The sequence below is a fragment of the Hemiscyllium ocellatum genome, chromosome 7, assembly GCF_020745735.1.
Source record: "Hemiscyllium ocellatum isolate sHemOce1 chromosome 7, sHemOce1.pat.X.cur, whole genome shotgun sequence".
NCBI lineage: Eukaryota > Metazoa > Chordata > Chondrichthyes > Orectolobiformes > Hemiscylliidae > Hemiscyllium > Hemiscyllium ocellatum.
In genome coordinates this window covers 92,357,428-93,451,658 of record NC_083407.1, presented here as the reverse complement: position 1 = coordinate 93,451,658, position 1,094,231 = coordinate 92,357,428, and the positions used below count along the sequence as shown (strand labels likewise).

The window sequence follows — 1,094,231 nt, the reverse complement described above, 5'->3', positions numbered from 1 at the left end:
AAAATTAGATATTTATCCAGGAGGCCTTCTTGATAAATGTTAAATGTCAGAATATTGTTGGAAGACTCAATCCCACTACAAGATGGGGTTGGAATAACATCTATTCTTTGCACTGCCCTATTGACATTGTGCTGCCTGTTTGGCTACCACAGGAAGGAGCCTGGTTCCATCAATGCAGGTGGTGTGTGGCTCCTGGAATTACACCAGGGATGTACGTTTGAATTTTCCAAGCTGCAGCCATGACTCATTTATCCTTCCCAGCTGAGGGCACTTATTAGCTGGCAATGAGGTGAGGACATCCTCCGCAGAAGTCTATATCAATGTGCCCTGTGTGTTGGGTCTACTTCGTGCCTCTCTCATTCTCCAGCTGCAGGTTATAACTCCAAAAAAGAAGCAGCAGGGTGGAGCAGGGGAGACGGGTGCACAGAGGAGGGACACAGGAGAGGGCTTAAGGGAGGATACAGGAAAGAGACACAAGAAAGGAGGACAAGAAAGGGTCGCAGAGAAGGAACAGATATGAGGGGTGCAGGGACAGTGGCACGGAGGGCACAATGGAGGTAAGGGGAAAGGTACAATGGAGGGGCTTCAGGAGAGGTTACAAAGGAGGGGCACAGTGGAGAGGTACACTTCATAAAATGCCTATACTTGTTGCACTGAATGTTTGCCTGAACAACACTTGGAGAATTAAAACAATTGTCGACAAAATATATAGCCTTTGAAGTGAGAGGCAACGTGTGCAAGAGCATGCTTGACAAAACTACAACTCCTCATTTCTCTTTGGACAGTGTTTTTGATAAAATGGCCCAACTCCACATTCTACCCTGAGCTCGCAATACCCCTCAGTTTATGCCCATTCACTCTGAATTGGCCAATGCTCCCATTGCAGGCAATGGATTTGGAACAAGCAGGCACCACTTGGTGACTTCAAAGGTGACACAATCACGCTTCAATTTTCAGACTGACAATGCTGAGTTGAGACACATGTGCAGTTCCTCGCCATTTTGATCTTTCATTTAAGGAGCTCTTGGATATGATTATGTCACTGAAGGTTATAAAATCTTGCTTTTATAACTGATCCTTGTAACCATTATTGGAACAATTAGTGAACCAGTGATGAGTGTGTTACTGTCTTATTATCTGTTGCTATTGTCAAACTGACCCTTCCGAAAAGAATGATGCTCCAATGATGCTGTCAGAAAATTCCAGTATTTGACCATGAGGCATTGGAGTAACTCTGGTAGATATCCAGGTCAGATAGTATTTGATTGTCAGAGGAATTTCGGAGGTTTCTTCAGAACAATGCTTTTGCTTCTTGGTGCCAGAATTTGGATGAGATGGAGACAGTAGGCACCACAACAACAATGGGTTAATGAGAGAGGATGATAGTGTTAATATCTGTGTAATCACATTGTTAAGCTTGTTAATATCTTTGATTATGTTAAGAAGAATCAGATGGTACTAGTAATTGTCTGAGCCCAAAAAAGATGGAGAGAGACCACGAAAGAGAGAGCACTGGAAATACTTAAGAGTAGAACATGCTGTAAGACTGAGTTGTCAATAAACTCTTTGCACAAAGGAATGCACTTCTTTAATTTTTGTGTTTCACTGATTGGCTTGGATTTATATTGGCAGGTAGGAAAGATGCCAATCAAGTGCTATTTTATAACTTGTTTGGAAGGATATATATTTGCCTATGTTGCTCCATTTGTTGGACAACAGGTAATTCAGTGCACCAATGAAGTATTTGAATTGGTGAACAAAGAACTTTAGAACGATAAATTGAAAATAACAACAGATTTTGCTGGAAATTCTCTTCAGGTCTGGCAGCATTTGTGGAGACAGAAACAGAGTTACCATTTTGAGTCAATTAACTTCTTTTAAGTTAAATGTAAGTTCAAAAATTGAGAAAGGATTTGGTTTTCCCTTGATGTGAAATGGTCACTGTCACTCCATTTTGATAAGTTCAGTTTTACACTCTTGTTAACTTAACCAGGTTTGGCACAAATGTATTGTTGTCAATTTTCAATCTGTACACAGAACAAATGTTCAGAGAATTCAATGTACCTCCAACTATAAGAATTCTAGTCAGAAACAGAACAAACTTACAGAGATAACATAGCACTACCGGTAGTATCCGATAAGGTCCCACAGAATTATTGTAGGTCAAATAAAATCATCACATTTAGAATATCGATTTGAGCATAAACACCAAAGGGGCAAAACAACTATAATTAGAAAGAATACATTAGGAAAAAACTAAGTAAAGTTAGAATTGGATGGTGTGCACTTGCAACTGGTAGGTAAATTTTTCAGTTATGAAAAATGCTAACAGAAGATGCCAAATGTGATCCAGAAGTTAGAAGGTTAGAGATGGACAGGAGTAATTTTGTGAAGATGAAAGGTGTAATAATAACAAGAAAACACCAGCTTGTAACAAGGAAACGCTCACGAGGGATTACATTCTATCCACTTCCCTGCAACCCTTATTCACATGCTCAAGAAGTAAATATGAATAAAGGTGTTGCAATGTGGGTGCTAAGCGGCATGCCAAACACTGCACACACAGACCATAAAGTACTAGAAATTCTGAGAGCAAAAAGAACTCTTAAAAAGTGACATCTAGAAAAGAAAATGTCAATCTTTCAGCCATTTGGTCAGAGCTCAAAAGACACAGAGATAATAGAAGGTAAAGTGAAGGGCATTAGAAATTTGGGTTCACTTTGGCACAGATGGATAATGGATGATTGAGTGCAGTTACAGATAAGCTTCAGTAAGTATGTGAATATGGCAGATGAACTATGACAACACAGCAGGCACGAGTAGATGGAAGCAGCAGCAGCTAAACAAATGCAAATTTAACCATTGCACCTGTTGCTCCACAAACATATTTTGAAGGCAAGGTTAACATTTGGTTTGATGTGGACTGCAATGGAAAAAATGCCAGCTTTTCAATAGGTTTCCAGGAAAGGATTCATCATCCTCTGTTACATTTTTTTCCAATGAATTACTTTCAGTGGAAATTTGCTGTAGGCGTCTCCCAAAATAACACTATTTTCCATTCAAACGAGCAACCTGCACAGCCAATGGTAAGTCATAAGCAACTTACAGAAAGCTATATTTAAATAAAATGTTCTTGTGGTTTGTGCCTACTGTATCTGAATAAACCTGTTAGGAAATGAAAACATGATGGGCAAACCATTGGTAGTCTCCTCCTTAGTAAGTGTGCAGATGTTATTATTGCACATCGCTGCAAATTAGTATCTATAGTAAAGCCACAATGGCTTGGTGCTGTTGATATTTGTTGAGCCTGTATTAACCATGTTTAGACTATTTCCATTAATAAGAGGTACCTCATCACCTGTGCTGCAGTTTCACAGAGAACAGTCCCAAATGGAGTGAGAAAATTCACTTCTTTTTAAACTTTATGCATTTTAACATGCCTAAAAATTGAACAGAGAATGGAATCCAAGGAGTTCTATGGTTTCCTGCCAAAATTTCTCACTGAGATTTCAAGGTGTTTTATTCCGTGCAAGTGGACTGGCTGTTCAAATCCAACATGTCAGCCACCACATGGGGGTGAATTCACTTGGATTTGATTGAACAGACTATATCAGTCAAATCTTGTGTTGATAAAATTGAACCACATGTATATATTTCCACATTGACTTTGCTTTACTCAGGATTTATTTTGGTCTTTCAAGATTAGGTGAAATATTTACAGTGAACGCTGACACTTGGACAAATGCAAGTTTTGTCTTCCTTGATTCTGGAAGTAGACTCACTGTGACCTGAAATGGCTCTTTGTGAATGTATCTAAATCTGGGTGTAGGCATTACAGTAAACTTCACAATATGTAAACTGCTCAGACATGTTAAAATAATAACTTAGAAAGGAGAAGTGAATTTTATCTGTAGGTTTAGAATTGTTTTAATTGGAAAGAGAACCATGAGGGGTCTGGGCGGAATAGATAAGGAAAAAGTCATGACAGGATCAAGATCAAGAAAACAGCAGATTTCTGGTCATTGGCAAAAGGAACAGTGACAACACAAGGAAAAACTTCATTCCCCGGAGCATGGTTAGGATCTGGAATGCACTGCCAGAGAATGCGGGAGAAGCAGGTTCAATTGAGGCATTTAAAAGGGAATTAAACAGTTTCTGAAAAGGAAGGATGTATACAGTCATAGGGAAATGTTAAGGAATGGCACCAGATCAAGAGCTCATTTGTGAGCCTGTGGCAGTATGATGGGCAGAATGACCTCTTTTGAACTATAACAATTCTGTGATGCTGTGAGATCTTTGGCTTCAAAGTAATATTTTCATCTGTGTCTATTTAATTCATAAACCATGGTTGGCAAAACACCTTTCACCGGGACCCAACTAGCTGACATTTATTGATTTAGCAGAGCAGTAAAACAGCTAAAAGAACAGAAAATATCAAATTGCACAAAAACTTCCAGTTTTCAATTACTGAACTGACATAGTGTTTGGAAACAAAAAAAAATTAGAATGAGTTCAGGGCTTTAGCTGATTTTTTTAAAAAATTGAGAACATCTCAACAACAGTGGAAGAAATTCGTAACATCGAAGTGGATAGTAACCTAATGGGGAAGGCCCAACTGCACATTATTTGCTTTGCCCGGAGTTTGCCGTCTTAAAATCAATGACATTGGAGAAAGAACATCTACGACACTTGTCACTTCTCCAAATCTCGTAAACATCTTTCAGCTAATTAAATACATTTGAAGTTGTCTTGCTACTGTTGTCTTGCTAGGACCTCATCAGCACCTGAAACCTCCCCTCCATGCCACTCAGCGTTCTGACTTGGAAGTGTATTACCATTCCTTCACTGTTACTGGGTCAAATTCCTGGAACTTCTTCATTGATACCATTGTTTGTGTGAGACCAGCTGTATCGACTGCAGTGGTCCAAGAAGGCAGCTCATCACCACCTTCTCAAGAGCAATCAGGGATGGACAATAAATGAAGGGCCTAGCCAGTGATGCCCAGATCTTGTGAATCGATAAAATCAACAACATACAGCAAGATCCCACAATCAGAATTATGGGCATCTGTTATTTGTGGTATTGATAGACTTTGACTTGGCACAGGGATTACCATACGTGCTCCTCTCCAAAATGGAGACAGTGAGATGCTTCATATTCAGGTGGGAGGGCAAAAATTGAGTGAAACACTCCCTCATTGTTACATTGGAATGTAAGTCTGAATAACGATTAGGTGAAATTTATAAGAGGTGTGGAACCCAGTCCAGCAGGTTACCACCCAGGTGTTGGAAATGGAAATTGCCACCACCACATTCTGTCAGAAAGTCTCGATCCAAAATGTCACCAATCTCACCCATGGGCATGGATAATACCAGAGATCCTAAGTGGGTTCTCTCAATCTCCCGCTATATGTGTAATAGGATTCAGAGGCACCACCAGCAGTGTGGCATAAGTAACCCTTTTTGAATAAAGTAATGGTAGGGAATCTCTGTTTACAATCTTTCCTGTTTAATTTTTACAGACTGTACATTATCTCAGACATCTCATAGCTTGCACAAACCCGTTAATGAAATAGACATGTGTATTACCAAGTATCACGAGTGGGAAAAACTTCATTCCCTGCACAGACACTCCCTGGACAGGAGTACAATCAGATCAGATTTAGAATAGCGCCATATAGATGGGGGTTTTGTGAAAAGATGTCTGAATTGGAATCAATCAAAAGGCACAGATGGGAGCAACACCATTTTGTTTCTTTTAATCATGACATGAATTAATGAGGAAGCTATGCGACAGTAGTAAGGGGAGGTCATGCCTGACAAACCTGTTGGAATTCTTTGAAGAGGTGACAAGTAGGTTAGACCAGGGAAAAGAACAGAAAATATCAAATGGATGTGGTCTATCTAGACTTTCAAAAGGCCTTTGATAAGGTGCCACACGGGAGGCTGCTGAGAAAGGTGATGGCCCATGGTGTTCGAGGTGAGCTGCTGGGATGGATTGAGGATTGGCTGTCTAACAGAAGGCAGAGAGTTGGGATAAAAGGTTCTTTTTCAGAATGGCAGCCGGTGATGAGCGGTGTCCCGCAGGGTTCAGTGTTGGGGCCACAGCTATTCACATTATATATTAATGAATTGGATGAGGGGACTGGGGGCATTCTAGCGAAGTTTGCCGATGATACGAAGTTAGGTGGACAGGCAGGTAGTACTGAGGAAGTGGGGAGGCTACAGAAGGATCTAGACAGGTTGGGAGAGTGGTCCAGGAAATGGCTGATGGAATTTAACGTGAGCAAGTGCGAGGTCTTGCACTTTGGCAAAAAGAATAAAAGCATAGACTACTTTCTAAATGGTGAGAAAATTAGTAAAGCCAAAGTACAAAGGGATCTGGGAGTGCTAGTCGATGATTCTCTAAAGGTAAACATGCAGGTTGAGTCCCTGATTAAGAAAGCGAATGCAATGTTGTCTCTTATCTCAAGAGGGTTGGAATATAAAAGCAGAGATGTGCTACTGAGACTTTATAAAGCTCTGGTTAGGCCCCATTTGGAGTACTGTGTCCAGTTTTGGTCCCCACACCTCAGGAAGGACATACTGGCACTGGAACGTGTCCAGCGGAGATTCACACGGATGATCCCTGGAATGGCAGGTCTAACATATGAGGAACGGCTGAGGATCCTGAGATTATATTCATTGGAGTTTAGAAGATTAAGGGGAGACTTAATAGAGACGTACAAGATAATACATGGCTTGGAAAGGGTGGACGCTAGGAAATTGTTTCCATTAGGCGAGGAGATTAGGACCCGTGGACACAGCCTTAGAATTAGAGGGGGTCAATTCAGAACAGAAATGCGGAGACATTTCTTCAGCCAGAGAGTGGTGGGCCTGTGGAATTCATTGCCACGGAGTGCAGTGGAGGCCGGGACGCAAAATGTCTTCAAGGCCGAGATTGATAGATTCTTGTTGTCTCGAGGAATTAAGGGCTACGGGGAGAACGCTGGTAAGTGGAGTTGAAATGCCCATCAGCCATGATTGAATGGCGGAGTGGACTCGATGGGCTGAATGGCCTTACTTCCACTCCTATGTCTTATGGTCTTATGGTCTTACATGAAATACATAGGACAGACTCAGATCATTCAGGGTAACCAATCCATGCTGGTGTTTACTCTCCATTCAAGCCTACTCCTATCTTTCCTCATCTATATCATTATACCCTCTGTTAATTCTCCCTCAGGCTTGCCTAGTTTCCCCTTAAATTGTCCTATACTGCATGCCCCAATATTTCGCTGTGGTAGCAATATCATATTCTCTTGGGTAAAGAGGTATTTTCTGTGATCCCAAATGGATTTCATGGTGATTATTTATTTTGATGGTCTCCAATTATGCTTTTCCACACAGAAGAAACATTCTCTCCCTATCCACCCTGTATACACCTTTGATAATTTTAAAGACTTCTATTAGGTCTCCCACTCAGCCCTTCATTTTTATCAAAAGAGAAAAGACCCACCCTGTTCATCCTCCCCAGATGACAGATAGAAATATAGAAAATAGGAGCAGGAATTGGCCATTCAGTCTTTCAAGGCAAAAGTGAGGACTGCAGATGCTGGAGATTAGAGTCGAGAGTGTAGTACAGCAGGTCAGGCAACATCTGAGGAGTACGAGAGTCCATGTTTCGGGCAAAAGCCCTTCATCAGGAATCATTCAGTCCTTCAAACCATTTAGTATGATAGTCCAACTGAATGTCCTGCTCCTGCTTTTTCCCCATACCCTCTGACATCATTAGCTCTAAGAACTAAATCTAATTTCTTTGTAGATTTTTAAAAGTCAACCAGGAGAAATCAAAGGCCTCAAAGCTCAAAACCCACAGCCATATCCTGCTTATGTATTTCCTTAAAAAAAGTTCCAAATTCACTTCCAAATATTCCAAAGATCAGCAAGCACATTTTGGAAAGCAATATTGCCAATAATCTACACACAGTTGGTTCACATATTGCTAGTCAATGAACAGTCCATCATTTGTAGGCACAGTGGCTCAGTGGTTATCACTGCTGCCTCACAGCACCAGGTCCCAGGTTTGATTCTAGCCTTCGGTGACTATCTGTGTGGAGTTTGCACATTCTCCCCGTGTCTGCGTGGGTTTCCTTCGGGTGCTCCGGTTTCCTCCCACAATTCAAAGACATGCAGATCAGGTAAACTGGCCATGCTAAATTGTCCACTAGTGTTAGTGTGAGGAGCGAAATGGTTCTGGGTGGGATACTCTTCAGAGGGTCAGTGTGGACTGGTTGGGTCGAAGGGCCTGTTTCCACACTCTAAGGAATCTAATCTAAAAAAAAATTGAATGCTGTTGGTTGAGGGATGAAGGTTAGCTGGGTGCTGGGAGTTTTCCAGTTATTCCCTTTTCAAAAAAAGAAATTATTAAATTATTATGTATTGGCAAAGATTGGTGCAGAGGGCAAGGAGTTAATGGAAGCATTAGAAAGGTAACATAACTGAAGCTTATGGCCTAAGGGCAATTAATTGAAGAATTTTGGGGGAAATTAATTGAGGAATGCATTTTGGGATAATTAATCAAGAAGAGTATTTTTTGTATAATCAATCAAGGAAAGTGAGTTCAGAGTATTTAATTGAAGAGTGTGTTTGCAGTAATTAATTGACGAATGTGGGTTTAGAATAATTAATTAGAGGTATGTTTTGGGATAGTTGATTGAGGAAACTGACTTTTAGAGCAGCTAATTTTAGTGAGTTTTATGGTGATTGATCTAGAAGTGTGTTTTGAGGCAATTAATCGAGGAGAGTGTGTATGGGGTAAATAATTAAGGCAAGTGCATTTAGGATTTATATAGATTTGGTGATACCAGGATTATGCAGTTTGTAGTTTGTGAAATATTCTTCGGCTGCCCAGCCAGCAGAGTAGAGTATCTACGAGATGGAGGGAAACCAGGCTACATGGGTAACAGAGGAAATCGAAGATGGGGTCTTGGAACACCGCCCACATTATTCATTTGAAAAGTGGAAAGTTCTCTTAGCTGTCAACATTGTGCAGTACTGAAGGAATGCTTTTTGTTTTGGAGATTCAGTATTGAGGGGCGTGCTGTGGATGGGTTAGTTCTAAGGTAGCATTATACTGCGAGAGGGCCAGTGCTAAGGAAGAGCTGCAATGCAGAAGGGTTAGTACTGAGGGATTGCTGCAGTGTCAGATGGTAAGCACTGAGGCTGTACAGTGGAAAGGGTCAGTACTAATTTGTTGTACTGTGAGACAGCAGTACTGATCGAGCACTGTATTGTAGGAGGGTCATTAATAAAGTGAAAGCTGCACTGTCAGAGGGTCAGTACTGAGGAATGTACATAGTTGATGGATCAGTACTGAAGGAGCACTGTTCAGTCGGACGTCATTACTGACTGAGTGCTGCATTGCAGAAAGATCAGTACTGATTTTGCCCTATCAGGGGACCACTACTAAGAAGGTGATTACTGTTGGAGCATCAGTACTCAGGCAGCCCTGCACTATTGGAGGGCAGGTATTGAAGGGTGTGAGTAAATACTGAGGAAGTACTGCACTGTAGAAGGGCCAGTACTAATGGACCACTGCACTGTCAATGGTCAATGCTAATGGAGCCTGCACTGTCAGATGGTCAGACCTGAGGAATGTTGCATAGTGGTAGATCAGATTTGAGGGAGCACTGCACTGAGAGGAGAGGGGTTCAGTACAAAGGCAGTGCTGTCAAAGGGTCAGTAATGATGGAGCATAGCACTGTCAAAGGATCTTTACTGGGGAAGTAATATACTGTGGGACAGTCAGTTCTAAGTAAGATCTGAACTGATATAGGTTCATTAGTGAGGAATATTGCATAATTGTGGGATGTGTAATGAGGGAGTGTCATACTGCTGGAGGGTTGATACTGTTTATTGCTGTCACAAGGTAAATACTGAGAGCGTGATGCCCTTTTGGAGGGTCAGTAAGCAAGGGAACACTGCACTGTTACAGGGTCAGTACTGAGGAAACATTTTACTGTCAACAGTCAGAACCAAGGGAATGCATTATGGTGAGGGTGTCAGGTTTAAGGGAGGATGCATTGTCAGAATCTCAGTAGTGCGCAATGCTGTGAGGTTGGAGGGAATGTACTGAGCATGTGTTAACTGTTGGAGGGTTAATTTTACAGATGGTCAGTACTGAGGCAGTGCTACATTGTCAGAGGTGAATTACTGAGGGAGCACTGTGCTGTCAGAGGATTAGTACTGAGGCAGTGCTTCACTGTAGACAGGTCAGTACTCAGGAGTTGCTGAATTTTCAGGGTGTCAGTACTGATGGTGTCCTGCACACTTGGAGGGCAGGTACTGAGGAAATGTGAGTGTCTGCCAGGTGGGTAGGTCCCAAGGTACCAGTTAAATATGGGGTCAGCTGCGTGTGATGGTAGTGTTCCAGGTTGTTAAGATACTGGATGCCATGTGAATATGACTGTGGCTCAGTACTGAGAGAGTGTCACGCTGCTGGAGGGTCACTACTTGTGGAGAACTATGCCACTGGGGTTGCATACTATAAATCAAGCCCCACTATTCTCAACACAGTTGAAGGCTTTTAAAAGTACACAAAATGTCTCAATTTACCTGTCCTTTAGTTGACAGAAAGCATGGTGAAAGCATGGCTACACTAAGCAAAAATTATTATTTTTCACAAGCAAATAGCTTCTAAATACAGATGAACAATTATGAACTGTTGACTTGTATCCCCTGCTAGTTAAAACTTGAAACAGCTTATAAAACCTGTGGAGACAAAAATGCAGACAGCAAGGCATTAAAAAAGGGTGTAATAGGTGGAAGGAAAGGGTTTGTTGAAGTAATCCTTTTGCTGATCAGAATGTTGTTTCTCCATCTCCCTTCCCAAGATACTTTCAATTGTTTGCAAAATGCACAGGGTGACTGGTTCACATTTATAAAGGTCTTAACTTATTCATTAAAAGTCACAGCTTGTAAAAATTGATGGGGTGAAATAATTGGCTGTCTTCAGACGCTTTCCATGTAGAGATGGTGCCCAGTGAGAGAGGGAAAGAGAGATAAAAAAGGAATAGGAAAACAGAGATTTCTGATGAGAAACAGAAAGAGGGAGATAATAACTAGAGTGTTCACATTCTAAAATTGTTAAGTTACAGACAGCACTTTGGTGTTCACCAAAGCAGTCACCTAGTTTGTGTTCAGTCTCCTCAGTGTCCAGGAGACCACATTGCCAGCAGGGAATACAGTAGGCTAGACTGAATGGAGTGTAGCTAATCATAAAAATGACCTTGAGTTTCCAGTTTCCTGCCAGTAAGATACACCATCGTGTTTCAGTGGCAACATTTCTGTGTCAGGCCTGTTGTAGTGCTCCGAGTAAAAAGTGAGGTCTGCGGATGCTGGAGATCAGAGCTGAAAATGTGTTGCTGGTTAAAGCACAGCAGGTTAGGCAGCATCCAAGGAACAGGAAATTCGACGTTTCGAGCCGAAACGTCGAATTTCCTGTTCCTTGGATGCTGCCTAACCTGCTGTGCTTTAACCAGCAACACATTTTCAGCTGCTGTAGTGCTCCAGCAAGATTCAACGCAAACTGAAGCAATGCCATCTCATCTTAGAACACAGAACCTGACAGCGCAGTACAGGCCCTTCGGCCCTCGGTGTTGCGCCGCCCTGTGAAACCAGTCTGAAGCCCATCTAACCTACACTATTCCATTTCTTCTGCTTGTTCACCTTACAGCCTTGGGTCTCAACATTGAAACTGAACAATGTTAGAAGATGAATATCCTCTCCATCTTTTTTTTTAATATTCTCACACTCTTGGAGCACCGTCTCTATTCTCTTAATCCCCTGAACCGACCTCATGATCAGCATAAATCGCACTCTTCCCGGTCTTCAGGTCTGAGGAAGAATCGCCGCATTTGAGACGCTAAACACCGTTTCCTCCCTCCGGATGCTGCCGGACCTGCCGTGATTTTTCATTCTCTCTCTCTCTCCAATTTCCAGCATCTGCAGTTCTTCGTGGTTATTTCAATCCGCGATTGTGGAATCTTGCAGTGCATCATTTGGCTGTTGCATTGTCTACATTTCAGAATCACTTCCAGAGGGCTGGAAGGCGCTTTGGAAAGTCCTGTGGTGGTGAAAATGTGCAATCGGAAATCCTAACCTCCCCTCTTTCTCTTGCCAGTTATAACAATTTTAATTTCACCTCCACTTGGATGCGGATCAGCAGCTTTTAACGGACGGCGTTTCTCTGGCAGGTGTCTTACCCTGAGACCCTCAAAGCTGCAGGTTTCTCGTCCCCTAGTGGCTGAGAGGGGAGCAGTGAGCTGAAGGAAATCGCTTGGAACCAAATGAGTGCCTGAAATGTGGTTTATATTTTAATTCTGTTATGTTCTGGTAAAATTTATTGCCCCTTCATTTTTTGTTTGTCTTTTTTCTCAGCCTGCTCGGGTTCCAGTTAAATAAGGAGGGATATGTGCTTTAAAACCAGAAGTGAGCAGCTTTGTATTTTGCAATCTCTAACATTCTAGCATCCCACCAGCCAAAACCTACCAGATTTTAGGAGTTAAGTGTCCCCTTTCTGTATCCAGACTGGATCTTTCATTTGTTGTCCCATTAACATGTACCTTCCCACAGGGATTAGTCCGTTTCTCTGAGCAAATCAAACTGCGCTTGTGATATTAAGTCCAGATGTTCCAACAAGTGACAATCGTCAGTTTGGCAACCTGTTGTTAAAGTTTCTCCGTTAGTACTAAACTCCATGTTTCCAACTGGGAATGTCAATCACGGCTGTCCTTCAGAAAGGCGGAGCGTACGTGAAATCAACACTGAATCCCCGGTGGTGCAGGAGAGTGGGGGAATCTCATACCGTGGCCCCTTTAGGGCCAGTCAGTGTGCTGTGGACTGAGATTGATATAACCAGAAGCCAGCCTCTGGGAGAGAGTAGGTATCTAAGGTAACTCTGAGGTGAGGATGACAATTGGTTAAAGAGCTAGAATGTCAAGTGGGTAGGCTCCAGGGTACTAGTTAAATATGATATCAGCTAGCTTTACTGGCAGCGTTAGGGTACTGGGTTCCACGTGAACAGGGTGCCTGGGAAATGATGGAACGTATAAGGTGGGTTTGTGGGATGGAGGGTGTGTTAGAGCTGGTAGAGGCAGGACTGGCAAGGATGTCAGGACTGCTAGATGGGAGTAGTGTTGGGGTGAGCAGGGTGATGTGCCTAATGGGGGTCCAGGCTAGAAGCAGAGTTGGGTATCAGATCCAGGAGCAGGGAAGGGAAGGTGCTGGTTTAGGATTGGATCGGAGGACAGTTGTCAGGAGTTCTGGGTGTGTGAGAGGTCAGGCAACATGTAGTTGGAGACAGTAAGGACTGCAGATGCTGGAACCAGAGTCAATAGGTGTGAAGCTGGAAGAGTACAGCAGGTCAGGCAACATCCGAAGAGCAGGAAAGTCAATGTTTTGAGCTTCACAGCTAGGCAACATTAGTCAGGATGTATGAAAAATTTGGAGTTCAGTTAAATAGTTACATAGGAATTAGCCTTCAAATTCCCCATTATCAATTGATTTTTCTGTGTATTACAGATAAGGGAAACCTTCAATTTCCCTGGCAAATCCATTACAACCTTCTGTGATGGGGAATTCCATACCCTCCCAATACACCACTTCAGTGACTGTCGCTGCAACAGGAATTATCTGGCTATCAAATGTTTCAACAGTTAGGAGATAAGCTCCCAGTCTGATGCCTCTCTGTTATCTGTGCAGTGCAATAAAATGCTGCCCAGAAGGTTATGTTCCTGTGAGATGGGAGGGTGGAAAACTGTCTCCTGTCCCATTTCCCAACCACTTACACAATATGAGGAGAGATAAACATTCTAACAATATTTCCTTAGCGTTTCATTTTTGCATTACTCAGTATGAGTCTGTTTCAGAAGATTAGAGAAATGGCCCAGTGCATACCTTATAGTGTGTGTGTTTTCTTGTAGGATGGCTCTATAATAAACAGACACTAGGTACAGTGCTGGAGTGTGAATTAATAGAGGAACTGTACTTTCACTGGAGCTAATGACTGATAGAAGTCATTGTGTCTCAAACTGACTGGATTTTCCTTCTCATGTACTTTGTCTCTCTGCATTTTAACTAAATTAAATTGGGTCCCCTCCCAATCCCTAAACTGTCACCATTTCAATCCCCAAACTCCCAGCACTCCTGCTTTCCACCAACTACATTGAAAACTGCTAGACTTTTCTGTGCTTAAGCCTCCAGCACCAAGGGTTGGGATTGTCCCATCCTCTGCATGATGTGGGCCATGACAACAAAGTTGGGGAATAGCATGAAATGTCCACCAAGAGCTTCTCAATGTCAAGAGCGATATATCCCCACCTATAGCTGAATAGCAACATGAGATTCCGTCAAAGTGAGAAATGAGGATTTTATTTGTGTACATTAGCATGCATTCTCATCTCATATTTACCTAATCTCACCTCATTAAGATTCAATTTCCTATTCTCACGCCCTCTGGATATAAACTAAAGAGTTGAAAATGTGTTGCTAGTTAAAACACAGCAGGTTAGGCAGCATCCAAGGAACAGGAAATTCGATGTTTCGGGCCAGAGCCCTTCATCAGGAAACTAAAGAGTGGCAATTTCCAATAAGAAAAATCAGAGGTGAGTCCCACTCGCTGCTTGCTCCTCTGACCTTCATCATGGACCCCAGGCAGCGATATGACAGGCACTTTTCATGGGCAGTGACTGTACAGGACCTTATCCCCATTCCATGAAGCTTGGCATCTGACAAATACCAGTCTCATGTCACTATCATGCCACATCTCTCACCCATTTGTGGTATAGTTCTGCATTTTAATTCTCCACTTTGGAGCGCACTGGAACCTTTCACTGCACTGTTGCCCTAAGGACACTTACACACAGGTCAGGCACCCAGTTCATGGATAAGATGAGGGTGCACTTCAGGGCTGCTCTCTCATTGTCTTAGCGCTCACTCCCTCTCACAACCTCAGTGTATCCCAAAGCACTTTATGGCCAGAACAGCCTTTTAAAGTGCAGTCACTGTTGTAGGAAGTGTGGCAATCTGTTTGTGTGCAGTAAGAGTACAGCAACAATGTGATCATGGCCAAATAATCTGATTTATTGATGTTGACTAAGTAATGAATATTAGTCAAGATACCAACAAGAACTCTCCAAGAACTCTTCAAAATGACACAGTAGACTATTTTTCATCCACCAAAAAGACCAAAACCGGGCCACAATTTAACATTTTATTCAAAATACAGAAATTATGGCATTGTAAAACTCACACAATGCTCCCTATCTGACAGAGCAGAACACCCTCAATCCTTGCACTTCGACAGTACCTCACGCCAACAGTCATGATTTGGAGATGCTGGTGTTGGACTGGGGTGTACAAAGTTAAAAATCACACAACACCAGGTTATAGTCCAACGAGTTTATTTAGAAGGACTCCATAACCACCTGATGAAGGAGCAGCATTTCAAAAGCGAGTACTCACACCAATAGAATTGCTTCTCCAATGGTACGATTTTCACTCAGTGCCACCCATCTGACAACGCAGCACTTTTTTCAATATTGATAGTGCAGCTCTCTTCAGTCCAGAAATTCTAACAGTGCAGCACTCCCTCAGTATTAAACCTCCAATGCAGCATTGTATCAGTTCTTACTCTTCAATACTGTAGCTCTCTCTTAGTATTGATCATAAAATAGTGCAGCATTCCTCAGTACTGACCATCCAACAATACAGTACACACTCAGTGCTGACTGACCAACAGTGTAGCCATTGCCTCAGTACTGACCAGCTGACAATGCAGAGCTCCCTTAGTACTGACACTCTGAAAATGCAGTGCTCCCTCAGTACTGACCCTACAATAGTGCTGGTCTCCCTCAGTACCAGCTGTCCAAGGCGCAATGCTCCCTCTGCACTCATGATTTGGAGATGCCGGTGTTGGTCTGGGGTGTACAAAGTTAAAAGTCACACAACACCAGGTTATAGTCCAACAGGTTTAATTGGAAGCACTAGCTTTCAGAGCGACGCTCCTTCATCAGGACAACCACCTGATTGTTTTGTTTCTTGGCTGATATCTTTGATATTTTGTTGCTAAATGTCCAAAACTAAATGTTGGAAAATTAAAAGTCCAATGTGGGAAGGAACAAAATTGGAGTGGTGAACAGACTGAAAGCTTGACTTCTGTACTCTTGGATACTATGATTCAAGTTACATCTGCTTCTAGGATTGTTCTTGTAGTCAACTATTGTTAATTACATATACTTTGTAACCATTGCCCATTTGCCCACTTGGCAATGTTTATAATGATTTTCTTTTCATAGTATAATTATTCCTTTGTTTACTAATGTTCTTTGGCCTGGAGGTATGTGACCTCAAACTTCGTATGAGATTTCTATCATGCATGGTCCTTGGCTGACTTTTCTCAGAATGGCTATCACAATTACCCACAAGATTGTAACAGTAAGTTAAATTCTATCTTTGGCACAATTTCCTACAGGACTCCTCAGAGAGGGGAATTAGAAAGCAAGTCGACACAGGAGAATTAGAGGGGCTGCCCAACAAAGATGTTTTTAAGGTGTGTAGAATGCATGTTACATATGGAATGAGGAGAGAGTCCAGGAAATCAATGTCCCAGTTGCATTTCTCCATATTTTCCATACTCAGTGGTCTAAGTTCAGGTTAATGTTAAGATGCTGACTCCCCCTGCAGTGAGATTCATTTACAATCAATCCAGAATCTGGTACGGATAACACTGAAGGAGGGGATTCAGCCCATCAAGTCCATGGCCCACTCATTCCCCATATCCCTGAATGTGTTTCTCATTCAAGTCTTTATCTCATTCCCTTTTGAAGATGACAAATGAATCTGTGTCCATTCCCTGTGAGGCATGCATTCCAATTTCTAACAATTCATTGGATTAAAATTGATTTTTCTTCATGTTGCTCATCGTTCTTTGGCTGATAACTTTCAATTGATATCTCTGGATAATGAACTTCCAGCCAATGGAAGCAATTTATTTGCATACTCTTTTCACAATCCTCCATCATTTTAAACACCTTGATCAAATCACCTTTCAGGCTTCTTTCCTCTCTGGAAATCAAGGCCAGATTCTCCAGTCTGTCCACATAACCATAATGTCTGTTACCTTTCCAGTAAACATCTGGCTTTACACTTTACAATGTTCACTTGGGTTCATCCAGGCCACTGACTAAGAGATCTAAATGAGTTTAATCTGGAATTGGCAGATACATGAATGCAGCAGCAAGTTAACCATGCTGCCCTCTTGAAGATAACCTTGTATCTGGCGAGAGACTGGTCAGCAGATGGAGTTGCTCTGCGTCACAGCCCTGTATTTTAGTGGAGTAACAGCCATTCCACCTAAAATCTAAACACAAAGTCATAGGCATTCCTATTATCCTCACAAGCCAAGAGTGGAAATTGGGAAATGGAGAGACAATGTAAAAAGATCTTGGGATGATTCATAACAGAAAGAATGATTTTCTTCCAAAACCAGCTGGATTATTTAAACGGTCTGAGCTCCTGCCCAAAACCTTTCCACTATTCACATCACTCACTAAATGAGATCATGTGGCAGGCGAGAACAGTAGAGTTAGAGGAAAGTATTTAACTCCAGGAGATGTTGTGACTGGGAAGCGAAAATCAAATGCAAAGCCCTCTTTTTTTTTTCCGAACTGAAAAGGCAACTTGAACGAAGAAACAAAAATCATTTAAAGCCTTAATTAGAAGGAAACATGATTGAAGTTCATACTCCTGTTAGTCCCACGTTTGGCAAAGCAATTCTCTGGACTGAAAGTTTAGCAACTGAATGTTCCATTCTTAGAACTGCACATCTGGCTATAATGGAAGAAACCTTAATCATATTACAGCCACTTGTCAGCAGCTTCCCCTGCCCAGGACCAAACTGAGTAAATATGAGTCAGTGTTTGATTGTGGTGGAGGCACAGGATATAAAGACTGAACGCAGCAAGGAAAGGGCAGAGCAAGAGAGAGAAGCAGCTCCTTTACTCTGAGAAAGCAGCCAGCTGATCACACAAGAGGCAGAATGAAAGCCTTCCTCCTCACCATTGCTGCAGTGCAGATTCTCCACTGCTCAGGTAGGTCCCAGAGAGAGCGCGGCTCCTCATCAACCAACGAGTTATTGCCAATGAGGTTCACTCCCTCAGATATCACCGAGGTTGGAAAATAATTCGCTGAAGAGTTCAAAACGTGGCACTTCAGCTATTAATGACTTGTTTAGTCGAAAACTGAGCAGCAACAGGATATTTTACACAATTTTCTTTTTCCCCTTCACAGGAGTACCAAACCCTGAGGACGCTCTGCGGGCAGCGGTTATGAAGCTGAATGAAATAAGTGAAATCAGTCATCTTTGCCGTAGCATCAGCAGCACAGTGACAGATGTAAGTGTGTGCTGGTCTCAGTCTGTTCCACTCTGTAAACTCGACAGGAATATTACTGAGTGCAGTTCCACCCGGATTATTAAACAAATGCAGACTGTTACATGACACTTAGGCTGATGGCGATCGCTGTTCAGGGGTTTATATCGTAATTTTGAAATCGAAGTCGGGAAATGAGATTAACCGTTGCGAGTGAGACTGAAATTGCTCGCAAGCTGGATGTTTGAGAGATCATCACTGGTTTCTAGCTTTTACTTTTTAACATTCTGCAAATAAATAGGGATTAGAGGTTGGAGCTTTTAATCCCTCTGGTTGATGGATCCCTGAAATCTAGTTGATCACACCCGGATCCCACACTGTTACCCTACTTCCTGAGGCTCGTGCTCAGCTTCCCTCAGGTAGGAGGTTCACTAATGCAAAGTTTCTCGAACGATGGACTCCCTGGGCGGATTGTAACATCCCGCTGCTATTCAAGTCATCTTTCCCTGGGCATCTCAGAGTCTCCACTGGAATATTGTGGCATACTGTCCTCAGCAGGCCACCGCCTCCTGAAAAGAACACACACACACACACATATCCCAACTCAAACGCAACAATGTCCATTCCATTACACCCAATCCCTGCCCTATGACATCCAACCCTCTCCCATCACACTCAACCTAAACCCCCATTATACCCAGTCCCCACCCCATCACCATCCACTCATGCAACCAACCAACTACAACTGCCAATTCCCAATCTCCCGAACACACACCCCCCTCACCAATTGCAACCTCTTAATTACAATCTGCATTATCACTATTCACTCCATCCCTATTCATCCCTTCATGACCATGGAGCAAACTGTTTTCTGACTGAGGTGACCTTTGGAAGGTCTAATGCAGGTGAGGTGGGGGCTGAGTACTCAGTTTGAAGATGGAATGGGTAACCCAACCAGAGGAGTCCATTGGTCACTCCTCCCAACCAGCAATGTGATGCAGCAAGCAGCTGAGGTAACACAAAGAGCCTGTTCAGCCCTAAGATTATGATATGATATTTAGATATGTTGAGATATTTAGGACAGATAATTAAATCTTTGGTCACAATGGCATATTTTAAGACACTACCTTAAACATAAAAAATAATGGGGCAGAAATTGGCCATTTAACCCTTCGAGCCTGCTTTACCATTCAATATAATTATGGTTGACCACCCAACTCAGTACCCTGTTCCCTTTTGCTCTCCAAACATATTGAGCCCTTTATCAGTAAGGACTACATCTATTTTCTTCTTAATGCATTCAATAATTTGGCCTCAACCACTTTCTGTGGCAGAGAAAGGCTCACCATTCACCAATGAAGACATTTCTCATCCTTGCAGTCCCAAATGACCTATTATGTATCCTTAGACTGTGACCCCTGGTTCTGGATACCCTGGTCATCATGTGCATCCTTTCTGTGTTTGTCTATCTAGTCCTGTCAGAATTGCACAGGTTTTTATGAGATTCCCTCTCATGCTTCTGAAGTATAGTTCACATGGGCCTAAATAATCCCAGTGTCTCTTCATACATTCCATCCAAAGCACTTCTTCTATAACCAGGACATCCTTCTTCAGGTGAAGAGATCAAAACTGCACACAACGTTCCAGATGTAGTCTCACAAGGCCCTGCACAATTACAGCAAATCATCCTTGCCTCTGTACTTAAATCCTCTGTGTAAGAAAGTCAACTTTGCCTTCTCCATCGCCTGCTGCACCTACATGCTTCTTTCAGCAACAAGTTCACGTCATGTCCCCCTTTCCAAATCGTCCTAAGAAAGGGAAGAGAGATAAAGAGATAGAGAGGATTAAGAGAATTCCAGAATTTAGAACTCAGGAAGCTTAAGGGGCTGCTGTCAATGTTGAAGAATTATAATTGTGGGAGTTCATGAAAACAGACTTAGGTATCATGGAGGGTTACAGGATTGGAAGAGATTGTAGAGATAGGCACCTGGAGGGGTTTGAAAACAAGGATGACAATTAAAAACTTACTTCACTAATGTAGGTCAGTAAGCACAGAATGATGGGTGAATGCACCAGAGGTGGTAGAATTTGAGATGAACTCAAAGTTTATAGTGTGCGGCTGCTAGGACACAGCATTAGAAATAGCCAAGCCTCGAGATAACAAAGGCATGAGTGAAGATTCAGCAAACACGACATGCACATTTTGTAATATTATTAAGACCTCGATGAGAATTCAAGCAGAAGGATACTGTTCCACATTGTACACCACCTCCCAACAATCATCAGGACATAATAAACTGAAGCAAACGTGGGTTATTCAGCCTGTCAAGCCTGCTCCACAATTCTAGATCATAGCTGATCAACCTCAACACTATTTTCATCCATCATGCACATCGTCTTTGATATTTTTACTTTGTTGAAATGTATTGGTCTAGGCCTCGAGCATATTGAACAGCTGAGGTGCCACAATCCTCTTGGGCAGAGAATTCTGGAAATACACCACTCTCTGGATGCAAAAATTCTTCCTCATGATCAGTTAATTTGTCACAGCTCAGTTCTCACTATGTATAGCTTCAACAGATTTTTAATAATGTACACTATGTGTCAGTCATATTGGACTTCAGTGACCCAAGGGCAATAGAGCTGGGAATCTGTCCAAATGACTCCTGGCCAGAGAGATGAGCTGGGTGAGGATCCTCTGTTGTTGCCTGCCATGATAGTTTTTTGAGGGCACCAACACTCACCATGAATCACCTGAAGGAAATCCATCAACAAGGCCCTGACGTAACCATTCATCTGATGGAGAACCAGTTATTCAGGGAGGAGGAAACCTCCCGTGTTGCAGGGATGACATAGGAGACTAGGAGCTGGAGTAGGCCATTCAGCCCCTTGAGTCTGCTCCCCCAGTCTGAATCATGGCTGATCATCTACTTCACACATATACTTTTGCACAATCCTTGGAGCCCTTGTTACCCAAAAATTATTCTAAACTCTAGAGAATTCAGGCCCTGTCTCTTCAATCTATCCTCAAAGGAGAATCCACCATACCAGGCATCAGTCTGCAGGTCATCCAATGCACTGCCTCAACGGTAAGAGTCTAGATTAGAGTGGTGCTGGAAAAGCACAGCACAGTAGTTCAGGCCCATTCGAAGAGCAGTAAAATCATGGTGAGAGTGTACTTCCTTGGTTAAGGGGCCCAGAATTGTACACAATACTGCTGGTTCAATCTTACCAGTCTTCTGTACAACTGAAGCACTTGCAATAAAGGCTAACACACTGCATGCTCTCTCAACTGCTTGCTGCACCTGCATGTCAGCTTTCAGTGACTTACGAACAAGGCACCTTAGCAGATCAACATTTCCCAATCTCTCACCATTTAAGAAATACTCTGAATCTTCCTCCCACCTACAAAAGTGGATAACCTCATACTCATCCACATTACATTCCATCTGCTATATATTCCAATTCAGTCTGCTTGAAGCCTCTTTGAATCCTCCATATATCTCACATTCCCATACCCGGTAATAATCTGCAAACCTGGAAATATTACAACTGGTTCCCACATCTAAATCATTGATACAAATTGATGAAAAGTTGATAGGATCTGAGCACTGATCCTTGTGGCATCTTATTTGTCACAGCCTGCCAAACTGAGGATAATGCATTTATCCTTGCTATCTGCCTGTTAACCAATCCTCAGTCCATGCTGTTATATTACTCTATTCCATGCATTTTGATTTTGTTTATTAATCTCATATGTGTGACTTCTTCCAAAGACTTCCAGAAATTTAATTATGCCAGATCCACTTGTTCCCTTTATTGAATTATCAGTATTTATCTGTATAAGTATATATTTATACCATTAACTGATCAATCTCAGAGCATAATCAATTACATTTCTTGAGGGCATGTAACTAACATTTATTCCTTCATCTAGCTTTCTCCCACAGGAAAGTTCTCCTACAATGTGGACTTAGCATTTTCCGTGAAAGAAACCGTCTGCTCCAAAAATTCTGGGCTGGAGTTTGATGATTCTAGCTGCAGTTTCCGGCCCACAAAGATTGCTGTAAGTACTGAGCTCATGACAGACAAACATTTCTGCCTTCATTTCTTCACTGCCCCTGCTAACGTGAGTGGATTGCTGTGAAATATACACCAAACGATGACAAACACTTTGTTTGTGAGTGCAAGCCTCATTTACCAGACGTTTATTTTTTAAACCAGAGGGTCATATGGGTTCACTTTCCAAGATCAGCAGCATATTTTCTTCATTATAGAGTGAATAAATGGTCTCATTCAGTGGAGCCTTGTCACGCCAAAGTCAGGGCTGTTATATAGTGTTCAGCTCCGTGTGAAGTTGCATTGGCTGTTCTGAGCACTGTGACCAAGATGTATTCAGAGTTTGAAATGGTTATCTGTTGCCTCCTACAGAGGGCTTCTATTTCTCCAAAGTGTGTGGGTTACAGTGAATGAGGGGAGGCAACTGCAAACAAACTTATCCTCATTGGGTGTGCTGAATGTTCCTTTCAGAAATAACGCCATTTACTGTTGATGGTGTATTTCAATGCTCAGAGTTAACAGGAGTTGTACTTTGTGAATTCTTTGAGTTGTTAAGCATGTGGGACAATTCTTACGAATTTGAATCTATTCTATTTCTCATATTTGGACTTTGTCTGCACATTACTGGAAATTATGGCTCATTATTCTATTTCACGACAAGGTTAAATATCCATGCAATAGATGCAGTTTCAACACCAAGAGGCCACATTAGGTAGCATCATGGGTGCCATGAATCTAAGTTTTGTGCTCACTGATGTAGTTTTCATAGGAAAATCTCCAATTTTGTTCTAAGGTCAATATTTTTACTCCTTTTTCTGGCGCTGTAAAAATAGAACGCATCACTGAAGAGCACTGGAGGACTGGTCCAGTTAACTCTTACCTGGCTCTCACTTATGTCAGTGATGTTGTTGGGGCTTAGACCCACTCTGGGACTCTTGATAATTGCTGACACCAGTGAACCAATAGCCAGAAGACAGCAGAGAAGCCAACAGAGCTCTGCAAGACCAGGAGAGAATGACAGTTCATGTTGAGGGGTCAAATGTTATGTATGGAATGTCAGAGCACCCTCACCCTCACACCTCTATGTGTACACTGGAAGGCACCAATATTCAATTTTTATTCCAACAATTTCTGAGTGGAACTGAAATGAGTGGAGGAACAACACAAGACAGGGAACCTCCCTGTCCTCCTTTCCCAGTACCTCCTCTCCAAGTTATTCATCTACTGATGTCCGTCATTTGCTAATGATCACTGGAAATATTTTTAAGGGCAAATTGTCAATTGAGGCCCTGGCGTGTTAGAGACAAACTTTGAGGAACAGCAAAGCAGCAGCAGAATCACACTGCCCAACAAACCTCCAAAGTCTGGTGTTGCAGGTTTGGTAATCCTGACCTCTCCCCTCCCAAAAGACAGTCTGGTCAATGCACTGCAGGATGATATCAGTAGCCTGGAGGCCAGATATTTGCCCAGGGTCAGGGGATACATCTTTGTGCTAACAGGGAGTCTCAGGTCAGCATGAAAACAGAGAGTGGAATTAAATGCTATGGAAGCATGGGAGTGGGGAGGGGATTGTGGGGTGGGATGGGGTGTGGTGGGGCAGTACGATGATAAAGTGGTCAGCACTGCTGCCTCACAGCACCAGGAAGCCAGCTTCAATTCCAACATTGGGTGACTGTCTGCATATTCTTCCCGTGTTCTGTCCGAGTTTCCACTGGGTGCTCCGGTCCAAAGACGTGCAGGTTAGGTGGATTGGCCATGTTCAATTGCCCCACAATGTCCAGAGGTGTGCTGGTTGATGGGTTGCCTATGGAAAATGTTGGGATAAGGGGAGAAGGTGGGATGTTGTCTGGATGGTCAGTTTCAAATTCTCTCTGTACCATTGGGGTTCTATGATTCGAGGCTGAGGGATGGGTGGCATCATTTAATCATGTACAAACGTGCACAGTGGAGAGTCTGTCAACTTCCCAACTTTCCCCAGGAAGATTCGGAATAGTCAACTGAAACCTCATAAGAGGTCTCCCCTTGCAGGTATGGTAAAATGATGTAGGCAGGCCACTCTGGTAGACCTGCCCTCCAGCAAGAGTCAGAGACTATCTTCAGCTCAGGCACCCTGTGATCTATGGTGGCAAGTACCAACTCCACAGGAGGACTCCCCACTGCCCTCTAAACTTAGCACCCCACTGTGGCACATCTGACCAACTCCAGTTCTCCAGCCAGTGGACAGGCTGAACACTGTGACTAATGGATCTAACCTAAACATGCTGAAAGCAACGGGAGAAGAGAAGACCCATTCTGTCAATCCTAATCATGAAGGTTCACAAAGTGCTAGATAGCAACTCCCTGACGCAGCCTGAAAATTATGCTAACTGGAAAAGGTATGAACTGGAGTAAAACTCAGGGCACTTAAGGAGAGGGAAATCTCAAACATTGTTCTTTGTACCTTCCCATTGGCTTTCTCCACCGAGTCTTGCTCCTGGCTCCTGCAACTTGATTTCACAACAATGTCTCAGAAATCCAAGAGAAAGTCATTGTCATTTTGCAAAGTACCAGTCCGAATAAAGGACCATTAGCTCAGAATCTGTTTCTCAAGGTCGTATCAATGCAGCAGCAGATATGAAGTTTCAGGATTTGGAAACCACACACAGCAGTGCTCACCCCTAATGTGGCTTTTGTTTCTGCAGGAGACAGCTACATGCAGGAGTCGTGTTAAATACTTAGCTGATGAGGTACTCGATGTTGATGTTGAATGTCATGGGTTCAAAAAGGCCAGGGGTAACAGAGACTCACCGGAGAGGCTGAGGAGTGAAAGTGATATATACAGAGGTAACAGAGAGCATAGTGACATTTCTCAAGGAGGGAAACCTCACAGCAAACCCACAAAAGGCAGAAAAGGCCACAGAAAACCGTCAGCAAGAGTCAGTCATAATGGAGGGTCATCGGAATTAACTAACAGCAGTGAAGAGGTAAGCTGTCAATCTTCAGAAGTTTTTTTATTTAATCAAGTGATCTCGGTCTGTTGTTCTCCCACCACCATAAGTACAACAAAAGTGAAGGGCATTACATTGCAGAACAAATAAAAGTGGTGCCCAGATCCAAAATATAATCCTCCCATCTCTCCATTCCATAATATTTTCCGATATTGTGTTCTGTGAAGCTTTATCAAAGACTTTCCCAAAATCTGTACATACTCCATAGTCCAATTCCCCCATCTAACACACATGTTAGATTTTCAAAGAACTCTATACAGTTAACCAAGCACAGCTGATACTATTGACATCTCTGTTTACTATTCCTAACTCTTTCCCTTTGTTTAAGCAGATGATAATTTCATGATGAGAACAAAGTGTTTTTTTTATTTAAATGTTGGCGTGATTTGGTGTATTTGCTGTGTGGTCTATTTTCCAGTTCCTGTGCAATTGTTAAGTGGAACTCACAATGGCTACGTATTAGTCTATAGTGTGTCCAATGGATTGAATTGGGGAGAAATTACATTCAGAAACCTGTAGTGGTGAGCAGACTGCCTGCCCCTAACAGCTGATATTCATGGGGAAGCCTCAGTGTTCCAGTCATGAGCTGAAATATAACACGCATTTCAGACACCTCCGTCCCTTTTTTCATTTTAGAAATTTAGAAATACCAACAGACTATCTCGTTCTTTCACATTCTGCATGTATTGGTAATAGGCTCAGATTAATCAGTCAGAGGATCTTAAAGATTTGCTGTAGACATACTGGCAACATGATAAAATCACCATATGCTGATTTCTGCCAGACTAGGATGAACATGAAAATTATTCTCCTGGCCAAAAAATACTGCGCACCAACTATTCATAAGGCAAAACCTCCTCCCCTGAATTTCCTCTTCTTCCCTATCAATCTGAGCTTACAGCTCAGCTGCATAGAGGATCATCTATTTCACCCTCATTCCTCCCCACCCACCCCCATAACTCTCAAGCCCGTAGCTGGTGCTGCCTAGGTGCTGGCTCAGTATCCAAAGTTGTCTATTCTCTACAGATATGGCACAACTCTCAAAATGACATGGGCCTCACAGCGAGGATTACAGCTTAGTCTGCACCACCTTTTATCTGTCCACTCGAAATACTAGTCGGTCCCAATGTGTTTGTTACTCGACGCTAAAGCAAAAGCAACCATAGTAGGAGGCGAAAGCAAACAAACCCATATAACAACAACCTATATCGAAGCAGGGAAGATAGAAGGAGCATTTTTAGAAAAGGAGTTCCAGAACATATGACCTTCACAGATGAAGGAACTGCTGAAACTAAGTAGTGACCAAAATAAGGAAAATGTAAGAAGTCAAAATTGGAGAACAGATATCTCAGAGAGTTGCGAAGATGGTGGAGTTTATAGAGGAAGGGAGGGAGGGGTTGAGGCCATCATCATTAAGAATTTGCACAATGTTCCATCACCACAAATTCAAAGTCAATGTTTCAGGGGAGCAAAGCTAAATTGGAAGATTCCCCGATAGAAATGACTTGCTATATCATTCTGAATAGATGACTATTACAAATACGGTGTTCCCACTGTCATCTCTAGGACTTGTAACAGTTTAAAAAATGTGCTTGCAGAGAACTGGCCTTTCGAAACACTCAGCCATTGCAGACCATATTATTCCAGTTCATTGATCTGGCAAATACACTATACGTTAGTGTTCTAATCATGTTGTAATCACCTCAAGTGCTACAAACCTCCAAGATATCTGTTGTGCATTCCCAGTTTTAATCACTTGAGCATTTGCAGCTGTCCTTTCGGTTGCCTCGGCCTTAAGCTTTTGAATTCCTTCCCTAACCCTCTTGATTTGATGACCTAATTTTTATCCTTTAATCCTTAAAACATATCTCTTTAATCCAACTTCTGGTCACTTACTATTTCCTTCGGTGTCATACTTTGTTGTACTGTGAATGAACTTTGGGACTTTCATTACATTAGTATAGTAGAAATACAACTGTTGTGTTTTATACAACCATTCACCTAGACACTGAGTTACAATCACATATCTGTAACAGAGGAAATTTACTCTCATACTATGTTAAGTTATTTGTATCTTTTGTTTGGAAATCATTTTAAAGTTTGAGAAAAGCGGTTCCCTGTGCTAAATATCTTAATATTTCAATGCAGCTGAAACTGTCATCAAGGGAATCATGGATGGAGGAATCTCTAAATGTGAGTATAAGCTCAGACTTTGGATCAGAGAATTACCTCTCAATAATGACTACCAACAACAATAAAACTTTGAACTTGGACCGAACTCAGTCCATCTGAAAATGAACATTTCTTCATTCTGTTAATTCCAGGAATATGACGATTCAAGGTCTCGACACTAATCCAAGATGAATCGACTGAAATGCTTGGTGTGAACACAAGACAACCTCATCCCGATTAAAGAAGATGTTATCATATATTGTTCATATATAAGGAAAAACATGTTATGACAACAAAAGTTTTCTGTACTTTGTGTATGTCCTCATCTGTGTATTGTCTTTCATGTTAATGCTCATATGATGAGCAGCAAGGTAAATGTTCCCTGGCACTCTTCAAACTGATGTTACTTTTCACTTCACTAGTAAAATAGGAATTCTAGTGCAGAGAGTGAGCAACCTGCCTGCCACACTTAATGCCTGATTCCCTCAGTCTAGGTCTTTAGCTACAAAAGAACAGGAGTGGGGAGAAAGACAATTGAAATGGAAACTTCACACTTTATTTCCCAAGTATGGAAATTTGAAATTCCCTGCTCTTTTACCAATGTCTTGGTGGAAGTGAATTGTGAGATTAGGGCCCTTGTACCATGGGTGGAAGTTGAACAAGGATTTTGGTTGTGCCTTGTCTTATTGGAAGCATTCCTCCTGAAATTGGTATTACGTGCCAGTCAAGCCTGCTGTGCAAATTGTCTCAGTCTCCAGATTTATAGAGAGGGAATGTATCAGAACAGGAAATACATAGAAGGTCTGGAAATGCATGAAAAGTGAAAAGGCAATAGTTTTCAGCCTAAGTGGTCTTTAGGAGTTTCTATAGGCAAGCAGCTCAGAAAAGAACATACAAAAGAACAAGAACCTTCTTTTCCAATGAGTATCATGTGAGAGCTAATGTGGCATTACCAAAAAGTTCACAAAATGGTCCTTGCTGTGGAAAGTCTAGTCGCTGTAGCCTCAACACAGCAGCCATTGGAAGCAAAGGTTCAGTGAAAAAATGTGGAAGGAATGGGTGGTGATCGTTGTTCTATGCCCTGTTATTTGTTTATGCTGCTCTTCAGTTGTCTTCTTCAGATTCTTATTTAGGATTGGACCCCTCTATTCTATCCCCACAGGAGGTGAGACTTCAGATGATTTACTTCTCCACATCAGCTCTGCACACTGTTCCACTGTCAACTGGCCCAGTGCAGTGTGAGTGTGTGACCGAGAGTTAGCCAATTACTACCACCCATCATTTAGGGAAAAATAATGCATTAAGACCCGTTAAGTAACTGCTAAGGAGAGTGCTTCCTGTTTGGCACTTATTGAATTGTTCTGATCACATCTATGTTTTTTGTAAGCAATTCGACACTGTTTAATTGAAAGTTGATCAATAAATTGATGACTTTATTGCTCATATAATACACGGTCCAGTTTCTGTTAATGAATGTCATCTCAGATCACATCAGTGACATTAGTTTTTCTGTAGCTATTTTCTCTTATTGTGAACCAAAATCATATAATCAATCACTATTGGCATTTATGAATAGCTGGACTGAATCCATGTGATCAAGCCTCTCAGTCATTAATTAGTGGTATCATGTACTCCCTCAATTACTTCTGGGATACACCAAGGACCTAAATGAATCTGTGAGTAATTCCAAAGATATCAAGCACTTAACCCAACATATCCAAACCTCTCCATACCAATCCAGATGCAAAATCCCATGCCTCAATACCTTCTGGTGATGGATAGTGGCATGGGATGGAATAGAGGGCAAGGTTGAGGGATGTATTGGATGGTTTCATGGCATTGGCATGGCATTGTAAACAGCAGCAGGCCAAGGAAAGACTCCTGACAGAAATTATTGTCCTAGTTGAAGTGACTCCAAGATGAGGAATAAGAGCCTCTTCTCTAGTCCAAGGGATGATGGCCTGTTGGGAGGAAAATTTGATCAGTGATAATATGGACAGATAGGTTTGTGAAGAATAACTTTGATAATTTGAATCTTTCTGACATCAACATTAAAAGAAATCTGCCAGGTTTAGATTTGAAAGAAATGTTTAAATTTGGAATTCCTCACCTTGATTGAATTCTTGGCACCAAACGTTGACACGGAATCTTAGCTCATCTTCATTGAATTTGCAACACCCTCATTCATTTTTGAGTTTTTTTCAGTGTGGCACCTTTCGTCGTGAACAAAGGGAGAGAAATTTGGCAATATGTGCGCCATATACCTCCAATGGCCGTGAGCTGCCCATGGAATGATAAATGTGATGATATGATAAAAAGATCTTTTGTACTGTACTATAGCTTAACAAACAGCAAGGATTCCCTGACCTCTTGGTTGATTTCCTCAATTCCAAATATTTTTAACCAATGTCACCAGCAACTCTTATTTTCGTGCGTCACAGCGATTGCATAACTGTGTTCATGACATGAGATACTGTACCAGGTCGTACAAGCATAATCTTTGCTTTTATGTGGGTTTTTCAATCACAGATATCGTGCTCCAACAGGCTGATAATAGCAAGCCATACCTATCCATCATTTACATTCATAGATAAACAAAACAATTTGTCTCTGGCTATGAACCCAGCTTGCAGTAACTTGCTCTGTCCTATTTACAGACAGCTTTCATTCTGCTTTCACTTGTTCCGATATTGGAAATGTCAAATACATAAGCAGCCTTGCAGACTGAGAAGTGAAGCCAGTTTATGGACTGGGATTTAACATTGAGGTGGTTATCCTATTTGTTAGCTGAGCAGCGGGGGGTGGGCGGGAATCCTGCCTTCGCCAGCTCTGGGAATCATGTGGAAGGCAGTGGAGTTCCATTAATGCTGATGGATCAATAATTCAAAGGCCAGGCTTCATGTTTTGCGGGAAATGGGTTAATTCCACAATGCTAGCTGATGGAATTTAAATTCTATGAATAAAATCTGGATTTGAAAAGTTGTTGATGGTCATAATGACGCATTTGGTTTACCGATATCCTTCAGGGAGGGAAATGTACCGTTTTATCTTACCTCACTTGCATGTCACTCCAGACCCACAGCAAAGTACATGACTCTTTATAGTCCTCCAAAGTGGCCCAGAAAGTCACTCAGTTGTATCAAACTTTGACAGAAAGATCAAAACTAAATGGACTGCAACAGTTCAACAAAGTGTCTTACCACCACTTTTTCAAGGGCAATTAAAGGGTGACATCAAAATCACATGCAAAAATAATAAAATGTTATTCTCTGGAAATTATTCAATGATTATGGGGAAATTTGTCAGACATGTTGAGTAATTATTTTGTCTCAGCAGGAAAGGAAGATAGCTTGCTGGACGTCCTGAAGAAATAAATAGTAGGTCAGAAATAGGAAGTGAATAAAAAAAAAGTAAGCAAAACCTCAGCAATGAGGAAATTGATAGAATTAAAGAATAACAAATATTCAGGTTCTGACTGTTTCCATTCAAGGGTGTTAAAGGAGGTGGGGGAGCATATTGTAGATGCCCTAACTACAGTCTTTCAGAATTCCCGAAATACAAGAGTCATCCCTCTGGATTGGAAAATTGTTCATATCTCTGCACTTTTTAAGAAGGATAAAGGAGGGAAATCGGTGAATTACAGGCCAGTTGGCCTAACATTCATGGTGGGGAATTTGTTGAGTCTATAATTAAGGTTGGGGTATCTAACACCTTAAAAGTTTTCAGTTAATCATGGAGAACCAGCATGGATTCATGACAGATAGGTCATGCCTGACAAATCACAAAGAAGTTTTTGAAGAAGTGACGAAGGTAATGGACAGGGGCATGTCTGTGGACTTCCAGAAGGCATCTGATAAAGTCCCACATAAGTGACTGCTAACTAAGGCAGAAGCCCACGGAATTGAGGGCAAGCTACTGACATGGCTGGGAAACTGGTTGAGTGCAGAAGTGGGTGGACTCCTAACACAAATGTAAGAATTCAGAGCAGGAGGAGACTATCTGCCAGGATCATCCCTGCTCTTGGCCTGCAGTCGGTCTGGGGTTGATGAAGCCTTTGTCCAGAGCATCATCCATGCTGTGACTCATGACTGGGGCTTGATCTGGAGGTCCTGCAAAGTGACAGGGATAGAGGGAAATTGCACCATGTTAGGGTGGGAGTTGAGAGAGGTACTTGGGGATGGCACATCTGGGAGAGCTTTTCTCAGCAATCACTTGGGAAAACAACCTGTCTGCTGATCCAGACAGGCAGGAGCACAACCTCTGACAGCACAACACTAAACTTTGTGTCCACCTAGTGTTGCTCTGTGACATCCTGAGGGCAACCAACAAAGGCTTTACTGTAGCTCCAGGCTTTCCAATGAGTGAAGAGGTGCCTAAATAGTCTTTCAGTTAGCATCAGAACCTCTAACCTGGGAAGGTCCCAGCAGGAGAAAGTGAGATCTGCAGATGCTGGAGATCGGCACGGTGGCACAGTGGTTAGCACTGCTGCCTCACAGCGCCAGAGATCCGGGTTCAATTCCCGCCTCAGGCGACTGACTGTGTGGAGTTTGCACGTTCTCCCCGTGTCTGTGTGGGTTTCCTCCGGGTGCTCCGGTTTCCTCCCACAGTCCAAAGATGTGCACGTCAGGTGAATTGGCCACGCTAAATTGCCCGTAGTGTTAGGTAAGGGGTATATGTAGGGGTATGTGGGTATGGATGGGTTGCGCTTCGGCGGGTCGGTGTGGACTTGTTGGGCCGAAGGGCCTGTTTCCACACTGTAAGTAATCTAATCAGAGCTGAAAACGTGTTGCTGGAAAAGCGCAGCAGGTCAGGCAGCATCCAAGGAACAGGAGATTCAATGTTTTGGGCATAAGCCCTTCTTCAGGAATGTCCCAGGAATGCCACACAAGGTCCCAGCAGGAGCCAGAACTTCCTACCTGCCAGCCGATGTGATTCACCACTTAACTTGTGTGTTAATTTGCTTGTGTATGATTGAGTGGAGAAGTATATAACTGTATGAGAAAACTTGTCAAGGGCTATGGCGGAAATAAAGCCTGGCTTGTGAGTTAATTGTTCTGAAAGAGATCGTGTTCACCCAGTCTAATGAGATCACACGATCTTTGGGAGGAGGATCAAGCATGCACGTGGGGTCAGAAATGTTGTCCACTGGTCACACATTGGTTATTCCAGTGTGGATCAGAGCTGTTCATGAGGGTTCTATGGAATATCCATCTCAGAAAACTGTGAAGGAATTGTCCTGGAAATTGAAGATTCCACTGGGCAACTTGTTGACACCTGGAACCTCTGGACGTCTTCATATAAAGTGGAGAATTCTGAGGGGTTCCTACGAAATTAAGCAAGATATCTACTCAGGGAAAGTTACTTACTCCAAACTAACTATTCAACTGACCATATATCTAATTCACATAAACCCCAATTACACCACCCCAGATAACTTACATCACTCAAACATGACTACCCTTCAGCCATGTTGGACCAGGCACCACTTCCCGCATTCTGGAACTGTCCCCCATCTTCACCACCTGAGAGATGCCTGGGCCCTTCACTCCTTCACCACCCTATCCCCTGACACCTTTGCAGCTGGCACGCCACTTACCTGGCATCCTATCTCCCTACCATCTTGGCACCGTAACCTCACACTTACCTGATGTAGTTACCAGCTGACAGCAACAATCAAAGTGGCTATTTATGACTCTAAAGCTTTGAGTTCCAGAATACGACAGTAGACGTGATATGAGAATGGGTGAGTGTGGTTTGCCTTTCTCTGACAACTCTGCACTATGAGAGGAACAAAAACAGAAGTTGTTGGAAAAGCTCAGCAGGTCTGGCAGCATCTGTGAAGAAAGGTCTGAGTTAACATTTCAGGTCCAGTGACTTTTCCTCAAAAACCTTTTCCAGCAACTTTTGTTTTCATTCCTCATTTACAGCATCCGCAGTTCTTTTGGTTTTATTCTGCAATCTGAGAGCACTGTCAAAATGGGAGCATGACTCCATATTTCTGAAAGATCTCTCATCAAAATCTCCTGTCAGAAATTCAGAACTCTCTCCTTTGATAAAAATGAAGTGACATTGTTTGGAAAATTGAGCTTGCAGTCTCTGGCTCCTGACAGTCTTAAGTAATTATACCTAACTAATCAATATAGTTTGTATCTATGGTGGTCATGTGATAAACTACATTGTTATCAAAGACAAATGCCTCTTCTTGTTAAGCTTCACCAGGACAGCACCTGAACCACCTAGATCTCAATATGGGAAGGTCTCTAAGATACATAATACATACTTTAACTCCCAAATTGAAAATCCTGGCCATAATTTCAGTAATAGGAAATGTCACAAAACTGGTCAGTACAAGGAAGAAATCCAACACACAACATTTTATTTTATTAAAAATTTAAAAACTTGGCAATTGGCAAATGAACTTCAGTATGTTTGAGTGTAAGGTAACACATTTTCAAAAAAAAATGAGCAGGTCAAGTGCTCCTTGGAGAATTGCAAGGAGTTGGGGTGCGATTGTGCTGATGGTAGTTTGATGGGTTTCTGGATAGATGCAACAATCACTAAAAAGGGATGATGAAAGTTAATAAGGACACAAAAAGATGCAAATAAAGCACTGGGCTCATTGTTTGGAGCAATAGAATTGTGTAACAGTGAAGTTATGTTAAACGTGTATCAATAGTAGTGAGAACATACCTGGTGCAATGTGCATAGTTCTGATGTCCATATTACAAAAACAATGTCAAATCACATAGAAGCCTGGAAAATTATTCACCAGAATGAATACAGAGTAATCGAATCACGCCAGCCAGACATCCGAAGTTAATATAGTTTCATTTGCCAGCATTTGGCCATATTTCTCTAAATCTTTCCTATTCATGTACCCATCCAGATATGCCTTAAACATTGCAATTGTATCAGCCTCCACCACTTCCTCTGTCAGCTCCCTTCATAAACTCACCACTCTCTGCATGAAAATGTTGCCCCTTAGCTCCCTTTTAAATCTTTCCCCTCTCACCCTAAACCTATGTCCTCTAGTTTTGCACTCCCCTACCCTGGGGAAAAGACCTTGGCTACTCACCCTATCCATGCCCCTTCTGATTTTATAAACTTCTATAAGGTCACCCTCTCAGCCTCCGACAATCCAGGGAAAATAGCTCCAGCCTATTTAGCCTCTCCATATTGCTCAAACATCCAACCCTGCAGAATGTAATTATACCAGAACTGAATGGTTAAACCTATTAGGAAATACTGAAAAGACTGGAAACCAAGTGAAGGCGGAGATCCTTAAAATCATGAAAATGTTTGGAGAAGATATTTCCTCTTGTAGGTGAGACCAAAACTATAGATCATAAGTATAAGATAGTCGATAATAAATCTGTTAGGAAGAAACATTATTACCCAGAACATAATAAGTATATGTAACCAGCTACCACAGGAAGTACTTAAGGTGTACAAGAAGAAACCACAAAAGTACATGCGGGGAACTAAATGACAGGATATGCTGATGTGAAGAGAGACATATGGACCAAGAGGGCAGAGTGGCCTGTTTCTACTGTAAGTAGCTTGAAACTCTTTGTTAACCACTAGGGGGAAGTGATGTCCTTGTTAATTACCACTAGACTGTTAATCCAGAGACTCAGTAGTAGTCAGATTAGGAATAGGTAGTATAGCTCATTGAAGCAGTTTTTCATTAATGTAAAAGTAGGATTAGAGCCTAGTATATCTCTGAATACCAGGTATTGTAGTATTTTGTCTTAATATGTTAAAAGCTTCATTATAAATAAATGGGCGGCACAGTGGTTAGCACTGCTGCCTCACGGCACCAGAGACCCAGGTTCAATTCCTGACTCAGGCGACTGACTGTGTGGAGTTTGCACATTCTCCCCATGTCTGCGTGGGTTTTCTCCAGGTGCTCAGGTTTCCTCCCACAGTCCAAAGATGTGCAGGTCAGGTGAATTGGCCATGCTGAATTGCCTGTAGTGTTAGGTAAAAGGGGTAAATGTAGGGGAATGGGTAGGTTGCAGGTCGGTGTGGACTTGTTGGCCTGAAGGGCCTGTTTCCACACTGTAAGTAATCTAATCTAATCACAAGCTCATAATAATCCAAAAATCATCATTCCATCAATAAAATAATCAGCAATTTCAAATTCACCTGTACCAATCTTCATAATATTAAAAACATCAAGCTCTCAGATCTATTTCATAGGTTCATGCATTGACAAATTTGGAAAGCCTATTTCCTAAACTTTTGGATGATATTGAATCAAGTTAGCACACAGCATGACTAAATAGGAAAAGCATCAGATCATGTGTTACGGAAACAACAGATTGACGACAAATGAATTACTTTTGACATCCTTTTAACAGGTTTTGGTCAATATTTCATTTAACGAACAAATAGGTTACTGCTGAGATCATGCTTCCATAGCAGGTAACAATAACCAGGAGAGTCTGTTGATAACTTCATAATGATGTGGATATATTAGTGAACAATGCAACATAGAAACTTACAGCAAGAGCCTTTATGTGGCAGAATCATCATTGTTCTCTCAGATAAATCAGTCATTGAACTTCTTCAATCAAAAGAGGGTCTAACTCCAGAAAAAACAATTCAAACTGCAATGGATGCAGAGTCTAGAAAAACGTTTAAGCAAAATTCTACATTAAAAGTTCCATTTAGCACAAAACATTCATGTAATACAACATAGTGTGTTGGCTATTCAAGTACAATAGAACTTTCAGCCAGAGGACAGTACATTTCCACAAAATCCTAAGCAATCGACTGCTACAGCATCTTACCACAGTTTTAGTTCCAAAACTTCACATCAATGAGAAAAATATGCAGCTGTACACTAGCAATATACCCGTTATAGGTAAAGAGGTCACTTCTTAAAGATGTGCTACATTATGAAGAACATAGCAAGCATCAAATCAATTAGTTCCCAGGCCAACATGTACATTCATGTCTTGGAACAGAAGCTTGAAGAACACATCAGCACTGGAAGGAGACAGCTTTTTTTTTATGCGACAAACAACTACCTATGAACAAACAGTATCATTCTTTTCTTGGAGGGCAAAGTTTCTTTCAGTGTATGCCCTGGGTTTAGGTTAAATTTGCCACTGTCATAATAGGTCATAGAGTAGCTCTCTCATTAGAGAGAGATGACTCCTGGTGATTTAACCCGAGAGTCGCCATTCTCCAGGCAAGGGGAGAGGTTGAAGATGAAACTCCTGCAAGGTATCATCAGCCAGTGCTGGAATGGAAGCCACACTGTTGGCTTTACTTCACATTGCAAACCAACCATCCAGCCAACTGAGCTAACTCATCCTGTCTAAGAGAAAGTGGCACTGTTAAAATTCATGTTCTTTGATTTTTGTTTAATTGAAAATCTTTTATTCAAACCATAGGCATTGTGGTTCATTATTTTCATAAAGACCTGAGTTTTCAGGTTCTGAAAAAGAACTGAAGACATTACTGTCCTCTACCAAGATCATGCAAGACTGTTTTGCTGAAGAGCACGGAAACTGTCCGAGTGTCTAGACCTCAGTCCATATCACAAAAATTGCTAATGATCTGGTATAATTACATTGCTGTTTGTAGGAGTTTGTTATGAGCAAATTTTCTGTGTGTTTCCTACAATAGATACTACATTTTGAAAGAAGTATTTTTGTCGAAACTTTGTGAAAAACCCGATGCTATATAACATTTTTCTTCCTTTGAATTGACAGTTTTAACCTGAGTTGAAGCCCTATTTAAACAAGTGCATTCCAATCATCATCTGCTCACTGAGGAAACATCTGATGTTTGATCATTGTTGTCTTTAACTGACCCAAATTAAGAAGGAAGCCAACAGTTACAAGCTCGGGTTGTCCCAAAGCCAATTGCAATTTTTTTTTTAAGTGGGGTCATTATTGATATGTAGGGAAGCATGCTAGCCAATATACACACAGCATGATCCCACAAACAGCACTGACTAGATGACCACGAAATCAATTATCTTGGCTGATGGATAAATATTGACCAGCAACGCATGTTTATCCTCTCCCAAGTCTTTTGCAGCTGCCCCTCCCCTCACAAAACCTGCCAATGGGCCCACCTCCTGAAGCCCGGAAGCAGGAAACCTCAACCACAACGTTCTCCACTGTCAACAAATCCCTGATCCAAAATAAGCTCCTGATGTTATTTCTACACATGTGGAACTGAATAGCCTCTGCTGTCATGGATAGATTGCTGTGATCTCTCAATAGCTTCTTTTAAGGTTCTGCTTTGTTGCGTTAAGCCAGTTGGAGCTGGTTGGGATCAGATTCATGAAAATGAAGGGTAGACTCATCCTCACCCTGACAGTTGGACTAACATACCAGAGCAGCTAGGGTTGCAATGGAACATTGACAGGATGTAGAACTGGACTGAGAAGTGGCAGATGGAGTTCAACCCAGAAAAGTTTAGGGCGGCACGGTGGCACAGTGGTTAGCACTGCTGCCTCACAGCGCCAGGGACCTGGGTTCAATTCCCGCCTCAGGCGGCTGACTGTGTGGAGTTTGCACGTTCTCCCCGTGTCTGCGTGGGTTTCCTCCGGGTGCTCCGGTTTCCTCCCACAGTCCAAAGATGTGCGGGTTAGGTGAATTGGCCATGCTAAATTGCCCGTAGTGTTAGGGAAGGGGTATATGTATGGGTGGGTTGCGCTTCGGCGGGTCGGTGTGGACTTGTTGGGCCGAAGGGCCTGTTTCCACACTGTAAGTAATCTAAAAAAAAAAGTGTGAAGTGATTCATTTTAGAACGTCAGATTTGAATGCAAATTGCAGGGTTAAAGGTAGGATTCTTGGCAGTGTGGAGGAATAAAGGGATCTTGGGGTCCACGTCCATTTATCCCTCAAAGTTGCCACCCAGGTTGATAGGGTTGTTAAGAAGGCCTATGGTGTGTTGGTTTTCATTAGCAGGAGGATTGAGTTTAAGAGCCACATGGTTATGATGCAGGTTTATAGAGCCTTGGTTATTCCACACTTGGAATATTATGCTCAGTTCCGATCATCTCATTATGGGAAGGATATGGAAGCTTTAGAGAGGGTGCACAGGAGATTTACCAAGATACTGCCGGGACAGGAGGGCATGTCTTATGAAGAAAGGTTGAGAGAGCTAAGGCTTTTCTCATTGGAACGAAGAAGGATGAGAGGTGATTTGATAGAGGTGTACAACGTGATGAGAGGCATAGATGAAATGCATAGTCATTGACTTGTTCCTAGGGCGGAAGTGTATATCACAAGGGGGCATCATTTTAAGGTGATTGGAGGAAGGTTTAGCGGAGATGTCAGAGGTAGATTCTTCATAAAGAGAGTAGTGGATGCGTGGTATGCACTGCCAGAAGTGGTAGTAGAATCAGATACATTAGGGACATTTAAGCAACTGTTAGATAGACAGATGGATGATAGCAAATTGAAGAGTATGTAGGTTAGTTTGATCTTAAATTAGGACTAAAGGTTGGCACAACATCGAAAACCGAAGGGTCTGTACTGTGCTGTACTGTTCTATGTTCTATATTCTATTTCAAGCATAATGTTCAGCTGGTGAACCAAGGTGATCTTGAAAATTGGTATTAGGGATTGATAGTTGCTGGCTGTTTTTGATTCTGTGAAATGGAATTCCTCAAGAGCGCCATTTTTGCATAAGGCTTCCCTGGTAAGTTATTGGCTTCCCTGGTGTAGGCCATTACTAATGAGTACTACTAATGGGATCCATTACCAGTCTAAAGCCAAGCACCAATAAAATAGTCTCTATCACATTCTATCTTCACAGTGCAGCGCTAAGAGGCAACTGAACATCATCAATATAGCCGGACCTGAAGCACATTGATTACCCTTGACAGAACCTCACGTACATGCACAAGAGTTCAGAAAAAGTTACAATCCACAACAACCTCCTCGGTAAAATGGGCATGACCTCACGGAAATCACAGACCAAGACCATAAGAACCTTTGCCCTTCAACCACATTGTCATGTACCCATCTGCAGAATTCTGGGTCATAGAATGCTCACACAAACTTTTCAGTATGCAGCCCAACTCAAAAAAGAGCATCATCATAGGTATCGTTTGAAACTACCTCCTCCTTGCTCCCCAGACCAGGGTAAACATCTCCACACCCACTCATGTCAGCAGAAAACTTATAACAGGCAAGCAGTAGTACACCTTCCCTCACACCATCCCATATGGTTCAACCCACCCCTCCAAGCTGAGATTCTGTAGCATGACTGGAAGGGGGTAGCACATTCTCATCAGAAACTACACCACCCAAGTTGATCTTCCACTGCAAGAGTAGGCCTTTTAACTCATATAAACTCTGTTCAAGGCCTCTGTGCAGCCACTCAACACCATGGGATTTACCAAGACCATCTAGGCTGCTGTGGTGCAGTTTATCCATTTACTCACATTGTGGAAGAACATCTACTGACTAAACCTGAAAGAAAGCTAAAAAAAATGTTTGGCACAGCAATTATGTGCTACATGGCTAGATCGATAGACAGATTGATCTAATATAAGAATAAAGTAACAGAGGAAAAGAAGTGATAAGTTCCAGTCTATTGTTTCCATTTGGTTATGGAATGTGGACATTGGGAGCAGTGCCATCATTTATTGCCCATTCATAATTGCCCTGGAGAAGGTGACGGTGATGTCCTTTCTTGAGCTACAACAGTCATTGCAGTCTAGATAGACCAATGGGGCTGGTGGCAGAGGGGTTCCAGGATTTTGTACCCACAACAGTCATAACTGTCAGAATGGTGTGTGGTTAGAGGGGATTTTGGAGGTGGTGGTGTTCCCATGTATGTGCTATCCTTGTCATTCAAGGTGGTAGAGGCTATGGTGTTGGAAGGTGCTGTCAGAAGAGCCTGAGAGAATTACTCCAGTCCATCTTGTAGATGATGAACATGGCTGTTACTGTGCAACCGTGGTGAAGGGAGTGAATGTTGATTTTGGTGAATGGGGTGCTAATCAACTGGACTGATCTGCCCAGGGTGGTGTCAATTCCTTTTGAATGTTGCTGGAGCTGCATTTATTAAAGCAAGTGGGTAATGTTCCATCACATTTCTAACTCACATTTTGTAGATGGTAGAACATCATTGAAAATCCAGGAGATGAGTTACTCGTTACTGAATTCCCAGCCTAGAATCTGTTCATGTAATCACAGTATTTATATGACTATTTCAGTTTACTTCTGGACAATGGAAACCCTCAGGAAATTGACAATGGCAACTCAGCTATAGTAATGCCACTGATATTCAAGGGTAATCGTTAGTTTCTCTCTTGTTGAACTTGTCATGAATGCTGCTTGCCAATTTTCAGACCAATGGATGTTGTCCAGTTCTTACTGCCAATGGCCACACATTGGTTCAATATCCGAGGAGTCACAAATGGTGCTGAACATTGTGCAATCATCAGCGAACATACGCACCTCTGACCTTATGATGGAAGGAAGGTCATTGATGAAGCAACTGAAAATGGATGGGCTGTGAATACTACTCTGAGGAACTTCTGAATAAATGCCCTGGAGCAGAGATGACTGACTCTAGATTAGAGTGGTGCTGGAAAAGCACAGCAGTTCAGGCAGCATCCGAGGAGCAAGAAAATCGACACTTCGGGCAAAAGCCATTCATTAGGAATAGAAGCAGAGTGCCTGCAGGGTGGAGAGATCCACCCTTCGGGCACTCTGCCTCTATTCCTGATGAAGGGTTTTTGCCCGAAACATCGATTTTTCCTGCTCCTCGGATGCTGTCTGAACTGCTGTGCTTTTCCAGCAACATTCTCATCTAGAATCTGGTTTCCAGCATTTGCAGTCCTCGTTTTTACCTGGCAAAGATGACTGACATCCAGCAACCACAGTCATCTTCCTTTGTGCCATGTCTGTCTCCAACCAGTTAAGAGTTTACCAACCATTCCCATTGGCTCCTTGGGCTGCTTGATGCCACACTTTCAACAGGAACATGTTAGTGTTTGCACCACACTTGAATCTTTATTCACTTCCATCTCTGTCAGCAAATCCTTCTATTTTAGCTTTTGAAATCAAACCAAGCATTCAAATTGTCTATGGCATCCATTAGAGAAACTTAGAGGGCTTGAAGCTGTCAGGACTGCATTTCTACTTGAAGCAGAATACCAGTCAATCAAAGGAAAGGAAACCAGGGACCTAATGATGATCAGTAACCGCTCCACAACAGTACTCCACTCTATCAGGTGAGCTATCAGGAAATGGGAAAGGATTTCCATATATGTGTAAAATCAAGGCTGTTTCTTTTTAACAAGCAGTTTAAATCACAGCCCAAAATATGGCAGCAATGAAAAACATGCTACTTCCTTGCATTTTTAATGCATTATAGTTGATATTTGTAAAATTCCTGTAATCCCTGACAATAATTGCACAAGGCAGGTCAACTAAAGGAAGAACTTACTTTTGCAGGAGAAATCCTTATGATGGATTTTTGCACTAAAAGCATTTACATTACATTGCACCGTTTAATTGTGACATTCCAACATATCCAACCATTTAATACTTACCCGGCTGAATGTTTTTGAGTCACCATTAGGCTTTCACCTTTGGTCATAAACCTATGAAGGAACACCATGTTTTCATGGCTTCCAATATCTATGACAGTATTTGATAATTATTTGTCAAATGGAACTAAGAGTTTCCTGTGGCCCTCACTGGAAGAGACTGCGTGCCTTTTATTTTACATTTAAGGGTGTCCCAACTGACCAAAAGGCCACAGTGTGGAGTCAAGAAAACAATTCTTCCACCAGAAAAGCCTAAACTTAGTATTTCACAACATGATTACCATCTACATTTGGAGATGACAATCTGTTTCTCGATTTCCAGGCAGTGTGTGATCTCTTTATTCCTTTGAACAAAATGTAAAATTCCGCATAGAAACCAACCTTTAAAAGTATTTGTAAAATTAACAAACATGGAAGAGAGCTTGGAACTGATCTATGGGAACCTATCATTCTCTGTGATATTGGTGAGGAAATTGTCCTGATTACTATCATACACTGTCAGGACATCAAAGCATTAGAATTCCATCTTCCTGAAGTAGCTGGGTGAGTCTTCTGCATGCAATTTCAGCCTAAGTGAGTGTCATCTATTGCAAGATACAGCATTACAAGCTATTTATCGACTACAATTTTCATTAACATAAAATGAAAATCAGTCCAAATAGATCTATGTTCACTACAGGGAAGGGAGTGTGAATTTCTACAAATTTGTCTTTTTTGTTTGATTCCCAGGATTTGGGCATTACTGGAAAGATCAACATTCGAATTACCTTGGGAGGATGGCAGTGAGTTGCATTCATGCCCTTACAATGGGAAATAAAGTGCCAATCACATTGCTATAGGTCAGAAGTCACATGTAGGTCAGAGAACTAGATCTCAATCTCAAAAGAACTTGAGTGAACCTGAAGGATTTGTAGACAATATAATTGTTTCAATACAATACCAATGAATCAAACATAAAAGTTCCCAGATGCTATAGTGAGATTTGATCTCTTGAACTTGGACTATTGGACAAAATGCTTAGATTATTATTTAGGAATATAACTATATAACCATTTGTCACATCTTCTCACTGTGACAAGGACAGGAGCCTTGAAAAATTTCTGAACTAACCCATTGCCAGCAAACCTAAACATGGTGACGATACTGGGAGGAAGCTCTGCCCATATTACAGCCACTTGGCAGGAGCTTCCCCTGCCCAGGACCAAACTGAGTAAACATGAGTCAGTGTTTGATTGTGGTGGAGGCACAGGATATAAAGACTGAACGCAGCAAGGAAAGGGCAGAGCAAGAGAGAGAAGCAGCTCCTTTACTCTGAGAAAGCAGCCAGCTGATCACACAAGAGGCAGAATGAAAGCCTTCCTCCTCACCATTGCTGCAGTGCAGATTCTCCACTGCTCAGGTAGGTCCCAGAGAGAGAGTGGCTCCTCATCAACCAACGAGTTATTGCCAATGAGGTTCACTCCCTGAGATATCACCGAGGTGGAAAAATAATTTGTTGAACAACTCTGGAATGTCTTATACAACTTACCTTTTTCTCTCTCGACAGGAATACCAAGGCCTAAGGATGCTCTGAGAGCGTCTGTCATAAAACTGAACCAAATCACTGAGACCAGCAATCTGTGTGGGATAACCAGGAGAAGGGTGAAGGATGTAAGTGTGGCCTGGCCTCTGTCTGTTTCACTCTCTAAACTCTACAAAAATATTAGAGTGTAGTTCCACACAGATTATTAAACAGAAGCAGAATGTTATATTACATTTAAGCTGTGGGTGAATCAGCTCAGATTAAGAGCACCAGACACAGTCAGACACTCATGAACTGTTTTCCTCTCATTAGATTTACCGCACAGGGAAATTGTCGTACAATGTGGATTTAACATTCACTGTGAAAGAAACTGTCTGTTCCAAGAATTCTGGACTGGAATTTGATGATCCCAGCTGCTATTTCCGCACCAAAAAGACTGCAGTAAGTTCCCAATTACATTGTCGCATCCAAACCATCACGTTAATATCACAGAAAGGATCTTATGTCATAAGAAGGATGATGTGGCCTGAATTAGAGATCATGTTCATCGATGTATCATATAGAAAGAGTGATGTATATTGATAGAAAAGACTATATGACTTGGTTTATATCATACAGAGGGCTATTTGTAATGCCTATATGGTAGAAAGGGTTGTGCATTCTAGTTGAGATACAATTAAAAGTAGAATGTGCAATGAATTATGTTATGAAAACTCCCTTGGTGATTGCCAAAGCTATTGTGATCAATAACTTTAATACTCTCCCATTGCATTTGACAGACGAAAGGATTTTGCAAGAGCCATGTTGAATATTTTGCGGATGAGATTGTTGACGTTGACGTGGAGTGTCGGGGATTGAAGATGTTTGACAGCAGAAGTGGATCCTTTGAGTCCAGTGAAAACAGCATCGAGGTAACTTCACCAGTAAACTCACCGGGGCAATAGGATCTCTGACTTTGTGTTTTATCCTAGACTCAGATTTCGTCAGACTCAAAGTTGTATTTCAAATCTTCAAACTCTTCCTTCGGCGATCCCTTGTTGCAGTGGAATAACAATCAGAGCCGCTCCTGGCTATAAGTCTGTGCAGAAATATTATTATTGCTTGTTGCTCTTCAAGGAAATAATTAGTCTTTATTATCTAAGGTTAACATAACACTGTCCATTTTATTACATTAATACTTTGACCAATGACCATACTGTACCAGGACTGCACTCACTTTTGTTCTACCATGAACTATCCATATATCTGGTGATGCCTTCACCGTTCCACACTGAAACACTGCACCGCATCACAGAAAGCTAACAATTTACAATCTCGTTATTTAATTTTTTTTGGATTATTGATTTAGTGGTGATGCTAAAACTAGTGCTTCATCAAATCTACCCCAGGACTAAAACATTTCTATTTAAATTCAGGTGAAAGCCAGAAAAACCTCTCGTCCAAAAGTCTACAAACGTAAGTCCAAATCTGGATTTTCACCAGAACATTATTGTCGACAATAAATTGGATTTCTCTGTTTAGTGTGGAGCCTGTAACAGTACTGTGTGGCGTTTTTATTGAATTTAGTATCACCCAGATTCAGTAGGGGAAGGAAGACAAACACATGAATTTTGCTGAATCTTCCGCTGTGCTAGTCAAAGGATTTTGAGAGAAGCCTAAGTAGAGATGCTTATGCTTTCTCGTGAATATCATTTCACACTAGAACAATGTAATGGAATCAACATTTAGATGTTCAAGATTTACCAGATATTTATTGCAGTGCAAAAGTAAAATAATGCAGATTCTGAAAGTAAATGCTGGCGAATGTCAGCAGCTCTGGCAGGGGCTGTGGAGAAAGAAATAGAAATGCTATGTTAAGTCCAGCATGGCTTTTGAAGAAGAGTCATACTATCCTTGAAGCGTTAAATCTGTTTCTTTTTCCAAAGATGCTGCCAGACTTGCTGAGGTTCTCCAGCACTTCCTGTTTTTCAATAGTTCCTGTGTTCTTGAGAGAATGCAGCAAACGTAAACTGATCAACAATCTAACTCCCCATTAGTGTATCCACCAATACCACAGTACCACTGTTCCAGAACTGGATTGATTATCACTGCGCTGGAGAGCAAGAGATACTTGATGAGGAGTTGTCCACTCCAGTACTGAGTGTCTGAATTCCAACTTCAAAATTGAAGGAGCTAACTTTGCACCTTCATTTTAAATGTCACAGTATAGAATTATGTTATTCAGAAAGGAGTCTAATAGATTAGAAAAATAACAAAATAAATAATTGAATCCTGGCATTAAATCAATAATCTGATTTTTTTAATACAGGTGTTAAGCAAATCAAAAGACTGGTCACTGCGGGAGGTTTCAAACGTGAGTATAAAACTGGGATTTTCTACCAGAGAATTGTCTGTCATTCATGATCATCTCTAACAATAAAGCATTGAAAACAGTCTATCGGAATATGATCGTTGTCTTCATTTTGTTCATTCCAGGAACACTATGGTGATTCAGGATCTCGACACTAACCAGCAATGAAACTTCTGTAAAGCCAAGCTTGGTGTTAACACAAGACCTCATTCCAATTAAACAAGATGTTATCAATTGTACTTTACTTGTTCATATATAAACCTGGACTTCCTGATTGTATATTTCACTGTAACTGGAAGATTCTATAGTTTGTAAATGTTCTGTCCTTTGGTGTGTATTGTCTTGTACTCTGTGGACCATATTAAAATTTTAAAGAGAATATTTCCTGATGTTTCTCTAAAAGTTGTTTGTTATTTTGCTGTTTGGGTGGGAGTCCAGAGAGACCGTGCTGAAAACAACCTGTCACACACTGTGACCACATTCCTCACGTCGACTGCTAGCTGCTGGGGAACTGGAACTTCACAGTTTTAAAACCCGACTTGGGAGTTGGTTAATTAACAACGTAGCAAAATCTTATTAAAGTGGAGCTATCATTCCTGGATGATGACATTAGAATATTTCATATACCATCTGCAGAAAATGTGCTTTTGGTGTCAATTCTTGCAGCATGTGATAGTTGTGAATTCTGAGTTATTGGAAATGAGTTAAGAAGGTGCATTTGATTTTAACAAAGCCCAGTTTTGTTCGAGACACCAGTCTCAGAGTCAAAGTAATCATTTGAAAACTTTTACACCAAGCAATAAATTCTCAGTTGGCCACAGGCTAAAAGAGAATTTCTGTCTTCAACTTGTCAACACAGTGCAGGCCCTTCAAGATCCTACATTTTTTTGGCTGTTTTCTGCTTCATTCTCAATGCATTCCACTGGTTTGTTTTTCCCTTCAGGAGCAGTTTCCATTGGTGGACATGACTTTATTTATTACTCAGTCTGCATTTTCCAAAATCCACATTCTGTAAATGTGACCAGAAGGTCCAGTGTGAGAAACATTAAACTACCCAGAAATTACTGCCGCACATGACTGCCAGAACTCTGGCTGATGTGCAAATGGTCTGTCACCATGCTACATGGGAATCAGTTCATTCAGGACAGTTGTCTTTCTTGCCTTTATTTAACCGGTCTGAGATAATCTTTCAACCCCAATGCAAGTGACACCTGCCTTTGCGAGCATAAACCTCTAAATTACTTTCTACCATACCAGCCCAATGATCAAATATTGAGAAAATTTGACCATCGTCTCAGAGGAAAGGGCATTGATGATGTTTGAAGTCGACTATGACAAACATTGTCATCAGAAGCTACTCCTGAAACTTGAATGGGACTTGCTCCAGGTGAATTTTATATTTGAGAGCTGTATCTTGTCATTGTTCATGTAAACTCCTGTAAATTAGTACCAAGACATGTAAATAAGAGTTACAGTTCCACCTTACTGTCATTAGTAAAGTTAGCGAAGTGTCACACCTTACATGGTATATCTAGAAGAGGGGGAAGTGTGAGGAATGATATCTGTCAAAGCAGTACAAGCTGCTCTATTCTCTTTTGTTAGTGTGTGTGTTGGCATCAAGTATTAACCTGCTCTGTAGCTCAGGACAGGTTTCAGCTCAGGCTGGGCAATGCTCCAATAGCCCGGATGTTTTGTACATAAGCTAACAGTCTGATATATTAGGAGCAAAGCATTGTTTGTAAGAATGACCCTTTAATGTTGACCACAAGGAAAATATACAACAAAGGTCAAAGCCCTGCAAGAAAATCACTTTAAGACCTTTGGCCTTGTGATGATGACAGCAAACATCAAATATAGAATATTTTTGACACCCCGAGAAATCCAACAACTGAATAGTGGCTTGCATCTCATTCTCTAGCATCTTCAACCTATCCCGAGTGACCCTTCTCCATCAGAACGAATTTGTCTTTTTATTCTTCCACATAAATCACGGTTTGATGTCAATTAGACTCTTGATGATAATGTCATAGAGTCAGACAGCACAGAAACAGATCCTTCACTCCAACTCATCCAAGTTTTCTAAGCTAAGCTAATCCCACCTGCATGTATTTTCCCTATAATGCACTAAACCTTTACTATCCACGTAGTTGTCCAATTATCTTCTAAATTTTGCAAGTGCATGTGCATCAATCACTTCCTCTGGCAGTTCATTCCACATACAAACTGCCCTCTGCCTGAAAAAGTGACCCGCATGTCTCATTCAAATCTTTCTTCTGTTGCCTTAGATATATATCCTCTAGTTTTGAACTCCCCACCCTAGAGAAAAGACCTTTGCTATTCACCTTATCTATGCCCCTCACGATTTTATAAACTTCTATAAGGTCACCCCTCAATCTCCTATGCTCCAATGAAAAAAGTCTCAGCCCATCCAACCTCTCCTTGTATCTCACATCCTTCATTCCCAGCAACGTCCTAGTAAATCTTTTCTGCATCCTCTCCAACTTAATAATATTCTTCTACAGCAGAGCGACCAGAACTGGGCACAATACTCCAAAAGTGGCCTCACCAATGTCTTGTACAGCCCCAACATGACCTTCCAACTCCTATTCTCAAAGGTCTGACCAATGAAGGTCAGCATTTTCTTAACTGTCTTAAGATCCCCTTCTTAACCACCCTGTCTACTTGTGATGCAACTTTGAAAAAGCTACATACCTGAAACTTTTCTGTTGGGCAACACCACCAATTGACTGCATAAGTCATGCCCTTGTTTGTTTAACCAAAGTGCAAAATCTCTCATTTATCCAAATTACTCCATCTGCTACTCCTCAGCCCAGTGGTCAATTGGTCAAAATGCCTTTGAAATCTTAGATTATCTTCTTTATTGTCCGCTATACACTACCACCAATTTTGTATCATCTGCAAATTTACTAACCATGCCTCCTAAATTCTCACCAAAATCATTTACATAAGTGACAAACAAAAGTGGTCCCAGTACGGATCCCTGTGGAATACCGTTGGTCACAGGCTTCCAGTCTAAAAATCAAGACTCCACTAACCTCCCCCCTCCCCCCTCAGTCTTCTACCTTCAGGCCAATTTTGTATCCAATTGGTAAGCTCTCCCTGAATTCCATGTGATCTAACTTTCCTAACCAGTCTATCATGTGGCACTCTCCCTGCACTCATTTATCCTTTTGGTCACATCCTTAAGAAACTCAATCAAGCTTGCGAGACACGACTTCCCATGGACAAAGCCAAGCTGACTATCCCTAATTAGTCCATGTCTCTTAAAAATGCATATAAATCCTATCTCTCAGCATCCCCCTCCAACAACTTTCCCACCACTGATGTCAGAATCACTGACCTATAGTTCCTAGGGCTTGTTCTTTCAACCTTTCTTAAATAAAAGATCACTTTGTTACTGAATCATTGAGATTGAAATAGTATTGCATTTCTGCCAGCAATGCAACTCCTTGATCTCCTTCAGCAGCTATCTAATTGAGCCTTCAGAAAAGGCTTCTTCACTTTACAAATATCATCCAATCCAATATGTTTCCAACTCAAGGATGATTATTCACACGTCAATGCAGTACAGATAACTGACTAAGTTTTTCCAAACATGACCTTTTCCTGATTGTAAACCCCAATATGGATAAAGGAAAGAGAAAAGAGAATTGCTTTTAAGCAACCATTAATCTCTGATCTGAATGCCCCTTCCCTTCTCTTGAGATTGTGTTAATTCATCATCAGCAAGTGATGGCTTACCCTGGCTTAAGGCCATTTACTCCCACTGAGAGTAGAATCTTAGCCAGTGTCAATATTAGTCACTGAGGGTTTAGTTATTGACTGTACATCTTGTGAAAGGTCCCAAAAACCTGTGAGATTTTTCAGAGTCAGTCCTGGGGTTTGAGAGGCTGTCCATTCATTTAACCATTTGATAGCCTCATTCTCAACACTCACCTAGGCAACAATGTTCACTGTTACTGAACAGCAATTCATTCTCATTGCAAAATTTAGCAGTCTGTATATTATTCTCCTCACTGCCTTCTCTGTTTTGGATATGTCAATAAAGATGGATCAACAATGGCTGCCTGCAATGAGCATGTATGACCTCCTCAGGTAATACGTTACCCTGGGGTGGCTCTGTGGCTCAGTGGTGAGCACTGTCTGCGTGGAGTTTGCACATTCTCTCCATGTCTGCACGAGCTTCCTCCGGGTGCTCAACTTTCTTCCCATAACCCAAAGATGTGCAGATTAAGTGGATTGGCCATGCTAAATTAGCATGGTGTCCAGCTAGGTGGGCTAGGTGGGTTAGCCATTGGAAATGCGGGGTTACATGGACAAGGTGAGGGTGCTGGGTCTCTGTGTAATGCTCTTTGGAGGGCCAGTGCAGACTTGATGGGCCGACTGATCTTTTGACACACTGTAGGCATTCTTAAATCTGTGATTATTAAACTGAATTAAATTTTATACCTTTTCCAGTTGTCTATCTGCCTGGGGTTTACAGTTGGGAAAATAGGGAGAGCAAGTTCAGAAAATATAGGATATGTACTTTGGAATACAGTGGAGCTCTGATATCCACCATCACCAACTCCAGTCTATTTACATTTATTTTATTTTTAACTCTCCCATATTAATGCTCAACAGCAGGGTACAGCTGAAATATAAAACCTGTGCCAGGAGAGGTAGCTTATGTTCTCTTGTGTATAGAGGACTGAGGAGTGATCAGATTGAGGAAGTTAATGTGATAAAGAGATTTGCTTGGTTGGATACAGAGAAATTATTTTCTCCGTGCTGTGATAAAATGTAGTCAAATCATTAAATTACAGAGAAACTGTTCAGATGCAGAATCAGGAATCACTTTCTCAATAAAAAAGTTAATAAAATCTAGGAACTCTCTTCTTCAAAGTGTTCTGGTGTTGGATGAGTTGTGTTTTCTGCTTTGCAGATATGTAAAAGTGGCATACTCCAGGTTATGTATTTGAGCAAAGTTTTATTTAATGGTCTAAAATGTCTGCTGCCATGTTTCCACTTGCTTGCCTCAGTTTAATTGGTTTTGGTTTTGATTTACCACTCCAGGCTGAATTAACCAAACACAATGAGCAGTCAACAGCTACAGACAATTAAACACTATAGACGGTATTGAACTTTAAGGCTGAAATAGATAGAGTACAGATAAAGTTAAATTAATATATAAATGAAATCTTGAAATGAACTGTGTTCTCAGTTGTACTCTCCTAGATTATAGGAACTTGTACAGCACAGAGTTTACTGATGTAGCCTTACCATCATGTACAATCCATCAATTAACACTATTCAACAGGTACCAAGAAGTCTGACCTGAGCTTTATGTAGAGACCAGAAACACAACGTGTCAGCAATAGTGGAGATACAAGTCCAAGGTGGACAACCTTTCTCTCAGAGGAACTTGATGATACATGAGGGAACAATAGTGGCTATTAGTTACGATTGAACAACCACATGGGAAGAAAATACCCAGAAGCATTCCTGAGTTGAAGATTCAACTGAAGTAAGGTGAAGTATTTGAAGATATACCAGAAGTGAGGGAAAGTGAGGCATCCTCTGAGGCGGCAGCATCTCTGGGCTGGGTCATAGACCTCTGATTCTATGAAAGGACCAACGCAAGCACTGAGATGGGAGTTGTGGAAGTGGCATCCCACAGGTACAGAACAACCTCAGATCTCCGACTCCTCCAGGTCAGTACTTTTCCATGCTAGCATAGTGTCACAACCCACCACAATTCGTCCAAGAGCTGATGAGAACCTTATCTCTCAATGCACTATTGTAATCTTGTGAAACCTCAGCAGACTTTCTTTCAGTCCTAGTGGCCTTCAAAATTTATTTTTTAGTTCCACAGATTTCATGCATCCTCCAAACACCATTACAGCAGCTAGTGGGTTTGGAACATTCCATTGAAGATTTATATTGTGTCACTAATTCATGCAAATTTGGATCGTTAAGGGAAAGGCCCATTAGAACTTTTTATACCTTTTATACAAAGGAAAGTGAAGCTTTCCTTGGAATATTGTGTTGGAGCTTTGGAGGCTGAGGGATGACCTTATTGAGGTTTATAAAATCATGAAGGGAATGAAGAAGGTAAATAGACAAGGTCTTTTCCTTGGGGTGGGGGATTCCAGTACAAGGTGAGAGGGGGGAAAATTTAAAAGGGACCTAAGGGGCAACTTTTTCATGCAGTGGGTGGTGTGTGTATGGAATGAGCTGCCAGAGGAAGTGGAGGAGGCTGGTACAATTACAATATCTGGATGAGTATATGAATAGGAAAGGTTTAGAGGGATATGGGCCAAGTGCTGGCAAACAGAACTAGATTAGGTTAAGATATCAGGTCAGCAGGGACGAGTTGGGCTGAAGGGTCTGTTTCTGTGTTGTACATCTCTATTACTCTATCACTCTAAAATCATCTCTTAAAAATAAATCATACATATGGCCATCAGAACAATGGACTAAGTAAGTTGAACAAGGAAAAGACTTGGAAGTTGCAGGATTCTTTGATCAAATCAATATTGTTGACCCTACAGGAGAAGATAATGATCTGGACCAGAATTTTTGGTCAAAGTCAACTTAAATGTCAGGAATTTGGACATTCTACTTTTCCTCAGTTCAGAACCAATCATTATCATCCTGTTTGATAGCTCAGACTGGCTTTACAGTCTACATCTCTGCCCATAAGATAGCAATATCCAGATTTAGGCTGTCACAGGGGGTGCATCACTGCTTCACCCACGAGTTGTTTGAGGCAACACAATAACAATAATTAAGTTATCAAGGAACTAATGGTGTCTTACCAACAATTCAGAACAAACCTCTGTTAAGTTCAGAAACATGTATTCAGTTGAACTTTCAATAGACAATAGACAATAGGTGCAGGAGTAGGCCATTCTGCCCTTCGAGCCTGCACCACCCTTCAATATGATCATGGCTGATCATCCTTAATCAGTATCCTGTTCCTGCCTTATCTCCATAACCCTTGATGCCACTATCCTTGAGAGCGCTATCCAACTCTTTATTCAACGAGTCCAGAGAACGGGCCTCCACTGCCCTCTGGGGCAGAGCATTCCACACAGCCACCACTCTCTGGGTGAAGAAGTTTTTCCTCATCTCTGTCCTAAATGGTCTACCGCGTATTTTTAAGCTGTGTCCTCTGGTTTCTACATCACAACCAGCCATTCAACCCACTTAAAAGTGCACTTCATACCAATTCATTTTGTGAGGATTGATGTCAATCTTTCTGGGAACCAGAGCTCTCACTGAAAGACATTTGGACAACAATGTTTTCACCATGGTTTTCTCTGCCGAATGAAGTTTCAGGCTAAGTAGATTGAATTAAGTTTATGAAGAACTTGTTCAGCTTTTCCAAGAATAAAGTCAGCTTAATGACCCTTCGTGGAGAACAAAATGAGGCTCTTTCTTCTGCAGTGATGTTTACACAGGAGATACACTCGGTTGAGGAGGTGGGATTGGGGGGTTGGGTGGGGGGCAGGCAGGAAAATAGTGAGAAGCCTGATAACATGTCACTATTGGACTATATTTCATAATTTCAAGAAGAAAGCTTAATTGGACAAGTCTCTTTGGCTCTGCTTGCTGTACATCAAGACCCCTCTCATACTTTTCTAGATTTGAGGGATCTGCTCCTACAGTGATGCAAGTTTGTGTGACCAGCAGAATTAATGAAGAAACATGATATGCATCTATTGTCAGGAAAAAGAGGGAGAAGTGAATTTAATTTTTTTTGTTCTCCTGTCCATAACAGGGGTGACTTTTAACTTTATTCCTTATTTCTTTTAACTGTTAAAAATAAGTGACTGTGTGTTTCCCCTAAACCTATTTGTGAAGTCCAATTTAAAACTAATTCACAGCAAGTTCTTTAGGGTTAAGACAAAGCAGGTTTTGTTATTGAATTCCAATCCTAGGGGAATGGCTCACAACAAACTCAGACACACAATAATACAGGCAAGCAAGAAAGACAAAAAAAGGCAGAGAATTACAAATGTACTTAAAAACATAAGATAATGCCATCAGTTCATGTGCATTAACATTCAGTCAGTAAATCATAGCATCCCTATAATGTTGAAGCAGGCCATTGAGTATATCAAGTCCACACTGCTCCTCTGTAGAGCATCCCACCCAGACCTACATCCCTACCCTATAACTCTGCATTTTCCATGGCTAATGTACCAAGTCTACACATCCCTGGACTCTATGGGGCAATTTAACATCTTTGGACTGTGGATCGAAATCCATGTAGACACAGGGATAACGAGCAAACTCCATACATACAGTCACCCAAGGCTGGAATTGAACCCAGGTCCCTGCCATTGTGAGATAGCAGCACTAACCACTGAATCTCCATGCAGCCCCAAATGTTCAGTGGAGCTTTACATTTGCTCTCTGCCAGAATTCATATTCATGGCATTTCATATACAGGTGGATTGAAGTTGAAGGTGCTACAATACAATCTCGGTGTATTGGGAAATTAATTCACTTTTCAGGCAAAATATAGGATTCTTTCCATAAGTAAGAGATCAAGAGAGTTTGAAACTGGATGTAGGCTGGAGCTGTTCAGTTGTTAATCATGGAATCATAGAATTCCTAGTGTGGAAACAGACCATTCAGCCCAACAAGTCCACACCAACCCTTGGAATAATAACCCACCCAGACCTATTCCCCTATCCTATTACTCTACATTTCCCCTTGACTAATACACCTAACCTATACATCCCGGAACACTATGAGCAATTAGCACAGCCAATTCACCTAACCTGCACATCTTTGGATAGTGAGGAAACCGGAGCACTCAGTTAACTTAATCAATGCAGAATGCAAACTAAAGAAAGAAGTCACAGCTTATAAATAAAACTGTTCAAAAACCAGCAGTATTAGTCATGCAAGCAGGGCTCCCACCTGAGTCACTTTAGCTATTGGAATGACTTTCATGCAACTGATCAACATCTATAGTTCTGTATGTGGTAGCAGATAACTGGGGCCTGGTGGGGTGGGTGGGTGGGGGTTGTTTTACGGTGGGGAAGGTCATTGGTACCATCTCAGATGTAATGAGTTTCAATAGCAGGTTGGCGTAGATATTGCAACTATGGTTCTGGTTCTGATGGTATTCTCTATACAATGCAAGGACTGTGATATTCCCAAAAGGTAATGTAAGCCTTTGTACCCTGGTTACTGATGATCAGAACTTTTCAGAAGTTGCGGCTAACTGGCTACCAGCTGTGATATTGGCACTCATTTGCTAATATTGTGTTCGGACATAGGAACCTGTACAATGCGGAGCATGCTGCCTCACCATCACGTACATTTTATCCATAAATATTGTCTAACAGCAACCAAGATGCCATCTATCAACCCCTCAAAAACGAACAGGAAACGACATCACCACAAACCTCAGGAACACAATCCAGGAGAAAGATAAAAATAGAAAGCAGGAGACAACAGCTTCGCTTCACTTGGAGGTCGTCACTGATGATGTTACCTAGCCAGGTAATGAAACGTCTGGATATCAAACCTACAGCTCAGCGAGCAAACCTACACTCTAAACTCAGAATTCTTCATATTAAAGATTAAACACGAATAACAGTTGATACTGAGTACATTTTTGCCTAATTGTGTACTAACTTCAATTAAATTAGGAACAGTTAACATTCACCAGCAAATTTGTCACAATATTAAAATTTATTTCAATCTGCCAAATTTGGTAACTTTTCCTATTTTAATAATCATTTACAGTCACATTATTAACCAATATAATGAATGATTTAGTCCAGATATGACACCTGTTTCCCTATGGAATTTATCTTTCCTTAATTTAATGTTAGTTTATCCCAAACGTTTCTCTATTTGCTACTGTTCCTCCCTCCTCCCCCTCCCACACAAACCTCAAGGCCTACACTCAAATCAGGAGGCAGGAAGCCTAACCACAGATATCTACACCACAGTCAATAGTCCCCAGGCCAAATCAAATCTCTCTCTGCAGCTCCTACGCGTGATGGAGCTGAATAGTTTCTGTTGTCAGGGACACATTGCAAAGTAGCCTGCTCACTTCAGCAATTTTTCTCCATAGCTCCTTCATTGATGCAGCATAGGCTATAGATGCTCCAATGACCTAGATTCGTAAAGTAAACAAACTTTTATCAAAGTTTCCATTTGTGAACACAGTCACACAAAGTTTGGATGCAAATCACCCCCACATTGTGACCACTGGTCAAAAGCATTCAGCAATTCAAACATCTCACCATTTGATGATATTGAACATGGGGGTGGTTTATGTTAGGGGTTTAGTGAAGATGAGCAATAATAATATTTCTAGCCTTGCCAAAGATGCCCACATCCCTTGAGGGAATAGAAAAATAGCTGCACCACTGACTGATTTAGGAAGAAGTGATTCCAAAAGAACAGATTAAAGAATTAATTTCACTTGCGCCCTCTGCTTTCAACCTTCATCTAACTGGCCTTAATTATCTGGTGGCCAATCAGTGGCCGGCTGCTCTGGAGCAGTTCTGCCAAGCACAGTGGGCACCGTAGTTAAGCCAAGGAAGCAGGGGATTAGTGATTCCATCTCTACCTACAGGGGATCTTAGGGAGAGGAGAAATGTTGGACATGAATTAGTGTAGTTGGGGACAGGAAATAGCATTTGAATGGAGGGAGAACTGTTGGAGCTGATTCCAATTGTCACCAGGAATCTGGAATAGAGGTCCTCACACTGCTGACAATGGCACGGCAAATATTTCATGTGCCTACTTTAGGGTAGCCACTAAGACCCTACCCTTTGTTTTAACAGATTGAATCTATTGAGGAACTGTAACTACTAACTTTTCTGAGGTCATGCACATAAATTTCCCAGTTATTGATTATGCATCATAGAATCCTTACAGTGCAGATAGAGGCCATTTGATTCATGAGGAGAGAAATTTAAAAACGACATAAGAGGCAAATTATTTTACACATAGGATGGTCCGCTTTTTAAATGGACTTACCAAGGAAGTGGTGGATATGGGTACTATTGCAATGTTTAAAAGACATTTGGATAGATACATGAATAGGAAAGGCATGGACAGATATGGGCCAGGATCAGGCAGCTCTACTTTAGTTTGGGATTATGTTCAGCATAGACTGGTTGGACCAAAGGGTCTATTTTTGAGCCGTAAGACTCAATGACTATGAGTCAGTACATCCAATCCAAACAGCATCCCACCAAGAACCATCCATTCTCCATAACCTCACATTTCCCATGGCTAATCATTTCTGATGAAGGGCTTTTGCCCAAAATGTCAATTTCCCTGCTCTCTCGGGACTACCTGAGCTGCTGTGTTTTTCCAGCACCACACTCTCAACTCTGACCTACAATCCTCACACTCTCCTAATCCACACATCCTTGGAAACTATGGGCCACTTGACCTACCCTGCACATCGCTGCGACTGTGGGAGGAAACTAGAGCACCCAGGGGAAACCCACGCAGACAATGTGCAAACTCCACCCAGACAGTTGCCCAAGGATGGGATTGAACCTGAGTCCTTAGCACTGTGAGGTGGCAGTGCTAACTATTTTGCCAGCATGTCACACCAAAATTAGGATAGTCCAGGGCAATCCAGAGTGTTAGTAACTGATGACATTAGAATAATTCAACAATTTATATTCATGCAGTACCCATAACTTAACAAAATTTGCAGGCTGCTTCAGACCATCTTGATCAACTACCCTGTAAAGGCATCCAAGTGGCCAAAGCATGTTCAAAGACATGGAGTTGACATAGAATCCTAAAGGCTGAAAGTGAGACAGAGGGAGGGAGTCTTAGAGCTTATTTTCCAGGCAGATAACATCACTATATTAAATGGTGCAGCAATTTAAACCTGGCAAGCTCAAGAGGCCAAGAGAAAAGAATTGCAGAAATCTGGAGTGCTGTGAGGTTGAAGACAGCAGAGAGATAGGGAAAGCTGAAACCAAGCAAGGATTTGAAAATATGGATAGTAATTTGAAAATTATGCGTTGCTTAACTGAAAGCCAAAGTAAGGCAGTGAAAGAGAGGGTGAACGGAACTTGACATGTGTTAGGTACTAGGAGAAAGTGAGGACTGCAGATGCTGGAGATCAGAGCTGAAAATGTGTTGCTGGAAAAGGGCAGCAGGTCAGGCAGCATCCAAGGAACAGGAATGATTCCTGAAGAAGGGCTTATGCCCGAAACGTCGAATTTCCTGTTCCATGTGTTAGATACTAGGCAAGAAAATTCAGAATGATTTCGGGTTTGGGAAGAAAGAAGTGAGATGTCAGTGAAGAGAATGTTGGAATAATGATGTCCAGAGGTAACAAATGCACAATTTAGGTTTCAGGAGCAGATGAGGTAATGTGTGGGTAAAATTGGGCAATGTTACAGAGATGGAAATAGGCAATTTTAGTAATGGCACAGATATATAATTGGAAGCTCAGCTCTGTGAGCAATTTATAGTGGATTGAAGGTGCCTTTGTACACTTAGAGGTGACCAGTTCCTGTGCTCTGTCATTTGATTATTCCACATTCTGAGAAGGAACCTCTGATCTCACTAAATCTAAACATGATGACGATACTAGGAGGAAGCTCTGCCCATATTTGAACCTCTTGGCAACAGCTTCCCCTGTCCAGAACCACCAAAACTGAGTAAATATGAGTCAGTGTTTGAATGTGGTAGGGGTGTAGGATATAAAAACTGAAAGCAGCAAGGAAAGGGCAGAGTAAGAGAGAGAAGCAGCTCCTTTACTCTGAGAAAGCAGCCAGCTGATCACACAAGAGGCAGAATGAAAGCCTTCCTCCTCACCATTGCTGCAGTGCAGATTCTCCACTGCTCAGGTAGGTCCCAGAGAGAGCGCGGCTCCTCATCAACCAACGAGTTATTGCCAATGAGGTTCATTCACTCAGATATCACCGAGGTGCAAAAATAATTTGCTGAAGATTTCTGGAATGTTTTGTACAACTTAACCTTTTCTCTATCAACAGGAATACCGAGCCCTAAGGATGCTCTGAGAGCGTCTGTTATAAAACTGAACCAAATCACCGAGACCAGCAATCTGTGTGGGATAACCAGGAGAAGGGTGAAGGATGTAAGTGTGGCCTGGCCTCAGTCTGTTTCACTCTCTAAACTCTACAAGAATATTACTGAGTGCAGTTTAGTACTGATTATTAAACAGGAACAGAATGTAATATTACACTTAGGCTGGTGAATCAGCTTGGAGGTTGGGAGAGATGATACCATGTAGACATTTGAAAGTAGATAGTAATTTTACACTCAAGGTGCTGCTTAGCTAGTACTTAATGTAAGACAATGAGCATTGGGATAAATTGAACTAGATTTCAGTTAGGTACTGGCACCAGAATTCTGATTGACCTCAATTTTAGGAATGGAAGATGTGGTAGGTCAGCTAAGGAAATAATAGTACAGTGAGGTCAAGACATAACAAATGCGTGAAACAAGTTTTTAGGCAGGGTTGAATGACATTAGATGCAGTCAGATAATGACAAACTGATTCCCTCATTAGATTCATCGCACTGGAAAATTGTCATACAATGTGGATTTAACATTCTCTGTGAAAGAAACTGTCTGCTCCAAGAATTCTGGACTAGAGTTTGATGACGCCAGCTGTTACTTCCGCCCCAGAAAGACCGCGGTAAGTTTGAAAATCACATTATCACACCCAAACCAGCATGTGTACTGGGGGGGGGGGGGAGAGCGGGGGGAGGGAGGGTTTGCATCATTGGATTTACTGAGTGTAATTTTAATCAATTCTGCTTTGACAGGAGAAAGGTTTGTGCAAAAGCCATGTTGAATATTTTGCTGATGAGATCGTTGATGTTGTTGTGGAGTGTCAAGGGTTGAAGACTGTTGACAGCAACAGCGATGTTTCAGAATCAAGCGAAAACAGCTATGAGGTAATCTCATAAATATACCTATCCACTTCTTGAGATTTTTAATACTGCAGATAACTTTTATTTCTCATTAGTTTGCTGTGCTAAATAGAGAAATATTCACTTTTCATCACAGGTCAAAACTAAGTCAAGGGAGATGTTAAACGAGGAATCATTTAATGTGAGTATAAATTAGAAATCTGTCAGATTATTTACTTATTGATCAGAAATATTCATAAAAATGCTTCAACTCCAGTTTCTAAATGTGTCAGAGTGGAATATCAGACAACAAATTGTTTTAGTCTGAGATACTAAGGCAGGGGAGTCAGTCTGATGTAAAAACTCAAATTCAGAGAAAGTTTGTTCTTCCCTGAAGACAAAATTAACTGAAATCCATAGGGATGGACAGGCACAAGCAATGACATTAGCAAAGCAGTGTCTCTTACAATTTTACCAATGCTAAACACTAATTATTTGTCATTCCTAGATGGATCTGTAGATTTTTCACAATGAATCTCAATCAATAGGAGACTCAGAGCCTCCATTCATTTATCCATCATTCCCACAGATTGTATTGATTATTACTATATTTGAGATATTCAATAAGGATTCCTCCACTCCACCCACAGTCCTAGCAGATCATAGGCTGCTCTTTTGTTCGCGAGAGATACAACTGGTGGTGGTTTTAATCTGAGGGTCACCACACCTCAGATAAGGGGTGAGTTTGAGAAGGAGAGTCTTTAACAGCAACCTCAGCCAGTGCAGGAATTGAGCCGAGGTTGTTGGTGTTACTTACCAGCTGTCCAGCCAACTGAGCTAACAGCCTTTTACAAAGGGCAAGCACTGAGCCATTGACTGTCAACTTGAAAACTCAAAGTGTAGTCACTTCCATATTTGGAACCTGTAGACATTGAATGATTTTGTTTTGAGTTGACTCCACATTTCAAAATGCTAAACATTCCAATCTGATTATTTTAATCCAGGAGGAAAGCAAGTCAACTGAATCATCATTGGAGGAACTTCCTGATGTAATTATCATCTAAGATTTTTTTGTCATAACTATCAACAAATGTAAACTGTCGAAAGTTGGATTCAACTGCATCAGAATAGAGTCTGAGGCAGCAGTTGTATTTCGTTTAGTTAAATGCATGTCTATGACCTATAAATTTAAGCATAAATAAATCCTAAATTATGGTGTATTAATCACTGAAATCTTTGGCTTAAAATAATTTCTGTTATAATATTATAATAATATATTATTGCATTTTATATGATATTGTAGTACTAATTTAAAATTTAATTCACTTAACTATAATTTTGTAACACAAAATATCTTACAAAATATTAAACTGATTCCCTGCAATAACCTGATGAATCTGAATATTTTATTCCAGGCAAATGGCAAGTCAACAGAAACATCCCTTGAGGATGCTCCCGATGTGAGTATTTATTATTTTATATTAATCTCGCTAGCTTTTCATGGACCATACTCATTAACTGAGGGTTGTGTACGATGGTTAGTGCCATGGGGCAGGATGAGGGGCATGGTTCCAAAAATTATCTTAATTAATGCAAGGATTGAGCTATATCCTGTTGGCATTGCTCTACATCAAACTCTCACCACCTAACAACTGAGCTAACTCTCACAACATCAGATAGTTATCAACTTCAGTTGTTGGACTCATGTTAAGTGGATGGTGATTGATTTCTAACATTGAGAAGTTTCCAATAACTGGAGGGATGAAAATGATGGTTTCATGAGGACAACATAGCTGTCATTCTCCACATCCAATTGATTATAAATTATCTGGCAGTGTTGACAAAATATGTAGTCATCAATGGAGAATGTCAGCCCCCATTTGTCTGTCCATCGACCCCATAGTCCCACTTTGTGTTTGTGTGTTGTTTGTAGTTGGGATAGAAGGGTCTGGGGTGCACAGGAGATGTTTGGCAAGGATTTCTCTGCTCCAGCACTGAATCCAGACTCTGAACATAAAAGAGCTGTCACTTTCTGATTTATAATCTGATATAATTTAGCTATTCTGTTTTGAGATAATTTTAAAAATCGAGATTATCTGCAAAATGCTAAGTTTTCTACCATATCTTAATTCAGGTGAACAGCAAGTCAACAGAAACCTCATTGGAGGATTCTCTAAATGTGAGTATCATTTGAGATCTTCTGTCATATAATGATTTATCCAAAAAAGTGTGCTTGGAATTAACTGCATCGCAATAAAGTCAGCTCAGAGCTCTTAGTAAATTAAATGGATGACTAGAGAATAGAAGGTGCAAGAGTTAATATTTCTTCATTTTAACTTAATAATCAATGAAAGCTTTGGCTTAAAAGCCATACAGTGAGATCTTCAAAATACAGTTCTGGTTACCATGCATCAAGGTGAATGTGTTTGTATTTGAGAGAGTGTGGAAGAGTTTTCCAACAACGTTTTCATGGAGGAGAAACTTCAGTTATGAAATTAGATTGTAGAAGTTCATAGAATCATGGGATTATAGAAATTGAGTCTGTTTCCCTTGAAAAGGAGAAGACTAAGATGAAATTTGATAGGAGGTTTCAAAATCAAAACAGGTTAGGACCAACTAGATGGAAAGAAACCGTTCCCTGGTCATAAATGCATCAAGAACAAGAGAACAGAGATATCATATAATTTGAAAAAGACGCAAATATGATAGAAGAGAAAAAGGTTTTCACACAACGAGTAGTTGTGGTCTCGAACACACTGCATGGAAATGTAATGCAGACAGATTCAATTGAAACAAATAGAAATATATTTAGTATTATGAGAAAAGACAGGAACATGACACTAAGTCACAACACTCACTCAGACAGCTGATTCAGACACAATGGGCCAAATTGCCTAATTCTGCATTACAATGAAGCCGTGATGAAGATAATTCGAATATTCAATGTTAATTACAAACACCTCATGTAAACATGAGTAATCTGAATATTTTAACACTGGTGTAAAGCCTTATTTACAATTTGATATAATTTAAACTGCTGTTTTCGAGCTGAATCTAAAAATGAAGATTATTTTGAAACTACTAAGTACATAAATCTGCATATTCCAGGTGAGAGGCAAATCAACAGAAACATCAATGGAAGATTCTCTAGATGTGAGTATAGTCTGACAATATATGGTGTTTATATTATCAACACAAATAAGCTGTTGAAATTTGGATTCAATTGCATTTTACTAAAGCGTGGAGCAACTCTGCTTTTAAACAATGTATGTGTCAACCTTGTAAATTTAAACCAATAACATTTCCTCATTAATGGCTTAATAATCAGGGGAACCTTTGGTCCAAAAACAATTTCAATGCTCAATAACAGATGGAAGATATGATTCCCTTTAATAACCAACGAATCTTAATTTGTTTTTAACAGTGGAACAGCAAGTCAACAGAAACATTGTTTGACGTGTCATCAAACGTAAGTATAAATCAGTCCTTTGTGTCAGAGAATTGTCTCTCAATCATGATCATAACGCACTAAACTCATACTGAACTCATTCATCTGAAAATGACCATTACCATGATTGTGTTCATTCCAGGAACAAAATGATGATTCAAGATCCTAACCAGGAATGCAACTTCTGAAAAGCTGAGCTTGATTTGAACACAAGAAGACCTCATTCATATTACAGAAAATGTTATCAATTGTACTTTATTTGTTCATTAATAAGAGTGAAGGGACCTGGGGTTCCTATCTGTAAATTTTACTGTAACTGGGAGATAATTTGTAAATGTTCTGTCCTTTGGTATATGTTGTTATCTTGTATTCTGTGGATCACATTAAAAATATAAAGCAGACATTTCCTAGTGTTTATCATTTCACTGATTAGATTGGAGTTCAGACAGGCGCAGCGATTAAACCAACTTGTCACACACTGTGACCAACTTCCTCAGTTGACTGGTGGGGCTGGTGGAGGATTGGAGATTCACAGCTAAAAGTGGGTTTATAGGAAGACTGTTTATTTCATTCTGCAGACTTCCAAACTACCAGGTTGCTTTGTCCTTAAATCTGTGCCTGCAGATCCTTTTAGGAAGATACACACAGTGAATATTGCAGAATCTTGTCTAGTTGGATGCATGCTTTAAATTTTAGCAGGAAATACTTTGCATAATTGATCCCACTGTCTAAACTTACAGAAGCACCTATTAGGAAGGAAGAAGAGAATAATATGTTAGAAACATCCAGAATCGACTCTCCCTGCTCTTTGTTCTGGAGCTGATTCAAGATGTTCACAGTGCAACAATGATTGTGAAATTCAAAAACTCACTTTCACTTTACACTTCACTGTTGTAGAAACACTATTATTGATCTAATACCTATTTCAGAGTCATGGAACGTGGTGGAAAATGTTGGGAGCTAACTAAATGTTAATTCCAGGGGATTTAGCATTTTACAAAGATAAATAAAACTAGTAAGGAGGAGCAGGCTAATAATAAAACCATGAAGGTATGAGAGAGCAAGACCATTGGCTGAGCAGATCAGGAAAGGAACCAGTATGGGTGGAGACAAGAAATGAGTCAGAAAACACTCATTGGATTGTTTAAAGGTCCCTCGCAGTGGGTATATTGTTGGACAGTATCTTGATCAGAAAATAAGAAAACCCTACAATAAAAGGAAATGATACTGTAATGGAGATCTTTAAACCCCATCTATACAAGTCAAATTGACACAAACAGGTTTCAGGATGAGTTACTGAATGCATTTGAACTCATTTCCTCAGGTTAGCAGACCAACCTAGAAAAAGATTATTACAAAACTTGTGCAATGCAAGACTGTTAATGGATGATGGGAGTCAAGATTAGAGTGGTGCTGGAAAAGCACAGCAGGTCAGGCAGCATCCGAGGAGCAGGAAAATCAATGTTATGGGCAGGAGCCCTTCATCAGTTAATGAATGATCACTTACTAAAAGATTGCTTAGAGATGAATTATCATGGATACATTCTTTTTTATTACAAGTGGAAGTGACATACATAAGTCTGTATAAAACTAAAGTATTAAACTTAAACTAATTATATATGTGTGAGGAGCATGTTGTTCATGCTAGATGGGAAAATTTGATAAAAAGCATGACAGTCCATAACAAGTATAAATATTTGAAAAACTATTTCAAAATTAGAGTCATAGAGTCTTACAGCATTGAAAAAGACACTTGGTCCAATCAGTCCATTTCCCCAAACCAAACAAGTCCCATTTGCCTGTGTTTGGCCATACCCCTCAAAATGTTTCCCATCCAATTGTCTTTTAAATATTGTAACTGTACCTGCATCCACCTGCATCCACTATAGGTTCATTCCACATGCAAACCTCTCTCTGTGTAAAACAGTTACTCCTCATGTCATTTTTAAATCTTTCTCCTCTCACTTTAAAAGTGTGCCCCCTAGTTTTGAACTCCCCCACTCTGGGGAAAGCACCTTTGCTTTCACATTATCTATGTCCCGCATGATTTTATAAACATCTACAAGTTCACCCCTCAACTTCCTACACTCCAGTGGAAAAATGTCCTAGTCTATTCAGCCTTTCTTCATAACTCAAACTTATCATTTCTGGCAACATTCTTGTAAATCCTTTCTGAACACCCTCCAAATATCTGTTTCATTGAGTTACGAAAACGTTGTGAGAAAATGGGTTGGTCTTATGCAAACTAAAAGCCTAATAATAGCATTACAATAAAATAAGGTGCATTGTGGGCGGCAAGTGGCACAGTGGTTAGCACTGCTGCCTCACAGCACCAGAGACCTGGGTTCAATTCCTGCCTCAGGTGACTGACTGTGTGGAGTTTGCACGTTCTCCCTGTGTCTGCGTGGGTTTCCTCCAGGTGCTCTGGTTTCCTCCCACAGTCCAAAGATGTGCAGGTCAGGTGAATTGGCCATGCTAAATTGCCCGTAGTGTTAGGTAAAGGGGCTAATGTAGGGGTATGGGTGGGTTTCGCTTCGGCGGGTCGGTGTGGACTTGTTGGGCCGAAGGGTCTGTTTCCATACTGTAAGTAATCTAATGTTTGAGGGATAGTACTAAGGGGATTAAGAGAATTTTAGAAAGTGGCCAAAATTGTTAAAGATATCAAACATACAATATATTTTACAAGAGTATACCAGTCAAGAACATAGAGCAGATTGTCAAAATTATCTATGAAACTGAAATGAATATCTATGGTAAATGTTAGCCCTTCAAAAGCAAAGCCTGGAGAAATTGTCACCAGAAGAAAGTAAACGCAGAGGAATTCAACAAATATTTTCAGAATAAAAGACAAAAACAAAACAGAAATAGCGGAGCATTAAATATCTAACCAGAATGAGTTGGGGAATGTACTTACGACGTTTTCAATTTTTGTCAAATTGTTTGAACATACACGCTTGATCTTTTGGTCACAAATCTGACCAAAGTAAGAAGAGAGAGAAAGAAAACAGGGATCTACAGGCCACTTAGCTTAATCATCATTGGGAAAATGCTGTAACCCATTCTAAGCAAAGTGTTCATAGACTGATTATAAATCATTGCATGGTTTGATGAGACAGAAATCTTGTTTGATTAATTTATTAGATTTTTAAGAAGATATACATTGGAGGGATGCTGGAGGAAAAAACAGTTGCAGCCACGCATTCAAATGTTCAAAATGTGTTTGATAAGGTGCAACATAAAAGGATGTTAAGCAAAAATGGTCCCCTACTAGGTTGGGGATGAAAAGATTAGCAGAGACAGTAGGATGAGATGTGGATTACATGGAGTGAATTGGAGCTCTTACTGTCTGAGTTGGGTAAAAAGCTGGAGGAAGGAGGGAAACAGACTAGTTTTGCTGTTCCTAGTTACTCTCTAATGATCAGTCAAGATTACATCTGCAAGACAACATTAAAAATTTAGCGGGAAGCTATACTTAACATAAATTAGATTACATGAACCACAGGACACCTACCCAAAGTGGGAAAAGGTTCAAAGACCTGACAGGGTTTCAGTGATGTGGGGTGTGGCAGCACTATGTCAGATTTAATTTGTATCATTATTTGTGTCATTAAACCAGTCTGTGTCCAAATGCAGCAAGGCGTGCACAATATCCAGGCTTGGGCTTCAAGGTTGCAAGCGTCATTCATACATGCAATATCCACACAAGTACCAGGGAAGGACCATCTTCAACAAAAGATTTCGTTAGTCCCACAACACCAAGCTTTTCAGTAGCGCTGCAAATCGTTTCTCTTCAGATAATTGTCTAATTCTCTTTGAAAGTCTTGATCAAATCTGAATCCAACACTGTCACAGCAGATTTGAAATCCGAACCGCTTTATATACAAATAAATTATTCTTCCTGTAACCTTTGTCTCTGTTCCCAATTGCCTAAATTTAGTGCCTGCTGAAGAGATCAGAGGGCAGACATTAAACTGATATGGTGGTTTGACTGCCCACTCCGATAATATGAATCTATCAATCTGTCAAGGTGCTGGCTCTTTGTAACACTCTGCCAGTAGTCACTATCCTATCCAATGGATTTAAATGGGTCCTATGGTAAAGATGGGGACTGAGATGGCTCAAACAATGCGATGAGATGGCATGGGCTGCAACTGATTAGGTCTTTCATTTTATTGAAGAGGTACAACTGATGCTTCCTAGTTGCTCTCTAATGATCAGTCAAGATTAGATCTGCAAGACAACATTAAAAATTAGCAGTGAGTGGAGTTTCCAATGTGGTTCTCCTCTAATATCCACAAAGTCGGACAGATCAATGGTCATAATTACCTCATATAGTCCCATTCACCTGAGTGCAAACACTGGCATATCTTGTGCGACCCTTCCATACTGCGTCCCACAGCTTATTCTGTTCCTGCTCTCTCTCCCTGTCAAGTAATCTCCTGTTTCAGGTTATGCAGATGCTTGCACAGCTCGCTCACAAATCATTTAACACTTCCACTTGCTGTTCCTATTTCCTCACTACCCGAAACAACATCCCCTGACTATCTCACCATTTCTTCTTCCATGAGCCTCTGAGAATCTACCATCTTTCCTTTTTCCAACCCAGTTACTGTCGCTGTCACCAATTGTCTGGGACCTGTTGAGGCTATCTTCCTAGCTGGCTCAACTGCTCATCAGCAACTTAATTGGGTGAATTTTGTTCCTTTCTGCTGAGCTTTAACCTTCATCACTGCTGCCCAAATGGTAGTCTCATAGCTTCACTCATTCCTCAAGTATCAATTCATGTTGCATATATAGTCTTCTAATGTAACATATCTCCTTCAACCATATGCTACTATAAAGCCTTAATGGTGAACATAAGGCTTGTATAAATGTTAGCTTGTTGGGTACTGTAATAATATGTGGGTTAACCTGTACTCAACATTTGAATTTGTTTTAAAGGTTCTATTTTCTCCTCTGAAGATGTGTATGGTCATTATCGACTTGAATTGCCCACCTGCAGACTATATCGCTTGATAGTATTCTCCTACAGAAATCATTACCAATTCTTAATTAGCACTCAAACACAAATACTTTAATAACAAATCACGTGAACTTAAAAGATCCTACAGTTCTCCTTTTATATGTACACATCTTGTGCATCCTTCTTATTAGGCATTTTCCTCATTTAGCCTTAGATTGTCCCAACCCAAATTTCTTTATACTTTAATTCCTACACTATCTGATCAGCATCACTTTGATTGTTGAAAAGTTAGTTTCTGTATGGGTTACGTGTCAGCATCTTGATCATTTAATTATGTCTTCTTGCTCTTCAAGCCACAATAGCCATATTGCCAAGTAGGTACCAATGGTTTATTTTCAGATTAGATTTCCTACAGCATAGAAACAGGCTCTTCGGCCCAGTAAGTCCATACCCACCCTCTGAAGAGTAGCTCACCCAAACCCATTCCCCCCTGACTAACACACCTAACACTACGGGCAATTTAGCATGACCAATTCACCTGGCTTGCACATCCTGGACTGTGGGAGGAAACCGAAACACCCAGAGGAAACCCGTGCAGACACAGTGAGAATGTGCAAACTCCACACAGACAGTCATCGAGGCTGGAATCGAACCTGGGACCCTGGTGCTGTGAGGTAGCAGTGCTAACTGCTGTGCCACGGTGTCACTTATAGTTGGAGACCATTTCTTCAGTGCCTTTTCACCATGCATTCCCTTATGTTGTTACTTCTGATGTGAGCTATCACACTACTGATACAATATCCCAAGATCAGATCATGCATTCTTGACTTTTAGGTGATGTTATCAAAAAGATCAAAAGTCGGTGGGGGTAAGGCATGAGCATTCTTACCATTTGGTCCTGATGATTCTGGTGGTAGCCAAATCAGGTCTTTAGAAAATGTTCATGAGCAAGGACCTAAATATCTCTAAGAAAAAACAGTCAGTAATCAGTTTTATATTGTTACAGACCAGACCAAACCCCCTCAAACATATTAAGAAGGTAGGCTAGACCCTCATTTTTCTTATTTTAAAGTGTAAGGCATTGCGTTCCAGATGCACTTTGTTTGGTCAAGCTACTCAACACAATATCATTACCATATACACTTGCCTTTCACTTGATATATCCTACTTAATTGTACCTAAGTTAAGTTGGCTTTCTACTGTGGGAAGCAACCAGCAGAACCTCACACAGACATGCAGAGAATGTGCACACTCCACACCAGTAAGTCATTTAAGGCTAAAATTAAACAGGGGTACCTGATGAGGCAATAGTGCCACCCAAGTAGACCCTAGTCAGCTAGTGTTCTCCACTGTTACAGTGCAGCTTCTCCCCATGCCAGCTTTTGATGGGCTGCAGGCTGTGAAACAAATTCTCTCCTCAGATACTAACATCATGTGTATTGCGTAGGACAGTGAACAGGCGTGATAGAAAGCAAGCCAAGCCTGCACCTTCAACTGACACCCATTCAAAAGAGAAGACAGAGGGTGGTTTGGTGACCTGTAGCAAGAGGGCACCATGATTGCGAGGCTATAATAAGTGAAATGAGGCCCAGTCCAAACTGGAAGAACACCATCCAGAGATACAGGAGTGCCTTGATTCCACTGAATACAGAGGAAACTATAATAATGCAACCATTGAGGATGGGGACAAAGCATCAAAACACCTCGAGGGATGAATTGAGATGACACCCTCCTCAAAATGGCAAAAGGAACTTTGATTCAGAGAGAGGAGTGAAGCCAGCCTGCAGACCATCCTATTAAAGAGACCTTATGAGGGGAATGTGTGTAACTAGTAACGGTTGCATCTTTGGGCAAAGCCACCATTTAGTGGAGAAGTGAATAAGTATTCACAGAAGCAGAGTATTGTAGCGTTGCATCACTGTCAAGTCTCTGAGCTGTAGCTGCCTGTGATAAAGATGGTCCTGCCCTTACCATTACAGGGCACAGAAACAACCTCCCACATTCCCCACAGAAACACACTGCAGTTCTGCAAGAATGAGTGAGTGGTGGAGCTTCCTACTGTTGCACAATATCACAATGTCACACTGGCAAGGAACAGGACAAGAACAAAGACAAATGGGGAACAAGCTGGTGATAGAAAATTAAAGGACTGTGAGAGGTGCAGACTACAAGCTCTAAAGACAGTAGACATTGGTAATAATGGGACATATTTCACTGCATATCATACAAATAATCTGCCTGTCCAATCTGTCATAACTGCTCTTTCAACGCAACACACCAGATCGAATGGGATTTTACTTTAACTTTCTGCCATTTATGTTTCCCTACATCAAGGGTACTTCATTCACAGCCATTCTTCCACTTCCTATTCCACTCTAACAAAATTACGTGCTGACCTTCGACCCAATACTTTCGAGATGAAGACAATGAGTAAATTCAGTGAGTTGGCTTGTCAAGGGGTGGCCTTATAGAGGTTTACAAAATTGTGAGGGGCATGGATAGGATAAATAGACAAAGTCTTTTCCCTGGGGTCGGGGAGTCCAGACTAGACGGCATAGGTTTAGGGTGAGAGGGGAAAGATATAAAAGAGACCTAAGGGACAATTTTTTCACGCAGAGGGTGGTACGTGTATGGAATGAACTTCCAGAGGAAGGGGTGGAGGCTGGTACAAATGCAACATTTAAAAGGCATTTGAATGGGTAGATGAATAGGAAGGGTTTGGAGGGATATGGGCCGGGTGCTGGCAGGTGGGACTAGATTGAGTTGGGATATCTGGTCGGCACGGACGGGTTTGACCGAAGGGTCTGTTTCCATGCTGTACATCTCTATGACTCTATGACTGTGAAGCTAGACAACAGTTCAATTTTTGCCAACACCTCACAGCAGTTCAGTACATCAAAATAAATCCTGTTAGCATCAGCCTGTTGTCTCTGCATTCCTGTGGTCCATCTGTTGAATTTCATAAGCTTATCACAACTCCACTTTTCTCACTGAAAGCCAGAAATTGACAGCACACCAGGTGCAACCTCGCCAACGCATGCAGAACGCCGCATTGCTACATCCAAGATTCCTGTCACCTGAGACCAACATTACTACATGGCGTATGCCCAGATGGTACTCAATGGCCATTTTAAGTGGGAACATACATTCCAACCATTTACAGGCAATAAACGTTTGCATCAGCCTTGTTTGTTCAGATCTCAGCTGTCTTGAGGACCTCAGGGCTTCGTTCTATATTCCTACACACATTCCTACACATCAGGCATAGTGAGAAGAGGTGGGATGTAAATATTAAATTTCAAGTTTAGCACACAGCAGGAACTTGCTGACAAACAACCTTCATGTATGAGATTGATTTAAATATTCTGAAATAGGGAAAGGTTTGTTCAATTCTCCTACAGCTACAATATTACTCATTTCAAGGATTGATTATAGTCTGGTGTGGTTCTGGTTGGATGTTTGAAGTTGTTAATCGAAAATAAGTCCTGTTTTTGGCAGCTGTTCATCATCAGAACTTTCTCTTCTTGTCGAAAAGCTGAATGCCTGCCTTCTCTTGATTTGTCACCTTCCCCCTTTCTCCCTGTTCCCCTCCCACATTAAACCTTGGGCCTCCTCAGAGCGTCATGGAGCCAGGAAGGCAGGAACCTCTAACCATCGACTTTTCCACAAGTGTCAATAATCCCCCAAACTAAAATAAATCTCTGGATGTAGCGCCTACACATGTAGAGTTAAATGGTTTCTGTTGTCAGGAGTAAATTACAGCTGCAATGAAGCTCTGATATTTGCTATGATTTCTCTCAATGGTTTCTTTTCAGAAATCAACTGAGAGCCAGCAAGTGTTCTTTCTGACTGTCATTTTGCCATTAACACAGCATAAATTAATGATCAAGCACTACTTAACCAGCAGTATTGAACTGCTCAAATAAGCTGTGATTTACATTCCACTGCCTCTGAAATATTCCGAATGATGAATCGCAGTGTGCATCAGTGGTTTACCACTGGGCGCATTAGCATGAGGTGACGTGTGTAGAGACTGGCATTAAACCAGAAACTACACTTGTGCCAATGATTTTAATGAAGACAGAGATTAGAAAATTATGTACATCTGAATGTAGCAGCTAGTGAATATTATTTTATGTTGCTACTCAGCATGTAGTTACATGGAGGAGGGTCACTTGATTGGTCCATTGTCCAGAGATACAGAAATTAACTGGTCACCTCTCTCATTGAGGGCTGCTGTGAAGCAGCACAAACCCACAGGCAATTAATGTGTAACATGTTGTACTTAGGATTTTAGGATCCCGAATACTGGGAACTAGTGATTGAGGTGATTTACTTAGGATTTTAGAGTCATAGAGTCATAGAGATGTACAACATGGAAACAGACCCTTTGGTCCAACCTGTCCATGCCGACCAGATATCCCAACTCAATCTAGTCCCATCTGGCCAGCATCCAGTCCATATCCCTACAAACCCTTACTATTCATATACCCATTCAAATGCCTTTTAAATGTTGCAATTGTACCAGCCTTCACCACTTCCTCTGACAGCTCATCCCATACACTTACCATCCTCTGCGTGAAAGAGTTGACCCTTAGGTCTCTTTTATATCTTTCCCCTCTCACCCTAAACCAATGCCCTCTAGTTCTGGACTCCCCCACACCGGGGAAAAGACTTTGTCTATTTATCCTAACCATACCTGTCATAATTTTGTAAACCTCTATAAACTTCTGCACACAATACTCTGACCAATAAAAAAAAGCATACCAAATGCCACCTTCATGATCCTATCTACCTGCGAATCCACTTTCAAGGAGCTATGAACCTGCACTCTAAGGCCTCTTTGTTCAGCAACATTCCCTAGGACCTTACCATTAAGTGTATAAGTCCTGCTAAGATTTGATTTCCCAAAATGCAGCACCTCACATTTATCTGAATTAAACTCCATCTGCCACTTCTCAACCAACAGACCCATCTGATAAAGATCCTGTTGTAATCTGAGGTAACCTTCTTCACTGTCCACTACACCTCCAATTTTGGTGTCATTTGCAAAATTACTAACTGTACCTCTTGTGTTCACATCCAAATCATTTATATAAATTACAAAAAGTAGAGGACCCAGCACCAATCCTTGTGGCACAGGCCTCCAGTCTGAAAAACAACCCTCCACCACCATCCTCTGTCTTCTACCTTCGAGTCAGTTCTGTATCCAAATGGCTAGTTCTCCCTGTATACCATGAGATCTAACCTTGCTAATCAGTCTCCCATGGGGAACCTTGTCAAATGCCTTACTGAAGTCCATATAGATCACATATTCTGCTCTGCCATAATCAATCCTCTTTGTTCCTTCTTCAAAAAAGCTCAATCAAGTTTGTGAGACATGATTTCCCAAGCTCAAAGCCATGTTGACGATCCCTAATCAGTCCTTGCCTTTCCAAACACATGTACATCCTGTCCCTCAGGATTTCCTCCAACAATTTGCCCACCACCGATATCAGGCTCACTGGTCTATCGTTCCCTGGCTTTCGGATCCCGAATACTGGAAGCTGGTGATTGAGGTGATTTACTGCCAACTGAGTTATAACAAAAATAGGCTCTTGACAGCTCATAAACAGTCAGTCACGATCAGACAACAACTCACCAGAACAAAAGACACAATACCCTTCATGTGCAAAACAAACATAATTTACAAGATTCCATGCAGAGACTGCACAAGATGCTACATCAGACAAACAGGCAGATGGTTAGCAATCCTCATCCACAAACACCAACTAGCCATTAATCGCCATGACCAGCTGTCCTGAGTAGCCATACACATAGATGACAAGGACCACAAATTCGACTGGGACAACACAACGATCCTAGCACAAGCTAAACAGAGCACAGCCAGAGTATTCCTAGAAGCATGGCACTTAGCCACGGATTCCATCAACAAACATATTGACCGAGACCCAATATGTCAGCCACTGCAATGAACAAATGGAACTGGCAACCAGAAGCAGCAGAAATGGAACCAAATAATTTCCAGAAGACACAGTATAGCAGCGCTTTACAGGAGGCTCTGGGAATAGGTTTAGCTCAGTTGGCTGGATTACTGGTGTACAGAGTAGTGTGATACCAATAGCACGGGTTCAATTCTCATCACTGATTTGAGGTTACCATAAAGGACTCTCCTTCTCAACTTCTTCCCTTACCTGAGGTCTAGTGGCCCTCAGGTTAAATCATTTGCTTCTTTCCATTGAGAGAGCAGAATTTTGGACTGGTAAGACTATGGTGACATGATGCAATACAAAATACAGGAGAACCCAAAGGATCTAGATAGGGCACTAAATGTCTATAAATCAACTTTCCAGCTTGGTGAACATACCCACAACTATTGGCTGGCACCCAAGCTACAAACCTTAAACAAAATGTTGTTTGATAGCAATCAAGTACAAGTTATATTAGTTAAACTGGGATTGCTGCACCATATAACACCAGGTCTTGCAAGAGTGAGGCATCCTGTGGTCTATGCCATTACTTTGAGTGTATACTGCACTTTCAGCTTGAAGATCATTCACTGCATAAAATTACTGAACACCAAGATTATGAGGAGAATTGTGGACATAGTTCTCCACTCCAATCCTAAAATGTTCTGCCTATCACCAACGAAGCTTGACATGATCAGATTGAGTGGAGCTTATGTAGACACAAAATTGTTGGATTGTACAACAGTGTAAAAGCCAGTTTGTTTAAAAAATTGTGGCTGAACTGAAAAGGAAATGTTTTAATGCCAGTGTTTTAAATGGTCACTGTATGATTTGAAAATCAACCATTTGCAAACAACAATTTTAATCAGCATAGCAGAAATGCTTGCAGATGAGTTGGAAGCAAGGGTTTCTCTGAGCAGGTGCAACTGGGTGGCATCAAGAAATTTAATGGTCTATGGACTAGTAATCAGTTATCAATGCAGAAGCCTCTTACCTGTCACCAACTATGTAATTGGTTTTTAGGTAACTCAACAGCTTGGAGTGGGGTATAAGATAACAGTCTCCCCTGTTTTCTGCAGTCAAATCCCATTTTACACCTGAACATATCCTTTTCTTCAGCAATTGTGGTAAGTTGATATTTTAACTAAGGCAAAGATCTTTTGTAAGCAAACTGGCTACCTTGTGTCTCTCGCAAACCAGTAGAAGTATCCAGAGAAAACTAGCTGAGAAGCAACATTCTGACCATTATGGTAATCATAAGGATAATTTCTGCAACCCATGAATTGGAAACAATGAACTGTCTTCTAGCATCCCTTCACCTATACCTATTCCTCCCTGCCCGTATGTGCATGTGTGTAAGGGGAAGTTTATAAGAGGACTAAAGTTTTATGTTAATGGTTTATAACTGTTTACCAATAACTAGAGTCTAATTACTTGCAATAAAAGTCATTCTTGTTAAATATGAAAAGTTGCTCCATTCTTTCAATGTACCTAAGCCTGAAAATGAGGTGAATTGTGGAATTTTAGACACTTATTTTAAAATATTTAACTTTTATAATAATTCCAGGTATAGTGGAGCATTATTTTCAGCACACCATTCAATGAGTCATGGGAACAGTTTATAGAATGACATGTACTTGACACGGATCTCCTGGGATTCCTGCACCATATAATGCCAGGTCTTGCAAGAGTGAGGCATCCTGTGGTCTGTGCCATTACTTTGAGTGTATACTGCACTTTCAACTTGAAGATCATTCACTGCATAAAGTTACTGAACATGTGCACTGATGGCAGCAAGGGAGCAGACAATGCGTTTTCATTGAAACAGAACTTGTGCTGGGGTCAACAAATGGATTCTACGTGTTATGCAGATGTGGGTGTACCTTTGAGAGAGCAAAACCTAGCAGTGACAACACCAAGGGTTCACAATAAGACACAATGTAACATGTACTGCAGCTATTGGGGTAGCAGGAAATGACAAAACAAATTTGAATTAGGCCAATCACTTTAAAATATATCCTAAAAAACACCAAATTCCAATCAAATTTGAATTTAGTATATTGACAATCTTAAAAGCCAATGACACAATCTGCTGCTTGGGAGTATAAGATCAGGGAAAGTTGAATAGTTGAGAGGAGAACTGCCAAGCCAAACACATCTGCACACTGCCTGAAAATAGCTCTCTTAAAAGGTACCTTTATCGATCAGTAACCTGTGAAGCAGGATCCCCAAGAAGAAGAAAACTGAAAGCAGGCTGGTTTTGAGATAAGAAGTATTGTTTTGTAAATCTTAATTGGAGTTTTATCAGAGTACTATTATAGAAAAGAAGGTATAAAATAGGTTAGAGGAAGGACTTTTAAATAGTTGTGAGTTAATTATTCTCTGTTATACTTTAAGACATAAATTTGTAATTTTAATTTAAATAGTTCTTGGCCTTTTAAGTTCTACAGATTACTGCACAGGATAACTATTTTCTGTGTTGCTGGTTTTAAATTAAGCAGGAGAGTTTACCCCATGTTGTAACATAAGGAAGCAGAGAAACAAGGTCAAGTGAATTCAACTTAAAGAGTAAGAAAGAATGATTAGTTCTTGAGGAATACTATCATGATTGAAATTAATGTTTGGAAGTTGTCATTTTGTGAATTCCAAAACAAATGTCTCCTGCAGGAAAGAGATACATCATTTCAATTTGTTTTCTTTTCCAAGAAATGCTGATTGATTGAACTGGCATTCACAATTATGATACTGTTAAAGAAAAATTATGAATAATGAACCCAAACACTCTGCAGAGGTTCAATGGCAACTAGCATGTAAATCCAACAAGTTCGTAAAAATTCGAATGGGAACACTGCTGCTAAGAAAGAGGAATCAATTGAAAAGGTTCTCGAGATTCACAATTCATGTTGTATCTCCTGACCAACTGAACCTTTGAGATAATGACCTTATCTTATGGGGAAAGGCCTCTGACACAATTTTGTGGCTAATGTGCCTCAGGACTCTGAGGTCACCCTTAATTATTGTACATCCACAATATTTATACAGGAGCTTGTAATGTTTTATTGCTAGTTTTACCAAATGATAGTGGGATCAGATGGCCAGAAATATGCAGACACGGGCTGTTTGCCATATTAGCACCCAACTCCCTTTCACAGATTTATCCAAGCTTTGAATGCAGCCCAGGAGCACAGAACTACTAAAATTAGCTGGAGCATCACACTAGCATCTAAAGTAATGTACACCACTCTTGTGGAAAATGTTCAGCACTACCTCACCCCATCCAGACAGCTCTCACCCCCCGCCATCCCATCACTCCACACAAAACATTCACCACATCCCCTGCCCCCACCCCACCAACTCCAAAACACTGTAATCACCACCACTCTCTCCATCAGATCACAGATTGTAATCAACTCCACGACCCCTCAGTTTCTGTACCTGCACTTTACAGAGTGCTCTGTACAACCTGCACTCTCCGCTGCACCCACCAAAATCCCACCTCACCGTCTGGAATCTCTGGCTGCTCTCCCATTGATGTTAAATGGGCTGCATTATTGGGAGTGGTGTAGGATTGATGCCTTACTGCCATGAAGTGAGGGATGGCGAACATGCGACTGAGGAACGGGGGGAATCACACTGTCAGTGACTGAGAGGCTGTTAACACAAGGAAGTGCCAGCCACAACACAACAAATAATCATTGATAGCATTTTTGAAATAGTTTAATAGTGAAATGGAGCTGGAGATAACAAGGTTTTCACAATGCTTGAGGCATTTAAACTCTTACCTACTCGAATACAGCAGCTACTGCCATGAAATGATAGCTTAGTTTGGCAGCTCCCATTAAGTTTGCACTATGAAAGCTGGATAGCAGGTAAACCCCACAGTTCTGAGGAAGTGGAGTGCGAATGTCTGGGTTGGAGATGCAGAGCTCAGTTGTAGTTCAAATGAATGAGTCATGGAGTGGAGGTCCAACTCCATGGATGGTTGAGGCAAATTTGCTCAACAACAAAGGTGCGCATTATTTTTCCAATAAGGTTTGATCCAAGATTATAAGATATACCATTTACTGAAGATTTACAATAATGTTAGTCATGTAAACATCAGAAAACTGATATACACTCTGTGCCAACTGTAGATGATCATTTCCTCTCCTCTGTCAATGCATCATTTCATATTCTAAGAAGCAGACTCTGATCTCACCAAATCTAAACATGATGACAATGCTTGGAGGAAGCTATCCCCATATTACAGCCACTTGGCAATAAGCTTCCTCTGCCCAGGATCACCAAAACTGAGTAAACATAGGTGTCATATACAAAAACATATAGTTGAATGTGGAGGAAGCGCAGGATATAAAGACTGAACGCAGCAAGGAAAGGGCAGAGCAAGAGAGAGAAGCAGCTCCTTTACTCTGAGAAAGCAGCCAGCTGATCACACAAGAGGCAGAATGAAAGCCTTCCTCCTCACCATTGCTGCAGTGCAGATTCTCCACTGCTCAGGTAGGTCCCAGAGAGAGAGCAGCTCCTCATCAACCAACGAGTTATTGCCAATGAGGTTCACTTACTCAGATATCACCGAGGTGCAAAAATAATTCACTGAAGAGTTCTAGAATGTTTTGTACAACTTATCCTTTTCTCTATCGACAGGAATACCGAGCCCTAAGGATGCTCTGAGAGCGTCTGTTATAAAACTGAACCAAATCACCGAGACCAGCAATCTGTGTGGGATAACCAGGAGATGGGTGAAGCATGTAAGTATGGCCTGGCCTCTGTCTGTTTCACTCTCTGAACTCTACAAGAATATAACTGAATGCAGTTCAGTACAGATCATTAAACAGAAGCAGAAGGTAATATTACGCTCACACTGGTGGGTGAATCAGCCCAGAGTAAGAACATCAGATAGAGTCAGATGCTAATGAACTGTTTTCCTCTCATTAGATTCATCGCACGGGGAAATTGTCATACAATGTGGATTTAACATTCTCCGTGAAAGAAACTGTCTGCTCCAAGAATTCTGGACTAGAAATTGATGATCCCAGTTGTCACTGATGTATCAAAGAGACTGCAGTGAGTCCCAAATTATATTGCTACCTTGAAATTGTAGTCTGTATTGAAAAATATCACGGAAAGAGCTGTGTGCTCTGAATTATATCATACAAAGGAGCATGTGTGACAAAACCATAAATTGCTGTAGAAACTCAGCAGTTTGGACAAAATCTGTCGAGAGAAAGCAGTGTTAATATTTCAAGTCCAGTGACCCTTTTTAGAACCGATAGGTTCTGGGCAAATGTCGCATTTATCTTGATGACAAGGGATCAGAGTGTGGGAAAGGAGTGAGTGAATACATGCAACTGGAGCCCAGAGAAAGAGAGAGACACATAGAGAAAGAGAGAGGAAGGAAGGAATTGGTGTTAGTAAGCCAGGAAGAAGAAAAGCTAGATGTATGATAATGGGGTCTATGAGTGTAAAGTGGCGAGTGTGTTGCTGGAAAAACACAGCAGGTCAGGCAGCATCCAAGGAACAGAAGAATCAACATTTCTGTCCGGAGCCCTTCCTGATGTCCTTTTCCAGCAACACATTCTCAACTCTGATCTCCAGCATCTGTAGACCTCACTGTCTCCTCTAGCAAGCCATGACATGACAGGACTTTCATAACTCCCCACATTTAAATGTAAAAATGGTCTCAGATGCTTTCTCCCTCAAACTGAATGTAAAATTAAATTATAAATGATTGCTAATCCCAACAATTCTTTCACTATGAGATCATTAATTAATCCTATCTCATTGCATTAGACCAGATTCAGGAAATTACACTCACCAAGAAAATGATACTCAGTAAATTAATGGGGCTGCAGACTAACAATAATCCAGGTTTGGATTGGCCTTCATTCTAGTGTCTTAAAAAAGTGACTCATGACCCTCATTGATACATTAATTTTAATTGTCCAAAACTCCTTTGATATGGGGATGGTTCCATTAATTTGGAAAACAATGAATGAAAAAAGAGGGAAACAGAAAGCAGAAACATTCAGGTCCATTAGCACAATATCTTTCACCAGTAAAATTATTGAAACTATTCTTAAAGAAGCACATTTGGACAAGTTTAAGGTAATCAGGCACAGAAACCGTGTATTCTTGGAAGGGAAATCATGTTTGACCAATCTATAGAGTATTTTGAGATGATAAATGCTATGGATAAAGAGGGATTAATATATGTACAATATTTAGTTTTCTTGAAGGCATTTAATAAGATACCACATCAATGGTTACAAAAAAAAACTCATGGATGTAGGGGATAGGGTTGGCAAACAGGAAGCAAAGAGTAAGCATAAATGAATCTTTCACAAGCTGGTAAGATGCAACAAGTGGCCTGTCACTTGTACTGGAGATCAGTACTGGGCTCTCAACTGTTTACAACTTCTATAAATGACTTAGATGAAGATATGGTTACAAAGGTTGCTGATGACAGAAACATATATCGGAACTAATGTGAAAATAACATAAGGAAACTTTAAAAAGATACAGAAACGGTTAAGTGATTGGGGAAAGATGTGGCAAATGCATGATCATGTGGGAGAATGTGAAGTGGTCCCTTTTGCAAGAAGAATAAAAAGAAATGTATTATCTAAATGGTGAGAGATTACAGAGTTCTGAGATATATAGGGACCAGTGTGCGAGAATCACAAGAGGTTGGTATGTAGATACAGCAAGTATTTGGGAAAATTCGTAGAATGAGGTTTTTTTTCTCTGCAGGTTGTGTGACTTTGGAACTTGCTTTCTGAAAAGATAGTGAACCAGTTTCTTTGTATATTTTTAATGTAGAGATAGATTCTGGTTAAGGCAGGGGTGAAAGATTATCACAGTGGATATGGAATTGCAGAGTTGAAATTCCAATAAGATCAGCAAACCTATTGGAATGTAGAGCAGTCTTAAGACATTGAATGGCCTACTCCTGTTTCTAGTTTGTATGTCATAAGGTTGCACATATACTGCATTACATCATCAAAAGGCAGGTGTGTTCTGAATTATACCATATAAAAGGCTACGTTTTCTGAATTAAATAATAAATAAGGTCTTAAGTATGGAATTAATTAATAGAAAGGGACACATGTACTGGGTTATATCACAAAAAGGAACATGTGTATTGAGTTAATCATAGAAAGTGCCAAATTGAATTAGTTGGCAAACAAATGTTGGGGGCGGCATGGTGGCACAGTGGTTAGCACTGCTGCCTCACAGCGCCAGGGACCTGGGTTCAATTCCCGCCTCAGGCGACTGACTGTGTGGAGTTTGCACGTTCTCCCCGTGTCTGCGTGGGTTTCCTCCGGGTGCTCCGGTTTCCTCCCACAGTCCAAAGATGTGCGGGTCAGGTGAATTGGCCATGCTAAATTGTCCATAGTGTTAGGTAAGGGGTATATGTAGGGGTATGGGTGGATTGCGCTTCGGCGGGTCGGTGTGGACTTGTTGGGCCGAAGGGCCTGTTTCCACACTGTAAGTAAGCTAAATGTTTAAAAAAATTCCTCTTTTAACAGGAAAAAGGTTTGTGTCAAAGCCATGTTGAATTTTTGCCGAAGAGGTTGTTGACATTGATGTAGAGTGTCGAGGGTTGAAGATGGTGGAGAGCAACAGTGACTCATCAGAATCAAATGAAAACAGTACTGAGGTAACCTCACAATTATACTCAACAGGACAATGGGACTTTTAACATTTCAGATCATTTACAACATGTCTCATTGATCCATTGTGCTTTACAAAGAAATATTTCTATTTTACTGAAGGTCAATAACAAATCAAAAGAGAACTCTTTCATTGAATCACCAAATGTGAGTGTTACCTGTGAATGTTGTTCAATCATTTTCTTGTTAATCAGGATTGTCAGCTAAGAAGTATAAAGTCCAGGATCTAGCAGGGTCAGAACAGACTGTGATATGGCAATTCACTCTGTTAAAATTTTGAGGATAGAACGTCTGCTGCTTAAAAACAGATTTGTGAATGCGGACAAATTCAGTTGAATACCCTGGACTGGATAGGTGCAAATGATAATATTTGTAGTGTTTGATTAAGCTGTTGTGATCACAAATCCTTTAACTATGCTTCACAGCTTTAACCTGTGGGGGGAGCAAGTGAGTCAATCATGACTCTCAAGAAAGATTATTCTATACATTCTATTCTGTCTCGGATACACGTATTTTGAAAATTCAGAAATGTTCTAAATCATGGAAATAAACTGCTTAAATGATCATTAACTCTGTTTTGCTCTAAGATAAATAAAATACAGAGTAACTCAACCCAAATGTGGCAGCATCAAGAGAGCAGTGTCTCTGACACCCACACCAAAAACCAATGTTAATCATTGGTCCTTCCTTCACAGCAATTCTAGATTTATCCAGATAAATTCAATGGGTGTAAGAGATACTGCTGTCTTGATGCTGCCACATTTGGGTTAAATTATCTTAGAGCAATACAGAGTTAATTATAAAGTTAAGCAGTTTCTTTTCATGATTTAAAACATTACTGAACTTTTAATAGAAATTTCAGAACTTTCAAATTCCAATCAATAGAGATTCTCAGTCTCTTGAGTTGGTATGGTTGCTCAGTGATTAGCACTGCTGTCTCACAGCACTAGGGACCCGGGATTTGTTTCCAGCTTCAGGGGACTGTGTGGAATTTGTACATTCTCTCACGTCTGTGTGGGTTTTCTCCATGTGCTCTGGTTTCCTCCCACAGTCCAGGTTTAGGTGGATTGGCCATGGTAAATTGCTCATTATGTCCAGGAATGTGCAGGCTAGGTGAATTGGCCATGGAAATGCAGAATTACAGGAATAGGGTAGGGAGATGGGTCTGGGTTGAATGCTCTTCTGAGGGTCAGTACTTCATGGGCCGAATGCCCACCTTCCACACTGTGGGGATTCTATGATTTAGTTTATCCATAAAACTTACTGCCAGTGTCCCAGGGCCGGACTGATGGCTGCTGCATTGACCAACAGGAGATTTTGGTGAGAATTTCTTTACCCCTGTACTTAGTCACTGAATCCCAACTCCAAATCTCAAAATATTATCACTTCTTCATTTATAATTTAATATTATTTAAAGCTTTTGTTTAGAGATTAGTCAAAAAATAAAACAAATTATTTAACAAATATTAAAGACATGAACCTCAATATTGCAGGTGGAAAGCAATTCAACAGAATTATTGGAGGAGTTTCCAACCGGGACAACCAGTATCCATAACATTTCTCCTATTGGAGGAGTTTCCCAATGTGAGTATAATATACATTTTATGTCAAACAATTGGCAGCTACATTAAAGTGTTGAAACCTCAATTTAGCTGCATGACAGTAAAGTCTGAGACAGGGCTTTGTTTTAGTAAATTAAGCAGATGTCTAAAGCCTACATATTTCAAGTATGAACATTTCCTTATATAAATGCTTTTTTAGTCATCCAATACTTCAATATCCTGAAAATGTCACATTTTATTAAAGCTCTTCATTTTGCACCCATCAGGGCAATTTGCAAGAAAATAAATTCAAAGGAAAAACCTGTATTAATACTGCGTGGGAAGAGAGTGCTAATTGATTGGCAATGGATTCTGAGCAGTAGAGGCATTGTCTTGGAGATTGCACTTTCACGTTGATTAACAATTTTGAGAAAGGGACTGTACCATTTGCACACTATGCAAACTTAATGCTGACATAGGACATTTCAAAGCCAGGCTGTAATACAATGGTGACCTTGCTCAGCTCATTTCTCACAATGTAATAGCAAACACATTGAAGAACTTTAGGAGGAATCACCCTTAGTCTTGATAAGTGCTCGGTCTACCTCAGGTTACCTTGAAACTATTTTGCAAAAGTTTGAACAAGGTGAAGCTAACTGTTTCACACTGCAAATGTGTAATATCAAGACAAGTGGAGTTCGTTGCCAGTAGGATGTTACTGTAAAGTGAAAACAAAATGCTGCCAATCACATAAATGTGTAATGCGGAGTATGAATTTCAGAGCTGATGAAATACCAGATATGTAACTGTATGTCCCTAAAAACTAATGGATCATACCAAACAGCATTGTTATGGACCAGATCAACCCCCTCAAAATATATGAAAGAAATAGTTTAGACCTTATCATTTTCTTATTTTAGAAACAAGTGCCAGGCATTGCATTTCAGACATATTTTGATTGGTCAAATTACTGGTCTTGAAGCAAATCTCACTTTATTCATACTATAGTTTAAATACAGACAAAACAAAAATTAATGAAAAGAATTGGCTTAACTGTAAATCTATCGTAATGTGTACTAACTACGACTAATTGACTCTTTCAGTATCGTGACATCTCATAAATACATCCAAGACAAAGGCCAATTTAGTAAAACAGATTGTCTCATAGGCAATTCTAGTAGCAGGAAGAGAACATCCAGCTTTTAACTGTAACAGTGGCAGGAAAAACAGCTTCCACATCCAACCTCAAGACCCCCAAGCAATTGCTACTGAAGGCTCGAACTAAAATGATTCTTGGTCTTATAGGAGATTAACTCTACCCGTTCAGGCTGCTTCTCTTGTTCCGACTTTTTAAAAAACTCAAGGCCTCATAAGGTGTTTACTTTATCGGCTTTGTAGCAGACTACTCATCACTTCTGCCTCAATCTTTCTTCACAAGGAAAAAAACAGGACAAAATGTACCTCTTAAAGCCATAGCATCATCACAGCACGTCCCTTTGGCTGTTCACAGAAAGGAAGGTACTGACTGTACTAGTCAGAATGTACTTTCAATAGTCACAAACACTGTCTAATATTAGATATAATTCTGCAAATACTAGATAATTTTGGAGTGTGCGAAGAATTGTGTTGACAATCAAGTTAGGATTTTCTGTTAGGCACACAAAATGGCACACTTGCATGCATTGGAAATTGCATATCTAGGATCTTGATCGTTGAATACAGGCAGAACATTCATACACACTGCACCTGCTTCAACTCAACAAAACAGGTAACAGCCATTTCTCAAGGCAATACCTGGCCAATTAGTATTAAACTGCCTGGTTTGAAATTTAAACAAATTCTGGGAGTTAACTGTCAATCATACTTAATGAGTACATTCTCCATGGCAATGCTGTCGCAATCAATTTTCACTTGCTAACCAACTCAGTCCTCAATTTTCATGCAGCGCATTTTTCCCCTTGAGTTGGAATCCTTGCAAATTGCCCTGACTAGTGCAATCTTTAATAGAAGAATTTTTTTCAACACTATTCAATTTTCTTATAAATTGTTTAATTATTAGTCTTTGATAATCAGTTTAAAACATTAATAGCTGAAAATGTGTTGCTGGAAAAGTGCAGCAGGTCAGGCAGCATCCAAGAAGCAGGAGAATCGACGTTTCGGGCATGAGCCCTTCTTCAGGAAAGAGGAAAGTGTGCCAAGCAGGCTAAGATAAAAGGTAGGGAGGAGGGACTTTCCAACGCCCCTCCCCCAAGTCCCTCCTCCATACCTTTTATCTTAGCCTGCTTGGCACACTTTCCTCTTTCCTGAAGAAGGGCTCATGCCCGAAACGTCGATTCTCCTGCTTCTTGGATGCTGCCTGACCTGCTGCGCTTTTTCAGCAACACATTTTCAGCTCTGATCTCCAGCATCTGCAGTCCTCACTCTCTCTTAAAACCTTAATAGTCAGTTTAAAAATTATTCTTTGATTTAAAGATACATTTCAATGTTCTGTTACAGGTACAAAAGAAGCAATGTTTTATGTTCTTCGCATGTGAGTATCTTCTAGGATTTTGTGCCAGAGAATTGTCTCTTGATCATGATCACCATTAATAACACATTGAACACAATTCATCTGAAATAACCATTGTGTTGATTCTGTTCATTCCAGCAACACTATGATAATTCAAGAGCTCAACACAAACGAGCGATGAAACTTCTGAAAATCCAAGCTTGATGTTATCATTGAAATCCCACATTCTGATGACAAAAGATGTTATTAATTTTACTTTTTTTCATATATAAAGGTGAGGGGACCTGGTGTTCCTGTCTGTTCATTACACTGTAACAGGGAGATCCTATGGTTTGTAAATGTTCTGTCCTATGGTATGTGGTTGTTGTCTTGTACTTTGCGGATTTTATTAAAATTGTAAAGAAAATAGTCCTGAATGTTGTTTTTCATTTCATTGATTGCATGTTGCCTGTTGGGCCAGAATATTTAAGCAATGATTATACTGACTAATGATGCTTTTGTGAAATTTTCCAGGGATGAGTGTTGGTGACATGAATCTTTCTAATTTACACCAATATTGAGGATTAAGTGACTGCACTTGAAATCATCTGAATGTGCATAACATCAAGGATCTGAGGGAAGCCTAAGTCATAGATTCATAGAGTCATAGAGATGTACAGCACGGAAACAAACCCTTCGGCCCAGACCGTCCATGCCAACCAGATATCCCAACACAATCTAGTCCCACCTGCCAGTGCCCGGCCCATATCCCTCCAAACCCTTCCTATTCATATACCCATCCAAATGCCTCTTAAATGCTGCAATTGTACCAGCCTCCACCACATCCTCTGGCAGCTCATTCCATACACGTATCACCCTCTGCTTGAAAAAGTTGCCCCTTAGGTTTCTTTTATATCTTTCCCCTCTCACCCTAAACCTATGCCCTCTAGTTCTGGACTCCCCGCTCCATTTATCCTTTGTCTATCCATGCCCCTCATAATTTTGTAAACATCAAAAAGGTCACCTTTCAGCTTCAGATGCTCCAGGGAAAACAGCCCCAGCCTGTTCAGCCTCTCCTTGTAGCTCAGGTCCTCCAACCCTGGCAACATCCTTGTAAATCTTTTCTGAACCCTTTCAAGTTTCACAACATCTTTTCGATAGGAAGGAGACCAGAATTGCATGTGATATTCCAACAGTGGCCTAACCAATGTCCTGTACAGCCACAACATGATCTGCCAACTCCTGTACTCAATATTCTGACTAATAAAGGAAAGCATACCAAACACTTTCTTCACTATCCTATCTACTTGCGACTCAACTTTCAAGAAGCTATGAACTTGCACTCCAAGGTCTCTTTGTTCAGCAACACTCCCTAGGACCTTACCATTAAGTATATAAGTCCTGCTAAGATTTGCTTTCCCAAAATGCAGCACCTCGCATTTATCTGAATTAAACTCCATCTGCCACTTCTCAGCCCATTGGCCCATCTGATCAAGATCCTGTTGTAATCTGAGGTAACCCTCTTCGCTGTCCACTACACCTCCAATTTTGGTCAATGGGAATTAGAGGGAATCTCTCCATTTGCTGGTACCATACTTACAATGACAGACATGATTTGGAGGTGCCGGTAATGGACTGGGGTGTACAAAGTTAAAAATCACACAACACCAGATTATAATCCAACAGGTTTATTTGGAAGCACTACCTTTTGGAGCGCTGCTCCTTCATCAGGTGGATGTGGAGTATAAGATCATAGGACACAGAATTTACAGCAAAAGTTTACAGTGTGATATAACTGAAATTATATATTGAAAAAGGCCTGGGTTGTTTGTTAAAAGTCTCTCATCTTTTAGAATGGGCATGTTGGTTTCAGTTCTTTCATATGCAAATCCCAGAACTTTCTTAAAGTTGAAAGAATGGAAGAAGCTGGTTGTGATTTTTGGAGGTCCAGCCCTAGGACATTGCAACAGAATTGCTCAGCACAGTATCCCACGCCCAAATATCTTCAACTGCTTCATCAATGATGTTCCCTCCATCACAAGGCTGGAAATGGTGATATTCACTGATAATTTCAGAATGTTTAACAGCAGCATAAATTTCAAGGTGTTGAAGCAGTCTGCCCACATGAAGCAAGACCAAGACAACATCCAAGTTTGTGCTGATAAGTGGCAAATATATATTTTTTCCCACATGAGGGCAAGACAATGACCAGATTCACCAAGAGAGAATCTAACCATCGCCACTTCTTGCAAAATAATATTAACCATATCTTAATCACTCGCTGTCAACATCCTGGGGGTTACCATGGAATGGAAGTTGAACTGAACCAGCCATATATATGCTGTGTCTACATGAGAAGGTCAGAAGTTGGGAATTCTGTGGCAAGTAACTCACTCCCTGTCTCCTCGAGGTCTATCCACCATCTACAACATGCAGATCAAGAGTTGGATAAAACACTCTCCTCTTGTCTCAATGAGTACAGTTCCAATAATGCTCAGTATGGACAAAACTGTCCTCTTTATCAGGATCCCATCCTTCAATATAAATCTTCACTAAAATCTGACATAAAACCATAATTTATTTCTGATGCTGAATAACTCTTGAGAAGCTGGTAGTGAGATGCCTCTTGAATGTCTGCAGTCCTTGAGGGTAGATATACACCCGCACAGCTGTAAAGTGGGGAGTTCCAGGATTTTGATGAAACGAGAGTGATAAAAAGTCAAGTACAGATAAATTGCTGCTTCACCTGGTGCCTTGGATAGTGAGGAGTGTGGAGGTACATGACAAAGTACATTCCAAAGTCAGGATGCTGTGTGGCTCGGAGGGGTACTTGCAGAGTGGTGATGTTCCCATGCAGGTGTTAAAGTTTGTCAGTTTGGAAGGCATTATCAGAGGGGGCTTGGTGAGTTGCTGCAGGTCACATTGTAGATAGTGCTCATTGTTGCCACAATGCAACAGTGGTGGAGTTTTAAATTGATGGATGGGGTGTAGATCAAGCAGGCTGCAATGTCCAGGAGGCTAGTGAACCTCTTAGTTGCTCTTGCACTCTTTGAGGCACCTTCCCATTTCATTGCAGAAGGTGTTATACTTGCCCATGTATCTCCACACTCCTCACCATCCAAGGCATCCAAGGTGAAGCAGCAGTTTACCTGTACTTCACTCAATCTAGTCTACGATATTCACTGTTCACAATGTGGTCTGGTCTACACTGGGGAGACAAAGCAGAGGCTGGGTGACCGCTTTGCAGAACAGTAAAATGACCCTGAGTTTCCATTTGCCTGCTACTCCAACACACCACCGTTTCCCACGCCAACGTTTCTCTCGAAGGCTTGCTGTACTGTTCCTGTGAGCCTTCGCACAAGCTTGAAGATCAACATCTCATTTGTGAATTGAGAACCCTACGGCCTCTAGGACTCAACATCTAGCCCAATACCTTTCGAGCCTGATTTCATCCTTCCATGATTTTTTTTAACCACCCCACACCTGGTCCTTTATGACATGGATTGCTTTTAGTATAGTCACCCATTTCCATGAACTCCAAAACCCATTATTACATTAAATGGGTAGCATTTAGTACAGCTGGCCCATTTTCTCACTCTGAGCTCTTCATCGTCGCTCATTCAGCGTTACTTCTGTCCTGATCTGCTTTCCATAATCTCTGAATTTACCTACCAATTAAGATCTCTGTCTCTTTGGGCTCTGACTCTATCTATCTGCTCACCTCTATCCTTCCGCCCCTCTCTCAGTTTTCAGTATAAATAGTTACTGACTGTTCTGATGAAGAGCCACTGGACTAGAAATGTTAACTTGGATTTCTTTCCATAGATCCAGCTGAGTTTCTCCAGTATTTTCTGTTTTTGTTTCAGTATCTGAGATACGTGAAAAGTATTAACATTATTAAGACCATGTATGTTTATTTTTCTATATTTTTGATTTTGGACTGAAATGGGAAAAGGACTATCTTAAGATCAAGGATCTTGGAAGGATTCGCCATACTTTCCAAGTGCAAACAACCAGCAATTAGTGTAATGCTATTTATACTGGTGTTTGTTCAACAGGCCTAAGGTTAATTGCAGACAAACCAGCACCACAGTGTGTGTACAAAATCACATTCGGCCAACAACAAGTAGCTGATTCGTTTGTTCAGCTGTGATTAAGTGTTGATGACTCATGCTGTCTGCCTGCCAACATTTATATGATTGGCTCCCAGCTCGCTGGAAAATTTACAGGAGTGAAGTCTTTGAACCTTTGGTCGGAGAGTTAGTGCCCTGTCTCTGCATTAAAAAAATACACAAAGCCTCAAGGAAGCAAATTTGCATTTTCCCTAACCAGTTGCTTTTCACCAATAAGTCAGAGGTTTATAAGTTGCAAAACAGTTGTTTTGTGTCCTGCCAGCAAAGAAATGAACTGAAAGAGAGAGAGAAGAAGACAGGTCAACAAACAACAGGCTCTGACAAGCCAAAATGGTCACCTCACCAAACACTGGACAGGGACCATTGAATTGCTTCCCCAATTTTTCCCTTCACCCGTAAAACCAATTTTTGGTGGTCTTTCTGTATGTGTGTCAGGTTTCTATAAAGGGGCAAAGTTTTATCTTGTAGAGTTATATGGTGGCAATTCATATTCATTTTGCCTGTCGTCAAAATCTATTTCTTCATTATTGTTCCTGTTCAGCATAGAAACCTGGTTTGCATTTTCTGTTAACCTGGATTTAAAGGGACAGGATAATCTTGCATACTTTTATAAACTCTTTAACTTTTGTGACAACTCTCGAGATAGTGAGGTTTGATCTACAGCATGCAGGAAGCAGCAGGAAGAGCAGGAACGTTGACCGGGGCCTGATGGGAAGGTGAATCACTCATTTAAAAACTTACGTTCTGAATAGGCGGAGTGCACGCTGAGCAGGAGCGGACACGGGACTGAGGAGTAAGTGAAGTAATATATTTGTGTATATTAACCCTAACCCTACCCAAAACACTACTGAGGTAATATCTCCCACCTCCTCCTCCAATCAAAACAAAAGATTCTGTGCATCAGATTGGTATGGTAACTAGTTTTGTTTTATTCTCTACTTTTCTACAGTCTCACTGAGAACTTAGAATATTGGGAATGGTGGTTAGGGCAATTGAATGTTCCTCCTGCAGAATGTGGGAGGTCAAGGTCACGACTAGTGTCCCTGTTGACTTCATCTGCGGGAAGTGCACCCAACTCCAGCTCCTTGAAAACCACCTTAGGGAACTGGAGCTGGAGCTGGATGAACTTCGGAGGAGGAGGGGGTTATTGAGAGGAGTTACAGGGAGGTAGTCACACCTCAGGTGCAAGAAAGAGGCAGATGCGTTACAGTCGGGGACGGAAAGGGAACTGGCAGGCAGTGCAGGGAACCCTGTGGCTGTTCCCCTCAATAACAAGTGTAGATTAGACTTACAGTGTGGAAACAGGCCCTTCGGCCCAACAAGTCCACACCGACCCGCCGAAGCGCAACCCACCCATACCCCTACATATACCCCTTACCTAACACTACAGGCAATTTAGCATGGCCAATTCACCTGACCCGCACATCTTTGGACTGTGGGAGGAAACCGGAGCACCCGGAGGAAACCCACGCAGACACGGGGAGAATGTGCAAACTCCACACAGTCAGTCGCCTGAGGCGGGAATTGAACCCAGGTCCCTGGCGCTGTGAGGCAGCAGTGCTAACCACTGTGCCACCGTGCTGCCCTTAGTGAGGTCAGAAATAAAGTTTCAAGGTAGCAAGAATTCAGGTATTTACACTGGAAAAAGCCCATGTTGTCGAGGACAATACTGCAATACAGTCTACTAGGCTAGATGGGATTCAGGAAAAAGTGAGGTCTGCAGATGCTGGAGATCAGAGCTGAAAATGTGTTGCTGGAAAAGTGCAGCAGGTCAGGCAGCATCCAAGGAACAGGAAATTCGACGTTTCGGGCATACCGATAAAAAATATTTATTTAGCGCTTCCTTATCTCCTCGGACTCCATGCACAACTTCCCACTGCTATCCTTGATTGGCCCGTAGCTTACTTTAATCATTCTGTTATTCCTGATATACCAATCAAAAGCTTTAGGGTTTTCCTTGATCCTATCTGCTCGTGACTTCTCATTTCCCCTCCTGGCTCTTAGCTCTCTCTTTAGGTCTGTCCTGCCTAACTTGTAACTCTCAAGCGCCCTAAATGAGCCTTCACATCTCATCCTAACATAAGCCTTCTTCTTCCTCTTGACAAGAGATTCAATTTCTTTAGTAAATAATGCTCCCTCACCCGACCACTTCCTCCCTGCCCAACAACTACATACTTATCAAGGACACGCAGTAGCTGATCCTTGAATAAGCTTCACATTTCAATTATGCCCATCCCTGCAGTTTCCTTCCCCATCCTATGCATCCTAAATCTTGTCTAATCACATCATAATACCCATCCCCCAGCTATAACTCTTGCCCTGTGTTATATACCTATTCTTTTCCATTACTAAAGTAAACATAACCAAATTGTGGTCACTATCACCAAAGTGCTCACATACCTCCAATTCTAACACCTGGCCAGGTAATTACCCATTACCAAATCTAGGTAACTACCCTGTTACTCTTGCTCCTATCCAGAATCATCCTTGCTATTCTTTTCAGGAATGAGGAATGAGGAAAGTGTGTCCAGCAGGCTAAGATAAAAGGTAGGGAGGAGGGACTTGGGGGAGGTGCAATGTAGATGTGATAGGTGGAAGGAGGTGAAGGTGAGGGTGATAGGCCGGAGTGGGGTGGGGGCGGAGAGGTCAGGAAGAAGATTGCAGGTTAGGAGGGCGGTGCTGAGTTTAAGGGAATCGACTGAGACAAGGTGGGGGGAGGGGAAATGAGGAAACTGGAGAAATCTGAGTTCATCCCTTGTGGTTGGAGGGTTCCCAGGCGGAAGATGAGGCGCTCTTCCTCCAACTGTCGTGTTGTTATGTTCTGGCGAGGGAGGAGTCCAAGGACCTGCATGTCCTTGGTGGAGTGGGAGGTGGAGTTAAAGTGTTGAGCCACGGGGTGATTGGGTTGGTTGGTCTGGACGTCCCAGAGATGTTCCCTGAAGCGTTCTGCAAGTAGGCGGCCCGTCTCCCCAATATAGAGGAGGCCACAACGGGTGCAGCGGATGCAATAGATGATGTGTGTGGAGGTGCAGGTGAATTTGTGGCGGATATGGAAGGATCCCTTGGGGCCTTGGAGAGAAGTAAGGGAGGAGGTGTAGGCGCAAGTTTTGCATTTCTTGCGGTTGCAGGGGAAGGTGCCGGGAGTGGAGGTTGGGTTGGTAGGGGGTGTGGACCTGACAAGGGAGTCACGGAGGGAGTGGTCTTTTCGGAACGCTGAATAGGGGAGATGAGGGAAATATATCCCTGGTGCTGGGGTCCGTTTGGAGGTGGCGGAAATGACGGCGGATGATACGCTGTATACGGAGGTTGGTGGGGTGGTAGGTGAGAACCAGTGGGGTTCTGTCCTGGTGGTGGTTGGAGGGGCGGGGCTCAAGGGCGGAGGAGCGGGAAGTGGAGGAGATGCGGTGGAGGGCATCGTCGATCACGTCTGGGGGAATCTGCGGTCCCTGAAGAAGGAGGCCATCTGGGCTGTACGGTATTGGAACTGGTCCTCCTGGGAGCAGATGCGGCGGAGACGAAGGAATTGGGAATATGGGATGGCGTTTTTACAGGGGGCAGGGTGGGAGGAGGTGTAGTCCAGATAGCTGTGGGAGTCAGTCGGTTTATAGTAGATGTCTGTGTTGAGTCGGTCGCCCGAGATAGAAATGGAAAAGTTTAGGAAGGGGAGGGAGGAGTCTGAAATGGTCCAGGTGAATTTGAGGTCGGGGTGAAAGGTGCTGGTAAGGTGGATGAACTGTTCAACCTCCTCGTGGGAGCACGAGGCAGCGCCGATACAGTCATCGATGTAGCGGAGGAAAAGGTGGGGGGTGGTGCCAGTGTAGTTGTGGAAGATGGACTGTTCCACATATCCTACGAAGAGACAGGCATAGCTGGGGCACATGCGGGTGCCCATGGCAACTCCTTTAGTTTGGAAGAAGTGGGAGGATTGGAAAGAGAAGTCGTTCAGGGTGAGGACCAGTTCAGTCAGTCGAAGGAGGGTGTCGGTGGAAGGGTACTGGTTGGTACGGCAGGAAAGGAAGAAGCGGAGGGCTTTGAGTCCTTCGTGATGGGGGATGGTGGTGTACAGGGACTGGATGTCCATCGTGAAGGTAAGGCGTTGGGGACCGGGGAAGCGAAAATCATGGAGGAGGTGGAGGGCGTGGGTGGTGTTCCGAACGTAGGTGGGGAGTTCTTGACTAAGGGGGACAGAACCATGTCGAAGTATGCGGAGATGAGTTCGGAGGGGCAGGAGCAGGCTGAGACAATGGGTCGGCCGGGGCAATCAGGTTTGTGGATTTTGGGCAGGTGGTACAAACGGGCGGTACGGGGTTGTGGGACTATGAGGTTGGAGGCGGTGGATGGGAGATCCCCTGAGGTGGTGAGGTTATGGATTGTCTGGGAGATGATGGTTTGGTGGTGGGAGGTGGGGTCATGGTCAAGGGGGCAGTAGGAGGAGGTGTCCATGAGCTGGCGTTTGGCCTCAGCGGTATAAAGGTCAGTGTGCCAAACCACTACCGCGCCTCCCTTGTCTGCCGGTTTGATGGTGAGGTTGGGGTTGAAGCGGAGGGAGTGGAGGCTGCATGTTCCGAGGGTGAGAGGTTGGAGTGGGTAAGAGGGGTGGACAGGTTGAGTCGGTTAATGTCGCGGCGGCAGTTGGCTATAAAGAGATCGAGGGCGGGTAAGAGGCCAGCACGGGGTGTCCAGGTGGATGGGGTGTGTTGGAGGTGGGAGAAGGGGTCGTCAGAGGGTTGGCAAGAGTCTTGGTTGAAAAAGTAGGCACGGAGGCAAAGGCGGCGGAAGAATTGTTCAATGTCTCACCACGTGTTGAACTCGTTAATCCGAGGGCGTAGGGGAATGAAGGTGAGGCCTCTGCTGAGGACTGATCTTTCATCCTCAGAGAGGGGGAGGTCTGGAGGGACGGTGAAGACACAGCAGGGCTGGGAGCTAGGACCTGCTGTGGGACTGGAGCTGGGAGTGAGGTCAGCATTTGGCGCGGGGGTGGGATGGAGATCGGCGCGGGGCGGGGTTAAGCGTGGTGACAGAGATCGGCGTGGGGACGGGGTTAGGCGTGGGGCGGGGTCATGTGTGGTGACGGAGGTCGGCACGGGGGCAGGGTTACGCGTGGTGTCAGAGGTCGGCGTGGGTGGGGGGAGACACATGAGACTTTGTGGTCGTGCAGGTTAGTGATGTCACTGGGTATGGAAGTGGCTGCGGCGACGGCAACTGAAGGGGCGGAAATGGTTGTGGCGACGAAAGAAACTTTGTCATTCCTGATAGCCGCGGGGGTCGCAAATCCCTTGGCGATCTTCCTGGCGATCGTGGATGCGGTTGTCTGGGCGGCGATTGCCGGGGCAGTTGTCTGGGCGGCGATCGCGGAGGCTGCGAGGTCGGTGGGGGCGGAAGTGACGTCACGGTCGTCGTTGGCCGTTGGTGCCGCGGGCACTGTAGCGGCCGCGTGGTTAATGGCGTCCGACTGATTACAGAGGCCGATGGAAGATTCTGGAACAGTTGAGGATTGAGATTCACAAGGAGGAGGTGTTAACAATTCTGACAAGTGTGGAAATAGATAAGTCCCCTGGGCCAGATGGATTTGTCCTAGGATTCTCTGGGAAGCCAGGGAGGAGATTGAAGAGCCTTTGGCTTTGATCTTTATGTTGTTATTTTCTACAGGAATAGTGCCAGAAGACTGGAGGATGGCAAATAGTGTCTCCTTGTTCAAGAACGGGAGGAGAAAGAACCCTGGTAATTACGGACCAGTGAGCCTTACTTCAGTTGTGGGTAAAGTGTTGAAAAAGGTTATAAGAGATAGGATTTATAATGATCGAGAGAAGAATAAGTTGATTAGAGTCATAGAGATGTACAGCACACAGTTTTGTGAACGGTAGATCATGCCTCACAAACCTTATTGAGTTCTTTCAGAAGGTGACCAAACAGGTGAATGAGGGTAAAGTGGTTGATGTCGATTTCCGTAAGGCAATTGATAAGGTTCCCCACGGTAGGCTATTACACAAAATATGGAGGCATAGGACTGTGGGTGATTTAGCGGTTTGGATCAGAAATTGGCTAGCTGAAAGAAGACAAAATGCATGATTGGAAATGTTCATCCTGAGTTCAGTCACAGGTGGTATATCAAAAGGATCTGTTTTGGGACCACTGCTGTTTGTCATCTTCATAAATGACCTAGATGAGTTTGTAGAAGGATCGGTTAGTAAATTTGCAGATGACACTAACGTCGGTGGAGTTGTGGACAGTGCAGAAAGATGTTGCAGGTTACAGAGGGACATAGATAAAATGCAGAGCTGAGCTGAGAGGTGGCAAATGCGTTTAATGGAGAAAAGTGTGAGGTGATTCACTTTGGAAGGAGCAACAGGAATGTAGAGTACTGAGCTTATGGTAAGATTCTTGGTTGTGTAGATGAGCAGAGAGATCTTGGTATACATAGATCCCTGAAAGTTGCCACCAGGTTGATAGGGTTGTTAAGAAGGCAGGAGAAAGTGAGGACTGCAGATGCTGGAGATCAGAGCTGAAAAATGTGTTGCTGGAAAAGCGTAGCAGGTCAGGCAGCATCCAAGGAGCAGGAGAATCGATGTTTCGGGCATAAGCCCTTCTTCAGGCTTATGCCCAAAACATCGATTCTCCTGCTCCTTGGATGCTGCCTGACCTACTGCACTTTTCCAGCAACACATTTTCAGCTCTGATCTCCAGCATCTGCAGTCCTCACTTTCTCCTAGTTGATTTTAACCTACTGCGAACCCTCTTGCAAGAATGCCTTCCTTGAAGAAGCTCTCTTCCTCCATTCTTGAAGAAGGGCTGATGCCCGAAAAGTCAATTCTCCTGCTCCTTGGATGCTGCCTGACTTGTTAAGAAGGCATACAATGTGTTAGCTTTTATTGGTAGAGGGAATTGAGTTTCGGAGCCATGAGATCATGCTGCAGCCATACAAAATTCTGGTGGGGCTGCCTTTGGAGTATTACATACAGTTCTTGTCACCGCATTATAGGAAAGATGTGGAAGTTTTGGAAAGTGTTCAGAGAAGATTTACTAGGAGGTTCCTGATATGGAGGAAAGATTTTATGAGGAAAGGCTGAGGGACTTGAGGGCTGTGTTTGTTAGAGAGAAAAAGGACGAGAGGTGACTTAATTGAGACATATAAGATAATCAGAGGGTTACATAGGGTGGACAGTGAGAGTCTTTTTCCTTGGATGATGATGGGACATAGCTTTAAATTGAGGGGTGATAGATGTATGACACATGTCAGAGGTAGTTTATTTACTCAGAGAGTAGAAGAATAGGAACACGCTGCCTGCAACAATAGTAGACTCGCCAACTTTAAGGGCAGTTAAATGGTCATTGGATAAACATGGATGAAGATGGTATAGTGTAGGATAGATAGGCTTCAGATTTGCTCCACAGATTGGTGCAACATCGAGGGCTGAAGGGCCTCTACTGCGCTGTAATGTTCTATGATCTATACTACCCTAGTAAGTCATGAAAGTAAACATCTCCTCTTTGGATGTTATGTTGGAGGAAAACTCACTGATGAAGTCTAAGATATAACCCAAAGAAACTCCAGTGGATATGTCCTGGGACTGAGAGGAATAGCCTCCACCAGACAGCCACCATTCTCTTTGTGTTAGGTATGACTCCAATTAAGGAGAGTGGTTTCCCTGATTCCCAAGGCTGACAACCACAAATGCTTATTAAAATACCTGCTGAATACAAACCTTATGTTTTGAAGCTACCAGTCTTTAATTTTTCACCATGAAGAAAATATCGATGTGTTTAGTCTTTTTTAAATTGCTTGGCCATTTATGGTCAACACGACTCAGTTGGGGCATTCAAACCCAGGAGTCTGTGCAGAGAACAATTATTAAAATTATTCCTCTTGCTGGTGAAATGAACGAAGAGAAAAAAAATATCCAGCCTTGACAGGAGATATGACTGAGGTACAACATTAGAGATACTAAATGGCATGATAAAAGTAAATCTGAAGTGTTAAAATAAATAGCAAAAGGATTGGGACGAATAGAGATTTTCAATCCTGACAGTTTAATTTACAACAGAACTGAATAATTTACCAACAATAGTGTTAATTCTGTTATAAGATTATGAAAGTAAATATTTGGAGTTTGGAGGTCTGAAAATAATCTTACTTCATCATAAACACTTCCTGGTCACATGTTCAAGTGTTTTCTGACAAGCCTGAACTCTTTCCAGTTCCTCTTTTCCTGAGACAAACACACAGAGTAATGGAAGAGCTCAGCATTGAGTGCTTCCAGCCCTCACTGACACACTCACTCTGAGCTGCCACCATATGGGGAGCTGAGGAACTGCCAAATCAGAAAAATAATCTCATTGTGGGAAGTTAGAATCCTGACGCTCCTTGCGTTCAGTGAGACAGTAAGAGAAGCCAACAGTGTCACCCTCTTACACTCTCACAACTCAAGCAAAACCCAATATCTGAAATGCTTTTTGTTTTTTTCCTGTGTGCATTTTACCCAATCCATCACTGTCTTATCAGTCCCTGTGGGAAAACTGGCTGATGCATTTTGTTGTTAATTGAGAGCTTGGTGGTTTGAGACCATACAGGTACAAAACTTTAAAGAAGGCTGAGTTGGCTAGATGGGAAAGCAGAGTGACACTTCCAACATGGATTAAATTCTCACACTGGCTGAGGTTACCATGAAGGCCCCATCTTCTCAATCTTACTGGTTGCCTGAGGTATGGTGATCCTCAGATTAAATCATGACCATCAGTTGTCTCTCTCTCTCTCTCTCTAATGAGGCAGTGAGACAATGGCAATATTACCTTTACTGGCAGTCACTGTGACTGAAAAATAAAACATATCCAAAGCTCTATGTAACAGGTATAGATTAGATTCCCTACAGTGTGGATACAGATCATTTGGCCCAACAATGCCATACCAACCCTCTGGAGAGTAACCCACCCAGATACATTGTCCTACATTTACCTCGGACTAATGCACCTAACACTATGGGACAACTTAGCATGGCCAACCCATCTAACCTGCACATCTTTGGATTTTGGGAGGAAACCAGAGCACCCAGAGGAATCCCACGCAGACACGGGGAGAATGTGAAAACTCCACACAAACAGTCGCCCGAGGCTGGGATCAAACCTGGGTCCCTGGTGCTGTGAGGCAGCAGTGTTAACCACTGAGTCACCATGCCACCCAGAAGAACGCAGGATAGAGTTTCAACTGGGATTTAGCACTTTCTTTTCAAAAGTGCAATGGATTTGGCATAAAATTGTGAATTTGTGTAGACATAGTTATCAGATTTATTATCAGTCCACAATAATTCCTTTCAGAGTTATCTTACAGTAAATGATGAACTATTACATGCTGTTAGAAAAAAAATCTACGTTAAACAATTTATATAAGCAAGAACATAGCATGGAAAACCTGGGACTCATTCAATGTCGCAACTGAATTCTATTTAATTTGCCTCCTTGCTGCTGGATTTGTGTGTCTACACTGCAGAAACACATGTACTCAGAAAATGCATGGAAATGTCCAGGAGGATGAGTGTGTTGTATTATATGATGCAGTACAGATGAGACAGGCCTCTATCCTATATGAAATTCGAACACAGAGTGACCTGCCTTGCCTTCAGTCACTCTTTCTGTGTAATGGAGCCAGTGTAGACAGTTGACTGTCTGGGTACAATACACAGTATCATCTATAAGCACAGATTCCAGACTATGTATGAAAATCTGTGATATTGTACTCTTAGGAGTTAATATTGTAAATAAACTTTAAGTTATCTGACTCACAAAATCTGACTACCTGGATATATGTTATGCAGAGACATACGAGGTAAACCACAAGGGGCATGAATGAACAATTCTGAAGTCTTCAACTAAAAACAAAATACTGAGAATGCTGGAACTCTGACAAAAAAGAAGAAACCAAAAGTTTTGGAGAAACTCAACAGATAGAGTCCATAGAGGTCAAGAGATGTACTACAGCACAGAAACAGACCCTTCAGTCCAACTTGTCCATGCCAATGAAATTGGAGAAAGTGAGGACTGCAGATACTGGAGATTAGAGTCGAGAGTGTAGTGCTGGAAAAGCACAGCAGGTCAGGCAGCATCCGAGGGACAGGAGAATCGACATTTCGGACATAAGCCCTTCATCAGGAATGAGGCTTGTGGGTCAGGGTTGAGAGATAAATGGGAGTGGGGTGGGGTTGGGGGGAGATAACTGAGAAAGCGATAGGTGGATGAAGGTGAGGGCGTAGGTGATAGGTCAGAGGGGGGAGTGATGGACAGGTCTGGAGGGTGGTGCCAAGTTGGATTCTTGGGACTGGGATAATGTAGGGTGGAGGGGAATGAGAAAGCTGTTCAAATTAACATTTATCCCGTGTGGTTGCAGGATCCCCAAGCGGAAAATGAGACATTCCTCCTTCAGGTTTCAGGTGGCAATGGTTGGACGGTAGAGGAGGCCCAGGACCTGCATATCCTTGACAGAGTGGGAGGGGGGAAGTGTTCAGCCAAGGGGCAGTGGGATTGGTGGGAGCGGGTGTCCCAGAGATATTCGCTGAAACGATCCGCAAGAAAGCATCCTGTCTCCCTGATGTAAGCGAGACCACACCGGGTGCAACAGATGCAGTAGGTGACATTGGTAGAGGTACAGGTGAATTTGTGATGGATGTGGAAGGATCCCTTGGGGCCTTGGATGGGGTGAGGGGGAGGTGTGGGGGCAGGCTTTGCACTTCCAGCGGTGGCTGGGGAGGGTGCCAAGAATGGGGTGTGGGCTGGTGCGGGGTGTGGAGCTGACAAGGGAGTCACAGAGGGAATGGATTTTTCAGAATGCTGATGGGGTAGGGAGGGAAATATATCCCTGGTGGTGGGGTCCGTTTTGATGTGGCGGAAGTGGTGGAGGATGATGCATTGTATGCGGAGATTGTTGGGGTGAAAGGTGAGGACCAGAGGGGTTCTGCCCTTGTTCTGCCAGGAGGGGTGGGGTGCAAGGGCGGTGGTGCATGAAGTGAAGGGTGTCATCATCCGCATGGGAAGGGAAGTTGTGATCATGGAAGAAGGAGGCCATCTGGGACTTTCTGAGGTGGAATTGGTCATCCTGGGAACAGATGCGGTGGAAGCAGAGGAATTGGGAATAAGAAATGGCATTTTTACAGGGGGTAGGGTGAGAGGAAGTGTAGTCTAGGTAGCTGTGGGAGTCAGTGGGCTTGTAGTATACATCTGTGGTTAGTCGGTCACCAGAGATGGTGTTGGAGAAGTCTAGGAAAGCGAGGGAGGTTTCTGAGATGGTCCAGGAGAATTTGAGGTCAGGATGGAATGTGTTGGTAAAGTTGGTGAGCTGTTTAACCTCCTTGTGGGAGCACGAGGTGGTGCCTATACAGTTATTGATGCAGCGGAGGAATAGGCAGGGGGTGCTGCAGGTGTAACTGCGGAGGATGGACTGTTCCACATATTCAACAAACAGGCAGTCATAGCTGGGTCCCATGCGGGTACCCGTGGCTACCCCTTTGGTTTGGAGGAAGTGGGAGAATTGGATGGAAAGGTTGTTGAGGGTGAGGACCAGTTCAGCCAGGTGGATGAGGGCGTCGGTGGGAGGGTACTGGTTAGGACGGTGTGAGAGGAAGAAATGGAGGGCTTTGAAGCTTTCGTCGTGATGGATCGATGTGTACAGGGACAGGATGTCCATGGTGAAGATGAGGCGTTGGGAACTGGGGAAACGAAACGCTTGGAGAGGTGAAGTGCATGGGTGGCTCATGAACTTAGGTGTATAGTTCCTGGACTGAGGGGGACAGGACGGTGTCGAGATAGGAAGAGATGAGTTTGGTGGGACAGGCACAGGCTGAGACAATGGGTCAACCGGGGTAGTCAGGTGTGTGAATCTCAAGCAGGATGTAGAATCGGGCAGTGCAGGGTTCACAGACAATGAGGTTGGAGGCTGTGGATGGGAGATCCTCAGAGATGATGAAGTTGTGGATGGTCCAGGAGATGATGGAAGGTGAGGCCATGATCGAGGGAACAGGAGGAGGAGGTGCCTGCGAGTTGGCACCTGGCTTCAGCAGTGTAGAGATTGGTGCGCCACACTTCATACCAATGAAACATTCTAAATTAATCCAGTCCCATTTCCCAGCACTTGGCCAATATCCCTCTAACCCCTTCCTATTCATAAACCCATCCAGATTCCTTTTACATGTTATAATTGTACTGGATTCCACCACTTCCTCTGGCAGCTCATTCCATACCTCTGCTTGAAAAAGTTGCCCCTTAGGTCCCTTTTAAATTTTTCCACTCTCACCCTAAACCTATGCCCTCTCATTCTGGACTCCCACATCTCAGGGAAAAGACCTTGTCTTCTGTGAAGATCCAAATTGAATCAATGTTTCAAGTCTGATACGAGGATCCACCTCCAGAGATGCTACCAGATGTGTTGAGTGCTCCAAAACTTTGTTTTTACAACTGCCGTCTGGTTGAATTCAATGTCTAACCTGAAAAGAGTTGCAGATCAGTTTTTATATTGGAAAGTTTCAGAGAAGGTAAAACTCCCAAACTCTTCTCTCCCCCTTCACAGTGCCCATAGATCTTCAGATATGCACGTTCTCCCCGTGTCTGTGTGGGTTTTCTCCAGGTGCTCTGGTTTCCTCCCATAATCCAAAAATGTGCAGATTAGTTGAAGTGGCCAAGCTAAATTGCCCATAGTATTCAGGGATGTGTAGGTTAGGTGCATTAGTCGGGGTTAAGTGTAGAGTAATAGGTTAAAGGGATGGGTCTGGGTGGGATACTCATCAGTGTGGACTTGTTAGGCCGAATGGCCTACTTCCACACTGTAGGGATTCTATGACTCTATGATTTTCACCATCACATGGCATTTGAAGTTGGTGACGGAGATATTATAAATACTTTTCTGCAGGACCTGCACACTGTTTATTACCCTGAACTGACGTTTGTCATTTCCACACCTCACATCACTCAGTCTCGTCCTTTCCCCTTCTCCACAGGGGCTGAGACCTACACACAGCCCCCGACAAGTGGGCAGACCGGAAGGCATGGCCACAGAAGGCTCTACAACAGTCAATAAGCCCTCAGTCCAAAGCAACTCTCTGCATGGAGCACCTACGCTTGCAGACGACTGGCCTCTGCTTTCAGTGATGAGGAAGCTGGAGCACGTTCTGCTCGCTGTCAATGTTTCCTTCTCAAAGTCAGCTGGCATTGTGACATCTGTGATTCTTACACATGCACACAATAAATTTCAATCACACCCCTGCATTGGCAGCAGGACTGAAATAATTTGGACTCGATCCTCCAACCATGAGTAGTGATTTAATACACGACACCATGGCACGTGTATTTCAGGGGTTTACCACAGCACTGATAGTTTTGGCATAAGGTGATAAACAACGTGAATGGCTCCAATGTGGTCCTCCCAACAGCAGCAACAACAACAATAACAATATCATATATTTATCCACACTTAGAAATAAAAGCACTCCCAGGATTGTCACAGAGACAGAAAGAATGCCGGGTCACCTGTCATTGCATCACAGCATGGATATCAATATTCCTAAGGTTTTTATTCTTCATGAAAATGCAATCCATACTTTATAAGTCTGGAAATAAACTTTATAACACCAGAAGCAATGTAGAGCAAGACAAAGAGGAGTGGGAATTCTGCTTTGTGCGGGATCATTCTCTGTTGTTTCCTTGCCCTGATAGGTACAGAACATGACTCTGGGTTTCTGACATTCAATGAAGGAAAACCTCTCTGTGTGGTATTCTCCCAGAGGACCACTCCTCATACCTTGTGGTATTTTCCATTTCTATCAGTATGTGGTGCTGAGTAAAATATGTCTCAGGCAATTTGCTTTCACCAATGCGCCCCTGTCTTGGAAATATAGCTGGAAGATAAAGCATGATGGAATATCCACACACAAGACACATCTCTTAGATAAGGAGAAAGTTTATTGCACCACTGCAATAATTACAACAAATTTGACCAGACATAATCACCAGCACCTCAGGGAGCTGGTACGGATATGTCTGCTCCCGCCAAAAGCTAGAGTAGAACTTCCTGTCTCAACCCAAAGACTGTATGTCTGCGAGAGATTTGTTTTGGACTGAGGGCTTATTGACTGTTGTAGAGAGGTCTGTGGTCATGCCTTCCTGCCTGCCCACTTGTCAGGGTCTGTCCCTGTGGAAAAGGGAAAAGGACAAGACTGAGTGATGTGAGGTGAGGACATGACAAACATCAGTTCAAGGTAATAAACAGTTCAGGGTAATAAACAGGTCCCGCAGAAAAATATTTATTATATCTCCATCATCAACTCCGAATACCATGTGATGGTAATAATCTGAAGATCTATGAACATTGTGAAGAGAGAGAGAAGAGTTTGGGAGTTTTACCTTCTCTGAAACTTTCTAATATAAAACTGATTGCAACGTTTCCAGGTTAGACATTGAGTTCAACAAGGCTTTCAAATTAAAAACAGAAAGTGCTGGAGAAAGTCAACAGATCTGTACATCAGGAGAATGGAGGAAACCAATGTACTAAGAATATTAACCTCTTCAGTACCATTACCTTAGACAACATCTCCTCTCCAAGCAATCTCTGGACAGTTTACCAATTATACAATCCCATACAGAACTACATTGCATTTACCATTACTCCATCTCCCCTTTGATTTTACAAATGCAGGTGATATTGATGTTTTGCACTTTTCTAAGAAAGCATTCTCTTCACGTTTGGAAGCATAGTAAGTCTTTTGCTTAAGGACTGTTAACTCAGATTCTGATCTGTAGATCACTTCTCTGCTGGAGATTTTTTTTATTTCTTGGATACTCTTCATGAGTACATTGGTCGGGGTGAAAGCAGGAGCAAATTACTGCAGATGCTGGAATCTGTACTGGAAACAAAATGATGCTGGGGATCACATTGGGTCAGGCAGCATCCATAGAGAGAGAGCAAGCTAATGTTTTGAGTCTAGATGACTCTTCATCAGAGCTAATGTGAAGTGTGATGGGGACAGCATTTATGCAATAATGGTTGGGAGGAAGTTGGGTGGAATGCTGGGAGAGAAAGGAGTTGAGAGTGTGGTGCTGGAAAAGCACAGCAGGTCAGGCAGCAATGGAGGAGCAGGAAAATCGATGTTTTGGGCAAAATCCCTTCATCAGGAAACGGGGAGAAAGGATGTTGATAGTTCAGATTAAGTGATCAGAATGTGAGAATGGCGGAACAATGGTGTGTGTCCTGCCAGACTGGAATGAACAGACAGTCCCACTGGGGTGGGGGGAAGGGTGAGAGGAAATGGTGACAGAGAAGGCAACAACTAAAGCTAAAAGGGAAGGAATGGGAGTGGGACTGTGTAGATTAAGAGAAAAAAAATCCCTAGAGCGTGGAAACAGGCCCAACAAGTCTACACCAACCCTCCGAAGGCTAACCCACCCAGACCTATTCCCCAAACTGATTGCTCCACATTTCCCCCTGACTAATGCACTGAACCCACATATCCCTGAACACTATGGGCAATTTAGCATGGCCAATTTATCTAACATGCACATCTTTGGATTGTGGGAGGAAACCCACGGAGACATGGGGAGAATTCCACATAGACAGTCGCCTGAGGTCAGGATTGAACTCAGGTCCCTGGTGCGGTAATTCAGCAGTGAGAACCATTGAGCCATCATGCCACCCCAAGACTATTGTTATTCCACTATCTTATCTAAATGGTACTTACTTTCCTAAATTTCTTTCATAAGTGAACCCTTCTCCCGCTGGCTCAGGCAATCGCCCCACAGCATCTGGTAGATCTTTAATCTACGCCATCATTGTGGCATGACCTGGGTTCGATTCCCGCCTTGGGCAACTGTCTGTGTGGAGTTTGCACATTCTCCCCGTGTCTGTGTGGGTTTGCTCCAGTTTCCTCCCACAATCCAAAGATGTGCAGGTCAGGTAAATTGACCATGCTAAATTGCCCATAGTGATAGGTGCAGGGGTAAATATAGGTTAGGGGAATGAGTCTGGGCGGGTCACTCTTTGGAGCGTCAGTGTGGGCTTGTTGGAGTGAAGGGCCTACTTCCACACTGGAGGGAATCTAATCATCTGGTAGATCTTTTTATCCATAAATGGTGGCACAGAACATAACTGGTCTGTTGAAGCGAATCCTTTCTAACAACATCCACCAATTCAGAGCTTAATGTGTTCACCCAGGGAACAAAGTGCTGTGGAAGTAATATTTTTATATAGTAGTGAGCCGTGATAAACATCTGTTGGATCTGCCAATACCATGTTACCCATGTCTGATTCTCATGTAGCGAAGGATTATAAGCATTGCTGCATCAGGTAAAAATACCCTGCTGGAGGCAAAACACTCCCCAGTGTAAGTCCTCTCCTGTCAACAGCTGTCCACAAAACATTCTGGATTTTTCTCCAAAGATAAGTATTTCTTGGATTCGAAGAAATACGATAAAGTTTCATCACGAATTTCAACAACAGTTCTGACACTTATGAATTTTAACTTCAAAGTTTCACCTTTAAAGTATTTCACTAATTTGTAGTGGAGTTTAAAAAAGTCATCTGTGGATTCTTCTTTTCCAATAAATCTTACTCATTCAAGAATTTCATCTGTAACAAATCAAAGTAATTATTGAAACTGTTTAGGACATGGATAGAAGTGTTTGTACTCTCAATGCTTTGTCTGTTAAGAACATCAGCTGCAATTGACCACTGGATATGATAACCTGTTAATTTGTTCAGTTCTAGTCTTGGGATTTAACCTTGAAGCAACACTGTATCTTAAGAACTGAAGCTGTCAGATGTCCAGTTATGTAGTCTGTACAGTCTTTCCCTAACATTGAAATGACCGGGAGTATTACATTGTGGGCGGCACGGTGGCACAGTGGTTAGCACTGCTGCCTCACAGCACCTGAGACCCGGGTTCAGTTCCCGACTCAGGCAACTGACTGTGTGGAGTTTGCACATTCTCTCTGTGTCTGCGTGGATTTCCTCTGGGTGCTCCAGTTTCCTCCCACAGTCCAAGGATGTGCAGGTCAGGTGAATTAGCCATGCTAAATTGCCTGTAGTGTTAGGTAAAGGGTAAATGTAGAGGAATGGGTGGGTCGTTGTAGACTTGTTGGGCCGAAGGGCCTGTTTCCACACTGTAAGTAATCTAATCGATGCTGTTTTTATTTAAATGCATTGAATAACTTGTAGAGTTTCATAAGCAAGTATTTTCTTTAATATTTTTCTCTCTGTATGTTACATTTTATTGAACTCTTCAATAAAACTTTAAATTGCATTACTGGTCATACTGTAGTGATTTACAGCTGTAAGAATTTTTAAATTTGTTCTTTTGTAATCCAATATCTCCATACTGTTGACAAAGTTTTACCGCCATTTTCTAAACAATCAAAACAGTTCGTATTGATTTCATCCAGGGATTTCCGATCTTCTGCAGTAAAGATGCAGTTTTCCACCTCTTTGCAACTCAATTGGACGAGTTACCACCTTTCCACATCTAAAATATCAAGCACTTTCTTCTACATAAATATTGATGTTTACTGGGTGGAGCCAATGTAATATGAATATAAACCTGTTCAGAACCATTGTGTCACAGAACACATAGGATAGGGTGCACGAGCCAAATGCCAGAGTCACCCCGAGTAACCACAACAAAGTGAGATCCTTAGTGGATTTACCTACAATATCAAAGGGAGAGAAACTCTATCTCTGCCAATGGTCTAGTAGGAAAAGGTTCAGTTGGATGTGGTACTCAGGTACACAGGCTAGAGGTAGCCAGCTTGAGTGTTCATCCAATGCTCAGTTTGCTTAACTTAGCTACAAACATATTTGAAGAGTGCTTCATGTTTTCATTTGTGAGCTGTGCTACGAGTCTGTGTGAGTTTGCTTCATTCGCGGTGGACGCCACAGTGAGATCAACACTTGCAGCTTCTGCCTAGACATGGGAAATGGATACAGCAGGGTCAAAGGCCAGCGATTGGTCACCATGGAGTCAAACCCCCATCAAGAAGCATTGGGAAGGAGAAAAAACATGTCAGAATAAGATTGTTGCACAATAATCAAAAACTCATTTTTACTGAAATGCTTCTTTACGTTAAACGCATCGCTGAAGCAATGTGTCTGTATTTACAACAGATCATTTGGAATGTTTGGTACAGGAAATATTGTAAATGCGGTCACTGATCCTGTATCAAAATAATTCCAGCAGCTATTTCTAGGGGACAGAGTGTGACCTTCTATAAATTACAGCTGATCATGTCTTCTCTTAACTGAGATCATTATTTCAAATTCTGTGGAATAATTTCTGATCTCACTAAATCTAAACATGATGACGATACTGGGAGGAAGCTCTGCCCATATTACAGCCACTTGGCAGCAGCTTCCCCTGCCCAGAACCAAACTGAGTAAATATGAGTCAGTGTTTGATTGTGGTGAAGGCGCGAGAATATAAAGACTGAACACAGCAAGGAAAGGGCAGAGCAAGAGAGAGAAGCAGCTCCTTTACTCTGAGAAAGCAGCCAGCTGATCACACAAGAGGCAGAATGAAAGCCTTCCTCCTCACCATTGCTGCAGTGCAGATTCTCCACTGCTCAGGTAGGTCCCAGAGACAGCGCGGCTCCTCATCAACCAACGAGTTATTGCCAATGAGGTTCACTCCCTCAGATATCACCGAGGTGGAAAAATAATTTGCTGATAAATTCTGGAATGTTTTGTACAGTTTATCCTTTTCTCTATCGACAGGAATACCGAGCCCTAAGGATGCTCTGAGAGTGTCTGTTCTAAAACTGAACCAAATCACCAAGACCAGCAATCTGTGTGGGATAACCAGGAGAAGGGTGATGGATGTAAGTGTGGCCTGGCCTCAGTCTGTTTCACTGTCTAAACTCCATAAGAATATTACTGAGTGCAGTGCAACATGAATTAATAAACAGAAACAGAATGTTAAATTACACTTAGGCTCTGAGTGAATCAGCTCAGAGTAAAAATATCAGATACAGTCAGACACTAATGAACTGTTTTTGTCTCAATAGATTTACCGCACAGGGAAATTGTCGTACAATGTGGATTTAACATTCTCTGTGAAGGAAACTGTCTGCTCCAAGAATTCTGGACTGGAATTTGATGACCCCAGCTGTTACTTCCATCCCAAAATGACTGCAGTAAGTTTTGAGTTCCATTGTCACATCCAAACCCTCATGTATAAGGAGCAAAACAATAAAAGGATGGAGTATATTGAGTTATATCATAGAAAGATTATGCGTACTTAACGACATCTTGGAAATTCCTTCTGTCTTTGCAGAATTTGCTGCCAATCTATAATATTTTAAAAATTCTCTTTTATTTTGCTAGGTGAAAGGTTTGTGCACCAGCCATGTTGAATATTTTGCTGATGAGGTTGTTGACATTGATGTAGAGTGTCGAGGGTTGAAGACGGTGGACAGCAACAGTGACTCATCAGAATCAAATGAAAACAGTGTAGAGGTAACCTCACAATTATACTCAACAGGACAATTGAAGTTTTATCATTTGAGATAGGCTATCAAATTTTTTGTTGATTTACTGAGCTAAATATAAAAAATATTAATTTTTTAATATAGGCCAAAACCATATCAAAACAGATGTCAACTGAAGAATCACTGGACGTGAGTGTAACAGGGAAAATTGTAAAAATATTTTCTTGAGCAGAATTATGAAAAAATTAAAACTCTCGGACCCAATCGTGTGAGAATGGCAAGTGAGATGGCACTTTATTTTAAGTTGAGATACTATGGGGTAGGTATGTGAGGGGGTGGAGTTGTCCACAGTCTGATGCTGAAGCACAAACTCAGAGAAAGCCTACTGAAGACAAAACCAGCTGAACATTCACACAGCTGTTCAGGTACAAACAATACCTTTAGGAGAACAGTTACTCTTATATTTCCATCAGTAGCAGACACAAAATCACTGGTCAGTGCTGGAGGGACCTGCCCATTCAGCACAACGAATCTGAATTGGTGCAGAATAGCAGCATCTATTGACCTATCCATCGACATCATAGCTACACTGTCTCATGGTCGCAGAACCAGAGAAGGCTGGTCAGAACTTCTCTACTCCAGTACTGAGTCACTCAATCCTGACCTGGAAACTTAAACTGTTTACACTTCCTATTTATAATATTAGTTAAACCTTTTGTTGGAAGATGATTACAAAAATCAAGATTATTTACAAAATCTTAAACTTAAAAATATGAATATTTTATTCCAGTGGAAAAGCAAATCAGCAGGGACATCACTCGAGGACTCTCCAAATTTGAGCATCGATGAGGTATTTTGTCAGATAATTATCTAATTTTCTCTTCATTTCACATCCTCATGGACTAGGACTTGCTAATTGTGCTTTACACCATGAGGCAGGGTGAGGAAGTGGGTGACAAGAATTACCTCAGTTGGTGCAGGAGTTGAGCCCACATTTCTGTCATTATTATAAATTAAACTCTAGCCATCCACAGCTCTACCAGGGCTGTATTGATTACTGGAGAACAGTAATTGTTTGGAGAGGAATTATCCACTTCATCACAGAGTGACTGAATCCAAACCCCGAACTTCAAAATGTTTTCATTTCCTCATTTATCATCTGATATCGTTCAAACTTTTGGCTTACAGCTGATTCTAAAAAAAAATCAACATTATTTTGAAAATGCTTATCATATAAATCTGCATATTCCAGGTGAAAAGCAAATTAACAGAAACATTACTGGAGAGCTCGCTAAACATGGGGTGGCACGGTAGTTCAGTGGTTAGCACTGCTGCCTCACAGCACTAGGGACCTAAGTTGGATTCCTGCCTCCGGGTGACTGTCTGTGTGGAGTTTGCACATTCTCCCCGTGCCTGTGTGGGTTTCCTCCCACTATCCCAAAGTTATGCAGGTCAGGTAAATTGACCACACTAAATTGCCCATAATGTTAGGTGCATTAGTCAGGGATAGATGTAGAGCAATGAGTTACTCATCGGAGAGTTGGTATGGACTTGTTGGGCCAAAGAGCCTCTTTCCATACCTTAGGGAATCTAATCTAAAAATGTGAGCCTAATCTGACATTCTCAAATAATTACTGATGCAAATAAACTGTTGAAACTTGGATTCAGCTGCATCATAGTAAAGTGTGAGACAGCTCTGTATTTTTAAGCTATTAAATGTATGCACAGAGTCAGCAAATTTAAACGGTTAAAATTTCTGCATTTATAGTTTAACAATCAGAGAAATCTTTGGTTTCAAGATAATTTAAATACTCAGTAACAGTTGATAGATATGTCATTGATTTCCTTCAATAACCAAGTGAATCTTTTTTTTTAAACAGTTGAGTATTAAGTCATCAGAAACATCATTTGACGTGTCTTCAAATGTGAGTATATACTGGGAATTTGTCAGAAACTGTCTTATGATAACGATCATCAATAACCCAGTTTGTCTTCATTCTGTTCATTCCAGGAATACCGTGACGATTCGAGATCCCGACACTAATTAGGAATGAAACTTTTGAAAGACTGAACTTGGTCTGAACACAAGCTCTCATTGCAATTAAAGAAAATGGATTGACACTACTTGTTCACATATAAACCTCATGACTACATTTCACTGTAACTGGGAGATTCTATAGTTTGTAAATATTCTCTCCTTTAACATAAGTTGATGAATTCTGTGGTTCTCGTGAAAATTGTAAATAAAATATTCTCTAACGTCATTTAGAACTGATGTTCATTTTGCTCTGCATTCAAGATATTAAATGTGAGCTTGTCTGCTCAGATTTATTATTCAGATTCTCTGCTGAGATGGTCTCTTCTACCAGCAATTTACTGTTCATTTACTAATAGCCTAATAATGTTAAAGAATATGATGTTTGCATTATCTTGTTAATTCATATGTTTGGATTTAGACTATAACTTTAACAGTATCATTTCTGATGATGTGGACACCACTTTGCTATTCTGAAAACAGATAAATAAATTACTTTTCCTGTTAAAAGTATGTTTTGTAGTACCTTCAGTGTTTGCTGACTTCAGTTGTCATTCTTTGCTGTGACGTTATTTTCACTAAAGTTACATTTGACAAAGTTGTGCACACCAAAAATATCCCTTCAGGGAGATAATGGATTAACTGTACATATTAACAGATTTACGGATAGTGTGGTAATATTGCAATTGTTGAAGAGAGTAAATCACATTCTTGAAGCCAAATTGACAATTCAGGCTCTTAAAGGAGGTTTCCGTCAAGCTTGCAAATTAAAATCACTTTAGCTTTAACTCAAGGTAATGTGGTTATCTGAAGAAGAATTATTATGTTGGGCAGCCACTATGTGGCATTATAAATATAGTGGTATGGTTCCAGGCAAAAACTCTACAGGCATGACATTGTCTTCCTATTTTCTTTGGAACTGTCAGGCCCAGCTGAACAGAACATTAACATAAATATTCCAGAAGGTTAGCAATTGAAGTTGTGTTAACAATTTATTGTAATCAATCTCTTCTCAGTCAAATGGAATGTCTGACAATATTGAATATAACAAAACAAATTAATCCATTTTTTTGGTAATGATTTGTTTTTAAATTCATAGAAATACCACTATTGTAAAAGAAGAATGTATTGTCTGTGCAATTAGCTTTCAGATAGAATTTACGCTGCAAATTCTGTTGTTGTTGTGATGGCAGGAGTATTTTTTGTTTTCTTGTCATTTTTCTGTCTGTCTCCACTTGATGTCTTTGCTGGATTATTGATCCACAGGCACATACCAGGCTCCAGTAACTTACTCAAATGCCTTTTGTTCTGTGGAACCACATCGTACATGGATGTTCTTTCCTGGAGCAGTGAGTCTTGATGACTTACAACAAGTTAAATTCTGGAATGCGATCGGCCAATGCAGTGTGTGTGTGTGTACGTACAGAATGATCTTTTGTCTCTACTTCTTATAACAATTTCCTCCCTTTTCACTTGTATCATGATCTCAACACCAAAGTGAATCCTACTCGTGCTCAGCTCCTTCATCTGAAACAAAAATGAGGGGAAGAGAACAAATGGAGCAAAGAATATTCAGAATCCTAAATGTTGGATAATTAAAGAGTAAAAGTAAGCACTGCTCTTTCCTTTACTGGAAGATTTCTTGGAATTGTTTCTGCAATGTTGCTCATGTCAACAGTAGTACGTTTGAATCCCCCAATCACTTAGATAATGCTGTTCATGCAATACTCCTGTGAAATGACAGCAGCATTGCAATCCCAGCTCCAAAGAAATTCATAGAAATCTAGAATCTAGGAGCAGGAGTAAGACATTTGGCTCTTCCATCCTGCTCCACCATTCAGTGAGCTCACAGCTGACTGACTATCTCAACGCCATATTCCTAATTTCTCCTAAACCCCTTGATGTCTTTAAAATCCAAAATTTTATCTCTCTCTTTCTTGAATACATTCAGTGATTTGGCCTCCACAGCTTACAGTGGTGGAGAATTCCACAGGTTCACCACCCCTTTGAGTGAAGCAATGTTTTGTCATCTTGATGCAAAATGATCTACCTTGTACCCTAAGACCATGTCCCCTGGTTCTGGAATCCTAATCGGGGGAAACTTCCTCCCTGTATCTAGTCTGTTCAACCCTGTTAGAATTTTATACTTTTCAATCAGATCCTTCTAAATTTTAGTTCAATTGGGTCCATATGGTGAATCTTTCTGCATACTACAGACTTGCCATCCCTGACATCAGCCTGAAAAACCTCCACTGCACTCCCTCTATGGTAGATATATCTGTTTTTAGGGAGGGAGACTAAAACTGCATGCAATATTCCAGGTGTGGTCTCACTTTGGCCCCGTATAACTGCAATATGACATCCTGATTTCTGAACTCAAATCCTTTTGAAATGAGGGCTGATATACTATTTGGTATCCATTTGCTTCCTGCACTTGCCTGTCTATTTTCACCGACTGGTGTACACAAAGACACTCGTTGGTGTACATCCACACTTCCCAAAATATCACAATTTAAATCTCAGCTCTTTGTCTTCTAATACATCCTGGGGCAGGATAAATTGCCATGCAGTGGGGCTAACAGTGTGTACAATGGTTTCTAGACCAGCGTACCAATGATTTATCAAGGCCACGACAGTCATTAGAAGAACCGTGGTTGTTCCCCTTCACCCTCTGTAATATCCCCCAGGGCCAAACCCCTTTCTCAGAAATGGGCGAAAGGGGAAAGACAAAGTTGGCTGTATTCTAAAGAGTGGAGGTGATGGTAGGGACAGTCAAGCAGCACAGAAGCATGATGCTCATATTTGGTGAACTTTGTCATTTTTCAGCCCTAGAAAGGCAGAAGCTGCCAGTAGTACTGTCACACAGACTGATTTGATAAGAGTGCCCTTTTTAAAGCTGTTGTCTGACTCTAATGATGCCTGGGGAAACAGTTCAGACCATATTTCTCTGTCCCCACTAGTAAGAGTCTCTCCTGGATACGTTACCATTACTATTGACTCTCTCCTCCTCTGCCACTTCGTGTGATAGACTCCTCTGAGAGCTGTCATTCACAGTGCTTTGTGAACTATTAGTTGATGAGTCTACAGGAGCTGTAGGCAAGAAGGGTGGGTAAAGATTGTATTAGCATTTCAATACAATGGAAACAGGAATGTTTGTGAGGGTGGGGATGACAGGAGATGTTAATTTAAGTTGAACTTCTGATTATCAGCAACTTAACCTAAGTTTGGTTTGCCTGTGGGACTTCCATGGTCTGATTCACTCAAAATCACGCAATGTATTACTTGTCCTGTGATTTTGAGTGATTCAGACCATGAAAGACCCACCAGACAAACCCAACTTAGGTTGAGTTGTTGATAAATAGAAGTTAAACATAAAATAACATCTCTTGTCGTCCCCACCCATCAGGTCATTGGCATGATTTATATTTATTGCCCCAATGGACATTGATGTTGCTGGCGTGACCTGTATTTGTTGACCCACCTGATTGTTACTGAGAAAATGGATGTGAGCTACCTTCTTGGAATACTGCAGTATGTCTCGTTCAACATTTCTGCAGTTGTTTGAAAGAACTAGGTGGCTTGCTAGGCTACTTCAGAGGACAATTAAAAGTCAAACACATTGAGGCGGGTCTGCAAATCAGGCAAAAGTTGCAGACTTGCTTTCCTAAAGGACATGAGTGAACCAAGTGTGTTATAATATGCCATGGATTCCAGCCCAGGTAAACCTGTTCCTTTAAGATAGTGACATGATATCACAGTATGTAATGTTAACAGAATAATATATACAGGAACTATGGGCGGAACGATGGTTCAGCGGTTAGCAACTGCTACCTCACAGCACCAAGGTCCTGTGTTCGATTCCCACTTGTCTGTGTGAAGTTTGCACATTCTCCCTGTGTCTTTCCTGGGTTTCCTCCGGGTGCTCCGGTTTCCTCCCACAATCCAAAGATGTGCAGGTCAGGTGAGTTGGCCGTGTTAAATTGCCCGTAGTGTTAGGTGCATTAGTCAGGGGTAAATGTAGGGTAGAGGAATGGGTTTGGATGGGTTTCTTTTCGGAGGGGCATTGTGGACTTGTTGGGCCGAAGGGCCTGTTTCCACACTGGAGAAAATCTAATCTAATTAATTGTTCCAGTATAATAATATCCCATAAACACACCCCTGAACAAAAATAGAAAATTCAGACACACATTCTTACATGTAGTTTTCTAATCAAGAAGGGAAAAAAAACCTCAAGACAGGAGCAAGCCAGGAGCCATTCACTGAAGTTTCAACTCTGTTGAGACCCCAATAAATTCTGATGTTACTGAAAAACTACAACCCTGAAATCCTGATCTGTGAGAGCTGGCCACACCCATTCAGGCCGTGAAACAAAAGCCCAGGGCCCCCAAGATGTCTATATTACCCCTGATGCTCATTACCTCCATCTTAAACAACTCTCTTCAAAAAAAAACAAGACAAAATAACCTCTTTCAAGCCACACATGTGATATGGACAATTTTTGTTTTTAGCTGTTAAAAAAATCCAAGCAGAATCTTGGGTTTTTAAGTTGAACTAGTTTAATGTGAAATTTAGAGCACACAGATGGTCTAAAGCTCATGAAGCAGCATTCTTTATTCTACTGGCATCAGGTATTTATAAACAAAGAAGGGGAATCAAATTTAAGTAGAGAAACAGTAAACTTACATGGAATTAAGCCTGTAGAACATATTTAATTGAGGAAATCCTTTGTTTGTCTCTCCCTCTCCCCATGAGGCCTCCTTCTGACACTGCCATTCTTGCCTTCAGGAAGGGATCTGCTAAAACTGCTCAAGTTCCCCTGCTCGGTGATCTTCCTCACCTCTTGTCATCTGTCGTTGAAAGCTCTGTTACGCACTTCCCTGATTGAGGGTTGCAGTTCCAAAAACCACACTAGCACACAGTGATCATTTACTAATCAGTTATTAATCCACGATGCCTAAACGTTTGAGTACAAATTAGTTGAAGCATCCATGTCTTACTTCGCCAGACTGAGCAAATGGTAAGGGTTGGGGTAATATTCAGCATTTGCTTGAGAAGGCCTGTTACCTGCATTGGCACTGTCACTGACTCCAGCCATTATGCACGAACACCAAGTTGCACAATACCTCTGAGTCAACTGCGTGTGTCCACATCATCCAGCAGACTTTTAGCCTCAAGAAACTCTCCTCTATATATCATTTCCTGATTCAGAAATAATTTTTGGGAAACACACTTGTGCTGATTGGAAGCCATGTGTTTGTGCAATGGTTTTCTCTTCTCAGTGTGTCAGCCTTGCTTCTTTTGGACACCACCCCAAATGCCTGGCATAGCCTTGTCTCAACTTTGACTATCTTATGCCCGCAACGTCGATTCTCCTGCTCCTTGGATGCTGCCTGACTTGCTGCGCTTTTCCAGCAACACATTTTTAAGCTTTGATCTCCAGCATCTGCTGTCCTCACTTTCTCCTATCTACTCACTGACCTGAGATCTCCACCAGAAAGTATTATGAACCCACAGCGATGGTCCCTGGGAAGGACTGGGTCTCATCCAAAGAAGCAGTGGCGTGCAGAATATTTTATGGTTAAGTGAAAGATGCTATTAGAAGCATAACCCAACTCCAGAAGATACTCAGATTCCTTCTGTTTATTGTAAAGAAGCAAGGTGCGCTGATACTCCTGCAGAGTATGGCTGAGCCTTTAATATTGTCCATTACCCTCTCGATGATAGTGGGTGATATGGTTTGTGTCAATATTATACAGCTTGCAAAGCTCTTGTAAGATCTTGTTATCAAAGTTGCTCCCCTGATGATTGTGAATCAGACATGGAACATAGAAATGGACAAACTGATCGTACCCTTGCATATTAGCTGCAGTCACCGGTAGGATTGAGTGGTACAAAATTGGTGAAGACATCTGTGAGAATGAGGATATTCTGCATCAAATTGCTCCTGGGGTCAAGGACTGTAAAATCTATTGCAAGGATCTCTCAGGTTTCCTTGGTGACCATGGATCCCATGCTGTGGCAAAGTCATTTCCCTGTTTTGGCCAATGTTAGTCTTTCAGAACTGTGACGGTCATCATCTATGTCAGCAGATATCCCAGGCAAGTAATACCACTCGCTGTTCAATGTGTACTCCTTCTCTGTCTCTTGATGTCCTGCTTAATCATGAACTGCTACTACATTTGAGGCTGCAGGGAAGGATGTGTTGCTTCACCCTGCTGTCCATGAGACAGCTCATCAAACACTCCATCCTCCTCTCTGCTCTTCTTCCAGCACCTCAACAATTTTGGATTCTTTCATCGCTGGCACTGGGTGAGTGGATGTTGGGCCTTCTGTTGAGTAACGCTGAAACTGTACAAGCTCCGCTTTCGAGATTGATAGCAAAAGTGAAACTGAACCTGACTCTAACCTGCCTGAAAGCGGTTTGGTTTTCACTCTTAAAGCACGTTCATGACAATCCACTGAATCTTAGTCCAAATATCAGAGGCAACCAATGTTGGAATTCTGCCTTGGACTTGGCAGGCATTCGAAAGCAGTTGACTGGGCTGTGGTTTGTTAACCACTCCAAGCACTGCAGCAAATCAGTATGTGTCTAACCTTCTTAGAAATGGTTCACCTCAAAGCTATCAATTCCAAATTCATACTGGAGTATCTCTTCAAATTCCCCTCTTTCAGCTTGACACTCTACGTGGCATGTACAGTAACCACTTTTCTGCCCTTGAACCTGTGACAGCACCACTGCGTGGCCAAGGAAAAACTGGCATCAGTTTCAAGTCTGAAAGGGAGAGGAAAGTTTGGGTGGCCGAGGATAGGCGATCGGAAGAGATCCTCCTTCAGAGTCTTCAAATGCTGGCGTCCCTGGACATACTTTCCTACCAACTCTTTCAGCATTCTTTGATTTCCTCAGCATGTTATGAAGTGGGGGATGAACTGTGCATAACTTTTCAGAAGCTATTTATGATGTCCAGCTCGGGCTGGACACTCACCCGGTTCCCTCTCCATCTGATGACAGGGCCACACCTGGACCATTCAGACTTTTTTCAGCATTGACAGGAATGCCTCCCTTGGACTAAGGTACCAAATGTCAGTCCAGAAAAGTTGGCTCTGGTTTAACTTGCAAGCTAAACTTCAACAAGTGGGTTAAGACGGTGTTCAGTCTTTCAAGAGAAGGCTGGAGATGAAGGTTCCCAAGAACTTTATTCAACAGAGGCATTACAGAGCCCAAACATTCTCGTTTCTGTGGGGAGTTTACGTGAGCCGTCTTTTCAGTGTCTTGCTTCACGTGGGGTGATAGCTTATAATCAAGGGTCAAGCTGAGACAACAGAAATACTGTGGTTGAGGACTTGCAATGCTTCCTCAGTCTGAGATGGAGGACAAGCAGCCCTATGAGAATATGTTTTGGGTGTCTGGTAACTTATACAAATCCTTAGTTTCCTGCCTTTCATTCTCACGAGGACTATGGAGGAAGATACACATGTAATTGATGATTCTCGGATGACACCTTGCACCTATGAATCCTGTTGACAATCTTGTGATAGGATGGGACATGACAGCAGGGAATCTTCCCTGGGCAATCATCTTTAACCACAATCCTGTGACTTACTACAATACCCCATGTCATTATTGTCTTTACTGAGAGTTGTCCTACATTTGGTGAGGATATAAACATGCTGGCTTCTCTGGGTGTCCTTCAACTCACCAATGTCTATCTTTGAAATGAAATTGGAGACATTTCCTCCAGTCAGTTTTGCTATCCATTACAGTAGAGATTAAAAGATAGTGCAGGACATTTTTGGTTCGAAGTAAACATCTTTGTCATGGTAATCTGCATGGATACCAGACCCTTTTCACCCACAGTGACCAGAGTGGCTCTCAAAGTGATACAAGAAGGGACAACTCCTACATGTGACACATGGGAAGGCCTGATGTCAACTGTTGGAGATGGCTGCCTTCAAAAACAGTGATGGAGTGGATGGGTAAAAGAACACTCAAACAGTTCTAGGTTCCCATACAGGCTGACACACTTCATGTGGACAGAGAAAGATCGAAAACCCCTATATTCCACCTCATAATGTGCTGCTCAAAGCACAATCCTCTCCATCCTTTCTGAGCATGTCCAAATATCCCTTAATACATTCGACTGCAACACCATGAGCATACTCAACTTCCTTACTTTCACTGGAGTATTGATTGAGTCACAAATTTCCCCTGGCCATGAAAAGTATGATTGAGGACAGATAGGGAGAGCTTGAGGTAGGCATGGTAAGAGACACCTAATCTTCATGAAATGGGGATACAGATAGAGGAATGGGGCAAAGAGCCATTGATCTGCCTCCACCCCTCAGCAAGATGATCAGGGAAAAACTGGTGAGCCATGGTTGATGTGCCCAACCCTGTATTAATTAGGCACAATGCTTCATGTTCACTGTTGGCCAAGTCCCTATTGCTTTCCATCAAAATGGAGCCGTTTCCGGAAGGAAAGGGTTCCAGGTTTGATTCCAGCCCCGGGTGACTGTCCATGTGGAGTTTGCACATTCTCCCCCTGTCTGCGTAGGTTTCCTCCTACAGTCAAAGATGTGCAGCTAGATGGATAGGCCTCAGGGTTACAGAAAAAGAGTAATGGGGGGTTCAGGGTGGGGTATGCTCTTCGGACAGATTGTGTGTGTTCTCAATGATCCAAATGGAGGGTATTCAGGATTCTATAAAATTTGGTCCTCCATCACCCCCCACCCAGTATCACCCCCACATACAGGCAGTGTCTAATGGAAACATTACCATCACTGTCCACCTTCTCTGCTGCTTCATTGGATAGACTGTGTGAACTCTCACTCACAGTGCTCTGCGAGTTGTCAGTGGTTGTGTCTGTGAGAAAGAAAAGCAGATAAAGATTTACTGTCCCAAACACATCTGCACCACCATTAAGAATGGTAATTTCACCTCTCTCATGTCAATACAGTGTCCCCAAATCTCAGCTCTTTGTTACAATGAACTACTGGGTGATTGTGCCCTCCCCAAACCTCATCCAATTCTCTGCTGCCCAGTATCCCAACTCACACCAAGTCCTGTTTGTCTCTCACCTCTGGGCTCACTGACATATATTGCTGCCAGTGCGGAAACACATTGATATTAGACTTCTCATCCTTGCATTCAAATCGCTCCATTGCCTTGTCCCTCCATGGCCTTGTCCCTCCCTATCTCTGTAGTCTTCTCCAACCCCAGAATTCTGAGATATCTGTGTTCTCATTCTGACCTTACTTTCCTCCATTATGGCACAAATTAAAGCCTATCTTTTGTAGTCAAATGACTTAGTATCACCTCAAAGTACATAGTTTGGTGTCACGTTTTATTTTTGACAATGCATAAAACAACTTGGGATGTTTACAATGTTGAAGATGCTATATATGTGCTAGTGGTTATGGTTTTAACATTTTTCTCATCCTCCAGAAGCCGTACCATATCAGTATTTTACAGCCACATGAACTTGACGTACTTACTTTATTGATCCCCACTAATCTTGCCAAAAAAGGTGCAAGCTTGCTTCTAGATGATGGGGATTCAATGAAACTGTAGGTCTGCATTTTGTTAAACAGTATGAAAACAAATAGCTGCACCTACTCTCATTATCGACTGCAGCCCCGTCCGTTCTCTCCGCATTGCCAGCCTCCGTTGCACCTTTAAAGCAAATGGAAGACAGAAAGGGGAAAAAATATTACAATCATTAGTACCAACTCTCACAAATTCGTCACCAGAGACAAGATAGCTCAGCCTCAATTGTGAACTGACGAGCACTCTCTGAAATTGAGATTTTGCTGCGGCTCACTCCAAGAGTGATGTTGGGGCTGGGTTGCAGACTCACTGACCGATTTCCACATTGTCGTGATGATGCCATGGCTTATTCAAAACTGTACTGGGAACTCGGGTCAAGTAATCCTACCTTGAATTTCCAACAGATCTAAGTTTTGTTGTTCAGGTTGCGGGGCTTGACGTACACATAGGGGAAACCTGAATTCCCCAAGGTCATTTGAACTCAATGCTATGTTCAAAACAGACTGGAGTAAGAGCCTTAGGCCTCAATGTGTGAGTTATGACTCTGTTTTTAACAGTAGGCAAAACTGGATCACCAAATGGATTGCATTGCCATGTATGGGCATGGAATATGGGTGATGGAATAGGCGATGAAACAATGTGAGGGTTAGTGAGGCAAATATTTAATAACACTGCTTGGAGGAAGGCCTAACAAAACAAAGTAAGCCTGTTTCGGTGGTTGGTAACCCCTGTGACTGCCTCTGAATGAGGTCACAGGCCAGGTACACATGCACCCAATCCAGACCTGCAATTTTAGATGCTTTGTCCCCCTAAGGTGAATGCATATGGCATTGGGAGGTTTCTGTCTACATTCTAGTGACTTAGTGCACAGAGTAGCTCCACAAGATGCCATATCCATTGCTGGCTCATTTGTCACACTGAGCTCAGCCACTGAATACTTCATCACACTTAAAAGAGATAAATATCCCAATAATGTTACAAACATAACACACACTGATTACAATAATGCAATATTACAATTACCCTACATCGGCGTAAATGTTAATGTATAAGACAACTATGGTTTTTCAGGGATCACAGTCCACCAGCTGCCCTTTGACCCTTTCCTTTCCTGCCTTCCCCACACTCCACCTCCTTCACAAATCTACAGGAGGAAAGGTGCCATGGGCTAGAAGAAGCTGTCCAGGAAATCAATGTTGTTTGAATTGAAGTTCCGATAACACATCAGCATCACAGACAAAATCGTGGGTGCTGTCTGAGCATGCGCAATAGCTGGTCAATCTACCAATCTCATTCTGTCACAACAGAGCTCAGAACCAAACAATGTAATTGGTCTGATCGCAGCAGGTGTGAGTTGGCCAGGGTGAGGTCATTCATCCCATAGCAACAGGTCAGTGGACTCTGGCCAATCACCCTACTCATCTAGAAAGCCAATCCACGCTCAAGATTCTGTGTTAGCCCAAATCAAGCATGCCATAAAAGTCCTTAGAGAGAAAAAAAATCAGTTATCTAAAAGTGGACACCATTTTATACCTAAAGCAATGTTCTCAAAAATGTGATTGTTACATGGGTAATTAAATAATAATTCATTGCATCTAACTTATGCATAACAAAACAGCAGACATTACAATTACATTAAACAAAAGCATTAAGAGAAGAGAGACTTTATGTTATAAATTGAGTCAAATTCATTGTCTTTTATGATGCAGTTCATTTAATTTGAATGTATTTTTCTAATTTTAAATGGTAAAATTCTGAACATGATGCTTTGTCAAAATATTCTTCAAGACACAAGGAAAATCACAGACACAAGGAGAGTTCAGATGATGCAATGCTGTCAAGCATTTCCAAGTGTCACCATGGCTTTTTTTGTTATTATTACTGGGGACACAGTGCCAATGTGACATTTCCATATCAGCGAGTCAGAGAGAAGGCCCTAAAATATGCGAGAACATGGTCTGATGCTGTCATCTGGTCTCCATCGGCAACAAAACTCAGTAACATTTAGATTGGATTGGGGGTGCTTCTAAGGAAAGGATGACGGTGGATGCCGGGGCGATGGGGCAAAGAAAGAAGAGATGGCGTGAGGATAGAGTGTGTGTGCGTGCGTGTGCAATGCTGGAGGATTGACTCCGGCACTTCAAGATGCTGGCTCTTGCAGCCAATGCTCTACGCCTGATATATAATGTCACATGGGAACGCATCATTAGCATTAAAGTGACCTTTATAAACAGGGTTTTGTCATATGGAAACATCTGGAATCTTCTGGAATATTAGCTGCAACATCGTTACTATGCCTTCTTTGATTTCTCTTGGCTGGATTTTACATCCCTCCCACCCCAAACTTCTGCTGGCAGGTTTTAAGGTAGTGGGGCCAGGGGGTGTTTATTATAAAATCCTGTGGGTGGACTGCTTAGCTCTGGTTGGTATGAGCTTTCACTGAAGGGCACTGGAGGCATTGTATGGCCACTCACCATCCTCCTTGGCCACTATTTCACTCAGTGCAGAGGTAGCAGTGTTAGCTGCAAGAGGACGTGGAAAGGAATTATTGTGCTCTCTGCTCTATTTTTCCTGACTACTGCAACAAACATTAGCGATGCTTATTAGCATGTGTAAGATATCATTTATTTATTACTCACTTGAAATGTAAAATCAATTCATTTTGGTCTGTGGTTCAGTGCAAAAACATCATCTGTGCCCCCCTACTTAATTATTTAGTTATGTTTAGCTGTTTTATCAATATCATTCAGACATACCTTCAGACTCTTCCCTGGATTCTGGACTTATCACCTTCTCCAAATCTGGTTCAATACCTACAAGCATATCAGAGAAATGGCAGCACCATAAGACCTTAGAATCATAGAATGGTCACAGCACAAAGGAGATATTTATCCAGTTGTGTCCATGTTAGCTCTCTGGCTTTCATGGGGAAAAGACAGTCAAAAATGAGCTTTGTGCATCTCCTCTCCCTTACATATTTAGTCCCATTTCTGAATCAAAATGGTAAGTATTCTAAGTGCATCGAGCTTGGGGTAATCTGATTTCTAATGGGTATAGGCTTAGAATGTAGAACTGCCTTTTACTTGTCAAAACTGAAAATTAATGTTAACCATTCAACAACAATGAAAAAAATATACAGTGAGATGGATGGATGCCTCATTTGTGGATTGACAGTGCTATGGTTGGAATTTGTAGCTTGTTGAGACATGAGGAGGTGTTTGACTCTACATCTAACCATCATTCGTCTTTTTAAGTACCAATACAGGTTCTCAAAAGTACTGCATCAATCATCATGATGAATGCAAAATCCACAATAAATATTCACTGCACTGGAAATTGATTTTTTTTTCCAAGTGATCCAAAGCTGATACACCCATCTCAGCAAAGGCAAATAATCTTTACAGGTCCCCTCTGAATTTTTTGATGCAGATATGTTTAAGGGAGACGCAATCACAAATAAATTACTACTAAACCTGGATCTGTCAGAATACCAGGACTTTGAATTCTTGGCTCCTTTACGTGGGTTATTTATTTTTGTTGGAAAGCTAAGTTGATGGGCAAAAGCAGGAAGACATCAAAATTAAGAAGTCAAGGATTACAATCAGCTAATGACACAGCTTGAGGTTTCTACTGATCTCTGAAAATCATAAGAATAAATCATAGTAGCGTGTGATGTCAAAATATCTTCATAATTAACCATTTCTGGGGATGTGAGCTTGAAGGATTGTGGAGATACCTGGATTATTTTTATTTTAAAAGTCAATAAAAACATAGTTAAAAATCACACAACACCAGGTTATAGTCCAACAGGTTTAATTGGAAGCACACTAGCTTTCGGAGCGTCGCTCCTTCATCAGGTAATTGTGGAGAGCTCGATTGTAACACAGAATTTATAGCAAAAATTTGCAGTGTGATGTAACTGAAATTATACATTGAAAAATTGATTGTCTGTTAAGCCTTTCATGAAAGAAGTGAAACTATCACTGTATTCTAACAGATGAAAGGCTTAACAGACAATTTTTCAATGTATAATTTCAGTTACATCACACTGCAAAGTTTTGCTATAAATTCTGTTACGATCGAGCCCTCCACAATCACCTGATGAAGGAGCATCGCTCCGAAAGCTAGTGTGCTTCCAATTAAACCTGTTGGACTCTAACCTGGTGTTGTGTGATTTTTAACTTTGTACACCCCAGTCTAACACCGGCATCTCCAAATCATAATAAAAACATATGTTGGAACATCTTTTTCAAAAGTTATTTCTCGGAAACCACATGATTCCAGCAGGTGATTACAAGTAATCTGGTCTTGATTGCTTTTACTGCTGTTCATGGAAAATGCCCAACAGCTTTTATTGCTGTTCTGCTTGAACAGTGTTCTGCTGGCTTGGAGATTTTTGTTGGATTTTCAGTTCAAGGAGGCCTGCTAAGCTTGTGTCTTGTGTTTCTGAAGCATCTTTGTTGTGAAACTAATATGAAACCTGGTCGCCCTGCTCACTGGAAGACTTCATGATAATGTGCTTCCTGAGTAAACTGTGTTTAACAATATCCCAGAGATAATTGCATATGTTTGGTGACACCTACTTATAAATGCCAGAACATCAGTTTGATAGCCATCTGAACCTCTCAAAGCTTATCCTTTTTGAACTCTATGATTCTAAGATTTTCTCTGATTATCCTTTTTGCCTTCAAGAACCAAAAGTTTTTCTCCAAAAGTGAATCTCTGCAGAGAGAAATCAATTATGTTTTCCTTGTCTTGATCAGTTTGGAGGGAGGGGTGTACAAAATGATATATTTGCCTAGAATTCAGAAGGCTAATGACCATAATTTCAGTCCAAGAAAAGCTTTTGATGAATAGAAAGGCCAGAACTTTGAAGTAAGAACTGGACCATCTATTAGGTGACCAATTTTTCTTTTTAAAGAGAGATAAGCTTGTACAAGAACTAATTCAGAGAAAGTACATGGGGCTGAATCCTAGGAATAAAGCATAATCATCTGAGGAACTGTTGAGCAGATTAGGCCTATATTGATTGGAGACTAGATGTATGAGAGAACGTCCACTGAAACACAAGGTTCTGAGGGACCTTGACCAGGCAGATGCTAAGACAATCATTTTTCTTTTTTGGTGCAATCTAGAATGAGGGGACACAGGTTAATAATAAGGGGTCTCCTCTTTAAAATGGAGTTGAACGGAGATTTCCTCTGTTAGAAGACCATTAGTTTTTGAAATTCTCTTACACAGAGACCAGTGGAGAATGAGTTAGACAGTCTTTTGATCCATGAAGCATGGAGAGCTATGTGTTGGGATCAGGGTGGGACTGGGGCTTCAGCTGAAAGGAAAATGGAGTTAAAGCCACAATCAGGTCAGTAGTGGCTCTATTTAATGTGAAGCGATCTCGGATAGGCCAAATGGTCTACTTAGACTGTCACTTCTTATGCTATAGTTTCTTAAATTTGCATTTATTAACACGAGTGCTTTGAAACTTCCTGAACTCATTGTACAGGATCAATCAAATCCACAAGGCACTGATTCACATTTCAATTTTTTCCTACACTAATTCTTACCTTGGACAACCCCATCTGCTCCAATGTTTATGTCCCCAAACACAAATTGGATCTTTTCCATAGCTTGGAGCCGATCAGAGCTGCCATGCAAAGCATTCTGCAAGATGTTCTTTGCAAACGTAGCTCGTAGAGAGTCCGGTGCTGTTTGTTTGGCTTCCTCAGGATCTGTGGGGCCCATTAAATTTCTCCATTCTTCCACTGCATTCTCCTTACTCAAAATCATCATCAACGAGGGACCTCTGAACGAAGTGGAGAATGGTAGGAATCAGTGTCATTTAGCATTACTCATCTGTCTGTCAGAAAAGCACTTGGTACAAAGCAGAAATAGACATAAGCAGAAAGTGTTTGTTTTTCACTGTATAAACCCGTCAGCCTCCAATAATATTGAGTGGAAATCATGCTGATTATGTGCCAGAAATCCACTGTCTGCCATATTGATAAAAGGCAAAGGAGATTGCAGTCCTGTGAAACTTTTATTTGCATATTGACATAAAGGCGTCCAATGCCAGTTGGAGGCCTGTCTCTGTGGCAACAAGAACACTGGGGTGGAGTTAATCTGGACAATGGAGATCTTGCCCACTGGATGGAAAGTCAGATGGAGACCCACACTGCTTCCTTTTTGGGCAATCTGCCATACTAAGTACCAGTGGTCATAAGGTGATGTCATTGCCCATCGTGTTATCTGAGCTCCCAGGTAGATTTGCTGCCATCTTTCAATTTCCTGTTGGGATCTATAGGGCCCACTTGATCTAGCGTGGGAGATGAAAACCACCAATGAGAAGAGACTCTTGTCTTAAACAAGACTGTGTTTATTGCATGATAGCAACTATGCACACGTCATATTTTATAGTCATAGAGATATGGCTTTGTGACTCCATATAAATGTAACATAACAGGATGATATGGTAGCCATTGTTACAGAGACTATGAGGAAAACCCAGCTGGCAGGTCCCACTCCTTCAGGATTGGAAAACATTCTCCCACCAGGTCCCTATGACATCCTCACAGTGCATAATGCCTAAGACATTCCTCAGTCTTAACTCTTGCAAGACCTTATGCAACACTAGCCAAGCATTTCAGACGCCATGGATAGTCAGTTCTTAATACTCTCAGTAAATGCTGCAATGTCTGCATCACACATATTACAATAACCACATTTTAAAAAGGTCACTTAGGAACATATGAACAATTCAGGAGAAAGAGGAAGTCATGAGCCAAAATTAGGCTCACCCTCTAGCACCAATAACCAACATCCTTTTGAACATCCAGTAATATTCTTTGGCTCTTCTGATATTCTCTGGAAGATTATTTTGAATGTTTACCAGTCTTTGAGTTTTGAAAAAAAATATATTTGCAAAAGCTTTTTCAAGTTCTCCACCAACTCAGCCCACAAGGCCGAAATGGTCTCCACCCTGACTGCTATTTACATAATGTTTTCGTGTCAGAGAACATAGCTTATTTGGTCAGAAAGAAAATCAACAGAAACAAACAGAAAATAATGTTGAATCAAATTGTAGTTTCATTTTTCTTCACCTTCGCACTGTAACTATCTGTTATTTTTTCGTTGATAGCCTCTTGGAGAGCTTGGCTCCATGTGAGTTTTCTTTGGACGACTTGTCTGTTGACTACAAGGATAGAACCCAATGCTTCAATGATTTTCTCAGTCCAGCGTAACGTTCTATAATTGCAATGTGCCCATGGGATTCTATTCCTGGATTGGACTTTGGACCCATTGTGACATTTAGCAGATGCCAAAATTAGCTGCAGCAAACAGTTTGTTTGTCTGTGGTGCTGTCTGATGAGGATAGAGTCATTGAACCATGTAGTATAGGAGACATTTGATCCATTATGTCTCTGTCAGCTCTTTGAAAGAGTTTTCTAACTCATTTTATCATAAATCATGTCCTTTCATCTTGCATTTTCCTTTTCAAGTATGAATTCAATTCCATTTGCAAAGTTACCCTTGTAGCACGTTTCTACATCCTTTTAGGTATTGTATTCTATATCATAACAACTCACTTAGCGAACAAAATTGTCATCTCCTGATTAGTTTGTTTTTGCCAATTTCCTTCAATTTGTGTCCTCTGGTTATTGATTTTCCTGCCATTAGAAACACATTCTCTTTATTCAGGCCATCAAAACATTCATAATTTGAACTCTGTAAAACTAGGCAGAAATATTGAGGTTAACCTAACATTGACACTTACTCAGACATATAGTCAACCAGTTGGTCAAAGAATGGTTTACCCTTGTGTTCCTTATAGAACTCTTCTGCCATTTCCCGGCTTAGAGTTTTTTCATCCATGTGTGATATAATGAAGCCTGCTTGTTTAATCTTCTGTATAATTTCATCTGCCAAAATGCAAAATATTTAGCAGTTCAGTTAAAGTAAATCCTATATTAATCTAAACGCTTGCAAGAGGTATGAGTGGAAGAGAAATGATGCAGTAAATATTTATATGTTACAAGAAGCCAAAATATCAAAGATGAGGAAGCTTGAGTATTGTTTCTTGTTCCTTTCCAGTAGATATTGCTCTGTGCGTTACTTTTTGAACTTTCCCTGACGTACAAATTGTTAGATTTAATAGATGAAGAGTGTATTTCATCTGTTTCTGGGTAATTGGATTACAACAGAGGGAAATCAGATTAAGTCAAAATGCTAAACTATCAGTTAAACAGTGACCATCTCTATTGCACTCACCTAAAAACCCTCATCCTTGTTTACAATTCTCTCCAACAATGTTTTCCATCCCAGCTTTCTACTCTCCTCCAGTTTCCGGTGCTACTCTGTATCCTCTGCTCCTCTGCGCATCCTTCTATCTATTCACTAATGATGGCGTAGCCTTCATCCACTTCATTCTCTGTTGAATGGAGCAGTCTTCCCAGATCTCATCACCTTTCTCCATTTCATCCCTCACCTCAATGCTCTCTTCAAAAACTGTCTTGCTGACCGTTCTCCAGTGATTTTCATTTCATACTCAAAGTTCTGCCTGTTCAAAATACTTTAGATACCTATTGCATCAAATGAGCTGTATAAATGCCACCTCTTTAATTTCATCATTGATGAGATCTGATCCCAGGGATCTGTAGCCATTGGGTCTGTTAAAGGATTGGAATGCAATTATCCCCCAGGTTACCTTGATGATCCTCCAGTGCATCAGGTTTGATAACAGCCAGTGTCTGCTCCATGGGGAAGAAGAACTTCAGCTCCTTTTCTGCTTCCTGAGGTGTTCCACTACCATGCAGCTGGTTAATTGGAACAGTTTCCATTGAAAACTGTGCTCTGAGGCTAAATGAGTGAAACAATGCATTAATTAGAACAATACCAGTTTTATTTTCACAAGGAACATTCAGAAATGTTTTGGAAAAGTCTTTCAGCAGAAACAATGTGAGACTTATTAAAGATTTACAACTCTTCATGTTAGATTTGAGAATAGTCAGAGAATTGGAGCCAGACGGCTCGGGGAGATGTCACAAAGCACGCCTACACATAGAGGGTCAGAGAAGTTAGAGCTCTCTTCTACAAATGGCAGTGGATGCTGTTGTTGTTTGTAAATCTCAGATAGCTTTTTTTTGTTATGCAAAAGTCTGGTGGGACATGGACCAAAAGGTAGGTGGACGATGTTAAGCCCCAGATCAGCCATGATCTCACTGAATGAAGAACAGGCTCAAGGGGCTGAATGGCTTACCTCTGTTCCTACATTCTTATTTACTGACAGCAATAATCTTTGACAAAGCCGCCTCAAGGATTTAACAATATGATGCAGGGTGAAATTTCATTTACACGGTCCCATGCACCATTCCTAGCTTCATTATAGTACATGGTACACAGTAGAATTTGACCCTTGAAGCAAATAAATGCAAATGAATTGGCACATGGATCACTATCACTGATCTTGGTAAGAAATGTTGAACTGCACAGCCAGGACAAAAAGCCTGGTTTCCACCAGGTCCCTCAAAACTGGGAGATTATTGACCTCCTTCAGAGACTTCAATATCTCCAAGGCTAGTGGTGCCATGCCATTTACATCAGAGTGTTGGCTGCCAAAGCCAGAACTGCCATCAATAGCATTGATCCCATCAACTTCATCACTAGACAGTGCACAAGCATGCTGACCCACAGCATGGTGGTTCATAACTACCTTCTGAAATGGCCCAGCACATTCGAGGCAGCAAATATCGGCATTGTCAGAAATGTTCCGATTCAAGAATACATTAATTCGTGCTGCCGGGCAGTTCTGTGAGCAGGGACAGACCCCGTTCACCTTGTCACATGGCCCTCTTGTCATGTGTGTGTTGAGACTGACTATCTGCGGGCTTCTTGACCATTCCTGTCCAGGCTGAGTTACTGCTGACGTAGTCCTCACCTAGCATCCCTGCACATACACTTTTGAACGAGGGTCATGAGCCATTCATCAGAACCACAAGATGCAGCATATTTCTTTCCTTTCCATCCCCAGTATAAGAAAGCACTGCAAGCAACGTAAGAAGCTTTGTAAACATTGCCTTGACTGGGATAACTTGGGTTAGAGTCAGTGATGAATCAAAACCTGGCTCCTTCTGAATAACATGCACCTACAACTCAATTATTGTTAGTATTGACTCTGTTCATTCTCATTAGGAAATTGAATTAGAATATTGTGTAGAAAGCATTAAGCTTTCTAAGATTCAGGTTAATTTAATGGACAAACCTTTCAGGGTCTTCCTCCTTTGCCTGATTCACATCCTTTGGTCCCAGCAGATTCCTCCAACGTTCAACTGCGTCGGTGCTAGCAAGAGCCAAGGCCAACACAGGTCCGCTACAACAAAATACAGATTTACCATAGTGCCAAACCTCAAGGTTATGGAGCAAGATAAAAAAGCAAATCAGTTGGCTCCTCTCAAATAATTGAGAGATGAATGAAATTGAAACAAGATGGACGACCACTGATTATTTATCCACAGAGTTTACATATAGTTTAAAGAAACACATTTCCTACAATCAAAAGAAAATATTAAGGTGCTAAAGAATTGGATGTTTGCTCTGCTGACAGAAGATAGCACCCATCTCAGCCTCAAATCCTAGACACAGACTCCTTCCTAGAGCTGGTATGAGCTATTATTGGAACTTCAGTAGAATCTACCCTCACCCAACTTCAAAGTTGGTCTGCTTTTGGTTCCTCTACTTTAATGCAAACTAAGAATGCGTGGCTACAGGGATGGTGCAGGAGGGAGGGATTCCGGTTTCTGGACAACTGGGGTCCTTTCTGGGGAAGGTGGGACCTCTATAAAAAGGATGGGCTACACCTGAACCTGAGGGGCACCAGTATCCTTGGGGGGAGGTTTGCTAGTGCTCTTTGGGAGGGTTTAAACTAACTCCGCGGGGGCATGGGAACCAGGACTGTAGCTTTAGGGTACAGGACCTTGAGTGTAGGGAGGTTAGGAATAATGCAGCGATCTCTAAGGAGGGTGCCTGTAAACAGAAAGGTGGATTGAAGTGTGTATACTTCAATGCCAGAAGTATAAGGAATAAGGTAGGTGAACTTGCAGCGTGGGTTGGTACCTGGGACTTCGATGTTGTGGCCATTACAGAGACGTGGGTAGAACAGGGACAAGAATGGCTGTTGCACGTTCCAGGGTTCAAATGTTTTAGTAGGATCAGACATGGGGGTAAAAAAGGGGGAGGCGTGGCATTACTTGTCAAAGACAGTATCACAGCAGTGGAATGGACGATGGAAGAGGACTTGCCATCTGAGGTAGTTTGGGCTGAGGTTAGAAATAGGAAAGGTGAGGTCACCCTGTTAGGTGTTTTCTACAGGCCTCCTAATAGTCCTAGAGAAGTAGAGGATAATATTGCGAGGATGATTCAGGAAAAGAGTGAAGGTAGCAGGGTGGTTGTTATGGGGGACTTTAACTTCCCAGATATTGACTGGGAGAGCTATAGCTCGAGTTCATTAGATGGGTCGGTGTTTGTACAATGTGTGCAGGAGGGTTTCCTGACACAATATGTCGACAGGCCAACAAGAGGGGAGGCTATATTGGATTTGGTTCTAGGTAATGAACCAGGCCAGGTGTTAGACTTGGAGGTAGGTGAGCACTTCGGGGACAGTGACCACAACTCGGTGACTTTTACTTTAGTGATGGAGAGGGATAATCGTGCGCCGCAGGGCAAGAGCTATAGCTGGGGGCAGGGAAATTATGATGCTGTGAGGCATGACTTAGGATGTGTGGATTGGAAAAACAGGCTTCAAGAGAAGAACACTAATGAGATGTGGGGATTGTTCAAGGAGCAGCTACTGCGTGTCCTCGATAGGTATGTACCAGTCAGGCATGGTGTAAAGGGCCTTGTGAGGCAGCCGTGGTTTAGTAAGGAATTGGAGTCCCTTGTGAAAGGGAAGAAGGCGGCATATGTAAAGATGAGGCGTGAAGGTTCAGTAGGGGCGATTGAGAGTTATAAGGTAGCCAGGAAGGAGCTAAAGAGGGAGCTAAGAGAAGCGAGAAGGGGACATGAAAAGTCTTTAGCTGGTAGGATTAGGGAAAACCCAAAGGCTTTCTATAGGTATGTCAAGAATAAAAGGATGACTAGGGTAGGTATCAGTCCAGTCAAGGATAGTAGTGGGAAGTTGTGTGTGGAGGCGGAGGAGATTGGAGAGACATTAAATCAGTACTTTTCATCAGTATTCACTCAGGAACAGGACACTGTTGCTGATGTGAATATGGAATCACAAATAATTAGAATGGATGCCCTGGAAATATGCAGGGAAGAGGTTTTGGGAATATTGGAAAGGATGAATATAGATAAGTCTCCTGGGCCTGATGGCATTTACCCCAGGATCCTATGGGAAGCTAGGGAGGAGATAGCAGAGCCATTGGCCTGGATTTTTATGTCGTCATTGTCAACGGGAATAGTACCAGAGGACTGGAGGATAGCGAATGTGGTCCCATTGTTCAAGAAAGGGAGTAGGGATAGCCCTAGTAACTATAGGCCAGTGAGTCTGACTTCAGTGGTGGGCAAAGTCTTAGAGAGAATGGTAAGGGATAAGATTTATGAACATCTGGGTAGGAATAACGTGATCAGGGATAGCCAGCATGGTTTTGTGAAGGGCAGGTCGTGCCTCACAAACCTTATTGAGTTCTTTGAGAAGGTGACTAAGGAAGTGGATGAGGGTAAAGCAGTAGATGTTGTGTATATGGATTTTAGTAAGGCGTTCGATAAGGTTCCCCATGGTAGGCTAATGCTAAAACTTCGGAGGTATGGCATTGAGGATACATTAGAGGTTTGGATTAGGAATTGGCTGGCTGGAAGGAGACAGAGGGTAGTAGTTGATGGATTATGTTCATCTTGGAGCGCAGTTACTAGCGGTGTACCACAAGGATCTGTTTTGGGACCATTGCTTTTTGTTATCTTTATAAATGATCTAGAGGAAGGACTTGAAAGCTGGGTAAGCAAGTTTGCGGATGACACAAAAGTTGGTGGAGTTGTGGATAGTGAGGAAGGAAGTGGTAGGTTACAGCGGGATATAGATAAGTTGCAGAGCTGGGCGGAAATGTGGCAAATGGAATTCAATGTAGCTAAGTGTGAAGTCGTTCACTTTGGTAGGAATAACAAGATGATGGATTACTGGGCTAATGGTAGGCTACTTGGTAGTGTGGATGAGCAGAGGGATCTTGGTGTCCATGTACACAGATCTCTGAAAGTTGCCACCCAGGTAAATAGTGCTGTGAGGAAGGCATATGGTGTACTGGGCTTTATTGGCAGAGGAATTGAGTTCCGGAGTCCTGAGGTCATGTTGCAGTTGTATAAGACTCTGGTGAGGCCTCATCTGGAGTATTGTGTGCAGTTTTGGTCGCCATACTATAGGAAGGATGTGGAAGCTTTAGAACGAGTGCAGAGGAGGTTTACCAGGATGTTGCCTGGAATGGTAGGAAAATCTTATGAGGAAAGGCTGAGGCACTTGGGGCTGTTCTCATTGGAGAAGAGAAGGTTTAGGGGAGATCTGATAGAAGCGTATAAGATGATTAGGGGTTTAGATAGGGTAGATACTAAGAACCTTTTACAACTAATGGAGTCAGGTGTTACTAGGGGACATAGCTTTAAATTAAGGGGTGGTAGGTATAGGACAGATGTTAGGGGTAGATTCTTCACACAGCGGGCTGTGAGTTCATGGAATGCCCTGCCCGTATCAGTGGTGAACTCTCCTTCTTTATGGTCATTTAAGCGGGCATTGGATAGGCATTTGGAAGTTATTGGGCTAGTATAGGTTAGGTAGGATTCGGTCGGCGCAACATCGAGGGCCGAAGGGCCTGTACTGCGCTGTATCCTTCTATGTTCTATGTTCTATGTTCTATAAGAAAGCACTGCTTCCCCATACAAAGCCATCAAGACAACAGAAGAGGCTTTGAATTGACTACCTTAGAGTCATAAATGTTTGCAGCCTTGCAGACTGCCTCAAGTTATCTCACTTCCTCTCTTGGTTGCTTTAAATTCTGCTAAAGCATCTCTGGAAGTGCAGGGGCTGGGATGATGTCGGGCACCAAGGAAAGATCCAGTGTGACATTGTGTGCTATCATTCTGCCCAGCGATTATGGGAAAACTCATGTAATTCTTCGAACAAAGCAGTGTCGACAGCAAACATTCATGTTGCTAAAAGTAATTAGTTAAAGAAAACAATCTTCCTGAATTAGTCCATGGTTGCATATTTCATCTGGGTGAACTCAGAGACCAGTTGTTTGTTTGTTGTTGTGGTTAGAGGAAGCCTGGAGACAGACATTTCTGAGAACAGTTCCTTATATGAGACATGACAATCTGCTGCAGGGCCATTAGAAATAGATGATTGGTGCCCAAAAATCCAATGCTCCTTTGGGCGAGAGTAAATACATTTAAATTTCCTTTAAGTTATGATACACTGTAACCAGGGATGCCTGAAGCATACTATAAGACCACGAGAAATGAGTAATCCACTCCATCCTTTGAGCTGTTCCATCATTCAATAGAATCATGGCTGATCTGACATTCCTCATGTCTATTTCCTGCATTTTCCCTGTATCTAACAGCAAAACAGTATCCTATTGGCACTCCCAATCTCAGAAGCATTTACTGTCATATATTATGTGCTAAACACATCAGTCTGAATTATTAAAATAACCTATATTTGTATAAAGCTTCCAATGTAATACTAACATTGCCTTTCTGTTGGATATTAAAATGCTTCATGTTCTTGTCCGACACATGCCCCTCTATTGCCTCTTTTTCCACTGGCTGATTACTATATTAATGCTGTTTCTTTCCCTGAATTGGAAGATTTCAACAACTTTGTTTCCAATATCCATACTTCTTCTGCCTTTCACAAGATCTATCGCCAACTCTTCCCTTCTCTTCCTCAACATTTCTCTCACCATTTCAAGGGCTAGGCTCTTAGCTATATTCACGATCAATTTACTCCCTCTTTCAGCGACCTTAATTTCACATTCTCCTACTGGAATTCTTGGAAGAATTCTACTCTATTTTCCCAGTTTTGCTGTCTCATTTGTATCCGAATGATGCAGTCTATGACCTCACTATTTCTGATATAGCCCTACTCTTCGCACACAGTCTCCATTTGGTGACTGGGTCCTCAATCATATGCTAGTCATTTCCACATATCTACTTTCACCCATTCCCCCCTCAAATAGAACCATGATAAGTTTTCCCTTGTTCTCTTCTTCTACACAAGTAAACAGTCTTTGCATTCAATGGATCATCCTTTACCATTTTTATCATTTTCAGCATTACACTTCCACTGAACACACCTTCCTTTTCAACAGCAGTCCAAAAGGATCACTCCATGTGGAACACTCTGGTCAAGACCTCAAAGATAATGCCCTACCCTTCTAGACAAAGCAGTGATTTACTGGTACTCCTGACAAACTGGCACACTACATTCACTGATTACATTCTGCACAAGGTAAATCCAACACTGATTGGGGGCCCACTTTGCAGGACATCTCCATTCAGTTTGTAAGCATAGACTTGGGCTTACTCGCACTTGTCTTTATATTTTTCAACCCCACTCTCATTCTGAACCCACTGACTCAACATCGAGTTCAATGATTTCAAATGATAAATTCTGCCTCACATACTACTTAGATATAAGGACACGTTCAGATGAAGCAAGAAGAGTGTCTAGCAAGTTGAGCTTTTAGACAATGGAAGCATTAACAAGTGGGTTAAATGGTTAGGATGAGTGAAGGAGGAAATTTGGCAAAACTGTAAAAATTGTAAAAGGTTTAGAATTTAACAATATTGATGCTAATTGTGGTTGCTATAGGCAGTTAATTGACTACCAATTAGCCAATAAGCATTTTTAATCTTTGGAATTCTTTCCTACAAGTTATTCAATAATGAGGAGAACTCTATCCTGCAGGTAAAAAAATTTACTTATGATGTCTGCCACATCAGTTATACCCATTGGGGATCCAATGTATATAATCCCTGTGAGATTGTGCATGAAAATTCTCCAATTATAGGCTTTAAATCGACACACAGGTTGTTAACACCTGAGTAGGAATTGGTACCTGGTCATGTTCTGAAGGAGAGCTGGGAAGTATTCCTCCTGTGTGTGCTCACTATAGAATTCGTAAACTTGTTTCTCAGTGATCACAACCTCCTTCTGCAGAGCAATCATAAAACCAGCTTCTGCAATCTTCTGTAGTATATCACCTAACATTGAGGATAAAGGATTAACATCAGACAGTTCTACATGGATAATATAAACCAGCAGAGAGTTTGAACAGATTTCAAAATCAAAGTCTATTATTGACATTACTAATGAATGCAATGGCGTCATAAACCTCAGTATTCTCACTAAGCATAAATGCTGTACACAATAAAACTGTCTTGGAAACAGAAAAGTTTGATGTTTTTAGCAGGTTACATTTACTCTGCACTCATGATGCCTCATCCAATCCATGAAACCCCCCATATCGTAAGATGCTCAAGGTCCACAGCACCCACAAAGCGATTTGTGGTTTAACGCTAGGGAAATGGTTCTCACCTTTTCTCTCCTTTAAGAGATCTGGCCTGATTATAGCGAGCGTTTTCTGAACCCTCTCTTCTTGCTGAGTCGGAATCTGAGCTTCAGATGTTGTTCCAAAGCTGGGAAAGAAGAAGGCCAACTCCCTGCTGGCCTGGTCCGTGTCATCACTCCCATGAACTGCATTGAATACGTGTTCAGTCCCGTACAGAGCTCGGAGACTTTGGAAAAAAAATCCACAGAGAGTCAGAGAGGATCAGAGAAACCAACTAAGGTCACGTCAGTGTTATAATTCAAAGCAGTTTAACATACTTAAATTTTCTATTAATGCTACTGCCCTTTATTTTGAATTGTTCTACTTATGTTGAGGACTAGCTTTAACAGTTGTGATGTATTCTAGATTAGATTACTCACAGTGTGGAAACAGGCTCTTCGGCCCAACAAGTCCACACCGATCCACTGAAGCGCAACCCACCCAGACCCATTCCCCTACACCTAACACTACGAGGAATTTAGCATGGCCAATTCACCTAACCTGCACATTTTTGGATTGTGGGAGGAAGCCGGAGCACCCGGAGGAAGCCCACACAGACATGGGGAGAACGTGCAACTCCACACAGAGAGTCGCCTGAGGCAGGGAATTGAACCCGGGTCTCTGGCGCTGTGAGGCAGCAGTGCTAACCACTGTGCCGCCGTGCCGCCCACTCCTCTCCTCTTCTTAGATCTTGCTGGGCTGCACAGTGGATGAGAAGCTGAAGTCCAATGACAAATGCTCCATAATGAAGCAGAAGATTGTACAGACACAGAGATAGAATGTCTGGATAGATTTATTCAAGTTACTCACTGCTACATTGTTCAAACTCACTGGTCAATTAAATAATCTTTGAGACATGTTCCTGTGCCCCATTACCTGTCAGGCCTCTCCTGCTTTGCAACTTGGACATCTGTTGGACCAATAAATTCTCTCCACAATGGAATGACATCAACTGTTCCCTCAGGTCTGGACAGGATCAGAATATGACAAGGACCACTAGACATGAACTGAATCAGCTCCTCAAAATGGGACTACAAATTTGAGAAAAAACAGAGTCCTGGAAAATCAGTGAGCATCATTTGAAAAGTCTTATTCTTAATTGTTTAAATTTTTAATAATTTAGTGTTTTCTACTTTCTTCATCCTTTAAGCTTCTAATAGTCACTTGCCAATAATTAGTTCAATGACAGGTGGTAATGAGGTGACTAGGTTAGTGCTGATTATTCTTGTCTACCTTCACCATATTGCTTTACATGACATGGAGGGATACAAAAGTAATAAGTTATCCACTTTTCTCTCGCTATGTATAGGGAAAGGGCTGCCCTGTACTCAACATCTTTCCAAAGAGGCATGGTACTGGATGAAGGAGCTCTATTGCATATGTTTCTTATTTTCCTCAATTTTTTTTTCCCTGAATTTAAGATGGTTTAAATTTGGGATGTTATTTTCACAATAACAACACTGACACATACTTTACAATTCCAAGTCATTCCCACTCACCTCTTCAGCTTTATGTCGGTAGAAATCATGGGCCTCTTCCTTGGTTAACGTCCGTTCCTCATGAGCTAAAATTTCGAAGCCTGCTTCCTGAATCTGAGAAAATACAGAGGAACTTTAAAGGGAACTATATTTCCTTTGATTAAAAACTCAAAAAAAATCTTACTCTATTATGGGATTTGTTAACTCCAACATTAAAACAATGTGGTCTGTAAAACATACCAGTTCTGGAAGCACTATATATATATATATATGCTCTTGTGAATATTTTCTAATTAATGCCATTTTATTTTCTATTACATCTTTATTATCCTTAACTTGCTTTTTATGTAAGTTGTGAGGTGCTTTCATTCAGAGTGCTTAGCAAGGAGTGGCACGGTGACTCAGTGGCTACCACTGCTGTCTCACAGTGCCAGGGACCCAGGTTTGATTCTACTCACAGGCAACTGTCAATGTGGGGTTTGCACATTCTCTCTGTGTTTGAGAGGGCTTCCTCCCACAAGTGGGTGAATATTAGGGTACACAGGTTTCCTTTTACAATCGAAAGATATGCACGTTACGTAGATTGGCCATGGAAAACACAGTGTTACAGGGACAGAGTAGGGGAATGAGTGTATGTGGGATGCTCTTTGGAGGGTCAGTATGCACTCAATGAGCCAAATGGCCTGCTTCCACAGTGTAGGGATTCTATAATTCTAAGAAGGAAGAACAAGGTACCATTGGATAAAAGTGATCAGCCATTTGCGTCTAGAAATGTTCTTATGCTTATTTCCCTGGCATGTCCTACAGCTACCTTTGAACATAGTGTAGGCTGTAACATCTATCTTATGGACTGGTCTTCAAATCGCAGTCTCAACATTGAGAGTCAATGCAGTCATTATGCCATGCTAACTCAGCAGTCATACAAATATATGTTCCAGAAAGGATGGTGTGGGGAGTAATGTGTAGCAAATGGAAACATGCATGCTTTATTCTGAGTTAGCAGTTACAGTGTACGGGCAGACAGAGCTTGTGAATTTAACTGATCGGAAGACGGATCAAGAGTTTGACAAGACCAAAACATGTAGGGTGCAATTTTGAGGTAGTTAGATAGATTGCATGCCAACCCCCATTGTCCCAGAAGAAAAGCTGGTCAGAAGCGAAATTGCTTCATGTAAACCTGCCCTTCAGCAATAACTTGCTGGCAACAATGTACTAGGAAGGTCTAAGTAGGCAAGCGGTGGGAATTTCACCCTCTCAGAGGGGAGAATGGAGTGGGGAGGAGGTTTTCGGTTCTGGTCAAGTAGGCAGCATAGAAAGAAATGTGGGTGACACGTTGGGAAGGGAAGTGCAGCAAACCTGTGCAGAATGCTCTGAGTATTAGATGCCCCTCCCCCTTTCTTCATGCTTTTGTTTATACAGGCCATAGAAAACAGACTGCCCACTTCCATGCAGCTGCCTACACCAGCTCCTTTGTAGTACAGACAGTGTATTATTCAAGTGCGTAGGCTTGCTCAAATGCTTAATTGATCTTCAATCATTTGTTCACATACAGACAACAGGTTGCCTGTTTCAGTGCCTGCCCAATTTGTGCATTATGGGATATGCTTAGGGCAGACGAGAAGTTGTGGGCTAGTCACCAGCTGTGTACTAAAAGCATGGCCACAGAGGGCAGGTACAATCAAGCACAGAGAATCGGAGAATAGCTGCAATGCAGAAAAAGGCCATTCAGCCCATTGAGAGAGAGTGTGCCAACTTTCTGTGAGAACAACTTAGCTGGTCCCACTTGCCTGCATTTTCTCCATAGCCCTGTGAGTATTTTCTTTCAGGCAATGATCCAATTCTCTTTTGAAAGCTACAAATGAATCTGCTTCCAATGTACTGAGGAAGTTACATTCCCAAACCTAACCACTCGCTGTGTAAAAAGGTTCAGTTGCAACATCTTTGGTCCTAGTCATCTTAAATCAATATCTTCTGGCTTTTCATATTCCATAAATGGCAACAGTTGTTCCTTATCTACTATGTCAGGATCCCTCAAAAGTTTGAACATCATTATCAAACCTTCTCAGTTTTTTCATCTGAAAGAAAGAGTGATCCTGGCTTTGCAAATCTATAATCTTAACAAAGCACCAAATTTCTGGATTTGGAGACACCGGTGTTGGACTAGGGTGTACAAAGTTAAAACTCACACAACACCAGGTTATAGTCCAACAGGTTTCTTTGGAAGCACGAGCTTTCAGAGTGCTGCTGCTTCATCAGGTGGTTGCCAAAAGCTAGTGCTTTCAAATAAATGTGTTAGACTATAACCTGGTGTTGTGTGATTTTCAACTAATTTCAGAATATATTCTTGTGATTCTTTTCTACTGTCTCATACCTTTCCTAAAATGCAAAGCCCAGAAGTTGATATAATACTCCAGACAAGGCTGAACTAGTTTTTACACATTTTATTTGCTTTTGTACTCAATGCCCCATTCATAAAATTCAGGATACTTTGTATTTTATTAACTGTTCAGACCTGTCACTTTCAAAGATATGTGCACACATACCAGTCCCTACGCTCCAGCACCCACTTTATATCAAAGTCCCTTGTTTTATATCATCTGTCCACATTCTTCTGAATGAATTCATCAATCACATCAAAGAAAAGAGTGAGATGTACAATAATTGCTTGCTAAAATTGAAAACATTTAGTATTAGTAGTCAAGATATATATTAAATGAGAAAATCACTAACAATTTGTACCAGAAAGTGATGAATAAATTTATATTTACAGATCTACAAGTTGACTGAAATTACAAGTCAAGGATAAAATGGAATCCAATAACCTTGAATCTCAACAGATTGAAACAAAACTTTAATCGCAAACAATTTGAAGCTCTGCTTCTCACCTTCATTATTATTTCATCTGCTTTCCCATGAGCCACAGCATCGGGTTTGATGATTGCTACTGTGTAAGATTTGTTGGTAGTAACTGTATTAAAGTAAAATAACAACTGTAACTCTCAAATGCAAAGACTGAAACATAAGAAACAGAAACTGGAGTGGGCTATTCAACCCTCGAAACCTGCTCTTCTGTTAGATATGATCATGGTTACTCTGTGATCTTAACTCTATTTTCCCACTCCATCTCCACAATCACTAAATTCTGTCACAATTCAAAATCCAAGATAGACAAGCAGGAGGCTGGGAGAACACAGCAAGCCAGGCAGCATCAGGAGGTGGAGAAGTCAACATCTTGGGTGTAACCCTTTTTCAGGACTGGGTGGTGGGTGGAAGGGGAGTTGCTGATAAAGGGAGTGGGGAGTGGAGAAAGGCAGGGTGGTGAGGTGGAGTGTAAGGAGAGCTACAGATAATCCCAGCCTTGAGTATACTCACCGACTAATCTACAGACCTCTAGGGTTAGAGAATTCCAGATATTCAAAAGTGAAGATACTTCTCAAAATCCTAAACAGCTGACCAATTTTGTTTTAAAATGCCTCACTTTCAAAAAAAAATTCAAAGTTGTTCCCATAAGATTTGAAGACAACAGCATTCAACTAATCAGCGTTGGGATCTTCTCTCAATTCTGCAGAATACAGATTCCAAGCCACTAATGCTGTCTTCAGTTGACTTATTACTGATGTTTATGAACAATTGTACCATCATCACCAACGTAAAACAAAAAAAGTATTTGTCAGTTCTCTCTCCTTCAGTTCCCTCCTCTCTCTGGGTAGCAGATGTGTATTAGTGGATTATACTGAAGTTAGCCAGGTGTTAGGTTCAAGTCCTATTTCAGAGACCGACGCAGAAAAGTGTGGCCAACATTCATAGTGCAGCACTAAAGAGGAGTGCAACATTGTCAGAGGTGCTGTCTTATGGATGGAATTTTAAACTGAGACTTTCTTTGATGAATGTAAAAAATCCCACAATACTAATTCCATGAAAAGTAGGGGATTTATGCCTTGTGTCCTGACCAATATTTATCCCTCCAAAAACATTGCGACAAACAGATTATCCGGCAATTAGCCCATTGGCATTTATGGAAGATTGCTGTGCACAAACTGGGAAACATAGGAATTAGGAGCAGCAGTAGATGATATGGTCCTTCAAATCTGCTCCGTGATGCAATATGATTATGATTGATCCCCTCTCTCAATACCACATTCTCATCTTTAGAGTTTAAAAAAATTTTTAAAAATCTTTTTCTTGACCATGTTCATGGACTTGGTCTCTACAGCTTTCTCTGATAGTGAATTCCACAGGTTCACTATCATTTGAGTGAAGAAATATTTCCTTCTCACAGTCCTAAATGGTCTACCTCATATTTTGAGACTGTATTCCTTCGTTCCAGGATTCTCAGCCAGGGCAAGACCCACCCTGTATCTAGTCTGTCCAGCCTTGAGAGAATTTTATCATTTCAATCAGATACCTCTCATCGTCCTACACATTAGTGAATATAGGCAAAGTCAAACTAATGTCTCCATAATCCTGCCATCATTGGTATCAGTCTAGTGAAGCTCCACTGCACTCTCTCTATGGAAGGTATATCCTTTCTTAGGTGCCATGATGTGGAAGCACCGGTGTTGGATTAGAGTGAACGAAGTTAAACATCACACAACACTAATCCATTAGATTTATTAGGAAGGACTAGCTTTCGGAGCGTTGCTCCTTCATCAGGTTACCTAATGAAGGAGTAGTCCTTCAAAAACTAGTACTTCCAAACAAACCTGTTGGGCTATAACCTGGTGTTGTATGATTTTTAACTTTCTTATGTCGGGAGACCAAAATTGCATGTGATACTCTTAGAAGAATCCCTCCAATGTGGAAACAGGCCTTTGGGCTAACAAATCCACACCAACCCAAAAAACCCTACCCAGACCCATTTCCCCTATCTTATTACTCTACATTGATTGCTGACTAATGCACCTAGCCTACGCACCCCTGAACACTATGGGCAATTTAGCATGGCCAATTCACCTAACCTGCACATCTTTGGACTGTGCGATGAAACCGGAGCATACCTACACAGACACAGGGAAAATGTGCAAACGCCACACAGACAGTCACCTGAGGTTGGAATCAAACCCAGATCCCTAGTGCTGTGAGGCTGCAGGGCTAACCACTTAGCTACGGTGCCGCCCCACTCCAAATGTGGACTAATTAAGGTCCTATATAACTGCAAGACAACATCCCTGTTTCTGAATACAAAACGTCTCTCAATGAAGGTCAATATACCATTTGCGTTCCTAAATGCTTGCTGCGCCTGCTGCCTGACCTGCTATGCTTTTCCAGTACCACCCTAGTCTAGACTCTGTTTATTTTCATTGACTGGTGGACAAAGATACCCAGATTCCTTTGTACATTCACACTTCCTCATGTAAATATCCTTTTTGTTTTTCTCACTGAAGTTTATAACTTCACATTTATGCATTTTATACTGCACCTGCCATGCTTTTGCCAAATCACTCAGAACTGTCGAAATAACCCTTAAGCCTCCTTACATGACACAATCCTGCACAGTTTAGTATCATTGGCAAAATTAGAAATGTTGCATTTGTTTCTTTCATACAGGTGATTGTATTTTTACTTGTGCATGGGATGCGGTTGTTGGCGAGAACAGCATTTCTCTCACATACCTAACTGCCCAGCTTCTAGCTAAGAGGCAACCACATTGCTATCGGTCTCGAGTCACTTACAGACACCAGAGCAGATAAGGAAGCAGACTGCCTTCCTTAAAGAACATTGGTGAGTTGGATGGTTTTTACTATATTACCCCCTACCCTGATAATGAGGCATCTTACTAAAAGTTTTCTGAAAATCCAGAAACACCATATCCATTGGTTCTCCCATATCTATTCTACGAGTTACATCCTCAGAAAATCTGCAGTAGATTTGTTAAGCATGATTTGCCTTTTACAAACCTATGCTGGCTTTGTCCAATCCCAAATGTTCTGCTGTGTCTTTTTTAATGAACTCTATCATATTTCCCCACGACTGATGTTATGCTGACTCATCTGTAAATCAGCTTATCTTCCTCTGTGTCTGTCATTTTTTTTTAAATAGTGGAGTTACATTCACCACCCTCCATCTTGTAGGAACCGCTCCAGAGTCTATTGAATCTTGGAAGATGACCACCAATGCATCCAAACTTCCAGGGTCATTTCCTTTAGTGCTCTAGATTATCCGAACCTGGTTATTTATGAGCCTTTAACTGCATTAGTTTTACTAGCACCATTGTCTTACTGATAGTGACATCTTTCATTTATGCCCTCTTATAAACCCTCAGTTACTTCACATTTATGGGAAGAATTTCAATTCTTCTTCAATTCCTTTGTTCCCCATTACAATTTCTCTGGCTTCAGAAGATGATTATATTTCAAACAAGCTGGTTAACAGCAAATTACTCAACACAGAGCAGAGACTGAACTCTGGGACTTTCAGTTCTGTATACAATATCCACTGAGACATTGCAGAGGAATCTGTCTAAAGCTATCATTAACAACGCTGTAAGGAGACATTGCCTTGTGCAGAAGTAGCAATACAGTACATCAGGATGTAGTCCATAATTACCTACACATGACAGCTCAGTTGTAGCACTTTTGACTGAGGTAGATATACAGAAAAATAGAAAAAAATGAACAAAAAGTTCATTTGTGAATTGTTCCCTCCTCTTGAGCTACAGCTTTTAGATTTGCAACAGTTAGGAGCCAATCATTTGCTGTCTGAATGAAGCCATTGTTGAGGACCTTGATTTTAATTCATAACTGTAAATTTTGAAACACTAACTGGACAAATCCATTTGATTATGTGGTGATCGTAATGAGGTTATCCAATTGGAACTCATAGAATATGAGTTCTCTGATTAACAGACAAAATTAGGGAGCCCTGGCTGACAGATAACAAGAGGAGTGTCAGGCATTCTGTCACTCTGAGAGCCGGCTCTGGGGGAGCTGAACCAGTGTCAGGGATTTTCCACTTGTAAATAAAGGATGACTTGATGACTGGATACCAACTCCTGTGGAGTCATTTCAGATCAATGTAAAAGCATTGCTTTCAAAATCATGGGTCACCTTCTGCTGTTTCGACTGAAGATTTCATGGCTTACCCAGATCCTCCTCTTCATTGTCTTCCACCAATATCACTTCCTCCTTTTGCTCTTCTGACAAGCCTTCATCTCTGATCTAAAGGCCAAAAATGAAACAGCTTCAATTGACTGACTTACAATATTCATGAGTATTTTATTATTAGAGGATAACCATTGGCTCACGTTAATCAGCACCATCGTAGAAATGGATTCTAAGCAGATTTGTGAGCAGAAGCTGGTATTCAAGAAACTAGGAGCTTAATTTAAGGAAGAACCAATATCAGGGAACAAAGCTATGAAGTTGGCCATGCTCATTGAAATATATATTGCCATGAGGGAAAAGGTTGGATTCCAATTGAGCAGGAAGTTGAGGGATACAAACTTAAGATGAGAAAGAAAGAGAATAAAAAATGGTCAGATTGGGGTTTGATCAACAAATATATTGAACTAAGACAGCTGAAAACTGATGATGGCTATTTGTACCTTTAACTTGTTATTCATGTTCAGCATCAAACTTGCTGAGCCAGGAATTTCCATTTGTGACATACAACTGTATAGTTGTGTATGTGCTGCGTCTCTTATTTGGGTATAAAATGAATAGAAAACACACCAACTTCACACTGGACAATTTGTACTCCATCTTGCATTAATTTGGTGAGCAACATAAAGGCGGTTAAAAGGTAGAAAACAAAGGGCAAATGCAAATAGCTGGAAGTTGTCAGTGACAAAGATTTTTTTAAAAATCTATTCTAGTTTAGTCAATATTTACAAAGCAGCAAGTCCCAGGTTGAGTGCTGAGTCTGTTGAAAATTAGCTAAACTCAAATACAGATGTTACAGGGAGTCACAGTGCTTCAGGAAAAATAAAACCATGTAGCATTCAGTGAAACCAACTCCATTCCCATACAGACCCCCTTGGTTTTAAAACAGGGCAAAGGCACCTATAAAAAACTGAATCAAAGAGACAAAATATTTATTAGCACAATTAGGTTATTGCAGCCTCTGCAACAACATTCAAGAAGATCAGGGATGATCTGATTGCGGCCTTGACTCTATTTTCCTGCCTGACATCTTGCGATGCTTTAGTTGTAATGCACCCTGTAACTGAAACACTTGCAGAAGCTCATTTTGGAAAATGGCCACTTGAGTAAGGTGCAGAATCACCTGTGAAGCCCACAAAACTCACCATGAATCAATGGAAGCAAGTGAGGAAGCAAGTGAAACATCACAACTGTAAATGCTGCATCTTCTTATTTTTATGTTTTTTAAAACTGTGGATTGAAATAAGAAGGAACTCAGGGATTCACAAGAATTGCTGCATGTTTTGAAAGTTAGGATTTTATAACTGTTGTGAACTCAATTTGTGCTATGTTGGCTTGTAGCAATGTGCAGACAAACTGAATTCAAGGGTTGTTTATAAGTGAAGCTGCTTAATTGTCAACTAGCGGTCATTTCTCAATGATAAAGCTCCTCTGCTTGCCAACAGCTATGTCCCAATGAAAAGTCACAGGACTTGAAACATTCACTCATTTTTCTCTGCATCGATACTGTCAGACCTGCTGAGTTCCTCCAGCATTTTCAGTTTTTATTTGTTTCAGATCTCCAGCATCCGCAGTTCTTTGTTTCATTATAACTATGTGATTATTTATCATGTCATGAATGATCTTAGTTTGTGAACAAGTAGCTGACCTTTTCTCCAGCATATGCTGCAAGTTGCGGCTTTAAATTGGAGAAGTCAGACATGTTTTATAAGTGAACCGGCCATTTGGCACCTCTTATAAACCAATAGAAGTACTCAGAAAATGAAGATTGATGAGAAACGTTCAGCTCAATAAGAAACAACTGAACAGATCGTGTGAGCAAAGGCAGTGGCAGTGTTTTTCCAGTTAACACTATTTATACACAATATTTTATCTTGATTATGTGTGTCTATGTGCATTAGAGGAGTTTATAAAGAGTTCAGAGTTTTCTTTTGTTACTTAATTACTTGTTATTTAATTGCCCAATTTAATTGTTTACTTGCAGCTGGAAAATAATAACTCGTATAACAAAATAGTAAATTCTTGCTAAGTACTGAAACCTGGTCTGTTTTTTTTTGATCAGCCTCTGTCTGAAAATCAGATGCTTATTTCTTTTCAAAGTTTTAACTTTTATAATAGCACTGGAGTTTGATTGTGTATGTATTTATCCCAGTGAGATTTGACAGAACTCTGAAATTCCACACTACTACTTCCAGCTCGCTGACCCTGGTTTTAGTGTAGAAATTCTGGAATGGACCTAAGGGGTTGAAGCCTTTGCTACATCTTTGAAATGATTAACATGTTAATGGTCAGGCAGCAGGGGCATGAGAAAGGTATGCAGAGTTGGATTGGAGAGAGATTACCTGAGTCAGCATTTCATACACTCCAGCCTTTGTTTGTCACCTAGCATAAACTGTGATGAGGCAACTTATAAAGATTCTCACTGTATTTTTCATGTAAAAGTACACGTGACAATAACTTTCTATTCTATTCTATCACACTAATATAGGTTTCTTTAGTTTCTTACAGATTCCTGCTGGCTAATTTGTGCTGGATTCCACACAGGATCAGGTAGATGCTCAGATTATCTCAGGATACATCCCAGTGGACCTCTCTGGCCACCCCAGAACTGCCTGAGCATCAAGTTAGTTATCAAAAGTCGACCACATTTTTTTCGAGTCAGGTGTCAACTATGTATTAAGATTTTTCTTTCTCCATTTTGTCTCCCAGAGCCCTTCACATCAATAGCAAATCTGTACAAAAGAATCTGCTCACCACCCCCCACCCTCACCTCCAGATATGACCAGGAATGAAACAGCAGTTCAGGGCTGACTGCCTTCCTCTGATTTCTCAAAGCCTTCTTTTCTTTAATAGTGACAGTGAGACAATAACTTGGCATTGGAGTCTATGCCCTGTGATTCTAAGACATCATTGGTGCACTGCATGTCCTAACCAGTGCAATCAAGGTAAGTTAGCCCTAAACTGGGATCAAAAATATCTTTTGCACAGGTGACAAGCCTGTTTGACACCTGGGAAAAGGTATTAATGACGAGACATAGTTGTAAATCAAATGAAAATAAGGAATGAGGTATATTATTTATTGACTAAATGTTCCTAAATTATACTTTGAGGACCACTTTTATTTCTAAAAAGAGAGACATGTTGTCAAAAGTGAGGACAAAAACAAGAATGCCAAATTTCAATTCTTGTGATAGTTTGAAATTTGGCATTCTTGCATTAGATCCTGATGAGAGCAAGGTGAAAAGCTTCAGCCATATGTTTCCCTTTTCAGCAAGCTTTAGCTACTTTCTTGTCCTTTGTCAATAATAATCTCACCACTTTGCGTTCAGCTCCTCCCTCTAGGACCTTCTTTTCAGTGCGTAGTTGTTCATGGATGGTCTTTTGTAGCAATGGGGCATTTGCTCCTCTCACAACAGCAACTAACTGTCCTCCCTGCAAATGGAGACAGGGAAATACTCAAAGTAAACATGAATTATTTTAAATAAAAAACAGTCTTCACTGTCAGTCAAATGTCCAGATATTTAGTAGACATTGCCATTCCAAGCAGACATATCAAAATTAGCAGAATTGGGCAACCTGTCAATTGTTCAATAAAAATAAAACCTAGTGAAATACTGATGAAAGGTCAAAAATCTGATGTGCAAGATACGAAATAAAGACAAACAGAAAATGTTGAAAGCACATAGCAGGTGTGGCTGCATTTGTGGGAATACTAAAAGAGTTAATGCACTGAATTTCACTGGTCAGTAGTTAGTAAGGGGAGAGGCTGGTATAATTATGGGGAACATGGTCAGATCTGTTCCATGATGCAATCCCAACAGTGGGCACTTTACCATCAGAGGAATCTGAAAGTGGTCAATATGCCTGCTCGAAGGAGAACAAGTTGATTCACATATTTAAAAGGCCCATTAAAGGGTAATTTACCATGTTGTCAATGGTGCGAGGCAACTGATAGGATGTGGAGAGGTCACTGGCAGCCTCCCACACTTCAGGGTAATTTCAAACTCTTGGACATCAGGGTCATTACGCCGATAATCAGGAACATCAGGGTGGTGAACCTTTCTGCTAATTAAACCAAACACGCAGAAAAGCCCACCTAGCCTGGTAATCATTCCTAAGTATGAGTGAAAGAAAACTCCCCAAATACCAATATTGAAAAGAAAATCAATTTCATTCTTTAACTTTAAAAGTGAACATTAAACAACAACTATATACAAATCTAAACCTCCTTTCCTTAAATGCTTGTTATCTACCTCTCACTCTATAACAATATACTGATCCAATTAAAACTACATCCACTTAATTTTCAAAACCATACAGTGGCTCTCATTGTCGGTGTTGGTCTTTCTCTGCTGTAGATCTCCCTGGGTCATCTTTCATCTTTTGCTGCAAAGATGTTTCATATGAAAAAGATACCTTTGGTAGAGAGTGTTTTGAATAGAACTCTCTCTCTCTAGATGGCAGGTTGTTCTCTCTAACAAAAGTTCTGCTTCTTTTATACCCCAGACATTGGATCGGATCATTGGTTCAATGTTGTCAAAACAGTAAAATTCAAATTCGATTGGGTTTTGGTATCCTGGGATATAATTTAAACTAATTGGTTAAATTTGAACTGTTGTGAAAACATAGCAACCAAACTCAGGTATTTGTTCTACAGCCAAGCGTTACATATTTTCAATTTTCCAGTACACTCTGAGATTGCTAGTCAGTCGCATGACAGGTGCCTGCATTCATTTTCTCTTAAAGGTACAGTACACGCCTTCAACTTCATAACAGGGTTAACTTCCACACCTGTGTCACCACCACTCTATACTACCACAACCATCACTACCCCTGCAGAACCTAAGGGCACATCTGGGCTTGATACCAGAAGGTTGGCAGCATCAACAGAGCTCATCACTTAATAAGAGTTAGCTGTGAAGGGGCAGAGGCAAAGGGTAGGGGATGATGCAGTAATACAATTTAAACTAGAGAAAATGTGATTTATCTTTTGCCATTTAAATCCATTTAATGTTTACTTACTCCATAGAAAAGGAATGTGGGTTCACATTTCCCTCTGTATTTTTGCAATGACTCAATAATATCTGCTTCAGCCTAAAATAAAGTAGAATTGAATGCATCAGAAAACAATTGCTTGCAACTTTTCTTTTGAATGTAATTGACTCTTGTTCTACAACACACTGGAGCATATGGAAGTTGGCTATTACTAATCTTCCACAATTTGCTGGGCTAGAAGATGGTCAAAATAATTGGTAACACATATGCCGATCTTTCCTCATCAGGTTAGGAGATCAAGCCTTGATAAGCAGCAACTTAATATTCAGGCCTGTTCCAAAATATCAGCATGGGGGAAAACGAGCAAGGATGCTTCACACAAAGTTACTGTCCAACTTCTCTTGGCTAAAGCCTTTGTTTGGCCTTCCTTCATGGAGACCAGGACTTGTTAATGTTATAAAGCAAAACCAAAATACTGAGGATTCAGCAGAACCTGGGGGGCACGATGGCACAGTGGTTAGCACTGCTGTCTCACAGCGCCTGAGACCCGGGTTCAATTCCCGACTCAGGCGACTGACTGTGTGGAGTTTGCACGTTCTCCCCGTGTCTGCGTGGGTTTCCTCCGGGTGCTCCGGTTTCCTCCCACAGTCCAAAGATGTGCGGGTCAGGTGAATTGGCCATGCTAAATTGCCTGTAGTGTTAGGTAAGGGATAAATGTAGGGGTATGGGTGGGTTGCGGATCGGTGTGGATTTGTTGGTCCGAAGGGCCTGTTTCCACACTGTAAGTAATCTAATCTAACAGAAATAAAAGCAGAAAGTGCTGGAGAGGCCAACTTAACATCGAGTAAGACACAACCTTGAGCTCCAAAGGAGAGTCAAATAGGACTCAATGTTAACTCTGATTCTCTCTCCACAGATGATTCCAGACCAGTTGAGTGTCTCCAGAATTTTGTTTCTTTAATTCGGGTCTCCAGTATCAGCAGAAGTTTGCTTTTACTTGAATATTTAATTCACTACCATTTTCTCTCTTAAGCTCCCATTGAAGACTTCCTGCTCTCTCTCTCTAATTGAATTACATTTTCAACAGTTCATCGTGGGAGTTCTGAACCGGTCAAATTGGTCTCCAAACTTCAACTCTGGTTCTCGTGTTTTAAGCCGTCTTTGAGCAATATGACATTGATATGGGGTGAGGTGAGAAACAAACTGCTTCTCCAATACTCCACAATAATATTGAGTGTCTTACCACGGCAAAGTGCAAGTGATCATCTCCCAATTCATTTTTAATCTTCCGAAACAAACTGACGACTGCCTTGCATGGACCACACCAAGCTTGGTAGACATCCACCACTGCCAGAAAGAGTTAACATAATTGCACATTAATTCCAGCTGTCCAAAATGGATCAAAATTTGCTTTATAAGAGATTCATCGCTGTGTAATGTTATCAACTTAATTTTATGTTTATCGTTAAGACAATCTTTGCATATGACTAGGTGTTTGGCATAGTCAAGTTTTCATTCATTGTGTTCTCAATATCTCCCTTCTATTATTGAGTTATGACTCAGTAACATTTTTTGTACAAACCTCAGCTGTAGTGAAGGCTTTAAGAACTAAACATGTAATGTTGACTGATGTCATGTGGAGGGCAGAACAAACTGTACCACTGTTTCTCATTTGCAGCTAAAGCTCTCAATATCTTTGCACCTCTCAATCTGCATTTCCAATGCATTCCTGGCTGGTCTCCCATGTCCCTATTCTCCCTAAACTCTGCTGCTGGCCATGTCACAATTTGCAGCATATCCCATGTACCCAAAATCAGTGTTTGCTCACCAACATTCACAAGGTATTGGAATACTACAGCCTTGCTCCAATTGTATAAGAACACTGGTGAAACTGCACTGAGTATTGTGTGTAGTTCTTGTCCCCTTGCATACTTACCATAGAGGGTATGCAGCAGAGGCTCACCAGACTGAATCCTGGGATGATGGGAATCTTATGATTTGGGATTGAGCAGGCTGGGCCTGCAGTCACGGGAGAGAAGAAGAATGAGAGGCATTCTAATAGAAACTTATGTAGAGAGATAGAATCCATGCTGCCCCTGGCTGTGAGGTCGATAATCAGGGGAGACAGTCTCAGAATAAGAGGCAAACCATGTAGGACTAAGATAAGGAGCAAGTTCTTCACTCAGAGGATGGGGAAGGTTTCGAATGATTTACCTGAGAAAACTGTGGAAGTCCTTACATTAAGAAAGTTCAAGATATATGTCAATGGATCTCCACTCACTCATGATATCAAGGAATGCGGTGATGGTGTGGGCATTTGGTACTGAGGTAAAGGATTAACCAGGATTTAAAATGATGGAGCAGACAGTGCCCAAGTAGGTTGTAGGGCCAGAATCATACAACTCCTACAGCATGGAAGCAGGTCTTTTGGCCCATCGAGTCCATGCTGATCCTCTGAGGAGCATCCCATCCAGACCTGCACGCCAACCCTATCACTCCGCATTTCCCATGCCAACCCACCTAGGCTGCACAACCCTGAACACTATAGGAAATTTAACATGGCCAATCTGCCTAAATTGCACATCTTTGGACTGTGGGAGGAGACTGGGTCACCCTGAGGAAACTCATACAGACATGGTGAGAATGTGCAAAGAGGCTGGAATCGAATACGAGTCCCTGGCGCTGTGAAGCAGCAGTGCTAACCACTGAGCCACCATGCCACCCTTATGGCCTACTCTGACACTTACATTCCTTTAAATGCTGGTCTGCCAGCTTACAACCACATCACATGAAAACAGAAGAAATTCTCCTCTAGCCCCACAACTTTCTGAGATACCTGTGCTCTTCTAGCTTTGGCATTCTGCATGTGCTTGACTTTACTCTCTCTTCTCTTGGCACCTTTGCCTTTAGCTGACAGGGTCTGAGCTTTAGAATTCTCTCCCTAAATCTTTCTGCATCTCCTTAAAACCTGCTGCACTGCTCAAGCTTTTACTCTTCCAAATCCAGATCTCCAAACCGGGCTCAGTGTTACATATGGTTAGATAAAACCCTTGTGAAAGGTCTTAAAAGCGTCTTACTACATTAAGGGTTCAGAAGAGATTTACCCGGATGTTGCAGGTTGGGTTATAAGGAGAGACTGGATCAGCTGGGACCTTTGTCATTGGAGTACAGAAGGTTGAGAGCTGATCCCATAACGCATTAAAAAGTCATGAGGGGTATAGATAAGGTGAATGGCGGGCGTCTTCTTCCTAGGGTGGGGGATTTCAAGACTAAAGAGCATACTTGTTAGGGTAAAGGAGAAAGATTTTAAAAAAGACATGAGAGGCAATTTCTTTTTAACACAGAGAGTGGTTCAAGTGTGGAATTAATTTCCAGAGTACGTAGTTGATGGGGGTACAGTTATAACATTTTAAAGACAATTAGATAAATAAAATAAATAAGAAATATTTGGAAGGATATGGGCCAACCGTAGACAGGTGGGATACGTTTTGTTTGGGATTATGGTTGGCATGGACTGGTTAGACTAAAGGTTCTGTTTCCGTGTTGTATGACTCGATGACTCTAAATACAAGTTATTACTGTATTATTATTGTTCTCTGATGACCATCATTGAATTGACCATTTTACAACAATCCAATACCTTTCCTGGTCTATACCTGGATCCAGCTCATAAACTGCTGGATTTGCTGAATTTTGGTTTAAGTGGAATTATTTTACCACATGACCTTCTGGTCAGCTGCTCCACCATCAATGCCTATCACAGCTTTGTTTCTCTCCAATGTCTAAGCTGTTAAAGTATGCAGGAAAAAGCTCCATAAGTAAAACAACCAAAACCTTGCACTTTGGTCAATTTTAACATGTCATCTCAGGGCAGACATCATCAAACTGAGCTTCCATACCTGAGAGGGAATCACAGACATCCTGCAAGGTCATTTGATGTCCATTTGTCATCACAGTTCTACTTTAGTCAGTAGCTACTGATTTCTGTGCATGTCTGCTGATTTTCCTAATTTTACTGAGGTTGTGGTGTATGAATGAGTATATGGAGCTAGTTTGAAGGGGTATTGACCTGTTTTGCAACGTTACTGCTGCTGAGCCGTCTTGTGACTGGAGGCTGGATATACTGGTGTCACCAATATTGGCAGACATTCATTAGTAATGACTACAGTGAGGAGGAAAGGTGTTTGCAGTTCTGTAAATGCCATGATTACAAGTCTACTCTTGTTACAGTAACCAAACTAAACAGGCCTTTTTGTTGTCAATATTGACTTAGCCAGCAAAATGTTTGACTTTAGGGACTGAAAAGAAGCATGGTTGGTGAAATTACAGAAGAGTCCAAGTGTTGTTTTTATCTTTACTTGAAAGCAGGTCAGGTCAGCAACCTGGTACAGATACATTCATTTGAAAAATCAGTCAGGCTTGTAAAATGTTTGTCGAATGTCAAACCCCTTGGAGAACACCACTCCCATATTACAAATCTCTGAGTGGATTTTACCCAGCCCCTGAATGCTGTGGGCATTGCTGGGAAAGTTGGGAAAATGGTGTGAGATGGCTAGTGAGGATCTTCTTGCTGTTACAAGCAAAAACTTCCATTTTCCAACATGTTGAACGTGAGATGAGATTCCCATGATTACCTGGTCTCACCTCATTTTTATATGGTTTCCCACTCTTCCACCGACTGGATGGAAATGAGACAGCGAAAATTCCCCAACATGAAAGTCAGAGTAACTGTAGGTCTCCACTTGTAACACCAGACTTCCATCTTGGACACTAGGCACTGAAATCTCAGGGTACATTCCAACTTCATGCATCCCTCCCCGTACATGGACCTTGGCATCCGACAAGTACCAGTCTCATCCACCCTCATAGCATATCTCTGCTCTGCTTACAAGAATACTCTGCACTTCAAAGCTGATATTTGGAGTACACTGGCACCTTTCATTGAAATGCTGTTGCCAGGAGACCTTGTGGACTGGAGCAGGGAGCATCTCAGGCTTCCTTGCTTGCTCTCTGAGTATTCATTAACTTTGTGCCTCCTTGGAGGCTTACAGCATCTGTACTTTGCTTTTTTTATGCTTTGTCCTCCCAGCCAGAGCTTAAATATGCACAATGTTTCTGTCCTGCCTTGCCTTTAGCACAGACACAAAGCTAACCAGCTTGTCATGGCTACCAGCAGTCATCAGTCAAGGGGGTGGACATGTTGCTGCACACCAACATGTTACATCAATTGCTCACCTGCACCATGTACCAACAGCATGCAGCAAACAAAATGCATGAGCATCAACCAAACAGTCATGTCTCAAGATCTGAGAACAGTCCTCAGTCAGGTCCTGGGTGATATGCTCCAATCCAGGGCTCTTGGCGCACAGCGAGTCAACAGCAGCCCCTGATATTAAGCCGGAGGCTTGGTGACAGTCTGTTAGCATTTCAAGGGTCCATATCTCTGTTGTCTGGGGTGGGGACCACACTCTGCCTTATGTGTCCAGGGCAACATGTCTAGGCTATTGCGTTAAGTCAGCCGGGGCTTGCCCATCATCAGCTGGGTCACCCATCCAAGATTGTCAGGGGGGGTAGATCATGAATAGGCCTGAGATTCCATCCTCTGAAAGGGGTCACCACTGCAGGAGGGAACACAATGGTGAGATTTGGAGAAAGGATGCTGGGATACAAATAACAGATGTGAAAGGGGTGGTGGGAAACTCAACATAAAAAGGAGGTGGGAGATAATGGAGCATGGAAGAGAAAGGGGTAACGTTGGGAGGCTGGTAGTGGGAGAAAGTGAGGACTGCAGATGCTGGAGATCAGAGTTGAGAGTGTGGCGCTGGCAAAGGACAGCAGGTCAGGCAGCATCCGAGGAGCAGCAGAACTGACGTTTCGGGCATAAGCCTTTCATTAGGAATCAGGAATATGAGATTTGTCATCAACACTCAGCAGTACCTTGGCTCTGATGCAGTGTGAGGGTTCAGTACACTCCTATATCGGAGAAATTGACTCAATATAGAGGTTGGGTGGGAATGTGGGAAAGTTCAAAACCAATGGGATTGACAGGGAGAGCTACCAACAAGAAGGTTAGATCTCATGGAATACAGGGAGAACTAGCCATTTGGATACAGAACTGGCTCAAAGGTAGAAGACAGAGGGTGGTGGTGGAGGGTTGTTTTTCAGACTGGAGGCCTGTGACCAGTGGAGTGCTACAAGGATCGGTGCTGGGTTCCCAAGAACATAGAACATAGAAAAATACAGCCCAGTTCAGGCCCTTTGGCCCTTGATGTTGCGCCGATCCAAGCCCACCTAACCTACACTAGTCCACTATCCTCCATATGCCTATCCAATGCCTATTTAAATGCCCCTAAAGAGGGAGAGTCCACCACTGTTACTGGCAGGGCATTCCATGAACTCACGACTCGCTGAGTAAAGAATCTACCCATAACATCTGTCCTATACCTACCTCCACTTAATTTAAAGCTATGCCCCCTTGTAATAGCTGACTCCATACGTGGAAAAAGGTTCTCATGGTCAACCCTATCTAAACCCCTAATCATCTTGTACACCTCTATCAAGTCACACCTAAACCTTCTTTTCTCCAATGAAAACAGCACCAAGTGCCTCAGCCTTTCCTCTTACGATCATCCTACCATACCAGGCAACATCCTGGTAAACCTCCTCTGCACCCGTTCCAGTGCCTCCACATCCTTCCTATAGTATGGCGACCAAAACTGCACACAATACTCCAGATGCGGCCGCACCAGAGTCTTATACAACTGCAACAACCCTACTTTTCATCATTAGAAATATAGTTAGTAAGTTTGCTGATGACACCAAAATTGGAGGTGTAGTGGACAGCGAAAAAGGTTACCTCAGATTACAATGGGATCTTGATCAGATGGGCCAAAGGGCTGAGGAGGGGCAGACGAAGATTAATTTAGGTAAATGTGAGGTACTGCATTTTGGGAAAGCAAATCTTAGCAGGACTTATACGCTTAATGGTAAGGTCCTAGGGAGTGTTGCTGAGTGCAAGTTCATAGCTCCTTGCAAGTGGAGTTGCAGGTAGATAGGATAGTGAAGAAGGAATTTGGTATGCTTTCCTTTATTGACCAGAGTATTGAATACAGGAGTTGGAAAGTCATGCTGCTGCTGTACAGGACATTGGTTAGGCACTGTTGGAATATTGCATACAATTCTGGTCTCCTTCCTATTGGAAAGATGTTGTGAAACTTGAAATGGTTCAGAAAAGATTTACAAGGATGTTGCCAGGGTTGGAGGATTTGAGCTACAGGGAGAGATTGAATAGGCTAGGGCTGTTTTCCCTGGAGTGTCAACGGCTGAGGGGTCGCTTTATAGAGGTTTATAAAATCATGAGGGGCATGGATAGGATAAACAGACAAAGTATTTTCCCTGAGGTGGTGGAGTCCAGGACTAGAGGGCATAGGTTTAGGGTGAGAGGGGAAATATATAAAAGAGATCTAAGGGGCAACCTTTTCACACAGAGAGTGATTATGTATATGGAACGAGCTGCCAGAAGAAGTGGTGGAGGCTGGTACAACTGCAGCATTTTAAAGGCATTTGGATGGGTATATGAATAGGAAGGGTTTGGAGGGATATGGGCCATGTGCTGGTAGGTGGGACTAGATTGTATTGGGATATCTGGTCAGCATGTAACTGTTGTTTTTCAAACTGTTTCAAATGACAAGGGTGCAGTGGAGCTGAAAATACTGCAACCACAATTAGAGTCGGCAGTGAAGCTGTTTCATTCTGTGAAGGAGAAGCTTCACTTTAAAGCAATGTGAGGTCCTTTAAAAGGCAATATAGCCTTACACAGTCACTTATACAGTATAGGTAAAAGAGACCTGCGAGCACTACATGCTCAATGTGAACCTTAGACAACTGTATGGAGTACAAATCCTGGTCCAAACACTCTTGACCACACCCAGCATCAGGAATCAATCTCACTAATGGCTGTGCTGCACAAACAATGTCCTGTAACCCAGAAAGATACACCTTAAATATGCGAGTGACGATCACTTTCCAGGTTTCCAAAGCCTGCACATGGTGCAGGAGCCACTCATTACCCAGCTTGGGCCATAAAACCTTGTGAGGCGCGAAGGATAGCCGGGCCCTGCACACTGAATCTTGTACTTGCTGTTAGGCAGCACACAGTCAGAACCTACTGACAAGAAAATGCCACCTTTGCCACGAATAAGCTCCCAGAAACTCTTCGTTTGCCCTTTTCCTTTCACTATGTCGTGGATAACCCCGCCATGAAGAGTAATTCTGCCTATGGTAGTGGGAGCTGCAGGGCCATGGTGCAGAGGGAGAGAGCATGAGAAAAGTCAATAGGCTCCAAGAGGGGGAACTCACAATGAAACCCACCAACACTTACATTGATCCAATTTCCAGTTAAAAGAAATTCTGCTTCCAGTCATCAGTAGACATGTTGGAAGTGAACTGTTGCCTTTCTGTTCCTGTGTGGGGCATAATTACCTCGTTAGTACTAACTTGCTCTGTGAACCTTTAAATATAGATGCTAACCTATATTAACCAAATGGGTTTGTTCCTGCATTTTAGTTTCTGGCAAACTTGTACAAGCAAAGCCAGGATTCTTACATAAATAGCATCAGTTAGAAAATATGGAATGGAATTTCCTGTGGGGGATTGTTTGCAATGCTAAATAAAGTGCTTCTGAGTGTACACCTATTTTTACAACATCAATTTTCTCTTAAGTTTCCTGCCAATTTCTAGCATGCATCAGAATGTCAAATTTAATGGAAGGAAAATGAAAACAGCATCAACAATTTGACACATGAGAAGTGGTGAACTCATAACAGTTATTCCTTCTTCAAGTATCAGACCTTTAGGCCAGCCATCAGTCTGCACATTTTAATTTTTTAAAATGAGAATTACAATGAGTCAAAAAAAACGTCATTCAGGTAACAGATCATAGTGAGAATAAGTTATTTCAAGAACCATTAAGAAAAATAACATTAAAATGCCAGAAAAATTCTTGCCTAAATTTTACATTCCATTTTGAACCAGCAGAATTTCAGGATATTCAATAGAAGAGCTTTGGGGGCATAACCATTTTAAGTATTTTTTTTGTGTTCATTAATGGGATGTGGGGATGGCTGACTGAGTCAGCATTTATTGCCCACTCAGAGGGCATTTAAGAGTCAACCACATCACTGTTGGTTTGGGGTCACATGTTGGCCAGACCAGATAGAAATGGCAGATTTCTTCCTTAAAGGACATGACTGAATCAGACAGGGTTTTCTGATAATCAACAATGATATCATAATCATCATGTGGAGGTGCCCATGTTGGACTGGGGTTTTTTTTTTAGATTAGACTTACAGTGTGGAAACAGGCCCTTCGGCCCAACAAGTCCACACCGACCCGCCGAAGCGTAACCCACCCATAACCCTACATTTACCCCTTACCTAACACTACAGGCAATTTAGCTTGGCCAATTCACCTGACCCGCACATCTTTGTGACTGTGGGAGGAAACCGGAGCACCCGGAGGAAACCCACGCAGACACGGGGAGAACGTGCAAACTCCACACAGTCAGTCGCCTGAGTCGGGAATTGAACCCGGGTCTACAGGCGCTGTGAGGCAGCAGTGCTAACCACTGTGCCATCGTGTCGCCCCCGGTTGGCAAAGTTAAAAATCATACAACACCAGGTTATAGTCCAACATTTTTTTTGGAAGTACTAGCTTTCAGAGCGTTGCTCCTTCATCAGGTAACACGTGCGGCAGGATTTTTGGAAGGCAGTGGAAGTCCCCTGTGCGAGAAGTACATGGGATGAGAGTGTATAGGATACTCTGAAGGACTGGCTCAAAAATCTTGATCAATGTGTTTAGTTCACAGGTGTGCTCTTTGGTCGGGTTGGCTGGTAGTTGTCTGTAGTGTTCCTTGCTACTCAGTTGTCGGTACACTTCCTTGCGGTCATCCATGCTATTCTGAATGAAGATGGCTCCTCCTTTATCTGCTGGGTTGATGACAATGTTGCGATTGGTTTTGAGAGCATGAATGCTGTCGCGTTGTGAAAGGGTGATGTTTTGGTCTACCTTCTGCCCCACTAGTTACCTGATGAAGGAGCAGTGCTCTGAAAGCTAGTACTTCCAAATAAACCTGTTGGACTATAATTTGGTGTTGAATCATAGTCATCATTATACTTTAATTGAATTCAAATTCCATCATTTGTCGGTGACATTAGCTGAGCTTCTGGATTACTAGTCTAGTAATAGTATTTGGCCACTGCCACATATTCGCCCCCCCACCCCCCGTTTTCCCTGTCATGAATGACACAGATTATTGACGGAGCTGGGAGAATCACGTGACATCAGCAACGAGGAGCTTTCTATTGTTGAGAGCAAAATGTCCTATTTTCCAACAAGTGTTGAACAGCGAGATGAGATTCACTCTCATGAACAGTGAGAGGCCTACTTGCATGCATTAGCACCTCATTTTTCTGTCATCACGCCCCATCGATATGTAGTCATCCATTCTCCCACCACTGTTGCATGGATGGCGATAATTCCTGACCTGAAAGTCAGAGCTGTAACCTGGCAACTCCAGCTCGCCTCTTGCTCCTCCTGACTTTTATCAGTTGTACACTCCATCGACATTGAATGCACACACATCCCTCTGCCACCTTGCAGGACCTCCAGGTCCCTGTTGGCAAAAGAGGGTGCCAAATGCCCTCTGTCCAATATGCCCAAGGAAAATAAAATCAACTAGGGCATCTACAGACTGCCAGCCCTTGACCGGGCACTGGCTAAGCTTTAAAAACTGTGCCAGGAATTCTAAGATGTCGTGGCAGTGTCCAGTACTTTAACGTGTGTCAAGTTAGAGAAAGCAACGAGCAGGGTCCCGTTGAAAATTCATTAGAGCGCATGCAGAGAAAACCCAAGGAAAGTCAGTGAAAAACCCCTTACCCTCACTATGTTCTAGAAGGATTCAGCCCCATAAGTGATAGTTCATCCAAAACCTTGCTTTATATATCTGCCCTGCACACACCCTGACAGCCATTACCTCTGGCTTCTCTGTAGATCATTAACTGCTGATCTATAACCACCTTCAATTTACAAGTGTTACTTTTAAGTTTACACCTTTCTATTGTTTCACCCTCACTATTTCTGTAATCGCCTTCAACAATGCCACCTTCTGTATCTTTGGTTATTGACAACTCAAGCTCCGGAACTTCCTTCTTAAATTACTCCACCCTTCCACTTTCTTCTGCTGCTTGAAGATTTAATTCTTATCTCCTTCCCTTGTAATCTTCACTGCTGACTCAACATCCAGTGCTTCCTTACATCTGACATACCTGGTGACAGGGACACATTTAGGGGCACAAACCAATGTATATTGCTGTATTATTACCTGTTGCCTTAAAAGATGATTTGGAAGAACTTTGACAATCACACGTGAACATTACCTCCATGGTACTTTAGGATGGTTTTTACTGTGCAACATAAGTATTCTGTTATGATGTATCTATAGTTGCATCCTTTCAATTTCAGCAAAGGTGCTAATCTGTCTATTCTGAAAACTTCTGTTAAAATACTGGACACAATAATTTCAGTGGTTTGATATTAGCCAATGCAGAAATAGCTGAATTTAGCTTTGACAGGTTTCTTACCAATCAGTCCAGTAACAGCCAACATTTCATCCCATTGTTCCTGGCTCAAGATGGTCATCTGCAGCGAAAATAAGAGAGTAGTTGTTGAGGTGATTGAGGATTATTACAAAGAAAAAAAGTCAGAATACTTCATTCCAAAATTTATTTCACATTAACAGGATGCACTTTCCTAGTTATACAAACAATTTGAAGAGGTTTTCATCTGTGAAATTTGGTGCTATTTCAGTGAGCTTAGAAAAATTGTTTTTCCCCACTGTGTTTTGAGTGCTGGTACTCGAAGCTCAGCTCTAATCATTAAGGAATGTTATAATTTGCAACAACTCTTCAATAAAATCTGTGATTGCTCTCCATTGTCACATATTGCATTAATTGCCTCAAAAGAGCCAATGCGATTCCAATTCACATGAATGATCATAAATTTAGCATCTCTTAACCAACATTCACACCACAAACAGTTACCTGCTCATTGTTATTATTGTTTATCGAGCTTTGCTATGTAAAATTAATTGCTGCCCCTCTTGTGGCTCTGTGGTGGTGTCCCTGGACCAAAAGACCTGGGTTCAAATTTCATGTGCTCCAGAGGTATGTAATAACAGCTTAAAACAGCTTGATTAGAAAACTAGGTTAAATCTTTTTCAAAACCAATTGTTTAAATTACCGGTTTGCCAGTCATTATTCTTTAAATTACATCATTAAACTATGCAGAACTTAGAAGCTTCTGATATATGTTTCCTTTTCCTGTCTCACTGTTTTAATCGCTTCAAGAAGCAATAATATTATGTTAGTTTATCCTGTTACTACTTCTTTTTAGAAAAAGTTTCCAATGAGTTATAATACTCAGCAAGTTCTCTGAATCTACACAATCTTCTCACTGATTGAAATATTCCTTTTAATTGTTTTTTATGAACATTAAGTACAAGATAATAGAGTGCTGATATTAAATGAGCCAAGATAATTGCCAATGCTGGAAGTGCGGAAAAGATTAATATCAGCAGAGATACTGTCACTGAAGAGAGTTGTCTCAGCATCTTTAGGTTCCGGGTAAATTCATCTCCCACGCACTTGGGAAAATTTACACTGACTCATTCAGACTGGGTTTCTAACATCATTAGCACTCATCTAAACAAGATTATATAATAGGACCAACTAAAACGTGCAGAAAAATGGGCAAAGCATGATGCCATGACTCACTGGCAGTTCAAAGTTTTAAAAGGAATATTTATTGATGATGAAGCAACCACTTTAGTTAGTTTGCTTTCACCTCTGTCCCAGTAAATACATTTCCACAAATTCCTGTTTTTACTATTCTGATGCAATCCATTTTAAGCCATTTAAAATAAACGGGATTAACAGGTGTCCTCAAATTGTATACAGAACCCCACACAAATATTTTGAACATTGCTCTTAAAGCTGAACCGGTGAGAAATCAAACCTGTTTATGCATTCCCAGTTTCAGCTTCTTTGCCTTTAACAGCAACTGCTTCACACTCTGAGTGACATGAAGTCCAAACAGAGGAAATAATGTTCTTTTTGTGAATCAACAGGATCTGTCTGACAGGACAGTTTGAACATTTCCAGTGATCGTTTGCAAGGATAACACTTAACCATATGACAACAGATTTCATCTCTGTCTTCTTTAGGCATGTTGAATGTTAAATATTCAGAAAACATTCTGAACTGTTGTGACTGTGCATAAATGAGGAAATAACAGCACAATGGGCCAGTCTGTAATTAGTATGGAAAAAAGAGAATCCACAGTAAATAAACTTGAGGAAATACAGGAGTGCTGCTTCCACCTTGTTCCGTCACTCAGCGATGACCATTTTTTCTGCTTCTGTTCGCAAAATGTCTCAAGAGCAGCTTTGCTATATAACAAGAAATGCCCATATGTAATCACTCAAATATTTATATGCCTAAAAAATCATAACAAAAAGGGGAATAGGAGTCTGCCATTTGGCCTGTCAAACTTGTTGTGCTGTTCATTAGGCTCAAGGCTAATCCAATATTCCCTCATGTACACTTTCCAGCCCTTTCCCTGTAAACCTCTCTTTCCCAACTGATCAAGAACCCATCTATCTCAGCTTTAAATATATACAAGGACTCTACTCTCACAGCTGTCTGTGGCAAGGAGTTCCAAAGATTCACAATCTTCAGAGAAGAAATTCCTTTTCATCTCAGTCTTAAATTAGCACCACTTTATTCTGACACAATGTCCTCTGGTCCTAGACTCTCCTACAAGGGGAAACATCAGGTGTTTCCATGTCTCTGTCAGGTAGGCTTGCAGTGCTGCTGGTGCTATAATTCCTTTCAGCAAAGGATACAGAAGGTACCAGGAATGAGGGGGCGTGGGTCGAGAAAGAGTGAGAGGAATTTAGGGAGTCGCTGCACCAATTTGGTATTGCATTAGGAGAGCAGCAAAAATAATCATAATTTGACCAAGAGAAATCTACATAAAAGTCTTAAGGTAAAATCTGTTGTATCCCCCATAATGGAAAGTGGATGATTATAAATATTGATTAAGAGTTGGATAAGGAGTATCTATTGGGATTGAGTAGTCTGTAGACAATCACTGTGTAAGACCAATACATCTACTTGGTGAGGCACTGGGAACCTACTTTTTCTACTTTCTTTTTCTGAACTTCACGTATATTTTCATATTTAGCTCCTATACTGTGAGGCATGACAAGATAAAAAACAGCAAATACATACTATGCAAAAAAATATGAAGCATAAAGATTTACAATAAATAAACAGGCAATTTGCAAATTGTGCCAAGTCTTGGCTTTTTACTAAGTGGTACATAAGTAAAGCCATGGTCCTGTTCTCACCTCAGAGACTGATATTGTCCTGTCCTTCAAATATTTAACAGTGATTCTCTTTAAAGACTCTTCACAATGGAACTGGACGGACATTGGTAGGAGTACACATGATAGAGAATCCACAATTGGGGGGGGGGGGTGGTGAAATTATCTCCAAGCTCCCACAGTTATTAAACCCCAGGAATCACCAGGGACTGACTGACACACTACACACATTCTCCACAATAGCACAGAGGTTGGAGGGAATCAGCTCAATATTGGATTGATGGCACAGGAAACGAAGAATGACTGTCATGGGGACAATGGCTGCTGCAAGGAAGCATCGACTGTGGCTCAACAATTAATTAACAAGGACCATCATCATGGTTGTGGTAATTTTGGAAGCCAACATTTACATGTAATGGCAGATCTCTCCCTTGTGGTATTACAACAGGTCACTGATCTTTAGCAAGCCCCTTTTCCAATAGGTGGAAAAAGTGATCTGACACTGACCCTGAGGAAAGATGGTAAAAGGGAAGTTGGATCTTGGAACCTATTCAAACCATTTCCACCTTCCAGGTGCTGCTCTCAAATCTGCTCCTCCATGATCTCACAGTCCCCATCTCTAGATAGTTAAATCTCCCCCTGCACTCTCAAAGATTTCAAAACCAAATCGGTGTCAATCAAGAGCAGCTGAACAGTCAGAGCAGAGATGTCAGCAACTTGCTGCTATTTCTACTAATACCAGACATGATGCACCACATAGAAATAGTAGGAAGTGTAAGGTAAAGAAAGTGTGCATTAATAAATGCAATCAAATTTCCTTTATATACAACAGAACTAAAATGTACAATTTAATTTGGATAACTGAATCATCATTGCACTGAGCGCATGTTCCACTTTTACTGTTTTCATAATAAATGCCAATGTTCAATAGAAAGATTTTATTTTAAAAGGAACAAACCCAGGATACCAGTGGAAAGAAAACCAGTTAACAAAATTTTAAAACCTCTACTGTAACAAACCAACTAAAATTAATTTAATTCAAACATTAATTAACTCACAAATTGTATTTCAAACAAAACGTACATTTTACTTTAAATAGTCCAGATGTCATAGATATGCCTCATGCCTCAAGAATTCACATAATTCCCTGCGTACATGCAGCATTACGTACAACCGTTCACCTTTTCCACTCCATTGAAGTGGCCTTTGAGTTGTTTTCACTGGCAGCTGTATTTTTATCTGAGATCTGCTGAGACTGTTCACGTTGACCAGAACATGCCAATGAATTCTCCCTGACTGAGGTAAAGAGTCATAGAGATTTACAACACAGAAAAGGCTCTTCAGCCCATCAAGTCTGCACTGGTCAATCACAAGCAGCTAACTAGTCTAATCCAATTGGCTCATAGTCTTGTACATGTCATTACAATTCTGATGGCGTAGCTTTTCAAAGTTCCTTTTCAAACAACCAACCAACATTTGTGGTTCACAATGATCCTTTGACATAAATAAACATTCAGTTCTTTAGCATGCCTGAGTTATTCACATCATCTTTAGGATTCAGTTCCTTTCAGCTCACGATCACATTGCTCTTGGTGAAACATTGGGAGTTGCATTTTTGTCTTAATGCCAAATAGAAAGCTCATCTATTCATGTAGAGTTTTGCTTGCTGCCCTTCACAAAAGCCATCTGTCCTGAATCACTCAATTGCAGGTACTCTTTCTACTCATATCTCTGTATTTTCTGTGTTAAAGCCACTTGTAATAAATCCAATTATCTGTCTATTTATACTTTTCTTCAGCTATATAGTAATGTAAATCAGATGAGCATCTCCCAGGAATATTTTCATTTTATTTTAGTCTTAAAGACATCAATATGGCAAAAGTTTACTTGTTGACTGAAATTAAGTAAGAGTGAATATAAATGGGGAATAGATGGCACAGGGAGTAGAATGAGCCAAGTGACTGAGAAGTCAATAAACTTTATCCAGAATAGATGTCTCGAATTCTATTTCATCAATGGACTCAGATCTGAATTAACACTGGTAGCAGAGGATGGTTGCTGAAAGGTGAAGGTTGGAAATTGAAAAAAAGAGAGTTTATTTTCATCTAAAAGACTGTAAATTTGAATTACCTTTAAGAATAATTGTTAACACTAATGATTTATGATTGGGTTATGATTTCCTACTGAGGTCCTGTGAAACTGAATCTTATGATCAATGGGAAAATAGTACATTATGGGCATAGGTCATGTCCTTACCAAAGAATAACAAGTAATGCATTTGGCACTGTCTCTTTGTGCTAGAATCAGGATCAGGTATAAAATATTATCTCAGCAGGAGCTTCAAAAAGATAGACACGGAGGAATGTGTGGATAATATATTAATATTCATGGATAAAACTTTAATCAAAAATCCATTTAATGCGCATGTGATTTGGTTGGTTCCTGCTTAATTTAGAAAGTACATTAGGTATTGTGGGGAAGAATGTATAGCGGAATGTAACAGATTATAGGAGAAAGTGAGGACTGCAGATACTGGAGATCAGAGCTGAAAATGTGTTGCTGGAAAAGCACAGCAGGTCAGGCAGCAACCAAAGAGCAGGAGAATCGACGTTTCGGGCATAAGCCCTTCTTCAGGAATAAGGAGAGTGTGACAAGCAGGCTATGATAAAAGGTAGGGAGGAGGGACTTGGGGGAGGGGCGTTGGAAATGCGATAGGTGGAAGGAGGTTAAGGTGAGGGTGATAGGCTGGAGGGGGGTGGGGGTGGGGGCGGAGAGGTCAGGAAGAAGATTGCAGGTTAGGAAGGTGGTGCTGAGTTCGAGGGTTGGGACTGAGACAAGGTGGGGGGAGGGGAAATGAGGAAACTGGAGAAATCTGAGTTCATCCCTTGTGGTTGGAGGGTTCCTAGGCGGAAGATGAGGCGTTCTTCCTCCAGCCGTCGTGTTGCTATGGTCTGGCGATGGAGGAGTCGAAGGACCTTCATGTCCTTGGAGGAGTGGAAGGGGGAGTTGAAGTGTTGAGCCATGGGGTGGTTGGGTTGGTTGGTCCGTGTGTCTCAGAGGTGTTCTCGGAAACATTCCGCAAATAGGCGGCCTGTGTCCCCAAAATAGAGGAGGCCACATCGGGTGCAGCGGATGCAGTAAATGGTGTGTGTGGAGGTGCAGGTGAATTTGTGGCAGATATGGAAGGATCCCTTGGGGCCTTGGAGAGATGTAAGGTGGGAGGTGTGGGCGCAAGTTTTGCATTTTTTGCGGTTGCAGTGAAAGGTGCCAGGTGTGGAGGTTGGGTTGGTGGGGGGTGTGGACCTGACAAGGGAGTCAAGGAGGGAGTGGTATTTTCAAAACGCTGATAGGGGAGGGGAGGGAAATATATCCCTGTTGGTGGGGTCCGTTTGGAGGTGGCGGAAATGACGACGGGTGATATGATATATATGGAGGTTGGTGGGGTGGTAGGTGAGGAACAGTGGGGTTCTATCCTGGTGGCAATTAGAGGGGCGGGGCTTAAGGGCAGAGGAGCGGGAAGTGGAGGAAATGAGGTGGAGAGCATCGTCAATCATGTCTGGGGGTAAATTGCGGTCTTTGAAGAAGGAGGCCATCTGGGTTGTTCGGTATTGGAACTGGTCCTCCTGGAAGCAGATGCGGCAGAGACGAAGGAATTGGGAATATGGGGTGGCATTTTTACAGGGGGCAGGGTGGGAAGCAGGGTAGTCTAGGTGGCTGTGGGAGTCAGTCGGTTTATAGTAAATGGCCGTGTTGATTCCGTAGCCCGAGATAGAAATGGAGAGGTCTAGGAAGGGGAGAGAAGAGTCTGAGACGGTCCAGGTAAATTTGAGGTCGGGGTGGAAGGTGTTGGTAAAGTGGATGAACTGTTCAACCTCCTCATGGGAGCACAAGGCAGCGCTGATACAGTCATCAATGTAGCGGAGGAAAAGGCGGGGGGTGATGCCAGTGTAGCTGCGGAAGATGGACTGTTCTACATATCCTACGAAGCGGCAGGCATAGCTGGGGCCCACGCGGGTGCCCATGGCTACTCCTTTGGTTTGGAGGAAGTGGGAGGATTGAAAAGAGAAGTTGTTCAGAGTGAGGACCAGTTCAGTCAGTCGAAGGAGGGTGTCAGTGGAAGGGTACTGGTTGGTATGGCGGGAAAGGAAGCAGAGGGTGTTGAGTCCTTCGTGATGGGGGATGGAGGTGTACAGGGACTGGATGTCCATGGTGAAGATAAGGCGTTGGGGACCGGGGAAGCGAAAATCATGGAGGAGGTGGAGGGCGTGGGTGGTGTCCCGAACGTACGTGGGGAGTTCTTGGACTAAGGGGGACAGGACCGTGTCGAGGTGTACAGAGATGAGTTCTGTGGGGCAGGAGCAGGCTGAGACAATGGGTCTGCCCGGGGCAGTCAGCTTTGTGGATTTTGGGCAGGAGGTAGAAACGGGCGGTGCGGGGTTGTGGGACTATGAGGTTGGAGGCAGTGGATGGGAGATCCCCTGAGGTGATGAGGTTATGGATGGTCTGGGAGATGATGGCTTGGTGGTGGGAGGTGGGGTCATGGTCAAGGGGGCAGTAGGAGGAGGTGTCGCAGGGGTCCTTCCATATCTGCCACAAATTCACCCACACCTCCACACACATCATTTACTACATCCGCTGCACCCGATGTGGCCTCCTCTATTTTGGGGAGACAGGCCGCCTACTTGCGGAACGTTTCAGAGAACACCTCTGGGACACACGGACCAACCAACCCAACCACCCCGTGGCTCAACATTTCAACTCCCCCTCCCACTCCGCCAAGGACATGAAAGTCCTTCGACTCCTCCATCGTCAGACCATAGCAACACGACGGCTGGAGGACGAGCACCTCATCTTCCGCCTAGGAACCCTCCAACTACAAGGGATGAACTCAGATTTCTCCAGTTTCCTCATTTCCCCTCCCCCTACCTTGTCTCAGTCCCAACCCTCGAACTCAGCATCACCTGCCTAACCTGCAATCTTCTTCCTGACCTCTCCGCCCCCACCCCACTCTGGCCTATCACCCTCACGTTAACCTCCTTCCACCTATCGCATTTCCAACGCCCCTCCCCCAAGTCCCTCCTCCCTACCTTTTATCTTAGCCTGCTTGGCACACTCTCCTTATTCCTGAAGAAGAGCTCATGCTCCTTGGATACTGCCTGACCTGCTGCGCTTTTCCAGCAACACATTTGTAACAGATTATATTCAAGCAGGTTCTCTTTGGAAATTCCAAATACAGTGTTTGCTTTTAAATTGATGGATTGTGCTGAAATGTAGAAGATGGACAAACTCCTGGTGCTAGCTAGAGTTATCTTCTCAGAAAGAAACACATCCGAAGCCTTTAAAAGAAAAAAAAATCTGGGGAACATTTACTCAAGGAGTTTTCATGGCTGACAAGGGATGTTCAGTCGTAAGGACAACGAATGGATGAGTTAATGACAGTAGCAATGCAGGACTAGCCAATTATAAGCCAGAAGTATCATATGAAAGAAGAATCATAAATAAAAAGAGCTACAATTGACAAATAGAACAGATATCAGGAAGTGGGGAACTATAATAGAAGAATTAACTCATGAAATGCATGGGGAATGGTTAATGGTGTTTGCAATGTGGCTCAACATGCCACTTGCAATAAACCAATTAATACTGGTTTTGAAATTACGTATGACTTTTAAGATTCAGAAGATGGCGATACTAATCAGGCAGAGAGAATTGTACCACTCACAAAGAGCTTCATCCCAGTAATGAGTGTTTTCATTGTAGATTTATTCCATTTGGCAATGGCTGAACACCTACAGTGTGTGGAGTAGATTAGTTAAAGTGTTACTGGAATTCTTTAAAATAATAAGGATTGAAGTGAAGTTAAAGAATTTCAGAGTTTTAGCTTCTTCTGGTTAAGGAATGGCAAAGTTCATAAAATAGTTATAGTAAATCACATCATCAACACAGATGTGGTGTTAAGTAAAAATCCTTTACTGTTAAGCAGGTCCCCTGTTTAAATGGCTCAAATGAGAAATGGAACACCACAAGGCAATTGTTCTTCAGAACTCAGTAGATTACACAATCTGTACAATATTTAATTGCAATAATAAAATCATTTCTCTAATCAAAGTATTAAGGTGTTACTAGCATCAAGAGATAAAAGTTTAGAGGAAAAATGGTTAAAATGCATCAACCCTCAGATTAAAAATCCTACTAAAGGATGCAGGAGCAAGGGACACTGCATATTCAAAATTTAGGGAAGAGGTAGTGATATTTGTAATTTTTTTTAAAACAAGTCACCATCACAGACCATCGTGACCCTTCCATTAGCATGAGACTTCAATAAATTAATGTTAATGAAATCAAAGGTATAGGTAAGAATTAAATTATGGTCATTTTGCACTCTATAGACATAGCAATTAAATTTAGCCAATCCACAATAATATATAGTAAAGAGAAAGGAGTAATTGAAGACAAAAGTAGGGAGAAATGGATAGGAACTGAAGTGGGGGTACAAGGTAAGTACCTAACCAACATGAGATTGGGTGTGGGGGAATGAATGAAGTTCGGTAATGAATTTAAGGCTATGTGAGAAAATATGAACATTGTGGTAAACAGCATAGCAGTGTAGAATTCACTTAATATTTGAGTGTGTGAAATAAATCACACAGCAACAGATAAAGTGCTTCACAAAATTTTAGCAGACCAAGTTTGAAATTAACATTAACATTTAAATTAACATTTCTGGCTTTTCCTGCTAGCTGTGATGGTGTTTTAGTGGTTAGCCTCTTGATTTTTTTTTAACCTTTAAACACTCCTAATATCTATATGTCCTACCTGATTAGATATGCTTATTTCTCAATAAAACTGATATTCCTAACCAGATATTTTTACAATATCTTGTTGACACTTAATTGAAAGCAACAATGTGCATCATAATTGGAAATCTCCTTTCAACTTTCCTCCCCTTGCTTTCTGTCTTTGTCGAAATCGCTCCCAATGGCAGCCACAAACCGGCGAAAACCTAGGAACCGGTTGACACCATCCATGCTACATCTCACTTACCACTGATGATGACCTGTTCAATCCATACGCATGCCCATTTTTCATCTCAGTGCCCCATATAAAACAACCCTCTTGAACAACATCTTGCAGCGGTTATCCTCTGGATCAAAGTATTCACCAACAAGGACCTTGTGACATACTCCACTTGCCGAATGGCAGTCTTTGACCTACTGCAGAGTGAGCACTCCTTGCTATAACAGGTTCAGGTCAAGCCATGAACATTGCACAGTCACCAATCACTGCAAGAGCTCCCAGTTCAAACGCCTTATGCAGCTGCAGAAAGACAAAAACACTGCTGTACATTCCCAAGATGCATCCCCAACACACACCAAATGACATATTGATGGCCTTAAATTTTGCAAGTGAAGACATTACTCATGATTTGGGGGACTGGTAGTCACTAAGTAAAATAATCACGGGGCACAGTCTTGCTGGTGAGCACCAAAAGCCATCACCATATTGCATTCTCAATTTGCCGATGGTGTGCACCAGGATTGCTAACCATGTGACTGACTGTAGCATTCTTCTGTCTCAATAGTAGTTTCCTCACAGTAATCAAATTTGAAAGTGTTATCCCTCATTTCCAAACAGCTCGCGCTTAACACCTCTAACTACTTTGCAAAGACAATCTCTGACTCATTGAAGTGAGGGGTCAAGACAACACCCGAGAATTTAGATTGACATGAACCACTTCTAGTGGTTGCACACCAACTCTATATTGATAAAACAAAATTCCACATGACTGTCAAAACAATATGATTGATCTGACATTGATCCTCAGGTTGCTGTGTGTGTCTAATTGATGGTACTCTGTATCTCGGGGAAACCAGAGAGAATTAACTTGTGGGTGGCACAGTGGTTAGCACTGCTGCCTCACAGCACCAGAGCCCCTGGTTCAATTCCTGCCTCAGGCAACTCTCTGTGTGGAATTTGCACATTCGCCCTGTGTCTGTGTGGGCTTCCTCCAGGTGCTCTGGTTTCCTCCCACAATCCAAAAATGTGCAGGTTAGGTGAATTGGCAGTGCTAAATTGCCCGTAGTGTTAGGTGTAGGGGAATGGATCTGGGTGGGTTGCGTGTTGGTGTGAACTTGTTGGGCAGGAGGGCCTGTTTCCACACTGTAAGTAATCTAATCTAAACACTTAATTTGGCTATTGTTATTGATGTAAGTCATCACCCTGGTGAAAAACATTTGTGATCACTTTACTGAGAAGATCTTGAGGTATTGCTGATGGTACACTAGAGGGAGCCAGAGACAAAAGAACTGAGGCAATGGGCAAAGCATGACCATTGGATTCAGCAGGGAATAGTTCTTCTGAGATGTCTGGGACTGACTGCGTGTTAGTCTTCACATATATTAAAGAACGGTGAGTCTTTCTCTGGTGACCTTGGCTCTCTGCTGCCCCTTTTACAGCTTTCTCAAGATTTATGGTCCCAAGATTTGTTTTGTGCACTTCATCCTTCAGTATTTTCAGAAATCATTAGACAGGAATATTATGGCCAGGGATGATAATCCGTCTACATATCCAATCAAAAAACATTTCTGGCAGACCCCAAATAATGCTTCCATTTGAAAGCGGCTCGGTGGCTCAGTGGTTAGCACTGCTGCCTCACTGCACCAGGGACCCGGGTTTGATTCCAGCCTTGGGCAACTGTCTGTGTGAAGTTTGCACATTCTCCCTGCGTCTGTGTGGGCTTACTCCCACAATCCAAAGATGCACAGGTTAAATGGATTGGCCATGCTAAATTGCCCATAGTGTTCAGGGATGTGTAAGTTAGGTGCATTAGTCAGGGGTAAATGTAGAGTAGGAGGGGAATGGATATGGGTGGATTACTCTTTGGATGGTCTGTGTGGACTTGTTGGGCCAAACAGCTTGTTTCCACACTGTAGGGATTCTAATGATATGAACTTTCTTATAAGACCTGTTCAAACTAACTGCTAAAGAAAACCAAGGCAATGAACTTGCATCGTAGATATTTTTAATCAACAATGTTATTACACACCTCTGAAAAAAGTGGGATTTTGAATTCAGGTTTTCTGACTCCAAGGTAAGGGCAGTACCACTGTGTCACAAGAGCCCATTGAGTTTGCAACGTTAGCATTGATTTTTATGAAGATCTAGTGATCTGTATTTTAAATCCTTTGGGAAATACTGCAGATTCCTGGAGCTCTAGGTAACCCTTTCTGGATGTGTTTAACTCAAATCTCTATTGAAATTATTTGAAAAGTGCAGCATTACCATGGGCAAATGATTGTCCAATTTCTGGCAAGCAAGTTATTTGTAGGCAAAGGTGAATACAGCAGGTATTAGTTTTAGAATTTTATGATTTCTATCTTCATATCCACTCCCATCTGTCATTAGGGTTTAAATTATCCCCAGTGTCTGTTATTCCTATCTTTACATGCTACTGAAAGAGTCACTGAATTTTCTGAGACACTCATGCAGAGGGGTTGAAATGAGAAGTGAAAATAACTGCAGTTTTAGAATCTGTGAAGTGCTTGATAAAAATGGGTAACAAATAAATTGGAACCTTTCAATTTGTGATTTTTGTTTTTCTTTTCAAGGCCTACCTGCAGTGTTATTTCTTTCTTCTTTCCAGCCATGGGGACCTCTGCTGATGAAAAAACAAATTGATACTCACATTAGCAAGACTCAATCTATCTTCATAGCCTTGACCCACAGCCATAGCTTATCCAGAATGGCTGTTAACTGAGCTCAGATGCTAATATCAAAATATTTTAATATCTCCAATTTAGTTTACTTAGATGGGAGTTTTTTTTTGTGTTTTTAGATGAGTTATCTGAAAATAATTTTTGTAGTTGGAAGACAAGGCAGCAACATGAGTCTGACAATTGTTATTTTGTTTCTGTTGTCCAAGGTCAATTCTAGACAGCTGAGATGAAAATCTCCACTGCACCTACTGTAAAGGGTAAAATGCTTTGGATTCTGAAATAATTGCACAGCGGCTGATATCCCATCACCAAGTCATCATTTATATACATGAGTACGGTACATTGACTGTGGTCAGCCAGCTTAGAGTCAGTCCCTGAATGCACGGTGGCTCAGTGGTTAGCACTGCTGTCTCACAGCACCAGAGACCTGGGTTCAGTTCCAGGCTCGGGCAATTGTCTGTGTGGAGTTTGCATATTCTCTGTGTGTCTTTGTGAGTTTCCTCCGGGTACTCAGGTTTCCTCCCACTAATCCAAAGACGTGCACATCAGTTGAATTGGGCATGTTAAATTGTCTATAGTGCTAGGTGCATTAGGCAGGGGTAAATATAGGGTCGGGTTGGGAAACCCTTCGCAGGGTCAAAGTGGACCTGTTTTCATAATGTAGGGAATCTCATCTATCAGAATAAGGGCCCACTGCTGAATTCAACCAGAAGCTATGGGTGGCACCACCTTGTCTTCCTTCTGTAGCCCAGGCAGGAGTTTGTGGTCTGTTACTGTGATAAATTCCTGTCTGTAAAGGTATTGGTGGAACTTTCTCACACCAAGGATGACTGCCAAGCCTTCCTTCTCTATCTGGGTGTATTTGGTTTGGGCATTGGCCATAGTCCGAGAAGCATATGCTATCAGACATTCCTCTCCATCGGGCCACTGGTGAGCCAACACCATTCTGAGACCGTACAGAAAGGCATCACATATCAGCACTACCTCTCACTTCAGATCATTTTGAGCCAACAGCTTATCAATAGCAGGTGTAAGGGTGCCAGGATGGCGGGCAGGTTACATATGAATTTTCTGTAATAATTCATCAACCCAAGGAAAGACCTAAGCTCTGGTAGAGACGTGGAGCCAAGGAATGTTTGATCGCCCTCACTTTATCTTTCAATGAGTGTAACCCAGTTTTGTCGACTCTATAACCCAAGTAGGTCATGTAGGGTGCCTTGAACACACGTTCATTTCCTTCTAAAGTATACAGCCAACTGGGAGAAATGTTTGAGCATTATGTCCAAGTTCTTTGAGTGCTCTTTATTGGTTTTTCTTGTTATTAGTATGTCATCCAGATAACGGGGTAGCCGTTGTAAAGTATTTTCCATTGTCCACTGAAAAAGGACACAGGCTGATGATACCTCAAACAGCAGTCCAGTATATTGGTACAACCTCTTATGGGTCTTCATTGTTGTGTACATCTGGGAGCCCTGATCTAGTCATAATTGCAGGTAGGCATGGCTCGTGTCCAGCTTCATGAAGGACAGCCCTCCAGCCAACTTTGCTTATAAATCTTTTATGTGAGGAATTAGGTATTTATCCAGCTGCAAGAAGTGGTTTTCCATTTGCTTAAAATCTCCACAAAGGCCAACTGACCTGTCAGGCTTCACAATTAGTATGACTGCTGCCGCCCATTCCACAAACTGTACTACTTTCATTCGTTGTTTGCTCTCTGGCCTCTTTCTTTCCACCTCTACTGTTGCCGACAAGGCAAATGGCACTGGGTGGGCCATGCAAAATTGTGGAATTGCTTCCTGGTCAATGTGTAAAGTGGCCTTAGCCCCTTTGATAGTCCTTAGCCCTTCCTGAAAAACTCCTTCGTATTTCATTAGGACTTCACTGAGGTGGCTATTTTCTAATTGAAAAATGTTGAGCCAGTCGAGGTGAATCTTTCTCAAGTAATTCTGGCCAAGGAGGCTTGGGCACGAGTCTCTTCCTACAATTTTTGGTAACTGCACCAACTGCTTCTCACAGGACACCGGAACTGAAGTTGTACCCTCAATCTGTAACGGTTCTGCAGTGTACATTCTCAGTCTGGCCGAGGTCTTGCGCAAACTTGTGTTGGAGTACAGAGCAAATCTTGTTAAAAACAGATTCTGTAACCACTGATATTGTATCATTGGTATCAACCCCCATGAGAACCAGGTGACAATTTAACCAGGCATTAATCTTAATTGATTCTGATTTGGAATTTGCTAAGCAATCTTACTGTTCCAACCCATATTTAGGTGGACATCCAGAGGGTGTGCACTCTCCTGGGTACTGACCTATGAGCTTTCATATTCAAGTCAGGCCTTGTAGGACTCTTTTTGCCATCTCGAGTCTATATACTGGCAGCAATGACAACGGCTTGCCGGATCAGATCCTGAAGAACTATTTAGGCATTTGGCCAAGGTTTGATTTTGTTGTGAGGTTTTGCTGTGGGCAGGCTTAGAGTCCTTCTGCTCAAGATATACCCTGTATGAGTCTCTGCGATTGCCTCCACTCAAGTGGTGTTCCCCAAGCTCAGTTGGACAGGTGAAGGTGTCCACTTCCATTGAGATGCACTGAACCTCCCATGCTCCACTTGCCGCATTTTCTAATGACAAGCCAGTTGCAGTGTCTGTTTGAAGTCCAGTTGGGTTTCAGCTAGTAGACACTTTTGCTTGGTCACTTTATTAATCCCACATACCAAACAGTTTCAGTCAGGGTTATCCCAAACTCACATGCCTCTGTCAGTCATCTTAACCTTGTCGAAAATCCCAGTACTAATTCTCCTGGTTCTTGAACAGCCAAGTAAAACTGATATCATCTTAGACTTAGAGGAGGTTTGAGGTTATAGTATTCCCTAACAAAATCCATCAACTTTTGGAACGTTTTAGTGTCTGGTGCCTCTGAGAAAATTAAGCCCCTAATAACTGAAAATGCTGTGGACCCACAAGCAGTCAGAAGGATTACTCACTGCTGTTCTTCTGCCCCAATGTCATTTGCCTGGAAACAGATTTGCATTCTTTCCACATACTGGGCTCAAATATCGGCATTATGCTTATCCCAACTCAAAGACAACTGTTGTGAGCAAATGTTCTTCAGGCACGTCCTGTTGCCATTGAAATAATTGCACAGAGGGCAGTATCTCATCACCAAATCATCTTTTACTTACATGTGCACACAACACTGGCTCTGGCCAGCCAGCTTTGAGTTAGTTCCTGCAGTCAGGAGACTCTCGGGATCCCCTATTCATTTTTTTAGCATATAGATATTTCAATTATATTTGAAATACAGTAAAGTTCGAAAAGCATAATTCTTACATTTTAAAATACAATTACTCAAGTTGTAAACCTGCTCTGCCATTAGAAATTGGCATCTGTTTCTTTTCATAATTTAACCATTAATTTTAGTTAAAATAGTCATTCATAGATCCAAATTCTAAAGCTGCAGCAAGTCAACCATTTCAATAGTTTAGCAGATTTTTCAGAAAACCCCAATGATGTCCACGGACGCAAAGAAAGTAAAGACACAGCACCCTCCCAAACATGAGGATAATATTACACTTCTCAGCCACCATGCACAGACTGACATCAATTATGCAATTTATATCTGTCAGTCAGGGCTCTCTGATTGGCCCAGGTTAACAGCCTCAATCAAGGATCTCATAGTCAGTGAGATTCATCTGGCTCCAATATAATAGATTCCTTTTCCAAGATGAAACTAAGCTCAATGAGATTCAAACAGCCCATAAATTCTCTTTTTGATGATTAGGTTTGATGAAAATGGAGGTCTCTGAAAATATATCATTACAGATGTTGATTGCCAATTTTTGGGCTTATGAAGTGAGTTGCTAATGGGCTTGAACCTATAAAATGTCTCTGTTGAATGAGATTTGGTATTAAATGAGCAATTGTAGATATTAAAGATGTCTGACTGACAAAACAGCAAGACTATACTGGCATTGGGTTTGGGTTAAAGCATAAAATGGAAATAGTCAGTACTTTACATCATCAGTTGGGGGGGTGCCACCTCAGATGAGTCTGATCAACTTTGCATGATGTGAGAAAGAGAGCTGGGTGTTGAAGATTCCTCAGAGGCATGGGAGGACATGTGGGAGAATGCAAGGAAGATATCAATTTGCAATAGGACCCAGACTTTGCAGTTGAAGATTCTCCACAGAGTCCACTTGGTTCCAGACCGTTTGTCAAGATTTAAACCAGGGGTATCTTCAGCATGTCCCAAGTGTAACATGAGAATGGGCACTCTTATCCATTGTCTTTGGTCATTGCGATAGGCCTCAAACATTGGAGTGCTGTGGCAGGTGCAATGGAGAGGATTTTCGGTGTAGGGGTGGAGAATGGCCCTATCTCTCTCCTTTTGGGCCTGCCCACTGTATTTCCTGCAGACGTATATAAGAAAAAACGTTTCAATATTCTCACATTCTGTGCAAGAAAGAATATATTGCTATGGATATCTGAAAACTCCCCGGGCCTGTCAGGTTAGTGGAAGATTGTTATGGAGCATACTCCCCTGGATTTTCTCACAAACATGGTCCACCACAAAACTGAGAATTTTTACACGACATGGCAGCCCTTTTTGGAATAACTGGACACAGATTTATCTGCCACACTAACAAGGGCTTCTATATAGCTGTAACAATTGTGTTTCACGAGTCCAATATCCAGGGAGGAGGAACTGTGAATGTTTTGTTTGGCTGGGCTGAGTTATTACTACTTATTTGCTTGTTGTTGGTTATTTATTTATTTAGTTAAATAAGTAGTTTAGAATTTTTTTTAATTTTATATTTTTCTGTATATGTTTATACATTGGTACATGAGGGTGGGTTGGGGATTTTTTTATTATTTGGGGTTTTTTGTGCTGTTTGAATAGAATTGTTTTGTACTTGTTGTAATATTTAAAAATCTATTTTTTCTCAGTAAAAATATGGATTTAAAAAAGGGAATAGTGTCGAAAGGGTTTTGGCCTGCATCCCCCCCAATGCTTTACTTGATCTCAGAATTTAATTCTTATCTTACATATGACTATTCAGAGACATTAATGTAGCAGGTTAGAAGACTTATCAACTTGCAATGTAACTGCCTTGTGTTTGAATTCTGGATGTTCACTTTTATCTAGTTAAAAACTGGATATTTGCCAGTACATTTGTCCAAGGTGAAGAATGCTTCAGCCCTTTTTCTTTTAAAGAAGTGCTTCTTATCTTTATATCATGCTCCATGTCAACAAACTCAGTCAAATTAGATTAGATTACTTACAGTGTGGAAACAGGCCCTTCAGCCCAACAAGTCCACACCGACCCGCAACCCACCCATACCCCTTTACCTAACAAAACGGGCAATTTAGCATGGCCAATTCACCTGACCTGCACATCTTTGTGACTGTGGGAGGAAACCGGAGCAAACTCACAGACACAGGGAGAATGTGCAAACTCCACACAGTCAGCCGCCAGAGTCGGGAATTGAACCCGGGTCTCTGGCGCTGTGAGGCAGCAGTGCTAACCACTGTGTCACCGTGCTGCCCACAAATGTTCAGGCAAATGACTTGCTCTCAATTGTTTGCCAGTTCTCAGTCTGAAACTACATGCAATGAAGTCAAGAGGTGCTTGCAAGTAAGGTTTGAAGTTGATAAATACTTTTCATATGTTCTCCCTATTCAGAGGATCTCTTCAAACACCAACATTTAAAACAGATTGGTCTCCAAGCATTATGCAAAGCTCTGCCACAGCAGCAGTTGCACTCTTCTATGCTCTGAACCATTGCATGCAAGCTGAGTGATAGCCTAGTTAGTGGACCTCGAGAGTGTGTTGCTGGAAAAGCTCAGCAGGTCAGGCAGCATCCGAGGTGCAGGAGAATCGATGTTTGGGCAAAAGCCCTTCATCAGAAATGAAGCCTCATTCCTGATGAAGGGCATTTGCTCGAAACATCCATTCTCTTGCTCCTCGGATATTGCTTGACCTGCTGTGCTTTTCCAACACCACACTCTTGACTCTAATCTCCAGCATCTGCAGTCCTTTGCTTTTGCCTAGTTGACTGCCTAACCTTGACTTTGCCTTACCAACCTTCTTCAATAGTCAGGGCCCTAAAAATCTGTGACTGTGTCCACCAGTATATGATCTCCAGCATGATAGCACCAATGGCATCACACGCCTGCCTTTGGTTTATGCATGTTTGTGTCTCCTCATTCACCATCTACAGATCCCTTCTTTAGCCTATCACATAACGTGGGATCAATGTCTTACTGGGGTCAGATTCTGGGTGATGCAGAGAACTTTTTCGACAGCAGTGAGGAATGTGCAGGAGAGAGACAGCATGTAAGGCATCTTCAAAAATGGAGGGGGCAACTATTAGAATACATTAGTGCAAATCAATGTGTAGAAGAGTGGCAATGTTAATTGACAGTCTAAAGAAAAGTCAGGAGGAGAATGAGAAAATAGGGGATAATATGAACTGGTGATGGCAGTGTTGGTAAATATTAGCATCATATAAGGAGGGAATGATTGAGGTAAATGAGAGAAAATAAAAAATCAGTATGAACTGGAGTGGGGACAGAGGACAACAATATTAACTGAAGGAGGAGGAGCAGAATGTACAGAAACTAAAGAGAGGGAGACAATTATCATGTCTTCCCACTGGAATTTTTAAAAATCTCTTTGAAATGTATATACTCTGTATATCCTGATATATCCCTGAAAACGTCTCCTATTGCACCTCTATTTCTTATCCCTTACCTAGTTTGCCAGTTCATTTGGCTAGTTCTGCTTTCATTCCCGCATAACCACCTTTAATTTGGTTTTAAATACTAGTCTTGGACCTACTGTTCTCTTCCTCAAATTGAATGTAAAATTCAACAATATTATGGTCATCACTGTCTAGACTGCCTTCATTATGAGGTTATTCTTTAATCCCATCTCATTGCACAATACCAGTTCTCTTATAATCTGATGTGGAGGTGCCAGTGTTGCACTGGATGGACAAGGTCACAACTCACACAGCACCAGGTTAGAGTCCAATGGGTTCATTTGAAACCACAAGCTTTCAGTGTGTTGCCATGAAGGGTGAATCTGGAATATGTTGTTCTGAGAAGCTATCCTGAAAACATTCTGTCACTTCCTCATCCAGGCTACTTTTGCCCCCATCTGATTTTCGGAGTCTTTTCATAGATTGCAATTCCCCATGATTATCATGGTACCTTTCTGACAACCTCCCATTTTTTATCTTCCTTCATATTGCACAGTTTTGGTCCCGTTATTTGAGGACAAATGTAGTGGCATTGCAGGCTTTTCAGAGGAGTTCACTCAATTGACCCCAGAAGTGAAGGGTTTGTCGCATGAAGAAAGATTGAAGACTTTAGGCCTATACTCTCTGGAAATTAGAAGAATGAAGGGAGATCAAATGAGGTATCCAAAATGATAAAAGCTATAGATAAACTGAACATGGAGTGGATGCTTCCGCTTGTGGGACTTTCTGGGACAAGAGGTCATAGTCTTAGGATAAAGGGTAGCAAATTTAAGACAGCATTGAAAAGAAGCTGTTTCCCCCAAAGGGTTATGAATCTGTGGAATTCGCTACCCCAAAGTGTGGTGGATGCTGGGGCAGTGAGTAGATGTAAGGAGGAATTAGGCTGATTTTTAATTGGCAATGGGTTGAAGGGATATGGGGAGAAGGCAGTGAAATGTGGGTGAGAAACTTATTAGAATGGCAGAGCAGACTCAATGGGATGAATGGCCAAATTCTGCTCCTGTAACCAATGAACTTCACAGAATCCCTACAGGGTGAAAACAGGCCCTTCAGCCCAACAAGTCCACACAGACCCTTCGAAGAGTAACCCACCCAGACCCATTCCCCTACCTTATATTTACCCCTGACTAATGCACCTACCCTGCACATACCTAAATACTCTGCAACTTAGCATGGCCAATTCACCTAACCTGCACATGTTTGGATTGTGGGAGGAAACCAGAGCACCTGGAGGAAACCCACGCAGACACGGGGAGAGTGTGCAAACTCCACATAGACAGTCACCCGATACTGGAAACGAACCCGGTTGCCTGGCACTGTCAAGCATCAATGCTATCCACTGAACCACCTTGCCACCCTTTTTCTCATCCTTATCCCATCCTAGCTTGTGGTTACTATTAAGGGAACTGTCCATCACACCTACCAGTAACTCCTTGCCTTTATAATTTCTCATCTTTATTCTAACAGCTTGCTGAATTTACATCTTCCATTTCAAACATGCCAGTGCCATGAGTTATTAACAGTCCCCATTTTCTTCGCTTCCTATCATAGAGTCATAGAGATGAACAGCACAGAAACAGACTCTTCGGTCCAACCCATCCATGCTGACCAGATATCCCAACCCAATCTAGTCCCACCTGCCAGCACCCGCCTCATATCCATCCAAACCCTTCCTTTTCATATACCCATCCAGATGCCTTTTAAATGGTGCATTAGCTCTAGCCTTGACCACTTCCTCTGGCAGCTCATTCCATACATGTACCACCCTCTGTGTGACAAAGTTGCCCCTTAGGTCTCTTTTATATCTTTCCTCTCTCACCCTAAACCTACGCCCTCTAGTTCTGGAATCCCCGACCCCAGGGAAAAGACTTTGTCTATTTATCCTATCCATGCCCCTCATGATTTTATAAACCTCTATAAGGTCACCCCTCAGCCTCCGACGCTCCAGGGAAAACAGCCCCAGCCTATTCAACCTCCCCCTATAGCTCAAATCCTAGCAACATCCTTATAAATCTTTTCTGAACCCTTTCAAGTTCCACAACATCTTTCTGATAGGAAGGAGACCAGAATTGCACACAATATTCCAAAAGTGACCTAACCAATGTCCTGTACAGCCACAACATGACCTTCCAACTCCTGTACTCAATATTCTGACCAATAAAGGAAAGCATACCAAAGGCCTTCTTCACTATCCTATCTACCTGTGACTCTACTTTCAAGGAACTATGAACCTACACTCTAAGGTCTCTTTGTTCAGCAACACTCCCTAGAACCTTACCATTAAGTTTATCAGTCCTGCTAAGATTTGCTTTCCCAAAATGCAGCACCTCACAGATACCTAAATTAAACTCCATCTGCCACTCCTCAGCCCATTGGCCCATCTAATCAAGATCCCAGTGTAATCTGAGGTAACCTTCCTCGCTGTCCACTACACCTCCAATTTTGGTGTCATCTGTAAACTTACTAACTATACCTCTTATGTTCACATCCAAATCATTTATATAAATGATACTTAATGATGGTGAGCCACTTTCTTAGTGGAAGATGGTGATGGGGTATCTTATCAGATGTCTCTTGCTCAGTTACCAAGATTCTTATGGAAAACTAAGTCAAGTTTAAACTCTCTGTTCAGTTGTGCCAACTTGGAGACATTTACTTCCAAAAGAGAACCCATTTACCTCCTTCTCTAGAGAGCTGTTCCCCACCTTCCTAACATTAGCAGATACTTAACTGTGTGCTGTTAGCTACTGTACTGCACATCAGTGTGCCTGAGATCGAAGGATTTCAGCAGCGTGAGAAATTGGATCGATTACCGCTGATGTATCGTTTTAAATTCCTATTGAAACATCTCAGCCATCATAAATATTACATAAACCTAGAGTTCTACTGTCGTAACAATGTATAAAATCCATCCCCTGAACGGACAAGAAAATGAATTGATAAATCGAAATAATATTTCTTGGATACACAAACATTGTTTCCATATCCATGACTGCAACATTATGAAACGTTTTGAGTTCCAGCGTGAAATCGCTTGTACCTACTATCACACGGAAGAATGAAATTCTGGGCTGAAAATTTGAACAGAATAATTTGAACGGATTTGGAAACGCGTTGGATTTCCTTACTAAACCAACTGCATACAGTAACTACAATGATTCCATTGCACTTTTGCCTGAGCTATAAAGTACAACATTATTAAAGGTTCCAAATGAAAGGAGACTAGCGCAGTGGGTGAGTAGTGCGTCTGAGCCATAGTCGATTTGACGCAGACATTCAACGAACGGGTTGGTTTCTGGGTTTTAGTTTTTGAGCTTGTTGTTGGGAGTGTAGTGGTTCCTGATCTTACCAGCCTTTAGTGGAGTTGTCCTTCCTGTGGGTGGTATCGGGCCGGTTGTAACGTTGCTCTGTACCAGGATCCCAGGAAACCCTCAGCCTTTCAGGCGGAAATGTAAACTACTGTGGGTTGCCTAGGTTTTCTGGCATGTGACCGGGCTGTTTAGTCATTCAAACACAGTTTGCATTCTCGTATCCTTTGTACAGGGTGAACTTTTGGCTGTTTGCAAAAAGCAGAATACAGCGGCTGTTGGAAACCTAAATTCCCAATTCTTTGCATTGCATTTGATGACTTTTTACACACCGTAACGTTGAATTGTAGAGGTCTAAGTATTCTCTCTTTCTAGGCGGACTCACGGGTTGCAAATGAGTAACAGAAAACGAGCAACAGAACATTGCAGTACTACAACATATTTTTTAAAAAGTTCTAATCTTTTCTTATCTCTCCAAGACACTGATTCAAAACCCGATCATAGGGAACTTATGCATTTTTTTAAACATCCGCAAATACTCTTACACACAACAGAACATCACTAAATCACCGTGACAATTCTCCTACTACCAGTAAATCACCTATACAACCAATGAGATATTTACTTGCAAAACTTGTGGGCAATACAAACTATCAAAAGTGAGGGAGGGATAGTGGGAGTGGGTAGGGTCTAAATTAAAAAGGATCTGGAGAGGGAAACAACACATTGTATCCCCTGCAGTGCCCACTTCCCTCTCAAGGCATTGAGAGCACTGATGGCCTGACATCACCCAGGCACTAACGTAACCGCAGATCCAAGTAGGACAGTCAGCAGATGTGACCCAGCCTGTGCATTTGTCTCATCTCCATCCACAATGGTTGTAGTCCTTATCGATAAAATATCAAATGCTTTGATAGGTTGTGGTTTCAATAACAATCAGTTCATAAAGGCATTTCGATATTTTCTAATCAACCTGTTCAGACAGTTTTTATATATCTTTGGAGCAACTGGGACTTCACCTAGGTCTAAAGTCACATTTCATAGAATCCCTACAGTGTGGAAGCAGGCCATTCAGTCTACCCAATCCTCACAGATCCTCCAAAGAACATTGCACCCAGACACATCCCATTCCTGTTACCCTACATTTTCCATGGCTAACCCAACTAGCTTGCACATCCCTGGTCACTATGTTGATATAGCACATCCCATCCACCTAGCCTGCACATCCTTGGACTGTGGAAGGAAACCAGAGCACCTAGAGTAAACCTATCCAGACACGGTGAGAATGTGCAACCACCACATGTACAGTCACCGGAGGGTGGAATTGAACCTGGGTCCCTGGTGCAGTGAGGTAGTAGTGCTAACCACTGAGCCGGAGGAGAAAGTGAGGACTGCAGATGCTGGAGATCAGAGCTGAAAATGTGTTGCTGGAAAAGCGCAGCAGGTCAGGCAGCATCCAAAGAGCAGGAGAATCGACTTTTCGGGCATAAGCCCTTCTTCAGGAATGAGGAAAGTGTGTCCAGCAGGCTAAGATAAAAGGTAGGGAGGAGGGACTTGGGGGAGGGGCGTTGGAAATGCGATAGGTGGAAGGAGGTCAAGGTGAGGGTGATAGGCCGGAGTGGAGGTGGGGGCGGAGAGGTCAGGAAGAAGATTGCAAATTAGGAAGGCGGTGCTGAGTTCGAGGGATTTGACTGAGACAAGGTGGGGGGGAGGGGAAATGAGGAAACTGGAGAAATCTGAGTTCATCCCTTGTGGTTGGAGGTTTCCTAGGCGGAAGATGAGGCGCTCTTCCTCCAGCCGTCATGTAGCTACTGAGCCACCATCTTGAGACAAAACAATAATGCAGTAGGACATCTTACTAATGGTAGAAGCCCAAAAAAAGTCCCACCATTGTACCTCACTATCATAGGTGTTCCTGAACTCATCTTTGTCAAATAGGTCATCTTCACTGCCACCTAGACCATTGCAACTAGTACAGTTCATGAATGGCTACAGAATTGCTTCACCAGTCATTAGCTACTTGCCACACATTTGTTTTGCACTTACACTCACTCACAGTTTCCCAATCATTCACTTAGACACCCATGAAGTTGTGGGTCATTTGCCCTGTTTGGTGTTAAGTTCTAGGCTTTGTGCACCCGTCCACCTGACTACTCCTCTGGCCTGGATGCTTTGAATGATTTTTCCACCAAAAGAATCCAGGAGTTGTAATTGACTTTTCGTAAACAATTTTCAATCACTTGAATAAAATTAAATGAAATTAAACAATAAATAATCCTTAAAGAGACACTAGCAATGATCAAATACTCAAAGCAAAATTAAATATAAATTTAAGTGTCAATGTGGAGGGAACTAAAACACGCCAGCCCCACAATGTCCATTAGGTGTGGAAAGTCTCAAGCATACCAGGGAACAGCTCATACTCCCTCTCCAAAAATAACCAGGCATGGACCCCTGGTCCTCACCTTCCTTCCCACCAATCTCTGCATAAATCACATCATCCCCTGACATTTCTGCCACCTATAAATGGACCCCACGACCAGGGATATATTTCCCTCCCCACCCTGATCCACTTTCCACAAAGACCATTCCCTCTGTGACTACCTGGTCAGGTCCACGCTCCCTAACAAGGCACCCTCCCCTCCTGGCACCCACACCTCCCCCCCTTACCTCCATCCAAGGTCCCAAAGGAGCCTTCCACATCCATCAAAGTTTCACCTGCACATCCACACATGTCATTTATTGCATCTGTTTCTCCCAATGTGGTAGCTCAACATTGGGGAGACTGGACGTCTTCTCGTAGAGCGCTTCAGAGGACATCTCCATGACACCTGCACCAATCAACCCCAGCACCCCATGACCAAACATTTCAACTCCCCCTCCCACTCTTCTGAAGACATGCAGGTCCTGGCCATCCTCCTTCACCACTCCCTCACCACCCAACGCCTGGAGGAAGGATGCCTCATCTTCCACCTCTGGACCCTTCAACCGCAGGGCATCAACATGGACTTCACCAGTTTCCTCATTTTCCCTCCCCCAACCTTACCCCAGTTCCCACCTTCCAGCTCAACACCACCCTCATGACCTGTCCCACCTGTCAATCTTCCTTCCCACTCATCTGCTCCACCCTCTCCTCTGACCTATCGCCTTCATCCCCACCTCCATCCACCTATTGTACTCTCAGCTACCTTCTCTCCAGCATTTATCTCTCCACACCCGAGGATCCCAGCCTCATTCCTGAGGAAGGGCTCTGGCCCAAAACGTTGATTTTCCTGCTCATTGGATGCTGCCTGACCTGCTGTGCCTTTCCAGCAACACACTCTCAACCTCACTGTCTCCATGAATGTAGCCATGCAAAACTGACAGTGGCCTCGGCTATATGCACCTATAACTAATCATAGAGCAAAGGAATTTGATTTCTTTAGAAGGTCGCCTGAACACTTTGACCATAGTTTGTTTAATCACAATTTCATCCCTTCTTCAATCATGCTTCCTTTATGATGAATGTAGAAAAACTCAGTTTGGAATTTCAATCTTTGATGCCTTTTTTTTGTGTAAAAGACCTATAAGAATACCAGTTTCTTTGCCACCTGAACAACACACCAAACAATAACTGTCATGGGTCTTCTCGTGATCAAGTATTTTTCATTGAAAAGTGGTGTGTGGCCTCCTGGCTACTTACAACATTTAATTTTAGACTTCCAACATCTGCAATATTTTGCTTTTATATTTGTCTTTTCATTAGTATGGTTTCAACAGTATTAATACCAAAAGTTTTGTACAGATCGTCAATCTATTCAAAATCCCTTTGACTTTTAATGTTTTATTGAACAAACATTAAAAGTCAAGGGAACTTTGTATTTCTCACCTGTCCATTTTCAAAACACACTCTTTCTTTTGTATTACTCGGGGACCTATGCTGGAAAAACTCAACAGGTCTGCCAGCTTCCTCTCTCCTGAACAGTCTGGCCTGGTAAACTGGCTCAGTGGTAAGCACTACTGCTTCCCAGCCTTGGGCAAATGTATGTATGGAGTTTGCACATTCTCCCTGTGTCTATTTGGGTTTCTTCTGGATGCTCTGGTTTCCTCCCAAAGTCTAAGGATACCTAGGTTAGGTTAATTGGCTGTGCTAAATTGCCCATAGTGTTCAGGGATGTGTAGGTTGTGTGATTAGTCAGGAGCAAATAAAGGGGAGGGGAATGGGTCTGTGTGGGTTACTCTTCGGAGGGTGAGTGTAGACTTGTTGGGCTGAAGGGCCTGTTTCCACACTGGAAGGATTGTAATTCTTACACTGATAGCCCCAAGTTCGATAACCTCCATTCAGTGGAACGGGTGGCACAGTGGTTAGCACTGCTGCCTCACAATGCCAGAATGCCAGTGCAGGTTAGGTGAATTGGCCATGCTAAATTGCCTGTAGTGTTAGGGGAATGTGTCTGGGTGGGTTGCTCTTCGGAGGGTTGGTGTGGACTTGTTGGGCCAAAGGGCCTGTTTCCACACTGTAGGTAATCTAAGAAAGAGATAATTTATTATCTATTCTGGAGAAACTTAGCATTTTACTCCAAACTCGCTGCCAGACCTCCTGAGCTTCTCCAACATTTTCATTTTGTGTTTCAGCTTAATTTGAGCAAGTGAATGTGGATCATCAAGTTCACCCTCGATAATCTGAATCAGAGATCAAGCTAACAATTCGAACTTAAAAGGTAGTCATTATTTGGAGATGCCGGTGTTGGAAGTTAAAAATCACACAACACCAGGTTATAGTTGGATGCACTTGCTTTTGGAGCACTGCTCCTTGATCAGGTGGTTGTGGAATATAAGATCGTAAGACAGAATTTATAGCAAACGTTTACAGTGTGTTGTAACCGAAATTATATATTGAAGAAGACATGGATTGTTTAATTCTCTCATCTTTTGGAATAAACATGTTGGTTTCAGTTCTTTAAATGTAAATCACAGAACTTTTTAAAAGTTACATTCTCAAGTGAACTTTAACAATTGGTATCATGTCAGCCCAGATAATGCATTGAAGGAGTGAGATGCCCTGCGTGGGACTGTCTGTGCCCTAATGTTCAAACTGATTCTTATCTAAAAAATGGAGTTACAGAATCTTACATGGATTCATGCAGTATTTGAGCAAAATGAAATGTAATTTTGCAAGTACAAATTCACCCACAAACTTATATGTGTCTGTTTGTGTGTGTGTGTATGTGGGTGTCTGTGAGGGAACGTGCGAATATGATTGTATAGAGTATAAATGTCTCAGTGTATGAGCGAGCGTATGAAAGAGAGCTTGCGTGTAAGGGTTTGCGTGAGTGTATGGGTCTTAGCAAACAATCCAGGTCTTCTTCAATATATAATTTCAGTTACTTCACACTGTAAACTTTTGCTATAAATTCTGTGAGTTACGATCATATACTCCACAACTACTTGAAGTCTGTAAGTTAGTGCTTCTAAAAAATTGGACTGTAACCTTGTTTTTATGTGATTTTTTTTAACTTGTAGAATGTATGAACACTATACTCTGGTGCAGCCCTGGCCACTGTCCCATGCACCTCTCCCACCCATTCAGAGTTGTTTGTGTGTGCACAGTGCATCCCTGCGGCTGTGCTCCGTGCCTTTCCGGACAGGGCAGCTGTCAATTACGGCCCACGCGGCCAATGTGACCTGGGATTGGTTGAGACATCCGTCAGTCACGGAAGGGGGCGGGTGGTTGTCATGGTGACGGTGCAGTGAGTGGGCGAGGCCGGGCAGTGGGCGGGGCGGGCTCTGTTCGCGAGCCAGCGGCCCATCTGGGATCTGGGATCTGGGGACAGAGAGGACCCGGCAGTGGTGGAGCTGCAGCAGCAGTAGTAGCAGCAGCATTAGCACTAGGAGGATGTCCGAGTCACCCGACACCCGCAGCCTGACCTCGGCATCCTCGCAGCTCAACCTGACCGAGGCGGAGGGGGTGAGTACAGGCTCGAGTGTAACTCCAATTCCCAGGCCCCGGGCCTGGTGATTTCCTTTACCCACTCAGCATCCCAGTGGTACATTATTTGTCCCTTCAATGCAATCTGAATCTGAGCTCCTGCAATACCTCCTTCACTTGTGGTGCAGTCGTTGCCTCCTGGTTTAAACCCGGAGTCAGACTCTATTCTTGTGTTATGAATAGAGTGATAATAGCCAGGTATCTTCCTCTTCTTAAACGCGCGCACACACAAAATTGTTGTCCTTCTCGTTTGGGTCCTGACCAGGGTTTACATTGCAAAGCCAAGCAGCAGGTGGGAAATAACCACAGTGTTGTCAATGTAACTTAGTGTTTTGACAGCTGGTCCTCTAACTGCACCTGTCTGAGACCGACTTTGCCTATGCTCCGTCCTGACATTGAATGTGACATTAAAACCAATGCTGGAAATGAAATACAAAAATAGAAGCTGTTGGAAATAATCAGCAGGCCTGGCAGCAGCTGTGGAGACAAACAATTTTTCTAGCAATCTTTGTTTTGGTACCAAATGTGATATGTAGTGGCTCTAAAGGATAAAGTAACACTTCAACTTGATTACCTGGCTTGATGTTGAACATCCATGAGGTTACTTAGTGTGGAAGCAGGCCCTTCAGCCCAACACTGACCCTTCGAAGAAGGACCCATCCCACTAGAGGCAATTTAGTTTGGCCAATTCACCTAACTGACACTTTTTTTTTGGATTGTGGAAGGAAACCAGAGCACACCCAGAGACTGCAAACTTCACGCAGACAGTTGTCTGAGGTGGGAATTGAACCCAGGTCTCTGGTGCTGTGAGGCAGCAGTGCTAACCACTGAGCCACCACGCCACACATTCTTCTGACACTGTGAAACACTGAAATTCAATTCCAGCATCGTCTTTATCACTAACATTAATTAATTCACTACTGGATACCTGGACTCTAGGCTCTGGAATTTCCTCCATAGACCTCTGATTTTCATTCTCACTTTGTTCCTTTAAGACACCCCTTAAAGCCTATGTGTAGAACCTCCACTGCCCTAATATCATCTTTTGTGGCTCCGTGTCGTATTTAGCTCTGTAATCATTGCGAAAAGCATCTTGGCATGGTTAATTTCATCAAGATACTAGATGAATGGTACTTAATGTTCTACAGATGGCAGGCTAGTACCAAAATTCAGCAAGGGTTCTGAAGCTGGTGCATTTACAATGATATATTTTTGTAGTTTCAGCATTAATTAGTTTCTCAATGTTTTGCTTTCACTTTCATATTTTGTTTTATTGCGTGTGTAATTGTGCTCATGTACGCCACCATCTATGTTACTATTGTTTGCATGTCCTGCAGACAGCTATTTGAAATGAATCAAACGTTTAAAAGTTCTGGGCGATGAAATGACTGACTGCTATGAAAGAGGGATAGAACTATGGTTTTGAGAGGTAGTTTCCTGGGTACAAAGAGAGCTGTTGTTTCCAATGATGGAGGGATTATTCAGGGATATGTGTACGGTACAAGAATTACATGAGCGTAGACGTCTTCATGGATTATTGGATTGTGGGCTAGTTTCATTCTGAGGTTACAGAAAATGTACTTTTCATCATTTATAAAAATGATTTGGATGTAAGCATAGGAGGTATAGTTAGAAGTTTGCAGATGACACCAAAATTGGAGGTATAGTGGACAGTGAAGAAGATTACCCTTAGATTGCAATGGATCTGGACCAGATGGGCCAATGGGTTGAGGAGTGGCAGATGGAGTTTAATTTAGATAAATACAAGGTGCTGCACTTTGGGAAAACAAGTCCTAGCAGAACTTGTATACTTAATGGTAAGAACCTTGGGAGTGTAGCTGAAACAAAGAGACCTTGGAGTGCAGGTTCGTAGCTCCTTGAAAGTAGAGTTGCAGATAGATAGGATTGTGAAGAAGGTGTTTGATATGCTTTCCTTTTTTGGTCAGAGTATTGAGTACAGGAGTTGGGAGGTCATGTTGCGGCTGTACAGGACATCGATTAGGCCACTTGGAATATTGTGTGCAGTTCTGGTCTCCTTCCTATCGGAAGGATGTTGTGAAACTTGAAAGGGTTTAGAAAAGATTTACAAGGATGTTGCCAGGATTTGAGCTATAGGGAGAGATTGAATAGGCTGGGGCTGTTTTCCCTGGAGCTTCAAAGGCTGATGGGCCACCTCATAAAGGTTTATTAAATCATGAGAAGCGTGGACAGGATAGGTAGACAAAGTTTTTTTCCCTGGCGTGGGGGAGTCCAGAACTAGAGGGCATAGGTTTAGGGTGAGAAGGGAAAGATATAAAAGAGACCTAAGGGGCAACGTTTTCACGCAGAGGATGGTGCGTGCATGGAACGAGCTGCCAGAGGAAGTGGTGGAGGCTCGTATAATTGCAACATCTAAACGGCATCTAGGTGGGTATATGAATAGGAAAGGTTTGGACGGATATGGGCCGGGTGCTAGCAGGGGGGCTTGATTGGGTTGGGATATCTGGTCGGCATAGAGGGTTGGACTGAAGGGTCTGTTTCTGTGCTGTATAAATCTATGACTCTAACTATAGAGACAATTGAAAGCATGATGGGGCACCAATTGATGTCAAGTGTGTAACAGTCATGTTTGCTTGAGGCCATTATTTTGAATTAAATCAGAAGTCACATGACACCAGGTTGCAGTCCAGCAGGTTTATTTGAAATCACAAGCTTTTGGAGCACTGCTCCTTCATCAGGTGACTCGAAAGAAGTGCAAAGGTACAGATTTTATAGGCAGAGAGATTGTTGCAAGATAATTCTCAGTAATTAAGAGTGTTAAAAGATTGTAGAAATGGTGTGAGTGGAGTGTTCACAGGCTGAACAACAAGTGATCAAACGTGTCAGATGGTGTGAATAGAGTGTGAACAGCTGAATAGTACATGACGAGATGACCTATGATCTGATTAATTAAGGCAGATAAATAATTACAAAAAATCAAAAATAAGATGGTGTTCCAGACAAACCAAATGACTGGAATAACATGATGGGTATAAAAGAGTCACATTTCAAGGGCCTAACCAAAATAACAAGTAATCCAAAACTGTACGAACTAATTAAGTGAAAGAAATAATGGTAAGTCATCAAGGTGATGGTTTCGAAACGAAACAGTACAGAAGGTTTTGCAAGCATAGAACAGTGTGGTGGGGTTACATGAACCTAAGATCACGGTTAAGGCTGTCTTCACGGGTATGGAACTTGGCTGTCAGTTTCTCCTCGGCGATTCTGCATTGTTGTGTATCTTGAAGGCCACCTTGGAGGACATTTACCCAAAGGTCAGAGGCTGAATGTCCTTGACCACTGAAATGTTCCCCGACTGGAAGGGAACATTCCTGTCTGGCAATTTTTGTGTGGTGTCCATTCATCTGTTGTCATAGCATCTGCGCGGTCTTGCCAATATACCATGCCTCAGTGCATCCATGCCTGCAGTGTATGAGGTAGACAACGTAGGCCAAAACATGTGTGTACATACCTTGTACATGCAAGGTGGTGTTTCTTTGTGTGATGGTAGTATTCATGTCAATGATCTGGTATGTCTTGCAGTGATTGCCATGACAGAGTTTGTCTGGTGTAGTGTTTGATGTTCTCTGGATAGTTTGCTGCAAATGATGGTCTGCTTGAGGTTAGGTGGTTGTTTGAAGGTGAGAAGTGGAGGCTTAGGGATGGCCTTGGCAAGATGTTTGTGGGCATCAATGAAATGTTGAAGGTTGTGAAGAACATGGCCTAGTCTCTCCACTCCAGGGAAGTACTGAATGATGAAGGGTACTCTATTGATTGTGTCTGTGTCTTTCTTCTGAGGAGGTAATTGCGTTTTTTTCATTGTGGCACATCAGAACTGGTGATCAATGAGTTGAGCATCATATCCCATTCTTATGAGGGTGTCTTTCAGCATTTGTAGGTATCCACTGCATTCCTCCTTGTCAGCGTAGATCCTGTCTATGTGCAGGGTTTGGTTGTAGGGGATAGCATTTTTAGCATGTTTTGAAGTGAAGCATTCTGAGGTTATCCATGGGTTTCCAGTAGAATGAACTTCTCCCATATTGAATAGTTGATGTGAAGGTAGCAAGGTTTCAGCTTCATTTCCTAATACGTGAGGTGCAGGTTCTGCCAGAGATGAATAATGATCTTGCTATCAAACGTCATGTCCCCTTTTGTGCCCCTGTGTTCCCAATGACTTTTCACGTATTTTTGTTCAGCTCTTTTATTGATGTAAATTCTCCCCATTTATCCATAAGTCCATGATTTTGAGAGTTGTCGTGCCTTTGTTGGCCGTTCATTCTCATCATGTTGAGGCTATAGTGAGAACGTATGAGAAGCTCCCTTACTCCTCATGCTCCTGCAGCTCCACATCCCTACCAGGCTACATCGTATCTTAACCTTCTATCTTGAATTGTCACCCTCACTGTTACCATTCATTCAGCCATCTAGATCCAAACTTGAGCTTCCCAATTTCTCATGACTTCATGGACTGCTCCCTGATTGTTACTACCCAAACTCTCAGGGGAGACTGTGGCATGAATACACTTTAACTCTTAGCAGTGCAAGCTGCCATTAGGAGTATGCTGAACGTTATGCTATTATAAACTGGTACGCAAACCACAATAATACACCAAATGCTTGATTTTAATTGGGAGGCAATGGTGGCACAGGGTTAGCTTCACAGCACCAGAGACCTGGGTTCAATTCCCACCTCGGGCAACTGTCTGTGTGGAGTTTGCACATTCTCCCCGTGTCTGCGTGGGTTTCATCCGGGTGCTCCGGTTTCCTCCCACAGTCCAAAAATGTGCACATTAGGTGAATTGGCCATGCTAAATTGCCCGTAGTGTAAGGTGAAGGGGTAAATGTAGGGGAATGGGTCTGGATGGGTTGCTCTTCGGAGGGTCGGTGTGGACTTGTTGGGCCAAAGGGCCTGTTTCCACACTGTAAGTAATCTAATCTAATGTTGTTATTGCTGGACTGTTAATCCAGAGAGCCAGGAAATGTTCTGGGGAGCTCAGTTTGAATCCCACCAAGGCAAGTATTGGAATTTGAATTCAATACAAACCTGGAATCAAGAGTCTAATGATAACAGTGTTGGTCAATACAGTGTTGATTGTAGAAAAAAAACCATCTGGTTCTCTAATGGCCATTAGGGAAGGAGACTGCCATCTTTACATGGTCTAGCCTACATGTAACTCCAGACCACAGCAACGTGAATGACCCTTAACTGCCCTTTGGACAATTAGGGATGGACAGTAAATGCTGCCCCAGCCAGCAACACCCTCATCCTGTGAGTGAATTTTTAAATAAATTCAAAAGAGATTTTTCATTTTGAGAATATCCTACAGGGACACTGCGAGAATATCATCTTGGTGCCAAGGAGTAGGTTGACTGTTTGAAATCTTCTATCTTGTATTATTGTCCACTAGGGCCAATTCTTCATACTGCTGTGTAGTTAGGAGTTGCTTGACAGTGATTGGGGTAGCCTATTTACACAAGCGATGCAGAAATACAGTCTGCTACTGATCTATGATTAATCCTGTAGGTTAAAATAAAATTCATATTGCATACACATGTCTGTGAAGTATCATGTGTTTTGGGTGGCAATGTTAGAATTGTAGTGTTGCACTATGTTATAATGTCTTTCAAAAAGGATTTGTGCTTCTGAGCTCAGACTGAATTCCTAACCTCAGCTGTGTGCAATGGAAGGGGCTTCCTCACTGGCAATGAGAAGAACTTTTGAGGGAGTGCTGCCCTGAAATCACCTACTTTCACTGAATCCTGGGGCGCTGATGGCATTTACCTCAGAGACACCAAAAAAGGGGAGTGATTCTTTTTTGAAAGATGTATTCAGAACTCTATGTTCTTATTTCAACAATTTCTTGAAATTGCACTGTTGCTGAAGGTGGACTTGTCCAAATAGGTTTTTCTGCGAATTGAATACTCTGATTTGATTAGGCTGACCATTCCTGGCAAGGTGCTGCTGTGTCTGTCACAGAAAGGTTGAATTATTGTGATTCATGTTTGAAAAGGGCATGGTGTCATCCTATCATCTAGTCTGGTAATTGCACTGGGTTTGTGATTAGTGTCAATTCCAACAATTGTCGCAATCCTTATCTTGTTGGTGTTTTTAATGTGATCACTGATTCAAAGATGACTTCATCAACGAATTGCTCATTTTTCTTTTCTGTGCAGATTGATGATAAGGAGTTTGATATTCCCCAAGTCGATACTCCACCTACTCTAGAAAGTATACTGAATGAGGTAAGTCTTATGCTTAGGTTAAGATACTTACAAAGTTTCAAAGGCTGGATACCAAATATTGAGGATTCTATTTCATCTTCGGTTCTTTGGAATTGTAAGTTAAGGAAAAGATCATTGAAGGTTTAATAAGTTGCTACCTCATTGAAATTGACCGAAAAAAACCTCCATGCTATCTGAAATCCAAACTAAAAACAAATCCACATGCAGAAACAGTGGCTTAATGTTTATCAGAGGTCTCCCCAGAATTCTTAGAGGCTTTGGTTGTGATTTCTTGTCCACTTTCCATCATCTTGTGCATGTAATTTGCAATTTTAATTTTAAAATTTCATTGCTAGTCACGGAGGGGAAGGAATGGACTGTACTGCTTGGCCAGATGCTGTCAAAGTTACCACTCAGTGACGGGTCTCTGGGTTCTGGAGTGGAAAGATTGTGCTAGCTGTACTCCCCGACAGAGTTTCAGCAGAGGTCGACCCCTTAAGTCTGAAGACTGTCTGGTGTATCTCCATGACAAGTGGAAGTTCTACTATGTTTGGGATGTATGTTGATTCTGTGAAAATGGAAAATCTGAATTTGTATTTGTAATGCTCGGAAGTGTGAAATACACGTTAGGTGTTCCAAGAGTAATTCATCTAGTTAATAGAAATATTGAGATTTCTGTGCAATTGTGCTTGGGTTAAGCATTCTCAGCAGCCATTGACAACTTTCAGTGACACTAAGGAGCATCACTGCATTCCACAATTATTGAGGAACATATCAGAGAACGGAATATGGTAAGTGTTCAGAGAAATGTACCATCGTTTGTCTCTCGTCAGTCTAATTTGGTTAATGTATTAATGTGAAGAATGTCCATTTTCATATTTGTTGAATCACATTGCACCATGATAGTGCAAACACAATCATTGCCCCCTCTTCGTGCCTGTGCTATTCCCTTGTTCAATAGCAATGTACTGGACCCTATCTTAAACAATCACATGTCACCATATTTAGGAAGTGGAGCAGTTACAGGAGGCAAAAAAGGAATAGGTTTTTTTTGTGTATGGTTTCAACTCTGACTGAGAATGAGGACTATGCTAGGAGTACAGTAGCATTGTGCTTGTGTTTTTAGACGAATAATCCAGACACATGTATCGAAATTCGAGCACTGCAGCTGGCAGACTTCAGTTCAATAAATAAAATCTGGAATGAAAAACTAGTATCAATAATGAAGGCCATGAAACTAAAAACGCATAGGGAAATAAATTTGCAATCTTTTTCTGGTCTAGCCTCTATGACTCCAGCCCCTTTGAAATGGTCTAGCAAGCTAACTTGGTTTTATTTAAGAAGGCAGCTCACCATCAATTTCTCAAAGACAGTTAAGAACGAGCGATAACTGGCTTTATCGGTAATGCCTCTTTCTATGAATGAATTAAAAAAAAAGAGGTGCGGCAAAAAAGATACACAAACTAAAGCCTTTTCTCTTTCCATGATTTCCATCCCCACACAGACGGAAGATGAAGATGAATCATTTATTTTGGAGGATCCAGCCCTCTTGAATATGGATAGCATTGATACGCATTCGGGTGAAACTTCATCTCTTGCTAGTTCAGATAGTGGAGACAGAACAAATTTAAAGCGGTAAGAGTTTACAGTGAGTTTACTTTATTTTTACTTAATTTCTTTGAATTACTTTAATTCAACAAATAAGAATCGATGAGGTGAAAAGTTCTGAAATCTCTTGGAAGCCATTTGTATTGAAATTAAACTTAACAGTGCCTTCACTTTGTATTTTTCTTCTTACTGAGTTTAAATTGATTAGCAGTCTTTTTTTTAAGTATTGCTTGTCACTGTGCCATGAATTAGAAACTTAGGAGACTGATGGACTACGTAATGGATTCCCCCTGAGCTTTAAAACTAGAGTCGATTCAACAAGTTAGCTTTAAACAGAATAATGAATACCTATGAGCATATACACTGTAACCTCACCAAAGGTTTTGATGTTGAGTACATGGAATAATTGTTTATATTGGGAATAATGAACAGGAAACAAGTGAGTATATGGAATCTAATTGATGTGTTTCTTACGTGCCTGGAGCGATATGGTGGCTTGGGTTACCACTGCTGCCTCACAGCTCTGGGGATCGAGGCTTGATTTCAGCCTCAGGTGACTGTGCAAACTTCACATATACACATTCTCCCTGTATCTGTGTGGGTTTTCTTCAGGTGCTCTGGTTTCCTCTCCCAGTCCAAAGATGCCCAGGCTAGGTTGAGTAGCCATGGGAATCGCAGGGTGGGAATGGGTGGTAGCTTTTCGGATAGGCTGAATGGCTTGCTTCCACACTATAGGGATTATGTGATTTTTGCAGGTCACAGAAACTTGTTAAAATAGTAATGACACAGTCATTTTGAATCTATTATATTTTTGGAAGATTGGCTGCCTGCTCCACAATTATTATTGACACTGACACTGACTTTCACAACAAGTTTAGTGACAAACCATTTGTATTAATTGTAAAGATTTCAAAAACCTAAGACGCTTCCATTCTTCCGAACAACGAATCTTGGGCTGGATCATAGTCGGTTGCTGCCTTCTGTTTATCCATTGGGAATCTACTTTCGGAATAGAGGCAAAAGTATTTGAAACTTGATTTTAATAGAGGTTATGATTTAAAAAAAAACACTTGTTTGTATTTGTCAAAAGATTATAATGAGGCTTGAGCAGTGAAATAAGTTGTGTAATGTCTGCTGTTGACTTTTGCAACAAATGCCATTCCCCAGTCAAGATTGGTATTGATTTACTCGGAAGGGTCTGGGTTATAATTTCTTTTACAATGTTGCATCTCTCTCAGTTATGTTTTCCACTCTTTAGAAGGAAAAAAATTTCAGACGCTAGCTCAGGCATTCATGGTTCAGTTGTACGGCGATCAGTCCTTAAAGGGGTTTCTGCACAAGTTGTGTCTGCAGCAGTAAGTACCTCTCATTGCTCTTCTGGAAATTATTTTACATTGTTTCCTCTGTGATGGTGACAGATGCACAACTTTGAGTCTTTTGTCTAAACATAATTCGGTTCTTCCTTCATTGTAAATACAACTTGGTGGTCATGATAGCTTATTTTCTTGTTTCGATAGGACAATAATAGTAAACTGTTTTAAAAAGCATCCTGATATTAATCACTTTAAAATAAAAGACAACAATAATATGAAATCAGGGATGTTGGAGGTCTGATGTGCTATTCCATTGTTTCTTGATGAAGAAAATAAGTCCTGCCTGAGATATGAATATTGTGCTATAATTTGCTGTAAGAGTGAATCTGATGGTATCTAAACTAAACTTGCCCTTGAACATTTAAGTTCTAATATTTTGTGTGGTAAGTTATTGACAGTGTGTTCTGATAAATGTCATAGTGAGGTAAACTGGGATCTGGCACTGAAGAGAATTGGACAAGCAACTGTACATCTCATTAACCAATCAGGTCGAAGTATTTGGGGAAAGAGAAAAACATGTAACTTCCTGTGGTTGAATGGAATGCCACATAGAAAGCAAAATAAAGAGAAAGAATGAATAGTCACGTGAAAAATTGTCAGTTCATTTGGAACAGACAGCAAGGATTTGTTGTGGGAAAATTTAACTAACTAGTTGAATTTTTAATAGTGTGAGTTGCTGAGGGTAATTAATGCTGTTAGTGGTGTTCATGGATTTTGAAAAGCATTTGATACATGATACACAATTAATTTGTGAGGAAAATCAAAACTCATCGAATAAAAGTGACAGTAACAATGTGGATAAAACTGACTGAAGGGTAGGAAACAGATTAGTGATTTACAGGTAGTTTTCTAACTGGAAAAATGTTTTCTGGGTTAGATTAGGACCCAACTGCTCTGGAGTGATTTTAGGAAGCACTTCTTTCGACACACAAGCGGTAATAGAGATTTGGAACTGCCTTCCACAAATGGCAGTTGATGCTAAATCAGTAAGCGATTGATAATTTTTTGTTTAGCAAAGATATTAAGGGGCATGGGCCAAAGGTCATAGATCAGTCTTGATCTCATTGAATGGTGAAATAGACTTGAGGGGCTGAATGGTCTACTCCTGTTCCTATGTTTGTAATGGAGTTTCCCAGAAGTTGGTATTGGGATTTTAAAAATATATGTCTTCTTACTACAAGTACATAGAAACGACCTAAATACATTCATTGTCATAGCAATGTACAGGACAGAAACAGACCCTTTGGTCCAACTCGTCCATTCTGAACAGATATCCTAAATTAGTCTAGTCACATTTGCCAGCATTTGGCCCATATCCCTCTAAACCCTTCCTATTCAGATACCCATCCAGAAGCTTTTAAATGTTGTAATTGCACCAGCCTCCATCATTCCTTCTGGCAGTTCATTCCATACACGCACCACCCTGTGCGTAAAAAGGTTGCCCCTTAGGTCCCTTTTAAATCTTTGCCCTGTCACCTTAAACCTATGCCCTCTCGCTTTGGACTCGCCTTTCCTGAGGAAAAGACCTTGACTATTCACCCTATCCATGATTTCATACACCTCTACAAGGTCACCCCTCAGCCTCTGATATTGCAGGAAAAACAGCCCCAACCTATTCAGCCTCTCCCTATAGCTCAAACCCTCCAATCTGGCAACATCCTTGTAAATCTTTTCTGAACCTTTTGAAATTTTGCAACATCCTTGCAAAAGCAAGGAGACCAGAATTGAATCCTGGTGTGTAGAGTATAATTTCAGAGTTTGTGGAAAATGCAATACTTAGGAGAGTTGTGAACCATGAGAAGGACTGTAGAACTTCAAAAGGACATTGACAAGTTATGGGATTGATAGATAGGTGGCAGATAAAGTTCAAAGTGAATGTGATACACTTTGATATGGAGAACATGATAGACAATAAAAATGTAGGGTAATATTCAAAAGGGTGTGCAGGTGTGGAGAGAGCTGGTTGTATATGTGTGTATGTCAATAAAAGGTGTCAGGACAGGTAGGGAGAGCATTGAGTGTAAGTGCAGGGAAGTATGACGAACTTTTATACAGGACATTAGATTAGATGTCAGATGGAGTATTCTGTACAATTCTGGAATATATTGTAGGAAGGATGTTAATGCTTTGAAGAGAGTGCAGAAGAAGTTTCTATGGATGAGAAACTTTAGTTATGATAGAGAGGTTGGGATCCTTTTTTCTTGGAAAGAGAAAGTTAAGAAGGTATTTGGTAGCTTTCAAAATCGAGAGATCTGTGTGCATTAGAGAGAAATTGTTCTAGCTCATAAAAAGATCAAAAACTAGGAGTTATATTTTTGCAGTATTTAGCAAACTAGACAGTCGGGTGAATAAAAGTGAATAATTAGGATCTGTAATGCATTGCGTGGAGGTGTGGTGGGGGAAAATTCAATTGAGGTACTCTAGAGAGCATTGGATGATTATTTTTATTTAAACAATTCTCATGTATGTAGGGAAATATAGTAGATTGTCAAATTTCCTCTTGCTCTATAACAATTTGTGATTGGAATCCAAAGGAGAGACAACAAAATGGATAAAATTAATTTAGTTTTGTAATCTCCAGTAATTGGACCTTGAAGGAATAAAACGTCATGCTTGTAATAGTTAATTTTCAGTACCAGTGATTAATATCTGACACATCGTTAAATGACTGAGAAATTAATAAATTTAAGGAGTAAGCTGCCTTTCAATCTTCTCACACTATCCCCACATTCATTATTATCCAAATTTCTGTTGGTGTCTGATTTGACTAAACTCAATTTATTGTTAACTGCCTTGCGGGTTTGCAAATACTCTGAGATCCATAACCGTTCAATTGAGGGACAAAATTTCATTACTTGGACAGAAATGGACAAAACTTAGTTTTTTGCAATGCATCTACCTTGCATTTACCACACAAGTGTGGTACCTTCAAGATGGTCAATACATTTAATTTGGAAGCAGACAACAAGATAGATGCAGGATGAAGGGCTTTTGCCTGAAATGTCGATTCTCCTGTTCCTTGGATGGTGCCTGACCTGCTGTGCTTTTCTAGCACCACACTGTAGACTCTAATGCTTTTATGAAGCTAACCGTAGAATAACACAACTGTCACAGAAACCTTTGGATTTCCATTTTTATCCGTATATTTGCCCACTAATATTTCTGCATGATTACTGGTAAGCACCATTAACCTTGGTGTCACGTTGATGGAAATGTCTAGTTTGTTCTCTCGTGTACATAGAGATGGGCGGGCACTATTTCGTTCGGATAATTGACTATTCAGTTAATTGATTTCCTCTGGGGCTCGGTGTTTTCTGTGAACTCTGCTCCCCATTCAGGACACTAGGCAAAAACATACTTCGTGCGAGACCCCATGCCCTCGTCTGCACGTGCGCGCGCGTGCACACACACACACACACAAGTTTTTGACAAGTTCCCAGAACAATGTTGGAGAGATTATCTGGGAAAGGTGTTTTAGGGTTCACCCCGATGTAGAACTCCAGGGAAGGTGTTGAGGGGGAGAGAGAGGGGGGAGGTCAGTCATTTAGAGATGGTGCCAGGGCTGTCCAGGACTGCTCTCGGCAGCATTTCAGTGAGCCAAGTTTGTTGTTAATCATTGTACCTATAAACAAAAGATGCGATCAGGATTGAAACAGCTCTTTGACGTAATGTTTCTATCGGGACCTTGAGATCCCCTTTGGATAATCTGACATTTGGATAATTGATATTCGGATAATCAAAGTTCCTCTACATAACTTACACATCTTCCTGTTTACTGAACTGGTCTTTGTTTTTTAATTCAGTCACATTAATGATACAATGTGCATTTTGAATACAGTTGTTAGTCAGTAAGATGAAATTTTCCATACTCAAAGTTTCAACATTTTATTTTACAGGATAGAGTAGATGCTGGATTGCCCACTGCTGTTGTAAGTACATGACCACGCATAATCATACAAGCCTACATGACTGTACTGATTTAAATATTTTATTAAAGTGTGGTAAGAATTTACATTGACACACACACATACATATATATGTCAGTATATACATTTGACATGTATATGAATGTGTGTGTGTATGTGTATATATAGTCAACCAGAAAATGGGAATTGATGAGAAGCAAGTGAAATTGGTTATTTTGTGAACTGGATCTGTCTAACATAATCACAACGTGAGATATGATTGTAAGATAATGAAAACTGGTGCTATTAATTTCGCACAAAGAGCATATTGCAGTGGTCAGACAATATTTTAAGTGGGTAATGTCTTTAGTTGCTAAGTAGGTCAGAGGACTCGACGTTTATTTAATTCATGCCCCTTTCATCTGCACAATAGCACTTATTGGGCTGTTACATGGAAGAAGCACCATTGTATTCTGCTGCCTGTCTCAAAGTTGGACAGATATTTGCACTATTCAGTTAGCGAGCATTTACTTCTCCTGACAGAAGTTTTGATTTGATTTCATTGTTTTTCGTCAAAATCAGTTTCAGAGAATCTCCCCAGCAAAGCTGTGTTGGAGTTGTTTCCCACTAGTTCTCAACATTTTAGTGAAGTCCAGAGGAAAATGGTCTTTCCAGTTAGATTTATTTCAATGAGTCATACAACATGGAACTCTCAGACCTTCTGTCTGACTCTTCTTAATATGTGTTTAATAGTATTTAATCAACCCATTGGCACACCTTTAGTTTGGATGCTACCCCCACTGCACCACAACAGCCTGAAGATCCTTTTAATAGTTATTTTAATGAGCCTGTTCAGAGATGTTATTATACACCTCTGGGGCAGGTGGGACCTGAACCTAGGCTTCCTAGCTAGGGATGCTACCACCACATCGCAAGAGTTCTCCATATATGTATATATTTTCATTTTGATACAATTAACTAATTAGCTCAGAACGCGTAGTTGCTTTGTTACCATTAGTTCCTAAGTATGTTAACATCTTAGTAACAGAATTAGATATCAAGCTACTTAGTGTTGCTGTGGTCTGAGAATACCTGACACCAGTTTCAGACTGGCTTACCTTAAAATAGGGCTCAGCATTAGAGTCAGGCCCTTTAGCAGTGCTTTTTCTGATAGGAAACAGTGCTAAGACTGAAGGAGGTAAAGGTTGAAAAGAATTTGCTAATTTGTTTTGGGGAATTTTTTTTTAACGTAGCTTAAAAGAAGGGAGCGAATTAAAGCAACATAACTGGAATCGATGGAGCTGTCTTTTAAATTCACTCGCGAATTTAACACTGGTTGGGCCAGCATTTATTGACAGTCTCTAGTTGCCCTTGAGAAGGTGTCACTGAGCTGCCTTTTTGAACCACTGCAATCCATGTGCTATGGGTAGACCCACAATGCTATTAGAGAATAAACTCTAGGGTTTTGACCCAACGACACTGAAGGAGCAGTGATATATTTCCAAATCTGGTCAGTGGGTGGTTTGGAGGGGAACTTAGAAATTATGGTATTATGTGTGCACAGAAATTCTCCATTGCTAGAACAGGAAAGATCATATTGAAGCCAAGAATTTCTGATTTTATTTGTTTATTTTTAAAAACCCTTTTTGGTTCTCTAGGTTGTATCAAATGTAATAGCAGTGGGAACATCACATGGACTGGCACTTGTATTTGGTAAGGTAGAAATCTTCTGCAGTCTTTCTAACTGTTCAGTTCCTCGAAATGAAAATAAAATGATGGTTGTAGTATTGAACTGAAAGCTCTCCTATCTGCAAATAATCTGCGAACTGAACTCTACTTTTCTCAAGCCTGTGTTCTGGTGTAATTTCAAGATATCTGTCTGCATTAACGATTTTGTGATGCAAGTTTATGTTGTATGTTATTTTAGTTGTTCTCTTTTCAAAATCATACAAAAATGATGAAAGAGGACTGATTCTTCAGTTGTGTAATTTTAACAAATTAGTACTGTAAGAGGAGATGGCAAGGATTTTTGCAGAACCCGCAACATTCTTTCCAGTAAAGTGAACAGTAGAAAATCAAGGGCTGCGGTTTTTGATTTTCTAATTCTGTGCCTTTTGTGGGACTCAGCCTCACTTGACTGTAGAATTGGCCCGAATATTAAGTTGGTTTCCTTGGTTATTTTCTTAAACTTAAGCCTTAAGTTGGCTATTTTCAAACAAAAAAGTCCTGAGCATGTGTTGTCTTTTTTTGTGTGTATTGACCATACACATGTCCTTTATGCATGGACCTGTGGGCCTGAAATGGCCTTTAAATTGGGCGCACTGAGTTTTGTGAGAGTAACCACTTGTTTGACTTTGCATGGTCATTGTGGGGATCTATGCAGTTTCCACTTCCCTGCGAGGTCAGCAGAGTGGAGGGATTGACCAGCAATTCTTATATTTCAATTGGGTCTTGGAGAATGAATATCTTGGAAAATGGAGTAATTATGGATGCATTTTTGCAAGATCTGGCTACTACTATTTTACATTTGGATTATGAAATTCAGGATGGTCAACTTAACTCCAAATTTCCATGCGTGTTCCAGAATAGAGAGTAACAGTAAGCAAAAATGCAAGTGCATTGGATTCTCTTTGGTTTTAGGGCATGTATAGTGCAAAGTATTTTGCAATTGTTTAAATGTGAGATCACATTTAATTTCTAGATTACAGAATGCTCCTGGCGCAAGTAGACTGAGTGATGTGATGTTACACTTTTGGGGGAAAAAAAGTGATCTGCATTCTAAAATTTGAGCTAATGGAGAAACCAGTACCAAAAACTTATTATTCATTTAAGTAATAAATTGTGTCATCACTATGAATGAATTGCTTTTGGAGTACAGTCATTCATAATGTGGGCTATTCTCATCACCATTTTCACAGAACATCTGTATATGAAGTGTTAGCTTTGCTTAATACTATGGACTTGCACACCTGAATCATAAGTTTGCATGTTCAAAACTCAGTTCAGAATATGTGACCACATAATTTTATGCTGCCAGGAAAGTAGCGTTTTGAGGAGGTGGTGCAGCAATGCTATCTTTTAACTGAAGTTCTATTTTCTGCTTTGGATACAGATAAAAGATCCAAAGCTACTTTTTACAGGGAGATTAAAAAAGTTTCCAAACCCATTTTGTCCCTTAAATGGCAGACGAGATCATTAATTTTGATACTGTCATCTCAGTGAGATCTTTGGTATGAAAATTGGATGACATTTTGTTCAAAAGAAAAGTACTCCAAAAGTAATTTGTGGAAGCATTTTGATATTGTCTATAGCGATGTAATATGGTTGCATATGTCCAACTGTTTCCTTTCTGATTATGAAGCACAGTATGTAGAGTGATTGGCTTGTTTGCATTCTTTTAACATGAACTAATGCATTTATGGAAGATAATGTAGCTGTTCATATCTCCTTTTGACTTTCTCTAGAGATACTTCTTGTGATGTTGCACCAATCCTTTCTGATTTGCTTTTTTTGTTCTGTGTGCAGACTGTTATATTCTCCTATTATAGAGGAAGGGTTTATCAGGTTTTTAAATGAATTATGCTGGTGATGCTGAACACTGACTTGTGGTCTCTTCTTTCTCCTCCTGTCCTCGTGGATATAATAGGAAAAGGTACAGAACACAGAGTGTGGGTGTACCTTGGGGTTGGCTTGCTTTTATTATTAGGTAAAAACAATGACTGCAGATGCTGGAAACCAGATTCTGGATTAGTGGTGCTGGAAGAGCACAGCAGTTCAGGCAGCATCCGAGGAGCAGTACTGCTGTGCTCTTCCAGCACCACTAATCCAGAAATTGCTTTTATTATTGACAAATTGCTACTTCAGTAATTGGCATGAAATAGGATTGTATATGCTGGCGTCATAGGTTGCAAAATTTGTAAGAATTTAATCTGTTTTCAGTCTGTTCAGCTGTCATTTCTCCGCAGATATAATGGTATATACCCTAGCTGAACAATATCTACAAACGAATTGTAACCACAATATTTTGGTTTCTCATCTTTCATAACCACTTATTGCAAACATTAAGGATGTAATATTTTCTTCTTAATCTGGATCTAAACCCAAAAGATAAAAGGCATCGAAGATAATTTTGTTATTATCAAAACAAAGCGTACTGGACCAGAAAAAAAAGAGTTCTGATTTGCCCAGTGGCTTTACAATTGAAGCACTCCGTACAATGCATGGTTCACTGCTTGTATCCCTCATTTGATTTTCTTTTGTTAAATGTCTCCCTAACTCCTCCTGGAAAAACATTGAAGGTGTAATGTTCACCTTTGTGGATAGTGTATTCCTGACTCGCCACTCTGTGTAAATTATACATTCATATGTCTGATTTGTTCATTCATCTTGCATATTTTTCCTGCTAACAATGTTCTGTTTTTGCCATTTTAAAGGCAACGCTACTAGTCTACTTCCCCCTATCATAACTGGCTGGTCAGTTGAACCTGAACAGTCCACTCCTGTTAACTGAATGTTGCTTAATTCAAATTACTGTGTCGTTTTGTTTAGAATGCCAAGCAAGCTTCAGTTAAGAGGAATATATCCGAATAAGCTCCACTATAAATCCTAACTTTTCTGATACAAGTTGACTTGGCTTCTGAACACATCTTTGTACCTTGGATGTTTAACTGTGGGTGTTTTATGGGGAGCTAACCAATTCATCCTTCTCAATGTCATAATATCCTCCCTGAAATATAGTGACCAAAGCATGTTCAGCAGTCCACTCTGTTGTATTCTACATTTTGTACAGCCCAAGATCCTATTAGCTGTATTCATTTACTGCACAGCATAATATATTGTTGGTTTCAATAATGAGTAATATGAAGAATTAAATTTGTTAGCATAAATTTTTAACATGACAAGTGTAGCTATTGTCTCCCTTCACAGAAATGTACTTGATGAATTACCTGTTACTATTGATTTGGAGTGAGAGGAAGAGTAGGAGTGGATTCCTTCTAAATTTTGCGATTTTTGAAATTTGTTGCATTTTCTCCTAGAACAATTTCTTTTAACCCAATGACCACTGCTAAAGTTTCCTAAAATAATTGTGGAATGCATGGTATTATGACAGGTTAATAATTGTATATTCTGTAATAGCTGTTAGTGTTTTTATTACTTGTACCTTGTACTCGTTGACTGGACGTCTCAGTTACTGCTCAAGAAAATTTTTCCAAGAGTTAAACAAAGACTAAGTACTTATATGTCAACTGATATATTCCTGTAAATGACTTTTTCAAATGAATTAATGCCTCTTAAAATGCTTGCCTTATCAGTGCAAGGGTGTGTAGTAGCAGAAATTTGTTTTTTGAAAACTGTTTGTTTATTATTCAATTATGGGATGTTGGTTTCACTGTCTGGGCCAACATTTCTTGCCCATTCCTATCGCCCACCCTTGGTGGGTGAGCTGTCGTCTTAAATCGCTCGAGTCCATTTGGTTAAGATACCCCAGAGAGCTGTCAGGGAGGGAGTTCCAGGACTTTGACCCAGTAATGCTGAAGGAACTGAGGGGTATTTTCAAGTCGAGATGGTGAGAACTTGGAGAGGAACGTGCAGCTGGAGGTGGTTTCGTGAATGTTCTGCCTTTGTTCTTCTAGAGAGTACTGGAGAGTTGTGGAGTAATGGGTTTGGATAAAGCTGTCTCAAGAAAGTTGATTAATTTCTGCAGTGCATCTTGTAGACAGTAACAGTAGTGTGCACTGTGCATTGTTGGAGACCATTTCTCCATCCCTTTCATGGAGAAGGGTTTTAGATCACAATGCCTTTCCACAACTGGCTATTAATTGGAAAGCTATCATGTTTTAATTAAAGTTGGATAACATCTCAAAAGAAGGAATGTAAAAGAAACAATGAAAGTGAAATATTATGTAGACTAATGCTCTGAAATATAAGTTGATAGTCCTGGAGAAACGCAGTAGGTCTAGCAGCATCAGTGAAGAAATACCCAATTTTTGAAATAAATATAGAACATGTTCAAAAGATGCAGCAGATGAGGCAGCATCTGTAGAGAGAGAAATGGTTAATACTTTAAGTTACATATCTGCTGAGTATTTTCAAGCATTTCTTATTTGAATTTGAAATGTTTGTTTGGTTTCAGAACAAGAAATTGAAATGGCCCAGTGAAATAATATCTTTACATGATATCTTAAATATGATTCTTTGAAAGAAAATTTCTTACTGCTTAGAAGAAATAAATATTGTTCTTATTGGTAGGAATTAATGAAACACAAAATAGTCATTGACCTTTTTTAATTATGGCACCTGATCCTTAACTATTAATATAGAGTTCAAACCTTATGCCTTTTGATGCAAACAGTTAACTTTAAAATTCAACATGTAGGACAGTTTTAATATTATAACCAGTATAGAGTACTGTATAAACTGCTGCTGGAAAGTGTAAGGAATTAGAGAAACCTGCTGAGGCACAGTCCATCTCAGCCTTACTGAGCGCACAGCAGATGAAAAACATTGAAGAATGTGATTAAAAATACACTAATAGTTACCAGTGAAGAATTGTCTCTTTAGTTCAACCAATTCTCTTTTTTCTTCTCCCTCTGTAAACCAGCACACCTTTTAAATAGAGTCAGAGAGTCATACAAACCCTTTGGTCCAACCCATCCATACCAATCAGACACCCCAAACTGACTTAAGTACATTTGCCACTATTTGGTCCACAAATCTCTAAAACCATTCCTATTCATATACTCATCCAGATGCCTTTTAAATGTTGTCATTGTATCAGCCTCCGCCACTTCTTCTGGCAGCTTGTTCTAAACTCACAGCACCCTCTGCATGAAAAGTTACCCCTCAGGTCCTTTTTACATCTTTCTTTTCCCTCTCAGCCTAAAAGACCTTGACTATCTGTGTGGAGTTTGCACATTCTCCCCGTGTCTGCATGGGTTTCCTCCGGATACTCCAGTTTCCTCGTACAGGCCAGGTAAATTGGCCATGCTTAATTGCCCGTAGTGTTAGGTGCATTAGTCAGAGGGAAATGGGTTACTCTTCGGAGGGTCTGTGTGGACTGGTTGGGCCGAAGGGCCTGTTTCCACACTGTAGGGAATCTAATAAAATAAATTCACTTTATCTGTGCCCCTCACCATTTCATAAACCTCTTATAAGGTTCCGATAAACCTAAGCCTCCAATGCTAGATGGAAAATGCCCCAGCCTATTCAGTCTCTCCCTATAGCTGAAACCCTCCAGTCCTGGCAACATCCTCGTAAATCCTTTCTGCATCCTCTCAAGTTTAACAGCTTCCTTCCTAAAGAAAGTCAACTGGAATTGAATGTAGTGTTCCAAAAGTGGTCACACCAATCTTCTGTCCAATCGCAACATGACATCCTAATTCCTATGCTCAGTAATAAAAACAATGAAGGCAATGAGCCAAATGCCTTCCTCACCAATCTCTCTACCTGTGACTCAATTTTCAAGGAACTATGTATCTCTTTGTTTGACTGTACTCCCTCGGGCCTCATAATTTACTGTATAAATTTTGCCCTGATTTGCCTGACTGAAATGCAGCACCTCCCCTTGATCTAAACTAAACTCCATCTCCCACTCCTTGGCCCATCTTTGAGGTAATCATCTTTACTGTCCACAATGCCTACTTTGGTGTCTTCTGCAAATTAATTAACCATACTTCGTATATTCACATCCAAATCATTTATATAAATGATAAAACGCAGGGGACCCAGCAGTGATACTGGCTGTCCTAGGCCTCCAGTCTGAAAAACATCCCTCCACCACCACCATAAGACTCCTACCTTCAACCCGGTTTTGTAACCAGTTGACTAGCTCCCCTGGATCTCATATTATCTAACCTTACTAACAAGTCTACCATGCCAAACCTTGTTGAATGCTTTACTGAAGTTCAAATAGACAATGTTTACTGCTGTGCCTTCATCAGTCATCTTTGCCACCTGCTTAAAAACTCAATCAAGTTAATCAGACTTGATTTCTCACGCACAAAGAAATGTTGACTATCTCTAATCAGACCTTGCTTTTCCAGTTACATGTAAATCCTGTCCCTCAGAATCCCCTCCAACAACTTATTCACCACTGATGCGTGGCTCACATTTTAGTTCCCTGGTTTTTCCTTATAGCCTTTCTTAAATAATAGCGAGTTTTGAGTTTTCTTAAATAACAGCACTGCATTAGTCAACCTCCAGTCTTCCAGCGCCTTACCTGTGGCTATCGATAGTATAAATATCTTAGCAAGGCATCCAGTAATCTCATCCCTAGCTTCCTACAAAGTTCTGGGAAACACCTGATCAGGTTCTGGGGGTTTATCTACCTTTACACATTTTAAGACCTTCAGCAGCTCCTCTTCTTTAATACAGACATTTTTCAAGATGTCCCCAAGTTAATTACTTCGCCAAGTTCTCTAGCTTCCGTGACCTTCTCTGCCTACAGTAGATGCTGATGAGAAATACTAGTTTAGTATCTCACCAGTCTCCTGTGGTTCCACATGTAGTCGGCCTTGTTGATCTTAAAGGGGCTGTGTTTTCTCCTTAGTTACTCTTTTGCTCCTAATGTATTTGTAGAAACTTTTTGAATTCTCCTGAACTCCATTTGCCAAAGCTATCTAAAGCCCCCTATTTGGCCTCCTGATTTCCCTCTTAAGTATACTCCTGCTGCCCTTCTGTCAATCCCTGCTGACTATATCTGATATATGCCTCCTTTTCCTTGACCAGAGCCTCAATTTCTCTAGTCATCCAGCATTCCCTATACCTACCAGCCTTGCCCTTCACCATAATAGGAAAATACTATCTCTGAACTCTTGTAACCTCATTCTTAAAGGCCTCCCACTTCCCAGCAGTCCCTTTACCTGGGAATAGTATCCTCCTTTTGAACATTTTTGACCAATGCTGTCAAAATTGGCCTTACTTCAATTTAGAGTTTTAACTTTTTAATCAGTTCTATCTTTCTCCGTAACTATTTTAAAACTCATAGAATTGTGATCTTTTGCCCCAAAGTGCTTCCACATTGGCACCTCAGTCACTTGCTCTGTCTTATTTCCCAACAGAAGATCAAGTATTGCTCCTTCTCGAATTGGTACATCCATGTATTGGATAAGAAAATTTTCTTATGCACACTTAACAAATTCCTCCCCATCCAAGCACTTAACACTATGACTCTATGAATCTATGTTTGGAAAGTTAAAATCCCTGACCATTACAACCCTATTTTCCTTAGAGATTTCTGAGATCTCTTTGCATATTTGCTTCTCAATTTCCTGCTGACTATCATGACACGTTTAATACAATCCCAACAAGGTGACCATCCCTTTCTTATTTTTCAGTTCTACCCATATAACTTCACTGGATCATCACCCAGGAATATCCTCCCATAGTGCAGCTGTAAAGTTAAGCCTATCCAAATATATTACTCCCCCTCCTCTCTTGCCGTCCTTTCTATCCATCATCTGGCAGTTGAACCCCAGAGCATTAAGTTGCCAGTCCTGTCCATCTCTGAGCCACATTTCTGTACTTGATACCGTATCAATGATGAATATTTTACCTTGGTATCAAGCTAAATTGACATCTTTAATTTCACGCAAAAAATGCAATAAAGCATCAGGTTTGAAAGTCAGAAGTTAATTGTCCATATTTATAACTATTTCTGAGCCAAACCATGAATTGTAGGCTTATGGGGAAAAGTGAGAATGGAAACAAAAAAGTAATAAAAATCTAAAACCAAAGGCCAAATATCTGTTTTGCACAAGTCGGTTAATGGATGACAAAGAATACTTGTTAGATTCCTATATTTAAAAAGGATCTTTTCCACCCAAAATTGTGATTACCACATGGTCCTTTTTTTATATCAAACTTTCTGGAATCCACTTGAAATTCTGCATTAGTCATATCTTTGCTTTTTTAACTCTACTCTTGTAGTTTGTCTTTTAAAAATGTAGACAATAGGCCATTTGGGTTATCAATTCATTTTTCTTCCAGTTTGGCAATTCACTCTTGAATGAACTGTACTCATCTCATGAAATGTTTTCGAACATGTACCCCACTCTCTTGCTGAAAGTAAATTGAGATAGAATGCAGACTAGGTGTCAGTGAAGAGCTATCTCGCCTCTAAATCATAAGGTTGTGGATTTACACCCCACTTTAGAGCGCATAATCTAACCTGACTTTAATGCTTTAATGCAGTACTGTTGCACTACCAGGGCAGTTGTCTTTCAGATAGGATGTTACATAAAGCCTGTCTTTACAAGTAGACATAAAAGGTCTCTTGAAGTGTAGGCGTATTCTTGTTTACTGGCCCCACTAGGATTTATTATGGTTTGAACACAAATTCAGTCATAGCCTTCAAAATGGAATTGGATAAATACTCGGAGAAAACAAATGCATGAATATGGGGAAGGAGATGGAGACTGGGACCAGCTGGAATGTTCTTTGAAAGAACTTGCACAGACTTGATGGGTCAAATGACCTCATGTGCTGTATTAGCCAGTTACTTTACGATTTATCCCTCAAGTAGCATCTGAAAAAAATAGATGGTTTGGTAGTTTATTTCACTACCCTGGTGCAGGTGTGCTATCTTCACTTGTCCATTGTGTTTCACACATCACAACAGCGATGACACTTTAGAACTGCCTGTACTTCATTTGTTAGAAAGGATGGACTTCTGGGATCCTGAAAGGTGCTCGATAAATGGAGTAAATTGCTCCAGTTGCATGTTTACTTCACACACCTTTGCTGGGGTGGTGGAAAGTAGTTTATTAGAAATAGCCGCTGTAGATCAAATATGCTGTTTTAAATCGCGTGATCTCTATCAAACCATAAAACTACTCCCAAGCAGGAATTCATAAATTTTAAATATGCTCTGCAGTCAGTTTTATTAGAAACTCAAAGATCTCATGGGCAAAACTTATTTCCTTGGAGCTTTAAGATCTGATATTCTCTGCTGTGCTTTGAAGCAAAGAAGTTGCTATAAAAAGTCCTATTATTGAATGCATGAGTAGTACCTTTGGTGTTCTAGTCACAGCCTTAGAGGAGAAAGATGTGCAACTAAGTGATAAATTTTCCTCCAGTCTCTGAGAGGTGTTTGACTTTCAGATCCAAATCAGGCGCTGCGGTTGTGCCTGGGAAGTACAGCAGTCGGGGCTCAGTATGGAGCGGTGTCTGCGCTTAGTATCAACAGTGACTGCACTCGACTCCTCTGCGGGTTTGCTAAAGGACAGGTAAACTTACTTTATGTGCAGTTGTCAATTTTTGTGTAACAGGGCTATGAATAGAAAATAGATTTTGGTGAGGCATTGGCCTAACGTCACCATCGCTTGACTATCAGTCCAGGGAGCCAGGTTATGTTCTGGGGACTGGGTTTGAATCCTGCTATGGCAGATGGCAGAATTTGAAATCCATACAAATACCTGGAATTAAGAGTCTAATCATGCTATGAATCTATTGTTGATTGTTGGAAAACTCCATCTAGTTCACTGCTGTCTTTTACGGAAGGAAACTGCCATCCTTACCTGGTCTGGGTTACATGTGACTCCAGACCCATAGCAATGTGGTTGATGTTTAACTGGCCTTTGTGGACTCAGTAGTAGGTTATAGATGCTAGCCTAGCCAGTGCTGCTCACATTCTCTGAATGAATAAAAAAGTATCTGAGGTCCTTTAGGTTTGGGTGGGAGTAGGGATTTATTTGCCATTGTAGCTGCAATTCCAGTTATTACAGACAGTAAGATTGGAACCTGAAATGGCCTGTGTGTTGCTGAATATGCATTTTTGTCAAAACAACGTGTTCAACATTCTTGAACATATAGTAACCAAGTGTCCAACCTATGTATAATGAGGCAAGAATAATTACATTTTAAAGCAAACTATTGGTGCCATCCATTTCTTAAACAGAAGCACTGAAGTTTTAATTACCTTTATTCATTTGTAGGTATGGATATTGTAAGTATTTATTCCCCAACTCTAATTGCCATCAGGAATGGGGTGGTGGTAATACACTTTAAGTATCATTGAGTGGCCACTGGATCATTTCAGAGGGCAGTTAAAAGTGCCACATTGTTGTGATCTGGAGTCAGAATTAGGCAATACAAGGAAAGCACAGCAGATTTCCTTCTCCAAAGGGCGTGGGTGAACTTGATTTTTTTTTTTACACAGTGATCCAACATTTGTATGGTTTCCATTGAAAATGTTAATTTTTTAAAAAAAGTAACCCTTAATCTTATTCAAGCAGAATACCTTCTTTGGTTGAAAAATGTGTTGCTGGAAAAACACAGCGGGCCAGGCAGCATCCAAGGAGCAGGAGAATCGACGTATCGGGCATAAGCCCTTCTTCTATTCTCCTGCTCCTCGGATGCTGCCTGGCCTGCTGTGTTTTTCCAGCACCACATTTTTCAACTCTGGTACTCCAGCATCTACAGTCCTCACTTTCTCCTAGAATACCTTCTTTCACAAGGTACCAGAGGGTGGTTGGAATAATAGATCCTCCCCCACGCCCCAGAATGTCCAACACCCTATATTTGAATGATGAAACATAGGAAATTATCTAGTTAACACATCTTCACAACAGCTGCTAATGGCCTGTTGCGTTACTTTCACTGACGATGCAGAAATCAGTAATATTTAAGGCCACCTAATCATGAATGATAAAAGAATTTCACCTAGTGAGTGACTGAGATGTGCCAGTTAGGTAAATCCCAGGTTCATTCCCATTCAGGTTATGTCATTATCTCCTTGAGTGGGGATATCAGGACTTCTAATTGGTTGTAGAGAAAATTGGCCTCCATTCCTTCTCCTGATTGTTAACTGTCATTCTTTACTGGCTGTGCTTGTGCACAACTGCTGGTGAAAAATAATAACTATGGTGGTGCTGTCCTTCAAATTCAATAGTCTGTAAAATCTTGCTATTGAGGTCCCTAAATAACAGCTGGCATATGTGGAAGGTTCTTGGGAGAAGATGGGAAGGGAAACTGTTAATAAATTGCCGATTCCTTGTATGGAATATGTTAATTGGGGATACTGTAGAAATTCCTGGAAAGACACCTTACAATATGCTGCATCAGTCATTCTTGCTGTAGATATGGGCAAGATGTATTTGAAGTTCAGTCAAGATCAGAGTAGAGGCTTGAGGTACTTTGTGGTCCACTGAAATTGCCTCTCATTAAGAAATGATCAAATCCATAAGTTAAGTGTCTGCTTAATAATCCCTTGCGATAGAGTTTAGTTCAATTTAGCTGACTATAAAATGCAAAGGTTAGGAAAAGTGTTTATTGTTCATAGTGTTTGAGTGAATGTAGAATGGCAAGAATTTGCAGAAGTGTAACTGTAAAAATTGTGATTAGAATGATTGCATCTTTTGGCTGTGCTTTTAGCTGAAATAAGTCTGTTATGCATATGGAATTAATGGTGCTAGAGCATCCTAGAGTTATGTCTGTGTGTCTTGTGTTATCTCATATAGATTACTATGTGGGATCTGGCAAATGGGAAGTTGCTGAGAACAATTACTGATGCTCATCCTCCAGGAACTGCTATCCTGCACTTAAAGGTGATCCAGCACACTCTAATCTTTCTCTGTAACCATAACCTGGTATTTCAGAAGATGCAATGGTAAATTTCTGAATGAAAATGAGCATTGAATTTACTAACAACAATCTAACATGGTCATATTTTGGATTAATTTGATATGACTGGTAGCTCATGAAAGCTGTTAAGAAGAAAGATTTCGTCCAGATGAATATTGGAAAGACTAAAACTCATGTTCACTATTTACACCCCAAATTCTGTTCCCTAGCAACTGGCTCTATTCCTCTCCCTGCAAATAAATTAAGACAAAACTTGGCTACATGCAGCTATGATGTCAAAACTGACCTTGAAGCCTTCTTCATAATTACAGAAGTCTTCAGGCCAGCAACATCTTTACTTTGCAGTTGCCATCCTTGTTTTCAAATCCCTCCATGACCTTGTCCCGTACTAACTCAGGGATCTTCTTTAGCTCTTCAACCTTCATTGACATCACCATTCCTGTAATGTTGGCCTCTTGTGCATTCCCAATTTTATTGACTCCATCATTGGCTACAGCTTCAACTTTCTGGACTGTAAACATCAGTACTCCCAACCTACACCTCTTAACTTCTACCTCCGTTTCCTTCCTTAAGGCATAGTTTAAGACTACCTCAACAGCCTCTTTAGGGTATTTTATTACTTGAAAACTATTGCATAAGTACAACTTATTTATAGAGCTGATATAATGGCCTTCAGCAGGAAAACATGAGAGCTGGATCTTATTAATTTGATTTTTGGTACTCATCGTTAATGCTGGAATACTCGAAAGTTTTCTGTTTGCTCTAATGATTAGTATGTTCAATAAATAAAATGTCCCAATACAATCCTTGATTCAAATTTTTTCCTTTTAATTCCTTTAGAAAATACTATTAACTTCCTTTCTTTCAAAATTATGATTGCAGGGGGAACACTAAGTCCCTTGAGCCTATTTTGCCAGTGAGTGACCAGTGTCCCAACTCAGGATACCTGCTTTTGTTCCATACCCTTCAAAATATCTGATAAAATTCTGTCAGTTTTAGATCTGAAATTGCAAGTGATCCATTATAATTTGCCATTTGTAAATGTCATAGGCAAACCTCTACCTTTCTCTAACCTGATGAACTGTATCCTGATTTCACTATGGAAAAGTTTTTGAAAACCAAATTTTTGAAAACCAATTAAATGCCAAATTTAATTCTGTATCAGTAATGTACATAGCCAACTGCTCAGAACCTGCTGTGAAAATAACAGCATATTCTCAGTGCACAACATTATTAGTGCTTAAACCCGCGATGCTTCCCTCTAACAACTTGTAGTGAAGAAGAGATACCCTATGGATTTGTGTTACCATAAATTAGTGAACTACATGTACTGTTCTACCAATATCTTGCAAAAATGCGATCATTTTCAGCATCCCCATGAGTGTCAATAAGTTGTCAGATTTGCACTGTAAATTACAAATTAAACTACATTGCAGAAAATTAAGTTGCTGTTTCATGCAGTTTCTTTAAGCAGTAACTATTCTTGAGGCTTTTTAAAATTATATAATACTTCCTTGTTTCTTTCTTTCTTTTCATTTATTTCTAGGGACAAGAATAGATTATTTATCACCACAAGACTGATCCATCATGCCATTAGATTATAGCTGGTCTATGATTTAACACCACAAATCTGCCTTTTTGCCATATTTCTGAAGTGCTTTGGTGACTAAAAATCAATCAATCAATTGCAGATGAGCTAATGAGACAGGAACTGAAGAATTTAAAACTAGCAGTGGACAGGGATAAAGGTTCAAAGAAGAAAGGTGGGAAGAAGGTAAGGGAGTGTTGCTGAACAAAGAGATCTTGGAGTGCAGGTTCAGAGCTCCTTGAAAATGGAGTAGCAGATAGATAGGATAGTGAAGGTGGTGTTTGGTATGCTTTCATGTATTGGTCAGAGTTTTGAGTACAGGAGTTGGGAGGTCATGTTGCGGCTGTACAGCACATTGGTTAGGCCACTGTTGGAATATTGCATGCAATTCTGATCTTCCTATTGGAAAGATGTTGTGAAACTTAAAAGGGTTCAGAAAAGATTCCCAAGGATGCTGCCAGGGTTGGAGGATTTGAGCTACAGGGAGAGGCTGAATAGGCTGGGATTGTTTTCCCTGGAGTTCAGAGGCTGAGGGGTGACCTTACAGAGTTTTATAAAATCATGATGGACATGGGTAAGATAAATAGACAAGGTCTTTTCCCTGGGGTGGGGGAGTACAGAACTAGAGGGCATAGGTTTAGGGTGAGAGGAAAGATATAAAAGAGACCTAAAGGACAATTTTTTCACGCAGAGGGTGGTGCATGCTAGTAAAATTACAACATTTAAAAAGCATCTCAATCAATATATGACTAGGCAGAGTTTGGAGGGATATGGGCCAAGTGCTGGCAGGTGGGACTTGATTAGGTTGGGATATCTGGTTGGCATATACAAGTTGGACCGAAGGGTCTGTTTTTGTGCTGTATATCTTTGTGACTCTAACTGCCACATCTAGAGGAGAGCTCCAACTTGCCATAAAATCATGTATAGAATTGTTTTCTAATTTCACCCCTGACAACTTTGGCTTTAAGTTTTGGACATTACTGATTGCTAGAGGAGAAATAGCTGTTTGCAGTCCACTCTATCTGCTCTTAATAATACCTTGAAAATGTTGTTGTAATCATACCTTGGCCTTTCAAGTTCTGGCAGAGTATAACATATAACCTGTAATTTTGTCTCATAATTGCCAGTTGGAACTGTCTTCAGCAAACCTCTACCTTTCTTTGCCTGAAAAAATGTTTCCTGATTTCACTCTTGAACGCTGTAACTCTTGATATTTCAATTATTCCTCCCAGTCCTTGACCCTCCAACTCGCCACGACTAAGCATAAATGGGGTGAGGTGGGTAGGTTGTATGAAATTTCATTTTTTGAACAATGGTAGTCGGTGCTGTTTTTCATTCCAGAAGTTTCATAGTTGGATAGTGCCTGCTGTGAAATCCGTGCTTTACTTTGGTTCCAGCTTTATTATTACTACTAATAAGTTTATCTCCTAAAGTTGGAATAATTTTAATTATCCCAATGTTGCTATCTGTAGAAGACCAACATATCCTCATTGCTCATATGATATTGGAATAGAAAAACTCCTGATGATCAATTTATTGTCAGCAATTAATGAACACTTCATCCTCCAGAAATCTAGAGGGATTAAATAATTTTGGCACAGATACCTTATGTTTGCTGATGAAGGGCTTTTACCCGAAATGTCAATTTTCCTGCTCCTCGGATACTGCCTGACCTGCTGTGCTTTTCCAGCGCCACACTCTTGAATCTAATCTCTAGCATCTACAATACTCACTTTCACTGACCTTACGTTTACAACCTGTTTTGTAACCAAATTATTGGAACAGAAGAATTCTGTTAATTTTACTTGCATTAAAATGTGAATTATTTCTTTTGCAGTTTACTGACGATCCAACTACAGCTATTTGCAATGATAGTGGAGGCTCCGTGTTTGAGCTGGCCTTCAAGTAAGACATCTTTTACTACAAATAATGTACAGAGGGAAAAGAAGCTGTGTTCGAGAGGGCCTTCATCTGTGTCACCTGCATTATTCTATACTTAATTAGCATTTCGAGTCATAGAGATGTACAACATGGAAACAGACCCTTTAGTCCAACTCGTCCATGCCAGCCAAATATCCCAACCCAATCTAGTCTCACCTGCCAGCACCCAACTCATATCCCTCCAAACCCTTCCTATTTATATACGCATCCAGATGCCTTTTAAATGTTGCAATTGTACCAGCCTCCACCACTTCTTCTGGCAGCTCATTCCATACACGTACCAGCCCCTGCGTGATAAAGTTGCCCCTTGGGTCTCTTTTATATCTTTCCCCTCTTACCCTAAACCTATGCCCTCTAGTTCTGGACTCCCCACACCAGAGAAAAGACTTTGTCCATTTATCCTATCCATGCCCCTCATGATTTTATAAACCTCTATAAGGTCACCCCCTCAGCTTCTGACACTCCAGGGAAAACAGTCCCTTGCCTATTCAACCTCTCCCCATAGCTTAAAACCTCCAACCCTGTCAAGAGACATATCTCAATAAAATATATTATCAAAAAAGAACCTACTTATTCACTACTGCGGACTTATTGTAAGGCCAGGCTTAAAATATCCACTTATCTGTTTCTGTGCTGTGACCTCTCCCAGACAGGTTCCTCCAAGATCAGTTGTGAATTTCACTGTTTGTTAATTTTCCTAGATGCACTCCGATGTCTAGCAATACATGAATTCAACAGCAAAGGCAGTAACTGTGCAGGTTCACTGCTCTATCAGTTAGCAATGTGGGTTTCTTCCTCTTTCTCTTCTCCTGCATTGACTTCACCACGTGCTTCTTTTGTCTGTTCGACTCCTTTTTAAAAGTGCTGTAGTTTTGACTTTTTTTTCCTCCAAAGTTCCAAAACAATGTAACAGCATATGAAACAGTAATTGCTGCTCCTGGAATTCGAGGAAATCACCTCCAACACCTAAAATACCACAAAAAAAGGAGCAGCTGTTACAGCCAGAACATTTTCCCATCCTACATCTTGGATTACCCAGAATCCCATGATTTTCAGATTAATTTTATTGTAGGAAATGCAAGAATACACAAGATTAAACACGCCAGTGATGTAAATGTTTGAAAAATCTTAAGTATTCACGTGATGACAGAAAATTCATCCACACTTTTTGGAATATTCTTGTGAGACCAAGGTTTTGGATTAATTAGTATCTTTAATGAATATGTTCACACTTGCTTTTAGTTGTTCTGTTGTTGGTCATAATTATGCTTTCCTGCAGGGCAAGTTTCTGTTGATATGGTTTTGAACGAGCAGCCAGGTGGCACCAGATGACACCAGCCTGTTCATCAATGCAGCCTTCCATAGACCAGTAATGGTGGCAATGTTTCTTCCTGTGGCTAATTGGGGAGGGAGGGGTTTACTGAAAAATGAGTTACATGGCTGTAGGGCAAATATGAGATCACTTAGCTGATTCACCTCTGCATTAGTTAGCTTATTGGTGCACAGCAAAAAGGGCTGCTGTGTCAGCAACATTCTATTGCAACATCATTTATTACTTTCACCAGAGGAAGAGAAAGTTGGGGGAAAGCTTAGGAACATAATGTATAACAAATGCTCTTTTTCAAATCCTGCTTCATTACACAAGACTATGGATTAGAAAGCTTGCTTTGGTTTATGACTGGCTATATTAAATTTAAATATTTTGTGTTACCAGTGATCAATGTACTTCTGTTTAAATACATCACAGTTAAGTCTATAATGTATTATTTGAAGCTTTCGTTGCAGTCTGCACTAGCTGGGGAATGCAAAACTAGAACAGGAGAGTTTTGAGTTGTTTTACAGCCTAACCTGTGTTGAGTACCATTTGTCAAATGAAAAGCTGCATGTGTGCAACACAATCTTAAAATGCACTGAATGGAAGAGGGGAAATAGAAACTTGAGGGATTAGATTAGATTAGATTAGATTTACAGTGTGGAAACAGGCCCTTCGGCCCAACAAGTCCACACCGACCCGCCGAAGCGCAACCCACCCATACCCCTACATTTACCCCTTACCTAACACTACGGGCAATTTGGCTTGGCCAATTCACCTGACCCGCACATCTTTGGACTGTGGGAGGAAACCGGAGCACCCGGAGGAAACCCACGCAGACACGGGGAGAACGTGCAAACTCCACACAGTCAGTCGCCTGAGTCGGGAATTGAACCCGGGTCTACAGGCGCTGTGAGGCAGCAGTGCTAACCACTGTGCCACCGTGCCGCCCACTGATTATACCAGCATAGAAAGAAGTTGAGTCTTGGGCCCATCATAGAATCATAGAGACGTGCAGCATGGAAACAGACCTTTTGGTCCAACCGTCCATGCTGACCAGATATTGCAACTCAATCTTGTCCCACCTGCCAACACCCAGCCCATATCCCTCCAAACCCTTCCTATTCATATACCCATCCAAATACCGTTTAAATGTTGCAGTTTTGGCTCCTTTTGTAAGCCATGCTGCATCTACTCCATTGTAGACTGCCCCTCGTCCACATTGTCTCCTTGAGGCAAATTCAACATGAATAACTTACACTTGGCCTTCAATCATAAATAACTTCAGGACATATATCTTTCCTCATACACCTGCTGTTCAACCTGGGCAATTGCCCTTTAAGGATTATGTGCACCCCATCCCTAATAACTGAAAGTTCGTGCAATGGAAGAAAAAATAATGACTTAATTTGCGGTACTTTATAAATGCACAATTTTTGCGAGCTATTTAATGGGATATAGCTGTTGCTGGCAATGTTAATGTTTGTTACCCATTCCTAATTGCCCATGAGGAATTGGGAGAGAGTTATTTTTCTGAGCCATTACAGTCATTTTGACGTGGTTGGTGTGGTTTGGTGATGTTTTAAGAAAGTAGTATTCCGAAAAATTAAGCATCAAAAATTATGTGACAGTCAGTTTTGATTTACATTGGAACTGTACAATGATTGCTGTAAGATTACAGTGGAAGGATTTGAAAATCCAAATTAAAATTTCTGGTTTTCTAAAAGCAAGACTTTTTTGCTTTTATTTTAAATTGTAATCTAGTGGGAGATTAAAAAAAACTTGCTGCAAATATAATACACACAGCTAAAGGATCTTCTGTATCTGAGTTTTGTCTTATGACTTTTATCACAGGAGAGTAATGGGAGTGAGAACATGTGAGTCCCGCTGTTTGTTTAGTGGAGCAAAAGGTGAAGTTTGCTGTATTGAGCCTTTACTCGTAAAGGCAGAGCTGAGAGATCATCCGATTACACAGTATGCACTACTGGCAATGGCGTCTTTAACCAAGGTATACAGAAAATCGTTATTTAGCTGTACGCCTCTCTTAGTTTATCAACCGTCTCCTAAGGTGTGCAATAATATGGCAGTCCATTTGAACTCATTTTCATCTGCAGTTGACTACTCAAATATTCACAAGGCTGATCAGTGATTACTGTTCCTTTGATTTCAACATCTGCCTTTCTGCTCGGAGAGCTTTCTCATTGAATTTCATCACCAGGCTGATTAACTATATATGAGTTGTGTTTTTATGTATCATTTCTTAAGGTTAAAATTGGAAGGGTGGTTGCTGTGGAAATAGAATTTCAAATCTGTGTGCTCTTTGACTTTGCTTTTCCCCCAGCGTCTACTGCTAAAGTCCTGTAATCAGCATTGTCCTTAACCTTTGACAGTTAGTTGGAAAGTACAGTTAGATGCTTCACCTTTGTCCAAGTAGTCCAGTGTCTCATCAATCGTCAGTGTGATCACAAACCAGATACTGTGTTTGAGTTCCTTTTTCTTGTGCTTATTTTGGAATTGTTTGCAGAGGTACTTGGGCTTTTCTTTTCTATTTGTTCTTCCTTAACCTAGAGGACCAAATAACTCTCTTCCTGGTCATTGTACTACATGGATTTGAAACCTTGCTTCATGTTATTAGACCCCTTGCTCCAGTTGTGCTAAAGGGCCTAAAGCTGACACAGGCTTCCAAAAGTGGGAAGATACTCCATTCTGAGAATTGATGTCTTTTAATCTGGTCTGTATGCATTGAAATGCTACCCAGAGTTATGTAGAAACCACCCAATGTAAAAACTGCCAAAAATTTCCTACTTTATTTGAAAATATTATGTTTTAAAATAATTCCTGAGTAATTAGTAATATGAGAATAAGATGAAAATCACACAACACCAGGTTATAGTCCAACAGGTTTAATTGGAAGCACACTAGCTTTCGGAGCAACGCTCCTTCATCAGGTGTTGTGTGATTTTTAACTTTGTACTCTCCAGTCCAACTGGCATCTCCAAATCGAGAATAAGATGAGGCACGTTATTCAATCTTCCAGTTGCTTTGTAAGACTAAGCAGTGCAAGGACCATCTAAATGCAGACTTGAGACTGTACTCATCTGAATATTCAGCAAATTAAGTGATACAGCTGGGTTACTCAGCAGCAGCATTGCAGAGCATTAACAACTGATTTAAAATCGCCAGGATTGTGGGTTCAGTTCAGTCATCTAATTGCCTGGGTAATTGGTGATGTTTATATTAAGGCATTACAAATTCCCTTTCTTGCTTTTTGACACCAAGCAGTTTGAAGGTTACTCATCATTTGCTGGCAATTGAAATTGATGTTATATTACTGGGAAGTGCTCCCAACCCTTGGGAAAACCTGTTGGCCTGGCAAGAAATTACTTATTTATTTAGTGAATTGTCAAGGTAATTTCACCATTGAGAAGAAGGCTTCCTACAAATCACTGGGATGAAATATCACCTATGATTGTGTTTTTTCCACTTGCTAACATGTCCTGGACAATGGTTATTCATCAATCAATGTCACGGAAGAGATTACCTGTCATTATCATGTGGCTGTTGGAGAGAAATTTTTGTTGTGAATGCCCTAAATTAAAGCAGTGAACACTATTTATTGTCAAAAAAGGCCATTAGTGTTCGCAGTTTATCAGTGTACCTTTGCGCTCACAAAAGAATTCACAGAAAAGATTGTCGTAAGGCTGAGACTTTATACTGGCTCTGCGGGAATAAATCTGTAACAGTTGTAAAATCCAGTTCATCTGGATGACATATTTTGGCAAACCTTGCAGTAAAACACCCACAAAGAACAGCAGCAGGCTAACATTAATCATTAATTATGAAGCTTATTGGGCAAACTTGGGGTGAATCAAGAACAAATATTGTTTAAATTTATTTTAATATTATTTACATTAGAAACACACTAATATTACAAATTATATCTAGATGTAGGAAAATAACACGTTGGGGAAGGGAAGGATCATTAGAATTTTTGTATTCTTATTTTGGAGATATTTATTATTTTGAGAGTGCTGGTTATGTTTTTCTTAGAAAAGGGAATTGGGGTGATTATTGTTTTTAAGAGACCGATAAACTTGGAATTATTATTTTGCTTTTAAGGTTTTGGTCATTGGATTGAAACCTGCATTGAAAGTTTGGCTAACATTTCCATATGGAAGGGTAAGTGTTTTGGGATATCTTTTTGTTTTGCTTGCTTGTTTCTCCAAATGGTATCTTACCTTACCTCAATGAAAATAATTGTGTAAACTTGGAAATGCAGCACAAACGACAGCAGAGCTTAGTTATTCCTTGGTTATTTCTGCATTTCCCTGTGTGGAAAGTATCTAGTCTCTATATGATGCAGTCCCAGAATATAGCTGAGGGAGTGAATACACACCCTTTGCTGATGCACTGTGCCATACTGTATTCACTCTTCAAAGGAACAGGCATTGAGTGTATGCTTTGCAATAAACTGATGTAGTGCAAAACAGCATGGTTATTTAATCAGATTTCTTAAGTGGAGAAGAGTGAACTGTTGCCCTGTCTGAATATTGGCCTTATCATAAGGTTGAATTAAAATTTTGACTTGTTTTTTTTTTTCCCCTTTACTTCCAGACAAATCCAGCAAGTGTTCCACTTCTCTCTTGGCAGTTTGTTGCAGTGCAAAGTGCAGTTACACCAATGCTGGCCTTCTGTCGAGGGGATGCTATTCATTTCCTTTTGGTAAGTTTACCAATAGGCCATTTGAATTTATATTTGTAATTAATTAGTTGAGGAAAAGTTCTCCCATTTTTAGATCCTCATTTGACAGCAATATTCTGCATTAGTTATTCATTGGCTCCAGGACTGCTTATTGGCATCTAAATACATTTTAAATTACTTTAATCTTAACTAAGGTTGGAACTTCTGTTCAAGCTGGATCTGCTTGAATTCGCTCACTCCCAAGCTATGAGAACATGTGGGCTTAGTCCCAAAGAAATGTTATTTCACCTCAAGATCTGCTATTCTGTTTTGGAATTTTATTGTTGCAAACAGGTTATTAGAGGCACTAAAAACAACATTGTGGGAATTTTGCATTTACAGAGAATTAAATTCTTAATCAATGTAATCCTGTTTCAGTTTTTTGCTTGGCTATGCAGAGGGTGGTGAGTAGGAGACAGTTAAGGATATTATATTACACAAAGGATATGAGAGTAATGTAAAGATTCTCTGGAATGGCACAAAGAATAATGTAATGTTGGGGCAGGGAAGCCTAAAAATAGGTGGCAATATCTACCAAAATGAAGTGGGCCAGTGGTTAAGTGAAAAGTTTCCAAAATACTGAAAGATCTGGAGACGATAAGTAGTTGATGATTATTTCCATTGGTCGGCTCGCTGATAGGTGGGGATACACATTAAAACCAAGAGAACTAAGTTTAAAGATTTTTTCATATGTGGTATGTTTCATCGTATGTAGATATTGTGGTGTAAACTAAATTTAATTTAGAAGGCTATATCTAATGGAGGACTAAACGTAAACTAAATAATGTGAAGAGAGATTTTGTAGGTTGGACCTGTACTTGTTGGATTACAGAAGAATGAAATGTGACCTTATTGAAGCTTACAAGATTCTTAGGGGACTTCATAAGGTAAATGCAGAAAATGGAAGAGCCTGTGGCCAGAGGCATACTCTCAGAATAAGCTGTCGCATGTTTATGACAGATGAGGAAGAATTTCTTCGCTGACGGTTGTGAATCTGGATTTCTTGACCACATAGTGTCATTAAGGCTGAGATGGGCAGATTTTTAATCAGTAAGGGAAGCGAGGATTATGGGAAAAAGGCAAGAGAGTGGATTTGAGGATTATTAAATCAGTCATCATCTCATTGAATGATGGGGCAGACTTGATGGGCTGAATGGCCTACTTCTGCTCCTATGTCTTATGGTCTGACTTGGATTAAACTGGACACTTGTACAATAATTTCAAAGATACTAGCATCCTTTTAATGGATGTTATCTAGTTAGTTCTATTCATTCATGGAATGTAGGACTTTGCACTGAGTTTGATTAGGGATAATTGATGCCACACTGTGAAATGCTACTGTGATGAGAAGGGCAGTCATACTTGTTTCACCTCATCTTTGGAATTTAGCTCTTTAATTAATTTTTGTTCCAGTGCTGCATTGAGATCTGGAGTCACATTGCCTAGGCCTATCCCAAACTGAGCATTGGCCAGCATGTTGTTGGTGAATAAGTGCGTTGTTTTAGTATCATTGATGATTGCTTTGCTTGTAATTGAGAATAGACTGAATGTTGATGATTGGCCGAACTAATGTCCTCCACTGCTCAAAATATTTAACCTTCAGCATTGCAGGCAGAGTGCAGACGGAGGCCCAGAACCCAGCTATTTCTTGATATCTGGTGGAATGAATCAAATTGTATGAAAAGCTGACATCTGTGCTAGCAAGGTCTTCATGCAGAGATTATTCATGTGTGAGTTGACATCCTAATCGACTTTGGAGGTTGAAATTTATACCGCAGCACAATCCTATTTTTGATTGTGATATGATCCTGGTTGCTGGTACGACCAGACAACTCAGATCCCAAAATGAAGTCTGGCTTGATAGATCATATTTAAAAAAAATTTAGTGCAAGGGCTTGTCAGTCAGTGATAGACACACAGACCTGCAGAGTTTCTTTATAACAGAATCAAAGTCTATTACACACAAGAAATCCATGAAAACCAAGCTATCTAGATATAGAAGACAGTTTAGAAAAATCTTCAATCACGCAGATTCAAATCCAAAGAAATTAGTTTTATATCAAATCTTTAAATTATTCTTAATGGTTCTCCTCAATTTCTTTCCTCTGATATGTGGAATCTTCTTAACTGAATACTTACAAAACTGAGAGCTTAAACATCCTCAGCTATTAATAATCAGCAGATTCTGAGCCAAATTCTCCTGGTTTGGAGACTGCACAAACTAAACTTTTCGACCGAGTTGACTGTTTTTTGCTGAAATGTCCTACACTCCAGTGAAGAGAGAAACCGACCTTGTTTCTGACCCTAAATAGGTCGCCTCGAAACTGCACTAAAGGTTTTCAATTTCTGGGTTTTTGAAAATAAGATCAAAACCTGCTCATTCTGAACTCAAAAACAAGCATTTATTTCCCTGTCTTAAATCACCACAGTGTAATCAATTTTCCATTAATACTGTCTTATAGCTACTTGCTTTCTGAGCAATTCTCAGAATTACATCATTGTTCTCTGACCTTGTCTTTCTTTTTAAAGAAAACCCTTCAGAGAATAGCAAAATTCTATAAGCCACTATTTAGAATTCCAACCTCCTAAAAATGATATTTATTTATTTATCCATAAAAGTAGCACAATACCTGAATGTACAGTCCATTTAGGAGCTGTATCTTTAGATGGATCTAAACACAGTTGTGACATTGTAGCCTGTACCATGTACCACTGAAACTGTATTCCCATGTTCTGGAATTTTGATTCCTTAAAAAAAAGACCATTGTGAACGTAAAACTTAGAAAGTACAGGCCCTTCGGCCCTCGATGTTGTGTCGATCTTTTATTCTACTCTAAGATCAAACTAACCTGCATGCCCTTCATTGTACTATCATTCATTTGCCTATCCAGAGAATCCCTACAGTGTGGAAATAGACCCTTCAGCCCAACAAATCCATACAGACTCTCCAAAGAGTAATCCACCCAGACCCATTCCCCTACCCTCTTACTCTACATTTCACCTGACTAATGCATCTAACCTACACATCCCTGAACACTGTGGGAGATTTAGCATGGCCAATTCACTGAACCCGCACATCTCTGGATTGTGGGAGGAAACTGGAGCACCCAACAGAAATCCACGTAGACACTGGGAGAATGTGCAAACTCCACACAGTCGCCTAAGGCTGGAATCAAACCCGGATCCCTAGTCCTGTGAGGCAGCAGTGCTGACCACTGAGCCACTGTGCAGTCCAAGAGTCGCTTAAATATCCCTAGTGTATCTGGCTCAACTACTACTGAAGGCAGTGCATTCCATGCAATCACCACTCTCTGTGTAAAGAACCTACCTCTGACATCTCCCCTAAACTTTCCTCCACTCACTTTAAAATTATGCTCTCTCATGATTGCCATTTCCGCCCTGTGAAAAAGTCTCTGGCTTTCCACCTTGTCTATGTCTCTCATCATCTTGTACACATCTTGTGTGCTGTAGAATCTTTGGAACTTGGTCACTGTGTTGATCAAGGCAAACAATTTGGTTGTGCTCATGTCTGTTTGTGTTGTACGTTTTCATGTATTATTTTGGTATGTGTAGATGTGATAACAGTTTGGCCTCATCTATGGTAGAAATTAATGAGACGGTAACCTTCTTTGTATTTTTGTAGGTGAAGAAAGATGAATCTGGGGCTATACATGTGAGCAAACAGAAACAGCTGCACCTCCACTATGATCTCATCAATTTAACGGTATGTTTTGATTTTGTAATTGTGTGTAGATGTCTGTCTGTTGCATGCATGAATGTACACTTGTCTTTAAACCGATCTAACTGAGTTGGCGGTATGGTGTTTGCACTTCCTTACAAATTTCATAATGCTGGAGAGGAAGTTTTTTTTACATTAATTCTTAATGCTTTCCATTGTCTCTTACTGCTGCTTGCTGATGAGAAGCAAATATTTCACAAACATAAAGAAAAATGTTTTTCAAAGTAGCACATCTTTCCTTGGTTAGAAATCTTACCAGTTATGCTGGTATGGACGTGTGGGTGTTGGACTGGGATGTACAAAGTTAAAGATTACACAACACCAGGCATAAACCTGTTGGACTATAGCCTAGTGTTGTGTGATTTTTAACAATTGTGCTGGGATCTTTCCAAGTGATGTACTAGGATTTCCATGCCTTCATCTTCTTGAGAAGGGTCACTAAATTTGAAACATTAACTCTGCTTTCTCTCTCTGCTTTCTCTCTATAAGTTCTGCCAGACCTGCAAAGTTTCTCCAGCAATTTATGTTTTTGTTTCATTTTCCTGCATTCTCAGTTCTTTATTTTAGTGTACCTCACTTGTCTGTTTTCTTGAACCCTCTTATTTACGCATGAGTTCAAAACTGAGAGTTAGAGTGCCTCGCTGAGGGCGATTACCTGTGAAACGCAGGCTGATGCTAAACAACCTTTTGTCTGTGACTTGTAAAGATGCAGATGGAGGTTAGACAAGATCTTTTCCACAGCTTCTTTCTGAAAATAAAACTTTTGGATAAGCTGCTTGTGGAGGAGTGGGGAAACTGCAAAAGGGACCTTTGCCCTCAAAGATCATTCAGGAACCTTCTTTTCACTATTTTATTAAGATTATTTGTTACTATATTGTAACTTAGATTAATTAAATATTGCATTGCTGACACTTGCTATCCTAACTGGTGATGGGATCATTACTTCACTTAAACCATGTATCTATCTCTCAAACAATGGCAGAACTTGCAAGGGATATTTGCAGAGATGTTGTTGTATTGGACTGACTGATCCTACTTAGCAGAGTGCATAGTGTGGGTCTGAACAGGGGAGGTGGCACATCAAACAAATATCGCAGATCATAGAAAAATAAATTGACACAGAACATAAGGGAAATAGAATAATACATTTCATAAGGAAGTAATTTAGCCTTTCATCAGTGTGTTGGCTCTTTGCTGGAGCTATCCACTTAATCCCACTCACTTGTCCTTTCTTGATAACTTTGTTCTTTTCTCTTCAAGTATTTATCCGATTCCCTTTTGAAAGTCACTGAATCTGTTTCCACTGCCCCTTCCGGATGACAATGACACCTGTTTTTAAGAAAAATGGATTTTCTTGCTTATAATTTTGCTATCCTGCTTATAGATCTTGTGTCCATGTCCTGAAATCAGCATCCTCTGGCACTGCTGCTGCAAGTTTCTCCTTATTGACTTCGAACAAAACTCTTTGAGAGTTCAGGCATCACATCAACTCAACTCCAATCAAATCAAATCAAATCTCCTCTTAACCTTCACTATTCTGAAGAGAATAACCCTGTTTTTTTTTCCCAGTCTTGCCACATGGTTAAAGTCTCCCATGACTGGTACCATTCTAACTGAACTCTTCCGTACCCGTGATGTTGCAAAGTGTGGTGGACAAAATTGACCAGGAGTGCTCTCAGTTATGTTATGGTGTGAAGATGCTTTTGTTGGACCGGGGTGGATAAGGTCAGCAGTCAGACAACGCCTGGTTGTTGTCCAACAGGTTTATTTCAAATCACAAGCTTTTGGAGCATAGCACCTTCAAGTGAAGTGAAGAGAAGCACAGACTTTAGAGGCAGAGGGGTCAGAAGATTGCACAAATGGTGTGAGTGATGTGTCGACAGTCTGAATAATTCCCCCACCCCACTCCCATCATTTCTATGCTCTTTTGATCCCTCCACCTATAAATTCCGTGCCTGTGTGCTTCTCTTCACTCCACCTGATGAAGGATCAGCGCTCCGAAAGCTTGTGATTTCAGATAAACCTGTTGGCTATAACCTGGTGTTGCGTGACTTCTGACCTCACTTATGCTAGCCCATGTTTTATATAAAAACCTCCGCATATCTTCCTGGCACTGGTCCTGAACTCCTGTACTAATAAAACCAAGGCTAGGACCATAAGAATTAGGAGTAGAATTAGGCCATTTGACCCTTCAGTCTGCTGTGCCAATCAGTAAATCATTGCTGATATGACTGCCCCACATGATTTACCTTCCTCTCCTTATAAAAAAAATGTCTACCTCTGCCTTAAAAATATTCAAAGTTTGTGCTTGCACCAGCTTTTGAGAAGACAGTTCCAACAATGCATGAGTTAAAAAACAAATTCTCCTCAAATCTGATTTAAATGGACGTGTCTTATTTTTAAATAATAATGCCTAGTTGTGGATTAAATGCAAAAATGGAAACATCCTTTTTACATCCACCCTGTCTAGACCCATCATGTTTCAATCAAGTGACCTTTTTCTTTTTTAACGCCAGTAGACAAGTTTAACCTGTCCAACCACTTGCCATAAAGCAACCTTTCCACAATCAGGATATAAATCTAGAAAACCTTCTATGAACTGCTTCCAATGTGTTTACATGCTTCCTTAAATCAGGAGAACAGTAATGAACACAGTATTCCAGATTTGGTCTCAACATTGCCCTGTATATCTGCTGAGATCTGATCAGTGCCTTATATTAGTTCATTATACCTTCCTGCTCAATGTCAGTATGAAATCAAAAATACTGTGTGCTTCTTTAACACCTCTCTCAACTTGTCCTGCCTCTGTTAATGGTCTGTATAAACACACCCAGATCTCTTTGCTTCTGAACACCCTTTAGAATGGAACTCCTTATTTTGTGCTGTCTTCCCATGTTCTCTGTACCAAAATGCATGGCCTCATATTTATCTGCATTGAACTTCACCTGCCCCTATCGGTTACTCAACCACTGCGGCAATGTGCTTTGATAGTTCTACACTGTCCTCCTCATAGTTTACAATTCTCCCAGATTTTGTGCCATCTGCAGAGTTTGAAATCGTCCCTGAGACCAAGATCCGTGTCAATTATATTGTCACAATCCGATTGGAATAATTATTTCACTATTCCATTAGCCATACCAAAATGTGTAGAGTGTAAGTTCCCAAAGATACTGCCAAAATGACTAAGTCTCATAACCGACTGCTACTCAGGATAAAAGCATTTCACGCCAGGTTTCATCTGCACCAGAAAAATAACTATCAATTGTAACACACTTTAACAAAAGCAGTAATAAGAAAAGTTTTCTGATCTACTACTATGCACCTTAAATTGTACCCCTTCACAATGCCCAAATGTGGGTATACAGCATCAGGCTTAAGACAGTGAAAAGACAAAGGGTTTAACACACACAGTACAGATCGAAAAAGATTATATACAGAGTAAGCAAAATTCCACAGATCAAGAGGTCCAGAGCACCAGGTGGAAAGTCACTTTCTCATAATGTTTTTGATTTTCCACTGATGACAGGGTGAGAGTAATTCTTTGATTTGATGTTAATCAAGTGAGCATTGGATTTTTTTGTGAACAAATTCTTTCTTTTAAGGTTTCTTGGTTGTTCTGCCTTTTCCACACAGTGAGGTGAAATCAAGATGGATGTTTTTTGTCTGCAGGCTTTGTTTTGCTGCTTTTAGCACTTGGTACTTTTTCACACTCGACAACTCAACCATTCAGAGAGATCCTGTCAGGCAGAATTACCTTGCCTTGAAAGATTCACAGTGTCACTCACTCTCCCTCTTGCTGCTTCAAAAAGCAACATTGTATTGCAACAATATTCAAAACTTGATTTTCAACCCTTTTTCAGTTATATCAGGTCTACCTGCATTCCACTTAGTAATTGCTAAAAAAAAGGCAAGTATGTGTTCTCTTACGATATGTATCAGAGAAACAATGGTCCAATGCTGACTCCTGGGCAACTCTACTATAAACCTTCTTTCAGGCCGAAAAATACTTGTTAGCCATTGCTGTCTGTTTCTTATTCCTCAGCCAACTTTATATCCACAGTGCTACTGTCCCTTTTATTCCATGACCTATACCTTACCTCATATATTTGTGTGGCACTGTATTAAATGCCTTTTGGAAGTCCATGTACATCACGTCAAAGGCCTTTCTCCTCATCAACCATCTCAAAAAACACTCCAGCATTTTTCCTTAATAAATAAATTTACCCATGTTTTCCCATGTGGCATTTAATTACTCCTGGAAATCTTTCTACCACCAAAGGTAAAGTGCATTTGATAGACTGATCTTTACACACTTCTTTGAACAAGAGGATAGTGTTTGCAATTGTCCAATCCTCCATCTCGTCCTCAAATCCAGGGAAGATTGGAAGATAAAACAAAGCCCCGTTGATGTGGGTGATCTGAAATTAAAATAGAAAATACCAGAGAAAGTCAACAGGTATGCCAGCATCTGTGGAAACGAACAGAGTTAATGTGTTGAACTCTGATGATTGGGAGATAATTGTCAAGTGCCTCAGAATTTCCATTCTCACTTCCTCCAAAACCATTAGATGCAGCTCATCTGATCCTGGTACCTTATCAAATTTAAGTATATATCTAATAATACCTCCTTATCAATTTTAAGCTCTTCTAGTGACAGAGTTTCCTTCTCTGTTATCATGTTCTGGACACCATCTGCCTCAAGATAAAGATTGCTGTGAAGTATTTAACACCTCAGTCATGCCTCTTACCTCCTGGTATATATGGAGTTTTCTCTCCCTAAGCAGCCCTTCAGTTATTGATGTGCTTAGAAAAGACTTTGGGCTTTAGTTTTATGTTAGTTGTCAGTTTTTGTTTCGTAATTCCTGTTTGAACCTCACATTTGCTTTTTGATTTCCTTTTTGAACTTTATTCAGCTTGGTTCTCAACTGTATTTATTACCAATTGCAAACACAGTTTTTTTTTCTTCAAATTAGTTTCTCTCGCTTTTGTCAGCCGGGGAGCTCTGGATTTTTCATTTTACCTTCCCCTTTGGGAGAATATACTTTGATGGTGCTCAAACTGTCTCATCCTTGCAGGTAGATTATTGTGCAGCTTTTGTTTCTCTCACTGACCTTTAGTTCCAATCTATCTGGTGCACCTCTGTTCTCTCCCTGTTGCAGTCAGCTTTGTGCTAATTAATTATTCTTGCTCTGTATTGACCAATATTATTTTCCACCATCATTATAAACCTTATACATACTCACTGTCCTCCAGATGTTGCCCCTCTGTTATTTGATCTGTTTGGCCCATCTCAATTTTAAGAACCAGATCCAGCAGTGCCTTCTTTCTTGTTTGACTGGATATATATTGCTGTAGGAAATTCTCCTAAACACAATACCCTTGTTGCCACTTACACTACCACTGTTTCAGTCGATATACAGTTAATTCAAATCTTCTATTATCACTGCAGGTGGTTCTGGGATAACGCGCGTTTCAACAACGGATTTAACTATAACTTCGCTGAAGAATTAGGGAATGGTATTTTGGAGAACACTTACCTCTGTGGGCAATCGCACGATTCCAGTGGGGATCAGTTTGCAGACTTGGATGCGCGCACCAAAATCTCCACACTGTTCTGCGCATGCGCTGATATTCATGTCATTCTGTGCATGCACCAGTGTCTGCGCATGCGCGATGTTAGTATTGGGTTTTGTGCTGTACTGCGTGTGCGATGATGTCAACTGCTGACACAGCAGCTTTCTGTGAGAGGGACTGTGCAGAGAACAGCTTTCTTAGAATTTTAAAAATGTATTGTGTTAAATTTACTATTGCTTCATTAACAAGTATGACTTCAACCTTCATTCAGACTGTGCTATACTTTGCGTCAGACTTTTGGATGATTTTTGAGTGATCGTGAGTGATATTTTTTGTTGGTCTGCCCGTTTTTTCCCTAGGCTCCGTTATTTCTATTAAGCAAGGTTTCACTGGAACACAACTACAGCGTTGTAGCAGAACTACCTATACTCTAAGATATTTAAACATCATGGTAATACCCTTGCAGATTTCTTCCTCCATATCTTTGCCACTAGCTGGTCGTCTACATATTACACCGAGCAGTGTATTTGCACCTTTCTTGTTCCTTGGCTTGTGCCAAATCAGTTCTGTCCTTGAACGCTCTGAAGCATCCTCTTTATTCAATGCAGCAAAGCTCTCCTTAACCAAGAATACCAATCCCTGCTCCTTTTGACTTTCCTAGATTCTCTGAACCATTTGTAATTAAGAATATTTGACACTCAAATGTTACCCAGATCTCTGTTATCACAGCATTCTCTTCTTGGCTGAACTGAAGATATGTACATATGGTTCATTTAGTATCTTACCTATGCCTCTGGCTCAATAAAAAGATTTCCTTTTTAGACTTTAATGGCACCATTCTTCCTTCAACTATCCTTTTTATTGTCTTTATGAAAACATCTGTGCTCTCCTTTTTGTTACCCACTAATCTGTTTTAATTTTTTCTTTGCTCCTCTTTTCTTATATCTTCATACCACCAATGTTCAGTTTGGTTTTGTATTGCGTTATAAACTTAATAATTGTATAACCATCCTTTTTTTAATCTAATTTTAATTTCAGTGCCTTTAATCAGCCCTACCTTTACCTGTTGTGAGAATGTGCCTACTCTGCACACAAACTGTCAACTTTTTACTGTTTTGTTTATAAAGCTTTGATTCCAGTCCACTGAGGCAAGGACCCTTTATAGTTCACCGAATCTAGCCCCCTGGTTCAGTGAAGCATTTTTAATTACACCTTGTCTTTTTCATATTTACCAAATTGTATGGTCAGTGTGCCCCTCACCTCCCCTGCTTGATTACATTTTCTTGGAAATGCCCTACTTAGTTCATTTCATTCTCCAGAATTAGGTCCAATGCATCATCTTTCCTGATTGGGCTAATTCTTCTACAGGATACTTTATACTATAAACCACAGCTTGTAAGACAACCCCATTTTCATGGTCTCAAACTTTTTCTTAACTATTGCTTGTAATATAAGTTGATTCCCATTTCAGCCACAACATGCTGTATTCACATTAGTAGTCAGCCTATTTATTTTTTTCATCTCACATGCAAGTTTTAATTACTGGCAACCTTATCACTGGGCACATGTGATCAAGAAAGGACGATGGGCTGCCTTGTCAGAATATGTGGGAGTTTAAGGTGCATACTCCCAGATGCTGTGACATTTGAAAATGGCAACTTCCCTCATATTGGCTTTTATGTTCTGTTTGAGTGGACCCCAGCTTTTGGGGAGGAGTTTTTTTTGAGAGTTCACTTGTTGATTTAAAAGCTGACTTCTCCAGCAGTTCTTGCATCTGTGTAATTTGTCTGTCAATTTGTTTCTCTATCTCTGTCCCAGCATTTAGTGACATATGCAATCAGTAGTGAAATAGTTCCTATATGGTTCCTGAATTCTAATTGGATAGAGTCTGTGTTTAGCCTCTCAACTATAATCATTCCTCTTCAGTGTTATAATTCATGGGTGTAGGAATTCTGTCTTTGATTTAAGATAGAAACATAGCAATCACCTAGAACTGTCGAAGTGCTGTCAGTGCTCCTGGTATGCATTATTAACTATCAGGAACAGGAATGCATATAAGCAATAACTGGTATGTTTCTGTCATCCTTACTGTTTGAAATAATTTCACTATATTTTTCAGTTAATTACATACAGAATCAATAAAGGGGGCAGCAAGCTTTGACATTCTTACTCTATACATTTGTTGTTAATTGATTAATTTGGTTTTATAAAGGTACAGCAGTGAATTATCACCTCTCTGAATTTGATTATATATATTTCTACAGCTAGCCACCAGATGGAGTCTTTACCCATTGTATGAGTATCCGCGGGATCAGTTGTTGGTTTTGGACAAGACAGATCTTCAAGTGAAACCTGGCTTGCTTTTATTTGATAGATTATACGCTTTGCTTTTGCAGCTTGATTCTCATAGCTGTTAGTTGTTAAATGTATTCATCTGAGCTTGTGCAGATTTTATAACCAAAACAAACACGAGTTTACATAAAAGAAAGATAAATCTATACATGTTCCAATTTTGAAAGGTATTAACATAATCAGCAAAAAAGAAAATGTCATTCCTTTTCCTAATACTATCCTTTATAGTCGCTCAATCCCAGCAAAGTATCATTTCTACCTTAGTACTTTAATTTTATAACTGACACAGCTGCTAACCTCTCTCTGATATTATTTATATATGCCAGCTGTGATTTTCTGTAAATGCCTGTCCCTGAGATATGTGAACAAACACCAAATACTTCATGGATTTTCTTGTTTGAACTTTAACAAAAGCATTGTTCGCTCAAAGTGCTAAATCACTCTTAAGACATCTTTGCAGCTCTGAAGGCCTGGACGGCTAAAAACTAAACTGCCATTCTGCTGGTAAGAAACTTCTTCTCAACTGAAACCTGATTGTGTCCCCTCGCCTGTCTTTCTGAATGTCATAAAAGTTTAAGGAAATTGAATTTAAACTCTGTTCAAAAATGATTTCCTGCCCTTTGTTTATTTAAAAACAAAACTGACACCTTTGTAGAACTGAAAACTAGAATCCAGTTTCTTTCCACTTTCAATCCAAGTTCATGGATAATAATAATGCATTTTCATTTGTTCACTTGTGCGATGTGGACTTTGTTGATTGGGCCAGAATTTATTACTTGTCCCTTGTTGCTCTTGAGAAGGTAATGGTGAGCTGCTTTCTTGAACTGCTGCAGTCCTTGTGCTGTTAAGGAGAGAATTTCAATGACAGTAAAGGAATTATAAACCTTTGCCACACAATACTGTTTGTTTCCGTCACAATGGATTACTGCAGTATAGAATAAGGTCAGCCTTCACACTGTTTAATTTGTCATAACAGAGCATACAAAATGCATTACCCCTGATAATGCTGTTGAAGATTTTTGAGTAGTTTCATAAACTGAATTTGTTTAAAAAAACTGCTATTCTCCTCTGAAATCCATAATGCAAATGTGTGCACCTTTTATTGTTGCTCCCCTTGCATCATTTTGATGTGAGTGTAGAAAGAGTGGATGATGGATTGAAATTACAGACTGAAGGTCAAGTCTCTTCCACCTCATCACTTAAGCTTAATTTGCAGTGACCTGACATAGAAAGTCTCTTATTCCTTCTTAATTTTTAATACATTAATTCTATTTTCAAAGCAGTTGCTTTTAGACTGTTTCTTTTAAAAGTTAAAAATCGCACAACAGTAGGTTATAGTCCAGCAGGTTTATTGGGAAATACTAGCTTTCAGAACACTGCTCCTTCATCAGGTAATTTGTGAAGGAGCAGCGCTCTGAAAGCTAGTGCTTCCAAATAAACCTGTTGGACTATAACCTGGTGTTGTGTGATTTTTAACTTTGTCCACCTCAGTCCAACACTGGCATCTCCACACCATGGCTACCATTTAAAAAAAAATGCAATGTATTTTCTGACGTTTGCAGGTACACCAGCTCTTACATTCATATCATCTCATTCTCAGAAAGTTCAGATGGTGGTAATGTACTGAGGTTGTGTAATTGCTTTTAAAATCTTGAATGTATCATTCCCTTCATCAATCTAATTCTGTATTTGTTTGATGATGCTGCTGTGAAGTACTTCAGTATGCTCAGTACAACCAGCACCTAGTATTTATGGAGGACCTTTTGGCATCGTTAGGTAAGCCAGGGACCTTCACAGGACTTTACAAACAAAGTTTTACGCAAAGTAATATGTAATAAGAAATAAATTTAAAGGCCATTTTAGCGGGTAGATGGTTTTCAGAAGAAACCAAGGATTAGATCCCCAAACAGTTGAAGGTTTGGGTATCAATTATGGAGAAATTAAAATTGGGATTCTCAAGAGCCCTTACTTCAATGTATTTAGAAATGTACAGATTAGGGGTCTGAAAGAGATTGTAGAGATAGAGGTGAGGCTGTGCTTGAAATTTCTGTTGGTTTGAATGAGTTGGGGTGAACAGCACAACTGAGCGAAAATCCTGGTGTCCTATTTACATTTCACAATTAGACACATCAGAATATATTTTTACATCAATTCAACAGTTTCCCTTAAAATAAATGGCTCAATATCTATGTTAAACAAGTACGGATTACAGCTTATTACAAGCATGGTGAACCAAAGTACTTTAAAACAGTGCAGAGGTTGGAATTGTGTTATATTGAGATTGTGTTTTATTTTAAAATCAGTCATGCACTTTTCCTCCTCCATCGGGATTGTTTTTGCTGTGTTGACTGTTTTGGTGACTGGGTGTGAAACTTGTGCTGATGTGAGTCGTGTAATACCAGTGGTAGTGAGTGAGAGGAATGCTCCATTATATCTGTTGATCAGTAGCAATTGCCTGCTGGTGCTTGATTGGGCCCTGCTTAAATACTAAATGGGTAAGACTCCTCTTCTACCATTGCTTTATGTAAAAGGAATTAGTATATTTCTTAATCTAAAACTTCTTGCCAGTTTCTGCCTTCAATCCCTGGATGGCATTTGTTATCCCTGCTGATGAAGCCATGAGTCTTTATGTTGAACTTGAGATTAATGTTAACTTGCTTCGATATTGCATTTTCCTCCTGCCATCCTTAATAGGCCCTTAAAATGTATTCTGCTGTAGTGCGGTTCTCGCAAGTATATTGTTAGCGACTTCTTATATTAGAAGTATTTCTTGTGTTAACCGGTGCTATCAATTATTTATTTAACAATGGCAGGGTATCACATGTGTTGTTTGTAGATCCATGCTTGCAATTTCCCTTGCAAACTTTGAGGTTTCCACTCAAGCTGCTTTATTATGTGAGTTTAAAAATTCTTCCAGACAGAGAGGAAGAGGGTCATTATACCCCACTAGAAACTCAGGGTGAGGCAGTGTACCTGCATCAAAAAAAGAATCGCATGGGAAGAAATCCAAGGGTAGACTTTCTGTCCCCATCTCAGCAGTAGTTAGCACAAAGTACAGCAAACTCCATCAAAGGAGTAGTGCTCGGTAATACTTTTGGATGGTAAGACAAGGTTATTGGATGACCATAGAAAATAATGTTTTGTCTTTGTTCCATCATTTGGGTGGAATTCACATTTTGCATGAACAATTAGGGGAGAATGTATTGTTAACTTTCCCCTTTCTCTGCTCACAGTGGATTAATTCTCGTACATTGGCTCTACTGGATAGTGCAGAGAAGCTCCATGTGGTGGACCGTCATAGTCAAGAAGAGCTGGAGATCGTAGACATTGCTGAAGTTCAATTGGTTTACAACAGTAGCCACTTCAAATCCTTAGCCACTGGTGGAAATGTTAGCCAAGCTTTGGTAAGAGTTCAGAAAATGCCACTGACACTTAAGCTACTATTTGAATTAATTGTTTCCTTTCTGTTGCTACGTGTTGTGACATAAACGTAAAGTGAAATGGATTATAAATGATCACTTGGGCTTTTCTTTGGAACTTCTCGTGTTCTTTTACAAGACGCTGTTTTCCCAAGTTGGGACAGAGCAGTATTTTGGTAATCAATACTAGCTCAGTTGCATGGATCTTTGATGCAACGCGATGCCAACAATGCGTGTTCAGTTCCCATTCTGGCTGAGGTTACAATGAACATCCCTCGTTTTCGAACACACTCCTTAATCTGACCCTCCGATTAAACCATCACCAGTTGTCTCTCTGATGAGAGAGAAGTCCACTGGGTCTGTGGTGATTTTAATTACTTTTACTTTATTGCACATTGGGTAATGCGCTGCACTTTCGTGAGGGAAGTTCAGTAACTGTATTTACTCGCAAGGAATAAGGGATGTTTTCACGATTAGTTTATACTCACTGGTCTTAGAAAATAGCTGAAAATGTGTTGCTGGTTACAGCACAGTGGGTTAGGCAGCATCCTAGGAACAGGAAATTCGACATTTTGGGCCAGAGCCCTTCATTCATTCCTGATGAAGGGCTCTGGCCCAAAATGTCGAATTTCCTGTTCCTAGGATGCTGCCTAACCTGCTGTGCTTTAACCAGCAACACATTTTCAGCTCTGATCTCCAGCATCTGCAGACCTCACTTTTTACTCGAAGGTCTTAGAAAATAGCCTTGAATGGTTCGATGTTTGAAACATCTACTTATACAGTAAAAATGACTTTTAGTGAATTTGTGTCAACAGTTGAAAATCATCCCTTGCATTCATGCATGGGACTGAATGCATGTAATTGCTGAGAGAATTAGTCTTGGCCTGGTAGTTGGGGTTAATTTTCCATTGTGATCAAATGGGGGTTTTAAGTCGTGTTTTCCTGCACACAAGGAAGTTTCTGGGACTCTCCATGTGAACTAACTTTATTCTGCATCGAAAAGGGGAAATTTAAAAACATGATACATGGAGGACAATATATTTTCAAGATAATAAATTAAAAGGGTAGTTGTCTTAGGTAAGTAAACTTCACGTTGCAGATCAGAACTGAGTTACCTGCAAGTTACAACCATGTACTTTGACCTTTGCTTTTACCAGAAATCTGTTTGTGGAGAGATGTCAGGTTAGTTGTCTGTTTTGAAAGTATTTTCTTTGTAGATTCTAGCTCATACCCATCAGATATAGAGAGGAGTCCAGAAATAAATAGGTAGTTCATTAGGTGAATAGGGGACTATTGTTCATACCTTTTTAGTTAATCATTGGAAATATTTTGATCATGGAAAAAGCAGCCAGAGGAAGTGGTGGAGGCTGGTACAGTTACAACAATTAAAATGCATCTGGATGATCTGGGGGGTTTATGGGTCAAATGCTGGCAAATGAGAGTAGATTAATTTCGGATATCTGGTCAGCATGGACAAGTTGGACTAAAGAGTCTGTTTCTGTGCTGCACAGCTCTCTGACTCTATCTGATCATGAGTAGAGATGGTTTGATTATCTGTCATTTTATATTGATGTCAAAGTGAAAGAAAACACATTATTGTAGAGTAGCTTTGTGATGTCTGATTCTCTACACTTCTAGAACCATGGGGTTAACAGGGTGGTTCTTTGCACAATTTACTTTGTGATATAGAATCTTGGTTTAAAGTCACTGAAAAGACCTGTAAGAGGGCAAGACTGATTGTTCAAATTTTTATTGTGTAAGACAGGTATCGTCTTGCTAATTTCTTGCTGTATCTTCATCTGTGTTTGAAATGATCTTACCAACAGTTTTTGATTACAATTAAAAACTTGGTATTGTGGCATTACTGTCTTTCAGGATAAAACGGATGGGCATTTCACACAGTCACTGGTATGTCACATCATAAATAAGATGAATTTGTTACTGCTGTGATATGATCATCCACCTATGATTTAGATAGAAGTTGTAGACCCAATCAATTCATTGGTATCAGCTACATTTGATTATTTGTACGCTAATGTATTTACATTATCAGTGCAATTATTTGTGGAAAATGTACATATGAAAAGGTTTTAGATCATAGGAGACTTGTTTACTTACAGAATCTGCTTTTCTGCAGAAATAAAAAGCCTGAGGATTATGTTGGACATAATACCATTGGTGGAAAGCCTATATTTAACTTAGGATGATAGTCCCTCGAAGAACCATGTTTTTCTAGAATCAGATTTGTGGTAAAACAGTAAATGAGCATGTGACCAAGTTGCCTGGGAGATAACCAACAGAAGAAAAAAAGTTGATTACAGGATGAGTAAGTACCTGAGGGTAACTCTGTGACCAAGCTGGCTGTAGAAGAGAAAACATTTTTCTCAAACAAAAGTTCAGTTATAACTTTGTGTCAGTTAAAAATAAATAAAACGCTTGCTAACTGAAGGACTCGTGATAATGAGTTGAACTTCTAGAATATCTCAAGTTGTGATAAAAGGAAAAAAGAAAGTGTTTTAGAAAAAACATTAGATCCAAGAAAGTTCTGATCTGGGGTGGCTAAGATGTGAGAGGTACCCAAGTTGAATGACAGTTTGTCAGAAATTTGAATGGAAAGTCATACTGCTTGTAAAACAACATCCAAGAAATCTCAACCCTTACTCAAATTTTTGAAGCATTACTCAGACCAAGCAATTAATCTTGCAAATTTAGCTGAGAATCTGACTTAAGTTTGAGGTTGTTAAGTCCTATGTGTCTGGAAGTAGAACAAAGGAGGTTGGATTGGAGTATAAGTAATTGTATTCATACTGGTTTGAATATCATAACTGTAAATAACTACTTGTGGCACATTTATTTTATTCAAATTCTTTGTTTGTGTAGTAAAATTATTTTGTTTAAATTATGAACCTTATAACTTCATTCTTTTGGGAATTATCTGAGTTTTCAGATTCTTAAAGAAAAAATGTTATGAACGCGACTGAGATCGTAACAGAATAGTGACCTGAATTGGAGCTATGTTGTCTAATTGATGCTCCATGTCATACTGTTCATGCGAGAACAACACAAAACTGACTTATATTTAGATTATCCAATGCTTCAAGTACCATTTAAAGACTATTTCACAGGAGGAGATCTGGTATTTTGTGCATCGACAGGACCTCCATTTCCTGAACTGTCCCCTGAGGAATTTTATAGGAGGACAGAGGAGAAGGAAAAGATTATTTAACTGTAAGAGCAAGCACGAGACAATAAGTGAGAACTGACACTTGTATGGCTTTTGTGCTCACGACATGTTGCAGTTTTATCATAATTATCCATTGATAATTTAAACCGACCAAGGTATGTAAGCGCAACAAATAGTGGGTCAGTTGGATATTGAAAATGTTAGACTTGTCAGTGTTGTTGTATCTAAGCCACACACGTCAGGCAGCAAAATGTTTGGAATATTGGAACAGTGTTGATTTCTCCATATCTTTATATTCTATTCATGGAATCAGTCTTTTTGTGGCAAGAGCAGAGTTTAACCTCTGTCTAGCAATGAAGAATGGCACCATTCCTCTATTCTCGAGTAATTCAGTTGAATGTTTTCTGTTGATTCTGGATGCTCATTATCCCTGCAGCTAAAGAATTTACAATGTTCTAGTCATTTGTAAAGAGAGCACACCAAGTGTGCTGTAGGATATTGATTGAACTCAAACTGGAGACTGGTTTGCATCTGTCTTAAAAACAAGATTTTAAAAGACATTTGTATTCTGTGAAGATTGACAGTGTCTCAGCTTTAATGTGGAAGTGATGGAGCTCTATTAAATGAGTACAGTGCAAACAGATTTTAATAGGGGTAGAATAAATAGTTTAAAATAATTAAATGGTGAAACATTATTTAATGTCACTGTGAAGGAGCAATATTTTCTAATAGCTAATGGAGATCAGTATTAATACAAAGTGATGGGATCATAGAATCTCTACAGTGTGGAAGTAGGCCTTTTGGCCCATTGACCCCTCATTGACCCTCCAAAGAGCATCCCACCCAGACTCGTCACCCTTCTCTGTCCCTGAAACCCTGCATTTCCCATGGCTAATACACTTAGTCTTACATCCTTGGCCACCATGGCCAATCTACCTAACCTGCACATTTTTGGACTGTAGGAGGAAACTGACTCAGGTTGGGAGAGAATGTGCAAATTCTCACAGACTGTCGGTAGAGGGTGGAATCAAACCCTGGGTCCTTAGTGCTGTGAGTCAATGCTAACTATTGAGCAACCACGCTGCCCCTGATGGTTAGGGTAATGGTTAGGGAGGGTCCTCTGCTGCAGTGGTAGCATCCCTACTCTAGACAAGGAGGTCTGTGTTGACATTCCACCTGTCAGGAGATGTGTCCAAACAGGTTGCTCAAAAGTAAATTTCATAAACTGATTGTTTCTAACTCAAGGCAAAATTATTGCAAAGTTTGCCTTTGTTTATCTTATTTAAATTCAATTCAGATATAAGTTAAGGACAATATTGATTGGCGGAAAATAATTTCATATTTTCACTGAAAAGATAAGGGTAAAATTGATCAAATTGAAGAGTAACCTTCCCTGTGGTTCTAGGTTATAATGGTGGGCTTGTGCATAGTGTCTAATTATTCAAGGCACCTACAACACAAAGTATTTGACACATTGCTATTTGATAAAGTAATACATAATTGTTTCCATTAAATCTAATCAATGGGTCCGTGTGTTATAGTTGGATATTCCACTAATGATTAACAATACTCCCTGTGTTCCTAAACTGTATTCCTACTTCACAGTTTTTTTTTCCCAGGGCATGTATGAAATGTTGCGTGCTGAGATTTGTAGGTGTGAGCTTGTTGGTACACCCAATTAAACACATCTATGAAGTTTGATGAGGAACACAAATCTGTTGGAAGCATTGCACATCATATAAATCACCAGCTCTCATGGGCCTTCATATTTTGAAGAGTAACTACTTCTGTGGTAACTCATTGCCTGTTTCTCTTGAGATCTCTGGTGCTCGATTTCTATTGTATTGTTCTTAGAGGAGTGAGGGGAATGAAATTCTGTGCACTAGTAGTGGGGAGCAGATATTGCCAATTGGACAGTGAACAGTGCTTGGTGAGACAAGGTGGCTGAATGATGAAGACAATTGACTATTAATCTGTTGTAAGTTGCCCATCTAATTAACAACAACTGCCAGCATTGTGTGGTTTTCTTTCATTGAGTTAATGCACTTAATTCCTGTGATTTTTCTCATGGGATCTCTAACTTTATAAATAGTCGTATACACAAAAGCAAGGATGTTATCCTCAAACTTTAAGCTACTGTTTATAGGCAGCTAGAGTGTTGTGTACACAGCTGGGCAAAACCATTAGGGTACTGAGGAATTCGGGTGCAGAGGACAGTTACAACAATTGAGTGAATTGTGTGAATCATAGAAAATCGGAGCAGGAATAGGCCATTCGGCTCTTTTGAGCCTGCTCCGACATTCAATATGATCATGGCTAACCATGCAACCTCAGTATCCCATTCCCTCTTTCTCTCCATATCCCTTGATCCCTTTAGCCACAAGGGCCACGGCGAACTCCCTCTTGAATATATCTAACCAAATGGCCCCAACAGCTTTGTGTGGAAAAGAATTCCACAGGTTCACAACTCTCTGAATGAAGAAACTCTTCCTCATCATGGTCCGGAATGGCTTACTCCTGATTCTTAGACTGTGATCCCTTGTTCTGGACTTCCCCAAGATTGGGAGCATTCTTTTCGCATTTAGCCTGTACAGTTCCATCAGGATTTTACATGTTACTAGGAGACCCCCTAAATTCTTTCTAAATTCCAGCCACTACAAACAAGCCCAGTCGATCCAGCGTTTCTTCATATGTCAGTCCTGCCATCCTGGGAATCAGAGCTGAAAATGTTTTGCTGGAAAAGCGCAGCAGGTCAGGCAGCATCCAAGGAACAGGAGAATGTTCTTTGAAGAAGGGCTTATGCCCGAAACGTCGATTCTTCTGTTCCTTGGATGCTGCCTGACCTGCTGCGCTTTTCCACCAACACATTTTCCGCTCTAATCTCCAGCATCTGCAGTCCTCACTTTCTCCATCCCGAGAATCAGTCTGGTGAACCCTCGCTGGTCTCCCTCAATAGCAAGAATGTCTTTCCTCTGAGTAGGAGACTGACTCTGCACACAGTACTCAAGGTACAACCTCATCAAGGCCCTGTATAACTGCAGCAAGAAGAGGCAAGAGAAACCAGGATTGTTTTTGTTGAGAGCAGTTCAGGAAATTTCATTCTCAAGGTTTCGCTGCCATCAGTCTCTGTTAGAAGGTTATTCACTCCCAATCTTCAATCCCACCAAATATAAAACTGCTTAGATACAGTAATTATAGAATTAAAGACATACAGATAGCACTTAGTCGAGATTTAAGGTGTCCAAAATTAAAAGAGACAAAAAAGATAAATTATTTTCATTGACAGGATGATCAATAGGGAGCAGATTTAAGATAATTAGCACAAGAAACAAAGGCGAGACCAGGAGAATTTATTTTTGCATGTTCTGGAATACATTTCGTGAAAGATTGCGAGAAGCAGATTCGGTCTAAAAAGAGCTTGAGAAATATGTTTGAAGAGAGAGAAAAAAATCCAGTGGAAAGAATAAGGCAGTGAAACTAATTGGATAACTCAACATTGTGGCAATGCCACAATGAATTAATTACCATAGCGAAATCGTGCTAATTGCATCCATTTCCTCAGGCTCATGAACACTAATAAGTACATTGAGAAGACATTTCAATAAACTTTCCTAAGTAACCAATTATTACACCCCGCTCAACCTAATGAATTCTCCGTCGGCATTGTTTTAAAGCCATTTTAATATAGAGTTATTCAGTGGAATGGACACTGATTACAAATTTAGTCTTACTAAATTTTCAAGTTCATCAATGAAGCTCCATTATTAAATAAAAAAAATTAATGCAAAATGGTGATAGACATTCTAATACATTGCACAGTTATCCTGGCTCAAGGTGAATTATGTGTTCTGTGCAATGCAAATGAGCTTGTATGGAACTCTAAGCAAAACAAACCTAAACTGGGAGTTATTATGAGTACAGCATGCACCCAGATTTCCAAGCGACCTGAACAAAACTGTAGACATCTACTTGATCTAAAATTTGCTCCTCACCAACTTGTTTGGAGAGATTATTATGTACTTCTGGGGCAGGTGGGACTGGAACCTGGGTTTCCTGGCCCAGAGATGGGAACAACGTCACTGCATCATAAATCCTCCCTTTCCTAAACTATAATAGTTGGGCTTCACTTTCAGAATAATTGCTCGTGAAGATAAGCAGTGGGATCATAATGTGCCATGGTTTAGCCCCAGTTTTCATGACTCAGTGGGGAAGTGGACTGAAAACCAAGCCCCAGTATTCGCGGAGTTCTCATGTGTGAAAATCCAATTGCAACCTGATTTTCCAATTTTTATCTGAAAGTTCAGGTTAAAAAAATACACCAGACTGTTTTCCTTAATAGGAAAATAGCTATTTTTTAAAACCAATAGCAATAAGTAGAGATGTTGAATTATTTATCCATGCTTTATCCATACCATTTTCTTAAAATTCACATACATGAGATGCAAATATTATGGATGGAGAAAGAAAGCTAAAGTGCCAGAAGCATAATACTGGCTCCGGTATGTATTGTTTTCTTTTGAGCTCTTTTCTTTCCCTCTGGCACTTTGCTGATAATACGAGGTTGTGGGTACGCTGACATACAGTTGGGCGTAAAATGAAACCTCCAAACCAATTGGTCATGATAATGTGGAGATTTACATGGAAAGCAGGCCTAGTATAAAAACAGCCTGGTTTGGTTGGGAGGTAACTGCGCCCACCTTGTCTGGGGCCTGGAAAACAAACTATTGTGCAGCTAACACAGAGACACCTGGAGTTCATTTTTGGATGATGGAATGTCTGGAAAGGTACTGAAAGTACTGGGAAATTGTCTTGCAGCATGTAACATTAGATTCAGAACAATATTAATATCAGGAATTTTGCCCAACTCATTGGACATCATCAAATTGCCCTGGTCTCGCAAACCCAATTGGACTTGCACCAGTGGGCTGGGGTTCGTGATACCAATGCCATGGAATCTGAGACAGAGCTCCAAGTGTTCACTGTCACCAGTCCCTGACTAGCTGAAAGACAGTGGAACTCATTAGTTTGCATTTGTATAAAGTAGTTTCAGCTGACTGATTCGCTCATTAGTTTGTATCTATCATTAGTATTTAAACCTAATAAATTTGCTACGAAGCACACATGCCGCCTTGTATTAATTTTGATGAGACCTTAAAGACCCCATTAGATACTTTCAGCATAACACTACAACCAGGTCAGTATCTTTCATTCAATGGCTGAGGCTTTTCTCTTCATTGCCTCTGAATGTGGTTTCCCCCCTTTTTCTTTTGAAAGGAAATTTGCCAAGAGAAATGTGGAGGACAACAGCTTGCTATTGTGGATCTTCATTTACTACTTCACACAGAATGGAGAGAGAGAGAGAGAGAGAGAGAGAGAGAGGCATTAGGTGTTTTTTCTTCACTGGGCTGGATTTTTTTGCCGTACTGTCCAAACACAAGGTTGGTTCATAGCAGGTGGTCATAATCAATCGGCTGAGTCTGATTCTGATTTTAAAAAATATCAACATCACCCAATGTGATGCAATTCTGTGTGGAATGCTCACTCACTACATGAAAAGGCAGTGTTGTAAATATCGCGTATTCCAGCAACTTGTTTCAGTTTTTAAAGTTACAAACATCGTGCACAGTTTCTTCGGTTTAAAGCAGTATCTACTCACTTTTCTTAATCCAGTCTAAAAGAACAAAAATGGTCTTTACGAAATGTAGGCAGCAAACAAGTTTGATGCTAGGTGATTTGAATGACTGTGAGCATCCAGTGCTAATTGGTCTGTTCAATGGTTCAAACACCATAATTGTGACTTACCAGCATCAGTTCAAGTTAGTCTGTGACTCTCTAAAGGAGTTGGATTTTGATTGGGGCAGATCTTGGCACTTGTGCAGGAGCTCTTTAACTTTGGAAAGTCAAAAGGATGACATAACTAGGAGCAAGCTCTAAGGATTTTGGATGCTGCAGTAGACACCTTGGTGTAGAAGGTGTAATGAAGAAGACTTGTTTTTCTTAGGAAAGACAGGAGACCAACCAGACAAATACTCAAAACTGCAATAGGAGCAAATAGTGTCTTTAGTCAATCTCAGAATAACAGGATGCTCTGCTATAAAATGTTAAGTAACCTCATGAGTGGGAGAAAGTGAGGACTGCAGACACTGGAGATCAGAGCTGAAAACTGTTTCTGGAAAAGCGCAGCAGGTCAGGCAGCATCCAAGGAGCAGGAGAATCGACATTTCGGGCATATTCCCTTCTTCAGGAATGAGGAGGGTGTGCCAAGCAGGCTAAGATAAAAGGTAGGGAGGAGGAACTTGGTGGAGGGGCGTTGGGAATGCAATAGGTGGAAGGAGGTTAAGGTGAGGGTGATAGGCCAGAGAGGGGGTGGGGGCAGAGAGGTCAGGAAGAAGATTGCAGTCAAGAAGGCGGTGCTGAGTCCAAGGGTTGGGACTGAGATAAGGTGGGGGGGAGGGGAAATGAGGAAGCTGGAGAAATCTGCATTCATCCCTTGTGGTTGGAGGGTTCCTAGGCAGAGGTTGAACAGTTCATCCACTTTACTAACACCTTCCACCCTGACCTCAAATTTATCTGGTTCATCTCAGACTCCTCCCTCCATTTCTATCTCAGGCGACCAACTCAACACGGACATTTACTATAAACCGACCGACTCCCACAGCTACCTAGATTACACCTCCTCCCACCCTGCCCCCTGTAAAAATGCCATCCCATATTCCCAATTCCTTCGCCTCCGCCGCATCTGCACCCAGGAGGACCAATTCCAATACCGAACAACCCGGATGGCCTCCTTCAAAGACCGCAATTTCCCCTCAGATGTGGTTGACAATGCTCTCCACCACATCTCCTCCTCTTCCTGCTCCTCCGCCTTTGAACCCTGCCCCTCCAATCGCCACTATGACAGAACCCCACTGGTCCTTACCTACCACCCCACCAACCTCCAGATACATTGTATCATCCTTCGTCATTTCCGCCACCTCCAAACAGACCCCACCACCAAGGATATATTTCCCTTCCATCCCCTATCAGCGTTCCAGAAAGACCACTCCCTCCGCAACTCCCTCGTCAGGTCCACACCCCCCCACCAACCGAACCTCCATTCCCGGCACCTTCCCCTGCAACCACAAGAAATGCAAAACCTGTGCCCACTCCTCCCCCCTCACTTCCCTCCAAGGCCCCAAGGGATCCTTCCATATCTGTCACAAATTCACCTGCACCTCCATACACATCATTTACTGCATCCGCTGCACCAGATGTGGCCTCCTCTGCATTGGGGAGACAGGCCACCTACTTGCGGAACGTTTCAGAGAACACCTCTGGGTCACCCGTTCCAACCAACTGTCCTGTGGCTGAACACTTTAACTCCCCCTCCCACTCCACCAAGGACATGCAGGTCCTTGGCCTCCTCCATCGCCAGACCATGGCAACACGACACCTGGAGGAAGAGCGCCTCATGTTCTGCCTAGGAATCCTCCAACCACAAGGGATGAATGCAGAATTCTCCAGCTTCCTCATTTCCACCCCACCCCCACCTTATCTCAGTCCCAACCCTCGGACTCAGCACCGCCTTCTTGACCTGCAATCTTCTTCCCGACCTCTCTGCCCCCACCCCCTCTCTGGCCTATCACCCTCACCTTAACCTCCTTCCACCTATTGCATTCCCAACGCCCCTCCCCCAATTCCCTCCTCCCTACCTTTTATCTTAGCCTGCTTGGCACACCCTCCACATTCCTGAAGAAGGGCTTATGCCCGAAACATCGATTCTCCTGCTCCTTGGATGCTGCCTGACCTGCTGCGCTTTTCCAGCAACACATTTTTTAACCTCATGAGTGGTCAAGTTCTTCAATGAATTTTTAAAGAACTCATCCAAGCAATGTCACTGAGAGTCTCTGGCGTTGCTCAATTCACTATGTACTCACATATGAACAATTTCTACCAATTCGGAGTCATTCCTGATATTCATATGCACTCACTGACTACATCTACAAGCATCGCACCTCTCAATTTGATCTTGTGATTGTCGCCCGATCACCCAATCAGACTGAATGACACACACTGATACATTTCTGTCTCTTGCAGAATAAACCAGGGCAGCAGGAGGTAATTAAAGGGAGAAAGACATGCCTCTGTGTCCTGGTGTATGTAGAGGAGATTGCACTGATTGTTAAGCCAAGGTTATGGCGAGTAAGACACTGAAACAATTGAAGATGACTGTCATCATTTCAAATCCTCGTCCTCTTACTATTCTATTGCCCCCACATCCCACGTTCTGATTGGATTTACCAGCTTCAGAAAGGGTGAACATGCATTACTTGCTTGTCCCACTCTTGCTTCTCATACTAAAGTCTTAAGCTGTGTCTTCCTCCATTCTAGTACGTAACAGTTGTAGTCTTGTAATTTTGCACTCTCAGCTGCAAGCTCAGATACTGACACTATGTATTCAATAGAGGATGAATTAAAAGTGAGATCTGCGTGAGCTAAAGATATTGGAAGGTGAAATCAGTCCAACACACTGATGTAAGCTCAAATAATCTGTTAGCCATGCTTTAGTTTGTCATGATGGCTAATTGCAGATGACACAGGGGAATACTTGAGTTTGAAGGCATGATGATATTAATCTGGATTCTTGACATTGACCTTCATGATACTCAGATCACAAACCAGCTGGACATTGAAACTGGGTTTGCTTAAGGGTTGAGTTGATATAGGTGTAGCCAATGCTACAGACTGGCACCGGTGCAAACATTATGGGTGGAGGACTGTCACCAATTAATCCTGTCATAGGTAAAGCATTTTACAAGAGCATTCAATTAAACCCTCTGGGGGGGGAGAGATTAGGTCTAGAAGCAGAAGCATCGTGGTCCATAATTTCCCTCCCTGCTCTTGCTCTAAGGCCAAGAAATGAACCATGATAAGTACCAACTTGATTCCTTCAATTATATTTGTAAAAACCCGGTCTTTATCTTTCTTTGTTTAACGCTGGCTTCTATTTTTTCACTTGTTTGCGAGAATATTGCTTTTTGTAAATCTAGTAATTGAACTTAAATGAGTATTCTGCATACTTTGACTCTCCTTTTGTTACTTTTGAAATGAAAACAGCTATTTTGAGAAAAAGTATTCAGCTGGTGATATCTCTGGGGTTTTAATTTGTATTTTTTGATCTTTTGGATGAAGATTAATGCAGTGTACTATTGAATAAAAATAAATAGGCTTACTGTGTATGAATCAATTTCACATCACTTCATATCAAACATCTACTGTTTTTATTAAACCCATTCTGTCAAGCATATTTTAAAAATGCTTTGAAAAAATGAGAAATTTTTGTACGTGGGAAGTATTGTTCTGAGTAGCATAGTTTCTGGTATATGTTGTGTAACCAGCCTGCCATCTTTGATGGTAAATAAAAAATAATGTGCCCATTCGCCTAGCTTTACTGAAACTAAAGTCGGAGTCAGCTCTGCTCAGTTGCTAGTTCTCTTACCTTTTGTTATGGTATTTATGGATAATCTTACGAGCCTCAAGTACAGGTCAACGATCATTTATTGAGCCAACGTTGGGAGAGTTTATCTCAGAAAAGACTGAGGTAATACTAACTCAACGATGATTCATCAGATTTTTATACGTTTTAAGTCTGTCGATGGTACATTACTCAAATTCTGAAGTGGTCTGTTTTAGACAAAGATTAGAGTGGTGCTGGAAAAACACAGCAGGTCAAGCAGCATCCGAGGAGCAAGAAAATCGATGTTTTGGGCAAAAGCCCTTCTTAATGAAGAACTTTTGCCCGAAACGTCGATTTTCCTGCTCCTTGGATGCTGCCTGACCATCAATGCTTTTCCAGCGCCACTCTAATCTTGACTCTAATCTCCAGCATCTCCAATAGCCACTTTCGCCCTTTTTTTAGACATATACTTGTTTTTCCATACATTTTAAAAAAAGGCAAGACGCCTGTTACCCCTGGTCTCACCACTCCTAGTCTTCCCAGGTTCCATCCTTTCTTCTCTTCAGAGCCTGTGCTTCGTTCCCATCATTGACTAAACCTCATTGCTTTGTCTTTCTTACTGTGGTGCATGGTCATCCTCACACACTATTTCCAAATAAGACCTCAGGGTTAATGTTGGTTCAGCTAGCAGATTCATTTTCACAGAAACTGTCTGCCAAATCTGAGTATGTTTATGCAGTTAAATAATTTTTGTTTTTAACTTGACTACTTTCTTGAATAACAATAAATGAAAATCAAACTTAAATCATTTATATGAGTATTGCTTTCGAAGTTAAAGCTCCTTACCTCATTTTAATCCCAGTTGGAAATTCATGTGGATTTATAGGTTAACTCAACAAAGTTCTCTCTACCACTCTGTTCAAAGATTTGGAGTCAAGTCTGAAGATGTGAGCAAATAAATAAGATCAACATTTAAATGAACAACTGCAATATTGTTACCTTGCACGTGGAAGATTTGCCTGTAATTTGCACAGGTTGGCAGGAAAAAATTATGAAAAGATGTTATGTCCTCTGATGTCTCAATATTCCTTCTTCAACACTAACCCTGCCAAAACAGGTTAACAGTTCATTTATCTGAATGTTATTTGTGGGTCCTCACTGTATATAAGCTAGCTACTGCAATGCTGAAAATGTGTTGCTGGTTAAAGCACAGCAGGTTAGGCAGCATCCAAGGAACAGGAAACTCGACGTTTCATGCCGGAGCCCTTCGGGCCCAAAACGTCGAGTTTCCTGTTCCTTGGATGCTGCCTGACCTGCTGTGCTTTAACCAGCAACACATTTTCAGCTCTGATCTCCAGCATCTGCAGACCTCACTTTTTACTTGATAGCTACTGCAATGACCTACATAATAATAGTCACTGTACTTCAAAAGGAATACTAGCAGTAACATTCTGAGAGACATGATGAGGACATGAGAAATGATAAATGATGTACATCAAAGAATAAAGTTTGCATAATGCTGTTTAGTATATTTCTGTAAGCAGTGTTGATGTATATTACATTTGTTGGGATGATGGATTGTGTTACAGAGCGTGATAGTTAGTGTAGCAACTGTTGTTGCTAAGTTATGAATGACATTCTGTTAGTCATATTTTAGAACATTAAAACTGATTTTTAAGATTCATCTTATCATGCCAGTTTAAGTACAGCTTATTTTCTGCTTGCTCAGTGTTGTGCTTTCTGGTTGTTTCAATAGCTTTTATAAAATTTCCTGTTTGGTGACTTGTGAAAAGTTAAATATTTTTATTGTTTTTTTAAGTGGTGCCTAATGTTATGTTAAAAGCCCTCCATAGCTTTTCCTTGCATCCTGTTTGTTCAGTTCTATCTACAGATCCATTCTTTCATCATTGTTCTTCTCGACTTGCCTGCAGTCTTTCGCGCCATCTTCCACCAAAGCCTTGCCACTCTCGACTAGCTAGGCCTTACTGCTCTCACCCCATCCCATTTTTATCCATTAAATCCTGGCCAAAAGATCACATGCAGTGGCTTCTCTTCTTGCTCCTCTGATGTTAAAGATTTTGGCCTTGGGCTGCCTCCCATTTCTCATCACATGCAGCCCCTTATTTCCATTGTTCAAAGCACATTGCTAGTTTTCATACATACGCTGACACGCCCAGCTCCACCTCACCGATACCCTTTGCAACTTCTTCACTGTTGCTAATTTTTCAGACTGCTCATCTGACATTCACGACAGGATGAGCAGAAATCTTCTTAGTTTTAAACATTTGGAAAATTGGAGTAATTGATTTTGGTGCTCACTCCATAACTCCATTCCTGTCTTCAGCCCTGCCCCTGACAATTTGTCACAATTTTTGATTTCACGTTTGATCTGGTGATGAGTTTCCAACCTCGTATTTTTGTGCCATCATTAAAACTATATGGTTTAGTGTCTATAGTATCACCCAACTTCACCTCAGTTTAGCTCAGCTGCTGCTCAAACCTGTTTTGATAACTTCAGTTTCGAGGTAACAAAGACATTTCAATGCACTCAGAACTGGTGTCTTATAGTCAACCTTCCTTTAATGTTGAAGTCATTGAAAACGACTGCTCATCTCTGATCTCACAGCAGGGTATGTTCCTTGTGTTCATTGACCTATATGACCGACTGGTCCGCCAATGTCTTGATTTCAAAAATCTAATTTTTGTTTTCAAATCTCTTCATGACCTTCTCCCATCTATCCCTTCTCTAGCTCCACAATCCTTCAATATAATCTCTGCTCCTCTGAATCAGCTCTTGTGAGTGCACAATTTTAATTGTCGACCATTGGTGTCTATGCCTTTGAAGACCTTGGAGGAGGAGGCACCATCTTTGGTTCACTAACCTAATACAGCTCCAAATAGTACCACACTTGAAGAAAAAAGCAAGTTGTTATGCAACAAACATGCTGGGGACAGTCAGTAGGTCTGGCAACATCTGTGGAGAGAGAATTAGTTGTTGTGAGAAAGAGAACATTTTGAAATGATGTGACTTTTCAGATAGTTGTGCATAGATGGGTGGCAGGTCAGAATATGGAACAGGATATAAAAATAGCAAATATTGACAGAAAATGAATGAGAGAAATGTTAGAGTATGAAAGAAAACTAGCTGCAGGCGTAAAAACAGATAGTAAAAGTTTTAATAGACATTTTTTAAAAAAAGGTTGTTAACAAAAAAGACCGTATCTCTTTTGTTTTGATTGCGAACTGAGCAGGAAATACTTTTAAAAAAAATTGTTGAAATCATTACTGTCTTTCTTAAAAGCAAGTTAACCTCCACTTATTGCAAGTGCTGTTTATATTGTTGGTTGTTCAAGCAATAGAGAATGTTTACTACAGACAATTTAGAACTGAGTGTGTACAAAATGGAATTTGGCCAGCCACAAATAGCTGATTGATCTGTGGAACAGTGACCAGTTGTCAATGACAAAGGCCTGTCAACAACTATGTGATTGGCTCCGAGGTAGCTGACTGGCTAATTTTACTATTTGAAATAGCCTGAGAGTATTTTGGCATAAACCAACAGGCTTACAAAAAAGGAGGGTGCTGTCATTCTCTCTGTGCTTTAAAATACACCCTCAAACCTGAAGAAAGACAAGTTTATTTCAGTCATCAGTTGCTGTAAGCAGTATCTTCTAACCAATAAGTCAGAGATCATATAAGTGTGAGCCAGTTCCTCTTTTTCACAACCTTCTTCCTACCCATGCCCTTGGATACCAATATGGACTATGACCTTTGACTGATCATGCTGCACTGGAAAAGTGTCACGTCTACGGTTGCAATAACACTGTCTGTTCTCCACCTAACAAATCCCTTACGACTGCTCCTGTTGCACTTTCTCCCTTCCTGTGTAACAGAGCTATCTGCAGTTCCATCAGCTTGGCTCTTTTTGCATATCTCTGTGAAACCATTGCCCTGAATTGCATCCATAATGCAAAAATGATTTGTGTAAATAGTCTTGTTGAACTGCACCACCTACTGGGTTATTTTGCACAGCCTGGTGGTCACATGGCCTCCATATGCTTGTGTACCTCTATCGTGCTGTGTGACTACTTTTCCAAATCTGCTGTTCACATTACCCTGTGCCTCACAGATGTACCATTGTCACTACAATCACTCCTTGAGCTCTCAGCTGAAATTTCTGCAGTTGGTGACAGTTCTTGGGCATGTGTTCATCTAGGTCACATGAAGTGTCCACAATTCCCACACATAACATGCTGGGCAGTCTCCATCTGAGTTTTTACTTCAGATTTCTGTAAGAAATATGGATGAGTTAGCCTGTGCCTTTCTGTTGGGGAGAGGCAGAGAGACTTTTGTTTTTGAATGTGTGGAAAGTCACTGTGAAGAAACGTTTGTAACCTGGTCAGTCATTAAGTCATGCAGCATGGGACAGACCCTTAGGTTCCACCAGTCCGTGTTGACCATAATCCCAAACTAATCTAGTTTGCCCCTGCCCCTGGCCCATATCCCTCCAAACATTCCTTATTCATGTACTTATCTAAATGTCTTTTAAATATTGTAACTATACCTGCACCTACCACTTCCTCTGGAAGTTCATTCCACACACGAACCACTCTGTGTAAAAATGTGCCCCCATGTCTTCTTTAAATCTTTCTCCTGTCACCTTAAAAACATGTCCCCAGTCTTGAAATCCTCAATCTTTGGAAAAGGCCACCTGCCATTCATCTTATCTATACCCCTCATGACTTTACAAACCTCTAAAAGGTCACCCCTCAGCTTCTATGCTTTAGTGAAAAACTCCCAGCCTATCCAGCCTCTCCTTTTAACTCAAGCCCTCCATTCCCGTCAACATTCTTCTGAACTGTCTCCAGCTTCATAATGTCCTCCCGAGAAGAAAGATTGAAGATAATAGTGATACGATAAACGTGAGATGTTGCATTTTGGCAAAGCAAATCTTAGCAGGACTTATACACTTAATAGAAAGGTCCTGGGGAGTGTTGCTGAACAAAGAGACCTTGGAGTGCAGGTTCATAGCTCCTTGAAAGTAGAGTCACAGGTAGATAAGATAGTGAAGATGATGTTTGGTATGCTTTCCTTTATTGGTCAAAGTATTGAGTACAAGAGTTGGGAGGTCATGTGGCAGCTGTACAGGACATTGGTGAGGCCACTGTTGGAATTTTGCATGCAAATCTGGTCTCCTTCCTATCGGAAAGATGTTGTGAAACTTGAAAGGGTTCAGAAAAGATTTACAAGAATGTTGCCAGGGTTGGAGGATTTGAATTATAGGGAGAGGTTGAATAGGGCTGTTTTCCCTGTAGCGTCGGAGGATGAGGGGTCATCTTATTGAGGTTTATAAGATCATGAGGGGCATGATAGGTTAAAATAGACAGTCTTTCCCCTGGGGTGGGGGATTCCAGAACTAGAGTGCATAGGTTTAGGGTAAGAAGGGAAAGATATAAAAGTGACCTAAGGGGCAACTGTATCACACAGATGGTGGTACGTGTATGGAATGAGCGGCCAGAGAAAGTGATGGAGGCTGGTACAATTGCAATGTTTAAAAGGCATTTGGATGGGTATATGAATCGGAAGTGTTTGGAGGGATATGGGCTGGGTGCTGCCAGGTGGGACAGAATATCTGGTCGGCATGGGTCTGTTTCCATGCTGTACATCTCTATGACTCTATGACTTCACTGGGCTTAAGGGTCTGCAGAGAATGTTTCAGGGCAAATTTGTTTTGCTGTTTGTGATATGATCTTTCCAACTTGAGATTGCTTTTTTTGTTTTGTGTAATTATCTTCTGATCTTTTGTTAAAAGCAACATTGTCTCTTGTAAATATATCCAGTGACTGACCATCGTGGTAAAGCAAATTACAAAAATAAAAGTGTTGATCTAACAAGCTAGGTTTCACCCTAGGATCTGACTTATCCACAGCTGAGTTCATAATACGAGAAGACTTGGGTAGAAAATAGTGAGGCTTTGCTACAAAAGTACATGGTGCTAATGAGATGACATCTAGAGGACTGTGTACAGTTTTAGTATCCTTATTTAAGAAAGAAAGAACCATAATTGTATTAGAAACCCTTCAGCGAAGGTTCAATGAGTTGATTCCTGGGATGAAGGAACACTCCTCGGACCTTAATGAAGAGAGATTGGACAGATTGGGGATGTTTTCCTTTGATCAGTGCAGATTGAAAGGAGACATGAGTGAGATATATAAAATTATGTGGGGCCCAGATAGGATAGTTAGGAAGGAACCTTTCCCCTTGGATTATCAACAACCAAAAGACATAGATTTAAGCGAAAGTGTCGAAGGTTTAGAAGAGGTGTGAGGAAGGGTTTTTTTCATTCAGAAGGTGTGGGGATCTGGAACTCATTGTCTGTAAGGATAGTGGAAGCAGAAACCCTCATAACATTTACGTAGTATTTGGATGTGCACTTGCGATGCAGAAATGCAAGGTCATGAGCCAAACGCTAGAAGATGGGATGATAATAGCTAGGTATTTGTTTTTTTTTAACCAACATCGACATGATGGGCTGAAGGAGAAAATGAAGGTTGCAGGTGCTGGAGATCAGAGTCGAACCCAGTCTTGTGCTGGAAAAGGACAGGTCAGGCAGCATCCAAGGAGCAGGAGAGTCAACGTTTTGGATATTGAGGCCACAATCAGATCAACTGTGTTCTTGCCAAATAACGGGACAGACTCGAGGCACCAAATGGCCTACTCTGCCGAACGAAATTATGTTCTTAGCTGACCAGGTGGTCAGTTTACACGCTCTGAGTGGTCCTCTCTGCCTGGCTGTACTGGCTGTGTTCTGTCCAAGTTTGGTCAGTCGTTCCCATGTTAAGTTTATTGGAAAGCTGAAATAAGTGGTGGTGTCACTTAATGTTGTCTGTTTATTTGCGTTTGTTCACTCATGGCAGGTGGGTGTCACTGCCTGATCATTTCTTGCCCGTCCCTAGTTGCCCTTGAGAAGGTGGCGGTGAGCTACCTTCTTGAACCGCTGCAGTCCATGTGCTGTCGGTAGATCCACAGTGCCCTTCAGAACGGAATAATTATGATTATTATTGTCCAATCTTTTGAGGGTTTCTCAAACAAGTTAAAACATTATTTGTTATATGCTAAGTTATTTTGAAAAATAATTTAAATTAAAATATTGTTTATTTCTCAAAGGCTCTGGTTGGAGAAAAGGCATGCTACCAGTCAGTCAGTGGCTATGGAGGACAAATTATCTATCTGGGAACCAAGGTAACATATACATCTTCCTCACTATTCAGAATTTATTCAGGAAATATAATTATAATGTAAGCATCAGAGCATGAGGTAAGCTTCTGCATATTTATGAAACAGCACGAGCGCATGTTTTATTCAGCAAAAGATGCAATGAATTTCTTTTAAAAGGATTGCGCCTTTTGGGACATTTCATTGATCTTTTCCACCATGAAAAAGTTGAACCCCCGCCGTTAGTCCCTGGAAGTTGTGTTGTTCATCTTCACAGATAAGGCTGATAGTGGGGAAATCTGTCACGGCGCTCTGCTGGAATATACAATTTGGGCATTGATTGAAATAGGAACTGAATCACATCTTTAAATCATTTTGTTGGCTGGACTCTGATTGCAAAGGGGAAAGTGTCTTACATAATGTTGATTAAATTCAAATGCCTTTTAGGCTTCCAGTTATATTCTACTATTTGGTCATTGTCTATTCTGATGCATTTCATGTTTGCTTAATTTACTCCCTATACTTGGTTTATTTTATCTATTTATAGACTGCTGTGAGGCAAGGTACAATTGCTGTCTTGCTGGATATTACATTTTTTCCTCACCTCTATATGCAGAAATAAATGTGTGCATTGGAATAATGAAGATACTTCAGACACCAGAAGTAGCTTTATTATAGTATTGTTAATATACATTAAAAAAATATGCACCCGGACTTTGCTGTTTCTTCCCTATATATATATTTTCAGTATAATGTTTGGTCATTTAACTTGCTCAACTTTATTCTGTCTTCTTTTGTTTAAAACTTGATAATTATTCCTTACTACTACTGCCCTTGTGGACAAGGTGTGGAGGCAATTATTTTCATCAGGACTTTTCACTGATGGAAACGGATCTTTAAGTACTAGCTGTCTGACAAGTTGACAGCCCAGTTTTGGAGAGTGAGCAGTGCTTGGCTGGCATCAATAAATAAAGGACAAGATTTCTGAGAGGTGGCATTCTTATGCTGATTGCTACTCTGCCTCTTCTTACCCTTGGAAAGAGGGAGCTCCGCAATTCTGGAGGGGGGTGGGGTAGAGTGGAGTTCTATTCCAGGCTCCCTCAGAAATGTGCAGTTGTACTTCCATTGACAAGTACTGCAGAATTGAAAGGAGAAGCCAAATTAGGTTCCCTTTTCACAGCAGTCATCTGCTGCAGTCTGAAATTTAAGCGTCCAGAGAGACATCTTGATTGTTGTTGTCAAACAGTGAGTACATAATGTAAGTGTGATGTTAGGATGCATGGAGGGTAGGATGTCAGATGGGTAAGGGGTTAGGGGTGCAAGATAAGTCAGATAGCAATGACAGCTGGTTATGGGGTAGGGTACCAGGGAATAAGATGCCAGATGAGTAGTGAGTTGTATGCTGGGTAGACAGGGTGCCAGGGCTCAAGGTAGTTAGGGAAGTAATGCAGTATTTTTAGGGTAGTTTGGGGTTGGTTGGGAGAAATCTGTGTCAAGCAGCAGGGATGGATGAGTCATGTGGAATGGGGGAATGGAGAGTGTATTAGGAAGGAAGGTCGGGTACGAAGCCTGAGGTTGGAGTATTGCCTCCAATGGCATGGAGAAGTGGTGGTGGTGGTGGAGGGGGAAGAGGCGTATCTAGTGGTATACAGAGGTTGGGGGGGTGGCAGAGTCATGTCCGGTGGTATAGAGAAATGGGGGGAGCGTGTGGGGTAAGGAGTCCTGGGAGCTGTTGGGTGAAGGCCTGAGAAGTGGTCTGGTGGAGGTGTAGTTGGATGTGTGTGAGCTAAGTCTGGAGTCAATTGAATAGCATCTAATTAGATCTGAGTAAATATTTTACTTAATTTCAGTGCACCCCTTTGAATTATCCAATTTAGTTGGTAAATTTAATTGGAGACTTCCAGACATAGAGGCGTTCCACAGCAGTTTTAAATTTCCCAGGTCCCCATGCAACTCCTTTCTATGCTGAAGTAATGACTGTCAGGCCACTATAGAATGAGGGCAAATCAGAAGTAGATTATTCAGTTTCTCAAGCCTGCCCCACCTTTCAACAGGATTACAGTCTATTTGCCCAAGACCTCTGTTCCTCTTTTTTGCCAGCTTCTTTCAGCTGTCAATTCTGCCCCCACAACACACTCTGGGTAGTGAAATTCATGCATCACCACCCTCTGACAGACTGAACTCTTTTGTATCTTGGTTTTAAATGAATGTCCCCGTACTGTAACCATGTCCCTTTAGTTCAATATTCCTTCACCAGTGGAAATATCTTCTCAGCATGTAAATCAAAACCAAAGCGTGCTAGAGAAGTACAAAAGGTCTGGCAATGTCTGTGCAGAGAATAACACTTTACAGTTCTGACAAAATGATTACTGGACATAAACTATTAATTCTGTTTTCTCCCTAAAGGGGCTGCCAGACCATCTCAATTCCTCCAGCAATTTGATTTTGTTTTAGATCTCCAGTATCCACAGTTCTTTTGTTTATTCCCAAAATTCACCCTGTCGATCTCCCTCACAATCTAATATGTTTCATTCTTCAAAAGTCTAATGAATCGAGTCTTAATCTGTTCAGGTACTTGTTGGTATATCACCCCCTTTGTTGTGGGAATCAGGTAGGTGAACCCCATTTAAACTGGAACCAATGTCAGTATATCATTTTTTAAATAAAGGGACCAAAACAGTACACGGGACTCTGGGTAAGGCATCACAGTCAGGCTGTGCCGATGTTACAAGACTTTCTTGTTATTAAACTCATGATACTGCATGAGGTATATTCAGCTTCTTTCCTCCACTGGTCCTTCCGTATTCACTTCCTGTTGTATCTCAGTGTCCATTCAGAGAGAGTAGAGGAGGAATCCCTTTGTTGGGCTGGGGGTGGGGAATCTCCACTGTTGGGGAATTGTACCTCTTGGGAAAAATTTCGAATGCCTTTCTCTGTCTTCTGGCAGTGATTAAAAACATTGAACAAGTTTAAAGCTGGCTCCTGTTACTGTAGTCAGTATGACGTTTGTTTCTGCTTTATGCTGAAATACTGACCTGTGCACCTGCCACAACTAGCCTGGGATTTCCCCAGTTGCACAACTAGTAACCTTGCCTCTACCTTTCGCACTCTCACTTGCTCTTTTACAAGAGGACTGAAGGAGAAGACAATCCAACTACCAGATTTCACACAGTTTTGAGGCTGAGTAGTCCTTAGGTCATACAATCTAGACTTCTCCATCTACTAATGGCTGACATACCTTTTAGCTACTGCTCCCAGTATTTCCATGATTCAGAACCCCAGGAGACAGAACCTTTTGATTCTGAAGGCTCTGGATAATCCAAGATGGAGGACAGGAAAAAGTTGTGGCTCCTTCTTTTGAGGTATTTTCAGTGTTGGAGCTGATTTCCTCAAATTCTAGGAGCAGTAATTATTGTTTGATAAACTGTTTCATTATTTTGTATTTTGGGAAAACAAAAATCAATGCAATGGAACTTTAAAAATGAGGAAGAGAGACAAAGGTAGTGACAACATGGGAAGTGAATCAAATGGAGAAATAAACCTGCACTGCTGTCTGACTCAGCGGTGAATCCGTTTGATTTCGAGTATCTCCGGACATAAGGCCTTTTCCCCACGGTGGGGGTCGGGGAATTGGAGGGGGTGGAGTCCAAAACCAGAGGGCATAGGTTTAAGGTGAGGGGGAAAGATTTAAAAAGGACCGAAGGGATATGTGTAGGGAATGAGCTGCCAGAGGAACTGGTCAAGGCTGATACAATTACAACATTTAAAAGATATCTGGATGAGTATATGAGTAGTAAGGGTTGAGAGAGATATGGGCCAAATCCTGGCAATTGGGAGTAGATTAATTCAGGATATCTGGTTGGCATGGATGAGTTGGACTAAAGTATCTGTTTCAATGCTGTACACCTCTGTGACTCTATGTTGTTAAGATGCAAGATTTGGAAATTGTGTCTTATTTTACTGAATTCAGTGGAAACCTTCCGTATTACATGACAAATGTATTGACTGTTTTTTGTCCCTTCTCTTCCAGTCAGTGCATGTGATTACTCTGAGGACTTGGCGGGAGGTAAGCAAGTTACAATTGTGCAATGCTATTTTGAGTGAGAGGCAGATCGCCATCTCATGTGGAGTTTTTCCATTAAAACTTAACAGTCAGCTTGCTCTGACACATTCAAACAGCTTGTCTTGTTAGTTTACTAATAAACTGTCCTCCTGCCTTCACATCCTAAAGTCTCTCACATCCCTGTCTATTTATGCCTTGACCTATACCAATTCCATCTGAATTGGCATTCAAGTAGCAGCATGATAGACTAGTTCTTACTCTGATCACTCATTTAGACGTAAACTCTTGTCAGCACAGCAATGTGCAGATTACTCTTCGTCTGTTAAGTTCTGTTCAGTCACATTCTTTGCTTTATTAACTCTTTGCTCTGAAAAGGGAACTTTAAAAAGAACTGGATCAGAATAGACCATTTGGCCTGTCATGTCATTTGCTCCACGTCACAATTCACTTTTGCATGGATCACCTTTTAAGTTTTATTAAGAGGGGAGGTTGCGGTGGAGTAATGATGTATTACCAATGTATTATTGTCCAAAGATATAGGCTGATGTTCTGGATTTGAATCCCATCATGGCAGATGGTGAAATTTAAATTCTATTAGTTAATATAACGGTGCCCATGAAATGATTTTCAATGTTGTAAAAACCTGTCTGTTTCACCAGTGTCCTTTAGGCAAGGAAATCTGCCTTTTTCTCCTGATCTGGCCTTCCATCCTCTCTCAAATGGCTCATCATGTCACTCAGTTGGACAAAGTAATGAAACCAGACAGACCACCCAGTGTCAACAAGACACAAGAAATGACAATGGTCATCACTGTCACTTTGGTCCTGCAAAGTCCTTTGAATCTGGTGTCTTGTGCCAAAATTGAGAGAGTTGTCCTACAGACTATTTGAGCAACAGATTTACATAATCTTTCTCGTGAATCATACGGACAATATCTCAGACACAACCATTAACATTGCAATATAAAGACAAATGTAGTAACTGCAGTAAGTGCAAATTCAATGGGTTGAATGGCCTAATTCTGCTATAGATCTTCTGATCTTATTAAGAAATGTTTAGTTATGTCAGTTCTAATTAGTTTACCCCATGTCCAAAGATTGTGTCCTGGCTCTAGACTCTCCAACAAAGGTAAAAATCCATCCTGCGTCTAGTTTAAGGAGCCCGGTTAAAATTTTCCACATTTCAATCAGATCGTCTCTCATCCTTCACAGCACTGATGAATACAGAATCAGTCAAAATAATCTCTCTTCATAGAACAGTCCTGCCATGTGCTTCTGAGAAAGGGTCGCCTGACCTGAAACGTTAACTTTCATTTCTCCTCCCAGATACTGCCAGACTTGCTCAGTTGTTTTATAATGTGATGCGAATGTAGTACAGAAATGACAACAGGCCATTTGGCCCATTGAGTGTTCCCCACCATTCAGTACAATCATGGCTGATCATCCAGTTTAATGTCATCTCCCACACTATCTAGACCTATACTACTGCAGACCCGAAACATTAACTCTGATTTCTCTTCACAGAAGCTGCCAGACCTGCTGAGCTTTTCCAGCAATTTCTAATTTTGTTTCTGATTTACAGCATCTGCTGTTCTTTTGGTTTTTATCAAGAGGTAGATATGTTTTTAGATTGTAAGAGCATTGGGGGTATGGGGAGAAAGCAAAAATATGGCATTGGAAGAGAAGGTTAACCATGACCATAATAGCAGAGCATACTCGTAGGTGGAATGACTAGCTCCTGCGACTAGTTTGTGTTTCTCTGGCCAGCTACAGGACAGGCTCTGGAGTAGGTGGTGAGGGAACCAACTGGAGCCAACTTCTTGTTGCTCTTACTATCAGTCGTAGCAGATACACCTGCTCATGACAGTTTCAGTATAAATGACCACTGCACAGTCCTTATGAAGACTAATTCTTATCTCACATTGATGTTACCTCCATTATGCTGTATGTATTATTACTCAGCCGGTTATGATTCATTGGAATTCTCTACTCCAGAGAGCTGAGGAATCTCCAACTGAGTAGGTTTAAAGTAAAAATCGACAGTTTTTTAAGTAACAATGATGTAAAGGAATATGGGGATAGTATAGAAAGAGACATTAAAGTAGATGATCAGCCACAATTGTATCGGATGGTGGGGCACACTCGATGGGCTGAATGGCCTATTGTTGTCTCTGTATTACATTACAAAATCATGTTTCTTTCTGAAAATCTATCCTAAGTTATTATTAGGAGTCTATCCATATCCGACACCGTAGCATATTCAAACAATTCAAATGATGTGGAGGTGCTGGTGTTGGACTGAGGCTGACAAAGTCAGAAGTTACAAGAGCCATGGGGTGCAGGTCCGTGGCACAGAGTCTGTCCTTGTTGCTCTGAAGGGAAGGGGAGAGAGGAGCAGAGCATTAGTCACTGGGGACTCTATTGTTAGGGGGACAGATAGGAGGTTCTGTGGGAATGAGAGAGACTCATGATTGGTGTATTGCCTCTCAGGTGCCAGGGTTTCTGATGTCTCGGATGATGTTTTCAGAATTGAGGGGGAGGGGGAGCAGCCCCAAGTCGTAGTCCACAGAGGCACCAATGACATAGGTAGGAAAAGGGATGGGGATTAAGGCAGAAGTTCAGGGAGCTAGGGTGGAAGCTTGGAGCTAGAACAAAGAGTAATTACCTCTGGTTTGTTGCCCGTGCCGCATGCTAACAAAGCGAGGAGTTGAACACGTGGCTACAGGATTTTGCAGGATGGAGGGTTTCGGATACCTGGATAATTGGGGATCATTGTGGGGTAGGTGTGACCTCTACAAACAGGATGGTCTACACCTGAACCAGAGGGGTACCAATATCTTGGGGAGGGATATTTGCTAATGCATTTCGGGAGGGTTTTAACTAATTCAGCAGGGGATGGGAACTTAAATTTTAGTCCCAGTGTCCAGGAGCTTGAGAGTAGTGAGGTCAGAAATATTGTTTCAAGGTCTCATCAGTTCACTGGCAAGCAGAAAGGTGGTTTGAAGTCTGTCTACATCAACGCCAAGAGCATCTGGAATAAGGTGGGTGAACTTGCAGCTTGGGTTGTGACCTGGAACTTCAACGTTGTGGCCATTTTGGAGACATGGATAGAGCAGGGACAGCAATGGTTGTTGCAGGTTCTGAGATTTAGATTTTTCACTAAGAACAGGGAAGATGGTAAAAGAGGGAGTTGTGGCATTGTTAGTCAAGGACAATATTACGGTAGCAGAAAGGACGTTTGAAGACCCGTCTACTGAGGTAGTATGGGCTGAGATTAGAAACAGGAAAGGAGAGGTCACCCTCTTGGGAGTTTTCTATAGGCCTCCAAATAGTTCTGGAGATGTGGAGGAAAGGATTGATGATGATTCTGGATAGGTGCGAGAGTAACAGGGTAGTTGTTATGGGGGACTTCAACTTTCCAAATATTGACTAGAAATACTCTAGTTCATATATTTTGTTGGGTCAGCTTTTGTCCAGTGTGTACAGGACAGCTTCCTGACACAATATGTCGACAGGCCAACGAGGAGCGAGGCCACATTGGATTTGGTACTGGGTAATGAACCTGGCCAGGTGTTAGATTTGGAGGTCAGTGAGCTGTTTGGTGATAGTGACCACAATTCAGTTATGTTTACTTTAACGATGGAAAAGGAATGGTATACACTGCAAGGCAAGAGTTATTCTGGGGGAATGGCAATTATGATGCGATGCAATTAGGCAAGATTTAGGATGCATAGAATCGGCAAGGAAACTGCAGGGATGGGCACAATTGAAAGGTGGAGCTTATACAAGGAACTGCTACTGCGTATACTTGATAAGTGTATACCTGTCAGGCAGGGAGGAAGTGATCGAGTGAGGGAGACATGGTTTACTAAAGAAGTTGAATTTCTTGTTAAGATGAAGAAGAATGCTTATGTTAGGATGAGATGTGAAGGCTCAGTTAGGGTGCTTCAGAGTTTCAATTAGCCAGGAAAGACCTAAAGAGAGAACTAAGAAGAGCCAGAATGGGACAAGAGAAATTGTTGGCAGATAGGATCAAGGAAAGTCCTAAAGCTTTCTATTGTATATCAGGAATAAAAGAATGATGAGATTAAGATTAGAGCCAATCAAGAGCAGTAGTGGAAAATTGTGCGTGGAGTCTGAGGAGATAGGAGAAGCGGCAAATTAATATTTTTTATCGGTATTCATACTGGAAAAAGACAACGCTGTCATGGAGAATAGTGACTAGACTAGGTGGGATTGAGATTCACAAGGAGGAGGTGTTGGCAATTCTGAAAAGTGTGAAAATAGGTAAGTACCCTTGGCTGGATGGATTTGTCCTAGGATTTTCTGGGAAGCCAGGGAGGAGATTACAGAGCCTTTGGCTTTGTCTTTATTTTGTCATTGTCTACAGGAATAGTGCCAAAGACTGGAGGTTAGCAAATGATGTCCCCTTGTTCAAGAAGGGGAATAGACACAACCCTGGTAAAGATTACAAGAGATGGGATTTATAATCTTCTAGAAAGGAATCAGTAGATTAGAGATAGTTGACATGATTTTGTGAAGGGTAGGTTGTGCCTCACAAACCGTATTGAGAATTTGAGAAGGTGACCAAACAGGTGGAGGAGGGTATAGCGGCTGATATGGTATATATGGATTTCAGTAACATGTTTGATAAGGTTCCCCATGCTGGGCTATTGCAGAAAATACGGAAGCATGGGATTGAGGATGATTTAGCAGTTTGGATCAGAAATTGGCTAACTGAAAGAAGATGTAGAGTGGTGGTTAATGAGAAATGTTCATCCTGGAGTTCCGTTACTAGTGGTGGTGTACCACAAGGATCTGTTTTTGGTCCACTGCTGTTTGTCATTTTTATAAATGACCTGGGTGAGGGCGTTGAAGGATGGGTTAGTAAATTTGTGGATGCCCCTAAAGTCGGTAGAGTTGTGGACGAGTGCGGAAGCTTGTTGTAGATTACAGAGGGACATAGGTAAGCTGCCAAGCTGGGCTGAGAGGTGGCAGATGAAGTTAAATGCGGAAAAGCGTGAGGTGATTCACTTTGGAAGGCGCAATAGGAATAAAGATTATGGGCTAATGGTAAGATGCTTGACAGTGTAGATGAATAGAGAGATCTCAGTGTCCATTTACATAGATCCCTAAAAGTTACCACCAAGGTTGACAGGGTTGTTAAGAAAGCATATGGTGTGTTAGCTTTTATTGGTAGAGTTTCAGAGCCACGAGGTCATGTTGCAGTTGTACAAAACTCTTGTGCAGCTGTGCTTAGAGTATTGCATACAGTTCTGGTCACTGCATTATAGGAGGGATGTGGAATCTTTGGAAAGGGTTCAGAGGTGATTTACTAGGATGTTGCCTGGTATGGAGGGAAGATCTTATGAGGAAAGGCTGAAGGAGTTGAGGCTGTTTTCATTAGAGAAAAGGAGGTTGAGAGGTGACTTAATTGAGACATATAATCCTGGATGTAGGTTTGCTTGTTGAGCTGCTAGGTTTGTTTTCAGATGTTTACCACCCTCTGAGAAAAAGAACAGGGAATGACATCACCGTAGGAAATGATGTCATCACAGGAAATGACATCACCGGCCCTAGGAAACTCAAATCTATAAATAGAAAACAGGCTACACCACCAGTGCTTCATTCGGAGGCTCACTGAAGATGTTGCCTAAACGTCTGAAAACAAACCTTCCAGCTGAGCGAGCAAACCTACTTCCAGAATCTCAATCTGAGCTCCAAATCTTCTCAAAACTCACTACTATAAGATAATCAGAGGATTAGATAGTGTGGACAGTGAGAGCCTTTTTCCTCGGATGGTGATGGCTACCAGAAGGGGATATAGCTTTAAATTGAGGGGTAATAGATATAAGACAGGTGTCAGAGGTATTTTCTTTGCTCAGAGAGTAGTAGGGGCGTGGAATGCCCTGCCTGCAACAGTAGTAGACTCACCAACTCGAAGGGCATGTAAGTGGTCATTGGATAAACATATGGATGATAATGGAGTAATGCAGGATAGATAGGTTTCAACTTGGTTCCACTGGTCGGCGCAACATCAAAGACCGAAGGGCCTATACTCTGCTGTCATGTTCTATGTTCTAAGATACCAGACTATAGTCCAACAGGTTTTCTCACCTGATAAAGGAGCAGTGCTCTGAAAGCTTGTAATTTCAAGTAAACCTGTTGGACTATAACCTGGTGTCATGTGGCTTCAAGCTATTTAAAGTCAAGCTCTGACTTGGGAATTTCCAAGCAGGATTTTTGTTATCTTGCCTATCGTCTGTTAAACTGTATCATGTATTCCTCCATAGAATATCCATCCTGCTTCCTTAATTATTAAAGACTAACTGTGCCTTATATATTTAATGCGTCATTTTTTTGAAATTCTGTTCAAAAATTTTAATAGAACTGCTAAACGTTCCTCAGTGTCAAATTGTTGAGTCTCTCACTTTGAAAATGCGTTCTACCTAATGCTTACTAACATATCAACAAGGTGCTGCAGTAGAACCTTCAGCACCTTTAAGCCTGGTCTGCCACTCAGTAAGATTGTGGCTGACCTGATTCTCACACAAATTTCTCTTCCCACCTACCCCTGAGAATGTTTTGCCCCTTTGCTTAATGGGAATCTACCTTGGCTTTAAAAAATATTTTAAGAAAGTTTGCTTCTACCACATTTTCCAGAAAGAGTACTCCGAGGACACAAACCTCCTGAGAAGAAGATATCGAGTCTCTTTTGTAAATGGTTGTCCCCTGGCTTTTAAACAATGATTGTAAAAAATACACCCAAATACTCCAGTTTGGTAAACCTTCTGTGAAATGGTTACAATCTATTTACATTATTAAAGAAGGTGACTAGTACTGTACACATAACCAAGATGCAGACTCATAATAACTGAAGTATAACTTCTCTACTTATGTATTCAATTACTTTCATGAAAAAGATAACATTACATTAGTTGTTCTAAATTATTGATGTACCTGCGTCAGTGACGTTTTGTGATTCATGCATTGCAATCTCACACTGTGTAGATCATGTGCTTTTTCATTCTTTCTGCCAAAATGGATGCTTTCAAATTTTTCCCACATTGTCTTCCACAATTCTCCATTTCACATATCTTTAATCATGCACATAATCTTTGCTTCCCACTGCAGCATTCAGCTGTCCTCTGTTACTTTCTTATCTATGTCATCAACAAATTATTCAACCATATCTACTGCCCCTTCATTCATCATTTATACAAGGGCGGCATGGTGGCTCAGTGGTTAGTACTGTTGCCTTGCAGTGCCAGGGACCTAGGTTCAATTCCATCCTTGGGGGACTGTCTGTGTGGAGTTTGCACATTCTCTCCATGTTTGTGTGGGTTTCCTCTGGGTGCTGCACTCCAAAGATGTGCAAGTCACTATGGGCAATTTAGCCCATAGTGATACGGGCATGAGTAGGGGAATGGATCTGGGTGGGTTGCTCTTCAGAGAGTCGGTGTGGACTTGTTGGGCCAAAGGGCCTGTTTCTGTACTGTAGGTAATCTAAATAAATTGTGAACAGTTGAGGTCCCAGCAATGATTCCTTTGACACACCACTCTTGCCAATATGAAAGACCCATTTATGCCTAATCCCTGCTCTTTGTTAGCTCTAGAATCTTTTACATATATCAACATGCTACCCCTTACACTACGAGCTTTTATTTTCCACAGTAACATTTGATGTGGAGTGTGTTTTTCGGACTGGAGTCCTGTGACAAGTGGTGGTCCGAAAAGTTCACTACTTGGTCCACTTTTGTTTGTCATTGATAAAAATGATTTAGATGAGAATGCAGAAGGCATGGTTAGTACATTTGCAGATCACACCAAGATTGTTGGTGTAACAGGATTTCTACAAAGAGAGCTGAAAATGTGTTGCTGGTTAAAGCACAGCAGGTCAGGCAGCATCCAAGGAACAGGAAATTCGACGTTTCGGGCCAGAGCCCTTCATCAGGAATGAGGAGAGGGTGCCAGGCAGGCTAAGATAAAAGGTAGGGAGGAGGGACTTGGGGGAGGGGTGATGGAGATGTGATAAGTGGAAGGAGGTCAAGGTGAGGGTGATAGGCCGGAGTGGGGTGGGGGCGGAGAGGTCAGGAAGAGGATTGCAGGTTAGGAGGGCAGTGCTGAGTTCAAGGGAATCGACTGAAACAAGGTGGGGGGAGGGGAAATGAGGAAACTGGAGAAATCTGAGTTCATCCCTTGTGGTTGGAGGGATCCCAGGCGGAAGATGAGGCGCTCTTCCTCCAACCGTCATGTTGTTGTGTTCTGGCGATGGAGGAGTCCAAGGACCTGCATGTCTTCGGTGGAGTGGGAGGGAGAGTTAAAGTGTTGAGCCACGGGGTGGTTGGGTTGGTTGGTCCAGGCGTCCCAGAGGTGTTCCCTGAAACGTTCTGCAAGTAGGCGGCCCGTCTTCCCAATATAGAGGAGGCCACATCGGGTGCAGCGGATGCAATAGATGATGTGTGTGGAGGTACAGGTGAATTTGTGGCGGATATGGAAGGATCCCTTGGGGCCTTGGAGAGAAGTAAGGAAGGAGGTGTGGGCGCAAGTTTTGCATTTCCTGCGGTTGCAGGGGAAGGTGCCGGGAGTGGAGGTTGGGTTGGTGGGGGGTGTGGACCTGACGAGGGAGTCACGAAGGGAGTGGTCTTTGCGGAATGCTGATAGGGGAGGGGAGGGAAATATATCCCTGGTGGTGGAGTCCGTTTGGAGTTGGCGGAAATGACGGCGGATGATACGCTGTATACGGAGGTTGGTGGGGTGGTAGGTGAGAACCAGTGGGGTTCTGTCTTGGTGGCGGTTGGAGGGGCGGCGCTCAAGGGCGGAGGAGCGGGAAGTGGAGGAGATGCGGTGGAGGGCATTGTCGATCACGTCTGGGGGGAATCTGCGGTCCTTGAAGAAGGAGGCCATCTGGGCTGTACGGTATTGGAACTGGTCTTCCTGGGAGCAGATGCGGCGGAGACGAAGGAATTGGGAATATGGGATGGCGTTTTTACAGGGGGCAGGGTGGGAGGAGGTGTAGTCCAGGTAGCTGTGGGAGTCAGTCGGTTTATAGTAGATGTCTGTGTTGAGTCGGTCGCCCGAGATAGAAATGGAAAGGTCTAGGAAGGGGAGGGAGGAGTCTGAGATGGTCCAGGTGAATTTGAGGTCGTGATGGAAGGTGTTGGTAAAGTTGATGAACTGTTCAACCTCCTCGTGGGAGCACGAGGCAGCGCCGATACAATCATCGATGTAGCGGAGGAAAAGGTGGGGGGTGATGCCAGTGTATTTGCGAAAGATGGACTGTTCTACATATTCTACAAAGAGACAGGCATAGCTGGGGCCCATGCGGGTGCCCATGGCAACTCCTTTAGTTTGGAGGAAGTGGGAGGATTGGAAAGAGAAGTTATTCAGGGTGAGGACCAGTTCAGTCAGTCGAAGACTTTTCTACAAAGAGAGCTTGATCAGTTGTGTTAATTGGCTGAAGAGTGGCAGACAGAGTTTAATTTGGATAAATGCAAGGTATTTGTGAAACAAACAAAAGCAGGGCCTTGGGTAGTGTTATGGAACAGAGTGACTAAGGGTGTTCAGGTATATAATTCTTTAAAGCTTGCATCACAGGTGGACAGGGTGGTTAAGAAGGCATTTAGCACACTTGTCTTCATTGCTCATACCTTTGTGTATCCGAGGTGGGATGTTATGTGGAGGATGTAAAGGATGCTAGTGAGGCCTCTTCAGGAGTCCTGCGTCAAGTTTCTGCTCTCCCTGTTATAGGAAGGGCATTATTAAACTGGAGAGGGTTTGAAGAGATTTACCAGGATGTTGCTGGGTATGGAGAGTTTGAGTTATAGGAGAAAGGCTGGAATGTTTTTCACTGGAGCATAGAAGGTTGAGAGGTGACCTTACTAAAATCAGGAGGGGTATAGCTAAGGCATCTTTTCCTTAGGGTAGGGGATATTGAGACTAAGAGGCTTATTTTTAAGATGAGAGGAGAAAGATTTAAAAACAACATCGGGGGCAATTTTTTTTGCACAGAGTGGTTCGTGTGTGGAATGAACATCCAGGGGAGGTGGTGGTTGTGGATATGGTTGCAATATTTAAAAGACCTGTGGGTAAGTACATTAATAAGAAATGTTTGGAGGTATATGGGCCAAGAGCAGGGGCAGGTGGGACTTGTTTTCTTTGGTTTTATAGTCAGCATGGACTGGTTGGACCGTCTGTTTCTGGGCTGTACGACTGTGACTCATTACATGCCTTCCAGAAATCTAATTACAGTTCACCCACACCATGTGTAACCTCATCAAACAATACCAATAGCTTGGTCACCATTATTTTCTTTTCACAATGCCATGTTGACTCTGCTGATTATGTTGATTATGCCCTGTTATAATTTCAATAACTTTTAACATCTCCAGTTTTAAGTGACCTGTAGTTTCCTGCTTTTCATCTCTCTTTTTTGGTATAAAATAGTACATTTGCTATTTTCCAATCTAATTAGGTGTTCTCCAAATATCGCATCTAATAAAAAGCAAATGTCTCAAACTTGTCTTTTCCTTTGTTAAAAAGATAATAGGTCCACAGATCCACTTGATTTTTTCCATTATCTTGAGTTTCAGTTTAACCGAACATCAATGTGAAGTTATATCTTGACACTTTACCTTTACTTTCAATCATTGTTCAAACTCTATAAACAGTTTTGTGTCTGAAAAGAACTGTTAATTTCCAACGAATACCTTTATGCATTCGTTCTCTGATACAACTGTCAATTCAGATCCAAACAAGTTAGTGCAGCAGACACCAAAGTCTTGTATCTCCTTCCACATATCAATCCTACTTGTTCACCATTTATATTTATCCTGTCAATTAATTAATCAATTAATCTCAAATAGTTGCTTAACTATTTGTTATAGTAACAATGTGGGATCCTGGGTTTTATTAGTACAGGTGTTGAGCACAAAAGCTGGGAAGTTATGCTGAACCTATATAAAACAATAGTTTGATCCCAACTAAAGTCTTATGTCCAATCCTGGGGACTCAACTTTTGGAGAGGGTACAGAATAGAATTCCTGGGATTAGTCCTAAAAAACAGAGTTTTAAGTGTGTGGACGCACAAGAGAAACTGGGGTTCTCAGAATAAAGGAGGCCAGAAATAGACTTGATGAAGTATCCAATATGGTGAAAGGCCAAGGTAGAGTAATTGAAGAGAAACTGTATCAAATAGTTTCATAGAGATATACAGCACTGAAGCAGACCCTTCAGTCCAACTCATCCATAGCAATCAGATATCCCATTCTAGTCTAGTCCCACTTGCCAGCACCCAACCCATATCCTTCCAAACCCTTCCTATTCTTATACCCATCCAGATGCTTTTTAAATGTTGCAATTGTACCAGCCTCCACCACTTCCTGTGGCAGCTTGTTCCATGCACGCAACATCTCCTTAAATCTCATTTAAATCTTGCCCCTCTCACTCTAAACCTAATTCGAGATTCTCCCACTTCAGGGAAAAGAGGTTTATTGAACCTCATGATTTTATAAACCTCTTTTAGGTCAGCCCTCAGTCTCTGATGTTCCAGGATAAACTGCTCCAGCCTATTCAGCCTCTCGCTGTAGCTGAAGTCCTCCAAACATGGCAACACCCTTGTAAATCTTTTCTAAACTATTTCAAGTTTCATGACATCCTTCCAATAGGAAGGAGACCAGAATCGGACACAATATTCCAAAAATGGCCTAACCAATGTCCTGTACAGCTGCAACATGACCTCCCAATTCCTATACTCAATGCTCTGTCCAATAAAGGAAAGCATGCCAGATGTCGCCTTGACTATCCTATCTGCTAATGACTCCAATTTAAAGAAACTATGAACCTGCGCTATAAGATCTCTTTGTTTAGCAGCACTCCCTAGGACATTACTATTAAGTGTATAAGTCCTGCTCTGGTTTGCCTTTCCAAAATGCGGCACATCACATTTATTTAAATGAACTCCATCTGCCTCTCCTCAGCTCATTGGCCCATCTGTTCAAGATACATTTGTGCTCTGAAGTAACCGTCTTTGTTGTCCACGACACCTCCGATTTTGGTGCCATCTGCAAACTTATTAACTATACCTTGTTAATAATCACACAACACCAGGTTATAGTCCAAGAGGTTTATTTGGAAGCACTAGCTTTTGGAGCACTGCTCCTTCATCAGGAGCAACATTCCAAAAGCTAGTGCTTCTAAATAAACCTGTTGGACTATAACCTGATGTGTGATTCTTAACTTTGTACACCCCAGTCCAACACCGCCACCTCATCATAACTATACCTTCTATGTTCACATTCCAAATCATTTACAGAGGAACCTCGATTATCCAAACAAGATGGGCAGACACTATTATGTTCAGATAATTGATTATTCGGTTAGTTGATTCAATGCCTTCCCTCTGGGGCTTGGAGTTTTCTGTTAAACCTGCTCCCCTTTCAGGAGACTAGGCATCAGCACACTGCGTGTGAGCCCCCACTCCTCAAACCCGTCCAACACCAGCCAGCGACTGGCCCCACCCATCGCACTGCCCCCTGCCTGCCCCCCGTGTGCCCCCATCCCTTCCAGTACCTCCCCCATCCAGCCCCACTGTTCCCACCCCCCCTCCAAAGCAGTGGACTGGATACCAACAACAAGGCTCCTGCTGCTGCTGCGTTTTTGGGGGTGAGTCTCCAAGTAGTGCACACACGTGTACACACACACACACACACACACACACACACACACACACACACACACACACACAGTCACAAACAAACTTGTACAGCAACCTTTTGACAGGCTCCACCTTTGCGATGTGCAGGATAATGTTGGAGAGATTATCTGGGGAAGGAGGGTTTAGGTACATGCCTGTGTAGAACTGCAGAGAAAGTGTGGGGGGAGAGAGAGGGGGCAAGAGGTCAGTCATTTGGAGATGGCACCTGGGCTCCCATTGATGTCCAGGACTGTTCTTGGCAGCATTTCATTAAGCTGAGTTCACTTTTAATCATTGTAAACAAAAGGCATAATCAGTGTTGGAAACACCTCTTTGATGTAATGTTTCTACCATAACCTTGAAATCTTCGAATAATCCGATATTTGGATAATTGATATTCGGATAAATGACGAAAAGCAGTGGACCCAGAACCAATCCTTGTGGCACACCGCTGGTCACAGCCCTCCAGTCTGAAAAGCAGTCCTCCATCAACATACTCTCTCTTCTACCTTCGAGCCAGTCAGTTCTGTATCGAAATGTTGAGTTCTCCCTTTCTTCCATGTGATCTAACTTCGCTAACCAGTCTACTATGCAGAACCTTGTCGAACGCCTTATTGAAGTCCATATAGATCACGCCAACCGCTCTGCCCTCATCAATCCTCTTTGTCACTTCGTGAGACATGATTTCCCAAGCACAAAGCTATCTTGACTATTCCTAATCAGACCTTTCCTATCCAAATGCATGTCATTCCTGTTCCTCAGGATTCCCTCCAACAACCTGCCCACCACTGATGTCAGCCACACTGGTCTGTAGTTTCCTGGCTTTTTGTTACCCCCTTTCTTAAATATGGGCACCATGTTAGCCAGTCTCCAGTCTTCCGGCACCTCACCTGTGGTTATCAATAATACAAACATCTCAGCAAGGGGCCCAGCTTCCCACAGAGTTCTAGGGTACACCTGATCAGGTCCTGGGGATTTATCCATTTTTTTTAATCGATTTAAGGACGTCCAGCACCACCACCTCTATATTATGGACATTTTTCAAGATGTCACCATTTATTTCCCCACATTCTATACCTTCCATGTCGTTTTCCACAGTAAACACTGATACAAAATACTCGTTTAGTATTTCCTGCAGCTCCACACAAAAGCCGCCTTGCTGATCTTTGAGGGGCCCTATTGTATCACTAGTTATCCTTTTGTCCTTAATGCATTTGTAAAAACCCTTTGGATTCTCCTTAACCCTGTTTGCCAAAGCTACCTCATGTCCTCTTTTTGCCTTCCTGATTTTCTTCTTAAGTATCCTCCTACTAACTTTATAATCTAAGGATTCTGTAAATCTCTGCTGTCTATACAGGACCTATGCTTCATCTTTTTACTTAACCAAAACCTCAATTTCTCTCGTTATCCAGCATTTTCTACATCTACCAGGCATCTTCCTCTCTCCACCCCTCTCTGCAAGGACTGTTCCCTTTGCCAGTCTTTAGTTTGCCCTCTGCACACCAACCCCCCGAACCTCCAGGTACCTTCCCCTGAAACCGGAAGAGATGCAAAGCCTACCGGCACATCACCCCCACTCACCTCAATCCAGGGCCCCAAACAGTCCTTCCAGGTGAGACAGAGGTTCACCTGACTCTCTTCCAACCAGGTTTACTGCATCAAACAGACCAAACAGCACATTTCGCCGAGCAATGCAGCCTGGCCCCTAAAGACAGACTAGCCCTTCCAATTTCAAATAACCTCCCTTCCCATCCCCCAACTCCCTTCCCATCCCCTCCCTCTCCCTGCCCAGCCACCCCCCCCTTTCCACTCTCCCTCCCACCAACCGGATTCATTCTTCCTGTCGACCAAACAGGTTGTACCCTCTACCTGTCTTCACCTAGCCCCATTTCACCACCCTGACCCCCACTCCTTTTAGCTGCAGCTCCCTTTACACCCACCCCCAGCTCTGAAGAAGGGTTACACCCAAAACATTGACTTCTCTACCTCCTGATGCTGCCTGGCTTGCTGTGAGCTTCCAGCCTCCTTGTCTACCGTGTCTTTCATCCTAGCAGGAAAATACTGTCTCTGGAATGTTGTTGTTTCATTTTTGAAGGCTTCCCTTTTTCCAGCTTCCCTTTATCTGTCCCCCAATCAACTTAGTTGAATGGTCAATAATAGGGAATTTAAGATGATTCATAAAAGACCCAGAGGGTACATGAAGAAAACATTTCTACATAGCAAGTAGTTAGTTCTTTGTTTTGTTATGGTTGTGAATGGGAATGCATTGTCTGATAGGCTGGTGAATACAGATTGAATAGTAACCTTCCAAAGAAATTTGAATAAATACTTGAAGAAGAGAAGTATTTATAGAGATATTGGAAAGAGTGAGACTCACTGAGTCACTCCCGAAAAGAGTCAGTACAGTCTTGATTGGCTGAATGTCTCTTCTGCGCTTTGTTGTTGGAATCTCCACTGACCTGATCATTACAATTTCATTTTCTGGATGGTTCTTTTAGCAAAGACTATGTCAGCATTCCTACAACAAATGTCCATCTCACCAATAAGTTCTTTGGACTTGTTCAGTCTCTCTTTATAAGCAAACAAAATTAAATTCCCTGTTTTCCAATAATGTTCTGTGTAAAATTTAGTTTTTGCATGTGTTTTTTCATGTGTTTGGTCACACCTTATTTCTAAGAACAAGCCCTGTGTGGTGACTTGTATGATGGCACAACCATGCAGCAGGGTTGTTAACCAGTCCTTTGATAATATTCCCTTATTTAAAATGAATGCTCATGCACCTGTAATAGTACATCTGCTGTCTCATTCATAACTTCGAAAACGGGTATAAACAGTTCACTCTGAGATCAGGATTTTGATTCTAAGTATTGCTTATAGAACATAGAACATTACAGTGCAGTACACACCCTGCGGCCCTCAATGTTGCGTGGACCTGTGGAACTAATCTGAAGACAATCTATCCTACCCTATTCCATTTTCATCAATATGTTTATCCAATGACCATTTAAGTGCCCTTCAAGTTGGTGAGTCTACTGCAGTTGCAGACAGGGCATTCCACACCCCCACTTCTCTTCGAGTAAAGAAACTACTACTGACATCTCTCCTATAGCTATCACCCCTCAATTTAAAGCTATGTCCCCTCGTGCTAGCCATCACCATCCGAGGAAAAAGGCTCTCACTGTCCACCCGATCTATCCCTCTGATTATCTTATGTCTCAACTAAGTCGCCTCTATAACAAAAACAGCCTCAAATCCCTTAGCCCTTCCTCACAAGACCTTCCCTTCATACCAGGCAACATCCTAGTAAATCTCCTCTGAACCCTTTCCAAAGCTTCCACACCCTTTCTATAATGCAGTGACCAGAACAGTACGCAATACTCCAAGTGTATTGCCAGATTTTACATGATGAACAACCTCTCCCTTGTGATTGAACATCTTCTTGTCTACTTTAGTCATATCTAATGTCATACCTGTTTGTTAATCCCTGATCAATAATGAGGCAAACTATTTAATATTTCTGTTAACTCACTGTCATTTCTGGAGAGTTTGTCATGTGTGCCTATCATGTTATATGTATGTGAAATATATTACATTTAAATGATATTTGATCTAATTTGTAGCTCGTCATTGTTTTCCCATCTTTTTGGACTTCTTTCCAGTCCTTTTCCTGCTCTTATCTTCTCCTTTGTTCTCTGTGTTCACTTTTTCTCTAGTTTTTCTCTACCCTTTTATCCCTTAATTTATTCACATCATTATTGGCTAGTTTGTCCTTAATCACCATTTTGAATCCTTCTCACAGTTTTATGTCTACAAATGTTTTTCTGGTTAAACTTTCCTCGTTCTTTACTCATCCCATCTGCATTTTGCGGTTTTTCATCTGTTACTTTGGTCTTTTATTTTTCTCCATCACGGTGTTCAGTCTTATTTGGCTGTGATTTCTATTCCCTAGTTATGTCACCCCACCCCCTCCTCCACCACCATTCAAATTACTAGTTTGTTCTGGTTTGTTTTCATTTGGGATCAAAAGGTGATTGCTGCCTAGTAGTGCGTTTTACATACTGGATAAGGAAGGCAGAACATACAATCATGCACTTACATATAAATACTGTGTTCCCTTTTCCCTTTTCTTTACCTCCTGCCAGTTTATTCAGAATAACTGATGCTCAATTTTATTTGAACTCCAGAAATTTTCTGATATATTTATTTCTCCACTTCTCCTCAACTATAGGGCTGATCTATAGATTTTGTCTATTAGAGTAATTCGACACAACAAAAACTGCAGCTGCTGGAATCCAAGGTAGACAAGTAGGAGACTGGGAGAACACAGCTAACCAGGCAGCATCAGGAGGTGGAGAAGGGTTATACTTAAAGCCTTGACCTCTCCACCTCCCGATGCTGCCTGGCGTGCTTCCAGCTTCAGGCTTGCCTGTATTAGAGTAATTCATCCCATCTTAATCTTGGTCTCTGAATTCAGAGTTTTAGGGCATTTTTCTTTGTCGAAGGTGATCCATACAAGTTTTTGGTGTAACTAATTCAGATAGGTATGTGTTTGTGTCTGTTGTAGCTATGCAAGCTGGAGCTAATTCTGATCATGCAGTTGTTTTGTTTTCCAAAAACTATGAATTGATTTTTTTTTTGCTTTGTTGCTACTAGCACTAAATGCTTTTAACTTGCTGCTGAAAGATCAATGTGTTTTTTTTGGATGGGATACAAAAAGCATTGATTTATATTTTAGTAACATACTAGTGAATTGCTTCTTGACAGTGCTTTTGTCTTGAGTTTTTATGTGGACTTTTTCCAATATTAAAGCAGCTTCATTTTTCTTAATTGCTGAAATGTAATTCTTTCAAAAGTTGATCAATTTACTTTGAGGAGAGAAATCAAAACTTTCTTTAGCTTCAGTGATTTTAAAAATTAAATGCATTCTTTTCATATATTTTGCTGGAACTGTGTTCATTTAAAAAAAACTTTTTTCCCTACACTGTATGATATTGTCCCATTTAACTGTTATGAAGCATAAAATTTACCACCTAATTTTCTGAAATGTTAGCTAAATTTTCCATTGTCATTGTTAGACAAAGCTGCATGAAGTGTGTCGTATTAGTATTTTGGCCCCATTCTGTATTGTGGAATCGGGTAACCACGTCGGCCACGGCAGTTGAACTGTAGGTGACATGTGATTTGTCTGTCCATGCTGTAAGGAAGTACGTACTTCCTATAGACCTCACTCTTCGGTAGTGTGAACCTTGATGTATCTTTTTCTCACAATGCTTTGTCTACAGAGGGTGGATTACTTGCTGAAGCAGGAGCGATTCATTGAGGCACTATCTCTGGCCTGGTCCTTTCATGAAGGAAAAGCAAAAGCAGTGGTTGGTGAGTGATGACCTTTCATGCTTTCAAAATGGATTGGGCAATTCATTTGATGACTTTTAATATGTTTTTCTCGTTCAGCCTGCCGTGTCTGTTTGTCACTCTCAAACAGCTGTCTTGCTATGTCCTCCAGGCTCGCTTTTTGGAAGTAACCTGAGGGTTCCACATTTTCGAGCGTCTGCTAATTCCTTTAAAAATTATTTATTGGATCAACTTCTGCCAAGACATTCCAAATCTTAACAACTCTGAGTGGAAATGATTCTCACCTCTGTAAATGTTTTGGCAATCATTTTAAATTGGCAATGTCTGGTGATTATCCTGTTGTAAAGATAGATCAAAGGAACAAACCACCTCTCTTAAAAAAAGCTGTCTGCTTGCAGTGCATGCAAGTGCTGAATAGTTGTGTACTTTAGTGCCGTGTGCAAGTTTCCATCAGTAACAAACCCAGTTGACAGGACAAAGCCCATCGTGATGAATTCTACAAAAGCTAAAGAGGGAACGATATCAACTAAATTGAGAAGTTGTGGTTAAGTGACAGTCAGCTCAGGTTTTAATGGCTCAAATATTGTCGAAGAATTTAGAGTTGAGGGGTGGAGAACTTCACAGTTCCAAATCCTTAAAGAAGATTGAGGTGGAGTAAAAACATTGTTCTCAGTTAAAAAGGGATATGCTTTCCTTGCGAACTGGATGGACTGATTAAGTGGTTTCTGTGGTGTGTGTTGTGTGTGTCATAATGGGGATGATCTTGTAAGAATACTTTTGTACTTATGCACTTTATGCTGTGTATGATTGTGTAGTCTGTGCTGTCCATGTACCACCCTCGGTCCTGGAGGAGCGCTGTCTTGTTTTTACTGTATCTGTTGTATATGGTAGCAATGACAATAAAAAGCTACTCTACTCTCTACTGTATAGTTTAGGAGCAGGAAGGTTATGGTGGGACTGTGTAAAATGTTGGTTAGACTACAGTTTGAGTATTGTGTGCAGCTCTGGAGTCCACGGTGGCTAGCACTGCTGCCTCACAGTGGCAGGGACCCGAGTTCAATTCCCTCTTCGGGCAACTGTCTGTGTGGAGTTTGCACATTCTCCCTGTGTCTGCGTGGGTTTCCTTCGCGTGCTCTGGTTTTCTCCCACAGTCCAAAGATGTGCTGGTCAGGTGAATTAGCCATGTTGAATTGTCCATAGTATTAGGTGGAAGTGAGGACTGCAGATGCTAGAGATCAGAGCTGAAAATGCAGTGCTGGAAAAGCGCAGCAGGTCAGGCAGCATCCAAGGAGCAGGAGAGTCGACGTTTCGGGCATGAGCCCTTCTTCAGGAATCCTCAAGAAGGGCTCATGCCTAAAACGTCGACTCTCCTGCTCCTTGGATGCTGCCTGACCTGCTGCGCTTTTCCAGCAACACATTTTCAGCATAGTATTAGGTGCATTAGTCAGGGGTGAATGTAGGGAATGGGTCTGGGAGGGTTGCTCTTCGGAGGGTTGGTATGGACTTGTTTCTACACGATAGAGAATCTAATAATAAAAAAAACTAATAATATTATTGGAGGGATGTGATTATTTTGCAGAGTGTGCAGAGGAGATTTACAAGGATATTGCTTGGGCTGGAGAGTTTTAGAGATTTGACAGATTGAGGGAGTTTTTCTTGGAGAAAGTGAGGACTGCAGATGCTGGAAAAGCACAGCAGGTCAGGCAGCATCTCTGGAGCTGGAGAATAGACATTTCGGGCAAAAGCCCGCAATGTCGATTCGCTTGTTTTTCTTGGAGCAGATGGGACTTGGAGGGGTGATGGTGGTGAGGATGGTTGTTGTGATTGTGGTGTATAACATTGAGAGGCATCGACAAAATTGAAGGGAGTGATCAATCACCAGAGGACATAGATTTCATGTGAGAGGCAGGAGGTTTAGGTGAGATGTGTGGAATGTTTATCTTCACTGAGGGTGGTGGGAATTGAAACATGCTGCCTTTAAGGATGGTACGATAGAAACCTCATAACATTTAAGAAGTATTCACATGTATACTTGTGATGTCAAGGCATGCAGAGTATGGGCTAAATGCAGAAAAAATGGGATTAGAATAATTAGGTTGTTGTTTTTGTTTGGTGCAGACTTATTGGGCAGAAGGGCCTTTTTCTGTAATGTAAACCGCTATAACTCTGACTCTATATTTGTGACTTAAAACAAATATGAGGAAAAACCTCATAGGAGTGATGACCTCTGTGATGTATCTCATCTATTGTGAGAAAGTTCCATGTCTTGTGAATGTCATGACAATGGTCGTGTCATGAATATTTGTCTATTGTTTTCTGCCTCATTGGCTAAGTGTTGTTGATCTTGTGTTTTCTAATGTACTAACTTATTGTGCACTTGTTACTTCACCTACAATCATTTTACAGGAAGCCTCATTTCCTAAGACAGTTCTCCCAAATCCCATTGTAGCTTATCAAAAGTTTGAAGAAACCAATTAAACGTTTCCCATCTTCCATGTTCATATCATGGAAGCTTCATCTCGTTTTAAACTTTGTTGCCCATATTCTACTTCACACTAAGTCTCCCTAATTACTTTTACCAAAGGAGAAAACCAAGTTTCCTACTTTCCTCTCACTTCACACCTATCTTTTCTGTCCTCATTAATTTATTTCGGACCTTAGTCCATCAATATCTCCACAGTACATTTCTGGTTGTGTTTCTATTCCTTCATGATCTCATTCCCCCTGTTTTTGTGACTTCCTTCACATTTTTGGTCCGTGCACTAACATCTCACCTTTTCATTCTTTATTCCAGTCCTGGAACTGTTTGTTTTCTTAATCTGGCATAAGCATCATGTGCGTGCAAACCATTCTTTCAGTTATTTAGGCCCGAAACGTAGAAATTCTCTTCTTGAAACTTTTCCATCACCTTTCCTTAAAACTATTTCATTAGTGAACATTTGTACATAATTCCTAATAGCCACTTTAGTTCAACATGAATTCCTTGGGACTTTTTCCAAATTAGGGAATCCAGTTTGGAAGGGTGGTGAATAATTTGATTCGGATGATTTCTGAATTGGTTTATTTATCACCCTGGACCATGTTGTGTTACAAAATACACTGTGATGAATACAAAAATTTATTTGAGTACATTAATTCAGATGAATAAACTAAACAAAGTCTTTAAAATTTGTTATCATAAAGCTTACAAGCAAATTACCATATTGAAGAATACTGCTGTGAGGTGCTGCATTTTGGGAAAGTAAACCTTAGCAGGACTTATACACTTAATGGTAAGGTCCTAGGGAGTGTTGCTGAACAAAGAGATCTTGGAGTGCAGGTTCATAGCTCCTCAAAAGTGGAGTCGCAGGTCGATAGGATCGTGAAGAAGGTGTTTGGTATGCTCTCCTTTATTGGTCAGAGTATTGAGTACAGGAGTTGGGAGGTCATATTGCGGCTGTACAGGACATTGGGTAGTGTGGGCATAGGTTTAGTGTGAGAGGGGAAAGATGTAAAAGAGACATAAGGGGCAATTTTTTCATGCTGAGGTTGGTACATTTGTGGAATGGGCTGCCCGAGGAAGTGGTGGAGACTGGTACAATTGCAACATTTAAAAGGCATCTGGATGGGTATATGAAAAGGAAGGGCTTGGAGTGATATGGGCCGGGTGGGACTAGATTGGGTTGGGATATCTGGTTGGCATGAATGAGTTGGACTAAAGGGTCTATTTCCGTGCTGTACATCTCTATGATTCTATGAATGATTAGAGACAAAAAAAAACTGCAGATGCTGGAATCTAGACAAGCAGGAGGCTGGAAGAACACAGCAAGCCAGGCAGCAATGGGATGTGAAGAAGTCAACGTTCTGGGTGTAACCCATCTCCAGGAATAGGGGAGGGTGTGGGTGGGGAGGGGCAGGGTGCTGAGGTAGGGATAAGTGGACAAAAGTGAGGACTGCAGATGCTGGAGATCAGAGTCTAGATTAGAGTGGTGCTGGAAAAGCAACCAGGTCAGGCAGCATCTGAGGAGTGGGAAAATCAACGTTTCCAGCAAAACCCTTCATCAGGAATGAAGACAGGGAGCCTCTGAGGTGGAGAGATTAATTGGATGGGGGTGGGGCTGGGGAGAAGGTAACCACGAGTACAATAGATGGATGGAGGTGGGGATGTAGGTGATAGGTCAGAGAGGATGTGGGAAGGAAGGTTGGCAGGTAGGACATGTCATGAGGATGGTGCTGAACTGGAAAGTAGGAACTGGGGAAATGAGGAAACAGGTGAAGTCCACATTGATACCCTGGGTTGAAGTGTTCCGAAACGAAAGATGAGGCGTTCTTCCGCCAGACATCAGGTAGTGAGGGAATGGCGATGGAGGAGGTCCAGGACCAGCATGTCCTTGGCAGAGTGGGAGGGGGTGTTGACGGTGGGGTTAATTGGTGCATGTGTCCCGGAAATGTTCCCTAAAGGTGGGGATAAGTGAAGAGCGAACAACCTGTTTGGTGGATGGGAGGAGTGAATCCGGTTGGTGGCTGAATGGAAGGATCACTGAGAGGATTGGAAGGGAGGGGGAGAAGTTGGGAAGGGAATCTGGTGATGGGAAGGAAGTTTATTTGAAATTGGAGAACTGTGTTGAGTCCTCCGGGCTTTAGCTGTCCAGATGAAAGACAAGGTATTTTTCTTCCAATTTGCGGTCTGATTCCCTGACCTCAGGTACTTTCCCCTACAACCAGAAAAGATGTAAAAACTGCCAGTACACGCCCCCCCCACCTCCCCTCACCTCCATCCAGGGCCCCAAACAGTCCTTCTAGGTGAGACAGAGGTTCACCTGCCTCTCTTCCAACCTCGTTAACTGCATCAAATGCTCCTGATGTGGTCTTCTCTACGTCGGGGAGACCGACTGTAAACTAAGGGAACGGTTCACCCCGCATCACAGCCGGGCCCGCAAGGGCGACTGGACCTCCCGGGGTCACCGCCCCTCTTAATTCCCCTTCCCATTCCCTTTCCACATGACCATCCTTGGCCTCCTCCATTGCCACAGTGAATTAGACCACAAATTGGAGGAACAACATCTCATCTTCCGCCTGGGCAGCTTACAGCAAAGGGGACGCATCATTGAGTTCTTCAATTTCAAATAACCTCCCTTCCCTCTCATGACTCCCTTCCCAGCCCTTACCCCTCTCTTCCATTCCTCTCATTGACTCTTCTTTCCAGCCACCAACCGGATTCATTCCTCCCATCGACCTCACCCTACACCCCATCCTTTTATCTGCAGCTCCCTTTACACCCACACTCAGTCCTGAAAAAAGATTACACTCGAAATGTTGATTTCTTCATCTCCTGATGTTGCCTGGCTTGCTGTGTTCTTCCAGTTGCCTGCTTGTCTACCTTTAAGGAATGATTGGCAAAAGTTTAAGTGCAGTTAGTACTGAAAAAATCTGAACAAAATCTTAATTTGGCTCTGGCGAGACTGATTGTAGGAATGGCTTGCAAATGTAAGAGTGCATTGTCTATGAAATTAGCAATTCATTTGTTCCAGAACTTAATACATAGGATGCGATGTGGTGGTGTAGTGATTTGGATTATGTCAGCCAGGTGGACTTTATAGAATGGGTTCCCTGATTGAAATGTTAATCTCATTCAGTCAGGGAGCCCTGGCTGATAGATAAAAACAGGAATGTCAGGATTCCTGCTCAGTCTCGGAGCCGGTCTGCTATAGTTTCAGTCAATCTCATGTGCCATGCACATGTAAGTAAAGGGTGACTTGCTGACGGTATACCTGCTTTCATGGAGTTATTTCAGTGATGGGGATGTAGTATGGTTACAATTAGTTGATGTGGTGAGGTACCAAAGATGGTCTGGTGATGTATGAAGTGAAGCTGCAGAGAAGGTCTCCAGGACCATAGTACACAAAATACTTGGAAGCACCATTGTCTGTTGCTGTAAAATTGCTGGCATGTGCATGTTTGGATCAGTTCCCACAAATATTACTTTTTATACCCCTCACCTTGCTTGTAAATGTTAAGGCATGAGCTGATAGAACGTGCCCATGAGTTTGCCATAAAGTATCCCAACAATTAAATTTTAGAATTACTGGTTTGTATGAATGTCATATTATTCTCAAGGCAGAGGAAAACATTAACAGAAAGAGTAAGCAATTCATCACAACAGGAAATCAAATGCAACAGTGAGGATGTTTGTGCATTTTTAATAAGATTCAACAAACAAAGAGAATATGGACGGTTGTTTTTAATTAAAAAAATTGTTGGCCTGACTGCACGTACTGTGTGTATTAGTTGTTTTTTCTGAAATAACTTTACATAAAACAAAGGAGCCGCTGTGCAGACTGTCCACAGATATAGCTGAATGAAGTCAATTTTAATTTAAATTGAATTTATTTTCCCTGAAATAGCATAAAATTAGAAACCAATTTTCTTTATTTTCACAATTACATTTGTATCTTTTGCAGTTCTCTGGTTTTTATTTTTATGATACACACTCGAAGAAATCTTTTTCTCCTGTACCAATATTCTCCATAGATACTTCGACTATTTACTTGTCTAATATTTGTTTAAAAAAGTTGTTTCAGTGCTTTACACTTGAACTAAATTTTCCATTGTTATTGATTGGAAGTGGAAGAAAAGTAAAATCTCCTGTTACAATAATTAACTAAGTTTAGGTAACAAAATTGGAAAATAATGCAAATATAAACTGTGAAATCAAAAGATTAGTTGTATTTTGGTTCTTCTTCAAAATAAAGTGAAACTTTAATGCACTTTTTTTTTCACTAACTGATGCATTGTATCCATTCTCAGATGGGTAAAGCATAACTTCGTTGCAGACAAACCGTATTTGAGATTTTTTTTCATGAAATGTATGTTATGCCTAGCGGAGATCACACACTAGTTACTGGAATTAGATATGTTTTAATAGACTATTTCAGATAGAAACACTTGCAAAGTAGCATTGCTGCAGCAGTAGCTGCTCATTCTTAATGACTGAAGTGGAACCAAACCATAAATAAAAAAGTGAATAATTAATTAGCTGCATAATTTACAGTCTGTTAGTACAGTATGCTATGGGTCCATCTCCCTTTGTTGTGCTGACCATTGTTTGTAAATTAGAGTTTTATGTCATTACTATCCAGTGAATCTTTATGACATATTTTGTATGTGTAAACTATCCAATCCAGAAGTGCCAGCCTTGGATTAATGGGTCGTACTCTTTTCTCTGAGTCAGAATGTTAGTTGTTCATGTGCATTTCCAGGACTTGAACATGCAATTCAGGGTTAGTCCTCCACACAGCACTGTTTGAAATACTGTGTGTTTAGGACTGAAAATTAAACCAGGGCCCAGTCTGCACTTTGGTAACAAAGATCCCATGGTATTGCTTTTGATGAAAAACAGGGATGTTGTGCCCCATGTCCCAATCAAAGTTTATCCATCCATTAACATTGCAGCAATATAACATCTAGTTATTAATGGATCTAGAAACATAGAGGACATTTCGCAGGATATAACCAGCATGTAGATTGCAGTTGTGGGAGAAATTAGGACTGTTCTTCTTGGAACCAGAATGGTTAAGAGGTGGTTACTAAGAAGATAAGAGGTTACAATGGAGTAGGTATGATCAAATTAGGGGGAGATAAAGATGGAATGTTGTCAACTAAAAAGATTTTCAGATTGAAAACAGAAACTCTTCCACTCCTTGGCCTAGCACTTAAGGTCAAATCCAGCATTGCTCAAATGGGAACTAAAGCAACATCCAATGTTTTGAAATGATGAGTCTTTAAAGAAAATGTGATTACACACTTCAGCCGCCTTGGCGATTTCTCACTTAGGCCATCAATTTGGTTTTGAATTATTGTGGTGCTGTCACTTTTGACATTTATGGTCAAGTGCAACTAGAGCTACGCAGCTCTGTTTGTTTGGGATTCTGAAGGTGAAAGGACAATATTTTAGCATTACTACCTGGTTCCTTGTTCCCAACTATAGGAGTGAGTCTTACGGAGATCATAAATTTTCAGGAGACAGCAGCAGAGCTCGAGGCAAGTGGTAATTTATTCATCTCTTCCACTGGTACAGTACAAGGAGAGGCCAAAGACTCCCCTTGAAGCTGACCTTAACGTGAGGGTTCAATTACCCTCTTAATCCGCAGCTCAGATTGGAAGAAAGGTCAATGATGCTCAAATTTCAAATACAGGTGTCTTTTGCACACTTTTCTTGTAACATTAACATGGTGGCGCATACTCCCTTCCAGTGTATAGTATTGGTTAATTAGTGCTGAGTTGTTAAACTATGTTTGGGTTTCCAATGCATCGTTCAATTAGTAGTCTTGTTACTATGATTGAAATGGGCCACGTTTGGTATATAGGGAAGCTGGGTAAAAACAAGGACTGCAGATGCTGGAAACCCAATTCTAGACTAGAGTGGTGCTGGAATAGATGAAGGGCTTTGGCCCGAAACGTGTATTTTTCTGCTCCTCGGATGCTGCCTGAACTGCTGTGTTTTTCCAGCACCACTCTAATCTAGAATATAGGGAAATTGAACTTCCCATAGTTACTTGTGACCTTTTTTCTCAACTGTGACAGTAATGAGATAATGGAGGCCCCTTGTAAATAGTTTTTATACCTTTCTTTCAAATATTTCAATGATTTTATATATAAACACTTAAGAATCTATATCTATGATTATCTTAAAGACTCTTAATTAAAACCTATTTGTAGTAGTATTATAACTGACCGATTAGAAAAATCTTAAATTTCATTGATATGAAATGTTCTTATCTTTAGCGGAGCAAAGAATTTTGCACATCCAGACTACCATTGTCCTCTGTGCTGAGAATGCTTTAAAAGGGTGTTTCTCACACTCTATAATTTCTGTTAAACGTACTGCAAGCTTGTTGGAGCTGTTGTCAGTCATTCTTGCTGTACTATCATAGGATAGCCCCAACACCAACTTCAACACTACACATTTTCCCATAGACAAATGCATGTTGTGTGAAGCATAGATGTTCTAATTATAACCATCTCTCTTTATCCTTAGGTTTGTTTGGAGATCAGAGTAAGCGGAAGGGTGTTGTGGCTGATCGGGTAAAGTATCGCTTATTAATGGGATTTGTCTTCCCTCATTTATCTATTAGAAAGTAACTTGTGTAGTATTGAACAGTTAATTAAATGCCCAGGAACTCAGTTCATCAGAAAATGAGCTGCTTGTCTAAAATGTGCAACTTAAACAACTTAAGACTTTGATCCTCATTCAGTATTGCTCAAGAGGGGAAGAAAGTCTAAAATTGTTGCATTGGATCACTATTAAGCCTCTGTTTATTGAAAGAGAGGGCTAGGAGTGAAGTGGGTGTGATTGCCCTTGACATTAAGGTAGCATTTTATAGAGTTTGCTATCAAGGAGCCGTGGCAAATCTGGAGACAATGGGAATTGGGTGGGTGAACAAAATTTGGTTGGTTGGAGTCATTTCTAGCACAAAGGAAGATGGTTTTGGTTATTGGAGATCAATCATCTCAGCCACGTGTCATCACTGTAGGAGTTCTTCAAGGTGGTGTCCCAGGCCCAACCAGCTTCAGCGTTTCATCAACAATGTCAGAAATGGGGATGTTTGATGATTGCAGCATTCACAGCACCTCAGATACTCAAGTAGCCATATCCATATGCAGTAGCATGTGGACACTATCCAGGCTTGAAGTGATAAGTGGCGAATAACGTTCGAACCATTAGTGCCAGAGTTATGATTACATCTCTAACAGGAGGATTACATTGGTAATTGAGCCTTACTACTCTACAAGCCAATACACGAGTATAAATATTTTATTTGTTTATCAAAGTCATCATTTCTTTTCTCTTTATTACAGTTATCTAGAACGGAAGAGACTTTACCTGATTTTCTCAATAAACTCAAAAATAGGACATTGCAAGCAAAATGCATTTAACAAATGAGTGATCAAACTGGTTGTTAACTGAGCTACTTGAACTACATTACTCTTAATCTGAATGCACAAACATCCATTAAGTAAAACAGGCTGAATTCCAGCTCTCTAAAGGTTTATAGATGGGGGACAAAAGGGGTAAAAAGACAAAACCCTTATGGGTAAAGATTACAAATGAAAAGGATAGAATACGTTGATTTTTCAGAGTTGCTTCAGTTTTCTGTCAATGAGATTGATTTGCTTAGACACAGTGGTGGAAAACATCAATTTGTGTCCTCGGTTAGTTAGGTTCCCTTGTTAGCCTTTCGCAAAGACCATTCCCTCCAAGCTACCATGGCCCAATCCTCCTTTACTCTCAAAGCCTCACGGCACCTTCCCTGCAACTAAAGAAGGCGAGACACCTGTCTGTTTACTTCCTCCCTCCTCCGTATCCAAGAGCACAAATACAACTTCCAAGTGAAGCAGCATTTTACCTGCACTTCACTCAGTCTGGTTCACTGTATTCACTGCTCAGAATGTCATCTCCACTCCATTTGGGAAACAAAGCATAGACTGGGTGTCTGCTTCACAGAACACCTATGTTCTGCCCACAAAAAAGGCTGTGACCTGCCACTTCAATATGCCACCCTGTTCCCTGACCAACATCTCTCTCTCAGGCTTGCTGCATGCTCCAGTGAAGCTCAGCACAAACTGGAAGGACAGCACCATGTTTTCTGCTTGGAAACTTCACAGTCTTCTGGACTCAGTATCGAATTCAACAATTTTAGAGCATGGAGCATCTTTTCCTCTGTCCTCACCCCAACGTCTACACACCGGGTCTTTGTTATCACAGAGTCATATAGCACGGAAACAGACCCTTCGGTATGCTACTTTAATCACTAATAGTCTCCATTAGCAGCCACTCATTCTTCAAGGCTGATCATTATCCACACCTTTGCCTGTCCAAGTGTTCTTCTCTCTCTTTGGGCTCTATCTCCATCTATCGGTTATTCCTCACCCCCTCTGCCACCGCCTGATCTTCTGCATGAAAACCAACTTCTTCCAAGCTGCCATCAGTTCTGAAGAGGGGTCACTGGATCAGAAGTGTTAACTCTGATTTCTCTCCACGAATGCTGCAAGACCCTTGCTGAGATTTTCCAGCAATTTCTGCTTTTGTTTCTGTCATGTAACATGTTTTAAGCAGCATATGGTGACCTACATTCATTTTCAGTATTGTTAAATAAAAGTTTCTACACCAAAACAGACCATTCAGTCTGTTTATTAGTGATTATCTTGTACTTTTGCCTCCTGCATCTAGAATTACTTGGAAGTGGACAGCTTTCTTGGGCTCTTTCTCAATCTAGACAAATTTTGACAAGTCATTGCTTTTCCTTTTTTTTTTTGGCAAGTAGAACAAAGAGAACATAAGAAAGTAAAACAAGAGTAGATGATTTGGCCAATCAAACTGCTCCACCATCCAACTAAATCCACCTTGATGTCCTCAATATCTGTAAATTTATTGACCTGTGTTTTCGACTTACTCAACAACTGAACCTCCATCGCCCTTTGGGGTGGAGAATTTCAGAAATCCACTACCCTGAATTTGAAGAAATTCCCCCTTATCTCTGGCTTGAATGCCTTCTCTTTTTTTCTGTGACTGTGTTCTCTCCAGTTTGTTCACACTTTCCTGATAAATATAGTACTTTTAGTTCTGGTATCAGAAAAATTCTTTTTTGCCATCACCTTCCATACTTTTCTAGCCACTTTGTAGCATGGTGACTCGATATGTGCCCAGTACTCCCCAGACATGTTCTGACCAAGGTTGTTCACATGTTTAACATTGGTTCTTTGATTTCTATAGAGATAAACTGAAAACCAATTTATTTTGTTAGCTTTTTTTTTGTATTAACCTTGTTATCGTGTGTCTGTCCTTTGTGAGTTGTTTGTCTGTGCCACACGTTCCTTGACGTTTTTGCTTCAGTTGGATCCCTTTCTTTTAAGAAATATATGATGTTCTTAACGAATCATCCAAAGTGTAGCTGCTTACAATTATTTATGTTGAAGCTAATTACTATTCTACAGATTTGCTAATGTATTTTTGCCACCTCCATACTCACTGCACCTCCCAATTTGATATCAGTATTTTCTGAAGTTGTACTCTGGAATTCTGAGTCCTAATTGTCTGTGTAAATGATGAACAACAGTGGAATAACATTTCCCAGCTTTTGTCAGCCTGACTAATTTTATCACCTACTTTCAGTTGTGTTTTGTAGCCAGCAAACTATGCATTCAGCTATTTGTTCTTTAAGTGTACACGTTTTGAACAAGACAAAGTTGTCCTATTTTTGCAGAGAGCTAAACTTTCTAGCTTTTACTTGACCAGTCTTTAGCTAAGTACTGTGTTGTGATGAAGCCATAGAACTGCAACAGCGGTCTGTATTTAGATGTTTTGTATTATACTGACTTATTTTAAAAAGTTTCTTTTAGATGGCAGAAATCCTACTTCAGTATGCTGACCGAGCTCTGAAGAGGTGCCCTGAGCAAGGCAAGCTTCAGGTTATGGAGCAACATTTTGAGGCAAGTGCATCTGTCTTATTTAAAAAGAAAGTTTCATGAAATGGTTTTCAATTAAAGTACATGGAAAAGTCATGAGTTAAAGCATATTGTTAGTTTACGTTTGTTTATATTTATTTTCATGGAGAGGGTTACGTTGGACGCAATAATTCTGTGGCTTGTATCCGTGTTAGAACAGTTAATGTGGTCTGGCTAAGCTCATTGTGTTGATGGTGTTTGCCTCCTATAGCACATCAGTATATAGCTAGTGTATTTCCTTTATCTGTAGTAATAATCAATACAGGGAGAAAGTGAGAACTGCAGACGCTGGAGATCAGAGTTGAGTGTGTGTTGCTGGAAAGCACAGCAGGTCAGCCAGTATCTGAGGAGCAGGAGAATCAGCATTCCCTTCATCGGGAATTGGCTTATTCCTGAAACGTCAATTCTCCCGCTCCTTGGATGCTGTCTGACTGACTGTGCTTTCCCAGCAACACACTTTCAACTAAAATCAACACACATCTGCACATTTCATGATACCTACCCATGAGTTTTCTGTTTAACTTTATTGCAAACTTTCTTTTTCATGATGTCTTTGTTGTCTTGACTGTCAGCACTGTGGATTCTTGCCCTAGAAGGGCGATGAAGGAACTTAAGCTGGAACTAGGTATATGAACTTGATCAACTAATGTGAGAAAATAGTTGTCTGCAGTTAGAAATCTTGATTTCTACAGCTCACTGTTTGTATTCTTAGGGCCAATATATAATCCAGCCATACCAGTCAGACTTCCAAGGCCTGTGTTCATTTATTTGATCATAGCTGGCATTAAAAGGATTATAATTAGTTTAAGAAAGAGATGGCAAAATTAGCTTCATCCACCAGTACTGACCTCTATCCATTCACCTCACTTTGAAAGTGTACGCTTGAGTAATGTGTGTGGCAGCAGCCTCCGGATTGGCTGAATTGCCCTTTGTGAACTGACTAGTCTGCAAATATTTACTCCTTGATTCTTAATGTAGGCTAGCTACTTGGGCAAGGTACTGGAGACTACCTAGTAGACTGTGAGCCATAACCCTGTGCTCCAAGGAATGAATAGAAACAGAGGATGAGGCAATGACTGGGAACTCTGTTTAGCTTTCTGAAATATGACTTTTGACTTATTTTTTGATTGCAGATGGGATATTTTATTGAACATCGTAATGGAATATTAAGCATATGATTTGTGGTGCAAGTGTGAATTGTGGATGCTCGAGCTTTAGAAACCTTAACTCTCTATGACGGTTCCGATGACCTGATTTTTAATATTGATATTTATGTAGTAATGATCAGCCTGTGGAAAGAATATTGGATGTAACAAAGGTATTCAAAGGTGTTAGAAGGAAGATGCATTTAATCGTGGTCATGTGTTTCAGTTTGCTACAAGCTCAAGAACTGGATGTGCAAACTCAAATTTAAGGGAGAGATAGTGTACAGATTGATCAGGCTTGACAACCTTATGCAGAGAGAATTTGAGAAATGACCTGCCCAAGGCTGCAGTGGTGGTAGACTTGAAGGGAAATTGGATAACTCGAATAACTTTACTGGTCTCCCACATACCTTTGGGGATGGATGCTTGAGGGCAAGGGCTACCCATTTAAAAGAAAAAGTCACTCGCGCCTGTGAGTTATTCTGCAAAATGATTTCTTCCATAATGGGGAAGCCAAACATATATTAGGTAACTGCTTTGAGAATTCCAGTAGCTGTAAATTGTGAATTCTCTTAATCATGTATTTGCTATGTCAGCAGTAGGCTTTTCTCATTATCCTACCCAGGGAAATATATGTAATTAAACAGGCTGAATTTGGGTAATTGAAACTCTAAGTGCAGAAAATATTTGAAGCTGGAGTGTGTGACATTGAGGGATTAAGGTGATCTCTAGTCCTCCAATGTAAACACCAAGCTTGACTGAAGCTTGAATATTGTAAATAGTTAAGAGTTTAACAGTGTCGATAATTGTTCAAAAAGTGAAAGAAACCAATTTTGCTAACTGTGTCCTCACATGTAGTCTTGAAGGTCTCCAGTTGTTTCAGGCACCTGTCATTCAGAATATAAGGGGTAGAAGGAGTTTGCATGATGGGCTGCTTCAGGGAATAAACTCTGTGATCCTTTTACTTGCAGTATCAATAGTGCAGCTGAATAGTTGAAGGATGGGAAGTACTGACAGCTGCTGCTACCTATGTTTGCTCGTCCACTGATGGGTCATGAGCAAAGTTACATATTTTGTAAGCTGTGAGAATGCAAAGTTCAGAACAACTCAGACAGTTGCTGCCACTCAATGTCCATTTCCAGTCAGTTTGAGTTACCAAAGGTTTGATTAATTGCGACCCCTTCAGCTTGTGTGATTGATATGTTCATAGGGGCACTTGCAATCTTGACAGATGAGTGTATGTGTTGTGTCCAAAGACTGCAATCTTCAACAGTTTGCCTGCTTTGATTTTCCCTAAACTAGCTAGGATTGCCTGATTATAGAGTAATGCTTAGAATGTCGTGTTTTCCAATAGCACGGCGTATCTGTCCACATTTTGAAAAGTGAATGGCAGATTTTTGATAAAAATATCACCATGAGGACTTAACATGTTACTGCTCACACAAATTATGTGAAATCTGTAAACTAACTTGGATTGCTGTAGAATAGAGACCAACAGCAGAATGTTCTCATAATTTGGCTGAGTGTTAATTTGGGGAAATTTTCGTGAAGGGTTTCGCTGTGCGGGTATGGTGACTTTTGTCTACCAGTCTTCTCTTGCTCACCTCATCATTTATGCGTCCTGTTTCTGTGGTGCTGTTTGCATTAAAGTGTGTGCTCGGATAGAAGTGCTCACTGCTATCAGATGTCCCAAGCATTGAAGCCATGGGCACCATATCAAAACCATAGCTTAATCCACTTCAAAAGCTGTAAGCCAAGGATTACTATTCAATGTGTATTGTTGGACTGCATTTGAAAAGAGGTGGCTATTAGGCACTACCTCCTATTTTCTAGCAAAACCTCTGCCATTGTACACACCTCTCACCAAGAGTAATTGTCTATTACTCTCACTCTTGCACACAGTGTGTTCCCTCAATGACTATCACTCACCCAAACCTCCTAAAGTGCTCTGTAATCTTCTGCGCAGGCTATATTCTACCCCACTCATCTTTCTTGCCATCACTACCAGTTCTTCCAGCTAATTTCATCTTCCTCAGTCTCTCCATTGTCTCATTAAAGGAGAAAATGTCTTATAGTAGATTCGCAAATCCGTTCATTTTCCACTGACATTTTAGCTGTAGGATCAGTTTAATTGATGACCATGGCAAAGGTAAGGAGCCTCTTCATGCATCTGTGCAATCTCTCAGTCCTCACATCACAAATGTATCAAGGATACTGTTAATTAAGTTTGGACCAGTACAAACAAATCATCTCTGTGCATGACTTTAGCAGACCTCATCATGGGACAATGGGAGTTTCCAATGTTGTTGGGTTCCCCATGTGTAGGGTGCTATAGACTGGATACACACCACATTAAGAGTGCCATATTATATTGCATCTGACTTCATTAACAGTAAAGAATTCCACTTAAACAATGCCCAAATCATGATCTGTGAGGTTTGCACCAAGTATCCATGCTGCTGCCATCATGCCTGTCTTCCTGATAATTCTGAAATTTCTGTCTCATTCCAAGAGCTGACTCCCACAATGATGGATGACAAGAGCTACTCTCTTCAACTGTTCTCAGTCTGCACCTTCAATGTGCTTTTGTCATGTAGAGAAAAAGACAATGGTATCAGTACTCTCTGAGCTTCGAAAAGCTCCTCTGCATCCTAGGGTGAACTACTGTAATTTCTCCATGTAGAGGCTGTATGGCAGCTGCTGGATTTCACTGTTAATCCTGGCCTGCTGGTGTAGTTGAATCTCCTCAATTTGTCTGCGCTGTCTTTGTATGATGGTCACACTGATGAAAGCACCTGTTGCATCCATTTCGGAAGGGTGCAATTAATCTATGTGGAAACTTTCAAAATGTAACACCTTATGAGTGGTGTTGTTCCTGAGCAGTGTAACAAATGCAAATGAGACTTTAGCAAAGCACACTATATTTGAAAGGCCAGATAGAATATGGAGGTCTCCCAAAGGATGGCCCTGATATGCCTCCATGTGGACTTCTGAGATAGGCATATAAAGCTTCATCATGAAACACGTACCACAAATCTATTAGTATGTAACCATGATAGGAATACTAATCTTTGATACCCCTGATGCCAGCTCACACATTGCTCACAAAATGTGACATTGACTGTAAAGCCTCATGTTCTTGCATACTTACAGTTAGCTGAGAGAGGAAAGCACCGCCCTGGACTCGAAGAATATGGACCCTTCGAACCTGATTGCACCAAGTGTCTGACTGACCGCGGCCAACCCTGAGATTGGACAATGCCGTTGATTGTCCATAATCCCCTTTCATTCAACTTGGCAATGTTCCCCTTAGGCTATCAGACACAGCTGTCAGGTTGATGCCATATAGTGTGATTATTGCAGAGCTGCTGGCACATGCTGTGGCTATGGCTGTGACTTTGACGGAGCACAATGTTGTATGTCAACATGGTCATTCCCTCATTGTCTAAATTAGAGTGGTGCTGGAAAAGCACAGGAAGTCAGGCAGCATCTGAGGAGCAGGAAAATTGATGTTTCGGGGTTTGCCCGAATCATCGATTTTCCTGCTCCTCGAATGCTGCCTGACCTGTTGTGCTTTTCCAGCACCACTCTAATCTAAACTCTGATTTCCAGCATCTGCAGTCCTCACTTTTGCCTAGTTGATTCATTCCCTCATTGTACCCTGCCAGCAACTATGACAAGCTGTCTGGCTTTCTATCAGACCTAAGATGTAAGGCAAGGCGGTGATGATGTGATCCTGTAACTTCTGCATGAAGTAGCAGTGTACTAAAAGGGAAAGGAAGGCAGACATACTATGAGTGTCCAAGCAGGGGAACCTCCATTATCGGAACAAGATGGGCGGGCACTATTTCGTTCAGATAACCAATTTTTCGGTTAATCGATTAAATACCTTTCCTCTGGGACTTGGAGTTTTAAAGTCTACTCCCTGTTTAGGAGACTGCAGCAGCACGCATTGTGTGATACCTAACCCCCCCCCCCCCACCCCACCACCACCATCCAGCACCACCCCCACCCCCCAAACTAATCTAACAGTCACCCTGCCCCCAGCACAAAGCATGCAAGCCCCCGCCCCGTGCCTGTCCCCAGAACCCTGACCAACCCCGCCTCCCCCCACCACTCCCCCACCCCCACTCCCCAATCAGGTCCAATCCCATTGCCTGATCCCCAACCCCGTATAACACCGTCCCTGCCCCCAACCCTGTCTGACTCCGCTCCCCACCATCCAATCCCGCCCCTCCCCCCGAAACTGTCGCCCCCCCCAACCCCGTCCAACCCCGCACCTCCCCACCCTCGTCTACCCCTACCCTCTCTCCCGGGCAGCAGGACTGTACACCAACACCAAGGCCACTGCTGCTGCTGCAGCTGTCTTTATGGGATAAGTCTCCAAATAGCATACAGACACATACACAGCCACAGCCACACACACAACTTTTAACTGCAGCTTTTTGACAGGTTCCACGTTTGCCCTGCACAGGACAATGTTGGAGAGATTATTCCTGAGAAGCAGGGGTGGGGGGGGGTTGTGGTTTAGGGTACACCCCTTTGTGAAACTCAAGGGAAAGTGTGGGAAGAGAGAGAGGGCGGGAGGTCAATCATTTAGAGACAGTGCCTGTTTAATCACTGTAAACAAAAGACGCAATCACTGTTGAAAACTCGTCTTTGAAGTAATGTTTCTATTGGGACCTCGAGATCTTTGGATAATCCAATTTTCAGATAATTGGTATTCGAATAATCGACGTTCCTCTATAAATGTAAAATGATTCAATGTGAAGAAAACAAATTAAAAGCCTTGAGATGGAACCTGTGTAAATGCATGAGATAGGTTTGTGCACTGAACGCAGACAGACCTGGCATCATGATCGCATGTAAGGTGCCATTTGTCCCAGAGTTCAGTGGTGAAGAGCTGAAGTGTCTTCTGCAGTACTCTGAGATTGGCTGTGATGATTTGCTGAGCAGTTGATGTTTTGCTGATGCTGACTTCTGTGGATGTAGAGCGGAGGGGGCCACTGTCCCTGGAGCTTGGCCTGAGATTTTGGTGAATGCTGATCAGTGTGATGGCCTAGTTAAAATGTTGGTATGCTGTGCTGAGACTTTAAGTCCGGAATTGGTGAAGTCTAGTTTCTCATCGGTACTTGGGCCTTCTGAATTATTCATTCGTGAGATGTGGGTGTCACTGGCTGGGCCAGCATTTACTGCCTGTCCTTAGTTGCCCTTGAGTTACTTTCTTGAATTGCTACAGTCAACATGCTGTCAATATAATGTCATTTAATTTGCTGGCATGCAGGGCCTAACCTTTGAAATGCACGTTGTCTAGTTGTAGTGTTTTGGTTGGAGCACATTCCTAATTATAGTGGTATGTGAATTGATCTCCTGACTTCACAGCTGAATATTCACATGTCTAAGTGAAAAGCAGATTTCTTTGTTTCACATCCAAGATGCCAAAACCAGACAGATGTTATTATTGGCTGTGAAACAGAAAACCTCAGACCACAGGAGGTGAAACATGGAAAACTCACCTCAAGCTTTTTTGAATATTAGCTATTTATATCCACGTGATGTTCTTAAGTGCAACATTTCATCCCTCAGCTGTGTTAACACCATCAACAGAGAGAACAATTCCACTCAATGTTCAGTATTTTGAAAGGATCCAAACTGTGTTAATTGGTTCAAACCAGAGACAGTTTGTTTTTGTGTGATAATAGGGTATGCTGAGAACAACTAGGAGTGGTTTCACCAGCTAATTGCTTGACTATGCAGCAGAATCATTTTCTCTCATTGTTATTCCTAGGGCTGAACAGGAACTAGAATTTACCCCCACTCCATTCATTGGTAGTTCCTCCCAGTGCTAATCTTATTTGAGCCTCCTATATATTCCCTTCACATTCGGGGAGCAGGAGTGAGTGTAGAAGAGAGAGGGGAGCAGCAAACAGGGAGCATACTGCAAGTGAATATATTGAGAGCAGCATTGTGTTATTTTCTGTCTTGATGCAGACAGATGCCTGTAATGTCTCTGAGAGTGCTTTAGGACATTCTGTAGTTGCGATAGGCGATAAAAATGAAAGCCTGTATTTATAATGGAAGAGGCTGCGTTTCCCAGTAGGCTGCTAAATTGTATTTCACATCTTAGATCAGACCTTGGGAAAGATTTCACTCTATTTAACTATAGGTTTGGATTATCTCAAACCTGACTTCTAATGTGAACTGCTAGTCTATCCTCAAATGCAATTGCAAAAGACTGTTTATCATGAAATTGCAACAGGGATATTAGTGAACAAATTGTTATGCTTCTGTGAAGTACCTTGCTTTCGGCACAACTGCTAGGCCATTTTTAAATCAAACAGATTAAGCTTCACATCAAATTTCAGTGACAGACATATTAAGTGTTCATAGTATGATTTCACAGTTTATAAGATTTAATATCCATCAGCTCAGTTTGTATATTTTAAGAAGTTTGATTTGAACTGATCTTTTGGGAAATTTGCTGAAATTTGTTTCTTCCAAATATTAATGTACAAATTGAACATAAGATGGCACTGAAAATCCTTCCATATGCCTAATGTTGCCCAGCTTGGTGTTCAGTCCTTTTAAATATTTCAATAAGACTCCACCACACCCCCCCGCCCCCACCACCTTATTTAGAATAACGTTTGCAAAAGTCTCAGAATGAAATGAGATGCAGATGATACACTCAACTGCAACGAGAGTGTCATTGAAAACATATGGGTGGCACTGTGGCTCAGTGTTTAGCACTGCTGCCTCACAGCACCCGTGTCTGTGTGGGTTTCCTCCACTTTCCTCCCACAGTCCAAAGATGTGCAGGTCAGATGAATTGGCCATGCTAAATTGCCCATAGTGTTAGGTGCATTAGTCAGAGGGAATTGGGTTTGGGCGGGTTACTCTGCGGAGGGTCTGTGTGGACGGGTTGGGCCGAAGGGCCTGTTTTCACCCTGTAGGGAATCTAATCTAATCGAATATAATTCTACAAGATCAATTGATGGTACAGACGTATGATGATTTGGGTCAGCTGACAATGCATGTGAAGCCGTTTGTTAATGAAACAGTAATGTTTGATTTTAAAAAAGTGAAAAAATGCTGAATACAAAAATAATGACAGGTACATTATAGATCCATCATAAACAAGCTGCAAAGAGACAGATTATATTTTGGGCATTTGCACAAAGAATTGAACTTGACAAATGTCACTGTTTAAATAGTAAAATGCTAAAGTTTTAATACAAGTTTTGATGCCCTCAATGGTGGAGCACTTCATCAGCTTGTTCTATGTAAATGAGGTTAGATTGGTTAATGATGAGATGCAACTGTATGAAAATAGAGTCCTTGCCACTTGTTTTCAGAGTTCTCTTTTAGCCTTTGAAAACTTAAGGGGAAGTTTGGACTTTTTTGACTTTAAGAAACTCATTCTTCTATTCTCGCTATGTAATCGTTTTTGTCCATGTTGCTTAGACTAGAAAAATTCTGTTGCAACAAACCAAATAGAGATCAACAAACCAATGGAACCAAATTTAGTGAATGATCTCAAAGAGAATCCAATGGGCAAGGTTCACTTTTTGCACCTTTGACTTTAATGATCATATTTAAACTGAATGGCACAATTTTCAAATGGGGATTAGCAAGAGAAAGAAAAGACCTATGCTGTTTTGCACAAATCTTTTTAAGTGACAGGCAAGGCAACTAAAGCATGAGAAATCCTGGTCTGTGGAAAAAATTGCATAGTGTACAAAAGGTAAGAGATCATTTTAAATCGATATAAAATATGAATTTGACCTTAGCTAAGTATTATGTCCAATTCTGGCAACGCACTGTAGGAAAATTGAGACTTCAGATTTTGGGTACAGAAGGGATTACTGGGAGGTCAGAGGTTGTGGTATTGCAAATACATAAGAGGCCTGGTTTGTTTTCCTTGGAGCAAAGAGAATGAAGCGGATATTTGATTAATGCTGTTTAAAATAAAGTATTTGATTGATTAAATTAGGAAAAACAGTTTTCAATGGCTGATAACCAGAGCACTCAGGCTTTACAAAAGTGGTGAAAGAACTTGAGTTGACATTGTATGCTCAGCTTTACCAAACAGTGTAAATCCAGGTACTGTTGTTGCCTTCAGGGGAGAATGGAGAAATAGATGAAGCAGAAACTATGGTAGGAATGTGATGGATGAGTATGGTGGTTTGAAACTAAGCAGTTTGTTCTTTGAAAGATCAGGCACAGCATGATAGAGTAAATGGCATCCTTCTAAGTTGTTCCATCCTGTGATGCCATGATTTTGATATGAAATCAACTAATTGGTACATGGGACTCTTGTGTGATATTTAATGCACAGATATTATATGTTTGACATGCAACTGCACGACAGATGAAAGTCTTTTAACCAGAAATTAGACCCAGATATAAAATTTGTGTGTCACGAAATAAAGTACTTTTGAAGTGCATTATTTGAATAGTTTCCCCATATAACTGCAATCAGTACTGGCAGATTTTCACAAAGCGCAGCAGGTCAGGCAGCATCCAAGGAGCAGGAGAATTGACGTTTCGGGCATAAGCCCTTCTTCAGGAATGAGGAAGGTGTGCCAAGCAGGTTAAGATAAAAGGTAGGGAGGAGGAACTTGGGGGAGGGGCGTTGGGAATGCGATAGGTGGAAGGAGGTTAAGGTGAGGGTGATAGGCCGGAGAGGGTGTGGGGCGGAGAGATCGGGAAGAAGATTGCAGGTCAAGAAGGCGGTGCTGAGTCCAAGGGTTGGGACTGAGATAAGGTGGGGGGAGAGGAAATGAGGAAGCTGGAGAAATCTGCATTCATCCCTTGTGGTTGGAGGGTTCCTAGGCTGAAGATGAGGCGCTCTTCTTCCAGGCATTGTGTTGCCATGGTCTGGCGATGGAGGAGGTCAAGGACCTGCATGTCCTTGGTGGAGTGGGAGGGGGAGTTAGTGTTCAGCCACAGGGCGGTTGGGTTGGTTGGTGCGGGTGTCCCAGAGGTGTTCCGTAAGTAGGCAGCCTGTCTCCCCAATGTAGAGGAGGCCACATCGGGTGCAGCGGATGCAGTGAATGATGTGTGTGGAGGTGCAGGTGAACTTGTGACAGATATGGAAGGATCCCTTGGGGCCTTGGAGGAAAGTGAGGGGGGAGGTGTGGACGCAAATTTTGCATTTCTTGCAGTTGCGGGGAAGATGCCGGGAGTGGAGGTTGGGTTGGTGGGGGGTGTGGACCTGACAAGGGAGTCATGGAGGGAGTGGTCTTTCTGGAACGCTGATAGGGGAGAGGAGGGAAATATATCCTTGGTGGTGGGGTCTGTTTGGAGGTGGCGGAAATGACGAAGGATGATACGATGTATCTGGAGGTTGGTGGGGTGGTAGGTGAGGACTGGTGGCGATTGGAGGGGCGGGGTTCAAGGGCAGAGGAGCGGGAAGTGGAGGAGATGGGTGGAGAGCATCGTCAAACACATCTGAGGGGAAATTGCGGTCTTTGAAGAAGGAGGCCATCTGGGTTGTTCAGTATTGGAATTGGTCCTCCTGGGATCAGATATGGCGGAGGCGAAGGAATTGGGAATATGGGATGGCGTTTTTACAGGAGGCAGGGTGGGAGGAGGTGTAATCTAGGGAGCTGTGGGAGTCGGTCGGTTTATAGTAAATGTCCGTGTTGAGTCGGTCGCCCGAGATAGAAATGGAGAGGTTTAGGAAGGGGAGGGAGGAGTCTGAGATGAACCAGGTAAATTTGAGGTCAGGGTGGAAGGTGTTCGTAAAGTGGATGAACTGTTCAACCTCCTCGTGGGAGCACGAGGTAGCGCCGATACAGTCATCGATGTAGTGGAGGAAAAGGTGGGGAGTGATGCCAGTGTAGTTGCGGAAGATGGACTGTTCCACATATCCGACAAAGAGGCAGGCATAGCTGGGGTCCATGCGGGTCCCCATGGCTACTCTTTTGGTTTGGAGGAAGTGGGAGGATTGGAAAGAGAAGTTGTTCAGAGTGAGGACAAGCTCAGTCAGTCGAAGGAGGGTATCAGTGGAAGGGTACTGGTTGGTTCAGCGGGAAAGAAAGAAGTGGAGGGCTTTGAGGCCTTCGTGATGGGGATGGAAGTGTATAGGGACTGGATGTCCATGGTGAAGATAAGGCGTTGGGGGCCGGGGAAGCGAAAATCATGGAGGAGGTGGAGGGCGTAGGTGGTGTCCCGAACGTAGGTGGGGAGTTCTTGGACTAAGGGGGACAGGACCGTGTTGAGGTATGCAGAGATGAGTTCGGTGGGGCAGGAGCAGGCTCAGGCTCCTCCCACCCTTCCCCCTGTAAAAACGCCATTCCATATTCCCAATTCCTTCGCCGCCGCCGCATCTGCTCCCAGGAGGACCAATTCCAATACCGAACAACCCAGATAACCTCCTTCTTCAAAGACTGCAATTTCCCCTTAGACATGGTTGACGATGCTCTCCACCGCCTCTCCGCCACTTCCTGCTCCTCCACCCTTGAACCATGCCCCTCCAATCCCCACCAGGACAGAACCCCTACCACCCCACCAACCTCCAGATACATCGTATCATCCTTCGTCATTTCTGCCACCTCTAAACAGACCCCACCACCAAGGATATATTTCCCTCCCCTCCCCTATCAGCGTTCCGGAAAGACCATTCCCTCCGTGACTCCCTCGTCAGGTCCACACCCCCCACCAACCCAACCTCCACTCCCGGCACCTTCCCTTGCATCTGCAAGTAATGCAAAACTTGCGCCCACACCTCCCCCCTCACTTCCCTCCAAGGCCCCAAGGGATCCTTCCATATCCGTCAGAAGTTCACCTGCACCTCCACACACACCATTTACTGCATCCGCTGCACCCGATGTGGCCTCCTCTACACTGAGGAGACAGGCTGCCTACTTGTGGAAAGTTTCAGAGAACACCTCTGGGACACCCGGAACAACCAACCCAACCACCCCGTGGCTGAACACTTTAACTCCCTCTCCCACTCCGCCAAGGACATGCAGGTCCTTGACCGCCTCCATCGCCAGTCCGGGGCAACACGACGCTTGGAGGACGAGCGCCTCATCTTCCGCCTAGGAACCATCCAACCACAAGGGATGAATGCAGATTTCTCCAGCTTCCTCATTTCCCCTCCTCCACCCCCCCTTATCTCAGTCCCAACTCTTGGACTCAGCTCCACCTTCTTGACCTGTAATCTTCTTCCCGATCTCTCCGCCCCTCCCCCTTCTCCGGCCTATCACTCTCACCTTAACCTCTTTCCACCTATCGCATTCCCAATGCCCCTCCCCAAAGTCCCTCCTTCCTGCCTTTTATCTTAGCCTGCTTGGCACGTCCTCCTCATTCCTGAAGAAGGGCTTATGCCCGAAACGTCGATTCTCCTGCTCCTTGGATGCTGCCTGACCCGCTGCGCTTTTCCAGCAATACATTTTTCAGCTCTGATTTCCAGCATCTGCAGTCCTCACTTTCTCATAGATTCTCAACAAAGCTCAACATAACAAACAAGCAGTGAATAAGAATTTTTGGTGATGCTGATTAAAAAATGTTGGTTTAGACGCGATCCCATTACAAAATTGCAATCTCTTTGATCATATTTCCAAGAATCCAGCAGTCTGTTTGTAATTCAGTGAAACTGATTTCTGTCCTGGTGTTCAACCTTAACTTTGACATGAGATCAGAAGGCTTATCATTTGGTATCGTCAACAGGAATGTCTGAAACCTAATGGAATGATGAGAGAGGGGATTAATATTATTAATTGAGTTAATTGAGTGAGATTGGTTGTATAAAAATCGGGTGGTGTTGGTTTTATGGAGTGTGGTCCACTAAAATAAAGCTCTCACTACAAGTGATTCTGTTTTAGCACAATTATCTTGCAGTGTGTAACCGCAAAGTGGTGCCAACTGAACTATTGTGCCAGAATTCTGGAGTGATTCTACTGCATTTCAAATAGAACTATTTGAGAGGAAAATAGGAGTCTTCAACCTCTATTCAAGAAATCAGAGTGATTCTATTATGTTGTTACGATCAGATTTCAAATGATTTAATTTTATCATGATTTCTTCTGCAGGACATGGTACCTGTCATGGTTGATTATTGTCTCTTGCTCGAACGCATGTAAGTCTTAGATGGGTTTTCTTCCATGAATTTTGATTCTTTTAGTCGATATATATTACATGTAAAGTATACCATATTTGATATGTTAAATAAATTTTCATTCTTTGACTGATTTGAAAAGAAAATTTTTGCAAATATTGATATTTTGGTCCTTTTCTCAAATTTGAGTTTTATTCTGATTCTGAAGACATGGTTAGGCCCCTAAACTTTAACATTATTGTCATCACGATCAAAATATTTTAAATGCTTGCCTCTGAGAGTGTAAGCACATTCTGTAAAATATAATGGCTTCACCCTTAAACTGAGTGGTGCATTACTGCTTTGGGAAGCAGATTTTCCACGTTGTATTAGATTCTTTGATGACTGAGAAATTAAATTGATCATGGTGATTTTATGCCCAAAGAAATAATCCATCTATAATCTTGGCCCTTACCACCCCTACTCATGGCAAAATATTCCTGATGACATTATGATGTTGTGGTACCACCATTTTGCATTGCTTTAAGTTGTCTTAAGCAGTTAATTGGTGCTGGAAGAGCACAGCAGTTCAGGCAGCATCCAAAGTGCAGCGAAATCGACGTTTTGGGCAAAAGCCCTTCATCAGGAATAAAGCTTTATTCCTGATGAAGAGCTTTTGCCCGAAACGTCGATTTCGCTTCACTTTGGATGCTGCCTGAACTGCTGTGCTCTTCCAGCACCACTAATCCAGAATCTGGTTTCCAGCATCTGCAGTCATTGTTTTTACCTCTTAAGCAGTTAGCTGTATAACTGGTGAAATTCTGCCCCAAAAATGGACTCCAATGATTGCAGCTGATGTATATTATATTAATAATCTCCCTTTGCACAGTTGGTGCTTAAATTCTGTGTCTCCTATTCTAGAAGCATGCATATGTTGTATTCAAAATAGTACTTTTTGATTAGTTTCCTGTATGTGACTATCCCAATTAGTAAAGGGTGCTCAGTTCAGCTTTAAGACTTTGAAATATTTTGCCGACTGCTGTTTTTGTGTTTTGAAACAACATTGCTGCTGTTTGTATACCATACAAGTGAGCAGTGTTGAAAGTCAATACATGGAATAGATGTAGGATGGATTAATGCTCACCTTTCACTTGGTATTTAGCTTGTGTTTATGTTCATTGATGCAAAGTATTCAGAAAAGGTAGATGGCTAGGACAGAGTTCCCCACTAACTTAGAGTTAAGAAACAAAAAAAAGTATGCCCGCACATCCAAGGATCTTCTCTTAGCCTCAAAATAGCAAGACTGGATTTGGAAAAGGCAGATTGTGTTAGATTAGATTCCCTACAGTGTGGAAACAGGCCTTTCGGCCCAACAAGTCCACACCAACTCTCTGAAGAGTTACCCACCCAGACCCATTTCCCTCTGACTAATGCACCTAACATTATGGGCAGTTTAGCATAGCCAATTCTCCTAACCTGCACATCTTGTGGATTGTGGGAGGAAACCAGAGCACCTGGAGGATACCCATGCAGACACGGAGAATGTGCAAACTCCACACAGTCAGTCACCTGAGGCTGGAATCGAACCTAGGTCCCTGGTGCTGAGAGGCAACAGTGCTAACCACTGTGCTACTCTTTTCTTGAATTTTTTTATGGAAGTAACTTTAAATTCTGATGAAGGAACTGCAGTGGATGGTGTCTGCAAGGAATTTAGAAAGTGTTTGAAAAAGCACCAAAAGCTTTGTGAACAAAGTTGTTGCTCATGGAAAAGTTTCAGGTTGCGAGAAAAAGAAATTTGCTTAAGGATAGAAAACAAGAAGTTGTGGTAAGGGGTTACTTTTTTAGTCTGGAGGATGGTAGATGGTAGTGCTTCCCATGGGACAGTGCTAAGGATACATTTGTTTTGTCTATTAATGGCACAGATGTTGGACATTCAAATCAATTTTCAAAAGTTCCCAATGATACCAGGGGAAAGTGAGGTCTGCAGATGCTGGAGATCAGAGCTGAAAATATGTTGCTGGAAAAGTGCAGCAGGTTGGGCAGTATCCAAGGAACAGGAGATTCGATGTTTCGGGCATAAGCCCTTCTTCAGGAATCCTGACCTGCTTACCAATGATACCAAACAGGGAGGAGTGACAAGTGATACAAATAGTCTATGATACACAGTCAGTAGATGTGGAGCTGGACAGCAGGAAAGACAATGTTTTGGGTCAAAACCCTTCATGAGGACTGGGGAGGGAGAGAGGAGCCCAGAAGTAAATGGAGGGTGGGGCTGTCGGGAAGGGTAGGTGGGATGGTGATAGGTGGATGCATTAAGGGAGTTACTGTGATTGGTCAGTAGGAAGGGCGGAGTGGATATGTGAGTAGCAAGATGGACAGGTGAGGTGAGGTCAGGTAGGTGAGAAGGAGGAGGAGGAGTGGGGCTGGACATGGGATAAGGCTTGGGGTGGAGGGATTTTGAAGCTGGTGAAGTCCTTACTGTCTGCAGGTCTATGGTACAGCACAGATATGCCAGCAGAATGGCCAGGCAAGTGAAGGATGCAACTTAATATAAATACGTTAGAGGGCATTGAATAGATTTACCAAAATGATGAGGGACTTTATCTGAGAGATTAGGTTAGAGAAGTTAGGATTGTTCTCCATAGCACAAAAGAGATTGCAAGGTGTTTGTTAAAGATGTACAAGATTATGGCAGCTAAGGCTGACTGGGGGAAAGAAAGCCATTCTTGTTAGTTGACAGGCCCTGGATTACAGAGTCGAGTGGAGAAATGGAACTGACTGGATTACTATGTGAAGAGCTGGCTGTCTGTTGAACAATGATAACTCCAAGAAGAACTCTATAACAGTGACTTGCATGTATTTGGCATCAGTTGATAAGTTGTACAGTTGATATGCTAGATGGCCACAATGGCAAGGGTAATATAATTACTGCATGTTGTACTGAAGATAGATGAACTGAAAGGTGAACATTTCCTGTGCAGATTGTATTGTTCTGTTTTGCATGTTTTACACCGGTCCTGCATGATTGTGAGGAATATCATAGAACGTTATAACTAAGAAATTATTTTCACCTATTGTGCCAATGATGCCTCTCTGTCAAAAGCTGTGCAATTAATTTTACAGGCCAGCAGATAATTAAAACATTTATTCAAATCCCTTTTTGAAGATTATTGAATCTACTTTCACCAAGCTTTCAGGTAGTGCATTCCAGACCGCAACAACTCACTGCATAAAAACATTTATCTTCATCTCCTTTCAGTTCCTTTGCCAGTTTCCTTCAATAAATATCCATTAGCTAATATGGGGAAAGAACTTAAAAGTGTAAATTGATGCTATTTGTGTTATAACACTGTAAGAAGTAAGACAGTGTTTAAATATGCAAGCTAGCTGTTAGTAGGTTGCTGGCTATTAGAGGTCAGTTTTGTGATCCTGGAGAAATTGCCACAAAATCTGACAGCTGAGCTTTTCCCCTGAACTTTGAAAATTTGCATCAATCATTCGTACCCATCTGCTACGTCACTTGTTACATGTCTTCCTGAGATTTCACAAGACAAAACTGTCAAGTGTTTCACTCTATTTTTTGCATAACAGCAGTGTGTCATTAATTGTACGAGACTTTTTGCGATAATTGCAACGAGTGTTAGCATTTATAATGACATTAGTTCAGGTATGGAAAAAAAACATCTTTTTCGAAGTTGTAAAGCATTCACCTCAATTTGATGTTGAATATTGCCATCAATTAATGAATATAACTTGCATGCATGTGAGGCCATCAGTTTATTTTTATAACATTCATGGGATGTCAGCCTTGATGGTAAATGCTATCAGTTGTGGCCCATCTCTAATTGCTGAAGTGCAGATTGTCATGAATCCTCTCCTTAAACTGTTGTAATCCATATGGGAGTGTACGTATACCCACAGTGCTAGCAAGGAATTAATTTCAAGATTTTTCTCTGACAACAGTGAAAATATGATGATATGGTTCAAGAAAGAAGGTCATCTGGCTTGAGAGCAAACTTACATTTGGTGTGTTCCCATACACATTCTGCACTTGTCTTCCTGTACGGGCTGTGGGTTTTGCAGGGACTGTTGAAGGGAACTTGGTGCTTTTTTTGCTATATACCTTGTAGATGGCACATGCTGCTGTCGCTACATTTAGTAATGTAGGGAGTGAATGTTTAAAGTGCTGAATAGGGTGCCATTCAAGTCTGCTACTTTGTCCAGAGGTTCAGATTTCTGAGCATTGTCTGAGCTGTAATTGTTCAGGCAAGTGGAGAATATTCAATCTCACCCATGACATGTGCGTTGAAGATGGTGGACAGGCTTTTGGGCAGTTGGGTAGTATAGAATTCGCCATAGAATTCCCAGCCTCTGAGCTGCTGTTGTAGCTGCAGTATTTACGTGGTTTGTCCAGTTTAATTTCTGGTCAATGGAATGGCCAGAAAGTTGTTGATAGGAGATTCAGTTATGATATTTTACCATTGACCATTGGGGGAGATGGTTAGATTTTCTCTTGTTAATGATGGTCACTGCTGGCACTTGTGTGTTGTGAATGTTACTTATCATTTGTCAGTCCAAGTCTTAATGTGTAGCTGCATATCAAAACACACTATCTAGGTCCCTGAGAAGTCACAAATATATTTGAGCCTTTATGCATTCATCAGCGGTGATCCCCACATCTGATCTTATGATCAAGGGAAGGTCTGCTGAAGATTCCTTCACTTAGGATGCTGCACTGATGAACTTCAGAGGGTAGCCTGAGTTCAAATCCCATCTGCCCCATGTGTAATAACAACTCTGAACAGGTTGATTAGAACATATCTACATTGATGAACTTCTGCAGAGATGTCCTGGGACTGAGATGATTGGACTTGACAACAACGATCATCTTCCTTTGTGCTAGTTTATGACTTCAGTGCTCTGAGGATTCTTCCCGATTTCCATTAACATCAGCTGTGATGGTGAATTAGAAGGACCTTGTTTTCTCAGCTCATGATTTCTATGTTCCTGTACACTGGGTGACATTGCAATCTCTGTGCTTTTTCTAACATGTGCATTGTTTCCAGGCCTCCAATTTTGTAATTTTAAAAAAATTCTGGAAATGCGCAGCAGATCCATTTGGTCTGAAAATAGTATAATCTTTCAGACTTCAACAATCAACTAATGGAAGGGAATAAACTTGCAGTTTGTCATGTTTTCTTTTTTCAGGTATTATTTTTATCTCAAATCCCCAGTATACTGAATTTTCTTCTGTTGTTTTAGTCGTAAGCAGACGATAAGAACAAACATTGTTACAATTAACATTAGATTTTTTGAAACTACCTATGTTTCTGATTTCAAAACTTATGAATGAGGAAATGTTTCAAGATCTTAAAAGAATATAACTTTTCCACAAAATTAACTTCAGAGCAAACTGGGCACCTTCTGGTACAGAAATAAATAGATTCCCTTAAGAAAGCTTAAGAGGTTTTGCTTTAATTTGGCTTAAAGTGGCAACAATACCTTAAAAGCTTGCGCAGTGTGTGAGGATCATGAGTAAGCCTTGTTCTTAAAATGTCCCAGTTGGCACCGTTAATGTTTGTGAATCGTTTTAGTCAGGGCGCAGCAACTCATTTTCTGTTTAATGATCAACGTTTTATCAAAAAAATTTAACACTTGAGCATTTGACTCAATGAATTCCATAATATTTTTATATTTTTGCAAGATATAAATGGGAGGTGTTTTCCATAAATTTCTACCTTGAAGGAATTTAGATTGGATTATAGTGTTGGGGTGATTGGTGGGAATATATGACGATGTTCCGAAGAAGATCATATTGCGCTCAAAACATTAATCTCCTCCTCTCTCTACATTGTTGCCTGACTTGCTGAGCTTCTCCACCACTTATGTTAATTAACAATAACGATAATCTTACAAAAATCTAAGCATCATAGCTTTTTCAGAAATGCATGAATTTATGCAAGCCTTCCTTTTGGAGGGCACTAGGTGAAAAAGCTCTAGCCCCTGGATTTCAATGGAACTTCAACTAATTTTACTCACATTTGTCACGACCTTTGCTGTTTTAAGATTGTGGCTGAGGTTCTAAAAGGCTCTGGGCAGACCACATTTGGAGTATTGTGCACAGTTTTGGGCCCCGTGTCTTAGGAAGGATGAACAGGCCCTGGAGCGTGTTCAGAGGAGGTTCATGAGAATAGTCCCAGGAATGAAAAGCTTAATGTATGAGGAACGTTTGAGGATTCTGGGTTTATACTTGATGGAGTTCAGAAGGATTGGGGGGATCTAATTGAAAAATGCAGAATGCTGAATGGCCTGGACAAAGTAGATGTTGCAAAGATGTTTCCATTTCCTCTGAACCAAGGGCATAGCCTTAGAGTAAAGGGAACACCTTTCAGAATGGAGATAAGGTGAAATATCTTCAGCCAGAAAGTGGCAAATCTATGGAATTCATTGCCACAGAAAGCTGTGGAGGCCCAGTCAATGAGTATATTTAAGACTGAGAGAGATAGGTTCTTGAATATCAGGGAGACCAAGGGTTATGGGGAGGAAGTTGGAGAATGGGGTTGAGAAACCTATCAGCCATGATTGAATGGCAGAGCCGATGGGCTGAATGCCCTAATTTCTGCTCCTATGTCTTATGTTCTTAGGATCTTTTGTTAAGTAATAGATAAATCTCTCCATGTCAAATTCTGAAATGGATGGCCCAAGTTGATGCCAACAGCTATATTGGCATTTTCTTGTGAGTCTGAAATTAGATTTTGTTTTGGTACCAAAGATATTTTGTGATGGCCTGGAGTTCCAGATTTTGTGGAGCTTGCTTGTTCTCTCGAGACTCCCTGTCCTTTCACTCAACAACGTTAGTTAGTCATTATAAAAATAGTGTCTGTTGAAATCACGGAATTGTTGCTGCTTTCTGCTGATTGATTAGTTGTGTGGTTTTTGCTGGCTTGCATTGGAACAATCTGTTTTCTGTTGTCAATTTTCTAACATCTGCTTTGGCCGTTGTACTGTTTTATTAATCCATGTTATGCATTTTAAATAGTAGGAAGGAAAGAATGCTTCGTACTGATGTTTTCCATCATTTTCAAACTCCATGTTTTAGTTTGCATTGAACACCATTCTATAACCTGTCTCATGGCCATGATTTCATCATATCATTGGTGAACTGTCCACTGGAAAGCACTCCAGTCAACTGGTGCATTCATACTTTTACATTTTGATGACTTTTCCCCCTCCAGGAAAGTGGGTGTCAGTTGGTAAAAATGCCTACTCATTTTGTCTTTCTTTATATTTGTTTTTCTAATAAACTTCTGCCTGCAAAACTGTCTGTGTTTGGATGGTTTTATCACTATTTTATCTTTCTCTTTGACGAGTGCTGTTCTAGTTAACTCACTTAGCCCAACTACGTCTTGTATCCTGCAGCGATTGCTGACTGTTGAGACTCCAACATCTTTGTGAACCCAATCTTTTACTTTCTTCTCTACTATCATCTTCTGGAGTGTACTTGCCTGTTTTCTTAACACCTTATGTCTGAACTGCTGGTTGTGTGGCTAACTATCAGATGGTACTCATGTTGGCTATCTAATTTTCCTTCACCAAAAGGTATGTGGCCAATTAGAATAAACTTTTTAGTGGAAGTTATATTGATAACCATTTAAAAACTGCTGCTAATCTCTGAGAATGTTCGAACGAAGTGAAACTTCCTATGCAGTTTGAGATGTGGATCATTTCCTGCTCTCTCTTCTGAGAAAGTTGTGGCAGTTAGATTAATAATCTGAGGTTTTACTGCAATATCCCATGTTTAGGATTACCCACTGGGGCCGGTTAGCTCAATTGGTTGGATAACTGAATTGTAGTGCAGAGTGACACTAACAGTATGGGTTCAGTTTCCACAACCAGGCTGAGATTGCCATGAAGGTCCTACCTTCTCAACAGCACTCCTTGTCTGGGGTATCCTCTCTGGTCCAATTCACCACCTCTAACAAGATAGCAGCCCTACGATCCTCTGGGATTATGGCCACTTTTCTGGTGTTTAGGATTACATTCCACACCAGTTGATTATAGCGCTGGTTTGTTACCTTTCACATGTGTTGAGTGGATTCATTACTGGTTAAGTTGGAACTAACCTAGAAAAGGAATGGGTTTGGTCAAGATCAGATTCACATTAATTATAAATCATTACATTCAAGTTGACCATTTTTTTTCCATTGTTGGCTTTGATGCATCATTATTTGTTCTATGTACAAACAAAGTGATTGGTTTTTCAATAACTACATTCTTTTGTGTGTTTTGTTTGATTGTGGAGCGACATAAGTTATAAAGAAATGGATGTCTATCAATCTTACATTCCTGCGATAGCTGAATGGAAGGTTGACTGCAGCTTGGGAGAAGAGTACAGAAAAGACTGGATCTAGGAATAGATCTTTGTGCAATACAGCTTTCTATTTCCAGCTCATTCTGATAATCATCTGCCTGGATTTTCTTTTAATTCACTTGCTTCTTTAGCACTCTTCAGGTGGCCATAATAAAAGAAAATATTGAATTATTTTCATTTAGTTATTAATGTCAGTGGCTAATGCGGTCTTTTCATAGTGCACTCTCGACTTGATCCCCCTGTTTGCTGAGCCGCACTACAGTGAAATAATCAAATCCACATCCCTTTGATATCAGTTGTTTATGTTACATGTGTAAAGATGGATTTACCTCGTGAGGGGTACATTATCAGTTTCTTTGTCCCAAGATATGGATGCTTGACAGTCCTTTCAACTTATGTTTTCCCTTTAAAGATATTGACGGCCCTGCTGTGTGTATCTCCAACATCTTTTTAGTTTTTATTTCATGTTTCCAGCAGATGGCAGAATTTCAAGTTGTGATGTATTACAAAGCTCACAAGAGTTCCAGTAGAGAAAACAGGAGGGTAGATTATAAACAATAAAGTTGAAGGGGCTTCAGAATCATAAGTTATTACTGTAAACTGAAATGGGTCTTACTGCCTTGTTGAGTGTCTGGTTATTTTTCAAATGACCATCGTAATGCATTCATTCTTAGCTTATTTTCCTTAAGTGTCACATAATGAGGATGTGCACCATCTGATGTTGCGGAGAGGCTTGTGTGCTCTGACACTTCCTTTAGTGATGTTGTGTAGAGATTGTGGCTTCTGCTATAGCCACCCATGGCAATAATTTTGACAAGAGGTGCCAGAGAAAGTGCAGTCAAAAAACTGTTTCAGTGGCAGAATAGGTGAAGAAATGTAGTGCATCTCGCTTCACCTAAAACTGGTTGTAAAGTTTAATGGAAGGCAGACGATTTAACTATATTAAAAGAAGGCATAGTACAAGGTCATCGAAGCACATGTTACACCACTGGAAATAAGCCTTCCTTGTGAGTCTGTGTACTTGGTGGGCAGGTTTTTTTGTGCTTATGTTTTGGTTGCTGTGAAAAATAAATGCTTATCTTTTTGGTATAAATCTCTTGCATTTATTCTTTATAGAATCAGCTTTCAAGGGGTTAGACTATTCTTAAGAGAAAACAATCTAAAGGATAAGTGTTTGATATCCAGTTGATGCACTAGGTACAATATGCTCACAACATTTAATTACATTGTTTTAAGTTCCGTCTTCATACTGGTGACAGTCCTCTGACCATCACCATTTTAAATTTTTTTTCATTGAACTGTCGTGGGATGGTCAATGGCACCTGAAGAGGCCATTTTCGGTTTAACCAAAATATATGTGATCATGTATCTCATCTTTCCAGAGACCATAAAAACACTCCCTGACTTTGCACAGATCATTTTGTTAAAATACAGTGTCATTATTTCATTTCGCTCTTTCCCTTAAAAAGTAGTGTTCATCTTCCATTATGGCATGACTATAATGCTGACACGAAGGCAGAAGCCAGCTACAGTAGAATGTGATCAGACATGTCACCAAAATCTTGCCATCAACCCATCACGTGACGTGGTAGACATGCTAAAAAATGTTGCTCGTACCAGGATCTATTTGCTAAGTTCTGTAGCAATGGAGAATTAGCGATGGGCACTGGGCTGTGAACATGGATGTCTGTAGTCAAGAATCTGCACTTACTTCACAAATGGATCAAGGTCATTGGCCATCTGTGTCGGGCCAGAGGCATCTTTGTGCAGCAGTGTTTGTAACTGAGCATTCCTTTTCAGGAGAAAACAAAACAAATGGCTGCGGAAGCTAAAGATCTGAACCTAAAACAGGAATTGCTGGAGAAACTGAGCAAATCTGGCAGCATCTGTCGAGAGAAAACAGAAGGATCACTGGACTCGAGGCATTATCTCTGCTTTTTGTCCACAGATATTGTCAGACCCTGCTGAGTTCCTCCTTCGGGATACATTAATCCACCCTAATTGGAGAAAATGGTGCCCAAAAATTGTGTGTTCCGGTTCCCACTGACGTGGGAACCATGTGTTGTGGCATCATCATCTTATGATCAAAGAAAGCTTTGAAGTTTGTAACTTGGCATATTAGAACACTCATGGACAATCTCATGTGACCATTGAGGATGAAGAACTGCAGTTGTGTTGCATGAGCTGTTGAGACTCTAAATTTACTTTGTCATCCTGAATATGAGTGGCCTTCCTGAAAAAAGGCAGCTAAAGAAACAGGGTGGGGTGATGGGAGGGGAGATGCACCTTCTATATGAATAGAAAGGCTGTCAGCAATCTTTGTCCATGGTGTTGGTACTCTTGAAGTGGATTGTGATGCCCTATCATAATTACCATAACCAATATGCCATCATCATTGGCACTAATGGCCATGTAAACATATACAATATATGAAGAAAAGTTAAACACCACAGCTATGAAGCAGCCTGACGAAAGAAGGAAATTCCAAGCATGTATTAAGATCAATCTGGAAAATCTTCACACATCCGATTCAGTTCCACAACAGTGGGATCAAATGAAGTTTAGATTAGATTACCCACAGTGTGGAAACAGGCCCTTCGACCCAACAAGTCCACACCAACCCACCGAAGCGCAACCCACCCACACCCACACCCCCACCTCTACATTTACCCCTTACCTAACACTATGGACAATTTAGCATGGCCAATTCACCTGACCCGCACATCTTTGGACTGTGGGAGGAAACCGGAGCACCCGGAGGAAACCCACGCAGACACGGGGAGAACGTGCAAACTCCACACAGTCAGTCGCCTGAGGCGGGAACTGAACCCGGGTCTCTGGCGCTGTGAGGTAGCAGTGCTAACCACTGTGCCACCATGCCGCTCAAGTCAGCTGTACTAAACAATTATGCCCAGATTGTTTGGCTTCAAAGCATCATTGTCACCAGGACAGGTTAGATGAAAACTATCAGAATATGTAGCTGCCTAGAGTACAAATGAGCAGGCTTTCATTGTGTGAACAATGTCTTCACATGTCAAGAAAACAGCATTCCAAGATCTTGATACTGACTCTGAAAGACCAATCTGGAAGATGAAGAAATGTGCTGGAAGAAAATAAAACCCAAGACGTTTCAACAATATGTTGATTATTTTGACGTACAAAACTTTTTGAAGTCAATAGGATGTCTCTGGACCAAGGTTCATTGGAATGGTAGGTTTATACTTCATACCTGGAATGGTAGGTTTCTTGATAAGGATGACAGTGTCCGCTGACAGTGCTGGGATGAACATTTTCAACAACTTGACCTGCCATGAATTCACAGCAGAGGCTGATACTGTTGAAGTCTTCAAAAATGGTTGCATTGATCGCAGTCACATCGAGACGCCATGCAGTCATTCCATAGGGAGGGAAAACAGCCCCCACTATTTAGATATTTTCCTTTGGTCTGCAGGGATAATCCTGATGTACATTCTCCAGATTCGGGAAAAGTATCAAGAACAACACCAGGACCTCATCATTGCGTTGATTAACCTGACCAAAGCATTTGACTCCGTTAATCTTGAGGCTGTGTGGATTGTGCTCCAGAGATTTGAGTATCCAGGAAACTTTACAATCCTGTAGTTGCTTCATGATGATATGCCTGTAACTGTCTGGGTGTGAGATCCAAAACAGATCCCTTAACTTTGGGTCAAGAAAGGATATGAGATTACCCACATTACAATTTCCAATGTATCTTGACCCAAGATCTTCACAGTGATAATTCACCTCATCAGAGATTGAGTGTCCTCTGTCACAATAGACAGTGCCTGGATAGAATTTTCTTTCACTCGGTTACTTTTGTCCTAAAACTAAACTGACCATAACTATACAAGATCTACAGATTGTGCATGATTTCAGTTTTGTTTCCCATCCAGTGCCAGATTTTGAAACTACTCTCAATTTCTTCAATTTTGCACACAAGAAACTCAGCCTCTTCTTAAATGTTACTGGAATGAAGCTCATTTCAACCCATGGCCAGTCAGTCAACTATTCCACCTCTAATATTTGTTGAAGGAGATAATTTGGGTTGAGCACTTGGCATCCACAGTTTTCAGCCACTGGATCAATTATACCAGTTCAGCCTTCTACAAACTACAGCACTGAGTTTTTTTGGCAACAATATCTCTGCAAGTCAGAAAAAGTGTTATCATCATGACCACACTCCTGTTCTAGTTTGAGACCTGGGTTATGTAATAGTAACACAATTAAATATGAGTGGAATTTCATTAGCAGTGCTGCCACTAAATCCTGCACTTCTGTTGGGATTACTGTGTCCATCTTGAAGCCAGCTCTTTAAGTAATTATATAATCGCCACAGTGTGGAAGCAGGTCCTTCGTCTCATCACATCCACCTCGACCCTCTGAACAGCGTCCCACCTAGATTCTGCATTATCAATGTTTAATTCACCGAACCTGCATATCCATGGACATCATTGGCAATTTAGCAAGGCCAATCCCCCTAACCTGCACATCTTTGGGCTGTGGGAGGAAACCGGGCCACCCGGAGGAAACCCACGCAGACACGGGGAGAATGTGCAAACTCCACACAGACAGTCGCCCTGTGGGTGGAATCGAATCTGGGTCTCTGGCGCTGTGAAGTAGCAGTGCTGACCACTGAGCCACCGTGCTGCAAATCTCCTCCAAAATAAACTTAGACTGTGTCCAGAAGGCTAAAATGTCGACTCTCAAATTGTCAGCATTTCAGTTGACAGCAAAAAAAAGTTCAAAGACACACCGAAACACTCCATGAATTTTGGCAGCATTGACAGTGATGACAGGGAGTAGTTTGCTGCCTGTCATTCAGAATGGGGACAACTTGTCTATCAAGCTACATTATGCATTGAGTCATTATATCTTAATACTGAGGTGCAGGAACAACGGAGAAGCAAAGAAAAGGAACAAAACCTTGCAGTCCAAATCCCACCATCTCATGTGAAATCCTATCCCCTATGCCTAAAGGTTTGCCAGTTGAGAGTTGACCTGTTCAGCCACATCCGCCCTCACAGCAGACCCTCGCAAACATCATCCTCAGATTGACGATGAGCTGAAGCTTGCAACATTTTCTTAGTTTTACATAAATCCTGTCTCTGATGTCTGGGCTCTGCCAGGAACAATAAAAATTGTTGCAGGTGTCAGAACTGGAAGCAGGTTGCATATTTGGCTCTTCAGACCAAAGCTGCAGCCTATATTTATGTTCCTTTGTGTTTTGGGGCTGTCTCAAAACTGCAGCTTGTACGGAGTGCAGGAAAAGAATGAGCAACTTTGTAGAATCCCTGTTTAAATTATAGTTGGAATAGTATTAGAAACCGAGTAAACATCTCTTTAGTAGTGCCTCAACAAGCAATCATTTCTTCTTTTGTTTCTTACTATAGATTATTTTAGAGTCATAGAGATGTACAGCATGGAAACAGACCCTTCGGTCCAATCCGTCCATGCCGACCAGATATCCCAACCCAATCTAGTCCCATCTGCCAGCACCCGACCCATATCCCTCTAAACCCTTCCTATTCATGTCCCCATCCAAATGCCTTTTAAATGTTGCAGTTGTACCAGCCTCCACCACTTCCTCTGGTAGCTCATTCCATACACATACCATCCTCTGTGTGAAAAAGTTGTCCCTTAGGTCTCTTTTATATCTTTCCCTCTCACCCTAAACCTATGCCCTGTAGTTGTGGACTCCTCTCTCCCCCCCCACCCCAAGGAAAGGACTTTTTCTATTTATCCTATCCATGATTTGTAAACCTCTGTCACCCCTCAGCCTCCGACGCTCCAAGGAATACCTCCCCATCCTATTCAGCTCTTCCCTAAGCTCAAATCCTCCAACTCTGGCAACATCCTTGTAAATCTTTTCTGAACCCTTTCAAGTTTCACAACATCTTTCCGATAGGAAGGAGACCAGAATTGCACGCAATATTCCAACAGCGGCCTAACCAATGTCCTCTACAGCCGCAGCATGACCTCCCAACTCCTGTAATGATCGGAAGAAAAACTCTGTTCAATGACAGAATTACTGGAATATTTAAACATATTTCTTGCTTTGCAGAATTAATACGTTATGCAACATAGTTTGCCATTATTTTATTAACCTAATTCAATCGTTGATGCAGTTATTCTTTCGGACTTCAGTCCAGCGTATGCTACTTTGACCTCTGTCTAAATTAGAACCTCATGCTGAGGACATGACTATGATCAAGATGGAGATCAATAAAACTTTGGGTATTCTAGAATTGAGGGCTAATGTGGCAATGCTGAGTTAAAGAAAATGATCAGTGATGACCTTGAGTGGTGGAGCAGGCTTAAAGGGACAAATAGACTATGGCAACTCCTATGTCTGTTATTCTTATGGCCTCTCAACCTGCAGATAGAACTATGATGGCTGGAATCTCCCATGTGAACTTATTTTAAGACAGAAAAATTGCCCCAGTCGTTGGAAGAGGATAAACAAATGCATGATGAAAATTGACGAGATATACTTTTGAATGAGAGTATACTGTAGTACCAGAGACGTTATCCTTCATATGAACTGCAGGTCGCTAAATCAAAATGAAAAGATGTTATGGCACTATTTCAAAGAGCAGGTGTGTTTTTCTTGGCACGTAGGCTGATGTTTATCCCTGAACTGACATTGTTTAAATTAGGTATTTGGATGATGATTATATTCCATTAGTTCTGGACTCCCCCACCCCAGGGAAAAGATTCGAGGAGAAAGTGAAGACTGCAGATGCTTGAAATCAGAGCTGAAAATGTGTTGCTGGAAAAGCACAGCAGGAAGCCTGAAGAAGGGCTTATGCCCGAAACGTCGATTCTCCTGTTCCTTGGATGCTGCCTGACCTGCTGCGCTTTTCCAGCAACACATTTTCCGCTAGGGAAAAGATTGCCTATTTATCCTATCCATGCCCCTCATGATTTTATAAACCTCAATAAGGTCACCCCTCAGCCTCTGACGCTCCAAGAAAATAGCCCCAACCTATTCAACCTCTCTCCACAGCTCAAATCCTCCAACCCTGCCAACATCCTTCTAGGTCTTTTCTGAACCTTTTCAAAAACCCTGGTTTTTATGACAGAAATTAAAAATATATACAAAATACAATTAATTTCTTTCTTTTGATGCAGAGATCTTCTATTTGGACAGATCTACACTAAATTGAGTGAGATCTCAGTGGCGAAAGGAGTATTTCTTGAGTGCCTGGAACCTTATATTCTGAATGATAAGCTGCCAAGCATCACACCACAGGTAATGAAGGATCTACTCATCCACTTTCAGGACAGGGACATGATGGAAAACATTGAAGCATGCATTGTACATATGGACATCACTAGCCTGGACATTCAACAGGTGAGCAGTACATATAGTTCAATTTTTGGGTCTTCTCTGCTGTTCATAGTTGAGAGTGTTTTGTCCCTTGTATATTGGATCAATCTTTTGGGAAACAACATCTCCTCATGCCATCTAGAATCTCTACGCTGGCCTTCAGCTTTTGCTAAGCTTTCAGAACTGTTCTACAAAAGGGAACAACAGTACTTGTCCTGTAATTTTCTCACTAAGATATTGAACTTTATTGCCTCCTTGAATTTATACTGTAATTTTCAATGTAAGAGAGCACTTGTTTTAGCTCCATAATACAATTAATGTAGTAGAGATAAAGTTACATACAGCAGAATGCCTATTCTTTAATTCAAGAGAAAAGCAGCAGCAGATAGTGTAGCGAAAGGAAAAATATTTAGAAATGAAATAACTAGAATGTATGTTCTCCATGGATTTATTTTTTATTTGACCAACTTTATTGATATTGTTGAGGAGGCAGCTTAGAGAGTAAACAACAGTAATACAGAAGGTGTAAATTGTCTGGATCTTCAAAAGACATTTGATAAGGTGTTCCATAATAGACTAATAAATAATGTTAGAGAACAGGGAGTCAGGAACAATGGAAGAACCAATTGTTAACTGTCGTCAAGGCATAAAACAGAGAGTTAATTGTTGGGGCAGAAAGTAGGAAGTAGTCTTCCACAGGGATCAGTGTTCAGACCATGATTATTTATAATTTACATTAACAGTTTGGTCGTTGAAATTAAAACCAGTATTTCTAAATTTAAGATTGACACCTGTATTTTTGGGAGGGAGACAGAGAGACACTGCTGTGCTAATCAATATTGAGGAGAACTGTGACAAATTACAGGGCAGCAGCGATAAATGTAGGAAACAGGCAAATAATTAGCAAATGAAGTTCAGCACATAAGTGTGCAATAGTATGTCATTTTGGTTGAATGAACAGGGATGTCATTTATTACTTGGAAGATAAAATCCAGATGAGGTAGAGGAATAAATGGTCCTTTAAGTTCAATTAGTAAAAGTTGCTTTGCAGATTTTAAAGGTCATAAAAATAGTGAACTAAGCATATACCTTTAATTCTATCAGGATAGAATTGAAAACTAATGAGTAAAGCTAAACCTTTCTTATTGAACCTTCATTAGATCAGACTTTGAGTACTACCTGCAGTTCTAAACACCTTTATATAAAGAATATAGGGGCACTATGAAAAGTGAAGAAAAGATTTGCAAGAAATGTGTAGGAATGTATTTGGGAAAGGATCAGCAGGTTTGGGACTTTAAACTGAGAGCTTAAGGCAGTCCTTGGACTTAAGGATTGTTTTCTTTTCAGAAAAGGGAACAAATAAATTGCTCTTTATTTATGAGGCTAGGCCCGAAGGTTAGCTACAGGTTGATTTTTGTTAAAAGTATCCAGTAGACATTTCAGTTCTGGTGAGGCATTATCCTGAAACAGATAGCAAATGTTTGATTTTTTTATTTTCTATTCATTAATGGGATGTGGGCATCTCTGGCTAGGCAGCAATTCTTGCTTATCCCTCATTGTCCAGAGCACAGTTAAGAGTCAACCACATTGGTAGTCAACCAGAGTCACATGTAGGCCAGACTAGATAAGGATGACAGATTCCTTCCCTGAAGGACATTAATGAACCAGATGGGTTTTACTGTCAGTCATCATTAGATGCTTAAGTCCAGATTCTTTACTGAATTCAAATTGCACCATCTGCCATGGTGGGAATTGAACCTGGATCCCCAGAACATTAGCTGAGTTTCTGGCTTAACAATCTAGCAATGATACTACAAGGCCATTGCCTCCCCATATAAACAGGTACTAATTAGTTATCAGGAAAATGTTGAGGAAAAAACGAGACTGAAGTTTGAACTTGTTTGAGGCTGCTGAAGTAACGCAATGGAGTTTTGATTACTCCCTGGTAGTCCGCTCATTATCAACTTGGAATCATAAAACCTCTACAGCGCGGAGGCAGGCTATTCGGCCCATCGAGTTCACCCCGATCCTCCGAAGACCATTCCTCCCAGACCCACACTGCTATCCTCTCTGTGTAACACTACTTGTACCCTGCTAATCCCCCTAAGCTGCAAATTCTTGGACACTAAGGGCAATTTAGTATGGCAAGTCTGCCTAACCTGCATATCTTTGGACTGTGGGAGGAATCTGGAACATCCGAAGGAAATCCACGCTGACACAGGGAGAATGTGCAAACTCCACACAGACAGTCACCTGATGGTGGAATTGAACCTGGGTACCTAGCAATGTGTGGCAGCAGTGCTTAACCACTGAACTACTGTGAAATGACCACAGCTATTCAACAATCAAGCACATAAAGTAGCAAGACTTTTAAAACAAAACACAAATTTATTTCGTAAATTCTGTCAATAAGACTTGTTAAATGCATCACACACTGCATTTCATAATTCTTGTACTTGCTAAACTCATGTGCAAGTTTAAATCATTGTCATTCTGGATTAGCTGTATTCTACATGTGGCAATGACTTCAATTATGATGATATTGTTTGGGAAAAAACAAAATTCTTCCCCTTAAACCAAATTGAAATGTCTCAAACTCAGCTGAAAATTTCAAATAGCTCAATTCCACAATCTCCTGGTTGAGTTACACATTAAGTTGAACTGAATTTATAAAATTAGAGGTCACATTGCCCTGATTGAGGTCATAGTTAACTGTCACTCCACTGAATCAGTGTTTATTGATTTTATTTATCAAGCCCAGATAAAAATCAAAATGTAGCTCAGTGGATAAATATAAACAGTTCCACGAAGTCTATGAAGATTTAACAGGAAACCTATTCCTCAGTTAAGATGCATTTGAACAGGTACATGGATAGGAAACGTTTGGAGGTATGTGGGCCAAATGCAGACGAGTTGTTGAAAGTTCACCAAATAGTATCGAGGAAGAGGTGGAGGCTGGTATAATTGCAACATTTAAGAGGAATTTAGATGGGAATATGAATAGGAAGGATTTGGAGAGATATGGGTTGGGTGCTGGCAGGTGGGACTAGATTGGGTTGGGATATCTGGTCAGCATGGACGGGATAGACTGAAGGGTCTGTTTTCATGCTGTATGACTCTATGACTCCATAGTATCTGTTAGTAGAATTAATTTAATACTTCTCCGAGCCTGTTGACATTTGTTTGCATTGACTGGTGACTTCAGAACCCAAGCAAAGTATAATCCTATGTGCTTATGGTTTTAACGACCCTGGAGGCTGCTCAAGTGAACTGGCCAGTTTCGACTAATTTTAGTTTTGACTTATCTCCTAATTGTATGTTTGTCTATCTGTCTTTCAGAGTGTTGGGCATAGAATCAAAGAAGATTGGCTTTACATCATAAACATTAATTTTCGTTTACCTTGTTTAGCTGTGATTTGCTAAAGCTGTTCTATTATTAATGAAGTGTGAATTATTTTGTTTAAGTGACAAACCTGGTTTCTGGTATTGGTATTTAAAATGTCTGATTAGAAGTCATTGGGGCAATCTTGCAGGTCACTGAGTATTATAATTTTTCTGAGTTGAGAATACAGGGATAAGAAGGCTGATTTGATTTAGTTGTCTACCTCCATGCCATAAAATACAATGATCAGTAAGAAATCAAGTAGGGAATTCAGAAGGAATTATTTTATCAAAAGAGTGGTGAGAATGTGGTACTCGCTACTACAAGGACAAGTTAAAGAAAGTTATCAATGCAGTTCAAGAAGGATTTGAGTGGAAAAGGAATAGAGGGTTTTAATTATAGATTTAGATGATGAATGAGACTCAAATGGAGCATAAACATCATCATGAACTAGTTGTGTCGAATAGCCTGTTTCCTTGCTGCACATCCTGTGTAAAGTCCTTTTACTTGAAACTCTTATGTTTATGCAGTTTTGTGTTTTGTTATCCTAATTTCAGATTACTGGAACAGGCCATTAGATTTGCATTTAGTTTGATCAAATTTTATTTCTACATTATTTCACTGACGACTGGTGTTTTTTGAATTTTCATGGACGTTGCTTGGGTTCAGAAATGAAGTGCTGTCACACATTGAGCTGAATAAATCAAAGAGTGAGCACTGTATTGTTTTAGATTAAGTGTTAACTCAACACCTCTGGCCTACTCGGCTGTGCTAATAAATCCAAGGGCACTGTTCAGAGGTAAGTGGAGGGTTAGAATCATGGAATGTTAAGAACACTAAGTGAAGCCACGTCATCCAAAATAGATAATTTAATCATTCATTGATTTTCCATTTGTTAGACCTTGCTGTACATGAATTGGCTGCTGCCTTTGTTGAGCTGTATCGACAGTTCAAAACTAAGCTTTTGACTGTTAAGCACTTTGGGATATGATGTGCATTATGCAAAGGTTTAATGTAGGTTTATGATTCTGATCTAACTTACATCACTGAAAGTAGTATTATTTAGAAACCAAAGCCCTTCACTCAAAGTCAGAAGGAAATTCCAAACCACATTCAATTGAATTTTACATTGGTCCGATGCACTCAGTACTTAGTTACATTAATGGAATGGCATCCGGGTTGTTACACATTCCAAGACTCCTGTTTGCTTTAGGCCTGCAACGCGCAGAATTATTTTGATTAATAATTGCAAATGATCAGAAATAGTTGCATTATGAGCAGGTATGTAACTGGTTAATTTTTAACTGTCCACCTAATAGTTTCTGCTAGTTAGGCGGATTTAAGATTGTCTTCCAAATATTGAGAGAAATGGGCTAATCTATCACTCATACGCCATCTTTAATGTCTATAATTGATTTCTTGAACTGGTGGCTACATAACTGGACTTGGCAGTTTATCTTAAAAACAAGTTTCAATGGAGAGTCCACATTGAGCTGATAATATCCAGTTTCTGAACAATTAGTATTGCACCAAAAGTATGAGAGTCATAGTACACCAAACATCCTTTGATCTAATCTTGGAATAGATTCAGAAATATAAATACAATTGAAGTAAACCAAAGACGTAATGTAAGGTTTTGTCTAAATCAAAATGAGTTATGCAGCAGTGTCACATGCTTCATCAAAGATTAGAATGGGAATAACTTCATTATGGAATGAGAAAATGAAGAAAAGACTTTCCGTGTTGTATAGAATATGGAAAGGAATGGTATTATTAATAGAGTTCATTAAATAATCTCTGGTAATGATGAGACATAATGCATTCATCCATACAAAATATAAACGTTTATTATAAAATCTCTACATTCAAGGGTTTTTCCTCCACCATTTCTGCCCTTTGCCATCACAAAACCCTCCCTCACTGTTAGCATTCTGTACAGGCCACTGCCTCCGTGACATCCTGGTCCATTTCTCCATCACTCCAAACACTTGCTCCCCGCCCCACCCCCCCCCTCTCAAACTCTACCCTTCCGGTACTTTGGCATGCATTTGCAGAAGGTGTAACACATGTGCTGTTACTCTTCCCTTCTCGCTGTTCAGTGTCCCAAATGCACCTTCCAGTAAAGCAGCAAGTTACTTATTCTTCTAGCTTACTGTTTTCACTGCTTATGTTACCACAAAGGATTCTCCCTTGCTTGAGATGTGGTGCCCCTCAGGTTAACCACTACCAGTTGTCTCTTTGTCCCTCTCTCTCATGAGAGATTATCTTTATTCACTGCGAATAGTGCAGTGCATTTTACTCTCTTGACACCATACATAGACTGGGTGATCACTTTGCAGAACACCTGTGCTCTGTAAGAATGACCACGACCTTCCAGTTGCTTGACATTTTATTAAACTATTTTTCTCCCTTGCTAACATTTCTATCCTAAGCCAGCTGCAGTATTCCATTGAAGGTCAATGTAAGGTGGAGGAATAACACCTCATTTTCTGCTTATGCACTGCAATTTGCTGCTCCAGGAGTCACCATTGAATTCAATAGCTTGAGAGCATGACCAGAATCATTTGCTCTATGCACGTCCAGCGTCTGTTCCACTTGCTCCTCCTCCATCTTTGACCCCAGCATAAAAACTATCAATTGCAGTTCCCCGATTAGTTCCAAAGAAAATGTTATTCTATTCATCCATTAGTTCTGCTTCTCTCTCCACAGATGCTGTCAGATCTGCTGAGTTTCTCCAGCAGTTTTTGTTTTTACTTTAGCTTTTCAGCATACACAGTATTTCACTTTTATACCATGCCTTTGTTTCTGAGAAAGTGTATCAACTGTTTTATTTCCAAAGGGAAATTGCACAATTGTTCAAACTGCCAAAGGAAGTAGTCACAGTCTCATTACTTGAAACCCTGAAGACCTATCTCTAGGTCACTTTCTATTTATAAATTTTTCAAGATCATGACTACAATATCGGCTAGTCTTCTCTGGTTTTGTCAGCTTTAATTAGTGTTAAGTGTAAAAGTGTTGGAGCAGTACAGACATTAGTCTTTCCTGACAGAACCAAGGCAGATGGAGCAGTGACACATTATTTATATGTAGATTGTGTTTGTAATTTTTTGATCAAATGGAACTTGCGAATGGAATCCCAACAAATTGATGTTGAGTCCAAAATAAGTTTAAATGTTTGTTTTAATTTATGATTTTGTGAATTTTTTTTATCCTCCAACATGATAAATGAGTTTGGGATTTAGTAAAGTTGTTTTGAAATTATTCTTGCTATGATACTCTTTGGATTTGGTGTCCAAGAATGCTTTCTGTCTGCCTGTGTTGTAGGTGGTCCAAATGTGCTGGGAACACTGTCTATATGATGCCATGATCTATGTGTACAACAGAGGAATGAATGATTACATCACTCCAATGGAGGTAAGAATGAGAATGACATCAGTGAGGGAGAAATAAGGCTTGATTTCCAAAAAGTAAAGTTCATTCTGAACTTTCGCTGATAAACTAACATTACCTTTGAAACTTTGTGTTTCTTGTTATGTTTTGTGGAACAGTTGACTGGAACTCTGAATGCAAGCAGAATGCTGCAGTAATATCTCTCAGTCATTCTCCAGTTCTGGCAGTGGTCCAGTACAGCAAATCTGGAGTGAATACATGAATATCCTCTTGATTTTAGTTTTGAACCATAAGACTACGTTTCCTTCAAAATGATGAGAGCGAGAGTAAACAATATTTTGAGGACTGTCTAGCAACAGAGCAATATCTCCGCAATATTTATGGGCAGCACAGTGGGCTCAGTGGTTAGCACTGTTGCCTCACAGCGCTAGAGACCCAGGTTCGAGTCGCACCTCGGGCGACTGTCTGTGTGGAGTTTGCACATTCTCCCCGTGTCTGCGTGGGTTTACCCCGGGTGCTCCAGTTTCCTCCCACAATCCAAGGATGTGCAAGTTAGATGAATTGGCCATGCTAAATTGTCCATCGTGTTAGGTGCGTAGGGGTAAAATGTCAGGTAGGGGAATGGGTCTGGGTGGGTTACTCTTTGGAGGGTCAGTGTGGACCTGTTGGGCCGAAGGGCCTGTTTCCATACTATAGGGAATCTAATCTAATCTGTAAGAAATTCATATAAGATGACAGAAAGACAAATGAGAGCAGTGAAGCTTTTAGAAATTGATTACCTGAACTACCTTAAATCAGAAATGGTTCCCAAATTTGTAAGAAAATGATTTTCTTTGGGAGGGGATGTTGGAGAGGAAGAGTGAAAATGGGAAGCTGTGCATTGGCAAGTCATCTCTGTTAGAGCCTTGATCATTCCACCTCTCAATGCAACAGCAGAGAAGAAACCACACTTGCTTTGCACTTTAATTTGCACATCTAATTGGATACTGAGTGATGCATCTGCGTCAGCTTGTTAGCACGTAAACACACAGAAAATCTGTAAAATGGGTAATGGTTACTGGAGCCTTCTACTTTATTGATAATTAGCTGACTGTGGGTAGGGCCTATCTTAATAAAGTTGAAGTAGATATCTTACCAGTTTTAAAGATAATTGAAATTATTTTTTTGTTTTCTCAATTCTGGTGGGCTAATTTGATGTTCTGAAATGTTCATGAACGTGAAGTATGCATGACACTCATTTATTAAGCAACCAGTTTATGCCAGGAATTGCGTGTTTTTGCTGGGTATGAAATACAGGATTTCAATTAACATATTGGCTTCTCTCATTACTTGCAGAAATTGTTCCAAGTTATTGGTCCTCCTCTCCGAGCTGGGAAACCCCTCACAGGTATAACATGGAAACATATAAGATAGGGACAAGAGTAGGCCATGTGGCCCTTTAAGCCTGCTTTGTCATCCACTATAATCCTATGCAGTACTTTATTCCCGCTTTCACATATCCCTTTATGCCTTTTACCTTTGAACTATGTCTATCTATATTTTGAAAATGTTCAATATTTCGGCTTTAATCATTTTCTATGGCACAGAATTTCATAGACTCCCCATTCTCTGGGTGAAGAAGTTTTATTTTCTGTTCAGTATTAAATAGCCTACTCCTTATCATGGAACATAGAACATTACAGCGCAGTACAGGCCCGTCGGCCCTCAGTGTTGCGCCGACCTGTCATACCAATCTGAAGCCTATCTCACCTGCACTATTTCATATACGTCCATATGCTTGTCCAATGACGACTTAAAGTTGGCGAATCTACTACCATTGCAGGCAAGCGTTCCATACCCTTACTACTCTGAGTAAAGAAACTACCTCTGAAATCTGTCCTATATCTATCACCCCTCAATTTAAAGCTATGCCCCCTCATGCTCGCTGTCACCATTCTTGGAAAAAGGCTCTCCCTGTCCACCCTATCTAACCCTCTGATTATCTTATATGTCTCTATTAAGTTACCTCTCAACCTTCTTTTCTGTAAGGAAAACAGCCTCAAGTTCCTCGGCCTTTCCTCGTAAGATCTTCTCTCCATACCAGGCAACACCCTAGTAAATCTCCTCTGCAGCCTTTCCAAGCTTCCACATCCTCCTTATAATGCGGTGACCAGAACTGTACACAATACTCCGAGTGCGGCCACACCAGAGTTTTGTACAGCTGTAGCATAATCTCATGGTTCCGGAACTCAATCCCTCTATTAATAAAAGCTAACACACTGTATGCCTTCTAAACAACTCTGTCAACCTGGGTGGCAACTTCAAGGATCTGTATACCTGGACACCGAGATCTCTCTGCTCATCTACACGACCAAAAATCTTACCATTAGCCCAGTACTTTGCATTCCGGTTACTCCGACCAAAGTGAATCACCTCACACTTGTCCACATTAAACTCCATTTGCCACCTCTCAGCCCAGTTCTGCAGCTTATCTATGTCTCTCTGTAATCTACAACATCCTTCGTCACACAACTCCACCGACCATACTGTCGTCTGCAAATTTACTAACCCACACTTCTACGCCCTCGTCCAGGTCATTTATAAAAATGATGAACAGCAGTGGATCCAACACCGACCCTTGCGGTACACCACTGGTAACTGGACACCAGGATGAACATTTCCCACCAACCACCACCCTCTGTCTTATTTCAGCAAGCCAATTACTGATCCAAACTGCTATACCTCCCACAATCCCATTCCTCCCCATTTTGTACAATAGCCTACTGTGGGGAACCTTATCAAATGCCTTGCTGAAATCCATATATACCACATCAACCGGTTTACTCTCATCTACCTGTTTCGTCACCTTCTCAAAGAACTCAATAAGGTTTGTGAGGCACGATCTAACCTTCACAAAACCGTGCTGACTATCCCTAATCAAATTATTCTTTTCTCGATGATTATAAACTCTCTCTCTTATAATCTTTTCCAACACTTTACCAACAACTGAAGTAAGGCTCACTGGTCTCTAATTGCCAGGATTGTCTCTACACCCCTTCTTGAACAGGGGAACAAGGGTCAGACTGTGGCCCTTGGTTCTGGGCTCCCCAGTCATCAGGAGCATCCTTCCTAGGTTTACCCTGTCGTGCCTGGTAGAATTTTATGGTTTCTATGAGATGCTTGCTCATTCTTCTAAACTCTGGTGAATATAAACCTAACTGAACCAGTGTCTCTTACTGTTTGCTGCTTCTTACAACTACTTCAACAGTTGAATGTTACAGGACTGAATCACTCTTTTCATTTGTGCAGGGAACGTTAAATTATATTTCAGTTGTAGGAGGACAGCAGATTCCTGTTTCTAACGCACTCTGTCTTCTGTTGCACTCTGCCATATTATGTAAAACTTCAGTTTGTGTTTGAGGTCTCTGTTTATAAAGGAAATTTCCTGCATTTTCTAAAACTTTATGACTGTTTGAACTTGCTTTTTGACTTTTATCAATACCATCCCAATTGGAAGTTCACTTTGAAGTCCTGTTTATCTTCAATTTGTGTAGCCAAGGTACTAGATGTCTGATGGATAACACTTTTTGACTTCATTTCACTTATTCATCTGGAATACTATTTCCATCTCATACCTCCAACATTGCCTGTGCTTCTTTCTCATTTAATCACATTATCAATTCATTCGTGGGAAACAGTTGTCATGATTAGACCAGCATTTATTATCTGTGTTTAATGCCATTTCAAAAGGTAGTGATGCTGAACTGCCATCTTAAAGCACTGCATTCTATGTGCTGTAGGTACATAGATACACATACCGTGCTAAGGTACGCCTCATTGGGGAGTGAATTGGAAATCATGTCCTACTATTCCTAGAACCATCACAAAAGTTAAATCACAGAATTATCCAATTTACTTGTATTTTAGACAGAGGTTGACAGAAAACCACAAACCACGTTTCTGCATTTAACAAGGATTACTATTTATTGCAAATTAATAGATTCGAGCTACAGATGAACAATTACGTTCAATCACGTTACCAGTGAAAACTCTCTTGCTCTTCTAAACTCCTCCTGAATACATTGCATACAAATAAGAAAATAATATCGGTGTTCTGGCAGTGGGAAAGACAAGGAAGGTAGTAGATGTTTAATTGAGATGGTCCTTTCAGCTGGTAAGGATGTGCTGCTTCTTGATTCTCCTTGTCCAGATATTTTCACATACTTGTCAAAGGTACAGAGTACTGGTTCACACTTGTAAAGTCTCTGTGTTAGTGGTTAAGACCCACAGATTACAATCACCATTAAGGGAAATCAAAACTGACTATTTTCAGGCTTTTCACATGCAGAGCAAAGATGTTCCTCCTCAAAGATGTTTGATAGTTTCTCCCAAAACATTCATACCCAATTCTGTTGAGCTATCCGGGAGAGATTGACAGGCAGTAGTTGGCAGGCAGAAGGTCTTATTCATTGATGAGTGGTCACTAGTCCACAGGCCATTCTGCTGCTTAGTTCTGCCAGAGCTCCAATCGTATACACCCCATTATTGCAGAAAAAACAGCTATGTAAATCACACTAAAATTGATTGTTAGATGACTGGCTGAAAATACAGAAAAATAAAAATGCAGTAGGCTTTACCACTGTAATGGATTTGATAAACGCTAATGACAACTTCTTGTTCACTTGTTTGACATTTTGCTGCTGCAGTATTCTCTTACAGCTAATCAGTCAATAAGCATCTCCTGGCTTCCACATTTCAGGCCCGACATGATCCCTGAGCAGTCTCACTAGGTTTACCTGGTAAAGAACATCATTATTATTAAATTCAACTCAAGGAATTACACTTTCATTCCCTCAGTGGTACTCTTTTACTTCGTAATTAAGATGATCATGTGTTTCAAATTTGCATCCTCTACAATGCTAAATTGATTTGATAAGCATGTTTATTTCTAATTTATAAATACAATGCAGGTTTCCCTAAACCCTCACCTTGTTTCTTTTTAACTACTACCTCTACTTTCTACTAAAATGTCATTCAGCATACATTAAGCCTATATAGTGCTGCCAACAATAAGTTATGTAAATTTGTGACCCATGGTTTTACATCTGCCAGTATGCATTTCTTAACTTATTAATTTGCAATTTCACTATTAAAAGAAACAAAGCAGGTGCACTATTTAATGTGGAATGCACAGGATTTTCTTGTTACTGTTTGTTATTCCATTTCTGAAAATTTTACTTTGACCATCAGTGGCTCTGAAAAAAAGGCTCAGCAGTAAATCATTGAATAATTCAGCACAGAAGGCGGCCTCTGGTTCATAGAATTTTAGATTAGATTGCTTACAGTGTGGAAACAGGTCCTTCAGCCTAATAAGTCCACACCGACCCTCCGAAGAGCAACATTCCCCTATGTTTACCCCTTCACCTAATACTACAGGCAATTTAGCACGGCCAATTCACCTAACCTGCACATGTTTGGACTGTGGGAGGAAACCGGAGCACGGGGAGAATGTGCAAACTCCACACAGGCAGTTGCCCGAGGCGGGATTTGAACCCGGGTCTCTGGCTCTGTGAAGCAGCAGTGCTAACCACCGTGCTGCCCACTAGGTTGTTTAAACAGCAATCTATTTAGATTTTGGTCCCTTTTCACATTTATTTATTTGTTGGACTTCTATTTCATGGTTAGCATAGAATTTGTGTGCACCCCTGGAATCAGACACCATATTATAAATCCTGATATTGTCCAGCAAACTGGAGGATCTCCCCCTACTATTTGAAATAATCTTAGCAGGACTAAACACTTAATGATAAGGTCCTGCAGTGTGTTGCTGAAGAAAGAGACCTTGGAGTGCAGATTCATAGTTCCTCGAAAGTGGAGTCACAAGTAGACAGGATAATGAAGAAGGTGTTTGGTATGCTTTCCTTTATTGGTCAGAGTATTGAGTACAGGAGTTGGGAGGTCATGTTGTGGCTGTACAGGACTTTGGTGAGGCCACTGTTGGCATATTGCGTGCAATTTTGGTCTCCTTCCTATTGGAAGGACGTTGTGAAATTTGATAGGGTTCAGAAAAGATTTACAAGGATGTTGCCAGGGTTGGAGAATTTGAGTTATAGGGAGAGGCTGGACAGGCTGGGGCTGTTTTCCCTGGAGCTTTGGAGGCTGCAGGGTGACCTTATAGAGGTTTACAAAATTATGAGGGGCATGAATAGGGTAAATAGGCTAAGTCTTTTCCTGAGATGGGACAGTCCAGAACTACAGGGCATAGATTTAGGATGAGAGGGGAAAGATATAAAAGGGATGTAAGGGGCAACTTTACCACGCAGAAGGTGGTGCGTAAAATGAATGAGATGCCAGAGGAAATGGTGGAGGCTAGTATAATTGCAGCATTTTAAAGGCATCTGGATGGGTATATGAATAGGGAGGGTTTAGAAGGATATGGGCCAATTGCTGGCAAATGGGACCAGATTAGATTAGGATATCTGGTCAGCATGGACGAGTTGGTCTGTTTCCGTGCTGTACACCTCATTGATTATGACTCTATACACCCTGGAAGCATTCGTGCTTACCTGAGAAGGTTCATCATTCTATCAGAAAGGTGCCAGTGGATCATGATGTATCCTGAAATCTAAACTTTTCACTGAATTTGGTTGAGTATCATATTTGCTTTATAAAAAGATGAATCCAACAGTGTTATTTGCAAAATTGATATTACTGGACACTTTCACAATGCAATTGACCTCTGATGTAATGCACTTTGAATTGCAAATGCTCAGGTTTTGCAGTATTCCCCTTGCTGAAGTATTATTCCTTTTGAGCTATACTGTCACTTCAGCCTTTGAACAGTTATAGTTTTGAGTTACTGAACCAAGTACTATTTTTGTTTAATTGTGCTTTCCCATTATCTTCCTGTTCATCAATCACCATAAATGACAGAGGTCAGATAAATCTCCTGACCCTGGTGTTATGAACCAGGCCAGAGCCCCCCCCCCCCCCAAAAATTTCAAGGCGGTAGCACAGACCCTAACTTTTCCAGTTGTTTTAAGTAGGTCAAAAGTTTATGTTCAATGAGTGATGTAGCTGGCCAAACTACTCCATGTGAAACAAAACAGAGTTTGTTAATACACGAACAAAACAGAACAGAATATAGAATAACATAACATCTGAAAACCCAATTGATTCTATTGCAACTTAATGATGCTGTTCCAAATACTAGCAACATCCCCATAAACACCCCTTTGTCAAAAATGGTAAATTCCAGTCTAAAATTTGACCAGCAGCTGCAAACAAAACACATCTGTAAACACAGGTGAAGTGCCGGAGTATTGGAGAGTTGGTAATGTCCCCCTGTTTAAGAAGAGTAGTAAGGATATTCCAGGTAGCTACAAACCAGTATGCCTGATGTCAGTGGTTGGAAAGTTGCTGGAGAAGATATTGAGGGATAGGATCTATTTACATTTGGAAGGGAATGGGCTACATGGTTTGGTGTGGGAGAGATCGTGCCGTACCAACTTAATAGAGTTCTTTGAGAAAGTGACCAAGTTAAAGATGAAGGAAAGGCTGTAGATGTCATATATATGGACTTTAGTAAGGCATTTGATAAGGTTCCCCATGGTAAACTAATGGAGAAAGTGAAGTTACATGGTGCGCAGGGTGTTCTAGCGAGGTGGATAAAGAACTGGTTGAGCAACAGGAGGCAGAGAGTAGTAGTTGAAGGGAGTTTCTCGAAATGGAGAAAGGTGACCAGTGGTGTTCCACAGGAATCAGTGTTGGGGCCACTGTTCTTTGTGATATACTTAAATGATCTGGAAGAGGGCACAGTTGGTCTGATCATTAAGTTTGCAGATGACACGAAGTTTGGTGGAGTAACAGATAGCATAGGGGACTGTCAAAGAATACAGAAGAATATAGATAAACTGGAGAGTTGGGCAGAGAATTGGTAGATGGAGTTCAATCCGGACAAATGTGAGGTGATGTATTTTGGAAGGTCTAACTCTGGAGCAAACTATATTGTAAATGGAAGAGCCTTGGGAAAAGTTGATAAGCAGAGAGTTCTGGGATTTCAGGTTCATTGTACCCTGAAGGTGGCTGCACAAGCGGATAGATTGGTCAAGAAGCCATACGGTATGCTTGCTTTCATCAAACCGGGTATTGAGTATAAGAGCTGGCAGGTCATGTTAAAATTGTTCAAGACTTTGGTTCGGCTGCATTTAGAATACTGTGTACAGTTCTGGTCACCACATTACCAAAAGGATGTGGATGCTTTGGAGAGGGTGCAGAGAAGGTTTACGAGGATGTTGCCTGGTATGGAAGGTGCTAGCTGTGAAGAGAGGTTGAGTAGGTGAGGATTAGAAAAAAGGAGATTGAGGGAGGACCTGATTTGAGGTCTACAAAATCATGAAAGGTATAGACAGGGTGGATAGAGATCAGTTTTTTCCCAGAATGAGGGATTCAATAATGAGAGCTCACACATTCAAGGTGAGAGGAGAAAAGTTGAAGGGGGATGCATGCAGAAAGTACTTTACACAGAGGGTGGTGGTGCCTGGAATGCGTTGATAGCAAACATAGTAGAGGCAGGCATGAGATAGATTCATTTCAGGTGCATCTGGACAGATGCATGAATAGGTGGGGACCAGAGGGATGCAGATCCTTAGGAATTGTGCAATAGGTTTAGATAATGGATTTGGCCGGCTCAGACTTGGAGGGCCGAAGGGCCTGTTCCTGGGCTGTAAATTTTCTTTGTTCTTTTTTCTAAAACAAACCAGTGAAATGCTGAACTGAGAGAACTGCCCACTCCCCTTTCATTGTACAAGTGTTTTTAAAAACTCAAAAACCTTGTGCCTAAGGCAGTATCTGTTAGCTTTAACTAAATTGGCCCTCAACCCCATACAAATGAGACACATCAGAACCTTTGCATTTACGATGACTCTCAAAAAAACCAAGGACAGAATAACTTTGTCATAGGAGCAACATCGTCACACCTGGTATGCTTGATCTTTGTTTTGCATTACCTGCTGCAACATAGAGTTACATGTTACGGCAAATGGGAGATGATTGGCAAACAATACATCCTTCCTGACTGGTGGACCATGTTCCATTTGGTTCAGTATAAAGCCTTTCCTAATATCCTGTCACTAAATTCAATACGCCAAAACATTTGAGTTGACAGAATCTAGAATTGGAATGGATTAATGTTTTATGAATGAAGTAATCATATCATGTTTTGATGTTTGCAGATGAGCAAGTTGTCATGGGTAATAAAATACTGGTATACATAAGGTAAGCCTTGTTTTATACATTTGGCAATATGAATAAGATGACTCAATGTCTAAACGTTTTAGCTCACTGAGCATCATTTCATCCAACAATATTCTTTGTCCAGATGTTGAAAAGCAAAGGTTCCTTGCATCTTCCCAAAATTAGTGTTTGCTATGATTTCAATACAGTATGATTACTTTTATTAACTCTGGACTGGAGAGTAGGGTCAAAATCTCAAGCAAGGAAAGAATTTATAACAAATATGAAGTTTTATTGATTTTCTTTATTCCCTGTACTGATGTACTATGACTAATAATCTTAAAATAGTAAAATAAGCATGATATTATATTCTGAACCTTTGGAAATCCTCAGACATTGCTATTTGCAATCATGAATTCGAATCCAATTATATAATAATCTTTGAAGTTGTGTTCTTTTATTCATGGAAACGTTGAATCATTGGTTTCCATAATCTTCCTCGGGTGCCTCTCAGAATTCAATCAGTTGAAGTATTTTGTTAATTAAAGCTGAGTAACATGTTCAAAGTTGAATCGCAAAGAATGTATTCAGATATTTATTTAGATTCGGTGTTCTGAGTATCTCAGCTTCTTCAACCAGCTATTGAGGTGAAATATTTGGGAATACAATGACAAGGCTCCGCGTGGGTGCTTTCCACTCTCTACTCACCACTCTAAATCTACTCCCAACAGACTGTCAGCTAAATTGTCATTTTTCCCTACTTGAGCATTAGTAAATAGAAGTACGCAAAGAAAATGTTTTTAATGCTGCTATGATTTCTCTCTTGCTTATGGTGAGATTAATTTCCATTTCCATGCAAATGCAGGACATCTTAATCATAGAATCCCTACGGTGTGGAAGCAGGCCAGTTGGCACATCGAGTCCATACTGACTCTCCAAAGATCACCCCACCTAGACCAACCCCTTATGCTATCTCTGTAGTCCTGCATTTCTCATGGCCAATCCACCTAACCTACACATCCCTGGACACGATGGGCTATGCTGTATTGCCCAATCAACCTGAACCTGCATATCTTTGGACTATGGGAGGAAACCGGACCATCTGGAGGAAACCAATGCAGACACAAAGTAGAAAGTGACTTTAATGATAGACTTCAAACAGCCAGTTGTATTTTATTGATTTTATTAGTAGATCATGGCTGCTGACTTTTTAACTCAATTGATGTTTCATTAATGATAATAAATTTGTACTATTTTGGTGCTAGCTTTTCGTTTTGAAAGCCAGTTTCAATGTTTCCTAAACAGCTCTAGAATAATTGATGTTATTTTCCATTTGCAGCTGCTGCCTTGCTGGACGTGCTTACCCACTCGGTAATGTTCCAGAAGATCTTGTCCCATTAGTGAAGCATCAGGTGAGCAAATTTCAGCAAGAAGTCATTATATCGGCAAGGTTATCCTGCACTCTAGATTCTGTGCAAAGGCTTCGTGTGATGTAGACTTCGTACTTTTATCTTTGCAATTTGGAAGGCTGGTAAGCTGCTACTCCCTGACGTTGGCTGATGCTTGAGTTGCTGGCTTCAGAGAGTGCACTTTTCATCTTCTCTTATCTTACGTCTGAGGAGATGCCCTCCCTGCTTGCAATATCGCTGTATAATGATACGGCTCAGAGTGGGTATTCAGATTTGATAGAAGTACTTTTGCTCTGTCTGGTATTGTATATTAACACATATGGACTGTGTACAATTGGACTGACCTCACTGGATTGTGCAGGGTCATGTATTTCAGTAAATTATTGGTCTTCCAGATCAGCATTTCTAACGCACTGGGTGTCACAAGGTTACATTTCAAATATGAGCTGCTGCGATAGCATTTTGTGAATATGCAAATTATGTTGATGCCATTGAGACACCAGGATATCAAGCAGCACGTGACAGCAGATTGCTATTAGTATTGATGGTTGTTGCTGTGAGTATTGAATCCCTGGAGTAGCCCTATTTATTGAGTGGCTGAATTTCTTATAAAAGAAACTTGATGAAAGGAGAAGCTAAAGATGGCGCTGCAGGATGTATAGTAAAATAGGCCGCACATACAAAGTTTATTTTCTATGAGCAGCCTTCCCCTCTATCCCAGTATTCTCCAGCCTTCCCATTATTTTCAGGCAAAATGGAGGTGAGCTCCAAGTGTAGATTTCACCTTACTGCTCCCTGTTGTCGGCCCACTCTCCTCTGTTCCGGTGCAGAAACGTTTCTGAGCAGTCTCCCTGTTGGCCTGTGTCCCCCTCACCCCCAGGTTCTAATCCTCCACCTCACCTCCCCAATCCCTTGTCAGTGGCTCATGCATCGATGCTGACATCAAAATGCATGGAATGTGGTTCTGTCATTGTCGTATACAAAGATTCCTTCCTGCAGTCTGTCTGTCACGTGATTGGCTCCACCTGTGCATCCACGTATGGTAACTATACCGCATTGTGGAAAATCACTCCTCCATTATTGAACTCTCCTGTAACATATATGCATAATCTATTCTCGTCTTCAAGAACAAATGAATTTACTGATGGTTCGTGCTTGTGTGTGTCATCTGTCTGGACTAGAAATGCAATATTGTCAGCAAATATAGATCTACTGGCTGCATCTGTTGCTGGGATTGTAAGGGAATGACCTCAAAGTGGACATTGGCTACTGGCTCCAAGAGGAGAAAAATACAGCCATTCCACAAAAATGAAAAGTGACTTCCCCACAATATCCGCCAGAAACACATGGTTTCAGCCGGTTGGTGGGTTGAATACTTTCCTCTTGTTTTCGAAGGTACGCCTCTCTTATATTTTGAAACATGCATTGGCATAATTTGTCACGATGAATTATCAAGTGACCTCTAAGAACTATATTAATAAGCTTAGCGTTGAACAATTCCATCTGCGTTTGTGGTTTTGGAGAAATCTATCAATAACTGAAGAGGCTCTGAGATCTTTATTAATTATGGAAGTGATTATTTTACGTGGAATCATAGACTAGCATGGTACAGAAAGATTCTAATATGCCCATTGTGTCTCAGCCAGCTGTATATATTTAAAGGAAACCAGATTCATGCTCAACATGTGGTAGAAATAGTTTATGCTGCCATGGCTGTCAAACTATAAGATTGTTGTGATTTTTGTGAATCTTGTTGCAATGTAGTCACTGCAAACAACATCTTTTGCAGTGTGCTTTCTGGAGAAACTATTGTTCCCAGACATTAAGATAATCAGGAGATAATGATTCCTTAACAATTTCACTACATAGGTTGGCTGACTGAAAAGATTGTGATTTATGATGTTGCTCTCACAGAGATGATCAGTATTCTTTGCCAAGATATAGGCCCTCCTGTTTTGGAATAGGGAGTCGGAGTGTCAAGAGTAGCCACATTAAGGAACTGCAAGTTGAATCAGTGGCCTTGACTTTGCAGTTCTGCATTAGACACATGCACAAGCAGTGAATACACATATTGGAATTAATATACTGAGTCAGTGTGGAAGGATCTGATTCCAGTCTCCCAACTCTCAGTACTTTATGGATGTGGCAATGATAATAATAGAAGCTTACCTTTGTGCAGAGGTGATGAATGGGTGTGTGAACAGGCATATCTCAAACATCATAAAGATTTGCCTCCACCTGTTCAAAAAGGATATAATGTGGAGAAATGAAATGTTGGAAGACAGGCCTCAAGAAAGGAATTGATTTGCTGACTGCAAATCTTACATAGACTTCCAGAGCCAGCTTCTTAGAAAATCTTCAAAATATGATTTGTAAACATGAGACCTAGAAGCTCTTTTATCTTGTGGCATGTCTGTAAGGTGAATATTCAATATTGTACGCAGTCTATGTTACACAACAATCATATTTTCACCTTTTAAGGTTCTTCTGTTGATATCGATGTATACTACAGCTACGATTGTCTACAATTGTCTACAATTTGACATTTTTGGGAATAGTGTGATTGTATTATTATTTTAGTCACTGTGGAAGGGCTTTCTTAAGTTCACCAGCTCTGTGTGCACATATTGTTTTCTTCGTTATGCTGTTGATATTTTCATGTCTCTTTCATCCTTGAGAATTTAACTCTGCTGTTTCTCATGCCCCACTTGACCATATTTTTTTAAGCTTCTCCCAGAATTACAGTTATGACTAGTTATAAGATCCTGCTTAAAAGTTTCATGCTGTGCCTATTCTAGTTAGGCAAGTTGCTTCAAAAGCCTATGATTTTTAATAAAATCCATTCCGATACAAGACTCGTTAACTAGCCTATATTTAAAATTAATTGCAATAAGATTTGAAGAAAAAGAAATCCTGTGTTTGCTTCTCCTTTTTCCCTTGTTTCACGTGCTTAGTTCATGTCACATTCCCCGTGTCTCTTTCAGGATAATGATGAAACCAGCTCGCTGATATTAAAAGAACACCCATAGCTCAATCCTGGAAAGCCAGTTGTTGAAGGATGGCACTTGAGCCAATCTTTTCACAATTCCACAAGCATTTACTGAGTTGAACATTAAACCTCCCAACTCAACCACACCACAGTAAAATGAGTGTGTGTGTGCATATTATGAAACCCCGATTTAATGCCCTCCTACTCCATATAATTAATTAAACTTGAGATATGATTAACATCTCAATTAGGTGCCAGATTCTTGAGCTGGGTTTTGTTCCTGCATAACAATTAGAGCTCTTTGTCATACTTTGGGATTGGAGTGTCCTGGCAGGCATTACATGCAGTCTTTTTCCTTTGGTTACGCATGCATATGAATTACTGGACAAGAATGGCATGCTTCAGACAACAAGCCAAAGTAATTCATTCTAACCTCAGGTGACAGAGCACAAACATGGTTCCACTGTCAAATAACAACCAATGAATTTGGTGCTTTTTTGACAATTTTTCATAGCAGTTGTACATCTCTCATCCAAGGTGATTTATGATCATCCCATTTCATCCACCACTGGATCCACCACTGGATCCACACTTTATGGCAGGCAGGAAGAATAGCTTTTTTTTGGTGCTGTATTGTAAAGATTTACTATATACTTAACATTGCAGCCAGAATGTGTCTCCACCAGCAATTAGCTTGGGTTTTATGCTGGACGTGCTCCTGTGCCATTGTTGAATGGGCATCTTGTATTCTGAAACCTTTCCTTGAAAATAAAACATTTTATATGTAGCATTTGAATAAAGGTACACCTAAATTATGCTAATTCACACCTATTTGATTCACGTGTTTTCTCCTTTGTGTTTCTGGGCTGGATTCAGGTCTTTGAATTTCTGATTCGCTTGCATTCCACTGAAGTAGCTTCTGATGAAGAGTTGTATCCTCAGATTCGAACACTGCTTCACTTTGACACTCGAGAATTCCTCAATGTATTGGCACTGGTGAGAGATTTTTATTTTCATTGACCTTAGTCATAGTTCCATTTGAACTATTTATATTTCTTCACTAATGTTGCACGTGCACATAAGAGTGAGAAAATTAAATTAAGTTTCCTTAATCAAATAGAGATGCTGCTTTATGAAGTCTTTTATCATAAAAATAGATATAATGAAGGTAAAGAAGATTAGATTAGATTCCCTACAGTGTGGAAACAGGCGTTTTGGCCCAACAAGCCCACACCGACCCTCTGAAGAGTAACTCACCCAGACCCATTTCCAAATGACTAATGCACCTAACACTATGGGCAATTTAGCATGGCCAATTCACCTAACCTGTGCATCTTTGTGTTGTGGGAAGAAACCGGAGTATCCAGAGGAAACCCACACTGACATGGGGAGAACGTGCAAACTCCACACAGACAGTCACTCGAGGTGGGAATCAAAGCTGAGTTCCGGGCTCTGTGAGGCAGCAGTGCTCATCACTGAGCCACTGTGCTAGTGCCAGATAGTTTTGGTTTGTTTCCTTCCCCCACAACTTTGGCCTTTCCTCTGATTCTTAATGGCTTAAAAGCTTAGAACCATAGACAAGTTGCAGAACAGAAAGAGGTGCCCTGTCTGTGTAGCTTGTGAGACAAACGTTCATTTATATAAACTTTTAATATGATTTATTTTAAGTTTGTGGTTTGAAATTTGAGTCAGTGATGTTTGAGTAATATTTAGGTTTCTAGTTATCAATTAACTTGTAAGGAAATCTATAGCCATGATGATTTCTTTTAAATAGATTATGACGGCTTTGTCAACTTAATTTTTTTTTGTTTAGGACTTTACAACAAAACAAGATAGACAAGTGTCTAGATAATTCAAGATCTGCTAGAAATTTCTGGACAGGTTTTTTTAAGCTGAGGGGAAACATACATTGCTTAGAGTGAGAATGAAACTTTATCCATTTTCTTGTTTTTGACACAGTTCCCTGAATTCCTTAGATGGAAATTATTGTATAGGGTGATGCTCCTGGAATTAATGGCATTATACCTTATCTGGGTGTTAAAAGTCTGAATTTGTTAAAAGTAAATACCTTGCTTTATTCTATGTTACCTTAATTTATTCTGGCTGATTGGATAATTTGGTTCATTTGATAAATCTGCAGCATTGTATGCTTGTATTTCAGTGAGAGACTGCTGTGTTAAAGCCAAAACAAAATAAAATGCCATCTATCAATACAGATTTCAGTCTGGCATCTGACTTGTTCAGTAATTACTTCGACTGGGATCATATTGCCATCCTAGTTGCCCTTCAGTGTAGTGGTAAGTTCCCTTTGTGAGCCACTGCTGTTCATTTAGGTTAGGTGCTGAGTGCCCTATAATTTCCCGGTCTATGCTTTTCAATAACGGGATAACGTTAACAGTCATCTGGTACCTCGCCTGTGGCAAGGATTTGAAAGTTCAGCCAGACCCCCTCTTATCTCTTGCCTTGCCTTCTTCACCAGCCTAAGATGCATCTCATCTGGGGTCTGCAGCTTTCTTCTCTCTCACTTCTGCTCTCGCTCTCTTTCACTCTCCCACTCTCCCTCTCTCTCATGCTTGCTTGCTCACTCACTCGCTCACTCCCTCCCTCACTGTTTCTTCTAATATTTTACAATTCTCCAATCTAATCTCTATATCTGCATTATATGTTTCCATTATGAAGACTAACATAAGACGCTATTCTTTGCTTTTCTATTCTTTTCCTGTTTTATATTAAAAGCAAACTTTTTGAATTTTCATTTATTCTACTTTCCAGTACTTTCTCATTCATTCATTTGGTCTTTCTAATTTCCCTTTTCAATTCTCTTCTGTCCCTCAAGTTTCACATTATATACTCTGATACGGTCTCCACCATATTGAACCCTCAATATTTCCCACAAGCTTCTCTTTGTTTCTTTATCTGAACCTTTGTGTCCCTTGACATTGAGAGTTCTCTGGACTTGGACTTATTCTTAGTCTTTATGGTAGCATACTTGCTTTGCCTGCAACGTAGTAGATTCGCCAAGTTTAAGTGCATTTAAGTCGTCGTTGGACAGGCATATGGATGTACATGGAATAGTGTAGGTGGGATGGCTTCAGATTAATATGACAGGGCGGTGCAACATCGAGGGCCGAAGGGCCTGTACTGCACTGTTATGTTCTATATTGCCGGAATGTTGTCAGAGCCAGTAGCCTTTTGCAGTGTCCAGTGACTTCAACCATTTCTTGATATCATGTGGAGTAAATTGAATTGGCTGAAGACTGATATCTGTGACATTGGGGACCACTGGAGGAGGCCAAGATGGATCAACCACTCCATCCTTCAGGCTGAAGATTGCTGCAAATGTTTCAACCTGATCTCTTCAGATGTCACAAGTTGTCAGGATCCCATTCCCCTACCAGTTGAGTCAAAATCAACCCCAATAACATTAATTAACCTCCCGGTGAGGATGTCTGTCCCCTTCTTGTTCAGTTGTAACCTGTTCAAGTATTCCACCATCCCCAGAAATGGTCCTTTTGCCTAGGGAAGCTGAAGTGCTCCCTTCTGCACTGTCTCTCCACATACAGCTGCTCACTGCTACTTTTGTATTTACTGATGTGTATTAGTGGTAATAATCCTGAGACTACTGTCACTGAAATCCTACTTTTCACTTTCCGACTTGATTCCCTAAAGTTTGCTCGCAAGACTTCATTTCTCTTTTTTCCCTACGTCATTGGTCTCAACATGGGTGATGACCTTTGGTTATTCTTCTTCCCACTAAAAACGTCCTGGACTTTTATTCGTGAAACCCTTGAATGTGGCACCTGCAAGGCAGCACACTTCTCTGGTTTCACGTCTGTGACCACTGAAGTACCTGTTTACTTCCTTCACTAATGAATCCCTGAGCAATATTGCCCTTTCTCATTTCCTCCTCTGCAGCCCTTAAACTCCTGAAACACACACAGTGCTGCATCTTTTCCAACTGAGAAAACAAAACTGTGCAAAGTATTCCAAGTGTACTCTCAGCAAGGCAATGTTCAATTGTTCATTCACTTGTCTCATCTTGTTTCATTCTCCTTTCAATAAAATGAAAATTCATTTTTCTTGATTTATGAATTTTAAACAAGTTTTGAATAATGCCTCAACTTCATTGCAATTCATTATTTATTTCATTACTGAATGTTTTTGTTGAAATTCTTCCCTTCACAGTTGCTAATTGCATGATTTTATGCACAAACTGAATTATGATGTTATTCATAGCCTTCTTTTCAATAGAAAGCAGAGATTAATTTCAATTCATGAGTAGTCAGTGCTGTTCTGTTGACTAAATGCCAAAGAGCTTGCTAATTGTACCAATGTAATTATGCCTAAGTACATATTGTTGTGTAGGGATGTTAATGTGACAGAGTGCTAATTTAGAAAAATGGTGCAGGTGAATTGAGATATTACAAGAAGCAGAAAATGGTTTAAACTTACCTCATGCCCCATTGCTTTATGAAATGTTCAAGCTTGAAATTATGCACTGTGATTGAAGAAGTACAGAAAATGATTGTTTCCCAATAAATACTTCTTAAAACATCATCAAAGCTATCAATCGACTTGGGAACATTGTCAACATCCAAACATATGATCAATTGACTGTTTATGTCTGCATTGACAACCGCAGCTGAGAATAAGCTATTAAATTGATGATTTGAGGTGCTTGGGGATGTCTTTTAGATTGTGATGAAGTGTTTTTTTTTAAACAAATCTTTGTTCTATCTTTGTATTCTTAATTGTTGACAGTTATTCCTATAAGCATACTGCACTTAGGCATTTATGTATACTTTATAATATTAAAGTTCATGATTGTATAACCTACAAAATACTTGTTGAGGAGGTGTTGTCTAACTATCTGGTTCCCCTATATTTTAACTGAATATTGTGAGAGTCATCTTAACTTTAATCATTTGTGTAAAATGGCACTATTTTAAAAAAAAACAAAAACACTCATGGGATGTGGGCATTACTGGTTTGGATAGCATTTATTGCCTGCCCCTAGATACTCACGAGAGGATCATGTTGAGTTACCTCCTTGAATTTAAGCAGTCCACGTGTTGTAGGCAGACCCACAATGCCATTGCGGTAGGACTTCGTGATTTTGACCCAAGGGCAGGTTTTCAGGTTGGCAACTTGTGGGTTTCTACAGAATCAGTGCTAGGTCCGTAAATTTTTACAATGACTTAGAGGAAGGAAGTGAATGTGCTGCAGCCACATTTGCAGTCGCCACAAAAATAGGTGGAAAGGCAGGTTGTGAGAGGGATGCGAGCAGTTTGCAGGGAGACATTGATAGTTTATGTAAGTGGGCAAAAAGTTGGCAACTGGAGTATAATGTGGGAAAATGCAAAGTTTCTCATTTTGGAAGGGAGAACAAAAAAACAGCATATCATTATAAATGGAGAAAAACTACATAAAGGTGCAACACAAAAGACTATGACTATAGTCATAGTCATAGAGATGTACAGCATGGAAACGGACCTTTCGGTCCAACCCATCCATGCCAACCAGATATCCCAACCCAGTCTAGTCCCACCTGCCAATTGGAAGTACTTGTGAATGAAACACAGAAAACTAGCCCACAGGTGCAGCAGGTAGTCAAGAAGGCTAATGAAATGTTAGACCTTACTTCAAGTAGTTTGGAGTATTAGAGTAGGGAAGTCTTCCTATAATTGTACAAGGTGTTGTTGAGGCTACACCTGGAATACTGTGAGCAATTTTCATCCCGTTATTGAAAGAAAGATATCATTTTATTGGAGGCAGTTCAGAGAAAGTTCACTAGCATGATGCTTGGTATAGAGGGATTGCCTTATCAGCAATGATTAAACAGATTGGGACTGGATTCACTGGAGTTTCGAAGAATGAGAGATGATCCCATTGAAACATAAGGATTCTTGAAGGGGTTGACAGAGTAAATCCTGAGAGGATAATCCCCTCTCTGGACCTGAAAGCATAGTCTCAAAAGAAGAACCAATTTAAGACTAAGGAGGAATTTCTTTTGAGAGTTGAGAGTCTTTGGAACTCCTGCCACAGAGAGCTATATTTTTGTGCATTTTGTGGCTGCGATAGATAGATTCGTGATCAGTGGGTGTATCGCAGGTTGTGGGGAGAGAGCAGGAAAGTGAATCAGCTATAATCCTTTTGACTCGCAGAGCAAGTTCAGTGGCTGAATGGTCTATTTCTGTTCCTGTTTATTCCTGTCTTATGGACACCAAAGGAATGACGATATATGTTCATGTCAATAGTAAATGACATGGAGGGATACTTGCAGGTAGTGGTGTTCCACAATGTCTGCTCCCTTTGTCCTTCTGTATGGAAGTGATTGTTGATTTGGAAGATTTGGTGAATCTTGCAGTACATCTCATCGATGGTCCAGGACATACTGCTGCCAGTGAGCGAAGTTGTTTGAGGTAGTGGCATTTGTGGATGTGGTGTTCTGGATGGTGTCAGTCTTGTTATGTATTTTTGGAGCTACATTCATCCAGGCAATGTGGAATATTCTATCACCTTCTTGACGTGTGCTGTGTAGGTTATGGGCAGGCTTTGGAAAGCCAAGAGACTAATTAATTGCTGCAGTATTCCTATCCTTTCACTTATTATTGTAGCCACTATGTATGTACATAGCTTGGTCAGTTTGGTTCCTGGGAACTCTCAGGATATTGATGGTTGGAGATTCTGTGATGGTACCACCATTGAATATCAGAACGAAATAGTCATGGCTGGTCTTATTGTAAGTCCGGCTGGTCTTATTGTAAGTCCAGCTGTGCCTTCTCTTGGCTTCTTAATTTTTTTTTGCCATGCGCTGATATACTTCCGGAATTGGCCAGGCCAGTAATTTTGTGGGATGAGGTCAGATATGAATTGTTAAGCTACATTTCTTTTAGACAAACTGGATAGTTCTCTGTGTATCCAGTGAGCTTTTCACCTGAATGACATTAAAAGTCAACAGTGGACATGAAGAGCAGCCCTGATCTTATTCACCTTGTTCAATTTTATTCATCTTGTTTGAAACAATATCTTTTTAATCTGAAACAAAAACCGAAATTGCTGGAAAAGCTCAGCAGGTCTGGCAGCATCCTCTGAGAGAAAGCAGAGTTAACATTTCGGGTTGAGTGACCGTTTCTCAGAAGGTGATAATGTTTAGAGGATTTATTTTTAAATACCAAGTCTTTAATTAAGAGAAACAACTTGTCAAACTTACAGAGCATGAAACTTTTATGTTCAACAGTGTCATTTATTGACATACTGAAATATATTTAATAGTTGTTTTGCTGGCAGGGGAATTAATGTGTGATTTTCCTTCAGTTCCTCTAATTTTGCATCTGGCTCCAGTACAGTCAGCTGAACTATGGCTTTCTGGAATTTTAAATTGAAGTGAGATTTCACTAAAGCCACTTCATATTATATTCTCTGTATTGTTATGCGCTGATGTACAAGTCAATACCTCCACATCAGACCATTCTACAAACCAGCTTTAACCATTTGAACTGGTTCACGAAAGCTCTTCGAACTGGATTTATTTTCTTCATGAATTGACACTAATGAGCAAAAATTGAAACTGTTTTCGTTGTAAAATCTTTAACTTACTGGAGGCATAACCAAAAAGGACTATATTAAAGCAGTCTAGGTCATTTTATTTGCGTGATTTGCAGTGACTCAACAGGTGAAAATCCTCTTTAAAAATGGTCCAGTTTAGGATAAAATCTTATTAAGCAGTATAAATAAAACTGCATCTGGTCTCCACCTCTTGGTTTTCTTTCCATCATGAGTTCAAATAGACAATTCCCCTTTCTGCTGCCCGATTCATGGACATTTTATTTGTGTGATTATGCAAACTAATTTTTAACAAAGGCTTAAGATGTAACCAAACCAGAAGAAAAATTAAGGACAGTTTGGAGCAATTTCTCCAATCGCAAGCTAACTGTCATCAACCATAGATTACAGAAAGTTTGCTGTGCTGGATTAAATAACAGCCTGAAGAAAAATCTGTTAGAGAAACATGATACTTAAGCGATCTTCAGGTGATCTTAATTAGACTCTGACTGCAGATTGGTTTGCTAGAACAAGCAATTGCGTGTTACTCGTACCAATTAGCACAAATATGCATTCAGGATTTGGATTTTTTGAAATACATACTGAAGAGGCTGTGAGGAAAGGTGCAGGTGATTCAAATTATTGAAAATAGTGCACACTTGGAGGTCGGGGGCTGTTGGTGAAGTGACATTGTCACTTCCTTTGGATCAAGAGTTCCATGTTCAAGTCCCACCTGGTTCAGCAATGTGATAGGTAGGACTATAGAATTATGGAAACAGGCCATTCAGCCCAGTAAGTCAACACCATCCCGTAACCCTGCATTTTCCCTGGTTCATCCACCTAGCCTGCACATCCATGGACACTGTCGGCAATTTAGTCTGGCCAATCCACCTAACCTGTACAGCTTTGGTGCTGTGGGAGGAAACCAGAACACCCTCAGGAAACTCACACAGACACGGGGAGAATGTACAAACTCCACTCAGACAGTTGCCCAAGGGTGGAATCGAAAGTGGGTCCCTGGCGCTGTGAGACAGCAGTGCTAACCACTGAGCCACTGCACCGCCCTGTAATGACGTCTTTGATCAAGTTGATTAGGAAATAGTGCACACGTTGGGGCCCTAGGGTATCATTACAAGGGGATTTGAGTATATGAGTAAGAATGTTTTATTGTAGTTATACAAAAGCTTTGTGAGAACACACCTGGAATACTGTGTATGACTTGGTCTACTTAAATCATAGAAAGATATATTTGTTGCAGAGGAAATGCAATGGCAGCTCACCTAACTAATCCCTGGGTTGAAGAGGTTGTCCTGTGAAGGAAGGGCTAGGCCATATGTTTGAATTGTCATCTCATTCAAACAAAACAATCTTACAGGAATCAACAGGTTATCTGCAAGAGCAATGCTCTTTCAGGTTGGGAAACAATCTCTGAATAAATGGAGGGCCATTTAATCCTTAGCTTGATGGAATTTCTTTTTCATTGGAATTCTCAGGCCTAGAAGGCTATAGAGGCTCTGTATTTCCCCCATCTTCAGGGCTGAAATCATATACGGTATTCTAGGACAGATTAATTGTTTTCAAATGTTATTTGGAAGCCGATGGATATTATTTTCATTTCTCTCCCCCCCCCCCCCCCCCCCCCCGCCAAATAGCTGAGCAGCCGTAATTTGATTTCATCAGATTTTAAAGGCTGGCATTAGCAATCTAATGATTTATAGTGTTGCTTATTTATCATGGGTGATGATAGAACATAAGAATTAGAGTGGAAGTAGGCCATTCAACTGTTCACGCTTGCACCACCATCTGTGAGATCACAGCTGATATTTTACTTCAACATTTTCCTGCAAATTTTGGACTTCCCTTGACATTTTTAATGTGTAGACATCTAATTGATTTCAGCCCTGAAGATGGGGGAAATACAGAGCCTCTATAGCCTTCTAGGCCTGAGAATTCCAATGAAAAAGAAATTCCATCAAGCTAAGGATTAAATGGCCCTCCATTTATTCAGAGATTGTTTCCCAACCTGAAAGAGCATTGCTCTTGCAGATAACCTGTTGATTCCTGTAAGATTGTTTTGTTTGAATGAGATGACAATTCAAACATATGGCCTAGCCCTTCCTTCACAGGACAACCTCTTCAACCCAGGGATTAGTTAGGTGAGCTGCCATTGCATTTCCTCTGCAACAAATATATCTTTCTATGATTTAAGTAGACCAAGTCATACACAGTATTCCAGGTGTGTTCTCACAAAGCTTTTGTATAACTACAATAAAACATTCTTACTCATATACTCAAATCCCCTTGTAATAAAAGCCAACATACCACTTGCTGACTTAATTCTTTACTGCACCTTTTCAGTGACTCACGATCAAGGACACACAAGTTCCTTTGAAGTTGAACATTCCTAACTTCTCACTATTTACAAATTCTGTAATTCTTCCTACCAAGATGTGGAAGTGCCAGTGTTGGATTGGGGTGGACAAAGTTTAAAATCACATGAAACCAGGTTATAGTCCAACAGGTTCAATGGAAGTACAAACTTTCAGAGCACTGCTCTGGTAGCTGCCTGATGAAGGAGCAGTGTTCTGAAAGTTTGTACTTTGAAAATAAACGTGTTGGACTATAACCTGGTGTCGTGTGATTTTGAACGTTTTCTACCAAAGTGGATAATTTCACATTTCTTCATATCGTATTCCATCTGACAAATGTTTTGCCGATGTGCTTAGCCTGTCCAAACCTAATTTATTCCACTTTGCACCCTCTTCACAACAGTCACTTCCACACAGTTTTGTGTCATCTGCATTCCCAACTCGGGAATATTACATTTCATTTGCACACCCAAATAATTGATTTAGATTATCAATAATTGTGCACAAGCATTCAGCAGTTGTGGAGATGTTTGCTTCCCTCCCACTGTCGTAAGATGTGCCAGTTAGGTGAATTGGCCATGGTAAATTGCCCGTAGTGTTAGGTGGATTCGTCAGGGGTAAATATAGGGGGATGGGTCAGGGTGGGATGCTCTTCGGAGGGTCACTGTGGACTTGTTGGGCCAAAGGGCCTGTATTCACACTGCAGGGAATCTAATCTAATCATAATTGGACCATTTTTCTCTAAGATATAGCAGATTAAGGTATTATGAGAAAGCTTTTAAGTGGAATAGTCATGATAAAAAGGTATTACTTTTCCCTGGCTTCTCATCTTAAACCTGAATTAGTTGAATCTTTTATGTATGACAGATTACTTTAAGTCAATTTCAATGATGTATCTTGTTTTAAATAGACGTTTGAAGACTTCAGAAATGATAAACAAGCAGTAGAACATCAGCAGAGGATTGTGGATATCTTGCTCACAGTAAGAATTTGACTAAAATTACTTCACGGCTTCCTTAATAGTTTGGTTCTTTATTAAACAGCTCTAACATAAATTATCACTTCTGCATTATTGTGTTTTTGTGCAGTAATATTTACATATTAACATTCATTGCTCTTGTAAATAGCAGAAATTTCAGCAAACTATTTTACTCAGAAAAAGATCAAAAATGATGGATGACTCTGTGCCGCACCCCATCAGTTCCCTGCTGCCTATCAAATTCTTTAATTTGCCTGTTTTTCAGCTGTAACTAAAATTTTTAGTTTGTACAATGAGGATAAACTTTTTTGATTTGGCAATAATAAGATTAAATATAATTTTTTTTCCATCTTCCAGCTTTTGTTTGAAATTTTATTTGAAATATGAATATGTTCTAAAGTAATACAAAAAACTCATTTGCGATTGTTGACTTTCCATATACCGTGAGTATGCAATTCTCTGGCAGTAACTTTAGAAGTCTCTCGTGTTGTATTAGGGTAATTAATCATAGTTATTGCAGCATGGAAGGAATCCATTCAGCCCACTGGATTCATGCCAACTCTCTGTAAAGCATTCAGTCAGTTCCATTTCCCTACTGTATACCTGTAGTCATGCAGTTTTAGTTCTCACTGGTATCCATCCAATTTCCTTTTGAAATCATTCATCCTGTCTGCTTTGTCCACCCTTTGAGGCAGACTTTGAATTAAGTACTATGCGGGGCATAAAAATTATTTTCCCCCTCATTCCACATGCATGTTTTTGTACAGAATCTTAAATTTCTGATCCCCTAGACAATACTCCCCCTGATTTTCTTACTCGCAGCATGGGGTTGTCAGACTTAGGTACAGCAGTGACATCCAGAACTAGACATTAATGCTGAGATCTGTGTGGAACCTTGGAGTGGCTGTGTGTGTGTGGGAGGCCAGGCAGCTTAGGGAGAACATTGTTCCTACACCTGTACTGTCAACTAATGGGAGCAGCATTAGTTTCTGTATGTTATCTAAATCTGTTGTACACTTTTGGGATTTTGAGATATCAAACTCTTTCACTTAAAGTATCTAAGTTCCAAAGTTTTAACTCCCAGCAACGGGGTCCTCAGCTGTGCTTGAATTAACAAAATATCCCTAATAATATTTATGAATTGAGTAGAATTTTTAAAGCAAAATTTCGTAAATATTTAGTACAAACATACAGTGAAAATAGCACGAAAATTTCCAAATATTAAACAAAGAACTGTGGATGTTGGAGATCTGCAACAAAACTGAAATTGTTGGAGAAACTCAGCAGGTCTGGCAGCATCTGTGGGGAGAGGGCAGAGATAACATTCTAAATCTTGTGACTATTAATCAGAACTTTCTCCCCAGATATGTGATGGTGCAGGTAATGCTTTTCTTCTGTCTGATGTACTGTTATGTTGAACAGTCTCTGAGAAGAATTGGACCACAGCAGCCTTGGCAAAATTGTCAAAAAAGACTGACTGTCTGACTCTTATTTCTGATGCCAAAAGCTTATTAGCAAATTACTCAAATTAACTCTTTCCATTTAAGATCAGGGTCATCTGGTGGCATTCTATCTCTGTAAATATAATCACGTAGGCTAAACAAACATACATTTCTTATTTCTTAGTTTGCGAGAGTCAGATTCCACATTCTAACAGAGAAGTGGTACAAACTACATTGCATCCTTTTATCAATAATGCCAGCAACCATAAACGATTCACTAAAGCAAATAAGAATAAATTTTTCTAGCAGAACATCAGAATATACTTTTAAAATGTATTTTTTTGTTCAAGTCAGGGAGCAAACTAAACTCTACTTACAATACATAAGACTTGTACAAAGTTAGCTGTTGTATTCAGTACCATTTGTTAAATTCAGACTTCTTATTTGTCTCTTTAAAGATAACAAACAAACCTTGAATTACACAACATAATTAAAACAGAAACAATAGCTTGAATCCCTATCTTAGGTATGTTAGGCACTTCTTCTCTCCCTTGACAGAAAATCAAACTGGATTGTTCAAAAGTATAACTAATGCAAAACCATGAGATGTTACTTCAAGCTGATACAGTACCCTAAAAGTTAGTGGTATTACCAAAATCTTTCAATAATATTGTACATCTTTCTCAGATCTCCTCCTTTCAATCTCCTTATCGGAGAGGAAATAAACTCTACTTCTCACACCCGATCTTGCACTAAAATTCCTCATCCTTGGTAATTTGTCTCTGCGTCCCCTCAAAGAGCCTCAAATCCTTCCTAAGTGTAGTAGAGCAGAACTGGGCAGAGCTTCATGTAGCTTTAGTAATGCTTCCTGTTTGGATCCTCAATAATTATATTTCTGAAAGTCGAGAGCCCTTTTTCTTATTCACGATACTACCTACTACCTTCAAAGATTTGTACCTAAGAACCACCAGAATCTTTGTCCCTGCCATGCTCTTTAGAACTGTGCCATTCAGTCTGTGTTGCCTTTCCCTCTACCTTCCTGGCAAAATGTATTACTAGACACTTCTCTCAGAGACACTAAGATTGTTTAAGAAAATATAGTAGAATGTCTGAAATTTTCTGTTTGAAATAATAATTTGTGAAGCAGTTGATTAGAGAATTTTATGTTATCTCAGCAATATTTACATGTAACTTTGGTATTTAGATTTATGGTAGATGGTTATAGGAAAAATTCCAAAATGTTCATGATTCATAGACAGAAATTTTTAGATTGGTTGTTCTGAAACATTTTATTTAATAATAATGATTAGAGATTTTATTTTAGCAATTCTTTGTTAACTCTTCTCTCCCTTCCCCTTTTCCATTCTTCTATCTAGAAAGAAGTATTAACTCACTAATCACTCGGAGATTGTTAGAATAAGTGCCAGTTCTGCAGATGGCTCTACTTATTTGATGCTTTTTTGATGGAAATGATTTGCATTTTTGATTATTTTCTGCAGGTTATGGTGGAGAATTCAGATTTCACTCCATCACAGGTTGGGTGTCTTTTCACCTTCCTGGCACGACAGCTGGCAAAACCAGACAACACACTTTTTGTCAATAGGATGCTTTTTGACCAGGTAAGTTGTTCTGACGATATGGGAGATTCAGAATAATCCATGACCTCTTTAACTAGGTTATCTAATTCTGTTTAATTTCTAATTATACTCAATGGGTTCAATTTGTCCACTTTTTAAGCAACTTTTTGAGTGATTTTTGTCCGCCACATCCCGTGGCAATTCTTCTCACGCAATCTATATGTTAAGAAAATAAATCAAGAGCCATAAGATGAATCCTGTGCAGATGTGTGATTGGTCCAACATATATAGCAGCCTGGCAAAAGCATGCAAGTCGTAGTGAAATGCTTAAGGGCTGATGTGATAGTTCAGTTTGAAGGGAGCCATTACGATGTGTTAAGGCTGGTGATTTGTCCTTATGGATTTGCTTGGTGAAGCAGACAATGTCTTTGGAGCATACAGTGATGTTATTGTGAAGACAGAGATGTCTGACAGCCCAGAGAGGCAAGTGGAGAGCTGCTGTTGCCAGGTGACCGTTCTGACTTTTAGTTCAGGAATTAATGTGGTCTTGTCTGAATGGAAAGGAGAGAATTGGGAGTTGCATGGAAGGTGGTTGAGATTGGCTAATAATGAGGTGTCAATGTACAGACATAAAGTAATCCCCACTCATTAGTGAGATTGTGAACTCAGCATTTAAACTGAAAGGGGAAAGTCAGAAATTTTTCTCTCAAAGCTGTATTTTTCTCACAGTCCACTTCAATTACCTTGCTGCTTGAGGGAGCAGAAAATTCTGCCCTATATTTCTACAAGATAGTTCAACATTGCTTTCCTTTGGTATCCCTGTGCTGTCAAGGAGAACATGTCATATTCAATGCCAGACATTCAATTTCTGTTGTCCCATGTAAAGCACAGCTGTCCCATGACTTTGCTTATGATAGATTCGGCAATGACAAAGATATGGGAATAATGCAACTCCCTCCACGTTCAGAGTGATGTGTTGTCCTTGGAAATGGAAATAAAGATTTTAAAGTAGCATTTTAATTGAATTCCAGATTAACCAGCTTCTTAATAAAATCTATGTTTTCTGTTTTTAGGTTCTTGAATTCCTGTGTAGTCCTGATGATGAATCTCGACACGCTGAGAGGCAACAGGTGAAAATAGGATTGATGTATTAAATGTGAGATTGGAATGGATTGGATGCAGAATTTCAATTGCAAGATTGCAACTTTGCAATCCTTAAACCTTTTTTGATTGCAATTGATTTTTTTTGGACAAATCAGACTCCAGACTGAAATCTGGTTTGATAATCATATTGCTTTTATTTCTTTTAACGAGGTGTTTTTTTTTTGCTGAAACATAAGCATGTAATATTGCATATTTGGGTTGCTACAGTACATCTTGGTGGATGTTACACAGTGCTGCTAACTGAGCATTACTGGAGGAGAGTGTGGATGGTTGTGGATGTGATGCCAATTAAGCAGACTGCTTTGTCCTGGATGGTGTCAAGCTTCTTGAATTTTGTTTATCCTGCACCATTCCAGGTAAGTGGGGAGTATTCCATCACATTCCTGATAAGTGCCTTGTAGATGGTGGACAGGTTTTGGGGAGTCAGGAGGTGAATTACTCACCATGGTATTCCAAGCATCTGACCTGCGGTTGTAGCTACTATGTTTATTGGGTGAGTCCAGTTGAGCTTCTGGTTAGTGGTAAACCCCCCCCCCCAGGATGTTGATAGTGGGGTATTCAGAGATGGTAACACCTTTGAACATTATGGGCAGTGGTTAGATTGTCCCTGATGGGACAGGGTCATTGCCTGGTATTTGTATTGTGTAAGTGTTACTTGCCACTTGCCAGCCCAAACCTAGATATTGTCCAGATCGTGTTGCATTTGGAACATGTACTGCTTCAGTATCTGAGGAGTCATGAATTGTGCAGAACATTGTGCAGTCTCCACTACTGACATTATGATGAAGGGCAAGTCATTGATGAAGCAGCTGAAGATGGTTGGATCTACGACTCTATCCTGAGGAACTTCTGTAGCGATGTCCTGGAGCTGAGGTGACTGACTGCCAACAATCACAATCATCGTCCTATGTGCCAGGTATAATTCCACGTGGTGAAGAGTTTGCCCTTTGATACCCATTGATTCCAGTTTTATTAGAGCTCATTGATTGCACACTCAATCAAATGTAGCCTTGACGTCAAGGGCTGTCATTCTCACCTCACCTCTGGAATTCAGCTCTTTTGTCCATGTTTGAGCCAAGGCTGTAGTGAAGTCAGTAGCTGAGTGGCCCTGGCAGAACCCAAAACTGGATGTCACTGAGTAGGTGCTGCTTGATAGCATTGTCGATGACACTTTCCATCACTGGGCCCAATCTCGCTGCTACGTCCTTTAGGACTTGACCAGTTCGATCAGTCGGGCGACATTGAAATTTTGTGCCCTTACCATCCTCAGTGCTTCCTCCTAGCTCTCTTCAATGTGAAGGAGTACTGATACATCATCTGAAAGAGAATAGCAGGTATTAATCAGTAGGAGGTTTCCATGCCCATGTTTAAACCCAAAGATGTCAGACTTTAAAGGGTCTGGTGTCATTGTTGAGGACTCCCAGGGCAACTCCATCCTTGACTGTTCTACGACTGTGCCATCACCTCTGCCTGTGGGATAGGACAACCAGGGATGGTGATGGTGGTGTGTTGGACATTATAATTCTATGATTATGACTATGTCTGGCTGTTGCTTAACTATTCTATGAGACAGTTTTCCCAGTTTTGCCACTAGTCCCCAGACATTATCCTTTCCAGTTCCTAGATTTCTATCAGGTAGTCTGTTTGGCTTTCTTCTTTGTTGAGTCCTTGTAGCGATTAATAGAACCAAGTGGCTTACTAGGTGATTTCAAAGGACAGTTGAGAATCAGCCACGTTGCTGTGGGTCTGGAGTCACACGTAGGCTGGGCCAGGTGAGGATGGAAGATCTCCTTCCCTGAATGGCATTAGTGAACTAGATGGGTTTTTAAAATTTCTGACAGTTGATAATAGTTTCATGGTCATCAGTGGATTTTCCATTCCAATTTTTTTCTCTTATTGAATTCAAATTCCACCATCTACTGTGTCAGCAAAACATTAGCTAAGTTTCTGGATTAATAGTCTAGCAATAACATCACTAGACCATTGTCTCCCCTTTTGCTATTACGCAAAAAGAAGTGCGGATCACTTGGCATATACCAACTATTTGTGTGTTATACACCTTCAAAGACTTAAAAGATATGATAAACCCCTTAATCCTAAAAAATAATTCTTTATTAACCTTTAAGAGCACCCCTTTACAGTATTGTCAGTGGAGAGAATCCTTAGCTCTGTACCTCTTTTGCTATAATTCAGCTGTGACTCCCAGTCCTCGTCTTCAGAATATGTCCATCTTCCTGAAGCCTTCTTAAACCTCTGTTTAAACTTTCTGATCTTCAAATAATCCTTTCTGGGTTTTACTCAAACAGTCCTGGTCTGGAACTATAACTAAATTCCTTAGTCTGAGGTATTCTAATTTTAGCAAATCTACAACACCTGCTCGCTGAGCTCGGAAGGTTCATTTCTAGACGTTTTGTCACCCTACTAGATAACATCTTCAGTGGGCCCCTGGGCGAAGCTACAAATCTTCTCAAATCTAAAATACCTTTTCTGTTTTTCGGGAACAACTGTTTTACACATCCTTCTTCGTCCCATCAAACTGAAACTAAAACTAAAAGTTTTCTTTCCAATTATGAGTGTTACCCTCAAATGTTAAAAAAAATCCAGAATCTTCAATCAGAAAGCCATGTATATTACACTGTATACTTTGATCACTTGGAAGCACTTGTAAAAAAGTCCATTAGTTCTTGCAGATTTTCTGTCTCAAACTGTTTTGATATAAGTTCTCAAAAGTACAGAAATACCCACATGGTAATCTTTCACCGCCTTCAGACACACAGAAATCTCAAGCCTGTAGTTCAAAATTCAGAACTATAACAAATAAATTATGTTCAACTAGGTGTAAATTCCACACCTTACATCATAATCCCAAGGTTGGATTTGAATTCTTCACTGATCTATTTCGTTGAGATGCATTCAGATGCGAACTGTTAGCTCCAGGCACTCTTCAGTGCCTGATCAGTTGTGCCAAATACTGAGATGTGTTATTTATATATAAAAAAAAGCCCACCTCATCCCAAAAAGTGTCTGTAAAATATTTAAATATAGAGAAATAAGATAATGAGAAAAGTAATGTGTCACAGAGGAATGCGAAGACATAATTAACTGATATAAAAATGAAGCTTAAATACAATGGAGACATAGAGGATAAAAACGAAACCTTCCTTATGCATTTAAAAAAATTGCTGGAAATACTTGACTTAGCATGCAGCATCTGTTGTTGCATTTAGAAAGAAAAGCAGTGTTAATATTGTGGGTCTGGCTTTGTTCAAAATAAATAAAACCAGAGAAGGTGGTTGATTAATCAAGGGGCAGATTAGTAGTTCAAAGATATCAGCCGATAAAGTAGTTGTCAAAGCACATAAGAAAACAATTCCTGCTGATGGCACAACTGGACATGTCTGATCCTAGAACAAAAACATGCTTGATGAGTATTTTTTTAAAAAATGTAGTTAATATGATGATCATTTACTGGCACAAACCCATTTCAGTCTATAGCGATTCTTTAACAACAGAACAGAAGTTTATGATGGAGAAAACACAATTTGAAAAGAAGCCCAACTAACAAGATCAGAAAGGAACAAACGCAACTTTCAACTTATTTCCTAACACCATTAATTTGCAACAATTCAAGACCAGCAAAGTTAGCCATCTGTGCAAATCTCTAAGTTCTACTTAACTTACTCCCACCAGTATCTTTCCACTGAGCTATGGAGGTTTTAGCACTGAGAAGAACTGAAAACTCAAACTTTGTCAGTTACCAGTAATCTACAAATTTCATACTAAGCGCTCCAGGATTGAAAATTTCCGAAACTAAACTCTTTTTTTAAATGAGGCAACTGGCTTTTCTGAATTGTATCCGTCTAAAGAGAGAAGCCTAGTTTGCTTCTCACCCTTTTCAGGTATCCTCTCACCTCTCTAAAAGCTTTCAATCTCTGGGCTTTCTAAATTAAAACCAATACTTCATGATTCTGAACTGAAAACAAATAAATGGCCATTTACATTCACTCTATCTGTTGTAAACCCCATAGCATTAAGATTTCATTCCATTAACATTCTGGGGTTCCCATTCATATGCGCTTCAAGTAATATTTGGTTAGGTCATTGTCCCACAAGGACTGTCTGACTATTTCTAAAAAGAAAATCTTCACAAAAGTCAATGAGGCTATACACAAACTGGAGGAACAGCACCTCCTATTCTGCCTCAGGAGCTTACACCCCAATGGCCTCAACATAGAGTTCACCAGTTTCAAAATCTCCCCATGCCCAGCCCTCCCTCTCCCCCCCACCTCCTTGGCCTGACCTTACCTGTCCATCTTCCTTCTCACCTATCCACTCCACTCCACCCACTGGCCAATCACAATAACCCTCTACCTGCATCTACCTATCACTATCCCACGTACCCTTCCCACATCAAACTATCACCATCCCATCTACCTTCCCCAACCCAAATTCCCTCCCTCTATTTACCTCTGAGTTCCATTCTTCATCTCCAGTCCTGATGAAGGGTCCTGACCCAAAACGTCAAATCTCCTGCTCCTCTGGTCCTGTCTGACTTGCTTGGTTTTCCAGCCCCACATTTCATGAACATCCATATTCCTTTATTTTGAAATCCAAACGCTGTAAATGACATGAATCTCACATGTTTCATCTTAATAATGAGAGGTCATACAAAAGCTTGGTCAAAGATTTTAGGAAAAGAATCCGGAATAGTAAAACAGTTTAGAAAAGGAATTCTTGGTATGACCTTGGTCACTGAAAGCACACACACACCCATAATGTACAATAATAGTACGTAACAGAGTGTGACAACAGAAATCGTATGGGGGGGGGGGGGGGGGGTAGTGAAGAGGAGGGTGGTGAAGGTGAAGGAGGTAAAGGTAAGAAGAGGTGACCTTATGAAGAATTTAATTTTGTTGAGAATTTTACATTGAGGCATGAGAGATGTGTATGTACAGAAATAATGAGTGTATTGAGAGAGTAAGAGCCAGCAAAGTATGATGGGGGTGTGGTGGGGTGGGAAATAGGTGAGGTCACTGAATATTTTTGAGGTGGAGGTAGATAGATTCTTGCTGGCTGAGAGGTACATGGAAATATGGAAATTGAAACACAGATTATGCCAAGATCTTATTGAATGGCAGAGCAGGTTTAAAGGGCTGAGTGGCCCATAACTTCTAATTTGTATGTTTATGTGTTAAAGAATGTAGATGTATTGTGGCTAATTAGGACAGCATTGAGAAAACTGAAAATAGGAAAGTCATAGCTGATGATCCCAACAGTAGATGGGCTAAGCAGGGACAGAGTTAAGTGATGTGGAAGTGGTAAGAATATGCAAACCATGTTAACAAGAGAAAGTAAAACTCAGGGCAAATTATTAAGTTAGCAGTGCTAATCGTTTATACAGTTTAACAAGTGGCTGGGAGTGGAATATGTAAAATTCGATTATTTTGTTCCTTCCAGTATTTAACTAGAAAAAGTTGAGGTTCATCCAAAATCCAAAGACTGACAAACAGTCTATTAACATTGAAACAATGGAGAGTTAAAAGAAGTGGTGAAGATGTAGAGCTGGATACCATTGGTATATAAATGACAGTTGACTCGATGCCTTTTAATAAAGTTCACAACAGGCAGTTTGTAGGTGAGGAAGAGGAGGGGGCCATGAATAACTCATTGAAAGCTTCAGATTTATACATCCTTAAAACAAGAAGCAGTACATCTTTTGATGGCAATTTTAACAGTCATTATAGAAAATGTTATGTACATGTGCAGAGCCAGAGAATGTAGGTGATAAATAAAACAACATGTAAAGGTTGCAAAAGACATAACCTGTAGACAGATTATTTATTTCCCGAATAAAAGCTTTTCTATTTTTGTTCCCATCTAGGTCCTTCTGGAGTTGCTTCAAGCTGGGGGAATTGTACAGTTTGATGAGAACAGACTGATCACTATGGCTGAGAAGGCTGCATTGTGAGTTTTGGTTTCAACTCAATTATAATCCTGCTTGTTAGGCAAGAAATGTTTCGAGATTTATCTTTTGCCTGGAACTGGTACTTTCACTGCTAATGGGTTTGATATTTTTACTCATTTGAAAATAAAAAAAAACCGCTTAGTATTTGTTAGAAATAATTTGAAAATATGCCTTAGGTTCACTAATGAGGCACATATTTGCTGTATAAACAAGACATCACCTCAGAGAATGTCTTATTTTTTTGATCGGGGATGAAAACAAAACTGCCATTATTTATTCTTGCCTATAATGCTTCTGAATCTTATAAACTTTCAAACTTGACTGTATTATCTATTACATCCCCTTTAGGTTAGTGTTAAGTTAGATTTAATCAGAGTTTACAATTTAACTTAATGTATGACTCTATTACTAAATACCAACAAAATTCAATTTTCTTTAAGTGTTATAATCACTGTTTTGATGACGTAGTCATTAGACATCTGTACTTTGTTTCTCTATGCTGTTGAAATAATAAATCAATGATTAAAGTGTGTGACCATTCAGTTTCAGAGCTTGCAGGTTTTGCGGCAGGATATTTAATGTATGTTTAAATAGCAAGAAATTGATTTATTGAATGATTACAGGCTAGTCAAATTAATCATAGTAGCAAGAAATTATTGGTAAAGATTGAGGGGTCAGAATAAACCTTCATTTAGAAAGAAACAAATTACTCAAAGACAGTCAACATGGGGTTTGTTAAAGTTGGATCATGTCTGACTGACGTGATTGTATATTTTTGTGGAGCGAGCAAAGAGGGTTGATGAGGACAATGCATTTGACGTGTAACCTTTATGGATTTTATCTGGGCATATCGTGAGGCCAAACATAGCAAACTTCACAAAAGCCAAAGACCAAAGGATTCAAGGCAATTTAGATTCAAAACTAGCTCAGAGGCAGGAAGCAAAGGATCATGGTCAATTAATGCTTTTAATGGTTAGAAGGTTGTTTCCAGTGGCCTTCCACAAGATGCAGTACAAGGTCCCGAAGATCCTTTGTTACATAGCAGTGATTTAGGGGTGTATGTAGGGATATGATTTAGAAGTTTTAAGGTAATGCACAAATTATTTATGTGGTTGAAGTTCTGGATTGCATCTTGAACCCAAAACCATCTGACCTGAAAACCATAGTGCCATCTGCTGCGTCAGGACTGCCTTTTGCATCTATTATTAATTAATGTTGTGGTTCTGTTCGCTGAGCTGGGAATTTGTGTTGCAGACGTTTCGTCCCCTTTCTAGGTGACATCCTCAGTGCTTGGGAACCTCCTGTGAAGCTCTTCTGTGAAGTGCCACTATAAATGCCGGAGGAAAGATCACAGAAGCGCTTCACAGGAAGCTCCCAAGCACTGAGGATGTCACCTAGACAGGGGACGAAACGTCTGCAACACAAATTCCCAGCTTGGCGAACAGAACCATAGCAACGAGCACCCGAGCTACAAATCTTCTCTCAAACTTTGAATTATTAATTAATATTATTTCACGTGTTTTTATCATTCTTTATTCTGCAAAGCAGCTCGTACTGCTGGTGGATTAGCAACATTTGTCCTAAATACAATAAATTAAACGTAAAGAATAATTAAGGACCATGAACCATTGAGCTATTTCTTTAAGCTGGATCTTCTAGTTATCAAATGGAATGCTAATCCCTCCTCTCTAATTTTTAGCCTTTTACATTCTATGTTGAATGAAAGGTTTTGTGTTTTAGCATGTCTTGCTTTTGAACTTTATATTGACATGATAATGGCATTGTGATTTAACACAACAGTGTAGACTCATTTAATGTACATATGTGAAGTCTCAAACATGGTTTTCATGTATTAACCTCTACAGGTACTAATTAGTAGCTGTTATTTCATAAAGGCAGATAAGTCCACATTTATGTTAAAAACATACAATTGCAGAGAAGTAATAACGTAAACACTCATCTTGCAGTTGTTTACTGAAGTCATTTGTGTTGTGTACTTTTATTTAACTCCTAGGCTGAGTATCCAGAGTATCCAGTATCATTCAATGACCATGCTAAATAAAGTAAGCTAAATTGGGCTAAATGCTTCAGTTTCCCCAAGCTATTTGCACTGAAGAAATGTTTAAAAATCTTGCTTTTGAATTTCACAAAGAGGCATCACAATGAAGCAAAATGAGTTGATAGATTTTCACAAAATCTTCCAATGCCTTTTGAGAAAAAGTCCTGAGTTGATAATTTAACTGAATACTGAGGACAAAGTCTTGACAGTTTGCAGAATAAGTGGTAATGTGGTGGGCTATGTAATAAATTCCAATTAACTTTTTGAGCCAGCATCACATGTAAATTAGATCCAGTTGAAGTAGTGTGCGTTGGTATCACACACAGAACTTAGTAACCATTCTATTTATGCAGCACTTATTACTACCTTGTCCCACTTATGCTGTGACAGTTTTGAAAAATGTCTGTGTTGTCTGCATTGAAGACTTTCACTAATTGCTGTTCAACGAGAATAAAACTAGATTATTTGCCTGCCAGAAAAATGCGCCATGCATTTTTTTAATGTTCAAAAATAATTGAGAATGAACACATCTGTCAAAAACTCAAAGAATCATTTTACTTGTAATTATCCATTAGCTCAGCTCTGCTTTGGGTCTGAGAAATAATTCTGAGGCCCACATTGTGAGCTGGTGGACATGCCTGGAAACTGCATCACTTTTAAAAGGACTCTTGTTCTCCTTTTGATAGCCTTGAAACTAATCCAGTCAGAATATTATGTATTTAGGAGATTGTCAGGAGACTTTGACACAGCTTAGGTTTAACAGAATTAGGGATACATTTGTTGCTACACTTCCTTTTCTCACTTTAAGTATGAGTATGGAAAGCAAAAGCAAAACATGCCACAATCTGAAACCGAAAGGTAAATGCTGGAAGCAGGATAAAGGTCAGGTTGGACTTCTGGGGAAATGAACAAAGTTAACAATTTGGGTTGGTGAGCTTTGTCAGAACTAAAATAAATCAGAGATTTTACAGTTTCTAAGCAAGCATATTCACTTTTTTTTTGTGTGGGTAATCAAGTTAATTTACCAATCTGTAAAAGTTATTTCTCTTGAATATAGATATGTGACTAATACAATGCAATCATCATGACAAAATTATCAGAAACTTGCAGAAAATTGAAGGCTGTTCAGAATATATGTTGGAACTTCTGTAACCCAATCCTGTACATTAATTCACCCTCCATTCAAGAAGCTGTACTCCCCACCTCCCCTTCACTTAGTACAACTTGGCATTCTTCATTTCATTCCATTCAGCTTTATTCTGTTTCCAATTCATCATGCAGATCGTGATTCTCCCTTCACCAGTTCTCAGAGCCAGATTTCGACATGCCTCGCTCCTCACTGATAACGTTCATGTTTTGAAGGATTGCATTTTATTGTATCCCATGGATGTTTTTAATTCTCCACAATTATGAGGAATTCAGACAGATTTCATAATAAAAATGTGATTGCATTGGGAAAACATGGTCATTGCCTAGATAGAGGAAAACCATACGATACGCATGTTGTTTAACATTTGGTCTAACTTAGAGTCATAGAGATGTACAGCATGGAAACAGACCCTTCGGTCCAACCTGTCCATGCCGAGCAGATATCCCAACCCAATCTAGTCCCACCTGTCAGCACCTGGCCCATATCCCTCCAAACCCTTCCTATTCATATACCTATCCAGATGTCTTTTAAATGTTGCAATTGTACCAGCCTCCACCTCTTCCTCTGGCAGCTCATCCCGTACACATACACCCTTTGCTTGAAAAAGTTGCCCCTTAGGTCTCTTTTATATCTTTCCCCTCTCACCCTGAACCTATGCCCTTTAGTTCTGGACTCGCTGACCCCAAGGAAACTACTTTGCCTATTTACCCTATCCATGCCCCTCATAAATTTGTAAACCTCTATAAGGTCACCCCTCAGCCTCCGACACTCCAGGGAAAACAGCCCCAGCCTGTTCAGCCTCTCCCTATAGCTCAAATCCTCCAACCCTGGCAACATCCTTGTAAATCCTTTCTGAATCCTTTCAAGTTTCACAACATCTTTTCAATAGGAAGGAGACCAGAATTGCACGCAATATTCCAACAGTGGCCCAACCAATGTCCTATACAGCTGCAACATGACCTTCCAACTCCTGTACTCAATACTCTGACCAATAAAGGAAAGCATACCAAACACCGCCTTCACTATCCTATCTACCTGCGACCCCACTTTCAAGGAACTATGAAACTGCACTCCAAGGTCTCTTTGTTCAGCAACACTCCCTAGGACCTTACCAATAAATGTATAAGTCCTGCTAAGATTTTCTTTCCCAAAATGCAACACCTCATATTTATCTGAATTAAACTCCATCTGCCACTTCTCAGCCCATTGGCCCATCCGGACAAGATCCTGTTGTAATCTGAGGTAACCCTCTTCGCTGTCCACTACACCTCCAATTTTGGTGTCATCTGCAAACTTACTAACTGTACCCCTTATGCTGTCATCCAAATCATATATGTAAATGACAAAAAGTAGAGGGCCCAGCACCGATCCTTATGGCACTCCACTGGTCACAGGCTTCCATTCTGAAAAACAACCTTCCAACGCCACCCTCTGTCTTCTACCTTTGAGCCAGTTCTGTATCCAAATGGCTCGTTCTCCCTCTATTCTGTGAGATCTAACCTTGCTAACCAGTCTCCCATGGGGAACCTTGTTGAACGCCTGAATGAAGTCCATATAGATCATATCTACCGCTCTGCCCTCATCAATCCTCTTTGTTACTTCTTCAAAAAACTCAAAACAAGTTTGTGAGACATGGTTTGAGATTAGATTCTCTACAGTGTGGAAACATGCCCTTCAGCCCAACAAGTCCACACCGCCCCTCCGAAGAGAAACCCACCCAAACCCATTCCCCTACCCTATATTTACCCCTGACTAACGCACCTAACACTAAGGGCAATTTAGCATGGCCAGTTCACCTAACTTGCACTCTTTGGACTGTGGGAGGAAACCGGAGCACCCGAAGGAAATCCACACAGATATGCAGAGAATGTGCAAACTCCACGCAGACATTTGCCCAAGGCGGGAATTGAAACCGGGTCCCTTGCCCACCACCAACATCAGGCACACTGGTCTATAGTTCCTTGGCTTGTCCTTACCACCCTTCTTAAACAGTGGCACCACGTTTGCCAACCTCCAGTCTTCTAGCACTTCACCTGTGACTATCGATGATAAAAATATTTCAGCAAGAGGCCCAGCAATCACTTCTCTAGCTTCCCACAGAGTTCTAGGGTGCACCTGATCAGGTCCTTGGGATTTATCCACTTTTATGCATTTCAAGACATCAGCACTTCCTCCTCAAGACATTTTGCAAGATGTCACCACCTATTTCCCTACAGTCTATATCTTCCATATCCTTTTCCACAGTAAATACTGATGCAAAATATTAATTTAGTATCTCCCGCATTTTCTGCGGCTCCACAGAAAAGCCGCCTCGCTGATCTTTGAGGGGCCCTATTCTCTCCCTAGTTACCCTTTTGTCCTTAATGTATTTGTGAAAGCTGTTTGGATTCTACTTAATTTTATTTGCCGAAGCTATCTCACGTCCCCTTTTTGCCCTCCTGATTTCCCTCTTAAGTATACTCCTACTTCCTTTATACTCTTCTAAGGATTCACTTGATCTATGCCTTGATGTCAATACCTTACATCTGCTTGCTTTTTTCTTAACCAAACCCTCAATTCCTTATTTTGTTAGGATATCCACCAAAACAACAGAATGGCCTAGAATGCACTTCAAGTGTAGCAAAACACATTTTGTATTTGCCAGCATGTTTATTATGACTGCAATTCTTAGTGGGACTAATTTGAGGTTTCCTAAAGAATTTCTCTCTTTTTGATAATATCTGTATTTGTTCTGACTGAGTGCAGGTTGGCTCAGTGATGGAGTTTCCACTGTCATTGGGTTATAGTTTCGGGCTCCACTCAGGCATGTATGTTTACGCATAAATACAGTACTAAGAGACTGCTGAATGATCAAAGGTCATACCTTTCAGCTGACATGATAAGCTGAGGCTCTGTCTGATTGACCCAGCGACAGGATTAGAGTATTCGATCCTTTTGAACTTCCCCTACCATTTGTCCAATCATGGCTGATCAGACACTTCAGTGCCTTTTGCCTAACTCTCCATCGGTAATCTCCAGTTTAAACCTGTTCAAAGACTGAGTTTCCGTGACTTCTGTAGTCAAGAATTCCAACGATTCACTCTGCATAAAAGAATTTCTCTTCACCTCAGACCTAAGTGGCACTCCCATTATCTTTAAATTGTGACCCTGTTCTAGACTCACCAACTGGAGGGAGTTGTTTACATGCATCTACCCTGCCTATCCCTTGACGTATTTTGTAAGTTTCAATCAGATAATTTCTCACTCTGAATGTCTAGAGAATACAGGCACATTTTGCCCAATCTGTCTTCAAGGACAGTCTCATCATGCTGGGAAACCGTCTGGTGAACCTTTACGGCAATAACATTTTTCCATTGACAAGGAGACTAAAACTGCACAGTCATCCAGGTGCAGTCTTACCAAGCTTCTGTGCTATTGAAGCAAGATTTGACTACTGCACTCAGAGCATCTTGCTATAATGGCTAACGTTCCATTAACTTTCCCATTGGCTTGCTACACCTGTAACGTCAGCCTTCAGTGACGTATTACCAGGGACACCTACATCTGCACTTGCTGTGTCTACACTTTCCAAACTTTTATCATCTGCTTATGGTGGTTTTTCACTGTGCCTTCTATGAGTCCATGTTGGAGACACTCTGACCCTTTCTTCATGAATTTGCATCTTTCTTTGTATTGTTATGAAGGAGGGCAAGGGGTCTATTGAAGTGTTTGTTTCTAAGTATTTGAAAATGAAACTCTTTCTTTCTAGCTATCAAGTTTGCGAATTCATGTATGAGAAGAAACAGCTGTATGATAAGATCATCTCCTGTTACCTGAATGATCAAGTTAGGAAGGTGCGTATTTCAAGGAAGGGGATGAAATGTAATCATTGGGTTATGTGTAATTACAACTTTGGTTAATTATTTGTATTCCACCTGAGTTTGGGACTGCAAGACTCTCTATAGCATTGACCTCTTCAAATTATACATTATCCAGAATGTCATGCAATGTTGGTGTACATTGTTGCAAATTTCATGTCATAGATACAGATTCTTAATGATATTTGAATTTGTGACCAAACTGTCAAATTACATTGCTTAGGAGAAAGTAATATAAAAAGATGTACTATCATTGGAAAGGCTTCTGAGACTACCCACAATATAGTGTATCTTACACTGTTGAGTCATAAACAGCAATGTAGGAATGATTCAATGCTGATTGGCCCTCCTAATTCATATGTTTGTATGAAGCACAGATATTTTCTCTTTTGGAGAACTGAGTTTGCTACATCTGAAAGGTTGTGTGTCTGAAATGGTCTGCACTGTACACATACATCTGACCTCTAATGAAATAATCAGCTCTCAGAATGACTGAAAAGAATAACTCAGCTGCTTGGAAATCAAAACTGTGTTCCATTCTTCATTGCTGGTACATGCCCTGCTATTTCAAGGTTCCTTACTGTTCACTGCGTGGGAAAGGTTATAAATCAATGAAACTTTAAACTAGATGTAACTTTACAGTGCTGATTACGTGGGCAGGTTCAGATGGAGTAATTGCACAATGAGTTGAGTGATTCTCCCATTCTGAATAGGTAGAGATTGACTAAGTGGGTATCAAGACAAGAAGATGAAAATGGTCTGAGCAGATCTCCACCATGTCCAAACCATCAAGGCGATCCAGACAGCCTGAATACTCACTCTCATTAGAAGATAAGAGGCCATTAGGTTCATTTTAATCAACCATTAAGAAGCCTCCAAGTTTCTCACTACTGCATCCAATTGCTTCTTGACTAGTTTGTGCATATTGACCACTGCTGGCTATCAGGGTTTTTTTTTGATAAGCACTAAGACTGACAAATGTTATTCTTAAATTTGCATATACTATTTTGAACCTATTCTGCTCTCCTTTTTATTTTAAAGTAAATGCAGATCTCCATCTCCGTGTCTTTCACTATATTTGTGCAGCCTTGTGTGATTATCTGTCAAGGTGTCCTCCCTCGGGCTGAAAAGCCCAAATCTCCAATCTTTCCTGACAACAAAGTCTTTTACGTTTGGGGATCCGTCTTGCCGTGCTTCACTTTCATCATGTATTCAGGACTTTGAATAAGACATGCTACAATTTGAACACTGTCTACGAATGCTGGTTGTAGCTACAAATGTACTCTATCTGCATTCAATGTATGCACGGCAACTTATCTTCTGCCAGAGGGTACCGACTATCTGGAATTTTCTACCCCAGAGAGCTGTGGCGGCTCACATGGCTGAAAGCATTTAAAAAGCAAGTGAATGGATTTTTGAAATATCTTGGAGTTGAAGGCTATGTTGAGCTTGCAGGTAAGAGGAGTTAAGACCTGGCATAGATCAACCATGAACTTATTGAATGGTGAGGCAGGCTTGAGGGACTGAATAGGCCGATGTTCCAGTGATTACTTCTCTTCTCATCAATGTAATCCTCCAATATTATATTTATTAATGAAGAGTTATAAGGGTAGTTTTGACAAATCAGAAGAATACGAGCATATGCACAAGGATTAAGAGTAGTCTGCTCAGCCATCCTAACCTGTGCCACCATTTGATATATTCATGACTGATCTGATTCTAGCCTCAATTCTACATTCCTGCATATCCCCAATAATACTTTTTACCTTTGGTCATCAAGAATCTATCTACCTCTGCCTTAAAAATATTTAAAGATTCTGCATCCACGGATTTTTTGACGAAGGGAAGTCCTGCTCTCCAGATAGTGGGTACCCTCTGGCAGAAGATAGGTTGCCGTGCTTACATTGAAGGCAGATAGAGTACATTTGTAGCAACAACCAGCATTCGTAGACAGTGTTCAAATTGTAGCATGTCTTATTCAAAGTCCTGAATACATGATGAAAGCAGAGTGAAGCACGGCTCTCAACCATCTAAGAAAAACTTCCTTTCCACACCTATCTTAGATGGGCACTCCCAAATTTTTAATCTCAGATGACCTCTAGTTGCAGACTTCTCCATAAAGGAAATATCCTTTCCATGTTTACCAGGTCAAGTCCCCTCAGGGTTTTTTGTGTTTCAGTTAGGTTTCTTTGACTCTTCTAAACTTCAGAGGTTACAAGCCTACCCTGTCTAACCTCTCCTCATAAGCAATGTGCTCATTCTGTGTATGAGTAAACCTTGACTGAACTGCTTCCAATGCATTTACTTTCTTCTCTAAGTACAGTGACTGGTGGTCTACACAGTACTCTGGATGCAGTCAAACCAATGCTCTGTATAGCTGATCCATAACTCTCAAACTTGCGTTCAGTTCCTCTTGCACTAAACCAGAACAGTCTATTTATTTTTGTGATTACTTGCTGCAACTACATACTAACTTTCTGCGATGTATGAGCAAGGACACCTGAACTCTCTGCAGCTCTAAGCTCTTCAACCTCTCACTATTTAGATGTTGTGCTTTTTTATTCTATTTAGATTAGATTCTCTCAATGTGGAAACAGGCCCTTCGGCCCAACCAGTCCACACCGACCCTCTGAAGAGTAACCCACCCAGACCCATTTCCCTCTGACTAATGCACCTAACACTATGGGCAATTTAGCATGGCAAATTCACCTGACCTGTACATCTTTGGACTGTGGAGAAACCCTGAGGAAACCCACGCAGACACTGGGAGAATGTGCAAACTCCACACAGACGGTCGCCCGAGGCTGGAATCGATCCCAGGACCCTGGTGCTGTGAGGCAGCAGTGTTAACCACTGAGCCACTCTAATTTTCTATTTGTCAAAATAGAAAAATAGAACTTCCTGCAAAATCTCACCATTTGCCATATTTTTGCTCATTCAACTCACTCAACTATATCCCTTTGTATGCTCCCCAAATCTTGCTGTGTGATCTTTCTGGATTGGATCTAAAACTGCAGCACTATGGTGCCTAGTCTCCAGCACCATAGTACTCCTTTCAGGGGATGTGGGCTCAAGGAATTTAACCCATGAAGCCAACATTTAAGTGATGCAAACATTTGGTTACGTCTGGTTCCTTGGATATTTTTGTATTTTGTTTTGTGGCATATACACAGCATTGATCCAGATTGTCATTATCATTTTGTTTTTTTTTTGAGAATGATTATTCGAAAATACTCATTTATTCACTGGACTAATGTTTATTTCTTAATTAATGCTGGTTTTCTATTTGAGTAAGTTGACTGAAGTTCTCTTCACAGACTTTCACCTCTAGTCGCATGTTTTCATTTCACAGAACAAAAATAGTAACCTTTTTGTCTTTTAAGAGACAAAATATTTGAGGCATTATGATTGAAATCTATTTAATTAATGTGTCTGCACCTGGGTGGAATGTTATCTTGACTGACCAGATCGTTTGAACAAAGAATAAACAGTTGTAGCTCTCTTAGGATAATTTAGTAGGGGATTAGAGCCTTGAGTATTTATTTGAGTGGTCTGTGCATTCTTTGAGTAATTGGAATGACAAACTTGGTTGATTGTGCCTCATATTCTTGATTAATACACAAAGAAAAAGCGATTTGCTGAGATCAGTAAGACCTTACTCATTTTAGCTAAAGGTGATTTGCTCCAGGGATTACGCTAGAGTGAGTTGAAAGCCAATTCAATCAATTGCCTTTGACTGTGGGAGGAAAATGTGTTTTTTTTTCTAGTTGATGCTAATGTTATCTTCAAGGCTGCAGTTTCTTTGCCAATTAATCATAAATCTAACACTTTCATTTTCAGGAAGTTCCATTTCAGTGAATGTGTGGAAATTTTAAATTTTTGTGGATCTTTTCTCTTAGAAAAGCCAAACTGTTTTGGAATGATAGTGCACTGTATAACGCACTGATTGCTTAATTGTTGGTTATGTATTATTTTAACTCTTCTCTCTGCAGCCAGTATGAAGGCTATAATTTTATGTTTAAAAATGGCTGATAACCTCCCTGGTGACACTACTTCCTTCACCCAACATGATACTAATTACTCCTGGGCTCTCAGCCTCGTCTCTCTACCTAGTATCTCGGCAGCTCATGGCCAGTCTTGGCCCAGTCTCTCGGCAGCTCATGGCCAGTCTTGGCCCAGTCTCCCGGCGGCTCATGGCCAGTCTCGGCCCAGGCTCTCGGCGGCTCATGGCTCGTCTCAGCCCAGGCTCTTGGTGGCGCATGGCCAGTCTCGGCCTGGTTTCTTGGCGATATGTCGATCTGGACTCTCGATGGCTCATAGGGGTGTTTCGGCTCGAGTGGGTCCTGCCTGGACATGTTCCTGAGACACTGGGGAGATTGGAGAGGCAGCTGCTTCAGCAGCAGCATTGGTACCTACAGCGATGTCAAGAACAGGCTGCTGAAATCTCCCGGAGAATGAGATAAATGGAGAACTCATCAAAGATTTTTGAACTTTTAACTTATTCCTTTATTTCCCTGGTTTAAATTAAGAAAGACTTCAATGTTAACCTTTGCCTTTATTTATTTTTCTACTCATTCTATGAAGTGATGCTTAACCTTTTTACTCTGTTTCTCTTCCTACTTTGTACCTAAGTACCTTAGTACCTAAGATGGTGCCTTTTGTAGTGACATAATACACTTTTCACTGTACTCCTATGCTTCTGTACTTGAGTACACATGACAATAAAATCTAAATCTAATTGGTCACATGGTAGAAAATTGCCTTTGAAATTTTGCCACTTACCCATCCCGCAGGTGACCCCAGTGTCATGACTTTGAATCGATTGCTGAAATCCAGCCGACTAATCTACTTTTAAAATGTTTCTGTCAATTATGAAACATTAATGGTTAACTAAAACTGATCAGATACTAATCCAATTTAGGGTTTTGTTTTGTTACAACAATTTCCTTTTGAACAGAATAAAATCGAATTATGTGCCATCAATTTGCTCTGTTGATGCTGATATCCATTAGGATTCAAAGTACACTCAGAAGATCTTACCTTCTGATATACTGATCATTCCAGTATTCTGCTTATTTGGGCTGTGGTAAAATTCATTTTTGTAGCTGCACTTCACTGTAGTCTGTTTCATTGTCATTGTTTAGTTTTGTGTTTGATGTAGGCTGAAATAAATTCCTTCCTATGCATCTGTGCACAGTTGTGCATTGTCCTCCGAGAGTATTTTTTATCAAAACCCTCTTACCAGAATTGCTTGACCAATACTCTGAAGTCATTCCATCTGTGATTAGCTCACTAAATTGTGTAATATAATCACTTCAGATTTTAAACTTCAAAAATATCACCCGAAATTATGTTGCTGAGCATGTTCCATTTTTGTAATGTTAACTTTTATTGTGGCTGTACCTGACTAATGGGTTTTCTGTAATTTTATGCTTTACTTGCCAGCTGTCAAGTATAAAGCCTCACAAGCCATGTCTTTTGTCTCTTGTTCATTTCCAGAGGCATTTTATGACCTTCTATTCATTCAGTTTAACTTGATGATATGGTAATGGCCGTTCTTCATCAGGGAAAATAATTGTAGAAAGAAAGGCCTTGAAATAGTCATGAAAAGGATGAACTATAAATAAGAAGTAATATAGATAATTGGAGCAAGTTCAATTTAGGTTTATAGTTGCAGTTTTTTGAATTGTAGAGTCATTCTAATTGTCACTGTGCCCATCAAGTGCCAGCTGTGTTGGCAATACTGGCTTGAAGCATTCATTGATCTAGCTATCCCAGTGAAGAATACTGCTCCAGGTCTTTTAGAAAATTCCAGACACAGCTGCCATATAAATGGATTTCCTGTTTGTTTCAAGCGTGTAGATAACACCAATTGAAATTCTGATATTAACCATCAAAGCAAAGTTTCCATACTATCCTGCTTATGAACAAAACAAATATGATTTTCATTTCACAATATTGGACTTTATGAATGAATCAGATAGGCTAGCTTTCTTAGGAACATGCTGTTTGAGGTCTGGATGATGTTAAATGATCATTGGAAAAATATAGCAAAGAAGGTGAAAACTTGGCATCTTGAGCCTGTTAAAGCTGTTTGCTTGAGCAGTCTCAACTGAACCTACTGCTTGTTCTTTGTTAATTTTAATTTATTCTCTCGGGTATTTTAAAAATGACCTCTTGTCACTGTGTTCAGCTGCACTTTCTGATAACATGTGGACACCCATGCCTTGTTTATACTCAACATGTAAACTATGATTTTTTTCCCTACATTTTAATTGCAGCTAGCACCTACCTGTCCATTTCATTAACCCACCCATGTCCTTCTGAGGCTTTCCATTTGTAGTATTTTCCTTAATTCTTAGACAGCTTTTCAGGATCAAGGATGTCTTGCTTTACTCTGGTTCAGTTGATTCTTAGATAGCATTTGGTTGTTTTTGCCTTATATGGGCTAGTGGTGCTTAAAAGATTGGGGGCAGCTTTTGTTTAGAGATTTTTTTGCATCTCTCCTATGTCTCAGTGTTGCCTTTGCTTTTCCCAACAAAGTATCTGAAAGTGTTTGATGCTTTCCCAAATGAGCCTTCTTTATTTTGGTCATTTATAGGTCAGGAACTTGGTGGAATGTTTGACCTCAACACCTAAAGCATGCCCACTGTCCTCCACTGAGGTTCCTACTGAAACAAGTGCTGAGTAGAGTAGTTACTTCACGAGTCTATTGTCATGGACATTAATGGTATGCGCTGGTTGATGGCTTGAGTGGTTAATGTACAATGATGAGGATGTTGGGTTGGGAGAGGGTTCTGCTATTGGCTCACATTTCTTGCTATCATAGGTTTAGTGGGAGCACTGCTGGTAGTACACCTCTAGTGCTTTTCAGATGTCTAACATGATGGTCAGTCTAGAGTGTGGTGCTGGAATAGCACAGCTGGTCAGGCGGTATCAGAGGAGCAGGAGAATTGATGTTTCAAGCATGAGCCCATTCCTGATGAAGAGCTTATGCCTGAACTGTCGACTCTCCTGCTCCTCAGTTGCTGCCTGATCAGCTATGCTTTCCAGCACCACACTCTTAAATCTGATCTCCAGACTCTGCAGTCCTCACTTGCTCCATGATAGTCAATCTGGCCTGGTGTCTGATGGGACTGTGCAGAAATTGAGTCAAATGAAGCTGTGCTGTTGCACGCTCTAATCCCTCCTGCATTTGCAGGTTATTTGCCTAGCTATGGGGCAATTGACTTCTTTAAATTAGTTAACCTGCCTGCCAAGCTTCTATTCCTGCTTTAATAGTGTCAATATTACAGACTAAAAATTGCATTCCACAAGCTTTCCCACTTGCCTCAGATGTATGAATTGATTTCAGGAAGTGAAGCGTGAATGATTCTTATGCGTCTCCATTGCCTTCAGTTATCTTTGCATTCAGGAACCAATTTGAGCTGGTTGCTGTGCATCGACTGCACATAACCAAAGCAATGCAGTTTTTTGCCACTTCGTGTAAATGACAAAAAAGGTTGTTGAATTTTAAACTTAAATTGAACTCCATGTAACTAATTTCTAAATCTTTGGTTCAAGTTTTAAAACGTCACTACAAAACATGCAAAAATCTCTCTGTGAATTAATCATCATTGGGGATTTACAATGAATGCTCTCATTTGCAGACCTTCAGGGTGCCTTTTAAAATTAAAATGGATTTTTTTTGGGTACAAGAGCATTGAAAGGTGCTTTTAAAAAGCTTCTAATGTGATTTTTGTTTTAATTTACTAAGAAACTGACTGACTTACCATAATATAATTGGAGTGTCTCATGTTTGTAAAACTTTCAAGTCAAAAGTTTAGAATGGAGTTACTGAGAGCTGATTAATTGGCATTGATTCTTGTCTTAATTTTTGAAATGATACATCAAAGAACTATTTGCATTATATCAAAGAAAATGTTTCAAACATATTTTATTCTGACAGAAATTGTTTGGAAAAGTTCGAATGAGCTTCAGCAAAAGCATTTGTTGAGGACGGGAGAACACTGTTCAAAGTGGCCTCAGGAATTGCACGGTTGCTTGTTCTGTAGATTTAATCCACTTGTGTACTAAATTCAGTCTTATAACTTCAGCCAACTTTGAATGTGTCCAACGATTCAGTTACAAAAATAACCAGTATTACACAATATATTATTTGGATTGTTGCTAAAGCATTCTGAAATATTTTGAGATTCAAGGAATAATCTGCAACATGTGTCAGGATGGATGACTGAACATATTGTCCTTGCAAATCTTTTAGCATGTCACTTGTACGCACACAAGATGCAAAGCTATCTGCATGTTTTGTGAAAAGACCTTTATCAAACTTACTTGAGAAGTATATCACAGATACTGTATCATTCTCTACTTGATGGCCTTGCTGGAAAGAACAATGTCTATTTGTGTTGGTCTTTGGGAGTTGATGCACATCTCATTTTATTTCCTTTGTATTGTGAAGACCCCATGTTAGCGTTTTCTTCCTTGTTAGTAACTATTATGTTTACTGGTTTAGGAGGAAATTTTCAGTTACATCCATAATATTTTGTCGATACCTGGATACAGTAGTGAAGAGAAGAACTCTGTGTGGAATAAAACCATGGAACACGCTAAGGTACCCCCATTCAATAACTCCGAGTGATTTGAATGAGCTAATGAAGTAAATTGAAAATAATGTAAACTATACAGTGTTATTCTAATAAATACATAGAACTTGGTTATGATTTATGCACTTCATAGTGTTACGCTTTTGTTAATATATCTATTTCTAGTTGACTTTAATTTATAGGGGGATACACTGCAATGAAAACCAAGTTAACTTGACTTTGTATTACCTCACTGCTCAGACCTCATTTAAAATCCTGGAGTTTACCAAGTGGTGAAATTTGTGTGTTTTATGCAATTGAAATTCATAGTAAAAACTATCATTCATTTTGGAATTGTCTTAACACTTATTTGTCCTAATATACAAAGAGCCATATGTGTCATTAGCATAATGTTTTGCTTCCAGCTGATACAAAGGTAATGAAAACATATTACTTCTCTCAGTGACTTGCTGTTACCACTATGCTAAGACATCATGCACTTTTACATGTGTACTGAGGAGATTAAACCCTTATTTTTGGAAAGACAAATTCATTTTTTGTTGAATTGCAGGAGTTGGTGACCATCAATCCTGCAAAGGCAGGTGAACTGTTTGCGATGCATTTCTTTACAGAACTCAGAGTGATTTTGGACCAATTAGAGGTAACCTAATGTTATCAAGTATTCCATTTTCTTGTAAGGATAACTGTTTGTGAATTAGTTTAATGGAATTTATCTAACAATATTATAAATGCCAGTCTGGAAAACTAATAAAAGCTGAACAATAGCTTCAGAAAATTTGTCAACTCAGAACACTGACAACTTTAAATATCTGAAGGAGAAATTGAGGTGCAATTCTATCCATGCATTTCTCTGGAGGTCCATAGCATAAGATAAAAGAGTAGTTGCAATAACAGTCAAGCTGTTTTTTCATAGTGAATGTCTGCTTTCAGCCTGAAAATGCAGTCTGTACACAGGTGCAAACTGCAGATGGTGGAGTCCCCCTGCTAGTCCCTCTCCCCATTCCACGCTGATATTTATTGTGTCTATTTGGGTAGTGCCATTTTTTTTAACTGACAGGGCATTCCCCGTTACATGCATTCGTAGAATTTTCCTCATGCATAATCTGAAACTTTTTGGGGTAAGCGGGGTGGGGGGGGGGGGGGGGGGGGGGGGGGGGGGGGGGAGCGGGGCGGGATGTCAGGTGAATTCCTCTTGCCAGCCTAAAGCTTATTTTCCATTTCCCTTTTGTCCCCTTTATATGCTTTTGGTTGTCATCTACAATCCTCCGTACTCTGTTTCTTCCTCCTGCCTTGTACTCTGTTCAACCCCTTTCCTTGTTATGTATTCTACCATGCCCTTTGAATCACTGACTCAAAGCGTAATCTTATTATAAAAACCTGTCTCCTGTTGCGACATAAGAATTAATTTCAAATGATCAAGCTTTTTAACAAACAATAAAACATGCTTTCCCATTTTATCTGTGATCTTATTGAGGAGAATATATTTGTAAAGCATATCATAAGGGTAACATCAATTCTATCTGTTACATTTTTAGCAGTATTTGTTTCCATGAAAGAAACAAGAATGATTAGAGATGATGCAAGCTTTTAAAACAATGAAAAGAATAGATGATCTGGTAGCAGGCAGCTTTGCTTAGTCTGCACTGAACAGAACTAAAGGTTGCAAGCCATGATATTAATGTGTCAAATGAGAGTTGAGATGCAAAAGAAATACTTTCTTCATCAAATCTTTGTGTATGGAATAAATTCACGGTTAATGGTCTTCCAAATAACACTTAGAAAAATAATTGGGATGTAAAGCTGTTTAGCAATAGCTTTACTCATCATAAGAATAGCACAAATAGAATGAACAGTGATCAGGAAAAAAAGCAATAAGTAAAGTAAAATGACTACGGATGCTGGAAATCTCAAATCAAGTACTGAGTAAGCTCAATGAGTCTAACAGCATCTGTGGAGAGAGAGCAGTTTTGAGTCCAACGTGACTGTTTTTCAGAATAAATTTTAACATTTTCACTGGAAAACAAACCAACTGAGTGTTACAAGCATTCTGAATCTCTTGCAATTAAATTAAAGGACATTTCTTACCCTGGAACAGTAAATGAATGCTCTGAGCATCATTGTTCCTGAGCTTCTAGGCTGGCCATGTTGAGGATTGAGTAGATAGACAGACACATTTGAGCTTACGTATCTTTGTGGCAGTGGAAGAAATTTGGTAATATCTTTTTTAAGAAATCAGTCAGACAGAATCTGGGTCAGCTTAGATCCTTGGGGCTGCATGGGTAGGTGGCACTGTGGTGAGCAGAGCACAGGGATCCTTATGTTTTGCAAATAGGCACATTGAGTTAAAAAAAAAGCCGGGAAGTTTTGCCAAAACTTTGTAATGCTCTGTTTAGACCACAACTAAGGTAATGTGTCTAGTTCTAGTGATCCCAATTTAGGAAGGATGTGAGGGTTCTTGAGATAGTGAGAAAGACATTTACCAGAATATTTCCAGAGATAAGTATTTTGGGTATCAGGTTGGGTTGAGACATGAGGCTCCTTCTTGGAACAAATGGGAATTCAGGTGAAATTTGATAAAGTTCTACTGGATTATGATAAATTTAGTGAAAGTAGAGAAAGCAGAACTGTTCCCATCAGTTAATGGCGCAAGGAGCAGTGGACACTAATTTAAAACAGCTTCTGGACAAGTCACGTAGTTGGGAATGGTGGGCTGAGCTGAAAATGCATTGCTGGAAAAGCGCAGCAGGTCAGGCAGCATCCAAGGAACAGGAGATTCGACATTTCAGGCGTAAACCCTTCTTCAGGAATCACCTGAATCATTCCTGAAGCAGGGCTTATGCCCGAAACGTCGAATCTCCTGTTCCATGGATGCTGTCTGACCTGCACTTTTCCAGCAACACATTTTCAGCTCTGATCTCCTCACTTTCTCCTCGATGGTGGGCTGAGTCAAGGTGGAAGAGTTTTTTTCATGTGGCAGGTGGCAATGTCCTGGAACTTGCTATCTTTGAGGGTAGTAGACGTGGAGACGTGCAAAGGGAAAGTGGATTTAAGGGAACAAAAATTGGGGATTCAATCAATCTTTTAAGCTATTACACAGACTTAGAAGTCCAAATGGCCACTCCTTATGTTGGGAAGACTTTGACTCTGAAGGTTGTGGGAGAAAATGTCTTGATTGACTCAATATTATTTTTGGGTCCATGATGTAAATGTATGACTTTATCAGAAATAGTACAAATTTCACTCATTGCACGTTTTTTTTATGTCTTCTTCATTTGTTCAGCTTCCAAGTGCAAATGAAAATGTTGCAGTCTAAATGTCATGAAAATAATTGCTTTTGAATTTCATTCCCTTCCGGAAATAATGGGATAAATTTGGAATCTATTGTAATTTATGTACACACTTATATTTGCAAGTTTAAGCAATTGTCTGTTCCATTTGGTAGCCAAACGTTCCACAGATACATTTCTAAATACCATCTGTGCACCAAATTCTAGATTATGTTTTGAAATAATTCGCTTATGTGCTGCAATTGAAAACATAAGGATTACTTCTCTAAGTACATGTTTGGCTTCCTATTTTTATATTGTTAATCTTCTGCTTGTGTTAGAAACACCTTTCCTTGGATTGAAGACTGGAAAAATTGAGGTTTTGGAGAATGCTTGAGTTACAGAGGTTAACATGTGACTCTTTGGAAACTTGAGTGTCAAAAGTTACAGCTGAAAATGTGTTGCTGGTCAAAGCACAGCAGGTCAGGCAGCATCCAAGGAACAGGAAATTTGACGTTTCGGGCCAGAGCCCTTCATCAGGAATGAGGAGAGGGTGCCAGGTAGGGAGGAGGGACTTGGGGGAGGGGCGATGGAGATGTGATAGGTGGAAGGAGGTCAAGGTGAGGGTGATAGGCCGGAGTGGGGTGGGGGCGGAGAGGTCAGGAAGAAGATTGCAGGTTAGGAGGGCGGTGCTGAGTTCAAGGGAATCGACTGAGACAAGGTGGGGGGAGGGGAAATGAGGAAACTGGAGAAATCTGAGTTCATCCCTTGTGGTTGGAGGGTTCCCAGGCGGAAGATGAGGCACTCTTCCTCCAACCGTCGTGTTGTTATGTTCTGGCGATGGAGGAGTCCAAGGACCTGCATGTCTTCGGTGGAGTGGGAGGGAGAGTTAAAGTGTTGAGCCACGGGGTGGTTTGGTTGGTTGGTCCGGGCGTCCCAGAGGTGTTCCCTGAAGCGTTCCGCAAGTAGGCGGCCCGTCTCCCCAATATAGAGAAGGCCACATCGGGTGCAGCAAAGTTACAACTGTATTGTGCTTTTCTTTTTGTTTGCAAAAGGACAAGTGACTTTGGGAAAATCCGAGCTGCTTGGAAAAGAGGCATGATTGATTAGTTACTTTTGTGAGACAAACTGGTAGAAGGAGCCTTGAGTTGATGGTTGCTTGGCAACAGTTTTTGGGGCTGTTAGCTTCTGTTTTGTCACAGATTAATGAGTAGTACAGTTGAAAAGAGACATCCAAGAAGGCTGCAGCAAGCCACAAGTCTACTTCTGTCCTGGAGATGTGACAAAATTGCTCTATCATTGTGGAAATACAGTGCATCATCTCTCCTACTTTCTTTCCTTCTCTCTCTTTGAGTAAAAAAAAATATAGTTCTCAAATACTCCAAAAGCTGTTATTTCCATATAAGATCTGGGTTTTGCAGACCAGCTCCCTGAACGGAAGATCCTCCATTGCCCTATGGCTGTCACCAGTGTGATATCATCTATGGGAACTGAAGGATCTCTGAAAAAGTCATTTCGTTCCACTCTTGTGCTTTGGTACCCAAGTCCTCCAAGATTTTCAATTTTTACCTTTTTGTTTTCACCTGTAATACCTCTGCATTGCAGTACGTTTCATCTCATCCTGTCTTTGTATGAATGTGTTTGGAAATATAGTTTATGTTGGCAGTGCAGTAGTTAATAACCCATTCTCCCACTTGTTGAAGACTAAATTTGTTCACGATAAGGAAACTTTTGTGTTGATCGATGATATTGGGCAGGAGTCTCTTGTTTTTCTTGCGGTTGATTGCAGTATGATTAAGTAATTTAGCCCATTTTGGTGACTAAATTGGACTTTTAAACTTCTAGGACATCATGTGTAGTAATGAAGCTTGATTACCACTGCAGACCTCATCAGGGTTGTAACACTTGCTAGTTCTTTATCAGAGGTATCTGGTAAAGGTAAAGGAGGGTATAGGAGAGGCTTGTCTCAGTGTCTTTGGGAGAGTGGTTGGCATTGCGCAATCAAATGTGAATAGAATCGTTGAGTCATACAGCATGGCAACAGACCTTTTGGTCAAACCAGTCCACACTGACCACGTTCCCAAACTAAACTAGCTCCACCTGCCTGCACTTGGTCAATATCCTTCCAAACCTTTTCTGTTAATGAACTTATCTAAAATGTCTTTTATATGTGGGTGGTATGGTGGCACAGTGGTTAGCACTGCTGCCTCTCAGCGCCAGAGACCCGGGTTCAATTCCCACCTCCGGCGACTGACTGTGTGGAGTTTGCACATTCTCCCCGTGTCTGCGTGGATTTGCTCCGGGTGCTCCAGTTTCCTCCCACAGTCCAAAATTGCCCATAGTGTTAGGGTGGGTTGCACTTCGGCGGGTGGGTGTGGACTTGTGGAGCCGAAGGATCTGTTTCCACACTGTCAGTAATCTAATCTAATCTAATATGTCTGTATTGGATCCACTACTTTTTCTGGCAGTTCATTCCACACACAACCCACTCTTGTAAAAAGAAAAGTTGCCCTTCGTGTCCTTTTTAAATCTTTCTCCTTTTACCTTAAAAAATATATCCTCTGGTTTTGAACTCCCCAACTAAGGGAAAAGTCCCTTGTTGTTTACCTTACCAATACCCCTCCTGATTTTATAAATCTCAATCAGGTCACCCCTCAACCTCCTGCCCTCCAGAGAAAAACGGTCCCAGCCTCTCCAATTTATTTTTATGTCTCAAACCCTCTACTCCCAGTAACAACCTGGTAAATCTTTCCTCAACCCTCTCTAGGTTAATAATATCTCTCTTAGAATAGGGTGATCAAAACTGCACACAGTGCTCCAGAAGAGGTCTCATCAAGGTCTTGTACTGGCTGAGTTTTAATTGGGGACCCAGATTTTAAGAACCTACAATGTTCAAGCAGGAGAAATAAGGACTAACAGATAAATGTGTGGGTAAAAAAATAAGTTGAAACATATTACTGGAAGAAGAGGTTCCAGAAGAATAAACATGCAAAGATGGGAGAGTTAACATACTAGAGGTATAAACTTCAATATGTAAAATGCCCTTTTCAAATACCTGAGTTTAATCAGTTCTCCCTGTTGTTATGCTATGAAGCTACCAGCAACAATCAGAAGTTACATATTCTGCACCTACAGCAGGTTAATAGCGGATATCCAATACTTAATTACTCATGACCATTAGGATCTGACTCATTGCTTTTCATACAATTAAGACTGAAAGTAATAGAAATGCCACGAAAGTATTGGGAACAATGTAGTATTTTTAATCTAGCTGATGTAACTGCTGTTGCTGTGTGATTATCACTTATGGTCCCAAATCTCTTTTCTCTTTTCCAGTAGTAAAGCATAAGTAACAAATCTTTTTCTTCTTAATATTTGTTTCATCAAAGTGTAAAAAGCTGAACTTTATTGAATATCATGCTTTAGAGAGATGAAGTTGTGTGAAAGGTTTTATGACCACTGCCATATTTCTTTTCATGTTATTACTTAGTATGAATAAATGAAAGAAAGATACTCCTAAAAGTTTGAAATAAAAACAGAAAGCGCTGGAAAAATTTAGTAGGTCCATGGGAAGAGAAACAGAGTTAACATTTGAGTCTGATATGACTTTTCTGAATACCAGAGTTAGATGAACACAGAATTCTTGGGATTGTAGGACTGGAGACGAGTACAGCGGAGATAGGGAGGGACAAGGTTATTGCAGGGATTGGGATGTCGTTTGACCAGGAACTAGTGTAGGCCATGAGTTCAAGGGTGATGTTTGACATGGAATTAGAGTAAGGATGTGGGCAGCAGAGATTTCAATGAGCACAGATTTTCAGGGTATGAAATGAGAGATGAAGTGGTGGTGTGCATTCAAATGTTTTGCTAAGACAGTGGATGGATGAGGGTCCTCGGACTGATGAGTTGAGGTGGGACGAAGTCAGGCAGTGTTATAGAAGTGGAACTATGTAGTCGATATGGAGATGCAAAGAAGTGTTTGGAAGTTCGTCTTACGGTAAAATATGACAATGAGGTTGTGGATTGTCTATTTCTGCTTCAGACGATTGTCAGAGAGAATGATTGAGGAGAAAGTGAGGGCTGCAGATGCTGGAGATCAGAGCTGAAAATGTGTTGCTGGAAAAGCGCAGCAGGTCAGGCAGCATCCAACGAGCAGGAGAATCGACAGTTCGGGCATAAGCCCTTCTCCAGGAAGGATTGAGAAGAGAAGGATTGAGTCAGGAATGGGCCTGGAGTTTGCGATGGGGTCCAGAGACACTGGCTTCAGTCTTCCAAATATTTAATCAGAGGATTTCTGCTCTTCCAGTAGTGGATACCATACATGCAGCACGATTATACAAAAACTATGGAGGCGTTGACCGAGATTGTGGTAAGATAGGTTTGGATGTAATCGGTGTACATGTGGAAACTAACTATCACCAGCAGTTAGTTGTGTCCAGGGCTCAACTCAATTTTAGCAATGTCACTAATTTTGATTAGAACATTTTAAATTCATTTTGCACTGTAGTGTATGTTTAAATAAAAACGACACTCTCCCATAATTTTGCCATGTGCAATTGGTTTTGAAGGCAATACAAATTTAAATATTTCGTTTAATTTGTAAGCTGTCATTCCTTGCACCTGTTTATTATTTCCCACTTTGGGTAGATGTAATCTGCCTCATCAACTGAATCTCAGCAGCTTAGACACATCTACATTTGTTTACTTCCACTAAAATCATCTCCAGAAAATTGGCATGATATGTTGGCATTCACAGTGCTTCAGTGCTGTTACATTCCACATTGGCTTAGTGCCTGAATATTATGTGTTAACACTAATTACTGTTGTTTCCACTGGTAAAAGTCCTGCCAGTAATTCATTACATATTATAGATCTAAAATCTCAGGATGTTTACCACAAATTTAACCCCTACCACTTCGGAATATCCAGGTTGTTAATGCTGACCTAGAGACTCCATATTTTTATTGACACTGTTCATTTGCAGCTATTGACCACAGTAACAGGTTAGAATTAGAAATAAAAAGTAAACTCCCTCTGCCAGCAGTGAATCTCAGCCAAAAACACTGTTATTTTAAAAGCGGAACTGATATAAACTGTTAAAGCTACAATTCACGAAGTAATTACACAATACTTTTCAGCAAGTTTTTCATGTAGCAAGTTTATATTTTCCTTTTTAGTGATTAAATATATTAGAGCCTTTGGGGTGCTGTTTGTAGGATAGTGTAATGTTGATTATAATAGAGTAATAGCCTGGATAATTCCTGCCTTGCATTTGGAGAGAGATTTTGAAGAACATAGAAGCTTTACCAGTGGGCGATTCAGTAGCTTCAACAGAGTGAGTTATGGTTAGCCAAAGACATTGAGAGTGCTAGCTGTCTTATTAAAGGACTGACCTTAATGGAACAGGCCAAGTTTTTTTTTCTCAGTCCATTCTTCATTTAAGTGTACTCATTTTCTTCTTAGAATGCATTTTTGTTTAATGATGAGAAATTCACAACTGCAGTGTTAAGCATTTTTAACCAAGAATAATGATTTCTGCATTGCAATATTGGACATATTTGCTGCAAATTGAATTGGCTATAGTAGAAAGAAAAGGGAAATTATTAGAAGTGCTGGTTAAGCGAGAGAAGAAGAGGAAAGAAAACATAAATGAGAGCCTGCATTATTTAAACGAAATAGGCATGGCTGTGTTGTATGAGTTGAAATTTCTGTTCGAGTCTTCTGCTTAATTTCAGTGCATTTCACCCAATCTAGGACAGAAGTTTGAGGGATTTTGTTCAGTATTCAGTGTAAATAGCTGCATTAATTAAATCAGGTTACCACTGTTAAATATATTGAGGACTATCTTTTCATGCAATGTTCGTTTCAAACTCTCCTAGTCACTGCCTGATTTCCCTGGTGATTGGCAGATCTTATGGTCAATTATTTGCAAATTAAATTCAGCTGAAAGCTGAGCAAAGGAATGTGTTTGGGAAGTAGAACAATTTTGAATGCAGTTTGTACTCAGTTGGCAGGTTGAGTTATAGTAGAAAGAAAAGGGTGCCCAGAATGGAAACTCTTATTGGTTGTATGATCTACCCTCACTTCTCCTATACTTTAAATGTTCTGAGAAGTATGTAGTTGCCAGAGAGTAAACCAAGGTAAATGCTGAGATGTTGTTTGCAGAGAATTTTAAATTTGACACAAAAATCTTTTCCCAACTGGTGACAATAAGGGATACCGATTGATTTTTTTTTCAAATAAGGTTTTATTTTCTAAACTCGTTTTTTTAGGCCCACTTCTACATCATGCATATTTCCCACTTTGGAACGTTAAGCCAGTTAACAATATATTCTCACATCTCTACAGGTCTTGTTAATTCAGTCACGTCAACGTTGGTTTTTCATTCAACTAATGTTCCTAAACACTGCTGCTTAGTGGATGGTCGCAGATTGGAAGTTTCTTAAATTGATGATATCCTAAATTCATCTTCTTTCTGACAAAACTGTTAAGGTCCATGTTATGCTGTCCTTGCCAACGAGATTCCTTTTAAGATTGTATAATTAATAATCAGTAAATGTATTAAGGTTTGGAATGGTATGTATTAGCATCCGGCCATACAACTTGGAAATTTTCAATTTTTCATTTCACCCTTTGGTTCGCAAAGTAGTTAAGGCATCCTGGAAATTTAAATTTGGAAAGTAGCAAAGAGTTACAAGCCTTAGTGAAGTACAATTGGGTAACAGGAAAAGAAGCACCATTAGCACCCCAGTTATAATATAGGTGTTGTCAGTTGTTTGTCTTCGTGTATTTAAAAATAGGTTGCTCAGAGTTCCTGCAGCTGTGAAGCATAACTCAGTGCTACCAACAGCTTTAAAATTCAAAGTGATTTTTAATTACCAGCAGCAACATCTTTGCAGTTACTGTTAGCAATTGTACTGCTCTAGATGATGTACATTCTTTAAAAATCAGCTGAAGATGGCATTGAAGAGAAGGTGTTTGACTGATGATGTGTGCATATAATGGGAATTGGTACATGCTGTTAACATTGCCAGATGGTGCTGAATATTCACTGATTATTTTTAAATGTGAGCTGGGACTTCCTAATCATTGAATTCATGATGATGTTCCAGGAGTTATTATATGGGAATGAGGTATTGACAAATGCTTCTTGCCATAAACACACTGACTTACTTGTGTTTTTTGTACATTTACAAATGAGATGACAGAGTACAGTCTTCTCAGAAGACAAAAATTCTTTGGCAGACTGAAAATAGATTAAGCAGGTTTGAATTTTCAGTGGCAACACTTCCTGAATATGGATTGTTGGAAAGTGGAGAGTTGGAATTATAGAAATAATACCATTATTCTTCTAGCTTGTTATTTTGGTGTAAAATATCGCTTACATGCTTAATTCACATAATTGCATTTTGCATAAAATGTCTATTTTCAGGCAAGTGTATTATCTGCATGAACAGCGTTATTTGCAATCACTCTCAAATATGCCACTGGGAACATAGAAATCCCAAAAAGCTTCGAGGGTTGGAGGAGCTAAGAGGCAGGGAGGGAGTAAATCTGTCAAGGACTCTGTAAAGTAGGATGACATTTTAAAGTTAAAGCATCGTTGGGTCAGGAGCCAGTGTGGGTCAGTAAGAACAAGAATGATGAGAGGAAGCAGGCTTCGTACTGGACTGGGTATTTGAGTGGAAGCTCCTATCAGGACCAAGACCATACACAGCCTCAAGTTTACAATGGTCTGGTAAGCCATGGATTTGTGGCAGAGACAAAAGATGATCACTTCAGTCTTTGCAATATTTAGTCAGAGGGAGTATTTGTTCATGAAATACTAGATGCAGGATTAGCAATTTGACAAATTAGAGATGGTGCAGTGGCTGAGAGGGAGAGTGGTGATGGTATAATATATATGGAGCCTGATATATTTTTCAGAAGATGTAGCTCAGAAATATCATGTGGTTGAGAAAAAGGTTAGATTCTCAGAGGTGCTATTATGGGAGGAAAAAGAGAAGCCAGGAAAAGTAAGCAATTAAATAAGTTTTTATGAGCAATTATAGGCCGGTATTGGTTTTTCTTAAGAAATTGATTGAAGTCAGTGGTAGTTACAATTTGACATATGTGTATAGCTGTTCATCCAAGGAATCCACACAAGTCCAGAAGACATAGGAGTGGAAGTAAAGCCATTCGGTCCATCGAATTCACTCCACCATTCGATCATGGCTGATGGACATTTCAATGCCACTTAACTGTACTCTCCCCGTAGCCCTTAATTCCTTGCAAGATCAAGAATTTATCAATCTCTGCCTTGAAGACATTTAGTGTCCCGAACTCCACTGCACTCTGCGGCAATGAATTCCACAGGCCCACCACTCTCTGGCTGAAGAAGTATCTTCTCATTTTCGTTCTAAGTTGAGACCCTCTAATTCTAAGACTGTGCCCACGGTCCTAGTATCCAGACCTGACGGAAACAAAATCCCACTGTCCACCTTTTCTAAGCCATGCATTATCTTGTATGTTTCTATTAGATCTCCCCTCAACCTTCTAAACCCCAATGAATACAATTCCAGGATCCTCAGCCGTTCATCATATGTTTGGCCTACCATTCTAGGGATCATCCGTGTGATTTCTGCTGGACACGGTCCAGTGCCAGTATGTCCTCCTTGAGGTGTGGGGTCCAAAATTGGCCACAGTATTCTATGTGGGTTTATAAAGTCTTAGTAGCACATCGCTGCGTTTACACTCCAACCCCCTTGAGATAAATGACAACATTACATTTGCTTTTTTTAACCATGGACTCAACCTGCAAGTTAACCTTTAGAGAATCCTGGACTAGCACTCCCAGATCCCTTTGTACATTGGCTTTATGAATTTTCTCACTATTTAGAACATTGTCCATGCCTGTATTCTTTTTTCCAAAGTGCAAGACCTCGCATTTGCTTACATTGAATTTCATCAGCCATTTCTTGGAACACTCTCTTAAACTGTCTAAATGTTTCTGCAGTCTCCCCACCTCCTCAGAACTACCTGTCTGCCCGCCAAACTTCGTATCATCAGCAAACTTCGCCAGAATGCCCCCAGTCCCTTCATACAGATCATTGATATAAAGTGAACTGCTGCAGCCTCAACACCGAACCCTGCAGGACACCATTTGTCACCAGCTGCCATTCTGAAAAAGAACCTTTTATCCCAACTCTCTGCCTTCTTTCAGACAGCCAATCTTCAATCCATGCCAGTAGTTCACCTCGAACACCATGGGTCCTCACCTTATTCAGCAGCCTCCCATGACACCCCTTATCAAAGGCCTTTTGGAAGTCTAGATAGAGAATGTCCACTGGGTTTCCCTGGTCTAATCTACTTGTTACCTCTTCGAAGAATTGTAAGGGGTTTGTCAGGCACGACCTCCCCTTACTAAATCCATGCTGACTTGTTCTAATCTGATACTGCACTTCCAAGACTTTAGAAATCTCATCCTTAACAATGGATTCTAGAATTTTACCTGCAACCGAGTTTAAGGTAACCGGCCTATAATTTTCTATCGTTTGAATTGATCCTTTCTTGAACAAGGGTTTACAACGGCGATTTTCCAATCACCTGAGACTTTCCCTGACTCCAGTGACTTTTGAAAGATTACAACCAACATCTCTGCTATTTCCTCAAAGACACAAAGTATTTATTAAGTTCTTCACTGTAATTACCTTTATTTACCAGTAGCACCATTAAATCCGATCTTGCCTTCTCCCTTTCAAACTGCAGACTGAACTCTACCATATTATGATCGCTGCTTCCTAAGTGTTCCCTTACTTTAAGATCTTTTATAAAGTCTGGCTCATTACATAGTGCTCAGGCCAGAACAGCCTGTTCCCTTGTGGGCTCCATCACAAGCTGTTCCAAAAAGCCACCCCGTAAGCATTCCATGAATTCCCTTTGGATCCACCGGCAACACTATTCACTCAGTCCATTTGCATATTGAAGTCCCCCATGATCACCGTGACCTTGCCTTTCTGACATGCCCTATCTATTTCACGGCCCCTATCCTGACCACTTCTGAGTGATCCGTACATAACTTCCATTTTTTCTTTTGCCTTTGTGTTCCCTCGACCCCACCCACACAGACTCCACATCATCTGACCTGATGCCATTCAGTGCCATAGATTTAAATTCATTCTTGACTAACAAGGCAACCCCCCCCCCCCACCCCACCACCACCACCACCACACACACTGCTGCCCACCTCCCTGTCTTTTCGATAAATTGTAAATCCTTGAATGTTTAACTGCCAGTTGTAAACCCCCTGCAACCATATCTCTGTGATGCCTACCACATCATAATCATTCACGATGATTTGTTCCGTTAATTCATCCATTTTGTTATGAATACTGCAAACATTCAGGTAAACCTAATTTTCTTATCCTCATGATTTCCATCACCTCTAGCACTATGTCCCACATCATACAGCACATCACCTGTCCAACCATCTCTATTTATTTAATTAATTTATACAAAGTTATGAGTTAAATAATTTCCATTACTTCTCTGTCATCTTATTCACTTAACCAACTAATAGTAAACTTTTAATCAATCACACAATACACAAGAAATATAGATTGAAATGCCTTACCTTAGCAACACACGAGAGTCCTTTTTTATTGATTGGAGGAGGAGGGTGGGTGGGAGACAGTACACGTGTGGTGTCTTGGGATTCAGTTGCTGCCAAAATATATACCTGAAACTCCCGAGGTAAGTTTATATTAAATTACCTTCCTATCAGGGCACTGGTCCTTGCTGTCACTCCTCCCACTCCAACTGCCACTGAAAATGAAGAAGACTATGTAGTATTAAATGTTAGGCGAAGTGAACGTATCTGGACAATAGTACAGCTGAAATTGAGTTGCAGTTGTGTGCAATATCAATTTTTAAAGAGTTGTCAGTATATTTCTGTTTGCACGCATATCGAATATGGTGCTCCAACTCTCCTCTTAGGTTTTGTGATATGGTTGATTTATCCGGACCTATACCCACCTATGTTCAATCTGCTTACAGTGAAAAAGAATGGGGGAACTTCATTCAAATATCAAAATATCTAAGATAGTTGTCTGATATCACTTTCTTGGAGTGAGAGCAAATATTTTTCAAAAAGAGCTGGGAAATGGAACCGTCCTTAACTCCTAATAATGTTTCCTGATCTTTTTTGGCTTCACAATAGGAATAAGAATCTTGGGAGGTTATTTGAGGTAAGAGAGGTTGATGTGTTTTAAACTGGGGCAACAATGAAGGATTGAAGACAGATTGGTATATTCACAGTACAATTGGAAATGCGCATATTCAGTGTTATGATGCTATTACACTATGATATTTCTCTGAGCGTATGTTGAGAGTGTGGTGTTGGAAAAGCACAGCAGGTCAGGCAGCATCTGAGGAGCAGGAGAATCGACGTTTTGGGCATAAGCCCTTCATCAGGAATGAATCAACATTTTGGGCATAAACCCTTCCTTGGGACTTATGACCGAAATGTCAATTCTCCTGCTCCTCGGATGCTGCCTGACCTGCTGTGCTTTTCCAGCACCACACTCTTGGCTCTGATCTGCAGCATCTGCAGTCCCCACTTTGTCCTAGTTGATTTCTCTGAGCATGGCCAACATTACTGTTAAAAAGGTAAAAACACCGACTGCAGATGCTGGAAACCAGATTCTAGATTAGAATGGTGCTGGAAAAGCACAGCAGTTCAGGCAGCATTCGAGGAGCAGGAAAATCTTGTTTTCCTGCTCCTCGGATGCTGCCTGAACTGCTGTGCTTTTCCGGCACCATTCTAATCTAGAACATTGCTGTTAATGCTAGGCAGTCTTCATGCCAGTCATAAGAACATAAGAACTCGGAGCAGGAATAGGCAATTCAGCCCCTCGAGCCAGCCCCACCAGTTAATATGATCAAGACATGAAGGGCAACCTTTTACGCATGAGGATCTGAAACCTGAATATAGGCTGAGGTAACTAATTGTTGTCAGGAGCAACCACTTAATACATATTCTTACTAACTTAGCTGGAAATAAAATGGCTTCTTAATGCAAATAACATAACAAAATGGCTTATAGGCTGCAACTTGACAATTCTGCTTAACGCTGCATAAAATGGCTTTTAGCCCTGCTAAATCTGCATAATTGACTTGACCACAGTCTGTCTCAACAAAGATTAGCAGACAATGCTTCCTTTACAGCATAGAAATAACTAGATGAGATAAGAAGCTATTGGCCATCCTAACTTACCTTAAAGTGCAGGTGCAAAAACCCGATTCATTAGATAAGAATGGCTTAGGTTTTGGAAAGCAAAGTTGGTTCCCAGGAAATATCATTGGGTTGAATTGGTGTCAATAAAACTATTCCATTAATTAATTGGTAATTATGTACAATTATGGCCTGTACCTCTCTTTAAGAAAAGTATAAAAATGTCTTTATTTTAAGCCATGTGCACAGTTTCTCTGAGGAACACGGAAGTGTTTAACCTCTGTGTTTCTGGATGATCTGTGTCCGGCCGTGAGTAAAGAACCAGACAGATTGCTAGTGTTTATTGACCGATCGTGGAACAGAGGCCTCACCCCACAAAAAGGGGTTCCAACTCTTCACACAGAATGTAGTTTGTGTGTGGAATAAACTTCCAGAGGATATGGTGGATGCGGGTGCAGTTAGAACATTTAAAAGATATTTGGATAAGTACATGAACAAGATATGTTTGAAGGAATATGAGCCAAAGGACTAGTTTAGTTTCGGATTAGGGTTGGACCGTTAGGTCTGTCTCCATGATGTATGACTCTATGACTGATCTAACTTTGGCCCCAACTCCACTTTCATGACCTTAAAGGTCTCCAGAATACTTTAACCCATGATTAATTAAAATTCTGCCCCTTTCTTCCTTAAATTTGGGGCAGCATGGTGGCTCAGTGGTTAGCACTGTTGCCTCACAGTGCCAGGGATTCAGGTTTAATTCCATCCTTGAACGACTGTGTAGAGTTTGCACATTCTCCTCTGAGTGCTGCAAAGATGTGCAGGTTAAGTGGATTGGTTATGCTAAATTGCCCATCGTGTCCAGGGATGTGCAGGCTAGGTGACATGGGAAATATAGGATTACAGGTTTAGGGAAGTGGGGTGAGTCTGGGTGTGATGCTCTTTGAAGAGTCAGTGTGGACTTGTTGGACCAAATGGCCTGTTTAAACACTGTAGGGATTCTATTCTATTGATTCAAAAAATTTACACAATGTCACGACATCCACCACACACTGGGATAGTGACTTCCACAAGTTCATAAACCTCCGAGAGAAGTAATTCCTCCTTATCTCTGTTTTAAATCTGCTACACTTTATCCTAAAACTGTTACCATCTGACCTGACATTGAAGTGGTCAAAGCAGATCATTCTGACTTGTTTGGTTTCATGCAATTCTTCTGACATGAGGTCAGTCCTAACACTTGATTAATATTGCAATAATTTACCATTGATGAGACAAATCTGTTTCCATGCTGTACATCTCTATGACTCTATAAAACTGAATTGCACCAGTTGTGATATAAGTGTAGCTGACGAGGCACCAGAGAGAATCAGAGGTACCGAGGACACGATAAATAAACGCATTGCAGAATTGATACCCATTTCTACAATTTATTTCCACCAATCAATTAAATTACTGGATGAAAACATTGCCTTAGTTACTTTGTCTCCTTGGGTTGCATTGTATTTAACCCAAAGTGGCCTAATCAGAGAATTCTGCACATGAAATCTGAAATTGGGTAAATGTGCTAGATTTAAAAATACATTGTTTTGCTTGATCCTTCAGATAAACTTGAACCTTGACTGCTTTTAATCCTATTTTGTTTTTAATTGATCGTGAATTTTATTTTGCTACTTACTGTGCTTAAAACAACTTGGTTGTATTGTAATTGCTATTTATAAATATTTTACAAATGTGTTTTTTTCCCAGGATCATTACTTAGTGTTTCAGTTGTTACAAGGTCTACTGGATTCTTCGTGAGTATGCAGTTATTTGGCTGTTAAATATAGTTTGAATACACAAAGTCAACTAGTTAAAGTCTGCTTTGGAACCTTTCAAGGCTGATGGGTTTTCACAATATTTGTGAACCACCAGCTGGTAATACTTGCAAATAGCTTGATCATACTTTCTGCTGATATGATTAAAATCAGATTACAAGTCTAAGGCAAGTATTAGTATTTTCAGGGTTTTGGAACAAGCAAACTTGGATTGAAGAATGACAAATAATCATAAATTAACACCTATCAGCACAGGATTTGGATGACCTTTAGCAAAAGTGAAGAAAAGAAAGGTTTTCAGCATTACTATTGATGGCACACAAAAGTGTATTAATTCCATTAAGCGGTAAAGCCAATACACCAGAATTTGGGTTTCTCTTCCTGTACACATTGTTATTCACACTCACTATATTAATTGGATTCATGGGCAGACTGATAAGTCTATAAGATGATAGGCTGAATGGCCAGCTTCTCCTCCTATCAGGTCTGTTTGGTCACTCCAAGAGATTGTGGTTGATTTAAATAATCCTCAAGTCCCTTCATAACCCTTGATTCCCTTACTGATTATAAAATCTATCTCAAAGTCTTGAATATATTAATGACACAGCCTCAAAAGCCCTCTGCAAAAAAAAAATCCACAGATTCACTACCATCAGAGAATAAATCTCTTCTTGCCTCTATTTCAAGTGGGCAACCACTAATTTTTAAATGATTCTCTATGGTTCAAGACTCTGTCATAAAGGGAAGCAGCCTATCTGCAACTATCCCATCAAGCTCTCTAAGAATCTTGTTGTTTCATTAAAGATACCTCTGTTTCTTCTGGACTCCAGAGGGTACAGCCCAACTTTCTCAGCATCTTCCAATAAGACAGTCCCTCCTCACCCAGGATCAGTTTTTTGACGTTTACCTAGACTACTCCAATATCAGAATATTTTTCCTTAGATAAGGAGCTTAAAACTGTTCACAGCATTCCAGTGGTGGTCTGACTAGTTCTTTGTATACTTTTAACAAATTCTACCTACTTTTATTCTGTATTCTCAATGAACTAAACACAAACATTCCATTTGCCTTACTTGTTGAATTTGGATGCTAGCTTTTTGTGATTGACTGATGAGGACCCCCGAATCCCATACTCTGTACGTCTCGGCAGTTGTTCTCCATTTAAATAATATTCCCCTCCTCTTTATGCACTTTGGCAGGAAGAATATTAGTTATCTCACATTTTCCCACATCGTATTCAATTTGCCAGGCTTTTACCCACTCGCATGACCTGTCTATATCCCTCTGCAAATTCTTTGTGTAATTCTCATCATTTACATTCCCACTTATTTTGCATCATCTGGAAATTTAGCTGTACTAGATTCATTTTCCTCATCCAATTCACTATCATATGTTATAAGTTATTGTTCCCCAGCACCGATTCCAAAGGCACTCCTCTAGTTATAGGTTGTCATCTTGAAAATGTCCCCCTTATCCCAACACTCTGTCTTCCCTTAGTTAGCTAGTGCTCCATTCATATTAATATTCTACCTCCAACACCGTGGACTCTTATCTTATTAAGTTGCCTAAACTGTGGTATCTTATCAAACGCCTTCTGAAAATTCAAATATATTACATCCGCTGTTTCCCCTTTATCTCTTCAGCTTATTATGTCTTCAAAGAAGGCTAGTAAAAATGGCAGGTGTGACTTCCCATTTGTGAAGTCATGCCAACACTGTATCATCATTTGTACTTCTAAATACTTACTCCTTAACAACATAAATTTTATGCATCAAGCCACTGGGATCATGATGCAAAAGAATTAGCATGTCATTGTGGTACCACTCAGTAGTATGGGATACTCATACTGATGAGCAGGGGAAAATATTCTGTTGATAGACAATTTCTTTACCCTGAATGTTGGAATGGATATGTTGCATCCTAGGGGGTTGATATATTTTAAGATTTGTTTTGAGTTTTTAAGAATCTTACTTGGAGTCTGCAAAGATGATTTCCATAAATAAATGGCACATTACTACATTGTTCTATAGTGAATGCTTTTTTGTAAAAACCTGTGTTTTCTATTTTATTTATTGTCTATCCTCAAATAATGTCGTGTTAGGAGCATTTTAATACATGTGTTTAATATATGCAGCTATCCTCATTTCTGTATTCCCTTTCTTCTTGTTATCACCTTTTATTGCTTCTTGTTATCTTTATCTTTGCAGCTTCTGCACCAACGTCAGCACCTGGCAATTTTAAAGCTCAGCTCCCTGTTTACTGTCGCAAAAACTGAGCTTAGCGTGTCACACAAGTTAGATGGAAAATAAGTCACCTTCTACATTGTCTATTTAAATGCCCTTAAGTCAAATGGAACAGGTTAATTGCACATAGAAGCTCCTGCTTGAGCCAGACCAACATTGAATCTCTGTTATATCAGCATGGACGTTTCCATTTCCCAAATACTGATGTTACTGATCCGAGTAAGCTGTCTACATTAGTACTGAACTGTTCACAGTTTGTGCAATGGGTTCATGGTGTTGGGAACTGGGTTATGTCAATCCCTAATCTCAAACTTAAGTGGAAACAGGAATTGTTCAACCTGGGACAGGTTATGAACTCTGATGCACTCCTTTCAAGTACTGGGGAATTTTCAGCTCTTGAAAACAGATTGCATTGAGCCATATGAAATGTGAATATTTGAAAAAAGAACATATTATCAACTCACCTCAAGCACATTATCAAAAGCATATTTTTTGCACACAAGATTTCTTTTTGAGAGTCAGGTTGAGCGACAAAAAGAAGTGGCTTAATGATGTTGGATCTGATTGTATCAACTGTGACAAAATTCATGTCTTTGAATTTTAAGTAACCTTCTTGTTTTAGTAGAGACCGGACGGGGTGGGAAAACAATGCATTCTAATACGGATGGCTGCCTCATATTAAATCTGCTTTCCTGTCAAAGGTGCTGATTGAAACAGTGACTTATGAACATTTGTAGAGTCATACAGCATTGAAACAGACCCTTTGGTCCAACTAGTCCCTGCTGACCATGATGTCAAACTAAACTGGTCCAACCTGCCTGTGTTTGGCCCATGTTCCATATCCAAACCTTTCCTATTCATTAACTTTTCCAAATATCGTTTAACATTGTAGCTGTACCTGCATCCGTCACTTCCTCTGGCAGTTCATTCCATACATGAACCACTTTCTGCACTTAAAAAAAAACTTGCCCCTCGTGTCCTTTTTGAATCTTTCTCCTCTCTCTTTAAAAATATGCTCCCTAGTTTTGATCTCACCCACCCTAGGGCAAAGACCTTTTGCTATTTGTCTTATCTATATCCCTCATGATATTATGTACCTCTATAAGGTTACCCCTCAACCTGCTATGTTCCAGTGAAAAATTTCCCAGCCCATTTTTAAGCTCCATTCCTGTCAACATCCTGGTAAATCTTTTCTGAATCCTCTCTAGTTAAGTGATATCCTTACTTGGAGAAAGTGAAGCCAAGTTAATGAGCTTCAGAATTTAACTCTGGCTGACTGGGTTACCTGGACTTTACGAATTCTGGCAGCTAAAGGGAAGTGAGGACAACTAGGTGAGAAGAGATTATCCTGAACTGCTGGTTGACCAGGAGAAACTGCTATGCTCCCTCTCCAACCACTAAATTGACCTTCTGACCTTAGCACCATCATAATCTCCACAACTTCCCCTGACCATCATTTGCAGGTTCCTTTTCGAGCCTGGGATTTTTTATGCATAGTATAATCATTCTATGTTCAATATCATTTTGTTATCATCTAATTGGATTGATGTGCTAGAAAATTGCAGGCGAAGTCGAGAGATTTCATAACCTTCAAAGAAAAGGACTTCGTTTCAATTTTTTTCTCCACCTAGGGAGCGAGCAGATTTGAAACAGGTTTCACTTTAAATAAGTGTTCAGCATACTGCTAATTCTTTATAACCGACTTGACAGATGAAATCTGTTTTGAAATCTGGAAATGTATTTTATTGTGTGAGGAATTAATCTCAGTGTTTTACATATTAAGCATGCTTCAGCAAAACTAGCCAGCTGTCAAAATGTTACAAAAAAAGACTTTTGCAGTGTCGGTTTGCTTAGCTCGAAAGTAGGAACTGTTAGTTTGAATGGCTTAAAATATTCACAGTTGGATTTCTGTTTCAGAACTATACTGGTTTTTGTTGAATTGTATGGAATTGATAATGATGGACATTTTTGAACAACTGGGCACTTTTTCATTTAATCAGTTAGGGAACGTGGCTGCCAGTCCATACTGTGGTGCAGATATTCTGTGAGTGAACAATAACTTTCTAATGGTTATTCAGTTTATAATCCTCTAAAACATTTTATGAAGCTTAGGATAGAGATGGGTGCAAACATCAATCCAAGGTTAATGTCTGCTCTTTATTGTAGAACCTTGTATTATCCAGACTCAGCAGCAGCTTGCATTTATATGGCAGCAGTAATGAATTGCTGCATCCCATGATGCCTTTAGTATTTGCTTTGCCTGTTATTTATCAATATTTTCAAGGATAAAGCCTTGTACAAAATACTACTGCAAAGCTTTTTGACACCTCTTCCTGTTTAGTATTAATACAATAGAACACGAGGGAGTTGGAATTAGTTTACAGTATTTGCATTGCCTTCTCTTTGTTTCTGTGCTTGTGATACTGTTGTACTGTAATTGCAAAGCAAAGATTTCAGGACTCCTAATTATTAGCAATTTACTCACCAGATGATGGGAGGCCCCTTCTATTGTAATTGATAATGAGGGTTTTGGTACATAGTTAAATTAGAACATAATATAGTCCCACTGTTTCTTTAATGTGGCAGCAAGACTCCCGTAGCAGTCTTGCCTCTGCAGAACACTGTTGTGGTTTCAGGTTCCGCTGCAGAACTTGAGTACTTAATTATTGCTGGCATTGTAGTTCAAGTGATGGTAAGACGTGTTAATTTGCAGCTATAGCTGCCAGTTCAGACAACTAGAAACCACATGGAATTTATTTGAGCCTACTGAACTTCAAATTGGCTTTCTGGAGTTGGGAAAATTGTTTCCATTTAAATGGAACAGGCAGAGCCTAACACTGGAACCCTTTCTGGCAAGGTAAGTCAATTAGGCCCATTTAAAATCCATAACAACTGTCTGTGAGCCTGCCAGAATTCACTGGTGACTTTGCAATTAAATGGACTTGCTCAGTGCTCCCATAGCTCCCAAGAGCTATCCTTCTCAGGTTAACTTCTCTACATGACTTCCATCCCCTACACTCACTTGGGTTCGGTGATCCAGGGTTGCCTAGAAGCATTACCGGCAGCAGCCAGACCTCTTGGTAGTGCTCAGACAATGGAGAGCTCTTGGTCCTCATTTAGCTTAGGTAGTCAAAGTTCCTACTGGTGATGGACCATTCGGGAACTAAATCATAGCCCTCTTTTTGAAAAATAACGACAAGGTCGTCTGAGATATTGACCACTGAAATCAACTGGTCAACCAGTTATGGAAATTATAGCTGTTTTGGAAATATGCTTGATGAACATTGGTTATTGTGGTCACATGTTTAACAGCATTTTTCCACATTAAAAATATTGGTGCACATTGGACTCCAAGTGTGATAAGTGCTGTACAAATACGCAGTATTTCTTCCATTCATGTATGTATGTACGTACGCATTTATTTATTTGTTGTGTGCCTAGTTGGAGCCGAGCAATTGCCTGATCAGTGGTTAGATGGATTTCTTTAATGCTCCCTGCAAGTGTTGTCAATGGGCATTCCTTGGTAATGTGAGTCATTGTTTGGTCTGCACATCAGCTGTAACCTGGATGTTCTTGGTGAACACATTGATGTTAGCAGGCTGCACAGAGGCCTTGACCAGCCCAGAAATAGATTAAAAGTCACTGTTGACTTTCAAAGTGTTTGCATCTCAAAATGTTGGTGTGCATGTGCAATATGTCATCAAGAAAGTGAATGGGATGCTATACTTTATTATGAGGGATATTGAACATAAAAGTGAGAATGTTTTGCTCCATTTATAAAGGGAGAGCACAAATCAAATACTGCTTGCTGTTTGGGTCTTATTATTGAAGCAAGCTTGTTAATGCATTCAACACAGTTCAGCTGAGGTTTTACTGGATTGGTACCTTCAGTGAATGGATTGTCTTCAGTGGATGGGATGGACTGTACATGGGGTCTTCGATCAGAGAATGGCTTCTGGTCAATCTTTTATCCTATCAGTTCTTCCTGTCATGGTTCCTCAGCATGGTAGTTTGAAACCATTGTGGGGCGGTTTGAGAGAAGACATACTGCTGATGGTTTGAGGATGCTTTTGAATAAGGTAAGGATTGGATTGGAGTAGGCTTTCTCTAGTAGCTTGCCTGTTGCATTTATCCTCCTGACTTGGGTAGGGAGAGTGGCAGTTTGCCCAGGGCTTTGATTTAGTGAAGGTGAGTCATGAGAAGAATGTGTGTGATGATGTACATTGTTGAGTTGAGCTGCACATTGGTAACTTGTGTGTGTAGGCAGATCGGTACCACACTGGATCTCAGAATTCTGCAGGTGAGCAGGTTCACAGCTTGTGATCTCCATATGTAGTGGGCAGTTCAGCAAGGAAGATGTTGTGGGTTTTCGCTTCTGAAATCTCGGTGAGGTTCTGGCTGCATAAGGTTCTATCAAAGGTAATACATGGTTGAGAATCCATGATGATATCTGGTTTTTCTCTTAATATTGACAACGTGAAGGTTGAATCTGATGGATTTTGTTTTTGCTGGTACTCTGTTTTGGGCACCATGTCTTGCGTCAGTCGGCTGGCTTTATCTGTCAACTTGGAGAGAGTCTGCATCCTTATGCCATAGCAGACACCCTCTGCATAGATAAACCTCCAGGACCAGGTAGGGGAGTTGTGGCAGTTTTCCCTCTTATTGTAACCTATGTAGCATATTGGGTCATTTGGTTGCTGAAGGTTCAATCTGGAATTGTGCAGTCCACAGAAGGCTCACCATTTCAGTCCAGATTTGCTTCTTTATTGTCTATTTTTCCAGCAATGCTTTCCCTCCCTGAGGCAAAGAAGATGCCTTGCTACCTGATTGGTATTTGCAGACGGAGGCTTGACATTGTTGGTTGCTGGGCTGCTCTGAAGTGGCGTAAGACTCTCCAACACTTGCAACTTGTGTATGTGCAATGCAGGTTCTTTGAATTCCTGGATTGCGCTGGATGAAGACAATCAAGTGGTGTGCCATCTCATTGGATGGCAATTGGGTAATGCATTTTTTTCTTAGTTAACTCAACAGAATATGTTTCCATTTCTTAATGAAGGAATAAGCTTCTGACCTCTGTTGAAAGAGTACAAATTCTTATCTCTCTCATTTTCTTTCAGCTACAGCAAGTGTATATAAATTTCTTTCATTAGGCGGGGTTAATCATAAAGTGTTCAACAACCTTCAAGAAAATGCCACACCTATTTCTCTCAATCCGAAAGGCTTTAAGCTTGACTGACATTAATTAATTGAAAGATGCTTGGTGAAAGCAGAAAAAAAATCATATTATATAATTAAATTGCATTTTCTCATGGTAAAAATTCTATTAATGAGTTGGCATGTTTGCACCTAAGCTGCCTTTAAGGAGAACTCACTTTTGGAATAAAAATGGCAGAGCCCCAGGGGTAGGCTTGGAATATGTTTCAAAAGCTTAAATATCTAAATTGTTACTAATGAGCTCAGGAAGATCATACAATATTTTGGCTTGGGTCCCCAAAACATAATGCCTTGAGGATATTAAGAGATATTCTGCTTAGATTTTCTAGATAGCGTAGAGTTTAGCACAATCCATTTTATTCAACTCTGTATAGAGAAAGTTACATCTTATGTTGAAGCTAACGAGCTTGTGATAAAATATTTGCTGCTTTTTCCTTTCTCTTCAGAAATATACTGAGGATCAACATAGCAATCTTTGGATATTTTATATCAATTGTGATTAAATGTTTCAAGTTCTTTGCCTCTCAAAAGCTATTTTCAAAATAGAATAATACCTGATCAGGTGCTATTCTCAGCAGCATTGATTTACCAGACAACATAATGGTTTACTAAATTGCAAATATGAATTCTCGGTATTTTGTTTTTACCAATTTATGGTTGTATTTATGGCTTGCAGTCAGATATTAGTACATTTGTTCATAGGCTGTGGATGACGCTGGCTGTGCCAGAATGTTTTGTCAAATTCCTAATTGCTTTTGAGAATCTAATGGGGCGTGATGCCTTCTTGACTTGCTGCACTCCATGTGTACACCCACATTTTCAGTTACCAAACAAGTTGCAAGATGTTGCCTGAGTGACGGTAAAGAGGAAAGGCAATATATGCAGAGTCAAGATGGCTTGGAGGGAAGCTTGTAGATGGTGGTCCCACTATGCATATATTGCCTTCATTGTTCCAAGTGGTTTAGAAGGTGCTATTGAAGAAACTTTGGCGAGTTGCTGTAGCATATCTTATAGATGATAGACACTGCTGTGACTCTTGAATGAACAGTAATAGAATTAATTGAACACAATTATATATTTCAGAGGGGAAGAGATTATATCTTATGTAGGGCCCTACACACTAAGGTTTGGGTTCCATGTCATCTGACCACATTATGCCTTAGCTCCTTATGCAAATGCTCAACAATTCCCTTTCCTCCTCAGTTACGTTCAGAGTGCTACCCCAAGGAATGTCTGCAATATTGGGAATGAGATGTTTGAGTTGCTAAAGCTGCAATCAGTTTCCCTTGGACTGTATGTGACTTCAACCAGTGGACAGCATTCTCCCACATTTCCATTGACCCCAGTGTTGCCTTGGGCTCCTTGACTCCACACTTAGTTAAGTGCTACCTTGATGTCAATGGCAGTAACTGACATGTCAGTTCTTATGTCCATGTTTGGATCAAGAATTTAAATGAAGTAAGGTGCTGTTGGAAAGCAAAATTTTTGTTAGAGAACAGGTGTTCCTTTGCCAGTGCTGTTTGACAACACTGATGGATCTCCTTCCCTCACTTTGATAGCGATTGAGGTTAGACTAATGGGATGGTCATTGGATGGGTTGGATGTGTCCTATTTTTTCGGCGCAGGATATTGCTGTGCAATTATCTGCATTGCTGCATAAATGCTACTTTAGTAATTGTATCAGCTCTGGATCAATAGTACATATCATCACTTTAATGTTCAGTTTATATTAAAGACCCAGAGAACATTTTCTGTGAGAACATGTTCCTGATTTGACTTTGGATCCACTATTGAATATTGAGACTCATTGTACGAATAGATTTCATCTGTTAGAGTTCAATATCAAACAATTAACCTGAATTAGTGAGGGAGAGGTGGGTAGGCTTTATGGGCTTTATGCACCTAATCTACAGAGACTGTGCTATATTTATAGTGTTCATTTCAGTTATTCATTACAAAATAGAGAGCAATTGTCTGAAAAGAAAACATTTAATCCTTGTTTGCTTTAAAGTCCCATATCAAAAGTATGACCATCATGACAAATGCAGATGTGAAGTCATGGGATTGTAGAATAAAACTTTACAAGCACTACAAACTACCAAATGCACTCATAAACATTACAGCTGATGAAGTATCTTTTGAAGGTAGTAACTTTAATCAAATGGGAAAAGGAACAAATATATAACTTCTGTCCTGCATAATTCTCAGATTCTGAAACCAACAAATTTGATATATCTGCATAGTATTCTTGGAATCCATTAATTTCTTTATTGTTAAAAAAATGGCACATCTTTATGACAGTAGTTACGTGGATGGATTGGAAGGGCTATGACTAGAAAGATCCACAAAGAGATTTGGTAGAGGTATTCAAAACCATGAGTGATCTCGATTGTTCCCATTGATGGAAAAGATCAAGTACCAGTGGGCAAACATTTAAGGTTACTAGCTAAAGAAGCAACAGCAAAATAAGAGAAAATCTTTTCAAGTCGAGAATGTTTATGAGGCTGGAATGCAGTTTTGGGGATGGAGGCAGATTTAATTTTGGCTGTCAAAAAGACATTGGATTGTTCTCAGAATATAAAATATTTGCAGGGCAACATGGCCACTTTGTGAATTGCTTTTGCATAGTCTCAGCATGGATTCAATTGACTGAATTGTCTCTGCTGTAAGCATTCTGTGATTCTAACTATCTTGTGCTTGTAATTCACCCCCCCCCCCCCCCCCCCCCCAATCTCCCTGAAATTGTGATCAGTGTGCTTGGAAGACCTCACAGTAGAATGTACATTCTCAGTTGTGATTTAATGCCCCAGGGAAATACCATCTGCATCTAGCTGCCGGAGCTTGGATGCCCCTTTCTGGGCTGTCTGCTGCTGTTCACTCTCAGCCAATTGCTTGAGCGCATTGTGAAGTCTGAGTTACAAGGTGAAAATCCAACTGTTTCTTCCTGGTCCCACTGAAGTATCTGAATATCTGAATTAGTGCATGGACTGTGGTAACTGTCCTGCAATTGTGCACCCTTGATTGATTGAACTTCTGTAAGGGACTATTTTCTTTGACTTCCATCAGCTTATTTTGCATGCATGAAAGTTCAGTAAAGATGAAAGGATTTAGCTATCTTTCTATCTGGAGTGTGAAATGGGTTTCAGGTTTTCTGAATGCAAGAAAAGGGAGGCAGTTCTGATTATGAGCATTCCTTTTGAGAACTTAGACGGCCGCAATAGGCTTTTATTTACAAATTACAGCAAACATTATAATTGCAGAATTCAAGATATCATGCAGCTTGCAGGCAATAGAAATAAATACTGTTGGCTCTGTTTCACAGAACATTTCCCTCCACTCAGTTCAGATCTTAATATGAACAACACTGGTTGGCGGAAGATAATTGCACTGGGATTTTGGCTTATCCGGCTGGTACCAAACCTATGAGAATATGTACAGTGCTGTCAGAGGAACAGTGTTGTTGATCTTTAGAAGTTAAAATGAAAAACTCAAAAGGTTATTTTGCAGAATGTCAACTGAGGTTATAATGCCTAGAACCGTGCTTTATTCGAGCTTTTAAAAAGCAACACTGCATTTTGCAAACCCAGTGTGTGGGTAGCAGTCAGGATTGCTGCCAATATCAGAGGGTAAAGAACTGAAGCGTGGCTGTGGCTAGGTCATGACTTTGAGGTTGAATCAACATAACCTTTTAAGTAAATAAAAGCAAATTACTGCAGATGCTGGAATCTGAAACCAAAAGAGAAAATGCTGGAAAATCTCGGCAGGTCTGGCAGCATCTGTAAAGAGAGAAAAGAGCTGACGTTTCGAGGCTAACCGTCCCTTTGTCAAAGCTGGTGCAGACCACATGAATAATGTCCACAGGCTTCTCCAGTTTTATTCAATTGTCTTCAAAAGTTTGGTTTGCCTGTAGCTAATGATTAAATCCATGATGGTAGTTGATAAAGGGCACAGTTTTAAATAAGGGATCTCCTATTTGAAATTAAAGTGAGGAAGAATTTCTTCTGGTGGCCATTAATGTATGGAATTCGCTACCTCATAGAGCCACGGATTCTGGGTTATTGAGTATGTTAAGGCTAGTTTAGAAAGATTTTTGATTGATAAGGGATGTGAGTGTCAAGGAGGTGGTAATAATTGAGAGCATAGTGTGCAAGTGGTGGTGTTGGTCAGGTAGTAAAGTGAAATGAAGGCCACAATCAAAGCAGCCATGATCTTATTAAATTGAAGTGTAGACTTCAAATTTCTTCTGATCTTGATTAACCATTTTGTTAGGATTTTCTTCATTCTTTGCATCATATCTTCTTCATGTTATGCCTCTTAAGTGTACTCTCACCATTACACCTGCTAATAGCTCTGCAAGTTTATCCAGTTATCGAGGTGTCTGAGTTAATCTTTCAAATAGGATTTTCTTAAGGATTTCAGTATTCTTCTAAACATCCCTTAGACTAACACGTGAGCTCGAGATCCTGTCAGAGATTGCCACTTTTGGAAATGTATGCCTCTGGAAGTTATGTGAGATCTAGGTTCCCGTGGTCAAATATATTTCAGTTTTCTGAAATGCTGTCCCTACTGGGACAGATATCTGCATCAAGCTATGGATGCTGAGTGGGCAAGAACTTTTAAGAATAAGTTTAAACACACAAGCTTCTGAGTGGGTTTAGTACGATAGATGCTGAGAAGACGCTTCCCCTCATTTGGATATCAAGAACTGGGGGCATAGATTAAAAATTAGAGGTCACCTATTTGAGCCAGACATGAGGAAGAATTTTAGGATTCTTTATCCCAGAGAGCAGTGGTGATTGGGTAATTGAATAGCTAAGCTAGATTCTTGGTCTACAGAAGATTTGAGGGTTATGAGGGAAACATAGGAAAGCACAGTTATGGCCATAATCAGACCAACCTAATCTTACTGAAGGGCGACCGCCCTTGTAAATTTCTATTAGATCTCCCCCAACCTTCTAAACTCTAATGAATATAACCCAGGATCCTCAACCGTTCATTGTATGTTAGGCCTACCATTCCAGGGATCATCCATGTGAATCTCCGCTGGATACACTCCAGTGCCAGTATGTCCTGTCTGAATTGTGGGGCCCAAAATTGGACACAGTATCCTAAATATGGTCTAACCAGAGCTTTATAACGTTTCAGTAGCACATCACTGCTTTTACCTGTTCCAACCCTGTTGAGATAAATAACAATATTACATTTGCTTTCTTAACCACTGACTCAACCTGCAAGTCAGACTTTAGAGAATCCTGGACTAGCACTCCCAGATCCCCATGTACTTTGGCTTTATGAATTTTCTCACCATTTAGAAAATAGTCCATGCCTGTATTCTTTTTTTCCAAAGTGCAAGATCTCGCATTTGCTCACATTGAATTTCATCAGCCCTTTCTTGGACCTCTCTCCTAAACTGTCTAAATCTTTCTGCAGTCTCCCCACCTCCTCAGAACTACCTGCCTGACTGCATAACTTTGTATCATTGGCAAACTTGGCCAGAATGCCCCCAGTCCCTTCATCCATTATCATTATCCTTCATTATTTATATACAAAGTGAACAGCTTTGGCCGCAACACTGAACCGTGCGGGACACTGAATGTCAGCTAGTGACAAGCAGAAAAAGAACCCTTTATCCCAACTCTCTGCCTTCTCTCAGACAGCCAATCCTCAATCCACACCAGCAGCCCACCTCAAGCAGCATTGGCCCTCACCTTACTCAGCAGCCTTCCGTGAGGCACCTTATCAAAGGCCTTTTGGAAGACTAGGTAGATAATATTCACTGGGTTTCTTTGGTCTAACCTACTTGTTACCTCTTGGAAGAATTCTAACAGGTTTGTCAGGCATGACCTCCCCTTACTAAATCCATGCTGATTTGTTCTAATCCGACTGTACCCTTCCAAGAATTTAGAAATCTCATTCCTAACGATGGATTCTGGAATTTTACCTACAACCGAGGTCAGGCTAATCTGCTTATAATTTTCCATCTTTTGTCTTGATCCTTTCTTGAACAAGAGGGTTACAACAGCGAGTTTCCAATCATCTGGGACTTTCCCTGACTCCAGTGACTTTTGAAAGATTACAGCCAACGCTGATTTCTTCAGCCACCTCTCTTAGAACTCTAGGATGTAGCCCACCCAGGCCAGGAGATTTGTCAATTTTTATGACTTTCTTGCTTTTCTAGCACTTTCTCTTTTGTAATGGCTACCATACTCAACTCTGCCCCCTGACTCTCCTTACTTTTTGGGATATTACTCATGTCTTCCACTGTGAAGACTGGCACAAAGTATGCATTAAGTTCTTCAGCTATTTCCTCATCTCCCAGCACTAGCCTTCCTCCATCAATTTGGAGTGGCACAATTTCTACTTTTGCCACTTGTTTGTTTCTTATGTATTGAAAGAAACTTTTACTATCATTTCTAATATTACTGGCTAACTTAACTTCATATCTCTCTCTTTGTTAACCTGTGTTCCTGTGTTTGTTTTTGTAGTCTTCCCAATCTTCTGATTTCCCAGTGGTCTTGGCCACTTTAAAGGTTCTCTCTTTTTCTATGATACATTTCCTGACTTGCTTTGTCAGCCATGGCTGTTTAATCCACAACCCCCCCCCCCCAACACACCCAGATAATCTTTATTTTCTTTGGGATGAACCTCTGAAGTGTGTCCTCAATCTAACCCAGAAACTCTTGTCATTGTTGCTCTACTGTCTTCCCCACTAGGCTCTGCTTCCAGTCGATCTTTGTCAGTTCCTCTTTCGTGCCTCTATCATTTCCTTTATTTAACTGTAACACTATTGCATCTGATTTTGTCTTCTCTCTTTCAAACTGCTGGCTGATCTCTACCATATTATGATCGCTGCCTCCCAAGTGTTCCCTTACTTTAAGATCTTTTATAAAGTCTGGTTCAGTATGTAGCACTAAGTCCAGAATAACCTGCTTCCTTGTGGGCTCCATCACATGCTGTTCCGAAAAGCCATCCTGTAAGCATTCCATGAATTCCCTTTCTTTGGATCCACCAGCAATATTATTCACCCAGTCCATTTGCATATTGAAGTCCCCCATGACCTTGTCTTTCTGACATGCCCTATCAATTTCCTGAAATATCTTGTGCCTCTATCCTGACCACTGCTGGGTTTTTTGCCTTTATGGTTCCTCAAGTCCACCCACACAGACTCCACATCATCTGACCCGATGTCATTCAGTGCCATAGATTTAATTTCATTCTTAACTAACAAGGCAACCCTGCCCCCTCTGCCCACCTCCCTGTCTTTTTGATAAGTTGTAAATCCTTGGATGTTTAACTGTTCGTCCTGAACCACTTCCAATCACAAGTCTGTGATGCCTGCCACATCATAACCACTCATGATAATTTGGTGCTGTTAATTCATCTGCTTTGTTCTGAATACTACGAGCATTCGGGTAAAGTGCCTTCATGCCAATTTTCTTATCCTCATGATTTACAGTAATATATTCTAAGTTATCCTTCCTTTTTGCTTCATACCTAGTCTGCCTTGAACTTAAACCTTGCATACATGCTAACCTGATGCTTATCTGCCAACATGTGACTCCAGACCCATACCACTGCGGTTAACTCTAAACTGCCCTTTGAAATGGCCAAAAAAAGTCACCTAGCTCAAGGGAGATGAAGGACGAGCATGAAAAGCTAGCCTTGCTGGTGAAGTCCACATCCTAGGAAAGATCTGAAAAATAGTAGAGCAATCAAATTTCTGGAGAATGTCATAAGGGGCATAGCAAATATAGTCCGCAATAAATTCAGTTTGAAATTCAAGAGATACATACTTAATTAGATTACTTAGTGTGGAAACAGGTCCTTTGGCCCAACAAGTCCACACCGACCCGCCAAAATTGGCCACCAAAAGACACAACCCACTATCAGTAGTTTCTATAGACACAGACAAAGAAGGGCACCACTTTGACTGGGTCAACACTCACATCCTAGGACAAGTGAAACAAAGACACGCACAAGAATTCTTAGATGCACGACATTCTAACCCGAATTCCATCAATAAACACTTCGATTTAGATCCTATCTACTTCCCCTTGAAAAAAGGACCGGAAATGACATCACCCACCTTAAGAAACCAAGGTCAATAAATAGAGAGACAGGACATACCACCAGTGCTTCACCGGAGACTGTCACTGATGATGTTACCTAGTCATGGTGACGAAACATCTGAAAACAAACCTTTGAGCTCAGTGAGTTAACTTGCATACTTATCATCAACCTGAGCTACACACCTTCTCAAAAATTGCAGAATCTCCTTGTAACAAAGAGTAGTTGGAATGTGGAACTCGCTACCATATTTAGTAGCGGAGGTGAATATCATTGATGCATTTAAAGGGAACCTGTATAAACATGAGAGAGTAGAATGCAAAGGTATAATGATGAGATGGAAGTAAACTGGAGCAGGATTGTGTTGAGAATAAAAAGTACATAACTGAGTGTGGCTGTACATATTATGCAAGAGAGTTTATTTTCATTAAAATGGGTAAACACACAGTTATTGGAAATGTCCAAAAATCTATCAGGATAAGAAACATTACTGTTATTAAATTAATTACATTGGTTCCTGGCATTTTATAGCCTAGACAGATGCTTAATAAAAGTTGTGCTTACAGCTGCCTATGGTACATAATTTGGCAGAAAGCTGTGTGACTGGTGTGTGTGGATTCACAGGCAAATAGACTGTTGAACTAATCCATATTTTCAAATTGAGGTTTGCAGTTAAACAAGAATAATTAATGAAAACTAGTAATTCTATAAAAGATAATGGGTAAAATATGCATAGATGATGAACTAATGCATTATTGATTCTAACCTACATCTCCACGTAAGCTGGTAATATCTGCTGCAATTGTTGTTTTAGTCCACTATACTATTTAATGTATGCCAATGAAAAAGGCTAGGATTGGAGATTTAAGCTAGAATGGTTAAAGCTTCTGCAGCAATCTTCAGTCAGAAGTGCCAAGTGGATGATCCATCTGGGCCGCCTCCAGTGCTCCCCAGCCTTTCAGATACCAGTCCTCAGCCAATTCGATTCACTCCACATGATATCAACAAACGGTAGAAGATATTGTATCCTCATAATAACATTCCGGCAATAGTATTTAAGTCTTGTGCTACTGATCTTGCCACTCCCCCAGCCAAGCTGTTCCAGTACAGTTTCAACACTGGTATCTATCTGACTGTGGAAAATTTCCCAGTTATGTCCTGTACACAAGAAGGAGGACAAATTAAATGCAGCTAGTTACTACCCCATCAGTCAACCCCCAATCATCAGGACGGTGATAGAAGGTGTTACCAACAGTGCTATCAAACAGGACTTGTTCAACAATAACCTGCTTAGTGACGCCCAGTTTGGGTTCTGCCAGGGCCATCCCACTGCTGACGTCATTACAGCCTTGGTTCAAACATGGACACAAGCTGAATTTCAGAGATGAGAGAGACAGCCCTTGACATCAATATTCTGTTCGACCAAGCGTGCCATCAAGGAGTCCTAGAAAAACTGCAATCACTGGGTATCAGGAGTCAAACTCTCTGGTGGTTGGAGTCATACCTGACACATAGGAAGGTGGTTATCAATGCTGGAGGCCAGTCATCTCAGCTCCAAGACACCTCTGCAAGAGGTCCTTGGCCCAACCGTTTTCAGGTATTTCATCAATGCTAGCGTGTACTATCTACATGATGCACTGCAGAAATTCACTAAAAATCCTTAGACAACACTATCCATACCCACCAGACAAGGGCAACAGGTGCCAGGGAACACCACCACCTGCAAGTTCCCCTCCAAGCCACTCAGCATTTTCACTTGGAATATATCACCATTCCTTCACTGCTGCTGAGTCAAAATAGTGGAATTCTCACTTAAGGGTTTTGTGAGTCAACCCACAGCACAGACTGCAGGTATTCAAGAAGGAAACTCACCACCATCTTCTCCAGGGCAACTAGGGACAAGTGATAAATGCTGGCTAGCCAGTGATACCCACATCCCATAAGTCAATGTTTAAAACAAAAGGCTGCAAGTTTTGTTTTGGCTAATAACTAATACCTTTTGTTGTATAATTGCACAAGTTCCTTTTATATTCACTAGGGACTTTGATTAATACAACATTCCTTTTTTGGCAGCCTAAGTATTGTTTCTGCAATAAACCATCCTAAAGTGCAGTTGTGCTCCCTCAGATTAATGAAAGCTGTTATTCTGTTGAAATTCTCCAATGATGTCCAAACATATCAAATCATCAAAATGTTGGAATCTCAAGTGTTCAGTTTAACCTTCCTGCTACATTTGCAAAATGGCGACCTAAAATCCTGACAGGAACGTCACCTTACATTGCTTAAAAGAACCCAAAAAAATATTTTTTTAAAATTTGAGTTTTAAAATGTGTGAAGTCAAAATACAAGGCCCTAAAATTTGACGGAAATTGCAAATGACTGCAAGATGTATATAATAAAACTCCTCATTAATATAACCATGTGTGTTCATTGTTATTGCTATCCATCAGCCAACCATATATGATGAAGAAAGCAAACTCTTGACAACAACCTAAGGCCATAGTCAGCTGTCAACTCTGAAAGTTTATTAGTAACAAACTTTCTTGAACTTTGTTTTAGTAATTGGAAAGAACTGGGCAGCTATTGCTTCAGCTGAGAATAGTTACTTTTACACAGAACTGAATTGGTTGAAAATTGAGATTGGCAAGCATTAAAAGGAACAGAGACAACGTTTTTATGATGTGGAAATTGTCATTTAAATTTAAGTTATGAAAATAAAATGTGATCGAGTTTTGACCATGACTTCTGGAAAGGAACATCTGGCACTCTTATTTATAATGAAATCATGCTGTGGACTGGTGTCTTGCATTCAGACAGATCCCTGGTACGCAGTTTCACTCCACCTTCATGTTGAGGGATCTGAAAATCATCAAATAACGGGTGCGACAGTACAATTTTTTTTTGTTGCATCACACAAAAGCCATAACATTAATTTATATGCTCTATTTATTTCTCAATAAAAATGTTTCCCCTGTTTAGTCTGGATAAATTTGTGTTTGATTAAGGCATTAGATACCAGTGCACCAGAGAAAAAAAACATGCTGTATTGTTTTCTGTTTCTATGCATTTGAAGAAGAATCAGGGAAGTTTTGATTCAACTCATAGAGGTGTTGTTTGGCATAGAACATGTTTTTATTTTTATTGCACTTTTCTCAGGATTTCATCAAATCTCTTAATTCGCAATCAGTGGTGTGTCTTTATGTTGTACATGCATTTTTATCATTGAACACTTACTCCATGTATTTAATTTTCAGAGATGGAGTGCAGGTGAATCGAGAGCTTCAGCAACTGAATCCTGACATCCACGAACAGTACCTTGACCTGCTTTGTCAATATAGTCCACATCGGGTGACAGATTTCCTCAAGTTGTCAGAATACTACAGACTCGAAGAAGCCATTCAGGTACTGCTTAACAGTGTGTATATAGTAGAATCATTAGTAAAGTGCCTGGAACCAAAGACGTGGGTGGTTGTTATATGGAAAATTCCTTAGCCAACACGGTTTCACTAATTTTTAAACAAACAATCCAGTTAAGAACATTTCATTGGAAGCCATGAGGTCAGTGGGACACTTTTCCTTACCAGTTATCTACAGTATACATTATCCTGGAAGCAGCATTATGGTGTGACTTGGCCTTGTTAATATTAAAAATGTTTTTATTCTTATATCAAAAGGCCCTATGTGAGGAATAAGCCTGTAGAAATTTGAACCTGTTAAGAAATGATGATGTCTTGCCAGTACAGCAAATAATAAAAACTAATACAGCTAATACTCTTGCAAAATTGAGCAGAATGGCTATTTGATATTTTTTTCAAATTGCGATCTCTAAATCGGTTCAGTGAAACTTTGCCAGTGCTAACATGAAAACAATGCGATCAAAACCAAAGGATGATCCACTCCGTCAGATTTCCCATCAAATGGGTGATCAAGACCGATAGTTTACCAGTCAGGCAGGTGATCCAGTTTGCTCAATCTATCAATCAAATAGGTTATCTGCCCTGACTGATTATACAATAAGTTGGATTTTGAAAGCTAAGCAAGTTTCTTGTGGGAGAAGTGAAAATGAGGTTTGAGGAGGGAAATGAGTTACTGTTGAGGGAACTTCTGTCCCCTCATCATTTGTTCAAGAGGTTGCCATGTTCTGTTGAAAAATGTGCATAGTAATGATGGAATGAGTAAAAAGGGGTTGAATAATTGAAAGGAGAAGTGATGCATGTAGCAGTTGGTGTGAGGAGGAAGTACAGAAGTCAAGATGTGAACAGGCCACCAACTTGAGTGCCGTACCAGTTACTTTTGAGGCTGACTGAAAATTGAGGCTTTTTATTTTAAATTAATCACATGCAATGTTCTAACTTGCAAATTGGAGATGAAAGCATGAAATCATTTTAACAAATTGTTCTGCATTTACAGAAACTGGCCACTGGGTGGCTCCTGTCTTTGTAATAAAAGATAATAAATATCAACAATATTATACCTCATTAATTAGCAACCAACTCTACTGAGATATTTTCCATCCTAGAATTAAAATGCAATTTCTAGTTAGCCTTAACACCATCACAGTGTATCTGTGTTAAATTTGGAGGAAAGCCACAGTTAAATTTTAACTGCTTAAAATTTGAACTTAATGCAAATTTGCTTTTGCATTATTCTTCTATTTGTGTAGTTATGCATTCTGACATCCATAATATAGATGAGCAGGCCTGCACTCTATTTATGTAGAATTTATGTAGAAATGTCTAACACATCCCTGGCATTTGCAGAATAATCCAATTTAATCATTCAGCCAATCTGTGTTCCTGGCATGCACCAGATTCCAACTTGGGAGTAATCCAGATGCAACAGTTCTGTACTACTGCAAAGATTTTAGTGTAAGTAAAAATGTAAATGCATTTCATGTGTACAAAAGAAAAATCAAACACGATATCCCTTGGATGATTTTCAAGATTCCGGTTGACCGTAAAGTTCCCTTCTAAGCCATTGATGCTGAGCAATTAAAGTGTTCTCCAAAATTCACATTTGCTATTCATTAATATTCCATGTAGCATATATTCCGTGGTAACATTGATCATGACACTCAACAAGATTATTCATATCACAAGCACTGTTAGTTTTTGCTTCCTTTTCCAGAAGATCTTCTCCTGCCTATTTTCTTCTGTTGAATTATTTTACTTTTTCCTGTATGTCACAATCCATTCCTGTCATGGTAACTGCAACAAATGTTCCTGGGATAACAGTCACTGCAGAGTGTGTCAGCTTCAAACCCCAGATTGCAGAAAATTTCTTGCAGACAACAATGTCCATCCATTTAGAAGTGGCTACGTCCACAAAACTGTGACGTGCAAGCTTATGGGAGAGATGGTCCCAGGGGCAAGTTAAACTTGTAATTTACAGAAACAAATTTCAAGAAATGAAAGCTTGCATTAATATAGCACCTATCCCAGGAAGCCTCTGACCATCCCAAAGCACTTTGTGATGGTAACTTATTTTTGAAGTGAAGTCACAATTGTGATATAGGAAATGTAGCAACCAATTTGCATACAGCAAGCTCCTATCAATCACAAAATGGCAAATGTCCAGATAAACTTCTGAGTCATGTTGTTTGAGGAGTAAGTCTTGACTAAGGTACAATAGAACTTTGCTATCTAACTGAGAGAGGAGATACAACAGCAGTTTAACGTCTCATTCCAAAGGCAGCACCTCCACTGTTGCACTCCCTCAAGGCTGCATTGCAATCTCAGCCTAAATTATCTTGTGCTCGAGTCTCTTTGACTCAAAAGGTGAAAATGCTATCATATATATGGTAATGGGCACTTTGTATATCTGAATATAGACTGGAATAATTGTAGTGTGAAGGGTTGAATGGAGCAGAACTTCCTAGAATTTTTTCAGGCGAACTTTTCTACGGCAATATTTTTCCAGTTACAATGGGAAAGCAGGCACCTCGATCTTGGAAATGAGATAAGCCAAGTGGATCAAGTGTCAGTACTGGAATATTTATGGAGCAGAGTTGAAGAGTGTGGAGCTGGAAAAATACAGCCAGCCGGGCAGGAGAATCGATGTTTTGGGCATAAGCCCTTCATCAGGAATGAGGCTTATGAGCCAAGGGGGCCCCCAAGGTTGGGCAGTCTGCATTGTGTCATAAAGTTTAGGCTGGCTGTGGTAAAGGACAAAGAACAGTTCAGAGTAAGAATAATTAATTACTAGGGAAGGCAATTTCAGTAGGTAAGAACTGGATGTAGGTAAGGACAGTAGAACTCAGCTAGTCATTTGGAAAGAAAGGTTGAAAGCCAGGACTGCATATAGAAGGTTCAGAGGTCAATTGACAAAACAAATAAGAGAAGTAAAGAGAGAGTATGAGAAGAAACTGTCAGCTAATATTGAAGAGAATTGAAAAGATGACTTTGGGCATGTAAATATTAAAAGAGTAGTTTAAACAAAAGTACAATCAAATAGGAATCAAAAGGAGACTTGTGCATGGATACAGAAGGCATCGCTGAGGTATTTATTGAATATCTTGTATGGGTGTCTTTACCAGGGAAGATGATGCTGTCCACGTCATGTTGAGTGAGGAGGCAGCTCAGATACTAAAAGGACATAAACATTGATAATGAGAGTAATTGGACAGGTTCTCTGTTTATAAAGTAAATATAGCATTGCACCACATGGGAATACTAACGGAAATGAGAGTAGAGATTTGGGAGGAGCTGATCACTATTTTCCAATCTTCCTTAGATTCAAGACTGGTACTAGAGCACTGAAGAATTGTAAATATTCCATCTTTGTACAAAAAAAGGATCAACTTTGGTGGTGAAACTTGAATTTGAGACCAAATCAATAGCAGTTGGGGAAATTGTCAGTTAAGAAAACAAAATCATCACTAATTTTAAGGGCAACTGATGGTATAATTTTTTGATGCAAGTTTCAGAGAAACGTAAGAACCCAGATGCTGTTGATGTAGTGTAGATGAACTCCGCAAAGGCATTTTCTGCAGTGCTATACAACAAACAGATATAGCTCGTAGAATAAAAAAGTAGCAGCAACATGGATACAAAATAGGCCGAGTAGCAAAGAACAAAGTAGTGGTGAATTTTCTTTTGGACTGGAGCCATGTTTGTAGTGGAGTTGTCCGATAGTCAGTATGAAGAACTCTGCTGTTCCACATATATGTACAGGTACAATTACAACATTTGGAGATGATTCAAGGCTTGGAAGTATTATGAACAGTGAGGAAAAAAAGTGTAGAACTTCAAAAGGATGTAAGTTAGTGGAATGTGCAACATTGTTTATGTGTCTAAAGGCTGGGTAGATAGTGGCTCTGGCTCCAATTGACACTTTTTAGCAAGAACCACTCGTGGAGTCCCAGAGCTGGCCATATGATGAGTGAGGTTTATCACAAGAAACTTGTTAATGGCTTCATGTGATCCCTTATTCCTTGATCTGAAGAATATGTTTTGGTAGCTATTATTCAGGGAAGTTGCTCCATATGATGTGTTAAGATGTGATGTATTAAGGTGTAATGTGGATTGAACAGAGCACCTTGGAGTTGCAGAAGGGGTCAAAATGATTTTTGAGAGTTGGAGATTGTGTTGTAGATTTGTTTAATTATGTTATACATCTCAGTCAAATCACCCTTTAATATCTGTACTCTGAAGAATGAGATCTATGAAACCTGTTTTTGTAATTTAATCCTTTTAGCTCAGGGGCATTCTGGTGAATTTGCACTACACCCACTCTGAGGCCATTATGCCCTTCCTGAAGTATGATACACAGAACTGAATTCAGTTTTTTTTGTGTACAGTTGGAATTCACGGAGTACTTCTGTTTTTGTTAATTGGTTTAATTTTGAAGGTAGCTGACAAGATGCAGATCCATGCCGTGGGCGGCACGGTGGCACAGTGCCAGAGATCCAGGTTCAATTCTTGCCTCAGGCGACTGACTGTGTGGAGTTTGCACATTCTCCCCATGTCTGCGTGGGTTTTCTGCGGGTGCTCCGGTTTCCTCCCACAATCCAAAAATGTGCAGGTTAGGTGAATTGGCCATGCTGAAATTGCCCGTAGTGTTAGGGGCAGGGGTAAATGTAGGGGGAATAGGTTTGGGTGGGTTGCGCTTTGGTGGGTCGGTGTGGATTGTTGGGCCGAAGGGTCGGTTTACACACTTGTGAGTAAGTAATCTAAGTAAGTAATCTGTTCCTTTCAGCACACATGTACAGCTCACCTAGGAAATCTGAACATTGACCCTGCTCCCATTTAAAAATAAGTCTTTCTGTGGTTGGGTTGCAAGTAACATTGAGTAAGAACAGAGTAAGCATTGTTAGCATCTGGGTGCCTAACACTTGATCTACGAATCAAGAGCAGATTGCAAATGTAGCCAACATTGTATGATCCAGTTGAGATAGTATTTCCATGGAAGCTATTTGTCGCTGGAGTTTTAATTTGACGTATTAATTACTTAGATTACAGAGAAGCATAGACTTCATGAAGCCTCGGCCTACTTACTGGAGAAGAAGGGAGATGTGCATGCTGCCTTTTTTGTCCTGCTTGAGGTATGATCATTACATCCTATTCAGAAGTCTTCGTAAATCTGCATTTTTTTCAGGCAGTTGCAGGTGCAATCACTAGTTGGTATTAATTAAAAAATGAAAGCGGGTCAAATTATAGGTATTTTATTCTTGCCCTTCCAGAAAGAGAAGTTGCTCTTTGAATGTTACAATTTATTTTAAAGGCTGAGGCCAGATTTTTGTTGCCTGTTCACTTCAAGGAACTTGGCTTTCTGAGACCATTTTCTCCAACAGAGACTCAGGCGAGTTTTCATTTGTGAGAATAATACCACTTCAGAAATTTTAGGAATTGAGCTTCATTTTGTTCTGACTGCATCCTCACAATGCATTAAAAAAAAACAGATTATATTCTCTGAATATGTAAATGAGTTTGTTATTGCTACAATGCCTGTGAAAGTTGAATTTTCTATGTCTGCCTGTGGGCATGTTTTGAGACAAAAAAAAAGCTGCAGATGTTGGAATCCAAAGTAGACAGGCAGGAGGCTGGAAGGACACAGCAAGTCAGGCAGCATCAGGAGCGGGAGAAGTCAACATTTTGGGTATAACCCTTCTTCAGGACTTAGGGTGGGTGTAGGGAGCGCTGCAAAAAAAGGGGTAGGCTGAGGCAGGATAGTGAAGTGGGGATAGGCGAAGACAGTTGGAGGGTATGACCTGGTTGGTCAATGGGATGAATTAATCCAGTTGGTGGCAGGGAGCAGTGGTAGTGAGGAGGATGGGCTGGGAAAGGAGTTGGGGGATAGTGAGGGAGGTTATTTGAAACTGGAGCACTCAATGTTGAGTCCTCTGGGCCGAAGGGTGCCCAGGCGGTAGACAAGGTGTTGTTCCTCCAACTGGCACTGTGGTTTGTTTTGGCACTGGAGGAGACCAAGGATGGTCATGTCGGAAAGGGAATGGTTGGGGGAATTGAAATGGGCATTTGGTCTCCCCGATGTAGAGAAGACTACATTGGGAGCACCTGATGCAGTAAACTAGGTTGGAAGAGAGGCAGTTGAACCTCTGCCTCACCTGGAAGGACTCTTTGGGGCCCTGGATGGAGGTGAGTGGGGTGGTGCGCTGGCAAGTTTTGCATCTTTTCTGGTTGCAGGGGAAAGTGCATGGGGGTTCAATGGTGGGGGTAGCATGAACCAAGGACTGTTGAAGGGAATGGTCCTTGTGGAAGGCAGAGAGGGGTGGGGAGGCGAAGATGTTTTTGGTGGTGAGGAATATTTGGAGTTGGCAGAAGTGTTTGAGGATGATGCGTTGGATGCAGAGACTAGGTAGGTGAAGGCAAGGAGGACTCTGTCCTTATTACTTTGGGGGGGTGATTTAGAGCAGTGGAACAGTGAATGAAGGTGGTACAGTGGAGGGCTGACTGGGTGATGGAGGGAGGAAAAGGGCATTACTCAAAATAGGTGGACACCTGGGGCGCTTGCAAGGGGGAATATCTCCTCATCCGAGCAAATGCAGCAGAGGCGGAGGAATTGGGAGAATGGGATGGAGCTCTTGCAGAATACTGGGTGGGAAGAGATGTAGTCCAGGTAGTTATGGGAATCTGTAGGTTTGTAGCAGATGTTTTAGCTGCCAATGGGGACAGGAACCTGTTTCTTCTATCTTTGTTTATTAAAGAGAAATGGAATTAACTTTTACATTTGAAAGCTCATATCGTTTTTGATCTTAATATAGTTAGAGCTCAGGCAACAGCCTTGTGCTATTCCAATTTCTTCCTCTTTTGTTGATTTCTTTTTTAATTTTCATGTGCCTAACAAAGGGATTTTTACTTTACTGTTTTACAACTGGCATTTGATGCTATCAACTCTCAGAATAACAGAATTATTATGGTGCAGTAGGAAGCCATTGTGTTCTCACTGGCTCTTCACTGAGAATTATGACTTTGTGCCACTTTTCCTTGGAACCTTGCATATTGTTTCTGTTTATAATCATCTAGTACCCTCTTGAATACATAGAAACAGAAAATACAAGCAGCTTTAGGCCATTCAGCCCTATTAGCCAGCTGCACCACTGATTATGTTCCTGGTGATCCTGCTTTTTCCTCATGTCCTTTGATCAATTTGAGCTCATGTGCTAAATCCAACTTTCTCGAAATCATCCAGGCCTTGACTGCCTTCTGTGGTAGTGAATTCCACAGGCTCTCAACTTTCTGGGTGAAGAAATTTCTCTTCATCTCAGCACTAAGTGGTCTACCCCATATCCTTAGACTGTGACCCCTTCATCTGGAATCCCACGTGAACGTCATTTCTGCATCTACCCTGTTTCTCCTCAATTGAACCTACCTCCGCCACGTTTCCAGTAAGTGCAACACAGACCCTGACAACTGATTCTGTGAGAGCGTATTTCCTCACATTGTATTTACTTCTTTTGCTGTCTACATTTACCTAATGCCCTCTCCCATTTGATCCATTTGAGTAGGAACAGTATCTCTCTAACTACACTGTCCTAAACCCTCATAAAACGTCTCTCAAATCTCCACTTGGCCTTCTCCACTTCAAAAACAATACAATCCCAGCTTCTCTAATATGTCTTTATACTCGATGTATCTCATTGCAGAACCTCATCTGGACTCTCTGCGATGCCTTAAAGTCCTCCCTATAGTGCCGTAGCACTCTGGCTGAGGTCTAGCTTGTGTCTCATTCAAGATCAGCGTAACTTCCTCCTTGTTGTATGCTTTGCCTCTACTGATAAAGTCTAGTATAATGTATGTTTTATTAACTGCTCTCTCCAGCTGTCCTCCATCTTCAATATTTTATGCACATCTACACTCCTATCTATCTCTCTGCTCCTGTACACCATTTTTTTTAAGCAATGTTTTTCATATCCTTTGTACCATAGTGTATCACCTCACATTTTTTGGCATTGAATATCACTTGCAGCTATCTGCTTGCTTACAAATTTCTTGGAGGCCTTTTGAGACATAAACTGTCCACTTTACTGTTTACAATGCCTCAATGTTTTGAATTGTCTACAAACTTTGAAATTAATCCCTGCACACCAAAGTCTAGATCATGAATGTATATCAGGAAATGCAGATATCTCAACGCCCATCTGTGGGGAGCTCCATTACAACCTTCCTCCAGTCCATTAAGCATTGCTGTCCATTTTCGATTACAGTTAATTTTGTGTCCCTGATATTGTCGTCCCTTTTATTTGATTTGACTGTCCTGTCATGACTTTGTATCAAAAGGCTTTTGGAAGTCCATGCAGACAATTTGAACATTAGTCATGAACTGTGTAGAATTACTCGAGAGAGATAGTTGGATATAGCTTTCCCTTAAGAAAGCGAGACTGGCTTTCCATAATTAATCCAAATTTGCACGTGTGATTATTAATACCATCTTGAAGTTTCCTTCGCACCAATGTTAAACTGACTGGTCTATGATTTCTGGGCTTAACCTTGATCCCTTTCTTTGAGCATAGCGTCATAGAGATATACAGCATGGAAACAAACCCTACAGTCCAACCCGTCCATGCCGACCAGATATCCCAACTCAATCTAGTCCCACCTGCCAGCACCCAGCCCATATCCCTCCAAACCTTTCCTATTCATATGCCCATTCAAATGCCTTTTAAATGTTGCATTTGTACCAGCTTCCACCACTTCCTCTGGCAGCTCATTCCATACACGTACCACCCTCTGTGTGAAAAAGTTGCCTCTTAGGTCTCTTTTATATCTTTCCCCTCTCACCCTAAACCTATGCCCTCTAGTTCTGGACTCCCTCACCCCAGGGAAAATACTTATTCTATTTATCCTATCCATGCCCCTCATAATTTTGTAAACCTCCATAAGGTCACCCCTCAGCCTCCGACGCTCCAGGGAAAACAGCCCCAGCCTGTTCAATCTCTCCCTATCGCTCAGATCCTCCAACCCTGGCAACATCCTTATAAATCATTTCTGAACCCTTTCAAGTTTCACAACATCTTTCCGATAGGAAGGAGACCAGAATTGCACACAATATTCCAACAGTAGCTTAACCAATGTCCTGTACAGCCGCAATATGACATCCCAACTCCTGTATTCAACACTCTGACCAATAAAGGAAAGCATACCAAATGCCGCCTTCACTATCCTATCTACCTGCGACTCCATTTTCAAGGAGCTATGAAACTGCACTCCAAGGTCTCTTTGTTCAGCAACACTCCCTAGGAACCTACCATTAAGTTTATAGGTCCTGCTAAGATTTGCTTTCCCAAAATGCAGCACCTCGCATTTATCGGAATTAAACTCCCTTTGCCACTTCTCAGCCCATTGGCCCATCTGGTCAAGATCCTGTCGTAATCTGAGGTAATCCTCTTTGCTGTCCCCTATACCTCTAATTTTGGTGTCATCTGCAAACTTACTAACTGTACCTCTTATTCTTGCATCCAAATCATTTATGTAAATGACAAAAAGTAGAGGACCCAGCACCGATCCTTGTGACACTCCACTGGTCATAGGCCTCCAGTCTGAAAAACAACCCTTCACCGCCACCCTCTGTCTTCTACTACCTTTGAGCCAGTTCTGTATCCAACTAGCTAGTTCTCCCTGTATTCCATGAGATCTAACCTTGCTAACCAGTCTCCCATGGGGAACCTTGTCGAACGCCTTACTGAAGTCCATATAGATCACATCTACCGCTCTGCCTCATCAATCCTCTTTGTTACTTCTTCAAAAAACTCATCAAGTTTGTGAGACATGATTTCCCATGCACAAAGCCATGTTGACAATCCCTAATCAGTCCTTGCCTTTCCAAATACATGTACATCCTGTCCCTCAGGATTCCCTCCAACAACTTTTGGGCGGCACGGTGGCACAATGGTTAGCACTGCTGCCTCACAGCACCAGAGACCCGGGTTCATTTCCCGTCTCAGGCGACTGATTGTGTGGAGTTTGCACATTCTCCCCGTGCCTGCGTGGGTTTCCTCCAGGTGCTCCGGTTTCCTCCAAAAATGTACAGGTCAGGTGAATTGGTCATGCTAAATTGCCCATAGTGTTAGGTGATGGGGTAAATGTAGGGGGAATGGGTCTGGGTAGGTTGCGCTTCGGCAGGTCAGTGTGGACTTGTTGGGCCGAAGGGCGTGTTTCCACACTGTGTAAGTAATCTAATCTAATCTAACTTGCCCACCACCAACATCAGGCTCACTGGTCTAAAGTTCCCTGTTTTCTCCTTACCCTTCTTAAAGAGTGGCACCATGTTAGCCAACCTCTAGTCTGTCTTCCAGCACCTCACCTGTGACTATCGATGATACAAATATCTCAACAAGAGGCCCAGCAATCACTTCTCTCCTTCCCACAGCGTTCTGTGGTACACCTGATCAGGTCCTAGGGATTTATCCACCTTTAACCGTTTCAAGACATCCAGCACTTCCTCCTCTGTGATATGGACATTTTGCAAGGTGTCACCATCTATTTCCCTACTTTCTATACCTTCCATATCGTTTTCCACAGTAAATGCTGATGCAAAATACTCCTTTAGTATCTGCCCCATCTCGTGTGGCTCCACACAAAGGCCGCCTTGCTGATCTTTGAGGGGTCCTATTCTCTCCCTAGTTACCCTTTTGTCCTTAATATATTTGTAAAAACCCTTTGGATTCTCCTTAATTCTGTTTGCCAAAGCCATCTTATGTCCCCTTTTTGCCCTCCTGATTTCCATCTTAAGTATACTTCTACTACCTTTATACTCTTCTAAAGATTCTCACGATCTATCCTGTTTATAACTTACACATACCTCATCCAACAATCCCTATACCTACCAGCCTTTCCTTTCACGCTAACAGGAATATACTTTCTCTGGATTCTCGTTATCTCATTTTTGAAGGCTTCCCATTTTCCAGCCGTCCCTTTACCTGCGAACATTTGCCCCCAATCAGCTTTTGAAAGTTCTTGCCTAATACCATCAAAATTGGCCTTTCTCCAATTTAGAACTTCAACTTTTAGATCTGGTCTATTCTTTTCCATCACTATCTTTCAACAAATAGAATTATGGTCACTGGCCCCAAAGTGCTCCCCCACTGACACCTCAGTCACCTGCCCTGCCTTATTTCCCAAGAGTCAGTCAAGTTTTGTACCGTCTCTCGTAGGTACATCCACATACTGAATCAGATCATTTTCTTGTACTCACTTAACAAATTCCTCTCCATCTAAGCCCTTAGCACTATGGCAGTCCCAGTCGATGCTTGGAAAGTTAAAATCCCCTACCATAACCACCCTATTATTCTTACAGATAGCTGAGATCTCCTTACAAATCTGTTTCTCAATTTCCTGCTGGCTATTGTTTGGTGGGGGGAGGTTATGATACAATCCCAATAAGGTGATTATCCATTTCTTATTTCTCAGTTCCACCCAAATAACATCCCTGGACATATTGCCTATCTTCCCTCAGTCCAGCTGCAATGCTATCCCTTATCAAAAATGCCATTCCCCCTCCTCTCTTGCCTCCCTTTCTATCCTCCCTGTAGCATTTGTATCCTGGAACATTCAGCTGCCAGTCCTGCCCATCCCTGAGCCATGTTTCTGTCATTGCTACGATATCCCAGTCCCATGTCCCTAACCATGCCCTGAGTTCATCGATCTTCCCTGTTAGGCCCCTTGCATTGAAATAAATGCAGTTTAATTTACTACTCCTACCTTGTCCCTGCCTGCCTGATTGTATGACTCGCTTCTGTTCTCAACTGTACCAGTCTCAGATTGATCTCTTGCCTCACTATCTCCCTGGGTCCCACCCCCGCCCCCACCACCTTACTAATTTAAATCCTCCCGAACAACCCGAGCAAATCTCCTTGCCAGTATATTAGTCCCCTTCCAATTTAGGTGCAAACCGTCTTTCTTGTACAGGTCATTTCTAGACCAAAAGAGATTCCAATGATCCAAAAATGTGAATCCTTCTCCCATACACCAGCTCCTCAGCCATGCATTCATCTTCTCTATCCTCCTATTCCTGCCCTCACTAGCTCGTAGCACCGGGAGTAATCCAGATATTACTATTCTCATGGATCTCCTTTTTAAATTCCTGCCTAACTCTCTGTAATCTCCCTTCAGAATCTCATCCTTTTCCCTTCCTATTTCGTTGGTTCCAATGTGGACAATGACCTCTTGCTGGCTCCTCTCCCCCTCGAGAACATTCTGCACCCTCTCTGAGACATCCTTGATCCTGGCACCAGGGAAACGACACACCATTCTGCTTTTTCGCTGCTGGCCATTGAAAAGTCTGTCTGTACCTTGGACCAGAGAGTCACTTAACACAATTCATTTCTTGGAAGCCGATGTACCCCTCATTGCATTGGAGCCAGTCTCAATACCAGAAACTTGGCTGTTCGTGCTACGTCCCCCTGAGAATCCATCACCCCCTAAATTTTCGAAAACAGCATATTTATTTGAAATGGAGGTAGCCACAGAAGACTCCTGCACTAGCTGCCTACCTCTCTTACCTTTCCTGGAGTTAACCCATCTATGTGACTGTATCTGAGACTTTCCCCACTTCCTATAACTGCCATCCATCACATACTGTTGCTGTTGCAAATTCCTCATTGCTCCTAACCGTCTCTCCAACTGATCCATTTGATCTGACAATATTTGCATCCAACAGCATTTATTGCAGATATAATTCGCAGTAACCCTTAAACTCTCTTTAAACTCCCACATTAGATTAGATTAGATTACTTACAGTGTGGAAACAGGCCCTTCGGCCCAACAAGTCCACACCGACCCGCCAAAGCGCAACCCACCCATACCCCTACATATACCCCTTACCTAACACTACGGGCAATTTAGCATGGCCAATTCACCTGACCCGCACATCTTTGGACTGTGGGAGGAAACCAGAGCACCCGGAGGAAACCCACGCAGACACGGGGAGAATGTGCAAACTCCACACAGTCAGTCGCCTGAGGCGGGAATTGAACCCAGGTCCCTGGCGCTGTGAGGCAGCAGTGCTAACCACTGTGCCACCGTGCCGCCCTATGCCACTGTGCTGCCCTTCTTGCCACATCTGACAAGAAGCGCACATCTCTCTACTAAAGGCCATTTTTGCACCTTCACAATCTACACATCCAGAAAATAACACGTCTTATTTCTCTACAAAACACTGCCCCAGGTTAAATTAATAGTTATGGCTTATATTTTAAGTTTAAGCAAGAGACATATCTCAAAAAACATATAATCAAGAAAGAACACACTCTACTCACTACTGCAGACTTTCTGTAGGTAACACTTAAAAACAATGCAATACACTTATCTGCTTCTGTGCTGTGAATGTCTTCTAAACAGTTCCTCCAAGATCAGTTGTGAATTTCACTGTTTGCTAATTTTCCCAGACGCATACTGGAGTCCAGCGATACATGAATTCAAACAGCAAAGGCAGTAACTGTGCAGGTTCACTGCTCTGTCAGTTTCTTTTTCTCTCTCCTGCACTGACCTCACCATGTGCTTCCTTTGTCAATTCTCCAATCCTGAGACCACATTTGAGTAGAGGGAAGAGTTAAATATTATTGCCAGTGCCCTGCAATCACCAATCTTACTGTCTTTCAATTTCCTTGAGTGCATCCTATTTTGTCCTGGTTCGGTCTATTCAATTCCATCTTCTCATCAATTTTGAAACCTTTTCCTGATTAAATTTCCTTCTCTGTCATCGTGACTTCAATAGCAGCTGCTTCTGTAGTAAAGATACAGGAAAAATATTAATTTAACTCCTTTGCTTGCTGCTCAATTTCTGTTCTTGTCTGGCAGAGGTATACTGATAAAGCCAAGGTGGAGAAAGAGATCCTCAGGATCGTTTCAGAAGTCCTCGGCCCATTGCTTTAACCACTGCTTTCTCGCTGCTTGATTCAATCCTGCAACTCCCATTTCACATCCCTTTAGACTAAGCTTGTCTCGCTTTTATTTCTCTTTTCATTGAATGTCTAAATATCAATGTTCAGAAGGTCCCTTTTTGAAAAAAAATCATTTATTTCTTCTCTGGCTGTTCAGAACTCTTGACAACATTTCTTCAAGTTATTTTCTAACTTTGTCCATCTTTGTTTTTTCACCTCAAATTGCATCCATTTATCTTTTAACTTTCAGTAGAACTGCTAATAACTGGATCACCTTTGCTTATCCTGAGCATTTTTTAACCTAAGTTGAATTTTCCATCTTTTCTCTGCCTGTTATCCAATCCTTCATCAATGCCAGTATGTTACCTTGCATCACACATGCTATGATATTGTTAATTAACTTTCTGTGGAGAGCCTTATCAAGACCCTACTCATGGTCCCAGTGTGCTGTGGGAAGAAGAGTTCTATCAAACTCAAAATACTAACTCTGTTTCTCTCTTCACAGGTCCTTCAGACATTCTGGGTTTCTCCAGCACTTTGTTTTATTGCTGTGTCAATTGACTCCCCATTATCAGTTTTGTAATATCCTGATAAAACTCCAACAATTTAATCAAACATGATTTCCTATTCACAAATCCATGCTGACCATGCCCATTCATATGTCCGTTTATCACATGTTTTATAATAGATTTGATCTGTTTTCACTTCTACTGATATAAGGCTAACAGATCTCTAATCCCCTGTTTTCTCATTTTAAGTGATGGAGGTAGACTTGCTAGCTTCCAAACTGCAAGTATCATTTCAGAATTTCTCACATTTTGAAAGATAATCACCAAAGCAATCAATATCTCTCAGGCAGCCACCATTGGCACTCTGGGATGTACAATATCAAGTCCTGGAGATGTATCAACTTAGAGTGTGGTGCTGGAAAAAGCACAGTTGTCAGGCAGCATCTGAGGAGCAGACGAGTTGACGTTTTGCGCAGGAATCATCAGGCCATATCAACTTGTAGCTCTATTAATTTCTCCAGCACAATCTTCTTATCAACATTAATTTCCTTCAACTCCTCATTCTCCTTATTCATTTGGATGTCTAAATCGAGCAGAAAATTATTGGTATTTTTTGACAGTTAGGCATGCTTCTCTGTCGTTTCTCTGTCCTTCCTAATGAAGTTTTCTGTCTCTGCCTGCAGTGGACCCATGTTTGTCTCAGTCAAATATTTCATTTTTTATATACCAATAGAAGCATTTATGATCTATTTTTATGTTTCTGCTAGGTAGCATTCATATTATATACTCCCATACCTTAACAATTTCATGGTTCTCCTCTGCTTTATTATAAGAAATCTCGCAATGTATAGATGTACTCATATTTCTTTTCTTTGAATGTTTTATTTTAAGCATTTTCTTTTAAATCTTATATAAACTTAACTTCCTTTACCAATCAGTATATCTCTGTCTCTTGATTAATACCGGGCTGCTATTTCGTGGCCTATTGTTAACTCCAATCAAGGTCTGCTGCCCCTTGCTGTTTCTTAGCTCCACCCAAACTGAGTCCACACCTTGTTCTTCTGAACTGTTCTTACTAATGTACTGATCTCAACCCTTAACAGCGCAACTCCATTTCCTTACCGCCTTGTCAGTTCTTCCTAAATTTTGAATATTCTTGGGTATTCATTTCCCAGTCCTGGTTATCATGCAGCCATGTTTACCTCTATTTGTGCCTTTAGGTAATCTAACTTCTTGCAAATCCTGCATTGCATTCAGGTAGAGTGCCCTTAACTTTATCTTTTTGACATTATTATGCAGTCAAAGCATGCTTGATTTTGTTTCTCTTGTCTTCTAGTCTCCCTAGCAGCGTTTCTACTTCCTTTTACCAACTTCAGTCCAAATTTAGGTTACCCCTTTGGCTCCCACCCTCCAGCAAACAGCAACTTACCAGAACTTGGGATAATTCATTTGGAACGTGATAATAGCCACCTTTTGATTCAAGGTGGCACATAAGAGTACTTCAGCCTCTTGGAATACATTTGATTTTAGTGCACACACTAAAAAAAAAGCCATTTTTAACGGTATGTCTAATCAAGCTGGGAGTTTTTCCTTCCTTCATAACTTAGAGTTTAATGATATATTATGCTTCAGTTGCTGCACAGCACTGTAATCAGTGTTTGCAAGTAATCAAACATTTTTTATCCCCCAGATCTTGAAAAACAAGCTCTCGTTGTTTACTGATGGCACAAGTAAGTAACAATTTAGCTGTTTTAAGAGTGTTATTTTATTGTCAGTAGTTTTAAGATTTGCCAAATATTCATAATTGAGGCTGCTCTGATTTTAATTCTAATATTTATTATCCATTATCAATGCTGAACTAACCAAATTTGTTGGAAGTAAATAACCAAATCAAAGTTAACCAACATATCACATTTCCTGGATTGAATGAGTTGGAGTTAAAATGAAAGTTGTGCTTTTGGATACTTATGTTTCTATCATTGTGATTATACCCTATTTTAATGTACATCTGAAATGCCCATTTTTCTTTGTCCTAAAGCAAATATTCTTCATGTAACAAACATATTTAGTTTGCATTGAAATATTCTCTTGGCCATTCAAATATCGATGTATTTCATCAGTGTTTAAAACTTAAAGTAAATTCAGATTTCTGTCATGATGCTCTGAGGGGTCATCGTTATGTTTGATGATTCTGACGTTTATGAATTATTTTGTATCACATTAAATATATGCAGAGAATAATTAAAACTTGTCATTGATGACAGTAGCTAGCCTCAGTGATGAGCCTTTGATGAAGCAGAATTGAGATGAAACTTTATCCTGTTAAAACTTTATCCAGACCACCAATGCACTACCAAGCAATAACTTTCCAACCCTGCATTTGGTAATGTTACCGTAAGTTGGATACACCAAACTGCCATTCCTCGGGACATTTGTAGACTTGGTCTTGCACAGGTAGTAGAAGCAGTGCCAGAAAAGTGAATCCAAAAAGATAACCATTCTCCTCAAATGTATAGCCAAGATATAGTGTAGATAAAATGACAGAAAAACCAACTCAGCAAACTATCTTCATTCTCCCTGAGACTCTGCCAATGTTACGTAATACAGTAATTCCACAAACCTGTCCTCTGAAAGTCTTGTCCTCCTCTCAGTTCCCTCCAAGAATCTGTGTGATCTGTAAATTTTGAAATTTTTCACTGTAATCCCAAATTCACAAATGTAAGGGACCATATTTTAAATTATTGGCACTCTATACTTCAATGGAAGTTGGATTGTTTTAGCTGGAATATCAACTAAATCAAGTGTTGCTTGTTGCTCAGCTGTGCATTGCAGTGTTGCTTTTTGGGAGCAGTAAGAGGGGGAATTTGGCACTGGATAGCACCCAAGAAGCTTTTGAGTTAAGGAAATTCTGCCTGGCAATAGCCTTCTGATTGGTTGAGCTGCAGAATGTTAAAAAGCTGTAAGTGCCAAGAGTAGTAGAGAGTGAAAAAAATCCAGGAAGTATAGATGGAACACATCTCCCTCTCTCTTTTGCTCTCCTTCTTTCTCTCTCTCTACTCTATTCCTATGTGTCCCTTTTCTCTACCTGGGGAAGAAGACAGAAAACCAAAGAAACTCACAATAACTCACTCATTCATGTCAAAAAAGATCCAATTTCAACTAATCAACTATCAAATCAAACTATACTGACAACAGCAACCCATTAATACAAGATCAACAGAACTGTAAGGAAAATGACTTTCTAAACCTTCTGATCTTTGGAATTTTTTTTTGCCTGTATATCATCTTTGTTCCTCCAAAATATGTGTTGCTCATTATTGAGTGTTTGTGGGGTTTTTGAAGGAGTACAGTTTACATTGCATAAATCCTTCTATTTATTGTTCTTGTTAAAGTGAAGTGCTAGAATAAATAGAACTATTTTTCTGTAATCAAAGATCCTGATGTGAGCTGCTTTTGTCCTGAATAGCAATCAGTCAGGTCATCAAAGTTTGTGAGAAGATTTGTAGCTCAGGTGCTCGTTGTTGTGGTTCTGTTCACCGAGCTGGGAGTTTTTCTTGCAAACATTTCGTCCCCTTTCTAGGTGACACCTTCAGTGCTTGGGAGCCTCCTGTGGCTTCATAGGAGGCTCCCAAGCACTGAAGATGTCACCTAGAAAGGGGACGAAACGTTTACAAGAAAAACTCCCAGGTCGGCGAACAGAACCACAACATCAGTCAGGTCAATTTGACATTTTGGTTGTCGCAATGGAATTGAACATATTTATGCAATTTCTGACAGCTTGTGCGAGAGTTTGGCCTAATTATTAGCAAAGTCTTTGAAGTTAAGTAATGAGAAAAGTTTGTGGGCTTGTCACTGGGATATTTTAAAATAGGACAATGTAACATTGGATGTGGAGCTCGTGTAACTGGTGAAGGATAAAAGTACTGGTACCAATTTTCTCTTCCATTGGATACAGTTAAAACCATCCTCCAGTTGGAAAAATTGTCCATTGTGGATTTACAAGACTTGACAAAAGCTACCTTTGTGGAATTGACAAAAAAATTAGAGATGTAATTGCTTGCTAAAGCTAAGCTGGCAAAATTAAAACAAAACAGGAATCACTGGACAAAAATCAGCAGATCTCACAGCGTCTGTGGAGAGAAAAACAGAATTAATGTTACGAGACCAGTAAGACTTGTCTTCAGAACCCAGAGGTAATTGAAATATTGGCATAGCATTTGGGACGAGTGTCAATACGGAAGGGATTAAGTACACAGAATCAAGTCAATCAAGGATTTTGATCCAGTAAAAACTGCTTGAATGTGAAAAGGAGAAAGCCCAAGGCAGCTTGAGATAAAGAAAAATAACATAAAGGATTTGAGCTTGAAGAAAAGCCAACATAAAGAGAACTTTAGAGAAAAGGAAAAGGTGAAGAATGGGAGTTCAGGAATCCAGAATTGGTGTTGCAAAGGGAAAAGGAGGAGAGAGAGAGAGATTCTAGCTTAAAATTATGAAGTTAAAAATGCTAGATGCCGATAAAGAAAAGTCTGAGTCGTAATATAAATCCAGTGAGGAAATGTTTCAATTTGTATAGTCCCTACCAACATTTAGGAGAAAAAAGGTGTGGAGACCTTCTTTGTTATTTGAGAAAACAGTGAGACAAATGAGGTGTGGAGACATTCTTTGTTATTTGAGAAAACAGTGAGACAAATGAATTGGCTGAAGGAACATTGGACATTGCCTGTGCAGTGCATGTTCACTGGGAAAGCGCTTGAAAAGTATGTATCATTTTTCCAGAGGAGGTTTCTGGAATTTGACACAGCAAAAAGTGTTTTTTTTTGAGTGCAGATGAGTTGGCTTCTGAAGCATAATTTGGGGAAACAATCTGGGCAGACTTATATTGAATATGAAAGGTAAAGCAAAGTAATTTTGACAAATGGATATGGGCATTAGGAGTAAATATCGCATGTGAAGTTCTTAGAGAGCTCATTTACTCTTAAAAGTATTTGAAGTTTTCCACCTTTAGTAATCAAAACCCACGTTGAAGACCAGAGAGCTGCAGTTGTTGGACAGGCAACAATAATGACTGATGATTATAAGCTGGTCTATACAACTTCTGTCACCTCCATAAACTTAAGATGGAAAGAGGATGGGAGAGTGAAGATAGATTGAGGAACAATAGTAGTATCACTGGACAAAAATTTCAGATACTCAGGCAATGATTTGCAGACACAGGTTCAAATCCCAGCATGGCAATGAGTTTGGGTGGCACAGTGGCTCAGTGGTTAGCACTGGTGCCTCACAACGTTGAGGACCTGGGTTTGATTCCACACTCAAGCGACTCACTGTATGGAGTTGGCACATTCTCCCTTAGTCTGCATGAATTTCCTCCCATAGTCCAAAGATATGCATGTTAGGTGGATTGGCCATGCTAAATTATCCATAGAATCCAGGGATGTGCAGGCTAGGTAGATTAACCATGGAGAAATGCAGTGTTACAGGGATAGGAAAGGCATAAGTGGTGGGTCTGGGTGGGATGCTAATCAGATGGTTGGTGTGGACTTGATAGCCTGCTTCCACACTATAGGAATTCCATGATTCTAGCCAGAGTGTAGAAGGGACTGTTGGGACTGTGCCGGGAACTCCACCTTATACCAGGAAAAGAGATGCTGAGGGTCGAGGTGAAAACAGAGACCTAAGTATTTCTGTTGTAATAAAGTTGAATACGTTTGTTCCAAATTCTGGAAGTTGTGAGGGAAATTTAATGATGTACGTAAGAGTGAATCCAAGAAATGAACTTATAAAGAAAATACCACAGACTAAATTGTAGTTTTGACTGCATTATGAAACCAGAGTTAAGTACTGATGTGAGTGTAGGGAAAGTGAATAAGGTAGGTGATAATGTATAAAAAGTTTTTTCTCAAAAGGAAACATAATCACTTTTTCTTCTAGAACTCACCTTATTGCAGCTCATATTACTCTGAGCCTGACAAGATTCCTCACTCAGTATTTTACTTGTTATGAGCTACCAGCTGAAGTACAATCAGTTCATGTTCCTAACTTCATGTCCAAGGTTTTTCAGGATGTAACTATCATTCTGGGTATGACTGACACATATTCCTAGGTATAGTGAAAAGTTTTGTTTTGCATGCAGTACAGGCAGATCATAACAGACAAAGTGTGTTAGGGTATTCGAACAGAGCAATGAATACAATGTTACAGTTGCAAAGAAGTTGCACAAAAATGCAAGGTCAAGATTAGAATTGAAATTTGAGACGTCCATTCAGAAATCTAATAACAGCAGGGAAGAAACTGTCTTTGAACCTGTCAGTGCATGTGTTTAAGCTTTTGTATCTTCTGACTGATAAAAGAGGTTGGAAGAGATTATAACCAGAGTGGGAGGGGTCTTTTATGTTGGCTGCCTTTCCGCGGCAATGAGAAGTATAGATGGAGTCAATGGATGGGAAATTGGTCTTCATGATGGACTGGGCTATGTTCACAACTCTCTGTAGTTTCTTACAGTCCTGAGCAGAACAGTTGCCATACCAAGCCGTGATGCATCCAGATAGAATGCTTTCTGTCATGCCTCTATATGAGTTGGTCAGAGTCCCTATGGACATGTCAAATTTCCTTCACCTCCTGAGGAAGAAAAAGCGTTGTTGCGCCTTTTTGTCCGCTGCATCAGCATGGCTGGTCCAGAACAGACTGTGGGCGATCGTCACACCTAGGAACTTGATGCTAACAACCTTCTCCACCTTGGCTCCATTGATGTAGATAGTGTGCCCTCCTCCTTGCTTCCTGAAGTCGATGATCAGCTCTTTAGTTTTGCTGACATTAAGGGAGAAATTATAATCTTGATGCCACCAAGCACTCTATGTTTTTCCCCTATTTTGTCTCTGTCTACCTATTATCTGCAAAAAGGGAACTTCAGCAAGATACTGTCAGACTCTCAGATCAATGTTTAAGGCTTACATCACAAATACCCACAGGATTGGGACAAAGGATTAGATTTCTTACTCTTTACTACCAGAAATTCTCCAAATTAATCTACTTTCTTTGTAATTCAGATTGATCTATGGTCATGAGACTAAACGTGATTAAGGAGAAGATTTTTAAATGACAAATACCAAAATGTACACCCTAATTCCTGCATTCATGTTCCACTTGGCTGGCGTTTAGTATACCAAGCCTGAACTGAACATTTGCTTTCTTTGAGTCAAAATTTACAAACGTTGAACAGTTGTGGAAGTGGTTGTATGCTTATACATTTGAAACGGAATCCATTGTCTGGGAAAATAGATGCAAAATGTTAAGAAAAAATTCCATGCAGCATAAAGCTTTATTGTTAGCTGCTGTGAGTTAAAAAAAAAATTAGAGTTCAGCAATTTCAGAGATTAGATTCCAATAGATGAGAGCATAAGCATAGAGTTCACTTTCCTTGGATATGGTGCATCATAAAATGTCTAGTGCTGCATTTGTACAACTTAACAGCACCTACTCTCTCTCACTGGTTTTAATATCAGTGCTGTGCAGGTAGCAGCAGTGTAATTGGGTGAAACTCTGTCAATTTCCAATTTGCTTCAAGCTATACAGATACGAGTCTGACGATTGGATATTGTTTGTCCTTGCTGTGGTCATTGTAATTGGATTTGCCAAGCCTGAGGCTGAGATATGGTTGTGCAGACCTTCAGATTGCACATTGAATCAGCCACAAATTTGATGTAGTTTAAATACTGTCTTGATAGTTCTTTTATTTAAATATTTATGCCATTGGAGTTGTTTTCTAGTAGATTGTAAAAGGTAAACCATTTCCTTACCTTCTGAAATTTATTAATTTATTTGTAACATGTTTTCATGAACAAGCTCCCTTCAGGAGTTTGTTTTTTCTCTCTACTAAAGCTTTATGGCAAGGTTTTGTTAATTTACTATCTAATGATTGTATCTCCTGCACGGACCATTTACATAATCTGTGTTCACATTCATTTAAACGGTTGTTATTTGTTAGACTGACAAAGATTCAAGACCACAAAGTAGGATATAGTAGCCTTTTTATTCATCAGCATAGCCCAATTATGAAAGTTATAAATTTTCTGATTCCTGAGATTGGTTGAAAAATCACTACAATAACCAGGGCCAAATTGCGACAGCACAATAAAGCAAGTTATCATAATGCATAACATTTTTAGTTTATTAACAGTTTATAAATAAAAATCATAATTATGAGCATTCAGTATGTAAATAATTACAATACTTTGCAAAATGCGCATATTTTAACTTTATAACGTAAAACTAAACCATCCACTCGCTGCATTTTCTCTTGGTCCACTGTTCATATATTTTCAGGTTGACCTAATTAAATTGTTAATACTTTACATACTATTTGGGTTTTACAAATGTTGCTAATTAGTAAAACTGGTTAGAACAGTTTCAAAAGTGAGGTTCAAATTCTTTTTATGGATGTTATCTTTAATCTGAGGTATAATGGTTTGTGATCAGCATACAAAAGATAGCACAGATGAGTATGTTCAATTTTTTTGTTTGTTGGATACTAATTTGTATGTATGTATGACCTATTTCTATGCAAAGGGCAGTGTTGGAAAGGAAGTAGAGATGTGGGTGGTAAGCCAAGAAAAACTGTATTCTAGGTGGCAGTTTGAATGCATACTGCTGAGATCGACGTTGATAGTTCCAGTGAGTTTCGAATACTGTCTGTTTTATAATGACCAACAGAGGTCAGACTGTAATTAATTAGTAATCTCTGGGTTACTACAGTGCTACATGCAAGTGAGGCAAGGAATAGAAAGATGAATGTGTGGCTAAGGAGCTGGCGCAAGGGGCAAGATATCAGGTTCTTCAATCAGTGGGATCTCTTCTGGGGCAGAGGTGACCTGTACAAGAGAGGCAGGCTGCACCTAAACTGGAGGGGAGCCCAACCTCACAGGGAAGTTTGCTAGGGCCATTTTGGAGGGTTTAAATCAGAGTGGCAGGGAGCTAGGAACCAGAGCAGCGGGTCAGCAATTGGAGAGATTGAAGGAGAGGTTCATATTAGGACCAATAAGTCAGAAAGGAAGGACACGCAGAGACAGGTGAGTGAATACAATGGTACTAATTGACTGAAGTGCATTTATTTCAACACAAGGAGTATCATATGTAAGGCAAGTGAGCTCAGAGCCTTGGTCAGTACATGGGACTGTTATGTTGTGACTGTGACAGAGACTTGGTTGAGAGAAGGACAGGACTGGCTGTTCAATGTTGCAGAGTTTTGTTGTTTTCCATGAGATAGAGACAGAGGTAGAGAGGTTGCATTAGTAATCAGGGAAATGTCACACCTACACTCAGAGAGGACATACTGGAGGGCTTATCCACTGAGGTAGAGCTCAAAAGTAAGATGGGTGCAGTCACTCTGGTAGGATAATACTAGAGGCCCCTCAACAGCGACACTGAGGAAAAAATACTTAGGCATCTTGTGGAAAGGTGTAATAACAGCAGGGTTTTCATAATGGGTGGCATTAACTTCCTCAATATTGACTGGGACTCCTTTAGAGTAAGGGGCAGAATTTGTTCAGTGTGTCCAAGGAGGTTTCTTGAAACAGTATATGGATCGTCTAACCAGAAGATGGGCCATACTGGACCTTGTATTGGCTAATCAGCCTGGCTCGGTGACTGATCTTTCAGTAGGGGAGCATTTTGGAGACTGATCACAACTCCACGAGTTTTTAGGTAGCTATGAAAAAGGATAAGTCAGGACCTTGCGGGAAGGTACTAAATTGGGAGAGGGCAAATTATATCAGTATTAGGTAGGAGCTAGGGAGTATTAATTGGGAGGAGCTGTTATCCGGCAAGTCCACATTTGACATGTGGGAATTGTTTAAAGACCTGCTGATGAGAGTGTAGGACCGGCAGGTTCCAGGAAGAAGGAAGGACAAGGATGGCAAGGTAGGGGATCCTTAGATAATGAGGGAGGCTGAAAATTTAGTCAAAAGAGAAAAAAAGCATATGTAAAGCTTAGGAAGCTAAACTCGGACTAGACCCGTGAGGAATATAATGAAAGCAGGAAAGCACTCAAGCAGGGAATTAGGAGAGCAAGAGGGGGCCCATGAAATGACCCTGATAAGTAGGGTTAAAGAGGATTCCAAAGTATTCTATACGTACATTAAAAACAAGAGGATAACTCGGGAGAAGATAGGATCACTCATTGATAAAGGAGGGAACTTGTGCTTGGAGGGAGAGGATGTGGGAGGGATCCTAAGTGAGTACATTATTTTGGTCTTCACCTACGAGAAAGATATGGAGGATAGTGAGATTTGTGTGGAGCATGCTAATATGCTAGGGTATTTTGAGATGAAGAAAGAAGTGGAGTTGGGTCTCTTCAAAAGCATTAAGGCGGATGGTATCTAACCAGGTTATTGAGAGGGGCAAAAGAGGCGATTATTGGGACCTTGACCAAGATCTTTGTTTCTGTGCTAGCCATTAGAGAGATCCAAGAAGACTGGCAAGTAGCTAGTATTGTTCCATTGTTCAAAGAGAGAAATAGGTTTATTTCTGAAAACTATAGATCGGTGACTTTTATATCAATGGTTGGGAAGCTATAGAGAGAATCCTTAGGGATACGATATATGCACATTTCGAAAAGCATGACCTAATTAGGGACAGAGCTGAAAATGTGTTGCTGGAAAAGCGCAGCAGGTCAGGCAGCATCCAAGGTGCAGGAGAATCGACGTTTCAGGCATGAGCCCTTCCTGACGAAGGGCTCATGTCCAGAACATCGATTCTCCTGCACCTTGGGTGCTGCCTGACCTGCGCTTTTCCAGCAACACATTTTCAGCTCTGATCTCCAGCATCTGCCGTCCTCACTTTCTCCTAATTAGGGGCAGTCAGCACGGCTTTGTGTGGGGCAGTCATGTCTTAGTAACTTGATTGAATTTTTCGAGGAGTAACAAAGGTGGATCGATGAGGGTAGAGCAGTGGACGTAACTACATGGATCACAGTAAAGCTTTCGACAAGATCCCTCATGGTAGGCTCATCCAGAACATTAAAGTTCCTGGGTTCCACAGTGAGTTGGATGCGTGGATTCAGAACTGGCTTGCCAATACAAGATAGAGAATAGTGATGAAAGGATGTTTTTCTGGCTGAAGGTATTCCGCATAGATCCTTACTTTTTGTGATATATATAAGTTGAATTGAATTGAATTTATTGTCATGTGTACCGAGGCACAGTGAAAAGCTTTGTCTTGCGAGTAATACAGGCAGATCACAGAGTTAAGTAGCACAGATAAATAAATAACAGGTAAACAGCAGCAAAAACAAAAACACAGCTACAGGTGAATGTTACATGTTTGTGAGTCCATTCAGTGTTCTAACAGCAGAAGGTAGAAACTGTTATGAAACCGACTGGTGCGTGCTCAGGCTTATGTACCTTCTCCCTGATGGTAGAGGTTGTAGGAAAACATTGCCAGGGTGGGATGGATCTTTGAGAATGATGGCGGCCTTTCCTTGACAGTGGACCTGGTAGATGGATTCTATAGGTGGGAGTTGGCCTTTGTGATTGCCTGGGCCAAGTTCATCACTCTCTGTAACTGTCTCTGATCTTAATGGTACAGTTGCATACCAGGTAGTGATACATCAAGACAGAATGCTTTCGATGGTACACCTATAAAAGTTGGCAAGGGTATTCGCCGTCATGTCAAATTTCCTCAGCTGCCTGAGGAAGAAGAGACGTTGTTGGGTCTTTGTAACCAGAACGTCCACATGAAGAGTCTAAGAAAGCTTGTTGTGGATGACCACTCCCAGAAGGTTGACACTCTCCACTCATTCCACCTCTGTGCTGTTAATGTATAGGAGGGCATGAGTAACATCCCGCTGAAAGTCAATAACGAGTCCCTTGGTTTTGCCGGCATTGAGAGCTAGGTTGTTCTCAGTGAGCCATTATCTAGATCTCCCATCTGTAGTCTGTTTTGTCGCCATCTGTGATTCAACTAACTATGGTGGTGTCATCAGCGAACTTGTAAATGGCATTAGTCTGGTATTTGATGATGCAGTCATGGGTATACAGTGAGTACAGTAGGGGCTGAGTACGCACCCCAGGGGGGCTTCAGTGTTGAGTGTTAGTGAGGATGAAATGTTGTCCCCAATCTTCATTGATTGTGGCCTGTGGGCAGGAAACTGAGGATTCAGTTGCAGAGAGTCAGGCTTAGTCTCGAGGGACTTGGATGAAAATATGGATGGGTGGGTTAGTAAATTTGCAAACAATACAAAGATCGATGGAGTTGGGGATAGTGTATAAAGTTGTCAAAGGATATAGATCAGTTGCAGATAGGGATAGAGAAAGGGTAGATGGAGTTTAATATAGGGAAAGGTGAGGTGCTCCACTTTGGGAGATCAAATATTAAAGAAAAATATACAGTTAATGGCAGGACCCTGAACAACGTTGATTTTTAGAGGGATCTTGAGGTTTAATTCCACAGTTTCCTGAAAGTGGCCACACAAGTAGATAGATGATAAAGAAGGTGGATAGCATGCTTGCCTTTATGGGTCAGGGAATTGAATACAAGAGTCAGGATGCCATGTTACAGCTTTATAAGACTTTGGTTAGTTCATTTCAAGAATATTCTGGTCACCACATTACAGGAAGGATATGGAGACTTTGGAGAGCGTGCAGGTTTCCCAGGATGCTGCCTGGATGAAAGAGTATGAGGCATAAGCAGAGGCTAGAAAAAAACATTTTTTTTCCTCTCTGGAGCAGGGGAGGCTGAGGGGAGGTTTGATAAAAGTCTGTAGAGTTATGAGCTGCGTTGATCGGGTTGATGATCAGAATCATTTTTCCCCAGAGTTGAGATGTCTAATACTAGGAGAAAGTGAGGACTGCAGATGCTGGAGGTAGAACTGAAAATGTGTTGCTGGAAAAGCGCAGCAGGTGTTGCTCTTCCAGCAACACATTCTCATGTCTAATACTAGGGGCATGCATTTAAGGTGAGAGGAGGAATGTTCAAAGGAGTTGTGAGGTGTAAATCTTTTTACACAGAGAGTGGTAGGAGGTCTGGAATGCATTGCTGGGGTGGTAGTAGAGGCAAGTATTATAGGGGCTTTTAAGGGACTTTTAAATAAGCACATGAATATGCAAGAAATAGAGGGATCTGGACCAAGGGCAGGTAAAAGGGATTACTTTAATTTGGTGTCATGTTTGGCACAATACCATGGGCCGAAGGCCCTGTACCTGTGCTTTACATTTCTATGTTCTATTATTCTATGTCAGTATATATGCAGGTTTTATTACCCTAGTTATTCCTTTAATTTTGTTTTTTAATCTATTTGGTTGGCTTATTTACTCTGTTCTAACTCTGCCTTTTCAACCCATTACCAAATCTTGAATTTTGAACAAATCTTGAATCCTTCAAAGCGTACTAGATAAATAAGCCCAGACTGGCTGAGGTGAAATCCTCAGGGGAAAAAAAGAATTGTCAACACAGCAAAGTGCTCAGTTATGTGGCCCTGAGATCTATGTTATCATGATCTCACAGCCTATGAATCACAGACTGAGTGCCTCTGACAACAGATACCTTCACCAAAATTAACTGTGTAGATGAAATTTGGCAGAATAATAACTTTTCAACGATATCTGGTGTCTTGGTAATTAGGTGTGAAGTTGGCATCCATGTGTATGGGAGACAGATTGACAGAGATGACTTGATATTAATTTGAGAGATTAGTTAAATTAGTATGGTTGAGTTTTCATGCTAACAGAAACAGAATGGTTGTTTCTCCGAATCAAAGGAGAAACACCCCATTCCTATTGTTATGTAGCCTGTGGTGATCTTGCACTTGGCCTGCCTTTGAGTGGCTGTCAGAGTGATGCTCCTCTGGTCCTAAGGAAAATACTGCCAGTCATTTCCAGCCTGAACTCCTGTAGTCCATGGGCCTAGCATTCTGCTCTTAACCCTTCCTTTCCAAGCTGCTGTGATACAGAAATGGTACACAAGTCCTGAAAAGCTGAGTTGTTGCTCTTTCTTGGTTTCCTGATGTGCAGAGCTCCAGTGGGCTGTTGCATTGTATTCATAATTTTGCATGTGAATCTCTGCAGGAGAAAAGAATGAAGAAATGGTGCAAGCTGCAGAATCTGCTTTAGAGGAGACGATTGCATTATGCCAACGCAATTCGCACAGTCTCAACCAACAGCAGCGGGAGGTCAGTACTAAAAGCTTCCTCTGTGTACGCAAAGTGCCTTCCTTGAAAGCAGTTTTCAGAACGTATTGGAACGTATCTTTGATTTTGCTTATCTCCTTCCTTTTAAAATGCCTCATTGGTGTATCCCAGCAAAAGAAAAAGGGATAGTTTCAGCTGTGAGCCATTTATCTGTCAGCAACTAGTGCTGTGCAGTCCATCTGGGGGAGCACTGGTAGGGAAACAAACTAGTAAGAATATATTATGGCTGGTTGTTGTCTTGCATGGTGGAGATTATCAAGTGATCTGATAAATGGGATTTGAATTTCTGAAACGATGGAGCAAAGTAGATAGAAACAAAGAAATTTCAGTGTTTCAGATAATGGACCTGAGTAATTCAAGTTGGAGGGCAGGAAAGAATTGTGTCTATAAGTGCTGCTCCTCTTTTTAAGTATTATCAGTGTTGGAGCTGATTTCCTTGAATTCTAGGAACAACGATTACTATGTTATAAGCTGCTGCATTGTTCTGTAATTTGGGGGAAAAACGAAGATCAAAACATCAGCACTTTAAAAAAGGCAGTGACTACATGGGAAGTGAAAAGGCGTCTGGATGGATATATGAATAGGAAGGGTTTAGAGGGGTTTCGGCCAAATGAGGTGAGATTTATTTCGGATATCTGATCGGCATGGATGAATTGGACCGAAGGATCTGTTTCTATGCTGTATATCTCTATGACTCTGTGACCTGCAATTTGGATGTAAAGTTAAATGGAAGCATTCCAGAACAGAAAGTGACAAAATTTCCTTTACATCTGAGATTTAAGATGTGCTGTTCAATTCCATTCTCCTGACTTCATCCCATTTTTAGCACTTATCCCCTATGCTATTTTGATGTTGCTCACACATTTATTCAGCTTCTTCCATCAATAGTTGACTTAATTTGATGCTTCAAAGTTTGTGCCTTCACACAGTCGACAGTTTTATTCAGCTTTTATTACAGCGACAGTGCATAACTAAGGATAAGTGCATAACTAAGTGATATCTGACTTTATCATGATGAGGCTTCTTGCAAGTTAGTTTTGTTGTTTTCTTCCTGATAAGTTAAATGTTATCTCCCTGTTCTTTTCCAGCTGTGCATCATTCCTAGTATGCGTAAGGTTACTTTCATCAGATGATTGGATTCTCTAGTTTCTTTTGAATGATGATCTATAAGAACTCTTAATTTGAACATAAAATACTGCGGATGAGGACAATCTGAAGCAACAACATAAAATGCTGGAAATGCATCATAAGTCAGGAAACATCTGCAGGGAGAGTCCGCTAATGTTTCAGGTCATTGCTCTGTAAAACTGCTGTTTGCTCTATTTAGTTGTGGAAGTTGGGGTTAATAAAATTTATGGAATACATATGAGTGGATGACCAGTTTCCCCTGCTTTTAGCGCAGTCCATTTTCCAACTGCTTGAGCAAAATTGTCACATGGCTTTTGTTGAGAGTGTGTTGGTGGAAAAACACAGCAGGTTAGGCAGCATCCGAGGAGCAGGGAGATCGATGTTTCCGGCCGGAACCCTTTAGTGATTTTCCTGCTCCTCGGATGCTGCCTGACCTGCTACGCTTTTCCAGTAACACAGTCTCAACTCTGATCTAGAGCATCTGCAGTTCTTGTGTGTCTTTTGTGCCAAGCTGTCAACTCCAATTTTGCAGCATGTGGGATACCTAGTTTCCACAGAAGAAAAGCTGAAACTTAAGAGCACAACAGTTTATATTGTACATCTGATGCATCATACTAGTTCTTTGTTTAGTGGAGCCATCTTCTGAGTTTGATGTTAAATCTCTCAATGGAAAGAATATAACTGTGCTGAAACGTGATCCCAAAGCAGAGAAGCATTCTATAATGCAGCCCTGGCATACAGTAATTTTGATGAACACACAAGTTCACCAAAAATATATCTCTTTAACCACAGGCTTTGTTATGCTGAGTGATATATTTGCCTGTAAATAGCTTCCTAATCAGAAGTGCATTTTTTCAATAACTTGAGAGTTCTGGAAACATTGATCATTTTATTCATTTTTTGAACTGAACAAATTGCAATTACCACAATGCAAGTGACCTTGCTACCAACAGTATTCAATATCCTTTGTAATAATAGTAAATGAAATTGACAGTGTAGCTATCACAAGAATGTAATAGAATGAAGATTTCTTTAAATTCAATCAGGAGAAAAAATTAATAATTTAGTAGATATAAAATATACAGTTGAATGCAATGTACTGACAGGAATATTAAACGCAAGCAGAGAAAAGGTATCATAAACTTTACATGCTTACATTATCCAACTATTGACTAAGAAAGTATGATAAAGCTAACCCAAATGTGCTTTTGCAATGTTTTTCATAAGTCTTGCTTAAACAGTTGCATTGTCTTGGAAAAGAGATTTTTTTAATTAGATAGTCACCTTATTCATGCTTCAGCCTTGTTTTAATTTTTTTTTCCCTTCTTGCTTTCTGTTCTGGAAGTTTACATTCATTCTAACCTACTCACCCCAAAACATCGGTTGTCTCTCGTACCTCACTGACATGAGCATTCTTCAGTAAGCTGAGAGTGCTAAGGTTTCACGATTGAGCTCATAAGCTACTACAATGCACTTCAACTTCCCTCGAGGAAATGTTGGATAGTTTTTGGGCGTTTAAATTGAAACAGAATTCTTTGTTTTTTTTCCTTTTCAGGCATTATGGTTTCCATTGCTGGAAGCTGTTATGTCAGCTCAGAAACTGTTGAAAGTTGGATCATCCACCCATTACTTTGAATGTAAGTAGAGAAGTATTTTATGCATTGCAATCCTATTATTATAATAACGCCTTCCATCTGCTAAGACCAGGAGCTGCTGTTCTCAGGATGTTAAGATAACAACTGAAGTCAAATATTCAACACTGCACAGGTTCTAGTCACGTTATAGTTTAACTTTTGTTTTTGATGAATTGTTAAGAGAAATGAAGAAATTGGATTGATATCTTTAAAGTGACAATGTGAGGTGAAGAGGTGCTGATCATCCATCTTACTGATTAACTGGACTGCCAAATTCCAATTAAATTATAAGGGAGGAAACAATGGTCTAGTGGTATCATCATTAGACTATTAATCCAGAAACTAAGATAATGTTCTGCAAACCTGGGTTTAAATCCTATCACAGCAGCTGGATTAAGAATCTCCTGATGACCATGAAACCACTGTCGATTCTTGGAAAAATTCATCTGGCTCATTAATATCCTTCAGGGAAGGAATTCTGCTATCCTCACTGGTCTGGCCTACATGGGACACAGCAACTGTGAAATGGCCTACCAATCACTACAAATTCACAACAAAGAAATGAAACTGGATGGACCACTTGGGACTGACCAAGGAACTGGAAATGACAGCGACAGAAACACCTCAGTCGACCCTGCAAAGTCCTCCTTACTAACGTTTGGGATCTCGTGTCAATATTGGACAGCTGTCTCACACGTGAGTCAGGCAAGAGCCTGGCATTGCCATATTCACAGAAACATAATTTATAATGCCCCAGACAGCACCATCACCATCCCTGGATATGTCCCTTCCACCAGCAGGATGGTGGCGGCACAGTGGTGTACAGTCTTGGGGGGGACTTGCCTTGGGAGACCTCAACATTGATTCTGGACCCCATGAATCATAGAATTCCTACAGTATGGAAGCAAGCTATCGAGTCCACACTGTCCCTCTGAAAAGCATCCCACCCAGACCCATCCTCCTACACTATCTCTGTGATCTTGCATTTCCCATGGCTAACCTTCCTAGCCTGCACATCTTTGGACTGTGGGAGGAAACCGAGCACCCAGAGGAAAACAACACAGAGAGAATGTACAATCTCCACACAGACAGTGGCCCAGAGATGGAGATTTTAATATACCCCACCAAGAGTGGCTGGACAGCAGCACTCCTGATCAAGCTGGCCAGTTCCTAAAGGGCATAGTTGCTAGACTGGAGTTCTGTGGCAGGTGGTGAGAGAGCCAACAAGAGGGAAAGACGTACTTTACCTTATCCTTATTGATCTGCCAGCCATAGATGTATCTGTCCATGACAGTATCAGTAAGAGTGACTACTGCACAGTTTGTGTGGAGTTGAAGTCCTGCCTTTACATTGGAAATAACCTGCATTGTGGCACTATCATCGTGCTAAACTGAACACACAGATCTGCTCCAGGTCTCATCTGTTCTTTTGGGCCAGTTCCTCATTGCCCTCAACTTACTATTTATTTTAAAAATCTCTCGATCTTTTCTTCAAATACTATCTGTGATCCAGCCTCTACAACTCTCTGTGGTGGAAAATTCCAGACATTTGCAGCTGTATGTGAGAAGAAATTCTTTTGCCCTTACATTCACATGAGTATCCCCTTATTGTGTAATTATGCCCCATAACTCAAGATCCCCCCGCCATAGTGGAAACATCATCTTAACACCTAACCTATTTCTCACCGTAAATACCCCAGTTGCAACCTCCAGGGATCCTGCGCTTAGGTTAGCTACACCTTCTTAATCCATGGCGCTCCAAGTGCAGACATATTCTGTTCCTGAGAATGCTTTCTAATAATTTCCCCACTGAGGCTAGGTTGACTGGTCGATAATTTCCTAATATATTCCTCCTTCTCCTTTATTATAATGAAACAATGTGAGCACATCATTTGTGGCATGAGAGGATTTAAAAAATTATGCTAGGCCTCAAATTGTTCTCCTTTGAATACATCTCATCTGAACTTTTTAGATTGAACAACCTTTACAGATGCTAAATCCATTATTATCTCCTCTCTCTATATTAATTTCTTCTGAATGTTTATCCAGGAATGTTGAACTGCCAGTCCTGCCCATCTTGAACCAAGCCTCAGTCATAGCTATAACATCATACTGCCTACTGTCTTATTCCCCTGGCTCCTTCTACTAAAATACTTTCCATTTAGCCCTGCTGAAAATTTTTATTATCTAGCCTATGCTTGCTTTACCTTCCAGAATCTCTCATTCATGTTTTAACTTATAACTCCATCTCAGCTTCTCTCCCCTCTAAAAACCTACCAGGATCCCATCCCCCTCCCAATCTAGTTTAAGACAATGGCAATAGCAAGCCTCCACCTGAGGAAGTTTTTCCCATTCCTGTTCAGATGTAATCTGTCCAACATGTACAAGTCTCACCTTCCCAGAAATAGCCCCAAAACCTCAGAAATCTAAAGTCATTTCTCCTGCACCATCTCTTGAACCGCCTAAATACCTGCTGTGTCATTCCACTGCTATACTCAGTATAGTGTGGCACAGGGAGTAATCCAGAGATTATTACTGTCTTTGAAGTTTGGCTTTTCAGTTTTCTACTTAACTCTCTCAAGTCTGCATGCAGGACTTAATCTCTCTTTCTTTCTATATCCCAACAATCACTTTCTGTTCATTCTCCCCCTTCAGAATGCTGGGCAGCTGTTCTGTGATATCTTTGAACTTCTGGAAGGAAATATGCAGTTTTGGAGTCATGTCTACAGCTGTCAACATGTCCTCTACTCCCTTCACACATGAATCCCCTAATACTACTGTCCTTCAACATGTTATCCCACCCCCAGTCTCGCCACCCAGGCAGCTACAACATCTACAGTGCCATGGCCTTGGCTCTGGCTTACTTCCACAGAAAAACCATTATCCTGACTGTTTTCCAAGGCTGAAAAATGGTTTACAGACAAGATACAGTCAGGGGACTCCTTACCCCCTGGTTGATTCCCTTCTTCTTTCTCTGTCACCCCTTCCCTTTTAGTCGCACATGTCCTTGAGCTGCAGGGTAACCAGTTGCTGAAATATAGCGTCCTTGAGCTTGTCGGCCCTTATGAATGCATCGTGGTGCCCCCTACCTGCTGTCTCTCAAGCTCCAAAACTCAGAGTTCAGAATGCTCCGGCTGGAGGCGCCTTCTGCAAACATGGTGTCCAAGACCATGTGAAGCACCTGGAACGTCCCACTTATTACCAGATGTGGACGTCATGGCCTGACTTCCCCAGCCATACCTTAACTAAATAGATCCTTGCTCTTATTTTACCCTCACTCCTATTTAAGTAAAGTCTAGAAACATGTTATTCTTTATCACCGAAATCTCATTCAAGTCTGCTGCAGATCTGTCGTCTTCTCTGTGAGGGTCCTGAACTTGCCTTTCTGTCTCAGGCTACTCATTTTGCCCAACCCTCCATTCTGAATCATAGGAACTAACAAATCAGTTGAATGTGATGCAAACCTGACTAGCTGAGACTGCAAATAAAGAGATTTATATTAATCTGTATCTTCTGTGGGCATTAAACTTACCTAACACCAAGGGCAAACCTGGGTTAAACCTGTCATAATTGGAAATCGATGTGCTTGTCATACTGCAGCTCTATTTTGAAGTATACCAGACAGGTTGGATCAGGAATAAACACAAAGAATGCTGCAGAAGTTTAGCAGGTCTGGCAGCATGTGTGGAGAGAGACACTGAGCTAATGTTTTGAGTCTAGTATAACTCCTCTTCAATCCAGCCTTCTATTCTTCTTCAGGGTTCAGAAGAAAAGTCATCCTGCTGAGTTTCTTCAGCATTCTGTGTGTTTGTTCTGCTGTATTTGCTTTTATCCGAGTGGGACCAGTATGTCTCATTCGCAAATCTTACTGTTTTTACCTTCTGGGTCAGACTGAAATGCTATATGGAAAGATCAGCATCTAGACCTTTCTGATGAAACTGATGGCATTTTAAAAAGAAGCTTGTGAGGTCTCACCAGATCAGTGGAAATTACACTTGCAGCCGGAACAATATTTAATCCGCGCAGCTAGGATTTGTCCAGTGGCTTCTGATAGGTGGATGGATAGCAATATGAGATTAGATATTTCACTCCACTACTGTGCAGAGCCTGACTTGATATTCAAGATTGTATTTCAAGCTATTAATTTAAAGAGTCATTTAATACTTTGTAATTAAGGGGTTTTTTGGATTTAACAATTCAGTATTTATCTTCTTACAAGCAGCATTTTAATCTTGGGTACAGTTTATTACAGCACACTGATTATAGCTTCTACCCTCAGAACAAAGGCAATGCACAGCAGTTTACTATTAGATTCCCCCCTACTGGATTAAAAAATGAAACATTTAATATTCTAGATATTGATGGGATTCTTAATGACCTTAGCTCTGCCGTGCAGCAGATAAGTGATGCTCTGAGCTCAAGGAGAAGATGACCTTTTGAATTGCTTGCCCGATATTAGACCATGTATTCCCTCGTGCACACTTAGAATCAGCTCAGCAATGTAATGGTGTGATACAGACAGTTAGCTGAGATTGTATGGCTAACATATTAAGCAACAATCAAAAACATCTATTTGATGTTTTCAATTTTAAATTCAACAGAAATGGTGAAAATAAAATTTTGCTCAGTTTAAGTGAGAATGGGTTGATAACATTTATGGTTTCTTGATGACCACAGAATGCAAGAGCCTGGGCAGCTTAATGATGTGCATTCACACCCTCGCACTTCATCCCACTTTGATCAGTTTATACATTTTCTCAATCTGCAAGTGTAATCTTCAAATTCATTTTAATGTTCAATCCCAATTTGAAATATCACCTAACATGTATTAGAAATATAGACTTTCAAAGATTAAATTGACAATATATACCCAAGTGCCTTAGCAACAAATGCTGTGGGAGGGTCATCTCAAATATTAACAAAGGAACATTTGCTCTCCTCTTTAACAATCTATGTTTCTCAGTGAGATTTCTTGATCACTTAAAATTTTTCAAGGATTCTTGACAGAGGAGATTTTCAACCTAGCAACTGGTTTTCAAAGGTGTACTGACTCTAACTCTCAACTCCACAATTGTGTCCAACACTTTTTAATATATCCTGGCTCATGTCAGTTAAATTTATGTCTGATCTTCTATTCATAGTTCTGAAGCACTTGACAAAACAAGTACTGAACAGCATGACAGGATTTATCGCACTTCCATCAATTTTACAACGAATATTACAGGTAGGTTCTCGAAGCATTCAACAAAGCTTTTCGTAGTTCACATCTGGAGTACTGTGGGCTGTTCCACACAGCAATCGTGAATGGGAATTTATTGGTCCTATAAAGATAGTAACATTGGTATATTCAAGTTATTCCTGGGCGCCAATGGTTAAATTATGAGGTGAAATTATACAGTGTTTTATTCTCTTGAACTTGGAAGGCCAAGGTATGATTTAGTAAAGTTTTCAAGGTATTAACCAAGCAGGTAGGGTGGATTGCAAAGAACTATTTCTGCTCATTGTAGAATCTAAGAATAGGAAATGTTATCAAAACATTAAAGTCAAAGTGATCAGGAATGAAATTAGGAAGCAATGCTTCTGGTAGGTTAGAGCTCTCTTCTACAGTGGCAATTGATTTATTGATTTTTCAATGTGAAAGCACTTCAGGAATATGGCGAAAAGGCAGATACATGGTGGTAAGTCATAAACCAGCTATAATCTAATTGAATGGTGGATCAGTCTTGTGGTGATAAATAATCTATGCCTGTCCCTAGAAATAAATGAAAAGGTAAAAGAAACAAGAGAGTGATGTGTACTTTAAAAATAGTTACCAGCTAAAGAAGCAAATCCCCAAGGTCTAAACTTTGTTGAGTCTCCAATGTTAAGTGATGTTTTGTAGGACCATTAAGCACCCCAATAGAAATGGTCTTTAGAGCATGAAATAGCAACCTTTATTTTCTGCAATGCAGTCTAATTTGTAATTTACAGTGCAAATCTGTCAATTTATTGACACTCAAAGATGCTAAAAATGATCTCATTTTTGCACGTTTTTGGTGGAATAGTTTACATTGTCCAGTAATTCATTGTGACACACAACAAGAGTGTGCTTCTTTTAGTGTAGGTTGTTGGTGTGTTATCAAGAATGGCATAATGGTTTAGGCACAAATAATGTTGTCCGCTGAGAATGTGTTGTTATTTTCCCAGCAGATTCTGAGCAGTTGGCTCCATGCAAAATGTTGCTATTTAGAATGAATCTTGGCTTTTAATCTGCTTTTAAGAAATTGAAAAGTGGTATCTTGCAAAGTTACTTTATTCTCAAGTGTGTTGAGGACAGGTTTCCTGCTGCATACTGCTTGACAAGATGAATCCCAAAACTGGGCCTACTCAGCAGAAATGATGTTTGTTATAAAAAATTGGAACCAAAGTAAAGGACAGATTTTGCAGCAGGCAATGTCAGTGTGTATATAGGAGCTGATAACACTGAAATATCAATTATTTTTGTGTTAATAATTATTTTTCCATTCTACAATTAAAGAAGTCCATGAGTAACATATGATTGTTGATTATTTTTCTCCAGTTAGAGTTTCTAACTCTTTAATAATAACAGTGAAGTGTTGAAAGATTCGAGTTTGACATGGTTACTGTGGGGCTTTGTTTGATCACTGTAATGTACATTTTTGGGACTGAATATAATGTCTAACAATGGAAGCACATGATGCAGATTATAATTAACCGTCAAGGTCAGGTCTTTTTCCTAGTCTTAACTTCTCTAGGTGATTGGAAATGGTAGCACTGTCATGAACAAGAAAGTGTACGCATTCAAAGAATTCTGTTTATGGCTTGAAGTCAAAGTGAAATGTTGCTTTTAGTAAACTGAATGTATTCCATGATGTGCAAGAGCAGAAAACATGATAAACTGGAATAACAAAGCGAACGTCAGTTATGGGCGGTCCAAAAGAATACTTAGACCAGCTTTGTGAGTAGTTTTATAACTGTACGTTAATTGGGAATGATCAGAATGAATTTGTTCAAGGCAACGTGTTTTTGGATAATTTACTATTTTTCTGTTGAAGGATGGTGACACATGTAGCAATAGGATGGATAATTTCTGTGTTTCACACATGGTTTGATGTAAATAATCATGAATTGTGACAGTCTGGATTGAAAGTTAGTTCATAAGACGTTCAAGGCCCATGTGCGTTCTTCCCAGGGCAGCAGTGTATTAAGCAATGTACCATAGAGATCAGTGCTCAGTCCAATTGTTGAAACACATGTAGATGATTTGGATTTATACATAGGGGTTAAAGTAACAACGCTTGCTATTAGCATTGCCTTTTATGTCCATCTATGTCTTTGGTTCTGTTTGAGCATTCACTTTGGATGAACAAGACAATTTACAATCCTCCTTGCTTTACAAATCTGAATTAATTTTAAAGCTCATAAGGTCAGTCTAAAACATGATCTCATAGTTAAAGATTCTATCGGAGATAGCAATTTCAACATCATAGCATTTCAAACTCAGTTTGAGGAAGCGCAATAAAATCAGTGCCCTCATACTTCTACCGAGGTATGAAGAAAGAGTTGTCTAAAATGGACTGGGAAAATACTCTTAAGGGAAAATCATTGGCAGCATTTAAGCAGATATTTCAGAATGCTTATTAAAAATTTATTCCGTCGAAAAGGAGGACTCGATCAGAAGGACGAACCGTCCATGGTTAGCAAAGTCAGCCAATGTAGTAAGAATCAAAAGGCAGACTATTATTTAGATGGGGATAGATAGACTCCAAAAATAAAGCAACACTTTGGATCTGGGTGTTCTTGTGCATGCAAAGGTTAGCATGCAGGTGCAGCAATTAACTGAGAAGGCAAATGGAGTTTGGGCCTTTATTACTAGGAGGTTGGAGTTTTAAAAACAGTGAAGTCAAATCCACATGTTCAGGGGATTGGTGAAACTGTGTGTCTGGAATTCAGTTGACAGTTTTGGTCCCGTATTTAAGAAAGGATGTCCTGGCATTGAAAGCAGTTCAAAAGAGGTTCACGAAGCTTGTTTCTGGGATAAAGATGTTGACTTATCAATGATGACTAAACAGCATAGGTCTTTATTCATTAGAGTTTAGAAAAATGAGGAGTAATCTCACTGAAGCATATAAGATTTTGATGGGGTTTCAGCCTTTTGTACATTCATCCTCACTTTATTCTTGGTGTCATTGTTGGTGAAGGGTTCAATGTCTTTGGGCCTACTCTTTGTAACCCATTTCCAACATCCCTCTCTCTTTCTTTCTCTCTCATTCTCTGCAGTAATCCAAAAGTTTAAAACCCATTTTGCCCATCTTGCATGGTCTGAATGTTATGATGGAAATAGAATTGAATGAAATAACACACAGTATGTGGAAGTTTAAATGAAGATGAGTTCTGCCCATGAATTCTTTGTGCTTTGTACAATTACCTGAAGCAGTATCATCCTCCAAAGTGGCCAAGCCTCCAAATTGGGGTGTTGACTTTCTGTTGCTTGTGTTTATTTGGGCGTATTTATGTTGTGTCCACAGTGATCAGCAGCCATTTGAAACCAGTTTTCATTTTGTTTCTCCATTTCCTGCAATTACTTTCAATTAAGTTGATTTTAGTCAATTGCAATGTGGTTCTGGTTTTCGACATCCAGCGTGTACGTCAAAACAGATAATTGGACCAAGGATGTTATGTTTAAAAATGCTTAATATCCTCACTCCATGTTGTGATCCTGCAGAATGCTCTTTCACTGACCAATCGATTATCACCCATTTTGTTTCTCACTTCATGAAAGATTTTACCCTGTAGAATGGCCTGGACAGAGTGGATGATGGGAAGATGTTTCCGTCAGTAGGACAGACTAGGTACTGAGGGCACAGCCTTAGAGTAAAGGGAAGACCTTTTAGCGTGGAGAAAAGGAGAAACTTCTTAAGGCAGACAGTGGCGAATATATGGAATTCATTGCCACAGAAAACTGTGGAGGTCAGGTCATTGAGTATATTTCAGACTTAGATTCTTGAATATCAAGGGGATCAAGGCTTACAGGGAGAAAACAGGAGAATGGGTTTGAGAAACTTATCAGCATGATTGAATGGTGGAGCAGACTCGAGGGCTGAATGGCCTAATTTCTGCTCTAATGCCTTATGGTCTTAATATGCATGGAAAATTTGCCACTTGTGCCCAATGGGAAGTCCTGTCCTGATGGCTTGCTTCTTGGTTCAGCACCTGTTTTTGTTTCTACCCATCTATGAGGCATCTCAGGGCAACTTTGACGTTGATGCTACAGTATGACTGTAAGCTGTTGCTAATTAAGTAAACTGCTTCATCATGAGCATCCTTCCATCAGAAGGTCAAAAGTGGGGATGTTTGCCAATGATAACACAAAATGTAGCACCATTCATGACTCCTCAGATACAGTCCATGTTCAAATCTAACAAGATCTGGACAATATACAGTTGACCAGAAACTGAACTGGACAAGTCAAATGAGTACTGTAGCTACAAGAGCAAATCAGAGCCTTGGAATACTGTAATGAGTTACTCACCACCTGACTCGCCAAAGCCTGTCCACCACCTTCTAGACACAAGTCAGGAGTGTGATGAATGTTACCCACTTGCTTGGCTGAGAACAGCTCCAACACTTAAGAAGCTTGACACCATCCAGGACAAAGCAGCCTGCTTGACTAACACCACATCCACTCTCTCTACCATCAACGCTCAGTAACAGCACTGTGCACTATCTATAAGGTGCATTGCAGACCTTCACTAAAGATTCTCAGGCAGCACCTTCCAAACCCATGGCCACTTCCATCTACAAGGACAAGGGCAACAGATACACAGGAACACTGTCACCTGCAAGTTCCCCTCCAAGCCATTCACCATCTTGACTTGGGAATATATCACTGTTCCTTCAGTGTTGCTGGGTCAGAATCCTGGAATTCCCTCCCTAATGGCATTGTGGGTAAACTAACTGTACATGGATTGCAGCAGTTCAAGAAGGTGGCTGGAGGTTGAATGGTCAGGTGGTTGAATACATAGGTATTGGTTAAAATTTGACTCAATGTGAGACATGCATTTGTGTTTTTGGGTTGCAACTGGAGAATGATATATGCATCCAATAGAAAGAAAGTAACTTCTGTGAATGAATAGGGACCTAAAAGTTCAAATGCATAACTCCTCTTAAGTTTGAGTGTAGTTAATTACAATAATGTATTTGATGATTATAAATGGTGCTACAGAGTTCATGAGTAAAATGGTAATACATTTATTTCAGCAATACTTTTGCTTCAGAGTACAGCAGCTTTATAAAACTGGCTGTAATATTCATAGAATGAACGTTTAGCAGAACAAACTGATATTAGTTCAAATTATTTCAATGGAGGAGTGAAGACTAAGGGGAGATTTATTTGTAGTGAAAGTATGATGAATATTGATGGAGTGAATAGGTAAGGCTACTCCTTGCAAATACAATGATGATTCGGTAATCACTTTAAACTGGTTATCAGAGGATTATGATTTTATTATTTGGAGTGAGGCATGTTTACACCTGAGAACAGTTTAGACAGAAACCACTGCATTTTCAATGGAATAATGTAAAGCAGAAGATGATTTGCAGCACACATTGACCAGAATGCTGGAATTGGCTTTGAATTGTTCTGGCAAAGAGCCTGCACTTGCACGGTTACTGAATGGCATTTCCTATGCTGTAACCGGTGTGGTTGAATGAAACACACCTATTTTGTACATCTATTCTTCTTATGCTTTCTTCATTTAGTCACTGAAGTGGATGATATAGCATTCATTTGACAGAGGATAAATTTCCAATATTCTTCATTATTCAGCAAACCAGTCAGGTCCAGAAGAGTAAGTTGCAGGACAAAACACATTCACCTTGAATAGCTGGAAGAATATTAACTACTAAGATGACATAGGTTGACTAAACTCTACAAAGCAGGAGAGAGATGCAGGATAAATATTAATCTGTTGTGTTTAGTATACATCATGCCAGTTATACTAAATGTTCGATGCAGGATTAAAGATTGCTACATGATTTCACAAAGTACTTCCAGTTTATTTGTAGAATAAGATTAATGTTCTTTCAAATCTGCACAATTGATGTGTTTTGCTTAATGGCATAAGTATCCTTTTGTTAACAAGTTGCAGAGAAAATAGCTATTTTATATTGACTTATAGTGTTCTGATTTGCGTACAAAACAACTTATGGAGTCCATTCACAACCTGGAGACTGCCTGTACTCATTTCGCACAACCCTGTGGATTGCAAAACTGATCGACTAGCCAGTGTAAAATGTTTCAAATTATTACTGAACATTTTAAAAATATGGAGGGACATGAGAAAATAAATCTCTGTAATAGGCTGCAAGACAATAGGACTGCATACTGGATGTAACAAGAGGAGAATTCATGAAGCTTTGTGGCATTGCAATGTAATTAATATTGCAGAGTTTCCAGAATGCATCGAGAAGCTCTTGATAACCCCTTGTCAGATGACAACATTTGTTTTGCAAGGATAATGTTTCAAAGTAAGAAATAAATCTCTATTCAAGTCTAACCATACCAAAAATTGTTGATAATCAAAAAAAATCATATTGAACTTGGAACTTGTCATGAAGAGGAAACCTGTTTGAAGCCAAACTACCATCATGTTGTTACAAATTAGCTTGCAGTTGCTTAATCATTTTCAAATACTGTGACTTAATTTAAGGACTTCAGGGCTTCTTGTTGCATGTAATATTTCATCCCCAAAATGCCTCATCTGTAACCAGCCACTAGCCCCTACCAGGTGCCATGGACTATGCTGCATGCAGTATCTCAAACAGTATCTGTCTTTTTGTAGACAATGTTCCACTATTTTCCTGTGTCATAATGTCAAGTTTCCTTCAGTTCATCCATGGTTTCATTAAAGCTTGGGTGGCATGTTCAATGTTTTTGAGGAATGTAATGTTTAGCAGTGAATTTGAATTTTTTTTAGCAGAAGCTGCCCTCACCCCCCTCCCTTTGATTTTGCTTGCAAACTCATGTGACCACACTCTCTCACTGAAGTGAGAGGAGCACTCCCCCAGATGTGATTCTCATGGGCAATTGTGAATTAAAAATTGCATATTAAAATTCTGGAGCACTTGATTGTTCCATAATCTGTGTAGAAAGATTTTGCCAATGTTATTTTACTTGTGATAAACATGGGGCTAGTTTGTAAGTCATGTTAAATTAATTTCATCTTCAGTATTCTGGAGCACTACAGAAGGAGATTGTATAATACTTCTCTATTTATAACATTGATACTGTCTCACTGGAATCTTGAAATTGTTGTCCTTTTCTATAACTAGGATTTTCTGGAGTTAATCTTTGAATTTCATTGGTCTGAATTTTCCCATTTTTGGATAAGGGCTTACTCGAGTTAAATTCATTGTACCCTCTCTGAAAAGGCCCCTGTTGATGCATCTCATATAATCTTCTGTCTGTCATCTGGACTTGGTCTGCACTTGGTTATGCACTTGGCATGTTGAATGCATCTTTCAAAGAATCACTCAGCAGGGGTGGCAGAGGTCACATTGCCACCAGACCTTCGCAAAGTTTATATCCTGCTGTGCCATATTTAAGTTGAAAATGTGTTGCTGGAAAAGCGCAGCAGGTCAGGCAGCATCCAAGGAACAGGAGATTCGACGTTTTGGGCATAAGCCCTTCTTCAGTATTCCTGAAGAAGGGCTTATGCCCAAAATGTCGAATCTTCTGTTCCTTGGATGCTGCCTGACCTGCTGCGCTTTTCCAGCAACACATTTTCAGCTCTGATCTCCAGTATCTGCAGACCTCACTTTCTCCTGTGCCATATTTAACTCTAGCTCCAAGGGGCACAGTACATTGCAAGCCAGGAGCTGTGCCTCTCACTATTGTGTTCCAGCATTATCCCAATGAAAACAGCCCAGTAAGACAAGCTAACTCCTCATTTCGCTAACAGGGGCATGAAAGTGCTGGTGGACTAGCTATGGAAAGGAGAACAGTGCTTTTCCTGCTGACCGGCAAAGGACACCACGCTCAGCTAGCCTGGTCAGTGCAATGTCCTTAGTGAAACCCAACACACAGCAGTACAAGGAGAAGATCTTCTTTGCTTTACAGGAACATGCCACCATCTTTTCTCTGCTACCTCTAACTCTGCTATTTCACCTTCACCACGATTCAAGGACTACACTTCCCACGAGAGCATGTATTATGATTACTCAATGGTTCTCATGCACTTTATCCTCTTAAATTACTCAGCATTCCTGCCCTCTGCAGTTCATACTTACTCACTTGAGAGCATTTTATCACCTCTCCTGTCCAAGCACCACCACAAACTATTCTTCCATCTTACTCAGTCCTTTTGTTTGGTGATTAGAGAAACAACGGTCCACCCTATGTTTTGTCACTCCACAGTCCTCCAACTGATGTACATAATTTTTTAATCAACCCATTCAGAGATTTTGTTACACAACTCTGAAACTGTTGAGACTTGAACCTGGGTCATCTGCCTCAGAGATAAGGGCGCTCTGCAAACACCCTCCTTAATTAATGTATCAGTGTGCCCCAAAGGGGATGCATTAGACCTGCAGAACTTAATGTGGCCAACTACATAGACTGGAATCAGACGAGCCCCTTGACTATCTGTGGCAGTGCCCCCTGACTGACTATGGAACACCCCCCTCTCCCTTGATCCCACCTGTGCTGCCTTTGACTTTCACATAAGGGTGTTTGGTTGAAGGACATGCAGTGTGTTTACCAGGTAAGCTGCTGGCCTGTGCAGAAGGTGGGACATTAACATAGCGTGATGCCATGCAGCAACACATCCATCCACTTGACTATTCAGTTCTTCAAGCTGCTACCTGTTGTGCGTGAAACAGAAATGCAAACTACTGGGGCTTATGGTCTCCAAGTAAGTACAATATGAGTGAGCATTCTGAAACAAAAATCGATATAGTGCATTCTGTCCAGATGCAAGAGATGTGTGTGTCCTTATGAAAAAAACAAAAGGCAGAAATATTCAAGCCTGAAAAGACCCTGAACTCCAAGGTAAAGTCCTGAAGGCCTGAAATAGTGAGAAGGTTAATCCAAAAGCAAGTGTGATGATGTGCTGATGTTGGTGGTTTGTCATTGCAAACTTGTTTGAATGAAGGTTGGAAGAGGACAGGGTCTACGGAGCATGCAAGGATGTTTTGTTGAAGGCAGTTGGACGAATGTCCACAGAACCAAGTGGCAAGCTGTTGCTGCCAGGTTTCCACTCTGACTTTTATGTCGGGAATTGGCACCATCTAATTTCTTGGAAAAGAATTGGCAGCTGCATTTAACTGAGGTGAGAATGGCAGTAGTGAGCTGCAAGCTCATGGTACTAAAATAGTCAGCACTCGTTAGTAAGATGTTGAACTTGCTTTTTCAACCCTAAGGGGAAAATCAGACTTGTCTCCCTTAATATCAAGAACCTGATGTATCCAACATTCACGCCATTATCTATGGTGCTGAAGGCAACAGAACATCTCACGCAAGCTCTGGAAGAAATGTTATTATGGCATAAATGTGTATAATGAACATTAAGTTATTAGATTAGATTAGACTTACAGTGTGGAAACAGGCCCTTCGGCCCAACAAGTCCACACCAACCTGCCGAAGCGCAACCCACCCATACCCCTACATTTACCCCTTACCTAACACTACGGGCAATTTAGCATGGCCAATTCACCTGACCCGCACATCTTTGGACAGTGGGAGGAAACCGGAGCACCCGGACGAAACCCACGCAGACACGGGGAGAACGTGCAAACTCCACACAGTCAGTCGCCTGAGTCGGGAATTGAACCCGGGTCTCTGGTGCTGTGAGGCAGCAGTTTTTTTGTACAAAATTCAAATGTGGAAGGGTACCCCAAAGAATGAAAGAAACCGTATGCATTTAGCTAGCACCAATCATGTTATGACAACTTTCCAAACTAATTAATTATTTTGAGGTTATTGCTAACAAGAACAGCAGTAGTTTTCTGCACAGAAAGGATTCACAAATGCTATTTGGATAATTGACTATGTAAGCCTTTTATCTTAGAAAAACTATTTGTGATTTTTTTAAAAAATGGTCTAAATCATTTTACATCCAAAGTGTGGTTCTTCAGATGTTGCCTAGGGTTAAAAGCCAACCTTTGTCTATGGTATATCTATCTAAAACTTGGATTGGGTAATTAAGGCAGCATGATGGCTCAGTGGTTGGCACAGCAGCCTCCCAGCATCAGAGACTCTGGTTCGATGCCAGCCTCCGGTGACTGTCTATGTGGAGTTTGCACATTCTCCCTGTGTCTGCCTGGGTTTCCTCCGAGTGCTCCGGTTTCCTCCCACAGTGTAAAGATGCACAAGTCAGGTGAACTGGCCATGCTAAATTGCCTGTAGTGTTAGGTGAAGGGGTAAATATAGGAGAATGTGTCTGGGTGGGTTGCTCTTCAGAGGGTCGGTGTGGACTTGTTGGGCCAACTGGTCTGATGCTCATTGTCGGAAATCTAATTCTAATCTAATAATTAATTATCATGTTTATTTGAGTCAGTAAATCCTTGTTATCTTTGATTTTCTACATTGCAATTAATTTACTTGCTCGTGTTTTACGTTGCCGAAGTAGAGAAATATGTCTTTGTTGTCTTCAGGGATTATCATTCAGACACTGTGTGGCTTGAACATTCTTTTAAACTGGAACAGTTGCAAAATGTCTGGATAATTTTGCTGGCAACGTTTGAAGAAAAAGTACATGTGTGTATACTGCTGAGAAAAACTGGTCGGAAGTAGGAAACTTTGGTGCATGAGTGCAGAACTTAACAATCTCATAAATGCTAATGTTCCAGAAAAAAAGATGCTGTTTTATTATGCATTGCTGAGTCTTTGCTAGCGCTAATTTGGGAATAGACAATTCGAAAAATTATGTTGTTTCTTCATAAGTTTTAATTTGTAAAAGAAGTCAGAGTTTATCCACCTCTAGCAGCCTCATCTCCACTGTCACACTACTTAAGTTGGCAGTCCTAATTTCACTGCCATGTGGGCAATATCTTTCCTGCAATTCAATTTTTTTTTGCATATTAAAATTGTCAGCCTTGTCATTTTTAAATTCAATTGTGTCTAATGGATTGGAGGTGGCACCAAAGTTCAGACTATTTATCAGGAATTTTGATCTCGCATCAAACAGGGTTTGAAAAAAAATCTTAATTGAATCAATGGGAACTTTTCCACAACTATACATGGCATTTCCAACATATGGACAAGGGGACACTGCTGAACTCCAATGAGGTTACAGCTGATCTGTGAACTAAATTCATATATCTGCATTTTCTTTATTTATCTTAGTTTGATGCCCAACAAAACATGCAACCACTTCAGACTTAGTGTGTAATCAATCTAGCATAACTGCCCTTTGTGAAAGAGTTCCAAACTATACCCTTCATGTGTAGCTTTGAAAGAGTTAAATCTTTTCAGCCATGCTATTTTGTTAGATTAGAGATGATAGAATATCTAGAATATCTCATTACCAACATAACAAAAATTCCATTATTGCTTTTATTGACTAAAATCCCTAATATCCACACCAGCTGCACTGCCATCTGCAGAAACCAGCTGCTAAATGGGCACATCAATCACAAATTGGCATCTTTGCAGCAATAATAGATCTGTTCATATAGCACGAGAACTTTTGGAAAAGAGCTTACAGCATTGATAACTGTGTGAAGGAACTTCTTAAGTCATGTTTTAAATTGCTGCTGTCTATTCAAGGAATAATCTGAAATTTTTTTGTTCTGGTAAAACCTTGTTTTGTTTGTTTCACAGGATAAAATAATGCACTTTCAACTCTTCCATGCTGGGGAGCATAGTGCATTTTTAGGAGTCTTTCAGTTAAGCAGTTTGGCACTAAAATATTTTTCTGTTTCAGAACAGATGCACAAGTTCATTAATTGTAATTTCAGTAGAGATCAATTTTCCTTAACCCCCCTTTGTTAATATTTTGCTTTTGTTCAGTTTCTCATGCAGTAATACATAAATATTCATCCTGTGGTGGATTTTGCAGTACTTTTTATCAGCTTTCTTCTGTGCTGGAAACTTCAATTGTTTCTAATATTCTGTATTAAATCCTTGGGGTTCAGTTATCTCTTTCTGTTTGGAAGGTTTTGTAAGCAAGGTGTTCTAATTCAAGCTCTTCCCTGACACATTTTTCAAAGGCAAAGTCCGCTTTTATAGATAAGAAGACAAACCAAAGTTTGAAATAACACTGAATGGAAGCCTACATTTCAGATGTTCAGTAAACCCTATATTGACAGACCATAAATTCAGTTGTATAATCAGTAATTTGTGTTTGTGAAATTTAAATTGAATAAGCAAATACAAGCCACTAGATTGGAAAGATTTTTTTAACTTAATTGGAAACTGTGAGCTGCAGAAAGGGAAAAATTCTTATTGTATCTTCTAATGATACTGGCAAAGTACTGTAAATTATTCGATATATGCTCTATAAGAAATGACCTTTACTCCAATAGAACTGGTGAACTATTTATTAGAAAGTAGTGTTTGTGCTTACCTTATCTATTCTACTTAATATTTGTGTCCCTTGATGAGTCCATCTTTACTGCAAGCTGAAATTACCATAATCTTCTCTATAGCCATTCAAATATATGTGCACATTTATGCTGATCAAAACTGAATAAACTACTGTCATTGCATTAAACCAAAAAACATGAGCATACTTTTTGAGACTTGAATCTGACTTTTCTGGCCATCTATCCTATTATCCCTTGGAATCTATTTTCATGAACATTATGTACCCACAGTACATATGAAACATCTTTGTCCTGCCACTGAGGGAGGAGGTGGTACAGTCAACTAGGAGAAAGTGAGGACTGCAGATGCTGGAGATCAGAGCTTAAACATGTGCTGCTGAAAATGCGCAGCAGATCAGGCAGCATCAAAGGAACAGGAGAATCGACATTTCGGTCATAAGCCCTTCGTCAGGAAGAAGGGCTTATGCCTGAAACGTCGATTCTCCTGTTCCTTTGATGCTGCCTGACCTGCTGCGCTTTTCCAGCAACACATTTTTAAGCTTAGGAGGTGGTACAGTGTTTGGTTTGGTGATTCTCTACATGGAATTTGTATCAAAGCTCATGCTAATTTTACAAAGCTTTGTACCTTGGTTTGAAAGATGGATACAATAATGAATTATTAAGGAAGATGAGAGATTTTTGTTTTGCATGGCCAGGGAATTGTAGTTTCCTTGGAGTCGAGAAAAATGCATTGCTTCAGGGTCCATTTGAGGAGTGCATCAGACACATTTCTCAAACAAAATTATATTCAGAAGGAACCTTGCATCCTAAAATTATCTTTGATGAAATTTACCCTTGTACAGTGGCAGCAGTTATCAGCAAAGTGCCTCCAAAGAAAAATCACAAATAAAATACTTTCTTTTTCATTTCTTTTTCCATCATCCCCAAAACAATCTTGCCAAATGCATTTCTCAGATTTGTGGGATACAGCGTTAATCAAGATGTCTGTGCATGCTTATGTATGAAGTTAGACCAGACAGCGCCTCAGTTGTAAAACAACTGAAGAAAACTGCTAAAGAAATATTCCAGCAATTCAACATTTCCTCTTCAGGACCTGCCAATCTCCAGTAAAGATATGCAACCTGATCTCTAAATTACTGATCCATATATGTCCAGCCTCTTCTACTTGAGTGACACTGAGCAGCTCCAAAAAGCTACCAATTGTGAACAACTTGAATTTCACAGCAAAATTCCTAGCTGAAAATAAAGTGCACGTAGGGAGCCAATTGTACAGCTGAAGCAGTTTCCAGTTTACTTTTGAGTGAAATGCAACAAATTAGATGGAATTATTGATGCGTGCACAGATTCCAATGTCTTTATCTATAGAACCTTTTATTTTATTTAACTGTAAGATGAAGTGCCATACAAGAGCTTGGTTGAGCTCCAAATCCCATTTATGGATTAATTTTAGGCATTGTGTCTGCAGTTTCTCAGGAGATACTTTTATGACCTGTGAGGGTTATGTTTCTGTGCGGGATTTTTTTTTAAGGCAGCCTTTTTTTTTGTTTCAGCAGTTTCATGAGCATTTGACAGACTTTCAGTGTAATTGTAGGTCTCATTATTTCTGCAATATTGGATAGTGAGTGCTTCAATGTTATAACAGATTGCTGAACATCAAATCAATGGGAAAAATGGAAGCAGTGCCCAGATGGCATATTTAAATATGATTGAATTCTTTTTCACTTGGCTCATGTATTTGATCATTTATAAAAGGCTGGTCAATTTAATATCACTTACCTGTTAAGGACAGGATTCTATGATCACTCATTGCTTAAATTATGCCACATTTATTTATGATAGTTGAAGTTATGAAGACCTTTTAAACTTGCCTGTCGAATGGTTCTCAACTCCAATAAACTTTCTTGAAGGTCCATGACTGGTCCAGAGTGCCAATGTGTAGAAATGGAGGGAGCTCTTTAAAAACAGTGCGGCAATGGATTAGACAATTGCACAATTCCAGCATGTAGTCTCATTAGCTGCATCCTGATACCAGAGCTATAAGAAACATCTCACAGGGTGAGAATGTAGGCAGAGATCCTGGAGTCAGGTCCTGCCTGACCGTTTTTAAAACCTTGGCGTGAAAACTTGGGTCTTTGGTTACTGAATTGCTTTGGGGCTGATGTGATTCGGTTTTTCAGCTTACAATTGTCTGAACTTAAAGCAGCATAACTCTTCCACATAAAATCTTCCAGGTCTTCTGAAAACCGAGCTGAATTTGTGTAGAAATAAAAATATTTCTTGAGGTTGCCTTGCATTTCATGGTGAACTACTTTAATCTGAGAGGATAGGGTGGACCTTAGCAAATACAACTCTATCAGGTGATGGATAAGATTGCCTTTAGAAATGTAAACCACCAATCATGCAGCAGTATTAACTGCACTGTTTCAACTCCTGTCCCTACGCCACTGTGAGGTAAATGAGATTAATGGAATGAGTCTAAAAAAGAGCAGCAAAGCCACAATGGGCAGACTATGCTGGATCATTCAGTAATTCTGTGTACTTCACATGTCAGCTATACTTTATGTGAGCTCATGATTGACAGCCTTCAGATGTGTCCTATCACAACTTGCTGTCTGAACAATGAGCTATTGCTGACTGACTTGACAAGACAGAAGTTTAAATCATTGCTTATTTCTGGACAGCAAAGATGTTGAACTCTTCTTACAATAGTTAATTGGCCACAGGGATTTGAATACTTTGGAAGGTAAATATTATTTTCAAGCTGGTTCAGATATGAAAACTACGCAAGTGATCATCCTTCTAAATTCTTTCATTGGTTATAAACATCTTGAGACATCTATTGATCTAGAAATGCGGTACACAAAGGAAACATTTAATAATACAAGAGCTAGAAATGTGGAGGAAGCTAAGCCCTGTTGAGAAAAGAACCAGAAAGTCGAAAGAGAATGTAGCTTGACTGAAAATTTTACATTGTACCATGGTCCAATTGAGTACAGGTACACTGTCTTTCACCCGAAACCCTCGGGGCTAGCTGGTTTTTGGAATTCGAAACTTTTCGGATTTCGGAATAACTGAGTTTCTTGGTGAAATAAAAAAGATGCTGAAAAGTAGATGTACCTGTGAGTGCTATGAGTGCTGAGACAGAATTGACACCTGCCAGTGCTGGGCCACGCCGCAACGTCACATCTGAGTGATGTGGGTCGAGTGGGTGTGGAGTTGGGTCACCTGTTTGCACGTGTAAAAAGTGAGGTCTGCAGATGCTGGAGATCACAGCTGAAAATGTGTTGCTGGTCAAAGCACAGCAGGTCAGGCAGCATCCAAGGAACAGGAAATTCGACGTTTCGGGCCAGAGCCCTTCATTGCTTTGAGCAGCAACACATTTTCACCTGTTTGCACGCCAAACAACCTTGTTATGGAGAAAAAAGACTTCACGAAAAGATCTTCTGGTTTTGGAGCTTTTTGAATTTCGGATAAAGGATTGTGTACCTGTAATTCGAACAATTCTGAGTCTAAATAAACATTAATAGTATTTTTATATTGTTTGAACATAATGTGTTAAAGGTTAAGATGTAAAGATAAGGAAGTTTTGCTATGTGCATATAAAATTTGATATTTTGCATAACCCTCTACTGCAATTTAATTTTGCATAGGAATGTTGTGCATTTTCGTATTTAATCTCTTGAAGCATTTGTAGGCACTTAGATTTCCATATTCATTTTTAAATATATTGGTATTTGTCTTATTCAGAAAGTTCCTTATATAAAACTGAAGCAATAGTTTTTGCACAGCATGGAACATTTACACAAAAATGTTGTAAATTCCCTTTGGCTTATTCTTGATTAATACAATACCTTTGTATTCTTCATCAGTCATGTATTGGATTCAAGTGTGCTTTTTTAAAGCATGATATTGTGTGAAATACGATCAAATAGCTGTGACCCAGTTCAGAATGAATAATTGCCCATTGCACATGGCCAGATAACTGCTTTAAATGTACTGATGCAGGCGGTGCTGTGCTGGAATAATATATGCTGCTTTCATAGAATAATTAGATGGAAACATAGAGGCACGATTGTCACAGAGCAATGCAACGCTACGCAGTTTATAAGGTATGATTTTTTTCTGTCACTGCTAGTTGTACAATGTTACACCTTCAAGACCATCTTTGTTTGGATCCAAAATATGAACAAAGTTCTTGAAATAGTCAGAAGTGAGCTCTCAAATTGACCTTTGTCCAAGTTTTCTGAGTTCTGAGGAAGAGTCACGACTCAAAATGTTAACTCTGATTTCTTTCCATAGACCTGTCCTACCTGCTGAGCTTTTCCAGCAATTTCTGTTCTTGTTTCTGATTTACAGCGTCTGCAGTTCTTCCTGTCTTTTCCTTTAAAAATCAAATTGTCTTTGTTGATATTTTCTAATCAGTCTGTTCAGAGGCATTACCTCATACCTCTGGAGCAGGTGGGACTTGAACCAGCCACCTGGCTCAGAGTAAAAATGCTACCAATGCAGCAGAAGAGTCTCAACTTGGCTTTATATTGTAATGATTAAATAGAAACAAATGTGCTTTCATTTGGGACCCTAATGCATCTCTCAGAATTCTTCTCCACATGTAGCATTTACTATTAGCATAAAATATGTGGTAGAATTTCCAACCAATAGGCTAGCAACATGCCCAGATCTCAGGTTTCGAACATTGCTTCAGGAGATGGTATAATCCAGATAATCATGCACCTGCCAACAGTTGTGAAAAAATAAAAACGGGTTTTCAAAGAAGCATCATATTGCACTAGAAAGGTTAACTCTGTTTCTGCCTCCACAGATGCTGCCAGATATGCACAGTTTCTCCAGAACTTTGTTTATATTTCACATTTCCAACATTGTCATTGACTGACAACAGAGGGGAATGCTGGCATTGCTTGTGGACTGGCACACACCACCACAACAACCAGAGGCTACAGCAACTTGGCAACAGACTCAAATGCTTCAAACAACAGCCCACAATAAACCTGGATGATTTCATGTTTGGCACTTGTGGCAGAAGGTGCCTTGCAAGTATTGGCTTTTTTAGCCATCAGTAATGGTCTGCAATGTGCAGTCACCCTGTCTGAATTGGATTGTTTGCAATATTTCTGTCATCTTGTGTAGTTGGAAGGTTTCCAGAAAAGAAAATGGTTATTTCAATCTGTTAACTTGAATTTGAGTATACAAGAAGATGAATTATTGTTAGTAGAAGTGATGTTATTAATGCACAACATTTGCTGAGGTCCACGTAGTATTATTTGTTTATTAGTAATAGGAGCTATTTGTGTTGACAAATCCGAGAGAGAGGACATTATTGGCAGGCAATTTCTTCTCCAGCATATTAACACAAATACAATTTATAAATCTAATGGGAACACTGCTGCTAGTCGCAAGCTTCATCTAATTGCTTTTAAACGAATAGTGCATTGTCTCGTCAGAAAGTTTGATTAAAGCGATCCTGAGAAAGCTACAAAATAAACTGAGGAGATTTTTAGATTAGATTAGCCATTTGGCCCAACAAGTCCACATCGACCCTCTGAAGAGTAACCCACGACTAATGCACCTAACACTATGGGCAATTTACAGCACTCGGAGGAAACTCACATTGTACCTATTTTAATGTCAAGGGCCTGATTGGTAAGGCAGATGAACTTAGAGCGTTGATCAGCGTATTGATATATATATTATTACAATCACTGAAAAGTGGTTGAGAAAAGGGTAGAACTAGCGGTTCAACTTTTACAGGGTATAAAAGTTTCAGGCATGGTGGGGGGGAATGTAAAAGAAGTGGGAGCATTGCATTTTTCAGAAATAAGCAATCACTGGGGTAAGGAGGAATGATGCCTCAGAAGGCTTTTCAAATGAGGCCATCTTGTTGAAGCTTTACAATTTGCTGGCATTGTACTACCAGCCTCCTAAATGTCCGAGGGACAGAGAGAGAGAGAGAGAGAGGAGAAAATGTGTGGGCAAATTGCAGTCAGGTGTGAAAGGAATAGGTTTATTCAACTTTGCTAACACTAACTGGGATGGTCTTAGTGTGAAAGGGTCTGACAGAATAGAATTTTTAAAGTGCATCCAGGAGAGCATTTGATGCCGGTACATAGACCCACTAGAGACGGGGCAGCTCAGACGTACTCCTGGGGAATGAAGTGGATCAAGTGGTTGAACTGTCAATTGGTGAGCATTTTCGAAATAGTGACCATAATTCTAAGATTCAAATTGTTATGGAAAGGGATACTGAGACCGGGATAGAGCATGCATGGTGAAATACAAGCACAAATTGCTGGGAAAACTCAGCAGGTCTGGCAGCAATTGTGGAAGGAAAGCAGAGTTAACGTTTCAGGTTCAACTGACCCTTCTTCAGAACTGTTTTCCCAGCAATTTCGATTTTTGTTTCTGATTTTCAGCATTCACAGTTCTTTGGGGGAGTTTTTTGGGCATATTGGGAGGATGTTTCCAGTCTAGGAGAGATTAAGACCTGAAGCATATCCTCAGATTGGAAGGACAACCCTCTGGTACCGAGATGAAAAGGAATTTATTCAGTGAGCAGATGGTGAATTCCTTGCAATGGAGGCCAAGTCGTGGAGTTTGTTTAAGACAGAGAGGTAGATTCTTGATCAGTAATGGGGTCAAAGGTTATAAGGAGAAGGCAGGGGAATAGTGTTGAGAAGCATGTTAGCCGTGATTGTTTGCCATAGCAGATGCGAAGGACTGATGGTCTAATTCTGTTCCAGTTTCTTATGGTGATCTGATAGTGTACGAATTCAAATGTCTCAACTGGGGGAAGGCCAATTTCAGTGTCATTAGTCAGGATCTGGTAAACATTGACTGGGAGCAGCTGCTTTCAGGTAAGTCCACATTTGGAAAATGAGTCTTTTAAAAGTTGAATAGTGAGTTCAAGGCCAACATCTTACTCTAAGACTGAAGGGCAAGGGCAACAATTCCAGGAAAGCCTGGATGTCAAGGGATATTGAGAGTTTAATGAAGTAAAGCTTATGTTAGGTCTGGAGCATTAAAACCAGGGAGACCCTTCAGGAGTATAGAGTGCGTAGGGAGTTGCTTAAAAAAGAAGAAATTAAGAAGGCAAGGAGGGGCTAGATTGAATTAAGGAAAGCCACAAGGCATTTAAAAAGTATAGTAAGAGCAAGAGGATTACCAGGGAAAGAGTGGGGTCTATTAGAGACCAAAGGGGCAATCTGTGCATGGAGCCAAAGGATGTGGGTGCGGTCTTAAAAGACTATTTCTCATTGTATTCCAAAGGAGAAAGTTAGTGTAGCTGAAGATTTCATTTAGGATGGTGAGGTGCTAGGGCATATTACGGTTAATAAGGAGGAGATATTAGATGTTTCAGTGGGTCTAAAGTTGCGTCAATCCCCATGGTCGGATGAGATGTATCCAGGCTTCAATGGAAGCAAGGGAAGAGATTGCTGGTACTCTGGTGGAGATATTAATACCTCGCTGACCACAAGTGGCGCTAGATGACTGGAGCGTAGTTAATGCAGTTCCTTTGTTCAAGAAGGACAGCAGGGATGGTCCAAGAAATTACAGGCCGGTTAGTGGTGAGGAAATTATTAGAAATGATTCTGAGGGACAGGACAAATCAGCACTTTGAAAATCAGGGATAGTCAGCATGGATTTGTTGGATACGGTTACGATACTGGGTAAACACCTCTGCTTATTTAAAACCCACAATACAGAAAAGATTTATCCCGTGCAATAATCTTGGAAAATTTGAGAGGTCAAGAACTATTTAAAGTAAAAATTAACAACTTTATTTTTTAAAGTATAACAGAATAATTAACTAATAACTATTTGCAACTCCTTCCTCTAACCTATCTTTTATCTTCCTTTCTATAATGCTGGTCTGATAAAACTCCCAATTAGGATTTACAAAACAAAGTTGCTTATCTCAAAACCAGGCAATTTTCGGTTCTTTTCTGTATTCCTGTGTTCTTTTCTTTTCTTCTGCTTCACTGGTTACTGATCGATTAAAGGTACCTTTTCAGGGAGCTATTCTCTGAGCAGTTTGCAGGTGCTGGCTTGGCAGTTCTCCTCCCAACTGTTCAAATTTCCCTGGTTTTATACCACCCAAAGCATCGGATTGTGTCATTGGCTTTTCAGATTGAATTGAATATATTGACAAACTTGATTGGGGTTTGGTATTTTTGGGGTATAACCTAAACTGATTGGCTGAATTCAAATTTGTTTATGTCTCATAGCAACTCAGTCAGTGCTATCTGTTCTGAACCAAATGTTACTTTGTAAATTCTCCAGTACGTGGGGTGCTTGCTAAGTCCTTCACTCTCTTAAAGGTTCAGTGCACTTCTACACCTTCATAACAATACCATCTGACTCATTTAATTGAGTTTTTTTGAAAAGCTGACTAAATCCCTTGATGGGGTAATGTAGTTGATGTGGTTTACATGGATTTCAGTAAAGCCTTTGTTAATGTCATAGAATGTTGTTCTAAAGGTAAGAGTGCATCAGATCCAAGGCAAGTTAGCAAACGGAATCCAAAATTGGCTTGTAATTCAGAGACAGAGTGTTGAGGTGAAGTGTTGGTTTTATGATTGGTGCTAGGGACCTTGCATCTGTTATGTATGTTAATGACTTGGATGAAAGTATAATTAGCAGTTGGCAGATGACACGAAAATTGATTAGTGTTGTTGATAGAGGAGGATGGTGGTAGGTTATTATCTGGTATCGATCAGCTAGTAAATTGGGAAAAGCAGTGGCAAATAGTGTGAAGCGATGCATTTTAGCAAGTCTATTGAGGGAAGGATATACACAATGAATGGTAATTTCCCAGGGAATACTGAGGAGCAAAGGGAACTTGGTGTCCAAGTCCATAGTTTCCAAAAGGTGTCAGTACAGGCAGACAGGGTGAAAAAGGCATATAGGATATAGGATGTGCAATCAAGGAAGCCTTCTTACAACTTCTAAAACATTGGTTGGGCCTCAGATAGAATGCTGTGTGCAGTTCTGGTTACCATACTATCAGAAGGACAGGATCACACTGGAGAGGATCCAGAGGATATTCACCAGGATGTTGTCTGGTGTAAGGGCAGCCCATGTTTGAAAGACACAAAATGGCCAACAAGGGATACGTAGAATAAAACAGCCTGCTCCAGCATTCAAGTGAAACATAGTTGCACCTTTGAACACGCCTACTCTAAGGTGAGTGAGGGGCCCTACAAGCAACCATCCAAGACAGTTTGATAAGCAGGTGTCAAAGGATAGACAATCGATTGATTCCACCCTCATTAATGAAAGGATGTTTTCCATTTGATGAACAACACCAGTTAGAACAAGGGGTGTAAATCTCAGCCCATGAACCAGCCAGTCTAACTCGTTAAGCAGCTGTGAAAACAACAGCTAAAGTTATTTTATGGTAATTAGTTGTTTATTTGATGTTATTCACAATATTAAGGAATAGGCTCTGGTTAAAGATTCTTCACACAATCACGGAGATAGATTTCAATATCAGTATATTACATATACAACGAAATATAATCGAAGCATTAGGGGAGAACATTTAAACTTGATGTGGAAGTTAATTAGTCGCAGGAAATGCTTTTCTTATCTCGTTAAAAAAGATGCCTGGTACATCCTGAGTAAAATAGATTGTTCGCAACTTATTATTCATGAAGTGCTAACAGTAGAACTAGTTGTATAACTGTCCACTTTATAACTACATAGCAAATTAATACTATGAATCTAATACCAGTCAGTTAAAAGCAGCTGTCTTTTTATATATATCTACAAGCATCTGGATATTTATTGTTCTTAATAGTAATTTAGAATTGTTCACCTGTGATGAGTTAGAATTCTAACACTGCAGTACCTTCAGGAGTTTATCAAGAAGAATTGTCTATAGATACTACAGTAGAAATCCAATGTATTTGACCAATTCATTTGACCATCCTTAGTTCTTAACTTGTATGAACAATACCATCGATTTTGAAATCTAGGTTAATGATGTTTTAAATGCATTTAATAATGCATCTTCAATACTGCAATCAGTCATATTCTTTATTGCAAGCAGTGAAGGCTTTGTCAATTTCCAAATGATGCTGATGATTCACAAAAATGTCATTAAAGCAAAAACTATTAAATTACAACTGTAGCTTCAAAATGCACCATTTATCAAGCACAATAAACTTCACTGCTCTGTAAGAACATTTGTTGCAGCTATTAACAATTTGTGCTGAATGTGGATTTAAGCAACTAAATCCTTCTTTCAAATAAACAATCAAAGAATATTTGTTACAGTGAGAGTGGATTATTTATGATCACCATCCCCCACCCCACCGACTACTCTGAAAGATACTGAATAACATAATTTGTGGGGTAATTTGCATGATCAGTAGTGTCATTGCATGCCAAGTCTGAAACCAGACGTGTAATTGGAAACTCTTTCATACCCGGAGTAGTGTAGTGGTGTTGCATCACTTTCTGACTGTTAGTAAAACTTGAAAAGCTTTGTCCATTCCAAGATGATGTGTGAAACATTTCCATAACATTCAAGAGAAAGGAGATGAGAAGCTCTCAATTTACATTTCTACTCTATAGCTCAATCAAACAAGCAGACTGGTATCTGATGAGGTTTATATGTAAATTAGTAAGAATGCCGCTGTGCAGGCTACTGATACAGCATTTATTTGCTAAAAAAGAAGGGTTATTGCACATTGTGCTGTTAGTTCATCCACTGGATGCAGTGGTGAGCTATTACTGTGGGGAGGGGAAATCTGTTTTCACCAAGGAATGAACTGATAATGAACACATTGATGCAATTTGAATACAGTTAGGCAGAAATGGAGTCAGTGTCAATTGGAAGTTCAGTTATTCAGTCCAGTATGGAATGTTACTGATGCACTTTTCACTCTAGTGCACTTTTCATGCTGAGTATATTAAATAAAATAGTTGACTATAAACTTGGTTGACTTGGTTCGCAGGCAGGTTTGATGTTGGAGAGATTTATCGTTTTGTATTTACTCACCTTGCCAAATGACCCCCTTTGCTCTTTGACTGCAAGTGTCCAAGTCAGTTTTAACTTAGTACTTTATTTCCTGTGTCACTTTTGTACCGTGGTAGTCAGAGATTGTTTTGACTTAATTACTAGTACATAACCATCTGAAGGATAATGCTCTCCACACCTTGAAAATTATTTTGCAGATCTTCTGTTGTAATGGCCTGGTTGAAAGTTGGAAGATGGGCTGTTTCAATTATTTAATTACTGTCAAAATTCAGTGGAGCAATAGCACAGGCAGTCTGTGATAATACATTTAGTTAATTAAATGAATAGTACTGAAATTGATTGGGCCAGAATTCAACAATTTGGCCTGACTTCTAAGAACAGTTGGTCCTAAATTGAATAATATTACAGCTATTGAACAGTTTGAGTGTTAATAAGTTCCACCACTGTTATGGGACTTGATGAATGAAAGACACTACATTAGAGCAAACCTGAACTGAAAGTAAATTCAAGATAAAAAGACAATTAGCCCGCTTGCCTTAATTACTTAGTCCTTTGAATATAGGTGATGAGAAATCATGTTGAGGTTGTGCAGGACATTGGTGAGACCTCTTCTGAAGTACTTTGACCAGTTTTGGTCACCATGTTACAGGAAGGATATTATTAAGCTAGAGAGATTTGCCAGTATGTTGGTGGGTATGGAAAGTTTGACTTATAAAGAAAGGCTGGATAGGCTGGGACTTTTTACATTGGAGCTTATAAAGTTGGGAGGTGACCTTATAAAGAGTTGTAAAATCATGAGGGGTATAGATTGGGTTAATGGTTCAAGGTTGGTGTAAAGACTTGTCACTCAGGTACCGGTTGCAGTTGTTGTGGATATGTTCGCCGAGCTGTGATGATAGTCTTGGGAGAAGACACTAAGAGATATTTTTAGGGTGAAAGAGATTTAAAGCCATGGGGGCAAATGTTTTACACAGAGGATGGATCACGTGTGGAGTGAACATCCAGAGGAAGTGATAGATGCTGGCACTGTTACAGTCTTTAAAATACATTTAGATAAGAATGTGAATAGGAGAGGTTTGGAAGGATATGGGCCAGGAGCAGGCAGGTGGGACTAGTTTATGTTTGGGATTATGTTTGGACCAAAGGGTCTGTTGTGGTGCTACATGACTATTGTTTCATTTGGATCCACAACAGCCCCACTGGGTATTGAACAAATGCTAGGTGTCCTCCGATATTAACTCAAGGTATAACAAAAACAGAAGCAAGTATATATCAAGTCATTGACAAGAAGTAAATATAAAAAACGAAATAGCTTGAGAAAAAGTGTGCATGGATCATTTTGAACAGTGTATCTTGGATGTAACTAAAGGATTAACTTTGATAATTGCAGGGCACGGAAGATCTGTGTACTCCAATTCTGCTTACTCACGTAGAGTTCAGCTTCTTAGTACGCAATTAAGAGTTTGATAGTATTCTGATTGTGAGACACAGACTTCAGCAGATCTCTGAATATTAAGAACGCTTTAGGATCCGGGCTGGATTTTCTGCCATGGATCTAAATGTAGTCCAAATATTAAGTAATTTTTATTTTGATCTAAGGCTGGAATCCAACCTCAATCAGCCTTGAATATGCCCAAGATCTGTCTTAATGGAGGTGTCTTGGAGAGTGGGAAAACTAACTGCTCTGGGAAGTTGGTTTTTTATTTAATTGTATTAGAGGTGTAGGCCTCAACATTTTCTGGACTTTCCAATTGTGGACTGTGCTTCCCTGGGTCATGGAGAACCAAAGCAAGGTGAGAAGGGTGGAATCAAGTGCATAAATCGTTTCCACCCTCGTGTTAAATAAAGTAAGACCACTGCATTTTTGGGTTCCTCAGTTCCCACAGACCACACTCCTTCCCCATAACTACCAGGGTTTGAAAAAAAAACTAATGGTTAAGTCAACCAGGATTGAGAGTTTTCCAAGTGTAAGAGCTTTGCTTTGTGGCCTAGTTAATTCTTTCTTTGCCTTTATTGCATTGAAGATGGGGTATAAAAATAGGGAAGTCTTGCAAAATGCGCACAGGCATAAGACCATCCAGTGGGTCATGTATACAATTTTGGACATCTTATGTGGGGAGGGATATATTTGCATTTGAAAGCAGTTCAGAGAGAGTTCACTTGGCTGATATTTGAGCTAAAGGAGTTGCGCAGACTCTTTGGAATTTAGAAGTATGAGAGATGATTGTATTGCGAGAAATTAGATTCTTGGGGAGCTTGATGGGCTGGGTGCTAAGAGGGCAATTTCCCTTGTGAGGAAATCTAGAATTAAGATACACATTTTATAAGTAACGGGTTTCCCATTTAAGATACAGAAGAGAAAGGATGTTTTCTCTGAGGGCTGTTGGTCTTTTGAATGTTGTGCTCCAGAGAGCAGTGAAGGCTAGCTCATTGTCATGACTTGTCTTTGGATATAATCAGAATTTTGATTTAGAAGAGTTGTAGGTTATGAAGGTGACGGGCAGAAAAATGGAGTTCAGGAAATAATCTGTTTAGCCCTATCCATATTGAGTAGAGGAGCCAGGTCATAGGTTGGAATGGTCTACGCCTGCTGTTTCTTATGTTCTTATTTTCTTGCTCTGTCGGATACCTAAGGATATAGTTGGTGTAAGAAGTAGTTGTTATGGGAAGTGCAAATACAGCTTTATTAATATTTAGCATATTGCTTTCTGCAAGTCACAAATGGACAGCAGATGTTCACTCACTCAAGCTGCACTTGCAATAGGTTCCAGACTGCCTGTCAGTTAAACTATTCATTCACTTGTTCTGACAGCCTTCAAATCTGCCTCAGTTTACAGTTTTAGCAGCCTGACCATTCATTTTTTTTTCCAAATTAAGCAAAGTCCTCAGCATAACCAGCCATGGGTGAAGAACATTTCAGATGTTCAATCATTCGCAATGAAGCCCTTCCACCTGATGCTGCAAATAGTTTCTGTTGCTGATTTTAACACCATGTTGGCAAGACATTAAACACCGGTGAATCAGAATCTACTCAGTGCGTGCAAGGACGATTTATCACCTCGTTAATTGTTCAGCTTGGATTGTCGTTTTATTTTTCCAGCATAGATTTGATTGAAAAATACAAAGGGCTGCAAGTCGAGACTTTATTCATGCACAGATTTCCATCTGGCATCATTTGAAGTGCTGATATTGAACTGTAGGGCTCATATAGAATGTAACCAATATAAACATTCTTAAAATGTTACAACCCATTAACAGAGTGAAATCACAGCTCAATGATTTTGCTTTGTCTTTCTACATAAAGCTCTTCTTTGAAATATTCTTGCTTTCTGCAGGCCTAAAGTTATTAAAATAACATTTTCTGTTTATGGTGAATCCATGTCATATATCAGGAGCAGACCAAAGGAAAGATTTTACCAGGATCAGATTAGTCTTTATCGTGAATCTTTAAATAATAAGAAAAGGGAAATTAGATGAAGGTGAAAGAACAGAATTAATTCAAAACCGGAGATAAAGAGTAAGTTAACCTTCATGATGTATTACAGAGCATGTAGCCCAGGAATACTAATCAGAGGCAGCGAGATCACACTGGAACAATATGAGTAACAAGAATAATAAAGTTGTTAACAAAATTTCAGGAACTGATTTCATGTTACTTACTTCTAGTGCACCAAAATATGTTGAAATTATGCCGCCATTTTCAAACTAAATCATTATTAAGAGTCAGATGTTTCCAAGGGGACCGAATAGTATTTTATTTGTGGAGGTAACGTGATGTTTGTTTGGGATTTCACTTCATTATGTCAAAATATCTTTGCTGTATTTCCAACTTCACTAGAAATTGCTTTCACTTTTACCCGTTTGAGTTTGATCTTATTCAGGGATAGGACACATGGGCATCCCATTTGAGGAATTTCCTTAAGGTGTAAATGTCTAAATAACATTGTTTGTAACAGTTGCCACCATTTCTGGTTTGTGTGCTCTTTATTCAGTGTTTTTTTTTCTAGCTTATTTTCTCTGCATTTCATGCTACAGTTCAGTTAATCAGATGCTAATAATGTTTGAAATCGTCACTAAAGTGACTCTGAGAGTCTGCATGTGAGCCAACTTATTAGCAGTTAACCTAATCCAGTTCTTAGTTCCCTGGTAAATTCACTCATTTTAGCCAATTTAGTTTCGTGTTCCATTTAACTTAGCGCCCCTGAAATAGTAATGCCGCTGGCAATGCTTTTTCCAACTGTTCGCCTTCATTTGCTGAGGCTGATTTTGGCCATTGTGCTTCTGTCCTACCTGTAGTCCAATAGTCACTCTCTGGTCAGCTGGGTCTATACAATTTAATACAGTATATTTAAGCATTGAGTGTTGTACAGAATTATTAACCCGGACATTTACACAGTGCAGTACCACAGGTCAGGAGAAGTCAGGAACCATAGGGGCACTGTCCTGCTGAATATAACAACAGTGGTGCACCGAATAACCTTATTAAAAGAGTGACAGGAGATGGCATAGGATTATGTTTGATTGCTTCTACTTTTCAGATGACCTCCCTTATCAGTCAGTGTCTTGAGTTTGTGGGTTACTATCAACCCTCTGAATCATCCAAAACATCACAACATTTTCTGGAAAATTTGAGTTGCTTTCCAATGTGAATTTTTAAGTAGAGTGTCACTCTAGTTGGTGATGGGGTAATGACTTCAGTATCATGCTCACTGTAAGCTGGTTAAATTCTGTCAGTTTGTCACAATAATGTAAATGGAGTTTTAACCGAGCTGCATGCCTTACATACTGCAGTTTATGTTTCAGTCACATTACAGCTTCAATCTACATTATGTCAGAACTAAGATAGAAAAGTGGGGGTGTACCCTACTCTGCAGATAACAAAAATGGTTTACTTCACATAAATAATCTCTTGACTTGAGCACTATTATAAGCTGAGTAATGGACTTGTAGTTCAATAGTATTACAGTGAATTATGTAATTTATTGATGTCCAAAATGAAGCATTGTACGAAAGACCATTAGAGGTGCCAATTATTGAGAAAAAGTGAGGTTTAGGGAGTTGACATCTCTCGGGATTGATCATTTTATTTTGTCATTTTTGTGGTTTCAGTCAAGTTTTGTGACTGGTCAGCCAGGATTGTTGTTTTCAAAAGCTCTGAGTAATCTGCCCTTGACAATTTGCGAAACACTTTGGAAATACATTTTACCTCTGTCCATTTCTGATTTATTGCAGTTGTCTTTTATGTTATAGGAAATAACTGTTACATTCACAGCAGTGTGTCCTTCACATAAGATTGTTAAATTGTTCCAGTTTTCTCCATTCGCCCACTCAATGTTCGAAATGGGCCACTTCTCAGCTGAGACAGGATTTCTACAGAATGTGAAGCTGCCTACCCTGATCATAGCCTTGGCATTCTCAATTGCAGATAGTTAAATATTAGGCCTCTGCCAAGCAGTTATGCCAGTCTTGGTAGTGGAATGCAGGCCCCAGGGCCAGACATATCCTTTCTTCGTGCCTGTCTCTGGCTAACGGGTAATGGTTTTGATAATCTGAAGAATGAAAATAACATGCAAGATGATGGGTCAGCCATAGAATTCTAATTCCATGTTATTCACATAAAATGTTGATAAAGTGAAATGTGGCCATATTAGTTCACTTTTCTAACCTTTAGACCTCTCAAATAGTCACCTTCGCAGAACCGAAACCGAAACCCATCTGCCTGTATTGTAAAATCCAAACACTAAGTAACGATAGTTATGTTGTGCACCTTTTTATCGCTGAACAATTGGCAAATTTTGGGAGAGTGGCTCTTATTGTCAGAGCGGTTAGAAATGGGATGCTTGATATCTGTGACAGTGGCTTAATGACCAGAGAAAAACTGTGATATCTGGAATCCCTGGGTTCGTTTTATGAAGCCATATACCTCTGGAGGGCTGATTTGGAGGATACAACCACAGTTGGATATTAGGCATGATGAAAATGGTGTGTTTGTAAATCTTAATAGAACATTTACGTCTATTAAAGTTTTTCATGAATGTGCCCATTGCAGGGAAACATCAAACCTATTATGCATAAAGTATGAGACCAATGTATGTGCTGATCTGTTTTATCTGCACATTTGAATGTTAGCTGCAGATTATATAACCAGGAATTTGTATTAAAGTAATGCCTTTCTCAGCTTCAGCATCTCTCAAAACATTTCTTCAACATTTAGATATTTTTGATTCATCCATTGTCAGAATTAGGAAGCTGCAGAAACTGATTTGTCCACAGGGAATCAGGGTCAGGAATAAAAGACAAAGGGAAATAAGAAAAGTGATAAGCAGAGAAATCAAGAGGATCATGCAGGGACACTGTGGAAGGCAATGGGAACAGGAAAAGTATTGTCTCGGACAGCAATGAAATAATGAAAGAGATATATTTTACAAACATTGGCTGAGGAATACATTTTGTCCTAGAGAGCTGTCCTACTCTTTGTTTTTGAATGGCAGTACAGGATCTTTCACATTCACTTAAAAGATTTAATATTTCATTCAGAAGTCTGTGTCTTTAACAGCATTGTTTCCTTCAATCCAGCACTGAAAATATGTCCAACTGATCATTAAAACCTTGTTTTCTGTTTGTCCCATTTCTCGTGTGCTAGCTGGATTGGAACTGCTGCAGCCAAGTATATTGTTATGTTGTATGATCATACAAACATTAGAAAATTGGATCTGGAGTCAGCCATTCTCAGCCTTTGCTGCATCATGATTATGACTGATTATCCAGCTCAGTAGCAGGTTCCTGATGTTTCCTCCATATTCTTGGATTCATTTTGCCTCATGTGCCATATACTACTACTCCTTGAAATCATATCATGTTTTAGTCATGACCGCTTTGTGCGGTAACATATTTCACAGGCTCATCACTCTCTGGGTGAACATATTTCTCTTCATCTCAGTCATTAGTGATTTACCCTGTACCCTTAGACTGTGACTCCTAGCTCTGGACTCCCAGTCACCAGGAGCACCCCTTCCTCCATTTGCACTGTCCACTTTTATTAGGATTTTATGGGTTTCCATGAGGTCTCCACATGCTTCTGAACTCCAGTATTGACATCAGGCTAATTGGCTATAATTCCTGATTTTCTCTCTGCCTCCCTTCTTAAATTAGCTTAATTACCCTCCAATCTGTAGGAACCAATCCAGAGTCTATAAGAGTCTTGGAAAATAACAACCAATGCATCCACTGTTTCTCAGGCCACTTCCTGAAGTTTTGTGGGATGGAGATTATCAGGGCCCGAGTGATTCATCAGTCTTTGGTACTGTCAATTTCTCCAATTCATTTCCCTACTAATACTAATTTCTTTCAGTTTCTCCATCTCACGAAACCCTGTGACCCCAGCCATTTCTGGTATGTTCTTTGTGTTCACCTATGTGAACATAGAACCAAAGTATATATTCAGTTTGTAAGCTATTTATACATTCCCCATTATAAATTCCCTGTGTCTAACTGTAAGGAACCTACCATTGTCTTTATGATTCTTTCTCTCTTCTCATATCTATAGAAACCTATCACAGTAAGTTTTTTTTTTGTTCTCCCCAAGCTTCCTCTCACTCCACTTTCCCTTTCTTGAACAATCCCTTTGTCACCCTTTACTGAATTCTAAACTGCTGCCAGTCCTCAGGTCACGCCTACTTACAGAGAATATCTCCGGGACACCTGCACTAATCAACTCCACCACCACCCCATGGCCGAACATTTCAACCCCCCCCCCCCCCTCCCCATTCGCTCCCCCCACCCCATTCGCTCCCCCCACCCCCAACTCTGCCGAGGACATGCAAGTCCTAGGCCACCTCCATAGCCACTCCCTTACCACCCAATGCCTGGAGGAAGAACACCTCATCTTCAGCCTCAGAACCCTTCAACCCATGGCATCAATGTGGACTTCACCAGTTCCTCATTTTCCCTCCCCCCTCCCCCGTCTTACCTCAGTTCCAACCTTCCAGCTCAGCACTGTCCTCATGACCTGTCCTACCTGCCAATCTCCTTTCCCACCTATCCACTCCACTCTCCCCTCTGACCTGTCACCTTTACCCCCACCTCCAGCCACCTATCACACTCTCAGCTACCTTCTCTCCAGCCCCACCACCCCCCCACCCCTACTCCAATTTATCTCTCCAACCCCGAGGCTCCCAGCTTCATTCCTGATGAAGGGCTTTGGCCCGAAACATTGATTTTCCTGCTCATCTGATAGTGCCTGACCTACAGTGCTTTTCCAGCACCACTCTGATCTAATCCTCAGGTCTTGTTTTCTTTCTGGATAATTTGAATGCTCTTCCTTGAATCTCATACTATCTGTAATTTTCTTTGTTAGCCATGTTTTGGCAACTTTCCGCATTTTACTTTTGCACCAGGCAGGAATGACCATTGTTGCAGTTTTCCATGCGTTCTTTGAACTTTCCACTGCCTTTCCACTGTCATCTCTTTAAATAACATTCCCCAATCCATCATAGCCAACTCATGCCATCTCTTTAGATTCATGTTAGAGGAATGTTAATGAGGAATTCTATCACATTATGTTCATCTCCAAGGGGCCTCATTCAACTCAATTGCCAATTACTCCTTTCTCATTACACCATACCCAGGCTAGGATGGCCTGTTCTCTCGTTGGTTCCTCAATATCCAGCAGACCATCCCTCTGCACATCACTTTATGGCATTGTTATGTATTTGGTTTGCTCAATCTATATACAAATTATGGTCACTTGTAATTATTGATCTTCTTTTATTGCACATGACTCTATTTTCCTGTTTAGTGCTGTTTTCACCATCACCCTTTCAGTTTGGTTTTATATCATTATTTTTTTTACTCCTCAGTGTTTCACTGCTCTACCCTAAGGATTCCATCTTCAGAGCTAGTATCCTTCCTCACTATTGCATGAATTTCCTCTTTAATCAACAGTGCAACTCCTGTACCTTATCTGTTTTGTTTGTCCTTTCTAAATATGGAATATTCCTGTATGTTCAGTTCCTATCCCTGGTTACCCTGCAACCACATCTCCATAATCTCAACCATATTGTGCCTGTTTTCATTTATTCTCGCAATTAATTCATCTACTTTATTTCAAATGGTCTATGCATTAAGGCACAAGCCTTGTTTTTTTTAACATTACTTTTCCCATTCCAATCATCTTCCTATGTGGTCCTCTTGATTTCTCTGCACATCATCTTTCTTATTTCCCTTTCTGTCTTTGTTCCTGTCCTTGATTCCCTGTCGCTGAAAATGTGTTGCTGGAAAAGCGCAGCAGGTCAGGCAGCATCCAAGGAGCAGGAGAATCAATGTTTCGGGCATGAGCCCTTCTTCAGGACTCCCATCGACCTTGACATTTTAGTTTAAAGCTTTCCCAACTACTCCAGCAAATACTGTCCCCAGGACATCAGTCCCAGTCCTACCATCCAGTCTGTACTAATCCCACCTCCTCTGGAACTGGTTCCAATGCCCCAGGAAACTAAAACCTCCCACTCGCAGCATCTCTTCAGATCATGTAGAAAATCATTTGATAACTGTACCTTAGCCAGCCACTCTTTCAAGTAGGTCAGTGAAGCTGACCCTGCATGTAGACTGTGAAAAGCAGGCACTGTAGAACTAGTGAGGTGAGCTTAATTAGGCTTGTCGCTTGGAAGAGATGTGAAACATTTTAGGTGTGAAATGTGCAGCTTTGATCACAGTGGGGGGAAAGAAAATTAGTATGAAAGCAGAGCTATGAAATGACACAGTCTGAACATCAGTGCTGGTATGATTGATCGGTTCAAGTGCAGTTCCTTCAAACATTATTGTTAATAGAAGTAAACATCCATCTGAAATAAATGAGCTGAGCACTTGAATTTAAACCTGCAGACCAATTTGCGATATGGATGAATGGCAATCCATTTGACTATCCAGGTGTTTCAGCAGTATGTTTGTCACTAGATTTTTAACCCAGCCATTGCAATTGCATCTGACTTCTGGATTTCCCAATCAATCAGGGCATGTGAATGGAAACAGTAATGATCGGCAGCAGTCTGCTTCCGGGTTCAAGGATCAGGAGTTGAAAAGAGGTATAGAATCCATACAGTGTGGAAACAGACCCTTCAGCCAACAAGTCCACACCGACCCTCCGAAGAGTAACCCACCCAGACCCATTCCCATTCCCCTATCTTATATTTATCCCTTACTAATGCACCTAACCTACACATCCCTGAACATTATGGGCGACTTAGCAAAGCCAATTCACCTAACCTGCACATCTTTGAACTGTGGGAGGAAACCCATGCAGATACGGGAGGACCACACAGACAGTCACCAGAGGCTGGAATCGAACCCGGTACCCTGGCGCAGTGAGGCAGCAGTGCTAACCACTAAGCCACCATGCTGCCCCAGGGTGTACAGGCAATACCAAAACCTGTCGAGAGAGATCAATGTGGCATGGCAGCACCATGCTTCAGCACTGAGGGAACAGGCTATCTTCCTAAAAAAGTTGTACCAGCTGAATTCTCTTTGTAGAGATAAGGGGATAGTTTCCAAAGAATCCACTGCAGGAATCATCCATAAGGAATAATGGTGATTTCTGCTGGAATTTCAGCTGTCACAGTTTGCTGAAAGGAATTGCAGAGTAAGAGGGAGGGAGCAATAGCTTGCTGCTGTTAAAGTCGCATGACCTCTACAGTGCCTGCTTGAAAGGCCACTAGAAACAATTTAATTGGAAACTTTTGAAGTGTCCAAGCACAGAAGAACTGATAATTCAATACCCTGGACAATTCCTTTGAAATTTGATATGTTCGAGTTTTGGCAGAGACCCCATGTGTAACCTCCACCTTTGCTGGAATAACAAATAGCTGGCCATTGTAGGCTTGGTTTTCCACTGGCACAGTTCTTCTGTGCCTGGAGCACTTCAAAAGTCTCCATTTAAATTGGAGACTTCAGAGAGTTAAGATAAAACTAAGTAAAATTTTTACTCAAGCAAAGTTAGATTATTAGATACATATCCCACCTCCTGAGTAATGTTTTGACAGACCCCATATTTACCTCACACTGTCACAACTGCACTTCTCTCAACCCACTTAGTCCACCAGACCTGACCCAGCACTGCTTCCCCCAGCCATAACTAATTGCTGCCACTCACCCTGAGTTATCTTGATACCAGATAATACTTCTCTTGCCACTTTTCATCCTCCCTACTTCTCACCTTGCCCCCATCGTGGTAACACTCCACTTACCTAGAACTTTATCTCTGGAAACCCCCAACTTCCCTGGGATCCTATGGCAGCAACCTACCCCTCCACAGGAATTGAAGGCCACATCATATCCTGCTCGCCATCTGTCACCATGCCCTCCGAGCTCCCTAACATCACACATACCTTATGTATTTGCAGTTCAACAGTAGCTGTTAAAATCGCTTTCAACACCTCTCAATATCAGATTATAGCAGTTGACAGGTATCGATTTTCTTGCTCTGACTAAAAGATTCTGCAGTACAAAAGGACGGTCAGAATTGAAGTACTGCTCCATATTTCTGGGGGACCCCTTACTGGATATCCCCTTTGAAATGTGTAGCTCACTTGTTTTGAGATTGCTCATCCTCAGAAAATCCAGCCCATTACTCCATCCAAGTTCCCTGCTCCTTGCAGGTGTAACAGTTTTGCTGTTGTATTCAAATGATTTTCTTTAACCTGGTGTCCTTTATTTAAAAGGTTGTGACATTTATATTGATTCACCTAATCTTCTCAACTTTGTATTTGGATCACGTCTTTTCATCATAATATTTATATTGCAATTGTAATGTCAAATATGCCACTTCGCAGATTTGAAATCGGAGGTGATCAATATTGATCCCAGATTAAAATGGGTTTTCGAAGGAGGAGATTGTTAAAGGAAGGGCAGTGTTTTTACAGTGATTTGTCTGTGGAATGAACTACCAGAGAAAGTGGTGGACGCAGGTACAGTTACAATGTTAAAAAGACATTTTGATAAGTTCATGAATAGGAAGGATTTGGAAGGATATGAACTAAATACAGACAGATGGGACTAGTTTTGTTTGGGAACAGGGTTAGTTAGACCAAGATGTCTGGTTCCATGCTGTATGACTATGAGAAGAGATACAAAGATATCAGAAAAGCAGAAGAATCTTCCAAACCAATTCATTTGAACTGCTGATAATTTGTGAGACACTTGAACATCCAATCCTTGAGAATTTTTTTTTGTATGCTTCTCATCAAATATTTTTATATCAAAACTTTCTCGCATAAATTGACTGCCTCAATCATCCGTCTCTTTTGCTACTATGTACAAAAGCAACACTGATGTTCTCATCTTGTATCGGTTGAGTGCCTTGTGTTTCTCTCCCTTATTAAAGCCTGCCCTCTTGAGAGTACACTGTCAAAAATAATTAACAGAACTGGGACTTTGGCTCGAACAGTGAGTAGAGAAAGGTCTTTTTTAAGCTTGTGTTGTCTGGAACCGTTGAAATGGCTGACTTGAGAATGAAATACTTCACATGCTGGTGTCAGAAATGTGATTGTCATGGGACAGTTTTCCTTTTGTCATTTTAGTCTTTCTGACAACACTAATTTATCTGAGTCAGCCGTGTAACCAATTGAGAAGAGGAGTAACGGTGAAATAAACCTGCTGCGATGGAAGTTGATAGTGTAAAGGTCAGTGTGAATAAGATACGGGAACGAAGTACAGTACACACCAGAAAAGCTGCAGATAGCTTCTATTTTGACAAGAATAGCTTTAATGGCTGTCACAGAATTTTGAAGCTTTTGTTCACAGTTTCCAAAAATATCAATTATGCAAGTTATTATTAACTCACAATGCTATTGTTCTACTTCCACAATGTATTAAATTTCAAGACAAACTATTTCTTCAATTCTCTCTTTTGCTTTTATGGTTTGCTATTCTTAAGCTAGACCCTGGATGCTGGAATAATTAAGACACTGTTCCGAACTATTGCTGAGAGATTTTAGCTCTTTGGGACAAGTTGTCAATGGCGTTGAGTGCCTTAATGTGATGAGTCAGTTTCCAACTGACTGATGGAGAGGTGCGGTGGGAAATCTGGCAGCTCTCCTGCAGAACCTAGCCAGAAAGTGGCGCCTTAGGGTGGGAGAGGGTGGGAAGAAGGATAAGAGAGAAGAATTAGGGACAGTTGAACCAGCAGCAGGCCACAATGTGAGGCTCAGAGACATGCCCATGTTCATCCAGACCCTGAAAGTGTCTGCAACATGGCTTCAAAAGCATTTATTGAATAATCTACATCAGTCCCTTTTAAGAATATGGACTTGTGTGTCATTATTTAGAGTAATGGCTGTTGATGTTCTTTATGTCTCACCAATAGTATTGTTGACATGAAACCAAACTAAGATCAAGGGTGTGATACAATCTTAGAAGAAATCACTTCAGTATTAAAGCATCCATTTTTCATGAATAACCTTCCTCCGTTGGATAACAGCAGTTTCAAATTGTCATTGACAGTTAACAGTCTTAAAAAAAATGGTTCCAGCCAACAGTAAATAATTTACCGTTCTACATTTTATATGTTCAAAGTGTTGATATAAATTAAATACAAGATGTTTTACCTAGTTTTGTAATCACTAATCATAATTTAACCTTTGGACTTCATAATGAAACCCTTGGACTTCAGGGGTCATTCTGGTAGATCTAATATTGAATTACAACCATACCAAACAAGACCTGTAACACCATGCACTGACTCCCTCTCAGGGTCCCCATAGTCACCTTCTTGAAAATTGAATCCCTTCCCCAATCCCTTTGCCTTTGCAATCTACCAGGACCTTTCTTCACTGGTACGTAAGAGGTACAGAGGTGACCTGATAGAAGTTTAGAAAATAATGAGGGGTACAGATGCAGTTAATGGTATTTTCCTTTTCCTTAGCATGAAAGATTTTAAGACTGGGAGGCATATTTTAAGGTGAGAGGAGAGAGATTTTAATAAGACATAAGTGGCAAATTATTTACATAAAGGGTTATTCACGTGTGAAATGAACTTCCTGAGTAAGTGATGATATGGATGCAATTACAACATGTAGAAGACATTTGGATAAGTGCATGAACAGCAAATGTTTGGAGGATATGAGCGAGGAGCAGGCAGGTGGGACTAGTTTAGTTTGGGATTATATTCGGCATGGACTGGTTGGATTGAAGAGTCTCTTTCCATGCTGTATGACTCTGACTCTACGACCTAAGTCACAAATCTGCCATTACTGTGTAGGAAGTGCTGCTAACAGAAATTTTCTTTACTGTGGCCTATATTTATCTCTTAACAATGACTCTAGCATTTGGGAAATCTTTTTTAAAAAACATACAAAGCTATTCAAATATGATTTTGTTGGATATTCAAATGTGCTTTGTTTTTTTTCAACAGCTGATTCCACTTCATTATTTGAAATCTCCCCAAAATCTACCTGTATGACCAATCTTTTGATTATATTTTCTAGTGTCTCCTCGTGTACTTCTCATTATTTTTTGCCTAATAATTATTTTGTGAAACATCTTACAATGTCAAAGGCATTGTATGTATTCAAATTGTTAATACAATTGTTTTTACATTTATTCAGACACTCTATAATGAGCAGAAACTGATCAAAATTGATTAATATCAAGCTGAAGCAACAGGGTCATCTTGCTCCTTATTTCTGGTTCATTAGCAGCTGGAATACTGATTCTAACAAAAGTTTAGAATAGTTGAAGGCCTATGGTCATTGTGTATTGATCTGGTGTCATACAGTAGTTGGGCTTAACTTTGATTCTTTAATGAACTGAGTTTCTGAGCCAAATTTAGGAAATTTGGAACGTGTCATGCTAGGTGACATTGTACTTCACTATACTAGGTGTCATATTCATCGAGCTCTGAGCAGATCGGTTTAGACTGTTTGACGTGAAGTACTGGTTGAGGTGGAGCATTTTCCAACTTAACATTGGCAGAGAGAGAACCCCCCCCCCCCCCCCCCCCCAGCAAAGTCCCTGCACCTTTCCTGCTCACTTTGACCAAACTCTATTGCGCACAGAGGTGGAGTCCAGCTCTGCTTCAAACCCAATCTTCTGTTCATGGTCAAAGATTATGTTTCTACTTCTCCAGTGATGGCCTTCCTTCAGTCTCAATACTACTGACTACTTAAGCTATGCTTCATTGGTTCCCAGTTCAATTTCTACAATGTTTTCCTTGGCAATTCCTGTGAAGATAGTTCATCCACAAAGCTGCATTTACTACATTTTGATCTATTATCATTACTATCCTCCACCATTTCTAATGTTGTCTGGTCCCCATCATGTTAAATTCACTCTCCTTGCCAACTTTATAAATACTGTCACAGATTTTCTCTCCCTTTACGCTGCATCCTCCTTCTACTTTATGTCCCAATACTTCATTTTCCTGGCTCTGCATTCCTTACCAGTCTCTGCCTTCACCAATAGGTAAAGATAAAGTTGCCATAGTCCCAGAAGACTGCTGTCTTATTAGAGATAGAGAGATGACTGCTGGTGGTTTAACAACTGGTGAGGGTTACCATTACCTCAGGCAAGGGGCGAGGTTGAGAACAAGTGTCCTTCATGGTACCAAGAGTGCATTAGTCTGGGGAAATGTAAAGTAATAGGGTAGGGAATAGGCCTGTATGGGATACTCTTCAGAGGGTTGGTGTGGACTTGTTGGGCCAAATGGCCTGTTTCCATACTGTAGGAATTCTATAACAGGCGATGTGGGAACTGGACCCATGTTGTTGGCGTCACCCGGCATGGCAAATCAGCCATTCAGCCAACTGACCTAACCAATAACATTCAGCGATCTTGGTGTTGTACTCAGAACTCCCTCATTAAAACCCCTTGCCTTTGTTCAGTAATTTTTCCCAGTTTATTTCCAATTCAGTTCAACTCCTTGCAGTAGTTGCTAAGTTAAAGATTCTATATATCAATGTAAATGATTATACGAATTAGTTGGCTGGGAAAATAGTAAACAGGAGAAGTGCTTTCATATCATATTTGAGCTGTTATACCTTTGGTGATATGAGAATGTGACTGGTTAGGATTCTTCTGCAGTTCATTAACGGTTGTCTCATGCCTTATCTACTTACAGGATCCAATGTATGCAAAAGGAAAACTGGGAGAGATTCAAACACTCATACTTGGAATGTTAGACACCTTCAATTACGAGCAAGTGAGTAATCCAGAAGACTGTTCTATTCAGCATTATCCCCATTCCTCAAACAATCATGGTCTGTGTGCACTTTGAAAGGAGTAAAGACTGTAGAAATATTTTTCCCTCAAAATGGTAGATTTATTTTGGCCCTTGTTGTTATACCCGAACATTACGAGACTGACTATAATTCAAAAGCATTTAAAAGTGCTTACTGCATTGCATCAGAACTTATTGGGATATCCTTAAGCAATCAAAAGCAATATATAATTTCCAGTTCCTTGATTGATAGACGCTCAGTTCATCTATTGATTTGGGTTAGCTGTAGAAGAGCAAGTATGTACCATGAGAACTTGTGTAAAAGATGTGAGCTTAAAACAATAGCAAAATTTGGCTAAGCTTTTTGGTGACCAAAGTATTTAAGTGCAATTTTTATCCCTCAAAGCCTCCAACCTGGCAACATCCTTGTAAATCTTTTCTGAACTCTTTCAAGTTTCACAACATCTTTTCAATAGGAAGACCAGAATTGCATGCAATATTCCAGCAGTGGCCTAACCAATGTCCTGTACAGCCGCAACATGACCTTCCAACTCTTGTACTCAATACTCAGACCAATAACGGAAAACATACCAAACACCGCCTTCACTATCCTATCTACCTGCAACTCTACTTTCAAGGAACTATGAACCTGCACTCCAAGGTCTGGTTGTTCAGCGACACTCACAAGGAGCTTACCATTAATTGTATTAAGTCTTGCAAAGATTTGCTTTCCCAAAATGCAGCACCTCACATTTATCTAAATTAAATTCCATCAGCCACTTCTCAGCCCATTGGCCCATCTGGCCAAGATCCCATTGTAATCTGAGGGAATCTTCTTCACTGTCCACCACACCTCCAATTGTGGTGTCATCTGCAAACTTACTAACTCACATCCAAATAATTTATATAAATGACAAAAAGGAGCAGACCCAGCACTGATCCTTGTGGTGCTCCACTGGTCACAGGCCTCCAGTCTGAAAAACAACCCTCTACCACCACCATCCTTGAGCCAGTCTTGTATTCAAATGGCTAGTTCATCCTTTACTCCAGGAGACCTAACCTTGCTCACCAGTGTCCCATGGGGAACCTTGTCGAATGCCTTACTGAATTCCATATTGATCACGTCTACTGCTCTGCCCTCATCAATCCTCTTTGTTACTTCTTCAATAAACTCAATCAAGTTTGTGATACATGATTTCCCATGTATAAAACCCTGTTGATTATCCCTAATCAGTCCTTGCCTTTCCAAATACATGTACATCCTGTCTCTCAGAATTCCTCCGACAACTTGCCCACCAGTGACATCAGGCTCATTGGACTATGGCTGTCTGGCTTGCCCTTACCACCTTTCTTCATCAGTGGCAAACTTTCAGTCTTCTGGCACCTCACCTGTGACCATCGATGATACAAATATCTCAGTAAGAGTTCAGATAAGCAATCACTTCCCTAGCTTCCCACAGAGCTCTAGGGTACACCTGATCAGGTCCTGTGGATGGTGCGAACCCATTCATTCCAATGGGAAATTTACCTTCCCAGCAGCCCTCGGTCCCTGGTTCTGGAATATTCCCTGTAGTATGTTCGGGCTGCAGTAAGCCACTGGTAACTGAAACTGCAGAAATTGATTTTGTGGATACAGCAGTTGCACTGTACTGTTGTACCATTACAGTAATTCTGAAAACCTGGAATGGAGCTTGATGGCTGACGGACTGGAAGACCCAGAATAGAGTGGTACGGCCAGCAGACTGGAAAGTCAGAAGAGAGTGCATAAATGTTGATCTGTAACTGTGAAGAACTAGGGTCGACCTATTATCAGCAGGATATTCACAGTTCATCCCCTCTGGATATCAGATTCATTACATAGAATTGCCATGGCTATAAAAATGTTGTTAGTAGTATGGTGGACAAATCTGTACCCAGATAATCCAAAAAGGGCTGCCACATCTCATGGAAATTCTTAGTGTTATGGTGCATCATACTCGTCAGAAAGTCCAAGGGGATGTGCTCCATGACTACCTTATACCAGCCCACCAGCCCCAGGGATTTTCCGACACCCACCCTACTAGAATGTTCCTTTCAGCACAAAAAGTGTGGATACTGAAAAGCCTTTTTTTGTGTGCATCTAATGAAAGTGAATTAACAAAGCCATGAAAGAGAAATACCGGGTCCATCTCCACCTCTGTCCCCTAGGCCTTCTCTGTTTCGCCTACCACAGCGCTCCAGTATGCCGGCAATCTGTGGCAGGACCAAAGCCAATGAATACTCACTTTACATATAGCACACTTTGGAGATTTTCCTGCTTTGAATTTAGCAAGGTGGTCTGGGGCTAGGTGGACACTGTGGAGAATCCTCAATTCCAAGGCGTGGGTTCTGTTGCAAATCGAGATCCTTCTTGCATTTTCCCAGATATCCTCCCATATTTCAGAAGAGATCTCAGCGTCCAACTCCCTCTCCTATACCTTACAGAGCCATTCGGTCCCGTCCGAGGGACCCTCTCCCAATCGATGATAAGCGTTGCTAACAGATAATGTATTCTCAGCACTCAACACTCTCTTCTCCATGTCGGACTGATAAGGATCAGTTAGAAATGTGGTCTCTTTTTGTATGAAGTTTCTAATTTGAAAAAAACAAAAGAGGCCCCTACTGGGCAATTTGTATTTCCAAGCCAACTGATCAAAAGATGTCAATATGACCCCTCTGAATAAATCACCCAGGCAAGACATGCTCCTAGCTGCCCATAATTTAAATTTAGAGTACACCATCCCTGGCTGAAAGCCTAGCATATCAACTATGGGTGTCAAAAATAATGTTTTGACAATATTACCCTCACCCTGATGCATTGCCCTCCACACCTTGACAGTATTGATGACTATTGGGCGATGGCAATATTCCTCAATTGTTCTCTTTTTTTTGTCTAAGAACAGCAAGCTAATAAGGGGACATCTCACCTGAGATACTTTGATGACCAAGCGAAGCCACCCCCCGCCTCCCCCCCCGGCCTAATAATTCACATAAGACAGCAACAAGCTTAACTGATAGTTTTTGATATTCTGGAGACCCACTCCTCCCAGTCTGTAAGGTAACTGCAGTTCGGTCAATTTAATTAGGGGCCGCTTGCGAGACCAGATAAAAGAACTAAACCAGCCGCTCAGTGTTCTAAATATTTGTTTAGTAAAAAGCAGAGGAAGTATTCGTATAGGATACAATGGGCGGGACAGAATGTTCATTTTAATGAGGGCTATCTGCCCTAGCCAAGAGATCAGAAATGTCTTCCATTTAGGAAGATCCTGCTTGATTCTTCGAATAAATGGACAAAGTTGGCTTTAAATAGCTGATGAAAAATGAGAGTAATAAATGTACCTAAGTAGAGAAAGCTCTCCTGTGACCATCTAAAAGGGAACTGAGATCCGCCCTCAGGATCAGGCACTCTCGGGATCACCCATGGGCATGGCCTCTGACATCGCAAAATTGACCTTATAACCCGAGAAGCCACCAAAGAGATTGATTCCCTGTATCAGGTGTGGCACTGAGACTGTTGGGTTTGATAAGAAGACAGGAACGTCATCCACATACACTGCGATCTCATGTGACTTCATCCTCACTTCTGGGGCGGTTATATTGGGATCCCTGCATATTGCCTCCACCAGCGGTTCGATCACCAATATGAAAAGCAATGGTGAATTGGGACAGCCCTGTTGACTGCCCCTATGAATATTAAAATTGCTTGATCATACACCATTTGTGAGGACTGTGGCAAAACCTCCACCCACCTGATGAAGATCTCTCCCAAGCCAAACTGCTTCAAAGTATGGACAAGATATGGCCACGTGACCCTGTCAAATGCCTTTTCCATATCTAAAGAGATCACCAATCCCTGTATCGATTGCTGTGACATATTTGGATCATGTTAAGTAATCTCCTGACATTATCCATCGATCTGCGATCTTTTATGAACCCCGTCTGGTCCTCCTTAATGATGGAGGGCAGGACAGTTTCTCACCTTCATGTCAGAGTCTTGGATAGGATTTTGAAGTTGACATTCAGGAGTGAGATGGGAATATAGCACAGTCCTCCAGGCTTTTCCTTTTTTAAGAATGAAAGAGATGTTTGCCTCTCTTAGGGATGGTGGGAAGACGCCACGACTATGTGAGTCATTAAACTTACTAAACATCAGCCGTGACAGTACACTTATAAATTCCTCATCGAACTCACTGGGAGCGTGTCAAGACCTGGCACCTTCCCATTCAGGAGCTGCCTCACAACCTCCTACACCTCTTACTATGCCAATGGGGATTTGAGGAGAGATTCTTGTTCAGGGGTCACTCCCAGAAGGTCCAAATGCTTAAAAAAAAGACTCGATCCTAAACCGTCCACTCTCACAGTTTTCAGACTGATATAATTCAGACTAAAATTTGTGGAATGCTGCATTAATCACTTTAGAATCATAGGTCAAATTTCCACTGTCCCCTCTGATCAGGGTAATGGCCTGGGCGGGGGGCACTCTTTTTCCTAGCAAGATATGCCAGCAACTTGCCCGGCTTATCCTCATGCTCCAACAGCCTTTGACTTGCAAATGTAGCCTCCTTCTTAGCCATGTGAGCATGGAATTCAGCGTAGACCAGAGCGCCATGATCCTCCGTAGTTTAACCAGTGAGGGCCTGTCAAAATATGCCTTTTCAGCTACTTACAGACACGTCTTGAACAAGCATTGCTGCTCACCTGTCTGTTGCTTCATACTGGCTGATTAGGAAATAACTAAGCCCCTAGCATAGGCTTTAGCTGTTTCCCAAAGAATGGATGGGCTACTGGCCGAGCCTGAATTAATATCTAAGAAAGCCCTGAAATCATTGGACAGTAATTCAATAAACTTGCTATCCCTGAGGATGAAGGGGCCCAGTCACCAGTGCCTTCACCCCCAACATATCCTTACTCTTAACCATTAAATACACTGGGGCGTGATCGGAAATAGTGATATTGTCAATTGTACATGACACCATTGAGCCCAGATGTGCTTAAGGAGTCAGAAAAACGATCAAATAAACCCGACCATACCCATTCTGTTACAGCTTCAAATGCTCTGTATCATCCAAGTGTGTTTCTTGTAATAAGACAATGCCCACTTTCTCCCTTTTAAGGCTGGAAAGTACATTCTTCCTCTTGACAGGTAAATGACTCCCTTTAATATCCCAGATGCACCACTTAAGCACATCTTTAGCCATGACTTCCTATAGCACCATTTAGACTCCAGAGAGGAAGAACCCAAACTACAGATCACTGAGCTTTAGTACAAAAGAATCCTCAAAACCCAAAAACTACACAGACTAAAATAACTCCAGCCAACAAATCCGCAAAACTTACAAAAACTATGTACAGCAAAAACAGAAAAACAAAAAATCACCTAAGGCATTGTTTGGAGGAATTTACCCCCCGATTCAAAGGGGGTACCTACACATCCTACAACCCTTCTAACTATCCCAACTGCCCTCTCAACTCCTTCCAACTAGGGTCACACCACATACACCAAGTACCCAGTAGAGAAAAAAAACAAACACCCAAAACAGAGGTTATTACTGAAAACAAGTAAACTAAAAATAAAAATGTCACCCGTCCCTTAACATAACTGAGAGATTAAAGATAAATACGCTATCCGTCCTGGACCTCATCTCACGCAACTTATTACCAGTAAGGAGAGTCCACTAAGTCCTTTTTAAAGAAGAGCAAACCCAAACAGCTCTTAGAGTCAGTCTCTGCCTTCAAGCTGATTGGTCCTTTTTCCCAAGTCTTGCAGCATAGCAGATACAGGAGCCAGCTTCTCGATGTTTTTTCCAGGATTTGCTTCCCCAGGACCTTGTGAGATTTGGCCAGCTCCTCACCCAGGGCCAGGTGAGTAAGCGAGCCCCCTGCTTCAGTGGGCTGGGCCGTAGCCCCGGCCCCAGCCCAGGTGAGCTTCCATCTTTCTTCAGCATTCTCCCGCTGCAAGGACAAAGATCAGTAAGATTTTTTTCAGGTTTCTAACTCCTTTACTGTGTTGTTACTCACAGTAAAGTGTTTGAGATGGCTCCTGGCTCTGTCGAGTCAGTGTTGCAGCGCAGAACCCAGCAAACGCGATCCTAACAGGACGCCGCCATCTTGGATTTCCCCATTTGAGAGCATTTTATAGAATCTCATGCATTGTTTTCCAGTTAAAAGTCACAAACTACCAGATTATAGTGCAACAGGTCTCTTTGGAAGCACTGGCTTTTGGAGTGCTGCTCCTTCATCAGGTGATTGTGGAGTATAAGATCGTAAGGCACAGAATTTATAGCAAATGTTTACAGTGTGATGTAACTGAAATTGTACATTGAAAAAGACCTGGATTGTTTGTTAACTATTTCATCTTTTAGAATGACCATGTTGGTTTCAGTTCTTTTATATGTAAATCGCAAAGCTTTCTTAAAGTTACATTCTCAAATGAACTTTAACAATTGGTGCCATATCGGCCCAGATAATGAAGGTTTGAGATGCCCTGTGTGACGCTGTCTGTTCTCCACTGCTCAGACTGATTCTAATGTAAAGAAGGGATTTACAGAATCTTATGTGGATTCTTGCAGTTTTTGAGCAAGATAAAATGTAATTCTGCAAGTAACCTATATATGTGTATGTGGGTGTGTGTGCGTGGGAGTTGGGATGGGGGGAGGGTATGAGTGTCTGTGAGAGAGTGTGTGTATGAGTGTGGGAGTGTATGTGCGAGCATATGAGAGGGAGCTTGTTTTGCATAGAGGAGAGAGATGGTTGGCTGTCATATCCACAATTGTGTGCACGTTCCTTGTGGGTGCAATGTTGATGAAAGCAATCCACCAGAGAGAGAAAAAAAACAGTTGGGTTTCAAGGTCGTATTCTGAATGATTAAGATTGATGAAATTAATTAGATTCAAAATTACTGTCAAATCGAAAGGATAAAGTTGATGATAAAATGATTATTTTGACTGTTAGTGGACATTGAAACTCCACAGGCATCTGCTTGGAGTTTTGTCATGTTTACATTATTCATAAGCGATATGAAGAAATGCACTATTCTTTGCATCAAATAGAAAACCTGGCTTGGAGTTAGTGTTTCGATTGTTAGGATTTCAGCCTTATTCGACTCTCCTTGCTGCCTATATGCTAGAATTGGGGCTGTGGATAATTCAGCTCTATTGTTGATCACAGTGAGTGAGCTCCTAATATTTACAGACTAAGTTCATTTGCTCAGTTGTGCTGTTTGGCTGAGTCATCAAAACTCTACTAGCTTGTATCATCACCTTCAGGAGCAGACAGTCAAGGGAAAAGAATCAATGAACATTGGAGAAGGTTAAGGAAACAAAGACACAACTCGACTGATTTTGATAAAGAAAGTGCAATCTTCTCAAAAACAGAAATTTGCCGGTGAAACTCAAAAGGTCTGGCAGCATCTGTGGAAGAAAGCTGAGTTAACTTTTCAATACCGGTGACATTTCATCTGAACTGATAGGTGCTGGAAGAGCCAAGGGTGGAAAGCGGACAGGTGGAGATGGAGCCCAGAGACACAGAGATAAGAAAGGGTTAGGTAAATGAGGAGATTATCGATGGCACACCAGGACAGAAGAGAAGCTGACTAGGTGATAATGAGAGCTGAGGGTAGCAGAGAATGGTTAGTCTGTGCTGACAGCAAACCATGTAATGTGATAATAAGCCTCTCAGTGGGTGGAATCATAGAATTCCAACAGTGCATAAAGAGGCCATTTGGCCTATTAGGTGCACACCAACCCTCCAAAGGGTATCCCAACCAGATCCAGCCCACCACCATATCCTCATAAAACCATGTTTACCAAGACTAATTCATGTAGCTTGTACATCCCTGGACTGTATGAACAACCTAGTGTGGCCAGTCCACCTAACCTGTACATCTTTGGACTGCAGGAAAAAACTGGAGTACCTAGAGGAAACCCACACAGACGTGGGGAGAATGTATAAACTCCACACAGGCAGTCACCCAAAGTTGGAATCGAACCCAGGTCCCTTACTGACCGCCACAGTGCCTGTGCTAGAAACAACCTGTGTTATAACAGGGTTGGATTAAAAAAAAATGTGGAAGGTTGGAATCAGGCTCTGAAGTTATTCAACTCTATGTTAGGTCCTTGAGATTGTAGGGATCCCAAGTGATAAATGAGATGTTGTTGTTCAAGTCTGCAATGAGGCTTGCTGGTAGACAGCAGCAAAAGGAATGTTGGCTGGAAACATGGTGGTATATTAAACGGGACAGACAACTAGAAGCGCTGGGTCATTTTTATGGACAAAACGTAGGTGTTTTCTGCAAATACATCACCCAGTCTGTGTTTCATCTCCCCAGGGTAGAGGAGATCACACTGTGATTGAATGAAGTGCAGGTAAGTTGCTACTTCATCTGGAAGGTGTATCTGGGGCTTTGGATAGTGAGTAGGGAGGAGGTAACAGAGGAGGTTACACCTTTGGAATGCAGACAAGGGAGGGGAGAGGAATATGTGTGTGTCCAGTTGGTGTATGCTGTTGGAAGTGATGGAAATGGCAGCTTACACGCCTTTGGATGCTGAGTTGGTGGGGTATGAAGTGAAGACCAGGGTCTCTGTCATTGTTGTAGGAGGGGTGAGGCCAGAAGTATGGTGGATGGGCCCGATGCAGCTAAGAGCCCCATTGACCGTGGTAGCAAGGAATATTTGGTTGAGGGAAAGCTTGATTATTTCTGAACGCCCCCCACAGCAGAATGTGACAGAGATGAAGAAACTGGGAGATGGGGGTGGGAGTCCTTAGAGAAAGCAGGGTGTGAGAATATATTGTCACAGTAACTGTGGGCGCTAGTGGGTTTGCAATGGATATCAGTGGGCAGCCTATTCCCAGAAATGGAAACAGATGTCGAGGGAGCGAAAGGAGAAGTTGGAGATGGACCAGGTGAATGTGAGGGCTAAGTGGAAATTGGACGTAATATTGCTAAATGTTTCCAGTTCAGTACAAGAGAAGGAAGCAGTGCCGATGATGCCATCGATTTACCGGAGGAAGAGTTGTGGGGAAGAGTGCTAACTAAGTACGTTCGGAACAAGGACAAGTATAACCTATTGTTCACTTGTATTAATATGGATTGAAAAGCTTCAAAGGCAAAAAAGACCTTTTTCCGACGGTTTAATTAAAACCTTGGACGTGTTAGAGTGGAATGTTTGCTGACATCCACACCTTCGCAGAAGTTAATTTAATTTCTCAATCTGCAGTTGTTTGCATACATTAGGTTGTGGATGGATCTGTTTGTTTTCTCTTGTCCCACTTGGTCCTGAGTATCTATTTGAAAATGCAGATTTTGTGTTTCATTATTAATGAGAATTTATAAGTCTGGCAGTCCAATTGCTTGAGCTGTGAATATTTGAGGAGATTAAGAGATATCTGGTGCTATGCACAGTACTCAAAAGAGCTTGAATTGGCCTAAAATGAAACTTGTTTGTTATACACTTACCATTCCAACTTAAATCATGGGATAAAGAAAGGGATATCAAAAATATGACTACATACAACACGATAAGACATAGGAGCCGAATTAGGCCATTTGGCCCATTGAGTCTGCTTTGTCATTCGATCATGGCTGATATGTTTCTGAACCCCATTCTCCTGCCTTCTCCCCATAACCCTTGATCCCCTTCCCAATTAAGAACCTGTCTCTCTTAAACACGCTGAAAGACTCAACTTTGACATCCTCTGTGATGATGAGTTTCACAGATTAACCATCCTCTGGCTGAAATAAAATTCCTCCTCATCTCCGTTCTAAAGGGTCATCCTTTCACTCTTTGGCTGTGCTCTCGGGTCCTAGTCTGTCCTACCAGAGGAAACCTCTTCTCCACGTTCACTCTATCTAGACCTCTCAGTATTGCATAAGTTTCAATCAGATGACCTGTCATCCTTCTAAAATCAGTCTCTGTGATCATGGTGCTCTGTAGACTGTTTGCTGTTGTGTGTTGAGTCAATAGACTTTGCGATAAAATAATTACCCCTCTCTTTTAATAATTTAGCTAACTGGATGACAATATTATTGATCAACACTGAAGAAATGTATATCAAAGAAACAAAACTTATAATTCAAATACTATAAACCTGGCTAAAACTAATTCAAATAATGGTTGCATTTTATAATCAAGTTAGTTCTGATCAACAATCAATCTCACTGCTGCTAGACATATGCCTCCATTGTATTCAGCTAGATGGCAAAACAAAGAGTGTCCTGTAGTTCCTTTAACTTGACATTGTCATTTGTGTCAAGAGCAGAAGGTCACCTTAATATCCCAAACTGTGACTGTGTAGGTAATAAAGGGATAAACATACCTACGTTACTGTGACATTGAAATGATGCAATTTCTTCTGGAGTTAAAGCTGTCCATTATGTATAATCATTTCCACGTTTTTGTTCCAGGTGTAGATTGTATGGTTAATGAGCTGGTATTCTCTTAAAAATATGAGTTTTTAACTCAAATTACTTTTTATTTCCCTTTTTTGAGTGAGTTTTGGAAAAAAAGCAGAAAATAAATCTGCATTGATGACTTACTGCACCTTCTCTGACATCCTGATATTTGATGATCCTGAACCGATTTCATTTCCTTTCACGAATCATATGATACTGAAATTCTCCTGCATGAGATGTGATGAACCAATTCTTCCCACTCCCTAATAACAAAACATCAGGATTTTCAAATTTCACATGCCCAAGATTTTGCCATTCCATCTTTTTTTAATATTTCATCCTTTGAATAGAAGTAGGAATTCTAATTTCATACTGAGGATGCCAAAGAGTCTTTTGAGTGGTGTAGTAATGTAGCTAGGTCAACATATCAACCTAAGAAACTACTTTGGTTGCACTTGATGCTTAGACCAAACTCTGCTATTTGCACACAAAAACTGTTGGAGTAGTTAGTTCTGTTTTTCAAAGTAGAAAGCTGGATGGAGATATCAGAATGTCATCATAGGTACTTGACAAAAACATCTTGGGTGAATTTAAGAACACCATTCCAGACTTGGTGGAATAATTAATGATGTTAATTCAGTTATTTCTAACTTGGCAGCCACATAATTTACAGATTGACACTGCCTCCCAATCTTGCCTTTCATTTGGCAGCAGTACCTGCTCATTGGCCTAGATTCATCTGGAATGAAGAGAATACTGAGATTATCTTATTGCATTATTTCATGGGTTCTTCGGATTACAGACTTTCTATGTTTTCTGGTATTTTTAAAGACTGAACCCATTGTCTTTAATGGATTATTTGCATTTAATTATGTGTCATGCAGAATCTGACTGTTGAGCTCCAACAATAATGATATCAATTCAATGAAGGTGCCTTGGCAGAACAGGAAAGTGATGCTGGTGGTATTTTAGATTCCAGGCATGCTAAATTCCAAAATGCAAGAATACTAGAGCACAAAGGATTAAAATTGATCAACATGTTGACTGCTATTCAAAAAAATTATATGATTACTCTTTGGGCTTCTATATTGCAGCTCAGAAATCCTTGTTAAAATGTTCCTGCTCCTGGTTTTATTTTCTTGGGCCATTAATAGCAGTTCACATAAAATTCTGAAGTGTTCACCTTATTTAATTTGCCTTTGTACACTTTGTTCTTATTTGTTTCAATCATGCTTTTTAATGGCATATCAATTTAAATAGCATGTTTCAGATTGCTGATTTCTAGAAAATGAGGCTTTTTCAAACTACAATTCCAAGTTCACATTGACTTGTCAGAAGGGATAGCACTATACTGAGTAGAATTAACTGTTGATGTTCTGATATATGAGAAGCACAAGGTCAGCACCAGTATGGTCATAAAACAAGCTGTAGTGTTTGAACAAAGTTTTGTCCTCACGAAAGAATGAGATTCGTAGTTCAGTGTTTTGTTTACCAAGCCTTATGTAGCCAATTAATGGTGGCCTCCAGCTTTAGCATTTTAACTCTGAGTTTCTTTTAGTCCTGAACTGTTGCAATGTATACAGAAAATAGTTGATTTCAAAATACTAAGGTGATAGTGGAAGTAGAAGGTATTGTGTCTGTTGCAGTAACTACACAAAGACCATGTTTGGATTTTGCTGCTTTTTGGCGTGTTTTTTTTCCCTTTGAGTTAATAGATGTTTTAGTACAATCTAGTGGTAGGTGGTCAATCTTTTCCTGCTGTCTATTCTTTATATATAAAGTCTAATGTGATAAAATACTGGTTCTGCAACCGTAAAGGCAGAGACTAGTCGTTTACTCACATAGAAACATTATGCTTTCAACAGAATGACTTTTATTGAGAGGCAGGTAATGTGATGAATATAATAGGAACAAGTTTTTTTTTAGTTTTAAACAAATTATTCTGATTCAAGACCATAAAATTGGTGTGATGTAAACTCCTTGCCAAGGGAAAATAGCTTCCTTCACTAAATGAGTGTTTGTATCATGTAGCATTTTCTGTAATTCAGACAATGCTGATCCTAGATTCACTGCAGTCAACTGAATGTAAATTTGCTACCACGGGAAATAGTTGAGGAAATCTGGCCATCATGGCTCAGTGGGTAGCATAGGGCTATGAGTTCAAGTTCTACTCCATTACTTGAACACAAACATTGGCACTCCAGTCCAATCTTTGACATGACATATTAAACCTGAGGCCCTGCTGGCAGTCTCGGGTGGACACACAATTCCCATGATGCTTCTCAAGATCCTGTAAAACGTTATCCATTTTCTGAACAATCAGTTATCCAAACAAAATTCTCCCCACGTGTCTCGTTCGGGTTATTGAGGTTGTTCTGTATTTGTTGCCTCTTGTAGCATCACTGAACTAGTTTATCTGGTCGTCATCCTGTTTCTCTTACTGTGTGCACATTGGCTGCTGAGTTTCCCATTTTACAACATTGATTCCACTTCGCAATTACTTCGGTGGCTGTAAGATGCCTTGGGATAAGCTGTACTCATGAAAAGAACTATAAAAATGCAATTCTTTCTTTTTCTCTTGCTTGAAAACATCTAAGTTGTTTTGAACTGTGTGATAAACTCTCACTGGAATCCTGTGTATCATCATGAAATCATTTATTATTGGGGAAGTATATCACATAAGGCTTATGGCTTTAGTAAAGTTCTGGTCTTTTATTTTTCAACACATGAAATCTTATTGTATGAATGTTTAATAAGCATAGTTCTATGGCCTTGCATTTAGCAACGTATAAAATGTATATTGTATTTATTGAGACAGGCAACTCATTATTTAATACAATGACAGCAGCAGAAAGCCCTTTGGAAGAACGATTGCATCTCCCATCTGTTATTGAAAGTTGAAACAACTTTAATGTGCAGTAGTTATTGTCTTGGGGATCCCAGTACTCTGCCAATGAAAGACATTAAAAAGTTGAGTACAATTGGATAAATTCTCATTATATTTTAGTCAATATTTCTGGAGCAGAGACAGCATTAAATTGACAATGGTGATTAAGCAAAATGAACAAGTTTATTAGAGTCAATCTCTGGCATTCCTAAATGGTGAGAGCTATCTGCTTTAAAACAAAAAACGTCTTTGAAAGCAAATAGGTAACCATCATACATTTATGTTCTTTATTACTACATTACCTCCAGAGACCAATAACTTTAAAAATGGAGATTTGAATTGTCAGTGATTGTCTCAAAGGAGTACATGGCAATCTGTCATACTTAAGTCTTTTACTGTAACTAACAAGCAAAATTAACATCGAGTAAACATTAATTTAGTAGGCAACTAAACCACTAACTTATTGAACTTAACACAACTGAGAAACTGAACACTCGTGTCAATGTGGCGAAAGTGGGTACTGCAGATGTTGGAGATTAGAGTGAAGATTAGAATGGTGCTGGAAAAGCACAGCAGGTCTGGCAGCATCCAAGGAACAGGAAAATTGACATTTCGGGCAAAGGCCCATTCCTGATTAAGGTCTTTTGCCCGAAACATCGATTTTCCTGCTTCTCGGATGCTGCCTGACCTGCTTGTTTTTCCAGCACCACTCTAATCTTCACTCTGTCGATATATTAGACCAGACTCTACAACGTACTGTAGATTTTACAGGAATCAGTCCAAAGTCATTCCCAGCTTCCAACAAACTCCCACTTCTCATTTCCATGAATCACAAAGAAATTCATTTCTCTCACTTTCTGAAAACGCCCAAACCAACTTCCAGAAACAAGACCATGGTGTGATGACCCCTGTTGGTTAAGCCAGGGTGAATCTTCCAGTGTCCTTAAATTTCCATGTGCCTCTTCAAACAGAAATGTGTTACCATCTGCATTCTTCCTGGTGGCTGACAGAACATTGCTTTTTTCTTCTGTCTGAGCTCTCTCTCGTGCTCTCTCTCTCTCTCTCTCTCTATCTCTCTCTCTGTGCACTCTCTGTCCAGGATCTTTGAGTCAGCAAGAGTGAAACCAGTGGCAACCAGATCACATTGGCTTATTGACAGGCAAAAGAAGTCGGAGGGCACGTGCATCATTTTGCCTTGAATTAAGAGAAACAGTTGAAACCTCGCAGTCTCCCATGAAAACTCTCATGCATAATCCTCTCATAGAACATGTTCCAGGGTTGTGGGGTTGTGAAGTTTTTACAAATAAATCAGGATCATTCATTTAGACCTTAATTATGAAACCTTCAACCTTTGGAAGGGCTGCACTGCATACAAAATCAAGTGACCTGTTATGTTGGGGGACTTCATAGAATCTCTACGGTGTGGAAGCAGGCCATTTGGCCCATCAAGTCCATACCGAAACTCTAAAGAGCATTCCACCCCTACCCCCTACCATATCCCTGAAACTCTCCATTTCCTATTGCTAATCCACTTAGCCTGCACACTGTGGGAATTTAGCCTCACCAACATCTTTAGACTGTGGGAGGAAGACTGAGCAACTGGTCAGTCACAGAGGAAATCCATGCAGACATGGGGACAATGTGCAAACTCTACACAGGCAGTCGCCCATGGATGGAATCGAACCTAGGTCCCTGGTACTGTGAGGCAGCAGTGCTAACCACTGTGCAGCCATCACTTCTTGACATGGATAGACAAAGGATATGACAAAAACCTCAAAAATTAAATTGTAAGTATAGTAAGAAGTACTTGGTGTGGGCTGATCCATACAGAGGCATTCAGGATTCAAGTTGGGAACAATTTGAGGCCACTGAGGCACTTTTAAGTTAGAACGGGGTTTGATTCTGTAAATCCAAAAGAACCGAAGCAATTGCGAGAAAAATGAACAGCAGAGCTCTAACCAAGTTTTGACACTTGATTTCCTTCCTCTCAATAGAGTAGGAATCTTTTAGGATATTTTTCAACTATTTCTAACACTGTGCCAGTCATTCCATGATAAAAAATACATAAGTCCTCAGTTAAAGTTGTGGCTGTGTTCCTGAAAATCTCAACTTTAAATGAGTCATTTATTCTTAAAGGAACCTACTTTCAAGTCGTTTAGCTCCTTTGGACATGTTTTACCCTGTGAAGAAAAACAGTATACCTGTTGAAATATCTTCACAGCACTGTACCTTCCTAACTGAAATAAGTCCCAAACTAAATTACATCACTAACTATGAAATAAACTCAATACGGTACACACAGTGTATATTATGATATTTTAAAAAATAATGCTTACCTGGTGTTTTTGAGTGGCCAGGTGCTTGCCACCGGCAGAGATTAGTCAGTTCAGGAAGCAGCAGCATGTTGTATTGACCAACCTCTGATAGTAAACTAAGTCCTCAGTATGAGTTTGGAGCCACAGGACAAGGAATAGGCTTCAATAGCCTTGGAATCAGCCTTGGATAAGGGCAGAGGGAGACAAGGCTGGGGTGGATGTAGTGATTGCAGTGAGGTCAGGCAGATGGAATGCATAGAATGTGAGTTCCCTGATTGTGGCTGTTAATCTGATCCAAACAGAGAGCCCTATCTTTTTTCTGATGAAGGGCTTTTGCCCAAAATGTCGATTTTCCTGCTCCTCCGATGCCGCCTGACCTGCTGTGCTTTTCCAGCACCACTCTAATCTAAACTCTGGTTTCCAGTATCTGCAGTCTTCACTTTTGTGTAGGGAGCCCTATCTGACAGTTAAAAAGAGTGTCAGACATTCAGTCACTTCCTGAGAGCTAGCTCTGAAGGAGCTGGATTGGCGTCAAGGACTTTTCACCTGTAACTAAAGGGTGACATGATGACAGGATAATGGCCTCTCAGTATAGAGTGAGTGAGGCAAGGGCTGGGGGTGGGGAGTGTGGGGGTAAGCTTAGTGCTAAGGCCAGGGCCTGGGCTCAGGAAGGCAATGTCAGAGAGAAGCAAAACCATGGGAGAAGCAAGTAAGGGCAAAGGAAAGGTAATTCCCTGAGCCTGGAGTGGAGGGGAAAGATGACATTAACCAGGCAATGTCAACGTAATTCAAGAAAATAGACCTTAAAAATGAAATGATATTAAAACTAAAAGAGAAGCAACTTAAAAAGATGTAGTGTTCCCATTTTATTTTGAATTATTTAATTTTTAATGGCTTTCTTATGTTATCTACTTGAAACATTGCATCTGTATGCATTTTAAATCTGTGCACACATTCTGTCAGCATGTTCTTGAGGAAGGCACTACGCTTAGCTTTAGAATGGAAACTTTATGTAAACCTGTCGCACAGTAATTAGACACAAATGCAATGGAAGTGCCGCAGCAGGGGAATGTAATTGCAGCATGGCAGGTTTACATAAATAGTTTTTCCTATAAATGTGAATAAAGAACTTTATTAAGGATTTCAAAATGAGAATAGAATCTATTTAAAGTGGCAATTGAAGTAGATTTTACATGCGATGACAATTATCTCCAGCTCTCAGGCCTGCATCACTTCATGACTATACTTGGGTCATGATTCCATACTTTCAACTCCCCAGGTGACTAAATGAAAGTAAACATTTAATTAGATTTTTTTTTACATTAATTTCAGTAATTTTTCAGTATTTCTCATTTTGCTTTCCATCAAAGAGGATTTTGGAGCAATTTATGCTTATGTATTGTGTTTTAAATCAGATGAATTTTTATAAGTTTAAAAAGCCATAGGTTGCAGTCCCTGCTACAGGAGAGTATGAGGTGTTCATAAACTAGAGATTGAAAAAGTTTTCATAGTGATCAGATGATCATTATCCTTCCACCTATGTAAAATAATGGATAAGCAACAAATCAAATGTATTGGGGTTGGGGAGCTTCATAGTGTGCATGTCTACTGAGAGCTGATGAGACCAATCCGTAAGAGTCTGGTTCTGCTGCAATGAAGCAGTTATCAGATGTCTTTGCGAGTCTTTTTCTATATCGGTGCCTGTTGCTAAGTGGATGTACTCGCGAATTATCATGATGGTGTAACCAATTCACACGTGATGTTATCGTTTTTCTCTGTCATCAGCTAGCGATTCGCAGGCCATCATGTGACAGTTTCATGTATCCTTAAATTGGAGCTTTGGGTCTCTTGAAGGCTTTATAGCTACCTCACAATACCAAAAGTCCATAGCTAAGCCAAGGATTAAGTGTGCTCAGGCCAACAAAGCTGCTTGTGTCTAATGAATGCCAATATAGTTTCCTTTGATCAAATCAAAATCCCACATTGATGAGAGACTTTAAAGGACATGAGATGGTACACAGATATTTTCAGTGATATGGAAGTGATTGTCATCTGCTCTGGATAGTTTTTAGAAAATACTTCGTTATTTTTCCATTTGGTCCAATACTCTTTAGAGTATGTTAAATTTCTCGTAGTGCTAGTACAATGTTCTGAACTCATACAGGACTTTGGTAGTCTGCTATTTCTTCAGTTGTGTCCTTCTGTAACAAGAGAAAAGAGGAAACAGCAATATGACATCAGAAAACCAAATTGAAGGAGATACACGCATTAAAATTTCTTCCTGCTAACAGAATGTTTCAAGCCCAGGGTAATATAGGCCTGCTTTGTTTGGAAGAGCAGTTGCTAAAGTGGCTCCACTTCTGCATTAAGGCTTGTACAGACTCGTGTCACCTAAAGTCAACTGTCAGAGTTAACACATCATTGTCTAATCCTGTCACGGTCACTGTACATTTATTGTCTTCCGTTCTTAGGCTGCCACAGGCAAATAATGTTAGGCATACTGTAGTTCTTTCTCACATTTAGCATGTGTCTGATGAAACATTTTCCAGAGGAATACTTCCCTTGCTTGCCCATGCAACCAGTAACAGCAGGTAGAGTTTCATTTATTGCATCCACAGTTATCCATAAAAAAAAACCACTGCCTTCATGATTCTCAAGGGTGCCGCTGCATTGATGTAAGACTGATGTATGGTTACTAGTAATGTCTTATGCACTTCTGCATCTGATTGCCAAGTGTTATTTTTTAATTTTGTACTGAATATCCATTCACCTTACTGTTTGTGTTTACTCTGGAAGAAAGGAAGAAATCAGAGACTTGGAGATTTTATATTTTAGTTTGCATTCAGAGACTTGGAATTATAATTAACAGGATCTCACTCTAAGTCTAACAATTTTAATGACAACTTAAACAAAATAGTTCCAATTCAACCATGCAGTTGCCTTTAGGTAGGTGGTTTGAGAGGAATGTGGGTCCATTCGGAGTAATCTTCCCTCAGGGAAGGCAGTAGTCTAATGGTTTTATTGCTCGACTATTAATCCAGTGACCCAGCTGATGTCCTGGGTTCGAATCCTGCTATAGCAGATGATTCAATAAAGACCTGGAATTAAGACAGTAATGATCATGGAAACCATTCTGTTTTCAGAATAACTCATCTAGTTTGCAATTGAACTGTTGTCCTTACCTAGCATGACCCTCGTGTGACTCCAGATCCATAGAAATGTGGTTGACTCTTCACTGCCCCTGGGCATTTCAGCATGGGTAGTAAATGCTGGCCTAGCCAGAGACACTCACACACATTAATGAATAAAAAAAACTTTGACCGAAATGCTCTGCTTAGTTTGCCTGGACTGACCTGGTTTTGATTATTTAGCACATTCCAAAATGTTTCCACTTGAGCAGTCATCTAGAATTTAGAATTAAGTTTTATTGTGACATATACTCAAGTACAGGGATACAGAAGTACAGTGAAAAGTTTACAATGTCACCATTCATGATGCCATCTTAGCTACAAGTTACCTAGGTAGAAAAATAAGAAATAGGTTAAACCTAGCGCATATTCCTGTCTCACTGCTGCTATCAGTCTGGTACTGTCAACTCTTCTGACTTCAGCCATTTTGCCATAGAATCATAGAATAGAATCCCTAAAGTGTGGAAACGGGCCCTTCAGCACAACAGGTCCACACTGACCCTCCGAAGAGTAACCCACCCAGACTCATTCCCCAAACCTATTACTCGATATTTATCCATAACTAATGGAACTAGCCTACACATCCCTGAACACTATGGGCAATTTGTTGTGGCTAATCCACCTAACCTGCACATCTTTTGGATTGTGGGAGGAAATCAGAGCACCCAGAGGAGAATGTGCAAACTCCACACCAGACAGTCACTCGAGACTGGAATCAAACCCAGGTCCCTGGCACTGTGAGGCAGCAGTGCTAACCACTGAGCCACCGTGCCGCCCTAGATGAAATTATTAAATTAGTTTACAAGTAAATCATTTTCCAGTTTCTAAAGAAAGCTTCAAATTCAGCTTGAAAGAAGTTTGGTGTACTTTTACCCATTGAAGCCTATTGATAGGGAAAAAACTTTGGAGACTTTTGAGATTGCATACAACCCTGGCTGCATCCTAGAGATTAGCATAAAACTGCTCTGCATTTATAACTTTTCTCAGTACAACAGGATTTTGATCAGATGGGCCAATGGGCTGACGAGTGGGAGATGGAGTTTAATTTAGATAAATGCAAGATGCTGCATTTTGTAAAAGTAAGTCAGAGCAGGACTTATATACTTAATGGTAAAGTCCTGGAAAGTGTTGCTGAACAAAGAGACCTTGGAGTGCCACTTCATAGCTCTTGAAAGTAGAGTTGCAGGCAGATAAGATAGAGAGGAAGGCATTTTATATGCTTTCCTTTATTGGTCAGAGCATTGAGGATAGGAGTTGGGAGGTCAGGATATGACTGTTTAGGACATTGGTTAGGCCACTTTTGGAATATTGTTTGCAATTCTGGTCTCCCACCTATTGGAAGGACGTTGTGAAACTTGAATCAGTTCAGAAAAGATTTACAAGGATGTTGCCAAGGTTGGAGGATTTGAGCTATAGGGAGAGGCCGAATAGGCTGGGGCTGTTTTCCCTGGAGTGTTGAAGGCTGAGGGGTGACCTAATAGAGGTTTGTAAAATCATGAGGGGCATGGATAGGATAAATAGACAAGGTCTTTTCCCAGGGGTGGGGGAGTCCAGAACTAGAGGACATAAGTTTAGGGTGAGAGAGGAAAGATGTAAAAGGGACTTAAAGGGCACCTTTTTCACACACATGGTGGTGTGTGTGTGGCATAGGCTGCCAGAGGAGGTGATGGAGGTGGTACAATTACAGCATTTAAAAGACATATGGATGGGTATATGAATAGGAAGGGTTTAGAGAGATATGGACCAAGTGCTGGGACTAGATTGGGTTAGGATATCTGTTTGGCATGATAGAGTTGGAACAGAGTGTCTGTATCTGTAACTAACAAGTGTTCAAAAAGTTCTATTCTGTTCAGCAATTTCACTGCAATTAACAAGTAACAATCTAATAGGCAAGTATCATACCCATTCAGTCACCAAAAAGCAAATACTGTTCTCAATTCCTAACGAGTTAACCATTACATTATAGACTATTTCAAACACACTTGGCTTATGAATGTTCTTAGGAATCCAGCCATTGAGTGGGAAGTAAAATTAATGCAGTCTGGCTTGTTGCTGAACCCTTAGTGTTAGGAACGAAGCCCAACTAGGCCAACAAGCCTGCTCAAATGAGGCAACCATTCTGGGTGATGTTAACACACCTCTATGGGGAAGGCACGAACAGCTAATCTCAAAATGGGGTGCATCTCAAATGGCCATCTTTTGTGGTTGTATCCTTGCTCCAGGATAGATTTTGGTGAGAAGCTATCACATATCTACATTATTCTACTCTTAATGAAAGGTCAATGACCTGATAGTGTGTGAATTGCTGAGTGTTGCAGCTCCTTTTATGTTTCAGTGTAAACCCTGGTAAATGTGAGAGGTACAACTGCTATGGTGTCAGTAGTGTCACATTGGTCAGTACAATTGAGTGAGAGACACAAGTATACATGAGGGATCAGATGGAGATGCCTGGCACCCATTCTTATGTGTGACAGTCCTCTGCAGTGGAACACTACAATGCTAACTTTCACTCACAATGGTGTGAAGCATTGAGTATACAGTGGTACATACTCTGGCAAAACAGGATCATTTGTCCTTTTCCAATATGGGAGCCAGGGTTTTTTAAGTGACTCCCACAGCCACGACTATCCACACGGCCTTCATCAATCAGAATGGCCTCTCGTTGCTATTAGCAGGGAAAATAACTTACCGTGTCTTTAAATAGTCGTTGGGAGAACCTCTAGTGAGGTATCAGTAACATGTGGTACTGCTTTTCCCCTGGTCTCTGACATCTTTAGGGATGGTTGGGGGTGATGAGCAGTAGTTGAGTGATACACCAGGGTTGCATAGGGATGACTTTTAAACATGGAGTCTGAAATTTGGAGCCTGGAAGACCCTGATGAGGAATAGAATTTCCTTCCCACTTGCCTGTAAACTTTGGGGCATTTTATCCATTTGTGAATATTTAATGAGCTAGGAAGAACATCATTGCATGGGATAAATTCCTTCCTGCTTGTGAGTGGAAATCCTTCTTGTTTTCCTACCCACCTTCATACTTGGTCTTAAAGAAAATAAAACTCCATCTACAGAGGCTGAACTGCTTTGTGATCAAATCTATGTTTCAACTAGATTCTGTGTCATACAAACCACTGAAATTCTCAAGCAATAGTTCCATTGCCAGGACAAGTCCAGGGACTTCCTGCAACGGAGCCTACTGAGAGGTTCCTGTGTGTCAGTGGTTTACTGTTTGTTACATAACTTCACTTTGCAACAGGGCCAACACATGGTGGCACTATTGGATGAGGGAAGGGAACATTGAAATAGAGGATGAGGAAGAAGTAGATGATAGGTCATGCACTTTGGAAGTAATTGATTAACAATCCTGCCCATCATCTCTCCCAGATCTTCCATGCTCATCCAAACTGAAAGACAATGCTTTTCTTCCCCCTGCTAACTAACATTGCAGAGTCATCAGTCACACACACCCACACACACAAATTCCGTTTTTTACACTTTAGTTGAAGCTTGGGACAGGAAATGCAAGTGACAGTGACATCTTCAGGAGATTTCTCCCTTTCTGAAGCATTGGGAAAAATAAACAAATAAATGTTAAACTCTGTTCACAATACCAGTTCCACACTGCAAGACACAGTTGTCATGCTGTATGTGAGAGGGAAAGTTAGCTAGAAAGATGAGGGCAATGCATTTAAAGAACGAGGTAGAAGTGATTGGGAGCCTCACCTTTCCAACTTGTTTAACTTTGTACACATTGATCTGAATGTAAGAGCAATACCTCTCCCACTGACCTGCTCAGTTGCCTGCCCATTGCTGCTGGCTAATTTGGCCAGATGTTTTTTTTCATATTGCAATACAATATGCCTTTCTTTCTCTTTCAGTACAAGCTCTATTAGAGAATCTGAATGATTCTGCTTCAACAGCCCACTCCCAATCACCAACTTTGAAATATTCCTTTGTCTTTTAAGGGCTGCAGGTTACTGTCAGTGTGGTGCTCTTCCCATAATAATGAGCTTCCTATATTGCGATGATGGCTGACATCTCATCTGTTGAATATAGTAAGGCCAGATCAATAAATTGTTTCACAACCTCCTGATCTATCGATCAGAGGCATTCAGTTCAGATCGTAGGGGCTTTCTGTTGTAGCCAACACAGTTCCCACTGTGTTCACACTGTCACCACAGATCATCAAATTGCATGATTAAACATTTGGCAATCTGAGAATGCTTCTGAATTATAAGATACTTCGACCAATTATAGGGTGAACAGCACTGCTGAATGACAGATTACCAAAGGCAAACCTGAAATTTGTAATATGTTCTTGTGCTATATAGTGTATAATCTACCGCAAGCTAATGGAAAATTGAAGACGATGATTCAAACCAATTATATTGTGCTTCCATGCTCACTTTGTATATAGTCAGTATTTGAAAAATAAACGGTTGATTTATTTTTTGTTCCATACTCCTACCTTAGTTACACAAACTGACAGAATCAATGTAGCATCTTGTCTGATACTTCCCACCCAGTCCTTTCTGCTTCCTGTTATTGAATTTATTCTGTGTCCATAACACTATTGGTTGATTAGACAATTGAGTCTTTAATTGCATCACTTCAGCTAAAAGCTACTTCTGTTCCACTTTGGATATTGAATACCGACACTCTTGTCATCCATAATATTGTGCCCATTCGAAATTCATAAAATATTAAGTCTTGGGGGTGAATTTTTATCATTTAGACTAAAACTAATAGTCAGATTTACTATTGGAGTTAACTTGAGGGTTTAATGTGTTATAGGAAATTCGACGTTTCAGGCATAAGCCCTTCATCAGGAATCATGCCCGAAACGCCGAAATTTCCTGTTCCTTGGATGCTGCCTGACCTGCTGCGCTTTTCCAGCAACACATTTTCAGCTCTGATGTCCAGCATCTGCAGACCTCACTTTCTCCTTTAATGTGTAATGTTTTGGTAATGTAATTGGGGCTAGTTAGCTCAGTTGGCTAGTTTGCAATGCACAGTGATGAGAACAACCTGAGTTTAGTTGCATGAAGGACTCTCCATCGCAACCTCTCCCCTCACCTAAGGCTTGGTGACCCTCAGGTTAAACCACCAGTTAGCCTCGTGGCCCTCTGGGACTATGGCAATTTTTACTTTGTGAATGTGATTCATTGAATGAAAAACACTGAACATTCAGGCAACCAGACAGCCAAGAGCAAAGTTTTACCTGAAATTATTTCAATCTGCATTGTGGAATTACAAATTTCAGACTTTGCTTCCTTTGCCATGATAATGGTCTCAGCCATGTTGCTATTTTAATCATTAAGAGCCATCTGAAGAGGAAGTTTTGACCCTTTAACAAATTATTGTATTGTGTTGTTCACTAAAGGTAACTTGGTAGGAAAAAATTCCTCTTAAGTTTACACAATTCCAAAGAGTGATGGCTGTAATATTACTCTGTAGTTCTAATCAACAACCCTCTTGTTCTGCTTCAGAAATGAACTAAAATGGTAATGTAACAATAATCTCACTTTAGTGGGATACAAACACCTTAAAAAATTTTGATGAAATGAAACTGAATTGAATTCTGGATGCCAGCTAACAGCAACCACACATAATTTGATATAGGTTAATTATGACCAGAAAATATTGAAGGCAAAAATGTTCTACTGGGGAAAAGCCTCGTTCCGTAATTCAGCATATATAAATTGGAAAAGCTGATTCTGAGTTTATGCAATAACGAAAAACCTTCAGTGAGAGTCTAGGTAAAATCTAGACATATTCCATCCAATAATATACATAGACTATTCAAGGCTATGGAGTTTTGGATGAAGGAAATGAAAGGTAGAGCAATAACCTACGAGGTTTGTGACAAATGTCAGGAGCAACATGTAGTTCATAACCAAGATAATTATGAAAAGTAAGCACGGATATGAAAGATAATTGATAGGAGAGGCAAAGAAAGACTACCATAAAAGAGCAACAAGCAGCATTAAATTGAACCCCAAAGCAATTTATAAACCTATGATTTTAAGAGATTAAGTTAAGAAAAATCAGATCTGTAAGGCCCCAAAAATAAATTGCCATGTGTAGATGTAGATATGGCTGAAGTATTAAATTAATACTTTTGATCAGATGTCACAAATGTAGCAGATGTTATAAAGGTTACACTGAAAGAAAAGAGGGTAATTATCTACAGAGTCTTAGATAGAGTAGATTAACCAAAGGGAGAGTCCCTGGTCCTGACACATTAACTGTGATTTCTTTCAACAGGTGTTGTCAGACCTGATGAGCTTTTCCAGCAATTTCCCTTTTTGTTTCTGATTTTGAACATCTGCAGTTCTTTCATTTTTTACAAACCAAGAAGGAAAAATTAAAATAGCAAAAGCATTGTTGACAATCTTTTACTCAGCATTGTATTGAAGAGTATTGCCAGAGGACTACAGGGTTTCTAACTTATATCCAGTAATGATTGAGGGATAAACCAGGGAATTCAGGCCAGTTGGCCGATCATCAGTAGTGGGGAAGTTATTGGAAACTTCTATCAAGGACAAAATAAGTTTTTGTTTGGTAAGAAGATGTGTATTAATCAAGCACCTTTACACAGAATTGTTGAAAGTAAATCTTGTCTAACTTGATTGAATTCTTTGAGACAACAGGATGTTGATCACCAGGTGTAGTAGATAATCAATCTGTGGGGTTAAGTGTAAGGTCACGGAAATGTAATCCAGAGGCCCAGACAGATGCTTTCAGTTTATTGGTTTCGAATCCCACTATGGCAGATAGTGAATTTGAATTCAGTAATAATTGTTTTTTTTTAAAGAGCTTGTCAATTGTAGTAAAAATTCCTTAAGGTCCTTTAGGAAAAAAAATCTGCATCCTCAACAGATCTGGCTTACGTGTAACTCTAAGCCCACAGAAATGATACTTAACTGCACTCTGGCTCTCTAGGATGTTTCAGGACATTACAGATCGGCAACAAATCAAATCTTACCAATGACTCCTACATGCCATATAAGGATTTAAAAACAGGACTTTTAGAAGACATTAAATAAAGCAGCATAAAAATGTCTGACTAAGAAGATTAAAAACCAAGGCATTAAGACATAATGAAGGGATGACTCCAGAATTGACTAATTAACAAGAAGCAGAAATGGATTTTTTTTAAGATTGGAAAGTAGTTTGCGATAGTTTTCCACAAAGGCTAATTATTATTTTGATTTGTATAAGAGGATCTTAGCTTGGGCATGTAAACTTTACAGGTCGTATGAAACTGCAAATTAGTAAGTATTTGCAAGAATAATTATAAGACTCGGGAAGACATAATAGACAGGATGGTAAAGTGAACTCAAACATGGCAGATAGCATTCAAGATGGAAAGTCATAAAGTGATGCACTTAGTTTGAAAAGAATATAATGGAAATGAATGAATTTTGAAAGGTATAGAAAAGCAGAGCAAATTGGTGTCAATAGGCGAATTCTTAAAGGTGCAGAGAAAGTTGAGTGGGTGGAATCTTCCAGGGGTCTGAATGACAAATGCTATGGTGGGATTTGTGGCATAACCAAATGAAAAGTTGTACAAGGCCCATCTCAGCATCTTGTTTGCATCTTATTTACTTTTGTTGAGTGAAGAAGCAGATTTCTCACTTGCATTGATAAGTTACCAATTTGAAAAATTAATTAAATGGCTTAAGAATGCCACAGCTCACCGCTTTAAAATTCAGCTTCCTATCTTACTAAATGTGCGTAACATCGTGGTGAATTCTCAAGATGGAAGTCAGAGTGGGTACCTGGTGACTTCAGCTCATCACTGGCTGTAACTGGCATCTATATTGCTCAGCACCAAATCTTGAGGTACACTCAATGGCTGTCAGCAACGTGCACCGCCCATCCATGGCCTTTGCCATTCAACGTTTGCCAACCTCTCACGACCATCACAGCATCTATCCGATTCACCTGCATTTAGGAGATACAGACTTGCATTGCAAGGCGCACCAGTCACTAGTATTGAAATGCTGCTGCAAGAACTCTTTGTGTGTTCAGCGGCAAGTACGCAGATCACAATTGGATCGGGCAGTATCTCAGGGCTGCCAGTAAGCTTTCTTCACACTCACCCACTTGGGTGCTCATATCATGCCTGCCTTGTCTCACTGTGCTGTGCCAAAGAGTGCAGTTGCACAATGAGGCCATTGCCTGGCTTCTCAGTAGTCCTCAGTTAAGGGACAGGGGGCACAGGCATCTTGCTTTATGGCACTATGCTATATTAATATCACATCCACAAGCATACCAACAGCTTACACGGCAAATACGTATACATGCAGCAAGCGGTTAGCCATGTACTAAAGTCTTGGGACAAGTCATCCTCAGTGAACCCCTGGCAGGGCTATCAGCCATTAGGTCCCAGTGCAGTGAGTCAAGGCAGTTTCTGATGTCAGTGCAGGAGATTTGCCGTGGTGTCTGGTTATGTTGGTCGGGGATCCGTGCCTCTGCAGTTTGGGGCGTGGGTCACAGTCCGTCTTCTGGCTTCATAGTAACAGCCAGTCCAGGGCGTACGGCTGATGCGGTCAGGGAACTATACAGGCTTCAGTCAGGGTCCCGGCACTTCTCATCTGGGGCTGTCTGGTTTGGTTGCTCATGGATGCAGTCTATAGGCTCCCATCACCAAAATAAGGAAAAGGGGATTGTGGGACAAGGGAGGAAGCTACCACTAGAAGGAGACATGGGAACCTATTTTTCAGGATTGGGTGCTGCAGGCTGGGGCAAGGAGGAGGATGCTAACTCTTTGCAAGGTGGGTAACTGTATTTGTGCTAGGAGGACATAGTAAAGCAGAGATGGGAAGGTGGTCATGCAGAGGGGGGAGGTTTATCAACCATCAGCAGCACTCTGGCTTCAATACAGGGTATGACTACACTTGACATGGTCTCCACAAATGCCAGGGGCTGAGGGGGAAGGTGATCAGGTGCAAGTTTAGACAGGGTTGGGTGAGACCTGGAGAGATGTGAAGCCTATGGGATTCATGGAAAGGGCTACCGGGGAGGGGATCTGCAGTTTTGGGGCCTCACTGACACACCTAATCAAAGGCTGAATTCCATCATACTGGAATTTGAAAAGTGCACAACAGGAAGGGAATGAGGGCAGGGGAAGTGCCTGGAGCCGAAAGGGAGGGGAATGTAGGATCAGCCAATATGATGCCCTTTAAAGTGAAATCATGCTACTCATGAACCCTGACCTGAGATGTCGCTATTCCCTGGCCACCCTAATGCACTGATTTCCAGTATGCTGCTCACCTCCCTATCCTAGACATTATTCAGCACCAACAATTTGGCGCACACAGGTTTGGCGGCATGGTTTACTTTGCTGTCTTGGAAAAGGACACCGCTCATTTTCACCACTCCATCCACCAGGTCCCTGGCAGAGAATCATGACGCTGTCTGCAACCTGTTCAAAGCACCTTCAACACACTAGTGTGTGATGAGTGCTGAGTTGATCCAGGTTTAATCCGTTGTAAGATGGGGGGCAAGAATGGGACATGAGAGAAGCATTTCTGGTTGGTAGTTAATAAGGTGAGTTTGGTAAGATGCGCCAGTTGTAGATAGTGAGGACTACAGATGCTGCTAAGTCAGAGTCGATAATGTGTGGAGCTGGAAAAAACACACCAGGTAAAGCAACATCAGAGGAGCAGGGGTGTCGATGTTTCATCAAGACTGGGGAGGGGGTAAAGGGGGTTGAGAAGAAGATATGGTGAAAAATCATCAGGCTTTGTGTTGAGAAACCCTGCAAGGACTTGATGCAACTCGCATTTAGCAAACAAAAAGTTATGAATCAATTTATGGTGAATAAAATATACATATGGCCTATTTGTGTTTAAAAATAGAGGAATAAAACATAAAAGCAAGGAGAAAGGTATAAAATTGAAAGTTCAGCCTCACTTGGAGCTTTGTGGATACTTTAAGGGCAATACATTGTAGTGAAGATATGAGTTTCAGAAAAGGAACAGGGAGGAATACCAGAATGGTATCAGGAAAGATGGGAAAAGTTGAAAAAGTTAGCACTGTTCGACTTGAAATAGAGAAAGTTAAGAGGCAACCCGATAGAGGTTTTCAAGATGATGAGAGGTTTTCATAAAGTAGAGAGAGAGAGAAGCTACTACCAAAGACAAGTGAATAACCAGAGGCTACAAATGCAAAATAATTGTTGACAAATCTAGAGTACTGAGAATTTTTGGTACTCAAACTGTTGGCATCCAAAGCATTCCAGCCGAAAAAGTAATTGTAGACAACTGCATAAATAACTTGAGAGAGAGCTGGACAATTAACTGTGGGACAACGCACAACAAAGAGCCAATGTGGACTTTTTGGGGCTGAATAGGCTCCAGCAATCCAACACTCAGTGATTGTAAAAACAAATGAAAGAAATGGTCAAAACAAATGAAATGTGCAGCATCATATTGGGTGCAGGAAGCCTTTTTATTCACAGATTTGTGCAACATCATAAACAACAAAACATCCTTAGCTACAGCCCCAAGCCTCAGCTGAATCGGGATATTACAGTTAATATGATTTATGTGTTAATTTGATCAATCTTATTGAGGGAAGTTAAAATCTCTGTGTTTTGCAGGTGCATCAGAATTGATTTTCTAACAAAAGTTCTTCTGAGACAAATTTGGTTTTAAAACAGCAACCATCTGTTCTTGGTAATGCACGACTGGAGTGCTGATGCTGCAGATGACTACAGCGTGAAACTGGGTTTGAAGGGATGTAAGAATGTAAATGGTTTGAATATACAGACCAAAGATGTTTCCTGAAATTGTCCTTTGCTTCAAAAGCAAACGGTTTCTTTACGGTGTTCACTAGCACATTTTTTTTTAAACAGATTTTGGCTGTATCTTCAAAAGCTGCCACTGTATCTTTCATTGATATTACTTTCTTCCAGGGAATGTACATCATTTATAAAGAGACAGTTAGGTCTACGAACAGTTCACTTGCAGGAATGACAAGGTCAATGCAGTTTAATTTCATCCTCAATTTTAGTGAAGTCTTTGATCTCAATTTATAAATCAGTTGGATGTGTCCAAGCCTTTGTTTTAATGTTGTTATCTCAAGATTAAGGCGAGATTCAGAACCAGAAAAATTAATCCCCTTTAACTCGTTGATTATTTATTCACATTTAATGAGTCTATTAGTCCTAGTACTTTCAATCAAAGGCACACTTGAGCATTTCTATATCAGTTAGTCTTTTCTGTTCTCTTTCCTGTACAACATGTTTTCCATATTCCAAGGTATTGAAACTCTGTTTGCTGATATAAAAAGGAATCTGCTATATTGAAATTTCAATTTCGGTATGGCAATTAATCTTAATTGGTTGCTGTGTGATGTTAATTTGGAACAGTCACTCAGCTCATACAATGAAAAGCACTGTGTTAAGCTGTTTTGATTTTCTTGCTTAACCCTCTGAGCTCTGTACCTCCATTGCAAAACCTGCTGCTTTCATCTGCAAATTAAATCTTTTGATTGGAAATGCTGCTGTAATAAACTGTATCAGCTTTAGAAAAAGGAATCTTCCTGATTATTATTTGTTTGCTGTGATGCTAGCTGGGAAATAGTAATCAGTGTTGACTAAGTTAATTTAATTTATTTATTCTGTACATGAGATAGATTCTCCTTTATCACCCATGTCAATTAGAAAGGGGGACTTCAAAATAGTTTGTGTTACAAACATGAGAGGAAGGAATTATAGAAGGAAATATCACACATTTTCACCATTTGGTTGTTTTGATTGCCGTTTTCAATCATTACATCATACTTTGATCAGATTACTCTTGTTTATATTCCTGTTTAGTATGCTACATGTATGAAAATATCAAGAGGAAAATGTATATAAATTACAACACCGCATTTTCTGTTCCCTTTTATATTTTAGTTATGTGGTTGTGACCATCCATTGTGTTAGTTTAGAGGAAACAGAGATTTCCTTGTTGCGTCACCATTGAACAATGAGCTGCAATCGCTGACCCATATCTTTATTCATTTCCTTTTCCTTTGTTAAAATTATGTTCTAATTGTTAAAAGTTGGCAAGGTTAGAGATGGCTGGGCAATGAAACAATTTTATCTTTGAGTGCTCACATTCACTATTCTTCTGTCAGCTACACAGATTTAATGAAAAGGGAATCTCTTTTTTGCCTACAATTGACCTGAAGCTAATGCACAGAAGAGTACCTCAGACATGCCTTATTTCATACTTCCATTTCCCACATTAGCTTTCCTAAACTTATTTGAAACTCACAGCAAGTTTTTTTTCCCCTAAACTTGCTAACAAGATGCAATACAAGCAACAACTAAAAAGATAATCTGATGATTAGTTGAATCACATAAATCCAACGGAAGGATTCATCTTCTTGGGTTAAGACTGACCAGATATCAAACTTAAATGTTATCTAAGGTTAAATGTTGGGCATTTATTCAATTTATAAATCAGTTGGATGTGTCCAAGCCTCGCCTTTGTTTTAATGTTGTTATCTCAAGATTAGGGTGAGATTCAGAACCAGAAAAAAGTGGAGCTGTTATACAGACTGTAAGCTTATTCGCTGTGTTCCTTCAAGCCAAGGTTGGGTCTATTTCATTCAGGGCTCACTTGTAGAAGTTCTAAAACAGTGCCAATGTGATCACCAAGACTAATTTTGATTGATTAGAAACAATGTCCTAGATAATTTTTCCTAATAGGGAAGAATATTCTGAGTTTAATCCTCACTAGGTGACTGCTTTTGGGTGGGCTTAGCTCTCTCTTTTTCTCTGAGTATTTGCATTTATACCTGGCTTCCCAACGAATTATAGAGGGTAGATGAGATAATGTATCCATTTTGCCAAAGGGAAGAGTTTCCTACCGTGGATTACAATGGCTTACTGTTTTTATTTGGGTGGCAGAATTGTGTATGTTGAACATTATATGCTGTCATTTAGCTGTTTGGCAGTAGCGTTAGTCTTGGTAGTAATGTTAAAGAATTTAACTTGATAACAGATCCATTATCAGACATATTGAAAGCTATGTAGGGCCATTGAAAAGTGACCTTGACAGGATTTACATTTGTATGGTTTTCAATTCGGAAAAAAAGTTTTACTTCAGTCACCATATGATTGAGTCATTTGGAACAGATGAGCTTCTAAATTCAGCAAAAGGCCACTATAGTGATCACAGAATAATTTACAAAGACATTACTGACCAAAGTAAACTAAGTAGCACCTTCACCGACCAATCAATCCTTAACATTCCAAATTGCACCTTATCAATAATCAGAATCCAAGTCATCCCAAATCCGTGACTGAAGGAAGAGTACACATTGACAGAGGGTCAGTGAGTGGCATGGATAGGATTTTGCAAACATCGATTTATTTTTAAAATAAAGGTGTCCAAATATTTGCTTTTACAGACATTGCTAGAAACCACAACCAAACTCCTGAACCATGACCTCCATTGGTCACTGTGCAACCTGCGTGGAGCTGTTAGCAAGGGTTTGAATCCTAAACAGGAACATTGCAGTGTCTGCCTGCAGCAGTATAAAAGGAAACAAGAAGGCACTGAAGAAGTCATCATTTTTAGGTAAGTGTAACATTCTGTTAGTAATTTTCTAATAACCACTTGTATCCTTCTATTAGTCCCTGCCAATTTCACCCTTTTTTGATTCTTGCTTAATTTCAAAGGCACATGCTCACTTTTAAGATAATTCCCTTTTCTTCAAAAACAGAGTTTATAAGATTGTGGTAGTTTGGGACTGATTTAATGTAAAGTGAAATTGGATCGTGAAGGAGGTCACATGACCTCCTCTGAATTCTGCCCACCAGCTGGCCTAGGTGGCTTAGTTGCTATGGGGACAAGAAGGATCCAAGGCAAAAGAGTCACAGAGAATGTGCAAGAGGTTTACACCTGTGGGCAAGAGCATTTCTGATGACTTCCTGTTTGTAGGTCATCAGTCTCAGAGTCATAGAGGGAAGCAAAGTTAGGAATGCCATTGGTTTTATAAACAGTTGGGCTTGGACCTGTCTCTTGAACTCAAAGGCAGAATGGATTTGTGGATCTGGAAATTAGCTACTTAGCATTTCTACGTGAATACATGGCCCATGTAAATCATGTTGGCATCGAGATGCGCCTTAAATGCAGATTAGTCCCACAAAATATATTGTAGCATTGGGATTACATCTCAAAACGGTTGAGGCATGTTATCAAAGGGGAGAGCAAGAAGTTGTTGTACACATTGTCAGGAGCTACATAGTCAGGGAAAGGGTTAAGGCTTTTCGGAGTGAACAAAAGAGGCTAGGTAAAAGGTTCTAAAGCAGAACCTCAAAGGTAGTGATCTCTAGTTTATTCCCAGTGTACCTTCTAATGAGAGTGGGAATAAAAGGATACAGCAGGGAAATCAATGGCTGAAGATATGGTGCACTGTGAAAGAATTCAGATTTTTGAATCATTGGGATCTCTTCTGGAGCAGAAAAGACCTGTTCAAAAGGGATGGGTTTCATCTGAACAGGAAAGAGACCAATATCCTGGCAAGGAAATTTGCTAGTTCCATTTCGGGAGCCTTAAACTAGTTTAGGGATGGTGGGGGAATGTTCCTAAGTAGTAGTAAAAATACAAAGACAGATGAGAGTGGTTCTTAATCAGAAAAGAGCAAGTTATAGAGAAGGCAGACAAGAACAAGTCAGAGAATGAGGTAACTCTGAAGAATTAAATTGAACGTTTCTCGGTGCAAGGGGTCTTACAGGTAAAGCTAATGAACTCTGGGCATGGATGGGAATGTGTGACTGGAGCATAATATCTATTACAGCAACTCGTCCAAGGGAAGGACAGGGCTGTAACTCAGTGTTCCTGGTTTTAGATGCTATGGAAAGGATAGAAAGGGAAGCAAGAGAGGAGGGGAGTTTGATTAAGGAAGACATTACTACTGTATTTAGAGAGGATGATTCTGAGGGATCGTCCAGTGAAATTAGAAATAAGAAAGGGATGATCACCTTGATGGTATTGTAGTGGAGGGTGACTAATGTTGTGCCTTTATTTAAGAAAGGCTGTAAGGAGAAACCTGAGAACTATAGACCTGTGAGCCTGACGTCGGTGGTGGGTAAGTTGTTGGAAGTGATCTTGAAAGATAATATATGCATGGACTGGATTTGAAGAGGCAAAGACAGAATTGGGATAGTCAGCATGGTTTTGTGTGAGTAATATCATGTCTCACAAACTTGTTTAAGGTTTCTGAGGAGGTAACCAAAAATATTTGAGGGCAAAATGGTAGGTGTTGTTTACACAGACTTTAGTAAAGCCTTTGACAAGGTTCTGCATATTAGTAAAATTAGATCACATGGGATTCAGGGTGACTTTGTCAATTGGATACAAAATTAGCTTGATGGTCAGAGACAGAGGGTGGTGTGGAGGGTTGTTTATCAGACTGGAGGCCTGTGATCAGTGGTGTTCCACAGGGATTCGTACTGGGTCCAGTTTTGTTTGCCATTGATGTAAACAACTTGGATGAAAATGTAGAAGGCATGGTTAGTAACTTTGTGGATGACATCAAAATTGGTGAGAAGGTTATCTAAGATTACAAAGAGGTCATGATTAAATGGGTCAATAGGCTGAAGAGTGCTAGATGGGGTTTAATTTGAATAAATGCGAGGTATCGCATTTTGGTAAAACCAACAAGGGCAGGACTCTAACAATTAATGGCAGGGCCCTGGATTAGTGCTCAGAAACAGAGAGAGACTAAGGGATTCAGGTGCACAGTTCATTGAAGTTTGCATCACAGGTAAACATGGTGGGTAAGAAGGCATTTAACACACTTGCCTTCATTGCTCAGACCGTTGAAGATCAGAGTTAGGACATCACGTTGAGATTGTACGGGACATTGGTGAGGCCTCTTCTGGAGTACTGTGTACAGGTCTAGTCATCCTGCTATGGGAAGAACATGATGAAATTTGGAGAGGGTTTAGAAAAGATTTACCAGGCTGTTGCCAAGAGTGGAGAGTTTGAGCTATAAAAATAGACTGCTTAGGCTGGGACTTCTTTCACTGGAGTGTAGGCAGTTGAGGAGTGAGGGTTTTATAAAATCATCATGCATAGATAAGGTTAATAACAAAGATCTTTTCTCTAGGGTGGAGGGAGTTCAAAACTAGGGGGCATATTTTTCAGCTGAGAGCAGAAAGCTTAAAAAAGGACATGAGCAGCAACCTTTATACAAAGAGTGGTTCATGTATGGAATGAACTGCCAGAAAGGAGGCGGTGGCTGCACGTATGAATCCAGTGTTTAAAAGACATTTGTATCAACACATGAATAGGAAAGGTTTGGAGTGATATGGGCCAAACACAGGCAGGTGGGACTAGTTTAGTTTGGGAACATAGTTGGCATGAACTAGTTGGACCGAAGGGTCTGTTTCCATGCTATATAACTCTGTATCACAATACCTCACTGTAAGTCTGCAGCCATCTGAGAGGCAGAAAACAGATAGGGTTGGATAGCTCTGCATAGAGCAACAAAATGTTATCTCTATTGTTCACTATGCAGAATACAGATGGGTTCTTATACTTGGATTGAAGCAATGAACTTTGTAAGGATGTACAGGAAGCTGGCAGATTCACTTGGCTTGGGCTAGGTCATGGTTATCTAACCTTTTTGCCTAGTGCTAGGAGGGAAAATTCCATTACTTGAGGATGATGAGTAAATTTCGGAAAGGTGAAGCTTGCTGCAACATGAATTTCGGAGGGGGAAATAATTCCAGCATTAAATAAATAAAGAAAATGAGTAATGAATAAAAGTGACTGTGAAAATGTCTAGCAGAAGTGCTAATTAATAATATTTTTTCTTGTGCTTTCTGTTTTAAAATAACAGAGCTAGAGAGTGAAATAGACTAGGTGAAAAATCTTGGTCACTAGGGAGAAGGAATGGGGACCAAGACTATGCCAAGGAGTTGGGATTAATAAGCACTGACCCCGGTTTCCCTCTAATTGGTCATATTCTGAGCTGGCCTCAGCGAAATTCATTCAAAAGTAAGGTAGCATTTGGGCTTTCCAATTGTCTCTGCTTGCTTTGTGAATAGTTTCTGTTTAGTGGGGGAGTGGACTAGAGAATGAGGGGTAGTGGGCGGGAGGGTTTGTGTGCGTTTGGCTCTCTCCCACCCACCTTTCCATCCATTTGCCCTCACCAGCTATCCATAGTGACATATCCATTTGCTTACATCCAGCCATCTTTCCACACACACGATCACTCACACAGGCCCCATGAGGCTCAGTGATTAACTTTGCTGTCCTGTACTGCTGTTCAGGTCAGCAATGAAAATGCCAAGACGAGTCCCACCTGGTCCAATGTTTCTGCTCTCCCCATCTGTGCTATTGCAGTAATCATTGTTCCTCATGTCCATCTTGACTCCCCTTCCTTCCTCCCCCGGCCCTCTAATGGGGGCCACATCTCGATTCAACTCCCCCATCCATTCCCCACAGCTGTCTGACTCTCAATCCTTTCCCTCCAAGCCAACTTGTAACCATCCATTCCAGCCTGTAACCATCTCCCCCCTCCTCTCCACTCATTGCTATAAATCTAGGCATTCTACCACGTGAAATCAGAGACACAAACTGTTTCCCTGTTTGCTGCTTTACACTCATTACTGCCTTTCTCATCCTTGGTAGTCTCTCTACTTAGTGTTCAATGCAGAAGAGTACATATTAGATAATGATGATTTGAGGGGCAGTGCTAGATAATCAGCAGGAGGTTGGTTTCCTTGCCTGAGTTTGACCTGGTGCGATGAGAGTTCATGACATCTGAAACCAATGTTGATGAATCCCAGGACAGCTCCCTCCTGACTATATATCACTATCCTGACATTTCTGATTAATCTGTCCTGCTGGTGGGACAGAACATGACAAAGGATGGTGATGGAAATGTCTGGGACATTTTCACAAGGTCTCATTTTGTGTGGATGGCTGTATCAGCCTGTTACTTGACTAATTGTGAGACAGCTCTCCCAGTTTTGACACTATCTGCCAGATACAAGCAAGGAGGACTATAGGACATTTCATAGAATCCCTACATAGAGCCTTTCAGCCCAACATATCCACACTGGACCCTGCATAGGGTATCCCAACTAAACCTATTCCCTTACGGTTTTACTCTATATTTACCCCTGACTCATGCACCTAACCTACACTGCCCTGAACACTACAGGCAATTTAGCATAGCCAGTTCACCTAACCTGCACATCTTTGGATTGTGGGAGGAAACCGGAGTAAACCCACGCAGATATGGGGAGAATGTGCAAACTCCACACAGACAATTGCCCAAGGCTGGGATCGAACCCAAGTCCCCGGCATTGTGAGGCAGCAGTGCTAGCCACTGAGCCACTGTGTTGCCCGAAGCTGTGACAAGGCTGTGAACATATATTGTCAGTACAGGTGCCCAGATTAATGTTAGGTGGTCTGTCATTGCCTTCTCTTTGATCTTGTAACAGTTGTGTACAACTATTTGGCTTGATAGGTCATCTAAGAATCAATCAAATTGCTGTGGCTCTGGAGTCACATGTAGGCTAGATCAGTTAAGAATGACAGCTCTCCTTGCGTAAGGGATGTTGAGAATAGAGAATATTTTTGATTCCCAGAGAATGAGCTATCGACTTAAGGTACAAGGTAAAATGTGACTGGATCAGGTGACCTTCAGTCATGTCAAAAGTTAAATGAGTTAAAACAGTTTGCATTATCACACTGAATGTAAAGCAGCAACAATTTTAAATCTGTTTTCTTTCTGTCGTTTAGAGTATAAGTTGCCTGCAAAATATCATTTAGTTAATGTTGCTTTTAGCTTCTCTTTTGCAATACATGCTTTAAAATGTGAAATATTGTGTGATCTCAGTTGATTAGTGGAAATTCAAACCTCTCTTTGATAGTTATCAGTCCTTCAGAGATCATAGCACCTTGTATTTCATGTTTTCCTTTCGATGACGATTAATTTTATACTGACAATTAGAAGGAAGATAGCTTGGAAATGCAGATTCATTGTGATGTTGTAAAATTGCAAGAAATTAATTATATTAATAAAAGTTTGAAGTGCAATAGGCTGTTTAGAGGATTCCTATGGTTAGCTCAAGGGAAGGAGAAAACTTTTTAAACTAAAATTTGAGTTAGTGATTTAATTTTTCTCATTACTTGAAGGATCCCATTCTGTAAGTGTTTTTTTTGCATGCTGTGGCTGGTTTAATACTTATGAAGTTGTTTCTTTTATGGAGTGGAGGGGAAGCTGTAGTTATGGTAGCAGAACTTCAGGAAAAGTGGTGACATAGTGGTAATGTCACTGGACCAGCAATCCAGAATCCTAAGCTAATGCTCAGCACATCACTTCTGTTGTAATAAGATCACAGTGATGATTTTAACACGTCTTTTGAAACAGTGCATTATCACACTGAATGTAAGGCAACAACAATTTTAACAAAGGCCAACATAATTATTGGCCCTGCTGCTAACTTTATCATAAATAGCTTAAGAAGCAAGAACTGGCGTAGGCTTTTCAGCCTTTCAAGCTCTGCTTCACCATGCAATGAGATCATGGCTAATGTTCTACAGCAGCACCATTTTCTGGCACAATTCTCATTTACATGATGTTTTTAATCTGAAGAAATCTATCAAGCTCTGTCTTGAACCTATTCAATGATTAATCCTCCACTGCTCCCTGGGCAGAGAATTCTACTCCTTGCATGGGGCCGGCATAGTGGCTCAGTGGTTAGCACTACTACCTCACAGCACCAGGGTCCCAGGTTCGATTCCAGCCTCAGGTGTCTCCCTGTGTGGAGTTTGCACGTTCTCCCCGTATCTGCTTGGGTTTCCTCCTAGTGTTCCGGTTTCCTCCCACAGTCCAAAGATGTGCAGGTCAGGTGGATTGGCCGTGCTAAATTGCCCAGTGTTAACTACATTAGTCAGAGGGAAATGGGTCTGGGTGGGATGCTCTTCGGAGGGTCGGTGTGGACTTCTTGGCGGAATCTAATCTTAAAAAATATTCCTCCCAGTGGTTCTAAGGCGAGCAAGGGATCAGTTGTCTTTCGACTATCTGCCTGCCCAGTTTCAAACTGGGAAGGTTAAAAACACCACACAGTCTTTCTTTCAATACCTGTGAATGGGTAGTAGTTACAAAACCTTCATGAGAAAACATATTTGTCTTGCATCTTGAAAGAAATAAGAGTTAAATTGACTAGAGAATGCAGCCATAGAGAGACCAGCTGAGAAATTAATTGACGTATCATCATGGAAATAGCACTGAGCAGATATTATATTGTCCTTACCTCTGAGCCAGAAGGTTCAATCCTGACATGCCCCAACAGCTTGACATAAAATCACAACGGTTTTGGAAATAACAATAATATAGCATAAATAGGATCGGCTATTTGGTGTCAAGCCTAACACAAAGGAAGATGGTTGTGGCTTTTGGACATCAATCACCTCAGCCAGAGTGCATTAGTGCTGTCGTATCCTGGGCCCAATTATCTAAGTTTAAAAGTGGGGGTGTTCATGTTGAAAAATGTCCTCATCAATCATCAATTTTCAGGACTATTCATGATATTTCAGGTACTGAAGCTATCCATATGTAGCCAGACGTAGCGTCCAGGTCTGGGAGATGAGTGGTATGTAACACTCAGGCCACACAAAGCATCAGTCAATGGCCAGCTCCAACTGGTGAGAATCTAACCATTGCCTCTTGACATTCATTGACATTACTTTCACAGAATCCTCCACTGTGAATATATATTGCATTTGCAAGTGACAAGAAACTGAACTGAACCAGTCATACTAAATACTGTGCCTAATAGAGCAAGTCAGAGGCTCAGAATTCAGTTGTGTGTAATTCACCTGGCACAAGTACAACCAACTTGCCTGGATGAGCACAGCTCCTACAATATTTGACAAGCCTGACAACATTCAATATGAGCAGTCCATTTGATTGGTGCTCCATTCATCCACCTTCAACATTCATACCCTTCACCACTGACATCAACATGATATACCTCAGTAACTCACTATGGCTCCATCTAAGGAGTCAGCGGCAGGAAATGGATGAGAAAATCACAACCTGCAAGGTCATTCCCAGGCCACACTCTGTAATGATGGTTGCCATATCTTCACTATTGATGGGTCAGTATCACAGAGAGTATTCATACACTCTATGGACTGCGATAGTTTAAGGAAACAGCTCACTACTACCTTCTCAAGGACAACTGGGGATGGGCAACGAATAGTGGCCTATTCAGCAAGGCATATATACTCTGAATGAATATTTTAAAAAACTCTTTCAACAATAATGCAATGGGACGAGAGAAATACGCTGCATTCTAATTGCGTCAGCTTAATTGTGTTACACATTTTGTAAACTTACACATTTTTGACCTTTAATGTTATACTTGGAGGGAATGGATGAGAAATTTGTCTTCAAATACCAGATCAATATTTAGCTTGATTTTCAATAGGAGTTACGTGACAGGTTGCTACTGACTTTCCAATCTGGTAACTCAAAGATGTTGAAAGACTTCCTCAAATCACTTGAAGCAGAAGGTTCAGATCATGTCCTGCTGATACTCCTGAGTCATATTTCCATTTATATAATGCACATATATAGTCTATAACGCTGTGATGAAAAGCTCTTTTCTCTGAATTATTGCAGACATATCAAGCAATGCTTGACTGATTGGCTTCCTTAAGATAGAAATAAATACAAAAATGGTGTGCTCACTCTCACTATTAGTTTGTGTCAACCAGAACCATTGTATTTCATACAGAAAGCACTGCTTAATTATCTGTGACATCTGTATTATAAGAAAACCACGTATATCAAAACACATGGCACAATACAACATTCCTGTTCTCTCAGAGCAGCTTTAATGCAGAGGGGAACAAAGGTGCAAAATTGGCTCATGTTTCCATTTAGGTGATTTTTTTTAAATATAGAGAATTACTTAATTGGGTGGGAAAATGTCCTAAACAGCTATTGTCGTAACCGCCAGACATATCTACAGCATTAGCGATTTTTGAGAAGATTTGTAGCTCAGGTTGATGATGATGATGATAAGTATGCAAGTTAGCTCACTGAGTTGGAAGGTTTGTTTTCAGACGTTTCGTCACCCTGACTAGGTAACATCATCAGTGAGAGTCTCCGGTGAAGCACTGGTGGTATGTCCCACCTCTCTATTTATAGGACTTAGTTTCTTAAGATGGGTGATGTCATTTCTGGTTCTTTCTTTCAAGGGGAGGTAGATAGGATCTAAATCGATGTGTTTATTAACGGAGTTCTAGTTAGAAAGCCATTCCTGTAAGAATTCTCGTGCGTGTCTTTGTTTCGCCTGTCCTAGGATGTGTGTGTTGTCCCAGTCAAAGTGGTGTCCTTCATTTCCAAGATACCATGCAGGAACTAAAAAACACTACATCAGACAAACTGCAGGAAATTTGCCACCAGGATATATGAACACAAACTAGCCACCAAAAGACACGACCAACTATCGCTAGTTTCTATACATACAGAGAAAGAAGGACATAACTTTGGGTCAACACTCACATCCTAGGACAGGCAAAACAAAGACACACACGAGAATTCTTCGAGGCATGGCTTTCTAACCAGAAGTCTATCAATAAACACATCGATTTAGAACCTATCTACCTCCCCTTGAAACAAAGAACCAGGAATGACATTACCCACCTTAAGAAACCAAAACCTATAAATAGAGAGACAGGACATGCCACCAGTGCTTCACTGGAGACTCTCACTGATGATGTTACCTAGTCATGGTGACGAAACATCTGAAAACAAACCTTCAAGCTCAGTGAGCTAACTTACAGACATATCTACAGCATCATCAGTGAAATATGAGTTATATACCTCATCAAGTCCTCTTCTAGATTTTTAAGCTCTGATTTTGAAACAATGCAGCAGCAAATCTTTAGCTTGAAAACATGTTCAAAGATTAGTTTATGACACAACCATTGCCGAAAGTTACTCAGTAAGAATTGTGATATAGTTGAAGGTACAAAGATATGAACAAAATCATCTTTAAGAAGTATAGGAAAAGGCTGGTGATTGTAGTTGAGGATTGTCAGATCAGGCATGCATGATAGAGCAGATTTGATAACCTTTTGTCCTATGGTCTTATTATGAAAATAAACTCAGTTCCTTATCATTGCACATGAGTTACTTGTGCATAGATTCTCATGCTGAAGGTAAAAATTTGCTTCTAGAATTCTAATAGCTTCTGTAGTTGAAGGTTGCTTATATGGGTGAGCTCAGTAAATACAACATTTCCTCATTCTGCAAGTGGTTACAGCCTGGGCTCTTTTTGGCAGAAGTATAGTTAATTTCTTAAAGTCTTTTTCTTTTAGCAGAGAAACTTTTACCTGACATTGTGTCTACGGTCTTTCCTACAATTCTGTTTTAAAATGGTGTCTCACAGAATTTTCTGCAGATTGTAACTTAAGATGACTGCTATTTAATTTTTGAATGAATCATTACCCGACCCAGCTAAGTCAATTATGCTGGAATTACCCATGATGCTTTCTTCCAGTTTCATGTCTCTCTCAGAAGTTTCTGAATTCTCGTGCCTTTAAGGATTCGTTTTGTTGTCTAACTGACCTTTACATGGTTCTCCACTGGTCCAGAGATGTGCAGGTTAAGTGGATTGGCCATGCTAAAGTGCCCACAATGTCCAGGAATGTGCAGGCTAGGTGGTGAGGCCATGGTAGATGCAGGGTTACCGGGATATAGTGGTGGGCCGGGTCTGTGTGGGATGCTTATCTATGGTTCTAATGGCTGCTATTGAGATATGTCACCCTGTCTGCCTAGGGCTCTTGGTACAGTGTTAACGACCCTACTTCTGAGCCAAGTGGTTTGGGTTCAAGTCCCACCTGCTCTGAAGGTGTGTAATGATATCTTTGAACAGGTTGATTTGACAATATCTGCCCTGCCTGTCTTCTCTGGTTGAAATAAATCAACAAGACTCAGCCATATGATTACTGATAGCATTTTTAAGATGCTGCGTCTATGTTTTTTGAAAGTCGTTTAGCCTTCTTTATGAAGCAGGCAGCCATGTTGTTCACATTGCAACAACATCATACCGAAGTAAAGGTTATGGTTTTATAATACATTCTGATGCAGTTAACAGAATTGCATTTTAAATTTGATGAACAGTAGAAAAGTAATTTTTAAGTTAACATCTTTACAACCTTGGCGCTAAAGCAGAGGATTTTGCAACTTCTGCTAAAATTAACTCATTATACCTGATAAAACCATTACGCTGAAGCTTGAATCAAATGCAACAAACATACAGTACAGCAATGTTGTATTGGACATAAAGTTATGAAAGTTGTCTATGTATTTAACGATATTAAGCACATGTGTGCTTTTTATAACTAAAAATTACATTTGATATCTTCCTATTTGACTCAATGTGTCAGCCATTTGCCCTATTCACCTCCATTAGCCAATGCATTTTGCACTTAGTCACAGTTGAATCTGGGATAATTGTCCTAATTTTAGCTCTAGTCAAGTTCGTGATAGATTAGATTAGAAATGTAACTGCTACTAGGTTATGAAGAACAACCTATTTTAGTTGATGAGCCTCTGTAGCAGGTACACACACCTCTTACCCATATTGACAAGGGAGTGGCAATTAATGAAATTTTCAATATGCAAAGCAATTTTGTACATAGCCAGTTCCCACAACTGCATGAAAATATAGCCAGTTTTAAATTTTATTTACTACTAATGAAGGAGGCATGCTGTCCAAGATGTATGGAGAACTCCCTACTGTTAATGAATAACATGATAGGATCTTTCACTGAATGTGTACAGAGCTGCCCACCTTCAAGGAAGTAGGAAGTTCATAATGGAAAGTGTTGGGAAATCTAGCCCTAAGCATAGGCAGGATGATGTTAGGCTGCAAAAGTGGAGCTTGATGGATGAGTTGTAAATCTTTAGTAAAGTAAATATAAAATGATGTAAATAAACCAATGCAACATTTTCCAAAATTAACAATTTTGCAATGAGCAACTTTTATAAATGTTGTGGTATTAAGTGAGAAGAGATTTCCACACAAACACTGCTTCAGTCAAGCACTTGTCAACTATAAATCAAATGAACAAGTATAGTGATTGAGTGAATCTAATTATTTTTTGTTTGGGTATCTCTCCATGAAAGATTTAAAATTGTGTGTGACAAGTCAGATTGTCTTTCAGTTGGAATATTCAAAACCATTGGAATTAAAAACCGTTGGATCTGACATCAAGTAAATAGCATCTGAGTGGGGTAAATAGTCTTGTTAAACAAGGGCTACTTGATAGTGGCAGTGATTTGTAAGTCAACTGAAAGTGATTGTATCGATTGACAAAGTAAGAGCACTTCTGGATATAAAAAGAAAAATAGTTAATTACTGTACAGTGGTGCAGTGGTAGTGTCCTCGCTTCTGAGTCAGGGATCCTGGGTTCAAGGCCTACCTACTATAGAGGTGTTCCATAACATGTATAAATAGATTGATTCAAAATATCTTTAAGAGACTGGTTAAGGATCATGTGAAGCAGTGTTAGCTTGAGATCTGAGTCGTAACACACCTGAACAGGTTGGTTCAAAATATAGGAGACAAGTTAAGGATCATGTGGTGCAGTGGCGGTGTACTTACCTCTGAGCCAAGAGATCAGCATTCAAGTTGCACTTGCTTCAGAAAATATCTACCTGGAGTAATTCCTGCAGAAATGACCTGGAGCTGAGATGACTGTCCATTACCAATCATGACCTTTTTGTCAGGTATCACTCCAATCGGCAGAGTTTTTCCAATTGACCCCAGCTTTGCTATTCTTCCTTGATGCCATATTTGGGCAAATATAGCCTTGATGTATTTGTGCAGGCAGTTTGGTGAGGATGAGGTGGGGTATATGTTTCTGTGTCATTGATACCGTCGCCATCTGCTACAGATCTGCTCTTGTAGAAATGTCCTTCAGAACTTGACCAGCTCGATCAGTAATGCTGCTGGGGAGTCACTTCTGATCATGGACATTGAAGTCACCCACCCAGAGTACATTCTGCACCCTTTACCCTCACCACTTCCTCCAAGTTTTATTCAATATGGAGAAGTACTGAGTGATCAATCAAGGGTGGGCAGTACATGGTTTCCTTATCCATGTTTGACCTGATGCCATGGGACTTCACAGTGCGCAGAGCCAATGCTGAGTATTCCGAAGGCAGCTTCCTCCTAATTGTACACCATTATTTTCCATAATCAATTACCTCTTGGGTCTGTCCTGCCAGTGGGACAGGACATATCCAGGATTAGCTTAGTTGGTGTCTATGACATTGTGTTTAAGGTATGATTCCATGAGTGTAACAATGTCAGGCTGTTGCTTGACTAATCAGAGAGACAGCTGTCCCAGTTTTGCCACAGCCCCCCCCCCGGTAAGGAGGACTTTGCAGAATCGACAGGATTGTGTTTGCCATTGTCGTTTCCAGTGCCTAAGTCAATGCCAGGTGGTCTGCCTGGGAGTATCATTCCTTTTTTCAGAGGATAATTAAGACTCACCACATTGCTTTGGTCCAGAAGCACATGAAGATCAGTAGTTCCAGGATGCTTAGTATTTCAAATAACAGTCATTGAATGAAGAAGCAGTTTGTTCTAAATTTGGATCTAGCATTTTATAGCATTTCCACTGATTTGATTTGAAATGTTTCTCACAGTTAACTCTGTTATACTGTTGGATTTTGTCTTCCAAACATATCCTTGCACTCCTTGGATTTCTCATCAGAAGTAATGTGCAATAATCCCTGCTGCATGTTTGTGATGAGTTTAATGGGATCCATTAAGACTTTGGCTTAAAGTTTCAATCTCACCTTCGACAATACTGTGCCTACTCAGTGCCACTGAAAGACTTAACCTTGCTCCAAACCCGGAGTGGTACTTAAAACCTCAATTTTCTGATTTCAAATGGCATTGCCCTCATTGGTCCGAGCTACCACTCAGTGTGCGCGATATAGAAATTGCACAACAGAACACTGTTGACATGTTTATGAGGTCAAGTTGTTTCACTATAGACTTGGAGAAAAATTGACTGAAATTCGTGCATGGAAATGTGTTTTTATGCTTAATTAGCAGTGCATTAATAAAATTGCAAAGCTCTCAAGTGTGAATTTGTGATTATTGAACACAAGATCATTGGCAAGTAATACTTTATGGAAAAACATGGGCATTATCCAATCTTTGTTTTAAAAAATGTAAACACAGTTTCAAATTGTAACAGTGGTAAATTTTAACCTTTAACATTGACTAGGCAGGAACAAGAAGTAGGGTCGAATTCCCATTCAGTGAATGCAAAAAAATGATTTGGATGTGACCACATGATCCTATTTTAGCATTTCATCCCTTGTGTCTTACCAGTAGCCAATATGCTGCTTTGGAATACATTTCTGATGTCCACTTGAGTGGTTAGTTCAAATCGAAGCTTTGAGGTCTGTGATGGGAAATGGGTTCATTAAACACTTAATAAGTATAATTCTCTCTGTGGGGCTCAATGTTATCATCTCTGATCTGTCGTGTCAGTGAAGATTGGGAAAAATCAATCTATTTAGCACTCCTGACCTCCAACCAATGTTTTTTAGTGGAAATTGTATTCAGCATCATAATTATTTGCAGATGAAAAGTATAAGCTATCAAGTAGTGACCTATGCCCATAGAATTGTACCCAATGAAACTCATTTTGGCTCAGTAATGAATACTGTTATCTATGAATTTAAAAATTATGAATCAAAGTTGCTTGCACTTAAGCAGGTAATGTGTAGCAATGAGGCGCTGATACATGTAGGAAGTGCTGGCTTTTTGATGAGGTATGAAGTCAATGGAGGAGGTTGTAAAACAGAGTCCTATTTGCCTTTGTGGGTATATGTGAAAAGAAAATCCAGTATCATGGCTTAAAGACAAGCAAGGTCTGAACAATTGTGCTTCCTTGAACAACAATACTAATAACTGATTATCTGGGCATTTGTTCAGTTTTATATTTGGAAACTTTATGGATTGACTGCTGTATTTGCACTTCGTGAACATAAGCCATTGTGAATGTTTTGGAATACCAAAGGAAATAATAAGAATCCCTATTAATGCTATATATGTAAAGACTTGAACGGGAATAATGTTGAAAGCATTACATCTAAGAGTTGTCATTGCAAGTTTCAAAATCTGTACCTTTTCAGTGACTGCAAATATTAATGCCAAATTAATACCTTTGGGCATAATCACTGGGTGCCATGTGCTATCGATACTGTTAATGTAACAAGAAAGTTTACCCCAAATCTACTTGTAGGAAATGAATATTATTGATTCTGCTTCACTGTTTGTGAGTTGTTTGAACATTCAAGTCTTCATTGTTTGTAAAGTATTTAACTGGTGCTGATTTAATAAAATATATTAGCGATGTTGGTGTAAACATTTGAATGAGGCTGTTTCCAAGTGGTATGGACGATAGCAATGAACCATTGATATACTTCATTTTGAAAGCCACATATGAACACAGTGCAGAGGAAAAACTGACTTTGCCAGTCAGTATTAATTTTATCTTGCAGAATTTGAAGCCATCTCTTGCATTCATCAGAGTATTATGGCCCTTTCATTTTCAGATTGAAAGTTAATAATCAGTCTGCTGCACACTCCATATTCATCACTTTGCTGCTCTGGAATTTCATTAGTAGATGCATATGTGGGTCACACCTGTGCAAATTACTCCCTGCTGCAAAACTGAGATAAAGACATCAAACAGTCAAATCAATCATGGCAGTGATACTTTCATGTTACCTGAACTGAGCTCCTGCAATGGTATTGCTGGAGGGTATCTTGCATTTACTAAGTTTTTTTATTGTGCAGCCAGTAAATGGAGAGAGTTTGTGTTTCTTCTGAAACAAAAATTATGTTTCTTATGAAACCTTGGGGGTTAATTTTAACCACAATTAAGTCGCTGGATCATGACGTATGTGATGTTAAATCTTGAAAGTGATCCCAAGCTAATTCCAGAATATCCACATTTGGGTTTAAAGGAACTGGGAACGGGGGGAGCAGGTCGTCAGTTTGTCCCCAGGAGTCAGATTACTTGTTAACTTATTCAGAGTGGATAAAGAATGGAGCTGGAAAAAGCACAGCAGATCAAACAGATGCAAGGTTCCAACCTGAAACATTGACTCCCTTTGTCATCTGATGCTTCTTGGCCTGCTGTGTTTTTTTCCAGCTCCACTCCGATTCTCCAGCATTTGCAGTTCTCACTATCTTCCTGTTTACTTACTCAAATGAGTCAAGTGCTTAATTTAACAGTCCCAGGTTTAACCCAGCAGCTATGTTTGAGGAGGGCCTGCCTGTGGATGACAGTTATCACTATAGCACTGCTCTGCATCATCTTGGCTCCCCAAGCTTATGATCTCCATTGATCATTCCTCTGTGCCCCTTGCAACCTCCCCAAACACACAAAACCACAAATATCGCCAATGTCAACATCACTTCCTCACTCCTCCCATGATGAGACCACCTCTCCGCACTGGTCTTTGCTTATGACTTTCTCTATAGCATTGACAGTGAGCACAAGTTTATCAGTCAGGCTAACTTAAAGGCAATGTCGAGAGTGCGTTGCTGATAAAGCACAACAGAGGCAGGAGACCTTCTGGAAGAAACTGATGCAAGCTGTAGGCTCAATACCTCGTCTTTAATGTCACAGACTGCAGGGAAACCTGATCTTCTGCAACCTTGTACTCAAAGATCTACCTGAATTAAGGTTAGATTCAGTGTTGAAATGAAGAAATTTTGGATTTCTCTATTTCTGTTCCACATGCTGTTACCAAGTTGTTTGCACACTCCATATTCTCTTTTAGTGAAATAAAACCAGTGCAATCTTTCTCACTGATTTACTTCAAATCATTTCCCTGTGCCTTGTGGTCTCAATGTAGCTGGAACATTGTCATTCTGATTTCAGAATAATTGCACAATAAATTGAATTTTATCTTTCTGTTCTTTTCTCTCCTTGCCAATGTATTGATCGTTGTGATGAAATTCACTCTTATTCAATATCTTTGCCAAGAGCTGTTCTTCAGTTCTGATATTTGGTAATGGATCATGAGATGATTCAACTACTCCATCATCTCCCAAACCAGATACGTTTGTTTGAAACAAGAATGGCTGGGTATCAATCAGAAGAGAGAAACACAGTGAATTTTCCCCTCATAATCCAGATCAGCTGAGTTTTTAACTCCATACAGGGGGTGGTTTGAACTTGGGGTCTCTTGAGATCTTCATCTGGCAAGCCAGCATATCTTTTCCCTATGGAAACATATCAAACTTTGTTTAAACAAACTCAAATAACATATGAGGTGAATTTTATACGCTCCTCCTCCCTCCCTCCCCATAGATGTATCTGAAGATAGATGTAATATAAAATGAAACAGAAGCCCTGCCCACCTTGCTGTCTCCTCACTCTGACCTATCCCCTAAATCATAGATGGCAGGTATGAAGTTTGCCCACCCTTACACTTGGGACCCTTAAGTTGAAAATGATTGCCACCTAGGGGCTACATCCTGTCTCTATTGCCACTTCCCATCCAACCCAGGGGGAGGGCAGTGAGATGTTGAGAAGTCCCAAAGCATTCACTGCTTGAGGGACAAGGAGGACACCTCCTTTGGGGAGTGTATATACACACACAAACACACACGTGTCCTGCACACGTGCACAAACGACTCACATTTACACATGTACATACGGACATACACACACAAGATCACTTGGCAGAAACCTAAACCTATACTCCTCTGCAGTACCATTGGAGTGCTAAACTGTCCAAAGTGCTATGTTCCAGGTGAGGTATTTAAATTGGGGGTTTGTTGAAGGCACATGCTAATAACTTGAACATGAGAAAGAGAGTTGTCCTTGGTTTCCCAGTCAGTATTTATACTTCAATCAGTCTCCCAAAGAGCAGTTTATGTGATGATGATCCCACAGACAGCAATGAGATCTTGTGTGTCAATTGATTGTCATGTTTTCTATATTGTAATGATGGTTACACTTCCAAAGTAATTGACTGACACATTCTAACGTGATGAAATTCAACTCTACCTTTTCAAGGAAGCAGAAAGCTGATCATGAAACTGACAATCCCATAAATATCCTGGTTCTGAAACTGAGCATCAATTATAAAACATACTCTGTGCTGGTAAAATACTTTATATGTGTCAGTGGAGGCTTCTAGCAAACTCTATTAATTCTTCCTTAACTAACTTTGTGACAAAATCATATTCTACAGTAGTAATGAAAGGATGTCTGAAACCGCTGCTCTGTATTCCAAGGTAATCATTTTGTGAGACATGCACCTTAATTAAGGAAAAGCCACACTAACTGGTGCGATATCGAAAGTTTATGAACAAGAAGACCTTGCAGTGCCTGATCACAGATTCCTGAAGTTAGCAGGATGGGTAGATAAGGTGTTTAAGAAGTCCTATTGCTTGTTAATTTATTTTATTGGTTTTGACATAGAAAATGAAAATGGAAAGATCATGCTAGGGCAGCATAAGCATTAGTTGGACCACAGGTAGACTACTACATGCAGTTCCCCAACTTCATTACTGAAGGATGTTAACATTCTAGAGAGGGTACAGAGCGAATTCATGAGAATGCTACCAAAGATCAGGAATTTTATATGAGGTGAGGTTGGACTGATTGTAGTTGCTTTCTGTGGAAAAGTGAAAGCTGAAGTGACATCTAATTTATGCACTGAGATGGCTAGATAGAATCGGAAAGACCTAATACCTTGAGCACAGAGAACAATAGCCAGAAAGTGTAGAGTTCAAGTTCAGAATTTGTATTCATCCTGGAGGTTGTAGGGGCCTGGACTAGTGGGAAAGGTGATAGAGACAGGCATTTTAATGAGATTTGGTGAGTACTTTGATGCACTTGAAGTATTGGAAGCCACAAAATGGTGGAATGTGGGACAGGGCTGGGTTACTCTTACAGTCAGTATAGACACAATGGGCCAAATGACTTCCTCCCACTCTGAAAAATTCTATGATGAGGTCGAATCACTTCAATATATTGACTTAATTTTGTCACATTGTTTCTCTTTCTGTACTGTTTTGTACTATTAATTACTTTCATTACAGTACAAAGGATTAATGCTGACCCTTTTGTCTTTCATTGGTTTTGTGATGTTTACCTTTTTCTCAAGTTGATGCTGAAGTTGAGCTGTCATTGCACATTGAGAAATATCACTTTGCCAATGTCCTGTGCCCATCAACTTTTTATGTTTAATCAATTTTGACAGTTAATTTCTTTTTAAAAATAGGCATTAAGAAAGGCCATTACAAAATAGAAGTTAACACATTGGATGAAAGAGTTTGTCTCTTTGTTTTACTTCCAGTCAAGACAGAAGGGGCAGCACGATGGCTCAGTGGTTAGCACTACTGCCTCGCAATGCCACGGACCTGGGTTCAATTCCAGCCTTGGGTGACTGTCTGTGTGGAGTTTGTATATTTTCCCCATGTCTGCTTGTGTTTCATCCGGATGCTCCGATTTCCTCCCACAGCTAAAGATATGCAGGTTAGGTGGATTGGCCATGCTAAATTGCCCATAGTATTCAGGGATGTGTAGGCTAGGTCCATTAGTCAGGGGTAAATGTAGAGTAATAGGGTAGGGAATGGTCTGGGTGGGTTACTGTCTGGAGGGTTGGTGTGGACTTGTTGGGTCAAATGGTCAAATCCTGTAAGAATTCTATGATTCTAAGTCAGCAGAAAATCCAAGTTGATCTATTCTAATAGCAATTACTTACTGGATAAGCTGGCAAAGGGTACTTTCAAGGCTATCTTTAAGGCAGGTTCTTTAAAAGTCAGGAGTTGTCTTTGTTTAAATGGAAAGCTGCTTTGATGTTGCTGTACTCAACATTACTGGGGTACATTTTCAGTTTTATCACCAAACAATGAACTTGGTGATTGTTTCTAATATATAATTATCTTCATTTTTCTTAAAGACATTACAACAATAATCTTTACACTAATCCCGTCTATGTTTTCTTGGAATTGAGAGTTACTGCTTTATGCTAAGTAATGGAAATGACACAATATTTCAGTGGTCTTTCTTATTTCTTTGATCTCTCTGAAAACTGTCTTAGATTAAGGCCAGATTTAATCTATGATGGAAGCACATCTAGAAATTACAAAGTGGCATGCAAATATTTTAATCACTGACTTCATTATTTCATCACTCATGACTGTAAACCTATCATCCCATTGGAAAGAGACAATTGCTTATGTGTAACTTGAGGGGAACCACTCTGCAAACGTGTGACAAAGCAAGAAGTCAAGCCTCTGAAGTACCACTGCCAGTGGTGAACCCAGATGATCAGCATCATTCTGCACTGTAGTCTTGCCATCTAACCAAATGAGTTAAGCTCCTCTCGCAGCTCCATTCCAGGGACAGAGCATGTCATTAGGAAGGCAAATGGAATGTTGGTCTTTACAGGAGGGATTTTACAAAGGGGAAGTCTTGTTGTAACCACACAGTCCATCTCTTTACTTTTGGCTGAAAATATTTACTATGGATGCAGTTCAGAAATGATTCTTAAAGTAATTTCTGGGATGAAGGGATCATCTTATGACGGAAGGTTGAGCAAGTTGGACCTGTACTTATTAGTCTTCAGAAGAACGAAAGATGGTCTTACTAAAACACACAAGATCCTGAGAGGACTGGACAGTACTAAGAGGATGTTCCCTGTAGTGGGGAGATCTAGAACTATAATTTTATAAAGATGGGTCTCTCTTTTAAAACATGAAGTGTTCCATCTTTCAGAATGTCAGAACACCAAAGAGTGGAAGCTACACCATTGAATCATTGAATATATTCATAATTAGTTTATTCAGAATTTTGGTCTTCAACTGAATTAAACCTGAGAGGGTACATACAGGAAAATGGAATTGAGGCCATAATCCTATTAATCAAGATTCTATTAAATAGTGTTACAGGCTTAAGGGGTGAATGATCTATTCTTGGTGTTATTTTATGTGATCTTACAAACTTACCGAGTCAAAAGGTGTGGTACTTGCAACCAATGCAGCATTACGAAATTCTGAAATGCTTCACGCTTATTGGTCTCACTGATAACTCTTTGGAAAGAAAGAAGGTAATCAACATAATTAGCTCTCAAGCAACAGAGAATGTGAGTAGCTTTCCTTATGCAGCAGTGGATGACTAGCTGTGAGATGTTGCAAGTACCTTCAGCTTGAACCTGGAAGGAGCCAGACACACACAAGTTCACAGTCACCTTCTCAGCACAGTTCCTGCTCTACCCTGAGGTTGCTGTTGTGGCTACACCAGGCAACAGACCTTATGAAAGGAAAGCTGTACAATTTAGATTTGCCTTTGCCCCTAAATAAAAGCTCCAATCTACTGTTCACCTTAGAATTGCTGTAGTTGTTAATTAAAATGAAATTTAGAGCCATACAGTGCTTGTGGAAAGACATTCTGTGTGATTTTTCACATGTTCCTTATAAAATCAATTTATGGTGTTGCAGTAAGCTTGTTTATTGCTTCAGCAACTGCTGTTTTGCTGAAGAGTTTGCTTCTCTCTGGGGACTGAGCCTCACCTCCCTAAGTTACACATCTGGTGTTGGTGGTATGGGAATCAGTGAAATAAATTAGGTTTGGTTTGAGTCTTACTTAGTACTTTTACTACTTGCTGCTTAATGAATGTCACAAGATCAAATCTGCCGGCACATTCAAAACCAGATTTAGCAGTCCTCCTCTCAAGGTAAAGCCACATCCTTCACAGCTAAATGCTACCATTCATATGATGACCTGTTTTTGAATCTTCACTAAGCACGAGCTATGACATCTAAAGCTACAGAACCATCCATACAATGAGCAAAAGATGTACTAGACCTCTTCTACCTTACCAACTGTTACTGTTATGATTGTCATAGGAGTACCGTAAACTCAGTTTATAAATATAATAACTAAGTCAATGAACAAATTACCAACATAATTTAGCTTTTCGCAACTTTTAGCACATCTGAACTAATGCAACATAAGCTTGAATTAACAAGCAAATGATGCTTCAAATTGAAAAGCTGGCTGTCGCTTGAAATAGTCAATACAAAAAAGGTACACTCTCGGGACCACAAGCGTTCTCCTTCAGCATGTACAACATTTCTTCAATACGCAGTTCCAGAATATGTTTTTTTATTCACACAGATGACCTCTGCATTTCATGGATATGATTTTCATAGACAAATTCTTTTTTTCTCTGGTCACTCCATTCTGACAACAAAGCTTTCCGGAGTTCCTTTTGAATTGACCAACCAATAATATGCTTCTTTACAGCAATAGCTTCTTTGTCTGTCTTTTCCATATCTAACCATGTAATGTTTTGCCTCTTAATGTCATACCTCTTGGTGCTGCTGCCAGGTCACATGGACCAGTGTTTCTTATTAGGAAACTTAATTCCTTTACAATTGATTTTAACTCTTAATGGCCCTTTTCAAGCCCTGTGGAATTTGAATAATTACTATCATTCTTACTGTACTACTTTCAGATCAAATGTCATCACATTCATCAACTCAACTTTGTTTTTTTTTCCCCTGGAGGAACAATTAGATGGGGGACTTGATCAGGAAAAAAAGCATATCCTTTCCCTATGGAAAACCCTGCGACAAAACAACCAGCACCAGTTCTAGAGTGTCACAAAATTTTAATCAGTGATATTTCAATGCAGCTTTCCAGGACTTTTTTTTGTATTTTTTGCATAATAAATAAAGTGAATTGCCTTCGGATGTTTGTTAAGGCTTGTAGGCTCCAAACGTTAGTGTTTTGTTGGGACTGCACTGCAATGCTATCCCTGATATCCCATGCAAATTTGAACTGCTGTTTTTTGGCTGTGGCTATGTAAGTGAACGATTCTGAGACAGATGTTTGGGAGGAACTCAACATCTAAGTATCCAGGTATCTTCTGACAAGTCTAGGTAGGATTATCTGTCCCTGCACACTTAGGTAATGGCACAGAAGTAGTTCCTAATTGAACATCAAAAGTCCAAACACTTGCTTAGGCCACCTGCTCTGATCTTTAACTCCACAACAAAAATACAAAGAAAGCTCATGAGGATTGCTATACTATACAGTGAGAACAGCTACGTTAAATCTCTCATTTTAATTACACAAAATTTAAGGGTACATTGTACTATACATTCACAAAGATCATTATTGATCTAAAAATTAGCGTTACCATTTTTGCAACATTAAATAAACAGCATCAAAGTAATACAAAGGATTTTAAATTTTTCAGACTGTAAATACTTCAGAGTTTCTCTCCACGCTCATTATTGCTGATGGAAGGAAAGTCTGTTTTATTTTCCAGTTGCCTGAAGTTACATTATTTCTTAGTCAACGTAGTTCATCTATAATATATTGCCTATAAGCTATATCACTGCTCATTTGCAGTACCATATTTCCAATTATATTCTCAAACTGTATTTTTTCACTCATTTAACTTATTTCATTAATCACGTAAACTGTTCACACATATTCTGCCCCAATTGCAATGTTTCCTCACTGAAATTAACATGTCTGATATAATGTTTTATTTTTTGAGATAGTTCTGTTCACACCAATTATTTACTTGCTGGAATAGTAATAATTATTGTACAATATGTTCTGAGTAGGGCAATGACTTTTTAAGAGAAAGGAATCACTGCACCAATGAAAATAACCAAGTGACAAGATTTTTTAAAAATTCTACTTTAACAAAGGAAACTCAACATAAGTCAAGCTTTAATTAACAGGCACTCAATACATCAAAAAGATAAGTTTTGTATTAACCAAAGCCACCAGGATATGCCTTAGAAATCTTATATTTTGTATCACTTAACTGACATATGTAACCTTAAAGGGCCGTTCCCAAGGTCACTTTGCATTCTCAGTACTTCCCACCATTCCAGGTCAAAACTCAGAATGTTCTTCAACAACAATTGCATTCTGCCTGAGTTTTCCAGATCTAATTACCACCAGCAAGGCACTCTTAGTGAGTCCCTTTCTGATCACAATAGTTCTAATGATCCAGAAATCCATAAAATAAAAGACTGTTTGACTCCTTTAAATGGTTCAGTCACCTCTGATAAAACCATTTTTTTCTTCACAGAGAATTTTACTTTACTTCCCCAGCTTCTAAATAACAGTGAAGACCAGTTCCTGGGAAAGTTCCATTTATCCCCTCCCTAGTTCTCAGGAGGAGCTTTTACGTAGAGAATAAAAGGAGGAGTAGGTTGGGTAGTCATCCTACTCAATAACCTGTTCCCCATATTGTCCCATACCCTTTGATTCCTTTAACCGTTAAGAACGATATCACTTGTTTATGCAAACATTCAATGTTCTGGCCGCAACCGCTTTCTGTGGCAGAGAATTCCACAGGTTCACCATTCTTTGGTGAAGATATTTCTCCGATTTCATCCTAAATATCCCACCCCATACGTTTAGACCATGACCCTTGGTTCTGGATTCCCAGGACTTTGGGAGTATCCTTCCTATGTTTACCATATGTAGTCCTGTTCGAAGTTTGTCGGTTTGGCTGAGATCGAATAGAAATTTATTGTCACATGTATTTTTACATGAAAAATGCAGTGAAAGGTTTTACAGGTTGCCCCACCTCAGCACCTACATCAATGACAGAATTCAAGCATCATAATTTAAAACAAATGAAGTTAAGACAAAGTTCATTGCAGTTCACTCCTAGGCTTAGGGAAAACCAATTAAGGAATGATGGAATACCCTGAAACCACAGCTGGGACTAGACCGCAACGCCAGCCCGCTGGAATACTGGGCCGGAAGCCTCCACTGAAGAAGACCGCCATGCCAGGCTGAGACTGCCACTCCTGGATGAGACCACCTGCCGGGCTGCTGGAATGCGAGGGTGCTGAAAACAAAGAAGATGTCCGCATGTGGACCGGATTTCCACACTGGGACAGGACCGTCACATCGGGAGTCTGCTTTGCCGGAAGATTTCCATGCCGGGCTGACACTGCCTTTCTCCTTAGTCAGATATACAGGCCTAGCTGCAGACTTGGGCCCTCAGCCTAGCCTGTGATGCCGGGCCAAGGGAGTCAGTCAGGGACTGTTCCTCGCTCGCCGGGAGGTCCCAGGCTGGGGTGAAGCTGTGTTGGGTTGGCCTGGTGTTGCTACCAGTGCCACCAGAGACCTCCTCTTTCACTCAGAACTTAGCTGTGCCAACCATCCCACCCCTTGCATGATCGATACCATGGTTGTCCAAACAGATACCCTCTCATGCTTTTACGTATATGTGAATCTTCTCCTAACTGATCCCCTCTCTCTTCATATGTCAGATCTGCCAATCCCAGGACTCAGTCTTATAAACTTTGTTGCTCTCCCTCTGTGTGAGAACATCCTTCCTCAGATAAGGGGACCAAACCACATACAATATTCCAGATGTGATGCAAAATCGAGCCAAGGCATCCCAGCTCTTGAACAATAATCCTTTCATTATGAAGGCCAACATTCCATTTTGATGCCTTTCCCAGCTGCTGTACCTGCATTCTTACTTTCAGTGCAGATCCCCTTTCCCAAATCTGTTAACATTCCGATAATAGTCTGCCATGTGTTTTGCTTCCAAAATAGATGACATCATGTTTATCTACATAATACTTTCTGCAATTGTCCAACCACCTAACTTGTCCAAAACACACTGAAGTATCTCTGCATCCTCCTCACAGTTCACCCTCCTGCCCAGCGTTGCATCATCTGTAAATTTGGATATATTACTTTTAGGTTCCTCAGTTAAATCATCAAAGTATATTATAAATAGCAGTGGTCCAAGTTCCGATCCCTGTGGTACCCCTCTAGTCACTTCCTGCCACTCAGAAAAAGACTCGTTTATTCTTAGTTTTTGTTTCCTGTCTGCCAACCAGTTCTCTGATCATGTCAGTACACTGTCCTCTTTCCCACATGTTTTAATTTTACATGCTCTTGTGTGGGACCGAATTGCAAGCCTTCTGAAAGACCAAGTAAAGCAGGTCCACTGTCTCCAACTTACCAACCCTACTAGTTAAATCCTCACAAATTCCAGTAGATTTGTTCAGCATAATTTCCCTTTCATATGTCTATCCCGTCCTATTATAGTTATTCAAATGCTCTGATATTAAATCTTTTGAAATCGACTCTAGCCTGATATCAGTACCAGGGTAAATGTTAAACAGTCTATAATGACCTCTTTTCTCTATACCTCCAATTTGTCTTTATCCATTCTGAGAGAGGGGCTATGACAACTTAATGAGTTTCTATGTGAATTTCTCCCTTCTTAATTCCGATTCCCATCCCAACCTGAGTGCATCCAGACATTTCTGTGAATTCACCACCCTTCTCCAGACCTATTTGTTTCACTTTGCATTCAGCGTACACTTAAAAATATAATTGTCTTGTAAACTTCAGCATCCATTTCAACAGCGATGTTTATCTTCCAAGCAAACTGTAGTTATAATTTCATGTGTCATTTTGATCCTATATCCATTTCTCTTTCTTTAGTTAGCTATCTGTTCTTAAATGGTGATATTAGAAGCATCATTTTAACCTAGCTCATTCGATGGGACAGTGATATATCTGATCAGGCAATGTGTAAAACTGGCCAATATGTGGTTTCATTCGTTTCTGACATGAGGTTTAAATTAAAGTTATCCCTGTGATCTCAGCTTCAGTCAGTAAATCAGGGAGTGAATTCCAGAGGTCAGTAGCCCTTTACTTTTAAAAGAAAGACATTTTTCATCTTTATGGCTCTTTCCTTATAATCTTCTCTGCCTTCAGAAACTGTCCACCTTTATCTGCTTTGTCATGTTATGTTACTTCCGCCTGATACAAGTTTCAAAAACTCTTTTTGTATTGATACTAATGTGACCATTACTTCACTGTAACATCTTTTCTGGTGTCCCCAAAGGTGCTGTTCTTTGACTGTTGTTCTGCACAACGTACTTTGATCTTTAACCCCCTTAGCTTAATAACGGAAAGGAAATTGTCATGAAAATCAGATCAAAGGTACATCTTGTCTTTGAGTCACATCGATTTTGATTAACACTGAAGATGGTTTTAATTTGTCAGCTGTTTTGACAGTGCCATTTTCCAGTGGTGAAATTTTAGTTTCGTGATGTACTAGAATCTTGCTGTGGCCATCTGTGAAAATTCTGCTTCAATATCCATCATGCAGGCTGCAAAAAAGTTTAGTGCTGTCAGAATTATCACAGCTGACTCAGAAACATCTTGACTGCCATCGAGAAACACCTCTAGAAAGCTTATTTGATGAGTGGTGACATTTCCCCTTTCGCCTTCTTCGATTGAATGATCTTTTAAAAGTCAGGACTAGCGCAGTTTCCTTTGTAGTGGAACCCTGTTACTGTAGAGTTGATGGGAATTTGAACTGAACTCAGTGGCATCTCTTAAAAGTTGGCAGGATGCTCCCAAGATATAACACTCTGGTAATAGTGAAGAGCAGAAGGGGCAATATTTCAAGAGTAGCAACTCTTGAAATGCTGCTATTACACTGATTAAAGATGATCTGTGATTAAAGAGGAGGGGAAAGCTGATGTAAGGTGTGTTATAAGTTATATTTTGGGGTGTTAGTTTCAGAATGAAGGCAGATGCTCGTAGGTCAGTTCTGTAAAGGTTTTCTTTTGTTTTAAGAAAAAGGGTAAGGTCCATTTTGAACAGTCACCTAAATGCACCGGTTCCGATAAAAAAGGCTTGTTACTGCAGCAGAGTGCCTAGAACACCTGTAGTGTTAGTGGGTAAAATATTTACATCATTGGATGTATGGCTGCAAGAGTAAAACATTAAGACAGTTTTAAGACAGTTCAGTTTTGTCTTCAGAGCAAAGGTTTCACAGTTTAGCTCAGCAGAAATTAGAGTTCTGTTCAGGAAAGAACAGCTGGAGAATCAAGTCCATTCAGGGGAACCAGTCATCTCAGCAGATTTCTAATCTATGGAGTTTCCAAGCCAGGAGTGTTTGGATAGAAAAGATCATGTTGTTAGAACTTTGAAAATCTAGGCCATCAGAGTTGAGAGGGTCTTGCCAGGAGACTCAGAAAGCAATTGGAAAATTGTCTCCTGATTCAAGGAAACGTAATGGGGAAGTCAGTTAAAACATGTTTCAAAAGCTCAGATTGAGGTTTAATTTCTGTTGCATTCAATCTCTGTAATGGAAAGCATGGCATTGGGCAACAGTTTGAATTTTTTGATGTTTATCTTTAAGATCTTTACATCTGTCTTCTATATGTAGATTTGTTTGTTTATTGCTTCTGTATAATAATCTTATGTTCTGTTGCTAAAGAGCATCTACAGTTCCATGTAAGTATATTTCAGCAACCAACCACCATGTTAACCTGCTTCAAAAGTTAAACATGTGATCTATCAAGCCAGGTTCTATTCTGGGAAGATTGAACAAAATTGCGATCTGCTAAAAGCAGGTAATGGTACCTTCCCATCCACAAAAAGCAAAAGCTGTAATATAATCGTCTGAACATACGTGCTCGATTTGGTAACAACATGGGATTTCTGTTCCTGTTCCATGTCTGATAGTTGTTGCTGTGCTCAGAAATTTTGCATGTGTAAATATGGCAGTTATTCTTTGATTTTGATGTATGCTAAATTCAAAGAGCTTCCTTAAATATCTGTCATTCTGACTGCATAGTTGGTACAATGGGCACACATTCTTTTTGGTCCTTGATACATCTTCTGTGGTTAGGTGATGGTAAGGATCTATTGCAGTCTAAATTGAATTAAAAGACAGTATTTTAAATATTTTGCCAGACCTTACTGCAGCATCGCCTGCACCCCCCACCCCCCCAAAACACAACCAATCTGTGCCTGATTCTTAAGCGTGATGTAGCTTTTTTTGATCATAAGGACATCATAGCTGGTTGCAGAAATCCTGACTCTGCTTTCTCAGTGTTTAAGATAATGGTGATAGCGTGCAACTCCATGCCATGCTGCTCTTCAGCGTTGTTCTTCTCCTGATTCTCTGTTTGAATTAGAAGCATAGCTGGTGGATAAGCCCTCCTTCTTCTATCAAATCCAATCAATGTAACGTTCTTAAATAATAAGATTTTCACAAATTGAATGGCAACTGCCCCAGTTGCAGACATTGGTGTGCATGAATATCAGCTTCATAGAGATGGTGTGAAAGCATCTTTTTGTTTGAAGAGGTTTGTATAGGACATAATGGACTGTATGACCACATGCTTACACTCATAATACTCAACATTTGGGGGAATTATGTCAAATGGTGAAATTTTCACGACTCTTCTGCATTTCTGTCTGATTTCTATGGGAAAATCCATTAACTGGGAGGCAGTGACAAGCAAGACATCTCTTACCTGTGAAATAAAAGAAAGTGATTGCTGGAAACACTTGAACAGCATCTGTGGAGCGAGACACAGAGTTAACATTTCAGGTTGATTTATCTTTTACCAGAACCAGAAATCATTATTATGGTAATGAACTGCTCGTTGGATAATATATCTTGCTGTCGTGACAGAGGATGCATTTACTTTTGATTAGAAGTTCTATTTCTCAGAGTCAATAAGCTTCTCAACATTGACTATTTAAAGATATTAAGAATATAATCAACTTGTAAGTGTGCGTTTGAAATAACACCAGATGACGTCAATTAGAAACTGTTAGTGCAGTGTTCAAAGATCATTTGAATGTTTTCAATGCAAATTCTCATTACAATTCACCACTTGAAAGTCTTTTTCATGTCCTTGTTAGATGACTATTGGCAAAAGTTTAAAAACTCATGTAAAAGACAATTAATAGTGAACCAAATTCTTACCGATAACTCAGGCAATAGGCTAATTTCTTTGCTGGCAAACGCTTTTTTTTCAAAGGCTCGACAGATTAGTGTAACTCCCTATTTTGTTATGGCAAAATTTCTCATGCACTAAATGAGAATATTAATTATGAATCTGCGTTTTGTCCCTGAGCATCAACACTTAGCAGAAAACACGGTTGAAACTGATACATGTTGTGCCTGTTTAACCAGCACAGAGCAAAAGCAACCCTTTTCCTTTTGTGAGACTGTATTTTCTGAGTTTTCCCATGTGACAAATAGGGTTATCAAATCCTGCCCTGGTCAGGATTCAGTGACTGCTGACTAAAGATAGATTGTGAAGATTTTTTTTAAATTTAAAAATAACCTTTCTGTGAAATCAAAGGAAAAGGAATGCCTTTTTCCCTTCTCCTCTCTCCTCACCATCCATCCCGCAGCACCGCAGGATTAGAACTCATTTCCTTCTCAGTGCCCCTTTTAAGTCTCCCCCCAGACTTGCTTGAGGGCAGGGTTTGGTGAACCAGGTAGTTCAACATTGAAGTCTTTACTCAGCCAAGTGGTTTGTGCGAGTACAGTGAAGCCTCAGATCATTTTTGTTAATTCTTGAAAATCTTGGTTTAAATCTGCACTCCTCTCCACAAGCATTTTTATCTTTGTTCCCAGTTGACTTTTTTAAAAGGGTAAGTTATTTCTTCTGAAGTTTATTCTTCCTGCATACTATTTTCAATTCTTTTTATATCCAGAGATAAATGCAGACTTTTTTTTAATGTTGGTGCTATAGGAGTCTATCTTAGTACAAAAGTAAATTGTTTATTGTCTCTAGTTGCAACTCTTTTACAGTATTTCAATTAGAACTATTGCTAAAATATTAAAACACCCAAAGTCAATTGCAGGCTTCAACTGTTGCCCTTATTAATCTTTTCTGACAGTTGCTCAGAGTAACCATGAGACTCATTCAGTGTTACACCTGTAAGGTAGCCTAAAGCAAAGGTTACCAAACTCATCAAAACATGTAATGAGCCAAAATGTTACCTGGGAGCTCCCTGCCTCTTCTAGGAGAAAGCGAGGACTGCAGATGCTGGATATCAGAGCTGAAAATGTGTTGCTGTAAAAGCGCATCAGGTCAGGCAGCATCCGAGGAGCAGAAAAATCGAATGTTCCGGGCATGAGCCCTTCTTCGGGAATCAATCTTCCTGAAGAAGGGCTCATGCCCGAAACGTCAATTCTCCTGTTCCTTGGATGCTGCCTGAACTGATGCGCTTTTACAGCAACACATTTTCAGCTCCCTGCCTCTTGTCCTACCTCCATTAAAATTAAAATGGTGCGGATTTTGGATGGGTAAACTTGAAAGGGTTCAGAAAGGACTTACAAGGATGTTGCCAGGGTTAGAGGATTTGAGCTATAAGGACAGGCTGAACAGGTTGGGGCTGTTTTCCCTGGACCATGGGAGGCTGAGGGGTGACCTTATACAGGTTTACAAAATTATGAGAGGCATGGATAGGATAAATAGACAAGTCTTTTCCCTAGGGTCAGGGAGTCCAGAACTAGAGGGCATAGGTTTAAGGTGAGAGGGGAACAATATAAATGGGGCAACTTTTTCACACAGAGAGTGGTACGTGTATGAATGAGCTGCCAGAGGATGTGGTGGAGGCTGGTACAATTTTAATGTTTAAGAGGCATTTGGATGGGTATATGAATAGGAGGGATATGGGCCAGATGCTGGCAGTTGGGACTAGATTGGGTTGGGATATCTGGTCGGCATGGACAGGTTGGACCGAAGGGTCTGTTTCCATGCTGTACATCTCTATGACTCTATTCTCTCCCTAGTTACCCTTTTGTCCTTAATGTATTTGTAAAAACCCTTTGGATTCTCCTTAACTTTATTTGCCAAAGCTATCTCATGCCCCCTTTTAGCCGTTATGATTTCCCTCTAAGTGTACTCCTACTGCATTTGTACTCTTCCTGTATGAGGAGAAATTGTTTAAATTGGCCTGTGTTCACTACAGTGTAGAAGAACAAGAGGGAGTCTAATTGATATATATAAAATTGTAAAAGGACTAGACACAGTAGATGCAAGATGGATTTCTCTCGGTACGGGATTTTTTTTAATTCATTCATGGGATGTGGGCATCATTGGCTAGGCCAAAATCCATTGCTTCCCCCCCCCGCCCCCCCCCCCCCCCCCCCCCCCCCCCCCCGCCCCCAGAAGGCAATTAAGAGACAACCACATTGCTGTGGGTCTCGAGTCAAGTATAGACCGGACCAGGTAACGATGGCAATTTCCTTCCCTAAAGGATGTTAGTGAACCAGATCGGTTTCTCCAACAATCAATAATGGATTCACAGTCATCATTAGACTTTAATTCCAGGTTTTTAGAAATTGAATTCAAATTCCACTGTTTGCCGTGACTGCATCTGGATCTTGGTCCCCAGAAACTGTACCTGGGTCTCTGGATTCACAGTCCAGTGATAATACCACTAGACCATTGCATTCCCCTCGAACCAGGACTGAAATGCGAAAAGTTTTTTCACTCAGTGTGCTCAGACTGTGGAATTTGCTGCCGTCAAAGGTTGTAGAGGCCAGGTCACTGATTATGTTATCTAAAAATTGATAATTTTTTGTTTTATTAAAAGCATCAAAGGATATGGAAAAAAAATTGGGGGTATGTGGTTGAGGCCTAGGATCAGCCCCTGAAGGGCCAATATGTTTAATTTTGCTTCTAGTTTCTATGTTTGTATGATTCCTCTCACCTTGCTGGAATGTTAAGCATTCATAGCAATGTTGAGGTGCTCCAAATGTATAGTGTCTAACCTTGTGTTTGAATTTTTGAATCTTCATAAGCCAACACTGTGAGAAGCATGCACTGAATGTACAACAGCAGTTCAGATATCAAAGATTACAGGAATTCTATTCTCGCTATGTTCCAATGAAAAAGCACACATTAAATCATCTGATAAAGGTTGCTTAATTATATTTAAAAATTAAATCTGTTATGTTGGTGATATTGGGATACAAAAGGTGAAATTACGTCATCTCTGGTTTGCATTGCCAAGATAACCTCTATTTTCTTCTAATTCTGAATAGCAAAATAAGCAAAAAAAAAATTTCCTCTTTTGGGAACTATGAAGCCCCAGCATCATAAGGGAATTTGCGGTTCGATTTGATTTATTGTTATCACGCGTACCAAGGTAAAGTCAAAAATGTTGTCTTACGTGCTTTACAGGCACTGTGCAAGTGCATCAGGTTAACAGAACAGAGTGCAGGATACAGTGCTACAGCTATCGAGCAGGTGCAAAGAGAGTTCAAACTGGATTAGAATCTTCTTTCACTGTGTCCACTGTAATATACACAGTTCAAAAGCACAGTACAGTTCCAACTTTATTGGAAGTCTTCTGCATTCACGTTTGTGGTCAAGGGTATTGTTCCCTCCACCCATCTCAGTGTACCTCATTTTGCCTTGAGCGAATTAAAAGAACTTTGCCACATCATCACTTGCGTCATTTCATCACTTCCAGCCCCTAACTTATCCAGACTTTGTCATCTTTCCTCAACTTCCCCTGTCTCTGTCCTCAAAATTTGCTCATCTTTAACATCTTCTGGTTCTGACCAAAGGACATTGAATCTGTTACATCATCAACTTTGCTTCTCCCACTACAGGCACTGGCTGACCTGCTGACTATTTTCAACATTTCTGCTTTCACATCCTATATGATTATTTGTTAAACATCTCTGCAGGTGTTACTTGCTGTTGCCTGGCAACTTAGAGAGTAGGAAACATTTTTACTGAGGCTGTGAGACTTCATCTGCATTGAGAGAGTGTAGCCCTGCTGTTTAATAAGAATAAGAGAATCCATGAACAAAGGACTTTTCCATCTGGCCTGGACATATTTCAGATTTCATAATTACCACTTTCATCTTTTCTGACCTGATCTCAAATTGTTGAATTATAATCAGAATCATATAATGGTTCCAACACAAATGGAGACTATTTTCCCTGACATGCCTTTGTTGAAGGAACAGTTTACCAAGTGCCATTTCCTCATCTCCCCACAGCACTGTCCATTCTTTCCTTTCAAATAATGATCTAATTGCCTCTTGAAAGCCTCGACTGAACCTGCCACACTGTTGCACACAGTGCATTCTAGATTTTAATCATTTTCTGCATGGAAAACGATTTATCCTGTTATTGGCATGGCTCTTTTTGCCAGTTATTTTAAATATGTGCGTTCATTTTCTGCATCCTTTAACAAAGGGAACATTTTTTTCCCTATCCACACTATCCAAACTTCCCATAATTTTGAGTATCTCCATCAAATCTCCTCTTAACGTGCTCTTCCAAGGAAGACCCTCTCAGCATCTCCAATTTATCTACATGACTGAAATTCCTCCAGCCTGGAATCATTCCTGTAATTTGGTTTTCCTGGTCATGCCATTGCTTCATGAGGATACCCAATATTAAATGCAGTATCCAGCTAAGGTCAAATCTGTGTTTTATTCATGTTTAAAATAACCAGGTAATTTTTACTCAGTGTTTGTATTAAATGTTAAGATGCCATGTGTTTCATTAACAATTCTCAATGTATTATGATACATATACATCAGATCTCTCAGCTCCTGCAGTTCTTTTAGAATTGTACCTTTTACATTGTCTCTGCATTCTTCCCATTTTTTTTGCTGCATTAAATTCCATCCCTAACTTATCCATTTATTCTATCAACTTGTCTTTGTCCTTTTGAAGTCCTAACCTCTCCTTTTCACAATTCACAATACTTATGTCTTGCGTGTAGATTTTAAAATAATGTCTTTTTACGCCAAGATCTGGATTGGAATTCTTTCACAGACTTATTGTGAACTCTACTGCAAATCTTCCTGCAGCCCCAAAAACAAACATTAACCACTACTTTTTTGTTTCCTGTCCGTCAGCCAAGTTTGTATCCATGTTGCTATTGTGCCTTTTTGTAAAATGAGCCCTAATTTTTGCACTCGTGTGGCAGTTTAAGTAATCTCTTTTGGAGCTGTATCAATGCCATATCAATTCAATTGTAATCATCAATCTTCTCTGTTATCTTTTCAGAGAACTTTGAGTCAGTTGAACATGATTTGTCCTGGCTTTCCTTAGTAACTCATACTTACAAATCTCAAGTCCTCTGATGCATCCCTTGAGTCCAAGGAAGACTAGATGACTGAGCACTTTCAGCTGAATAACATCCCACCTCAAGAGTTTTAGCTTTCCCTTCCATAACCATGTTATCAACATGTCATGAATTAGTAATTGTGAATTAATTGTGCATTTCATGTGTACAGATCATGAGGATGAAGGGAAAAAGAACTTCTGTCTTCCTCCCTTCCTTATGAGCCACAAATCAATGCAATATCACAAAATATCTAAATTGTGAATTAAGTTGTCAACACTCAGCTTTCCCATCAGTCAGCACTTAAGTACAATGTGATGCTAATAATCTATAGGTAGAAAGTGAGGACTGCAGATGCTGGAGATCAGAGTCGAGAGGTGCTGGAAATGCACAGCGGTCAGACAGCTGGAGAATCAACATTTCGGGCATAAGCCATTCCTGATGCTTTTCCAGCACCACACTCAATAAATAATCTATAGTCTAGATGAATATAGTGAACTTGATGAAGTAATTAAGGACACGAAAATGCATTGGAAAAAAAATACAGCATTCTAATGTGCACTGAAATGTGATTAATTTCATCTTTAATTGTTCCAAATCTATTTGTTCTGAGTAGTAGTAGTCCTCTTGTAATCACTGAGCTGGAGTTTTGCAATGAGTAGAAGTTCTTTGTCCTTATGAAATAGCAGAAATGGCTGAAGATCAGAATTCCTGCACAAAAACTCTTGGCACAGGTCAAGATTTGGGCATTAAGGTTAGGGTTCTACAGAGGCAGTAGTCTATTTAAATCAACAATTGCCTCATATGTGACTTTGATGAATGAGGAGTGTATAACCTGATGTATACAGATTAACTTTATAGAATCCTTTGTAGAGCTGGGATGCCCTTTAAGGTGGATAGATCTTGGGACACATTTATGGGAAGTCAGGAGCTCTTTGGAAGAGATGAGGTGTTCTTGAATTTGTTTAAAGTGAACACAATTGTGTGTAAACTGGATGTAGACTCATTTGAATGATTAAGAAATAAGCCAAGAGGAAATGTCAAAAAAAAATGCCAAAGCATTTCAAACTCCTGCCCTTTGAAACACTTGGAATACTGAAAAAAGGATGCTTGTTATTTCACTCTATCTTGACATGAGCTTGAGGCTTACCATTACTGGATTAGTTCACGGTCTTCTATTATCACGCAGGGTGGTTGCTTGTTCACTGACATGTTCAAGTGGTTATAGACTTTTTTGGAATTTCAATGTTTGTTTTTAAGCAATGAAACACTTATTTTTTTGTAAAAGATAATATAATTGAAGAGATGTAAATGGGTTTTACGACTGTTTGTTTTTCAAATAAGCCTTTATAACTCTATTTTATTTAATGCCAGTATGGAGCTGGAGGTCAGCTCATGGGGTGAAGGTGTCTGTTGGGAGGGACAGAGGTTGGCTTGAGCTGAAACTAAATTGGTATGAGGTTTTTAAGGGCTACGATGAGTGGATGAAGGAATATAGCTTGGCATGGATAGTGTGCGAATTTATGGAGATAAATGCAGCCACGCATAGAGATTAGCAGAGAGGTTTTGAGAGGTTATAGGGGAATCAGTTAAAGGCGTTTATTGGTTGGAGGGTGTAAGAGGTTATGAGGTGTGAAAGCAAGGGCATAGGTTTGAATGCGGGGGGGAGGGGGGGTGTATGAAGACGTATATAAGTGTGTAAAGAGCATGAGATGGCATGGTTTGGCACCAATTGGGAATGGGGAGCAGTGCTGGGGTATTGGGGTGAATGTCTATTTAATGTTTTCAAATCTTTGACAAAGTAACAGTGCAGTAAGATTCGATCTTTCGCCCAGTCAACTTCTGCACTCTTTCTGGGATTGTGCAGCCTGCTTTCCAAAGAACAAGTCTGGAATGAAAATTCTAAATTCCAGGAAACCCAAATGCTCCTGACTTTGCATTTCTGATCCAAGACCAGACTGCCAAGTCAAATGGTATATCTAATGAGTGAAATGTTATATGATATCACATCCAGCCTATTATTGTGCTAACTTGGATTAGAGGCCTTTTAAGAGCACTCATTATAATTGAGCAGTCTCAAATCTTTCAGTGGTTCTATTTTTGGCATAGGAAACTACAAATTCTCTGCAATTAAGGATAAAACTCTGGCTTAAAGGCACACAAAAGTAGCATTGGGCAATTGCTGGAAAGTGGGACTAGAATAAATAGATGCTTGATGATCAGACGGATTCAATGAGCTGAAAGGCCACTTTCTCTGCTATAAAATGATATGAATCAATGGCAGTTAAACTGTTTTCTTGCATCTGCAGTGTACTCCTATCGGAGTCAGTGGATTTCATATGATGCTGCTTGTCATGCTGGAAGATATACTTTGAGGGAAATTTGTACAAAATAAATAAGCAAGTGGCTGTCAGTCATGTCTTGTTTATTGCTTCCTCAGAAATTTGAATCAGCTAGGGAAACTTTTGAAAACTCTTTGTGTACCAGGTATACTTAAACATTCATTATTACATTCAAGACTATTAATATTGAAAGAGGTTAAATTGAAAACGCATATGAAATGCTGTTCTATAAGTACAGAAATGTTACTCTGTATAATGTTCAATAGTCTACTAAGTAAATCTTTTTCACATCATACATCGTAAAATTTAGAGAAAGAGAGTCTCATTCAGAGTTTAATAGTTTGGGATGAGGTATTGCAAACTGGAAATGTAAAAAAAAATTTCAGTTCAAAAAGTTTGAAGATTAGGTATGGGACTTTTTGCTGTTTGACTGTGCCAGTATTGGACTGGCGGTTAAAGTGTCGAAAGAAATATATAGCATTTTAAACTGTTTTACCTCGGTAATGTAAATTGCATCTGCACTCTGATGTCTGATTCACCCTGAAGTTGAATCCTGCACCTTTATGGATACACATGCAAATTAATTCATTTGTCACTGTAACTTCAATTACATCCAACTTGAAATATTATAAGGTTCATTTGGAAATTCATTTCTCCCCTTTTCTCAGTTTGAAGTTGCAAAAATGATATTTAAATAGAATGAGATTGTCATTTCTGTCTCAAGAGGAAACAGGTGTCAACAAAGAACAATAACTGCAGATGTTGGAAATCTGGGGGGAAAAAACAGCTGTGGAAACTCAGCAGGTCTGGTAGATTCTGTGGAGACAAAGTAGAGTTAACATTTCAAGTCCAGTGACCCTTCTTTATAACTCTTATTGAAAGCTTAACTTAGAAAACCCCTTGGTTGCAATCAAGGTATGAGAGGGTCTGCATCATAAATGGAGAGAGGCAAGCTGTTCAAAGGAATGCATAGTAATTCTTTGCAGATCCATTGTTTGCCTCTCATTCACATCCCATCAGTCTTGATAGCCTCTGCACTACCCCATCAGCAGAATATTGGAATCAATGATTTTGAATCTACTTGGAAATCAGTTACTCAGTATCCCATAGAGTAAGGATCTTTGCTATTTACTATTTTCACTGATTGTTCAGATGATTCCAAAATTATGAGAGCACGTGATGACTGTACAGCAGTGTCAAGAACAATTTCTCTTTTTATTGTGCCTGTAATATAATATCTTAAGGCAAATATAGGAGGAATATCAAAGGTGATATTAGGTCAGATGATGAAAGATTAAGTCAAAGAGCTCGATTTCACAGATCCTCTTAAAGGAGAGAGAGGGGTAAATAGGAAGGGAATTGCAGAGCTTCGGACCTGAGCCGCTGAAGAAATAATGGCATTGATGGAGAAAGTAAGATTTGGGATGCACAAGAGCACAAATACCATGGAAAGTACAGGGTACTGGAGGAGAAATTGGAAGAGGTCAGGACATGGACCAGATTGAAAAAAAAGGATAATAATTTAAAAATTGAGACATTAATTAACCAGCAGGTACGTGTGTGATGGGTGAAACGAGCTTGTTGCCAGTCAAGATGCAGACAGCAGAGTTGTGTATGATGGATGGTTCATTTGCAAGCAGAATATTGATGCCTTGGAAGAATGGAATCTCTTTTGCAAATGTTAACTGAGAGGTGTTTTATTTTTTAAATGAGAAGATTAAATACTGAATACACTTGCACTGTTCATGCAACAGAATTTATCTTCGAAGGGGAATGGTGAGATTTTGAATATGTTATGACTTCGCTGCCTAAAGGATCACTACTACTGCGAAACTTAAGCAAACATGGTTCACTATGAAACCAGTTGTTGGTTAGCCTTCAGTTAAAATTCTCTGTGCAGTTGTCCTTTTCCCCTGTGTATAAATTAGGGTCTGCATAATCTCCTGGACTAGTTTCATCACCAAAACTCATTGGAGAGGAACTTTCCGGATGTTTTCCTAATCGCCTTTGCTTTGTAATCTTTATTTTGCTTCTGTTGGATGATTCCAGGTCTCTGGGCACGTGGAGAGCATTCTGATGTCCAAGGTATATGCACCTGTGGTCTTTTAACTTATACAACATAGAACAATACAGCACAGAACAAGCCCTTCAGCCCCCTGGTACCACCCCGTTGACAGTGAAGACGAAAAGATCATTGCCAACGACCTGCAATTTCCACTCTTGCTTCCCACATAATCCTAGGATATATCCCATCAGGCCCGGGGGACTTGTCTATCCTCAAGTTTTTCAAAATGCCCAACACATCTTCCTTCCTATCAAGTATCTCCTCTAGCTTACCAGTCCGTTTCATACACTCCTCTTCAACAATACGGTCCCTCTCATTTGTAAATACTGAAGTAAAGTACTCATTCAAGACCTCTCCTATCTCTTCCAACTCAATACACAGTCTCCCACTACTGTCCTTGTTCGGATCTGCCCTCATTCTCGTCATTCTCATGTTTCTCACATACGCATGAAAGGCTTTGGGGTTATCCTTGATCCCACCCACCAAAGCAATAAATATTTTTATCTTAAATTTCCATTCAGTATAAACTGTAATAAATTAAGGGAAGATGATTAATTCCGTTTCCCATTACTCAACAAGCTCTTATGGTACTGATGTATGCAGTGAGACAAAGGAGAGTTGCTCTAATTTGCACTCAAGGACAAAATCCCAGAGAAAAATTGCTTGAACCACCTCAGTAAGCAACAGCCAAGACAAAGATTTTTCATGCCCTCTCTTAGCTCTCCTAATCCCTTTCTTCAGCTCCCTCCTGGCTATCCTGTGTCCCTCCAACGCTCTGTCTGAACCTTATCTGCCATTTTTATCTGTTTGTGTTCGTTACCACATGCGGAGATTGCAAGATGCAAGAGAGGTTTTGAGATGTACTTCAGCACGACCAACTTGCATAAGTTAAGTCAGTCACTGTGGTTTGTGGTGCACTGTCAGTGTGATCCATCAGTGATAGCTTGTCAATTTAAGGACCACGATTATTTCTGAAATTGGCCTGTGGATTTTCTATCTATTCCTTACCAACATTACAGAGCCAAAATATCCGGTCATTATCCCATTGTTGCTGTGGTTCCTGCATTCAACATAGGTTACACTTCAAATAATACTTCATTCACTATTATTAGGACACCCTGAGGTTTTGAGAAGTGTTATATAAATGTAAGTTTATGTTATGTCCAAAATTGCAGAGGTGTTATTTTGAAGGGCAAATGAACTTCAGATATATGCTTGCAATAAGAAACCAGTGGTTAGCATTATTTTGACACTATTTTATTAGGTGGCCATCAGAGTTCATATTTGCTGCTCAGTGTGTTGAAGAAAGTAATTATGTCTTGGCTGTTGCTTACTGAGGTGGTTCAAGCAATTTTTCTCTGGGATTTTGTCCTTGAGTGCCAATTAGAGCAACTCTCCTTTGTCTCACTGCATACATCAGTACCATAAGAGCTTGTTGAGTAATGGGAAAAAGAATTAATCATCTTCCCTTAATTTATTACAGTTTATACTGAATGGAAATTTAAGATAAAAATATTTATTACTTTGAAATTCTAATCACTGTCATTCTTCAAAAGTTAAGCACATACACTGTGAGCGCAGTCTGCCAGTAGTAAAGAAGGAATGTTTGCTACATTACCACAGCCCTTCGTAGCCACTGAAGCAGTGTTTAAAACAGCTTTTACTCAATGGATGTGAGCTCCTGCGTATAGTCTTCTATGTGAGCTTGAGTGCAACATTAATATTTAATAAATCAAAACCCAGAAATTCTGGCTGGATTATATGTACACTACGTGTTGGCAAGCTCTGCTGTAACATTGCGCTCCCACTGTTAACTCTCCACATGAAGCTTCTTGCCATAGTTTTCTTTAAAAATATGAAATAGAGGCCCATGTGGCACAGAGCTAGAATCCTTACCTCTGAGCCAGGTTCAGGTCCCACCTCCTTCAAAGGGGTGTAATAACATCTCTGACCAAAAGTAAAATTTCTGAATGAACTGATTAGAAAATATCTAAAATTACAAAATAATTACAAGCCGTGTTAAAAGTTGTTTCATTCCCTGCAGTTTTTGAAGGAACTTCACTAAATTTGTACACTAACTTCTGGCAGCATGGTGGCTCAGTGGTGAGCACTGCTACCTTACAACGCCAGAGATCAGATTCAATTCCACCCTCAGAGGACTGTCTGTGTGGAGTTTGCATATTCTCCACATGTCTTCGGGAATTTCCTTCCAGGTTCCCTGGATTCCCCCACAGTCCAAAGATGTGCAGGTTAGGTGGATTGCCATGGAATGTATCAGCTAGGTGGATTAGTCATGGGAAATTCAGGGTTACAGTGATGGATGGGTCTAGGTGGAACACTTTTTGTAGGGACAATGTGGATTTGATGGGCCAAATAGCCTGCTTCTACACTGTAGGGATTCTATTCTATAAATTCCCTAATCTGTCTGACCTCAAGTTTATCTCCATTTGAGGATCAAAGGTGCAGAGAATTGTCGTGTATTCTGGATCAGTTGGCACTTGCATAATTAGCATTGTGCAACTTTGGGGAATCATGTAAAAACCTGCAATTTTAATTCCTAGTTCTTTAGAGATGTTAATTACTGCATCAAGCTATGTGCAGATGACTTGCATTTTGAGCTGCGCCATTATTCGATTCTTTAAAAAGTTTTGAAGAGTACTTAAAGTGTATCCGTTAGAAACCAATACAGAATTGTTGCCAAAAGATTGAGTAGCTGAAGACATGCTCATCCTATTTCTGTGTAATATCCAGGTAAAAGTTTTTTAAAATCTATAATATGCTTGGCTGTGATCTGTTGACCCCTAAAAGCCCATTAGTTATTTTTTTCTAGAATTTGCACTAGATTTTTCTTAATATGCATTTAGAAGTTACAAAATCATGAGGGGCATGGATAGGGTAAATAGACAAGGTCTTTTCCCTGGCTGGGGGAGTCTAGAACTAGAGGGCATAGGTTTACGATGAGAGGGGAAAAATTTAAAAGGGGCAACTTTTTCACACAGAGGGTGGTACGTATATGGAATGGGCACCAGAGGAAGTGGTGGAGGCTGGTATAATTATAGCATTTAAAAGGCATCTGGATAGGTATATGAATAGGAAAGGTTTAGAGGGATGTGGGACTAGACTTATTCAGGATATCTGGTAAACGTGGATGAGTTGAACCGAAAGGTCTGTTTCTGCACTGTACATCTCTATGACTCTGCATGAACCTTATAAAAACGTTCAGCCAATATCACAATTTGTTAGTCAATAATGTTTTGCAGAAGTTGAGACATGCTGACTTGTGTGAGCATAGTAATTACACGTGATTAATAATAATGAAGAACATTAGATGTGGGCAGGAGTGTCTATTTTTGTCACAAAATATCAAATTACCAAAGTAGAATAGATGCGATTACTATGAAGAAGGGGCAGTGAGGGCAGATCAAAGCAAGTTGAGTGGGTTCACTATCAAATACTGATATGATTAAGGAGAATTCTGGGCTCTCAAAGTACATAACTGTCTTACTCCGAATTTGCAGTAACCCCTGAGATTTTCAATACCTTTAGATAATAGTTTGAATTTAAGAAATGCTGTGATCAAAGTTTTAAGATGAGTTTATTTTTAATTTAGATTTTTCTTGTTGAATGGTTTGCCAATAATCTTCAGATGTGTTCTGTCCTGTCATTATGATGGATTGTGTCTGACATCTATTGTTTGTGAGTGTTGCCTGTTTGCAAAGGGACTCGTCATCTTTCTACTGTTCAATGCTTTAACAGTCAACCTGCTAAAACTGGTTTCACATTGTGGATTAAAATATCAAATTATAACAGCAACGCACATTTATGAGCAACTCATTCAAAATCACATTTTCAATTTTGTCTTAAAATGTGAAGATTGATTTCAGATATTCCTTACAAAATCCATATTACAATATATGTCATCTCTCTGTTTCAATTTTTTATTCAAACACTATTGTGCCATTTTCCTGATTAATATGTTCATATTCTGTGGTTTAGTTTCTCCTATCATTTTTAATTCTCATAAATTTGAAAGGGAATTTCAGCTCAATTCCACAATGACATTGCGTGTGGGACAGCATGAAACATTAGAAACTGGCTTGATCATCTTACTGACCATAAAGAAACCTTTTGATGTCAGTTAGACTAATGTACCAGTGTTCCCACAGAGTAGAAAGGGAAATTTATTGGTGTGTCACACCTTGTCAAAGGTATGCATGTGGATTCTATCGCTCTGCTCTTGTCCGAGGGTAATGAGTACGGAAACAAAAGATCCTATCACCTGAGGGTCATGACAGAAACAGATGATTGCTTTGCATTTCTCTATCTGCTATCTTAATAGACTATACAAACTAATTAATTCCTCCATTCAGGCAATAATGAAGAAATGGCATGATTGACATTCATCTGCTTACATCTGAAACAGAAGTTGTCATAAAAATGAACAAGTAGACAAAAAAGACAGATGTTCAGAGCCTTTGCCTACAATTTTCTGATTTACAATCAGAGTGGACTAGGTATTTCACCACAGCCAAAGGACTTATAAAACCAACCAGGATCAGCTTTATATCTGTGGTGTAAATGCAATCAGCAAAGAGATTCTCAGACTTGTCCTCACAATTACGTGTGCAGACTTGCTTACGAAACTATCTTGATTTTGCTGTCCATATCTTGACTCCCTTTCTTTCTAACTTATGTTTTTATTTTTTGAAAGCAATCAGTTTCACCTTCTGACACACAGAGCAGTACCTTCTAATGCATAGAGAATTTAGATGGAATGGCTATCTTTGTTACCACATTTTGAAAGTTACCAAAATTACCGAAATGATCGTAACTTTGTTTATGATGGTCATAGGTTAAGTGTCCGAATGCACAGATTCTGGACTCAAATGGGAGATGGAAGGCCAGCAATTTAAAATCAACTCAGAGTTACCGTGTCTCAGTTTGAGTACCAGTTGTGCAATGAAATTGCCTCCATCTTTGCTGATGGCTCAATCCATTGAGTGTCGGGGTTGAGACATGATAATGAGGTTGTACAGTATGATGATGAGGCCTCTTTTGGAGTGATGTGTGAAGTTCTGGTCGCTCTGCTATAGGAAGAGCTTCAGAAAAGATTTACCAGGATGTTGCTGGGACTGGATGGTGGGAGTTATAAGGCGAGTCTTGATAGGCTGGGGCAGTTTTTTTACTGGAGCAGAGGAGGCTGAGGGATAACCTTATCAAGATTTATAAAATCATGAGGGCATGGATAAAATGAACAGCAAAGGCCTCTTCCTTAAGGTGTGTGTGGGCTGGGGGCGCGGTCAAAACTAGGGGAATATTTTTAAGGTGAAAGGAGGAAATTTAAAAGTGACCTGAGGAGCAGGTTTTCCACACAGAGGGTTGTCCGATGTGGAAGGAACTGCCAGTGGAAGTAGTAGGTGCAGGTACAGTTACAGCATTTGAAAGACATTTGTACAGGTACACAATTAGGAAAGGTTTAGAGGAATAACGGCCATACACAGGCGAGTGGAATTGGTGTAGTTTCAGAAACTTGGACATTGCAGACAAATTGGACCGAAGGATCTGTTTACATGCTGTATGATTCCGACTCTATGACTCCCCTCAAGCCTTGCTGACAAAGGGATTTTACAAATATATTAAGGACAAAAGGGTAACTAGGGAGACAGTAGGGCCCATCAAAGATCAGCAAGGTGGTCTTTGTGTGGAGCCACAGAAAATAGGGGAGATACTAAATGAATATTTTGCATCAGTATTTACTGTAGAAAAGGATATGGAAGATATAGACTGTAGGGAAATAAATGGTGACATCTTACAAAATGTCTAGATTACAGAGGAGGAAGTGCTGGATGTCTTGAAACGGTTAAAAGTGGATAAATTTCCAGGACCTGATCAGGTGTACTCGAGAACTTTGTGGGAAGCTAGAGAAGTGATTGTTGGGCCTCTTACTGAGATATTTGTATCATCGATAGTCACAGGTGAGGTGCCAGTAGACTGGAGGTTGGCAAACGTGGTGCCACTGTCTAAGAAGGGCAGTCAAACCAGGGAACTATAGACTGGTGAGCCTGACCTTGGTGGTGGGCAAGTTGATGGAGGGAGTCCTGAGGGACAGGATGTACATGTATTTGGAAAGGCAAGGACTGATTCGGGATAGTCAACGTGGCTTTGTGTGTGGGAAATCATGTCTCACAAACTTGATTGAGTTTTTAAAGAAGAGACAAAGAAGATTGATGAGGGCAGAGCAGTAGATGTGATCTATATGGACTTCAGTAAGGCACTGGACAAGGTTCCCCATGGGAGACTTGGTTAGCAAGGTTAGATCTCATGGAATACAGGGAGAACTAGCCATTTGGATACAGAACTGGCTCAAAGGTAGAAGACAGAAGGTGGTGGTGGAGGGTTGTTTTTCAGACTGGAGGTCTGTGATAAGTGGAGTGCCACAAGGATCGGAGCTGGGCCCTCTACTTTTTGTCATTTACATAAATGATTTGGATGCAAGCATAAGAGGTACAGTTAGTAAGTTTGCAGAATTGGAGGTGTAGTGGACAGCGAAGAGGGTTACCTCAGATTACAACAGGATCTGGACCAGATGGGCCAATGGGCTGAGAAGTGGAGATGGAGTTTAATTCTGATAAATGCGAGGTGCTGCATTTTGGGAAAGCAAATCTTAGCAGGACTTATACACTTAATGGTAAGGTCCTAGGGAGTGTTGCTGAACAAAGAGATCTTGGAATGCAGGTTCATAGCTCCTTGAGAGTGGAATCGTAGGTAGATAGGATAGTGAAGAAGGTGTTTGGTATGCTTTCCTTTATTGGTCAGAGCATTGAATACAGGAGTTGGGAGGTCATGTTGCAGCTGTACAGGACATTGGTTAGGCCACTGTTGGAATATTGCATGCAGTTCTGGTCTCCTTCCTATCGGAAAGATGTTGTAAAACATGAAAGGGTTCAGAAAAGATTTACAAGGATGTTGCCAGGGTTGGAGAATCTGAGCTACAGGGAGAGGCTGAACAGGCTGGGGCTGTTTTCACTGGAGCGTCGGAGGCTGAGGGGTGACCTTATAGAGGTTTACAAAATTATGATGGGGCATGGATAGGATAAGTAGCCAAAGTCTTTTCCCTGAGGTCAGGGAGTCCAGAACTAGGGGGCATAAGTTTAGAGTGAGAGGGGAAAGATATAAAAGAGACCTAAGGGGCAACTTTTTCATGGAGAGGGTAGTACGTGTCGGGAATGAGCTGCCAGAGGATGTGGTGGAGGGTGGTATAATTGTAACATTTAAGACGCATTTGGATGGGTATATGAATAGGAAGTTTTTGGAGGGATATAGGCCGAGTGCTGGCAGGTAGGACTAGATTGGGTTGGGATGTCTGGTCGGCATGGATGAGTTGGACCGGAGGGTCTGTTTCCATGCTGTATATCTCTATGACTCTGACACTTAAAGATGAAGGGTGCCTCGGGTGCTTCAGTTCCTTTGTGAGTCACTCCACTAATGTAAAGACCATTTGAAACAGCCTTGTGCAAAGATTTTTGCTGCCCAGGGACTCAGCAGGCACACTGGGCTGCAGCAATGAATTGTCTTTCCCATAATACAGTAGTTAACTGTGGAAATTTGCATTAAGAACAACTGATTGCATTATGACATAGTGTTGGACAGTATTTGTCATATTACATCACAGAAACTGTAATTCATTGTTAGATATGTCAGAAGTTTGTTGTAGATTTAAAATTAGGATGCATGAGTCAGTGGCACTTTTTAAAAAATAGTGGTTATGTCACAATGGTACTGCTAGCAAATCTTGAGATAACTACTGCTGGCACAAAGTCTCACGAGCATGCAAGCCAATGACTGCCAACACATCGTCATGTAGCCCGGTGCCATCATCCTCTTTTTCCTGACAGGGTATTCAGGTCCTAATTGAAATAAAGTGGTGGGGTAGAGTCACTGAGTCACCTCATATGAAGAGGCTCTTTTCTCAAATAAGTGCAGTTTATTGCATGACAGCAATCAGGTTGAAAGGTGTGGTGCTGGTGAAGCACAGTAGGTCAGGCAGCATCCGAGGGGCAGGCGAGTTGACAGTTCAGGCATAAGCCCTTTATTCCTGGTGCTGAAAATGTGTTGCTGAAAAAGCGTAGCAGGTCAGGCAGCATCCAGGGAACAGGAGATTCGACGTTTCGGGCATAAGCCCTTCTTCATTCCCGATGCTCCAGCATCTGCGATCCTCACTTTCACTTGATAGAATCAGGTACAAGTAACTTTTATTAAGGTGGACATAAGCAAAAACTACAGGTAGACTTAGATAGACTACAGATAGACAGCTCTCCCTCTTCGAGGTTCCAAGATATTCTGTCAGTCCAAGTCTTTATGACATGATCAGATTGGGTAGCACTTAACACTGTCTTCAGCATTACCTTTTTCAGAACTATTGCCTTATGCAGTCTCTCCACTGAGCTTTTCTTCCTATAATATGTTCATATGTAAATGTAATTACAATTCCCATTACTGTATCTCCCCCATGTCTCTTCACAAATCCAGGAGACATGGGGTTTTCCAAATTCTTCCAGAATGCATTTGAACCTGGTAAATTGATTTTTTTTAAGCTTGACGACTGTTGACCTTGATCCTTTATATGATCTCTAAAGTCTCCCTTCATTGGAGTGCATTTTTATTTCTTGAATGTCCTTCATGGAAAACTTTATTCCTGATGAAAAATGCAATTTGACCATTTCCACATCTGGAGGACAGTTTAATCTCCTGAATTTTCTTCTTGAGCATGTACAATTCTCAGAGACTGACAGCTGTAATGGAACCTTTTAATCTCATGAACTTCTTTTCATGGATGACGGGTCACCTTGATGAAACGGGTATTTTTTGTTTGTAATATCGTGGATTTCTGAGCCAGGTTATTTCTTATTGACGGTAATCTGGATCTCAGTATTAGACAGCCTCTTATCCTGAATGTGTGGACCTTGATGATTCCTTTTCAGTGGTAGCTTCTGTGGAGTCTTACACAGATCATTTTCAATCAAAGTCTTTACTTTTTTCACATCCTGCCAGCAAATCTGTGATGACCTATGTAGACTCTGTGCTTCAGTTTGTTGATGAGGAAGGATGCTGGTTGTTTTGCTGCTGAACCTAACCGTTACACTTCATCACATGTGCTACTCGAGGACTGCTGTTTATATAACAACATCTTTATCAACTGTACTGAGAAAATAAAAAAGATTAAATGTTCATCTTGAATGTTTGTATCATCTCATCTGACATCAATTTCAAATTTACCGCAGCAATTTGTTCACCAGGCTGTTCACCAGAAATCTAATCCTGGGAAAGTGGTTGAACTGGGGAGAAAGTGAGGTCTGCAGATGCTGGAGTATCAGAGCTGAAAATGTGTTGCTGGAAAAGCGCAGCAGGTCAGGCAGCATCCAAGGAACAGGAAATTCAACGTTTCGGGCATAAGCCCTTCATCAGAAATGAGGAAAGTGTGTCCAGCAGGCTAAGGTAAAAGGTAGGGAGGAGGGACTTGGGGGAGGGGGCGATGGAGATGTGATAGGTGGAAGGAGATCAAGGTGAGAGTGATAGGCCGGAGTAGGGTGGGGGCGGAGAGGTCAGGAAGAAGATTGCAGGTTAGGAAGGCGTTGTTTGAACTGTCGGTAGGTGAGCATTTTGGGAATAGTGGTGATAACTCTTAAGTTTCGAAGTCAAGATGGAAAGAGATAAGGATACTGCAGATTTGAAGTGGGCAAGGCCAATTTCAATATTGTTAGATGGAAAATTGGCAAACATTGATGGGGAGCAGTTGGTTGCAGGTAAGATTACATTTGGAAAGTGCAGGTCTTTTAAAAAAGTAGTGCATTGAGAGTCCAGGGCCAGCATATTCCACTAAGAGTGAAAGGCAAGGGCAGCAAGTTCAAGGGACCCAGGATGATAAGAGACTTTGAAAATTTGATAAAGAAAAAGAAGGAAGCGAATGTTAAACACAGAGCATGAAAAGCAAGGGAGGCCCTTTAGGAGCATAGAGTATGTAGGGGTGTGCTTAATAAAGAAATTAAGAGAAGGTAATTTTTCTTTGGAAAATTGTACTCAGGTAAACCCCAAAGCATTTTATAAGTATATTCAGAGCAAGAGGGTTACCAGACAAGAGTAGACTGAGTAGAAAAGTGTGGCACTGAAAAAGCGCAGCAGGTCAGGCAGTATCCAAGGAGCAGGAGAGTTGACATCTCAGGCATAAACCCTTCATGCTTATGCCCAAAATGTTAATGCTCCTGCTCCTCGGATGCTGCCTGATCTGCTGTGCTTTACCAGCTCCACACATTTGACCCTGATTGCTATCATGCAATAAACTGCACTTATTTGAGAAAAGAGCCTCTTTTGAACAAACAAGAATGAACAATAAAATAAGCTACATTTACCTCAGCCCACGAAGAAACTTTAAATTTTTAAAAAAGATTTGTTGATTTTGTTTGATGGTGACCGGTATAAATCTTATTACATATAGCTTTAAAAAAAAAGCATTAGAATTCGATGAATTTTGAGTCTCAAATTCAAGTCTTGCATAGACTCTCATACTATCATAATACCTGAGGTGCAGGCATAGTGTACATCTTGTCAATGTCACACTTTAATCTGTGTGCCGGTCTTTCTTTGCAAATTCCAGTGTTGTTGGACATGAGGTTTTAAAATGTAAGTTTTCATTTTGATGGCCATCAGTCAGCAACAAAGAGTTTTGTTGACTAGTGTCCATTTTCATTTGCAGCTGTGGCCATATCTACCATTCTCAATGTCTTCAGAGTAAAGACTGCGGCATTCGCACCGAAGGACAGACGAGGTGGACCTGCTACAAGTGTAACTCTAGTAACAAAGGGGCCAGACACCGAGATTTTGGAGTAGAGCTGAACAAGAACCGAAGCACTTCTCTGGCACAGGTGAGGTGCTATCAAATGCTCCTTTCTAGTTCTTCCAGAAACTATGCACTAAGTACTATATTGTTGCTTATATCATTGCTGAATGAAATCTGTTCCTTGGCGTCATTTTATTGTTTCCTGTACCATTAGCTGAAGGCCTTCTATTGAGCCTGTACTGAAGATGTATTTTTTGACATAGTTTTGCTTAGATTTCAGAAAAGTGGCAGGATGAACTATTATTTATGCCAATTAATTAAACTATAGCTACAGGTGAACAGATATAAACCATTGACACGTTACATTAATTACAAAAGTTTTAATCCCCATAGAAATGGCTGTTTTCACACAAGTAGACAAAAAGCAGGCAAATAAATAGGGAAAATAGATTATTGAAAGATGATTAAAAACTGGAAAATCAGTTCAATTATCTTTGTTTCCCAGTTCCAGTTTTGATATGACCCTCCTTCAACTGGTGAGACTCCTTGTTCAAAAGTCATTCTCTGGAAACGTCCACTGGTTTGTAAGAAATGCAGAGTGGTGACTCCTTTAAAAAATGTCTCTGACTTATCAATTCAAAAGTTATAGCTTGCAGCAACAGCTTTCGTCAGGGTTAAACTAAGTTTTTCTTTAACTGCAACAACAGGCACCTTCCACTGAAGCACCTACTTTTGTGTCTTTTCTGTCTCCTTCTTCCTCTGCCTCAGTAACTTGCTTCCAGTTCCAATTTGCTCAGTTTACTGCAAACAACTCTTCATTTCGTGATAATCTGCACATTGCAGGAACGCATAGTCATAAAAATAGAGCTCTTAATAGGTATCGAATCCTTGCTGTGGAAATTATGCATCAATCCTGGTAAATTCTGTGTTTTTAAAAAATGTTTTTCTCTTAACAGTCCTCACATTAATTTATATATGTCATTCAAAATACAATTCCTAAGAAAGAAGTTGTAAAACGTGCCCATTAATTTATCTCCATATGTGTTGTAAAAGAGTATTTTGAGTTATTTAATCCAGAACAATACTCTGGCTATTCACTGATGATGGGGATTACGTTAAGCTGAATGAAGAGAATTAGGCAGAAATGACATTTGAGTGGCTGTCAGATCACAGAGGGAGAAAGTGAGGACTGCAGATGCTGGAGTTCAGAGTCAAAAAAATGTAGCACTGGAAAAGCACAGCCAATCAGGTAACAACCAAGGAACAGGATCGTCGACTTTTCGAGCATAAACTCTTCATCAGGAATGAGGAAGAGCTTATGCTCGAAACATTGACTCTTCTGCTCCTCAGATGCTGCCTGACCGGCTGTGCTTTTCCAGCACCACACCTTTTTTGACTGTTGGATCACAGACACAGTCATCAGGTATAAATGTCAGGATCTTGGTGGCATAGTGGTATTGTTATTGGAATAATAATTCCAAGCTCTAGCCTAATGCTGTCAAGACACAGATTCACATACCATCACGGATGCTGGGTGGAAAGTAAATGCAATTGATACAACTCTGGAATTGAAAGCTCACCTCAGTAAATGATGCAACAAAACTCTTGTTGATTGTCATAAAAATCCCATCTGATTCACTGATGTCATTTAGGGAAGGAAATCTCCTGACTTGGTCTTGCTTACATGTGACTCCAGACCCACTGCTGCTTGTTTGACCTTAACTGTGTTGTGAAATGTTCTGTTCCAGCGCAATTAGATATTGAAGAACAAAAGCTGGCCTTGCTTCCAGTGCTCACATTCCATGAAAGAATAAAGAAAAAAATAATAACCTTTACATGTGGATTATCAGTTAGGTAAAAACTTGCAGGAGGCTGGTCATTGTGGGTGTGTTACTGTTCTTTGTTAGATTGAGCAAATTGATTGTTTTATGAAGAAAGTTTGAGCCGATCCTCATTGAAAGTTAGAAGAATGAAACATGCAAGGTTCTGAGGGAGTTTGATGGGTTAGATTCATAGAGTTGCATAGTATGGAAACTCTTTGGTCCAATTTACCCATGTCAACCAGCTATACTAACTTTCCCATTTGCCAGCATTTGGGCCATATCGCGGCAAACCCATCCTATTCATGTGATAAATATTGAGAGAATATTCTCCCTTGTGGGAAATCTAGAACCAACAGATATGGTTTGAGTATAAGAGGTCTCCCATTTGAAATGAAGATGAGAAAGAATGCCCTCTCTCAGGCAACAATAAATTGGAACCCGTTGAGGAAAAAAATTCCAGTAGTGACAGGATTATTGACAATTTCACTGCTGATTTTAAGCTAATATTTATTCTATAGAGGAGCCAAGGATAATGGGGAAGAGGGAGGAAAAGCTATATCACATTCTTAATAAATGGCAGAGCATGCTTTATGGAACAAATGGCCTACTTCTGCTCCCATTTTCCTGTACTGTTATATGGGGCAATCTTCCTTCAGTCAAACTGTCTTATCAGTGTTTTGTGCAGTATTGTCGTATCAAGTTTTGAATGAGCTAAATTTGAAAATAATCCATTTGTATAATGCAGTGAAGCTGCAACATTATAGTAGCATCTCCACCCTTTGCTATGGCCTTATGAAGGCATTGTTTGTATGAGGATTTTCTTTAGCCTAGAACAGCATGTTAGTTGGAAAGAAGGTGCTGATATTTTCCAAGTGAATGGCCGCTGAGAATGTTTACAATGGAACTCTAGAAGCTGGAACATTAAGAAAGCTCTGTCACCTTGCCATGTCCTATCATTTGTGCTCAGTCCATACAAAACAAATTAGTGTTTCTCTTCCATATTTATTACATGATTACGTCTGGAGCTGCTGCTGTTCCCATTACTGAGAACTAAATTGGAGGTTTTCTCCAATGTTATTTATCATCTAATCTTTATCACAATTAGACCTAAATTGACTCTGAGCAAGAGAAAAATATTTGCTTACCAGATTACTGACCCACATTTTAGCAGTAAGGACTAACTGTGAGGCGCATTGTTATTGAGGGGTGAATTAGACAGCAACATGCTGTTTTTATATGTCCAAAACACAGAGAGGTTTGCAAGTTCCTGTGCATTTTGTCCTGATCTTCAGCAAGCTTCATTCTAACAGTTTCTGGCAAGTAAATTGGACGTTCAAGCACACAGAGACTGAAGATGAAGTATTTCCTCACTGAACATACCCAAAATTTCAGAACAAAGGAAGCTGGAATGGCTCAGCAGATCACTCATCATCTGTGTAGAATGATGAGGAGGTGCCAGTGTTGGAATGGGGTAGACAAAGTTAAAAATCACACAACACCAGGAGTGCTCCGAAAGCTAGTACTTTGCAAATAAACCTGTTGGACTATAACCTGATGTGTGATTTTTAACTTTGTATAGAAAGACAGAATCAATGTTTCAGGTCAATGCCCTCCCATCAAAGCAAGAGAGAAATGGGAATGTGACAATTCTTAAGCCAGCAAAAGAACAGGGAGCGAGACAAACAAGGGAGAGATATGTGATAAGAAACCAGAGGAGGTCAACGAGCAAAAGAAAAATCATGATGCAATAGCCAAAAAGAGTGAAAATGGATATAGCAAAAGATTCAAAGATTGTGTCCTTGTGAGATATGAAATGCTGCTTAAAAACCATCACAATGCCACATGAAAACATAATAATGAAACAAGATAAAGACCAACCCTGCAAAACAAAGGCAAGGAAAACAACTCTGAATAAGATGGAAGCTTGGGTTATGATCTGATGTTGCTGAACTTAACATTGAGTACAGAACATTGCATACTGCCAACTTGAAAGTTAAGGTATTGTTCCTCAAGCTTGTTTTGAGCTTTACTGGAGTAGTCTAACAAGGTATGGATGGACAGGTCAGCATGTACCCAATGTAATATGAAAAACAACCAGACGCTAAGGGTCATGCTTGCAGACTGAATAAGGGGGTTCTGGTTTTCACCTCCATATTTTGTCTTCCTTACATTTCTCTTTCACTCCGTTTTAATGAATGTTTTTGAGCTGAAATGTTAGCTCTATTTTTCTCTGCTGATGCTACCTGGCCCACTGCATTGTTCCAGGTTTTATCGTCCTTCTTTTTGTTTTCTGGCATCTGTACTATTTTTCTTCCATAATGAAAAAGGATTAAACTGGACTATTCAAGGGAAGTGAATTTTCAGCTGTAATAAATTCTAATTACTTTCCAACAATCTCTCTAGCCCTGAAAATTAAAATTTATGCATGAGGTGAAATAACTCCACAGTGGCCTGTGTCCCATCACCAAGTCACCCTTTATTTGCATATGGAAAATCCCTGGCACTGCTCCAGCTCCCTCAGAGCCAGCTCTCAGTGTGAACAGGGTGTCTAACATTCATGTTTGTCTCTGTCAGCCAGGGCTCCCTGATTGGACCAGATTAACAGTCCCAATCAGGGAACTCATTCTGTGATGGCCAGTTGGCTGGCTGCATTACAGTCGCTATAGTGGAGTCTCTTGTTGAATTTTTTAAAGTTTTTTTTACATTTTTCTTACAATAGAGAGGGAGAAATAAAAGATGGTCCTTCCTTTTCTATTTTACTTTTTACATACGAGTTTACGAAATATTAAATGTTCTAAATTGCACTTCCTGCTTCTGAGTCTGTGTGGCTCAGAAAGATTTCCTTAAGTTTGTGGGAAAGAAATGACCGGGCTGAGGAAAAGCAGCTGCTGTCAAAGATGGCAAACATGATGGGCAAAATGACCTCCTTTGTTGTGACAGCATCTCCTGCTTACACATCTTGCAGCTCCTCTGTTGAGCATGGCATACTGTTTTATTGAATATTGCTATGTAAAAGCCATGGCAAACCTGTGAGAGTTGTAAGGGCACTGAATATTAGGTGCTATTTGTTCACTGTTATTCACAAAATCCAGCGCTTCAAGGTTGCTGTGAAATTCAATTAGATTTTGTTAATTTCCTTACAGACCAAATTATAACCATGGTACAATATTGATTAAATAGTGTTGTTATTCTGTGCATAATTTTTGTTTTAGGAATAGACTAGGGAAATCATTACCTCTGCAGGGATTTCCAAGTTGAGCCCAGTGTGAGGGTGGGATCAACATATGCACACAGTCTCTGTCCAAAATCATGGTGCAGGGATAGTTTTGCTTTCAACCTTGGGCCTTGTTTTCATTTTACTAGCAAACTGCATGCACCAAAATGGACCTCACTATTTCCACACGATAGCTGTGCAAGCAGATTCTACATAGAGATGGACAACCGATGTGTTGGACAGAAGGTAGATGGATCAGAGAATCCTAGAACCAGATTGAACCAAAAACTTAAACTCAATGACTTTCAGCAGCCCCATTAGGAACAAGACATTATGCCATCCCATTCCATTTTAGATCATCCTCTATTTATTCATACATTAAAGTTCATATGATCCTACAAATTACCTCAGAGGAAAAACAAAGTTGAAATGACATTTTACATAACACCTTTCCCAATCACTGGACATCCCACAGCATCTCAGAGCCAATGAAGTACTTTTTAAAGTGTGGTCACTGTTGTAATGTTGGAAAAGCTGAGCCAATTGCACATAGTAACCTCACACAAACAGCAATGTGACAATAACTGGATATTCTGAGTTTTTAAAAATTTGTTGGTTGAGAAATAAATATTGACCAGGATGCTTGCTCTTTCAAATAATGCATCGGCATGTTCTTGCTCCCACCAGAACAGTGGGGTCAAGCCTTTAAAGTATAATGCATTTAAAAGGCTGGGGCTAAGCTGCTTTAAGAAGTTAACAGCTGCAAAAGGAAAGGTAATTAAAATGTTCAGCGTTAATGATTAAAACAAATGGCAGTTCATAAGGTTACCTAGATTGGTTTAATAGAATCAGAATAGAAAAGATGAAGCTATAAAAACAGCATGTGGTTTGCACAGCTGGAGATACAGCTCACAGTAATAGCAGTCAGGAGGATGTTGGAGCTAAAGTAGCTGAAATACATTTAGTAGACCCAAAGACCCAGATTAAAGACGGACCCTGCTACATTGTCTTGGAAAAGGGTGGATCTTAAAGAAGGTTCAGTGATTTCAATTTACCTTGGAGTGGGGTTTCTGGCAGAAGTTAGGGGTAGTTTAAAGCTGGGGGAAGACTGAAGTAATGAAGTGGCTTCAGGCAGCATAGATGGTCCTGTCAAAGACACTGGGCATTGAGGGAAGGAGAAAGATATGAAAGCCACTGACAGTTGTGTGCAACTAAAAGTGAAGTGAAGAAAACCACAAGTAGTATTTTAGCTGGATACAGCTGAGAAAGGTTAAAGGTTTGAGAAAATCGTGGCTGCTCAGTCAAGCTATTTGTCTGATAGAAGCTGGAAATGTGATGGTATTAATGTACTTGGAGGAATTCTTACCAGTCCTGAGATCACCAGTTTTGGAAGAAGAAAATGAACAACTAAAGTGTCATTGAAGCAGCCTTGAGTCTCTGAGGCTTTGAGGATATTTCCAGGGTTAGAACTTCAGAATTGAAGAATTGCCTTGCAAAGGAATTAGAGTTTTATCGAGATTTGGTGAAGTACAGTATCACTGAACTCTAATCTAAAGTCTATGTTAAGTATATATAATGTATATGGTTTAAAATAATGACCATGCCTTGTTAGCATGCCGATAAATTGAAAATTTCTGATGTGTGTTTTGTTTAAGTTTATCTATTGAAGTTTTTAATCTTGGCATTTCAATTGAATCCCAGAATCCTGCTGATGTTTTTTTTTCTGATCCTTGCTTCTTCCTTGCTTAATGTTCTTTAAAAGAATATGATCTATCAAGCCAGATCAGAACAAAGATCCTGCTTGCTCTGTACTCCATCTTAAATGAGATCATAAAACGAGGTCAATTCCTGGAATGGCGGGACTACCTTACACTGATAGACTGGAGCGACTGGGCTTGTATACCTTTGAGTTTAGAAAACTGAGAGGGGATCTGATTGAGACATATAACATTATTAAAGGATTGGACACACTGGAGGCAGGAAACATGTTTCCGCTGATGGGTGAGTGCCGAACCAGAGGACACAGCTTAAAAATGCGGGGTAGACCATTTAGGACAGAGATGAGGAGAAACTTCTTCACCCAGAGAGTGGTGACTGTGTGGAATGCTCTACCCCAGAGGGCAGTGGAGGCCCAGTCTCTGGATTTATTTAAGAAAGAGTTGGATAGACCTCTCAAGGATAATGGAATCAAGGGTTATGGAGATAAGGCAGGAACAGGATACTGATTAAGGATGATCAGCCATGATCATATTGAATGGTGGTGCAGGCTCGAAGGGCAGAATGGCCTACTCCTGCACCTATTGTCTATTGAGGGCTCTTCCAGTAATGTGCCAGCAAAGAAAATCGGGACTGCAGTAAGTCATTCGGCCCTTCAAGCCTGCTCTGCCATTCTATATGCTCATGGCTGAGCATCCTACTCAGTACCCTTTTCCTGCTTTCACCCCATACACTTTGATTCCCTTTAACCCTGAGAATTATTTTCTAACTCCTTCCTGAAAAGTCCTTCACAACTGCTTTCTGTGGCAGAGAATTTCATTGGCCTGCCACTCACTGGGTGAAGAAATTTATCTTATTCTCAGTCCTAACTGGCCTAGCCCCTCACCTGAGATGATGACCTAGTCATTGGAAAAGTCCTGCATTTGACCTGTATTGTCTGATTAGAATTTTATATGTTTCTGAGATTCCACCCCCTCTCCCCCAACTTCACTCTTCTAAACTCTAGTGAACAAAGCTCTAACTGATCTAATCGCTCTTCATGTGTCAGTCATGCCATCTCAGAAATCAGACTCCTAAACCTTCCTTGCACTCCCTCCACAGCCAGTACATCCATCTTTTCTTTTCATTATTCATTCTCAGGATGTGGGCGTCACTGGCTAAACCAACATTTAATGCCTATGTGTAAATGCCCAGAGAGCAGTTAAGAGCCAACCACATTGCTGTGGGTCTGGAATCACATGTAGGCCAGATCAGATAAGAGTAACAGTTTTCTTCCCGAAAGGCATTAGTAAACTAGATGGGGTTTTCTGACAATCGACAATGGTTTTCAAGCTCATCATTGGACTCTTAATTCCAGATACTGATTGAATTCAAATTCCATGGCAGAATTAAAACCTGCGTACCCCAGAACATTACCTCAGCCTCCTGATCAATAATGTAGTGATAATGCCCCTATGTCATCGCTACCTCTTGGTATGGAAACCAGAATAATCTGGGACATAATATTCTAGGTATGCCCTCACCCCCAACACCCTGTACAGTTTCAATGGTGGCACGGTGGCTCAGTGGTTAGCATTGCTGCCTCACAGCACCAGGGTCCCAGGTTCGATTCCAGCCTCGGGCTGCTGTCTGTGTGGAGTTTTCACGTTCTCCCTGTGTCTGCATAGGTTTCCTCCGGGTGCTCCGGTTTTCTCCTACAGTCCGAAGATGTTCAGGTCAGGTGAATTGGCCGTGCTAAATTGCCCACAGTCACAGGGAAAGGGGTCTGGGTGGGTTACTCTTCGGAGGTCAGTGTGGATTGTTGGGCCAAAGGGCCTGTTTCCACACTGAAGGGAATCTAATCAAAAGAAACATCCCTTCTCCTGTACTCTAATCCAATCACTATGAAGACCAACATAACATTTGCCAGCTTCATCACCAGTTGCACGTGGATTCTTGCTTTCATGCATGGACAACATCCACCAAGGTCTTATTGCATTCTCCCCTTTCCTAATCAATCACAATTCAGTCAACAATATTCCTGTTTTTGATACGAAAGAAAATAACCTTACATTTATCTAAATTATGCTGCATTTTCCATGTATTTGCTCACTCTCTCAACTTGTCTAAGTCACACTAAATTATCTCTCCATCCACCATACAGTTCACTCTCCCACCCAGCTTTGTGTCATCTGCAAATTTTGAGCGGTTACATTTAGTTCCCTTGTCTAGCTCATTACTATATATTGTGAATAACTATCGTCTAAGCACTGCTCCCTGTGGTATCCCACTGGTCACTGGCTGCCACTTGGAAGGTGACTCACTTATTCCTATGCTTTTTTCCTGCCAGTTCTCTTTCTATGTCAGCACAAAATCCGCAAACCCATTTGATTAATTTTATATGTGAATCGATAATTCGGGATCTTGTACAAGTCCAAATAAATAACATCCACTGGTTCTCCCTTATCATCTCTACCACTTATATCCTCAGAAAATTCCAATTGATTTGTCAAACACTTCCCTTTAGTAATTCCATGTTGACTCTGTCCAATTTTGTCACTGTTTTCCAAATGTTTAGCCATTAAATCATTTATGCTTGCAGAAGGAAACTGTGAGGAATATATGTGGAAGCATTGGAAAAAATGCAGAGGAGATTTACCACGATGTTGCTTGGTCTGGAGGGAAGGTCTTATGAGGACAGGCTGAGAGACTTGGGTCTGTTCTCATTGGAGAGAAGAAGGCTAAGAAGGGATTTGATAAGAGACACACAAGATGACCAGAGGATTAGATAGGGTAGACAGTGAAAGTCTTTTTCCTCGGATGATGACATCAGGTTGTACAGGGGGCATAGCTCCAAATTGAGGCACCATAGATTTAAGACAGGTGTCAGAAGCATCTTTATTCAGAGAGTGATAAGGGCATGGAATGCCCTGCCTACCAGTGTAGTTAACTCAGCAACATTAGGGAGTTTAAACAATCCTTAGATAAGCACATGGATGATGATGGAATAGTGTAGAGGTATGGGCTTAGATTAGTTCACAGGTTGGCGCAACATTGAGGGCCGAAGGGCCTGTTCTGCTCTGTATTGTTCTATGTTCTATAATGGACTCTAACATTTTCTCTACTACTGACTAAGCAGTCTATAATTTGCCTACCTATTGTTATCCCTTTAAGTAATGGCCCCTAACTTATCATAGCCAGCTTCACCCCATACCATTGTAGTTTTCGCTATACAGATTCAGGACCTTAGTCTCAGAATCAACTATGGCTCTCTCTATCTTTAGTGAAGAATTCTATCATATTATGATCACACTTCCCCAAGGGGCCTTACGCAGCTAGTTTGCCAATTATTCCTTTCTCATTATACAATACTAAGTTGAGGATGACCTCTAGTTGATCCAGAAAATCATCTTATGTACATTCCTCTCTGGTACTATTACGAATATGATTTTCCCAATCTATTAGGTAATAGATTGGGAAATCATATTAGTAGTAATACCAGAAACCCATTATTCCAGCTGTATTTTTATTGCTTGCAGTTCTCTCTTTCTGTTTAATACCATACCTACATTCCCACTATTGTCTGAGGGTCTGTATACAAACCCCCATTATTATTTTCTTCATCTACCCATACATATTTCACATCACCAGAGCTAATATCCTTCCTCACTATTGTATTAATATCCTTTTTAACCAGCAGTACTATCCCACATTTGAGTTCTAACATTATACCTGCCTCTGTTAGTTCCAATACACACTCAGTACCCGATATATAAAAGGCTACAGCCACTTTCACTGGGTATCACATGATAGCTCCATTAATGTTCATATAGGAACCCAACTTAAATTGCTGCCACTATGAAGGTCTATTTGCTTTTAGAGGGACGCAGATATTTTATAATTGGATAATGATTACTTCAAGAACTAAGTTTCTCTCAAAGGGGATTTGTGATAATGTATGTGGCTTCCGATGAATGATCGTATGACCAATTTAAGAGCATCAATTTACTCATAGGGATGGTTCTGCATTCAAGCAGCTTAGTTTCAGGCTTTGGACTAAGCTGGCTGCAAGAGAGAAAGTTTCTCTCATCAAGCAAGGTTCAATTGAAAGTTTGTTGGCTGGTTGAGAGAATTTAAGAGTAAAACCAAAGAATTCTATCCCAACATGAGGATGACCAAGCTGAGAGAGTGTGCTCTAAATACAAAGCCTGAGAGTTGCAGAATATTAGAATTTGGAGTGTCTGACTGTGACCCAAGGCGCCTCAATCCTTATGTGAACCTTCAAAATAGTACTCAGACCACAAAGGAGATGGGCTTTGCCAGCTGGCTGAACAGTCTGCTGGAGAAGGAGGAGTGAGCTGACCTCTTCAACCACTGCAGCTCAGTTGATGTGGGTACACCAACATTGCAGTGGTTAATCTTCCAAACTTTGTCAAGTACCTGACTTAAATTTTGAGGTGGAAGTCAAATGGGTATAGAAAGAAAGTGAATTTAAATATTCTGGTCAAACAGAGTTTGGTGAAGAAGGATGAAGTAAATGGAGGAGGACGTGCTGGAAACCAAAAGGAAGTTGGTGAGCCGGAAGTGGAAGAAGAAGAAGGGATTGAAGATGGGGAAAGAAAATGGGAAAAGATGGAGGGAAAATGGTGGAAAGCAAGAAGTTGCAGTTGATAGAATGCTTTAGAGGAGCAGGAACTTTACGCAACTTGATCCTGAGCTCCCTGGAGCTTGTCTTTTATAAAAGATTATTGCAATATTTGACTGGTTGATTGGTGGAAACCTGCAGCGAAAGTCCACAGATATTTATGTCACAACTGGTGTGTGAGGCACTGACCCACAAAATTTCCTCAGGTTCACTCTATTTCACTGAAAGATTAAGTTGATGCAATTTTTAAAAAAATTCACAATCCACCAGATGAGCTAGAAATGAGAAAACAAACTGCATTGAGTGTCAAGAAATGTTTTGTACATTTTTTTTGTTTAATTGTTGGGGATATTCCCATTCTTAATTCCTAGCTGCCAGTTAAAAGTTAACCATATTGTTGCGAGGTCTGGCGTATCATAAACCAAACTAAGTAACAGTGGCAGATTCGACAATCAACAATGGTTATGTAGTTGCCATCAGGCTCGCTTTTATTACACATTTTTGCTGAGTTCAAATTTCACCCTCTGCCATGATGGGATTCGACCTGTGGCCCTTTAACATCAGCCTGACGTTCAATATTGTTAGTCCACTGTCATTACCATCTCATCAGGCTTCCCACTCTTGTACTCTATGGGAAGGCAACTTCTTGAACCGTGGGAACTGTCGAAATGCCACCTGTTGAGAGACTCTAATCCCAGTTCAGCACCCATTAATAATTCAGCAATGCCTAGAGATCAGTGCTTCACATGAAACAAGCTGTGGTGAAAGTAGCAAAATGGTAACACCAGAAATATCAAATTTATTTATTGCCAGCCTTGAGTAAGTGAAGCCAACTGTTAACATTGCCAAAGGCTAATCTTCCTCCTCTTGCACTTGATATCCTCAATAGTATTCATTGATCAGCAAGAATTAAAATGTTTTTCTCCATATTAGCAGAGCATACATTGCCATCTGGTTGCTAACTATATTGAAGTCTCTGTTTGGAAATACATTAGGAGTCACATGTGGTGTGGTGGGGTGGTGTACATGTGTCCTTTGTGCATTTGATTCTGAGAAAACATAAAGCTTTTCTTTAGAACCATGTTTACCATTTTAAAGTGCTCAGAGGAGATTGTATTCTCCTTACCCAACCACCCTACAAAACATTTTTGCACAGGTTTTGTTAATGTGCTTACTTTCTACTAGTTAATGAAAGGTAGTAAAAACCAAAAGAACTGTGGATACTGTCAATCAGAAACAATACCAGAATTTGATGGAAAAGCTCAGAAGGTCTGCCAGCATCTGTGAAGAGAAATCAGAAGTTATGTTTCAGGTCTGGTGATCCTTCCTCAGAACTGAGAAAGGGTCAATGGACCCGAAATGAAAGGAAGTAATTTGAATGAAAGTTTCAGATGGCATTATTGCCTAAAAGGGTCAAGTTTGAATAGTTTCTGATCTCAGATTAAATTAAAACTTATTTCCTTTTTCCATCTGGTTATTTTAATAATAGATAATGATAATGAAAGGACATGGGGATAAGTGTAGGGAAAATAGCATTGAGATTGAAGAACAGCTATGATTTAGTTGAATGGCTTACTCTTCCTCCATTTCCCGATCTCTGTAAAATTATAGTGTTGCTAATAACAGCATAATTGATGTTGAAATGTCCTTTATTAAATATGTTGTTGTCATGGATTCTGTTGGTTTAGGTCATTTCCAGAAGGGGCTCAGTAATTGCATCCATGCAGAATATTGATATAAAACAAGTGGATCAAATGTGTTCCAATTCTTGACTCCCACTGGGGATTAAGTCTTGCATTCAACATTTGTAATTAGGTATGACTGTCATTTTCTGCCTTCCTAGATGCCTTTCAATAAAATAATGCAAGCTACTTGAATTTCAACACTTTCTTTCTTGCCCCCACCCCTCTCTGCTCCAGGTCTGCATTTATTACCTCAGCTTTTCTTCCATTAAATCTTTGCAACTTTTCCATCTCCCATCCCTGCTGATCTGAGGATTGGCAGTTGTTTATGAACCCACCGCCTACTCACTGCTGCGTGTTACAAAACTCCTGAGGACAGGAACCCCTAGGGATGTTATTTTTAAGCGCCATGGAAGTGACAGGAAACATCAAAGCTGGTAAATTATGAGCTCTGATGTGATTTTACTGAGAAAGCAAAGAAACCCACCACATTCAAGACACTATTGGATTTGAAATACACAGGTACTTGAAACACTAATTCCCAGTTGATTACTCCATGTGTATTTCTCTGAACTCAAAATAACCAGCAAAAATATAATTTGCAAAATATGGATGGAGGAAATATCATTGCTAAAACTTGGATGGAGATTTGCAGTAAAATTAATTTTTCTAAAAATTATTCCATTAAACAAATATATGAAAAACAAGATGGTGACCTTTTAACCCCTTGAGCCTGCTCCGCTGTTTAATAAGTTCATGCTTGATCTGTTTGTTTTGATTCCCCTACTTAGCAAGAATCTACCATCTCTGCCTTAAAAATATTAATGATCTACCTCCACTGCCTTCTGAAGCAGAGTTCCAAAATTGCACAGTCCAATAAGAGGGGAAAAAAAGACTCCCTTTTTTCTGTGCTGAAAGGTGGCCCCTAATTATATGTAGTATCCCCAAGTTCTGGACTGATCTACATGAAGAAGCATACTTTCCACATCCACTTCGTCAGGACCATTCAGGTTTTTGTATGCTTCTATCAACTCGCCATTCAGTTTTCTAGACTGAAATAAGCCAAGCCAATCCTTATAAAACAACCCACTCGTTTCAGGTAGCAATTTAATAAACCTCTTCTGGACTGTCTCTAATGCATTTACATTCTTCCTTAAATAATGAGACCAGAACTGCACACAGTATGAGAGATATGGCTACACAAATGCCCAATAACTGAAGCATAACTTGCTTATTTTTATGTTTAAGTTTTCTCATAATAAAGCATGGCATCACATTAGCCATCTTCATTACCTCCATACTAACTTTGTGACAGGTGCATTAGAACACCTAAATCCTTCCAAACCTCAAAATTCTGCAGTTGTTCTCCACTTAAGTAAAAGTCTGCTTTTTCTTTCTTCCTGCTAAACAGCTTCACATTTTCCTACATTGTATTCCTTTTGCCAAATGTTTGGCCCAGCAGCTCCATCATTTTGCTGAAAACCACTTCCCTTGTGATTGTCACTTCACTAAATTCCTCTCTCCCTTCTTCTCCTGATGTACAACTAGTACTGGAATCTGTGTTCTATCCTCTGTAGCGAAGACAGAAGCAGGAAGATTTCAGTAACACAATGGAGTAAAGTTCAGCAGAGGATAATCATGGTCTCTAATTAATTCATTATAGCTAGCATTATTCTGATGTGACAACCTCCTTACCCTCATCCCAGAGATGGCAGCACATTGGTATATACTTGAGCAGGAGTGACTTTGGAGTCCTTAACCTGAACTCTGTGCTCCATGAGCTCTCATAGAAGAGGAAAATATGGGCAAGGAATCACCTAAAACACATTTGATTTCCATTTTAGTAAATTAATTATTTTTCTTCTATGTTAAACACCACCTGGAAGAAATGCAAAATGGTAAGGGGATTGAATGACTCTACGTGGGGGACTTCAATGCCTTTCACCAAGAGTGGCTGATTAGCACCATTGCTGGCTGAGGGACACAGCTGTCACCCATTTGCTGCAGGTGGTGGTGAGGCAACCAGTATGAGGGAAACCTGCTTGATCTTGTCCACGTGTCACATGTACGTTTCCCCATTAATGTATTAGAGGAAGTGACTGCAGAATTATCCTAATGGAGACAAAGACTTGTGCTTCCAAGCTAGCTAAGAGAGTAAGTTGTCAAGAGGCAGTAGAAGTCTGCAAAGGGAAATAGGTAAGTGAAAGAGCAAGTATTTGGCAGGTGGAGTATAAGGTGGATAAATGTGAACTGAGCCACTTTGGCAGAAACTATAGAAAAGTAGTGTACTAGTTAAATGGAGAGAGACTGTAGAGCTCAGTGGTAAAGAGGGATGTGGGTGCCCTAGGATATGAATTACATAAGCTCAGGATGTAGATACAGAAGTGATTAGGAAGACAAGTAGCATGTTGTGGTTTACTGCAAGGAGAATGGAATATCTAAGTAGGGATGTTTTACTGCATCTGTATAGGGGCCCACATTTGGAGTACTGTGCTCCGTTTTGGTCTCCTTATTTGAAAAAAAAAGGCAAGTTGCTTTAAAAGCAGTTCAGAGAAGGTTCATTCAACTCATTACTGGGATGAAATGTCAGCTTATGAAAAAAGGCTGAACAGGTTTATCCTGTATCTGTTTGAGTTTAGAAGGATGAGAGGTGATCTTGTTGAAACATATTTTGAAGGGAGTTGATAGAGTGAATACTTGATAGAGGTTCTTAGAGGTGAGGCAATATTTTTCTGAGGTAGTTAGAAGTGAGGCAATATTTTTCTTAGGGTCATTCGTATGTGGAATTCTGTCCCACAGAGAATAATGGTGGAAGGGTCTGTAAATTAATTCTGCATTAGATTCTTGATTAGATTAGATTAGATTCCCTACAGTATGGAAACAGATCCTTCAGCCCAACAAGCCCACACTGACCCTCCGAAGAGTAACCAATCCAGACTCATCCCCCCTACCTTGTACTTACCCTGACTAGTGCACCTAACACTGTGGCAATTTAGCCTGGCCAATTCACCTAACCTGCACATCTTTGGATTGTGGGAGGAAACCCACGCAGACACAGGGAGAATGTGCAAACTAGGAAGGAAGGATTGACAAGGAAGTCAAAAGTTGAATGGCTAGGATAGGAAAATGGAGTAGAGACCACAAGCAAGTCAGCAATCATATTGAATAGTGAAACAAGCTCAAAGGTTCAGACAGCTAATCCCTGTTCTTAAATCTTAAATTCCTTTTGTTGAGAATACCTTACCTCATGCTGTGTGGCACTATTACCTAGTTAAATGGGACAGACTTTGAACATATCTAGCAACCCAAACTGAATATTCATGAGACACTGTCAGCCATCAGCTTCAGGACTGTATTCATTCATAATCTGTAATGTCATGACCTCTGTTTTTAAGATTCTGAATTTGTTTGAGTGCTTGTTTACTGCAATAAATGAAAGTTAAGCTGAATCACACTATTTATTTTAACTCACTCCAATGTACTATATAGAATACTTTATATCCAGTACTGATTAATGTCTCAGTGTCCATTGAAGATTTTAACCTGCACAGGGATACTGCACAGGAGAATTGACATGAATGCTTATGTTGGTCATAATGGTAAACACTACATTTTGTAAACAGTGTGGCAGAAAATCTCTCTGTTAACTGCTAATGCAGTCATTTCTCTCGATGATGTTTCCTTTGGGAACAGTGCGAAAATCATGAGTGTTGTCTTTCATTATTCCAGGAATAATAAACAAAGTGCATTCTGTTAGGCTATTACAGCCTGCTTACTTTATTAGAGTAAATATCGACTGTCAATAATTCACATATAAAAGAGGACATATTTCATTTTAAAAATTACTGATGGAGCTTGGCAAATGAACAAAATTCAAGTCAACAAACGTAAAATTGCAAAATATTGTTAAGAAGCAATTTTATTCAATTTGAAGGGACAAAATTGAAGCGGTAAGTCACAATGGACTTTATCCACAGATTATACAACATCACTTCAGTAATCACATGGGACGTATCACCTTCTCAGGGGCAGTTAGGGATAGACAATCAGTGCTGACCCTTGCTCTGTCATGTAAATGCAGATGCATAAACATCACTCTGCCATCCGTACAAGGGTACTTGAAATGTCATTGTCAGCGGTGCACAGACACTTGAACCTCATCAGCACAGCAGCACTCAACCCTCACAGTGCCATTAGTACACGGACACTTGAACTTCACGCTGCTGTCAATGCGCAGACCCTCGATTTTATTTTGCAATTGTGATCACTGTAGGACTGCAATCTGGAATAAAAGGATCATACTGGCGTACAATCTGGATACTTGAATCTCAGTTTGCAGGATGGCAGATTTGTGAATGCAGATTGATGCCAACAGTGCAGGTTCATTTCCCATACTGGCTGAATTTATCATGAATGTCCACCTTCTCAACCTCACCTAAGGTATGGTAACTCTCAGGTTAGACTAGTTGTCTCTGTTTAGTGAGAGAGCAGGCCTAAGGTCCTCTGGGGCTATAACAACCTTACCTTGATACTAGCAATCAGCAAGTATTCTAGGTAGTGTGAATGTATCTTTTCAATGGGAATTCATTTGCAGAATTGTTACAGCACAAAAGGAGGCTACTCAGCCCATTAGGCCTACTATGCAAGTGAGTATTTTACTCAGTATCATTCTTTTGACTTCACCTGCTCTTTTTTCCTTTTCAACTAACTATTCTCCTTTGAATGCCACCACACACTCAGGCAATATTATTCAGATCTTCTACTCTCATGACATTTTTTTGTCCTCATTCCAAGTTAGGTAATAACTTTAAATATGAATGATCGCAATCACAATCTCTTGACAAGTCAGAACATTTTCACCTTATTTGCTGTGATGAGACTTATATATGATTCATTCATTCAGATCATGCCTCAGCCCTCTCTTCTCCAAGGAGAATAATCCGATACCCTAGAACCCATTCTCAAACCTTTACTGCAATACGCTCACATCATTGTTAACATGCAGCACCTAGAACTAGACACAATACTCCAACCGAGGATGAAAAGGTACTTATGCGAGTTCAACATCATTTCCTTTCTCTTGTACTCTTAGGCCCCTGTTAAAAGCCACAGAAGACGGTATGTTATAATAACTGCTCTCTCAATCTATCGTGCCACCTTTAATGACCAATATGCATTCAAGTCTAAGTCTCTGCTGTATGCTCTTTCGAATTGTATCCTTTATTGTCTACAATCTCCTAATGTTCTTCTCACCCCAAATGTATTTTACTCTTCTCAGTATTGAACTTCAGCTGTCATCTATCTCTCTACTCCACAAACTTGTTTATGTCATAGAGATGAACAACACGGAAACAGACTCATCAGTCCAACTCATCTACGCCGACCATTTATCTTAAATAAACCTAGTCCCCTCTGCGAGCACTTGGCCCATATCCCTCAGGACCCTTCCTATTCATATACCCACGCAGATGCCTTAAAAATGCTGTAATTGTACCCGCCTCCACCACTTCCTCTGGTAGCTCGTTCCATACATGCAGCATTTAAAGGTTGCCCATTATGTCCTATTAAATTTTTCTCCTCTCATCTTAAACCTATGCCCTCTAGTTCTTTATTCCCCCAATCCAGGGAAAGGACCTTAGCTATTCACCCTATCCATGTCCTTCATGATTTTATAAACCTCTGTAAGGTCAGCCTTCAGCCTCAGGTTCTCCAGGGAAACAGCTCCAGCCTAGTCAACCACTCCCAATAGCACAAGCCCTGCAACCCGAGCAATGTCCTTGTAAATCTTTTCTGAACCCTTTCAAGTTTCACAAAGGCAAGGAGACCAGAATTTTATGTAGTATTCCAAAAGTATTCTCAGCAATGTCTTATGAAGCTGCAACATGACCTCCTAACTCCAATACTTAATGCACTGACCAATAAAGGCAAGCATACTAAATTCATTCTTCACTATCCTATCTACCTGCAACTCTATTTTCAAGGAACTATGAAGCTGCAGTCCAATGTCTCTTTGTTCAGCAACACTCCCCAGGACCTTACCATTAAGTGTATAAGTCCTGTCCCGATTTGCCTTTCCAAAATGCGGCACCTCATATTTATCTAAATCAAACTCCATCTGCCACTCCTCGGCCCATTGACCCACCTGATTTAGATCTTGTTATACTCTGAGGTAATGTTCTTCACCATCAACCACGCCTCCAATTTTGGTGTCATCTGAAAACTTACTAACTGTACCTCCAATGTTCACAGTGAGATCATTTATATAAATGACAAAAAGCAGTGGACCCAGCACCGATCCTTGTGGCACACCACTGGTCACAAGCCTCCAGTCTGAAAAACAACCCTCCATCCCCACCATCTGTCTCCTACCTTTGAGCCAGTTCTATATCTAAATGGCTAGTTCTGCCTGTATCCAGTATACCTTGCTAACTAGTCTCCCATGTGGATCATGTTGAATGCCTTACTGAAGTCCATATAGATCACATCCACAGCTCTGCCCTCATCAAATAGCTCTGTTACTTTTTCAAAAAACTCTATCAAGTTTGTGATACATGATTTTCCATACACAAAGCCAAGCTGACTATCTCAACCAGTCCTTGCCTTTCCAAATACATGTAAATCCTGTCCCTCAGGATTCCCTCCAAAACTTGCCCACCACCAAGAATGGGCTTAATGGTCTTATACTTCCCTGGCTTTTCCTTATTATCCTTCTTAAATAGTGGCACCATGTTAGCTAACCTCCAGTCTTCCAGCCCCTTACCCGTGACTATCAATGATACAAATATCTCAACAAAGGCTCCAGCAATCACTTCTCCAGCCTCCCACAGAGTTGTGGGGTACACTCGATCTGGTCCCCGGGATTTGTCCACTTCTATGCGTTTAAAGACGTCCAGCACCTCTCTCCTTTGTAATATGGACATTTTTCAAGATTTTGCTGTTTATTTCCCCATGTTCTCTATGTTTTATATCTTTCTTCACAGTAAATACTGACACAAAATACTCATTTAGCTTCTCCTGCTGATCCTTGTGTCCCTATTCTCTCCCTAGTTACCATTTGTCCCTAATGTATTTGTAGAATCCTTCTAGATTTTCCTTTATCCTATTTGCCAAAGTTGTCTCATGTCCTGTTTTCCCCTCCTGATTTCCCTCTTAAGTATATTCTTACTGCCCTGATACTCTTCTAAGGATTCAATCAATCTCTGCTGTCTATACCTGATGTAGGTTTCTCTTATCCTTGACCAAAACCTCAATTTTTCTTGTCATCCAGCATTCACTACACCTACCAACCTTGCCCTTCACTGTAACAGGAACCCATTGTCTCTGAACTCTCAATGTTTCATTTTGAAGGCTTCCCATTTTTCAGCTGCTGCGTTATCTATGAACATCTGCGCTCAATCAACTTTTGAAAGTTCTTACCTAGTCTCATCAAAGTTGGCCTTCCTCCAAATTAGAACTCTAACTTATAGATCCTGTCTATCCTTTTCCATCACTGTTGTAAAACCAATAGAATTATGATCTCTAGTTGCAAAGTTCTCCTCCAATGACTTCGGTCACTTGCCCCAAGAGTAGGTGCAATTTTGCATCTTCTCTAGTAGATACATCCACATATTGCATTAGAAAATTTTCTTTTGAACACTTAACCAATTCCTCTCCATCCAAACCCTTAACACTATGGCAGTCCCAGTCTATACTTGGAAAGTTAAAATCTCTTACCATAACTACCCTATTATTCTTACAGATAACTGAGATCTCCTTACAAGTTTGTTTCTCAGTTTCCCATGGACTGTTGGGGGCTATGTAGTACAATTCCAATAACGTAATCATCCCTTTCGTAATTCTCACATCCACCCAAATAACTTCCCTGAACAAAGTCCCAGGATAATGCTCCCTAAGTAAGCTGCAATGTTATCCCTAATCAATATGCCACTCCCTCTCAGCTCTTGTTCCCCCCCCCCCCTTCGATCCTTCCAATAGCATCTATACCCTGAAACATTAAGCTGCCAGTCCTGTCCATCTCTGAGCCACAACTCTGTAATTGCTACGATATTCCAGTCCCATGTTCCTAACCTTGCCCTGAGTTTGTCTGCCTTGCCTGTTCGGCCTCTTGCATTGAAATAAATGGAGTTTTGTTTATTAGTCCTACCTCGTTCTCTGTTTTGTTCATTCCTGCCCAGACTGTTTGACTTGCCCCTTTTCCCAACAGTACCAGTCTCAAATTGATCTCTTTCCTAACTAACTCCTGGGAATCCTTCTTAGTTTAAATCCTCTGGCTCTCGCAAATCTCCCCACTAGTGTGCCAGTCCCCCCAATTCAGGTGAAATACGTCCTTCTTATACAGATGACGTATATACCGCAGAAGCGATTCCAATGATCCAAAAATGTGAATCCTTCTCCCCTGCATCAGCTCCTCAGCCCCTCATTTATCTGCTCTATCCTCCTATTCTTACCTTCACTAGTTCGAAGTAGTTCAGAGCATTACTATCCTTGAGGACCCCAGGAGTAGGAGAATTGACATTTCGGGCATAACCCTTCTTCAGGATTTCCTGAAGAAGGGCTTGTGCCCGAAACATCGATTCTCCAGCTCCTTGGATGCTGCCTGACCTGCTGCGCTTTTCCAGCAGCACATTTTTCAGCTCTGATCTCCAGCATCTGCAGTCCTCACATTCTCCTACCCTTGAGGACCTCCTTTTTAAATGCTTCGTGTATTCTCTCCTCAGAATCTCATCTTTTTCTTTTTTTGCGTCATTAGTTCCAATGTGTACAATGACATCCTGCTGGTCCCTCGCTCTTTTGAGAATATTCTGCACCTTCTTCAAGATATCCCTGATCCTGGCACCAAGGAGGCAACACACCATTCTGATATCTTGCTGTTGGTCTCGGGAACATCTGTCTGTGCCTCTGACTAGACAGTCCCCTATCACAGTCGATCACTTGGAAGTTGATGTACCCCTCATTACATCAAGCCAGTCTTGGTACCAGAAACTTGGCTGTTAGTGCTACATTCCCCTGAGAGACCATCACCCCCTAAATTTTCCAAAACAGCATACTTGTCTGAGATGGGGATAGACACAGGAGACTCCCGAACTCTAGCTTCTCTACCTTTCCTGGTGGGAACCCATCTACCTGACTGTACCTTCAGTTTATCTCCCTTCCTGCAACTGCCATTCATCACACCCCCTAGCTCCTGTAAATTTCTCATTGCCTCTAACTCCTACTCCACTGGGATTCACTTCCTGCAGACATATCATTGGGAACATGGAGACTCTCCCTGATCCATAGGTTCCCTAAAGTATGGAAACAGGCCAGTTGGCCTAACAAGTCCACACCAACTCTCCAAACAGTATCCCACCCAGACTCACCCCCTCCTACACTATTCCTGAGACCCTGCAATTCCCACAGCTAATCTGCCTAACTTACACATCCCTGTGACAATATGGGCAATTTAGCAGGGGGACAATCCACCTAACCACATCTTTTGACTGTGGGAGGAAACCAGAGCACCTGGAAGAAACCCACGCAGACATGGGGAGAATGCGCAAACTCCACACGACAGTCACCCGAGGCTGAAATCAAATGCAGGTCCCTGGCACTGGGAGGCAGTAGTGCTAACCACTGAGCCACCATACCACCCACATCTCCCTACTAAAGACCATCTTTGCACCTTAATAGTTTACAGATCCAGAAAATAGCACATCACTAAAGAAAAAAACACTGCTCCAAGCTTAGTACCTATGCTTTTATATTTTTAAAGATTAATCAAGAAACAAATCTCAATAAAAACATGTAATCACAAAATAACCCACTTTAGTCACTATTGTGGATTTACAAAAAAACAGTAAGGTTGCATTTAAAAGCAAGCCAAGATTAGAGTGGTGCTGGCAAAGAGGAGCAGAAAATTCGACTTTTCAGGCAAAAGCCCATCATCAGGAAGGACTTTTGCCCAAAACTACAATTGTTCCTGCTCTTCGGATGCTGCCTGACCTGCTGTGTTTTTCCAACACCACTCTAATCTTGACTTTAATCTCCAGCATCTGCAGTACCCACCTCCACCTTAAAAACAAGCCAACTAACTACTGCCTTGCTGTGAGGTCTCGCCACACAGGTTCTTCAAGGTCTGCTGTGAATTTCTTTTGTTTTTTTTCTTAGACAAACTCTGATACTTAAAACCAAACAGCAGAGGTAGTAGACTGTGCAGGTTTACTGCTCCATTTGTTTCACTTCTCATGTGGTCACTGCCTTTGCCTCTTCCTCCTTTTTAAAGTGCCTTTGTTTTGATTTATTTTTCCCAAAGTTCCAAAACAACGCAACAGCTTATAAAACAGTACTTATTGCTCCTAAAATTCAAGGAAATCTGCTTCAACACTGAAAATACCTCAAAAAAGAAGCAGCTCTCACATCCATTTTTTTTGTTTCCCATCCTCCAATATCCTTCTGAAGTAATGTATTATCCTCCTCACAGCTTATAATGTTGTGCATTATTCACAAATTTGAAGTTGTTCTCTTACCAAGGCCTAAGTCATTTATAGATAGTGGAAATTAAGGATGTCAACAGTGACCTCCAGGGAGCACCATCACAAACCTTACCCATGCCAAAAGAATCCACATACTGTTTATTACACACAGCCAATTTTTAAATTCATGATGTTACTGTCAATTTTGTACCATGAGCTATAAATTTGCTAACAGGTTTGTTGTGTCGGTCTGTACCAAGCACCTTCTGGAAGCCCATGTATACCACAGCAGTACCATTCCTCTCATTAGTCCTCTCTTTACGTTGTCACAAAACCTTAGTGAGTTAGCGAAACATGATTTTCTCTTAATATGGAAACATCAAGTTGTTCAAGAAATACAGGAAAGGATGAAAAGAAGAAAGAGGCAATGGTATTGATTATGAAGAAGGGCATTGCAATGTTGGAGAAAGAGGGTGCCCAAAGGACAGAAATGAGTGAACCAACAAAAAGTGGACAACTATAATGCTCAGCTGCAAATGTGTTGCTGGTCAAAGCACAGCAGGCCAGGCAGCATCTCAGGAATAGAGAATTCGACGTTTCGAGCATAAGCCCTTCAAGGGCTTATGCTCGAAACGTCGAATTCTCTATTCCTGAGATGCTGCCTGGCCTGCTGTGCTTTGACCAGCAACACATTTGCAGCTGTGATCTCCAGCATCTGCAGACCTCATTTTTTACTCAACTATAATGCTCAGTGTAGTCTACAGGCCATCATAAGTGGGAAGGATATGGGAAAAACAAATTTGCCAGGCAATGACAAGTAATTAAATCACGTTTGTCCACCTGACTCACAATTTTGTCCCAAATCATTCCCTTAAAATGTTTGCCAACTACTCAAGTGAGATTATCTGGACCATAATTGCTTGGTTTACTTTTGGTTTTGATTTGAACGTTTTGTAACATTTGCATTTCTCCAGTCACCTGCACCACTCCTGAGTCAAAGGAAGACTGAAAAATATTAGCAGTGTCTCTATAGTTTTCATTTGCACTTACCACAGTATCCATCCAATCCCTGCACTTCGTCAGCTTTGAATATAGACCACCAGTTCAGTACGACCATCTTGTCAAGTTTAAACCCTCTAGTGACTGGGCGTCTTCCTTGGTCTAGAAATCATCTTTCTTCTTTGTAAAGTCAGAACGAAAGTGTTCATTTAATACTCCAGCAATGCCCTTTCCCTCCATGTGTTAATCCCCTTTCTCATCTTTAATCAGCACCCCTTCTTCTTTTACCACTTTTTCCTATTTATGTTCATAGTAGCCTTTGGAATTTCCTTTTGTGTTAGCAGTCAGCCTCCAATCATACTCCCTGGTTTGTGTTTCTTATTTGCTTTTTCACCCTCTCTCTAAACCTGCTATATTCAACCTGCTTTACAATAGCATTTTACTTCTGACATCTGTTGTAAGCACACTTTTTCTTCTTTATCATAATTTCTTTTGTCCTTTTTAAACACTTACTTCATCCAGGAAGCTCTGGATTTGTTTGCACTACCTTTCTCTTTCAAAAGATTAAAACTTCACAGTTTGAAGATAGCCCATGGCTAAGCTGCTATTTTTTTCTGCAAACTTATAATCCAATTTATTTGATCCAAATCCATTCTTCATTCATTGAAGTTGGCTTTCTCTAAATGATAAATTCATACTCTCGCTTGTTCGCTTTCCATTATCATCCTAAAACCTACAATACATTGATCACTATCCCCATAATGTTCTGCCATTGACGTCTAATCTACTACTTGCTTCATTCCCAAGAACCAGTACTTTGTTTCTCATTGAACTAGAAATATGATCCTGTAGAAAATTCTCTTGAACACACTCTAGAACTCTTGTCCCTCTCTATTCTTTACATTACAACTATCCCAAACTATATGTCGATAATTAAAGTCCTCCATTTTAGCCACTCTATAATTTTTACACTTCTGTCATTGCACTGCAAATTTGCTTCCCACTTATGATGGCCTGTGGACTACACTGAGCAATATAGTTGTCCACCTTTTGTCATTTCACTCATTTCTGTCCTTTGGGCATCCTCTTTCTCCAACGTTGCAATGCCCTTCTTCGTAATCAATACCATTGCCTCTTTCTTCTTTTCATCATTTCCTATATTTCTTGAACAACTTGAGTAATAAATATTTAACACCTTTTACACCAAGTCTCTGTAGTCACAGGATCAAATTTCCAAATTGTAACCTGTACCTGCAACTACACTCTGTTCATTCAGATACTTGCACAGTACCCTGATTTAGTCTTTATGACTTTCTCTCTAACTCTGACCTTAACACCTCACATAGTCATTTAATAATTTTATATAGTTTCAAAAACCATGGAAATTAAAGCTGGCATCTGTAAAGGTATTCCAGATTTTTTTCTGTTATCCTGTAGGAGGGTTGCTGCTATACCTACTACATTGAGGAGACAAAACGCAGGCAGGTATCCTGCAAAGCAGTCACCCAAGATTCTGTCTGCAAACATTACCTGAGCTTCCAAGAATTTGGTCATCTGACCTAATGCCATCTTGTATAACTCAATGCCATACTTTCATGTATAATGTGGCTATAAAGTGTGTTGGAATATTCCTTTGCATTCAAGGCCCTATGTAAGCACAAACTGATCCTGCTAGCTCTTTAGAAGAGCTATCCAGTTAGTTCACTCCCCTGCTTTTATATTAGAACTTTGAATAAATAGCTTCAAAATTAACATTTTGCAATTTCCTTTTGAAATTCACAACTGAATGTACTCCAACCACCTTTTCAGATAGCCCATTCCACATCATAACACCTTGTTGCACTTATTCTCCAAGTGCATCGTTCATTTATTCATCCAGTCAAAATAAAGTTGTTAACAGTACATTTCACCTCTCAAGGTGGTTATGAATATTTGGTTTATTCAGTCATAGAAATTATTTATTTCATATTTCAGTGCTTACTAATTAATAAACAAACATATAAGGAAGGCAGTAATAGTGTGTGGAGTGAAATGTAAACAGATTAGAAGAAATGTCATAGGGGTTGTATTTTTCTTTTCATTCATTCATTGGATGTGGATGTCCATGACTGAGCCAATATTTATTGCCCATCTTGATTTCCCTTGAGGAGGTGGTAGTGAGCTGCCTTCTTAAACTGTTGCAGTGCATTTGGTGTAGGTACACCCACAGTGCTGTTAGGAACAGCACAGTGCTATTAGTGCTGCCAGAATTTTGACACAGCAATTTAGACTTGGATTTTCATTTAGATTTGCATTTAGACCCACCAATCTGATATAATAAAAGTGAATGAGAATTACAGAACTGAGTGTGATGGCAATCTAAAAAGTAAAGATTGTAAAAGGCAAAATGTCAATAAAATCATTAAAGGTTAATGACATTGACATGGTTTTATGCATCAATATACAGAAGCATAATAGGACCAAGAATGATCTACTCATCCTTTATTAACTTTTTCCCCCACAGATAAAGAATGTGGACAGGAACATGACAACCAAGTTTCATTTCTTGATTCATTTCCTTGAGTTGGTAATCTAAATTTATTGAATTGAGGTACCTGATTGAGTATCAGCATAGGTTTAAATTCCCCTCGCAAAATCCATTTGTGCTGATGCACCTTGGTTTATTTATGGCGTATCATTTTATCGTATGCCTTCTTTCACCCTTTCATGAGTTGCTCAGGAATTTACATTGCTGGCCTTAATCCCTCCACCTTTTAATCCTGTGAGACAGCCTTGTTCAGTTTTGAACCAGAGCCGATTTTCCTTCACACCATCTGCTCACTGCGCAAAGAGCTTTTTTGAACTTGATAACTGCAGGGAATTAAAGTGGTACTTGCTTTATCTTAATTTTACAATTACATTTATTTTTCAAAAGGGCAGATAATCAGTTTGTTGCATTTCATGGTGATTGTAGGGTGATTTCATTATTATCTATTATTACAACACCTTGGAGACATCTGAGCCTCTCTCTCCAACCTCCTTTGATATAAGGATGTGCATCGAAGGCTGAGAGGTTCATAAACTCATGAGGGGTATGGGTGGGGTGAATAGCCGTGGTCTTCTTCCTAGTGTGGTGGAGTCTAAACATAGAGGACATTGGTTTAAAGTGAGAGAGGAAAGATTTAAAAGGGACCTGGGGGGGGGGGGGGGGGGGGGGGGGGGAGGTGAGGGAAGTGGGGGGACACCAGAGTGGGGTGTGTGTATGGAATGACCTTGTCAAACGAAACGGTAGAGGTGGGTACATTTACAACATTTAAAAGGTATCTGGATGGGTAAATGAATAAGAAGGATTGAGAGATATTGACATTTCTTCTCTTCTTGTTTCCTATTTCACTATTGTTATGTTTGTTTATTATCTGAAATGCTTAATGTTTTGCACTTTTTAAATAAGATGTGCTCATAATGCTACTTTCAGCAATTTGACTTCATTTGCAGTGGTGACAGTGATTCATATAACCTATTAAGGCTCAAAGTGCTATTAAGCAGTTTCTGAAATTAAAATACAGTTTTCATGAATAAATTGAACATGATTTGGCAAAACAAAGTACTCTTGAAATGAAAATTTGACAAGAAGATTATGGACTGCTCAGTGAATTCCAGTTTCCAATTCTCAAGTCGTGAAATTAATAAATATGCCACCCACTGCTCTTTAATTGAGTAGGCCAGCTCCATTATCTATATTTGAGGGTATGACTCGCAGGTATGAACATGACTTAAAAATGGAAGTTTCATAAAAATGAAAGCCTTTCTGCTCTAGCTAATTTGAATCAAAACTCATTGGGGTAGGAACAGTTTATTCAAAAACTGTCTTTTAAGACATTCAAATTTATTTTGTATTTGACACTCTGCCTCAGCTAGAAAAAGTAATCATTGAATTAGTGCACTGTTGCTTTACTAATACCATTGAAAAACTAAAGTAAGGGACTGAGATGTTCTAGGTGAACAAAAATATTATTGTGTCAAGTAGCTTACCAAGTTTTCTTACTTCAAGTCCATAAACCTAATGACATTGATGCTTTAATGGAGCCATGTTCCACTGACATTGCAGTTGTTATGTCACAATGTGAAGTGCTGATGATGGTGGCAGTCTCAGCTAAACATTTTCATTCTGGTAACAGACCTGGAATGACCAGTAAACCTTTTTGCCTCAGAAAGCTCCTGCCATTATGCACCAGCTCAGAAACATTGTTTGACTCTGTCCTGCTGATGTTTTATGTTGTGTACACCAGTTCTAACAGCCGAAGAAATAAAATTGGAAGAATGAGCATAAAATAATTGCAAAGAATAAATTGAAGTGGATTTTGGGAAAACGCGCTGTTAGTTGGAGCCATACCTGGCACTATGGAAGATAGTTGTTTTAGAAATCATTCATCGCTACAGGAGTTCCTTAGAGTACTGTCCAAGCCTCAACAATTTTCTACTAATCCCTGAATTCCACATAATGATACCCTTTTGTATCAAAAGCAAAATTCTCCTCATTTCAATCTTGGAAGGGAGATTGGTGATGAAAGTTCAAAAACTACTTGCTCTACCCGCTTTGGTCAGATCTTTTGTACTTCCTTTCTGGCATTGGTCCATTGAGTATGGAATCATCAACATCTGGGTTTGAGCAATCTTGTTCCATGCCATTGAAATACCTTGGAGGCAGCCCCCACTCTTCACCACAAAGGCTGATATTACCTCTATCAAGGATAGTCTGTAGGTCCTCATTTTCAAAGTTTGTTGATGATCATTATGACAAAAAAAATTAAACAGCCATATAGGTTTCAAAGTTTCATAAGATGGGAAAATTGGGCATATTGCTACCTAATCTTGAAGGATTTAGTATATATACATTACTGAATGGACGGTGAACATTTGTTGAAAGGTAAGACAGTTAGCCTTATGGACCTGTGTTCACTTGCTGATCTTTGCCATTCCCTGTTCTTTCCCCCATATGCCTTTTAAAAAAATTTATCTGTTCTAATATTTTTCTAATTCCCTTTTAAAATAATTCAAGTCTTTTGATATTTCTGCTAGCATATTCCTTTTACAACCAACCCTCTGCTTAAAAAGAAATTCTACTAATCTCTGCCTCCCTTCCTTTGTTGATTTTAAACTTAGAGTTATAGAGATGTACAGTATGGAAACGGACCCTTCGATCCAACCTACCCATGCCAACCAGATATCCTAATGCAATCTAGTCCCACCTGCCAGCACCCAGCCCATATCCCTCCAAACCCTTCCTATTTATATACCCATCCAAATGCCTCTTAAATGTTACAATTTTGCCAGCCTCCATCACACCCTCTGGCAGCTCATTCCATACACGTACCACCTTCTGCGTGAAAACGTTGGCCCTTAGGTCTCTTTTATATCTTTCCCCTCTCACCCTAAACCTATGCCCTCTAGTTCTGGACTCCACGACCCCAGGGAAAAGACTTCGTCAATTTATCCTATCCATGCCCCTCATAATTTTGTACACCTCTATAAGGTCACCCCTCAGCCTCCGACGCTCCAGCGAAAACAGCCCCAGCCTGTTCAGCCTCTCCCTGTAGCTCAGATTCTTCAACCCTGGCAACATCCTTGTAAATCTTTTCTGAACCCTTTCAAGTTTCACAACATCTTTCCAATAGGAAGGAGGCCAGAATTGCACGCAATATTCCAACAGTGGCCTAACCAATGCCCTGTACAGCTGCAACATGACCTCCCAACTCCTGTACTCAATACTCTGACCAATAAAGGAAAGCATACCAAACTCCTCCTTCACTATCCTATCTACCTGCGACTCCACTTTCAAGGAACTATGAACCTGCACTCCAAGGTCTCTTTGTTCAGAAACACTCTCTAGGACCTTACCATTAAGTGTATATGTCCTGCTAAGATTTGCTTTCCCAAAATGCAGCACCTCGCATTTATCAGAATTAAACTCCATCTGCCACTTCTCAACCCATTGGCCCATCCTGGTCCAGATCCTGTTGTAATCTGAGGTAATCCTCTTTGCTGTCCACTATACCTCCAATTTTGGTGTCGTCTGCAAACTTACTAACTGTACCTCTTATGCTTGCATCCAAATCATTTATGTAAATGACAAAAAGTAGCGGGCCCAGCACCGATCCTTGTGGCACTTCACTGGTCACAGTCCTCCAGTCTGACAAACAACCCTCCACCAACACTCTCTGTCTTCTACCTTTGTGCCAGTTCTGAATCCAGATGGCTAGTTCTCCCTGTATTCCATGAGATCTAACCTTGCCAATCAGTCACCCATGGGGAACCTTGTCGAACGCCTTACTGAAGTCCATATAGATCACATCTACTGCTCTGCTCTCAACAATCTTCTTTGTTACTTCTTCAAAAAACTCAACCAAGCTTGTGAGACATGATTTCCCACGTAGAAAGACATGTTGACTGTCCCGACTCAGTCCTTGCCTTTTCAAATATATGTACATCCTGTCCCTCAGGATTCCCTCCAACAACTTGCCCGCCACCGAGGTCAGGCTCACTGGCCTATCGTTCCCTGGCTTGTCTTTACCACCCTTCTTAAACAGTGGCACCACGTTTGCCAACCTCCAGTCTTCTGGCACCTCACCTGTGACTATCGATGATACAAATATCTCAGCAAGAGGCCCAGCAATCACTTCTCTAGCTTCCCACAGAGTTCTCGGGTACACCTGATCAGGTCCTGGGGATTTATTCACTTTTAACCGTTTCAAGACATCCAGCACTTCCTCCTCTGTAATCTGGACATTTTGTAAGATGTCACCATTTATTTCCCTACAGTCTATATCTTCCATATCCTTTTCTACAGTAAATACTGATGCAAAATATTCATTTAGTATCTCCCCTATTTTCTGTGGCTCCACACAAAGGCCGCCTTGCTGATCTTTGAGGGGCGCTGTTCTCTCCCTAGAAACTTACGTCTTTAAACAACAGTAAATCATTTGTAGCATTCAAAAATATATGATAGTTTGGTATGTCTCTATCTGTCCTCCCATTAACCTTCATGGACCCTGATGAAAGTATCCCATTTTCTGTAGTGTCTTCCCACTTTGCTAAAGCCACTAATCTCAGTAAATCTCTTCTACGCTGGTTCCATTATCTTGACTTCCTTCCTAAAGCAGAGTACCAAAACCTGATCATTTCTTTGCAGATTTGTTCTTTGTGAAAAGCATGATTTTGGTGAAACAAAAGTTCCTTCTGTCTTGGAGCTTTAAGGGTGGTAATTGAAAAGTTGAGACAATTCAATTACATTGCTCTAATGCAGTAAGCAATTTATTTAGTAGACTAAGCATCCTCACAACAATGTATATCAAGCTGCACATATATTGACAATGCATCAAAAATAAAAGTGCCAATTTCTAAACTCTTGTTTTTTGTAGGTTGCCCACTGTTAACAATATTGCAAAAATAAACAGCTGTGACACATATGATTTCTAAGAATAATGAAGTTATGTCCTCCCTCTTTAACTAATAACAGGAATTTCATTCCTTTACTCTCGATGCTTTTGAGGATTTTGACAAAAAAATGTTGTTAGTTTTAGTTAGAGAATTCACTTGTGTTCACTTCTATTCATCCAAGAATACGCATATTATTTAATTCAAAACATACACATTTCTAATTCAAGATAATTAATGGTAGCTATTAGCACACTGTAGCTAGTGCTATAATTGTGACCTTACTGGTCAAAAAAAATCATAAGGTAGAAAGAAAATTCCAAATGCTGTACAGCTGCAATGAGGCAGAAAAAGGATGGAAACAGATTCAATTGATCAAAAGGTGAGTAGACTAGTTCTTGGAAAGGAAAGTGTTTACAGGGCTATAGGAAAAGAGTGCAACTTACAGAAGCTGTATCAATGATACCCTATGCTTGTATCTTCATTAGTGGTGAAATGACTTTATTTTAATTTAAGCAGTGGAATGCCTGTTTGCCGTTAGCAAAACCTTGTTTCCAGAGCTTTTATTTTCCTTTATTTTTCTTGAAAAATGTAGTTTCGGTTTTTTTTTGATGGCCATATGTGTACTTTCCAGCAGGGGACTCTTGATGTTTTCAATCCTTCAGTGCAAGAGCAGCGAAATCAATTAAAGCACCCAGTCTTCTGGCTCAGCACAGGGCAGAGTAGAAACTGAAGCTGGAACCCTAGGGCGAATATAGCTTAATGCTACACCACATGGGAGCATTAGCAATTCACAGCTTGTTCAAGCTGGAAACATAGGCATGCTTCAAAATTAGAAGTCTCTTTTTTTAAAAAAAAGACTATGCAGTTTTGAATATTCTATGATTAATCACTTGATTTTTTTAAAAATTTAATTCATATGTTATCATTTTGCTCTGTTTTCAGTGCTTTAGCCCATTTTTATCCAGGACTTAATATTGTGGCCAGGACACTTTTTTAAAAAAATAATAGCTCTTCTTCTAAATATATTATTCATTCTTCCAAATCAATGCATGAACTCTGCCTTGGTTCTCTCCATGCTGTGCACAGGCTACACTCAGCAGTGTGCATTGGCCATTTACGCTTAATGCAAGCTTAAAACTTGCGTATGGGAATCATGAAATAATAGACTTCTGATCTTGCTCCACAGTCACCTGATGAAGGAGCAGCAGCCCGAAAGCTAGTGCTTCCAAATAAACCTGTTGGACTATAACCTGGTGTTGTGTGATTCTAAACAATAAGACCGAGAAGAAGTGAATAAGAACTGCAAATGCTGGAGAGTCAGAGTTGAAAAGTGTGGCACTGGAAAAGCACGTCAGGTCATCCAAAGAGTAGGAGAGTCAACATTTCGGGTCTAAGCCATTCATCAGTAATGTGGAGTGGGAAAGGATCTGAGAGATGAATAGAGGAATGGGGTTGGGGCTGGGGCTGGGGGGACGGTAGGTGGGAAGGCGATGGGTGGATGCAGGTGAAGGGAAACAGTGATAGGGTCGGTGGGGAGGGTGGAGCAGGAAAGACAATGGAAATGAGTTTGTCTCCTTCATGAGCCCCACATTTGTTCATTGATCCCATGTTCCTATATTTCATTAGCGTTCAAAAAATCTGGCAATCTACTCCTCAATACCAAACAATAGGTTTCTACGTGGAGAATTCCAAAAGTTAACCATCCTCTAAGTGAAGAAGTTTCCCCTCATCACATAAGAATATTACTCCTTGTCTGTTCACTGCGTTCTGAATTCACTAGATGATAGAAGCAGCCGCTCAGTATCTGTCCTATCAAAGCTCTTAAGAAATTTATATTCTTCAATGATATCATAGTGCATTCTTCAAAACCCAAGAGAATAGCGGTCCATTCCACTCTCTGTCTCTTTGGAGGACAGCTCATTCATAAATCAGTCATTGAATATCTGTGTTTAGGTGAGGAAGCACCCACTTTATTCAGTACCCCATGTGTAATCTCAACAAAACATTACAGAATTGCAGCAAAACCTCTTTACTATTGTACCCCATGACCATTACAATAAAGGCTAATGTACCATTTGCCTTTCTAAAAGTTTGCCAAATTCTGCAATACATGCTCAAAGATAACAAAAGTAACATTGACTCATCTCCTATCATTTAAGAAGAAGTTTCATTGGCACAGGGAAAAACCTCACATTGTGCCACAAAATACTTCACCCGCCACCTTCTTGCCCGATCACTTAACCAGGCGAAATGATTTTTAAAAAAATATTTATTAGTTTATTGTGTTTTTTTTTGCTGAAATGTTACCCACTTTATTGTCTAATAGATAACCACTGACAAATAAAATCTGCTTTGGTAGGCACACAGCAAATAGGAACCACAGGAACGGATGGAAATATCTCTGCAGGAGGCTAAATAGAAGTTAGGCAGCAGCTCCATTAATTTTTCAGGGCAAGTACACAGCAAGGATGAAGCACGAATTCAGCCGAAAAGCCAAAAGTGAAACATTTATAACTACGGCCATCCTTCTCTGCCTATGAATCATTAATGAGTTGCACTGTGCATCCAAGTTTACGGCTAGCTTTTTAATTACCTATTTTTGGTCAAAGAGTTTGCTCTGATGTCTATGGCTGCAACTAATCATTTGACATAACTTGAACTTTGTTTTGTTAAAATATATTGAGGTAAGAATGTTCTGTACCGTTCCTGAAATATTCAGGTTTTTTTTGGATACAGTTTTGTGCTAATCAAGGAATATAAAAATCAAGCCCTTGAACATTTTGCATTGCTTGCTATCCAAAGCATCAGCAGTCTATGAGAACATAAGGAGAAGGAGGAATAGACTGTATGACTGTTGAACCTGCTTCACCATTCAGCATAGTCACGGCTAATTTTTCTATTCAGCTCAATAGAACATAGAACATTTCAGCATAGTACAGGCCCTTCGGCCCACGATGGCTCCACACGTTGGGCAACAATCTGAAGCTCACCTAATCTACACTATTCCATTCTCGTCCATATGCCTATCCAATAACCATTGTCACAAAATTGGTTTCTTTTTTCTACAAGCTGTTCCTTTTCTCAAGGATACTATGTCCTTGGTTTTTTTCAGAGGGGTAATAAACTGCTTTTGGTGCTGATTACACGGGTATTGAGAGACTTATTGTTTATATGTAAGCAGATGAGACTTCAGGCCAAAGTGGTCATGTTTTAGGAGTGACCTGTATCATGAAAGGAGGATGGTCAGCTCTCTAGCTGAGCAGTTTAGTTCAGTCCAGAACTGGTTACCTCATTCCAGGTAATTTTCATTGTACACTTACCAAAACAAATTGCAAAGTTATGGTCTGGGCTGCTGGCTTAAGAATGTTAAGAGTGGTCTGGCCGAGGGAATAACAAATTTAAATGCCCTTAAAGTTGGTGAGTCTACTATTGTTACAGATAGTGGGTTCCATACCCGTACTACTCTCTGAGTAAAGAAACTACCTCTGACATATGTCCTATAACCATCTTCCCTCTCACTCCCCATGTCAATTAATTCCCCAAAAGACCAAAGAAATCTCTATGCAGATTGCAATGCAGATCATTTCACATCCAATCTCATCTGCTTGGCATTACTATGTCAATCCCTCACACCTTACAGCCTTACCAATAAATGGCCCATCAATGCATGCTAAAATATGTTATCTTTTCTTGTTCTTCCCACAAAAGAATATCACTTTACTCTGCCCTGAATTAATTTTCATCTATCAGATACTGCCCATCCTACAGGGCTGTATATGTCCTCTTGAATTTTATGTACTGGTTCACAAGACTTCCAAGTTATGTATCATCTGCACATTTGAAACTGTTCCCTGTACACACAATTCCAAGTCATTATTCTATATCAAGTAAAGCAATGGGCCTGGCACTGACCCATGGGAAATGTATGCTGAATCCTTTCCACTTCTCATCATATTATGTAAGTTGAGTGTGTGGTGCTGGAAAAGCACAGCAGGTCAGGCATCATCTGAGGAGCAGGAGAGTTGATGTTTCGAGCATAAGCCCTTCATTAGGAATTAGGCTTGTGGGCTGGGGAACTGAGGGATAAATAGGGGGGAAATGGGACTGAGGCAAAGGTAGCTAAGAATGCAATAGATAGGTGAGGTAGGGAGAGAAGGTGATAGGTCAGAGAGGAGGGTGGAGCAGATAGATGGAGAGGTCAAGAGGGTGGTGCTGAGTTGGAGGCTTGGAACTGGGATAAGGTGGGGGGAGGGGAAATGCGGAAACTGGTGAAATCCACATTAATGTGGCTGCATGGTCCCAAGGTGCAGATGAAGCGTTCTTCTTCCAGGCATCAGGTGGTTAGGGTTTGGTGACGAATGAGATCCAAGTGTTCAGCCATGGGCGGTGGGGTTGGTTGGTGCGAGTGTCCCAGGGCTGTTCTCTGAAATGATCTGCAAGTTGGCGTCCTGTCTCCCCGATGTAGAGGAGACTATATTAGGTGCAATAGATGACATTTGTGGAAGTACAGGTGAATTTCTGTTGGATGTGGAAGGACTTCAACTCCCCCTCCTGGGATTAATATGGATTTCACTAGTTTCTACCCCCCCCCCCCCCCCCCCCCAACCACAATGCCTCCAACTTGGCACTGCCCTCTTGACCTGTCCATCGTCTTTCCCATCTATCTGCTCCATCCTTCCTCTCTGACCTATCACCTTCTCCCCCATCTTCATCTGTCTATTGCATTCTCAGCTACCTTCCCCCGCCCCCCGCTCCACCCCATCCCATTTATCTCTTAGCACCCCAGACCCACAGTCTCATTCCTGATGAAGGGCTTATGCCCAAATTGTCGATTCTCCTGCTCTTGATGCTGCATGACCTGCTGTACTTTTCCAGCATCAGTAGTCCTCACTTTCTCCACATTGTATAAGTTGCCAGGATCACTGTCAGATCAAGATAAGGTAAATTTGCTGCCTCCATCCTTTTATATTGGGGTGGGGGGGGGGGTCTAGCAGGGCCACTTAGCCTAGTGTGATAGAGGACTATCAATTTGTAATCTAATCTCTTGTCTTAAATAAGATGTAATTTATTGCATAAAAGCAATTAGGTACATCTTAACTTGGCATGAAGGACACTTACAAAGACGATAAGGAAAACCTAGTTAATAGATCAATCTCCTTCAAAATCCAGAGCTGTTCCTGCATCTGCATCAATATAAAGTTATTATATTGGACAGTCCTTAATACATGCTTCAACATTAATGCTTTCAGAACTAATACCTCAGAAAGCAGGAAACACCAGATATCCCCTCTTTCAGTTACTACTGTTTGTTAACAAGCCTTTAAGAGTTAAGTAGGGATTTCTATTTAAATTTGAAGGAGCATAATTCTCCAGACAAACCTTGGATGTCATGATAATTGAGAGTAGCAGTGTCTTCCAGAAAGACCTTGGGAACCTTAAAGAAGTGGTTGTCATGCATTTCACTAACAAGACAAACAGTGCCATGGTGCATCCACCTTTTCAGAAGTCCTCACACATGCAACTCTGCAGGCCGATGCATGTACAGGTGATAAGGGCGCCTATTGTCTGCAGATATTGTTCTCAATAGTAGATTCCAGAGGAGATGGGAAGCACAGGCATCGCCTCAAATCTCTGGTAAAGCGGCACCAGTTCTAGAAAATTTTGCAGCACTCCTCCCAGTTTGTCATGGCACACCAGTTGAAAACTACTATCACAAAAGATTAACTAATGAGTCAGGCAGGGGTATGAGGATGCACAGATAAGAGGTGAAGCAAACAATGAGGGGAGGTTAGATCAAGGTAAGAGTCTCTGCTTAGGTCAGCAAAAGATACATACCCAGACTGGAGAAACCTGTTTTTCATGTGATTATTTACAGACAAGATTTAGAAGAATCCCTACAGTGTGGAAACAAGCCATTTGGCCCACCAAGTCCACACCAACCCTCCGAAGAGCATCCCACTCAGGCCCATTACCCTACTATTTTACATTTCCCCTGACTAATGCACCTAACCTACACATCCCTGGACACTATGGGCAATTTATTGTGGCCAATTCACCGAATGTGCACATCTTTGGACTATGGGAGGAAACCGGAGCACCCAGAGGAAACCCACGCAGACGTTGGGCAAACGTGCAAACTTCACGCAAACAGTTGCTGAGGGCTGGAATCAAACCTGGGTCCCTGACGCTGTGAGGCAGCAGTGCTGACCGCTGAGCCACAATGCCACCCCCCCTTTGTCAAGGTTGGAATTTGAACAATGAACTGTGCACATGACCATATGTGTATATAAAAAAAAGTTTATTGCATTCGGCAGAGTTCTGTTGTAGCTACTCTCCCTGTGTTTACTTGAATAAATAGTCATAAACCTGTCCTGAAGACCCCTGTGGTTGATCATCAGACATAACCACAACAGTGTATATGATGAGTTTTTTTTTCAGAATTCCATATAAGCTGTATCTACCACATTACCCTCACTGACTCTCTGTTACCTCAAAAATTCAATCAAATTGTCCTTAACGAATCTACATTAGCTTTTCTTAATTAACCTGCACATAAAACCTTCCTCATTCTCAAGGTGAATCAAAATGACCAATACGAGCTGGGCTTACACAAACCTTTTTGGTCAATGGTGCAATGTTTGCGATTCTCCAGTCCTCTGATATGACTCATACCTCAGGAGGATTGCAAGGTTATATTCAGTGTGTCAGTAAAGGTGCAGTTTTCATCCTTGCTTCTTCAGCATCCTTTCCAGAGCTTGTCAGTTATTGTCTTGAAATATAGTCAGCTTTTCCTGGATCTGCTGTTTAGCTTTTTTTTTAGTCCATCTCCTTTTTGATGTGACTTTGGCAACAATTTTTTTTTTCGGTGAAAACAGATGTGATGTACTTATTTAGTGTTCCAGCCATTCCCTCTGACTCTGGTGCAGAATTCTGGCATCCCTGGAGGTGGGTGGAGAGTGGCAAAAAGCAGAAATAATTGACCCTGGAGAGAAACTCACTCCCTTTCTTGCCACTTCCGCAATTGAGTGCTGGGCAAGAAAGTTCATCAGAGACTCACTTAAGTGGTCACTTAGAGGCTACCTCTGTGTCTCTAATTGCCACTTTCACAATCGCATACCTCCCCAGTGGACAAAAATGTTGGCTCATTTCCTGACTGATAAAACATGGTGGTCTGCCTGCTCGGGTGGGGAGGGTGAAATGGTGCCCTATCTGGGGCACTGGCAGGCATGAATAGCCGGCGTGGAGGTAGTCTCTGAAAGCAACCCCTAATTCCCTTGCCTGTGACCTGTTGGCACCCCTCCTGGCGAGAAGAAGGGGTTTAAAAAAAACAACTTACCTTCTTGCTGCTCAGTCCCCCAAGGAATAGATACAAAGCAGCAAACTTTAGGACCCAGAAGCTATTGAACTCTGGCTGGAAACTTCTGGCAACCCAGATTGCCAGTGTTGACGTCTGTGATAGGACAAGGTACTCATCCTTGCTCCCCTGTCAGCTTTTAATGGACTGATTGGTGGTGGAGGTGGAGGTGGAGGGAATAGTTATCTCAACAGTGAAACTGGCATGTTTGTTGCCACCTAACTCTTTTCTCCCCACTTAAAAGAAAATTGGATAATCCATTTTTTGCTTTCAATCAGTCCCGTCCCTCCTGTTCGTTACTCATCTGCCTCACGGAGGGGTTGAGATTCGTCAGTGCTTTTGGAGCTGTATGCATCACAGGAAGCAGAAGGTATTCCATTATCCTCCAGACTTGTGCCTTGTAGATGATACACAGGCTTTGGAGAGTCAGGCGATGATTAGATTAGATTACTTAGATTAGATTACTTACAGTGTGGAAACAGGCTCTTTGGCCCAACAAGTCCACACCGATCCACAGAAGCGCAACCCACCCAGACGCATTCCCCTACATTTAACTCTTCACCTAACACTACAGGCAATTTAGCATGGCAAATTCACCTAACCTGCACGTTTTTGGATTGTGGGAGGAAACCAGAGCACCCGGAGGAAACCCACGTAGACACGGGGAGAATGTGCGAACTCTATACAGAGAGTCGCCTGAGGCGGGAATTGAACCTGGGTCTCTGGCGCTGTGAGGCAGCAGTGCTAACCACTGTACCATCGTGCTGCCCAAAAAGTTACTACAAACTTTCCAGACTTTGGCCTGCTCTCGCAACCACAGTATCTATATGCCAGGCCAGTTTAACTTCTAGTCAATGGTAATCTCCAGGATGTTGATGGTAAGGAATGCAAATTTTGTAATGCCATTGATAGTCTTAGAAAGTTAGTTGGGCTCTGCCTTAATCAAATTGGCGGTGGTGTAATGTCTGACATTTAGAAGTAGTTAGTTTCCTATCTCTGGAAACTGTTCCTTAATTCAGCATCTCCACTCCTCCTCCTCATGAATGTTCTTCTCTTCACCTAGAAGGGAAGTCATTCAGAGCTCTAGATTTCTCCGTGATTAGCTCTTGTAATACCCTTGTTAAGTGGACTTCTGTAGGTCACCGAGATAGTGATTTCTAAACAATTTGTAGATTTAAGGTATCTTTGGGATTGTTTCAGTTGGAGGAAAACAGGCTAACGATACAGGCATAGTGAAGGTGAGGAAGCAGTTTGGAAGCTTTTCTGAGTCAACTAAAACACCAAGGTTGTAATGTCTGGTTTAGCTTCACACACAGTCTAAGGAGTGAGATGTCAGGCAATGAATCTGACATGTTGGAGACAGCCATGTGATTGAGAGAAGTGATGGTAAGGTAGATGTGGGTGTTGGCCTCCTTTATGTGGAAACTAGTGTTTTACTTTAAGGTGATATAGATAAAGAACGTGAGAAAGAGAGAGACAGACAAGGAGAGAATAATTTAAGAAGTAGCATTGCAGAATTAAGAGAAGCCATTGCAGGTGGCAGTGATTGAATAAATAAGAATTGATCATCAACCCAGATCAATGGTTTAATTTAGGAGCAGCCACAATCTCTTCCTTTGAGCACTGTAATAGCAAAAAATTATCATTTAGCATCATATGACCAAACAAAGCCATAAAATTTCATCACATTTAGAATATTTCTTCAGGCATCACAATGCCTGAAATCACAACTGAGGGAACTTTTGAATTTTGGAATGCTTTTGTTGACAGACTGGACTGAGAGAGAGTAGGAATTAGTAGGATTATGCAGAATTTCAAAGGTTTGGAGTTAAATGAGAAGAATAAAGAAATGGAAATCAGACTTCTATCTAACATGCCACTTGTGTATTCTCAGCAGGGATACAAAGCTAGTTGTTGAATGAAATTCTGAAATAGATTTGAACACTTCTTCATTACAACATGGGAGAAGTCTGTGGAGGTCCTGGATTGAGTGGACGATTTGTTGGAACATTAGTACTTGTAGTAAAAATATAAACTGATTATTCTTAAAAAGACCAAATTAAAAATGAAAGCAAGTTTAAAGGAGTGATTTTTAAGCACTGCCCATTCCTGTCTGATTGTAGCCCTTAGTAAATATTAATTGCAATAAAATTGATGCTTTTCTTGAAATGGACTTAGTGAGCATTGTCTAGTAATGCTCTCCCTATTCAGCCATTCTTGTGATATCAGTTAAAAGCAATGTCCCAGTATTAGATTTTCCAACTTATATTGACATTCCAAAGTTTGCTGCTATGGTGGCCAAATTATACTTCAGTTTCAATGTAGTTGCAGTGTAACAAGTGATGGTTTCCTCTATGAGTACCAAAGTTAAAAATCACACAACACCAGCTTACGGTCCAACAGGTTTATTTGCAAGTACTAGCTTTCAAAGTGCTGCTCCTCTGTCACGTACCTAGTGGAGTAGGATCATAGGACACAGAATTTATAGCAAAGGATCATCATGTCATACACTGACGCAATATATTGATGCAATATGTCACACCAGTATATGTCACTAAGATCTTTTGCTGTGGATTCTGTGTCCCATGATCCTATTCCATTAGCTACCTGATGACGGAGCAGCGCTCTGAAAGCTTGTACTTCCAAATAAACCTGTTGGACTATAACCTGGTGTTGTGTGATTTTTAACTTTATCCACCCTGGTCCAACACCGGCACCTCCACATCTTTAAGTAACGTCACTGGTTAACTGCAGGTGGTGTGACTCAAAGTGTCGAAATTGACATAAATATAAAAAAAATCAAGGAACTAACGCACCCAAGTAGCAGTTCCCATTATAGGGTGAGATTTTTTAAAAGAAATGTTATGTCGTTTGGCCACACCCAAACCCTGCCAATTCCTGATTTCACATGTATTAGTGAAAACCAAGGGACTGTTAAACAAATAGCAATCAAATTTCTGTTTCTTGCCTCCTGTGTATCACTGCCAGCTCAGGAAGCTCATTTCCTCTTTTTGAAAATTAAACACTTCATCGCAGCTCAACTTCACTATTAAATGGAGCCAATATAAACCTTCCAGCATGACTATTTTCAATAACCAGTATGAATAACTGACATGAACTTTAGGTTATTAAATGATCCAATTCCATACTCTTAATAGGAACTTCCAATGATTAACTACAAATCGTGTCTTGCTTAAAAAGGCATTGCTCATTGATTAATTAGTTTCCACATCGCATCGTCACATATCGATAGCTGGCTGTTCCTGCTAGCATGCAACTAATTAACAACTTAATAAATATGGCATTTAAATTATACAATGTGTATTATTTAAAGATTTTGTTTACTCAGGACCGTCACCACTGCAGAAATGAATAACTTTGACCAGGTAATAGTTATACACTGTGAGTCATCTGTATTCTTTGACATACATCCTTATAAGCACTTTTTGGTTTCTATTATTGTTTTATATAATTCAGTTGACTTTTCCCTTTACATATATACCATAAAAGACGATGGGAAAATTCTATATTTAATTCCAGCTACAGGAGCTCTCTGCCCATTCTGATCTATCAATAGGAAAAGCTACAGGGAGCACAGGGATGTGGAAGGATAAGGGGCAGCGTACACCATCTGAACAATTGCAGTGTTGCCTGATGGGAAATACTATCTTTATTTAACTGTTCACATACCAAAAACGAAACCTGGTGATGTAATTTCATTGAAAGACATCATTGGACCATTGAAAAAAAAATTCAAGTCTCTTTTGGCTCTGTTTCTCTTGGGTTAGTATGGTTTTCGCCTCTGAGTCAGAAGGTTATGGATCGAGAAAAAACTACAGAAAACTTCAGGACTAAACCTCAGCTGATACTTCAGGGCAGCATGACAAGAATGCTGCAATGTTGAAGGTGCATCATATACTGTCTTTCACATAGAACCATACAACACGGAAACAGGCCCTTCGGTCCAACCAGTCCGTGCTGAACATAATCCCAAACTAAACTAGTCCCACCTGACTGCTCCCCTCCAAATGTTTCCAATTCATGTACTAATGCGAATGTCTTTTAACCATAGAATAAATTATTCCCATGACACTCTGTAAAGAGTAGTTGCCATTTAAAAAGTAGCAATAGTGTAAATTACATTCAAAACTAAACAATGAACAGTTTTCTGATTTTGAATTATATCCCATTCACAATGCTTTCCTAAAAGTTGTACTGACTGCATTTGTAACCTTGATTTTTTATTTTATTTGGAATTTTAAGTCAGAATTACTGTTGAGGATCCAGAGAAAGCACAAAATTTTTGGTACACGATCAATAACAATTTTTAATGAGTCTCTGGTGATTTTTTTTTGTCAAAAGTTTAAAAAATTTGCAATGTACGTAGGTTCTGAGGAAGGATCACCGGACTCAAAATGTTAACTATGACTTCTCTTCACAGTTGCTTCCAGATCTGCTGAGCTTTTCCAGTAACTTCGGTTTTAGTGCAATGGTTCGCTCGCTGGTGACATGATCAGTGAGAGTCTCCAGTGGAGCACTGGTGGCGTGTCATAAAGTCATTGGGATGTGCAACATGGAAACAGACCCTTTGATCCAACCTCTCCATACTGACCAGATATCCGAATCCAATCTTGTCTCACCTGTCAGCACCCGGCCCATATCCCTCCAAACCCTTCCTATTCATATACCTATCCAAATGCCTCTTAAATGTTGCAATTGTACCAGCCTGCACCACTTCCTCTGGCAGCTCATTCCATACACGTACCACCCTCTATGTCAAAAAGTTGCCCCTTAGGTCTCTTTTATATGTTTCCCTTCTCACCCTAAACCTATGCCCTCTAGTTCTGGACTCTCCAACCCCAGGTAAAAGACTTTGTCTATTTATCCTATCCATGCCCCTTATAATTTTGTAAATCTCTATAAGGTCACCCCTCAGCCTCTGACGCTCCAGGGAAAACAGCACCAGCCTGTTCAGCCTCTCCTTATAGCTCAAATCATCGAAACCTGGCAACATCTTTGTAAATTTTCTCTGAACCCTTTCAAGTTTCACAACATCATTCTGATAGGAAGGAGTCCAGAATTGCATGCAATATTCCAACAGTGGCCTAACCAAAGACCTGCACAGCTGCAACATGGAGTTGTAAGGACATATTCACCTTTATTCTGCAGTCAGCATTTCCCTTCAGTGACAAGCCCTTCACTGAGTGCTTGCCCAAGAGTATTTTTCAGGTTCTGTTTCGATTTCCTTGGGTACCTGCACATTGTGCAGCAATACCTGCAAACTATCTCTGGTTCCATTTGCCCTGTGAGTTCTCAGGTCTTATTTTCAAATCTGATTGATGGGTCGGAAGATGATGATTGTAAACTTTTCCTTCAAGTCATCAAACCTCTCTTCTCCCCTGTGGAATACACTCTCCTCCCTCCCCCATCCATAAATGGCCATCTCCTTTCTTCTGACATCCCAACTGGCAGTTGGTCTGTTTGTTATCTCCCTTGACATTCCTGCTCTGCTCAACTACCACTTGTATCAAAGTCCCTATCCTAACCCACACTGCCCCACATTCAGTTCACCTCATCCTCCCTAGTCAGCCTACCTAATTAACCCATTGTGCTCCCTATCCTTCATGTGCAGCTGACACCCTTCCTTGTCTCCATTGCCCCTATCACTGTGACATTCATCTGTACATCCCATGCTACTCCTTCACCTCCCAGGATTATTCCAGTATCTCGCAACCACACTCTTTTTTGTATTATTCCCTACCATTCCTTTTCACCTAACTCCCATTTCCATGAACTTCTGCTATTGTTACATTTCAGAGCCCTTTTTGGTTTGCTTTCACTTGCTTTCCCGGTCAGGTTTGCTGTCAGCAACTCGTTTGGCCTCTTTACTTGAACAGGCTAATGGCCCAAGTCAGCCTCATCACTTTATACTGTAAGCATTTAACTATGAGAAAGTGAGGACTGCAGATGCTGGAGATCAGAACTGAAAAATGTGTTGCTGGAAAAGCGCAGCAGGTCAGGCAGCATCAGGAGAAGAAGGGCTTATGCCCAAAATGTCGATTCTCCTGCTTCTTGGATGCTACCTGACCTGCTGCGCTATTCCAGCAACACATTTTTCAAGCATTTGACTATACCAAGCAGGATTGCACACGACTGAGAATTCTGATGAGCTGCTTCACTTGGTCAGGCTCTCCACCTTACACCGTAAACACCTAGACAAAGGAACAGCTTGTCTATGAAGGGCCCAAGTAACAGAAGAACTGAAAACAAAAAGTACTGGAGATCAAACCAGCTCAGGGTGCGTCCGCGGTGAGAGAGCAAGCTAACGTTTAGAGTCTAGATGACTCTTCATCAGAGCTAATGTGAAGTGTGAAGGGGATAGCATTTATGCTGTCGTTGGGGTGGGGGGAGGGGATGGGGGTATTGGTGAGGAGGGGGTCGTTGGGGGGGAAAGAGATTGATAGTTCAGATGAAGTGCCCACTGGAAGGAGAGAGGACATGGTGACAGAATGTGACAAGCATGGTGTTGTACACCAGTCATGAATGGGAAGTGACAAAGATGTACACGGTGAAAGAGAATAGCTCTGATGTGGAGTCACTCGAAGCGTCAGTTTGCTCTTTGGGTCCATGGATGCCCCCTGACCCGCAGTGATCTCCAGCATTTTTTGTTTTCAGTACAGATTCCAGCATCTGCAGTAATATGGCCCTATATTAAATAACAAGAGAAGTTAGTTCTGACCAGAGCTTACAGGAAAAATTGTCTTCCTGGCCAGATACCCACCTCATGTACATATAATCAGGTTTGAGAACATGAGTGTTTCCAATTTTTGGTGAGTGAGGTTGTGCCCTAGAATATAACCCAAATAGGCTGAGGTGACAGTATAGTACACATAATGAACACAGCAACTTCAAAAAGGTTAGTCTATCAGGAAAGCTTAGAAATACATAAATAGAACAGAATCTTACCTATTAAATAAATCAGTAAAACCCACTAGAGTATGCAAGAGTTTGAAAATCCTTTAAAGGGTCTGATGGCAGCTCTGTTCTCCTTTTTGCTGACCCTTAGAATTTGCAACTGACCCTTTTAATAACCTTCCCGCTCTGTGATGAGCAGTGGCAGGGAAATGGATTTGAAATGCAGACGCTGTAAAATTCTGAAGAGACAAAAATCAAAAACGCAAAGAGTAATTTTGTTTGATTTATTTACCTGTCTTCTAGCGTATTTCAGCCAGATGTTTGGAAGGTATTTTAATTCAATAGCATCTTTAGAGTACTAGCGAAGTGAAGTATTAATTCACAATCTTACATGATGTATCCTTTCTGGTTGCATAGACCATTGCAATTATATCTGTGTTATTGTCGGGTGCTTCATTTAAATTGGATTGCTACCTGAAATTAAAAATAGATATATAGCCAATGTTCCCTCTAAGGTGCGTGGTTACGCTGCCACTCTGAAGGTCCATTATGCCATTTGCTGTGCCAATGCATTCATTTCTGAGTTTCCTGGCCACTGCCTTGTAAAACATGATGGGCTGTGCAGCAGTGCAGAAATTGGAAGGAAAATAACATGTAACTCCTTTCATACAAACACTGTCGTAATGTCAAACTCTCAGCATCCAATTTGCATGCATCAAGATCCCGTAAACAGCAATGAATAAGCATCCAAATAACCTGATATTGTGATGATTATTGAGGGACAAATATTATTACCCCTTGACGATAGGGAGAATTCCCCAGCCCCTAATCCCTTTCAAAGTTGTGCCTTGGGATTATTTTTCGATCAATCTGAACTTAAATATCTCATCTGAAAAGAAGTCTGGCAGCAAAACACTTGTCCAAATTGTAAAAGACAGACTTATTATAGGATGATTGGAATTCACTGATGAGACACAGCAATAGAATTAGCTAGGTAATAGAATTACCGTCAAGGGTCTGTGATGGAGAAGCTAAGCTCAAGTGGTTGATGTAATAGGTTAAATCAGTTTTAATAAGGAAATAATTGCTAAACTTTCAGTGATGGGGAAGAGCACTTGATCTTTTACCCCTTACCTTTTAAGAGGAGCTACCATCTTCTGCAGTTTCATGCATTCTGTTGTATTTTTTCCAATACATATAAACTTTTAAACTGTTAGGATCTTTCTCAATCTCTCCAGTTCTGATAGAATGTTCCATATTATGTAGCAACCCTTGTGGTGGAAACAAATTGAGTGTCTCATTGTTGATGGTAAGCACTTTTTGTCTCACTGCTTATTTTCTCAAATCCACTGTTTTGAAATTTAGATCTCCCCATATCCTTTCCCAGAGAAAAAGCTGTTTTTTTTCATAATTGTTGCCTGTTGAATTTGATATAATTCTGCAGAACATTTGCATTGTGCATTCCATTGCTTAAATATCTTTTGCGTTGTGAAGAACTGTGTACAGCACCCCGAACAGTTGTCCAACAAATGCCTAATGCCTAAATTCACCTTCTTTGTTTTTCTATTCACAGTCCTACATCTCTTTCCATCTGCATTTGCATGATTAAAAATATGTTTATTTATACCTCTAATCTTTTCTGTCTTATCTCTTTGGAGTAAATGTGCTTTCATTCTTTCCTCAATGCAGTGCTTCACATTTCCGTAAACTGAATTGTAACTGCCTTTTGGCTGCTTCCAAGTCATGTCATCCAATTTTTTTTTAATATCTATTCATTCTAGGGATGTGAGCATCAGAGGCTGGGCCAGTATATAATGCCATTTTTGGATGCCCTTGTGAAGGTGGTGGTGAGCTGTCTGTATGTATGAGCCACTGCAGTGCTTAGGGTGTGGAGTCACCCACAGTGCTGTTAACATATGAACTTTCAGGATTTTGACAGAATAGTGAAAAAATAGTGAGATAATTCCAAGTCAGGCATATAGACGTTGGGAAACTTGTCTTTTTTATTCACTCGTAAGACCAAATAATCTGTCGCTGGCTGGCCAGCATTTATTGCCTATCCCTCATTGCCCTTGAGAAATTAGTGATGAGCTACCTTCTTGAACTGCTGCAGGTTGACCCACAAAGCCTTTAGGGAGGGAATTCCAGGAGTTTGACCAGTGCTATGAACCCAGTCAGATTGATGCAGGACTTGCAGGGAAACCTGCAGGTGGTAGTGTTCCCATATATCTGCTGCCCTTGCCGTTCCAGTTGGAAGTGGTCATGGGTTTGGAAGGTGCTGTCTGAGGATCTTTGGTGAATTGCTCCAGTACATTTTGTCGATAGTACACACTGCTGCTACCGAGCGTCAGTGATGGAAGGATTGGATGCTTGTGGATGCGGTGCCAGTCAATTGGGGTGCTTTGTCCTGGATGGTGTCAAGCTTCTTGAATGTTGTTAGTGCTGCACTCATCCAGGCATGTGGGGAGTGCTTCATCACACTCCTCGCTTGTACCTTGCAGATAATAGACAAGCTTTGGGAGTCAGGAGCTGAATTATTTGCCTCAATATTCCTAGCCTTTAGAGTCATAGAGTCTTACAGCATGGAAACAGGTGCTTCAGCCCAAACTGATCTATGCCAAGCAAAATGTCCGTCCACACTAACCCCATTTCCTGCATTTGGCCCACATCTTTCTAATCCTTTCCAATCCATGTATTTATCCAAATGCCTTTTAACTGTTGTTAATGTACCCGCCTCAACCACTTCCACTGACAGCTCACTCTATATGTGTACCGTCGTCTGTGTAAAACAAGCTGCTCCTCCAGTTCCTTTTTATTCTTTCCCCTCTAACCTTAAACTGATGCCCTCTAGTCTTTGATTCCCCAACCCAGGGAAAATGACTGAGTGCACTAACACTATTTGAGCCTTTCATAATCTCATACACTTCTATATGATTCCAATCCCCCCCCCCCCGACCCAGTCTCCTACGCTGTAAAGAAAAAATCCTGGCTTATCCAACCTCTCGCTGTACCTTAGTCCCTTGAGTCCCGGCAACATCCTTGTAAATTTCTTCTGCACTCTTTCCAATTTAATAACATCCTTCCTATAGAAAGGTGACTAAAACTGAACACAATACACCAAGTATGGCCTCACTAATGTCCTGTATAACTGCAACACGCCTTCCTAACTACTGTACTCAATGCCCTGACTAATGAAGTCCAGTGTGCCAAAAGCCTTCTTCACTGCCCTGTCTGCCTGTGACTCCACTTTCAGAGAACGGTGCACCTGAACTCCAAGATCCCTCTGTTCCACGACACTCATTAAGGCCCCACCATTCATTATGAAACTTCGACCTTGCTTTGACTTTCCAAAATGCAAGACCTCACACTTATCTATATTAAACTCCATTTTCCATTTCTCAGTCCACTTCCACAGCTGATCATGATCCTGCTGCAATCTCTGACAACCTTCCTTACTGTCCATGATATCACCTATTTTAATGTCATATGCTTATGCAGTGAGTCCAGTTGAGTTTCTGATCAATAGTAGCCCCAAGGATTTTGACGCTGGGAGATGGTAATGCCATTGAATATCAAGGAGCAGTGGTTAGATTCTCTCTTTTGGCAGCACTCATTGCTTAGCATTTGTTTGTTACAAATGTTGCTTGCCACTTATCAGCCCAAGCCTAGATATTGTCCAGATCCTGTTGCATTTTAGAAGTATTTGCGGAGTCACAAATGGTGTGAAATTTGTGCAATCATTGGCAACTATCCCTACTTCTGACCTTTATTATGGAATCAAGGTCATTGATAATGCAGCTGAAGATGATTGGGGCTAGGGCACTACTTTGAGGAATTCCTGCAGCTGAGGTGACTGACCTCCAAAGCCCACAACTATCCTCCTATGTTCCAGGTAAGGTTAAGACCAGCAGAGAGAATTCCCTCTAATTCCCATTTGCTCCAGTTTTATCACGGGACCTTAATGTCATACCCATTCATGTTTTGCTTTGATATTAATGGCAGTCACTCTCTTCTTCCCTCTGGAGTTCAGCTCTTTTGTCCATGTTTGTAATGATATCGCAATCTCAGTGGCCCCAGCAGAGCTCAAACTAGGTGTCAGTGAGCAGATTCTGTTTGGTCGCACTGTTGATGACATCTTTGCTGATGATTGAGAATGGACTGGTGGGTCTGTCAGTGTTGTATCTGTACTGAAACAGTTAGGCTCAGAGCCTGTCTAGTTTGAGAGCTCGGTCTTAGGTCCAGTTTCTGAAACTGGACAATAAATTTTGGCTTATCCAACAACAACCATACCCCAAGAATGAATTAAGTGAAAACTTACAATTGAATGTGGGAAGACTCTAGTGCTTAGATCTAATCTATTGGTTGAGGGATTATTTAGCCCTACAAATTGCATGCTACATTTGCAATTTGGAATGTAAGTAGTCCTATCTTGTACTTCACTGAGTTAACACCTCATTTTTAGGTTTGTAACGTGTTGCTTATGGCATGCCCTCCTGCTCTCCTCAATAAACTAGGGCTGGTTTCCTGGCTTGATGGTAATGTTAAAGTGGAGACTATGCAGGGCGCTGAGGTTAGTGGCTAAGTGCAGTGGTGCTGAAGCAGACTTCTGACAATGCCTCATGGATACCCAGTTTGGATTTTTTACATCTGATCGAAATCTATTCCACTTAACACGCAGTTATGCACACCACTCAACAAAGGATACCTGCAGTGTGACGTTGGGATTTAGTTTCAATGTGGTCATCACATGGATAGATGCAACTGCAACAGGTGAATTACTGATGAAGAGGTCAAGTAGATTTTCCTTCTCTCCTTTTTCTTTTCTTCCTCACCATCTGCCTTAGCTTTGGTATGTTATCGCTGTCATTAAAGGCTTGGTTGGCTCAGTCATTAGGAGTACTGCAAAGCCACTCATGGTGAAACATATTGGAGACACACCCAGAAAACATCTGTTTCCTTGCCACACTCAAAGCTTTTGCCAAGTTAGTGTAGAAAGGAATCAGCAAGAGACTTCCTTGGCCATATTTGATCAGAAGCCACAACACGGTATGGAGTCCAGAGTCAATGTTAAGGACTTTCAGAACATCACTCTCCTGACTGTTAACCACAGTGCTGACACCACTGGTGGGTTTGTCGAGCCGATGGGAGAAAATATGCCCAACATTGATGATACTGGTGTCTGGGACATTGTCTATCAGGCATGGTTCCATGTGTATGGTAGTGTCAGGCTATTGCTTGACTAATCTGCATGACAGCTCTCCCAGTTGTGATCCAAGTGCCCAGATGTTTTTGGGAGGACATTTCAGAGCCATTGTCTTTCCCAGTTCCCATTCTTCCCAAGTGCCTCTGGCTTTATTGAGTTGTTTAGACCTCATTATGGTCTTGTAGAGCTAAGTGGTTTGCTCAGATTTTCTCCTACATTGATAACTCATATGAGCTTTTGCAATAACCAGCAAAAGCTTAATGCTCACCTTTAAACTAGCTTTTAATTCCAAATTTGTTAATTTAATTAAAATCGCATCATCTGCCATTCCCCAGCTCATTAGCCTACACTTCTGCATCACTAGTCCAGTGACACCCCCACTGGACCACAATCTCCCCATGTATTCTTGCATAGAAACTAACCTGCAACCAATGCAGAAACTAATTGAACTATTAATAGAAATTTCTTCTCAGTTGCACAGTGTCGTGTATTTGCAGCTGGCACAGGCAGCTGGCAAATTTATTGGTTGGTTTGTTTTGTGAAGAATTCAGTCTTGGTTTGTAAGAGAGAAAGGATAGATTAAAAATCGATTTGCAAGGTGAATCAAAGCTTTAAAAATGGCATTGTGAGAAAATGCAAACAGTAGGGTGTTTTTTTGGCATCGTTCGATCATATTTTCATTTCTAATCAGATGAAATAAGTTCTAATTTTGCTTGTTCACATTTCAGCTTTCTGTTTCCTCCTTTGAGATATTCCTGCTATGGTACATGTCGTACAATAAAATCCTGTAAGGAAATGCCCTGGGTTTATGTTGCATATTGCCCACAAATTGAATTGCCAAATTAACTACCATGCATAGTGAACAAAAGTTAGATCACTTCTCTGATGCAGCAGCTTATCTCGTGGGGGTACTGAACAACACCCTGAAATCTCATCTTAATTCAATATTCCAGGTCTGATTTTTCTTTTTGCAACGTGTCCCAGGGTGCCTGTGTGCATCTGGAGAAGAAGCCAACTCAAGCATAATTATTTTCTGGCAAAGATGTTTTATCTCTAGGTTGACATGACAGCGACAATTTCATTACATTTAAAGGTCAAGGATTAAAAGTACTCATCAAATGGAAATGTATTTTATTGCTTACCTAATAAAGACAAGCATGAAGTTATGACCATTCTATCTTTTTCAGCTCCTTCAGGCAGAAATTGAGTCACAATGAATTAAACAATACCTTATATTTTCTTGGCATCTAAAAGCAGATTTATTAATGAGAAATAATGATGCTGTTTCTTTTCCTTGTCTGGATTTGCGGTGACTCATTCTATTCCTCGCTCTCACCTTTTTTTAATTATCTCGGAATATTTAAAGAGGAGGAAACTGTTATATCAAAACAGAATGTGCTGAAATACTCAGCAAGTCGGGCAGTACCCGTGAGCTGGAGGACAGACTTAATATTCAGGGGCGAACCTCAAGTGACTTCTGAAACAGGCAACTTGTATTTTTCCTCCAGGGCGTTTTGAAACAGACTTAATGTGGTTGGGTGCAGCTTGGTAAACTGGGCAGAAAGTGATGCAAATGGGTCCACACAGTTAAATCGCCCACCTGATTTCTAATTCCTTTTGAAATCAGGGAGAACGTGATGGGATGAGTAATATCAAGAGCAGCCAATTAATTACCTCCTCAAAATTACCCCCAACGTTTTTCAAACATTCAGCCCTTCAAAGACAGAGCCTAAAAAATTGGTTGCTGGAAGGTTTTGAACTGCAGTAGATCAGCTGTATTTCTCACATGCCGTTGAACAGAGAACATGAATACAGCACAAGAATACAGATCCTTCGGCCTATTGTGCCTGTGCCAACCATGATGCCATTGTAAACTCTTCCAAATTGGATTAATGGTACTGTGTTGTCATGTGGGCTACTGTGCATTGGTATCCCAACATACAGTGGCACCTGGTCACAAAAAAACTCTTAAAATTGGGCATATTTTAATTTGCTTCTGTACGGTAATTATTTTGTGCATTTTTATCAAGCAGTTGGCTGATTAAAGTGATTAATATTGGTGATGTAAGAAAATTGGGTGGGTTGCGCTTCAGCGGGTCGGTGTGGACTTGTTGGGCCGAAGGGCCTGTTTCCACACTGTAAGTCTAATCTAATCTAATCTAAAAAATTAATGGATAATGATCCATTGGAGATCATCAAACATTTTAAGTTTATACTTTATATATTATAGTATCATTGCCTTTCATTGCCAAAATCAATTAATCTCATTCAGTTTAAGTAAAATCTGTATTATTAAACGACAACCTGGAAAGCTCTCATCTTCTCCCACCACTCTGGCTCAGTCAATTAGTGTCCAAATTGATGTATGGTGAGGAGAGATCAGTTTTAATTATTGTTCTTTTGATTTATACAGTCCAGATGGTTCACTGGTGTGATGCTATGTTGGTATACTGTTCCCAGGCTGGTGGAAAGTCAGCTCCTGAACTTAGCCTATTTTCCCCTTATTGGAAGCATGCATATCTGGTTGTAAGTTTGCTCGCTAAGCTGGTAGGTTTGTCCTCTGACATTTCATCACCATGCTGGGTAATGTCATCAGTGAACCTCCAATGAAGCGCTGGTGTAATGTCCCGCTTTCTATTTGTGTGTCTTGGTCTGTTAAGGTGGGTGATATCATTTCCATTTTTTTTTAATCAACCGCCTTAACAGGCAAGACACATAAATAGAAAGCAGGATAGAACACCAGTGCATCACCAGAGGCTCACTGATGATGTTACCAGGCATGGTGACAAAACGTCTGAGAACAAACCTTCCAACTCAGCGAGCAAACTTACAACTTGAACCTCAACTTGAGCTACAAACCTTCTCAAAAATCACAAACCTGCTTATCTGGGTGCCAGAAATTACAATGAGGATTACCATGGAGGAAAGAATATGCAGATACTGTGAACAGTCAGCCATTATAATGGTTTTGTGTTTAAAATAGCATTGGCCTGGCAGTTCTTACAGAACCTAGCCCACCATGGGCCAGATTCAAGATAAAAGGTGATCCTGAAGCAGAAGTTAGATATGGCCAACATTTTCCAACTGGCCTTGCTTGAATTAAACAAACCAGTCTCTCACCCAAAACTAGTGGGAGCATCACGTCTGACTAGCAAAGGAGAGAAAGTATGTGGGTCAGGGCCAGGCAATGCCAGAGACCACACCTGTCATAAAGTCAGTGCCTGAAGGAGGGGGTTGTGGATCCGTAGCTGAATCCATAGCCAAAGAAAAGACTGAGCAGCATAGACAGGCTGTTTATCCCAGTAGGTCCTATTTAACTTCCTTCTAAACTTCCTCCCATTCTATCTCATCTAGCCTTAATACATATCCTTCTATTAGTTTTCTCACATATATTTTCCAAGTAAAAGGAACAAAGGTAAAACTTACGCAATTACTATTAGTGCATTGGGTTGTATTGTAGAACAGAGAGATCTAGGGGTTCAGGTACATAATTCTTGGAAGTTTGCATCGCATGTAGACAGGGTGGTTAAACAGGCATTCAGAACGCTTGCCTGCCTTCATTGCTCGACCTTTGAATATGAAAGTTGAGATGAGACGTCATGTTGAGGTTGTACTGAATGTTGATGGGTTATCTTCTGGAGTACCATGTGCAGTTCTGGTCACCCTGTTATAGGAAGGATATTATTAAGCTCGAGAGAGTTCAGAAAAGATCTCCCAGGATGTTGTTGGGAATGAAGGGTTTGATTTATAAGGGGAGGCTGGATAGGCTGGGGCTTTTTTCCACTGAAGTGGAGACAGTTGAGGAGTGACCCTACAAGGATTTAGAAAATCACAAGGGGTATAGATAAGGTGAATAGCAGGTGTCTGTTCCTTGGGGTGGCAGATTTTAAGACTGGGGACATATTTTTAAAGTAACAGGAGAAAGACTTTAAAAAGGTATGAGGGGAGACTTTTCTTTTTCCACTCGCAATCCACACTGTATAATGAACTTCCAGAGGAAGTGGTTGTGAGTACCACCAAGGTTTGGTTAAGTACAGGGATAAGAAATGTTTGGAGGGATATGGGTCAAGGTGAAGGCAGGTGAGACCAGTTTAGTTTGGGATCATGGTCAGTGTGGACTGGTTGGACCAAAGGGTCCTTTTCTGTGCTATGTGACTCTATGACTCTTGAATGCAACTGCCGTATTAGGTTTATTACCTATTTGTTTTTATCAAGGTTCACATTCTCTGTTTTCTGTGGGAAAAGATGTAACATTTTGTTGAAATTAGATGATATTTATTACTTGTTAATTCATTATTTTATTCATTATCATTGTGAGCTAAAGCAGTTTGGTGATCTGTACTTGACTCCACACCAAGTGATAACCAGTGTAGCTCTCAGAACATAGGCAGAACAGCTATAGTACAAAAAAACTGGAGCCAGAGCAGAGATGTGATTCTGCTCATTAATCTGGGGTATTAATTTCTTTATCTCCCCATGATTTAATTTTAGTTTAATTTTAATGGTTTCATTCCCCTAAAGCCGTGGTGTTATAAAGTAAACGTTCATTTCTTATTAATACTCTTGAAGATTTTCATTAGAAATTTAATAATAGCTTCAGTTTATGTATGAAGTAGAATTCCCTTAACAATAATACAGCAACTCCGTCTGAATTCCCAAAATGCATTGCCATTTAGAAATCAGATGTCTCCCTCAGAGAATTCCACAATATAAATCTGTTTCACAGCAAATCTATTACATGTTTAGGCATTTTTTTGTTGACTTTTGTTTTATGATATATGGGCAATACTAGCAAAGCTACTCTTGTCCATCCCTAAGAGCCTGTAGTGGTTTGGTGAACCATTTCAGAAAGTCAGCTACCTGTCTTGGAGTCACAGATAGGCCAGACCAGGTAAAGTTGGCAGATTTTCTTTCTTAAAGGGCATTAGTGAACCAGATGAGTTTTTTTTAGTCACCAAGACCAGTTTTATGGTCCAGTTTCATGAACTGATTTTAAATGCTGTGATCATTGTGGAGAACAAAATGCAACAATCCAGAGTAAGGAGGTATCTATCAGCAGAGAGCTGACTTCAGTGGGGCAAGAACTGAGCTGGGCAGGATTGACTGGAACAAGAGGTCGGCAGGAAAAAGACAGGAACTGAAGAAAGAGGAGATGGTTTAGGCGCAGCCGAGGTACGTTCCCTCAAGTGGGAAAGTTCGGAGAAAAAAAGCCAGAATTCCTCGGGTGGCAAAGTTGTTAGAATTAGCATTTGAAAAAACGTTGTTTATGACAAGAGTACGGCAAAAAATACATTTCAGAACCAAGAGGAATACTGAAGGTTTAGAAGGGTGGTTAAAGGGCAAATAATAGAAGCAAAGAAGAATTCTGAAAACCTACCAGCTATAAAAGGGAATCTAAAACTTTTCTGTAGGTATATAAATAGCAAAAGTGTAATTAAAGGAGCAATAAGGCTCATTAGAGACTAAAAAGAAAATGTATACATGAAGGCGAAGGCATGGCTAAATAAATACTTTGCATCTATTTTTAGAGAAGAGGAGAATATTCCCAGGCTATAATGACAAAGAAGCAAACTCTTTTGATAGAAGGTTCAAAATTGATAAGGAAAAGATCTTGGACAGACTGTGATACTTTAAGTTGATGTAGCACCAGGGCTGGGTGAGTTGCTTCCAAGGAGTTTGAAGTAAGTGAAGGTGGAAATTACAGGGGCACTAGCTACTATATTTCAACCTTCCCTGGATTTGGGGTAATACCAGATGACAATAGAATTGTGAACATTATAGCCTTATTCAAGGAAGAATGTAAGGGTAATCCCAGAAATTACAGACCAGTCAGTTTAACTCTGGTGAGGAGGTTTCTAGAAACTGGTATTTGGGTTAGAATTTGTTGTTATATGGAAAAAGGATTGATTTGGACAAGTCGGCATGGATTTCGAAATGTTTAACTAACTTACTGGAGTTACTTGAAGAGGCGACAAAAGAGATCAATGAGGGCAACGTTTATGCAGTGCAACACAACAGACCTGTGAGGAAAGCTGTAAGTTATAGTGTAAAAGGGAAATTGGTGACATGGATGCAAAATTGGTTGAGGTATAGGAAATGGAGAGTGATGGTCAAGGAATACTTTTCATTTTTTTTTCTTTTCAGGTGTGAGACGCAGTGAGAGACACAAAGTACACAAATCTTTATTTAATTTCCACCACCAGGAAAAAAGGAAACACCCGAGTGCCCTGCAACAAGCAGTGCCCTTCACATCAAAGGGCAATGCTGTGTGATCAAAACAGTGAAGGGGAGGGAACGGACTAAATCAAAATAGAGTTGGAGGGGGAAATGATGCACACCACTCCCTGCGGTGCCCACCTCTCCCTGAACAACTCCAGGGTGTTGGTCGACATCGCGTGCTCCTTCTCCAAGGACACCCGGGCTTTAACGTAACCGCAGAAGAGGGGCGGGCAGTTGGCCCTAATGACTCCCTCCACGGCTCGCTGCCTGGACCTGTTTATAGCCAGCTTGGCCAGGCCCACAGGAATACTTTTCAGTTGGAGGGAAGTGTTTAGTGGATTGGTCCAGCAATTAGTAATGGCAGCCTTGCTTTTTCTCATATATTTTGATGATGTAGACCCTGGTGCACAGAGGACGATTTCAAAGTTTAATGATGACACAAAACTTGGAAGAATTGTAAACTGTGGGAGGACGTTGTAGAGCTCCAAGAGGACATTGGCAAGTTGATGGAATATACAAATAGGTGGCAGATGAGGTTCAATGCAGAGAAGTAGGAGGTGAAGCATTTTGGTAGGAAGAACATTGGAGGAATATGTAAAATAAATGATCTAGTTCTAAAGAGGGTGCAGGAGCAGAGGGAGTTGGTATTGTAAGTAGACAGATCATTGAAGGACAATCGGAGACAGCATTTCTTAAAGTATACAATGTCCATGGCTTTCTTAATAGAGTCGTAGAGGGCAAGAGCAAGGAGATGATGTTGAACTTGTATAAGAAGCTTGTTAGATCTCAGCTGGAATATTGTGTACAGTGATGGGCGTCATATTGCATGAAAGATGTGAATGCATGAGAGAGAATACAGAAGCTATTTACAAGAATGGTTCCAGTAATGAGAAACTTTTTAGTTATGATTTAGATTAGATTTAGATTTATTGTCACGTATGTAAAAATACTATGAGAGTGTTTTATCACATGGTCTATGCAAATTGATGCCACACTCAGGGGCCATCTTGAAACACTGAATATAATGTAAGATTTTACCGGAGGAAAGCTAATTTTTCTCTCTTCTTATGGTTCCTCCTCCGCTGCTCTTCCAGGCACTTCTTGACATCGGTCAAAATCTCTGTAACGGGCTCCAGGGTCTCCATAACAGGCTCCGGGGTCTCCATTATAGATCTTCACTACAGCCACTGCCACGACTGCCGTATTCCGAGCTGGAGCCTTGGGCCTGGTAATGCATGGGTTCCATACCTCCTGTTCCCCATCTGATGTTCCTCCAGACACTGCTGCCATCCATTGGTGGTCGTGGTCCTCCTCTGTCCCTTTCACTGACGCTTCTACTCCTTCAGGTGTCCGGGCCTAGCAGCCTGCGAGCCAAGGCCAGGGAAGTCAGCCTGGTATCTGATCCTCGCTCACCAGGAGATCTCGGGCTGGGGTGGAGCCGTGTCTGGCTCATCCTGGCCTTGCTGCTGCCAGAGGCCTCCTTCACCCGCCTCTCTCCAGGCCCTGGTCAGTCCACGTGAGCACAGTTTGAAGAACTTGGTCCTATTGTCTTTCATTAACAGAGGGATTGAGTTTAAGAGCTGCAAGGTTATGCTGCAGCTCTACAGAGCCCCAGTTAGGCCACACTTAGAATATTGTGTTCTGTTCTGGTTGCCTCATTATAGGAGAGATGTGGAAGCTTTAGAGAGGATGCACAGGAGATTTACCAGGATGTTGCATGGACTGGAGGGCATGCCTTATGAAGAAAGGTTGAGCGAGCTAGGGCTTTTCTCATTGGAGAAAAGGAAGTTGAGGGGTGACTTGATAAATATGTAGAAGATGATGAGAGGCATAGATACAGTGGATAGCCAAATACTTTTTCCCAGCATGGAAATGTCTATCACAAGGGGACATAAGTTTAAGGTGATTGGAGGAAGGTATGGGGAGATGTCCGAGGTAGATTCTTTACATAGAGAGTAGTGGGTGTGTGGAATGCACTGCCAGCAGTGGTAGTACAGTCAGACACATTAGGGATATTTAAGGGACTCTTGGATAGGCACATGGACGATAGTAAGATGTAAGGTATGTCAGTTAGCTTAATCTTAGAGTAGGAATAATGTTAGGCACAACATAGAGGGCCGATGGGCCTGTACTGTTCTATGCTCTATGTTCTATGTCCTCAGAGAGAATAAGAGACAAAAAAAGCTGGAATCCAAAATAGACAGGCAGGAGGCTGGAAGAACACAGCAATCCAGGCAGCAACAGGATGTGTAGTAGTCGACATTTCAGGTGTAACTCTTCTCCCCACTCCTGCTGTTGCTTAGCTTGCTGTGTACTTCCAGCCTCCTGCCTGTCTATCTCAGTGAGAAGAAGGCTGACAAGATTTGATAGAGGTTTTCAAATTTATGTGACCTGAATACAGTAGATGCAGAGAAGCTGTTCCCGCTCATAAAAGGAACAAGAATGAGAGGGCATAGCCTTAAAGCAATGTGTTAAAGAAGCAAGGCTGAAGTTAGGAAAAACTTTTTCACACACTAAAGTAGTTACGGTATGGCATAATTGAAAATGTAGTGTAGGCAAGTTCATTGATGTGGAGGTGAGCTGAGATGTCACCTTTTTTTATAAACCTTAGCTTATCTCGAGAATGTGACCAGAAAATTCTGGGATTTACATATTAATGAACTAAAACCTGCAACTCATTCTAAAAGATGAAAGACTTAACAGCAATCTAGGTTTGTTCAATATATTGTTTCAGTTGCATGACAGTGTAATCTTTTGCTATAAATTCTGTGTCTTATAATCCTGCTGTAATACCACCTGATGAAGGAGCAGTGCTCCAAAAGTTAGTTCTTCCAAATAAACCTGTTGGACTATAATCTGGTGTTGGGTGATTTTTAACTGAGTTCATTTGAGGTATTCAAGCGGGCATTAGATGATTATTTGGATAGAAATAGTATACAAGGGTATGGGTTAAAAGCAGATGATTGACACTGATTGACAATGGCCGTGTGAAGACCTGGTGCAGGCATGGTGGATCAAATGGTCATTTTCTACACCATAACATACCTGTGATTCTGTGGTGGGATTTGAACCCATGAGTTCAGATCATTTAAACTGGGCCTCTGGGTTAGCAATCCAGTCATATTACCACTGCGTCACTCGCTCCCCAGTGGGGTAGCGACTGGTCTAGGAGGTAGTCAGCAAAGTACCTGTGGAGACCTTGAATATTCAGGAAGATATCTGGGAAGGATCAGCTAGCAGAATACAAAAGACTGTGTTGGAGCAGTCATACTGGAACTGTGTCTTTGAAATTTAAATTTAGCTACCTTTTAAAGGTGCTTTAAATATTGCTAAGGGCTGGTGACTTGTCAACTAAAAATACATCTCACAGCATTGTTAGGTTATTTGTTCTCTTTTGGTTTACACAATGTAAATGTGCTTGAGTTGGTTCTTGTTGCTATGGTGATCTGTTCTCGGCTTTGTGATCTTTTACAACATGTCCAAATATGGCCAAGTTTAGACAGCAGGCTTTTAGACCTTTTGAAGCTCCATTCTCTTCACAGATGTTGGAATCACTTCAGCAGTAGACTTTAGTTTAACTTAAATTTCACTACAGCAGCAGATATGAGATTAGGTGTCTGCAAGGAAACATTTAGGAGATAGTGAACATAATAAGATTTATATCAGCTTAGGAAAATAACAAGGAGCAATTCAGAGAGAAAAAAACTTAATTAGAGAGGAGCCAGTATCAGAAGGACAGAGTGGGATACACTGTGATGCTGTTGCAGTAACCAGCATGGATATGATGGGCTGAATGTAAATCAATAAAAAACAAAAATGCTGGGGCTACACAGCAGATCTGGCCGCATCTCTGCAGAGAGGAATACAGTTAGCATTCCGAATCGGGTCTAACTTTTTCAGAACTCCTGAAGACTCCTATCAGACTCGAACCATTAATTCTGTTTCTCCCTCCACAGATGCTGCAAGCTTGCTGAGTTTATCCAACACTTCTTAAGTTTATTTTATATTTTCAGCATGCACACTATTTTGGTTTTATTGTGGGCTGAATGCCCTTCTTCTTTGTTGTAAGTCTTTTAGATTATATTAAACCATATCTCGTTCATACATCTGTGGGTTTTATTGTTGTAAAGCCTGGGCTGTCAAATAATGTGACCAAATAATCAGTGAGTTGAACTCCAGATTGTTAAAAAACTTGGAATCTGTTGTTAAGGAGCATGATACTGAACATGAATATCTAGCACAACAACAACAGCATGTAATAACATATTCCATGCAGAGGTCTAAAACTTTGAATGGAGCACTATTAATTGATTTAAGAATTATAAACAAAAGTACACAGCAGGTCTGGAAGCATACCTAGAACAAGAAACTGCAGCTTCATTTTCCCTTTAGATTAACTGTTCATGTTCATTTCTTGGTTTTAAGATGTATTTTGCATAGTTACATTTGGCACATGCCACGGTGCTGCTTTGTTTCAATGTTTGAGCCAGAAGAATGAACTAATAGTCCTCTCATTAAAATTCTCTGAAAAGGTCTGTTATTGTAACTTTGATATTCTATTTTCTTTCTTCTCTAGATTAAAGTAACGTCTGCCTACTATGCAAACAGCAGAAACTCTGACAGCAAGAAGGTAGGACACTTAATGTGCTCAACATCTTACGTTTCAGAAAAAGGAATGCTATGAATTGAATAAAGAATCAAAATAGCAGCATCCAAGATGAAGGAAAGAAAGAACCCTTATGATGTTTCCTATAATTCCTATATGGAATCAAAAATGAGGACAGGACAGAAGGAATCCATTTGACTCGTCAAGTCTTGTGTATGAGTTTTGGTTCTTTTTATTAATTATTACTCCTTTACTATCAGTTGGTGTCCTGGGTAACAAAAGCACACAATTCCAGGAAGTGATCAGCGAATATTTTCTGCATTTCAACATAATTGACAGCAGTTCTTGCTGTCCATTTCACGTGTAAAGGCCAATAACTTCTAAATATTATGCATTCAATGGTGCCAAAATAGCATGCAGTCAGATAATGTCAGTGGTTCCCACATCTGTTGAATTTAGATCTGGTGATTGCTCAGAGTCCAGAAACACAAGGGCAAATGGAACATGTTTAAAAATCACACAACACAAGGTTATAGTCCAACAGGTTTGTTTGGAAGCACTAGATTTAGGAGCACTGCTCCTTTACAAGGTGGTAGAGCAAGGGTCCAAAAGCTAGTGCTTACAAATAAACCTATTAAACTATAAGCTGGTGTTGTGTGATTTTTAACTTTGTACATCCCAGTCAAACACCAGCTTCTCCAAATAGAACATGGACTGGATATGTACATGGGATCAACAAACATCAGAGGTATCTTGAAAGGCTAAACCATACTTTAACAAAACCAGTTCAGTAAGTAACGGTTAAGTATATACTTGAGCTTTTATCTACAAAGAAGAGATTTACAGCAGACAATCAAGGTGGAATCTTCCTCTGAAAGCAGGAAACAAGGTAGCACAATAGGTTCAAAGTAAAGTTCCCAGTCATGGGGTGAGCATTTACAATTCAGTTCTTAACATTTTAAAGGCAGGTCAAACTTCCTGATGGTAAATGTCAGGTACCGTGCTGCATTTGTATTTTTACGTATGCTCATAATTGCCACAATGGTGTTCTCTATCTCAGTTAAATTATTTGCAAACCAACGTGCATAAATTCCCATTCCAGACCTGCATGTAAGTGTTGTGCAAGAAGTGAGGGTCTGTACCTGCTGCTCTTTGAAGTGAGTGGCACCTGCATTATCATATTTGGGAGAACAATCATCACTGCCAGATCATGTTTGAGACTGGGTCTAACTTCCACTGGACGCAGAGGATGACTAAGAGAGGGAAGTTCACGTGCAATGGGCACCGAGTTAGGTGGCTGGCTAAAATTGTAAATTTGTCTGGCCAAGGGAGACAGGCTGACCAAGGAAGGGAGAGAAGCTCCTGGGGACAGCGAAAAGACCAACAGAATTAACTACAGGTGGCCAACCTGAGAACCCAGGTGATGTTCTGACTTGCAGTGAATGTCTGGGTGCCTTTTAAATATGGCGCTAAGATCTCCAACACTGTAAGGTGACAGCAGTGGTGCCGGTCTTCTGCTTGCCTCCACCATAAAATTCACCTTGCTCCTTATCATACATAAATAATGAGCTTCTGAATATATAATTACATGAGAAAAGCTGACCCAACCCCTAATGGAAATGGCGATTTTCTCCATGTTTGTCATCAAACGTGAATTCCAAACTGGAAAATACTGCCTTTAATCAGAGATCAGATTCCACTCATATCCTGATGTTATTAGGTGAAAGTGAAGACTGCAGATGCTGGAGATTAGAGTCACGATTAGAGTGGTGCTAATGAAGGGCTTCTGCCTGAAACGTCGATTTTCCTGCTCCTCGGATGCTGCCTGACCTGCTGTGCATTTCCAGCACCACTCTAATCTTGACTCTTGATGTTATTGCCAAGGCCCAGAATGTTGTGGCACAATTGCAGAGCTTTTCCTGTTCCTTGGATAAACCTGGAAGTTAGCCATTCCTGTGATGTTTGGCCAGGAATAATCCTCCAAGTATCAAACAGTACCTACTGACCTAGCCCACAACTCTTCAAGTTTTGGACAGGATTCAGTCCAGGAACAAAGTCTTCTCATTGGAAATACAAAGCAAGACAAAACTAATTAAAGCAAAAGTAAAAAGTTTGTTCTTTCTCCATTCTCTTGTTGCTGTTTAGACCAGTATTGATTGCCCATCCCTAATTGCCCAGAGGGCAGTTAAGAGTCAATAGCATTGTTGTGGGCCTGGTGTCATGTGTAGGCCAGACCAAGGGAGGATGGCCGTTTCCCTCCCTAAAACAGTGAAGGTAGGTCTTTTCCGAAAATCAATAATGAATTCATGGCCTTCGTTAGACTCTCAATTCCACATTTTTACGAGATTCAGAATCCACTACTTGCCATGATAGGATTCAAACTGGGTCCCCAGAACATTACATGGTCTCTGGATTAACGTTTCAGCGTTAATATCATTCAGCCATTGTCGCCACCCTTTTTGTCAGATCCTCAGCATCAAGGATAACTTGCTCTCACTTCCACTCTGAGTTGGCCAATCAGTCCAAGACACAAACTAAAGACTACTATGTGCAAGGTAAGTAGTGTTTGAAAGGCCCGGACAATGTGTTATTTGAAGACTTGTACAGTCCCTCTGGTGTTTCAGCTTCACCCCTGCTGTTCTTAACAAAGTCTACCAATATGTTTGATGTCTGCCTGACTCTTCTAACATTACCTGCTGTTTATGTCCTTTCAGGACGTCATGTTTTCACTCTGACAGCATATAACACAAGAGGCCAGCTTCATTATGTACTGAAAATGTCAGAATAACTTTATAGAGCTGGGAGATCATGCTGCAGCTGTACAGGACATTGGTTGGGCTATTTTTGGAATATTGTGTACAGTTCTGGTCTCCTTCCTATTGGAAGGATGTTATGAAACTTGAAAGGGTTCAGAAAAGATTTACAAGGATATTGCCAGGATTGGAGGATTTGAGTTATAGAGAGAGGCTGAATAGGCTGGGGCTGTTTTTCCTGGAGCATGGGAGGCTGAGGGGTGACCTCATGAGGGGCATGGATAGGACAAACAGTCAAGGTCTTTTCCCAGGAGTGAATGAGAATGAGAGGGTGTAAGTTTAGGGTGAAAGGGAAAGATTTAACAGGGACCTAAGGAGCAACTTTTTCACGCAGAGAGTGGTACATGTGTGGAATGAGCTGCCAGAGGAAGTGGTGGAGGCTGGTACAATTACAATATTTAAGAGGCATCTGGATGGGTACATAAATAGGAAGGGTTTACAGAGATATGGGCAAGTGCTGGCAAATGGGACTTGATTAATTGAGGATATCTGGTCAGCATGGATTAGTTGGACTGAAGGATCTGTGTCCATGCTGTACATCTCTATGACTCTGTGACTTAGATGAAGTTGAGATTATCCATCCTGAGTTCACATTAGGCTTCAAGAGTTTCCTCCATTTCTGGGTATGACCTTGATGGTTCAGAAAGAAAATCACATAATTAGCTTTAATAAAAAATCTGATAACAATCAAGCCAAATAGATCTGCCAGTATGCTGCCTGTTGCATTTTACAGCATTCAACAAGGTTAGGTTTTGCAACAAGGGAAGAGTTTCTCTATGGATGTTGGGGTTGGGGGGGCGGTGGGGGAAGCAAAAATACAGAAAATGCTGGAAAATAAAACTAAAGCATAAATTGTTTGTAACATACATTAAGTCAGGCTGCACTAGTGGAGCAATCAGAATGCAGAATCCTTCAATCCTAGCTTTTCTGTCCATACGTCCTGTCTTCATTGTTTATGGGTCTTTTCCAGTACTTTCTTATTAACGAGTGTCATTTAAAATGGTAAATCCTACTAGCAGCTTGTGAAGAATTTGTTTGGAGGCATTTCTGAAGCTGCCAGTGTGTGGGAGCTAAACTGTCATTACTGGAAATGCAGCCATTAATCAAAGATGTTCCTGCAAACTTGGCACTTCAACTGAGTATACGTTTGTTTGACATTCTCATCCTTACTGGTTCTTGCCAACCCAATTCCTCAAGATTTTAAACTTCTTGTTTAACCAATATCAAACAGTCAAAATAAATCAAAAGGGATTTTAAAATGCTGGTGTTCTCATGTATCTGCAGGCCTTGTCCTTCTAGGTGGTAGCGTGAATGGATATGGAAGGTGCTATCTAATTCTTGGTAATTTTTTTTGCTGTGCATCTTGTAAGTAGCGCAAGCTGCTGTAACTGTACATTATTGGTGTAGCGCGTGTATGTTTGTGAATGTGGTTCCAATCAATGGGCTGCCTTGTCCTCGATGATAGAGTCATATAGCATGGAACCAGACCCTTCAGTCCAACCGTCCATGCTGAACATAATCCCAAACTAAACTAGTCCCACCTGCCTGCTCCTGGCCCATATCCCTCCAAACCTTTCCTATTCATGTCTTCTAATCCAAATGGCTTCTAAATGTTGTAATTGTACCTGCATCGACCACTTCCTCGGGAAGTTCATTCCACAAGCAAATCACCCTCTGTGGAAAAAAATTGCCTCTTATGTCATTTTAAAATCTCTCTCCTCTCTTAAAAATGTCTTGAAATTTCCATCCTAGGGAAAAGACAATTACCATTAACTCTGTTTATACCTCATCATTTTATATTCTTCGATCAGATCACCTCTAAACCTCGTTCGCCCCAGTGCAAAAAGTCCCAGCCCATCCAGCTTTACTTTATAACTCAAGCCTTAGGTACCCAGAAACATTCTGGTAAATCTCTTCTGATGCTTCTCTAGCTTGATAATATCCTTGTTATAACTGGGCAACCAGAACTGCACGCAGTACTCCAGAAGAGGCCTCACCTGTATAACCTCAGCATGTCTTCCCAACTCCTGATTTGGAGATGCCGGTGTTGGACTGAGATGTACAAAGTTAAAAAACATGCAACACCAAGTTATAGTCCAACAGGTTTAATTGGAAGCATTAGCTTACGGAACGCTACTCCTTCATCAGGTGGTGGAGCAGCGCTCCGAAAGCTAGTGCTTCCAATTAAACATGTTGGACTATAACCTGGTGTTGTGTGATTTTTAACTTCCCAACTTCTATACTCAAACGACTGAGCAATAAAAGCAAGCATGCGAAATGCCTTTTTAACCACCTTGTCTGTATGTGACACAAACTTCAAAGAATTATGTATCTGCACCTGTAGGTTTCTATGATGCCAAGCATCTTGAATGTTTTTGGAGTTGCAGTCCTCCAGGCAACTGGAGAATATTCCATCACACTCCTGACTTGTGCTTTATAAATGGTGGGCAGGCTTTGGGGAGTCAAGAGGTGAGTTACTATCGACAGGAAAGTTATCCTTTGATTTGTTCTTGTAGCCATAGTCTTTATAATTGCCTTTAATCAACTTGTTCTGATAGGTTATACCACACTCCTGGGGTAGTGGGGACTTGAATCTGGACCTTATAGTCCAGAGATAGGGACAGTGAACCATAAGCCCTATCACAGTATTTATATGGCTAGACTAGTTCAGTTTCTGCTCAGTGGTAACTCACTCTCCCAGGATGTTGATCATTAGCAATCAGGTAGTGGTAATGCCATTGAATCTGAAACGCAATGGTAAAGTTCTCTCTTGTTGAAGATGGTTGCTGTCTGACAATGGTATGGTGGGAATGTTACTTGCCAGTGAAATATTGTGCAGATGTTGCTGCATTTGGAGATAGACTGCTTCAGTATCTAAGATGAGGAGGTGCTGGTGTTGGATTGGAGTGGACAAAGTTACAAATCGCACAATACTAGTTTATAGTCCAACAGGTTTATTGGTAGTACTAGCTTTCAGAGCACTGCTGCTCATAACCTGGTGTTATGTGATCAATGTCTGAGGTTCAAGTTGGCTTTCAGATTTGGAAGATGTAGATGGCTTCCACCATACACAGGCATTTGTCAAAGGGACTTTTTAAATGAAGTTTGTTTGGGCGATGTAAGGAATTTAAAGCCTTTTCAGTGGGACTGGTGTATTTTTTTTTAACGTCTTACCCTAGACACTTCAAAATGGGTTTTCTCAAAGTCCGAGGATGAGCTGGGTACTTTCCTCTTCTGACAGCTTGGATCCCAACTGAACTACAAACAATGTCCAAAACAAAGCCATAAACCCAGGCATTTGATTTCCAGTAAACTATTCCAAGCAATTAGCTTGTGCTATGTTAATCCCTCAAAGTGCCTTTTTAAAAAGTCTCAAAGTCCTTTTTGTGACTCCTTCTTTAAAAACGTCCCAGTGTTTCTTCTCTTTCCAAATTAACCATTGTCTACAATCTTATGCATGAGAATCCTCACAATAAAATGCACCTCATAAAATCTGTTTGAAATAGTTTACAACCCCTTATTCTCCTGGTTCAGAGAAGGTTCACTAGGATGATCCCTGTTATGGAGCGATTGTCGTATGAGCAAAGGCTAAACAGGTTGGGACTCCATTTAGTGGTGTTTAGAAGATGAGAAGGGTAAATGCTGAGAGGTTGTTTTCCCTCATGGATGAGTCATGCATCAGAGGGTATTGTCTCAGAATAAAGGGATGCCAATTTAAGACTGAGGTGAGGAAAAAATTCTTCTCTGAAGGTTCTGTGTCTTTGGAATTATTTGTGGAAAGCTATTAGAACAGAGTCCTTGTGTATATTTAAGACTGAGATAAATTCTCGATCGGTCAAGGAATCAAGGGCTGTGGGGAAAATTCAAGGAAGTGAGCGTGAGGAACTTTGATCAGCAATGGTCCTATTGAATAGAGCAAGTTTGAGGATTCAAATGGTCTACTCCTGTTCCTATTTCTTCTGGTGTTATTTTCTTAAATACAGGAATTAAAACTGTAGATCATTTATAGAAGATACAATGTTCTTAGCCAACACGAAGATTTAATGCGTGATTGAAGGAAGTACGTGTTTGTTCAGACATTGTTGCACCGACCTTAAAAAGTGGTACACGCACATCTTTTCCCTCTGATAGCCAGTAAAATAGGTTGCCCAGGAGGTTACAGGATTTCAGTGTGACGGTTAGAAAACTTTTAACATCTGCCATTGAGAAAATATTAGAATGATACAGTAACGAGGGCATTTAGAAATATATCACATGATTGAGAAAAGTGAGCATGACTTGATGAAGGGAAAATCATGCCTGACAAATTTACTGGAGCTCTTTAAGATGGTAACAAGCAGGATAGGTATTGGAGAACCAGTAGATGTAATAAAGTGAGATTTCCAGAAGGTAATTAATAAAGTGTTGTATATAAGGCAACTTCTTTCACTAAGAACTCATGGTTTGGGAAAATGAATAGAGGATTTGCTAACTAATAGATGACAGAGAACTGGGATAAAGGTGTCATTTTCAGGATGTAACTTACGGAGTACCACAGGGCTCATTGCTGGGACAATACATATTAATGATCTTGGATGAGGGAAGTGAATGTACTGTGGCTAATGTCATGGATGAAGCGTGTGTTAGACATGCAATTAGTGAGAATGACACAAAGAGATTTTGATTGATTTACGTGAGTGGACAAGACTTTGGTAGATGGAATGAGAAGATGTAAGTTTATGTATTTTGCAGAAAGAATAAAAGAGCTGGATATTGTATAAATTGGAAAAGAGTGCAGACTGGAAGAGAGTTTTGGGACCTCATGCATGAAATAGAAAAGGTATCATCCAAGTTCAGCAAGGATTAAAGAAGGCAAATGGAATATTGGCCTTTATTTCAAAGGAACAAAGTATTAAAATGGGGAAGTCTTGCTAAAACTATACATGGCAGTGAAATGTTCAGTGCCTTTATCGAAAGAAAGATATATTTACAATAGAGGCCAACCTGAGAAATTTCACTAGGTTAATTATAGGTATGGAGGGAATTTCCTATGAGGAGAGATTGAGTAGGTTGGAACTTTACACATAGAAAAATGAGGGCAGACCTTATTGAAATATCTAAGATTGTTAGTGATCTTGACGGGGAAGATGTGAAGATGTTTCCCTTTTTGGGAGTGGCTAGAGTCAAATAGCATAATCTCAGAGAAAGGGAGTGCCCATTTAAGACAGAGATGAGAAAAAATTTCTTCTCTGAGAAAAGTGAATCTGTGGAATTCTTTACTGTGGAGGGCCATTGAGGCTGGATTATTAAGTATGTTTAAGGCTGTACCAGATGGGTTTTAAATCAGCAAGGGATTAAAGGATTACAGTGATAGAGCAGGAAAGTGGAGTTGAAGATTATAAAATCAACCATGATCTCATTAAATGATGGAACAGACTTGATGGGCCGAGTGGCTATGGTCTTAATTCCAAGACACTTTATGTATCACAGAATTCATGCCAGAAGCATATTTCATAATATTGCAATCAGTTCATGAACCTCTATCCATTAATTTTAATCAAGATTAGCAATTTCACAATCTCTGTCCCCAATCAGAAGCAGACAATTGACCTTTTGTTTTTATACAAGGGATCCAAGATTCTCAATGAAATAGGTTTGGATTGTTTCAAACTCATCCTTTGTGGATGACCTAACCTTTGGATATCGCGTGTTCAGATATCAGGCACTGTTTATTTTTCCTTTCTGTAGTTGATGTTTATCATGGCAAGGATAATATTGATGTAAGGGAGACTTCCCATATTAGAATCTGTAGCTGTGCTAAACATACTGACATTTATCTCCTTTATGCATTTTTAATAGTTCAGTACGATTCCCCCAGTGTACCGCCAACTGTAAAAACATTCCCAGCTTCTTCCGCATCTCATCACAACCTCAGTGCCTGTTCCTTGGATGCTGCCTAACCTGCTGTGCTTTAACCAGCAACACATTTTCAGCTCAGTGCCTACTGCCAGTTTTCAGTTTAGTTGCCCTTCAGTGCTCACTCATTGAACCACAGATGTTTTTCTCTCACAACATTTTGACCACATAATTGTACACAGAACTCTAGAAAGGACCAGCCGAATGCTCTCTGCAATATTGCAATCAGTTCCTGTTTGACTATTTAGCCTAAGATCCAATTCTCACTCCTCCACCTTGAGTTGATGCTTTTCATAATTGATCCACGAGTAAACCAAATTGTTTCTGGGGTACCTGTTATGCTGGTGAGGCCACATTTACTGTCTTTTGTTAGCTTGCCTTCTCCTTGAGTCACAGTTTCAAAATTCCTTTCCAATATAGTGTCGTGTGGAATTTTATTTTTTAGTTGATTCTGGTACATTTTACTCCCCAGTCTCTCAATATTGAAGTTTTCTGCACTAAATGTGATCAGTAATTTGCTAGATAATCTCCACCCATCAGTACCTATTCAGCATGTTCCAAGATATTAACAATCTTTCTCAGTTTTCTGAAACCCATGAGTATTTCTGACTGAACTTTCCAATTATAATTCATCCAGAATTGCTTCATTTGAAATTTCAAGTTTATTAGTCAATGTCTGACATCTTGCCACACATGGCTTATCCTGACTTTGATTAATGATGCATCAGCTCAAAAGTATGCATATCTAGTTATGGATTTTTTCAAATGACTGACATCCACAAGATATGCACATGTTTCTTCCCCAATCAAGGACTGGAAGAAGGGTGCAACATCTGCCAAGATCAGCATTAGAGCCTACCCTGAGCATCGAATTCATTCTGCAAGCTCTTTCAAATCACCGTGGCTATCCTCTCTGTTCATAACATGACCTTGAATTCCAGCTACTTGGTAAAACATTGCTCATGGCTATGCTGCTGAACTTTCTAAAATTATTGTGTCGATTGAGTTACTGGATGAGGTTTGTAAAAGCATCAACAAAGTCCTAGAGCAAGGGCAAGGGCTCCCTGCTGTTCTTGTGCCCATATATGGATTGAACTGTATTGTTACTTAACCTCTGGGCTCTGTTATCCAATCAGTGACATGAACATAATGCAGTTGTCACTTGGATAGCGCAACAAATACAATCTACCTAAGCAGGAACGCCATCTATTCTCAATCAAGGACTATATCACGACTGCACAGTCTTCAGCCAACATTCTCTGTGAACCAAACTGGTGTCCATCATATGTTTAAATTAACCTCAGTCAAATCCAGCCCCAATTGTCAACAGGTTTAATTTACATTACAGTGCAAGTGTTTTGTAAATGCCAAAGCTAAGGGAGGGAGGGACATGGTCATTCAAAAATGTAATATTGATATTTATATGGGGAGTCGCTCAGGTTTGGCAGATGTAAGATGACGAGGAAGTGAGAAGCAATGTCAGACAAATGTCTGGTGGCAAAGATTTGAACAATTTGAAATTGGTGAGCGCTTGCCTCAAGAAGTCATTACTCTGACTTTAGTTGCAAACTTGTGCGTAAGTATTTCAATGACAATGGGAGGGAAGTAGAGACAGAAGTTGAAAATGTGTTGCTGGTTAAAGCACAGCAGGTCAGGCAGCATCCAAGGAATAGGAAATTCGACGTTTCGGGCATAAGCCCTTCATCAGGAATGAGGAGAGGGTGCCAGGCAGGCATCCTTGCAAGAGGATTCGCAGTAGGTTAAAATCTTCGGGTAAAAAATGAGGTCTGCAGATGCTGGAGCTCTCCTCATCCCTGATGAAGGGCTTATGCCCGAAACGTCGAATTTCCTATTCCTTGGATGCTGCCTGACCTGCTGTGCTTTAACCAGCAACACATTTTCAACTGTGATCTCCAGCATCTGCAGACCTCATTTTTTATTACAAGTAGAGACAGAGGTTGAGGAAGTGAAAATATGCAGTCTGGATCATGCAGTTTCAAGATCAGCTGAGTAAACTCGATGTCAATGACTCACACCGCTGGGCTCATCTGAGTTAGCAGCTTTGGAAAGAGACAGTGGAACACTTTGAGGTGTCTGACATGGGAAGGGAGCCAAACATGATGACCTCCGTTTCGCTGAACCTGAACTAAAGGAAATTCTTGCTCATCCAGGACTTTGTCTACTGACAGCCAAGCATTGATAATGGTTGAGTCATGAAAGTTAAAGGCGCAGCGATAGAGCCAGCATGTATGCAAAACATGACTGCTCCCATTTCCCTCCAACCACCATCTCTGAGTGTCTATAAGTAATGTTGCTAAGGGGCAATACATTTGGCAAACCAAAATACAAGAGGGACAAAAGATAGAATCTTAGGTCACATTTAGTATGGTAACAGGGAAGATGCTTTGCAGGAGATGCATAGGAGATTTCCAAGTGGTAAAGCTGTTTGGATTGGACAGCAGCTTGGGTTGGGAGTGGGCTAAAAAAATGGGAAGATGGAATGGATTATGAATAAAAACAGAAAAATGCCAGAGAAACACTGCAGATATGGCAGTGTCTATGGAGAGAAAAACAGAGTTAATGGTTCAATTCCAAAGACTTATCCAGATGGAATATATTGTGTTGGAATACAATGGTGAAATCCAGCTGAAGTGGGACAGTACACCATGCTGAATGGCTTGGCAACACTGTCCCTCCAATTCTGAAGTCAAAGTCAACCAAATATATAACCAAATATATAATTCTGTGAAGACTTTTGAAAGAAATGGCTTTAATATACCTAAAAACCTTATCAGTCTTGTGGAGCCAAAATAACTCCCATGTAAGATGTTATGTTTTTGGTAAAACTTTGATTTTTGATGTGTTTAATTTCCATTGCTTGTAAACTCAAGAATATTAAAAACTCAAGAAACGTTAGATCAGCAAAGGCCAGGAGTCCAATATCTCTGTAGAACATTAAACAAAATTAGTCACAGGCCATATCTGGATATATTGGAGCTTATGGTCAAAGCTTAAGGAAAAAAAAAGGATTTAAGGAACATCTCAAAGGAGGAAAGAATGCAGATAGAGATATTTAATGTGAAAATTTATTCACCTGCATGTCTCTAACAATGGAAAGTGGCTTGATAACGTCAACTGGCAGTATCCTCTTATACTCCAGTAGTCAAGATTTATCCTATCTCAATTTTTTATCATCGAAATCTAAATTGAGCTCTCTAAGCTCTCCTTCCCATTAGCTATGATTCAGTAATCTTTCGAAGAAATTAAATAACACAATTGCCGGTCCCTTGGAGTCTGTTGGGACATTCCAAAGTGTATTGTAAAAGAAAACTAATTATCTATTCTCTAAGTTAACCTCCAGTTTGTTCATTTTAAATCTTTTTCTCCAAGTTTGGGGCTCTCATAAGGCACTTGTAAGGTTAATAACCAATGCTTAATAAGCAGAATAAGGATTCATGGCAACAGCTATTGTCTATTAGCATAGATAGAAGATTGATTAAGGGGCAGGAACCAGAGAGCGGCCTAAAGAAGGCATTTTCAAATTGGCAAAATGTGACTAGGAAGAGTCAGTTATTTGTATTAATGACTTAAAAGAAGAAACAGAAGAATGTAACCACATTTCGTGATGATACAAAGCAAGCTGGAAAAGTAAGCCATGGAGAGACACAGGGAAGGTGTAAAGAGATAAAACACTGCAGTACCCAAGAACTATAAACAGCAGAAGAACGCTATCTATACAACATTTTCAAGAAAAACTGGTACCCAATAAACACAATCCACCAATTCCTCAGAAACAAATACAAACAAGCAGACACAACGCAACCAAGAACTATAGCACGTTAGCTACATCAAAAACATGTCAGAAATGACTTTCAGACTACTCAGACCCTTTGGCATCATGGTAGCCCACAAACCCACCAACACATTTAAACAGTAACTGATGCACTTAAAGGATCCATTAGATACTACCTCCAAAACTAACAGCATTTACAAAATACCATGCAAGAACTGTAAAAAAAAACACTACATCAGGCAATCATGCAGGAAACTTGCCACTAGAATACATGAATATCAACTTGCCACCAAAGGATATGACCCACTATCTCTAGTTTCCATATATACAGACAAAGAAGGACACTACTTTGTCAGGGACAACACACAGATCCGAGGACAGGCGAAACAAAGACAAGCATGAGAATTCTTAGAGGCATGACATTCTAACCGGAACTACATCAATAAACACATCGATTTAGATCCTATCTACCTTCCCTTGAAAAAAAGAACCGGAAATTTCATCACCCACCTTAACAAACCAAGACCTATAATAGAGAGGTGGGACATACCACTAGCACTTTCACTAGAGACTCTCACTGATGATGTTACCTAGTATGGTGATGAAATGTCTGAAATAAAACTTCCAGCTCAGTAAGCTAACTTGCATCAGCCTGAGCTACAAATCTTCTCAAAAATTGCTAAGATAAAACACTGTACAATGAGTGAGCAACACACTGGCAGATGGTGTATAATGTGGAAAAATGTAAAATTATTACTTTGGTGGGAGAAACAGATTTGCAGAGAATGTCTTAAGTAGTAAGATATTGGAAAGTGTCAATGTGCAAATGGGTCCAGGTATCCTTGCTAATTGGTTAATGAAGGTTAGCAGCAAGCTATTCGGAAGGAAAATGGAATGTTAATATATATTTCATGAGGACTTGAATGCAGGAGTAATAAATCTTTCATCAATTTGTAGGAGCTTGGTTACACAGTAGCTGAAATACTGTGTGCAGTTTTGCACTTCTTATCTCCATTGTGCTATAGAGAGAGTGCAACAAGTGTTCACCATACTTATGTTAAGAATAGTGAAACTGTCCCATGAAGCGAGATGAGGCAAACTGGGCTGTATTCTCTTGGGTTTTGAAGAGTTAAGACATGATATCAGGGTCATACAGGGTAAATGCAGGTAGGATGTTGCCCCTTCTAGAACCAAGGGACACCATTTGAAAATGTGAGAGGATACCAGTTTGATCTGAGACAAGGAGAACTTTTTCAGAGGGTTGGAACCCTTTGACATTCTCTACCACAAAGGACTGTAAATTGATAGGTTTTTGATTATCAATGGTATACAGGTCCATGGGAATTGAATGGGTAAAAGACATTGTAAAGTATTCGATCACCCATAATAGCATTGAATGGTAGGGCAGACTAAGCAGTGGCCTAATCCTGTTCCTCTGATGCACAATGTGCTTGTACAAGGAACAAAGAAAATTAATGCAAGCAGCATTTGCAGTTAGAAAGGAAATTTATGTCTTGGAGTTTAGTGCAAGGGGAATGATGTACAGGAGTAAAGAAGCCTTACTATAATTATGTGTGGCTTTGGAGTGAGCACATCTTGAATACTGTGCAATTTTGGTCTCTGTATTTAAGAAAAGATTTGGATGTGATGCAGCAACAGTTTGCTGAACTTATCCTTGGGGTTAGGATGCTGTCCTGTCATAGTAAGCTGAATAACTTGGGTGGTGATCACATTGAAACATACAAGATTCTGAAGTGGCCTGATAGGGTTGATGCTGCGACATTGTTCACGCTGGTCATTGAATCTCAAACACAGCGGCGCATCTCAAGATACGGCACCTATCATTTATACTTGAACGAGGAGAAATTATTCACTCAAAAAGTTTTGAATCTTTGGTATTCCCTTGGCCAGTGGATGCTCTATCATTGAACATAGTTAAAGCTGGGATCGACAGAATTTTGGTCTTTCGGGAAATCGGGATATAGAGTATGGGTGAGCAATTGAAGTTAAAGGCCAAAGTCAGTTACAATTCTATTGAATGACAGAGAAAACAAGACATGTGATATGGTATATTTTGTGTAACTTGTGACTCTCTAACTTTGTTCAGTCATTTAGATTGTTATGATCCCAAATCATGCTACAACTGGACAAATTGGATCCCAGAGTGAAATCTGGGTGGACAGTTTTTTTTTAATTTAATGGTTTCACTGAAACATAAGCATAGAAGGCTACAGATTTGGAGCTGATATTTCTTTGACTGTATCATCAATGGAACTTGCCAACAACACTAACAAGTTGATTTTAGTGACAACTTGTGCATATCCAGTGTATACAGTGCAGTCCTCCAATCTTGGAATCAGATGCAAGACTGTTTTTGTAACTGTGTTGACTTGCCAATAATCACTTGGCTTTGGCACCATTGTAACAGGTGAACTGCAGCTGCTATGGCTTGGTTCAATAATGTCATTTTCCATCATGAATTTAATCTCTTGCCTCACTTGGTATGATTTCTGTGGATTATGTCTATAAAGGTGTTGTTTTATAATGCATCACCCATATTAAAATGATGAATTCACCATGGACATTTTTCCTGGCCTGTTTACAGATTGATTTATGACTTTGTAATAGCTTCTGTAAGTCATTGCCCTGAAAGTATTGTTTGAAAGATGAAATATTATGCTATCTAACCTTGTAAGTGCCTACATTTTATCCAGTCCGATTACTGAAGGATGAACTTTTATATTTTCAAATTTTGATTGATTCTCCAATTATTTCTGATTTTTGTTTCACTCCCTATTTCTTGTGCCAGTCTACGTGCATTTTGTTTTTGCTAATTATTGTCCCAGTCAATGTATCTCTTTAATATGTTAACATGACACTGTCACTGCCTCTTCCTTCTATCTGGAATACTCACTGCGAATTTTCATCATTGAGTTTCTCTTTGATTTGATAAGGCCCAATGATCTTTGCTTTTTGTTAGTTCCTCAGAAACAGGAAACAGCATTAACACCTTGCCTCCAGCTGTTCTTGGTTTCATAGCTTGTTGAGCACTCTTCAAATGCTTCTTGGTCAACTCGTGGACTTTGGTTAGTTTTCATCTGCGAAATGAAACATAGACTGCAAGTATAGTCTCTGATCTTTGGTTTAGCAAGGTTTCTTTAATCATTATAGGTAATTCCCTCCCTTCACGTCCCTGTATTATTAAAAAAACTAAATCGTGTGGACTTATAAAAATCACCCCTAATGACAAACAGTAACCAGAGAATTCCCTTCTCCCAATTATTTGCTCACTGCTGATAATAAGATTTAATCATGATCTTCAAAGTTGATTGCATTTTTGCAATGCAATTTGAGATTTTGGGTGATAAACAGAAGATGTAGATTGTTTTCTTCCCAAACAAGTCATCATTTATTTGCAGTATATATGAATCTTGGTCTGGTAGTATTTCTTAGTATAATCTATATCTTGTTAAAAAAGAACTAACTTTCTTGAATCATTTTTGCATTAATTTTTCCAAAAGCCAGTTCTTCAGGAAACCTTCTTGAAGATTTCAATGGCGTAATCATTAAAAGATATTGATTTCCATTCTTACTTTTAAGTACACATCCTGTGCAAAAGCATTCTTTTTGGAAGTTCGTTTTGGAATTAAAGACACAGGTTTAATTGATGGTTGAGAATTCCCCAGTACCTGAAATATATGGCAAGTTTGGAAAATCTAGACTACATATCTGTGTAATCTGACCAATAAAAATGTTTTAATACATTAGCCTGTGTTTTCCTAATATCTAAGTGGCCTGCTGTTGGAATTTTGGGAATCACTCGTAAAATTCCATTACAGCACCTTGGATGAGAGTATCATGTCATGGACCGTGCCCATTCTTCATTGACTAGTCATTGTGGTGGTCTCCATTTGCTCATTAGAACTTTGGCTTTCAAGTAATAACTGTCAGGTATTGTTTCTGACTCAATTTCTGAGAAGGCTAAGTCAGTTGTAGAGGTATAACTCTTTCAATTCAGAAACCATTTGTTGCATTCTTATTGAAGAAGCTCGGCTAAATCTGTCAGCCTCATTCTCTTTAATTTTATCCCCTTTAATTTAATTTTTTGAGGATTTTATCCAATAACTGATTTCTAATGTAATTTCCTCAGTTCATAGACAACTGCTGTTCCTGACTAATCCTATGACCCTCAGATCTAGTCACAAAACAGTCAGGAAGCAAATCAGGATGTCCCTCTTATAGCATCTTAGTTTTTTTTTACATCCGCCAGTTGTTCTACAACTCTCAGTGAGGCCTTTCTTTTTAAAATTAGCCAGGTGGTATCCCAAGGTAAAATCAATTTCTTCTATTGGGGAATTTGTTTCACAACTCTAGCTGCAATTTATCTATGTACTAAGTCACTTTTTAATGCAGCTCTGTATAATGGGACAAGTTTTTAACTTCCATGTTTAGATTAGATTAGATTAGATTCCCTACAGTGTGGAAACAGGCCCTTTGGCCCAACCAGTCCACACTGACCCTCCAAAGAGTAACCCACCCATTCCCATTTACTAATGCACCTAACACTATGGGTAATTTAACACAGCCAATTCACCTGACCTGCACATCTGTACCTCCAATTGGTATTTTCTCCTTCATTAATTCCTCTGGAAGGCAAATAATATCACCAGCCAGAATCAGATTGACTTACTCTCGATATCTTTATTTAGTTATCTACTTGATTCAGCAAAAGGAAACAGCTCTATGTTTGAGACAAAATAACTCAGAACTCCACTGATTCTTTTAGTCAATATTTGAAGAGGAATTGTCTATCATGTGTCATCTTTCCTTTCTTAGCATGTTTTAAAGAAACATGTTCTCTCTTTGCTACCGATACAGTTTTAGTATTCAAGTCCTTTTCTGATGCTGTTTCCTCAGAAGATTCTTTAGACATTCCTACAACTGCAACCAGTCCCATATTTAGCTGATTTGCTTTGGTATGTCCAATCTTATAACTCATGCAATAATTTCTTACATAATTTTCTTTCTACTGCTTTTTGCTTCTAACTATGCACCTTTGTTACTTCAGCATCCTTCTGTTTTGTTCTCTAAAATTAATACCTCATCCATTCACAGATTTTCTATTTCTCCAATTACCTCATGGGTTCTTGCGTGACCATTTTAACCAACTGTTATTAGCTGTGTGAGTTAGCAAAGTATCTGCCAAAACTACTGTATCTTTGATCCTTCATGCTCTTCAAGATGAGTTTTTGGCTTTTCTAAGAATGCTATTTCTGAATTCTTCCACAGTCATAATTTTCCTTCTGTTCTCTAGCTTTTGTATTTCTTTTTCCCTTGCCATTCCATAAATAGCTAATTAGATTTTTTTTCTTATAATCCTAAATTTCAATTGATAATTCAGGCATAAACTCATAAGCATAGAGTATTGCCTTTTTAACAGTTTTGTAATCTGTTCCTTTGACAGGAATGGTATACACAATCATAGCTGTACCCATCAAATTATTTTGTAACATTAAGCTCCAAATGTCTTTTGGCCACCTCATTTAGGGGTGGCATGGTGGCTCAGTGGTTAGCATTGCTGCCTCACAGTGCCAGGGACACAGGTCCGATTCCAACCTTGGGTGTCTGTGTGGAGTTTGCCCATTCTCCCTGTGCCGCCGTGGGTTTCCTCTGGGTGCTCTGGTTTCCTCCAACAATTCAAAGATGTGAATTGGCCATGTTAAATTGCCCATAGCGATAGGTGCATTAGTCAGAGGTAAATAGATCTGGGTGGGTTACTCTTCGGAGTGTCGGTGTGGACTTGTTGGGCTGAAGAGCCTGTTTCCGCATTGTAGGGAATCTAATCTTAATCTTAATATCTGTTCAGCTACCTTCTCAAATGAGGTGAAACATTTTTGACTCCAGCTTCAAAAAACTTCAGCATTAAGCATGGATTCTCGGTTAAATCTCTCATTGGAATCAGAATCATTTTGTAAGCTGTTACCCGTTTTTCCCTGTATTCTAAGCAATTCTTTGGCTAAATCTTATCTTATTTCTTTGCCTTTATTGCAGCTCAAGCTTTTTAATTTGAATTTCCTTTTGTATTAGTTTCTGTTTTGCTTTATCCTTTTCCCAATTCATGTTTTAGAACATAGAACAATACAGCACAGGAGTGGACCCTTCAGCATACAATGTTGGGCCAAATTAAATTAACCCCTTCTGCCTTCCCTTGGTCCATATCCTTCCATTCCTTGCATATTCATGTGTTTATCTAAAAGCCCCTTAAATACCCCAACCAAATTCCCTTCACTCCTACAACTTCCTGTGAAAAAAAAACTTGCCCCTCATATCTCCTTTGAACTTTCCCCTCTCACCTTAAACACATGCACCCAGTATTAGACATTTCAACTCTAGGGCAAAAAGATTCTGACTGTCAACTATCTCTATGCATCTCATAATTTTATAGACTTCTATCAAGTCTCACCTCAGCCTGTGCTGCTCCAGAGAAAACAACCCTAGTTTTTCTGACCTCTCCTTATAGTTCATACCATCTAATCCAGGCAGCATCTTGGTATAACTCTTCTGCACCCTCACCAATGCCTCCACATTCTTCCTGTGGTGTGGCAACCAGAATTGAACGCAATATTCTAAGTTCAGCCTTACTGAAGCCTTATAAAGCTGCAATATGACATCATGACTCTTGTACTCCATTTTCTGACTAATAAAGGCAAGCATGCCATACATTGACTCTATGTATCTTTCCACTGCACTTTCTGGCGCTGTTTATTGCCAATAGTTTTTTTTTGTTTCTCGTTTTCCCTCCTTTTCTTGTACCGCGAGTCATTTTTATTTCTAAGCCAAGATTTTTTTTCAATTGTAGCTATCTTAGCTAATTCTAACTGTGACATCTAAATTTCAGGATTCAATTCTAAATGCTAGCTAATCACTTTAAGCATCTCCTTCTTAATTCTCCAGTTTAAACTTTATCAAAGATTTCAAAGAATCCACTTTACATCTTCCACTTCCAGAGAATTCTTAACAAGATTCAATCATTTTGAAAATCCATGCAATAAACTTCAACACAATACAACCGTTTCCTGCCTAGTACCTTCACATGCACATTTCTTCATTAACTTCTAAATTAAGAGATCTCTCTTAATTTCAATGAACTATGATCCTAGCAAGAACTCTACTTTTTATATAAAATGGCGTCCTAGATCTTTTTTCTCTTAATTTGGCATGGCCATCTTTGACTCAAACATGAGCACAGAAGGCTGCAAATTTGTTCACACAAATTAAAAAGAAAGTTTAAAAAAAACAAATTTTCCACATATAATGCAGTTCGAAAGATTTCAAAACATACAGTAAACCAAAATCTTGCCTAATCCACAGCACCATCCTATTACAGTTACTGAGAAACCAGAGAAATGCTTCTCCACTGTCAAATCTATGCCATTGACTTAACTGCAACTTCTCAGTTCCAGTCCTGTGCACTATGTGGCTTATTCTTTTGACCACTCTCACAACTGAGAGCTTTGACTTTCTGAGTCTTTTGATACACTGCAGATTTCTAACCAAACACTCCCGTTGTGAAACTTTTACGAACTTGCACTGAAGTAAGATGTTCCTCGGCAGTCTTCTTTTTTTCTCAGAGAGGCTGTGCTTGTTTCTGATCCCAGGCAGGTCTCCTATGAACTGAACCCCAAAAGCTTTTGAACTTCTGAAATAACCTTGTTCTCCCTAGATTCTGCTTAGCTTAATGGCTTAGTGTTTCAATCATAAAGTTAAAAATCAGACAACACAAGGTTATAGTCCAACAGGTTTAATTGGAAGCACGAGCTTTCGGAGCGCTGCTCCTTCATTAGGTGGTTGACAACCACCTGATTTGTACACCCCAGTCCAACACCGGCATCTCCAAATCATGTTTCAATCATAATCACCTACAGTATAAACAAATTTCCATTAGTTCTCCCAGAGGGACATCATGATATAAAAGCATGGTTCGGGAAAGATTGATGAAGAGTCCAGCCTGAAATGTCGACTCTCCTGCTCCTGAGGTGTTGCCCGATCCTGCTGTGCTTTATCTAGCCCACACTTTATCGACTTTGACTGTCCAGTTTCTGCCATCCTCACTATCTTCCAGAAAGACTGACCTAGTTGGTTTTACAACTCCTTTTTGAAAATAGACCAACAGCCATAAGGCACTATTTTAAGATCAAAACTCTGAAAAAAGTAATTTATATAAATCATGCAATTTCTGCAACACTGGCTGATAACTGCAATAAGAATGACTTTTGTATTATTACAAGAGCTGAGAAGAGCATGCAACTAACATATCCCAATCTGGGGCGATGTCCCTCGAAGAGCAGTGTTCTTGTAATTTTTTCTCTGGTTAATGAACAATTTGTACGTAACTATGTTAATATCAAAGTGCTTTCCAAGAGCAAAGATATTAATATCATCAAATAAACCTGAAAATGCCTCGGGAGACAAGTGAGCCAGCATCTGAAATGAGGAAGGACACATTTTGAAATGTAAATCCTCATTAGAAATTTGTGAACGCTAACCTCACATTCTTGTAATCGCTTACTCGGAAAGAAATTGGTTGCTATTGATTTTAATCCTGGTAGGTATTTCAGTATTGAGTACTGCCTCTGTTGCCTGGGAATCCGTGGTACATTTCTTATGTTATTGCAGCAGTAAAATCCATTCCTTAATTTAATTTCGGTTTATTCACTTTAAACTGATGCTGAGACAGAGATGCGCTGCCAAAGATGTCATTCTCTCGGATGTTATGTTAAACTGAGGCCCCATCTGACCCCTTAGTTGAATGTAAACAATTTATGGCACTATTTCAGGGAAGACTAAAGTGGTTCCTGTTGGCATCCTAGACATTACCTATACCTCCGCTGTAGGTAATCTGATTGTTATTCCATTGTATTTGTGGGATTTGCTATAGGTGAATTGATACACAATTCCTTCATTACAACAGTGACTACATTTCAAACGTAGTTAATTGGTTTTAAAGTATTTATGAAATCATGTAAGATTCTAAGCTGCACCACAAAGCAGTGTGCATGAAATCAGTGGGACCCTGCATCAGGATGATGGCATGCAATTAAATCACTCCTTTCTCCTTCATAGAATCTCTACAGTATGGAATCAGGCCAATTGGCCCATCGAGTCCACACCATCCCTCTCAAGGGCATCATACCCAGGCCCACCCCTCCATTCTATCCCTGTGACCCTGTATTCCCATGGCTAATCCACCTAGTTTATACATCCATGGACACTATGGGCAATTTAATATGGTCAATCCACTTATTCTGCACATCTCTAGACAGTGGCAGGAAACTTGAGCACCCGGAGGAAAAACCTACGCAGATGCAGGGAGAACGTGCAAACTCCATACAGCCAGTTGCCCAAGGGTGGAATCCAACCCGGGTCCCTGGAACTGTGAGGCAGCAGTGCTAACCACTGAGCCACCATATCGCCAGCTGTGTTTGTTATGTCTTCTTTGCCAAATGAAAATGAGCGTAAGTTGTATCAGGTTTGACCACTTAAAACACTGCCATGCCTTAGTTTTGTGTGCTAAAACTGCTTACAATTCCAGGATCATCCTGAAATGCAAAGAGAAGCCCCAGTAATTTTCTCTCCCTCAACTGCAGACCCTCTGCTTAACTCGTGGTGTCCTGTTTGACAGGAAGAGTAAAAAGCAGCCCATTATTTAAATGGAGAGGGCTTGCAGAAGGCTGAGGTATGGAGAGATCTGAGTGACCAGTTGTATAAAGCAGTCTGCAAGCAATTAGGAAGGTAAATGGATTGTTGTTCTTTTAGCAAGGCAAGTAGAATTTAAATATAAAAAATGGTTTGGCACAGTTGTTTTAAGAAGTGGTGAGGATCTTGCTGCAGGGCTGTGTAATACTTTGATCTCTGTATTTAAGAAATGCTGCAAATGCATTAGAAACAGTTCAGAGGAGTTCGCTTGAACCAAGATTTGGGTTGGGGGGAGCAGTACCTTATGAGGGAATGTTGGCCAGGCCAGGCCTTGATTCATTTGAATTTAGAAGAATGAGAGGTGATATTACTGAAATATTTAAAATTCTGAGGAGACTAGATAGGGTCTATGCTAAAAAGATGTTGCCCCTTGTGAAGTGAATAGCACTAGGAGATAAAAGTTTAAAGCAAAAAGGTTCTCCCACTAAAGATGAAAATGAGGGCCATTCTTTTCTTTCAAAAGATTGTGATTCTTTGAAATTCTCCTCCCTAGAGACCAACAAAGATGCATCATTGAGTACTTGAATATCTCATGTAGATTGATTCTTGACTAACAACAGGAGTCCATGGTTATTGGGGTAGGTGGGAATGTGATGTAAGGTTGCAATCAGATCCATAATCTTACAAAATGACAGAATAACTGCTCAGAGTAGATGTTGCCACTCATGAAAGATTGCATCAGGAGAGCACAGATTTGAAATAATTGCCAAAAGAAGTAAAAGGGGTGTGTGAGTAAAAACTGGCACGAAGTAAGTGATTAAGATCTGGAATGCTCTGCCTGAGAGTGTGGTGAAGGCAGGTTCTATCAAAGCATTCAAGATGAAATAAACTGTTAGGGAAAAGGAAGAGCGTGCAAGGTGACAGGGAGAGTGCAGGAGACTGCCACGAGGTTAGTTGCCCGTTTGGAGATCTGGTGCAGAAACGATGGGCAGAATGTCACCTTTCTGTGCTGCAACTGTTCTATGATTGGAACATCCCCTCCCTGGAATGGGCGGGAGCAATGCCAAGAAAGCTAGAAAAGGTGGAGAATTGACACTCCCAATGAAGAGAAAGTGTTTGCAGTTTTCTCCTCAAGCCTTCCAGGGCAACTTCTGAATGTTGCCATTGAGAAGTATTTACTTTATTTCCATGCTTTTGCATCTCATTAAAGCCCCAATTTTCCTTATTTCTTATTCACTTGCAATTCCTTTCTCCTGCCTCAAGAATTTTGCTGATGTAAATTCTTGACATTAAATCAGAATGGTTATTTGCTTGCTGCAAATCATACAGTGCTTGTCCTGGTCATCATACAAATGCTTCTTTCGAACAATGTCTCTTCCTCCTCCACCATCCATCACCCACCTCACCACAACATAACTCCTGCTCTTTGACCAATTCACATATTTTTGGTCCTATAGCAATATTTTAGAGCACGAGGGCATCTACAATTTACATGCTTCTTTCAGGTTGCTTTCTGCTTGGGGGACACATGCCCCTTATTATTCTGCATAGACTATACCTTTTTGTTCTTAATTGAGTTCCTTAGCACAGACTCACTGACCGACTGACTGCCAGTAGTTTGCACACCTTTTTTGGTGTAGAGTAAGAAATAGTCAGCTTGTCACAGTGAGGAACATTGTGTGGACGTATCACCGTGCAGCAACGTTCTAGTTCAAATGTCAGACCTGCTGCATATGTGAGCAGTTTACTCAGCAAATGCACTGCATGTGCTCTGAGCAGTTGGCCATGTGTGAAAATCAAAATGGAGCAGTACTTAGTCGGATGAAAGGACACTAAGTACTGCCAGAGGGTACCACTGCAGTCAGTCAGAAAGCTGGTCTGATTCCAGTTCAAGGGGTTGGCCCCAGTTAGCTAAACAGCTGGTCCTACCAGAGTCTAGGGAACTGTGTCTTTGTAGTCCAGGGATTAGGCTGTGGTCAGTCCTGCATTTAAAGTGCACACAGTGGGTAACTCGTGCTGAGATTGCAGGTAGTTCAGTAAGGGATCGGTGGAGATGTCAGCCTGTGTTTTCCCGCACTTGAAAATTTGGAAGGGTTGAATATGTCAAAAGCTGATGCAGAGCAGATAGTGATGATAGATGAGCAGGAGAGGTGGTGAGTTGTCCTTGTTGAGTGAGTAGAGGACCCTGGAAGACAGGATAGGGTTTGTATGTTTGGAAGAAACAGTGGGTGAGAGCCGTTGAGTAGAATGATGCTCACGGTGGTGAAAGTTATAGCTTTGGTGAGAAGCATATGCTATGTCAGAGTTAGAGTGAATAGTGGCCCTATGAATGTGAGGTAGCAGCAGGAAGATGGTGGCAACTTGAGGGGGGTGGAAAAGCATGAGTTGCTTTCAATGAAAGGGTTAGGAAGAGGATAGGTCTATACTCATTGGCGCACTGAAACCTAATTGAAATGTAAGGTTTGGAAGGAATTCCACAAGCTAAATGCTGACAAAAGGTTTCTTCTAGTAGACCAGTCTAGAGATCACAGAATTGTTATGGTGCAGAAGCAGACTTTTCAGGCTATCCTGTCTGCACCGGATCTCTAAGTATTTGACTTGAGGTCAAACTCCAGCTTTCTCCCTGCCAATTGTTTCTATTTAATCATCCAATGCTACTTGAATGCCTCAACTGAACCTGCCTTCCACCACACTTCCAGGTAGTGCATCGCAAAACTGGACTACTTTCTGTGTGAAAATATTTGTCTCGCCTTGCTTGGCTTCTTTCACAAAACACTTGCAAACTGTTGCTCCTGGTCCTCAAGCCTTTTACAAGCAGGAACAGCTTCTCCATATCCCCTCTGCACATATCCATCATGATCTTGAAAATTCAGGAGAAATGCCCATTACTGAGGTCCTATGTACGGTTTTGGTCTTTTTACTTTGGAAGCAATATACTTACATTGGAAGTTGTTCAGAAAATATTAGCAGAATGAGGTGTAATTTTCTACAACATAAAACATTCTGACAGGCTTTGGCAGGATTGATGATGAGAAGGCGTGCACCCTCTTGGGAGACATAAAATAAGGGTCAGAGTTCAAAAATACTAGGGAACAAGAGGTGGCAATGTCACTTTCAGCTTACTAACAAACAATTAACAACAGTTGGGAGTCAAATCAATATAAACACTCAGACTTAAACGCTATTGATTCAGTGTTCTCAGACTTATGAATCAGCCAGTCCTTGTACTGCCTGGTACTGCAATTCTGTAGGGACCGTAGGGCTAATAATTTGATGAAATGAACTGGATGAATTGTTATTGTTTCCTGTGCCGTTGTCTTGCTTGACAACTGCTTTTAACCTGCTATGTTAACTGCAGTAAACATTAGCAGAAGAAACCTCTGTGCTTGTAAACCAATATTCTGACAGTGCAGAAGGATGGAATTGATGTAGAAAATCAGCCATGATTTTACTACATGGGTTGGAATGACCTACTCCAGCTCTAATTCTTTATGTTCTTATTTTTGAGCAAATTACAGCTTCCACATATGTGCAGGCACTGGTGTTGGACTGGGGTAGACAAGGTCAGAAGTCAGACAACACCAGGTTATAGTCCAACAGGTTTATTTGAAACCACAAGCTTTTGGAGTGTTGAACTTTGGTCGGGTGAAGTGAGAGAGAAGCACACAGGCACAGAATTTATAGGCAGTGAGGTCAAAAGATCAGACAAATGGTGTTAGTAGAGTATCAATAGGCCAAATAATAGGGGTCTCTGCAGGTGATCAAGAGCGTCAGATGGTGTGAGTAAAGTGTCAACAACTGAATAACAAGCAAAGGGATGACCTATAATCCGATTAGATGAGGCAGAGAGATCATTACAAAAAAAAATATGATGCTGGAGACAATCCAAATAGCTGAAATAACATGATAGGTAAAAGAGTTGTATGCCGAGGGCCTAACCAAAGTACTAAGCAAACTAATTAAGGTAGAGAGATCATAACAAGTTATCAATGTGATGGTGTCAATAGGACATTAGGAAGCTTTACAGATATAGAACAGTGTGATGGAGTTACATGTGACGTGACATGAACCCGAGATCACAGTTGAAGCTATCTTCATGGGTACGGAACTTGGCTAACAATTTCTGCTCGGCGATACTGCTTTGTTTTATATCTCAAAGGCAGCCTTGAAGAAAGCTTGCCCAAAGTCCACATACAAAAGGAAAATGGCATCGACCAGGGGATCAACAAACCTGGGACACTATGCCTTTTAGAAAATTTAACTTGTTGGTGTTGGTGACTTTTCCTTTCCACTCTGGCCTATGTATGGGAGTTTTGTCCCAAGAAAACCAGTTGGTTTTTGCCCTAGTAAAAGGAAAAGGAAAGCACTCTTTTTTTTAAAGAGAACTTCTTTGTCAATGTTACCATTTTTGACATTTCTCTACATGTCCAACATTCATAAAATGGTGTAGCATAAAAAGACACATTTAGTTCACCAAACCTGAAACCGCTGTTATGGAGAGTTGTCAGTTTAGTCCCATTCCCCTCAGTGTTCTCTCATAGAACATTATGGCGCAATATAGGCCCTTCAGCCCTCAATGTTGTGCTAACCTGCGAAACCAATCTGAAGCCCATCTAACCTACACATTTTCGTCCTTACGTCTATCCAATGACCATTTAAAATCCCTTAAAGTTGGTGAGTCTACTACTGTTGCAGGCAGTGCGATCCACACCCCAACTACTCTTTGAGTAAAGAAACTGCCTCTGACTTCTGCCCTATATCAATCACTCCTCAATTTAAAGCTATGCCCCCCATCACCATCCGAGGAAAAAGGCTTTCACTGTCCACCCTATCTCTGATTATCTTATTGTCTCAGTTAAGTCACCTCTCAACCTTCTTCTCTCCAATTAAAACAACCTCAAGTCCCTCAGCCTTTCCTCATAAGACCTTCCCTCCATAGCAGGCAACATCCTATTAAATCTCCTCTGAACCCTTTCCAAAACTTCCACATCCTTCCTGTAATACCGTGACCAGGACTGTACGCAATACTCCAAGTGCGGCCACACCAAATTTTTGTAAAGATGCAGCATGACCTCATGGTTCCGAAACTCAATCTCTCTATTAATAATAGCTTACACACCCTATGCCTTCTTAACAACCCTACCAACTGAGTGGCAACTTTCAGGGATCTATGTACACTAAGATCTCTCAGTTCATCTATACTACCAAGAATTTTACCATTAGCCCAGTAGTCTGCATTCCTGTTGCTCCTTCCAAAGTGAATCACCTCACACATTTCCGCATTAAACTCCGTTTGCCACATTTCAGCCCAGCTCTGCAGCTTATCTATGTCCCTCTGTAACCTACGACATCCTCTGCACTAGCCACCAACCTTAGTGTCATCCACAAATTCACTAACCTATCCTTCTCTGCCTTCATCCTGGTCATTTATAAAAATGACACACAGCAGTGGACCCAAAACAGATCCTTGTAGTACACTACTGGTAACTGAACTCCAGGTGTACCACAAGGTACAGTTCTTCCAGTTTGTTTTGAGATGACTTTTGAATCTCTATTTACCACCATAATCATTTATTGAATGTGCAATTTTTTAAACTACTCATGCTGGCTTTCATTCTTTTGCCTATCTGTGACTCTTCTAGATTTCTGGAAATTAAAGCCGTCAATAGATATGGGGGTAGTTCAGGAAAGTTATGTCAAACTGAAACATCAGCCATAAACTGATTGAATGACAGAACAGACATGAGGGGCCAAATGGTCTAAAGGTGCTCTATTTGGGTCTGTTTCCATGCTGTACATTTCTATGAGTCTATGACTCTATTTGCTGTGCTCCTGATTGTACCTTTAGCCATTGGAAACAGAATAGTTAAAGAAATTCTGTCAAGTAGTTCATAATTTTAAACAATTTTACCAAATTTCCTTGTAGCCTTCGCTGGATGGGTTGGACCGAAGGGTCTGTATCCGTACTGTACATCTCTATGACTCTAACTCCTACCTTCTTGTGTTCTTTGAACGCAAGGCATTTTTGACAAATTAACCTATGGTTTTGCAGTCAACAGGATTACCTTCTGATATCATAAATGGACATTCGAATGTGATGATGGATGCTACATAAATTAAGGTGTTAAGACTTTGACTTGCCCAGAAGGGAATTGTGAAGGAATTGATCAGGGTATATGAGAAATGCCTGCTTGAGTTGTTATCTTGTGCTGCTTGTTGTCAAATGGGTGGATAGGTGGCCGATGAAGTTTGATAAAGAGAAATGTGAAATGATTCATTTTGTTAGGAAGAACGTGGAGCATTTATATAAAAAAGAACATAGTTTTAATAGGGAACAGGAACAGAAGGACCTGGCATAAGTTTGCATACTTACTGAAGCTGGCAAGACAGGTTGAGACTACAATTAATAAAAAATGCTGCTCAAGGAGTCTGCATTTGAAGTAGCCCGTTTTATTATTCCATTTTAAAATCGCTAAATTGTTAGGGTCATAAATCTTGATAAGTGTCAAGATTCATATGTACATTGGTTACAATATTCCGGACCAAACATATGGCATTTTAGAATGACCTCTTCACCCTCAAACTTGAGCCTTTCAAACCTTTTGACTTGCGATGTTTTCTGTACTGCCATCTGAGGTCTTTATTGGGAGCCACTGATTACCAGCAACTTCTCTATTTGCTCTCAACACCCTCCCACCCCACCAACCCCTAAAAAGACTGCACAGACCGCTATCCCTACATGGTCCATGTGGACGCCACAGAGTCAGACACGGGATCCAGGCCACACACAGCACTGGCCTAGTCCAAGCTTAGTACTTACAATCCATGGGACATTGGCCAGAGCCACACTCAGTTGCCTCTCCCCCACTTCTCCTCTTTCCACCCATCTCTTCACCCTCCACCCCTCCTCCTCTCTTCCTCTCAACTCCCCTCTCCTTCCCAATTATCTATCTCCTCTTCCTTTTCTTCCTCACTAACTTGACATCTGATGGAGTATTGTATCCACTTTTACAAGCTGCACTTCAGGAAACGATTAAGAAGTATTATGGAGAAGATTCATGATAATCATTCCAGGCATGAGGAACTTCAGTGGTGAAGATAGATTGAAAAAAATAAGGCTGGGAAAAAATCATAAGACAAGGGAGCAGAGGTAGGGATCAATGAGAACTCAGCTGATCTGATAATCCTCAACTCCACTTTCCTGCCTTTTCCCATTCTCTGTTTAAAACTTTGTCTCATTTTAACAACCCAACTTCTAGCCCTCTGCACTAAATAACTTCGCAAATTCACTGCCCAATAAGAAACTAAATTCCTCCTCATCTCTGTCCCAATTGAGCAACCTAGATTGATTCTGGAGTTGAGGGGATTGGTTTATGAGGAGAGACTGAGTAGACTGGGTTTAGATTGGACTTTAGGAGAGTGAGGGGGGATCTCATAGAAACATATAAAATTATGAAGGGAATCAATAGGGTAGAAGTCGAGAAGGTCCTAAAATTAGGGGAAGCAAATTTAAGATTGAATTGAGAAGAGATTTCACTACCCAGGTGATTTTGAATCTGTAGAATTCCCTGTCCATTGAATTAGTTGAGGCTTCCTCAGTAAATGTTTTAAAGGTAAGATAGATAAATTTTTGAACAGTAAAGGATTTAAGGATTATGGTGAAGGAGTGGGTAAGTGGAGCTGAGGCTACGCAAAGGTCAGCCATGATCTTATTGAATGGCAGGGTAGATTCAAGGGGCTAGATGGCCTACTCCTGCTCTTAGACTTTATGTTCTTACGATCCCAGATTCTCAGATTTTGCACTGTTGCAAGGTAACCCCACAAGGGGAAAGAACCTGTCCGCAGTATGTTTCAATAATGTCGCCTCTCATACTTCTAAGCTCTACCTCTCCTGATAAGACATTCTCCATGAAAGAGCAATTCAGAATCATGAATGGTCTGGGCAGCATGGTTAGGGAGGGAATCAGGAATGGCGGGGCATAGATGCAATGTAATGGGTAAAAGAAGCAAAACTAACATGAGATTAACTTGGTCATGTAATGAGTTACTAAGGTCTAAAGTGAACTTGTTGGAGAGCAGTGCATTCAAAAGGGAATTAGACTGAAATAAAGAATGTGTAATGTTATGGAGAAGACCAGGGAATGGCCTCAGGTAAATTGCTCATTCAGAGGCACAGCGGGTGAAATGGCTTCCTTCAACACTGTAACAGTTCTGTGATATTGGACTGTAATGGATCCAACTTCAATCTGAACGCAATAATTCAGGAAGTGAAGGCCACTTTAGTTTTACTTTGTTATTTATCTTGAATAACAGAAGACCCAAAGGTCATTGAATAAGTATTGATTTAGTTCTCATCACGCTACCAAGTGCCTCAGAAAATACGTCCTCCAGCCCCATATGAGAGACTTAGGACCAGGCTGTGAGGAGGAGGAGGAATACGTTGAAGGAAGAAACGCTTCCTGTCACTGGAAGCACAAGTACTGCCAATGATGTGAGTACCTGGATTAAGCAGATGGAAGAAGATAGCTTACTGTGTGACAATGGTAGGCGTTTAGCAGTTTTTATTTCAGCAAGATTGTGTGAATGGATTTTACATCTAATGTTGTGCATTGTATGCCATTTTTAACATCACTACTTAATCCTCGAGCTGAGTTTTAACCTGCAGGAGCAGTTTATTGGAGAGGTGGCAGGATAAATTATATAATTGACACAGAATTGAGAAGCCAGTTCCAACCTGTGATGTCTAAATTTAACTGCAGAGCTAGGCTGTTTGCAGACAGCTCCTGCATGACAGTCACTCAGTTGCGGTGACATTAACATGGCTTTTGAAAATTGACAGGTGTTGTGGCTTTCCCAGGCTTCCTGGAACTCTCAACTAAAAAAACAAGGTAAAAGTATAGCAACAAAAAAGAGGCTGGAGACAGAATAGGGGAATATGTCATTAAGTACTGAAACTGAAAGGTGCTGTTAATGGCACTTGTGCTGAGAGGTTTTTGACAAGCTTGGAAAATTGAAGAGGTGTGTACGTAGGGTCTTCACTTTGAAGCTTCGACCTGCTTAGATCAGACAATGTCACGCTTATGCTGTTTTGTTTTGTATCTCGGCTGAGAATTAAGATAACTAACTGTGCAGCATCAGGAGGAAAGGCATTAAATCCAAACAGTTACAGTCTGTACCTCATGGACACACACCTCTGTAAGAAAGGTGCAGGAGTGGTTTGTTGGGTGAGAAGAGAGATGTAGCTCACAAGAGGCCATATTCATAATGCAGGATGTGTAGGCAATGGGTGCGTTCCTTCGTCGAATCAGACAGCAGTGTCATGGCACTCGAAGTGTAGTACCTGACGGCAGCAGATGTTTTGCAACCTGCCTGAAAAAAGCAAGCTGCCAAGTGGCCCTGGTGTTGATATTTTAGCAGGGGTATCACCACAGCCCTCAACTCTCTTTGGCTCTGATACACCTGGAGATCTGTTGAAGATACCTGCAGGACAGTAGGCTATGGACTGAGCGCAGGTAAATTAGTGTAGTTTGGTGTTTGTTGGTCAGCATAGACAAAGTGGGCTGATGGGCCTATTTCCATTTTGTATGACTGTATCTCATGGTCAGTGGTCAAGAAATGCAGAGGTCGATTGACAGAAGGCCTGTCTTCCAGAAACAACAGTGAAGTTAAATTTGGCACCAGTGATGCCACTCAGAGGTAGGTCTGCTCATATGTTTTCATTCACAGCACGTTCCTTTTGATATTGTAGCCTATTAGACTGAACTGTACAGATATTTGAATGACGTACATAAGAAGGAATTTAATTTTTTTGGAAAACTTGACCTTTTTGACATTGAAAACTAATATCGCAGATGCTGCAAGTCTATAACAAAAACAGCATATGTTGAAAATACTCAGCAAGTCGCACAGCACCTGTTTCTCTTTCCACAGATGCCATGATACCTTCAGAGTACCACTAGCATTTTAAAAATAATTTCCTTTGGTCAAATCCCAGGCAACTTTGTTCACATTTATTAGAATAAGTCCATCAGGGAGGGAACTTGCAAAGATGGCACACAATTAAGTGCATCACTCACAGCAGTGTCATCATCGTCCCCCGTCAGTGTCCCTCTGGAAATCTTTACTGCTGTTATGTTGTTAAAGTTAATGTCAGTCACTAATCAAAGCATAAGCCTCTTGTATGTGTGCTATATTTTAAAGAGTTGCCAGTGAGGATGCTGACTTAAAAGATACGTTTTCACTCTCGATTTACACTGCTGGTTTAATATCAGCACAAATATAATTTTGGTTTTCAGTGGTTCTGAAGTCTCTGTAAATACTGAGTCAGAACTGATGAAATTCTGAGGCAGAGCAGTGGCCCATGTAAATGGAATTGTAAATTGCGTGGAGCGAATATTGAATGCATTGTTGAGCCTTTATTACTTCATTTGTAGGATGAGAGTGGGGAATCTAACTTTGACTAACACCCCACAGGAATACAACAATTCCTTAAAACCTCTTCATTGTAACTTTGGCATGTTTAGTAATTCCACACGCTGGAATATTAGGAACACTATTATTTAGCTTACTGGGTCCCAGGACACTATCAATTCTCCATTGGAATGTTATCTATCAACTCCTCATATAATGTATTTGTGGATAATGTATAATATAATGTATGCCTGGAATCAGACGAATTACACAATTTGTGCTTATTGTGAAATATTTCTCTTACATGCTCTAAAGGAGTAATAAGCTACTTTGAGGTCTATGTTTTTATAACTATGGCCAAATAACAGCAGATAATAGCCAGTCATTAGACCTGCAACTAACGAAACACCTAATTGAAGAGGTGAATTATAGAAACCCAGCTTTTGCTCCTTAATGGGATGGCAAGGATCGTCATTCTGTTGCGCATCATGAGGTGATTATTATAGGGTTGAAATGCTCAGCTTGGATTCATACTGCCTCCGGATAATACATTATATTCTTTAAGTAGTAGAAGCGTTCTGTCTATGGAAAGCAGGTACAGACCTTGATGTATTTGATTCCAATTGGAATTAAATGGATGGAGCTTTAAGTTATTTTCACACAAGTGTAAGGCAAATTGGATAGCTTAAGTGTAATGAAAACTTTGTGAGATGAGCTGCAGCGTTGAAACTACTTCTACGTGTATGGATTTGCTTAGATAAAACTTGTCTGAGTACTAGAATAATATTAATGTACATTTTTGGAGCAAATGTAAAGTGTCAACTATGGGTGTAGTATGTTGGATGAGAGCTTGCATTTATTTTATCTGCTAATTGTGCCTCTTCACAGTAAATCAATAACTTCTTTTATGTGGAGACACCTAATTAATTTACATAATGAAAGTTTGTGGTATATAACTATTTAGAAAATTGGATTCTGAACAATACAGAACGATGTTAGCTTTAAGTTTGACTTGCATTTTTATGTTATGTGGGTTAAGATGTAATGTACTTTTGGTCAAGTTTACATAGAAATGTATGTAAAATTTGCCAGACATGCCATGTAACAGGGAAAACCCAACCAACAATTAACAATTAAAGATAACAAAGTCTTTAATTCTAATACTGACTTTTGAAGAGCCATTGAGCAGAGTCTTAATAGATTGTTTAGAACACCCTTCTAAAACTGCAAATAGGAATCAATATATTTTAATGATCATGAATGTTCCCACAAGATTTTCTCAAGCAGTGCTTTTATGGAAAACTACGTCAAAAATGGTTGTGGAGAAGTTAGCTTTTTTGAAAAACTAGAGAAATAACAGTCGGATGAAGATTTAAATTTTACATTATAGATACTCAAAGAAATAATGATAGTTTGGAAATAAAACAGTTGACATCATCAGCTTATCATCCATTATCTGGAGCATTAGAAAGATAACATCAAACTTTAAAGGCTGTGATTAGAGCTTAATATCAGAAATGTCCTACTGATTGGGACAAAGGCGTTCCATGTTTCCTGTTTGCCAATAAGGCGTCCACAGGGTTTGGACTTTTTGAACTAATGTATGGACATGAGGTGAAAGAGCCCAATGTATTAATTAAAGAGAAATTCTGAACAAGCTCAAAGGCTTACACCTACTGTGAAGTAAGTGCTGTTTTAGCACCATTGGTGAACCCTTTCCATCACGTTACTGATGGTTGAGCGTAGACCAATGGAACGGTAATTGGTTGAATTTGGTTTGCCTTGCTTTTTGATTACACAACAGATCTGGGCAATTTCAGGGCCCAAAGCATTTGCAGTACCCAATGCCTGCAGCTGTTTCTTCATATCATGGGGAGTGAATCCAATTGGCTGAAGATTAGCACCTGTGATGCTCTAGTCCTCAGCAGGTGGCTGAGATAGGTCCTACACTTCTGGTTGAAGATTGATGCAAGTATTTCAGCCTTGACTTCTGCGCTGATGTTTGAGCTTTCCCCATCATTAGGGATGAGGATACTTATGGAGTCTCCATCTCCAGTGAGTTGTTTCATTGTCCACTGCCACTGATGCCTGGATAGGGCAGAACTGTAACAAAGAAAAACGGGGTCTGGCAGCATCTGTGAAGAGAAAGCAGAATTAATGTTTCACATCCAGTAGCCCTTGTTCAGAATTGACAGCTGAGAGGAAGAAGTGGTATTTATGCTGATAATGGGGATTGGGGGTGTGGTGGCGACAGAGGAACAGAATTTCCTCAGAGAAAAGATACTAGAAGCCACATTTCTACCTACCCACTCAATTTGCTCCACACCCCACCCCCGCCCTGCCTCCCTTGTCATCAGCACAAGTGCTATCTTCTCCTGGTTGCTATTAGTTCTGAAGAAGAATCACTGGATTCAAAAAGCTAACTCAGTTTTCCCTTCAGAAATGCTGCAAGACTTGCTGAGTTTCTCCTGCAATTTCTGTGTTTATTTATTTCAGATTTCCAACATTTGATGTTCTTTGTGTTACTATTATGACAGAACTATAGAAGTTAGATCAGATATGTTAGTTGTGATATTAGAGTCATAGAGATGTACAGCACAGAAACAAACCCTTTGGTCCAACTCGTCCATGCTGACCAGGTATCCCAACCAAATCTAGACCTATTTACCAGCACTTGGCACATTTCCCTCTAAACCTTTCCGATCATATACCCATCCAAATGCCTTTTAACTGATGCAATTTTACCAGCTTCCACCACTTCCTCTGGCAGCTCATTCCATACATGCACCACCCTCTGTGTGAAAAGGTTGCCCCTTGGAACCCTTTTATATCTTTCCCCTCTCACTTTAAGCCTAAGCCCTCTAGTTCTGGACTCCCACACTTCAGGGAAAAGACTTTGTCTATTTATCCTATCCATGTCCCTCATGATTTTATAAACCTCAATGAGGTCACCCCTCAGCCATCAACACTCCAGGGAAAACATCCCCAGCCTATTCATCCTCCAACCTTGGCAACATCCTTGTAAATCTTTTCTGAACCCTTTCAGGTTTCACAACATCTTTCCAGTAAGAAGGAGACCAGAATTGCACGCAATATTCCAAAAGTGGCCTAACCAACTGTACAGCCGCAACTTAGCCTCCCAACTCCTGTACTCAATACTCTGACCAATAAAGGAAAGCATACCAAATGTCGATTTGTTCAGCAAAACTCCCCAGGACCTTACCATTAAGGTATAAGTCCTGCTAAAATTTGCTTTCCCAAAATGCAGTACCTCACATTTTAATTTGATCAAGATCCCATTGTACCCTGAGGTAACCTTCACTGTCCACTAAATTGCTTAACTTGGTTTAGCACTCACTGCTTATACTGTTTGGGACCTAAATAATCCTGTGTTGTACTTGCAGCAAGTTGGCACCTCACTTTTAGCTATACCTTCTGGTGCTTCTGGCCTGCTTTTCTGCACTTTTCATTGTACCAAGGTTGATCACCTATTTTGATGGTAATGGTAGAGTGTGAATACTCCAGGCCACATGGTTCAGATTGTGCTGGAGTACAATTCTGCTGCTGCTGATGGTCCACAACAGCTCATGCATGCCCGGTCTTGGGTTGCTAGATCTGTTTGAGGTCTATTTCATTTAGCAGGATGATAGTCTCCACTATCTTCTGTGGCACTATCTTCAGTGTGAAGACAGGACTTCATCACCATAGAACTATGCGGTGGTTATATAGGATTGTCCAAACCATCAACCTGTGGCAGTCAGTTTGGTGAGAACGAAATTAGGTCTGTTTATCACTTTTTGTTGATTCCTTTAGCATTTACTGCAGAAAATTATTTTCTGCTCCCACAGCAACATGATTCCAAGTTGGTTTGAAGTTGGGCGGCACAGTGGCTCAGTGGTTCACACTGCTGCCTCACAGTGCCATGGACCCGGGTTCGATTCCTGCCTCAGGTGACTGTCAGTGTGGAGTCTGCACATTCTCCCTGTGTTTGCGTGGGTTTCCTCCGAGTGCTCCGGTTTCCTCCCACCATCCAAAGATGTGTAGGTCAGGTGAATTGGCCATGCTAAATGGCCCATTGTGTTAGGTGTGTTAGTCAAGGTAAATGTAGGGAAATTAGTCTGGGTGGGTACTCTTCGGAGTGTCGGTGTGGACTTGTTGGGCCAAAGGGCCTGTTTCCACACTTTCAGGAATCTAATCTAGTCAAAGACACTTTCTTTGTGGAGAGTTTATTGTCTTGCCCAACTCTTACCCCTGTTGTCCAACATCCATTATCACTGTTATTCCCTACTTGTGCTCAAATTTCCACCATATGTTTCTGTAAAGCTAAACAAAACAAGAACCAAACTACGTAATGTTATTGACAGACATTAACACAATGCTGCATCTTACTCCTGCCATCCTTTCTTAATGCAGTTCAGAGAAAGAACAGGCACACAAAAACATATCAGCAGTTTTTGATTTAAAGTGATCTTCATATAACCTTTTGATGAAAAGTCTGTTCTTAGTCTGTGTATCTTTGTTTAAATAAATTTTGCCAGGTGAAGCCTGCACTGCCTCAACACATCAGATTCCTGACACCACGAATTTTCCAATGTTGGACTGTACTTAGTGAAAAACTGCCTTTATCTCATGGTCTTTGTACCATCCAATGAAGTTATTATAACGAACAAACGTTGAATTTTTGACCACGCTTCCAAGTCGTGTCTTCTCCAATGTACAGGGAGTAGGGAAAAGTGAGGACTGCAGATTCTGGAGAGCCAAAGTCAAAAAGTGGAGCACTGGAAAAGTGCAGCAGGTCAGACAGCATCCAAGGAGCAGGAAAGTCGATGTTTTGGGCATACGCCATTCCTTATGTAGAGCTTATGCCCAAAACATAGACCTTCCTGCTCCTCGGATGCTGCTTGACTTGGCTGTGCTTTTTCTAGTGCCATATTTTTCAACTCTCTATCCAATGTGCAGTCTTTAAGTAAGTAGTTTTGTTTGACATCTTAAATTGCATTAAGATACTTAACTCAAGATAAAACAAGGTGCTTTAATGTATAACATCAACCAAATGTAGGCTGACCAGAAGGTGCCAAGTATATGACTGATCATCCTCATCTGGGATGCAATCAGGTATTGAAATAGTGGAAATCTCAGAACAATGACACAAGCTGTTTGACAACTTGTGAGACCCAGAGGACGTGTCAATCTGATACTTGAAAGATAATTAAAGAAAATTATAAAATTATTGAATTGCAAAGCATGGCATGTGAATTTGGAGTAGATGGCTGTTGAGAGAAAGAAAGGCACACAAAATTATATGTGCTTTTTTGATATAAAGTAGTCAGTAGATGGCTGTAGTACAAGTCTATTACAGCACAAAAATGAAAGATTGCATGATTTGCTCTAATGCTGAAATATATGATTTTCTGAAGGCCAGAGGGAAGAAAAGTAGTTGCCATTTGAAAAGTGCCAGTGAAGTGAATTGTGGTCTCAATATCCAGTGATATTTTGTTAATCCAAAACCATTTCAGCTTCGCTGTGGGTCCAGTTCTGCGAGCTGGGTAGAAGGAAAGATAAATGAGCCTGAGTAGGTCACAGAGTGTGATTATCCAGAAAGCCAATTTCTGTACCAAAGTGCCTCTGTCCCCTCAAACAACATGTTTATTGTTTCTTTTTCAAACAACTAAAGATTGTTGCACCATCGCCCGTGTTTGGGAAAGTGGGTCTGATCTGGAGGTTGTTGTAAACAAGTTATTGGTGCTCTCTGGCGTTAACAGTAAGTAAAATAGAGATAGCACCAAATGATGGCTTGACTGTACTGCAGCTGTTCAGCAGATATTTGTACACACAGTATGGTTATTGACTCTCAGCAATTGTGTTACTTAATGGATGTATCAGATTTTCTATCATTGTCATGTAATCAATTTATGAACTTGTCAATGTCGACCAATTTATAAGTTACAAAGGAAACATCCTTTGCATTTTCTAATGTTTATTCTCACATTCTGAGCACCTCATAAATAATGAGTTACCATGCTGTAAAGTAACTGTTATTATGTGGCGGAACACCTCAGCTGATTTACACTCAGCGAGGTTCCAGAGATAGCAACAAAGAAATAATGTACTTGCTATTTGTTGGTTGAGGAAAGAATGTTGGCCTTGAACCAGCGGTATGCCTGCTTTTCTTCTGCTGATGTTATAGAATTTTTAGAGGTACCTGAGAGGCTTGAAGATATAAGACAAATTGCTTCACTGAACCTTCCAACCAAAATCATTTTGGCTTCAGCGCACTCCCAGTGTTGCATTGAAGTAAGTTGTACTTGGTTCTTCATTCCTGAAGTCGCAACTGTCTGATTCAAATACAGTTAAAAATCTCACAACACCAGGTTATAGTCCAGCAAGTTTATTTGGAAATACAAGTTCAAACATGACTTTGCCATCAGCTGAGCTAAATTGAGATTTCCAGCTCAGCAAGGATCCATATGTTAGCTAGGTCTCTAGGTTAATCTTCGTTGGTGCAGTGCTAATCAATCTTAAGTTAGCCCCACGTTGATTTATCTCAATCAAGCGCTGGTGGGATTTCTGGAGTTGGTCGTAGAATCCTTATGATGAGGAAGGAAAGATTTATGAGGTTCTGAGGAAGGGTTGCTGGACCCAAAATGTGTCTCTATAGGTGCTGCCAGACTTGCTGAGCTTTTCCAGCAACTTCTGTTTTTGTTTCTGATTTCCAGCATCCGTTGTTACTTTGGATTTTATTTAAGATTTATGAGGTGTCCTCTTCCTGATCATATTTGCCAAGGCTAATGTTACTTCCAGGTGTTGAGTGCAGATTTGGATTTAGCAGCAACGCGTTTAAAGCATCATGAAGGAACAAGAATGGGTGGCTCCTGCCATGTGATCACTCCACCATTGTGATTCCTCCAGCTCCAAATCTGAATGTTGCTTTGATTTAAAAGTGACGTTCTGATGAAAGATCACGGACTTGAAACACCAACTATGTTTCTCTCTTCAATCGCGCTCTGTCTTGCTGAGAATTTCCAGCATTTTCTTTATTACAGATTTCTGGCATCTATGGTATTTTGCTTCTGTATTTGCCTATTTCCCTGCTGTCAGGTCATAACCACTTCTCCATTTTGGCTCAAGAGTATGAAGCAATAGTGGCCAAGGGTGGAAACCTAGTGGAAACATCAGAATGTGAAGTCATTCCTGCTTCCTGGAAGATGCTATCCTGTTTCATTGGCAGACATTCCTGTCAGCTGGAGAAAGCAATTCCTCCTTACACTTTCTACTTCAAGAGGGCACATAAGGGCCTCTGGATAGGCAAGCTATGCCAGCTTCATTGGACTCTTGTTGAAAGAGTGATTCCCTCAAAAACCTGGACCCAAATTTGAACTCCAATTTATGCATTATGGGAATGAAGTTGAACGTAATTGATATCAGGGGAGCCATGGATCTACAGTATCAGCTGGTGCATTGGATGGAACTGGTAAACTCTCAAGGATTTCATGCCTGAAAAAGGACTGCTCTTGTTTGTCCTCAACTTGAAGTACTGCATAATTAAATTAATTAAAGCTGATGGTACAAAATAAACTGTGATAATGACCAGCATTAAGTTAACTATCTTATTCCAGAAGTCCTCCAGGCTAGAGGAAAATAGCATTTTAATTAGGAATGTAAATACATCTTTCTCGTGCATTATTCTTAGCAACAACAAAACACTTTTTTTAACATATATTAAATTTTCCTAATGATCTGTAACACTCATTAGTCGGTTGCTCGGAGGTGACAGTTCTGTGTGCCCGTGAGTTACTTCTGAGAAAAGACAACATTAATACAAATGACTTTTTTAATTTCCATTCTTTTTTCACACAAACGTTGCTAAATGACCTAAGTGAATCCATCAATTTGCGATCGCAGAGTTGCACTAACTCAGCAAAAAAATGTAAAACTCTCATTTCCCTATGGAATAACTAAACTGCATTAGAAATCTTGTAAACAATGCTGCTTTCTCTCTTTTTGAGAAAGAGTCAGCGGAGGTCTGGATAAGCATGGGATTGAAGGTTAGGGAGATGAGGATCGACAGAGATAGTCAGACACTTTATGGAACATGAGAGTTCGTTGGCTGCCAGGATAATGGAAATGTCACTTCTGGATTCCAACTAGGCAGTGTTGAATAATGTTGGTTACTGTGCTAGATTGATATTTTGGAGTTTCTAATCTGTTATTTTCATGAGATTGAAGGAACCTTTACATATGTATCCCTCATATGTTTGCCTGTGATCTGCTTCCTGTAAGTAAGATTAAACAAGAAAGAAAGGCTGACCTACTGACTGCATAAATCATATTTGGTTCATTGGAAGACCCAGGGTGTTTTTTTTAAATATGTGCTGTAATGAATTAGTCTGTTCTTGCCAAGCTTAATATAATGCACTGTATTGGTGAATAAATTTCAATGTGAGGTATGACATTTTGTTAAAAAAAATAAGGAGGATTATATATTACTTGAAAAACAAGATTATATGTGTAATTGTTGAGCAAGGATATCTGGGAATACAAACACAAATCACTGAAATGGCATTGGTTAGACTATTTTTTAAAAAGTGTTTATTCTGGAAGGATAGAATTTTTTAACAAAGAAGCCATGCTAAACTTATATTGAATCTTGGTCAAGGGACTGTTGAGATTTACTGCTCTCTGTAGTAAGTATGATGGTGAGTGTACTCGGGCTCATTAACACAGCCTCTTACAAACTGGAAAGTCCACTGGATTAAGTTTCAATCAGTCACTTAACAGCAGAATTGTAAGCCTCTCAGTGTATCACGAGCCTCAACAGTTAAATCTTGCCCTGTCAGGGGTTGCCAGTCAAGTGACTGGTAGCTGGAGGCCCATGCTGTGCAGCCTTGCAGGGCTGCAATGGCATGAAATGTGAGCACATTCTTTTAAGGGGATCTCATGTCAACCTTGTGGGGAGAGGTGTGTCGGTGGGGATTAGAGGCAAAGGGCTGATGGGTAGTGGCTTTCAGTGGCTTCCCCATATGTGCCTGTTAGATTAGACAAATGGCACCCAGACTGACAGAAAAACAACTCTGGTTTTCCTTGTCACTTTTCTTACTTGTGTCAGGCCAGTGGCAGCTTGAATCCCTTACATGGCTTTCAATTGGTCACTCCGAGACCTTTAATTGATTGGTCAGGAATGCCTTAGCCTTGCCAAGGCACATGCCACATCCTCACCTAGAGCTTAATTGCTGAGGTGGCTGGAAGGGGATATATCTTGACAGTGCCAACTGGCCTGATTGTTTGCCAATTCCACTACATCCCCCACTATTTATAAGGAGGGAAAAATCCCACCACACAGTAGGAGTGCTTCATGCAATTCCGGTCCCCATACTATTTAAAAGATGCAGGACAACTTGAGAGATTGTGCAAAGATTAACCAGGATGAATTCAGAAGTGTCTGGATATAGCTACCAACACATGATATAGAGTAAGTATATATCATTTTCCTCTTTTCTCAGGAACACAGAAGTCTCTGGCATAATCCAGCAGGGCCTTTAACATTCAGAAAGGCTTTCATAGAATGGCTGCAGAGAGAATGTTTCCAATTATGGGTGAGATCAAAACATGGGGCTATCAAGACAGCAAGGAATCCAAAAGGGAAATCAGAGAAAAAAAAATTGCCTGGAGTGTAATGGGAGTATGGAACACAGGGAATGTTTAAAGGTAATATTATATAGCATTTAGGAGGAACCTAGAGAAACGTGTGTCAGAAGGGGATAGAGGGTTGCGCTGATACACTTTGAAGAGGAAAGATAAAAGGAGACTTGAGTGGAACATAAACTCTGGAGTAGACTAGCTTGTTTGGATGGTTTTGTGCTGTATGTTTAATGTATCATAGAATTCCCTACAGTGTGGAAGCAGGCCATTCAGACCATTGAGTCCACATCAATCCTCTGAAGAGCACCCCACCCAAACCTATCCTCCTAACTTATATTTCCCATGGCTAATCTATTTAGCATGGCCAGTCCATCTAACCTGCACATCTTTGGACTGAGGGAGGAAATTGGAGCACCCGAAGGAAACCCACAGAGACACTGGGAGAATGTACCAACTTCACACCAACAGTCGCCCAACACTGGAATCAGGTCCCTGGCACCGTGAGGCAGCAGTGCTAACCACTGCACCATCGTGTCGCCCCAACTTGCTGGGACAACTTGGAGAGAGACCAGTTGTAAAATATTCAAATGAGTGAATTGTTCACCAACAGGAATAAGAAGCCTTTAGTGATTTTCAACCATGGTGTCTCATGTAAGTCATGAATAGGACATAGGATTGCAGCCATTAGTTGGAATTGTTGTATAAGGCACTTAGTATTTAGTTAACTGACATCATGAATTAATCTCATTCCACTAAGATGCAATTAAAAGTAATGATTACTTGTTCTTAAGTCTAGTCTGATGTCTTAAAAGAACTCTTGTGCCACTCAAGTGTAAAGTAGATTAGATTAGATTACTTACAGTGTGGAAACAGGCCCTTCGGCCCAACAAGTCCACACTGACCCGCCGAAGCGCAACCCACCCATACCACTACATTTACCCCTTACCTAACACTATGGGCAATTTAGCATGGCCAATTCACCTGACCCGCACATCTTTGGACTGTGGGAGGAAACCGGAGCAAACCCACGCAGACACGGGGAGAACGTGCAAACTCCACATAGTCAGTCGCCTGAGTCGGGAATTGAACCCGGGTCTCAGGCGCTGTGAGGCAGCAGTGCTAACCACTGTGCCACCGTGCCGCCCACAAAGCAGTTAGCAATTAAATACTACATAATAAACCCATTCCCTTTATTAAGAGCAAGCCTCACTTCTGCCAAAGACTTTATGTAAATGTCCTTCCCCATGTGTGATCTGTGACTTAGACTAATACACTGCCACTAATCATTCTTACTGGTATCTGAGATGGTTCAGGTGGACATGACTTCAAGAAGTACCACGCTGGCAAAGCTAGTATCAGCGTACTAGTACCCTCCCCCAAACCTAGCTCATCTTGGTACTAACTGACAGAAGATGTTGAGAAGGTCTCCTAGTGGTGCTTTAGGGGTTGTGTGGAATGGGGAAATGGGGTGGGCAGCAGTTTGCTGAGGTTAAATAGGAGAACGCATGCTCTTCCTGACCCCACAAAGATATGTTTTCTATTTCCCTTCATCTTTCCCAACAGTCTTTGACCATGGTTCACAAAAGCTGTAGCAATTTCTCAAACCAGGACCTCATTAAAAAGGGCCCTATTGACATAATTGGATCAGAATTTGTATAGATTCACGTGGCCCTTGACTGCTTCAAGCAATTGAATTAATGTTACACTCAAAAAGATTTATGTTCAGTATTCACTGTAGTAATTAATAGTAAGTGTATATCAGAGACCCAATTGGTTAATGAGTATAAGCTTGTTTTAATCACGTCAAGTTTCATCCAACAGTGGTACAGAGGTTCTTTGGAAGCTTTATATCCAAAAGCATAAGATGTTTACACATTTGAATAGAATCAGAAAGAAAGAGTAAAGAAGCTTAAGTCAATAATAAAGATTACGAGTCTTGGCTTGCTTTAAAATCAAGAGACTGTTAGAAAATCTCAATTCAGACATGCAAAAGAGGAGCAAATTAATATAATAAGTATGCAAACTCTTAAGAAATAAAAGTTTGGAAAAGATGTAAGAGTTAGCAGCACAACAGGAAAGATAATTGGAGAAAGATGAAGTCTTCTAATGGTACCTCGAAATTAAAATTAAAACCATAATGTTGAGAATAGAGAGGAACTAAGCTCTGAAATTACCAAGAGCAAAGACCAAGCAAGAGACATTGTATCTTACATTAAATTAGTTGAAAAAAACAAAGATCATTTAATCTTTGATCTCCTCACCATCAGGGACAGCAAACATAGAGAAGCTGACTCCACCCCCCTTCAAATTTAACCTACCTTTCTGTTTTCCACTGTAGGTCACATATATTGAACACCATCCTATGTCCTGCTTCCTCAATTAGCCTCTTCCTTTAACTGCAGTATTTCTCTAGAGAACAACTTTCAAAGCTTTTCAAATGAACTACATGACCTACTTTATATCATATTTGAATGTGTATAAAAACTATACATATTTCTTTCATTGTCTTTCACAAGTCTTAAATATGAAAAGACAATATTGATCAAAGAAGTGTTTAAATAATATACATCATATAACTCTATTCCATTCCAACAATGTATTTATATTCCTATTTGAATTCTGTTCTGTTTATTTACTCCACTTTGAACATTTTCCATCAACAATTTATATCCTAGACTAAGGAGAAAGCTTTGAAACCTAGTGGGAACCGTACAATAAGACTTCAGTATTGATGGGTCTCATCCACATTTAATGGTGAGACATTCTGGTTAATCAATGTGTAATCATGAATTGAATCATAAATCTTATCAGAAGTTATTACCCACTCCTAGTACTGCCCAAAATTGAAGACCATGTCACAAAATACACAATGGAAAACTTTCACTCGGAAAATCCTACTGTAGATAGATTCTAACTGAGCCAGATTTCTACTCAGATGTTTTGCTCCTGGTACATAAAAGTTCCAAAGCATAATGAGACAGTCACCAGCTGAGAGATAAGCACCTTTTATTAACTTTTATTACTTTTTTTGTGTAGTACACCATCAATAAGGTGGCACTTGCACCATCCCTTGTTGCATCTATGAACAAGCCTGGCTTAAGGACATGATCTGTGGACACATCTTTGGTTGCATTTCTATTTGATGTACTTGGGGCTGGATTTAGTGTACTCTGCACTGAGCAAGAGCGACAGAAGTACCTATGCTCCATTCCCCCATCCCCAAGAAATCTAACCAGATCAAGCTTTGATCTGACACTTAAGAATTACCTGGGGGTTAGGGAACATTCCTGAAAGTCCAGTCTGTGATTCTGTGAAGAGCTGAACTGGTGAGAAGGTAAATTCCTTTGGGATGTAGGGGAAGAGGTCATCAGGGAGCTCTGGAGGCAAGAACAGGGTGATGGCTTCAGTGTCCACCCCATGTCCTGTCTCCGTGTCCCCACAGAGGGGCCTATGGAGACCTCCACCTCCAACCTAACAAGCAGGCTTCCCTGGTTTGTTGATTCAAAAGCAGCCGCACTTCTGTCATTTGAAAGGAAGGCAAGTCATCAGGATCAGTGGTAGTCTGAGGCCCTTATATGATCATTGACTGAGTCAGGAAAGTCACACAGAACTTCATTCCTGAAGTGTCAGGAATGGAGCAAAATCAGGCAACAGAGCTACCAGGTGCCATAAGAAAGAGCTACTGTGTCTTGAACTTCTGTTGAATTAGTTGAAAAATACAAAGATCGTTTAACATTTGATCTCCTCACCATCAGGTACAGCAAATACTGAGAAACTGACCCTCAGTTTAACTTATCTTTCTGTTTCTCCTCTATGGGTTGCATGTGTTGAACACCATCTTATATCCTGCTTCCCCAATTGACCTTTTTCTTTATCCGCAGTATTTCTCTGGACAACTACTTTCAAATGACCTACTTTTCTCAGCAGTGCTGTTTGTTCGTTTGCCTTTCCCGTCATGTGCCTTTCCCCCTCCAGAAAATCCCACCTACAGTTTCTCCCTTCCCAGTAGCTTTGCATTTCTGAATACCAAATATCGCTAAAGATTTTTTTCTCCCTCTGGAGTTTGTAGATAGGTAGAGATACATTCTACTCAGAGTTAATGGTAGTGGAAATAAAAGGATTAATGCGCTTTAGATCACAAATGAATGTTGTATGTGGCTTTACTTGTGTCATAATAATAATTTATAACAAAAATACCACAAATCAAAAAGCATCTTTCTTCCACAGTTAATTAAACCTGTCAAGCATTGTGACTCCTTGTTCTTCACTCAATCTTCCTGCTCACTTCCCCCATCTCACTGACTAAAATTCTTTCTTATGGGAAATCCTAGTTTACTTTCTCGCACCCTCCATTCACGTGGATTTTATTTACCCTCATTGCTAAACTGAACTCCCATTTCTCTTCAATCTCATCCTTTTCCCTCTTCCCCTACTCACCCTCTCCTCTCAAATTGTCTCTGCCTGTCTTCCTCTCCTCCTGTGTTCCCTCCATTCCCCTTTATCTGCTCACTTCTCATACTTTATTGACCATCGATTTTCTAAGCTGAACATGTGGTGCTGGAAAAGCGCAGCAGGTCAGGCAGCATCCAAAGAACAGGAGAATTGACGTTTCAGGCATGAGCCCTTAAGGAATCCGAAGATCCGAAAATCCTCATCGATTTTCTAAACCAGATTGAATTAAAGGAAAATCCAAATTCATCTTGATTATGTGTCCAATTCCATTGGAGACTGATTAATATTTTCTTCCATTAAAACTAGTTTATTTACACAATGGAACAATGTGTTATCCATGCACTCAGCTGTTGCAGGAATTATCCATTGTTCCAGCAGTCCCCTCTGGGAATTCGGTTGGATTAACTCATTGACTTCTATTCAAACTGTCTTATATGCATCAGCAGGTCTGGAAAAAATTAATTCCAAGCAATATTTAATATAAACCTCGGAAGATAAATAACAGGATATTCCCTAGGTTCGGACTTGGCATTATAGAGAATAAACCCAGGCAGATGAAGATCTTATCAGGTCTTTAACAAGAGATTCAGACCCCTTTTTTTTGTGCTCACTGTCTGTGCACCAAATCTCAGCATATATCAGAATTTCGGAGAGATTCTGCTCACTATGTTCAGCCAATTAAAATTGAGCAATGGGAACATAAACAGTAGCAGTGACTTGTATTTTACTGAAAACCCAGCATTGTCTGACAGACTTGCAACTCTGGCTTCCTGTAGAAAAACTATCACATCAAGACACCAAACTTAACAAAGCAGACCTTTCTGTTCCTCAGCAACTTAGTTTTGCTGTCTTGAATCACATTGAAGGCCATAAAGTCTGTCATAGAGTGAGAGAAACTCTTGCTAAATGTAACAATTCATTAAGAGATGGAAAAATGTATTTACGTTCATGTTGTCCAAGTCCAGCATTAGTTTTGATGATTTGGTCACATTTTTATCACTTATTAAAGTCAATGTACTTTGATGTTTGTTTTATAAATGACATTAAAAGGAGTAAAGATATCTCACGTGAAATTTCTGTAAAGGAGGATTTCTGTATTGATGACTTAAATGGAATTTCATGCTGTCCTTTCTGTATTTGTCTTGAAGGTTTCTGGAATGTCAATCCAGCTGCAGTGCAGCAATATCAATGATGCATCTAGGATTATTGTGAGCATCATGCCCAGGGATTTATCTCCTTAATCAAAGAAGGAAATATGGAACAAAATTGGATGAAAGTCTGTGAACAAAATTGGGCATGCAGTAAAGTCTAATGTAATATAGAGATCAAAAGGAGAGAAAGAAAGAGTGGTTCAAGAGAGAAAAAAGAAATGACAGAAAGAAAATGGCTGAGAATACTTGCCAAGTACAAGATGAAGCAGAAGATATTGCAACCTAGTTTTGTTTTGGAATTTCAGCCCGAGTTATGGAAAAGATGGAGTGAGTGGCAAAGAATTGTGATGTGCTTTATATTCAGATCGGAAGGCCGCCCACAAAGCAGTGGGAAAATGTGGTAACAGGGTTAAAACCAGAAATGCAGCTGCTAGAACAAGAGGTTTAATGATCTCACATGAGTTGTCAAAATGAGGAAGTCTATCTTCAATTAGCATATCTAACATCAACACTTGCTAAAAGCTTTGATAAAGGGTCAGTTAGACTCGAAAGTCAGCTCTTTTCTCTCCTTACAGATGCTGCCAGACCTGCTGAGATTTTCCAGCATTTTCTCTTTTGGTATCAACACTTGCTACTTGCCTGATCAGTTATACAGTCCACTGTACCCCCATCATCCACCTACCAATAACCATGCAGACATACAGTTGGGAGCAGGAATATGTCGCTGCCCCCCTTGGACTACCTTAACCACCTGCGCCAAGCCTTTTCCCCAATCAATATGATCATGGTCGATCTGATTATTCCAAATTTCCACCTTATAACCTTTCATCCCCTTGCTTATCAAGAATTCTTATCAAAAATTACTATAGCTTTAAAAATATTCAAAGACTCTGTTTCCACCTCCTTTTGAGGAAGAGAGTTCCAAAGACACACAACTCTCTGTCTTCCTCATTCCTCGTCTGTCTTAGATAAGTGATCACTTAGTTTTGAACAGCCCTAGCACCAGATTCTTCCACAAGAGGAACTGCCCTGTCCATATCCATTCTGTCAGGACTTTATACTTCTAATCAAGTCATCTTTTACTCTTCTAATCTGTAGTGGACACAAGCATAACCTGTCCAACTTTTCCTCATAAAATAACCAAGCCATTTCAAGTTTCTTTTTAACACATTCATGGGATACAGGTGTTGCTGTATCATTTATTCACCATTTTTGCCCTTAAGAAGTTAACTTAGAGCTGCCTTCTTGAACTAATGTAATTTAATCACCCTTCTCTAAACTTGTTCCAACAAGTATTCATATCTGTGCTTAAAATAGGACACAAATACCATATCCTTCATCTGTGGTCTCAGCAATGCCCTGTATAGGTGCTATATAACCTCACTACTTTTGTGTCCAATTCTCTTTGCAATAAACAATATAATTCTGTTACTTTCCTAACTATTTTCTGTACCTGCATACTAACCTACGATTCATGCACTAAGATCATTCCGATCCTTCTGCATTCTGCTGAACTCTGAATTCTCTCACCATTTAGACAACAGGCTCCTCTTATTGGTCTTCCTGCCAAAGTGGACAATTTGATATTTTCTCACAATTTTTTTAGATTAAATTAGATTCCCTATAGTGTGGAAACAGGCCCTTCGGACCAACAAGTCCACACCGACCCTCCAAAGAGCAACCCACCCAGATCCATTCCCCTATATTTACCTCTGACTAATGCACCTAACACTACAGGCCAATTCACCTAACCTACACATCTTTCGAGTGTGTGAGGAAACCAGAGCACCCGGAGGAAACCCACGCAGACACGGGGAGAATGTGCAAATTCCGCACAGTCGCCTAAGGCTGGAATCGAACCTGGGACCTGGTGCTGTGAGGCAGCAGTGCTAACCACTGAGCCACTGTGCCGCCTCTTTTATCGGCTCTTTTTCATTCACTTAACCTGTACCTTCCTTATGTTCTCTTCAGAACTTTCCTTCCTATTGTTATGTTATCAGCAAATTAAGCATCCATACCCCTGGCTCCCTCATCTAAATAATTTATATGAATTGTAAAACATTGAGGCATCAGTAGTGATCACATGAGCACACCGCTGGATGCAGCATCAGCCAGAGCACGAGTTATGGCTGTCTTTGTCCTGCTTTAAGATTGTACCTGTTACTGAAGCAGTTTGTAGATTTCAGTCACAACCTTTGGTGAAAGAAGACACCTCAGGCATTGATTATTGCTGAAATTTAAGTGAGAGAAATGCTCTCTTAAGACCCCTAGTTGGTCATGCCTTCCGTTGGCAGCACTTCCTCACCTCCCTTCATCTTCTGACAGTTCTGCTTTGTATGGCCTCTCTTCATTTTCTCAGTCCTGCTGAACTCCAAGAGAAATGCCACCCATTTCTGGAAACAGCTCAATAAAAGTTTTTTCACCAACAAGAAAGTACTTCAGAGCCAGCCAGTCACTCCCTGTATACTATTGGAATATTCAATCAGACATGAGGGAAGAAATTGTACTCTGCATTGTTGACCATTTAGATAACAACTGGCCCGTAATACAAAATGTCTGAACAACATATTTTTCAATTAAAATGCTGAGTAAAAAGATATCATCCAGAACTAATTATTGATGTTTTCCTCTCTTCTTCCAAAGACAGTTTTCACTTGATGGCATTTCACTGAATTAGATGAGCTGAAAATCAAGATGAAGTGAGCCCTTCTGCTCCACAGGAGATTTATGTCCTCCATGATGCCCTTGAGCGATACTTCACCTAGTTTCAATAGAATTATCAATATTAATGCTAATCAAAGTAGGTTCAAAATAGCATCTTAATCAGTCATCATCATCTTTTCTCTTGTGATCTGTCTGTTTCATTAATGCTGATAGACAGTTCACAAAAAGTTTAACCTTCCATTGAACAACAAAATTGATTAGTGATAGAGGACAAAGTAACAATCAGGATGCGGCTGATTTTATTAGCCTTTAGCACACTGGAAGTTGATTTGCAGCAACAGCAGGAATCCATGTGTAGCTTAGAGTTTGTGAACATTTGCTAAGGCAGCATGCTGCAGTTATGACATGCTCAGTCTAACTGACAGAAGAGTTATTGGAGATGCACTGACTTGACTAATTTGCATTTGGCAAGATTAAGTCTTGCAAGAACAGCACTTTTCAACTCCAAGTTCTGTGGAGTCAGTACTAAGGATGTAGCTGAAAAGTGGCTAAATTTCCTCGATACGTTTGAGGGGGAAGTTCAAGTCATTTCCAGAGGACAATGGTGCAGTAGATGAAAGGTAAATGCCTGATAGATGGACGATGCAGTAACTTATTAAAGAGGTTTTATAAACAAGTGTTTCAGTTTGTTCACAACTAGAATGGTAGGAAGTTCACAGAACAGGAAACAGAAATTTGACTCCTATTATGCCTGACCATTTGCTAGAACAACCCAAACCTAATCCCATTTCTCTTCTCTCTGTAAGAAACTCTGCTTTAGTATTCATCATTGAAAGAGGATAAATATACACACCACACAAAACAATCGCTTTTAGGTAATATTACTTGGATAAGTGTGTGCTGTACCTGTAATTAACTTGCATTTTTTTTTTGACCTGGCAAACACCAGAGGAACAAGGAGCCATAGAGTCATAGAGACGTACAGCACAGAAACATACTCTTCGGTCCAACCCGTCCATGCCGGCCAGATATCCCAACCCAATCTAGTCCCACCTGCTAGTACCCAGCCCATATCCCTCCAAACCCTTCCTGTTCATATACCCATCCAAATGCCTTTTAAATGTTACAATTGTACCAGCCTCCACCACTTCCTCTGGCTCCTCATTTCATACACGTACCACTCTCTGTGTGAGAAGTTGCCCCTTTTATATTTTTCCCCTCTCACCCTAAACCTATGCCCTCTAGTTCTGCACTTCCCGCCCCCAGGCAAAATACTTAGTCTATTTATCTTATCCATGCCCCTCATAACTGTGATGTTTAAGAACAGATCTGTGCTAACTGGTGTTTACTGTGATTGTTATATGGTGACAGCCAGTGACCCATTTGTCGATGCTGCTGTTCCTGATATACATTTGGTCAACTCAGTTCTACTGATTAAATTAATGAAATACTCTACCATGCTGTATATTGAAATGCCCATGCTTTAGGGTCATTTCTCCACTGCAACACTTGAAGCTACTTCTCAGTGTACTGACTTAGTATTCGCTGCCAGATTGCAAGTAATCATTTAGCAAAAATCTGTTGCAGCTACTTTCCCTGCAGATACATAGTATGATTTGACACTAAGTGCACATCGGCTGATCTCTCAAAGCTTGCTGAATTCGTGCTGTTGACTCTGAAGCTGAGATATATTTCTGTTTCGTGAACATAGCTGTAATAAGTTGGTTAGTGCAGTAGTGGAATTGAGTGTTTTGTACTGGAGTCAGTTGTTCCTTTCAGATCAACATTCATGAAGGTCCTGTTCAGACTGCTGACAGATTGTGTACATCAGCATGCATTTAAACAAACAACATGTGCACAAAAATAAAGTTTAGAGGGGCCATTGCTTGACAGTATTGTCAATCAAATGAATGTTTCTTGAAAAGGAGTAGACATTTTAAGTAATTTTAAGTGAAAAGCATCGTTGGGTAATAAGGAGTGTATGAGATGCTTCTGCAGGAGTCACGAGTTTGTTGGCATGCACAGTTACCGTTAAGTAAAGAAACATCCGTTTCAAAAGGCACCAAACCTTTTAATTTACTTAGAATGGTGGAGAAATTTATGGAGAACAGACATTATATGAAACTTGAACTGAAGTTTTGTAACATGAAGTTGGGTGAATGCGGTGGTTCATTTCTCATTTGCTGTCACAACTGGTTAGGATTACCAATGAGACTGTGATGCCAGCAAAAGAAGCCTTATCAACTATCTTTACTGCTAAGTCTTGTTACATAAATCATTTATACTGATCTCACTCACTGCTCCACACTTTGTCCAAATGGGTATCTATTTTTATTGTTTGTTCTTGGCCTGTAGGTGCCCGAGAGATTTATTGTTCATACCAGGTTGGCCTGAGAGGTCAGTGGTAAATACCTGCAGTCCTTGTAGTAAACCTGCAATGCGTGTACTGATTTCACATAGCTATCTGCTTTCAAATTATAATTCTGAAGGTAACTACCTGTCAGTCACGTCTGTGGCAAATGACCTGTCCTTCCTGTGAGGGAAAGCCTTTAAGAATAAATAAAACAGCTATATGTTGGCTTACATCATTAACAAGCTGAAGCTGTAACTATGGCAACTGATCGTCGTGAATACTCAAAACATTCTGAGTATTAAAAATTCAAAAATAATTTGTTAGGCAGACATAAGTAATCTGAAAGGGAATATAAATAGGTTGAGTTAGTGGACAAAAACTTGCAGATGGAGTTTTTTGCAGGAAAATGTGTAGTCATAGAGATGTACGGCACAGAAACAGACCCTTCGGTCCAACTAGTCCATGCCGACCAAATATCCCAACCTAATCTAGTCCCATTTGCCAGCACTTGGTCCATATCCCTCTGAACGCTTACTATTGATATACACATCCAGATGCCTTTTAAATGTTGCAATTGTACCAGCCTCCACCACTTCCTCTGGCATTTCATTCCATACAAGCACCACCCTCTGCATGAAAATGTTGCCTCTTTGTTCCCTTTTCTTTCTTGCCCCTCTCACCCTTAACCTATACTCTCTCGTTCTGGACTTTCTCACCCCAGGGAAAAGACTTTGTCTATTTATCCGATCCATGCCCCTCATGATTTTATAAACCTCTGAGGTCACCTCTCAGCCTTCAACACTCCAGGGAAAACAGCCCCAGCCTGTTCAGCTTCACCCTATAGCTCAAATCTTCCAACCTTGGCAACATCCTTGTAAATCCTTTCAAGTTTCACAACATCCTTCCAATAGGAAGGAGACCAGAATTGTGCGTAATATTCCAAAAGTGGCCTAACTAATGTCCTGTATAGCCACAACATGACCTTCCAACTCCTGTACCCAATACTCTGACCAATAAAGGAAAACATACCAAACGCCTTCTTCACTATCCTATCTACCTGCGATTCTACTTTCAAGGAGCTATGAGTCTGCACTCCAAGGTCTCTAGTATGAAAAGGCAGACCAGTAGTTAAATGTTAAGAAATTCCAAGAAGGTGAGCACAGAGGGATCTGTGTGTTCTAAGCGTGAAGTACAAACATTATCACACAGATACAGCAAGTAATTAGGAAGGCAAATGAAATATTGTCCTTCATTGTTGGGGGTCTGGAGGTGAAAAACAGGGAAGCCTCGTTACAACTGTACCAGGTCCTAATGAGGCCACGCTCGGAATACTGTGTATGCATTTGATCCCTATTTTTGAAAACGAATATATTGGCATTGGAGGCTGTTCAAAAGAGATTCACAAGGTTGATTCCTGGAATGAAGGTGTTGACTTATCAAGAACAGGTAAACAGATTTGGCCTTTAGTCTTTAGGGTTTAGAGGAATGGGGGTGATCTTAGAGAAACCTGCAAGATTTTAAGGGTTTTGGCATGATTACTTTTGAGATTGGGCATCGTGGAATCATCAGCTAGTGCACATAGTAACATTTTAAATGAACATTCATTCAAATCTGGCATACAGAGGATTTCTTTTTCTCAGGGGGTAGTGAATGTCTGGAATTCTGTACCCTTGTACATTGTGAAGCTTAGATCACTGTGAGGAATTTAAGAGGAGATGGATAGATTTTTAGAAATTCTAGGGAATTGAGGGCTGTGAGGAGATGGCAACAAAGAGGAATTAAAGCCTGGAACAGACATTCTTATAGAATGTCAGGGTGGACTTGAAGGTACAAATGTCCTTCTACTGTTCCTATTTCTTATATTCTTACATTCTTATATCAACAAACTTGAACATCATCCTGAGGATGGATTGAAAGACCACAAAAGCTGTGCTCTGCCTATGGAGTTACTAGAGGGTTTGTTCAAGCCTTCTTCACTGATTTGGAAATATATCGCCATTCCTTCCCTGTCATGAGCTCAAAATCCTGGAATTTCCTCCCCATGGGGAATTGTAGGTTAGCCCACAGCAGGTGGACTGCAGCGATTTAAGAAGGCAGCACACCACCAACTTCTCCAGTGTAACTAGGGACAGGTAACCAATGCTAGCTCAGCCAGTGGCCCCTACATCCCATAAATGAATAAATTAAAAGAAAACTGTCATGCATGTACGTACATGGGTGAAGATATATGGAGAAGGAGTTTTACAGGTCATACAAATTGTATTTTTCATTGTGGGTACAGCTAATTATCAACTTGCTATCAGCTGTTCTATATTCACATCCAGTGCTGATTTCACTCCCTGTTTTTTTATCCAATTTACATTCAAGATTGTTCAAACTACTGTAGCTTTGAGGTGAGTCAAGCTATACTTGTTTTTATTCAAATCCGTTAAACATTATTTATAGTTAGCCCATGTCCTGACATCCTCTGAAGAATAAGGGATTAATGCTTGACAGAATTTAAACTTGCAGTATAAGGTCAGTTATGTGACAGCTGAACGCCGAAAACTGTGTGAGAACTGAACTGAATAATTTGCTGTGTAAGTTCGAAGTGATTGTACAAGGCTTAAAGCGCTGCATTTCAATGAAAGTAGCCCTTCCTCAGCTGCGATTTTCAGTGATAGGAGTTTAAAAAGGAAAGGGGCAAGGAAGGTTTGAATTTTTTCAAGAACAAAAGAGCCAATTCAGCCAATCACAACTCATCCGGGAAGGGAGATTTTGCAGTTTTGCCTCAGTCCAGTCTCAGCTGCAAAAAACAGCAGCAGTCAGTCACTTACGAAGGTAAAATATTGCAGATGCTGGCAATCTGAAATTAAAACAGGAAGGTTTAAGACTTGAATGACACAACAAGTCAGGCCAGATCTGCAGAGACAGAAATGGAGCTCACTTTTCTGAGCAAAGACCTGACATCAGAATACTCCCCAGATGCTGCCTGATTTGCTAATTATTTCCAATTTTTTTTTATTTAAAATTTTCTCTTATCTGATTCTAGACTTTCTGTCTCATACTACCAAACCAGGCTTCTCCATATTAATCACTAGTTACTTCTTCTTCAAGTCATTGCAACACCAGAGGCAACCCACCGAATCCATGCTGAGTCTCCAGAGTAATCTAGTCAGCCCTATTACCCCCATTCTATTCCCGTTCCCCTGCAAGTTTATTTCACACTAGTATCAATCCAATTTCTTTTCGAAATAATTGTTCAATTCCACTTCCAACAATTTGTGGGTAATCCGCCATTTGACATGACCAAAAAGATTTTCCTCACGAAACCATAAATCCCCAATCCTCATTCCATAAGATAATGGGAATAGCTTTTCTTTGTCCACTAACTACTACGTTGTTGCCTGCTGACTCAGGACTTTGGTTTCATCATGCAGTTATGTTCATTGCCACACACTGACTGAATATTCTAACTGAGAGGAATAATATGTGCCTATCGATATCTTATCTCCCTGAGTTTCCTCTGTCTCAGCACAGTTTGTCAAGTTTAGTTTATGGCTGTTTACCTTTTACTAGGCTTATATCTTTCAACTAAGTGGTCATACCTCAGTGGGCTACTTTGCTACATAGCAACTTCAAATCATTATCAAGTCCCTGACTCTCTCCTCAGAATGAATTGCTCCTGCCACTTTGCATGTTATTCTTTGCTTTTGAATCCAAGTTACAGTATTTATCTCCCCATCTTCGAACAGTATATACCCAGATTGGAACTAGCACGTACATTTGAATTGAACATGTTTTGTTCAGCACTAGCCAATTTAAGGTTGTGCTCAAGTTGGTACTCATATTAATATTCATTGTCAATGTTCAAATCATTCCCATGTGTTCATTATTCTGCTGTAACTCAAATGAACCGTTTTGATAAATTGTTAGATGTGACCAGAACAATGAGGGTATTTCTGGACATCAAAAGAAGCCAGCAATCTATTGATATGTCAATTTACTGCAAAAGTTCATGTGAATTTTTATAGTAAACATTATTCCAAATATAACTGTGAAGTGCAGCTAATGAGCTGTGGGCACTGTCTCATGAACAGCAGATTTGACTTACTAAATCTTTGTGGCCAACTTCATCCCTTTGTCACTCAGTTGTTTCTGTTGGTTTCAGGTTTAAGCGAATAGAAGTAAACCAAATTCACAAAATAGTGGTGTACATTTCAGAATCCAATGAAATGTGACTTCTCAGTCCCCTCAAAGTCCTTCAGCATTATTATACTCCCATGCAAGTCTTATAATATGATGTACTGAGTTAGAAAGGGACACTGGGAATGTCAATGGATAATAGCAAAATTAATTAGATTTGTGTGTATATCTGAAGCAACTAGTCTTAACAGAATAGCAATTTAAATTTGGCATTTTTGCGTTCATCCTGATGAGTGCAAGGTGAAAAGTTTCAACAACTTCTTAGCAATGCTCAAAAATTGCTCTCTGTTTGGTTTTATAATCTAGTAATTCCAAAATAGTTAATTTTACAGGATAGTTAGTGCAATCAGTGAACATTATTGAATGTAATCATTTGCTGCCAACTTTCAATATAGTACTTTATAATTCTTACATATTGTTTCTTTTATTCCTTTGCAACAGCCAACAGAGGCAGCACTGGAACCACAGCAGATCCAAGCTTTTGACCAGCTCCGGCGCCTCTACAGAGGCCCATCTAGGGTATGTTGCTATCTCACTTCCTTAAAATAAAACAGTTCCCAAAAAAACAGTGCTGTGTCTTGGAAATATGGTCCTGAGTAATTAGAGATGTCGCTGCAACACAATAGGCCTGAGTTGGTGCTGAATGCTTGCATTTTAAGAGGCAATAGAATCTCAAGATATCTATCTATTTGTTGCTTTATACATTCCCAAACTCGAGACTGTGATTGTCTCTTATATGTTTGACTTTTAAAAGCAATTTCAATAAGGTGATTTTCATTACTTTGAAGTATATGTTTTGCTTTTTAAGACATGATATATGCATACTAAGGAATAAACTGCTTGCCATTTCTGAGCACTCAGTGTTAGCATGTAATACCCTAGGTTAGTTACAATTAATAATAAGGTGTAACGAAATGGCCTGCTTACTGTGACATGGCCCAGTCTCAATCTCAGAAGTGAATCTCCCATCAAAGTAGTGCAACATGTTTTTGTCTTTGCTCACAAATGCACCCTTAGGCTTGTCTGAGAGATATTGTAAGGGTAAAAAATGAGGTCTGCAGATGCTGGAGATAAGCCCTCATTCCTGATGAAGGGCTTATGCCCGAAACGTCGAATTTCCTATTCCTTGGATGCTGCCTGACCTGCTGTGCTTTAACCAGCAACACATTTTCAACTGAGAGATATTGCAAGCTGTGCTGAATTATAACAGCTTTGTGCTGTAAGCCTTACTGACTGAAAACCTGAAAATAATTCCTTTTCTCAATCCTTATAAACATTAAAACTTCATTCATTGTGATTATTAATCACTGGGCAATGACATTACTATTTACTGTGTAGAGCAACATCTCAGCACCTACAGCAATAATCACAAACAGAAATCAATGTTTTAAACAATGAAAACATTGTTTTTCTTCTTTAATATCTTGTCTATCTGGTAATGTTTGTCAGTAAAAGTCAGAAAAGACAGTAATACTGAGAGGATTTGATACAATCTCTGTGATTATTCAGTTAATCTATTTTTTGAAAGGAACCAACATGGTATTAGTTTCTCGTGAATTACATCGATGTTATTCACTGTGGCCACTGATTTTGTATCAAAGTTTTAATCTGCTAGTCTTTGCCCCATATCCAACCCCTAAAATTGTAGCTCTACAAGATATTTTCCAAACCAAGTACAGGGCTTCCAGCTTTGAAGATGATAAGTGACAAACAAATAGCAGGATAGAGTTAAAGTGATCAAGACAACATACTGTAGGTGCTAGAAAGCTGAAATAAAAACTGAAAATACTCAGCAGGTCTGACAGAATTTGGGAACAGTGAAATGGAGATTTTAACAGAAGAGAGGTTTTGAAGAGGGGCCCTTGATCTGAAAGGTTAGCTTTTTTTTCTCCACACCTCCTGCCAGACATGCTGAGTTCTTCCAGTATTTTCTTTAGTATTGGGATCGGACTGAGATCATGACTTGCTTTGCCCCTGTTTGGAAATTAAGGGGAGCCCTGGCTATCAGAACAGTGCTAAATGGATGAACATAGGTAATGGTCTTAAAAATGCTGTGTTTGCTGTCACCACTACTGTAGGGGGTAGAGACAGCACATACAGCAAAAGTGCCTAAGATCTCACTGCCAGTGAGTAAATGTGCTCACTGTCTGACTATAGATCTTGGAGACTCCTGCTACTTATATTGTTGAATCTAATCTCACTTTACAAAGTGTAGACTTACTATTTATCCTAACGTTGGGAAGTGTCTATCCCATCAAAGCTAGGATAGACTGGCTTTTGATCAGTAAGGGAATCAAAGAATAAGGGGAAAAGGCAGGTCGGTGGATTTGAGTGTAAGCAGATCTGCCATGGTCACATTGAATGACAGAGCAAACTTGATGGGCTCAATAGTCTACTTCTGCTCCAATGTCTCATGGTCTTACGATCATAGTGATAAGGGATGGTGGTGGTGGGAGGTGTGGAGCAGCACACTGGATGGAGAGTGAAGTAGCAGGTAAAGGGAGTAGCCAGAGGCCAGCACCAACAGGTTCACAGCTTCCAGTTCTAGAGTGGGTTAGGATTTCTGGTTCCAGCTCCAGTGTGATATGGTCACACAGTTATGATGTTGATCGTGTCAATTCTTATTCAAGTGCATTGGTGGCAGAGGCACAGTTTAAAAAAAAGCAAAAGGAGTTTGCAGAGGCTTCTTTCAGTGGATATTTATTCTCCCTAAACTTTGAACTCCTGTATATTTAACGAATTCAGAAATATACTTTCAGGAGTAAAGATTGGAGAGAAGGTCCCATCAAACTTGCAGTACACTAACAAAGCCACACTGCTCGCAGAATCAGAACAGGCCCTGTAAAATATCATTGATCAATGTAGTCGTTTAGATTTGAGTATAAACAACTAAAGATGAAAACAGCAGTAGAAGAAATATATTAAAACAAAATAGACTGAAGTGGACCCATAAGTTAAAGTTACATGTCAACTCCCTCTTTTTGTGAAGCAGAATGGTGTTTTGTCACAAAGATAAAGCTCGTAAGATGCCACATTTTATCCAATTTACTTTATTCCTAAGAAACTTGGACGATCTATGGAATAAAATAGAGGCCTTTGAAATGTGAATATTAAAACATCTGTACACAGAACATAAGATAAATAAGAAGTCCTAGAAATTGCAAGAGCAATAGGAACTCTTCAAGAAGTGACATCCTGAGAGAGAATGTCAGTATTTCGGCATTTGATTAGAACTGAAAAGTTCAGAGATGTCTTCTGGAGAGCAAAGTGAGCAGCAGCAGCAGAAAAGCGGAGTTGACATAGATATAGTTTGATGATGGGCACCATAGTGGCCATGCAAAGATGACACAAGACTGATGAACATAGCTACGAGCAACAGCATAACAAAATTTTACATAATTCATCAAATAGAGTGTAAATTGAAATGTCTATAGCCTCATCTTTTTCTACTGTCCTGTAAAGTTAATAGTATTGGGGAATAATAGTTTCTTGTGGATAGGTGAGGGGCGTTGATCTCAGCATGTGCTGCTATGATTTCCATGTTTTCCAATCAATCCAAATAATGACCATTCACTTAAAAAAAACAAAACCTCATAATGGCTTGTCAAATCCAAAGGAGTGATTATTACATTCAGTTTGCTTTCACTTAAATACTTAACAACGGTGTTCTCCATAGCTAAAGTAGGGAGTTTTTTTTATGGAATAGCTGGAATTTGAATGTGACAGCTATTACATGTTGCATATCGTCACAGGGCCAAGTGGCTCGGCAATTTCTAAATGATACTAATAATTAACCGAACAATAATGAATATTATAAGCATTTTCCAGGTTATGTAGAAAGGGTTGCAGTGCCAATAGATTTGATGCTTAGTAGAATGAATCAATCTGGAACATCAACAAATAGATTTCATTGCTTGGTTGAAAAATATGTACTTCAAATAGTCAGGTCTAATAGCCAAGAATTAAGAGAAACTTTTAGATCACAAGAGCTTCTTTAGAACACAGCACATAAGTTTTCTCCTTGTTGTGAAAGAATCAAGTTTTGAGGGAAATACTGGGTCTTTTCAGCGTTGAAAGGAATTAACTGAGAGAGACCTTTATAGAAAGATACAAGATATTAAAGAGTGGAGATTATGGAAACCTTCAAGCTGACATTAAAACAAAGGAGCTTTAGATTGAAAACAATGCTATTGATAGAGTGGTCAACAACATGTAACAGAAGTCTGAGGAACTTAGCAAAAACTGTGTTCAAATTTGCATGTGTCGTCTTCACTGCAGTGAGTATGCACATCTTCATCTCGTAGTTAAATGGAATTGCACTTAGTAACAAACAGGTAGATTAAACAGCCCAAACTTATTTGTGTTCATTAATTTAGCTGTGGCCAGTACAATGTCACCAGATTTATCAGAAGATTCCCTTTGAATGCATCTCATTCACAAGTTGAGCTCAAGCCTTCACTAACTATGCAGAAGCTTTGGAGCATGACTTCCATAGTTGTAAATATGATTTTAGATATCCTTTATCTAATGCTGCTACTTCCTCCTGAGTTGTACTTCCTTTGACTGCAAAGATAGCAGAAAGCCATAGGTGATTAGGCAAGATTTAGGATGCATAAGATGGAGAAGGAAACTGCTGGGGATGGGTACAATTGAAATGTGGAGCTTATTCAAGGATCAGCTACTGCGTATTCTTAATAAGTATGTACCTGTCAGGCAGGGAGGAAGTGGTCAAGAGCAGGAGCCGTGGTTTACTAAGGAAGTTGAAACTCTTGTCAAGAGGAAGAAGAAGGCTTATGTTAGGATGAGATATGATGGCTAAGTTAGGGCACTTGAGAGTTACAAGTTAGGCAGGAAAGACTGAAAAAGAGAGATAAGAAGAGCCAGGAGGGGACATGAGAAGTCGTTGGCGAATGGGATCAAGGAAAATCCTAAGGCTTTCTATAGATATATCAGGAATAACAGAATGACTAAAGTAAGATTAGGGCCAATGAAGCATAGTAGTGGGTTGTCATACATGGAGTCAGAGAAGATAGGGAGTGTGCAAAATGAATACTTTTCATCAGTAGTCACACTAGAAAAAGACAACGTGATTAAGGAGAATACTGAGACACAGGCTACTAGACTAGATGGGATTGTGGTGCAAAAGGAGGAGATGTTAGCAATTCTGGTATGTGTAAAAAAATAGATACGTCCCCTGGGCCAGATGAGATATTTCCTAGGATTCTCTGGGAAGCCAGGGAGGAGATTGCCAAGTCTTTGGCTTTGATCTTTATGTCGTCATTGTCTACAGGAATAGTGCCACAAGACTGGAGGATAGCAAATGTTGTTCCCTTGTTCAAGAAGGGGAGTAGAGACAACCCTGGTAATTATAGACCTATGAGCCTTCGGTTGTGGGAAAAGTGTTGGAAAGGGTTATAAGAGGTAGGATTTATAATCATCAAGAAAGGAATAAGTTGATTAGGGATAGTCAACGCAGTATTGTGAAGAGTAGGTCATGCCTCAAAAACCTTGTTGAGTTCTTTGAGAATGTGACCAAACAGGTAGATGAGGGTAAAATTGTTGATGTGGTGTATATGGATTTCAGGAAGACATTTGATAAGGTTCCCCATGATAGGCTACTTCACAAAATAGGGAGGCTGGGGATTGAGGGTGATTTAGTGGTTTGGATCAGAAAGAAGACAGAGAGTGGTGGTTGATGGGAAATATTTATCCTGGAGTTCCGTTACTACTGGAGTACCGCAAGGATCTGTTTTGGGTCCACTGTTGTTTGTCAGTTTTATAAATGACCTGGGTGAGGGCGTAGAAGGATGGGTTAGTAAATATGCAGATGACACTAAGGTTGGTAGAGTTGTGGATAGTGATGAAGGATGTTGGAGGTTACAGAAGGACAGTGATAAGCTGCAAAGCTGGACTGTGAGGTGGTAAATGGAGTTTAATGCGGAAAAGTGTGAGGTGATTCACTTTGGAAGGAGTAACAGGAATGCAGATTACTTGGTAGTGTAGGTAAGCAGAGAAATTTTGGTGCCCAGGTACATCGATTCCTGAAAGTTGCCACCCAGTTCGATAGAGTTGTTAAGAAGGCATAAAGTCTATTAGCTTTTATTGGTAGCGGGATTGAGTTTCAGAACCATGAGATCATGCTGCAGCTTTACAAAACTTTGATGCAGCCACATTTGGAGTATTACTTACAGTTCTGGTCACCGCGTTATAGAAAGGATGTGGAAGCTTTGGAAAGGATTCAGAGGAGATTTACTGGGATGTTGCCTGGTATGGAGAGAAGGTCTGACGAGGAAAGGTTGAGGGACTTGAGGCTGTTTTCGTTTTAGAGAAAGTTGAGGGGCGTGGAATGCACTGCTTGCAACAGTAGTAGATTCGCCAACTTTAAAGGCATTTAAATGGTCATTGGATAGGCATATGGATGAGAATAGAATAATGTAGGTTACATGGGCCTCAGATTGGTTTCACAGGTCAGCGTAACATCGAGGACCGAAGGGCCTGTATTACACTGTAATGTTCTATGTTCAAGCAGATATTAGATGTTTGGTATTGTACTGAAGTGCAAACACTTGCAGATTTGAAGTAGTTACCTGTTGCCTGTAGACAGTGACAGTTGGCAGTATTAAGTGAACACATAGCTGTTTATATTTGGGACATCTCCATCTGCAGGACATCTGTCCAGATGATGCCTCCTTGACAAGGGGCTCAGCTGTGTTCCTGAGTTAGGACTGATCTACTTGTAACAGAGAAAGTTAAGAGTCAATCTTATAGAGACTTTCAAGAAGCTGAGATGCTTTGATAAAGTAGGGTGAGAAGAATTTCCCTGTGAGGAGTGGATCAATAACACGAGGTCATCGAGTTATAATTCTCAGGTAAAGGTTCAGAGGGGACATGAATAATGTTTTCACTTAGGGTTGTCAGGTTTGGGAATTTTCTCTGGAAAGGTGATAGAAGCTGATTCCAGCAATACTTACAGAGGAGAGTTGGAAAGTGAGCTGAAGAGGCTTACAGATAAGATGCAGAGATGTGAGACAACTACTTTTCCATAGGGCCAGCAGAAACATATTGGGCAGAATGGACCCCCAGTCTGTCTTATGTTTTCACGATTCTGTAAACGTATTGCTATGTTGAGTAACCTTGGGAAATATAGCCACTTCTCAGTTAGGTTTACATTTCTGGGAGAGCGGAGAGCTGTCGGTATCGAGAGCATTGGTGTCAGGTGAAACACAGAATCAGTGTTGATGAGGAACTTGAGCTGTTCGCCCTGACAGTAGTTAACATGGGAAAATCAGTAAAAGGAGAGAGGTGACTGCAAGAAAAGCCAACTGTGCCATCAGTTTGTATCAGTAATTCAGGTTATTAACTTTATTCCTGTGTATGCAGTGCACACCATTGTACCAATAAGGTGCCATCAATTTACTGATTATCAAACAGTGCTGCACAATATTTCCAACACAACAGCATTCACATTGCAGCTAGGGCATTCAACCAGATTAATCTGATTTTAAAAAACGTGACATTTTCAAATGTCGGTTTATTACAATTGATGCAGCCAATGCCATGATACTTCACGTAGCACTTCCAAGCTAAATATATAGCTAGCAGCAACTTGACCCTGTCAGTGTTAAGAGTTTCTGACAGATATTTTTATGCATTTCAGTTTCTCAGTTGCATGGCTAAATTATTTTGCATAATATTTATCTGTGAATCATTTTTAAAGCAGCTGCTGAGTATACAAATGGAAGGGAGTGAGTTAATCTTCCTGGATGGCACATTTCACCCTAAACAAGAGATATGATCCCAGATTTCTAGCAGTATGCACAGATCAGTCAAAAATGGAAAGCCTCCAATTTCTTCTTTCATCCGATGGAGAGCTGATGATGCACTCAAACAAATTAAAATCAATAGTAATAGATTAAAAGAGAAATAAAAGTGACTCACTTATTGATTAATAGTCCTTTACCCTGTTTCCTAATGCCTTTTAGGAAAGGAAATCTGCCATCTGAACCTGGTCTGGTCTACATGTGATTCCAGAACAACAGTAATGTGGTTAACACTCAACTGCCCTCTGGGCCAGAATCCCCCATATCCCATGAATGAATATTTTTTGAAATGATAGATGAACTTGCGTGGGAGGCCTGGGACAGTGTTCTAATGTTTCAAAGCATTCAAATGTATGTGTTTAGATTAGACTTACAGTGTGGAAACAGGCCCTTCGGCCCAACAAGTCCACACCGACCCGCCGAAGCGCAACCCACCCATACCCCTACATTTACCCCTTACCTAACACTACGGGCAATTTAGCTTGGCCAATTCACCTGACCCGCACATCTTTGGACTGTGGGAGGAAACCGGAGCACCCGGAGGAAACCCACGCAGACACGGGGAGAACGTGCAAACTCCACACAGTCAGTCGCCTGAGTCGGGAATTGAACCCGTGTTCAACTTGTGTTGAAGGCGATGTTCCAAATTAGTAGTCAGATCAGTGACAGAAACCAATTAGAGTATTTCTTCCTGTTACTGCCGGAAAAGGGCGACCCCTACAAGGCCATTTTAATATGATTCCTCTGTGGACGTTTCTGTGGTTTTGTTTTCAAGGAGACAATGAACCCATTACTAATATTATTACATAGATTGTTTGACATTGCCTTTTCTGCTGAGATTAGTTGAGGATAGATTTATGCTAGAGTAAAATAAAGCATTTCAAGGTTTCTGCTTGTGAAAAGGCTGTGATACTTGCATCAAGTTCCCTCTCAGGAAGTACTGAGAATAGCTCAGACAGAAGCTATGGACTTAGGTAGAGTGTGGTAGCCAGGAGACAAAGAGAAGGGAAAGAGAGATTGGGATCCAGAGTGACAAACAAAATGTGCATGAATTGACACAAGCTAACACTGGAAGGCAAAGATTAGAATAAACATACCTTGTGTGTAAGCATTGAATAGGAAGGAGACACCAATGAGACAATCCAAAATTAAAATCAAATAATCCATCAATGAAAGGCACACCCATTTAGCACCAATGTCCAAAGCACTTTCCTTCCACTCTAGCTGACAGTGCATCACTTTATCAGAACCTCACTATCACTTTAAATGAATTAAGCCTTTTAAATAATTCTGTCCATCACTCCTGTAAGATTACAGTTTGTCCACAACCCCGCAATGACCTCTCAGTGACTCCCCCGAGATGAGATTCTGATCTTGTCAGCAGGACCGTCTGCTTCTATTCCTTTACCCATTTCCACCACAGTTGCAGATCATCTGCTACTGATACCCTCATTCAAGCCTTTGTTGCCTCGCAACCTTTCTGTTCCAATTCACTCTTGGCTGGTCTCCAACATTCTAAGCTTACGGAGATCCAAAACACTGCTTCCCATGGCTTTACCCAGTCAAAGTCCATTCATCTTGTTATCTCTTTTCCTCATTTACCAACACTATCACCAAATTAAACAGCACCTCAGTGATAAAATTCTTACACTAATTTTCATTTCCTTACATAGTCTTGCCCATCCCTGCCTCTCTAATCTACTTCAACCCTACAATCCTCCAAATATCTGTACTCCTACAATTCTTGCCTGTTAAATATCCCTGAATTTAATTGCTCCTAACGACGTGGCCGTGCCTTCAGCTACTTGGGCCTGAGCTCCAGAATGCCTTCATACCTCTCTCCACTGCTCCACTTCATTCTTCCTCTTTAAGACTTCCCTCTCGAACCAAAATTTGATCGTCTGACCTAATATCTCGTTATCTAGTTCAGTGCCAAATATTGCTTTATTACTGTGCTGTTCCAGGGAGCATAATAAGTACATTTAAGGAGTTATACACAAATTGTTTGATATTGTCCTTTCTGCTGAGATCAGTGGAGGATAGGTTTACGCGAGAGGAGGGTAAAGCATTTAAAGGTTTCTGCTTGTGAGAAGGCTTTCCCACGGGTTCCCCATGGTAGGCTCATTCATAAAGTCAGGAAGTGTGGGATACAAGGAGATTTGGCAATCTGGATTCCGAATTGGCTGACTGACATAAGGCAGAGAGTGGTTGTAGATGAAAGGTATTCTGCCTGGAGGGCAGTGTTAAGTGGGATCCCACAGGGCTCTGTTCTTGGGCTGCTGTGCGATATAAACAGGATGCAGAGCTGGGCAGAGAAATGGCAGATGGAGTTCAACCTGGATAAATGCAAAGTGATGCATTTTGGAAGGTGGAACTCGAATGCTGAATATAGGATTAAAGACAGGATTCTTGGCAGTGTGGAGGAACAGAGGGATCTGGGTGTGCAAATACATAGACCCCTCAAAGTTGCCACCCAAGTGGATAGGGTTGTTCAGAAAGCATATGATGTTTTGGCTTTCATTAACAGGAGTATTGAGTTTAAAAGTTGCGAGATTTTGCTGCAGCTCTACAAGTCCCTGGTGAGACCACACTTGGAATATTGTGTCCAGTTCTGGTCACTCTACTATAAGAAAGATGTAGAGATTTTGGAGAGGGTGCAAGGAAGGTTTACCAGGATGCTGCCTGGACTGGGGTACTTGCCTTATGAAGAAAGGTTGAATAAGCTTGGACCTTTCTCACTGGAGAGAAGGAGGAAGAGAGGAGACCTGATTGAGGTGTATAAAATAATGAGAGGAAGAGATAGAGTCAATAGCCAGAGACTTTTCCCCAGGGCAGGATTGACTGTTACGAGAAGTCACAGTTTGAAGATATTAGGAGGAAGTTATAAAGGAGACATCAGAGGTAGGTTCTTTATGCAGAGAGTTGTGAATGCATGGAATGTGTTGCCAGCTGTGGTGGTGGAAGTGAAGTCATTGGGGACATTTAAGCGACTGCTGGACATGCACATGGATTGCAGTGAGTTGAGGGGTGCGTAGGTTAAGTTAGTATATTTTACATTAGGATTAAGTCTTGGCACAACATCGTGGGCCTAAGGGCCTGTTCTGTGCTGTACTTTTCTATGTTCTAAGGCTGTGATACATGCATCAGTGGGCCTCCCAGGAAGTACTGAGAATAGCTTAGTAGCTCTCCTGCCACTTGCAACTCTCTTCAGAAGCACTCATTCTTGCTAGTTCTTTTTCCCCCATCCAATATTGACAAAGGCAATTGCTGACAGTATCTATAATGTGTCAACATCCTTGGCTCTGAATGGAATTGTCTTTCTGCCAGTGCATTACATCTGGAAACTCCGATTCCTCAGGATCTAACAAGAAATCTTGTTAATTTAGGAATACTGCACAAAAACAGTGAAAAGTAGCAATTTTGGAAGGAGACAACAGCACAGAAATAACTGCATCACAAACCCCTGACGTAATGCTGTGAATAGAGCGGTTAACAGTGGGAATACTCTGAAAAAGGGTCACTGGACTCGAAATGCTAACTCTATTTTCTATCCATAAATGCTGCCAGATCTGTTAGTTTCTCTGGCAATTTGAGGATTTTTTTGTTTTGCGTTTCAGATGTCTGCATCTGTAGGTCTTTGTTTCATTTTATTGAGAACAGCCTGTTCAGTACAATTACCACATCCAGCTTGAGATCTGCACTTTAGTTTAAAGTTAGCATTCACATTACTGATTTATAATTCTAGAAATAACACAGAAAAGTACAGCTTGCAGTGCTGCTCATAGTTGCTCTCAAAGATCAAAATGGCTTATTCCACACTTCTCTGTTTCTTCAGAATCTCTTGCCTCGATCACATTTGCTCCAAAGTAAACAGTCCCAACTTCTTCAATCTGTATCTAGGTCTGAAGTTTATGATCCCCATTTTATGTACTCTTTATACATCCACATTACATAATTCCTATATTGTGGAGCCCAGAACAGGACGCAATATGCAGCTGAGGCCAAACAAATCTTCTATACTAATCTATCATAATCATTTTATTCTACTACTTCATTCTCTTATTAATAAATCTTTGGATATTTTGTGCATTATTAACTGCTCTCTCAATCTACCCTGATACCTTTATGGCTTATGCACAAATACAGCCAAGTCCTTCTGTTCCCGTGATCAGTTGAGAGCCTTTGCTCTATATTGTATCTGACTGGTTGGAGTCATACCTAACACAGAAGGAGGTCGGAGACCAATCATCTCAGCCCCAGAACAGTGCTGCAGGAATTCTTTGGAATGGTGTCTGGAGTCCAACCAGCTTTGCCTGCTTTATCCCTTCCAAGCCTCCATCTCAATATTCCCTCTAATTTTTCTAACTGTTGCACAGACCTCCAAAGTCCAAACTCAGCAGCAGCTTCCAGACATGGAAGCAATGTATCAATTGATGTGTGTGGAGATTCTCAGCACTCGAACAGCTTAGAGGGAATGTTGCTCCACCTCCACCTCAGGCCTCCCATCACTGACGCAAGGTAGCAGCAGTGTGTTCCATCCACTGGATGAACTACAACAAACTAAGACGAACCAAATACTCCTTTGACAATAACTTCCAAAGCCACCACCTCCATCACTATGACAAGAGCAAATTCCTGGAAGCAACATTCATAGACTCCCTACGGTGTGGACGCAGGCCATTCAGTCCAATGAGTCCACACCGATCCTCTGAAGAACATTCCGCACCAGACTCACCCACCTACTCTATAACCCTGCATTTCCCACAGCTAACCCCTCTGACCTGGGCATTCCGGGACACTATGGGCAATTTCCCATGGCCGGTCCACCTAACCTGCACATTGTTGGATTGTAGGAGGAAACTGGAGCACCCAGAGGAAACCCACACAGACATGGGGAGGATGTACAAACTCCATACAGTCACCTAAGGGTGGAATCGAACCCGGGTCCCTGGCGCTGAGATAGCAATGATAACCACTGTGCCTTGCAAATTCTATTCCAATCCATATATCATCCTGCCTTGGAGCTATATCACCACTTGTTTCATGTTACTAGTCAACATCATGGAAGCTTTAGTGCTATTGGTATACTTACCCTACACAGACTGCAGTCACTTACTGAAATAAATAAAGATAAATAATAAGTGTTAGCAACACCCACATGTCATGAATTTCTTTAGAAGCAACTCAAAGTTTTCCTGTATGAAAGAAGCTACATAAATGCAAAGTGCTGTAGTTAATGCTGACTCTGAATAGTTGACAGTAAATTGTTCCATTCACTTTTGTCAGCAAAAGAAACTCAAAATCTTTGTTTATATGTGTTGACAATTGGCTCATATTCCTGAATAGCACAGGCCAAAGGCAGCTTTATGTTTACTCAGACAGTGTCTTTAATTTCCTTTCTATAATTCAAGCAACCCTTGCATGTTATCAAATCCAGCAGCTTACCAGAAGCAATTTGCAACACTATGACTGAGATTCAGATGATATTTTCATAAATCATTTGAACATTACATTGACAGATTATGGCCTTGCCCAAACCATTTGATTAGATGCTATCTTGTAACACAACGCTGAGGAGCAATTATTCTTGACAGAGTGCATCCAAAACGGTCCTCTATCAATTTTAATGCATAGCGTTGATAAAATAAAAATGTATGGAGCTCTGCATTTATTCACTTGAAGGGTTTTCTAAACAAGTCACACTTCTCTCCATAATCATGCTGCTGTAAAACTTACTTCTTTAATCTTAAAAGACTTGCTGATCCTGTCATTGTCCTCTTGATAAAGTAAGAGCAATGCAATGAACCTGTTTGAACCAGGATTAAAGACAATCTCTGTAAGTAATAAGAAGATGTGTTCAGATAGTTCATGGACATGGCACTGAAGCCGTGGAAATGTCATGAGTACAACTCAACTGGGCAGCATTATATAACATAGATTGTAAGATTAGATAGCTCCGTCTTGAAAACACCAAAATTGCTGCTGCATGCTTTGACATTCAACGGCATTACCATTACTGAATTTGACATTCAGTGGCAATACAGTTGCTGAATATCCCAGTATCACCAACCTGAAGGTTACTATTTCCGAAGCTGAAAAATTCTGCAATGAATAACCCACCTCCTGACTCCCCAAAGTATGTCTGCTCTCTGCAAGGTTCAAGGCAGCAAGGTGATGGAATGCTCTCCACTTGTTTGAATGAGTGCTTCTCCAGCAACACTTAAGAAGCCTGACATAACCCAGGGCAAAGCAGCCTTTTTTGTTTCTCACCCTATCCACTACCAATGCACAGTGGCAACAGTGCACAGAACAACCTCAATTATCCGAGTGAGACGTGTGGGGGTATTTTGTTCGGATAACTGATTGTTCAGATAACGTTTTTACAGGTCTTTGAGATCTTGTTTGGATAATCCGAATTGTTCGGATAACTGAGGTGGTTCTGTAACCATCCACAAAATGCACTGTAAGAACTCAACAAAATTCCTTTAACATCACCTTCTAAACCATTGATCACTGCCACCTAAAAGGGCAAAGACCACAGATGTATGGGAATGCCACCATCACCCGACATTTCTCCTACAACTGTACCATCCAGAGTTGGAATGATATAACTGGTCCTTTATGGCCAGTGGGCCAAATCCTGGAGCTCGATTTGGAACGTTGCTGTGGGTGCAGCTAAATCGGATGGACTGCGATAGTTCCACCACCTTCACAAGAGCAATTAGGTATGGACAAAAGGTGATTCCAAAATCTTGTGAAAAAGTTCTGAAAATCTGAGACATGAACTGAAAACGCTGGAAGGATAGCAGGGCAGTCAGAAACTGCTCTGAGGGATAAATAAATAACAGAAGCTTATATATTGTATATGGTGTGTGGAATAAAGTCTGGGAGATTGGCAGGATGCATTTTGTACTTCTCTGTCTTAGTTTGAAATAAGTCAGAAAAGTTGATTGGGGCATTATCAGAGCACTGTGACCTGCTTTTGAAAGTTTTATTTCTTGGTTTATGTTGCACCATACATGGCTTCCTTTGTCCTTGAGCTCTCTTGCTGCACTCTAGTTTTGAATGTTTTAAATATTTAGAAGTAGCTTTTAAAATTTTATCCCATCATGCTTATGCCAACCGACTGCAGTGTGGTTGAAACAGAAATCACTCCATCTTTCATGGGAACATTGAATAAATATTTGAAGCAGAGGAGAGGGCAGGGTGTGTGGAGACTGTGGTGTTACTGGTGAGTTATTCTATCAAAAAGCCAGTGGCAGACCTAATGATTTCAAAATTTGGGGATGCACATTTTAGGAATCCTGTGTTCCCACAGAGGATTCTTCGTGGTTAAGTTCTAGAATTGGCTTTGATTCATGTTCTTATGATTGTACACACAAACATCACTTAAGTCAGGAATCAAAGTCTAGGCTGTGGATCACACAGTCAGTCACTGGTGCTTAGGGAGAGAATGGCAGATTGTGACCTGTATGGGGGAAGATTCTTTGAGAGTATGGATGGAGACAAGTTTTCTGAGGATTGGTGGTTTGTACAGTAATACCAGTTAGTAAGATGATGAAAAGTTTATTGACCATTTTCCATTAGGTAATGTGATTCTGGTTTCACTCAGTGCAAGCCCAGTGACACTGGTAGTCTCAGGACAAGCTCATGTTGCACTGGGGACCTGAAACAGGCATCATGCCCCATATTTTCACATGCAGAGTGCCCTATATCTGTTTCAGTTATGTGTAAAGGATGTCTGTTGTTCATCCATATCCAACTTGGGAGACAACTCCAATTGGAGGTGACATAAACGGAAGTTGCTGGAAAAGCTCAGCAGGTCTGGCAGCATCTGAGGAAAGGTCTCTGGACCCGAAAGGTTAACTCTGATTTCTCTTCATAGGTGCTGCCAGACCTGCTGAGGTTTTCCAGCAATCTCTGTTTTTGTTTTTGATTTACAGCATCCGCAGTTCTTTTGAGTTCCATTTGGAGGTGTGTTTGTGGTCTCTGGAACATCTACAAACAGGTGCTATGTGATCCAGTTTCTAGTCAATAAGTCAAATGGTCTCCTTTTTGTGCCACAAGCGTCTTTAGTTCTCCACAAAGTACGTAAGAAAGAAGAAACTTTTCCAGGGTCTCTGTTGCCAACTGCAACCTAATGATCTCTGTTGGCTTGCATGCGAGGAAAGCTAAAGGATTGAGCAATGGCTTCATTCCATCTTTGTATGTGTGTAAAACAAACATAAAACAAAATTACTTTGACAGTTCCTCAGCTTTGCGGCCATTACATTTTCAGTGAGTCATTCTATGTTCAGTCGAGTCAGATTCATGCTATTCGTAGAACCGTCAAGTGCGTTCTGCCAACCATCAGGAGCTGTGTGTTACCATTTTTAGCTTCATATTGGTACAAGCTGAAAAGGTCCATCTTGTGCAGGATATGCAGATGTTGCTTATTTTGATACTCCCACCAGAAAATGTGTTTTCTCTGTCTGAGTCGTCCCAGCTGTAGTTCTAATGAGTAATGCTGGTAAGATTGGAAATATATTCTGTTTAATGTATCTGAAATTAAATTTGTTTTCCTTCTTGTTTTCTTCTTAAAATGCTGCCAAATTGTCATCTTCATATTCTCAGAAAGTAGGCACAATGATATTTGAGTCCCATCATCCTGTCTGAAGTGTGGGTGAACAACCACTACAGATCAATCAGGTATCCAGGGACTGTTCATTTGTGTTTGAGTGTCCCTGTGAAGGGTATGAACAAGTCTTGGATGCCGGTGAGAGTAGGTGGTGGGAAGAAATGTAGCAGTATGTTTATGTTTCTTCCCTCCCACCTCCATCAACTTCAGAAAATAAGTCTCCCTTTTAACTGATCTGAACAGAGCTGATCAAACAATTTCCTGGCAGTTCCAGCAGTCCTGTAGTAATACAGTGACTCTGTCTGATAAAGAGCTAAGATGTTTACATTAGATGAATGTGGAAATGTGATCAAGTGAGCCAAGTTAACTCAGGAATCTGTGAACAAAATTGTCTTGATTTACTATGAGGTATGTGATGGCAAACTGCTGATGATTTAAGGATAAAGGACGAACATGATATGGAGAACCCTTCCTGAAAATGTGAAGATAGATGAATATCCCAGAATTTTCATTGACCAAGCAGGAGGCAGTGTAATGCCAATGGATGATGCCCAGACCAATGCTCACTGGACATGGTTCAACTACCACCATTCAATTCATAAACCTGATGGTAATCATTGTCAATGAGTTCACTTAAGGAAATAAAATCTGCATTCCATACCTGTTTTGATCAACATGTAACTCCAGATCCACAGAAATGTGGTTCAGCCTTAAGTGCCACCCCCCTCGCTGAAATAGCTTAACAAGAATCATATCTTACAAGCAATGTTCCAAACACCATCATCACCATCCCTGGGTATTTCTGATCCACTGACAGGACCGACCCACCTGAAGTGGTATAAGCAGAAGGTGGTTGCCTTGGGAACTTCAACATTGACTTTGGATCCCGTGAAATCACATGGCATCTGGTCATATATAATAAGGAAAACTCCTATTTATTAACACCCACCATCCTCAGTGAAGAATCAGTAAACAGTGTGACTTGGATGAAGTATTGAGGATGGCAAGGGGACAGATTGTAACTCTGCATGAGATCTTCAGTGTCCATCACCAAGAGTTTCTTGGTTACCACCATGACTGAACAGGTTGGCCAAGTCCTAAAAGGACATATTGACTGGTTCTGCAGCAGTTGGTGAGCACACTACAAGATGGAAAGACATACTTGACTGGTTCTCATTAATCTACCTGCTGTAGATACATCTATGCATGACAGTATTGGTAGGAGTGGCCACTGCAGCCTTTGTGAAGACAAAATCACATTGAGGATACCCTCAATCATGTTGTGTGACGCTACCACCGTGGTGAATGGAATAGATTTCAAACAGATCTGGCAATTCAGAATTGACTATCCATGTAGCACTTTGAGCAATCAGCAGCAGAATTATATTCAACCACAACTGGTGTAATCCAAAATACCATTAGCATTAAGTTGGGGGATCAACCCTTGTTCACTGTAAAGAGCAAGAAGCCATGCTGGTAGTGGCATCAGGCATACCTAGTGAATCAACAAGACTGGTCTACTTGACTACTTGTATGCCAGACTGTGAGAATGGCATGTGATAGAAAAAAATTAAGTAATTCTACAAAAGAAAATCAGATCTAAGCTGTCTAACCTTGCCACATTCATTCATTTGTGAATTGAGACAGACAATTTTTGAAGGAGGACTCTCCACAAATATCCCCATCTTCAACATGAGGGAGCCCAGAACAACAGTACAAAAGACAGCACAGGAGCATTTTCAACAACCTTTAGCAAATGCTGAGTGAATGATACATGTCAACCTCTTCCTATTGTTCCCAGCATTATAGATTATGCGTGGGAAATCATGTGTCACAAACTTGATTGAGTTTTTTGAAGAAGTAACAAAGAGGATTGATGACGGCAGAGTGGTAGACGTGATCTATATGGACTTCAGGAAGGCGTTCGACAAGGTTCCCCATGGGAGACTGGTTAGCAAAGTTAGATCTCATGGAATACAGGGAGAACTCGCCATTTGGATACAAAACAGAGGGTGATGGTGGAGGGTTGTTTTTCAGACTGTGACCAGTGGAGTGCCACAAGGATCGGTGCTGGGTCCATTACATTTTGTCATTTACATAAATGATTTGGATGTGAGCATAATAGGTACAGTTAGTAAGTTTACTAATGACAATAAAATTGGAGATGTAGTGGACAGCGAAGAAGGTTACCTCAGTATACAACCGGATCTTGATCAGATGGGCCAATGGGCCATGGAGTGGCAGATGGAGTTTAATTCAGATAAATGTAAGATGCTGCATTTTGGGAAAGCAAATCTTACCAGGACTTATACACTTCATGGTAAGGTCCTAGGAAGTGTTGCTGAACAAAGAGACCTTGGAGTGCAGGATCATAGCTCCTTGAAAGTAGAGTCGCAGGTAGATAGGATAGTGAAGAAGGCGTATGGTATGCTTTCCTTTATTGGTCAGAGTATTGAGTACAGGGGTTGGGAGGTCATGTTGTGGCTGTACAGGACATTGGTTAGGCCACTGTTGGAATATTGTGTGCAGTTCTGGCCTCCTTCCTATCGGAAAGATGTTGTGAAACTTGAAAGGGTTCAGAAAAGATTTACAAGGGTTGGAGGGTTTGAGCTATAGGGAGAGGCTGAACAGGCTGGGGCTGTTTTCCCTGGAGTGTCGGAGGCTGAGGGGTGACCTTATAGAGGTTTATAAAATTATGAGGGGCATGGATAGGATAAATAGACAAAGTCTTTTCCCTGGGGTCAGGGAGTCCAGAACTAGAGGGCATAGGTTTACAGTTAGAGGGGAAAGGTATAAAAGAGACCTAAGGGGCAACGTTTTCACTCGGAGGATGGTGCGTGTATGGAATGAGCTGCCAGAGGAAGTGGTGGAGACTGGTACAGTTGCTATACTTAAAAGGCATCTGGATGGCTATATGAATAAGAAGGGCTTGGAGGATTATGGGCCATATGCTAGCATGTGGAATTACATTGGCTTGGGATATCTGGTCAGCTTGGATGAGTTGGACCAAAGGCTCTGTTTCTGTGCTGTGCATTTTTATGACTCTATGCCACCTTTGACAACTCAAATCGCTCCACATTGTACAAATTAAAGACTAAAGTCACTAGACAGCAGGGGCGACCCACCTTGACAGCATTATGGTAGTTGTACTGAAGACTCGTGTTCCAGAATTAGTGATGTCCCTAGCCAACATGTTGCAATACAGCTGCTGTTGGCATGTACCCAGCAATGTGGAACAGTTCACGTGTATATCACTGCCACAAAAAGCAGAACAAGTCCAAACCCAGGTAATTGCTTTCTCATTTGTGTGTTTTCAGTCATCAACATAATGGAAGGGATTGCCAATGGCGTTATCAAGTAGCACCTATTCAGCATTTCTGATGAAGGGCTTTTGCCCAAAACGTTGATTTTTCTTCTCCTCGATGCTTTCTGACCTGTTTTGCTTTTCCAGCACCACGCTAATCTTGATCCTATTCAGCAATAGCCTGCTCATTAACACTCCATTTCATTTCTGCCAGGGTCATTCAGATTCTGATCTCATTATAATCTTGGTGCAAGCATGGACAGACAAGCTGAACTTCAGAGGTATGGTGGGGTTGACGACTCTTGCATCAAGGTAGCATTTGACCGATTATGACAGCAAGGAACCCAGACAAAACTTGCTCCACTAGTTTGAGACATACCTAGCACAAAGAGACGTGGTTGTGGTTGTTTAAGGTAAATCATTTCATCCCTCGGACTTATAGAACATAGAAAAGTACAGCACAGAACAGGTCCTTTGGCCCACGATGTTGTGTCGAGATTTAATCCTAATGTAAAATATAGTAACAACCTACGCACCCTATCTACAAGATAGGGATACTTATCTACAAGAGATCCTCAGGGTAAATGCCCGTTTGCCCAGGGATGTATAGGTGAGGTGGTTTAGTCATGGGAAATGCAGCATTACAGGGAATAAGATTAGAGGGGGCTGGGTCTAGGTGAAATTCTCTTCAGAGGGTTGGTGCAGACTCAGTTGGTGAAATGGCCTGTTTCTGCACCGTAGGAATTCTACGATATGAACAGTTTGGGAATGTGGTTACTGATTAAATTAGATTGGAGTTTGTGATGACGTGGCTTTGAAATGAAGGACTGAACCTGACATATGAAATAATATTTTCTCATTTTATATTTTATTGTGTCATAAACTGTCAAATGAACTTGTGAAGATTAGCTGGAATGTGAAGAGCTTGCTTCATCATTCGACTCTTGACAGCATATAACAGCTTAAAATGAGCCTTATTACTAGAAACCAAAATACTGTAAACCTCTCTCCAGGAGCAAACGCTTTCTCTGGGGTTCAGCAAAACTTCTACTACCATCATCAGGAGGCTGCAGACCTGTAGAAAGTCTTAATAGTAAAAGATATAGCTGTATTCTGTTGCTTTGTATCAGTGAGATTTAAATAAAGCCACAAACACCAACAGGTCCAGAAGTTCCTTGGGGAATATTTGGATTGCTCACTGTGACTCCAGCAGGAAAGAGATTGGGTTTTCTAGGAACTCATGTGAATAGCTAAAAGTGGCCATTTATACCATTTACTCTCATATCCCAGTGGAGACACTGACATTTCAGGGTCACTGTGTTTAGAAAAGTTTTGTGTTGGAATAAAAACATTCACTTACTCCATCTCCCAGATACTCCATTTAAAGTTCCTGATCCTTTCGGAGTTTTCAAAAGCTCACTAATGTTTTATGGTGACTTCTTAATGCTTGGTTGGACAGATATGAATAATTTTGTGTGATGGGGAAAAGTATGCATTGTTGTGATATTCTAAAATGATATCATTCTTTCTTTCCAAGTTATATTGCTGAAAGTAAAATCGTATTGCACACAAGGGCATTGAATCAATTTTCTACTGCACTGTCTCACTGTCTGCCTTCCCCTAGCTTCTTCGGGTTAGAACTGAATTGGTGCTTATCCTGTGCAACTGTCTGGTCCCACTGGCATCTGCTGCAAGCTAGACCATCTAGTTTTAGCATTTGCTTTCACATGTTGTCATGTCTCCTTGAATCACACAGCTGGCTTCCAAAGCCATTGGGCTCAATTATAGCAAGTTAAAATTGTGCTGTTGTAATTCTAAAGATGGGTATATGGTATATGTTAAAAAGTGAATATAATTATGATAAGCTTGTTATGCAAATTTTCAACTTGATTCTAATGTATTATTTTCTGTGCTCAGAGGATAAGACAAATCCACTCCCACCTCCCCCATTTCACCCCCTCAGCCATTATCTCTGAGTTAGAAGATCATGGGTTCAAGATACACTCCAGTGTCTTGGCCATTTAATCACTTGACATTTTAGTCCAATACTGGGAAGGAAGGGTTGCTGCTCTGTTGGAGATCCTTAGATGGATATAGCAGATCGTGCAGCATATCTGAAGAAAGGCAGTTGAGTTCTCCCAGGGGTTCTGGCCAATATTTATCCCTTTTAAAAATCCACTGTATGTAGATTATCTTGTCATCATGCGTTGCTGTTTGTGTGACCCTGATGCATTTTCCTACCTTCCAGCAATGACTGCACTTCAGGACAATTTAATTGGCTGTGCTGCACTTTGGGATGTCCTCAGCTTGCAAAAGATGCTACATAAATGCTGTTTCTTTATTTCATTCCTTCATGCAAAGCAATGCTTCATGAGAATTGATCTCGCCAATTTTGTTTCACTTTTAGGACCAGATGAGGATTTTGTTTCACTCTCTGAGAATTGAGTGTCTTTGGAATTTCTTCCTTCAAAATGTAGTGGATATAGAATCTTTAAATATTTTGAAGACAAAGGTAGATAGATACTCGATTACCAATGGGATGAAGGGTTATGCAGAAATCTAGAGATTAAAATGAGATCAGCCATGAGCTTATTGTTTAGCGGAGCAGGCTTGAAGAGCTGAGTAGCCTAATTTTTTTCCTTGATCATATGTTTTTCTGCTCTTTAAAGGATTTATACTCAAGTTGAAAATAAGGGCTGTTTAAAAAAAAGACATTCAGTTAAATAATTCACATAAAATTTTCATGTTAGAATAGGTTTGTTGTAGCACTCTATCTCATCATATCCATATTAACTGTCTACCAAAGCAATGTAGCTAATCACAATCCCCTTTCCTTTTCTTACAGTCCTGGATTTTCTTTTCTTAAAATGATTGTCCAATTTCCTTTTGAAAGTCAGTCTTGAAAATGTCTTTACCTCCCTTCCAAGCAGCACTAAACATGATGTATATGTTATCGATAGATCACACTGAATACTCCAGGAACAGTTTCCTGAGTTTTTTTCTGTCGCAACAGGTTGTCATTGGTAATTAGCTAAATTCTCAAACAAATGCATATTTGGAATGTGCAGTACATTTCTTATAAATCAAGGTGCAGGTACAGTAAGTAGAAAATATGAATACATTTGTTTTTTAAATTGCATCTAAAGACATGGGGTTGGATTTTCTCATGGGCTTCAGGGTGCCAATGATGGGGCCAAATGAAGATCCCAAGATCATGCCTGGTGGAAATAAGAAGGAGGCATGATCTTGCAAGGATAACCTCCAAATGATCTACCTCTAAGTTTGTGGCTGACACTGCTGCAGACCCAAGTACAAACAACTCTAGAGCATTGGCAGCGAAACGAGATGGCTACTGCAAAGGCAAGTCAGTGATATGAGAAGTCTCAACATGGAGGCACATTGACTGTCAGGGAGACAGATGGGAAAGCAATTTGAGAGGCTGACAGAGTTTGCAAAGAGATAATTCATAGAGTGCATGAGTTGGCAAAAAAATTGGCAGATGATGTAAAATATGAGAAATTGTGAGATTGTCTATTTTGGTAATTCGTTTTGAGAAGAACAACAATTTAGCGTATGTAAGTCCCTGGAGCCAAGTAATCACCTCCTCATTTGCTGAATTTAAGGTGATTAGTCCACCACTTAGTCTATAGTTGACTCCTAAATAATGTGCAGCATTGTTTGTTCCCATCCACAAGTACACAGGGAGCTAGTACTGAAGCTTCAGTGATGCAAGTTAGCATAGGCACTGGCTTGGTCTGCTCCTGTTTAGTAAGGAGCATTCTCGCTCTGACAGTTCAAAGCGTACAATTTAACAGGTGGGCTTTATCATAACAAACTTTTTAGTTACTGCCTGTGTTTGTCAATCCTTGAACTGGGAAGCACAATTTAAAATTAAGGGATCTCCTATTTAAGGCATTCATGAAGTGTTTCTTTCAGAGAGTTGTTAGTCTTTGAATTCTTCTTCCACAGAGCAGTGAAAGCTAGATTATATATTCAAGGATGAGTTAAGCAGATTTTTGATCAACAAGAGAGTTCAGGGAGCAAAGTGGATTTAATAGTGAGCTGATCAAGATTCACCAATGTGCTCAGTGTCACTCTGACAATCAAGTCGTTTGTGATCTTATTGAATGGTGGAGCAGACTCAGTGGGCCGACTGGTATACTCCCATTGCTATTTCTTATGATCTTAGGCTCTGACATTGCTGAACTTCTTTAATATTCTTATGCTGCAAATGTGTTGCTGGTCAAAGCACAGCAGGTTAGGCAGCATCTCAGGAATATGCTGCCTAACCTGCTGTGCTTTGACCAGCAACACATTTGCAGCTGTGATCTCCAGCATCTGCAGACCTCATTTTTTACCTTAATATTCTTATGATTCAGCAGCTGCTTTCATTCCATTAAACACTGTCGCAATAGTGAGAGAATCGTGAAATTTTCATATGTGTTTAGCTTTAATTTCTTGTCTGTGCAATTGACAGAAAGTTCATGTATTCTGACCCATTAATGTCTGAGATTTTCAATGAGCATAATGTTTCGCAATTCTCCTTTTTCTGACCAGAACAGAAAGTCTGTAGCTTTGCCAATTAAAAAATTATAGGCTGTAATTTGCTACTCCAAATGTGCAGAAGTCCTCAGTGTAATCATTGTATTGTACTCTCTGTGCTCACCATCTGTGACTTTGAGCTGTGAAGGAATATTTTATGAGTACATTATTACAGTCATGCTGCAGTATAACCTGATTTGCAATGGAATTAAATGTATGTTTGATTGTAAAACAGTACTAAGAATCACACATTCAGTCACATGAATTAAAAAGCAAGCCTATTCATCCTGTGTTGCAGTTAATACTGTTTTTATTCACTTATGGGATGAGAGCAATTGTATGCACGATCGTAGTTAATATTTTCAAAACAGCAATTTAGCAAACTTCAAAACAAAGATTCAAAAGATGGCTGTGTTTCTGTTGGCATGGTGTTGTAACCACCTATATTTGAACCACAAAAGAGTTGGGACCAATTTTCTTGGGGGGTGATGGCTAGTGCTTTTTGGGAAGAATTTACATTAATTTGTCATGATAATGAGAATCAGGATTTAGCATTTGAGCAAAGAAATAGGGTTGGAAGAGATGGATAGCATCACAGTAAGAAATAACAGCCAACATTTAATCAGAGTAAGAATGAATGCAATAAGCTCTAAATTAAGTTTACAGTTTATGTATGTATGCAAAATTGATCTCTTTGTTCCTTCCTTGCAGTCTCCATGTGGTAACAGTGACAGCAATAGTACTTCTTCGCACATACATCCAAACTCTTCCAAAATCCATCACCATTTTAACGTTTGCAGATTCCTGACCCTGACCAACTCATTCACCATGAATGTCCAATCCTTCTACAACTGCATCCTTTACCAGGATGGCCTGAAAATGTTTCACTTCTGTCTTGAACAGAAGATTATCACAGTGTCATCCACCATCACTATTCTCTGGCCGAAATGAAACATGTTCTCACAGTGAACAACTTGTCTTTTAGCTAACTCACTTTCTTCAAATAACAGGTGTTGCTATGAGAACCCATATAGGTTTTAACAATGCTTTTTGTGTTAAATGTGGAATATTCTAGTTTCCAATTGCCTTTTGTTTCTCTCACCCAGCTGTCTTTCCAGGAGATTTCTCCTGATGTTCATTATCGACCTTTGCTCAAATAATAAGTACATTCAGGTATTGGTAAGAAGAGGATAAGGCTTACATGCGTACACTCCACAATCCAGTAGCTTTGTCAATATTAGCCTATGAAGAATTGATACTTGAAGCATATAAAGGCAGCTAGTCCCTGTGGAACCATGATGCAAAATGCGAAGATATTTTTAAAGCTCTGATATGCAGCCAGTTATACTCTCCAGCTGACAAAGTTAATGTAAACTGCTAATGTTCAGATTTTGTTACAATTCCTAATATTCCAGTTGTTTCAACCCATCCATATTAAAACAGATGCCATATCTCCTTGGGGAGAAAGGTAGCTCTGTTCATTCATATTTTAATGAAAGAATCTACATTAATTCATGAGTTTCTAATTTTAATTAATTGCAAAATTAAAACATTAGACCATTAGCCTCTAAATATCAATGGTAAAACAATGGCACTGAGCTAGAAGTTGTGGTCCCTTAATTCTGACTCTTAAAGGACAATCTAATTCATGAATATATTAAATAGTTTCTGTTTTATGGTACGATCTATTTTTGTTCCTATGTAGTAAGCAAATGACAAGTATTGTGCTAAGAGATAATTCTGCCCATTTGATTAAGTAATGAGTTTAAATATTCAGCTTGTTCTAGTCCTCCGTGTATCACAGTGGAATCTCCCCTACAGACACCCATGGCTAGCATGACAGAACACAGATTTTTTTCTACCCTTGTTGAAGATGGAGAATCACTCAATATTTCCTACTCCTGCCCATTTCTATTACCTGAGCACATTTGGTTCCAGTGGTAACCAAAAGGCTTAAAGGCCATTCTGGAGTGGTGTTTGATAAAATTAAAACAGAAAAAGCTGGAAGTACTCAGGTCAGACAGCTTTGGTAGGATAGAGAAGCAGGATTAATGTTCCAGGTCATTGACCTTTCATAAGAAATTTACTTAAATACGAGCATGTGAGGAAGAATGGTATCTGTCCACATGTCCAAAGATCTGCTGGTTAAGAATCAGCCTGTTCTGTCACATGAAGACCCAAGACAGCAACTCAAGATGGTTAGCAGACGTCAACGTTTAACTAAGCCAAAGATAATGATTGGCTGCAAATTATTGAACATATCCTGCATATTTTTATCCCCAGGGATACCTTGCTGCTCTTAGTCCAATCTATTGATTTTTTGTCACTCTACTTTTCTCTCGTGGTGATGACCAGCTTCTTGAAAGTGGCACTTTCTGATGTACACCTTTGTGTGAGTTCTTTGGGCTTGCTGATGACGGTTATTCTATTGGGCTTGCTGATGACGGTTGTATTTTTGTCAACATTCTTTGACAAATGACACTTATTTATTATTCTTCTGTGTCGTTTATATATTCCTTCAGCAATTCCGGAAGATGATGTCCCATTTTATAGCTGTACTCAGCATCAGTTAAAAGGCAATTGTGGTGAAGTTCAGTCTGCAGATTTAAGCAATGTGTTCATTGTGGAAACACCTCACTTCCACATGCAATATTCTTTTTCAATATGAGCTGTTCTGCTGCTGTTTGCCTCAAACTTAAATGGTAAATAGTTTGCATATTCTCCGCTCCCCCCCCCCCCCCGTGTCTGCATGGGTTTCCTCCAGGTGCTCCAGTTTCCTCCCACAACCCAAAGATGAGCAGATTAGGTATATTAGCCATGGTAAATGGGGTTTATGGGAATCGGGTGAGGGTCTGGGTCTGGGTGAGATGTTCTTTGGAGTGTTGGTGCAAACTCAATGGGCTGAATGGCCACTTCCTGCACTGTAGGGATTCTGTGACTGAATAATTCTTATATGTAGCAGAAATACAAACAAGGTATTTTATAAGCTACTCGAAGGGTCCCAGTGTAAGTCCAATCAAAGATAACTAGAAATTGCATGAGTAATCAGAAAAACTTAAGTTTGCAGTCTTAATATATGACAATGTACTCTTGGATCTGAGATCCAACTTCTGCTTAAGAGTTTGCAGCACTGTTTCATAGTGTCCTACATGATCTGGTACTTTATCCTCAATTGCCACTAATCATATGTAGCCATTGGCAATGAATATTTGCAGGTTACTCAGGACTAGATTTAAGATATTCTATCCCAATTCTGGACCTGGCTCTGGCTTTTAATTATAACACAACTTAAATACTGAGTAATATTCCTTGTATACAATCTTAACCACTGTAGACTAGAAACCATTTCAACATATTTTGAGTTCATTCATAGCTGACTAGCCATTCCATGTGTTCGGAGTGAATAACCCTGGTTACTCCAGGGCAGTATGCTGGGCGGTCATGATTAAAGCTATGTATTACAGTTCACAGTATTCAGAATTCATTCTAAACAGATTTAAGGAGATTGCCTAACTTTGACTACGCAACAATTTGCTTCAAAGGAAGGAGATGCCTGAAACTAATTTTTGGTTGGTCTTGTAAAACAAGCATCAAAAATCACAGAATTAACTCAGTGCAGAAGGTGCATTCGACTCTGCACTGGCTTTATTATTCCATATTTTTTTCCCATATCCCTGCACATCATTGCTATCCAAATAACCATCCATTGCCCTTGTCATACCTCAACTGAACCTGCCTCCATCACATTTCCATGTAGTGTTTTCCATACCCTAACAACTTGGAATGACTTTTTTTCGCACAGCACCCTTGCTTTGTTTGCGTGTCACTTTAAATCCATGCCCTCTCATTCTTGTTTCTTTTACAAGCAAAAAAGCTTCTCCCTCTCTAGTCTGTCCAGCCCGATCGTGATTTGGAAAATTGCAATCAAATTTCCTCTCAGCTAGCTTGCCTCCAGCGAGAACAATACCAATCTCTTCAATCTGTCTTCACAGCTGAAGTTCCTCACACCTGAACCCATTCTAATAGATCGCATCTGCACACACTGAAATGCATTCATGACTTTCCTATATTGTGGCACTCTCAGCTGAGGTCTAGTAAGTATTTGGTATGAGTTCAACCTCAGCTCCTTGCTGTTGGTCCTGTTTTAAAAAAGCTGAGAGCACCCTATGCTTCGCTAACTGCCCTGTCCACTTGACCTTCCATCTTCACTGCTGTGTGCACATGTACACTCATTGTTCTGCTCCTGCAACCTTTTTGGAATTGTACCCCCTTGAAATTCTTATAACATGCATTTCCAGAGGCATTTGATACAGCACCTCACAAGACCTGATGATCGTGGTATGAAAATGGCAGCATGAAAACAAAATTGGCTGAGTGAGAGGATATAGAGAGTAATGATCACAATGTTTTTTTTAACTTGAGGAAGGATTGTAGTGAGTTTCCCATAGGTTGATTTTGACACCCTTGCTTTCCCTGATATATATTAATGATCTGCATCTTGGTTTTCAGGAGGCAGTTTCCAAGTCTGCAGATGAGGCAAAACTTGGAAACATTGTAATCTGTAAGGAGGGCAGTGTAGATCTTCAAAAGGCCATTGACAAGTTGGTGCAGTAGGCAACTCAGTGATATTCAACTGAGAGAAGTGTGAGGGGATACATTTTGGTAGAATTAGAAATACCTAAAGGATATACAGGAACAGGTAAAGTGAATAGTGATCAAATTATAGGTCTTGTTTTTATTAGTAGTGGCATCGAGTACAGGAGCAAGGAGGTTATGCTGAACTTGTGTAACATACTCATTGGACTCAGCTAGAATATTATGTATAGTTCTGGGCACCATACGTTACAAATTATATTAATGCTTTGGACAGAATGCAGAAAATATTTACAAGGATGTCTCTAGGGATGAAGAACTTTAGTTATGAAGGTGAATTGGGTTTTCTTGCAGAGGAGGAGGCAGAGAATTGATACTTTTCAGAATCATGATAGGGCTGGACAAAGCAGATGGTAAGAAATTGTCTCCTCTTACAAAAGGATTAAGAGTTAGAGGGTGCAGATAAAGACTGCTTTTACATAGAACATAGAAAAATACAGCGCAGTACAGGCCCTTCGGCCCTCGATGTTGCGCCGACCAAAGCCTACCTAACCTACACTAGCCCAATAACCTCCATATGCTTATCCAATGCCCGCTTAAATGACCATAAAGAGGGAGAGTCCACCACTGCTACTGGCAGGGCATTCCATGAACACTCAACCCGCTGAGTAAAGAATCTACCCCTAACATCTGTCCTATACAGACCACCCCTTAATTTAAAGCTGTGTCCCCTAGTAACACCTGACTCCATTAGCGGAAAAAGGTTCTCACTGTCAACCCTATCTAAACCCCTAATCATCTTGTACACCTCTATCAAATCTCCCCTAAACCTTCTTTTCTCCAATGAGAACAGCCCCAAGTGCCTCAGCCTTTCCTCATACGAGGTTCCTACCATACCAGGCAACATCCTGGTAAACTTCCTCTGCACTCGTTCCAATGCCTCCACGTCCTTCCTATAGTATGGCGACCAAAACTGCACACAATACTCCAGATGAGGCCACACCAGAGTCTTATACAACTGCAACATGACCTCAGGACTCCGGAACTCAATTCCTCTACCAATAAAGCCCAGTACACCATATGCCTTCTTCACAGCACTATTTATCTGGGTGGCAACTTTCAGAGATCTGTGTACATGGACACCAAGATCCCTCTGCTCATCCACACTACCAAGTAGCCTACCATTAGCCCAGTAATCCATCTTCTTGTTACTCCAACCAAAGTGAATGACTTCACACTTAGCTACATTGAACTCCATTTGCCACCTTTCTGCCCAGCTCTGCAACTTATCTATATCCCGCTGTAACCTGCCACATCCTTCTTCGCTGTCCACAACTCCACCGACTTTCATGTCATCCGCAAACTTGCTCACCCAGCTTTCAAGGCCCTCCTCCAGGTCATTTATAAAAATGACAAACAGCAATGGTCCCAAAACAGATCCTTGTGGAACACCGCTAGTAACTGCACTCCAAGATGAACCTATACCATCAACTACTACCCTCTGTCTCCTTCCAGCCAGCCAATTCCTAATCCAAACCTCTAATGCACCCTCAATGCCATACCTCCGTAGTTTTTGCATTAGCCTACCATGGGGTACCTTATCGAACACCTTGCTAAAATCCATATACACCACATCTACTGCTTTACCCTCGTCCACTTCCTTAGTCACCTTCTCAAAGAACTCAATAAGGTTTGTGAGGCACGACCTGCCCTTCACAAAACCATGCTGACTATCCTTGATCACATTATTCCTATCCAGATGTTCATAAATCCTATCCCTTACAATTCTCTCTAAGACTTTGCCCACAACAGAAGTGAGACTCACTGGCCTATAGTTACTCGGGCTATCCCTACTCCCCTTCTTGAACAAGGGGACCACATTCGCTATCCTCCAGTCTTCTGGCACTATTCCCGTAGACAATGACGACATAAAAATCAAGGCCAATGGCTCCACTATCTCTTTCCTAGCTTCCCAGAGGATCCTAGGATAAATGCCATCAGGCCCAGGGGACTTATCTATTTTCATCCTTTCCAGTATTCCCCAGACCTCTTCCCTACATACCTCAAGGCCATCCATTCTAATCACTTGTGACTCAATATTCACATCAGCAACAGTGTCCTGTTCCTGAGTGAATACTGATGAAAAGTATTGATTTAGTGTCTCTCCAATCTCCTCCGCCTCCACGCACAACTTCCCACTACAATCCTTGACTGGACCGATACCTACCCTAGTCATCCTTTTATTCCTGACATACCTATAGAAAGCCTTTGGGTTTTCCCTAATCCTACCAACTAAGGACTTTTCATCTCCCCTTCTCGCTGCTCTTAGCTCTCTCTTTAGATCCTTCCTGGCTACCTTATAACTCTCAATCGCCCCAATTGAACCTTCACGCCTCATCTTTACATAGGCCGCCCTCTTCCCTTTCACAAGGGATTCCAATTCCTTATTAAACCAAGGCTCCCTCACAAGACCCTTTACTCCCTGCCTGACTGGTACATACTTATCAAGGACACCCAATAGCTGTTCCTTGAACAATCTCCACATATCATTTGTGTTCTTCCCTTGAAGCCTATTTTTCCAATCCACGCATCCTAAGTCATGCCTCACCGCATCTTAATTTCCCTGCCCCCAGCTATAACTCTTGCCCTGCAGTGCACACTTATCCCTCTCCATCACTAGAGTAAAAGTCACCGAGTTGTGGTCACTGTCCCCGAAGTGCTCACCTACCTCCAAGTCTAACACCTGGCCTGGTTCATTACCTAGAACCAAATCCAGTATAGCCTCACCTCTTGTTGGCCTGTCTACATATTGTGTCAGGAAACCCTCCTGCACACATTGGACAAACACCAACCCATCTAACAAACTCGAGCTATAGCTTTCCCAGTCAATATCTGGGAAGTTAACGTCCCCCATAACAACCACCCTGCTACTTTCACTCTTCTCCTGAATCATCCTCGCAATACTTTCCTCTACTTCTCTCGGACTATTAGGAGGCCTGTAGAAAACTCCTAACAGGGTGGCCTCACCTTTCCTATTTCTAACCTCAGCCCAAACTACCTCAGATGGCAAGTCTTCCTTCATCGTCCTTTCCACAGCTGTAATACTATCCTTGACAAGCAATGCCACACCTCCCCCTCTTTTACCCCCATCTCTGACCCTGCTAAAACATTTAAACCCTGGAACCTGCAACAGCCATTCCTGTCCCTGTTCTACCCACATCTCTGTAATTGCCACAACATCGAAGTCCCAGGTACCAACCCACGCTGCAAGTTCACCTACCTTATTTCTTATACTTCTGGCATTGAAGTATACACACTTCAAGCCACCTTCCTGTTTACAGGCACCCTCCTTCGAGGTCGATGCCTTATTCCTAACCTCCCTACTCTCAAGGTCCTGTACCCTAAAGCTACAGTCCAGGTTCCCATGCCCCTGCAGAGTTAGTTTAAACCCTCCCAAAGAGCACTAGCAAACCTCCCCCCAAGGATACTGGTGCCCCTCAGGTTCAGGTGTAGACCATCCTGTTTATAGAGGTCCCCACGTTCCCCAGAAAGAACCCCAGTTGTCCAGAAACCGGAATCCCTCCCTCCTGCACCATCCCTGTAGCCACGCATTTAACTGTTCTCTCTCCCTTTTCTGAAGAGAGAGAAAAAAAAACTGCAGAGGCTAGAATCCAAAGTAGACAAGCAGGAGGCTGGAAGAACACAGCTAGCCAGGCAGCATCAGGAGGTGGAGAAGTCAATGTGGTATAACTGTTCTTCAGGACTGGGGGTGGGTATAATGGGAGCTGCAGATAAGGCAGGGGTAGGGTTGTGGGAGGGTTTTGGGTGGGGAGAGGGACAGGGTGGTGAGATAGGGATAGGTGAGCACAGGTAGAGGATATGACCTGGTAGGTTGATGGGAGGAATGAATCCAGTTGGTTGCTGGAAGAAGGGTCGGTCAGAGGGATGGAACGGAGTGAGAGGGGTGGGAAGGGGAGTCAGGGAATGGGAAGGAAGGTCATTTGAAATTGGAGAACTCAATGTTGAGTGCTGCAGGCTGCCCAGGCAGAAGATGAGATGTTGTCCCTCCAGTTTGAGGTCTGATTCACTGTGGCAATGGAGGAGAACAAGGATCGTCATGTTGGAAAGGGAGTGGGAAGAGGAATTAAAATGGGCGGTGACTAGGAAGTCAGGTCGTTCCTTGGAGGCCCAGATGAGATGCTTGCCTGAATGTGCCCTGAGTTTACATTAGGTGTCCCAGATGTAGAGAAGACTACATCGGGAGCACCTGATGCAGTAAACTAGAATCACGGAGAGGCAGGTGAACCTCTGTCTCACCTGGAGGGACTGTTTGGGGTCCTGGATGGAGGTGAGGGGGTGGTGTGCCAGCAGTAAGCAAATGTGATATGAGTAAAAATAATTTCACAGAGCAAGTACTTCGAGACAGGGGCATATTGTCTGGAAGTGTGGTGGAAGCATGTTCATTGAGCCATTCAAGATTATTTAAATAGAAATCGTATTCAAGATTGTGGAGAAAAGACACAAGGTCATAATGCACATTCAGAGAGCCAGCGCAGACACAATGCACGACAATAATTTTGTGATTCATCCTGTTTGCTATTTTTGTTCAGTTTAGAGCTCAGAGTATTGATTAGTCACTTTTGAGTAAGGTAACCAGAGACCATAAATTAAACTCCATAACTTCAAAATTTGGAAATGAACAGGATTTTTAAAAAAAATGTTTTTCTCATTCTTGTGATGCAAACATCACTGGCTGGGACAGCAATTATTGTTCATCCTTCATTGTTCTGGAAAAGTGTTGATGTCATCTGGACCCATTCGGTACAAATATACATCCATAGTACTGTTAGGGATTTCCAAAATTTTCACCCAGCGACAGTGACATAGTTCTAAGTAAGAATGGTATGTGACGTAATGCAAAGTGTGTGTTTTATATAGAATAATATCATTTATTGCAAAGATTGCATTTTAAACTGCTGCCATGTGTATTTTCATTGATGAATGTGAGGAGGTTTAATAATTAACTTTTCGGTCTTTTTGGAGTCATGATTTTTTTAAAAAAACAAAACAGTATATGTCAGAGATTAGGTGATTGGGGTTCTCCCGGAGTGATCATATCAATTTAAAACAGTTAAACAAAGGAGCAGAAGTGGGCTATTCAGCCCATCAAATCTACTCTGTCATTAAATGAGATCATGGCTGATCTGATAACACTCAAATTATTCTTCCTGTCTTTTCCCCATCACCCTCTATTCCTTTACTGATTAAAAATCTATTTCAGCCTTGAATATACTTAACAGCCTTTCTGCATATACCCTGTCAAGTCCTTTTGGAATCTTGTATGTTTCGATAAAGTCACCTTTCATTCTTCTGAATTCTTCCAAATACAAATGAACTTGTATTGTGAAAGTTTTATAATCAGTGAGATCAAACATTGAAAGGTATTATCTTGCTTTCGATTGAGAATAATCAAGAATTGATTGATGTTTAGGAAAGGCCCATAAACTGGGAAGTATTTGTTTCAGTTCGCGAAAGACCTAGTTGGGTCATAGAGACATACAGCAGCAAAACTAACTTTTCAGTCCAACTCACCCATGCTGACCAAATGTATCCCTAAACTAATCTAATACCATTTGCCAACATTTGGCCCTTATCCCCCTCAACCCTTCCTATTTCTATACTCAACCAGATGTCTTTTAAATATTGTAATCATGCCAATCTCTCTGGCAGCACATTCCATACACGTACCACCCTCTGCATGAAAAGTTGCCCCTTGGGTTCCTTTAATTTTTTCAACTTTCACCTTTAAACCTATGCCCTCTAGTTTTGGACTCCCCCATTTTGGAGAAAAGGCCTTGACTTTTCACCCTATCCATGCCTCTCATGACTCTATAAACTTCTATAAGGTGACCCTGCAGCCTCCAACACTCCAGGGAAAATAGCCTCAGCCAGTTGCAGCTCAAACCCTCCAACCCTGGCAACATCCTTGTAAATCTTTTCTGAACCCTTTCAAGTTTCACAACATCTTTCCTATAGCAGAGAGACCTCTAATAATGTAAGAGCATTTTCTCCTGCAAAAAGGAGTTCACTCAGAACACTTAAGACTTAGTTCAAAATCACACAACACCAGGTTATAGTCCAACAGGTTTATTTGGAAGCACTAGATTTCAGACCGTGCTTCTTCATCAGGTGGTTACCTCACTGCAAGGGTTTTAATTTGAAAATTCCAGAAATTAGGTCAGATTCCCTAAAGTGTGGAAACAGGCCCTTTGGCCCAACAAGTCCTTACCAACCCTCCGAAGAGTAACCCACCCAGACCCATTCCCCTACCTTATATTTACCCCTGACCAATGCACCCAATACGATGGACAATTTAGCATGGCCAATTCACCTAACCTGCACATCTTTGGATTGTGGGAGGAAACCGGAGCACCCGGAGGAAACCCACGCAGACACGGGGAGAATATGCAAACTCCACACAGACAGTCGCCCAAGGCTGGAATCAAACCCAGGTCCCTGGCGCTGAGCCACCGTGCTGCCTGTGGTCAGTTAGAACCTGAAGTTATTTAAAATTGGGAAATTTTCAGCTCACTTGTGAGAATAATGAAGGGAGAGGCTATCAAGCTCTCCTGACGGGGAATTTAAGGAAACATTTGAGTCAAACCTAGATAGAGAAGGGAACTCCCTCTGGTGTTTGAGTGCTGATGTTTGTTAAATGTGGTTTATTTGGCACATGTTTCAAAATCTTCCAAATTGTGCTTTACGTAAACAGCTTGGTTTGTTCTATTTTTATCTTCATTTCTGCATGATAATCGTTTTTTATTGTGAAGGACAAATCTGTGGCATTGCTTTTGTTTCAGTGAAAAAAACCACCTTGTTAAAACTTTTTAAAATGGTCTATCAAGCTGGATTTCAGTTTGGGATCTGGCTCATCCAGTAGTAACATCTTCTGGGATCATAACAGTGGAGTGAAAGGGAACTTGTCGGTGGTGATGTTTCGATGTGTCTACTACACTTGTCCTCCAGATGGTAGAGGGCACGATTTTGCAAAATGCTGTTCAAGTAGTATTGGTGGGTTTCTGGAGTACATAGAAACATAGAGCTTAGGACCAGGAGTGGGCCATTTAGTTCTTTGAGGGTATTCTGCTATTCTGTAAGATCAAGATATTGTCAATTGTATACCCTATTCTTGTCATGTGGTGGTAGTGCCCTTACCTCTGTGTCAGGAGGCCAACCTGCTCCAGAGATGTATTGTAACATCTCTGAATAGGGCAATTAGAAAATATCTATAGGGATAAAGTTCCCATAAGTTACCAATTTGGCCAGATTATGCAAAGTTAGGCATGTTCTAGTTCACCATGGCAGCAGCTGGTCGTGTTGGATCAGAAGTTCATATGTGAGGGGATATTTAAGGATTCATCTTCTCAACCTCTGCCCTCACCTGAGCTGTGGTGATCCTCGGGTTGAAACACCCCCACCCTCAACCCCGTGTATTGACAGCAGCTTGATGACTATTGGTGATATAGTTCATGAGTTACAATTGTCATGATATACATAGGTGTGACTATGTTGACTTTACCTACTTTTATTTAAAACATGAACATTTAGCAGCTATTGCTTCATACAACAGAATGCCAAGAAATCCAGTTTGGTTGAAAACCTTAGATAAGACTGACTTTCTCAGCTCAGTACTTTGCACCCACTTGTGATGCAGCCCAAAGAGCTAGGACCCATTTCATTGGAGACCACAAATACTATGAGAAATATGATGTAAATTCATCAGATGATGCCAGGGATAGGAAACTAATGAGGGAAAACATAGGATAAAGAAACTAATTTCATCAGAGCAGAGAAGGCCAAGAATTGATACAAATGGAATTTTCTGATTGATTGTGGTGTATTTTAATAGTGTAGAGGAAAAAAGCATGTCTTCTGTTAATTTATTCATGGGACATGACAAAGCAAGTGTTAGTGGCTTATCCCTAATTGCTGTTGAGATTGGATGTGATGAACTAATATCTTGAATCACCAATTAGCTCATTGATACTATTTGTGTAGGAATGGAGCGTTTCATCCCTCAAGCCTGTTTTACCATTCATTGAAATCGGGATGGACCTAGATCCAGGTTTCTGCCCTTGATATTCCTTGGTGTCTATGGATTTCAAAAGCTGACTGATCTGAGATTAAACATTCACACTTGATGTAGCCTCTAACAATGTCGTCATCTGTGCAGAAAAAGAAAGAGTATTTGGATAGTATTGAGTCTTTATGTTCTGAGAGTTGTACAGATGCATCCCTACTAGATTTTTGTACATGAACTATTTATTAGCCCCTACGGGTTGAAATTTTGATAGTTGCTGAGTTAACACCATCACTCATACTTTTGCTTTTTACTCTGTTTCTTGCAGTTGGCAATTCTCACAGAACTTTCTCGTAACCGAAGCAGTGACAAGCATGGCCTATTCCATCCTGGATCAGTGGCAAACAGCGTTTTCCAAAATGAAAACTTCCAACTGCGTTTGTCACCGCCTCCAGTCATTGAGGACTAGTACTACAAATGATGTTTGTGCAATCAAATTAGACTGAACACTCTTGACACATCCCTGACGGTTTTAATTGTTGAATTAATGCAAATGCTGACATTGACAGTTGTTCGTGTATGTCAAATAATTCTTGAACTTAAAACTAATAAAGATATGTCCTAAGTTACCTAGCTGTTTCAGTACTTGTTAATAGATAGGTGCAATATATGTTTTCACTTTCTGCAGAAACATTAACATGCAAATTCACAGCTTCACAACCAGATATGCCTTGATTTCTAATTAAGATATATATTTTTGAGATGGGGAAGATTTTAATATTTTAAAATTAATTATTGCATGAAAAGATGCTTCTCCTTTCAACAGTCTTTCTCGCAGTCTCCTGAAAATTAGAACTAGCCTTCTCCAGATTCATGTACAACTGGCCATTCTTCCATCTGTATCTTGATTGTAAACTGTACAATTGTTCATCCTTTGTTTCCCCCACTATACCTGGATGGTTAGAACTTCTGTCCCATGGGAGCATCATAATGGCAGTCTACCCTTGACACGTGTACATTCAAATGTGAACAGGATTGATAGCCCTGGCTAAATCTTGTTCCGATTTGCTGAGGCTGTATAAAGTAGCCACAGTTATTCTGGCTAGTACCAACTAATGAAAGTTGGTTAGCTCAGTAAGCTGGTTCATGACGCATAGTGACTGCAACAGCGCAGGTCACCAGGAAGGTCCCACTTTCTCAACCCTGCCCCTTATTTGAGGTGTGATGACCCTCAGGCTAAATTCATCACTAGTCGTCTGTCTCTCAAGTGAGAGAGTACTCCTCTGGTACTATGATGACTGCTACTGCTACCAAGTAATTCAGTCAGGATAGTCATACAGTGTGGAAACAGACCCTACGGTCCAACCAGTTCATTGGCCTTTAGGATTGTCAATATACTCGATTCAAGCTTAATTGGAATTTAGTATTTTTTCCAGGGTATAATTTATACTGATTGGCCTAATTTGAACCTGTATTGTCATTTCCAGGCAACCAGCCAATCTAGCTTTCGACCAAGGTTTACATTGTTACCTTATTGAGAACACTTGGTGCTGTGTCAGGTGGTTTTGCTACCTTTTAACTCTCTTAAAGGTACCGTACACACACATCTTCATAACAGTATTAATTCACTCCTTCAGAATTTTCTCCAATTGTTTCCCTAACACTGACATGAGAGTCAAAGGTCTGTAAAGGGACATTTGTTCAAGAAGGGGAGTAGGGATAACCCTAGTAACTATAGGCCGGTGAGTCTAAATTCTGTTGTGGGCAAAGTCTTAGAGAGAATTGTAAGGGATAGGATTTATGAACATCTGGATAGGAATAATGTGATCAAGGATAGTCAGCATGGTTTTGTGAAGGGCAGGTGATGCCTCACAAACCTTATTGAATTCTTTGAGAAGGTGACTAAGGAAGTGGACGAGGGTAAAGTGGTAGATGTGGTGTATATGGATTTTAGTAAGGCGTTTGATAAGGTTCCCCATGGTAGGCTACTGCAAAAAATACGGAGGTATGGCATTGAGGGTGCGTTAGAGGTTTGGATTAGGAAGTGGCTGGCTGGAAGAAGACAGAGGGTAGTAATTGATGGTAAAGGTTCATCTTAGAGTGCAGTTACGAGCGGTGTTCCACAAGGATCTGTTTTGGGACCATTACTGTTTGTCATTTTTATAAATGACCTGGAGGAGGGGCTGGAAGGTTGGGTGAGCAAGTTTGCGGATGATATGAAAGCCAGTGGAGTTGTTGACAGTGAGGAAGGATGTGGCAGGTTACAGCGGGACATAGATAAGCTGCAGAGCTGGGCAGAAAGGTGGCAAATGGAGTTCAATGGAGGTAAGTGAGAAGTGATTCACTTTGGTAAGAGTAACAAGAAGATGGAGTACTGGGCTAATGGTCAGATACTTGGTAGTGTGGATGAGCAGAGGGATCTTGGTGTCCATGTACATAGATATCTGAAAGTTGACACCCAGGTAGATAGTGCTGTGAAGAAGGCATATGGCGTACTGGCTTTTATTGGTAGAGGCATTGAGTTCCGGAGTCCTGAGGTCATGTTGCAGTTGTATAAGACTCTGGTGCGGCTGCATCTGGAGTATTGTGTGCAGTTTTGGTCGCCATACTATAGAAAGGATGTGGAGGCACTGGAACGGGTGCAGAGGAGGTTTACCAGGATGTTGCCTGGTATGGTAGGAAGATCGTATGAGGAAAGGCTGAGGCACTTGGGGCTGTTTTCATTGGAGAAAAGAAGGTTTAGGGGTGAATTGATAGAGGTGTACAAGATGATTAAGGGTTTAAATAGGGGTTGACATTGAGAACCTTTTTCCACGTATGGAGTCAGCTATTACGAGGGGGCATGACTTTAAATTAATGGGTGATAGGTATAGGACAGATGTTATGAGTCGATTCTTTACTCAGCGAATCGTGAGTTCATGGAATGCCCTGCCAGTAGCAGTGGTGGACTCTCCCTCTTTATGGGCATTTAAATGGGCATTGGATAGGCATATGGAGGACAGTGGGCTTGGATCAGCGTAACATCAAGGGCGCTGTATTTTTCTATGTTCTATGTAATTTTCTGGTTCCTCTCTGGCACTCCTCTTAAAAGTGGCACTGCCGCCAAGTCCTCTGGCACTTCCCCATGGCCAAAGAGGAATTAAAAATTTGTGTAAGAGACACTGCAGTTTCCTGCCTATGCTCCCACACCAGCCTGGGACTTGATTGATCTGGGCCAGGGGACCTGTCTGTCTTTAAGCCTAAATCCAATACCTGCCCACTTCATCCTATTTCCTATTATAAACCAAACAAGCACCTCACAGACCCTTTTCCTGAATTCCATACCTACGTACTCCTTTTCCAGAAAGAAGGCTGACAGAAGTATTTGTTCAACACCCTTCCAATATCCTATGGCTTCACGCAGAGGCTGCCCCCTTGGTTCCTACCTTGGTTTCTTGATTAGCCTCTTCCTTTTCTTATATTTAATAAATATCTTCAGATTCTCCCTAACCCTGATCGCAAGTCCTTTATTATGTCACCTTTTTTGTTCTTTCAATTGCCTCTTTAAGTTCTGTCCTGCACTTGCTGTATTCCTCTAGGGCTGTACCTGAATCACTACCTTTATACTTGCTAAAAGTCTTACTCTTCTTCCTCATTCAGTCCTGAATTGTTCTAGACATCCAAGGTTCTCAATCTATTCTTTATATACTTCCCTCTAAAGGGTACATGTTGGGCCTGTACTCTTCCCCAGCTTCTTTTTGAATGCCCTCATTGCTCTGTTGTATAGTAACTCCCAAAGGAGTTGTTCCCAGTCTACTGTGGTTTATTTTATAAAATTCTTTAAAGTCACCCCTCAATCTCCTACACTCCAGTGAAAAAACTTCCAGCCTATCCAGTCTCCACTTATAACTCAAACTCTCCATTTCCAGCAACATCATGATAATTCTCTTCTAAACCCCCTCCAATTTAATAATATCCTTCCTATAACGTGGCGACCAGAATTGGATGCAGCTTTCATAAAGAGGTCTTGCCAATGTCCATTACAACCTCAACATCACGGCCCAACTTGTATTCTCAAAGGTCTAAACACCGAAAGAAAGTCTTCTGAACCACCCTGTCAACATGTGACACAACTTCAAAGAATTGTGTGCCTGAACCCCTATGTCTCCCTGTTCGACAACACAACCCAAGGCCTACTTTTAATTGTGCAAGTCCCAGCCTCATTTTTACCAAAATGCAATACTTCACGTTTATCCATACTAAACTCCACCTCCCACTCTTCAGCCCATTGACCTACTTAATCAAGATCTCTTTGTAATCTTTGATAACCTTTTTCACTGTCCCCCAAACCACCAATTTTGTTGTCATCCACAAATTTACTAACCGCGTCTTCTATATTCTCATCTAAATCATTTATATAAATGACAAATGAAAGAAGACCGAGCACCGAACCCTGTGAAACATGGCTGGTAGTAGGCCTCCAGTCCACACACAACCCTTCACCATCATCCTCTGTCTCTGATCATCATGCCAACTTTGTATCCAATTGGCAAGCTCACTCTGAATCCCATGTGATCTAACTTTACTAATTAGTCGACCATGTGGAACTTTGTCAAAGGCTTTACTCAAGTCCAAGTAAACAATGTCCATTGTTCCGTCCTCATCAATCTTCTTGGTTACTCCCTGAAAAAAACGCAATCAAGTTGGTGACTCCTGATTTTCCACAGCCAAAACCATGCTGACTATCCCTAATCATTCCATGTCTCTCCAAATGCATATAAATCCTATCTTTCAGAATCACTCCTGGCAACTTATCCACTACCAAAGTCAGACACACAGGTCTATAGTTCCCAGGCCTCTCCTTAAGCCCCCCCTTAAACAAAGGTGCAGCATTAGCCAATCTTCAGTCATCTGGCACCTCGCCCATAGTTATACATGGCACAAATATTTCTGCAAGGGGTCCCAAAATTTCCTCCTGAACATCCCACAACGTCCTGAGGTACATGAGATCAGATCCCAGAGAGTTATCCACCTTTATATATTCTAAGACCTCCAGCACTTCCTCTTCTGTAACATGAGCTGTTTTCAAAACATTCATATTTATTTCCCTGAGTCTGTAGTCCCCATTTCTTTCTCCACCATTAAACCTGATGTGAAATATTCATTTCATACCTTTCCTGAGGTTCAACACAAATACAATCTCTTTGATCTTTAAGGGGCCCCACTCTCTAATTGCTCTCTTGCTTTTAATGACTTGTAGAATCTCTTTGGATTATCCTTAACCTTATTTGCCAAGGCTGTCTCATATTCTTTCTTTGCCTTTATGATATCCCTGTTAAGAATGCCCCTACACTACTATTCGGGAGATTAAATTGAATCTCATTGTCTATATTTAATATATGATTCTTTTTTATTCTTGATTATACCTCAATATCTTTATTCATCTGTTGTTCTCTAATACTACCAAACCTTCTTTTCACTCTAACAGGAACATAATGTATCTGAACTCTCGTTACCACACTTGTGAAAGCCTCCCACTGATCAGACCTCCCTTTACCTGCAAACAGTCCACTCCAATCAACTTTTGAAAGATCTTGTCTCATACCATTAAAATTTGCCTTACTCTAATTAAAAACTTTAATTTTTATGGAAGACTTATCCTTTTCCATAACTATAGAATTATGATCACAAGACCCAAAGTGTTCCCACATTATTACTTCAGTCGCTTGCCCTGTCTTATTACCTAAGAGAAGGTCAAGATTTACTCCTTCTCTAGTAGGAACATTGATTAAGAAAATTTTCTTGAACGCATTTAACAAATTCTTCACTATCCAAACCTTTAACATGACGGAAGTCCCAATAAATGTTTGGAAAATTAAAATCACCTGCTATTACAACCTCATTATTCTCACAGACATCTGAGCTCTCTGTACATATTTGTTCCTCAATCTCCCTCTGATTATCTGTAGTACGAATCGATCAAGGTGATCATTCTCTTTTTATTTCTAATTTCAGTCCTATATTTTCACGAGACAATTTTTCCAGTAATGTTTTCCTTAATCAGAAATATCATTTCCCTCTTCTTTTGCCTCACTTTCTATCCTTCCTATAGTTTCTGAAACCCTGAACATTGAGTTGCCAGCCCTGTCCATCCTTCACCCAAGTTTCTCTAATACTTTTGGTATCCAATCCTATGTTCCCAAACATTCCCTGAGTTCATCAGCCTTACCTTTAAGACCATTTACAGGCAATAAATTCATCAGAGTTGCTTTGTTCTCTGACTTGATTGTGTCTGTCTTTTCCAATTAATTTGTTATTTTCTGATTCAAAGACATCCTCATCTGTCTTTCTATTTGCTCTGCCACTTCGGATCCCTCCACTCTCCCTTTGTCTAAGAGTTAACAGTCTCCCAAAAAGGATTAGCAAATCTTCCCAGTAAGATATTGGTCCATTTCCAGTACAGGTGAAACCCATCCTTTTTGAACAGGTCTTTTCTGTCCCTGCAGAGATTAGATTAGATTTCCTATAGTATGGCCCAACAAGTTCATGCCAACCCTCCGAAGAGTAACCCACCCAGACCCATTCCCCTAGCCTATATTTACCCCTGACTAATGCACCGAACACTATGGGCAATTTAGCATGGCCAATTCACCTGACCTGCACATCTTTGGATTGTGGGAGGAAACCAGAGCACCTGGAGGAAACCCACGCAAACCCAACCCCATTTGCAAAAAAATTGTCCTCCCTGATTTAAAAAAAATCTCTTTAGCGATGTTAAGAAAGAAATCTCCTATATTATGTATAACTTTAGAGTTAGTGATTGAACACAATATCTCATGATCTTTGTGGCTCGCACTGAGCAATGACTTCCCCACAAGGACGGCAGGGGTACTCTGCATTCTGTTCTTATAAAACTACTTCTGCTAGTTCACCATTAACAGCAAAGGAACATGCTGTGCATAACTGTTTCCAAGATATGCATTTGTTAGAACCATATTCCCTTGAGATTCTGTTCTATCCTGTGCACTGATAGAACAAATATACAAACAGTCAGGTATGCTTTAGTAATGAAACTGAAACCTTCAAAAGAAGATAAGTGGGCAACATTAAACTAACTCCGAGAATATTTTATAAAGTGTAGATTGTCAGCTGGGGATAAAGTTGGACTAATTAAGGGCATAAAGGGAAATCTTCCTATGGAGTCAGACAACAACATTGTGTAAGTCTTAAATACTTTGCATTTGTTTTCACAAAGAAACCAGACGTTGTGATGGTTATACTAAATTAGACAGAGGGTATGGATAGCATTTTTCATAAAGGGAAACATACTAAAAATATTTCTGACAGTTAAGATGTCACCTGGCCCAGATAGAATGCATTCTAGATTGCTGACAGAAGCAAAGTGGAAATATCAAAGTGTTGACCACAATTTTTTGATTATAATTAGATACAGTAGTTCCTGTTTTAAAAAGGGTTGTGGCAATATGAATTTTACGTTGGCTCAGCAATAGGAATAGGGAGTGTTGGGAGATAGATGATTTTCAAAGTGGGAGATGGTTTACAGCATTTTCCATAGTTGAGTCCATTAATCCTTTTTCAAGTTTTGTAAATGATGTTGTTTAGTGTACAGGGATCAAAATACAGAAAATAAGAAAGCTGTTTCCTGCTTTCTTCCTATAATCTTTGATCCCTTTAGTCCTGAGAACTATATCTCACTTTGATCACAAAAACACTCAATGATTTAGCCTCACCTGCTCTCTGGGACAGAGAATTTCACAGGCTTACCACTCTCTGCGTGAAGAAATTTATCTTCAATCATTCCTACATGGCTTACCCTGTATCCTCAAATCCCCAGTCATCAGGAACTCCTTTTTACATTTACCCTGTCTCGTACTGTTAGAAATTTGTGGGTTTCTATTAGATCCCATTCTCTTAAACTCCAGTGGATATAGTCCTAATTGATCCAATCTCTCTTAATCCATCAGTCCTGCCATCCCAGGAATCAGTGTGGTAAACCTCCGTTGAACTTCCTCAATAGAAATAACATCTTCCTTCAGATCAGGAGATCAAAACTGCACACAATATGGCATATGACCTCACTAAGGCCCTGTACAGTCAGAGCAAGACAGCCCTGTTCCCATACTCAAATCCTCTCACCATGAAGGCCAACATTCCACTTGGCTCCTTCACTCTCTGCTGCACCTGCATGCTTACTTTCAATGACTGATGTATGAGCACACCTCTTTCCGAATAATCTGCCTTTCTGGTTTTTCAAACGAAGTGGATGAACCTTTCATTTATCCAAATTATACGACAGATGCTATGTGTTTGTCCACTCACTCAAATTGTCCAAGTCACACTGAAGCGTCTCTGCATCCTCCTCCCACTCACCTTTGTATCAAAAGAAAACTTGCAAATATTACTTTTAGGGGGATGAAAGGGATGTGTAATTAAGCGTGATTAAGCTTTCACAAAGCTAGCACCGCGACAATGCGTTGAATGGTCTTCCTATGTTATGTAAACTTCTATAATTATGTCTTCATCATTGTTTGGATCATGAAAGAAACTCCAGTCTTGGGAAAATATTGTGCACCATAGGACCAGGCAGACAACACAATCCCCAGATCTCCAGGTCACAGCTGAAGAGAATAATATCTATTTCATTATCTACACTGTCCTCTGCTGCATACTTTTCAGTCCCACAACCCACCTGCGTGGCCTCCTGCATCATTGTAACCAAAGGCAGTAATACAAAAACAAAATGCTCAGCTGTTGGGAAATAGAAACTGAAATGTTAAATAGATCAGGCAGCATGCTCGGAGCGAGACGGTTAATATTCAAGTCAATGATCTAGCATCAGAAGTGACTATGGTAGTTTCTTTCTTTCCTCCACAAACTTTGTCCACTTAGACCAGTCAGGGGTTGGTGAAGGGAAGGCACTGCTATGAATCATTTGAAGGAGGTCCAATATACGATGGTCCCATTTCGAAAGTTGATAAGATGCTGGGCTACAGTGGGCATTGGGGAAAGAAACACAGTAACTTAGAAAGGTATATGGCTAAGACTGAGTAAGATGTATGGCCTGGCAGTTAAACAGCAATAGATGCAGCAATGTGCACGTGGATGTATAAGGATGTGTCACCTAAGTGCTCTGAGAGCTGATGGTTTGTAGTTGCTCTCCCTTTATGCCCACAAAGTGAAAGGCAACTCCAGACTGCAAATCTTTGACAAGATATATGGCTGGGATTCAAAGATTGCAACAGCAGCAGCAGTATCACAGGAAATCTTGTCCACCTGTAGAAAGTGGGGCATCAGGCTCAGGGTGTATGTTTCATGAGGTAAGTTAGAGCAACAAGAAGCAAGGAGCTATAGGTAGTAGGCCATTTGATCCCTTGACCCTGCACCACCATTCAATATGATCAAGGCTGATCATCGAGCTCAGTACATTAATCCTGCCTTCCCCTTTTTCCCTTGATTCTTTTTACCTGCTTCTTGGCAGCACACAATGTTCTGGTCTCAAACACTTTTTGTTCTAAGTAAATTCCACACATCCACCACTCTGAAATTTCTCCCCATCTCAGCCCTGAAAGGTTTCCCCTTATCCTTAAGCAATGACTCCTGGTTCTGGATTCCCTCACCATCAGGAACTTTATTCCTGCATCTAACCTGTCTAGTCCTGTTAGAACTTTACGGGTTTCTAAGCAATCCCCCCTCATTTTTCTAAACTCCAGTGAATACAATAACAACAGACTCAGTCTCTCCTCATAAGTCAGTTCCGCCATGCCAGGAATCAATCTGGTGAATCTTCATTGCACTCCCTTTATAGCAAGAACATCCTTCATGAGGTAAGGAGATCATAACTGCACACAATATTCCAAGTAGTCTCACCAATGCCCTGTATAAATGCACCAACACATGCTTGTTCCTCTACTTGAAACCTCTCACTATGAAGGCCAGCATAAAGTTTGCTTCTTTACTGTCTGCTGCACCTGCATGACTGGAGCACAAGGACACCTAGGTCTTATTGAACATATCCCTCTCCCAATTTTCAACCATTCAAATAGGAATCTGCCTCTAGTTTTTTTTGCTATGAAAATGAATAGCCTCACACTTTTCTGCATTATTTTGCCTTTGTCCACATAATCAACCTGTCCAAGTCACACTGCAACATGTCAGCTACATCTTCATAGCTCACCTTTCCACCCAGCTTTGTGTCATTTGTCAAAATGAAATTTGTGGTGAGTTTCAGCTCTATGCTCTTAATACCTATATGACTTAGGTACCACCATTAGCTTTGATTCCCCTACTCCCCCTGCCCCTTGCTGAGGATTATTGAGTTTCCCCTTCTGGTTGTCTGGTTTGTTGCTGTTCTCCACTGGCAGTACTTCTCATTCCTTTCTGCCCGGGAGTGTCCTGCTCTTTTTTCAATTCAATACAGGTCCTCACTAAGTGTGAATGAGGAGAAAGTGTTGGAAAAGCTTCAATTGATAAGTACTGGGTGAAGGATGGAACTTGAAATGGCAGAATGTCAGTGAGATGTGATCATTGAGAATTCATGTTCACTACTAATATGTTGACAGTTGCCTAGTAACTGATTGTTTCAACATTGAAGCATGTAACTAGTCAAGTTCCAAGTTCATTGAAAGTACGGAATAACATGTTTTTAATTGGCCAAGAGTTAACATATTCTTATTATAAAACTCAGACAAAAAAAAATTGGAAGATGACTAATTCTTTCTAATAGTGGCTGAGTGCCAAAGATACTGGAATGAGAGGTAGGTGTTGCAAAAAAGTGATTTTTTTTTTCAAAAATGATTGTGCTTTATTGATTGCTTTCAATTTTCATCCTGATAATTACAAATTAAAACTTCTATTACTGGTCAATCTGCCATCGCATTCTTTGAGTAACAGATTACTTGTACACGGGTATTAGAGTGGAGAAGCAATAGATGAAATTACATTATTATTTGCATGCTATATGTGCACTATTTAACAACCAGAAGGTAGAATGTACTCATACCTTTGGCAGCACTTTCCAACCTCAGGCCACTATCACCTAGAAGGATCAGGGCAGCAGAAGTTTGTAAACACAACCACCTGCAACCTCCCCCACCAAACCATATAGCCCCTAACTTGGAAATACATCACAGTTTAATGGCATTTACTTTGGATACATGTTAAAGACTTATACAATTAAAAGTAGGGCTTTGGGTAGCATCGTAAAACAGAGACCCAGGAGTTCAGTTCAGGTATATAATTCTTCGAAGTTTGCATCACATGTCTACAGGGTGGTTAAGAAGGCATTTAGCATGCTCGTCTTCTTTGCTCACACCTTTGAGTATAGAAGTTGAGACATTATGTTGAGTTTGTACAGGACATTGGTGAGGCCTATTCTGGAGTATTGTGTCCATCTCTGATTTCCCTATTATAATGATATTATCAGAAGAGATTTACCAGGATGTTGCTGGGAGTGGAGGATTTGAGTTCTCAGGGGAGGCTGGGTAGGCTGGGACTTTTTTGACTGGAGCATTGGAGGTTGAGATTTGACCTGATAGAGGTTTCTAAAATCATGAGGGATATACATAAGGTGAATGGCAGGTGTCTTTTCCATTAGGTGGGGGATTTCAAGACTAGGAGACATATTTCTAAAGTGAGAGGAGAAAGATTTAAAAAAAGACATGAGGACAATTTTTTTACACACAGTTTGTGAGTGGAATCAACTTTCAGGGGAAGTGGTGGGTGTGGATACAGTTACAATGTTTAAAAGACATTTATATAAATACATGTATAAGAAATGTTTGGAGGGATATGGGCCAAGCACAGGCAGGTGGGACTAGTTTGATGTGGGACTATGGTTGAACATAGAACATAGAAAAATACAGCGCAATACAGGCCTTCGGCCCTCGATGTTGCGCCGATCCAAGCCCACCTAACCTACACTAGCCCACAATCCTCCATATGCCTATCCAATGCCCGTTTAAATGCCCATAAAGAGGAAGAGTCCACCACTGCTACTGGCAGGGCATTCCATGAACCCGCGACTCGCTGAGTAAAGAATCTACCCCTAACATCTGTCCTATACCTACCACCCATTAATTTAAAGCTATGCCCCCTCGTAATAGCTGACTCCATACGTGGAAAAAGGTTCTCATGGTCAACCCTATCTAAACCCCTAATCATCTTGTACACCTCTATCAAGTCACCCCTAAACCTTCTTTTCTGCAATGAAAACAGCCCCAAGTGCCTCAGCCTTTCCTCATACAATCTTCCTACCATACCAGGCAACATCCTGGTAAACCTGGTTGGTGTGGATTAATTGGACCAACGGGTCTGTTTCCATTCTGTATGACTCTGTGACTGTCTCTTCTGTGTCACTGGGTCAAAATCCTGGAACTCCCTTCTCAACTCCTTCTTGCACCACATGGATCAAAAGAGTTTGAAAAGGTAGCCCAGCACCACCTTCTGAAGTGCAATTAGGGATAGCAAATGAGTGCGGGCCTAGCAAAGAAACACCCATATTCTGGAAATAAATACATTTTTTTGTCTATAACATAATGTTAAAGTGGACAGTGATAATCTGTCAGCCCACCCTCCAGCTCCATTCTCAAAAATGCAGCCAAGTGTGATTTTCCTGCTCTCTGCAATACATCCATCAACAGAAACATGCAATTTATGTTCTCAGTTAAAGGGTAGAGGCACAAGAATGAATATGCAGACCATTCACTGCAGGGGCTTAAGAAAAACTCCATTAAAAGTCCTCCTTTCCCTATCACCTGTTGTTTATATGACAAATTATAGCACAGTCTCAGAAGAAGCATCCTGTAGTGTCATCATACTGTGTACGGCAATGCAGCTTTAATCTACTTCAAGAAAAAGAAGGAGGCATATGTCAGGTATAGACTGCTCAGATAGAGTGAATCCCTACAGGAGGAAAGGGGCGGTAGGAGTATACTGAAGAAGAAAATTAGGGGGGCAAAAAGGGGACATGAGATAACTTTGCCAAATAGGCTTAAGGAGAATCCAAAGAGATTCTACAAATACATTAAGGGAAAAAGAGAGTACTAGGGAGAGAAAAGGGCCCCTTAAAGAACAGCAAGACCATCTTTGGGTGGAACAGCAGGAGATGGGTGAGACACTGAATCAGTATTTCACATCAATATTTACTGTGGAGAAGGATGTGGAAGCAAGAGAAATTGGGGAAATAAATAGTGATATCTTGAAAATTGTTCAGATTACAGACGAGGAGGTGCTGAACATTTTAAAATGCGTAAAGGTAGATAAATCCCTGGGGCCTGACTAGGTGTATCCCATAACTTTGTGGGAAGCTAGGGAAGAGATTGTTGGGCCCCTTTCTGAAATATTTATATCATTGATAATCACAGATGAAATGTTGGAAGATTGGAGGATGCCTAATGTGGGCCCATTATTGAAGAAAGGTGGTAAGGAAATTCAAGGAACTATAGACCAATGAACCTGACATCAGTGGTGGGTAAGTTGTTGGAGGGAATTCTGAGAAACAGGATTTACATGAATTAGGAAAAGCAAGGACTGATTAGGTAAAGGTAGCATGGCTTTGTGTGTGGGAAACCATGTCTCAATAACTTGATCGAGTTTTTAGAAAAGTGACAAAGAAGATTGATGATGGCAGAGCAGTAAATGTTGTCTATATGGACTTCAACAAGGTTCTGCATGGTAGACTGCTTAGCAAGGTTAGATCACATGGAGTCCAGGGATAGCTAGCCAACTGAATTCACAATTGGCTCAAATGTAGTTTGGGTTCATAAATATGATGGATTTCAAGGGATATGGGCCAAATACTGTTTAGGATATCTGGTTGGCAGGGACAAGTTGAAAATAAGGATTTGTTTCCATACTGTATAACTCTGTGATTCTCAAGCTGTTCCTAGTGATTAACTTCTTAAGAATCCATTCAAATACCATTCTGTGCTTCAATCTCAGGTCAGATCCAGAAGTGAACTTTTAACTAATTGGAGCATAACAGGTTCACTGATCTAAGTTAATTAAAAAGGGAACAAATTAGAATTTACTTTTGATCTGCAGTTCGAAGTTGGAATTTGAATATGATTTTGCAGTTGCTCTGTTAACATCAAGGACATCTTAATGCAATTTTCACACATGTCTGATGCATCTTCCCATTCTAGAATTTCTAACAAACTCCAGCCTGAAGACTCCTCTAGTCCAGTTGTGGTGTTCCTACCTGTGGGCTAGAAGGCTTGGATTTAAGTCTCACATGTTCTAGAGGTGTGTAATAACATAGCTGATTTGGTTGACTTAAAATAACTAAGTTCTGATCAGTTTTCCATTTTCTCCATCAATACCTATGGTCTCATTGAGGAAACAGGTCGATCTCCTGCCCACTCACAACCAGCAAACTACAGCAAAGCAGCTACTTAGTTAAATTTCTAAGCATGGCACTCATATTGTAGGTGCCACATGGCCTCCAAAGGTCCCCCAGTGACAAGTAGGAAACACATACCAGTACCACACCAGTGCACTGTTCGTCAAATTAACCAGGGACAAGTCCTTAACTCATACCCTGACTAGGCCTTCAGCTGGCTGGTGAAGTAAATAAGGGGACCCAGCACCTCCTTCAGATCCCCAACGTAATATGTATTTATCTTGAATGAAGGCTCCAAACTTTTCCTTCACTGGTTAAAATGAAACAAATTCCACAAAGTACAGTATCATATCGCAAGAACACTACCTAAACTGCTGAGCAAGGCATCTTAGATCCATTGTGGTTAGCTCAAGAAACAATGCTATCTAAGGAAAGGATTTAAGGTTGCATTGTTACTTGGAAGATAGCCTAAACATTTCAAGATAGCTTAAAAGGTGCACTCAACCCACCAATAGTATTCTCTGCCGATTGACAACTGGCTTTGATTTGAAGGAGGCATTGAGGAATGATTGGAAAGGGTAACAGCACTCCAGTAAAGCCATTGGTCTTCAACTTAAATTTGAGCCTCTAAGCATTAAGTTGACAAGGCAGCTCCTTCTCTGTCTTGAGGCAGCTGCACATATGTCAGAATATATTTATACAAATGTCAGCTTTGAAGAGCTCTTGTGGTGCAATCAAATGTGATAGAAGACGCAGGTTCAAGTCTTAGATAACTTACAGTGTGGAAATAGGCCCTTCAGCCCAACAATTCCACACCAACCCACCGAAGTGTAACCCACCCAGACCCGTTCCTCTACATTTACCAATTCATCTAACACTACGGGCAATTTAGTACGGCCAATTCATCTAACCTGCACATTTTTGGACTCTGGGAGGAAACCCCCACAGACACGGGGAGAATATTAAAACTCCACACACAGAGTCACCTGAGGTGAGAATTGAACCCAGGTCTCTGGCGCTGTGAGGCAGCAGTGCTAACCACTGTGCCATCGTGCTGCCCAGGTTTGTCTTAGCATTCTTGAACAGGGTGATTAGAAAATGTCTCCTACAACTGCAACCTCTGCAAAGTAGCCTTACTTTCCCTCACACAAGAAGGGTCACTGGACTTAAAATGTTAACTCTGTTTTTCTCTTTATAGATGCTGCCAGACCTGTTGAGTTTCTCCAGTGCTTTCTTTTTGTAATTCAGATTTCCAGCATCTGCAGTCCTTTGTTTTGTTACTTTCCCTCATGCTTTTTTACAGGAATAAGTTTGATGAGTTATCATTCACAGAGTAGGCAAACAAATACGGAGACTACATATTTGTAATTAAATTTTCCATGTTCTCCAATCAACTGATCCTCGCTAGGGAAACCAGCTGGTCAAACTGAGCTATAGTTCAAAGGCAACGCGACCTGGCATCAGAGCAAAAAATGTGACTGGAGCAAGATGACCTGAAGATCAGTGTTTCACTCCAGCATCAAGTATGGTATCAACTTTTACTGCGAAAATTGTACAGCAATGTGAAATAGATAATGAACCAAGGTCATTTGTTTTATTTTAATTTATAATGGTTAAGTAAATCTAATTGGCCTAGTTGGACCTTTTGAAGATGCAACCACAGTCGTTAATAAGGAATGCTTTTATTAATGTCAGTATTCACAAGCTGTTCAATACTCTTCCATATGAGTCATAAGCATTTAAAAATAAGGGATCATTGGAGCAAGTGATTGTCATGGATAACGAATCTATTGGCGGGGAAGTGGCAGGAGAGACATTGGATCAGCACTCAAATTGGTAGGATAGTAATTAGTGGTGTTCCCTTGGAATTCTGTACAGGAGTTGCAGATTTTTCCCCTTTACTTATGAATGGTTTGTCTTAGATGAAGAATCAAATGGCCCAGTTCTAAGCTTGCTCGTAATGCCAAGTTAAAAAATCACACAACACCAAGTATAGTCCAACAGATTTATTTAGAAATACAACCTTTTGACTAATGTTCCTTCATAAGGTAGCTAGTTGAGTAGGATCATAGGACACAGAATTTCTAGCAAACGATCATAATGTCATGTACTGATGCAATATATTGAACAAGCCTAGATTGCTGTTAAGTCTTTCATCTTTTAGAATGGGCTGGAGGTTTTGATTCATTGACATGTAAAGCCTAGAATTTCTTTCAAGCTACATTCCCAAGATAACTTAAGGTTTCATAAACAAAAAGGTAACATCTCAGCTCAGACAATGCATTAAAGGCGTAAGGTTAGAATCAATATGTCTTCCATTCCTGAGTCAGACTGATTCTATTTCCAAAGTAGAAATTTATAAAATGTCACATGGATTATAAAAAATATTGCAGATTGTGCACCTTTTGAACAAAATAGAATGTATCTGCAAATGCAAATTCACCCATAGACTTATATGTGTGTTTGTGTGTGCATACATGTGAGGGAGAGAGAGTGTGACAGAGTGTATGTGCGGGAGAGAGTGTGAGTGTGTGTTTGTATGTGCGTGTTTGATAGTGTGCACATGTGTGTGATGGAGTATCTGCCTGTGACATGGTGTGTGTGTGTGTGTGTGTGTGTGTGTACCTGAGAGAGAGCAGCACTCCGAAAGCTTCTACTTCCAAATAAACCTGTTGGACTATAACCTGGTGTCCCTCCATATCATAAACACCAAGTTAAGTAGCTCAGCAAATAGTTTAGATAGGAGCTGGATGGTGTAAAGGGGCATTGAAATGCTAAGAGCATGGGTAAAAGTGGCAGATGGAGTTCAATGTGGCAAAAAGTGAAGTCATCTACTTTGGACCCAAGAAAGATTTATCGAAATGAGAAGCTAGCAATAATGGAGGAGCAAAAAAGGTTTAAGATTCGAAGCACGGGAAATTATTTAAAATGAATGACCAGTCACAACAGATTATTTACAAGACTAATGGTATTTTGGAGTTTGCCAACAAAGTGGTGGGTGCTTTACTACGGTGCAGTTTAGGTTAGATCCCAGTTTGGGTACTGCATGAATTTCTCAGCTCGGCATCCCAAAGCTATGCATTGGCCTTTGAAGAGCTGCACAGAAATTTCACTGAATGACACCTGGGCTAAAAGGATTATGTAATGAGGACAGATTGCATTTGTTGGGCTTATATTCCTGAGTATAAAACTGAAAAGGATGATCCAATTGAGGTGTTTAAGATGATGAATGAAGTTGATTGCACATGTTACAAGTATTTCTTTGGTAGGACAAATACAGAATAGAGATCATTAAGAGTAGGTAGGATGCCACATGAAAGGTCATTGCACAGTACAGGAACTTACAATATTGGGAGTAATTGGTAGCATGAATTAAAGATTGGTTAACACTGAGAAGACAGTCAGGATTAATGGGTCTTTTTCAAATTGAAAAGGCATAGCTATTGAAGTGCCATAAGGATTTGTCCAAGGGCCTCAGTTATTTAATATCCATTTTAATGGCTTGGAAGAGAGAGCGGCATGCAATCTATCCAAATTTGCTCATGATACTAGACTATGTGGGAAGGCATGTTATAATTAGGACAAAAGGTATCTGCAAGAGGAGAAAGATAAGTTGAGTAGGCATTAAACTTGCAGGTGGAGGTTAGTATGGGAAAGTGTGATGTTATGCACTTATTTAGAAAAAAATCAAAAGACGATCCATTATTTCAAGGGAGGGAGACCCTAAAAAGTGAGACACATAGGGATCTGGATGATCTTGTACAGAAAAAAATAAAAATTATGTATGTACAGTGAGTAATTAAGAAGGCAAAGAGAGTTTTCGGCATTTATTGCTTGGGGTTGAATTTTAACGTATGAGGAACATTGGAGGACTCTGGGTTTTTATTTGATGGAGTGTAGAAAGATGCGGGGGGGGGGGGTGGGGTGGCTGGTGGGGGATCTAATTGAAACATACAGAATACTGAATGGCCTGGACAGAGTGAATGTTGGGAGAGACAAGGACACAAGGGAATAATTTTAGAGTAAAGGGAAGATCTTTTAGAATGGAGGTAAGGAGAAACTTCTTCAGCCAGGGAGTGGTGAATCGATGAAATTCATTGCTACAGAAGGCTGTGGAGGCCAAGCCATTGAGTATATTTAAGACTGAGATAGATGGGTTCTTGAGTATCAAGGGGATCAATGGTTACAGGGAGATATCGGGAGTATGGAGTTAAGAAACTTACCAGCCATGATTAAATGGCGGAGCAGACTCGATGAGCAGAATGGCCAAATGTCTGCTCCTGTGTCTTATGGTCTTATGGTCTTAAAAGTAGAGAAGTCTTGAAACAGCTGTATCTGGTATTGAAGAGGTTATATCTGGAGTACTGTGAATGCTTTGGTCCCAGTATTTAAGAAAAGATATGTTGATATTAAAGAGATTTACAAAGCTGATTTCTGGGAGAAAAGGTTGTTTTTATCAAGAACAGCTAAACAAGTTAGGCCTTTATTCATTAGAAATTAGATCAATGATATGTGATTTTATGAAACATATAAAATTGTGAGGGACCTTGACTGGGAAGATGTTGTGGGAATCTCCAACTGGGGGCATGGATGCAGAATAAGGGGGTACTCATTTTTAAAACTGAGATGCAAAGGAACTTCCTCTCCCAGAGGATAGTGAATGTCTGGAATTCTCTATCCCATTGGGCTGGATAACTGCAAGTATTTAAAGAGGAAGTAGATAGATTTTTGAAATATCATGGAGTTGAGGGCTGTGAAGAATTGATGCCAGAGAGAAGTTGAGGTCTGGGGCAGATCTGCCATGATGTTATTGAATGTTAAGGAGTATACTCCTGCTCCTAACTGTTGTGTTCTGTTGATCTTATAACCTCTGGCTTACGAATTCTGTCATTAGATAACTGAGGATTGTTTTTGCTTCCTCAGCTTCTTTTATACAATTATTTTGCTACCTTTTGAGAATGGCTCCATCTCTCTGCTCTTACAAACCCTTTGAAGTTGTAGCAGTTACAGTGTGTTGTCTCCCCCATTCGATCCTTCAAAACGTATTTGCCTTTCTGTGATGAATTTCAGCGATCTTGTGCCCACCTATTCCACCAGGTCAGTATTCTTCTGAAATCTATTAATAATTTCTTCATTTTCTCTACTGCAGGCTATTGCACAAAATATGGAGGCATGGGATTGAGGGTAATTCAGCAGTTTTGCTAACTAAAAGGAAACAGAAGGTGGTGGTTGATGGGAAATGTTCATCCTGGAGTTCAGTTACTGGTGGTATACCACAAGGATCTGTTTTGGATCCACTGTTGTTCGTTGTTTTTATAAATGCCATCTTCCGTAATTACACCGGCACAACTCCCCACCTCTTCCTCCATTACATTGATGACTGTATTGGCGCCACCTCGTGCTCCCGCGAGGAGGTCGAGCAATTCATCAACTTCACCAACACATTCCTCCCTGACCTTAAATTTAGCTGGACCATCTCTGACACCTCCCTCCCCTTCCTGGACCTCTCCATCTCCATTAATGACGACCAACTTGTCACCGACATTTTTTACAAACCCACCGACTCCCATTGCTACCTGGATTATACCTCTTCCCACCCAACACCCTGCAAAAATGCCATCCCGTATTCCCAATTCCTCTGCCTTCACTGTATCTGCTCCCAGAAGGACAAGTTCCACCACAGAACACACCAGATGGCCTCTTTCTTTAGAGACTGCAATTTCCCTTCCCATGTGGTTAAAGATGCCCTCCAACGCATCTCTGCTGCAAATGTGTTGCTGGTCAAAGCACAGCAGGTTAGGCAGCATCTCAGGAATAGAGAATTCGACGTTTCGAGCATAAGCCCTTCATCAGGAATAAGAGAGAGAGAGCCAAGCAGGCTAAGATAAAAGGTAGGGAGGAGGGACTAGGGGGAGGGGCGATGGAGGTGGGATAGGTGGAAAGAGGTCAAGGTGAGGGTGATAGGCCGGAGTGGGGTGGGGGCGGAGAGGTCAGGAAGAGGATTGCAGGTTAGGAGGGCGGTGCTGAGTTGAGGGAACCGACTGAGACAAGGTGGGGGGAGGGGAAATGAGGAAACTGGAGAAATCTGAATTCATACCTTGTGGTTGGAGGGTTCCCAGACGCATCTCACCCGCATCCTCCACCTCTGCCCTCAGACCACACCCCTCCAACTGTAACAAGGACAGAACGCCCCTGGTGCTCACCTTCCACCCTACAAATCTTCGCATAAACCAAATCATCCGCCGACATTTCTGCCACCTCCAAAAAGACCCCACCACCAGGGATATATTTCCCTCCCCACCCCTTTCTGCCTTGGGTATCCAGCTCACGCTCTGGACCAGGATGCATCTCCGAGCTGCTCCCTTACTCTCTTAGTGCTCAATCACTTTCTACCTCCTTCAATACTCACAGCATACCCGACACAGTCAGGGTGGAGGTAATGGGAGAGTAGCACAAAAATAAGAAGTACCTCTTACTCAGTTGCTGAAACATGGATCGGTTTCTCATCTCCACCAGACCGGTGCTTGATAGTGAGGGCCAACATCCTTCCCTTGTAGGAGCTGAAAGGTGGGCAGGAGTCCTAACTTTCATAGCCTGGTTATGGGCTATTTCCTGCTGGAATGAAAGGGAGGGATTGAATGAGATGAAAGTGTGTGGCATGGCTGTTTGAGCTGGGGGAGGTGCAGCTGGGAGACGGATGGTGGGGTGTTCCGATTGCCGATGCCGAAACCATGCAGTGTTAGTTTGGGTGAGGGTTTGTGATAAGTGAGAGTGAGTGAGGGTGGTTATAGATAAGGTGATTATACGAGAGAGAAGATGGTAGTGTTTACCCTGCTGGAGTAGCGAAGGTTGTTGATCTCCTTCCTGGGAGTTCCTGTAGACAATCGAGATTACACTGATACAGGTTGGCAGTCTCTGACCAGGTTGGCAGTTTCTGACTGCCATAGCCTCTTCTACCAATTCTGGGGAAAGTGGACATTTCTTCTGTGTTCCATCCTGTCAACCAGGACCCCAAGGCCCTGTCTGCAAAGTATAACAACGATATCCCCTTATCTGTCATGTTCAGGACAATTGCACTATGCAGGGCAGCTCCAGACAAACAGATCCTTGACCAGATGCACATGGTGCCAGGAATTGGGGATATCCCAACAATGGTGAGTACTTCCATCTGGAACAATCTGGCAAGCATTGGGCTATGACCTAGTGGAGTTCTCGCTGGATTATTAATCCAGAGAGACTCGGGTAGCGTCCTGGGAACTGGAGTTCAAATCCCACAATGGCAGATAGTGGAACTTGAATTTAATAAAGAATCTGGAAATAAGAATCTAATAATGACCATGAATTCATTGCCAAATGTTGGAAAAACACATCTGCTTCACTAATGTTCTTTAGGGAAGGAAACTGCCTTCCTTACCTGGTCTGGCCTACATGTGACTCCAGACCCACAGCAGTGTGATTGATTTTTAACTGCTCTCTGGGCAATTAGGGATGGGCAATAAATTCTGGCCCAGCCAATGACGCCCTCATTCAATGAATACTCCTTTAAAAATTGGTACCCCCCTAGTGGTGAGACAGTTACTGAGGTGAATTTGGGAGAATTGTGCGAGAAAACTCACTGGGCTTCACCCTTGACAAAACCAATAGCCGATTTTGGTAAGATTCAGTGATTTGTGATTACCATCTGTAAATATATAATGACAAACTCTGCTTTCAAATGGAAGTGAAGAGCATGTGAAAGAGCAAAAATGAAACTCCGAGGACAGTGACTCTTATATAACGACAGATCCTTCAATAGCAGTTTCACATAATAGTCTAAGTGTAGAAAAACACTAATGATTATAGCTCAGTCTTGGATAGTGGTTTGAAAAACTAATATTGTCATAATGAAATGAATTTGTAATTTAGTTGGGGTTCGTATTTCAGCAAAGTTCAGAGTTTTTGAATAAAGAATTTAGACACAAATAGCATTGCTTTTATTCCTAATATAATTAAGCTGTTACTGTTTCTTTCAGTCCCATTGAGTTCAAAGTGATTAAAGCTAACAGATGAGTCATACATGTAGAAGTTGCACAGCAGTGTACATGGTTTTCCTCTGTGAAACAAGACCTAACACGCTAGGCAGTGTGGCCACACCATTCTCGTAGTGATTGCCTCACTTGTCATTTCAGATCAGGTCCTCCCTAAGCATTTAATTTGTTTGTTGAAAGTATTCAAAAGCTTAAATATAATAGGGGCCCTACATTTTTTTCCAAGCAATTATTCTCAAAATGTCAGTATTGTTGGTAAAGTCAGCTGATATCAACCATTCCCTTTCTAAACTGGCAGCTAACAGCCAACCACATCTACCTGGGCCTGGGATCAGATAGAGACCAAACTATGTAGGAACAATGTCATGTGTGGCAGTACCATCTAATAGTAGCTTTTGGTTGGATTATTGTGCTGCCAGCAATCCCCCTTTCCACGGTTAGTCTGAGGGCTTGTCAATGCTGACCATTGATGATTGTATTATTATCATGACTCTAGAAATTCAATTGACTTTCACAAAGCCAATATATTCAATGGCAGTGCTACAAACTTCCATAGAAGCTATCAAAGATAACCCTGAACCATATTAGGCCACACAACCTCTTTTAAGGAGATTGCCATTCGCTTTATGGTTCTCAACATGATCTGAAAGTTCTGCATTAATACTGAACCATAAATTGGGACTGGACTCCTCCATTTGTTTCAGCCAAAGGGTGCAAACATATTGGCAGACAGGCAAAACACATATTGTTTTTTCTTGTATGGCCTTTATCCTTCGTCAATAGTCTGGGCCCTTATTATTTTTTATTTTTTATTCACTTGTGCGATATGGGCATCGCAAGCATTTATTGCCCATCTCTAGTTGCCCTTGAAAAGGTGGTGGTGAGTTGTCCTTGAACTGTTGCAGTGCACTTGTTATGGGGTGACCCACAATGCCTTTAGGGAGGAAATTCGAGGATTTTGTCTCAGCGATAATGAAGCAATGGTGATATATATCCAAGTCAGGATGGTGAGTGGCTTGGAGGGGAACCTGAAGGTGGTTGTGTTCCCATGTATCTGCTGCCCTTGTCCTTCTCGATGGAAGTAATCATGAGTTGGGAATGTGATGTCTGAGGATCCTTTGGTGACTTTCTGCAGTGCATCTTGCAAATAATACACACTGCTGCTACTGAAGGCATACAGTGTTTTAGCTTTTATTAATAGAGGGATCGAGTTCCGGAACCATGAGGTTATGCTGCAGCTGTACAAAACTCTGGAGTATTGTGTACAGTTCTGGTCACTGCACTATAAGAAAGATGTGGAAGCTTTGGAAAGGGTGCAGAGGACATTTACTAGGATGTTACCTGGTATGGAGGGAAGGTCTTACGAGGAAAGGCTGAGGGACTTGAGGCTGTTTTCGTTGGAGAAAAGAAGGTTGAGAAGTGACTTAATAGAGACATATAAGATAATCTGAGGGTTAGATAGGGTGGACAGGGAGATCCTTTTTCCAAGTATGGTGATGGTAAGCATGAGGGGACATAGCTTTAAATTGAGGGGTGATAGATATAGGACAGATGTCAGAGGTAGTTTCTTTACTGAGAGAGTAGTAAGGGTATGGAATGCTTTGCCTGCAACGGTATAGATTCGCCAACTTTAAGTACATTTAAGTCGTCATTGGACAAGCATATGGATGTACATCGAATAGTGTAGGTGGGATGGGCTTCAGATTGGTATGACAGGTCGGTGCAACATCGAGGGCCGAAGGGCCTGTACTGCACTGTAATGTTCTATGTTATATGTTGCACAAATCTCCAAGTTGTTGCTTGTTAGTGCCAGAAGAATGAAGATGCATCTTTAGGTTGGCTGCATGCCTCCTTGATGAAATATTATCTCCATATTTCTTGCAACTAAACTGTTACTGAGGGACAAAGGTTACTTTTGTTATAACGGGAAAGCATAGTGAGATAATTGGCCGCTAAAAGGAACTGCAATTTATCAGGCAAGCATGTCGAGTTAAATAAAAGTGAGAAGGAAAAAGAAGTGTAAAGAAACCATTTAGCATGCCTCCTCCAATAGATACACGCACCACAGTTGCGTTTTTTCCCTTTACAGGATCCAGGATCCAGCGATTGAGTAGATTTGGTTTGTACTCATTAGAGTTCAGAAAAATGCAAGGTAATCTTATTGAAACATGCAAGTCTCTTTAAGGGACTTAAAGGGTTGATGCAGAAAGGCTATTTCCTCTTGTGGGAGATAAGATGTGGAGGTGCCAGAGTTGGACTGGGGGTGGATGGGGTCAAAATTCAGACGACACCAGGTTATACTCCAACAAGTTTATTTAAAATCTCAAGCTTTCGGAGTGCTTCCCCTTCATCAGGTGAAGTAAAGAGAACATGCAGGCACAGAATTTATAATCAGAGAGATAAATAGATCACACAAATGTTGTGACTAGAGTGTCGATAGGCTGAATAACAAGTGAAGGGATGACTTACAATCCAATTAATTAAGGCAGAGAGATAATTACAAAAAATTAAAAATAAGTTAGCACTAGAGACAAGCCAAATGATTGGAATAACATGATGGGTATAAGAGTCACATGCCGAGGGTCTAACCAAAGTAACAAGTAATCTAAAACTGTGCAATCTAATTAAAGTAGAGAGACCCTAACAAGTTATCAAGGTAATGATGTCTTGTGCGAGAGTCCAGGACCAAGGGACATAATCTCAGAATAAAGGTTTAAGACAGATGAGGGGGAGTTTTTGTTTTCTTTGAGAATAGTGAATCTGTGGAATTCTTTATCTCAGAGAGTTATAGAGGCTTGGTTTGTTCAATATATTCCAAGCTGAGATATACAAACTTTCAATCAATAAGGGAGTCAAGGGTTATGGGGAAAAGACAGGAAAGTGGAATTGGGTATTATAAGCCCAGCCATGGTCTCATCGAATGGTAAGGCAGACTCAATGGGCTGGATAGCCTACTTCTGTATCTTTGTCTCAATGGTCTTCTGGTCTGGTGGCATTCTGGAATGCCAATCCTATCTTCATTCCAGGATCCTGGGTAGCACGATGGCTCAGTAGTTAGTAATGCTGCCACATATCGCCAGGGACCTGGGTTCAGTTCCAGCCTCAGGTGACTGTCTGTGTGGAGTTTGCACATTCACCTCGTGTTTCCTTGGGTCCTCTGGTTTCCTGCCACAATCAATAGATGTGCAGGTTGAGTGAATTAACCATGCTAAATTTCCCATAGCGTTCAGGGATGTGTAGCTTAGGTACATTAGTCAGGGGAAATGTAGAGTAATAGGGTAGGAGAATTGGTCTGGGTGGGTTACTCTTCGGAGGGTCTCTGTGGACTTGTTGGGTCAAATGGCCTGCTTCCATACTGTAGGGATTCTATGATCTGTCTCTGTGCTGATGGCCTTTGACTTCTATCTCTGAAAATGTATTATCTTTTCCGAGAAGAAAGAAGGGCTTGTGTTAGGGCTAATATTGTGAACTGTCTTGAAAATGTGCCTGTCAAACTTGAATAATGTGTGTGTTGCATGAAAGAGCAAGTGTGGGTTCAAAGATTGCTGATTTTTGGAGTTGTGCAATTTGAGATTTGGAGATGTGGTAAAGTGAAGAGAATGAAGAGGTTCAGGTGGTGCTGATGTGAGGGTACTTTAATTCAGCTATGAGCTAGAGATATAACATTGAACATCCTTTTGAGGACACGTTGGCATTGACACTCTATTCTGGTCAAGTCTGCTCAGCCATCTACTAAGATCATAAGGCTGATCTAATATTAATCTGAGCTACACATTCCTTTGCATTCTTGCTTTTCTCTTCCTTGCTGTCCTCTGCTTTAAACATTTTCAAAAACTCGTCTCCCAGCACATTTTGAAAAGGAGAGTTTGCAGGGTTTAGAAAATGGTACTGGTCTCATGACAAAGAAGAGTTAAATAACACTATGTATCTTGTTTACTGAGGAGAGACTGGTTATAGAGTCATAGAGTTGTACAGCACAGAAACAGACCCTTCGATCTAACTCATCATGCCAACCAGACATCCCATTCTGATCTAGTCCCATTTTCCAGCACTTGGCCCATACCCCTCTAACCCTTCCTGTTCACATACCCATCCAGATGCCTTTTAAATGTTGTAATTGTACCCGCTTCCACTGTTGTCTCTGGCAGCTTGATCCATTCATGAACCACCCTCTGCGTGAAAAGGTTTCCCCTCAGCTCCTTTATAAATCTTTCCCCTCTCACGTTAAACCTATGCAATCTAGTTTTGGACTCCCCCACTCTCAGAAAAAAGACGTTGGCTATTCACCCTATCCGTGCCCCTCATGACTGTCTAAGATCACCACTTAGCCTTTAAACAAGGAAAATAGCCCCAGACTATTGAGCCTCTCCTTATAGAGCAATATAGTTTGTGCTTGGTGGCAATTTTGTTTTAGAATCTGTTTGTTGACCCCAATGTACCTCGGATTATTACTGACTGAACATGCATATAATATTAAGTTGATTTCTCAAAACTAAAAGAGAAATTCTACTTTGTTTAGCTGTTTACTTCTGTGACCTGATATACCATTTCATTAAAATTGTGTCATTGATTGGTATTTATAAGTATTTGTTACTATATTTATGATAGATATCGCTGCTAATGTGCATGTTCCTTTGTGTCAAAATGCATATCCTTTGTTTAATCATATCTTTACAAATCGATGACTTTAATTTCACAGTCACAAGGATCACGGGCTTCCATTCATCTCAGTCACTATTGAAATGTTACAGAGTGTATTTATTTTAACAAGGATATTTATATGCTTATTGACAGTCAAATAATTGGATAGGAAAAGATCATCTGGTGCATAAAACTATGATAGCTGCACCATCGTAGCTAAATATTCTTTCCACCGTGGATGGTACTAAATTAAGCACTTATTCTCAGTCTGTGGTCTGGCATATCTAAATCTTTTGTGGCTTGATTACATTCCTTCTCCATTTTAACCTTTGCACTCATTTTAATGTCAAAGGAGTTCTATATTTCAGCTCTCTCTATATATATATTATTACTACACCCCTAAATAGACATTTCATCTTCTGATCAGCCTGCAATGTTCAACTTGCTTTCTCAAGGTATTTTAATTCACAAATCTTTTGCATTGTTCAAAATGTGGCCTAACACGACACTCTTATCCTCATTGCTGTTTTCTGCCAGATTTTGCTCTTCAGCGCAATATATAACCAATCTCTCTACCTCTTGAGTAGAAATACTCTACATCATCCATTATGGTTTTTTAACCCTGATAAAACTCCAATATCTTCTCAATAATGAAGACCACAACTTCAAGATTAAATCATTATCAATCCCTCTTTTTGGATACATTGGACATCAAAATGTACCCTCACTGAGAATGGATGCCAATGATTCTAGGAGTCAGAGATAAGTCAGATATTAATTTCATCAACTGAAATATGATTGTTGAACATATCTGCATGGTAAGAGGGGTGATCAGTAAGATAGATGGACAAGAATTTCATATTTTGTTTTATGATTTCAATAAAAAGCTTTTTTTTGTGTACGGGTTTTTGTTGGGAATCAGTAGAGAAATTTTGCTGAACATCTTAATTTCCCCACAAACCTATTTTGGCCCAAAAGGGGAAGAGAACACTATCAACTTACTTAAACATTCCTTAATCAAGTTATCTACTGAAAATATTTTGTTTATCTTTTCAAAGAATGAACAATACTGTTTTGATTGAATCACCTCAGTTACCTGGGTGGCTGAATAGGTTGGAATACAGTTTACTTCTAGGTTTGGAAAGATGAAGAGTTTGTTTCTCCAATGCCATTTAACAACTTGAAAAGTGAGATTATATATATGCTATAATATATGCCTTTGTGCTAAGGCATATATTATAGTATATATATATATCCCTTCATGCTTCCTATTTGGTTCTCTAGTCACTAAGGCCATCTGACCAACAAGACGAAAAGCACTAATCTTATATAATCAACAAGCTTTGAAAAGTCAAAAATTAGACAATCGCATTGTTGCACATTTTCCTTTAAATATATTAGAAAAATATATTCTGACAAACCAGAACAACTTTGATCTAGGGGCAGCACGGTGACTCAGTGGTTATCGCTGCTGCCTCACAGTGCCAGGGACCCATGTTCAATTCCAGCCTTGGGTGACTGCCTGGGTGGAGTTTGCACATTCTCCCAGTGTCTGCGTGGGTTTCCTCTTGGTGCTCCGGTTTCCTCCCACAGTCCAAAGATGTGCAGGTTAGGTGAATTGACCATGCTTAATTGCCCATAGTGTTAGGTGCATTAGTCAGAGGGAAATGGGTCTGGTCGGGTTGCTCTTCAGAGGGTCGGTGTGGATTTGTTGGGCTGAAGGGCCTGTTTCCACACTGTAGGGAATCTAATCTAATCTAGTACTTACAAGCAGGTTGGTTAAGAATCTTATTGCCTCAAAAATGAATGTAGTTAGGATATTGTGTGCAGTTCTGATCACCACACAACCAGTAGGATGTGGATGCTTTGCAGAGGGTACAGACAAGGTTTACCAGGATGGTGCCGATATGGGGATTTTAGCTATGAAGATAGGGTATGATAGAATGGGTTTGTTTCATTGGAATGCAGGGGCAACCTGATAGATGTTTGTAAGATTGTGAATGGCGTGGATAGAGTGGAAAGTATGGAGCTTTTGCCCAGATTGGGGGAGGGGGGTCAATTATTAGGGGACACAGGTATTGGGCGCAAGTTCAAAAACGATGTGTGAGGTAAGTTTTTCACACAAACGATGGGGATTGCCCAAAACATGTTGCCAGAGGAGGTGGTGGAAGTAGATACAATAGCAGCATTCATGAGACACCTGGATGAATACATGAATAGGAAGGGTATAGAGGGATACAGATCCTGTATGTGAAAGCAGTTTTAGTATGGAAGGGCAAAATACATCGGCATAGGCTTGGAGGGCCAAAGGGCCTGTTTCTGTGCTGTACTGTTCTTTGTTCTTATATTTTCAATTTTCATCATTTCAGGTATAGTTACAGTATCAAAGTATTCTGTTTTTATTTCAATTGTTTCTTTTTATCATTGACTTGATTGTTTTTGTCTTTTCACAAGGAATTGTTGTTTTTCACCTAATTCAATCACACGATAAAATCCTGAATTGAACAAACAAAGCAAAGAAAAAATTACAGCACAGAAACAAGCCCTTCGGCCCTTCAAGTCTGTGCTGATCCAGATTCTCTCTCTAACCCTGTCACCTATTTTCTAAGGCTCCAAATCCCTTTGCTCCCTACCCAATCATGTATCTGTCTAGATCCATCTTAAATGACCCTATCATGCCTGCCCCTACCACCTCCGCTGGCAACACGTTCCAGGCACCCACTACCATCTGCGTAAAGAACTTTCCATGTATATTTCCCCTCAATCTTTCCCCTCGCACTCTGAACTCGTGACCCCGAGTAATTGAGTCCTCCACTCTGGGAAAAAGCTTCTTGCTATCCACCCTGTCTATACCTCTACATTCATGTAGAACTTTGAGCTCAAAAATTGCATGAATTTATGTAAGACTCTGTTATCTCAATTTTTAGATTAGAATCAATCTAAACATCATGGCATAGACAGAGAACACAGGGGGTTAACACCTTCAACATATTGTCTAGCTATCACCATTGTTAACAGCTAACTTGAGAATGCAACTTTTTAAAAAAGGGTTTTGTGATTTACACATGAAAGAAGTGAAACTATCACTGTATTCTAACAGATGAAAGGCTTAACAGACAATCAATTTTTAATGTATAATTTAAGTTACATTACACTGCAAATTTTTGCTATAAATTCTGTGTTACGATCGAGCCTTCCACAATCACCTGATGAAGGAGAGTCCAATTAAATCTGTTGGACTATAACCTGGTGTTGTGTGATTTTTAACCTTGTACACCCCAGTCCAATACCAGCATCTCCAAATTATACCTCTCATGATTGTGCAGATCTCAATCAGGGCCCCCCTTCATAACAGGCAACATTTTAGTGAACCTCCTCTGCACCCTCTCCAAAGCATCCACATCCTTTTAGTAATGTGGTGACCAGAACTGTACACAGTATTCTAAATGTGGCTGAGCCAAAGTCTTATACAACTGTAACATAACCTGCTAACTCTTAGTTAAAAATCACACAACACCAGGTTATAGTCCAACAGGTGTAATTGGAAGCACAATAGCTTTCGGAGCATCGGTCCTTCATCAGATGATAGTGGAGGGTTCAATCCTAACACACAGAATTCATAGCAAAAATTTAGTGTGATGTAACTGAAATTATACATTGACAAATTGATTGTCTGTTGAGTCTTTCATCTGTTTGAATACTATGGTAGTTTCACTTCTTTCATGTGTAAATCACAAAACCTTCTCAGGTTAGCTGTTAACAATGGTGATAGCTAGACAATATGTTGAAGGTGTTAGCCCCCTGTGTTCTCTGTCTATGCCATGATGTTTAGATTGATTCTAATCTAAAAAGTGTGATAACGGAATTTTACATGAATTCATGCAGTTTTTCAGCAAAGTCCAATGTAACCCTGCAAGTGCAAATTCACCCCACAAAATATATATGTGCATGTGTGTCTTTGTCTGTGTGTGTGTGTGTGTGTGTGTGTGTGTGTGTGTGTCTGGGTTGGGGGTTGTGAGTGTGAGAAAGTGTAGAGTGTCTTAAGTCTGTGAGGAGGTGCATGTGTGAGTGTGGGAGTGTGTGTGTCTGTAAACTGAAAATGTGTTGCTGGTTATAGTGCAATGGTGGTCACCTGTAATGTGACATGAACCCAAGGTCCCAGTTGAGGCCCTCCCTATGGGTATCAAACTTAGCTATCAGCCTCTGCTCAGCCACTTTTTGCTGCTGCCTGTTACCCATTGTTAACATTGTCAACAGCTAACCTGAGAATGCAATTTTTAAAAAAAGGTTTCGTGATTTACACATGAAAGAAGTGAAACTATCATGGTATTCAAACAGATGAAAGACTCAACAATCAATTTTTCAAAGTATAATTTCAGTTACATCACACTGTAAATTTTTGCTATAAATTCTGTGTGTTAGGATTGAGCCCTCCACTATCACTTGATGAAGGAGCGACGTTCCAAAAGCTAGTGTGCTTCCAATTAAACCTGTTAGACTATAACCTGGTGTTGTGTGATTTTTAACTTTGTGCACCCCAGTCCAAAACTGGCATCTCCAAATCATGACTGCCAACTCTTGCTCTCAATATCCCTGTCAGATGTAATGGTGCTGGAATTAAAAGCCAAATCCTGGTCCAATCAACTAGCCTCTCCTATTCTGGAACCTGGATTCAATTTCTGTCAAAATAATTGGTTTGACAATCTCAGTGCTGATGGGCACTTGTTCACAGCTTAGAAGTTCTTCACAATTTGATAATTATCAGGAACTTGATAAGCTCTCTCTGGAAGAGTGGCAAGTACACTGAAAAGTGGCCCATAGGTACAGGCAGCACATTTATTTAGAAGATACATATTTTGGAACACAAAGCTTCTGCACTACTACTGCCAATACCATACACCATCTGATGGTGGTTCCTATTCATGAACTTAGGAATTAAGAACAGTAGTAGGCAACTTGGCTTTTGAAGCCAGTTCCATAATTGGATAAGATCCGAGTCAGTCTGAATATGGCTTTAACTTCACTTTCCTATCTGTCCCCATAAACCTTGATGGCATTGTCTATTTAACTTCGCCTAAAATAAATTAAATGACCCAGCCTCCACTACCTTTTAAGAGAAATCCACAGGCTCATAACCCTCAAGAAAGAAAAAGTAATCTCCTCATCTATCGTCCTAAGGAAGAATGCACTGCACCAAGTCAAATCCCAAAAGAAATACGTTGAACTATTTTCTTCTTTCGATTTGTTGTATCTGTGAAGTGGCATTTGATTATATTTTCAGTGCCAGTTACTTTCTAGAACCCTTGATGCCTGGGTAACCTTTTCCAGTGTATATTGTCTGCTTGCCACAATGTGACATTTTTACATCATTGTAAAAGGTCACCTTTCATCAGGAGCATTATTTATTGCAGAAATCATATTTTTAAAGAATCTGCAATTTGTTTTGTGCTATTTACATTTTGGGCACTGACCCGATGTAACATCAGCAGATCTATAAACATTTTATGTCATAAATACTCATTTGGTCTGGCTGGAAGGGTTGTAAATTAAGCTGAGACTTGGATGCATCAAGAATGGGCATGCTGTCAGAATCCTGCTGGTTGGTAAAGGATGGGCTCAGACTTTAATGACAGTATACTTGGCAAAAACGAGCATAGCAATTACATACCTGACAGAAATGGAGCTCTAGTGTGTGGGTCCAGGCCTGTATTGCAGTGTGAAGTCCTTCAGATGTGACAAGTGTAATTTTGTAAATAGAATTTTGTTCACCCTTAGGAAGAAAACTGAGATGTTCAAGCAATTAACTTTACAATGTCAAAGAGAGGAAGTCTCTGAATCTGGTTCACGTTTTGTAGTTCTCCTGTTGCAAGACTGGTTCAGATGCATCGGATACCATTAGGACGTGAACTAGGTGACCACTCCTGACCTCCAAAGACTTAACCAATTTACAGTAACAAGTCTAGATGTGTTGTGTGAATTGCTGTTTCCACACCATACTCTTGTTACTGACATTGTCAGCTACCATGAGGTTATTTGTTCCTAAGCTGCAGGAAAAATGTGAAAAGGTGTAACAGTGTCAACTCTGTATCAGTGGTAGAAAGTTTCTCCTGGAATGAAACTTCATCATAACATTGGCATAAACCCTCCACTATTGAATCAGGCACCATAATACTTTACACAGGTACAATCATTTCAGCCAAAACTTTTACCCTTGATACACAGCTCCGCATCTCTGACAGAAAACAATATCCAAAACTTTGGAATTTTGGTACAAGACACCAGGTGGCCTGTCTGAAAAAGCAATAACTTCTCACCAGATCCCAGAAGTCTATCTTTATATCTTCATCCATTACTAGCATTAGCCTTCACTGGAGCTGGTTTTACCATTGTGACCACTTCCCTTTTAATTGTCATAGGGACATAGAATAAGAGCATGAGTAGGCTTATTTGCTCACTGAAATCTGCTCCAACACGCAACATGGCTGATTGAAGTGTGACCTTAACTCCACTTTAGAGCCCATCTCCAGTAATATCTGTTTCCCTGTCAATCAAAAGTCTGCTTAACTCAACCTTGAATATATGCACTGAGCCAGCCTCCAATGTTCACTGGGGAAGAGAATTCCAAATGCAACAACCCTCAGATAAGCAATTTCTCTCCCCTCTCCATCTTAAATGGGAGATCTCTGATTTTTAAGCTGCAGCACTTAGTTCTAGCTTCTATGACATGAAGAAAATTCCTCTCAGATCCATCCTGTGAACCCCACTCAGAAAAATGTTTCAATTAGATCAGTTCTCGTTCTTCTAAATTCCAAAACACATGGTTCAAACTTTCCTTATAAACCCAGCCCTAACCTCAGAAATGAGCTAAGTGAACTTTCTCTGAATTCTTTCCAGTTCAAGTGTGCCCATTCTTAGGTAAAGAAACCAAGATTGTACTGCAGGTACAGTCTCACCAGTGCCCTATTCACCTGTAGCATCCTTGCAATAAACAATGACATTCCATTTGCCTTCCTAATTTTGTGCTATATCAATGTGCTGATATGTATAAAGCAACATTGTAGACAGTGTTGATGATAGCTTAAAATTATTAAGGGATATTGATAGACTAAGTGAATGGGCAGAACTGTGGCAGATGGAGTTCCATATAAGCAAGTGTGAGAGTATCCAGTTTGGACTGAGAAAGGATAGATAGAGATACTTCTTAGGCAGTGTGAAGTTAAGTACAGTGGATGTCTGAGGAGACTTGAGGGTTCAAATGCATAGATCTTTAAAATACCCTGCTCAGATGCAGAAAATAATCAAGAAAGCTAGTGGAATGCTGACTTTTATGCCTAGAGGAATTGAGTGTAAGATTGCACAAGTTATGCTGCAGTTATACGAAGTCCTGGTTAGATTCCACTTGACAGTGGATCTTGCGCGTAACACATTAGAAGGGATACATTGGCCTTGGAGGGAGCACAATGTAGGTTTACAAAAATGATACTTGGATTTTAGGAGTTAAATTATGAGGAGAGATTACACAAATTAAATCTGCTTTCTCTATACTTTAGAAGATTCAGAGCAAATATGAAGACATTAACAGAAGAAGACAGGGCATCAAGGTAAAACTATTTCCCATTGGTTGAGGTTTCTAAAATGATGAAGCATAAATTGAGAATTAGAGCCAGACTATTCAGGAGAGATGTTAGGAAGCACTTTTTCACACAAGAAGTGGTAGATGTCTGGAATTCTCTTGCACAAGTGGCAGTGGATGCTGGATCAGTTGTTAATTTTAAATCTGAGATAGAAATATTTTTGTTTAGTGAAGTTATGAAGGGATTAGATCCAAAGCTGGGTATTTGGAGTTGGGCCACAGATCGGCCATAATCTTAATGAATAGCAGCATAGGTTTGAGGGGTTGAATGCCCTACTCCTGTTCCTTTGTTCCTCTGTACAAAATATTTCATAGCATTCTATCATCCTTCTACATTTAAATAATATTTTGATTTTCTATTCTTCCTGACATGGAAGACTTCACATTTTCGATGTTATGCACCATTTGCCGAATATCTACCCATTCACATAACATTTTGTTTTGAGGTTCCTTTGCATCATCCTCACAGCTTGCTTTCCTTCCTATTCTCATTTTGTCAGCAACATTTGACTGAAGTCCCTTAATCAAGTTATCAATGTAGATTATATGGGGTTCCAGTACTGATCCCAGCAGTGCTGTACTAGCTGGGGTTCGTCATCCTGAAAATTATTCATTTATCCCATCCCCTGTTTAATATTCGTTAACCAGTCCTCTAATTAGAGGTCCATGCATGTTAGCAGCTTCCTAAGCTGAAAGTACAGGTTCACATGCCATTCAACTTGTGTGGAACTTCCTAGCAGCTGCACAGAAGCAACATTTCTAACAATAAGTATTTCCTTCTCAATATTGGGCACCAGCCCGACCAGTGAAAATCTGCCAACTGAGAGCTTTATCAGCAAAGCCTATGGGCTCTTTGTGATTCATAAATAGAGGCATAAACTACAAAAACCAGCTCTCTTCTGCTTATTAAAGTTGTAGTTAGGCTACAACTGTCGCCACCCCATGATGATGCAGTGGGATTCATCAGAATTGTTACAAGAAAATGGTGAAGCTGGGCTTATTCCCCTGAAGCAAAGGAGACCAAGAGGAGCTCTGATAGAAGTTTACAAGATTTTGGTCAAGTTTAGACATGATAGGCAGAGGAAGGCTGTTCACATTACCTGAAGGTGCTATGGTAGGAAGCACTGATTTAATGTTAACGCCAAGGATAAAATAAGAAAGAATCTGTTTGCTGGTTAAGAGGTGATGACCTGTAACTCACTACTGACAAGTATGCTGGAAGAAGAGACAATTGATGATCTTAAACTTAATTAGTGAATATTTAAGAATTTGCATGGATAAAGTGATAAATGCCTGGAATGGGACTGACTGGATTGCTCATGAGAAGCTAGGTATTGATTTAATGGGCTGAATGTCCTCCTTTTTGCTTATTTGGTTCTAATTTCATTATTTACAATTCAGCGGAAAATGTTTGCTAAATCACATCAGAATAATGATCAAAACAACTCTCTTTTTGCCTTGATACAAAGAAGCTTTGTATTTCTTAGAACAAGGACGCCCTTTAATTGCTTAGATAAAACCATGTGTTGTAAACGTATGTTGTTTGTTGGGCTAATTCTTAAACTGAATGAGCAGAATCTTATAAGGCTCAGGGAGATGAGGCAAGCATGGCTGACAAGGAAAGTCAGGGGCAGCAAAAACATAACAGAAAAGGCACACAATAGAGTGAAGATTAGTAGGAAGCCAGCAGAGTGGGAACCCTTTAAAAACCGGAAGAGGGCAACTAAGAAAGCAATAAGGAAGGAGAAGATGAAATATGACAATAAGTTCACTCGTAATGTAAAAGAATTTGCAAATTTTTTTTAGATATCTAAAAGGTAAGAGGCAATAGTGGTGAATAAAACTGGAGAAGTAGTAATGGGGAACAAAGAAATGATAAAGGAACTCAATAGGTACTTTGCATCAGTTTTCACAGTGGAAGATATCAGTGGCAAACCTGAACTTCTAGAGAGTCAGGGGGCCGAGGACAGTATGGTGGACATCAATAACAAACAAGTGCTGGGGAAGCTGAAAGGTCTGAAGGTGGATACATTATCTAGACTGGATGGATTATGAAACAAAGGGTTCTGAAAGATGCAGCTGAGGAGATTCTGGAGGCACTGATGATGATCTTTCAGGAATCACTACAATCAGGGAGACTCTCAGAGGACTGGAAAATGGCTAACATAACACCTCTGTTTCAGCAGGGAGGGAGGTAGAAGACTGGAGATGATTCACCTGAACTCAAGCATTGGTAAGATTTTAGAGTCCATTATTAAGGATGAGCTTATAGAGTATTTGGAAGTGCATGATAAAAAAAAGGGCTGAGTCAGCATGACTTTGTCAAAGGGAGGTCATGCCTGACAAATTTGTTAGAATTCTTTGAGGAGGTAATAAGCAAGTTAGACAAAGGATGAGGGTAGATCTAATTGAACTTGCAGAATAATGAGAGGCCTGGGTAGAGTCGAAGTGGATACGATGAAGGGCATTAATATATTTGGATTTCCAGAAGGCTTTTGACAAGGTGCAGCACAAAAGACTGCTAAATAAGATAAGAGCCCATGGTATTAGCAGCAAGGTACTGGGCATGGATAGAGGATTGAATGACTGGCCAAAAGCAGAGAGTGGGGCTTTTTCAGGGTGGCAGCTGATGACTAGTGGAGTTCCACAGAGGTTAGTGTTGGGACTATTCACATTATGCATTAACAATCTGGATGAAGGAACTGAGGGTACTGTTTTCAGTTGATACAAAGGTATGTGAAGGGACAGGTAATGCTGAGAAGGTGGAAAGGTTGCAGAGTTTTGGACAGGCCAGGATATTGGGGAAAGAAGTAAGAGGTAGGAAGAATAGAGGCCGTGATTCTTTTCGAAATGAGGAAAGGCTTCAGAAATCTGAAGCTCAAAGTGATTTATGAATCCTAATTCGGGATTCTCTTAAGGTTAACATGCAAATTCATTTGGCAGTTAGGAAGGCAAATGCAGTGTTAGCATTCATTTCAAGAAGGCTAGAATACAAGAGCAGAGGCGTAGTGCTGAGGTTGTATAAGACTCTGTTCAGGCCACGATTAAAATATTGTGGACAGTTTTGTGCCTCATATCTAAGGAAGGATATGCTGGTATTGGAGGCAGTCCAGAGGAAATTTGCAGGAATGTTCCTGGGAATGAAGATTCTGTCCTATGAGGAACAGTTGAGGACTCTAAGGCTATATTCGATGGAGTTTAGAAGGATGACGGGAGATCTGATTGAAACTTAAGGAATATTGAGAAGCCTGGAGAGAATGGACATGGAGAAGACATTTCCGCTAACAGGAGAAACTAGGACCCAAGGGCACAGCCTCAGAATGAGGGAATAACCTTTAGAACTGAGATGAGGGGGTATTTCTTCAGCCAGTGAGTAGTGAATCTGTGGAACTCATCGATGCAGAGGGCTGTGGAGGCAAAAAACTGCAGATGCTGGAATCCAAGGTAGACAAACAGGAGGCTGGAAGAGCACAGCAAGCCAGGCAGCTTCAGGAGGTGGAGAAATCAACATTTCGGGTGCACCCCTTTTTCAATATTGTTCTGTACTTGGCAAAGATGGAACTTGTCAAAGAGTTGCAGTAAAATGTTCAGTGGGTGTGCGCTATTTTGAGACTCACTCAGCAAAGGCGGCAGCAGTCTTACTCTTCATGTCCAGTCCAGCTACCCTGGGGCTTGGGGGAAGAGGGCATGAACAGGGGCCTCACAGGGGCTGACAGTGAAAGGAGTGTAAGGGGGGGACACACAGGGAGGCCAGGTCGGGCAGGGGGGAAGCAGGAGCATGGATGATGGGTGGGGGCAGATGTGAGAGAGCAGGGTTGCAGGCAGGTGTGGCATGGGGGCAGACAGGGGGAAGGGGGTGCAGGGCCAAATGGGGTCAGACTAGAGGCGGAGGTGGCATGGGGGAGATGGGGGTGGGGGTGAAGTAGGAGCAGACGGGGAATTAGGGGCAGACGGGTTGGATGGGTAAGGGGCATGGGTGAGTGCAGACTGGGTGGGCAGTCAGGGCGCGGGGTTGGGGTTTAGGGTGAGGGTGGGGTGGGGTGAGGTGGATGGAGGGGGGTGGGAATCACGCACAGTGTGCTGCTGTCTAGTCTTCTGAATGGGGAGTGGACTTAACAAGTGCTCACTGTGTCAATCCCATTGAACTGATGGGGCGGGAGGCTTCAGCAACGCTGCAGGTCTCTTACATAAAACTGTGTCTCTGCTCAGAAACAAACTCTGAGACAGAGAGAGGGAGCAAGGCAGGTCGAGTGTGGAAAGAGGGAACTTCAGAAAACTGTGAACCCCAGAGGACAGGCATTGAATCAATTAATCGAATTATCAATTATCCAAACGAAATAATGCCCGCTCACCTCATTCACATAATCAAGGTTCCTCTGTATCTGTATCTCTGGGTGACAATCGCTATTGTGTGATGGTTGGTAGAATCTGGTGAGATGTTCAGTGAGGCCCACTTCGATGTTGAGATCACCTTGCCATATCATGTACAGTTTTCACAAGCAGGATGGGAAGATTCTCACTAGGCTGTGACAAGTTCCCAATTGACTGTTATTATTGCTTGTTTCTCCCCCTGTCTGCTATGTCTTGGACAAATAGCAGGAACTGTGCAGAGAGCTGCAGACTGACTGCATAGCTCTTTTTTTGTCAGTCCAGTTGACTGGGCCATCATTTATTGCCCATCATCAGTTGCCCTTGAGAACGTGGTGGTGAGCTACCTTCTTGAACCACTGCAGTTCATAAACTATGGCTTTTTAAACATAACGTCAGCGCTATGGTTATTGATCAATTCTGGTGAGTAATGACCAGCAGCTATTGAGATGGGACCGAAATTGGATGTGATATTTGCCATCGGGGCTGAAATGCCAATTAATGTGGAGAGTTTGATAAGATATGACAAGAAAATGTATTCAGTTTCACTGTCAGAATCACTCCACCAAATTCGACATGACTTACTCTGAGCCAGGAAACGATATGACTCATCCCAAAGCGATCCGAACTCCTGTAATTCCGGGTTGACCGTCTCCAATATTAAAGGTACAGGGGGAGAAGAAAACTAAAGGCAAAGGAAAGACAAATTGGAAAGGCATAGTGCACCAGGCCAGTCAAAGAATGAAGTAGAATAACAGCATCCAACCCTAAACTGAGTACTTGTCTGTTATTTCTATTCAAGAGATTGGAAGACACTCTATAACTTCTCAACATTTAGTGTTCTTAGTTCAAGACAAAGGAATGTAGATATTACTGCAATTTTCCTGACTATGAATGGCAACATTCACAAATTTTTCTTCATTTTTTTGCTTTAATCAAATGGACTCAAATTCATCGTGAAACACTACGATCCCAATGAAAACAAAAAATGATGGAGATCACAATGGTGAGCTGAAAATGTATTGCTGGTTAAAGCACAGCAGGTCAGGCAGCATCCAAGGAACAGGAAATTCGATGTTTCGGGCCAGAGCCCTTCATCAGGAATGAGGAAAGGGTGCCAGGCAGGCTAAGATAAAAGGTAGGGAGGAGGGACTTGGGGGAGGGGCGATGGAGATGTGATAGGTGGAAGGAGGTCAAGGTGAAGGTGATAGGCCGGAGTGGGGTGGGGGCGGAGAGGTCAGGAAGAAGATTGCAGGTTAGGAGGGCAGTGCTGAGTTCAAGGGAATCGACTGAGACAAGGTGGGGGGAGGGGAAATGAGGAAACTGGAGAAATCTGATGAAGGGCTCTGGCCCGAAACGTCGAATGGCACCCTCTCCTCATTCCTGATGAAGGGCTCTGGCCCGAAACGTTGAATTTCCTGTTCCTTGGATGCTGCCTGACCTGCTGTGCTTTAACCAGCAACACATTTTCAGCTCTGATCTCCAGCATCTGCAGACCTCACTGTTTACTCGGAGATCACAATGGGTCAGGCAACATCCGTGGAGAGCGAGCAAGCTAACATTTTGAGTCTTGATATCTCTTCATCCGAGCTCTAAAGCGGAGTCATCTGGATTGAAACATTAGCTTGCTCTCTCTCCATGGATGCTGCCTGACCTGCTGTGATTTCCAGCAATTTTTAGCTTCAGTACAGATTCCAGCATCTGCAGTAATTTTCTCCGACTATGGTCCCAATCGCTGAAGCAGTGGAAATTTAAAGGGGGGGGGGTCCAGCTCCTAGCATTGATTTATGTGAAATTGGTACTCTCTTTTCCTGCATTGTCAATGCACTTTTGCACTACAAGGGTATGAGGGTTTTAGCACCATGAGATAATTTATATTGTGGATGTAGCTGCTGGGGAGAGAACCTTGTGACTGTCAGCCATGTGAACTACTCCGATACCAAAATACCTTTAAATTCTCAGCATTTATGGATTTTTTTTTAATTCCCACAAATTTGAATGAAATGAAGTAATTTAGCTTGGAATTAAACCCATGAAGTAGAGCAAAATCTTATTATGTGTAATGGCTCAGGGCAGATTCAAAAAGGACAAAAGTTATTTAGCGTCTCTAATTGGATTTGCATCTAATTGGTCATGCAAACACAAAAACTGGGACATGAGGAGTTAATTCCTGATAAACGCACAATTGATCCAAGCATAAAACATTACTGTAGCAGACTAGGCCTTGTTCACTCTCATCCCCTAAATCCCAGCATCATATTGAATATAAAGTCCAGACTGCACTATAAATCTCTAATTCTCTGGATTATAATGTTCATCCTTCTAACTAGTAATTTAATGCACACGTTTCGCTGCAGAAACTGTTGTACTTAATTTCTTGTGAATGTTTTATGTTTGAACTGGATTGTTCAAAAATGTTTTTTACAAACAGCCCCTTCTGGAATCCTTTTTTTTATATAAAAAAACATAATTTTACTTTACTATAATTTCTCCTTTAGGGTTTCTCCTACAGATAAACACTTCCTAGCTAACATCCACAAGAGTACACTTTATAGGAGATGAGGCAAATCTGTCATGAAAAATGATATGAAACAGAAAATTCCAGAAATACCCAGCAGATCAGGCATCATCAGTGCTGGAATAATTGGAGCAAACAGGCAGAATTTTCCTTTCTGGGAGGGGAAGGGGGTGCAGGCTGAGAGTGGTGGGGATGCAAAAAAATAACAGCGAGCCACTTCAAGATGGCTTCCCATGGGAACATAGGAATTGGGAGCAGGAGTAGGCAATTCAGCCCTTCGAGCCGGCTCTGCTATTTAACATGACCATGACTGATATTATCTTGATCTCAACTCCACCTTCTTGCCATCTTCCCAAAGCCCATTGCACCACTTTTCATCAGAAAAGTATCTATTTCTTTCTTGAATCCATTGGTTTGATTCTACCTCCACTGCACTCTGGGGCAGCGTGTTCCACAATCTCTCCAATAGAACTAGATTTTCCTCATCTCAGTTTTGAACCTACCCTCTTTCACTCCATAGTTGTGACCTCTTCTTCCAGACTGTCCCACAGGGGGATCTGCGCAACATCTGCTTTATCAATCCCTTTTGGCATTTTGCATACCTCAGTCAGATCCCACCCTCCTCCGACCCACAATTCTTCTGAACTCCAGCAAGTACAAGCCCAAGCTGTTCTACCGTTTCTCATACGAAAGCCCTTTCATTCCTGGAATCAACGTGGTGAACCTCCTCTGAACTGCCTCCAGTGCCACCACATCCTTCCTCAAGTAAGGAGACTAAAACTGGGTACAATATTCCAGACACTGTCCTATCAGCAGGGAAGGGAACATTTCACAATGTGGGCTGAAGGCAGGGGTCTGCCTGCCAAACAGAAGTGGATAGACTAATTAAAGGGTTAATACACTTATTAGAATCATAGAATCCCCACAGTGTGGAAACAGGCCATTCAACCCAACAAGTCCACACTGACCTTCAGAAGGCTAACCCACCAGACCGATTGCCTTACTCTACATTTACCCCTGACTAATGCACCTAAACACATCCCTGAACACTCTGGGCAATTTAGCATGGCCAGTTTGCCTAATCTGCACATTTTTTGGATTGTGGGAGGAAACCAGAGTTCCTGGAGGAAACCCACACAGACACAGGGAGAATATGCAATGCAACACAGTCCCCGGAGGCTGAAATCGAGCCCAAGTCCCTGGTCCTGTGAGGCAACAGTGCTAACCACTGAGTCACCATTGATTCCTTGGGATCCTCTGGTGGCAGAGTGTGCCCCTGCATTGAGGAGTGGCTGCCAATTTCACAGAGGTGGCCATCATGGAGACTCCATAACACAAAGATTGGATTGGATGTAGGGAAGGCAATAAGGAGGGGCCTGCCTTGTTGACTCAACAGAGTTCTCATTTAAAACTTGTCATTGATCTTGAACCTGGCTTGACTCCCTCCAGGGCTGCTTTTGCTCTAACTGGGCTGCAAGCGTCTACCATCCTCAATTGGACAGCATGCCAGTGGTGGCCTCTTAGCATCCATACTGGAGGTGACCCCAGCAGGTCCCACTTCTGTAATATGCAAACCTTGGACACCATCCCCCCCCTCCCCCCACCCCCCCCACCCGCCATTACATTCTGACATCAGGGTCGCTAAAGTTACAGGAAAATCCTTTCCAATGTTTCAGCTCATTGGTGTTTCATTAGAACTGGAGATCTGGGGAAAAGAAAGGAGCAGCCAGCAGAGGATGGAACACAGGAGTAGATCTGCAATATGTGGAAATTGTGTTGGTTGAAAAACATGACGAATAATGGTATAAGACAAAATGTGATTTTAATTATACAATCAAAGAAACTGAAGATGTGTCAAACAGAGTTTTAAAAGGCGACAGCAGAAAACAAGCAATTCCTGTGAGCAGTGCTTATGACCCAAAATTTATTGAGATCAGTGTTGAGTCCAAAAGGCTGTAAAGTGCCTTGAGATAAGTTAAGTTGGTTAAGTCCCCATTGACTTTCAGTGAAACAGTCTCGGAAGCCAAGACAGAGAATGGAGAATAAAATTGACAAGCAACTAGATATTCAGCATCGAGTTTGTGACCTGAATAAAAGTGTTCAGCCAATGATTATTCAATCTCTATTTAGTTTACTTAAACAGAAGTGGCTGGTTGATGGGCTGCAAATAATGGATAATCTAATTTGGGGATCTTAGAATCTTCTCAAACATGACCGATCTGATAGCCCATCAATTCAGCCTGTTCTTACCTGATCATAAATTAATTTTTGAAGATCTGTTTTGCCTCCTGTTGTCTGGTCTGTGTGGATTTCCATGAGTTGCTCATCCAATGCCCTCTACCATTGTAATAGTTTCTCATTTCCTGGTACAAGCTGTTGCCTTTACATCATATAACATAAGAACTAGGAGCAGGAGTAGGCCACCTGGCCCATTGAGCCTGCTCTGCCATTCAATAAGATCATGGCTGATCTTTTCGTGGCCTCAGCTCCACTTACCCACCCTCTCACCACAACCCTTAATTCCTTTAATAAGACGCTTTGTTTCTGTGCTTGAGGTCCCACTTGTTCTCATCCTCTGCCAGCCTCCTTATTTTGGCTAAAACTGCTATTAAATTAACACTTTTTCCTTTCACTTCCTTCAAATGAAGAATGTTACTATGGGAACTGGTATGGGTCCTAGCTATACCTACTGTTTTGTGGAATATGTGGGACATTCTATGTTCCAGTCCTGCTCGGATTCCCCACTATCATGATTAGAATATCAATGATTGTAATGGAGCCACTTCCTTTTGTTACTCCAAAAACTGAAAAATCGTACCAATTGTGTTCTAATTTCCATTTCTTCTTTACTTATATACGGGCCATCTCCAACTTAGATGTAGGCTGTCAATCAATGCCCACTATAAGCTCCTGCACCTATTGTGATTGCTCTAGGCTACTGTGATGAACTAGTTTTCATTTCAAAGTTCTAGCTTTGTTTTTTTTTTCTTTTCCTACACTGTAGCTGACAGGATCCTCTACCATTTTCTACTGTTCTCTTTTCTCCACATTCACTCCATCTCAGGACCAGAATCGAGTTCCTCTTGTCTTTGCTTCCTCCCCCGGTCCCAAATAGATCATCCTTCCTCATTTTGCCACCTCTAGTGTCAATACATGACCAAAAGCATTTTCCCTTTGTCTCCTGTTTCATAATTTCAAACTAACTATTCTTTCTGCTGCACCCCAATTTATTCTTGAGTCATCCCAATATCTGTTTCCCTTCCCACATCAGTTTCATGTTTGAGTGTAGGACATGCAACTCTTGCCTTATCTTCTCCATTTTCACCTTCCAGGTGAAATAACATTGTGCCTATACCTTTTCAACTCAGTATATTGTTTTCATTGCTAACTTGATGTCCAACATTTGATGTGACTCTGCAATTAGGTAACATTTGCTGGGCACTCCTAAGTGTACAAAGACTTACACTGTCAACCAAATTAGGATTGTAAATTGGGCTTGTAGTGCAGTGCACTTGCTAGTACTGGAAGCTAAGAATGCACTTGACCCTTTCTTTGTCCACGCATTGTACGTGTTGAAGGGTACAAAATAGGTGATAGCCATCTCTGGCTTGTTTCTCAGCGTAATGCACTGCCAATCAAAATAAATCTGCCTTGTTTAAAATGTAAACAAAACCGAGTTATCATCTGTGAATCACTTAATTTCATCGTACTCCATGGCAACACCTCCATCAAACACAGTTCACTTGCCAACCAATCAGCAATCTCTTCTCTTGTAGTATAAAACATTAGTCTTACCTTTGAATTTATATTCTTGCAAATTGTTCTGATGAGTGCAAGATGAAAAGTTTCAACAAAATGTGCCAGTTTTCACAGAAACTCAAGTTCTACACTACCAACTGATTATTACAATTCTCTCGAGTCTATATGTGTGTGTATGTGTGAGACTATGTGTTGGGGACCAAAAACCAGGACTGTTTTTGAATGCAGTGATAAACCCAACTTGACTTTAACCCTGAAGAAGGGCTTACGCCCGAAACGTTGATTCTCCTGCTCCTCGGATGCTGCCTGGCCTGCTGTGTTTTTCCAGCACCACATTTTTCAACTTTAACCCCGAAGAATATGCTTTGGGTCATTTTAGAAGTGGACTTCACAAACAGGGTTCGAGGAAACACCACCACCACGGCCTATGTTTTAAAAATGGAAACAAAAAATAGAAAAGAAGAAATTTAACACTGTCTCTGTGATGAAAAGAAAAAGAGACCAGCGACAATAATTCATCTCTCCCTCTAATCCATGACACTTCCTATCATACACCTTCACTTTCCTTCCTTCTTCCTCTTTTCCTCGTCTCTGTATATTTTTTTTAAAAACCTATTACATCGCTAACAACAAATCATTGACTTGAAATGTCAATTCTGTTTCACTCTGCTTGGATTCCACCACATCTAAGTATTCCTAATGTTTTCAGTTCTTATTTCAGCCTCGCTACATCTGCAGTATATTGAAAATAACTAATATCAGCTGCAACTAAAAGTCCAGAAATGAAATGCACTTCTTTAATTTAGAAATTGCAGTAAATGCAATGAGAAGTCAGTCGGTGTACAGGGGAGTTTGTGTGTGTAGCAAATAAGCTAAATAATGTATCCTGTTCTTGCTTACTTCTTGAGGGAGGGAGAGAGGAAAGATCTAGCACAACAAGGCAATCATCCAACAAACCAACTGAGTACTGAATAAATTGGCTTCCAAGGCGAAGTGAACAGCCAGCCTAGGAACTCACAGCATCGACCATCTGGCTAGCAGTACATTTCTCTGCCCCTTGCGTCCTGCATGGCTTTTAAAGGTAAAAAGAAAATGAGGATTCAAAATCACAATGTATTCTTTTGCTAACTGTTAGCTCAAGGGAATGAAAATATTTCCAGGTCTTGTATCCAGACTAAGCATCAAACAGAAAGAAAACGAATGCTCGGATTGTTCAAAAGGCCTGGCCATATCTAAGGGAAGAGCAACAGTGTTAAAAGGTGGAATGTCGCACTGAGAAACCTCAAAACAGGGAGGCAGCAGGTTGGAAACCTTCAAGATCTAAGAGTGAGATTTGCCGCGGCTCTTTAACTCTGCCAGAGTGATAGCAAGCCCTTTGCGATTTCACAGATAATCAAAGCATCAGCAGATGCTCATCTATTTAAAGGGGCTTTGACAATATTTACAATTCAAAGAACAAAAACTAAGAACAATACAGTACAGGAAACAGGCCCTTCAGCCCTCCAAGTCTGCACCGACACATTTTGCCTTTCCATTTTAAAACTGTCTTTATTTACAGGATGCATATCCCTCTCTCCCCTTCCTATTCATGTATCGTCCAGGTGCTTTTTGAATGCTGCTATTATGTCTGCTTTCACCACCTCTTCTGGCAGTGCATTCCAGGCACTCACCACCCTTTGTGTGAAAAACATGTATCGCACATCTTTTATAAACTTCCCCATCTTCCCCCCTATTCCTGCACCTCATCCCCCATCCCCCAGAAACTTAAACCTGTGTCCCCTAGTAATTGACCTGTCCAACCTGGGAATAAAACCTCATACTTTCCACTCTATCCATGCCATTCACAACCTCATAAGTCTCTATCAGGTTGCCCCTCAACCTCCTGCGTCCCAGTGAAAACAAACCTGGTCTATCCACCCTTTCTTCATAGTTAAAATCCCTCACATCAGGCAACATCCTGGTGAACCTCTTCTGTACCCTCTCCAAAGCATCCACATCCTTCTGGTAGTGTGGTGGTCAGAACTGCACGCAATATTCAAAGTGTAGCCTAACTAAAATTATATAAAGCTATGGCATAACTTGTTTATCCTCATATCCAATGCCCCTTCCAATGAAGGTAAGCATGCCATAAGCCTTTTGTACAACCTTATTTACTTGCGCTGTCACCTTCAATGATCCGTGACCCTGCACTCCCAGATCCCTCTGCATACCCATACCCCTATGCTTGTGCTATTCATTGTGTAATTTTCATCTGTACTTCACCTTCCAAGATGCATCACCTGACATTTGTCTGGATTAAAATCCATCCGTCATCATTCTGCCCATGCCTCCAACTGGTCTATATCCTGCTGTATCCTCTGACAATCCTCCTCACTATCTGCTATCTTTGTATTATCTGCAAACTTCCTGATTAGACCAGCTACGTTTCCTCCAAATGTTTTATGTAGATCATGAACTGCAGAGGTCCCAGCACTGATCCCTGTGGAACACCATTAGTTACAACCTTCCATTTGAAAAGCTTCCACCGCTACCCTCTGTCTCCTATGACTAAGCCCATTCTGTATCCATCTTGCCACTTCATCCCTGATACCATGTGACTTTATCTTTTATACCAGTCTATGAGAAACCTTGTCAAAGGCTTTACTGATGTCCATGCAGACACCATTAACTGCTTATCCCTCATCAATTGTCTTCATCACCTCCTCAAAAAATTTGATCAAGGGACATGACTTCTTCCACACAAAACCATGCTGTCTATCGCTAATAAGTCCATTTGCTACGAAATAGGAAAAGATCTTTTCCCTGAGAATCTTTTACAAAAGCTTCTCTGTCACCAACATGAGGCTCACAAGCCTGTAATTTCCAGGATAATCCCTGCTACTCTTCTTAAATAATGGACAACATTGGCTATTCTCCAGTTCTCTGGGGCCTCACCCGTGGCCAAAGTGGATACAAAGATGTCTGTCAATGCTCTAGGAATTTGTTCTCTTCCCTTCCTCAATATTCTGGGATAGATATACCTAGTAGGTGAACTGGGGTCTTACCTACCTTAATGCATTTTAAGACTCTCTTCCTTTGAAATAGCAACATGGCTTAGAAACTCAACACTCCATTCCCTGAGATCATCATCTACCAATTCCTTCTCTTTGGTTTAGAACCTCACCCACCTCTTCTGGCTCCACCCCCAGATTCCATCCTTTGTCCTTGAGTGATCCAACCCTTTCACTGGCTGCCCTTAACCCTTCTCTAAATATCGTCAGTTAGGCAGGAACCTTTGTGTGCTAAAATGAAAAAGGCGACAACTTCCCCAATCACTATCGAGTTCTTGAATCCATTCTTGGATGTAATACTGTTGGGAATGGGGGTCAGCTGGATCACTTTATCCATTGTGGCAGGGAAGAAGTGCCCAGTATCTGCTAGCACAGAAGTATGGCTGGAAATCATATAGTACTCAAGAGGCCTTCTGACACCTCAAGACTTTACAGCCAAAACTACATTAAATCTAATCTCATCCCACTTTCCAGCACTAACCTTGAATGTTATGATATATCAAGAAGTCACAGAGGAAGTGAGCAGTATACTAGATACAGTACTGCAAGAAGTTTAATGATAGTCAGAGCAGGAAAATCAAGTACAATGACATGTTCAATTGCAGATGTCCCCAGCACTCTCCTCAGCCCGAGATAGTTGATACCTTCACCTCCTTCCTCTTTCTTGAGGATACTCCGCATCTGAAAAGTATTGTCCTTCTATTTCCTTCATATGCTGTTTCCTCCATTCATAACTCACTCTCATTCCATCACGAAGCAGCATGAACTCTAGGAAGTGGCAGATAATGCAGGCAGAATAGTGGCCACCCTCAGCACTGACAAAGAGACACGTAAGAAATCATCTGAGTACTTGCCTCTTGCTGTTGATGAAGAGGTGACACACAGATACTTGTGACTGAATTAGATAACAGACTGATACATGGCATATGAAAACTACTGAAATTAGCATGTTACCATCTGTAACTGACCACCTGTACAATGATGACTTTGAACTCTTTCCTCTTGTCAGTTGCAATTTCTACACTGTTCATTCAAGTGTGTCACAAGAGCTGGTGCAGCAGAAAGCTGAGAGGAACTTACTGGAAGTTGTGCACTCTGTGGAAATGCATTCTTGTGGACTGTCACTTGGCTTGTGCACACCACCTTAAATTAAACTCCAGTGAGACCTCTGAGTTGGTTGTCAATTGCAAGTTGCAAATTGGAAAAAAAACAATTGAGAAAACAATGGATAGTCACTGGCTGAGGGTGCAAGAGTCTCTGAATGATGCTCACCTAGGCACAGATTGTTGGTATAAAGGTCTATCCTGCAACGTTGGCAGAAAAGCGAGAGATTCCAGTAGCATTTCCAGAGGCACTGACAAATATTAAAGGGAGAGTCTTGGGGATTCTGTCAAGGTCTCAAGGACTCCTCTACACTTCACCACCCACTCCACTCCAATCTGAACCCAACATGCTGATTCATATTCCAGTGACTCAGCCTATCTTCACATAGGGTGGTGGGATAGGCTTTGTGAAGCTTTTCACAGGTTGTAAAGCCTAGAGGACATCGGCCAAAGATATCCAGGTATTTAGACCAGGGGAAGAAACCACTTGTTTCCTTTGCTGGAGTCAAGGGGTTTTATATCACATAGACATGACAGTTATGGTTGAAACATGTAGAACCCCAAAGGAATTTGATAGAATGGAGATCAGAAAGGATGTTCCCTATTATCAGGGAGGTGAGAATGATGAATAAACGATCTCAGGCTGAGGAGAATGTGAACACAGTTTAAGGATCAGAAGTTAGATCTCATGGAATACAGGAAGAAGTAGCCATATGGATAGAGAACTGACTTGAAGGTAGAAGACAGAGGGTGGTGGTGGAGAGTTGCTTTTCTGACTGAAGGCCTGTGACCAGTGGTGTGCCAAAAGGATCGGTACCGGGTTCGCTGATGTTCATCATTTATATAAATGATTTGGATGTGAGCTTAGGAACTATAGTTCCTAAGTTGCAGAGGACACCAAAATGGGAGGTGTAATGGACAGTGAAGGAGGTTACCTCAGAGTACTCCGGGATCTTCATTAGGTGAGCCAATGGGCCAAGGAGTGGCAGATAGAGTTTAATTTAGATAAATGTGAGGTACTGCATTTTGGAAAAACAAATCTGTGCAGGACTTATACACTTAAAGGTCAGGTCCTGGGAGTGTTGCTGAACAAAGAGACTTGGGAGTGCAGGTTCACAGTTCCTTGAAAGTGGAGTCACACGTAGATAGGAGAGTGAAGAAGGTGTCTGGTATGCTTTCCTTTATTGGTCAGTGCATTAAGTATGGGAGTACAGGACATTGGTTAGGCCACTTTTGGAATACTGTGCGCAATTCTGATCTCCTTGCTATAGGAAGGATATTGTGAAACTTGAAAGGGTTCAGAAAAGGTTTACAAGGATGTTGCCAGGGTTGGAGGGTTTGGGCTACAGGGAGAGGCTGAATGGGGGGGGGGTGGGGGGGCTCTTTTCACTGAACATTGGAGCCTGAGGGGTGACCTTATAGAGGTTTATAAAATCACGAGCAGTATGGATAGGGTGAATAGACAATGTCTTCTCCCAGGGGTGAAGGAGTCAAAAACTAAAGGGCATGGATTTAAGGTAAAAGGAGAAAGATTCAAAAGAGACCTAAAGGACAACTTTTCCACGCAGAGGGTGGTACATGTATGAAATGAACTGCCAGAGGAAGAGGTGGCAGCTGATACAATTATAATCATTAAAAAGCATCTGGATGGGTACACGAATAGGAAGAGTTTAGAATATGGACCAAATGCTGGCAAATGGGACTAGATTAATTAAGATATCTGGTCAGCATGGACAAGTTGGACCAAAGGGTCTGATTCCATGCTGTACATTTCTATGATTCAATGGCTTATTGCCAAGGACCTCTTGATCCCTGTGATCTTCAACATTCTACAGTCTTTCTCCATTTAAATCAGGTTCAACTCCTCTATTCAGTTTGCTAAAATACATATGCTCACATTTTCCATATTATATTCCATCTGTCAAGTTTCTGCCCACATACTGGACATTAATTGAGTGGTTCCTCTTTTAATAAATAATACTAGTTGACCTAAGGGCATTTTGATTGCACCATTTTCTGAATTGGTAAGAATCCAGCCACCACAACAAATGGGAGCATCCTCTCTTTCTGATTAGGCGTATCTGTGCTGGGGCAGCTTGGCGACTCAGTGGTTAGCACTGCTTCCTCACAGTGCCAGGGAACCGGGTTCAGTTCCAGTCGTTGGGAAATTGTCTGTGCTGAATTTGAATATTCTCCCCGTGACCGCATGGGTATCCTGCAGGTGCTCTCGTTTCCCGCCACAGTTGAAAGATGTTCAGGTTAGGTGGACTCGTCTTGGTAACTGCAGGGTTACTGGGATAGGATAGAGGTGTGGGTCTGGGTGTGATGCTCTTCAGATGGTCAGTGTAGACTTGATGGGCCGAAAGGTCTGCTTCCACACTGTCGGGATTCTGTGAAGTGGATATAAATGATGTCTCTTGCTACCCTGACATTAGTCACATGTGAAATCATCTACATGCCACCAGCAGGTCATTGAAAAGGGTGCCAGTGAAGAAATTCAGTACTGTGGATGGCCCTCATGATCACTGGCAAAATATATCCACCTGTTCCACCAGCAAGAGAGTTTTATTCTCCGAGGCATTGGATGTTATTGAGTGGTACATGTATAAAACAAAATCTGCCCCTCTATGATGAATTTGGACAGCTTGGTCCTATGGCTCAAAGTCCAAAAGTTCTAAGGTTGCAGAGTTAACAACATTGGAAATCAGCTGTGAAGCAGTGAAGGCACATTTTTGGATTGTGACCTTTTCAGCCTATCAGTTTGGCTGTGCCATCAATCCCTGCTGTGCTCTTGCTTTGTTGACCCTGGTGAACTTCACGCACTCTGGGGAACCTAAGTGTTGACAGTGAAAGTTAATTGCATACTCATGTCACCTGTCCAATTCTCCCATGGGAGTTTCTCATATTTCTGCAAAATAATCCTGGGATTTATTGCAGAAATCAGCTAGGTCACGCCAGGTTCCTGATAGGTTTATACCCCAGCTTACAGTTTATCATTATCCCAGTGTTTCAAGCCTTTGTGAGTCCTGTTACTGGCTAGAAACATTGGGCAGAATGGTAACTGCAAATACAGGAGGTTTGTGGCCAAATAATGCTAATGGCTCAAAAATCCGATACAACCCTACCATACCTGGATTTTGCCAGAGCATATTCCTTAGATAAAGGTGACATCCATGGATCTCTCAGTGACTCAGTATCCTAACTGGTTTCTGGATGCATTTGACAAATGAGGACTGGAATTCAAACTAATGCAAACTTTTACTGACCATCAATGTTTAACTTCCATCACCTGGTTACTACACCAGAAACCCTCCATGGACTAAAAAATTACTTTGCAAAAAGGCCAAAGATTGACCTAAAAAAGCTGCAATGATCATCTGACCATAGATTGAGGCATGTCTGAGGAACCTACATCAATAAACAAAACTGGTTCCATTGCAACTATTATGTAGTCTGAAGACTGAAACCAAGCAACTGAGTCAGCATCAAAATATTGACATCTCTCTTTTTTCATGCATACTTGCATGATAAATTCATGCATCTGGAAGTGAAAGATTGCCTTCAGGGAAGATAAACACCTAGTGGTTTTATTGGCAGACTGTTAATCGAGAGATAAGGGGTTCTGGGGTTTCATGTTCAAATCCCACCACAGCAGATGGTAGAATTTGAATCCAATAAAAAAAATCTAATGCTGTTTTGGGAAGGAAACTACCATTGCCTCGTCTGGCTTACAGACTCTGGGCACTTGGGGATGGGTTAATAAATGCTGGCCTAGGTAGCAATGGAAAAAGTGAGGACTGCAGATGCTGGAGATCAGAGCTGAAAATGTGTTGCTGGAAAAGCGCAGCAGGTCAGGCAGCATCCAAGGAGCAGGAGAGTCGACGTTTCAGGCATGAGCCCTTCTTTAGGAAGAAGGGCTCATGCCCGAAACGTCAACTCTCCTGCTCCTTGGATGCTGCCTGACCTGCTGCGCTTTTCCAGCAACACATTTTCAGTTAGGTAGCAATGTCCTAATTGTGTTAATGAATTAAAACAACTGTAGAGCATTCAGTTTGGAAGGACAACTGGAGTACATTCAGGAATGTACAAACTAGACTATATCAAGGGGATTTTTGAGCAACAATGCTGGAAGAAAAAGAAAAAGAAGGACATTGTAAGTCTCTCTTTCCCTGTCTCTCTCAACTCTGAAGTCAGGGTCTACCAAAAGAGTAACGTAGAACAACTATTCACCTAGAACTCAAGATTTTGTTACTGTTGCACAAAAAGAGTGAGCAATTAAACAACGGACCTTGAGTTTATCATATTACATCTTAAGAACTCAACTGCACAGCATATTCGGCCTGTCTGTATCAGAAATTGTCTCCTTTCAAACGTATTCCTGTGTTTATGAACATGTTTAATGGTGCATTTATTATTTTTCACAGAGTTTGCAAGTCTTAAAACATTATTTTCTCCTTCACTCAAGAAAATTTTGGGAATTGGCTCCATCATTTTCTAATTACTATGTTTTGTTGAAGCGTGATGGCTGTGCGCCAACAAAAGGAAATAAAAATATTTGTTGCAGCCAACTGATAGGGGGATTTAAAAAAAGGCAACCAATTTCCGGCTGAAACTAAACAAATCAATATTCATTAACTGCTTGCACTGTTTATAGTCAGGTCACTGATTTAAATATGCAAACCAACACTTAATAGTAGGAAAGATTTAAAAAGCACCCGAAGGGTAATTTTTTTCACGCAGAGGATGGTGCGTGTGTAGAACGAGCTGCCAGAAGATGTGGTGGAGGTGGGTATAATGACAACATTTAAAATGCATCTGAATTGGTACATGAATATGAAAGGTTTAATGTGATATGAGCCAAATGCTGGCAAATGGGGCTAGGTCAAATTGCGATGTCTGATTGGCGTGGACAAGTTGGATTGAAGGGTCTGTTTCCATGCCGTACAGCTCTATGACTTGAATAATTCAGGAGTCTCACTTTGACAGTCAACATATGTGTTTTCTGAGGTGTCCGGAACTTATCAGGGTCAACAAAGGAAGAGAACAGTAGAGAATCATTGATCAATGAAGCTGACAGGCCTGAAAACCTTTAACAAGAAGCTGTACTTGTACTTGGAGCATGATCCTACTGTTTTACAGGTAGTTTCAACTTTTTAAAAGATGTTTTACCGACCTTAGATCTGACCTAAGGTAGGAAAAGATCTGCCATGATGTTATTGAATGGGGGAGATGGCCTACTCCTGTTCCTAGTTGTTATGTCCTAATGATCTGACTTATTGTCAGTCTTCACTGCAGTTTGTGAACAATACATGGGTCACTGATGAAAGGCAAAAGCAGCAGCCACAACACAGGAGGCAGCAGCTCCAGCATTACTAACATCCCCAGCTAGAGAACAAGAACAGCAGTTGCCATTACTGCACAGGACTGAGGGAATGGACATACAGCTCCAGCTGGACAGAGGCGATAGCCTAGCACATTGTTTATTGACAGAGGATGACAGGGTACAGTGACAGCACTTCGAGAATCTCAGGTTTTCAAGGTCGATCCTTGCTGATATTTATAGCCTCTTGGGACAAGAGCTCCTTTCAAGAGGACAAGGTTGGACGTGCGATGCCATTAGCTGTCATAGCCCTAAACATCTTCGCTTCTAGCTTAAAGGTTTCTGCTGATTTTGAAGGAGTGGGTGACAGTACTAAAGCGAGAACCAGTCACAATATCAGCTAGCATGAGGACCAGGGAAGGGAGTTAGCCGTTTCATGGCAATAGAGTTGAGGGAGTAAGGGGTGGGTCTCATGGTCAATTAAACTTAGAATGGACATGAGCGAGTCAGAGGAGAAATTAGACAAATTGACCTAGTGATTCATTGCTAGGTCAATGATGGCACAGGTAGAGGTCCAGTGGACTACAGAGAGGGGGATTGGCAATTGACCTCAACTTCAGTAGCATAAATTTATGAGCTTCCTTATTTCTCATTCACCATCCTGACCTCGAAATGTATCGCCATTCCTTAAGTATCATTGGGTCAAAATTCTGGAGCTCCCTCACTAACAGCATCATGAATGGGCCTACCGCAAATCGACTGCAGCAGTTCAAAAGACAATTCACCTCCACCTTCTCAAGGGCATCCAGAAATGGACAATAAATCTGGCACAACTAGTGATGCCCACATCACACGAATGAATGAAAGAAAACTGACCCATGTGTGCAGGAAATTAGAGGGGAGTTTATAAAGGTGGTTTGTAGTAGAGAACATTTGATGGAGGATTTTGTTGCGTTTCAGAGTGATTGTGGAACTGTTAGCAGTTTTGGTAGATGACATCAAGGTCTGATAGTACTTTATGTGGTCACTTTGATTTGAAGGCACGGGGAGCCTGCCAAATCCATTCAAATCTGAGTCCCTTGGATTTCAGGGATTGAGGATCAGAGCTATAAGAGAAGAAACAGCTCAAATGAGAGAGACTAATAACTTTAATGCGTTCCTGTTGGTTAGCGGAGAGGGCTAGTTTGTAATGTAGGGTGATAGCATGGGGCCCAATTCCCACACCAGCTGAAGGTTTCAAAGGACTGTCCTTTTCAACGTCTCCCCTCATCACAGGCATGCTGACCCTCAGGTTAAACCACCACTCATTGTCTCTGTTTCTATTGAGAGTCCAGTCCTCTGGTCTGTAAGACAATAGCAGCGTTACTTTGCCCACAGGCAGTGAAGACTGAAGAACTTCAATCAAAAAACGTCAGCAGTGATGCTCTTGAAGAAGCATACAGCTGGTATAGGAGGCACGTGACCCATAATGTATTTTGCTAAAATATTTGAAACCTAATTCCATTGCCCACTGCCTTCTCTGAACCAGTACCTTGCACTGCTTTTATATTTCTCGGGTTTTGCCGTGAAAAATGCAATCATCTATTTTTAAAACTAACTCCTGCTTTCAGTATTCCCTGAAGCAACAATGCTCCATGTAAAAGCGTTTCTCCTATTCTTAGAGTATGAGTTCCCTTTATCTCTCTAGCCATTTGTTGGACAGCTGGCATTAAGCAGCACTTTATTATTTAAATACTAGGCAGTTATTCACAGTTGAAGCAAAGCTATTATACACGAGATGTAAGGAAAGAGTTTCCCATGCAGCATTCCCTTACGAACTGTGAAAAGGCCCAACAGTACTGATCTGTTAAATCTTTTGTTCATATTGTTTTACCATGAATGGTTATCACATTCTAATTAAGCACTGAAGTCAAATCCAATAATATGTAAGGAGATACATCTGTCTTTTTATTATTTGCTGAGGGAGCTGGAATAAGAATGTATTGATCTTGATTAGAGGCTTAAAGAAATCACTGCGTAAATAATAGCTTCGTTTAGTGGATGAATTTGTTTAAAATTTTACTGCCTTGGGCATGAAAAGAAAACAGAGAAAAAAATTGAATGAATTTTGTTGAGTGCACTGAAAAAAAACACTGTGAACAAGGGTTGTGCTCCACCCACTTTATACTGTATTGTTTGTAAAAGCCAAAGTAATACTGTGGGCCTTTTAAAACTAAAACAGTGACTCTATTGTTGAGTGACCAGCTGAGATCCACAGCGATCCACAGATTTCCACCTTGTATCATTCACCAAGCTCATTACAGAACACCGTTCTCAATATGCAAAAATTTGGAGTTTGTGTTTTACAGCAAGTTAGCAACAGGCAAATTTTATTTTGCTACTTTTTACAGCTGCATTTATAAAGATTGAAATTAGCTATGGACCCAAAAGTGACTCTTGGAAAGAACAACTTCAAGTTACATTCCAGTCTGCAAAATTTCTTTTGCTTCCTATCATTGAGCCAATTCATGCTGCCGCTCCCCCCTTAACTGAATCAGCTTCCAACATCTTAACAAGTTTCCAGTCTGGTGTGTTCAAAATCTTCCAAAATGTCTGTGTACTGGTATACAATATCTACTGCACCTTGATCAACCTTTTCAGCTACTTCATTAAAGAAAGTAATCAAGTTAGTCAGAAAAATTCCCCTTCAACAAATCTATTCTGATTTGCCTTGATTAGCCCATGTCTTCCATTATGATCTCAGACCAGGTCACCAAATTTATGTTACAATCTGGATAAGAACCAGAAATTTATATTTTTGAAGTGGTTAAAGTGTTAGATCCAGTATACTTACTCAGACAATAAAGGTTTCACCGTTTTTACCAAACGACAATAAACATCACTGTACAAATTAGATCAGTGAAGTTTTTACACCTCATTTTTAACTCTCAGTATTAATGTGGCAAATAGATGTAATAGACTATGAGGGGTTTGAAAGTAGACTATGAACATTAATACTTCAGTGCAGTTGAAAAACTCACAATCAGTACTTGTTTGATGTAACCAAACAAGATTGAAGCTCCCAGGGGAAAATCCCAGGGGCACGACTTGTCTAAGTAAGACTAACTATTGGTGAAGAGCTTGATTTGTAATTGGAATTAGTAAGCAGCTAAGTCATAGAGTTAGAGCAAAGAATGTGTAATTAGACAGATTCCATGGATTTCTCAGCAAATTCTACTCCCCACTCCCCCCCCCCCCCCCCCCCCCCCCTACTTCCCCCCCCCCCCCCCCCCCCCCCCCATCATATTAGTGACACAGTGGGTTATCAAATCGCGTTAAACTTCACAAGACTTTATAACTCTTTAGTTATTCAAATTTGGCCTTAAGACTTCTCAAGGGCTACAGAGTGCCTTGATGACTGTTCCTGTTCTGGTCGATCACACTGCCTTTCTGGGTCTTTACTCTACTGGACTGAAAGCTGCACTCTAGTACTCAGTTCCAACTCTAACTCTATGACTCAGCTGCTTGCTAATTCCAAGTACAAATCAAGCTCTTCACCAATAGTTAGCCTTACTGCGACAAGTCATGCCCCTGGGATTTTACCCTGGGAGCTTCAATCTTGGTTGGTTACATCAAACAAATACTGATCGTGAGCTTTTCAACCTGCACTTTCTCAATTGTATTGAAGGATTAATGTTCATGGGCTACTTTCAAACCCCTTATAGCTTACCTTAACTAGAAACCAGCGACCTTCTCACTAGCTCTGCTCCCCAGGACTTTTCTGATTCCTGACTCCAATTTGTCTTTATTAATCATGGCATAGATTGGGGCGGCACGGTGACTCAGTGGTTAGCTCTCCCGCATCACAGCACCAGTGACGCGGGTTCGACTCTAGCCTTGGGCGATTGTCTGTGTGGAGTTTGCACATTCTCCCCGTATCTGCTTGAGTTTCCTCCAGATTCCTCCCACATTCCAAAAATGTGCAGCTCAGGTGAATTGGTCATGATAAATTGCCCATAGTGTTAGGAGCATTACTCAGAGGTTTAGGTGGGTCACTCTTTGGAGGGTTGGTGTGGACTTGTTGGGCCGAAGGGCCTATTTCCACACTGTAGGGAATCTAATCTAATCATTATAAGAGTCGGGAGGTTGTGTTGAAACTGTTCAAAACTTTGGTTCAGCCACAGCTGCAGTACTGTGTGCAGTTCTCTTTGCCACACTAAAGGAAGGATGTGATTACACTGAAGGGAATGCAGAGGCGATACACCAGGATATTGCCTGGGATGAAGCATCTTAGTTATGAAGAGACTGTGGATAATCTTGGGTTGTCTTCTTTAGAGCAGAGAAGGCCAAGGTGGGGGGAGGGGGTGGTCGGATCCTGATTAAGGTGTATAATATTCTGAGGAGAATGGACAAGATGGATAGGAAGCAGCTGTTCTCCTTAGTTTAAGGGTCAATAACAAGGGGAGATAATTTTACAGTGAAGTTCAGGAGATTTAGAGGGGATTTAAAGACATTTTTCTCACCAGAAGGTAGTGGGAATCTGGAATGTACTGCCTGCAAGGGCAGTAGAGTAGGACAAGCTCACAACTTTTTAAAAAATAAGTAGAAGAACACTTGAAATGTCATAACATTCAAATTCTAGGAAGTGGGATTAGGGTAGATAAGTCAATGCAGACTTGATGAGCCAAAAGGCCTCTTCTATGCTATATGACTCTCTAACTCTATGTCTTAGCTGCTTACTAATTCCTAAAATGTCTTCCTGAGCCATACAACTGCTCTTGACTCCTCTCTGACACCCTTCTTGGAACCATTATAGTTCAGCTGCCTTCCTGCAGTACAACTAACTCCAATACTCCTAGCATGGAGTCTACATTCATAGAACATAGAACAATTTGCACAGAACAGGCCCTTCAGCCCCCGATGTTGCGCGACCTGTGAACTATTCTCAGCTCGTCTCCCTACACTATCCCAAAATCATCCTTGTGCTTATCTAAGGATTGTTTAAATCTCCCTAATGTGGCTGAGTTGACTACATTAGCAGATAGGGCATTCCACGCCCTTACCACTCTCTGCGTAAAGAACCTGCCTCTGACATCAGTCTTAAATCTATCACCCCTCAATTTGTACTTATGCCCTCTCGTACAAGCTGACGTCATTATCTTAGGAAAATGTCTTTCTCTGTCTACCCTATCTAATCCTCTGATCATCTTGTATGTCTCTATCAAATCCCCCCTTAGCCTTCTTCTTTCCAATGAGAACATACCCAAGTCTCTCAGCCTTTCCTCATAAGACCTTCCCTCCAGACCAGGCAACATCCTGGTAAACCTCCGCTGCACCTTTTCCAATGCTTCCACATCTTCCCGTAATGGGGCGACCAGAACTGTACACAATATTCCAAGAGTGGCCGCACTAGCATTTTGTATAGTTGCAGCATGATATTGCAGTTCTGGAACTCAATCCTTCTCCCAATAAAACTTAACACACCGTATGCCTTCTTAACAGCACTATCCACCTGCGTGGCAACTTTCAGGGATCTATGCACATGGACTCCAAGATTCTTCTGCACATCCACACTACCAAGAATCTTTCCATTGACCAAGTACTCTGCCATCCTGCTATTCTTCCCAAAGTGCATCACCTCACATTTAGCTGCATTGAACTCTATTTGCCACCTCTCAACCCAATTCTGCAGTTTATCCAAATCCCCCTGCAACCTGTAACATTCTTCCAAACTGTCCACTACTCCAATGACTTTAGTGTTGTCTGCAAATTTACTAATCCATCCAGCTATGCCTATGTCTAAGTCATTTATAAAAATGACTAATCGCAATGGTCCCAAACCAGATCCTTGTGGAACACCACTAGTAACCGGACTCCAGACTGAATATTTTCCATCAACCCTGGCACCTGGGAGACAACACACCAATGCGAGTCTCATTCGTTCCTTACAGACCTTTTATCTGAGTCTCTAACTATTGAGTCCCCAGTGACTAACACTCTCCTCCTTTCCCTCCTTCCCTTCTGTGCAACAGGGACAGGCTCTGTGCCAGAGACCTGGGCCCCACTGCATCCTCTGGTAAGTAGTCCCCCTCAACAGTATCCAAAACGGTATACATGTTTTTCAGGGGAACAACCACAGGGAATCCCTCCACTGACTGTTTTTTCACCTTTCGAACAATCACCCAGCTTTCTTCTTGCCTCGGAGTAACTACTTCCCTGTAACTCCTATCTGTCACAGCCTCTGCCTCCTGAATGATCCAAAGTTCATCCAGCTCCAGCTCCAGTTCCCTAACATGGTCTTGGAGGAGTGAGAGTTGGGTGCACTTCCTGCAGATGTACTTGGATGGGACACTATTGAAGTCCCTGACCTCCAGCATCATGCAGGAGGAAAGTTGCTCTCCCTGTACTACCATCACTGCTAGTCCCCTTATCACAAAGTAAAAAAGAGACGATTACCAGATATGTCCCTGGTCTTTAAGGTTAGAGGAGGTGGTTGGGTGGGAGGCTTTACAAAGGTAGGGTCTTGGGTTGAGAAGACACTGACTTATATAGCAGGACAGAAATAAAAGTCCCTCCTTTCCCAGAAACCTCTGCTCTCTGACTTCAAATTTAAAAGCACAGATCAGTGACTCACCGCTCCCAGCAGGCCCCTGGTGCAAGCTCCCGCCCTTCGAGTTGCTGCTGCCGCTACTGCTGCTGAAAACAGAAATTCTTTCCCAACATTTGAACACCACTTCAGTGACCAACAAACTTTCCTGAGTGACCTATCGAAAAACTTGCAATAAGTCCATCTCCTGCTACTGGACAGAATCAAATATTACTAACATTGCTAAACATTCAAATGCAGCAGCCATAATATTTGGTGTATTCTGAAATTTACATTTACCTTCCAGTCCTTCAGTAATATTCCTGTAATCAAGGACACTTGACAGATTGCAACCAAGGGTATGTAAACATTTTGAAAGTGAATGCACTGATATCACAATAGGTTTTGATCTGTCAAATTTCATTCATTTTCAATAGAAGCCACTCTTACAGATTTTTTGTTGCTCTTCAATGTTTACAAAGTGTACAGAGCTCAAAAAAGTAACATTTTTTTGGAAGCAGGAAGTAGGCAATATGCCCAATGGCATTAGCTACCTCTTTACACCTTCCAGTTCTGTTCTCTTTCCTCGATGAAGCAATACATTGCCTTCCCAAACATCAATGTTAATTTTATCATGAGTTCTGTATTTTCTGTATTTACTTTCCCCTTCTGGGTTGATCAATAATGTTGAGTAAAATTGGAGATGAAATTTGGCAAAGGAAAAGAAAAGAATTGCTCCATGGGTTTAATGGATAGAAAAATCAGGCAGCGTGGAACAGTTAAGGAGTCATAGAAATATACAGCACAGAAACAGTCCCTTTGATCCAATCCATTCATGCCAACCAGATATCCTAAATTAATCTAATCCCATTTGTCAGTATTTGGCCCATATCCCTCTTAACCCTTCCTATTCATATTCCTATCTAGATGCCTTTTAAATGTTGTAATTGTGCTGAAACTGTGTTAGTGGAAAAGGGCAGCAGGTCAGGCAGCATCCAAGGAGCAGGAGAATCGACGTTTCGGGCATGAGCCCTTCTTCAGGCTCATGCCCGAAACGTCAAATCTCCTGCTCCTTGGTTGCTGCCTGACCTGCTGCCCTTTTCCAGCAACACATTTTCAGCTCTGATCTCCAGCATCTGCAGACCTCACTTTCTCCTAGAAAATGTTGTAATTGTACCAGCCTCCACCACTTCCTCTGACAACTCATTCCATACCCTCACCACCCTCTGTGTGAAAAGTTGTCTCTTAGGTCTCTATTAAATCTTTCCCCTCTCACAGTAAACCTATGCTCTTTGGGTTTTGACCCTTCTACTCTGGGAAAACCGCCTTGGCTGTTCACCCTATCTGCATACCTTATGATTTTATAAACCTCAATAAGGTCACCCCTCAGCCATCATTACTCCAGGGAAAATAGCCCCTGTCTCTTCAGCCTCAAACCGTCCAATCCCAGTAATGTCCTTGTAAATCTTCCTGCATCCTTTCAGGTTTAACAACACCTTTCCTATAGCAGTATTCTAAAAGTAGCCTTAACAATGTCCTGTCCAGCCACAACATGACACCCCAACTCCTACTGGTCAATATACTGACCAATAAAGGCAAGCATGCCAAACACTTTCTTCACCACCCTGTCTACCTGTGACTCCACTTCCAAGGAACTACGAATCTGTTGCCTTCAGTCACTTTGTTCAGCAGCACTCCCCAGGGAGGTTATCCATCACGGGCTGAATTTTCTCTGCATTGTCTCTCTTATGTAGACTAGGTTCTCAATCTATCTATCATGCCCTATGTTGGTGGGAACAGCTTAAAACTTTTAAAAGGAATGAACTTGTCTTCACATAAAAACCTCCATGCTTTCAGTATTTAAGAGAAATGTAATTATTTTTGTATCATACGCAGCCAAAGTCTCCACCTTGTACACAGCAAATTCCTTCAGTTATTGAAATTAATGATCAATAGTCTGCATTGATTTTGGTTGCGAGATCAATGTTGACTCAGAATTTTTAAGGTCTTTGTTGAAAAGCTCCATTGGATCCTTTGCATCCATTGATTGTTTAGTAAATGTAAATGCCCAGAGCTGAAAATGTGTTGCTGGTTAAAGCGCAGCAGGTCAGGCAGCATCCAAGGAACAGGAGATTCCAAGTGATTGCTTTCTCATTTGTTGAATTTAAACTAATTTGTCCACCACATATTCTGTAGAAAGGCCACTCCTCAGTAATGTGCAGCTTTTGTCGGAGTCTTTCCAAAAATGAATAAAGGGCTAGTACTGAAAGTTGGCTGTGTAGGAGCTTTGGATTGTCCTGAAATTATTTAGCAAGAATCACCCTCACTGAGGTAGTTCAAAATCTGCTCTTAAACAGATGGGGTTTGTTACAAATAAATTGTTGGTGTTTCTAATTCCTTAATTCAAAGGGTGTGTGCTTCCAAAATGTTACTCAGGAAGGTTGATCCTTATGAGGTGCCGAGATGGAAGGCAGGTGGTAAATGGATTTAACAGGAGATGGCGCAGCACAGCTAGCTCCAGACACAGATGCAAAACTGGGTGGGAGGGTCAGCTGTGAGGAGGATGCAGAGATGTTGAGTGTGATTTGGGCAAGTTCGATAAATAGGCAACTGCATGGGAAATGTCAGGTTATCCACTTTGGTAGCAAAAAATAGGAAAATAGATTGTTATCTGAAGGGTGATATATTGGGAAAAGGGTGGTGCAATGAAACCTTGGTGTCCTTGTACACCAGTCACTGAGAGTAAGCTTACGGTCGGCAGTGAAGAAGGCAAATTGTACGCTCACCTTCATAGTGAGAGAATTCATGTACAGAAGCAGGGACTGTACAGGGCCTTGGTGAGACTACACCTGAAATATTCTGTGCAGTTTTAGTTTCCTTATCTCAGGAAGGATGGCTATGGAGGGAGTGCAATGAAGATTTGCCAGACTGATTCCTAAGATGGCAGGATTGACTTGGGAGAAGAGAATGAATCAGTTACGACTATCTTCTCTTAAGTTTAGAAGAATGATGAGGGGGAGACTTCACAGAAACTTATAAAATTCTAACAGGGTAAAATTTGGAAGAATGCTCCCAGTGACAGGAGAGTCTGAAACCAGGGATCACAGTCTAAGGAGATGGGGTAGGCCATTTATGAATGAGATGAGGAGAGATTTCTCCATCCAGACAGTGATGAGTGTATGGAATCTCTATCATGGAATGTGGTTGAGGCCAAAACATTGAAAGTTCTCATAAAGAAGTTAGATCATGTTCTTAGAACTAAAGGCATCACAGGATATGGGGAAGAACAGGATATTGAGTTGGATGATCAGCCATGATCTGTATTAGATGGCGGAACAGGCTCGAAGGGCTGAATGGCCTCCTCCCACTCCTGTTTCCCATATTTCTAACCAACCTGTGGCTTTTCGTCAGTTGGTGGGTTTGTGGAGAGGTTATTGTTTATGGGGACAGGAAACCAAGGCAAGGATTTTGAGCAGAGAATTTATGGAGTTTGAACAGGGAGACATGTGGAATGGAGGAACATGGTAGAGACAGCTGATTGCTTGGTCTCATTCTTAGCAACAAGGATGGCCCCCCCACCAGTTCTTTAATGTAAAGTCAGAGGTGAGAATGGAGAGAAGGGGAGAGGAATTTATTAAGCTGGTTTACAGCAAAGAGAAGAAGGGTTATTCTTTACATTGCCAGATGATACTAAAGTAGTGAGCAGGTGGGGGCAGGACCCAAGCATGTTCTAATTGAACAAGCCAGATCTGGCAGTGGATGACTACACCACGTGTCTAACATATCCTTGCAAGTCTGCATCTCATGGATGTAACAGAGCTCATGTGAGGGCCATATGAGACAGAGCATTCAGAATGAGGGAGAATAATGGTTTTATTGGGAAGTAGGATAATAAAGCTGGAGGGGAGAGCACTATTGAGAAAATCACTTGCTGCAAAAGTGTTGTGCCAAATGAAGGCCAAAGGCTAGTCAGTTGGATTTTGTAAGTAAAAACAATTACTGCAGATGCTGGAAAACAGATTCTGGATCAGTGGTGCTGGAAGAGCACAGCAGTTCAGGCAGCATCCAACGAGCAGCGAAATCAACGTTTCGGGCAAAAGCCCTTCATCAGGAATAAAGGTAGTGAGCTGGAAGCATGGAGAGATAAACTAGAGGAGGGTGTGGTGGGGAGAGAGTAGCATAGAGTACAATGGGTGAGTGGGGGAGGAGATGAAGGTGATAGGTCAGGGAGGAGAGGGTGGAGTGGATAGGTGGAAAAGAAGGTAGACAGGTTGGACAAGTCCGGACAAGTCATGGGGAGAGTGCTGAACTGGAAGTTTGAAACTAGGATGAGATGGGGGAAGGGGAAATGAGGAAGCTGTTGAAGTCCACATTGATGCCCTGGGGTTGAAGTGTTCTGAGGCGGAAGATGAGGCCTTCTTCCTCCAGGCGTCTGGTGGTGAGGGAGCGGCGGTGAAGGAGGCCCAGGACCTCCATGTCCTCGGCAGAGTGGGAGGGGGAGTTGAAATGTTGGGCCACGGGGCGGTGTGGTTGATTGGTGCGGGTATCTCGAAGATGTTCCCTAAAGCGCTCTGCTAGGAGGCACCAGTCTCCCCAGTGTAGAGGAGACCGCATCGGGAGCAATGGATACGATAAATGATATTAGTGGATGTGCAGGTAAAACTTTGATGGATGTGGAAGGCTCCATTAGGGCCTTGGATAGAGGTGAGGGAGGAGGTGTGGGCGCAGGTTTTACAGTTCCTGTGGTGGCAGGGGAAAGTGCCAGGATGGGAGGGTGGGTCGTAGGGGGGTGTGGACCTGACCAGGTAGTCACGGAGGGAACGGTCTTTGCGGAAGGCGGAAAGGGGTTGGGAGGGAAATATATTCCTGGTGGTGGGGTCTTTTTGGTGGTGGCGGAAATGTCGGCGGATGATTTGCTTTATGCGAAGGTTGGTAGGATGGAAGGTGGGCACCAGGGGTGTTCTGTCCTTGTTATGGTTGGAGGGGTGTGGTCTGAGGGCGGAGGTGTGGGATGTGGACGACATGCATTGGAGGGCATCTTTAACCACGTGGGAAGGGAAATTGCAGTCTCTAAAGAAGGAGGCCATCTGGTGTGTTCTGTGGTGGAACTGGTCCTCCTTGGAGCAGAAACGGCGGAGGCGGAGGAATTGGGAATATGGGATGGAATTTTTGCAAGAGATAGAGTGGGAACAGGTGTAATCCAGGTAGCTGTGGGAGTCGGTGGGTTTGTAAAAAATGTCAGTGTCAAGTCGGTCATCATTAATGGAGATGGAGAGGTCCAGGAAGGGGAGGGAGGTGTCAGAAATGGTCCAGGTAAATTTAAGGTCAGGGTGGAATGTGTTGGTGAAGTTGATGAATTGCTCAACCTCCTCGCGGGAGCACGAGGTAGCGCCACTGCAGTCATCAATGTAGCGGAGGAAGAGGTGGGGTGTGGTGCCGGTGTAATTACGGAAGATCAACTGTTCTACGTAGCCAACAAAGAGACAGGCATAGCTGGGGCCCATAAGTATGCCTATGGCTACCCCTTTGGTCTGGAGGAAGTGGGAGGATTCAAAGGAGAAATTGTTAAGGGTGAGGACCAGTTCGGCCAAACGAATGAGAGTGTCGATGGAAGGGTACTGTTGGGGACGTCTGGAGAGGAAAAAAACGGAGGGCTTGGAGGCCCTGGTCATGGCGGATGAAGGTGTAGAGGGATTGGATATCCATGGTGAAGATAAGGCATTGTGGGCCGGGGAAAAAGAAGTCTTGGAGGAGGTAGAGGGTGTGGGTGGTGTCTCGAACGTTTGAGTTCAGTGGGGCAGGAGCATGCTGAGACAATGGGTCGGGCAGGGTGGTCAGGCTTGTGGATCTTGTGAAGGAGGTAGAACCGGGCAGTGCGGGGATCCCGGACTATGAGGTTGGAAGCTGTGGGTGGGAGATCCCCTGAGGTGATGAGGTTCTGTATGGTCTGGGAGATGATGGTTTGGTGATGGGGGGTGGGGTCATGGTCTAGGAGGCAGTAGGAAGAGGTGTCCTCGAGTTGGCGTTTAGCTTCAGCGGTGTAGAGGTCAGTGCGCCAGACTACCACTACACCCCCTTTATCCGCTGCTTAATGGTGAGGTTGGGATTGGAGCACAGGGATTGGAGGGCTGCGCGTTGTGAGGGTGAGAGATTAGGAGGGGGGTAGACAGGTTGAGGCAGTCAATGTCCCGGCGGCAGTTGGAAATGAAGAGGTCGAGGACAGGTAATAGGCCAGTGCGGGGTGTCCAGGTGGATGCAGTGTGTTGGAGGTGGGTGAAGGGGTCCTCGGAAGGTGGGCGGGAATCCTGATTGTGAAAGTAAGCTTGGAGGCGGAGGCAATGGAAGAATTGTTCGACGTCACGGCGTGTATTAAATCCATTGATGCGTGGACGGAGGGGGGTGAAGGTGAGTCGTTTGCTGAGGACTGATCGTTCATCCTCAGTGAGGGGGAGGTCTGGAGGGATGATGAAAACTCGGCAGGGCTGGGAGCTGGGATCTGATGTGGGTGTGGAGCTGGGAGTGGGGTTGGAGCCAGTACCTGGAGTGGGTATGATAGTGGGGGGAATGGGGGTGGAATCATGAGCAGGGGTAATGTGCCCCTCAGGGTTCTGGGGGGGTGGGGATAGTGACAGTGGGGTCTGTGGGGGGCGTGTCAGAAGACTGCAGGTGAGTGGCGCTGGTGGGGGCGGAAGTAGTGGCAGACACGGCAGTAGGGATGGCGGAAGTCACTGAGCGTGTGGCATCAGCGATGATGTGAGGGCCGGAAGTGGCTTTGGGAGTGGCCATGATGGGGGCGGAAGTGACATCATCAATCAGCGTGGGGGTGGAAGCTGCATCAGCTGCATGGCTAATTGCGTTTCTGAGGCTGGGGGAATCTTCTGGAATGTTTGAGGAGCGCTGGTTATGGAGGTGGGTGGATAAAAGTTTGTTGTACTTACAGTTTTTGATGTTTGAGATGGAGTTAACGTACTGTTTGTCGAGAGTATGAATTCTCCTGAGGATGTAGTACAGAGTGGGTCCTTTGGACAGAACACCCCTGGTGCTCACCATTCACCCCACCAACCTCCACATAAACCAAATCATCCGCCGACATTTCCGCCACCTCCAAAAGGACTCCACCACCAGGGATATATTTTCCTCCCCACCCCTTTCCGCCTTCCGCAAAGACCGTTCCCTCCGTGACTACCTGGTCAGGTCCACGCCCCCCTACGACCCACCCTCCCACCCTGACACTTTCTCCTGCCACCGCAGGAAGTGTAAAACCTGTGCCCATACCTCCTTCCTCACCTCTATCCAAGGCCCTAAAGGAGCCTTCTACATCCATCAAAGTTTTACCTGCACATCCACTAATATCATTTATCGTATCCATTGCTCCCGATGTGGTCTCCTCTATATTGGGGAGACTGGGCGCCTCCCAGCAGAGCGCTTTAGGGAACATCTCCGAGATACCCGCACCAATCAACCACACCGCCCCATGGCCCAACATTTCAACTCCCCCTCCCACTCTGCCGAGGACATGGAGGTCCTGGGCCTCCTTCACCGCCACTCCCTCACCACCAGACGCCTGGAGGAAGAACGCCTCATCTTCCGCCTCGGAACACTTCAACCCCAGGGCATCAATGTGGACTTCAACAGCTTCCTCATTTCCCCTTCCCCCACCTCATCCTAGTTTCAAACTTCCAGTTCAGCACTCTCCCCATGACTTGTCCGGACTTGTTCGACCTGTCTATCTTCTTTTCCATCTATCCACTCCACCCTCTCCTCCCTGACCTATCACCTTCATCTCCTCCCCCACTCACCCATTGTACTCTATGCTACTCTCTCCCCACCCCACTCTCCTCTAGCTTATCTCTCCATGCTTCCCGCTCACTGCCTTTATTCCTGATGAAGGGCTTTTGCCCGAAACATCGATTTCGCTGCTCGTTGGATGCTGCCTGAACTGCTGTGCTCTTCCAGCACCACTGATGCAGAAGTTGGATTTTGTAATTGGAGTCAAAACTGAATTTCAAGGATAGTTTTTTGTTCTCTCCCGGGGTGGGTACAGCAGGAAATAGTGTTGGGGTATGGAGGGGGTAATGAGTAGTTCAAGGAAGCATGGTCTTTCTTAACTGTAATTGACATTTTAGGACAGTAGCCAGACAATATGTGATGGCAAGGTCAAGAAAGTGGCTATGAGTCAGGGCACTTACATCGTTGGAGAGACTGAGGGAGGACAAGAGATCAGGGAACTCAGAGGAAAGAAATGTGATGAGTGATGATGTAAGTTGAAATATCAAGGATGAGAAGCCAATTGGTGCAGAAGCTAAGGAAGGAAAACAATGGAAGCGGTGATAACACATTTTTCAGACTTTGAAGGGAAGGAGAGAATGATGGTTTTGAAACAATGCCGAGAGGTGTGGAACAGGATGAGATGTTCAAAGGAAAATGAAGTGTCAGATGTGTATGGGATCAGGCCAAGGTGTGATCTTATGATAAGCTCCACTGTGCTAATCATAACAGGGCGAGTGGTGGAAGATGCAATCAAATGGGAAGGCTTCATTACCTTTCAACACGTTTTGCATTAAGGCTGGCAATTGGTTTGCCAATTCACAAGCTTAATATAAATAAAATTAAACAAAGATTTCAACACTGATCTCTTCCAAGATACACTGTCAAGATCTTGCTTCGTTTGGACATGTTGTGATGATTTTCAGTGTGAGTGCCCAATGCAAATGGATAGTTAGCAGCATATTGAAATAGCTCAGCACTCAGAGCTGAACAGCATTACTCAAATGAGACCTGGCCAATGAAATTGCATGGAAATTGGCAATGAAGTCACACCAACTTCCTCCTCCACTCAGAAGGCTGGACAAATTGTAGTCCAACAATTATTTGGAGAAGGAGAAGTAATAAAAGAAGATGTGTTTCTAAAATTAGCAAAGACATTCACTGAAAAACAAATCTACAATGGCTGTATGACCCATGCAACAGATGATTTTAGATGATGAACACTGTTGTGATTATCTGACAATATGGCACTGTAAGGTCACTTAGCAATGAGGGTTTGTTTTACAGGAGAATACGTATTATTTTCTTCAGGATGTGCTGGATGCTAAGTCTCCAACAGATCAGTAAAAATGCTAAGAGAAAAGCCATAGGTTGATTTGCAATTGAGTATGCAATTATTTGTGTGCATTAAGCATGTTCAATTTTATTCTTGTTATTTTATATTACTTCTAGTTGGCAGTTAACTTTTCCTATCTCTTAATGGTGGATATATTTAAGTAAATAATTGTAATTGACATGTTCAGACACGTTATAACATACTTCTCGGACATGTGAGACCAGAACTTGGCTCTTCTGACCCAGAGGCAGAAATACTACCACGGTGCCAGTTATTTATTTCACTTTCCTTTCACTGGCTTCAGAGAGTTTTCTACTAGGAATCTTTCAAACTAATATGCTTAGAGACTAAAGGGATAAGACATTGATTAGCAAATTATTGCTAAGTGCTGCTTGATAGCATTATTGATTAATTGCAGAATCACAAAAGCATTGCAGTAAACCAGGAGGCCATTAGGTCTATGTGCCTGCATCAGCTTGTTCAATGCACGTCATTACCTTGGGTTCATCTCCTGCTTTCTCCCCAAACTTTGTATTTCATTCTTATCCAAAATGGCCATCCGATGCCCTCTTTAATGCTTCAGTTGAATCTGCCTCCACCACACTTCTGGGCAGCACATTCCATAACTAGCTATCGCTGAGTGAAAGCTGTTTTGTTCACTTCACCCTGGCTGATTCTGTAGATAATGTTAAATCTACACCCTTTTTTTTCTGTTCCCTTTATGAACAAGAACAAATTCTCCCTACCTACTCCATATAATCTACTCATGCTTTTGAAAAGCTCTCTCAGATCTCTTCTGTGCAACAGTCCTGAGTTCTTTGATCTTTCCTTATAACTCAAGTTCCTGACTCCTGAAACCATCATTATAAAATGTCCTGTCCAGTGAGTTCACATCATTTCTTTAGCAGCTCACAATATCCCAGTGAGGTCTAACAAGTGTCTTGTACAAGTTCCAAACACCTCCTTGCTCTTGTACTCTATCACCTTATTTATAAAGCCATGGATACCATATGCTTCACTGATTGCTCTATCTACCTGACCTGCCACCTTCAGTGATCTGTGCACATATCTTAAGAGAGTGGTCAGAATTATTTGTATTGGAATTCAGAAAAATAAGGGGAGATCACATAGAAACTTATAACATTCTTACAGGATCAGATTGTGTAAATACAAGAAGCTTTTGGGGCAGCATGGTGGCTCAGTGGTTAGCACTATGGTCTCACAGCATCAGGGACCCAGGTTTGATCCCAGCTTTTTTAGATTAGATTACTTACAGTGTGGAAACAGGCCCTTCAGCCCAACAAGTCCACACCGACCCGCCGAAGCGCAACCCACCCATACCCCTTACCTAACACTACGGGCAATTTAGCATGGCCAATTCACCTGACCCGCACATCTTTGGACTGTGGGAGGAAACCGGAGCACCCGGAGGAAACCCACGCAGACACGAGGAGAACGTGCAAACTCCACACAGTCAGTCGCCTGAGGTGGGAATTGAACCCAGGTCCCTGGCGCTGTGAGGCAGCAGTGCTAACCACTGTGCTTCAGGTGACTGTCTGCGTGGAGTTTGCATATTCTCCCCATGTCTGCGTAGGTTTCCTCCAGGTGCTCCAGTTTCCTCCAACAGTCCAAAGATATGCAGGATAGGGTGGATTGGCCACGCTAAATTGTCCCATTGTGTTCAGGGATGTATAGACCAGGTACATTAGTCTGGGGAAATGTAGAGTAATATGGTAGGGGAATGGGTTTGGATGGGTACTCTTCAGAGGGTTGTTGTGGACTTGTTGGACCAAAGGGCCTGTTTCCACACTGTAGGGATTCTATGATTCTATGTTCTTGATGATTGGATTGTCCAGACCAGAGGTCACAGTCTAGAGATTTGGGAGAGGCCATTTCGGACTGAGCTGAGGAGAGCTGAGCTTGTGGAATTCACTGCCATAAAAAGTAGTGAAGGACAAATCATTGAATGTTTTCAAGAAGGAGTTAGATATAGTTCTTAGGGCTAAGAGGATCAAAGGGTTTGGGAAAAAAAAACAGAAACTGGCTACTAATGGATCGTATTGAGTGTGGAGTACACTCAAGGGCCAAATGGCCTACTACTACTCCTATTTTCAATGTTACATACAACCAGGCCCTTCTGGCCTTGCACATCCTTTAGCATTGTACTCTTTAATTTATATAATATGCTTTCTGCCAAAATACATCATATCACCCTTCTTTGCATTGGACTTCCCCATCACTGATCTGCCCATTCCACCAACCTGTCAATCTCCTCTTGAAGTTCTACAACGTCCTCCTCATAGTTTACAATTCTTTCAAGTTTTATGTTATCTGCAAAATTTGAAATGCACAGCAGGATATAGGTGATTAATATATACCAGAAGAAAAGGAGTTCCACCCAATTCTGACCCCGGGGAAGCTCCATTACAAACCTTCATAGAATGCCAACAGTGTGGAAACAGACTCTTCAGTTCAACAAGTCCTCACCGACCCTCCAAAGAATATTCCACCCAAACGCATTCCCCTACTATTCTACATTTACCCCTGACTAATGGACCTAACCTACACATCCCTGAACACTATGGACTATTGTCTATTGTCTATTGACAATTTGGCATGTCCAATCCACCTGACCTGCACATCTTTCAGTTGTGGAAGGAAACCAGAGCACCCAGAGGAAAACCACACAGACATGGGGAGAATGTGCAAATTCCACACAGACATTCACGTGAGGCTGGAATTGAACTCAGGATCTTGGTGTTGTGAGGTAGCAGTACTAACCACTGAGCCACCATGCTGCCCCTTCCTCCAACCCAAAAAATATCCTTTGACCTTTACTCTGCTTCCGATCACTCAGCTATTGGTTTATTCATGTTGCTACTGACCCTTTTATTCCATGACCTATAACTTTCCTGTTGTAGTAGATAACCTGTGGTGCTGGAAGAAAACACAGCAATTCAGGCAGCATCTGCAGAGCAGGAGAGTCAACATTTCAGGCATAAGCCCTTCATCAGGGAGGAGAAATAAATGGGGGGAGGTAGAGCTAGGGGAAAGGAAGGTGGATGGCAATAGGTGGATAGGGATGATTGTGTTAGGTCAATGTAGGGGATGATTGTGATAGGTCAATGGGAAGGGTGGAGCAAATGGATGGGAAGGAAGATGGACAGGTAGGTCAGCTCAAGAGAGAGATGTAAACTTGAAGAGTTGGATCTGGAATGGGATGGGGGTGGGGGTGGGGAGATTTAGAAAATGGTGAATGTGATGTTGTGATTGTGTGTCTGTTGTATGACTCTTTATCAAGCTTCTTCAATGTGACAACTATCATCACCTTACTGAAAATTCAGAACAGGAATTTTAGGCAATAATTGATTAGTTTGGATTTGTCCTAATGTTTGTGGACACTACATAGTTGGGGACATTTCCACTATTGGATAGATGCCAATGCTTGGATCTTATTCAGTACTACAGTCATGTTGTTGTTGAGGCCCAGTTTCTGTTGTATCTGAGACTCCGTTTGATTATAGAGAAAAATCCACAGCATATCTCAAAGAATGATAGGTGATTCCTTCTGGGCACCCAGGCCTATAGTTATGCCCCATTAAATACAGGTACCTCTGCTTTTTGAATGTTCACTTTACGCCACTTCGCTTTTATGAAAGACTACACTTGTTTCTTGTGAATCCGAAGAGGATTTTCACTTTTAGGGAAAACGGCAAAATTATTCTCATATAAGTCATGCATCTTCGTTTTTTGCCATTTTCAACCAACGAAAGTTTTCCTGGGAATGCTCTACTTCCGGGTAGTAGTGGATACCTGTATCAGATTAACAGATTATCTGGTATTTGTCACATTGCTGTGTATGTGGCGTTTCTATATAAGTATTGGCTCATATGTTTCCCACATAAATTTGGCAGAAGGAATATAACATGGGAAGATATGCTTTTGGCTGGATGAGCAGGAAAGCAGTATGCTATTTAAATGGAGGAAGTTTGCAGGAATTGATGGAGTAGATAGATCTGGGTGTCTTGGTGCATGTATCACAAAGCGTTAGCATGATGATACAGTAAATAATGTTTGTATCATTGCAAGGGGATAAAAAGGCAAATTGGATGCTCGATTAGATTGGTCTTTATTGTCACATAGACTCAGTGAGAATAGTGAAAGGTTTATACATCGCCACTTACAAAACAATTTAGTTACAAAGCTAGCTGGGTACGGTTTCTTTAATTGCAAGATCTTCGAAAATAGAGGAATAGAATGTCAAGCATTACAGAAATACAAGTTCAGAACAATGGTCTTCCAACCCAGACTGCTGGCACCTAGCTTCTGGTCAGCACTGGGACCTGGCTTCAGACTACACTGGGTGTTATGCCAGGCTGAGGAGTCACCTTGCTACACCATGAGGCTGTTACTACAGGTCGCTGCACCCAGGTAGGAGGTTACCATGCCACAAGGTTGCCATGCCAGGCTGGGAGATTGCCATGCCAGGCTGAGAGGTCACCAGGTTGCTGGAGACCAGGAATCATTGCTGGAGTTTGGGAGCAAAGGAGAAAAAATACACGAAGAAGAACAAAAGAAGAAGAAGACAAAGGGGCAGAGCAGGTGGGCTTTGGCTGCAGCGCCCTACTCTGTCACCATCTTGAATCTTGCAAGGGGATGAAAATAGAGAAGGGGAGAAAGTGAGGTCTGCAGATGCTGGAGATCAGAGCTGAAAATGTGTTGCTGGATTCCTGAAGAAGGGCTTATGCCCAAAACGTCGAATCTCCTGTTCGTTGGATGCTGCCTGACCTGCTGCGCTTTTCCAGCAACACATTTTCAGCGATGAAAATAGAGAAGTGGATTGCATGGTGGCTCAATGTTCAGCACTGCTACATCACGGCACCAGGGACCTGGGCTCAATTCCAGCCTTGGGTGACTGTGTGGAGTTGGCACATTGTCCCTGTATCTGGTTGAGGAGATTTCTCTGGTTTCCTCCGACAGTCCAAATGTGTACAGGTTAGGTGGATTGGTTATGCTAAATTATCCCATACTATCCAGGGATGAGTGGATTAGTTACTGGAAATGCAGGGTTATAAAGATTCAGTGGGGTGTTGTGTCTGTGTGGGATGCTTTTTGGAAGGTCAGTGCAGTCTTGATGGGCCAAATGGCCTCTATCTGCCTAGTAGGGATTCTATTTTGCTCAGCTGTGCAGGATCTTATTGAGATCACAGCTTGTAGTTTTGGCCTTGAACCATGCTGGCAGCGTCTGGTGTTGTGGCCTGCTCACTCAGTTCTGGGAGATGAAGATGGTCCTCATTTGCAACTCCCCATCCATCAGCATGTCTAGGTTCCTATCCACAAATCCCATACAAAGCTGTTCTGTAGGAGAGTCACTTGAGGTGAAATGTTAACTCTGCTTTCTCCCCTCTGATGCTGCCAGACCTTCTGAGTTCCTCCAGCAATTTCTGTTCTTTTTTTCTCATTCATTATCCCCTTAATGTCTCATATACAGAATAGCTACTTGAGTAACTGTTGAAGAAATATCTGCACTTGAGGGCCATTTTGACTCTTTCATATGGATGATTTAATAATAATGATTTGCCTTTATGGGAAAGGGAGAATTTGACTTGTTTAAAAAATGCCTTTTCAGATGGTCATCTAAGAGCCAAAGGAATATTTAAGACAGTGTTGTCAATCACATTGCAAGTGTCATTGAAAAGCTATCAGTATACGAATCCTGCTAAACTTTCTCCTCTCTAACCTAAAGAAGCTGATATCAATTGCAGCATTTTTCCTGTCACCTTCATGGAGATCAGCTCATGTCCAACTGATTGAAATTCAACCTGAAAACCTACTCTATGAGGTAACCAGATATTGATTAAACTTATTGCATAATCAAAGAAGTCAGATGTAGCAAACTAAAAATACAATCACTATTTCTGTGATTGTCATTACCCTGAGTTTTTTCAAGATCTCTATGCACTAAAAGAATAGAAGAAGAGCATTCACAGCATAGATACATAGCGAGTCATGGCGAATAATTCAAGAACAATTGCAGCACAAGTTAGGTTAGAACTTGAACAATCCTGTTTTAATTTAATACTAAAATATTATTGCAAAATGGTAGTAGTACTTACAAATTGAAATCAGACAACCAGCAATTATCCAGCATCTTCTGTCAGAGACCCACAGCAGCAGTTATTTGTTGATTTTTCTTTTTGTCAAATTTTAAAGTCACTTTTATTTTGTTTTCTTCCCTTCTGTCTTGAAAGTGGTGCCACACGTAGAGTGCAACTCGCTCTTAAAAGTATTTGATTGAAGATTTTAACATGGAAAATAAAATTTTGGACAAAATGTGGAAGAGACAATTCCCGAATAGTTGCAACAGCTGTAGTGACGACAATTCTAATGTTGATTATATCCTGAGGTACAAAATCCAGTAATAGCCACAATCATTCTGAAGCCAGAAATGTACATAGATTGTGCTACTTGTCAAGACTGTGTATAAAGAAGAGCCCCTATGCCCAAAACATAAAGCTCTCTTTAGATTTTATTAATGGTAACATTAGTATAACGTTAGAGGAGTTTTTTGAGAGGTAGAGTCTTCGCATTATTGGAACACTTCTGATGTCAATAAATCCAGAAGTTAAATTGTAGTGGAGTATTTGATCTTGCGGAGCTTGTCAGGAAACCCAGTCTGATGCTTTATTAAAGCAGTATACAGTCTCTAGGCAGAAGTAAACATGGCGTTGAAATCAAACGATCCTGACTCACTAATCTACTGGAATTCCCTACAGAAGACTCTGAATTTGAATGAAGACTATCCATCCATTAAACAGGATATGATTTGTTCAATATTTGGCGCCTTTTGCAGTAAGTTAAGTTTGAAGAATTAATGAAAATTACACGGACTTAAAATCCGCTTGACAACAGTAAAATTTAAATAGATTGCGCTAAACAGGAAAGGTTTTTTCTAGGAAGCATCGATGACAGGAGTTTGAACAGTTTGTGCTGTGCCCCAAGCTCTTTACTCTATTTATAACTTCTTTCAGAGAAAACTACTTGTAAAATATGAAGAGAATTAATGATGCCAGTCTGTATGACAAGGCGACCAATAAAACAGAGATAAATTACATTCGAAGAGATTGGACAAGTTAAGTAGATAGGCAAAAAAATACCAGATGGAGTGCATTGTGGATAAACGTTTACTTAAAATTAAGCATTGAATTAAGCTGATGTAAATAAGTGAGCTAAATTTAAATGTTATGTGAAAGGACAAATAGGCAGAAGTGGTAAAAACTAATTAGTAAAAGGAGCAAAGAGCTTGACAACATGGGTAATGGCGGGATCAGGGCATTTGAAGTACAATTATGCAAGGTCTGAGTGACAAAACAGACCAATTATTTGGTTCTCCAAGAATTAATTATGCAAATAGAGTGATCAACATCATGATTTTGTTCCTATGAGCTTTGGAACAATGAAAAGAAGGGGATACTATGCCATGACAATATTAAGAGAGGAGGAAATCCTTAGGAATCATAGTCTGACAGATCAAAAACATTTGTGGAACCGTTTTAACCCGTAGACTTACAACCCTCAAGTTAGAATTGTGCATGTGTATGCATTATATTGGTCGATCTGGGGGAGGTAGTCGGAGTGAAATGAAATTCAGAATCTTGTTGTGTTATTGAGCTTCTTACCTGCAGTGAGAGCAGCCAGTAAGAATCCCACACTGCCTCTTCTGTGTGCAGTTCCACCTAGCCATGAATAAATTAGGCTGTGGTGAAGCCATAGGTGGGCCTTCCCTTCGATCGACCAAAAAGACTTGCCTAAAGTGGGCTGCATGCCTGTCAGAGACTGGCAGCTCTGCTGAGGAGGGCATGGCTACGGTAGTAGGATCACCCAAGATTACAGAGTAATCCAGGCTGTGGATAAATAATGTGGGGTAGGGAGGGGGGATGGTCAATGGACCTTGTGGAGTCAATGAGAGGAAAGGGCAGGGAAACAAGGACTGGAGAATTTTTATATACAAACGTACAGCAGGAGTAGGCTATATAGTCCCTTGAGCTGACTGTGTCATTTGGTAAGGCGGCATGGTGGCAAAGGGATTAGCACAGCCACCTCACAGCACTGGGGACATGGGTCCAATTCCAGCATTGGAGAACTGTCTATCTGGAATTTGCGCATTCTCTCCATGTCTGCGTGAGTTTTCTCCGGGTCGTCAGTTTCCTCCCACAGTTGAAAGATGTACAGCTTAGGTGGATTGGCCATGCTAAATTGCCCATAATGTCCAGGGAGATGGATGGATTTACAATGGATTAGGATATTTGCTTGCACATAAATAGACTAATTGATGTTGTATTTTGAACAGGGATAGGGTGGGAGACTGGGCATAGGTGGATTGCTCTTTGGAGGATCAGTGCAGATTTGATAGGTCACATGCCCACTATCTGCACTGTAGGGACTCTATGCTTCTTCTATGAAGATCATAGTTGATTTGGTTGTGGCTTCAACTCCACTTTCTCTGATACCCTTTGTCTCTGCTGTCAGTCAAGAATCTATCGATCGACCCCCTCTCTGGGCAAGAGAATTCTGCAGATTCACAACCCTCTGGAAGAAAAAGAACTACTCCTTATCTCCATCTTAAATGGGAAACTCCTGTTTATTTTTAACAGCGTTCTGCAAGGAAAAACATCCAGTCAGCATCTATCCTGTGAAGTCCCCTCAGAAACATTAGTTTCAGTAGATCTCCACTTATTTTCCTAAACTTAAATGGACAGAAACCTAACGTATCTACCTTTCCTGAAAAGGTAATTCCTCATCCTAGGGATCAGTTGAAAGATCTTTCTCTGCATTGATTAAAATGCAGATATGCCCTTTTCTTAAATAAGGTGACTAAAACTGTACACAGTGCTATAAATATGATCTCACGAATCCCCTATATATTTGTAACAAAACATACAAAGTTTTATATTCCATTCCCTTTGCAATATGCACCAACATCTTGCTTGCCTTGGGACAAATCTATCAACGATACCATTGGTCCCTTGCACCACTTTAAAAATCAAAGATGTTCATTTCAAACAGAAGCAAGCTGATTTATTTTTCGTTCAGTGGGTTGAGAGTCTTTGAAACTCTCTTCCTGAAAAGCTGGTGAAAGCAGAGTCCTTGAATCTTTTGAAGACAGAGATAGATCCCTGTTAAGGGGGTGAAATATTGTTGGGGTAGGCAGGAATATGGATTTAAGGACACACTCAGATCAGTCATGATGTTGTTGAACGACAGAGTGGGCTATGTCTGTGGGATTTGTCTGTTTTTGGGTTTGTCCGTTTCCTAATCACTTGGTGTACCTGTATATTAGTATTTTCTGATTCATATACTGTACCAAAATCCCTCTGTACTTCAGAGTGTATGATTTCACTCTATTTGAACAGTATTCTGCTTGGCTATTCTTACTGCCAAAGTAAACAAGCTTACATTTTCCCACGCTATATTCTATCCGTCAACTTTTTGTCCACTCAATTAACCATTCTACAGCTCTTTTCTAGTTTCCTTATGTCCTGCTCATGAATGACCTTCCTACCTATCTCTGTGTCATCAGCAAATTTACCAACCCTACCTTTAGTCCCTTCATTCAAGTCATTGAACTAGATTGTAAATACTTGAAGTCCTAGCACTGATCCCTGTGGCACACTTTCAACCCAAAGTGACTTATTCATACCCACTTTATGATACCTGGGAGCCGACCTTTTTTTTCATCCTTGCTAATATTTTATCCCCTACACTATGAGCTCTTGGTAAGCTTAGATGTGGCGCCTTGTCAAATGCCTTCTGAATTGCTCTCAGTGCCTCTGTCCAAACCTTTGGAATAAACCAGCAGCAGCAGTAAGGCAAAGCTCTTAGGTGGTCATTAATTGACTGTTGAACAGCCTCAATCAATGCTGGTGTAAAAAGTTTGATCTTCCTGTTGAGAACTTCATTCTGGCAGTGTGATTCTGGCAAGCCACCAACCCAAATATCTTTCCTACCACAGCATGGGTAAACAATTTTGTCCTCAGTCACACCAGCTCCACGACGCATTCTCTCTTCCTCGGATTTCTACAGGATTTGGGATGGAAGCTAGCCTGTTGACCCATTGTTTCTGTTTGATGACTGTTTCAGCTCCTTGAGCATTTATAAATATGAGTACTGTTTTGATACCACTTGAATTTTCGAGCCAGTGGACGGACTGTCCCTTGAGCCAGGAAGAAGCCCATAAAACAGCGGAGTGCTCTCAGCAGCAGTCAGGCAGCCATCAGAACTGGAGACTCCATTCAATGGAAAAGTAATTGAAATAATGAATGTCTACAACTACAGCAGTTCCCATAGCTGTGGGGTCTTCTGTTCGAGGGTTTGATCCCTTCTGGTTCTTCTGGTTCCCAGTTACAGTCTGTGACTGGGATTGGACGCACTCTCACTCATGACAGTAGGACTGCTGATCTTTATGCTAGATCTCTGGGCCACCAATTAGCCCTTCAGACCCACGGCCCACCCAGGGCCCTTGATTGGATGAGGCTCTTTGTGTCAGCTACTTAAGTGACACCTTCTCCAAAATTTCCTTCACCTTCCTATTCCTGGCTTTTCCAGAGTCCTGACCTGCAAATCATCCTAACAGTGGGATCCGAGTTCCGGGAATAAAAATTCTGCCTCATGTATCTCCAGAATGTTTGAATAGATGAGTCAAACTAATCATTCACAGATCGTATAGTCAAAATATCAAAGGTTCCTCTGTGCACTATTTAGAGGAAAGTCATAAATAACTTTATTGGAAATTTGGCTCCAATTTTATTCTGCAAAATTTGCTGATCAAATTAGTTGTTGGACTGTTGAATCTTTATTGGTGAGCGACGATGATGAACCTGGAATTACACACTTAAAAGGATAAACTCAGAAAGCTGAACTCAATTTTGTTATTGAGAAAACAATTGAGGGTGAAAACGTTTTTTTAAAAAATATAGAGATATTTAATTGTGTGTAAAATAGATGAATTCACATGTACTTTTAAGTTACTAATAATGGAAACTAGAACTCACAACTGTGAGTGTGGTTCTGTGCTCAGTTTCCATTATTAGTAACTTAAAAGCTCTTTGCTCTAACTATGGGTGGTAAATTAAAACATACTCACCAAACTGCAGTGCCAGTGACAGGGATGTGACGTAACATCCTGCTGACTAGACCAAACTATTTTGGGGGTACTTGACAAACTGAGCAAGGCCTCCAGGAGAACAGATAATGATTATATATTTCATGTCGACATGGAGAGAAGCTTTAATGCAGGGGTCAAATCTTGCTCTGTTGAATAACAGAACATTTTCAAGGTTTATGCAAATCACAGCATGGATATTACAACAATAATCCCACACTTCGATTTCCATAAGTGTCATATTATCTTTGTTTTCCACAGTCGTTTAGGTATTGCCTGTTCCTCAACCAAGGCCTTCGGTTGCTTTGAGCTTTGATAGTCTGGATGCCTTATCTGTTACTTGCACATTTGCTGTTACTCACTATATGGCTAAAGCATTGCCTCTTAACTAATATAACCCCAATGAAGGGTTTAACATTTAAATTAGGATTTAGCAAATTGAGGATTAGAAAGAATTGTTTATTTTTATTTCTTTATACTTACGATCAACAATGGAATTCATTACAGTTCCTAATTGTCCTTGAAAAGGTGATAGTGAACTGCATTCTTGAGATACGGCAGCCAGTGTAATGCCATATGGTATAGCACCTTGCAGCAAACATTCCTGAAAAAAATTGTCCTACATCCTCCCATTAGAGGTGATCCAGTCATCACTGCTGACTACCAAAGGCCTTACCTCCTTTTGACCTCCAGCCAGGTCTTTCTGTTCCAGAGCAAGGAGTGAGGTATTCACTAAGGATTCTAGGGTGGATGCCACATGAGGTAAAGAACTGGCCATTCTGTCATCTCATGTTACTAGTTCAGGTAACTCCCTGCATGCCCAACATTGCTATTGTGTCATGTGTTCTTTTACGTTATTTTTTTCTTTACAAAGATATCTTTCTAATAGTTAACTATTTATTTGTTATTTGTTTGTGCAAAGATGGGTGCATTTGTCAGGAGGCCTGGTATTATTAGACCTGCCTGAGAACTGTCAGACCCGTAGGGGAGCATTTATTGCCAATTCCCAGTTGCCCTTGAGAAGGTGATCGTGAGCTGCCTTCTTGAACCACTGCAGTCAACCTGCTGTAGGTTGTCCCACAATGCCATTAGGGAGGGAATTCCAGGATTTTGACCCAGTGACAGTGAGGCAATGGCAATATGTTTCCAAGTCAGGATGGTGGGTGGCTTGAAGGGGAACTTGCAGGCCATGGTGTTTCCATGTATCTGCAGCACTTGTCATAGAGTAATTGAATCATTGAGTTGTACAGCATGGAAACAGACTCTTCAGTCCAAATTGTCAGTGCCAACCAGAAATCCTAAACTGATCAATCCCATTTTCTAGCATTTGGACTATATCCCACTAAACCTTTTCTATTCATGTACCCATCCAGATGCCTTTTAAATGTTGTTATTTTACCCACCTCCACCACCTCCTCTGGCAGCTCGTTCCATACACGCACCACCTTCTGTCCCTCAGGTCCCTTTAAATCTTTCACCTCTCACCTTAAATCTATGCCCACTAGTTTTGCACTTGTTAATATTCCTGGTAAAAGTCAAATGAATCAGTGCTTTTTTGTCTCTTTAATAATTATACGATCAGTCTGTTCTTTTTGAAGGGCTCTCCCTTTTTCCTGTCCTCTCTATCCTCACCTCCAACAATAACAAAGGAGTGTCTTTGTCACTAAAACTGAGACAATCCAGTTGACTGCCTTTGTTACTTACCTCCCCTCATTAGTCACAATGCTCAGTTAGGAACACAGGAACATGAGAATGCCATCCAGCCCTTTTCCTTCTTGAAAGTGTTCATGGGTTGGAAAGTGCTGCCTAAGGAGCTTATGTGAATTTCTGCAGTTCATCTTGTAGATAGTACACACTGTTGCTACAGAGTGTTGCTGATGGAGGGAGTGGATGCCTGTGAATATGGTGTCAATCAAGCAACTGCTTTGTCCTGGATGATGTCAAGCTTCTTGATTATTGATGGAACTGCACACATTCAGGCAAGTAGGGAGTATTCCATTACATTCCTGACTTGTGTCTTGCATATGGTGGACAGGCTTTGGGGAGTCAGGGGGTGAGTCACTCATTGCAGTATTCCTAGCCTCTTATCTGCTCTTGTAGCCATGTATTTATATGGCAAGATCAGTTTAGTTTTGGTCAATGGTAACTCCCAGGATGTTGATAATGAGGGATTCAGTGTTGGTAATGCCATTTAATGTCAAAGGGTAGTGGTTAGATTGTCTCTTATTGGGAATAGTCATTGCCTGGCATTTGTGTGGTATGAATGTTACTTACCACCTTTCAGCCCAAGTCTGGAGATTGACTGGATCTGAGTAGTTTGAACATGGACTGCTTCAGTATTTGAGGAGTTGCGAATGGTGCTGACATTGTGCAATCATTGGCAAATATCCCATTTCTGAACTAATGTTGGGCATTGATGAAGCAGCTGAATATGGTTGGGCATAGGTCACATGCCTGTAGAGATATCCTGGAGCTGAGATGATTGACCTCCAATAACAGAACCATCTTCATCTATGTGCTAGGTATGATTCCATCATTAATCATTGATTAACAGCATGGAAAGGTTGGACTAAATTTGTATGTAATTATATAGTATACCTGGGCCAAACCTCCAAAACAAAGGTTGAAGAAGATTTGCAGGACCTGGGCTATATAATTTTACCTATCAAAAGTTATTTCCAGGCATGAACAGCTTAGTACTTTTGCAGGGCCCTGAAGCATAGGGGAGGTTGGTAGGGTCAGAATGTGCATTGTTGGGATGTTGAGAGATGGGTGAGTTAGGTTGAGAGGAGGGTTGGGGGTTGGTGGTTGAACATTGTCAGAAGAGGATGAGTGTCATCAAGGAGCAAAGTGAACTACTGGGGCCTTTGTTGGTCAGTGCATTTTCAGCGTGCATGGTGTGAGTGAGAATTGCCAGGGTGCTTGGGTGGGTCAGTGAGGGTACTAGTGATCACCATTGGATAGTGGAGGAGTTTTGCAGGTGAGAATTATTGGTAAGGGGGAGGAAGAATTTTTAGCATGCATGACAGTTTTGTTGCGGAGTGTGCCTTAAGCTAGTTTGAGTTTGATTTCGACAGCTCAGGCCCAGCTATTTTGGGTTGTAGAATAATTCATATATTTTCCTATAATGTACTGTCTAGGAGTCCATTCCATTTATAGTTTAATGGTTGTGTGAAGCTTTGTTTGGTTTTAGTCCTCAATTTCTCTTTTACTGGTCCAAATTTGTGGTCTTGTATCAAATTCATTTGATTTAATGTAACATAGCTTTCCAGATTACCCTTTTCCATACTGTTTACAATTTGATGTTTCTATAAAGTCACCTTATGAATGTGTTTCTTAAAGGCTGACAACCCAAGTGCCTCCAAATTCAAATTATTAATCCCAGGCCTTTATATTCATCTGTAAATTGGGAAGTGGGTGGAAAGTGATTAATCTCAAAATAAATGTTTCTGGTCTCAATGGTGAATTGAACACTCAAATTATAGTACCATTTCTCCATATGTTTCAAGGAATTCTTTTCCAAATATTGGCTTTGCAAAATATTAATGAAATCTCTGCTAAACATAATTATTTTCAAAAACAGAAGGAGAAATCTCCAGAGAAACTCAGCAGGTCTGGCAGCATTTGTAGACAGAAACCAAAGTAAGTGTTTCAACGTCAGTTACTAAGAAGGGTCACTGGACTTGAAATATTAACTCTGTTTTCTCTCCACAGGTGCAGCTTGAACCGCTGAGTTTCTCTAGCTATTTCTGTTTTTGTTTCAGGTTTCCAGCATCTGAAATTCTTTATTTTATAATTGCATTCACTCCTGGCACTTCAGACATTGAAAGTCTCTTACACAAATAAAGGAGTTAAAAGACTTTTTTTTATTGGAGTCAAACAAGTACATAGATTAATAACATACAGAGCAAACCACAGTCAATCATAACCAGAATCTTCTTTCTGCAGTGAAGATTATATAGATCTCTGAATAAATTACCTCCAGCTGCAGGTCCAACCATTAAATAATACACTCTTTACTAGCAGTTGTGAAGTTCAGAACAACTTCTTAAAAATCAGCATCAAAATTTGTCCAGCACCAAAACTTTTGCAATGTTGTAATGCCTCATTGTTTCCCTTTGAATATAAAGTAAGTCTTCTTGGCATCTGCCTTTCTGAAAATTGGTTTCAGTAGCAGAGAGTTTCCACATTGTAATACACTGAACTTGAGAGAATTGAATACAGGATGCTTATACTTAGTACAAATTCATTTGGGTTGTAAAAAACTCAATGGCAACAGATAGTGACAAAGTGGCCTTGTTATAGAAGACCAGTTAATTGGAGAACTTAGTACCTTCACAGTTTGTATGTAAATGCCATACATACTCAAGTAATAGTTGATCTCATGTGAAAGTCGACCCCGTATTTTTGATCAAATAAGCTGGACTTTTCCATATATCTCATGTAAACATTGACCCTAATTCTTCACAGATAACAAATCAGCATTTATGAGTCAGTGTGCTGGCCGTCATGACCCGCTCCAGCTTTCCAGAATGCCGGTTCTTCTACTCCCCTCCTGGTTTTCCAGTCCACTGGTTGTTGAATTCTGCTCCAGGTTTTCAGAATTACCTTAATTCATTTTTTTAAAAACTTTTTACATTACATTACTTACACTGTGGAAACAGGCCCAACTAGTTCACACCGACCCTCCAAAGAGCAACTCACCCAGACCCATTCCCCTTTATTTACCCCTTTATCTAACACTACGGGCAATTTAGCATGGCCATTTCACCTAACCTGCATATTTTTGGACTGTGGGAAGAAACTGGAGCACCCGGAGGAAACCCACGCAGTCACGGGGAGAATGTGCAAACTCCACAAAGACAGTTGCCTGAGGCGGGAAATAAACGCGGGTCTCTGGCGTTGTGAGGCAGCAGTGCTAACCACGTTGCCACTGTGCCACCCATATTTGTTCAGAGATCATTTGGGTTTCTGCTAATGATACGGTATGAATTTTGACAGGCATGAATTTCAGCCTCTCAAAAGCAGTATCCATGTAATAATTGGCCCCATAAAATTAACCTTAAAAAGTAGTCAAAAAATTTGACTATTACTTGAGTATATATGATACTCAGTATTGGAAATAGGAATTTCAGTGGATTTATTTCCAAACATCCTCAGATGATGTTGGATTATTGGGGAAAGGAACTGGGCATTTCTTCACAGAGATGAAAAACTTGAAATAGCTCCTGGAAACCATCTTTAGACAGGGAGCCAATAACGTAATTAGAACCACAGAGATGTAAAGCACGGAAACAGACCCTTCGGTCCAACCCGTCCATGCCAATCAAATATCCCAACCCAATCTAGTGCCACCTGCCAGCACCCGGCCCATATCCCTCCAAACCCTTCCTATATGTACAGCCAGCCAAATGCCTTTTATATGTTGCAATTGTACTAGCCTCCACCACTTCCTCTGAAACTGGGAAATGGTCAGTGACCATTCTTCTTGACCAGAAAGCATAAGGCAACTGAATGTATGCACAGGATGAAGAGAAGACAGAGGAGCGAGATTTGGATCCAACGTACAGTGGAAATTAAATTAGCACTGGAGGTTTTATAAGTAATTTGATCATCGTGCTGCTATTTGTTATCTGTGACTAATTCAGCAAGTCATTTTAAATATCAGATGAAAACTACTCTATCATAATTTTGGGGAATAAGAATTCAATTCAAGTTATAGCAAAAGCATTGACAGGACAGAATTAATGAAAAATTACTTGGAAATCTTTTTCAGAACCTAGTCCTAAATGTCCCTTTGCAAATCCAAATTTAGTGAAATTATTGGCTATTTTGAAAGTTCGTCACTTTTGGCATTATCACAAAGAGGTGACTGTTTTGACAAGCTTTGTTGAGAATACCCAATAGGCTCTTCCTTCTGAAAACTTATATTAATATGAAATTGGTTAACAGACAAAATTTCATTCCAACGGAGAGCGAGAACGCAAAAGAATTTTGCCAGATTTGGATAATTTGTACAAGAATTGAAAAAAGATCGATCAATGTGACTTGGTGAAGATCTTTTGGAAATAGTTTACACTCAATTGCTGTTGTAATGTTTTAACTTGCCAGATAGTGTCCACAATGCCATCCAAAAATGAAGTGGCTGGAAGGGGCAATGAACAGAGCATTCACATTTTCTTGCCTATCTGCGAATCATTTAGACATGGGCTTGTTGAGACCCACCATTTAATGTGCTACGTTACAATCTTCTGTAAAAGAACAATAAAGCCAAGAATCAGTTAATGAGATCTGTATATAGGTAACACAACTCATGTTGAATAAATGCATTCATTTTTACCATTCTTCTGATGCTGTGATTGTTCTGGCCTTACATTGAACCTACCTATAATACTGCATTTACATTTTAATTACATTTTCATTTATTTATTTAATAAATGATTTTCAGTTTTGCTTTCAAAATTTTCTGAAAAGCCGAACAATGACATTCAGGTAAATTCAACATTTTTGCCATTTAAAGTTCAATGCAACTTTAAATACCAAAACGTGCGCACCATAATCAAAGGATCGCAGACGGGTTAACATTGTGCCCACTGCGTTCCTGACTGTTAGAAGGTGGCAACAAATAGAAACAATCTGCAGATCATGGGGAATTTGCAGCACAAAATCAAAAATCTTAGAGCTGGTGCAGACATGATGGACCAAATGGACTCTTACTGTACTAACTATTTTGTGGGCGACCAAAGTATCACTGATATGAAAATTTAAGTTTGAAAACTGGATTGAAAAATCTTTACTGCGAAATCAGTGAGCTTGGATCTGTATCAATTGGTGATGCATACTCAGCATTTATTTATACTTCTGAAATTATACCAGAATTCCATAGTTACTGCTAATTTTTAATGTTCCAATGGGTGGTTATGCCGTTTATACTCTTGTTTTTAGAACATTTTTTATTCATTTTACTCCCTCAAAATATCTGAGCCATCACCTTCTATAATATTATTAATACCTTCTTCCTGTTTTAGTTTATGGCCCATTTAGTAAAACTAAGATACTGTTGTTCTTTTTATGGCTTTATCTACTAATGCTAACATTAGAATTCTAGGCTATGTGTGAATAAATAGGTTGTTAAAAGTGCTTGTTTCATGTTATGTTGAGACAACATTAAAGCAGGAATAATCTGCTTCTGACAACATTAGACAAAGCCAGACAGCCATATATACAGACTAAACATACACTGTCTCATATGGTAACATATGTGAACACTTACTGTGAGCATTCAAACCAGAATTCACTTTTCTCACCTTGATGAAGAGAATGTTTATACATATTGTTGAATGATGCACAGCTGCATCCCTAACGTGCTCTGATCACGAACCGTAGGGGTGATCAGAAAACTGGTGGAATTTAATCAGGACCTACTCTTAAAGTCTATTGCAGTATAGTGTACCTAAATGTCAGCAGTAGGGTTGGAACATACCAAGTGAATAAGCTTTTCTCTTGCACCCTTTGTTTGTGTTGTGTCAGGCACTCCACTGGAATATATATAAGGAGGAGAGAGTCTGGAGCACATCCTCTTATGTCACACTGGCAAAATTTCCACTCATTTATCTTAGCTTCTTTTTAAGTTCCTAGTGGGACTGTTAGGCACTATTACTTTTCTACCTGCATAATAAATACTTCCTTACATCATTAATGTGAGCCATGTGCTTTAGTTTCCATTAGTTTTACATTTTATTGGCGCATTATTTGGCATGATTTTGTTGCTACCATCTTTTGGGGCCTTAGTCAGGTTTGGCCCGTTCATTTTAAATGGACAGAGGACATGGGAAAAAGGTAGTGATCAATCAACCATTTTGAACAGATTAGATTAGACTTACAGTGTGGAAACAGGCCCTTCGGCCCAACAAGTCCACACCGACCCGCCGAAGCGCAACCCACCCATACCCCTACATTTATCCCTTACCTAACACTACGGGCAATTTAGCATGGCCAATTCACCTGACCCGCACATCTTTGGACTGTGGGAGGAAACCGGAGCACCCGGAGGAAACCCACGCAGACACGGGGAGAACGTGCAAACTCCACACAGTCAGTCGCCTGAGTCGGGAATTGAACCCGGGTCTACAGGTGCTGTGAGGCAGCAGTGCTAACCACTGTGCCACCGTGCCGCCCACCATGAGAGAGAAACAGAAGGATGTGCCACAATCTATTTAAACACTCTTAGCGCATTTAATTCTCTATAAAATCCATCTGTCTATAATTTTAACGTACATTCAAATAAAGGAACTAATGGAGCAATGTTAACCTTACATTCCCCATAAAATTCTCCCTAATTGTACACAATCTCTATCTGAAATTGTAGGTCACACACTTTGATGCTTCTTGTTTTAGGAGGACTTAGCATGATTGACGAAATTCTGATCCACTAACTTGATTAACTGTTCTTCTTAAGTATAAAACAGCAAAGATCAAATCAAATAATATCACATGGAAATATCTATTCTATTAATGTGTGACCCTTTGTAAAGATAATTATTTTATCATTGTGATAACCAGAGTACAGATTTCACATGGCAACTCAGAATTGAAAACACATTTCCATGCAAGGGTTAATGTAACTCGTTTAGCAATATATTATTGAGGCGAACATGTCACCTTACTTGATACATAACAAAACCTCTAGGCCCCAGGCCTCAAACCTCCTCCTGGGTCTTTGACTCAAGAAAAAAAAGTGCTGAATTCTTCTTTAATGTGCTTTGTTGTGTAATGATTCTGGTGATTAGCGAGGATCCTGACATGCTAAACATTACCTACCATTTGCTATTCTCTTATCTCACACAACACAACTCAGCTCCCCTTCGAAATCCCACCAACCCTTCTCATGATAAAAAATAGACAGTTTACTCTTGTGGAGGTGCTCCTGTGTGGTCAAAAGTACTTCCCTCTGACGATTTCAAATGATGACCCAATTGTCAAATTATTAGCTAAAAAGTCGTGAGCTTGGTTATTGTGCTTGGTAACTTGAAAGGTTCTGGTTACTTTGGACCACAATTGAAAACTTCATTTGGGTAGGCACCGTAGTCGTTGGTCTACTGTCTGCATGTGCTACGTTTTATTTGTCCATCTTATATCTGAAAACAGAAGCTTAAACAATTCTTGTGTTTATGGCTACTTCAATTCATGAACTAGTGAGGATTAATTTATATCAGAATTTGCAAGTTCTAGTTGAGTTTGTTTCACCAGGCATTGTTGAAGAAGCTATGGAAATCCTGCTTAAGCTCAGACAGTTGTTTCAATTTTCTCAATAATTTCCACAGTGGATCGGGAAGGAGAAAGTAAACGGCAATCATCCTGATCCCACTGGCTCTCTGGGCTAGAGTCATCATCTGAACTCAATTCATCTTCATCCTCATCTTCCTCTGTGTCTTCATCACCTGATTCTGGGCAGTGCAATCCTAATGCATTTATACCAGAATCCTCTGAGGCAGATGGCGAAGAACAGTGATTCATTTGTGGTGCTGGTACCTTGTCTGCCAGGGTTGGAGCCTTTGGGCTGACAGAGGGATCCTGGTTAAAGTTATCTCCAACCTTTGGATCATGTGGAGTCGGAGCCGGATGAGGCTGGCATTGGACATAGCACATCTTGCCATTGATCCTCTTGACCCGATAGCTGTCAACAAAGAGTTTGGAAATAGTGCAGTACCTTGGTGTATCTGGTGCAAATGGCGGCCTGAGGAAAGAAGCAGTCTTTAGGAAGCGTTTCACCAGGGCTATGGACAACTGGACTGTATCTACATGGCTGCTCGTGCTGACTGGGATTGAAGTGTTTGGTAGAAGTTCGACATGAGTCATGGGCTGGTAAATGTATCTACCTGAAAATGGTCAAACAAATGACAATGATAACGCAAGAAAGCAACATAGCAAAGACTGATATTTAATTTTGCTGATTATTACTAATTGTACTCTTTTTCTGCTACATAAGGTAAACCATTGCAACAAATTATTATATAGCAAGGCCATAAATCTCAGTTTTGCTGATATAAGCTATTTCTATAGCACAGTGCATCATTAATTATTATGCTTTGTCAATTCAGTGTTGTACTTAATTTATCCTGTTACTAACTTGCTTAGCATTCTGGATAAAGCATTAATGATGGAGAACAGGGTAGGATATGTGGCTCCAAAGAAGCATTCCTTCTAAAACTGCAGAGTATAAGGTACAAAATGAATGAATTGCATGCACATATTCAAATCGGAGAATATAACATGACAGCATTACAGAGTCATGGCTAGAACTATGAAATAAATATAGTGTTCCTGATAATAAGATGGGAAAATATGGAAAGTAATAGGAGAGGATATAATTAGGGATAACCAGGCAATAAGGAATTTATGAATAGAGTTAAGAAATAGAAAAGGATTTTGACTGTAATAGATTTATAGGCCCACTCATTGTAGCATTGAAGTGGTATATTTTGTACAAATGCAACGATCATACAAGCATTTAGCAAATGTTAAATGGTTTTAACTGGATAGTTTAACTTACATAGCAATTGAAATAAGTAGACATATAAGAACTGCAGTGAATGTCTTGAGTGAATATGGGCAGTTTTCTACAACAAAGAATGCAGGTCATACTCAATTTACTACTGGGGAATAAGCTAGATTTTGTGAACAAGCCAATTGTGTATATTTATTCAATGGCGATCATAATATTGTAAAAGCTAAATATAATATTTCACGGACAGTAACATGAAACAGCTAGTAACATTCTATCTACTGGCACTATTTAAAGGAATATCAATAGATTTCATGTTGGTTGCTAATTAATTTCAATGGATTATTTCTTCAATTGTGGAAATGTTGTCCAGAGTTGTTAACGGTTGAAGTGCTCAGGTATTGACACAGTACTTGTTAAAGGACTATGTCCTGACTATAATGAAGCTTCACACCCAGAAGAACAAGAACAGTGAATGCAATGGGAAGATCACCATCTCCTTAGTTGCTCTTCAAATCACATATACCACCCTGATGTGTAAATATTTTTAAATTACTATGTCAAAATCCTAGCGCTACTGACCAAATAACATTGTGGGAGCACCTTCACTCCACTAACTGCAACTACTCAAGATGGTCCATCACCACTTCTCAACTGCAAGTGAGGATAGACAATGAATATTGACTTCACCAAGGACCCAAAATCATAATTCTATTAGTTTCAAAATAGTTATGGAAAGGGATAAGCCTTCCATAAAAATTAACATTTTTATTTGGAGAAAGGCAAATTTTAATGGTATGAGACAGGAACTTTCAAAAGTTAATTGGAGTAGACTGTTCACAGGCAAAAGGATGTCTGACAAGTTGGAGGTGTCCAAGAATGTAATGATGAGCATTGAGGCATTATGTTCCTGTTAGGGTGAAGGGTAAAGCTGGTAAGATTAAAGAACAATGGATGGATAAAGATATTGAGGTTCCAGACTAGAATAAAAGAGAACCTTATTTTAGAGAGAGACAGCTTGGTTCAATTGAATCTGTTAATCAATATAAAAAGTGTAGTGGCATTCCTAAAAAAGAAATCAGGAAGGCAAACAGGGGATATGAGATAGCATTGGCAGATAAGGTTAAGGATAAGTAATTCAAAGGTATTTTACAAATATATTAAGAGCAAGGCGGTAAATAGAGATAGGGTAGGGCCTCTTAAAGATCAAGGAGGTTGTCTTTGTGTTGAAGCCCATGAGGTGGGAGAGATACCAAATTAATATTTTGCATAGATTTTTACTGTGGAGAAAGAAATGGAGTCTAGAGAATGTGTAAAAATAAACTTTAATGTTTTAAAAACAGTTCACATTACAGAAGAGGAAGTTGAGGAGGTCTTAAAGAATATAAAGGTTTGTTAAATGTCCAGGACCTGATCTAATGTATCCCAGAACAATGTAGGAAGTAAGGAAGGAAATTGTGAGACCTCTTGCAGAAATATTTGCATCATCTATAACTATGGGTGAGACACCTGATGACTGGAGGGTGGCTAATGTTGTACCTTTGTTTAAGAAAGGTTGTAAGGAGATACCGGGGACTATACACCTGTGAGTCTGACTTTGGCTGTGGGTAAATTGCTGGAGGTGAATGTAAAAGGTAAGGTTCATGGACAATTAGAGAGGCAAAAATTGATTAAGGATAGTCAGCATGGTTTTGTGTGAGGAAAATCATGTCTCACAAACTTGATTGCAATTTTTGAGGGAGAGTTACCAAAAGGATTGATGATGGCATTGCGGTAGATGTTGTTTATTTGGATTTTAGTAAAACCTTTGACAAGGTTCCGCAGATAGACTAATTAGTAAAATTAGGTCCCATGGGATTCAGGGGGAGCTTGCTAATCGGATACATAATTGGCTTAATGGCAGGAGACACTATGTAATGGTGGAAGGTTGCTTTTTGGACCAGCGGTGCCCAACAGGGATTGGTTCTGGGTCCTCTTATGTTTGTCATTTAAATAAATGACTTGGATGAGAATATTTAAGGCATGGTTAGTCAGTTTATGGACAACACAAAATTGGTGGCATAGTAGACAGTAAAGAAAGTTTTCTAAGATTACAAAGGGATCTTGATCAAATGGGTCAATGGGCTAAAAAATGGCAGATGGAGTTCAATCTGATAAACGCGAGGTATTGCATTTTGCTACAACAAACAGAGATATGGCTTGTACAATTAATGCTAGAGCCTTGGGTAGTTTTGTAGAATGGAGGGACCTAGGGGTTCAGGTACATAATTCTTTGAAGTTTGCATCACATGTAGACAGGGTGGTTAAAAAAGTGTTTTGCATGCTTGCGTTCATCACTCAATACAGGAGTTGGAAAGTCATGTTGAGGTTGTACAGGACACTGGTGAGGCCTCCTCTGGAATACTGTGAACAGCTCTGGCCACCCAGTTATAAAAAGGGTATTATCAAGCTGGAGAGGATGCAGAAGAGATTTATCAAAATGTTGCTGGTTATGGAAGGTTTGAGTTACAAAGACAGGCTGGATAGGCTGGGCCTTTTTTGACTGGAGCGTAGGAGGTTGAGAGGTGACCAAATAAAAGGTTATAAAACAATAAGAGGTATCAATAGAATTAATCATAATTGTCAGTTCTCTAGAGTGAGAGATTTCAAGACTCAGGGGCACATTTTTAAGGTGAGAGGAAAGAAATTTAAAAAAGACATGAAAGGCAATTTTTTTTACACACAGGGTGATTCGCATGTGGAATGAACTTCCTGAGGAAATGGTGGATGCAGGTACCATTACAATGTTTAAAAGACATTTTGATAGATACATGAATGGGAAAGGTTGGAGGGATATGGGCTAGGATCAGGCAGTTGGAACTAGTTTAGTTTGGGACTACGTTTGGCATGGACTGGTTGGACCAAAGGGTCTGTTTCCACGCTGTATGACTTATGACTCATCCCAACAAATTGTGGGTGTGAAATACTATCTTTGAACAAAAATCCTTTTCTCTCCATGGATCAGAAACATTTCTCTGACCAATACCCCAACTCCTTTCCAAATAATATGCAATTTTCCCATGCTGGCAAAGACTGGATAATTCTCTTATAAGAGATCCATAACTTAAATGTTACATTGCTGTTCCAACCAGTACTGAGGAGGCTAGCTCTCACGAAGAGATAGTATTTAATGAGAGCAGACAAAGTAAATGGGACTACTGAGAAATAGTTATGTTAACCTTCTGCACATTCCTACTGCTGGTCTGCTTGCTTTTTATACATGTCCACACAAGGCCATTTACTACATGCAGCTCATGCTGTGGGTGGTCAACTGCATTATAATATGTCATTAAGAGAGGTACAGGCATGATCTACTTCTCGACCAATTGTCCTTTTTTTCCTTAGCCTTATCACCTATCAAAATCCAAATGCTGCTGAAATAAAGTTGGGAGCTCAACAGTTTGGGAAATTTCAGGCTTTCAGCCTAACACTTTGTGCACTAGATGTTGGATAGGGGTTATGTATACTTACTTGCTAAAGCTCAGAGAAGGGCAGTTCTCTCGGTTTGTGGTTCAGCAGACTAATTGAGGTTGGCACAAACTGCAACCTGCCTTTAGGTGTTTTTTTTTTGATTTGCCACCTGTTTAAAGTTCCCACTTAAAACCTCAAATTTGCAACTGAGGTGTAAACAATGCAGGAGCAAGAGCCCTTTTCAGCCTGAAAACAATCTTAAGCGATCGAAACTCCAAATATATGCTCTAATTGGCGAAGAGTATTCCAACAGCATCCATTCATACATTCCTGTGCAGGCCTATGCTTTAAGGTTGGAGAATGCAGGAAGGAAAGAGAGATAAACCAAACTGAAGGCTGTAATTAAAGTCTTTTTTGACCTGCCTTTGGCCTTTTTGTGTTGAGAACATGCCACTTTCGCGACTTGATTTCATTTCCTTTGCGGCGGAGGAACTCTGTAATTTAATCTCAATGAGCTACAGGAAATCGATCTGGCTGACATCTGGGAACTGTCCTGTTTCCCCGGTCTGACTTGGCACAGTCCTCAGTCAGTGTTCCTACACTTGGGAATGCTTAGAACCAAACTTCACAAAAACATAACCTGCTGTGAAACAAAGTTGCACTTTGGCAAAATAGGGCCCAAATGAGCTATTGGCAAAGGATGGGATTTCGGTGACTGGATTGAGACCCTGTTGTTGCAATGGCCTAATCCCTCTTCCCTAATGGGAGAACATCAATCCAATGCAACATTTTTGGAAGCAAACCTGCTCATTAATTGGCTATGAAGTTACATACAATCTCTGATTAAACATATACAGGAGAGAGAAAGAACAGAGGTGGGAGTGGGCCTGATTTGAAGGGTGAACAGGGCAGCAATTGCTGAGGCTGTCATTCCTCCATGCATGACCTGCTGCGCTTTAACCAGCAACACATTTTCAGCTCTGATCTCCAGTATCTGCAGACCTCACTTTTTACATGGAGGTTGTGCCAGGGTAGCCCACAGCCAGTTCAGGTCAGGCTGAAATCTGTCACAGTGCATGGGAGTAGTGGTGGAAAGAAAGGCTCCCATGTTAAGGTGAGAGGAAAGAGGTTTAAAAAAGACTTAGGGGCAATTTCCTTACACAAGAGGGTGGTCCGTATGGACTTCCTGAGGAAGTGGTGGATGCGGGTTCAATTATAACATTTCAAAGACATTTGGATGGATACATGACTAGGAAAGGCTTGGAGCATTGTGGGCCAGGAGCAGGCAGGTGCCACTAGTTTAGTTTGGGATGATGTTCGGCATGGACTGGTTGGATCAAAGGGTCTGTTTCTGTGCTGTATGACTCGATGTCATGAGGGCACATTTTTTAAACAAAGGGTGGTTTGCTTGTTGAATGAGCTTCCTGAGGAAGTGGTGGGCGTGGACACAACTACAACACTTAAAAGACATTTGGATAGGTACATGCACAGGAAATGTTTGGAGGGATAAAAGACATTTGGATGGATGCATGACTAGGAAAGGTTTGGAGCGTTATGGGCCAGGAGCAGGCAGGTGCCACCAGTTTAGTTTGGGATAATGTTCGATATGGAACTGGTTGGACGAAAGGTCTATTTCCGTGCTGCATGACTCTATGACAGACAGGGCATGGCTGGAGTTTGACAATGAATAGCAGAGGAGTGGTATGGTGGACCTGGCGCAGCTTTGAACACCCCTCAACAACACATCAGAGTAAGGTGCAGACTATCTGGGACTGAGATTAGAAGAGTGTTCTTGATTCAAATTGTGGTGAATGTTTGTGTTTCTACCCCAGAGGGCTTCAACTCCTGTTCCTTGTTTTTCTTTGTGATTAAGACTGGAAGAGAAAGTGAACAGAGAAACGCAAGGGATATACTACTTCATTAACAATTACCAATGTTTCAGGGCAAGGGCACATAATGGGCTATTGGAAATGGGGTACTCTGTCTTTCCTCATGGACTCATTGACACAGATCATAACTCCGGTGCTTCTGCTCAGTTAAGTATGTTGTGATTGAGTGAGAGACTATAAGGAGAGGGTTTGGGGAAGGACCATTCTTGTCATTGAATAAATTGGGAGATAAACATCGCTGAGATACAGTGGTCATGCCAGGCAGTTGGGGAGCAAGAGCTTGTGGTCCTTACTTACTGCAAGGATCAGGAGCTTCAAGTGGTCAGTGTCCAGCCACATGGGACAGAGAGAAGAGATGAAGATATCTCAACAACTTCAGGTTCAGAGGGGTCATGTCAAAGGTCCCCATGCAATCAGCGGTCATTGTCAAAGCTGTCATCCTCATGATTTTATGTGAGTGGAAGACTTTCTTTCCTCACTATCTTTCCTCACTAACCTCTCGTGTCTCTCAGGCTATTAGGGATGGCCAATACCTACCAGTTTGGCCAGAGACATTCACTTCCTGTGAATGAGTTAAAGCAAATCTGCAACTCTACATGTCCATTGTAGTGCCAACTGCAATCTATGCCTGTGAGACATTGGGAGAGAAGAGCAAAGGTAGCAAGCAAGTTGGGTGTCTTCCTCCAACATTATTACCTCGGATCTTGCTCATAACCTAAAACAGAACATCATCTATGATGAAGTTCTACAAAGGACTGGTCAGTATTGCCTATTCAACATTGTCACAGAGATGACCCCACAGCTGCAGCCCCATGATAGTGTTCTGGCCAATCAGAATCTCTCTGCCGAGACTGAGAATTAAGACTGATAGTTAACAGTTCTTACTACATTGCCACACCAATTATGGACCAATCAGCATCTATTTCTCATGTTATACATAGCGCCTCTTTCTTCAAATCTCTTTCGTGTACCCTAGTTTTGATGAGTGCAAGATGAAAACTTTCAACTTCTAGTTTCCTCTAAGTAATGTTGAAGTTCTGTACTATTGAACATTTATTTATAAACCTAGATTTTATAGTGTAGTTTTTCGGGTTCAAGCAAGCAAAATCAGCTTTTTACAAACATTACAACTTCTAACTGATAAAAATAGCACTCACAGGAATGTTCTATTGTTACAAAAGCAGAAAATGCTGTGAACACTCAGTACCTCTGGCAGCATCAGTGGAGAGAGACAGACAGAAACAGAAGTAATGTTTCATGGCTGCGACAAAAGCATTAACTCAGTTTCTCTCCCTAGATGCTGCCAGACCCACTGAGTGTTTCCATCATTTTCTGTTTTCATTTTAGAGTTATAAAATGTATTCTGTTCCTGGACTCACCCTGGGGAAGCTGCTTTCCAAAGTATTTAATTTCACGTTGTGGTTGAATGAAACAGACGGGACTGCTTCAGAGGCCCTTGATCCATTGCTCGTAAGCATCAAATTTGGTTTAATGAAAACAATGAGATAATCCAGAAACCACTGGAGGAGAAACATCAGCTCCACAGGGTTTTTGTGCACATTGCTTGCTAAAACATGCACAGAACCGCAAACAATGGAAGAGATCCTACGATGCCCTAAAATCTGTCTACAGCCTTTTTTTTAACCAGTTCATCACAGATCTTCAGTACTGACAAGACTGCTCAGAGAAAAAGCCCAAATTTAGAGAATCAATTCAACCACATCTGCAAGTGGCCTTCATTCATCGATGAACAGGTGACCAATAGATTGCGACAGGTCAATCACCCTTCCATGCTGTGAGAAACACAATCAGATTCCTGCCTATTGGCAAAGCCGCAGGAATTGATGCTTTTCCACCTGATGTCTACAAGTCTGAAGGCCAATGCCTGACCCAGAAACTCACTGAACTCTTTTAGTCTAGGGTGCAGCAAGGAACCATCCTGCATGATCCAAGGATGTTTCCATTGTTCGTTTTAACAAGGTGATGGGAATTCACCACAGGGAGAAATTTAATTGCTGTTCCTTGATGGCAAAATTTTTGTTAGAATCAGTTTTAGCTAAATGGATTAGTCATGCTAAATTGGCCATAATATCCAGCGATGTGTGGGCTGGGTGGATGAGGGATGGGATATGTAGCGTTACAGGGATAGGGTAGGGGGGTGTGTCTGGATGGGATACTCTTCAGAAGGTCCTTGTGGACTCAATGGGTCCAATTGCCTGCTTCCACACTGTAGGGACTCGAAGAATCCTTTTGAACTACTCAATGCAACATTCTGACTACAATCAGGAGACTCTGTGTGGATTCAGAAAAGGAACCTCTGATATCATAGATTTCTTACAGTATGGGAGAAGGCCATTTGGCCCTTCGAGTCTACACCAACTCTCCGAAGGACATCCCACCCAGACCCACCCCATCCCTGTAACCCTGTATTTCACATGGCTAATCCATCAAGCCAGCAAATCCCTGGGAACTATGGGCAATTAAGCATGACCAATCTACCTAACTTGTACATCTTTGGACTGAAGAAAGAAACTCATTTTGACATGGGGAGACTGTGCTAAGTCCACAGAGACAGCCCAAGGGTGGATTCGAACCCAGGTCCCTGGCGCTGTAAGGTAGCAGTGCTACCCATGCTGCCCATGGTGGTAGAGTTTAGATAGTGCCATAGAAATGCCATGAACAGAACATGGATCATCTCCAATATTTGATAATGTCTTTAACACAGTCAGTCAAAAGGTATTTGGAAGGTAATGGAGAAAGTAGACCACCCTGAGAAATTAATCACGGTGTTTTCACACTTCCAATGACGATAGTCTGGGTTTGAAGAAAAGCAAGTCTGTCCATCAAACTGAAAGTCTGCAGAGCAATATTCTAGCCCACTCTGCTCCACACGTGAGGCTTGGGCTGAGTATTAACATCACAACAAGAAGGTGAACTATTTTCACTTAAACTGCCTTTCACAGATTCTGCAGATCAAATGACAAGACAAAACATCAGACACTGAGATGTCCTTCTGAGCATGTCAAGCATTCACACCATGTAGAGAAGGTCACAATTTAGTCAGGGTGGTCATGTAGCCAGACTAGCTCACCAAAGCAAAAGTCCACAGGCAGCTTGGGTCTGAAATAGACAGGCAGGAGGCGAACACAGCAAACCAGGCAGCATCAGGAGGGGGAGAAGTCAACCTTTTAGGCATATCCCTTCTTTAGGGCTGGGGGTGGGAGTAGGGGGAGCTTCAGATAAAGGGGGTGGCGGGTGGGGAAGTGGGGAATACATGAAGACAGATGAGTCTGAAGTTTGCTTTCACAATAGTCAAAGGAAACACCTGAAGAACACTCTAAAAGTTTCACTTCAGAATATTGATATTGACTTAGAGTCCTGTGAAGACTGTCCAGGGATCGTCACACTTGATGCAACCAAAATAAAATATTATTAAAGGCAAAGAGAAATCCTGAGTCAGCAACTCATCTAAAATTCAAGTCAGCTGGAGTATCTTGTTCCGCTTGCAGCAGAATCTTGTTGACTCACCTTAAGACCTAGCACTGGAACGCTACCAAACTCTCCAGAAGATGAGCATGGTCCTACTTACTTTAAGGATAAAGAAAACTAGATTGAGATCCTTATTTGTTGCTCAAGCCCTGAAAGACAATTGAACTCAGAACTTTGTGACTAACAGGCAAGAGTGCTAACAACTAGGCTATACAGCTACGTGCAGAAAAGATATCAGAAGTGAGAGCATGGATCTGCTAGTAAAAATTCAAAAGGCTGGGGGTCCTTTCTCTGAAAGAGAGAAAATTATGAAAAGACCTAATAGAGATATTTAAAACTGTGAAAGGGTTGTGAGGAATCTATTATCACTTGTGCATGAATCCAGCACGAAGGGGAGCATAATATAATATAGCCATTAACTTATCAAACAAAAAATTTGAAAGCATTTTTTTCTTGTAGAGAGAACATGAGAGTGGAATTCGCATCCACATGGAGAGGTTGAGTGCAAAATCAGATGGATATGTGGTCATCAGGGATATCAACCGTATTGTGTGAAATAGGCTTACGCATGGAAGCACATTGCAAATGATGCATGTAATGGCTGAGTTGATGTGTACTTGGCATCACAAAGGATAAGTGGCACAGAGACAAGCCATTTGCTCCAAGTACCCTTCCTCTCATCATTCCTCATTTAACTCTTCCAGCATAACAGCCTACTTCATTCCCTTCATACACTTATCTCGGTTTCCCATATATACATTGTCACAATATATGGTTATTCCAAGTTATGTAAAGAAAACTAATCTGTGTTTAAAATGGGTACGAGGAGCTTTTCAAAATAGTTCCCGACAGTCACCTGACTTTCCCTGTGAATTCACCTGCATTTGGAACCAGCCTACTTAACTCAAAAAGGATCAATGAACTTCATTGAACATTTCCGCAGGAAGGAAACTGAAAGTCATGATAATGGCTTCCTGGAGAGGTGAAAGGCTGTTTCTATCTGATCAGAAGTTCCAAGTTCTCACCCCTCTTTGAATAATAATGGTTCTTCTGAATTCCCTGCTGGAAGTATTGCTGGCTCTTTTTAATTTATGCCTTTATTTTTGCTCTTCCCCACAAGTGGCAATATTCTCTTTCTGAACATTCCATCAAAACCTTCCATAATTTTAGAGACCTCTATTAAGTCACTTGTCAGCCTCCTCTCTTCTCTTGAAAAGAAATTTAACTTGTTCAGTTTCTCCTCTCTAGTGGCATTTCTGGAATCACCCTTGGAAATCTTGTTGTATTTTCGCCAGTATCCTTGCATATGACGATGAAGATTGTAAGGAGTCTTCAAAGTGTGGTCTGAACAAACAGAAATAACATTAGTTCGGCCAATGTGTGCAAGTCTGGTTGCCACATGATACAAAGAGCAGGGATAGCTGAGGGAGAGCAAGATTATGAGAGGTACAGATAGGATAAATAGAATGGAACATTTCCTCTTTGCGGAGAGGTCACAAACTAAGGGGATAGGTTTAATGGGGGCATTTAATGGGGAATTTGAGGAAAATGTTAAATCTGTCCTAAAGGGTGATGGAGCTGGAAACCCTCACAACATTTAGGAAGTATTTAGATGAACACTTGAAATGCCATAGCATCCAAGGTTATGGGCCAAGTGCTAGAGAATAGAATTAGAGTCAATAGATTGTTGATGACTGGCACAGGCCCATGCACTGAAGGGCGCCATTCCGTGCTGTAAAACTGTTCCGTGATGTCTTTATTTTCAAATCTACCCCATAGAAATAAACTTTAATGCTTAGTTTGTTTTTGAATGGCCTTATTAAATAGCAACACTGCTTTTAGTTATTACATTCCCAAGATCCTTCACGATCTACACCATTTAGATTCTTATGTACACATTTTGTAACGAAGACTGAACTAAAGGGATGGATCTCTCTGGAACAAACAAAAAACCTGGCATCTATATGATATATATAAAAGAATATAATTTAACATGGCAGGGAGTGTGGGAGGTCTAGGTTAAATATAGATTTCCTTGTAAACTTGGAAAGGTCAGTATGTATGTAATGAACTAATCAGGCCAGTCTTAAGAAGGAAAATGACTTACCAGATAGCAGTAAGTGATAGAATAGTTGAAAATGCGTTAGTAATAACAACCTAGCACTTCTCTAATACAAATTGTGCAGTATAGAACATTCTCACAATAAAGGAGCAAAGAATGAAATGGAGACAGACTCTACTTGTCACCCACTGGTCACCTTTGCAATATTAGCAAAATGGAAGCAGATCATTTCCTGTTGGCTGGTATTTTGGAGACAACAAATGAAAGGGACTCAAATCTAAGAAAAGTCTTTGAAGGGTAGCTAAATATCTGACTTTAAAAAATGATCCTGATATTGTAAAATAAAATATAAATGTGGGTTTCCAGAATTATTGGGTAATGAATTTGATGCTCCTAGGAGTTGCCCTGCGAGATGGAAAGGGTAGACGATTGAGTGGGAGAGTACATGGTGAGAGCAGGTCCATGTTCTGATAAGTCAAGGGATAGTGAAGGTCAAAATTGGCCTTCCCACCCTGTAAGCTAACAGAGGCCCATAAGTGGCCAATTAAAGGTACCAGTAATTTGGGAGGACCCAGTTCCCAGAAAGGCCCACTCCTGCTTAAAGTACCTTTCTTGCCCTTCACACCAATCAACTTACCTCCTTGCGCGGTGTTCCCTGACTGACCTTGGTGATTCTAGCTCTTCTGGCATATGAGTGATGCTTCTGGTGCAGACCCAACTATCGCTTCCAGTGTTGGGATGAAGATGGTTAGCCATTAGCCTGCCTGATGGTAATTTGATTTAATCGAGGCTCCTGGAAATGGTAATAGTGTGGCTGCCCTGGCTTTCTGACCATCACTGGGATCACCATTACAGCATTAAATCCATGCCATTGTGTACAATGCTGCACTATTGTTATTGCATGCTGCAGAGAGTCAATGCAGTCTCTATTTGGTGGTCCCTGCAAGTGTGAGTGGCAATTACAATGAGCAATGAATCTGCAGCTGCTGCTTGCCATGCAGGCTTAAAGCCAACTCTTTGCTTTTGCTGTTCTAAATGTTTTCAAAGTCCAGCCAGCACCTAAATATGATGTTGACTGGCTGTTTGCACCGTGAGTGCTTTCACCAGTTAAAGCTAACCTGTACTGCATAGAGATAACTTGTATCTCTTTAAGGGGATCTGAAGACAAACCATTGGAGTTGAAACTTTAACTCTGCTTTCTCTGCACAGATGCTGCTGAGTTTCTCCAGCGATTTCTGTTCTTGCTTCATAAAAAGGGAGGTGTATTGTGGCAGTTGTGAACCTGACCTGGGAAACAGTGAGGGACAGTATAACATGGGCATGAATGGGCTCTAAGTTCTTCATACAATGCAGTGGGAGCCATGGAGATACGCTGTATTCACAAAGAACCAGTAGGCAATCCAGCTACATGCTCAGGTAGGTAGTGAAAGTTAGCATTGTCAGCTCTCTCATTAGACAGAGGTAACCGATGGTGAGACGACTTTGAGAGCAACCACATCTCAGGCAAAGGATGGAGTTCAGAAGGCCAGGATTCCGTGGCGATCTCAGCCAGCTTGGGAATTGAGCCCATGTCACTGGCATCACTCCACATCACATACCAGCTGCCCAGCCAACCTAGCTAACCAACCTCTACGCTCAGAAGGAAGAGTGAAAAGACACAGTGAAGATCAACAGCAGGAGTCAAACCTGGACGAAATTTCTCAGGGAGACGCTGAGAAACTTCAAGGCTAGCGAAAACATCTTCAAATGTCACATCCCACCAACTGCACCACTAGGCTCACGCCTCGGCTGAATTTACCAACAGCACCACTCCCTATCACTCGCTTATCAATGGTTACTGTCAATCAGGACTATTACCTGACAATGATATGCTCCATCACACGCTTACCTCACATCTATTGGTCTCAGTGTATCCATACTCCCAGCCATCACAGGAACATTACCAAAACACATCTCACTACAGCCACTGAAACATCCCTGCCTCTTACAGGACAAGACGATGCACAACTGGAGACAGCAGGTGCTGACAAATGGGTGTCAGGAACACCTGCAAATCTTAACTACCAGGCAATTACTGGAAACCCCATTCCTATGGTCTTGGTTGGTGGAACTAGTGAAAACATTAAAACTAATCATATGTTTAAATTTAATTCCAGCAGAAGCTGGACACAATGTCGAGTTTAACAACTTTAGTGCATCTTCTTCCAGGAGGTTACCTCCAACCCCCACACACCAGGCTTTGATATCACATGGTCTGCTATTACACACCAGTCATTGTTAGCCACAAATAGTCCCATGAGCAGCTATGCATTCACCTAAGCTGACTGTTATCCTCTCCTTTGTCTGTCCAAGTGTTCTTCTCTTTCTTTGGGCTCTATGTCCATCTATCATTTATCCCTTACCCTCTCCCTCCACCTCTCTTCCATATAAAAAAAACAACATTTTCCTAGCTACCATCAGTTCTAAAGAAGGGTTAGCGGACCTGAAACGTTAACTCTGGGTTGTCTCCACAGATACTGCCAGACCTGCTCTGATTTTCCAGCAATTTCTGTTTGCATTTAAATCTAATTCCCTTCTCATGTCCCCTTCTTTATCCCACACGCTGCTTGATTTGCAAAGCTGCAGATGATCTCAGCATGCACCTTTTTTTTAACGCGCTCTGTCCTCATAGGTTAACCTATAGCTTGCGGTTTCTTTCTTTAAGACACCCAAGAAGTGCAGTGAGGCCTGACAATGGTGATGAAGATGCATCTGCACTCAATTCACGATCGCAGTCACTAGCTCAATTAAAGACACAGCACATATGGTTGGGAACAGCAGAAAGATGGACTCTACAGGTCATGAAACTCTGCTGACTGCTGGCCTATGGCCAGGACTGGGGTCAAGGTCAGTTCAGATGCCATCTGGTTTGTTGCAAGTTTGCACATTAGTCCTCTTACAGAGGGTTTAGCTGAGTACTGCAAAGGAAAGAGACAGATATGCACAAGCAAATGCTTGGTGCATTGCGAAGCCTGAAAATGGTCAGTCAAGAAACAGGAACAAGTTGATTCCACTGAAAGTTGGTGCTGCCACTGAGTCAGTAGTGTATAGGGGCACTGGAACAGGCAAGGACACACCAACTAGACAGGCACAAAGGGAAATGGAGTCCTGATTGAGAGTAATCACTGATTAGTGAGCAATGGGGATGGTAGTGGTAGTAAATTCAGCCATGCGTGAGGCTAGTGGTGCAGTCGGTGGGAGCACAATATGGCACCATTTAATTTATAGCATTCAGTTTGGAATCTTTATTTTGTGGTAGATTTTATTATGATATAGCAATTCGAGCAGCTTCACTAGTGGTCAGCGGCAGAGGGATGGGAAGGGGCAAATGGGAAGTGCTGCACTGTGTTGTGTATGTGAATCAGAGAGGGACTGTCCACTTGCCTTCTCCCTTCTTCTCCCTCATGCTCCCAAGCTGCTAGTGGCAGACCTGTCCCAGTATAGAGTGTGTGTAGCATTCAGCAGACCATGATGAATCTGGAGACCCATTCTTCCCTGTACTCTCTGCAGCACTCCTGGCAATGGGTTCCGTGTGCCAGATTCACCAGCGATGTGGTCAGCACATGTCCTGTCACCTTCTTGGTTCTTCCCGTGGTGGATCAAATCCAGCCGTGACAGTGCCTTGCCACAGTGTGACGGCTCACAAGTGCTCCCAGGGCACTGGCTAATGACCTGCCTTTGGTTATACGCTAGATGGAAGTTGAGGGAATGGAAGGCCTTTCTCTTCTGACATAAAGCCAGAGTAAAACATTTGGCACCCACAGAGTGACATGCGCATTGGTAATGGGGGAGGCCTGAAACCCCAGCCAAGCTAACCTGTTGTTCTGGGCAGATGAAATGCATGTGTTCTCAAGGAATAGAGAACCTCTACTGTCCTCATGTAACAGTGGAAGTGCAGGTGCAAAGCAGTTGAAAACATTAAAGTTCCCAGTCACTTTCAGAGCTGAGGCCAAAACTGCTGCAGCAAGCTATAGATTTAATTGAGAGCCTCCTTATGGAAGCTCAGAAATCTTACACCTTGCTCCTTAGCAAGGCTCAGATGGTGAACGTCTCTTTGCACATCTTAGAATGGCCTTGGTATGCCCATCTCTCTGTTCTCTTGTTCTGCAGCAGTATGTCCTCCATATTGTTTTTTCTCTGATATTTTTTTCCAACAAAATGAGCAATCATAACATTTCTGGGCAAGGGTGGGTTGTGAGAACCAAAGGTAGCCAATGACTGGCATTTTTCTTATAAAACAAAGTAGAAATCCATCCACCATTCTGTTTCTCAGCGAGGAAGTGACACAAAAAACATCTCCCCAACATTTTTTGTTCCTTAGAGTCCAATACAAAATACTGCATTCTTCTCAAATCATTAACAGATGTCAGTTTTTAAAGGGTTAAGCATAACCCATTATACATTGTTTGGATTTTGACAGCTACGTTATTGTGTAGTATGTAGAGCCAGCAGGGTCAGATTTTACATAGGCTACGGGAAATTGCATCCTTTTCTTTTTCAGGCAGTGATTTTTGGTTCCATTCGAGGATGTAATTAACTGTAAAATAAGACGTCATGGGGATGCCTTTCAACTATCTATCATTTAAACTCGTTATAACTTCCAGTGCATGAAATACTTAAATAATATGGCACTACAAACCTAAACATTTTTGCAGGTGTCCCCTCCATGTGAAACTCTGCAGAGATAAAGGGTAGAGTTATACCAGCCACATGGTAACAGATTTGGAGGTGTTGGGGAGGTGCAGAGTTGAAGTTGGTAAAATGGTGAACGAATCTCAATGTCTCCCCATAACTGGGCAAACTTCTGAGGGGCACACATTCAGCGAGCTAGCAGAAAATTGAGGCTGTTGTCAGAGATTTTTGAGGTGCATTTCAAATTTACATTGGGATGCAGACATTCCACAGCGTATCAGTGGCTAACCTGCTGCAAGGAGGTGAGAGATCAACAGCAAATGAATGGTGCTGGAGGCAGGCTGGGATTCATGCAGAGCAAAGAAATGATAAATTAGAGAGATTGCTCAGTCAGGAGCCATACATTAATGATTACAGCCTCTTCAAGGCCCACTTCACATTGTGCAGGTAGTAATAGTGCATGGAGAAGCTGGTATGTGTTCAGACTGCTCTACTGTGGAAGCGAGTAGAAGTTGGAAACAGATTCAATGTCATGAAGCTGGGCTGCAACAACCAAAGAAGCAGTAGCGTCATGAGGGCAAAGGAGGATGCAGGTAAGCAGGGCACATGGAGCGAAGAATTTGAGAATGGCCATCATCGGATTGGAGGTCAGCAAATAATACACGCCTTCTCAAGGAAGATTGGGGAAAAAGGATAGTTGGCTCCAGGACAGTAAGCCTAACATCTGTCACACGGGATTTGCTGGAATCTATTATTGTATTATAATACTTACAGGGCACGAAGAGAGATCCTAAATAGTATATTTTTATAACTATTTTATTTTATTTAACGTTTACTTTATAAAATGAGCTCTGGCTGGATTTTAAAATGCTTGCCAGCCAACAGACAAAGAGCAAGCTGACTGCTTCTGGAAATTTCCAGGACAATGATCAGGACTCATTATCTCCTGGACAGTGACAGTTCTTACATTGTATGAGCATTCAAGTCAAATCAACACAAATTACTGGAAGAGGCGATGTCTGTCTCAGCCTGATCTAAGGCAACATCTATCTCAGCCTGTTCTGAATGAAGGACACCATCAAATCCTATCATTGCTGCACTTAGTGTAACTGATTCCACAGTTATCTGCTGCAAAAAACCCCCCAAAATCAACAATAGTACCAGATAAAGCATGAAGGAGATCCAATTTGTATTTTGTTAACGATGGATCAGAATGACAGTTCACCACCATCTTCTCAAGGTATTTGGGATTTATGGCAATTAGGAAGTAGCAATAAATGCTGGACCAGCCAGCATCACCTACATCCTACAAAAGAATACATTTTTAAGAAACAAAGTCCTGTCAAACATGCTGCTGTGCTGACACCTGTAGCAACCTCCAGCCATGTCTCTTCTGTTTGCCTGACAGACCTCATCCTGCTGTTTCTAGAAACAAATGGTCCTCTCAGTAAAGAGTGCCTTTCTCAAGCCCATTACAGAAGTGACGATGAAGATGCTGCAATCTCAGGTATTTTATGATGACCTTTGGTCCAACTTTCTGTCAACCATCTACACTCCATGACTTAGCATTAGGTCGACACAGCAACATCTCTCTTTAGAGTGTTTTTGTGTGATCTCTTACACCAGTATTATCTAGGTTACTATTTACATATCTGAGTATTAACCCTATACTCCACACAATGACAGACTGCCATGTTGCTGTGCTGAATTCCTTTTTGTTTAGAGTTGGCCCCCTCTAGCTTCTTGTACTTTGAATCCAAGTGGGTTCCCTTTAAGTGGGACCATCTATTTCAGTTTCCCATCTCCTGTTCATCCTGCCATTTATAATTCATGGCTAGTGCCCAGGCAATTAATTGGTCGCTTCTTGCAGAGTATTGATGTTTGGTGCATATTAACCTCCAGTGGGGTTGGAACCTGGAAATGATCCCAATCTTGAGTTCTGAGGAAATCTAGCCTGATGTTTCTCTTTGTTTTCTTCACTGTGCAGCAGGTCACTATGTACCCTTCCCTTTACCTTGTGTCATATGTACGTAGGCAGTTGCTTTCATCAACGCCAAATGTTGCATGATCTCAACTGGGAAAAATGGCAACACGTGCTTGTGTGAGGAGTTGGGTAAAAAATGGGTGCACACTTCCCGGTATTGCACGTCACTACTCAGAAACTATATATGAAAGCTGGTGAAGATCTTGCAGCATGGCAATTGTGTTCTTAACTCTGAGCCAGATTTGGATTCATGTCCCACTTAATCCAGAACTGTATCATACCATGTCTGAACAAGTCGATTGGAAATAATAATAAAGGGTAAAATGATGTCTGTGCAACTAAATCTATCAATCTTCTGACCACAGCATGAGGCCCATAGCCCTTTTCCGGGTTTGCTAGGAATGTGGGACTGTGAGTTTCTAATCTGGGGAGCTCAGTTGTGAAGGCAGCAGCTGGGACCCAGTGCAAACCTAAATGGTGGCTGGCAATCCCAGGAGGGACTTCGCCCAGTGTGGATGAAACCATGCTCCGAATGGGTGGATGGGGGTGAAAGCGAGCTCTCTTGGGGAAAGCCCAGCAACTGCATGCCCATGGCTTCAGAAAGGGCTGTAATAGAGTCATACAGCACAGAAACAGATGCTTCAGTCCAAACAGTCTATGCCGAACACCATCCCAAACTAAACTAGTCTTTTTATTTTTCTACTTTATACTAAAAAATAACTGTAGTGATGAACTTTTTGATTTATTCCTATATTTCTCTGTCTTTATATTTATGATTTTGTACCTAGGTACCTTTGTACCTAAGATTTTGTACCTAGGTATCTTTGTACCTAAGATGGCGCCAGGAATGGCGGCCTTGCACATGTTTCATTGTACTCCTGTATCCCTGCATTTAAGTACACGTGACAATAAAACCTAATTCTAATTCTAAATTTAAACAAGGAAACACAGATACATTTTATTCCATCTAAGCCCACTCAAGACTACTAAGAAGTCCATGGCTTCCTGTGCCGCGTGCAGGAATCATGCAGGGGCATTGTATTAAATCCCTATGCACGGCATTCTCCTTGAACAATATCCCTGACAATCAAGATTTAGCAAACTCAAACGCTGCATGCTGCTCATCTTTTTTACTGAGATGATTATGTCCCAAGTAAACTCGTTCCTGAAATCATTTCAGAATTTGATACATGTTTAATATTACACACATGCTAATTTTTCAGCAGTTTCGAAGGATGCTTCAAGGTCTCAGAACAAAGACTGAAGTCAGTCAGGACTTTATAAGTTTTGAATGATTTCACAAATTATTTACTTTTATTAAAATACTGGATCAAAATTAGTGTAAAAGAATACTGAGGAAAAAGAGGCAAATCAAAGATAATGGGTAGAATAATTAAAACAGCTAACACATTAGAAAATGCAGAAAATAATGAAGGAATATACATAAGCCCAATTTTATCCCTGCCTTCTTGCTGTAAAGTGGCCACAGTGACCTATTCATTCTGGTTCTGTTGCCTTCTTCTGGGTTACAAATTTAACCTGGTGTTTTCAAGCAAGTGAGAGGGCCTTGTTCCAGAAGTCAGCAGGATCCCTCTCTAAATTTCAGATGGTGGCAGCGGCACCCAGTGACAATTTAAATCAAAAGGCCTGTCATGGAATTCTGCCGCAAGGACTGACCTAGTAGCAAGAGGTGAAGAGACAAAAGGCAGACAAAGGAAAAGCGGGGTTGTTTTAGCTCTCTTTTGTTTCCTTTGGGCAGGCAGAAGCAGGAATTGCCTTTGCCTTATTTCTCTATCCTGCACAATGCTCTCCAGATCCTCCTCATTAGCACCAGGCTCATTCTTAGAGACTGCTGCTTTGGTTTCTCCACAGCAGCATCCTGCTGTCTGAAATCTTTCCGGCTTGGCCGGATTTCTGGTCCGGACTCTGCATTACCCTGCACCTGGAGTCAAGCTCGTTCAGACATTCCACCTTTGGTGCTAATCCAGGTTATGTGTTCTCTCCAGTAACTGTATGCTTAGGGCAGAGCTAAACATGCTTGAGCTTTATGGGTGGGGGTGGGGGTTCAACCTCCCTGCTCCCTCTCCCAGTGAACCCCCTCCCAATCTGAGAGATCCCTCACCCCTACCCTCATAACATTTAACATCTATCCTGGGTCACACTGCAATCTTTGGGTTTTGGGGCAATAGGCACAACCTTTTCACTGGCACTGCTGAGTGCCAGAGCTGGGAGCACCTCTCACAAGAGGGGGACATCAGCCTTGATCCCTGGCAAAAGCTCACAGATGGCCTTGGCATGACCTAATTGGCTTGCTCTCACCAAAGAAGGCAAAACCCCCAGTACCCCAACATCTGAAATCTTTGGGAATCAGTCAGAAAATTGAAATAAGCTATTAAAAAAGTGAGGACAAGTGAAAGATCTAATTATTTTAACTCAGCATAAGACTGTAGCTGCGTTGCAGAACATTTTGGGACTTTTTTCCTGCCTCACTGGTTTGGCCTTTCTCCGCGTAATGTTTTCAACCTGAGCTCCAGCCAGCTTTAAAATGGAAACTACCGGAAAATGCAATAATTGCTCAGGTTGTGCTTTTTGCAGATGGTGTATGATTTTTTTACTCATTTTTCTGTCGTATTGCAACAAACGGTAGCCAGGATACTGCACAAATATAATTTACAAAGTAGGAGCAAATTACTGTAGATGCTGAAACCTGTATTGAAAACATCAAATACTGGAGATTACAGTAGGTCAGGGAACATCCATGGAGAGAGAGAGACAGCAAGCTAAGCCTAGATGACTTTGGCGGAGGCATCTTAAAGGTTAATGTAGAGTTAGAGCCAAATGTCGTTCCTACTCTTAGGTGTTAAAAACACAAGGGTTATTTTAGCTTCCAGTAGGAGTTATGCAGATGAAACAAACCTTGGTAGTTCAGGAGATGTGAACTCCTCGGTTGGATTCCCAAATCTCCTGCCTTGCTTGATGGTTTCCTGGACTGAGCACACAACCTGTGCTGCTGCTTATAGAAGCAATCTTTTACTGCCATCTACTACAAAGCCACTATCTCTACCAGGGTTTCAATAGGATACTGGCTGAGTCAGAAGCTGAGATGGGTAATTTTATGAACATCTGTACAGGTCCTGAATAGCATGCTGTATCTGCTATATACATGGCTTCTTTGGGATCACTACCAAAAATAATAACTTTCCAAGTAACTGATTCATTCAAAATGTGAAAAAAAAGGGATAATTTTTGTAGCCTTGCGTTTCCTGCTGTATATTAATCAGCTAGACCTTGGTCTCAAGGCCATAAATGAGATGCGAGGAGGGAGGGTTGATTCTGGAGAAAAAAGAGGCTATGAGGGAGCTGGGAGGTTGGGTATGCTGTAGGAGGGTAGGGCAGGCCAGGGAGGTTGCAACGATGTGGCGAAGGTGAAGAGCTGCAAGGGAGCTGGCAGAGACAGAAGGCTTCATGTGGGCTGGTGCAGACATGGTGGCTACAAGGGGTTGTGGTTGGAACTGAGGGGCCTGAGTGTGTGTAGTGAAGGTAGGGAGACAACAAAGGCTTATAGGAGTTTGGGTAGTTTCAAGGGGGCTGTGGAAGTGGTTTCAGGATTATGTAGAGGCTGTGAAGGAACTGGGGGAGATGGTGGGTATCTATAAGTGAGATCTGTAAGGGAAGGGAGAAGGCAGGAAGCTACTGGAATGTAGACAGAGAGGGAGGCTACAAGGAATGGGAAGACAGGAAGGCTGCAAATAAAAGAGACCATTTCAAACCACTCAGCTAACTGGAAGCTAGGAATAATGAAAATCATTAAGGAACTCAGTTACTTGCAAATGAATGTGGAATCTTTAGCCTAAGGCTGTAAATAAGTAGAAGCTACTGTCTGAGGGAATGTGCAATGGGTGGTGTTAGAGTGAACACTCTGTCAGTTGTTAAATTTAAGTCTTAGATTGAGAACTGACATGTAATAAAAAGGGTAGGGGCAAAGTGCATGTTTAAAATATTCCAGTTTTGTTAATATTATTGTGATGTGTCATTGTATATAGAGTTTGTCTTAGTCACATTGAAAAAAAGGTCATATTGCTCACTTATGTCTGTTATCATATGTCAATTTGTGGCGACTAGGAAATCCATAGCTTTCCTTCAATTCTTGCATTTCTTCTTCTGGCTCAGTCCAAATATTCCACTTTTCAACACACAGCTGTTACTATGTGACTGAATCACATAATGAAACAGTCTGTAGCAATGAAAAAGGAACCCCTGTAAATCCAAATGTAGTTCACCAAAATTAAAAGGTAGCCCCCAAGAATTGGTTTTAATTATTCATTTACAGGACGTTGCTGCTGATGCCCATCCTTAATTACCAAGGGGATCACCCACATTGCTGTGGGTCTGGACTCACATGTAGACCAGGTCAGGGGGGAGGCTTAATTCCCTGCAGGGCATCTTAACAGAAGAACTGGCGAAAAAAATGCTGGACTTTTTGTGCTGGTTCTCACTAAGTGAAAGGATTAAGAATAAGAGGGAATGGATATGAAGTAAATAGTAAATGATACAACAGTAATAGGACAAAAAACATTTTTCACTCAGTGAGTGATTGAGATCTGGAATGCACTAAGATTGTGGTGGAGGCATGTTTGTTCAAAGCATTCAAAAGGGAATTATATTCCTTTGAAAAATAAAACAATTTGCAGGATTACAGCATGAAGGTGGGAGATTGACAGAAGTGAATTGCCCATTTGGTGATGCAGTGTGGACATAATGTGAAAAAATAGCCTCTTTCTGGACTGTGACAATTCCTGATTAAACTGACAGTGCAGCCTGGATGAGACAGTAGCTAGGAGAGAAAGCAAGGATGTCTGGTGAATGTTTCTTTATTCAACTGGAAGGAAGTGTCTTCCAGGGTCACTATTGGCATCATTGCTCCTTTTGATGTAAATTAATGACCAGGTTTGGGTTTAAGAGTTGGAGGTGAAGTTTGGAAGGATGAAGGGGAATCTGATTGAAACTTACAGAATATTGAGAGACCTGGATAGAATGGGCATGGAAAAGATGTTTCCACTCGTAGTAGAGACAAGGACATGAGGGCCCAGCCTCAGAGTGAAGGGATGACCTTTAGACCCTTTAGGGCGGCACGGTGGATCAGTGGTTAGCACTGCTGCCTCACAGCGCCAGGGACCCGGATTCGAGTCCTACCTCAGGTGACTGTCTACGTGGAGTTTGCACATTCTCCCCGTATCAATGTGGGTTTCCTCCTACAATCCAAAGATGTGCAGGTTAGGTGAATTGGCCATGATAAATTGCCTGTAGTGTTAGGTGCGTTAGTCATGGGTAAATATAGGGGAATGGGTCTGGGTGGGTTACTCTTTGGAGGGTTGGTGCAGACTTGTTGGGCCGAAGGGCCTGCTTCCATAATGTAGGGAATCTAATTTAACCTAAACTGAGTTGAGGAGGAATTTCTTTAACCAGAAGGTAATTAGTCTGTGGAACTTTGCCACAGAGGGCTATGGAGACCAAGTCATTGAGTGCATTTAAGACAGAGATAGATAGGTTCTTGATTAGTAAGGGTTATATGAAGAAGGCAGGAGAATGGAGTTGCGAAACACATTAGCCACGAGCGAATGGCAGGGTAGACTCAATAGTCCGAATAGCCTAATTCTGTTCCTATATCTTACCTTAAAAGCACAATTAGTAAATTTGCAGATCACAGAAATTTGAAAATGTGATTGTCAGTGAGAACAATATCTGCAGATTTCAGGAGATCATTGACAGATTAATGAAATAACCACACACATGGCACATGAAATTTAATTTGAAGAAATGTTAAGTAATGCATTTTGGGATTAAAAAGTATGACAGCAATTTCAATAAATTATGCAGTTAGAAAGGGTACAAGAAAACATGGTGGACTCAAAATTCACATACACTGACGGGACTGTTGCTAGTTAAATTTGATTTAAATCACTTCATCTGGTCTAAAGCTACCTCTCACAAGGTAAGCATTTGCACCGTAGTAGTGCAGCTATTTTGATGTTTAATGATATTATTTTAAGGAAAGTTTGGAGGGAAAATTGCAAAGAAATGTCATTTTTAAAAAGTTATTTCATGGGATTTTAGAGTAATTGACTAGTCCACCACTTGCTGCCTCTCCTCAGTTGCCTTGAACTGAATGGCTTGCAACATCATTTCAGGTAGGAGTCAATCATATTGCTGTAGGTTCAATGTCACAGACCAGGTAAGATGTGCTGATTTCCTTTCCTAATGCAGATGACTGAATCAAAAGGCCTTTGATGACAATTAACAGTTTAATAGACACCATTACCGTGACTAGTGAACAGATCTGTTAATTGAAGCTAAAATCTTGCACTTGCCATAGTGGGATTAGAACCTACGTGGTCAGAACATTAGTCTAGGCCTCTAGATTACTCGTCCTGTGACATTCCCATTCCATCATTCTCTCCTCCTAAATGATGAGGAATGAAGTCATTCCTCAAGCTTGGTGCTGCAGAAATGAGTAAGAATTTTAGAGTTAAGGGAACCTTTGTATGAAACCTCACTATACCTGAACGATTTGGGAATACATGATTCTGTCAGTGGGGAATAGATGTTCCACTGTATTGCATCATCGTTTCAATGTAATTTGCCTAAAATGGCAAATGGCAAAACAAAGATGAAGAAAGTTTAAGCAAAGATCGTACCCAGCGCAAATCAAATTGCAACAATCTTCTGTGCTAGTTTAAGTAACACTGTTCTTAAATCTGGTACTACTCTCCAAATCAGCCACGCTCCTGGATCAAATAAATTATTAACAATGGTTACTAATTTTGCCTTTTTACAGGTCTTCTCAGACATTTTTGAAATAAAATGGATTCCTTAGAATATAGAACATTAATAAGCACTGTATATAAGGTATTGAGTATGTTTTTAATCTATTAAGAATCTGCCCACTGACATCAATTTCACCAGCAAATGGTGTGCACTGTTTTTCTTTACATTTTATTTGCTGAAGCTGCACTAAAACTACATAAGACTGACATTCTTAAATATAAACAAAAACGTTCAAAAGTTGTTCTGAAATTATGTCTCACAAACTGGATTGAGTTTTTTTGAAGAAGAAACAACGAGGATTGATGAGGGTAGAGCGGTAGACATGACCTATATGGACTTTAGTAAGGCCTTGAACAAGAAGACTGATTAGCAAAGTTAGATCTCATGGAATACAGGGAGAACTAGCCATTTGGATACAGAACTGGTTCAAAGGTAGAAAACAGAGGGTGTTGGTGGAGGGTTATTTTTCAGACTCAAGGCCTGTGGAGTGGAGTGCCTCAAGGATCGGTGCTGGGTTCACTACTTTTCGACCATTTATAGAAATGATTTGGATGTGAACTTAAGAGGTGTAGTTAGTAAGTTTGCAGATGACACCAAAATTGGAGGTGTAGTAGACAGCAAAGAAGGTTACCTCAGATGACAACAAAATCTTGATCATATGAGCCAATGGGCTGAGGAGTAGCAGATGGAGTTTAATTTAGATAAATGCAACGTGCTGCATTTTGGGAAAGCAAATCTTAACAGGACTTATACATTTAATGGTAAGGTCCTGGGGAGTGTTGCTGAACAAAAAGACCTTAGAATTCGGTTCATAGCTCCTTGAAAGTAGAGTTGCACGTAGATAGGATAGTGAAGAAGGCATTTGATATGCTTTCCTTTATTGGGCAGAGTACTGAGTACAGGTGTTGGGAGGTCATGTTGTGGCTGTACAGACCATTGGTTAGGCCACTTTTGGAATACTGCATGCAATTCTGGTCTCCTTCCTATCGGAAGAATCTTGTGAAACTTAAAAGGGTTCAGAAAAGATTTACAAGGATGTTGCCAGGGTTGGAGGATCTAAGCTATAGAGAAAGGGTGAATAGGCTGTAGCAGTTTTCCCTAGAGCATCGGAGGCTGAGGGGTGACCTTATAGAGGTTGATAAAATCATGAGGGGCATGGACAGGATAAATAGACAAGGTTTTTCCCTGGGGTGGAGGAGTCCAGAACTAGAGGTCATAGGTTTAGGGTGAGAGGGGAAAAATATAAAAAAGACCTAAGGGACAACTTTTTCATGCAGAGGGTGGTACATGTATGGCACGAGCTGCCAGAGGAAGTGGTGGAGGCTGGTACAATTGCAACATTTAAAAGGCATTCGGATGGGTATACGAATAAGAAGGGTTTGGTGGGATATGGGCCGGGTGCTAGCAGGTGGGACTAGATTGAGTTGGGATATCTGGTCGGCATGAACAGGTTGGACCGAACGGTCTGTTTCCATGCTGTACATCTCTATGATTCTAAATACAAGTTCACATTTGATTTTATATTTAGAGTGTTACAGAAAAAAGTTTGAGCAAAGATTTGTATCTCCTCACAATTAGCTCAATTTTGGTTGCAATTTGGGTCCAGACTAACAGTTACTCCCAAAGCAAGAAGTCTACCCTTGGAACTTCTAAATCAAAAGTGCTCATGACTATTCCCATATTTAAAATAAATGCTGTGCTTGTTGATATGACCAGTTTTGAAGTGGAGAATGTGTGGGATTCTGGTTTGACCACAGCATTAATACATGAGGAAATTTTAGGAAGGGTTAGTGGCTGTGCCACTTCTCTGAAGTTATAAAGTTGGGAATAATTTTGGGCAAAGTGCCACTCAGCTATTGATCGGTCATTGCGCCGTTAATTAACTCTAGGTATTTTCTACCTCCTAACCGATTACCTGCAGCTCCATTGAACATAGAATATAGAACATTACAGTGCAGTACAGGCCCTGTGGCCCTCAATGTTGCATCGACCTGCAAAATTAATCTGATGCTCATCCAACCTACACCATTCCATTATTATCCATATGTATGTCCAATGCCCATTTAAATGCCTTTAACATCGGCAAGTCTATTAGTGTTACTACTCAGCAGTGACACCAGCAAACGGCGGCCTTTGCTAGCACTATCCAAATCAGAGACATTATGGATCCAGACCTAAAGCTAAGTACAGTGGGTCAATGAGGTTAGTTGGCAGGTCATTGACTGGGAGGTGGTGGGCCACGTTCCACAGAACAGTGGGTTGTGCAAATACATTGGGTGGTAGTTTTTTATTTAGTTCATTGGATGTGGGCTTCGCTGGCTGGGCCAGCATTTATTGCCCATCCCTAATTGCCTGAGGGCAGCTAAGAGTCAACCGCATTGCTGTGAGTCTACAGTCACATAAAGAACTACAGTTTCCTTCCCTAAAGGACACTGTGGACCAGATGGGTTTTTCCAATAATCAGCAACCACTATTATACACTTAATTCCACCTTTTTTTGATTGAATTCAAATTACACTATCTGCCATGTTGGGATTCAAACCCAGGGCCCCATAGTATTGCCTGGGTCTCTGAATTAACATTCTAGCAATATTATCATTAGGTCAACACCGCTACCCAGTGCTGTGTGACCCTGGCACCAGGAAAGCAATACCTTATCCTGGATTCAAGCCACAGAAATCTCTGTCAGTTTCTGTAGCCACTAAATCTCCATTCAGTATTGCTGTTCCAATCTTCTTTGTACCCCATCCCCCCAGAACAAACCCTAGTAAAACTACCTCATCCCCAGAACAAACCCTAGTAAAACTGAACCAGCTATGGTGTCGTGAACTTGGCTTTACCACACTCTCCAGATGAACCACCACTTCCAGCCATGTTTAGAGCAAAGTAGTGCTTGGAGATTGTGATGTACTCAGGAGAATCCTGCACATCACAGCTATTTCTTCTTGACTGCCTGGTAGTCAGCCATTCACTCTGTCGCTACAGACTCTCAGGCTTAGTGATACCTCAGTCATAGGCAGAAAGTCTATTAATAGTTGAATAGTAATATGACTCAAATTACATTAAACTTCATCAGAGTTCATCAAAAATTAGATGCAGAGCCAATTTTACAATTTCAATATAATGAATGACACATGAAAATCACAACATAAAACAGAAAATGGAACGTCAACTTTTTCAGCTATTTAGTAGCTGAAAGTTCTGGACATATATTGGTTGATTGAGCAATAATGTTATTTTTTCACTCTCATATCAAATTCACAAACTCAGCCCCAAAAGAAAAACACATTGGATATGTGAAGATGCAGACTTGGAAGCAAATAAGTAGGAAGTTCTCATTTTTAAACTCTGGTTATGGAATAATGGTAGCTCTGGGTATATGCACCCTTTCCCCATTTTAAATGCAATGGCTCAGCTTTAAACATGCCCCAATTCCAGCTATCACATGCCTTGCCCTGCTCACGGTGAAGGTCCCAGGAGGATCAAGGACAGAATTTATTTGGCCAGAGTTAAGTTGAAAAAAGTTGTAACTACTTTGCCTGCGGTAGTCACAAATTAGTGGGAACATAATTTTCAAGTCTTCCTTTGACTAAAATGCAGTTCCAGAAGACTGGAGAATTGTAAGTGTTGAAAAGGTTTTTATTGAGTCAGTTAAAATTGATGGTGAGGATGCTCCTGCTAATGATAAATACGGGCAAATTTAATTTTCATTTAAACAAAAATGGGTTAGTTAAGAAAAATCAGCGTGGAATTGTTAAAAGTGAATTATGAATACCTAGATTTTTTGATGAGGTGAGAGATGGTTGGTGAGGATAATGCTGTCGGTGTGGTGTACACAGACTTCCACGAGACATTTGACAGAGCACCACACAACAGATTTCCGAGTAAAGTCACAGCACATGGAATACATGGGATAGTAGCAACATGGATACAGATTTGGCCAAATGACAGGAAAGAGGGTGTAGGAGTTCTGTGACAGGAAGAACATTAATACTGGAGTTCTTTCGAGATCAGTTTTAGGAATTCTGCTCTACCTGATATGTATTAATGATCTAAACCTTGACAAACAATACAAAATTTGAATGTATTGTGAACTGTGAGTAAAGTAATGTTGAATTTCAAAAGGTAAAAAATAGGTTCGGCAGATTGGATGGGCAAGTATCAAATGAAATCCGATAAAGACGAGTGCAAAGTGATAAGATCAGCCATGATTTTCTTGAATGGTGAAGCAGACTCAAAGGGCTAATTGGCCCATTTCTGCTTCAAATTTCTTTGTTGCGTTGTGTTGTTTTGGTAGAAAGAACATCGGAGACAAAACAAAGGGTACAATACTAAGGGTGGTAGAATAGGAGGGACAAGAGTCTATAGGTGCATGCATCATGGAAGACAGCAAGAAAGGTTGAGCAATTAGTTTGAAAAGCACACAGCAACTATGTTATTAAGGGCATCAAGTGACAAAAGCAAGGAATTATGCTAAAACTTGCATAAAACACTGGTTCGGCTTCAACTGGAGTACAGGGGTATTCAAAATCATAAAGGACCTGGATAAAGCAGAGAGACAGAATTTCAATGGGTGAAAGGATTGGGAATCTGAGGGTTCATATATAAGGTAGTTGGCAAAAGAAGTAATGGCGAGGTGAGGAAATACATTCTCACTCAATGAGAGATGAGAAACTGGAACAGAATGAGGATTTGAGAGAGTGGTGGAGGTAGAATCCCTTGCAGGGATTCTTCTTTATTGGGTCAAGCGAAGCATTCAGGAGGGAACTGGACTTTTATCAGAAAAGGAAGAAAACTGAGGTGCAGCAGTGGATTAACTGGTCCTTCAGAAGAACAGCACTGACATGACAGGCTGAATGGTCTCCTTCTGAGCTGTAATCATTCTTTCATTGTTTGGTTCTGTAAGGTGCTTTGGTCTCAGGATTTAACAGGAACCACTGACTGTCAAATACTCCAGTCAAAAGTACCAGATTAAGAAAGTGTTTGTGTGATTCAGCTGTAAGAGTGTAAATTCAGTTCAATTTAGAAGTTCCTCTTTCTTTTCCTTCCTTCCAGTCCATATTAGGTCCCCACACTGAGCAGAGGCTGATGTTGATAGTTTCGGTTTTCTCACATTATGTGTTCCATGAAGTCACTTATGCACTCATTGGCTTTTTGCTGCTCTGGAAACCCCTGGTGAATTTCCACAATCCTTTTGACATCAACCAAAAATGCAAAGAAAATACAGAGAAACCACAAGGCACAAAAAACTGAAATAAAACAGAAAGTACTGCAGGTGCACAGCAGCTTGATCTTGATGAAAGATGGCCTCTTAATACAATCACTTGCCTTTTATCTTCCAAATGCTGACAGACTTTATCTGTGACTTCCGAAAGATCAATTTTGATATAAAATATGGGAGCTGGCTTTGGGAGATTGTCATATCATTGTTTTAATATGGCAATCTAAACTAACATCAGAAGCAAGATTAAAATCCTAATTTCTAGTTATTAGGTTATGTTCTCTTTGAATTTAATCCTCTGAATGAAACCTTCCTCTCCCGAAGGATTCATTGTTGTCCAGACAATAATCATCTGGTGGATTATGCCAATGATCTTTCTCCAATGTCAGGGTGAATAATGTGTGTCAGGAGGCATTTTAACCAAAGACTGGGTGGGGGAGTGAATCCCATTCTCAACCCATATGCTCAAATTCTACTCTTGTCTTAATTCCTCCCAAGTGAAGTGCTATGGGATTACCAGATAGCAAACATGACTAGAAATTTAACAATTCCTTCTCACACTACTGAGGGCAAACGTGTCACCAGAAAAATCACACAACAGACACTCCACAACGACCAGAAAGAAACTACGGGCTTTCAGGATCTATTCACTGCTGTACCACATGATGTGGTGCAATTTTCCAAGGAGCCATTGGGATTATAATGTTGATTCTCAGCTGCCCTGATGCTGCTGAGTCTACAACTGTTAAAAACTCAGGCGTATCATTATTTGTAACTTATCTCAATGCAATACTGAGCTGCTGGAAGTTTGCAAAGGGAAAACAAGATCCGGTGGTCATCCTTGGACGAAGGTCCAAGTGTTAAATGGAGAATGGCACGTTTAAGTGAGGAGGCGCGGTCTCCTTCATGGAACCTGTTAACAGGCCATTTGTAATGGAAATACAGTAGGCTGCATCCTGAAAGGCCAAGCTGTAACAAGATAAGCACAGGAACCGACACAAAATATGTTCTGCAAGCTGTTATTTAAAGTCTGGCCGTACACCAACTCAGAGGGCGGTTGTATGGCTAGACTTTAAATTCGATTCATACCGAGCCCCTCCAGTCAACGCGGTTTCACCAGCAAGTGACACCTTAAGTGACGATAACCCGAGATTCCCCGCAAGTATTTGCTGGGTTATTCGTCCGAATTAGCCAATCGGAGCATCAAAATGGAGCTCAGCATCATTTTCACTGGCATTTTACGCGTACACACACACTTAGACAGACACACAGACACAGACTAACGAGCAGTAATGAATGTTGCTTACAGTGGCACCATCCTAAATGACAGCACCAGTGCCGTTTGAAGCATTTGCCATGGCTGTGGGTGGCACAGATGGAGAGGCTGTCACAGGGCTGGAAATCTGGCCTTCCCGCGCAGTTCCGAGCCATCGCCTGAGCTTCGTCCACCTTGTCGCTCTTCAGAGTCCTCTTCACATCAGAAGCCATCGTCCCCCCGTCTGAGAGCATTGGTGGGTGGGGTGGGCTTAAGAGAAATCCACGCTGGCAAAACTCAACCCAGGAGCAAACTTCAATCAGGCAGAAAAGTTGGATATTTCAGTCGTCTTTGGAGAGTTCTGAGGGGGTGGGATTGGACAGGGATGGATAAAGGGGGGAGCTGGGGTGGAGTGGGAGGGAGGAGAGTGTGGCAGATCACCGTTTTGCAGGAGATTCAGAGGAAGGAGTGAAGGTCTCTCAAGGCCCCAGTGATCCTGACCCAGGGATTTAACTAGAAGCGGGTCCTCCTGGAGCTCTCCGCATCTGCTGCTCCCTCACCAAGTAACCACGGGGGAAGCGCCCCATCGTTTCCTTTTCGGCAGAGTTGGGGGAGGGAGGGGAAAGACGTCTCCAGATGTTACTCCAGTTGTGGAGCACAGGATCGAATCTCTCCACAGTAGAGGGAGGGGGTGGTCTTGAGGATCACAGACTGGGGAAGAGAAGGAAATGGAGAGAGAGAGAGAAAAAAACGCCACGTCAGAACAGAGTTGAGAACCCTCCTCTCTCTCTCTTTTTCCAATGAATGACGCTGAGGTCGGCTCTAGTCCCCTTTTTTTCCACCCCAAGTGCGGTCCCAGAGCAGAAGTCCCGAGCTGCAACTCCCTGAGCCAACGCGATGTGAAGCACCCAAGTCTCCGGTTCGATCCTTCCCGTCCCCAGCAACTGAACTGCAAAGACTTTTTCACCGCATCACCATAATTTGTTGCAGCATTTTTTTTAAAATTAAAAAAAAAACCGCACCGATCTCCTTGCCGAACGCTATAGAGAATGCAAACTTAAATTATGGTCCCCTTCAGAGAAAAATAAACCGCGATGTCCCTTTTTCTTGCGGTGCTGGCGGATCAGCACTTTGCTTTTTTCCAAACTGGGGAGGATTTGCATTCAGTTTTCCGCTTCGCAGGAGAATCCTGCCCAGATCCCGCGCTCTTCTGCTGCAGTTTTTTTAAAAGATATTTTTAAGTCACTTGTTTTAAGCCTCCTTGACTGTCTCGCTATGATGTAAGTGGCACGAAGCAGCAGCAAGCTGTGGAAAGGCAGTCACTTAAAATAATTTTTTTTGTTTGAAAGGAGAGACAAGGCGTTGGGCGCCTTACATAAAATGACTGTCAAAGATTCCATTCTCGATCTTGACAACATCTGGAGCCGCCAGATCCGCCTCACAGCCCTGGCAGCATGACCACTTTCCTCCCATGGTCTGGCTTGCGTCTAAATATCACCTGACCCGTCCCCAATCCCCTCCGAACTTGAGAACCAGAGCTAAACTTCTCCCGACAATGTCAGTGATGGTGACCCGTGCGGCTGTGTTGAGAAATCTGTGCAGGGCAAGAGAGCGGAGTTGATTGTATTTGGTTTCCTGCCAATGTGTGACCCTGTGATCAGCTGTTTCCTTACACTGGATACATTTAAAATCCAACTTTCACAGTACAGGCATGTGGAGGAGAGGGTTGAAATTATTCCCCCGTTCAAGCTCCTCAGCTGTTCATAGTTTAATAGGAAACAAACACAAAACCGAATATGCGTTTCTTCCTTCGTGCACTGAGCACGGATCCACTAAATCAGGTTTGCAGTTTTGCTCTTTCATCTTCGGGAGGCGTTTCTTGTCTCATTGGACGTTTGCAAGTTGCAAATTCATGCAGATTTACAGTCGATTTTCAACGGGAACCGAGTTCCTGGAGGAAGCTGATCGTGGGGATGTCCTCTTATTTCCAGAAATTCCTTACGGACTGGCTTCAGGACTTTCCCAGAATTCTTTTATATCCCTGGATTTGACCTCAGTGTTCTTAACGTTTCCGATTGCCAGGAAATTATGTAACTGCTTGCCTGGATGATACCCCCTGGGGGTCATGATGCTCAGCGGCAGTCTGATTACAGGGGACAGGTTAATCAAGCCGGCAGATCTACTTTACCTGTCTTCCATCGTGTTTGTGTGTATGCCCACACCAGCTTGGATTCCTATGTTTCGTAAAATACCACAAGCACATTAAGGGATAAAATACTGAAACTCTGGAACTTTAAAAACTGTAACCTGAGGAATATATTTAATAATTGCAAACCGTTGTAACAAACCTTGATTGTAATTGGCTTGTGATGCAGAGTGATGCCAACAGATTTTTTTTTTAAAAAACTTCCTGCATCAGTTGAAGTTACCATGAAGGACTCTCCTTCTCGATCTCTCCCCTTGCCTTAGGCCTGGTGACACTCACACTAAACCACCTCACCGGGGGGTCGTCTCTGTCAAGTGAGAGAGCAGCCCCATGGCCAGACGTTGACGACTTTTAATATTTAGCTCTAGTTCTGAACTTAACTTTTAAGATCAACAAATTAAATAGGCAAATCTGGTAAATGAACAACTTACAAACCACAGAGTTCAGAGTTAGTAACTCAAAGGGTTGTGAGTTTCGGGGTTCCAGGTCAGAACTAGCATTGAATATTTTTAAGTTCATCACGAGCCTATAACAAAGTGTGATATCTGAACTGTAGCTACATATGCTGGGTGCAAGGTTTTGAACATCAGACTGCACACAGCAACACTGTATCTGTCTTCACAGATGCTGCCAGGCCTGCTGAGTTTCCCCAGCATCTTCTGTGTTTATTTCAGATATTCAGCGCCTGCAGTATTTGTAATCTACCTCTTTTTATGAACAATTTAAATGCAATGTACAAATTGTATGGCAACTGAGTTTGCAGGGTTGTTGGTGCATTCCTGGTTGAATGTTTAGTGGAGGTGTAGAAGGAAATTAAACCAGGACCTAATGACGTTGGGCTGAATTTTCTGGTAGATGTCAGGATCCCAATTGGCAGAGCTATGTGATGGACCTGAATCTGCTCATGATTTCAGCTCAACCACTGGTGAGACCTTCCAGGATGTCGCTGCCTAGCTAGTTGCCTCTACATTCCTGACCCAATTAAGGACAGGCAGCATGTTCCTAAGGCTGTAGCCCTACCCGCAGGGGTGACACTGCAGGCAGGTGAGTACAAGGGCACCTCAACGTGGAGATGCTGACAAATGCCTGCTGTGGAGTCATCAGATAAAGGGGCCCAAAACTGGCAGAGTAATTGAGGTGGAGGAGAATTCCCTCAGCAGGAGTAATACAGGATTTTGTGGCTGTCCCTCATCCTGTTGGTCAATGGGGCAGGGAATTTCTGGTCTGATAGGATCTTGACCTGTCACTACAAGGCAGCCTTCATGAGCTGGGATCTCTGCCCTTACCAGAATGCCACGTCAGGGTGAAATGGCTCTTAAGTGGTCCTTAATTGGCCACCTATAGGACCAAGCTGTTTTTTCTGGTCCCAACCTCCCTTAAGAAAAGCTACTGGAATTCCTGAAGCCATCCCAATGCCTTGCACTGTCTTTTCAATTTGATTATCTTTATTGCCTCTTCAGCAAAAGGAGAACGAGATAGATATCCTTTTCAGGAAACTGCTCAAGGTGATGCAGAGAATTTGCAGAGAAATGCTTCTCTCATTCAACCAATCATTCCTCATCCCTCGCACTCATGACCGTGACCAGGGGATCAGGAACATTCTAGTCATTATTTTAGAATCCCTAGTTATAACCAGAAAGAAAGCTGCTGTCCACTTTTTTACAAGGTCTGTGAAGTCATAGGGAATGCACCTGTATTGGAATTCATATTCGTTTAGATTAGATTAGGTTCCCTACAGCGTGGAAACAGGCCATTCAGCCCAACCAGTCCACACCGACTCTCCGAAGAGTAACCCACCCCAACCCATTTCCCTCTGACTAATGCACCTAGCACTATGGGCAATTTAGCATGGCCAATTCATCCAACTTGCGCATCTTTGGACTGTGGGAGGAAAGGAGAAAGTGAGGACTGCAGATGCTGGAGATCAGAGCTGAAAATGAGTTGCTGGAAAAGTGCAGCAGGTCAGGCAGCATCCAAGGAGCAGGAGAATCGATGTTTCGGGCATGAGCCTTTCTTCAGGAATCATAGTCTGGAGTCAGTCGGTACCGTAGGCAGATGCTGAGGAAGGAGATGTGGCTGTGGTAGCGAGTCCGTTTGAGAACGTGGCTGAAGAGCTTCTGGGCAGAGGAGATGACCTGGGGGGTGCAGTGAGAGAGGGACTCACTGAAGTCCTTGTAGAGGGAGGAAGAGAGCTTCTTCAAGGAAGGCATCCTTGTAAGAGGATTCGCAGTAGGTTAAAATCTTCTAGGAGAAAGTGAGGACTGCAGATGCTAGAGATCAGAGCTGAAAATGTGTTGCTGGAAAAGCGCAGCAGGTCAGGCAGCATCCAAGGAGCAGGAGAATCGACGTTTCCGGCAAGAGCCCTTCTTCAGGAATCACGTTGGAGGAAACCAGAGCACCCGAAGGAAACCCATGCAGATGCAGGGAGAATGTGCAAACTCACACCGGCAGTTGCCCGAGCCTGGAATCGAACCTGGGACTCTAGTGCTATGAGCCACCACTGAGCCACCGTGCTGCTCCCAACAGACATGTTTAACAGGCATATTTGTTGAATTGGGCCCTTGTCAGCTATAATCCAATAGCAACATAATGAAATGAGTTGCATAAGGGTTCACTTTCATCAAAGACATCAAAACAAAATAGTAAAGGGGGCGAGAAAAATTCACAATTAAAACAGACAGTTTACATACAAGTTGCTGTTTTGACTTGCATACTTGAATCTTGTTTGATTTCAGCTTTAAAAAGGGATTCTAAGGTTGCTGTGGAATATATATTATCTCAGTTCAGTCTGTTAGAATAACAATGTCACACAGGAAGGAGGCTCATCTGCATTAAAAAATGGAACTGCAATGTGAATTGAGCAGGCGACTCACTGTGAGCCATTGCTTTGATAAAGCCACTCATTATGGAAATGAAACAAGCAGGTTTTAACACTGGGAGTGCAGCATATACAGTAACATTTCCCCCTACTCACAGCAAGACAATAATGTTACTGCCAATGCACTTTTCATATGGACTGGAAATTATATCAGGATTGGATATATACAGGGAGGAGTGGTCTAATTGAAATTGATGCCTCATTCTCATATCCATAGGCTCTGTCTCCTGTTCAGATGGGTGAAATTGGAATTGTACATTTTCTGACCTATTTGGGGGTAGCAGGCAAAATTTACATTTTTTGTTGCCATTTTGTGTGACAGTGATTAATTTCCACCCCATAATGCCAACAGCCCATGCTTCTAATCTCTTCCAAAATTTATTTCCGTTGACGCCCAAAGCTATACTTCACTATTATCTGTCCTACACAGATTGTACACATCACTAAACACTTCTGCTAAATGCAAACTCCAGAATAAAAGAAATGCACCAGGAGAGCAACATCGAGCAGAGAGACATGATTCACATTTTACAGTGTGACGAAGACTGGTTATCACTCACTGACCAAAACCTTTGCTGCTATCCTAACAGCTGATGGAAAGAACAAATCACTGAAAATGAAATGATGGACATAAATACTTTGTCAAGCTCCTCAACCGAGATTCCGACATCTCAGCAAATTCTTTGCATCAGCTTGAGCAGTTTCTTGAGAAAAGACATCTATCTCTTTCTCCTTCTACTGAATAGCCAATAAAGATGATAAACTCAAACAGTGTTTGATAAAATCAAGACAGCCCTTCTGTCCTGATGATATTCCAGCCATGATCTCTATTAATACAATACTTGCTAACAAATTTATTGCTGTCTTCAAGATTTTTTGGAGTCAGGGAAGTGTTCCATGGAACCATGAAAATGATAATATAGTCCACATTTGGAAGCAGGAAGAATCCAAAAATGTGTGTGACATTAATTGAGGAGCAAATTTTCATATAGTCAGGAACAATCCACAAGAGTCCTTTGAAGTATCTATTAGATGATGTTCCCTCTGGAATCAATGCTTGGGGTCACCTTTGAACAACTGATGTAATGTTTGGAGAGAGACAGCTACAAGTATAAACAGCAATATCAGAAATTATATATGCTGCTCATAAACCTACCTATGACACTAGGTTTGCATCTCAGAAGTAGAACCAAGCTTGTCAAAATCTTCTGCATACTTCATCATGGCTTGATTAGACTTGTTTGTGCCCATAGAGCTGTAAGCAGCATAAAACAAAGATTTGTCATGACTCCTAAACTCTTTTATCTCTTTGTTGCAATGCTTAAGAAAGCTACCAGAGGTATGTCTGCAAGCATCAGCATTAAGTTCTGTTCACAGAAGATGTTCAACTGACCAATTTCTCCAAACTGTGCAGAATAATTGAATAGTTTCTCTATGCAAATGATTGCCCTCAACAAAGAAGAAATCCAGACTATGGCAAACAAATCCTTGAGTGATATCCAAAACATTGATCTCCAAATGGGTATCTTCAAGAACAAAATTATGGCTCAGACAGTACCAGACACAGGCTATAAAAAGTCACAGACAAAATCAAACTGACACTACAAATCTCAATATTGCAAAAAAAAAATTAGTTGCTTGTTTTTTCGCAGTTTAGGAATACCTTTATTGATGAAGGGGATAAGTGAACACATTCAGAAAGCATGTTCTGCCTTTGGCTGACTCCATGAAGCAGTATTGAACAAAACAAGACTAGAATCAAAATTTACAAGGCCATTGTCCTTGCCATCCTGCTGCATGGCACAGAATTCTGAGTCTTCTTGATGCACCACATCAAAGTTCTGAAACACATCTAACAAAGGTATTTGAGTTCCATCATGAAAGATCAATGGTAGGAAAAAATCCCGAACAATGAGACCCTTCATCACTTAAAGTTCAATTTAGATAGACAGGTCATGTCTTCCACATGGATGATTACAGAATCCCCAAACATATCTTGTGTGGGGAACTGTCTCAGTGAAATATCATTAAGGTGATCAGTACAAACAACATAATAACACCTTAAAAAGGAACCTTGCAAATACTTGGATTATAGACCACTTATATTAGGAAAACATTGCAGCCACCCAGACCATGTGAAGGCAAACACTGAAGCTTGGTTCAGGATACTGCGAGTACCATCTGTACCAAGCTCATCACATTCAGCATACTCAGTAGAAAGTCAGAGGTAGTGCAGCTGCGTATTTGTGCCAAGGACTGATAAGAGCAATGTGTGCTGCCAATTCTGAGGGTGTCCATTGCTGATCCAGTATGGGATACTTCAATTATGAAAGGATGCACTGAAGCTGACAAAGTCACCCATGAGTTGGACATATCCAAGTGATGAGTAGTCTGTCACCAGATGGCAGAAAGCCCATTATGCCCATGTGCAGATGCTTTAATGTAAGAACATATCAATTAAGGGTGGGAGGAGGCCATAAACCTTTAAGATTGCCCTGCCACTTAATATGTCCCTGACTGATCCTAATTCTTAATACCACACCAGATTTTCAAATCCCTTGATTTTCTTAGATTTCAAAAGTTAATCCATCTCAGCTTTGAATGCGTTCAACAAAAGATCATTCACAGATTACAAGGTTTGAGAATTCCAAAGATAGAAAACACTCAGTAGATAAATTTCTTCTCTTCTCCTTCTGAAATATCTGCCCCTTATCCTGAGACTTTGTGACTTGTTCCTGCTGAGGTTGCAGTTAATAAATGTGGCTTAGTTTCTGATTTTTAATTGAGGTATGATTACTAGGTCTTAAAAATGTGTTGCTGGAAAAGCACAGCAGGTCAGGCAGCATCCAAGGAACAGGAGAATCGCGTTTCGGGCATGAGCCCTTCTTCAGGAATGATTACTAGGGTCAGTTATGAATCCTTGAGTGTTCTGGCTTTGCTATTTTCTGTTCCTAAGACAAAGTATGATGGAAAGGAAATACACAATAAATATATCGTTATATATATCTTCAATATATTGGACTTTAAATAAAGTAAAAACTGTATGCACAGTCTCTTTAATGTCCATCAAATATCACTCTATCTAGCAACTGAGTACAGGATTTCAATGTCCACCACTGGTGGCACAACTTCCAGTTATCATACCCTTTAACTTTACAATTCTGGTTCTAAAGTCTTCCACTTTCTACCCCTTTCCAAATCTTCAAAAGTTTCCTTCAAACTTGCTTCAGTCATCATGCCTTGCATTGCCTCAACATCTTACCTTCTCCTCAATGTGTCATCCTCCCATGAGTGCTCTGAGGAATGTGCTGCACAAAATGAAATTGTTGCTAATGGAATGATCAGTAAAGGCTTTCCAATCATAATCCTCTACACATTTCAGTAAGGAAAGGGCAATTCGGATCTATGTGCCTACTCTAGCACTTTGAACGAGTTATCCATTCAGTCCCATAGCCTCTGTCCCAACCATTCATTCCTAAGGAACTGCAAGCTGTCCTTTCCAAGTATATATCCAATTACCTGTTGACAATTAGTATTGAATCTGCTGCTCTCTACCAGGTGGGATTAAGGAGACTGGGCCTATTCCATAGAGTTTGGAAAAACGAGAGATAGTCTAATGAAGCACAGTAAGTTCTTACAGGGTTTCACATGGTAGATACAGGAGGGATGTTTCTCCTGGTTTCGGGTGGGGAGAAGTGGTTATTGAGTCTAGAAGCAAGTGACAGAGTCTCAGAATAAAAGGTAGGCCATTTAAGTCTGAAGTAAGGAGCAATTTCTTCACTCAAAGGTAAAGTCAATCCTTGGAATTCTCCACTCAGAAGAGTTGTGGAGGTTCAGTCATTTAGTACATTCAAGACAGAGATTGATAGTTTTCTACATATCAATGATATCAAGTGATATGGGGTAATGCAGGAAAATTGTTGAGGTTGAAGATCAGCCAAAATCTAGTTGAAAGGCAGAATAGGCTTAAGGGGCCAAGTAGTCTATGCTTGCTCCTGTTTCCTGTGTTCCTACCATCCCTTCAGATAATGGATTGAAGAATACAGGATCTGGGGGAAAAAAATCCTCATATGCGTCCCAGTTATTAAAACACAAATCAAAATGATTTTTGTTAACAGTAAATAAGAAAAGTAGCTGCATTTGCAAAATACCAATTTGATTCTTGTTATATTCATAGCTGAATCAATGTACAGAGGTTGACAGTCTCTTTTGCAGTGAGATTTGAGACCTGATTACGCTGACTGCTTGTTACCAGGTTTCCCAGATAAATGCAGCTTTGTAGGTGATAGTTTACTTGACATAGTGATTCTTGTTCAAATGATATCACACTTACGAGAAATCTTGTTTGTGGATTAGATAAGAGAAGACTTTAGGGATGCTAGCGATTCAATAAGTGAGTAAAAAGCGCCCTCTGTCTTCTGTTCATAGTCATCTCCAGACAGGCGTTGAAATAAAACATTATCACATTCTCCTGACACATGAAAAATATTTATCTATCCTGCTACTTTTCAGGACTTGAACTCCAACCAACTGCCTTGGTATTATGTCCCTTGGTGGCCTTCATTAACAAAAATCTATATGTTTTTGATGTAAGATTGTTAACTGGCTTTAACATACTTTAACTAGCTTCCTGAAACTTAAGGCTCCAAGGATACTTAAAATTGAGGTGAGATCTTCTCTTGTAAGTGATCTGATACCTACAAATAATCAGATGAATTAGGAGCAGGAATAGGCCATTTGGTGGCTCAAGCCTGCTCAGCTATTCAATAACATCATGGTTGAAATGTTTGGGTGGTAAATTCCATATTCCTACCTAACATCCCCTTAAACGTGATAACTTTTGATCCACTTGTCTAACAAGAATCTACTTACCTCAGAAGTTGAATGACCCTGGCAAAGCCTAAACTGAGCATCAGTGATCAGGAGTTGTTTTTTATTTATTCATTTGTGGGATGCATGTGTCACTGGCTGACCAGCATTTATTGCCCATTCCTAGTTCCCCTCGAGAAAGTGGTGGCGAGTTGCCTTCTCGAACCTCTGCAGTCCATTTGCTGTGTGTTGGCCCACAATGCCATTGCGTTATTGTTCAACAATTGCTGCTTGATCACATTGCTGATGTCATCTTCCATAATTTCACTTGTGATCAAGAGCTGGTTATGGGGCAGAAATTGACCAGGTTGGTTTTTGTCCTTCTTTTTGCGTACAAGACATACCTAGGAAATTATTCACATTGCTTGGTTGATGTCAGTGCTGTAACCATTCTGGAACAGGTTGAGTAGGGAAGCGGCAAATTCTGGAGCACAAATCTTTAGTACTATAGCCGGAATGTTGTCTTTGTGGTGCCCAGTACCTCCAGTCATTTCTTGATATCATGTAGAGTGAATTGAATTGGCTGAAGACTGGCAGCTGTGATACTGGGAACCATTGGATGTAGCTGGATCCTGGGATGTAATACCTGATGCATGTTAACTCAGATATATTCGGGTGTGCCTAGTCGTCATCTTTAACAAGCATTAAAACCATCTCCTATGCTACCATAACTTAAGTTTACCTCTGAAAATTGTGAGAGAAACTGACTGAGACAGAAGTGAGAAAGGAATCTTGAAATTCATCACTGGAGGCTGCCAACATAAATGTAAGTCTTTTGCCTTTTCATGCTGCCTTGCACTGGAGCCAGAATGGATAAAAAACCTCTTTTCTTGGTTCCCAACAAAACTGTGAGTTACTGACTCTACTGCAAACGAGTCCAATGAAAAGTAGCAGATTGCCTCAGGCAAATGCAGCTCACTAGAACTACACAGGAGAGGTCAGGCATCTGAATTTAGCCATCCCGCACCTAGAATTCACTATGAAAACAAGTAGACCATTTTGAGCCTAAAAACGGACCTCAAATTTCTCCACTGTATATTCTTCTCTACTGTTCTGACACAATGAAAATTAAAACATAATTATTTTGCCATGTGCAAAAACATAAAACAAAAATCACAGATTGCATTGGAAATTTGCCATTATGCAGGAGCCCTGTGCTAGGTGCTAATTAAATTCTACAAAGCTTTAGTGTGTCTGCAGAACTGAGACAACGTCAGAGTTCCTGTTCATCATTACTAATAGTTTGCATCATTAGGTTGGATCTTTCAGCTGGCAGTATCATTACTGTTGGCAAAATTCAGCTGAAAAAAGTGCTAAAAATAGTTAGATATCACTCCCTGATGGCTCTTGTCTCATTTGCTTTGCAGTTATAGTTCTACTGGGCTTGATATCCGTTCTGTTCATTTTTACTCCTTTGAATGAGATTGGAATTATTTATGCACTCAGCATGTAATGAAGGCAACACGGGTTTTATTCCAGATGAGGGATGATAGTGGATGTGAATCAAACTTATTTGTTCTTCTGTCTATTATAAACTAGTGCCAAAATCACAACTTTAAAATAAAAGCTGAACAGCATCAAATGCAATTTTTCATTTTCCAGATAGTGTTAAATGAGTAATTTCTTAATTAATGCTTCCAGTCCTTTCTTAACATTCAGTTAATGATTAACACAATGTTTTTGTGATTTCTACATCATACCATGGGAGGAACCCTTTGTGCAATTAAATAATTAGCAGAAACAATGAGTGGAATTATCTGTGTTGCAAATTAAATGTGGTATCAGGCCTAAAAATAGGAGCTACTGCTGCTTGGAGGCGGGACAGGTTGTCTCCAACATGATTGCATTCTTCTCAGTTTATTGTGTATGTACGCATGAATCAAACGCAAAATCCTATGGGTTAGGCAAGAAGGATGTTCTGACAACTGTGAGATTCCCCAAGCTTCAAATTCCAGGTACAATATTTAAGAGGCGTGCAGACAGCACTTCATTCTCTGCATGCCAAGGGCATGGCTGAATCTTTGTTCGTGACTCCCACTCACTCTTAGAATCAACACAGAGTACAGCACAAAACCATACCCTTTAGTCCAACTTGGCCATGCCGAATAGAAATCCTGAATAAGTCTAATCCCATTTGCCAGCATTCGGCCCATATCCCTCTAAACCCTTCCTATTCATATACCCATCCAGATGCCTTTTAAATGTTGTTATTGTACCAGCCTCTACCACTTCCTCTGACAGCTCATTCCATACATGCACCACCCTCTGTGTGGAAAGGTTTCCCCTGAGGTCCCTTTTAAATCTTTCCCCTCTCAATCTAAACCTATGCCCTCTAGTTTTGGACTCCCCCTTCCCTGGAAAATGGACCTTAACTAATCACCTTATCCGTGCCCCTCACAATTTTATCAACCTCTATAAGCAGCCCCAGCCTATTCAACCTCTCCCGATAGCTCAAACTCTCTAACTCTGGCAACATCCTAGTAAATGTATTCTCAACCATTTCAAGTTTAACAACATCCTTCCTATAGCAGGGAAACCAGAACTGAATGCAGTATTCTAAAAGTGGCCTAACCAATGTCCTGTACAGCCGCAACATGACCTCCCAATGCCCATATTCATTGCATTGGCCATTAAAGGTAAGCAAACCAAATGCTGCCTTCACTATCCTGTCTACCTGCGATTCCATCTTCAAGGAACTATGAACGTGCTCTCTAAAGTCTCTTTGTTTGCCAACACTCTGCAGGACCTTACCATTAAGTGTTTAAGTTCTGTCCTAATTTGCCTTTTTAAAATGTAGCACCTCACAGTTATCTAAATTAAACTCCATCAGCAGATCCTTAGCTCATCAGCCCATCCCTGAGAGAACCTTCTTCCCTGTCCATTACATGACCAATTTTGGTGTCATCTGCAAACTTGCTAACCATTCCTCCTATGTCCATGTTCAAATCATTTGTATTAATGACAAAAAGCAGTGGACTAAGCAGCGATCCTTGTGGCACACCACTGGTCACAGGCTTCTGTCTGAAAACAATCTTCCACCACCGTCTGTCTTCCACCTTCAAACTAATTTTGTATCCAAATGGCTAGTTCTCCCTGGATTCTATGTGATCTAACCTTGCTAACCAGTCTACTATGGACAACCTTATCGAACATCTTACTGAAGTCCATATAGATGACCTCCATCACTCAGCCTGCATCAATCTTCTTTGCCATTACTTCAAAAAAACTCAATCAAGTTAGTGAGACACAATTTCCCACACACAAAGCCATGTTGACCATTCCTTGTCTTTCCAAATACATGTAACTCCTGTCCGTCAGGGTTCCCTTCAACAACTTGCCCATGTCATAAGGCTCACCAATCTATTGTTCCCTGGCTTATCCTTACCATCTTTCTTAAATATTGGCAATACATCAGCCACCTTCCAGTGTTCTGGCACTTCACCTGTGGCTATTGATGATACCAGTATCTCAGCAAGTGGCCTAGCAATCTCTTCTCTAGCTTCCCAAAACGTACTGGAAACACCTGATCAGGTCCTGGGAATTTATCCTCTTTTATGCCTTTTAAGAAATTCAGCGCCTGTAATACGGAGACTTTTCAAGATATCTCCATTTATTTCTCCAAGTTCTCTAGCTTCTATATCCTTCTCTATGGTAAACACTGATGCAAAATAATGATTTAGTATGTCACCCATCTCCTGCAGTTCCATACATAGATGACCTTGTTGATCTTGAAGGGTCTCTTTCTGAGTTACCCTTTTGCCCTTAATGGAATTGTAAAATCCCTTTGGATTCTCCTTAACCCTTTTGGACAAACCTATTTCATGTCGCCTTTTTGCCCTCCTGCTTTCCTTCTTGAGTATATTTCTACTGCCATTATACTCCTTGAGGGATTCACTCAATCCTAGCTGTCCATATCTGCCATATGCCTCCTTCTTTTTTTTGACCAGAACCTGAGCTTCTCTGTCATCCAACATTCTCTACACCTGCCAAACTTACTCTTCACATTAACAAGAACATATTGCACCAGTCGCCCATTATCTCAATTTTGAAAGCTTCCCATTTTCCAATCACCCCTTCATCTCTGAATAGCCTCTCCTAATCAACTTTTGAAAGTTCTTGCCTAATACCATCAAATTTGTCTTATTCCAGTTTAGAACTTTAACTTTTAGATCAGGTCTATCCTTTTCTATAACTAGTTTAAAACTAATAGAATTATGATCAGTGACCTGAAGGTGTTCCTCCACTGACACCTCAATCACTTGCCCTGCCTTAGTTTTGCTCCTTCTCTAGTAGATACATCCATGTACTGAATAAGAAAATTTTCTTGTACATGCTTAACAAATTCCTCTCTATTCAAGGTCTTAACACTATGGCAGTCCCAGACTATGTTTGGAAAGTTAAAAACCCCGATCATTGTAATTCTTTTTGACAAATATCCAAGATTTCCTTACATATTTGCTTCTCAATTTTCCACTGACTATTGGTGAGCCTAGAGCACAATCCCAACAAGGTTATCCCTTTATTTTTTCTCAGTTCTACTCACTGGACTGTCTCCCAGAAATATCGTCCCTAAATACAGCTGTATTGCTACTCTTAACGAAAAATGCCACTACACCTCTTCTCCTTCCCTTTTTTCTATTCTTCCTTCCAAACTCTATACCATGGAACATAAAGCTGATAGCCCTGGCCTTCCCTGAGTCATGTTTCCTTATTAGCTATGGTATCCCAGTCCCATGTTGAGTACATCTGCTTTACCTGTTTGGCCATTTGCATTGAAATTTATCAGCCTTACCTCATTCTCTGCCTTGCTCTTACCTGCCTTGACTATTTGATTTGCTCCTCTTCTCAACTGTACCTGCCTCAGACATATCTCTTTTCTCAGCATCTCTTTGAGTCCTACTTCCTTACTAGTTTAAAGCCTCCCGAGTAGCACTAGCAAATCTCACTGCCAGGGTATTGGTCCTCTTCCAATTCAGGTGCAACCCGAACTCCTTTCACAGGTCACTTCTACTCCAGAAGGGATTCCAATGATCCAAAAATGTGAATCCTTCTGTCTTGTCTCGGCTCCCCGGCCATGCATTCATCTGCTCTATCCTCCTTTTCCTACTCTCACTAACACATGACGCCAGTAGTAGTCCAGATATTATTCCCTCAACAACCTACATTTTTAACATCCTGGTTAACGTCCTATATTTTCTCTCAGAACCTCATCCCTTTCTCTTCCTATGCCATTGGTCCAATGTGTACAATGACGTCCTGCTGGTCACTCTCCCCTTTCAGAATATTCTGCACCCTCCCCGAAACATCCTTGACCCTGATACCAGGGAGGTAACACACCATCCTGATGTCTTGTTGTTGGCCACAGAAATGTCCGTCTGTGCCCCCAACTACAGAGTCCCTTGTCATAATCGATCACTTGGAACCTGACATACCCCGTATTACAGTAGAGCCAGTCTTGGTACCAGAAATTTGGATGTCAGTGCTACATTCCCCTGAGAGTCCATAATCCCCTAAATTTTCCAGCACTGCACACTTTTTTGAAATGGGGATAGCGACAGGAGACTCCTGAACTACCTACCTCCCTCTCCTACCTTTCCTCGAGGTAACCAATATACCGATCTATTTCTGTGAGTTTTCTACCTTCCTGAAACTGCCATTCATCCCACTCTTGGTTCTTAGAAGTTTTTATTGTCCCTAACTGCCACTCCAGCCAATCCATGTGATCCAATAGCACTTGCAACCAAACACATTATCTGCAGAATAATCATCAGGAACATTGAAATTCTTCCTAACCTGCACAACCGATAGGAAGAGCACATCACTCTACTAAAGGCCATCTCTGCACCTTAACCTACAGAATGAAAAGCTAGCACAGTCATATTGCTCTAAAAACCCCAGTCTATGATAACTTAATACCCATGTTTTACACTAAAAAATTAATCAAGAGACAGATCTCACTAAAACATAAAAGTAAAACCCTCACCATACACATTATTATAGATTTACAAACAAAATAACAGATGAAGATCTATACATTTTCTAAGAGTTAAAAACAAATATTTTGTTGCTTCAGGCTTTGAAATTTGACACTCCCAGCTCTGAGTAGTTCCAATAATGAGTTCTCCAAGGTCAGCTATGAAATTTCACTGCTTGTTTTTCTTGGGCAGAATTCCAATTTCCAGGGATGCTTGTCCTGTCACAGTAATTCATCTGTGAACGTTAAGATTTCTGATGTGGGGGGAGATCCAAGATGGCGGCGACTCAGCAAGTCTGAGTCTACAGAGCCCTTCCCAAAACCTGGGTAAAGTGGGTTTCCTGCCCCCACCACACTTGCCAAACCACCCAAAAAATTTCTTTAATCTTAATTATCTGCTGAATATTATATTTAAATAGTCTAATACTGAGTGGATAATGAGTAAATCAAAGGGACCCCGCAGCTCTCAGAAAACAAAGATCCCTCCCCCACCCTCCTCTCCTCCTGCTGCAGCTGATGTAAAAACAGGCCTTATAGAGATGATTGCTAGACTGGAATCGACACTCGTCAATTTCATTGCAGAATCCCGACAGAGATGGAATGCATTCGAAGAAAAGCTGCAGAAACAGAATCAAACCATGGAGGAGCTGCAGGGCCGAGTGGAGGGGGCGGAACTAAAGGCCACGACCACCGAGGCTGCAGCTCAAACAGCTGCAGAACAGGTGCGAGCTCTGGAGCAGAGAATCAGGGCCTTTGAAATTTACATCGATGATATTGACAACAGAAATCGGAGAAAAAATATTCGGTTGCTGGGCCTTCAAGAGCAAGAAGGGAAAGGACAGTTAGTAGCATTTCTGGAGCGATGGCTGCCCCAGCTTTTAAACCTGGGGGCTGAAACTGACCGGGTAAGGGTGGAGTGGGCCTACCGGGTCGCAGCACGCGGATCTGGCCCAAACCAGCGCCCACGCCCGGTCCTGTTCCGGCTGCAGAGTTATAGGGAGAGGCAGATACTCCTGGATGCCTCCAGAAAGCTTGGAAAGGATCCTAAAGCTATGATCCATGAAGGATCCAAGATTATGTTATTTCAGGACTTCTCCCCGGCTTTGGCACGAAGAAGGAAGGCATTTGATGAGGTGAAGAAATGTTTACGAGACTTAGATATTCAATACACCTTACGCTACCCAGTGACGTTATGCTTTACCCACAAAGGATCCGAGTATAATTTTAGATCATCGGAAGAGGCCAAGAAACTTTTAGACTCGGTTAAATAAATCGTAAGAGACAATTTATGTTGGCTTGCCTTTCCCACACTCCGTGGGGAGAAATGGATACTTCCTTGCTATGTTATTATACTTAACTGTAATCTGTTGGAGTTGTAATTTTATAGTTATGTGTGTTTGTACGTGGCATTGATGCTATTAGATATACTCAGGTATGGGTGGGGAGGGGTGGGGGTGCGGCGCTCACTGTTAACTCTAGCTCGGTATTATATCTAAATCCTATTAAGGAGCGCCCGGGTTGAGGGTGGGACACTGTTTGGGAGAGGATATGGTGGAACGTTGGAAAGGTAGTAAGGCCCCCTGAGAACAAGGGGGAAGATCTCCATTCAAACATGTTTAATTTTTTTTTGTTTGTTCTTATTGTTTGGAAATAGCTTCCTTTTTATCATACTGTTATGAGTGTATTAGAGAACATTTTCTCTTATTTGAAGGATGTAAGCGACTCAACTATACACTCTGGATGATTGTGGATTAGTTGAATTTTGATGATTATATATTTAAGATCTATTTTTATATTAATGTTTGTGCTTGAAAATTCTGCTTATTTTTGTAAATTTGTCAAAATGTTAAATTCCCAATAAAAATATCTATAATAAAAAAAAGATTTCTGATGTGAGACAGAAAGTAGCTCTATGTTCTAGTAATACCTCATTTGGGATTCACCTGCAGGCCACCCAGGAGAGAAGGGATGTACTAACCCTGAGAGATGGCAACAGAGGCCATCCCAATGGACAAGGTCAGCCAAGACTGAGGTCGCTGCAAAGGTCAGTGACAATGGGAAGGTCAAGAGAACCTAGCTTCATGTTGCAATGGGTTGAATGATGTGTAGTGTCCCATCAGGTTAATTGTCTTGGTCAATTCAATGCTAATTCACAGTCCATGGTATGAAACATTGCAAGGTTACGACTACAGAGGACTATCCCATACAAAACTGGGTGCCAGGCATCTCCTCACTATGTTTCATGTGCACTGAATATTTCTCAAATAATGGGAACTATCAATGTTGCATTATTTGTTCAACAGTATCTTAGCTCTCTCACAGTTGCAAGGATACACAGTGAAAATATGAAAAAAGCTATAACTCTCAGCAATCTGTTGCATTAGACAACTCAAAAACCACAAAAGGTGGCTTTGTTCTGAAAACCTCAGAAGTACCTTATTTACACTTGTCACATGGTGCTTTATTGTTTCTCACCTATTCTAAATCTTTGACAAAACAAACCATTCATTCAGAACCCTTAACTCCTCAGGAGCCACATACAAACACAAACACTCATATTCACAGCTCTTTGGATTACCATCTCAGTCAGTATGAGTGAATGCAGGGTAAATACACAAGCTAAGATTTTTAATACTTCTCTTTGTCTTCAGGATAAAACAATGCAAAGACAATGTGGACATATTCAAACGAAGGGGGAATGCCAGACCTAGGGCTCCTCAACCCCTTGGAGTGGCAGGCTGCAGAGCTGATAGGAGATCAAGGGGAAGTGTGCTTGTGCTGAAGCGGAGAATCAATTTAGTGGACAGGTCTCCATGCAACTACTAACGTCTGCACATGAAGCAGACTCACAATGATAACAAATCTGTATGTTTTTCTGTGCAAGCTTTGGGATCATTCTCCTAGCCCAGGAGCAAAAAGGAGATCACCATCCCCCAGGCCCATCTCTACCAGCACTGTCTCTGCAGAGGAAGAGTGGGAATGCTCAGAGCTCAGGAACACAATGGTGTTCCTCCACAGCTTCTACCAGCATGGAGGTATTCACTTCAATGGCTAATGTATCTAAAGTAAGCTCAGTATCATATGCCAGTGTACACAGCAGCAACCCTATAGGAGGAGGAAATGGTTGAGGTCTGTGACATTCAGAGGACTGCTGGAGCACAGGCTCCTGCTAAATTCAGTCCTGACAATGAACCTCCGCTAATGAGCTAACAAAGCTGTGGAGAAATGCAGAGGAATGCCTTATGGAGGGCCATGTGCAACCTGGACTGAAGGGCGAAAATATCTAGCCAAGTTCTCTCCAACATCATGTCTCTGGGTGAATACATTTGGCTGCCTCCACGAAATACAGGCTCAGCAGGTAAGTAGCACACTGGCCTTTACTTCAAAGGGAATAGGGCATAAAAATGGGGAATTCTTGCTAAAATTGTATATACTAGTCAGACCACATCAGGAATACTATGAATAGTTTGGGCTCCTTAACTAAAGAAAGATATATTCACCATGGAGGCAGTCCAGGGAAGGTTAACTAGGTTGATTGTAGGTGTCAGAAGGAATCTTGCTGTTGGTCAAAAAAGTGTGGATCAACCATTAATTTTACTTGTACTTTTAAAGAGTTTTTATGGCAGTCACCATCTGGTATCGAACCTTCAACTGTCAAGTGCTGTCCTTGTCACGCTGTGCCTCTGACCTCTTACTGAGCTGGGTGCCACCGAGTCTGTGTAGCATTGGATCCTGCCCAGCAAGTGAGGAGCAGGGCCTGGGGGCTGAGCCAAGGCTCCATGTCTGCAGCTAGGCCCAGTCACCTGAAGGAGTGGATGCGTCAGCGAAAGGGCTAATCGGGGATGGACTGGTGGCAGCGTGGTTCCAGTTCATTTGCGGCAATGTTGGTGACAGACACACATAACCGACACCTCAGAGCCCATTACAGAGACATAAGAGCCACTTCAGAGACTCTGATTGATTCAAGTAGGCACTGGGAGGAGTAGCAGAGAAGAAACAAGAAGAAGAGAGAAAGATGAGCTAGATTGCAGTAAAGTCTTACATTATATTCAGCATTGCAAGATGGCGCTAAAGTGTAGTGATACCTTGCATATAATACACGAAAAAACATTTTTTACATACCCATGAGAATAAATCTAAACCTAAAAGATTCTTCTAACAAAGCAGTTTCACTGGAGGTGTCAGCAATGGTTTATGCTGAAACAATCATGGCTATTAGTACGTGGCCAGGTAATTCCAGGTCTGTCTGGTTTTGACAGAAAGTTGATTGTCCAAGGCCTGGCTGCATGAGTACTGACTCCTCCAGCTCTGCAGTTTGCAAATTGCAGAGTCTGGCTAGGTTTTTAAATTTGGCTTCCACATTTTGAGTTTTCATCCACACTCATGAGAAAAGGTCAGTATTTCTGTAACAATCTTGGAAGTCATGGGTCACCTGAGTACAATTATCCAATCATATAAGTTCATGTTTGAAAATGAATACATTTGTAACATAATTTCAAAATTATGGTTTTTCAGGAGTGTGTTTTCTACTAATGTTTTTATCTTTCCTTTTCACTTTAAATAATAACTAAAATTTCAAAAACCAGAAGGCAATTCTGGAGCAAGAGGTCAAAACGTAAGGTAATTCTTGATCAGTTGAATTTTCTTTTATGACCGAGGACTATCTATTATAATATAGATTTTCCTATGAGTCTATGCTGTTGACTGTCTGCTGACTAATTAACAGATTATTCGTCAAATCAATAACAGAGATATATTGGTTGCACTGTGGAAACAACTACCACCAGCTACATGTTTGGGATAGAGGATTGCCACAAATTTTCCTTTCTACTCTTTCAAATAATCCTTGAACAAGTTAAATGATAACCCCATAACAAAAACAAAAGTCAAACAGTCAAAACTAAATTAAAATACTATGTGTAGGTTTGTTGATGGGCAGAGACTAGTGATCACTGAGGCTCTTTCTTTCTGCGCTGCATCTATTTGGTTAACAGTGGTAGAGGACGAGCCACTAGTTAGTCGTAACAAAAAGAAACACATATGAACAACATGTAGTCATGCAAAATTAGCTTGGTCATAGAAGGCAGAGGGTAGTTGTGGAGGGGTGTTTTCTTGACTGGACGCTTCTGACCAGCGGTGTTCTGCAAGAACCAGTGCTGGGACCTCCTTTGTTTGTAATATATTCAAATAATTTAGATGAAAATATGTTGTCTGATTGATAAGTTTGCAGATGATGTGAAAATTGATGGGAGTTGTGAATAGTAAGAATGTTAGTCAAAGGATACTACAGAACATAGATCAGTTGGAAAGTTGGGTGGAGAAAGAGCAGATGGGGTAAATGTGAAGAGATGCATTTTAGGAGGTCAAATGCAAGAAGAAAATATCTAGTAAATGGCAGGAACCCCAGGACCATTGATATACAGAGGGATTTTGGGATCCAAGTCCACAGCTCTCTGAAAGTTGGAACGTAATTGGTTAAGGTGGTAAAGAAGGTGTACAGCATGCTCACCTTCATTGGTCAGAGCAGTGAGAATAAAAGTTGGCAAGTCATGTTGCAGCTGTATAAAATGTTAGTTAGGCCATATTTGGAGTGTTGTGTGCAGTTCTGGTCGCCACACTATAGGAAGGGTGTGGAGGCTTTGCATATTGTGCAAAAGAGGTTTACCAGTTTGTCACCTGGATTGGACAAAATTGTATTATTTTTGCTAACATTTCTGAGGTAGTCTGAGACAGAGCTGATAGATGTATATAAAATTGTGAGTGGTATGGATAAGGTGGCCAGTTGGAGTCTTTTTCCAAGAGTGGAAATGTCAATTACTATGGGGCATAGGTTTAAGATGAGCTGGGGGAAAATTTAAAGATGTTGTGTGAGGCAGGCTATTTACACAAAGGGCAGTAGATGCTTGGAACACACTGCCATGGAAGATGGTAGAAGCAGATAGGATAGCAATTTTAAGAGGTGTTTAGACAGACACATGAACAGGCAGGGAATAGAGGGATACAGACCATGGGCAGATAGATGGGATTAGTGTAGAATGACATTGTGGTTGGCACAGATGCGGTGGGCCAAAGGGCATGTTCCTGTTCTATATTCTATGTTCTGTAGGTACACGTTATAGTGGCCATTTTGTCACAAAAACTGAGATTTTTGTGAGACATTGATGGCAAATCTGTCTCATCAAATATTGAGCTAGACTCCTTTGTCCCCAGCCAAATGCTGAGTGACTTCATCAGATTGGGTGAAGCTTAATGGGATCTCCATCACTAACCCTGTTAAATCCAGAGATGTTGTTATATACCCCTGGAGCAGGTGGGACTTAGACCTAAACCTCCTAGCTAAGACACAAGGACACTGACCACTATGACACAAGCCACACTATTAACTCATACAATGATATAGATGACTGATACTTTAAGACCACTGTCCCACGTAACAGAGTCACAGTAATGTGCTATAATTCTGCACATTGAAATTTTGATTATGATACTTAATACTCCAAAAGAGTCTCTCAATTATAGTGTAACAATTGAGTTACATATAATTAATTATAAATCCTTCCTACCAGCAGCAGTAGGTTGGTGTTAAAATATTCATTAGATGTTGCAACTGGAAATTGCAATTATTTTTTAATAGTTAACACATTTTTATGAAATATTTAGTGAGTCTTCTTAGGTATATTGTGATATGTTTGCTGTCTCCTATGTAGGTCATGTTACATGAAGTGGCAAATGAATTGAAATATAATTCTGAGCTTATAATTTTTTAAATCAAACTTCAAGTAACTACTAGTCACTGAAAAATATCATGACTGACAGTAATTTTGCTAGCTTCTACATCTTAAAGATATCCCACAGTTACTAACCTTTCCATTGTCCTTCACTACAGGAAATATGCTTCATTGATATTTTGTCTGTTAAAAATAATTCAGGAATTCTATCCATTGCTTTGAAAGCATGTGAGGGGAAGGGGTGGGAATTATTTTTGGTCTATTGATTGTCTTTCTCAAGTTTGAAACTGTGAAGTCCTTTGCTATCTTATTAGCATTGATTGGTTGTTGCGTGAATCAGTGTGACTGTCTTTAACCCTGATTCAATTACAAGCTGATACCAGGAGCCCATTTCTCAAATGCCACAAATCCTTCCCGCAGCGACTGACTCATGTGACACTTGTTTAAACTGTCATCCATCCTCACATCATTATTCTAGCGTGCTAGAAACACTATCAAATCTCTGTCAACCATCTGAGGGCATTCTTGGCTACAAGGCTATTAAAACTAAATTGCTTTGAGGGATGAGAGTTTTCAAAGCGCAGCTCAGCACAAACCGAATTATCGTATCAGTGGTCTTCTTATTTTAATTTCTCAGTAACACCAATGGCATGACCTGCAATCCTGAGAAAACATATCCAGAGGTCTTTTTTCTCAAAACCGACATCATTTTCCCTGAACTCATTCGATGTTTTCATTATTAGATCAGCTTATCAGGTGCGACATTAGAATTAATGAAACTCCTCTTAAAATTGTGTGAAATGTCACAAAGAAAACTTAGTAATAAGCATGGATATCACTTCTGCAACAGAGCATTAGGGTAAGTAATTGATGAGCCTGAATGAGAGCAAACTTGCTCAGTAAATGAAAGGTACGATTGCATGATCATGGTTAGTGTGACTTTGCCTCATGGCTTTCTCTACTTGTTTGCTAACATTATCTTCTGTACAAGTACATCCAAGTTTCTCTGTGTATCAATATTTAGCAACTCCATGATTTTTCCATTCCATCAACTAAAATGAACCTCACTTTTCTCCGCACTACTCTCTGTATTGAAATATCTGGGTGTCCTTGCTTGAATCACGATAAGTTGCTTTGCAGGTGCAGCAGGTAATTAAGAAAGCAAATGAATATTGTCCTTCATTGCTAGAGGAATGGAGTTTAAATACAGGGAGGTTATGCTGCACTTAAGTAGGGTGTTGGTTAGGCTACATCTGGAGTACTGCACACAGTTTTGGTCTCCTTACTTGAGAAAGGATATAGTGGCATTGGCACTAGAGAAACAGAAGAAGTTTACCAGGTTGATTCAGGAGTTGAGAGTGTTAGGACGGGGCTACCGTCACGTGTTCGTTTGAAGGAGAGAGAGACACAGGATCTGATTCAAAATATAAGCTGATTTAATGAGAGAGCCGTACACAGGACATGCAGTGAAATATTTACTCTTCACCGGAGAAGGCGCGTTCTGATCTATTGTTCTCTTTGTCTAGCTTTTTAGCCCCTCACATCCCAGTGCTACATCCTTATTTGGTAAGAAGCGGTATTCTCTAATAGTATTGGTTCCAGAAGAGATAAGATTCAGTTACCTCAGTATGAGCTACGTGCAATCTAACACGGTTTCAATGTCCTGTTATCTGTTCACCCTCCCTGTGGCCCCATTATGCCATCAGTGTTTCAGTCTGTTCTTAGTGTAACATAATGGCTTACTGTTGTCTAGTGAAGCTAACAGTTTCCAGACTTGCTAGTACTACCTTACGTGAGCACTACCTAACAATAAAGTTTCTGAACACAACCTACCCTTAATAATGCTTCCTAACAAGAGGGATGCTTTATGAGGAGAGATTGAGTAGGCTGCAACTATACTCATTGGAATTTCGAATAATTGGGGGGGGAGGGTGGAGTCTTATAGAAACATATATAAAATTATGACGGGAATAGATACGTTGGAAGCAGGGAGGCTGTTTCCATTGGTGGATGAAACTAGAACTAGGGCATAGTATCAAAATAAGGGGGAGCAGATTTAGCATTGAGTTGAGGAGGAACTTCTTCACCAAAGGGTTGCGAATCTGTGGAATTGCCTGCCCAGTGAAGCAGTTGAGGCTGCCTTGTTGAATATGTTTAAGACAAAGACAAATACATTTTTGAACAGCCAGGAAGGTAAGGGTTATGGTGAGTGGGCAGGTAAGTGGAGCTGAATCCACACAAGAAATAGATCAGCCATGATCTTAATGAATGGTGGAGAAGGCTTGATGGAGCTGCTTCTATTTCTTATATACTCCATCCACCACTTTGATGTCAGCTCACTTAAGCTGTCTATACCTCTTTGCAGCCTTTTTGTACATTTACTTTGAGCTTTGTATCATCAGCAAATTTGGTTACTTATTATTGATGTCTTCAGCCTAATCATTAACATAAATTACAAATAGTTGAAGCCCTAGCCCTTGGATACTTGCAACACTTCACTTGTCATAGACTGCCACCTTAACAATGCCCCATTTTTCCCAAGAGCTCTGCTTCTGCAGTGTCCTTCAGGTACATGTTTATTTCTCCCAGAACTAGTGCAAAGTGATTCTTACTTCCCAAAGCTTTACTTCTGTTCGTTTATAATCTCAGCCCAGGAACTTTTCATCTCAGCTGCACCTTTCTCAGTCGGTTTTTCTTTTCTCCCTATTTTCAACAAATGAAGTCTGCCTGACAGCAGAAGTGATCTGTAGAATTGTACAGAATCCCTACAATGTGGAAGCAGGTCATTCGACCCATCAAGTCAAGACTGACCCTCCAAAGAGCATCCCAGAAGTTCATCCAGAGGAGCAAGCCAAGTGAATCTTTCTGTGTTGTCTCCATTTCTCATGAATATTGTTTTGTCAACCCAAGTGTGAGTTTCCACACACATTCCTGTATGATGAACCACCAAGACTTTTGGCATCTCATTGCTCTCTCAGATCTGAGCAGACTGTTTTTGTGAATCATCTGGGATGTCTTAGAAACCTGCCTTCCCTTCAAGGCCCGTTGCCATGGCAACATGAATCACATGGACTCCCTATCCAGGTAATGATGCAGATTGGTTATCCTGGATATCTGATTTTCATTTATTTTAGAGATTAAACCTCAATTGTTTACAACTTGACAGTTTTTAAAAATTAAATCTAGAGTCTCTTTTGGAGTCTATCGACTGTTAGCACCCAGGCAGCTGCCATTGTCTCCAAGTAAAAATACCTTACACTCTCCACCCAGTAAAATAATTTGGCCCTCGCTTTGGTACTGAGCAATCAAGTGGCACAGTGGCTCAGTGATTAGCACTGCTGCCTCACAGCAGCAAGGACCCAGGTTCAATTGCACTCTAGGGCAACTATCTGCGTGAAGTTTGTACATTCTCCCTGTGTCTGTCTGGGTTTCCTCCGGATGCTCTGGTTTGTTGCCACACTCCAAAGACATGCAGGATAGGTGGATTAGCCAAGGGAAATGCAGGGTTACAAGGATAGAGTAGGTCAGGGTAGGATGTCCTTTGGAGGGTCTGCATTGATTTAATGGGAGGAATGACCTGCTTCCACACTGTGGGGATTCAATAGTTTTCATTTGTTGAAAAAAAAGGTTATGTGACAGAATAAATAATGTGCCGATAAAAGCAAAAAATTGCGAAAGGGTGTTTTTAGATAAAGTGAGTTGGCAAAATTGTGGCAGAATGAGGAAGAGACCTATGTTGGAGTAAAGAAATGTAGATCAGAGTAATTTCTAATTTGAGAGAAAAGGGCCCGAGTACAGAAATCACTAAAGTTAGTGGACATGCATGAAAATATTTAAACAGGAAAGGCTATAACCTCAGGAGGCTGGAAAACTGTGGGATGCAATTATGTTCCAGCAGTACAGAATTCTGGTTAAAGTATAGCTGGAATAATTGTGTTGTTATGGATACCTCAACTCAGGCAGTATATCTTGGCTCTGGACTGGGTCCATTACAAATTCACTGGAACAATACTAAGAATTACATTATAGTCACTAAAACACTAAAAAAAAACCACATTTTGTCAATTTTGTTTTTGTTTTGCCCTCATCAGGATAACTTGTAGCAAAGAGGAACATTTATTTATAAAGTATAAGAATAGGGTGTTGATTGGTTGGTAAGTGACCTCAGATTGGCAGAGATATTGGAACGGAGAACATGGCAGTTGATGATGAATGACAGTTAAATTCTAGACTTTGTTTCAATTTTAAATACACCAGGTTGACTCTGATTAGTCAGAGCATTGCTGTGAAAAATGCATCAGTGAGTAGCTGTTATCAGTTCTGTTGACTTCAAACAGATTCCATGCGTGCACATTTTTTTTTCTGTTTGCAAAGATCAGGTCCCTGATTCTTAATAAATGTAGTTTTTGTTGCATTTAAGTTGTCAGTGCAATTCTCAAGATGATCCGTCAAATGTTTTCTAATAACAGTATTGCACATTTTGCAAACTTGGGCTGATTTGGTGTGGTTCTTCTGAAGAAGGGTCACTGGATTTGACTCTGCTTTCCCTCCATAGATGGTGCCAGACCATCTATGCTGAGTTTCTCCAGCAATTTATGTTTTTGTTTCTGATTTCCAGCATCCGCAGTTCTTTGTTTTTCCTCTAAACAAAAAAAACCTCTGATTTTAAAATCCAGAATGATAGGATAATACCCTTACCTTACAGCTTAGACATTTATGATGAGGAAGAAAGCAATTAGAGTCATAGATTCATACAGCATGGAAACAGACCGTTCAATCCAACTAGTCTGTGATGACCAGAAATCCCTATCTGACCTAGTCCCATTTGCTGATATTTTGTCCATATCCCTCTAAACCTTTCCTCTTCATACATCCAGATGCCTTTTAAAACTTGTAATTGTCTAGCCTATACCACTTCCTTTGGTAGCTCATTCCATACACGCACAACTCTCTATGTGATGAAGCTTGTTATGAAGAGGTGTGTGTACTTTAAGAGAGTTAAAAACAGCAGAACTACCAGACACAACACCAAGTGTTCTCAATAATATAACAATGTAACATTTGGTCGAACAACTCGATTAGCTCGTTGCCTGGAGACAAAACCAAATTCAAATTCGGCCAATCAGTTTAAACTATACCCCGAAAAATACCAAACTCCAATCCAGTTTGAATTTAGTATATTGACAATCTTAAAAGCCAACAACACAATCCGATGCTTTAGGTGTATAAGACCGGGGAAAATTGAACAGCTGAGAGGAGAACTGCCAGGGCCCCAGCAGGTAAAAGACTGCCTGAAAAATAGCTCTCTTAAAAGTAGCTTTATCAATGAGTAACCTGTGAAGCAGAATCCCTAGGAAGATGAAAAGAATACACATGAAGATCCAAATAGAAGAACCAAAAGTTGCCTGGTTTTGCGATAAGAATTGTTGTTTTGTAAATCTTAACTGGGAGTTTTATCCGACTAGTATTATACAAGGGAAGGTAACAGATAGATTAGAGTAAGGACTTGTACATAGTTGTTAGTTAATTATTCTCTGTTACACTTTAAGAGATAAAGTTATTAATTTTTACTTTAAATAGTTCTTGGCTACTCGAATATTTATAGATTACTGCATGGGATAAATCTTTTCTGTGTTGCTAGTTTTAAATTAATCAGAAGAGTTTACCCCGTGTTGTAACAGTTTAGGGGCTCGGGTCCGTGATCTGAACTAGTTTAAACAGATTTGAATAGATTTGGGGGTACAAGAAATCCATACAATTTAAACACTTGCAGATTAGTTTCCTAGATCTTTAAATAAAACATAGATGAAGTAATTTGTTAATATCGGTGACCTGTAGTTGATTAAATTGATAAAAAGTGAGAGAAATAGCTCTTAAAATTGCTAAAGAGGTTCTGGGATTTGAAGATGATTCTCAAATTTGCCAAGAAAGTTTAGAATTAGCAAATAAGTTAGATTTGAGTTTAATCAAGGACAAAAGAAATTGTAAAGGAGTTACCCAAATACTTAGGAGTGTCAGAGAAACAGACAAGTGCAGTAGAGGTATAAAAACTGAATTTAGAATTGAGGAAAATAGAGTTAGAAGATAAAGAGTGAGAGGAAAGAGGGAGGGAGAAAGGGAGAGAGAGAGAAAGAGAAAAAAGAGAGAAAGAGAAGGTTTTTAGCTGAGCAAAGAGAGGGAAGAAAGGGAGAGACCAAAAGAGAGAGAATTTGAATTTGAGAAGTTGCAACTCAGTCAGCAAAGTCAAGTTAACAAGATGGAGATTAAAAGAGAAGGTAGTGATATAAATAAATATGTCAAAACTCTGCCACATTTTGATAAGAAAGATGTTGAAGCCTTCTGTATTTCATTTGAAAAATAGGCTACGCAGATGGAGTGGTCCAAGGATTTATGGGTAATGCTAGTTCAGACAAAACTGGTAGGCGGACCTAGTGAGGTATTTGCTGCACTGTCAGATGAGGGGTCAAGAGATTATGAAGAGGTTAAACAGACTATTTTAAGTGCTTATGAATTGGTGCCAGAAACATAGAGACAGCGGTTCAGAAACACAAAGAACGAACCAGGTCAGACTTATGTTGAGTTCAAAAGAATTAAACTTAGTCATTTTGATCGATGGGTGCGTGTTTTGAAAATAGATAGGACATTTGAGGCTCTGAGAGATTATTCTGCTGGAGGAGTTTGAAAACTCGCTTCCAGAGATGGTAAGAATTCACATGGAGTAGCAGAAAGTTCAGGAAGTGAGAAGGGCAGCAGAATTAGCAGATGAGTACATGTTGGTGCATAAGGCAAGCTTCTGGCCAGAATTTCATCCTGTGAGGTATAGAAGTTGGGAGAAGGGGAGATCCTACACTACTAAACCAAGAGTAGAGAACACTGATATGAATTTATCACAGGATAAAAAAGAAGCTCAAGAAGGTGGAAAGGAAGTGAAAGGCCTCAGGTGTATCCACTGTGGTAAAGTGGGACATGTAAAGTCAGAGTGCTGGACATTAAAGAAAGGTATTGTGGGAAAAGGTGTGGCCAAAGAAGCTCAGTCAGTGGCATTAGTGAAGGTAGTAAAGGAGACCCCAAGAAGAGCCGGGGAGCTGCAGGAGAGTGCACAGCCTTGGCAGGGGCTGGGTATGGAGTTAGTACCTGATCTCTACAAAGAATTCGCCTCTCTGGGTGAAGTTCACTCAGAAAGATCAGGGGAGAAGGACAAGAAGTTAAATTTTTGAGAGATACAGGATCTAACAAGTCACTGATAGTAAGGGATGAGTAAATATGCACTCTTTCTGATCTAATACCTGAGACTGTGATAATTTGTGGGATAGATGGACAGATATTTAGAGTTCCCCTATGTAAGGTCAGGTTGGAGTGCCAACTTAAGATTGGGTAAGTTACAATGGGTGTGCTTGACAGAGTGTCAGTTCCAGGAATTAAGTTTGTTCTTGGGAATGATTTAGTAGGATCCAACGTGGGAGTGACAGTAGGTGTATTGGGTAGCACATGAATTACCTGTAGGAGGTCACCTAGGGGTATGAAAGACTCAGGTTCAGGTACAAAAAGCATTTTTATTGGCCTAGAATGCACAAGGATGTGGTTAATTTTTGCCGTCTGTGTTGTACTTGCCAAATAGTGGGTAAGCCGTAGGCGGTAAGAATAGCATCTTTGTTGCCAATTCCCACATTGAAGAACCTTTCACCTGGGTTATAATTGATTGTGTAGGTGCCCTCCCGAAAACTAAAAGTGCGAACCAGTACTTTTTAACCATTATGGATGAGTCTACCAGATTTCCGGAGGTAATTCCATTATGGAGTATCCAAGCAAAAAGAGTAGTAGAGGAGTTAGTAGCTTTCTTCACATGCTGTGGGCTACCCAAAGAGATTCAGTCGGGCAAGGGACAAATTCTACTGTATGGCTGTTTAAGGAGGTTATGGATAGCTTAGGCATACAGCACTTTAAATCCAGTGCATATCATCCTGAATCCCAGGGAGCTCTAGAAAGGTGGCATGAGACTTTCAAGACCATGCCCTCCTCCAACACGAGTCAGTGCCAGGATAACTCGACACCAATGCTGTCCAAATTCTTCACAGTAAGTAAATAAAGTAAAAGCTGAGTAATACAGAAGAAAAGAGATTGCATATACACCTTCTCTATTGTTATCCAAGCCAGTGCTATTAATAGTGTGCAATCAACATAGTCATAAACTGTAAATTTGATTTCTCCTTCAGGCATCTTAACAACTGTGCAACACTTAACAAGTTCAATCCTGTTGGGTTTATGTTTCCTTGGACTTGCTGAAAGCATGCAGGAGCTATGTCATATTTTATGTTTGAACTGATCATATTGCCAGTTTCCTTTGACCTGTGTCAGGCTCCAGCAGTTACAATCTGTCATTGATGATAGCATAGACATTATCCGACTGTTTCCAAAATTCTCATCATCATTATTCAAGTTAAATTATGTTACTAGGAAAGGTTGGTTCCTCAGCAATTTGGCCTTCCTTACTGTGGATTTTCTGTCTCCTTACAGAATCAGATTACCTTATCTTAATTTATATTTTTGGTGAGCTTTGGATAAACGGAGAGGTATTTTAATCTGGCAATGCATATGGGTTTTGGATAGTCTGAGGTGGCTCAAGCTGACAAAAATGGCAATGTGTGTGGCAGCTGGTTCCAGCACATCCACTTCTGTTTTTAACTTAAGATTGATAGACTGCATTTGTGTAATCTCCTCAGAAAAAAACAAATTGTTCAGATGTTAATTGTTCAGATTAAATAGCATTTGGATAACAAGGACACCTTTGTCATACTCCAATTTACAGGGGAACCTTGATTATCCGAATGAGATGGCTGGGCACTATTTCGTTAGGATAATTGATCATTCAGTTAATTGATTCAGTGCTGTTTCTCTGGAGCTGGCAGCTTTCTATTAAGTCTGCTCCCTATTCAGGAGACTAGCAGCAGCACAGCACGCGTGAGCCCTCATCTGCCTCCTAAACCCCATCCATCATCGCCGCCCCGGCCCGCCCTCAAACCATGTCCAGCACCATTCCCCGGCCAGCCCCAAACACCGTCGAACACCGCCCTCCCATCCGTCCCCAGCCCCACTGCCCCATCCACCCTCCATTCACCCCCCAAACCCCATCCAATACTGCCCCCAACCGCGTACACCCCGAATCCCATCCATCACCGCCCTCAACCTCGCCCACTCCAAAACCCATCCAACACCGTGCCCTGTCCATCCCCAACACCATGCCCCGTCTAGCCCACCCGCACCCCCATCCGCTCGCAACACCGTACCCCCTGCCCTCCCCCCTCTGCTCCCAACACCGGCACCACTCCCAACCCCTTCCGCCCCCACACCCCTCTCCATGGCAGCCAGACTGGACACCAACAACATGACTGCTGCTGCTGCTACTGCCTTTTGGGGGGTGAGGGGGGCAGAGAAGGGGGGTGTGAGTCTCCAAATAGCACACACGTATATATATATATATATATATATATACACACACACACATTCAACCTTTTACTGCAACTTTTTGACAGATTCTACCTTTGCCTTGTTACAGGACAATGTTGGAGAGATTATCTGGGGAAGAGGGGTTTAAGGTACACCCCTGTATAAAACTCCACGGAAAGTGTGGGGAGAGAGAGAGAGAGTGTGGGAAGTCAGTCATTTAGAGACAGTGCCTGTGCTCCCATCAGTCCAGGACTGGATTGTTCTCGACAGCAGTTTTAATCATTGTAAACAAAAGACGCGATTAGTGTTGGACACATGTCTTTGATGTATTGCTTCTGTCAGGACCTCGAGGCCTCCTTCGGATAATCCAATTTTTGGATAATTGGTATTTGGAAATTGAGGTTCCCTGTATTGACTCTAGCTCCACCATCAACGCCATAATTACAACCAAACTCAACTCCAAACTCTGAGACCTCGGACTCTGCCCCCACTTCTGCAACTGGATCTTCAACTTCCTGACCCACAGACCACAATCTGTAAGGATAGACAACTACACCTTCTCCCCAATAACCCTCAACACTGGCGCCCTGCAAGACTGTATACTCAGCCCCTTACTATAGTCCTTATACACTTACAACAGTGTGGCTAAATTCAGCTGTAGCTCCATTTATAAGTTTGCTGATGATGTGAGTAGTGGTCAGATCTCAGATGGTGATTCAGAGTGCAGGAAGATGGACAGCCTTGTGGCATAGTGTAAAGACAACAATCTCTCCCTCATTGTCATCAAAATGAAGAAACTAATCATCAACTTCAGAAAGCAGAGTGGAGGGCATGCTCCTGTCTGCATGGTGCCGAATGCAGATTATTGAGAACTTCAAGTTACTAGGAGTAAATATCATCAACGTCCATCCACATCGACACTGTGGTCAAGACAGTCCACCAATGCTTCTACATCATCAGAAGACTAAGGATGACCACAATGACTCTTACCAATCTTTGCAGATGCACCCTATCCAGATGCAGCTTGGTATGGCAACTGCTCTGCCCAAAACCACAAGAAATTACAGAGAGTTATAAACGCAGTCCAGTTCATCATGCAAACCAGACTTCCTTCCATTGACTCTGTCTACACTTCCCACTGCTTCTGGAAAGCAGCCAATGTCATCAAAGACTCCTCCCACCCCGATTCTATTCTCCTCCACCCTCTTCCATCGGGCAGAAGATACGAAAGTTTGCAAACACGAATCAACAACTTTAAGGCCAGCTTCTTTCCCACTGTTTTCTGACTCATGAATAGACCTTTCATATATGAGAGTTGATCTTTGCCTGTGTCTTCTCTGTCCTGTGACACTACATTCTGCATTCTGTTCTATTCTGTCCTAATGTACTTATGTAAGGTATGATTTGTCTGGTTAACATGCAATACAATACTTTTCACTGCATCTCAGTGTTTGTGACAATAATAAAGAAAATTAGAAAATCAAATCAATGCTGCACCCATGGTTTCCTGACTCTTGTCAGTGAAAAACAAGGCTATTGAAGGCCATGCAAACATTGCACTATACAGTTGCTTTCTCCTCTGGTAGTGGGGAATGATTATTTACAAAACATTTGCTGAGGGGTTATTTTCCATACTTTGGAAGTTTGTTTTTGCGTCATCTCATAATGGATGTCCACCTTAGACTGAAACTGGACAAGAATAAATGTTATCAGCATCAACACCAACACCAGCAGTGACTTGCTGTTAGAAGACCTGTTGATGAGCAGGTATAGAGATATAAGAGAGAGAGAAGCTGCAGAAAATGCGTTGGCAGAGTGGGGAAAATGGGGAGGTGATGGCAGGAAGGGAAATAGTGGCGGAAGATTGACAGAATGAGCTTTATTCTAGTGCTGGGATGAGAATGTTTGGGTAGTTTTACTGCCACCAATCTTTTTTGCTGGTGTTTGTCTCAGCATGTCAAGTGAGCCTCTTAGGCAAAATGCAGGCTCAAGATTAATGAACAGTAAATAGGTTTGTTAGATATGACTGAGCGGTTAGTTATTTTACTTCGAGAATACATTATGATCCTCTTGTGAGACCTCAGCTCAATATAAGCACACATTACTAAAACATTCTGCTACACAATTTAAAGACAACTGAACTTCAACAACTCTTGATGTTGTGACGTAGAGCAACAAATTGTTAGCTCCTCCTGACATATTGTTAGGTACAATCCTTGATATCCTGGTGGGCAGAACGTAGCTTGATAATGTCAGTTAACTCTTTCAGGTTCGAACTGTCGAACACAACATCTCTCCCGTCTCTTTATATGGTGTTTTTGAATAAACAGAGTAGGATAATCAGTAGATTTTCCTTCCCTTGATCTTGAGGATCAAGTACAGCTCATTATTATAGTAAAATCTTGTTGAAACTTTAATTTTTGAACTATCTGCAAAGGGAGTCACTGTCAGATGTCTGTTGCTCTTGGAGGATCTTTCGTTTCCTCTGATTGTGTCAGAGAAGATGATTATATTTCTGGCGGAGGTTGTCTTCCCCCTTTGATATTGTCATGAGGAAACCCACATGTGATCTTTTCATCCTTGCATGCCTGCCTTTGAATTACATTGCCATTTTTATCAGATTCAATCATACTCAGTTAAGCTGACTGTACCATCTTGTTGCTGCTTCTTTAAACTGTTGCATTTCTTGCAACAAGTGGCTTCATGTATCTCTTGGTGAGTTTAATGTCAACGCTATTAGATTATCAGATTTTGAAGATTTGTCCACAGTTGGAAAACAATTGAACAATTTCTCCAAATCTCTGAAATCAGTCATATCACCTAATTTCTCAGTAGCAAGACATTGTCAGACACTGAAATAATTAATCTCAACCAGTGTGCATTTTCTCTTAGGTTCACCAAGCATTCTTCTGAGACCCCTGAAGTTGTCTTCTTGTTGAATAGAGCTACATTGATCACTGGTATTTGGCTTCTGAACTGAATGGAGTTCTTTAGCTCACTATAGAAGTTTAAGAGTAAAGCTTGGTTTTGAAATTCATCACATGACCATTAAGCTGTATGATCTGCATCATCACATGACCATTAAGCTGTATGATCTGCATCATTACATGACCATTAAGTTGTATGATCTGCATCATTACTGGCTCAGAATTCAACCTTAGAAAAAATTGATTCACATCTTGCAAAAGCAGCACGTCCCAGTATAATGAAATGCTCTAATCATGATGTGTCTTGTTATTTTGTATTTTCTTTCAACAGTAGTTGCTGTAATGTGTTAACCTCTTTGTGCATATAAATATTATTTGTTCTGTTGTTTAACAAAAATGTTTGACTCTTACGCCGTCTTTTTCTCCACCTCATCCTCAGATGCCCATCGAAGAATGAGAAATTTCTTCTGTGCTCACTGCTCCTATTTGTATTACATGAGACAGTGATGTCCAGTGCTACCAGCATATTATAACAGAGAACAGAGGACAGAGAAACTTTAGGTGGATACATTACCACCAATCAAATTGCTGGTTATTGGTGCAAGATACGAATATCATGTGGGGAAGGATGCCCATGCAATTTCTTTGGCTCAGTTTGAGGCCAAGTAAATGAAATGGTGATATGGTCAGTAACTTCCACTAATAGGAGACTACCTTCAATGCAAAATGACATTCTGCCTACCACATAATTGAATAATCTTATATGAAGTTCAGTGTCAGCATTATATTAGATCAATAGGCTATAAATCCCATGATTTGCTGATTGAATCAAATAAAATGTTTTTCTGGCTGTTTATATTAGGTAGAATCTAGACTGCACTCAGCTAGCTCATATTTGCAAAATCCCAAACTAAAGATCTACCATCAGATGTGATTTCACGTTTGGGGTGCACTTGTTAATCTATGTGGTGTGTGCTAATAGCTACACAACTACAAATTTAAAATAAAAGCAAAATACTATGGATGCTAGAAACTTGATATTAAAACAGCAATTGCTGAAAAAAAATACTCCAGCAGGCTTGGCAGCGTTCATGGAGAGACAAACAGTTTCTGTTTGTTTTTGCTAGACCTGGCATATTTTTCCAGCACTTCTATTTTTACAACAAACTGAAGATACTCAGTTGAGTTTATAACATGGCAACTATTCATTTACTAGAAGTGATGTACATTCCTAGGCAGGGGCCCGGTCTCTGCAAGCAAAGGGAATTTGTTGAAGCCTTGCACTTCATTTGAGTTATGTGGTAGCATGAGGAGATAGTGATTCCTATAGCTTTCTCCATGAGAATGCATTGGCCTCTCAGACCTGGCTCTGAATCTCATAGAATATGAATTCCCTGATTGGGGATGTTAATCTGGTCCAATCTGGGAATTCATATTCTATGAGATTCAGAAAGATTTCAGTTCTGATTGCAATGGCCCTTTGGTTTCCCCCATCACCACTAGCTGTTTCAGTTTTGCCAGGGCCTGATCTTTCTGCATCAAAGTCTGATATTGTTGGCTGTTGACTGTAAGTGTGTCCTAAAACTTTAAAACCATTCTGACTCTTTCAGTGGCTGTACCACCAGTGGTGTATCTGCCAGCGAGAGGTGGCTCAATGCATTCACATTTGCTCCTTGGCTCCCGGATGATATTCCAACTTGTTATTATAAGCATTTAGTATTAGAGCCCACCACTGAATTTGGCCTGAAACTATGGGTGGCACTGCCTTGTCCTCCTTAAGTAGCCCTAGCAGGGGTTTGTGGTCCATTATTATAATAAATGTACATCAATAAAGGTATTGGTGAAACTTCTTGACTCTTGGTAAGACTGCCCAACCTTCCTTCTCTATCTGGACATAGTTAAGCTCTGCATTAGTCAAAGTACTAGATGCATATGCTATTGTGTGTGCCTCTCCATTGGACCACCTTTGAGCTAATACTACCTCAGTGCTCTACGGGGAGACATTGCAGATCTCACAGTCACATAACTCCACAGAGGGCAGTATCACATCACAAAGTCACCCCTTCTTTTACACGTGGAGAGTCCTGGACACTGGCCTGGCTCCTCAGAGCCAACTCTCACAGTGAACCGAACCCCTTTATATCTGTCAGCCTAACAACCCCAATCAGGAAACTCATATTCTATGAGGTCCACCTGGCTGACCTCATTACAATTACTACACTCCACACAGACAGTCGCCCGAGGCTGGATTCGTACCCAGGTCCCTGGTGCTCAGGCAGCAGTGCTGACCACTTAGCCAGCACGTCATTCATTGAAATTTGAAACTTTGCATTCTTGTGTTTATCCTGAAGAGTACGAGATGAATAGCTTTTGCAATTGGTCTTTCTTTTCAGCAAGATCAAAGATAATTCAGCTTGGGCTTCCAAGGTTCCTGGGAAGTTGCCAGGCTCATTTTTCCTTTACCAGTCAAACTCTCTTTACACTTCGCAAATAAGGTTAAAGGGTAGGTGGTAGGAGATATAGGATACTCACTTCAAATAAAGCTGAAACCCGAAAGAAATTAATAGTGATAAATTGAATGAAAACAAGTAATGATCAAAATCTGTAGAATTAACAACTGAGTCAACATTTCTCCAGACCTTTCTGTAACTAAAGTTTATGAAAATCTTTTCCTGTATTTCCCTGTAGGATGCTGCAGGACAATGATGGAATATGTGCTGCAGCTTCTACGTTTTGTATTGTGGCATGCCAGTATGAGATGAGAGAAAGACATACATAAGGAAGGCAAGATTATTTTACAACCAATAAGAAGCAGTGATGGAGATATACTTATCTCTCAGTAATCACTATTTAGATTATAGTCACCGTGCTCAAAGATATTTATGCATACAATATCTGTTTTTTTAGAGATTATTATGGTCTTGTTCAAGGTCACCTATAATAAACTGTAATATAACGGCCTGTGTGGGAATGAAGGGGAAGAGGAAGTGTTAATAAATGATACAAAGCAAGATGGCTGTCCAGTAAATATTGTAGAATCCCTACAGTGCAGAAGGTGGTGGTGAGCTGCCTTCTTGACCCTTTTGGCCCAACATGTCTGCATCAACCCTCCGAAGAACGTCTCACCCAGACCAAGTCTCCCATCATATCGCTGTAACTGCACATTCAACATAGCTAACCCATCTAGCCTGCACACTATAGGGCAGTTTAGCATGGCCAATGTACCTAACCTGCACAATTTTGGATTGGAGGAGCCAACCAGTGCACTCGACAAAATGAATGAATGAATTAGCTTTATTGTCACTTTAATGTCGACTCTTACGGCACCATCTTAGGTACAAGATATGTCTGCCCAATATGTTATTGAAATCAGCTACATAGAACTCAGTGGGCTTTTCTGACAGGTAATGCAGTACTGACAGTCTCTGGCATGCCACATTTAGTATCATACGATGTACAGTCAGCACCTATCAACTAAAGACAAATGTAATATGATCAAATGTAATTGACAACTCTGAAGTACTATCTGACTAGCTCTGCTATTTTTAGTGGTTTATTTTAGAATGCACAAAATTGCATCTACTACTGACATCCTAAGAACCTGGAGAAAAGCTGAGATATTTTTGGTCCGAACTCCAGTAGTAAAAATGACTTGTGGCTGTTTCATGTTTGCTAATTTCTTGAAACAGGTTAAGGAGATAGAGATCTGCAGATACTTGAACAGTTGCAACCTACGAGGTGTTGCTCATCATGGTATTTATTATTGAAGATAATTACTATTTCCTCTGTGGTTGCTCTGCCCTTGTCACACAGTTGGTATATCTTCTGCTCAGGGTCAGTGCTATTCTTAATAATCTGATTGTGGCTTGTTTGAGTAAAATTGAACTGAAGCATTATTTGATGCATAAATAGCAGTAACTTGCACCAATATTTGTGTTCTAACATTGTGAAGCATCCCAAATCCAATTCACAATGGGAAAAGAAAATGAATACCAAAAGGAGAACTAAGGGACATGATTGAAGAGATGGATTTTGAAGAGTTTTTTGAAGTTGAGGAGAAATCCTGTGACAAAAGGATTTGAAGAGAGTGTTTTAAAATGCAGAGCTTTGATAGCTGAGTCCTTTTGCCACAGTGGAGAACCAGAGTGAAGTTCGTAGATTGTAACAAGTGGGGCACAACAGGTTAAAGCTGAAAGTGAAGAGAGCTTGGGTTGGAGATATGGAAATGGAGGCAGTTGTGATTGAGTGAGGCATAACAGTGAAAAATCTCAACAAAGTCTCAATTTGTAGACTGCAAGATGTAAAAGGAGTAATGTCTTTAAATTAAATGTTTCATTGAAATCCATTAAATGTCATCTGTTAAAATTGTTTATCTTATATTTCATTATGTCCCATATTATTGAATAAAGATAATTCCACACACCCAATTAAACAATTGTCAATTTAAAAAGTAAATATAAAAGCAATGTAAACATTGAGCAAGTTTCATTAATATAGTCATTAACATTATTGATTGATTAAAATCACTTGTAGAAGGATATAAAACATTTTTTAGATTTTGACTTATGACTAAATATTTAAAAATATTTCCTTTGGATTCTTTACATTAAGTATAAAATTTTCCCAGGCCCTTAATGAGATGGGCAGGGAGAGAAATCTGGGAAAATTGTGTCAGAAGTTGAGTGAGGCCTTTCTCAGCGTCAGGAGCAACAAGTCACCTTTTCCAACAGAATTCCAAATGTGGAAGTCAAGATTTTCAACAGGGAATGGCAAGTTGCTGCCTATTCTTGGGAATTAGCACTCATTATGACTCTTGTTAACATTTGGTCTACTCTCATGAATATGCTGCTTGTTATTCTATCACAGGCTGGAGTAAAATCTAGACATCAAGAATTCTCAAGACGAAAGTCAGAGCAGGTATTTATGACTCCATGTTGTTGCTTGTTCTATGGACCTCCGTTTTCGAGATCCGTCACCATTTCAGGCAACGATCCAGACCAGCGGCACTTCATGTCCTTGGATGCTGGTGTCTGACACATACCAGCCTCTTCACAGTCATGATTCATCTCTGATTTATTTATGGTATGTTTCTGCAGCACCATACTGCACTTCGGGCCACACCCCTATCTTTGGAATGCTGCTGGATGGGCACTTTGGGCAATCAGACTGGTACCCAGCTTACAGACTAGACTGGGCTGCTTCTCAGGAAATCCCATTTGCTCTCTTAGTGATCAATCACTTAGGACCTACCACCCAGCTCCTGCCTTGTCTTTTAATGCTTTCCCTCCAGAGCTAACAATACTTCTTTCTAGACATGCCTCTTTGCACAGGCACAGAGCTGGGCAGCTTGTCAAGGTTGTCAGCAGTCTTCAGTCAGGGGAATGGACATCTTGATGTTTGGCATTGTGCTATCTCATCCTCAGTCCTGCACCAAATGCCAGAATTTTGTGCGGCAAAGACACTGCACATGCTTCTCGCAAATGGCCTTGTCTCAACATTTATGGGGAGCAAAAATGTGTCAAGTCAAGAGAGATGTCCCCACCCTATTGGGGATCCTGGGCACAGCAAGTCAAGGGCAGCTTCCAGTGGTTTACATAGAAACATAGAAACATAGAAAAATACAGCGCAGTACAGGCCCTTCGGCCCTCGATGTTGCGCCGACCAAAGTCTACCTAACCTACACTAGCCCACTATCCTCCATATGCCTATCCAATGCCCGCTTAAATGACCATAAAGAGGGAGAGTCCACCACTGCTACTGGCAAGGCATTCCATGAACTCACAACCCGCTGAGTAAAGAATCTACCCCTAACATCTGTCCTATACCTACCACCCCTTAATTTAAAGCTGTGTCCCCTAGTAACAGCTGACTCCATTAACAGAAAAAGGTTCTCAGTGTCTACCCTATCTAAACCCCTAATCATCTTGTACATCTCTATCAAATCTTCCCTAAACCTTCTTTTCTCCAATGAAAACAGCCCCAAGTGCCTCAGCCTTTCCTCATACGATCTTCCTACCATGCCAGGCAACATCCTGGTAAACCTCCTCTGCACTCGTTCCAATGCCTCCACATCCTTCCTATAGTATGGCGACCAAAACTGCACACAATACCCCAGATGAGGCCTCACCAGAGTCTTATACAACTGCAACATGACCTCAGGACTCTGGAACTCAATTCCTCTACCAATAAAGCCCAGTACACCATATGCCTTTTTCATAGCACTATTTACCTGGCTGCCAACTTTCAGAGATCTGTGTACATGGACACCAAGATCCCTCTGCTCATCCACACTACCAAGTAGCCTACCATTAGCCCAGTAATCCATCTTCTTGTTACTCCTACCAAAGTGAATGAATTCACACTTAGCTACATTGAACTCCATTTGTCACCTTTCTGCCCAGCTCTGCAACTTATCTATATCCCGCTGTAACCTGCCACATCCTTCTTTGCTGTCCACAACTCCACCGACTTTTGTGTCATCCGCAAACTTGCTCACCCAGCTTTCAGGCCCCTCCTCTAGATCATTTATAAAGATGACAAACAGTAATGGTCCCAAAACAGACCCTTGTGGAACACCGCTAGTAACTGCACTCCAAGATGAACCTATTCCATCAACTACTACCCTCTGTCTCCTTCCAGCCAGCCAATTCCTAATCCAAACCTCTAATGCACCCTCAATGCCATACCTCCGTAGTTTTTGCATTAGCCTACCATGGGGTACCTTATCGAACGCCTTGCTAAAATCCATATACACCACATCTACTGCTTTACCCTCGTCCACCTCCTTAGTCACCTTCTCAAAGAACTCAATAAGGTTTGTGAGGCACGACCTGCCCTTCACAAAACCATGCTGACTATCCTTGATCACATCATTCCTATCCAGATGTTCATAAATCCTATCCCTTACAATTCTCTCTAAGACTTTGCCCACGACAGAAGTGAGACTCACTGGCCTATAGTTACTCGGGCTATCCCTACTCCCCTTCTTGAACAAAGGGATCACATTCGCTATCCTCCAGTCTTCTGGCACTATTCCCGTAGACAATGATGACATAAAAATCAAGGCCAATGGCTCTGCTATCTCCTCCCTAGCTTCCCAGAGGATCCTAGGATAAATGCCATCAGGCGCAGGGGACTTATCTATTTTCATCCTTTCCAGTATTCCCCAGACCTCTTCCCTACATACCTCAAAGCCATCCATTCTAATCACTTGTGACTCAATATCCACATCAGCAATAGTGTCCTGGCCCTGTGGAAAAAGGAGACCTCTTCTCTCCACCACCCTGTCCAATAGGGCATTCAGTGATGCCAATTTCCCCATTACTGCAATGATCAAGGTTAATGTCACAACTTACACAAGAGACTGCCATTGCTGAATTGAGTGGACAAAAGCCTTTAAATGTTGGCGCCAACACCAAGAATAGCGATCCATTCTGAGTGGAAGGGTCAGGTTAGCGTTGGAAAAGAGAGGTGCCAAAGGGGTTAGGTAGGTAGTTAATAAGATGGTATTAAGATGGGAGCATGAGGCCTCAGGGAGAGAAACCCTCCATGAAACCTACTTAGGATGGCATTTAGTCAAAGCATCAATAGATTTAGCTTTACATTTTATTGTTTTCTTACAACACGGTTTGACTTCATGTTGGCCTGGATGTTGAGGATCCTATGATGTGATCTGAAGATGAAGAGGCCTCATGGTGAACAGTCATAGAATCCCTACAGTGTGGAAACAGGCTATTTGGCCCATCTTGTCCACACTGACTCCTCTGAAGAGCATCCCACCCAGAGTCACCCCCTCTGCTAACACCCCCCCTCCCCCAAACTACCTGAAGTGACTGGAAGCAAGTAGACCTTGTTGACTACAAGGTCGGTGACTGGAGTTGTTAAACTGGGCCAATCGGGAAAGCCCTGGCTGACCAATAGAAACAGGAGATTTAGAATCTCCTCAGTTCAGGGGACTGATTCTGGGCTGGCTGGCCACAGCCAGTGTACTGTGTGCAAGTAAATAAAGGGTGACTTGGTGATGGGATACCGGCCTCTGTGCAGTTATTTCCCAACCTATGCCTGTAGCCCCACATTTTGCATGGCTCATCCAATAAGCCCACACACCCCTTGACGCCATAGACAACTTTGCATGGTAAATTCAACTACGCTAGAGCTCTTTGGCCTGTTGGAGGAAATTGGAGCACACAGAAGAAACCAGCCTAGATACAGGGAGAACTCCACATAGACAGTCACCCAAGATTGGAATCAAACCTGGTACCATGAGGCAGCAGTGCTAACCAGTGAGCCACTGACAAGATTAGAGTGGTGCTGGAAAAACACAGCAAGTCAGGCAGCATCTGAGGAGCAGGAAAATCGATGTTTCGGACAAAGCCCTTAAACAGGAATGAGGCTGGGACCCCTGTGGGTGGAGAGATTAATGGGAGGGGGTGGGGCTGGAGAGAAGGTGGCTGAGAGTGCAATAGGTGGATATAGGTGGGGGTGAAGTTGATAAGTCGGAGAGGAGGGTGGAGCGGAGAGGTGGGAAGGTAGTTTGACAGGTGGGACAGGTCATGAGAATGGTGCTGAGCTGGAAGGTTGGAACTGGGATAAAGTTAGGGGAAGGGAAATGAGGAAACTGGTGAAATCCACATTGATATCATAGGGTTAGAGGGTCCTGAGGTGGAAGATGGTGGTGAGGGAGTGGTAATACTTTCACAAGTGGACAAGTGCACTGAGTGACTGTACTATCCCATTCAATCCTTCAGAAAGGTCACCAACTTACAAGACATTTCAATGGCCATTTTCCTTGGTGACTTTTTTGGAACTTTACTAATGTAGGATGCATTGACATGTACTTGAATAATCACTTTGAAAAAAACGATTGGAGAACTTGGTCCTGTTTGTCTGAGAGATCAGAAGGTTAAAAGAAATTTAAAAGAGCTGCTCAAAATTATGCAGGGTCTAGGCAGAATAGATCAAGAGAATCTGCTCACATGGGTGGAATAATCAAGAAACAGAAAACACATACAAGAAACTGTAGGATTCTTGAATAAGCTGATAATTCTTTTTTGTGAATGGGATGTATGAAAGCTCTTCAACCCAGAATGACATCTATGATTCTGTTACAAGATGAAATATTTTTGGCTTTAGATTAGCGTGGTGCTGGAAAAGCACAGCAGGTCAGGCAGCACCCAAGGAACAGAAAAATCGACGTTTCCGGCATGAAGGCTGAGAGCCTCCGGAGTGGAGAGATAGATTGGAGGGGAGGGGGGCTAGGGAGAAGGGCCAAGAGTACAATAGGTATATGGAGGTGGGGATGAAGGTGATAGGTTCAGGACATGGTTGAAGAGCTTCAGGGCGGAGGAGAGGGTTGCAGTGAGAGAGAGAGACTCATTGAGATTCTTGTAGAGAGAGGAGAAGAACTTCTTCAAGGTAGACATCCTTGCAAGAGGATTCGCAGTAAGGTTAAAATCAAGTGGGCAACAGTTAGGACTGCACATGCTGGAGATCAGAGTCTAGATTAGAGTGGTGCTGGAAAAGCACAGCAGGTCAGGTGAATCCTCTTGCAAGGATGCCTACCTTGAAGAAGTTCTCCTCCTCTCTCTACAAGAATCTCAGTGAGTTTTTCTCTCACTGCAACCCCCAGGTCATGTCCTCTGATCTCCAAAATGTTTAGTCCTCACTTTTGCCCTGTTTTTGGCTTCAGCCAGTTGCCATGTTTTATCTTAACAGATAAAGATGACGGTGATGAGAAACTTCCAGGTGCTCAACAGGATTTTTCAGCCATGAGTGCTCAGAAAATGTTCAGAAAACAAACATATCTGGGCTAATGTCTGACATATATCTGATGTGTGCTCACAGTAACAGTACAAATTCAGAAACTTATCCCCAGTGACATTAAATATTGCATTATGAAATCATAACTTTGTCCAGCAGGCATAGCCTGAGCAATAAAAAAAATCAGTAGAAGTTTTTTTTTCAGTTGCTCCCAAAGTCAGATAATTATTTGAGAGAGTCTCAGAGTCAAACAGCACAGAAACAGGCCTTTTAGTCCAACCAGTCCACACTGACCATAACCCCAAACTAAACTAGTCCCCCCTGCCTGCACTTGGCCTATATCCCTCCAAACATTCCTTATTCAAGTACTTTCTAAATGTCTTTTATATGTTGTAACTCTACCCGAATCCACCATTTATTCTGGAAGTTCATTTCACACACAAAGCACTCTCCGTATAGAAACATTGCCCCCCATATCTTTTTAAAACCTTTCTCCTCTCACCTTAAAATTATGCCCCCCTGATTTGAAATCCCCAACTCCAGGGAAAAGACATCTGCCATTCACCTCATCTATGCCCCTCATGATTTTATAAATATCTTTATAGATACTTTGAGGTCACCCAGCAACCTCCTACGATCCACTGAAATAAGTCCAATCCTAACTAGCCTGTCCTTGTTACTCAAATGCTACACTTCAGATAAGATTCGAACAAATCTTTTCTGAACCCTCTCTAGCTTAATAATATCCTTCCTATAACAGAGTGACCAGAACCAAAGACACTACTCCAGAAGAGGTCTCTCCAATGTTCTGTACAACCTCAACAAGATGCCTGAACTCCTATACTCAAAGATCTGAACAATGAAGCAAACATGCCCAATGCCTTCTTAATTAACCTATCTATATATGATGTAAATTTCAAAGAATTATGGACCTGACCCAAGGTCTCTCTGTTCTATAATACTACCCAAGGCCCTACTTTTAATTGTATAAGTCCTGTCCTTGTTTATTTTACCAAAATGTAATACCTCACGTCTATCCAAATTAAACTCCATCTGCCATTTCTCTGCCCACTGTACCGTTCTATGTTGCATGAATCAATGCTACTCAATAACAACAGATTGAATTTCAAGCACCTACCAAACTGACATGTTCTAGAAGGACAAGGGCAGCAGATAAATAGGAATACTACCACCTGCAAGTTCTCCTCCAAGCTGCTCACTATCCTGACGTGGAAATATATCACTGTCACTGGGTCCAAATCCTGGAATTCCTGCCTTGGTAGCATTGTGGGTCTACCTACAGCACATGGGCTGCAGCAGTTGAGAAAAGCAGCTTATTATCAATTCCTCAAGGCCCACTGGGATGGGCAATAATTGCCAGTCCAGTCAGTGGTACTGACGTCCTAAAAGCGAATGAAGAACACTTACTGACTATGGATTTGAATGAATGTTGAGGGTTCAGTGGCATTTTCAGAAGAAAGGCTGGTGGCTGGTCCACAATTCTATCCACAAGCAGTGGCTTTAAAGTGACACAAATTGGGTTAAGAGCTACTTCTTTATTGTATCTTTTTTTGGGAATCAGGTGTCGTCAGCAAAGCTGGCACCGATTGCTTGTCTCTCTATGACCTTTTGTCTGAGTCACTGCTGTCTGTGTGGTGAAGGCACTCCCACACCAGGAAGCACGAGGATTTTGACCAAGTAATGCTGAAAGGATAAAGATATTCCTGAGTGATGAATATTTGGGACTTGGTGGCGAATTTCCAGTACCACCGTTCCCATACAATAGTCGATGGGAATTACCAAATACAAATTCATCACACTTGTCTGCTCCTTTTCCCTATTCCTGTGACTGTTTCTTCTTTAGGGATTTTTTAAGGCTACTGTGAAATTTATTGTGGTTCTCCTTCCAGGCAATCTATTACTCAATGTGTAAGACCTTTCTCCACAAGCCATCTTTAGTTCATTTGCTAACGACTTTAAATTTTTACTCTTGACTCATCAACCATTTGAAACAGTTTCTCAATGTTTACTCTGTTTAACCCCTCCATTATTTTATACACGTCGGTCAAATCTTTTCTGCCCTCAGAAGAACAACTGGCCTCTTTAATCTATCCATGTAATCGTACCCGTTCATCCCTGGAAGAGTAATGAATGATATACAGATAGGGAGTTTCAATGGATACATATAATGGGACAAATTACCTCTTTTTACTCTATGAAATTTGTCTTTCTATTTCATTTCTATAAAATTTATAGGTCTGTTAAAATGAATAGTGGAGCAGATTATAAACCTGGTAGAGGGAATGGGCTAGACAGGGATTCTCACAGTAATATTTGCAAAGTTGTCCCTGAAATACCACAGCATCAGTGCTCTGAATGCCATCTCAATCTGAAAATAGTGTATTGACCATCTGGACACAAATGCCAGTTGCTGCTAAATCCACAGCAAAGTGAATATGTTCCAGAGTTAATTTTAAACTTTTTGGTAAAGTTGGTAATGCTGAAATGTGCAAGGTTGTATTTATAAAGCAGTAAAAACTGCTACCAAAAGACACAAACACTCTAGCCACAAAGCAAAATTTCTTTCTAAGCAATTGCATTTAGTTTACACTCACAGAATTAAAGTGTTAGCAAAGTACAAATGAGTTTAGCAGAGCTACAGCGTGTCTTTTTATTCTGAGTTTTGTGGTTCCCCGATCCTTCTTCATAAATCAAAATTCACATGCCAACCCTAACAGATTATTGAAGGAGTCTGAGCACCACATGATTCCTGACAAAGGGGTGCAAGTGTTTAATTCATGAGGATGATCAATTTTAACTCAACATCCCATGAGTGATGTGAGCTGTGGCAAGATATGGAGCAGGGCAAGTGTAATGATGCCTACCTCGAACGAGACAATCTCACTTTACCTTTTATACATTTCACTAATGGCATGATGAGATTCTTGCTGGGCAGTGGCAAGATGCCAATTGATGCTTATTATTGATTGTTAAATGCTGCAACATTTAATATTCAGATTCCCATCTTGCCAACCTCACCAAACAACATAAACTTTGGGAAAACTTGACAGATTTCTGACACCTGGCAGATTCAACTCTCTGCTTGTTCTGAATGATCACTGGCATCTCAGGGCACCAGTGAAACATATTCCTCTTCCAAATGCCATCTGCTGACTCATCACGCCCATTCTGGCACTTCAACAGTGCACTGGCTGTGTATCCTGGAAGCACAGAGAGGTGTGTTGCAGGGCGCGCTGAGCAATAGCATCAAAAGGCTGCAACAGGTACACCCAGGCAAGACTGAAAATGAACTGAGCTGGCAGGTTGGATTCGGATAAATTTCAGGGCTGTTCATTTGCTCGCTCAACACCTGTTAACTCAGTGCCTATCAGCTAGCTCATAACATCCCTGAAGTCGCTCAGCTAGGCAGCGTACCTTGTTTGTTGGCAGTTCTCAGTCTAGGGCGTACATGCCTTGCTGTAAGGCAATGTGCCATGCCAATCTCACATCTATGTGTTATCAGCTGAAGCAGCAAACCTGTCTCATGGGCGGCAAATGGTCTCTGTCCAACTGCAAGTGGGTGTATTCCTCAAAGAACCCCAAGGAAAACTCTCAGTAGCAGGTCGCAACACAAAAAGTTAAGAGCAGTCGCTCATACAACTCAAGGGCATTGGTCAGGCATCTGGTGGTTTAAAGTAAGATGAGCATGTTTTTGCAGTCCAGGAAGGGAGGCAATGGCCTAGTGGTATTATCGCTGAATTGTTAGTCCGGAGACCCAGGAAATGTTCTGGGGATCCTGGTTCAAATCCTGCCATGGCTGGGTGGTGGAATTTGAATTCAATGAAACAAATTCTGGAATTAAGAGTCTAACATTGACTTTGAACTCATTGTTGATTGTCGGAAAAACCCATCTGGTTCACTAATGGCCTTTAGGGAAGGAAACTGCCATCCTTACCTGGTCTGGCCTATATGTAAGTCCAGGACACACAGCAATGTGGTTGACTCTGAGCAATTAGGGATGGGCAATAAATGCTGCGCATAGCCAGCAACACCCTCATCCCATGAGTGAATAAAGAAATGAAGTGGGCCACAGACTGTCTATTGGCTCCATAACAGTACTGCTGGGGCATTGGGCTAACAGTCAGGGGGATGTACAGGGGCCAGTCAGACACCTTGGCATATCTTGCCCAGAGCTGAGCATCATCATGTCCACCAAGTTGAATAATAGAATCACAAGTAATTTAATCTAAACCAGATTTGTCTCTGGGTCTTTCAAAATCAATTGTTGAACTGATCTAGTTTTTAATGTGCATGTTATAAATCTCTTGTTATGACTTTGCTTTCGTAACGATTCACATGCTGCTTGGCGTGGTTTTTACCGTCGGCATTTTGGAAAATCATTGAATTTGACAATTTGCTCTGTGTAAATGTTTCATTTTCCGAGAGTATGCAGTATGAGAAACATATAATTTTAAGCTTAGCCTCAGCTTCGAGAGGGTCTGTCAGTGGCTAGAAACCAGATGACACAAGGCATAACGTCAAGCATTGAATTCAATTCACTGCACAACATTTGTGGCAGTGCGCAATTGTTCATATACAGGTCTAAAATTTAAGTAGAATATCACTCAAGTCCCTATATAAAGTAACTGTTGATTTTGAAGTAAACTCATCTCAAAACGACATGACTAAGTGAATGTACAGTCAGGGTTTTCCAGTGCCAGGGTGGCTAGAAAAATGTCAGGAGAGAGATTTTATTCAAGAGAAAGGAACGGCCAAAAAAAAAATCAGATTCTTGCTGTGAGATAGACATCAATGATTGGTTTCTCCCCCCTCAATGGGAGGTGTCCAGGAGCCTCCCTACATGCATTAGCATCTCAGTAAAGCCATACCTCACTGGAATTCAGTTTGCCTTCCCAATTCAGTTGAGAAACTAAATTCTTCAGATGCCCGCCAACATACAGCAAGTGAGCTACACTTCTTCCTCGAATTAAAAGTCAGAGTTTGCTGCCGTCTCGTTATAGCCATACGGCCTTGAGTGAAGTTCACAGTCACTTGTGCTGCCTGTGCTCTGGGGTCATCTCAATGAGCACTGCTGAATGCGTACTGTGTTTTTCCAAGGAATGGGGAATTGAAAACTATTAGGCATAGCTTTAAGGTGAGAGGGAAAAGATTAAAGAAGGACCTGAGGGGTGACTTCTTCACACAGACAGTGATGCATATATGGAATGGGCTGCCAGAGAAAGTGGTTGAGATAGGTACAATAGGTAAAAACACATTTGGATCACGACATGGATGGGAAGGGTTTAGAGCGATATGGACTAAATGCAGGTGATTGAAACTAGCTGAGTGGGCAATTTGGTCAGCATGGACCAATTTGGGCCGAAGTGCCTGTTTCCATGCTGTTACTCTCTGACTCTATAATATCATCATCATCATCATCACCATCATCAGCAGTTCCCTGCAGATGAGGAAGACTCTCTTCTCCTCTCAGGGTGAGTGTGTAGGTGGCTGTGCAGGCTCTGTTACACTTGGGGAGGTGGTGGTGCTGGTAAGGGCTGGTCGTGGTGTTTGTATGGCAGCGCACTCCTTTCGGCGTTTTCACCTGGCTTCCAGTTTCTCCTGATGGCAAGTCTCAAGATGCTTAACCCCTTCCTGGATACTCCTCCTCAACTTGGGCGATGTTGGGCCAGTGATTCACAGGTGTCTTTGAGAATGCCTCGCTTAGCCAGCGAGGCCTTGAGAGGATCCCTGAAGCGTTTTCTCTGTCCACCTGGGGCTCATTGCAGAGCTGGGAGTAAAGCACCTGCCTGGGGAGTCTCATGTCCTTCATGTGAACGATGTGCCCAGCCAAAGAAACCAAACAAGAGTGGTCAGTGCCTCGATGCTGGGGATGTTGGCCTGGCTGCAGAAGCTGGTGTTTTTCTGGAAGAATATTTGGCACATTGCAGACTGGGGGATCTTCTGAGTGAAAGGCTAGCTTTAAGCAAACATCGAAGGAGACTAACCGTATCGCATAGAACCACAAAACTGTGAGGAGTCAGGAATGATAAGGTCAGGCAAAGGTGTGCTCCAGTCAGTTCGGTGGCTGTTAGCCTGCAATCCGTTCATTGGGCAGTAGTCTGAGGTGGCTTGGTCAGCAGTCAGTCTTGGTATGGAGGAGGCTGTGTCCAGAGTGTTGTCTGTGCTGAGGCATGCTTTGTGGGAATCAGTCCAGACGGAACACAGACAGAAGGATCACAGGGTATTGGGCAGTTAGATGTGGTAAGGTAGGATTTGGATGTGGACGGTTGGGGAACATGTAGTGTGTGGGAAGCAAAGTGGTGTCAAGGTTCAGCAGGGGCAAAGGGACCTTGATTGTGAGGGAATCTGGGAGCAGACTGGGACCTCAGTTATGTCAATGATGGGCCCTGCAATAAGCTGAAAATATCTACCCGAGGTTGTGTGAAAATTCAGGGAAGAGACTTTGTGATTTTCAAGGTAGGAATTGAAGCTACAATTAAATTAAACCTGGAGATAAACCCTCTGGTGTATGTACTGTAAAGGAATGCAGTTGGGATTAATCTGATTGTATTTTATCATATATTTTGAAATAGTTAAACTTGTGCAATATAGAAATAATTTGGTTTGTTTTATTTCCTTTTATTATTCATTCATGGGAGCTGGGCGATGCTGGCTGGTGTATATTTATTTGCCCATCCCTAGTTACCATTGAGAAGGTGGTGGTGAGCTGCCTTCTTGACCCTTTGCAATCCACATGTTCTAGGTTGACCCACAATGCCCTTAGGGAGGGAATTCCAGGATTCTGGCACAGCAACATTGAAGGAATAGTGATCTATTTCTAAGTCAGGATGATGAGTGGCTTAGAGGGGAACTCACAGCTGGTGGTGTTCCCAGGTATCTGCTGATCTTATTCTTCTAGATGAAAACAGTTTGGGTTTGGGAGGTGCTGCTTAAAGGATCTTTGGCGAATTTCTGCAGGCAGTGCACACTGCTGGTGCTGAGCATCAGTGATGAAGGGAGTGGATGCTTGTGGATGTAGTGTCAAATAAACAGGTTGGTTTACTGGATATTGTCAACCTTCTTGAGTGTTGTTGGAGCTGGACCCACCCAGATAAGTGGGGAGTACTCCATCACATTCCTGACTTGTGCCTTGTAGATGGTGGACAGGTTTTGGGGAGTCAGGAGGTGAGTTACTCACTTTAGTATTCAAAGCTTCTGAACTTCTCTCATAGCCACTGCATTTATATTGTGAGTCCAATTGAGTTTCTGGTCAAAGGTAATCCCCAGGATGTTCAAAGTGTGGGATTCAGTGATGGTAATGCCATTGAATGTCCGGGGCCATGGTTAGATCGTCTCATATTGAAGATGATCATTACCTGGCATTTGGGTAGTGTGAAAATCATATGTCCCTTCTCAGTCCAAGCCTGGATTTTTCCCAGATCTTGTTTCATTTGAACATGGACTGCTTCAGTATCTGAGGAACTCTGAACAGTCCTGAACACTGTGCAATCATTGGCGAACATTCTCACTTCTGAAGATGGTTGGGCCTAGGACACTATTCTGAAGAACTCCTGCCGCTGAATGTCCTGGAGGTGACTGACTGACCTTTAGTAACCACGAACATTTTCCTTTATGGTATGACTCCAACCAATAGAGTGTTTGCCTCTGATTTCCATTACTCCATTTTTGCAATGGCTCGAGTCAGTCGAATGTGACATTGATGTCAAGGGTTGTCCCTCACCACACCTCTGGAATTTAGTTCTTTTGTCTATTCTTGAATGAAGTCTGGAATGAGGTCAGGAGCTGTGTGGCCCTGGCAGAACCCAAACTGAATATCAATGAGCAGTTTATTGTGAATGAAGTGCTGCTTGATAGCATTGTTGATGACCCCATCCAACATGTTACTGAGGTGGAAGCGTACACTGATGGGAGCCAGTTGGCCCAGTTGTTCTCTTTATTGTGTACAGGACATTTTTGGGCAATTTCCCACATTATTGGTAGATGCTGGTTTCAGCTGTACTGACTTAGGATGTGTCAAGTCCTGATGCAAAATAGACTTCAGTTTTATTGTTAAAACCAATTACAGTCATAGAGTCATAGAAATGTACAGCATGGAAACAGACCCTTTGGTCCAACCTGTCCATGCTGACCAGATATTCCAACCCAATCCTGTCCCACCTGCCAGCACCTGGCCCATAACCCTCCAAACCCTTCCTATTCATATACCCATCCAAATGCCACTTAACTGTTGCAATTGTACCAGCCTCCACCACTTCCTCTGGCAGCTCATTCCATACCCATACCACCTTCTGTGTGAAAAAGTTGCCCCTTAGGTCTCTTTTATATCTTTCCCCTCTCACCCTAAACCTAAGCCCTCTAGTGCTGGACTCCTCAACCCCAGGGAAAAGACTTTGCCTATTTACCCTATCCATGCCCCTCATTATTTTGTAAACCTCTATAAGGGCACCCCTCAGCCTCCGGTGCTCCAGGGAAAACAGCCCCAGCCTGTTTAGCCTCTCCCTATAGCTCGAATCCTCCAACCCTGGCAACATCCTTGAAAATCTTTCTCAACCATTTCAAGTTTCACAACACCTTTCCGATAGGAAGGAGACCAGAATTGCATGCGATGTTCCAACAGTGGCCTAACCAATGTCCAGTCCAGCCGCAACATTACCTGCCAACTCCTGTTCTCAATACTCTGACCAATAAAGGAAAGCTTACCAAACGCCTTCTTCACTATCCTATCTACCTGTGACTCCACTTTCAAGGAGCTATGAACCTGCACTCCAAGGTCTCTTTGTTCAGCAACACTCCCTTACTATTAAGTGTATAAGTCCTGTTAAGATTTGCTTTCCCAAAATGCAGCACCTCGCATTTATCTAAATTAAACTCCATCTGCCCATTGGCCCATCTGATCAAGATCCTGTTGTAATCTGAGGTAACCCTCTTCGCTGTCCACTACCCCTCCAAGGCTTGAGGATTCTGGGTAATCCAAGATGGAGGATGGGAAAAATTTCTGTATGTAACAGCTGCTTCTTTTTTGAGGTATTTTAGGGGCTGGAGATGATTTCCTTGAATTCCAGGAGCAGCAATTACTGTTTCATATGCTGTTGCATTGTTTTGGAACTTTTGGGAAAAAAAATTCTGCAGCATTGCATGCTTATTGTAAGTGAAAGACCACTGTGTTAAAAACAAATCTATCAAAACAGGTTTCGGTCTGGGATCTTACTTAACTACTGGTAACATCAGCTGGGATGTAAGCAATTGGATGTTTTAAATTTAATAGAGGTTTGTGCCTTTTTTTAATGAAGCAGGTACATGTAGGTGCTGAACAGAAATAAACCATATTGTGATGACGTTTATTGCCTGGTCTTTCAAAATGACGTTGAATGTTTTCGGGAAATGGAAGATACAGCTGTGGATTATTTGAAATCTGTAGCAATGCATGTTTATGTTTAAGTGAGAGACCACCTTACAAAAACCAATTTAATAAATGATCTATCAAGTCAGATTTTAGTCTGGGATCTGGTCTGTCCAGTCAAGATCAGCTGGCATTAAAACTGCACAAGGAGCTGTCATTTGAAATCCATACAGGGTGCAGTTTCTCATTGAGCATGTGATGATTGGGATGGACACTCGGCAGGAAATATTGCAATGAAAAGGACTCTTCTAGGGTATGATCAGGTAGACTGGCAATGCAAAAATCTCATTGGAAACTATCTCCATGATATTGCTGTTTCCACAGATCTTCCGAAAGTGATATCAGGATGACATTAACCAACCAAAGCATTCTTCTAGTCAACTTGTTCCTCAAAAGAAACGGCAGCTATCTCACCAGTTGCAATGTCAAATTGCAACTGAGGCTGCAGCAGCAAAAATAAAGCCTGACACTGGCTGTGGGCCAGTCTGCAGAGGCACAACAGCTTGTGCAAAAGTGCTATTGAATGTTAGTGCCAACTTGATCAAGGCACTGCACTGATCAAATGACCAACGCATTACATCCAAAACGGAGTGCTTATTACGATCTGACCCCCTTCCCATTCCAGAGAACCTCCATAGCAAACTGTCCACCCCACAGCCCCAAGCACACCACTGCTGACAAATGTGGCAGGAGGCCTGTCTGTATGTCTGTGCAAAAGAGCACCTCAATATAGCAGGTCTGATAGCCGTTGGTTTGGGCTGAAGCAACAGGGATGGCAAGGCAAGGCAAATGACATGAGGGCTGGCAAGTGTGGGATGCCAATGTCCACAAATGATGGTGTGCCAGTGGCTGATGCTCTGTGATACTGGAGGCTCCTCACAGCCAGTAGCAAGCTGAGGTCACCAAGAGCCCACTCTGATTTCTGTGTAGAGGTGTTTTAACGCCCACCTTGTTTGGCAAGATATGATGCTGAATGTTAAGAGGGCGAGTTTATAATTCATTGATGGGCAGTAATCCTCACTGACTGTGCCAGCTTTGGAGCTACTAACAATGCTTTTCCCAAGCCGTGATCCTACTGGATTACAACACGCCAGTGCCCAATAAGAAGCTCTCCTTGCCACTCAGCAAAAACAAAGATCATGGAGCAAGGTGCTCCCAATGCCGAGATATGCCTTGACTACCATTATCCTTCCTCAAATCTCACCGTAGTCCATGTATGCTCAGATCCCTGTAAGGTTCTGGCCATGGTGTCTCAGATTGAGTACTGGGTGTAGATCGGTGCAGCTATTTAAAGAGGAGAAATGGAATAATCAGAGCTGCTTAAAGCACAGAAAAGGAATCAAGAAGACAAACGAGCCAAATGTCTGTTTGATTCTTCAATGCCATTATATCCCACCACAAGTTTCTTATACTACAGGAGATAGCATAAACATTGCTGCACAAGGTAAAACATAATGTTGAAGATGCACTGACACCAGAACCATTGCCCTACCACAAACAGCAGCAGAAAAAGTGTGTCTAAGGCAACAGTGTACATTAGCAGAATCAGTTTTGTGACAAGTTTGAAATTGAAACAGAGAGCACATCATTCCAACCAGCAGACATTGGAGGGAAAAATAACCTGTCAAAATCCAAGCACTCAAGAAATTATGTGCGCCATGTATATAGGTTGACAAAATTAGTGCAGGACATAGGTAAATCTCAATGACAAATCATAGTGCATGTACATTTTTTAGTTTTGCTGTTAAAAGAGGATGTCTAGATTCAAATCCAATCATGTACCAATGTCCTTCCTGGTTTGCATATACAGGTAGTTATGTGACCTATGCCATAAGGTAAACTCACTGCAGCCAACCATCTTCCATCCGCTTTAACAAAGACAGAGTACAAACCAGCCAGTTGTCTTGTGGGCCTGTATCACAGTCAGGGCTCTGTTCTCTTCTAACAGTTTCCACAGTTCAGCCAAGTTTATGGGATTAGCATTTTCACTCACAGCATCACCTTCCTCAACCTATCTCACCACCTTTAGCATAACGTCTCTGTTAATAGTCTTCCTCAGAGTAACTTCAGGGATTGAATTAGACTGCCATTTAGACATTATCAGGGTTAATTATAATCTGTTGAAACATGCCTGGAATCCATTGAGCATGAGACCAATGATCAATGCCTCCATTATCTCTGCATCTCTGCACTTCCTTTAAAATGCTTGGATGTCTGCCATCAGTTTCTGGTGACTTGCTTGCCTTTAGTCCTATTGGTTTGTCAAACACTTAGTCTCAAAATACTTATTCCAAAGTTATGATATAGAAATGTTCGATGTAAAGCAGATGTTGCTTTATAGGTCATCTGGGACTGGTTAATTTTCATGTTTTTATCTCTCATACTAAATGGATGTGTTTGGCATTGGTTTATGATATCTTGCCAAGACCACAAATATATTTGAAAAAAATTCACCTGACTATTTTGGCAAAGGTTACTCAATGATTAATGACGAATTTTTGTTTTTTTTTGCTTAAAAATAAAATACTGCAGAAGTCTTTTTTCTCACCCGAAGATGTTCATTTGCAATTAGAACCTTTTGCCCATCATTGTAAACCTGGTTCAGTCAGTAAGGCCTGTGAGAAACGTCAGCGTCAGATATTGTAAGATGAAATTGGAATGTTGAATCAATAGAGAAGGAGAAAGATGAATGCAGGTGAAAAGGTTTCTCAAGAGCAAGTGAACGGCACTGCTTTATGGGTTGAGAAAGTCTGGATCAAAGAAAGATTGACTCTCAGTGTTTTGCTGTGGTTTTTCTTGGTTGACATGGTGCTAATTGGGCAGCTGTCTGAAGTGTTCTGAACATTGAGGTTTTCTTATCACCCATGTCTGAACAATCCCACTTCCACAAAGTAGAACTAATTGTTTGTGGCAACATCCTTCTGATTATTACGGTTGGATTTCTGTGAAAAATATGCAGTGAAGCCACAGTAAAAGATGTCCTGAAAGAAAAAAATCAAAGAAAAACGTTTCATTCCCAACACTCTCGGCACATTGTTTATGCTATGTTTCTCCAGCATACTTCCATAAGATCAAGTGATCTAAGAAATGGCAATGGGAGTAGGTCATTGCACCCCTCCATCCTGCTCTACTGTTTGATAAGATCACAACTGATCTGGTTTAGACTTTAACTTAATTTTCCAACATGTCTCCCGTTATCCCTGACCCCTCTGTTGGTCGAAAATCTGTCTAATTCAGCTTTGAATACATTTAATGTCCCTTCTTTTGCTGCCCACTGCAGAAGAGAACCAAAGCTAACCCACCCTCTGAAAGAAGAAATTCCTCCTTATCTCTGTCTAGAATAGTAGCTTCCCATTTTTCAAAAACTGCCTGAGATTTAGATGCCTCAGTGAGAGTAAGTATTGAAGGTGGGGGGTGGGGATGCAGCAGCTAGGAATGATGATGTTGGGTGGGAAATGGGATTGGATCACATCTTGAGATAAAGGTTCAAACTCTATGTTACATTCCACAAACGTAGTTTCAATGTGATTCTTTTTCTTTATTCATTCATGGGATGTGGCTGTCATTGACCAGGCAGCAAAGCAGTTGGAGTCATGTGTAGGCCAGACCAGATAAGGATTGCAATTGCCTTAATGTGCATATGATTAAACACAAAGTAAAATTCACATCCTGCCTCTCCTGATTATGAGGCACAGTTTTTTTTCAATGAGCCAAAGGCTTCCATATCAATTATGGGGAAATGACACACCCACTCATTAAAAGGAAAAGGCAAATTTTAAACCACAGTCATGCCAAACATGGTTGTTGGTCAACATAAATGGCTTGAATGATTCAGCAATTTTCAGACTTGGGGGAAGCAGTGACGTAGTGGTGTTATTGTTAGGCTTTTAATTCAGAAACCCAGGCCATGGTTTCTGGAACCTGAGTTTGAATCCGCCATGACAGGTGGTAGAATTTGAGTTCAATAAAATTCTGGACTTAAGAGTTTAATGATGACCACAAAATCATTGCCAATTGTCAGGAAAAATTCATCTGCTTCACTAACGTCCTTGAGGGAAGGAAGGCCACTGTCCTTACCTAGTCTGGCCTACCTGTGACTCACCAGATCCCACAGCAAAGCATTTAACTCTTGACTATTGTCAGACAGGGAGAGATGGGCAATAACTTCTGGCCTAGCCAGTGACCCCCAAATTCTATGAATTAATTTAAAACAAGACTGCAAATTTGAAATCCATCTCATTCTGTCACATGCTCCCCTTTCATCTGTCCAAGGTGATGCAACCATCATGACTCAGAACTTCTCTTCTTTGTACCACTGTATCTCACTGTGCAGTGCTATATATTTCTATTTATATAGCCTCCTGTAATGTTATTTCAATTTTGAGTCAAAATCTCAGTAAACATGATCAATATTCTTCTATTAGCAATTCAAAGATGATCAATTTTAAACTGCTGAGGATCTTAACTTTGAGAAATAGGCAGATTTATGATTATTTAGATGAACCATGATGAATCGGAAATTAAATTGAGTGAACTAGGGTTTTCCAAATCAGTCGTAATGAGCCAGTGTACCTACAAAGGATGTGTTCTAAATTTAATATCCAAGGGTTTTTTTTCAGTTCAGAGCAGAGCATAGACATATTAAACGAAATTATTAAAGTAACAATATGTATAAGTTAAGAAATTGATACTGACTCTGAAATAAAATAGAGTCATAAACTCATACAGCATGGAAGCAGGTATTTTGGTCCACCCAATCCATGCTGAACATAATCCCAAACTAAACCAGTCCTACCCTCCAAACATTTCCTATTCATGTACTTATCCAAATGCCTTTTAAATGTTATAACTGTACTCACATCTACCACTTCCTCTGAAAGTTCATACTACACACGAGCCACTCGCTTGTGTAAAAAGATTGATATCCATGTCTTTTTTGAAATATTGTAACTATACTCGCACCTGAAAAATGTGTCCTTAGTCTTGAAATTCCGCACCCTAGGTGAAAAGACAGTTGCCATTCACCTTATTTATACGCCTCATGGTTTTATAAATCTCAATAGGGTCATCTCTCAACTTTGTACGCTCCAGTGGATAAATAGAACATAGAACATAGAACATAGAAAAATACAGTGCAGTACAGGCCCTTCGGCCCTCGATGTTGCCCGATCCAAGCCCACCTAACCTACACTAGCCCACTTTCCTCCATATACCTATCCAATGCCCGTTTAAATGCCCATAAAGAGGGAGAGTCCACCAGTGTTACTGGCAGGGCATTCCATGAACTCACGTTTCGCTGAGTAAAGAATCTACCCCATAACATCTGTCCTATACCTACCACCCCTTAATTTAAAGCTATGCCCCCTCGTAATATCTGACTCCATACGTGGAAAAAGGTTCTCATGGTCAACCCTATCCAAACCCCTAATCATCTTGTACATCTCTATCAAGTCACCTCTAAACCTTCTTTTCTCCAATGAAAACAGCCCTAAGTGCCTCAGCCTTTCCTGTAAAGTCCCAGTCTATCCGACCTCTCCTTATAAGTCAAACTTTCTATTCCCAGCAACATCCTGGTAAATCTCTTTTGAACGCTCTCCAGCTTCATAATATCCTTCTTACAACAGGGGCGACTGGGACTGGACACAATACTCCAGAAAAGGCCTCACCAACATCTTACGCACATAACAGTACAATTCCTATACTCAAAGACCTAATCAATGAAGGCAAGCATGAAATGATGGACAAGTGAAAATATTTGTATTCATATAACAGCTAGAACGCTCTCAGAAATTCACAAAGTGTTCCACAATTAATGAAACATGACTGAATTGTAGTCGAGAGAGTAGTGCTAGAATAGCACAGCAGGTCAGGCAGCACCCGAGGAGCAGGAGAATCGATGTTTCAGGCATAAGCCCAATTCCTGATGAAGGGATTATGCCTGACATGTTGACTCTCCTGCTCCTTGGATGCTGCCCGACCTGCTGTGCTTTTCCAGCACCACACTCTCGACTCTGATCTCCAGCTTCTGCAGTCCTCACTTACTCCCATGATTGAACTGTAGTCACGTTTGTTGAGTCATCAAACAGAGCAGCCAATTTATTCACAGCAAGATCCCACAAACAGCAAATCAAGTCATTTTTAATTTATTTGTTGGTGATTGACACACAATGCAATGCTGGTCAGGATAACAAGATATCTCAAAAATGTTGCTTCAAATAGTGGTCTGAGATATTTTGCAACAACCTGAGTAGATGTCTGAGACCTCAGTTTAACACAGCATCCACTCAGGAGTCATTATTCCCAGAAACGCAAGAGCTTTGCAGTGGGCATTGATGACGTTGCAAGAAGAAGAGACCCAAACAAGATAATGACAGCCTCATCCTTCTCAGGGCTTCTAGGCTCTTTTATCAGCAACAGAATCCTGAAACGCAGAGGTGGGGAAGAGAGAGCTTGGACTGGGGTCCAGGTTTTGACATGCGAGCACACATAAGGAAGAGTGGTGTGGCATTGTGAGGAGGTTAGTTTTCCTTGACCTACACAGGGTATAGTGATTGCAATGAGGTCAGCCAAGTGAATCTCATGGAATATGTGTTCCCTGAATGGGATTGTTAATCTGACCAAATCAGGGATCCCTGGCTGACAGATGTAAACAAGAGTCTCAGAGGATCTGTTCACTCTGAAAGCTGACTCTGAGGAATCTGGATCAGTGTCGAGGATTCTCCATGTGAAAATAAAGACTGACTTGATGGTAGCATAGTTGAAAATGTGTTGTTGGTTAAAGCACAGTAGGTCAGGCAGCATCCTTGGATGCTGCCTGACCTGCTGTGCTTTAACCAGCAACACATTTTCAACTGTGATCTCCAGCATCTGCAGACCTCATTTTTTATCTGACTACTTGATGGTAGCATACTTGCCTTGTGGTGCTATTTCCCAGGTACACCCCAAGATAGGGTGACATCCATTCCTTTTTGCCATTGTTCATGGAGGCCTTTAAAAACAGCCTGCTCACTGTCATCTGACTGCCCACACCAATTTTATTTTGGCATGGGCAACATACTCTTAGGGTCCATGGGCAGTACACTTTCCTAAAAACTCAGTTGACCCTCAATTACTTATTTAGACATGGTTGGTGGGCTGTCAATCTCAGCTTGTGTCCATCCATTATGGGAGTGAGCCTGGGAATGCGTGGAAAATTGCCAAGATAGACACCTGATCTATTTTACATGCTCCTTCCCATCTCGGCAAAAATAGCCTAACATTTCTGACAATGAAGCATTTGATTAACACTGTGCTGGATTGTAATTTTTTGAAAGATATATTTTTAATCAAACTGTTCAGCAGTGTTATTACACATTTCTGAATTGATTTGTAATTTGAGAAGTCCTCCGATTCAATTCAGATGAAATCACTTGGTTCAAATTCTTAAGCATTGAGCTTTGAAATTACAGAACCCTAAATCTATTCTCATTAGGAAAAAATAGAAAAGAACATAATACAGATGATTCAGTGATGGGATTTAATTAACAATGTGTATCTCGAAAGCAATTCTCTGTTTAACTCGAAAAACTGAAGTGAGCAGACACACACAGACTACTCAAAGGAATAAACTTCCATATGGTTATTAATGATAAGAGCAATTTCCTACTGCTGTAGGTGACACAATTTAAGCAATCTGATTGCTAATGAGAGGTGAATGGAAAGCTGTGGGGTAGGGACTTGGAACACTTATTGAGTTCTGAAACCATGTTTGGAATATGAAGCATGCTCAACAAAATAAATGATCCATTTTATACTCTTATGATTAAACCAATTCCAATTTTTCCATTGCAATGAGTAGACCTGTGGTATATTCTGTGATCAGCCATAATGATCAATAATCTCTGGTGAGGGGCAATGAAAGAAAGCATACCTGGGATAGCAGAAAGTTGAAACTGTTTCCTCAAAACATTGTTAAGTCAAGGCTCAAAAGTGAATTTGGTAGGTTTTTGTGAGGAAGTAGGATTAAGTGTTGCAAAGAAAGGCAGGTAGATTGAGTTAAATTCAGAGCAGTCATAACCTGACTGAATAGCTGAGCAGGTTTGAAGTTATTCTTATGTTCCTGTATCTGTTGAAACTTATAAATGGATATGCATCAATGTTTTTGTTATTATTGTCCCTTCTCATTTGATACTAGAATATAGACCGAGGTCAAACAATAGGAAAGTGAATGAAGGGTATGACTTCAGATCAAACCACAAATCTCAGAATAAGGGCAAAGAGAGTTGATTAAGAGACAGAAATAAAAACAGAAAATCTTGAAAGATATTTTTAAAGAAGGGAAAAATATCCCTTTGAAATAAACAAAGAAAAAGAAAAAAATGCACTTCTATAACATATCACAACTACTGGTGTTGCAGATGCTTTAAACAATTAAGTACTTTTGTCTCTGTTGTATGAAAGAAAAATGGCAGCTATTCACAATGTGCACAGAAAACACTGAAAAATGTGAAAATCTGCCTTTATGATACTGATGTTCCCTTGCAGTCACTGCTAGGACCAGTGATCTTGTGCTATATAACATTGACCTGGATCTTGGAATACAAAGAGAAAATTCAATATTTGCTATTGATAGCAAATTTTGCGGAATGATGGATTGATGAGCAGATGAAAAGGTAATGGCAAGTAGAATTGAATAAAGAAGTGTTCAGGAAGGATGAATGTGTCCTTAAGAGATGGAGAGGAGATTTGCCAAAAAGGTTCCAAAGATAAAGGATTTTACTTCAAAGGTTAGCTTGGAGATGCTGTGTTTGTTTTCCTTGGAACAAAGGAGAGGAAGGGAGGTTTGTGTTTTGACACGATGGTGATTATAATACTTTGGATAAGATAGGCAACCTTTGAATAAGGCTGCTGTTAGTTGATGGGTTAATGATGAGGATACTTATTTAAATTTTTGAGCCAGAGATACGGGGCATTGTAAGAAAAAACACTTCATGTAGTGAATGGTAATGATCCAGAATTTCACATCCTGAGATTAAAAATCACACAACACCAGGTTATAGTCCAATAGGTTTATTTGGAAGCACTAGCTTTTGGAGCACTGCTCCTTCATCAGGTGGTTGATTAAAGAGCAGCGCTCTGAAAGCTAGTGCTTCCAAATAAACCTGTTGGACTATAACCTGGTGTTGCGTGATTTATAACTTGTACACACCAGTCAAACACCGGCCTTCCAAATCATGTGGTGAGGTGTGTTAGAAATAGGGCAAGCAAATGATTTCAGAAGGAAATTGGATGAGCGCTTGAAGGATATATAGCTGATAGTTTACAGAGGTAGATTGGGAGAGAGGTGACATGAATGTGATAGACCAACTGTTCTCCAAAGCTGCTGCTAAATAACTCCATATCAGTGGATTAGTGAATACAAAATTGAAAAATGCAAAGTAAGTGCAAGTTAAAGAAAAATGCAGGTGATTTTAAGAGTTAGATAAAAGAGTGAAGCAGCCTCTCTGCTGTAAGTGAGCAAGTCTGTACTGATATGGATGCCACAGAAATCAAATATTCGAACTATCAGAATATACCATCAGACATCCCAGCTTTTAAAGTTTTGGAACAGAAACAACACTCATGCAAGTTTAAGATTACTAATTTCAAGAAACAAGTCTCAAATCTGAAGAAGATATTGCATTTTTAATATTTGAAGAAAATACTTGGGGATTTTCTTTTTTACGTTGATATTGCAAAATGATAAACAAGATTATGCAGTGGACTAGAAATCAATCTTTCTGGGGTTTGAGTTGAAATGCAGCCCAGGCAAGGGGATGAAATTCTCACATATTTAACGCTATATGGTCTCCTGAAATAGGTTTTGACTATATCAGCTTTGTGTTATTTGACATCATTCAATAAAAGAAAATATAAAATGCTTACTATGGAAGATGTTAAATTGATACACTTTAGTCCTTAAGAATTTATGTATGTATGGAAGAATAGATAAAGGTCTAATTGTACATATTTAGGCTGGGCATCATTCATGGCAAAAAAAGTTTTAAATCAATCATATTTAGTGCTCATGTTAACCTGTTTAAAATGAATTGGGTGACTCCTGAATTAACATGTTGCAGTTTGAAAAGAATCTCAATCCACAGCTCTAAAATGATTTAGTATTCCACCTCCAAGTGCTAACATTCTTTTAAAAATTCATAAGAAACTGCAATCTTTTTGAAGTTCTGTTGTTGTTCCTTGTGCATGCACCCGTCCTGAGGGAAACACCATAAGTAGCAACACAATCTATAAAGTAATACAAATTCATCATTGTGTTAATAACAGCCCACTTTGAAAAAAACAAGATCTGTCATAACAAATCAGGCCTCAACACAGCTTTGAAACCCTCTCTCAAGAATTTCTTCAAAGATTAAAAATATCCAAAGAAAGGTGCCTCAAGTTTAGGTGGTTTCTATGAAATGATGAAATACGTGACCTCAAGGCATAATTGCAGCAGCAAAACTAGGTTCTAAAGTTATTGTAGTTCAATATAGCTGTAACCTGTACAGAATAAGCCTATACATGTTACTCAGTTTGACTAAATATGTAACCTTATCTTCTATGATAAACCCAAATTCAGTACCAATGCTCATTGATATGTAAGCGGCCATAAAGTATCAAACCTTATACTGCATCATGGGTGAAGTCGCATATTTGATCCATATTAAATTAATTTTACTTTATTTATGGGACAAAGCGAAATTATATTAAGTTTAATTAAACCTAGTTTAGAAACTGTCCATGTTCATCTGTTGTTGGTCCGGATTATAACTATTGTCACCTGTGAGCTTTTCAGTATTTGCTGTTACAAGCTGTGGTAAAGTCTGAAACAAAAACAGAATTCGCTGGAAAATCTCAGCAGGTCTGATAGCATCTGTGGAGAGAAATCAGCGTTAACGTTTTGGGCCCAGTGATCCGCCCTCAGAACTTATGACAGTAAGGATAAGGATGTTTTTTATACAAAAGATGGGTGGGGGAGGGGGGACAATAAACAATAGCTGGAAATAGAGCCCAAAGAGAGAGAAAGGCATTGGACAAAGGAATTATAAAGGTTAGTCTAGGGGAGTGAATAGCTGCTAATAGGTATTATTAATGGCTGCCAACAGGTAGTCTCTGGTAGTACCTCAGATGATGACAGGGCCAAGTGTTTCAGGGTAGGGGAAAGGTGCTCAGGCACTAAAATTGTTGAAATTGTTATTAGATTCAGAAGGCTGCAGAGTTCCCAAGTGGAAAATGAGATGTTATTCTTCCGGCTTGCACTGAGCTTCTCTAGAACACTGCAGCAAGTCTGAGGCAGAGATGTTGACCAGGGAACACAGTGGTGCATTGAAGTGACAGGCAACTGGAAGCTCAGGGTCATCTGTGTAAAGTCTCCTTGATCACTCAACTTTGGACAAGGGAATGCTTGTTATTGATATGCATTTCCAATGACCCTGACTATTCCCCCAACCCCGAGCCTTGCCACATAAATACTATCCCAACGACCTCAAACTGTCTGAGGTCAAACAGTCTGTCTTCAGGAAAGGGCTCAGGTTCATATGCTTCTGCCCCCATTTCAACAAATGCCACCATGCCACGACATGGAGCTCTTCTGCCGCCTCTACCTCCCTGCCTTCTTTGACAAAAACTCCCAACCTCCCTCAGATGACTCCTTCTCTCACCTCCAACTTCCCCCCTCCATTTGGTCACCACCTGAAGGCCTTATACCTGCCCTAGACTTCCTCATTGCAGGCTGCCTCAATTTCTCCATCTCCCTCACGCACTTCAACCTCACCCCGTCCGAACATGCAGCACTCCACTCGCTCCACAACAATCCCTGCTTCACCATTAAACCTGCTGACAAAAGTGGGGTGGCGGCATCTGGAGGATGGACCTCTATATCGCAGAGGCTGAACGCAAACTCTCCAAAGCCATGTTCTATCTCCCCCTTGCTCACGACCCCATCGTGACCCATCAGGCCTAAATACAAGGCAGCGTCAGTGCCCTCATTGCCTCAGGTGATTTCCCCATCCACTGCCTCTAAACTCATAGTCCTCCAGCCCCGCACTGCCCGGTTCTACCCACTCCCCAAAGAGCACAAGCCCAATTACCACAGCTGACCCATCGTCCCGGCATGCCTCTGCCCTACCGAACTCTTCTCGTCTTACTTCAACTCCATCCTCTCCCTTTTAGTTCAGGCTCTTCCCACATACATCCACGAAACCAAACACACCCTCCATCTCTTCAGCAACTTCCAAGTTCCTGGCCCACAGCGCCTTCTCTTCACAATGGCTTTGCACTCCTTATACACATTCATACCACATAAGGATGGCCTTCAGGCCCTCCACTTCTTCCTCCCCAGCACACCCAATCAATCCCCCTCCACAAATACCCTCCACTCACCGAACTGGTCCTCACCATCAATAACTTTTCCTTCAACTCCCCTCCATGTCAACGGGGTGGCCATCAATAACCAGTTGGGCCCCAGCTATGCCTGCAGCTTAGTCAGCTATATTGACCAATCCCTCCTCATGCCTACACAGGCACTGTACCCCAACTCCCTGCTGTTACATTGATTACTACATCGGTGCAGCATCCTGCACCCGGACTGAACTGGAGCAGTTCATCAACTTCGCCCACAACTTCCACCCCACCCTCAAATTCACTTGGTCCAATTGGCCACCTCCCTCCCCTTTCTTGACCTCACCATCTCCATCTCTGGCGACAGTCTCCAGATGGACGTCTACTACGAACCCACGGACTCCCATAACTACCTGGACTACACCTCCTCTCACATAGTATCCTGCAAAACCTCCATCCCATTCTCCCGATTTCTCTGCTTCCGGTGCATCTGCTCAGGCCAGAAAGCATCCCAGGTGTCCATCTATTTTGAACAATGTGCTTTTCCTCCCTCCATCATCCAGACAGCCCCTCTGTCACATCACCTCCATTACCTGTTCCACCGCTCAAACCCACCCCCCCCACACTCTATGCATTAAAGACAGAGACCCCCTTGTCCTCACCTACCATCCCACTAGTCTCCGCATCCAACACATCATCCTCAAACACTTCTGCCAACTCCAAATAGACCCCACCACCAAAAACATCTTCCCCTCCCTACCCCTCTCTGCCTTCCGCAAGGACCATTCCCTCTGACAGTCCTTGATTCACGTGAACCCCACCACCAAACCACCAGGTACTTTCCCTGCAACCAGAAAAGATGCAGAACCTGCCAGTACACCACCCCCCTCACCTCCATCCAGGGCCCCAAACAGTCCTTCCAGGTGAGACAGAGGTTCACCTGACTCTTCTCCAAACTAGTTTTCTGCATCAGGTGCTCCCGATGTGGTCTCCTCTACATCAGGGAGACCAAACGTAAACTTAGGGAACAGCTCACTGAGCATCTCAGCCAGGCCCATAATAATGGCCAACTGAACCTCCCAGTCACTGCCCATTTCAGCTCCCTCAACCACTCCCTTTCCAACATGACCATCCTAGGCCTCCTCCATTGCCAAAATGAACCACAGCTCCTATTGGAGGAACAAAACTTTATCTTCAGCTTGGGCACCCTACAGCCTGGAGGACTCAACACTGAGTTCTCCAGTTTCAAATTACCTCCCTCCCAATCCCCTGCCTTTCTTCCCAGTCCCCCTCCCTCTCCCTTCCATTACTCCCTGCCACCAACCAGATTCATTCCTTCCATTGACCAACCAAGTCGTACCCTCTACCTGTCTTCACCTACCCCCCCACTTCACCACACTGCCCCCGCCACCTCCTTTATCTGCAGCTACCCCCTCCCCCACACCCACCCCCAGTCCTGGAGAAGGGTTACAACCAAAACGTCGACTTCTCCACCTCCTGATGCTGCCTGGCTAGCTGTGTTCTTCCAGCCTCCTGCCTGTCTGCTTGGATTTCAGCATCAGCAGTTTTTTTTTGTCTCTGACTATTCTCATTCCATGTTGAATGTGTACAATTACTAGTCATATGACAGCACATGAGAGACTAAGGACGGAGCTTCTACTGCTTTGGATTAGTTTCTTCTCTGTTTTGACTGTAAAATGTTGGTGCAGCATTTATCTGAAAGTAGTCACTAATTTAGTTTGAAATGTATGATTCTGTGAAATTCCTCCGACTGCAGGAGGTACCCAGTGGGATTGGAGCAGCAAACACAGATGCGTGAGATGACCCCCAGGTCCTGCTGTGATTGAAGCCTGGGCTGGCCAAACAGTACCCAGTAAGTGCCAGTGAATGATGGTTTGTTGGCAGGATGGTTGGAGTCAGTGGGGGTGGTCCAAGATCTGGCTATAGCATCTGGTAATCAGGTGAGAGGGTCATCATTATCTGAAATGGAAGGACTAATAGATGCTACGGCTTCGAGTCTGAAACAGCCTTTAGACTTGTGGTAGCAAAAAAGGGAGAGTTAGGAGTTGAAATCCAACAAAAGATTTGAACATTCCGTAGATTGCCACAGTAAACACAGTTAAACTTAACCTGATGTCCACTTCCACTGTGAAGAAAGCCACCTTGACAGCCATTATCACAATTGGATCAAATATGTGCCCCACTGCAAAAATGCTTAAGACCTTGGCAACCAAACTGTGGTCACAGCAGAGAGTGAAGCCCGGTTGGCCTCACAGTTCAATGATGATTCCCTGCATGCCCTCCTCCAGACCACAGGAGTCAATATCCTCAGGATGAAAGGAAGCAACTTCCTCTATTAGAACAGGTGATGGAGGAAGCTGAGAAACCCTAAAATCACATGCAGTACATAGTTTTAGTGACTCAGAGTGAACAAGTGTTGGGTCAGAGCAAAAGGCTGGAGGAAAGTGGCGCTGTACTGTCAGGTGACATTGCTTGGCATGACATATGGGTGCCTGGCTGCTGTGAGGCAGACCAATGCCAACTTGCAGGAGTTAGGCATCAGATGTTACAGCATATGCACTGAGTGGATGGCCTCTGAGGTCAGACGACTCTGAATTCTGCCATCTTTCTCTGCAGGAGAAGTGGGAGCAGAGTGCCCATGGATAGGTGGCATTGTGAAAAATGTAGCCATCCTTAGAGCCAACGAGAAAGAGACCACGGAGCTACCAGCACACCAAGGAGGGTATCGATTGGTGGATGTGGATTCTGCCCCTCTGCTGAGATGTTGGGTTTGGGACGGGAGATGTGTGCAGTGGCACTGATAGAGTGAATGTGAGGTGCCAGAGAAAAGAGTGTGACCCTTACCCTGGCAGGGGAGAGAAGTCATTGACTTTCTTTTCTGCATTTTGTTGGCTTTTCCTACACATCTGAAGATGGCACTGACCCAGAGAGCAACCACAGACCAAGCTGGCAGTGTTTCTTGGTGTGGGGCCTTCAGGTGGTCCTCCGGGAAGAGAACACCTCTGTGTTGCACCAGTCCATCAACCTGGATCTCATGCCCCCTGTTGGTGGATGGTGGTGGCAACTACGTGTTTTCTGACATTCTGTGCCCATGTTCTGGATTGGGTAGAGTTGGAGAATTTAGCCCAATTAATCAGAAATCACAAACACACAGCTCAGACTGAGAACTGACAAGGATTTGTTTAGCAAACAATAATATCACAGAAGAGATTTGACACCACTGAAACAGTCACTGATAGGGTGTTCAGAAGGAGCCACAGCTTCTTCTCTGAACAGAGAATACAGTGGAGTTTTATGGTCTTACAACGATAAATTGTGATTTATGAGACAACAGTGTTAGTTATACAACAAAGAGAAATAAACTTCATTCATTAAAAAGAATCAACTGTCCAGTGGCTGATAATGAGTTTCTTAATTGACTCATGAGATTCCAAAGTTAGATCAGAGTGGTGCTGGAAAAGCACAACAGGTCAGGCAGCATCCGAGGAGCAGGAAAATCGATGTTTTGGGCAAAAGCCCTTCATCAGACTCTATCCCTGATGAAGGGCTTTTGCCCGAAACATTGATTTTCCTGCTCCTCAGATGTTGCCTGACCTGCTGTACTTTTCCAGCATCACTCTGATCTAAACTCTGGTTTCCAGCATCTGCAGTCCTCACTCTTGCCTCAGGAGATTCCAATCCTTGGTTGGAGTAGGCGTTAATAGATTTTATCCTGGTATCAATATGTTCATATTGTTGAGGGGGCAAGTGATGTACTTTTGGTGCCTCCTTGTCTGGGTACCCTTTGTGAAGGCTTGACTCCTAGTTGGAGCAGCTGTGCCCTAGGGACATCAGAGGTGCTGGGCTATTGTGGCATGGGAGGCTCATTATCAGTTAATCTGAAGGAGTATATTCTCTTGGTCTGGGGCTGGATGAGTCATGTCCTGAGCATTGTGTAATGTCTGGGGCAGCTGGTTTGGCCAATTTGAGGCATTGTGAGTAGGCTCGGTGGCTAAGTGCAGACATTTTGTGTTGTCTGTTTTGCGGCCTTGTCATAGGAAGGCCGGGACTTGTATTTTTCTCCCACAGGTCGGGTTGTTTTGGAATGCCAATGTGTAACCTGTGGTTCTGACATTCTGTGCCCATGTCCTGGATTGTGTAGCGTTGGAGAATTTAGCCCAATTAATTAGAGATCACAGACACAAGCTCAGACTGAGAACTGACAAGGATTTATTTAGCAAACAGCAATATCACAGAAGAGACTTGACACCACTGTAACAGTCACTGATAGGCTGTTCAGAAGGAGTCACAGCTTCTTCCCTGAACAGAGAATACAGTGGAATTCTGTGGTTCAAGAGCTGCCGGTCCATCTGCAGAAATCCTCAGAGTTGCGAATTGTTCTGGAAACAGCACGTGGCAAGATTGGGGTGGAAATGGAATGTGAGAGAGCCATGGTAGGTGATTACTGAGGCAGGTTTGGTAAGATAGGGCAAGAAAACTCACCGCAAGAACCCTGTAAAAAACCCCACACAACTCGTACTTAGCCAAAAAGAAACTCGCCATTATGCCCATTATTTTAGAGTGCCTTTATTAAATGTCATTGTTTATTCCTGGCTGTCTCAATGCAACCATGGTCACAGTCAGGTACATATTATATTCCAGGGCTGCCTACAGCTGATGGAGTGATGTAAGTGTGGATCCGAGGACCTGTTGACAAGATAGTACACACTGAGAGTTCATATGATCTGGGCAGTTAGCAGACAGTTGGTGTTGCAATAATGAGGATTGCTGTTGGAGCAGAGGGAGCTGAATATACCACTGTTCAGGAGAAACGTTTAAGTGCTCAGCCTTAGCCCTTCGATCTTGAAACCCTCCAACTGCCCCCTCAGGCTGGTTTGGATGCTATGGCTCCTTTTCGCCTGTGAAAGTCTGTGAGTTCTTCATCCATAAGGTCTTCTGCAGCCAGGAACTCCCCGCTGTGCGAGTCTGGCTAGTGTGTACCTGTGCCACCCAAACCACTTTGGTGTCTATCCCACACCTTCAGCAAAGTGACAGTCAGGTCGGTTGTTTGAATCAGAGACTCCTCTGCCTTGGTCCGTGGTCTCCTCACTGAAAATGTCATCAGCCAACTCTTCAGTATAGATGTTCCCTGCCACTGAATATCTGTTCTTGAAGGTACACTGGGGGAAGTGGGAGCTGAGAGGAGGGCAATTGAATAACCGAATGGTAAAAACTTGAAGAGAACAATTGAGTTCCTTGAGCCTAAATCTTTCAGATTGCTTATAAATAAGCCTCCTTTTCCCTCAACCACTTTTTTTTTTATTTTACATATTTATGCCTTTCCTTTTGGAAGCATCCATTGAATCTACTTCTAGTGTTCAACGAGCTTGTGGTGAGGCAGTGCATCCAATTCCTAACCACACGTTGGATAAAATGTGTTGTTCCCATTGCATTTAAAGCTGCATTCTCTGGTTATTTATTCCCCAACTGTCAAGGAAACATTTCTCATCATTTATCTGGAGCCACTGTTGATCTTTAGCACTTCAAACTATCTCATGTTAGCCTTTAGCATTGAAAGGCTGTTAGAAACAACATGGGTCATCTGTGAAGCTTTAAAAGCTATGTGATAACTGGCATCATCAGCAAAATGTAATGTGTTTACAGTAAGACAACACAATTTTAAAAATGCTTCCTTGTAATGTCTTCAATAATATGGCTTGAGTTGGTGGCTTGGAAAACTGAATGGATCACTTATTGGCTGTATTTTTGATAATTTTTTGTTATGGGCATATTTAGCAATGTAACCTAAACACAGGTTTGAAGTTAGAAACTTTCTGTTCCCTAATAAAATGGTACTAGTGCCAACTTTTCAATACGTAACAATCTTAGCATCTACTCATTTATGAAATTAGATGTATAGGCTTCTATAGAAGTGAAACGGTGCTGAGCATTAATGGCAGACTTGACTGATAATGAATGAATGAAATATATTCGATTGCCATACTTCCAAAGCACTGTTCCTCAAGTTTGCTGATCAAAATCTTTTCAAAGTCTGAGTTTCAATTGACCTATGCCAATAATTTCCTCAAAAGGTTTCATGACTTCGGTTACACGTGACCAGTCTGTTCCTGAGAGCTGAATGCTCTTTTACAAGGTGTGGAGATGCTGGTGTTGGACTGGGCTGGACAAAGTTAAAAGTCACACACCACCAGGTTATAGTCCAATCGATTTATTTGGAAGTACTAACTTTCAGAGCATTGTTCCTTCATCAGGTAGCTGTGAAGCAGGATCATAAGACACAGAATTTATAGCAAAAGTGATCTTAAGTGACTTGTGTCGAGAGTGTGGTGCTGGAAAAGCACAGTAGGTCAGGCAGCATCCAACGAGCAGGAGAATCAATGTTTTGGGCATAAATCTTTCAGCTTAAACATCGATGCTCCTGCTCTTTGGATGCTGCCTGACCTTCTATGCTTTTCCAGCACCACATTCCCGATTCTGATCTACAACATCCGCAGTCCTCACTTTCTCCTTACGTCACTTATGATCCTGCTCCACAGCTACCTGATGAAGTGCCAGTGCTCCGAAAGCCAATACTTCCAAATAAACCTGTTGGATTATAACTTGGTGTTGTGTGATTTTTAGTTCTTTTACAAGATTATGTTTCTCCATTATTCAGTCGATACATATGTTCACTTTCTTTTACACTTAAAAGGAATTCCCTGTAACCCTTTCATGGAATCCCTACAGTGTGAAATCAGGCCATTCAGCCATTGAGTCCACACTGACCCTTCAAAGAACATCCATCCAGACTCACTTCCAATCCTATCCCTCTAACCCTGCATTTCCCATGGCTAATCCACCTTTGAACTGTGGGAAGAAGCCAGTGCACCCAGAGGAGTCCCACACAGATCGGACAGAACATGCAAACTCCACACAGACAGTTGCATGAGGGTAAAGTTGGACACAGGCCCCTATCACTGTGCCACCTCATTCTTGTAACAATGTTTTTAAGAATGTCTTAAAATTCAATCATCATGAAGATCCAAAAGGGAGCAGAAAGTAGAATGTACAGCCTGTTCCTCCATTCAATAAGATCACAGGCATTTTGAATTACACAATGTTATCAATCCTCAATAACCTTTGATCTCTTTGCTTTAAAACTATTTAATGATTCTACCAACTAATGAATTCCCCCATCTTCTGAGGCAGAATTCCAAAGCTCTACAAACTTTCTGGAAGGAGGAAGTTCTCCGAACTCTGGTCAAAAAGGAATCTCTTGATAAGGTGCCACCACAGAAGGTTTGGGAGCAAAAGTAAAATACAAGAGATAAGTGGCAACATGTTGACATGGACTATTAATGGGCTAACAGTCAGAAAACAAGGAGTAGGAACTAATGGGTCATTCTCCCGTTGGTAGGTGGTGTCCAGTTAAGCACTGTAAGAATGCTTGGGCCCTAACAGTTTACAATACTTATGAATGATTTGGATTTGGGGACTGCATACATTTTTTCCCAATTTGTGGTTGGTTCAAAGCTAAGTGGAAAATGCCTGTTGTGAGGAAGATGCAACACGTTTTCTCGAGGGTTTGGACAAGCCTCGTGCATGGGCAAAAACATGACGGATGGAAGAGCGTACAATGTGAAAAAATGTGAGGTTATCCATATTGGCAGGGTGAACAAATGTGCACAGTGTTTCTTAAACAGTAAGTGTGGATGTAATAAGTTGTCCTTGTGAAAGCATTGCTGAAGACTAACATTCAGGTGCAGCAAGTTATTAGGAATACTAATGGATTGGTAGCCTTTATTGCAATAGGACTAGAGTAACTGAGGAGTGAAATCTTCCTTTAATTGCAGCTCAGTTAGATCAGACCTAAAGTATTGTTTCTCATTTTGATCTTCTTATCTCAGGCTTTATTACCATGTGGGCTGGGGAAGCTCAGTCTTGAAGTATGTTTATAAAATAATTTATACATACATTATATCTCCTTTTTAAAAAAAAAGGGTCATAGAGACAGTTAGACTCTGCTACATCCCCATGCAATACCCTGAGCAATCAAAATCTAATGCCTGGTGTGGAATTGCTGCACCTCCATACTAATTAGAAATAAAATGGATGAGCTTGAGGCTCTTTTGTGAATTGGCAGATACGATATTGTGTGGATAACTGAGATGAGGCTTTAAGTGGACAGGGCCTGGGAAATGAATATTCAAGGTTACACGTGCTTTCGTAAGGACAGACTGATGGGCAGAGGGGGTGGGGTGGCCATGTTGGTAAGGGATGATATTCAGCCCCTTGCACGGGGGGACCTAGAATTAGGGGATGTAGAGTCAGTGTGGATAGAGCTGAGAAATACTAAGGGTAAAAAGACCCTCTTGGGAGTTATCTACAGGCCTCCAAACAGTAGTCTGGATGTCGGATGTAAGTTAAATCAGGAGCTGAAATTGGCCTGTCGCAAAGATGTTACTACAGTTGTTATGGGGAATTTCAACATGCAGGTAGACTGGAAGAATCAGGATGGTATTGGACTTCAAGAAAGAGACTTTGTGGAGTGCCTCAGAAAGCCTTAGAACGGCTGGTGCTGGAGCCGACCAGGGAGAAGGCAATTCTGGATCTGGTATTGTGCAATGAACCAGAATTGGTCAGGGACCTCGAAGTGAATGAGCCATTGGGAAGTAGTGACTATAATACAATAAGCTTCAATCTGCAATTTGAGAGGGGGAGGGTACAATCGGAAGTGACAATATTTTTATTGAATAACGGGAACTATGGAGCTATGAGGGAGGAGCTGGCCAAAGTTCAATTGTGCAATACCTTAGAAGGGATGACAGTGGAGGAACAATGGCAGATATTTCTGTGTATAATGTAGAAGTTGCAGGATCAGTTTATTCCAAAAAGGAAGAAAGATCCTAGGAGGAGGCATGGGTGGCCGTGGCTGATGAGGGAAGTTAAGAAACATATAAAGTTAAAAGAGAAAAAGTATAACATAGCAAAGGTAAGTGGGAAAACGGAGGACTGGGAAGCTTTTAAAGAACAACAAAGGATTACTAAGAAGGACATACGCAGAGAAAAAATGAGGTACAAAGGTAAACTGGACAATAATATAAAGGAGGATAGTAAAAGTTTTTTTAGATATGTGAAAGGCAAAAAAAAAAGGTTAAGACTAAAATTGGGCCCTTGAAGACAGAAACAGGGGAATATGTTACAGGGAACAAAGAAATGGCAGAAGAATTGAATTGGTACTTCAGATCTGTGTTCACTGGGGAAGACACAAGCAATCTCCCTGAGGTAACAATGGCTGAAGGACCTGAACTTAAGGGAATTTATATTTGCCAGGAATTGGTGTTGGAGAGACTGTTAGGCCTGAAGGTTGATAAGTCCCTGGGGCCTGATGGTCTACATCCCAGGGTACTGAAGGAGGTGGCTTGAGAAATCGTGGATGCATTGGTGATTATTTTCCAGAGTTCGATAGATTCGGGATCAGTTCCAGCCGATTGGAGGGTGGCTAATGTTGTACCACCTTTTAAGAAAGGTGGGAGAGAGAAAGCAGGAAATTATAGACCAGTTAGTCTGACCTCAGTGGTGGGAAAGATGCTGGAGTCTATTATAAAGGATGAAATTACGACACATCTGGATAGTAGTAACAGAATAGGTCAGAGTCAGCATGGGTGTATGAAGGGGAAATCATGCTTGACTAATCTTCTGGAATTTATTGAGGATGTAACTCTGAAGATGAACGAGGGAGATCCAGTAGATGTAGTGTACTTGGACTTTCAGAAAGCTTTTGATAAAGTCCCACATAGGAGGTTAGTGAGAAAAATTAGGGTGCATAGTATTGGGGGCAAAGTACTAACTTGGAGTGAAAGTTGGTTGGCTGATAGGAAACAAAGAGTAGTGATAAACAGCTCCATTTCGGAATGGCAGGCAGTGACCAGTGGGTACCGCAGGGATCTGTACTGGGACCGCAGCTTTTTACAATATATGATATAGAAGATGGTATTAGTAATAATATTAGCAAATTTGCTGATGATACTAAGCTGGGTGGCAGGGTGAAATGTGATGAGGATATTAGGAGACAACAGGGTGACCTGGACAAGTTAGGTGAGTGGTCAGATGCCTGGCAGATGCAGTTTAATGTGGATAAATGTATGGCTATCCACTTTGGTGGCAAGAACAGGAAGGCAGATTACTACCTCAATGGAATCAATTTCGGTAAAGGGGCAGTACAGAGAGAGCTGGGTGTTCTTGTACACCAGTCAATGAAGGTAAGCATGCAGGTACAGCAGGTAGTGAAGAAGGCTAATAGCATGCTGGCCTTCATAACAAGAGGGTAAAAAGTAAGGTCTGCAGATGCTGGAGATCAGAGCTGAAAATGTGTTGCTGGTTAAAGCGCAGCAGGTCAGGGAGCATCCAAGGAGCAGGAAATTCGACGTTTCGGGCACAAGTCCTTCATCAGGAATGATGGGGCACAAGCCCTTCATGAAACGTCGAATTTCCTGCTCCTTGGATGCTGCCTGACCTGCTGCGCTTTAACCAGCAACACATTTTCAGCTCTTCATAACAAGAGGGATTGAGTATAGAAGCAAAGAGGTTCTTCTGCATCTGTACAGGGCCCTGGTGAGACCACACCTGGAATACTGTGTGCAGTTCTGGTCTCCAAATTTGAGGAAAGACATTCTGGCTATTGAGGGAGTGCAGCGTAGGTTCACAAGGTCAATTCCTGGAATGGCGGGATTACCTTATACTGAAATACTGGAGCGACTGGGCTTGTATACCCTTGAGTTTAGAAGACTGAGAGGGGATCTGATTGAGACATATAAGATTATTAAAGGATTGAACACTCTGGAGGCAGGAAACATGTTTCTACTGATGAGTGAGTGCCGAACCAGAGGACACAGCTTAAAAGTACGGTGTAGACCACTTAGGACAGAGATGAAGAGAAACTTCTTCACCCAGAGAGTGGTGGCTGTGTGGAATGCTCTGCCCCAGAGGACAGTGGAGGCCCAGTCTCTGGATTCATTTAAGAAAGAGTTAGATAGAGCTCTCAAGGATTGTGGAATCAAGGGTTATGGAGATAAGGCAGGAACAGGATACTGATTAAGGATGATCAGCCATGATCATATTGAATGGTGGTGCAGGCTTGAAGGGCAGAAAGGCCTACTCCTGCACCTATTGTCTATTGTCTAATTATGACCCTATTCTAATGCCATTTAAAATTACATCTCTGTTTCTTGTGTCCTAGTTTCAATGAGTGCAGAATGGAAAGCTCAAGTTCTTTTTTTTAAGTGATATTTAAATGTTACACAGAGAGGAGACCACATACCACAGACTCACCAAACTGATGTCTCCTTTCTTTGCTATAGAGCAAGGATGAATTCCAATTAATCCAATGAATCTGGAGCAGTCTCTGACTGTCTATCTTTGGGGTCTCACCTGGCTTGCTCCTCGAGGTGATGCTGATTGCTGGCTGGTGGTTCCTCACCTCACCCACTCCTCTTGGTAATATTGAGTCACTGCATCACTCACTCACGCCTCCTCATTATTTATTGACATTTTGTATGAAAACTTATTCTCTTAATTGTACCTTGCAATACCAAACAAAGTTTAACAGCGTTTCACGACAATAAGTGTAATCACAACATAAGTCAATATCAAAAGTGATTGCGAAATGCAATATTTTATTAAGGCATTTCCAAGAAATGAAAAAGAGTAGTTAATTATACATATTGGCAATATTTGATTATATAATCTGTGATACCCCTTTGGCAGAAACAAGGAAAGCCTAGCTGGTATGGTTCTATGGTTAAGTTACATCACTGTTCAGTAATTTACTTATTACTTCCATGATTTGAAGTATATAAACATGGAGTACAACACAAAAGCAAAGATGAGGGGGAACCGTTCAGCCGGAACGGACAGAATGAAGATTTCTTTTTCCTCATCCTTGCTGCAATCCAGATTCTCCAATGTTTTGGTAAGCACTGGGTGTTGTGTAAACTAATTATGATCAATTTCTTTTTCCAAAGGTGACCAGCTAGTTAATATGGATTGCAAATGTATTGATGACACATTGCTTTGCTTTAAGATTTGGAACAAATGTGTGGCAACTGCGAGATTCCTGTAGTTTCCAAGGCACTCTGTGCCTCAGTTTAAAAAAAAGAGTGGAGATGTTACAAATAACGTCCTCTTTATTTGTTAATGCTATTAGTGTCACAATATCAGCTCCTCTGATTTGGAAACAAGTATTAAGAGTATAAGTTGTACTGACTTGTTAAATTTGCAAGAATTTTATGGTAGGCAATAATAGAGCAGTAAAATTAATTATATATCGAAAATACAGAACAGAAGAAGCAAAATTTAAAGTCATGAGCTCAAAGAGTAGAGGTAGAGAGAGAGATAGCAACACAAAGACAGATAAGACAAGGGCAATACTCTCAGATTTTTCCAGGGAAACATGCAGGTTATTGATCACTGCAATAATCCTTCTTTTTCCGAAATGTAATGCTTGTGAAATTCTCTTTGAAATGTCACCCATGGATGCCACAAATCTTACACTTTCTTTGCTAGATTGTTCCTATAGGAGAACTCCTGCTCCAGGTAAAATGAGCATTTGATGTCCAGAAAACTGTATGCCATGAAAATGCCAGAAATGACTCAGCAGGATGTCAGCTGAAAAGTCCCCTCGACACTGTAAGTAATAACATTTCTCACATCCTTCTTTGTTGTAATAAAACAGTGGACAAAAGCCTTCAGTTCACTGTTTCTGATAAAAATCATTGACTAGCCACAGGCTTGACTATGATTAATCATTAAGCTAACTGTACTAACTTCAGTGAATACATTTATCTTTCATGTGACAAGGTCACATTACAAACATCTATATGCATCAATATCCAAGGAACTAAAATCCTCCCTCCCACTGAATGAAGGGACCATGGCAAAACCATCTGGAAATTCAGGTGAGTGGTCCATTGAGGACTTTCTTGATGCCGAGACCAAAGCTTTCCATTTTCCAACCAAGTATTTATCGGTGACACGGGGTTCTTTTCTACTGGATCATCACTCATTGTCACCATTATTATTTCCAAATTTTGCCTCATTAATATACAGTTTCCCAGTGGGCCCTGGTCTGTCCTGGGGGTGTCAGTGGGCTGAAAGTCAAGGCGGGGCAGTGTTACCAGGAATATTGCTGTGCTGGTCAAATAGGGAAATTCATGTTGAGGTTTGGGTCAGCAACCTGGAATTGTAGAGAGTTGAGTTCGGCGAAGGTGGAAAATCCAACTTATAAAGTGGGGAGAGACATTAGAGCGCGGGAGGTCATGGGATGAGGAGAGAGTACGGTTGCCATTATCGTGACTTTGATGGTAGAAGTAATGCCTCACAATGGTGGCCAGGATTAAGTTGGGAGTGCCCGTTCTCCCCACTACCTCTGCCCAGTATGCCACAACTTCCTTATTTGTCCTGTTCTGAGCAATTGGAGCAGGTGAGAGGATGTGATGGAGGCTGATGAGCTGGGAGAGCTTGAGCAATTTTCTGAAGAGGAGGATGAGGACACTAAGCAGGAGAGACATCATCTTCAGCATGAGAGGGTGCAGCAGTGTCGGATGCTACAAACTGGACAGGACTTGATTGACATCCAGTTCTGGTAGGTGAGAGTTAGGTTCAGTGATCATTGCTTGACAGCAGCATTGTTGGGGCTGTATAGGCTAGCAGTCCATTTCTATTCGAGAGGCTTATTTTCTGTTGGTTTCTTTTGCTGAAACATTTGTAAGTTTTCTCTGTACTACATTGACCTAAGACACTGGGCTTCAGTAGGCTTTGGAAAAGAGTCCTGGAGAGAGGAACATGGTGAGAGGAGGGGGTAGGGCAATATTGAGGCGAATGGACATGGACAGGGTGGAGGATGGGGAAACAAACACAAAGGCTGCTCTTGGCTTGCAGTGAGAGAATGCCTGTCTGGGCACCCATAAAGTAACGTGATGGCCTACTGGTATTGTTGCTGCATTGTTAACCCAGTGACCCAGATAATGTCCTGAGGACCAGCATCGAATCCAGCATTCGATGTTGGAATTTGAATTCAATGGTAAAAAAGAATCTGGAATTAAGAGTCTCATGATGACCATGAATCTAGTGGCAGAAAATTCAGTCTGGTTTATAATTCCCCTTTAGGGAAGGAAACTGCAATTCTTACCTGCTCTGGCCTACATGTGAGTCCAGACCCACAACAATGTGGATGACTCTTACCTGCATTCTAGGCAATTAGGGACGGGCAATAAATGCTGCCGAGCCTGTGACACCCTCATCCTGAGAATGAATAATTAACTATGGCGCTAGGCATGAGGTGGTAGTGGGGGTGGAACTTAGTTGACAGCTTTCTGCCAGAAATCTAGCTACATGCATATTTAACTTGTTGACAATGACAATTGTCTGGGAAAAGCTGATTACTTTTGAATGGCGATAATTTAAGACCTGTCCTGTTTTGGAACAGTATAACTGAATTCCAGTCTCCCCCCTCAATACTTGTAGAAAGCTGGTACTTGCAGCAGCCTGGTCATGTTTGAAGCTGGTGAGATCTATAGTGTTACAGTAGAATGCAGTGAACCAACAACAGCTAGTCCCACACAAGCACCACCGACAACATCAACTCCAATATCATTATTCACTGCAACATCATCGAAAACTCCAACTTCAACACCAACATCAACACCATCATCATTGAAAAGCAGTCACTCGTCAGATGAAATCTGGAGGGTAATAACTTTGTGTTTTTGATTTTCATATTCATTGTCCCTCACACAATGGTTTGTCATCTTATTTAGCAACCTCCTGTGCAGCACTTTGTCAAAAGCCTTTTGAAAATCCAAACAGATCACGTCCACTGGTTTTCCTTTTGTCTAACTTGCTTGTTATCTCCTCGAAGAATTCCAACAGATTTCTCAGGCATGACTTCCCCTTGAAGAAGCTCATGCTGATGCCACCTTATTTTACCATGCACTTCCTCATACTTCACAATCTCACCTTAATAATTGACTATCATCAATGACCAACATTAGGCTAACAGGCCTAGAGTTTCCTGTCTTCTGCATTCATTAAGGACATTTTTTAATAAGCTGGGATTTTTCCAACATTTGACAATAGTTTCACGGTCATCATTAGATTCTTAATTCAACATTGTTATTGAATTCAAATTCCACCATCTGCTGTGGCAGAATTTGAATCTTGATCCCTAGTGCATTACTTGGGTTTCTGGATTAACAGTCAAGGGTGTGGTGCTGGAAAAGCACAGCAGGCAAGGCAACATCCCAGGATCAGGAAAGTCAATGTTTTGGACAGGAGCCCTTCATCAAGAATGAGGCCTTCATCAGGAAAGAAGGGCTCTTGCTCCTTAGATGCTGCCTGACCTGCTGTGCTTTTCCAGCACCACACTCTCGACTTTGTTCTCCAGCATCTGCAGTCCTCAGTTTCTCCTTTCTGGATTAACAGTCCAGAGATATTACCCTATGCCATTGCCTCCCCTGTTATTCTTGTAAAGTCTTGTGAATATCACCCTAACTGATCCAATCTCTCTTCATATGCCTGCTCTGCCATTCCATATGGTCACTACAGCACTCCTAGAAATGGATCTACACACATTCTTCACCCTTTGATTATATTTTCTTCAACCTCTAATAGGCACAAACGATCTTAAATTGTCAATTGTTTTCAATCTCCATGTTCAAATTGGAATTATGGTTGCAGTGTAAGTTCAGATGGTGCCCAAGTACTGATCTTTGTGGAACCCCACTATTCACTGCCAACCAGGCATAAAGATGGCCCATTTATTCCTACATTGTTTTCTGTCTATTGGCTACTTTTAAGTCTGCAATAGTCTTCCCAAAATTTTGAGTTTTGAAAGATAGCCACCTTATGTGTCCATTATCTTTAATGCTGCTTTCGTCTGGGGTGTAGCTCATTTAGTCCAAGAATTTATCATCTTGCAATCCAGAATGCATTTCATTTACTACCTCTTTAATAATAGTATTTTTGTTTTCATTCCTCAGTTTCACAAGTCCCTTTGTTTGCATAATATTTTCTATATCTTCTTTGATGAAGACAGACAGAAAGTAATTAATTATTTAAGAATATAAAACTGGAGACAACTGCTCACCTTGTTCAGCCTGCCCAACCATTCAATATGATAATGGGTGACCAAAAACTGCCTTTGACTCACTGCATCCCTTTTAAAGCATTGGAAATTAGCAATCTGTCAAACTCTACCTTAAACATACTCAAAAGAATGAGCCTCCACAGCTCTTTGTGGTAGAGAATCCCAAAGTCACACCCTTCTGAGTAAAGCAATTTCTCTTCTTCCCACACATAAATGACATTCCCCTTATTTTAAATTTATTTTTAATTGGTTTTAAACTCTCCAATCAGAGGCAATATCTTACCTGCATTGATTCCTTTATTTGTTTCAATTAGATCACTTCTCACTCTTCAAACCTTTAGAGAATACAGGCCTAGTTCCCTAATCTCTCTTCGTAAGACCATCCCACCATCCCAGGAACAATTCTGATGAATTATCCTTGCACTCCCTCCACAATAAAGATTTGTTTCTAAGATAAAGCGAACAATACTGCACACAGTACTCCAGGGGTGGTCTAACCAAACTATGTTATCTACCTAGACTTCCAAAAGGCCTTTGATAAGGTGCCTCACGGGAGCTTGCTGAGTAAGCTGAGGGTCCATAGTGTTTGAGGTGAGCCACTGGTGTGATTTGAGGATTGGCTGTTTGACAGAAGGCAGAGAGTTGGGATAAAAGGTTTTTTTTGGAATGGCAGCTGGTAACAAGTGGTGTCCCGCAGGGTTCAATTTTGGGGCCCCAGCTGTACACTTTATATTTAGATGATCTGGATGAAGAAACTGGGGACATTCTGGCAAAGTTCGCTGTTGATATGAATTTAGGTGGACATGCAGGTAGTTCTGAGGAGGTTGGGAGGCTGCAGAAAGATTTAGACAGTTTAGGAGAATGGTCCAAGAAATGGCTGATGAAATTCAATGTGAGCAAATGCGAGATCTTGCATTTTGGAAAAAAAAACATAGACAAGAACTATTTTCTAAACGGTGAGAAAATTCATAAAGCCAAAGTAAAAGGGATCTGGGAGAGCTAGTACAGGATTCTCTAAAGGTTGACTTGCAGGTTGAATTGGTGGTTAAGGAAACAAATGAAATATTGTCACTTATATCAAGATGATTGGAACATAAAAGCAGCGAGGTGCTACTAAGACTTTATAAAACTCTGGTTAGACCCTATTTAGGATACTGTGTCCAGTTTTGGGCCCCACACCTCAGGAAGGACATACTGGCATTGGAGCACGTCCAGCAGAGATTCACACAGATGAACTCTGAAATGGTAGGCCTAACATACAATGAATGGCGGAGGATCCTGGGATTGTATTTGTTAGAGTTCAGAATATTGAAGGGAGATCTAATAGAAACTTACAAGATAATGCATGGCTTAGAAAAGCTGGATGCTGGGAAATTGTTTCCCTCAGATGGGGGTACTAGGACTCGTGGGCACAGCCTTAGAATTAGAGGGGGGTCAATTTAGAACAGAAATGAGGAGACATTTCTTCAGCCAGAGAGTGGTGGGCCTGTGGAATTCACTGCCACAGAGCACAGTGGAGGCCTGGATGTTAAATGTTTTTAAGGCAGAGTTTGATAACTTCTTAATTTCGCAAGGAATTAAAGGATACGGGGAGAGTGTGGGTAAGTGGTGTTGACTTGCCCATCAGCCATGATTGAGTAGCAAAGTGGACTCGATGGACTGAATGGCCTTACTTCCACTCATATTCCTTATGGATTTCTGGTTTTAATAATTGAAGCAAGACTTCATAACTCCTGTACTCAAATCTTTTTGCAATAATTTCCATTAGTTTTCCTAATAACTTGCTGTACGTGTATATTAACCTTCAGGGATTCATCACCACGTTCCCTTTGACCATATACGTATCCAAACTGTTTACCTTTGAAAAAATATTCTGCACACCTTTTCTCCTACCAAAGTAGATACCCTCATACTTTTGCATGTTATGTTCCTTCTGCAATGGTCTTGTCCACTCACTAAACCTGTCCAAAATCTTCCGAAGCCATTCACATCATCCTCATAACACACATTCCCAGACAGCTTTGTATCACCTGAAAATTTGGAAATATTACCTTTGGTCTCCACCTCCAAATTTTTTAGTTTTATGTTGTGAACAGATGGCGCTCAAGTACTGATCCTTGTACTAGTCATTGCCTGCCAGGCATAAAAATGGCCCATTTATTCCAGCATTGTTTTCTGTCTGTTGGCTAATCATTAATCTAAACCTGTGTATTACCTCCTATCCTAGTCAGCCTTATGTGGGAGTCTGCATGGAAAACCTTCTGAAAATCAAAATATATCATATCTATTGACTCTCCTTTGCCAATTTTGTTAGTTATGTCTTCATAAAATTCAAGTTTAATAAACATGACGTTTTGTCACAGATCCATGCTGACTACGCCAACTCTGATCGTTATCAACCAGCTATCTATGTATCACATCCTTTATGATAATTTCTAGCATTTTCGCAACTACTGATATGAGGCTAATAGTTCTATAGTTCCCTGTTACTCTCTCACTCCCTTCCTAAATAGTGGACTGACACTTGCCTACCTTCCAATCCACAGGAAACATTATAGGATTATAAAATTTTGGAAGATAATCACCAATGCATTGACAATTTTCTTCAATCTTCGAGGATAAAAATCATCTGATCCTGGGGATTTATCAACTTTCAACCTCTTTAATTTCTCTAGTGCAATATTCTTACCAATGCAAATTTTCTTCAGCCCTTCATCTTCCTCACTACTTGGATCTCTGCTTCTGAGAGATTCCTTGCATCTTTCACAGAGAAAACAGACACAAGGCCATAATTTAGCTTCTCTCCCATTTTTCTTTTCCCCCATTTTAAATTCTCCTGACTGTGTCTTCACCGGAACCACATTTGTTTAAACCAAATATTTCCTTTTTATATACCTATTGTAGCTTTACAGTCATTTTCATATTTTTTACCAGATTTTATTCATATTCTATTCCCATTATATTTATCAATTTCTTTCTCCTGCTCAGTTATACTTACTATCTATTGTGCTCCCAATCCTCAAGAATTGCTGCTATTTCTGGTAACTTTATAAGCCTTTTCTTTTCATATTACACAATCCTGAACTTCCTTTGTTAGCTATGGTTGACTGACCTTCTGGAGTTTTTGCATTTTGAAGGAATGTATGAATGCTATGAATCATTTAATAGCTCTCGTGCAATCATACCTTTTAATGCATTTTTCGCAATTCACCTCAAGCAATTTGTGCCTCATGCCTTCAAAATGTCTTATACAAATTTAACGTCCTTGTTTCAGAATGAACTGCTTCCCTTTCAAACATAATATAATATTCAGATGTATTGTGATCTTTCATTTCTAGATGTTCTTTTACAACAAGATCCTTTCCCTTTTCCTATACATGATACAATTACATATTATGTACTCTATTTGATTTCTGAACAAAGCTGTTTAGAAGACCTTTCCTAAGACAGTCCAGAACCTCTGCTTCCACAGCTTTAATGTTCAGTTGTTTCATTCAGTGTATATGCAGACTGAAGTCACCCATGATTACTGTGTTGCCCATGCTACAAGTTTTTCACAAACTCCTGATTAATACCATGTCCCACACTACTTTTTGGTGCCTTATAAATAACTCTAATCAATGTTTGATATTCCTTTCTATTTGGTAACTTCACCCAAAAAATTCAACATTTTTTTCTTCAAATCTGAGATCCTCCCTTACTAATGTACTGTTCCCAAGCCCTATTATCAGTGCACCTCCTCTTTCCTCCTGTCAGTCCTTCCTAAATATTGAATATCCAGTTCCCAGTCCTGGTCACCATGCAGCTATGTTCCTGTAACCATGATTAGATCATGACTTTGAATCTCTATTTTTGCCTCTTGAGCATTTACATTCTTGCAAATGCTGTGTGCATTCAGGTAGAGCGCTTTTTACTTCGACATTACTCTGCTTTCGAAGCATACTCGATGCTCGACTTTGTTTTACTTGCCTTCCGCTTTCCCTGGCATCTTTTAGACTTCCTGTCGCCAACTTTACTCCTTTCCATTTAGGTTACCTTTCAGGTTCCCATCCCCCTAAACAAGTTAGTTTCAGCCACCCCAACACCACTAGCCAATTTCCTGAAAAAAGATATCAGTCACAGTTCCATTAAGGTGTACCTCATCCAACTTGTATAGGTCCCACCTGTCCCGGGACTGGTCTCAGCTCCTCAGAAATCTGATGCTACCCCTCCTACGCCAGTTCTTCAGCCAAGTATTTAAACTATCAATTATCTTTTTCTTATGCTCACTAGCACCTGGCTTTGGGAGTCATCCAGAGATTACGGCCCCTAAGTTTCTCCTTTTTAATTTCCTTCCTAACCCCCTGAAGTCTGCTTTCGGGACCTGATCTCACTTCCTACCTATGCCATTGGTACGAATATGGACCAAGACTCCTGGCTGATATCCCTCTTTGAGATTACTTTCCTGCTACTGTTCCTTGACGCCCTTGACCCTGGAACCTGGGAAATAGCACATCACCCTGGAATCACATTTATTGCTTATACAGAAACATCTTTCTGATCCCATGGCCATGGGACCCTCTATAATTAGTACTCCTCCATTGTTCTTCCTGTACAGCTGACTCAACCATGATGCAGTGGAATTGGCTGTGGTTGGACTGCCCTGAGGAACTATTGCCTCCACCAGTTTGCAAAAAGGAACCGCATTAGGTTCAAGGACTCCTACACTAATAAGTTGGTTTTCCCAAACTGTTCAGTAGTTATCCATTTCCTCTCCCAGTTGCCATTATAAATTCCCCTATCCTCACTTGCAAAAGCCACATTTGTCCTTGTTAATGTTTTCCTCATCACATACCGAAATAAGATTTTACACTTCACCTTTGTTTCTTACTACCTTGTATTCTTTATTACTTTCCTTTCTCAGTTTCCTTGTCATTCTTTGCAGGGTTCTAAAGTGTCCTCAATGCTCATACTTAACATGTTGTTCTCATATCTGAATGAGTCACTTCCCTTGATATATGCAATCTGTAAATTCTTTTGTGAGCTATTATCAATTCACCTTCTCATGTTAAGGTTTGTATTTTAAAGGAGTGTTTATCTGTTGTAGACCATGTGGTATTTCTTTAAATGCTATCCTTTTCCTGTCAGTCACCAAATCATTTGATGTATTTTCCCAATCCACAGTAGCAAACTTGCCCCCTCATGCACTCATAGCTTCACTTGTTTGGATTTAGTCATAGAAACATACAGCATGGATACAGACATTTTGGTCCAACTCATCCATGCTGACCATACGCCCTAAATTAATCCAGTCCCATTTGCCAGCACTTGACCCACATCTCTCTAAGCCCCTCCTATTCATATACCCACCCAAATGCTTCTTAAATGTTGTAATTGTACCAACTTCCACCACTTCCTCTGGCAGCTCATTCCATACACTCCCCATCCTGTGTATGAAAATGCTGCCCGTAGGTGTTTGTAAATCTTTCCTCTCTCACGTTAAACCAAGCCTTCTAGTTTTGGACTCCCGTACCTTCGGAAAAAGACCAAGCTGTTAACCTTTCCATGCCCCTCATGATTTTATAAACCACTATAAGGGCACCACTCAGCCTCCAACACTCCAGGGAAAATAGCCCCAGCCTATTCAGCCTTTCCCTATTGCTCAAACCCTCCAACCCCAGCAACATCCTTGTAAATCTTTTCTGCACCCTTTCAAGTTTGACAGCATCTTTCCTATAGCAAGGTGACCAGAATGTAATGCAGTATTCCAAAAGTGGCTTAACCAATGTCCTGTACAGCTGCAACATGACATCCCAACTCCTATACTCAATGCACTGACCGATAAAGGAGGAGAAAGTGAGGACTGCAGTTGCTGGAGATCAGAGCTGAAGAAGGGCTTATGCCCAAAACGTCAATTCTCCTGCTCCTTGGGTGCTGCCTGACCTGCTGCGCTTTTCCAGCAAAACATTTTTCAGCACTGACCAATGAAAGTAAGCATACCAAACACCTTCTTCACTACCATGTACATCATGTCTACCTGTGACTTCACCTTCAAGGAACAGTGAAACTGCACCCCAATGCACCACAGAGCCCTATCTTTAAGTGTATAAGTCCTGCTCTGATTTACCTTACCAAGCTGCAGCATCTCACATCTCCCTAAATGACTCCTTGGCCCATTGACCCATCTTATCAAGGTTCCATTGTGCTCTGAGATAACCTTCTTCATTGTCCAATACATCAACAATTATGGTGTCATTTGCAAACTTACTGCTCTGACTCCAATCTTTAGATTATGCCCTTGGTCCCAGCCAGTAGAAATATTTTGTCTCTATCTGTTTATTTTCATGTCTTGGAATTTTTGATCCAATCACACCTTACCCTTTGAAACTCTGGAAAACGCAACCCTAGTTTACATAATCTTTCCTTGTAATTTTCCTCTTGGAGCTCAGATATCTTTCTGCAAAAATCACACTGTTGTCCTTCTGAAACCAATATATCCTTCTTACAGAGTTATGTCCAGAATCGAAAGCAGTATTAAAGGCAGTGGCTAATCGGGCATTTTTACAGTGTGAATATGACTTCCACACCCTTGTATTTTAGTCCTCAGGATATAAAGGCCAAAATTCCATCTACCTTTTTTTGATTATTTTCTGCATCTATTCATGACATTTTAGTTATCTATGTTGCTGGACCAAATAATTTTATTTGGGTCTCACTGTTTCCAGTTTCCTTTGTAGTCCCAAAGTGGATGCCTATATCAAAATCTGTTTGCTGCAGTTTATGCATAACTTAATGTGTAAACAGACATGAGTCTCAGGCACAGTTTGAAATGTTCGGTTAAATAATATGTTCAGCTCTTCAAGTGGGGTTTGGACCTACCATTCTGCAGCTCAGAAAAAGGCAAACTGTGCAACTGAGCTAAGTTGCTCAGTGCTATCCAGGAGTGACTTAAACCTATCCATGTAGGACAGGCTGCAGAAAGCTGAAGCTGGGCAATTCACAGATTTCACCATAACTAAGTCCAGACTGGGGTTGAAGTTTTGGGCTGGGGACACGTGGAAATTAAAACAACTTTACTTCCTCTGGCCTTAAAGAAAATGCATTTTTATGTCAGGAAAACAGAAGCACAGCAGGAAACATTATGGATCAAAAGGAAAAAAACACAGTTGAAACAGAAGAAAGCACAACTCAAAATGGGGAAAGCACAAATCAGGAGGGAGTAGGTCCAACTGGAGATGAGGAAAGGACAATTCCAGGAGAGGAATATATGGCTCTCGGTCTCAAAGAATCTATAACAACAACTCACTAAACTGAAGGCATGGTAAAATGCAGACAAAGTATATGTTACCAAAGATTATTTGTTATTTCTTTGAAGAGTAAATTGTCCTTTTCTCTGCTTAATTTTTGTGTTACAGAATTATAACTTGCAAATAGGTTTGTTCGTGTTTACCATCTGCATGTGTAATAACCTAATCCAATTTCCCACTCAATACCCCTATCTTTTTATGGAGCGTTATCTTTTGGTTTATTCACTCATGTTATGTTGCTATCATTGGTTGAGACAGCATTTATTGCCTGGCCCAAGTGCCCCTGAGAAGATGCTTCTTGAACCGGGGCAGTCTATGTGCTATACGTAGACCCACAATGCCAGTAAGGAGGGGATTCCAGGATTTTGATCCAGCGACACAGAAGAAATGGCGATATATTTCCAAGTCAGAATGGTGGGTGGCTTGGAAACGAACTTACAGCTGATGGTATTTCAATGCATCTGCTGCCCTTGCCTCTCTGTAGTAGCAGTGGTGTGAGTTTGGATGATGTAGTTAGCTTGATTCAGAATGCAAATAGTAGTAGGGGAGTTAATTACAATATTCTGACCAATATTTATTTGTCAATCAACGTATTAGAAATATTGTAGTCAATTTCTTGTCAGTATGAGCTTGCTATGACCACATTAGCTGCAGCATTTCACATGTTACACAGTTCAAAGCACTGTAAAGCACTTTGTAACATCCCAAGGGGCAGTGGATACCTGGGACTCTTTTCCTTATCCATATCCAGTCTGTTATTGAAACCATATTTAAATATTGGTTTGGTCAAATGTAATAGGTTTATATTCAGAGAAAAAATGCACTTGTTATTTTCTGTACTATTTATGATCCGCTATATCTTTGTAAGGTCATTATCAGGTTGAAAAGTCCAAGATTCTTTAATCTATCATTAAAATACAAATATCTGCCACAGGACATAGGCTATAACAATCTGACAGGTGACTGAACCTCATGTAGATGCAAACCCCATGGCTGTTTCCATTTAAAGTGGCAGCAGCTTTGTGCCTCTGGTGAGCAGATATATCACTGTCACATTTCAATGAGATTCCATCCCTGAGAATTGGGTAGCCCTTTAAATGTAACACCAGCCGATCAAGCTCCTTGCGACTCTTGAAACCGTTGGGCCCAGCAGCTAACAGTATTGGTACTGTGGAGCAGTGGGGCAGGAACGCTCCACCCAGTGGATCTATCATCCTCTCATTATCAGAACACAACCACACGTCCCCGCCTACTCCACACCAATGCCCAAACCTGTGGATCCCTCTTGGTCACCCTTTTCCCCCCGAGACATCAGCCCTCCCTCTCCTTCTCACTCTTGACTGTTGGGGTGTTTCCCTACTTCCTTAGTCAAACTCGGAGCCTGATTGGCTGCCACGCAGGACATCGATTTTTTAAAAATCACAACGGTTTCCTGCAATTTAGTTTGGCAGGATCACTGGTCCCATCACAGGTATTATATACTCACAGACGTTGACAACACAGGAGGCCATTCGGCCTATCATGTCCGCAACAGTTTTTACTCGGTGAGCACACTCCCCCCACCATCCCTGAAAATATTGGGGTTACAGAGTGTGATGAAGTGTCACCAGCACATATTGGGGAACTTCAAAAAATCCTTAAGAATGAAATAATCTCCTTTTAACTTCTTTTTCTCACTCAGTTATGTGGGAACAAAGCTAAGGTGTTCCATATACCGTGCTTATTTACTGCAGAAAGAGCAAACGTTTCGAGAACTAAACTTCTAATTCCATAGTGTGACTATAACCACCTCGAGGGAAACATGGAACTTTTCCTGTGTCAGTTCCATATCTATCCAAGGCAGTCACTTTTCCTTTATTGAGAAGAGATTTTTTTCAGCTCATACACTGAAACTATTTCACCAAAAGCCTTTTCAGCAAATGGGAATCTAATATTCCCATGAAGCATTTGGAAACTGTCATTCAATTAACATTGCTTATTAATTTACAGACTTTTTAAGAAGAATGGATGGAGATGTAAAGACAACAGAAACTGATGAACAGGAAGAAAATTCCAATCGGCTTTAATGGCTTAGTTTTAAAGCATTTAATGTGAACTAGATTACTACTTAATTATTAGTGTTTCATAATATAGCTTATTACATTGATACTCAAGATATTGTCACTGCTTTGCAATGCCTGGTATGCGAACTAAATCTAACAACGTGACTTGTACAACATATCAATGTAAATGTGAAGAATAAACAGAACATTGTCTAATTTTGTGTAACTGAAGTTCTTTCAATTCAGTATCACAATAAGAGAAGCAACATTCACTTGTCTGTTGGCTATCTGTGAGATTTCATATGAATCCAGGTGCTGTCACAATGCTCAGCAAGTCAATGAAATTGAATGGAATGTCTTCCTTCATGCACAATTGTCAAAGCTTGCATTGAGTTGCCACAGTTTCCGGCTCCGAATCTGTTCCCTGGTTATTACAAGCTCATGAGGCCAGTTATGATCACACAAACAGTGGAAGAGCTCATGAGCTCCCTGTAATTGTACCCTGCACTGGCACACGTCCCTGCCTTTGTCCTCCTCTTCTCTCTATCTCACTCTGGAGGATAGTAGAGAAAAGAGATGTATCAGAAGGGTGGGTAAGGAAGCTTCATAGATATTTTACGATGGTTGCAGACCCTGAGTTAGAAGTCTTACATTTGCAGTAAGAAAGGTAGAGCTTGTCGGGGGCGGAAGGGGGGTGGCGGTGTTGGATTGTCCCAGGAAACGACCCACATTGACACCTATCGTTCCTACAGAGTACAATGCATAGGGTAGAATAAGAGACATTAGATTAGATTAGATTAGATTACTTACAGTGTGGAAACAGGCCCTTCGGCCCAACAAGTCCGCACCAACCCGCCGAAGCGCAACCCACCCATACCCCTACATTTACCCCTTACCTAACACCACGGGCAATTTAGCATGGCCAATTCACCTGACCCGCACATCTTTGGACTGCGGGAGGAAACCGGAGCACCCGGAGGAAACCCACGCAGACATGGGGAGAACGTGCAAACTCCACACAGTCAGTCGCCTGAGTCAGGAATTGAACCCGGGTCTCTGGCGCTGTGAGGCAGCAGTGCTAACCACTGTGCCACCGTGCCGCCCTGTGAATCATGGAGAGCAAACTGATTAAATGATTCTGACAGCAGTAAGGACGTTGAGGACAGTCAAGAGAGAAGCCATGGAGAGCTCTGAAAAGTTGTATTTGATAACTATCTTTATACAGGGATGCTGTGTTAGGGGGGATGAGGAGTACCATGTAGGTGAAGGGTAGATCAAAATTGGTAGGTGTGACGTGGTGGGCATCATGGAGACATGGCTGCAAGGGGATCAGGATTGGGAGCTGAATATTCAAGGATATATATCCTATTGAAAAGATATACAGTTGGGCTGAGAATGTGGTGTTGCCTTATTAGTAAGAAATGAAATTAGATCAATAGTAAGAAATGAAGTAGAGTCAGATGGTATAGAATCTGTGTAGTTAGAATTGAAGAATGGCAAAGGTTAAAAAAAAACATAACTGGAGTTATGTACAGGCCTCCAAATAGTAGACCAGAGCTGGGGTGCAAGATACAGCAGGAGAGAGAAAGATATGCAGGGAAGGCAAAGTCATAGTGATCATGAGGGAGTACACTGAAAAAATCAGGTTGGTGGTGCATTTCAAGAAAAGGAATTTGTGGAATGTCTACAAGATGGTTTTTTGGAGCAACTCGTGGTGGAGCCCACAAGGGAACAGGCAATACTGGATTTGGTGCTGCACAATGAGGCAGACTTGATAAGGGAGCTTAAGGTGAAGGAACCCTTAGGAGTTTACTTTGAAATTTGAAAGGAAGAAGACAGAATTAGAGGTAACAGTATTACAGCTGAATAAAGGCAACTACAGAGGTGTGAGGGATTTGCTGAGTATAATCAACTGGGAGAGGAGCATAGCTGGAGAGACAGTGGAACAGCAATGACAGGGGCTTTAGGGAATAATTCAGGACAGCAGCAGAGATTCAGCCTGAGGAAGAAGAAGCAAGGTACAGGGAGGATGAGGCACGCCTGGCTGACTAGGGAAGTCAGGGTTAGCATAAAATCAAAAGAGAAAGCATATAGTGTGGCGAAGGGCAATGGGAAACCAGAGGAGTGGGAAGCCTACAAAGACCAACAGAGGGCAACAAAAAAAGAAACAAGGAGGGAGAAGATTAAATATGAAGATAAGCTAACCAGTAATATTAAGGAAGGCTTCAAGAGTTTCTTTAGATATATAAATGGCAAAAGAAAAGCGAAAGTGGACACTGGAGATTTGGGCCATGGGAAAATGATGCTGGAAAGATAGTAGTGGAGAACAAGGAAATGGCTGAGGAACTGAGTAATTACTTTATGTCAGTCTTTACAGTGGGAGACACGGGTAATGTCCCAAAAATGTAAGAGAGTGAGGGGGTACAGCTGTATATGGTGGCCATCACCAAAGATAAGGTGCTAGAAAAACTGAATGACCTGAAAATGGATAAATCACCTGGACCAGATGGACTACATCCCAGAGTTTGAAAGGGGATAGCTGAAGAGATAGTGGAAGTGCTAACGGTATCAGGAATCACTAGAATCAGGGAGGGTCCCGGAGCACTGGAAAATCACTAATGTGACACCTCTGTTTAAAAAGGGAATAAAGCAAAAGACAGAAAATTACAGATCAATTAGTCTAACCTCAGTCATGGGTCAGACCCTGGAATCCATTGTGAAGGATGAGATTTCTGGAAGTGTATGGTAAACCTGGTTTCATCAAGGGAGGTCATGCCTGACAAATCTGATAGGATTCTTTGAAAAAGTAACGGACAGGTTAAAAGAAGGCCTTTGACAAGGTGGGTCACAGGAGGCTACTGGGTAAGAAATGGGCCCATGGTGTCAGAGCAAGGTGGTAGCTTGGATAAAAACTTGGTTGTCTGGCAGAAATCAGGAAGTGGGAATAAAAGAGTCCTTTCTCAGGATAGCAGCTGGTGATAAGTGACGTTCCACAAGGCTCAGTTTTGGGATCACAGCTTTTCATTTTATACATTAACGTTAAAGTTGAAGGAACTGAGAGCATTCTGGTTACATTTGTAGACAATATAGAGATAGGTAGAAGGACAGGTAGCATGGAGGTGGTGGGGAGGCTGCAGAATGATTTGGACAGGTTTGGAGAGTGGGCAAAGAATTGGCAGATGGAATACAAGATGGAAAAGTGTGGGGTCATGCACTTTGGTAGGAAGAATCGAAGTATGAATTGTTTTCTAAATGTGGAGAAAATTCAGAAGTCTGAAGTGCAAAGAAATTTGGGAGGTCTAGTGCAGGATTCTCTCAAGGTAAATTGCAAGTTGAGTCAATAGTTAGGAAGGCAAATGCAATGGTGACATTTATTTTGAGAGGGCTTGAATATAAAAGCAGGCTGTAGTCAGGCCCCATTCGAAGTATTGTGCACAGGTTTGTCCCCGTATTTTAGGAAGGATGACCTAGCCCTCAAGCGTGTTCAGAGGAGGTTCAGGAGAATGGTTACAGGAATGAAGAGCTTAACAAATGAGGAATGTTTGAAGACTCTGGGTTTATATTCAATTGAGTTTAGAAGGATGAGGTGGGGGGGATCTAATTGAAATATACAGAATATTGAATCGCCTGGACAGAGTAAGTTTTTCTGTGTAGGAGAAACAAGGACTCGAGGGCACAGCCTTAGAGTAAAGGGAAGAAAGTTTAGAACAGAGTTAAGGAGAAATTTCTTCAGCCAGAGAGCGGTGAATCTATGGAATTCATTGCCACAAAGGGCTGTGGAAGTCACGTCATTGGGTATATTTAAGATTGAAATTGATAGGTTCTTGCGTACCAGAGTTACGGAGACAAGGCAGGAGAATGGGATTGAGAAACTTATCAGCCATGATTGAACGGTGGAATAGATATGATGGGCTGAATGGCCTAATTTCTGTTTCTATGCCTTATGATCTTATGGGTCATGTGTCAGGTAAATTGATGAGTGCTCAGGATAGAGCTAGGAGTTGGGGTGGCTGTGGTCTTGTTGAATCCAGTTGGATGGGGGATTTTGGATCAGAGGGGAGTGCTGTTGTGTCCGGTGGGGTCAGGATGGGATGTTGTGTTGAGGTGTATCTGGGCTAAGGCATTGTGGTGGATTGGACAGAGTGAGAGCGAGTGGCAAGTCATAGTAAGGGAGTTAGTTTTGGGAAAATGGCCTATCAGATTGGGGCCACTGAGTCACTGGCGATGCCATGATTCAGTTTAATAATTACACAGGAGGGGGAGAAGGCTTTAATCCTCTCATATTTCCTAGTATTAAGCTTGAGAGAGTTGGAACCATCTGAAATCTCTGACTCTAATTTAGATTTGGTGACTTTTCATCAACTTTGTAGGAATTTCTGTGTGGTCCTATTGTGGATCTCTGACCACTTCCCTGTTGATACTTGTGACCAATAAAATTTTACAAATTACATTGAAACAACAGAGTTTTATGTTAAATAACAAATTATGTGTTGATCTACAATAGATGGACTTTTAAGCGAAAGATTCCTATGCTGCCTTTTCACTGTGTTGTTTTTGTTGGCTTCTGGGCTTATACTAATTTTCAGATGGTAATATGAATCACATAAGAGAAGTGTGGGAAGAACTGAACTAAATGTCTCTCACAGAGACTTGATGGGATGTATGACTTTATTTTGCTTTGTTGGAACCATATGATTCTGTAAAGGCTGTGTTCTCTTACAGAAGACCCAGCAGAGATGGTGGCACAGTGGTATACACTTGGGAGAGAGTTGCCCTCAGAGTCATCAACGTTGGCTCTGAATCGACCACCTCGCCACCCCACCTAACACCCCCCACCCCACCCCCCATCTCTCTCCAGTGATACTCATGGCATCAGGTCAATTTTGAGTACAGAACTCTTCTGCTGATTACCCCACACTGACGTGCCTCCCTCGGCTGGTGAATCCATCATCTTCCATGTGGAATACCACTTGCAGGAAATATTAAGGTTGGGAAGGATGCACAATGTACACTTGGTCAGAGACTACATCATTCAGCAGCAGGGTTGCCTTGACAGCACAGAGCTGCTTGAGTCTGAAAGAATTTTGCTGCCGGAATGGGTCAATAGGAGTTGGCAAAGGAGCCAACCAGAAGGAACATGCTTGACATGATCCTTACCAATCTGCTTACCATGAATACATTTATCCATGAGCAGTGTCAGTAAGAGTAGCCACCACATAGTTCTTAGGGATGCAAAGACCTATCTTCACATTGCGATGCCCACCCTAATTTTGTGTGGTGCAATCATTAAGTTAAATGGGGTAGACTTTGAACAGATCTAGCAACTCAAGACCTGGCATTCGTCAGGCACTGTGGGACATCAACAGCAGTAGAATTGTACTCCAACACTATCTGCAACTCTTGGCTTGGCATGTCCCCCACTCTACTACCACTACCTTCACACTATGGATCAAGCGTGGTTCAATGAAGAGAGGAGGAGGCAAAGCCAGGAGCAGCACTGGGCACATCTGAAATGAGGGTCAGCTTGGTGAAGTTACAACACAGGGCTGCGTATGTGCTCAGCAGCATAAGCAAAAAGTGATAGACAGAGCGAAGGAACTCCACAATCAATGGATCTGAGATTTGAGCTCTGCAGGTCTATCACACCCAGATGTGCGTTGCAGTGGATAACAAAACACTCACTGGAGGACGAGGCTCTATAAATGTCACCATTTTAAATATGGGGGAGCCAAGCTCATCAATACAAAAGATAAAGCTGACTATGCTGCGAAGATCTTTGGTCAAAAGTACCAACTGGATGATCCACCTCAGTCTCCTCCAGAGCTACCCAGCATTACATATTGGCCAATTCTATGCACTTCATATAGTATCAAAAGAGAGGCACTGAGTATTTCAAAGGCAATGACCCCTGACAACATTCCAGCAATAATACTGATGACGTGTAGTTTAGAATTTGCTGCAGCCTGAGCCAAACTGTTTCAGTTATCTAAACCACTGGCATCAACCTGACAATGTGGAAAATTGCTCCGCTATGTCCTTGTACACAAAATGCAGGGCAAATCTAGCCCTGTCAATTATCACCCCACCTGTCTACTCGTGATCTTGAATAAAGTGTTGGAACATATCATCAACAGTGTAACCAAGCAACTCATGCTTAGCAATTATATACTCATTGATGCACAGTTTTTGGTTCCACCAGGACCATTCAGCTCCTGACTTCAATACAGCATTATTTTAAACATTGACAAAAGAGCTGAATTCCACTGCTGAGGTGAGAGTGACTGACCTTAATGTCAAGGTTGCATATGAATGAGTGTCATGATTTAGAGATGCCGGTGTTGGAGGGGGTGTGCAAAGTTAAAAATCACACAACACCACGTTATAGTCCAACTGTTATAGTCCAATTGTTGGACTATAACATGGTGTTGTGTGATTTTTAACTATGAAGGAGTGTGGTATTAAAGAAACATAGGAAAACCAGAGTCAATGGGAATTAGGGTGAGAACTGTCTCCTGTATGGTGTTGTATTCAGCAAAAAGGAAGATGACTGTGGTTGTTAGTCAGTCATTTTAGTTCCAGGATATCTCCAAAGGAGATGTTGTGTCCTCAATCCAACCACTTTCATCAATGACCTTCCAGTCATGACAAGGTCAGCAAAGGGATGTTTGCTCATTGTTCAGCACCATTCACAACTCTTCAGGCACTGCAATATTCCACATCCAAATACAGCAAAACTGTTTAATATTCAGGATTGGGCTGTCAGGTAGCAAGTAGCATTCATACCATAATTGACAATCTCCAACAAGAAAGAATCTAACCATTGCTTTCCCCACCCCCACCCCACAGCATTCCTATCACTGAATCCTCTCCTATAAACTTTCTGGGGCTTGTCATAAAGCCATAGAGATGTACAACACAGAAACAGACCCTTCAGTCCAACTTATGCATGCTGACCAGATATCATAACACAATACAGTCCCACCTGCCACCATCTGGTCCATATCCCTCCAAACCCATCCTATTCATATATTCATTCAGATGCCTTTTTAAATGTTGCAACTGTACTCACCTCCACCACTTCATCTGGCAGCTCATTCCATACATGTACCATCCTCTGCATGAAAGAATTGTCCCTTAGATCTCTTTTATATCTTTCCCCTCTTTCCCTAAACCCCTATGCACTCTAGTTCTCGATTCCCCCACACCAGGGAAAATACTTTGTCTATTTATCCTATCCATGCCTCTCATGATTTTATAAACCTCTACAAGGTCACCCCTCAGCCTCTGATGCTCCAGGGAAAACAGCCCCAGCCTGTTCAGCATCTCCCTATAGCTCAAATCCTCCAACCCTGGCAACATCCTTGTAAATCCTTTCTGAACCCTTTCAAGTTTCACCACATCTTTCCAATAGGAAGGAGACCAGAATTGTACACAATAATCCAACAGTGGCCTAACCAATGTCCTGTACAGCTGCAACATGACATCCCAACTCCTGTACTCGATACTCTGACCAATAAAGGAAAGCATACCAAACACTTTCTTCACTATCCTCTCTACCTGTGACTCCACTTTCAAGGAGCTATGAACCTACACTCCAAGGTCTCTTTGTTCGGCAACACTCCCTAGGACCTCACCATTAAGTGTATAAGTCCTGCTAAGATTTGCTTTTCCAAATGCAGCACCTAATCCATCTGCCACTTCTCAGCCCATTGCCCCATCTTATCAAGATCTTGTTGTAATCTGAGGTAACCTTCTTCGCTGTCCACTACACCTGCAATTTTGGTGTCATCTGCAAACTTACTAAGTATATGTCTAATGCTCACACCCAAATCTTTTATAGAAATGATGAATAGTAGTAGACCCAGCATCGATCCTTGTGGTACTCCACTGGTTACAGGCCTCTAGTCTGAAAAACAACCCTCCAAAACAACCCTTTGTCTGCTACGGTTGAGCCAGTTCTGTATCCAAATGGCTAGTTCTCCCTGTATTCCATGAGATCTAACCTTGCTAATCAGTCTCCCATGGGGAACCTTGTCAACCGCCTTACTGAAATCCATATAGATCACATCTACTGCTCTGCCCTGATCAATCATCTTTGTTACTTCTTCAAAATACTCAATCAAGTTTGTGAGAGATGATTTCCCACGCACAAAGCCATATTGCCTTTCTCTAATCAGTCCTTGCCTTTCCAAATGCATGTACATCCTGTCCCTCAGGATTCCCTTCAACATAATTCCCTTGCCCACCACCGACATCAGGCTCACTGGTCTATGGTCCCCTATCTTGTCCTTACCACCTTTCTTAAACAGTGGCATCACGTTAGTAAACCTCCAGTCTTCTGGCTCCTCACCTGTGACTATTGATGATACAAATATCTAAGTAAGAGTTCCAGCAATCACTTCCCTAGCTCCCACAGCGTACTATGGTACACCTGATTGGGTCATGGGGATTTATTCACTTTTATGCGTTTCAAGACACCCAGCACTTCCTCCTCTGTAATATGGACATTTTTCAAGATGCCTGCATCCATTTCCCGACATTCTATATCTTCCATGTCCTTTTCCACAGTAAATACTGATGCAAAATACTCGTTTACTATCTCCCCCATCTCCTGTGGCTCCACACAAAGGCTGCCTTGATGATTTTTGAGGGTTCATATTCTCTCCCTAGTTACCCTTTTGTCCTTAATGTATTTGTGAAGCCCTTTTGATTCTCCAATTGCCAAAGCTATCTTATGTCCCCTTTTTGATGACATAATTCCTCTCTTAAATATACTTCTACTTCCTTCATACGCTTCTAAGGATTCACTCGATCTATCTTGTCTATACTTGACATATGCTTCCTTCTTTTTCTTAACCAAACACTCAATTTCTTTAGTCATCCAGCATTCCCTATCAATACCAGCCTTTCCTTCCACCTGAACAGGATATGCTTTCTCTGGATTTGCGCTGTCTCTTTCTGAAAGATTCCCATTTTCCAGCCATCCCTTTCACTGCGAACATCTGCCCCAATCAGCTTTTGAAAGTTCTTACCTAATTCTGTCAAAATTGGCCTTTCTCCAATTTAGAATTTCAACTTTTAGATCTGATCTTCCTTTTCCATCACTATTTTAAAACTAATAGAATTATGGTCACTGGCCCCAAAGTGCTCCTCCACTGACACCTCAGTCACCTGCCCTGCCTTATTTCACAGGAGTAGGTCGAGTTTTGCACCTTCTCTCATAGGTGCATCCACATACTGAATCAGAAAATTTTCTTGTAAACACTTAACAAATTCCTCTCCATCTAAACCTTTAACACTATGGCAGTCCCAGTCTATGTTTGGAAAGTTAAACTCCCCTACCATAACCATCCTATTATTCTTACAGATAACTGGGATCTCCTTTCATCAGAAAATGCACTGGGCTAGCTTTATGAATAGCATGGCTACAAGAACAGGGCAGAAGCAAGGAAGCATGCAATAAGTATCTCACCTCCTGACTCCATTAAAAAAAAACTGTCCATCATTTACAAGGCCTAAATGTGACAAAATGCTCCTTATCTTTCTGAATGAGTGCAGCTCTAACAATACCGAAGATGATGAAATCATTCAAGACAAAGCCATCTGCTTAATTTACGCCACATCAACAACATTCACACTCTCCCCCACCAATACTCAGTAGCAGTGGTGTGTACCATCTACCCGATGTATAGCAAAAATTCACTAAAGCCTCTGAGATTGCACCTCCAAAGGCCATGACCATGACCACTCAAAGGACGAGGGCAGCAGATACATGAGTGCATTTCCCCTTGCAAGTTTCCCACCCAGTTTTCGGAATAATCGCTGTTCCTTCAGTGTGGCTGGTCAAAGTTCTGGAGTTCCCTTTCAAACAGCTTGATGGGATGATGGGTCTGCCTATATCACATGGACTGCAGCTGTTCAACCAGGCAGCTGTTCAACCAGGCAGCCTTTGCAAGGCCACCTTGAGCTGGGCAAAGGATAGAGGGCCCCTCAGCCAGTCACGTCCAAATCCCATGTATGATTTAAAAAAATATAAATGACACACTTGACATCACTTCGGTAATACAGAGGATGCTCGTGAGGTACAAGTTGAATTATCTAGGGATTTTCTGTTTGGTGAACATACAGTTGGAATAGCATGGAGGAGAACTCTACTCCCACTTTTAAGATATTTTAATCTCGTTACTTCAGGACGTTGATTGCCTTCAAGGCAGAGATTAATAATTACTTGATCTTGCAAGGAATTAAGGGCTACGGGGATAGTGTGGGTAAGTGGAATTGAAACACCCATCAGCCATGATTAAATGGTGGAGTGGACTCGATGGGACGAATGGCCTTGCTTCCACATATATGTCTATGTTTTCTATCTGCTGTTACGTTTAAACGCAGTTCACCAACATGGCTCTCTAAATCATGTGACTTATTCCAAAACAAATACTAGGTTGGGCTGAGTTGTGGCTTTTCATTGTTTGAGAGGTTTGCTTCTTTTCCCCCTTAACAAAAGGTAATTGTTGTTTATAATCTGTTGAGGTTACTTGTGTTAGTTTTAGAACCTGTCTCGAACTGATATTGCTAAAGTCACATGCTTTGTTTCACTCTTTTAAAAGCACAGCTTTAAAATTTGTGTTGTCTTCATACCTGTACTGGGTGTGACTCTGGATCAATTGTTCATCTAATATACGTATTTATGCAACTCCAGTATATGTACTTCCTGCAGTTCTTATTTTAATGATATAGTGCACATACATGAATATGTTAGGAGAAAGTGAAGACTGCAGATGTTGGAGATCAGAGTCGAGACTATAGTGCTGGAAAAGCACAGCAGGTCAGGCATTATCCGAGGAGCAGGAGAATTGACGTTTTGAGCATAAGCCCTTCAGCTGGAATGAGGCTTGTGAGCCGGGGGCTGAAAGATAAATGGGAGGTGGGACGGGGCTGAGGGGAAGGTGATAGGTAGAAAAAGTTGGGGGGTGGAAGATGATAGATTGATGAGGAGAGTGGAGCAGATAGGTGGGAAGGAAAATGGACAGATAAACAGGGTGGTGCCGAGTTGGAAGGTTGGATCTGAATAAGGTGAGGGGCAGGGAAATGATGAAACTGTTAAAATCCACATTGATCCCATGTGGTGACAGGGTCCAAAGGTGGAAGATGAGGCGTTCTTCCTCCAGGTGTTAGGTGGTGAGGGTTTGGCGATGAAGGAGGCCCAGGAACTGCAAATCCTTGGTTGAGTGGGAGAGGGATCTAAAGTGTTTGGTCATGAGAGGGGGGTGTCCCAGAGATATCCTCTGAAACGATCCCCAAATTAGCGTCCTGTTTCACCAATGTAGAGAAGACCATATAGGGTGCAACAGATACAGTAGATGATGTGTGTGAAAGTACAGAAAACCTCTGTCAGATGTGGAAGGATCATTTGGGGCCTTGGGCAGAGGTGAGGGTGGAGGTGTGGGCATGGGTTTTGCGCATCTTGCGATGGAAGGGGAAAGTGCCGCGTATGGGGTATGGGTTGGTGGGAGGCGTGGATCTGACAAGAGTGTCGCAGAGGGAATGGTCTCTCTGAAAGGCAGATGGGGGTGGGGAGGGAAATATATCCCTGGTGGTGGGGTCAGATTGTAGATGGCGGAGGTGGCGGAGGATGATGCGTTGTATGCGGAGGTTTGTGAGGTGGAAGGTGAGGACCAGGAGGATTCTGTCCCTGTTGTGTTTGGATGGGTGGGGTTCATGACTGGAGGTCAGGAAGTGGAGGAGATGTGCTGGAGAGCATTATTGACCGCATGGGAGGGGAAATTGCAGTCCTTGAAGAAGCCGGCAATCTGGGATATTCTATGGTGGAATTGGACCTCCTGGGAACAGATGCGGCTGAGGCAGAGGAATTGGGAATAAGGGATGGCATTATACCACCTATGCATGTAATACTTATTGCCCCATGATGATCTTTCCCTTTCCCCACTATACAGAGAAGTAGGTCCTGAAAGTCCATAGTCAGGTTTAGAACTAATTCAAGAATTGACTGAGTGAGATTAAAACTGGCTTGGGACACTTGGGAGTATCAATGCAGGGCTTGATGTATAAGAAAGATTTCAGATACTTGGTCATTGACACCAATTGTGGAGCATGTGACCCCAAAACAAAAGGATGGAATCCAGCTCAACTGTTTTGAGAAGGTTCACTAAATTGTCATGTACTGGCACGTGCACATAGAAGTAAAAAAAGAGAATTAAGAATTAAGGTGAGTTGCGAGTTTTGGACAATATGGGAGAAGGTACGAGTCATATAGTACATATAGTGGAAGATCAACCATTGTGGATTTAAAGATATTATTATGGTGCATGTTTGTAAATACACAGAGTGTGATGAACAAGCTTGGCGAAACTACAAGCATAATAGTCATGTGCAAATATGATATAGTGAGACAGAGATTAAAAATAGTTCAGAATTGGAAATTAATATTTTGACAAAAAAATCAGGGCAAATTGAGAAGGAGTAAAGGGCATTGGGGCTATAGTGTTGGAAAGAGGGGCTGGCTTTAATAGAGCAAAGGCAAAATCCATTCAGTTCGAGGTGTGAAGCAAGAAGTGTATGTTCAGGCTACAGGTGTACAACATAGTTAAACAATCAAATCTACAGAGAAAGCACAGTGACAGAGCTATAGAATGCTGCTACTGACGGCTAATTACCCAACCAGCCATTGAAATTATGTCACAGTAAAAGGTAAGGAGAGGAATCCAGCTATAAAAATAGATTCTTGCTAAGCAATGCAATCAAATGTTATCAAGGATTAATTAAAATCTGGAAGTTCAAACACAAGCAGGTTAGATCTGATCTTATTGAATGGCTGAGCAGTTTTGAGGGGCAAATGACATACCTATTCCCTGTGTCCTGTGAAAGGGTCACTGGACCTGAGAAGTTAATTCTGATTTCTCTCCATAGATGCTGCCAGTCCAGCTGAGCTTTTCAAGCAATTTCTGTTTTTGATACCTCTGCCCTATTTCCTATGTGCATATAAACATAAGGCATTGCTGCATTTGGTGATTGGGAATGAGGTTGGATGAGTTGACCAAATATTTGTGGCAGAACACTCAGATAAGAGTGATTGTTGTATCATAAGGCTGGACAAGCAAAAAGGAAGAGCAAGGAGCAAGGTAAAATAGAATTTCTAAACTTGGAAAGTGCCAATCGTAATGTGGTAAGAGAGGATCTATCCATTGTCCAACAGTGAAAGCAGTAACAGATCAATGGGTGATCTTCAAGGAGGAGATGCCTTATGTGCAGGCTGGGCACAAAGTAAGAAGAGGAAAAGGTAGGGGAACTAATGACAGGTTGTTTTGGTGACAGGCAAGGTGGGGAATATGATCACATGGAAACAAAGTGTACGTGATGTATATTTGGTGAATTCTTCAAGCAAGAACCAGGCAAAATCAGCAAACTGAGACAGGAAGTGAAGAGGAAAATAGGACCAGCAAACAGAGAATATGAAAACAGGATTGCAGTTAATATAAGGAAATATAAATACCTTCTGCTCATATGTACCTAGTAACTCAGTATTTGGAGGAGAGGTGAGGCCGATTAGAGACAAAGAAATGATACATGCTGAGATAGCCAGTCCAAAATACTTACTGGGTATTTTATGCAGGCAATCATTAAGGAAGAGAAGGCTGCTGATATATCAGTTGTAGTGGAAATGATTAAGATAATCGAAGGGATGCTAATTGAAAGTTTGGATGCACTAGAATGCACTACCTATCGAAATATCCAGTAACCATGCAGTGACCAGTAAGTTTCATGTTTATGAGTTACTTATTTAATCTGATTATTTACCACTTCTTTATTCCATTGAAGTTCATGACAAATAATTAATAAAGTTACCAATTTATGTAGAGCTTGGATTGTTTTGATTATGTAACTGGAAATTGACACACATCACTGCTTATTAAAAATTGTGACACCCAGTGACGCTTTTGAACACACAGTTAACAGGTGGGAAGAATTTGAAGGAAATGAAAGGAGTGAAGTTGTGCATTGTTTGTGGTCAGATTACATCATTGATGCAGAATGTGAGTTGTTTTCCTGATGTATATAAATGTTGAATTGAAACAGGCAGCAGGCAAAGAGAGAAGAACAGAACTGAAGTGTCTATCAACATATCTAAACAGACAAAATGAAAATCATTTTTATCATATTTGCTGTAGCCCAGATCCTCTACTATTCTGGCAAGTATTGAAATATATTAAGGAATGATTTTGCTGTGTAAATTGTTGTTGTAAGCATTGGATGTTAAACCAAAAGGCTATCACTCAAAAATATATTCATCTTTAACTCCCTTTGCTTTTAGATTCTGGGATTCCATGTGATCAGTCGACAAATTCACAGACACCTGAGGCAGTAAATGCTACAATTACACAAGTCAATCAGATGTTTGCAATAAATAATCTCTTCCGTATAGTGAGCTGCCAAGTACTAAATGTAAGTGTCACCAAATCCAATTGATTCCCTTTATTTTTTTCCTTGTAATGAACATTAGCTTTATACATTTTATGGAACATGCTATGAATTTACCGTGAGAAATTTGGTCACAGTCAAGAGATCGACAATATGTTGCAGCATTTTAGGTTGGAATTATTTGGATTAGACCTACATCTTATCAGAAGCACGTGCATGATTGTATCTTTTTATCCAACTCGATTATTTCCTCTTGACACCACCTCTTTTTTAATTGCTTCAATGCGAACGAGTAATCTTGAAGTTCCTTTGTGAAAATCATAATGGGATTTCCCTGCGCAAACATTTGCTAATTGCGATGAGATTGCAGTTTGATTCTAGAGGTGACAATAGGAGGCTCTAGCCATTAGATACTGTTGAAAAGCAAATATTCAGTTGGTTCAAGTCCATCTCTCTCCATCAGAATAGCAAAAGCAAAAGACAGCATATGCTTGAAATCTGAATAAAATATTGCAAATTGAAGGGAGGCCCTTAATACTGCGACTGGATAGGAAACAGAGCCATGCTGAGATCTGTGTCCTGGAAAATCAAGTAACTAGGACTGCAGATAGGGTTTTAAACTAATTAGAGGGGCTGAGGGGGGTTTCGGAGAGGGGGATTATCAGCATATGAAGCAAGAGGATGTGGCAGCATTACAGGGCACGGTACCCAATGATATCCAAGTGAACAGGAAGTGAAAGATGATACAAAAATAGAATAACAGCAATACATAGGGTCAAAAGGGGAAAGAGTGGTAAAAAGACAAAATTAGTGGCTGTTTTCTTGAATATTTATGTATTCAAAGCAAAATAAATGAATTAATGGCATAAGTACAGGTTAATGAGTATGATCCTTTAGATATTATAGAGACATGACTACAAAGAAGCTGGGAGCCAAATATTCAACAAAAGTAATACATTAATCATGGGTGACTTTAATCTTCATGAAAGCCGACTGACCGAAGTTGCCATGAGACAGTATTTATGGACTGCATTTGGGATGTTTTTCAAGAACATTATGGTTCTGGATTCAACCAGTGATCAGGCTACTATGGTGAAAATTTGCCTTAGTCTTTGGAGTGGAAAACAACAACAGTATTCCAAACTTACTGAATATTCAACATGTAAAAGAAAAAGAAGAAAGAAAATATAATAACTATCACTAGAGAAGGGATTAGAGGGAAAGTAATGAGATTAAAGACCAGTAAGTCTCTTTGACTGAAGAAGTTTCACTTTATCTCTGTTATAAAATGTCTTCCCTTTACTCTAAGGCTATGCCCTTGCATCCCAGTGTCTCCTACCAGTGGAAACATCTTTATTCTGTCCACTCTGTCCAGGTCATTCAGTATTCTTTATTAGATATCCTCTGATCCTTCTAAACTCCATCAAGTCATCAAATGTTCCTCATATATTAAGCTTTTCATTCCTAGGGCCATTCTCGTGAACCTCCTTTAGACATGCTCTAGGGCCAGAACATCCTTCCTGAGATATGGGGCCCAAAACTGCACACAGTACTCCAAATGTGGTCTGACCCAAGCCTTGTATAGTCTTAGAGGTACATCACTGCTTTTATATTCAAGTCCTCTCAAAATAAAAGCCACTATTGCATTTGCCTTCCTAACTACTGACTCAACCTGCAAGTTTACCTTGAGAGAATCCTGGACGAGAACTCCAAGTTCCTCTGCATTTCAGACTTCTGAATATTCTCCCCATTTAGAAAATAGTCCATGCCTCGATTCTTCCTACCAAAGTGCGTAGCCTCATACTTTCCAATCTGCAAATGTGTTGCTAGTCAAAGCACAGCAGGCCAGGCAGCATCTCAGGAATAGAGAATTCGACGTTTCGAGCATAAGCCCTTCATCAGGAATAAGCTTATTCCTGATGAAGGGCTTATGCTCGAAACGTCGAATTCTCTATTCCTGAGATGCTGCCTGGCCTGCTGTGCTTTGACCAGCAACACATTTGCAGCTGTGATCTCCAGCATCTGCAGACCTCACATTTTTTACTCATACTTTCCAATGTTGTACTTCATCTGCCACTTCTTTGCCCACTCTCTTAATCTGTCCAAATCCTTCTGCAGCCTCCCCACCTCCTCAATGCTACATGTACCTCTACTTATCTTTGTATCCTCTGCAAACTTAGCCAGAATGCCCTCAGTTCTGTCATCTAGATCATTAATATACGAAGTGTAAAGTTGTGGTGCCAACACTAAGGCTTGAGGAGCACCACTTGTTACTGGTTGCCATCCTGAGAAGGACCCTTTCATTCCCATTCTTTGCTTTCTACCAGACGGTCAAGCTTCTATCTATGTTAGCACCTTGCCTCTAACATTATGGGTCCTTATCTTACCCAGTAGCCTCCAGTGTGGCACCCTTTCATAAGCCTTCTTGAAGTCCAGGTAGGTAACATCTATTGGCTCTCCTTGGTCTAACCTGCTCATTACTTCCTCAAAGAATTCTAGCAGATTTTTTTAGGCATGATTTCCCCTTGATGAAACCATGCTGACTTTGCCCTAGTTTACCATACACTTCCAAGTATTTAGAAATCTCATCCTTCACAATGGATTCCACAATCTTACCTACGAACAAAGTTAGGTTAGGATGTAATTTTCTAACTTTTACTTTACTTCCTTTTTCAACAAGGGTGTCACATGAGCAACTTCCCATTTTTCTGGGACTTTCTCTAATTCTAGTGACACCTGAAAAATCACTAATGCCCCCACTATTTCTTCAGTGACCTCCCTTAGAACTCTGGGGTGTAGTCCATCTGATCCAGGTTATTTATCAACCTTCAGGCCTTTAAGCTTCTGTCCTGGGAGACAGGAATTGGGTTAAAGCATGTACTAAAAGCTAGCTGCTACTCCTGATAGGAGTAAGAATGTTCATCGTCTGCTTGCATAATTATGAAATGTTTGTCCTTTTGTCTTTTAAGCTATTAAATGTTAGTAAAAAAAATTAGACCAATATGCTCTAAATAAGTTAGAAATTGTACCTGTAGTTAATAAAAGAATAAAGGATATTAAACTGATTACGATAACTGGGTTATGAGATTTGTCTATTGTTTGCTGGTGTGAATTTCACTTAAGCACTCTTTGGCTGTTAGTTTCTTAAAGGGGTAACAGTCCAGGTAAAAGGCATTTAACAAGTATATACTAATAAGGGAAAGTGTTTGGTGTTCTGTAATGCATTTGGGTCTGGGAGATAGTTGGCAAAAGCTGATTATAATTAGCATGTTTTGAGGAGACATGATAGTGGGGATGGTCTTGTTCTATGCACGACACTTATTCAGAGGTAGCAGGGACTGATAAGGTGTGAAAATGCAGTAATGGGTTTGAAAGGGTTGTTTTGATTAGAAAGGGTTGTTTTAAATTTGGTTTATCTTATGACAGTAAAATATACTACAGAACCGTAGTTTTATAAATGAATGAATGAGTGAATGAAACGGTGTTATAGTAGGGAGTTATGAGAGGGTTAGAAAAGGAGTTATGAATGAACAAACATAACGCACTTGTGAGTGGGAAATATAAAGTGTTTGTGAGTGAGTTAGTGAAGGGACTTAGAATACAATACCTCACAAGTTGAATATTCATATTATGTTTCAGCTTACTATTTACACTTCTGAAAACAAGCTATTGAAACATGCAATGACTCACATTTATTAAGAATAGAGGATAAAGTACATTGAAAATTGTGTTGCAATTATTTAGTTTTAATATTTGGAACTTAATTTGTTAAATGTCAGACAAATGCTCATTGTCTAGATAAACTGATAATAATTCTGATGTAAATTATGAGGAAAGATGTGTCATTTATAGCTATTAATATCTTTTCTTTAGAGTTTGGATTTCAATAAGTAACATTTGAGTTCTAATTTTCTTTATGGAAGGGTTTAGCCATGAACTAGGTCAGTCTTTTTAAACCATGGTTTTAAGCCAGTTTTAAGCCAGAAAGCACATGACCGAAGGCCTCTTGGAGAATTATGAATTTTATTTTGATGTTGTGAGGCTTTATGACTGGAAAAGAAATAAAACATTGAACCATTTGCTTATCATAAACTGGGATGAGCAAGTTTTTCTTTAAAAAGACAAAATAATTAAAAGCTTGTAAATTCAGTCTGAGGGAGACCTGACTGAAGTCAAATATTCGAATAGCTGATCCCAGGAAAAGGAATTTGTTGAGAACAGTTAAGGCAATAAGCTACCTCTGTGTAATTGTTTTATTTTGTGGGAACTTCCCGACCAGAAAGGTTTGTTTGGTACTCTACAGGTTATTAAAAGTCTGAAGAAGTCTAAGGTATCAGTAATGAGACTATTCATGGGAAAGGTTTTCACAATGTATAATTTCTTTTTGGTAAGGAACTTGAATATTGCAGGAAAACACATCCTGGCAGAGTTTTTCATCTTGCACACTTTGTGACAATTCACAAGAAATTCACAACAACTTTTTTCATACCATATGAGAAGAGATTGTTAATTCTGTGACAAGAGGACTTAGATTGGTAGAGATGTTGTCGTGGACAATGCATCAATTCAATGACAAATGACAATTAACTGCCAATTTGATTAAGTTTAAACCAGGCAGTTTGATTCTGATTAATCAAGGCTTTGCGCTGAAAAATGAGCCAAAGAACCAGGAGATTGAGTCGAGAAGGAAACAAAAGGAATCCATATTAAAGCACTCATTGCCATATCCTCATTATCCTATGCCTTCCAAGGACCTTCAAGTAATGAACACTGAAGTCATCCCTACTTCTCTCTTTAAGCCGAAGGAAAGGCCACTGATAAAGCAGTTAATTATATTTTTGGCTCCGGCATGACCTTGAAGTATTCCTGCAATGAAGTCCTGTGGTATGACCCCAACTGATATTGAAATTGTATGAGTGAGAGCACAGACTAAAATCTGGCTTGATAAATAATATTTTGCCTTTCTTTTGAGGTGGTCAATTACTGACACGCAAGTACATAATGCTCCAGATCTGTTTTTAACAATAAAACAGATATCTATTATGCAAAAAAGTACAAGCTATTCATATGGAGCACAATTCAATGGCTTCAAAACACAGTAAACATACAATTCCTTGAATACAATACAATATCCAACAACATCTCTTTACTGTATTCAATCACCAGACAGAATTCCCTTTTCTATCACATCAGTAGATTTGACCTGCCTGTTACGTCAATTCCTTGTCAAGTTTGATAGCCTCATGCTTATGTATTCTCACGAACGGAATTCTAATTTCTCAACTTTGAATATCGCCTTCAGATTCCTAACCAAATATTTCTGGTTAAGAACTTTGAAACTAAAGCCTTTCCACTAATTTAATCGATTTTCTAACTTTTCCGTTTCCAACATGATTAATGAGGGTAGAGTGGTAGCCATTGTCTACGGGTTAGTAAAGCCTTAGACAAGGCTCCACATGGTATACTGATTCAGAAAGTTAGTTCACATGGGATTCAGGGAGAGCTTGTAAATTGGATACAAAATTGGCTTGATGGCAAGAGACAGAGGGTGATGGGTAGAGGGTTGTTTTTAGGACCAGAGGCTTATGACCAGTAGCGTTCAGCAGGGATCTGCGGTGGGTCAACTATTGTTTGTCATTCATATAAATGATTGGGATGAGAACTTAGGAGGCAAAGTTGGTTAGGTTTTTGGATGACACCAAAATTGGTGGGATAGTTGGGGAGAAGATTATCTAAGATTACAAACAGAACTTGATCTATTGGGCCAATGGGCTGAGGAGTGACAGATGGAGTTTAATTTGGATAAATGTAAGATGTTGCATTTTGGTAAAACAAACAAGGACAGGACTTATACAGTTTTGGTAGAGCCCTGGGTAATGTTGTCGATCAGAGAGACCCAGGGATTCAGGTACATAGCTCTTTAGAATATTGTGTCACAGGTAGACAGGGTGATTAAGAAGGTGTTTAGCATGCTTGCCTTCACTGCTCAGACCATTGAGTATAGGAGTTGGGATGGCATGTTAGGTTGTACAGGATATTGGGGAAGTCACCTTTGGAGTACTGTGTACAGTTCTGGTCACCCTGCTATAAGAAGAATATTATTAAATTAGAGAGGGTTCAGACAGGATTCACTGGGATGTTACTTGGACTGGAGCATTTGAGATATAAGGAGACACTGGATAGGTTGTATAGTTTTTCACAGGAGCATGGAAGATTGAGGGGTGACCTTATAGAGGTTTATAAAATTATGTGGGACATAGATAAGGTGAATAGCAAAGATCTTTTCCTGAGGGTAGAGGAGTTTTCAAATATAGGGGGCATATATTTAAGGTGAAAGGCGAAAGATCTAAAAGAAACTCAAGGGGCAAAGTTTTCATGCAGAGTGTGGTTCATGTGTTGAATGAACTGTCAGAGGAAATGGTAGATGCAGATACAGTTGCAACATTTAAAAGACATTTGGACAGGTAATGGACATCAACGGTTCAGAGGGATATGGGCCAAATACAGGCAAGTGGGACGAGTTCAGTTTGGGAAACTTGATTACCATGGATGTGCTAGTCCATAGAGTCTGTTTGCATGCTGTTAGGCTCTATGACTCTATCCAACTTCAATTGCACCTTTCACAAATTGATAAAAAGTTCCAAACTTTAAGTTTTTCCCAAAACAAACAAACAAAAAAAAACCCTGAGCCTTCTAATTAAAAGCAAGCTCATGCCCGAGAATGATTACTCTGTCCACTTGCTAAACTCTCCCAATGTAAACAGTTCTTTTACCACTGCAGGAAGTCAGTCTCTCTCATATTCATTTGAAAATAATGTGCTTTCAAAATAATGACAATTAATCATTAAATCCTTTCATATACAGAGACCAAAAGCCACATGCCATTGGTTCAAAACTCAAACACTAAAATAAGTTATATTAAAATATAATATATAAATCATACACCTTGTATCATACCTGGGACTTAGTTGGTTGGCCTCTAAAAATCACAAACACATTCATTTGTGCTAATTTGTGTCAATATCTTTTCCTAGATTGGTCGATACTAAGTTCTTTTGCATTCTTTCATGTTATGAATAACTCACATTGAAATAACGTCTTCAATATAGAAAAAATATCCAAAAGAAGCTTCATAGTTGCATGATGAAAATGCATTAATGAACTGAAAAGGATTAATTGGAAGTGATTAACAAAACTCGACTAAATGGTGGAGTTTGAAAAGAACCGAAGGATGTGGACAGATGGCATTATTCAACAACAGAATTTCAGAAGATGGCAACTGGGTGGCTGAAGTTACACTGTCAATGATTGAGTAAGAATGGGAGGAAATTATAGTTTACAGCTGACAGCTAGTTGCAACATTTAAAAGTCATCTGGATAGGCTCATGAACCAGAAGGGTTTAGAGGGATATGGGCCAAATGCTGGCAAATAGAACTAGATTAATTTAGGATATCTGGTTGGTATGGACCAAACTTAATTCAGCTTTGACGCAAAGCACTTGCTATTATCTTAAATTGTAAGCAGGCAGAACTTACACATGGGTCCTCCGAATCTGACTCATCCGAATTTGAGTTAACAGACAATGATCAGAATAACAAATCACACCCTAATCATTCCAGGTTGGTCAACAAGTTGAACCGAAGGCTCTATTTTTGTGCTGTACAACTCAATGACTTGAAGAACCCAACAGGATTTTGGGATATTGCTAAGCTTGATATCAGGATGGGACTCATCTGTAATTATGCTATTGCTACATCCTGAAAGATCCAACATCTGAGGCCAGAACATTTCATACCTCTGAGATTATTTACTTCATTGACGTTATAATAAATAATTGGCAAAGTTACCAAAAATATTTAAGGCTTGGATTGTATTGATTATGAAATTGGAAATTGACGCACATCATTCCTTACAAAATAAATTGCAGCATCCTATGATATTTTGGACACATAGTTAATAAGTGGTAAGAGTATGAATGAAATTAACTAAGTGGAGTGCGATGATTGTGGTCTGATTACATCATTGTTCTATAATGTGCTCTATTGTTTTGCACGGCCTGATGTATGTAAATATTGAAAAGAAACAAACAACAGGCAGAGAGAAAATATGAGTATACAAATAGGAGCAAGGGTAGGATATTAAGGATCTCAACTAGCTTCATCATTGTAAGATCATGGCTAATCTGATTATGAGCTCAACTCGATTTTTCTGTTTGCCAGCTTTAACCATTGATTCCCTCCTTAAACAATACTCTATTTAATTTAGGCTTAAAAATACTCAATGATCCTATCCTCATTACTCATTGAGAAAGAGTCCTTGATTTACTAACATCCCTCTGAAAAAAATAAACAATTTCCTCATCCCCCATATTAACAGATGATCCTTCATTTATAAATTGAGTCCTCAAGTTCTAGTGTCTCCTGGATCGGGTAACATCCTCATGGTACCCACACTACTGAACACCCTCAGGATCTTGCATGCTTCAATAAGATTGCCTTTTGAAGAATGGAATAGAACTAAATGACACAAGGAAAGCAGACAAAATGACATATTTCTCTTCAATTTCACTGTAGACCAGATCTTCTGCTGTTCTGACAAATATTGAGTGAGCTCTGGAATGATTAGGGTGTGATTTGTTATTCTGATCATTGGCTGTTAACTCAACTTCTCATGAGTCAGGTTTAGGGGACCCATGTGTAAGTTCTGCCTTCTTATAATTAAAGAAAATAGTAAGGGCTTTAAGATTTTGCCATTCATAACTTCTTGCTGCAAAATAATAGCTGTAAGTGCCTTGGAATTCCATGGATTTATTGTATTTATTGACTCACAGTTAAAAGAAAATTCTTCTGTTGATTGTGCGAATGTTTTTACTGCGAGAAAAGTACCGTTGAGACATATCATAGTTCAAGTCAGTGTCATCTGTAATCGAACAATTAGTTGTTTAAATCGTATTAAGAACTCATGTATGATGGCATATTCTGCCCAGTAACCTATTATTAATATTTATTTCTTATTCTTCAACAAGAACTATTAGCTTTACATTTATTTTGTTAACATTACAACAATATTTCCCTTTGCAAACACCCGCTGATCTGCAATGGGCCTGAAATTTGAATTCAGAAGATGGTAGAAACAGGCTATTTACCATAGTCACTAGATGTTGCTTATGAGCTTATCTCAATTTGCTTATGTCCAACTCTATTCACCATCACAATTAAAGTAAAATCCTGAAGAATTGGAGGCAGTGATATTTCTAGCTATGCAATGTTATCGCCATTTTCTTTTTAATCAACACATTTGCGTTTGGAATCAATTGAGCCAGGAAAACCGAGCCCTGTGTTATTGTTTGTAAGTGTTATCTGAAATGTATTTCATTACAAGTGTAATTCTGTCCCTTTGTTTAGGCCACTGATTTGGGAGAAGGTGCAACAGATTTCGAAATAGTCATTGATGTCCAGGAAACTGTATGTGCTGTAAATTCTGGATTGGATCCAGCAAATTGTACACTGCTACCTACCCTGGATGCTGTGAGTATTACAATGCTAACCATTTACTGCCTTGTTCTAATTAAACCTTAGAATGGCATATTGACCTGCCATGTAACATATGAAATTTAGTCCTGCATTGGCTGATAATTCACATTGACCCCCACACAGCAGTAGGTAATAAAGCACCCACTTGTGAGTTAGCATTACAGAGATAGCTTTGGAAGGTTCTGTTGTTAACATGGAACAAAGTAGGGTCAGTGACGGGGCAATAGTATAATGAACTACAGCACTAATTTTGATGCAATATGAACTTCCTCCATTATCCAGCTGAATGGGACTGCCCTCAATTGATTCTTTCCTGCATATCCCTTAATAGTTGTGCTAAGGCTATTCCTTCCCATTTCTGAATAGTTACCTTTAGAACACATCCTCAGTTCCCGTCTCTTCCTCATCTATATTGCACCTTCATAACTATGCCACAAGAAACAGTCTTGAACAAAGTGACAGCACCTTGTACACTAAAAGAAAAGGGTGCTGATTTGTTGGGCCATCACTGGCACGGAGATTCAGCAAGAATCTGTTAATCTTAATTCTCAGGAAAGGCAGTTAGATCCTGATAGGTCAGTGCATTGACATGGAAATGCAACAGACTTTAGCTATCTCCATGACAAATGTTTTGAAGAATGTGCAATACCCTTACAAATTCATTTTGTCTCCATAAAATAGAATCATGTGCATTGATGCAAATCGCTTTCAGTACATGTGAATGCATCACACTATGGACTCAGGTGATAATCTTAGATTAGGTTCTAGTGTAGCTCCTAGCATGTCCAGATTGTTTCATAACTGATTTTCTATGTCAGAATCACATTAATGGTGGATAAACTTTCTGGAGGTTTGCAAAAGTGGACTGCTTGAGTTCAAATAGACTAATGTCTACTGTAGGTTTGATCACTGAGCAGGAATGCTCATTTTGAGATGTTTCATCACCATATTAGGTAATATCTTCAGTGAGCCTCTGGACGAAGCACTGGTGGTGTAGCACGCTTTCTATTTATATGTTTGGGTTTTCTTGGGTTGGTGATGTCATTTTCTGTGGTGACATCATCTCCTATGGTAATGCCATTTCCTGTTATTTTTCGCAGGGGGTGATAAATGGGATCCAAGTCAATGAATTTGTTGATCGAGTTTCTCTTGGAAGTGATGCTCCTAGGAATTCTCGTGCACGTCTCTATTTGGCTTGTCGTAGGATGGATGAAAAGGATACAAGATCTTATACAGACAACAAGTAAAACTAATGTCATTTATAAAATACCTTGCAAGAACTGTAACAAACACTACATTGGACAAACAGGCAGAAAACTAGCCACCAGGATACATGAACACCAACTAGCCACAAAATGACATGACCCTCTCTCATTAGTATCTTTACATATGGATGAGGAAGGACACCACTTCAACTGGGACAACATATCCATCCTAGGACAAGCCAAACAGAGACACACATGAGAATTCCTAGAAGCATAGCATTCCAACAGGAACTCAATCAACAAACACATTGACTTGGATCCCATTTACCACCCACTGCGAAAAAGAACACAAAACGATACCACCATAGGAAATGACATCACACAGGAAATAAAATCATCCACCCAAGAAATCCAAACACATAAATAGAAAGTGGGCTACACTATCAGTGCTCCATCCAGAGGCTCACTGATGATGTTACTTAATATGGTGACGGAACATCTGAAAACGAACTTACAGCTCAGCGAGCAAATCTACATCCAGAACCTCAACCTGAGCTACAAATCTTCTCATAACTTGCTAAGACTACTTTCTACTGCATCAAGCTGAGTTGCTGCCTTGGAGCAAAATGGTGCATCGAGAAGATATCACATTTACAACACGAAAAGAATCTGGATCAATGTTAAAAGTGAAAAGAAGTGAAAAAGGAAATATTAGAGGCAAAATAAGATTAGACTGGTGGTCTGCGTAAAGGGAATTCAAAGATCTTCTATAAGAAGATAGATAATGACAGGATTCAAACCAGGTCCCCAGAACATTACCTGGCTCTCTGAATTTTTAGTCTAGTGATAACACCACCAGGGCCATCACCTGCCTCTTCTGTGACATGGCTTATTTGATCCACTGTTGGTCTGTCTGGTTAACTCAGGGCACATTGCTCCGGAGTTGGCCTGTGGGATTTCCTATGAAAACGGTGACTGGTAGAATTCTTTTTGAAGATTTTTGGAAAGCAGTACAATTGAACTATGCATGGATTAGGAATCATGAGACTTGGGAGAAAGAAGCAGGTCAATGATATGTCTGAATACAGTGGTTTTAAGTCAAGGTGGAGTCATGCCTGCGGGGGTTTGGAAAAAAAGGTGAATTGAGTTGGTGTTTAACTGCAATAGGTCTTGGCTTGTACACCAAAGATTATGACTGATGGTTACCATTATCAAATGCTTTTAACCAGAATGGGTGTGGTTCCACAGTCTCAAATATTAAAGCATTCCCTGAGAATATATTCACAACATAAGAAACAGTTAAAGGAAAGGATTCAAATACTGTGGTGCCTCAGCAAAGAGATACATAGACTATATCATGACAGTCAGGGAGGAGCTAGAATGTAGCAAAAGTATCTTTATATAAATATTAAAAAGTGCTTTTCTGAATAGTTTCAGGAATTGCCTACAACCCCGTTGTCTCAGTAGCCTCGCTGATCTGATACAGTCAGATTATCTCTATGATGAACTGCAATAAGATAGGCAACCATTTCAATCTTTGCAAAGTCCTTTGTACTGTTCTGGCAATGCTGGATATCAGAATTATGAATATCAAATATCCAGCTGTCACTCTACTCTGAACCCACCTGGCACTCTATTTACCTAGGCACCAAGCCCGCTCACCATCTGGCAACCTATCTGCCCAGCACTTATCTAATGTTCCTCCTACTTGACAGTAGTTGTCAAAGTGTTTGTGTGGACTCTTGCATTTTTAGAAGACAGCAACTGACTGCTGTGAAATGGGGATATGGTCTGCCTTCCTCTGACAGTTCAACATTGCAAAATAACTGCTTGAGTGGCGCAACATATCTAATGGAGACCTGAGCAGATCATTTCCCAGAAATGTGGAACTCCATTCTTCCATTAAAAAGATTGGAGATTGGAAATCTGCATGGGACTGTCCCTCCCCAGGAATCTGGCCCAACATTCACTGTGTTAATAAAAGGCCTTGATGTTTACAGTACATTTCATGCAGATATGTGACCCTTAGTTCAATATGCCAGTCATTATTACTGTTACTGAATTATAGCCTCAGCCTTTATATTTGTAGAGAACTGCTACTTGCACCAGCCAGGTTCAAGTGAGACGTAATGAAAGTCCAGTTGTTATGGTACAATGCATGAACACAAGCATGACAACACAAACCCCTACGACAACATCAACACCAACACCGACCCCAACATCAACACCAGCCCCAACATCAAACTCAACCCAAACATCAACACCAACACCAACATCAACCCCAACCCCAAACGCAACATCAACCTCAACCCCAACCCCAACCACAACAACATCAACCCCAAACACAACATCAACCTCAACCCCAATCCCAACTACAAACACAACATCAACCCCAACTCCAAACACAACAGCAACCTCAACCCCAACACCAACACCAACCACAACACTAACATCAACCCCAACCCCAACCACAACATCAACCCCAACCCCAACCACAACATCAACCCCAACCCCAACCACAACATCAACCCCAACCCCAACACCAACATCAACCTCAACCCCAACACCAACATCAACATCAACATCGACACCAACATCAACAATGACCACAACAACAACGACAACAACAAGATCACCACGATCGTCGTCATCAGAAAGCAGTGAATCATCTTCATCGGAAAGCAGTGAATCATCTTCATCGGAAAGCAGTGAATCATCAGAAGAATGCAATACAAAGGTAAATTGCAGAACTTTGAAAATTTTATTTCACTAAATAATGGTTTGCAACATCCTGGAAACCTGGTTTGAAGTAGAGTCATAGAAATGGAAACAGACCCTTCACTCCAACCCATCCGTGCCGACCAGATATCCCAACTCAATCTAGTCCCACCTGCCAGCACCCCACCCATTTCCCTCCAAACCCTTCCTATCCATATACCCATCCAAATGCCTTTTAAATGTTGCAATTGTACCAGCCTCCACCACTTCATCTAACAGCTCATTCCAAACATGCACCACCCTCTACGTGAAAAAGTTGCCCCTTAGGTCTCTTTTGTATCTTTCCCCTGTCACCCTAAACCTATGCCCTCTAGTGCTGGACTCCCTGACCCCAGGGAAAAGACTTATTTATCCTATCCATGCCCCTCATGATTTTGTAAACCTCTAATAAGGTCACCCCTCAACCTCCAATGCTCCAGGGAAAACAGGCCCAGTCTGTTCAGCCTCTACCTATAGCTGAAATCCTCCAACCCTGGCAACATCCTTGTAAATCTTTTCTGAACCCTTTCAAGTTTCACAACATCTTTCCGATAGGAAGGAGACCAGAATTGCACAAATTGTCCAAATAAAACCTCGACTTGAAACCATCCAGCATAAGTAGGAAGAAATTGAAGTGAGGTGCGTCATTTGGCTTCTTATTCATGTTCTGCCATTCACAAGATCATGGCTGACCACCTACTCAACCACTTTACTGTGCCTTTTTAAAAAATTCATTGATGGAATGTTGGTGTCGTTGGCTGCCCATTTGCCCTTGAGAAGGCGGTGGTGAACTGCTTCTTGAACTGCTGTAGTCCACCTGCTGTGGGTTGACCTACAAAGCCATTAGGGTGGGATATTGACCAGCGACAGTGAAACAATGGCAATACATTTCCAAGTAAGGACGTTGAGTGGCTTAGAGGGGAACTTGAAGGTAATGGTGTTTCCATGTAACTGCTGCCCTTTCTGAAAGAATATGACATTTCTTTCAGTAAGGAGATTAAATTGATATGCATTTTTCAGGTTGTACTTTCACCAAAGCCCTTGATAATTGCAAAGGGCTCCCTTGCTTTTATGTTTCAACCTTCTTATAATAGACGCAACTTCCACTACTTGCCTTCTTAATTGTTAGCTTTCTGTGATTCATATTCAAGTATACTCCTTGCCCTTTGAATCGCAACACTTACTCATCTCTTACATGAAAAGAAAAGCTGCTTTTCATTTTTCCAACCAAACAGACCCTGTCTGCGCTTTTCCATAATGTAGCTCTGCCCCCATGTAAAAATGAAACTCATGCATATGTCCTGAATTTGCACCTATTCTGATGTGTTTATAATTAACTCTAAACCCCATGCAATTTCATCACATCATGGAACATTTAAGATATTTTTTATACTGATGTCAATGTGTCGAATGAGACAGACTCGGAGATTTAATATGGTTTTATTGTAAATCTATACTTTAGCACAAACCTCAGTTTCCACTTTTCCACTTCTCGACTATTTTCATTTCTAGAAGCCAACCCGACCTCAGAGGAACTTGGCTCCTTTTTTCCGTTGTTAAAGTTTACCATCAAATTTCCCAACTAGAGAACTCAGATTCCTTTGTAAAACTCCACTACCAAACATCAATAAATACTGGCTCAGCCAGCAACACCTCTGTCCAACAAGTGAATAAATTTTAAACATTAGATGCTCACTGTATAGGAGAAGTCCAGGCAACACTGATACGTGTTTTTCAGCTGACTCAGAATGTACTCCAGTATGAAAGTGGTTGATAACACAAAAATCAGATCAGCAATGGCACCACTTATTATCTTCCCAAACCCAATGACATGTGATTGGTTAAACCAACAATACACTCTCTTCCTTTTAGCAAACACAGCAAGCAGCTTATGAGGCCCCACAAATAACAAATGCATAAGAAGAGCAATTCATCCAATTATTGATGGTGCTAGTTGAGCAACCTTTGACCACGAGAGCTTCATTGACTTTGGATAACAACATGGGATCTTCTTTGTTCACTGACATGGACAGACTGTCTTATTTTGGCCTCCCATTTAAAGCTTTGCTCCAGTGCCCATGACACAGTCACTCATCATTGTGCTGCAACCATACTATGTTCTTTCTTTCTACAATGAAAACTTTGTCCTTTGATCATTTGGCTTTAAGGAAAAGAGCTGTGTTATGAAGTTAAGTTAGCACATTGCTATCTGAGGGAGATTTAAACTTGCCTGTGCAGAGATAGGTTACTGAAGTCAAAATCTGGACAATCAATATGCTTGATCATAAAGAAGACCTGATTGATTGATTAAGACAGATTTTTAAGATTTTCTGTTCAAGAAATATCTACACAAAGACCTCTGTATCCTCTGAATTGGAGATATAACTGATACTTCTTATATCAGAGATCTGGCAGAGGTCAAAGATACAGACATTGCAGGAAGAGACATGGTTCAAGATGGTGGTATTGGTGGAGGCGTCGCTGGGGCAGACGAAGGCGTAACAGATGGAATCGCCACAGGTACTACAGAAGATACTGAAAAGGCTGGAAGAACTGGAGAGAGTAAAATCCAAATTTAGTAAGTATCACCAGAGATTTACTTTTGTTTTATTTCATTTTTGTTTTCTCCTGGATTGCATAAAATTATAACCAATTTGCATTGGTTCTTATTTGTTCCCATCTAATCAATTTTGCTATCCAATTCCCAAATCAATTTTCCTCTCCCTCATTCCGCCTCCTCTATAATCTATTGAACTATCGAAACATAGGAATAGGAATAGGCCATTCAGCCCATTGAGCCTACTCTGCCATTTTAGACCTTGGCTGATTATTTACCTCAATGCAATATTCACATGCTATCCCTACATTTCTTGTTGTCATTAATAACTAGAAATTTGTCAATATCTGTCTTGAACTTTCTTAATGACTAGACTTCCATCACCTTCTGAGGTAAAGGATTCAACAGATCCACCATCGTCAAAGCGAAGATATTTCTCCTCTTTTCAGCTTAAATTAGCTTGCCTTTCAGTCTGAGACTGTGCTCCCGTATACCAAGCCCTACTAACCAGTATCTACACTTTAATAATTTTATGGGTCTCTATAAAATCAACTCTCATTCTTCTGAACTGCAGAGAATAGAGTCACTTCAATCTGTCATCACAGGACAATCCCAGCAATCCAGGAATCAGTCCGGTTATAACTCTTTACATTCTCTCTGTGGTCAGAATATCCTTCCTCAGAGCTGCACACATGCTCCAGGTACAGCCCCATCAGTGTCCTGTACAATTGAAGCAGGATCTCTTTGCTCCTACACTCAAATCCTCTTGCAATAGAAGCTAACACAGTGCTGACCTTACAAATTCCTTGCTGCAGCCGCGTGCTAGCTTTTGGTGACTTATGAACACAGACACCTAAGTCCATTTGGATATCAGCACTTTCCAATCTCTCACTATTTTAGAAATATCGTACGCCTGAGTTCCTCCTATGGATGTGGATATTTCACACTTAGCTAAATTATTATTGATCTGATATTTGTTGCCCACTCTAAAGCCTCTTTCTAACCCCCTCACAATTCATATTCCCACAAAGTTTTGCATGATTTGAAAACTTTGAAATCTTGCATTTATTCCTCACATCCAAATCATTGATGTAGACAGTGAATCATGGGTCCCAAGCACTGCAGGACCCCACTCTTTATATCTTGCCAAACTGAGCCCAAGGGGTGATGGAAGTCCAATCATTAAGTAAGTTCAAGAAGCTTTTGACTTCTTCCTCATTATCCTCATTCCCATGCGGATCATTTTCATCTTTAAATGTTTTACATTGTCTGTTGTAGTGGTTTTGTTTAAAATGATATGATGGGATTAATTTTTCACTATTATTTTGATCTTGTGTACTGTATTTGTTCATTGTCACCTCCCAGATGCTACTTTTCAAAGTTGAAAAATCCAACGACCTGCTTTATAACTTATTTGTCTAATACTAGGGATCAGACTTTACTTCTGAATTGCCTCCAGTATTCAAAATTTTCTCCTTTATCTCATGGCGACCAGAACCAGACACAGCACTTAAAGGGCAGCCTGTGCAAAGCACAATATGATTTTGCCAACTGATTAGTACCCAGTACCTTTTTCTTTTATTCATGAGTCACAAGCAATGCTGATAAACCAAGATGATAAACATCCTACAATCACAACCATTTTCCTTTGCCCTGGCATTACTCTAACCAATGGAAAGTCTATTACCTGGTTCCTATTAACTCCAATTTTGCTAGTGCTCCTTGAAGCCACACTTGTTAAAATGGGGCCTTACTGTCAAGGGCAGTCATCCTCTCCTCACATCTTGAGTCTATCTCTTTTGTCCTTGTTTAATTAAGGTTGTAATAATGTCAAGAGCTCAGTGGCCCTGGTAGAACAGACACTGAGAGTTAGTGAGTTGTTTGTTGCTGAGCAAGTACCACTTAATAGCAATGTAGATGGCCTTGTGTCACTCTGCAGATGATTGGGAATAGACCGATAAGGTGGCAATCTCCAAAAGTGGATTTGTCCTGTTTTTTACGCTTAGGACATACCTGGGAAACTTTTCTCATTTCCAGGGAATTGCCAGTCTTGCAGTTGTATTGGAACATGTTGGCCAACAGCATTGTCAACATTGGAGCACAAGTCTTTTGTTTTATTGCTGTCTGGCTTCCTTACCATTGAAGGTGGGAATATTTTTGGAACCTCCTTGTCCTGATTATCATCATTCACAACTGGCCATGACAGGTCTGCAGCGAATGAGATCTGATTTAATGGTTAATTGATCACTTAGCACTGTCAACATCATGTTGCTTCCACTATCTGGCATGTAAGTAGCCCTGGGTTGGAGTTTTATTGACACTCTATTTTTAGATACAGCCAGCACTGTTCCTGCATACCTTCCCTTACTCCTTATTGAATCATGGTTTCTCCTTGGTTTGCTGGCAATGATAGATTTGGGGATATGCAACCACATGAGGTTACAGATTGTTGTTGACTATAATTCTGCTGCATGATGGCCAACAGCTTATCATAGATGTCCAGTTTGAGTTGCTACTTTAGTTCAAAATCTATCCAATTTAGCACAGTGATAGTGCAACACACCACGACCAATATTTTCACTGAGAAGATAGACTTCATCTGGACTACATATATCTTGCCTTGAAGGGCTCCATATGCAGTGTGTATACAATGTTGAAACTCTGTCTGGCTGTTATTTTCCTGGGGGTTTATAAGCTGCACACACAGATATCAGTTGGTTGCTGCAATGTCATAACTAATCATGTGCTCTCCTGTAAAATAACCCATGAAGGTGATCAATCCTAGTTATTGATTACGATACAATTTTTGGTTACATGGCATGGAAAAAAAGTGGAAAACATTGAGACATTACTGAACACAAGCACTGAGTAAGAAAATTATTCTATAGGTAAGGCACATGATTGAAAGTCTTAAATTGCGCTAAAGTGCATGGTATAAATCTTTGATCTTTTTGTTGGTTAAAGCATTGAAGAATGAAAGCACAGCGTGCTAGTGAACAGATAAAATTCCCACCAAGGGATCAGCTCAACTCATTTGACCAGGGAATTGGTCAAATTGACAGCTAATAATGCAAAGTCAAAGGCAAATTGTAAAAAATGTCCACTATATTCCCTAGTTAAAATTGGGACACAGCCCACCTCCTAAAATAATTCAAAGTATTTGAACACCATTCAGAGTGATGGTTTGAGATTCTGGACTGATGCAGAAGATCAAGTTTTAAGGTTTGCTTAGCAATTGGGAATGAAGACTTAAATGACACAGGCTTAAATGATCAGAGATTCAAATGATATAAAGTACATTATAACAATAATTCAGAGTTAGTTTAAACTTGCATCTTCATCAACTCATGTTATTTTGATTAATTCATGTTATTTAGATAGACTTCTCCATAATCCACAGACTCCTTCATGAGCAGATGCTAAGAAAATGGTTCACAGTGTGAGTATTGAATTAGTGATTGCATCCATCCACATGGAAGCTTTCCAGATAGATTTACTACACAAATCGACATATACAGGTATTATCAAAATGTATCTGAGGATGGATGTAAGTGCAGAACAATCCTCACAGGTCATTGAAATGTGAAGGCCCAAAGTACAAACATTCTGGTTTGTATGATCATGATAACCACCAAACACAGCAAGACTTATTAGAAAGCATGGTCTTCTGCAAGCACTAAGAAAAATTCTTGGTTTCACTAACTTCTGCAAGGTATGTGAGAGAGGCAGTGTACTAGAGAAAGAGACTACTGCTACTACCAAGAGTTCTATGCTAACATAAACAGACAGACACAGAATGAACACCTTCAAGCTACAATTAAAGGTAGCTGGAATCCTGCTAGAGGTGGAGAAATGAAGTGATCGACAAACCAAAACCCAATTTTTGTTCCAGCATATAACAGGAAGGGGTGAATGCACCACATGGGCTGAGGACCATCATTTCCCTTTCAAAATCAATTTTGATTTAGTGCCTCTTTCTTTCCTTATTCTTCCTTTTTGGCATTGCTGCGCTGTTTCAGTGCATTGCTGGGCACTCAGATCATTGATATCAACTTTTAAAAATCAATAGCATATCCAGCCAAAATCATCATCACAGGATCTTGGCATAACAGAAACTTACTTATATGTTACAGGGATTTAGAGGGTGACTTCTTACTGTAAGTCATTCAACAATCTTTTAGGAAGAAGGGATATGTGTATGTTAATTTGAAGAGAGTTCACCTTTAATGACACTATGCACATACAATGCTGTGACTCTGCCTGGTAACTACTGTGCTGTGGACCTGCAAGTTTCTGATACATCATTCATTCGGTTGTATCATGTCAGTTTCATAGCTTGTAATTTATTTTGTTTTCAATAAACTAACACAGGAAGTTAATCCATTCAAAATAAAGGATTGCATTTGGGACCATTATTACTGAAATGACAGTTATTATTCCAAATCCTGTCTCGGACAGATGCATCTGTAACAGATAGATCGGTAACAATTAAGTCAAGTAAATTTAACTCTCTTGATGGTTCCCTCATCATCTGCTGCAGACCCAGTCTAGGAGTTTTATCCTATAGCAATTAACTTGCTTGGCCAGTAGTGGTGTTAACAAGCCAATCTGATGATAGACATTGAAGTCCCCCATCAGTGCACATTCAGAAAGTTTGCTACTCTCAGTGCTTCATTCATTTTGTGTTCAACATGGAGGAGTAGTAATGCGTCAACTGTGGGGAAGTGTGATCAGTAGTAATCAGCAGCGCATTTCATTGAATGTTTGACATGAAGACACGATACTTCATAGTATCCAGAAGCAATGTTAAAGATTCCAGCAGTAGCCCCCTCCTGACTGTGTATCATTGTGCTGCCACCTTTCATGGATCTCTCCTATATGTGAAACAATGCATATCCAGGGATGGTGATGATGATGCCTGGGACATTATGTAATATGATTAAGTCAGTATAATTATGTGAATCTGTTGCCTGACTCATTTGTGGGACAGCTCTCCTAAGTTTGGCACAAGCCCCCTGATGTTACTCAGCAGGGTCAACAAGGCTGACTTCACTGGTTCCAGTGCCTAGGCTGATACTGAGTGGTGTGACTTGTTTCATTCTTTTTAGACTTTGTATTGCTGTGACATTGCTGTGGAACATGTTACTGGGTCTTGAAGGCCGAGGAAGGCAAGGACTGCAGATTTGTCCCTAAAGGATTCTAATAAATATTTAAGACAATGGTTTCATGGTCACTATTAGCCGAGCTTTTTATGCCAAATTTAATTGAGCTTAAATTCTATCAATTGCTGTGATAGGATTTGAACCCAGATGATAAGCCTTTGGATTACCAGTCTAGTGATCTTGCCACTACATCATTGCTTCCCTCTATATAAATTGTCAAAATTGTCAAGATAAAGGGTCACGAATATTTGATCATTTTGGAGGATCTGGTAAATATTTGCATCTGAAAGTGAAAATAAACCTTTTAGCTCCATTTCATGCATGTAGCTTTCCGTGAACAGAATCAAAATACTCTATGTATCTGTGCTTGATTACTGTAGAAAGGACTAATGATACTTGTAGAGTTAAACTATTAATAAGATACTGGTACCATCATATCTAGAAGGAAGTAAGCATCCTTTCCAGCATTAGCCCCTTTCTAAGGAGGTATCCACAAGGAAATCAAATTTCCCTTTAACTGGAGAGATTTTTCATGAACTGAAAAGACTCTCCAAAAACACCTTTCAGAAATGATTAACTAATATTCAGCTGAAACAATTGGGCATTTTCACTGAATTAATTTCTCTGATTAATTTGCAGATTTTGGGAGAAAACCAAAGAATGAGAAGAAATGTCACAGTGAAGGAAGATGATCTGCAGGAAGAATATTTGATGATTGAAAATTTAATTTTAAAATATGTGGATCTTTAATTATTAGTAGTTTACTGTGTATTTGCTATTACTGTAATGGTATAAGATAATTCAATATAATTCTTGTTCATTATCACTGCTCAGCACAATCTGAATGAATTAAATATGATATATTCCATCGTAGGTGCTGATATTGAATATTGAATTTTTGTGTCATTGGGACTCTTTCAATTTCATATATGTGTATTTGCCTGTTGGTGTCATGAGAGAATCTATTACACATGATCTGAGTTAATCGTTTCCTGACAATAAATGAGACTGAATCGGAGTCATTTTACCCACACAAAGGTGAACCAGACATATATGTTTTTCAAATAAATGGTTCCCTCTTTCAAATAAAATTAATTATTTATAGTGCATGGAAATGCCTATTTACCCATTGCTGATTTATTCAGCCCTGAAATATGTGTGGTGAACTGATATGAACAGATTCAGTGGCTGTAATACTCTCCTATCTTTAGTGTGCCATTACCACTGCATGAAACGGGATAGGTTTTTAAGCAATCTAGAAACACAAGATTGCACATCCATGAGGTGATGTGCAAAATCAGCAGCAGCAGAGTTGTAGTCAAACTGTAACCTCCTGACCTGGCATAACCATTACCCCTTTTCTATAGTTATGATCAAATTGAGGGATCAACCTTGGTGCGTGTGTTGATACAACAATGCAATCCCATAACCATGGATCAAAAGTCATTCTCTGCATTGTTGCCATATCCAACTGTGAATTGTGGTGGCCAATTAAACAAATAATTGGAAAAAGATTGGCCACAAAATCTCCGTCCTCGATAATGGGGTAGCCAGCAGATCAAAAGACAAATGTGAGGCAATTGCAACACTCTTCAGCCTGAAGGGCGGCACGGTGGCACAGTGGTTAGCACTGCTGCCTCACAGCGCCAGGGACCTGGGTTCAATTCCCGCCTCAGGCGACTAACTGTGTGGAGTTTGCACGTTCTCCCCGTGTCTGCGTGGGTTTCCTCCGGGTGCTCCGGTTTCCTCCCACAGTCCAAAGATGTGTGGGTCAGGTGAATTGGCCATGCTAAATTGCCCGTAGTGTTAGGTAAGGGGTATATGTAGGGGTATGGGTGGGTTGCGCTTCGGCGGGTTGGTGTGGACTTGTTGGGCCGAAGGGCCTGTTTCCACACTGTAAGTAATCTAATCTAAATGTTGAGTGGATAATCCATCTGAGTCTCCTGAAGATCCCAGCATCACAGATGCCAGTTTTCAGGCAATTAGATACGTTCCATGCAAGATCAAGAAACGACCAAAGAAACAAAGGCTGGGTCTTGGCAAACACACTGATGACATTTGTTGCACAGTTCAGCTACCATACTGACATTTACCTGGTAATGTGTAAATTTGTTCAGGTGTGTCATGTCTAAATTTGCAGGACATATCTAACATTAAAGAACAACTCTTTAATCCATTCAAGCGAATGCTGTTTATATTCATTCCATCACAACATTCGATCATACTTCAGAAGTTATCAAAGAGGTTCATTAACCTGAGTTAAGTAAGCTAAGAATGTCCCCACATGGTTTACCATTGCCATTAACCATGAGAGTTTAGTAGTATTCTTGTCCAGTAGAAAGGTCCTGATGGCTTCTATTTTTGTGGATCTGCTATTAGTCCTGTTACTTTTGCAGTATGTCCCAAGAACTTGATAATGGCCTGGAAATAATGGACTTAATATTGAGTATTAAGCCAGCATCCTGTAGCCCATGCAAGAACCTCTGTGTTCCATTCTCATGTTGAGCTTTAGTGGACCAGTGGAGAAGAATGTTGTCCATATAGCATTCAATACCTTCTATTCTTTTCAATATATTGGACATTTGTAGGTCAAAGGGCTGACAGTTAATGCAATAATATTCATAACAGAAATTTATGGGACACTTAGCTGTCCTTTGGGCAATTAGGACTCGGAAATAAATAGAATCATAGAATTCCATAATGTGGAACAAGATTATTCAGCCATTGTGTCTACACCAACCCTCTGAAGAGCATCCTACCCAGACCCTATTCCAGTATCCCTCTATTTAGCATAGTACCAACCCACATAACCTGCACATCCCTCGACACTGCAAGGCGATTTAGTATGGTCAATCCACCTAACCTGCACACCTTATCAGGTTTGTCCCAGAACTTTATGGGATGCTAGTGAAAAGATTGCTGGACCCCTTGCTAATATGTTTGTACCATCAACAGTCATGAGTGAGAGCCAGAAGACTGAAGATTGACTAACATGGTGCCTTTATTTAAGAATGACTGTAAGGAAAAGCCAGGGAGTGACCAAACAGTGAACCTTACATCAGTGGTGGGTAAGTTGTTGGAAGTGATTCTGAGGGATACGATTCTCATGCATTTGGAAAAGCTAGGGCATTTACAAATAATCAACATGGCTTTGTGCATGGAAAATCATGTCTCACTAACTTGATTGAGTTCTTTGAAGAGGTGACAGAGGAGACTAATGAAGGGATAATTGTAGACATTGTCTGCAATTGTATATGGATGTCAACAAAGCGTTCGGCAAGATTCCGCATTGGTAGACTGGTTAGCAAGGTTAGATCACATGGCATCCAAGGGCAGCTAGCCAACTGGCTATAAACTGGTATGAAATAGGAGACAAAGATTAGTGGAGGGTTTCTTTTTGGACTGGAGACCTGTGACCAGTGGTCTGCCACAAGAATCGGTGCTGGGTCCACTGCGTTTTGCCATTTATATAAATGATTTGGATAGGAGCCATGGTTAGTAAATTTGCAGATGACGCCAAAATAGATGATGTAATGGACTTTGAAGAAAATATGACTCAGGGGACAATGAGGCCTTGATCAGATGGGCTAATGGGCTGAGGAGTGGTAGGTGGAGTTCAATTTAGAGAAATGTAGATAATTGCATTTTGAGGGTAAGGCAAATCAGGGCAGGACTTATACAGTTAATGGTAGGGCTCTGGGACTCTGCCAAACAAAGAGACCTAGTGGTGCAGATGCATAGTTCCTTGAAAGTGGAGTCGCAGATAAATAAGGGAGTTAAGAAGGCATTTGACACACTTGCCTTCATTAGTCAAATCATTGAGGAGAGGAGTTGTGACGTCATGTTGCAGGACATTGGGGAGGTCACTTTTGGATCGCTGCACACAATTCTAGTCGCGCTTCTATAGGAAGGATGTTGTTAAGCTAGTGTAGAATAGACTTACAAGGGTGTTGCCAGGACTGGGGGATTTGAGTTATGCGGAGAGGTTGAATAGGCTGGGCTTTTCTGTCTAGAGTGTCAAAGGCTGATGGACAACCTTACAGAGGTTTATAAAATTATGCTGGGCATGGATAAGGGAGTCCGAAACTAGGGGCACAGGTTTAGGGTGAGAGGGAAAAGATTTAAAAGGGACCTGAGGGGTAATGTTTTCACACAGAGGGTGGTGTGTGCATGGAGTGAGCTGCCAAAGGAAGTGATGGAGGCTGATACAATATAACATTTAAAAGGCATCTGAATGGGTATATGAATAGAAGGGATTACAGGGTTATGGGCAAAAAGCTGGCAAATTAGACTAGGTCAGATTGGGATGTTTGGTCAGTGTGGATGAGTTGGATTGAAGGGTCTAATTTCCATGCTGTATGACTATGAATTAATCTTTGGACAGTGGGAGGAAACCAGAGTGCTCAGAGGAAACCCATGCAGACATGGGAAGAAAGTGCAAAATCTATATAGTCACCAAGGCTCGCTTATTCTGCAATGCTCACATCCATGAATTAACTTTAAACAAATTCCAATGGATCATTTTGATTTGGGGACTGGAAACATTGATGAGCTATATACACTCAGCTGCATGACCTTTAAAATAATATTCTTCAGAGCACAACCTCAATCTTCACATCTATCTTGAACTTTAGTCAACGTATGACCTTCCTGGTTCTGAAAAAAACTGATGAGTTTGGCATCTACTTTGAGATTAGATTAGATTCCCTACAGTGTGGGAACAGGCCCTTCAGTCCTACCAGTCCACACCAACCCTCCGAAGAGTAACCCACCCATAGCCATTTCCCTCTGAATGATGCACCTAACACTATGGGCAATTTAGCACGGCCAATTCACCTGACCTGCACATCTTTAGACTGTGGGAGGAAGCCGGAGCACCAGGAAGAAACCCACGCGGACACGAGAAGAATGTGCAAACTCCACACAGACAGTCACCCAAAGCTGGAATCAAGCCTGGGACTCTGGAGCTGTGAGACAGCAGAGATAACCACTGAGCCATCGTGCCGCCCAAAATGTTGCATTGAGGTTCATTAGGGTTGTAAAGAGGCAGAGGAACTGATGACTAAACTCAACTGGTGGTCTTCCAGCTGATAATTTGATAAAATTTAATGATGTGTGTCACAGCTTACCTGGGAGGGTGTGCTGATATCGAGCCCCGCTGTTCCCGGAGTCACTGTAAAAGTGAAAAGTTAATTAAACTACTAAAGTTCAGTTCAGAGGAAATACACTCCAAGTTTTGGCCATTAACAAGGAAATAACTACTTACTGTGATTTTCTTGACCAATAGGAAATAATAGGGAAAATGAATTTCTAATTAATGACTGTACAATTTAAATTTTACCTCTTTTAAATTCACACATATAAATAAGTACACAAAGAGTAAGAAACAACTACTATGAATGGAGATAAACAAAAGGTCAGGGAACATTCTCTTGCATCACCAGTACAAACCGCAATGAACTGCATGGGCTGATTTTTCAACGATGCCACTATTTTCACAGTGATGGCCAATCTTTAGTTCACTTGTATATTAATTTGACACAGAGTCTTTCTTTTCAGCTTGGGTTTTAGAATTATTTCTTTCAGCATCCTTGAATGTGGTTATCTTGCTTTTCTGATAGAAAATTAGAACAACTTTAGTGTGACAGTGGACAGAGAGATATTGATCCAGACAACTTTGGAAGTTTGCCTGCTTCTCTGTGTGCATTTCTCTCACAGACTGTGTGTGGTAGATGCAGCCTGAGGAACCGGGGGTTGTTTACTATGCTGAACCTTCTTGATCCCACAATAAATGGTGAAATTTCATCTGGCTCAATGTTCCCAAAAGAGCAGGATTGTTCCATATGCATCAGCTAGCTTCACCCATCTCTTGCCATTGCCCATAACTCCTCTTTTAAAAACAGTGCCTGTTTTTCTCATTTTTAGTCCACAGTCCAAAAGTAAAAATGATACCTTCTCTTATATGAGGTTGAGGGCTGTATAGGCTCCTTGTTGTGTAGCAAGTACAGTTAATCATACAATATTACACCAAATCGTCAGTCTGGTGCTGTGACACTCATCACACCATTTCTCTGCAATATGTAGAAGTACTGAATTGAAGCAGAAAACAGGCAAAGAGAAAAGTGGAATTGAAGTGTCTTTCAACCTATTTACACAACCAAAATGAAAACCATTCTCTTCCTGTTTGCAGAAGCCCAGGTCGCTTCCTAATCTGGCAAGTGTTGAAATATGCTAAGGAAAAGTTTTTTGCATTATTTATTGTTGAGATGATTAGATGTTAACCCAAAGGACTAATTATCCAAAATATTTCATCTTTAAAATTCTGTGTTTTGATTTAGGGGAAATTTGTGAAAATGCAGCCTTGGTAGCCAGTGGTACGATCGAGGATGCTACAATTACAAAGTTGAATGAAGACTTTGTGATGAATACCCTCTTTGCTGTTGTGGGGTGTGCAGTAACAAATGTAAGTGACACCAAACAAAACTGACTTCATTTTCCTCATAATGAACATTGCCATTATGAATTTCTTCTGCTGACTGTGCAAATATTTTACTATTGAGAGATTAAAAGAAGCCTCTGGCATTTTACATTATTGTTGTTTATGATGGAAGATTTTATTATATTCTATCAAAAGCTAAAATCGAATTGTATTTTCTGTGCATCTAAGTTACTTTCTGTTGTCATCATATTTCACAAATTGCTTTAATTGCTTTGATCAAATGGCAGAGCAGTTTCAATGAAACAATTGGCTGAATTCTGTTCTTTCCCAATATCGACTGGAACCTCCGAAGTGCAGATGGTTATGATGGAGCCGTTTTTGTCAGGTGTGTTCAGGAGGGTTTCCTTACTCAGTATGTAGTCAGACAGATGAGGGGAGAGGCCATTTTGGATTTGGTGTTCAGCAACGAGCCAGGACAGGTGTCAGATCTCACGTGGGAGAGCAGTTTGGTGAAAGTGATCACAACTGCCTCACATTTAGTATAGCTTTGGAGAGTGAAAGGAGCAGTTACCTAGGGAAGATATTTAATTTTGGAAAAGGAAATTATGACACTATCAGACAGGAGTTGGGAAGTATAGACTGGGAACAATTGTGCCACAGAAAGGGCACAGCAGACATGTGGAGACTTTTTAACGGGCAGTTGTTGCAAGTGATGCACAAATGTGTTCCTCTGAGACAGGTAAGAAGGGATAAGATTAAGGAACCTTGGATGACGAGAACAGAGGAACTTTGCGTCAAGAGGAAGAAGGCAACTTACGTAAGGTGGAGGAAGCAAGGATCTAGCACAGCTTTAGAGGATTACAGGCTTGATAGAAAGGAGCTCAGAATTGGACTGAGGAGAGCCAGGAGGGGCATGAAAAAGGCTGGGCAAGAAGGATTAGGGAGAACACAAAGGCATTTTACTCATATGTGAGGAAAAAGAGAATGATCAGGGAGAAGTTAGGGCTGGTCAGGGATAGCGTAGGGAACTTTTGTGCGTGGAGTCTGAGCAGATAGGGGAAGCCCTAAATGAGTTTTTTGCTTCGGTTTTCACCAAGGAAAGGGAACTTGTTGTCAATGAAACATAGAGGAGCTGGGATACAGTCTTGACCAGATCAAGATTGGTGAAGTTGATATGCTGGAAATTTTGGAAAACATTAAGATTGATAAGTCTCCAGGGCCTGACCAGATTTATCCTAGGCTGCTCTGGGAAGTGAGTAAGGAGGTTGCTAAGCCGCTGACGAGAATATTTGCCTCCTCACTCTCCACAGGAGTGGAAGGAGGTGAATGTTGTTCCTCTATTCAAGAAGGGTGATAGGGAAATCCCTGGCAATTACAGACCAGTCAGTCTTACGTCTGTGGTCAGCAAAGTTTTGGAAAGAATTCTGAGTGATAGGATTTATGACTATTTGCTGAAAATGTGTTGCTGGAAAAGTGCAGCAGGCCAGGCAGCATCCAAAGAGCAGGAGAAGCGACATTTCGGGCATGAGTCCTTCTTCAGGAATGAGGAGGGTGTGCCAAGCAGGCTAAGATAAAAGGTAGGGACGAGGGATTTGGGGGAGGGGCATTGGAAATGCGATAGGTGGAAGGAGGTCAAGGTGAGGGTGATAGGCTGGAGTGGGGGTGGGGGGCAGAGAGGTCAGGAAGAAGATTGCAGGTAAAGAAGGTGGTCCTGAGCTCGAGGGATTTGACTGAGACAAGGTGGGGGAGGGGAAATGAGGAAACTGGAGAAATCTGAGCTCATCCCTTGTGGTTGGGGGTTCCTAGGCGGAAGATGATGCGCTTTTCCTCCAGCCTCATGTTGCTATGGTCTGGCGATGGAGGAGTCCAAGGACCTGCATGTCCTTGGTGGAGTGGGAGGGGGAGTGGAAGTGTTGAGCCATGGGGTGGTTGGGTTGGTTAGTCCGGGTGTCCTAGAGGTGTTCTCTGAAACGTTCTGCAAGTAGATGGCCTGTCTTCCCAATATAGAGGCAGCCACATCGGGTGCAGCGGATGCAGTAAATGATGTGTGTGAAGGTGCAGGTGAATTTGTGGCGGATATGGAAGGATCCTTTTGGCCCTTGGAGGGAAGTAAGGGGGAAGTGTGGGCGCAAGTTTTGCATTTCTTGTGGTTGCAGGGGAAGGTGCCAGGAGTGGAGGTTGGGTTGGTGTGGGGTGCGGACCTGCTGAGGGAGTCACGGAGGGAGTGGTCTTTTTGGAACGCTGATAGGGGAGGGGAGGGAAATATATCTCTGGTGATGGGGTCCGTTTGGAGGTGGCGGAAATATGTGGAGGTTGGTGGGGTGGTAGGTGAGGACAAGTGGGGTTCTGTCCTGGTGGCGATTGGAGGGACGGGGCTCAAGGGCAGAGGAGCGGGAAGTGGAGGCGGTGCGGTGGAGGGCATCATCGATCACGTCTGAGGGGAAATTGTGGTCTTTGAAGAAGGAGACCATTTGGGTTGTACGGTATTGGAACTGGTCCTCCTGGGAGCAGATGCAGCGGAGACGAAGGAATTGGGAATATGGGATGGCATTTTTACAGGGGCAGGGTGGGAGGAGGTGTAGTCGAGGTAGCTGTGGGAGTCGGTCGGTTTATAGTAAATGTCCGTGTTGATTTAGTTGCCCGAGATAGAAATGGAAACGTCTAGGAAGGGGAGGGAGTAGTCTGAGACTGTCCAGGTAAATTTGAGGTCGGGGTGGTAGGCGTTGGTAAAGTGGATGAACTGTTCAACCTCCTAGTGGGAGCATGAGGCAGCGCCGATACAGTCATCGATGTAGCGGAGGTAATGGTGGGGGGTGGTGCCAGTGTAGCTGCGGAAGATGGACTGTTCCACATATCCTACGAAGAGGCGGGCATAGCTGGGGCCCATGCGGGTGCCCATGGCTACTCCTTTGATTTGGAGGAAGTGGGAGGATTGGAAAGAGATGTTGTTCAGAATGAGGACCAGTTCTGTCAGTCGAAGGAGGGTGTCAGTGGAAGGGTACTGGTTGGTACGGCGGGAAATGAAGAAGCAGAGGGCTTTGAGTCCTTCGTGATGGGGGATGGAGGTGTACAGGGACTGGATGTCCATGTTGAAGATAAGGCATTGGGGACCGGGGAAACGAAAATCATGGAGGAGGTGGAGGGCGTGGGTGGTGTCTCGAATGTAGGTGTGGAGTTCTTGGACTAAGGGGGACAGGACCGTGTTGAAGTATGCAGAGATGAGTTCTGTGGGGCAGGAGCAGGCTGACACAATGGGACGGCCGGGGCAGGCAGGTTTTTGTGGATTTTGGGCAGGAGGTAGAAACGGGCGGTGCAGGGTTGTGGGACTATGAGGTTGGAGGCTGTGGATGGGAGATCTTCTGTGCTGACGAGGTTATGGATGGTCTGGGAGATGATGGTTTGGTAGTGGGAGGTGTGGTCATGGTCAAGGGGGCAGTAGGAGGAGGTATCCGCGAGCTGGCGTTTAGCCTCAGCGGCCAAACTACTACCGTGCCTCCCCTGTCTGCCGGTTTGATAGTGAAGTTGGGGTTGGAACGGAGGGAGTGGAGGGCTGCACGTTCTGAAGGTGAGAGGTTGCAGTGGCTGAGAGGGATGGAGAGGTTGAGGCGGTTAATGTCGCAGCGACAGTTGGCTATGAAGAGATCGAGGGTGGATAAGAGGCCAGCACGGGGTGTCCAGGTGGATGGGGTGTGTTGGAGGTGGGAGAAGGGGTCGACAGAGGGTGGGCGAGAATACTGGTTGAAGAAGTAGGCACGGAGGCAAAGGGAGCGGAAGAATTGTTCGATGTCTCGTCACGTGTTGAACTCGTTAATTGGAGAGCGTAGGGGAATGAAGGTGAGGCCTCTGCTGAGGACTGATCTTTCATCCTCAGAGAGGGGAAGGTCTGGAGGAATGGTGAAAACACGGTAGGGCTGGGAGCTAGGACCTGGTGTGGGGCTGGAACTGGGAGTGGAGGCAGGGACGGAGATCGGCGTGGGGGCGGGGCTAGGCATGGTGACGGAGATCGGCCTGAGGCGGGGTTAGGCGTGGTGACGGAGATCGGCGTGGGGGCGGGGTTAGGCGTGCGGTCGGAGATTGGAATGGGGCGTGGGTGGGAGCATACCTTTACTATAAACTGACCGACTCCCACAGCTACCTCGACTACACCTCCTCCCACCCTGCCCCCTGTTAAAACGCCATCCCATACTCCCAATTCCTTCGTCTCTGCCGCATCTGCTCCCAGGAGGACCAGTTCCAATACCATACAACCCAGATGGTCTCCTTCTTCAAAGACCGCAATTTCCCCTCAGACGTGATCGATGATGCCCTCCACCGCATTGCCTCCACTTCCCGCTCCTCCGCCCTTGAGCCCCGTCCCTCCAATCACCACCAGGACAGAACCCCACTTGTCCTCACCTACCACCCCACCAACCTCCACATACATCGTATCATCCGTCGTCATTTCCGCCACCTCCAAACGGACCCCATCACCAGAGATATATTTCCCTCCCCTCCCCTATCAGTGTTCCAAAAAGACCACTCCCTCCGTGACTCCCTCAGCAGGTCCGCACCCCACACCAACCCAACCTCCACTCCTGGCACCTTCCCCTGCAACTGCAAGAAATGCAAAACTTGCGCCCACATCTCCCCCCTTACTTCTCTCCAAGGGCCAAAGGGATCCTTCCATATCTGCCACAAATTCACCTGCACCTCCACATACATCATTTACTGCACCCACTGCACCCGATGTGGCCTCCTCTATATTGGGGAGACAGGCCACCTACTTGCAGAACGTTTCAGAGAACACCTCTGGGACATCCGTACCAACCAACCCAACCACCCCATGGCTCAACACTTCCACTCCCCCTCCCACTCCACCAAGGACATGCAGGTCCTTGGACTCCTCCATCGCCAGACCATAGCAACACGAGGCTAGAGGAAGAACGCCTCATTTTCTGCCTAGGGACCCTCCAACCACAAGGGATGAGCTCAGATATCTCCAGTTTCCTCATTTCCCCTCCCCCCACCTTGTCTCAGTCAAATCCCTCGAGCTCAGCACCGCCTTCCTAACCTGCAATTTTCTTCCTGGCCTCTCCACACCCCCACCCCCACTCCAGCCTATCACCCTCACCTTGCCCTCCTTCCACCTATCGCATTTCCAATGCCCCTCCCCAAGTCCCTCCTCCCTACCTTTTATCTTAGCCTGCTTAACACACTCTCCTCATTCCCGAAGAAGGGCTCATGCCCGAAACGTTGATCTCCTGCTCTTTGGATGCTGCCTGACCTGCTGCACTTTTCCAGCAACACATTTTCAGCTCTGATCTCCAGGATCTGCAGTCCTCACTTTCTCCTCCTTTATGACTATTTGGCAAAGCATAGTATGATTAAAGGCAGTCAGCACGGCTTTGCGAGGGGCAGGTCATGCCTCACAAATCTTATTGAATTCTTTGAGGAGGTGTCAAAACAGGTCAACGACGGTCGAGCAGTAGATATGGTTTATATGAACTTCAGCAAGGCATTTGATAGGGTTCCCCATGGTAGGCTCATTCATAAAGTTAGGAAGTATGGGATACAGGGAGAGTTGGCTATCTGGATTCAGAATTGGCTGGCTGACAGAAGGCAGAGAGTGGTCGTAGATGGAAAGTACTCTGCCTGGACGTCAGTGTTGCATGGGATCCCGCAGGGGTCTGTTCTTGGGCCTCTGCTCTTTGTAGTTTTTATAAATGACTTGGATGAGGAGGTTGAGGGGTGGGTTAGTAAATTTGCAGATGACACAAAAGTTAGAGGTGCCATTGATAGTATAGAGGGCTACTATAGACTGCAGCGCAACATAGACAGGATGCAGGGCTGGGCTGAGAAATGGCAGATGGTGTTCAACCTGGATAAGTGCGAAGTGATGCATTTAGGAAGGTCGAACTCGAATGCTGAATATAGGATTAAAGACAGGATTCTTGGCAGTATGGAGGAACAGAGGGATCTAGGTGTGCAAGTACATAGATTCCTCAAAATGGCCACCCAAGTGGATAGGGTTGTTCAGAAAGCATATGGTGTTTTGGCTTTCATTAACAGGGGTATTGAGTTTAAGAGCTCAAGGTTTTGCTGAAGCTCTACAAGTCCCTGGTGAGGCCACACTTGGAATGTTGCGTCCAGTTCTGGTTACATGACTATAGGAAAGATACAGAGGCTTTGGAGATGGTGCAAAGAAGGTTTACCAGGATGCTGCCTGGACTGGAGGGCTTGCCTAATGAAGAAAGGTTGAATAAGCTCAAACTTTTCTCTCTGGAGAGAAGGAGGAAGTGAGGAGACCTGATCGAGGTGTACAAAACAATGAGAGGAATAGATAGAGTCAGTAGCCAGAGACTTTTCCCCAGGGCAGGATTGACTGGTATGAGAAGTCATAGTTTGAAGACATTAGGAGGAAGGTATAAAGGAGACGTCAGAGGTAGGTTCTTTACGCAGAGAGTTGTGAATGCATGGAATGCGTTGCCAGCTGTGGTGGTGGAAGCAGAGTCATTGGGGATATTTAAGCAACTGCTGGACATGCACATGGATAGCAGTGAGTTGAGGGGTGCTTAGGTTAAGTTACTATACTTTACATTAGGATTAAATCTTGGCACAACATCATGGGCCAAAGGGCCTGTTCCATGCTGTAATTTTCTATATTCTATGTTCTATGATATCTTCTGGTTTTAATGTAACAATTAGCCTTTAGTGTGTTTTGTTAATATTGTAATGGGATATTCCTGTGCGAACATCTGCTTAAATTAGTTGTCAATTTGCAGATTGACTCCAGAAGGCAGTAACAACAGGCTCTGGTCACAAGACAAGACCGAACAGCAAATCCCAGTTTGTTCACATTGAATTCTTTCTGCCAGCACAACATTGGCAAAATACTGCAGATGTTGAAAATCCTGCATAAAGAGCAAAAGTGCTGGAGAAGTTGAGCAGGTCAGGTAGCATTTGGGGAGAAAGAAAAAGAAAGTTAATATTTTAGATCGTGGACTGTTCTCTCCATTGTCCTCATCTTCTGGCCCGTTAATTATTTTTCAAACTTCCTTTTTGTTAATGTTATTTTAAAATTGAATTGTTTCTAATGAGGCAATTATCACATCCTCTCCTTTCAGCCTCCACTCAGAGACTGTACAATTCTTATAATTAACAACTGTAGCTTTCATTTCCTTTATGCATGTTTTCTTTTATCTCATAAACATACCTCATCGAAATCCTGTTCAGGAAATATCTGAGCATTTTGTTTAATTAATCTGTACTTGGGAATTAGATTTTAGTTCTTAGTGTTAATCAAATTATTATATGAATCAAACAAAGGGTCAATTTAGTCTATCAATAAACTGGTGCACAAATGAAGAACATCATCATTATTAAATGAGCGTTGTTTTTGTTGAATAAAGATATTCTTTGGGGAATAGCCCCAAAGAATATATTCCCCGATGACAACTCAACAAGACAACGACAAATATGTCATCATGATACTTATGTTAGCCAACCACAGTTTGTTCAGAAACCTGATGTCTTCTTGTGCCATTAGGTTTAAAACATGCTTTTTATGTTGATATTGAACAATGAAACTGCCCCAATTAACACTTAAAAAAGGAATGGAGCTGTAATCATTTCTGTCTAATCAGAAGCTCTCTATCATGGACCATGGATGTTACTGATGCTGTCTCCATTGTGTGTGTCTTTGGTTTCTTCTTTAAGAAAAGAGGCTAAAGACAAAACTTGCATTCTGTGGTTGCACTCTGATTGCTTAACAGTTTCCTAAAAGCAAATGAAATTTTAAAGAGCAATTCCTGTTGGGAAATTACGATGTTGTCCTACTGACAGCAGCTGTACAGCAAGTACATCTGCCACAAGGAGGCAAACTTTACTCTGGTAGCACACCCGCCTTTTGATGCCCTGAATGGTGTTAAACAAGATTGCATTCAGGTATTACCAAGCTCTCAGCACTGATGATGTCAGGCGCAAGTGAGGACTGAAGACGCTGGAGATCAGAGTCAGAGTGGTGCTGGAAAAGTACAGCAGGTCAGGCAGCATCCGAGGAGCAGGAAAATCGACGTTTCGGGCAGGAGCCCTTGTCACACTAACATTCCACATATAGTGAGAATTGGATTGTCTCACACCTGTAAACAGTTTGGTTTGACTATCAGTATCAGGAAAACAAATGTCATGGTTCAGGATGTTACCATACCACCATCTTTGTGCATTATCAATGTGATGCTGGGGATTTCCAATAACCTTACACATCTAGACTCCCACAATTACCAACAGTCTGCCACTTGAATCTGAAACCAATATCCAAATTGCAAAATCTGTGGATGCTATGTCCAAGCTGGACAGGAGAATGTAGAAAAACAGTGAGCTGAGAACACCAAACTGCCTGCATCCTCAGTGCACTCTTCTCCTGGACAACATAGGCTAAGCTGGAGAATAGGTTGAACGGTTTCCACCTTTGCTGTCTCAGACAAATACTGAGCATCTCTTGGCAGGACTAAATCACCTGCCAAAGGTCACAAAAGGTATAATTCCATCAACTTCCAATTATTGCTAAGCCAAAGGTACCCGTGTTGGTTTAATGACATTCAACATATTGATAACGAGCAAGACATTCTGTAAAGTGAACTGGCCACTGAATTGCAACTTCCTGGGCATTCATACCTCTGCTACAGGGTCACCTGCAAGCTAGATATACAACTAGAACCCAATCACTGACAGCTTTATCTAGAGGTTGACTGTTTGGAAAGGAACTGGAAGAGGTGAATAGAAATGGAAAGCTCAGTCGGCTGAGATTGGGGCTGGGAAGGAAATAGAGGCCAGTGAGTATTCTTTATTATTCACTGAATTGCGTTTTGCAGTGTTTATTGCCTATCCTTCATTGCCCTTGAGAGGTTGATGGTGATCTGCCTTCTTGAACCACTTCAGTCCATTTGATGTAGCTATGCCCACAAAGCCAATAGAGAATAGAGAAGAAGTTCCAGGATTTCAGGCAATGACAGTGAAGGAATGGTGATATAATTCCAAGTCAGAATGGTGTGCAACTTGAATGGGAATTCTCAGGTGGAGATATTCCCATGTATCTGCTGCCCTCGCACTTCTAATGGTAGTAATTGTGAATTTGGAAAGTGGTGTCTAAGGAGCCTTCAGCAGTGCATCTTGGAGGGGGCATACACAGCTGTTATTGGACACTGGTGGTGGAGGGACTCAGGGCTTACGAATGTGGTGCCACTCAAATGGCTGTTTTGTCTTGAACAGCGTCAGGATTCTTAATGTTTTTGGAGCTGCATTCATTTAGTGAAGTGAAGTCTGGAATTGTGTCTTGTTGATGGTTTTTGGTAATTGTGGGAGTCTAGATGTGTAAGGTTATTGGAAATCCCCAGCATCACATTGATAATGCACAAAGATGGTGGTATGGTAACATCCTGAACATGACATTTGTTTTCCTGATACTGATAGTCAAACCAAACTCTTTTCAGATATGAGACAATCCATTTCTCACTATATGTGGAATGTTAGTGCAATACCATCAGTGCTTTGGGGAATTGGGAGCTGGGTTATTTGCTGCAGGATACCTAGCCTCTGACTTGCTGTTTTAAGCACAGTACTTTATGATGAGCCCACTTTAGTTTCCAGTCAATTGTAGTCCCCAGGATGTTGCTAGTGGGACTGAGTGATGTTAATGTCATTGAACATCAAGGGGCAATGCTTAGATTCTCTCTTGTTGGAGATGGTCATTGCCTAGCACTTGTGTGGTGGATGCATTACTTACTACTTGTCAGTCTGATCCTGGATATCACCCATGTCATGTTGGGTTTGGGCATGGACAGTTCTGGTATCTGAGGAGTCACAAATGGTGCTGGATGTTTTGCAATCAACATCGAACATCCCTGCTTTTGAATTCATGAAAGAAGCAGCAGGAGATGGTTGTGCCAAGGAACATATACTTATCAGTTTTCCCCTGCAGTCAATGCAGCATTTATTGCCATGCCAGAGTAAGGTTCTTAAAATGGAGGGTTGCCAAAGGCTCACAAAGACTAAAATCTCTGTTAAAGATATTGATCTCATCAACATTTCTTGAGTGATTCTTACCAGTGATTCTTACTGTTCTCTTGGTGTTAGTTTATTTATATTGCCCTCAGATGCTACAACATTGGCAATCATTCTCTGATTCCTGTGGTTTATGCTGGTTTCAGTGAGTGCCATTTTCATAGTGCAATGCTATGGTTTAGAAAACAAACCGTACCACATTTTGTTCTGACTGAAGGTATCAATTTTATTGTGGTATTTTAAAATCTGTGATTTGTAATGATCATATCATCTGACAACTTATTTTTACGTTACATTTTCACCTTAGTCTTTGGGAAGAGCAATGTAAAAATTGCAACGCTATGTATGCCTTGAATACATGTTTTCCAAATGCATTCCTGTGGTGCTGTCATCAGAGGAAATCCAGCACTCATTATTCGTCTCTAATTATCATTGTGAGTCACTTTCTTCGTCAGTGCAGCCTGTGTGGCCAATGTACTCCCACAGCCCTGTCAGAAGGAATTTGAGGATTTTAAACTAGCTAAGCGATCCCAAATTAAGCAGTCAGTCACATTTTTGAGGATCTGGTCTGGTAAGTGGGTAAGATTGGGCAAGTTAAATAAAATTGCCTGTCCAAAACACATTTATCATTCAGATCGGTTTTGCAATAACTCAGTTGTTTCACTGATTACTGATCCTAGATTTAGCCCTCCAGATTTACTTAATTCACTGAGTTTTAAATTCTTCCAGATGCTGCAGTGGGATTTGATCTCACATCCTCAGTTCATAGAATTTATGCTCTGTTAGAGCAATTCCATGAGTTCCACTTCCCTGCCGTCTTACTGTAGACTTACAATGTTTGGAAAGTTAATGTTGTGGGGAAAATCACCAGCCTTGGAGTCAGAGTTGGGGTTCAACAGCAGAGTTTATTGTACAAGGAAACACCGGAGCTCCGGGGAGTGAAAGACACCAACGCACAGTGGTCAGCTGCGAGTCTGCTCTCAACCCGGAGCACATGTCAAGATACTTTTATACGTTTTGTAATACAATAGGATGGGTTATTTTCTTTGTGACATAGTTTATTCATTGTAAATATTGCAGAATCATTGTTAGCTTGGGTTCAGTCATTGTCAGTTCCAGCGTAGTCTTTGTTAATTTCAACGCGCCATTGTCAGTTTCAGCACAGTGTCAATTTCAGCGTTGGTGCAGAAGTCCATTGCCATAGTAATGGGCGCTAATTGCTCTTCCTGAGAAGGATGATTACCGCAGCTCTGGCTATTATCACTCTGTATTGGGTCCATATCAAGCTGTTAGCATTTCTATCAAAGGTGTTGGCTGGTCCCAGGCACTACAGCGGGCAGTATATACTACTCATGTGTATTCTCTCCCCCACCCGCCTTAAACTAACCAACAAGGTTGTGAGTGCATTGTGCTGGCACTCTGGTGGCCCCAGGAAGTATCTGTGTTTTCTCTGCTGTCTCTGTCTCCATAGTCTGGTCCAGTGGCCATCTTATGTATCAAGTGGCCAACTGATGGCTCAGCGGCCATCTTGTGTCTGTGTCACCCTGCCCCATGCTATCTCCCACTTCACTCGCCCCGTTTGTGGTTAAGGAGGTGATTTCGAAGATCTCCTGCAGACCACCCAATTTAGATGTACAGATAGGTCATCTCTAGGAGCTCCTCCTCCTGAAGGGTATCATGGAGTGCCAATTTCGTTGGGGTTCTTCCATGGTGACACTCACTGCTGGCACAGTTTTTGTCAGTGGCGCCTTACAGCAGAGTTTTAAATACCCAAGGCCCACACAGAATACCAGCATGAGTGCAATGAGGAGAAACATCCCGTGTGTCAAATATGGTCCCCAAGATTTACCAATCAATCACTTTAGCCAGCTGTCTGTAATTGTGGCTCTCTGTCAAAAATTATCGAGCAGCTGAACTCGGATATCCTTGATGGCTTCTGTAATGTTATCAGAGTCATCAATTACATGGATAATACAATTGTCACCTTTAATTGTAACTCCCACTTTCAGTACTAATTGATAATCCACCACGTAACGTATCTGCTGTGTGTAGACTCTGAGTTTAGCCAACCCTGTATTAATTGCTTCCACAGCTTTTGTGGTATTATTGCCTAAGATTGCCAGGCAACATCCAAGGTAATTACAATTTTTAGTGCTGATGACCCCTGCTGCGCTCCCTCAAAGATAGAGATCCCAAGAATCCACATCCCAATGAAGACCCCAGAGAGGTGGGGATTTGACAGTCAGCGCAGATGGAGCAGGTCACTATCCTTCTCCAGACATGTCCCCCACTGGGGTATGCTACAGTAAGGGGTGCCGTGAACAGGTTTGCGAGGCCTGGAGTGTCTGTTGCATAAATCCCCAGAAATAGAAATCCTTTCACCGCTCGGTAACATACATTGTCCTGTCCTCCCCTCTATCTGTCCACCCAGATCCCCTGGGTGTTCCCCTCAGCTGGTAAGTATCGAACGGGTATGTCCATGTGGCAGAGCTGACATAAGTGCCATTGCACTGACCACATATGAATTGCCTGTCCACGGTCACATTCAAGTATGCCTGCTCGCTGCAGGTGCAGATAAACTGTCCCCTGGTGACCGTACATTGCTGATAAGTGCACAATGCCTGAATGCATGAGTCATTTTTTGGAACCAGAGCATAAATGCATCCCCATCCCTGCCGTGTGAAACAGAGTGGGTAATTACTGGGTTGAAATGGGTCTTCCCTTCACTGGGCTGGGGGACCCAGCCACATGGGCCAGTGGTCCTGCCCAGCTGTACACATCTACCCTGGAGGTCCCCATTTGTACTTCCCTATCTGCCCCTTACACGGCACTCATGAGGCGTTACTGTATACAGGTCGCAAGGAGTCCACACCGGGGTGGGCACTATAGGGATTCTACTCATTGCGCCAGTGGGTAGCAGTCAGTTCTGTTCCCATACAAGCTTAGGTGGGTTTTATAGAAGAGCTTATCTTCAAATCCTGACATGTTCCCGACAGTCACAACACTTAAACACAGTGAAATACATACAGGTATATACATTTTTACGTTAAATAAGGTTATCAGTCAAAGTCTTTATTTTTGTCAGGAGGTGCAGTCGTGCTTCTGTGTGGTTTGTTCTGTTGTGTTGTCAGTGCTCTCCCCAGGATGACCATCTTGTCCGCCGTTCCTGTCTGCACCTGGGGAATGACATTAGTTTGGCCACAGGAGTCTTTAAACGGTTTTAGTTGGGTCCAGTACTTCCATGTGCCTTTTCCTTTACTGTCTATGTAGGCCCAGGTGTCCCCATTATTACCATGTCGTATGGCCCATTCCATTTTGGGGCACAGCCTGGTTTGACAGGCAATGCTTGCACCAGAACATGGCTTCCTGCTGCTCAGACCTCAGGGAAGGTGGAGCTCTCCTGCCATGCCCTTTTTGTCCTGTTTATCAATTACAGATTTCCACATCCCTTTCAATTGGGCGCTTAATTCTATGACATATCGCTGAATTTTGTCTTTTAGTGGACCCACATCGGTGCCATCTGTGATCATTGTCTCTGGCAATTGCATTGCTCGCCTGGTCATTAATTCATATGGTGTTAGCCCAGTTGCCTGATTCGTGGTGGCTTATAATTTCATTAGTATGGCTGGCAGTACCTCAGCTCACGTTCTGCCTGAGGTTTTTTTGAACGTTCTATTCATTCTTTCTACCATCCCTGAGCTCTGGGGGTAATAGAGAATGTGAAATTTTTATCTAATGCCAAGTAATTAGCAGACAGTCTTCATGACCTTGCCTGTAAAATGCGTCCCTTGGTCGGAGTTGATCTGGAGGGGCATTCCCCCCACCTCGGGCTTACCTCCTCAGCTAATATTCTGGCTACAGTGGTCATAGTGCAGCTTTTGGTTGGGAATGCCTCTACCCACTGGGTGAATCGGTCTATGATGACCAGGCAGTACATTTTCCCACAGGAAGGTGGTAGTGATGCTGTAAAGTCTATCTGAAGGTATTCCCAGGGTCCCCTAGGTCTGGGCTGATGTCCCATCTTAACGTTTATGGGTCTCCCTGGGTTATGTTGTGCACAAACCATGCATCTGCAGCAGTACATGGTCATATCTTTTCCCATTTCTTTTCCACCACCACTCGCTCCCTAGGCTTGCTATCATGGCCTCTCTACCTATATGGGAGAGCCCATAGTACAGTTCAAGCAATGTGTTCTGTATACAGGCTGGTGCTACCACCTTGTCTGCTCACCTCCAGACACCATCCTCCCCTTTGAATACCCCCTGCAGTTCCCATTGCTCTCTTTCTTCCTGCGAGGTAGCCTTCTGTAGCTGCTGAATTTGGATAGCGGCTTTTGCTAAGTCAATAGTGGCTATTGCAGCTTCATAAATGGCTTCTCATTCCAGGGCTTTTGGAGCTGCTTGGTCTCCTTCCTGGTTTCCTTTGAATTTAGCCAACCTGGGCTCTCTTTTTGTTGGCTCCTTTTGCTGGGCTTTTATTTTTATTACTGCAGCCTCTTTTGGCTGTTCACTGGCACACAGTAGTGCCTGAATTCTTAATTAGTGTCTGATAGGGGTTCCCCCTAAGGTAGTGAACCCTCATCTACTCATGCCACCATGTAGTCATGTTCTACACCAAAGGCATATTGACTGTCTGTATGTGTATTCACCATTTTTCCATTTGCTAGTTCCAGTGCTTTGGTGAGCGCTACCAGTTCTGTTTCCTGTATGGACTGACTTCCATCAATCCTCCTGGACATAACTGTTTCTAACTTATTATTTACCAGAGCCCATCCTGTTCGGGGCGATCCTGCTGCATATTTTCGTGATCCGTCCACGAAGAGGGTCTCCTCAGCTGTGTCTAGGGGGATATCCTTTATTGTCCCCCTATCTGCATCCCCATCTCTATCCCCACAGTTGTGTGGTTCCCCAGTGTATAGAATTCCCTCAGCTGGGTTCCTCCCGTATCCCTAACTATTACCACAGACCGATGTGGGGGTAAAAGAACTGCGTCTCACTTTGCCCTTCTCATATTGGAGATGGCCCTCAGTTTCCCTGTGTTTACCATCTCTCCTTGAGTGTGTTTAGTGTGGGGGATGACATTCCCTGTCATTACTATGGGCTTGCTGACCCCTATCGGCCTAAGCAGCACAGTCGAAGGCTGCTGTGCACCTGGGCAACCCAGTGACTACTGGCCCTTCTGTAGTTGAATAGTACCCTACAGGTCTTCTCCTGCTGTCATGGTCTTGGGTCACCACTGCAGAGTAAAATCCTCCCTCATTATTACAGTGGATGTGAAAATCCTTGTTGGGATCTGGCAGCCCTAGCCCAGGGGCTGATATGAGCCGAGCTTTAAGCTGACTGTATGCCTCCTCCGGTTCTGGCCCCCAGGTTACAGGTTCCAAGGTGGGCGTGCCTCCTTTAATTAATCTCTGAATCAGTTCAGCCAATTTTGCGAACTCAGGTATAAAGCTCCAACTGTAGTTGAATAGCCCCATGACATTTCTGATTCCCCTGACAGTGGCAGGTCGTGGCATCTGTTGGATTGCGTTCTTATGATTGTTGGGCATTTCTTTGAGTGCCTTGGCTATGAGGTGTCTCAGGTATAAGACTTGTGTCTTGCCAATTTGTGCCTTTTTGGGACAAACTTTATACCCTGCGGTTATCAATTCCAGTAGTACTAGACATAAAGCTTCCTGGTGTCCTGACTCACAGTTATGGCAGAATAGTTTTATTCTACTCTTGCCTCCATTCCAGTAGGTTGCTTTGTCAGGTTTTGCAAATGTAGGATATCATCTACATTTTGGAAGGCAGTGCTACCCTCTGGTAAATCTATTCTCTTCAGAATGTCGCTCATCGCAATGTGGAAAATGATGGGGCTGTTGTGAAACCCTTGAAGCAGGTGAGTCCACGTATACTCCCTGTTCTTTACTGTAAAAATGAATTTATTCTGAGACTTGGGTGTGTAACGGGATAGACCAGAACCTGTTGGCTGTGCCTAAAACAGTAAAAATCTTGTGTTCGGTGGCCAAGTCATTTACGCTGGTGGAGGGATCCGTTACAACAGGCTGCAATTTGGGTGTAACCTTGTTTAATCCTGTATAATCAATGGAGAGCCTGTAGCTCCCATCAGGCTTTATTACTGACCACATTGGGGAATAAATTGTACTTGTGGTTTCCTTCAGGATTCCCTGTCTCACTAGTCCTGTCCATGTTAACTAAACCTGTATCTAACTTTGTTTCTGCCCAGGGTCCAGGGACAGAGGTGCAGATAGCTCCGAATCTCCCCTTTTCAAGGTTCCAGTCTCTATTGGTGACTGCAGCCACTTTAATAGTTTCAAGGTACCGTGTAAGTTTCCCAATCTCGGTCTTTTGACCCTTTCGCACAATCAATTAGAACATTATATTCTCTCATGAGGTCATTGCCCATTATGGTGCCCTCATTATTTTGGCAAACGTAGAACTTCATGGGGATATATATATATATATATATAGAGTTTATTTCTATGAGGGTATTTTCGCTTAAGTAAGCTGGTGTTTTATCTCCTCCTACCCCGGTGAAGTAAATCATTTTATTTGTGTGGAGTAAGGGTAAGTTTGTGATGGATTCAGCCGCTCTTGTGTCCACTAGTATTTCACATTTCCTCCCTCCTATTACTGCGGGTACAAAACTTCTCCCTTCTCTCTTACCCTCATTAATGGGGGCAGCTGGTTGTCAGCTTTGCTGATCTCGGGACTCCCGTGGTTCCGCAGTGTTCTGGGTGGTGTTTGGGGGTGTCCCATGTTTTTCTCAGCACACTGCTTCTGTGTGTCCTATTCTGTTGCAGTGGCTACAGTATTTTACATTATTCCCTGCTCATGGGGTCCTACATTCCCTAGCAAAGTGTCCCTGTCAGCCACAGTAATGGCAGAATATTTTTATTCTACTCTTGCCTCCATTCCAGTAGGCTGCTTTGTCAGGTTTTTCCTTTATTGCAGGAGCTTCTACCTCCTGGACCCCGTTATCCCACTCAACTAGATCATCATAATCCTGGGACATTATTACTCTCATTTCCAGGATGGCTTGGTGGGGTGCTAGAGAGCCCATCTCTAAAAGCTTGGATGAATGCCCAGACCCTCTGATTCTGGATTTGCTTGACCTGAGCATTGCTGATAGATCCTAAATAATTGTTCCCCATATTCAGAGGCTCCTTCCCATTTAACCTGTTTAGTAGTCATGATTTTGCTCCAGTTCATGGGAGCATTTTCCAACACACTCTGGATATTTTCTTTAAAATTGGCGAAGGGGACCTGCTGGGCATCTGTCTTGGCTGTCAGGGCGATGGCATGTGTCCACCATCCTCTCCTAAAGTCTTGGGCTACTGTGGCATTGGGTCTGCCAGTGACCTGCCTCCATTTGTCTGCTGAGCAAGCTGCCTGGACCAGCTGGTGTATACGTATCATGTGTAGTTGGTGCCTTACCCATACACTATCCAACTCTTCTCAGAACCTGGTCTGTGTGGTCTGAGGCTGTAGTTTGCTCAGGGATGCCATAATTTGCTGTTTATCTATCCACTCTCTCTGTTATGCTAATGTCTGGGATGGATCCCAACCACTTTTCTTCATTTGCTCTGTCAGCCCTTGTCTGTCTGCCTTGTGTTTCTCAACAAGGGAATCTGCAGTATCCCCCTGAAACTTTGATCTGCATCTAGCAGGTTGTGTACTCCCAGATACCACCAACAGTAAAAGGTTCCTAATCAGTGGGGACCCCTCTATCCCCTGGCCAATAATAGTGTCCCAGCACCGTCCGTGCAGACATAGCAGACTCCTAACAAGGTGTGCTCTCTACTGATGGGACTCCTCTATCCTGCCGGCCACCAGTCCTGACCCAACACCTCCTGATAGGTCCAGAAACCTACCTCGAACCTGGTGCGCTCTCTACTGAGGAGACTCTTTACCCTCCTGGCCACCCCCACTGTTCAAGTTCTGTCATTCTACTACAGACTGACAGGGTATCATGGTTACTCACAGGGTCCATGCTTCCCATCTTGGTCATGTGCGCTTCACTGAGGTTTGGCTCTTGGTCAGAGTGATCAGCTCCTCTCCCTCACCAGATTGGAAATTACAAGTACAAACAGCACCCAACTTTTAACTTAAACTCTAACTGGACTCTGCGTTGTTTGTCCCTACAGAGTCCAATGTTATCTGACTTTGCCACTTGTGCTTCCCATCTCCTAGTGTCCTTGGCGCCTCAATTCCCACTTCAAATCCCAACCATTGCATTGGTGGGGGTGGGGTCTGCCAGGTTAGGGCAGGATTTTTGAGACCAGCACTACTTTGTCCTCTGGCCATTTCAACACCAGCAGCAGGTTCTTACAACAGCTAATACAGTTAACACTTATTCTCCACAGACATGCACTTAAATTTTTTATCTCAGTACTGTGGCAAGTTAGACATTATAATCGGTATAACTTTTAAACTGTGTCTTTGGCCTGGTCTGACTCTTCCCGTTTGCAAGTGCAAATTGGTTCTTACCCTGCCTCCCTCCCCCCACCCCGTCCCGATCGTGGCCTTTGACCAGGGCACCAGTAATAAGAATCCTGCCGACTATGCCAATTGTTGTGAGGACAATCACCAGCCTTGGAGTCAGAGTCGGGGCTCAATGACAGAATTTATTGTACAAGGAAATACCGGAGCTCTAGGGAGTGAAAGACACCAACAGCACAGTGATCAGCTGCGAGTCCCCTCTCAACCCGGAGCACATATCAAGATACTTTTATACATTTTGTAACATAATAGGATGGGTTATTGTCTTTGTAACATAATCTGTTTATTGTAAACATTGCAGAATCATTGATAGTTTGGGTGCAGTCATTCTTGTAGAGAGAAGAGGAAAACTTCTACAAGGCAGGCTTTGTCAGTTCCAGCGCAGACATTGTCAATTTCAGTCTCTGTGCAGAAGTCCATTACTGTGGTAATGGGCGCTAATCGTTCTTCCTGAGAAGGATGATTACTACAGCCCTGGCTATTATCACTCTGTATTGAGTCCGTATCAAGCTGTTAGCATTTCTATCAAAGGTGTTGGCTGGTCCCAGGCACTTCAGCGGGCAGTATACACTACTCATGTGTATTCTCTCCCCCACCCATCTTAAACTAACCAACAAGGTTGTGAGTGCATTGTGCTGGCACTCTGGTGGCCCTAGGAAGTATATGTGTTTGCTCTGCTGTCTCTCTCTCCATAGTCTGGTCCGGTTGCCATTTTGTGTGTCAAGTGGCCAACTTATGGCTCAGCGGCCATCTTCTGTGTCTGTGTGCCGAGTGTCACTCTGCTCCGTGCCATCTCCCTCTTCATTATCTACAGAGGACCCTCGATTATCTGAACAAGATGGGCAGGCATTATTTCGTTCAGATAATTGATTATTCGGATAAATAGAGAAAGCCATACTGATCTAACGCTGTGCTCCAACGGAGAATTTGTTTCAATCTATAATTTTAATGAGTCTGCCATTTAAACAAACTAATATTTGTAGTCTGAAAATTACAGGTTAAAATGAGAAGAACAAAACCCTTACTGTAAAATCCCAGCATTAAACAAGGTCCCAAACAACTTCAAGGATCACAAGACCATTTACAGTATCAGTTTCTGGGAAATCAGTCTCGCAATAGAAAGACGGAGGCCCCGCTACTTGGAATTGTATCCTTTATTTCATACTGCCCTTCTATTTTCTTCCTACCTAATTGTACCACTGCACCCCCATTTGGAATCTCAGTGACAATCAGTGCATGGAGGTCCCTTACTCACATTAGTGTCAGTGTACTTGAGACCTTTGCCCCAATTAGAATCAACACTCATGTAACCTTCATTCCAATTACAATCAGTGCATGTGGGACCTTTAGCCCAGTTAGAATCAGTGCACGTGGGATATTTAAACCAATTAGATAACTGGGGAGACAAGCACTGGTCCCTGCAATATCCCACTAGTTGCTGCCTGTCACTCATAAAGTGACTATTATTCCTATTCTTTGTTTATCTGCCAACCAGTTCTCTATCCATGTCAGGACACTACCCTCAGTCCCAGGTGCTCTAATTTCACATGTTAATCTTCTATGTGGAACCTTAACAAAAGTCTTTGGCAGTCCAATGTTCACAAGATCCCCCTTATTAGCACCATTATTTACATCTGTGGGAAATTTGTCAAGCTTGATTTCCCTTTCAGAAGCCCATGCACAGTCAGCCCAATCTTGTCAGTGTTTTCCCTCTGGCATTGGAGATCGGCATTTGAACCTCTCTTTTGATCAATGATCATTTGCAATCTTGGCTTCTTGTAAAACCTTGCTGTGACATGCTATGGGATGGGACACCTGTGATAGGGTAAAGGTTAGAGTTAGGTTTACATTCAATCTACACCAATTTGTGGAGCTAAAAGCATACTCCCCAGACATACTTCTTATACTCTTATGATTTTACATTTTTGTATTTATTTTCTGATTCGTAGGTAATGATGATTCGCCTTCACTCAAGAAAACCTTGAACTAGTTCTCCTTCAATTTTATCTTGTTTATTACATTTAGCATGAAGTGTGACAGCTGCATACTGAAAGAGAAATTATGTTATTTGTTACGACCGACCATGATGTGTTTAAAAAGAGGGGAGCTGATGCTTCCTCTTCACTTACCTGAAATATTTTTTAACTAGTCGAGCTCCTATTGGAATTCCTTTGAAGCAACCTTTATTAAACACAACTCTATTCCTTTGTTTAGATTACAGATTTGGGAGAAGGTATAACTTTTATCAGTTTAGTCTTTGATGCCCAGCAAACTCTGTGTCTTAAAGATTCTGTTTTGGATCCAGCAAACTCTACACTGATCCTTATCCCGGATGCTGGAAGTATTACAATGTTAGCGTTAACTGCTCTGCTGTACTTAAATCTTATTAAACTGGAAACTTCAGTGTGACAACACAATGACCTACCATGGAACAGTTGAAATTTAGTGCTGTGTTGATTGATGTTTCTCATTGGCCCACATACAGCAGATACTGATAAAGCATTTTCCTATGTCTAAGTCTTTGGAAAGCCATCCTGTCAACATAGAGCGATGTCTCCTCCAATATCTTCTCATTCAGTACGAGATGTTGGCTAACCAGTCTCATAATTTAACCACAGTGGAGACAAGGGAGGCTGTGGTCAGGTGGATCTGGGTGCCAACTACATTTTTGAATGGTGTTGCCTAAAAGGCAGCTTACAGATGAGAAATGGGAGGGAACAAAGAATAGACACTTTGGAAATAACAGAGGTAATAGTGCAGGAGCTGGAAGAGAAATCATTGCAAGTGATTCTCTGGTTATTATTAAACAAGCAGATGAGAGCAGTCCCATCGAAATGGATGATGGTGCAGAGGCATTGGAAATTGGATGGTGTGGTCAACTATGTCAAAGACAGCTGGCAGTTTGAGAAGGATGAGAAGGGTCAGTAACTGCCACATAGGAATGTATTCTTCGTTCCCAAGTATACATCGTCTACCTGTCGTCCTTCAGCAACATTATGCATTCCTCAGTGATAAATTCAAACATGTCTGCTGATCACACCCAGTTCTAGATCACTATCATGTCTCGCAACCTATAATTACCTCTGTGCTGTCAACCTACCAGACTAACAGTTGAGCTTGGATGAGCTATCATTTCATTCAGTATCATTGTAGGAGTAAGTAACAAATTTTCAAGAGACAAGCAGAATTCAGGCACGTGGTAATTTATTCAAGCATTACTGTTACAATGCAGGGAGAGGTTAAAGACCACATTGAATCTGGCCTCAAAGTGAGGATTCAATTATCCCTTTAATCTTCAGCTCAGATTGGAAGAAAAGTCGATGATGCTCTGATTTTTAAACAAGTAAGCTTTCTTTTATACATTTTCTTGTTACTTTAACATGGCAGCATATACTCCCTCCCTCTATGCACTATTGGTACATTAGTGTTGGGTTGTCCAAATATGATTGGGTTTTTAATACATTACTCTATATTATTAATTGCTTGTTGCTGTGATCTGATTTTAGCAAGTGAGAAGTTGAACTCTCTGTGGTCACTTGTGACCCTTATCTCTCACTTATGACATCTGTGTCTGTCATCTTGTGCAAGGCTGTAACAAGGCCTTTTTGTGATTTCCTTTCATTCCCACTCTCTTAATCATTGTCCTTGATAAGAGATAGGGAGGTCCCCCTCCATTACTCATAATTAGTTTTTACACCTTTGTTTTGAATGTTTTGTTTACTGATTGATGTGTGAGTTAAATCTATAATTTGTGGTGAAACTATATCAATGATTATCTTGAAGAATCTTAATTAATTAAATATTATAACTGATTGATTAGAGAAAAAACTTAAATGAAGTGGTGTTTAATGTTCTTATCTTCAGGAGAGCAAAGAAAGTTGCACATCCAAGCTCACAAACAGCTATTGTTTTCTGTGCTGAGAACACACATTTTTCCCACACTCTTTAATTTCTGTTAATCGTGTACTGCAAAACTTGTTGGGGCTTTTGTCAGCCATTTTATGCTGTTCTGTCATGAGTATCCCTAACAGTCCCACCTAGTTCGGTGTCATCCAAAACTTACAATCCGTGCCTCTGAAATTCATATCCAAATCACTTCTATAAATTACAAAAACCACTTGACCCAGCACTGATCCATGTGGCATATTGTTGGTCGCAGGCTTCCAGTCCAAACAATAACCCTCCACCACCAACCTCTGTCTCGTACCTTGCAGTCAATTTGTTTCCAAATGGCCAGCTCTCCCTGAATGTCATGTGATCTAACCTTACTAACCAGTCGACCAATGCAGAACCTTGTCGAACGCTTTACTTACGTCCAGATAGAAATGTCTACAGTTATGCCTTCATCAATCTTCTTGGTCACCTCTTCAAAAAACTCAATCAAGTTAATGAGACACAATTTCCCAGCCACAAAACCATGTTGAATATCTTTAATAAATCCTTTCCCTTCCAAATGCATGTAAATCTTAGAGTATTCCCTCCAACAACTTACCCATCACTGACATAAGGCTCACTTGTCTGTAGTTCCGACAGTCTTTCTTAAATAATGGCACAAGAGCCAATCTCCAATCTTCTGGCACCTTATCCCTGGTTGTTGATGATACAAATACCACAGTAAGGGGTCCAGCAATCTCTTCCCTAGCTTCCCATAAAGTTCTGTGAAACAGCTGATTAGGTGTGAAGGTTAGTGTCCTCATAGTGCCCAGGGATGTGCAGGCTAAATGGGGTTAGCTTTGGTAAATGCAGGGTTACTGGGATAGGGTCTGGGTGGCATGCTCTTTGGATGTCCGATGTGGACTTGGTGGGTAGAATGGCCTCTTTCCACACTGCAGGATTCTATGGATCTATTTATTTTCCATCTCTAATTGCCCATAGGGTAGCTAAGTGTCAACCAAAAAAAATGTATTATGAATATTATTATGTTAACTGTCAGCCCATTGACCTACAAATGTCTAATATATTGAAAAGAGTGGAAGGTATTGAATGCTATATGGACAACATTCTCTTCCACTGGTCCACTAAAGCTCAACATGAGAATGGAATACAGAGGTTCTTGCATAGGCTACAGAATACTGGCTTAATACTCAATGTCAAGTGTATGTTTTCCAAGTCCATTATCAAGTTCTTGGGACATACTGCAAAAGTAACAGCACCAATGGTAGATCCACAAAAATAGAAGCCGTCAGCACCTTTCCACTAGCCAAAAATACTACAATACTCTCATGGTTAATGGTAATGGTAAATCATGTGGGTACATTCTTACCTTACTTAACTCAGATTAATGAACCTTTTTGATAACTTCTGAAGTATGATCAAATGTGGTGATGAAATGAATATAAACAGCATTCACTTGAATGCATTAAAGAGTTGGAGAAAGTGAGGACTGCAGATGCTGGAGATCAGAATCGAAAAGTGTGGTGCTGGAAAAGCACAGCAGGTCAGCCAGCTTCTGAGGAGCAGGATAATCGATGTTTTGGGGCATAAGCCCTTCATCAGGAATGGGCTGATGAAGGGCTTATGCCCGAAACATCGATTCGCCTGCTCCTCGGAAGCTGCCTGACCTGCTGTGCTTTTTCAGTGCCACACTTTTCAACTCCTGATTAAAGAGTTGCTCTTTTTGTCTGAGATTCTCTGACACTATGACCCAGATCCCCAAGTACAACAGTAGCAGATGCCTCATCCACAGGTCTGGGTGCGGTCTTATTTCAGATACAATGTGATGGGGTCAGATAGCTGGTCTACTATGCCTCTAATGCCATTTGATGCCAGTGTCACTAGGGCTCTTTCATGCCATATTCAATCATGGGTGGCACAGTGGTTAGCACTGCTGCCTCACAGCGCCAGAGACCCGGGTTTAGTTCCTGCCTCAGGCAACTGACTGTGTGGAGTTTGAACATTCTCCCCGTGTCTGCGTGGGTTTTCTCTGGGTGCTCCGTTTTCCTCCCACAGTCCAAAAATGTGCAGGTCAGGTGAATTGGCCATGCTAAATTGCCTGTAGTGTTAGATGCAGGGGTAAATGTAGTGGAATGGGGCTGGGTGGGTGCGCTTCGGCGGATCGGTGTGGGCTTGTTGGGCTGAAGGGCCTGTTTCCACATTGTAAGTAATCTAATCTAATCTAATCTAATCAAATGCTGCTTGGATGGCCAGGCAGTGACTCTTACCTCGCATCTGGAGTTCAGTTCTTTCATCCATGTTCAACAAAGCTTGGAAAGAGGTCAGGAGCTGAGTGATCTTGGCATAACCCAAACTGAGCATCAGTTAAGCAGGCTATGACTGAGAAAATGCTACTTAGTGGAACCGTTGATGACACATTCTAACATTTTGCTGGTATTGAAATAGGAGTAGGTGGAAGGGGCCATGGGTGTTCATGTTAGATATGACCTGCAAATTTAGACAGGATACACCTGGACAAATTTACATTGTCAGATCAATGCCAATATGGTAGCTGTATTGTATCAGCCTGGCTGGTGGTTCAGGTAATTGTGCAATCAAAATCTTCAGTGCATTTGCCAAGACCCTAGTCTTTGTGTCTTTAGTCATTTCGTAATATTATGTGCAGTATATATAATTGCCTGAAAATGGTATCTGTGATGCTGGGATCCTCAGGAGACTGAGATGGATCATCCACTCAATGTTTCAGGCTGAAGACTGTTGCAGTTGCCTCAACCTTGACTTTTGATGTGCTGGCTGCCCTGTTATTGAGGAAGGAGATTTTGCGGAGTACCCTCTTTCCAGTAGGTTTAGAGTCATATGGTGAGAGAGTTATACAGCACGGACACAGAACGTTTGGTCCAACTAGTCCTTGCTGACTATAATCCCAAAATAGACTAGTCCCACCTGTCTGCTCTTGACCCATAATACACCAAACCTTTCTTATTCATGTACTTATCCAAAACTACCCGCATCCATCACTTCCTCTGGAAGTTCATCCACTCATGAACCATCCCCAGTGTAAACAATTTGCCGCTCATATCTTTTTAAAATCTCTCACCTCTCACCTTAAAAATGTGCCCCCAGTGTTGAAATCCCCCATCCTAAAGGAAAGGGTAACTACCATTAACTGTACCCATACCTTTCATTATTTTATAAACTTCTATCAGATCACCTCTCCACTTCCTACACTGCAGAGAAAGAAGTCCCAGCCTTTCTTTATAACCTAAAACTTCCATATCCAGCTACCTCCTGTTAAATCTCTTCTGAACCATTCACTGTTGGACAGCGACAGCATGAATGAGAATGACTTCTGATCCATTCATTATGGGGTTGCTTTGTTCTATGTATCACATGTGCCATGGTTGATCCCTCAGTTTCAATCATAGTGATGGAAGAAGGGCGGTGGTTATACCAGGCCAGGAGGTTACAGATGAACTACAATTCTGCTGCTTCTGATGTTCCATAGCACCTCTTGAATGGCAATCTTGTGTTTCTAGATTGCCTCAAAATCTCCCCATTTATCACAGTGGCGATAATGCAGTACAGGTTGGAGGGTATTAAGTCACTGAATCTGTTCATAGAAGTTCACCACACATACTTCAGGGATGAATAAAATTGCAATGAGTAAATAGGCATTTCCATGCACTATAAATAGTTAATTTTTTATTTGAAAAAGGGAACCATTTATTTGAAAAACATATATGTCTGGTTCACCTTTATGTGGGTAAAATGATGCAATGTATCATGTGATTCTGATTCAGTCTAATTTACTGTCAGCAAGTTACTAAGATCATGCGTAATAGATTCTCCCATCACACCATTAGGTCAGTACTCAGTCCCATATATGTGTGAAATGTTTTTGTGTTGTGTTCTCAAATTGAAAGAGCCTCAGGGGCTTAAAAATTCAATATTCAATATCAATATCTACTATGGAATATATGGCAGTTAATTAACTGGTTCATTGCTGAACAATGATAATGAACAAGATTATATTGAATTATCTTAAACTATTACAGTAATAGCAACTGAACAGTAAACTATTGATAATTAAAAATCCATAATGTTTTAAAATTAACTTTATTGTCAGATAACGTTTTTTTCCTGCAGATCATCTTCCTTCACTGTGACATCTCTTTTCATTCTTTAGTATTCTTCCAAAATCTGCAAATTAATCAGGAAATTAATTCAGTGAAAATTCTCAATTGTTTCAGCTGAATATTAGTTAATCATTTCTGAAAGGTGTTTTTGGAGAGTCTTTTCAGTTCATGAAAAATCTCTCCAGTTAAAGGGAAATTTGATTTCCTTGCAGATACCTCCTTAGAAAGGGGCTAATGCTGGAAAGGATGCTTACCTCCTACTAGATATGATGGCGCCAGTATCGAGTTAACAGATTAACTCTGGAAGCATCAACAGTCCTTTCTACAGTGACTAAGCACAGATACATGGAGTATTTTAATTCTGTTCATTGGAAGATACATGCATGAAAGGGAGCTAAAAGAAACTGAAAGGACTATTTTCATTTTCAGGTGTAAATATTTACCAGATCCTCTAACGTGACCAAATATTCATGACACTTTATCACACTTGACAATTTTGACAATTTATATAGAGGGAAGTGATGATGTAGTGGCAAGGTCACTGGTAATCCAAAGGCTCATCATCTGGGTTCAAATCCTATCACAGCAATTTGTAGAATTTAAGCTCAACTAAATTTGGCATAAAAAGCTAGTCTAATGGTAACCGTAAAACCATTGCCTTAAATATTCATTAGTGTCCTTTAGGGACAGATCTGCAGTCCTTGCCTTCCCCAGCCTACCAGACCCAGGAATAAGATCCACAGCAATGTCACAGCAATACAAAGTCTAAAAAGAATGAAACTAGTCACACCACTCAGTATCAACCTAGGCACTGGAACCAATGAAGTCAGCCTTGTTGACCCTGCTTAGTAATGTCAGGGGGCTTGTGCCAAACTTAGGAGAGCTGTCCCACAAATGAGTCAGGTAACAGATTGACATAATCATACTGACCAAATCATATTACACAAGGTCCCAGTATGTGCTGTTCCACATACAGGAGAGATTTATGAAAGGTGGTAGAGCAGTGATACACAGTCAGGAGGGGGCTACTGTTGGAATCTTCGTCATTGCCTCCCAACCCTATGAAGTGACATGTTCTCAGGTCAAGCATTCAATGAAATGTCCTGCTGATTACTACTGATTACATTTCCACACAGTTGATGCATTACTACTCCTCCATGTTGAACACCAAATGAATGAAGCACTGAGAGTAGCAAGGTCTCTGAATATGCACTGATGGGGGACTTCAATATCTATCATCAGAATGGGTTGTTAACACCACCACTGGCCAAACTAGTTAATTGCTGCAGGACAAAACTCCTAGACTGGGTCTGCAGCAGATGATGAGGGAACCATCAAAACGGTTAAATTTACTTGACTTAATTGTTACCAATCTATCTGTTACAAATGTATTTGTCCATAACAGGATTTGGAATAATAACTGTCATATGAGTAATAATGGTCCAAAAATCAATCCTTTATTATGAATTGATTAACTTCTTGGATCCACAACCTCCTGCCAGGATCTATTGGAGATGAATTTAGCCAGGTCCAGGAGCAGGCAACCTATTTGTGTTGTCAAGTCTTTCTTGCATGGGGCTGTAGCTGCTGTCACAGAGCTTGTTTAACCTGATCACAACCAAGTTTCATTTGAAGTTAACAACTAACTGAACTTGTCCCTCAGGCGGATTTGTGTGTTACAAATCTTCTTTGCTGTTTTGTTTCCAACATATTTTGAAGCTGCTGTTTTTACACCCTAGATTCTTCTAATTCGATCAAAGTTTTAAGCATTTGTTGGTCCAGTATATTTTCTCCTTTTTAATCTGCTCTAATAATGGACTGGCCTCTCCATCATTTTATTTTTCCCTCTTGATTTCTTTTCCACTTGCTGCTTTCATGGTTGTTTGTTCTTTTAATGTCCTGTTTAAGTTATTTCATTACTAGCACTTATTTCTGAAAAGACTGTATCATGAGTGGTTTCCAACTCTTCAACCATCTGACGAATGAGCAGCGCTCCGAAAGCTAGTGCTTCAAAATAAACCTGTTGGACTATAACCTGGTGTTGTGTGATTTTTAATTAAGTCTGTGCAGACCTTCATTCCCAATTGCTAAGCAAACCTTGCTTGATACTCTGCATCAAACCTGAATCCAGAAACCATACCTTTGAATGGTATTCAAGTATTTTGAATTCTGCGTGTGTCCCAATTTAAATGAGGGAATATTATGGATATTTTTACACTATGTCTTTGGCCTTGCATTATTTGCTGAGAGTTCAACTTATACCCTGATCAAAGAAGTTGAACTGATCTCTTGGGAGGAATTTTGCCGATTTGCCAGCGTTGAAGTGTGATTTCATTCTTCAATGCTTCAACCAACAAAGGCATCAAAGGTTTATTCCATGCACTTTAGTGCAATGTAAGACTTGCAATCATCTGTTTTGCCTATAGAAAAATTTTCTTGCTCAGTGTTCGAATGCAGTATATCTCATTAGCACAATGTTTTCCACCACTTGTTTTTTCCAAACCATTATAACAAAAATTGTATCTTACTCAATAGCTAGGACCTTCATGGATTATTATATTTAAATTAGAAAGACACAATATGAGTTATGACATTACAGCAACCAACTGATATCTGTGTGTGTAGCGTGTAAACCCCCAGCAGAATAACAGCTGAATAGAGTTTCAACATTGTATGCACACTGCATACGGAGCCCTTCAAGGCAAGATACATGTACAACAGTAACCACCACACAAGTCATGTGGATCTGGACATCTGTGACAAGTTGTTGGCCATCATGCAGCAGAATTGTAATCATCCACAATCTGTAACCTCAGGAGCTTTCATATTGTAATGGAAAATAAACATTTATTGTGAAATCTGTAAAAGAATACTTTGCAAAGCCTTGCAGGCAGACAGAAAAGCAAAGTCAGGGAAAAATATAAAGTTAATCCAGACACACAGTAGTCTCACAAGGACAGTAAACTATCATATCAACAATCAAGGAATGAGAAAAACCACTCCATGTGTGGAAAGGAGCTTGAATGTTCCAAGCTCCCAACCTTGAGATGTGATAAGGAAAAGCGAGGTATAGTATAAAGGGAGTATGTGAAAGTCATGAGGAGCCCCTTACATGAGGCATCTTGCCAATGTATTGGCTCGGCTCTGCAGAGTCCAAAATAAACTTTTTCTTTGCTCTTGCTAGCATTTCAGTTGAGTCAATTTAATTTCCACGACACATATCCCCAAATCTATTGTTAGCTGCAAACTGGGTGAAAAACCTTGTTTCAATGAGGAGTTAGGGAAGGTATGCCAGGAACAGTGCTGGCTGTAACTAAAAATAAAGTGTCAATAAAACTACAATCCAGGGCCACTTACGTGCAAGACAATGGAAACAGCATGATGTTGACAGTGCTAAGTGATCAATTAAATAATAAATCAGATCGTTTTCACCACAGTCCTGTCACAGCCAATAGTGAAAGATGGTACGCAGGACAAGGACATTCCAAAAATATCTCCATCTTAAATGGTGGGGGGAGCCAGACATATTAGTGCAAAATGCTGAACTGAAGTATGCTTTTGGTCCTGACAACAATAAGACTGAAGATTTGAGCTCCAAAATCAACTATGCTCTTGACCAAGCTGTTCCAGTCCTGGCAATTCCCTGGAAATATGCAAACATTACCCTGGTATTTCCTATCCCGAAAAAAAAAGACAAATCCAATTTAAGAGAATGCCACTCCATCAGTTTACTTCCAATCATCTGCAGAGCGACCCAGGGCCATCTACAGTGCTATTAAGTGGCACTTGCTCAGCAACAAACTGTTCACTAGCACTCAGTTTGTGTTTGACCAGGGCCACTCAGCTCTTGACATTTTTACAGCCTTAATCAACCAAGGACAAAAGAGATAAACTCAAGATGTGAGGAAAGGGTGCCTGTCTTTGACAGTAAGGTCCCATTTTAACAAGTGTGGTTTCAAGGACAATTAGCAAAACTAGAGTCAATAGGAATCAGGCAATAAGAGAAAGTGAGGACTGCAGATGCTGGATATGAGAATGTAAGAGTGTGGAACAGCACAGCAGGTCAGGCAGCATCCGAGGAGCAGGAGAATCGATGTTTCAGGGAAAAGCCCTTCATCTGGAATGAGATTTTCCTGATGAAGGGCTTTTGCCCAAAACGCCAATTCCCCCGCTCATTGGAATCAGGTAATTGACATTCCATTGGTTAGACTCATCCCAGCACAAAGGATCGACATTGGAGTGCATCTGGGAAAATTATCAAACAATGAAATTCACAAATGATCTTGGAGGAACTGTTGGACAAAGTTCACAGCACAGAATCAGATAAGTGAATTGTTGTTTTTAAGTGTGGCCTACAGAAAGTCAGCATTAGTGAATAAAGTGGGTTCTTTCTTGATTATATGTTTTTGGAGATATGTCTCTTGATTAAACTTAAACACCAATTTTGACGGTATTAGGTAAGAACTTTCAAAAGCTGATTGGAGGCAGATATTCACAGGTAAAGGGATGGCTAGAAAATGGGAAGCCTTCAGAAATGAAATAGTAAGAATCCAGAAGAAATATATTCCTGTCAGGGTGACAGGAAAGGCTGATAGGTACACGGAATGTTGGATGACTGAAGAAATTGAGGGTTTGGTGAAGAAAAAGAAGGAAGCAATAGACAGGATAGATTGAGTGAATCCTTAGAAGAGTATAAAGGCAGTAGGAATACACTTAAGCGGGAAATCAGGAGGGCAAAAAGGGGACATGAGATAGCTTTGGCAAATAGAATTAAGGAGAATCCAAAAGTATTTTACAAATACATGAAGGACAAAAAGGTAACTAGGGAGAGAATAGGGCCTCTCAAAGATCAGCAAGGCGGCCTTTGTGTGGAGCCACAGGAGATAGGAGAGATACTAAACAAGTATTTTTTATCAGTATTTACTGTGGAAACGAATATGGAAGATATAGACTGTAGGGAAATAGATGGTGACACCTTTCAAAATGTCCCATATTACAGAGGAGGAAGTGCTGAATGTCTTGAAACACATAAAGGTAGATAAACCCCCAGAACCTGATCAGGTGTAACCTATAACTCTGTGGGAAGCTACAGTAGTGGTTGCTGGGCCTCTTGCTGAGATATTTGTATCATTGATAGTCACAGGTGAGGTGCCGGGAGACTGGAGGTTGGCTAACATGGTGCCACTATTTAAGAGCGGTAGATGTAATCCAAATGGACTTCACTAAGGCGTTTGGCAAGGTTCCCCAGGAGATACTGGTTAGCAAGGTTATATCTCATGGAATACAGGGGGAACTAGCCATTTGGATACAGAACTGGCTCAAAGGCAGAAGACAGAGGGTTGTGGTGGAGGGTTGTTTTTCAGATTGGACGCCTGTGACCAATGGAGTGCCACAATGATCAGTGCTGGGCCCTCCACGTTTTGTCATTTACATAAATGATTTGGATGCGAGCAGATGAGGTACAGTTAGTAAGTTTATAGGTGAAACCAAAATTGGAAGTGTAGTGGACAGTGAAGATGGTTACAACAGGATCTTGACTAATGGACTGAGAAGTGGCAGATGAAGTTTAATTCAGATAAATGTAAGGTGCTCCATTGCTAAGGTTTGGGAAAGCAAACCTTAGCAAGACTTAATGGTAAGGTCTCAGGGAGTGTTGCTGAACAAAGAGACCTTGCAGACCATGCAGGTTCATAGCTCCTTGAAAATGGAGTCACAGGTAAACAGGATAGGGAAGAAGGCGTTTGATATACTTTCTTTTATTGGTTAGAGTATTGAGTACAGGAGCTGGGACATCATGTTGCTGGTGTACAGAACACTGGTTAGGCCACGGCTGGAATATTGTATGCAATTCTGGTCTCGTTCCTATCGGAAAAATGTTGTGAAACTTGAAAGGGTTCAGAAAAGATTTACAAGGTTGTTGCCAGGATTGGAGGATTTGAGCTATAGGGAGAGGCTGAACAGGCTAGGACTGTTTTCCCTGGAGCATCTGATTTCTTCTCTGCTTATGCTGGATGGTTTCAAGTAGAGGTTTTATTTTGACAGTTTGTGCAATTCTGGTCTCCTTCCTATCGGAAAGATGATGTGAAACTTGAAAGGGTTCAGAAAAGATGTACAAGGATATTGCCAGGTTCGAGGATTTGAGCTATAGGGAGAGGCTGAACAGGCTGGGGCTGTTTCCCATGGAGCATCGAAGGCTCAGGGGTGACCTTATAGAGGTTCACAAAATCTTGAGGGGCATGGATAGGATAAATAGACAAAGTCTTTTCCCTGGGGTTGGGGAGTCCAGAACTAGAGGGCATAGGTTTCGGGTGAGAGGAGAAAGATATAAAAGAGACCTAAGGGGCAACTTTTTCACGCAGAGGGTGGTATGTGTATAGAATGAGCTGCCAGAGGAAGTGGTGGAAGCTGGTACAATTGCAACATTTAAGTGGCATTTGGATGTGTATATGAACAGGAAGGGTTTGGAGTGATATGGGCCAGGTGCTGGCAGGTGGGACTAGATTGGGTTGGGATATCTGATCGGGATGGATGGGTTAGACTGAAGGGTCTGTTTCCATGCTGTACATCTCTATGACTCTTTGACTCTAAGATGGTTGTGGTTGTTGGATGTCAATCATTTTGGTTTACTGGCATTGCTTGCATCTCATGAATAAAATATAAAAGCACCGGGTACCAATCAGACTAACGGTTGGCAAAATCATATTGTGCTTTGTTTAGACTGCCCTTTACGTGCTGTGTCCAGTTCTGGTCACCATGAGATAAAGGAGAATAATTCAAATCCTGGAGGAAGTTCAGAAGGAGAATCTGATCCATAGTATTAGACATGGAAGTTATGAAGAAAGACTTTGGATTTTCATTTTTGAAAGGCAGCATCTGGAAGTTGACAATGAACAAATATACACAATCAAAATACTGCTGAAAAGTCAATCCCATATCGTTACTGCAAACAAAACAATTACAATGGACTATGTAAAACATTTGAAGATGTAAATAAACTACATGGGACTGAGGATGATGAGAACCAAGCAGAAAGCTGAGAGTAGGAAAAAATGGGTCATGCTCAGGTTAACAGAATGTAACCAGTGGGACACTGAAAGCAGCAGTGCTTGGGACCACTTGCTCACTATCTGTATCAATGATTTTGATGTGGGAATTAACTGTAAGATTTCAAAATTGTCAGATAACGCAAAACTTTGTGAGAATGTGAGTTATGAGGAAGATGTAAAGAGTGTTCAAATGATTCAGGTAAGCTGAGTGAGTGGGCAATAAATGTCAGATCAATAATAATGTGGATAATTGTAAAGTTATCCACTTTTGTAGGAGGATATTTCTTAAATAGTGAGAGATTGGAAAATTAATATCTAAAGGGACCTAGGTGTCTTTGTTCACAAATCATTGAAAGCTAGCATGCAGGTGCAACAAGTAATTTGTAAGGTCAACACTACGTTGGATTTTATTGAGGATTGGAATACAGGAGCAAAGAATTCCTGTTTCAATTGTACAGGACACTGATGAAACTGCACTTGGAGCATATGTGCAGCTTTGAGGAAGGATATTCTGACCACAGAGGGAATGTAGAGGGTGTCACAAAGCTAGTCTCTCTTTATTTGAAAAGGTGTTCCTTGACTCAAGGAGACTCTGCCCTTGATTTTATTCAGAGGGGTAATAAACTGGGCTGGGCTCCAATCAGTCTAGTTTGGTACAGAGATGAATAGTATTTTGAGAGGCCTTTTGTTTATATGTAAACAGGTGAGACTTCAGGCCAAAGTGGTAATGTCATAGAAGTGACCTGCATAATGAAAGAGGAGTGGTCAGCTCTCTAACTGGTTGGAAGTTCTTGTGTTGGTTGGAAGTTCAACAGGGAGCTGTGTGGAAACTCTCTCTCTTTCTGCCCTTCAACTTCAACCTGTAAGCGTGTGTTCCATTTATACTGGGCTTTAAAGGGAGTTTATTGGGACTGTTGTGTATATTTGGAACAGTCTAATTAAGTCTATAGGTTGAATTCTGTAGGGGTTCTTTATTCTGTTCTTTGAGTTTCATTGTGTAATTTTGTGAATAATTTTTGTCCGTTTTAAAATCTAGTTGTCAACCCAGCTAACTTAATCTGGGTAATTTTCATTGTAACCTTACCGAAATTATAAAGTCATGATCTGTGCTGCCTGCTTAAGAATGTTTTAATTTGTCTGGCCTAGTCCATAACAGATTGGGGGCTCTTTGTGGGATTTTAAACAGTGAGGGGTAGGTGCTAGTGTCTTTATTTTGGGTATTGGTTTGGATTCGTGGACAAAGTTTGGGATAGAAATGGCTGTTTCAGTCGGCAGAAGTTTTCTGGAGGTGGATGTGGTGATTTTGGAAGTTTTGCAAAAAGACCAAGTTGCAAGAATTAGCAGAGAAGCTGCTTCTGCGAGGAAAGGAGAGATAATTACAGCCGTAGCTCAGCACTTAAACTTGCTGGAGAAACCATCAGAATCTATAGAGATGGCAAGAATTCAATTGCAAATGAAGCAGTGAGAGTTGGAGGAAAGAGATAAGGAAAGGGCAGCAGAAATGAAACAGCTTGAGTTACGATTAAAAGCAGAAGAGAGGGAAAAAGAGAGCAGAGAGAGAAAAAGAGAGAGCTGTTGAGCTTCAAAACTGACACTTAAAAAGGAAAGACAGCTTAAAAGGCTGGAGATAAAGGCTGAGGGTAGGTTTAGTGAGGAAGAGAGTAAGGAGGAGCAAGCCCTTGGTAGTCAGAAGCCTCGTGAGAAACTGTTGAAGTATGTTCAAAGATTGCCTAAATTAGATGAGAAGGATGTGGAAGCCTTTTTCATCTAATTTGAAAAGGTGGCTAAACAAATGCAGTGGCCATTGACAATGTAGGCTTTGTTGATCCAAATAAAACTTGTAGGTAGGGCTGGTGAGGTATTTGCATCACCATCAGAGGAGGTAATTGCGGAGTATGTGGAGGTGAGAAAAGCCATTTTAAGTGCACATGAGCTTGTACCAGAAGTCTATCGACAACTTTGCAGGAATCAAAGGAGGGACCCTGGTCAAACCTATCCTGAGTTTGAAAGGATCAAACAGCGTAATTTCAATAAGTGGATAAGAGCTTTAAAAATAGAGCAAACCTATGATCCCTTTAGAAAGGTAATTCTTTGGAAGAGTTCAAAATTCACTGCTTGAAGTAATGAGAACACATGTGGAAGAGCAGAGAGTTAAAACAGCAAGGTTAGCAGCTAAAGTGGCTGATGATTATGAGCTGGTCCATAAAACTCGGTTTGGCTTCCAGAACCAATTTCAGTCCATGAGGGATAGAAACTGGGGCAAAGAGAAATCCTCACTTGGAAAGGGAAAGGTAGATCAGAGTGAAGCTCATAAGGAAAATTTATCACAGGGTGAAAAAGAAACCTTTGAGGGGGACAAAGAAGTTAAAAAGCTCCAGTGTTTTCACTGTAGTAAAGTGGGCCACATGAACTCACAGTGTTGATGGGCTAGGAGAAAGCCAGATGGAGAGAAGCCAGACAAGCCTGGAATTTTTGTTGGACTAGTATTAAAAAGCACCAGGGAAGTTAGACAACTGTCTCAGAGTGGACAAGATGATCAGAGGTCGATTAAGCAGGAAGTGCCAGATCTGCTTAAAAAATATACATGCAAGGGTAAAGTTTATTCACATAAACCAGGAGTAGTAAGTAACGAGGTTACAATATTAAGGGACACAGGATCCACTCAGTCTGTAATGCTGAAGGATGAGGAGATGTGTACTCCTGAGGGACTATTGCCAGAAAAGGTACTGGTAACAGGAATTCATGGTGAGACAAAAAGTGTTCAGTTGTGTAAAGTGAGGCTAGAGAGTCCAGAAAGAGTAAAGAATTTGTGGTAGGAGTACTGGACAAACTCTCATGTGTTACTTCCAGTAACAGGTGAGACTTTAAAAGCAAGGTTTAGTGGACTATATTAAATTGAGAAGAAATGGAGTGAAGTAAACTACTTGATAAGGACTCCAGACAGGAAGAAATCTCACAGAGTGTGTCATGTGAATATGTTCAAAAGGTATTTTGATAGAGAAGGAAAGCAAGAGGAGAAGGTGGTAATGATTACAGCCCAGAAAAAAGAATCGAGTTCAGACGATTCTGAATTAGACATTCCTCAAATCAAATTGGACAATGAGGAATTTGTCAAAAATTGATATATATTTTTGAGTTACTTTCCACAAGAAAAGCAAAATGACCTGAAAGAGTTATTACAATCACATGGGCGAGATGTGCAGAAATAAACTGGGAAGAACTAACCTAATTGTGCTTGATGTAGATATAGGAGATGCTGTTCCATTTAAGCACCATCCTTGTAGGCATAGCCCTCTAAAGTTGGCACAGGTTCAGAAGAGGATAGGGCGCATGCTCCAAAATAGTATAATCAAAGTGAGTTACAATGACAGGAGCTCACCCATAGTAATGGTGCTAAAGCCAGATGGTACCCAAAAGTTATGTGTGGACTATCGTGAAGCCAATGCCGTTACAAAGACTGATGTATATCCAATTCCATGGTGGGAGGACTGTGTTGAAAAAGTGGGACAATAAACTTACATTTCAAAGTTGGACTTGTCAGACCCTACTGGCAAGTACCTCTGTCAGGGAGAACAAAGGCAATTTCGGCTTTTGTAATACCAAATGGACTATATTAGTTCAAAGTCATGCCATTTGGTATGAAAAACACTCCAGCCACATTTCAGAGACTGACTAATAAGGTCATTGCCGGTTTCTCCAACTGCATGGTGCATATTGATGACCTGGTGATTTTTAATCACTCATGGAAGGAACGTTTACAGCATTTATCGGACTTGTTTGATCGACTTCGGAAGGCAGGCTTGGTGGTAAACCTAACTAAAAGTGAATTTACCAAAGCCCAAGTCACCCTTCTGGGCCATGTTACTGGGCCATGAGATGCTAGAACGAAAGTAATTGAGGAATATCCCACACTGTTGACAAGATAAGATGTTCTACAGTTCCTGGGATTGAGCGGGTTTTATCGAAAGTTTGTGCTGAACTTTAGCAGTATAGCTGCTCCGCTCACTGAATCGTTAAAAAAAGGCAAGATATTTCAGTGGACAGCGGACTGCAAAAACGCATTTGATAGCTGAAAAACTGTGTTAACTATTGCCCCAGTATTAGCCACACCGGATTACACAAAACCTTTCAAGGTGCTATTAATGTCAGTGATGTGGGTGTTGGTGCGGTGCTCATGTAGGAGGATGAAGGGATAGAAAGACTCATCGGGGATTTTTTCAGGAAGTTGAATGTTCAGCAACAGAAATATTCAACAGTGGAAAAAGAGACTTTCAGCTTGGTGTTGGTATTGCAACATTTCCGTGTTTATATTACCAGCAATGCATCTGAGACAATCGTATACACTGGTCACAACCCATTGACATTTGTGGAAAACGTTAAGCACAAAAATGCCAGTCTGTTTAGATGAAGATTGTTGTTTGCGCATCCATTCAATTTGACAATTTTGAATGTGACAGGTTGTTAGAAACGTGATTGCCAATGTGTTGTTGAGACTCGAATGAAATCCAGAGGCATTTGGTGGTAGGTGTACCGCGGTCTGAATTTGCTTGTGGTTGTGCATGTTTGCATGTTTATAGTTAGTATAGTGTATATGTGTATTTAGACTACTAACCAGGTTTTGAAGGGTTAAAAATGAAGCCATCTTTTAGTTTTTTTTAAGGGGGAGGTGTCACAAAGCTAGTCCTTTTTTTTCCGAAAAGCTGTTCCGAAGCTCAAAGAGACTCTGGCCTCGATTTTTTTTCAGAGGGGTAGTAAACTGAGCTGGGCTCTGATCAGTCTGGTTTGGTACAGAGATAAAAAGTATTTTGAGAGGCCTTTTGTTTATATGTAAACAGATGAGACTTCCGGCCAAAGCAGCCATGTTTTAGAAGTGACCTGTATAATTAAAGGGGGGTGGTCAGCTCTCTAACTGAGCTGAGCAGTTTAGTTCAGTCTTGAGCTGGTTCGTATTTCAGCAGGGAGCTGTGTGGAAACCCCTTCTCTTCGTTTCTGCCCTTCAACTTAAACATGTGTTCCATTTATATTGGGTTTTAAAGGGAGTTTGCTTATTGGGACTGTTGTGTGTATTCAGAACAGCATAATTAAGTCTAGTTGGATAGGCTGAGATCTGTAGGGGTTCTTTATTATGTTCTTAGTGTTTCATTGTGTAATTTTGTGAACAAAGTTTTGTCTGTTTCAAAATCTAGTAGTCAACCTAGCGAAATTAATCCGGGTAATTTTCACTGTACACTTCCCGAAACAAATTGCAAAGTTATAGTCTGAGCTGTCTGCTTAAGAACATTTTGAGTGGTTTGACTTAGTCCATAGCAAGGGGCATAACCAGACTGATTCCTGGATTGGTGGGATTTTCCTGTGATGACAGATTGAGGTGACTATATAGTCTGCAATTCAGGAGAATGAGAAGTGATTCTGTAGATACCCACAAAATTATTAAAGGGTAGATACAGGAACGGTATTTCATCTGGTTAGCATGGACTAGAATGAAGGAACATAATCTTAGACTGAAAGACAAGCTAATTTAGACTGAAAAGAAGCAGAATATCTTCGCTTTTTGAATGGTGGATCTGTTGAATCCTTTACCTCAGAACGTGATGGAAGACTAGTCATTAAGTAAGTTCAAGGCAAAGATTGATAGATTTTTAGTTATTAATACAACAAAAAATGTAGCGATAGCACATGACTATTGCATTGAGGTAGATAATCAGCCAAGGTCTAAAATGGCAGAGTAGGCTGAATGGCCTATTCCTGCTCCTATGTTTCAATAGTTCAATAGATTATAGAGGAAACTGAATGAAGGAGAGCTAAATTGATTTGGAAACTGGATAGGCATATTGATTAGATGGGAACAAATAAGAACCAACACAAACTGGTTATAATTTTATGCAATCCAGGAGAAAACATAGATGAAATAAAAACAAAAGTAAATCTCTGGTGGTACTTACTAAATTTGGATTTTACTCTCTCCAGTTCTTCCAGCCTTTTCAGTATCTTCTGTGATACCTGCGGCGATTCCATCTGTTACGCCTTCGTCTGCCCCAGCGACGCCTCCACCAATACCACCATCTTGAACCATGTCTCTTCCTGCAACGTCTGTATCTTTGGCCTCTGCCATATCTCTGACATAAGAAGTATCAGTTATATGTCCAAATCAGAGGATATAGAGGTCTTTGTGTAAATATTTCTTGAACAGAAAATCTTAAAAATCTGTCTTGATCAATCAATCAGGTCTTCTTTATGGTCAAACATATTAATTGCCCAGATTTTGACTTCAGTGACCTATCTCTGCATAGGCAAGTTTAAATCTCCCTCAGATAGCAATGTGCTAACTTAACTTCATAACACAGCTCTTTTCCTTAAAGCCAAATGATCAAAGGACAAAGTTTTCATTGCAGGAAAAAGCTTTAAATGGGAGGTCAAAATAAGACAGTTTGTCCATGTCGGTGAACAAAGAAGATCCCATGTTGTTATCCAAAGACAATGAAGCTCTCGTGGTCAAAGGTTGCTCAACTAGCACCATCAATATTTAGATGAATTGCTCTTCTTTTGCATTTGTTATTTGTGGGACCTCATAAGCTGCTTGCTGTGTTTGCTAAAAGGAAGAGAGTGTATTGTTGGTTTAACCAATCACATGTCATTGGGTTTGGGAAGATAATAAGTGGTGTCATTGCTGATCTGATCTTTGTGTTGTCAATCACTTTCATACTGGAGTACATTCTGAGTCAGCTGAAAAACACATATCAGTGTTGCCTGGACTTCTCCTATACAGCAAGCACCTAATTTTTAAAATTTATTCACTTGTGGGAATAGATAATGCTGGCTGGGCCAGGATACATTGCCAGTTCCTAGGCGCCCTTGAGAAGGTGTTGGTGAACTGGTTCTTGAACCGCTGCATCAGATGGAAAATGTGTAAACTCTCAATGCTGTTGACTGAATCACAGAATGTTATCAATTAGAAAGGCAAATTGTGTATGTTACCACTATTACAAGAAGGTTGAAACATAAAAGCAAGGGAGTCATTTGTAATTATCAGGGACTTTGGTGAAAGTACATCCAGAGAACTGCATATAGGTCTAGACTCCTTATTGAAAGAAATGTTGGAATATCTGTGGGAGTGCAACAAGTATTTGTGAGATTGATTCCTGGAGATGGTGGGTTATTTAATAAAGGGAGTTGAGTAAGATGAACGGATTCTCTCTGAAGTTTTGAAGAGCACATGGTGATGCCACTGAGTTATATGAAGTTCCGCTAGTATTTCAAAGATTAGCTTCCCCATTTGGAGAATCTAGAACATGTGGGTCAAAGATCGATGACAATAGATTGTCCATTTAAGACAGTGATAGGAGAAATTTTTCACTCAGATTGTTGTGAATCTTTGGAAATCTTTCTCACAGAGACCAGGATCCCCATTTGCCTCATATTTAAAGCTATGGTAGATTTGTGCCTAAGGAGATCAAGCATTACGTTCACAAGTATCCACTCCCTCCAACACCAATGCTCAGTAGCCATATTTACAAGATGCACTGCAGAAATTCACCAAAGATCCTTAAACAGCACCTTCTAAACCCACAACCACTTCGATCTAGAAGGACAAGGGCAGCTGTTACACGGTAACACCACTATCTTCAAGCTCCCCTCCAAAACACTCACCATCCTGACTTGGAAATAGATCACTGTTTCTTCACTGTCACTGAGTCAATATCCTGGAATTCCCTCCCAAACGGTATTGTGGGTCAACCCAAAACAGGTGGATTGCAGTGGTTCAAGAGGCAACTGAGAAAGGCTATCGTGAGTACAAGCCAGATACTCCCACATTCTATAAATGAATTTTTTTAAATAAGGGCACAGTAAAGGGGTTGTGTAAATGGTCAACCATGATCTAGTTGACTGGCATGAATAAGATGCCAAATGACTGACCTCCCTCCAATGTCTTTTCTACTTATGCTAGACGGTTTCAAATAGAGGCTTTATCATAACAATTTAGCTCTAACATAAAATAAGACACCACTATTTCAAATCGGATTACAGGATGTCATAAACCAATACTTAGTGAAGTGAATTTTTCAAAGTTCTGCAATTTACCTTTGTATTGCATTCCTCTGATGATTCACTGCTTTCCGATGATGACGATGGTGGTGATTTTGTTGTAGTTGTAGTTGTTGCTGTGGTCAACGTTGGCCTTGATGTTGATGTTGACGGTGATGTCGAAGTTGATGTTGGCATCGATGTTGGTGTTGGTGTTGTGTTTGGGGCAGATGTTGGTGTCGGTGTTGACGTTGCATTCGGTGTTGGTGTTGATGTTGGGGTTGGTGTTGTCATACTTGTGTTCATGCATTGTACCATAACAACTGGACTTTCATTACGTCTCACTTGAACCTGGCTGGTGCAAGTAGCAGTTTTCTACAAATATAATGGCTGAGGTTATAATTCAATAACAGTAATAATGAGAGGCATATTGAACTAAAGATCACCCACCTGACTGAAGTATACTGTAAACAACAAAGGATTTTATTAACACAATGAATATGCGCCAGATTTCCTGGGGAGTGACAGTCTCATGCAAGTTGCCACTCTCATCCTTCTTTTCAATGGAGGAATGGGTTTTTCGGAAGTGATCTGCTTAGGTCTCCCTCAGATATATGGAGCCATTCTTCTACTCTGGCAGGTCTTTTGCAATGTTGAACTATCAGAGGAAGGCAGACTGCATCCCCATTTCACAACAGTCAGCTGCTGTATTCTGAGAATTGAAGAATCCTCACAAACACTTTAACAGTTGCTGTCAGACAATAAGTGCATCATCAAGTATGATGTTCGGGTGTTGGTGGATAGGATGCCAGATGGTCGGGGGCATGGTGCCAGGTAAATAGGGTGACCGATGGGGTCAGAGTTAAGTGACATCTGGATAGTGCCCAATGTGTGTAGGATATCATGAGCAGGGGGTAAAGTGCGATGTGGGTACAGTGCCAGGGTTCAAGATGGCAAGCAGGATGGATAAGTGGTGAGGGTGAGCTGGTGAAATTCGGTCTGGCAGTGGAGTGGTGGGTGGGGTTTGTGGATGTTGTGTCTCGGGATCACATCCAGTGGCAGTGGCAGTGGCAGGGGGTGGGGGGTCAGATCCATCGGAGGGGCTTTGGGTCCCGAGGACTGTCAGATGAGGTCCTGGGTGATGTTAATTGTCGGCGGGTGTGTAGTTAGGGGTATGTAAGGTAAGTATGCAGTCAGTAGGTGTAAGTCTCCAGTTTTAATGGAGATGTTCAGAAGGTTCTGCTGAGCAGATAATTCAATTTCTCAGGCAATTCCTATGAGTGTCTGGCACTGTGAGACAGCAGTGCTAACCACGGGGACTCAGTGGTCAGCACTACTGCCTCACAGCGCCAGGGATCTGGGTTCAAATCCAGCCTCGGGCGACTGTCTGGATGGAGTTTGCACATTCTCCCCGTGTCTGTCTGTGTGTTTCCAACGGGTTCTCGGTTTCCTCCCAAATTCTAAAGATGTGCAGGTTAAGTGAATTGGCCATGTTAAATTGCCCATAGTATTCAGGGATGGGTAGGTTATGTCTATTAGTCAGAGGTAAATGTGGAATAATGGGAGAGGGGTTTGGATGGGATACTCTTTGGATGGTCGGGGTGGACCTGTTGGGCTGAAGCACCTGTTTCCACACTGCAGAGATTTGTGGGAGTGTGCCACAATCAGGATTCCACAGAGTCCACATGCATACCTCCTCTCTACATTGGAGTAATGTCTATCTGACCAGCAGAATATCTGTCCCACTGCAGATATCATGCATTTAGTCTCCTACATTGGTATGGTACCATGACATTGTTCAGTGTGAGAGACTAAATGCATGATATTCCTTTTCAGCTCCCTGAATTTCACTTGCAGGTCCAGAATTTTTCATCATGCCCGACAGAAGGATTGCCCAAGCAAAATTAGGCTGGAGGTGGGACTCCGTTACCTGCCATTTTCCCACTGCTAACACTTTAACAACATTGATATTCAGCAGTCTGATATCCAGCATTGACAGAACAGTGCAATGGGCAGTGCAAAGAATGAAAGGGTTGCATATCTTAATGCAGCTAATCGCAGAATCAATCTGACTGAATCAGATCAGCAAGGTTACTGAGACAACAGGGTTATAGGCAAATCCTGAAACTTTCAGAAAAGTATTTTAAAATATTTTATAAAGATTCCTTTTGCTACATTCTAGCTCCTCCCTGACTGTCATGATATAGTCTATGTATCTCTTTGCTGAGGTACCACTGTGTTTGAATCCTTTCCTTTAACTGTTTCCTATGTTTTGAATATATTCTCAGGGAATGCTTTAATATTTGAGTCTGTGGAACCACACCCATTCTGTTTAAAAGCCTTTAATAATGGTAACCATCAGTCATAATCTTTGGTGTATAAGCCAAGACCTATTGCAGCTAAACAACAACTCGCTTTGCCTTCTGTCTAATACCCCCAGGCGTGACTCTACCTTGACTTAAAACCACTGTATTCAGACGTATCATTGACCTGCTTCTTTCTCCCAAGTCTCATGATTCCCAGTCCATGCAGAGTTCAGTTGTACTGTTTTAATAGGAAGTCCCTCAGGTCCATTCTGGAGCAAGGTGTCCTGAGTTAGCCAGACAGACCAACAGTGGATCAAAAAAGCCATGTCACAAATGGTACAGGCAATGGCCATAGTGGTGCTACCACTAGACTAAAAATCCAGAGAGCCAGGTAATTTTCTGGGGACCTGGCTTGAATCCTTTCACTATCTATCTCCCTACAGAAGATCTTTGAATTCCCTTTGTGCAGACTACCAATCTAATCTTGTTTTGCCCCTTGTATTTCCTTTTTCACTTCTCCTTTGCACTTTTAATATTAATCCAGATTTTATTTATACTATTAGGGTGATATGTTTTCTACACAACATTTTGCTCCAAGGCAAAAAACATCTCTTGATGATGGTTTGCAGTTGACAAATTCAAGCAGTCCACTTTTGCAAGTCTCAAATAAGTTTATCCATCATTTGATATAATTCTGCCATAGGAAATCATTTATGAAGCAATCTGGACATGCTAGGAGCTGCACAAGTAACTAATTTTAGATTATCAGCTAGGTGTACAGTGTGATGCTTTCACATGTACTAAAAGCTAATTGCATTAATGCACTTTTATGGAGACAAATGAATTTGTACATTTATTACAATTTCTTCAAAATATTGGTAATGGAGACAGCTAAATTCTGTTGCAATTCCATGGCAACGCACTGACCTATCAGAATTTAGCTGCCTTACCTAAGAATTAAGATTAAAAGGTAACTTCTTTCTGTGTCTCTATGCCAGTGATGGCCCAACAAATCAGCAGCCTTTTCTCCTTTTGTTCAAGTCTGTTTCTTGTGGCATAGTTATGAAGGTGCAATATAGATAAGGAAGAGACGGGAACTAAGGATGTGTTCTAAAGGTGACAATTCAGAAATGGAAAGTGATCCCATTACTGGCATTGGCACAACTATTAATGGATAAGCAAGAAAAGATTGATTGAGAGCAGTCCCATTCAGCTGGATAATGGAGGAGGTTCATACTGCATCAAAATTAGAGTTTATTATACTATTGCCCTGTCACTGACCCTACTTTGTTCCATGTTAACAACAGAACCTTCCAAAACTATCTCTACAATGCTAACTCACAAGTGGATGCTTTATTACCTACTGCTGTGTGGGGGTGAATATGAATTATCAGCCAATGCAGGACTAAATTTCATATGTTGCATGGGCAGGTCAATATGCCATTTTAAAGGTTTATTAGAACAAGGCAGCAAATGGTTAGCATTGTAATACTCACAGCATCCGGGGTAGGTAGCAGTGTACAATTTGCCGGATCCAATCCAGAATTTACAGCACATACAGTTTCCTGGACATCAATGACTATTTCGAAATCTGTTGCACCTTCTCCCAAATCAGTGGCCTAAACAAAGGGACAGGGTTATATGAATGAGGTATGTTTCAGGTAGCACTTATAAACAATGATATAGGGCTTGATTTTCCTGGCTCAACTGGTTCCAAAAGAAAGTATGCCGGCTAAAAGAAAAATGACTTTGACATGACATGCCGTGCCCAGAAATATTATTGCCTTTCCTCAACTTTCATTATTGCAAAAGACAGTAAAAATCCTTGAGCCAACCCACACAAATTATGAGGCCAATTGAAAAAAACAAACATGTATTCTTTAAAAAGTAAAGGGTACAATTCTAACTGGGTGAAGGAACAAAGAGACATGGATGCATATGTGCATTGGTGGCAGGACAGGATAAGAGTGTGGCAAACACAGAATACAGTTAAGTCCTACTGTTACAATAAAGTTGGATGTCAATAACTAATATGATCTGGGTGATACTTTCTTCTCCAACAGTTACCCAGGCACAAGAATAGATCTACACCTAATGAAGTGTGTTTCAGCTCACACTTATAAATAATGATATTTTAGCAAATAGTGTTTTTTTCCCTAAATCTTATTGTGCTCCTGGAAAATGACTTGGGACATTTTACTATGGTAAAGGAGCTATTCAAATTCCAAATTGTTGCATAGTGATCAGTTAGAAGAACCTCTTAAAAAATGATTGTAGAGAAGATGATATGAGTTATATGAGTCCTAAATTGATTGGTTCGTGGATGAATTACTAACATATTCATATGATCAATTTCATCAGTTGATTTTCCTGGTGCTGAATTTTACAAAAATGCAGGAATGTGATGGTTATGTTCCTGGATTAGTAATCCAAATGTTTGGAAGATGGGGTTCCTCATCTCTGAAAATGATTAACTGCTGGAATCATACAGATGTACAGCACAGGAACAGACCCTTCAGTCCAACTCGTCCTTGCTGACTAGATATTCTAGGTTATTCTAGTCCTATTTGCCAGAATTTGGTCCATATCCTGCTAAACTCTTCCTATTTGTATACCATTCAAACTCCTTTAAAATGTTGTAATTTTACTAGTCTCCACCTCTACCTCTGGCAGCTCACTCCATACTCACACCACCCACTGGTAAATTCTGTTGCTTTTATTAAATAACATAAAGAAATAAAATATGAATCTGCTAAAAAGTACAAATTAAATCAGAGACTCAGATGTACATTGAAGATGATTTCACTAAAACAAGTGAAATTTGTATCATCGATAGTCACAGGTGAAGTGCCGGAAGGCTGGAGGTTGGCAAACATGATGCCACTGTTTAAGAAGGGTGGTAAGGACAAGCCAGGGAACTATAGACCAGTGAACCTGACCTCAGTGTTGGGCAAGTTGTTGGAGGGAATCCTGAGGGACAAGATGTACATGTATTTGGAAAGGCAAGGACTGATTTGGGATAGTCAACATGGCTTTGTGCGAGGGAAATCACGTCTCACAAACTTGATTGAGTTTTTTGCGGAGGTAACAAAGAAGATTGATGAGGGCAGAGCAGTAGATGTGATCTAAATGGACTTCACAGCAACAAGTCAGGAATTGCAAAATCTTAATTCAGCTTCGATGCAAAGCACTTACTATTTTCTTTAATTGTAAGAAGGCAGACTTTACACATGGGTCCCCTAAACCTGACTCATGAGAATTTGAGTTAACACCCAATGTTCAGAATACAAATCAGACCCTAATCACTCCAGAGCGCACCTCACTATTTGCCAGAACAGCAGAAAAATCTGGTCTACAGTAAACTTGAAGAGAAATATTTCACTTGTGTCGTAAATACTTCTATTCCATTCTTCAAAAAGCAATCTAATTGCAAGTTCCTGAGGGTGTTCAGTAGTGTGGATGCTACCCCTTCCAGGAAACACTGGAACTTGAGGACTCAATTTATGAATAAAGGATCATCTGTTGAGATCGGGGATGAGGAAATTGTTTATTATTTTTGCAGAGGCTTGTTAGTATATCGAGGACTCTTTCCCAACGAGTAATGAAAACAGGATCATTGAATATTTTAAAATCTAAATTAAATAGAGTCTTGTTTAAGGAGGGAATCAATGGTTAAAGCTGGTAAACAGAAAAATCGAGTTGAGGCCATAATCAGATTAGCCATGATCTTACAAATGATGAAGCTTGTTTTGAGATCCCCAATATCCTGCTCATACTCCTGTTCATATATTCTCTGCCTGTCTTTTGTTTCTTTTTAATGTTTACAGTCATCAGGCCATGCAAACAAATACAGCATTTTACAGAACAATGATGCAATCGGACCACGATCATTGCACTCCACTCGGTTCATTTCATTCATAATCTTACCACTTATTAACTATGTGTCCTAACTTATCACAGAATGTTGCAATTTATTTTGGAAGGAATGGCATACGTCAATTTCCAGTTTCGTAATCAATACACTCCAAACTCTAAATTCTTTTGGTAACTTACCCAACTATCTATTATAATGTCAATGGAATAAATAAGTGGTGAATTATCAAATTAAGTAAACAAATTCAGAGGTATGAAATGTTCTGGCTTCTGTTACCAGATCTTTTAAGATGTAGCACAATGACAGATCATTCCCATCTTAATATCAAGCTCAGCAATATTCCAGAATCCTGTTTACTGCTTTGAGATATAGAGTCATACAGTTACACAGCACAGAAATAGATCCTCTGGTCTGAAGCCTGCATGCTGATCAGTTATCCAAATTGATTCAGTCCCATTTGCCAGCATTTGGCCCATATTCCTCTAAACCCTTACCATTCAGGAACCAATCCAGATGCCATTTAAATGTTGTAACTTGCTGTCAGCTGTAAACTGAAATTTCCTCCCATTTTTACTCAGTCATTGACAACATAACTTCAGCCAGCTGGTTCCCATCTTCTGAAATTCTGTTCTTGAATTATGCTTCCTCCCCCCAATTCTTTTAAACTCCACCATTTAGTCAAGTTTTGTCGACCACTTCTAATTAGTCCTTTTCCGTTCAGTAATGCATTTTCAACATGCATTTGTGAAGCTTCTTTGGATATTTTTTCTGCATTAAAGATATTGTTTTATTTGTGAGTTATTCATCTTGTGAAAAGGTGTAAAAGTGTAGACCAATATAGGAAAAGGCATTGTCATAAATTAATACAAAGGAATGTGGTTGTGATTCTTGAAGGCTAACCAACTAGTTCTGGGTATGATGCAAGGTGTGTGATTTATATATTATATTTTAATGTACTTATTTTAGACTTTGGGCTTTGGATCAAAGACATGTGGCTTTTGGTCTCCGTATGTGAAAAGGTTTAATGAGTAATTGTCAATATTGGAAGCATACCATTTTTAAATGAGTGTGTGAGAGAGGGACTTCCTGGAGTAGTAATGGGAAACTGTTTGCATTGGGAGAGTTTTGCAAGTGGGCAGAGTAAACGTTGAGAGATATTAGCTTGCTTTCAATTAGAAGGATCAGGGGATTTTTTTGGTTTGTTTGTTCAGGGAAAAACCAAAAGTTTGAATTTTTTTGTTTCAATTTATAGAAGGCCTGGTTGGAGATAAAACTTGTTTAAAAGCCAAACACGAAAGAAAACATATTAATATATCAAAATAACACCCCTTTCCTCATAACTTAAATCAGAGTTATCAGCTTATCAACACAATGTCCATTTGACTTAGGTTTAACAATTTAAGTTCAAGCAATTAAAACTAAATATTTGTAACACAATTTTTAATATACTGCATCCTCTATTCTTAGTAATTGAGACTCATTGTATGTTTTAATAGCTAGTTTTCAGGAGTGTAAATAATAAGATTAAACATAATATGACACTCACCTTCACCAGTAATGCTACTAAACATCCTATCTGTTGTCAGAAATTAACAAAACACTCAAGTCATATACAATGAAATAAAAGATTAGTTCACTGTCTGAAGAGAGCTCATTTCATAACATAATCACTCAAATCATCTTGTTGCATGAGGAGGATACCTTCCAACATCAGGTATGATCCCTGTTTTATCCCAATCTTCAACTGAGATGTTAAAATTGGAAAAATGATCAATGTTTACTAACAAGGTTTTCAAGAGCTTTGAAGAAGGCCAGGTTTCCTGTGATCATTAATTTTTTTGGTTATGTCCCAGCAAATCACTGGGTGGCAGTCACGATCGAATGACAGAGCAGACTTATTGGGCCAAATAGCCTAATTGCACCAATAGCTTAGGGTCTCATGATCTAACGACACTGTCTTTAAAACTAATGCAACTGAAACAATTCAAGCCACAGAACTCACAACAATTTTTCATATTTTGCAAAGCAGTGAAATAGTTTCATGAGATGAGTATTTTTCATGATCCAACATCAATTTATTGATCAGAACTTTCTGGAAATAGACATGCTATAAATGATAGATTCCATTGCTCTGGGATGGATGTGCTCTTTTTGAATCCATATTAATCCTAATTAGAATGATTGCTCTCTCCACTCCTAGTCTTTATACACACCTTTCTAGATCTGCATGGTATTAATTAAGGGCAGCCATTAAGTTGGAGTGAGAGTGATGCAGAGGTAGTGCTGCAGCTGGGGGCACTACGTGATCGGGGGTTTCTGATGTTTTAAGACTAAGATGTATAAGCAGAAGTATACCATTCAGCCCATCAAGTCTACTCCATCATTCAATTAGATTATGGCTGATCTGTGATCCTCAACTCAAGCACTGATTTTTGAGGCACGCTGTGGATTACAGATTGCCATCCAGAAAATGCCCCACTTATCTCAACTCTCTGTCTCCTCTTAGTAAGTTAACTCTGTATTCATGCCAACATGGACTCATCTTATTAAGTAGTGGAATGTGTGGTACCTCATCAAATGCCTTCTGAAAATCCGAACATATTATATCCATTGTTGTTCATTTATCTATCCAGCCTGTTACCTCCTCAAAGAATTCTTGTAAATCTATCAGGCCTGATGGCTCCTTCATGACATTATGCTGATTCTGCTTGAAAATATTATGTTTTTCTAAAGGGTCTGAAAAATTACTCCATGTTCTTCGTGACCTGCAACACATTATCAATGAGGATGAGCACCTCACCAAGACCTTCCCCACACCTCCACTACTTGCCTTTAAACAATCGCCAAACCTCAAACAGATCATTGTTCATAGCAAACTGCCCGGCTCTCAGGACAACTCCATAAAACCGTGTCATGGTGGACGCTGCAAGATGTGTCAGAGTGTGGACATAGATATCACTATTACGCATGGGAACACCTCCCACCTGTACATGGCAGGTACTCATGTGACTCAGCCAATGTTGTCTATCTTATACGTTGCAGGCAAGGATGCCCGGAGGCATGGTACATTGGGGAAACCGAGCAAAGGCGATGACAACAGATGAATGGGCACCGCACAACAATCAACAGACAGGAGGGTTCCCTCCCAGTTGGGGAACACTTCAGTGGTCCAGGACATTCAGCCTCGGACCTTCGGGCGACCATTCTCCAAGGTAGACTTCAGGACAGGCAGCAGAGAAAGGTGGCCAAGCAGAGGCTGATAGTTAAGTTCGGTACCCATAACCCTTAACTGGGACCTTGGGTTCATGTCACATTACAGGTGATCACCATTGCACCACACACACACAGATATTCCTACACACACACACACACACTCTCACATACACATGGACACAGGTACACATAGACACGCACACAGACACCCACACATACCCTTATAGACACACACACTCCCACACTCACACAAGCACCCCCTCACAGACATAAGACACTCTGCACTCACTACACACACACTTTCTCACTTCACAACCCCCACCCCAGACAGACACAAACACACACACACAGACAGACAAAGACCCACATGCACACATATATTTTGTGGGGTGAATTTGTACTTGCAGTTGCATTGTACTTTGCTCAAAAACTGCATGCATTCGTGTAGAACTCTGAGCTCAAAAACTGCATGAATTTATGTAAAACTCTGTTATCTCACTTTTTAGATTAGAATCAATCTAAACATCATGGCATAGACAGAGAACACAGGAGGCCAACACTTTCAACATAATGTTTAGCTATCACCCATTGTTAACAGCTAACCTGAGAATGCAACTTTTAAAAAATGGTTTTGTGATTTACACATGAAAGAAGTGAAACTATCACTGTATTCTAACACATGAAAGACTTAACAGACAATCAATTTTTCAATGTATAATTTCAGTTACATCACACTGTAAATTTTTGCTATAAATTCTGTGTTATGATCGAGCCCTCCACTATCACCTGGTTAAGGAGTGTCGCTCTGAAAGCTAGTGTGCTTCCAATTAAACCTGTTGGACTATAACCTGGTGTTGTGTGATTTTTAACTTTGTACACCCCAGTCCAACACCGGCATCTCCAAATCATTATTATTTCCAGTCTTGTTCTCTCAGGGGCTTATGTTCATTTTGGTTTCTGTCCTCTTTTTTATATATTTAAAGATACTCTTGCTGTCTGTTGTCATATTATTTGCAAGTTGAGACTAAAAGTTTGCATTCTATCTCTTTATAATTTTTTGGTCACCTTTTGTCAGATTTTAAAACTTTCCCAATCACTTGGCTTACCACTAATCCTTGCAACATCAATTTGATGCTTTTTGGTTATATTCTGGCTTATCACCTTCTTCTTCATGAGCTGTGATATACTTTTACTGTGAGCCATGAATTATTTTCTTCAATGTCGATGTTTTTCCTTGACCGGCCTTGCTTATAAATTCCTTTCCTGGTCTACTCCAGCCAGTTCTATGCTCATTCGTTTGTAATTACCTTTATTAAAGCCTAGCACAGTTGACTCTAAAGAAAGTTCCTCCCTCTCAAACTGATTGTTAAATTCTATCATGTTATGTACACTGTTTCCGAGGATATCTTTAAGTTGATATCTTTTATTATATCTGCCTCATTGTACATCACCACATCCCAAGGAGCCTGATCCCTGGTTGAATCCAGAACATAATGTTCCAGGAAATCATCCCAAATACAATCCATGAATTCTCTGTCAGTCTGATTTCATGAATATTAATCATAAATACCCATGATTAATGTACTACCTTTGTGGAATCAAGATTAGAGTGGTGCTGGAAAAACACAGCATGTCAGGCAGCATCCGAGGAGCAGAAGGATTGACGTTTTGAGCAAAAGTCCTTCGTTAGGTTCTGATGAATGGCTTTTGCCTAAAACGTTGATTTTCCTGCTCCTCAGATGCTGCCTGACCTGCTGTGCTTTTCCAGCACCACTGTAATCTTGATTCTAGTTTCCAGCATCTGCAGTACCCACTTTTGCCGACCTTTGGTGAATCCTTATACTCATGTCTCTGTAATGTCTATAAGATCACATCCATTAACTTATATTTGTTAATTCATGTCTTTTGCTTTGAGTACCATGAGCATTCAAGAAAAGAGTAATTAATTTTGTCTTTTTACCAATATTTCCCCTTTTGACCCTTTGTATGGCTGGTTTTCTATTTTTGTACCTTCTTTCTCTTCTTGTCTACTTGGGGATCTTTACCCAAATACCTGCCCTGTTAATGCTGTCAAATCCACTTACTTCATATGCCTGCATTACCCCTCTCCAAAACCCCGCAGCCCACTAATTATTTTAAAACTCTATCTGCAGTCCTAGTTTTTTTTTACTTTCCAAGACACAGATCTCAGGATGGTTTGGATTCCAATCTAATTGCAATATTCAGGGCTTCCTTTCATTTGCAATACTTTATTCAGATTTTATTCAAATTTCATGCAGCATTTTGCTTTTGCTATGACGACAGAGAGGGATGGACTTGAACCAACTGAATATTTGCTTTTCAACAGTACCTAATGGCTAGAGCCTCCTACCGTCACCTCTAGAATGAAATTGCAATCTCATCACAGGTACGCAAATCTTTGAGCAGGGGAATCCCATTATGATATTCACGGAGGAATTTCAAGATTACTGGTTCACATCGAAGCAATTAGTAAAGAAGTGGTGTCAAGAGGAAATAATAGATTTGGACAAAAAGAAATACAGTCATATATTTTCTTTTATTAAGATGTAGATCTAATACAAACAATTCCAACCTAAAATGTTGTAATTTATTGTCTATCTCTTGACTGTGACCAAATTTCTCACTCTAAATTCATAGCACGTTCCATAAAATGTGTAAAGCTAATGTTCATTACAAGGAAAAAACTAAAATAAATCAATTGGATTTGGTGACACTTACATTTAGTACTTGGCAGCTCACAATACGGAAGAGATTATTCATTGCAAACATCTGATTCACTTGTATAATTGTAGCATTTACTGCCTCGGGTGTCTGTGAATTTGTCGACTGATCACATGGAATCCCAGAATCTAAAAGCAAAGGGAGTTAAAGATGAATACATTTGTGACTGTTAGCATACAACAACAATTTACACAGCAAAATCACTCCTCAATATATTTCAATACTTGCCAGAATAGTAGAGGATCTGGGCTACAGCAAATATGATAAAAATGATTTTCATTTTGTCTGTTTGGATATGTTGATAGACACTTCAGTTCTGTTCTTCTCTCTTTGCCTGCTGCCTGTTTCTATTCAACATTTATATACATCAGGAAAAACAACTCACATTCTGCATCAGTGATGTAATCTGACCACAAGTAATGCACACCTTCACTCATTTCGTTTCCTTCAAATTCTTCCCACTTGTTAACTATATGTTCAAAAGCGTCACTGGGTGTTGCAATTTTTCATAAGCAGTGATGTGTGTCAATTTCCAGTTTTGTAATCAAAACAATCCAAAGTTAAAAATCACACTACACCTGGATATAGCCCAACAGGTTTATTTGGAAGCACTCGCTTTCAGAGTGCTGCTCCTTCATCAAGTGGTTGTGCAGGATAAGCTCTGAAGACACAGAATTTATAGAAAAAGTTTACAGTGTGATGGAACTGAAATTATATATTGAAAAAGACCTGGGTTGTTTATTTAGTCCCTTATCCTTTAGAATGACCATTTTGCTTTTAGTTCATTCATTTGTAAATGAGCCTCACACAGGACATCTCACACCTTCAATTCATTACCCAAAAATGTAACTTCAAGAAAGTTTTGGGATTTACATATGGAGGCCCTGAAACCATCATGATCATTCTGTAAGATGAGAGACTTAACAAACAATCTATGTCTTTTTCAATATATAATTTCAGTTACATCACACCGTGAACTTTTGCTATAATATCTGTGTTTTATGATCTGATACTTCACAATCGCCTGATGAAGGAGCAGCGTTCTGAAAGCTAGTGCTTCCAAATAAACCCGTTGGACTATAACCTGGTGTTGTGCAATTTTCAACTTTGTACATCCCAGTCCAACACCAGCACCTCCAAATCAAAATAATCTGAGTTCTACATAACTTGGTAACTTTAGAAATGATTTATGATGAACTTCAATAAAGTAAAGAAGTGATAAATTATCAAATTAAACAAGTAACTCATGAACATGAAACTTATTGGTCACTTTGAAGTTACTGGATGCCTCGATAGGTAGCCAGCCATTCGAGCACATCCCATTTCTCAATTAGCATCCCTTCTATTAACTTATTCATTTCCACTACAACTGATACTTTGGCAACCTTCTCTTCCTTAGTTGTTGCCAGCATAAAATACCCAGTAAGTATTTTGGACTGATCCTGCTATCTCAACATATATAATTTCTTTGTCTATAATAGGCCTCACCTCTCCTCCAAATATTGAGTTATTAGGTATATTTGATGAGAAGACATTTATGTTCCCTTTTATTAACTGCAGTTCTGTTTTCATATTCTGTGTTTGCTGGTCCTTTATTCCTCTTCATTTCCTGTCTCAATTTACTGATTTTGCCTGGTTCTTGCTTAAAGAATTCACCGAATATACATCACGTACACTTCATTTGCGTCTGATCATATTCTCCACCTTGCTTGTCATCCAAAATAACTTGTCTTTCATAACTCTACCTTTTGCTCTTCTTACTTTGTGCCCAGCCCATTCTGAAAGCATCTTCTCCTTGAAGATCACCCATTGATCTATTACTGCTTTCACTGTTGGACACTGGATAGATCCTCTCTTATCACATTACAATTGGCCCTTTCCAAGTTTAGAAATTCTATTTTACATTGCTCCTTGCTCTTCCTTCTTGCTTCATATACAACAATCACTCTTATCTGAGTGTTCTGCCACAAACTTGGTCAACTCACCTAACTTCATTCCCAATCACCAAATGCAGCAATGCCTTATGTTCATAAGAAATAGGGCAGAGGTATCAAAACTGAAATTGCTTGAAAAGCTCACCTGGTCCGGCAGCATTTATGGAGAGAAATCAGAATTAACTTCTCAGGTCCAGTGACCCTTCCTTAGGACAGGGAATAGGTATGTAATTTGCCCCTCAAAATTGCTCCATCAGATCTAATCTGCTTGTGTTTTGATTCTCACATTTTATTCAATCCTTGATAAGATTTGATTCAATTGCCTGTCAAGAAACTATTTATTTTAGTTGAATGTGAACATGCTGATCAAGGAAGTGTTCATAAGTGCATTTTAGAAATTCCTTCCTCTCTATACCCTTTACTCTGTCATAATACCTATGGATGATTGGGTAATTAACACAATTCTATAGCTGTGATCTCCCCATGAATTTGATCCTTTGATTCTTGCTTCTTGCTTCACACCTCAAACTGAATGGATCTTGCCTTTGCTCTGTCAAAGCCAGCCCCTCTTTCCAACACTATAGCCCCAAGACCTTTACTTCTTCTCTGTCTGCCCTGAATTTTTGTCAAAATGCTAGCTTCCAATTCTGAACTGTTTTTAATCCATGTCTCTCTATAACATACTCTGACATGACTATTGTACTTTTAGTTCACCAACCTTGTCCACCACACTCATGTTTTGCAATAATATCTCTACATCCTTGATTGTTGTTCTTCATCTGTTATTATTGACTATGTTCTTCATCTGTTGTTATCTACACCCTCTCTTGTATTGTCCGACACTCACTATTCACCATATTTATCCTTTTTATTTCTATATGCTATTGCCAGAATGTACCAATTTTAATTGAATCCTCTATAACCATACCAGTGAACCTCCCAAAAGGAAGTGTTCCCACTGTGTTGAGTTGGAAGCCATCCTTTTGTTTCAGCATCTCCTGCCACATATTTGGTCCCAATGGCCAAGTGTCTGAAACCTTTCCGATTCCTCAAGTCCTGCATTGATCCTTCAGAGCTGCCAGTTCAATTCTCAATGACTCTTAATTCGCACATTTACCCTAAATCTGACCATGACTTCCAATACTTGCTGTCTCTTATAACGGGGAAAGGGAAAGACTATTGTTGGAGAACCAACATTTTATGTGTAGGTGATATCTTCAGGTTTGTAAATTATATCAGTAATATAGGGACTGCAGGAAGTACATAAGCTGCATTTGCACCAATGCAGATTTAAACTGAAAATTGATCCATACTCACAGACAGTACTGGTGTGAAGGCAAAGCAACTTTTAAAGCTGTGTTTTTAAAATAGTGAAATATTTTAAAACAGCAGACAAATCAGTTCCAGACAAGTCCTGAAACTAATGCAAGTACCTCAATAGATTATGAGCAATAATTGCCTTTTTGTTAAGGGGGAAAACAAGCAAATGTCCATGCTGTCTCAAACCTCACAACAAATGAAAAGCTCCATCTCAGCCCAACCCATTATGAGTCCAACCTTGGATTCATAATGAGTCATGTGACCGAGCGAGCCATATTTGTGACCTGCGTTTAAAAGTAACAGCAGAGATTTCTTGAATTAGAGAGAGAAACGCCAAAGAGATACCATCCGTAAATGTATTAAAGTAACAATGAGACAAAAATACCTTGTAAGTAGGAGTGGAGCTCTCCTCCATGCTATTCCACCTGTATATTTACCAAACAGAAAATCCCTGGATAATTCAATCCCTGTGATAAACTTTATAGCTCATAAGCATCCTCTCTATTCACCGATGTGATGTCAAGTCTGTCATTTATATATTTTTTAATCATACATAAGATTTGGACATGACTGGATAAAGAGACTTGCATTTATTGCCCAACTCAAGATGGTGACAAGCTGCCTGGTTGAACTGCTACAGTCCATGTGTTATAGGCAGATCCATCATCCCATCATACCGTTTGAAAGGGAACTCAAGGATTTTGACCAAGCCACATTGAAGGAGCAGTGATACATTTCCAAGATTGGATCATGAGTGGCTGGGAGGGAAACTTACAATGGCCTGTGTTTCCATGTCTCTGCTACCCTTGTCGTTTTGGGTGGTAGTGGTCATGGTCATTTCCTTGGGAGATGCTTTCTAAGGAGCATTGGTGAATTTCTGTCGTACATATAGATGGTGCACACCACTGCTACCGAGCATTGGTGGGGAGAGTGTGGATGTTGTGAATATGGTGTAAGGCAAGCAGATGGCTTTGATTTGAACAGTGTCATCATCTTGTGAATCGTCAGAGCTGCACCCATCCAGGAAAGTAAGGAGCATTTTGTCACATTCCCATCATATGCCTTGTAAATGATGGACACATTTTTTTTATGGAATCAGACGATGAGATACTTGCTGCATGATTCCCAGTATCTGTCCTGTTCTTGTAGCCATGTTATTTATACAGCTAGCCCAGTTCATTTTCTGATCAATGACAAGCCCCAGAAAGTTGATAGGAGAGGGATCAGTGATAGGAATGCCATCGAAAGTCAAGGGGGTGACGGTTAGATTCTTTCTTGTTGGAGATGGTCATTTCCTGGCACTTTTCTGGCTTGATTGCTACTTGCTACTCATTGGTTGAATCCTGAATATTAAACATGTTTTGCTGTATTTGGGCATGGAATGTTTCAGTGTCTGAAGAGTTGTGAATGGTACTGAACAACGAGCAGTCATCAGCAAACATCCCATTGCTGACCTTATCATGGCTGGAAGGTCATTGACGAAAATGGTTGGACTGAGGACTCAAATCTCCTTTAGAGATATCCTGGAGCTAAAATGACTGACCAACAGCCACAGTCATCTTCCTTTTTGCTGAATATAGCACCAAACAGGAGACAATTCTCACCCTGATTCCCATTGCTTCTGGTTTTACTCGGGCTCTTTAATGCCACACTCAGTGTTAGGGTCAGATACTCTCACCTCAGCTCATCAGCTCTTCGGGAATTTAGCTCTTTTGTTCATGTTTGAACCAAGGCTGTAATGTGATCAGGAGCTGAGTGGCCTTGGTGGTACACATATTGTGCACCAATGAGTATGTTGTTGTGAAGCAAGAGCTACTTGATTATACTCTTGATGACATGTTCCAACACTTTACTTAATATCACGAGTAGACAGATGGTAATTGCCAGGGTTAGATTTGCCCTGTGTTTTGTGTACAAGGACACTGCGGAGCAATTTTCCTCATTGTGGGGTTGATGCCAGTATTATAGCTTACTGAAACAACTTATTTAGGGCTGCAGCAAATTCTAAATTACACGTCATCAGTACTATTGCTGGAATGTTGTCAGGGCTCATTGTATTTGAAGCGCCTCCAGTTTTTTCTTGATACCATGGGGAGTACACGGAAGTGGCTGAAGGTTGGTGTCTGTGATCCTGGGAAGTTCTGAAGGAGACTGAGCTGGATCATCCATTTGGTAATTTTAACCAGAGATCTTTGCAACTGCTTCAGCTTTATCTTTTGCATTGATGTGCTTGGTTCTCCTGTGTTTAAAATGGTGACACTGATGGAGCCTCCTCCTCCTCCAGTGAGTGTTTTGTTATCCAGTACAACTCAGATCTGGGTGTGACAGGTCTGCAGAGCTCAAATCTCAGATCCATTGCTTGTGGAGTTCCTTAGTTCTGTCTATCACTTGCTGCTTATGCTGCTGAGCACATACATAGCCCTGTGTTGTAACTTCATCAGGCTGACCCTTATTTCAGATAGGCCTAGTGGTGCTCCTGGCTTTGCCTCCTCCACTCTTCATTGAACTAAGCTTGATCCACTAGTGTGAAGGTAGTGATAGTAGAGTGGAGGACAGGAAAAGCCATGAGGTTGCAGATAGTGTTGGAGTACAATTCTACTGCTGTTGATGTCCAGGTCTTGAGTTGCCAGATCTGTTCAAAGTCCACCCCATTTACCACAGTGATTGTGCCAACACAAAATGAGGGTGAGCATTCTCAATGTGAAGACAGGACTTTGTATCCATAAGAACTATGTGGTGGCTACTCTTAGTGATACTGGTTATGGGCAAATGTATCCACAGTAGGCAGATTGGTACTGATCGCACCAAGCACATTTCCTCTGGTTGGCTCCTTTGCCAACTCCTATTGACCCATTCCGGCAGCAAAGTTCTTTCAAACTCAAGCAGCTCGGTCTATACTGGTGCTGTCAAGGCAACCCTGCTGCTGAATGATGTAGTCTCTGACCAAGTGTACATTGTGCATTCTTCCCAACCTAAATATTCCCTGCAAGTGGTATTCCACATGGAGAATAATGGATTCCCCAGCTGAGGGAGGCACGTCAGTGTGTGGTAATCAGATTTCTGTATTCAAAGTTGATCTGATGTCATGAGTACCAGTGGGGAGGTTCAGAGCCAACATTGGTGACTCTGAGGGCAACTCCCTCCCAAGTATATACCACTGTGCCACCACCTCTGTTGGATCTTCTGTAAGAAAACTCAGCTCTTACAGAATTCCAACAAAGGGGGAAAAAGTTCATATATCCCATCAAGTCTCTGTGAGAGACATTCAGTTAAGTTCTTCCCACACTACTCCTTTGTGATTCATGTTACCATTTGAAAATTAATATAAGCCCAGAAGCCAACAAAAACAACACAGTGAAATGGCAGCATAGGAATCTTTCGCTTAAAAGTCCATGCATTGTAGATCAACACGTAATTTGTTAGTTAACATGAAAATCTGTGGTTTCAATGTAATTTGGAAAATGTTATTGGTCAGAAATATCAACAGGGAAGTGATCAGAGATCCACAATAGGACCACACAGAAATTCCTACAAAGTTAGTGAAAAGTCACCCAATCGAAATTAGAGTCAGAGATTTCAGATGGCTCCAACTCTCTCAAGCTTAATATTAGGAATTATGAGAGGATCAAAGCCTGCTCTCCCTCCTGTGTAATTATTACACTGAATCATGGTATCACCGCCCTTAATCTGACAGCCCACTCTCACAAAGCTAACTCCCACAACATGACTTACTCACGACCCTACTCTGTCTGATCTATTACAACCCCTTTACCCAGACACAACATAACTCAACATCCCATCCCCGACCCAATCAGACACAACAGCACCCCCTTGTGATCCAAAATCCCCCATCTGACTGGATTCAATAAGATCCCACAGCCACACCAACTCCTGGCTCTAGCCTGAGCGCTCATCCACTTACCTGATTCCCTACCCCTAACCTATACATGACCCCTCATCCCCCTGACACCTTACACACGTCTCCCCAACACCCACCGGCTTCCCTCCTCCCTCACCCACCTAGGACCCAACATCCCTTCCGACTCACCCCACCCATGTAACTCTCTAACCCAATTCTTTCTTTCTCTTAATAGCATTCAAAGGGGCTATAGCACTTTTAAATCACAGAATGATGCACTCACTGCCGCGGAAGGCAGTATGGTTTCCATGCTGATTCCCTCCACTCCTGTGTGCACAGATTCCTGGATTCACCTACATTGTTTTGGAAGAGAAGACTCCTGTCCAGCAAATTTGTGATGAGAATTCATCTGAAAGCAAGTATTAGGATCAGGATCACAAATAAGGGGTCAGGCCCTTATTTCACCTATTTATGTTTGTTCCAGCCAAGCTCTCCACATTCCTCAATGACAGAACAGTGAGGGAGACCCATCTCCTCCTGCTCATTGAATCCAGGATAGCCATGTATGACCCCCTACTACACATTTCCCCATATAACACAGAAGGGAAAAATGGTAATGTTTGGAAATGAATGTATTGTTCATTCTAATTATACAAGATGAGCCAGAATGCCAGTGCATGATTAGAACATCAAACGTAGAATGGTACAGCACAGGAACAGGCCCTCTGGTCCACGATGTTGAGCCAAAAATGACGAACATTGTTTTAACTTTTATTGGTTGTCAATACAGAAATCAGTCTGAAATATCTCAGGTTCTGGGTTTTTCACACATGCTCTGTCCCTGTTGATGCCTTCTCCTTCTCATTAAATTAATCTCTTCAATTCTTTACATACTGTCACACCTCTATGTTGACACCTTGTACTGTTAGAGTCGAAGTGTGGTGCTGGAAAAGTACAGAAGGTCATGCAGCAGTCGAGGAGCAGGATTGTCAATGATTCTCAGCCCACTTCCCCCAGACATTCCTGATGAAGAGCTTCAGCCCAAAACATCACCCCTCCTGCTCTTCAGATGCTGCCTGACCTGCTATGCTTTTCCAGTGCCACACATTTCGGGTCTGACTCTCCAGCATCTGCAGCCCTCACATTCTTCACCTTGTACCGTTAGGTTGAACATACCTAACAGAGTTCTTTAAGACCTGATCGAAATTAATGGAAGAAGACACGCACACTTTAATATGAAGCAAATTCATGATCGTGTTCTACTTTTGACATATATTACAAGTGAATATCCCACTGCCTGTCGATCCATTGGGCACTTTGGACATGGTGTCACTCAGACCTCCATCTTAGAATCTGTGGCACCGATTTCGTGAACCCCAGCCTGAAGGTGAAATAAACAAAACACCGATGGGGACAGCTCCTGATATCAATACCATCTTGGAATTGATAAATCAGGTCTGTTTCTCATGCGCTCACCCACTTTACTTCAATTGTTCGTTGTCATGTCCAATTAACCATGTTCAATGTCAGAATGATAGCTGTTAATGTGCGTCCTTTCCTGGGAGAACCTTCCCCATCACACCTCTAGCTCTACCTTTCTTAGTGCAAGCACAAGGCTTCTAATTCAGGGCCTGCAGCTATCATAAAATATTTATGAAGCTTCCTCACCCACCCGTCAAATCTAACTCTTTTCTCTCCTGTACTTCAGAGTGAGACAGAGAGAAGAGGAGGACAAAGCCAGGGACTCGTGTTGCCTGGGTCTTGGTGCCAGTGCAGGGTACAATTACAGAGAGCTTGTGAGCTCATTGTGTGATCAGCAATGGCCTCATGACCTCCTAATGAACTTAGAAAATCGATCAGCAGCTGGAAACTGTGGCAACTCAACACATGATGGAAGACATTCCACTCAACTTTATAGACTTGTAGTCCAGTGTTACTGCTCCAGGATTCATGTGAGATCTCTCAGAAAACTAACCAACTAGAGAACCTTAAGTCTGTAATACTTTTCCTGAACTGCAAGAGCTTCTGAGACACAAAATTGGACAACAATATTTTGTTTATTCTTTGTGTTTACATTGATATATTGCACAAATCACTTTGCTCGATTTACTCCACATACAAGACACTACTGAGTTTTGACAATATCTTGAACATCAATGTAAGAAGCTATATTATGAATTTCTAATAATTAAGTAGCAAGCTAGCTCTCATTAAATGCTTTAAAATTAAGCAATTAAAGCCGATTGGAATTTTCTTCCTGTTCATCAGTTCCTCTTGCCTTTACATTTCCATCCATTCTTCTTAAAAGTCTGTAAATTAATAAGCAATGTTAATTGAATGACAGTTTCCAAATGCTTCATGGGGATATTAGATTCCCATTTATTGAAAAGGCTTTTATTGAAACCTTTTCAATCAGTGTATGAGCTGAAAAATCTCTTCTCAATAAAGGAAAAGCGATTGTCTTGGGTAGACATGGAACTGACAAAGGAAAGGTTCCATGTTTCCCTCGCGGTGGTTATGGTCACACTATGGAATTAGGTGATTAGTTCTCAAAATGTTTGCTTTTTCTGCAGTAAATAAGCAGTTAATGCAACACCTTAATTTTGTTCCCACATAATTGAGTGTGGGAAATAAGTTAAAAAGAGATTATTTCATTCTTAAGGATTTTTTGAAGTCCCCCAATATGAGCTGGTGACACACTCTGTGGCCCCAATATTTTCAGGGATGCGGTGAGTGTTCTCACCGAGTAAAAACTGTTGCAGACACGATGGGCCGAATGTCCTCCTGTGTTGTCAACGTCTGTGAGTATATAAAACCTGGGAATGTTATGGGAGCAGAGTTCCTGCCAAATTAAATTGCAGGAACCTGTTATAATTTTTAAAAATTCAATGCCCAGCGTGGCAGCCAATCAGGCTCCAAGGTTGACCAGTTGGCTTTGGAATTAGGAAAACACCCCAACAGTCAAGAGTTTGAAGGAGAGGAAGGAAGGATTCTGGGTAATCCAAGATGGAGGACAGGAAAAATTTCTGGCTGGAACAGGCTGCTCCTCATTGATGTATTTTAGGTGTTGGAGGTGATTTCCTCAAATTCCAGGAGCAGCAATTGCTTTTTATCTGCTGTTGCATTGTTTTGGAACTTTGGAGAAAAAAAGTCAATACAACAGCACTTTTAAAAGGGAGAGGAATAGACAAAGACAGCACATGGTCAGCCAGTGCAAGAGAGAGAGAGAGAGAGAAAGAAAGAGAGAAAGAAACCCACACTGTTCCCTGACACAGCAGTGAATCTGCGTAGTTTCTGCCTTTGCTGTTAGAATTAATGTATTGCTGGACATTGGAGTATGTATGCGAAAATGAACAAATAGTGAAATTCACAGCTGATCTTGGAGGAAGTTGTTTGGGAGAGGTCACAGCACAGAATCAGATAAGTGAATATTTTTAAGTGTGCTCTTGCTGTAAGTCTGCAATAGTGAGTAGAGAGGGTTCATTCTTGATTATATTTTTTACTGAGATATATCTCGTGATTAAACTTTAAAATATAAGCCATAAGTATTAAATTAGCCTGGAGCAGTGTTTTCTAGAAAAATAAGACTGTGCTATTTTCTGGGTCTGTAGATTGGAAGAAAGAAAAATAGCTCTTAGTAGAGTGATATGCTCTTCTTGTCGGATATGGGAGTTTAGGGAGAGTTTATGGGTTACTGAGGATTATATCAGCAATAAATTATGTTGTTTGCAAATCCTATCAGATCGAATGAATTGATTGGAGAGACAGTTAGAGGCACTGAGGAAGTTACAAGAGCAAGGAGGTGTGATGGATGGCAGTTATAGGAAGGGAGAAAAGTTGCAGATACAGTCACGTAGATGGGTTTACTCCAGAAAAGGTAAGGGAGGTAGGTAGGTAGTGTAGGAATCTTATGTAGCTATCCTAATTCCAAACAAGGATGCCATTTTGAAAAATGGAGGGGTTGATGGATTCTCAGGGGAATGTAGCACGAACAGGCAAGTTTCTGGTATCGAGATTGGCTCTCTTGGTACATCGGGTTCCAAGAGATCAATTGTGTTTGTGGACTCCCTAGTCCAAGGCACAGACAGATATTTTTGTGGCCAGCAGCGAAAAATCAGAATGGTGTGTTGCCTCCATGGTGCCAGGATCAAGGATATTTCAGAGAAGGTGCAGAATGTTCTCAAAGGGGAGAGGGACCAGCAGGAGGTCATTGTACACATTAGAACCAATGACATTGGAATTAAAAAGGATGAGATTCTGAAAGTAGAATATAGAAAGTTAGGCAGCACTATAAAAAGGAAATCCTTGAAAGTAATAATATTTGGAGACGTCTACAAAATTCCATGCAAGGACTGCCAGAAACACTATGTAGGACAAAGAGGAAGAAACTTAGCCACCAGGATACACGAACACCAGCTAGCCACAAAAAGACACGACTCTCTCTCCCTCGTAGCCCTACACACTGAGGAAAAAAAAACCACCATTTCGGCTGGAACAACACATCTATCCTGGGACAGGCTAAGCAAAGACATGTCAGAGAATTCCTAGAGGCCTGGCACTCCAACCACAATGCCATAAACAAGCACATAGATCTAGATACCATCTATCAACACCTCAGAAAATGAACAGGAAATGACATCACCACAAACCCCAGAAACCCCATCCTGGAGAAAGATGTAAACAGAAAGCAGGAGACAACAGCTTCGCTTCAGTTGGAGGTCACCACTGATGATGTCACCTAGCCAGGTAATGAAACATCTGGATATCAAACCTACAGCTCAGCGAGCAAACCTACACCCTAAACTTCAGTAACATGTTTGACAAGGTTCCCCATGAGAGTCTGGTTAGTAAGATTATATCTCATGGAATACAAGGAGCACAAGCCATTTGGATACAGAGCTGGCTCAAAGGTAGAGGACAGAGGGTGGTGGTGGAGGGTTGTTTTTCAGACTGGAGGCCTGTGACCAGTGGAATGCCACAAGGATCGGTGCTGGGTCCTTGGAGTGCAGTTCAGAGCTCTTTGAAAGTGCAGTCACAGCTAGGTAGAATAGTGAAGAAGGCTTTTGGTATGCTTTCCTTTATTGGTCAGAGTATTGAATATCCTAATTTGGTAGGTCATGTTGCAGCTGTACAGGACATTGGTTAGGCCACTTTTATAATATTGTGTGCAATTCTGGTCTCCTTCCTATCGGAAGGATGTTGTGAAACTTGAAAATGTTCAGAAAAGGTTTAGAAGGATGTTGCCAGGGTTGGAGGATTGGAGCTATAGGGAGAGGTTGAATAGGGTAGGGCTGTTTTCCCTGGAGCGTCAGAGATTGAGGGGTGACCTTTTAGAGGTTTACAAAATCATGAGGGACATGGATAGGATAAATAGACAAAGTTTTTTTTCCCCTGGGGGAGGGGAGTCTAAAACTAGAGAGCATAGGTTTGGGGTGAGAAGGGAAAGACATACAAGAGACCAAAGGGGCAACTTTTTCATGCAGAGTGTGGTACATGTGTAGGATGAGCTGCCAGAGGAAATAGTGGAGGCTAGGACAATTGCAACATTTAAAAGGCATCCGGATGGGTATATTAATAGGAAAGGATGGAGGGATATGGGCCGGGTGCTGACAAGTGGGACTAGATTGGGTTGGGATATCTGGTCGGCATGGACGGGTTGGACGGAATATTCTGTTTCCATGCTTTACATCTCAATGACTCTGTGACTGACTTCTGGGGAGAAAAGGGTGACCAAGGGGGATCCACAGGTTTGGGCATTGGTGTGGGGGAGGTGGGGAAGTGTACACGTGGTCTGATTATGAGAAGATGATAGAGCCACTGGATGGAGCGCTCCTGCCCACTGCTCCACAGTACCAATACTGTTAGCTGCTGGGTCTAATTGTTTCAAGAGTCCCAGGGAACCTGATTGGCAGGTGTTACATTTAAAGGGCTACCCAATTCTCAGGGGTGTAATCTCATTGAAATGTGACAGTGATATATCTGCTCACCAGAGGCACAAAGCTGCTGCCATTTAAAATGGAACAGCCAGCAGATTTGGAGTTTGGATCTGCACGAAGATCAGCAACCTGATGTGGACTTCTTATATACAGTGAACATCTAATTTTGAAAATGTATTCACTTGTGGGACATAGCTCACATTGGCTGGGCCAGGATACATTGCCTGTCCCTAGTTGCCCTTAAGAACTTTGGGGTTAACTGCCATCTTGAACCACTGTATGACATGGACAATGTGCAAATTCACAATGCTGTTGGGAGTGAATTCCAGGAATTTGAACTGTAAGCTCCCCTCCAAGCCACTCAGCACTCTGACTTGAAAATATATCGCTGTTCCTTCAGTGTCAATAGTTCAACACACTGGCAGTCCCTCCATTAAAGTCATTGTGGGTCTGTCTACAGCACCTGGAATGCAGCAGTTCAAGAAGACAGCTCCCACCCTTTCTCAAGAGCAATTAAGCCTGGGCAATACATGCTGGTCCAGACAGTGAGTGAATTACCGAAAAAATATTTGGTGGTAAATTTATAAAAAAGGGAGACCTTAGTTCTGGCTTTAAAAAACAGCTATGTTCATGCTCAGATGTCCTTGGAAAGGTGTATGCAATACAATATTCTCTGCAAGGCTGTTAGAGGGAGGTGTGCACAGCAGGGCTTGAGTGCATTAGCTCTCCTGCCTACTCCATTTTGATTCAGGACACTCCCTTTGTTTTCCACACACATTTTTGTTTGTTTCCTTACTCAGTTATTGCTCCTGGTTGGTATTAGTTTGCTATTAATTAGTTAACTGTGTGCTTTGTTAGTGGGCTTTTCAAAATCGCCAAAAGAATCTGAGTTCTTTACTTGGGTGATTTGATGATAGTTTATAACACTAGGAAAAAGGAGCAGAGATCCTCTCAAGATGGGATTGGCATCTAGAAAGGGAAAGGGAAAGGGCAAAGTGGAAGCTGATGTTTCTGCTTGAAGTATAGATTTATAAATATATCCTGCTAAATTTCTGAGTCTGTCTGTTTGTCTAATTCAACGCATTGACATCGGTATACAAAACATCCTTATTCATGTTGGACCTGAGGCCATGAAACCTCATGGGGTTTGGAATCAACTATAGACCTATCAGAAATGAGTGCAAATTCAAGAAATGTGCATGAGTTTCACTTTTACATAGGGGCGGAGCTACGTCATGGAGAAGCACAAAATTACCAACTTTGTTAGGAAGAATGAAAAGCAGGCTTTCTTTTTCATATAAAACATGATGAAGTGTTGTGATTCAGAGGTGAACAGTATATTTGAATAAGAATCACAGAAAGCTGTCAATTCGAAAGGCAAATTGTGTATGTTACCACTATTACGAGAAGGTTGAAACATAAAAGCAAGGGAGTCCTTTGTAATTATCAAGGTGAAAGTACATCCAGCGAACTGCATATAGGTCTAGACTCCTTATTGAAATAAATGTTATATTGGAACGTTTGATGGACAAGTATTCACTAGATTGATTCCTGGAAGGGGTGTGCCGATAATAAAGGAGGATAAGTAAGATGAATTGATGCTCTATGAAGTTTTGGAGAACACATGCCAATGTCACTGAGTTATATAAATTTCCTCTAGGATTTCAAAGATTGGCTTGCCCATTTGGAGAATCCAGAACATGTGGATCAAAGATCGATGCCAATATGTTGTCCATTTAAGACAGTGAGAAGGAGAAATTTTTCACTCAGACTGTTGTGAATCTTTGGAAATCTTTCTCACAGAGACCTGGATCCTCACTTGACAATATATTTAAAGCTGTGATAGATTTTTGGCCATTAAGGAGATCAAGAGGCATGCTTGATTGGCATTACATTCACAAGCATCCACTCCCTCCAACACCACTGCTCAGTAGCAGTATTTACAAGATGCACTGCAGAAATTCACCAAAGATCCTCAAACAGCACCTTCTAAACCCACAACCACTTCGATCTAGAAGGACAAGGGCAGCTGTTACATGGGATCACCACTACCTTCAAGCTCCCCTCCAAGACACTCACCATCCTGACTTGGAAGTATGTTCCTTCATTGTCGCTGGGTCAATATCCTGGAATTCCCTCTATAATGGCATTGTGGGTCAACCCAAAGCAGGTGGACTGCTAAGGTTCAAGAGTCAGTTCAGTACCGCCTCTCAAGGGCAACTAGGGACGGGCTATATTGAGTACAAACCAGTGACACCTACATTCTATAAATGATTTTTTTTTATAATAAGGGTACAGTAAATGGTTTGAGTAGATGGTCAACCATGATCTAGTTTAATGGCAGAACATGAATAAGAAGCCAAATGATTCACCTCCCTCCAATTTCTTCTGTGCTTATGCTAGACGGTTTCAAATAGATGCTTTATCATAACAATTTAGCTCTAACATAAAATAAGACACCACTATTTCAAATCAGATTGCAGGATGTTATAAACCAATACTTAGAGAAGTGAATTTTTCAAAGTTCTGCAATTTACTTTTTTATTGTGTTCCTCTGATGATTCACTGCTTTTCTGATGATGACGACGATGATGATTTTATTGTTGTTGTTACAGTTGTTGTTGTTGTAGTTGTTACAGTTGTTGTTGTTGTAGTTGTATTTGTTGTCGTTGTTGTTGTGGTCGATGTTGGCCTTGATGTTGATGTTGAGTTAATTGTTGACGTTGGTGTTGGTATTGATGTTGAGTTTGAGCTTGATGTTGGCGTTGATGTTGTCATGCTCAAGTTCATGCATTGCACCATAACAACTGGACTTTCATTACGACGCACTTGAACCTGGCTGGTGCAAGTAGCAGTTTTCTGCAAATATAGCGACTGAGGTTATAATTCAATAACAGTAATAATGAGAGGCATATTGAACTAAAGATCACACACCTGCATGAAATATACTGTAAACATCAAGGGATTTAATTAACACAGTGAATGTTGGGCCATATTTCCTGGGGAGTGACAGTCTCATGCAGATTTTCACTCTCTTCGCTCTTTTTAATGGAAGGTTAGGCTTCTGGGAATTGATCTCCTTAGGTCTCCCTCAGATATATGGAGCCATTCTTCCATTTCGGCAGGTCTTTTGCAATGTTGAACTGTCAGAGGAAGGCAGACTGCATCCCCATTTCACAACAGTCAGTTGCTGTATTTTGAGAATTCAAGTTTCCACACAAACACTTGAACAGCTGCTGTCAGACAATAAATGCATCATCAAGTATCCACCTGGGTGGATAGGATGCCAGATGGCCGGGGGCATGGTGCCAGGTAAATAGGGTGACCGATGAGGTCAGAGTTGATTGCCAGCTGGGTAGTGTCCAATGTGTGTAGGGTATCATGAGCAGGGGTTAAAGTGTCATGTGGGGATGGTGCCAGGGTTCAAGGTGGCAAGCAGGGCAGACAAGTGGTGAGGGTGAGCTGGTGAAATTCAGTCTGGCAGTGGAGTGGTGGGTGGGGTGTGTGGATGTTGTGTCTCGGGATCACATCCAGTGGCAGTGGCAGGGGGTGGAGGTCAGATCCATCAGAGGGGCTTTGGGTTCTGAGGACTGTCAGATGAGGTTCTGGGTGATGTTAATTGTCGGCGGGTGTGTAGTTAGGGGTATGTAAGGTAAGTATGCACTCAGTAGGTGTAAGTCTCCAGTTTTAATGGAAATGTTCAGAAGGTTCTGCCGAGCAGAAAATTCAATTTCTCAGGCAATTCCTATGAGTGTCTGGCACTGTGAGACAGCAGTGCTAACCACGGGGACTCATTGGTCAGCACTACTGCCTCACAGCGCTAGGCATCTGGATTCAAATCCAGCCTCGGGCGACTGTCTGTGTGAAGTTTTCATGTTCTCCCCTTGTCTGCATGGGTTTCCTCCCACAATCCAATGATATGCAGGTTAGCTAAATTGGCCATGCTAAAATGCCCATAGTGTTCAGGGATGTGTAGGTTAGGTGCATTAGTCAGGGGTAAATGTAGCGTACTAAAGTAAGGGGTTTGAATGGGATACTCTTCAGAGGGTCAGTGTGGACTTGTGTAGGCCGAAGGGCCTGTTTCCACACTGCTGGGATTCTATGGGTGTGTGCTAAAATCAGGATTCCACAGGGTCCACCTGCATACCTCTTCTTTACACTGGAATAATGTCTATCTGGTCAGCAGAATATCTGTCCCACTGCATATTGATTTGGTACTGTGATATTGTTCAGTGTGGGAGATTGAATGCATGATGTTCCTTTTCAGCTCCTTGAATTTCACTGCCAGGTCTTGGATTTTTCATCACAGCCGACAGAAGGATTGCTCAAGGAAAATTAGGCTGGAGGTGGGACTTCATTACCTGCCATTTTCTAATACTTTAACAACATTGATATTCAGCACTCTGATATCCAGCATTGCCAGAACAGTGCAAAGGGTTATGCAAAGAATGAAAGTGTTGCCTATCTTAATGCAGCTAATGGCAGAAACAATCTGACTGGATCAGCTCAGTGAGGTTACTGAGACAACAGGGTTATAGGCAAATCCTGAAGCTATTCAGAAAAGTATTTTCTAAGGTTTATATAAAGATTCCTTTGCTACATTTTAACTCTTGCCTGAATATCACTCTAGAGTCTGTGTATCTCTATCTTGTCATACCACAGAGCTTGAATACTTTCTTTTAAATGTTTCTTACTTTTTGAACATATTGTCAGAGAACGCTTTAATATTTGACACCATAAAACAGCACCCATTCTGCTTAAAAGCTTGTGATAATGGTAACCATCATTCATTATTTTGGTGTACAAACCTTGACTTATTGAGGCTAAACACCAACTCTCTCCCACCTCTTTCTAATTGCCCTTGGAATGGGAGTCTCACTTTTACCTAAAACCACTGTATTCAGATGTATCATTGGCTTGCTCCTTTCTTCCAAGTCTCATGTTTCCCAGTCCATGCACAGTTCAGTTGCACTGCTTTCCAAAGATCCTCAAAAAGAATTGTGCTGGTCTTTTTCTTCATAGGCAGTTCCTCAGATCCGATAATTATTTATTTTTACCATTCCAGGGTGATAGAATCCTGAGTTTACTAGCCAGCCCAACACTGGATCTACCAATCATACCACAAGTGGGGCAGGTGATGGCCTTGTGGCATTGTCACTTTTATGAGTCTAGAGAGTCAGATAATTTTTGACCTGGGTTTGAATCCTGCTATAGCAGTTGAATAGAATTTGAATCCAATTAAAATCTGGAATAAAGAGCTGTCTAATGATGAACATGAAATTACTGCTAATTGTTGGAACACATCTGGTTCACTAATGTGCCTTCAGGAAGGAAACAGGGCTGACATATGACTCCAGACCCACAGCAATGTGGTTGGCTCTTAACTACCCTTGTGCATTTAGGTATGGGCAGTAAATGCTGGCCTAGCCAGCAATGCCCACACTTAAGAAAAACAACTTAATACATGAAGAGCTGGGTGGGATGCTTGAGGGTTTTTGCGTAATCTATTTGGTGTTTGTGTTTGGGTCTATCTGGATCTCTTGGAGATGCTCAAGGTGTTTGGCACATTTGCAAATAATTCTTCTCCAGTTTGTATAGTCTGGGGCAAGATATTTGCATGGGTCAGTGAGGAAATTGCATCTTCTCTGAGTGATTGAGAGGATACGCTTGGTGCATTTTCTCTGCCGTCTTGCTAACTAATTGTGCTGATTGGATTTAACGTGCAGGGCTTTCGCCAGGAAATGTTGACAATTTGTGATTGCTGGGTAGGGGGCAGGGAGTGGAACAGAAACTCAAAAGGTTCTGTCCACATAATTTAGCTCAGGGATTGCCATTCTCATAACGCAATTATGGCAGAAACGGCCAAATGAAGTTCTGCGTGATGTGAAGAGCATATATGTTTTTGCCATGACGATTGTTGTCAATCAGACACTGGATGCTGGGGATGTTCACCTGATGGAGGATCCTGATGTTGGAGCTTTTGAGTGTGGCTGATGTGATGAGACCTTATAGTTCTTATATTCCCTTTGAGGAAACAATGGATGTCAGCTCATTGTGACCAGGCCATGTTCATAGAATTTTATCAGGAGAAGGAGCAAGGATCCATTGGTGTTTGCTTTCCCCATACCTTCATTGCCAATTACACCTTTCCAAATGTTTGTTTTAGCTCCTAATGCAGACATTGAAATTACAAAGAAGCAACAGCTTGTCTGCCTCTTGGGTACAGGACAATCATTGATCAATGCTAAAGCAGAATACCACTTTGGCTCAATCTGGAGCTGCGGCATGTACTCTGATCATAATGGTGCACTGCTTCTAGGTTAGCGAGAGCCAAACAACCATGTGGCATTCATTAGCCCAAAGGGAGGGCTGACGCTGATGGTTACATATCTGACCCATTCATTCAATGAATCAAACTTCATTCATTAGCCCTAAAGGAGGGCTGACTGTGTTGGTGAGTGTCTGACTTGTCATTACCCAGTTTATCTTTCTCCCTGTTTTTGAAGAATGCTGTACCACTTAGAATGCTCCAGCCCTTCAGATACCATCACTGTGGTCAGAAATTTCGGTCCTTCTTACTGAAGATGAGGAAATAGTTGATCACCACTAATTACTGCCAGCCTTTCTAGTATTTCCCCTTTATCAATCTTACCCAGCATACTGAAAACCCCATTGTTTGATGTAGCCTTAAAGATTTTCCTTTTTTGGTGAACAATGATGCAAAGTATTCATTTAGTATTTCAGTCCTGGCTTTCTGTCTCCCACAAAACAATAGCATTTTGGTCACAACTCAATCCTTTCATGATTTATATCCCTGTAGAAGACCTTTGAATTCCCTTTATGCAGACCCTAGTCTAATCTTGTATTGTCTCTTTGCCTCTTTCCTTTTTCACTTCTCCTTTGCACTTTTAATATTGATCCTGATGTTGCTTGTACTGTCAAGGTGATATCTCTTCTATGCACCATTTTGTTCCAAGACAAACAACATGTCTCAATGACAGTATGCAGTAGACAAAATCAAGCAGTCTACTTTTGCAAGTCTTGGAAAAGTTTATCCATCATTTGATGTGATTCTGCCATTGGAAATCATTTATGAAACAAATGATTAAAGTATCAGCTGGGTGCACAGTGTGATGTATTCATCCATACTAAAAGCTAATTACATTAATGCACAGGATTCTCTTTTATGGAGTCAAAATGAATTTGTATATATATTACAATTTATTCAAAAAAACGGTCATGGAGACAACTAATGTCTTAGCAACTTTTGAGAAGATGTGTAGTTCAGGTTGATGAAAGCTACGTAAGTTAGCTCACTGAGCTGGAAAGTTTGTTTTCAGTCATTTCGTCACCATACTACGTAACACCATCGGTGAGAGTCTTCGGTGAAGGGCTGGTGGTATGTCCCACGTCTCTATTTATTGGTCTTGGTTTCTGAAGTTAGGTGATGTCATTTCCGGCTCTTTTTTTCAAGAGAAGGGAGATAAGGTCTAAATCGATCGGTTTACTGATGGCGTTCTGTCTAATGTCTGCTGCGGTTTCCATGGCAACGCATTAACCTATCAAAATCTAGCTGCCTTACCTGAGAATTAAGATGAACAGGTAACTGTTCTTGCTGTATCTCCATGCCAGAGATGGCCCAACAAATCAGCACCCCTTTCAGTAGAAGGTACTGACACTTTGTTCAAGACTATTTTTTGTGGCATAGTTATAAGGTGCAATATAGATGAGGAAGAGACTGGAACTGAGGATGTGTTCTAAAGGTAACTATTCAGAAATGGGAAGGAATAGCCTTAGCACAACTATTAAGGGATATGCAGGAAAAGATCAATTGAGGGCAGTCCCATTCAGCTGGATAATGGAGAAAGTCCATATTGCATCAAATTTAGAGCTGTAGTTTATTATACTATTGCACGATCACTGATCATACTTTGTTCCATGTTAACAACAGAACCTTCCAAAGCTATCTCTGTAATGCTAACTCACAGGTGGATGCTTTATTACCTACTGCTGTGTGGGGTTCAATGTGAATTATCAACCAATGCAGGACTAAAATTCAAATGTTGCATGGTAGGTCAATATGGTTTGTGGTTTAATTAGATCAGAGCAGAAAATGGCTAACATGGTAATACTCACAGCATCCGGGGTAGGTAGCAGTGTACAATTTGCTGGATGCAATCCAGAATTCACAGCACATACAGTTTCCTGGACATCAATGACTATTTCAAAATCCGTTGCACCTTCTCCCAAATCAGTGGCCTAAGCAAAGGGACAGGGTTACATGAATGAAGTATGTTTCAGGTCACACTTACAAACAATGATACAGGGCTTGGTTTTCCTGGCTCAAAAGAAAGTATGCTGGCTAAAAGAAAAATGACTTTGACGTGACATGCCATGCCCAGAAATATCACCCCTCCAAGTTTGCCTTTCCTCAACTTTCATTATTGCAAAAGACAGTAAAAATCCTTGAGCCAACCAACACAAATTATGATGCCAATTGAAAATAAACTTTAGGCCATAAAAAGTAAAGGGCACAATTCTAAACTGGTGAAGAAACAAAGGGACATGGATGCATAGTGGCAGGACAGGATCAGAGAATGGCACACACACAGAATACAGTAAGTCCGTACTGTTACAGTAAAGTTGGTGAATAGAGTTGGTCAGGAGCAATGTCGAGTGACTGGAGTCTGAAATGCACTCCATTTATATCTGTTATAATATTTACAAAATGAATTGCAAAGCTAAGAGTTCTTGTTAAAGAATGAGAAAGAAATAATGATAACAAGATGTTGGACAGAAAATGTAATCATCCATGAGTTCTTAATATGATATAAAGAGTTGATTGTTCCATTTCAGATGATATTGACCAAAATATGATATGCCTTGACAATATTTTTCTCACACCAAAAACCTTCACGCATTCAGCAGATTTTTTTTTTAAAATCGCAAGTCAGTGAATACAATAAATCCATGAAATTTAGAGGCATTTACAACGGCAACAAGTTATAGATTGTAAAATCTTAATTCAGTTTCGATGCAAAGCCCTTACTATTTTCTTTAATTGTAAGAAGGCAGAACTTACACATGGGTCCCCTAAACCTGACTCATGAGAATTTGAGTTGACACCCAATGTTCAGAATAAAAAATCAGACTCTAATCATTCCACAGCTCACCTCACTATTTGCCAGAACAGTGGAAGAGCTGGTCTACAGTCAACTTGAAGAGAAATAATTCACTTGTGTTGTGAATATTTCTATTCCATTCTTCAAAAGGCAATCTTTTTGAAACATGCAAGATCCTGAGGGTGTTCGATGGTGTGGGTACCATGAGGATGTTACCTCATCCAGGAAATACTGGAACTTGAGGACTCAATTTATAAATGAAGGATCGTCTGTTAAGATGAGGGATGAGGAAATTGTTTATTTTTTTTCATATATCAAGGGTTTTTGTTCGCATATAAAGGGTTGTTTCCCAACAAGGAATGACAACAAGTTCATCGAATATTTTTAAGCTTAATTAAGTAGAGTCTTGTTTAAGGAAGGAATCAATGGTTAAAGCTGGTGAACAGAAAAATCGAGTTGAGGCCATAATCAGATTAGCCATGATCTTACAAATGATGAAGCTTGTTTTGAGATCCCCAATATCCTGCTCATACCCCTGTTCATATATTCTCTGCCTGTCTTTTGTTTCTTTTTAATGTTTACAGTCATCAGGCCATGCAAATCAATACAGCACTTTATTGAACAGTGATGCAATTGGACCGCAATCATTGCACTCCATTCGTTTCATTTCATTCATAATCTTACCACTTATTAACTATGTGTCCTAACGTATCACAGAATGTTGCAATTTATTTTGTAAGGAATGATGTGCATCAATTTTCAGTTTAATAATCAATACAATCCCAAATCTAAATATTTTTGGTAACTTTTTCAACTATTTATTATAACGTCAGTGGAATAAAGAAATGGTAAATTATCAAATTAAGTAAACAAATTCAGAGATATGAAATGTTCTGGCCGCTGTTACCAGATTCTTTTAGGATGTAGCAAAAGCACAATGACAGATCATTCCCATCCTAATATCAAGTTTAGCAATTTTCCTGAATCATGTTTACTGCTTTGAGACATAGAATCATACAGTTACGCAGCATGGAAACAGACCCTCCAGTCCAACACCTGCATGCTGACCAGATAACCTAAATTGATCTCGTCTCATTTGATCCATATCCCTCTAAGCCCTTCCTATTCATGAACCAATGCAGATGCCTTTTAAATGTTATAATTAGCTGTCAGCTGTAAACTAGAATTTCCTCCCATTTTTACTCAATCATTGACAGCATAACTTCAGCCGCCCAGTTCCCATCTTTCGAAATTCTTTTCTTGAATTATGTTGTCTGTCCACTTCCCCCAATTCTTCCAAACTCCACCATTTAACTAAGTTTTGTTGACCACTTCCAATTAATCATTTTCAGTTCATGAATGCATTTTCAACATGCAGTTGTGAAGCTTCTTTGGATATTTTTCTGGATTATGGATGTTGCTTTATTTGTGAGTTACTCGCAAGGTGTAAATGTATTGACGTATAGACCAATCCAGGAAAAGCCATTGGCACAAATTAACACAGAGGAATGTGGTTGTGATTCTTGAAGGCTAACCAGCTAAGTCCCGGTGTAATGCAAGCTGTGTGATTTATATGCCACATTTTAATAGAACTTATTTTCGACTTTGAGCTTTGAACCAAAGACATGTGGCTTTTGGTCTCCGTAAATGAAATGATTTAATGAGTAACTGTCAATATTGGAAGCATATTATTTTTAAGTGAATGCATGAGAGAGGAACTCCTTGGAATAGTAATGGGAAACTGTTTGCATTGGGAGAGTTTTGCAAGTGGGCAGAGTAAACGTTGAAAGGCATTAGCTTGCTTTTAATTAGATGGATCAGGAGATATTTTGGTTTGTTTGTTGAGGGAAAAACTGAAAGTTTGAATTTTTTGTTTCAATTTGTAGCAGACCTGGTTGAAGTGAGATAGAACTTGTTTGAAATCCAAACTTGAAAGAAAAAATATTAATATATCGAAATGACACACCTTACCTCATAACTTACATCAGAATTATCAGTTTATCAACACAATGTCCATATGTCTTACATTTAACAATTAATATTCAAGCAATTAAAGCTAAATACTTGGAATTTTCAATGTCCTACACCACTCTATTCTTAGTAAATGAGAGTCATCGTATGTTATAAAAGCTTGTTTTCAGAAGTGAAAATAATAAGCTTCAACATAATATGATCATTCAACTTCACCAGTAATGCTACTAAATTTCGTGTCTTTTGTCATAATTTAACAAAACACTCTAGTCATATGCAATGAAATAAAAGATTAGTTCACTGTCTGAAGCAGCTCATTTCATAACAGAATGACTTGAATCATCTTGTTGCATGAGGAGGATACCATCCAACATCAGGGATGATCCCTCTTAGATCCCAATCTCCAACTGAGATGTTAAAATTGGAGACTGGGTCAATGTTTACTCACAAGGTTTTCAAGAGCTTTGAAGAAGGGCAGGTTTCCTGTGATCATTAATTCTTTCGGTTATGTCCCAGCAAATCACTGGGTGGCAGTCACAATCGAATGGCAGAGCAGACTCAATGGGCCAAATGGCCTAATTAGACCGATAGCTTAGGGTCTCATGATCTAAAGACACTGTTTTTAGGACTAGTGCAACTGAAACAATTCAAGCCACAGAACTCACAACAATTTTTCATATTTTGCAAAGCAGTGAAATAGTTTCACGAGATGAACATTTTTCATGATCCAACATCAATTTATTGATCAGAACATTTTGGAAGTTGACATGCTATAAGTGATCAATTCCATTGCTCTGGGATGGATGTGCTCTTCTTGAATTCATGTTAATCCTAATTATTATGATTCATCTTTCCCCTCCCAGTCTTTATGTGCACCTTTCTAAATCTGTCTGATGTTCATTAAGGGCAGCCACTAAGCTGGAGTGGGAACGATGCAGAGGTAGAGGCTGCAGCTTGAGACATGTTATGATCTGGGAGTTTCTGATGTTGTCAGACTAAGAAGTAGGCCTTTCAGCCCATCAAGTCTGTTCTGTGGTTCAATTAGATTGTGGCTGATCTGGTGATCCTCAACTCGAGCACTGATCCCTGAGGCACACAATGGATTACAAATTGCTATCTAGAAAATGTCCCGCTTATCCCAACTGTCCATCTCCTTTTAGTCAGTCAATCCTCTATTCATGCCAAAATACTACCTCGTGGACTCTTATCTTATTAAGTATTGTAACGTGTGGTACCTCATCAAATGCCTTCTGAAAATCCAAATATATTACATCCACTGTTCCTCATTTATCTGTCCTGCTTGTTACCTTCTCAAAGAATTCTTGTAAATTTGTCAGGCATAATTTCCCTTTCATGACATCATGCTGACTCTGCTTGAAAATATTGTTTATCTAAATGGTCTGCTATTACATTTGTTATAATAGATTAACATTTTCCCAACAACAAATATTAAACTATCTGATATCCAGCTACCTGTTTTGCATCTCCTTCTGTCTTTTTTTAAAAAGGTGTTACCTTGGCAGATGTCCAATCATTTGGGAATTTTTCAGAATCTAAGGATTCTTGGAAGATCACTATCAATGCATTGAGTATTTGTTGTAGCTACTTTGTTGAATATGCTTGAATGCAATCCCATCAGATTCAGGGAATTTATCAATCTTTAGCCTCATTAGTTTCCCTGGCACTTTTTCTCTCGTGATAATTATTGTATTTAATTCCTACTTTTTGTGCCCCTTGAATTTTGGAATACTACTCTGAAGACTGAGGCAAAGTATTTACTCAACTTCTTTGCCATTTTCTAATCTGCCATTATTATTTTCAGTCTTGTTCTCTCAGGGGTTTATGTTCATTTTGGATTCTGTCCTTCTTTTTATATGTTTAAAGATGCTGTTGCTGTCTGTTTTCATATTATTTGCAAGTTGAGACTAAAAGTCTATATTCTCTCTCTTTATAATTTTTTGGTCATCTTTTGTCAGATTTTAAAACTTTCCCAATCATTTGGTTTACCACTAATCCTTGCAACATTGTATGTTTTCTCATCAATTTGATGCTTCCTGATTACATTCAGGTTCATCGTCTTCTTCTTCATGAGCTGTGATATGCTTTTGCTGTGAGCCATGAATTATTTTCATCGAGGTCGGCCATTTTTTCTCAACCAGCTTTGCTAAATTCCTTTCCTGGTCTACTCCAGCCAGCTCTTTGCTCATTCCTTTGTAATTACCTTGATTAAAGCCTAGCACAGTCGACTCTATACAAACTTCCTCTCTCACAAACTGATTGCTAAATTCCATTATGTTATGCGCACTGATTCCGAGGTTATTTTGACTTTGATAACTTTTTATTAAATCTGCCTCATTACACATCACCAGATCCAAAATAGCTTGCTCCCTAGTTGAATGCAGAACATAGTGTTCCAGGAAATCATCCCAAACACCATGCATGAATTCTCTGTCAATCTGATTTCATGAAGATTAAAGTCATCCGCGACTAATGTACTACCTTTGTTGAATCAAGACTAGAATGGTGCTAGCAGGTCAGGCAGCATCCGAGGAGCAGGAAAATCAATGTTTCAGGCAAAACCCCTTCATCAGGTCCAGCACCACTCTAATCTTGACTCTAATCTCCAGCATCTGCAGTCCCCACTTCTGCCGACCTTTTTTGAATACTTAGTTACCAGCTACTATGTAGTCATGTCTCCGTAATGTCTATAAGATCACATCCATTAACCTATATTAGTGCTGGTAATTCATGCCTTTTGCATTGAATACCATAAGCATTCAAGAAAAGAGCCATTAATTTTGTTTTTTTTTACCATTCTTACCCCTTTTGGCCCTATGTATGGCTGTTGTACTTGTACTTTTCTGTTTTGTATCTTCTTTCTCTACCTGACCACTTGGGTATCTTTACCCAAATACCTGCCCTGTTAATGCTGTCACATCTATTTGCTTCATATGTCCGCACTTCCACTCTCCAAAACCCCCCAGCCCCTCTAATTATTTTAAAACCCTGTCTGCAGTCCTAGTTTTTTTTTAACTTTCCAGGACACAGGTCTCAGGATAGTTCAGTTTCCGATCCAATTGCAAATTTCAGGGCTTCTCTTTGTTTGCAATATTCAAATTTCATGCAGCATTTTGTGTGCTAGTGGAGAGAGATGGAGTTGAACCGACTGAATGTTTGCTTTTCAACAGTACCTAATGGCTAGAGCCTCCTATTGTCACCTCTAGAATCGAACTGCAATCTCATCGCAGGTAAGTAAATGTGCAGGGAAATCCCATTATGATGTTCACAAAGGAATTTCAAGATTATTTGTTCACAATGAAGCAATTAATAAAGAGTGGTGACAAGAGGAAACAATAGAGTTGGACAAAAAAAAGCAGTCATACTTTTTTAAAAATAAGATGTAGGTCTAATCCAAACAATTCCAACCCAAAATGCTAAAATTTAATGTTAATCTCTTGGCTGTGACCAAATTCCTCAAAATTCATAGCATATTCCATAAAATGTATAAATCTAATGTTCATTAACAGAAAAATGCTAAAAGGATTCAACTGGATTTGGTGAGACTTACATTTAGTACTTGGCAGCTGACAATACGGAAGAGATTATTCATTGCAAACATCTGATTCACTTGTGCAATTGTAGCATTTACTGCTTCAGATGCCTGGAAATTGTTCGACTGATCACATGGAGTCCCAGAATCTAAAGCAAAGGGAGTTAAAGATGAATACATTTGTGACTGTTAGCATACAACAACAATTTACACAGCAAAATCACTCCTCAATATATTTCAATACTTGCCAGAATAGTAGAGGATCTGGGCTACGGCAAGTATGATAAAAATGATTTTCATTTTGTCTATTTGGATATGTTGGTTGGCACTTCAGTTCTGTTTTACTTTCTGCCAGCTGCTGTTTCTATTCAACATTTATATACATCAGGCAAAATAACTCACATTCTGCATCAGTGATGTAATCTGACCACAGACAATGCCCAATTCACTCCTTTTATTTCCTTTAAATTCTTCCCACTTGTTAACTATGTGTTCAAAAGCATCACTGGGTGTTCCAGTTTTTCATTAGGAGTGACGTGTGCCAATTTCCAGTCTCATAATCAAGTCAATCCAAGCTCTACATAACTTGGTACCTTGAGAAATTATTTATGATGAACCTCAGTGGAGTAAAGAAGTGATAAATTATCGAGTTAAACAAGTAACTCAAACGTGAAACTTACTGGTCACTGTGAGTTACTGGATGCCTCAATAGGTAGTCAGCCTTTCGAGCACATCCAATCTCTCAATTAGCATCCCTTCCATTAACTTAAATCATTTCCACTACAACTGATAGTTTGGCAACCTTCTCTTCCTTTGTTATTGCCAGCACTAAATACCCAGGACTGACCCTGCTGTCTCAGCATATATTGTTTTTTTGTCTCTTATAGGCCTCACCACTTCGCCAAATATCTTGTTATTAGGTACATTTGAGGAGAAGACATTTATGTTCCCTTTTTTAACTACAATTCTGTTTTCATATTCTCTGTTTGCTGGTCCTATTTTCCACTTCATTTTAGTCTCAACTTATTGATTTTGCCTGGTTCTTGCTTGAAGAATTCACCGAATATACATCATGTACACTTTGTTTCCATCTGGTCATATTCTCCACTTTGCTTGACATCCAAAATAACTTGTCTTTAGGTACACTATCTTTTCCTCTACTTACTTTGTGTCCAGCCTGTAATGAAAGGAACTCCTCTTTGATGATCACCCATTGTTCTGTTACTGCTTTCACTGTTTGACACTGGATAGATCCTCTCTTATCCTATTAAGGTTGGCCCTCCCCATGAATTTGATCCTTTGCTTCTTGCTTCTTGCTTCACATCTCTAACTGAATGGGTCTTGCCTTTGATCTGTCAAAGCCAGTCCCTCTTCTAACACTATAGCCCCAGGACCTTTATTCCATCTCTATCTGCCCTGAATTTTTGTCTAAATGCTAACTTCGAATTCTGAACTGTTTTTAATCCATGTCTCACTGTAACATACTCTGACATGACTACTATGCTTTAGTTCACCAACCTTGTCCACCACACTCTGTGCATTTACATGCATGCATTGCAATAATACCGTTACACCCTTGATTGTTGTTCTTCATCTGTTATTATCGACTATGTTCTTCATCTGTTGTTATCCACACCCTCTCTTGTATTGTCCAACACTCACTATTCACCATATTCCTCTTTTTTATTTCTATATGCTATTGCCAGAATGTGCCAATTTTAATTGAATCCACTATAACCACACCAGTGAACTTCCCAAAAGGAAGTGTTCCCACTGTGTTGAGTTGGAAGCCATCCTTTTGTTTCAGCATCTCCTGCCACATATTTGGTCCCAGTGGCCAAGTATCTGAAACCTTTCCTATTCCTCAAGCCCTGCATTGATCCTTCAGAGCTGCCAGTTCAATTCTCAATGACTCTTAATTCTCAAATTAATCTTAAATCTGACCATGGACTACCAATACTTGCTGTCTCTTATAATGGGGAAGGGGAAAGACTATCGTTGGAGAACCAACATTTTATGTGTAGGTGGTATATTCATGTATGCAGAAAGTACATATGCTGCATTTGCACCAATGCAGATTTAAACTGAACAATTGATCCAGAGTCACTGGTATGAATGCAAATTTTAAAACTGTGTTTGAAAATAGTGAAATATTTCAAAACAGCAGACAAGAAATCATGTGACTTTCACAATATCAGTTCCAGACAAGTCCTGAAACTAATGCACATACTCAATGGATTATGAGCAATAATTAACTTTTAGTTAAGGGGGAAAACAAGCAAATGTCCATGCTGCCTCAAACCTCTCAAAAACTGAAAAGCCACATCTCAGCCCAACCTATTATGAGTCCAACCAGGATTATCAATGTTTCTCAGCCACTTCCCCCAAACATTCCTGATGAAGAGCTTCGGCCCAAAACATCACCCCTCCTGCTCTTCAGATGCTGCCTGACCTGCTGTGCTTTTCCAGTGCCACACATTTTGACTCTGAGTCTCCAGCATCTACAGACCCCATATTCTCCATCTTGTACCGTTAGGTGAATGGAACTAGCAGGGTTCTTTAAGACCTGATCAAAATTAATGGAGGAAGGCACACGCACTTTTACATGAAGCAAATTCATGATCGTGTTCTAATTTTGATATATATTACAAGTGAATCTCCCACTGCCTGTCGATCCATTGGGCACATTGGACACAGTGGCAATCAGACCTCCATCTTAGAATCTGTGGAACCGATCTCGTGAACCCCAGCCTGAAGGTGAAATAAACAAAACCTCGATGGGGACAGTTCCTGATATCAATACCATCTTGGAATTGATAAATCAGGCCTGTTTCTCATGCGCTTACCCACTTTACTTCAATTGTTCATTGTTATGTCCAATTAACCATGTTTATAGAGTCATAGAGATGTACAGCATGGAAACAGACCCTTCAGTCCAACCCATCCATGCCGACCAGATATCCCAACCAATCTAGTCCCACCTGCCAGCGCCTGGCCCATATCCCTCCAAACCCTTCCTATTCATATACCCATCCAAATGCCTTTTAAATGTTGCAATTGTACCAGCCTCCACCACTTCCTCTGGCAGCTCATTCCATATACGTACCATCCTCTGCGTGAAAACACTGCCCCTTAGGTCTCTTTTATATCTTTCCCCTCTCACCCTAAGCCTATGCCCTCTAGTTCTGGACTCCCCAACCCCAGAGAAAAGACTTTGTCTATTTATCCTATCCATGCCCCTCATAATTTTGTAAACCTCTGTAAGGTCACCCCTCAGCCTCAGGGGTCAGGGAAAACCCGCCTGTTTAGCCTCTCCCTGTAGCTTAGATCCTTCAATCCTGGCAACATCCTTGTAGATCTTTTCTGAACCCTTTCAAGTTCCACAATATCTTTCTGATAGGAAGGAGACCAGAATTGCACGCAATATTCCAACAGTGGCCTAACCAAAGTCCTGTACAGCCACAACATGACCTCCCAACTTCTGTACTCAATACTCTCACCAATAAAGGAAAGCATACCAAACACCTTCTTCGCCATCCTATGTACCTGCAACTCCACTTTCAAGGAGCTATGAACCTGCACTCCAAGGTCTCTTTGTTCAGCAACACTCCCTAGGACCTTACCATTAAGTGTATAAGTCCTGCTAAGATTGGCTTTCCCAAAATACAGCACCTCACATTTATCTGAATTAAACTCCATCTGCCACTTCTCAGCCCATTGGCCTATCTGGTCCAGATCCTGTTGTAATCTGAGGTAACCCTCTTCGCTGTCCACTGCACCTCCAATTTTTTTGTCATCTGCAAACTTACTAACTGTACCTCTTATGCTCACATCCAAATCACTTATGTCAGAATGATAGCTGTTAATGTGAGTCCTTTCCTGGAAGAACCTTTCCCAACACATCCCTAGCTCTACCTTTCTTAGTGCAAGCATATGGCTTCTAACTCAGGGCCTGCAGCTATCGTAAAATATTTATGAAGCTTCCTCACCCACCTGTCAGATCTATCCTTTTTCTCTCCTGTACTTCAGAGTGAGACAGAGAGAAGAGGAGGACAAAGCCAGGGACTCGTGTTGCCTGAGTCTCAGTGCCAGTGCAGGGTACAATTACAGAGAGCTTGTGAGCTCATCCACTGTTTGTGTGAACATCATGAACAAGGAACATATCAGCAGCTGGAAACTGAGGCAACTCAATACATGATGGAAGACATTCCACTCAATTTTATAAACTTGTTGCCCATTGTGACCGCTCAAAGATTCATGTGAGATCTCTCAGAAAACTAACCAACTAGAGAACCTTGAGTCTGTAATACTTTTACTGAACTGCAAGGGCTTCTGAGACACAAAATTGGACAACAGTATTTTGTTTATTCTTTGTGTTTACATTGATATGTTGTATGACTCATTTTGTTAAATTTACTCCACATACCAGACATTGCTGAGCAGTGACAATGTAAGAAGCTAAATTATGAATTACTAATAATTAAGTAGCAAGCCACTTCTCATTAAATGCTTTAAAATTAAGCAGTTAAAGTCGATTGGAATTTTCTTCCTGTTCATCAGTTCCTCTTGCCTTTACATCTCCATCCATTCTTCTTAAAAGTCTGTAAATTAATAAGCAATGTTAATTGAATGACAGTTTCCAAATGCTTCATGGGGATATTAGATTCCCATTTATTGAAAAGACTTTAGTGAAACGTTTTCAATCAGGGTATGAGCTGAAAAATCTCTTCTCAATAAAGAAAAAGTGACTGTCTTGGGTAGACATGGAACTGACATAGGAAAGGTGCCATGTTTCCCTCGAGGTAGTTATGGTCGCACTATGCAATTAGGTGATTAGTTCTCAAAACATTTGCTCTTTCTGTAGTAAATAAGTACAGTTTACAGAACACCTTACAGAACTGAGTGAGACAGAGAAGTTAAAAAGATTATTTCATTCTTAAGGATTTTTTGAAGTTCCCCAATATGAGCTGGTGACACTTCATCACACTCTGTGGCCCCAATATTTTCAGGGATGGGGGGGAGAGTGCTCACCGAGTTAAAGCTGTTGTGGACACGATGGCCGAATGTCCTCCTGTGTTGTCAAAATCTGTGAATATATAAAACCTGGGAATGGTGTGGGAGCAGTGGTCCTGCCAAATTAATTTGAAGGAACAATTTTCATTTTTTCAAAATTAATGCCCTGCGTTGCAGCCAATCAGGTTCCAAGTTTGACCAGTTGACCAAGGAAGTAGGGAAACACCCCAACAGTCAAGAGTTATAAGAAGAGGGAGGGCTGATGTCTGGGGAGAAACGAGTGACCAAGAGGGATCCACAGGTTTGGGCATTGGTGTGGGGAAGGTGGGGACGTGTGGTTGTGTTCTGATAATGAGAGGATGATAGATCCACTGGGTGGAGTGTTCCTGCCCCACTGCTCCACAGTACCAATACTGTTAGCTGCTGGGTCCAACTGTTTCAAGAGTCGCAAGGAGCTTGATCGGCTAGTGTTACATTTAAAGGGCTACCCAATTCTCAGGGATGGAATCTCATTGAAATGTGACAGTGATATATCTGCTACCAGAGGCACAAACCTGCTGCCATTTAAAATGGAAACATCCATGGGGTTTGCATCTACACAAGGATCAGTCACCTGTCAGATTGTTGCAGCCCATATTCTGTGGCAGAGAATTGCATTTTAATGATAGATTAGAGAATCTTGGATTTTTCAACCTGAAAAGTGACCTTACAGCGATACAGGAGATCACAAATAGTACAGAAAATAACAAGTGCATTGGATATGGAAAAGAGTTCCAGGTATCAACTGGCCCTTGGGATGTTACAAAGTGCTTTACAGTGCTTTGAACTGTGTAACATGTGAAATGCAGCAGCCAATGTGGTCATAGCAAGCTCATACTGACTACAATTGACTACAACTTTACTAATATGTTGATTGACAAATAGGTATTGGTCAGAATTTTGGAATTAACTTCCCTACCACTATTATGCAGGCTGAATCAAGCTCACTATACTTCCCAAACTCATGATGTTTACCATTCTAAGAAGACAAGGGCAGCAGATGTATGGAAACACCACCTGTTACAAGTTCCCCTCCAAGCCACTCACCGTCCTGTCTTGGAAATATATCACCATGCCGGGATGTTACTGGATCAAAATCCAAGCATTCCCTCCCTAATGGCATTGTGGCTTTATCTATAGTACATGGACAGTGATGGTTCGTGAAGATTGCTCACCAGCGTATTCTTATGGGCAACTAAGGCCAGGCAACAAATGCTGGCCTGGCCAATGACAGCAACATTACATGAGTAAATGGACCAAAGAATAACACTCAATGAAAAGGTAATGGTGCTTGGGAATATGGATTATGGTATGGCTCATGTCGATGATAAACATGAGCAAGCCCATTTGCATGTTGCAATTTTACGTAATTCTGCGACACAAAAATTACGCAGAAGAATGGACAACTTATTCTTCAAAGAAGTAACAAATAATCACTAGTTTCAATTACTGTGTCTGCATTTTGCCATGCCTTCAGCTTTTTGATCGATGGGTGTTCCTGCACTGCTTGGGTTTTCCCTAAATAAAAATGCATTTCCTTTAGGCCAGAGAAAGTATAAATGTTTTAATATATGCTTTTCTTAATTACAGTGAAATCTGTGAATTGCCCAGTGTTAGGTTTCTGCATCCTGTCCCAGATGGATGGGTTTAAGTCTTGCCTGGATAGCAGTGTGCCAATTAGTCTGTCGTACAGTTCCCTTTTTGTGAACCCCACTTTAAGAGCTGAACATCTCATTAAATTTAATGTTTCAAAATACGTCTGAGACTCATTTTTGTTTATACGTCAAGTTATGTGTAAACTGCAGCAAACAGACTGCAATGTAGGCATTCATTTTGAGACTAGACAGTACTTCCCACATGTTGGAAAACTGGAAACAGTGATGGCTAAAGAAACATTTGGTCCAGCAACATAGATCATTAACATATCATGAACAGATGCAGAAAATATTCAAGGGAAGGCCTTTATATCTTGAAGACTAAAATAGAAGAGGGGGGGGGGATTCTTATTCAAGCTATAAGAAGGCCTGATTAGCCCATGCCTTTAGGATTGTGTTCAATTCTGGATACAACACCTTGGGAAGGATATGTTCATTTGAGGAAGAGCAGTGTGAGTTCACCAGAATTATATCTGAACTCCGAGGGGAAAATTACAAGGAGAGATTATGTAAGCTACAGTTGTGTTTCCCAGAGTTTCAAAGGGTAAGGTGTGATTGAATCAAAAATTTCCAGCTCCCTCTTGGAAGAAGAATTATTTTTAATCCTCTTTAACATTGCTAACTTTTACTTGAATTTCTCATTGTAGATTCTTCACTGAAGGTTAACAGAGTTTTTCACGCCATTTTATCCAGAAACTATATTATTTTACTTACTTCATAAGGCCATCAGTATTTTGAACATTTGGTCAGAGCTGTAAAAGTACAGTGGTGTCTTCTAAGAGGGCTAAGGGGAGGGAGCAGAAACAGGGTCATCCTAGGACAATGGCCAATGGATATCAGAGGGCAGTTGTAGATTAGTTCGTGGGTGTGTGAGGATATTGAAACAAAGACAACCGTGACATACAGCACATCTCCGGTTGGATACACACAGCAGTGATGGTAATGAGGTCTCCCTCGCATCACATAACCCCCACCACCTCTGTTCCAGAGAAAATAGCCTGAACCTTTCCAATCTTACCCCATAATAAATCCCCCAGTCCAAGCAACACCTTCACAAATCGACAGCAATATTCCCTGATGATAGAACACTTGCTTTGAGGAGACCCCATGGTACAGGCTCATTGTGATTTAAGTTTAATAACACAGGGAGCATTGGTAGCACAGGTCACAACAGATTTGAGGAGAATGTCATAGATCATAGAGAAAAGAGTATGTTGCAATGTGCATATTAAATTAATTGTGTGAGGAATCAGACAGTAAATGTTAATGGATATTTTTCAGGCTGGAAGCAAGTTTGTAATGGAGTTACCCAGTGGTTGGATTTGGGACCCTTAATTTTCCTGATGTATGTTAAGGATCTATATCTTGGTATCCAGAGGGCAATTTCAAAGTTTGCAGATGATACAAAACGTGGAAGAATTGTAGAATGTGAGGGGGGCAGTGTGGACCTCCAGAAGGACATTGACAAGTTGGTGGAGTGGGTAGGTAGGGAGCAGATGAGTTCCAGCGCAGAGAAGTGTAAGGTGATGCATTTTCATTGGAAGAACATTGGAAGGCAATATAAATAAAGGAATTAAACATCATGAGTAGGCTGGGTAGACTAGATAGAGAAAAACTGCTCCTGAACATAAACAGAATAAATGGACATTCAATGTGATTTAAAGTGAATATTAAGAGGTTTGATATGATCTGCAAATGAATCCACAGTGAAGTGAGGAAAAGAATGTTTCAGATATGGAATGCCCTGTCTGGAAGTGTGATGGACAAAGGTCCAATTGAGGCTTTAATGATGGGATTGGATGATTATTTGGATAGCAATAATGTGCAAGGCTTGGGAATAAAGCAGGAGATTGGCTCCCTGATGTTACTCATTTGATAAGCAAGCACGATGGCCTGAATGGATCCGTCTGTACTGTAATACTTTCTTTATAGAATCCCCACTGAGTCCACACTGACCTATGAAGAACATCCCATCCAGACCTAGCCCCCTACCCTATTCCTGTAATTCTGTGATTAGTACAGTCAAGCAAAACTCATTTTACAATTGCAATGCTGTGAATGAGTTTGGTTGCAGTTGGTTTGTCGCTTGACATATTTTATATCTGTAGGAACAACATCTGTGTGAGGTTGTGGTCAACTATGAAAGTTTGTGAACTCAAAAGCATTGAGATTAAAGTATGCAATGGTTTTCTGCCTGATGATACTTCAGCATCCTTCCAACATAATCTCACTTGACTCAGATGAAACTGAAAAGCAAGATGAGAAAACTGAGGTAACTAGACAATAGTCCATAGACAATAGGTGCAGGAGTAGGCCATTCAGCCCTTCGAGCCTGCACCGCCATTCAATATGATCATGGCTGATCATTCCTATTTAGTATCCTCTTCCTGCCTTATCTCCATAACCCTTGATTCCACTATTTTTGAGAGCTCTATCCAACTCTTTCTTAAATGAAACCAGAGACTGGGCCTCCACTGCCCTCTGGGGCAGAGCATCCCACACAGCCACCACTCTCTGGGTGAAGAAGTTTCTCCTCATCTCTGTCCTAATTGGTCTACCCTGTATTTTTAAGTTGTGTCCTCTGGTTCGGCACTCACCCATCAGCGGAAACATGTTTCCTGCTGCCAGAGTGTCCAATTCTTTCATAATCTTATATGTCTCAATCAGATCCCCTCTCAGTCTTCTAAACTCAAGGGTATACAAGCCCAATCGCTTCAGTCTTTCAGTGTAATGTAATCCCGCCATTCTAGGAATTGACCTCGTGAACCTACGTTGCACTCCCTCAATAGCCAGAATGTCTTTCCTCAAATTTGGAGTCCAGAACTGCACACAGTACTCCAGGTGTGGTCTCACCAGGGCCCTGTACAGCTGCAGAAGCACCTCTTTCCTTCTATTTTCAATTCCTCTTGTTATGAAGGCCAGCATGCTATTAGCCTTCTTCACTACCTGCTGTACCTGCATGCTTGCCTTCATTGACTGGTGTACAAGAACACCCAGATCTCTCTGTACTGCCCCTTTACCTAAATTGATTCCATTAAGGTAGTAATCTGCCTTCCTGTTCTTACCACCAAAGTGGATAACCTTACATTTATCCACATTAAACTGCATCTGCCATGCATCTGCCCACTCACCTAACTTGTCCAGGTCACCCTGTAATCTCCTAACATCCTCATCACATTTCACCCTGCCACCCAGCTTTGCATCATCAGCAAATTTGCTAATGTTATTGCTGATACCATCTTCTATATCATTAACATATATTGTAAAAAGCTGCGGTCCCAGCACGGATCCCTGCGGTACCCCACTGGTCACTGCCTGCCATTACGAAATGGAGCCGTTTATCACTACCCTTTGTTTCCTATCAGCCAAACAATTTTTAATCCAAGTCAGTACTTTGCCCCCAATACCATGCGCCCTAATTTTACTCACTACCCTTCTGTGTGGGACTTTATCAAAAGCTTTCTGAAAGTCCAGGTACACTACATCTACTGGATCTCCCTCATCCATCTTAAGAGTTACATCCTCAAAAAATTTAAGAAGTTTAAAATCTGATTGAAGATTTGTAGCTCGGGTATCCGTTGTTGTGGTTCTGCTCGCCGAGCTGGAAGTTTTTGCTGCAAACGTTTCGTTCCCTGGCTAGGGAACATCATCAGTGCTGTTGGAGCCTCGTGTGAAGCGCTGCTTTGATGTTTCTTCCGGTATTTATATTGGTTTGTTCTTGCCGCTTCCGGGTGTCAGTTTCAGCTGCAGTGATTTGTATGTGGGGTCCAGGTCGATGTGTCTGTTGATGGATGTTCTTGCCGTTTCCGGGTGTCAGTTTCAGCTGTAGTGGTTTGTATATGGTGTCCAGGTCAATGTGTCTGTTGATGGAGTTTGGGGATGAATGCCATGCTTCTAGGAATTCTCTGGCTGTTCTCTGTCTGGCTTGTCCTATGATAGTGGTGTTTTCCCAATCAAATTCATGTTGCTGGTTGTCTGAGTGTATGGCTACTAGAGATAGCTGGTCGTGTCGTTTTGTGGCTAGCTGATGTTCATGGATGCGGATTGGTAGCTGTCTTCCTGTTTGTCCTATATAGTGTTTTGTGCAGTCCTTGCATGGTATTTTGTAAACTACGTTAGTTTGGCTCATGCTGGGTATTGGGTCCTTTGTTCTAGTGAGTTGTTGTCTGAGCGTGGATGTTGGCTTGTGTGCTGTTATGAGTCCTAAGGGTCGCAGTAGTCTGGCTGTCAGTTCTGAGACGCTCCTGACGTATGGTAGAGTGGCTAGTCCTTTTGGTTGTGGCATGTCCTCGTTCCTCAGTCTATCTCTTAGGCATCTGGTGATAAAGTTGATAGAGAATTCCTAGAAGCATGGCATTCATCCCCAAACTCCATCAACAGACACATCGACCTGGACCCCACATACAAATCACTGCAGCTGAAACTGACACCCGGAAGCGGCAAGAACAAACCAATATAAATACCGGAAGAAACATCAAAGCAGCGCTTCACACGAGGCTCCAACAGCACTGATGATGTTCCCTAGCCAGGGAACGAAATGTTTGCAGCAAAAACTTCCAGCTCGGCGAGCAGAACCACAACAAATTTAAGAAGATTAGTCAAGCATGATTTCACCTTCATAAATCCATGCTGACTCTGTCCTATCCTGTTACTACTACCCAGATGTGCCGTAATTTCATCCTTTATAATAGACTCCAGCATCTTTCCCACCACTGAGGTCAGACTAACCGCCTGATCTGCTGTGCTTTTCCAGCAACATACTCTCAAACAGGAGTCTCAGAGTCTGGCGTGCTCACTCCTTGAGGTACACCTCCACCCCACTGACCCCTCACCCACCTCTGTTGTCCCTTCCCCATCTCCACTAATTCAAGCTGAGGGTGAGGAAGCCAAGCAGGGCTTCTTTGAAATGGGAGCTTCTTGGGAGTGAGGCTGATTATAAGAGAGACTCTAAATCCTCCCAAACTACATTCAGGACTGCACAAGCAATGCCACTTCCTGAAGAAATCCTCAACTCTTTCCAGCAGTGGGGATTTCAAAGTACTGTGAAATCCAACTGCAAAGGGTGGAATCTATCGGGCAGTTTAACTACAGGGCTTGGTGACTCACTAGAGTATTGTTGACATGCCTCTGTTAAATCGAGAAGTGATTGGGTTTAATGTGTGTGATATCTTTCAATTGTAACATCTATCCTGACGCTAACGCTCTCATTTTCTGTGTGATAAATTTCAGTCTAAATTATCTTTCATGCATCAATTTTAATGAAAGCTATTGGTAATGTCAGCATTTGTTGCCCATCCCCAACTACCCTTGATGTGGTAGTGATAATCAACCTTCTTGAACTGTTATAGTTTGTGCTATAAGTAGGAGTGCATTAACGGAAGAACGTGGAAAATATTTCCCCAGTACAGGGTACATTCAAGTATTTTCTAATCAAAATCCCTCCACATATTGGGTGCAGGCACTTTCAGGATTGAACAATTATTGATAGTTGCATCATAAACACCTGAGGCAAATAATTGAACTCTTTGATAAATTGCCTTTCAAGTAGTAACTAAATTTTCTTGATGACTTTACCTGCTAGAATGTTTGACCTGATGTTTAGCTGAGACACCGAGAAAGATTTATCTTATTCTTCTTTTAGTTGCAGGATTCTCAAGTTTAACAAGAAAGCTGGAAAAGGAAGGCAAAACCAAACACAAACCAGAAATAGAATTTCCACAACGCATCATTTTCAATTCCCAATATTGCTTTAATATAACAAGGAAGTAACTTGTTTCTCAACAGCTAACATTTCCTGACTATACCTTAACATACTGGTGTGAAATCTTCATTATTTCTTTGAGCAAGGTGTTACTTCTCTCCCATTAATTCTTCACCCGTGAATTGTTGAGTTGTCATGAACATCAGCCCTGAATCTATTCAGATCTGGCATAGGCTACTGTGGGTCTCTGATGAAAGTTGCAAGGCACATTGGAGTCCTGTCCAATTGGTCACAAATGATCTCTGGCCTTGAAATGGACTAACAGACCACTGCATCCCCTTCCCCTGACCTCCCAAATGGGGGAGTTCATGAACAGCAAATCCTTCCACTCCAACCAGGTGCGTGTGCTGCAGATTTTGGTCATAGTGGATGAGATACCCCAGCTGAAACAATTTATCAGGAAGTAGCGATAGAGTGGAGGCAACCAGCTCTGCAGAACTCGCCTTCTACAGAACTCCTTGTAGACCAGGAGGAGAAGAAGTGCTTTGTCCATGTATTCAGGAGTAGGCTCTTCATCAGGAATTCCTGGTGGGGGGCGCTTGTGCTCCAAGCATCAGCTCTCCTGCTTGTCGGATGCTGCCTGGCTAGCTGTGCTTACCTAGCACCACACTTTTTGATTATGTCTTTCCTATAACAGGGTGACCAGAACTGTATATAGTACTCCAAGTGCAACCTCACCAACAACTTGTACAGCTGTAACATGCTGTCCCAACTCCCATACTCAGCATACTCCCTAGTTATAGCACAAACTATAACAGTTCAAGAAGGTTGATTATCACTACCACATCAAGGATAGTTGGGGATGGGCAACAAATGCTGACCAATGGGGACGGTATGCTAGATGCCTTCTTTGCCACCCTGTCTACCTATGACACTGCTTTCGGGGAGCTGTGTTCTTGTACTCTGGGGTCCCTCTGTTCCACAGCACTCCTCAGGACCATACCATTTGCTGTGTAGTTCCAGCCTTGGTTTGACTTTCCATGGTGCAGCTCCTCATATTTGTTTGAGTTTGCCAAACCTCGGCCCACTTCCCCATCTGATCAAGATCCCTCTGTAATATTTGATGGCCTTTCTCCCTGTCAATGATGCCTCCTAATTTTGTGTCATCCGCAAACTTGCACATTCACATCCAGATCACTTATGTCCCTGTGGCACACAGGGCTACCAGTCCAGGAAGCCGCATTGAGCTAATTTTGAATCCAATTGGTTGGCTCTCCCTGGATCCCATGTGACCTGGCCTTCATGACTAGCCTGCTGTGTGGGATTTTGTCAAAGGTCTTACTAAAATCCATACAGACACCATCCACAGTCCTGCCCTCACCTATCCTCTTGGTCACCTCTTCAAAAAAACTCTAAAAGATTTGTCAGACATGATTTCCCGTACACGGATCCATGCTAACCTTCTCTAGTCGGACCTTGACTATCCTGGTGTTAGTTGATCCTGTCCCTCGGTATCCTCTCCGGTACCTTGCGTACCGCTGATGTCGGGCTCGCTGACTTGTAGTTCCATGACTTATCTTCGCTACCTTTCTTAGGCAGTGGAACAACATTGACCACTTTCGAGTGTTCTGAAGCTTTTCTAGTGGCAAAGATGAGGCAGAAACCTCTGCAGGGGCCACTTCAGTTTCTTCCCTGGACTCCCACAATGTCCGGGAATGAACTTGGTTAGGTGCTTTAAGGCTGCAAGCACCTCCTCTCGGTTAATGTGTATGTGGTCTAAAACATCTCGACTTGCTTCCTTTATTTCCTTACCATTCATGATTCTCTCCTCAGTAAACACTGATTAAAAGTATTGAGTAAAAATCTCCTCTGTCTCCTGTGGCTCCTGCTGATCTTTAAGGGGACCTATTCTCTTCCTAGCTACACTTTTACTCTTAATACAGCAATAGAACCTCTTGGAATTATCTGTAATCTTACCTGCCAGATCCATCTCGTGCCCTCTTTTGTTTCTTCTGGTTTCTCCCGACACTTTTTGTAGTCATCTGGGGATTCACTTGAGTCTGGTGGGTTGGGCCCAGTGTGTGCCTTTATTTTTTTTTCCCTGACTGGACCCTTGGTATTCAGCAGAGGGTTGGAGCAGATTTGTGGGGGGGGGAGGGAGGGGGGGGGAGCGGGTGTCTCGGTTGTCTGTGGGAGTGGCAGGGTGGTTATGGTGGGGGATTTTAGCTTTCTGGGCACGCACTGGGACTGCTGTGGTGTCAGGGCTTGGATGGAGAGGGGTTTGTTGGGTGTGCGCTGGAAGGTTTTCTGGTTCAGTGTATGGATGGGGGGGGGAATGTGGGGCTTGGCGTACTCTTGGAAGGTAGGGCAGGGTGGGAGGGTGGAGTGTCGGTGGGGCCGGTGACCATAATTCTACTGATTTTAAGGTGGTGATGGAAAAGGCTAGACAGGATCTGGGGGTTGGGGTTCTGAGTTGGAGGAGGGCCAATTTTGGCGATGTTAGGCAGGAACTTTCGGGAGTTGATTGATGGCGGCAGATGTTCACAGGTGAAAGGGTGACTGCACCATGGGAAGCCTTCAAAGATGAGAGAACAAGAATCCAGAGACAGTATGTTACTGTTACAATGAAGCTCAAAGCTGGTAGGTGTTGGGAATGCCTATTGATGAGAGAAATTGAGGTTTGGGTCAAAAATAAGAAGGAAGCATATGTCAGAAGTATAAAAGTAATAGTAATATACTTAAGAGGGAAATCAGAAGGGCAAAATGAGATAGCTTTGGCAAATAGGGTTAAAGAGAATCTAAAGAGATTCTACAAATACATTTAGGACAAATGGGTAACTGGGGAGAGAATAGGGCCCATCAAAGATCAGCAAGGCAGCCTATGTGTGGAATCGCAGAGGATGGGGGAGATACCAAACAATTATTTTGTATCAGTGTTTACGGTGGAGAAGGATATAGAGGATATACAATGTGGGGAAATAAATAGCAACATCTTGAAAAATGTTGATATTACAGAGAAGGTTGGAAGCTAGAGTTTAGAAGTTGAAGGGAGATCTATTATAAACTTATAAGAATGCATGGCTTAGAAAGGGTGGAGGCTCGGATGTTGTTTCCATTAGGTTGGGAGACTAGAACCCATGGGCACACCCTTAGAATTAGAGGGGGTCAATTTAGAATGGAAATGAGGAAACATTTCTTCATCCAGAGAGTGGTGGGCCTGTGGAATTCATTGCCACAGAGTGCAGTGGAGGCTGGGATATTAAATGTCTTCAAGGCAGAGATTGATAAATTCATGATTTCACAAGGAATTAAGGGCTACAGGTAGGTGGCGTTTAAATGCCCATCAGCCATGATTAGAAGGCAGAGTGGACTCGATGGGCCGAATGGCCTGACTTCCATGCCTATGTCTTATGGTCTGAGGAGGTGGTTCTAGACATCTTATAACATCTTGCGTTCATCCCCGCTATCGGCTTTTAGGGGTTCTTGCGTGGTAATGTTGGGGTTGGCCTTCCGCCAGTTTGCAACTTTGGCTTTTGGATCTTGTCTATCCTTTTCCATCGCTATTTTGGGAATGGTGGGGTTATGATCATTGGTCCCACTGATGCACCAGTCACCTGACCTGCATTTTTTTCTCAGGAGTCGGTCGGGTTTTTGCGCCTCCTCTGGTGAGTGCATCCATGTGCTGAATTGGAGGGTTTTCTTCTACACACTTGGCAGGTTCCTCTCCATCCAGGCCTTAGCACTGTGGCGGTTCAAGTCTATGTTTGGAAGGTTGAGGTCCCCTGCCATGACCACCCTGTTGTTCTTGCAGATGGCTGGGATCTCCTTGCAGGTTTGTTTCTTGGTTTCCCGCTGACTGTTGGGACTCTGGTTGAGGCAAGCATTGGGCTTGAGTTGTTGGGCTCGGTTAGATCCCTGGATGACTGTGGAGTGTGCGGGAGCACACTTAGGAGGAGGAGTAAGTATCGGAAGGACCACGGGAGGATATGAGATGGATAGCATGGAGGTGGATGAGTTCATCAGGAACTACACGGTCATACCCCGGAATTCTGTGGGTGGCTGGGAAGTGATGTTTGGGCCTCTTGCCGAGATGCTTGTATTATCGATGGCCACAGATGAGGTGCTGGCAGACTGAAGGTCAGCCAACTTGGTGCTACTGTTTGGGGGAAGGTATTGGGAAAAGCCGGGGAGCTATAAGCCAGTGGGCCTGACGTCGGTGATGGACATGTTGTTGGGAGAGATCCTAAGGGACAGGATTTCCATGAATTTGGAGAGGCATGGACTGATTGAGGATGGTCAACATGGCTTTGTTTGTGGGAAGTCGTATCTCACTGATTTGATTGGGTTTTTTGAGGAGGTGCCGCTGAGGATTGATGAGAGCTGAGGACAAAAGATAGGCAAAAGTGGACATTGGGCCACTGGAAAGTAATGCTGGAGAAGGAGTAATGTGGAGCAAAGAAATGACCGAGGAACAGAATAAGTACTTTGTGTCGGTCTTCACAATGGAGGACACGAATAATATCCCAAACATTCAAGAGATTTAGGGGTCAGAGATGAGTATGGTAGCCATCACCAAGGAGAAGGTGCTAGAAAAACTGAAAGGTCTGAAAGTGGATAAATCATCTGAACCAGATGAGCTACATCCTAGAGTTCTGGAGGAGAAAGCAGAAGAGATAGTAGAGGCTTTAGTAGTGATCTTTCAGGTATTACTGGAATCAGAGAGCATCCCAGAGGACTGGAAAATCACTAATGTAGCCCACCCGTTTAAGAAGGCAGCAAGGCAAAATTATAGACCGATTAGCCTGACCTCATTCGTTGGTAAGATTTTCAAGTCCATTGCGAAGGTAGAGATTTCTGAATACTTGGAAGGCCACATCCTCAGTCCATTCTCTGCTGAATCTAAAACCTTACGGCCAAGCACCTATCTCCTCACAAACTGCAGCTGAAAACCTCTGCAGTTCTGAGTTTGTTACTCCTAGTGTTACAATTTAGCATTAACTCTAGTTCATCCTCCTTTAAACCCGCCCAAACAGCTCCAGCAAATCTTCCCAACAGGATATTCCTCCCCCTCCAGTTCAGGTACAACCTAAACCTTTTGTACAGGTCATGTTTGCACCAGGAAAGACTAGCACTGTGACAGAGCAGCTATCAGTAAGTCATATTTCCACTATTGCAAGAATGGGAAATTAGGCACAAGCACAATTAAAGGGTCATTCTTCATTTTAAGCGAGTTTACTGTGCAAGCTAAGTGCTGACCTTCACTGTGTTAACAAAGTACCAGCAAAGCAATTCTGTCTTCGAATTTTATTTTTATTCTTTCAACTGTAGCTCTTTTCAAAAGCATCAGCCAAAGGTTAATACTTCAGTCTGAAGAATGACCCTTTCATTGTACTTGTGTCTAATTTCCCATTCTTGCAACAGTGGAAATATGACTTACTGATAGCTGCTCTGTCACAGTGCTAGTCTCTCCTGGTGCAAACGTGACCTGTATAAAAGGTTTATGTTGTATCTGAACTGGAGGGGGAGGAATATCCTGTTGGGAAGATTTGCTGAAGCTGTTTGGGAGGGTTTAAAGTAGTCTGGCATGGGAATGGGACTCAAAGCAGTAGTGTGACAAGGGAGAAGGTTGAGGCTGGTACAAAAATCAAAGGGAGCAAGTTAAACAGACAAGGCAGGAAATAAAATTGCCTTTATTTAAATGCAAGAGGCCTGCCAGGTAAGGCATATGAACTCAGGGCACAGATCGGAACATGAGAATGGGATATCCTAGCTATTAGGGAAATATGCCTATTGAGGGACAGGAGTGCACGGTGGCTCAGTGGTTAGCACTTTGCTTCACAGCATCAGAGACCCGGGTTCAATTCCAGCCTTGGGTGACTGACTGTGTGAAATTTGCACATTCTCTTTGTGTCTGGGTTTCCTCTCGATGCTCTGGTTTCCTCCTACAATCAAAAAGATATGCAGGTTAGGTGAACTGGACATGCTAAATCGCCCATAATATTCAGGGATAAGATTAAGTGCATTAGTCAGGGGTAAATATAGAGTATAGGAATGCATCTGGATGGTCGGTGTGGTCTTGTTGGGCTGAAGTGCCTGTTTCCATGGATTCTATGATTCTATGGCTGGCAGCTCAACGTAGTGCGATACAGATGCAACAGAAAGGATGGCAAGGGAAGCGAGGTGTGGTAGTTTTGATTAGGGAAAACAGTACTGAGAGTAGATATTCCTAATGAAATGTCCAGTGAAGCTGTATATGTGGAACTGAGAAATAAGAAGTAGGTGATGAATTTGATGGGATTATTCTCTAGGCCTCACAGTAGTCAGCAGGGAACTTGAAAGGCGAATATGTACAGAGATTGCAGATAGCTGTAAGATTAGTAGGGTTCTAATAGTAGGGAATTTCCAGACATAGACTGGGACTCTCATAATGTTAAGGGCTTGGATGGGGACGAATTTGTTTAGTGTGCTCAAGAAAACTTTCTTGATGAATATGTACATGGCCCTACTAGAGAAGGGCAAACCTCACCTATCTCTTGGGGAAAAGGCAGGTTAGGTGACTCAGTGGGGGAGCACTTTAGAACTAGTGACCATAACTTGACTAGTCTTACATTGTTATGGAAAAGCTAAACCTGGTCCACAAGTTAAAGTTCTAAACTAGGAAAGGGACAATTTTATTGTATTAGACTGGAACTTCCAAAAGATGATTGGGGTAGGTTGTTTGTAGATAAAGGGACACCTGACAAGTGGGAGGCTTTCAAAACTGAGATAACAAGAGTTCAGGGACAGCATGTTCCTGTTAGTTTGAAAGACAAAGCTGGCAGAAGTAAGGAACACTGGATGACTACAGGTATTGAGGATCTGGTCAAGAAAATGGTGGAGGCATTTGTTAGATATAGACAGCTGGGATCCAGTCAATCTCTTGAGGAGTATAGGAGTACACTTATGATGGAAATCAAGAAGGCCAAAAAAAAAGATCATGAGATAGCTTATGCAGATAAGGTAAAGTAAAATCCAAAGTAAAGGCAAAAGAGTAACTAGGGAGAGAATAGGGCCCCTTAAAGATCAACAAACCAGTCTATGTGTAGAACCACAGGAGATGGATGAGATCCGAAATGATTATTTCATGTCAGTATTTGTCATGAAGAAAGACATGGAAGCTGGGAAACTCGGAAAGTAAATAGTGATCTCTTGATAAGAGTCCGCATTACTGAGAGGAGGCGCTGGAGGTCTTAAAACACGAAGTTAAAAATCACACAACACCAGGTTATAAGCCAACACGTTTATTTGGAAGCACTAACTTTCAGAGTGCTGCTCCTTCATAAGGTCATTGTGCGCATAAAACTCTAAATAAACCTATTGGACTGTAACCTGGTGTTGTGTGATTTTTAACTTGGTACACCCCAGCCCAACACCGGCACTTCCACATCACTAAAACACATAAAGCTAAATAAATTCCTGGGACCAAGTCAAGTGTATTCCAGAAGCTAGAGAAGAAATCACAGGTACCCTGACAGAGATGTGTTTATCACTCCCAGCGTTGGTGAGGTGCTAGAAGCTGGAGAGTAGCTAATGTTGTGAATTGTTATGAAGGAAAGGCTGCAAGGAAAAGCTAACAAGCTACCAGGAAGTAATGGTGAGCCTAATGTCAATGTTGGGTAAGTTGTTGGAGGAGACTTTGAGAGACAGGATCCACTTGCATTTGGAAAGGCAAGGATTGATTAGAGATAGTCAGCATTGTTTTTGCGTGGGACATAATGGTGGACAAATTTGATTGAATTTTTCAAAGAAGTGACCAAGAAGATAGACGAAGGCAGAGCAGGAAACCTGTCTACATGGATTTTAGCAAAGCCTTCGACAAGGTTCTGCATGGTAGACTAGGTGTTAATAAGGTTAGATCACATGGGATCCAGGTAGAGCTAGACAATTGGATGCAAAATTGGCTTGATGGTAGTGCGGTGGTAGACGGTTGTTGTTCAGACTGGAGGTTCGTGACCAGTGGTGTGCTGCAAGGATTGGTGCTGGGTCCACTGTTATTCATCATTTATATGAGTGATTTTGATGACAATATAGGAGGCATTGTAAGTATGTTTATGGATGATACCAAAATTGGTGGTATAGTGGACAGTGAAGAAGGTTATCTCAGAGTACAAGGTAATCTTGACCAACTGGGCCAGTGGGCTGAAGAGTGGCCGATGAAATTTAATTCCAATAAACATGAGGTGTTGTATTTTAGTAAGGGAGCGAGGGCTGGACTGACACAATTTAATGTCAAGATTGTAGTGGCGCTGGAAAAGCACGACTCTAACCTTGACTCTAATCTCCAGCATCTGTAGTCCTCACTTTTGCCTTCTGACATAATGTAATGGTAGTCCCTGGGGAATGTTGTCTAACAGAAGAATCTAGGGGTGCATGTGCATAGTTCCTTGAAAGTGGCATCACAGCTAAACAGGGTGGTGAAGCAGGCATTTGGCATACTTGACTTCATTGGTCACAGTATGGAGTACAGAAGTTGGGGCATCATTTTATGACTGTACATGACCTTGTTAAGGCCACATTTGGAGTACTGCGTACAATTCTGGTCGCCTTGTGATGGGAATGATGTTATGAACTGGAAAGGGTGCAACAAAGATTTACAAGGATGTTACCACAGCTGGAAGGTTTGAGTTATAAGGAGAGGCTGAATAGGCTGCGTCTATTTTTCCTGGATTATAAGAGGGTTATGGTAGACCTGATAGTGTTTTATAAAATTAAGAGGGGCATAGATAAGGTGAATAGCCAAGATCTTCTCCCCAGGGTAGAAGTGGCAGAATGAGAGGGCATAGGCTCAGGGTAAGAGGGGAAAGTTTTAAAAGGAAGTCGAGGGTCAGCTTTTTCATATAGAGGGTAGTGAGTGTATGGAATGAGGTGCCAAGGAAATAGTAGAGGTGAGTACAGATTCATGAATAAGAAAGGTTTAGAGAGACATGGGCCAAATGGGACGAGTTCAGTATAGGAAACCATAAGACCATAAGACATAGGAGCAGGCAAATTGGACCATTCAGCCCATTGAGTCTTACCTGCCATTCAATTATGGCTGATAATTTTCTCAACACCATTTTCACGCTTTCTTCCCGAACTCTTCATGCCCTTGACCATCAAGAACATATCTATTTCAGTCTGAAATACTGTACACTCAATGATCTGGCCTCCACAGCCTTCTGTGGCAATGAATTCCATAGATTCACTACTCTCTGGCTGAAGAAATTTCTCCTTATCTAAAAGGGCTTCCCTTTTCTCTAAGGCTGTGACCTCAGGTCCTAATCTCTCCTAACAATGGAAACATCCTCCCAACATTCATTCTCTCAAATGTTCCTCATACG

At 41.0% G+C, this 1,094,231-nt stretch overlaps 7 protein-coding genes across 8 annotated transcripts; 4 read left to right on the top strand and 3 right to left on the bottom strand.

The window, feature by feature from the left end:
• The first annotated feature begins 17,852 nt into the window (after window positions 1–17,852).
• Window positions 17,853–29,075, top strand: spp2 (secreted phosphoprotein 2). Its single transcript, XM_060827509.1, has 6 exons — window positions 17,853–18,130; window positions 18,330–18,433; window positions 22,347–22,475; window positions 25,150–25,431; window positions 27,604–27,648; window positions 27,780–29,075. Exons 1-6 carry the CDS (start codon window positions 18,079–18,081, stop codon window positions 27,807–27,809), a joined length of 642 nt encoding a protein of 213 aa, XP_060683492.1. The 5' UTR covers window positions 17,853–18,078; the 3' UTR covers window positions 27,810–29,075.
• Window positions 29,076–43,389: 14,314 nt separating this feature from the next.
• LOC132817551 (secreted phosphoprotein 24-like) lies at window positions 43,390–46,384 on the top strand. The gene is made up of 7 exons (XM_060828054.1): window positions 43,390–43,562; window positions 43,710–43,813; window positions 43,998–44,126; window positions 44,465–44,596; window positions 45,101–45,140; window positions 45,994–46,038; window positions 46,161–46,384. The coding sequence occupies exons 1-7, from the start codon at window positions 43,511–43,513 to the stop codon at window positions 46,172–46,174; spliced, it is 516 nt and encodes a 171-aa protein (XP_060684037.1). The 5' UTR covers window positions 43,390–43,510; the 3' UTR covers window positions 46,175–46,384.
• Window positions 46,385–58,786: 12,402 nt separating this feature from the next.
• Window positions 58,787–63,779, top strand: LOC132817550 (secreted phosphoprotein 24-like). Its single transcript, XM_060828053.1, has 11 exons — window positions 58,787–58,898; window positions 59,046–59,149; window positions 59,585–59,713; window positions 59,844–59,975; window positions 60,088–60,132; window positions 60,935–60,979; window positions 61,346–61,390; window positions 62,065–62,109; window positions 63,039–63,083; window positions 63,355–63,399; window positions 63,521–63,779. The coding sequence occupies exons 1-11, from the start codon at window positions 58,847–58,849 to the stop codon at window positions 63,545–63,547; spliced, it is 714 nt and encodes a 237-aa protein (XP_060684036.1). The 5' UTR covers window positions 58,787–58,846; the 3' UTR covers window positions 63,548–63,779.
• Window positions 63,780–112,734: 48,955 nt separating this feature from the next.
• nme9 (NME/NM23 family member 9) lies at window positions 112,735–161,280 on the bottom strand. Its single transcript, XM_060828146.1, has 19 exons — window positions 161,148–161,280; window positions 152,573–152,676; window positions 151,357–151,428; window positions 149,650–149,766; window positions 146,316–146,391; window positions 142,120–142,202; window positions 139,256–139,348; window positions 138,633–138,787; window positions 137,744–137,943; window positions 137,265–137,409; window positions 131,423–131,530; window positions 129,869–130,020; window positions 128,939–129,083; window positions 126,732–126,970; window positions 123,924–123,980; window positions 121,237–121,293; window positions 120,397–120,483; window positions 114,609–114,713; window positions 112,735–113,150 (listed from the first exon to the last, which is right to left on the bottom strand). Exons 1-19 carry the CDS (start codon window positions 161,278–161,280, stop codon window positions 113,128–113,130), a joined length of 2,151 nt encoding a protein of 716 aa, XP_060684129.1. The 3' UTR covers window positions 112,735–113,127.
• Window positions 161,281–191,319: 30,039 nt separating this feature from the next.
• vps8 (VPS8 subunit of CORVET complex) lies at window positions 191,320–734,549 on the top strand. Of its 2 annotated transcripts, XM_060827507.1 has the most exons (47): window positions 191,320–191,507; window positions 197,721–197,789; window positions 199,273–199,403; window positions 200,635–200,731; window positions 204,646–204,678; window positions 206,313–206,367; window positions 215,755–215,879; window positions 218,112–218,198; window positions 221,661–221,728; window positions 224,931–225,084; window positions 227,196–227,255; window positions 227,691–227,798; window positions 231,460–231,540; window positions 242,715–242,885; window positions 244,776–244,808; window positions 262,688–262,762; window positions 266,766–266,801; window positions 284,774–284,864; window positions 293,860–293,906; window positions 297,222–297,311; window positions 310,513–310,559; window positions 326,041–326,263; window positions 332,946–333,035; window positions 334,347–334,398; window positions 342,224–342,266; window positions 343,564–343,636; window positions 347,499–347,618; window positions 357,447–357,518; window positions 360,457–360,576; window positions 361,608–361,664; window positions 367,580–367,662; window positions 374,621–374,705; window positions 383,245–383,343; window positions 383,886–383,975; window positions 400,559–400,605; window positions 419,405–419,552; window positions 424,603–424,692; window positions 435,685–435,724; window positions 448,052–448,155; window positions 450,857–450,938; window positions 456,076–456,158; window positions 495,586–495,666; window positions 527,899–528,068; window positions 577,624–577,792; window positions 639,900–639,953; window positions 697,422–697,499; window positions 734,265–734,549. In XM_060827507.1, exons 1-47 carry the CDS (start codon window positions 191,436–191,438, stop codon window positions 734,403–734,405), a joined length of 4,224 nt encoding a protein of 1,407 aa, XP_060683490.1. In that variant the 5' UTR covers window positions 191,320–191,435; the 3' UTR covers window positions 734,406–734,549. The 2 variants fall into 2 exon arrangements, with proteins under 2 accessions (XP_060683490.1, XP_060683491.1); XM_060827508.1 differs by lacking the exon at window positions 244,776–244,808.
• Window positions 734,550–823,584: 89,035 nt separating this feature from the next.
• Window positions 823,585–858,444, bottom strand: c7h3orf70 (chromosome 7 C3orf70 homolog). The gene is made up of 2 exons (XM_060827506.1): window positions 856,925–858,444; window positions 823,585–825,400 (listed from the first exon to the last, which is right to left on the bottom strand). The coding sequence occupies exons 1-2, from the start codon at window positions 857,124–857,126 to the stop codon at window positions 824,808–824,810; spliced, it is 795 nt and encodes a 264-aa protein (XP_060683489.1). The 5' UTR covers window positions 857,127–858,444; the 3' UTR covers window positions 823,585–824,807.
• A 159,091-nt stretch (window positions 858,445–1,017,535) lies between these two features.
• LOC132817549 (uncharacterized) lies at window positions 1,017,536–1,045,100 on the bottom strand. The gene is made up of 6 exons (XM_060828051.1): window positions 1,045,001–1,045,100; window positions 1,044,770–1,044,900; window positions 1,036,440–1,036,562; window positions 1,032,695–1,033,012; window positions 1,030,558–1,030,731; window positions 1,017,536–1,017,633 (listed from the first exon to the last, which is right to left on the bottom strand). The coding sequence occupies exons 1-5, from the start codon at window positions 1,045,050–1,045,052 to the stop codon at window positions 1,030,597–1,030,599; spliced, it is 759 nt and encodes a 252-aa protein (XP_060684034.1). The 5' UTR covers window positions 1,045,053–1,045,100; the 3' UTR covers window positions 1,017,536–1,017,633; window positions 1,030,558–1,030,596.
• Between the last annotated feature and the right edge of the window lie 49,131 nt (window positions 1,045,101–1,094,231).

Excerpts from the sequence above, each read along its gene's own strand:
- spp2 (XM_060827509.1), top strand. The coding sequence starts at position 18,079 with ATGAAAGCCTTCCTCCTCACCATTGCTGCAGTGCAGATTCTCCACTGC. Across the intron at positions 22,476-25,149 it reads TCCGGCCCACAAAGATTGCT|GAGACAGCTACATGCAGGAG; the intron begins GTAAGTACTGAG and ends TTGTTTCTGCAG. Across the intron at positions 27,649-27,779 it reads GGATGGAGGAATCTCTAAAT|GAATATGACGATTCAAGGTC; the intron begins GTGAGTATAAGC and ends TGTTAATTCCAG.
- LOC132817551 (XM_060828054.1), top strand. The coding sequence starts at position 43,511 with ATGAAAGCCTTCCTCCTCACCATTGCTGCAGTGCAGATTCTCCACTGC. Across the intron at positions 43,814-43,997 it reads CCAGGAGAAGGGTGAAGGAT|ATTTACCGCACAGGGAAATT; the intron begins GTAAGTGTGGCC and ends TCCTCTCATTAG. Across the intron at positions 44,127-44,464 it reads TCCGCACCAAAAAGACTGCA|ACGAAAGGATTTTGCAAGAG; the intron begins GTAAGTTCCCAA and ends TGCATTTGACAG.
- LOC132817550 (XM_060828053.1), top strand. The coding sequence starts at position 58,847 with ATGAAAGCCTTCCTCCTCACCATTGCTGCAGTGCAGATTCTCCACTGC. Across the intron at positions 58,899-59,045 it reads GCAGATTCTCCACTGCTCAG|GAATACCGAGCCCTAAGGAT; the intron begins GTAGGTCCCAGA and ends CTCTATCAACAG. Across the intron at positions 60,980-61,345 it reads CATTGGAGGAACTTCCTGAT|GCAAATGGCAAGTCAACAGA; the intron begins GTAATTATCATC and ends ATTTTATTCCAG.
- nme9 (XM_060828146.1), bottom strand. The coding sequence starts at position 161,280 with ATGGATGACCGCAAGGAAGTGTACCGACAACTGAGTAGCAAGGAACAC. Across the intron at positions 137,410-137,743 it reads TCTCTTAAAGGAGAGAAAAG|GTGATATACTACAGAAGATT; the intron begins GTGAGAACCATT and ends CCTCAATGTTAG. Across the intron at positions 126,971-128,938 it reads CTGGTTGACTATATGTCTGA|AGGTCCCTCGTTGATGATGA; the intron begins GTAAGTGTCAAT and ends CACTTCGTTCAG.
- vps8 (XM_060827507.1), top strand. The coding sequence starts at position 191,436 with ATGTCCGAGTCACCCGACACCCGCAGCCTGACCTCGGCATCCTCGCAG. Across the intron at positions 293,907-297,221 it reads AGGGTGTTGTGGCTGATCGG|ATGGCAGAAATCCTACTTCA; the intron begins GTAAAGTATCGC and ends AGTTTCTTTTAG. Across the intron at positions 435,725-448,051 it reads GTTGTTTACTGATGGCACAA|GAGAAAAGAATGAAGAAATG; the intron begins GTAAGTAACAAT and ends GAATCTCTGCAG.
- c7h3orf70 (XM_060827506.1), bottom strand. The coding sequence starts at position 857,126 with ATGCTCTCAGACGGGGGGACGATGGCTTCTGATGTGAAGAGGACTCTG. Across the intron at positions 825,401-856,924 it reads TCATTTAGGATGGTGCCACT|GTAGATACATTTACCAGCCC; the intron begins GTAAGCAACATT and ends GACCATTTTCAG.
- LOC132817549 (XM_060828051.1), bottom strand. The coding sequence starts at position 1,045,052 with ATGAAAATCATTTTTATCATATTTGCTGTAGCCCAGATCCTCTACTAT. Across the intron at positions 1,033,013-1,036,439 it reads TGCTACCTACCCCGGATGCT|AAAACTGCTACTTGCACCAG; the intron begins GTGAGTATTACA and ends TTATATTTGTAG. Across the intron at positions 1,030,732-1,032,694 it reads CAGAGGAATGCAATACAAAG|AGATATGGCAGAGGCCAAAG; the intron begins GTAAATTGCAGA and ends TTCTTATGTCAG.